The sequence below is a fragment of the Neovison vison genome, chromosome 5 (genome assembly GCF_020171115.1).
Source record: "Neovison vison isolate M4711 chromosome 5, ASM_NN_V1, whole genome shotgun sequence".
NCBI lineage: Eukaryota > Metazoa > Chordata > Mammalia > Carnivora > Mustelidae > Neogale > Neogale vison.
The window spans coordinates 127,030,944-128,184,376 of record NC_058095.1 but is presented as its reverse complement, the minus strand read 5'-3'; the positions used below and the strand labels follow the sequence as shown (position 1 = coordinate 128,184,376).

Here is a 1,153,433-nt window from a genome sequence, read left to right as displayed (position 1 = left end):
GATGTGGCATATATAAACAATGGAATGTAACTCTGCCATCAGAAAGGATGAATATTTAACCATCTACATTGACGTGGATTCAACTGGAGGGTATTGTGCTGAGCAAAATAGGTCAATCAGAAAAAGACAATTATTACATGGTTTCACTCATATGAGGAATATAAGAAACAGCACAGAGGATCATAGGGGAAGGGAGGGAAAACTGAAAGGGAAGTCATCAGAGAAGGAGAAAAACCATGAGAAATTCTTCACTATAGGAAACAAAATGAGGGTTCCCATAAGGGAAGTGGTTTGGGGGATCGGGTAATTGGGTGATGGGCATTAAGGAGCGAGTGATGTGATGAATACTGGGTTTTATTTGCAGTTAATGAATTATTGAACGCTACATCTGAAACTAATGATGTACTGTATGTAGGCTAATTAAATTTAAATAAAAGAAATCAAATAAAAAAATAAAATAAAAGGACTGAGTAATAGATCAGTAGAATTGGGAAGCTGAAGGCTTGATGATATTGGCAAGAATAATTTCACTGGATGGTAGAGAAGGAAGATTGAGTCAGTTTAACTTTTTATATAAGAATATAATATTTTAAATTACAATAACTTGATGGGACACCTGGACGGTTCAGTCAATTAAGCATCTGACTTGATTTTGGCTCAGACTATGATCTCAGGGTTGTGAGATGGAGCCCTACACTGGGCGTCATGCTCAGCGGGGAGTCAGCTTGAGATTTCTCTCCCTCTGCCCCAACCCCACTCACATGGTCTTTCTTTCCCTCTAAATAAATAAATTAAAATATTTAAAATAAATTACAATAATTTGAATAATATTATGTCATTTCACATACAGTGCATTTATTTTCATTTTTCTTAAACATTCTAAATTTTCATGCTTATTCATAAATTTCTTACTTTTACTGTTGGGCAGTCCTTTGAGATCCTGAGTCTATAACCTAAGACATTGACTTTGGAAAGCCTTATCTATGAAAAAACTTCTCATATATACTTTTTCATGTACCTTTAACATTTCAAATGCTCCACAAAAATAGGGAAAGTTTTTTTTTTTTTTTAATACAGCTTTCCTAAATTTGTTTGCAGTGTGTAAGAAAAACAATACTAAAAAGCAGTCAAAATTGAGACTTGATCACAAGAAAGCAGTGGTAAAACTTACCTTGATTCTCATATGTTGAAACTCAGCACCACAAATGGAAAATTAAAATCTTATCAACTATTTTTTTTAAATCATCTACATCATCACATTGAAACATTGATTCCTAGGAAGATATCTGAGGACTTCTAGTGCAAATGTAAGAGGTGAAAATTTCCTAAACAAATGTGTCTACTGAGAAACCTATATCAAGGTTCCTGGAAAATCTATTGGATAAAGCTTATCTCTGTAGTAAGTATGAGTCTCCATTGTAGAGTCATCAACCAGCATATTGAAATCACTTCTTCCATGCCAAGTAACAGTTTTTGCCAAGAAAGAAAACCCTGTGCAGTCATTGTTATCCCCCCTCAAGTCCTCACCTGGTGTGAGTATGGCTCAGAGCAGCTGCTTGTTCTTCCTGAACTCTGCATCTATCAAATCATTCCCGCTATCCATCTGCTCACCTGCTGTACTGATAGCAACAAAAGTTAGTGGATAATGTTGATTATCTGCCAAAAACAAGTAAAGACATAATTTTGCTCTAGGACAAAATGTAGTTGGGACACAAGTGATTTTTTTCTCTGGAAGGTCTCTACGTTTCCTCTTTCTTCAGTAATTCTTCCAGCCAGCCTTTTAATAAACCATCATTTTGTTATTGAGAGTGGAAGAAAGAACATAAAGTCCACTGATGAAGCACTTTTTTGATTTGCCACAGTCCTGATTAAAAAAAAAAAAAAACAAAAGGAAAGAAAGAAAGAAAGAGTATTTGGACAGTGTGTGACCAACCGACACAAGAGAGTTCAGTTTGATTAACTTGATGCCCACTTCCTGAAATTACCTGATAGACTGGAGTGATGTAGTAAAATGATATTTTATTTCTTTGTTCCTCTTTGGCAGTCTTTAAACAACATATTTAATTACATTTTACAGTTCTTCCTGGAAACATCTATTAACAATTTAAAATTAGACATTTGGGGAAGCAAAACAAGAATGGGTTCATACAAACAAAAGATATAATGCTGAAATTGGGAATTTGGTTGAAAAATGTCTCTATGTTCTCCTGTGTCGTTGTTGCTATCTGAAATATACTAAAGTCAAAAATCTGGGATATATGAACAAATACTCTGTAGTTTTAAATTACCAAAAAAAAAACCCTTCTTTTTTTTTTTTTTTTTTTTAGATTTTATTATTTGAGAAAGAGAGAGAATACAAGTGTGGGGGTGTGGCAGAGAGACAGAGAAGAGAGAAAAAGAGGGAGAAGCAGACTACTCACTGAGCAGGGAGCCCTATGTAGGGCTCTGTATCAGGGCCTGTAGATCACCACCTGAGCTGAAGTCAGACATTTAATCAACTGAGCCATCCAGGTGCCACTGCCTTCATAATTTTAATTAAAACTACCAAAATAATGAAAATCACTATGTAAACTTTACAGAGTACGTAAGTGTACAGAGTATCTCAGTGTACAGAATAACATTTGAAATCTTCCTTCAGCATATATATGTATGTATATACACAGACACACACAAATACATGGGTTTCAAGTGAAATTCTAATACACATATGTGGGTGTATATATAGGATTATGTATGTATATATATATATGTGTGTGTATTTAGTATATATATGTGTGTGTGTGTGTGTAGTATATACTCCTACATCAGAGGCAAAGGCAACTAGTATAGCTATGCATGTATCTTCTCATACTTCATATATGTGTCATTGAGAACCTACATATAAATAAGGAATCATACTACAAACTTGTTTTGTGACCTGTTTTGATATTTAATAAAATGTTATAGTGGTTTTCCAATTAAAAAAATGTACATATCTAATTCTTCATGTTAACATGTTTCATTATTTATTTCACTATTTCCATAGTGGTGAATATTTGGTTTCTTGCCAAATATTCAATAGTTTAAATAACATTTACAACTATGCATACAATTATATATGTGCATATACCTTTGATTATATGCTATTTTTATAATATAATATTAAAAATGGAAGTAGAAATAAAAAATGTCAATTTAAATATTAAGAAATATTTATAAATTACCCTTTGGAAATCTATAATAATTTATACATCTATGAGCACTCTTTGAGTATGTCCTTTGCCAAACATTTCCATATATAGTGAAATGTTTTAATATTTTGTTATGATTAATTTACCTTTTCATAGATAGTTTTAAAGTTAGATGTATTATTATAATTGTTTGGACTATTTTCATGCCTTCTGTGACTTGACTGCTCAGATCTTTTGTCCATGTCTATTGTAATTATTATTATTATATTAGTTTGTAGAAGTATTTTATGCATTCTACATATTCACTTTTCTATGCATGTTATAACTACTATATTTATTGTTAATCTTGTACCTATTATTTGTAACCTTGTTCATGTTAAAAATTTCAAATTATGGATATATAATATACAAAAAAAACAAATAATATTTATATATTTCTTTCTAGAACTAGTTTGGTAAAAAAATGTCTTCTCTGCCCCAATAGTGTATAAATATTTTATTTGGAATTTTTAGTTGTTTCACACTTAAAATTTAGGATTTTAAATTATCTGAAATTTGTGTATTCTTATAGTATGAGAAAGGTTGATATTTTTCAGTATGAAATTCTAATAGCTAGCTGATCATACCAGTATACTAGTAAAATGGTCAGTTCTTTCCCTCTGATTTGAAATGCCACAATTTGATATATAAAATTTTCTATTAATGCACACAAAAATATCTGGACTCTTTCTCTCCTCCAGTAATTAGTTTGCTACTTCGACTTCCCATACCATTGTTTCTGAATGTGTATACTGATAAATGGAAGCCAATTTCCCTCTCATTGTTCTTCTTATAGATTCTTATTATAATGAATAAGTTATTAGTTGTCTTATAATTTCAATTTTTTATTAGTTTATTGCAGAAATACAAGAAGCCAAATAGCATTTCAAATTCAACATTCAAATTATCTTGAAAACCTTTTTCACTCTCTTTAGAATTGAATTATAAACAACAAAGTGTTTAAATACAATAGTGTATTTTTGGTTTTATAAATGGAAATATTTTTGGTATTCACCATTTTCTGCCTTAGAGAAGGATTGTTTTTTTCCTCAACTGCAGTATTAGTAAAAGATTTGAATAATAATGTCTTTTTGACTGATATTCCTGTATACATTTAATATAGAGGTATTAAACAAAACTGTTTCATGGTAAATGGCAGTCTTTCCATTCAAACAAATAATTTCTAAATGAGTGTTTTCTACAGTGTAGGACACAGAACACTGGGTATGGAATGTTTTTATCAAAATGGAGTTCCAGCGTTCTGGAGGGTTGAGAAATTCCACAAATTATATTCCTTCTATATATGGTGACATAAATTAGAGTGCTAAAAATTTGGTAATTCTGGCAAGAAATGAATCACTTCCTCACTTATCAAACTTATGAAGCACTACTATTACTTCTTTTGTATTTTTTAATCCTTTCCTTCCTTTTTATCCCCCCTTTCTTTTTATGATACTTATTGGAATATTTTGAAAGAGAATTGTGCCAGATCTACTTCGAAAATGTTTTCCAAAGGTCAAGCAAAATTTAAAGTTCTATTAATCTCTGATTAGCTACCTGAAAAAAAATTTTTGATTAACATCTTTTTGAGAGTAGTTACATTGTCTTAATCACCATGGCATCTTAATTATTTGTAAACTCTCTGCACAAAAATTAAGCTCTTTGGGAATAGAGAACAATCCATTTTGCTCTTCATTATGCATTCCCACCATCTACTACAATGCCTACCATTTAAGAAACAGTAAAATATGGCAGATTGAATAAAATAATAAATTCCTAAATTACAGAATGAATGATTCTTCAAAATGATAAAATTATAATTTATGAAAGACTATATAAAAAATATTCTCAGCTGTATTTGATGAAAGAATTCAACCAAAATTTAAAAAGGATGTTTATCAGTAGTATCTCCTCATTTTAAATAGGGCATCACTTGGAGAATTCTGGTTATTTCTCAGAGGTAACAACTGCTAACATTTTAGGGTATCCTTTCTAGTCTTTTTTCTTAAAACTTTACATATGGGTATCATAATGGGCATTATAATTTGTAAACTATTTTTAGCTTAATGATGTTGCTATGTTGTTATATTTGTGTGTGCCCCAAATTCATGTGTTCAAATCTTAATGCACAATATGATGGGATTAGAGGTAGAGCCTTTGGGACGTGCCTATATAACAGAATTATTTTGAGTTTCCTTCTTTGTGAGCTACAGATAGAAACTACATCAGGTGAAGTTGGCACACAAAGGAAACTGCAGCAAAGAAGGAAATCACGGGGAATAATTTCCAAAGCTGTGACTCCTCAAGTGGGGATGAGGGAGTTTTTTTTCTTTTTTTTCTTTTTTCTCTTTTTTTTTATTCTGATAAAATATATAACATAAAATTTACCATTTTAACCATTTGTGTGTGTACAGTTCTATGACATTAAATGTATTTACATTGTTTTGCAACCATTACTACCATGTATCCACAGAACTTTTTTCATCTTGCAAAATGGAAACTCTAATTCCTCATTCCCTCTCCCCAAGTCTCTGGAAACCACTACTGTATTTTCTGTAGGAATTTGACTACTCTAGGCACTTCATATTAGTGGAGTTACACTTATATATAATAGTATTTGTTCTTTCATGACTGGCTTATTTCTTTCTTTTTTTTTTTTTTTTTTTTAATTTAGGGTTTGGATGAACATTCAGAATGGGGGAATTTTCTCATCCCAAGGTGGGGCAGATAAGGTTGCACAGGCAAATTTAGAAAAATGCCTCTACAGGCATCCTATGTAGGCATCCTATGCTATGTTAATGAAGTTTATGCTCCTTCTTGAGTGGAGACTTTTAACATTACAACAAAGCAGAGGTAACTGTGGGACAAGAAGTAGAGGCTGATAGCAGGCTCCTAATAATAGCTGGTATAAACTGGATGGGGTCTAGGTCTCTTTATCTCAGGTCAGGAATGCAGGGCCTTTCTAGCTTTTGAAACCACTGGGAGTTTTAACCCTGATTTATCATCTCTGATAGGATTAGGTTATTTACTGGCCTGGTGTTGACTGTTAGTTGATGCATTCCCTCTGTCCCTTAAAACTCTTCTGCATTTCTTTATTCTGGTACCTCCTAGGAAGTTCCACAGGAAGTGTGCTAGGGCAAGTAGAACTTGTGAGGCATAGGATTACAGAAAGTAGCTGGAGTTCTGAAATGACTTCTCTTTCTGTTTCTGGTTACCTCTAACTCTTTATTATGCTTGCTTGTATGTCTGAGAGTGGAACCCTCAGGAATGGGATTAGTGGGATGAAGTTTTAGAATATAGGTGAGGTTCAGTGGGGTGAGATCCAGAGCCTATGATCAAGAAAGAATTCTTGAGACATCTTTGGTGCAAAATGGCGGTTTATTAAAGCATAGGGACAGGACCCATGGGCAGAAAGATCTGCTGCCCGGGTTGGGAGGGGTGGCAGGTTATGTACCATGGGGATGGGGGAAGTAAGGAAAAGGGAGATTTCATTAGAACATTCATATGCTAAAGAGGCCTATAAGATATTGGATACCAGAGGCCTTGCCATTGCCAAGGTTGTTTTGCCCTTTTTAGCAAGCTATTAAGATAGTCGGGAGATTCCTAAAGAATGTCACATATGTCCCACCCAGGAGTGGGGATAAAGGGGAGTTTGCAAGGTGTCAGCCTTTTGCTTTGTCCTCAGCCAGACTTCTGTTCCCTCATCATTGTCCCTTGAACATTTCTGACCCTTAAATCTTTAAGGTTATTGAAAGTCGAAGGTCTCAGCTTCTGTAACATCTTCCTGGTGAACAGGGGCATAGAGTTGTCCCTACCTATTCAGGTCAACACTGGTCAGTTGGGAAATGTGTAGGGGAGTTATGAAAGACAGAGGCAGCTGAATCCAGGGGAGATTGCTCAGGTGATCTTCCCAAGTGGAAAGGAACATCTGTGGAAGTTATGGCAGTGAAGGAGTTGGTGCCAGGTGAGGAGACATGGGAGAAAACACCAAAACATGATTAGTGTAACAAAAAGAAAAGGAGGCTCAAATAAGTTTTTTGCTAGTTGACAAAAAACCCTCTTCCTGCCCAGGAGTTTGATCAGTTAAAGGAGAGAGGGACTGTTTAAAGTACCAACTTGAGTATGTCAGAACCTAGGAAATATTTTGTGATCATCTGGAACATAAACATAGTGTTTTGTTTTTATGATAGCAAAACTCCTACCTTGTGTAGCAGTTAAAACATCCAATGCCATTCTATTTTGTAAAGCTGCTTTACATATTTATATTACCATAGCTTTTTAATAGAGAAATGCTACTTTGAGGGTCCTTTAGGACTGACTGAGTTAGAGCATCCATGTGCCAAACATCCTTCACTTCCAAAGGGAGAACAAAAGTGAATGTTAGTTAGCCATACCAATGAGATAGAACGAGTTCTCCACTGTTTTAAGTTTTGGAAGGTTGGTAATGGTTTTAATAATGCATCCATGATTCCAGGCAAAACCTAGAGTACAGTGACCTATCCCACCTGGGGGAAGTATGAGCACAAGTTAGATCCATATAACCACTGGGTCCCCTTAGAAGACAAGTCCTCCAATTTTGGGTTTCTATAACTGCAGCCAAGATGTCAAGGGCTATTCAGTTTTGGAGGGCCATCTTTTTAATGTGTAGTAAAAGACAGTCCATTTTTACTTTGTAGGGACCAAGGGAGTCCAAACCTAGGGACAATTTTCTTTTTTTTTTTACAAAGTTTTTGTCACCTCCATGGCCTTTTTGTCCAAATCAGTGGCCTGGTATAAACCCTATATTACTTTCATTTGTTCCTAAGTTTCTATCCTTTGACTTCCTTTGAAGTGAATTACAGCTATCTCCTTAGGTAGGTGTACAGCCTTAAGAGTAATAATTTTAGGCCTGAATTTGATTTTGGAGATATGGCTTGATAATAAACCTCTTTTCTTCCAAATTGCTCCATGGACATGTACGACTAGGAAAGCATATTTGGAGTCAGTATTAATATTTATTTTTAAGGGTTTGGCAATTTCAAAGTGCTAATGAGCACTATGGGATACCCAGCTTTTCTTATTCTTTTTATGAAAACTCTGGTCATCAGTAGACCAACTGTCATTTGTTTTTTTAATAGGTGCATCTTAAATCTGGCCAACTAGAGAAGCAACCTCTGAACTGTTTATGCTCTATAAAGAAAGAAGTACAATGGTCAGGTTTGGGCATATGAGTAATTAGGTTTAAAGTTTGACAAGTTTTAAGTATTATTTCTGGCATATCTGTAATTGTAGCCCAGTATTTAGTAAGTCAGCCTCCATCATCAATTTGTGGCCTTTTGTTTCTAAGTTTTGTTTCTAAGACAAATCTGGATCTGATATGAAGTCATTATAGTCAGGGACTATCCCATAATGAACTTTGAGGCTCCTTTTACAAGGAGGGCTGTTCTATGTATAGCTAAAGCCTTTGTTTGCAATTGTACCTCAACAGAGGTGGCTTCTAAGAGAAATATGACTAAAGGATGAAACCATTAAGAAGCCCTTTTTGAGGGGCGCCTGGGTGGCTCAGCGGGTTAAGCCGCTGCCTTCAGCTCAGGTTGTGAACTCGGAGTCCTGGGATCGAGCCCCACATCAGGCTCTCTGCTCAGCAGGGAGCCTGCTTCCTCCTCTCTCTCTGCCTGCCTCTCTGCCTGCTTGTGATCTCTCTCAAATAAATAAATAAAATCTTTAAAAAAAAAAAAAGAAGCCCTTTTTGAGTGGTTCATCCTTAACAATATCCTAATTACAAAGGATCACTGGCAATTGGGAGAAAAGTTGTCAAGAGATAAGGGGAATCCCACATGCATTATCCAATCCAATCATAAAGAAAGTGGGGTCATCCATTATCTCCACAAGTTTGTAGTTATCCCTGTGGGGTGGGGTATACTCTGGCTTTTACAAACGAGGTCATTTGAACCACACAGAATTGGTCAAAATGATAAATAAGTTATACAATTGTTGGGGAATCAATCCCATTTTCCAGTTATTTAATCATGTGCTATGGGTCCTGTTGTTATCCTCACAGAATAAAAAGCAAGAGGATCATCTAAACGAGCTTTTGTGCAACTTCTCTGAAGTTTACTTCAAGTTGTCTAGCTTAGGTAAACAACAAACATTTAAAGAAAATCAAATCTAGAACTTTATCCACAAAGGTGTGTTATTGAAACATAATTTTTCTCTCTAAGATAACCCTCATTTCCAGAAATGGCCAAATTGGGACTAATTTATTTGAAAAACAAGACCAGTTTTAACAAACTTGGCCTAATTATTTACATAAGCTCAGCAAGAACAGTGAGTGATCATACAGATCTTTTATAATCTGCTTTTCTGGAGCTTCTTATAAGGGATCTCTTGGTTGAACTTTTAAGTAGCCTCTCCAGGCCAGAAGCCAAGCCAAGTACTTGCCATCAGACATGCCTGTATAATACCTGTAGATTTGGGCAGATTCCTCTTCATGAGGTCCCCAAAGTATCCTGAGGTTTCTGCACCTGCCAGGAAGTGACATTCTTTACTCACCTAGTGAGGCTTCTGGGAACTCTGTAAGCAAGGTATGAGGCCAACGGTTCCAAGGGGCTTAATGCCTCTAGGTTTCATAAAGTCAACCTTAGTTCCTTAAAGCTGTCTGGTCATATCAGAATCTATGCATATCTTTCTCAAATATGACATTCCAGTCAAAGCCTTGGTAAAATAATCAATGATTCCAATAGTGTCCTGTTACAAGGAGAAAAGATTCTTATTGAACTTACGCAAATGACTGATTTCCATGGAAGAAAGAATACTTACTGAGACCTTAGGAGCTTCAGAGGGTTCACATTGAAAAGTTGAATGCTTTGATTTGTTTATAAATGAATATTTTTACATTTCTGTACATCACAGATAAGTAAAATTTTTCTTAATCTGGAAGAGTAAATATTAGAAAAGGAGCAATGTATAAAATAAGAGACATAACACTATAATCTTTTAGTTCATTTAGTCCCATGTTACTAATTCTGGTTTAGTTTCAATGCAGCTTTAGTTAGTTCTGGAAATTCTTACCCATTTCAGTTTTAGGATTTTTAATATATTGAATACCTGTATTTGTCCTTTATATAAATCTCCTTTAAGGTGAAACTCATTTTACAAGAGAATAAAAAAAAAAAAAAAACCAAAAACTCAGAAATGGACATTGTTAATGATCTGATTCAAGAGTTCACTATGATACAATAGATGAGGAAACGCAGTAATTCTGTGACCCACTGACACATAACACTTCAATAATTACAATATCAAGTGATGATCTATCAAAACATTAAAACTTTAGAAAATGCATAGATCCTCTAGAATAGTTATAGCTTTTACCCAAATGTAACCCAAGGTTTATCATTTGTTTAGCAGTACTTTCTGAGTAATTTAGCATACCAAGGAAAAGCATAATGAGTTAAAGAGTTTTCATTTACAATTTAAATCGTGTTAACACTTGTTAAAATCTTATAAAGTTTTAAAGCACATGCCTAAATATAATTAGGGATGTTAAAGACCTAATATAGGCAAAATGTGTTTTTATCTGGACAGGCAAAGAGGAAACAACTGTTTGCATTTTCTTTCTAACAGCAGATTAATTTAAGTAAACTGTCTTTTTTTTTTTTTAAGATTTTATTTATCTATTTGACAGAGAGAGATCACAAGTAGACGGAGAGGCAGGCAGAGAGAGAGAGAGGGAAGCAGGCCCCCTGCTGAGCACAGAGCCCGATGTAGGACTCGATCCCAGGACCCTGAGATCATGACCTGAGCCGAAGGCAGCGGCTTAACCCACTGAGCCACCCAGGTGCCCCAGTAAACTGTCTTTTTAAACAGACAATTTCAATCTTATACCAGTGCACTTTAAAATCTGTTTGTTTTAATCTTATTCTGTCCTGACCATGCCTAAAATTCCTTTTCTGAAGATTTCCCTTCACAAACCTTCTACTAACTTTCTTTTACATTAGTTTTTGTCCCAAGCTGTTTCTTTCCAAACAACCATCTCATTTAGAACAAATTACCTTTTACCTTCAACAAAAAATGGATTTCCATTCCTTGTATCTTTCTTACATATCTTCTACTTTTCCATATACAGAATTGTTTCTCTTATTTCCATCAGTCTTAGTTACAGTTAGAATTTTGCACTCTTAGAAACACCGTAGTCTCTAGTCAGTTAAGTATTAACCAATTGTGAACTGTTACAGCAGAATTCTTTAGATCACAAATTTGTGAATCAGTTAAGAACACAATGTGTTTACTAGCATATTTAAATATTCTTAATTTCTTTACAGTAAATCAAAAGCACAAACCTATGTCCAGTAATTAATGACTTAGCATTTTGTCCTTTTTGAAAGACCTAGATATCCAACAAATTTAATTCCATTTATCAACCAAGCAAAACTTATGAACTTTCAGGTTACCCAAGAGTTTGAAAGCTATCTCAACAATTACCCATGAAAACTTTGAGATAATTGGCCATCAGTTTGGTTATCTTTTTGCTAAAAAATTGCAACAGAGGTAACACGAGGTTATTTGACCTTCAGTAAACCTTGATAGAATAAAAGTTTCACATTTACTGCTGTAACTTCAAAGACATATCTATCTTAATTAAAGCTACAAACTTATCTTAGTTTACATACTGATTTATATTCCACCTGGGCCTACCCCATTTTCAGTGTTTACCTGAGACACAGGTAGGGAAATCTGAAGTGGAGGGTGTTAGGTCCAGGGAGGGTGCTCTTCTTGCTCCTTGATAGTGAAGACAGAAGGAGCCTTGGTGCATGGTCTAGAGGCCAGTCATACAGGTCACACCCATATTGGTGCAGAAATAGGAGAAGGGGGAGACAGAAGAAACAAAGTGCTGCCAGAAGGCAGAGAAAGGATTCCCAGTTTTAGAGCTCATCAGCTCCAACAGACACCATGCTTTCCCACCAACAAGGGGAAAGGGGTCAGGCAGTCTACTTTGGGCCAGAGAAGACAGGGAATTTCCCTGAAACAAAAGGAGTTTTGGCAGCTGCTTGGGAATATTCCTTAAAGTCTCCATCTGAGTTAGACTAACCCTAGTTGGCTCCAGTTATAGCCAACTAGGCTATAATGAGTAAGGGAGAAGCTCCCACATCTATTAGGAGGAATAGAGAGAGAGAAAGTCAGAGTCCCCTTTGCTAGGGTTGGCCTGTGTATCCTCCAGTAACCTGGGTTTACTAGAAGGCTTATTTACATAATTATCATCCAATGTGTCAGGAGGGAGTTTACCACCTGACTCATTTGGGCAAACAAATTCTACAAAAGGCCTTTAGGTCAGGGTTCTGGTGTACAACAATGGAGGCTTAGGTATGAGCAATGAAGGTATCATAGGTCCATTTGCCCTATTTCCTGCTGAGGACATCTAACTGATAGATCCCACTGAGGCCATGCAGTGTTACAGGAGCTCAGTCTTTTCCTAAATTTTGCAATCCAAATTATTTCCAGTGGGTTAAAAGGCACCCAAAGGTAGAGTCCTTGGGAACTGAAGAAGCCTATTGAGGCCATGCTCCCAGAAAAGTAAAGAAGGTACATTATCAAATCCCCCCAACTCCTGGATGGCATCCCACACAGAATATGTCAGAGATTCCCATGTGTCAAAAGCGACCAGAGGCGTCCCTCCACAAGACATCACTATTGATCATGATCCTGCCTTTCCCGGAAAGGCAGTCCTGTCATTAAATGCCCTGGAGGGGTGCCAGCCCCCCTGCCCTTCCCCATTGCATCCTAGGCTGCCAATGGGTGAATGGACCAAAATACTGTGCCATGCCATGCCATCATCTGTCCTGAGATTGCATACTGTTTTGCCATTTTAATCCATGGAAATACTAGTAAAGTTTGGCAAGGGGAAATTATCCAGTTTTGTAGCTTAAGTAGTTTGTAGAAGACACTGACAAGAAACAGTAAAGACTGAAATCCATCATGGTCTAAACGACATTCCAACACATGTGGTCTTTACAGCCAACTTCCCTAGGAAATGGTCCCTGGTTGTATTTTAATTCAGTTGGGTACTGGTTTTGGCCAGCTCCCATTGGAGGTCCCTTAGCCAGAAGTGGCTAGACCAGGGATGTGGAGGGGGGTCACATTTGATCAATCAGAAGGAAACCTCACATGGGAGTCTTAAGATTGGCAGCCATCCTAAGGACTTAGGTGGCTGTCCTGTGCCCAAGAGAGACAACTTTATATAAGAACAGGAATTAAGAGAGGCCATCAAGTTTCTGGGTCTTATTACCATTCCGGCAGGGTACTGACTCCCAGCCAAAAGGCAGACATTCTCCTCCCCACAGAGTAGCCATGGGCTAGAGAATTGCAACCTGAGCAATCAGTATGAAAGTGTTCCAAAAAGACCATACTCCTTGAAAAGCCCCTGAAATGAGACTAAAGGAAAAGGAGAGAAAGTACTCACCAATTTTGCACCAAATCTCAGAGTCCAATTGTAAAGACTTGAGCTCCACGTTGGGCACCAAATGATGAAGTTTTAGAATATAGGGGAGGTTCAGTTGGTTGAGGTCCAGTTCCTATGAAAAAGAAAGAATTCTTGAGCCATCTTTGGTGCAAAATGGTGGTTTATTAAAGCACAGGGACAGGACCCATGGACAGGAAGAGCTGCTGCCTTGGGTTGTGAGGAGTGGCAGATTATGTACCATGGGGGTGGGGGAAATAAGGAAAAGGGAGATTTCATTAGAAATTTTATATGCTACCACTCTGGAAAACAGCATGGAGGTTCCTCAAAATGTTGAAAATAGAACTGCCCTATGACCCAGCAATTGCACTACTGGGAATTTACCCTAAAGATACAAACGTAGTGATCCAAAGGGGCACGTGCACCCGAATGTTTATAGCAGCAATGTCCACAATAGCCAAACTATGGAAAGAACCTAGATGTCCATCAACAGATGAATGGATCAAGAAGATGTGGTATATATACACAATGGAATACTATGCAGCCATCAAAAGAAACGAAATCTTGCCATTTGCGACAATATGGATGGAACTAGAGCATATCATGCTTAGCGAAATAAGTCAAGCGGAGAAAGACAAATATCATATGATCTCCCTGATATGAGGGAGTGGTGATGCAACATGGGGGCTTAAGTGGGTAGGAGAAGAATCCATGAAACAAGATGGGATAGGGAGGGAGACAAACCATAAGTGACTCTTAATCTCACGAAACAAACTGTGGGTTGCTGGGGGGGAGGGGGTTGGGAGAAGGGGGGTAGGGTTATGGACATTGGGGAGGGTATGTGCTTTTGGGTAAATTGGAAGGGGAGATGAACCATGAGAGACTATGGACTCTGAAAAACAATCTGAGGGGTTTGAAGTGGCGGGGGGGTGGGAGGTTGGGGTACCAGGTGGTGGGTATTATAGAGGGCACAGCTTGCATGGAGCACTGGGTGTGGTGAAAAAATAATGAATACGTTTTTCTGAAAATAAATAAATTGAAAAAAAAAAAAGAAATTTTATATGCTAAAGAGGACCTACAAGATACTGGATACCAGAGGCCTTGCTATTGCCAAGGTTGTTTTGCCCTTTTTAGCAAGCTCTTAAGATAGTTGGGAGATTCCTAAAGAATGTCACATATGTCCCACCCAGGAGTGGGGGTTGGGAGGAGTTTGCAAGGTGTCAGCCTTTTGCTTTGTCCTCAGCCATCCTTCTGTTCCCTCATCAAGAGCTCTAAAAGAAGACCTCAGAAAGCTTCCTTCTACCATGTTATGATACAAGCAGCCTGTGACTTGGAGGAGGATCCCCATCAGATGATGCTGGCACCCTGAACTCAGACTTTCAGCCTCCAGAACTGTGAAAAATATATTTCTACTATTGATCAACCACCCAATCTGTAGTATTTTATTATAAAACTCTGGATAGACCAAGACAAATGTCCTGTAAATATTTTCCAAGTATTTAAATAATTATCAACATCATTTTACATAGCTGAAGCATATTTGAAATCAACAGTTTGTAGTAGTTTAAGTAGTCTTCTATTATTGATCAGATTGCTTGTGTCCAATTTTTCCTCATAATAAATAATGCTGTAGTGAACATCCTGTTCAAAAGGAATATTTACAAGCCTATCATTAGTTCCTCAAAAATTATAAATGGAACTGCTACTCAAAGTGTAGAAGTATTTTAGAAGTTTTGTTACATGCTGTCAAATTCATTTCTAGAAGGATAACTTCATTATTTCCTTAGTTATTAAGTTAATATTTTAAAACTGTCTTGGAACATTATTTCAGAAGTGTGACTATTTCTCAGCAAATGATATTATATGACACAGAGTATAGGTAGGAAACAATTCCAAAGCAAAAATTCTAAAACAAGAAAACTTTTATTCTGGTTATTTTACTTTCCCTTAGGTCCCTATTGTGGCTGTTATAGTATTTAAGTGGATTTCAATGTTTAGTGATTATATGAGAGATAGTAACAAAAAGTCAGATTCTACATTGGCTAATGAGCAAGTTGTACTGTTTATCTTTCACATTAATGAGATTCCACCAACCTCCGAGTATTCTTTCAAACTCTCACTCAGGAGATACATTCTGCTCTAATCCAGTCAATCTTGTCAGTTTCCACCCACAAAAATATACACCTCAACTGCCATCAACAAAAAAAAAAATCTCTAAGCTTTTGCCTTTTTAGTCTTCTTATCCTGTTTTAAATTGTAACTTTCAAGTGAAGATTTATAGGCCCTAGACTGTGTTCGTAGTTTATGGTCTTTCAATCTAGGATTTATTCTTCCTGTTTAACTACTCCAACCTTTATTATGAGATTATATCTTGTTCTTGTGCACTAATTTTCTATAACAAATGACCCTGGAATTTGTTCTTAAATTCCCGAGATTTGTACTTTCCTTATATCCTCTAGAAATAAAAAAAGTAACATCTGTCATTAAATGAGGGCTTTGGTTAATAAATTTCTTAATTAAGAAAAGGCTACAATTCATTAATTTATCTAATCATAATGTCAGAAACAATAGAACATATCAAATGCTGTTAATTTTTGATACATTTTTTTTCCTTAAAAATAGTTATTTAAAGCACTTATTTATCAGTAGTTTCATTATTGGATTTAAAGAATAATGCAACTTCCAAAAATGTTAACACACTTCAAGGGTATAGCTTACACACTGGGAACATTCTTTTTCATTTCTCTGATGATTTTAGTAGATAATAAAGCGGAACAACTTCCATCAAAATATAACACTATGTCCTTGAATATAACAAAAACAACAACAATGAAAGAAAACTATCCCTTTCAAAATGGTAAATTGGCTTTTAAATATATTTTTAAAATTCACTGAAGTCTCTAAAGTAGACAGAAATAAGATAAACAATGACCTGTAGGGGGAAAATCAAAGACTGACAGACACCACTGCTCCTAATAGGTGCTGCTGCTGTTAACAAACCACCTATATCCATCAAAAGTTGATTCAAAAAGATTGAAGACGAGGTCTCAACCCTGATTGAAATGAAATGTCAGCAAGGATAAGAGAAGAAAGATGGAGATTGTATTAAAAAGAGAAACTATGTTCAGAAATAAGCTTTGGGACATACAAGAATCTAAAATGGCATCTATATCCAGCAGAGCAAATTCATGGGGTCTAGAAAACTAGGTTAGTTTGTCTTTTTGAAGCACTTGTTGAATTCAGAGTTGAATCTGAACATAAATGGATTTAAAAGAGAATCCTTTTTATTGATTTCCAAGGTAACATGACATATGAAGAAGAGAAGTAGAAAGGAATAAAAATTGCTAAGGCTGTAAAAGCTTGTTATTTTCTTTCTTTCTCAAAGTTTTCGGTATAAATATAAATTATATACATTAATCTACTTTAAGAAGTTGTTTGCAGTATGCCATCCTGGGAAAATTGGCCATTAATTTCCTTGATTTTCTTCATATCAGCCCCTGCCTTATTCCACACACCAGAGATTATAAAAGGACTAGGATCCGGACTACTACTGATACCCACGATTTAGACACAAGGACAAGAGATTGCATGTTTTAAGGAGGCAGTGGGGTATGCTGGAAAGAACACTGCATTAGTCCTGAAAATCTAGGTTTTCATTTCAGCTGTGACGATTCAAGCAGTGTGATCTTGAAAAAATCAAGCAGTGTGATCTTGAAAAATCACCCTCTATGAACCTCACTTTTCTAAGTTATAAAATGGGGAGAATAATTCCTAATGTTTCCCAAACTAACTCCAACTACTGGATACAATTTTTAAATTATGTGGGAATGTGAAACACTAAACACAGTTGGCCTTTTACTGTTTCTCCACATACAGTTTTAAAAATCTTTCATCTCACTTGAAAGTCCATCATCTCACTATCTCTCAGGTCATCAACCTTCCTTCCCTCTCTATGGAAAGGATTGTAAACCATCTCGATTGTAAACCATCCTTGATGTCACTTCCTGGTATGTAATCATACCAACCTTAGCCCTCAGCTCAACTCCAGCTGGCACTCATGATAATTCTCCATCCTCTATATCATTATCTTTGCAGTTATCTTACAATGATACATTTTCCCTTACATTTTCTTAGATGCCTATGTCCTTTTTTGAATTAATTTGGTACTGCTTTTTTAAATATCAAACCAAACTCCTCAAAGTATTGTTCAATTGAATTCATTCTCTCTTACACTCATTCATTCACAGCCCATATCCCCCATCCTAAAAATGATAGTCAAGATAATATGGTTAAAAATCAAATACTCTACTGTATGAACCAAAATATTATCTTTTCTTTCAGTTCTATGCCAAATGTACTGAAAGAAGTATCATAAATGATCATGGAATTTACTTATAAAAAGCCAAAACAAATTTGCACTAAAGTTACAAAGAAATGGTACAACTAACTCAAAGAATAATTTTAAAAATTAGCTGATTAGTAGTAGTTAGCACCCTTTCTTAAACCACAATTTATCATAAAATACATACTTCTAATGTTTAAATTTAGAAAGGAATTGCGTTTGCAAAAAAGCAAAATAAAAGAAACATAATTTCACTTTTTGAAATATTACTAGAAAATGAAAATATTCTCCAACACTCATATGCAAGATGTTTGGAACTACATTAGGAAATTTAGTGCATACAACTCAATTTTAGGGGTGCCTGGGTGGCTCAGTCAGTTAAGTGTCTGACTCTTGATTTCAACTCAGGTCACATTCTCAGGCTTGTGAGATGGATCCCTGCATTGGGCTCCATGCAGGGTGTGGAGCCTGCTTAAGATTCTCTTCCTCCCTTTCCCTCCCCACCCAAATAAATAAATAAATAAATAGAACTCAATTTTATAGGTTAAAAATGATGAAATTATCTTTCCAAAGTGCTGTATGTAATGCCATTGTTTAGATTTTAAAAAGATGTTAATATAAATAAGCCATTAAAATAATAATAACTAGGGGGTGCCTGGGTGGCTCAGTGGGTTAAGCCTCTTCCTTTGGCTCAGGTCATGATCTCAGGACCCTGGGATCGAGACCTGCATTGGGCTCTCTGCTCAGCAGGTGGCCTGCCTGCTGCTCTGCCTACTTGTGATTTTTCTCTCTGTGTCAAATAAGTAAATAAAATCTTTAAAAATAATAATAATAATAACTAAAAATTTTTATGTATTATCATGTCCCAGAAACTGTTCTACTTTCTTTTATGTATATTATCTTAAGTTTTATAAAGTTCCCTAAGCTTTATTATTGCCATTATTCTATGTATATATTCAAACTATGCAACAAATACATATGCATGTATATAAGCTGTATGAATAAACATATACCTTATATTAGATAAAAAATTGATGATAATCAAAACTTTGGCATTAAAATGTGATGCCAACCATGCTCTCACTGTCCAGAAATTTTTTCAAAATGCCTTTGTTTCTTTGTTGGCAATAACAGGATGATAGCTACTCAAAATTACTCTTATGGTTTAAGATGGCTTCATCAGTCGATAAAAATTATATCCAGACTCTGCAGGCAGCAACTATGTCTACAGAGATCAGGCATTTGCTATAGTTGTATGGAGACGAACAATAACTCCTAATGGGATTACACTATATACACAAAGGAAATAATGTATCAAAGCTAAGATAACAAGGGCACAATCAAATACACACTGAACATAATAAAATGTTAGCTTTCCTTATCAGTTCCGTACAAGGAGACCCAAACAAAAAGTAATAAAAGATAATAATGTCAAATTAAAACAGTGTGTGCTCATGGATGGTAACATAACTCTACCTTATTGTGTCCAGGTACCTATGGGGTGGACACTGCAGTGAGTTATGAAGAAATGATGAGATCAGTAAGCTACCATGACACTAAGAGCTGATGGTACTGGAGAAATATCACAATTTTTAAATGTAAACTTAAAACCCATGAACATGCAGTACCATTTATACTAGAGTGAAAAATTTGATTCCCTTTTCTCATAATACAAATCATTGGGTCTTCAAAGATTTCTAGAAGTGTATGCCCATTATAAAAGACAAATTTCAATTTTATTTTTTCCTCAATATTATTTTTTTAAAGATTTACTTATTTATTTTAGAGAGAGCACAAGCAGGAGAGGCAGAGGGAGAGAGAATTTCAAGCATACTCTCTATAAGTCGGGAGCCTGATGCAGGGTAGAATCTCATGACCCTGACATCAAGACCTAAGCTAAAACCAGGTCGGAGGCTTAACCAACTGTAACACCTGGGCATCCCTTTCCCCAACATCATTAAAATAATATTTCAACCATAATAAATACAGATCATCATCAAAAACTTTGAGCATCTCGTTGTCATTTCCCTTCCAGCTTAAATAAAAGAAAAATTTCTGCAGATTTTTTTTCCTCTCCCAAGAGATTGAAAACCGTATTTGAAAAGAAGGCTGGTTAAGATGGTATTATTTCAGGGAATGTATAATTAAATTAACAGTTATTGTGACCATCATCCAAGATTCATCAAGCACCCACATTATGCTGTGCGCTACATAAATACACACCTACTACCTCATGGGGCTTTTCTTTGTATTGACAATAAGTGCTCTCTGTGTGTATTTCCATAGGCAAGTAAAAAAACAATATTCAATCAATAATATTTTTTAAACTATTTTTTAAGCATTTCAGGGGTGCTTAGCAAAGGCTATTTTATTGTACTTTGAGAAAATAACCCTTAATCTCAAAATTCATCCAAATATTTCGTCTATCTTTGTGGCCTTCAAAGAGTGGTGAATGCATTAGAGAATAGTTGTATATGATCCACTGGGGAGCAGGAAAAACAGCTAGAACTGTTATTTGTAATCATTTTTACCAAAGGAGGAAATTAAGCTTTGCTAATATTCAAAATTTGGACCACAAATGTTGTCTTTTTTTATTCCACATATAAAGTGGCCACACATTATAAAATAGGTTATTTAAAATTTTTTAATTTAATTTAATTTTTTTTTAAAGATTTTACTTATTTGACAGAGAGAAATCACAAGTAGACAGAGAGGCAGGCAGAGAGAGAGAGGGAAGCAGGCTCCCCGCTGAGCAGACAGCCCGACGCGGGACTTGATCCCAGGACCCCGAGATCATGACCTGAGCCGAAGGCAGCAGCTTAACCCACTGAGCCACCCAGGAGCCCCTAAAATAGGTTATATATGCTGAAAAAAAGTTGAGTTTTACAGCAAACAACCACTTAAAACTTCACAACTCACTTTCACTGTATGGCAATTTGTTGCAGTTTATGTGTTCCCACTGGTGGAGTTTGCAAATTATTCTATTAAACCAAACTAATGGTTACAAAATTCATAAATATCTTAAAAGCATCCTATCCCTTCTAAAGTGCTGACTGAGATGCAAGCATCCGCTACCAAGAAAATGATATCATTGACAGTCATTTAAATGTTCAGGTGAAAATGATTACAACTTAATCACATATAAAATGAAGTTTTTCAAAAATTTCTGAAAACTATTATATAGAACACTATTTGAAATATGTATTTATGTTCACTGTATTTAATAAAGATATTATACTTGAAATTCATTTATTGCATTATTCATAGTTCATTTTCACAGAGAATTCACTGCAAAAATTGCAAAATGTCATTGATGTGCATAATTATATAGAGTCAACTACCTTTTAACTACCTTTAAAATATAGTTAAATCTTTACAGTAATTTGCTAAAAAAGATAAGGATTGACTAAGAAACTACTTTTTTTCCACACAGATATTTACAGTTATTTAAGGGGGGAGAGTAAATGGGTTATAGAATTTAAAGATAGATTACACATTTTTCCTTTATAAAAAGAGAAAAGACATTTAAATTTATTGGCTTATCATTGTTGTTCTGATAGACACTAATAAGGGAATGTATTTTCAACAGTATATACTGCCCATCAGTTCTTGAAAAAAGCACATTTAATCTGTATATTTAAGAAAAATGGAACGTTTTAATAAAAAGAAGGTAAGTGACCTTGGAAAGAAATTTGTGCCATGTGGTATATAAAAAAACAGGTATTTGGAAATGTTTACTTTGTTATACAGTTTGGTTGTTGGTAATGACATATGTGTACCACCCATGAAAAAAATCTTTACATATCTTATATATATATAATATATATATTTATAAATATATTTATTTATATATATATTTTATATATTTTTTTACATATCTTTTTTTTCTTTTATCATATCTATACACTTAAAAAACAGACAGGAGCTTTGAAATAGAAGTTCCTAACTTGTTAAAAATCTTCCAGAAACTATCAGTAGTTCACTAAAACCACTTGTAAAAAATATACAAATGCAAGATGTTGTGATTAGTTTGAAAGAACAACTGATTTGTAACAAGAAATACATAAAGTTTTCAATAAAACTAAAAGAAAAATTATTGTGAAATTTCAACTAAAATAAATCTTAGTGAATGCAATTTGAAAATGACTTAAAATATGAGCAACCACTGAAATGATTCTTACATTTAATGTTTCTATTTTGAGTTATTTTTTCAACATTGAGAAATATTCAAAAAAGAATTTTAAAAAACTGAAATTGTTTTTTTTTTTAAATAAACTGAAAAAAAAATTTTTTTTTTTTAAATAATGAAGATTAGGGGCAGCTGGATGACTTAGTCAGTTAAGCATCCCACTCGTGATTCCAGCTTAGGTAATGATCTTAGGATCATGGAATCAAACAGGGATATCTGGCTCGTAGCAGGGTGGGGAGTTGGCTTGAGCTTCTCTCTCCATCTCCCTCTGCCCTTCCCCCAACTTACACTCCCTCCTTCTCTTCCCAAAATAAATAAATAAATCTTTAAAATAAAATAAAATTGGGATGCCTGGGTGGGTCACTCAGTTAGGTGACTGTCTACTGCTTAGGTCATGATCCTGGCCAGGGTCCTGGGATGGAGTTCTGTCTCTGGCTCTTTGCTCAGCAGGGAGCCTGTTTCTCCCTCTGCCTGCTGCTCCCCTGCCTTCTCAGTCTCCCTCTCTCTGTCTCTCTCTCTGAGAAATAAATACATATGATCTTTAAAAAATAATAAAGTAATGAAACCATTATTTAGAGTGATTCACCCATTTATTTTATAAATAAATAAATAAATAAAGACACATATATTAAGGAGGCATGCTCTATTTTAAATGTTATCAATCATTGAAAGACAGACTAATCTTTATAATACAGAGATTATTAAACAGGATTTTTAAAAGAAAGGGCAAATAGGATGGGTAGGTTAAGAGAAAGTCCAATTTTAGCGGAGCAGAAACTAAAGCAGAGTCCAAAAGTTCAGTAATTTAAATGAAAATAAACAAATGGAATACAGGTTGAAATTAGAAACTGAATAGAAGAAAGGTTCACAAAAATAGGACATCAGCGTTAACTAAAGCCTTGTTTCATTTAATTCTAATGACTCAGTAGCTGTGTAGCCTAATAGCATTATCTCCATGTTAAATTTAAGGAAATAGAAGTGTCTAGAGAGCACAGGTAAATTATATAAAGCCACGAGAAAAAAAGCTTTTATTAGAAAATTGATGTCCTAGATATGGACATTTTCCCTCAGAAATATAGTCAATTAACTGCATAAAGTTTAAACTTCAATTTTACATAAATAGAACTATACAAATGTACCACCCAGTAAGAACTCAGTGTTAAATTAAGTGTTAAGATACAAAACTAAATATAATGCTCACTAAATGGGATTAAATATAAATAAATAAAATGAAAAGATAAATTATAAAAGTTAAATAATCTGTTGTGGCCTTTTCTGGTATACTGATAAGAATTTTTTGAAAGATTCTTCTGAAATGTCTGCTATAACTTCTGTATACATACCTTAGTGAGAATCACTTTGGAGTAAAAATGGCCTGCCCTCTTTTAGTGCCATATTTATTGTTTTTAATACAAATAAAAACAACATACAAAAAATCTCCGCCTTTAGAAATCCATAGTGATTACATTTTATTAATAATTGGTTTCCATATAAATACACCAAAGAAGTCTAAGATCATTTATTTATTTTTAATTAAAAAGCAAATTGGCAGAACATAATTGAACTTTGAATATACACTTAAATCTGATTTTGATTAGTGAAATCTTTCTCATCAATAATTTAACTACTAAATTGATAAATCCCAAAGCATTTCTTTAAAAATCTCATTAGCATGCCTACATCTTCTTTCCTCTGTAACTCCTGTTTAATTATAACTAAGTCTTTATGCAGATGCAACCCCAGAGAAAATTTTTTAAAAAGTAGTTTCCTAGCAGAGATGAGATCTAACTAAAGGTCACATGAAATTGTACAAGAAGCCTAGGGAATGTTAGTGGTGGCTTAACACAGAGTAGTTGTTGGGGAAGTGGTCCTTCTCAACTTTATGAGTGCACTGAATCCGTCATGCTAGTTCAACTTGCATATGCTTGCTTTAGGAAATAATTTGAAGATTAACTGCCAATCAACTAACGCCTTCTTTCTCTCATTTACTCTGTCAAATTGCAATTTTAATTGCTTTTTATAATTCATTATATAGAAAAATAATTTATCCTATTGTAGTCATATACACTTTTCCTAAGGATCATCATTTTTATTAAAACTTTGATACAGTTCCTGAAATCTAGCAAGGAAACATTTCAAAGAAAATAAAAGAAACTGTGAGATAAATGCTCCAGTACTTCTTGAGTTCCCACACAACTGTAAATATCAAATCTTTATCTGACACATCTTGGGTCTTCCTGCCAGTGACCTCTTGTCTTCAAACTTCAGCCTTCTTCTTTTCAGAGAAGTAATAGCCTGGTGTCTGATCAGTGAATGCAATAACCTTTTATTCTTGGATTTGTTCCTTGTTGAGCTGCTGAGTTGTATGTAATCAGCCCAACTTCCCTTATTTCAGTCTGACTGGCCCAGGAACTCTAACATAATTTGTGAGACCACTCCTAAATTCAGTCTCTGGGATACCACATCACACTGCAATCTAATCTTTGCTCATTTTTTTAAATAAAGTGATAGAATCCTGGCATTAACCCTGTATTTTCTTCATTTGTATATTAACTTTCTTCATGGCTCCTTGAAAAATAGTTATGTGTTTTTACATGTAACATTCTGAAAAGTATAATTTCTACATTTGTTCACTTTTATCGTATAACTTTACCTACTTATTCATGGTAAACAAGAAGTAAAAATTACCTTATGGAAACAGCATTGTTTACTTTTCTTATGGCATTTCTTTTTCCAGTGTGATAGCTATCATTTAATGGCTTCAATAGGTTTGCAAAAAAAGTTTGTATTCAAATTCACTGCTATATATTGAAACTGTTTCCAATATCTGTCCATTAAAATATTAAAATAAAATGAAATGAAATAAAACAATGACTAAAAGAGTGCTGATTACTTGCTTTACAGCTCGAATAACTATCAAAGAAAGGAGGTGAAACAATATTAATTAGTATAAACAACATAAAGATGCATACATTTCAAAATAAAATTCCCACATGTAATCACTTTTTTTTTCCAATTTATTTATTTTCAGAAAAACAGTATTCATTATTTTTTCACCACACCCAGTGCTCCATGCAAGCTGTGCCCTCTATAATACCCACCACCTGGTACCCCAACCTCCCACCCCCCCGCCACTTCAAACCCCTCAGATTGTTTTTCAGAGTCCATAGTCTCTCATGGTTCATCTCCCCTTCCAATTTACCCAAAAGCACATACCCTCCCCAATGTCCATAACCCTACCCCCCTTCTCCCAACCCCCCTCCCCCCAGCAACCCACAGTTTGTTTCGTGAGATTAAGAGTCACTTATGGCTTGTCTCCCTCCCTATCCCATCTTGTTTCATGTAATCACTTTTTATACAAAACTGTGTTTCTTTTATTAAAGCTAGTGAAATATCACAGGTACGGTCTCCCTTAAACAACTCTTAAATTTTCCCGTGTTGGCAATATTTGGAACAGATTATTTACCTATATTTCTTGAATTCATACCTTGATATCCTTTTGCTGAAGCAAAAATCCAAATTCATTCTTCTTTTCCTGTTGCTAGTGAAGTTGAAGAAACTTTATAAATTCCTTCCTACTGCCAAACCTGTAGATACTGCCCTGTTTTTACATTACATAAGCTAACACATTCACCATTACCTCTTTTTACAAAGACTGAACTAGTCTGAACTTTTTCTTTCTTTCACACACTAGGAATAGAATACTGAGTAAAAGTAAATATCAAATTGTTTCACACTTCAGGTCCTTATGTGATGTCTGAGGATGAATTTTCTTAAAAAAATACAGTCTCCTATAGAATACATACAAGACAGAATCCCATTATCATTCAGTAATACCTTGTACAGTAGTACCATGATATGTCAGAGTATGATCTGAATAAGGGTTTGATGTTTTGTTTAGTCTAGTAATTTTTCTAAAGACCATATTACATTAAAATGTTACATTTGATTCATTGCCTAGTCATAAATCTAAATAGAATAGCAGAACATTAGATGTGGGGAAGACCATGTGGATGATCTAGTACTATTTCCAATGCAAGTAAGATATTATAATGTTTAATGTGACATGATATGATATGATAGTATAATATTCCTTAAGAAGATCTACCCTCTCCTTAGGAAACCCAAGTCATTGGGTATAAACATTTCCAAGAGTAGGCAATGACTTTCTGAAAGTTAAAATTATTTGAGAGTAATCTACCTATTGAACAGATAACATTTCTTTAAAACATTCAAACTTTGGTTCTCTTGGGGGTATAGCTCAGTGGTAAAACATTTGACTGCAAACTTTGGTTCTCTAATCTCTCTGGAAGTGCTTTTTTTACCTGTTTCAATATATGGTTCACTCATATACCTTCACAATCTGTGCATTTTCTGGGATTCCCTTGAGCTCCTGCTTCACATGATAAAGTCTTTTAACTCATTCTTCAAATTCCAGTGGGTACGAATATGTAGTCTTCTGCCCAGGACTCCTTGTGTGGCCATTTTCTCCAAGGTTCCTAGAATTTCTGTGGCATCCATTATTCCTTCTTATTCAGAAATAACAATAAAACAAAAATTATAGTCTGTAACTACTGAAATGGATCACAACTTAAGCTAATATTTTGTGGGAACATTTATTTCCTGATTTATTAGGTTCTTTCAGGAAGTAGAAAGAAGAATTAGCAAATGGTCTTATACAGTTGGTGTTTATTGCAAGGTTAACCAAAAATTTTAGAATAGAAAATCATCTCTACACTTTCTCCATTAGTTACACTTCAAAGATATCAAGAGATATCTTTTTGGAAATTCAGCAATTTTAAGAACTTATGGCAGTTTATCATACCTTCAGAAGTAGGCATTCTTTGCTTCCTTCTCAAATTCCCCATACTGATGAATTTATTCATCTCTATTTTCTCCTTGCTTTCTATTCCTTCCCAACTCTCTGTGCTTGCTATAGTTTAAAAAAAAAAAAAAGAGGGGATATGATTGATTTAGTTAATCACTATTGATCTATTCAATATATAGTTCACTGGCAGGCAGAGTTCTCATACCAGGCTACCGAATAAATCACAGCTGTCAATTTCCAGGATGTATGTTGTGGCTTTTGGAAGGGTCTCAATTCCTGTTTGGGAAACTAGAAGTGAATCATGTGACACAAAGCGTGAAACTATATATGCAATAATTTTGGCTGCTTTCTTCTGGAGAGTGATGGATGTGTGTAGCACACCAAGTTTCATGCGCTAACAAAACATTTACAACTTTTCTGTTTTTCTTCTGTTATAGACAAAATTAAATAATTATTAACCAATTTAAATTTTTTCCAGCCACCACAGTGGTTCACCTTAATTAAACCTTTTAAGATTGGCCATAATTAGTGTAATGGAAGTTTAATATTTAACACAAGCAGAAATAGCCACAATTGCCCATTTCCCTGTTCTCCATCCTAAGATTCAGAATAAAATGCTATTCAGTCTTAGTATGCTTACTTTGGATGTATCTGACTAAGACATAATAGTAATGGTTCTTTTGCTATCTTGGCTCATTATAAGGATGTCCATTCTTCCCCATTGTTCCTAGGCTGGGGAGAAGAAGAATAGAGCTGCATCTCAAGACTTTGTTATAATGGTATGGATATCATGTTAACCACAGTAGTGCCAGTCTGTGTATAGGATTTAGACCATGTAAGTGCCTTCTCCATTTTTTTTTTCCCTGTAGGAACCTAGCAATATTAATACTCACTTCTTTTCCTCAAGGGCCAGAAATTGAGTTCTTATATAAATTGACGTTTTCCCCACTCATAGTACTAACAACAGAATGGGGTTAACTAGTCAGTCCAACTAATTTATCTTACTTGGGGAGACAATTTTTAAAAAGGTGAAAATTTTATTCCATCTAGGTTCTGCTGCTGAAGTAGTCTGATCTTTTGACGTATGATTGAGAGACCCAACTATGTAAGGGGAGAAAAACATTAATAGTGAAAACTTGGCTGCACTCCCTACACTTTTTTCATCTCAGGTGTCAAAATTATTAATCTCACGTGGAATTATAAGGGATATACACAATGCTCCATTACTTGATTATGTGCTTTCTCTTCTTAATATTGCCATGAGGAAGATAGGTTTTTATAGTAGATATTGATTTAGTCACAGGTAACCTCTTGATCATGACTGGCCTTTCCAGTTGGCCATGTCAATCCATAGTTAATCCCTTCTTTAAGTATTCTGCCATCTTTTTGTTGATTCTGGGTTTTGTTTATTTTTTTTAATGTTTAATTTATAAAGGGGTATAGAAAGCAAAAAGACAAAGTGATGGACATAAACACAGTGTATATAATGCAAGAAGGTGAACTTTCCTCTCTGCCCAAAACTTGTTTATACCTCATTATGTCCTCTATTACTGCTATTTGCTGGAAACATGTGGTCTTAAGTTTAGTCAGATGGGAAGGACAGACAACTCCAGTTCAAATTCCTCACTCAGTTAATGTGGGAGAATACAAATTACTACTACCAAACTATGTAATATATCAAAATGACCTATGCAGAATGTCCAGAACAATGCAGGTTATTTCTTGGTTGCCAGGGAAGTATTCCAAAATCAGGAGGAATAAAAATTGAATAAAAGGTATTACTCAACACCGTCATCTTCATTGTCATTATCATCATGCTAATAAGTTTCCTCCCTCTCACAGGCATAGTTTACACAGTAACAAATAATAGTTTGTCCAACTGACATTATGTAATAACATGGTTTTTAAATGGTAAAAGGTAAAAAAAAATCACACAAGATAATTGAACAATTAAAGAGAATTTAGAAAATTGTTGGGAGGGGGTATCAAGAAAAGATAGTTTTCTGATTATCTCTACCTACTACCTAGACTTTAGGCCAAACAATGCAGTTTGAAAATCATCAACAATTACTTTATATTTAAAGTGCCAAAATTTGTTTGATTGACTTTATTGGTTTGTTTGTTGTTTGTTTGACTTAACTGACAGATTGTGTCATATTTTTTTTTTCCTGTCAGTTTAATACACTTGTAAAGGGGCTCTAAATTGGAAAGTGCTTGCTTTGTTGAATTTTTCTCACTTCTACAAAATGACACAATAGTGACAGGCTGGCCATAAATATAGTGGTGAATAAATCTGTGTTCCATATGAACTCACCTTTAAAAAATAGATAGTGGGCACTTAAACTCCAACCAGTGCTCATATTAATATTCCTATCAGAGTCCTTTGACTAAATAAAATCTAAATCTACTTCCACACAATCCCTGAAAGTAAAGTTATTGATTGATTTGCCATAGTCTCTTTATAATAGGTCATGATCTGAATATGAAAATTATTTACTAAAATAAATGAAAATCTGAAAGTACTATAACTTATTGAATATTCCTCAAAGGTTACATTGTAATTAACTATCTAATAACCCTAAGTTTATGGCAGAAAATGTTTGAGAACCAGAAAATAGAATCATAAGTATGAGTTGGTACTGTAGTTAAATTTTTGTAAAGTATTTATTAAGCTAAAACTTGCTGTCATGGTACTTACTTCTGTAGTATGTAAAGACAAGTGATATATACCCATGCACATAAAATGAAAAAAAAAATCCTTCTGATTTAATAACTCATGAACTTTTCTCAGTCAGGTTTTAATTATATATATGATTTTATAAATTAAAGTGGTTACTTCAAAAAATGTTGGACTGAAGTTCCCTTGAGTTTGAAAATTTTTATCTTTAATAATACACATATCAATGTAATAGCTGTAGTTTTAAATACAGAGATCCTAAGTTGAAGGGTAAAATTAATTTAATTTGTTATGAAATAAAAATGTGAAATTCAATGAATTTCTCTGTTTAAAGCTGAGAATTGGTTTGTGTAGACATGTAAGTCATTAACTCCTTTGGCATTTTATTCAGGTTCTCTCAAACCACCCACTGACATTACATAGCTCTGTGCATACAAAATCATGTTAATATAACTTTTATTAAAAAGGTGAGATGCTTTTCTGGAATTATAATTTTTTTCTAAATAAATGGACAGTCATTCAAGGCTTGTGGTAATATGACCTCCTCAAGGGGAAAGAAATCCTCTCTGGACTCTCTGGCACCTAAGTTTGTGTCATACATTGCCCTGATGATCTCAAAAAAGAGTTGTGTTTCAGTTTAAAGATTCCTTGGGACTGTGAGTGGACAAATATCTGGAGTTCTGGTTGCATTGCCTTCACCAAAATGCTTGACTTTCTTTTTTTCAGTTGCTCGTTATGTGTCCTAAGTTTCCTCATCAGCTAATCTGTGTATATTTTGCATGTTTCTAGACTTTAAGAATGTTCTTTGTATGTATGTATTGTTAATTTTTTCTATTTTCTTCTTCAGAGAATATCTCTGAAGATATTCCATTGGAATATCTCCATTGGAGCAAGTGATAGTCTAGCTTTGTGTTTTGTTTGGGTACTGATATAGTAGCTACATGTTAGAGCATTTGAATTTGATAAAAAGCAAAGACACTTGGAATTTAACTGTTATATGCAGCTTTATCACAGGCACAGAAAACAATCCAATTGACACTTTATTTATTTATATGTATGTATTTATTTATTTGACAGAGAGAGAGAGAACACAAGTAGGCAGAGAGGCAGGCAGAGGGGGAAGGGGAAGCAAGCTCCCTGCTGAGCAGAGAGCCTGATGCGGGGCTCAATCCCAAGGACCCTGAGATCATGACTTGAGCTGAAGGCAGAGTCTTTAATCCACTGAGCCACCCAGGCACCCCTCCAATTGACCCTTTAATACTGAGTTTTAGGTGACAGTCTTCCATTTGCACTTTTCCAATCTGCATTGAGGATTGAGGCCAGAAATTAGGAATTTGGAAACCACCTTCACAGATGATTACCAGTATACACAGTGTATATTTTTAAGAAGTCATTTTTATTCCTTTCTTCACAACTAAATAATCAACTAGAAAAAGTTTTAATAATCAAAATGATTATATCATGATACACTAATATATTTTAATGGGGTGAGATAAGTTAACATATTTTTGACCTCATGTGTCAAATCTTTGGCCAAGGATAAACTATGTAATGAGCATATCTTTGGAGGTAATTTTAAAACCTAAAGAGAATATTAGTGCATCTTTATATGTTCCAAAAATAAAATTAATATGTAATGTAGTCCTATACTAAGTCAAGGTTTTTTTTTGCTCTACTGTAACATTTTAATTTTCTTATGCTGAATGTGTGAAAGAGGCTATACTTTAGAAATACAAAGTCTCTAAATCTGTCCTTAAATTCCAATTATAAAATATAGTGTGCACTTTTTCAACTTTAAATGCTCCTCTTGTTTTGTTCATTACAGAAACCTAAATTTCAGCTTATGTTACAGGAATTGCACGCATATCACTTCACAAGTGCTTATTGCTGGTCCTCTGAAACAAGTTGTAGGTATGATAGATAAGTTGTGGTAACCACTAGTTAATGCTTAATGGTACCCACACCATAAACCATTTGTATGTAATGATTTGTATCACTGAATCACTCCTAGCTTACCTAAAGTTAAAACATAACTAATTATATATTAGCATCATATTTTGAGCATCAGAACAAAACTACTATTATCATTTTACTAATTTGAAAACATTTATAAAGATACGAGATACTAGTATTTTTATTGTTTCATTAATTTGTGAAATGTTTACAAAAAATTAATTAAGCACTACTATATTACAATGAAGTTGCATGGACTTAAAGGTTGGTAATAATGGCGAGCAGATTGCAGTGCAAAAAATTCATGAATAAGCATACAGAAAGAGTGGACACTACTCATTTATGCCTCCCTTATTCCTGATGGAAGCCTGCCAAGACATCCTTCTTCAATAAATCTCATGAAGAGTGAGGTATCCACAGAACACAGTTACCAAGAACCTAAGGGTTTTCTTCCTTTTATACTAGATGCTGGTAAACTACAGTCCACAAGTGAAATCCAGCCTACAACCTGTTATTGTAAATAAAGTTTTATTGGAACACAGCCATGCCTGTTCATTTCCATATTGTCTATGCCTGCTTTCACTTTACAACAGCACAGCTTAGCAGTTGCAATAGAGGCCATATGGTACACAAAACCTAAAATATGTATTATTTAGCTCTTTAAATAAAAAGTTTGCTGACACGTATTTTATATCATTAGACTGAGGAAAGGAATATAATAATGCTTAATGGTCTACCTAATACCATCTAAGAGAAGCACTTACTATGTTACAGTTGCATTACTCTATTTCTATTTCATTCTCTGTCATCAGGCCAAGAGCATGCTGGGTGATGACCCCCCAAAATCCATTCCTGTGGTTGGATCATGGGTATCCATCCCTCATTCCTCAACAATTTCTGAGTCTCAATGATACATAGAAATGTCACCTTAACATAGCAACAGCACATCCCCCCCCCCCCCGCAAAGAAAACCCTACAAAATGAAAACAGGTGATATTATCATGGCAATCTTGTTTGGGAAAACCAACAAACTTGACTGAGTTTTGCAGCTCTGGAAGCAATTAAAGAGCTTAATTACTCACTACTTAATTTTGAGACTAGAACTACATGACCTGTGCCAGTCGGGCATTTCTCTCATTTTTAATTTAAAATTTCTTCTTTAAATGAAACTCAGCATCAAGGATGATCCATCTGGATATCTACCAAGTTGAAAAAGGTATAGTGAGTATCAAGACAATGATAGTCTTTTTTTTTTTTTTTAGATTTTATTTATTCATTTGACAGACAGAGATCACAAGTAGGCAGAGAGAGAGGAAGGCAGAGAGAGAGGAGGAAGCAGGCTCCCCGAGAAGTGGAGAGCTCCCCAAGACAATGATAGTCTTGTACGATCAAGAACATTGTCCTCAGGGGCGCCTGGGTGGCTCAGTGGGTTAAAGCCTCTGTCTTCGGCTCAGGTCATGATCCTGGGGTCCTGGGATCGAGCCTGGCTTTGGGCTCTCTGCTCAGCAGGGAGCCTGCTTCCCCTCCTCTCTCTGCCTGTCTTACTGCCTACTTGTGATCTGTCAAATAAATAAATAAAATCTTTAAAAAAAAAAAAAAAGAAGAAGAAGAACATTATCCTCAGGCAACAGTCTCAGTGCCAGATGGAGCTGAAGAGTATGTTTGTAACTTAGATTTCCACCTGGCTATCTGTTAGAGCCCCTGTGCCCAGATTCACTAGTAAACGGAAAAAAGTAGCAAGCAGAGCATGACAACAATACATGATAAACAGAGGCTCAGATACCTCAGTATTGAGCATCTGGGTTATACCAACAGACAAGTCATATGGACCAGCAAATGTTCTCATCACAAGTGAGAGGAATATAGAATGTTGATAGAGGAGAGGGTTGATGAGTATCACCTGTGTCCTTGAGATCAACTCCGTATCAGGGCTGTGGTCTTTCTAAACCTTTCCTTATAAGTTTCCCAAGGTACAAGACCAGTAAGATTCCTGGAGCATCTGTTTCTCAATGGGACAAATTTACATTAAGAAGTAGGTTGGTCTTAGCTACATTCACTGTAGCAGATAACATGGTGCTATCTCACATCCTCTGCAGAATGCATCTGTATTAGTGTGATAGAGACCAGAGCAGGAGCTGGGAAGCAAAGATGCTTTTATTATGATTAAGTAATTTAAAATACATCAAATGTTTAGAATAGCATCTAACAACTAAAGCCCTGCATACATGTAAGACTGTTATTGAATGGAGGATGGTATAAGCAAATTCATTAGCTTCATGGAAATGTTGATTTTTACAAAGAGGTTGGGGAAACGACAATCTTGAAGCAGCAAGGGTGAATGAGAATGCTAATCTATTTTCCCACAATGAGGTATATGATGTGTGAGGAAGTCAACGGTTCCCACTTTGAAGGACTGTAGGTGAGGAAATATGTTCTAGGAAGAGTCTCTGAGAAGGTGATATGACAATAGGGAAGAGAATGAAGAGGGCCTAGTAGAATGTTGGGGAAGGTAGAGAGTGGAGAATTGGGAAGAATAGACCATAATCAGGATGATGGTGTGGAAGTGAATTAGGAGCCTGAACACTTACACTTAGAAATGGATTGATCAATAAGAATAAAAATAGAAATGATGGGTTTAATCCAAATTGCTTCTTTGAGGAGGGAGGCCATGGGCCTCATGCAGTAGAGCATTTAGGCACACACATGGATCCATGGAATGGTAGCACCTCCCCCTTGGCTCATTAGGACTGGGATGAGGTGACATAGCAAGTGATTGCTGTGTCTGTATCCTGATGGCCTCTGGGACTATTGACTCCAGTGACTGCAAACTCTGCACTAAATGGGAAAATTTGTATTATAGTATTTAATGTATTCATTCCCAGTCATTCACACAGGGCAAAAGTTTAGGTTAAGGATAAGGAAAAGGCCTCTTAGAAAAATGAGAATCTGGATTTTATCTGCCTGTTTTATTTATCGTATTTACAGATCTCTTTTACTTCTTTTGTCTCCACAATCTTTATTTCCTAGAATTACATAATCTTTTCTCCCAATGTAAGAAGAGTAAGAAGGAAGATTTCCCTAATGACAAATGAGAAAGTAGATGCTTATCTTCTTTGAAATTTCTTAATTTATCAAATTCATAAAATAACAACACTTGGAAAACAATGTATCCAGTGGTTTTCAGAAATGATCCATTCACTTTAAAATTGTTACATCACCATGAATGACAGTGATTAGAACTTTTAAATTTTTTAACACACAAGAAAACTGAGACTAAAACACAGTGCAAAATGTCTAATATAACAATGGTTGTCCCCCTCCCCCCCGACTTGGCTTCCCCTCTAATAAATCCTATGTGACACATCAGTAATGTCCTCTGGAAAAGTTCCATCAATGTTATTTCTCAAATGGCTTTAACCATTGCTATATTATTAGCTAGCACTAGCATCTGTATTGCCTGCTAATGTATATCCCATTACACATTTTTATCCTTCAAAAATTCAAAACCCATTTGAATTCAAATTCAAAATTTAAAACCTCTAACAGTTACCTTATTCTCCCTGAGCTCTTTGTGAGGACAAATGTCAATTCTTTGGACATATTCATTGTCATGTTTCACTTCCAAAACTCTACATAAGTATAACTCCATTTAACTCTTAATAAACCACGTCTTCAAAATCTGATTTTATCTAATATTTAAATATGAGTGGGATGACAATTCCTACTTTCCCATTTCATTTCCAGTCCAGTAATAATTGGCTCCCTTACTAGCCCAAAGTCCATTGTCAACTAATTTATTCTTGGCCTTCTTTTCAAGGCAAGAAATCTAAAGCAAGGCAAATGTATCTTTTAATCCAAAAAATATCACACAGTATTTAAGAATGTAGTCAAATGATATATACTTGAATTTGAAATTATGTAGCCACTCTGTTTTTGAGTTCTCTTATCTATAAAGTGGAGAAAGCTACCGCATAAATTTGTGGTAAAGTGAATAATGAATGTCAAGCACCTTGGAGAACCCAGTACATATGAACCCCCTTTAAGACTCAAGGATTAAATAAGATAATCGTTATGAAGTATTTTCCTAGTGTTGCCACACAGCATTTAACAAATGCTATAATTAAAATAATAATAATAGTATAATAATAATAATGTCTTAAGGGCACAATAACATTTGTCTTACAAAGGGTTCTCAAGGTTGGTGATAAGTTCTCAGAAGCAGGCATCACAGTGCTTGGTTCCTAGTAGGTGCTCAATAATTAGCCACCATTACTAGCACCTTGGACTCTCCTGCCTCTAAGTATTTTGTTTACTGATCGATATAGTCCTCGCACACACACACACACACACACACCAAAAAAAACAAAAAAAACCTTCCTTCTTAAGTTTTATTTGGGAATTATAAAAGTGAAAAAAGATACAGATCCCATTCCAAAATAATGTTGCCATAACTTTAATAATTGTTTTATTTTTTATTTGTTTTTTTAAAAGATTTATTTATTATTATGATCTCAGGACCCTGGGATTGAGCCCTGCATCAGGGTCTCTGCTCAACAGGGAGCCTGCTTCCCCCTCTCTCTTTGCCTGTCTCTCTGCCTACTTGTGATATCTGTCAAATAAATAAGTAAATCTTTTTTTTTAAAGATTTTATTTATTTATTTGACAGACAGAGATCACAAGTAGGCAGAGAGGCAGGCAAAGGGTGGGCTCCCCACTGAGCAGACAGCCTGACACGGGACTCCATCCCAGGACACTAAGATCATGACCTGAGCCGAAAGCAGAGGTTTAACCCACTGAGTCACCCAGGCACCCCTATGGTCATAACTTTAATTGGGACTTTGTTTTAGAGTCCTTTTATAAGCCCTGAGACTGAGTCCTTATAATGTTAATGATGATAGCTCCTCAGAAGATTTGCTTTCTCCATGCTTTAATTCATGCCGTTAATTGTAAGGAGATGACATTTTTCTTTTAATAGACTATTTTTAGAGCAGTTTTAAGTTCACAGCAAAACTGAGAGGAAGGTACAAAGAGTCCTTATATATCCCTGCCTTATATACGCATAAAACATTTTTTTTAACATTGCTAAAAGATCACGTTTAACTGACATGACTTCTTCCATATACATCTGCATCATCCAAAAGACTTCAGTCTGTATAATATTTTTTTTTTCCTTCTTTATGTCCTTAGAGGCATTGAGGTACTGCTCTCTGTTAAGGTAAAGCCTCCTCAGTTCCATTTTCTCCTTCATCCTCTGGGGACCTGCTCCTTCAGTTATTCCTGAACACTATAAAATATTTTACCTATCCTTCTCAACTGGTCTCTAACATTTTACCCTCCAATGTCTAAAGGTTTGAAATATCTTTATAGGATACTTTGGTTTCTTTCTCCTTTTCTCTCATTTTCACTTCCAAATTTTTTCAACAAGTGCTATGTACTGACTGCCTTTATTTCATCACCAACTCTCAACTTCTTAAGAAACATTTAAAATGTTTTGGCTTCTAAGGAAGCTCTCCTTTTAAAAGCTACCCATGATCTTTTCATCCTCAAACTTAATGTTCTCTCAACCTTTCCTTTCCTCAAACCCTCACTACCATTAAGCCATGTCTTAAAACACTCAGAGAAATGGCATGAGAAAAGGCATAAAAACAGGGAAGCATCTATGTCTTCTGGCAACACATCCAAATTTAGTCCCTAAAGTTACAGAAACCAGAAAAAGGAGGAAAAGGGCATGTAGGGAAGAAGAACAAACACAAAATCAAAATCAGTTAGAGTTACAAAAAGGAGATTCTACCATGAGATGTCACTGTCTAAATACTTATTGTGTACAAAGCAAGGGATCAAGCTTCCATTTAACCTGGTTATGTGTGTATGTGTGAAATTGACATAATTAGCTCAAATCAACAAAGAGTCGACAGTCATTACTAGGCTGGCTGTTTTTCCTCTCTGTGACTTCAATATTATTGATTAAAATAACAAATTAAAATGAATGTGAAGAGGCGAGTGAAAGAGGCTCAGCACAGCTGGAAACATGACAGCAATGAGTCATTCGAAGAACAAAACTTTTAAATACTGTTCTTGGAAATATGACTGCATCGAATTATCCTTGGCAATAATTGGTTACTATCAATTGAGAATTGCTAATACCATATAAAATCATCCACCTTTAGTGCTTGATTTGGAAAGTTCTTGTCAGATTTATATAGAACTAGGAAAGTATGCATAAGGATGGATTTCAGTAAAATAAGTAGAGATTTCTGAGTTAGAAACAAAGAACTCGTTGCATCAAATATCAATCTTCACATGCTGAACGTAAATACGACCTTTCCTCAGACAGAACATGGAAGAAATGTACTCTAAATTCTTACAGAATTTAGTCATACAAAAGTCTTTTTTTAAACACGGGATTTTGAGACCTTTCTAGGCACTGTACAATGTAAGCTAAATAAAGATGTTCTTTACTGTTTGAGAGAGAAGAATTCAGGAAAATAAGCATTAGTTGTAGAACGGTTTACTTCCTTTACTTTCCCAAAAAGTTGGCTGGAAATTCATCCCAAGCAGAATTTAAAAAAACATAAAATAGGCAGTTTAATTTCAAAGAATATTAAACCATTAGTAAAGGATTCTGTGCACTTGCATCAGTGACTATAATTAATGATTATTTGTATTTTTTAAGTGGAATTTAAAATAAAAATAAAGAAAATAAAAGGGCAATTTGGAAATTGAATAATGAAATTGTTAATAATTGAGTTGTTATTTTTGCATCATTGTCATAATTTTTGTCTATTTTTTCTGATTAAAGTTTACTAATACTAATATTGCTTGATATTTGTAAAATAGGCCTTGAATGCATTCCCACTTATTTTAATATGAAGCCAAAATTCACACAAAGTTATGGTTTTGATGTACACCTATACTTTTCCTAATATATATTAAAGGAACATATGGCTATGAATTTTTAAAAGTACACAATACCTAAAAATGATCTTCTATAGCAACTAGTTGTGAGAGGAGAGGTAAACAATTCTTTAGAAACTGATCATCTTAGCTTGGGTTCCTAAAACAAAATACTATAGATTGGGTGCTATGAACAATAGACATTTGTCTATTGTCTATTTCTCATAGTTCTGGAGGCTGGAAAGTCCCAGATCAAGTTGTTGGCAGATTCCGTTTTTGGTAACAACCCCTCTACCTGGCTTGCAGATGGTTACCTGCTCACTGCGTCCTCACATGGTAGAAAGACCCAGGGCTGGTCTCCCTTCCTCTTCTTAGAAGAATGTTAATCCCAGCATGAGGGCTCACCCTCCGACCTCTTCTAAACCTAATCATCTTCCAAAGCCCCACCTAAAACCACTATCATATTGGAGGTTAGGGATTCAACAAATGAATTTTGTGGGGGACACACACACTGAGTCCATTAACTCTTTCTGTGTACTTGGAAGAAATGCTCAGTTAAGAGTTTAATTGCAATGAAAACTAGCATTTTCTCCTTATAGCATCAAAGATGATGTTACATTGTAATTTTAAAATTTATGCCCAATTCTACCTTATTATTTTTGTGCCGGGTGGGATTTGGTGTACTACCCAATTTTCCAATTATTTGTGCCTCACCTTTCATTTTAAACTGGGTTTAACATTCTAACCTCTGCCATCACTCAACAGCATAATACCATTGAACTTACAAATGAATCTTAACATCTAGTAAAAGAATAAAGTCCAAAGGTTCTCCCTGCTTTATGTGATTATCCCAGTAATATTATCAACTGAAAAGTTGTCCCTACATGGCTCAACTTGTTATTAATAAGTGGTGGTGGAGTGGTGTGCAATGAATCTGGAAAAGTGAGTAATATTAAGCTGCGGAAGTGACTGAGAACTAATGGTGATCATTAAACTCTTCATATACAACCAAAAGTATTTCATAAAACGAGATTTTATTTTCGAGTCATCTTATTTTGATATAATTTGCATATAATAAAATTGACCCATTGTAAGTGGAGGTTTTATAAGTTCAAACAGACGAATAAACACAGTAACTGCAACTCCAATCATGAAGTATAACATTTTACCAACCCGAAGTTGTTCCTTCATCCCTTCTTAGTAAACCTCTTACTCTTTACTCTAGATTCTAGATTTTTTTTCCTATCCGAGAAGTTCATATAAATGGAATTATATAATATGTACATTTTTATGTCTGCTTCTTATTTTCAGCACAATGTTTTTGGTATTCATCCACAGTGCTTTTATAACAGTTCTTTAAAAAAAAAAAAAAAAAAGATTTTATTTATTTGAGAGCAAGAGAGTGAGAGAAGAGACAGAAGGAGAGGGAGAAGCAGACTCCCTCTGAGAGGGAGGAAGGAACCCAGGACGGGTTCTATCCCAGGAGCCTGGGACTATGACCTGAGCCAAAAATAGACGTTTAACTGACTGAGTTACCCAATTCCATCAGTTGTTTTTTTGTTTTTGTTTTTAATTGATAATTAGTATTCCTTTTTTATAAGTAATAAAATTTGTTTAAGAATTCACTTTTGGGGTCACCTGGCTGGCTCAGTTGGTTAAGAATCTGTCTCTTGGGGGCGCCTGGGTGGCTCAGTGGGTTAAGCCGCTGCCTTCGGCTCAGGTCATGATCTCAGGGTCCTGGGATCGAGTCCCGCATCGGGCTCTCTGCTCAGCAGGGAGCCTGCTTCCTACTCTCTCTCTGCCTGCCTCTCTGCCTACTTGTGATCTCTGTCTGTCAAATAAACAAATAAAATCTTTAAAAAAAAAAAAAAAAAGAATCTGTCTCTTGATTTTGGCTCAGGTCATGATCTCAGGGTCATAGGATTGAGCTCCAAGTGGGGCTCCACACTCAATGGGGAGTCTGCTTGAGATGATTTCCCTCTTCTTCCGCCCCTCCCGCTGCTCATCTGCACACTGTCTCTCTCTCTCAAATAAATAAATAAAACTTTAAAAATAGAATTCTTTTTAAAAAGATTTTATTGATTTTTTAATTGATTGTGAGAAAGAGTGAGCAGGGGCAGGGGTGAGTTGAGGGCAGAAGGAGAGGGATAGAACAGACTCGAGGTGAGTGTGGAGTCCCGCATGTGGCTGATCTCATGACCCTGAGATCTAGACCTGAGTCAAAATCAAGAGTCCTACTCTTAACTAACGGAGCCACCCAGGTGCCCCACGAATTCACTTTTTGTTAGATAGTTTGGACTTTTCCAATTCTGAGCTGTGGTGAATAAATGAATTCTGAAGCATCATCCTCAAGTTTTTGTGAGAAGGTATGATTTACTTCGCTTGGAAGAATACCCAGAATGGGATTGGTGGGCCATATAATGGTTACACTAAATTTGTAAGAAACTGTCTAACCATTTTCCAAAGTGTTTGTGCCACATAATGCATCAGCAATGTATGAGACAAAGATCAATTTATATCCTAACCTCACTAATATTTGAAGTCTCTGTCATTTTACAATTTTAACTATTGCAGTAGTTGTGTAATAGTATCTTACTGTAGTATTAATTTACATTTCCTTGATGCCTAATAGTGTTGAACAGCTTTTGAGGAGTTTCCTTCATTTTGTCTCTTTAATGTCCTTTGCACACTTTTATTATCTTTTCATTGGTTCATAAGGGTTTTTATATATTCCAGATGTAGGTCTTTTCTCAGATACATGAACTGCAGATATTTTTGGCCAATCTTTGTTTCGTATTTTCATTTTGTTAATGAGATGGTGAATTTTGAAGAGCAAAGTATTTTTTAAATTTTTACAAAGTTTACTTGTAAGTTATTTCTTTCAAATTTTTTGCTTTTAGGTGTACTGTTTAAGCCATTTTTGCCTACCCAAACACTTTCTTGTATTTTCTTCTACAAGTTTTATCATTGTTGCTTTGAGTCATTTTGAGTTAATTTCTTTTTTGTATTGTGTGATGTAGGGACTGAGATAAATATATGTAGTACTAAAATCATATCACATTGATTCAAAATTATTTCTTGAAATGACTATTCTTCCCCTAGTTAATCATCTTGGCACCTTTTTGAAAATCAATGCATCATATAGGTGTGGCTATATTTCTCTAATCTATAGCTTTATGCCCATCCTATTGCCAACACCATAATTTCTTGTTTATTTTGATTTTATGGTAAATTTTAAAACTGAGATATATAAATTCTCCAATTCTGTCCTTTGCATTTAAAATTCTGTTTGCTGTACTATCACAATTTCAAATACTTACAGATTTTAGAAGAAGCTTATAAATTTCTACACAAAAATGAAAATAAAAAAGCCTGCAGGGATTTCTCTTAGGATTGTACTGAATCTTTAGATCAATTTCGGAGTAGTGATCATGTTTACAGTACTGAGTTTTCCAATTTATCAACATGGTTATATGTCTTACTGTGATGATTTTAATATACAAGAAATTAAAAATAGAGCTTCCCTATGACCCTGCAATTGCACTCCTGGGTATTTACCCCAAAGATACAGATGTCGTGAAAAGAAGGGCCATCTGTACCCCAATGTTTATAGCAGCAATGGCCACAGTCGCCAAACTATGGAAAGAACCAAGATGCCCTTCAACGGATGAATGGATAAGGAAGATGTGGTCCATATACACTATGGAGTATTATGCCTCCATCAGAAAGGATGAATACCCAACTTTTGTAGCAACATGGACAGGACTGGAAGAGATTATGCTGAGTGAAATAAGTCAAGCAGAGAGAGTCAATTATCATATGGTTTCACTTATTTGTGGAGCATAACAAATAGCATGGAGGACAAGGGGTGTTAGAGAGAAGTAGGGAATTTGGGTAAATTGGAAGGGGAGGTGAACCATGAGAGACTATGGACTCTGAAAAACAATCTGAGGGGTTTGAAGTGGCGGGGGGGTGGGAGGTTGGGGTACCAGGTGGTGGGTATTATAGGGGGCACGGCTTGCATGGAGCACTGGGTGTGGTGAAAAAATAATGAATAATGTTTTTCTGAAAATAAATAAATTGAAAAACAAAAAAATAAAAAAAATAAATATATATGTGAACTTGGCTAGGCTATAGTACCCAGTTGTTTAGTTAAACTTCAATTTGGATGTTACCATGAAGGTATTTTCAAAATGCTAGTAAAGCAAAATATTCTCTATAATGAGTGTAACTTACCTGATCAATTGAAAACCTTAAGAAAAAAAACCTGAGGTCCCCAAAAAGAAAGTATTCAAGAGTGCCATCAGACTCAATACTGCAACATTAACTCTTGCCAGAAGTTCTAGTATGCTAGCCTGTCCTGCAAATTTTGGATTTACCAGCCCCCACAAATGAGTGAGCTGGTTCCTTAAAGTAAATTTCTCTCTTTATTTATATGCATCCTATTGGTTCTGTGTTGCTGGAGGAACCTGCCTGATAAATTCTTTTTTCTTCCCTTTTTTTAGGATTTAATTTTTTTCAGAAATTGTTTAAAAATTTCACCATAAAAATACTGCACATAGGATATAAAATTTATTCCAAGGCCTCCAAAGCACTATATACTTTGATTCTACTGTATATCTGGATTCTTAATTTTGGTTGTTTCTTGCTAGTATAAAGAAATGCAACTAAATCGTGTTATTTTCAAATTGGATTATTCAACTTTTCTAAATTCACTTGTTTCTAGTGAATTCTAGAAAATTCTAGTCCATTTTAGTAGATGACTTAGGATTATCTCTATGTATGATTTTTTTTTCCTACAAAAGAGAACAAATTCCTTTTTTTTTTTAAAAGTCTTTAATTGCACCTTTATTTTTCTGCAAGGTATTTCTCCTTCTTACAATTTACCTTCAATAAGTTTGATTGGAATACAGCCACATCCTCTTCTTTATATGTTGTCTATGCCTGCTTTCACACCACCAGGATGGACCTAACTCCTTGGGACAGAAACTACGTGATTTATACTATTTGCTCATTGGTGCTTTACAAAAAAGTTTGTTACCCCTATTTTACAATGTCTAGGAGTTCTTTTACATGGGTTCCAATTCTCTATTTAAATTCTCCACCTCTTCATTTTGATCATGGACAAATTACTTCTTTATTCCCAAACTGTATACCCTTTATTGCTTTTACTTGTCTAATCTGCAAAGGAAAGCAAGCCTTAGAAAAAATTATCAGTTCCTTATTGTGCTATGAGAAATGACTCATAAGAATTAAAATAGTGTTGATACTGAGAAGAGAGAGAACTGTATTAAAGAAAAACTTATGGCCATATTTGATTCTACAAACAACTCAGACCTTTTCATGTATCTTTGCATACCTAAAATATAATAGATGAATTCAATAAAACATTTTTGCAATAATTTCAAACTACCTGATTATATTTTTACATATCTTGAAAGATGTATTTTTATCCATATTGGAAATAAAATTTTACCAAATATAGACAGGCATTCAAAAAGATTGTGTGTTCTTTTAAGTTCTTTTAAGTTCTTTTAAGAACTTATCCATTTATCCATATTGGAAATAAAATATTTACCAAATATAGACAGGCATTCAAAAAGATTGTGTGTTCTTTTAAGTTCTTTTAAGTTCTGAGAACTTTCTAAAAATAATGTATCAGTTCGATAAAAGGCATGAAGAAAGCAACATTTTTTCAGGTTTGATTTATTTTCAAAGTCAATCAGTAATCATCATCATGCAAAAAAAAAAAAAAAAGGCAGAATACAGTGACACAAATGGGCCAAGATAAAAAGAAAAGAAATAGTGACTTTTTGTACAGCATGATATATTTTGGTCCAGGTGCTGGGTGGTTTAGGTGTCTTGGCATTGACTACCTTGTCATCAGAGTCAGTATTATGAATCCAGGAGTCAAATCATTAGGTTCACACTCTTTGTTGACTCTGTGATTACTCTCAATTTTTGTATTTCAGGTTTCTTTTCACGTAAAATGAAGATAATTATTGTAGCAACCTAATAGAGTCATTATAAGGATTGAAGGACTCATTATTTGTAAATGATTTAGAAGAGTGCCAGAAACATACTGAAGTGTGTGTGTGTGTGTGTGTGTGTGTGTTAAATATGATTTTAAGAGCATTTTACCTTGGGAAGAAGACATATTATCCATATGCCTTAAGCCAAAAGTATAACAGTTGTCCCAAGAATTATTTCTATTATCTCAATAAGTTATATATTTAATTATAGAAAGATCACAAATTTTACTATACAGAAAAATTTCCGAGTCCATTTTACAGGGTATTAACACAAAGGAAAAAATGTTACTAATATTTTTCATGTATTACCAAAGAGCTAAGATTTTCCATCAGCACCCTGTGTCCCTTCTTCCCCTCACTATTCATTACCTCACAATTTCCTGGTCCTCAGATGGCAGCTTGAATGTGACTTCTCAGGGAAGTCTCTGACACATGTCTTGATGGACCCTACATTTTTGCCTTTATCATACTTATCACAACCGTAATTAAGTAATTGTTTTTGTAGTTAATCTTTTTATGTCTTTTTCACAACAGAATTATAAGATGCTCAAATATAGGAATCATTCTTTTTTTTTTTTAAGATTTTATTTATTTATTTGACAGACAGAGATCACAAGTAGACAGGGAAGCAGGCAGAGAGAGAGGAGGAAGCAGGCTCTCTGCTGAGCAGTGAGCGCAATGTGGGGCTCAATCGCAGGACTCTGAGATCATGACCTGAGTGGAAGGCAGAGGCTTTAACCCACTGAGCCACCCAGGCGCCCCCAGGAATCATTCTTGTTTGCAACTCCATCTCCTGTTTCTATCAGTGTCTGACACAAAGTATATACAAGTTCCCTGAGAGAACGGATCTAGCATGCTCTCTTTGTCTGTAGCTATTGTATGTATTAAGGGATGCAATAAATATCTGTTTCATGAATAAAGAACTTATCATAAAAATAAAAAATTATTGTTTTTGATAAATCAAAGATTTTCTGAGAAGTTACAATGTAAATTTTTGGTGCCACTCTTTGAAAACATTGCTTTATTTCACTGTCTAGTTATATAATTCCAGTCAAGTTCTCTGGCATTTACTTGATGTTTTGAGTATGTGTTTGTATTAAGGACTAGGGAGGGGCAGATATTTGTGATAGTTCCGAAGAGTTTGGCCTCTAGTGTACATATATGTTCTTCCAGTAAATCCAGTAAAACATTAATCTCAGTGCTGCTATACAGGTATTTTGCAGATGTAATTAAGATTCTAGATCGATTGACTTTACAATGGGAAAGCTTTCTACTGAAGGGCTTTGTGACCCTTCAAATCTAGGCCTAGAGGTTGGAGACTGGGGGTTGGGGTGAGGTGGTAGAGATATTTGAGTGTGAGAAGAATTCCATGCAGGAGAGCTTCTGCACTGCCGGCTTTGAAGAGGAAAAGAGACAAGTGGAAAGGAATACAAGAAGCCTCCAGGAGCTGAGAGTGACCCTCAGCCAACAGTCAGCTAAGAAATAGGAACCTCAGTCTTTCCGCTGCAAGGAATTGTATGTTGTGAACAACCTGAATGAGCTAGGCAACAAATTCTTTGCCAGATCCTCAAGAAACACAGGTCAGCCAACATCTTGAATTTTATCCACTGAGACCCTAAGAAGAAAACCAGCTACATTGTTCCCACACTGTTGACCCACAACTTCCAAGCTAAAAAACAGGTGGTCTCTTAAGCTACTGACTTATAGTACTTTATTGTGCAGCAATAGAAAAAGATTGCATCTATTTATAGAAACAAGTAGATTTGCTGCAAATGCAAAGAAAAGTTGCCCAGGGCTCCGATGAATTAAATCTGTCTGACTGTAACTGTCTCAGATTCAATTTGAACTGTTTAATAATAAAATTTTAAAATACTCGATTTTAACTGTGTAATAATATTTATTTTAATAAATGAATAAAATGAAACAGTTATGGTTGAGTCTTCAAACAGATGAAAGAAGCAGTTTATTAAATTACTTTGTTACAAACATCCTATAAATTAGCTCCAGTCAACATGACAATGTTAACAGAAATGAAGGTTTTTAAACAATATTTTAAAAACAAACATTGAGTATTTGTCAGGGATTTTGCTATTTACGCTCTGGTATAAAACACATGCTGACTTCTTTGTATATGCTAGAGAGATAATCCAGATTTACAGATCTCAAAAGTTTGTTTCCTTCAACACCCATTGGCTTTCGTCATTTCTGTTTTATGTATTTGTTTGAACCCTGACACTGCATGTGGAAATCACAAAGGACAGAGAACAACTACAACCCCCGTTGTGTTCGAAACCAGATCTGCACCATTTTTTCTGTGTCCTCCTATAGAAGAGGTGACTTTGCAACCTCTAGACCATGAGGACAATAATTCCTCTGTGTAAAAGAAACAATCCATATATTCTGAGTCAGGAAACTGCAGGCAGAAGAATCAAGCAGAAGGGCAAAGTGAAGAGGAACTTCTGATTTTCTTCAGCCTTGTGACAGCTGCTACACTAGATTAAGTACAATTCCCAGCCCTTCTTACTTGTTCTTCATCATGTTTTTGGAGCAATACTGAGCATCTCTTGTCTATTCGAGTCCCCAGCATTATTGTCTCATGTTGCTTTATTACCATAATAAGCTTCTGAATCATAGTAACTAACTCAGTAGGGCTCCTATGGTGATTTCATTTTCATAATCTCTTTTGTTGTCACAAATGTGAGCCAAAAGGATGCCAAGTCAGCAATTCCTCGCTGCTTATTAATATAGCACATTACAGAGATTCATTTAAAACTAAAACAGATATAATATAATGAAACACTCTACTTATAATTATGCTAACACTTAATAATAATTGGGCCTCTGTGCCTATATTTCATTTTGCTCCAAAGACAACTGGATCTTTTCAAAAGTAGCTAACCCCTCAGCAGGTGTTCTGCTTAAAAAGCCTGCGTAATTAAGTAAAGAAGGGAAAGTGGTTATGGCGTAAGCAACAAGTGTGCAACTGAAAGGTAGAAATTAGAGCGATTGGGGGATCTAAGTTATTCTTAAAGAGAAAACTAGGTTGCAAAATGAAAATCAGGAGGCTTAATGATACTATATAACACATGGAAGTTAAGAAGTAGTAAAAATGTGTCTCTTGATTAGCACAGCTTGTTGCCATTAAATTAATATGTAGAATTATATGTCAAGTGTAAACAAGCTCTTCATAAACAGCTCATCCCATCAAACTCTGTTATGAAGGCTCAATAATAGCAGAGACTGTAAGTAGCCATTCTAGCAATGAACATAATACCTATTTTTCAATCATACCCTATATGATTATAGGGTTATAACACCTGTTATAACACCTATCTCTGTTATAACACCTATCTCCTCTCACAAATAGAGTTGCAGTATAGATTAAAACACTAAATACCAAAGAACCACTGCATGCAAATTCTCAACAATCTTTTCCAAATGCAAAATATATATTTCGGATCTTTAATGACTCAACAATTCCATATAATGTGACCTCACTGTGGTATCTCAGTGAAACTTGCCGTTTTAAATGGAATTCACTAAATGATGCTGTCACTTCTACACGCTTAATTTTAAGTAAATAATTGAATAAATATCACTGAGTTTTAAATTGGTGGTGAAACACAGTGATAAATAATAAGAAGATATTTATAATCTATGTTTTAGGAAAATGTATTTGTAAGTACCCACAATTATGCTTTAATGACCCAAGCTAAGTGAATACTCTAATAGCTGCTGGATATCAGACATTCTTCCTTCCTCTGGGGAATTTATAGTCTAGAAAAGACATCCAGTAAACGTAATGATAAATTGTGACAACTGCTGTGATTACAATTAAAGTAGGATTTTTTAAGAGAATAGCCCTAGGGATCAGTTTAGAACAGATGATCTAGAAAGGGAGTTTTCACAAGGAGTCACTATAACTGAGACAAGGTTGTTCAGAGGATAGTTTGGGTTGAAGTGAAGGAGATGAAGTAGTTCTGGGCTGAGAATAGGCTCCTAAAGTACTGAGAAGCAGATCAAAGTAAATTGTCCCTGGTCTAGGATAGAGTTGGTGATACGGAGTAAGTTTAGTTGAACAAGAATATCTGAGAGCAGGTTGAAGAATTTGGGGCTTTATTTTAACTACATTGCAAGGTCATGAAAATATTTTATGCATATGGAAGATGGTGACAAATTAATGTTAATCATTTGAAATCTCACTTTGGATGCTCTGGGGAAAGGGTACTATGAGATCAATTCAAAAGCTACTGCAAATAATCTAGATGAGTAATGCTGGTTTAAATTAAGCATTAGACATTAGGTCTTTAGGAACTATAACTATGCATGAGTCTCTAACGTTTGGCAAGACACATGAAAAATTATCCTGTTAGTGATACAAGATTGTATTTATTTATGTACTTAGGAGTCTTTATTGCCTTGCCTTGTTCTATAAGGCTCTAATGTGTAGTTTTATTAAAGATACTGTTAATTGGGTCCCTGAGTGGATCAATGGGTAAAGCCTCTGCCTTCGGCTCACATCATGATCCCAGGGTCCTGGGATCGAGCCCCGCACTGGGAGCCCGAGCCCCGCACTGGGAGCCCGAGCCCCTCTCTGCTCAGCAGGGAGCATACTTCCTCCTCTCTCTCTGCCTGTCTCTCTGCCTACTTGTGATCTGTCTGTTAAATAAATAAAATCTTTAAAAAAATACTGTTAATTAAAAATAAATGTGTGGCAAATCATGGTGAAGTAAACACTGAGCAAAAAGTCAAAAGGTAAATACCAAAAATGAGGAAAATAGATAAAGTTGTAAGCTATACTATTTTGTATATTAGCTAGAATGAGAGCACAATTTGCTTACAAAATTTCTAGAAACTAATAAAAGTATGAAAACACATTTCTGTTTATGAACTATAAATATTTCGAAAAATCCTAAAAAAATTAAAACTGTTTCTCTGATACAGAATTTCTTTTTTAAAAAAAATTCTTTATTTCTTTTCAGCATAACAGTATTCATTGTTTTTGCATCACACCCAGTGCTCCATGCAATCTGTGCCCTCCCTAATACCCACCACCGGTTCCCCCAACCTCCCACCTCTCGCCCCTTCAAAACCCTCAGGTTGTTTTTCAGAGTCCATAGTCTCTCATGGTTCACCTCCCCTTCCAATTTCCCTCTACTCCCTTCTCCTCTCCATCTCCCTATGTCCTCCATGTTACTTGTTATGCTCCACAAATAAGTGAAACCATATGATAATTGACTCTCTCTGCTTGATTTATTTCACTCAGCATAATCTCTTCCAGTCCTGTCCATGTTGCTACAAAAGTTGGGTATTCATCCTTTCTGATGGAGGCATAATACTCCATAGTGTATATGGACCACATCTTCCTTATCCATTCGTCCATTGAAGGGCATCTTGGTTCTTTCCACAGTTTGGTGACTGTGGCCATTGCTGCTATAAACATTGGGGTACAGATGGCCCTTCTTTTCACGACATCTGTATCTTTGGGGTAAATACCCAGTAGTGCAATGGCAGAGTCATAGGGAAGCTCTATTTTTAATTCCTTGAGGAATCTCCACACTGTTCTCCAAAGTGGCTGCACCTACTTGCATTCCCACCAACAGTGTAAGAGGGTTCCCCTTTCTCCACATCCTCTCCAACACATGTTGGTTTCTGTCTTGCTAATTTTGGCCATTCTAACTGGTGTAAGGTGGTATCTTAATGTGGTTTTAATCTGAGTCTCCCTGATGGCTAGTGATGATGAACATTTTTTCATGTGTCTGATAGTCATTTGTATGTCTTCATTGGTGAAGTGTCTGTTCATAACTTCTGCCCATTTTTCGATATGATTATCTGTTTTGTGTGTGTTGAGTTTGAGGAGTTCTTTATAGATCCTGGATATCAACCTTTTGTCTGTACTGTCATTTGCAAATATCTTCTCCCATTCCATGGGTTGCCTCTTTGTTTTGTTGACTGTTTCCTTTGCTGTGCAGAAGCTTTTGATCTTGATGAAGTCCCAAAAGTTCATTTTTGCTTTTGTTTCCTTTGCCTTTGGAGACTTATCTTGAAAGAAGTTGCTGTGGCTGATATCAAAAAGGTTACTGCCTATGTTCTCCTCTATGATTCTGATGTATTCCTGTCTCACGTTGAGGTCTTTTATCCATTTCGAGTTTATCTTTGTGTACGGTGTAAGAGAATGGTCCAGTTTCATTCTTCTACATATAGCTGTCCAGTTTTCCCAGCACCATTTATTGAAGAGACTGTCTTTCTTCCACTGTATATTTTTTCCTGTTTTGTCGAAGATTATTTGACCATAGAGTTGAGGGTCCATATCTGGGCTCTCTACTCTCTTCCACTGGTCTATGTGTCTGTTTTTATGCCGGTACCATGCTGTCTTGGTGATCAAAGCTTTGTAGTAAAGCTTGAAATCAGGTGACGCGAGGCCGGCAGTTTTATTTTTGTTTTTCAACACTTCCTTAGCGATTCAGGGTCTCTTCTGGTTCCATACAAATTTTAGGATTATTTGGCTCCAGCTCTTTAAAAATACCGGTGGAATTTTTATTGGAATGGCATTAAAACTATAGATTGCTCTAGGCAGTATAGACATTTTAATAATGTTTATTCTTCAATCCAAGAGCATGGAATGGTCTTCCATCTTTTTGTGTCTTCTTCAATTTCTTTCATGAGTGTTCTGTAGTTCCTTGAGTACAGATCCTTTACCTCTTTGATTAGGTTTATTCCCAGGTATCTTATGGTTCTTGGTGCTATAGTAAATGAAACTGATTCTCTAATTTTTCTTTCTGTATTTTCATTGTTAGTGTATAAGAAAGCCACTTATTTCTGTACATTGATTTTGTATCCTGCCACATTACTGAATTGCTGTATGAGTTCTAGTAGTTTGGGGGTGGAGTCTTTTGGGTTTTCCATATAAAGAATCATGTCATCTGTGAAGAGAGAGAGTTTGACTTCTTCTTTGCCAATTTGGATACCTTTTATTTCTCTTTGTAGTCTGATTGCTGTTGCTAGGACTTCTAATACTATGTCGAACAAGAATGGTGAGAGTGGACATCCTTGTCGTGTTCCTGATCTCAACGGGAAGGCTGCAAGCTTTTTCCCATTGAGGATGATATTTGCTGTGGGTCTTTCATAGATAGATTTGCTGAAGTTCAGGAATGTTCCCTCTATCCCTATACTTTGAAGCGTTTTAATCAGGAATGGATGCTGGATTTTGTCAAATGCTTTTCCTGGTCAATTGAAAGGATTATGTGGCTCTTCTCTCTTCTCTTATTAATTTGTTCTATCACATTAATTGTTTTGCAAATGTCGAACCATCCTTGTAACCCAGGGATAAATTTCACCTGGTCATGTGTATAATCTTTTTAATGTACTGTTGGATCCTGTTTGCTAGGATCTTTTTGAGAATCTTAGCATCCATATTCATCAATGATATTGGTCTGAAATTCTCCTTTTGGTAGGGTCTTTGCCTGGTTTGGGGATCAGGGTAATGCTGGATTCATAAAAAGAGTCTGGAAGTTTTTCTTCTGCTTCAAATTTTTGAAACAACTTTAGGAGAATATGTGTTATTTCTTCTTTGAAAGTTTGGTAGAATTCCCCAGAGAATCCATCAGGTCCTGGGCTCTTGTTTTTTGGGAGGTTTTTGATCACTGCTTCAATCTCGTTACTAGATATCGGTCTATTCAGGTTGTCAATTTCTTCCTGGTTCAATTTTGGGAGTTTATAGTTTTCTAGGAATCCATCCATTTCATCTAGGTTGCTTAGCTTATTGACATATAACTGTTGATAATAACTTCTGATGATTGTTTCTACTTCCTTGGTGTTCATTGTGATTTCTCCCTTTTCATTCATAATTTTATTAATTTGGGCTTTCTCTCTTTTCTTTTGGATTAGTGTGGCCAATGGTTTATCGGTCTTTCAAAAAACCAGCTTCTAGTTTCATTGATACATTCTACTGTATCTCTGTTTTCTACCTCATTGATCTCTGCTCTAATCTTGATTATTTCCCTTCTTTTGTGTGGAGTTGGTTTGATTTGTTGTTGTTTCTCCAGTTCTTTAAGGTATAGAGACAGCTGGCGTATTCTGGATTTTTTTATTTTTCTGAGGGAGGCTTGGATGGCTATGTATTTCCCCCTTAGGACCACCTTTGCTGTATCCCATAGGTTTTGGACAGAAGTGTCTTCATTCTTATTCGTTTCCATGAACTGGTTAAGTTCTTCTTTGATCTCCTGGTTGATCCAAGCATTCTTAAGCAAGATGGTCTTTAGCTTCCGGGTGTTTGAGTTCCTTCCAAACTTTTCCTTGTGATTGAGCTCCAGTTTCAAAGCATTGTGATCTGAGAATATGCAGGGAATAATCTCAGTCTTCTAGTATCGGCTGAGTCCTGATTTGTGACCCAGTATGTGGTCTATTCTTGAGAAGGTTCCATGTGCACTTGAGAAAAATGAGTATTCTGTTGTTTTAGGGTGGAATGCTCTGTATGTAACTATGAGGTCCATTTGGTCCAATGTGTCATTCAATGCTCTTATTTCTTTATTGATTTTCTGCCTCAATGATCTGTCTATTTCTGAGAGAGTTGTGTTAAGATCTCCTACTATTAATGTATTCATATCAATATGACTCTTTATCTTGATTAATAGTTTTCTTATGTAATTGGTTGCTCCCATATTAGGGGCGTATATATTTACAATTGTTAGATCATCTTGATGGATAGTCCCTTTAAGAATTATGTAGTATCCTTCTGTATCTCTGACTACAGTCTTTAGTTTAAAATCTAATGTATCTGATATGAGAATCACTACCTCGGCCTTCTTTTAAGGCCCATTGGCAAGAAGATGCTTTTCCATCCCTTCACTTTTAGTCTGGGTATATCTTTAGGTTCAAAATGGGTCTCTTGTAGACAACATATGGATGGGTCCTGTCATTTTATCCAATCTGCAACCCTGTGTCATTTGATGGGCACATTTAGGCCATTCACATTGAGAGTGATTGTTGATAGATATGTTTTTATTGACATCGTGTTACCTTTGAAGTCTTTCTGTCGATTGTCTCTATATTTCTGTTCAATGCTATTCTTAGGATTTTTCCTCTTCTATAGAACCCCCCTTAATATTTCCTGCAGTGTCGGCTTGGTGGTTGCATAGTCTTTTAAGCCTTGCCGGTCTTGGAAACTCTTCATGTCTCCATCCATTTTGAATGTCAGTCTTGCTGGATAAAGTATTCTTGGCTGCATGTTCTTCTCATTTAGTTCCCTGAATATATCTTGCCAGCCCTTTATGCCTTGCCAGGTCTCTGTGGACAGATCTGACGTTATTCTGATGGGCTTTCCTCTGTATGTAAGGAGCTTCTTTGTCCTAGCTGCTTTCAAGAGGGTCTGCCTACAATTATAATTCTTTATTATTACTATTAGGTGTCTCGAGGACTTTAGAGAATCTATAATCTTGGGGGAAAACTGTTCTGCCTCTAATACATGAACGCTGGTTCCATTTGTGAGATTGGGAAAATTTTCATGGACAATTTGTTCTACTATATCTTCTAGTCTTCTTTCTTTCTCCTCCCCTTCAGGGATTCCAATAATTCTGATATTGGAACATTTCATGGCATCATTTATTTCCCTGATTCTGTTTTCGTGGCTTCTAAGCTGTTTGTTCCAGGCTTCTTCCTGATCCTTTCTTTCTATCTGTTTGTCATCCAGATCACTAGTTCTATCTTCTGTCTCAGTTACCCTAGCTTTTAGAGAATTTAGATTAGATTGGAACCCATTAAGAGCATTTTGAGCATCATCCTGGTGGATTTCAGTTCTGTCCTAATCAATTCCATTTGGTCATCCATGGCTTTCTCCAACCTACCTATTGCCTGGATAATTGTTAGCCTGAATTCCTTTTCCGATATATTGTCTATGTTGATAGCTATTAGCTCTGTTGCAGAAGGCCCATCCTCTGTACTTTTCTTCTGCTGGTCATTCCTCCTCCTTGTCATTTTGGTGAGAGGTGACTGAACGGATGTAGCTGGATGTACCGACTGTGGTGCAGTTTCTGAGCAATCAGGATTCCCCACCTGAATGAGAGGAAAAAAAGAAAAGAAAAAGAAAAGAAGAGAGAGAGAGAGGCAGGAAAGAAAGGGAAGATAAAAGAGAAGCCTCAGCCCAAATGGGCCCCAAGGTAAGATTTATGAAGTATACAAACAAAAACAAACAAACAGACTGATAAAAATATAAGACAAGAGAAAAAAATATATATCTATGCAAAAAAAGGAACAACCTAGTCAAAAAGAACCCTAAGTATAAGATTTGTATACTATCAGGACAAAGACAAATACACAGAAACACTGGCAGAAGAAAAAGATGGGAGAGTGGTTATAAATTCTCAGTGTGGGCGAGGAAGGTTATTTTGATTCTTCCTGAATGTATCTTGATATGTTTGTTAAAGGACTCAACTTTCCTAAGATAAAGGGGGATTAAAAATTGGTTTACCTATAGGGGCAGCATTGATTGGGGAAAGGGGGTTACCTTGAAGTTTAACTCTATATGAATATTAGAAAATAAAAATAAAAAAGGAATAAACTAGACTTAACTAAACTAAAATTTTTAAAAAATTAAAAAATAGAAAAGCAAAAGAAAAACACAGGTGTATGTATCAGAAAGTTCAGGTTATAAGGTTATTATGGAATTTGATGTACTGGACATCTCACTGTGATGGTCAATAGGTTAAAAAATTATCTATATAAAAAAAAAAAAAAGAGCCAGAATAGTGGGAACAAATTAAAAATAAAAGTTGTCCTATGAAGTAGTGGTGGTTGTTCTCTTGTCTTCTTCTTCTTTTTTTTTTTTTTCCCCTTTCCTGGCTGGTTTTCTGCGGGAGGGGCCTGCTACGTGGGTTTTCAATCAATGAGGTTTCCTGAGTTAAGTCCTCCTGCCCCCCTCAGGGAGGTGGGCTCTGAGGAAACCATATTTTCAGGCTTTTGTTTTCTGGAGGTGTTTATGTTTGTTCACTTCTTTTCTCTCGCCTTGACAGCTTTTGATGGTTTTTCGAGGTTTAGAGGAAAGCAAACTGCACCCCAACCTCCGTCTCAGAGAGAAGGCTCAGTCTGCTCCCCTGTGGGTGCTGCAGAGGCCATATAAATGCCCCCTTGGCCGCTGGTAGAGCAGGTTCCGAGTCGCAGTCCCTGGGGACACAGGATCTCCTGCTTGTACCCAAAACCAAGACAGTGGCAGCTGTCTGGGCACTCCAGACCACCAGAGAGGCTCCAAGCAGCGATTGCACACTGAGATTTTCCCACTGACCTGGGTTGGGAGTGTCTGGTCTTTCCGGGTCTAAGAGCGCCAGAATGGGCCTTTGCGCACCTCTCTCCAGGGAGAGTGTGGGGCACATGATACAGAATTTCTGATACTAATATTCAATGTGAAATGTTTCCATATGAAATTCTGAAATAAAAATCCTATGTCTAGAGAAAAATGACTGTCATAGTACTTATATGGATATACTCTGGCCAGTCTTATTATTTCTTCTCCAGAATTAATCTTGGGCTTGTCCTGGCTGCTGTTTCAAATAAACAGTCTCTAAATCTCAGCACAGACTTAAGTACAGGGTCTGCATAAACCATTACAAATTCCAAAGAATGGTCCAATACTGAGGAAAGGTCAGAATAAGTATGAACAGAATCCCTATATCTAACAGCAGTCTCCACGGGGTGCTGAAGAATGTAGGTACTAATCTGTAAGGGAAAAACTCAGTCTAAACCCAGACCTGAATGTCGGGAAGGAGGAACACAGTGGTGAATGGCAGCTGGACACATTAGAGACAGCGAGGACTGTGCTCTCAGAGGGCCTGGCTTTGCATACTGGCTTTACATTCAGCAATGTTTTAAGCTCTCTGAGCCTCACTTACCTGGTTGTAAAATGCTGATAAGACTGGCTGAACATCGCTGTCGTGAGGATTAGAGATGACGCATGTGCATGATCATTAGAGTGCCTGATGCATGATAAGCACTTAATGCATCATGACTATTTTTCTATACTTCTTTTAAACAGAAAATAAAGCTTATTTAATGTTGCCTCCAGAAACTTAATGCTTGTAAAAATAATGCCAATAAAATTGCTGATCTAATGAAATTGGCAAGTGGCAGAACATTTTGTTTTACTGTAAGACACCAGGAACTAGGGAGGTATTTTATGCGGTAAGTTACCATAGTATATAAATACACACTGATCATTCCACCAATTTCTGAGAAGTTGCTCTTGAGACGAGAATGATTATGTTTTAACCACTCAGGGGAAATTTGGCGGTTATCAGGGTTTTGGGGGGCAGTGTGGAAGACTAAAGCAGGGAAGTGGTAGGGAGGGAACCCACATATAAAATAAAATAGCAATACATTACCCACTGTACCATAAAGTACACCCTTAGTTTCATGTGCTGATCCTTAAGTTAAAAAACAAAGAGAATATTACAAATTCATCTTATGACTTCTTTTTCTTTCTCTGTGCTATTTTAATATTGGTTCATTAGTTTTAGAAATTTTGTGCACTTATAAAATCACATATTAATCACATGATTAAGCATTGTACAACAAAACAACCATGTTATCTCAAAAAATACCTTCTGTGCACATTCTCAGTGATCTTGGGTCACGTATGTTTAGTTCTGAAGGACTCAACTGCTTCTGTCCCAAGAGCTGAAGTTCAACTCTGTGTTTCTACTACCATCTTGAATACCTGACAGCAGATTTTACAAGTAGATTTCACCCTTCAGCTACTCTTCAGGATTTATTTACAAATATAAAGACATTAAGGATAATGCAGTATGGAATTCTTAAACTATCTTTCATCATGCTTTCCTGAAATGGCACAAATTTGGAAAATACATAAGGTAGTAGATATAAGTGCATTTGTGTGCAATGCTCTGCCACTTTTTATGATTCTCTTAGCTATTATGAACATTAAAATATATGTTGCACAATGTTCAGAGGTAAATGTATTCTCAGTTCTTTGGACTTATTTTTTTAGCCACAATAAGTCAGAGAGATATCAAAGGTAATAATAGAACTTAAAAAGTCTAAATTGCAATGTTTGTGTTTATAGTAATCTTGTAAGAGAAGACTGGGAGCAAGTGTTTCTAAGTAGACACTGTGATAATAGAGTCTGGCTAGCAATTATTGGTGCAATATTTTAAATTTTTAACGAAATACTGATGGAAAACCAAAAATAAGAGATAGTTTGAGTGCAGAACAGTAGAGCTGACAGTCAAATGGTTATGGTGATCTGGGATACATTTTCACAAAATATAAGGCCCGTAGGACTGGATTAAAGAATGTAACTTTGGTCAGAGGTTGTTTTGCCCCATCCCCCATCAGTCCTCTGGTTAGGAAGCACATATTAAAAAGTAACCAAGAAATTGGCATCTGTTCTTTGAGGCAACCGTGGTGCTTTCGTTTGCTCAAATCCCATTCCAAAATTGGCATTGTCATATACAATCTGCCAGGACACTCCAGTTGTTGGGAAATGATAGAGGTACATTGAATTTGAAAGTTTTCTTTTTCAAAAGTAATTTGTTGTTGGCAGTCAGAGTAAGAGCCTTGCTATATCTATACCAGGATCAAAGGGGCAAGAAAATGGACAGATGGAAGGAATCACAGTGTATCAGAGTATTATGCCTAAAGTTCTCATATAGAAATTAAGCCATATGCTGGGGCACATTGACCTACTGTCCAAGTCTGGTCCAGAGAAAAGGCTTCAAGAAGCTGAGATCTGAGCCCAGTGAACACCGAACATTCATTTGGTAAATAGTAGATTTTGACAGATGACTCTCCATTCAAGAATCAGTAAGTCAAGGATAATTTAGCATTGAAAAACGACTCCCCTTTTTCGCCTGCTACATTTCACAGTATCCTGCTGGAAGGAGTCAATATCTTTGCTGTATTGTCACATTCTCACAGTGCCCTCTACTGCCTTTCTGCCAGGCTTGGGGACAACAGGTTGGTTGACAGCCAAAGGATGAGCTTTCAGGTATGACAGACCAATAAGAAGAAGGAAAAATAATGAGTAGATATCCTTTTTACATGTTTTTGATTACTAGAACACATTTTAAACCCACCCTGGTGCTGATAAGCAGTATTTCTCCAGGGTGAAGCTCCTCGTGAATACCTCTCAGAATATTCTACACAAGTAAATTAAAAAATTATACTTTCATTGGATGATTATTAATTTATTAACTAAAAGTGCTTTTTAAGAAGTTAAAATGGCCTTTTAATTGATGATGAGTTAACAATTTGTTGCTTTAAACTTTCAGCTATGTAAAAATAAAATGTTTATACTGCAGATTATGAACCCAAAAAGGCAATATTCCCTTCCACTAATTGTTGGAACTATCATTTTGCAAAGCAATAAACAATGCTAGAATGCCTTTAATGAGAAATTCTGATTTGATGTAAGAGATTAAGAATTATCTTATTTAATCCAAATCTTTGGAAAGAGAATAAATTACACAAAAGAAAACTTCCAGAAAACTGCAAAGACAAACAGATGAGAAAGGATTTAGAACAAAACTCATAAGGTAGTAGCAGAACTTTCTTATTACTATATTTAACACCTTTAAAACTCAACTGGCAGGTCTTGGGGGAATCTATAACGACTTAGCAAAAACGGTTTAGTGCCCAAAATAAAAAAAGTTATTCTGCACAAATTAAAAGGGCATAATGTTTTTAAAGTTTATTTCTTTTAAAGAAATTCTGTAGTAAGTTAATATGGAGTTTAAAAGATATCAACATGTAAATAAAAAATTGCATCCACAATCACACTCAGTATCACAAGCCAGTTTCATAAAACACAAACACAGACACAGATAATTTGACTCTGAAGTTTGTTTCTTGTCAAATCACATCTTGGTATTTCTTTTTATAGTAAGTAAATGCAAAAACACATGTCAAAATGAAAAATAATGTATTTTATACCTGGTTTGGGTTAATAGTGCAAATTTATCAATGAATATTGAAACTAAAAGTAGGAATAAAACACTACAATTTGTTCTCTTTCCAAAACAGAAACAGTAAATCACACAAACACATAATTTGTTCTGTTATATATTATAAAGGTTATGTTTATACTACGAACTGTGAATGAGATTAATGAGTTTTCTCAGCACAGTAAACCTCCTCCACAGAAACAGAAGCTAAATTGCAATAAATCATGGGTTTATGTTCACGTATTTATGGGATGAGAAAGATTTAGAGTTCCTCTGTACAGAAAGCCATCCCAAAGTAAAAGAGAAAATTATGGCGTCCGTAACATAAAGGTAGACAAACCAGGGCAAGCTGAAAGTTGTGCATTCATACACTTTAAAAATGTCAGTAATTTATTAAAAGTAATTATCATGGCACAGTTTCATGGTTATACTTCACCAGAAGTGACAAAATGCTAGTTCAATATGTTAGTTACCTTCCCATGATTATGTATCAAGACAAATTAAATTAAAGCTATCATTTTTCTATATTTCCCTTAAAACTAAATTTTTTTTCCCCCAAAATGTGTCAGCAGTATTATAGGCGACATGGTGGGATTCATCCACTATACAACATCTCATATTATTCTTTATGCTGAAAACTCAGTCTCATATCACTTTCTAATGATAAGGCTTTGTTCTTTGTTTATAAACAAAGAAAAAAAACTGCTATTCATATTTGGTTATCTGGTAAGAGTGTACTCTATGAAATTTATTTACATAGAAGTTTGGGGAATGAATTTTGTGGACAAACATCTTAAAGGAAATCTAATAACATATTTAAGTGAATAATGTCTCTGTAATTTGTAATATAATCCTGGAAAAATTAACTGAAGCAGAGTGCTAAAATACAGTTATAGCAATCCTAACATGGATGCCAGGATCCTGGTGGGTTTCACTTTGCCCATATCTCTAAATGAAAGATTCATTATTGGAAACAGTAGAGTGACCTTTCTTCTCAATATCTTGAAAGAAAAAACAAAACAAAACACCAGTAGAATCTTATATATTCTGCTTCTGGGAATGTCATTCAATCTGGTTCAAATATGACACAATGCTAAGAAAAGAGGAAATCGTGTTTCAAAATATATCAGGATTATTTCAAGTGAAAGATTGATAAATAACAAAATTCTTAGGAGAGGATCAATAAAATAATTTCAATGCTTCCAGTTAATGATGCAGTAATCAATTTGAATAAAATATTGTAAGGCCTCGAATGTCATATTTTAGACATTTTAAATGAGCTGCTTTTGTCATCTGTCTTCAGAAAGATCAAAGCACAGAACTAAACTTAGAGTTTCTGTTCTCATAAGTGAGTAAAGAGTCTTTGTTAAAATGTATGCAGCCTTAATTTAATCATGGTGTAGGGACTTTCTAATGGAGGAACCAGAAGTTACTCAGATTTGGGGGCAATGTAACTTTTCTAACATAGATTATATTAGGTCTTTTGAGAAATTTGGGTCCGTTAATGCATGAACAGACACTCATATTACCAAAATATTTGAGACAATCAAGTTCAACTATTTCCAAATAACATATATAATGAACACAACTTCAGAGAGAGCCAAAGTACAAAAATTGATGGTGCACAGTACTATGTCTAAAGTGGTGAAAAATCCCAGAGTGAAGATAAAATTTATATAATATGAAAGACTTTGATATTTGCTGAAATGAAAACTTTTTTCTTTAAGCAACATGCAATCTCAAAAGAAAGCATACTCTATCGATTTCTAGGCAACAATAAATAGCAATTGATGAAAGGTGAACTCTTTCTGATTTGGCACCCTTCCTGACACCGTATTATTAGCCAACATCTCAGTCTATATTGTACACAAAGTGCTATATGTCACATTGTCACATACGATCTACTTTTACATATTTTTTTATTCTTCTAGTGCATGCTATTTCTTGACAATAATTGGGAAGTGAGATAAATGCATCATTTTTATTACAGAAACCTTCAAAAGGATCCACCTTATTTCCAGCAAAATTGTTCCCTTTCTATCTGAACACAGAAAGTGATAAAAAGTGTTAGTAGCATATTTTAGTAGTGTGTTTACACTTAGTCAGCATTTTTATATCGGCTTGGTAGGGACCATATTATTAACTAATTATAAAACATCAGACTTAAAAAATAAGCTGATCAGTACACTTATTCTTGTCTTAAAAGTCATATTGTAATAAGATAAGGTCAGAAGTAAGAGCATCTTGGCTTTAGCTTTTTCTTAAAACTTAACTCATTCACAGTCATTTTTATTGAGAAACATTCTACATCTTCTCATTTCTAAGAACACTATTATGTTAGATAAAAAACATACAAAATTTAGTTAATAAATTTAATGAATGAAATTTCATAAAAAAGAATAATGTTATGACTACAGGGAAAGAATATCAAATCTTTCCCCCATTTACACATGACATTGCTATGCTTTATTAGGAATTACTTCCAGAACACAAAAGCAAGGATTAATTAAAATGCTGTTAATGAAGATTTGGAGTCCAGTGAAGGAATGTTTCACAGATTCAAGGTGAGTTTGAGTCTGCACAACATTTAAAGTAAGTAGTTATAACAAGCTTTAAATAAACAAGCAGATAACCCAAGCTAAAGCAGATCTGATGGCAGAGGCATTTATTTTCATTCATTCATTCTCAATTGAATTCAAATCCTCATACAACAAAAATTTTAAGCACAGATAACTTTACTGATGAAATCTATCAAGAAGTAAAGAAGAAATAAAATCAAATTTACCCAAATCCTTTTAGGATACAGAGAAAGTGGGGATATGTCCTAGCTTATTTTCTGATATCTTAATACTTTAACACCGTAACCTTAATACCAGAACCTAATGAAGCGTTATCAAGAAAGTACAAATATCCATCATAAGTATAGATGAAAAAAATCTTTGAAAATAAAAGAAAACAAAATTCACCAATATATAATAAAATATAGTATAATATGTCCAAGTTATGTTTAACCCAAGAAGGCAGAAATGGTTAACTCATAAAAATTAATCAATCATTACATTAACAGAAAAAAACAAACACAATTATATAGTCATCTAAATAGATTTTAAAAATTGCATTACAAATTAAGCAGTTTTTTGTTTAAAAAAAAACTCAGCAAATTAGAAATGAATAAAAAAAAAACTTTAAAAAAATCTGTGTCTAACATAGTTAATCCTAAAGGATTTAGTGCCTTTCTCCCAAATATCATAAACAAGGCAAGGAAATATTTTCTCAACCCTTCTATTTAAGATTTTACAAGTGATCACAATAAAAGACGAGAAAAATAAATTTTAAAAAATAAAGAGAGTAGAGATTAAAGTAAAAGAAATATAACTGTCCCTATTCACAGGAAGGATAATTTATATCAAATCCAAATACATAAAACCCTAAGGGATCTACAAAACAACAACTAAACTAAAAGCAAATCCTGAAAGTTCATGGGATACAAAGACAATATATAAGAATCAATTTAATTTCTATAATTTAAAGCAAAATAGAAAAATATAGCTTAAAAATAATCTTAAAATAGTGTTAAAAGATAAATATATTAGAAAAGTTAGGCTGCAGGTGAACAAGTGTTATGTATTAAATTCTAGAAAATATTGTTAAGAGGAATTAAAGAGATCCAAAAAGATGAAGAGATATAACAAATTCAAGGACGAGAGAACTCAAAATGTTTAAAATGTCACTTTCACCAAATTGGTAAGTCTTAATACTAATATCAATGAGGTTTTTGTGTTAGTTTGATTTAATAGCAAATGACAAATAGATCCTAAAATTCATACAGAAATATTGAAGATCTAGAAGATAGAGATAAACCTTTAAGAATAAGTTTGGAGGGGGGCGCCTGGGTGGTTTAGAGGGTTAAGTCGCTGCCTTCAGCTCAGGTCATGATCTCAGGGTTCTGGGATCGAGTCCCACATCGGGCTCTCTGCTCAGCAGGGAGCCTGCTTCTCTCTCTCTCTTTCTCTCTGCCTGCCTCTCCATCTACTTGTGATTTCTCTCTGTCAAATAAGTAAATAAAATCTTAAAAAAAAAAAAAAAGAAGAAGTTTGGAGGACTTGAAATCAAGATACAATATAAAGCTAAAATAAAACAATAAGAAAATAAAACAATAAGAACAATGCAATACATAAATGAAACAGAATACAGAGCCCAGAAATAGACTCAATGTTGTTTTCTACAGTGGTACCAAAGCAGTTCAGTAAATAAAGGCAAATATTTTTTAACAAATGGTGGTAAAAAAAAACTAAGTGTACATATGGTGGAAAAATTCCGACTGCTATCTCATTCCACACACAAAATTATTTTAATAACATTGCCACCTTGGGTTAAGCAAAGTATTCTTAGATTAGACAAAGCAAAAATAAGAAAAGAAAAAAGAATTAATTAGACCTTACTTCTGTTTGCTAAAAAAAATACGTTTAAGAAAATAGGCAAACCATAGACTGAGAAAAATGGAAAAAATGGAAAGAGTCCCAGAGGTTTGTTAGAAAATTATGTACAAGATGTTCGAGAACAGGAAAAACAAATATATTGTAAGAAAAAAAAATAATGATTATTGTCTTTTGAGGGTGGATAGAAGTGGCTCACTGTGAAGAAGAATGAAAATATTTTAGAGTTAAGGACTTGTTCTTCATCTTGATCTGGACATAAAATACAACACTCTATGCATAGCCTGGGTCTAATCATCAGAAAATATCTTTACCTCAGCTGAGGCACACTCTACAAAATCACAGACCTCTAGCCTAAAAATGTGAGAATCAGTAAAGACAAAGACAACATATGCTCCAGATTTCAAGAGCCTAAAAAAACAAGGCAACTAAATACAATGAATGCAACATCTTGAATGGGTTTTTGGAACAGGGTAAATAGTTATAATACATTATTAGAGTGATTGAAAAAAATTGAGTATGGATTGGGATAATGTAATAATGACAACTCTCCAGATTTTTTTAATTTTTTTTTTTTAATTTATTTGACAGACAGAGATCACAAGTAGGCAGAGAGGCAGGCAGAGAGAGAGAGAGAGAGAGAGAGAGGAGGAAGCAGACTCTCCGCTGAGCAGAGAGCCCAAATCGGGGCACTATCCCAGGACCCTGGGATCATGACCCGAGCTGAAAGCAGAGACTTTAACCCACTGAGCCACCCAGGTGCCCCCAACTCTCCAGATTTTGATAATGTCCTGTGGTTATGTCAGGGAACTTCTGAGGAAATGTACATTGAAATATTAAAGAAAATATTAGAGAACTATCAGAGAAAAAAAGAAAATATTAGAGAAATATTAGAAAAGTTAGTAACATCTCCAGCTTATTTAAATGGTCAAGAAAAATGTGTGTGTATATAAGAGAGAATAATAAAGGCAGTGGATGATTTCTGAATTGCATAAAAGATAGACCATAATTCCTTGTACTACTTCTACAAACTTTCTCTAAATTTAATGCATCAAAATAAAAGGCACACACATACAAATCTAGGAGCAATATGAGAAAGATTAAAAAAGAGGGTGTTGGAGTGATAGAAGGCTGAGAGATAATACAGTAGAAATGTAGAATTCTCAGCTGTGAGAACACATGATTCCTTTTGTTTTAAAAGATGCAATTGTTATCCAGATGAAGGAGAGTTGAGGAAAGCCTTGGAGAATATAGTGAGGAAAAAATAACTCGCCATCTGGAGGATGACTGTACTTAGAAGAAGGTGCATTTGCTTATGAATGTTATTTAATAGAACCATGTCAACTACAAGGACAAAAACTAAGGGGAACCTCAAATTTTCGGCTTTGGAAGGATTTTCCTTAATGTTACATGACTTGCTCAATATACACTGACCGAGATAGGTCAGTATTAGTCCTCAATCTATTAATTAATAGTTGAATATATAATTTAAATTTTATGTACATGGATTTTCTTATTTGTAAGTAAAGCAACAAGGATATCTGATTCATGGAATTGTTATGAAAATGTAGTAATTCGTGTAAAAATGCTAAAACATTAAACACGTTAATCACTCAGTAACAATTAATTAACAATTAAATGCTATATGAGGTATCATCATGCATCTGTATAAATATAAAATTAGAGCATCTTCTGATATTAATAGATATAAATCGATAATAAATATCATTAGATTCCACATTATGTGCCATAAACACAAAAAGTAAATATTAATTTGCTAAAGCAAATTTTTATTTAGAGCTTTTGACATAGGGGTGTCTGGGGACTTAGTCAGTTAAGTGGCCAACACTCGATTTCAGCTCAGGTCATAATCTCACAGTCCTGAGATCCAACCCTGTGTCAGGCTCCATGCTCTGGCAGGGAATGTGCTTGAAGATTCTCTCTCCCTCTCCCTCTGTCCCTTCCCCTGCTGGCTCTCTCAACATCTCAAATAAGTAAGTAAGGAAGTAAGTAAATAAATAAATAAATCTTCAACACTTTTAACATAAAATATGACCTTTGACTATAACACACAATCATGAAGACATATTATCTTAATTTTCCTCCTGCCTTTTAGGGCTATGTTCTGTTTTGAATAATTTGATCTGTGTTCCACTGGCAAATAAAATTTTCAAGACACAAGCCCCTTTGCAGATGTTTCTCAGTTATAGAATATATTTGAACTGCTGTCTTGGGACCCAGGCCATGTTTATACAATGAGTTGCTGCATATACTTTAAATGTCAAGACATGCTCTCAAGACTATCTAGGCTTTTCATGAAGTCTAACTTAAAACCCTGTCACATTTTTAATTCTACATACTGATTTATGAACAACCACAGTAGATTTTCTTGACACTATTTTCTGACTTTTAAAGCTAGATCTAGGATTTCTAGTTAGGTACATTTTCTATTAACTTCCATGGGATGCTAACAGTTCTAAAACTTTAATAAAAAATCTCAGTCATTATATAGATATGCAAAAATCACTTTATGTAAAAATACTAAAATTCAATCATGACATTGAGTATGATAAGCACATCTTTGTATGTATAATCCTACATGCATATATAATGAAATCCACAAATATAAAATTTGAGTGGGTTAAGAAATTCACATTGAATGCTCCATAAATCAGTGATGACAATATATGTAGTTACAATATGGGAAGGATCTTTGAAATAAATCACATACAAATGTAAATTATGAAAATACTTATGAAAACAAATGTAATATCCTCTATAATTGTGATAAAAGTAGTGAGCTATAATTTCTGGTTTTAAGTAACTTTGTATAACTTAAGAATTTAGGATGTGACTCTATAACAGTCTTTTATATTGTATATTACCATCTCATGGTCTTCTCTTTAGAGCCACGGTGCTTATTGCTTTTGGTAGTGAATATGATGATACGACACAAAAATTTATTACAGTTTGTTGCAATTTAAATGGCACATGGGAAATACTTTAACATAGGCCTAGGAATTTGTACATCTATCTAATTTTAATGATTAATTAAGTTATTAATCATCCAACCATGACTTTCTCTACTTCCACTTATTCAAATTTTAAAAGCACAGTCAAACAAAGGATAAAAGGCTGTTTCCAAATCTATACACTCTGCATACTCTACAGCTATGCATTACACAGCGTAACATGTTCGAATATAAGAGAGAAAGGTAAGACAAGGAGAAAAGAAGGAACTGAAATTAAGAATCATCAGTGATATGGAGAGTGCACATAAGGGGCTGCGTAGGATTCCTTACATTTTCACTTGCAGTCCAGGAAGCGACACAGTTATCAGTAATGTGATCCATAATCATCCATCAAATAAATACAAACTATTTGCTTGGCAGACATTTGACTCTTAGTATTTAAACCAGATATCATCATTGTTTTCTGAAGACATTTTAAAAAGAACTTTGTTGTTCTCCAAAGAGGTCAAGCTGCTAATCTGTGAAGACATGTTAAAAAGAGTCTATTTGTTTGCTCTCTTGCTCCTGGACCATTCTCTCTTTTTGTGCCTGTCAGAAAGATCTTCCTAAGATATAAATCAAATCCTTTCTTCCCCAGATCCTCCAATGGTATTTTGCCGCATGTGGAATAAAGTCTGACTTCCTCACTAGGTTCTACAAGGGCCCATATGACCTGGTCCTTGCCTGAGTCTTACGTATCATCTTAGAGCTGGCATATCTGCTCTGTTCCTCTCACTCACCTTCTTAAATGCTGCCCTTCTTTCTGATTTTCAAATAAGCCCAACTCAGTATAGTGTTGCTGCACTTGCGTTCCCCTCTTCACAGAAGGCTTTCCCTCCAGATCTTCCGTTGCCCAACTAACTCGTTAATTTGGGGCCACTCTCCAAACATTACCTCCCCTGAGAGAACTTCCTCACTGACCCTGTCCAAAGTGATCCCCTCTGTAACACATACCCTCTATTGAAATACAGAATATACAGAAATTACAAATGTGATATGTGTATGTGATAATGATTAGTATACTTTTGTTTTTACTTATTTGTTATTTATCTCCTTTCCTCCCAAATATAATACAGCACAGCCCAAGAAGCGTTGTATTACTGCCATCCCCAGCACCAAGAACAATGTCTGGCTCAAAGGAGGCATTTAATAATGATTTTTGAGTGATTCAAAGAATAGGAAACTAATATAATATAAGCTGAGTACACAGTTCTCTGACTTCCTGGACAATACAAGAGCAGAAACAAACTATCTGAAGGAGTAGGTTTCGATCCTCAAAATCAGAGGATTCTGCAAAAGGGCCAAAAGGGTTGATGAATTACTCTGTGTATGTGGTGGTCCTCACATGCTTCAAACTGAGCAAATTCTTAAAAATCTGTTTCATCTTGAGTTCTGTGTAAGATCTCCTTGGAGAATAATAGTTTTTCCTGTTGAAATGACAACAACACAATAATGTTTAAGAACCAGTGATCTATGCTAAAGGGTGCAATGTTCATAACCTTATGGCAAGCCTCCATCATTTTTTTTTTTTTTTTTTTTTTACATTTCAACTAAAATTTAATGGCTATTGGGCAATATTGGGCTAAATATCCATGACAAATTCTCTCTTTTTTTTTTTTTTTGAAGATTTTACTTATTTATTGGAGAGAGAGCTCACACACACAAGGGGAGAGGCAGAGGGAGAGGGAGAAGCAGACTTCCCACTGAGCTGGGAATCTGACATGGGGCTTGATCCCAGGATCTGGAGATCATGACCTGAGCCAAAGGCAGATACTCAACCATCTGAGCCAGACAGGCACCCCCTGACAAATCTCTTAGGGAAACTAGTCTATGTAACTGCTCAAGTGTAAAACAGTGTGCTTTCAAAGTAAAACTGGTAACCTTTTTATAATAATTATAGATCCATATGAGAACTCTTGACTAAATATAAGGTCACCACATGTCTGTTGAAAAAGGAGCCAAAGAAGTACATGCTAGTAGAGTTAGTTTCTGCTTACATAGGTAAATCAAAATTTAAGGCCCAGATTTCTCCCCCACAAGATGATATTAGTTAATATTTTTGTTTTCAGACCCTCAGGCAATGGATAATCTTTGACAAGTGTCATTTCGTTTAGTCCTAACAACAGTTCTGTTGAGATACTATTATTTCCATTTTACAAATAATTCATGTAGTTTGAATCCAGAGACAACTCCTGATCATAGTGTTATGATTTAGTCTAAATTTCTTAAAAACAGTTTTAAACAAGTTAAATGAAGGAGGAAAATTTCTTAGTAATAACTATAATGCTATTAAAAGTTGGGACAGTAGTTTCTTCAAAACGCATCTTTAACTCTAATGTAGATAAATCACATCTTATATATGAAATTTATTGGTAGGAATATTCACTCAATCCAACTGCTATAATTAAGGGTGTCACAATATTGACATATGGACATGGACATGGACATACAATATTGTTTTTCAGGACAAACAACATAGACATGGTTCTCAGTGTGTTATTTCAAGTCACCAAGAAATACATTAAGAAGGTCTTCAGACTCATAAGTATTTATGAAAAAATTCATCAACAGAGAACTCTATAGAATATCCTTCTCATGGCAGCAAAGGAGGACATGATTCCAAAGAAAGTTAATAGCTGGAGACCTGTACTAGCCCAAAACAGGCTGGAAAGGGTCAGTCTAAAGTGTATTCATGGGGTACCTGGGTGACACAGTCAATTAAGTGTTTGCATTTGCCTCAGGTCATGATTCCAGGGTCCTGGAATCCAGCCCTACATCAAGCCCCTTATCCAGCTCCCTGCTTGGTGGGAAGCCTCCTTCCTTCTCTCCCTCTGCACCCCCCTCCCCGTTTGTGCTGCTTCCCTCTCTCTCTCAAGTAAGTGGATAAAATATTTAAAAAAGCAAAATAAAATAAAAATAAAATAAAGTGTGTTCATTACCAATCTCTCCTGTTAAATAGTAGTATAAGAGACTCAGGGTTTTCTTAAGACCCTAGACTACATTTGTAAAGACACAGTACCATGAAGAAAATGTGTATTTATAGAATACTCGATGATTCCAGTATAACCAATGCATAAGAAGCATGATAGTGAGTGACATGAGATACAATTGGAAAGGAATCTGGTTGTAAGACAGATCCAATCATCAATAACATCAGATCAGGAACTCCAGACTGTTTAAGACTAACCAAGCAAGTAGCATTCCCCTATTGATCAAGCTGCCTGTATTCTGATCTTTCTCCAAAGCACTTCTATTCTTTCACAAGTGTGAGCTTCCTAAAGTATAGACGTAATAATAATAGGCACATTGACTTTGTATTTTATTACTTTTGGTCATGAATCATTCTAAAAACTCCCTATCACCTAAGAGACTAGTCAAGCTCCCTTTGGATAGTCCTAAGACACTTCACAAACTGGCTAGGTCAATTTCTCCCACTATACCCCACTCTTCTTCACACTATACTCTACCCTGAGGGAACTTGGCTGTTCTTGTCCATGTTTCATCTCAGTCTAATTATCACTTCCTCTTTTCAACTCTTCCCTGTGCCTTTTGGTGGTCAGTCAACCTCTCTGTCTGCTCCCAGGAAAGAAGGTAATTGGCTGCCAGCCACAGAGCTTATGGAGTTTATTCCAGTACTGAGACAGATGCTCGATTAAATAACCACAAAGGTCATTTCCAACTTTTTATCACTTGTCTACAGGCTATTATGTTTGCATAAACATTAGCCACATCAATCAACAAGCCCAAACAACTGAAGGTTTTGCATTTACGTTACATGAATAAAATAAAACTATGTCTTACTTAATTGCATTTTTATTTTAGAATTTTTTGTATCTTTCAAAATGATGGTACTACATTTTGTATCAGATAAGTGATATGTATTACTGCAGATATGCTAGTATATTAGATAGATATGTTTTCCATATTATGTAGCATAGTATGTTAGCTTGCTAAGGCCCTTATAACAAAGTACCTCACACTGGGTGGCTTAAACAAGAGAAATATATTGTCTCACAGTTCTGGAGGCTAATTGTACAAGATCAAAGTGTCAACAGTGTTGGTTTCTCCCCAGGGCTGTGAAGGGAAATCTGTTCCATGCTACTTGTGGTTTATTGGAAATCTTTGGCATTACTTGGCTTGTAGAAACATCACTAATCTCTGTCTTCATCTACACATGGTATTTTTCTTGTGTGCATATTTGGGTGCAAAATCCCCCCCCCCTTTTTTTTTAAGATTTTAGTTATTTATTTGACAGAGAGAGAGGGATAATAAGTAGGCAGAGAGGCAGGCAGAGAGAGAGGAAGAAGCAGGCTCCCCGCCAAGCAGAGAGACCGATGTGAGGCTTGATTCCAGAACCCTGAGATCATGACCTGAGCCGAAGGCAGAGGCTTAACACTCTGAGCCACCCAGGTGCCCCTCCCCTTTTTATAAAGGCACCAGTCATAAGAGATTAGAGGCCCATCTTACTCCAACACACTTCATCTTAAATAATTACATCTGCAATGACCCTATTTCCATACAAGATCACATATAAGATTTAGAATTTCAACATATGAATTTTAAGGGCACACAATTCAACCCATAAACCATAATATAAATCTATTATTATTAATACAAGAGTATTTATACCATTAATATGTTACTATATTAGGTAATACCATCTACACAACTACAATAATGTATAGATATTGATATGACACATCATATGTGTCTATACTACTAACATATTATATTAGAAAATATATAGGTAAATTTTATAGTTTATAGGTAGATAACAGATGATCGATAGATGATCTATAAGAAACACATTTAATCGGCCTATCAGTCTATTCTAAACAAAATCTAATGCTGACTTATTTATGGAGGTACCCCCAAAAGATTATCCAAAACTATTTTTCCTGCAATTTTCTCTTAATATACTAATTCTTTACAGGAGAAAATGCAAAATATTATTAAGAATTGTAAAATATTAATAATGGAGGAAGGTGGAGGGATGGGGTAAGTGGGTGATGGACATTGGGGAGGGTATGTATTGTAATGAGCACAGGGTATTTTATAAGACTGATGAATCATAGATCTGTACCCCTGAGACAAATAATATATTATACGTGAATTAATTAAATTTAAATTGAAAAACAAAAATGAAAATTGGGGAAAAATAGTCTGTGTGAATAGCTATAAGAATATGTACAAATTGGAAATATTTGCTGATACATATTTAGATTGTGCTCTCTCCTTTTATACTGGTAAAGTGATTAAATTTTTTTAAACAATTTTTATTTATTTATGTATTTGACAGAGAGAGACAGCCAGAGAGGGAACACAAGCAGCAGGAGTGGTAGAGGGAAATGCAGTCTCCCGCAGAGCAGGGAGCCCAATGCAGGACTCCATCCTAGAACACCAGGATCATGACCTGAGCCAAAGGCAGAGGCTTAACAACTGAGCCACCCAGATGCCCTGATTAATGTTTTAATGGCAGTTTAAAATACAAGCAACATGAAGTATTTGGTCCTGTATATAAATGTGTGTGTGTGTGTATTTGCCTTTTGCAAATGCAAAACCTATTTTAGGTAGAAGTCGAAAATAACTAGTTACATGGTATTTAGTGAAGTACTTAGCACTATTTAAAACCAATCAAGTGTTACAAAGTGACCACTTTTTTTGTGAACAGTTCTTTTGTTTTCTCTTTTCATTCAGAGCCTGGCCCACTCCTCTACTAACATACCCAAATTGTCCCTGGGATCCCATTAAGAGTTTAGAGAAGTATCTTAGTGCAGAATCCATGTTGTTTTTAAAATTACTACTTTCATACAACAACAAAGCCTTAGGTTAGGGTGTTTCGTGGACATTTCAATGAGTAGGCATGTTTAATTCAGTGGCTACAGGGGACTAATTCAACCTCAAGGCCCCCCCCCCCCCCCCCGGGGGGGTGGGTATAGTGGGAATTACCCTTCCAAGACTTTAATCACATGATCAATTTCTCTGCTAATCAGCCCCTCCCATCCTTAGAGGCTTTCCAAAAGTCACTTCATTAACATAAATTCAGGTGTGGTTCAAAAGGCTTTTTATAAATGACAAAGGATCCATCCTTTTATCTTTATTGCTCCAGAGCTGTTTTTTGTTTTGTTTTGTTTTGTTTGTACTCCAGAGCTGTTTTGAGAACTAAGAACAAAACACAAATAAGCTCTAAGGAGCTCCTACTGCTCTTATTACTTAGGAAGCTATAAGATTTTTAGGGGGGTTGGCCAAGACCTGGAAAAAAGACTAAAATACATATTTATTATTATATCACAAAATCACACACAAGTGTTTGTGTGTGTGAATGTATATTGCATATTATGTTATTTAAGTATGTATGTATGCTCGTGATTGTATACTTCTGGTAAGGTGGTTCTAATTCAACAAACCTGTAGTTATTTCTATACTGCAGGGCAGGTTCTAAATGGGAGCCGTATTATATCTGATTGAATTGTTTCTATTCTTGGTTCTGCTTCTTATTAACGTCTCCATGCCTATATAATAGGGATAATAATATCATGTATATTAAAAAATAGAATAGGTATAAAGTAGTCAAATAATGTTTGACATAGTAAGAACTCGGTGAGCCAGTTAAAATCATCATCATCCTTTTTTGAAAGAATACAAACCAAAATATTCACCAGGTTTACCTTTCTATGTTTGAATTAAAACTTATTTTATGTATTTTTAAATATTATCTTTTCAGGTCTTTAGAAGGATTATGAATTACATTAGCAATACATAAAATAGTGTTTTAAAACAAAACGAAAAGAATATAATAGTATTAATCCAATGATATTAATAAACTAAAATATTTATTAAATAAAATAATGTAACATTAACTCTATCTCAAACCAAACTGCATAAAGGAATTATTGAATCCATTAAATATATTTATTGACAACCCTGAGAAACTGAAAGTGACACAAACATTACTTGCTCGTTTTTCTTCGATTTGTTGACAATGGTTTAATGGCCATATAATGGTTTTCAATTGGTATTTCTCTTTGGCTTTTATTTTTGAACAATTTACTCTTCTTGAGAAAATACTTGGAAAGGACTCCTTCCTCCCTTTTTAAACTATTTACCTTGCATTCTCATTTATCTGAGGTTAACTTAGCTGTACCAGGATTTATGTAATAGTACTTAACTTGTGTATATTTTTTTATCCCTTTATAGTCAACTTTTCTGTGTCCTCTGATTTAGGATTTCTCTAAAAGGAGAATATATCTGAATTTCAGCTTTTACCTGATGAGAGATTTCTTTTATCATATAATATGAATTAAGACTTTTTACATTTGTTTCAATTAACTAACAATTTGAACTATTTTGCTCCATTTTCTTTTGACATGATTTGCTATGCTTTTACTGTCTTCTGACTTTTGTTAGATTAGTTTTGTACTTCCCATACTTTTTATCTTCAGAGTAGCTTATTGTAGAATTCCTTCCTAGTTTTTCCTTTAGTTGCTAACATTTATTTTTAAATCTACATTTTTGCCTAATAAATGCTTACTATTAATCAATGCCTTGCTCTTTATCCAGAACAAGGCAGGTTGAATGGCACACTTTAGTTTCTTATGAACTTGTCCCTTCCAAATGCTCATGTCTCTTTTGCACACTTAGTTCAAATTTATTAACCATAAAATTCTATTAACCTTATCCTATTTTCTTCGTATTTTCTTTATTTTTTATTATTAGTACTTAGTAAGTATACTACTATGTTTTACCAATATGTGTTCTCTTTGATTTCTTGTCTTTTTTTTTTTTCCTTCAGCATTCACTTCTTTATTTCCCGAAATGCATCTTTCAGAGTTCTTTTATCAATAGTCTCTGGGAGTAACAGTTCTAAGTAATCATATAGTTTTCTTTTCTCAGCTATTATAGTTGAAGAACACTCTGCTGTCCTGATACCATTCTTCTGTAGATAATCAGAGTTTGTCCTTCCTGGTGGACTCCAGGATTTTCTCTCTATCCTGACACATCGATTTCATTACGATGTGTCTATTCCACACATAGGGGGCTTTTCCACCTAATGGTTCATACATTTGCTCATTCTGGAATAATCTCAAATTTTATTGTTTCAAATTTTTTCCTCTACCATTCACTTTATTTCCTGCTTAATCTTCTTTTAGAAGTATTCTTATTAACTTCTTACTTCTTATAACTTCATACTTCTTAGAAATATGTTATAGAATTACATGATAATCTCTTTTTCTCCTCATTCCTGTTTCCTATCCACCATCTTTTATCCCTCCATATTGGTTTTTGGGACATTCTCTTGCTCTGCCTTCAAATTCACTAAGTATCTCCACAAAGATTTTAATCTCAGTGTTTCCCAGCTTCCATCTCATCATGGAACGTATAGAAAATACTAATATTGTAAGGCACACTTGAGTAAAAGACAAGTCTGCACATTCTAGTAATTTGCTTTAAATATTTAATGTAACAATTGAGAGTCTTTCAGTCTCCAAGATTTATAACTGTTGTTATTCACCAAGCAGAATCACTAATATCTTAAGGTACTCAAATTGTAGTATAAGTATTTTTGACTTAATAATCAGGTTTTGTGGTTTATACCAATTGATAGATCATTATTATGAGTATTAATCATGTTCTTCAGAAACTAGACCTTTCTATTTTTCTGTTTTATTAAAATCAAATGTTGATAACTGTCATGCAAGTTAATTAAGAGAATTGTTCTGTAACACGTGTGCCATTTGGACTTCAGTTATTAACTGTAAGACATTACAACTAGTGCTGAAATGAATATTCTTGTGATGCCCTCATAAAAGAAGTTTAAAAAGTTCAAATCTCTTCCTGCCTATGATGGGTATTTTTGTAGTAATTTGCTAGCATAATTATATAAGGCTTGGCACTATTGCTGGTATAACTACACAATACATGGCATCATTGCTTCATTTGATCAACTTCCGATAAACCATTTAGCTTGAAAGTGAAAAGAATTAGAGTCACACTAAGATACATTTGTGTATTTTAATTTTTGTTACTTCTTATCTCCCTTTGCTTCCTTTCCTTCTTCTGTCTCTTTCTTCCTCCTCCCCAGCCCTCTCCTTTCTTCCCTTCCTCCCTCCTTCCCTCTCCTTCCCTGTCTCAATTTCTCCCTCTCTCTGTCACTCCGTTTTTCTTTTTCATTTCTTTGTGTCTTTTTCTTTGATTACTACATTTACTTGTGACTTTGATGATTGAAACTAAAATGCTCATTATGTTTGAAATATAAAGATATGTAAAAATTAAATTACTTAAATATAAAATACTTAAGTAGAAGAATTTTATCTTCAGAAATCAATTTTTAAAAGATAATGTTTTAAAAAATAATAAAGAATGTGTTGAAAAATCTAGCATAGTTAAAACAAATTTTAAAATATTGAGATAGTAGTTTTGTTTAATTCAGTAAATGTAATTTTATAAAATCACAAAAAAGTAATGGTGTGTTTGTATATGAGAAAGTACTTAGAAAAATCAATTTTAAGAAGATCATTTTATTTATCAACATAGCTAGCCTTAGAGATAAACATTCTTTTCATTCTAAAAAAAAACAGTTTTGAAATTCTACCAAATATCAAGCTTTGGCTAATTTGTGGCTTAGTTTTCGTTTCAAAAATTAAGAATGATAAAGAAGGAGCAAATAGAAAACCAGGAAATGAATGTAATTGAGCATGTTTTATTTTGGGATAATTAAGGTCAGATAATGAGAATAATAATTGTTAGAGCAATTCAATAAGAATTCTAGAATATGAAAAAAGTGCAGGATTGAAGAATATATGATTTAAAATACAATACAAAAGAAGAAATGCTAGTAATAAAAATTATAATAAGTAATTATCAAACTAAGTAATATCTGTAATGGGAAGGTAAAGAATGAAACCATGCAGTATGGCCAATACAGAACACTCTCAAGTGGCAGGGACTGGACACAGAGTCACATGGACAACAATATAAACTATGTATTCAAGAATTTTATAGAGGAAGTCACAAACATGTTCTAAAATAATTCAGTGGTTGTGAAAGTATTTTAAAATTAAAATTTATGATCATTTATATCTCATAGTAAACTATAATTTACTCAGAGAACTACACTGGTAGGAAACTCTGCGTTTGTTTATTCTTTAACTGTATGTTGATTTTGTTTTTTTAAACTAAAAAAACTCTATTTTTAAAAAAGAACTCTGTTTTTTATTTCCAGATTTTTACAATGTTTTATGCATGTTCATGGGAGATTTCTCATCCCAAAACTCTCTGAATATTACAAATCACTGACAGTGCCATCAACTTAAAATCTTAGATTCAACAAAAACCTCTGATCATGGGGCCTGGGTATCTCTTATTGTCAAACATTCTGAGAAAGATTAGGGTTGAAAACCACAATTCTTAATACAGGCTTTTCAGTCCTTTAATCCTGTTCTGCTTTCTTTAAACTCTGTTGTGAATCTTCCTGAGTCTGTGGACAACCTTTCATATAGTAATAGTCCCCATATATTCTATAGTTCTTGTTTGTGAGCTCATCTTCAGCAGTAATCTTTCACTGCGTCTTTGCAGGGTGCTGCTACTATTACATTTTCCCCAGTAAATACTATAACACTGCTTGCAATTGTTGATTTACTAACAGTTTAAATATCATTATCAGTTTAGTTGCTATCAACTTTAAATTTTATTTCCATTTTGTTCTTTCTAAAACTGACAGCAAATGAGGTTTATGTTTTTCCTCCTTTAGTAGTTGATTCCCCTGTATTTCAGCCTAGATGGAGAACTGTCTTCAGGTGAGATTCTAGGATAGCAGATAGATATGTTCCAATTCCTATTTATAGGCTGCATAGCACCATTCTGGCTTCTGGCTTTATTCAGACCAGTTCTAACCATGGGTCCCCTGTGGATTTTAAATCTTTTACCCATATCCATATTTACTCCTTGTCCTCTGTGGACCATGTGATTTTAACTCCCATTCACATTCTGGAAATCCATTTTCTTTCTGGTCACTTAGGGATTTTCTTTTCTTACTTTTGAACATGGTTATCTAGTAAAATTAAACAAATATTTGTTTGAAACAATATTCTGACATGTCATTAATCAGTTATCTTGACTGGAATTCTTGAATACTAATTCTTTAAATATAATGACACTTTGTGTTCTAAAACAATTTTGTTCAGATTAGAAAAATAACTTTGCTTGTTTTGTTCTTGAAAGCCATGGTTTCTCTGGACATATAAACTAAAACCCAATGTTATCCTAAAATTGACAAATGATAGTTTTAAAGAAGTTGGCAATAAATTCGTTTAACACATTAACCTATTCATTCACTTAAAAATATATGTTAACATATTGCTGGAAAATTTAGAACACTACAATATTTTCCTGATGTGATCTAACATTTATCTAAAATCCAAAATATAAAGTCACCATTCACATTTTAAATGCAACTTTTTAGTGGTTTAATAAAGCAATAAGGATTTACTAAGCTTTCAATACTCTTCTGCATTTAAATATTTAAGTTTATTTTTATAGTACAAATCAGATCCTCAGGTTGTTATAGTAATGTTAAACAACAACTACAGATAATGATATTTTTGAGGTAGGTTAACAAAAAAGACTTAGTTTGGTCACAATGATTATATTTCCCCCTTCGTGCTGGTTAGAAGTAAAATCCTATCTTATTCTCTTTCAGGAAATATTAGAATATATTTAATAATTCTAAATTACATATTCCCTAAAGATTATTAAAAAAAACCTTATCTGTTGGAAATTGTGTTATCAATCTTAAGTTTAATTCCCATTTTCTTATTGCTAAATAATTCTATGTGGTTTAGATACTTGAATTTATAAAAAATATAGAACAGTTTAGTCTGTTCTATGAATGCTTGTGTTTTATATACATTTCTTACAAGAGTTTTTTGATATTAGCTTTTCTCTCAAAAAGAACTATTGTTTGATAATATGATTGTCCTTAATTTACAAATCGGTTTTTTTCCATTGCTTAGCCTTGCTTCTTTACCTTCTATATATAAATTTCTTATGAAGTTATTATTTTTCTCTAACACTACACCTTACTTCTGCCTTCAGTACCTCGGATTCTCAGTAACAGAAAGCAGACTTTGTGGGCAACAAAGCACTAACAATTTTTAAAAGCAAGGGTAGTGGTTCAAAAGCCAACGCTTAACTTGAGGAGTTAAAATTTGGCAAGCATGCTTTGTAAGTTCTGATATTCTATCAAATTTTAATAGTTTTAATTGCCTAATTATCTGCTCCAGTGCGATAATAAAGGCTTTTAATATTTCATTTTCTAGTACAGGAAAAGGTATTCCAGTCTGTGCAAGAGAACCTACTAACCCTCTGTTGAATGTTAAGTTGAAATTCTTTCGTATAATCTTGCACTTTTGTAAGCCAGCTCCATCTGTCATCTTACTTTTGTCCCCTCCACCTCCCTCCTTACCCAAATGTTACTTGTTTATTCAAGGAACACCTCGTTTTCTTTCCTTTATCTTTGATCATTGGCAGCTCTGCTTTTTATATCCATTTTTATACTCTTCAATAAATTCCCCTCTGTGTGTGTGTGTGTGTGCGCGCATGTGTGTGTGTGTGTGTGTTCTTTAATGCCAGCAATAACTTCCTTTCTAAAAGGTCTATGCCTCCCCGTGCCTCTGAAAATTTTGTGCTCTACCCCTGATCTTGCCGTAACACCTCTCTTAATCTGCAGGACTGTGCCGTACTGAATAGTTAGGAGAGAATCAATGCTTTTCTTCAGGCACTGACAGGAAGAAGAAGTGCTTTGAGCACATTCAGCAGAACGAGGGACCATGAGGTCAACAACAATAAGAGGATTTAGAGGCAACTCCTAGGCACAGAATCTCTCCTCAGAAAATTCTGTAATCCATTTTGGGTCTCCTTAATTGAACTGCTCAATCTATGAGAAATACATAATAATTAAGAAAAAATATTTTATTTATTTACAATCTTGAAAATCTCTTCCTCATATCATAAGTGCACAAGAAATTCCAGAGAAATACTGTCAAGAATTCAAAATACTACTATTTTTGTACCCTAGATCAGTACTCTCATTTTCTATTTCCCACACTGGGATCAGCTGATCAAGTTATTCAGCCTCATTCTTTATTTAGGTTCTACCTGCTAACTCTAAAATTTTTGACACTTTAAAAATGAAAATTAAAATGTTTACTTTCAGTTTCATTATAAGATAGCAAAAGAACTAATCAACAGTAATTAGGGCTTTGAATATTCTTCAGTGATGATGTTCCCATTATAATCAGCTTGAGGAACTATATAAAAATCATTTTCTTTTCCTGAGAAAAAGGTAATGTTCAATTGAGAAAATTTGTAAGAAACCAAAGCAGTCACATTTTTTGAAAATCATTTATCTCTAACACTATTTTTTCTTTAGAAAAAAAACTAATGTGTTGCAATTCACAGGGAAATATTAAATCTAAGTGAGAGAGTCTTATGAGTAATACAACTACTCACAGCATAAAACATTTCCATAACACATCTCATTATTAGCTATATTACTATCTTGACTTAGTCAAAATTCTTTTTATGACTTAGGGCATAAAGTCATTTTATGACTTACTCTAGAGAGTAAGACCCACAACTTAAACCCATAACTTGTCTCAAAATTTCATTTGGTTTTACTTATACTAGGAATAAAAAATAGGGGTTATATGTCTCTTCATATAATACACTTCACAAATAAGCAACTAAAGAACCTTCACAAGAAAGTATATTTATATGCTAAAAATATGCTACACCAAGCTTAGCTGTTTTTACACCATACCTGAATCATTATGTTACACATATGTTGAAAACAACTAAGAATATGCTTCATTTGTTTTTGAAAAAGACTTTAATGATAATTTTTTGTGACAGGAATGTGAAAATTGCTAGCACAAATGCTCCAGAATGGAACACCAATCAAAGAGATTTGGTTAAAAATTAAAGTAGAGCATTTGACAAGAAATTATCACTATTATGGTTTTAGTGATCACAACACTTGTTAATCACATGGAACTCAAGATCTAACAAAATAAAGCATTCACACTACAAAAGAATATATATTTTAGATTACAGTTTATAAAGTGCTTTACATTTTCTTTGAAAATGTTTTGTTAAGTTGGTAATCTTAACACAAACGAAATGTACATCCTTTATTCATTTCCAAACCACCTCTCTTCAAAAAAAATCTAAATTAAAATATTTACTTATTTAGCTTGTTTACCAAAATTTTTAAAAGTCATTTTATATATATCATATTCCTTAAGCTAAACTTCTTTAAAACAGTGAAGAGAGTCTTTAAAAAAAAAAAAACAAAAACTGTTAAATAAACAAGTGATCCATTCTAGAATTATGCCTACTTAGCTACATTAGAAGTCAAATTTATAAGAAAGAAAATAGAGCTGATATCTTAAAGGAGTTTAACCTGACCAGAAAAGTACCGCATGATTTTTGCAGTTTTGTTGTTTTTTATTTGTATATTTGCTCGCATTCCTGTAAGTGTTGCAATAGTTAACTTTACACCTAACACAGTGTGAGCTGCAGGGTGGAGTGGTCGCTAAGCAACCTAACCAGAAGAACATTAAGTACCAGATTCTCCTCATTTAAATCTGTGTGAGAGCTAGAGAAGTGAGAGATTTTTATGGGCAGAACTTTTCAAGTTGATTTGGCTAAACTAAGCAGCCTGCAATTTGTATGCCTGAAATCTTGTCAGGTTGGCAAAGGCCAAAACAACAGAAATTGCTTTAGAATATACTATTATTACTGTGAGGAGACTTTTTCTTTAAAGGACAGACTAAGTTTTATTCAAGTTTTATTCTGAAGTATATATATATATATATATATATATATATTTTTTTTTTTTTTTTTTTCAAATACTGTAGACATTTCTTATTTGGTGTATTTTTACTCCTGTACCACTTGATATTCTGAAAATAATTCTTTTTTTTTTTTTTTTTTAAGATACTTGCTTTTCTTTTTTTTTTTTTTTTTAAAGATTTTATTTATTTATTTGACAGAGAGAGAGATCACAGTAGGCAGAGAGGCAGGCAGAGAGAGAGGAGGAAGCAGGCTCCCTGCTGAGCAGAGAGCCCAATGTGGGACTCGATCCCAGGACCCTGAGATCATGACCTGAGCCGAAGGCAGCGGCTTAACCCACTGAGCCACCTAGGCGCCCAAAATAATTCATTTTTTTAAAGATTTTTTTATTTTTATTTTTAAGTAATCTCTACACCCAACATAAGACTCGAACTCACAACCCTGAGATCAAGAGTTGCATGCTCTACTGACCAAGTCAGCCAGGTGTCCCTGAAAATAATTCTTTTGAAGGCAATTATTATGCCATTAAAATTAACCCAAACTGATCTTAGATGTAATTAAATGGAAAATCTTTACTCTTTTTTATAGATTTAAGCACAGAAAATATCTATTCTTATTAGTTTCCTCACATTAAAATTAAAAGATATGGCAAAACTCTTAAGCATGAATATCATCCCAAAGCTATGAAAATTTACCATCAAGAGACCCTCAATAAAGGAATTATTACGGTTTTAATTCAGGAGTTAGGAAAATAATCTGAGAAGTTAGATAGTAGGTACAACTGTCAGTTCTTTAATTCTTGGGGTATTTAGAGGTGGGTTTAATTTCTAGCATTCTTTTCTTTTCAGTATTATTTTCTAGCTTAACTACATTTGGTCACAAAATTTGAGGCATTTTGTGTGGACAAGTATATGATTAAATTTTATAAACATTCAAAGTGTGCCTAGGTAAAAATTTCACATTTCTGTGCATGGATAATACAGATGGAGAGGTAGATAGATTTTTGTTAGGTAAATTTTTGTGAGTTTTATTTTAGTTTTTTTTTTATTTTTAAAATTATTATTTATTTATGACAGAGAGAGAGAGCATGAATGGGGGGAGGAGCAGAAGGAGCAGGAAAAGAAGCTCCCCCCGAGCAGGGAGCCCAACATGCGGTTCCATCCCAGGACCCTTGGACTATGACCTGAGCTGAAGACAGACATTTAACTGACTGAACCATCCAGGGTCCCCAATGTTTTGACATATCTCTAACCTTTCTTTTTTTTTTGCTTGTTTTATCAATTTTGCTTTTTTTGCTTGTTTTATCAATTTATCAATTACTGATAGTGGTACCCATAGTGGTATAATAAATTTCTAACTATGAATTTCTATTTCTCCCTATATCTTTTCAATTTTCATTTCATTTATATCATTTTTTTAAAGATTTTATTTATATCAGAGAAAGAGAGAGAGAGTGAGCACAGCGGGAAGACCAGAGATTGAGAGCAGATTCCCTGATGAGCAGAGATTCCCAATGTGGCTCTAGATCCCAGGACCCTGAGATCATGACCAGAGCTGAAGGCAGATGCTTAACCATTTGAGCCACCCAGGTGCCCCTCATTTCATTTATTTCAAAGTTAAATTATTGGCTATGTGGAATTATAAAATATTTTATCTTACTGGTTAATTATGCTATCGTTCACTCAATGTTCTGCCTTAGAATATTAAGTTGTGTCAAATATCACGGTCCTAATAAGTTATAAAACAATGAAAATTAGTGTAGCAGCATACTTACCAACAGTAATGAAATAATATTTCCAAAGTACAAAAGGGTAAAATTATCAGCCTAAAATTAAAAGATATGGCAAAACTCTTAAGCATGAATATCATCCCAAAGCTATGAAAATTTACCATCAAGAGACCCTCAATAAAGGAATTATTACGGCTTTAATTCAGGAGTTAGGAAAATAATCTGAGAAGTTAGATAGTAGGTACAAAAATTGAATAGGTAATAATAAATAACAAGTGTGTAGACCAACTTTATAAATTAGCAATCTCTATCTAATTCATAAAGTTAAACCACAATACTTTTGTTTAAAGTCCAATTGTTATACATATCCCATGTATTTATTATCTCCTACCAACTCACACAGAGTAGGAGATCAAAGACTATTGCCTAAATCTATTCAGTAAGAAGGCAACAATATCTTTTTTTTCAGCACAAATTTGCTTGTAATATAATACTTGGTAAATCTTGTAAGCTCTTGAAAAAGCTATTTTTTATTTATTTTTTATAATTAGACTTTGCCTAACACATAATATTTTCAATGGCTGCTATTTGAATAAATGAGTGATTTAATAAATGAACTTTATAACCCAGTTGATCTTTCAACATCAGACTCCAAACTGTTAGATTCCCTTCTGTTTTCTAGTGATATTACTCATGAAGTGTGACTGTGTGCATTGTTGGCCCCAAACTTGCAGTATCTTCCCTTCAAAATGTCCTTGTTTTAATGTGTTTCCTATAACCACCTAGGCAGCATGAAACAAGGCTAGAATAGAGTAGCGAGGCTGGAAACCAGGGAATTCACATCATTCAAATAGATAGAAGCTGATGGCATAAGATCAGACAAATGGTAAGTGAGGTGATGTTTTATAATAACTAATGGAATCCTTTGGTGAATGACATAAAAGCCACTCAACAATTTTTTTTTATTTTTGATAAAAAATCCCATCGTTAAGGTGATCTTTGGTTAAGAACAGAAAAGGAGTCTGAAAATATTATCCCTGAACAAAAGGGCATAACCATTTCAATACAGGCTGACCTTGGCAAAATAACACAAAGATAAAAGAAAATCAATAGTATTTCGAAGACTCAGGAGGGAGAGAAGCCAAACCTAGCCAGACAAGAGAACATTCAGATATCCTAAAATTCGGATATAAAAATTCCCCGATTTCTAGTGAAATGGTATAAGAAACTCACCAGAAATCAGGAAAAGTTTAGAGATTGTTGCTTAAGTTAACTCAGGAGAAGTTTTCACTTACCCATTTATTTATTCATTATTAAAATTGTGTTTTCTGAGCACTTACTAGTGCCAGGCATTAAAAACATGGCAAGTTTCTTAATCTCTCATTGTGTCAGTTTTATCACTGGTTAAATAATGATAATATGCTTTACTCACTGAATTTCCTTAAAGATTAAATGAGCTGCTCCATCTCATTAGGATAGCTCCTTGTACATAGAAAGTGCTCAATAAATGACAGCCAACACTAATGACACATATCTGCCAAATTAGTGAAGTAATAAGGTAAGGAAGACTTAAGAAAAGCAATGGCTATGAACAATTTTCTGCATAAGTCTTCCTTGCCTTTCCAAGCCAAATGAAAGTTAATAAATGAAAAACAATGATAATTATAATAACTATGAACAAAAAAGCAAGGTAAAAAAAAGTATTTTAGAATGTTCTTCCATTCCATCTATTCAAGTGTTTTTCACTCTCCTTCCTTAGGACAGAGTTCCAGTGACTAAAGAGAATTTGTCGGTCTTCTGTGAAGATATCCACCAAGGACCTCTCTAACTGTACTCAAAATATTTTCTGGGGAAATTACAACCCAACTCTCCATGTTTAATTAGGTTCAGCTATGGAGAATAACAGAAGATGCTTGAAGAAGACTAGAAATAAGAATTCCAAGAGGACAAATAAATGCTCCACAACTGAGAGGCACTAAATATGGGATTCTGGTCAGCAGATATCACAAAAAACCCACACTATTGGCTTCAAAACAGAACAACAAAGGTCATGAACTTTTTGAGTGGTCATAAATTTGAACTCATGTCCTTCACAGTTTTAGCTGGTTTTTGTTTTGTTTGCTTTTTATAAAATATTAGGTGCCTGGGAAGAAAAAGGAAAGCTGAAATAGTATGGGTTTCCTAACCAAGTGTAAGTTCTTGATAATAAGAGCTTTAGAATCAAATGTCCCTACTCCCCGAAAAAAGATACAGAATTGGAAAATACTGAGAGAAATGGTAATAGCATTTATAAGTAATTTGTATAATTATTGTCAGGATTAATGATGAATTGAGGTGTAGTAATGGAATTTTCAACACTGAAGATTTCATCTTCATAAGAACCTATGTTAGATTATTGTTTAGAACATATTTTTCAAGAGAGAAGGTCATATTTATTCTCTTCATTTTGGTATGCATCAATCCACTTATCAGTAAAGGAATTTTATTACATAAGTGCAACAAGTGTTTGATACTGCCCCAGAGAAGATAAGCAACAGTTTTAGTGTTCTTGGCTGACAGTTGCTCTAACTGAGCTTTCAGATTCTAGCCTGGAATAAGGTCACATTTTTGCACTAAGTTCCAACATACATTTTTAAAAAGGTGATGAAAATCTGTAATGTTTCCTGAGTAAATATATCCATAGGCAGGAACTTCGCCAATGACATCCATTTTTACTGTGACTTAATTCTGTAATTCTTTAAAAGTCATTTAGTCATGCTGGCCAGGAAAAACTAGTTATCTATCAGGCTTAAAGTGACGTTTCCAAATGAAGAGTCAAGGCCAAACTTTAGATATGAGCTATGCTAGGTGCACAGTTTCCAGGCTTGAAGGTACAATGTGAAAGAACTAAGAACTGGACAGAGGCTGAGACTAGAGTTTGAAAGAAACTGGTTACAAAGCAAGAAGTAACAAAGTCTTGGCTGTAATTGGTGGTGTCTCCTGCCATGGAGAGAAGGAAAGGGGTTGGATACTGTAGAATGAATCTGATGATTTCAAAAATTGACCTAAGAAGAGTGGAGAGAAAAATGCAAAGATACTATCTGTAGTTCAAGTCTAAAGTTCTAAGAAGAAGGGAACTGGAGCATAAAGAAGAAGAACTAGCAGTAGGGAAAGATCACAAGCAGAAAGTAGACATGAACACTCTTCCTGTTGGCAAAACTCGAGCACATAGAGACTTAATACCTTATAAAGAACAGAATTTCTTCAGATTGAATGAGAATATGGGAAACAATGGAACTGGAATAAAAACCCCTTTTGGTTACAAAATAATGTGACGCTATCCAGTAATAAAAGTAGTCTTTTTTAAAAGTTTTTATTTTATTCTAGTGGGTTAACATATTGTTATATTAGTTTCAAATGTATAATATAACAATTACATTATACAGTGGGTTAACCTACTGTTATATTAGTTTCAAATGTATAATATGACAATAGTGACTTAACAATTCCGTTAACAATTCCAGTGCTCATCATAAGTGCCCTCCTTAATCTCCATCATCTATTTAACCCATCTCCCCACCACATTTCCCCCGGTAACCATCAGTTAGTTTCTCTATCATTAAGATTCTGTTTCTTGATTTGTCTTTCTTTTTCTCTTTTTTTTTCTGCTTTGTTTGTTTGTTTTGTTTTTTAAATTCCAAATATGAGTGAAATCATACAATATATGTCTCACTCTCACTGACTTACTTCCACTTAGAATTGCACCCTCTAACTCCATCTATGCCATTGCAAATGACAAGGTCTCCTTTTTTTTAATGGTTGAGTAATATGGAAACATACCACATCTTCTTTACCCATTCATCTATTGATGGACACGGGGTTCTTCCATAATTTGGTTATTGTAATAATTCTATAAATGAAAGGGCACATATATCCGTTTGAATTATATTCTTTGGGTAAATACCCATTAGTGCGATTGCTAGATCACAGGGTAGCTCTATTTTTAACTTTTTGTGGAACCTCCATACTGTTTTCCAGAGTGGCTGCACCAGTTTGTATTCCCACCAAGAGTGCACAAATTTTCCTTTTTCTCCACATCCTCACCAGCACCGGTTGTTTCTTGTGTTTTTAATTTTAGCCATTCTGACAGATATGAGATGATATCTCGTTATTGTTTTGATTTGTATTTCCCTGATGGTAAGTGATGATAAACATCTTTTCAAGTGTCTTTTGGTGAAAACAGTCATTTTGTAAAACATCTGCAATAGTTTAGAAGATTAATAAGAAATGTTCCACAGAAGTCTTAACCATTGATAGTGTTACTAAAGTAAGTGACAAGCTTCCAAAATTATTATTTTGAAGAATTATCATCCAGATGCAGCAGTGGCAGTGCATATATTAGAAAGGTAAACTGATTTTTTTTTGGCCAATCTTCATATATTATATATGTCTGTAAATCTTAAAAAATGGATATTTTTAGGGGCTCATGGGTGGCTCAGCTGAGAGATCAAGCCATGCACTGGGTTCTGCACTCAGTGTGGAGTCTTCTTCAGATCCTCTTCCTTTATTCCCCTTCATACACACACTTGTGCTTGTTCTTTCTCTCTCTCAAAAAAAAAAAAAAAAGAAAAAGAAAAAAAGGATATTTTTAAGAGCATTCTCAAACTTCAGTGTTTTTTTTTTTTTTTTTTTACGATAGTAGATATCACTAAATGTAAGGGCAGTATAATGATAGAAATAATTCATGAAGTGAAGAGCAAGTAATAGATAAAGAAATATATTTAATTAAATATATTCAATGCTCAAATTTCTCAGATGTTACTGCTTTACAAATCTCTAGTAAATCTGGGTGCAAAGAATTACATTTGGAAAAATAAATGAAGAGAGCAACAGTGTTTACATTTGGAGAGCAATGTAATCTAGAAGAAGAGAGAGCTATAAGAAAGGCATGCCCTATCAATGGGTTGTGAAAAGAGGGTTAACCAGACTAGATAAATAAATAGAAGTAACATCATCTTCAAATTCTCAAATAATATTCATCATGAGATAGAAACAGTACACAGCATGGAAAGAGACCTCCTAGGTTGACTGTTACAGTGAAAACATAAAAGTTTTTCAAAAGCAATTACAGTAATTTCATGCTCACAAAGTGGATCGGGGGAAAAAACAGAAATTCAACCTTCGCACGCCAGCTACACAGGGAAGAGCAAGTTACCCTGTCACCCATGATCGCAGGTTTTACTCTATTACTGCCTGATATATTCGAGCATACCAAATAGGTATAAAATGATGGTAGATGACCTCCTGTGGGATTCTGTGCACAGAAATTGGAGGATGAATCAGTCTGAATTGAATTGTGTTTCTCTCTCCCACAGATAAATATTGCATACTAAATCAGTTTCAGTGTACTCATGTTGCCTTCCATTTAGCTTAATATATGCAGTGTCAAGTTATTTCAAACTGAATACAGTTTGCCTCCATGTACATCGTTTGTCTAAGGTAAAATTTGAAACAGTTAAAACAAAGTATAATGACATTCTTTTCCCACTCCCATAATTTTTCAGGGAGTAGTGAGAAAAATCCTAGAACTGGAAGACCAACTTAACTGGTATTTCTAATACTACTTGAAGACATTTCCTTCAAATTCTAAGAGAACCCACTATATTATTTCATTCAGTGATTTCTGCAAACTAAGATGTTCTTTAGTGACTGTCTCAATTGGGATAAATCAAGTCTGGTCATATTTTCCAACAAGAAGTTTTCAATAGGCTACCATATTCCTGAAAATATTGCCATCTACACACCTTATATCAGAGACACACTTTTTGTGAAGAACTCTTTCCCTCTCTCCGAAGACTTATAGTAGTAAAAGTATGTATGTGCATGTGTGTGTATGTGTGTGCATGTAATAGGTATGCAGTGTAATTTATAAACAAGTAATAGGTACTAGATATAAAGTTCTCAAATAAACTCTTAGTGAACATATAATACCACCTGCTCTGCTTGTTTTTCTCCAGCAGGTATTTTGGCCAACGCCTAAAGAAAAGGAGAGGGACAAGCAGGAGGGAAGTTGGTGAAAACTAAGACAAAACTACACAGTCAATTCAACTCACTTGTATTGGTTAGAACATTGTACTGCTCTAACAGAGACATAGAATAATAATGGTTTAATACAAAACAAAACAATGGTTTCAGAAAATTGGAGTTTCTTTCTTTTTTTAATATAGATTAAGGTTGATATGGAGACTGTGACACATGAATTTATCTATGATTGAGGTGCTTTCTCTTTTTTTGTATCATCCCTCTCTGGGTGAGCTGACTTTATAGTTTAATAAGGCTCAACACATGTGTGCAAGCTACATATGGGGATAGGGAAAAGGTGAGAGGTCGTGTATGACACAGTCAAACTTTTTTTTAAGGGCAAAACCCTAAAGATTTAAAAAAAAAAGAATTACGTTTGCATCACTTTGGCCAGAAATTAATCACGGGGCATAGCAGAGTTCAAGAATTCTGGGAAATATAATCTTCATTCAGGGTAACCTTTGTGCCTGGCTAAAAACTGAGTGTTTTATGACTACAGATTAATTGACTACTAAGAGTCATAGTGATCAATGCTATTATTCTAATAAAAAGTTCTTATACCACAGTTTTCTATTGTCCTCATTCTACTAAGACTTATATATCTTATGAGAAGTAGTATGATACAACTTTTTCAAAAATCATCTCTGAAAACATATGCCTATAGATTGTATTCTGGTTCTGCTACTTTCTCGCTGAAAGATTTCTTTGTACCTTAGTTTCCTCATCTCTAAAAAATGGAAATATAGTTCATTAGGTTACTATGAGTATTAAATGTGTTTTTGGATGTTCATACTTAATTCTGGACCATAAGAACTCCATAAATTCAGCATGTAAATTTATGTATCTGTTTTTCTCTAGAATGTTTTTAGAAAAAAAAAAAGCTTATCAGTCTTTTATAATTTTTCACTTTTAATGCCTAATTATAGATTTCTATTTTATTTTCTTAAAAAGCATGTTGTTTAATAATGCCAACCATAAAGCAAATTGAGACCTTAGAATCATGGGTAGTCTTTTTTTTTTTTTTTTTTCCTTACGTTGGGGTTGGGGTTTTTATTAACAATTGCAAACAAAGACATTTTATTTTATTTCATTTTAAAGGTTTTATTTATTTGACAGAGAGAGAGAAATCACAAATAGGAAGAGAGGCAGGCAGAGAGAGGGGGGGAAGCAGGCTCCCTGCTGAGCAGCCTGATTCGGGGCTTGATCCCAGGACCCTGAGATCATGACCTGAGCCAAAGGTAGAGGCTTAACCCACTGAGCCACCCAAGCAACCCAACAAAGGCATTTAAAAAAAAAACCTTTTTTTTTTTACATCCAAATCTATAAATGCTATCTTTATTAATGGATGAAATAGGCTTACCAATTAGCTTATTCTTATTTTTAAATGCCTAAAAAATAATATTAACTTTACAAAACTCTGATTATGTTTTAAAAAACAAACAGACTCTTAGACAATGAGAAACTAATAACTCTTCAATCTTCCTTTCCAAACATACGGCAATAATAAAGATTTGTGAGTATTTACCAGAGCACAACACAGCTTGAGGAATACAGCTCAGAATGCTGAAGCCATCCTGCTGAAAGAGAGTCAGATAAAATTTAAGAAATTATGTGGAATATAAATTATAAGCAAGCATTAAACACAACAAACCCGTGGTAAGTAGCTGCTGTTCTGCATCAGTGCAGGGTTAGGCTGTGGAATAGAGTGCAGGGTTTGTGACTGGGCATGTTGGATATACTAATAGCAAAGGGAAAAAGCATTATTGCCCCATGATGAATCGACAGTGACTGAATTTCGTGTGGCAAGATGAAAGAATCAGAGAAAATATGTACATTGCAAGAGCAAAGAGAAGGAAAAGAAAGAGAAAGAGTAAAATGGTACAGGTGATGAATCACATTTGATATAAAAATTGTTGCTATGAAGAGGAAAACAGGATTAGAGACAGAAAATCAGAGAAAGGGTTTCCTGGGTGGCTCGGTCGGTTAAAGGTCTGCCCTTGTTCAGGTCATGATCCCAGGGTTCTGGAATCGAGTCCTACATCGTTCTCCCTGCTCAGCCAAAAGCCTGCCTCTCCCTCTCCCGTGCCCTTCCTCCTGTTTGTACTTTCCTGCTTTCTCTCAAATAAATAAATTAATTTAATTAAAAAAAAAAAAAGAAAAGAAAAGAAAACGGGAGAGAGAGAGAAATGGAAAAGAGGACAGACACACAGAGAGAAAGCCAGAGAGCCAGAGAAACAAGGTGATGATGTCAACAAGAAAAAGCAAAATAGGAGATCTCACTCTCAAAAATCAGGCCTGAAAACAGAAGCCAGAATGCAAGGCAGATCTCACACACAAACGACTTCCCCTCTGGCTCAGGCCTCGACGGCCATTCTAAGAGTAAATTGGTCTTTTCGACGTTCCTTCTCATCTGTCTCTCACATTATATGGATTACATATTGAAATAATGTAGTTTGTTAATATAGAGGTTAAAACATATTAAAATTCAATTCATTTGTTTCTTATTTTTTTTAAGTGTGGGTACTAGAAAATGTTGTTACATACGTAGCTAAAATTATATTTCTATTGGATCGCATTGACCTAGAACTGTACTGACCACAAGGCAAAATTATTTGCCTTTCTATAAACTAAAAAAAGGGGGGTGCAGGCTTTGTCCTAAGTAGCCTTAAAAACCTTGTAAGTGCACAGGCTAGCACAGGGTCCACAGTGCAATGACACATGGTGGCATTGGCTAAACAGATCACCTGTGCCTCGCCTTTGTCTAAGGACTTAGGGTACATGCAGCTCGATCTTGTAAAGCCAATTAAACCAATCAGTACTCCTCACACACTCCCAGTCACATTTTACAAATTCTTCCTTACCAGTAATAAACAACATAACGGGCAGAAGGGAAATTATAATTTATGCTATATATATGCTGAGAATCAGAGTAAAGAAATTTTTAAAATATTCATTGAAAAAGTTAAATGGTTGACATGTATTGAAATGAGGCATAGGAACTAATGCATCCTCGTCAACATTAAGTATCTGAGAAGCCAGGGCTTGATGGCCATGTCAGTCAGTGGCAGGGAAGGCCTACAGTAGATAAAGTATTACATTTCATCCATTTATAACTTACATTTTTTTCATATTTTAACATCTTTGAAATCAAGATGCATCCTCTGATTGATGGCATCCTATAATTTTTGTCAGGCAGACAGCGTTCACAACACACTCATCACTGATGGTGCATGGCGCGCATCATTGTTACTTGTGGCATGATAATACAACTCAAATGTCGACATTTTCATCTCCAACTATTTAAGAATCATCTGGGGAAGGAATACAAGTTCTGTTTATATTTTGAAAACCTTCCACAGACACATTCTAATAAGATAAATAAGTCAGCAACCACAAGTCTTGGTAATATTGGGATCCATAGCTTGTAGAAGAAAATTCCGGAGACCATGCAGAGCAGTCTGGAAAAGCTATCATCAACTATCTTGATGGTCCAGGGGACAAATATTTTTGGAGAAAAAAAAAAAAAGGGACATTAGTAAAGCTGAGATGAACAGTGATTCACACTCTTCATGGAAAGGAATTTGAAAATACTTTAACTAATTTATTTTACTTTTATTTCCCATTCATTTATTCAGCAAGGTGATAGGGGATAAAACTCTATATGTAAGTCTGGAAGATCTCTTTCAAAAAGCATAAAATTATAATTCTAAATTATACTTTAATTTATACCTCTTTTTCTTAAGGTTCTAAAAAATAATGATACTTTTGATTGGTATCACCATAACTTTAATGAAGTAGGGAAACTTAACTGTAAGATTGAAAGGAGGCCATTCTCAGTGATAAAATATCTAGACTCTTTCTGAGTCTACCAACTTTAACAACTTACATTTTTAGGTCATTTTGTGGTTCTCAAGAAAATACCAAAATACAATGCTTGTATTTTATCTTCTTATTTGATTGTCTTTAGACAGTATTTATCCATTCCCTAACACAAGGAAGGAAAATATTAAAGAATTTGTTTATCTTTTAAAGAATTTCTTTGCTATTAGTCTCCCAGCTTTTGTTAGTGCTCATTGGTTTTAGTCCTTTACCTGAGTATACATACATAAAACTAACTCTTGATCTATTAATTATAGGCAATTTTTATTGAAACACCATAACTTGCCTGTTTATTTAGACTCAATAAATAACTCATCTCTCCTCCTGTCTCCTCTTTTTTTTTTTTTTTCAATTTGAGAGAGAAAGTAGAGTGTACAGGAAAGTTGCAAAGCAGAAGGCGACGGAAGAGAACCTTAAGCAGACTGTGCTGACCATGCTGAGCCTGCGGGACAACTGACTGAGCTACTCAGGTGCCCCTTCCACTGTCTCCTCTTGATTTCTGTTCATTATGCATTTCTTTTACGTTATCCATGTTTACAGTATTTACATTCCTAAACTACAATTCAGTCTGCTGTCTTTTGTTGATTGAACAAACTAGAAAACAATATACAAAATTATAATATCATGTTTAAGTAGCTGCTTTCTTTTTCAGGATCAAATATGATGACTGAACCCATTTAAGAAAAAAAACATAAAAATGTGTCAGTAAAATGTCTGTTGATTGCTTAAAAATCATACTACATTTTTTTTCTGCAGGCATAGATAGAAAAGGCTTTTTTTTTTAAATAGTTTTTTTTCTTTTTGTTTGAATTATAGATTAATTTTTCATCCTGTTTAGAGGGGAAAAAATGTCCTCATAAAATTTTAACTTTCCTTGAATTGCAGTGCAACAACTTTGTGGAGATTTTTTTTATAGATTTCTCTTATTTCTTGCTACCTCTTTATTCAGCGCTTTAAAAAATATTTTACTCCTGGGTTTAGTGTACTGTTTCTTCAATTTCTTGGCTCCCTGCTTTGGATATACTTTGGATATACTTAAAAAAGTTTGAACATCTAGATAGATAGATAGATACAAATTTGTATACATTATAAATATATATATTCAAACTTTTTTAGTGTATATGCTTATCATTAAGTAATTTTTTTCTAGAAGAGTCTATGGAAATTTGATTTTATGAGTTTTTTGTGTGTCTAAACATTTTTAATAATTTTGTCCTTAAACTTAATTTGTTTGGTGTTCCAGAGAGTGTAATTGGCTTATTAACACCCCTTTTCAGTTCCAAGCTCCCTTCTTGTCTTCTATTATAAGGCTTAACAGAATGAAAATCAGTACTCAATTCTCAGCTTCCTGGCAGTGATGGATGGCCAAGAAACAGTTACATTTGGTGAACCTAAGTGAAATCTGGCCGGCAGAGGGACTTACCTAAAAAAACTGTTGTTTTCTGAAAACACGTAAAAATCCCACTGATGTGCGACTTCAGCCCTTTCCTCCTCATTTCCTTGCTTGCATATAGTTAGGAAGAATGGTCAAGAAGGATGACAATTATCTGACCAAATAGTCATCATTAATTTGCAATTGAAATTGAACTAGATGTTCTGTTTGTTGCTGTGTTTGCTAAATTCGACAACTCTAAGGCCACCCAAAGATTAAACACAAACACACACACCTTCACATCTGGAAGAGACATCTAGAGAGAAGAAGAGTATCATTGAGCTCCCAATGCTAATTGGCACTGACAGACAACGTTTCTAAGTCGTGTAAAATTAGAGGGGATGGACTAAGGAGCTCTGAATGTTCCCTTCCATGGTGGGTCAGTTCCAAGAAGCTCTTCAATGCTTGAACTTTAGGAGAAACTGAAGAAGGAGTGTGGATGAAGAGGAATGGAGAGAATCAAATGACCCACTGATATTCAGTCTTTTAGTTCAACAGTGTGTGGTTCAGAAAAGAAGTGAAATTTCTGCCCAGGAAAGTTTTCTGGATTAGAAATACATAATACATCCAAAAGGAAATAATCCCTGTGTCCTACACATTTTTTTTAGGTCCTCAATATAAAAGAGAAAGGTTGTTATATACTTGATAAAATAAGGAACATAGGGAATAGTAGGCATCAGTGATGCTGAACACAATGAGTAAGAAAACATTCATTTTCCAGAAAAGTAAAAACAAGAACGCTAACTCACATATTTCTTGGGCATAGAGAGAAGACACATCTAGTTCATTAGCCAATCCATTGTTACGGAGTTTGTGAGGTTTAGTCAGAGAAAATGGAACCATTAAACTAGTCTTTTCCTCCAGCCAGGTTTAAGATTTTGTGTATGTATGTATGAGGGTGTGTGTGGAGGGGGCACACATTGTACCCAAGCACATGCATGTTTCAGATGGGATAGATGTTTGTTCTATATGGGACAATAAACTATATCTGTATATATACACTGTATATTCCCAAACTGTAGATACCTTATGTTGGGGTTTTTAAAGAAAGAAAATTTCATTTAACAGTATGTTTATTACTTTAATCTTTGGAATCTTTTCCTCTTCTAAACAACATTTAAAAACCAGGATATATGAAACATCTTCAGAAGAATGACCCTTTGCTTTGCAGTGAAAGAAAATCTTCTGGGTTACCACCCTTGCTGCAAAATATCACAGAGTCTGTGAAATAAGAAAGTCAATATGTATTAGACAAAGAGGTGAAAAAAGTGTATAGAGAGTGAACAGGAAACCAGTGATGAGGAAAACAGCAGGGAGCAGCTTGTTGAGCCCAGTGACCTTTTTCTATTCTTAAATACACTGGAGATTGTGTAGATTGCACACACACACACACACACACACACACACGCACGCACAAAGATTTCTTTAATTTCTTTAGTTTTCAGTATGCAGATAAGGATTTTTCTCTTCTATTTTCCATTTAACTTTTCCCCATTGAGGTTATTATGCTTGTGAATTCAATTCAGTGTAAGCTAAATAGAAGAAAATAATAAGTATCTTGAAGTTTTCCCCACTACTATTTATAAAACTCTCCAAGAACTGAAAGTATTCTTCCCCTAACAAGTAATACTATATTCACCAAGGGAAATGAAACAAAGCTTAGAGTGAATCTTGCAGCCTATTAAACATTTAATAAGTAATAAGAACCCATCAAAGTATGGACTACTTTTTTACATTTTGACTGCAGACAATCACTTCCCAATTTGATCCATAGAAGCAAGGAGGAAAGCTATTGTGACGGAAGAATCAAATATAAAGTGACCACGAATAGCTGATTTATTGTATTTGACATTTGTTAATATGAACTTTCAAGGACTGGGTCATGAATGCAGACAGTTTTGTACCATTGTCTATGTATGTGTCTCTAGCTCAATATCTCAAAATATTGAGATCCTATTTCATTTCCAATGTCTTAATAACCACTTTAATACATTCATTAATCAGATCTCTGGATTGCAATTTGTCTTGTCTTGTGATATCAGAGACTAAGACCAATAGAGGAGACATTAAACATAATTTGATAATTCGGAATGCTTTTCATATTCTGCTTGTCAAGACTGACTAATTTCACTGAACCAAAGTAGAATATTTCAGTGATAGCAGGCTTAGAGTCCACTTTTACTGGAAATCTATCACTTACTTCTTCATTCCACATTCCAAGTCCAGACTACCTTTATGACCTTCTGAGAGTAAGGCATATTTGTCAACATTCTCTACTGTTCAGATCAAATTATCCTCACAAGTTGTGACAGGTAGGCAGGATTCTAAGATGGCCCCAAGATTCCTGCCCTCAGCTATCATGCCCTGTATAATTTCTTCTCTTTGAGTGTGGCTGGGACCTATGACTATGATGAACTATCACTGCCATAATTATGTAATATTTCATGACAGAGATAAAGGAACTTGGTCTAGGTAGGCCTGTCCTAATGAGAGAACTCTTTAAATATAGTCAAGATTTCTCCTGATCTCAAGGATTCTTTCCACGGCTTTGAAGTAAGTTGCCATGTTGTGAGTGGGCAACATGGTTAAGTATTGACGTGGCCTGTAGTGGCAGAGAGGAATCCTCAGTTGACAACCAGCAAGTAAACAGGGAACTCAGAAAGACAATCATAAAAAATCTAATTCTGCTAACAATCTGAATGAACTAGGAAATGGATTCTTCCCTAGTCAATCTTTCAGATGAGAACATAGCCTACTGACATCTTCATTTCTGCCTTGTTAGACTCTGAGCAGAGGACCCAGTGGAGCCATGCCCAGATTTCTGACCTACAAAAGCTATGAATTAATAAATAGGTGTTGTTTTTAACTGCTAAGTCTGCATTTTTGATACAGCAATAGCAAACTAATACACATGGCTTCTAGGCTAGGGGCATCATAATATAAACTGAGGTTGGCTGATACTGTTTTAAGGGTTCTGAAAGACTTTGAATGCATCATGGGGTTTATATAAGGTCCTAACCCAGTGCTGAATACATAATACATACTGAATAAAAGTTGTGTATGTTTACTAAACAAATGGTTGATTTATAATAAATGCTTTACACTGCAGATTAAAAAGCACTTTGAGATATATTGATTTTTCAATTGATGGGAATGTTAATATTAATACACATTTTAGACGTGTAGAAAAGTAGTTCACCAAAAGGTGAGGGACTTGACTGAAATCACAGCATTGGTAAGTGACAATATTTTCTACTATAATCTCTCTACCTCTATTGAACAGAAGTATTGAGAAAATAAGCAGATGGAAACACGTTTGAAAAATAAATAGAATTCTGATTAATTCATAAAATCAAGTAGAAATAGCATCAAGAAAATCATTATTAGGGCGTGTTAAGAACTAGCATCAAGAAAATCATTATTGGGGCATGTTATCTAAAATCTTTGAGTTTCAATTCCTTCATCTATAAAATGGAATTAAAATGGTACCAGATTCATAGAGGGTAGAGCATTCACATAAGCATGTCTCTTGTAGACTGATAAAAAGAAAATGAAAAATGTGGAGTTTTGACATATAACAGCTTTTATAACCTTGAAATATGTCATCTTTATAGATATCTTCATATATATAAATAATAAAGAAAATTAAGTCTCTTTTGAATGTAATTTTTGAAATAAATTTACACACTTAGAAGAAAACAGTTTTAGAGGTCGTGGGTTAGATGTTTTCTTTTGTTTTTAAATATTTTACTCAAATGTTTAGTAGGGGGTTATGTTACTTACAAAAGTGTTTATTAGCTCTAAATTTTTCTATCTACCCCCAAAAAGAACATTAAAAAGTGGGGTTCATTTAGAATAACAGTAAAAGCATAGCACAGTTCTAATGTAACTATCCTCTTTAGAATTTCAAAAGCAATCAGAATCACTCTAAAATATTAAAGAAAGGACTGGGTGATTTCTCAAAAGATCTTTAATTTTCTGAAAGGAGGTCGGATGTATCTTTTCATTAAATATTGGAAAGAAAGCCATTTAGCAAAGGGCTTCTTCAGACACTTTGATTGAAATAAGCTTTTCCTTAAGAATAAAAGAAAAAACATCATATTTGTACCTCTTCAAGAAAAATATTAAAATACCTTCACAGAGTTTTTCTACCTTTAAATAATTTAATAATTGACAATATAGTTTGAAAATTTACTTATGTTTTCCAAATCACACAAACATTTTTTTTAAAGATTTTATTTATTTATTTGACAGACAGAGATCACAAGTAGGCAGAGAGGCAGGCAGAGAGAGAGGAGGAAGCAGGCTCCCTGCTGAGCAGAAAGCTTGATGCAGGGCTCGATTCCAGGACCCTAGGATCATGACCTGAGCTGAAGGCAGAGGCTTAACCCACTGAGCTACCCAGGCGCCCCTACACGAACATTTTTAAAAGCTAGTAATTACCTTTGATCATTCCAAAAGAATTCATTTCAGTTGTTTGCCCCGAATAATTCCACTGGATCTTGAATAGAACTTCCTGACGGATATGCTTAGATATGAAACACCTTGTAACATGACTGACAGATTCTTATATATATACACTAGAGCTACAATTAGTAGATACCATTTTCTGAAGCTGCAAAAAATTGAGTTTAAAGTATCTATTATTAAATTTAACCACCTATTTTCTTTATAGTCCCATAAAACTAATAATCTGATATATTGATTCATAAATGACCACTAACATTGCATTCTATTTAGAGGAGAAAAATAAAGGTAAACTTTATTGATGTATGCTTATTTTTTTGTTCCATGAACTGGGAGTATTTGTGAAAATTTTTCACTTTTTAAAGCATTTGGGTGTGTCCCTTTTCAGTAAAAATGTTCAAAATATAAAATATTTGAAGAGAATTAAAAAATCAAATTCATGTTCTTCTACTATAGTTTTATGATTTATGCTATCTAAATTCTAGCAGTATTTATCTTATATATGAATGTAACAAAATGAGTTATCTACCATCACAGACATTAAATTCTCATGAGATGACTTGACATAAGTTTTCACACAAAGCCATAGTCATTATTCTTCCTATGATTATGGGATCTTCAAACATGAGAAAACTCCTAACTCTACCTGCCCTTACTAAATAACAAAGAATTATTATTATCGCCTATGTTTTTATATTTGGTAACACAAATATAAAATTAATTATATCAAAAATCAGAGGCAAGGAAATAAAGGCATATATGCAAAGTAGGAAAGCTTTAATTTTCAGAAAACATTTGGAAAGAGACTGGAAATGAAGAAGCATCTACATGCCTTTTGTGCCCCCACACAAAAAAATAGCTATGTGTACTCATGGTGGCTTGAAAATAGTAAGTGTTGACTATATATCTTGACAGACAGCATGAATTGTAACATTGTTATAAATTACATTAGCAAGTATAAGTGATCGATTGTGTTTACAGATACGTATATGTACATCAATAATTAAGCAGACAGCAATAACACAATACTTCAGTATTTCATTAGGTGGCTTTTTAAATGTTGCTGTAACTGCAACACACAGATGAAGATTTCCCATAAATAAAGTTCTAGAAACTAAAAAGAATGAGTTTTTATTCTAACACATATAAGCATATCATAAAAAAGCAATAGTAATAAATATTATTGAGAAGGTGAAACATCAGAAAAAAAAACAGAGCCTTCTATATAAAACTAAGATCTATTACTTAAAAGAAACAGCAATTTCCTACAATTAGCAGATCATTTTTACTGACAAACTGTGACTTTTTAAAAATCTTTTTATCTCTGGGAGAAATTCAATTAGGTGTTTGCAAGTCCCCATTGCCTGAAGAGCAGTTTCATACACCTTGTCCCTGTCATAGTGCTTGATATTATCTAGAGGTGAGTGACAGAAAAGTCCAGAACTAACAAAGGCTCACTCTGTTCCTGTCAGCAAGCTCTGGTACATCTTTCTTATTGGAAGTACCCAGGAGCTTTCTTTGCACAAGTAGAGTCCTCCAGTAGGTAATAGCTGTCTCTTGTTTTAACCATTAATATTCCTGGATAGAAGCACATTTCTGGCTTTATCATGGAAATGCCTGCCCCCTTTTGGCCAAAAATCAGCAATTTAATTTACACTGAGAAAACACAAACCAGAGCATCCTCTCTTCCCCCTATCTGCTTCTGTCTTGAATAAGAGTGAGCAGTTCTCAGATTAAAGAAGAAACTAATTATCATGATGCAGAATTTGAGTTTAGAGCAGACTCCTATCTTTTGTTGTTTTGCAGAAGTAGGAGTTTGGAAGGAGCACAAGATTTTAGTTTTAGTGTCTGGGTAAAAGAGGAGAAAAGCCTTGTGCATATAGAAGTTCAAGTTTAAATCTACATGTCTATAGGCATCATATATTTAATACTTTTCCTTGGATTCATATAATTATAATAATAATTAATAGCTGGAAACAGGTTTCATAAGTTGGCAAGTTGAATGTCAAACTTAAAATGTTTCTTTCATTTTAGAACTAATTTTATGTAAAGGCGTCACAAACTACAGCTGCCTAAAAGATAAAGAAAAATACTAAGTTTGTATCAGTTGTTAATTTATTGCTTGATTCTGAAACTGTGATTGGGGAATACTGCTTCATGAAAAATGTAGTATAGAATGTGAAGAGAAAGAAATACCCAAACACAAAAATAGCTGATTCAATCATGAATGGGAATAATCAAGGAAGTAAAAAGAGCTTAAGTTTTGGAAGAAAAAGAGAATGATTTAAAATGTCAGGTTGGTCAAAAGTTAACCTTTGATTCTGTGATTAAGAATGAGAACTAGGTTGTAGTTCCTGTTGTAGAAAGAAGAAAAAAACAACTATCACCTGGAAAGGTGATTAGTTGTGTTGTTGTTTTGTGTTTTTTTAAGATTTTATTTATTTTATTTGAGAGAGAGAGCAAGCATGGGGGCGGGGAGTGCAGAGGGAGAGGGAAAAACAGGCTTGCTGCTGAGCAGGGAGTAATGGACCCTGAGCTGAAGTTAGATGCTTAACCAACTAAACCACCCAGGTGCTCTGAAAGATGATTATTTAATCAAGAATGACGTTAGATTTACTTGCTTCTTTGTGGTATACTCAGTACCTACATTGAGATTGGATGGCATACCATTCCTTATGGAGACTGTAAGGGCCTATTCAGCCCAGAGCAGCCCCACCCCAGTTGAACTGCCATTTTGTTGTAAAACTTAAATTGACTCTGATCCCTCCCCCCAGGGGAACTTACTTAAAAACAAGTCCCAGAAACCAGTCCCAGGTAACAAAGCCCAAATACAAGTGTGGGTCAGGCCAGGTGGAGGTATTCAATTAATGGGGGCGCATACTGTCTCCTGGCTACCAAGGAGTATGGGCCCCGCCCTTTGGGCACCTTTTGGGCACCAATTCTGAACTAGGTGATAGGCTGGTTCAAATGTCTACTAGGGTAAAAAAAAAAAAATGTCTACTAGGGTAAATTGTAGTTCAGTTGGTCACCTAGCATGACTGTGCAACTTTCTCTGTGTGTTACAATTTCATTGGCCACCAGTGTTTGGCCAGGCCCAACAACATGGCCTTTGCTCTATAAAAGTTAGTCTGGAAAGCAGGGAGGGGTCATCCTCTCTGTAAGGGGCAGCCCCGACCTATCTGTTTGACAGTTGGTTTGATTCCCGATGCTTAGCGTGAAATAAAGCTTTGCTTGAATTTTGCTTTGTATCAGTCTCACTCCTTTAGTCACAGACCCATTATTGGGGTACCTATTTTTGGGGGGGGACCTAACAGAGACAAACTGAAAAAAGAAATGGTAGGTTTTTCCAAAAGATTGTTGGAAAAACCTATACCTACTGATAAAACCGTAATATTTTATTTTTTGTTTAATCAGATGTAGTAAATGTAAAGCAATACTTCTGGAATCTCTCAGCATCTGAAGAACTAACTCATCATTTCAATGGCTGTTGTTTTAATTTGCTGTTATTAACATTCTGATTTGTGTTTATTTGGAAGTAGTGTCCATTAGACCAAAATAACTCTCTCTCTCTCACTCTCTCCTCCACACATATATCCTTATACTCAGAAATAGTCTATTTTGTAGGAACATAAACTTGATTCTCTCTCCCTCATTCTACCTTGAAGGAGCGATACTGTTATGAGCTACTCAAGATGGAAAGGTGGCCTTCAGGTTTCTCTCAGCTTGACTAGTCTTTAGACTGGCTTATTCCTGACTCTAGGCTCTGAGCTCCCTTTTCTTAGAACATTTACATTAGAAAACTTGTAATTGTCAATTCTTTATCTTCTTCTTTGAGCTGTAAATCTTTTTTAAAGCCTCTTGCAAACTTTACCACCCAGGAATGTTTTTCTCCAGGACCTGGATCCATACCTTTGAAATATATTCATCAAAGAAGATGGCTCCCTTATCTCCCAGTTTCTGTAGCAAGGGAGGACCTAAGTTCAGTAGGCAGCCTTACTCCAGGTTGTAAAACTACCTCTTGTCAGGAAGGTAAGAGAAAGTTTGCTTTTCTCCTTTTGTTAAGGCCAATAAAAAAATAATACAGGTGGCCTAGGAGTCCCCATCAGCTCCTAAACACTTCCCCAGCCTTTGTTTCCATGGAGTTCTCTGTCTGCCCTGTTACAAGGGTCTGAATGATACTTGTTTAACTTTCAGGCAGTTCAATGTTTGCTTTGACAAAGCCAAATTCATGGTGTTAGGACACAATGTTTCTTTGTGTGATGTGGAATGATTCTGCAATCTTTTGTTCAAATTCTGTGTTGACAACCTCTTGCTGAAACCCTCTTTCAGATTGTATCTAAAGATTTTTCTTAATCCCCATTCCTTTTGGGATTTATTCTCTCACGTGGGTCGTGTTCCAACATACAGCTGATAGGTCTCTTATTTTGAAGGTGTGCAAATTTTCAGAGATTCTTAGGTAAAGGTTACAAAGACCTAAGAAGGAGCAATTAGATCTGTCTTCCTTTCACGTTAATCTTTTCTCAGATTGATCTTTCCTTGTCTTTGATCCTTGGCAGTAGCAAAGCTATGAGGACCAAAATTAGGATGTAGGCACAGGACAAGAGTATTGTAACTTCTTGAGGTCATGAACCTCTTTGACAGGCTGGTGAAACTTACGAACCTCAGAATATTCCATTTACATCCATAAAATAAAATACTTAGAATTAAAATTAAAGCCAATCAGTTTAAAATACAGTTATCAAGTATATATATAGTAATACATACAGTATATATAGTTATATAGTAATACATATGACTTTTCAATACATTAAATAGTAAAATATTTAGCTGGTCTATTATCAACCATAAACTTAAAGCGGTGACAAATGGTATTTCAAGATATCCACAACAACTAGGCAACAAGAAAAAAAGATTTAATTTCATTGGTAAAAATCAACAGATTAGCTGATTCTACTATGTATTTGAAGTCTTTTTCCATCTGTATATTCATAACTGTAGGACGTATTAAATTTCAGTTCATGGTTAGTAAAAAAAAATGTTGTTTTGTTTTTGTTTTTGTTTTGTTTTGTTTTTGTTTTTCCTATTCAACTATAAGGGCCATGTTTTGCCTCCAAATTAGGACTACAAATGAAAACTTATGGCCATACCAACTCTTTGTGGCTTTTTGCCATTAGTGACTATGTGTAGGAGATTGTGGCTGAGTCCCTATAGAACTAAACTATAAATCCCTTCCAAATATCTTCCTTATAAAACTGAAGCAGTGCTAGAATGAAAATTCAAAAGGTTGGAATTCCAACACAATTTCATCACATCTTATTTTTATTAACCTCTAACTGTGTGAGAGTAAAATGTACTCACTCATCTGACTATGCTAAGTTCCATGCCTTCGGGACAAGCTGTTCACTTTCAGTGGATATTTTTGTAGTGGGAGATAGGAAAGAGCCCTCTGAGAAAGATTTTTTGAGCAATGGCAGAGATAGAGATCATTCACTTAAAGTATTCTTTAACCTTTTAAACACATGGAGTTTTAGAAAAACTCCTCCCATAACAGCTGTATAAAACTGGGTTTGTTTATATATTAGAATGGCATGCATTTCTCTTAAATGCTGGTTTCCTTGCAACTCCCATGTGTGTAGATTTTTGCAATTATGATTTCGAATAGACTTCGAAAAAAATAAACAAATATAACTAATGACATTTGTAAGAAAGAAGTACTATATTTAATAACCACTGATGGCTGACTGGTAAATACCAATTTATGTTTCATTCTGATACCAAGAACTGTGAACCTTATTAAAAGCGAGAGGTCCAGGATTTTTTTTAAAGATTTATTTATTTATTTATTTTGGAGAGAGAGGATGCAAGGGTGGGTAGAGGGAGGGAGGAGCAGAAGGAGAGGCAGAGAGGGAATCTCAAGCCGATTTCCAGCCAAGTGTGGAGCCGGATGCGGGGCTCCATCTCACCACCCCGAGTTCATGACTTGAGCAGAAACCAAGAGTCAGATGCTTAAACAACTGAGCCCCGCAGGTGCCCCATAGGAATTTTTTTTAAAGGATTCTAGAATTCTCAAACAAGTTTAGGATAGAAATACTAATTATTTTTAAGATTTTATTTATTTATTTGACAGACAGAGATCACAAATAGGCAGAGAGGCAGACAGAGGAATAAGCAGGCCCCCCACTGAGCAGACAGCCAGACGCGGGGCTCAATCCCAGGACCCTGGGATCATGACCTGAGCCAAAGGTAGAGGCTCTAACCCGCTGAGCCACCCAGGTGCCCCAGAAATACTAATTCTTGAACAGAGGCTTAATCAATACGAAAGGTAATTAACTTTAAACCTAATACATTTAATCTAATGTGATATAAACTCTGCCAAAATTTACTATTGTGAGACTGAATTATTTTTTCTCTGCAGTATGTTTAGTGTCTCCCTGCTAATTCTTTTGTGTTTTATAAAGTTTTTAAAATATCCCTTTGAAATTTAATAAGGAGATGTATAGAAACAGAAATAATTCAATCTGCAATTGTGTTTATCAGAGAAATCACATAAGCCCACGCCATTCTTCCCCATCAGATAATACTTAGATTGTTTCCTGAAAATAGAGTCATTCGAAAAATGAAGACTGTCAAGTTCAGTCATTGATTATTTCCCTGCATCACACCAGTCAACAATAAAAGGGTTGGGCCAGCAGACTACTGGTTTGCCGTCGCTTGTTGATTTACATAAAGCACACCAGAGTTAGAAAGAAAGGAAAATTGAATGGCATTTTTGGTTCTGCAGCCAGCTCATTGACATAGAACACCTCAGTCCTTGATGTGGAGAGAGAAAGACCACTGGGTGCATTTTGATTTGATAGCCTCTCAGATGATCTCTTGACCTAACTCCACTCAATCAAATGCCAGGAAGCGAGGGAAAGGAAAGCTATTATAAAGAAAAAGGCAAATCAAAGCTACATCACTGTACTTTCTGTAGACAAGAGGTAGTTCCACCTTGTGACTTTAGTACAACAATAAGAGCTTAATAAAGGGGAAATATTTGAGAAGTGACAACAAGACAGATGCACTTTCAGTATTTTTTTGGTGGAAATCATTCACCTAGGTGCAGCACTGGTCAGGTGCTGTCAGCTTCTAAGACACCTGAAGACATCAATCAGAAGCAGATATATTGGCAATATGCAAGCCAGGAAGCCATGTAAAAATAGGAATAAAGACGGAGTTGTGAGACCTTCCAGGATTTATCAATTGAGCGAGTAAAAAACTGTGGGACCCCATGATAAGGCTTGAGACAAGAACAAAACCAGGCCCTGACTTGTGCCTCCTTTAAAGGCTGAATAACCGTACAAAAGGCTTAGGTCGATCAAGTTGAATAGCACTGAGAAAGGGTCTGTGCTCTGTGTTGGGTGCTCGTCCACGTGACTTCCCACACGTTTGCTAGTCAGATAGAGACGATCTGGCAGGGGTCAGAAATTCTTGGCTGGTCCTTGTTGTCCTTGCACGGGCTATAGACTACACCACTGTAAGACTGTGCTGTGTTTACACAAACTAGGTCTTGAGTGGCCTTGAAGTCAGTACCTCTGGCGCTAGAAGGTCTGCTATTGATGTTTAGGAAATAGATAATGGGAAAGCTTGAAGGATTTTCTGTGCTTGTTGCAAACTCTTTAGTAATCAGCTAAAATTAGATACTTTCTTATGATTGTTTCTGTTAGCTATATAATGCCTCACAGCCTTGAAGAGAATGGGCACTATTAGACATCCTCCGTGGTACGCCTCCTGTCCCCATCTCTTTGTCTCTTAATTTCTTTTCACTATCCTCTCACCCTCACGTTCCTGGTTGATTTGTCACACTGGCCATGACAAAAAACATGTAAATAGGTGCCAGTTCCAGCAATACAGCTCGTGAGCAGAAGAGCTGGTGATAGCTGACAGAGTCCTCTTTTATTTATGTTGTTTGTCCCTTGATCTGTTATCACCGCCAGGCCACTGGGTTAGGTGAGACCAAGTACAACTATGATTAACAGGTGTTTAAGTACTTCTAGTTAAGTGTTCAGACTCAACAATTTTGATAGACCTACATAATATATCTTCTGCATGTCGAATCATTTATTCAGAAACTAGCATTCATTTTTTGCTTAAGATATCAGTATGACTCACCAGCCCACAGATGGAGCAGTTTTTGAGTTAATGGTCTATGCAGTATCCACTAGTAGAACTAGAAATTTTTGAAATGTATTAAAACAGTATCTTCCTTCTGAGATATTTAACTTCTGGATATAATAATTGTAATTCCAATCACTCAGAGAGAAAATTAAAACAAAGTATCTATGTTCTTGATCTGAGAGATAAAATGTAGTAATTTATCATCAAGGGAAATAAATGAACTTACCATTCAAGGTTAGAAATCTCCTTATTCATGTTGCCCTATTTGCTCAATCAGGAGAAGATGCATGTTTTTTACCTATCAGCCTCTTGCACAGTGCCTGGAACACAATCTGTCATCGCTAATACAATAACAAAAGGGAAAGGTCATCTCTTAACAGATTTTCCTTAACAGCAATACAAGAAGAAAACTAAAATAAGCGTATTTGTGATACTCAAATATAAGCCAGATAATTAACATCACATCCCTACAATAGTCTCCTAAATTAAGTGTTTATAAATTAAAATGTATGCTAACAATTTCTTTTAAGATTTATTTATTTGTTTGAGATAGAGCCAAGAGGGAGGTAGGGAGACAGAGGAAGAAGGAAAGAGAATCCTCAAGCAGACTCCCCACTGAGTACAGAGCTGCACATGGAGCTCAACCCCAGAACTCTGACATCATGACCTGAGCTAAAATTAAGAGTCAGACGCTTAACCGACTATACGACCCAAGCATCCCATAAGCTAACAGTTTCTAAATGTATCTCTCAAAATTTTTCATCAGACAGTGTAGTACCATTTTTCACTCTGAGAAAGAGCTTACTTCTGGCCTTGGCCTGTTTTTGTGGTAATGACATTTGTTCATTTCACTGAAATCTTACTTTAGAAGTGTGCTCTAATGCAAAATAAGTAGACTTTTGCCTATTAAGAAACTCGGAAAATTCAATTGATATTATTCGCTGTGGAAAGACAGAAAAAAGAGAAAAAAAAAGAAAATAAAGAACTGAGAAAGGCTTTTCATCCAAGTCTATTTGTTTAGTTCAATGAGACTATTAAAACATTAAAATACTTTAGTGCCATTTTTCAGCTATTGTCTGTCATTCCTTTATACTCCTATACTAACATAGTGTTTTCATATTCTTGTACCTTTTTTCTAACTAAAGCATATATCATCCAAAGAGGAAAATATATCTCACATTTTATTTTAAATACTTACAGCATCTTTCTTACACATGGTATCTAGTTAATAATTATCAGCTTAAACATATGCCAAGTCTTTTATGCCATTGCCTGAAATATCTGTCTCCTCCAATCTCAATCCAACTGGACACCCCTCTGGATACATTTCTTTTATGTTTCAGTGTCACATTTGGATAAAAGTACTGTAAAGATACCTGTTTTCCCCCACCGTAATCCAAAGCCTCTTCTATTTCAATGTTTTTTGTTTTTGTTTTTGTTTTTGTTTTTTGTTTTTTTTTAGATCCAGGCCTATCTTTTTGCCCAGTGAAAGTTGAAAGTTTCTAGCGAGTCTGCAACTCCCCTATCACCTGGGGTAGGGCTGTTTCCAACAGATGTTGAGAGCCTTGGGAACTAACTAATCCTTTAGTTCCCTAGTCAAGTTTCGATTTCATCATCTACTGCTGCTTTTTCAAACATGACCAATCTTAAAAACATCCACAGACCTTCCATTTCATAGTCAAAACAAAGTGAAGATATCAAAGAGAACTCTCAGCAACTCTTAGCCTTTCTTTTTCAAAAAAGTCTTCCAGTGGATCTGCTAGGTCACATCTTTCGGAGACCTTTCTCAAGGTCTCTTCCATTTCTCTCCAAAACGCAGAACAAGTTGAAGGTCCTTTTATTTGTTACTAAGTCATGGACTATGGCTTAGTACCTACCTTCCTAGAATCTTTGACAGTGATTCTATATTTGATGCTCTCTTCCTTTTGCTCCTGTGACAGTCATCTCTTCTTCTTCCTATTCTTTTTTTTTTTTTTTTAGATATTTAATTTATTTATTTGACTGAGAGCGATCACAAGAAGGCAAAGAAGCAGCAGAGACGGGGGAAGCAGGCTCCCGATGAGCAGAGAACTTGATGCGGGGTTTGATCCCAGGACCCTGAGATCATGACCTGAGCTAAAGACAGAGGCTTAACCCACAGAGCTACCCAGGTGCCCCGACAATGATCTCTTCTGCTTCTTTTTTTTCTCCCATGTCTAGTGTTCCTTTTCAGTTTCTATCCATTTCTTTTATTTCATATACATTGGTTTTCCTCAATCAAAAGAAAAGTGATGAACTGCGAAAATATTCACCACATATTTTCCTTCTAATTAGTAGTCGTGCTTAGAACCAATGAGAAGCTCCCACAAATGGCAAATTCTGAAATTATATAATTTATTTTATATGTATTTTATATGTACTTCCAAAGTTCTTCATCACCATCATCATCAGAATAATTAACCCAAACTGTCTCCCATCTTACTTGGAATCTTAAGAACTTCCTTCCTATTTTCCATGGATCCTCTGTGGACACCTGTAATCTATTTCATACACAGAACCCAGAGTGATAGTGGCAAAATACAACCTACATATGCCTTACACATACATACACACAGAGACACACAACCAGCACTTCAAATTCTATTTTTCTGAAGATAAAGACCACCATTCTAAACCTGGCCAGCAAAGTGCTATATAGTTTTCTTTAATTTCTGCTACTGCCTCACTTCACACGAGTTCCCTGGCTGCTCTCTGGACTCTAGTTACTAGCCTGCATTCAGCTCCTTTAATAAGCCCAACTTTTCTCCAGTCACTGCAAGATTTGGCAATTACTGTTCTACTTCTAGCTATGTGTTCTCCTCCCCTTTGACCTACTTAATTCTTATTTTCCATTCAAATTTGGCTGACTCAACACTTCTTCAAGGCAGCTCTCCTACCCGGACTTCTGACCAACTTGGATTCCTTTACTTACATTGTTTTAGCAGCATCTACCTTTCCTTCTTTGCATAATTATAGTTTGTAACCATGATTTAGTTTTATGGCATCATTTACGTATTTGCTCATGCCAGAAACTGAATATCCAACAAGCTATTCCTGCTTCTTCTGCTCCCTTAATTTCCCTCAAATCTTGCCAATTCTTTCCATGAAGTTTTACCCAGAGTACCTCTACAAATTAGCAAATAGTTACCCTGTTTCCAGTCACAGATCACTTAATCTAATCTCTACTCCAAATAAAAAATAATCTTTCAAAAACATGATCTGATCTTGTTCCTCTCCTACTTAAATCATTTCAAAGAGCCCCATGTTCTTAGAAATGAAGTGCAAATTGTTTCATATGGTTTATAAATAAATTGTAGAAAGTCCTTTTAATTTGTTCCCCACCTATCGCTTGATATCAAATGTGTAAAGGGCTCCTCTGCTCCCCTGCCTCTGATTCCATTCATTCTGTTGCCTTATCTGCCTATCATTTAGACTGCTCCAAGGGGGTGTCCTCCATAAGTGCATAGGAGTAGTGTAGCCTTTCTTAGTCTGATTTCTCATAGAAGCTGAGCTTTGTTGCTTTTAGTCTAATTCCTTATAATTCTGGATCTTTTATAGCACATCTATCTTTCTATTTATCTTTGTACCTATGTATCTATCAATCATCTATTTAAACACATATAACTATGTACATGTATGTGTATGTATACATATGTATGTCTACTTTAAAAATTAATTTATATAGCTTTCCTACATCCTACAGAGCCATAAACTCTCAGAGGGCAGGGTATACTTTATTCACTTTTGTCTCCCCAGAGCATATATTACGGACTTCTTAGATATTTACTAATATCTAGGTTTTTAAGATGCTAAGATTCTTAAAAAATTAAGATTTTAAGATAATAAATCTAAGAGATCTGAACACCCAGTTCCACTGTTTGGTGGGCAGTTTCCCCAAACCACAAAGCAATTTTCAGATACCAGTTGGATGACCTATAGTTAACTCAGTTTCAACACTAAGATAGTGTTTGATTCCACAGGTTAAAGGCTCATTCCTATGGGACTGTCGGCCCCCTGCATCAGATGCCAATTGCAAGTTTAGGTTGTGCTTTTGAATGATTGGCTACAGATTGGAAGTTCCCTCAAACCCTTCCTTGGGCTCAATTAATTTGCTGGAATGGCTCCTAGAAATCAGCAAAACCTTACTGGATCACCAGTTTATTTTAAAAGGAACAGCCAGAGGGAAGTGATAGATAAAGAAAGGTACGGAGAAGGAGTTGGATTTCCCACACCCTCTCTGAGTGTGTCACTCTCCCATTCAGCAACCTGGAAGCTCTCCAAACCCCAAACTTGTGGGTTTTTATGGAGGCTTTATTATATAGGCATAATTGATGAGATCATTGGCCATTGGAGATTGATTCAACCTCCAGCCCTTCTCCCGTCTCTTGAGATCAGGAGTTTGGACTGAACAGTCCACCTGTATCATCACGTAAGTGGTTCTCCTGGTAACCTGCTACAATCTTAGGTTTGCACTAAAAGTCGGATGGATCATTAACATAAGGAAGAGACAGCTTTATCTCTCTCACGATTTAGGAAATTCCAAGGGTTTTAAATGCTTCCTGCTACAAATGGTGATGAAGGCCAACTACCTATTTCTTATTGTAAACACAATGTCCTAAAATTAATGCCTTTTATTGTGATAATATATATACTTGTCTAACCTTCCCTAATGCATTATGAACTTCTTGAGAAATATTGTAATATTAATATTTGTAAAACTTTATCAAATGCAAGAATAATTTCATTTGCAGTATCTCATTTGCTTATCAATATCGCTATCCCCATTTTTAGGAATGTATAATTGAGACTCAAAGTAGTAAAATAACTTTTTCAAGTCCATACTGTATTAAATTGAAAATCCCCGTGCAGTCAAAAATCTGTGGATCACTTTAGACTTCCAGAAAAATTAACTACTAATAGACTACTGATGATCAGAAGCCATACCCATAACATAACACAGTCGATAGCACATATTTTGTATGTTATATGTATTATATACTGTAAACTTAAAATAAGCTAGCAAAAGGAAAATACTGTTGAAAAATCATAAGGAAGAGAAAATACATTTATAGTACTGAACTCTATTTCTCAAAAAAAATCCCCATATAAGTGGACCCACACGGTTCAAACTCATGTTGTTGAAGGGTCAAATGTATAAGCGATTTACATTTGTTGTAACCTTGTTTTTTTTTTTTTAAAGATTTTATTTATTTATTTGACAGAGAGAGAGAGATCACAAGCAGGCAGAGAGTCAGGCAGAGAGAGAGAGAGAGAAGCAGGCTCCCGCCAAGCAAAGAGCCCGATGCGGGGCTCGATCCCAGGACACTGAGATCATGACCTGAGCCGAAGGCAGCGGCTTAATCCACTGAGCCACCCAGGCGCCCCAGTTGTAACCTTGTTTTTATAGCAGTGGGAGATGACCGTAACCTGTCACTCCTGGTGACCAGAAATGCACAGAGCATCATAAAGGGTTCCCCCGACAAAGAGCTTCTCTTCAAACTTAATGAGAGAATAAAAAGGACAATACAATCAACTTTAAACTGTCTCCAGCAACATGGCAAAAATTGCTCACTTTAAAGTGGAAACCACCATTATTAACACTTATCTGTCTGCACGGTGCTCACTACTATTGAAATAAAAAGGAGAAGGATCTGGTGGGGGGAGGGAAAAAAGGGGAAGGGGGAGGAAGAAAAGGAGAAGAAGGAAAACAAAAAAAATGGAAGTCTTTCTCATTCTTAAATTATCCCCTGAGACAGACTCAGTGTAGTCACATTTTTTAAAAAGTAAATGTTCTTGATTCAAATGAAAGTGAGGAAGAAAGAACAACAACAACAAACAAGCAAGAATTGCTGTGCGTCATTGGTTTACAAAGATGTCTTAGTCTTTTATTTTAAATTGATTTGATTTAACAGGGCAGGACACTTATTTTAAATGCTCTAACCTACAGATTACGTACTTGGAAAAGCAAAAACCTTCTGATTGTCAGGCCTAAGAGTTTTTATTTTGTGCTCTATTATACAAACGTCTTACAGGATTTGTAATAATTATTTAAAATTACATTATTTAATATAATTGAATCTACCTCTCAAGAAGTAAGTATCCATTTTATTAAGCTGTGTACAATGCTGTTCACACAATCAGTTTGAAGACAAGTATATAGGATAAAATGGTTATACATACATAAGCATTTCAAAAGATAGTAACTCTAAAATAAACAGTTAACAATAGCCCTTAAAATATACTCTGAAGACTTGCATCCCATTGCAAAAACTGTAAATGAAAAGCTTATCATTCTAAGGCTTAAAGTCCATATTGTGCAGAAAAGTTGCAAATTAGATACACAGTTATAATGTAGCCAAATATACAGTAAGTCAGTTTATGAACAGGGGACTCTGGAAACATGCATACACTGTGCTGTTAAATAGTATAATTTCTATTCCTTTGTTTAGTTCACCCAGGAGGTCACTGAACAGAATTTTTCTTTGTTGTCTATTTTCCGTGGTAAACAAGACCACACCGAGGAAGGATGTAAATATTCCCAAATGCTATCAGTTAATATGTTTGGCATATTATTCCATTATTTGATGTTAATAATGGGTAACTTCATACGGTATTCTAATTCATGCCTTGTCTGCGTTGGTTGTATAGTAGTGAGCATAGCTGCCTTCCATAATTCATGCCTTTAGGAAGTCTACTTCTGCGACAGACTGAACTCTGAGGAATCCACACATTCCTAGTGGGACGGCATCAATTTTATGCCAACTTAGCTTCTTTATACGGACACCTGTCCCATTGTATGTAATGCCTATGTACTGGTGACTCTTTTTTTTAACACCAAGCACAATTTAAAAAAAAAAAAAATCAGTGATTTGAAAGTTTGTTATCTATAGGTTCCAGTTCAAAAATCCATCCTGTAGAACTCAAGGCTTCTAGACATTCACCCATCAGCCTACATGACAGTCCTAACATGACTTTGAGTTTACTATTTCTACCTATATTTGCTCAAATCATACCTAAGAATCCAATTCATAATATTTACACATACAATATCTTTTTCTAGTCCTGCCAAGCCAAAATTGTTTGGGCAGGAATACAGTTAAGGATTAATAGGCACTGGGGGCACCTGCGTAGTGTCTCCCTTTGGCTCAGATCATGATCCTAAGGGAATGAAAAGCTTTTCTGGGATTGAGTTTCCTGTCAGGCTCCCTGCTCAGCGAGGAGTCTGCTTCTCCCTTGGCCTCGCCCCGACCTCACCCCGCTCATGCTCTCTCCCTCACTCCTTTCTTTCTCAAATAAATAAAATCTTTAAAAAAAATAGAATTACTAGGCATTAACTATAGTTGAATAGCTAAGAACCTAGGAAAAAATACATATTCTGGTTCGCACAGACTTTTGCTAAAGTAAATCCCAGTGGAACAATAAAAGCTACCAGTGACCCATTATTCCTCTTGACCTGTAGTAATTCATGAATACCACTCTGCATTTTACATATGTAGTTATTCCCAGGTTTACTCATTATTATCCAACTTACCCTGAACTGCCTTCTCTTGACTCTCTTCACTACTTGCCAAACTATTTGCAACTTTTGGTCAACTTTTTAATCTCATTCCCTCCAATTTGTTTCTGGGTAATTCCTGCTAGACAAAATCATAAGACTCTGATGAATGGGTCACCTATAATTTTTGCAATCAAACTGTAATTGATCCTTTATTTTTCCTCATTAATCATTTTCATTCTTTTTGGGCTCCTTAGAGGCTTATATATAGTAGCTCTTTTCATGTTTCCAGAATTCCTCCTGTTTTCAATTTTATCCCTGCTTGACTCACTCAGCAGATGATTTTATTATTCATTCTCTAGTAACACTAAAATCTTTGAACATAATTTTCACAACATCCTTTCTCTACACATTTCTACAACACCTATCAACATATACTTATTTGTACCTTAATATATTATTCTTCTTAGGCCAGAGGTAGTCCTTCACCCTAGACCTCTTCCTTTCTGTTCTAGGAAATATTCCCTCTCTATTTCTCTTCATTCAACAGTAAAAGTATTCTATGATCCCACATAGGAATTAAAATGCTATATCAAAGAGGGAGCTACAAAGAACTTACTAAGATCATGATTTCTGCTCTGGTAACATCTAGTCCAAGATTTTTTTCATCATTTAGAGGTCAACATGTACTACAGGAAATCCATTCTGGCATTTCCCAGGAGCTGCCAAACGAGAATATCTAGCTAGGAAAGTCTGTTACTGAGAATACATAAACAAACAAACAAAAAGCATCTTACAATTCAAATTTTGTTGCAAAGGCAAATGTTTGAAGTTCAATTTGCTATAAATGGCTAATTAAACTTAAAGCTAATAAATGGTTCTTAAGGAGCACTTATTATGCACTTTTAATTTTGGTAATGTTATTTTTCTTTTTTAAAAAAAAAAAAAACAGTTGCAAATACACTATTACCACTTGAAATTTCCAAGATCTCGCTTCTGATTGGATAAAAAATTCAGACTTTGCCCTCTCTTCATGTGAACTCTTTATGTTAACTAACTGTTACTGTCCTTTATTCTTTGTCCCTATTCTCATAGCAGTTCTTTCCCTCTCCCCAGCCATTATCACAAATTCCTAACATAAATCTAAAGTAATTTTTTATTTTTAACAGTCCCAATCCATAACATATTCAAACTAACAGATATGACCCTCTGAGCATCTTTTATGCACATTTACTAATGGCTAGACCTGAGTAAACCCATTATCTCCTTTATTTAATTCTAGCTTTGCTAGAGAAAGTATGGTAATTGCATTAATCGGTCTCTGTACATTTTCAATTTCATTTAGTTTAACAAATACTTATTCATTGCCTATATCGCTCAGTGCCTATCATATGGTTGAGCACTGGGAAATAAAGGCAAAATGAAATAATTCCTCTTTTTGAGAAACATTCCTTGTGCTAGATGTTAGAGCATGAGCTAAAGTAGATATCAATAACATTGGACAAATGCTAAGAAAGGAAGAAAAAAACCTGTGCCTGGTCTGATAGGAGCATAGATGAGGACCACTTGAGCCAGCTTGGAGGGGGCATGCAGAGTGCCAAGAGAATAAAAGGGTTCCAGGTAGAAAGACAACTGCAACCGGGGGAAATAACCTAGTGCATTTAAGGAATTATAAATACCTTCAACCTAGTATAAGGGTCCAGGCTGTGCAGGTAAGAAAAAGTTTGGTTATAGGATTTGTCTATATCAGTTTAAGGAAAGCAGTAAAGTGTCAACATTCTTGCTCAAGGAAAGGGGAGGGATTGGGAATTAGGCATGAGAGTTTGATTAGAAACTTCCAAAGTAGGTGCAGGGCCTGCAATAAAATATGCAGTTTTAAAACATAGGATAGATATTTAGGTAGAAAAAAACATATCTGAGAAAGCTTTTATGTAAGTAATAAATGCATGCACGGTTGTAAATGAGATCACTCGTCTGGCAGAGGTGAAATAAGGATAGTTCAAAGATAGAACCCAGAGGAATAGCAGCAGAACGTTTAGGAACAGAATGAGGAGGAGAAATCTTGAAGCATCTTAGCAAAGGGCTTGAGAATAAGAATAAAATCAAAAGCTGATTATGCCACAGAAGGCAAGAATGAGATTTCAAGAAGGCTGTGTAGATGACTTCATTAAAAAACAGAGAACAAATGACACTGAATATCCATATGATCTCTACTTGGAAAGATGTTTTCTAAACATAAAGAAAGTATGTATATTTCAAAGAAAGATACAAATGTAACTACAAAAAGTTAGAAGAAACATGTACCTCAAAAGAACAAATACATTAACAGTAATCATCAAATCAGGAAAAAAAACATTAGGAACCAATATAGTAGGTGAAAATTATTACTGTATTAGAACTCAATATAAATGAAGGGGGGGAATCATTCCAGTAGAAAAATGGGCAAAAAGCATGAAGAGAAATTTTATAGAAAATGAAGTACTAAAATGAAAAGTATACTAAAATGCTCTGAATTACCAATAACTAAATAAATTCAAATTGAACCAGGAATAAGGTAGCAGTTTTGCCTATAGAATTTATCAGACTACTTCGTTACTGGCTAATGTGTGGTAAGATAGGAAATCTCAAACATCGATAATGGAGAGCAAATTGATTCAAAAAACCTTTTAAAAAAGCCATCTGACAAAATCTGTCAAGAGCGTTAAAAATATCCATATCCTCTTACTTATATCAACTTGTAGGGTCACATAATTCCAAATGCTAATAAACAATTAGGAATAAATGCATCCGCTTCTGGTTTGATAACCAAAATAAAGATTATAAGTAATATGAAATATAAATTAAATGAACGAAATATAACTTCTCAGTCATAATCCCACTGGCAATCATAGAGAAATTTCTATATAACCTAGTCTATGTTCACTTATTCTGTCTGTGGTTTATCATATATTCACTAGTTCTCTAGGATTTTTGTTGTCTTCCAGAAATAACAGTTTAGAACCCTTCTAAAATGAGAAATACCAATGTTAGAATATTTCTCAGGGTATTGTTATTTGTAACTATCTATTCCTGATGAACTTGTACAAAAAGAGTTAAAATTTTGATCCTCAGTGTGCACGGTAGTAGTACTTACTAAATAAATACCAAAAGTTATTTACATCAGGATATACTACATATTCATTAAGTGTATCCTATGTCTTGGGCACCCTCTCAGAGATGTAGTGTTTCTAAAAATGCATAGCCATTAAAATGTTATTCGCAAACCACAATAATATGTTTTTATTTAAGCCAACAGATGATTAAAGTTAATTTAAAAAGTTAATAAAAATATAAATATTTCCCTAGATTAATAAAATGTCTCTCCTCCCCATATAGATCAAAACCAGATTATAAATTGCCTCTACATTATGACTACAAGCCTATCTATAATATGGATATGCAGTAGAATTAAGATTAGTCTTATTTTCAGTATTATAATAGGTAGGTGGAATAATATAATATATTCTAATATAATTTCATATTTGATTTATTTAATTACTTCAATTAAATAATGTTAATGGGTTGGTAGATCTTTAAAAAAATCCTAGCTATAGTCAGAAATATTTTTATCAAATACTAAAAATATAAACTGTAGAGCACAGGATGTAATTACTTAACAATATCGTCACATGCACCATTTGGATATGCCCTTATTCATTTTCTTCCAAAGAAGCTCAAGTGAGATTTTCATCTGTTTGCATCATGGATAAGAGATACTGCTTAAACAGGGAAAAATGCATAAACTGTTTGGAAAAGGAAGATGCTTATGGCAGAAAGGGTAGCATGCATGCTGGGCAGGTGAATAGGTTTGCATATTTAAATATTTATATCATTATTAAAGCCTCATAGAGGTATAAAAATAATTTCTCCTTAATTGGCTATGTATCTTAAAAGAAATACTCAAACATGTTATAATGCTTCTACCTTACATAAAAAGTTAATCAATATCTTTGTATAGAATTGGTTAAATTACTCCCCTGCCTGAAGACCTTTGTATTTTATCTAACATAGCACTTAAATAAACAATCGTAAAATCAACAGGAGAATGCACCAAGATTATTGCATTACACCTTTATGTGCTAGGGTACATTATGGGATATTTTACTGCAAAATCAGCAAATCAACTCAATGCTATTCAGTAAAAATGAATGAACAAGATCACGAAGATTTCTTCAATACCAATGTTCCGGAAATGCGTGGTTGCAATATACTGATAATAGTATAACTTAACTACTTAAAAGAAATGAAAGAACAAATAAAAGCATTGAATCATTTTAATTCTTACAGAATTCTCATCTGCAATTTCCAGGATGTCATTTATTTATTCATTTATATCCCTCAAATACTCAAATTAATACAAATCATTGCCAAAAGTAACTTAATTATTCATATCCCAATTTCTCTGATAGGAAAATATGTATTGCCATGATTCACATCCAGAAGTATAAGAGCTATGGAGCCATAATTATAAAAGCACAGTGTATATTACTGATGTCACTGACTTATCAGCTCACTACCCCTTTCCTCACATCTTCTGAACTGACTTTTGCATTTTAATAATTGATTTTAGAATAGCTAGCATTAAAAGGAATAAAGCTAGCTAAAAATCCAATGGCAGAAAATAGTTGAATAATGTGATTCTTGTGCTTTTTTAGCTTTCAGTGTGTCTGCATGATTCCCCCAACTCTGTGTATGAAACAAGGGTTTTCTGTGGTCCAAACTCTATATATCCTCCCCCATTAGACCCTGCGAAAAGGAGGTTCAGAGAAACATCGAACAGGGCCACAGTCAAAATGCAAGTGTCATACATTAATGCTGGTGTTATTTCATCCTAGTTGAATAATTATGCCAAAAGAAATTGCAACTGTTTTTCATTTGGCAATTACAGTTACCTAGGATTTTTTAGAACCAAGTGATGAAGAGAAAAGTAAGAATAAATCATTGCAAATCCAATCAGCACAGAAAAATTATAAATTAGAATTAAATTTTGACCACATGCCTGAAAAGATGGATTTCCACCTCATGCAAAAGTGCTCTTTGACTATCTATTTTCCATTGAAGTCTGCAGTAGCAGAATTGTTAAAGATTCACACAGTGGTCTACTATGTGGTGCTAGGCATGTACTCAATGGGTGTTCAATAAATACTAATTATTGCTGCTATTTCAGTACTCTAAGGCAGCCTCAGAACATTGTATAATCAATGGAAAAAGAGTACAAATTACATTAGTGGGTTTTAAAATTATTATCTGAGGGCAAAGATGGCAAGGAGTAAAAAGAGCAGATATCTACTGTCCCAGCATCGTTAAGGGGTACTTTCAGGACAGCACAGACAATAGGTCCACCATAGGCTCTAGATATTGCAATCCTTCCCTGCCCAGCTTTGTCAGAAATATTCTTGACCAATCTTCAGGGGGCCTAGGCAAATTGAAGTTTTTATTTTATTTTCTCTGATAATATACAAGGCAATTAAAAATTAAAATAACAATGAATGAACTATGGAATGTTAACTGAAGAGAAAGGAAAAGCTAGATGGTTGAAAGGAAGGATGGGAAGAAGGAAATGGAGAAGGAGAAAAAAGTGCTTGAAATATCCTTTGGAACCTCAGTGTCTTTAGGGAGAGGTCCTCGACTGGCTGTTGATGAAGGGCAATGACTTTCACCTGTGGAGAGATTGTTTATGTCCCTGGTTCCCTGTGTTGCTATGAAAAACAAAACTGTACTTAAACATTTCCTAATATACTTGAGTGGATGATACCTCCTGGCTTGGAAACCACTGCAGGACTTAATAACTTGTGTTTGTTTGTTTGTTTGTTTGTTTGTTTTAGAGAGAGAACACATGTGTGTACACGGGCGGGGGTGGGGAGCAGACAGAGAATTTCAAGCAGGTTCCATGCCCAGCATGCGGTCCCAAGCAGGACTCGATCTCATGCCCCTGAGATCATGACCTGATGCCCACCGCAAGAGTCGGATGCTCTACAAACTGAGCTGCCCAGGTGCCCCACCACTGCAAAACTTTGAAACTCATGAAGCTCCTATTAAGGTAAAAACATACCAGAGACACATGGCACACTACACCAGTGGTTCTCAACTTTGCATAGTAGAATCACATAGAAAGTTTTTTAAATTCCCAAAGCCAAGGTTCAATTATTTCAGAGTCTGTGGAGGAGGGACTGACACATCAAATAGTTTTTAAACTTCCCCTTCTTCAGGCTAGTGGTTTTAATGTTTTGAACCATTGCAGTGACCCACCCTTCTGCCTAAAACTTTAAAATTGATAAGTTGGCTTAATAACCAAGTCAACACTGTAGCACCCTTCCCACCTCTAAGTCTGGGACTAGGATGTTAATTAGTGACGCAAAAGGCATTAACCATTTACTGATAGCCTACTATGTATCAGAGTCCTGCCAACTTCTGTAAAATTTACATATATATATCTCAGTCCTCCAAACCAATCTGCAAAGCATAAGTTATGATTCTGTTTTTTTTTGTTTTTTTTTGTTTTTTTTTAATGAGGAAACAAGTTGTGATGATTGACTCCGGAACATCGTGTGAGTAAAAGATTCCAGTTACAAACCCAAGGCTATCTAACTCTTTCTCTTTCAGAACATAAAGTCATACTAGGGGAGAGCAATTCCACAGGATAGACCCCAGCTGGGGCCACAAACAGAACCTGGGGAGGCTGGACCCCTAAAGAGAGGGAGGAGGAAAGGAGGTGGCTGGCATAGCCAGCTTCTGTCTTTGGATCAACAAGTCCTATAATTAAACTTGGGTTTGCATAGCCAAATTTCAGCAGTCAAGGGCTAACAGCAGGTGAAACATAAAAATAATGGAACATGAACATGAGCTCTACAGAGTTCATGAAAGGCAAATGTTGGGAGTAGGTAGGGGTAGGGAGAAAGGCAGTATGATCAAAGTGTACAATTTTAATTTTTAGCACTTTTTGTTTAGATTCGGGGTGTAATATATAAAACACAATTCAAATCTTATCTCAAAGTGAGAGAGACACTTACAGGATGTAAATGTAATGGGTACAGTGGTCAAAAAGATGAGTTGTTAAGGGAATAGCATCACCACAGAAATAAAGTCTCTGGGAAGTGTATAGTTCTAAATACTATAAATATACTTTTCATCTTTTCTTTTCATCCATTTTATTAAAGCAAAAGAGGAAATGATGTACAGAGAGGAGAAATAAAGTCTTGTAACATTCACCTGCATAAAAGAAAGTAAAAATCTGCAGAAAACATTTCATTATAACACCTCACAAAAGGTAATGTGTTCTGCTTCTTTTAATTATAATAGAAAATTAATGCCATATTTTGTTTTTTAAATTATATGTGTTCTAGATTTAAAGGTTGTTTTATTTTTTCCAAACTATATATAATAATTATGGTATACCCCCACAAGTGCAGCATATTCATACCAATCTGTTTGGAATTCATGCATTTTAAGAAGAATGTGATTAAAAATTAAAGTTATTCATATTTTCTAAAGCATAAATCAGAAAAAAATTGTATTTCACTATTTAGCTCTTTTACTCCTTGTTTTGTTTCCTTTCCTAAAAATTATTTGGAGAGTATTATAAACAAAGTATAAAGAGGAATTATGAGTTTAAAGTTTATTTTTATAAATAACGTTTATTTAGTATTTTCTTTTTATCATATTATGTAAGAGTTGGAGTGATTAAGAGTTTAAAATTTCTAGTTACAAGGGTATTTTGCTTAAATTAAAATATTTTCAAATATTTTAAACAGTACATTCTAAATATCTACAGAAAGGGACTTGGGAAAATAAATGACCTACAAGAACCAGCTACAGGGTTGGTAATCAAATCTGTAATATCGTGCCTTGAAAAGGAATCATGGGGCTGCATACTAAACACCTGGCATGATTTTTCCTACTCCCAAAGAGAGTATGACTTTCCCCTGCAAAACATTCAAATTGTAGTTTGTATCCAATGCTCTCAGACTCTCAAATTGTTTAAGACTTTAAAATTTAATCAAGGGATTTCTTAATGGAAGCTAGGAAGAGCAACATCAGAAATACATTTGACAAAAGGGTAACAAATATCTACTTAATTATTTACAATGGCCATATATGGCTACAGAGAGACAGAAAAGTAGTCAGACTCTTGTGCATCAAACTCAGCTGTCTGAAAGAACAAGGGCATCAATTCGTCCTCACACCATGCAAACAGTTTTCAAGATTGCATCTTGTTGATCTTGATGAAATTACAGGACTAGGATCCGAAGCCTTGTGCTGGTAATTTATGGCTACAGGTCACTCGGAATTGAATGTTTTCAGGGTACAGGGAGCCTACTTGTCATTTGCATGCATTTCGTTTTGCCACCTAAAACATGTTTTTCATCATTGCTACAAGCCACTACTTTTTAAGTTTTTTTCTTTCTCTCTGTTTTTCTCTCCCTTTGTCTTTTTCTCTTTCTCTCTGCCTCTGTCTCTATCGTTAACTCTCTGTCTTTCTAGAATAAAATAGGTATGTTCTGCACTGAGTCCAACATTATAATAAACATCCACAAGAAATGATAGATTAAAGCAAGTTAATTTACTAAGTTTAAGTCAGAGATTTTCTTTTGATGTCACTGACTGAGCTATAATCATAATGTGAATCAAGTATTTCCGCTGTTTTATTGACAGGGAAACTCCGTGGCTTTCATACTTTGGATTATGCATTTATTAACATTCTCCCACAAATAGTTGCCTAAATTTTCTGTTACTAGGACACATAGATTAGACCAATATTTGTTGTCTTTGAAACTTTAGTATGTATTTGTTATCCTTGACATTTTTAAGTTTGAAGTTTGAAGTTATACATTAGATCTTTTTAAAACTTAACTTAAAAAAATGAAGAAGGGTGGTTGCCTGGGTTACACAATTGGTTAAACCTCTGACTCTTGGTTTTGGCTCAGGTCATGATCTCAGGGTCCTGATCTCAGGCTCATGAGATTGAGCCCTGCCAGGGGCTCAAGGCTCAGCAGGAAGTCTGCTTAAGACTCTCTATTTTCCTCTCCCTCTGCCCCTCCCCACCTCTCTCTCTGCTTCTTTCTAAAATAAATAAATAAATCTTTTAAAAAAATGAAGTTGGTTGTTTCTTCAAGAAATGTCATTATAAATAAATCCATAGCACTCTGAAAAACTCTATTTCTTGAAGAGGAGATATCAACTTAGTTTTTACAATTAAAAGACACAAAGATCAAGTAAAAGTATATACATTTCTGAGTTATGGGCTTTATTTGCATGCATTAAGTTTTCTGAATGCACAAGTTTTTAGGAATTTATATAAAACCAAATGTATATAATACATCAAACATCCCAGTATATGTTGGTGGGAATGCAAGTTGGTGCAGCCACTTTGGAGAACAGTGTGGAGATTCCTTAAGAAATTAAAAATAGAGCTTCCCTATGACCCTACAATTGCACTACTGGGTATTTACCCCAAAGATACAGATGTAGTGAGAAGAAGGGCCATCTGTACCCCAATGTTTATAGCAGCAATGGCCATGGTTGCCAAACTGTGGAAGGAAACAAGATGACCTTCAACGGACAAATGGTTAAGGAAGATGTGGTCCATATACACTATGGAGTATTATGCCTCCATCAGAAAGGATGAATACCCAACTTTTGTATCAACATGGACGGGACTGGAAGAGTGAAATAAGAGTGAAATGCTGAGTGAAATAAGTCAAACAGAGAGAGTCAATTATCGTATGGTTTCACTTATTTGTGGAGCATAACAAATACATGGAGGACATAGGGAGATGGAGAGGAGAAGGGAGTTGAGGAAATTGGAAGGGGAGGTGAACCGTGAGAGACTACGGACTCTGAAAAACAATCTGAGGGTTTTGAAGGGGCAAGGAGTGGGAGGTTGGGGGAGCCAGGTGGTGGGTATTAAGGAGGGCACATATTGCATGGAGCACTGGGTGTGGTGGAAAAACAATGAATTCTGTTGCACTGAGAAGAAATAAAAAAAAAAAGTCCCAGTATATCTTAAAATTTGCTTTATTTTTAACATATATGAGGGATAAAACTGGATAATCTTGCAGCACATTAAATACAAGATGATTCCACTAATAGAATTAATCTAGTCATGTGTAAAATGTAAACTTGCAATTAGATTGTTAGGAAAAAAACATATAATTAGAAATATTTCTGTGGATTTTTAAAAATTTCTTAAAGTTGTAAAATCATTGACTCTTAGAGTTTTAAGTAATCTTATGAACATAATAGGCCGTCTATAGGAAATCCATTTTACAACACCCTGCATAAACATCCAGTCATTTCACTGGATGAGAGACTAAATAGAAAATATAACTTGTATCCATAACTAAACCTCCTTTATTGAATATTATATAGCTTTTATTATTTATAATTTTTAAGAATTTTTATGTGTTTCTTATTAAAGCAAAAGTAAGAGATTTCCCTGGAATCTCTTTATTTCTTGGCTAGGGTATACATGTATATGAAGTAGAAATCTCACATTTCTCACAATTAATCTCAAATATTTCATTTTTTATCTTGGTCCATTATAAGTTTTTATACTAGATTCAACATCCTGTGTACAAAGAAGATGTAAATCATAACTTTATTGACAAGTTAGTTCTAATGGCCATGTTGCAATTCTCTTTATCATACCAGCCATCTCAGAAAATTCTACTTTTGGTTTGAAAGATTTACCACAATAACAAATTTGAAAGAAACTGGTATACAATAACTGGAAATGTTCACACTCAGGATAAATTTTTCTCTAGTTCACAAGAATCCCAAAGCTATTCTATTATTGGAGGACCAATCAAGAGATTCCATAAGAATGAATAGTAGTATAGACATAGCATTAACCAAGAAATGATGGTGAAAAAGCATCATTTTATACTCCAGGAACTGTGGCAGATCTAAAGTATTACCCTTTTTGCAAACTAACATATTATTAGCTTACTAATCTTTCATAGATGCTGACAGAAGACATGAGACTCCTGGGTCAGAGATAAAGGACATTATCACTTTATTACACACCGATAAGAGATAGTGTACAAGTTCCCCCTACCCCTGTCCCCAGGTTCCATAAAGTTGAAGCAGAGCTGGGCTCAGCTGGATGTTGTACACAGTGTGTTAGTGTCACAGTTAAAGAACCCTGAATTTAGGAAACCCCAGTCTCTTAAAAGGGGCCACTGGCAAACTTGTCCACACTTTTCTAGGAGGGAGACATCTTTTTTTAAACTGGTATTCAAACAAACCTGTCTACAACCATGAAGGGGTACACTATTTCTATCTTCCAAGGCTGTTTGCTGTAGGAACATCCCAAGTTTAGTTCAGGATAAAAGTTGATACATGTGCAGAAGTGTCATGGAGAATTTGTCTTCCAGTAATGATATGTGACCTCTTCTTAAACACACTATATACCACTTCATTTTGACTGTGGGATTTCAAAACTAATACAAGCAGCTAAAATTGACAAAATTGTTACCATAATCCTAAGAAACCTAAATATTTCAAAATGTATTTGTCACCAAGGGTTGTGAAAGCCTTTTCTTGAATTTATCTGAAATTTTATTATTATAATTTACAATTATTTTTCCTAGTTTAATACTCTTGGGACGATAACAGGATCAGCATAACTCTTAGGTAAATATGCTAATTGAAACATTCATCCATTTTACATGAAATTCAGCCTTGTTATAATTAAATTTGTTCTAACAGTTTTAGAAATTGGTCGACAGTTTAAGTCTTCAAATGCCCCTGTCTTTCTCTCTTTCTCATGCTCTTGACTGTAATAATTTGTACAATATTAATATAATATAAATAATTTGAATCCACCTAAAGGTTTTTCCCCTTCTGCTGAATCTCAGGAATAGTTGCTATAACCTGAAGTTTAGATCTTTGATCTTCCTGTCCTTCCCCATATCCTGTGGTGCTCAAGTGATCACCACAAAGTGAGGACAATGTCTTTCAAGTTCATGCAAGTTAAACTGCTCAGTAATCTACTGACTTGTGTTGCTTTGAACTGTCAAAGCCTTTCAGGAATTTAAAGGAAAAAACCTTTATTTACTTATTTGCAGTTCATGTGATCAAGACTTCTTATATATATTTTTTACATCTTTTCTTTTCTTTTCTCTTCTTTTCTTTTCTTCTTTTTATTTTTTTAAGTTAAGCTCTCTGTCCAATGTGGGGTTTGAAATCATGACCCAAGATCCAGAATTGCATGCTCTTACCAACTTAGCCAGCCAGGCAACCCCTTTCAGGACTTATTTTAAAAGTAAGTGTGGGCACTGTAAAGAAGGAAAATAATAATCCATGAGTTAGGAGAAAGTATTTCCTTCACATCTAATCAACAAAGGATGAGTTGACAGAAAAAAGATACAAAAAACTACTAAGAGAAATACAACCTAATAGACAAATGGGTAAGAGTTATAAATAAGTACATCATAATTCAAATGGTCAATAAATATGTGAAACTATGCTCAACCTTAAGTAACACAAAATTTATAATTCAAACTACAATGAAATAATATCCTGTACCATTAATTTGGCAAGAATTCAGATTTGTAAGAATATGAAATGCTGACATATTAGTGCTTAGAAACTCTCATATACTTACTGCCTGTGGGTCAAAACCATTATAATCACCCTAGAAGATAATTTAGTGACATCTTATAAACAAGTAAACCTTGTGTCTTTGTCCCAGAAGCATGAAAAATAACACCATAGAAGTGTTGTTTTTAATATACAACTGAAAACCTTGTATTATAACAATGGGCATCAAAATGTAAAAATAAAAATATATGTACATTATGAAAACATTTTATAAGACAAAGCCAAAATTGTAATTTTTTCAAATGTGATACATATATAAATAATAAATACATTACAAAAATAAAGGGCATGATAAAACGAACTAATCTGGGAATTGTGTGTTCTTTTTCTGAAATAAAAGCAAAAAGATAGACTGGTAAAAACCCATAAAAGAATTGGAAATGTTCCCTTTCTTTAAATTATTTCTTTAATGATTTACTATTATACTTCATAATTTACCCATGTATCTAACACTTTTCATCTACCAACTATTTCATAATAAAAAATGAGGTAAAAGTCAGCCTGACTATGCAAAGGTAGTAAAGGAAGGGAAGATGTCAAACCTCCACCCCCCAACACACATGCAAGAGAGAGAGCCAGTGAGAGATGGGGTAAAAAGAGACAGAGAGAGAGAGAGAAAGGGAGAGAGATTTTGGTTTACTTTGGTTTTTGTGATAAGGGTTGGTGCATTCCATCTGCTGATGTCATAAATGTTTAAGCAAATTTTCCATATTTAATCTTTAGTCCAAAAGCCTCTGGGGTTTTTAAGATTAATTTTCCTTGACTTTTGAGCCTTAATTCTCTCAAGACATATTCCTCCCCCATCCTTATGAAATTAAAACTTAATACTATGAATCCTCTTTAGTTTTGTCTTAATTCTAAGGAGAAAAAAATGCACAATTCAGGTTGGCTTGTGGATTTGAAGATAATTTTTTAGATATTGACTTTAGAGGCCATAGAACTACCTTTGAAGCAATTGGCTAGCCGGAAAGTTGGCTTTGATTCCCTCTCCTGTGTGTTTTACTTGCATTGTTGTATATTTACCAGTTAAAGATGAATTTTTGTTTTGGATTTATCACATCTTTATTTTTCTCTAAGATGTCTCTATGCTGCATTAGGTTTTAATAAAGAAATAGGAGAATGTGCAGAGAGAACTTAGGTTTCAGAATGCATGGGTAAAAGAAAAAGTACTTTACTTATTCTTCCCTTTCCTGTAAAAAAAAAAAAAATGTGAGAGGTTAGGTCAAAATTAACTTTTCAAGTAAATTTAATATAGTGTTGATGTTGTTGTGCAATACATCTGTTTTATAGACTAATCAATTATTGATCATTGAATTTTAAAATGACTTGCAAAACTACATTAATATTTCATAAAACTACTGAATTTTGTGGTATCTAAATACATGTGTTAGACATTCTGTGGGTTCCATTGATGACTGTTTAAAGAAAAACTCCATATGCTCTTGCTTGTATGTATGTAAGTATTGGATATTACTACATTAGATAATTTGGGGCTTATGTCTTCATGTTAGTGACAATTTTCTAAATTGTGGAATTCAATAAACCATTATTACAGACTTTCTTAAGAACTAGAGAATATGTAAATCTTAATATCTGCGAAAATGACATTCTCAACATCATCATAAATAATATAAAATACAGAGAATTTTCGTTCGGATTTACTCTTTTATCTCCAGATTTTAAAATAGTGAAAAACTAGATTGGTTTTAATGAGACTAGATTTTACATTAACACTATTTTATGCCAGTAATTTGTGACTATAGCCTAAATTTTAAGTCAAAATTATATATATATATGTATATGTATATATATATGTATATATATGTATATATATATATTAGGATTTTATTTATTTGACAGAGATTACAAGTAGGCAGAGAGGCAGGCAGAGAGAGAGGAAGGGAAGCAGGCTCCCCGCTGAGCAGAGAGCCTGATGCAGGGCTCAATCCCAGGACCCTGGGATCATGACCTGAGCTGAAGGCAGAGGCTTTAACTCACTGAGCCACCCAGGTGCCCCTCAAAATTATATTTTAAAAGCCTTTTATAGAGTAAATATGCATGTTTTTGCCAAAAGTATATTTAAAGAACCTCATAATGAAAATATAATTTTTCTGATAATAAAATGTGTAACATTTGTAGTTTCCAGGTAAAATACATGTGTGTATTTATTAAAGATTCATTAAGTAATAAAATTGTACTTATTCTCTTTTGCTTTTTTCCAGAATTAGAAAGACAACAGGAAGTAAATTTGAGTACAGAAAAAAATCACTGACATTTTTCTTTGTTTTTTATTGAAAGATACATATATATTTCACTGAATTTTATCATACATATGTAGTTGTGTTTTTTTTTAAGATTTTATTTACTTATTTGTCAGAGAGAGAGAACACAAGCAGGGGGAGCAGCAGCCAGAGCAGACAGAGGGAAAAGCAGGCTTCCCGCTGATCAAGGAGCCTGATGCCGCACTCCACCGAGGACCCTGGGATCATGACCTGAGCCAAAGGCAGCTGCTTAACTGACTAAGCCACCCAGGCGTCCATATAATATATATAGGGTTTATTTGTTTTCGTCCAGCACACTAGACAGTACTTATGGTGCAAAAGAAGTATGTGTGTAAATATCTGCATGTTTTATATGTATGGGCATACACAAATAGAAGTATAAACATGTATATATGTATGTCTATATGTTTATGTATGTGAATAGATAGTAACATATATGTCAAGGTTTGCATATGATTAAAATAATCTAAAGCAGAGATTCCTGAAATAAATTGTTGTTGCATAAAACATGAATATTCTTATAATTATTTAAACTCCCTTTTTTTAATCCCTGCAAGAATTCTGTAAAGACTACCATCAATATGAAAATAAACTGTCTTCCATAATCCCTTAAAGAGACAAATACAGAAAATAAAGTGTAAAAACGTTGACTTTTATTATGTTTCTTTGTAAGGCCAAACACTATTACCAACTCAAACTTTTCACTCTTTTTCAATTATAGCAAATCCTTTTTAAAGTATAGGAATGGCTTCTTATATCCCTACAACAGGAACAGAACCCCTCAGTATTAGGGTCCAGGTTTTTCAATGAACCCACTATGGTCCCTAGTTTTGCATCCTGTAGTCCACAAGTAGAACTCACTCTCTTTGATTTAAACAAGATGATCCCAAGGTTTTCTATAGCTTTAAATTTCTATGGGTCTCTGATATAGTCAATTTAATCATTGTGTTTTCTATCAAGCCCTTATATTACCTATATATTTTGTGCATGATCACTTATTTTCATTCTGAAGACCTATGTGTTTTTTCAAATTGAATTGGGGTTGTTTTTATATATCAGCTAAGTTCATTGTATTATAGAATTGTAAAAATCGTGAAAAGATTCCTCTCTTCACCCCCATGATTACTGCAATCCTTCAAGCCCCCGCTTTTTGTTTTCTGAAGTATTAAATGATCTCTGCCTCCAGTTTCATCATACTGTCACTTAATTGATTTTTTCCTAAAACACGGGTCTGATCATATTAGTCTTCTTAAAATCCTGCAATGGTTCCATTGCCTACAAGCTAATATCCACATATTTCAGCATGATTTAAAGGCACTTCATTGATCAGGTACAAACCTCCCTGCACCTTCCTTTCCAATTATTTCCCAATTACACTCTCTACCTCTGAAGTACATTACACCTCTCTACATTTGTTCATGCTGTTCCCTCCAAATAGAACACCTAACCCAATTTGTTCCTCTTATTTCTTCCAAGCTTTAGCTCAAGCATTACTTCTACAAAATAGCTCTCTGACCTACCTGAGAGGCAGAACAGACATCGCCCTTCTTGTTTTCTCTAAAACCTCAAATTTACAATATTCATTCAGTCACCACTATGCTATGTTTATTCATTTGTAAACTTCAATATGCACATTTGTTAAATTATGTGTCTTTATTATTAGATTCAAAATCCCTTTAGGGAAAGTTCTGCGTCTTACTATTATCAGACTTAGTACAGGGCTGAAACATGGTAGACTCTCAGTTGATATTTACTGAAAAACAAAATGAAGCATCTACACCAGAATAAAATGTTTGAATTATGCAAATGACTTTATACATTTATGTTAATTTACATATTATACATTTATATGAAAACCAGAGACAGTATAGTGAGCAACAGCAAAATTTTCTGAAGTGCTTATTAAGATATAGATTCCTGGGTCCTGAGAACTGGAAATTTTTATTTCTTAGTTCTTTGGGACCCAGAAATCTGTATTTTGGCTAACCCCCAAGTTGATTTTTTTGCATACTAAAGTATGAAAATAAATCCTTATGAAATAGTGCAAGAAAAAGTGGGGTAATTTTTAATAGACTTGTTGACATGAAGCAAAGTCTCATCTTTGTTTTGATAACGAGCAGAGTTGAATTGCGGAATTCTAAATCCCTGAGTATTGATCATGGACAAGTTTCTTCATAAGTCAATTTAACTGTCTCCAAATATCTCAAGATGACATATATAATATTTTTTCTTATAAAAACACAGTTGCGGGAGCCTGGGTGGCTCAGTGGGTTAAGCCGCTGCCTTCGGCTCAGGTCATGATCTCAGGGTCCTGGGATCGAGTCCCGCATCGGGCTCTCTGCTCAGCAGGGAGCCTGCTTCCTCCTATGTCTCTCTGCCTGCCTCTCTGCCTACTTGTGATCTCTCTCTGTCAAATAAATAAATAAAATCTTTAAAAAAAAAAACACAGTTGCTTAATACTTTTTGTAGTCATAGTTGCTTGATGATTTAAGCATTAAATATGCTCAAATGAAATGTCGCTTTAAATTAAATCTCTTTTAGCAGAATTTACTGAAGGACAATAAAAAGTTTACATAATATATGCATTTCTCAAATGTATGTTTACATAATTTGTTAATATGTTTCAGTAATCAGAAGGTAAGTGATGAAGTTAAAATCTCTCTTAAACTTAAAATATAGTATATGAAATATATAGTATACGTCTTCAGACATATTTACAAAAATATTTATATCTGATCCATGTTCTTAAATGAAATTATTATACAATTAATGGGAGTAGGGTAATATAAACCAGCATTACTTTTTTCTGAATATTTAGCCCTTTCTTCTAAGGGACATATATGACTTGCAAAGAAGTTTGTATTTCTGTATGGACATACACACACACACACACACACACACACACACACACACTAGATTGTCGCATACAATCTCTTGTCTTAAGTGCCATATGGTCTCTTTTTAAATCTTTTGTCTTCCAGATTGTATAGACTTTTACTATTGATTTGGCTTATCTAACTCATTTTCAGAAATGAAATGAGTTTTCTGATTAACTTGACTCATTCTTAAATGTATAGATTAAATGCCCCTTAATGTGTCTGCTCACATCTGGTATTCCAGATGTTTGCTATAATAATCATATAAAAATCGACACAGCATTTCCAGGGCCATGAAAAACACTGAAGAATGAATAAAGGCAGAATTGTATCTCTTCCTGTGTATGATTCCCTGGAAATTGGGTATTCTGTACTGCACGACCAAAATCAATTCAAAACCCCAAAACTGAAACAGTTTTAACCCAGACTTACACAAACTGGAGTCCTAAATAGCATGAAATAAATTTCCCATTCAAAGATTCTTCTGAGTGTGGAAATCTTACCATAATAATACCCTAAAAGGAAGCATCTTGAAATATTTTCTTTATTATGATGAATTTAAAAAAAAAAAAAAACAGAACTGGTGTTTGGTGGGGTATGGTGCCTTTTGGGCCAGATAGACATAACTAGGAGTTAGCCACACGGAAGTGAATTTTAAGGAAATGTTCAAGTTACAGATATTAGGAGAGAAGGTAGGGGCACATAGATATCACTTCAGTGGTGGTGCCATCAGACAATAGGTTGGGACACCGAGGGATTGGGCAACATGAATGTTTCTGGGTAAGAAGCAGTTAGATATTTCAGAATGGGAATGTAGTACAGGGATTCAGGGTGTATCCTGTACTTCAAAAAATGTAGCTTTCTTGAGGCACAGAAATTTATCTTCAACTTAACCCAAATTAATAAAGATTCCCAATATGAATGCTAGCAAGAATTTCTGAGTTCATGCCTCTACACTGGGAGATTTCAATGAATACTGCTAGACAATTTTAAATACTTATTCTTCATTCAATAATGGTCCTTTGCACAAAACCAGACTAAAGAGTACATAGGTAGGTTGAAATTTTTTAATTTAAGTACATTCTGACATACTGAAATGATAGGCATAAATAATCAAGATAAAACAAATAATGAATAATGCAGACTTCAGTGTAATTAAAACAGTTTCAGGTAGATAAGTATTCTCTGTCTATACCAACATAATATCATTTCATGTTTCAAATTCTAATGCAATAAATAATCAATTTAAAAAATTTATGGTTTCTGTGGGCACCTGGATGACTCAGTCAGTTAAGCATCTGCCTTCTGCTCAGGTCTTGATACCAGGGTCCTGAGATGGAGCCCCACGCGTTTGGGGCAGGAAGCCTCCTTCTCCCTTAGCCCCTCCCCCCACCCATGTGTGCGCACACACCGGTGCATGCACACACACTCTTTCTCTCTCTCTTTCTCAAGTAAATAATCTTTTAAAAAATAAAAGAATTACAGCTTCTAGATAAAGTAGAGCAATATTCTACAATGCTCCACATGCCTAGTATTCCATTCTAAACATTTTTGTTACAAAGAACATTGGCAGACGATTACATGTTGAAGAGAGCAGTAAGTTTAATTTCAGTTTATCATGTATCAGCATGCTGATAAATTGCCAAACACTTTGCTAGATATTATAGAGTGTCCAGAAAGCATTATAGGGAATATAACTTGTTAAAGTGAGACTATATGTACCTGGAAAAGCAAAGACTTTGTATGAAGCAGAGTGAGGTTAGAAGGAACACATTATATCTCTTTTGAATGTATAGAAGACCTAGTGCCCAGGAAAATGATACTCACTAAAAATCTTCCTAGAAAGGACACTGAATGGGTTGTAATTTCCCTATTGATCTCCATGTTCAAGCAGAAGACTCATGACAATGTTTAGGTTACGCTGAAATAAAGAAGGGGTTACTTATTATATTTAGTGGAAAACTGCTTGCAATTCAAAAAATTTTCCCCCCAGCTATTGTATGGCATGTGCAGAAACAGAACCTAGGGATACTGTCTTTTATTCTTTTCAATATACTTTGACTTATCTGGGTGATATTCACCAACCTGCCTCATTTCCTTCAGCAAGCAGGTAATTCATCATGGCCACTTCATATCAGAAAAAAAAAAAAAAAATCAGCTGTGAAATATTGCTCCAAGTATGTATACTATGTCCTGGAGAATAGCAATACAATAGTTTGCCTTTTCCAGAAGGATGGAAAATGATATATCTAATGTGTAAGAAGAGGAATTTGGAGAAGGAGATATTATTTGAAACTTAACTAAAATAGACATTATTTTATTTGTTATTTTTAAAAAATATTTATGGTTATTTTGTTTCTGATGTCTTTAGGTATCATAAATTAGTTTATACCTCTGTTTTCTTACTTATATTGTACTATAAGCATAAATTATTCTTTTATTCCTACTGTGATGGGAAGACAGTTTGGGATGAGAATTTAATAAAATGTGTATCCTATTTGCTTCTCAACTGGCTTGAGAACAATGCAGGGTATAAAAACATGAGCAACTCGTGATATACTTATTTCCTTTTGAATAAAATGGGGGCTTACTATGTGCCGGATATGATTCGTAATATATCATAGGTATTTTCTCATTTAAGCAAGTTTCAATGACATGATATGACAGTGCTTCCATTGATATTGAAGGAAAAGCTCATTTTCACCTAATGTACATACCATACCAAGCTAATTAGCCATGGTTTACAATCCTAGCAATTTGCAAGGTAATATAGTGTTTCAAAATAACAACTTTTCTTGACACAAGTAGTTTAATATTTTCCCAAGAGACAGATGTTATATCTACGAAGTCGTGTTAACCTTGAGGTATCCTTGAAAGTGACCGCGGTAAAGCAATCAATCCTTTCACTAATTTTCATATAATTACAGAAGACATGTTTGTTTGTTTGTTTGTTAACAAATATCTGGATAATAAAAACAATTTTGAATGTGAAATATTTCAACCATATTGAATGCTGCATTTTCCCTCTCTACCAGTTTTCTGTACTTCAGCAGATGTTTTTTATGACAGCTTAGCTAACCCGTAATGTCTTTGTGGAGGAAAGATGTCCTGGCTAGCATTGGTAACTATTTTGTCACAGTACCAAGATGTGAAAATAGCTGCAAAAGAATTCCAAGCAGTTCAAATCTAAGGATACTGGGAACAAAACAGTGAAAAGATGCTCATGTAGCAGAAGTAGATGGAAGGTTCTGTGCCTCTGCCCCCTATGAACCACTTAGGGCATAATCAGTTTTGTAAATGGAAATGGCATACCATACGTGGCAGACTGCTAATCTGGACAGTTTTCAAGCAGCTTTTCTTTACTTCTGAGCTAACTACACGTAAGTCATGGGCTTGGCTCACAGATTATAAAGTGGAAAACTATAGAAATCCAAGCTTAAAAAAGCCGAGACGATCAATGTACAATCAGTTCAAGTCTTGGTGTATGTCATATTTAAAATTAACTTCAAGAAATATTTTGAAAAAACAAAGGCCAAAATCGGCTAATTTATTTTGCTCCAGAATTCATTCTGAAATGGGTAGAAAAATATGAAAAGAAAAAACTGTTGGTAATAAGCTAAACTGAACTTCAAAGAGCACAGTTTTCATTAGCGATTTTGAATGCGGACCACAATAGGCATTTTAGGAAATAATTCACACTGACTAAACATATGTACCCAAGACACATTATGTATTTTTCATTCTTTCTATGAGTAGAGTTTGTTAACATATAACAAATTGAAATACACCAACTTTTTTAGTTAAGATAATTATAGCATCTTGTCCAACAAGATTACTTAAAAGTTAAGCAAGTCAGAAAGGAAAATATAGAAATACACCTATGACTTAAATGTAGTAGAAAGAACATTGAAACTTGATCAAAGACTGAGTTTTAACCACACAAGTAAATTAAACATTAGATATTATTACCTTTGTCTGTAATACAGAAAATCATACATACCTTACATAACACACAATGTTATTGCATGTTGAAAAGTGATTATAAAAATGAAGTTGTTAGAAACCATAGGAAAGCATGTAACTAAGTGATTAATAAATGAACAGAGAAAGGTTGATAAGGTTAGTTTGCTTGAGGTTTATATATTTGCAGTTATCTTAGTTCTGTTTGAAGTGGAGGTGCTTCTTAAGGGAGGCTGGTTCTCACAAACTGGTGTCCCCTGGCTTTGGCTCAATCTGATCAAGTTCTCCAACCTTCTGGTGGCTTCCAAGACTTACCATTCTTCCAAAATGTGTTATTTCCAGCATAGTAGAGTCAGAGTTGGTTTCTCCTGCTTGCAGTCAAAAACCTGATGGTCATGCAATGAATTCAAGTTTGTTCTGATCCATAGCATGACTAAGTAATATGATTGGTACTTTTTTAGAGATTTAAAATATGATTACTGATTTCATGGGTTACTCTTCATTCCTAGAAAATACACCTTTATCTCTCTCTTTTTTTTTTTGAAGTTTTTATTTAAATTCCAGTTAGTTAACATACACTGATATTCGTATCAGGTACAATGTAATGACCCCGCACTTCCGTACATCACTTGGTGTTCATCACAAGTGCACTGCCTAATTCCCATCACTCGTTTCACACATTCACTCCACCCATCTCCCCTCTGTAAACTATTAGTTTTGTTCTCTGTAGTTAAGAATCTGTTTCTTGGTTTGCCTCCCTCTTTCTCTTTTCTCCCCTTTCTTTGTTTTGTTTCTTAAATTCCATAGATGGCAAATATTCATTTTTTTCCTAGCTCTCTGATATTTTAGATATCTGAATATGATGATACTATACTTAATATGATAATATGATACTATACTTAATATGATAATACTATACTATACAGATATCTTATATGATAAGACCTCTTCTACGGTGTCTTATTACCTGAAAAGGATGAACATATGGAGACATTCCATATCCCTATCAGTGCTTAAATTATATTATGGTAATTACTATCCTGAAAAGACCCAGTTAGAAGTGGTATATACCAAAATGAGAGGATTGATATATTAGTAATGCATATTTTAGTGTCTATAGTTCTACTTTTCGCTGAAATACAGTGTTTCTACCTTTCACTTGTATAATGGAATTGATAGCATATTTCTGAGGACTGATTTATTTGGCCCAGTTTGTATGAATTGATTCATTTTGGAGCATTTGACAGAATAGTTGGTATCAAAATAATGCTGTATACAGAGCACATAAACACATTATTGAATGAAGAATGAACTGAAAGATCATAAGTTCTCAAATATGATGCTCACAGCAAGAGGATTAAATTGCATAAAAATCAAGTCACTACTCTGAAATACACAGTGTAATAAAAGCTTGAAAGAAAAATGTGAGATGAACTCAATTTCTCAGCCATTGCCACGAGTGTAGATGTGCTTCCTGCTGTTATGTGAACAATTACCATGCCTAGAGGGAACTGAATGAATGCTGGCACCTATTGGTAGACAGTATAAAAGCCCAAGCTTATTCTCCTATCATGAGGCTCACATGCCATATGCTACGAACTAATACATTAACTTGGCATAATGAGGAAGAGAACACATTTTACCATTGCTTGCTTACACTGCAAAATCTGGAACTCCATTGCATAAATTGCCTGTAAGTCACTGAATTTCTTTTTTCTTGTGATTCTTAGAAATTTAGAAGAATACAAGTCATGTAGAAAATATTCCAGTTGATGTTCTTGGTTAAGAGTATAAGGTACTTGAAACTTTGTCCCAAATAGTATTCTTTCCATTGACTCTGGGATCTTCCAAGCTATATATATTATATAGTTACCATTGATATATATTCCCTACATATCTTTTTTATAAAATACAAGAAGGCATAGAAAATATGCAGAAATGATACTGAGAATCTTATTTTCATTTGTGGATTATTCTTATAAATATAATTTAATTGTGTAATTTTAACATCAGTGTTAACTTAATGCCTATGTTTCCTCTATATTAGAGATGTAAAATATCTAGCATAGTTTAGGCTTTGAAGCAAGAGGTCAGTGAATGCTTGACTATTGACTGACAATTGATACATGGAATACTTGAAATTCTGAAGTTTGTATAACCAAATATTAATATTTCTGAGTATCAAAGTGAGGAGGATGTATTCTGGGAAAATGAGGAATTACCTCAAACAAAGGGGAAACAGGGGCTCTTGGGTGGCTCAGTCAGTTAAGCGGTTGGCTCTTGATTTTGGCTCAGGTCATGATCTCAGGGTCATGAGACTGAGCCCCGCACAGGGCTATATGCTCCACGCAGAGTCTGCAGATTCTCTCCCTCTCCATCTGCCTTTCCCCCACAACTTGCACTCCCACTTCCTCTCTAAAATAAATAAATACAGGTTTAAAAAAAATAAAGAGAAAACAAATTTAATCCTTCTTTCCAATTATTCCTGAAAGAAACCACATGAATTTCTTTGAACAAACCAACAAAAAAGGCAGCATAAATTGAAGCTACGAAGAGTGAAGAGGAATAACATACACATTATTATCATGTCCCTAGACCATTATCAAATCAGGCAGTCAACAATGTTTTTGCATTTGACCATGCCCTGTGGAATATTAAAGGAAGTTAGGACACATTTTTTCTTCTCAGGGATTTCAAATTTCAAATAGTGTACCAACACATACAGAGAACAATGGTTAACAATAAAAACTCAATAGAGAAAAATGATATATAAGATAAACGGAATAGACCAAACTACTGTAGGACTCCTGAGAAGTTAAAAGTTTAGTGCAGAAGATTGGAGTTGACTGGTTCATGAAGGATGTGAAGGGTATGGATAAGTAAGAAAAGGTGTTCGAGAATGTCATGGAAAGACAGGCTAGAATAAGCAAAGCCATTACAGTAGCAAGGAAGTAGCGTGTTTTGTCTTTAGGAAAAAGGAGTAGTACTGCTTGATGAAATGTCACAGAATAATTTGATATATGTTTGGTTAGGAAGGAGCAGATACCTCATGGAAAATATTGAAGAAGAGCAGATATTTAGCCCCGATCTGCTGGATAATAAGGAAATACTGAAGAAAACACAATTTCACTCAGAACTAATACATATTAATGTAATTCCCAGCTACTGCCTGGCCATTGTGTAGGATGTTATCTTACTAAAATAATTTCCCTTGCTTTATAGTTTCAAAGGAAGGGGAAGAGTCCAGGAGTTCTATCATCTAGGCTAGCCTAGCTATTATTAATGTCATTTATTGGTTAGGTATTCTAGGTGTATCAGCTAGTATCGGTGTGTGGTTTCTTCATCCTGAAAATGTTTTCTGCCTTACTTATAAGTTTATTTTTGACATCAAAAAGAAGAAAAATAAAATATGGAATTTCTGCTTAAGATGACTGTACATTGACACGTTTAAACATTGATTTCTCTGATACCCTACCTCCTACATCAAAATGTGTAGCAATGGTATATAAATACATGAAGAGAGATTTTAAAAGCCCAGCAAAATAAGCATTTCCAAGTATCAGATATAGAATGTAAATGTAAAGCCGTGAGAAAGGTTAAAGCCACGTGCTTCCTGGGTTTGGGGTATCAGTGTAAGCTGAAAAAACCTGAAGTTCAGTCTGTTGAAGTAATAAAAATGGAAACCATTTAACTGGGGAGGGAGGTGTCCACAGACAGGCTTGTCTCTTGAAATTAGAGCTGAAGAGGATTTCCACTGATAGTGAAAGGAGCTAAAATAAGTTAAGGCCAAATTGAGCCTAAAATTATGGTTTACTAGAAATGACGAATCTGGGAAGTAGAGGAACAAAAAGCCAACTAAAAAGGAGGAAAATAGTCTACCACTGCTGTGGTGTCTGAATTTACCATATCCCCGGTGTCATTCGAGGATACTCCAAAATGACAGTTTCAGAATGGACTCTGGATTATGGGCCTTGGGGGTTAATTGGAGACATTTAAATCCAGTCTACAGGATGGGTTATGAGGAAAAGGTAGAGAAAAATAGGGAAAGAATTACTGCTCTAATCACTGCCACATACCACACAAGATGAACCTGAACAACCAAAATTCTAACAAACGCAAAGAATGAAAAGCTAGCAAATTACTCTAAATGAATTTACACTAAATTAAATAAGAATAATGTAATAATATGTAAAAACTTTTACATACTTCAATTTAATATCATTAAAGAGATAAGTGAGGGATTAAGACTCAAAAATGTATTTCTGCAAAAACAGTGCAGAAATGAGACAATATGAGACAACTCTAAAAAAGTCCATTGGAAATATTTGAAAAAAATATGAATACTGAAAACAAAAACCCAGGATAAATTCCAGAATGTCAGAGTTGAGGTCCACCAAGCTAATTGGACCTTGTGGTAGACAAGTATTCTGGTTGCTTTGGAGATGAGAAATAAAACCTTCAAAAACTTGGAGGTTGCCATGTCAGTGAAGCATTTAGGGTTTCAGTAATCATTGGTCTGGCAGGATATCCTTGTAAGTCAGTGGTTCTTAAACTTCATTCTTCATTAATATCACCCTCAGAATGTCTGATTAGTAGGTATGGGTTGGAGTTTAAGAATCTATATATCTGGGACGCCTGGGTGGCTCAGTTGGTTAAGCAGCTGCCTTCGGCTCAGGTCATGATCCCAGCGTCCTGGGATGGAGTCCCACATCGGGCTCCTTGCTCCGCAGGGAGCCTGCTTCTCCCTCTGACTCTGCCTGCGACTCTGTCTGCCTGTGCTTGCTCTCTCTCCTTCTCTCTCCCTGACAAATAAATAAATAAAATCTTAAAAAAAAAAAAAAAAGAATCTATATATCTAACAAGTTCCCTAGCAATGCAAACTCATGTCATCTACAGCAGGATGCAAGATACTATTTAAGAAGCATTTCTTTGTAGTCTATTGGGTACCAGCTGAGGCTAGGTGCCTGACAATGTGACATGAATGAATAGGTATTATTATACTCAGAGACTCATAATGTTGAGTGCACCAGGAGGCAATTCATCATGCAGTAGAAATGGTATACTTAGGATGGAGGCCTTGAATTTCCAAAAAACTTAATTACAGAAACAGTCCAGACTCTCATGTAACCTACCTCTCCTTCAGCTTTACACCTATAGTCTCCTAAAGGGTTCCCTGAGGCTCACTGACAAAAGTAGATACTGATCCAGCTCTAATTTACTGGTGAATTGTTACTAGAGGAAAATGGACTCCTTCCAAACCACAAACCCTTTCCCTTTTCAGGGATGGCCCTGGTCGTAGGTGGGAATAAACATCCTTCCAATGGGAAGAATGGTATGCTGAGCACATTGGTCATTTTGGGGGAAAACGGCATTAAGTACCAATATACATTGACTCCTAGGCAAGCATGAGTGGCCTACCAGTTTGCTCCAGATATTTGAAAGACAAATTTGGAAAAATTAAAGTCAAAGAGAGTGATGAGGAGTTGGACAGGATATTTCTCATCTGTCTACTAGCCTCTCTCCTTATCATCTCTAACTCTTGCACAGTGGGTCCAAGAAGAGATTTTACATGGTAGCATGGCTGTAAACTATATATGGACTCAAGGATGTATGTTCACTATCGCCACCTATAAACCTGCCAGCAGAAGAAAACAACTCTGAGCCCTTTATCTTATCACCATTCCTCAAAGAGACCTCTGGTGCCAGGTTGAATATATTGGAACCCTTCCACCCTGGAACATGCAGCAATTCATTCTTACTGGTATTGACATCTAGCTCAGATGGAAGTTTGTCTTCCTTGCCTGCTGTAGGGCCTCTGAGAACATTATCATCTTAAGGCAAAGAGAAAACCTGACTTATTGGTGTGGGATCCTGTACCACATCGCCTCATACCAAAGGACCAATTTTATGGCAGAAGAGATTGAACAATGAACTCTTAATCATAGCACCCACTGCTTCTACAGCATATTACGTCATAGAGACATAACTTGACCAACAGAATAATGAAATGGTCAAAAAAGTCACCACTAAGAAACAGCTCAGATTAACCTACCTTATGAGTTTGAGTTATAATTTTCCAATTTGTTTTGAACTCCCAGGTTCCATAGTGATAGGTCCTCAGAAGCTGGAATGCTTGGGTCTAGGAAACATGGCTGGAAGTAGGATCAGCCCCTCACAACATTACTGCAGAACACCTACTTGGGAAACAAAAGGGCAAGAGGAGTGAAGTAGATTTTGAAGAACAAATTTGGGAAGACACACTCTACCACATATTAATGCAGTGTATCATTAGTATAGATTGACAAAATAGAATGACAATTTAGCAACATGTGAAATGACAGATTTGACTTTACAAAAGCAGTGAAGAATGAACTTTCTGTGTAGTGGACTTGGGTGATTGTTTACACAGAAAATATAAATCTGGACTCTTTCCTCCTATCCTGTGACAAAAATCCATCCCAGATAGATTATAATTTAAATGAGAAAAGCAAACTATTCACATTTTAAAAGAAAATGTAAGAAAACATGACCTTTTTTAGATTCCACATATATGTGATATCACACAATACTTGTCTTTCTCTGTCTGACTTATTTCACTTAGAAATTAATTTATTCATGCATAAGAAGAAGATGTGCCCTCACAATAGGGAAAGGTATCTTAAAGCAGAAATGAAGAGCACAAAATGTACGGGAAAATATTTATAAATTTGACCATAATTAATTTGCATTTTGTCAAATAGAGACACCAAAAACAAAGTGTAAAGAAAAACTACAATCTGAAATTAGATACTTAACAAGCATACATAAAAAAACAAAAGTTGAGGGGCACCTGGGTGGCTCAGTAGTTAAGCATCTCCCTTTCGCTCAGGTCGTGATCCCAGGGTCCTGTGATGGAGCCCTGCATCTGGCTTCCTGCTCAGTGGGAAGCCTGCTTCTCCCTCTCCTATTCCCCCTGCTTGTGATTTCCTCTCTCACTGTCTCTCTTTCTGTCAAATAAATAAAATCTTAAAAAAAAAGTTGACTTACTTATTGTTAGAAACTTCCCCAATAACAGTAAATCAGTAATAAGATGGCAAATAACCCAATAGGAAAATTGATGACAATAAAAATTCACACAGAAGGAAATCTGAAGGAGCAATGAACACAAAAAAATCCAATGCCACTAGAGTCCACAGAAATTAAAATTAACACAATTTGATGCCACTCTCATCATTATCATACAGGAAAGAAATTCTAAATACTTGATAATGCCAAGAACTATCAAAGATGTGGAAAAATAAAATTGGGAATTGTCTCATACTCCTGACTGAAGTGTCAAGTAACAGCAGCATTTTGAAAAGTAATTTGGCAATATCCAGAAAAGTTTAAGAGGCACTGTGTCATTTAGCGTGACGGTCACATAGAAGTGACCGTAAACCAGATCACAGTGGTTTAATCAAGGAAGAGGTTTGTCTCAAACATTAAAATAAAAATTATCTGGACAGGCATCCCTGGGCTGGGGCAATGGCTAACAATGCCCTGAAGGAACCAGACCCATTTTGTCACTCTGCTTTGCTTAATGTGTGGCTGCTGCACCTCTGGAGATACCACAGTCCCAGGCAAGGGACAGGTTAGAGATGACTGAGTGGCTACAGGCAACTTAGCCTTATGTTGCATTGGCTGGATCTAGCTGGAACATAGCCACACTCTAGCTGCAAAAGAGATGGGGATCCGGAATGGTTTGCTTTTTCAAACTCTAAAGTAAAGGTGAGGTAGACAAATGTAAAAGGGGTTTGAGTAATGTTGAATGAGCCAGCTTGCAATACCCAATTCATGAGTGCGCACACACACATGTATGCATATACAGGATATATATATATATGATATAGGAGATATGTATATAGAGAGAGGAGATACATGTATATAAATATATATCCTAGTGCCTTGCTACTCAATGTGCTCTGTTCTATTCTCCATGAACAAGCAGCAGAGGCATCGCTTTGGAATTCGTTAGAAATTTATAATCTCAGGCTCCATCCCAGATCTACTGAATCAGTATGTGCATTTTAACAGAAGTCCCAAGTGGATCCACATGCAAATCAACATTTGAGAAGGACCACTCTAGAGAAACCCCCTGCCCGTGTAACTGTACACATTGCATCTCACAGGGGGAAGATGGAAATAAACTAAATGCCTATCAATAACAGAATATTGAATATATCTAGAATACAGAATATCAAAGCAAATATTGAGCATAAATTTATTTTTCAATAGAATAATTTACAAGGCAGTTGAAATGAGTAACGAGATTAACTGGTATTAATCTGGACAAATACCAAAAGTGTAGTATCAATTTTAAAAGACAGGATGCAAAATTGAATCAATAGCGTGGTGTAATTTGTGTGTGTGTGTGTGTGTGTATGTATATATATACATATATATGTTATATATATATATTTTATTTAATATTTTATTTATTTATTTATCAGAGAGAGAGAGAGCAAGCACAATAGGGAAAGCAGCAGGCAGAGCAGACAGAGGGAGAAGCAAACTCCCCTCCCAACTAAGTAAGGAGCCCAATGTGGGACTCGATCCCGGGACCCTGGTATCATGACCTGAGCTGAAGGCAGTATCTTAACCAACTGAGCTACTCAGGCATCCTTGTGTATATAGTTTTTAAAAATTTATTCATTCACTTTAGAGAGAGAGAACAAGCATGAGGAGCAAAGAGAGTGGGAGAGAATTCCAAGCAAACCCCCTACCAGGAGCAGAGTCCTATGCGGGGTTCATTCTCGGGAGCCTGAGATCATGACCTGAGCCAAAATCAAGAGTCTGTTACTCACCAACCGAACTATCCAGGTACCCTATTTTTTAAAGTGTAAAACAATATTTTATATGGACACACATAATTATTTAAACTATTTTAAAATGTATGGATATAGTTTGTTTAGCAATTTCATGATCCTCATTAACTTGAGGTAAGGATGGAAGAAAATGTGATTGAAAAAGAGTACAAAGTGGTTTTGATTGAATCTGTTGTTCATTTCTTAAAAAAACTGAAGCAGTTGTTGCAAAATGTTAGAAAAGTATATGTATGCTTGCACTAGTGTCTGCAGAATTAGTCTCTAAACTTTTTTTTATATGTTGAAAATATTTCATAAAATATTTTTAAGGATAAAATGAATGTGGATAATTTTTTGAAAGGATAGTAATGGTGTAACTCTTTTCACACTGGCAATTTGTTCTTAAATGATTTAGCAATAGCTGGGTAAAATGAATACATTATTTATGAAGATTAAGTAAGTCAGCATTAGAGCAACATTTGTAACTGATTTTTATGATAGTGAGTCCAGAATATTTCAAGGAATTTGCAGCTCTCTCCTGGTAATAACACAGTTAGGGAACTCAAGACTGTATCTAAATACATGCACACATATTTATAACAAGCATGTTTCAAAACTGCTAAAGATGAATAGAAAAAAAATGTAGTGAAGTTGAACATTATGCCTGTTTTCGAAAAGAATCTGAATACTCTTGGAACCTATATGCCATTCTCCCAGCCTCTCATAGTTTACCTCTCTACCAAGTGCTTTGACTTTGACAGTGATGTTTATTATGTGCTTGCTCTTGTTGAAAGCAATATATCTGCTTGAAAAATGTGCATCCCAGTTCTTGTCATTATGTTTGCTTCATTTTTAGTACACAACTTTACCTGTATTTTTGGTCTTTAACATTAACTCTAGAAATAACATATTGTTTTACACTGTAGAAAACAATTGCTTAGCACATAATACTCCCGGGTAGAAATAAGCCTTATTAATAAAAGGATAGTTCACCTAGTTTCTGCCATGTATGCCACTTTCATGTTTATTAGCCATAAGTAAAATAAAAGAAGCAACACTTAAGTGACATGCCATCAGGGCACACAACAGAAAGTAGAACGGGCAGAATCTGAAACAATCCCATGCGATTTCCACTCTTTTCTTTTGGAGCCTTTCACTATCTTCACAATATCCTGAAATTAAAATGCAGAGACTTGTAGTCCTACTAAAATATAAGATTTTTAATTTATTCTGTTATTGGCCTCGAGGACTTACTATTCCCAGTCCACTCTCCATAGTAGAAGTCAAAATACCTGATTATTATAAGAAGCTGATCCATGGCTACTTGGCCATCTTTACCTGCAAACACAAGTGCTGGAAGCCAGAGCATCCAGAGGGTAATTAGAGAGAGAAAGCTGGCAAACTTTTAAATTGGTGAACCAAGGAGGAAAAAACTAAATTGTCATTAGTTGCACTTAATATATTTCTATTCCTGGTAAATGCAAAAGGACCACTTAAAAACCAATAAAACTAATGAGTATTCAGTGAAAATAGCCAGATACAAGGAAACATACCAAAATAATAGCTTTCTCAAATGCCAGCAATAATCAGTTAGGATGTCACGCACACACACACACTCACACACACACAATTTAAGAGAAGAAAAACGTCTATTACATTCTTAAGGAATCAACTTCAGAAATTAAAGAAAGATTTAAATAAACAGAATAAGAAGTCTTAATTTAAAAGGCCTAATAAAAGGTACTATTTTGCTGGTAAGGGAAAATAAATAATACAAAAATGTCAAGTATCCTAAAATAAACAAGTGATTTCAATGTAATCTCCTTCCAAAATATAAGAAGTAGATATAGGCACTGACATGGAAATACATTCCGTGTATATTATTAGTTGAGAAAAAGCAAGATGTAGATAATATCTGATCCTTTCTCAGTCATCTGAGGTTGTACATACATTGAATACATAGGATGTGCATGCATTTTTCTTCCTCTCTCTGTCAGCATTTACACAGGACTGGAATAAGCCACACCAAACTCTTGATATTGGTGATTGCTGAGAAATGGGAATCAGAAAACCTTGTGTATATTCTGTTCTTTTATGTTGCTTGAGATTTGTATGATGATGTATTAAAAAAAAATCAGCAAAGGAACCAAATGAAAATATGTCATATTAAGCGACATAAAGGAATCATTTTTGGACACCTCTGGTTGCTTGCAAATCTGTTTCAAGAAAGGCAATAAAGCATGCTTAAATGACTTCCCCAATGATGATGTCAACATTTGAATCCCCGGAACCTGCAATATATTTCCTCACAGAGTAAACGGGGCAGGAAAATTGATTCATTTTAGGATTTTGAGATGGCGGAGGGATTATTCTTGAGTATCCAGATGGACCCAGTGTAATCGCAATGGCCCACACAAGAAGGAGGCAGAGGAAGTTTTGACTACAGAGAGAAGGCAATGTGAAGACAGAAGCCATGAGCCAAAGGATGTCAGTAATCTCTAAAAGCTGCAAGAGCCAAAGACAAGTTCTCTCTTGGAGGCTCAGAAGGAATTAGCAAGGCCAATATGTTGATTCTAGCCCTGTAAGACTTATCTTGAATTTCTAGTCTTCAGAACTGATAGAGTATACAATATACAATTGATGAGATCGAGTAAATTTGGCAATGCAGAGCAAGAAGAAAAAAAATGAAAATGAGAATCACCATGGTAAAGGTAGAGCCAGCGTTTAAATCACAAGCAGAAAAGTTAAATGAAAATCTGGGAAAACACAGTCAAAGTGAAAGACCAAGATGGTTGTCAGGTCAATCAGTCAGTGGATTGACAAACAAATATTGAGTGTGTATTATGCACAAGACTTGGGATGGAAATGTGGTGAGAAATATACTGTGCCTTTACAGAGCTTGTGGTTAGGGAAAGACAAACCACTGAATGTTTTTAGACAGATGTGTGATATGATCACTCACTTTGTAGAATGATTACATTGGCACCATCAAGGGAGACTGGATTGGAAAAACAATATCAACCACAAGAAGAACAGAAGTCTATGCCCATATGGAAAAGCCTAGACCAGAATTGAAAACAAAATCAGGTCAGAGCATCCATAGCAGTTAAAGGTCAAGGAATGAACTGTGCCTATCATTTCTTATCTGGACCCCAGAGGTCTCTCAAGAGATTACCTGAAGCTTGCCCTGGGAAAGGAGATCTGGAGTTTCTGGTATACCCCCAAAGTACAACACTTGTATTTTTCTAAATAGAGCATTACACCAAATGAGAGAAAAAAAAAAACTCACAAAAATCATACTGAACACATCAAAGTCAGACTAGAATTCTCTGGCAAACGAATACCAGTTCACTTGTGATCATTCTTGTAACAGTGTCATTGATCTACTTCATAACAGAGAGATGAGTAAAATGCACACACACACACACACAGACACACACACACACACACGTGTACGCTAATATGCATGTTTGTCTTGTACAATACTAGGTATTCTAGGGTCGCCTGGGTGGCTCAATGGGTTAAGCCTCTGCCTTCAGCTCGGGTCATGATCTCAGGGTCCTGGGATCGAGCCCCACATCAGGCCCTCTGCTCAGCAGGAGAGCCTGCTTCCTCCTCTCTCTGCCTACTTAAGATCTCTGTCAAATAAATAAATAAAATCTTAAAAAAAATGCTAGGTATTCTATTAAGGTTTTAGAAAAAATATCTACTTGTTCAAGGTCTACATTTGTTTTCGTCCTGTAATACTGGTTTTAAAATACAAAGTTTTGTGATGAGGGTGGTACAGTCTTGTTAATCTTTTCCAAAGCCATTTCGGTGTCAGGCACACATTATACACTAATTGGATTCCTGATGCATCTTTAAAAACTAATTTCAAAACACTAAGTAATCAGAGGCTTTGTCTTCAATACAAGACGTTGCATCAGCAAAAAGTGTTTATTACTCAGCCACCTGTGTTCTGCACAAAGCAATTTAAGCAGACACAGTCCTTGCCCTGAGGAACTGTCTAAAGCCAGGGCCATTTTAACATTCAAAGGCATCAGACAACTACACTAATGACAAACACAAGCTACTAATGTTATTAAAATATAAAAGAACCCACTTCATAATGTTATTTGAATCAAAGAATGAACTAGTGTTTTATTTGGGGAAAGTGACATGGGAACTTACTAAATACTCAATAAATATTTGTTGATTAAATAGTGCATACAACAATCTTATTTAGATTCAAGAGACGGAAAAATTAAAATGTAAAATTGTTTCTTAATTAGACCATATTATAAATGAAACAGTCTATATGAAGTGATTTTTAGATAGTAAAAAAGTATTTATCTGAGAATGAGGTTCTTACATATCTTTTTGCAAATCTACTAGTTGAAGACAAGATCAAGAAATACTACAACTCATGTTTCAGTTTTCACCATAGTGTCTGGTATACAATGTAGACCTTACAGAAACGTTGAGAATGACTAACAATGAACAGCATACAATGATATTGGGATCAGTTTTCTATAAGCAGAGAAGTTTTTGTTTGATCCTTTCTACTAGGCCTGCTATTGATACTTGTGGATGATTAGTAATACCCTTCAATGGATAGAATTGTTAGATCACCCTGACTTTCTTTATAACTTTCCCATAATACAGATTACCCCTCTTTGCTTCATATGTGCCACTATCAGATGTTTCTTCAGTACCAAAAAGAGGGATTAAATGAATTTCCAGCTAAGTCCATTTTGTGAGCCCATCATATAAGGACAGACCATACAATTCTAGGGGAACACCATTTACATGGAAAAAGGAATATAATTGGAAATTCTATCCCTGAGTTTCACATCATGGTGGCCCCGAGTGAGGGAAGATGCATATATCACTTTCAGTGTACACAATGCCTTTTTTCACAAACTGATGTGTGTAGGCATCATACCCCATTAAAGCAATCTCCTCATTGGAACACTCAATCTCTCTTCCACTCTCCAAGTGTTCTTTCAAAATACAATCCTTTTCCAGTGGAGAAGAAGCAGATTAACAAATAAACAACAACAATACAATATTTATGTCATCCTCATACATCTATTCTAGGGAAAAGGAATTACTTCCATCAAGCCATGGAATAACTTTATTCTACAAAGTTCTGAGGCCAGAACTCATTGAATTAAATTCACTTGCTCTAATCAATTTTAAAATACTGATAATCTATAATCAGATTTGCTCTTTGATACAGACAAGGTTTAGAAAAATATCCTGAACATAGTTTCTGCCTTAAAAAGTTTTCTGGGAAAATAAGAATTACAAAGTACACAGAATGAATTTCATTGTTAGATCTTTCACTATCAAGAGACTTAGGGAAATTCTCACAGGACACGTAAAATAGAATTTTGCATAATCAAGTATATCATCTTACATTTATGTCATATATTTTTCAAGTATATTACAGATAAATGAAAGATAGTGATGGATGGATAGGTAGCTAGCTAGCTAGCTAGATAGGTAGAGAGATAGATAGATAGATTAGATAGACTGATCCATACACTTTGCAGAATCAATACAACTAACTACAAATAAATAAATCAGAATCAATAAAAGTTTCTCTTAACACCTCCTGTAGTATGCTGAATAATCGTTCCCAAAGCTATCAAGTCATAATCCTTAGAACCTGTAAATATTACCTTATTTGGAAAAAGTATCTTTGCAGATGCAATTGAAATAAGGATCTTGAAATGGGAGAGATTATCCTGGCTTATTAGAATGGGATCTAAGTGTAATCATATGCATCCTTATAAGAAGGAGACAGAAGGACAGAGGAATGAGAGGAAAATGGCATATGAAGGCAAAACAGACCCTGGAAGACGCTATGTTACTAAATTAAAAGATGGCAAAAGAGACATGAGTCAAAAGGTGCAGCCCTAGAAGCTGGAAAAGGCAAGGAAAGACATTCTCCCCTAAACTCTCTAGAGGGTGCATCACCCTGCTGACACCTAGGTTTTTACCCAGTGAAACAACTTTGGACTTCCAACCAAAAAGACAAGAGATAACAAGTGTCGGTGGGAGGTGGTGGAAAATAGGGAACCCTAGTGCACTTTTGGTGACAGTGAGCAGCCACTATGGAAAATAATGTGAAAATTCCTGAAAAAAGTAAAACTAGAACTACCATGTGATCCAGCAACCTCACTTCTAGGCATATAGCCAAAGGAAAGGATTTCCTTTGCAGCATTATTCACAGTGGCCAAGCTATGAAAACAATCCAAGTGCTTGTCAATGGATGAATGGATAAGAAGATGCAGAGGGTATATAACATGGAATATTGTTTAGCAATGGGAAAGAAGGAAATCCTGCCATTTGTGAAGACATGGATGGACTTTAAGGGCATTAGGTTAGGTGAAATAAGCCAGAAAAGGTCAGATACTGTATGATACTCACTTATATGTGGGATCTAAAAGAGCTGAACTCACAGAAACAGTACAGTGGTGGCTTTTAGGGGCTGGTCAGTGGGGAACTAGGAAGATGTGGGTCAAAGCATATAAACTTCTAGTTGAAAGATGAGTAAATTCTAGGGATCTAATGTGCAGCATGATGATTATAGTTAACAATAGTATATTGTATACTGAGTTGCTAAGAGAGTAGATCTTAAATGTATTCACCACAAAAAAGAAATATTAATTAAATGAGTGATGGAGATATTAACAACTCTACTATGATAATTATTTCACAATATATGACTGCATCAAATCATTACATTGTATACCTTAAACTCTCACAATATTATATGTAAATTATATCTCAATAAAGCTGGGGAAAAAATAGAGATTCTAAACAAGTTTGAGTATACTTTCATATGGGAAGATAAAGATGGTCCCAGTCTCATGAAGACAAAGCTGAAGGAATGAAGACAAGTAGTGGGTTTTAAGATAAAGATGAGTTAACTGAAAACTTGTGGGGTATTTATGGCAGTTTTAAGGGGTAGCCTGAACTTTTAAGGGTCTCTCTGCTACTCAAATTTAATCACCATAACACCCCTCAAAATCACCAGACACAAACAAATTTATTATCCTCGCCATGCAAATGTGTCTTCAAGACAGGTATTCACTCCAAAATGGATGGCCCTTTAAACAATTCCTACATTGGTTTTTCTTGAATTGTCAGTGAAGTTAAAATACCTAATAGAATAAGACTATCTGTGTCAATTTTCTCTCCTTACAACCAAGCATTACTTTTAAAGCCACTTTCCCCCCACATTCTAAACTATAATTTCTGGCATTTGTATGTGACTTATAATTGAGAAATATGTCAGATGACAGATTCAGAGATTGAGATTTACCAGCAGTTTAACTGTCTGCCCAGATGCAAACCTAGTAATAGATTTTATCTGTTCATTTTTGTTGTTGTTATTGTTGTTTTGTTCTGTTTTTGTCAACATGTTGTTTATTTGCCTGTAAAACACAGCAGAGGCTTGAGTTTTAACTTACATTCAGATCCCTAAAAATGTCTTTAAAATGATAGCACTAACAATCCAGCATTGGGGGGGAAAAATCATACGCAGAAAATTGCCTGTCACACACCAGGCAATGTAATCAAAGTTGGTAGAAATTGCCAAATTTCTCAGTATAGAATAAATCTTTTCAAAATCTGGACTTCACAGGGAATAGATTCATACATATGAAGAACTGTGACACAGATGCCAACAGCTATTAAAAAAAATGTATTTTGGCAGACTTAAGAAAAGGGCTATTTAATTTTCAACGATATATTGGGCACCTGGGTGGCTCAGGGGTTAAGCTTCTGCCTTCAGCTCAGGTCATGATCCTAGGGTCCTGGGATTGAGCCCCACATCGGGCTCTCTGCTCAGTGGGGAGCCTGCTTCTCCCCCATCTCTGCCTGCCTCTCTGCCTACTTGTGATCTCTTTCTGTCTAACAAATAAATAAATAAAAATCTTTAAAAATTTTTCAATGGTATTTAAATTATTTATAATTAAAAAACAAAACAAGAATTTAGTCAAATAGGAAATGCAGACAGACTCATGCTATTGTTTTATATTATTAGAAATCATGTATTAAATATTAAGGTTACTTATATAATGAGGCTTACACATTTTATTATTAGTAGAAATGTCACATTTCTTTTTTTTAAATGATTTTTTTAAGATTTTCTATTTATTTGACAGAGAGAGAGATCACAAGTAGGCAGAGAGGCAGGCAGAGAGAGAAGGGGGAAGCAGACTCCCCGCTGAGCAGAGAACCTGATGTGGGGCTCGATCCCAGGACCCTGGGATCATGACCTGAGCCGAAAGCAGAGGCTTTAACCCACTGAGCCACCCAGGTGCCCCAAAATGTCACATTTCTATAATGATTGTCAGTTGTCTGAGGTGATTCACAAAAAATCTTTGTACCCTGGAACTGACTTAGGTATAAGCACAAATTTTAATTGTGCCATTTAAGAGGGAAAATAGGAATCTGAAAGGATAGCATTACTTATTTTTGATTCATTAAAAGTTCTGTCTTTTTTCTTTTAAGATTTTATTTATTTATTTGAGAGAGAGAGAGAGAGACTGCGAGAGCAAGAACACAGCAGGGGGAATGGGGGAGAGAGAAGCAGGTTTCCCACTAATCAGGAAGCCCGATGTGGCTTGATCCCAGGATCCTGAGATCATGACCTGAGCTGAAGGCAGACACTTAATGACTGAGCAAACCAGGCACCCCCAAAGTTTTGTCTTTAACATAGTACATTATTCAAAAAAAGACTGTGTGTCTTATAACCTGATGATGTATTGGCTTCATGAAAATATGACAGTGAAATCCAGCTAGATCTCATCATTGCTTTGAGGATTTAGGACCCACAACTCACTGGGGTCATTCTAATGTTAGAAAAATTAGTGAAAGCTTGTCAGGAGAATAAAGGTGAAAGGAGTCAGGAGTATGACTTCAACTATTGCTCTTCATATTGGCAATCTTTAGACATTAACTTTTAATTTATTAAAGAATAATGAATTTCCACTAGAGTTATCAATTGATAGAGGTGGTCCTATGATTCTGAAGGCTACCCTCACACCCTGTAGAATATTGAATTTGAGAGTTCCTGGTTTAACTCTTTCAGTACCATACTTGAAGATAATTCTGTTGGAAAGTTGAGCATATCTGCTAAAATATGTACCTTTTCAGAAATATATGCACTAAGTTGGTTTTCCTACTCTAGGCATTGGATAATTAAACATCGTCCTTAGATTGTATCCATTTTATCTGGTTATTTATGTATCTGAAAAGGAACACTTTAAAACTTTTTATCTTATAAACACATAAAATATTTAGTTGTGAAAGAATCCACATTTTTGCAATGATAACTATTTGGGCCCATCCAAGACTATTTCAAATAATCTGCAATAGAGGTTTAATATTAGTAACCATTAACTCTTAAATAAAACATTATTGGAGCATCAAGGCAAGTGTGACTAAGAACAAACGATTCAGTTGGTTTTCCATCAGGAAAGAACAGAACATCACCCTTTGTCTACTTTATGTCTCATGCTGTTTTATCTTAGCAAGAATGTTTCTTTAAAGCTGAGTATTTAGTACTTGCTGTTGCCCAATTTCCCATTATCATTAAAAACAAGTACCCAGGCATGAGGCAACTGAGATAAGCATCAGCATTCACAATCTGTATTTCCAATCTGTAAAACCCAAAGTTCAACTGATGCAAAATATATGGGCAGCTATGCCAGCAGTTCTTTGTGAGGACACAAGAACACTGATCAAATGTCTAGTGTTATAGTCCAGGCTGGTATTTCTTGTCCATGAGAACCTTGTCATCTCTCCCAGCTCTCCCTCTCCATTCTCCCTATAATAATAACTTCCAAAATCTGTTTTTTCCTAAGTACCCTGAAAAATATCTATAATCTTCAGCAATCTTATAATCCTGTTTTTATACCCTGTGATGCTGTAGGAGCCTCTTGCTTTCCCTGGCATATGATTCTTCTACCAAAGACTACCCTGTACTACCCTGCACAGCCCTGGCCTTTTCTTTTTCTTTTTCCTATTTTTGTAAAAATGTTTTCTTTTTATCAAAGTAGTAAATATCCCTTAGGCTTAATAACAGAGATCTAGTAAACCTGTTATAAAAAAACCAATTTATAGTTCACATTCCTTATGTCATGCCTGTTCCCTGAGAGGTAGTAATTTCATATTTACTTTTTGTTTGCATTTCTTATTTTTTTTAGTCTTAGATACTATCTACCTAATACCTTAAGAATTTTTTTTAGATATTATTATCTATTAAATTCTATCTATAGGTGTTTGGTGTTTTATCTCTCTTAAATTCAAACCCCACAATAAAACCCATCCTTTCAATCTAAGTATAACAAAAATGTTGGTTATTCTGTTTTCTAGAATGGCCATTGGCATTATCCTTTAATTGTTGATTATTATTTATAGCTGAGCTATGTTACTTATTAGTATTATATTTTCTTTCTTATATAATTCCTTTTTCCTTCATAATTAATTGTATGGTTATTTTTCATCAGGGAGGATTTTTTATACTTTTCCTTGATTCATCCCCAAACTCTCCCAAAGCAATAAATATCTCCTTTAATACAATCAAACACATCAAAATTTCTGTTCCTTTCCTTTCCTTTTCTCTTCTTTTTTTCGTGGAGAAAGTTTCATTGAAATCCTCCTGTGAGTCATTTCCTTTATGCCCCTGCTACATGACTGCCATTTTGGGCATTTCATTTGTGCCTGTCTCCACTTCTCAAATTAACAGTTCTCCACAAATATTTCACATCCCTTGACTCTCAGTTCCTATTTAAGACTGGACCACAAATAATTTTATGCTTGGAGGTTCATTAACAGGTGATCATTACCCTCTAATGATCAGGCAAGCGTCCATCAGCCTAGTTGAGCACGTGCTGGTCTTTCCTCCCGAGTTTCTAGGTTTTCATTCCTCAAAGAGAAATTACCCACCAAAAAATAACTGTCTCCGGTATGGAAGCAAGGTCAAGGAAGAGGCTAGGGGGTCCCCTGTTCATATGTAGACTTCCACTTAGCCTTGTTTTTGCATCCAACATCTCCAGAGAGGGAATTTACAGAGTTCTCACAGATGTTTCCTGACTTTCAAACAATGGTCTGAATTTGAACCACACAGCAACCCTTTTTTATAACCCACTCCCATTCCTGAGCCTTTACCTGGCGAAAACCACATCTTGACTCTCCTCCTGAAAGCTCTGGTGTCCGTTTTCTCAGTCCTCCTGAGCTTTATCCACATTCCAGGTTCAAAACTTCAGTTGACATCTATTATCTTCTTAACTCTCTTTCTTGGTAGCTTATGTGTTTATGACTTTTAAAAATCTTTAGTTGTCATATTGCCAGAGTTTCCAGAGAACATGGAAATAAAAGCATGTGCTCAGCCCACCAGTTTAACGGGCTCTCTGCTGCTTTTTAAATCAATTTCTCATTAGTGAAAATTTCCCTTTAACTGTTGTCCTAGGTACATTGCAATGCTCTTCATTTCTTTCTTATTATAAAGCTGTGGAGGATCCATCTCCTAGGAGATGGGCAGCACCTCTGTGTAGTCTCACAACCTTCAGTACCAATCCCTTAGCTGACTATAGGTAATCAGAGATTAGCAGTGTTTCTTCCTCCAGCCATCAAAACAGAAACTTTAAGTAATGCAGAAATCATCCTTATATGTGCATCCCCTGAAAACAATTCTTCCTCTGAGTCTGCAATGACTTAAAGTTGAATCTTTAAATATATAGAATTCATAGACTGTTTTTTATGGAACTTCTGCTTGCCTAACCATGCTCTGTTGAGACTCGGTTGACATTTATGTTCTTTCAGTAGGCACAAATTTGCACCTCTCTTTTTCTCTCTGAGAATTCTAAGTGCTGATGCTTTTTAGGAATCAGAAGATATACATTGTCCTATAGTGAGCTGCTCAAATGTATTAATCAAAAACATGGCATCAGAGTCCCTCCTAGAAAAATAATGATCATTGCTGAGCAAATCACAGTCTTGAAACTACATGGGAAAAGTAGAAATTTCAAGCTCAGGTTGTGGAGAAGAGCAACAGTATAAACTAAAATGCTTGGTTTGAGCCAAAGAGAGGAATTTCTTGGGCACCTGACTAATGAAGGAATCAGAATTATAGAAGGTGGGAGGAGTTTGGGGAAGGAGTCAACAAGGTTTTGGTTCTTTTGTATTAACCTGAACATAAAGATCGTGAACTCTATCCCTTCATTCTTTCGGAAGAAAAGCAGAATAAGGAAAAATTACAAACAGGATTTAAATTCTATATTTAGTGTCCTATTTTTTTTTTTTAAGATTTTATTCGTTTACTTTGAGAGAGAGAGATCACAAGCAGAGGGAAGAGGAAGATGAGAAAGAAAAACAGTCTCCTTACTGAGCAAGGGGCCTGATGGGGGACTCAATCCCAGGATACTGGATCATGACCTGAGCCGAAAGGCAAAAACTTAACTGACTGAGCCACCCAGGTGCCCTAGTGTTCTATTTCTTAAAAAGAAATGTGAATTATATATGGCGAAAGGGTAGGGTATATTCAATTACATGGTAAGCATATAAGGATTCATTATGTGTTTTTTTGTGTCTTTCTGTATGCTTGAACTACCTCATAATTTAAGAAGAAGCAACAACAAAAGAATATGGCTAGTAACCCTGAATTGGTAAATCATACCCATTTTCAACTTAAGGAATCAGGCTTGTAGTTGAACGTTTATAAATATCAGCCTGATCCCTAATTTTCCCAGAACATGAGACCTGGGTCTAGGACTCATTCCAACATCTGTCCAAAATTGACCTTTTATCTGAGAGTCAAATTAAGGGGAAAAAGAAATTAGGAAAGTAGAAAAGAAGTAGCAATTATTTTCCTTTACAAAATAAAAAAAAAAGCAGAATTATCAAATGTGAAATAGATATTAAAAGACTAACAAAAAATTGTAATGTTCCTTCCTTTGTGCACTGTTACTGTATGCAGGCAGATTTCCAGACTCTGCTGCACTTACTCCAGCCCCTACTTGAGGGTCTACTTTTTTGCTGTTTTGTTTTCTATGTCATGCCTTATTTCCTCATCTATTTATTTGCATGTCTTATTTCCTCATTTAGACTATTAAGTTAAAACATTATCATTTATTATCAGCTCTGATGTGTCTTCCTTAACACAGAATTCTCTATACTTAATTGGGGTTCAAGGACTTTTTATTGTTTTTATTATTTTTTTAAACACGAGATCCTTCCCATCATCCCGCAGTTCTCATATCTCATGGAACACACCTTAAAAATGATGGATTAGATAATTCCCTAAGGCACATCCAAGGGCTAATATTAGATGATTCCATCATTTCCTTGAAATATTGCCCCTTCCTGTGCTGATGGTGGATGTTCTGCTGTAGCTTATTAAACAGCAGATGCTTAGGTATCCTGCTGTCATCCAGGGAGCAGGTTTATTTTGTAGCAAGTGACACTTCCAGATGGTGAACTGGATGCAATCTAGCAAGCTGTTGATGAAAAAGCTCAGGAAGTAGTGTAGGGTATTTGTGGGCAGTCCAAATTTCATTCAATATTAGATATGAACACCATGTTTTACACATTTAAATGGTTTGGAGCTTAATGTCAGGGTTCAGCTTTGTCCGTTAAGCTCATAGAGGTCATGCTTCATCATTAAACTCAATACATTTTCCTCCATTAGTGTGTTATCTTAGTAGCAGATTTTGTAAAGAGTTGTCATTTCTGTCTTTCAAATAAAAAGTTGCTGTATCTAGTATATTAATAGACATATGGCCTTCTCTTTTAGCTTATCCACATACAGCATTTTATCTACTCTGCCAAACAAGTTGGGTTTTTTGTTTTTTTTTTGCATTTCTTACCTTAATTTTTGTATATTTTCAAGTAAAATGAATTATTATTTATTAACTTTTTCTCAGCTGATTTTTCATTTTAAAACAATCATTTGAGGATGATCATAGGTCAAGGGCATATTAAATTATATAATTTAGGTATAAGTGTTAAGTTGTAGGCCTAGAACAATAGAGAACAGTAAAGCATAAAATCTCCTGGTTAAAGGAAACACTGAATAAGTGAGATCACTAATTTGTACATGAAAACACATAAGGGAAAATTTTAGAACTGATCTGAGTTATTCTGAAATAAATTATCTGGCATTAGCATAGTTGGTTTTTTTTTGAGTGTGTGTTTTGTTTTTGTTGTTGTTTTTTCTTACTTTTTCCCTTCTTGCTTCACAGAAAAAAGTATTATCTAGTTGTCTCATAGCAATAACTTTTCTAAATGATTTATATGGTTTATGCTCAATTATATTTTTCTAGCTTTCATAAATTCAACAAGGTGCAGATAAAAGAAAGTAGCTAATCTGATCTGAGAATTTGGCTTAAGAATTTACCTTTGTAATATCATTACCCAGGTATACAGTTAATCCACATGCAAAGTGGCTTAGTTCCAGATAAATAAGGCATGAAAAATGAGCTCTGAGTCTACACAGAAATAAGAGAAAAATGTACAAAATTTACTAGAACCTCTGTATTAGTTATATATCATCATATAACAATTTACTTCAAATATAGCTGCTAAGTAACCAACGTTTCATTATTTCACAGTTTTTGCTGGTCAGGATTCTGGCCATGGTCTAGTGTGATCTTCTAGCTTAGAGTCTTACTACGTTGAAGTATTACTAAGTTGAGTGGCTGCAGCCTCCTCTTAAGGTTCATGTGATTGCTGTCAGAACATGGTTTCTCTCTATTGAGTTGCCTCCAGACAAGGCAGCTGGCTTCTCCTAGGATTAGTGATCCAAGACAGAGCAAGAGACAGTACCAGAGAAAAACCAGAGGCTTTTTTATAACCTAATCTTAAAAGTGACATCCCATAACTTGAGCCATATTGTGCTCCTTAGAAGAGTCTTCAAATCCTGACGGCACTCAAGAAGAACGGATTACACCAGAGCATGAATACCAAAAAGTAATGGTTATTGAGGGCCACCGTACAGGGTGATTACCATAATACGTTTCATATCATAAATGACTGAAGGAAATACTATATTTGAGTGACTTTAAGAGTTTTTAATACATAAGGTAAGTAGGATGAAATTGAGGCATACGGGTCTTAAGAACAGGAGTTAATACCCAAGAAAGTCTAAAAAAACAAAAGTCTCAGGGTAATTTTTCATTCTTTGAGTAAACAAACCTAACTTTAATGCCAATAGAGAATTAGCTTCACATAATTCTACACTAGGAAGAGTAGATTGTTCCATCTGTGAAGAGATTTACCTGACTCCAAAGGGAAACATTTCTGTATGTAGACATTATATATGGACCTATAACTTTATGGTAAAATATAAAAATCCTATTTGATAAAGTGCCTTTGTAATTGTCCACTACTTTTAATGCACAGAAGCAAAATAAACAGTGTAAGAGGTTAAAGCCTTTTTGAACAGATGTTTTATATTTCATTGTACAGTGTATCATTCCTAACAATTTAAAGATTTATATCAGTATTATCTTATTATAATTAATAGTTTCATTTATGGTAGAAGAAAATATTTTTGTTCCTCTAAACAAGGAACATGATGAAATAGGGAATTTTAACCCACCTCTGAGACATAAAATATCAACAGTAAGCTGACAATCAGAATGATGCCTCTCTTTTTCTCCCTTCGATCATATTTTCTCTATTCATTTTAAAATTTCCACTGAAACCGTAATTTACATTTTATACTATTCAAAGGGATTAATGTAAAGCCATTCACATGCAAGAGAAACTTCAGGTCATTTATTAATTATTATACTTCAGTTAATAAAATCTATGCTATGAAAGAATTCAAAATACTAATTCATAAGAAATGCATAGAAAATATTTGTTGCTTTACAAAGTCATTTTCCAAAATCAATACAGCCTCCCATATTACACGAGCGACACTCATTCTTTTTCAAATAATCCTAATTACCATCGCATATCTAAACATTGAAAAAGTAACCTATTTCAGATCAATATTTCATGATAGATACTTTTAATGATAGCTATCCATATCGCACAGCTTTTGTTTGTTAAGCTGACACAGAAAATTAGCTCTGCTTTTTCTTGCTTATGATTTGCACTTGCACATGAACCAGATGGCAGTAAGAATCAGATAAAAGAATAATAAACTTAAGCTAGAGAAATTGAGATTGTTTGAAACAACATATCATTTCAAAGATATAAAAACCCCGATGGTTAAATCCTTTTCCTTTTGCTCCTTGCATGAGCTGTCTAATGCATTTATTTCCATCTACCTTTATTGGAGAATCTGTCCATTAAATTAAACCACGGAAATGCGGGGCAGATGAGTGTTCTTTCGGAGAACTAATAAGCCCACTAAGTCATGAACAGTACATCAGATGAGCTGTAGTTTTTCACCTTTCCTACACACCTGGGAGGCATTATACAATTTTTCCTCTGAAGGGGACTTTTTTCCTTGTCCAGAGGAAATACTTTTCTTACACAGGCTCTAAATAATGAGCCACTTTAAGATAACTCTGTGTGGAGAGACTTGCATAGCAGAAGTACATCACAAGATGTGTGCTGTATGAAACCCAAGCTTATTACTTTCGTGTACCAAATGATGCCACAACTCAAAAATTCCTAAAGCTCTATCTGTTTGGCATGCAATGAAGTAAGTGACAAATAAAGATGTTCTAATATAGCCTTGCTGTCTCCATGTCAAGGCCTGCCTGAAACAGAAACCTGCTTCTCATAAAATAATCTTGTGAGATACTTGCATGAATGTGGTTCCTAGTGAGATTATAAATATGTCTTTACTGCAGGAGAGGTTAGCTTTAATAGCACATTAAATATAGTTAATAAGAAAGCAATTTTGACAGTGGATAAAAAGAACATAAGAGGTTGAACTAGTGAAAAAAGAGGAGCAAGAGATAAAAATTTAAGAGAATACCAGTTATTTCAAGTAAAATAATAGTGAAACAAGTTGAGATTTCTTTTTCTTAAAGATTGGATTTTTAAGTAATCTCTATACCCAATTTGAGGATTGAACTCACAACCCCAAGATCAAGAGTCATGTGTTCTACTGACTGAGCCAGCCAGGTACCCCAATAAGCAGAGATATTTACATATGTATGATACAACCTATCTATCTGCATTAATCAGATACTCATACAAGAAAAATGGAAGAATTATGCAGAAATCTTTTATTGTTTTATTATTTTCAAATTGTTCAAATGTATGGTGTTTTTTTTTTTCAAAAGTATGTTTTGATAAATTACCTATCTACTTCAAATGAAAAAGTTGTCCCACAATTCTGGGAGTCTGAGGTAATGTGTATGTGTGTTAAAGAGATAAACATTTTCAGGAAAGAACTAAGAAATTAGAATTGCTAAAATGTCATTTTCTAACAAAATCTGATTTTTGTGATACTATTTGAATTGATGACATCACATAATTATATGTGAAACACTACTAATATTTTTCAGTAAATGAAATGAATAAATAAAGCAAGTTAAAATAGCTAAAGGGATAGGATAAGTTATGCATGAATATTTTATAAGCAATATATTGTTGATATTTTTTGTGTAAATTGTAGGTTAAATTCTGACAGGCTAGAGAAAGAAAGCCAATAGGAAATTGAACACATGCAAATTCAGTCTCTATATTTTCAACATCAGATAACATTTCTTATATAATTGACATCTACTTATACTTTTAATAATAATCATTTTATCCTATGAAAAGGTAATATTGATGATATCATCCTGAGCTGAGAGAAAAGGATTGAATTGAGTCAACATACACTTGACAGAATTAAAGATCTATATTTATCCAAAAGTAATTAGCTTAAAACCAACTTCCAAAATTCTGTTAATGAAAATAGATTAAAAATTGAAATTTGAGAGAGCCTGGGTGGCTCAGTTAGTTAAGAACCTGTCTTAGGCTCGGGTCATGATCTGATCGAGCACCACATTGGGCTCCTTACTCTGTAGGGAGTTTGCTTCTCCCTCTCCCTTTGTCCCTCCCCCTGCTCTTGGTCTCTCACTTGCTACCTCAAAAAAATAAATAAAATCTTTCTTAAAAAATTGAAATTGGTTCACCAGAAACAAATTGAATTCAATGATCCTTAGGATACTGAGTTTAGTGCAAAGAAGGTAAAAATAAAAACCTTTGTTATTCATTTTTTAGTGTTTCTGAAGGCACAGCTTTAATAATGAAAATTTTGGTAGTGTCATTTTACCTTCCAGTTTATAAGCCAAAATTGGACGGTGTTTGGATTGTATTAATAGCTGGCCCAGTCTGACTTAATAACCCATTCACCTCCTGCACTTTCTACATTTTGGTCAATATGATATACAGGTGTAATATCCGAGGGGGAAAAAAGCACCAAAATGGGGAAGAAGGAACCACATGAATAGTATTCCAAGTCTTTCAGTAAATTACCACATGCAGAGAAAGAGACTGGTATGGAAGTTTAATCACTGGCTGTTGAAGAGGGAGCGATATATGTACTTATTCACCAATTCTACTTGCAAAGAACATTTGGGATATGTTTGGGTACATGGATCACCTGTCAGTGTGTCTCAGACAATAGATGGGCTGGTAGGGAGTTATGAATTGAAAGCACAACAAAGATCAGATCTAACCAACTGCTTTCATGGAATTTAAATCTTCTATTTCAATGAAGAGATTTTGAACTTCTTAAAGCTCACAATGTCATTTAAGAGTTTTTGCTTTTCATTAAAAAAAAAAAAAGTGAAGTAGTCACGTGGCCATAGGTAGAGCCTCAATTTTTAAGGACTCAAGAGTGTATCCAATAAGTGAGATAGAGGATTTGATTGTTGATTGTATTTATCGATATTCCAAAATCACTTAGAACAGAGTTTAGCAGCTGCAGCAAAGTCATTCTGAAGTTCAAAACTTCTATACAAATGATTTCCTTTTTCTTCTGATAATGTTTGTATATGTCAACTATGTCTAACACATTTCATTGAAAACTACCATATTATTTGGAATTTTTTTGTCACATAGAAAACAAATCTCTGAACAAAGCTCTCCGTTGTTGTTTTGTTCTAATAAAAATCATGACAAAGGATGTCCGGTATAAAACCTCTTAGTATCTGAAAAAATAAAAGACAAATAATAACATTTGTACAAAAATTAAACTACTAATACCTTAATTGCAGTACAGGCTCAGCTAAAAAAAAAAATAAATGGCAAAATTCAAAATACAGTGATATAAATGAAGAGAGTATATATAGTTTCTCTCTCATCACAGTCTAGAGATCAGTGGCAGGTTCAGATGATTCTGCTCCAGGAAGCAAACAGGGTTCCAGTTTCATTTCACATTTTTGCTTTGCCATCGTCAATGTGTTATTCCTTTCTGCATTGTTGAATGTAAGTCAATGCTCTTCTACACTGTAGCCTCTGGAGAGAGAAAAGGCAATTCAAATAAATTTCATTTAACAAGTGAGTTGGATGTTCATTCATTCTCACATTCTACTGAAGGAAAAATGTCATAACTAACTGCAAGGGAGGTTGGAAAATGTCTCAACAGTCATGCGCTCAGCAAAAATCTACTGTAATGGAAGAATGGATTTGGAGCAGCAGTGAATAAATGGATCCAAAGGCATGGGTCCTTCTTTATTCCCATATGCAGTTCCTTCTACAATTTATTGCATCTGGCTCAGCTTAGGATGTCTTAGTGAATTCTAGTGGTCACCATTAAGCTTAAATATGACTCTTTTAACCTGATAATCTATAAATGAACAATTTATATGACTATCTATCACCCAAAATGTAAGTATGGTATATCAGCCCACCATATGCAAGTAACTGGCTTTGGTAATCCAGACATCTGGTTTGGTTTCATTAACAATAAAATTCTCTCAAAAAAACATGAGATTGTCATCTTATTTTATTCTAGTCAGTTGTCGTTGTTGTTGTTGTTAAGTAGTCATTCCCAACGATTTCTTCTAGACATAGTCCTCAAGTCTACCAATTCTTCTATTTACTGGTTCCAGGCTAGACTCCCACTCTCCAGTGATATGAAGGCATCTAAATGGAAGATATCTTAAAACAATGCAATTGGGTGATAAGGCAAAACCTTCTTCTGAGTTTTATCACAGACTGGCTCCCTATTCTGCCTAAAAAGTTTAATTTAGAGGCTGTGGAGATAGGTTGCAAGTGACAATCTCATCTTTTGCAATTTAGGATAAAAAAGCAGTTGGTATTTTAATATTTTTAGGGCCCAAAATAATGCCTGCTCAGTCAATATGATTGCTGATTGTAGGCAGAGATTGCCTCTCTTAGCAGTGCTATATTTTCTCCTATGTGGAATTGCAGAACTTATCATTTCTTGTCTGATCTCAGCTCTCTTTACCAGTAATTTTGCTAAAACAACAAAGAGCAGCCAAACAGATCAGTCATCTGAAATTTTTTAAACAAATTCCAGTAAAGCTACAGACTTGCAAACATGTGTTCTGCCATTGAAATTATCACAGGTGATAGCTTTACAAGTTTTTCTCTGTCCCAATATAAGTTGTTATCTTTCCAGTCAGAACATTCATGCCATTCCTTCTCACCTTCTTATAGCAATGCCTTGTCACATGATTTGGTTTTCGTTTAAGAGCTTCTCACTTCCAGATATCCTTATTGTACTTTGAAGGACAAAGTTGATTACAATAAACCACAGAATACATTAGTTTGAATAGGAGTTATTACTCTCACACGTGCAGTCTGGGAGTGGTTTGATCTGAAAATCATCATGCCTCTGCGAAGTCCTTTTTTTTTTTTTTAATTTATTTATTTATTTTCAGAAAAACAGTATTCATTATTTTTTCACCACACCCAGTGCTCCATGCAATCCGTGCCCTCCATAATACCCACCACCTGGTACCCCAACCTCCCACCCCCCTGCCACTTCAAACCCCTCGGATTGTTTTTCGGAGTCCATAGTCTTTCATGGTTCACCTCCCCTTCCAATTTCTCCCAACTCCATTCTCCTCTCTAACACCCTCTGTCCTCCATGCTATTTGTTATGCTCCACAAATTAGTGAGACCATATGATAATTGACTCTCTCTGCTTGACTTATTTCACTCAGCATAATCTCTTCCTGTCCCGTCCATGTTGCTACAAAAGTTGGGTATTCATCCTTTCTTTTTTTTTTTTTTAAGACTTTATTTATTTATTTGACAGAGAGAGATCACAAGTAGGCAGAGAGGCAGGCAGAGAGAGAGAGAGGAGGAAGCAGGCTCCCTGCTGAGCAGAGAGCCCGACATGGGACTCGATTCCAGGACCCTGAGATCATGACCTGAGCTGAAGGCAGTGGCTTAACCCACTGAGCCACCCAGGCGCCCAGGGTATTCGTCCTTTCTGATGGAGGCATAATACTCCATAGTGTAGCAAAGTCCTTTTTTAAGGAAATCTAAGTTCTTTCCATTTGTTGCCCTTTCTTCCCCTACAGAACGGATTTCAACTACGATGTCTGAAAGAAGTTCTTTTCAAGCTATGTTTCACCTCATGCAAATAGGAACAGCCCACTGGGGCAGGAGACTTCTTTTTGAGCAATACAATCAAATGTTACACAGATTACATCTACTATCCCTATTCCATTAGAAAGGGCTTGTTCTCTTAGCCACAGTTACCTGCAGAGAACCCTCCAGACAGATTACCTGCCAATGAGGGACTTGTAAAGATGACTTTTTAGAGTGTCTCAGCAGATGTATTTCAGCTATCTGGTTTTTCAAATACTGCCTCTTGCAACGAGTTATTTTATCTAAGGACAAGTCCCATCCAGGATAACTATACACAATGACTAGTCTATGTGGGGAGATAGAGTGTGGGTCCTTCACCAAAACTGAAGACAACATGGAAAGCTTATTCAATTTTTAAAGCCATTCATGAGCTCAGACAAAGCTGGGCTGAAGCATGGCTTCTCTCTCTGCCCACCGTTTTCCCTTCCCTGCCTCCACAGGTATTGATCCTGAGGACCCTCCTCAACAAACACTCTGAGCACTAAACTCCATCTCAGAGTCAGCTTCCTGAGAACCCAATCATCAGCAATGATAAGGTATTTCATTTAGTTAACGGCATATATAAATTTATATTTCTAGAATTTAGCTAGCCACACCAAGGCAAATATATTAGATGTCCCTATGCATGCCTTCCATCTGAGTCAAACTTTCCATCAATATGGAAGTTTTTCTCAAATAAGGAAGTTATCCTCTATCCTTGCCCCTGTGAATACAGTATCAAATGAATGAGGAGAATGAAGAAAACACATGACTTTTATTATTTTAGTGTACATTACCATGGCTCCTAATAAAGTATTTATTATATATGTGCTCAAAAGCTACTACCCAATAGGAATAACTAGACTGCCTCTCATCACTTCATTCCAAATTCAAGTCACTTTAGTAGGCAATGGTAATACTCTGACCCTTTCTGCTTTTATTTGTAAGTATTAGTTTTTGTTTAAATGGTTCATGCCAAAGCCAATATATCATATATCACTAGAGACTAAATAAGGAAGCTTTTTGTCAGCCTCATAAGCGATGCTTGTAAAAGAATAAAATGCATGCAGTGCAAAGACCATGAGGTCTATAAGGGTTCACAAGACAAGGAGGATTTAGCTTGCTCCCTCCCCTTCTTAAGGACAAATGAAGAGGAGAGAACTAGAGAGAGGTTGCCAGTGGGCACAGGAGTGACTCTCTCTGACCAGGCGAAGGATGTTCCCAGAGCAAGGGAACAAACAAAGGAGAGTAAATCCCTGTTAGTTGGGAGATAAGACTTCATTCTAAATAGCCTATGCCATATCTATCCTGCCATTACATTTTTTTTTGAGGCAAATGAAGGCCAAAATTTTAATACATTCTACATTACATAAATTACCATAGTGTGTTTTGCTGTTTTGACCTTTTCAGCATTCCTTCTATAATTTGATTGGGCAGCTATTATACTTGCTTTCTGTTTACAACATTTAACCTGAAAGGAAGAGAGACATTGAGCCAAACAAGGAAAATACTAAAATAACACAGAGACTTAATTAGAGGTATAATGTGCTACAAGTCAGGGGACCAAAATGCCAGCAAGTCTGGAACTGCCTTGTGAATTTCTTGATTGACAGAGGCACCGAGAGAAGTGAAAGTGATAAGAAAAGTGAGGACAACCAAAACCAATTATTGGTATTATTCAAAGGTCATTTACATTAAAATTTTCTCTAATATAGTAGATGGAAAAATAAAAATGTTTTAAAAATAAATTCACAATTGAGGAACATGGGAAGTGCTGAGTTTACAATACAATACCTTTGGATAAATAAGATTTGGCAGAACAAATCCAATCTGTCAGGTGGTATTTCTTAAGTGCCCAGAATGTATAATACATTGGGTAAGGAATTGAGCACAAATAAATATAATACATATTTCAAATAGCTTACAATCTCTGGCTGAAGTTGCAGACAATGGATGTGTACTGACACAAATCCATACATCTGAGTGATTTTCCCCAAGAGCATTCAGCAACCTGAATGTAGTAGTCAGGATGGACAGTTGGATTGATTGAGGGTTGAACTTTGCCAGTCGGTGTAACAGAAAGATTAAGGAACAAGGAAGTTGAAGTTGTTTGTAAGACGGTGGTTTTAGTGAGTTCTAGGAGTATGATGAATGGAATACAGTATGTGAAGTAGGGGAAAGGAGACAGTAAAGAGAAGATACAGTGTTATAAAAGAGGAGGCAGAGATGAGTTTGGAAATACGTGTAATAGAAATGCTGTGGAACTAGTACCTACATTTCTGATGCTGAAAAAGAAAGACAGGGATTTGAGGCATGGAAGCAATAGCTGATTTTTACTTTTGTAAGTATAACAGAGAAAGAATCATGAGAAAAGTAATTACATGAGAGTATGTGAATATTAATGTTTTGAAAGATAATTTAAATAAACCAATAAGAAAACTATCCTTAACCCAACCAAAGGCCCTTATTATATTCTATATTTTAATTGGTTAATTTATGTTTTTAATTTATTATAATCCACTAGATGTACAATGCCTTCCATTGTGAAATTACTCTAGAAATAGGAAAATGATCATAAAACTATTTCCCAAAAATATACCAATGCCCATGTATTCAAACTAGTACTACTTTTCAAAGTAGCCTGAATCTGTATCCAAAAAAATGGTACATGATTGAATGACTTTAGATTGTGTTGGTTGATGATCTTTCTAAATCATTGATTTACGATTCTCATATAAATCAATATAAACACTTTCTTTAAAAATAAGACATAAGCCTAAATAACTAATCTTGTCCAGATTTGCCTGCCAGAAATTTCAATTTTCTAAACTTCTGAAAATAATACAAAATATATTTTAGTATTTCATATCATTGCATGCTAATAGTGCAAATAACTCTGGAAAGACTTCTACAAAAACAAAAACACAAAACCCCAAATTTCCAGCTAAAACTTACAGTATCTTGAGCTAGCAAGCTTTCAAGAGGATAAAGGCAATCTCTACAAATCCTACTCCTAAAAGAGGGGACATGAGATTCTATTTCTGAGAAGATAGAATAGATATACTTTTCCCTATTCCCCTCTCTAATTATATCTAAATTCCTTGACATTGCATATGAAACAAACATAAGGATGAGTATCCTTGGTGGCTCAGTTGGTTAAGCATCTGACTCTTGATTTTGGCTTAGGTGGTGATCTTGGGGTCGTGAGATTGAGCCCCACATAACATAGGGCTCCGCACTTAGCATGGAGCTCGTTTGAGATTCTCTGTCTCTTCCTCTGCCCCTTCCCCTGCTCACATGCTCAGTCTCTCTCTCTCCCTCAAATAAATAAAAAGAATTCATACAGTAAAGCAAACATAAGGATAATCTGAAAATGTAGAGAGAAAAAGGCAAACTAGCTAGAGACCAGGGGACCCAAGGAACATCAAGACTGTAAAGTCCTAGGGTTCCTTTTTGCCTCATATACCCAGGATTTAGAAGTGAAAGAAACCACATCCCAAAATGCCAATAGGTACAGAGAGGGGGTAAAAAAAAAAAGTCTTATCTTTAGCCAAAAGAGTAGAGAAAAAAATGCAACATAACAAGATAATATTGTTAAATATTAACTGTTCTACATCAACTAATACCACAGGAAACACAGTAAAACTGTGTCCCATCCTTAAGAACAAAGACTTAGTCAGAAGTGTAGACTTTCACTTTTGCCAGGAACTAACAAGGCACTAACTCCTTGCCAGGGTGGTGTCAGATAAAGCTAAGTAGTAAACCAGAACTTAGTCCTTCTAGTTCTAATTCACCACCTGACCCCACTTCCACCTCTGCCTGGCAGTGTTAAAGTCTGACTCCTCTTCACTGCTAGGAAGAGTCAAATGGGAATTTTAGAGCTAACAAATACAACATGCAAGATAAAAAAACTCAATGCATGGACTTAACAGCAGAATGGAGATTATAGAGGAAAAATCAGTGAATTTGAAGATAGAAGAGTATAAATTATCCAATCTGAAAAACAGAGAGAAAATGAGAGGGAAAAAGGAAAGAGTATCAGTGACCTGGGTGACTATAACAAACCATTTAATATTTATGTCATCAGAATTCTAGAAGGCAAAAGAAGGAAGCTAAAAAGAAGCATTCAGGGCTAAAAAGAAACTTGAAGAAATAATGGCAGAAAAGTTCTCAAATTTGACAAAAGACTTAGACCTACAGATTTAAAAAACTGAGTGAAACACACACACACACACACACACACACACACACCAAGACATATGGCAAACCAACTTTGAAAATTAAGGATAAAGAAAAATCTTGAAAACAGTAAGAATGTAGTAACACCTTATGTATAGATGTAAAACAATTTGAATGATACCAGGCTTTTATCAGAAATCATGTAGGTCAGGAGGGGGTGGGACTCCATTTTTCAAGAGCTGATAAAAAAGAAAATGTCAACTCAAAATTCTACATCCAGAGAAAATCCTAGAGAATTTATCACCAGATTTACCCTAAAAAATTGGCTAAAAGAGATTCTCTTAATAGAAAAGAAATGAGGGCACCTGGGTGGCTCAGTGGGTTAAAGTCTCTGCCTCCAACTCAGGTCATGATCTCAAGGTCCTGAAATCAAGCCCTGCATCAGGCTCTCTGCTCAGCAGGGAGCCTGCATCTCTCTTTCTCTCTCTCTCTCTCTCTCTGCCTCTCTGCCTACTTGTGATCTCTTTCTATCAAATAAATAAATAAAATCTTTAAAAAAGAAAAGAAAAGATACAAGGACTCTTAGAACATTGAGAAGAAAGAAATAGCAGAAAGAACAAAATTGGTGCAGATGTAATACTTTTGCCTTCTTCTCCTGAGTGTTACAAATTTTGTTTGATGGGAAGGAAAATTTAACATTGTCTGTTTTGGTTTTAAATATACATAGGAAAGAAATTTACGACAATCATGTTTTTAACACGTGAAGCAAAAGAGCAAAATGATAGGTTTCTACATTTCATTATAGCTGGTAAAATGTCACCATGAATCTACTGTGATAGGCTCTTGTGGATATTATGGGATACTACTGAGATACACTCAGAGCAATCCCACCAACAATATGAGAGCTCTAGTTGTTTCACATTCTTTTTATCTACTAGTATATGTCAATCTCTTTAATTTTAGCCATTCTAGTAGGTGTGAAATTGTTCTCATAATTTTAATTTATATTTCTCTAGCAAGTTTATGTCTTCTTGCCTTTTTGTTTTCTATATTGTATGTCTCAATAAGTAGAGATATTTAATTCTGATGAAATTCAATTTATCATTTTACTACCATTTTTGGCTTTTGGTTCCTTGTAAGAATCATTCATTGCCCAATCCAAGATCACAAAGATATTCTCCTATATTTTCTTCTACCGGCTTTGTAGTTTCAGCTTTTAGATCTATGACTATAAACATATTTGAATTAGTTACATGTGGTGTGAAATAGAGATCAACATTCATTTTTAATAGATTTTTCAAATTCTTCAAGCAACATTTGTTTATCTATTTTCTCTCCTGTCACAATACTTTATGCTTTAAACACCTAATTTTTACAGTAAATTTGAAATAAGTTAGCATGAGTCTTTCAGCTTTTGTTAAAGTCATTATGGTTTACTTCTTTAAGATCTTTACACTTTCATAAATATCACTTTGCAATTTCTCCAAAGTCTTGTTGGGATCTGATTGAAAATGTGTTCATCTACAGAACACTACATCTGAAACTATTTCTGTACTATATGTTGGCTAATTGTTATTAAGTAAGAAAAAAGAAAATGTGTTCATTTAAAAGTCATTTTAGATTGAATTCTCCTCTTAACAATTCAGTGTCTTTCAATCCATGAATATTGTATATTGCTCCATTTACTTAGATATCCTTAATTTCTCAAATTTTTTTGTTTAGTTGATTTTACTTTTTAGCTTTCATTGAAATGGTCCTGCACATTTTTGATTAATTTTTCTCTAATATTTTAAGGCTTATGATGCTGTTGTGTCTTAGTCAATTATTAATATAACAACAACATCAACTCAAGAATAACAATAATAATAAAATACTAATAGGTAATTAGACATTCAGTTTAGGCATTTGCTATAGAAATATTTTTTTATAATGGATTATGTTATTTTTCCCCCTCCATGAGGATAGATTGTATGAGCAAATTGAGAATAAAGCATTTCATTTACAAATAATGCAATTGAATAAACCATGACAAATACTTCTTGGAGAATGTTGCTTTAGGAGAGCAAAAAATAATAAAATGTATAGCAACAGAAAAAAATTGTATTACGCAAAGGAACTGGTCTATTTAATGATCAAAAGGCTAGTGTTCTGGCCTATGATGTTCGACTAATTAGCTATATAACCTTGGGCAATTTATATAATCTCTCTTGTCTCTCTCTCTCTCCTTTTTCTTTCTTTTTTTTTTTTTTTAGGTTTTTTTTTTTTTTAAAGATTTTATTTATTTATTTGAGAGAGAGAGACAGTGAGAGAGAGCATGAGCGAGGAGAAGGTCAGAGAGCGAAGCAGACTCCCCATGGAGCTGGGAGCCCGATGCGGGACTCGATCCCGGGACTCCAGGATCACGCCCTGAGCCGAAGGCAGTCGTCCAACCAACTGAGCCACCCAGGCGTCCCGTTTTTAGGTTTTTATTTATTTATTTGACAGAGAGAGACACAGTGAGAGAGGGAGCACAGCACCAGGAGCAGGAGAGGGAGAAGCAGGATTTCTTCCAAGCAAGGAGCCTGATGTGGGGCTCAATCCCAGGACCCTGGGGTCATGACCTGAGCCGAAGGCAGACACTTAATGACTGAGCATCCCATACACCCCATCTCTTTTGTTTCTTGACTGCAGTTTTCCCCATCTGCAAAATAAAAACCTTAAGCTAAATGATCCATAAATTCTTATCAGCTTTAAAGACACTCTCTTTTCAAAGATCACTCAACCAAAAAGTAAATATTGCTATTTAGAAGTTCAGGAAAATTATTGTGTATGTTCCTTCTGTAGAGGTGGAGTGGCTTGGTGGAAATATTTATGCCTTGGAGACATAACTTATGGTTTGAATCGTGTTTCCCCATAAAAGATATATTGAAGTCCTAGCCCCCAGTACCTCAGAATATGACCTTATTTGGGATTAGTGCATTGCAGATGTAGTTAGCTTGGTTAAGATGAGATAATACTAGAGTAGGATGGACCCCTGACCCAATTAGCATCTTTTCCTTATAAGAAGATGGTCATGTACCCACAGGGAGAATGCCAAGTGATGACTGAAGCAGAGATTGGAATTATGTAGTTGCAAGCCAGGGAACATGAAGATCATCAGCAAACCAACAGCTAGGAAGAGGCAAGGAAGAATTCCACTACAGATTTCAGACAGAGCATGGCTCAACTGACACAATGATTTTGGACTTTTAGGCTCCCGAACTTCTAGTCTTCAGAACTCTGAGAAAATCAAGCCAACCAGTTTGTGTTAGTTATGGCAGCTCTAGAAAACTAATACAAATGGAATACAGATTTTTACACAAGCTTTTTCCAGTGTATATGACTGTGCTACTTAATCTGTATGATCTTAAGTCTCTTCTGGTGTAAATTATGGCTCATGAAATCTACCTCACAGTTTTGTCTTGTGAATGAAATCAGAGAACATGTAAAAGTGACTCAAATACTCTCTCACCATAGCAAATATTCAACAGTTTCATTCCTTATAATTTATGTCACTGGTAAACTTTTGGATAAGTTTTGTAAAATGTAATTTCTTCGCCCCACCCAATTTTGTGAGCTGAAATTTCTGGGAGTGTGTTTCATGACTGTATATTATTTTAACCTATTTCTAAGGTGACCATTAACTACTGTAGCCAGCCTACTTGTAGATCTCTTTTGGGGAGCCACTTATTTGAATAAAAATGGTTTCATTGCTGTAAGGGCCTGCCCCTCCCAGAGGAAATTGCTTGTGGACCCCAGATGTAGGGGCAGGGCAGGTCAGGTGGAGATGTCCAATCGGTGGGGCACGCGTATATCCACTAGGTGTGAATTGAGATCCGATTGGCCACCCATGTAGGGGCGGGGCTCAACCAACCGCAGAAAGGTTGCTGTGGGAGGCTAGCAGGAGAGCTGTGGCGGGAGTAGAAGGAAGAGTCCGTGGGAGCGAAAGATACGGCGGAGTGGAGGAGCTGTAACAGCTCTTGTAAGAGCTATAATTGCCGCCAGCGATCCATCAGGCCGGCAGTTTCCAGCCTCCCATGGCCCCAAGCCGCCTCCTGCAGCCTCCAGCCGCCTGTGGTCCCGCCTCTGGTGGCCCGGAGCCGCCTGCAGCCTTCAGCCGCCTGCAGTTTCTAGCTGCCTGCAGTCTCGCCTCCGGCGGCCCTGAGCCGCTGCCTGCAGCCACCAGCCGCCTGCGGTCCCACCTCTGGTGCCCCGAGCTGACGCCTGCAGCCTCCAGCCGCCTGTGGTACCGTCTCCGGCTGTCCAGCCTTTGGTGGCCCCAAGAGGCCCGCAGCCTCCAGCCACCTGCGGTACTGCCTCCGGAGGTCCCACCTCTGGCGGTCCGGAGACATCAGTGGTCCAGCTATCTGCACCTGCAGCCCCTAGACTCAGCGGTCCTAAGACACCAGTGGTCCAGCTGTCAGCAGTCCCGACGCCTGCAGTCCCGAGATGCCAGTGGTCCAAGAGGCCAGCAGCCCTGAGACACGAATGGCCCCTAGCCGCCAGCAGCCTCGCTGCAAAATGCCTCGCCACCGCGACCCAGGAGCGGCCTTGTCTGCAGCGGTGGCCTCCTCTGGGTGGCAGCCTTGTCAGAGTGGTGTCATGGGGAGCAGAGTCTGTGTCATCGGGATTATCCTCCTTGTCATCGTCGCAGTCATCATTGCCTCTTCGTCGTTGGGAGCGGCCTGGTCCAGAGTGGCCTCTTCTTGGGAGCGGCCCTGTCCGGGGAGGGACCTCATCAAGCAGCGGCCTCGTCCTGGGAGTGGCCTTGTCCGGAGTGGCCTCTTCTTGGGAGCGGCTCCGACGGGGAGCGGCCTCATCTGCGGAGCAGCCTTGTCTGGAGAGGCCTTCTTGGGAGTGGCCTTGTCGGGATCATTGTGGTCGCCTTTTCGTAAGAGATAGCCCTGACCCTGTCAGTTTGATTCTTGATGCTTGGCGTGAAATAAAGTTTTGCTTGACCTTTGCTTTGTATCAGTCTTGTTCCTTTGATCACAGACCCTAACAATTGCTGGTCTAAAAAATGTCTTACTTCTATAATATAGAGTTACTCCTTTCGAACTTAAAGCACTCTTCATAGCTAGAATTGGTCTCTGGAATTTATTATTTCTTTAAAAGAAAATCTGTCTTCCCATTTGGAAAGTAGTTTGTATACATATATTGTAAATTTCAAAATTTTGTAAATTTAGTTTTCAACCAAAATTCTAAAGTTTGCCTATCAAAGCATAACCTAAAAAAAGTGTTTCAAAGTCTCTAATGGTCTCTCAAGAGAACCACATAGTCTTATTCAAAGATTATGAAATAATGTTGGTTACATGCATTTCACAGATTTGAATGTGTAACTTCATTGATATTCTCTCAGAAATATTGTTGTTGTCATAATAATCTTTATATTTTTAAAGGTTTTTATTACACTCTAGATTTTTATGTGTGTGTCTTATTTAACTTTCAATATAAGATTAGTAACTAGTTCCATCTCAAGTGATGGTGGACAGGGTAAGTTCATCATGTCTGTTAAAAATTATACTTTTAGAATTTGTATTTTTATTGAATTATGGAAAATCATATAACAGCATGGACCCAAAAGCAATTTTTGAAAAGATAAAAGTTAGTGATAAAAACAGTCATATAAATATTACAGTCAAGACTTGTCATAAATAAGTAGTGAGAAGGATGCCAATACTGATGTAGATTATGAATCTGTGTGAGCTGGAGAAAATAAAACTGAGTATGATAATTTTATATGATTTGAAAGTCATAAGATTGGAAAATGGATTTTATTTTACTAAAAATTCATTAATCCAAGTATTCAGTATATCATAATTTATGAAAATTAAAATTTTCAAAGCAATTTTCATTTTGGTAGATTAATCACATTTTTTTCTAGAACAAATACTCAATATTCCACTGTATTTTGATAAATTTATCATGATTTAGATACCAAAATTATAGACATATTAAAGTGTTATTCCTATAGGAAACATAAATAATAATACTAGAACACATTATTAATATAATTAATTATTATATATTATATTATATTATTATATATTATATAATTGTATTATATAATGAATAATAAAAATTATCCTTGGATAAAGCACAGAATGGAGAATTAACAAATGTCCTTTATCAATGGAAATATAAATAGTAGCAGAAATAGCATTTCACATTTTAATAAGACCACTCGTGTAGGACATGAATCAGCTCTTGGCATATATGATTATTACGTAGAAGCGTTCAAAACTTTATGGTCAATTCTCATTATTCCCAGATCAGATTTTATATTTTTGAATTCATCTACTTCCTAAAATTTATTTGTAACTTCAAAATTAATACTTGTGGCACTTTCATGGTCATTTGAGAACATGCTGGAAGCAAAAAATTTGAGTCACCTGTCATCTACATTCCCAGCTGAGATAATATGAGTAGCAGCTTTACCTTCTTATTTCATCTGTCATGCAGAGATGACTGGGAAATGGAAACAGTAGCACGTAGAGAAGTCAAGCACAAGAAACTCCAGCTCTGGGAGGAGGACTGAATCCTAACTGGCAACTGTTATTGGGGACTCTTAGGCAAGTCACTTAACATTCCTGAACCTCATTTTCTCTTTTATACACACACAAAGAAAAATCAACCAGGAGAGTTGTTTTTAGGGTTTAAGATTATAATTTATATTAACTACGTGTATCTATATGTACATATTTCCCCTGGGGAATGGTTCAGTATTTATAAATTCAGCTTTTGGTAACTTTATAGAACAAAACTACTGTGCATGATAATAATTAACTGTACATTGTCTCTCACTGAAAGTTGTATGAAGGGAGAAAAATTTATATATACACAATTTTATGAACAATTATACAGATTGTAAAGGTGTGTTAGCTGGAGCAAGAATCTTCCTATTTAAGTGGAACGTTGAGCAGATGAGTTTTTACTAGTTCCCCAAACACACTAAAATAACAACTAAGAGATAAAATGTAGATACACAGAACAAAAAGGAGGGAGTAGACAAGTTACGTGAACAACTTTTGGGAGACTGAATGTGTATAATTCAAGATAATGGTTTATAGACTAGAAAGCTGAAAGTATCAGGAAAAGTAAAGGCAAATGGTCTTCTTCTTCCTTTCAGTAATAAGTCTTTTCTCTTCTGTCAACAAGATAGAAGGAAACTGAGTCCCTGGGCAGCCTCTAGGAGTAAAGTTACTATTCATTTTGGACAATCTTCCATAGCAGTTTCCTGGCTGCTATGAAGGACAGGGGAAGAGTTAGCTGAAACTGATAGTATCTCTAGGTCCCTTTCTCCATTCTAGCAGGACACAGGAAGTTGATTCTCTTGAGAGACTGGATCGGAATTACTCTGAATAGGAGGAAACAGGCTTTAGCTGAGGGCAGCAGTAAAACACCCCACCAAAATAGTAGATATTAACTAACTAAATGTTTTAAACTGAAAACTGTAAAATCGTAGTCTTTCTCTAGCTCTGCAGCAGGCTTCCCACCAAAAAAAATTAGAAGACTCCTCTCTGAGAAAATGATAAGCCAAAGAGTAATATAGACAAAGATTGATAGGTAGGTGTCCCTAAAAAAATGGTAAAGTCTACAATTTTTTTTTTTAAGATTTTATTTGCTTGACAGAGAGAGCAAGCACAAGCAGGGCAAGCAGCAGGCAGTGGGAGAGGGGGAAACAGGATTCCTGCTCAGCAAGAAGCCAGATGTGGGGTAGATTCCAGGACCCTGGGATCAAGACCTGAGCCGAAGACAGATGCCCAACTGACTGAGCCACCTTACAGTTTTATAAGAACCCTGAGAACACAAGCTTTTGGTTAACTTTTTAATATTTTACTCCTAAAAATAAACTGGCAGTCAAGTAGAAGCGTTCAAAACTTTATGGTCAATTCTCATTATTCCCAGATCAGATTTTATATTTTTGAATTCATCTACTTCTGTACAACATGTGCAGTCAAGGAAAAAAAAATGCCATAAACAGAGGATAACAAAGCAAACAAACAAAATAGGAAGAGGAACTCATAAAATAATAGAAAAATGCATAGAAAAGCAATTTCTTAATCTGAAATTAATAATATCCATATTAGTTATCTAGTGATGATTATCTTAAAAATTAGTGGTTTAAAACACAATAAATGAGTGAGAATATCAAGAGGTACAAACTTCCAGCTATAAGATAAATAAGTCATTGGGACATCATGGCAACTATAGTTAATAATACTATATTACATGTTTGAAAGTTGGTAGAGAGTAAATCTTTAAAGTTCTCATCACAAGAAAAAAAATTCTGTAATGAGGCATGAGACAATGTTAACTAAACTTATTGTGATGATCATTTCCCAATATATGTAAATATTAAATCATTATGTTGTATACCTGAAACTAATACAATGGTTTATGTCAATTATATCTCAATTATGAGATAAAGGTTCCAGATGATTTCTAGTTCAAAATGGTAGAGAGATCACACACCTGTCACTTTCTTTTCTCCCTAAATACTAATGAAGTAACACTCAAAAACTCAAAGGGTGTTGAGAACAGGAGGGAATTCTTCAATATAACAGAGAATCTGAAAAAAAAAATAAATAAGCATTGGTTATCTCCCACAGTTTTTTGGGGTTAGGAGTTTGGGAGAAATTTAGCAATGTGGTTCTGGCTTAGGATTTCTCATGGTGTAACAGTTAAGATGTCTGAAACTTTCGTCACCCAAAGGTTTGAATGAGGCTGGGGGACTCCTTCACAAGGTTAGTAGGTTGGTGTAAATTATTGACAAGAAGCCTCACTTTCTCCCCTGTAGGCTCTCTCCCAGAGCTACTCCAATGTCCTTATGTCTCTGGTGACTGATGTTGCAAATGGTCCAAGAGAAGTCAACACAGAAGCTACAATATATCTTATGGCATAATCTCAAAAGTCATAAAGTCACTTTCTCAGTATTCTATTGTCATACTGGCTGATCATTATTCATTGTGGGAGGGGTCTACACAAGGTGTGGATACCAGAAAACAAGGATCATCAGAGTTCATTCTGGAGAATGTTTATTGCATCATCTGTAAGGGAAAAAGTAAATATTAAGTTGGAGGGAAAAAAAGACAGATATTTCAAAAAGGAACTTTCTAAAAATAAAAATAAATCCTTGGAAACTTAAATTTTGATGTCAAATATTAAGGATCCAGTGGAAATTTTAAAATAAACTCCACCAAATTAAAATTTTTATAAAAATGTCTAGATGTTAGAGCTAAAAGACAAAGAATCAGAAAATTTGAAAGATATGAGTATTATGACAAATTGCCTAGAAAGCTGCTTACCAAGTATTCCTCCGATCACTGTATATTCATGAAATTCCTCCTGTCATATTTTCTACTCATTTGAATCAAGGCTGGCTCTGGGATTTTCTTTGACAAAAGAATTGGGAGCAGGAAGATTGAACATAGTAAGGAGGGGGTGGAGACCCATTTCCACGCTGGCCACTGATTTTCAATGAAAAACATTCAGTTGTTTGTTTACATGAGACAATCTGGAAGATGGTATGAAACTACCTACCATATAGGCATATGAAAACATCCCATGGTGTGCAATATTGGGAAAAGTAAGAGCAAATATTTATCTGCTAACTCCCCCTCATATCCTGTATTTCAGGGCCTGAAGTTCACCTTAAGAAGTATGAACTTTCCTACCATTCTAGGTTCTTATTGATATCAGTGGACGTTACTTACTGGGGAACAAATTACCCACCACCAGCACTGCCATTCATGAGAGAAGTTCTTTATTTGACTCCAGAAATAGTGAGCTGTGAGAATATCTAGGTGTTCCCTAAGACAAGAGTTGGCTGCTACAGATACTCTGCTGTTTCCACAGCAGGTGCAGTGGAGGTTAGGACATCATTTCAAGGATTCCCCCTCAAGACAGCTAGTTCTAGGAGATTAGGGGACAACAGTGGCAGCTAAGAACATCCATTGTGAAAGCATCTCAATTTGAGAGTCAAATGGGATTTAACAAATTTGTTTGGAGAGCAAATAAATTGGGTTCCATCCCTTGTACTACTCAGATTTGTTCACACTCTCTATTAACAGTATGAAAGTAAGATTGCCACACTACCAAGAATGGAGGTGCAAATACAATCATTCAGTAACTGGTTGCAGAACTCTAAAAAGTATCTCAGAGGCCATAGTCCTATTGCTACAGCTGCTCCCAAGATGTAGTTGACAGCTCTCTTCCAAATTCTAGATTCATCACCTCCTTCTGCCTTGACCAATATTTCACCTTGCCTAGTGAAGTAATGAAATGACTGAAATCTTCATGTCTGTGAGTTGTGAATGTAGCTTTCTCACTCACGTCTGGCTGAATTTGCTGCATATATGCGGCTAGCAATGTCATCTTGGAATTCATTTCTTCCATACATCTTCCTCTCTGCACATGTTGTACAGAAGTACTCCCAGCTTCTTTTGATATTCGGGGTTAACTATACTGGTCAATACAGTAATTCTTTCCTTGCCTGCTAATCCTAGAATAAGGAACCTAATATGGCCTAGTGTTACTTGAAACTTCCATTTCAGTGAAACTCTTATAGGTTCCTCTGGAGGAAATTACTCCCATAGTAAACAGAACCTCTATTTCAGCAGCTGTTACTCTATTTCAGGGAAAGGCTGTACAAATTCTACAAGTTGACCACTGGAAGCTATTATGAGGGAATCAATTCTATTTCCTCCTGTTGTTGCCTGAAACTGTTGGGAATACAGCTCCTATATCAGCCACTGGATCAGCTCATACGCCTTCTCCAAGAAGACAATGCATTCAAAGTCATAGTCTCCAAAACGGCCACAATACTGTCTTCTATTCCCTATGGTCTTCCACAATGTAACTTCACTAGGCCCACATCAGAGGTGGGAACCCAACTCCTTCAATTTTATGAAACTGAGCCAACCTTAGTGAGTGTCAATGGTGATATTATAGTTTGAATCATAAGAAGTTTTACAGTTCCCACGTGTCCCTTTTAGAACACCTGGTATGAGAATGCTCCCTTCCCAAACCTAGACATCAAGACCAAGCTACATGGCAAGGCCATGTCTAGATACTGAAGTTAACAGCCCCAGTGAGCTCCTGGCAGCAACTGCTAGTCATGTGAATGTGAATGAGCTAGTAGTCCCATCAAACTTTCTGCAGTCCCAACTACAGTTCAGCCCCAGTAACAGAGCTAAGTTTTCTGGAATCATCCAGTGAGCACCTTTCAGCTGATCCTAGTCAATAAATAGAAGACGGAGAGAGAATTTATTTAAGCCACTTATTTAAGGGTGACTAGTTGTACAGCAACAGATGACCACAATAGTGCCCCAAACACTTCAAGGTGATAACCCCAAGCTGATACCTTAACATACCTTAAAGACTTACCATAAGTCATTCCCTTTATATAGCCCTCTTAGTTAGAGGCTTGTGGGATATTATGTTATCGGATTAGGCATTCTAAAGGCCATGGTCATCAAATGGTGAAGTGGGCAGGAATAGGGAAGGCAAAACCATGTGCACAATATGTATCAATTTCAGTGAAAGGAATCTCCGTACCCTCCAAAGTAGAAGGTGCCTGTATAATCTGCCAAAACTAACTGGTTTCCCTGATAATAGTGTCATACTGAGGAGCCACATTGTTCTTTACTTCAGTGGTTGGATCTTCTGCTATAGATAATTCAGCCTTTGCAATAGGCAACCTACAATTTTTGACAAATGCATAGCTTACTGCCATGCCACCATAGCTATTCTGTTCATAGGGCCATTTTGCAGGTATCGGGATGACTGGGGAAAGAAACTTGCTAACGTTGATAGTATCAGTGATATGTTACCCAGTTTTTGAAAGCTTTCACTAGAAGCACACTGGTAGGTGTGAGTATGAGACAAAAAATTCTTACACTTTTTATAGTCTCTCACTGAGTCCATCCATATAATTCTCCAGACATCCTTACCCTCAGTCTTCCATCCTTATTTCTTTCCAGTCATTATCTACTAAACAGCATTATATGTATCTATATATTAGATGACATCTGCATACAAAATGGATGACTGAGTCTTTTGCTCACAGCTTTGTCTCCTGGCATAATTTAATTTTACCAGTTATCTTTAAGGGCCACCTGTAAATGGGGTTATAACATGGCAGCAGCTTTTTTTCCTGGTGGTTATGACATAGTGTGGTGGCTCTTCAGTGAGCCATGGCTAAATCTTTTCTTCCTTTGTCAATTGGTCAAAGTTATCCTCCATAAGAACATAGTTGTGAGTGGAAGGATAAACATCAGAAAAACAGAAGTAAGTGACAAGGGAGACTGGGCCATCTGTTCACTTAATTTACTTATGCTTTCTGAATCTGCTTCAGCCTACTCTTAAGTGTGTCACTTCTATTAAACATTTGATTGCTATAGCACCTGCCTAACCTAGGACTAACTAAATTCAAAACAAGTTGCTTCATCGTGGAAAGTTCTGGTTACATAATCTCTTGGTGTTCTTTGGTCATGTTCACAGACAACAGTTGCTTAGATGAAAGCAGTTTCCGGCATTTGCAGACAAACTGTGCTTTTCAAGCAGAGAGTAGTTCTCTGCCATGGTGTGTGTGGCTTTGTTCCAGGACCCTCTGTGATTATTCCATACCCAGAGACACAACACAACATCTATATCTATCATGATTCCTCTAGCATAAATTGGTCAGTGGATGACATGGCTACAACAACAGGACAGTCTGCACTGACGACTCGATCTTTCAACCTCATTCACTACTGACAGCATTCAGAATCTCCTGATCAATGGTTTGGAGCTATATTCTCGAATGCTGTGCCTGTTGCATCGATAATGTAAAGAGACATGTCAATTACAATGGCTCTTTCTTAATGTATGTAGTTCTGTGAGCAGCAGCAACTTGTCTTTAATTTAATGCAGGATATCCTGAATGTCCCAAATCTCTGAACCCCTAAACATTTCCCTAATCTAACATATCTCTGGTTTATATGGATTTATTATTACATCCTGGCATTTCGCTGCCATGACTCTCACTTGGATATAAGAAACCTGCTGAAGCTTTAAAAACAAAACCAAAAATTTTCATGCAGATCTGCCAATCCCATAATTAGATCTTTGGTCTGATTTTCAACAGAGTCTGTGTAAGGACTGCAGAAGATAAAGGTTTTTTTTTGTTTTGTTTTGTTTTTTTTTAAATCTACCATAGAAACTCTTTGGCTTTGACAGCCTACCTTAAGTTGGCTGTTTACTTTTTATAAAGTCTGCAAGCCATTAAAAAGGACACACCACATTATTTAATACTCATTACTGGCTGTGTACCAATCAACTGCTCCTGTCACTTATACCTTATGTGAAAACATGACTATGATATGATTGAGAGCAAAAGCTATCAATATCTCACTAATCACAGAAGCATGGTCTTATTTTATTCAAGTGCTGGGCCTATGCCTAAATTCCCCTCTTGCAGATTGACTTTTTAGGGCAAGTACCTGTCAACTATTTTAGCCCAAGTTTTTGAAACTGTGACTTTAACTAAGGCTTGTGTACTAATGCTTTGTTGGTGGATAAAACCCTAGATAACAAAAGGTAAGTAAAAATGAATACGGAGCAATAATGAGAGAAAGCAAATGCAAGATTTGTTACTAAGCTGGTCCAGTCTCAGAAATTATCCTATTCGGGTGAATCTGGACATCAGAGCTACTCCAACTCCCACTGCAGTGGAAATAATGGAGACTACCTAGTCCTAAACCCAGAAGAGAGATGGGACAGCCAGCAGCGGTTAGAGGTTTAGAGATGAGGCAATGGAGGCTGATACTCAATTGTTTAAACAACAGAGAAGGAAAGTAAGAATTAGTGAATATATGTAGGCATATGAATTGGTCCCAATAACATAAAGTCAAAACATAAATTCTGAACATTGCTCTTGGAATCACATTTTGTTTTTTAGATTATTCATGTGGATTAATGTTAGTAATTAGTATCATATTCTTCAGGTATTCTATTTACCAGACATTTGCAAACATTTTCTTTTAGTCTTTACTGTAAGTATCGTAGAAATCTCTAGTTTAGAGATGCCATAACTGAAATTAAGAGAGACGAAATAATATCCCATTATCAGATAATTAGTGTTTGTGATTCCAACCTAGTTCTGAGTCAAAATCCCACCTTTGTTTTTACTATACCTTGACAACTGTTCATCTGTTAATAGCAAAAAAAAAAAAAAAAAAAAGTCAGGAATATATATGTTGTTCCCTTTAAAACTTATAAAATAAGAATGGCATAAATTATTACTTTTATTTTACAATCAAGGAAACCAAAACTCAAAGAAGGTAGACATAGTACCTAAGTCCACATTCCTGGAGAGCGCAAACTTATGGAAATTCTTCTATCACCAATCTGAAAATTCAGTAAATCGCTACAAGGACTCCAGGAAACACAGAAACATTTTTAAAATTCAGCTCAACTTTACATTATGTGTCACATTTGTCAATGCCCATTCCATTCTGCTGCACGTCTGCCTGCTAATTTGGCTATTTTTTCCCTTTGAAAAAGGAAGACAAAATTATGAAGAACTGCCATAATAAGGCCTTCACTCAGAAAGCATTTCTACTAATGGAAAAACACAGAAAAAACAATAACTCATGTTTGACAAGGGAGAATTTCTGTACATTTTTTGCAATGATTAGTTTTCTTTTGCTGCATTAATGGAACATTCTAGAAGGGATAGGATGGTCTGCACCAATAATGTAGGTGCTTTTAAGGTTTGTGGTGAAGTTCTGAAGTATGAGTATCTTCTGCAAAAGCAGACGAAACTGGGATCTAAAACTTTGTACAGCCACATGATGACGAGGAGACTTCTGATATGCAAAATGGAGATTTCTAATTGGTGTGCAATTTCTAATTGAAATGAGCTTCATAGATGCCTCGTTCTGGATTCCTTAATATCTGTCAGTCCTGTGGTTTAACTTTACCACTTTAAATTCCTATTTTTTGTTTATATATTTCAGAAAAGGTAGGGTGTTTATTCATTTTACTATCACTCTTACTTGGTCCCACAAAGTTGGACACTAATGAAGTAAACTCTCAGTTGCTAACTAATTATTCTGAAAATGCTAAATACCCACATGAATTAAATCCTTGTTTTCATGAGTCACTCACTAAAAATGAAGAGCTATTTGGGGTTGTATAAAACACTGATTATCAAAAATAAGAGTTCAGGGATACTTAAATTCTTCGCATTTTAACAGCAGACAGTGTTTGACTTTTATCACTAAACTAAGTCATTTTGGGATTGAGGATGCAAAAAATGAGCTCTCAACTATGAGAAAGGGGTAACAGGACACCAGAGAATGACCCTATTCCCCATTTTTGTGACAGCATGCAAAGTGTGTTGCTGTGAAGTGAGCAAACAAAATCACATATGGGGAGAGGCAACAGCTGTCTCCATAAAGTCTTTGGCCTCCTGCTGCCCTCCATCCTAGAGGCAGACAAGGTAGTTGATGGCTGCCCACCATGCTATACTTTATTGCTTCATTGACTGTGTTGCAAATGCTGACAACAGTTTACCAGCCGCAAAGAAATTATTTGATTTACTCAAGTTCTTTTGCTACCATTCCAGAGTCTTGCATGTCCTCAGTTAAATGGTGCCCTTGTAAAATTGCAAGGCAAAAATAAACTGTTTCCCCTTAACCAAATAGATATAGTGCTGTGATGTGAAATTACTGAAAAAAAAATGTGATTTGGGGAAATTACAGTTCCTTGTTTAGTATGTATTTTGCATGCCCTACAGCCTTCCCTAACCAGTAGCTCCCAATTTCATTTAAATTGTAATGATTTCCTTTAAGGACAATTAAGTTGCCTAAGAGCATTGCATGCATACTAATGCGGCAGAGGAAAAGCTCAGTGTAGAAGAGAGTAATAACTGTTTATTAATATGATAATTAAGTGTTAATGCTTAGCAACCTAATGATATCTGTTAAATAACTTACATTTTGGAACCAAATCCTGGCAAATGGAATTCTATTAAAAATAACAAAATGCAGTGAATATAAAAATAAATGATGCTAATCTGCCATTAAATCACATATATTTTCTGATTTGCATCTCATATGAGAGAAGTTCCCTCTTCTCTCTTTTCTACCAAATATGTGAAACCAGTGTAATTATCCATGCCCATTTTAGAGTTTTTTGGCTTGTGGATGTTTATATATATTCAAAAGGAAGGAGAAATAATAAAAAGTAGGGATGAAGAGGAATACCATTTTAGAATATTCCAAACTATCCTCTTAAAATTATGCATTTAGATTTTTAAGAAATTCCCAAATAAGATAATGAAACGTCCAAAATGTGATATTCAAAATTTTAACACTTTCTATGGGTCTTATCTCCAGTCTCAAATTATCTTTCATTTTTTCATAGACTATTTCATAAATAATGAATATTTTCAATACCCCCAGTGCTATCTGAATTATTTTCTCTTTTTAAAACTCACTTTTAAATTTTAAAATGCCTATCTTTAATTCTTCATTATCATTACATTATACTTTTAGTGACATACACATTTGAGAGTGTAATTAGCTATCTATTTTTATATTAATAATTTTAATCAATGTGATATATTGGGAGAACAAGTAGAAATTGTCATTGTTCTTGCAAAATGGGTAACAGGAAAATTTGTTCTACAAGTGTCGATCACTCTTCTATATAAATGAAATGAACAAACCTCTTATAAGTTGCTTCCTTTTGGAGATGTCAAACTACTTCTTATGTAGAAATGAGACACAACAATATCTTATCCATTGAGTGATTTTTGGTCTTTGATCTTCAGTCTGAATCCAACAATCAAAGAAGGAAAATATCCCATCGAACAGCACAGATCTGAAATTCCATTTTTTCTTGTACCTGCCACCCACCCCTGTCCCAGGGTGTGCTCTCTTCTTTTTACCACTGTCCATGAGTTAAAGTATACACCAACTGATGTGTAAGGTCCTTTGAAAGAAGACAAAAAGCTTAGGGTGCTAGGTGGCTCAGTTGGTTAAGCATCTGCCTTTGGCTCAGGTCATCATCTCGGGGTCCTCGGATGGAGTTCCACATGGGGCTCCCTACTTGGCAGGAGTCTGCTGCTCCCTCTCCTCCCCACTTTTGCTCTCTCTCACTATCTCTATCTTTCTCTCTGCCTCTCAAATAAATAAATAAAATCTTTAAGAAGAAGAAAAAAAGAGAGAGAAAAGAAGAAAACAAAAATCCTGGTGAGTTTCTTTCCAAGGAGTGACATATATGAATGTTTATAGAAGTAAGAAGAAGTCAAATGCTCTAGTGGATCAAATAAAAATCAGAATTAGGACCACTCATCGGATTTAATCACAAGGAACTCCTTGATGGCCTTTAAAAGCATAGTAATCTCACAATATTAAGAGCTAGGTCAGACTGCAGTGATCTGAAGTGTGACTGGATTAAATTAAATTGCATAAAAATTAAGACAAAAAATAATTTTCAGGTGGTAGCTACACTTGAGAGTGTAGCATTAACGTATAGACTTGTCAAATCACTATGTTATACACCTGAAACTAATGTAACACTCTGGCAACTATAGTTCAATTAAAAAATATAGTTTTCACAAAGCTTGGCTATAAAGAGAGGAAAATAGAGGACATTAGCTAGAGAAAGAATATAAAATTGAGGACTATTTTTAAAGATAGAGTGTATTTTTAAAGATAGAGCAATGTGTTTAGATGGTATATATATATATATATATATATATATATATATATATATATATTCAGGAGAGATTGGTTGAAGATTAACAGGAAAGGAGTAAAAAATAATTTAACAAGTTCCCTGAAAAAATAGGAGGAGATGAGACTCAGGACACAAAGTTATTGGCTTTGAATCCTACCCAGGAGCACCTAGATCTCTCAAACTGCAAAAAAGGAGGATGAAATGATTGTATAAGTATTGTGAAAGCAAGACTCTCTTACCAAGTCACCTTGAAATTCTCAGTGAAATAAATTAAAATAAAAAGCACTGCTATCTAATCTTTTCTTTACTACAAGTAGTTTTATGTTTGAAGTATTTCTCTTCACAGTATTAAGCAGTGGCGTTTTCAAAATCCAGACTTTCAAGGCACATCTGTCATAATTTTCCTTTCATCTGTAAGACCTCTCAACCTCAGCGGTTGTGGTGGATCTAGTTAGTCTTACCTATTTCCAACTCCCAGCTCATGTTATTGTCTTATTTCTCTCTCTGGTAGGGTAGTGAGGAATTCTTTCCTATTTGGCCCCATGTTTGCCCCTTTGGCTTCTGGTCAAAGTTAGACAGGCATACTGTCTACCTCCCTGCAAACCTGGCTGATAACCACAATGCCAACAGGAGAGGGCCTCTGTCTCTTGGCTAACTCTTCTATTCAGTCCAGGACTTAAGTTCCACTCTCTCCATTAAGACATGCTAGATATCCTGTTTTTCTACTTTTAATGCCTGACTGTGACTATTTGTATCTTATCTTTTGTAAAGTATAAAAAAGGAAAAAATGCAAACTGAATAAGAATATTGTTTTTGTTGTGAGCACCACTTGGCTATTTTTGTTGAGAAGTTTGGACTTTCATTAATTTGCAAGAGCGTGGAGGTCTCTTGTCATGTCTCCTGAGCAACAAGTAAGAGAACAAGCTCTTCTCTAGAAGAAGAGAGTAATAGTTTGATTTATTTGGAGTTAAAATAACTTCTTATTTAATTTTATGGTTTAGTAGAGTAGAACTTACATATAAGGGCTAGCCATGTAAAAGGAGTGAAAATTAAACAACCCAATGAACATGTTTCCAAGGAAAGTTGTAGATAGGGGAGGATCGAACTCAGGTCAGGAAAAGCTAGAATATTTAGAGGTCTGAATGGAAATACAGCACATTTCTAAATTTTCTTTGTTAACCTAATGAACAAATACTTGTCAATGGTTTGGGGATAGGTAAATTGGTATCTAACAGTGAGTTTACTAAGACATTCTAAGTGTGCAAGAAATTTATCCCTTGATGCCAGATGTTTATATTTATTGTATTTTTGCTTGATCAGATTTGTTAGTGCAACTGTCAGAGCACTAATAAGAAATTACATGCACTGCCTAGTCCAATACATAGAGCTAAACTTGTAAAAGAGATCCTATGATTTATTTAGATAGACCTAAAATTATAAAGGAGATCATAAGATACAAAACCAAAAAGGTTCACACTAGTTGAGGCATTATGAATGCTTTATTTTTACGAGGAAAAAAAACAATAAACTTGATTTCAAGATGTCAAATTGTGCTCATGTATTTATATTTCTTCCCTTTAGGTATAATAGAAATTATCAAGTATACACAATAAATGTTAAAACGTGGCTAAGAAAAAAACAATGCTATCAATAGACCAAAACTTGGATTAATTTTATAATAGAGGAATCAAATGGAATTGGATTAAGAAAAAAGCCAATTAGTTTCAAAAGCCTTTGATTAAACATATCAGAAGAGAGACAAACACAAACCAGTGTACTAGTTTCCCCCTTCCAGAAAATTATAATTGAATTATAGAGTCAGTGTTAGATGTGAGCATACACTTTTCACCTATCTTCATGTGTGTGTGCAGTTGTGTGTGCTTCGTGGTTGGTGGGGAATGAAGGAGTATGGAAACTTTCTCATGACCAAAACTGATCCTGTCTTACAGTTGTAGGGGTCACTTGGTGGCAAGTCAAGTAGATAGTCCAAAATGGAGAATTAGCACAAAAAGTTAGGGTGCACTTCTCCAAGTGAGTGTTGGATTGAGGCTGCCCCCATAAAACCTTCAAACTTGAAGTAGTAAAATCTCCAAATGAGACAAGTTTCCTTATTACCTTCTTCCCTATGTCCTACTTAGATTGAAAGGCATTCTCAATGAAAGTCTAGCAGTTGAGTAGTAGAGAGAGATTTGCTCAAAGATGGAAGGAACCCCTTTATTCTCCTTCACTGAGAAGGGGCACAGACTGTATGCAGCTCCAGAGGAAGTGCAGAGTGAGTTTTGCCCACAGGCTTCCATCATCAGAGGTTTCTGCCCCGCCCTACAACCCATGTGGAGGGGAATTCTCCAAGTATAAGAAGACAATTGAAGTGATGACCAGCCAAAGAATTTACTATATTGCTCGTGTTCTTGATACCAAAACCAAACAAAAGAAGACTTAGTATAGTGCCACAATCCAAATTCATAAACGGCGCATTCTCTCAACATAATAAAACTAGAAATTAGCAACAAAAAGCAAACCAAACAAAACAGCTTCTGCTCAGAAATTTAACAAAACTTCTTAATAAATCTGGGATCAAAAGCTAATTCAAAATTATACTACAGAAGTACTCTACAAGAGGACTACAGCAGAAATGAGAGCTAATCCACCCTCCTAAATCCTGGAGGGGCACTGAGCTGAAGTCAGTGCCTACCACGAGGGCTGGAGTAAGAAGCAGTGCTGAAAATCAGAGGTCTAGTTGAAAGTCTATGAAAAGGAACAACTCTGCTCATTGTCTATCACCATCTCACCAATATACAGGCCTACATGCACACACACACACACACACACACACACACACAGCATAACTCCTGGCAAAAGGACAAGTGGTTCTTCTCTAAAGAAATTGAAATAATAATAAGGTGAGAAAGATGAAAGCAAAGGTTGTTTTGTTTGTTTGTTTTGTTTTGTTTTTAAAGATTTTATTTATTTATTTATTTGAGAGAGAGAGAGAGAATGGGAGAGAGGAGAGGAGCAGAGGGAGAGGGAAAAGCCAACTTCTTGCTGAGCACTGAGCCCAGTACAAGGTTTGATCTCATGACCCTGACACCATGACCTGAGCTGAAATCAAAAGCTGGAAACTGAACCAACTGAGCCACCCAGGCACCCTGAGAGCAGAGGTTTTTAATGGAGTGTTAAAGTCTCACTGTTCTGGGGATTTAGAGTCCCTGCCTGACAGCCAGCTACTTGTCTGCAACGTAGCACCTGGGAAGCAAAGACTGCCAGTCAACTTCAACATTTCCCCATACATCTGGGTTCCTGTTACTTGCTAGTCAGGGAAGGTGAGAAATCATTCTGTATATGCTATAGAAGAAGAAACCCATACCATTCTCCCAGGACTTAATTACTGAATAAAATGAACAATCAGAAATTACCAGATAGATATATAATGAACACTGGTAGCGTGAAAGACAAAAGTAGATTCTCAGAAAAATGTGTAATTCAAAAAAAGATATTTTATACTACTTAGTATATCCAGAGAGATTAGGGGCAAAAATTGACATGTTTAACACAAAAATAGAATGCCAAAAGAGAGAAAAAGGAAAGATCAGGGAACAAACAAAAGCCATTATGAGAATATGGATTTTGTGTGCAAAACACGAGATTTATTATTTCGTCCATTCGACAATTATTTATGGAATGTCTACCATGTATATATGTCGGGCACTTTATCCCCGTGCTCTCACATTTGGAAATTGTTTGGCAGGAGAATCTTGCCCAAAATTCAGGTTTAAAATGCCATTATCACTGAGAAATTAAAAAAAAAATTTTAATGCCCAGTAATACACAAATAATAAAAATAAAAATTTTAGAGTGAGAGAAGCTGGACACTAGAGGGAGTAGACTTGGCAAATCCTGAGACAAAATGACAGAAATTAAATTAAAAAAGATACTGGACGTTGAAGAAATTTGCCTACACCACACTGCTTGTGGCAAAGCTGTGAATGATTAGTTGTCTGGCAAGTGAGTAGGTGCTTCTGGTAAGTTTCCCCACATCTGGAGAGTGTTCCCTATGTACTGTCTTCAGGCCTCCAAGGAGGTTGTACTGAACCAGAATCTCCAGGGGCGGGGCACTGGTAACAATGAGCCTCCAATCAGGAACTGAGAAAAGGAAAGGAAGCGGAAGTGCATGGGCGGGTTTGCAGGTGCTAGAGACAGACATCTTGATTTTGAGAAGTGAATACTTTGTTCCTGGAATGCTTGAGTCCCTGGGATCTCCCGAAGCTTCAGGCATCAGTGCTTCCTCAGTGAGGTTAGTAACATCCTTTGATTCTGTCCTACTTCTTTTGCCTTGTTTTATAGTATTTCTCTAAAGTCAAATGCAAACTCTCTGAAAGGAAAGAAATGATTGGTGTGATAGCCACGTCCTTGGGCTTATGTTTCTAACCCTCCGTCTTACTGAAATGGAGACACCAACTCCTATTACACAGAGCTACCATTAATATTTACTAAAATGGTCATACAAAGAAGACCTGTCATAGTGCATCGTGCATACTGAGAACTCACGGAAAGAGAACTGTTAATGTTGGTGAATCTGTAGCTGCTAATGACAAATATTTTCATTGTTTTCATGCCTTTTCTGTACGAATATTAATCACTTAAGTATTTTTCCTGAAAGTATTTAAGAATGTGATTATCTGTATAACTGCAACAGCTAGTGTGTTTACTATTACTCTTAAAACTCTTCAGACAGTTGTCAATGTGGCTGGATTTTATAGGACGAAATGCTTAATTTATATTAATACATAAGTGTAATTGAGGAAATCTTTTTTTTTTTTTTTAATCCATAGGAGCAACTGTAAGGAAGGGTTGACAAAACCTAGAATGTACAAAAACCACCAGGAAAATTTGTTAAAGAACACAGGTCCCTCTCTCAAGAGTTTCTGATTTGGGCGTTGGAGTAATTCCTGCAGAACCTCCAGTTCCCCAATTCTGTACTTGGGGAATCAGTCCTTGCATATGAATTGTTGAGAAATTAAAATATCTTCCTCTGTCTGAGTCAGCTATTTCTGGTTGAGCCATTTATTACATCTTAAACTATTAATAGAGTTTAATATCCCCATCTTTACTCTTATTTTAATTCAAAAGGAAGAGAGTTCTGCTGTAGGGAAGTCAATTAAACTACTCATTACTATAAATATGATGAAGGTAGAAAAATTTTATATTACCATAATCCTGTAAGGTACTTGCAGGCAGATTTAAGAGAAAGCTTAGCAGAATATTTATGGTGTGTTCAACTTCACAGATGTAAACTGTGAGTAAATCTGTGGTTGGTGTATTTGATTAGTGCTCCTACTTTGGCTGTGATGGCTCAATACCCAAAAAATGGGCTAGAATAAATTGAGGTGAGAAAAGGTTTGAATGCAGTCAAATGGCCAGTTCAGGCCCTTGTTTGGGGCTCTCTAAAAGCAAAGTTATTTACTTTAACTTTCAGTCGGCTGTTTTTCTATCCAGAAACCATTAGTTCATTTGTTTATACAATAAATAACTAGTGTAAGTGCCTGCCATGTACCAATGAATATGTGAAATTAATTTATCTTATTCTTACACAAGGGCTTTTAGTGAAAAAATCCACAGAGTCCAATACTGTCCTGACCTAAAAGAATAACATTGCTATCAGAAGGCAAAACATTCAGGACGAACTACTTCCGTTTAAAACCCATTTGAAATTCCCTTTGCAAGACTGTCTACCAGGGGAAGGAAGTAAGTAGGACTGGTTCTAGAATTCTGCATTTAGGAACCTCATCATTTACATTTATATCACCATTCATCAGCACATAGAGCCGCACAGATGATTTCATTCTATAGTTTGATTTGCTTATCAAAGGATCCACCCCCATTTTATTTATTTATTTATTTATTTATTTTTTTAAAGATTTTATTTATTCATTTGACAGAGAGAGATCACAAGTAGGCAGAGAGGCAGGCAGAGAGAGAGGAGGAAGCAGGCTCCCCGCTGAGCAGAGAGCCCGATGTGGGACTCGATCCCAGGACCCTGAGATCATGACCTGAGCCGAAGGCAGCGGCTTAACCCACTGAGCCACCCAGGCGCCCGATCCACCTCCATTTTAAAGCCTAAGCATTCTTGTAGCTCTCCACAGGTCATTTTTTAGAGGGCTTCACAAAAACTAAATCTCCTCAAATATGTCCATTATTATTACTTACCAAAAGAAAAAAAACATTTCAGAACACTTTGACCTAGGAAATATTTATTTACTCTTTATTTTTCCAAACTATGTCTGGAATTACTAAGATAAGATTTAACTTTGGCAAAAATATGATAACTCAATATTAAGTAATACATTAAATAAAATTATATATGATTGGTAAGCTTATTCCACTAACACATTTGAAAAGATTTAGTATTCTGATCTTTAAAAATTATTCATACTGGATTAAGTATAAAATATATGGACATTTCTGTTAAAAAATTCAGTGGTATGCCTCTGTCAGAAATATTTTACTATTATTTCTGTAGGAAAATCAGGTTTGATTTATATCATTTTTACTTAAACTATCTTTTATGGGTCTGTAACACACCTTATGTGTCAAGAGTCTTCTTGCCTAGACCCCCACCCCCCTCCCCCGCCACATACACTTTTGGTAAATCAAAATCAGATTGACATTTCTTTTCCTAAGGATATCAACATCATAAGAACTACATCTGTGGAAAACAAAGGAAACTTGGAAATAACCTGAAAAGATTACAATAGCTGTCTGAATGCAGTGAGGTGCAAGTAATAAACCTGGTGGAAAGAAATAAAACTGATGGGATATATAGATAGTAATCTGTTAATGAAAAAATAAGCTCAAGGAAGATCTAGGAGAGATAATGGAAAATGGAGTGAATAAGTCTTTCTAGACAGAAAACCATTTTGATGACAAGTTGATTCTAGTAATTAGAAATTTTGGTACTGAAAAAAGCAATTAGATACAAACAAGGAAGTGATGGTGGCTTGAGGGTTAGGACTTGCTTGTGGAGCAAATGCTGTGGTCCCTAAAAGATCACCTTCTTGATTATAGAAGAGTTTAAATAACTACTCTATTTCAGTGAGTCTAGGATTAAAAATATGAAAACACTCATGGGAAGAATGGGAAGAATATATAAATTTTATAGTTAGCCAAATAGGTAAGAACCGTTCCAAGAAAACAAATTCTCCAAACCAAAAGAATAGATGATAAGAGGATGAAGGGCATAATAAAAATCCTGTCATATGCACAGCACCTTAGAAAGCTGTACATTATTCAGTCTTTCTTATTTGATCCCCATAGTCACCAAACAGGAGAGATGAAGATAATCTCAAGCAGATGAAAAGTTTCATACTCAGGCTAAATTTTCTAGATTACCTTTGTATTTTTCTCTGATAGTACCCATAACGTCCAGCATCTCTTGTTTCTTTCCTTTGATTTCTTCTCCTATGGCTTTTTTTTTTTTTTTAAGCTAGGAATTGTAACAATAAGTATTATGATCTTATTCTCTAGGATTCTGTTTGGTTTTGTTTTGTTTTGTTTGGGGAAGGGAAGGAGGGAGGAAAGGAGGATGAACAAGCAGGAGGAGGGTCAGAGAGAGAGAGAGAGGGGGAGAAGCAGACTCTGCTGAGCAGAGAGCCTGATGTAGGGCTCCATTCCAGGACCCTGAGATCACGACCTGAGCTGAAGGCAGACACTCAACCAACTGAGCCACCCAGGCCCTGCTTATTCTCTGGGATTCTCGTGCTTTTTCTCAGCAGAGGAAAATGGTATTAGCAGGTCTTATGTTTTCTACTGCTATATAGTGGTGCAGTGGGGCTACTGTACTGGTTATGTGCCATATCTTTGTCTGAGCTGCTTACTGTCTGTACTCCAAGACTCCCTGCTAGATTTCTTAAAAATTTTTATTTATTTTATTATTTTCTTTTTCTTACAAGTTTTTGTTTACATTCAAGTTAGTTAAGATATAGTATGTATTGGGTTCAGGAGTAGAATTTAGCATTGCTTCAGTTGTGTATAACACCCAGTGGGCATCCTAACACATGCATTCCTTAATGCTAATCACTCATTTGGTCCATTCCCCCATCCACCTCCCCTCTTAAGTAACTCTTAGTTTGTTCTCTAGAGTGAAGAATCTCTTATGGTTTGCCTCCCTCTCTGTTTTTATCTTTTTTTTTTTTAATTTTTCCTTCCCTTCCTCTGCATTTCTGTTTTGTTTCTTAAATTCCGTATATAAGTGAAATCCTGTGGCATTTGTCTTTCTCTGACTTATATCACTTAGCATGATACACTCTAGTTCCATCTACATTGTTGCAAATGGCAAGATTTCATTCTTTTTAATGGCTGAGTAATTCCCTTCTAGATTTTGAGGTGAAGGTGTTTTCACCATTTATATATCTATTGGCAGTTAAGACTGTTAATAATTACTGCCTCTCCTTCTGCTTCTGCACTAATGAAGAGACCCGAAAGTGTGGTATTCAAAGTGAACAAGCTGTCATGAATGGAAGTGCTGGAGAAAGCAATCAGGGTGAACCCAAGCCACCTGACCCACAGTCCTGGCACAGTCTTCTTGATACATGAGTTGGTAGAGTAGAAATGTTGGTACAATCCACTGTCTGTCTTGGACATGGAGAAGAGGGGAGGAAGGCAGAACTTTCCACTCTGAAACTTCTAGAAAGCTAAATTGATAGAAACAAACTAGAATGGTGGTTATTAGGGGTAGGGGAAAGGGGAAGATGCTGGGCAAAAAATATAAACTTCCAGTAGAACACAAGTTCTGGAAATCTAATATACAGCATGGTGATTATAGTTAATAGTATATATACTTAAAAGTTGCTAAAAGTAAAAAGTAGATTTTAAAGATTTTCACAAAAAAAGAAATGGTAGTGATGTGACTGGTTGTTAGCCAATGCCATGGTAGTGATCATTTTGCAATATATAAATCAAATCAGCTGTTGTATGCCTTAAACTTATACCATGTTACATGTTGATTACATCTTGATGAGGCTGGGGCAAAGCTTAGCAAACCTTTTTTTTTTTTTTTTTTTTTTTAAGATTTTATTTATTTAGAGAGAGAGCAAGTACATCATTTATGGGTGGGGGTGGGCAGAGAAAAGAAGAGAAGAGAGAGAACCTCAAGCATATTCAGCACTGAGCACAGAGACCAGCACAGGGTTTGATCTTACCACCCTGAGACCATGGCCTGCGACAAAAATCAAGAGTGAGGCATTTACCCAACTGAGTCATCCAGGCACCCCAAGAAACACTTTGCTTCTATAGCACATACTTGAAAAACTCTGGATTATTTTTTTGCTTCTTTATACAAGTATTTAACATGAACTTTTTCTCAGGAGGGTAAGTTCTCTTATTCCTGCCAGTAAAACAAAATATCACCATGTCCATCTCTAGATCTGCTACAAGCATAGCAATCTGCATGAGTTAGAGCAAGTAGATGCATAGAGGGGAGTAGATGGATGCAGTGGGCGAGAGTGACTTGCTTGCCTTTTAGCCAGTACATTTTACTGTGGTAACAGCACCTCAATTTCTCCTTCCCCTACTTTCCATTCATAGGATTTAGACTTCTGCTCCTGTCCCCTTCCCCCAGATTCCAGGAGTGGGAAGGTGACTGAGGACTGGACAGTTGGGAGGAGTTTCATTTCCCCTAGCTGTAGGGATGACCACGGAACACAAGACAGATCAATAGAGTCCATTCAGAACTATTTAGAAAGCAGTCACCTGTCGAGGGCACAACAGAATCCTGATGGACCTACAGTGAGGACAACCTTGAGGCTGAGACTTTTTGTTAAATAAATTACCTTTCTTTCTTTTTTGACAAAGGCAGTTTGGGTTGATTTTTTTATAATTTTTTCCTTCAAGTCTAGACAAGGTGCAGATCAGACTGTTGGAATCGTATTTCTTTTACTGTATCAAAAGCATTTGATACGGGTGTGGTACATAACCTGAGGATGGAGGTAATAATTCTGGTCTCTTAGTATTTGCAGTCTGGTATAATCCCTCCCTCTGAGTGTCGGCTGACCCAGTGACACTCCTGTAATGAAAAGAAGGCAAAAGTGATGGACTATCCCTCCCAGAATGAACTTATAAAGGTTTTTGTCCTGCATACCCTTCCATAATCTGTATCTTGGCTCCCTTTCTCTGAGACAGACTAGCTGCAGTGTTTGAGTTACTCAAGGGGGAGGTCCACATGGGGAAAAATGCCTCCCACCAATAGCCAGCAAGGACCTAAGAATCTAGTCACATAAGTGAGCTTGGAAGGGGCTCCTCCTGGAGTCCAGCCTTTAGAGGATTATAGTCCCAGCTTGTACCTTGATCTTGGACTTAAAAGATACAATGAGTCCAAGGAGCCAGCTAAACAGCACTGAGATTTCTGAACCTGGGGAACTGTCAAGGAACTCTAGTAGAACAGATTTTTTTAAAAGATTTTATTTATTTATTTGTCAGAGAGCACAGGCAGGGGAAGTGGCAGGCAGATGGAGAGGAAGAAGCAGACTCCCCACTGAACAAGGAGCCAGAAGTGGGGCTCGATTCCTGGGATCAGACCTGAGCTGAAGGCATATACTTAACCTACTGAGCCACCCAGAGGTCCCAACAAATGTCTTTTTTAAGCTGATAAATTTGGGAATTATTTGTCATGCAGCAGTAGGTAAGTAATAGAATGAAGTTAACCCCCAAATAGATTAATAAAATACCCTTTTGAAGAACTGTCAATTATAATTTATTAGAGGAACTTAAATTATTAAATTCATGTATCTTTCTGGTATAATATAAACACCTTGAACATATTTTTATTTTTAAAGAAAGGGAGACTAGATAGGAGAGATAGCCAACAATTTCTACCCCCCTTGCCTTCAACTTCTTGCACACCAACATGCTTCTACTGGTGGGTAGAGTAAATTCACGTATTCATAGCTTTTCCATCTCTGGCCAATAAGTTTCCAACTGTCTCATGAGTATTTACCCTTGGTTTGAATGCTGGTGTGTTTTGTTTTGTTTTGTTTTGTTTTGCTACTTTTACTTTTTGTCCCTTTGTTTATTCTCTTTATTAGGTGTGGAGAATGGAAATGTTATAATACAGTTTATGTTTTGTCATTTTTCTGTGTCAGCTTTATTTGATTTATGCTGTTGTACTCAGGATACTTTGTAGTCTTTGAGGCATGTGAAATCTTCTCTCACCCTATAATTTTAAGGAAATTTTAAGGAAAAGTACACATGTTTTATATATGTGTGTGTGTGTGTGTGTGTGTGTGTGTGTATAGCAGGACATCTGGGTGGCTCAGTCGGTTAAGCTTCTGCCTTCAGCTCAGGTCATGATCTCAGGGTCCTGGAATGGAGCCCCACATTGGGTTTTCTGCTCAGCAGGGAGCCTACCTTTCCCTATCCCACTCCCCTTGCTTGTATTCCTGTTCTCACTGTCTCTCTCTCTCTCTCTGCCAAATAAATAAATAAAATCTTTTTAAAAATATATTATCCTAGCTGTGGTGGAACTTATGAAAAGCACATATCTGGATTACTGTCAGTAGATTGTCAATTAACTTTTAAAATTCATATATCTTTTCTCTTACTGGATTAAAAGCTTCTTGTGGGCAGAGATCATGTGTTGTTTTTAAGTTCAGATGTACTTAGCTATATAAATATAAATAATCAAGAATTGAAGAAAAGAGAGATGGGAAAGTGGGTTCAGGTGAAGTGAACATGGGTGAATAATTTATTCTAAATTTTATGAAATAGAAATATTTGGTACATAAGAACAGGCTAGACTACCATGGGAATCAACTGAAGGGAAAAAAGGACACTCAATGTAAAGTATGTACCTTAACTACGTGTCAATTCAGTATTATTCAATATATAAATATGACTAAACATGGAAATTATAGTCAAGGTAGCTAAGAAAACAAATAGCACATTTTATTAACTTCCATCAGTGATGCATAAAAATAATTGAATAATTGCCCTTGTGGATGTTTTCTTTAAATAACTCAACTCTCATAGTTTCATGAAGAGAACAAACTATAAGCTAATTAAAATACTATACCTTAATACCAAAAGCTAAACCTCTAGCCAGGGTTACTATTTGATACACAGTATTTATGATGGGTATAGTTTAATTAACTCTGAGACGCAATGATCAACATTGAGTGGTCTGTTTTACCAAACCAAGCATACCCAAAATAACAAACATAGATTTATCTAAACAAATATTTTATTAATGTTGTCATGACTTCCTTGGGATTGCTTTTTCTCCATAAAACTAAAGATACTAGAAAATTAAAAAAAAAAAAAAAACAACCACGGTATATTCTTGTCCATCCATTAGTGGTGGATAAGCCAGGAAATGTCTCAGGAAGTTTAAAAACTTCTCCTTGCACCTAACTGAATCATTCAGTAGGGTTATAGTCAACTTTATGGAATAGGACAGAGAATGTTAAATAATTCCTGTAGAAAGTAGTAGCAGGTCAGTGAGTTTTACTGAAACTACTTTCTCCATCTTCTTATTCTAAACTAATGAATTTCTCTTTTTTCCTTACATGAATGTAATTCCCCATCATACGTGTTAGGTACTTATATTACTAGCATATTTAAGTACTACTTGAGAAAGGGTAACTGAGATACCATTCTTGGTCTCTAAGGTCTTTGCTACGAGGAAGGAGTAATCGTCTACAAAGGCATAGTAAACTTTTTGCTATTAAACCTTACAAAGTTAGTATGTGTGCAAGTGTGTATACGTACACAAATACCCTCTACACCAAAAAGCAGGGTAGATAGTGTTGCACTTTCACTCATTTTTGATACCCCTTACCATACCTACAGTGGGGTTTCCAGAATCCATGAGACAGGCTATAGTATCTGGGTACATTTTAAATTCGACTTAGTGAAAACTAGACCCCTTTGTTCTTGACATTAGGTGAGCTTTTTCAGAATTAGCGTGCTAGGAAAGAAGCAAGCAGTGTGATTGTCAGTCTAATAGAAGATGCATGTTATAGTCCTTGTTTCATGTTATAGTCCTTGGCATGTTATTAGAAATTCAAGCTTGTGGCTCAATTGTCTTAGTAATGTCAAAACTTTATATAAAATTTATATGGTCATAAAATACACTGAAAACTGGTATTTGTAAACACTAGTTCCAGATATATATCAAGGCAGACTAGAAACAGGCCATATGATTTTTCCAGATCCATCTGATTTCAGACAATGTTAAGTAATGTTTTCTATGACTGACAAGTTCAGTATCCCAAATTCAGATAGAACCCCAGTGCTATAGGATTAAGGGGTAAGAGAGAAGCTTCAACCAGGCAACACACTTTAGGACTGATTACATCTTGAAATGAAACTAGAATTCTAGGACAAAATCCAGATATGCTCATAAGCCACCACCACAAAGGAAGTAAAAAACTGACTCAGGAACAAATTGACTCCTACATGTTCGTTCCCGGGGTTCTAACTAGCTCTGTGGCGGGCCAGGAAGACTAAAAGATCCCTGAGGAATGCTGCAGTCAGATGGCAGAGGCAGAGCAGCACTAGTCCCAGATGAGGGAGTTTTAGGAAGGTATGACCGGAAGAAGTAAGGTTGAAAAGCTGAAAAGTGTGTGCATGTTGGGAATTGGGGGGGTGACTAATACTCATTATTTGCATTTGCATGGACGAAGGGCAGCCAACATAAAGAGCTAAAAACAAGAGAAATGGAAGTAGTGTACACATTTAGTAAAAATCTTAAAGGAAAATATGTAGAACAATTATTTTAAATGACTTTCAAATCAAGTATTTAAACCAAAAATACATTTACTTAAACCAAAATGTATTTTAAACCAAAATGTATTTAAACCAAAAATACATTTAAAATGGAAGAGCTAATGGGGCACCTGGGTGGCTCAGTCGTTAAGCATCTGCTTTCCACTCAGGTCATGATCCCAGGGCTCTAGGATCCAGTCCTGCATCGGGCTCTGCACTGCACAGGAAGCCTGCTTCTCCCTCTCTCATTCCCCCTGCTTGTGTTCCCTCTCTTGCTGTTTGTCTGTTTGTCAAAAAATAAACAAAATCTTAAAAAAAAAAATGGAAGAGCCAAAAATCATAATGTACTTTGTAGTTATTAGAGACTTGGAGAGAATATGCTAATTGTGACTTAAGGGCAGGAACTTGTGATGCACAAGAGGAGATCCTGTGACCTGGCAGTGTCAGTGGATTTAGGGCTGCCTCCAACATTTCAGTTGCAGTTAGAAGAAAGATTGATGGAGACTTAATATAGGGATGCAAGACTTGTTCATAAGCAGTAGCTGGCCTAGAACTGTTTAGCAACTATAGGTTTTATTCTAATTTTCATTACAAATTAGCCATCTAAATATCTTTTCTCTACCCCAGTAAGAAGGCTAATCTTCAGTATTTATCACTAATACCAGCCTTGCTCATCTTTAGCTATATTCACTTTCTTAAGGAAATCTCAGCTTTGGAGTCATTAGTGATCATTATCCTTAAATGAAAATGTACTGGAAATAACTTTTATATCATTCTTATTGGGTAATTTAAGGGAGAAAATGGGAATATTAATGTCGAAAATGTACAGTATAATAGCTAAAAAGCCTATTGAAGAGAATAACAAGGATTACCAGGAAAGAAGTATCCTTGTCTGGTGCTTCACATAAGGTCTCTATTATTTCATTCCATTACCAGAAAAAACGCCTTGCTTTCGGAAGCAAAGAGAAAGAATGCCAGCCAGTGCAACCTAACACCAAACTGGTGCTCTTAGCTCCCAATACTTGAAGTACCAGCTTTCTTTCATTGCCAGAATTATTCATGAAAACCCCAATTCATGCTTTAATACTCTATCTTAAAAGATCTGATAATATAACTTTTACTTAACTGTATACTGCCTCTACTTATCAGAGAAAACAAAGTACCCAAAGGTACTCTCCCTCTGTAGTAATTGGGAGACCTGCGCTTGACAGCAGATGGGACTCAGCAAGTCTAAGTTCAAACAGTAGCGGAAGAGCACTGACCAGCCCTGAAGATGGGAAGCAGGACAAGGCTCAGGGACAGTGCTCTTTTGCACTTAGACTGAGTTTATGCAGCACCTGTTGAGATTATTCCACATGCCAATGTGGGCTCCCCACATCAGTGACCGGTACCCCCTGATGTTCCACTGCATAGTCCCTATTCATGGTATATTCCATCCATACCTCTCATAGTTGCAATTCCTGAAGCTGTATTACCATTCCACTTACCCATGACTCTCGTTCTCTTACTCCTATTCAGCTTTCCACTCTTGCTGCAAAATCCAGTTTCATTGAACTTCAAAAGTTCTCTGTAATTACAGTCTCTTTATAAGAACCTTCCTTTAGGGCACCTGGGTGGCTCAGTGGGTTAAGCCTCTGCCTTCGGCTCAGGTCATGATCTCAGGGTCCTGGGATCGAGCCCCTGCATCGGGCTGCCTGCTGAGTGGGAAGCCTGCTTCCTCCTCTCTCTCTACCTGTCTTTCTGCCTACTTGTGATCTCTCTCTCTCTGTCAAATAAATAAATAAAATCTTAAACTGAAACCTAGATTTCCATTAGAAACTTCTGCTTCTTCTGCAGCCACCATGCATGAAAATCAGTTATTTTCCCTTATCTCATGTTAATTGACTATGAAGCCAGGAAGCAAAGTCCCCATTTTTCTAGACATGCTTTTCCAGGCTTAATTCTTACTCTTTTACCCTCTTAAAGAATCCCCACTTTCAAATTCCTACCCTCTTACCCTCCTTTTCATTAATCTGCTTTGAAGAGTCACTTATTCAGGAATTAAGCTGAACCGAAGGCTCTCTGGTCATTGCAACTCTTGCCCCAAGAGTGAGAAATACGCATATAACAATTTGGATATCCATTAAACAACCACGTTTCTTTCTTTTCTTCACTCAGTGACCTCTGTTGCCCCTCAATTTCTGTAGCTGACTCCCAAGAGCATACCTTAAATTTCTAAAAACTTAATTCTTATCCTAACCTTTCACTACAACTTTCTGTTCCTTTCGTAACTTCATTTCTTAAAAATAGAATAGGTGATATATAGATCACTTAAAATACTTGACTCTGCCGTGGAGGGAGAAGATGAGAAACCTCTTAAACTTTGAGGATGCTATAAAGGTCAGAGGGAATTTTTAAAGGTATAGAGAAGAAAAACAATTTAAATTTTAAAGATTCAACAGAGAAAAAAAGAAATGTCAAAAGTTATTTGTAAAGTTGAATAAAATAGGAACACTGAGTTTAAAGAAAAACACACAAGGCACAACTAAAAGGTAAAATTCCACATTAAATTTTTGTAAATAAAGGAGAATGTCCTAAATACCAGCAAATCAAAGTCTTAGATAAATGAGCAATTTCTTGAATAGTTTATAGAAATGGGCTCAAGAAGAAATAGAGAACTTGAAAAACTTATAATTATAGAAATTGAACTTATAGCTGGATTTATGTCCTGCACACAAATACATGAGGCCCAGATACTTACGTTCTTTATCCTCTTGCTGTTTTTCAAACTTTTAAGCAAGATTTTCTAAAATAAAATTTTAACGCTATGTATTTCCCCCTGAATACAGTGTTATTTTCAATGAAAAATGTTTCTGGAAAGGTAAAATCCCCATGTTTCACAAATGAAGAAACTGAAAGCTGGGAAGGTGAGCTTTACATGGTCAAGGGGATGTCATTGCCATTAGTGTTCCAGTTACTGTGACTGCGGGGAAAAAAAAAATGAAAACAAAAACAAAAACGAAAACAAAAAAAAAACCCAAAACTAGTCCACCATGCTTGTGTTCCCTCTCTCGCTGTCTCTTTCTTTGTCAAATAAACAAATAAAATCTTAAAAAAAAAAAAGAAAAGAAAAGAAAAAAAGTAAAAAACTTTAATTTGGCACATGATTCTACTATGTGGGGGAAATTCCAAAGAATTTGCAGATGTGTTTTAAAGACATCCCAGTAACTAAGAAGCAGAGTTTTTAAAAGATGAGAGTGGATAGAAGTAAAATGGACACCTAGAACCGATGATGTCTCAAAAGACAAGGATCCAAAGAGCTTCGGAACATAGGATTTTCACCCTCAGTGAAATGGTAGTAGGAAAGATTAACCCACTAGGCGAGAGAACAAAAAGATGTCTGTTTGCCAGGACTCTAGAGAGAGCAAGTCCTATTCTCCCCACTTCAAGATTTGAATTAGAGATCAGCCCTAACCTCAGTTTGGCTTTCGGTGAGCCGAAGATTATAGTGCAACATTGTCAACATATATTGAAAAATATCTGAAATATCTTGAAAGCAAGACTTGCCCCCAAATTTCCAAGAGAATAGTAGAAAAAAATACACCCACCTCATTCATGAGCTTAATATTGCAATAGTAAAGCAGCTTTCTCTTCCTCTTCCTATTATGGTTGAAAACCGACTTCTGTGCTTCAGAGCCAAAATATACAAAGCAGAATTTGGGATAAAGAGAAACAATAGCTTTATTGCTTTGCTGGACAGAGGAGGCTGCAGCAGGTTGTGGTCTTAAAACTATTGCATGCCTGACCTGAGAAAATGGGCTTGGGGGGTTTCATAGGGAAATGCAAGATCTGGTTTTGATGAGATCATGTCCTTGATGCCAGACTCCTTTGTCATGTGTTAGGGTGGTACTAGGTTCCAGAAACAAAAGGCTAAGAAGGAGGGAAGGGAAGTTTGCAGAAGACAGAAAAAGTTTACTTTAAAATCCCAGCTTCACCAAAGCATTAGGGTAGCCATTTTGATTTTTCTATTACCAGCCGAAAGCCTGAATTGCTGGAGTGGTGCCCTACCAAAGCAAAGCGATACCCTTCCCAGCTCCTTGTTAGAAGAGGGGTGGGCATGTGACTCTTTTGGTCCAGATACGGTTACTGAATCAGGAGTCTAAGACCTTTTAAAAGAGGCCCAACTCAACTTCATGTCCCCTTTTATTTTTTTCATCTCCTACCTGGACTGCATATGTCAGGGCTCTTGAAGTCATTTCTTAAGCATGAAGGTAAGGTTCACAATTACTGTCTGCATTAAAACTCTTTTGTGTCCTCTTTCTAAACAACATGAATTTATTGTCGCCCCCCACCCCTTTCTCCTTGTTCTTCTTTGTGTTTAAAAGTATATAAGAAACATTGCAAAAGTGATTGATGTTCCTCCTATAACAGGAACCCATAACTAGGGCAGCAGCCCTACGATGTCATCAATGCCTCAGGCACCATCTACCTATGGGGCCTGCAGGTTTTGAAAAGTGACTTTTATCCTCAATTGCAACAGGGCTCTGCACTCCCATGCATCACAAAGACATCCCAGAAGATAAAAGAGGAGGCGGAAACTAAAAGTAAAAGGGGGATGACAGCTAAATCTGTTTCATTTAATCCAAGAATAAAGCACTCTCCTTGGGGTTCTGCCCAGTATTATACCATTTACATTTTATTGGCCAGAAGCATATCCCTTAGACCACACCTAGGTGGGCAGCAGCCTGGAAAATCCTGCATTTAGCTGGAAATATTATTAAACCAAATAGAACTGGGTTTCCATTCCTCTAAAAAAAAACAAAACCAAAAAAAAAAAAAAAAAAAAAAAAAAGAGGAGGTGGGGGGGAGGAGGTGGGGGGGAGGAGTGGACAGCCAGTACTGTCTAGTTACATCCTCTTTCTCCTCAACATTCTGATCTTGTTTGATTATATGTAGCAAACCAAAGTCCTGAGGATATCTAATATCTAGCCCAAATTAGACAAATAAATATTTTTCAAGTTAGGGAAAAAGTCGTAGATTTTTAACTGTTTTAACTATTAATACATACAGACCGTTTGTCCAGTCTTTTCAAAGATTACATTAGTGTATGTGGTAGCATTCAGATTATTATATTTGATATTGGCAGTCAGCCCCAATGTATTAAAATTAAAAAAAAAAAAAAAACTAGGATAACTTTGTCTAACTTCCCAGTGAAAGCTTTTGGATATTATATTCTTAACCCAAATGTCCTTATTATATTTTCCTCAGGCGTTTAGCCATTTTGTTACAGCTTACAGCAGCCATAATTCTCTATTCCATAAAAAATGGAATTTTACAAGCAGGACAAACGGTTCCATAAATTAAGAGGAATACCTGCCTATGCTGGAACAACGCATTTCTTTCTTATTCACACTTTTGTGATGTATTTGTCTTGGAATCACACTCTCATTTTTCTTAAATTTACAACTTCTTTTTATGGATTGAAAATCCGGTGAAAAATTGGTTGACACCTAGAATATCAAGAAGCAAGGAATTTGTAAGCTAAATGCACATTTCAGATACGAATGTTTTCTCAAAACCTAGCTCTTCCTAGAGCATTCCTGAATGTATTTAGTAAGGCTTTTTTCCCAACCCACTTTCAGTAGGTGAGGTGTGTTTAAACGCATTTGTACACGTATGTAGTTAGCCATGTAGTTGAGAATTTTTTATTGCTTTTCTGAAGCACAGTCTCATTGGTGAATTTTTTTCCTTGAAAATGTATTATTAACCCATATATTAATCTATACATGACAACTGCTAAAGGAAACTAATCCTGTAGAAACAGTTGTACAGCAGCAATGATTTGCATCGTGCCTTTCAGTTCATACTGCTTCTGATCATTTTCTCACAGGTTACAAGTAAGGCAACTTGATCAGAATGGGCAAGCCTTTTCATATTTTCACATTTGAATTGTTGCAGTTTTAGATCAAGTTAGGAACATGGAACCCAAGTGCTTTGTGCCAGCCAGACACCTCAAGGCCATGCAAATACTGAAAAGAGCATTTATAGAAGTAGGACTTTTCAGCATTGTTACCAGCCCAGTATGTAAGTACCTACTAAATTCCAATAAAAAAGTATAAAATTTTAAAAATAATTAAACTTTTTCAAAATATATGTGGCTTAAGAATTTCAACTTAAGGGATGCCTGTCGGTTAAGCATCTGCCTTCAGTGCTGGTCATGATCCCAGAATCTAGGAACCAAATCTCACATTTTGCTCCTTGCTCAGATACCACACCTTGCTCAGCAAGCAGTCTGCTTCTCCCTCTGACTGCTCTGCCTGCTGCTCCCCTGCTTGTGCTCTCTTCCAACAAACAAATAAATAAAATCTTAAAAAAAAAAAAAAAAAAAAAGCGAGGGGGGGATTTCAACCCAGGCAGGGCTACCTGCCTGGCTCAGTCAGTAGAACATGTGACTCCACATCTCAAAGTTGTGAGTTCGAGCCTCACACTGAATATGGAAATTACTTAGTATCTTAAAGAATTTCATCTTAAAGTTTCTGAAATATTTTTCTTCTGATATTCTTAGAACAACTCTTCTTAAGAGTCAATACTAATTTATTTTTTATGGATATATAATATCTCCGAACTCTTACAGATTTTCTGCAGATGGATCAGACTTCATTCATAAATATGTATAAGCTATTACTGTATCCCACATCCCATGCTTTGGGGAAAAAAGTTTGTTGAGCCATAAACTTGAAAGAAAAAATCCAGGTTTGCCTGGGAGAAAAGTTAAAGCTAAACTTAGTTATGCATTTATACTTCATGTGACTTTTGAAAAATAAAATGTCTAATGCTTTATTTCTAAGTCAATTTCAGATTAAATAGATCTAGGATTACAAAGAACTCTTAGCAAGTCATTTCTGTATTGGAGAATCATGAGTCCCCTCCAAGTATTTAAAAATGTCCAGTGGAAACTATGCTAGGTGCTTAAAGCTAAGGCAGGACAAGAATGAACAAAGCACATGCTGTGACCCTGCAACACTTAAAATCTAGCAAGCAAAAAAATAGTACTAATACAAGACAAAATGAAAGGTGGAATGTTACAGGTGTTTAGGAGAGAATGGAAAGAAGGAGAAAGAGGGGATGAATGTTCTCTTTGGACTTCAGAAGTGCTTTATGTATTATCCTCAAAAGTAGATGTTCCCCCATTTTATTGATGAGAAAATGTAAAGACAATAACTTACAGGGTCTGCATCAATCTGTCTCTCTGAAAGACTTTGTAGAACAAATATGCTCCCTCTGCCTTCCTCCTCCATCCTGCCATGTATAGAAATACTTTCATAGTTAGCAAGAAATAAATTTCTATTGGGTTATATCACTTAGATTTGAAGCTGTTTGTTACTGCAATATCACCTATAATATACTCTAAATGAGAGACATTCTGGGTAGAGGAAACAGTAAATACAGATGTTTAAAAGAGTACATGAAGAGTGTAAAATGAAAAAAAAAAAGTTTAAAATGGTAACAAATTTAGTTTGGCTAGAGTGTGTCACCTGTGTAAGGTAATAATGTGGGAGGTAGTCGTGAGGGCCAGTTAGGCCTGTGGTTTGGAAGTCCTTTAATGCTGGAAGGACAGCAACTATCCTCAAGTCAGTAGGCGTGATTCAGTGCTTGGACAGAAGGCTTACTGCAGCCTATGAAGATTGCATCAACATGCAATGTGTAGAATAAAAGTGCTTTCTAAACTAATGAATCTATTATCCTAGATTTTGAATCTGTTCTCTATATTAAGTGGATATAAATAATCCTTCTCTAAAATGGTTTTTATAAAAGCTACAGAATAGGATAGGCTGAACATAGTCCCTTTTGGAAGAACATTATTGAAAATAAGCATGTTTGCTCTGTTAGACAATTAATGGTGATAATATGAGGAACATAAATATACTAAGACATAGCATCTATTCAACCAACAGATAACTTGAAGAAATACCAAGAGTTGTTTTGGTAAAGATATGGGTTATTACGGGTTATTCCCCATAGATCATTGCTAGGATTGTTAATATAGGGAAAAAAGGCTTTCCCATAACATGGATCCAATCAGCAGTGACTGGTTAGCATCTGTAGTGTAATAGATAACAAATACCTCTCTCAAGTTGGAGCAACACATGGTGTAAGTATTGGGCTAGGAGAAATTCATACTACTGCAAATAAAAACTGAAGATGGAAAGTCTGAAAGTGAAAACAAAGATGGTGCTCGGGGACTAGCAAATATCTGGGCTGATAAGGAAATGTTCAAACAAGGGGTAGCAAATAGCAATGAGGGCATTTTGAAACTCATGTAGGCCAATAGAGCTCAGCCAGGGAAAAAAAAAGGTAGCCAATCCCTGCCCCAGGTCTCCATATTCTGGGATAGTGGACAAAACTAATCAGTTACTAAAAAAGAGAAAATAAAGGTTTCTGGGAATGCTATGTAAGTGACCAGAAAAAGACCTCGTGGAAAGAAGACAATAGCAGAACTAGGAAAAGTAGAAGCCGATGCAATGTGTAACCTGTGTTTTCCTTAGCTCTAGTTCCTCCCCTTTGCAAATGAAATATACAATCTCCTTGCAGATTTGAAGTTCTAGATATGTTATAGATTATTCCAAGACCTCAATAATTAAGATCTTTATTGAAACAGTCTGAATTATAAAAGATGCATATTTTTAATACATACAATTGATTTTGTTAGAAATGAGGAAGATGAACTGGAAAGCTGATTTTTTAAAAGTGTACTTATCTGCACATTTTCCAAAACTCAATCTTAAGAAACCTTAGGCTCAGAAGATATTAATTTTGTAAGAACAGATCTTTGTTCACATGCTCTTTAGAATTACTAAAGCATTAAATTTTCTCTTGTAGCTTCGTAATTAAGATATCAAAGTTCCCAAGGTGTCCCATAGTAAAGAAACATCTTTTAACTTTGAGTTAAAATTACTTCCACAGGGGCGCCTGGGTGACTCAGTGGGTTAAAGCCTTCAGCTCAGGTCATGATCTCAGGGTCCTGGGATCGAGCCCCGCGTTGAGCTCTCTGCTTGGTGGGGAGGCTGCTTCCTCCTCTCTCTTTGCCTGCCTCTCTGCCTACCTGTGATCTCTGTCAAATAAATAAATAAAATATTTTTAAAAAATTACTTCCACAGTAATTTTTTTTTACTTATTTCTATGAAAACAAACCTAGCAATATCCTTTTAGTGCTAGACTAGAATGCGTAAACTATGATTTCTCAACCTTGGTGCTATTCAAACGTTGGGCCTGTATTTGTTTTGTTTTTTATTGTTACACAACAAACGACAAATTAGGCAACTTAAAAACACCCATTTATTAACCCGCAGTTCTGTAGGTCAAAAACCCAATACAGCACGGATGGGTTTTCTACTCGCTTGGGCAGAGTTCTTGTCTGGAGGCTCCACGTCCTTTTCCAAGCTCATTTCTGTTATGGGAAGAATGCAGTTTGCTGTGGTTTTAAGAATGAACACACTCTTGTCTTGCTGGATGTCAGCCAGGAACAGCTCTCAGCTCTGAGAAGCTGCTAGTAGATCCTTGCCCACAAGCCCCTGAATCTCGGCGAAACAAAGAACCTCCCCCGTGTCTGCTTTCCCCTTTCTGACCATCAGGAGAAAACGCTCTGCTTTTAAAGGGTTCATATGATTCCTGCACTTGATTTTCTCCCTATCTGAAAGTCAGCTGTGCTACATAACATCACAAGCTCGAAATCTCATTATATTCACAGTTCAGGGTAGATATACTTGGGTGGGGCAATAAATCTTAAGGGACATCTTAGGATCCTGCCCACCACAGGGTGGGATAACTTTTTGTTGTGGGTGCTCTTCTGTGCATTGTGGAATATTCACTAGATAAGTTACACCCTTTACCCCATTTGTCTCGATCAAAAATGCCTCCAGACCTGCCGAATGTACCCTAGGAGGCAAAATTGTCCCCGGTTACCAACCACTGGCAAAAACCCCATTATGGAATTCAGGGCAAAAAATATGCATAGTCCTATTTCCTTTAAATCCAGTGAAATACAGATTTTGTTAACACAATGTATTGGTGCTGATTTTTAAGTGCCTTTCTTAGCCAACATCTGTATAATAAGTATTTTCCTCATTGGGAACCACAGCATTTGTTTAGCTATCAGAACCACGACAAACCGGTTTTGAAAACAGGCAGAGAGAAGGCAGAGCAAAGGGAACTTCAAATATTGAGAGAACTCATTAATGAAAGTAATAGCTTAGAGAGTATTGGCTTTCAAGTGCTAGTTTCCCTTTAATCTGATATGAACTTGCCACCTTTGGAAATTTCTCTACCCTCTTCATATTTATTTATATCTTCAACATGGGGCATTTTCAGGGTTTTAAGTTTCACAGTTTTACAACTAACTCTGTAAAATGGAAGTTATCTTTTATTACTTCTAAAAAGTATCTTTTGTGAGTTTCTGGGGACAGCCTCTTCAAATGTTCTCAGATTGCTAAAAACTTTCATGTCCATTCTCTCATAATATTTTTGAATTTATGGATTTTGTAATATTCCTTCTTGACTTTTATTTCTCCAGGTTGAAGAATTCCAATTTTTCAAAATGTCTACTTACAGAGTACCATTTTTTGGTTCCATAATTCATGAGTCCTCAAGCTTTTGTGGAGAGAGGAGAAGAGAGAAGATAGGTTGCCCTTTTTTTTTTAGCATTGCTACTACCAGTAGTATGGAGAGCAGGGTTATGGACTAATACTGCCAAAGCAGATACTAACTCGTTGTGTGATTTTAGACTACTTAAATTTGATAAACCTTACTATCCTTCTACTAATCTTGGGAGTTATATTTCTCTAGGATTGTTTAAAAAAAAAAGTTGTAACTTATGCAAGTAACTTACTGTTACTTAGTACTTAGCTCATAGAAGTCCCTGATAAACATATTCATTCATTTAAGAAATAATGTGTTGGAAACTAGTTTGTCGTAATGCTGAGTAGGAGTTGAAAACACATAAACATATTCATTCATTTAAGAAATAATGTGTTGGAAACTAGTTTGTCGTAATGCTGAGTAGGAGTTGAAAACACACACACACACACACACACACACACTCACACACGTCTGGCCCTGATCCTCATTGGTCTAGTCAGTTTTATGCTCATATGAAGATGAGGGAAAGAAAGGCAAAGATGTTAATTGATGTTCTTGCCCTACTAGTAGGAAAACTGATATTTTAGAAGCCACCCCACAGGACTAGATACAATGATAATTTCCAATACTGTCTTTTCAAGCTTTAACAAGAACTAGTAAGCAATTGATGAGTAGTTTATACCCTATGATATGATCATCTTCTGGGTGTGACTTTACAAAATATAGACATCTAGACCATACCCCAAGATAATATGATTCATTAAGTTTCTAGTGTGGAATACCATCTGAATGTCCAGACAGGATCACAGGTAAGTCTGAAGCATAATTCAAGTCTGAAAGGTATGACTGTGTGGCCAATGAATTACGGCTGTGGATAGCATCATTCACTGCCCAGTTGTATATCACTGCCTTAATTTTATTACATTATATGGACTTTTCTCACTGTTCTAATTTCTTGCCTGAAGAGGTTTCCAGAAATGCAAATACTATTTCATGTCTGAATGTATCATTATTTTACAGAAGAGTACAATATTATTCTATTTTGTGTTCACCATTGCTCAAAGATTCTCACCTTCCAGCATGTTGTGCTATCTTCAAGGCAAAGCTCACAGTAATTAATCTGGGAATATGGCTGATTACTGGAGAATCAAATTAAAAATGAAGTAATTTTTTATACCTAATACTGGTACTATGTACTCTATACTGTGAAATTCATGTTTCTCCTCCCTCTAGTATATAACTTCTCCTGCTCATCGTTAGATTTTGTTACTCATGTGCCATTTCATTCTCCACAAACTTAGTGATATCTACAAATCTAGCAGATTTACTAATTACTTTAGAAATCCTATTAAATGGTTATGGCTGAGTAAGTTATTATGGCCTCAAGCAATTTTTAGAAACTCTTCCATTCACAGCTTTGCATCTATTTTTAATCTATGTTCATTACTTTATGGACAAATAGTTAAAAAAAATCTATTTCCTCCTTTCCCTAATCCTTTAATTTTCCAACATTGGATTTAACTTTTTCAAAAAAAAATTGCATGCTATTATTGGTCTCCTCTTTCAATTGTAAAAGTAATCCAAAATATTCCTCAATTAACCAAAACGATCTTCACTTACAGTTTTGTATCTCTTTCTTAATATATGCAATCCCAAAGATATCCCCTAATCTTACATTTTATTGTATACTAAGTATGAATAAGTACATAAATTAGACTAATTGGGCTATAATTCATAGTTACCCAGGAGCCCCTCTCAGGAATAAAGTCAACTGGTTTTCTTGAAGGAACTATTTAATTACATGGTACCATACTTTCATAATTTTACCTGACCTTTTTTTTCTCCAAATTCTTGGTATTTTCTTTTTTTTTTTTTTTTTTTTTTTGACACAGAGAGAAAGGTCACAAGTAGGCAGAGAGGCAGGCAGAGAGAGAGAGAAGGGGAAGCAGCCTCCCTGCCAAGCAGAGAGTCCGATGTGGGCTTCAATCCCAGGACTCTGAGATCATGACTTGAGTTGAAAACAGAGGCTTAACCCACTGAGCCACCCAGGCGCCCTCTTGGTAATTTCTTATCTAATAGTTTGTCTCTGTTTCCTTAAAATTCTGGCTTTGAAGTGTTTACCACAGCTGAGAGTAAGGTAATTATCTGTTAGATCTATTTCACATGGTGACTAAAGAATATCCAGCACAGCTGTTGATGACCAGAGGCATCTTCCCAGTTCAGCCTACATACTTCCTTCTAATTTTCTTGGACAGTAGTAGCTTGGACAGTAGATTGAGATTGCACCCGGTGTGTATAGTGTGTGTGTATGTCATTGAGATTTTTGCTGGCCTTTACAGTTGGACATCCAGAACTTGATGGGCATCTAGGATTTTATTTGCTTGGCAAAAAGTGAAGAAATGTCATAGTTTTTCCATTTCCAGTGTTCTGGAGCAGTTCATACCCATTGCAAATGTAATTCTTCCTGTTTCTTTGCTGCCTTCTAATATTGTTTCATACAAATTCTAAAATTCACCATGTTCTCTAGAGACTAGAGATCAGGCTCTATAATTGAATAGAAACTGGTTGTGATTTGAACTTTTGTAGTCTTCTAGAAGAGATGAATGTGATGCCTTCATTATAATGATGGACAGAGTCCTAGAAAGTTAAGAATCTCAGGTTGGTAAACTTTGCATTTTTTTAAGAAGAGAAGTAAGGCTGTTTGCCTGTGACTATTTGCCAAAGGCACTGAAAATCACTTGTTTTACAAAGGTTATTCAAGGCAAGAATAGTTTAGAATTTTCTCTTTTAAATATACAAAGTATTTGCTATATTTTCTAGGATGATGATGAATCATTTCCAAAAATATATACATTTGAACTGAAACGTATTCTACTTGAAAGAAGCCTAAAGGCAAGTAAAGTTTAGATATTGGAAATTACCAAGTTTCATATGGTAACATATCAAATGATATATATACATATATCTATATTTATATTCATATATATATATGAATGACAGCAAAGATTCTTACTTTTTTATACAGAGGTTCTCTCTCAGCTTCTAGGAATATTGTATTTACTTTGACAGTTAGAATCAGGACTCATAAAATTAAGTTTACTAGCACAGAAGATAAGACTGATAAAATTAATTTATAGGGATGAGAGTCACAGAAGGTGGAAATGTCACTGTCCAAATATTAAATATTTGAATTCTGTCATTAAGCCAAATATAGTAAAGACTTCAATGTCTTTTTAATTTACTTATGCTATTTCATCACAGGATACCATATTTGAATAGCAGATATAATGAAAACATATTGAGAAAGAACAAAAGGGTCATTAAAATACATGTAAAAATGGGAAGTAGGCTACAAAAATTTATTTAAATATTTGTATTCAGAACTGGGAACTTCTCTTTTATATAGTATCTTGGTCTACACAGCTATTTTTATTTGATCAACTTTTTAAATTTAGAAATGTATATATCATAAGTATGGTATAGGCAGGTTTTTTTTTTTTTAATGGGATAACTAGAAGTTAAAAATTTAGAGAGGAACTGACTTGCAAACTAAGAAATATAATATATTGAGTTGATTGTTATAGATTTGGAAGGAAGTCTGTCTTAAAAGAAATAGCCTGAGCTTTGCTGTGAGAACAAAACAATTTTGAATCCCTGCTCTGCCACCAACATGTGGTATGAACTTGTCATGGCACTTAAACAAGAGTGTTTCGAGAGGTTTATTTGCAACGTGAAGATGTAAGTTCCTAGAAGTGTGAAAAAACCTTACACAGGAGATGACATTTGTAAAGTATTTAGTGGAGGACCTGGCGCATAATAGCCATTCAATAAGTGGCGGCCGTTATGTTCAATAACAGATCATTTTTTCTCAAGGTGAAGGAGTGGAAAGAACTATTAAAAAGGCTGTGATCATCATTATGGTGATACCATTCTGATGATAATGTTATATAATGATAAAATACTATTGGAACTTAACCTCAGAGGATGGATTTTGTATGCCGTCTGCCATCAGTAACATTAATTTGCTCTAAAGTTGTATTTGTCCCTGGCCCTTAACTTTTATAAAAAGGAGTGCAGCATAAAGAAAACAAAAATGTGTCATTATGTTCATTTAAAAATTTTAGTTAAATGGGCGCCTGGGTGGCTCAGTGGTTGAGCCGCTGCCTTCGGCTCGCGTCATGATCTTAGGGTCCTGGGATCGAGGCCCGCATCGGGCTCTCTGCTCGGCGGGGAGCCTGCTTTCTCCTCTCTCTCTGCCTGCCTCTCTGCCTGCTTGTGATCTCTCTCTGTAAAATAAATAAATAAAATCTTTAAAAAAAATTTTTTTAGTTAAATAATGGACATCAAAATAGGGTAAACCAGAACAGCTTATTCAGAATACAAAGAGTGACACTGAATTAACTACTTTTAACATATCTAAGTCCTATCAACCTTAAACCTACCTCACAAGCTTTCAAATAAACCAATATTGACTTGGTAAATTTCTAGGGGTCAGAACAACTTCAACTAAGTTTAGCAAGTTTCCTGAAAGTATCCCTTGATATATCCAGTAAGTTGCCAGGAAGAGATCACAGAGGTTGAAGATAGGAAAATATAGTTAATTTCCAGGTTGAAAATAGGATAGTTGAATGACTTCAGACCTGCCACATTGAATACCTCCAGTCCTATCAACCCTCTTTCAGGCTAGGATCTTATTTTATCCTTTTCCATAATAGAAACATTTGGAATAAGGATTGTGGGGGTTATTGCTGTTTTTGAGGAGAGGTTGGAAATAGTGAAACTGCAAAGGGCTGAGTATCAAAAAAGCATGACTGGTCCCTGACCCTTAGTTTCATTTTGTAATATAAGTTTGCTGTGGGAGTACTTGGGTATGTTTACATTATTTACAAAGTCATTTGTCAAATACATAATAACTAAGTGTCTATTAGATACCCACGACTAAGACAGGAGATACAAAGCACCAGAAAAATATGGAATGTTTTCCTCACCTTTACTAAATTAATTTATTGGGTCTGAGGAAATGTGTATTATGTACTGATGAATAGGAATAGAGGGCATTCAGTGAAGTGGAAGACCTAAAATGAGAAGAGCACGTGACTAAAAACAGTGGTTCTACAAGGGGAAAAGGGATGTTACTCTGGGAAAGCTGAAGTCTTTCTGGAACAAGAGCTGCCTTCGTTGAGAGTTTTTGCCAGGGATGAGTTAAGGAAATGAAGGGAGAAAATGCAGCCTCAGGTGGAAGAGTGATAGCTCTGATAGAAAGTTGAACTTTGAACTAAGTAAATATTTAAAATGTACATTTGTAAATAAGGGAAGACAGGTGTTCAATTAGCAACTACCCATCACTATCCAGTATAGAACAGTGGGTGTTAGAAGATGGAGTTTGGATCGAACGTAATTTATTCGACTGAAAGTACTGAGTGAATTTGTGCCAGAGACACATCAAATGTAAATGTTGGGCTCCTGCACCTTTCACAACCTTTCTGTCGCTCTCGGTAGACAGAGTGGTTTCAAGTGTTCTGCATTGTTGGAAAGAGAAGATTGTCCCCCTGGCTTGTTCAGATGAGCTGAGCAAAGATTCAGACTCAAAAGGCATCAATTCCACTGAACTTGCAGAGGAATATGTGCTATTATGAAAGCCAAGACCTTGCAGGACAGAAGTGGGAAGTACAAGTAATCCTTGGCCATGTGGTTGTGGGTAGAATTCATTCACCTAGTGAAAGAGTGGTTATTTGTTGGGTTTCCATGCAACTGTCTGGCACTGATGAGAGGCGGTGCTTGATCTCCTGAAACTGGTGTAGACTTTTAAATGATTGCCCTGGAACTCTTCTCTCAGATGCCACAGACTTGAAGGACTTAGTTCTCAAATCCAAGCTTTGGGAAATCGGTTTTTGTTTCTCTCAAATTAATGCCTTTGAGATGAATATCAAGTGTGTTTTGAAATTCAGCAGATAGACATTGTCTTTCTAGTTATCTAAACTTTTCCTTTCCCAGAGGCTATGTGAAAAGCCAGAATTTCCCAGACTAGAAGATTATTCAAGTTAATGCTTATAAGTATATAAACAAACACTTTTTATTTACGTGTCTAGACACAAATACCAAATATATTTATTTTGTATATCATAAATACACTATATCTTCTGTTTTCTGAAACACCATTTCTTTTTGTTTAATTTTTTTTTTAAGATTTATTTATTTTAGAGAGCATGTGCCTGCTAGGTGAGAGAGGCAGGAGGAGAGAACCTTTAAGCAGACTCCACATGAAATGTGGAGCCCAATCCCACACCCCATGAGATCAGACCCAAGCCAAAACCATGAGTCTGACACTCAACAGACTGAGCCACTGAGGCACCTTCTGAAATACTATTTCTTATTGCTTCTTTATAAGTAAAAATGTTCAGTCACTTTAGAAATGCATTATTTCTTTTACTAAGTGATAGCATTTCATAGGATAATGTATTTTATGTGGAGCCCTAAAATATATTTAAGTAGGACATTCCAGACTTATTCTCTCATGGAATGCATTTTTCTCCATATCTGTTTTATTTTTTCACGAGGGCTGAAGAACACCTTGTAGGAAATGTTGCTGGATGGCGTAGAAATCAGATTTTTAAGGGAGCCTTTTCTTCTTTCTCCCACTTTCTTACTCTATCTAAGCTCTCGGGGGGCAGACACACTCTTATTCATCCTGTATTCTCAATATCTGACATATTATATAAGTTATAGTTGGGCTCAAACCTGATTTGTTCAAATTTTCTTCATTAATTGGGTCTTTTTCCTGGTAAATGCATTAACAGGCATTCCTTGCTAAGGTATTGTACCGTTTGAAATTTGGCTTTTCTTGTTATTGCCATGTTAGTATAGCTTTCAATAAAGATGAAGGATAATTAATAAAACATGTTTTTAAAGTCTGTAACTGCTTAATACTTTTTTATGATCTTGGGATGGGTAAGACACTTGTAGCTATGATATAAAACTCAGAAATGAAAAGGAACACAAGACTGATTTGATTACATTTAGACTTAAATTCTCTAATAAAAATATCATAAAGTTGAAAGGCAAATAGATAAAAATAATTTGAGCATCTTTTCAAAATGTATTGGCTTCTATATTTCCATAAGAAATATACAATTTGTTAGAAAACAATAGCAAGAACAGGGAACTGCTAAAAGAAATAAAAACATATCATGAAAAGTTAATTCATTTTTGCCTATGGGATTATGATCAATCTTGTTCATTTTTATCAATGTTAAAAAGGATTCAGTATATACTACTGGTACATCTTTAAGTTGATAGCTATCAGGAAGGCAATTTGGAAATATTTAACATTTGCATCTCCTCCGACCCAACATCCTTAGTTCTAGATATTTATAGAAGACAAAAGAAACAAGGATATACGTATTGTGATGACCAGTATGGCAACGAGTTTTAAAGAAAAAGAATATTGGAGTGGTTAAATTTCAAGAATCTTACCAATACTGATAAAAGTGATCTCTGTATTTCCACCCAAAAAAAGTAAATATTGAATTCCTACTTGTGCGCATGAGTATTGTGGGGGTGAGGGAAGATCCTGAGAGTCTAGAGTTGTGCAAGAATCTGTTGGTAGCTGAAGTGGAAGAGGAGACATTCACATTCTATATCACACTGTTCTTCAAAAATTTCTTTCTCCCTGAGGAGTTTATATAGCTTTGTAACTTAAGGAGCTATTTCAACTGAAACATTTTTATATGTGAATGCCACATTTTGGTGGGAGGAGAGTATTAAAAGTAAGATTAAGTTAAACATGGAATTTAATCACTAATGTGAATAGGTAACCATTCTTTTTGTATCATGCTAAATTAAGTAATCCTGTTACTAACGTGAACTTGTTAAAATGTTTACACTTGCTTGTTACATGGGGGAAACACTATTTCTCAGCCACTGAAAGCCTTGTAGGAGAGGTTTGAATTTAAATAGATTTATTGTATAAATTTAAGATACAGAGTGGTAAAGACAGTGCAGTTTACAGATTATCAGTGTTATAAACAGCAAGTATAATTCATACTGATATTTAAAATATAAAATATTGTTGAAACAAAAACAATAAAGAAGTTAAATTGGGAAACAGAAAAATCCACGTAATTACTCAGCATATGTGTCTTTTTTTTTAAAGAGTAAATGAGAGACTTGACAAAATGTCTATGAATCTCATAAAGTCTTAGTAATAAAGCATTTTTTAAAAATAAAATATTATGTATTTTGTCAGTTCTATGCAATTTTCTGGATTCTTTTTCAAGCCTTTAAAAAGCTATTCAGAGAAAAATAAACCATTTCCATGTTGCATGGTCCAGACCTCATAAAAAATTAACAGAATTCTGGAAACCTGATCAGTGCATGTATTTGTTTCACTGTTGGTAGCTGAGTTTTACTAAGTATGTGATTCTGTTGAAAGAGCGATGCGTGTGGCATGCAGCCCTGCTGGCTACTTTATGGCAATGTCACATATGTCTGGAGTTGGGGTTCAACCCCGAAGCCTCAGAAAAATAATCAACAGACATTACAGTAGGCGGATGCCAGTTCTTCATATTGTAAGTGTCCTAAAATGCACTGTGGTATTTTATATCCGTTTAAAGTACAGATGATTATCTTTTTTTTTTTTTTAATTTATGAAACTATGGAGGAGGGGGGGACCCTGACTTAAAGAGAAAACATTCTAAGAAGTATTTCTGCAATAAGTTTAGAAGCCAGATGGAAATGCCCTTAAATTGATTTGAAAACTACTTCAACCCCAATAGAAGATTTTTCAGTATGTGCGAGGGAGAGAAGAGGAACAGAAGAATACAGGGAGGGGCAGGGTGTTGAGGCAAGCATCTATAACAGCAGACAACGGGAAGAAGGTGATCCTGTTAGTTCTTAGGTTTAATTTAATTGTTGGAATGTTCCCCATGAAGTACAGAAGGGAGATGGGAATGAAAAAGGTAAGCATTACAAATGTTAATGTCCCAAGACAAATTGATGAATGAGTCCAAAGTGGGTCCACATTTGGTGACTGGAGTCCGTACCACAGTGAGGTTCAGAATCCTACCAGTGACAGTATTTGACTCCTCTGTTGCTCTATGAATTGAGATCTGTTCTGTACAAGGAGGTGTAGCAATAAGAAGAGACCCCAACACATTAAGAGGAGAGAGTTCAGGATGCCTGCAGGCCAGGACTCTGCACAGGCCTCAGACCTTGTGGGGAACGAAGGGGAGAACTAAGAACACGGCAGGCAGAGGTGGAACCTCAAGGGAGGCTGGGGCTCTAGGGAATTCATGCTCTGGCCCTACATTGTCCTTGAGGATTCCTGGTGAACTCTCCAGCTGGTGGGAGGCCCCACACATTGGTGGGGTGGTCTCACAGTCTACTCTGGGTAATGCTGTAAGAACATACATGTAGATTAATTGTAATACATATATGTGTGTGTGTGTGTATATATATATGTGTATATATATATATATATATGACCATACGAAAGCCCTAGAAACTAAAATGGCTGAACAGAGATTCTATCTTAAGGCTCTTCCTCAAATGGTTTTGCATATGTAGAAACCTACTTAGCTGTGAATTCATTTGTTCGGTTACCAGTGCTGTTCTTAATGTTTAATATCTGCTGAATGGTAGAGCAAGGAAAACCATCTTTCTACTCAGATACTGTGACTAAGGACTTGTTTTTCTCTACCAAGCAACAAGCTGGATATCCTTCATCCTGGAGAAGTGACATCCCTGACAGCTAGGAAGAGAGAGCAAGGAGCCATGACAAAGCCAGGAGTGTTTTTCTCAGGATTATACATTCTACATGCAAAATGGCAAAAATTAGACAGAATTTATCCTCTTAAAGCAGAAATAATCAGGTGACTGGAGGTACTCTAATTGCAACCAATATAGTTGATCCTGTATTCACATGAATGGGAATTAACTCATTTCTGGGATGGATTTCTGAATCTAATATATATTGTATATGTATTTACATCTGTAATAAGTATAGGTAAATGCATAATTAATATGTAAATATATGTAGGGTTTTTTTTTTTTCCTAGATATGAGAATGATTGCATGTTTAACTCCTTCAAATAACCCCTCACTGTGACAGTAAAGAAATAAGATGGGGCAGGGCGCCTGGGTGGCTCAGTGGGTTAAGCCGCTGCCTTCGGCTCAGGTCATGATCTCAGGGTCCTGGGATCTAGTCCCGCATCGGGCTCTCTGCTCAGCGGGGAGCCTGCTTCCTCCTCTCTCTCTCTCTGCCTGCCTCTCTGCCTGCTTGTGATCTCCCTCTGTCAAATAAATAAATAAAATCTTAAAAAAAAATAAGAAATAAGATGGGGCAAAAGCCACAAGGGTGAAGAGTACAGAAGGTTTTAAGCAGAAATGAAGTTTCAATAAATTTATGGAAGATCAAAAAAACAAAGGAAGCACATGTTCAAAGTGAAGAGACCTTTAGTTCAGGAAATAGGAACTTTAGATCTGAATCTAGAAAAATCTCAGCTCACAAGAAGTTTAGAAATAATACAGACTGCTCTGTGACTTTACTTTTTCCTAGGTGATCTGTGAGACAACCCTGGAATTTCAGTCTTAACCCATTTCTCATATTAACCTATTTCAGGTTCATTCTTTCATGGGTACTACTGGTCGGGGTTGGGTCTCCAAGGTCTGAGTCCTGGGTCTTTGCTACTTTTATCTTGGGGCTCGGTCATCTTCACAGTCAAACCCAGAACTCTCAACTACACAGAACAATTGGCAGAAATCCTGCATTCAGGAGACAAGAACAAGATACTATGAAAAAGGATCTCTCACAGAATGTGAAGCAACATTGGAGTTTGAAAATATGATTGGGAGTTTTTTTTAAATGGTAATAAAAGACAACAAGAAGGAAAGGTCTTTGCTGAAAAATGACATCTAATCAAAGAAGAAAGGATAATAGCATTAGAAAATCTGTTTTGTAACATGTCCTTACTGATTCAGGTAAAGATCATCAGCGCATGCCAGAATCATTTGGTGTCAGTTTGGCTGTCTTTGAATATTTTGTTACTTGACAGTGTATCATCCTACAGATCATTTATTGATTGAAAAGAGGGAAAAGTTCTCTGCAGTAGAGAGGATTACAGTTACTTCCTATAAAATGACCATATTTGACATTGTGAAAAGTGAAACAGTCTGAAATTGAGTCTCCTGGTGTAAGTGAATATGAAGAACACAGTCTCACCTGTGAAATATTGCTGCTCTGAATGCTTGGCTCTAAGACTCTGCTTCTAATCCTGTCATCTCCAGTATGGTAGCCACTAGACCTGTGTGGCTGTTAGAAACATGAATTGTGCTCTAAGTATACAGTGTACACTGGATTTCATAGATACAGTACTCTAATAGCTAATAAATTCTTTAAAAAAATTCTATATTGATTACATGGTGAAATGTGTTTTAGATATATTGGGTTGAACAAAATATCTTATTAAAATAATTTTACCTCACTTTTTCCTTAAGGGTGGCTACTAGAATAGTTAAAATTATATATATGGCCCAAATTGTATTTTTATTGGCCAGCACTGTTTTAGCTCTAACTCCCAGTTTACAAAAAATTCAGGTCACAGAGAATCAGGTTAATGACCCAAGAGGAAGCAATTAAGGAAATCCAGATTGTGGAATAGTCTATCCTACAACTATTCTAAATTGTCAAGGAAAAAAAAAAAATTGAGAATGCTTTAAGACTAAAGAGCTAGAACAAAGACATTGGTAAAAAGATTGGATTGGGTCCAGAAAGGAGGACATGTAAATGGCTATAAACTCTCTGAGAATGAGAAGAAAACTTTGAGTATCAAGGAGATAATAGATACTTTGTGATTGTTACGCCTACAGCATGGTATTGTGGTTTTGTTGGAGATTGTTTTGGTTGCATTCTGAATAATTTTGTGGTGACAGATCTGTATCTTTGGAATGACTGAGCAAATTATGTGAAGAAGAGAACTAAGACACTGGATACGGTATTTAAAATTGCCAAATCTAGATAAAGAATTGTATTTTTCTACATGTAATTTTTCTTATTAAAAGGCAAGGGTTAGGGTGCCTGGGTGACTCAGTCCTTGAGCGTCTGCCTTTGGCTCAGGTCATGATCCCGGGATCCTGGGATTGAGCCCCGCATCGGGCTCCCTGCTCAGCGGGAGGCCTGCTTCTCCCTCTCCCAGTCCACCTGCTTGTGTTCCCTGTCTCACTGTCTCTATCAGTGTCAAACAAATAAAATCTTAAAAAAAAAAAAAAAAAAAAGCCAGGGTCCACAGTTTTAATTGCAAAAGGATGGCCAAAATTTTACATTTTCTATTTCTCTGTCTTACACAGTTTTCTTCCATGTGTATTTCTTAGTGATTAAAAAAAAAAAAATTGCAGGGGTGCCTGGGTGGCACAAGCCAAGTGTCCAACTCTTGGTTTGGGCTCAGGTTGTGATCTCAGGGTTATGAGATCAAGTCCTGCATCCAGCTGGACTCCCCACTCTGCATGGAGTCTGCTTGAGAGTCTCTCTCCTGTCTCTCCCGCTGATGCTCTCTCTCTCCTCTCAAATAAATAAGTCTTAAAAAAAAATACAATACGTGATTGTATAATGTCAAATAATATGAAAATATTAGCAATTTCCACTGTAAAAGTAATCTTCTGTCCATTGATATGGATTCAGTTCCTTCCTTTCTCATCAGTGATCATTTACAATTGAAACACCAGATGTAAAATGGTGATGATTATACCAGTCAGCATTCCACCACTATCATTAACCCTGTAATTTTTACTCATGTAAATGTAAAATAATAGAATAAAATTGGACTCTACCATGGGTATTCACTGTAATTAAAACATCAAATTATGAAAAGAAAAATTACTTGTATAGTAACTTGTCATAGATTTCTCCTCCAACTAGGCATCTGAACAGGCTTATGGGGACTTTGCAGAACTGCATTTTAATGCTATATATCTGTCTTGTTTGACTTGATTTGAAATTTATACTCTCCTTTGTCTTCCTAGTAACAGAATAATCTCTAGCAGTTTACATCCAGATCTAACATGAAGATACTAAATATCAACCATCTAAAAAGTTGTAAATACACCTAACATTAGTTATAAGTGATACAAAGTAGACTGTTCACAAATCTCTTCAATAATCTGAAATTCAGGGGCACCTGGGTGGCTCAGCGGGTTAAAGCCTCTGCCTTCAGCTCAGGTCATGATTTCAGGGTCCTGGGATCGAGCCCCGCATCGGGCTCTCTGCTCAGTGGGGAGCCTGCTTCCTCCTCTCTCTCTGCCTGCCTCTCTGTCTACTTGTGATCTCTCTCTCTGTGTCAAATAAATAAATAAAATCTTTTTAAAAAAATAAATAACCTGAAATTCAAGAAGCATACAAAATGTTTCAGTAACTTTTGTATAACTTTTAATTAAATGCATTTATTTGATAGCCATTTAACTTTAAAATGGATGCTGTTGGTAATTTAGAAAACTTGTCATAAAAAATACATGTTTTTTGTTTTTTTGTTTTTACTCTTCACTGATTTTTGATGATGGAAACTTCCCAAGTGTTAAGGTGTTAGTATTTCTGTTTCAATAGGGAACACAGCAAGTTACCTCTCTCTACACCTTTTTAGGTCCTGAGTACCCTCCAGTCTCAGCCACCGTTGATTGATGAGTAAGTCCTCAAATAGCAGACTTAGAAATCAGCACATTGTAAATTAGTGAAACAGAAGTGAAAAATGTAAAGAGGAAAGAAAGAACTAACAAGACTAGCATAGACAATTTTATTTTTTCTGAAAGAAATTTTGCTTTTCCTGAAACATTTTTTAAAGTACATACATTCATAGTTGACATCATTGTATCGCTGGCTTTTCTAGCTCTTGATTCTAATGTATCTTTTATAAGAATCTGACTATAATTCTATTATATTTTATTAAATATCAGAATTAAATTACTATGTGACCAATGTGAATAAACAACTTAAAAACATAATTAATAAAAATTTCAAAAGAATTTCTTTGACAGTATTGATACTTGAAATGACAGAAAAAGTTATCTAGTGGTTTAATGTTGCTCTTAATTTCATAAGATAAGAATTTTGTTAGATTAATGAAATTTATAAAAATTATAGAATAAATACATGTTTAATACATTTGGGCATTTTAGTTTTGATATACATTACCAAAGAAGTCCTCTAGATGGCAGTGTTTACCACAGTTAGAAAATATTTTAGCACTAACTTTTAAAATTCTTCTCAAATGAGTCAAATTGTGCATAGTGAAAACTTCAGTCTGCTAGTACTTAGGATTTCTCCAGAATTTTTATTTTGCTCTGAGTGAATATTTAACCTAATTCAACAAGAGTTTGCTCATTTATTAAGTTATTATTGCAATTTAATTTGCAAATTTCCAGGAACTGTTAAATTGACTCAAAAACTTAAGAATAAACATATATGTGATCTGTATCCTTTAAAGGTATTAAAATGAGTTCTTGAGACTATGATAACCAGAATGAAAGAAATTTTAGCAACTAACTTTTTTTTTTTTCTCCAGGCTTGTATATATTCATAGATTTGAATAGAGTTATAGATGCTTTACTGGGAATTATAATCTTATACTTAAAGAAGGTTTTCATCTTCTATTTAAAATAATCATACTTTAATTTTTTGCCCTGATGAAAACCCAAATGAGTCAAATATATAACAAAATCTAGAGCAATAATGTTTCATCAGAGAACTTGTGGGTGGAAAGGTTTTTTAGAACTATGAAATAATAGAAACTATAATGGCATATAAAATTAACTTATACTAGATATATTATGCACTAGCATAAAGTTAGTAAAAATGCCTCACATATACATGAATCTTAAATTTTCTGAAAACAAAAATGGACAAGAAATGGCCAAGTTCAGGTCATTGGAGTTGGAAGAGATTTCTTCAGATTTCAACTAGTATTTCAGAGCTATAATTTGTAAGCTATTTTGTCCTGTTGGTTGTCAAATGAACCCCAGTGCTGTTTTAACTTTTTAATTTTAACTGTTTGAACTTTTGCTCTGGTGATTTAGAAAATTTAAATATAGATTAGATCACAACACATGAAAAATACAAATGCTCTTCACCTAGAAGCAGCCTTCCTCAACTTTGGCACCACTGCCAGATTGGGCCAGGTAATTTTTGGGGGGTGGTGTGGTGGGTGTGTGCGGGGGACAGTGGGTTAGGGAAGTTGGGGGGAAGCTGGTCTGTACACTAGAGAAGATTCAACATCACCCTGGCCTACTAGATAGCAGTACAAACAGAAACAATCCTTCCCACGAACTCTTTCTTCTCCCACAAACGCTTCTTCCCATGCTCCAGTTGTGATCATCTAAATGTCTCCAGACACAGTCTGAGTTGAAAACCATGGGTACAAAGGTTTGATTTTTCTTTTCTCTTCATGTATACTCTCTTACAATTACAAAATGCCAATCACGTTAGTACAGTTCATTAGTCCTTCAGTGGGCAAGTTAGGAATGGGGTGGAGGGACATTACCAAGTTGGTATGGTGAATTCTAACATTAAGACTCTTGTTTGCAAGTAATAGTTACCATAAAGGCTACTATACGGTGTCGCTCTTACACCGTGGAAGGGATATGACTGGAGACCAGCAATAAAGTGGAACCAGGTAATTCTCTACCATGGGGGATCCTCATCTCTTGATTCTTTCAGAGCACCGTCTCTTTTCTTCTCTCCCTCAAAACTTCCTTTGGTTTTCTGGCAATGTAATGAAAAACTGTTTCTAATTCCTCCTGAGTATATAGTTCAGAGTGATTACCTATCAGAATATCACTGTTATAGACTCACGTTCTTTAGTGAAAGGGATTGTGGGTCAGTCTTGAATTTAATATCTTCATAAATCAAGAGTTGGCAGATGGGTTGGATCCATATACTTCTGCCAGGGCGGGGGAAGTCCACACCATGTGAAGATGGCTATTTTACTGACCATATGGATGAACATGGGGAAAAACATTTCCAAAAAAGGAAGTCTGGTAAGCTTTGAAGATGACCCATAGGTGTGCACACGTGTATTTTATCACCTCCTTGCTGATAGCTTCTAGATGAGCGTCTTGGGGCCCTCATATTGCTCAGAAATTGTCTGAGCCTTCCCGTTCTGCCCTGAAAGAATGCCAGACTCTCCGAATTAGCCTCTTTCTCCTACCAGTCCAAAGTAAAACTAAAACTTAGCTCAAGATACCAAATCTCTGAGGGGGGAAAAAACTAAATATAATGTGTAAGTTCTTCAAGTCTCTGAGCATTATTTCCATTAAAAGAATGCTTGGTAATAGAAATAATCTCTGTGTGATAAAATGGTAGGTGTAATCTTTTCTCCAATGTTTTTGTCTCTCTTTTTTTTTTTCCTGTGGGTCATGACACTTCTTAAGATTCCTCTTAGGGCCTTGCTACTTAAGGTGTGGTCCACACACCAATATCAGGATCATTTGGAAATTTGGATCACCCCCAAACTAATGTATCAAAACCTGCATTTTAATTTAATAAGATACATGGGTAACTCATATCCATATTAAAGTTTGAGAAATACAAAGTTTGAACAGAAAACAGAACTTCATATCACTTGAAACATCATCCTAGTAACTCATTCTATAGTTAAGCCTAATATTTATGTTAGTTATAATTAAGCCTATTGTTAGGCTTAAAATAATAAACTCAGTAGGCCTTCTGGACTAATATGAAGGTCAAAAACAATTCAATTGCTGGCATATTTATTTATGAATATTACCAAGAACTTGCCGCCAAGTATTTGATCTGTTAAGATTAATATCACAAGCAAAATTTTTTAAAATCTAAAATATAAAGCAGAGATACTGTGAAGAGTTAGCAAAGTAGAAAAGACTCACAGGCCAGTATGCCTCAGCTGAATTACACTTGAGATAGACATTTGCATATTTCTGTGCTGAGCATATAGGAGGTTTTGAAAAGTAGAGTAGATATTCTTTTTATATAGTGTGGTTCTTAAATAGATTTTTGAGTGAGCTAGTAAAGATTAATGGTACTGAGTTTGTCCCATATGAGTTTAATAATTGCATGTGATTCTCATTTATATTTTCTTAATTGTGCTATTTACATGAAGTGTCATTTGGTCATTAGGATCTTCTCATCTGTTGTAATATACCAAAAAAATTCTGTCTAGTTCCATGGTGAGAAACAAACATTACTGAAAAATAGTCCCGTTACACCTCTTCACCATAGCCGTTAAAGACTCCTCTATTGGTATAGTTGCTGTTGCAAGAAATTAATAAATAAATTTGCAATTAGGTCAGAGATACACTAACGTTGCTCTCAAACATGGTGCTCTTTACTCTCCAAAGTCTCAATACATTGCTTGAATATTTTTGTGACTTATTAAATGTTTATGATCTTTTTGAAATTATTATAAGAGGGATTTATTGCTTTTTGTTAAATTTTACAAGTGATATTTTTCCAAAGAAAATTTTCCTAATTAGGCTTTCTTATAAATTCCACATAATGCACCTTGTAACATTTTATTTTTTAAAAAATAAATCACTTATGATGTGTCCTGGATTACTTTAAAGCAGATCAACTCCATTCTATACAGTCAAGAAGTTTCTTTGGTGAATTTTCAGCAAGGATTAAAAGAGCCTCAATCTTTTATGGCTGGAGCACAGTAAATTCATAGGCGTAAGATTGAAAAGATGATGCGCATTTTAGAAACTTTTAAAGGAGTGTATTAGTATACCCTACATAATCCATTTTCACTTAAGAAAAAAAATAAAGAATTATGTGTATACACACAATTTTTGTAAGCAGAATGGTATTGACTTAAGTCCCAGTCAAAGCATACCAGTATCTTTCAAGGGCTGAGCAATCCTTATATCCATTACTTGGGTCTTATCAGTGATACCGAGTTAAGCCAGGGCTGCCGGAGTCCATGGGATATGCAGAGTCTCCCTGACTCATCCTAATTCAATTAGAGGGAACTGTGGGTTGAATTCGGTTCCTGAGAGAAGATTATAAGAGAAAAATGAAGCTTATCCATCCTGCCCTATATTATGTCTATTTATGTGCACATTATGTAACAAATTGGGCTCTTAGAAGAATATCATATGAATTTGTCCTGAAAAAGACAGGAAAAAATTACAGACATGAATAAGTTTGGGGGAGGGTACAGAATGAGTTACTAGAATGATTTTTCAAGTAATACAAAGTTCTGTTTTCAACAACATACTCTTACTGAGGAAGTACTGAAAGAATAAAAAACTTGCACTATCTTTTAACTTGACAAAGTCCGAATATTTAAGAAAATCATTTCTGCATTTATGCTTGGGCAGATGCTATTGTGCTTGAAACATGTTTTTGTCTTGAACATTTTTCTATCTCTATTTTTAAGTGTAAATAGAGGTGCTTCCAAATGTGCATGTTATTTTTTCATCTTTGGACATTTATATAAATATGAATTGAATAGATCATACTTGATACTCTAACAGTTTTTACCCACAAAAATGTCATACACGGGAAAGAAGTTTCATATGTCTTATTTCACTTGGAATAACATGACTTTAAAGTGATCAAATTAGAGTTAAACATATATGTTCTCTTTACAGTCTTAAAACCCCTTTTTCATGTTTTCCTGAGTGATTACCTGTACACCATCGATGACAGCTTTGCTATGTCTGTATATTACCTTAGGTCTTACATAACCAATAACGAGTTTGAAAATTCAATATTTCCTTTATATAGTAATCATGATAAAATAGTTGCACTGGAAAATGTCAGTTAATATTGTAATAACGTTAGAGCTACAAACCTGACATCTGTAATCGTTGTCAGTCATAAAAATATAGCAAATTTGGATAAATTTAGTTCAGTCATTCAAACAGACTGAAGCTTCTTGTCACCTGCTTTCCTTTGTGATTTGATTACCTTGGACTAGGTTTTCCTTAAAGAAAAAAAGAAATGTATTCAAAGGAAAGAGCTAATAGTGAAGCAAAGGAATTATTCAAGAAACTTATCACCTTCCCAGTTTGCACAGCCTTAAAAGGTGTTAATTTTCTTTTTGTGGTGTTAAAATTCTGCATTGTCATTTTCTAAACAGTGATAATACAAATAACCTTTAGTATTCTTCACACAGTTTCCCCCCCTAGAAGTACGCTACAGTAGTGTAGCCTCTTTTGTGAAATGGGGACAATACTACCTCCTGGGACATTAGAGCCCCGGTGATTGATTAACGTCTGTTAGACACAATAAGCTATATGGGTTAAAGGAACTTCAGAAGTATAGGTTATGGGAAGCATATTTTTAATTTAATTTTCAACTTTGATTACAATATAGAACCAGTATATAAGAGATGAAAATTTTAGTCTTGAAATCCTTGAGGTCATTTGCTCATTCCAAATACCACAGTCCCTCTCTTATATACAATGTTTCTTAAAAAGCCTTTGCAACCCGTGTGAAAAGTAATTTTAAAATGTTGGACGATAACTAGAAAACTCAATCCAATTAAACAGGTCATAATTTAAGTTATTAAATGTTATTACATGGACACTATTGTTTAATACATATAAGCAGAGCAACATTAAATTTTTGAAATTTAAAAATTTTAACTTGACATCTGTTTCTATAGAAATCTCTAATAGCATTTTAGTTTTCAGTCAGCTGGCTGAAGGTGACTTAGCTTCACAAGTGTCCCATGACTTACATAACACACAGAAAACACCAAAGGCAGTTTGACTACAGCCCAGATGATGTAATTCCTAAAGTCCTAATCAGGTACAACATAGGTAAGAACACCTTAATTCCTGGCTATAGAACCCCATATGCATTGACAAAGATGAATAAGGGTTAAAGAGATCTAATTAGAAATCTAGAATACATATTGAAAGCTCTGAATTAGAAGTCGTAATTGGAAATCTAATACTTTTTTGAGTTCACTAAGGAAAAATGTCTACAATAAAGAAAAACAACATATTTCCCTAGAAAAACTAAAATTACTGTTTCCCAAATCATAAATCCACAGACCTAACTTTTGAAATAGAGGTGGATTGTGAGCAGCTCTCATTATGAACACGTTCTACATACTGTTTTGGGCAGAAACCCATACCACCCTGAACGCGCCCGATCTCGTCTGTTTTGGGCAGAAGCCTCAAGTTATTTTTTTCCTGGAATATTAATGAGATCTCTAACCGTAGTTCTCATTCTGTAATTTATAAGTTGGAATATAATGGGGCAAACAATGAGCTTTAGTCGTTCTGGCTTTAAGAGCTGGTACGGTTAAAGAAGCTCAATAATTTAGAAATGCTAAATAAACACAAAATAGGATGCACTGAAGTCAGCTCTATTTCTGTATTCAATTTCCTTCGCAGAGAATCTAGAGGTACTTACTTTTGGGGGCTTTGACCTGTAGGTTCCATTAATTGGAGTCTCATGGTCATAAATTTAATCATGAGATGATTTTTTCTCTTCCCTAACCTTCATCTGTGTTCTAAGATTTCATCTATGAGCATAGGATAATAATGGGTTCTGACTACAAGTCAAGCTATCCTTTAGCAAACAGAAACAATTACACTTGGTAATAAGGTTAAATAATTATTGCTAAGCTATGTGTTGCGATTACAACAGAACTTAGAAATGACTACAGTATGATTAGAATAGGAATGTGAGATAGCATGATACTTATGAATTGAACTGGAAAGTGGCTGTGCTGTTGTGTTTATTATAAATGTATCAGGATGATGGTTCATTTATTTTAAAACTAGTCCAAAGCATAAAATAGGTGACGGTTGGAACAACGTACTAGCTTTAACTTTAGATTTTGTGAATGGCAAAATCATCATCACCGGTAAGATAAAAGAATTCCTTTAATTCACATTGTATCAGATATTTTTATTTTTAGATACTTAAGCAGCCCTTTTTATTAAATTTATGTATTCTAATCCTATAAAATACTGTTATATAGGCTATTTAAAAACAATATCAACCTATTTGCAAGAAACCAGTTTTATATTTTACATGTAAGGGATCTGTATTTTACAGTGAGGTTTTAGGCACTGCACTTTTACTGTGAATATTCACTGGAGAAGTGTGAATAAAGAGAAGCTCACATTTTCATAGATGAGGGAAAATTGTAATGCCACACAAATTGGTGAAAAAAAAGGAATTATATACAATATCTAAGTTTTGTAGGCATAGTGACTGTTTTGTTTTTGTTTTCCTTTTAATATTAAAAAATAAGTTGTTCCTATTGAAAAATAAATTGCACTAAAAAACAAAAGATATCCCCTAAATTTGCCATCATAGTACCTAACTATGTGAAGAGCCTTTAGTGCATCTACAGCCCAGTACAGAATATGGAACACGCAGGTTTAAAATAAATGCTCTTTATCCTTGGTTAGAGGATAGAGTTAGAGTTAGAACAAGTTACTCCTTCATGCATTAAGACCTTCTCAGACAACCTTTATAGGTCATTCAAAAATACTTTTTGGTGTGTTCCAAGCGAACTGTTATTCATGCCTCAAACTTAGGTATGTGCCATTATGGGTGGATTTTTCGTGGTTTAGTAATTTTAAAATATCAATAAAAAACATTTACGGAACAAAGCTAATCCTTCCGGGAGTCATTCCATTTAGCTCTTGTATGAAAATGAGAAGCGTGTGAGGACATGCCACAGAGCAGGTCAGAAAGGCACAGGGAAAGGCAAGTATTCCAATTAAAGTTGGAATCAGAAGTGCAAAGGGAAAGGAAATGTTCTACAGTTGAGGGAGCAGCTGGACGAACTCCTTCCACCAGCCTTTCGCTGGCAAAGTTTGCAGTTGGATGAGCTGGAAGTGGGTTTCGCTGCCGCCGCCGCGCGACCGGGCGAGCTCGGGCTCCCAGGTTTCCGGCCACCGCGGGAGCCGCAGCGCAAGGACACCTAGGATCGGCCGCCGTGGCCCGTGCAGTGCGAGCCGCGACTTCACTCCGAACGCCAGACTGGCCTAGGGCTGATCAAAGGAGCTCCGAGACGCGGCCACTTTCTCTCCCGCCCCGCCCCCCACCCTCTCCCCCGGCAGCTTCCGTCACCCTGCTTCTAGGAAGTGCTCCAATTAATTTTCTTTCCGGTCTTGATTGAGATTCAAATATCCTGTCCCGACCTTTCGCTGTCTGCCCTCTCTGCCCTTCTCGCCAGTGTTCCTGCCAGCAAAAGCCTCTAGTTGCAGGACTGGGCATGTTGTCTGTTGCACGCTCTCCGGAGGGCTGCTGGCCGGTGCTCCCTCCCGAGGGGGTGACCGTGCGCATCGTGCCCCGGACCCCGGCTGGACTCTTTCCCTTCTTTGCCTTGTGGCCCCTCCATTTAGTAAAGACAAGTGCGAAATGTGCGCCCGGAGATGAGCCTTCTCGGCGTCCTCCGTCCGCCCGCCGCGGTGCGGGAGGCTCCCCGGATCCTTGCCTGCGCCCCCCACCGCACCCCCGCCACCCTCCCGCGCCGCCCCGGGCCGCCCCACCACCCGTGCTCCGCCGCTCCCCGCTCCGCGCGGCACAGAGCAAGCCCTCAGCCCGGTTCGCGCGCCGTGACAGCGGCAGCCGCGCGGGCCTGGGGAGCACCAGCGTTTCCCTCCCCGGCCGAACCCTGCTGGGCATGCTCAGTGCGCCTCCTGGAACCCGGATCTCCCGGGGCCGGGATCAGTTCTCCGGGTTTTCGCGGCTGCCGAGGGGGCGCTGGGGAGGGGAGGCTGGGAGACAGTCAGTGCCTTGTTCCTCGCCCCCTCCCTCGCGCCGGGCTGCGGCCGCCCGCACCGCAAGATGCGGGCCAATCAGGGGCGGGGGGCGGAGCTCGGCCCGTCACGCCCTCCCTCTGGGCTTATTGAGAGTTATATCAAGAAATTCAGTTCAGAGAGGAGAGAGGAGAGGGAGAAGGAGAGAGGGGCAGAGGAGAAGGGAGAGAGCGAGAGCATGCAAGACAGGAAGGAGCGCCTTAGAGTCTCCGAAGCACGAAAGAGATAACCGATTAGGAATTTTTCAGGCAACTGTCATCCCGGAGAGCAGCCGGAGACTAACCATCACCCCAACTCTGACGTTTCCTACAAGAAGTTAGAGACTTAAGCGGTATTGACATCGGAGAGAAATGGTATGCTTGATGCTGTGGAAAATACCCCAGAGCTGAAGAAGTGCAACGGGATGTTGTGTGTGTGTGAAATACCAGAAGAGCCCAGACCCCGTGGGTAATAGAGACGAAATGTGGAGAGAATGACTAACGACAAATCTGTGAATTTGTTCTCTGGAGTTGCTAATTTGCCAGCCCGAAGCAACACATTTTACAAGGAGGAAACGTTTTGCTGCTTCTGATTTTCTCCCCAAACTGGTGCTACCAGATGCATGGCTTTCTATGTGTTGGAACAAATCATTCCTAACTGCAGCATACCGGGAAAGGGGAAAGGTTGAGGCAACTAACGTAAGTGTAAAGTTTCGCATGCACAATTGTAAATTTTGTGTTTAGATATGTTCTCAGTGTGGACGAGGGATGTTTGTAATTGGGCAGACGGCTGGGGCAGAGCTCACCTACTAAGCTGTATCTGCATCCCTACCTGCATCACTCTGCTGGAACTAATCGCGGGCATCAGCTACCGTGCAGCCTAATGCAGATAAGATTAGAGCCTGGGAACTGACCAGTTCTACTCAAGTAGGTAGCTGCCTGGAGGCTTGCACCCATTTAAATTGCAGTTAGGGGAGCATCTAAGCAGAAGCCTTTTTACCTGCGTTATTGGGTTGCAGTATTTATGTGTGGCAGATGTTACTAATATTATAACCAGGGATCAGGGTTAAGAAACTGCATTTTTTTTCCCCTCTATGCTCAGTAGAAAATATTGTGCTGTTACATGGAAATGTTAGCTGCGTTTCACTTACATCTCAACACTCTCTTCCACATCTAGGATAAGGAATCCTGTTTTATACATTTTTAAAAGTTTTAGTGTGCTTCTTAATCCAAATGGGGAGAATTTGGCAATATGGAGAAATGAGAGCAAGGTCTGGGCTGGAAATTTGAAGTCTTGGTATTGTGCTTTTAGGCAATGAGGATATGTAGTGGCCGGTGACTATTGCTTCTGATGCTGCAGCAGCATGTCCGGATGCTTGTTTCCCAGTAAGACTGGATTAGAAGGCAGCTGAAGAACTGGGAGGAAAGAAAAAGATAGTCATTTTAGACGAAAGAGATGACTCAGTGTAGCAGAGAAGAAAACATCACATTCGACATGTGACAAAGCAATTAGCAAGAACCATAGCTAAATACTTAGTGTTTTTCACTTGCACCTAAAAAAACTAAGGGAGCTGGGTTAGAAGCCAGGAGGCGGGTAAGACAGGGGGAGGGGAAGAAGAGAACATAAGAATGCATGTTTTGAATTAAACAGTGTCCTGAAAAACAGTCTGGGTGAGTACAGGTAAAAATAGCAGCTGTCCTTAATTCAAAAGTAGATGAATTTCATTTTCTCTGGACAAACGCAACAAGCAGTGGCTATTTAGTGTTTTCATCCACAGAGTTAACTTGCAAACAGTGGCAGAGCAAACTGCCATGTTTACTAATATGCAGTGGAAAATGTGTTGTGATATTTCATGACTGTGTGTTTTTGTTTACTGAAGAATAATATTGTCTATACGATTGTGTTGACAGTGGCTGTCTCCAAATAAGCGATGAGATGTAATGCCTCCTCCAGTCCATGCACACTTCCTCTTGCAATTCGTGCATCATTCCTCAGTGGAAACCCTTAAACCCTAAAATCCGGGAAAAGAAAATAAATACATTATCATGGACCTGAGGGATTTTTACCTGTTGGCTGCTCTGATTGCCTGTTTAAGGCTGGATTCCGCAATAGCTCAAGAACTTATTTACACTATTAGAGAGGAATTGCCTGAAAATGTGCCCATAGGAAACATACCAAAGGATCTGAACATTTCTCACATCAATGCTGCCACAGGGACCAGTGCCAGCCTTGTCTACAGACTGGTTTCTAAAGCTGGGGATGCCCCTTTGGTGAAAGTATCCAGTAGCACTGGGGAGATTTTCACAACCTCCAATAGAATAGACAGAGAAAAACTCTGTGCTGGAGCCTCTTATGCTGAGGAGAATGAGTGTTTCTTTGAACTTGAGGTAGTGATCCTCCCCAATGATTTTTTCAGGCTGATCAAAATAAAAATAATTGTCAAGGATACCAATGATAATGCCCCCATGTTTCCATCTCCTGTCATCAATATTTCCATTCCAGAAAACACTTTGATCAACAGCCGCTTTCCAATTCCATCAGCCACAGATCCTGACACAGGCTTCAATGGTGTTCAGCATTATGAATTGTTAAATGGGCAGAGTGTTTTTGGACTGGATATCGTGGAAACTCCGGAGGGAGAGAAGTGGCCACAATTGATTGTTCAGCAAAACTTGGACAGAGAACAGAAAGATACCTATGTGATGAAAATCAAAGTAGAGGATGGAGGCACTCCACAGAAATCCAGCACAGCCATACTGCAGGTCACAGTAAGTGATGTAAATGACAACAGGCCAGTGTTTAAAGAGGGTCAGGTGGAGGTGCACATTCCAGAGAACGCTCCGGTAGGCACCTCTGTAATTCAGCTCCATGCCACTGATGCAGATATAGGCAGTAATGCTGAAATACGGTACATTTTTGGTGCCCAGGTCGCCCCTGCAACCAAAAGACTCTTTGCTTTAAATAATACTACTGGGCTGATAACAGTTCAGAGGTCCTTAGATCGAGAGGAGACGGCCATTCACAAAGTGACAGTGCTGGCTAGCGATGGCAGCTCCACACCGGCTCGAGCAACGGTTACCATCAATGTCACTGATGTAAATGATAACCCTCCTAACATAGACCTCAGGTACATTATAAGTCCCATCAATGGCACAGTGTATTTATCTGAGAAAGATCCTGTCAATACAAAGATTGCCCTAATTACAGTTTCAGATAAGGACACAGATGTGAATGGCAAAGTGATCTGTTTTATTGAGAGAGAGGTCCCATTTCATTTGAAGGCGGTGTACGACAACCAATATTTGTTAGAGACCTCCTCTTTGTTGGACTATGAGGGCACCAAAGAATTCAGCTTTAAAATTGTTGCCTCTGATTCCGGGAAGCCCAGTTTAAATCAGACTGCCCTGGTAAGGGTTAAGCTTGAGGACGAAAATGACAACCCACCAATTTTCAACCAGCCTGTAATTGAGCTGTCAGTTTCTGAAAACAACCGACGTGGGTTATACTTAACAACTATTAGTGCCACAGATGAAGACAGTGGGAAAAATGCGGACATTGTTTATCAGCTTGGGCCGAATGCCTCCTTCTTTGATCTGGACCGAAAGACAGGAGTTTTGACAGCCTCCAGAGTCTTTGACAGAGAAGAACAAGAACGTTTCATTTTTACAGTAACTGCCAGGGACAATGGGACCCCTCCCCTCCAAAGCCAAGCGGCTGTGATAGTTACTGTTCTGGACGAGAATGACAATAGCCCCAAGTTTACTCATAATCATTTTCAATTTTTTGTGTCTGAGAATCTGCCAAAGTATAGTACTGTGGGGGTAATCACAGTGACAGATGCAGATGCTGGGGAGAATAAAGCTGTGACTCTTTCCATTCTAAATGACAATGATAATTTTGTGTTGGATCCCTATTCTGGAGTCATAAAGTCAAATGTCTCCTTTGATAGAGAGCAGCAAAGTTCCTACACTTTCGATGTCAAAGCCACTGACGGAGGACAACCACCCCGCTCCTCTACTGCAAAAGTCACTATCAATGTCATGGATGTCAATGACAATAGCCCAGTTGTCATTTCTCCACCTTCCAACACTTCTTTTAAGTTGGTGCCCCTCTCGGCCATTCCTGGCTCTGTGGTAGCAGAAGTTTTCGCCGTGGATATTGACACGGGGATGAACGCCGAACTCAAGTATACAATTGTGAGTGGGAACAACAAAGGCTTGTTTCGGATTGATCCAGTAACAGGTAACATTACTCTGGAAGAGAAACCGGCGCCTACTGACGTGGGCTTGCACCGTTTGGTGGTCAACATAAGTGACCTGGGATACCCAAAGTCTTTGCACACACTCGTGCTTGTTTTTCTCTACGTTAACGACACTGCTGGGAATGCCTCCTATATCTATGACTTGATTCGCAGGACTATGGAGACCCCACTGGACAGGAACATAGGGGACAGTAGCCAGCCCTATCAAAACGAGGACTATCTCACCATCATGATCGCCATTGTTGCAGGTGCCATGGTGGTCATAGTCGTGATCTTTGTCACTGTCCTGGTGCGCTGTCGCCATGCATCCAGGTTTAAAGCAGCCCAGAGGAGCAAGCAGGGTGCTGAGTGGATGTCCCCGAACCAGGAGAACAAACAAAACAAGAAAAAGAAAAGGAAGAAAAGAAAGTCTCCCAAGAGCTCTCTTTTGAACTTTGTTACAATCGAAGAGTCCAAACCCGATGATGCAGTGCACGAACCTATCAACGGGACCATAAGTCTGCCAGCTGAGCTGGAGGAGCAAAGCATAGGAAGGTTTGACTGGGGCCCGGCCCCTCCCACCACCTTCAAGCCTAACAGCCCTGACCTGGCAAAGCACTACAAATCTGCTTCTCCACAGCCTGCTTTCCATCTTAAACCAGACACTCCAGTCTCCGTGAAAAAGCATCATGTGATTCAGGAACTCCCTTTGGACAACACCTTTGTCGGGGGTTGTGACACCCTTTCGAAACGCTCTTCCACTAGTTCAGATCACTTCAGTGCCTCAGAGTGCAGTTCCCAAGGAGGCTTCAAGACAAAGGGCCCCTTACACACCAGACAGGTAAACGAGCACTTTTACTGGTCTATAAGTACTGCATACAAGTGCCCAGTCAACCAGTATTAACGTGCCAGTGTGTCTATTGTTTTGGTCTAACTTTAGCTTAGTTTGAAAGAGGGAAAAAAAACTTGACCCCTTTTCTGTTCCTCTGGGGCTCAGTCAAGAATTTTTAGAACAGCTTTGAAATTTCTGAGTTCTGAGAATTATTTAACCTCCCAGTTGCCTTCAAATGGCAAAAGATGAAAAGAGGAAACGATTCCAAAAATGTCCCAAGATAATGTTTGCTGAAGAAGAAAACCTGTCCTGATATGCCAAATTCTGCTCCTGGGGTTTCCAAATTGACTGCTTCGAGATTTTTCATATTACCTTTTGATCTAAAAAGTCACCTTCAAATCCCAAGTTTTAAATGACGTTTGAAGGTCTGACCGTAATTGTTTTGGAGCTGTGGTTGCTAAAGGGGTTAATTTTTTTTTAGTCTCTAAACAAGATAGTAGATTATTAAACGTACATCAGCTGTGAAGCACATGATTGTCGATAGATTGCAACGAAGCCATATAGGAAGCCTTCTCTTTGATTTCAGATGATTTCATTGTAATATAGTAAATTGGGTATTGAATAGAAAGGTTGGCAAATTGTCCGTAATGGCCAAAGTACTCTTTCAAGGAAAAAAAAAAAAATAGAAGGAATGCTTTCTCCCTGATATAACCAATTTATACAGAAAAGAATGAATCCATTGTAAATAGTCTCCCATCTTAGTAATGCATAAGTGATCTGTCATAACTCATTTTAAACTGTGAAATATGCCATATGAAGAGGGATTAAGAGGCTGAGAAACTCATATTTCAACCAAATCCAGAATTAGTTTTTCTTAGGTCTAATAATTCCTTGTTAATAAAGATTTAAATGCAGCGCTGTCTAATTTATTTCACTGGTGCTTGTCTGTTGCCATGAAAGTTGAGTGTCAGTAATAGCCTGTAGATGGCACTAGGGTATCATGTCGCTTGTGCTGGCCAGGTGCCAATCCCGCAGTAGCAAGAACGGGGGGGAGGGAAGGATCAAGCTGGTGCTACAGCCAAAGATACCTTTTATTTAATGATAGTTGCTCTGGAGCAGCTAGCATTTAAATTCATTTGCTTGCTCTTTTGCGATCAGCTCTCACCACACCAACTTTCTAGGATTTCGTAATCCAAGTGCTATCCTTGTTGGTATGGAGTCCACCCATGGCGATGGCCCATCTGAGTTTGTTGAAAATAAGGGACATACAGATTTCAGAAAATTCAGGAAAACAAAATAAATTTGCAGGATAGTATTGACAGTTGTTGCCTAGTGCTTGAAACTCAAAGAGTTTTTCCTTTGTTATGTATGTGGGGCTGGGGTGAGATAGAATGTTTTAGTGAAGCTCTAGTTTCCTCTTACACTCTAGTGTTTATTGCTCTGGAATGACTTTAAGGTTTGGTAGTAGTAAGATACTTACGAAAACAATTTTGTCAATGAATCACATAGATATGTCCAGAACAGTAAGCATAATGCCTATGGATTATTCAACTCTAATCTCCACTTTTTAAAGTGGAAGATTAGATACCTAGAGCATTTTTAAAAGTCCACATACTTGGAGTTTACATGCACGGAAAGAAAGGAATTAAAATAAGTCCATATAGAAATTTTAGAGGAGAATATGAAGTTTTTCGATAGAAGTTCAAGTTGGAAGGACGTATTTTCATGTTAACTCCCTCAGCTTTTTAAGAGAGGTTGGTGTTGTAAAATTTAGAAAATTTCAGAGCTTAGTAAAGTAAACTTACAGAAGTTGGTAAATAGTTAATCATGTAATTTATGAAGCTAAATATGAAGTTTCTATTAAAAGAAAATGGCTTTTCTAAAATTTACTTTTTAATGTGAAGGTCACTCACAATATACTGAGATTTTATGATCTGCATAATATCTTGAAAAAAGCTAACATGATGGCAACTTCTCACATAAATTCTGAAATTTGTTTTCCAAAGGAAGAGACTGACATTCTTCCAACATCATCTTTCTTTTGATGCAAACGTGGTGTGTATTAGCATTGACGTACAGGCCCACTTTTTCTGACTTCTCTGCAAGAGTTGAAACTATATGTAGTACAGAGACATAAATGTTAAGTGCATTTCAGTGAATTATGGAAAAGATACTTTGTTGAGGCTTAGTCATAAGAATATTTGTATGACGTAATCTTTAAAATAGGATGCTGACTAATTCTCTAACTGGAACTAAAGTGCATTTTAGACATTCCTTGAGACCATGTGTCTCTGTAGGCATTTTGATGTTCAGACATAGCTATAATTCACGATTATGATAAAGAGCTATTGAAATGGCTTTGCTTTTTACCTTTTAGAAGTTTTCATGCTGAGAAAGAAAAATTGCAGTGTTGGACAAAAGGAATATTGGAAGGAGGGAGAAGTGATGGTGATAGCTCGATGAATAATTTTAGTATAAAAAAGGCATATTTTCTATGAATGAAGAACACAAATTATACACTATCCTTTAGTTTTCCTTTTTTAACTGAACCACATGAGTGTTATCTGAAGATGTTCTAGTTAAGCTAAAATAAAAATTCTTTTTTTAGCTCCTTCACTTCAACTGGTGGCTTTTATATAAAATGTGCTCCTGAAGCTACATGATTTTGAAAAAGTAGGGTTTATTACAACAAAAGCCTTCAAAGGAATTTATAAACATATAATCTGTGAAGATTTTTAGTCGAGTTGGCACAGATTGCTGTTAACAGGAATATCTTTTCACTTAATGGTGCTAGGTGATGTGTGAGTAAAATCCAAGACTCTTGAGTAAAGGGTTACTGAATTTAATATCATTAATTTGTATCCTCTATACAATGAAAACATAATGTCTGACTCTTGTACCTTGAGTTTGCTTAGAGTGCATTGGTTCGTACTTTGTCTCCTGTTCCCCTGCTGTTTTGCCTTGTGTGACCCTGCAGAGAACATTGGAAACCAGATTCCTCATCCCCTCTCTTTCACTGAGCTTTCATTTTCATCAAATATACCAAATCGGCCACTGGATTTTCCATGAAATAGTTCACATGAATCTTTGGAAGTATCCTTAGCACTCACAAATTGAGTGAAATGTCCCTTTAAAAAAAAAAAAAAAAAGCAAGGTCATGTCTTGATATTTATTCACAAAGAAGCAGAGTTCACTGATACAGGGTTAAGAGGATGACAACATAATCAATTCCAGTAGCACTTTCAGGGATAAAGCTCCTTGGTGTATTTTTTTTCTAAAAGGAAAATATATTCTTCGTGGGATTATTATTTTTATAATGTGTGATGTTAAGTTTTCAAATTTGAGGGTGTCTCAGAATCTCCTGGAGCGTTTCTTAAAACGTGGGTTATCGGAGCCCTCTCCCAGAGGTTCTTCTGTCAGTGCCATTGGGTTGGCCCCAGTGGCACTGAAAATCTACATTGCTGACTAGATACTCAGCCACGTTAGTGCTGCTAGTCCAGGGACCATACTTTGAGAACCACTGCCTCAGCATGTTGGAATCAGACACGTCAGCTCCTTTCCCTTTCAGATGATCATTTCCAGAGTACCTGCTTGTACACAGGCTCGCTCTCAGTCCGCTTATTGGCAGCCGGTTTATTGTAGCTGGAGGGGCTTTCCAGTAAGCTGTTTATTGCTCTTTCCCAACCCGGTTGACAGCATTCGGGGAATTAATTTTCTTGGCCCCAGTGTGCTTTTTGTGGGGGGCAATGAATGAAAATGTTTTTAGTATTTTTTTTTTTAAGTGACCTATTTACATTTGACAACTTCTTCCAGCAATAAAACAATCTGTGAGAGTTGCAGTAGAGTTTGGTTCTGGGTAAGCAGTCATGTTTAATTTTCTAAATGAAATGCTTATTTTAGAGTTTAAACATCCTGACTTTGTGCACAATTGAGAGTACTGGCTCGTATATACATCTGGGTATATATTGAAGAAGTTATACATTGGGAATGTGTATGCATGCTATACTCAAGTATATACATGTACTTGGACTGTGTAAAGGGAGTTGTTGTTCTTCCCAATCATTTAGAGATACTATACTACATTTAGGATTACTTTTCATTTTTGAGGAATCCCCCTGCAGCCACTAAAATGCTATGTCCTGTAAAATGCATGAGGCAGTCATAGAATTGCTCTTGAGGAGCAAGAAAAAAATGCAATTGAGAGTGAAGGGAGCAAATCTTAACTAATGTAAAGTTAGTAAAAAACTTCAAGATACTTTACTAAGTTTTGCAGAATATTGTTGTCCGTTGAACGCGAGAGGCACATGGAGAAAAATTGCTCTCCCAAATGCAAGGTTTTTTTTAAAGCGTTGTCAGTTGTGATTTTTATTTCTACTCCTTCCCTTTGGCTAAGTGCCCTATGACCATGAAATCAGTATGAGGCAAAGGACACCCAGAGCCCTTGGATTGACTTAGGAATTTGAAGTGAGGATGGGCCATCTATTCAAACTAGTTATCTTTCCTCTTGGCTTTGTGAGACAAATACTTGATTTTTTTTTTCAACTTGACACATAAGCTATGAAATTCAAGGTGCATTTTAGTATTCATTGCTAATAACCTTAAGGAGAATAAAAATAAAAGTTGCCACTATATTAAGCATAGGTGTGTCTTCTGATTACTGAATATGTATTAACACAGAGAATATAATTTCTGTAGTTAAAATACTATCTCCTAAATATTGCAATTATTTCTATATATAGAAACACTCTAAACTGATGTTCCCTTAGTTTCAGATGAGTCATTCTTATGGTGTCACGGAACATCATTAAAATTACCTTGCGAGTATTGTACTTGTGATAGTGTGTTATATTTTTATGATATATGTGTAGTCTTATTAAATATTTCAAGCTATAATGCATCTTCTAATAATAGCACAAATTAAAATATATGTGAAATAGTAAGAGAGAATTTAGATTTAACGAAAAACCTCAAACCTAAAATCACGTCTCCTCATAAATAATTGTGAATTAATTTGACTCTTGAACTTTCATTTTTCATGTTGACACACACGAGATGTGTGTAAACTGTGCCCCAAATATTAGAAATGGCCTCTTATTGAATTATGTTTCATATTACATTATCTTATCTGACAGTACTGAGGTATGAAAGTGAGACCTGTAAATTATTTTCTCAGAAGCTCTATTTTCCCAGTTTTACTTAGTTATTCAGATTTTTTTATTTCCAATTGTTTATTGCTTGGGTGGGAATGCAGAAGTCCCCCAGATGCTAAAAACTGCAGTGTTTGTGTTGGGCTAGCGGTCCCAGATTGAGCGTTTATAGGATCCAGGGCCATGTCAACTGTACTGCCCTTGTTTAGTACTTCCTCGGTTTGACTCTATCAGAGTTGAACTCTTAGCTTATGCATTGTTACAGACCAAAACAAAACTGAGTTTGGTGGATTATTTACCACTTTCATTCAAAAATCCTTGCAGTAAGTATTCTCTGAATTTAGGGTGGTTTTTCTTGATGAAGTTCCTTTATTCAAACTAGTCTCTCATTAATATTAACAAATCAGTTACTATCTTCCATCGTCAACATAACTGGGAACTAAGAATTATTTAACATAGATTTTTAAATTTTGGCTTTCTTGACGGTTGACTTTATGGTTAATATATTTTCCAGAATTTCACATACCAGGGCCCTAAATTTGCCATTTTTGTTTTGTTTTGTTTTGTTTTGTAGTCACAGGTCAGATGTTAGTGAGAATTTAGGACTGCAAGTCAATGAGATTACTCTGAAGTTTTCAGTATCTCAAGGCATAGGAGTTCAATAGCCAATGTTGCTAAGGTGATACATCTTTTGTAAAAGTTAGGAGCCCCCAAATCTGCATTGGATCAAAGAGGAAAATCCAAATCTAGAAAGAAGATCTCTCATGTAAAGACTCTGCTGTTTGAGATTTCATCGGTTATTTCAGATAGCTGTTCAATCTGTCAAACATTTCATTTGGAAAGGAACACATGCTTTTTACCTTTGTTTGATACAAACCTATTGGGCTGTCAGTCATCGGAAACATAGAACAAGAAAGACATATTACTATGATTGACATTTTGGTTTTGATTTATATTCTTTTTTCCCGAAGCCAAGATTGATTAAAATGGAAATTCCTAAGTAAAACAACTACCCTTTCTTAACGGTAAAGAGTGATGGCAGGAACAGGCTGGGAAAACAACCCATATTTAACCTCTCACTCACATGTTTGTCCTCTACATAGTTTGTATTCTATAGTCAAGAGCGGTAACAGAATCAGTAGAACGTTCCGAGCCATAATATGACTTTAAGGCGTTCAGAACTTGAAGTCGTTCATTAGGGATGCGTTTTTACATAGTTATCCATTATTTAAATGGCATGTGAAAATATTTCCCCTGATCTTTAACAGTCTGATTGATTATAGCGCCATCAGTCCTTATCACATTTAAAATGAGGGACTTGGGACCACCTGTACAGCTGTGGATAGTGGAGTTAAAAGCACCATCTTTGAGGCATACTTGATTAATTCTTCCTGGTCACTTCATCCTCATTATTCTGGAATTCCTTGAGAAAACAAGTGAAATTAACAACTTTTCTTAGAAGGAGCCCCCTACAGCCTCACCACTCGTTACTTTTATAGATTCTTAAACTGTATGCTCTGCAGGGAGATGGAAATTTGGTCAATTTTACCATGCTTGTACAATATCTTATATTTTAACATTCTTCCATTGCTTGTCTTTCTATCTGACCATCTCTGCCTCTTAGTATTACACTGCTTGCGAATATCCAGTCTCTGGCCTTTTTCAGTCTGTTAGCAGTTGATTAAGAAATACTCTAATCCCTTCCAGGATATTGAGAAACTAATGGATTGCAGAGTATTTGGATCTTTAAGCTTCAATTGTAAATGGTATGAAGAATTGTCATTGAGCTGATATTTGCATATATCTCTCCCAGTGCTAGTTACTTTGCCTCCTTTTTGTCCTCCTAATCTTCAGCTTTCATTCTAAGAATATTTATTTTGGTCGGAAATAAGCATGCCAGTGATAGAAATTTGGGATTCACCTCCAAATGAATGCCATCACAGACAGGGAAGTTCTGGCACATTTTGCATAGATCTGTATGAACACAGTGAACCCTTCATAAGCTCTTAGATTGCAGGAAATCAGTGCTGAAAATTAAGTGGGGTTTTAAAGATTTGCAGAGTAGAGAGCTTTGTATAATGCTGGTATTGCAGGTGCCTATTAAATATGAAGTAAAGGCTTTGTAATACAACTAGCTAACACATTTCCCTCCACATGAGAGTGATTTATTGCCCAGAGAATTAGTCTTGCCTATTTTTCTCCCCAAATGCAGAAACATTGGAAATGTCTAAAAGAATTAAAATCCCAAATGTATGCTTTAGAATAGACAGATTTGCTTTCTGATGAATCTAATGATTCCAAGTGGACAGTGCAGGCCTGCTCACGCTTACCTGTGGGACCTCCAGTGCCCGTGATCTGGCTTGCAACTCTGCCTGAGAAGAAACTCTCAATCCTGTGTGTAGATTCTCCTCTAAAGGCAAATCAGATTAAAACCCTAGGTATCTATGCAACTGTAGCATTACCATAATGAAGAGGGCTGGCTACTAAGTGAGTGCTTTGATCCTCATAGGAATTGATATTGAAACATTTCTCAAGCTGTATTTTTAGAATTCATCTTTGTTCCATTTGTAAATAGTGTGTATTTGTAGCACAGCCTCTCATTCCAGACATATGTGCATTTCAATGTCTTTACCTTCATGACAGTATTCAGTAAAATGCCTTGCAGTTCTTTAATACTTAATGTCTTTGGCCCTGTTAGATATAAATCAGTGGAAATAGCCATGCATATTTTTCAAAGACTTTACAAATCCTATATTTTTCCCTACTAGAAAGAGCACATAATCCATGCACAGTCCACTAGGTACAATGGATTGCTGAGAATCATCATAGATGATTGATTTTTAAAACAAAACAGTTTTGGTGCAAGACAATAGCAACCGCAATTCAGCAAATGAGGTTTTCTTTCCTCATTAAACAAACCTCAATATGGAGAAGAATGGAAACACAGAAGGATGTATAAAATGAAACCATATCTCTTATAGGAACAAAATGTCTTCTGCTGACAGTAGTTCCATAGTAGATCTTTTCTTTGGGGAAAAAAAAAATACTGGTGCTTTTTTGGATTCGTAAGATGCAACCAATCTGTGCCTCTGTGTGATAGCAGCTGCATGCTGAGGGCTTTCAAATACCCAGCTACATAGGATTCTGCAGGAAACTTTCTGTAGAAGGTGCAAGTGACAAACGGAGACAAAATGGAGTGAGTTCTGAGTTGTGAGTTGATGCCCTCCTGTGTCATATATTCATGTCATTGAACCAATTTTCACATTGAGAGCCTAGAATCACAATAGCCTTCCTTCTGTTTGTCAGCTGTGAACACACCTGCACTGGCGACTTTCCTTTGCTCCGTTTCTTGTCATTCACTAGGTGGATTATATTCACTTACGTTACTTGATATACATCTGTTTTCTTAAGTTTCTAGATAGATTTTAAAATGACGCAAAACTATTTCTGCCTGTCTATTCTGCATGTCTGTATATTTTGCGCAAGAACATCCATAAAGTATCAACACACCCACCATGTGTCCTTTCTTCCTAGAAATAGAAAATCTCTATAGTTTTCCTTTGCAATTTTCTAAATCGAGCTTTTCTTACTGATAACTGTTTTCAAGGTGAAGAAATGATGTTAAGTTTAACTGTATGGATTAATGTTTCCATGTATCCCCAATCTTCAAATTTCCAACACAAAAAAGATGTTAGAATTTTTATAAAAATAAATCCTCTTTTTGCTGCAGAATTGAAATGAGTATCAAAATTACATTAAGTTGTAGTAAAAACAGACACAGTCTTTAGGATATTTTAGTTTGACATGAGCTCATTCTTGGTCTTGACAGCAAAATCTTCTGCCAAGCACTGATGGCAAAATATGTTGAATTCATTGATTGATTTTTAAACATGGTAATAATTAAGCAAAATCATTTTGACACCTCAAGTCTCTGTTTTAGACAATTAAATTCTGCTTTCGCTAAGGTTATTGACTTCTGGATGATACTGGAAGCAACACTCCTTGGGGTTTAAACTATTCCTGTAGGACCATCTGTTATTGGCAAGGCTGTGCATCCTCTCCAGCCAATGCAGTATCAACCCCAGGCACAGATTCAGGATTGTTCAAAACACGGCCCTGGTTTTTCACAGTCCTTCAGTCCCAAGTGGTAACTCAGTTAAGTCAAATACTGGTATATTGTAATTTAAGGCTAAGAATTAAGGTGACTATAAGAAAGTTCCCTAAAGTAAGAGATTGTGTATTTCCAAGATCAAATCTACAAAAATTCCTAGGAATGAACTTAGTAGGCATTCAGTAAATGTTGACCGAACTGGAGAGATAAGTTGATATTGGAATCATACTTTATATATGTATAATAGTTCCATTGATTGAGTCCCCATAACCATATAAAGAAGATATTCCATTCTTAGTCAGCTAATGTAGAAACTGAGATTCAGAAAATATGTTTTGTTGTGTTTTTTTTCAAGTCACATGGCTAAAGCCAGTGGCTTTTATTTCCAGTCTAGAACCTACCTTTACACTGGTTTTTCTTCCTTATGTGTGGTCTACTTTTATTTGTAAAACCCTATTTTTAGGCTATATATAAGTTTGGAACATTTTCCTCATTAGGGACATATTTTTGTTGGAAAGGATTGCAACCTATTTATATATTAAAATATATATATATTACAAGGCAACTCAGTGCACCCAAAATTATTTTTCACAAGTTACCTCCCAGTAAGCTAACTTTAGATTGCATTAAAATGTGGTAAGCATATGACACACAAGAGTTCATCTGTACCCACTGTCGCTGTGACAGAGGCAAAAATGAATACAGTACCTATGAAGAGAGTGAATGTTTTGTTTCAGCTACCATCCATATTTTACTCTACAACATCTGTGGTCTGATGACAAAAGCTCTAATTAGTTTAAAGAATTGTTTGTGACTGAGGGGGTCACCATGCTCTCCAATTTAAGAAATTATGTTCTCTCTGGCGCCCCTCCTTTCACATTTCTGGAGGTCTAACCTCACCATCCTATAGATGAACTAGTATGGACTGTCTTAGACTCTGCATCTTACCATTTTGATTTTTTAACAGTGAAGTATAGTTAGCACCTTTGTATCATTTATCAGTGTCTTGACTCAGTGGTTCCTGCATGTAGATCAGAGAGAAGCAGAAAATTAGAAAACTGCCAAACTGCTGATTCTCATGGACATAAATACTCTCCTGTCATATAATCAGATATCTCTGCTTTTCCTCTCTCCCTAATTTCTTCCACACTGCTATGTCTGCCCATCAAAATACCTTTTTTTTTTTAATTGGGATATAATAGGAAACGAAAGGAGGAACTAAATAAACAGGATCAGATTTCTTTTCTTTTCTTTTCTTTTCTTTTTAAGATTTTGTTTGCGAGAGAGAGAGAGAAAACACTCGAGTGGGGGAGGGGCAGAGGGAGAAAGAGTCTGAGGCAGACCACACTGAGTGGGGAGCCCAACACGGGGCTAGATTCCACCACTGTGAGAACATGACTAGAGCCAAAACCAAGAGTCAGACACCTAATGACTGAGCCACCCAGGTGCCCCAGATTCCTTTTACTCTAAGCCTCTTCATCAAAAAATTTTACTTAAACCTTTAAATACTTGGATTATTGAGTGAGTAACTCTAAGCATAATGGTCAATAGATTTACTTGGTTACTTGCTTGATAAGCACAGGTGTTTTAGAGGTTAAAAAAAAAAGAAAGAAAAAAGAAAAAAAAAAAGTTGTTACATTAAAGTTCCCTTAATAGACTTTTGAGTCAAACCAGACATCACCCTAGAATCACATATGAATTCTATAAAAAGAAGGAAAATAATAATTGAGTAGTGACTAGAGCAGTGTCTAGCTACTATATTAATTTTAGAAAGATAAATTTGGTATCTTAAAAGAACTCACAGAATAGTTTCTCAAGACTCAAATGGGCCTTTGAGACTCTTTGGCCTATTTAATTCTTTTTCCAGGTGAAAAAAAAAAAGGAGACCCAAGAAATAATTTGATATTTGGGGTAGGAAAAATGATTCCATGAACTGCTACTAGAACTGTGACATTGGGCACGTCATTTAAAGGTACCTGTCCTAGCTTTCCTCGTCTGTAAAATGAATGTGATCATGCCCAGTCCATAATGTTATCATGAAATGGAGACATGGGCCTCTGTAAATGTCTGCCCCATGGTGGGCAGACACTCAAAAACAAAACAAAACAAAACACCCCCAAACAAAACCTACCTGCCCTTCTCTTTGTTCTGTCCAAGGACGCCAGCTTGCCTCTGACAGAGGTGCCGATGTCACTTAATGCATGTTCTCTGAGTTTTGCTCCTGGTGGTTTTTTGGAATCTGAGTTTTATATCTTTTCAATAAGAACTTATCTCTGTTAATCTGCTTTTCGTCTAAAACTTTTTTTTTTTTTGGTTGCTTAAGATTTCTGAAAAGTTGACCTTGAAACAGCATCAGAATAGTGCCGACAGGATCTTATGCTTTCTTTTGATGTTAGTCCCTATTGTTTCACATTTATATAATTGCTTCATCTCTCATTTTGAGTATTTCACCATTTTCTTTCGCATGTTGTATTTAAAATTATTCTGCTTTTAGCATTTGCTATTAATTTACTTCCCTGTTGATTACCCATAGGAAATCCACCCGTCTGGGGATTTTCACCTTATACATCACTCCTATTACAAAACAACATATAAGAGAGTGAATCTGTTTCACAGTCAGTACTTAACACAGCTGGAGCCATTTGAAACCTGCTGGTTTTTGCTTCCAATTATTCCATAGACTAGAAAGCATCTCTGTTGAAGTAATGACATCCATGGTGTAATCAAACTAGTTAAAATGCCTTGGAGTGTATGGATCATATTTCTGGGATTCATCCTATGTAAGTCAGAAGCATAATAACCAATAGGGGTTTTTTTTCCTATCTTTCTCATTTTAAAGTAATATACATTCACTTATTAGTACGTTTTTAATATATGAATATGCAAGTTTATAATATTCGACTATGTGGATGACATAAATCCCATCCATAAATGGGATCCAACAAATAAAAATATAACACAATATGATAGTATTTCTTAATATCCTTTTCTTAATATTCTGAGGTCAAAATCATTGCCTTATATTAGATTAGCTGAAGTCATCAAGATAAAGTTACTGATTTGGATTTGGAACAAAATGTAGTGGGGATTTGTTACTAATTCAATTAACTTTATCAAATAAGTAGATTTGGCCAATTTTTAGTTGGCTTCCTTGTGATTTGGATTGTAGAAATTAATTTTTTTTTTTTTTAATTTGAGAGAGAGAGAGAGAGCATGAGAAGAGGAAGGGTCAAGGGAGAAGCAGACTCCCCACTGAGCAGGGAGCCTGATGCAGGACTCCAGGACTCTTGGGACTCCAGGATCTTGACCCAAGCCAAAGGCAGTCGCCTAACCAACTGAGCCGGCCAGGAGCCCCAGAAATTAAAATTTTAACTTCTTATTCACCTTTCCTACCTTCTCAGTATGATAAAATTGTTTTTGTATTGGCATTTTGGTTTAGTTCTAATTTTATATATAGACAGTTGCTAAGTAAGAAAAAAGGATTTTAGAACAAAAACAATATGAAAACTTATTCCTTGTGCTCAGAAAATTTGAATCAAACAAATACAACATGGCACATTGGCATGATTTCCTTTTAGACTACTGCTTGTTTTGTGCTAAGATGCCCTATCTTACAGTAGTGGAAAGTGAGCAGAACACTGACAGACATAGATTACCTTGAGTTATCAGACTTCACAGAGTTGTAAGGATTATAGCATGACATTTAGTAGCTGTTCAATGAATTTTGCTTAACTCCCTCCCAAGGGCAAACATGGAGATAATCCGACAAAATGAAGATGTTAAATATAACATCTTAAATGCCAAGAATCAGGCTTTAAGTATTTAGCTGTGTTTTTTTTTAAGATTCATTGTTTTTATAAAAAAAAAATTTAGTCTTCTCATGGCATCAATCACAAGTAAATGTCCACTATATATTGCCAAATGTAAGTTAAGACGACCACCATTTTTTGTTGTCCATTTCAATGAAAACTTCTGTTAACTCTTAGAGAAGTGACTGTGCATCCCAGGAAGTATATGTAAATTCCAGTTCAGATAATGACCAAACACTTATTTTATGAAGATAATTATATTTCTTATACTGCAATTCTCATAACTCTCCTTCTATAAACAGGGTCCACTTGATTTTCTCCCCTAGAAATGTGAAGGACCTTTACTACTTGTTGAATTCTTATTTGGCTGTAAACCTGACAACTAGACAATATCCATCCTTATCACTAGACTGCTAAACCATGTTACATTTTCCTTAGTGGATACTAAAACTTATTTCAGCATTATATCCCATAGTTTTAAATGTTTATTCTTTTCTAATATTTTTTTATCTTTTAAAAAATACATAACTATGATTTTTTTCTGCCAAAGACCTGTAATATGATCTACTGATATATCATCTACCTATATATGTTATATAGATGTGTTAATCTTTATTTTTTATGAATTCGGTTATTTAGTAGACATCTATTGAGTAACTGCAGTGATCCAGAAACAGTGTTAGACTGTGGAATTTTTAAAAAAATAAGACACTTGTATTTGCTCTAAAAGACTCTACTGGGTTTTAAACACAATACTTTTTTTCTTGGAATTCCCTTACTTAGAATATGAGTTCTCTCTGTTTTAAATTGATGTCATAATTTCCCTGAAATATATTTTTGAAGCCTTTTTTTTTAACTAGAGCTGGAGACTTGATCTTTCAGTAGGGTAATAAAATTCTAAGATCTATTACTCTAATTATAAGAATGCCACACTTAAATTTATCCTTTGGTTAATTTAGAGGGAAATACACTTTTTCATCCTTAAAATCACACTTCTTCTACAGGCAAAGGTGTTAATAAAATATAGTTGCAAGAAAACTTCATTTTTGTAACTGTGAGATTAACATATTTGCTATATTAAAAATCATTTTAAAAACATGGCACACATTGATAATATTGAGTAATAACCTGAGTTGAAGAAGACAGTGTTCTCTACAAATGGAGTTTCACTTATGCATGAATCCCTTCTCAAAGGGACATTTTGAATCATGGTATTCTGCAAAACAGCCTTCACCCTTTGAAAAGACATAAGCTTAAATGGAACATAGATGTTAAAGTCTGGCTAGAATAAATGTTTGGCTTAATTGGCTTTTACCTCCAGATGGTTATGAGTTGGGCAAGTCCATTTTCTTATGAATATTTATCACAGTATTTCAAGGAATGGATGCAATGAAGTAATGTTGAAAAATAGAGACCTGTATTGTATATTTTTTTTTCTTAAATTGAGAAACATTCATATCCTGAAAATTTGGTTTCCTTTAATCACAGAAGAAAATGTCATAAGTGAGCTTTACATTTCAGGCAAGAGAGACTATGATTTTTTTTTTAACTTTAATCATTTCTAAAACACTAATTTACATATGGATGATGTTTATATGAGCAGGTCATTTCAAAATTTTAACACAGTATTCAAAGAGAATTTTTTAAAATAATGCATTTAATGCCTCACCTGTACTTTTCTTGTGCAGACATTTTTTAAGATAAATTTTTACTGCCAGAAAATGTACTATTTTAATTGCAGTTAGGCTTCAGTGATAACCATCAAGCTGGTGCCTAACTCCAAAAAGATCTTTCCAACTGTTCTGTGGATACTCAGGCAACTATCTCTCAGTAATTGCGCTAACGTAAATGAGTTACAAAATTGAAACCTTAGGAATATGTACACCTTAGGAATAAAATGTGTAGTGATATTTAAATACACTGTTTAAAATATAAACAATTTGGGAGGAAGTGATAAACTTATTGATATGACCAACCACTTAAATAACCTAATCCACTTATCAGTGTGAATATACGGACAGTTAGATAAGCTAATTTAGTACCAAGAAACAGAAGAGATTAAACTTAGTAAAATAGACACATTTAAATAAAGGTTGGATGTGGAAATCACATGAATGTTATTCTGTCTGCAGTAACCATTTCTACATACAATCAGAACTGTAATTGTTAACTTGGTGTTTTTGCATAGTTTTAATTCTTTGCTTAGTATAATTTCTGTAAGTGACTATGCATTGCTTTACCAAAGAAAATGAACCCATAGGGGTTAGTAAAATATATAGATTTTCCAGTTTTTAGAACTTTGGTACTTCTTGCTTTCTAATTTTTGGCAACAATCCTATCAAAAAATACTTACACTTCGCTAAAGTTTCACTTAGCATCTTGAGAATTAAATTTTCTCATCTTAAAATTAGATCATGGGACTCAGCCATTTTTTCATTTCTATTAAAAATTGAACTATGGCTGTAATTAATACTTAGGCATCCTCTTTGGTAGATATCCTCATACCACCCAACATCTGTCTGGCCTACTTCTTTCTATCATTTGATAAATGTTCAAACAGTGCAAATCAGTGTTGACATTGACTCATGAAAAACAATTATAAAATAAACACTATGGTTCAGTCTCTCCTGACAACGGACGATTTGCAGTATCCCCGTTGTTTGTATGATCTCTGTTTTCACTCTCTTGTCTTAGTGTTGATAACAGAGCATTGCCTTTATCTTCTTTGAGGTCTCTGTCTGATTAATTTTTTCCCTTCTGAACTAGAAAATTAACTTTTTCCCTTCTAAATCAGAAATCACAAAACAGAAGAACTCTAAAATCTCAAGCAGATTATTGGTGTTTATAGATTGATTAGAAAATTATCCACTTAAAACAGTATGTAGCTACCCTATTTTTATCAGTAATACTACTCTGAATTTTGTTTTCTGCAATAAAGCATGAAAATGAATTTTAGTATTTTAATTTTTGTGAATATAGAGACACCTAGTTTTGGGATAATGTGTGAATAGAATTTTTGAAAAGTCAAAGGGGTCATTTGGATTGATGGTGGTGTTTATGATCAGGATATGTCTTAGAAAATCTAATTAAACCTAGTGCTTGTTGATTTTATTGGCAGGCTGTTCATTCAAAGACAAAATTGGGTTAAATGAAAAATTAATGTAAATAATCAAAACTGTCAGTCTATTGCAGAAGGAAAATCAAGTTTGGGATTAAAGAGATTGAGCTGCAAATTAGCTGACATAGTCCCCAAATATGTCACCTGAGTGTCAGGCGACAAGTGCTGTTTGCTTACAGGACGATACTAGAACTGTATTTTGCCACAACAGAGCAGCCTACCATATTCTCTCCAGAACCGTGCAGAAGCAGGGCCTTTCAGGATGGTTCTGAAACCTGAAGGGTAGGTAGCCCAGGAATGCTTATGCTCATATCTAATCTCTCAATGATTTCTGACCCTCAAATATGCTTGCATGTATCCTAACTGCACTGTGTTCTGTCATCTTATGAAAACTTGAGGAAAGAGCAGCTATATCAGTGTTTTTGCTGGAGGTATTGCAAAAAGACTGTTTTACACTGTAGGTGGGTGTGTTTCTGAGTTGACAAAGATAGAGGAGGTGTAGTTCTAGAAATGCCACATGTTGGCCACAAGACACTTTTTTTTGTTTTGTTTTGTTTTATATTAAGCAACCTCATCTAATGCTCACATCTTGAATGTACAGCAGTAGAGATGCCTTTCTTAACCATATGGCTACATGGACCTGATATTTTATTTGTTTTTTTTAAAGATTTTATTTATTTATTTGACAGACAGAGATCACAAATAGGCAGAGAGGCAGATAGAGAGAGAGAAGAAAAAGAAGGCTCCCTGCTGAGCACAGAGCCCGATGTGGGGCTCGATCCCAGAACTCCAGGATCATGATCTGAGTCGAAGGCAGAGGCTTTAACCCACTGAGCCACCCTGGCACCCCCTTATATTTTAAAATTTTTCTTCCATGGATATAGGGTCATTTGAAGGTTATTCAAAATAAAATCCCCATACTGTTTAATGTTACTAGCCCTGGCAAGAACAAATCATAAATAATCTAAAAGAACCTAAAAGTAATATAAAACAAAACAATAAACACAAAGATTCGGTATCAAATGGATACACTCTGATTTTTGCCTAAGAGGCATCTTCGCATTTTGAGCAGGAATGGGTGGAACGAGACGTAAGCAGTTACTGGCAAGGTGAGCAGCTGGACAGGCCAAGTCTTAAAATCCTATGAGTTTATGGAGCATTGTCAGTGTGAGCCATTCTGGGGACAATACAGTGAATCCCAGCTATATGATTAATCAAATCAGTCCTCTATTGTAAAAGTACAAAGAGAATGTTGTCCATTGGCATCTGATTTGGAGTTGGATATTTGTATATTAATGAGTTTGTGTAGACTGTGCCTTCCAATGTTTTGCCTGGAAAAGAAATTCATTAGGAATTTGGACGAAAGCAACATTAGACAACCATAATAAGAGTTAGAGTAGCCTATACAGAGGAAAAGCTTAACATTAGGAAGAATAAACTCATTAATCTTAATAGTACGTTATAGAGTTGAAACTAATCATTGAGTACTTTAACATGATTCATCATTACTTTATTACTAAAAGATGTGAACATGCTTTACACGTATATAATAGTAACTGGCCAAAATAAACCACAGTAATTTCAGCTAACTAGAAAACAGTTTCACAGGAGGAATGAGGGATATTTGAGGCCCTGAAAGAGAAGATCACAATATTCACTTTGGCACCATTATCTCTTTATTTCTAAAACATGGTGAAACTAGATTTCCAACAGCAGATAAGGATGATAGCCAGCATTTACTTGAGTGTTCACTGTATGCCTGGCCTTCTCAACCATTTACACGTATTAACTCCTTAACTAGGAACCGTGACCTTGTGAGTCAGGAACTATTATTAATGTCCCTCTTTTATATCTGAGAACAAGTTAAATGATTTACTTAAGGTCACAGTTCTTGTAAGGGAAGAGTAGTTCAGGACTCGAACCCTCCCAGTGTTCCACCAGAGGCTTTGCTCATGGTTGCTAGGCAATACTGTCTCTTCATTGAACTTTAAGTTAAAAAAATAAAATAAAATTGTGGTGCATCACCAGGAATCAGTTGTGCCAAAAATAAATTCTTTGTGTGATGGTGTAAAGAAAAGGGGACAAAGTCTAATGTGTTTTGTTTGTGATTCCTTTTGTGCACACATTTTTTTGGTAAGCACTTGGCATGATGATGCTGCCGTCCCTGAGGCAACGTGTGGTTCTTTCCCGTTTGCAGAGAACCTTCTTCACAGACAGTATTCAGCAAGAGTAGGAATAGCATTTGTATCTTTTCAACAGTAGGATTCTGAATAGTTTTCACCAACAGTAGATCTTAGCAGTGAATTTAAAACATTCTGCTAATCTCAAAATAGAACAAGAGTTTTTTGATTATCCTTTTTTTAAACTACTCATATCCTATAAGAAGGGAAGTAGAAGAGGCAGGAGGTCAAACTAGAATGATAACAACAAGATCTCTCTTCTGCCCTAGACTAGAATGATGCTGTCTGACTTTATAGGCAAATTTTATTCCAATCCCTGTTTCTGAATGGGTCAGCAGTACCAAGCACCTCTGCATAAACTTGCCAGCTCAGATCAGCCTGTTTGTAGTGCACAGGGAGAACACATCTTCACGTCTATTAGAAACATGCATATAAGTATTGCTTATTAAATTTTAGCCCTTTTCTCAGGTTTTTCAGTTTTATCACCCACAACCACAAAAATTATCCATTGCTTTTACGCAGTTCTATAAATATATCATGGGTTATTACTGGCTTAATAATACCTCCTTGCTTAAAACTCTTCACAGTAGGTTGTAAACACTTGTCAACCACATGTTGGGCTTTCAATATCCCCCTCCAGTCTGAGAACTGGAGAGAATGATTTCAGCCCCATAGTCAAATAAAATTTCCTTATCATTGATTCTTATAATGGACGCATTATGGTAAAACTTCTAGGTGAGAAAGTTGCAGTTTTGATCTCAGGTACATTTGAACGTTAAAAAGAAATAGCTAGGAGTTATGCACACACAGCTTTCCTTCTCCCATTTGGCAAAGGAGAATGATTCTTGGAACAACATGCTAACCTGTCTGTCATTGAGTCTAGTGCATGTGGGTCATTGAATAACTTTCATGAATGCTATTCTTATTTAGATCATAAATTCTGTTGCATTCCTAAACAATAAAAAAAATTGGGCCCTTTGAAAAAGTTTTCTCTTATAAGACAAGCAGATTGACTTATACTTTTAAAAACCTGTAGTTTGGGAACTAACGTTACATTTTGATTGCGTGGACTCAGTAATTATTTGAAGCTTGGTTTGATTTGGGGGCAGCAGCTTTTTCTTGATGACCCTGACTAATAAGCTTTAATTGGCAGAAAAATTTCAATTATTCTAATTAAAGAGCAGAATTGAACATGCTGACCGAAATAGACTCCCTGTTTCCAATTAAACAACAAGAATTTGGTAAGGGCATACTTTTAGATCAACCATTGCTGTAAGAAACCAAAGTTTACCTGTTAATTTATCAGTGATCTAGAGTGGCAAGAGTTCTTTAGTTTAAATTATTAAGGTAAGACATTAGAAAAGCACAGTTCTCAGATATGAATTCAAAGATATACAGGCAAGTTTACTTTGAACTCAATAACATATGTAAGAATAAAAATCAATGTGTGGTAGGGATGTGAGGAATGATTTTGTATATTTGTTTAAAGAGTCATTTTTAGAGAAGTAATCTTTCTTTAAATTATACTTTTTAAAATGTAACTCGTGTTACCAAACATAAAAGCAAATGCTTTTAGTAATCTCTGTTTATCAGGTTCAGGTAAAAGACTGCCAAACTGTTTTGGTTTCACAATAAGTTATGGTCTTATGATGGAGTCCCCAGTTGGGGTTTGGAAACTAGAACCCTGGCATATATGTACATGGTAGTTTAACATGATGTGTTGCTTCAGCTTTCCAGATGACTTAAAATGTGGCTGGAGTTCTCCTTTATTTAGAAACCGAACAGATAAGGGATCGTGAGGAACTAAATTAATTTTGCATCGACATTCTGGGTGTTGGTGATAATTTGTAGTGACATTATGTCTATTGGTTATGATCGTGATAGGCAAATTCCATCCAAATGGAAATTACAAGAGCCAAATTTAATAGTCTTAGTATTGGAAATTCCTGCCTTGAGGAGAGCATAGGCTCTCCAGCATGTACTTTGCTTTTTACCTCCACAATTAGATTTTAATATACATCAATTCTTAGAAGTTGAGGAGGGATATGAGAGGATAAATGGAACGGGACATATTAAAGGAGAAGAGTGAAAGTTTTGTGGTGGTTTTTCTGTAGGGATGTGGTAGAGAAGGTACACAGACATCAATTCCTGGCCATTGAGCAATCAAGAAAATGAATTAACTTTCCAGAAAATGAATAAAAAGGGAAGTGGAAAACAGCTATGTAACTTAAGCTGGTATGTTTCTTCTCATCAAATAAATAATCTTTCACAAATATCAAGAATTGATTCAACAAAGAGGCCCAATATTGTATGGAGTGTATGATTTTGTCCATTTAACCACAGCCACTTTTAGCTCTTAAAAATATTCACAGGAAAGGTATGCTTTGCCTGACCACAATAAGGAAATTAGATACAATGAATATATACAACAAATCTATTCAACTGTATACGTATAGCTATATGAAATGTCTGAAATGAAAAGATTTTTCCACACCTTATCAAAAGGTTTAATAAAAATATTTTAATTACAACATAATGAAGCCTTCCTTAATTTCAGCTCATTTTCCTCCTAAAAAACTTACCTATGGCAGTAGAATTATGGCAATATACAGTTGACCCTTGAACAACCTGGGTTTGAACCGTGCAGATTCACTTACATGTGGGTTTTTGGTTTTTTTTTTTTTTTTGGTAAATACGGTACAGTACTGTCAACTTATTTTCTCTTACGATTTTCTTAACATTTTCTTTGCTTTGCTTTATTGTAAGAATACAGTGCATAATATATATAACATACAATGTATGTGTGAATCAACTGTTTATGTTATCAGTAAGGCTTCCAGTCAGCAGAAAGCTATCAAGTTTTGGGGGAGTCAAAATTATACACAGATTTTCAACTGTGCCCCTAACTCCCATGTTGTTCAAGCATTAACTCCCTATGCTGCCTAAGGCTGTGTATTTTTTCAAGTTTTCTGAGAACTTTTTAAGCATCTTTATTGAAAATTGATAAAATTATAGTTTTAAAATTACTCTATTAGTTTGGCAAGCTCCAGAACATGTTTTTACACAGATATCTGATGGGGGTGCTAATCTTTAGATTTTTGCCCATATGACTTTTTTGAAAGGATTAATGCAACTGCACAACATTACAGTAGTACGGTAAAAATTCTATAGTCATTTCTCTGCAGTGAGGTGATAGAAGAGGAAAATGGACACGCATTCCTAATTGGAAATATCTGCTCAGTAGATTATTTCTTTTCCTTAATTGCATGCATTTGTTTGTTTGTTTTTGTTTTTTTTTTTACCCATAAAATGTATTTGAATGCTGTGCACAGATTGGCAGAAGTGAACAGTAGCAACATGAAAATAACAACTTTGTATCACTTTTATAGATCAGGCAGTGGATTCTAGCAATTCATGGTATATTTTAAAGCTTTTAATAATTACCTCTTACAATTGTAATTATTAAAGCCGAAAGGGTCAGGAATATGCCAAATGTAAGATCATTTGTAAAAAGTAATTCACAGACTTGATAATCATATGACATTTGAGGTGATTGTAGGTGAGTTTTTGACATTCAGAGTGGCATTAAAATAGAAGTATAAAGTCAACCATAATGATGGGGTTTTAGACATAGACAAATAAGATGATTGTTTTAAATTTTCAGTAAATTTGTTACCTAATTTGTGGAAATTCATAGCTTGCAAACCCTTATTTATTCAACTTTAAAAATTAAGACTTAAATAAGATTTGAAGTTATTATTTAGTTTCTCGCCTTCTGAGAGAATGGTCAAGAGAGTGGAAATGTCCTCACTTAGTGTGAATGTAGTTAAACGAATCATTGCTATTCTACTCTCCAGGTCTTAAAGGGCAAAATGTTGAGAAGGCATAGCAATTTGCTTAATTAACCCCTGTTCATTTTACAGGGCAAAAAATAAGATCACTCTTTGGCAATCACATGTTACTTGAATTATATTTAATTTTTATTAACCTGAAAACATACCAGCACACTCACACACACAACCCCTAATGCAAATAGGACAGAAGGAATCCCCCTACTCATACATCAGTATCTTTCTTTCTTAACATACAACAAAAGTTAATAGCTCTGATGAAAAAAAAATATGGTGCCATAGTTAGTAAGGAAAAGCTCATGTTTTACAGTTTATGGCCTGATTAAAAGTAGATGAAGTCTGTATTTGTGTGTTTCCTCTACATTGCCTCCCAAATAATATCGACTGACTCCTTGGAGAAAATGTATACGCTTTCCATTCTGACCAATAAAAGGCAACTTGGTGAGTTATAGAGATTGACTGGGTGCTTGACATGTGGTGCTGTCCATTAAAACAGCGGGCAATTGGTACTGGGGAGGTTTAGCAGAATTTAACTTGCTTGCTTGTTCTTAGCTATGTTGATATCCTAATACTCTAAACATATAAAAGTGCAAGCTTAGTTCACATACGGTAGGTTTCCTTATATTGCTTTAGTAGTTCATATGTTAAAAAAAAAAAAAAAAGAAAGAAAAGAATGCGCTCCTCGTCATTCTATAATTGTGTTCTGATATTACCAAGCAGTTTTTGTAGACATAGTCAGATAAGCACATTGTTCATAATTTAAATGCAAAATGCATCTTTTTGATCATTATTGCCTAAATAATTTTTAGAGAATGATCATTGAGTGGTCCCTCCTTCCGCTCCACCACTTCAAGATAGGTGGATGTGTTTGATTCCTTTTCCATTCTTTTATTATTAAAAGAACCCTAGGGAAAATAAAACATTTGTTTTCAATTAAAACAACAACAAAAGCACCCTGGTAATTATATTGTTTTACTTCTGCAGGATAGCCACGTTTTTATATACTCCAAATAAATTGTCACATGTAACTATAGGCTGAAAACGATGAAATGTGGCTGAAAATAATTTCCCTTGTTGTACTACGATGTATGAATAATTATAGATGTAAACACTTAACGTCACATTTTCCTATAATACCATTATTCCATAGGTACCATTCACAATACAGCATATGCTAATGCTACTTTGTGAAATGAGTTCTTGAGAGTCACAGTAAGGCACTACACAAAGCATTATTATTAAAGAATTACAGGGAAATTTTTCCCAATTGAAAACTGATAACCAAAAGTATTATTTAAAATGAATAAACTGCAGAGTAGGTAAGTTCAATGGAGCAATATCTTTCTATTTTGGTTTCAGATTAAGTTTTTCTATACACACACAAAAAAATTGCCTCAAGAATTAGGTGATATATTTTAGAAGATTTAAAATAACCAAAATAATGTTACAGTGTGTTACATTAGGAATTTATCAATAAAAATTATTACTGTTAATTATTGGTAGAATTTTTTCCTCCCTGTGCTAGTGATTTAAATTGGTGGGGATTTAGTAACATGTATAGGGATGCATCTTAATATCTATATTTGCTGAACAGTGTTAAAAACACAAAACTGTCCTCATTAAAATGGACTTTTGTACACTATAATTTGAATTAAGTAATGAATATATAAAGTATTTAAAAAGTTGTATATCCAAATGTATAACATTCCATTTTTGGCTATATTTTGTAAAACATTTTTGGTGTAATCAGTATGACTCTCACATATGTCAAATCAAGTATTTTACTATTTATTTAAACAGATATATACCTAATGTATTTGGAAGCTTATTGCACTCATATAATTGTATATATTGTGGCTTCAAAAGTCTGTACTTATCCTTGCTTTTAAAAAGTAGTATGTGCATTTCTTTCCAATTTATTTTAATTAATTATATTAAGGAAAACATCCTTTTACTAAATGTATCTTAAAATTCACAATAAAGTTTCAGAAATTGTTTTGTACAATGTTGAGATTTTGTGTTGAATTTGTTTGTGAGCATTTTTCGACATTGGTCTCTGGTTTTCTAATAAGGGTTCCCTGAACTTAACCATGTTGATAAAATGATGAGTGGCAACACGTGGTGTGGTGGAGAGCTAGCCCCTGGTGAATCGGGAGGCTGTTCTCCAAGTGGTGAAGTGCTAACACCTGTGGAACCTTGGCTAAAAGACACCAAACGGGCTTCCCACTCCAGTTACTAGTAACTAAATATGTCCAGGGTTCTGCATTGGGATGTCAAGGAATCTGGGCTCTGAGTGCCCCAGAATGCAGAGAAGTAGTTACATGGAGGTAATGTGGAGAAAATACATGCAGGTCTATTTATCCAACTTGTTAATGCTCTATTTACAGAAGTTAAGTAGATACTTAGGAGTTCAAGTTTGGCGTGTTACCTTTGACATCCCATTAAAAAGATAAAGCTAGACCCCAGATACGGTAAATAGAAATAAGCATATTTGGTTCAGGTTAGTTGACCGAGGGACAGACTCACTTATTTTGCTAAGAAAACTCAGGTTTCTCAAGTCAGGAAGAGCTCTGCTCTGTTGTGAGTTCACCACGGTATTTTAGGTCACCCTTGACGCCTGTGGGACACAACCAATCAGCTATTTCCACATGAAACACATGTTCTTCTACCCTGCTGGATGGGGATAAATATCTGTTTCATGTTTAGATTTCCTAGGATCATAAGTGGGGGGTGGAGCTAAATTTTCTTAACCACCTTCCCAGTTGCACATTGATTATTTTACGCATACTTGTTAAAGACAAGCAAAAAATCATGGATGTCCTTAAAAGGTCCCAGCATTTTTCATGTGCAAGGATTCCATTTTGTAATGATACTCACTTGAAATAGCAGAGATGAAAACTTACTAATCATAAATACGGAATGTGTATTAGAAAATTGCTGTTGCTCTTAAATTTCTGGTTTAGCCCAGAGAGATTTAGCCCATCTGCCCTACTTGCCGGTTTTGTTTTTGCAGATGTTTTCCTCTTAAGAAGAGTAATTTGGTCAGGTCCATTCATCAAATGTAGTTGAATGAAAATATTTTTGCCTGCGCTGAAGTTCTGATGCTACCCCTAAGACAGAACACTTTTTTACTTTCCATTCATGTCATGAAAAATCTTTTGAATATTGAAGTAGTCCAGTGTGAGGACCAATAGGAACTGGGCAAGTGGCTTGTTGGCATCTTAAATATTAAGCAACCAGGGATAACAGGATGCTTTTTCCATACGAGAGGTGAATTGATTCCAAATAAGCATTTTCCCTTTCGGATAAGTTCTTTGTAATTATTTCCTGTTCTAATGCTATCTAGCAGTTATATCCATTTCTTTTTTTATATTTTTTCATGAGATAGAATTTCTTATAAAGATTTTACTTGCTTTTTAATTCATCAATAGTGCATGTTCTATTAGTATATTAAAACACATTAGTTCAGTACATTATCCCAAGCCATTTTCAACACTTAATTTCATGTCAAGCATGCATTCTGATATTAACTTGCAGGATTAATTAAGAATTATTGGTCATATTTTAGAAGATGCAAGTCATTTTTAACAAGAATCAGTGGGGAAAAAGGAACGAGTATTATTCCTGGCACCAAGACATTCTGATCAACAATACCAGCTAATGTAATCTATACATTTAAGTATTCGATGGCTAGAAATAAAGTGTTTAATTTTAGAGATGTATATGCATATGTGTCCATATGTTTTATATAAATAATTTATGCATATATGTGTGGAAGGAATATGTATCTTTTTATTTATTTTTTATTTTTTTTAATTTAGCTAGATTGAGAATGATTGGAACATTAATTCTTCTATACTATAAAAACTAATTTTTGTTATTTATTAAATGTTATCAGCTACTTATCTATTATACAATCATATTTTGATATTTAAACATATTTCATTTAATAAAGCACAACACCCACTTAGTTTTTGAAACTATACAAGTCATCATTTATTCATGAATACATAAATAAGTTTAGAATTCTCCAGTTAGTGTAAATGAATCCTTATTCTAACTTTTATTTATTTATTTTTTTGGTGACTTTAAAGTACTATGTCACCAAAGATGATTCCATACTTTACTTAATAAATATCTACTGATCACCTATATGATGGTGTATGTTTTTGCCAAGTGAGTCTTTACACAAAATTTGATGTGTCTCACATGCTGCACTTAACAGCCTTCATTTGTACGGTGACTAGCTTTTGGAGGGGGGTGGGGCAGGTGATGGGGATAAAACAGTTTTGTATAGCAAGTGGAATTGAATAATACGCTGCAAATTCAAAAGAAATTTGACAGAGTTCCTGATTTATAGTAGGAACTCAAATACTTTATGGATAGATGAATGACAGAAGACTCCTAAAGATGGAGTTATTGTTTTTATTAATGTATATTAGCAACTGTAATTTATACCTTTTTCAAATAAAATTTCAGTTAATCTTGTTAGATAGCAAGATGCATGCTAAGATTAATTTTACTTCATTTCTTTTTCTCCAATATACTTGGAAGATAGAAAAAATTTTGTTCCCTATACAGTGGGAAAAATAACTTTTTTGTTTTGTTATACACAGTGCACACTCAATATTTAAAACAAGTATGTCCTTATAGCCCAGAAAAGTTATCATCCAACTATTTTCCATGTTGAATATGTCTATATTTAATAAAATGGTACTCTATCTTTTTAAATATTGAAAATAAATACCGGTAAACTTTTGATAAGCACGTGTTATTTGCATTATTACTTCAGGTTTTATATAGAAGAGGATGGGTGTTCAAATTAATCTATTTATGAATCATAACTATTAAATGGTACAGTTAAGGGATTGTTCTTAAATATATGGATTAAATGCATACATGTGATATTGTGCCTTTTAGCAACTACTTTAGTCATTTCAGAAATATTCAGTAGCCTCAAGCATATAAATGGTTATTAATATAACAAATACATTTGTTACTATAAGTATTTCATTTTATAACCAGCAGCGCTTAAGCTTTCTGTGTTCTGACTCCATTGAGTATCATTTAAAAACTGTAGGCTCACTCTCCAGAAAAAGTCATATACTCGCAAATATATATATATATATTTTTTTTAAATTGCAAATTATTCAGAGTTTCCACAGACCCTGTGAAGCCTATCTATGGAATCTACCAGGGACCTAAGGCCCTGGGTAATAACCCAATACATGTAAATTATTGGGCTCTCTATGAAACTCCTGCTAAATATTCTTTGAAAATAGTTTGAAGTATTTCAAATAAAAGAAATTTAATATTCTTTTTCAGCACTATTTTTTAGAAAATGAGCTTTTTGGGGGAACAATTACTCCTATAATAATGGATAGAGCCTAGAAATAGTTTTCCTTCCTTGTACAAAAAAATAAGATTAAAACATTAAAAACATACATTTTGCCATAGGAATGAATACATAGATCATATTAATAAAATGCTCTTATTCGCATATATAATTGATGCTGTTAGCAGACATGCAAATAAGCAGTTCGACAGCCAGCAAAATGGAATAGGGCAGATTTAATTTCCCTATGATATATGCAGTCCTTGCTAGTTCTTAAATTTGATTTCTTTCTTATATTTTGTCCATTGTCCTTTTGCTGCTGTAAGGTGCACAGGAAATCCCTACAGAATGACATCACACAGGTGTAATTTTCTGTTCATCCTCACATTTCTAACATAGGGTTTGCCTGTCATTTTCTTTCTTCTTATAGAGAGAATAATAAAAACAATACTTTTCTTTGCCTATAGCCATATAAATTTATAATTTCACATAAAATAGTAAGTTCAAAACCCACAAAAAATGTGGGAATTTGATTTTTATCCCCATTTCTGAGAAAATTAAAGCTGAGTGTCTGAGTCTTTTTTCAAGGCCACACAACTCCTATGTGGCTCATGTTAATCTTTCAACACTCATGCCAAGAATCAGGATTGATTTGAAAAAGAGACAAAAGTATATTAATGACTGATATGAAACATTGCATAAATATACATCAAAATGTATTCACCCAGAATTTATCTTTGAAAATATGTTCAAAACTTTAAGGAATTTATTACAATATTTTAATAGTATTTGTCACACATGCAGAGAGACTTTTCACAGTACATTTTCACTATAGTTTTCTCTAACTCCTGCTCAGAGACATTTCAAACTTGAAGTTGTAAAGATTTCTGTCTTCCTGTCTGTGTGTCTTTCTCTGTTTCTCATGCTCCCTCTCTTCCTCCCTTTCTTCCTTCTTTTCTTCCTTGAAGTGTGTCTTCTGCTAGAATTAAGAGATAAATGTAGTTTCTCATCTCTCAAGGGTAAGAGGTTCTGAGTGAGAATTCTAACGAGTACAAACTTACTTTCATGTTCTGAGTATGATTCTTTACTAGTCTGTTTTTCAAGGATGGATTTCCTTCTTTATTCCTCTCCTGTTATGATTCCCTTATTTTCGGCCAATTGATATTAGTACCAGACCTGCTATATGTAATAATTATTATGCATTAAATACATTCCACACATTATTTTATTCAGGGATTTTTTTAAAATCCTCAAACAGCCCTATGAAATAAATATTGCTCATATCCTCATTCCATTGATGAGGAAACTTGAGTCTCATAGGCATTAAGTAATGTATCTAAAAAATTTGTTTCAACTTCATAACAAACTGTCACAAGATTAAATAGTAAATCACTTCAACTTTTCCTTTAAAAGTTAGTGATCCCTTTGTTTTTTTATTTATTGAGGCATATTATACATATTATTCACATTTATACTGTACAATTCCACAGTTTTTAGTAAATATAGCAACTTGTGCAACCATCACTATAAGCCAATTTTAGAACATTTTTATCAGTCCAGCGAAGTCTCTTGTGTCTAGTCACTGTTGGTTTCTTCTCCCCAACCCCCAAATCCTGGCCCCAAGTCACCATTAAGTCACTACCTGTCTTTATAGATTTGCCTTATAGATTTGACTCTTCCGGACATTTAGTATACATGAAATAATATCATATGTGTGATTTTTCTCTTACATTTTGCTTTTTAGTGATGATTTTTGACACTTTTAAAATAAATACATCTTTATTACAATTATTAATACTGTAAAAATATAATAACGTCTACCAATATTCCCGTGAATATGAATCCCTTCCCCCAACTGGCCTCAATCCTTATATTTTGCAGAAAGAACTGATAAAATCAAATAAACAAATTATCATTATTGCCCCCCAACTGTTATTTACATCCTTCATTACCTACTAAAAAAATAACACACTACCTACTAAAAGATTCATTAGAGGATCTCAAAATGTATGAAATTAACAATAGTCACGTGAGGCTTTTTTGGGCATTCTTAGAAGCATTTTTTGAGTAGTGCTTTAAATGTGGCTCTGCTGACCTCCTGTTCTGGAGATTCCTCAGTTGATAGAAAAGATCCACCTTCACTGAAACTGGCGATTCTTCCCTGACACCGATCACAGCATCGTAATTATAGCCGGCTCATGATAGACATTCCCTCCTTGATATTAAAGGTGTCTCTTCGTTATGTTTTCGAGACATGTTTGTTTTTACCACAATGCTTCAAGTATTCGAACTGCAGAGTCGTTCCAACGATGCCACTCTTTTCAAAAATTTATAGAACCATATAAACTATCAGTTCTCCCTCAGGAAGTTACATGAGTAGAAACAAACTACTTGCTATGTTTTTGCAATTATTTATAGAGATCATTAGAAGAAAAAAACTTCAAATTTAAAGGACACTAAATCTAACAAAATAATAAACAGGAATATTAATATATTTGAGAAGTAATTATAATATTACAAAACATCAAATAATCTAATTATATGTGCTTTTATCTGAAGATGGCATTCCTGGGTTTTTGGTAGCAAATTTAATTCCTCACTTGTAATTTTTGAGCAAATATTTCAGTGATTGTATTCTCAGCAAATATTAAACAGGTGGTAATATGAGGAGATGACCAGAGATAGTCACTAACAGATAAATAGCTCACTGAAGATTCATCATGCCTATGAAGAATGAAGTACATAAAAATAATGGAGAGGAAAGTGAAGTTACAAAGTTTATTTTTATCTTCCGTGCTCACTACTGAATTTTTGTCTCAGCCCCTTGTTTTAATTTGGAAACAGTGATTTTTGTGAGTGTCTCAAGATTTGTGAAACAGAGAAATATTAAATGTGTTAACATTTCTATAATGCTTATATGAGTGCAATAATCAATAAATTAATATTTGAAAGGCTTAGAAGAGTGCCTGGGACATGGTGAACATCATACAGCACTTAAATAATATTGTTAAGCGAAACAAAGCTCCTCTCTATTTAACTTTAACAACTATTTTTGTTTTAACAGTATTCTGTCCAATCAGTTTTTTTTAAAAAGATTCATCTTGAGTCTTGTGGGAGAAAGGAACAAATAATCTAAAGGTATAAATTTTGAAGGCTACATTGTTTCTCATTCCTGTGTGTGTATGTGTAACTTAGGCATCAATGACACTGGCATTAAATGCTAACACTGTCTATATAGTAAAATCTGAAACAGAAATATTTAAAACTAGCTTCACTTTCATATAAATGTGGACAGAATTAGTAGAAGGTTGTTGCTATGGGGATTATAGGAGACAATCAAATTGAAAAACTAAAAAGCCCCTTTTTGAAACTTCCATAAACTAAGGTATGGGCTTTTTCTTTCATCATTACCTGTAATTAATTTTTTTCTTTTCTCACTTATATGGAAGTGAACTGAGAATATATATCCAAGGTGATCTACAGCATTATAGGCTTTGCATGAGAGTTTACTTATCTTTATGATGGATTTCTTTTGGAAAAACTCCTGTTTTGGACTTTAACAGATAAGTAATAGAGTTGGCATTCAGGTTCACGTCCTAACTTCATTCAAGGTCAGATCGGATTTGAGATATTGTGCTTTTCTGCATTTACTTATATCAAATATAATGAAATGTTAATAGAGGAAAAATCGGTAAGTGACTATGCAAAAGGAGTTGTGTGAATGGAAGGAATGAAGTCATAAGGGAAGTATGACAGAGACTTTCTGTTTTCTTCTGGGTGTGCGTGTGTGTATGTGCGCATGTGCATGTATTTTCAATATCCTGCAGCACACAGCACTATACCTTATGTATAGTTGACCAAGAACTAAAGCTTCAAGGCAAGGGAAGTTCTTATGAAACTAACCACTCCGGTATGGGACTGGCTGGTCAGATCTCTCTATTCCACCCCACTGAAGAATTTATCCTAGATACAGTTTGAATCTGACGTGTCACTGGATATATGCTTGATTATAACCAAATGCGAATTTAATCAGGCATATACGAGTGCAGTAATAATGCCTCCTCTGTAATTGGGTTTCATGTGCATATTTTTAGTTTATCTCTAGTTTTTACAAAGTTAAACTGGGCACTAATGAATTAAGAAAGGAACAATAGGAGGAAGGAGCCCACAACAGAGCTGGGCAAAGATGATTCCTGCTAAAGAGTCTGCCCTTCTGGCTATTTGATGGAAGGTATTAGAGTTTTGCATAAACTTCCTTACAAACACATGGAAGTCATATATGCTTCCGGTAATAAATAAGTCAATGATCAAGGTATTTAAATTGAGTGGTTATAAAAGTCACATCTTAAAAAAAAATTTGCTGCTTTGCACACAAAAGTGGGGTAAGAACTATCCCTCTTATAGAATATATGTTTATGTGAGGTTATGTGTATTATATTATGTTATGTTATGTTATTTTTATTTTATTTTATTTATTTATTGGTGGTCAGCAAAGCAAAGTTTATTGAGTGATAGTTATTGGACAATAGTACAAAAGTCCCAAAGAGGGAGGGGACCCAATCAGTACTATTTCAAATGTCATCTCCTGGAGAATCTGCTTTCCTCATGATGATTTCTACTTTTCTGAGTTTAGCCATTAATGCTTAGTTGTTTAGCTTTCCATTTCATGAGAAATCCCAGGACTCTTCTGATACATTTCTAACTCTACCCCTCTAGTTTTTAGTTCATTTTCATTAAGTCATACTGGGTGTGTTGTTTTCATTTGGAGTCCAAGGATCCTAAAAATATTTTATAAAAGCCCTTATAAATTTATAGATTTTATATTATTAAGATTCAGCAATATAAATATGGACAAAAGGCTCTATGGCCAACAGGTTCTGAAGTCTCTCAGAAGAGACTGATACTTAAGAAGTTTCTCAAAGTTTAGGTGGGTAGTATTTGTTTGGTTTTTAGTTTTTTCATATCACTTCAATATTTATTCTCTTGGTTATACTTAATGCATGAGTTTTGGAATGTCAGGTATTTTTTTCCGCACATCTTATCATTGACAAAATTAGGGTCTCTTAACATGTACTAGGAGCTATGTTAATCTCTTTTAAGTTTTCCAGCAATCCTTTTGATCATGGTTTGATTTGACCCAATTTTTACTAACAAGAAATTAAGGAAGTGACTTGCCTAGGGTCTCGTGGAAAGTAGTTCAATTCCAGTAAGACCCCTTCTTTCTGATTTGATTCAGATTTTTTTTTCCTCTTCATACAGTTTTTAGAAGGAGAATTAGCAGAGAAAAAGAGAGAGAGGATACTCTTGGGAGATGCCTGAGGCAGGACCAGTAGAGGAGAGAGAGTACAGAAGTATATTAACAGTCTGGGTGAAGGTGCTGCTGGTTTGGTCAAGCAGAGATTTGTGCAGAAAGTGGTTAGAATTGGAAGGGGAGGTGAACCATGAGAGACTATGGACTCTGAAAAACAGTCTGGTGGGTTTGAAGTGGCGGGGGGGGTGGGAGGTTGGGGTACCAGGTGGTGGGTATTATAGAGGGCACAGCTTGCATGGAGCACTGGGTGTGGTGAAAAAATAATGAATACTGTTTTTCTAAAAATAAATAAATTGGGGGAAAAAAAAAAAAAGGAAAGTGGTTAGAGGTGCACCGGAAGTAGGAGGCTGGAGTCAAATTACAGTGAGCAGCAGGACCTCTACAGGTGTTTCCAGGGTTTTCAAACTGAAGTGTGGGGATATGTTCCTAACACATAAAATTAGATATTGTTTTCTTCAAAAACCTTCAAAATAGTTTTCGCCGGTAGAAAGCAATTCAGGATTGTGAGCAGAAGACATGGACAGAGGAGTAGACGGTGGAGATGAACTACTCTTCAAATTCATTCAAACACTTTTAGTATTTATTGAGAGCCTGTTATATGCTCAAATATGAGACAACAAAATGAGTAAGACATCCTCCCTGTGTTTAAGGAATTTCTGTTTCTCAGGAAACATACATTTTCCCAAGAATTTATATTCTAGACAGAGCAATATAGTGGTTATATAATGTACATATTAGGTATATATAGGTATATGTTTATTTTACTTATGGAATTATGACTTAGCTCATAACACAGATTAAAACCTCCAAGAGTGGATTATTTTCCCAAAAAGAAGTGTTTTCAGAACTTTCACCAAGTATTAGTGGTTACTAAAACATCAAAAACATATTCAGTTTTCAGAGATGATTCACGTATGACCGAATAGAGGCTAAGGTCTTGAGAAAGTCTTGTGCAGTCATTTTGCAATATTTTTCAGTAGGATAGAAAATAGAAATTACCAGAGTGTCATTTATACCCCCCCATTTCCTACTTATTTTTAAGAAGGCCAAATGAAAAATTAGCTTTCATTTGACATTTTTAAATATTACTGAGAAGAATCAAGAAGTTAAGGGATAGACATCAAATGCTAAATGTGTATTCTAACTGAAAGAGAAAAGTCAACTTTTCTGCTCTATTTCAAAATACATCATTTAAAATTACAGAAATGTTTGAATCATAAATAGTAAAACTAATCATATTTTAATTTTATTTATTTATTATTTATATTTTAATATACCTGTCAACAAAAGTTAATGAATTTCAGTGCTTCTCCTATCTATAATTACTAATTTTACATGAACAGCTTTTTACTTGATTCTGACCACCCGGTATGCGGGATTGAGCATTTTCAGAGTAGAAATCCAAAGTTCTCTCTGGAAACTACAGTATTCAACTTGCTAGCTCATCTTTCTCAAAAGGATACATTAATTACTCAATTTCCTCTAGATATTGAATTCATTACAGATACAACAAAATAAAACATTTCTTCCTGATTTAAGTTATTTAAGTCTTAATGAACTTACCATAAAGAAATCTAGTAGTTTCAAATTTGGGAAAAGTAAAAATTAGCCCTACTACCATTTATCCATTAGCTCATTAAACACTGGTATTTTGTTCACAACAGGTCTCTGTCCGCCTTATTTTTCCTTATCTAATGTCTGATGTATTAAAAATAACAGGCTTAGTGTCATCGTGTAATAAGCGGCAGGACCGGAGGTCAAAGGCCCTAGTAACAGAACAACGTACTATCTCTACTCCTCAGGGTCTTTATCTGTACAATCAGAAGATTCTTTGGTTATTAATATTCAACAAGGACCTCTCCAAAATAGTGTAAGCCTTTTGAATAGCGCAAGCCTTACAAAACAAGACTGACAAATAAGCTTTTTTAAAAAAATTTTTAAAAGATTTTATTTATTTATTTGACACAGAGAGAGAGAGAGAGAGAGAGAGATCACAAGCAGGTAGAGAGGCAGGCAGAGACAGAGGGGGAAGCAGGTTCCCCAAGGAGCAGAGAGCCTGATGCAGGGCTCAGTCCGAGGACCCCGAGACCATGACCTGAACCGAAGGCAGTGGCTCAACCCACTGAGCCACCCAGGTGCCCCTGGCAAATAAGCTTTTCGTTGATAAATATAAATCTCAAGAATGGCATAAATGATGTGCCTTTGTGGCAGTATCTAAAGTTGTATCATTTTTGATCATGTTATTTTAAGAATATTTGTTTCATTCTTATTTTAGGAATATTAATTTCAGTGGATTAGTTTACATCCACTAATTGCATTTATAGTGATAAATTAAAATCTCATGCCTTTCTTTTGAAGCTAAGTTACTTTTTCCTTGCACTATTAGTGTAATAACCTCTTTTTCTCTTCCTAAGCTCCTTATCTCTACCTGGAACTTTTTGTTTCCCCCTCACTCAGTTCACATCTCTGTTCAGGACACTCCCAATGTTGTCTGTCCTTTAAAATTATTATCTTTTATGACACTGTACATTTTCTTTAATGGTATGTATTTTTGTGACTAAGGAAAAATAAGCATTATAAGGCTGGTTTCTTCCTAATAGCAAAGTCATATTCCTATTTGCCTGGATTTGCTTTGCTGTCCAATAAAGTTAAATTTAGTTAAAAGTAAATAATATGAGAAAAATGTTTCCTCAGTCACTGTAGTCACATATCTGCTACTCACTGGTCAGATATGGCTCATGGCTACAACCTTGGAGAGTGTAGATTTAGAACATTTCCATCAGCCCAGGAATTGTTATGCTCTGCACCACAGTGATTGATATATAAAAGATGCATGATAAATGCGTGGTCAAAACGCAAATCTGAAATTTTAATGTTGAATTAAAACCTATCATGTTTTGCTGTCTCTAGATGGAATTAATGCTAGGCAGTGAAAGATACTATAAAAGTGAAAAGGTGAAACCTCAATATCCCAGACCCTTGTTTACCAGCAAAGTCACGATTTCCAGGCCACTTCACTAGCTTTTTCTTTTCTTTTTTTTTTTTCTTTTTTTATTTTTTATAAACATATATTTTTATCCCCAGGGGTACAGGTCTGTGAATCACCAGGTTTACACACTAGCTTTTTCTTCTCAAGGGTGGTTACAAGTAGTTCATTAAAAGAAAAAATATATATTTCTTTATAGATAAAGAACGTGCTAAAATTAGCAGAAAATTAATTTGTTAGAAGAATAGAATTAGTGTTAACAGACGTGATCACACGAGGAATCATACCTCCCTTGCCAATTAGAAAATACTTTAAATACAATTGTTTATTTTATAAAAACCAGCATTATCAAAATAAAAATCCCCAAACCCTTATCTTTAAAAAACTACACTTACTTGACATTAGTAGGTTTAATAAATATTTAGACAAAATTAAGATCGGGATGGGAGGGCTGAGTATTTATGACAGCAAATAGCCTCTTTTATAACAATACTAGTATAGTTTGGTGACATAATAAAGTAATAACTAAAGACAGTAAATTATTATCAACCAAAATTATTATCACAAAAGCCGTAATCTCACATGGATGCATGGAAATTGGTATGATAAATAATAATGCACAGTTTTTTTTTCCAATTCTGTTTAAAATTCAACTTCATTAGTAAATCATAAAAAATAACCTGGCTTGTTAGTTTTAATACCAAAAATTCCTTACAGCTTTTTACAATAAGATTTTACTCTTGAAATTGACTTTCTCATCTGAAGAACATGGGCTCTGAAATTACTGAATTGTAGATACAGCTGCATTTTCCCTTAGCTTATATCAATAAGATAAAATGGATGTGATTTCAAAATTTTACTATAATTTACAGACATACACATGTGATCACATGATGATGATATGTATTTATACATGAAGTATTATACAAACTATGATGCAGCTCAACAATGTTTTTGATCAGTTATTCATTAGAAAAACAATTTTATAGATATACTATTTAAAGATGTCAGAAGGTCTTCTGCTGGAAGCAGAAACTTTATCTAAGAAAACCCATTATCTAATCTTCACAGGTTATAGCCGACCATACTGTGTAAATCAAATCCATCCGTGGACACTTTGGTGTACATTTCTATACACTGCCTTTCCTCTATCCCCAGAGGTTCAACAAGATTCGGGGAGAGACAGTTATGATTGTTTTCAGTTACTGAAGGAAGCAGCTTTTATATTTACTGGGAGGATCAGAGAGGCATCGTGCAACCTGGAGAGCTCCCTTGGCTCCAAGTTTTAAGTTGCTGGGGTGTGTTTGTTCTTTTGTTTGTCTTTCAGGGCTGCATGGAACAGCATGACCATCATGTTCAGCTTTGATGCCTGTGGGAGGGATAGGTTAGATATAAAACACAGTACAGAGGAAGACAGATGCTTGCTGCATTTGTATTGAAAAGTTTAGAGGAAAAAATGTTAAAAGCATGTGGGTCCACTAAATTGAAACAAACAAATGAAAAAACAAAAGTACTTTTAAATTGCTAGTCAAACTACCAGTGGTTCCTCTTGTTTAATTAGAACATATGCTATAGAAAATGGCCTTAATATCTCAGATTTTGCTTTGCAATACCATTTTTTCATGTAGGCTTAAAATCGGCCTGAAAATTTACCATGTCTGAAGCTGAAAGCGTGTGTTGATTTGGGGGATTATACCAAACCCATATGGTAAGAAAGAAACAGTACTGTATCTAACGATTGTTACACATTAATTAACGTTATTACCCAGTTGATCTTTGACCAGATCTTTCACTTTCCCCTTCTTTTTTTCATCCTACTCTTTTCCCCTTAAGGCAGATCATTAAAACTTAACTAATTCCATTTAAAGTCTTGCTACTAAAAATGTAGTCCACCCATGGACCAGAAATATCTGCATTACCTCGGAGCTTGTATGAAATGCAGAATTCCCATTCCTACTGAACCAGAATCTGCATTTTAGCAGGATTTCCAGGTGATCTGAATGCATATTAAAGTTCAAGAAGCAATATTTAATGTGTACATTATGTTGCAATAGACATTTCCTAACCCCATATAAAGTTTGGATTCCTGAAATGAAGAAATTATGCTTTTCTATTATATAAAGTCATCAAGATACAAATTTTTAACTTTACTGTTATTCAATATACTCAAAGGTTAAGTCAACATAAATTATTTTAATATTATACTTATCTATCAGGATCCAGATTGTTAAGTATATGCTTTTAGGATTCAAGAGAGTGTGAAGTATAATTCATTCCAACAGCAGATTATTTCATATCTATTGGTAGCTTAATTATGTTTTTATACACTAGAACAAGTTTTAGCTTTTGAAATACTTATTAAAAATATTTCCAACTAGTTAAAGAATATCAATGGTAGAGTGTCCCCATGGTACTAAGAAGTTTTTTTTCCAGAAGATTTGAGATCTGTGGTCTCAGTGTCATGTCTTTGAAAAGGCTTAAATACAGTAGATTAAATATCCAAGCCAATTAAATATTTCAAATGATTGATTTTTGGATTATTAAGTGCAGCTTGTTAGCCTCGTGTATAAATATTTCTTGGCCTATTGATGAAGTACATTGTTTTAATGTATAGTTGTTTCATATATTGCGATCACTTATACCATGTGTTACATATTTATATATTAATATATTTTGCATGGATAGCTGTCATCCTCGTTCACGACATCATGACTGTCCTCGCACACCCAGGATATGAACTTCGGACCTATATACATCCTCTTCTCTTGGTTCTATTTTAGCCATCTTATCAAATTTAACTGAATAATACTTCCTCCTCTCATTTTTAGCTAATTATTTTTTAGTTTGAAGTCATTTACACATTCAACTATTTTTAATCTCTGAAAACCGTTTGGAAAGGAATACCATTTTAACTTGTTAATCAAAGACCTCATCATTATTTGTAAAGCATAATGCATTTAACAAACACTTGAGTTTAACAAATCATTTACTTCTTTCTATGCTATATGTCTTCAACTAGAAATCAGAGATATGTTGGATTCTCAGAATACAATATGAAATTGCATAGACATTTTCAGGATGTCATAAAGCTCTTTTTTTTTTTTTTTAAAAAATTTTGTTTATTTGACAGACAGAGATCACAAGTAGACAGAGAGGCAGGCAGAGAGAGAGAGAGGGAAGCAGGGCCCCCGCTGAGCAGAGAGCCCCATGTGGGACTTGATCCCAGGACCCTGGGATCATGACCTGAGCCGAAGACAGCGGCTTAACCCACTGAGCCACCCAGGCGCCCCCATAAAGCTCTTTTTAAAAACTATTCTGTGTCTTACATAGAGTAAAACATAGTTCTGTATTTTAAGAAACTTAATTATAAGTAGCTCCTAATTATAACACTAGCTCAACATTAATATAGTTTATTTAGTTATGTGCAAAGTAAAAAAACTAATTTTTAAGTTGTTATATTATATTTTTCATGTACAGCTGGTAATAGATTTTCACTATTTCCCACTAAACACACCAAATACACAGAATGAGGCAAGGAGGTGGGCATCTGGGTGGCTCAGTTGTTAAGCCTCTGCCTTCGGCTCGGGTCTCATTGTGCCCCTGCATCGGGCTCCTTGCTCAGCTGAGCCTGCTTCCCCCTCTCCTCTTCACTTCCCTGCTTGGGTTCTCTCTCAAGCTGTCTCTTTCTCTGTCAAATAAATAAATAAAATATTAAACAAAAATTAGGCAATGAGAGTAGAAATCTATATGGTAGAAATATCATTAAAGAAAATGTCACAAAATTGTCGGTGGTGGTGGTTGTGGTGTTTCCTTACTCTGTGTGTGTGTGTGTGTGTATGTGTGTGTGTGTGTGTGTGTAGTTATGCTAAGGACACTTAACATGAGATCTACTCTCTTATTGTGCATTTTTAAGTGCCAAGTACTTTGTGTTGTGTTCTTTTTAAAAAACGAATTACAAACAATACATTTATTTTAGTTGACATTCTTTCTAATAGATCAAGAAACTAGTATAACATTTATTCACTGCCCTCAAGGACATTGGCAGGTACAGGGGATAGAGAAAATGAATGGACAAGTAATTACCGTCAAAGGTAGTATATGAACCCCAGAAGGGAAGTCTTGATTATGTCATATGGACATTTTGTGGAAGGAGTTATTGCAGTCAGCTGAGAAGACCAAAAAGAAATGCATTAGGATAAGGTTTGAAAGATGAATCACCTTTTGACAGGTCAGAAAGGTCACCCTAAATGAATGGAAAATAGTGAAAAACTGTTCTATTTCTACAATTCATGGTTTTATTTACCAAGGTAATAAAATTACTTTCTCTGATAACACCAGGCATGAATTTTACAGGGTAGAGTTGTCATTTACAATTTACGAACACCCCTCACCCTGTCCATGCCTTAGTTTTAAAATCCTGTACCTTCACAAATTCAGAGGTCTAAATGGGGATCAAATTAGATTATCACATGAACAAAAGGCGTAATTTGTTTAGAATTAGCATAGAATCTATTGCATGAAAAGGACCTCAGCCTCCTCCTCCATTATAACCTCCATCTTCCTTTTTATTGCTGGTAAGGAAGCTATGTGATTTTTATTTCCAGTTTGTTCCCTATGTCGCGTAATAATATGTTCAGACACCAGACACCCGAAGGAAACTTTATCATGCATTTCCACTGATCAGGTGGTTGTGAAGTACCAGCTAAAGAAAGAGATACTGTTCTCTTTTTCACTTGAACATGAAACATAGATGATTTAGCTACACATGCAGATTACGTGTTTTTAAAAGAGGCAAATACAGCTCTGGGTCACAAGTTTTCTCACTAACACCAGGTATTTAAGTAAGAAAATTATCCATGCATCGTAGAATGATTGGCAAATATACATGAAAAGATAATGCAGATCTATATTTTCCATCTTAATTTTAATTACTTAAACAATGTTGTTATTTTGTGTGTTGCTCAAATTACTATTTTTTTTAAGACTTTATTTATTTATTTGTGAGAGAGAGAGTGCACAAGCAGGCAGAGTGGCAGGCAGAGGCAGAGAGAGAAGCAGGCTCCCCGCTGAGCAAGAAGCCTGATGTGGGACTCAATTCCAGGATCCAGGGATCATGACCTGAGCTGAAGGCAGCGACTTAACCGACTGAACCACCCAGGCATCCCTCAAATTATTATTTTAAAATGTAACAATAACCTTCATTATAATGTTAAAATTAGTCAAACTGCTTAGACTATCTTTTACCTCAAACTCAGTCATAACTTTTTTTTTTCTTTTTGGCTTTTGAAAAATAAAATACATAATGTATGGGAAATTTTGTAATTAAAATTGATTGCCTTTATCCGCTGAGGCACCCTGCTTTAACAATATCCCAAAGACTTAGGAGAAACATAATAAAAATAGCAACTAGATATTTGGAGTGATGTTTGAATTCTTAAATGTCTTGCATTTTCCGTCAGTTCCCTTTGATGACTTTAAAAGAAATAGCTCAGTTACAGTATCCCTCCATTTCTCCATGATTGACCCCCATTAGTCTGATTCCACACCCACTTAGAGAGTTGGCACACACTGTTAACTCTCACCTTTTTTAGGATATTCATGTAGAATGTTTATACTGCCTCTGTTACACTATTACCTATGAAGATTCAAACACCGTCCCATTTTAACGAGCTAAAAAAATTACCTTAACTGCCAAATGCTTTTCAGTTGTTTTCATATTCATTTTGCAAACATTTTCTGAAAATGCTCTGTATTCTTATTCTACTATTTCCTCTCTATTCTCTCTCTCTCAAACTTCTTGTGATATGAATTTCCTCTACAGCTCTCCTGAAATTGCTCTGCTTAATGACACCAATGATTTCTGAAACACTGAAACACTGAAACCAGTGGCTTTTTATGATTGTTCTCTCTATGTAGCTACTTTAAGTAGGAAATTGAAAAAAAAAATTATTTGTACTATTTGCAAGTTTGATTTACCATGACTTAAATTTCAATAATAAATCCCCAGGAACTCCGTTTTGACTTTAGCTTTTCATAGACCCTAGTTTGAAAGCCACTGATCTAGAAAACAAGCATTATGCTAATGTCTTTTACAGAGGACAACACCTAAGGTAAAGGCCAAGCTGATTGTCTCTGGGTTCCTACACATCTCCCACGGTTAAATTTCACATTAATTTGAAATTGATTTTTAGTAATTAAAATCACAGTTATATTAGCCTCTTGACACAAATTTAAAATGAAGAGCTTTAACTTTATAAACGATAATGCTTATTGCAGTTGATGGTACTAAAAGGTAACAATAGAACTCTGTAAACACATTTGGAGTTGCTATCCCTGAACATGAGCCAGCATCATAATCTGCTTATCAGTGAGAAATGTTCAGGGAGTGTGAAATTCAACAAGACAAGCCAAAGAAAATTAATTCAGACTTGCCTTAGAAATGCCAATTGACCTAATCTTCTCAATCTATTAATTCTGAAGGTAGAAGGAGCAATAGATGGAAAAGCCTAGGGGGTAATCATAATGACACGAGACCTAGGGGCAGCTCACAGAGTTAGCCCTGTTCCTGAAAACCAACCAGGGAATTTTGAATAGTTACTTTAAATGTGCATAGGCCATTCAGAGTCTTATAGGTCAAAAGCGAAATCCAAAAATCAATAACAAAAAGTGAATTAGGAAACTTGAAGACATAAATAATGTGCTGGGGTTGATTTGATACAAATGACTCTCAGAGTTGAAGGCATCCTGTACTAACAGCAGTGAGCCATGCAGAAACCCAACAGTGAGCTCCAAAGTGAGCTTCACTAGCAGATTCCTAGATAATAAAAATTTTGTATCATAATACTTACAAAATGGCATAAAAAAAAATCCTACGAAGTAGTGCCAGTTATGTAGCATGCACAGTGAACTTGTGAGTTAAAGTTAGTAGGTTTCACACTCCATAGCCTGTCCATTCTTTAATTTTCCATTACAAATAATAAAGCAGAAAGCATCTGTAATTAAGAGATGAAACTGATCTTCAAGGAAATATCATAGATTGTTGGCTTAACTGGGTAGGAGAAGAATAAATGAAACAAGATGGGACTGGGAGGGAGACAAATCATAAGTGACTCTTAATCTCACAAAACAAACTGAGGATTGCTGGGGGGAGGGGGGTTGGGAGAAGGGGGTGGGGTTATGGACATTGGGGAGGGTATGTGCTTTGGCGAGTGCTGTGAAGTGTGTAAACCTGGCGATTCACAGACCTGTACCCCTGGGGATAAAAATATATGTTTATAAAAAATAAAAAATTAAAAAAAAATTATAGATTGTTAAAAAAGCATCTCAATATATCATACTAAAATCAAATATTCATTACCTGTTTCATCTAAACTCCAAGGAATCAAGTTTTGTAGGAAGAATTTCAAAGAAATAATATCAATGGGTTGTTTGGAAATTTAGAAGCAATTCTATTCAAAGTGTCTAATAGACCATAACTACACACACTGACAGATATATTTTGGTTTGGAGTTTTCTTGAATGCCTGAAGTATAGGCCATGGATTTCTTAGCAAACCATAGTTTTAAGTCTGTATCGCAATCAATATTTGCTTTCCTGTTCTATTTCTCTTTTCCCTTCCCCTTAACCTTGACTTTGAAATAGATTTTAAAAAGATGATAGAAACAGATTCCCAAGAGAAGTAATGAGAGCACATCTAAGAAACGGGAAGAAATGTTGTAGCCTAGCTTAATTTTTTATCATTTTTCTCCAAAATAACAACTCATGGTTAAAGAAGATCTATGAAATATTTGCTTCATAAATGATGACCTCAAAATAAATTCTGGTGTTTTTAGCTTTAGTTCTAATAGAGTATGACAGGCATAAAAACTAGATTTAATACCAGTAATTATTATAATTATTATCAATTAAGTAAACAGCAGTTAACACTAGAAATCTGTTTTTGCTTAACTTGGTTTGTTGGGATGTAGTCCCTGTAGTTTTGATTTGACCTATAACCTAGTGACTTTAATGACCCACTTAATAGTCAGCAGCTGTGCACTGAACAGGCTTCGTTGCATGGCCTGTGGCTCGACTGCCATGGGTCTATCACAGCCACTGCCTTAAGCCTCAGCCATCCCCTTACAAGGACTACTCGCACAGATACTTTTTTTTTTTCTTTTTTCGTGCAGATATTTAAATAAAGAAATAAAATTTCTATATGAACTTTTGTGTCTGACAATTTTGAGCGAGTACTGGCTCTGACAATTACTATGGGCATTAGGCAATAATTGTTTGCCTCCGTTTTCTTTTCCATAGTAGAGGGATTTTATTACCTCACTCACAGTAATTAAAGAATGCAAACTCAGGGCAGGGCCTGGGATGTAGTAATACGTTCCCTTATGTCTTCACTACTCAACAGTGTTTTTTGTGCATTACTGTGTACCACAACTCTGTGTAATTGGGGATATGGGCGTAAGTGCATAAGCTGATATTTAAAGTGTCTGTCCTTGTGGACTTCAGAGTAGAACTGGGAAGATATATAAGTAATTTTGTAATAATTTTAATAATTTGCACTGTGCTCTCTGTGGTCAGTATAGAGTACCAGTGGGTTTTATAGCCAGGGGATATCTTCGTCACTCTATTGGAGCTCAGGAATGTCTTTGTCATGAAAAATTTAAAGATGAAATGGCTTGTATAAATCTTTATTCGATATCTAGCATAAAATAAGTATGCAGCCAATGTTACCTGCATTAACGTGTTTAAGATGGACCTAACTGGCAAAGACAAGAGGGGTGGATGATTCAGGAAGACGTAACAGCAGGTATGGAGACCTGGAGTGAGTGGGACTGGCGCTTAGAGGAGGGTGAGTGGGGAGGAAGGCTAATGGCGCACAACAACAAGGGATGGAGTATTCAAGGCTAGAGTCATGAAAAGGCCAATTAAACTAAGTTAAAAAGTGGATCAAGAAGATGTGGTATATATACACAATGGAATACTATGCAGCCATAAAAAGAAACGAAATCTTGCCATTTGCGACAACATGGATGGAACTAGAGCGTATCATGCTTAGCGAAATAAGTCAAGCGGAGAAAGACAACTATCATATGATCTCCCTGATATGAGGAAGTGGTGATGCAACATGGGGGCTTAAGTGGGTAGGAGAAGAATCCATGAAACAAGATCGGATAGGGAGGGAGACAAACCATAAGTGACTCTTAATCTCACGAAACAAACTGTGGGTTGCTGGGGGGAGGGGGGTTGGAAGAAGGCGGGTAGGGTTATGGACATTGGGGAGGGTATGTGCTTTTGGGTAAATTGGAAGGGGAGATGAACCATGAGAGACTATGGACTCTGAAAAACAATCTGAGGGGTTTGAAGTGGCGGGGGGGGGTGGGAGGTTGGGGGTACCAGGTGATGGGTATTATAGTGGGCACAGCTTGCATGGAGCACTGGGTGTGGTGAAAAAATAATGAATACTGTTTTTCTGAAAATAAATAAATTGGAAAAAAAAATTAAAAAAAAAAAAAAAGTGTAGATGTTAAAATGTAGTGGAGGGGCGCCTGGGTGGCTCCGTGGGTTAAAGCCTCCGCCTTCCGCTCAGGTCATGATTCCAGGGAGCCTGCTTCCTCCTCTCCCTCTGCCTACTTGTGATCTCTGTCTGTTAAATAAATAAATAAAATCTTCAAAAAAAAAAAAAAAAGTGTAGACTTTAAAGTGTAGTGGAAACTCGTCAAAAGTTTTTAATATGAAGAACTGACATAATCAAATATAGACAAAGCAATGATAAGGGATGGTTACTGCCTATTAGAATGAACAGTGATTGCATGCCAAATATATCACTTAATCCTATCCATATAAGATTCATTATCCTTATTTTACAACTGAAGAGGTCAAAACATAACGAAATAAGTTATTTGCTCAAGATCACATGACGACACTGGTGAACAGGGAATTCCAACCTATTTTAGTGTCACTTTTAACATCTATGATACATTTTTTCCCATCTTAATCTCTTTCCACGTACAGAGAGGTAAGAGAGGAGTTGGCAGTAGTAAGAATTGAGGAAATGTCATGTTGGACTAAGACAGTAGCAGCGAATAAAAAAGGAAAGGACAGGCTTGAGAGAGAAAGTCAACAGCATTTGACACCTGAGTGTTTCTATTGTGTTTGAATGAGAAAGAGGATTCAAAGATGAGCTGCAGGTCTGGTTTTGGCACTGAGTTGATATTGCTTCCATTGAGAGAACTAGAGAAAACATGAAGAGGACAGGTTTGAGGAGTGGAGGTTAAACATTGTGGGTTCACTTTTGGACATGCTGAGGTTGAGACACCTGGGACATATCCAAGTTGAGAGGTCCATTGGAGTAAAAGCATGTCTTCCTTTCTGAAGGCTGATCCTTGAGGACCATCACCAGTAAAAGGTAACAAACAGTAGCTGAAGTCTTGGTCTACAAGAGGCTGTAAGAGAGGAGAGGACAAAAGGAGGAAACATCAATGCAGGGACAAACACCAATACTTAAGGGTTATGCATAGAGATAAGATTGTGGACTTGTGTATTCAGACATAGATAGGGGTATGGAGTGGGAGGGGGGAAGGGCAAAGGTCAACAAAAGAAAGAGGGTCAAGGTGTCAAATGCTGCCAAGATACTAAATGAGGTAACGCCTGGGAAATCAACTGGGTTGGATGCAAGAACTCCTGTGGGAAATTTTGACATAGTGGTTAATTCCGGACGACAGTCAGGCAATTGAGCAGCAAGAGGTGGTGACAAAATGGAGAGTGAATGGAGATAGTTTTTTTGTTCAAGAAGTTTGATTCCCAAGAGTGGAGGAAATACAGGAGTTTGGGGCAGTGACAGGTGGCAGAAGATCTTATTTGAAGGCAGAAAGTGTTAATAATTTAATAACAATAAATTATTAATACTCTCAATTTTAATTTAAAAAAGCAAACCTAGATTTTGAAAGTAGTTTCAATATCTGAAACTTTTATGATTTATAAGTTATTTAATAAATATAAGTTTATTATTTATTATTTAATAAATATGTTTATTATTCAAATAATAAAGGCACTTAAACAAATGCTTAGTATGTACTAGACACAATATTCCATATTAACAATAGACTTTAATTCTTACACCGGACTATTAAGAATGTGTTATTCTTCTTCCCATTTTTAGAAATGGAAACACTATGGCTATGAGAAATTGTAGTTAGTAGTCCAAAAATTCCACTGTCTTTCCAATAACAAATTGGTGTGTCATATTTTTCTTTTTTTTTTTTTTTGTGATAGGATCATAGGAATAAGGTCTTATGAGGGTAAAAAAAGTATCTTCACATGCTCTCAAGAAAGGGAATGCCTATGTCACAGCAAAAAAAAAAAAATCCCACGAACAAACTAGGTGTGTAGTAGAAGAGACAAAGATAGATAAAGGATAAAAATAATCTATTCTTTCTTCATGTTGAATATATATATATATATATATATATATACACACACATTTTTGCTTAGTCTTAGTCACTTACAGGAATAAGTGAAAAGTAAAGCCGGGTAACACTGTCAGTTGAAGCCTCTCTGAATACGTTTTCAGTCCTCATAGACTTGTATTTTTGCTTTTTGTTTTTATTTCTGGAAACCATTCAGGAGACACTTTAACAATAGTGCTTTGATGGTAGAGTGATTTTAGTCAAAAACTTTAACATTGAATGGAAAGTGCCTTTTAGCTGAAGAGAAAATAAATGAAGAAAGTGGGGCAAGATTCGTGTGCAAGGATTTAGGCAGATCATCTGGTTAAGCATTGGGGACTGAACCTGAAAAGATTTATGGGACCCTGAGCAATTTGCTTCAGGCTGGTAATAATTGCGACGCTGCTTCCTCCCCACTTCCCTTATCCACTTTCTCTGCATCGCCGCTCTTTTTGAGTTCATCCATCTTAATGAAATATCCATCTTCCGTCTTTCTTTCCTGCTTTACATTTTAGACCTTATGGGGGATTGAAAGTCGTTTTCTCAGCTGGACTCTCGCTAGCCAGAGGCCAACTTTGCTTCCAAGTAAGACTCCATGCAATTTCCCCCATTAGGCATTTGTTTCATTGTCTACATGAGAGCAATAAAACTTATCAGCTAGCTCAATCAAACACATCAGCTGGAAATGTCTTCTCGCTGTGAATGAGCAGATCAGTTTAAAAAATTAAAAAAAAAGGTTTCCCTGAATTTTGTTGTTAGAACAGTATGGATGTTTTCTTTGAATATTAGTCATGGTTTCTATGTCTACATATTTGTGCATTTATAAATCTGGTGCAGGTATTTTAAAGTAAGTACTATCATGATTTGCTTTATAATTAGTTAAAATGTGGGACTGGAGGTGTAAATTTAGGGGAGTTTTGAAAGTTATAGAAATAGGTACTTTATTCTATCTGCAATGAATTTGAACAAATAACCCCTCTCCAGCAACAATTAAGTTTCCATTCTCGCATAAAATAAGGGAAAATATATCTATGAGACCTTTTTCACTTATCTGGGATGCTCCGTGAGCTTTGAATGAGCCGATCCTTGGTGCGGGTGGTAGCGAGTGAGGGCTTAAGGGAAATAGTTGTCGAAGCAGGAAGCCGGGTTTCACCAGAAACAACCGTGTGTGTGTGTGTGTGTGTGTGTGTGCGTGTGCGTGTGTGTATAGATTTTATTTTCTCACAATAAATATTCTTGTTATTTTAATGAGTGTTTTATCTTGCAGCTTCTATGGTCTATGGAATATTGAAATATTGAATATTTATTGTCTCCACCACCGCCACCCCCACCACTACCCCCACATTCTGTGACCTGTTTGGTCCAGGCCTTGCATATGGTGGTGTCACAGTACTTAGGGCAGTTTATATGTGAGCATTCACATCAGATAGCTGACATATCAAGATGGTTTATTTATAATGAATCTTGGGTTGTAGTAGATAGAAACCAACAAAGACCACTTTATTTCTGGGGTTGTGAAAATTACTTGCCTGTGATAGTAATAATTATTCTTCAACATTAAAAAGCTAGTTTCTCTGAAGAATATCATTAATGTCCCATGCATAAGCACCATACTGTCCAAGCTGAGAGGATCATTAAAGGCGTATTGAGTCAAGTAACAAAAGATGTTTGGTTCTGCTCATATGTGGATATAGCATGCAAAAATGTTCAAAAACAAACTTCCAGGGCACCTGGGTGTCTCAGTGGGTTAAGTGCCTGACTTCTGCTCGGGTCATGATTCCTGTGTCCTGGGATAGAGTCCTTCACTGGAGACGCCCTGCTTCTCTGTCTCCCTCTGCCTGCCACTCCCCCTGCTTGTGCTCCCTCTGTCAGAAAAATAAATAAAATCTTTAAAAAAATTTTTAAAAAAAAGCACACTTTCACTCATCCTTTCAATAAGTGGACATGTCTCTTTTTTTTTTTTAATATTTTATTTATTTATTTGACAGACAGAGATCACAAGTAGGCAGAGAGGCAGGCAGAGAGAGAGAGAGGGGAGGAAGCAGGCTCCCCACCAAGCAGAGAGCCCGATGTGGGGCTCGATCCCAGAACCCTGGGACCATAACCTGAGCCGAAGGCAGAGGCTTTAACCCACTGAGCCACCCAGGCGCTCCAACATGTCTCTTTATGAAAAAGAATATTTAACTTTATTTAAAAGTCAATGAATAAGTATTTTTCCGATATAAGATATGCTTAATTTGTTTTCAAATGTATATTAACTTATAACACATAAATTTGACAATGACACAAGATAAATAAATGAAAGACCAGTTTATGATGGAAATAAGAAATCTAGGATGGACACATCAGCTAATTCTGTGGGATTTTCCTCACCCAGACCCAGCCCATCTTACCTTCTGCTTACCTGAAGGAATGTAGCTTTAGCTATTAATTCAAAAAACAGATAAATTTAGCATTAACAATTTTATAATCCATAATAAAAGGGACATTCATAGCTGGGCTTTCTGCAGGTAGTACCACCATAATAAATAATAAATTTCTTTCCTCCTTCCATACAGTTCATGTATGCATGTATGTACATATGTATGTATGTAATATCTACTATCTGCAATCAGTGGTATATTTCAAAATGAATATTTTATGTACAAGTACACAAGACCTTATACAAGTTATACAACTTATATAACTTACGCAACTTATACAAGAACATATAGAAATACAATGTATATTTGAAGTGTGTGCAAGGGTGTGTGTGAAAAAGATATTTAATTTTCCTACAAATAAATATTCTTGTTAATCAATGTTTTGTCATGTAGACCATATGGTCTATGAGATATTAAAGATCCTTTTTTTCCCTCCACTTTAAAATAGAAAATAATATAAATAAGTTAATTATAAACTTAAATGTCTATAAATTATACGGATTACTGACCATTTGTCCTCTTTAATGGATAGTTTCATTTGACAAGGAAAACCTGCCATCTAAGTTGAAGGGATAAAGTTAGCTTTTGTTTCTGTACAAGGTGATTTTTTTAAAAAAGCACAAATAATTCATGCATACAACTCTACAGATCAAGCCTCTTTGGAGGAAGTTTATGGTTTGATAAGAGGGTGGGGGGGTTCTGTTTTATTTTTGTCTTATAGCTGGAGGCATAAAACAGCATTTTCTGGCTGTAAAGAGTATTTAGAATTCGAAATTCAAAACATATCGAGGCGCACACACTGCCTGCTGCCTTGCTAACTTATTTTCCAGGGTCATTTTCTTTCAAGTGCAGTTAAATTTTTTCTCTGTCGAACTGAAGTATGTACCAGAGGCTCTTGGGATTTGAGTTCACCATTCCAGACTTTTATCTAGAGCAGGTAGCCTAAGTGAATTTTCCATCTTGCGAAACTCCTGCAGCGAGGCCGCAGAGGGGAAAATGGAGCTAAGTACTGACAGATGTGCCACGAGGCCCCAGATTGTGAATCAGGGCTGCAGTTGGAAAAAATACATATAATTTGCTGATCTTACAGGATATATCTTTCAAAGGGCTAAGCTCTTCACCCTTACATTTTCCGCTGTAATATCTTTCACCGGAAGGTTGATTTAGTGCCTACGTTTCTCAGCTGACATAGTTCTCCACCCTCCACTCCTTCCTCTCCTTGTTTTCATAAGCAAATTGTAAATTATCTCTCTCTCTTTTTTTTTTAAGATTTTATTTATTTATTTGACAGACAGAGATCACAAATCAGCAGAGAGGCAGGCAGAGAGAGAGAGAAGGAAGCAGGCTCCCCGCTGAATAGAGAGCCCGATGCAGGGCTCGATCCCAGGACCCTGAGATCATGACCTGAGCTGAAGGCAGAGGCTTTAACCCACTGAGCCACCCAGGGGCCCTGTAAAATTCTCTTTATTCAAGAAGAATGCTATGGGGGAATGGGGACTGAAAAAAACCCCTCATGTGGATAACTTTTAGTGCTCCCAAACCCTGTTCCAAATTTTTGGTCTTTCTGTATAAGGTAACCACAGTGATCTAAACTTTCCTCTCTCTGATTCTTCCTTAAAGATGTTATTATTATTCTTATTTTGAGTGTTTCAAACTGTAAGAAACAGAGTTTCAGAGAGTTGAGTGACTCTTTGCTATTTAGATTTTAGCTGCTGTTCCTGAAAATTTATGAGTTTCTACTTGAGGTCTAAATACAGTCCCCCATAGATTTATTTTACTTGGTCTTGCAAATGTTCTACATTTGAATTAGCTGCCAATATTTAAGAATGAAGAAACACTAGCTTTCCTTGAACGCTTCCATGAACCAGCAACACCACACTACTCTTGAATGGCCACAAAACCCTTTAAGAATTGATCCCCAGCTACCACTTTAGAAAGCACAGCCTGCCTCAGATTTGTGGGTCCTATACTGCCCATTATTCCCTCCACTTGAGGCCACATCCCTGTCGCCATTTTTCTCTTTCTTTCCATTTTAGCTTCACCTATTTACTTTAACTGCCTGTTCATTGAAGTCATTTGAGTTTTCTGCTCATTCTACGGGGAAGGCAATGATGTTACAAATTTTCTACCAACTCTTATGAATTAGTATGTGCTGGGAGAGATGTATTAAGAATAATTCTGGGGCTCTGGCCTAGCAACAAAGTATGCCTCCCAGAATTACACTATCTGTCAAGGAAAGCCAGGAGAGCAATTACGCCAGACAAAGCTGACACACACTTGAGATGAAGGACAGCAGGCTTGCCTGAAATTGTGCCATTACAGCAACTGGAAGAGAGACTGGTGCTTACTGAACATTTTACATTTAGACAGACGAACACACAGTCACAGATCTTGGCTGCATAATAATCTTGCTAAGCCCGGTTTACAGATGAGAAGCTAAAGTCTAAGGTCTCATCTGATGTGATAAAACCAGTAAATGGCAGTCTTAAGGTTTTTTTTTTATGATAATTTTTTAAAATATTTTATTTATTTATTTGAAAGACAGAGATCAGGCAGGGGTGGGGGAAGCAGGCTCCCCGCTGAGCAGGAAGCCTAATGCGGGGCTCGATCTCAGGACTCCGAGATCATGACCTGAGCTGAAGGCAGAGGCTTAACCTACTGAGCCACCCAGGTGCCCCTTAAGTTTTGAATATACATCTCTGTTTATTACATTGTACTCCTTTAGTGTTTGAGAAGTTTACCTTTTTTTTTTTTTTTTTAATTTTTTACAGCAGCCAATGAATCCCACATACCTGTAAGCAAAGAATTAGATGCTAAGAGTAAGGCTTTTTAGAGAAATCAATTGCACTGCTCTCATTTATTGAGGGCTTATGACACGTCCATCATGCTGCTCAGTACTTTATAAAGGTTATCTCATTTACCTCTACTATTTCTCAGTTTGTAGGAAAGTATAATCATTACTTTATAGAAGAGGAAACATAGGTTCAGTGGCCTCAGGCAATATATCTAAGATCACAAAACTAGTAAGTCACTGAGGCAGGATTTATATCCCGAGGGATAATTTCTTCAATGCCTAGTTTCTATGCACTATACCATTAAAGGTCTTTGTTGAAATGTATAATAAAATGAGGATATAACTACATGACCAAAGATAAATCACTGCCATCGCAGTTTTGCCCATGTTTAGTTCTTGAGATTTGGGATGAGATCTCAGCAACTCAGCAACCAACCAGTATCTTGGTTCAAGGCTTTCAGTTTCACTTCTGATAAATAGGGAAGACGTATGTCAACTTGATACAGGATTGAATGAATAAAGTTAAGTTTTAAATGACTGATGACGATCTAGTACCCACAAAGTCTTCTGTTACGAATGGGAATAGAACCTCAAGACATACCTTGAGCGAAAAAGTCAACTGCTACCCTCATTTTAAAGTCTTACCCCAATTTGTAAGTATTTATGCTGGCCTTTACTTAATGTAGATGCCCTATCTTCATTTTTGTCTTTTAAATATTATTTGGGCTAGAGTGCATACAGATAATTTAAAAAATCATTTCCTGTAGAAAAATTTACTTGGTGAAATTAAAAATGACAAAAATCACTCATTAAGAATATGGAACCAGTTCATGGTAAATGGATTTGGGTATGCTATATTTAATGTAGGAGAGATAAGTTGCTTGGGCCAGGAGTTGTGAAACTTTATGACATCACTCCTTGATAGCTCCAGGGATATGGTGGCCATATTTCTCCCTCACTCATGATTACATCTGACTTTTAAATTACCTCCCTGGTTCTCATTTCTTACTTCTGGTAAGTATATTCCAATATGCAGCTCCATTGTTATTATAACGTTCTAATGTTCTAATGTTAGACTGCAAAAGTTTGATTCTTAAGGGAGGACCTCTTATAGAGTTTTCTTTATTATCTCAAGTCAAATGGTATTACTCACTTTAGACTTCTTGTTTTCCTTTCTGGACAGCCACTCTCAATATCTGATATAGAAATAATCCTTTCACCACAAATTTTACTCATTTTAAAGTAACTTGTAGCAAATGTTTTTTGAAAACACTTATGTGAAATGTAGTATTCTGTGTTGGGAATTATGTTCTCCCTTTATAAGCAAATAGTTATTATCTAGAGCAGTGTTATATGTGTTGCCATTTCTTTCCAGTGGATACTGGGACACATGATCATGTAAGTTTTAAACTTTCTTAATGAAGCATTAAATTCAAATATGAATACCAGAAGACTTTGCAAAGAGATGTAAATAAAAGTAACCTGATACTTTTATAATACCATAGCACAGATAACTCTGAATAACAGGAAACGATTCTCATCCTTAAAGAATGTAGCATCTAGAAGGAGAGACCAGCCTGTAGATAGGCTGATACCGATTACCTAATAAATGATACAAAAGAGAAACGAGATGATAACAGGATGCCCTACAAGTATACAGTGGTGCACCTAATCTAGTTCCTGAGATCTGGGGAGCCGGGTGTGTTGCTAGCATTATAATTCAACATAATGAGACAGCAGAAAAAGAAGCAGAGACACACGTGAGATGCTCAGCAATGAACTAACTGGACAAAAATACGTAGAGAGGAAAATAAGTGCTAAAAAGATTAATTTGCTTGTTCAAGAGCACTTACATGGTTAATAGAAGTTTTTGTTAATCATAAAAATTGCCATTTTACATATCTTGTTAGGAAAATACATGGATACTTTGTTTTTGTTTTTCAGTAGCATCCGGTTGCTAAGATTCTGAGTTGACATTGACATGACAGTTTCGACAGCTACAGGATAAGTCTAAAGTATCATTTAACTTACAAAATAATCTTAGTCCATTTAGAGCTTTTTTAGTGACAATAATTAAAAAACGAACACTTCACAATCTGCTATAAGATTCTATTTTAAAGAAGCCAAAAGAAATGTAAACAGCAATAATGTTATGAGTAAAATCTGTCAGAACTTTCCTTAACAACAAAAACAACAAAAATGGAAGGACTTTTCTATAGTAGAGTATTGGAACACATCAGTGTGTAAGTTTTTAATTTTTTTAATGAAGCAAAGATTTAAATACAAATACCACAAATACCACAATGAGCATTGCAAAAAAATATATAAATAACCTGAATTATTTTAGAATGTTATAGCTTTGATTTCCTTAAAGTGTGAATTTTCAATAGTTGCATAGTTTTTGCCTCATATTTACATTCTTGGTTTTTATGTCAAATGCAATAATCTGTGGAAAAAAGGTAGGGGCACATGGGTGGCTCAGTGGGTTGAGCCTCTGCCTTCGGCTCAGGTCATGATCCTGGGGTCCTGGGATGGAGCCCTGCATCCGGCTCTCTGCTCAGCAGGGAGCCTGCTTCCCCTCTCTCTCTGCCTGCCTCTCGGTCTACTTGTGATCTCTATCTGTCAAATAAATAAATAAAGTCTTAAAAAAAAAAAGAAGGAAAATGTAACTGTGGTTTTCATTTATAAACAAGCATTGATTTTCTACAATAATTCTGATGACAGCCAATGTCAACAATATGAATAGAATAATATCTGTATGATCGAGTTTGCAGTATCTTGTGAATGTGTGTGAGAAGTAGGGAAGAATAGATAATATATATACTTATAAGAACCTGCTCAACGAACATTTATTTATTAATTAATTTATTTATTTAAAAGATTTATTTATTTGAGAGAGAGAGAGAAAGGGAGCACAAGTAGGAGGGGTAGAGGGAGAGAAGACTCTATACTGAGCACAGAGCCCAATGTGGGGCTCAATCTCATGACCCCGAGATCATAACCTGCGCCAAAACCAAGAGTCAGATGCTCAACTGTGCTCCTCCATGAACATTTATCAAACATCTACTGGAACTAGTGCTCATCTCCAGAAATACTAATATGGTCCAGACTTGCTGATGAAAGATGCTCTAAAAGTCATTTTCAAAAGTGTTGTATAGATTCAGGGTAAGTTGAGCTCATTCAAGTTAGAGATAACAGAAGTTTAAGAATGGAGATAGCATTTTGGGCGCCTGGGTGACTCAGTGGGTTAAGCTGCTGCCTTCGGCTCAGGTCATGATCTCAGGGTCCTGGGATCGAGTCCCGCATCGGGCTCTCTGCTCAGCAGGGAGCCTGCTTCCTCCTCTCTCTCTCTGCCTGCCTCTCTGCCTACTTGTAATCTCTCTCTGTCAAATAAATAAATAAAATCTTTAAAAAAAAAAGAATTGAGATAGCATTTTATATGAATCTTGAACAATGGTTGACAACTGGTAGTCTTTTTTTTTAAATTTTCTTCTGTAGTATTAATATTCATTTTTTTAGTCACTGAAGAACTCTTTAGTATTCTTGGTATAGATCTGTTTCTCTCCTCATATTTCCTCCTCTTCCCTGTTTATTTCCCCATGGTTATGAACATTCTGTATCAGCCTTTAGAATCAATGTTCTTAAACTATAGCAATATAAGATAGTGATATGATGGCAAGGCTTAGCTGAGAGATTATATATTGAAATCATTTTCAAATCAGATATTTTACATTCGAAGAAGGCTGCAAGAATAAAGGTTTTGTCACAACTTGTCAGAAATGTGAATACAGATTGCCACCTGCTTTGGATAACAAGTGATTTTCTAGAGGAGTTGTCTACAACATGGCTGCCTTTATCAGTGTGTTTTCTTCTCTCCCAGCATTGTATTTGTCATTTTTAATATGGGTTTTTGTTATCTATTGCTGTAAAGCAAACAATTTGTTTCTGCATGAAATAGTAAGGATGTGACCTCAAGTTCCTGAAGACAGCTCTGCCTTTTATTTTTCCTTGGGTGTATTAGAAGAAGCTTCATTTCTGACTATTTCATGTAAATCTAAATCCTTCTATACACTAATTTTAATACATTTGCTAACAAATTGGATTATGAATATAATTCCAGAAGCTATCTGTTCTAACTTTGGTCATAGCAAAATAACTATTATTATGGCATAGTCATAAAAGGAAAAAAAGAAATGTTCCACCATTTATTTATTTTTTTCTCTTATTTTTTTTAAAGTTTTTTGGTTTTGTTTTGTTTTGTTTTTTAAGTGATCTCTGCATACAATGTGGGGCTTAAACTCATGATCCCAAGATCAAGGGTCATACACTCTTCTGACTGAGCCAGCCAGGTGTCCCCAAATGGTCTAATATTTACATGGAATAGAGCTTAAAAATATTTAAAAGGCTTTTGAAAATGAATAGGAAATGGATAGATGCCAAAGCTGGGTTTGAGTCCGTTATTTACAGCAAGTGACTCAAAATGTTGATTTCCTGCCACAGGGGAACATCAACGCTTGTAAAGAAAAAGATATTGACTTAAAGCAAATGAGTTAGAAGGGTACACCAAAAACTTTTCCATTGTTAACTTAAAGTTTGATGAAGAGTCACTCTTCTCCTTATGAAACAGTAAATTTGATTTTATGTACTCTAGAGTTATATGATACAGTCCTTAGCAAACTCTAGTACTGTCCTTATTGTTTTTATATTAACATCTTAAATCCTCACAATCACACTATGAAGTAAATATAGTTATTATCCTTATCATTTTATAAAAGAGGAAATAGACCCCCAAAGGGCTTAAGTAATTTGCTGAAAGCTATGCGGTTATTAAGTACTAGAAGTAGATTAAAACTTATATAGTCTGGCCACAGATTCTCTCTGCTCTTAGCCATTTCATTATTCTCTCTAATGACACACATGGTCCTTTTTAAAGTTAAATAACATAACCTAAATGTTTTATACTTTGGTAGGACAAAGCCTTAAAAAACCATAATGAATTCTTACGGATTTATTATTAGAATAAGGAATGGTATTGTTCTAAGGCAAGAAACCTGTATTAATCAATAATGATACAGTGTTAAGAACCCTTGTTTTTCAGTGACCATTTTATAAAATATGTGATTATTAATATTATAAGCAAAGATCTTTTCTAGTTAACCAAAGAAAAGATATTTCCCCAAAAACAGAAATAAGGGTAAAGTTGTGGTCTCTTGGACAGAAAAGCAGTCAGAAATAAACATGGACTTGGAGAATTCATTGCCGCATTATGTATTTTTTTTTCCTGAGAGAGAAAAGGAATTTTATTTCTCCTATTAGCATTATAATAAGATAGCACAGAATTAAAAGCACAACAAAACAATCAAAACAGAACAAACAAAATCCTTAAAAGTTCTTATTGGGCACACTTCCTGTATAAGTCTAACAAAATAAGTAGACATTTGCCAAAAAATATCAACTATGTTGTGTTACAAAACTTTAGTTTGCTTAAACAGTGTACTAACCAAATAATTTATGTAAACTCATTACACTCATAGTTTAGGTACATACCTGAGTAGCTACATTTTTTATAATAAGTAATTAAATTTTCGAAGAGGTTAAGTGACTTAAGATTATGTAATATAGAGAAAGTGGGCTTTCAATTCAAAGGCATGCCATGAATCGTGTGAGTCACTCTTAGCTTCCTGTTCTAGGCAGTCATCTTTCAGATGCCTAATCCATGTGTATCACAGGTTGGGAGGTACACAGCTAACAAACTAAGACTCTGTACTCACGGCACTTACCTACATCTGATAAAGGAGAAAAACAATTTATTGTAGGTCCTGTGCTCATAAAGATCAAAGGTGAATTAATGAAGTACAAAGGGCCGGGGAGTTACGGCGAATGTGAAAATTATTATATAGAGAGTGTTCAGCAGAGGCTGTGCTGGTAAGAAAATCCAGGGGAAGCCATTTCAAAGCCCTCAATCTTAATCATTCAGACAAACTGACCCCAACCTACAGCATTTTCCACTCAAGAAGAAACAGATTAGAGAGTCTAATTAATCATATTGTCTTATGTGTGGTTAAGCCATTACTTGCAATATATATAATATCTATTTATATGTATTATACATAATATATATTAAGTCTGCAAAATGGGTAGAATTATGGCATTTCTAATGAACAGAATGCAATAAGCTGTTAAGAAGTAATCACAAATCAATAAATCAGGCCTTCAAATAAGATTTATTACGTGATGAAAAAATGCAAATGCCAAACACCTTGGAGAATTACTCAAATGTACTAAGAAATAAAATTATATTAAAAAGCTAATACTTAATGCCTATCCACTTGCCAAAAATACAAAATGAAGTATCCAAAATTGACTTAGATTCCAAAAAACAGACATTCTCTAAAAGAGGTGATGGCAATGTACATTAGAAAAACTTGCTTTTTTTCCTGGAAGGAATGGCTAGATGGATGGATGGCTAGATAGATAGATAGATGGATGGTACATAGACTGGTAGGTGGAAAGACAGAATAAAACGTTGTCTTTGAACAGGGCTCAATTTCAATTCTACCATTTAATTTTAAGGTAGTCTTGACAATTCATAAAACAGAATAATATCGGACTTACTAAGAACATAGACGAAGTAATTAATGTAAGGTTTCTAACCTAGAACATAGTATAATAAGCACCCATGAAATATTAACTATTACTATTATAAAATACTTAATGGTATATTCTGTAGCCATAAAATCAGCTATGAATTTTTGGCATGCTAAAATATTTATTACTGTATTATGGATAAATAAAAATTGTAGGTCATAAAACAATATTTATGATATGATTTTACTTTGTAAAAATAATTATATTTATTTTCTCACATATGGCATTTATGTTTCACTATTTAACTAGATTAAACTGTTTTATTTATTATCATAGCTCCTAATGAAACAAATAGAATGAGAGAAATAAATAATACCAAAAGAATTAACAGAGTTTATGTCTGAGTGATAGGATTACATGTGATTTTTAATTTTTTTTCATTTATTCCCTCACATACTGCTTTTCAACTCACATTATCAAGCACACTTTGCGAAGGCTCTGTTTCAGATGCTGTATATCTGTGGTCTGAGGGTCAAGGTCTCTGCCCGATGGGGCTTTCACTGAGGGGGATAGCTGACAGGTAAATAAATTCATTTGTAAGATAATTTTCACAGGGTTAGTGTCGCAGGACCATGAAACAGAGTACGGAGGTAGAAAGTGACTGGGTGGCGTGAGGCAGACAGAAGTTCCTATGCATAAAGCACGGTAAGAGATCTGAGGAGTTAAATAAACTGAGACCAGGTTGAGGAGACAAAGACAAAGGTCAAAGTCCTGAAGGGGAACAACAAGGGCCTTGGCCCATGTGACAATGGGAGAAAAGGGCCTCCAGAGCAGAGGGCCCATCTTGGAGGGGAGTGGAAATTAGACAGCTGGAGTCAAATGCTAGTTCTTCTTAATACTCCTGTTGATTTTAGTATTTTTTTATAGAGACATCTTACATATTTCCAGGTATTTTAACTCATAGTATGTAGAGATCTGTGCTGTTGTAAGGGACAGACATAACAAGTATAAAAGTGTTTATCGACACAATGAGAATAGCAGAAAATTAACTGGGAGATGTATTATAATTGTATGATGTGCAAATGCACACGCATTTGGGCAATGACTAGAAGATATCAAAGCACATAATTATGTTTGAGTGGATTAATAACTTTTAAAAACTAAATCCTTTAAGCTTTCAGCTAATTAATTTTTTACAGTAAGGTAAGGGAAAAATCACGTTATTTATTCCCTTCACAAACTTCAGAAACCCCTTTTATCTTTTACTTCAAAATTCCTGTAGGCTATCATACTTCTCTTTATTATAATGGCCTGGTTTCAGATTACTAATAAATAAATCTGGACTTATTTATTGATACTTCTCCTGACTATGTATAAAAAAAGAAGTGACAATGTAAGGCCCGGTTATTCCTTAAAGAATTGTATGGTTTGGCTACCTCAGTATAAGTGATGATAGGGCGCCTGGGTGGCTCAGTTGGTTAAGCGTCTGCCTTTAGCTCTGGTCATGATCCTGGAGTCCCAGGACGGAGTCTTACATCGGGCTCCCTGCTCAGTGGGGAGCCTGCTTCTCCTCTGCTCTTCACCCCACTCTCCTGTGCTTGTGCTCTCTCTCTCTATCTCAAATAAATAAATAAAATCTAAAAAAAAAAAAAATCTTCTGTGATGATACATCTTTCCAAAATATTATGCAAGGTTTAAATTCAGTTAACTTGACACAGCAAGTTTGGGGATAAAAATAAACTTTTTGGGATCCTCTTTGACATATTAATAACTAAAACCAGAAATTATAATCACTGCCTGAATATCTTCCTACAAGATAAAATGAAATGTTACATGATTTGAAGTTAGGGAGTTTAATGTTTTCGATGTGACCTTGTTTCAGAAAACCTGCACTGAAATTTTAAATGGCTGGAATATAAAGACAGAAGCAAATTTAACATAGAAAAGTTAGAGCACACATAGAGGATAATTTTAATAATTGTCTTTGACAAATGAGACTAAAGTACCTGATTTATCTTCTGAAAGCACTAGTCAAGATCCTATATATTACATATTTTTTAAATATGCGCTTTAGATAGTTTTAATACACATTATACTTGAGAGTAGCTTGATTCCTATCTCCTGAGGACTGATACATTTATGAACAACTGTCGTATAGACATTTCTATAACTTTGTGCCTACGGGTAACAGTACTATACTGTACCCTTAAAAATCTGTCAAGAGAGTAGATATAAGTGTTCCTACCACAATACCATTTTTAAAAAGAATATAGATGGATTTTTATACTACCATGATACTGAAATAAGAAAAGAGATTGATTCAAAAAAGAAATTATGAGCAATTAGTGCAATTTTCATGGAGAGTTGTGGTTGTCCCCATTTTTATTTATCAGGGCTCAGATCTATGTGTGTTTCTTTATATTTGATTCCTTTTGATTCTCATTCATGCACATGGAGTTGCTACAGTAACGAAACATTTGAAAGCTCAGAGTTGGTTACTTCTCTGATTTCATATGCAGGAACTTAAAAGTGTTACTATTATATATGGTAACTAATTAATTGTCCTGGCTACTGTGCATCATGATCCGAATGTGGAAGAAATGGATAGCAGTAAAGGACTGCAAAAATACACATACAGGATCTTGCCTGTATTTCCTCGTTAATTTCTACATTTCCCTACTAAATTTAATGACATACTTACGAAATATTTTCTCTTTTAGTGGCCTCAAACCAGAGTGCCGTCTCCTTGGTTTAGAATAGCGCAGGTAGTTGTATATTGGACAGTTAGCTTTTTTCCCTGAACACATTAGGACCGAATACAGTCATGTGTGGGGGATGCTTGATCAGTTTTCCTTTCTCTCTGACATGAAAAAAGATGTGAAGGACTGAAGCACCTTATCTTCTCCCCTCACTTGGGAGTTTTAGAAGAGGGCATTGAAGTCCGGCCGATTTTATTTTCTGTTGCAGAGTCCTGCAGGCCAGGAACTAGGTCAAAAACTGCTGCCCTTCTGTGAACAATTTCTTCTGGTGATCAGATAGGAAAGGCTTTTGATGCTTGTTCTGTGAGTTAGGAGTCCAGCAAGTGGAAGCCAACGCTGCTTGTGGTCTTTGGCATGTGAACTTGAATAAAAATATTTCACAGAGAAATTCCCGAGAGAATCTATCTAGTCCACTTTAATCAGCCGAAATTTTGAGACTAAAGTTCTGGAGAGAAGCTTTCAGACAGTCAGATGCTTTCAAAGTTAACATGTATTTTGAAATTGTTGTATTTTAGGAGAACTCCAAGCTATAATTCAATATGAGAAAGTGACTGGCGCATCTTTCTATTTTATCAAAAGTCAAAATTTACAAATGTTTGTTTTGTGCAAATGCACATGATTGAGGGTAGCCAGTAAGTATTAACAAATGGAAGGAATAGAGCCAAGGAAAACTTAGCCTGAATATGAAAAATTAATAACCCTAAAAATTATTGGCTATATAATTGCTTCCCAGAAGATGTGGCAAAATCTCTACTCCTAGGTCATTTAAGAAGGCTGACTTGAACAAAATGCTTACACTGTGGGCTAGGCCAGCTAATAGGTTTTGGCTCTTTCCAATTCCCAAACACTGTTGACTGTACATAGAATATCACAGTTATCGCTTTAGGAAGTCCTGAGAAGGGCAAAACTCTCTGTAATCCTTGGAGGAATTGTGGTGTTGCTATTATTACGACGTCTTCTCTAGTTGTGAAACTAATGGAAGAGGCACAAATTATAGACATTTGGCAAGGGGAATAGTTTCATTTTCTATTATTCTTCCCTATTAGCTACCAATTCCCGTTCCCTACTCACATTAACCCTGCCTGACAGTCCCTAGAAATTTAAGTGTTTATTAGGTCCCAGGCTTCTATACACTGTCAGGGGTACTTTCTCCAGTCACCAGTTCCCCACCACAAATAAGAGCTCTGCATGTGGGGCTGTGACCTGTGGAACGTGACTTACTCCTCTTGGAGTTCAGTGGCTGTCTTTGGAGCTTACCCTCAGATAAGCTGCAAAAGCCTTGGGCTCTGTGGGTAAACTACACTGAGAACAAGAAGGAAGAAAGAGATGTAGCTATTCAGAGGCTGGAGTTAGCCAGTCCTTAGCCAGGTGTTTCTGTCGTTGAGGAGCTGTGAGCATGGTACTAGCAGCATGGCAGCAAAGCAAGACCTCCTGAATAATTCATCACTGCCCTACACTCTTTCGAGGCTGTATTCTTATTTATGAACATGGATGATACTGTTATTGATTGCAATCCTCACCGAGGCATTTCATTAACTAGGAGATCTGTCTGTTTGCATATGCTTTGTTTCCACGAGAGCGTCCTTGTATTCAAACTGAATTTATAGCTGAAGTAAAATTAAACAGAATTGTCTAACAATTCTGGCTCATTCTACAATCAGGAAGGGGATTGGAAATGGTTCCCTCTTGATACCCAGAGTGTTAAATCATTTTATTCCATTAACTGTACTGTGATCTGAAAGTGTGATGAAAAAGACCCCAAAAATGTACTCTCTCCAACGATCTCTTTACCTACATCATTTACCACCGTTGTTCCAGATAGATTACCTGAAATTTCAAATAAATTTTCCCAGGGTATTTGGATTTCAAAGATGCTTAAGAAGGCGCCTGGGTGGCTCAGTGGTTAAGCCGCTGCCTTCGGCTCAGGTCATGATCTCAGGGTCCTGGGATCGAGTCCCGCATCGGGCTCTCTGCTCAGCAGGGAGCCTGCTTCCCTCTCTCTCTCTCTGCCTGCCTCTCCATCTACTTGTGATTTCTCTCTGTCAAATAAATAAATAAAATCTTTAAAAAAAAAAAAAAGATGCTTAAGATATCTAAGTGACTAGACAAATTGCTTGAATGCGCCACAAACTAGCTCCTAACCACATTAATTCAAAGGGTGTGAGAATTCAATTGTGCTCAGCACGGCATGAATGTTCGGAGGGAATCCAGAGTCTGCCTCAGTAGGACAAATTGTTCTCTTAGGTGCCTATGAGCAGAAGCAACCTTTCTTAAGAGGAATTACGAATGACATTTGTGGCACATGATATTATAGTAGCTGATTCAAGTGAAATGCTCATTTATATCCCATAAAAGTGTGGTAGTGTGAAGGGTGCTATAGCCTGAATTTTGTCTTGAGTCAAGATATTCAAAACATTAGACTAAGACGCTCTAAGAATAACATTAGACTACGTGCGACTGAAATCAAAACAGAAATATGAAGACAATTTTTATTGCAGGAGAGGAAACTCGGGAAACTTTTGGAGTATTCCAAACATCTCTGTTGCATTTTGTTGCTGTTGTGGATGATGATTTGTTTGTTTGAAACCTGTAAGTCTGAAAGGAAATGAACCACAAGAAACTAAGAGGGGTCAGATTTCTCAGGTAACAGTAATGTTCATCCGAAGAAGCCCTTCCGACTGCCTTTGAGCTGCAGTGCTTTGACAATAGAAGAAATAAGAAAGAAGTTCACATCAGGATTTGATTCACTTGCACAGTTACAAAGAAACTCAAAATTCTAGCAACTATGCTAAAAATAGGGGAAAAGTAAACAGGCAAAGACTTCTTTCTTACAAAAGAAAATATTTTGGTTTCATACTTTACTTATGTCTTAAACAATATTATTGGTTTTATTTGCACTAAGTGATACTTTTTTTTTTTTTTTTCCAATGAGGTTTATTTTTTTCTGGAATGAACTTGTTTTTCAAGAGTTCCATTACAGAATGAATGAATTCTCTAAGAAGACATGTTGCCAAGTGTTAGGCCAAAAGTTATTCAACACTTGTCCCGTTAGTCATTTCTCTAGTTACCTTAAAGGTTTAAAATGGGAATGTTCAAATAAATTGAAAATCTAAAAGAATATTTTATCTTCCAAAAAAAATTTTTACTTTCACCTTCTGGGGTGCAGTCTGAGCTCCATTCATGAGGTTCAAGAACTCATCCTATCGATTTTTTTTTTTTCGTAAATTCTGTTTGATTTCCGCAAGTGCTAAGAAGGGCCGGTGTGCCCAATAGTGTGCCAGATGTGATGGACCACACTGTCTCAAGTCGTGTTATTCCTGTGTTAAAACACTTCAGTGGCAAATCTTTTCTTTTGAAACACATTCTAAACTCCTAGGCATGGTTTTTATGCCCTTATGTAGGTTGTTCTGCTCTCATCCTTTGTCAGTGATAGTGTCTGGTTAACTCAAAGTCACACGTCTACAGGAGTCAGGACAGATGATCACTCTACATGGTGACCTGCTTCTCTAACATCCTCCCATTCAAATCCCTTCCTTCCTTCCTTTCAACAATATCCAGTTGTATGATCTTGGAGAAATCATTTTATTTTGCTGATGGTTAATCTCTTCATTCACAAGAGAGGAGTAATAATATATTTCTTTTTTTTTCTTTTCTTTTTTTCTTTTTTTTTCTTTTTTCTTTTGAAAGGTAAAGATAGTGTCCCTGGGCTGGTGTCTATCTTATTGTTCATGAATAGAGTGATACTTTTTCCTTTTTTCTCTTTCTGAGTGTGACATAATTTTGGACTACAGGCAGACAGTTATTTCCTCTTGCTGATAGGAACTAAACTAGTATAATTTCAACATGGCAGTCTGTGTATCTTTTGTCTACAGCATTCATTCAGTGCTCCTAAGGTTGGATAGCTACAATAAAAACACCAGAGAAGGGAAGTCCCACTTATCATGTCTCATAAATGGTAAAAGCTGTAACAAAAACATTTTTTTTTTTTATCCATGCTTCAGGGCTTTCATCCTTTGAGATTAAAAAAAAAAAAAAAACACTAAAAAAGAAATTCAGTGTTTCTCATTCCTGCTATTTGCTACATAAACATTTGAGCCCGGGTTATGGAATTTAATTGACATTTTATTCTATTAGCTTGTATGGTAATCTCCTCTTATCCATGGTGGATATGTTCCAAGATCCCTGGTGGATGCCTGAAACCACAGATAGTACCCAACTCTCTCTCTATACTATGTTTTCTGTACACATACCTACCTATGAAAAGGTTTAATTTATTAAAATAAGCACAGTAAGAGATTAAAACAATCATAGTAAAATGGAACAATTTTAACAATCTGCTGTAATAAAAGCTGTGTGAATGTGGTCTCTTTGTCTTTCAAAATATCGTATTGTACTGGACTCACAGTCTTGTACATGTGAGATGATAAGATGAAGCGAGGTGAACACAGACACTGTGATGTAGCGGTAGGTTGCCATGGGCCTTCTGTGGATATGTCAGAAAGAGGATCATCTGCTCCTGGACTGTGGTTGACTGTCAGTAACTGAGGCTTCACAAAGTAAAACTGAAGATAAGGGGGCACTGCTCAACTGTGTGAAACAAAATGAAGAAGCAGATGCATTTACTTTCTTTGGGCCTAAAATAAGCGCTGATACCCTTATCCTTGTAACTTGTCTCTTAGGAACATTAAAAGGTCTAGTGATACCAATTATGCCAATTATAAGAATGTGTATATGATGTACTACAGAAAGACATGGTAATTATCGTTATTTTAGAGGAATGCTTAAGATTCTGACATTCAGTTACCTTTGTAAGAAGTTTACTTTTAAAATCACTTCATCTCATTTGGCATCTAAACCCATCACAGATGCTTTATGATTTTATGTTTTTAATTAATGTCAACCCCCAGGTTGCAATGAGAGTTGTCTGATTTCCCTGCCAGAGCCCAGACTGAGAGAATTATGCTGGCAATGAAGAAATGATGATGCCCATTAAGGTTTCAAACTCAAGTCTGAAATTTCAACAAAAATCTGCGCCTGCTTATGTGCTACTCTTATGGTTGTCTTCTGCTAAGGGCCCTTCTCTGGTCACTAGAAAACATCTTGAATAAATATTTTCACTGAAAAACAGATTACCTTCATAATTATATCACTACTTCATTATCTTATGTGGCATGTCTTATCCAATTCTTACTCAATAAAAGAAATTATTTGGAATTATAAGCACTTTCGTATGATTTTACATGGGTTTGAGAGTCAGTAGAGTTTCCTCACAGGGTAGGCAGTGGTATCACCATACAGGTGTCATCCCAGAGACTTTCAAAAAACTGAACATTCTTTAAGCAGCTGGGAGAAGTAGAAATAATTATTCTTAGATTTGCTGCTAATGTCATTTACATTCATTCATTTAAATAATATTATCTGAGCACTTACTGGATCTATGTCTTTGAAACATGAATATCTCAACAACAAATAAAAGCCAGCTGTCAAGAAATTTATAGTTTAATAGAGGAGATTTTTAAATTACATAAATCCAGAGAGTGATAAGTGGCCCGGGTGATTATATCTATCTATCTATCTACCTATTTATCTCTCTCTATATATATAGATATAGATATAGGTATAGTGTCAAGTACAGATAAATATAAAGAGGTATGATGCAGTTAAGATCTATTAATGCCCATAAAGGAGTGTGTTTCTTCAATCAGTTAATATTCCATATATGTCAGACACTGATGTAGGCACCAAGGATACAGGGGATAACATAAAGGTAAGCAACTTATCTTATAAAGCAAAGAAGGAAATAAATAATAATAAAAAAATAATATCAGATAACATTAAATATTCCAAAGAAATGTGTTAGAGATTGAGAAGAAGGACATATGATACAGGCTGGCCTCCTTAATGATGTGGTCTTGGAGCTGAGCCTTGAAGGACAAAATTGGCCAGCCGCATGAAAATCAGGGAAGTGGATGTTCCAGGCAGTAAGAACGAGTTCAGAAGCTCTGAAACTGTCACATGTTTGCCTGTTGTATTAGTATTTGAGTTGGATTCTTAGTTATTGATAGAATTCAGATACCTAAAGGCAGATGAGTTTGGTATTGCTCTTTCTTTTTTTAATTTCCATAAAACAGCTTCCTTTTGTTGGTTATTTCAGAGTCCAATGTTTTACTCTTCTTTGTACAGTTCTTAGTATTCTGGATATTTCCTTTAGGGTATCTAACTTCTGTCAACAGTGAGTAATTCCTCAGCAAATACAGAAGGAAAAAAGGGGACTGCCCCTGGGAGGTAAATAGAAGATGGCTTAAAAATGAAATTGCCCAATGGAACACATCATGCGTCTAGCACACGCTCCATTGTTATAAAAAAATACAAGAATGTTTTCTTTCCATACATTTGGTGATGACGATGAAGATTATAATCCAATCATAACATAAAGAAATTGTGGTTTTTTTACACCTCTGTCTTTCCTATGTGGAAATCTTCCCAGGCTTCTGTCATGCTGCGGCCTCTGATACAATAATATCAAGTAATCACTTAGCCAAAGTCTTATAACAGATTTTAAAATATTAGAAAAGCCTGAAGCATTGAACTGTCTCTGAAAAACTTTTGAAAGATTTTAAAAGTGATGCTGGAATTACTTGGGCCTGCTGGCCTATTGCTTTCAGGTCCAGATAGTTTTAGTTTGCTCCTGAAAAATAACAGAGATGAGTTTTAAAAGGCAGATTAGAGAGAAACCGTGAAATACCCGATAAGCTGGGAATGGATGCCAAAACACAAAATTGAAAATCACACGTGTAAGCAGCAAAACCTCTTTGACAAAAGACACATTAAGAGAACACAATGGAAATTAGGTAAAAAGAAATCATTATAGAATAACATTTCTTAATATAGCAGAAGTTACCAAAGCAAGATAATTGTCTCTGGTATATTCTAAACTGGCAGTGGATTTTTTTTTTTTTAAAGATTTTATTTATTTATTTGACAGAGAGAGATTACAAGTGGGCAGAGAGGCAGGCAGAGAGAGAGAGGAGGAAGCAGGCTCCCTGCGGAGCAGAGAGCCCGATGCGGGACTCGATCCCAGGACCCTGAGATCATGACCTGAGCCGAAGGCAGCGGCTTAACCCACTGAGCCACCCAGGCGCCCGGCAGTGGATTATTTTATACATTTACTTTTTACATCCTCTATGAGAACTTTTTGTCATTTCAAGTTTCTGTTTATTTTTATTCTCTTCCTCCCCACATTTGTTTCAATTCAATGCACCAATTCCTTTTAAATTAGTTGCATAAAACAATATATGCCTTGAGCAAGATGCCAAAGTATATGTGTGTGTTCATTGTGTGTCTTTAATTTTAAGGTCACAACAAGGCCAAATGAGACTGCTATTGCTTTTGTCATTCATACAAAATTATTTCCTTTGGCGATTTAGTTATTTCAGGGTGAACTAAATTTTTCATCAGTGCCTATTATACTGTAAATGTATTTTTTTCAACAAATGGTAAATCTCCAGTAACTGTAGATAAAAATGTCATAGAAAGAAAAAAAACCCTGGGTAAGCAAAAGGATAGATATTAAAGATTTTTTTTTAATTGTATGAACTTCATCAGCATCTGTGGAATCCCTTAAATGTGTAAGGTATTTCAAAGTATACAAGGATGAAAATGATACAGCTTTCATAGGTGAGAAGCTCATATAGCTCACTATTTTGCAATAAACATATTGCAATTTGCAATATGTTTAAACAAGTAAATGTGTTGTGAGAAGTGGTGTTTAATATTGTGGAAGGGACAACTAGCAATATTAGAGAAGAAGGTTTAGAAAGAAGAGCTTGGCCTGGGTCATAGGGCCGTGAATGTACCCTTGGGCACAAAGGATAAGGGGAGAGGACAGCATGGCCACACAGTCCCAAGGTGAGAAAGAGGCACAGGGCAGGTCCAGGGGGCATTGACTGGGGTTAGTTGCAGAGGCATGTGGAATGCCACACCAAGGTTTGGGGGCCAAGGAGGTAGCTAACCAGTTCTCATCCACAGGAAGAGACGGAATCATATATGCATTTTGATAGAACACACTGCTACATCGAGATCTAAGCCTCAGTCCTTTAATTAATATCCTAGATTTACTCTTCCTGGGTATTTACAATGTAAAACTCTCTCATTTTCCTCATGCTTATTTCTTGAGTACAGTTTTGAAAAAGGTTCCCCCCAGTAAAGTGAGTTTTGCATTAATGATGGCTCCTTTTTCATATTGATTGACAGAAGGCTTTATTTTTTTCATCTTGTTGGGAAAAAAAAAAAAAGTGCTGTTTTTGTTTTAAGAGTACAAAGACAAGACAACATGCCTTTGAACAAAGCTGATATTCCCTTCTTTCCAAAAGAGCATCAATCATTTTGAGGCAGCAGGTATTTTCTTGAGATGCTTAAGCATGTCATGTATAAGGGGATTTAATCAGAGATTTCGAAGTATTCTGTTATTTACCCAGAGATGCTGATTTCAACTGATTTACTGTTGTTGCAAAATTGAAGAAATGCTAAGAGATTTAGGTTAGAAAACATATGTTGTTCATAATTCTTTCTTCATCAATGAGGTAAAATCAGAAGTCTAGCAATGTCATGCTTTTTACTCTGAAAGGTACAGAGAGGCCTTAGGCACAAGTGGATTTCTGGAAGCAGCAGATTTCATAAATTTGAACTAAATTGTATCAGGCATGGAATGCTGCCAAGTTCTAATTCATTAGTTCACTGTTTGGCAGAGTTCCGCTTCCTATCGACAGTGAAGCATACAGGTTTCTTGTGGGGGTATGCAATGTTCTCACTTCCAAAAGGCGGCTTGTGCTTTTGTTTAATGTAAAATGTGATTCTTAAAACAAGTGTAACACAAAAAGGACTTGTAAGTTCTCTACATACGAGAAGATGAAAGTTTGGGGCATTTGTGAAATACTACAATTTCTCTCATGTAATTTGGGATAAGTGTTTTAAGAAGCAAAAACATATTCTTAAGAAGTTTTTACTTCACGTGCATCATCCTGCAACACATTGTGCTCTTTGGCCCAGTGACGAAACGGGAAGCCTGAGTGCACCCGAGCCACGGTGACTTAAAAATGGGTGTGATCCCAAATTGAGTGGAGATGTTCCCTTTAGCTCTATTCTGGTCACTACTTTCTGAGGTCTTTACAAGGCCTTAAAAGCCTTAAGTCCCTGAGCTTAGTGACATTTTTCTCCTGATTATTATTTGCCTCAGTTTTGATCGACTGAAAAGATATTTTTTTTTCTTCCTCAAAGTATTGAGCAAAAAGCTTTCCCAGCTTCAAAAAGGGCAATATTCCCCATTGTTAGTTGCTGTGGGAAATGAGGCCCTTGGATCAGATGAGGTCCTCCAGTTCCAACGTTATAGGATTTTGGAATGCAGTGCTTCCTCTTAGATTTCCTACCCAACTCGAAATCATGCCCATTTCTTTCAAACCAATCATGAAAGAAGTTATAGCTATTGATTTGCCAGAAGAAACTAACTCTATCCCCCTTGCACTGCTCAGACACAATACACACACATCCAGCAACCCATAAGGAGAAATGGCAAGGGAGTTAGGAAATAGTCATGTTCCTTCACTACATTAAATATTAATAGCCATAAAGAGGAAGGAAGAAATGTTATTTTTTTCTTCAAGTATTTTTTTTTTTTTTGGTCACCTGCTATATGCAAACTGTTGTATTAAGCTGCAATGGGAGAGTATAAAAATGAGAAAGGATTCTGTCTTTCTCGTCAGAAGTTTGTCTCTAGTAGTAGCAGAAGACACAATAAGTGGTCCTAATTCAAGACAGTACAGAGATAAACCCACAATTGTGATTAAAAAAAAAAAAAAGGAATCCTAGATATTCATAGAATGAATAATTTTGAATAGAAAGGCCAAAGAGACCATTTAAGAAAAGGATGAACCTTTCACTATACTTCGAAAAAGTGGAGGACTTTTCTGGGTTAAAATAGGAAAAGGCAGAGGACAAGACCATGTACAGCGGAAGTCATATGTGGTGAATGTTGAAACCAGTTTTTCCATAGATTAAGTTTTGTTTATAGAGTGTACAATGGAGAGTAATTGGAAGGTTTGGGGAAGGTGAGAGTCACAATTAAAATTGGTAAGACATGGTTAATCTAGTGTAAGCAGGTGGGTTGGATTACAAAGGATTAGTTACTAACTCTGCTTGGGTATAATTGTGCAGTGAAAAGATATGGTCTTCCTGGAGTTCTCGTCAGATGAAAGAAGAGCACTGAATGCCTATGCTTACAAAGAAAAAGTTCTAGTTGCTCTGTTTTCCAGTGTTTGTTTGTTTGGTAAGTTAAAAACAAATACGCATTCACTGTAAATGGCTTACTACTTATTAACAAATCATTATTCTCACTCCTTGATATAATTACAGGCACTTATTTTGGTGTATTGTGGTTAAGAATCACACGACTTAAATAAATCATACTTAATTGATTTAGCAAAACTAAGGTTGGGGAAGCAACATGGGGCCATGGAAATGAATAAGAAACCAATGATTATATTTTATTGACAGTCATTCAAGATATTTTGATTATGCATTTGTTTTACTTGCCAAAGCAGTCAAAATATGCCCTTAATAAATTTAACGGTCTCTATTAGTTATGATTTTTTTGGACTTGTTATAGAAAACAATACCTCAGACTTTTTGTTTTGATTAAAACTAGAATTTTGTTTTACCAATAAAATATGGACTGAAAATATTCCTGCCTACGTATAACCCTTATAAGCATTTATTTTCAGAATTTGGGCATTAAAGGTGAATATTAGATATTCCTGCCACTAAGAAGTTCTGTAGCTTTGAGTCTTAGTTTCTTCTTTTGTTAAAACAGAGATAAACGTACAATCCAGGGTGTTTGTAAGGATTAAATACATTAATTTGTGTGAAAATGTCTAGGTAAATGCAGAATTTTTAAAACTATACCAATGCAATTTTGTTACTATTGCCATTGCCTTGTTTTAAAGTTAATAATCTTAGGTTTTAATAGGAAATAAAAGCTTTTAGGTTTTCTTTATGGGAGTAGAAATTGTAATTTCTTGGTAATTTTAGGGTAATAAGAAATCATAAAGATATCAAATAAAAACTCATGGCTATTAATATTTATAGTTTGATTTTCCCTTTAGTGCTACTTTGTTTTTCATGAAAGTGGTGGTTTGTTTCTTTCTTTTCTTGTGAAAATAAGGATGATGACCATAGTAACACAGGTGCTGTGCTTGAACTAAGATATCTCATTGAATTAATTACCATCACACCTGTAAAGTAGGTACTTTTGTATACCTTTCATAAATAAAATGAGACTTAGATATATTAAAAATGACATATTTGATATGACAGAACTGGGGGTTGAAGGAGAGAATTCAGGTGAGGCCATCAGCAGCAGGAGCCCTTATCCTTGCTATATTATGTTTGCTGAATCCATACTGATGGTTTGAAGGATCACAAATTCTAGAAGGACAGATCTGTCTTGGGACTTTTCCCACATAATCCTTCATAATATTCCCTCAAAAGAACTAGCAACATTGATGGCATATAGTTGCTCCATAAATACGGTTGCGGGCTTACTGGTATCATACAGTAGATAAGGGCAGAGCAGTGGGTGCTGAGGTTGGAGTACCAGCTTGAGGAGGAAAACTATAGATAGCTGTGCTTGCGGCATCCTATTTGCAGCCCTATGATAGATGCTCAAAAAAAGTTTATTTCTTTGGATGATTCCATTCTTAAATAGGACTGATAAGATCATGGGATAGCTTTTTATTCTAGGGATCAAAAACTTAATGTAATATACTTTTGATGATCAAAGGAACTTGTCTATTTATTACATTCATCGCTGGATAGTTTTCTGTGGCTGTATTTTTGCAATTTAACATGTAAACTCAAAACTTGAGGAACATGAAACCTCCAGGCCTTGATCAATTTTTTTTAAGAATTTAATGGTAAATAAAAATGTCTTTATGACAAGTGTAAAGAATGTAGAGAAGGACTTCAAAGGACCTGGAAGAAAAATATGACTGAAGCAAGAAATGCCAAGTTTTAAATGCAAATGAATATGTTGATTGATTCAGAAAAGTGGTAATTTTAAAGAGAATGTTGGTTTCCTTTGCCTTAATCTTCTCATTTAAAATTAAAACTTGTACAAGCATTCTAAGCAAATGCTGGTTATTGCATATAACAAGGAACAACATAATTACTTTTAACTTTTTTCTTTTTTTCCTTTTCTGTGTCTCATTGCACATGTGCACGCTGCTGTTACCTAGGAGAGGAAGCAGTGTACATCAGCTGTAAAAATCCAAAGAATAGAGGAAATTCCTATAATTGGTCCCTAACTGTCTGGGGAGGCTGCTTCACACACAGAAATGGTCTTGAACAAATCTTATTCTGTAGTATGTTTCCTTCAAATCACAAAGGGGAAGAAAAAATACAAATTCCAATTAATGTAATTTTGCAGGAAAAAAAAAAGATATGGAAGGTATTCTTAACATCCTAGATATGCTTATAAATTCTCAAAGCCACTGAGACTTAGTGACTTCTGAGGACTTAAAGTATGTTAAAAAGATAGACCCGCATTTAAATGCTGATCTCAACTTTTCACTGGGGACCACTAAAAAGCCTTTCAGAAGAAAAGGACAGGATCAGCAAAACATGAAATCATTATAGCAGCAGACTCTCTAGGTCTGTTTTATATTATACTTTTTGAAAAGGACATTTGTTTAAGGATATGATAGTTTTATCCTGCATGTAATGCATGCTCATTTACCAGAGGGGATGGAGCGAATTGGAGGAGTAGGATGGAATACTAGGACTGTGAGTTTACAGACCAAAAAAGCAAGAGAACTGGGCCCAGACCCCAGTTATTTCTTAGCAGTTCATCTGTGAAGGTATTTTTCTAATACCTAATGAGGGCAAAAAAAAAAAAAGGAACAGTAGTCTCTGCTTGTAAATGTGTCCCTGAAATATAAAGAAATTATTTTGGCTGTTGAAAAGTTGGCTGTCATGGAAGAGTCCCCAGATGTCTTTGCCTTCTTTCAAAATCACTCCTTCTTAGTTGTTATTCCTTTTTGGTTAACAACAACAACAACAACAACAACAACACTGAATGCGGTACCCTCTTCAATCTCATTAACACAGCTGTGAACATTAGCCCAAGAGATCAGTTTAAGTGAGAGGAGCGTGTTCTCCCTCCCGCAACAGCACAGGGTGTGTGGTTAGATGCGACCCAACAGCCTGTTATTGCTATCCTAATAAATATATGTGATGGGCTGGTATGTATGATGCAGACATCCCACTCTCTCCTCTTACTCCATCCCCACCTGTGCTGTTGAAAGAAAAAAAAAAAATACTGTAAGTTAGATTTAAGTAACTGCCAAGATAAACCCATTTTATCTTTCTAAAAATTATCATTTCTCATTCAGAAAATGAAGGACTGACAGAAAGTTTAAGCATACAATTTTCATCTGTTGAAAACAAGAAATTGAATAAAAAAGAACGCTAAGTCTACAAACGATGGTCTAAGAAGTCTTTTCAGATCAACTGTAATACTTGCAGAACAGATAAAATGCTGTAGCCTAGGGGAGGGGAGCAGAGAAACGGTCCATTAGAGCATCTTTCCTCCATTGTTTATCTACTTTGTATGTATAAAAAATGCTTCTCTTTGCCTCTGGGCACCTATATAACAAAATTCAGAACCTTGAAAGAATAACTAAATTTAAAAAGAAAGCCAAAATCACAGTTGTTCCTTGCCAAACTAGACTCTCACTTCCTATCAGAAAAAGAGACGGGGCGGGGGTGGGGGGGGATAAAAAGCTGCTTCACTATTTACTTTATGAAAATGTTTAGGAAAAAACTGCTCTTAAGTAGAAGTTTGTTTTGACTGAAGAAGGCTTTTCTGGCAGAGTACGTTTAATAAAAGAGAAAGAAGTTGCCAGTTATCCACAAGCATTGAAAGCATTTCAAAATTGGACCCCTTTCATAAGTCCTTAATGTAACCACTGCCGTTTCTAAATGTGAGCAGTCTCAAAGATTCCTGGAAGGATCTATTTTGGAAAGGGTCATTTGCTGGCTTCCGATGTTCCATGCATATTTTTTGTGCACTTTACAAAATTTACTGAGCAGATGATTTTTCAAGATTTCCATTGACATAAATAGTGGCAGAAAGCCTGAATCAAGATGTCCATCAGAGCAAACCAAGGACAATATTCCGGATTGTTTGTTTTGTTGTGGTTTGTTTTTTAGGAATTTGGCTTCAAAATTACACTAGAAATTTCATTTGGAGGAAAGAACATATGGCGTGTGTGATCCCCTCCATTGTACAAATCATCATAAATCCACATGTCAATTTATATGCATTTTATATATGCTTAGTTTTTTGACATCTTAATGAGTCAAGCAAGTTAACATGAGCAGTAGCTTCATTACATAAAATCTTAGGAAAGCCTTTATTAGAGACACGGATTTCTGCTGTTATTCAATATCAAATATAACAGAGACTGTTTAGCATGAGTTTCCTGGAAACATTTGAAGACATTTCAATGTCATTTTATGTTGACTGAAATGGAACGTGGACTATTTCCTCAATTACCTGCCTAAAACATTCAGCAAAAAGAGACCTATTAAATCTGAAGATTAAAGGCAAGCCAGCTTTATAGCAGACAAAATTAATTCTTAAACTTATTGCTTTGCAAGTTAAGAGCAAAAGACTTTCTGATTATAGATATTAAGATCCTATAATGTCATCCTTCAAAAGCACGTGTTAATCTAAAATTCTTATAAAATATGATTTTGGTGTCATTTTATTGACAGATATATCATCTCTTCTGAAGTCTGAGAAATGTCATTGAAATGACTTTCTAAACACTTTAGGGAGACTTTTCATTCATTATACTAGTATATTTTATATGCTATAAAGAATAGTACAATAACCATCATGTAGTAATTTGACTTTGAACTGGACTATTTTGCATTAATGCTTCTCTTAGTCTTTATCCATAAAAGATTCCCGTTACTTATTTCTAGATTTGAGAAGTTACAACATGCAAATCTGAATATATGACTGAGACTTCAAAAAGTTTTCTTTGTGTAGTCTACTATTTTATACCATAAAGCCTATAGTATAAATGGTAGTGTGGATGATAATCTAATAGGGTATGATACCCTTTCCTATTAGGCATGAAGAATCCCTACTTGTTATTGAGGAATCATATTTTCTCTTAATTAAGACTGTTGAGCTTCTCTGGTAATAAATGAGGTGCCTAAAATCCCTCAACATTCCTATCATGTATGAAAAACGAAGAACAGAAAAAAATTGAAAAGGTAAAAATAATTAATTCAGAACACTTGAAAGAAACCTAAGAATCATAATAGAGAGATACTTCATTTATAAGTACCTTGTTCAGACCAAACCATGAGTTCTTGAAGAATTCTAGTTCTTTGGTGTTTGCTACTAATATTTAGATAGTCTTCCAAAGAATGCTTTGGAAAGTCATTGACACATGTTGGACTGAACTTTTTTTTTTTTACTATCATCATTACATTGTACTATGGTGTGTGATAGATTTTTCCTTTAAAGTCATTTAGGGAGACTAATGAATGTCTGATTTATCAGAATTTTCATTTTCTGGTTGTTTTTATGTCAAACACAGAAGAGGAGGAATCTGAAAATCTGTGAACACCCCCCCCATTAAGTCTATGGATAAACCTTTAAAGTAGTGATTAAGTGTCCAGAAGAACTAATTTTTTAAAAGTAATGGGGTCAAAGTGATAGGTGGGCTTTAAATAACTGAAAAACATGAGAGATTTTTAGTTTGAAAGAATGTGGTCACTGAGATAGTGTTTCCTACTTTGTCTCATTTTTGTGTAAGGAAAGTACGTCGTGAATTGCAGAACATTTGCATGTCTTCTTTGCATGTTTTTCTCCCTGAAGCATACCATACTCACCTTCTCTCAACAGCTTTAAAATGTAAGTGGAATGAATCACAAGAAACATTGGATCTATATACAAAGGTATTCTCTGGACACTCTATTAGCATTGTTTTACAGTGAATGATAAAAGTCGTTCACAGTGGGATTTAGAATGGTTGACATTTTTACTCCTTCAATGTCTGTTTGGTGTATAGCAAGTGCCTAATGTTTTACGCTTTTAATATGTGTGCTGGTTCCCAGAACTATAGATATTTCCTAGTATGAATATTTTATAAATTGTATGAATATTTCACTAATTAACTGAGGTGGCTCAAGATTAATAGACACTGGTTCTTTATCTGGACTGTATTTTCTTTAGTAATGATAACACCAATAGTAAGATATATATGGCAAGGCCCTTCTCCCCTGAACAGTTCATGACAACAAAAACAAGGATTATTGTTCCTAAGAAACTATTAAAATTTTTGTAGCACTCTTTGTGCTTCATTTTAAAACATTTTCTTCTTGTTTCCTGAAAAAATAAGTCCACTATTTTTTAAAATTATTTTTATTAACATATAATGTATTATTTGTCCCAGGGGTACAGGTCTATGAATCATCAGGCTTACACATTTCACAGCACTCAGCATAGCACATACCCTCCCCCGATGTCCATAACCCAGTCACCCTACCCTTACCCTCCCACCTCCCAGCAACTCCATTTTGTGAGATTAAGAGTCTCTTATGGTTTGTTTCCGTCCGGATCCCATCTTGTTTGGCCCACTATTTTTAAAGCAAATTAAACATCTCTTTTGGAAATTGTGTGGCAAAACAGAGGTTGAGAATTATCACTCTAAAGAGTTCTATTTGCATTTCCTCTTTACACATTTTTCTGAAAGTTCCTAAAAGACAACCTTTTTGTCTCTCTTAGGCTAAGGGAAGTTCCACTGTGACAGTTACTACTGCCCTACAGGGGAATACAGAAGCCGTTTCCTCATGAGTAGAAATGGGAAGTGTGTTCTCTGGCAGGGTTCAGTCTCCCACAATACACAGGTGCTTAATGCTTAGGACACACCTAAGTATAAGGATGCATTTCTTCTTCAGTTTCCCTTTTCTAGTCTGCCTGAGCGTGTAACAGCCCTATCTTTAAATGAGTTTGAACTGTATAGGACTTCGGTTGGAAGCCTCCATCACAGGGGAGGCTACATGTATATGATGATATATCTCTCACTTTGTATCAGTCCCCCAGAGTTCACCCTGCTATTCTTTCTGGCCAGCAGAATGTCCCCTTCTTTCCTTCTCTCCTAGATCTTTTGTGACTTTTCAAAATCTATAAGCCCAAGACGGAAGGAACACCTTCTTGGAGAGCTCTCCTACTTTTTCCAGTTCGGATACTACAGATGTCTTTTATTTTATGCTAGAACATTTATGTTAGATATATTTAGATTTTATGCTATAAATAGATTTCTATTTTATAATTTATTTTATTTATATTTTATATATATTTATATTTTATTCTATATTAGACATATTTATATTTTATATTTGATCAATGAAGTCAGTGTGATGAGAATCATTTTTCCAATAGCTAGCAGAAAGACGCACTACAGAAAACCCCAGTCCTGGAGCAGATCAAACTTTAGCCACAAGGCCTCCTAATTCTAAACCTTAAATTCCTTAATGTTAAATTCTATGTCTATCTCATAGAATTGTTGGGAAGTTCAATGGAGAATAAAGAGTAAAACTGAGCGAAAATTAGTTCTTAAAGTCTAGTCCTGTTGCTGTCCAAGATACTAATAATGTATTTGATGAAATTATTTGTTTTGATGTATTTAACATATATTTAAGGAAAATAAGTCTAATTTTTCAATGCTTGTTTTCTCATTTTATTTACTCTCAAAATCTATCAGTTATTTCTAAATTTTGCCAGGATTTTAATTTCAGAAACCAAATTCAAATATGCTAGTATCCATTTGTACTTATTTATTCTCTTAATATTTTAATTTTACTTTTCCTTAGTATCAACCTACACTCTGAAAGCTTATCTTTGTTAATTCTGTAACATTTTCTTGAGCATGTGTTACATGATATAAACTCTTAATTGCTAGCTAGAAAGTAGTGAACTAGGCTGCCATCTTTGTTTCATTTAAAATTCAAACACCAGACATGAATGGGGCCACTAAAACTGTTGCTGATTTAAAAGTCACAAAATCACAATGGATTATAACCCATAAGTGTTAAAATACCAGCTTTTTATTAGAATCAGTTTGAAGCCATTTTTCTGGTCTTTGAGGCAGAGCAATTTTATTTCCATATTGAATCAATGTAAGATCTTAGCAGAGGAAATTAATGTTGATAAATGGAACTACATAAAAGTTTATTAAAACTTATACCATCATACCTCGGAGGTATAGCAGGTTTGGTTCTAGATCATTACAATAAAGCAAATATTGAACAAAGCGAGTGAAAAAAGCTTTTGGTTTCCCATTGCATATAAAAGTTATGCTTACATTATACTGTAGTCTATTAAATCTAGCATTATATCTGAAAGATTGTATATTCCTTAATTAAAAATGCATTATCAATAAAAATGCTTAACATCATCTTACAATCTTACCTCTGTGCTGATGGGTTTTAACTGATCAGAGTAGTGGTTGTTGAATATTGGGGTGGCTGTGGTGATTTCTGAAAAGTAAGACAACAATGAAGTTTGCCGCATCAATTACCTCTCTCTTTCATGAAGCATGCAATACTGTTGGACAGTGTTTTACCTAAAGTCGAACTTCTTACAAGATTGGAGTCAGTCCTCTCAAATGCTGCCAATGATTTATCAATTAAGTTTTTGTAATATTCTAAATCCTTTCTTGTCACTTCAACAATCTTCACAGCCTCTTCACCAGAAGTAGATTCTGTCTTGAGAAGCCACTTTCTTTGCTCATCCATAAAAAGCACTTGCTCCTCTATTACAATTTTATCATGAGATTGCAGCAATTCAGTCACATCTCCAGGCTCCACTTCTAGTTCTCTTGCTATTTCTACCACATGGGCAGTTACTTCTCTGCTGAAGTCATCCATGAGGGGTGGAATCAACTTCTTCCAAACTCCCGTTCATGTTGTTATGTTGATCTCTTCCCATGAATCACAGAAGTTCCTAATGGCATCTAGAGTGGTGAATCCTGTCCAAGAAGTTTTCAACTTACTTTGCTGAGATTCATCAAAGGAATCACTCTCTATGGCAGCAATAGCCTTATATGATGTATTTCTTAAATAATAAGATTGGAAAGTTGAAATTATTACTTGATCCATGCGCTGCAGAATGCATCACTGGCTGTGTTAGCAGACATGAAAATATTAATCTCATTGTATGTCTCTATCAGAGCTCTTAAGTGAGTGACCAGGTCTACATTGTCAATGAGCAGTAATATTTTGAAGAAATATGTGTTTCTGGAGAGTAGATTTCAACAGTGGGCTTAAAATATTTAGTAAGCCATGCTGTAAACAGATTGGTTGTCATCTAGGCTTTGTTGGTCTATTTATAGAGCACAAGCAGAGCACATTTAGCATAATTTTTAAGGGCCCTAAGATTTTTGAAATGGCCAATGAACACTGGCTTCAACATCAAGTCACCACCTGCATAAGCCCCTAACAAGACAGTCCGCCTGTCCTTTGCACCTTTGAAGCTAGGCATGGACTTCTCTTTTCTAGCTATGAAAGTACTAGATGGCATCTTTTTCCAAAAGAAGTCTGTTTCATCCATCTGAAAAACTGTTCTTTAGTGTAGCTCTTTCTTCATGAATTATCACAGTCAGATCTTCTGGAGAACTTGCTGCATCTTCTCCATCGGCACTTGTAGCTTCACCTTGTACTTCTACGTTATGGAGACGGCTTCTTTCCTTACACCTCATGAACCAAACTCTGCTACCTTCAAGCTTTCATCTGCAACCTCCTCACCTCTCTCAGCCTTCACAGAATTGAAGAAAGTTAGGGTCTTGCTCTGGATCAGGCTTTGGCTTAAAGGAATGTTGTGACTGGTTTGATCTGCCTAGACCACTGAAACTTTCTCCACATCAGCAATAAGGCGGTTTTGCTTTCTTATCATTCATGTGTTCACTGGAGCAGTACTTTTACATTTCCTTGAAGAATTTTTTTTCTTGTGCATTCACAGCTTGGCTAACTGGTGCAAGAGGCAAAGCTTTCAACCTAGCTCAGCTTTCAACATACCTTCCTCACTAAGCTTCATAATTTTAGCTTTTGCTTTAAGGTGGAGACATGCGACTCTCACTTCCTCTTGAACACATGGAGGCCAATGTAGGGTTATTAAATGGCTAAATTTCAGTATTGTGTCTCAGGGAATAGGGGAGAAGAGGGAGAGACAAAGGAGTATAGCTGGTTGGTGGAGTATTCAGAATACACAATATTTCTGATTAATTTTTTTGTCTTATATGGGAACATTTAATATTAAATGCCCTAAAGAAATTATAATATTAACATCAAAGATCACTGATCACAGAAAATGAATATGTAATGATAATTAAAAAGTTGGAAATATTGCTAGAATTGCCAAGATGTGACAGAGACACAAAGTGAGAAAGTGCTGTGGAAGAAGTGATGCCAACAGATTTGCTCCACGCAGAGTTGCCACAAATCTTCAATTTGTAAAAAAAGGAAAAAGAAACAATTTCTGCAAAACACAATGAACAAGGTATGCTTATAAATTTACTAAACCATATGAAAGTTTAATTCTGCTTTATTTTCTTAAAACCTATAGTATCAGAACAATGGGGATGAAATGGAATTAATTGTCTACATTCTGGATTCAAATGAACATGTTCTGACATTTACATGTATCTTCCCGGACTTGCATATGTGTAAAAATTATTGATATTTCATATAAATAAAACTGTTTGTTTTATTGATGGTAACACAAAATAACAGTAACCAATACCACCATAATACTTTCTTACCCAAAGTGCATTTAGGTAGTCATCTAAAATTGTTTCATATAAAAATGTAAACCCCATCTTTATAAGTGGTAAGAGGCAAGTCTTAGAACCACTGAAAATAAAGAATTATTAATGCAGAATGGACTCCAGGTGAGGATGTTGCCAGGAACCAAGGAATTCTAGAGTTGGTGCAATCATTTTCTTGAGACTCAGGATCATGGTTATTCCATGTAATCCAAAACAAACACACCATTTTGTTTCCCTTCCTCTCTTCTTCCCAATATTCAACTTCCATGCTTTCTACTTTCCAATTCTTGTTTCTCCTTTTCCCACTCACTCATAACACTTAGCTCACTGTTCCTATTATATATGTGCCCTTGTCTCTCATTTTTTGTCCACACTAAAGGACTTTCAGAATATTATAAACAACAGAGATAGAGCCATTCAAATTTTCTTTAGGACTCCCAGGGCTCTTAACCATATATTTGTCTTATATTTTCCTCCATTGTTAGGAATCTAGTTCCTTACCTTTTGTGATGTGCCAAGCTCTTCTCCAAAGTTAGCTTCCAATAAAACACAAAACAGCAATCAACAAATATTACAAGTAAATGCAGGGCAAATGCAAAAGAAAGAAAATGTAGCACCCTGAAACTAAACCAGAAAATAATGCATGCCCTGGAAAAGCATGCTTTCATGGATTGTTCACTGCTGACTTCACTTTAAGCATTCCAATAGCCAAGACAACAAGAGAATGTATTACATATGATCCTCAGTGTCCAGAGCATGCATTTCTCAAAATAAGAATGAACTCTTTCTGATCCTAAGAAAAGAGAAACATTTATCCTGTTTGTACAAACAGAGATCATTGGAGAAGGCATATTGGAATTCACCAGTGCTTTTAAGAAACACATGATAGGCCCCACTGTAGATCAGTTAAATCAGAATCTTTATGGGGCGCCTGGGTGGCTCAGTGGGTTAAGCCGCTCCCTTAGGCTCAGGTCATGATCTCAGGGTCCTGGGACCGAGTCCCACATCGGGCTCTCTGCTCAGCGGGGAGCCTGCTTCCCTCTCTCTCTCTCTGCCTGCCTCTCTGCCTACTTGTGATTTCTCTCTGTCAAATAAATAAATAAAAAAAATCAGAATCTTTATGAAAAGGGGGACCAATAATACTTATTTTTAAAAAGCACTGAAGGTAATTATAATGTGCCCTCAGGTTTGAGAACACCTAACACAGAGTAGAGAGGACAGGTTCCTCGACTTGAAGCAGCTAAATACCAGATGTGTGTGCTTGCTGGTATTATTCTGATTTCTAAATCAAAGAATTTGAATTAGATACTTTAAAGGGTCTTTCAAGTTTGCAGTATTTTTCTCCTTATTCTTCCACCGGTGGACTTTTACCTCTAATAGTTCTCATGTTGCACATTTTCCAGAAAAAGCTAAGATATACATGGATGGCCACCTGCGGTCATCATAATTAATGGTCAATTCTGGCAACGTGAGCCAGACACTTTGTATGACTAAGTTCTGGACCCAGGAGGTACATTTAGTCTTCCAGACAATAATTGACTAAAAGTGCTTGTCATAAATCAGTGGCCATTGACTCTAGCGAGCATGTTCTTTTATGATTTAACCCTTTCTTAAACCCCAAGAATATTGTTGTTTTGAAAAATAAGGCAATGAGGAGGGAGTACAAAATGGCATTTTTCAGTTGCAAAAGAGAAGTCAACTAATGGAATGATATTATGAAGAACATACTTCAGATAAAGAAAAATACCCAGTCCTGTCATAAAACTAACCCCCCAAACATCAGGAAAGACCACTTGAAAATAATCCAGATGACTTAATTAATTTGTTATTTGTGACCAAATATCAGCTGATGGAAATTTTTTTGAGGTTAATGAAAGCATAACTGCTTTATTTCAAGAATTCATATCCAGAATCAGATTGCATACTGTAGAACAGATGTCACACTATGGTGCAACCTGAGCCTATTACAACAATTTCCTCTCAACTGGATTGGGTAACCAGATGTACAAGTCATATACTTTGAAAAGCAAAACTTCTGATTGTTGGGATGCTTTTAATTTTAAAGTAATAGTAAGCTCTTTGGGGTATGTTCAAATCCTTAGTGATACTGGATATTAATACCCACTGCAAATTCAAGAAATAGCAGCTTACAAATAGGTCCATATGATGGTTTCATTTTTATTCACAGAGAAGTGGAAGAAAAGGAGATGAAGTTAGAGAATTTTGTATTACCACTCTGTTAGTTTCATTGGTAACTTCTGTGCTGGAATCAAATGGGAAATTTGCTCTGATTGCAATACCCTACTGTGCTGAATCTCGGAGCGATTAAGACTTGTTAATAGCAGTGAAGAGTCAATAAGACTGCTCATGGGTTCAAATGGCAAAGTGGAATAGTCAGAATAAAAACTAAGTTATTTTAATAAGCAAATTTGACTAGCACGTAGTGTGACTGCTGATGCCAGAAGAAAGTCTTCTGTTAATGTTTCAGATAGTTATGTTATCACTGTGGTGATCTGACAAGAATCTACCATGGCTTATGCAAAATAGGACATGGCAGATGTCAGGACAGCAGAAGATACACATGTGAAAGTCCCAACTAGAGTTTTGCCCTTGAGAATTGGAGGGGAGTGTCATTTCCTTCCCAATATAGACATCACCTTAATGCTTTGGGTTCTCAAATAGGAGATCCTGAATCACACAGAGGCACACACTGTCCATACTGTTTCATATTATTTTACTTTAAACCATAACTGTTTTATTTTGTTTCCAAGGAGAATTTTGTGTGATTTGATCAAAGTATTTAGTTACTCTGATCTGTACAGGCTATTTTCAATGATACCTTAACAGATTACCATGAATCTAGTAGTTTGGATCAACCAAAGACACAGACTGTATGTAACACACAAAACACAAAACACTGTAACACTGTGTAACAAAACACATGATACATGTGTTACAAAACACATGTAACACCAAACACACAAAAACCATTATAACCATCTCTTAAACATATCATGTAATTTACATAATTTGCATAAATCATGGACACACCATGTTTTGAGTACCAATGATGTGCCAGACAATGCACTAAATGGTCTAAATAGCCCAGATCATTTGGTCCTTACAACAACCCAGAATATGGCATCTGTTATTTTATAACTTTTTATACAGGAGGATACTAGGCTCAATAAAACAAAAAATTTGCTCACAGTCTCTCAAATAAATAGTAAAGATGGAGATTTAAAGCCACTTCAAATGATAAATTCATGCATTGTCCATTGAGCTAAAGTGTAAATAATGCTATAATGAACACAGTGTGTGTATATCCTTTTGAACTAGTGTTTTTATTTTCTTTGTATAAATACCTAAAAGTGAAGTTGCTGGATTGTATGGTATTTCAAGTTTCAATTTTTTGATGGAACTTCCACATTGTTTTCCATAGTGACTGCACCAATTTACATTCCCAATAACAGTCCATTGCTAAATGGCTAAAATGGACATCTCAGCCTTTCTCTGTCTCTCTTGCACAGAAAATTTCCTTATTCTTTATTATATTATTTATGCATGGCTTTTGTTTTTCTTAAAGATTTTTGATTTTTTATTTGACAGAGAGAGATCACAAGTAGGCAGAAGAGGCAGGCAGAGAGAGAGAGAGAGAGAGAGGAAGGGAAACAGGCTCCCCGCTGAGCAGAGAGCCCGATGCGGGACTCGATCCCAGGACCCTGAGATCATGACCTGAGCCAAAGGCAGAGGCTTTAACCCACTGAGCCATGACTTCTAAAAATAAGAATGGAATCAGATTATTTGTGGGCATTCCTTTCAGCTTCAAAATTTTTTTTAGAAATTTTTGATGTGGAACGGAATCTCTCCTTTTTGGACATCTTCAAAGTTGTGCTTTTTAGTAAAAGCCACGTATTGATCATGAACAAAGAAAAACAAATAATCCTTGTGGTTGATGACATTTTTAGACTGAGCAGATTTTTTTGAATAGCTGGAAGAGACCCCCAGTGAAGAAAGAAGTCCTTTTTGCTTCTGTATATTAATAGCACATAAGTAGCTTTCTCAGAATCTGTAACAACAGCACTACCTCTCACTATTGCAGACATAGCTGAATAAATGCAGATAGGTTAAATGTTCTAAAATGTATTATAAAATTACATGTCACAGCAGCTGAAAGCCAATTTCCATTACAACATAGCTTCACTGTGCAGAAGTTGAGTCATCTCTATTTTGGTAACTGTTCTTTATCACTAAAGATAATTCATGTTATATTTTCATTCTCATGATGGAGGCAAGAGGATCACCCCAAAGTTGTGACCTACAAAATTGCACTTGATAAAGCAAACTAAAGAAATAGCGATAGAGACTCTCATGCTTTCATTGAGCTTATGGTTGTAGATTTTAATAAGCAAGATTTGATTTAAGTAGATTATCAGCTAGTCTTCATCCTTACATTATTACCTCAATCTGACTTGGCTTCCGTGTTATCAGTTTCTAGCTTGTCATAGGCACAGTCAGAATATTTACTGAGTAAAATGAATGAATGAGAAGTTCTTGCTTCTCACATTGCTCCTCATGTTGCCACACAATAACATTCCAGGGCACATAAATATAAATAATTTCCATAAATCATTTTATGGAGCCTTCTGTTAATAAACACATTGTGTAAAATTTGTGGAAAGAGAAAATGGAGCCACAGATGTTTTACTGTTCTTTCCTGTTATTATTACCCACTTTGTAAAATGTCAAATTAAAGTCCAAGTGATCGAATCAGATTGCAACTTTAGTCTTCATTTCAAGAGATTAGACAGTGCTATTCATCTGAAACTACAGCATTACATAGACAGTTTAGTTATCTTTCATTTCTAGTGGGTGCAATTAAATACAGCATATCAAATTCTCCAGGTATATCCTAATCTGCTTGACTTTGGCAAACTCAGAGAACGAGTGACAAGTCTGGGTTATGATGCCATCTAGAATACAGGTACTCTTCAAGAGGACCAGGTGGCCGCCGTGAAGGAGTGATTCATTCTGTACCTCACTGTTTGTGAGGTACAGCAGAGTTTTTAGAGTTTAAGAATATTCAGTATGGGTGGAGAGGAAATGATGGCAATTGAGGAGGTGCCACAGCAGACACATCAGAGAAGCCCTTTCTTCCTTTTTAGAGACAAGAAATGTTATTGTAAATAAGGATGGCATAGCTTCACTATATCAACACTACCAGATCTCCTACCCTCCCACTGTCCAAGAAGAGAGAAAAAAAAAATATGGCGGGAAAACAGTCTCTTCACTTTGCAAGTGGACTACAATTGGGAGTGCTCCCACTTGTATTTTTCTGCAAGTTTCTTTTTTTTTTTTTTCCTTTTCATTGACCCCTGAAAAGTCAATTTACTGCATGTGTTTTTAAATTCCTCTTGACTATTGTTATTGTACATCCTCCCCTCAGAGCACTGCTCTTTAGAAACCACTAATTATTCATATCTCCTAAACACTGCCCACCAGTGTTCTTAATGTGAAATCGCCTTGGCTAGTGAAGTACTGGTATTTGGTGAGATGTTCTACCTCATAATTTTAGAAAATCTTAAGCTTTATGTGAATGAAAGTGAGACTGATTTAAAAAAAAGGGGGGAGACACAGGAAATGTTATTTATAAAATGACATCTGTGGGAAGAAAATGGAGGGAGATGTAGAAAATACAAATTGGATACATGCAGCTAGAGATTAGATTATTTTTTCCCAAACTGGGCTCTGAGGCCAAATATCCAGTTTGAGCTGCCTATGATACCCCCGTGTGTCTCTGCCCTAACTCATGACATAATAAAACACCAAACACAGTAAAAACTAGAAAATATTAATATATTTTAACAATTCACAACAAATGTCTTTATCTGAAATTGTGCTGCATCTTGAATCATGGTATCTTAAAACTAGTTGATAACATTTTTGGCACATGGAATTGTTGTACACTGTGAAACTGATGGCATCTTAGTCAATGAAATGCATCATTATTAGCAATAATAGTTAAGAGTAATCTTTCCTACCTAGGAGTGATTTTTATAAATCTATGCATATTACACAATGTCCTGGAAATTTATCCCTCATGTCATTTCTACCTTATAACTATGTCCTCTTTCCAGTTTCTATGGGTTAATAATCAACCGGTGCAGCATATTTTTTTTTCCTCTTTAAATAATCAGTTGTTTAACAGAGTTTTAAACATAAATTTGGGAGAAGACTTGAAAAGTTTAAGTTGCTATCTCACCATGCCAGATGCCACTTTCACATTGGTTTAGAAGCTCCTGGAGTGTCTTTATAGATGACTTGTCTATTCTCATGCATGTTGCTAAGTTTATATATGCTGTTGTCTGGAAGTATCTTCAGATGAACTGTGGTAGCAAACCCTGCAATTCAGTATTGATTCCTGAATAATGTGCTTTACAATAAAAAAAAAAAAAAAAAGGAGGAGGGGAACCCAAGCTTTAAATAAGGAAGAATACATATGTTAGAGGAAAATGCAGCAAGAGAGGATTGGCTATGGGACCAAGATTTCGGTGACTCTGACTCTCCAGGGTCATCTTATTGCTGTATGAGCTGCAGGGCTAGTGATTCCAGGTTCCCTCAGGGTGGCCACATATATGAACCATGGTGAATTACAGTGCTGAAAAGAATGGCCCATTCTGGATTATTAAAACAGCTAATTCTGTGATAAAGGGTGATTTATATCACTTATTACAAGTTTGTGTTTTTATCTAAATGAAATGACCTATATCTAAGAACCTCAGGGAGCGTTTTGAATGTTAAATTCTCCTGAATCCTGATCTTTGCTGTTTGAAAATGGGAAAAGAAGAAGATACAACTATTGGGCTTTTTTTTCTTAAATTGTGTATTTTGGTCAATATTGGGTTTCATAGTTACTCTGAAAATGCTTAGAAGCTGTCCTAGAAGGTTTTATGAGGAAAAACCACTCTTATTGAAGTTAAATTGCTCATCATGAAAATATAATTATTGGACATTAATATTTTAAAATCATTAAAATGTTATTGATGCAAATTTTCAAGTGGGGGGGTCTCCCTGACCTGCTTTAATAAATGTTCACTGCTATATCTTAAAAAGACATCTCTGACTGTGAACACTCACTGGTATCTTTAGGTAGAAGTCTTTCTCATACTACCCTCACCATAGTATGTGTTCTTTTTAAAAGAGCACATGAGACCTCCATGTATTCCTAAATTTAATTAGTCCACGAAACAGACACTGTTTCTAGCATCGCTTTTGATTAATTTATTGCATGAAGAGTCTAACCTTGACTATTATGATATTTTCTTAGTGATGTCTTTTTATAACCTTTCATTTGTGGATGAGCAACACAAGAAGAGGTAATGCACTCATTTAGATAAAACACAAAATGCCTGCCAGGGAACCTGGGTTTGTTCCAATTCTCCTCTTAGACAAGTCTTTTATCTCCCTTTGATATAGACCAGGGTTCTATAGAGCACTAAACTAATGAAAAGGGGTTGTCTTTTTCTCTAATGTTATGACACAGAATTTTGACTTGATATTATAGAACTTCAGAATTAAAGACCTTTTCGTCATGTAATCTAGCTTTTCAAGCACTGTAAGAATTCCGATTCAGAATTCCTTACATGCAATTCTTCCTGGCAAGTAGATCCAGATATATAAAACTCATCATCTTTACAGTAGCCTATTTTTTTTAATTAACTTATAATGTATTATTTGTTTCAGGGGTATAGGCATGTGAATCATCAGTCTTATACAATTCACAGCACTCACCATAGCACATACCCTCCCCAATGTCTATAACCCAGCCACCCTATTCCTCCCCATACCCCAGCAACCCTCAGTTTGTTTCCTGAGATTAAGAGTCTCTTATTTTTATGGTTTGTTCCCCTCCCCAATCCCATCCTGTTTCATTTTTCCCTCCCTTCTCCCCACGACCCCCCCCCGCCTCTCAAATTCCTCATATTAGAGAAATCATAAGATAACTGTCTTTCTCTGATTGCCTTATTTTGCTTATCATAATATACTGGTAGTCTATTTCACTGTGGGGCTTCAGTTACAAGTCAAGTTAAAATCCACTTTTCTCTTACCTTTATCTGTTGGTCCTCTACCTACCCTCTGGGGGAAAAAAAATGGATAGATCAACTTTTCTCCAACTTAAGACCCATCAAAATTTTGGAGTAGCTTATTATGGCCCTCTTCAACTGCAGATAGATCAAGATGTCACATTCCAAATTTAGTTTATTTTTTATTTTTTAAGATCTTACATTTCTTGTTTGAAAATTTGATATGCAGATTTTATATGGGCACAAGATTACCCACATATGGTCTGACTGTGGCAGAGTACTTTTGAAGTGTTGTTTCTCATGCTAAGAGTACCCAATCTATGAACGTATCTTTTGAGAAGCATTACTGAAATATCTTACAAGACTATGTCATCTTAAGTTCTGGTACACAAAATGATTATTATAGAAATTCAGAAAACACATAAAGTACTCAGGATAGATTTCCTAGGTACAATTGCAGCTGAGTATGGCCTTAAGGAATGCATAGAGTTTTAACTAGAAAAAAGGATCAGGAGTATTTTCCTTCTATCTGAAAACACTTCGTATTGAATTCCTGAATTTTATTGACCTGTCTGATACATTAAGGACCTCAATCTTTTCGACGTACGCTTTGTCAACCATATTTGTAGTTATATATTTGCAGTCACTTATTTTTTTTAATGCTACATTCTGCACATGGCATGAATTACTACTAACTTCTCTGTTGTTGATTTTGATCCACTATTACAGCCTGTTAAAATTACTTTGCATTTTTGCCATTATCTGCTGCTGTTGCTATGATCTATGGGATACTTTCTATTTGACACACATGGCTTCTGTACTTTAATTGAAGTTACTGATTAAACATGGTGAAAATGGAAGGTCTTTGCTGCGGTTTCAGTTTACACAGGTACCAGAAAGTAAACTCGATTGTGAATCCCTAAGATATTTCTAGCTGGAGAAATCAGGAACAATTTCTGGAAAGGCATAATCTTTTAACTGTGGATTGGAAGATGAGAGGAAAGGAGAATGAGGAGTATATTTTAAGTAATTCAAATATATTCCTGGAGGTAAGAAGGTAGGGTAAGATGGTGAAATGAAAGCACTGGTTGCTGATATGAATGAAATGAAAATTGAGGCTGCAGTAATATCCATTCTTTCCTCATTTCCCCCGATCAGGAAATCAACTTTAATTTTCTAACTCTCTGATCCCTTATACTTTCATATAACTTACCAGTTGAAATTTAAGTCATATCTATAGGTACAGAAAGCAATTGGGTAGATAATTAAACTGCAGCAGACATTTGCATTTGTAATCCCTGTGAGAAGAGAACACCTCTTCCCTGATAACAGCAGCAAAAATTTCAGGTAGGTTTTGACTGATGTGGTATGAGATCACAGAATCAAATATGTAGATAGGGGAGTGGGCAGCAGCTGAGCTCTCACTGAAAGGTGGTCTTGTGTCATCAGAACAAGAGTGGGGTTCCACAGTCCATCACAGGGTCTATTCTAAGTGTGATCCTATTTCTCATACCTATGCTTCTTGTCTCAAAGGCACTTGGTCTATGCAGTACTGTACTGTGTAGCTGACCCCCAAGGCAGGAGCCAAAAGTTGTGTAAAAGTAAGACAAAGTAGTTTGCGCTGAGTTTCTTTGGATTTTATTTATCTTCTAAACATTTTTTGAACTTCCCCCAATTTTTCTGCAACATTGCCCCATAATTGTTATTAATGCTTTATTATAAGAAATACTGAAAAAAAAAAAACGTGCCACTGAGATTTTGTGAATGTAATATTTTCTATCCTGGCTTAACCTCAGAAGCAATAAATTGTAGGGACAGCAACCAAGATGTCAACAAGTTTAGTAACGCACACAAAAAACCTGGAAGAGTTTGCCATGTTAAATCACACATATTAACCCTTTAAGTTTAGGAACAGTGACTATAAAGTGTGTCTTCTTCTCCTTTCAGATTCATTCCATTCCTACCACAGAGAGGCAAAGACTCTCTGATGATCAGTGGAGATGTATTTATTTAATATCCATCTCCAAAGAGGTAGGACTCCTGTGATATGGACACTTCCTGGACCCTTTCTACAATCCCTGTTTTGGGATAAATAATACATTGGAGACCACAGGTCCAAATGATAGTTTAAAATATAAGTTGAAATTTCATATTTAATTATAAAATATTTCATCAAGCCCAAACTGTAAGTAATGTAAGTAAGCACCAATTTGAATTAAACATCTAAACATCTGATCTTTCTTTTGGTTGTTCACAATTGTTAGTCTACATTGTAACCTGGTAACATATTTATTTATTTATTTTTATTATATTTATTTAGTAAATATCTTATTTAAGTTTTCTCACTGCAAAAAAATCATAGAATAGGAAAACCAATGTAATATCCTGTAAGCAACATAACCATTTTAGAGTATTAGATCTATAAATTTTAGATATTTCATACATTTAAATAAAAGCTGATGAATTACTTCACTACCTAGAATTAAGACCTTATATATAATGGTCATCTTATAGTTTTGCTTTTTGTTTTTGTTGTTCGGGTTTTAAACGTTTATTCATTTTTGACGTGCTTTGTTTCTAATAGCAAGATGGTATCAGAGATACACTGAAATAATCCTTTCCTGCAGAGCTAAGGGACTACATCTGTCTCCTGTTTCTTTCTTTGTGTGTGCAGAAAGTGAAAATGCCCATTCATAATAAGAAAATGTAAGTCTGGTAGGCACCAAGGTTTTAATATTTAATTTTCCACATTATAAAGCAGACTCTTCTCTGCCTTCCCATAAATGCAGAAATGGATAAGATTAATTAAACATTAAACCATTATTCTTCATAAAAGAAAAGTCCATTGCCAGTCATGTTTGATATACTTTCTTTCCAAGGTGATCTTTCCCCAGTCTTAACTCTCATCTCTTCTTAAAATTTTTAAAATAATAACAAGGAATGTAGTCATTTTACTGTCATTTTTCTCTTTTATTTTTTTCTTATATTATTGTGACAGACTTTCATATGAATTGTGGATTGATTCCAGAATAGAGAATTTATTTGATATTATCCAACACAGTACTTATCTTGTAGTAGAACTGTCTGGCAAGACAGAAAAACAAATTTCTTTTCTAGATCTTTTAGCTATAGAGAATAAATATGTTATATATTTACATAGTCTATATTCATTACATATTACATATACATGTAAATATATAATGTATATTGATTCTTTGTTATAAACATAAATATATATACATATATATGTATTTTATTTGAGGGAAGAGCAGATATGTGAATCCTTAGCAGCCAATCACATTGACATTTGTGATTATAGTCTTTTAACAAGTGACTTATTCCTAATAGATACATAAGATTAAAAAAAAGCCAAGAAATATTAGACCCAAATATACAATTGAAATAAGACCAGAATATTGGATCATGCATTATTACCTCCTACATCTATAAACATAACTCATAATTGCTTGCACTTTTTAAACCATGGGCATAATTACCATGAACATAATTATAGCATTTGCCAGATTCTGTATATTATAGAGAAGTTTACTTTTGTTTTCTTCCCTTCTTTTGTTAGGCAAGATTATTAGTTATTTTCACTGTCAGATAATGATATACTTTCTGTATTTTACAATGATACTGAAGAGAATCCACAGAAACATTCCACATAAAATATACATATAATGGAACTGCTAACTATTTTTCACGATATATTACAATTGTTCTCAGAGGATTGTTTTCTGTCCTGAGGTGGCTCGAGTTAAAGGAAAAAATAAGTTGCCAGTAGTCAAATGGTTACACTAGGCAGGAGAATGTCTGCCATTGGAAAGAGACAAAATGGATAGACAGACCAAGACCTACCCTATCTTGGCCGTCCCCTTTTTGACTCTTAGAGTAGGTAGGGTTTCAGTAAATCTTCAGACTCATGTACTGGTGAGAATTTTTTGAACAGGATTGTATACTGGCTGTTCCATCCTCATTCCTAGGTAGCACCTCCGATTGGAACTTATGGAGGCTCAGCATCTCCTAGGGTAATTCAAGGAATGGAAAGGGTGTTTATCCATAGAAACCTCACTAGTGATGACACTCTACATCTTTTTTTCTAAACAGCAACTGAAGCAAAAGTTTACAACCAATAATCCAAACTGGGGGTTAAGCTAGAGGGAGAGCAGAGGGTAATAATAAACCCACTGAGTGTATGAATTAAATTAAATAAATAAACAAACTTAGGGAAGACCTCTGTGGTACCCAACTGCCATAAGTTTGATTAACCTCACTGTGTTTCAGCACTGGGTCATGCAAGCCTTTGACACAGTTTCTTTGAGATGTCAGTCACATTTCAATAATTTTTCAGCATGGACTTGTAAGTCCTGTCTCTTCGTTGACTTTGAATGAGGCAGGTTGCTTATGAATGCAGCTTGATGTGTCACTCAGAGATACTTGCATTGTGTTATCTTTGATTGGCATGTCTGGGAGTTGTGGGAAAAATTCCAGCATATCCAAATGTGCTTCTCTAAACACTGAATATCTTTACATAAGTGTTTTCTCCAAGGAGAATCCGCTCATACCCTTATGATGATCATCTGTCACTGAAGTGTTCCCCCTTACGATAGAGGAGGTATATCCTAAAGGGGTAAGTTTATAGGACTTGGGAACTCAGACTTGTGTTTGCAATTCTGATCCTACAAGCCTTTGGGCCTACAATTTAACTAATGTAGCACATTAACTGCCACATGTAGAGCCTATCTAACAACCTAATTACTTTGATGAGAATACCTGTGTAATATCCTTCTACTTGGCAAAAACAAGTGGAGCTAAAAAGATCCCAAAGCATCTACTTCATCTAGAAAAAAAATAATAAAATCATTCCCATCATTAACAAAATGCCAGACATATAAACAACTGATTGGCAAATGATCCTTACGGACAAAGAAGTGCTCTTGTCCCCAGTACGGACTCCCTTGCAACAGATGACACGAACTGTTGGCATCCGCACCAGGGCAGTTAGAGAAACTATGGCTAGACACGTTGTATATACATACACATGACAAAAGCAAAAAACCTTGAAATGCATAGGGGAATTGACCTCTAGATGGCTGAAGCAAGGATATGCTCAAAATGCCCTTCCCCACTGCATAAGCCTTTGTTCTGTTGTGGTGCAAAGAGGGTACACACACACACACACACACACACACACACTAGCACCCAGCAATTTACTGGATTATCAAGGAAACAGTCACAGCCAGTGTCTCCCCAAACTCTTATTATCCCACAGAGAAGAGTGCTTAGGCTGGACATAGCTAGACCAAGCACACCAGGGAAAATGCTCTAGGAGGGGTTCTCCATCCCAATAGTGCTTTACATATTAGAAATGAAGGGACAGAAACATCTGGACAAGAAACATTATGTACAGGTAAAATTCTAGACTTTCTGGTCAAAAAGTGGTCTTGGAAGGGCCACTCTCTCTTTTAGAGAATACCACAACTGTCTGTTCTTCCAATTGAGCTCATTGGATCTGTTGAGCAAGCTTTTTATAAAACTATAATAAGCAGGGGAAAAATCTGCCTCTAGGACCATCTGGGTTGTCTTTCCTCATTTAGAGACCAAATTCAATTAATTTACTATTAATGTTGGTAAGGAGTATCTTTTTATAATATAAATATACCTGGGTCCATTATGGGACAGTTGTCATTTATATATTGTTATTCATTTTAAGTCTGAACTCCCACCTAACACATAGCAAAGTTCAATTGGTTTAATGAAATAAAAATCTTGATTGCCATGGAAATGAAATGCGACGGATTGAAATAGCTTGAGGACACTAGGGATATTTGGGAAGTACCAAAGCCAGATTTCAACTGTTTTAAATTTTTGCCTGCAGTCAGCCCTACTCCTTTTCAGGAAAGAGAAGAAACTTCTTCATACTCTTCTTTGTCATACCTTTCTCCTTGCTGCCAGGAAACTGGAACATTAATGCCCTAATTAATGATTAATTAATAATGGATTAAACAGACCTTTATAACTATCCTTGACATCTAACCACTATTTATAATATTGTTTCCATAACTCTAATCCTACTAGTGATCTAATCCTACTAACTGATCTACAAATTTAATCTTCTTATGAAAATCTACTATGAACTAATATCATAGCTACATTAATCTAATGAGCACTTATTTAACAGAGGCAAAATTTCACTCTATGAGACTTTACTACAGAACAATGTTATTGGTTGATTAAGATGGATAAATGAAAAGTGAAATAGCTTCGGTATGTTAATTAACTTACTGCAGTGTCTCAGCAGAAAGCCCATGCTCAGGAACCACATAGTCTAAATTTGAACCCTGATCACTACTAACCACCATGTCTATAACTTTGTAAACCTTTTTGTACTTAAGTTTTCTGATCTGGAATATAAGGATATTAATAGACCACTAGGAATATTACATCAGTACAAGTAACACACTGAAAACAGTAACTGGCACATGAGAAGTTCTCAATAAATGTTAGCTATATTGAATATTAGTGGAGAATTTAGATTATTTTGAAGAATTTCAATCAAAAAGTAAATAGCATATACTAACATGTTAATAATACTAAGTAAGTAATTAATAGAAACTAGATATATTTCAATTTAAAAATTAGGCTGTTCACTTTAAACACAATATGTATTTTGTAAATCTCTTATCCTATTTCTCAAAACTCTCAACTCTTTGTATGTTAATACATGAAGGAAAATGTAAAAAGAGATGCTTTGAAGTTCTTAAAATACAAAGAATGTTGAGGGATAGATTAAGTACTCAACATGTTCAATCATGTTTCCATTGTTCTCAACTGAGCATTATATAAAATTATACATACAGACATATAAACTTTAAGAAGAAACTTTCTTTTTTTTAAATTTTAAGATTCTACTTATTTTTTTGACAGACAGAGATCACTAGTAGGCAGAGAGGCAGGCAGAGAAAGAGAGGGGGAAGCAGGCTCCCCACTGAGCAGAGAGCCAGATGGTGGTGGGGGGATCCCAGGACCCTGGGATCATGACCTGAACTGAAGGCAGAGGCTTTAACCCACTGAGCCACCCAGGTGTCCCAAGAAGAAACTTTCTTTACTTGAAATATATTTGACATATAACATTGTGTAAGTTTAAGGTATACAACATGTTGATTTGATACATATATTTATCGTAATGATTGTCATTATAGCATTTAAAAGAATCTTTTTAAAAGGACACTATGCAGAGCAATTTCTTCTAAAATGATTTTTTAAAATTTAAATTCAATTAGTTAACATACAGTGTATTATTATTGATGTCATATCCATTTGTATATAATAAGGACAATTAAAATATTTTTCTAATAAATGTCAAAGAATGAAAAAAAGGGACACTATTCATGGCCAAACTGAAAGGTAGACAATATGAATATGTCTGGTCAATCTGAGGCAAATTATGCAAAAATAATTGAGACTGTAAGAGACAAGCCCACTGGAATATATGAGACGTGATTATAGATCACTTATTCTGCATTTTATTGAGTTTAGAACTAAGAATAAATAAACTTCAAATGCATCATAGACTAGATGATGGCAATATTGATAATGAAAGAGATAAGTAGAGACATAGGTTCAAAAATTTCTAGAACTTAAAAAAAATTTCTAGAACTTCTTCTTCATGTATAACAATGTCCACAATTATGTTGTAATTTTTCTGTAACTTAATATTTCTGTAACACAGGGGAGAGGAGAGATTCTTCCTTTCCTCTCATGTTTTTGTTCTCTCCCTCTTCTGTCCAGGTAAAGCCAAAGAGCTTTTATTTTAAGCCATGCCCTCTACACCACACCAACACAAGGTGTGGGTAAGGGGGAATAAGGATTAAGAATAAAGGGTAAGAATTAATTGTTCCCTAGCAAGGTTGTTTTATTCTTACATCAGCAATACTAATATGCATGTACTATGTTCCAGCTGCAGAGTCACTGAGGTGCTATAAAATATGACACCATAGGTCCAAATCCTTGACTACATAAGGCCCAGTGGCATACACAGAGAGTAGTGAGCTAGGAAGGAAAAGAGGTGAACATCTTATTAGTACCTGCTCTGCGTCAGACACAGACACTTTCTTTCCATTATTCCACTAAATATTCACACATTTCTATACGTTTCTAAATTTGCAGACAAGAAAACTAAGGCTCAAAAACTTGCTCAAAGTCAGAAGTTTCATGAGATACGGAACGAGGATTTGCACTCTGCACTGATTCCAAGCCCAGGATCCTTCTCTTTCCACACAACTGATTTCTAGTTCCAAGCTTGCCACTGGCTATGTTGACATAAACACATCACTTTCCTAATGTGTTAATTTAGGTACTTGTACTAGGATCAATCTGGATCTCGGGAATATCTAAATTAGTAAAATCCAATGGGGTGAAACTAAATACATTCATGCCATTGACAGGAATGCATCACACAGAAGGTACACAACAATCTCTCAACAGCAGTGAAAGGTTTTAGCCTCACAGGGATAAAGGTTCCTGAAAATGTATTAGTCTCCCAGGTCAGATGAAACCTAATGTAGACAGCAATGACTATGGGCAGGGCAGGGAGCAGGGGTGCCTGGAAGATGAAAAAATCAAAGAGAAACCAAAATCTGTCTTCTATTCCCATTTCTTCTAATTCACTGTGTATTTCAAAAGAAGAATCCTTTTGTTTCCTCCTCCTCCACTTTCTCCTCCAAAATTTAATCAAAACAAGAGAGAATTATTACAGGTGAGGTCAATGATCTACATCAACAAATAATACCACAAGAAAGGTAGGGGTGATACTCTAGTAGATGTTAGGTTATTAAATTTAATAAAGAATAATGTAGTTTGAAAAGTGCTTTGGGTTTGTCATAAATTAATACTGGGCAGCCAACAATATGTTTATTGTTTTACAGCTAAGAACTGATTAAGAAGTCTCATAGGACCTCTACCTTGTTACAGAATTAATTTTTAACATCCTTTTCTACTTCACAAGATTGAAAAATGCTTGAGGAAAGAGAACAGGTTATTTATATACCCTTATTTTTCATTATGCCTATAATATTCCCATACACATGTTGGATATTTAGTAAGTGTATATTAAAGTCTTCAAATGAATATATATGCCTACTACATCTGAGACCCTCACTAGTCATTTATCTAGTTGCATTTGCTGTATTTATTTGTCATGAATAACAAAGACCTGAGCATATTTAAAACTCAGTTTGATCTCTGTCTCCAGTGGATAGCAGTATGGCATACTACAAATGCCATTGCTCTGACAATATTTAGTAGTTATGGAATGCATGCATTTTACTCTTTTGAGACTGTGGATTCATTATTATTTAGTATTTGAAAAAAATAAAGTTATGATTCAGAATAATTGTATAAATTACATTAAAAGTAAAAAGACTTATATGCAGTCATGGCTAGGCATGAATGCCAGCTAATTTTTTTTAACTCTTTAGAGGAAGCATTTTTTGAGAATTAAAATAGTGTTTGGGGTAATTCTTTAGGACTGATTGTTTAATCTGAACTAATTTTGAACAATAGTATATAACATACATATAAATAATGGATGTTTTATAATCTACTGTAACTAGATGTTTTATGAAGGAGAAGTACAGAAACTTAGGTATTTTTTAATAACTTCTTAGAGGGATGCCTGCGTGGCTCAGTTGGTTAAGCAGCTGCCTTCGGCTCAGGTCATGATCCCAGCATCCTGGGATCGAGTCCCACATATCGGGCTCCTTGCTCGGCAGGGAGCCTGCTTCTCCCTCTGCCTCTGCCTGGATTCTGTCTGCCTGTGCTCGCTCTCTCCCCCCCCCTCTCTGATAAATAAATAAAATCTTAAAAAAAAATAACTTCTTAGAAACTTTTAATTTCTTCTTAATATTCAGAGTAAGTTGGTTCTCTAATACCTTATATTTTTCTTTAGATTAAACAAGAATGAGATGACAGATATTAAGTTTAATTGAAGGTACAAACTCTTAACCATGCTTTCATAATTTAATAATCATACTAACTGAGGATGGGTGTCATAAATCCGCTTTAGAAAGAGACTATCTGAATAAAGGAAAATCAAAGTAGGGCTTGAGCTAGTGCTAAAAACAAGAAAGATAGAAACATAGGGAATGAAAGTTTTTCTCTTCAACCAAGTGTACGTTTATAAGAGATGGAGAGCACTATTCTTTGTCTTAAACACGTGAATAGAGGTGCTATGATGGAGCACAGCCATGTGCTGATTTGTTCTAACTGGGGACAGGCTAGGAGAGGAAAGGAGGGAGTTCTGGGTGGTTACATCTCTCAGCATATCTTGCAGGAAATATGCTGCCATATGTCCATTTAAAAGTAGGAAACCATGGCAGTCTTGATTTATTTGCTTTCTACTTCTGGGAACTTTCTTCTGTGAGTCAGGTCAGAATATAAAGATGGGTAGAAAGAGGTCCTTTACTGCCAGATGTCCATAAATGTGAATAGACTTTGTCTTTTCAAGTTTAAAGGGCAGAATCAAGCTAATTTAAGAACAGTTAAATTGATACCTGAATGAACAAATAAATGAGAAGGCCTATAACAAAACTGGGAGAATTTGCATACTAACTTTGATGAGCTCACTTGCATAATTGTTTTTTCAATGTTTGTACCACTAACAAAATAGCAACAGAATTGTTTCTCAGAAAGAATGAAATTAATTTCATGGGTGAACTAATCTATATATTAAAAGCGATATTATTTGCCTCATCTCCTTGGAAGATTTCTGGAATGGGAAAGTTACATTCAGCTGAGTAAGATCCTTTCTTCCTAACTGTTAATTTCACACTGAGCCTCAACTTTCTCATCTGTAAAATGGTGCTAACATATTCTTCATGAGATTATTTTTAATGATAACCTAGAAAGTATATATAATGTGCCAAAGTGGTAAGACATTTCAGATATTGATGCCTTTCAGCAGGCATCTCTACCATGTTAAAAAAAAATAATGCTTGATGGTTACAGTTAAATGCCATATTTTATTTATATAGACATTAGTTTCCTTTATTACAGTTGGAATTATTGTATCTGTAATTCAGTTATTCATAAATAAGAAAATAAACACAGCATAAAAACCCAGTTAGGAATCTAGACCAATTAATGTATGTTGGGAAAGGACGTCTCATAAATTCAACTTGGTCATCTTAAGACAGATTCAAGTTCTTAAATGTGTTTAGAGTATGTTTATCATGACCAATTAGACCATTAAATAAAAGAACAAATAATCTAGAGCTAGGTGAAAAAACTGAATCCCAGGGCAACTACAACAGTTCTGTAAGATCACATACACTGATTTAATGGCAGATCCCAAGATGTGCCAAGTCTCTTGCACTCTCAAATCCAGACAACTTGCCACTATGTAACAAAAGATTTTTTCTTACAGGAGCAATAGTCATATGATCTTGTATCAAGAGGATTCTCTTGTTATCATACTAGGACTTCTTCTAACTAAAAATTCTGAAAGGCGTATACATTTAAGTAGCATTTTCTTGAGATTGCTGATAGTATATAAAAAAGCTTAGAGAGTAAAATACAAAGTAATATGGAAAAGGGCAGAGAAAAATAATTATTCTGTATGATGGAAAAAAAATTTAAGATATCACAACAAAGACATTAAAAGTTAACATTGCTCTAGGCAGCAATATGTTGTAGTTCTCTGGCAGAACACAGAGCAGATTTCCCCAGTCCCAATACAGTAGCTCATGGGGCCTGCATGTTCAACACATTTTAAAATAATAACTCATGTGCATTGTTTGCTTGTGGGACAAATAGTTGTGGGACAAACAGAAGCAAGAATAGGAATCTGTACATCTCTGACTACACAGAAGGCCCAAATAAATTACGTTTGCAAATCTTATGATGTCCATTGATTCTGATATTTTATAACAATTCTCACATTTAAAAAAAATAAATATTTATATAGGAATACCTGAAAGAGATGGAGACTATTTTATGATAGATTTCTATATTTGTCTCACCGCTCAGTTCTGAGTTGTTTTGAGGGACCAATATTGTCATTAATTGGTGTCTTCAGAATCTTGCAGAGTATATGGTAAGAAGTCGGTAGTTGTTAAATAGATTAATAAGTAGATAGATTCTGCTAACAATGGGATGTTCCTTCTCAATGCAAAGTGCATCTAAGCCAATTTCCTCTGCAGTGGTCCAAGTAATTTCCTCAAAACAAGATGTTCTTAAACTACTCAAACATATGCTAACTCCTTATTACCAAATCTATATTTTTCTGTGTCTTAATACATTAGAAATTAACTTGAAAACTCTCATATGTTACATAAATAGGAAAAATATAAATTTATTTTAGCAAGGTTTTACAGAGGGCTTATTGCGTGACACTGAGGATTCAAATGTTAATGAGACCTAGTATTTGTCATATTGGACCAAGTATTCCTGTGACTAAACACTGATATGATGTAAAGAACTTTGTGTAAAGTACTATGTAAGCAATAATGAGAAAGCAATTTGGTTTCTTGGTCAGGGAAGAGTTAAATTAGAGATACTTTAAACTGGATCTCTAAAACTGAATGGTACAAAGACTAAAGGAGAAAAAGGGAGAAGCAAACGGAGGGTTTTGGGTAGGGAAAGCCAAGTTGTTGAGTGGCAGAGAGAGGAATTCAATACTCATTTCTAAGCCCTCATTCTAGATGAGGGTCTTGAGTGAGGACAAGTGAAAATTCACATTCGTAGTGAATATCATCAGTGTCTACAGGGGTGGCCTTTTTTTGTGTACACAAAAAAATCTATATTGCACATTCCATCATGTAATTGCATAGAAACCCAGTGTAAGAACAATGACATAAGTATTAATGCCTTTTCTGCTATCAGCCTTCTTTGGGGCCTTTATATAAAGATACTTCTCTTTTAATGCATAGGCATGATGTGTCATAGAATTTAGAAGACTTGCTTTTAATTCACATACTACATACAAATATGGGCTTGGGAAAAAAATAGAAAGTCTTCTTAAATTCTTCATGTATTTAAATACATTGTTCTTAGAGACAGCGTGAGATTATTAAAGAAGTGGCATATGAAGTTACAAAGTTAGGGTAAGATGAGTACATAATCATTGTTTTCTGTATGTAGTTATGTATTTTCTTAAAGAAAAAACACAGACAATGAAAGATCTGGCGCTATAAAACAAAGGTCATTTAAGTGTTTAAAACACAGTGTTCTAAACCGAACACCAGATACCTAGTTCAGTATCTTCCTAAATACTTGCATCACTCTTTGGGGGTCCTTAGGTTATTTATTTGGCTCACTGCTACATACCCTATCTTAGCCATTATAAATTATTGCTTAAATATTTCTAAAACATGTAGGTTTCCATATCTCAGGGTAGATTACATCATTTAGTCAGTCAGTGCCCGAGATTAAGTTCTACTCCTGCATCTTGAGGAAACAAATGAACTTCTGTCATTTTCCTATGTAAATCGCTGCAGTTCCGGACTACGCAATTTTTTTTTTCTACTTGACTAAATTTTTTTCCATGACTCTTCTCTGCTAGTTTATTGATGAGTCGTGCATTCTGCATTTACCTATCTTACATTAGAAGTATAAACGAAGAATCTGTTTCAAAGACACTTTAATAGTCCCTTTTAATTTTTAAAAAGAAGAAAGATTTATATGGAAATGAACTGTCTTTCCTTATTTACTGATGCAATGGTAGTGTTCAGAAGGAAGTCGAAGGTGTTGCGTTGATCCTAACAATTGTTAAGCTCTCATAGGATTGCTTATAGACAGTGTAAGGATACATTATGTATTTTATTCCAGGTTAATCTCCAAAAGATACAAACCCAGTTAATTAAATGATAAGGATCATAACAACAACAAAATGAACAACCAAACTCAATGGAAAACAAACAAACTTGTAAACCTCTTAAGGCTTTTAGGTCCAAAATGGATTTTAATTTAAGTTGTAGCCTTTTATTTTTCCATTCAGCACAACCTTGCTGAAAAGACATTCTGTTTCCTATTTGATATATTCTAAACATGATCTTAACCATTTGTACTTTAATTCACTGTTATAAACCACCTGCTACTGCAAAGAAGATGTTTTAAATCCCAAGCACAACCAGATTAATAATCATATGATGCATGCCAGGTCATCTAGCTTTTTTCCGAGCAAATAAACTAATTTAAATAAGTTACTTGTTCTACATTTAGATGCTGACCCTGGTAAATTGTGATGACATCCAGAAAATTACTTGTTAGGAAAAGGTATTTAGGATAAATAGGTTGCAGTGTGAAGGTGCTGCAATGCCACAGATTTAAATATTTAGGAGCTTGATTAAATTTTGATCTTTAGTTCAGGCCAATCTTCGGTTGAACACTATCATGTTCTATGGCTTCATACCCAGAAAGCTATGACCACTTGGAAAGTTAATTTAAGGTGTATGTCTACATTTCACCTTGCCGGGCTTGCAGGGAGTCCCGTTTATAATAGATCTTTCACAAACAAAGAAGAAATGCTGGGAGTTCACTTTAATGAAACACAGATAAACAAAATCCATTGTGGCATATGGCAATTATGCCATATGATTGAATTTATCACCAAATAAAACTATTGGCTTATCCATTTCACAGTTTTTATTCTACATATCCAGGGTTGTTTTTTTTTTTTTGTTTTTGTTTTTGTTTTTGTTTTAAGAGGTTTTCCATAGGGTTATTTGCCCAGAACTCAAGAACAACAACAAAAAAAAAATGTGTCTTTGTTGCAGGAAGTGTAAGAAAATGAAATCCAACTAGAACAGTGAATAAAATTACAGACTAGTTCCTGCCCAGCCTTATTACAAGTGACAAGAGCTATGAAGACATTTAACCTAATGAATATAACAATTTTGTTTGGTTATGGAGAGGTGTATCCTTGTATCCAGTATCCAGAGCAAAAGTTTCTATAGCATGTAATCTTTTGCTTCTAAAGAGAAAGTAGATACTTTCTGACCTTAAAATTATTTAACATTGCCCATATGAAGTCTTAACTGCCAATTATCGGGCTGCTAAATTGTATTAAGTTCAGACAAACTCGGTGTTGGAAATTTAATGTCATTTTTCATTGATGTAGTGATGTTACATTTTTCTTAATATATCATATATTTTAGTCCTAATCATCCAGTCAACTTAACGTGAATCCCATAAGGAATTCTAGCATGTCCTTTGCTTGGGCAGTAACTGAACAGTTCTTGCGTTTTATGTGAGTTAGCTTCAAATCCTCAAATAAGTTATATTTGAGATATGACATTTTTATGGCTCAAAATCTTTTTTAATTTACACCCTTAATTAGGTCACATTAAGAAAAGTGCTTTTTTTTTTTTTAAATCCAATGTACCCATTCATCTGTGAAAGTGGACATTTATATTATTACTTCAGATAAGATTGCTCTCTGTGGTTCAGAGGCTCTGATGCATTTAACAAGTGTAATTTCATAGCATGCGTACATAGACAATATTATAAATAGCATTCAGTGTAACTTTTATTCAGACTATAAATTTATACTTTACTCTGTTTTCTTTTTCATTCCTCTGTGTTTCTCATTTTTCATTAGGCCACTTTTTTTTTTTTAATAAAGTTAAAGTGTAATGCTTATGTTTAGAACCCATCACACCCCCTCTCCCAAGAACAAAGCTGGATGAGAACTCTCCTTACTTCCACTTGGATATGCAGTTTGACTTTCTCAATGAAGTTGGCAGTGATCCTTAAGGCTGAAAGGGAATCCTTCAAGGAGGATAATAGTGCTTTTCTTTGGCAGTAGGAAAAGAAGCAAGAGAACACAATTAATTCCCTACTCCTGCCTTCAATGGTTCAATTCAGCTGGGCCCGTTCACCGGCATTTTCAGTGATTGGCGTGGAAAGGAATACAGAAAAGTGGATCTACAGAAATGCTCCTTAACTAAGACAACTCACTTATCTTTAACCTGTCAAAGTTGCCACCAATTAGTGTCAGTATCATAAATTCTTTACAAATTTGTTCAAGATACATTTTTTTCTTTAAAGATTGGTTCCATTATCAGAGGATATCCTCAAAGTTCATCCTTCTCCATTATATAAATTTCTTCCCTTTTTAAATGGATAATGTGAAATATGATAAAGTTGTGAATAATATTTGGCCCCATTCATAGAAATTTCCTGAGAGGAAACTTTAATGATGGGTTGGCACAATAAGTTTTTTAGAATGAGTTTGACACTTGATTGCATTTCTGAGGTGTATTTGTTGTTGCTTTGGGGGAAATATGTATATTGGGTTCAACAGAGCATAGAATTTTAAGTTAACCTCTTATTTTCCTCCTCTTGAACATACTGATTTTAATTGTATCTTCTTGCCTTTTTAAGGTGGGTGGAATGAAGAGAAATGTGTGTGCTTTTATCAATTATCTCTAGCCTTATTTTGGCAGTTCAGCTTAGAGTGAGAAAGTATCAGTAACTGTTCATCCATCTGTTTTGTAGGTCACTTGCCTAAGCCTCATTCCCAAGAGGATTTTTTTTTTTTTATCAAGTTGAATTCAACAGTAATTTACTCTAATCAAATCCTAAGGGAGGGAATTATTAGTACTTCATTTTCCAACTGGCTTACCTCATCTTTTCTCCCTCTCTCATTCCTTGGATAAGAATCTGAGGAAATCACTAGTTGATGTTTGAAACTTATCAAACCTTGTCCAGATCTGCTTTTGAGGTAAACAATAATTTTTTTTAATGGAGAGATGTAATTAAAAGTAATTTATAAGGATGAAGATAATATAATACTTTCATCTAATTTCCTCTGATTCTATGTGGCTATGTCTCTAGCATTATCTGGTTGATACTGTGATCTGTATCACAATATCTAGATTTGGGTAGTTTTCACATACCAAAAGAAATAAGACAATTTCTGGATAAATCTAAGAGAAAGGGGTTGAACAAAAGAATGTTTGTGTTTAACGGATTGTACTGAGGCCGGAGAGCTAGGTTCTTGACTTATGGAGTCAAAGAATGACTCTCTCAGACAAAGGAAAGTGAGCAAAGCAACAGAAGTTTATAATCAAGGATACAGAAAAAAAGCTCTCAGGAGTGAAAGGGTTCTGGACATGGTTGTCACTGAGGGTTTCATGGATAGTCTATTTTATAGATAGCTAAGCAAGAAACTTAAATACTTTTAACATGTCTATTGCTATCACCATAGATAAGGACCAGTGATAACATCTTCAATGGCTTTTTTTCCTTTTAGGGTCAGGTAAATTTCTTGGTTACAAGGAGCTGTTATAACAAGACCCCACCTCTGACACCTAGGACAGGATGGTCTGGCTTGTTCCCTTATCTCTGGTTTCCTTTCATCTCATGCATTTTTGAGTTTTGTGAGCCTGATCCCATGGCCCCCTACCTGTCTCTCCCTTACCTAGCCCCACCTGTCCCTTACTGTCATGCGTTCCCTGAGGTCATCAAATTAAAACATGTTGGAATAAGTCAGGAAAGAAAAATACAATATTGTGTTAGTTACAAATAAAGAAAGAAGAAATGATAGCAACTCAAATATTGCTACTGCTCCCATTGTTACTCTGAGTTGTCCCTAATATTTAGCTCTAGCCATTTAGCTCCAGCCATTTAGCAGTCTGAACTCATTGTACTTATATTCTCATTTACTCATCCCCAAATCTCACCAGATAGGAGCTAGTAGTGTTCCCATTTCACTGGTAGGAAACAAAGGCATACTATTATATGAAAGTTATATTATGCAGACCCTTTTCTATTGCCGAAATGGACACTTGGAGCACTTAAGTACTTTTTCCAAAATCACAAAGCTGGCGACGTCTGGATTCTAACCCAGATGGTAGTGTGACTAGTGTCTTTGGTCCTAAAAACTATGCTGTGCTGCCACTCCTTATTGAGTTAATAAAGGATTAAAATGTAAAACAGGATACAATTATTACTGTCATTCAGATATAAAATTAAAGCATGCCAAAGATTTTTTTAAATTCATTAATTGAGGAAGCCAATAAGTTATTACCTGTGGTTCAAAGGGGAACCCCAAATTCCACATATTAAAGTTAAATAAAGAATGGTAGAATAAGTGTACAAATGGTTACAAACTGGCCAAACAGGCCAGTTACCAGAGGGGCTTAAGAAATTACATTCCACTGGACACAATTTATATTTTTATGGATGAGAATAATTTGTATTACTATCTCTATTAATTGCACATTCATCCCCTTAATTTTCCCACTGCTGAAAGGATCCACAAGGGTCACTTTATTCTTAAGGGATACCTTTATTACAGTTAGAAGACATAAAACAGCAGCAGCAGCAGATGCATTGTGCATTAAATAGGGTCCAGAGATATTAGGTAGAGGGTCTTTTGTCCTCCCGCTCCTGGGTGGGTTGCACAGGTCTGAAACCACCACCATAGTATGTGCAAAGCACCTCTCTGCCAGGTATCCCAAAGCCTCCTCATGGTGGGAAGCATGTTGTTCACATAGGCACATCCTAGCTATACAACAGCATTCACCTTTAAATCCCCACCCACCAAAACTAGATGCAAATCATAAATCTAACAACTATTTAACAATGCTAACAGCTTGATACATCCTACTCCAAAGCAACAAGTAGACTCATGGTTACAAAATAGCATTTATAGTTAAGAGATTCTGTAACATTGGGTCAGTAGCCCTGGGAATTAGTATGTGATCCATACAAAACAGCTGAAATGAACTCGTGCATTTTCCCACAATTTAAATTCTATCTGTACAGAGCCATGAAAGTTCCCCAAACCCTAAACAAAAAGAATTAGATAACAATGAAGTAGAGATATAACACGGACAGGTGGCAGGCCAAATTTCAGTCTTTCATGACTTCTTCACAGAAAGCATACTAAAAAATAAGACAATTACTATAAAATACCAGTCTAACCAGACCAAAAAAAAAAAAAAAAAAAAATCCAGGCACTCTTCCACTTGAGTTTCTATTTAGAACGGAAGTTTCTGATACATGGATATACTTACTGTTGATTTTCTCTTTTGTTCCTGTTTCTCTGCACATCCTCACCATCCCCATAGAGACTGTAATTTACAAAATTAGAATTCACAGAAAGGGGCTATGCATAGTTCTGGAGTTAACTTAAAACTTTATCTGTAAATATATAGTTGAAATTTTACATTCAGCAATATCTCATCTCAAGAAGTAACTGCTATAATAGTGATTTAAAGATGGTTAAAAAGTAGTTTCTTTGCTTATTTCTTTCATTTAAAATTCTTTTTACAAAAAGAAACAGAGCAGGTTAAACTATATGAACTGACAAATAAATGCCTCATTGAAATAAAATAAAAATATTATTTTTTATAATTTGAAACTTTGAGCTTTGCATACTTATACATTCTCGATGGGAGATAGAGCTCTCAGGGGTACTAAAATCAGTTCCTTGAAGAGGATGGTGAAAAAAAAAGCCTTACTCTTTGTGTGTAAAAAACAGAGATATACATACATTACAGAGACACTATACCCTTTATCTGTGACATTAAAATTTCATGGGGTTAACAATTAAGAAAAAAAGCTATAAAAGGCTACATAGGGGAGAAATGGAAAAAAAAAAAGGTTGACAAACACAACCTCTGTTTAGTTGATGGAACATGAATTATAATACAGTTCATAGATGATCTTTGTCTATCTTTTTATTTTTTTAACATTGAACTGATCAGTTGTTTTGACTTTAAGCAGATTGAACTCAGACTTTGCTGGTAAATTATAATTATGCTACATTATGTTCTTTAATTTGATTCAAAAAAAGTAAATAAATGAAACTTGGGTTATACTGTATAAAGCATTACTCTCTGAGATGTACCAAATTAAACACCTTGACTTTTAATTAGCTCTATCCAGCAAAACAGGAACATTTTATTGCCTACCTCAGTGATTGCATTTCTCAGTGTGATCCAGGTGTTTGATGGGCAAAGTTTTGGCAGTTACTGTATCCGAAGGAAACGTGACTTGGCAATGCACAGACTAACGCAAAGTGTTCTTTCTGTTACCGTATGGAACAAAAGCAATTATTAATGATGGAGGGTAGAGCAATTTTATCACTTGCAGTTTGTTCAGAAATAGTCTTCATAGATGACTGTGTTGATGCTGAAGTTATAAGACATGGAACATTGGAAGTCACTTGTGTTAGGAATGTAAACAATATTTCCTTTGCCTTTTTCTAGAGACAAAGGCAGAAGAAATATAGTGACAAATATTTTGTGTGGTTCTTGTTTGGATAAAGTTATATTTACCTAATTAAGATTACAAGCTGATTTAATCTATTTCACTACATCCTAGTGCTATACTTTTACTCAATATTACACTGTGGATTCAAAATTAATTCTAATGAAGTATCATCTTGAGGGCAAAATATTAATAAGGAACTAAGGTCTAAGTGTAGGAAATAAGATCACACTGAGGTCAGTGATATGATTCTAACTGGAAAATTAAGTAATTCTAGTGAAACTGGGCCAACATCACAAGGCAATGGATGCCCAGATATACAATATCTTGCAGAGGCCTTACACATTTTTGCATTTTAGTTAAATGACAAGAAAATGTCACTCTGTTTTTATAAAAAAAATGGAAAATTTAGCTTCACTTATTCTTCTAATTCTTTGATAGATACTTAGTGTAGGTATTCTATTAGGAACAGCAGATCAGGGCAAATGAGAATTCCCACCCTGGAGGAGTTGTGTTGCAGAGGGCAAAAAAACAGTGTACATGGAGAGTTACAACAGAATGTGTCTGCTGTGGATATGTTCTGTCTCAGAATGCAGCAACATGTGGGTCTAAATGTGGATCCTTCACACGTTGCCTGTGTGTCCCTTGGAGAGGTGTGTTACCTCACCTATTGAATGACAATCATGATGACTATCATAAAGCTACTTTTATATGTGGTTTTTTTTTTTTTTTACTTTTATATGTGTTAAAGCAAATACTTACCATGTGACAAACACCCTGCCTAGCATAGAGTAAGTGTTCAAAGAAACTAATATTAGGGATAAAGAAAATGATGATGGGAATGATACTAGTAATAATTATATACACAGCCCTGAAAGTTGCACTAAGAAGGGGCATGCTTGGAAGTTGGGGTCAGATGCTACTCTAAGTTGGTTATGTCCTAAATGAAGAAAATGACTCAGAAATAATCTAACTGGCATTATCCTGATGTCAAGCTGCAATACTAAAAATGTATCTAAAACTAATGTGCTTGCTCATATGATAAGAGGAATAGAGGCATGACGTAGCTGATGACTGCATAGACTAGATGCATCTAAAATTATCTGTGAATTTCCTGAAATATATTTGCAGGCTAAGACAGGAGTGCCATTAGTTACATAAAATTAATAACTTTGTAATAAATGAATGACAACAGCAGCATGGGAGGCTTAATTAGCATAAAGAGGTGAAAGTTACATATAAGCCACATTTTTGTAGCTACTATATATCTATAACTATATTTATATATTTACATATTTACAAATTCAATATATATTTACATATAGTTATACATATATATGATTTATGTTATATATTTATTATCTATATGTTACATGTTATGTACTTATATATAATATGTAAATACATTAAAATATTATATATTAATAGCTATTTTATAGTGCATAATTAAAGATCAGTAATATGACAGTGAATTTTAAATTTCTCCCATATTCCCTAAGGAAAAAAAAAAAACCTGTTTCAAAGTATTGACAGGAATTGGCAATTTTCATGATGTTGTACTCTTTGGCTGGTATATATTATTTATTCTTTGCAGCAGGCCATACATACATAGTACAATCTAAGAGTTGCTCTTTTGGCCTACTGCTCACCTCTCCCGAAATGAAAATGTTTATTTTATGTAAAGCTCTAGTTCCTGGGATCTTTTATCTAAAATAATAATATGTAAATATCATATATTAATATCTCAGATGATAATAACTGTATCTAAATTCCACATGTTACTAGACTTATTACTTCTCTTACTCGCTACACTGGGTTTATGCATTTACCTATTAGGCTTGCTTTATCATAAAGGACTGGAAAATATGATAGAGACAAAATTAGAATTTTAACTCCCTTTGTTAAAGAAATAAAGAAATGTTGTTCCAGGAACCCATCTGAAAGAATGGCAAGCTAGATAATGAAAGGGGGATGAGATTCAGTTAGTTCAAATTGTTTATTTATTTAGACAGTCAGCCAGTCAGTATACATGCATTCAGGAGACAACTGTGTTCTAAATGCTAGGAATACATTAAGTATTAACTTCATGGAAGAAAGAAATGAAGCAGGGTAGTAGACAAAAATGGATTAGGTGGCAGTACTTTATTGGGGAGTAATATAAAAACAACCACAGGCCTAGAGTCAGAGAGGTTAAACAGATACATATATCAATCAAAGCTCAGCCATTTCCTGAATATCTATGTTACTCAGGCTCAGTGAACTTCTCTTTTCTTATTAATATAAGAAGGATCACACCAACCCTGCAAAATTGTCATGAGATTACAAATATTATGTGTATAATGCCTGGTGCATTGAAGGTCTTCATAACTGTAATCATTAAAAACCATATAATGAAAGCCACAAAGATCTCTCATGTGGTTGTGTCTCATCTATAATGTCCCTTCGAATGGCTTTTTTCAAAGGCCTCATAAACTAAATAGTTAGGTATTAATATTGAACTTTTAATTCTCATAGTAAACACAGCATAATTATTCCTTGGTCAAGAGTTTTTACTCCCCTAAAAGGATGAAGAGGTGATGGTGACATGCTCATCAGGTATTTTGGGAAATTATTGATCTCAGTGAACCTGGTTCAAATGCATCACTACCAGCTTGCATTTCAGGCGCCACCTGGCTTATCATCTGCACGACAGGCACTATGACATTAAAAGAATCATTTCCATACTTTAATTTTCTGTAAATTAACATTTTTGCAGAGTAGTTTTCCATATGAGGAGCTTAAACCTAGATTGAAAGGACTCAAAATGTGTGCTTGCTTAGATGTTGCTTTGTCTATTTACTATTAAATTCTGTTGTGTGTATGTAAAGCCTCTTCTGCTAAATTGTCAAGCCTTTGAGATCAAGGACTCATCTATGTCTTTAAAATAGTATGGAAATGTAGTACACAAAGTAAGGGTTGTGTACATAGTAAGGGTCACTTGTTCTGGTTAAATGTAATTATGTTATATGATGCACTTCAAGAGGCATGTTGTTATTTCACTAGGGATTCATCACAAGCTTTGATTTTTCATTTTATAAATAAGAAATCAAAGCTTCAACATGCAAAATAGCCTGTCCTGAAACCAAACAGTGGAGTCTGAAACAGTTTTTTCTCATTATCCCAAAGAACTATTTTGATCTAAAATAAAATATTTCACTATTTCTAGAAGAACCTGAAAATCAGTTTAGCCTTATGGGAGGATGAGTTTTGAAACAATACTTATGTTATTATGATACTAAATATCAGGATTTTCTAGAGACTTTTATTCAAATGGGTAGTACAAATATTGATTGTGGGTTAGAAAGTATTAGGCACAAATTTTAGAGACCCTTTTAAAGAATCAGTAATGAAGGTTTATGTATACTTATGAATAGGGAAGATGTCCAGACTATAAGCATACCAATTAAAGAGAGATGCATTTGAAAAATGAAATACGCCAAACTACATGATTAGGCTACATTATTGGCTTACTTAGAAAAATGAATTTGATCATTTTCATAACACACAACTACCTAAATCCCATTGGCAAAATAGAACTTCAAAATAAATCAAGATTATAGCTGGTAAAATGTTAGGCATGGATTTAAAGTAGGAAGAGGGTGAGGAAATGAGGAGGAAAGAGAAAAAGTGACAAAATCAGAGAACCTTCTTTCAGTAAGTCAGAGATCACCTGTATTTTTTCTTCTGAGACATGATTAATCTCCAATACCTCTTTAAAATTTCAGATGTGTGAGACTGCAGTCGCTTAGGTATTATTATAAGAAAATTTTAAAAAATGTACATATTTTTCAATTTGCATAGATGTTTTCTTGACACAGGACTGGGACCACTTATCTCATTTCAAATAGGTCACATGACTTCGACTAACATTAACTGACTATGACATGGCAATGGTATTGAACCAAACTGCTAAAATTGTGCAAAAAATTTTGGTGACCTGATTAAAAGTTTTGTGTGTCCATATTGCAGTGTTATTCTTTATGAATTATTAAAATGAGAAACGGTACATATTTCCTCAAATACACATTCACTACTATAAAATTGATATGCTTATTCAAATTTATTAAAATGTTCACCTAGTCTCTACCCAGTTATTTAATATAATGCCCAGTTTAATTAAAATTGTGTATTTGATAAAGAAATGGTGATTTTCATGTTTGTGTATACAAATATAATCAGGCCCTGCTGTATCCTTGTATATTCTCTATTCCTGCAATAAATGTTATATTAGGCTACATGCTGCATGGTAGAAATGGTACAAATGGAGATGTGTTCTTCCTCTAAACTAGGAATTTTTTATCGTCCTGAAGTGGGATTTTTCTACCCTGAAATTGACAAAATAAGTTGTTTATCACTTTGGCATGATTGTCTTTTTTGGCACATCTGCCTCATTCCCACCGTCACAATTTAAAACATGATCCATTGTTTACTATGAATAATCTTTGGTTTCACATAATTATGCTATCAGCTTACTAGTAAGTAATTTGTATATATCATTTAACTATTTTGAAAGAAAATATGCTGAATCTGAACTGCATTACCCTTCATTTACCATATTAAAATTAGAACTATAATATGGCCAAATTAACTTTCATCGTAAAATATGAAATAATCACAACCGATGATTAACCTGCTACTTTTCACTTAAAGATGATATAAACCTTTGTTACGTTAAGTACAAAGCAAGTCCAGAAATATAGTTAATGTTTTAGTATATGTGCTGCCGAAGCGAGCACTATAGTTAATGTTTTAAGATAACTTTGATGATCTTACATTTATCTTGTATTTTATATAAAATACTCTTTTAAAATAAAGCACTTAAAATATCTAACACCCAGTAAGTACTTAACATATATATGTTGGATGAGTGAAAAAATGGATAAAAAGCAATTGCATGTAAAGGGCCCCCAAGTTCTCATAAATTATCCAATTTAATCCTCATAGTGACTCTGACATAAGAAAGGGTACTTTTATTGACTGCCTTCCGCATGTGAGGCACTTTATATACTTAATCTTCCTTAATTTTAACAGCATTATCTTCAATTTACTCATAAAGAAACAGATTTGAAAAACTGAGTGATTTGGTCAATGACATCATTATCTTAGTGGTCAAGTGAATATCAATGCAAGTTCTAGCTGACTCAGAATCCATCAAAATTTCTTTCCTTATACCACAAACCACTATGTATACTAAACATATATTTTGAGATTGTCAAATTTAGTAATGGATAGAATTACATGTTATGTATCTGATACACTAAATATATTTATCTTGGGGCTATTAGTATATTTTATATTTAAGCAGTTATGAAAATACAAGCTTTAGAACTTAATAAATATTCAATCATGTATAAATTTAATGACAGAAAAGAAAATGAAAAGAGCTCATTTTGAAAAAAGAGAAGATGGGGCACCTAGGTGGCCCTGTGGTTAAGTGTCTGCCTTCGGCTCAGGTCATGATACCAGGGTAATGGGATAGAGCCCCACTTCCAGCTCCTGGCTCAGCAAGAAGCCTGCTTCTCCCTCTCCCTCTGCCTGTGCTCCCCATCTCTCTGTCAAATAAATAAATACAATCTTTAAAAAAAAATAAAAAGAAGAAACAAAAATCAAAAAGTGGATTTTCTCTCTTAGTATTCGATGACACCGTATCATCCCTCTTGTCACTCATTTTATTTTTATTATTTATTTATTTATTTTTGAGAGAGCAAGAGCGAGAGCATATGAGCTGGGTGGGGGGTTGGGGGATATGGGCAGAGGAAGAGAAAGAGAATCTCAAGCAGGCACCTCACTCAGCCCAGAGCCCAACCCAGGGCTCTTTCTCATGACCCTGAGATCATGAGCTTAACTGAAATCAAGAGTTGGACACTTAACCAATTGAGCCACCTAGGTGCTCTGTCACTCATTTTCTGAGGAGGCTGCTTTTATTCTATAAAATTAGATAATTTCTGAATGTACATCAAAAAATCATAATGTCTTTCCAATTTTTATTAAAAAATACACATTTTTTTCACAGATAGGCAAGTTTCATAATAGTTAATTCATGTGCTCACTTCATCTCTGGGTACACAGAAAATTCACAGCTAGAATTATTTACTTCAGCACTTTCCTGTCAATGACCCATTCTTTTCCAGTAATCTAGCATGCAGTTCTCAAGGCCTGTAGCCAAAGAATAGGGTGTTTTATGGTCTCAAAGAAAGTGTTCTGTTTCTTCTGTTGTATTTCCAAAATTTAGAGTTCCTTTGCCCAATAGTATTATTGTAATATACTAAGTTACTGAGAGGTGAAGGAAGGTTTTTCCTTTTACCTGATTTTTCTCTTAGAACAAAAGATAATACAATCCTCCATATTTTTCATTTTTTGCCAAAAAGTGTAGGCAATTACACATGATCTTCTTTCCCAATCAGGTGGTGACCCAACTAGATAGAGAAAAGAAATATAAAACACTGAATGAATGGAACAGCAACTCAAAGGCCAGGAGGTTCCAATTTTAGAAGAGTGTTAGTGGAAAGATACAGGACTGCAGATGTAGCAGTGTGCGATGAGAGGAGATCTGAGTTCTGAGTCTTGTGAAGGAAAGGTTTCAAAAGAACATTCTAGGGAAGAGGCAATGGTTCTAATTTCAGTGAAGTTGAACTAATTTAAAGAGTGAGATTAAAAATTCTTTTATAGAAGGTAACCCATGGAATGGGAGAAGATATTTGCAATTGACACTACAGAGAAAGGACTGATATCTAAGATCTATAAAGAACTTCTCAAACTCAACACCCATAAAACAAATAATCAAGTCAAAAAATGAGCAGAAGACATGAACAGACACTTCTCCAAAGAAGACATACAAATGACTAACAGACACATGAAAAAATGTTCATCATCACTAGCCATCAGGGAAATTCAAATCAAAACCACACTAAAGTACCACCTTATTCCAGTTAGAATGGCAAAAACCGACAAGGCAAGAAACAACAAATGTTGGAGAGGATGTGGAGAAAGGGGAACCCTCTTACACTATTGGTGGAAATGCAAGTTGGTGCAGCCACTTTGGAAAACAATGTGGTAATTCCTCAAAAAGTTAAAAATAGAGCTACCCTATATAGTGCAATTACACTACTGGGTATTTACTCCAAAGTACAGATATAGTGAAAAGAAGGGCCACATGCACTCCAATGTTCAGAGCAGCAATGTCCACAATAGCCAAACTGTGGAAAGAGCTAAGATGCTCTTCAACAAATGAATGGATAAAAAATATGTGGTCCATATATTACTCAGCCATCAGAAAGGATGTATTCCCAACTTCTGCATCATTGTGGACAGAACTGGAGGAGATTATGCTAAGTGAAATAAGTTAAGCAGAGAAAGTTAATTTTCATATGGTTTCACTTATTTGTGGAATAAGGAATAGCATGGAGGACATTAGAAGAAGGAAAGGGAAAAGGAAGGGGAGGAAATTAGAGGGGGAGATGAACCATGAGAGACTATCGACTCCAGAAACCAAACTGAGGATTTTAGAGGGGAGGAGGTGGGGGGACAGGTTATCCCAATGATGGGTGTTAAGGAGAGCACATATTGCATGGAGAACTGAGTATTATACACAAATAATGAATTATGGAGCACTGCATCAAGAACTACTGATGTACTGTACGGTGACTAACATAACATAATTTAAAAAATTATGTCATATCATTGAAAAAAATTCTCTTATGGAAAGAGGGATATTCTAAAGGTGAAAACCATTTCATTGCATAAGCAGATATGATTTCTGTGTTTAGTAATCCAAAGGGATCATTTGTAAAGTGTCATGCTAAGCACATTTGCAACCAGTTTAAATTCTATATTTTAATTGGGAAGGAGGATGGCCCCAAAGGGATGTGGAGGAAATGTGAAAACAGCCCCAATTATTGATATAACTAGTCTGACACTGCTCTCAATGTCTAACAGCCCTTTAAAAATTCTATGTGAGTTTATTATTTTTGCCATACAATTCTGAAACATCTGAGTTTCCAGCAGTGCAATGCATAAACAGGCTAGTTTGAAGTAATAAAAATATACATTTCTGTAATCCTCACAGTAAAACCTAGCCTAAATTCAACATGATAGTTTTAAACTTCAGGACTCAGATTTTAGATGAAGTACTATCCATTGCTTCTTCACATGAACTTCATGCCATGCTTTTCAACAGATAATCTAGAGGGAAACACACAGCTTTTCAAGAGATAATATAGAGGGGAACACAAAGCTTAAAATGTTTCTGCATTTCATAACATTTGATAGCAAGGTCTAAATTGAATATCTCATATACAAACTATGTATTATTCAAGTGTATTTGATTATCTTGAAATGTCTCATGCAACAGTCTTAAGATCACTAAATTCTAACCACACCATCACTACTGTAATTTGATGTCAGTTGGTCTCTTTGCAACTAGAGTCGAAGTATTTCATTTAGCCCTGCACATAGCCATCAAATTGACTGTGTGAATTCCCTGCTTAAAGAACTTCAAGGGCTCCCCACTGCCTATTCAATGACAGAAATTCCTTAGTCAGGCATTCAAGTCCCTGTGCAATCCACCAGTCTCCTGTGTTTTCTGAGTGCAAGCTAAATTATCTTCTATGAGTACAAACTAAATTATCCTGTTTCTTGTCCATCATGAATCATTTCTGCTTCAACATAATTTAAAATATTTCCTCTGGCTGTCTAAGTAATACACATTTATTGTAGATTAGAAAAAATAGAGAAAAGGAAGAAAAAAAGAAAACCACTTGTCCTGCTGCTTGAAGAAAATCAATATTAATTGCTAATATTGTTAGCAAGTTTGAAATTATATTGAATTTAGAGGTTTGCAATACTTCTATTAAGTAGTTTTCCTTTTTCTAAAATTTTATAATATATATATTTTTAAAGCATCTTTAATATACTTGTAAATAAATTCTTGAAAGTGGGATTACTGAATTATAAGGTAAAAAGATTTGAAAGTTTTTATCAGCACCTCTGCCTGCAAAGCAATCACAGTGATTAGCCTCCCAGAAGGCAAGGGTCTGGAGTTCATTTTTCCCCCCACATATGTGTATTTAAGGGTTTAAACTTTTGAGTATTTTTTCATGGATGTCATCATTTTCCCAGTACTATTATTGTATTTTTATTGATTTTAAAGATCTAAATATGTGTGTAACATTTTGTCATATATTGTGACATTTTCCCCAGTTTTTAACTTAAATTCTACTACATTTTATAAGCATTTAAAACTATTTGCATAGTGGAGTTTTTTTCTTTTATGGTTGTTTCCTTTGCCATAATGGTTAGAGAATATTTTAGGAAAATCCTTACCTATATTTTTACATATATATATTTTAGTAAGTATCAAAGTGTTATTGCCCTGCTCTATAGGGGCTATATTTTGGGATGTGATGAGAGGCAGAAATATAACATTGTCTTTCAAACAAATTTATCAATTGCCCAGTCACTATGTATTTAATAAACTAATAGTTTTCATTGTCAATTAATTATGAACTAAATTCATGCATATACTAGTCCGTTTCTCATATTTTTATTTCTTACTTTCATCTGGCAAGTATTCTTTCAGGAGTACAGTTGATTGATCATACATTTTATGTCCATTAGTTCAAGTCTAATCATTATTTCTTTGCATCTCTCTCCTATGGAAAGTAAAGCCTGAATGTGTTTTTTGTTAACTTTGAGAGGGATGAAGGATAAATAAAGATGGTAAGTAGTTTTAGGCTTTTTTTTTTTTTTAACAGTATTTCATTTCTTTAGACCTTTGACTTTGTTGTCTTATATGTCAAAACACAGATGTTAGCGCACACTGCTGGATAATAGTATTTTTTAATGCCAGTGTTTTACACTTGTGTATCATTCCATGTTCAGAATCTTTCACTTGTAGGTGTAGTTTGACTACTTTACAGATGACATCATTGATGGTCAGAAGGATCTCAAGATTGCAAAATCCAAAGAAACTCATGAAGGAGCCCTTGTTTTGCCTGGGTACCAAGTCTTCACTACTCTGGGTCACAAACAGCTAAGGTCATGCACCTGAAGTCCAATTCTAACAGTTTCACTATGGCACAGTGCAGTCCCTTATGTCTTTCACATCTGGTACATTTTAACTTAAGCTCTGGAAGACTTAAATTGTTTGATCTTTTAATGTAGGAGGATGACTTTTGAAAAAAGGACCTCTCTGCCCTTTTAAGATAGAGAAGTCTTATTAAAAGGGACATAAATATCATGGCTACTATGGAAAGAAACATTCTCACATAGACTCAGTATTGGGACTGAGATACAATGGAAATATGGAAATGTGTGATTATTTAACAGCATTGGTATTCCATGGTATTCCATTGAGGCATTCCAATCCATTCCATTTCTTCTTTTTAACAGTCTTGGTTATCCATTGTTTGCTTTTTTTCTTTTTATTACCTTTTTTTCCCTTCACTGCCACTCACTGATGTTTACCTTAAAGACTTTTTTTAATTGTGTTATGTTAGTCACCATACAGTACATCATTAATTTTGATGTAGTGCTTCATGATTCACTTTGTGTAACACCCAGTGCTCCTTGCAATCTGTGCCCTCCTTAATACCCATCACCAGGCTCACCCATCCCCCCCAACCCCCTCCCTTCTAAATCCTTCAGTTTGTTTCCCAGAGTCCAAAGTCTCTCATGGTTCATCTTCCACTCCAATTCCCCCTTCATTTTTCCCTTTTCCTAATGTCCTCCATGCTATTCCTTATGTTCTATAAGGAACTCTATTTGACTTATTTCACTCAGCATAATCTCCTCCATTCCCATCCTTGTTGATGCAAAAGTTGGGTATTCATCCTTCAAAAGAAGACTTGTGTCATACCTGAAAGTGGTGTAACATAAACCTAGACTTAAAAACTAATAGATTATTCTCTCTGGGGTTAAAATGCTTATTGAGTGATATACACAAAAATGTTATTTGGGATGTGTGCATCAATATAAAAAACAAAGAAAAATTCCTTAGTGTATTTTGGAGTTACATTATTATACATGGCTGATATTTTCAATTTTGTGGATACACTTACAGGTACATATGTATTTCAATCTTTATAAAAATAATATATGCTATACATATATACATGAGTGTATATACATGTATGCACATGTATATAAACACATGTATTTAGAGGATACTAAATGGGTGGCACCAATTTATACCCTACTTCATTGGCAACCTACTTTTTCTTTCTTTTTCTAAGATTTTATTTATTTATTTGAGAGAAAGAGACAGAGACAGCACAAGGAGAGGGAGGTGGAGGGGGAGAGAGAAGCAGACTCCCCCCAAGCACGGAGCCCAACTCAGGGCTCTATCCTAGGACCCTGAGATCATGACTCGAGTGGAAGTCAGATGCTTAACCGACCGAGTCACCCAGGCACCCTGCTTTTTTTTAAATTTCTTAAAGAAACTCTATTTTTTTTTAAGAAATTGTTTTTACATTGGATTTTGGAAGAAAAGCTGAAATACAAAATCCCAGAGTGTTTTCTATTCACACATATAATATACTCCCTTTACTTCTTTTTTCCCACCTGTACAGAAGCTGATTCAATGAGTGACGATTAAGTGGCAGTATACATCACAATTACAGTTTTTGTTCTTGCTTCTAACCAGATTGCATTTAAAGCATTTTCTTTCTGAAAGCTTGAGTGAAAAGGTAGGAGTTAGTGTTGGATATTGTGTTTTACATGAAAAATTTCCATTGGTGGGTAGCAGTGGGATGGGTTAAGAGTAAGGAATAGCATGGCTCTGGGGAACTGACAAGACACTTGATAGTAATGGTTCTGCTTTCTACAGATAGACAGTGCTTTTCCAGTCTGATGGGCTTAGTTAAGCACCTGCTGACATCCTTCAGGTGTAAATCAGAGATTCTCTGCGCGAGGTACTTGGCACTCCAAAGAAATGTACCCATTCTGTGAGTGATTACATTACTTTCTCAGAATTTTCCCTCTTAGCTCTCTTTCTGTACTTTTTAATGTGCTAACTTCTTTAGAGGACTTTTTCCTACAGATATCCCATAATCAGCCTAAAGTATAGATATTCAAGCTCAGCTAAATAGGTTAAGAAGGAGTAAATTGTTTAGAGGAATTTGTAAGCAACCAGGCAAAGAAGGTAGTTCTTAAAGTATCTGCTGATATTAGAAGACAATAAGGAAATGAGTGAGAAAAGACCATGACAGGTATCTCTGATGTAGAAAAAGCAACTTTCTGAAACAATTTTTGGTAAAACTGAGCTAAGATAGAAACTGCAATGATTACTTTTTTGGTACTTATTTCTGTAGTTTCTTGGTATTAATTCTTACTTTAAATTAATACCATTCCTTAAATGCATACATAAGATTCAAGATACAAATATATCCTGTGTTTCAGCAGGCAAGATAGTATGAATCAAGACAGAAATATCTCTATGGGTTGTGCTTGACCTACACATTTAAGGGTAAGTTATTTTGTGCTCTCCAAGTATTTTTGCATTTCAATTAAACAAAATAATACATATAAAGAAGTCCCTGGCACATACTGAGTACTCAGTAAATTAGCTCATTATTATTTTTATTTTTATTAAGGGTCTATTATTTCTTGATAATATAACAAGGATTAAAAGAAGCCAATAAAGTTATAATTTAATTAATAAATATGTTACAGATTAGCTGACCTAAAATGCACTAGTGACTTAAGCAATGTCAGGTTCTTTAGAGACTGTGAAGAGGGAGCATTAATGAAGATGTCAACCACTTCAGAGGCAAGGGCAAAAAGCCACAGACTTAGTGACATATCTACTCTAATGTTTTCTTTTATTTTCTTTTAAATGTAGTTCAATGATTTAAAATCACTAGGAAGAGTGTGTTTGAACTTCTAGAGATGTGTAATAGATGTTATACAGTGCCATGGAGCACAGGGACCCATTATTATATTTCATTGTCTCTTTTATTACCTGAGGGTAAGTGCAGGCAATAGAACAAGGTGTCAAACTTACTTTTAACCTTTGCTAGAGGAAGAAGTTAGATGAAGGGTTGAAAGGTATTTCTAAGTTATTATCCTTAGAGACACCTCACTTGCTGTCCCTTTGCAGCTACTGAGCATGAATGTTCTCCAGTCTGTATGTCAGCCCCTCATATCAAGTTCTACTTAGTCCTGTTGTGTTCTCCACGGGGCCATTCACCCGAGCGCCTCTGCTTCATCTAATGCATTGTAGATGAGTTAGCTTTTCCCACTGTGCAGTCTAGTTGAATGAATTGTACTGAACAACACAATAAACTCCCTTTCTGAATATGTAGAAAAAGTTACATTTTTATATCATTTCATTTAGGACATTCTGGATAAAATGTTAAATTGACTGTAGTACATTCCCTTAAGTTATATGGTGAGATAATACAAAGTTAATATTGGAAGTCCTTGATATTTACCTCATTTATTTTAACTTTTACAAATTTAACAAAGATTCTTAAAAGCCCGTTGACTTGTGACTTAAGTGGATGGTTTCACATGGGCCACATTAGTAATCAGATTCGCAAGATATATAAAAGGATGTAGAGAATATGACCATTTAGATATGCCAAGTCAGACCTATTCAGCAAGTTCTCAGATCATCTTTCCTGTGACCAAAAAAAAACAGGAAAACTAAAGCATCAAGCTATATCTGACAGATGGCAGCTACCATATTCACAGCACTTCTAGGTTTTTGTAAGTTAATCTTAACCTTTGACAACTTTGTTGTTGTTTAGTTGACTTTCAGGATTAGAGTGAGAGAATAATGACGTTATGAATCCACAGATTTTCATGTAAAACTCTAGATTCAGAGGACCCAACTTCGGAACATCATTTACAAAGGATTAACTGGCATGACACAATTAGGGTAAATGCTTTGTGATTTATCCAATATCTGCCTAACTTCTAGAAAAAACTGGAAAAACTAGTTTACTCACCATCACTCACTTTCTAAATTAGGAATCAGCTTTCCTTTTGTGTTTCATTGCTGTTTTATTTTTGGCATTTTAGCTTTATTATTTATTTGGGTTTACGGATATTTTAACCAACCTTTCCTATCACCACCAATAATAAATCTACTTCATCAAGTAAGAGCAGATTGTGGGAATACAAATTTTCTCTATCTTATTGCCACTCTTGTTTGTATTACTCTTTTTAAATTCATTTTTTTCTAGTACTTTTGGCATAAGGTAGCTATGCAAACCATAAAGCTTAAAGAAAATTTAAAGAAATTTAATTAGAAACAGGATTTAGACAAAGAATTTAAAAATAATTGTGCACAATAAAATGCATTGTTTATAATAAGAAGATATAAGGAAAAAGGCACTACATTTAGGAGACTTTGAAAAAGCCCATCTTTAATAAAATGATATTAGATTTTTTTTTATTTCACTTAATTTTAATAGGCATTTCCCCTAAGCATCTAAACTTTCTTTAAAATTATATTATGCCTAGATGTATAGAATTACAGGGCTGGGCAATGCTTCAGAGATCACTTAGTCCTATTACTTAACAGATACAAATGCTTACAGAATGTCATGATTTAGAGATGATATAAGTATTCTGACATTCTGCAAAGTTAATATTTATGTATTGCATACTACCCTATAGCTCTATTTGTTTGTTTTTTTTCCAGTCATTTTTTCCTCCTGTGTCTTTTGTTGTTCTTGTTGCTGCTGCTATCCATATTGTTTTTAGTCTTGCCAATAATACTGTTTTTAGTTTCCCAGTGACATTCTTCATGATCAGAAATTAACTGTTGTGTGAGTGCAATGTGTCTATGTGATTGTGAGTGTGTGTGTGTGTGTGTGTGTGTTTAATCTGCAAGAGTGGTTTTTGAACTGCTTAACCTTCTGCAATGTTTTTTAAAAATATTTTTTATTCATAAATGTGGATAACACTTAATTTCACAAGGATGTTGTCTGGAGCAGCTAATTAAAAACTACTTAGCACATTTATAATAAGTAATCTGAAGTTCTTATCTGATCATGTTTCCCCACAACAGTGAACTATTTAGCTCTCAGTTGGTTGTGTTCCTTATTTTTTTATCACTTCTGGGTGTGTAGTTCTTCTTTATATCAAGAATGTATAAATGCTTTTTACCCCATAAATTCGCTTTAAGGAGGGTCCCAGGATGCTAAAATTAAAAAAAAAAAAAATTCCTTTACTGGACAGAGTAACCATAGATCAAATGATCATGAGAGCAGAAAATTCACTTAAATGGTATATTTTAACAACTTTTTACAAAACTCCTGTCCTAAAAGGCCCAGTTACTATTTTAGTATAATGAATCCCCTTTTTTTCCCTAGTAATAAACAGCTTAGCAACTTTTTTATCCAAAAATCCTATTGCCTTACTGTGTATTATATTTGATAGATTTATTTTCAAATTGGTCCTAAGAATAGAGATCATTTATTTTGTAATGCAGGTAAAATGCTTAAATTTAAAAAAAAAAAAAAAGAAATTAACCGGATAACTTGTAGTTAAATCTGCACTTATATTTTGAAAATATTTTAAACTTCTTAAAATGTTTTTTTAAACTCCGCCAGTCACACATTTGATAATGAAAGCAAGGTATAGGAAAATTATCATTTTAATTTTACATGGTTTTTAAAAATAGACTTTATTTTTCAGAGAGTTGTTTTAGGTTTACAGCAAAATCCAGCAGCAAGTACAGAGTTCCCATAGAACCCCCATTTCCACACACGCAGTCTCCCTAGTCTACCCTGAACCAGTTTTACATACTTTCTACATTGACTTTGAAAAGAGAAAGAAAACAGAGATGGATAAATAATGCATCAACACAAAATCCATGGCACTACTGTCAAATGTGGGTCCTATCATCATATACTGTGGTTATCTTGAGCCAGTTGTGCGAAAGAGAACCTCTGATAAGAGCAGTTAAAGAGGTGTGAAAAGCATCTAAAAATGGTCTTTTAGCCAACCTCATGTAATTGGAATTCTGTTACTTGAGTTGCTGAGGATTCTTGTGCTATTGCTGAGAACTATATCTATCCAGGGGAAAACTACAGAAAGATAAATTTAGTTTGTCTATCTCTTAGTTGGTACAATGAAAATATATTCTAGAGAGACAAGATTTAAATAAAACGAATATTTTTTTAAACAAACTCTTCTGAATCTAGGAAATAGAATATTTTTGAAATGAATCGGTTCAATTTTATGGGTTATGACTTTGTCATGGTACTGTATGATAATTTAAGTTAAAACAGTAACAGCAATTCTGTCAACTGTTAAAGAAAATAGAATCTAGGAAACATTCCCTCAAACACACATACACACATATACCATTTATCGTGTATTGCCTCTTTATTAATGGCTCCCCAATGTAGGTATTAAGTAAATGTGTTTTTTTTCCCCAAAATAGGTTAAAACCTGTTTCATTTCTTATGAAAAAGTTATTCTTTGTCAAACATTAACTATGTTTCTGCAAAAAGAAACATTAACTATTAGGTGCTAGCTTATTTTTACCAAGATAATGTGCATAATTTTAAAAGTTAGCGTTCTTTTCCTTACTGGCCTGAGTACAGCTTCAGCTTTAGCTTAAGAGAATCAGATTTGCCTTTCACTGGAAGGTATTTAGTTTCTATTTAATTGTGGCTTTTTTGTGAGGATAATGATTCTAACCGCAATTATTTGGACCAGGTGTTGTTATATAACAAACCCAACAGTTCATGATAAATAGGGTATTGTCTGAGACCTTGTTTTAGATTCATTTAGCCAGGGAAAGGAACTAATCATTTCTTTGGTAAGAAAAACTCATTAGGTGACAAGTACTATGATAGGTACTTTATATACATTATCTGATTTAATCTTCACAACAAGGAGTCCATTAAAGTGAAGGAGAGAGCAGAAAGCTAACAATGCTTCTAAAGTCACATAGCTATGAATGACAAAGGTAGAATTTAGTAAAATGTATTTGTCCTGATGACTAATATGATAATGTTCCATTCTAGTTAAATATGTAGCCTCTCTTCTCTATTAACAGAGGCTGCCATCCTGAGCTGCACTTTCTCACATTGTTTTTCTTTAATCTGATTTGCCCCACATGTTCATAAGGACTGACCTTGAGGATCTTAAATGCATTACCTTTTTAAAAATAGAACATTTAAAACCTTTTCTGAATTTTTTAATAATTTTAAGTAATCTATGACTTTGAAGTAATAACCAAGAAGTACCTTGCATCCAAGTCGAAACTGCAATAATTCACATGCAATCCAAGTGAATTCTATACCACAGTACACAGTTTTTAAAGAAAGTCTGAAATACTTCTTGGACACAGCTATATTCCATGCTGTCTGAGTAATTGGAATGCAAGTAACACCCAATTGAATCACACAGTAGCCAAAGACTAATGCCTACTTCTGTGCTATTCATGCTTCAGTGAAGGTGGTAAAAATGAACAAAACAATTTGAAAGAATATTTGTCTTTTGGAAAAAAAAAACACTCTCAAGATTTTAGATCAAAATATATGTCATGGGGGTGGGGGCAAATGTTTCATAGTTTTCCCATCAGCTGAGGGAGACAACTTGATTTTCAACTAAGGGTTGCATTTTGGTTCTTAAAATATTCTTCACTGATTTTAGTCTGAGATTTTGGCCAAATTCTGGGCTGAGAAGACAAACTGGTTAGACATCTGAAGGGAGGGGTGCCTGGATGGCTCAGTCAGTTAAATGTCTTCAACACAAGTCATGATTGCGGGCTCCTGGCTCAGCAGAAGTCTCCTTCTACCTCTGCACCTTCCCCCCAACCCCCACTCATACTCTCTCTCTCTCTCTCAAAAAGAAAAAGAAAAAAAAAACAAAAACAAAAACAAAAAACTTAAAAAACAAAACAAAAACACCTGAAGAGAATGGATCACTTTTAGTTGGAAGGCAGTAATGGTAAATGGTTGGATTTCCCCAAGAATGACATTCAGAAAATTCATAGGATTTGGAAATTGTATAGAAGAGATTCATGAAACAAAGTACTAGTTTGGCATTATTTTAAAGAGAGAGAGAGAGAGAGAAAGAGAGAAAACTTATGCCTGTTTTATTAAGTGTGTTTATGCAGGGAAAAAAAAAACAAAACAGGAATGTCTGAGGTCTTTTTTGTAGGCAACACAGCAATGCCAGATAGGTTGTATCTTGGTATTCTTATGTCACCTTATCACTTTGGGCAATTTTACTTAATCTTATTTCCATCATCTATAAAGTAAAGAAACACAGAAGAGGAATCAGGGTTAAATACTACAAAATATCTAGAGCATAAAAGACAGTGAATGCCTTAAAAAAAAAAAAAGACATTGAATGCCTGCCACAAATGTCAGTTTCATTCTTCCCTCCCCATTTTAACCTTGACCATTAGCCTAGGAGTGGAAATGATGACACCAACAAGAAGGGTTTTGTAAAGTTTGCTAAGTTACAGGAATGGGAAATAAAAAAAAAAATGAGAACTAGATAGTAGAATGATTGAAATACTTTTTCACTAAGAGTTCTCACTAGTCCATGATTTAAATTCATCCCCATCACTACTATAGATATTCCTTAGGAATGTCCTGTTCTGTTCCTGAATATCCAGAAGTTCTAACACTTGTCTGGGAGTGTATTTCCTATGACTTAACATCACAGCCAAAAATTAAAGGAGTATAAGGAGTTTCAATTATATAAATAAATGCATTGCTGTAGTCAACAGGAGTCCTTGGAGTAGAAGAGGAACAAGAAAATGGAACAAGAAAATTCTTTTTTTTTTTTTTTTAAAGATTTTATTTATTTATTTGACAGAGAGAAATCACAAGTAGATGGAGAGGCAGGCAGAGAGAGAGAGGGAAGCAGGCTCCCTGCTGAGCAGAGAGCCCGATGCGGGACTCGATCCCAGGACCCTAAGATCATGACCTGAGCCGAAGGCAGCGGCTTAACCACTGAGCCACCCAGGCGCCCGGAACAAGAAAATTCTTGTCAAATCTACCAAATCTACCCATTGCATATCTGGTACCTTTTCTACCACCTCATCTTCTAGATTCCCTAAAACTAGAAAGTGAATTTACTAAGATAAATTACATTAATAATATTGGAACTATATTGTAATGTCATTTAATGGCAATGACATCTAAAGCCCCATTCATAATTCCCTTATCTGTAACTGTATCCACCTTACAGGACAGTATTGACTACAGGGGCTGAAATCCCTGAAAATCTGCTGTATTGAAATAGGTATATTAGTCTCCTCATGAGAAAAAATAAGCAAGAGGTGACTTTCAGAGAAATGATTACCATACTTGTACCTGAAGTGTTATTCTGAGGTATTTTGGTTTTGGTTCAGAGCCCTGAAAGTATAGTTGATACTTTTGCTCTTTTATTTATTTTTTTAAAGTATTTTGTTTATTTATTTTTGTCAGAGAGAGAGAGAGAGAGAGTGTGTGAGCAGGGGGAGCAGGAGACAGAAGGGAAAGCAGGCTCCCTGCTGAACAAGGAGCCCGATGTGGGACTTGATCCCAGCATCCTGAGATCATGACCTGAGACAAAGGCAGATGCTTAACCAAATGAGCCACCAAGGCACCCCTACTTTTGCTCTCTTAAAGACAAATTAGTCAAATCTTATTTTTCACTAATAAACTAAATTTCCCAAATAGCTACTTCTTTGGGTTTCAAATGGTAACAAGTTCTCTTTCAGGGGTCAAAACATGCCTAGCTCAGATTTTCATTGGTGTGTTACCATATTGTGTAATTACTTAATTTTGAAGTTACTATAGATGTTATCTCCCTTTACCTAGTGGTCTAGTAATCTACCATCACTAAATAACTGAAATTCTAGTCAGTAAGTGAATCTAATAGCTGGTTGGGCCTCAGAAATGCTGAAGGCAACATAAGAAACTCATTCACATTGCCCACATTATTATTTTTCTGTAAGAAACTTAATGATGTTATAAAACTGAACATTACAGTTGGGGAGTAAAATCTCAGGCTTCTAGGATATTTCTCATTGTGCTTTTTATGGGAAATAAAATGAAGTAACATAGGGGAGAAATCATGTGGTTTAGTGCTCTTGAGATGACAACTTTAGCAAACAAGGTATGCTACCATCAAGGAAGGCTAGAAAGGCATTAGGCATTATAACTGTCTCTTTAGTTGGGGGCATAAACTATGTGGAAGGAGTTACGGCAATGGCAGTAGTTCAAATCTCTGTGGGCCCTTAAATATGAGATTTTTTGCTTTTTTCCCTTGGGTTTTTATTTGGATTCTAACAGCTAAACATGCATCCAGGTACATTGTTATTGAGTCACTTTCTTTACAACTCGGTACAGGTTTAATGAAGAAATTAATAATAAGCCATATTATTGAGGTTTTGACTTTGCTACAGATTGAGTACTATTAATCCATAGAGTAAAAAGCAAAATACGTAAAATAAAAATATGCCACTAAAAGCTGGGATCACTTTCCATATATGTTTCATAAGTTAGATATAGAATAGATCTTTGATGTGAATATTAAGAAATAAAAAATAAAATAAGAACCACCCAGGCAAGTGGATAAAGGGCTTTTTATTACCTTGAAAATAAGATCAGAATGAAAATAAGTTTACTTGAAACTGATAATTTCAGCATAGATCTCTGAAACCGTTTTTGACATACACTCAAAATCCTAAATCTTGTTTCTGTGTTTTAGATTTAAGTAAAACATATTCCCTTTAAAAGATTACATTATATCTCAGAAAATAATAATAAAACAATTTGAAAAAGCATGAAACTCAATAAAAATAAATAATACATAATGCCATTTTACTGGAAATGAAAGCACATGATTATTTGTATTTATCATGAGTCACTAGTTAACTGATTTTCTAAGTGATATCAGGGAAAAAAAATGAAATGGTGTCTCTGACATACCAGAGGCAACATTAACAGCAAATGTCCCCCACAGTTTGAACTAAGCCAGAGAGATAGACTACTGATTTTTACGTGTTTTGTAAGTTTAATGTTTATATGTGTATTAGTATCTTCATTATGCAAATGAGGCAATAAAGGGTAGAGCAGGATTGGCTGTGAGTGACATCAAAGGCAATGATCTCACAGCAACACTACTGTGTGTCCTTGTAAGAGATTCTGAAAGCACAATTGTATTGGTTATAAAAGTAAAGAAAGGATGTTTGCATGCCCTTCTATATGTGATATAAAAGTAAGATTTCTAACACGCAGAAAAGATAATCATGGTGTAATGAACAGCAGTGGGATTTTGATTCATAACCCCTGTATTCAGAATACTTCCCTCCAGGCTGTGAGCCTCAGTTTTCTCATCTGTAAAGAGAAGTGTTCATATCACCTTCTGGTTGATCCATGATAGTCATATAAGATGCTGTACATGTTTTGTCAATTAAAGAGCACATGCAGATGCTGATTTCTTATTATCACAACTATTAATTACCCTAGCAAAGTGGAAATCAGGAAGCAATTTTTTTAAAAAAGTGCTCCAACCCTGCTGTCTAAATTCCAGTCTATAGTCATTCTATTTATGAAATTGTTTCTTTGGATGATTGAAATGTAGAACATTCGTCTCTAATATCTGAAGAACGTTGGAAGATTAAACATATGACAAACTAAAGTGAATATGAAGAAATTCAAAAGTTGTGGCTGCCATCACAGATTCTTGGGCATGTAAGCGAAAATCCTTATGTACCAGTAAGAGAAAGACACTGACAGCAAGTCCTACAAATCATGGCAATCCTCATATTCAATGAAACATGATCATGCTTGTAGTTGGAGTTTTATAAACTTTGGCTTTTGTGACTTCGAACAGTGTAGATTTAAATTGGCAAAATCTACACCATATTAGCTTCATCTCTTACATTTTTCATGAAGGTTTTTGTGTAGATAAAACATAGATTTTGTTTTGAATTTCAGTTTTCTGTACTTTTATAATATTTAAGTCATTTAAATAAAGAACATATGTGATTTTAAATTTCACTGCACTGAAGGGATGCAGAATTTATTTAAATTAATACTTGAGTTCAAACATGTTATGAATTTACAAATTCACTGGAGGAGGAACAAAGTGAAACACTGTAGAAAGCATTCAAAGGAGAAAGAAGTTGAAATTTAGTCATTTTATATCCACTGCCACATATAACATCAAGGACTGAGGAAAAGCACAATGAAGTTCTAAAAGTGATAACATACTTTTAGATCTACAGTCTCTCTAATGTTCAGGAAAAATAATTTCAGAGAAGATTATAGAATTACTTTATGTGAACACTGGTTCTACCAGTTCCTAGCTGTGAGACCTAGACCAAGTGATTTAACCTACCTATCTTTCCATTTTTTTCATCTATAAAATAGTACTTGTCTCAGGTTATTCATAAGAGTTAACAAATGTGAGCATCTAACATGTGATTCACCCAAGCCTTTTGTGATTGGAATGTACCCTCGATGTAATAGCATATGTTCTTTTTCTCATATTTCTATCAAGCTTAGCAATTTTCCTTCATTTTTCTTCTTCAGCATTTCAGAACTTCACTGTAAAATTACAGAACCTTTGCTTTTATAGCTGGTAACGGTTAGTATAGTTAATATTACTGTTTTCTCTTAAAGCTGCACAACATTTTTTATTCACCCTCCAGTGAATCTATAAATTCCTAACCTTTAAATATCTGCCATGTGGTAAACATATGGTAAGTACTAAATAAGAAAAAAATAGCATCATTATTTTTTAAATCCAGTGATAGATTATGCCTTCTAATGGACGTTTAATCCAAGTGCTTACAGCCAAGAAACATGTATTCAATAATGAAATTTTTCAGTAGTGCCCCAAATTCCTGCTATTTAAAATGTTGATGAGGACCAGCAACATAAACATTACTTGAAAGCATGTTAGAAATACAGACTATCAGGTCCCACCTCAGAAGTAATGAATCAGATGTATTTTCACAAGTTCCTCGATAATTCACATAAATATTAAAATTTGAGAAAGACTGCCTTAAAACATTCTCGTTCGACATTAGTCATTATTTAATCCACCCCTTCAACATATACTTAGCAAGTGACTATTTTGGTTTCTTGAAATTTTTCTATTCTAATCATTTGAGGTGATGGTGGACGCAAAGGGGCCAAAGTTGATTTGGAATGACCATGCTAAGACCTCCTCACACTAATCAGCATCTTAGCTTGAGCTAAGGGAGAGGTCACAGAAGCAATTAACAAAAATAAGGACAATCCTGTGAATTTGGGATACTAGTAAATCGATCCACGACAGGTGTGACTGATTGTACTTACAGGTATACTAAAAGCTTCAGGAACAAACTGGGTAAAGAAGTGACACCAAATATGGACTTGGTACTTTTTGCCCAGAGACCTCCAGGACAACTTGAAAAGGGACCAAAAAATAATGTTAAAATGTAGGGGGAGAATATTTATGTTCTAGAGGGCTCCTTATTTGACCAAAGATGTTCTTTATAAAACTAGCCTAGTATATTTAGAATACTTTTATTTACAACAGGTGACTAAATAGTTCTATTTCAGGAGTTAATTATTTGTCACAGCATAACTTCTTATAAAAGGAAATTATAAAATTTTCACAAAACTCTATATTGACTGAAGGCAGAATGCAAATTTGCTTATCCTTCATATATTCATGGCCTAGTACATTACATGGATATGGTGTATGTTCAGAAAAAAATTGTTCAATAAAAATTTATTGAATGGAATTTGATGGAAGCCTTTGGGTTCATTCTTAAGAGACATAGTTCTTCAGATAAATTACTGCTATCTCATCATACATGACCATTGAGGTCTTGGGCTCTGTAAATAAATAGCAAACTTAGGAAAAAACAAAATATAATTTATATAAACAAGCAATTATATTTCTGTACTTGTATATAATTAAAGTGAAAAAGAAGACAAGTGATATTTGTATCTTTAATTATACATCCTTTACAACAATGTTCCTTCTTGTTATAATATTCTGCCTCTGAGTGTGGATATGGGCATTAGGAAACAATGCACACAGTGTTAATGATTTTTACTCTTCCTTCTTTTGGCATATATAACCTAAAACAACCTTAAAACTTTCCTGGGTGAAAAATAATTTGAATGAAGGCAGTAAATGCACAAAAGAAGATAGAGTATGTCTATTTTATATGGAGTAAATTCTGTCATCTCTCTAGTTATATTGTCTAATTTTATAGCTACTGTTCTTCTTCCATGCCACAAATTCAATATGATTCTGGGGCGTCTGGATGGCTCAGTCAGTATAGAGCATGTGACTCTTGGTCTTGGGGTTATATGTTCAAGCCCCATGTTAGGTATAAAATTGCTTAAACAAGAAATCTTTTAAAAATTAAATATGATTCTATTATTAATATTAGAAATAATTGAAATATTAATTCAAATGCCAGAGACTTCCATGACAACCACTGACTTGCTTATAGTGTTCTTTTCATTGGAATACAGCTAAAATTGTGTTTCTAAGCTGCTCAGTAATATTTTTTAAAAATATGTTTGATAATGCAACTAGTCTCACAGATTTTGGAATGCCCGTTCTCAGCTCAAGCACTCTGAACTCCAATATTGTGTTATATTTCAAATTATTAAACACTTTGTTTTTTGCTGGATGAAGTGACAATTATACTCTCTGCCAAGACTTCTTAAGACCTCCTACGACAGAGTAATAACTCTCCCTTTTCAGGAGAGAACAAGTGGCCAGTCTGTCAAAAATTTAAACATTATTAGTTGAAAGCATAAATAAGTGAATAAATAGATTTTATTAGCTGAGAAACTTAGCTCATCATTAGGGTTTTCTTATGACTTATGCCAAAACTCTAAGTTCTTTTATATCAGCCTTATAAGAAAAAAATCAGGAAGAAGATGTAAAAGAAAAAACAAAAACAAAAACAAAAACGTTTTGTCACTCTTGAATTGTCCATGCAACTTGAGTCACTGGTACATAGTTAATAGATGCTTGATAAAATTTGGTGAATGAATGGATGGCCTGCATACTAATCTTGATGTAGGATATCATCTGAGTTTGTTTGCATACCCATTTCTAGAAGCTGGGTAAAACTGAACTGTGGTCTAAGATGATTTGAGATCCAAGAAACATGGGTTAATATAGTACATTAAATAACACTATGACCTCATCCACAGAACTAGAGATAAATGTCACATCAAGCCATTCAAGCAGAAATTCTTGTTCTCTAGGCAGTAACTCTAGGAGGAAAAAAAAAAAAAAAAAACCAAAATGATGAAATAGACCAAATCCCCTTTCACATTGCAGAGTAGCTGCAATTCCTAATAGTGAGTCTCAGCAGCTTTTGGGCTGATCAGGCTATTTTGGTGCTATATCAAGAGAAAATTTTGACAGTCTTGGCTCGCAATTTAACCTCATTCAGAACTGTTACAATCTGGTGGGGGAATATCCACGGAATACTAACCATCTATCTTGTTTTAAAACCAGCCATTCTCTCATAAATAATAGCTGTATTTCATGCATGATCTTCCTTTTGTTCTGCTGCTGCAGAGGCAGCCAACTAAGCAACAGAGGAAGCAAAAGTAAACTAACATATTCCCAGTCCTCTTGGCATCACTGATGAAAATGTCTATGATGCTTATGATGATCCAAAAGACATCAGAAGAAAAATCGTGTTGGCTTGTGTTGTGTAAGTAAAGTGTGAGTAACAGGAAGACGGAGCATGGACAGCCAGTGTTTGCCAGTTGAGAACAAAGCTTGGAGAGAGAATGTGTTACGGCGCCACGATGTGCCGCAGTTCATGCAGAATAAGAGATGAACACTGAAAATATTTTTAACACTCAGAACTTGCATTTGCCATTTATATTCTAGTAATGGTTGAATTACTTACTATATTAAAATTTATTTCTTAAGGAAGATTAGAAAGTATAAACCTTTCTCTCTGTAGATTAGAATAAAATGGGGTTTTCAACATATTTGTAAAATTGGTACTAAGAGGATTTATTCCTATATCCTTTAATCTTTGCTCTCACGGAGCATATCAGCTACTTTTTTAAGGCCTACAACTAAGAATCCTGGTGGAGGGTTTTAGCACAGTAAAGCCCCTTCTTTGAAATACAGGCAGTCCTGGTGTTACACACTGGGGAAGAGCCTTAAAAATGACGATCAGCTGAGGTTCTGCACACAGGTCTGAATAACTGAGGGGAAAAATACAATTGTCCTGGTCACTTTTTTCCCCCAAACATTGAAAACTCTCTCCTCGATGGCTCTACAAGTATAGGAAAATGAACAAATGGTAAAACTACTACTTATTTAGTGCACTATAATTTAAAACCTCAGAAACATTGAGGATTAAGGTATTTCATTTCTTTGCAAAAAGAGCAAAACAAAACCAAAAACTTACCAAGAGTAATTTAAATAGTGCTTGCCTTTTTCATCTCATCATAGAACTTGGAGTGCAGAAGCAGCATCTTTTCTATGTCTTAGTGAATTGTCACACTCCTTTCCAAGTCTGGATCAGCTAGCAACATTTTATCCACTGCAGTTTCGATGGTTTAGAGTCTCTGAGAATTCCATTATTGTGATCTTTTTGCCAGAGTCACTTCTGGGGCATCATCATCCTTTCTGTCACAGCTACTTCCCTCAGTTATGTTAAAATTTTTGCCTTCCCTAAGTTCCTTTAGCTGTAGATCTAAAATCCCTTGAACAGTAACAGGATCAACACTCCCACACTCAAGTTATTTCGTCTATAACTCATTTATGTTCTATCCAAATTCTACATGTAATGCTATCACTTTTTTGTTTCTTTGCTGCACTTTCATCTTTGTTGGTCAGTTGCCTCTTTCAGTTACCCATTTCCGTAAAATGTCACATGGGTTTATCACGAGGAGACAGAAGGCAACAGAATTCTATGCTTTGCTGTCTGTGGATTTTGAAAGAAGTACCAAGATTGGTTACTTATAAATACATAGTGATTTGTGGACTGAATAGCTAGCAGCAAAGTTTGTACTGTGTAACTTTATAAACTGTGTCAGCTACTGTGGCATCTGAAGTTTGAGCCATGCTCTTGGGACACTGGTGTTATTAAATCGTGGTAACTATAATTCATACATATAATGTACAAATGACCCTGCCTGTACAAATGATTTGTTAATTAAGTTATATGATTTTAGATGCTTTATACCTATAGAATAAATTCTTTTAGGTTTTTCATCAAAAATAAAAACATTGAACAGTCTATAGGGGATATTGATTTGCTCTCAGCCATAGGTGTGCCTGAACAGAATTTGCCTGAGTAGAGTGTTAACATTTCCCATAGTTATAAAGACGATTAGAAAGAAAACTATAGGATTATATCCAGCTTGGTCTCACAGGATTGGCTACTAGGCTACTTTGGGTCAAGGAGCATTTTGTTTTGTTTTGTCTTGTTTTCACCTTACAGACAGTAAAACTTCACTTTAACAAATGACCTGTATAAATGATGAGGCTCTGGAGCATTCATTCTTGTTAACTAGGCTAATAAGAAAACACTAATTTACATTGGGAGATCTGTCAACCCCAACTGGTTGTTTGCATTTGGCAATTCCTTTAGACAGACTCATTCAATTAAAAGGTGAATTCTTTTATTGGAATATTGTCTATTAGTTACAGAAGTAGAATATATTAAGAGGCATATCTCAAAGTATTTTCTTCAATCATATAAGCATATTCAATAATTTGTCTCTCCATATTTGAGAAATATTTCTCTTTAGATCATGGGTACCACTTAATAGAATAAGTACATTCTAACCTTGGTGTGAAATGAGTACTGACAAACTTGAAGTTTCCAATGCTTATTTGTCAACAATGCTTATGAGTGACCAAAATTAATTCATTTTTAACTCTTCCCCTGTAAATACTTGACCTTTACAGTTCATATGGCAATATTCTACATATATTTGAAAACTGCCTGCATACTGCATGTGTATATTGTTTCTTTATCTTTTCTTTTGCTTCCTTTAGTTATTTTTGTGGTTGCTGTTGATAATCTTTCTTTAAGGACCTACAGTATTGCTCCTTGTAGAGAAGAGAAAGCTCCTTAGGATTCTCAAGGGCAATATTTACAGAACACTACCTTGATTATTTTTGTACTGGGAATATTTCCATCAGGAAGCCATTTTAAACTGTCTTCATTCATAGAATGACTTTTTCCTCTGAGAGGAAAACACAGAAGGTAAAATTTTATAACTCTGACCACCCCTCCTCCATGAGGGTATGTGTTAATATAACATACAACTTCTTATCTGTATATATACTCCCAATTATAAGACTAAATGACAACAATATACCAGGAACTAGTGAGGCATAAAATTTAAATACAGGCCCTACATTTATTTACTTATTTTTTTTTATTTTAATTTTTGTTAAATTTTTTTTTTATAAACATATAATGTATTTTTAGCCCCAGGGATACAGGTCTGTGAATCATCAGCAGGCCCTACATTTAGATGGGATTTGTATGGGCCAGAAAATTAAAACATACTAAAATTCTCTTTTAGACTAAATTGTCAACCTGTTTCAAAATGAGTGTCCCCAAGACATGGTAATAAATTGATTTGTGTCATGTTTATATTTGGACTCTTAAAAGGCAGGTTTCAAAATAGGCTTCTCTGGTGTCACATGGATGTAGCTCTCAGAGTGTCTTGTACTAACATGATATATACTCTGACATGTTCCATTTAAGGAGTCCTTTTTGCTCATTTTTCTGCTGCCCACTTCCTTGTCAACTTTTTTGCTTATTACTAGATGAATAACACTCTTGATTTAAAAAAAACAAAACAAAACAAAAACATATTGGGCTCATGATGTCTCATAAGGATACTTAGTAATGAAAAGTCACAGAACTGATTATTTTCATGTAATTCTCTGCATATACTTTAAACAGTCAGTCATAATTTCCTTTTTCCAGTTGTAGGCGTATATTTTAAATTAATATATAGACCCTCTTTTCTTAATAATGCCAGTGAAACATTTTTTGTTGCTCTCTCTAATTAGTTATTTAAGGCTGATATAGGAATGCTTCCCACTAGACATCACTAAATGTACCTAACCCAGTTATGTTTCTAGACTGACTTTTGTTATTGTAACATGATTAAAATACCAGATTAATTATGCAGAACTTTATAAAATGGAATTCAACAGAGGTAATAAATGCATATTAATAAAACATAAACTATTAATCTGTATAGTCTGCTGAATGAGATGCAGAATATATATATATATATTTTTTTAAAGATACTATGTTTTATTTGCGAGAGAGAGAGAGACAGAGAGCACAAGCAGAAGAAGCAAGAGACAGAGGGAGAAGCAAATTCATGCCTCCCCGACAAGCAAAGAGCCTGATGTGGGACTCAATCCCAGGACCCTGGGGTCACGACCTGAGCTGAAAACAGACGCTTCACCTACTGAGCCATCCAGGCATCCCTATATTTTCAATTCATAGAGATTAACTGTACTTTTTATACACTTATTATCTTTAAGCTTATCCAGCTAAAAAAAGAAAACCTTTTTCCTGGTTAACCAGGATTCAAGATCATTGTCATTAATTTTATTTTAGCTTTATAATCTAATTTGAGTAATTACTTGGTACATTGAGAGCTCCAGAGACATTCTTGTATTTTTTTAGACTAGAGTTTTCATTTCACAAAAGAACAAGTAGATATCGATGTCTGAAAAGATAGAGTTTTGTAAGTTTGCTGGTAATTTTTACCTAAACACAGCACTGTAGAATTATTTGGCCTGTATATTTAGGGATTTGTAAATGGGTATAGCTCTGAGAACATATATTTGTGATATATATATATATATATGATATATATATATATATATATATATTTTTTTTTTTTTTTTTTTTTAAGAAGCAACACAGACCTGGGGATGATAGAAAGTACCATTTGTAAATTTGGCTTTTCACCTAGGTAATTTTTCTCCAAAATCTGAGAAAAACTTTGCAATCTAGAATAAGGGATAGTAGAAGATAAAAAAGATGAAATAATTGGTGAAGTTTTGATTTAAAAATTAAACCACAACTCAGAGAAATATTAAGCAAAATCAAGCAAAATTTGTGAGTGTACAAGACCTAAATAATACTTTGTCAGATGCCAAACAGGAACACTGATTAAAAGAAAGTTAAGAAAAATCTGATAAACTAAAATAGTTGAACTCCTAGTCCCCATCAGTCTCCAGGAAACTATTCAGTAGAGTAGAAATGTTACATTTCAGATATTAATAATAAATTTAATGCTAAAGTTAGGACAGGATTTTAAGAACAGAAGATTTGCAGTACAGGGAAGTGGATACAGATTACATTTGTTGGGTTTCAACACACCCCAGAAGTAATCATATAAAACAACATCCTGTTCTATGAGACTGTCATTAACCACAGATGGTACTTGTTTAAATGCATGAAAGAAGAACACAAACAAAAGTGATTACATTGCTTAAAGTATTATCGCCACAAATAACTGTTTATTACACATAATTCATTCTTGAATTGCCAATGTTCTCTATATCCTTGTCTTTCATTTATTTGAGTCAGTCTTGCTATTTCCAACATAATAAATTGAACAGTGTTTAAATTCTAGGACAATTAGGTATGGGTATTCCTTTTTTTCAAAATTAAATCAGAGATTTCTTTTATCATCAATACTACCTTATTTTAAGTACACCTCATATTAGGTTAGATTGATTGACAATGCTTTAATGGTTTGCTAATCAAACAGTTACTGTATTTTTTGAAAAATAATGAAATTTATTCCATTAGATGTTATAATTTGAGGTGTTTATTTTGCACACCTAATAGAAATAAATATTCTTCACAGATGCGTTAATTCATGGGTTGTGCTTTTGTTGACACTTCTATTATCCACTCAGCACTGACTGTATTAGTTGACTACCCCCCTAATAGGCTGTTAACATGGGGCAGTTGATTTTAAGGCAGTTCGCCTAAATATTAAAAATTTGTTTTTATTGGGCGCCTGGGTGGCTCAGCTGGTGGATCCTGGGATCAAGTCGCACATCAGGCTCCCTGCTTAGTGGGAAGTCTGCCTCTCCTGCACCCTCTCCCCTTCCCCCCTGCTCATGCTGTCTCTGTCTCTCAAATAAATAAAATATTTTAAAGAAATTTCCTTTTATTTTCTAAAAAAAATTAGGTTTTATTCCTCCTGAAATCCCAAATGGTTTTACTAATTTTGATTTGCTAATTTCCCTTAATGCAGAAAGTGGTCACAGTTACATGACAACAGCATTAGACTGAAAATTAATACTTCATAGAAATATAGTGTAATAAAATGGCCAGAGTGGTACATAAAGAGGGACCTTTGAACATTGACTATGAGGCAAAAAATGTTGCTAATGTAGCCATGTGACCATTAGAATTGGGATTTTGAAAGTTTTAATTCAAATAGCCTTTTCACACATTTTCCACTAAAATCCCAAAGTTGTGTTCTAAAGCCTGTGTGAAATATATGAATAAGAATAAAATATTTATTACAGTTTGTTGGGTACTTGGTTAAAATTGTGAGGGCTTTGACAATGATTTAGGAACGATAAAATCATGTTTTAAATTAGTGTAAATTTTATTAATTTACCAAGTATAAATTAATAAAAGGCAGTGTTTCTTTTCCCACTGAAAATAACACATTAAGAAACCATTTTATGTGTCACATATTTAATCACATTTCTTAAATGGTCTTTTTAAAATTTTATTTTTAAGTAATCCCCATACACAACATGGGGCTCAAACTCACAGCCCTGAGATCAAGAGTCATATTCTCCACTGACTGGGTCAGTCAGGTGCCCTTCACTTACAGTAACAGATTTTTGAATATTGTAACTTTTCTTTCCTACATGATCAATGCATCCTGCCTTGCCTTTTGCACTCTTCAAAAATCTTTGACTCTAGTCCTCTCACCTGATCTTTAGTGTTTATGTAATATATTTTAGGGGGATGGTAATTATTCTGCTCACATGCAGACTCTGTTAACCACCCATGAGCCTTCGACTTTGTCCACTACAGTAAAGTGATAGTTTCTTATCTGTGGACCAGATCCAGACAGGCCACTACATAAATGTAGTAGAGAATTACTTTCTGATTTATTGGAATGTTATGAAAGATTTAGATATAAATGTGAAGAGGGCCTCTAGATCATAAATAGTACTTTATTTTGATACGCTAGTCTCACTCTCTCTTAATAAAGAAACTTCAGCAATCTAATTCATCAAATACCTATTGAATTTCTACAATTTCCAAGGTTCCGTGTTTACACTTTATGAAGATAAATAAGACATGGTTCCTGCCATCAAGAGGCTTGAAGTCCAAAAGGAGGATGACATATTATATAGGAAGAGCTAAAATAAAAGATTTTTTATAAAAATTCACAAGTTGCACAGAGTAGGGAAGGGATATATAGGCACAGTTGAATCTCTGAGTTTACCACCTCATGGCCAAGTAAGATTTAGGTCTTTCTGTAGAAGGAAAAGGAAGGCATTGTAGAAAGAGCAAAGAGTGGCTGAAATACATTAACACTTTTGATGATGAATGAACAAATATCTAATTTTGCCAGAGAAGCAGGCAGCAGGATCAGAAGAGATCTATAAGCAATTTATTGAAGGATAAAGAGGAAAGAGCTTAGGGAAGACAGAGAACCTAGAGGTCTCAAATTCAGATCTCAAATCTGAGGTAGGTAAGGGAGAACTGGATAGGAGACTCAGGACTTAGAGCAGGGAAAAACTTATCCAGGCTGATGGCACAGCTGGGAGCCAAGGCACTGGCAGTAGTCCTCCTGCCACTGCCAGCCTTTGGTAGGAAGCAGCCCAAGGAACCTTGGCTTCAGAATCAAAGGGCAGCTGCTAAAGATTATGCCTAACTGTGGCTCCTATAAAGTCTGAAGGAGATCTGAGTGGCTGATGTCCACTGACATCACAGCAATCTGGAAGAAAGCCATTTGTTAATGGGAACATACAGAATATAACACAGGTAAGGAGTTAATTCATGAGGGACCTGAAATGTCTTGCTTTGCAATGTGTACTTTATCTAATGGAAAGACATTGAGATGTTTTAGACATTGCTATAGAACAATCATTTAGAAAGAATTAGCATTTGGAACTATATCTAAATTCATATACATATAATGAATATTCATAAGGGGACAGCTTGGCTGCACAAACAGACTCAGTATCTGTTGCACTAGCTGAAAAAATGATGTTCTAAATATTAATATTAAAAGTTAATAGTTGTGAGTGAAATGCAATGTTGACAAAAGAGTCAAAGACTCAGGGAGAGATAACAAGTAAGATTAAAGAATGGGAGGGAACAGAAGTGTTTCTGAATTTAAGTCTAAATTTCTGAAAGAATGTTAATGTCATCCATTTACTCTTTCAAACATATTTACTGAGCATCTACTATGTGCTGAATACTATTTTAGCACCAAAAATATGGTAGAGAACAAAAGGGGCAAACATTCCTTTTTAAATGGAGTTTACATTTGAGAGGGATGAGATTGAAAATAAAGGTAAGATTTTTATCAAGTGGTGATAAATGTTGGGAGAAAAATCAAGCAGAGAGTGTAGAAGTATACCAGGGAGGTGAGGAGATCAGTTGCTCTTTAAAAAATAGTCATCAGGGACACCTCATCAAAATGACATTTGAGAAACAAACAGAGAAATAGCGGAAGCAGGCAAATAGCTATCCAAGGAAGAGTAAGGGATTGAAGAAAAGGAGCTAGGGGAAAGGCCCTGAGGTAAGAGCATTTCTGTCACACTCAGTAAAGGGCAAGGGAGCCAGGGAGATTGGAGAAAAGAGAGTACAGAAAGTAGTAGGAGACAATGCCAGAGAGCGGTGAGTGATGATGATTATGGGATGGGGGCAGGTATCTTTTATGACATGACATCAAATTAAAGGTTGTTATTTTTGAACAGAGCAGTGACATGATCTCACTCTGGTCTTCATTCTGCTTATTCTTTTAAGAAGAGAACACAGGAGAGCAATTTCGGAAACAGGACAACCTCATCTGAGGCTCTTCCACTACTAGGCAGGAGATGTCTAGTGATGAATGTGGTGGGAAGAATTCAGATTTTGGATAAATTAATCAGACATGATCAGACCTTAAACACTGCTACCCTGTCATTTTTTACACATTCACTTCTCAGAGGTTGAAGCAATGGCAATAAACATGTCTTAAGTTACTTTGAATAGGACAATAAAACTCTATATTGTGCATACATTGAGTGTAGCTGGTGTCAGCTTTGAATAGATGTACTTTTATTTCTCTTCCTTTAGCTTTGGAAAAGTAGCTTTGTTTCATGAAGTTTTATGATCATTTCTTTTAATAGTTTTCATAGAAACTAAAGAAGACTTTGAAGATGCAGATTCATTTGTCACAAACACTATTTCCTTTCCTCATAGTTTTGCTCTTGGTTTAAAAAGAACACTTCAGCTGAGAAGTCTTTACTGACCAAAAGCCCACACTATACCTGTGTTACCACTCTGTATGCCCACAGTCTCTCCATTCTGCCTGCTTTGGCACCTATGCTTTGTAGTGCTTGCTGATTTAAACTTGTCTTCCTCTGAGCTGACTAGCCTTTTCCATTGAATGAAATTCTTTCTTCTGCTTCATTACTCAGGTATTTGATTTACCAAAGTATGTTTCTAGTTCTTCACATACGAAAAGGCATAGCTTCTCACAAATGTACTGAATGTTATCTATTTCCACAAATCAAATGCTCCACTACACTAAATCTCTATGTATGGACTCTCTCCAAATAAGAGACTTGCTTTTATTCTTGTCTATAAAAGATCTGTAACTAAGATAATACAGGTAAAGTACTTAGAGCAGTATTTGGTACATGGAATGTGCTCAACATGTTTTTCTCCCTTTACTATAGTAACTATAATCATTCTCTTTTTCGAAATGGTTGGAAGACTAGAAGTTATAAGTGGAGTGCTTTGGGCAATCCACATATTTGCTTATGTTAATTATTCTTTTTTTCATCAAACTTTTAATTTAGGTTAAGGCTTTTTGTATATGAAAATTGTATTAATAATATATTCCTATCACTGTCTTGTCAGTATTTTTTGTCAATTATTTCCAAAGCTTTCCAATTTCTCAATTTATAGAATTATATAATGGGGCAAGGTAGTTCTCCACAAAGTAGAGTAGGAGTTTCTTACAGTTTTGACATATCATGCTGCATTGGCATTTTTATTTGTTATTAGCAATGGTCACAGTATCATCATTCACTTAATCATTATTTTCTTGAATAAAAAGAACACACTTGAAAAAGTCTAACTGAAATATTCGGATGGAGTGTTTTAATTTCTTGTAAGGAAACAATGGATATTGTTAAAAAGATTTTAAAATCTGAATCAGAGAGTGTTATCAGGCTGTGTGTGAAAAAATTAGAAAGGTGCAGAAATAAATATATACATATGAGGAGTTATAGTGCAGAAAGGTGGGATGGAATTTCAACTAGATGGGAAAATAGATGGTGAGATTTTAAGAAACATTCTGAAATGTGCCTATTGAAACTATTAGAGAAAACATTAGTGATTGCTCAGGCCCTCCAGTAAGCAGGAACTTTTATAGAGAAGCGAGAGCTGGGATCCCAAAGCAAGTTTGAAAAAGATTCCAAGGATCTCTATTCCTTTCCCTTATGAGAACCAGATTTTAAACATCACATTTTTTCCTTTAAACAATTAATTGAATTAAATCAGCTCTTATATTACATAAGAAAGTAGGGATTTAAAAGGAAAGGTTTATAGAAGGGAATGTCCTAGAATCCTCTTGTAATTTACCCAGTGAGCATTAATAAAAGCTACATCTATCAGATTGGTTTTTGTAGTTGTTGTCATTTTAACTTTATATTTCCCAGAAAAATCAAAACATTCCCAATTCCTTTCCTCTTCTTTCCCTCTTTCATAACTGACTTCAATAACCTTCCTTTTTGTGCACTCACAAGAAGAACAATAATCTTGTTCCCCAAAGAAAAACAAATGTACTGAATTGACTGAGAAATTTTGAGGAAAAAAAAAAAAACTACTTCAAAAGAGAGAACTAAATGTTGAAAATGATTCATGGGACGCCTGGGTGGCGCAGTTGGTTGGACGACTGCCTTCGGCTCAGGGCGTGATCCTGGAATCCCGGATCGAGTCCCACATCAGGCTCCCAGCTCCATGGGGAGTCTGCTTCTCCCTCTGACCTTCTCCTCGCTCATGCTCTCTCTCACTGTCTCTCTCTCTCAAATAAATAAAATAAAATCTTAAAAAAAAAAAAAATGATTCATGTAGGAGAATTATACTGTTTGGTGTCCTGAAATACTTTCATCATTTGGCTATCTGCTTTTAAGCACTTGATTTTTTTTTTTTTCCTAAGCATTTCATTTTAAACAAAAAGTTGTACTGTTGTTTTTTTGTTTTTGTTTTTGTTTTGTCTATCACACTAATACACTAAGGAATTGCAAAGAAGATCCATTTCCCATTGAAACAACATAAGGCACCTAAAAAATGTCTATACTTAGGACAAACAAATTCTGGCTCAAGCTCAGGTTTATAGTGTCTGATCGGGTTCCAGGGGATTCTCTTAGTCTCAAGTGTTAGAATAAACCAATATATACTGAGAACCATAGTTTCTATAAAAGCTTTTTTTTGTTGTTCCAATCTTTTACATATTAATACTAAAATTCTATACCCATAATTCCTTTTTACTCAAAGATTATAAATCATATATTAAAGACACATCAGGCTGCAATATACCCTTCAAGTTTTTCTCAGTTTCGCTTGACTTTTATATTTTTATAGTTGAGAAGAACCATTCCCTAGCACTTGTCTTGAGTTTTCTTCCCCTGGATAACCTTATAAATGGGATTACCTGTAGGTGTTTCAGGATATAAATATCCTGTTAGATGATTCTCAAGATCTAACACTTTTATATTGAATTTTACTCCATAATATTCACTATTATAGGGAGATAGCTAGCTAGCTAATAGATTTTTCTATTATTTACTATTGCAAAGCCAAACACATGCTTCTTTGTAGAAATTATGGAATATTTACCTAACATTGCCACCAAATCTTGGAAGTATATTATGTGAGAAATTCCCTTCCTCCCCCTTGGGTTTCAGTATGCAGAACCCCACCCTCCACTGTCAATAATTTGGGATTAATATCTTCATAAGGTCAGCAATTACTCCTAGTGTGCTCAAAGGTACATCTCTAAATTGTCTGAAATAAGCCTTATGTAAAACTCTTTAGTTTCTACTAGGAACTCAATTACATTAACCATATTGTCACTTTGGGACCTTTACTAAGATCTTTGGGGTAATGGGTCATTGAACCATATGTTTCTTAAGTATTCTCTTACTATTCAACAGTTTAATTTTTTCTTGATACACTTTAAGTAAATGTGTTTTATTTTTCTAGAAAAATTACTGGATAAAAGATTATGATGATTTTAGCTTTGATAGATGCTATCATATTACTCTTGCCATTGATTTTGCCAATATAAGAAATAAGTTTTGAATATTTACAATTTTGCCAATTTAGGTGCCAAAGATTATATTACATGTAATATCCATTGACTTTTTATAGTATTTGGTGAGTTTTGCTTTTTATATTTTGTCTTTTGTGATTTGGAGGGTGGTCGTTGTTCATTTTGTTTAAGAAAAATCACTGAGGTAGTTAGGCACGAAACAGGGAAATGGGATTAACAGTCTGTTACAACTGATCATTATACTGTTGTTTCATAATGTGGTTCTTCCTGTTTTCTGTATTATGCCCAGGTACAGAGGGTTAGGCAGAGAAAGCTGATTTTCCTTAAAGAGAAAAATCCCTGAAGAGAAAGTGCCTTTTGCTTGGGAAATTAGAAGGAATGAATATGTAAATCTGAATGTTCAGATTATTGCTTCAATTTGCTTGGATGACATTTTGTCAAATATATGGCAGACTACCCACAGTTTAGGAGCTTGAGGAAAATGCAGATTACTGCTCCAGACCTTTGAATTAGAATCTCTGGAAAGTGTGGGTAAGGAATCCACATTTTAGCATTGTTCAGATGCAAATTATAATTTGAGTGCCAATGCTGGGGTGTGGGGGTGAACCAATTTATATGTAATTATTAGATTTTGCATTCAAGAGCTGAACTGAACAAATATTTAGAAATACCTACTAAAGACCACAATGTGTTTTTTTTTTCTAAAAAAGATAGCAATAAAGTTGCATAATTTAAGGAGGAAAATATATGTTAAGACTCCATATGATTTTCCATGGCCTCTGCATAATTTAATCAGTGGCAATCGCAGTGCTTAGGTGAAGTGTGATAGGCTCAACATAAAACAGTTGTTTTGCTTGTACTATGTAATCACTAAAAACAAGCACAGCAGGTAGATTCCTGAAACAGTTGTGAGCCTGAAGAGGAAAGGTTTAAAAATAGGAAAGGCAACTTTCATGCAAACTGTAAAGTGTTAATACTTCTCATACTTAACAGTGAAAGGCTGTCCAATTCCCCTTACATTCAATGTTAGTGATTTCACAAACCTCCATAATATCTGTTGGCAGATTTAAATGAACTTTTTTGGAAACTGTGAAGGTAAAATGAGCCTCCCTTTTCTTCACAGTAGTTATGCTTAGCAGTACTTAACATCAGGTGGAAATCTTGTGACTGGTGTCTTTATTTTATTTTAAAGATTTTATTTATTCATTCGAGAGAGAAAGTAGGGAGAGGGACAGAGTATCTCAAGCAGACTCTGTGCTGACTGTGGAGTTCAACATGGGGCTCAATCTCAGGATCCTGAGATCATGACCTGAGCTGAAATCAAGAGTCAGACGCTCAACCAACTGGGCCACTCAGTTGCCCCTTGTGATTGGTGCCTTTAAACATTTCTTTTCAGAGGACAGAATCAGGGGTAAATACTTTTTAATTTATCCCATAATAAAACAAAGTACTAATATGGTAACTATTAAAACCTCTACATGGAAAACAATCATATTTTATTTAAAACATATATTTTTGTACTTATAATGTATTCTATCTTGTTTAATTTTCATATGGTGGCAGGGTGGATAAAAGTCAAGAACCTACCAATTATTCAGAATGCTCTTGAAGCATTCTGGGTCACAGAATGTCAAGAGACAGAGGAAAGCTTAATGGTCTCTGTCAAAAGAGGTTCTTAGTCTTCTACTTGAAGATGTAATGTGAACAATGGATGATACTCACATGCCTAACATTCCTATGAATATACCCTGCTTTCGACAATCCCAGGATTTTTTCAGAGAAGCACAGCAATTAACACCACAGATTTTTTTAAATCAATTAATCTGCCTAAATCTGTTCCCATTAGTACTGTTTATTCTTAGCCTCCATAAGGGTAAAAAAAAAAAAAAAAAAAAACAAAAAAAACAAGAGTTTAATTAGAGGAAATTTCATCACAGTAAATACATGTAATGTAAAGAAGTTTTGTGGCCTGCAAAAAGCAAATTCGGAAAGAAAGGACCTGATCTATTATAGGGTGTGAAAAGCAGTAGCGAGAGATCAAGCTGCTCATTCTCAGTGTGGACTGGGAAGTAAGGGAAAATCAAGCAGGTTGAAACCAGCCTGATCCTTCTCAGGCAGATTGTAATCCTATGAATCTGATTTTGGTTGATTTTTTTGTAATTCGGAGATTGCTAATCACAAAATATTTGAACTTTATTTTATTTCATTTTTTAAAGATTTATTTTAGAGTGAGAGGGAGAGAGCATGTGCACGCATGAGTGAGGGGGAAGGGCAGAGATAGAGGAAGATAAGCAGGTTCTGTGCTAAGCATGAAGCCCAGTGGGGCTCGATCTCACCACCCTGAGATCATGACCTGAGCTGAAATCAAGAGTCAGACGCTCAACCAACTGGGCCACTCAGTTGCCCCTTGTGATTGGTGCCTTTAAACATTTCTTTTCAGAGGACAGAATCAGGGGTAAATACTTTTTAATTTATCCCATAATAAAACAAAGTACTAATATGGTAGCTATTAAAAACCTCTACATGGAAAACAATCACATTTTATTTAAAACATATATTTTTGTACTTATAACGTATTCTATCTTGTTTAATTTTCATATGGTGGCAGGGTGGATAAAAGTCAAGAATCTACCAATTATTCAGAATGCTCTTGAAGCATTCTGGGTCACAGAATGTCAAGAGACAGAGGAAAGCTTAATGGTCTCTGTCAAAAGAGGTTCTTAGTCTTCTACTTGAAGATGTAACGTGAACAATGGATGATACTCACATGCCTAACATTCCTATGAATATACCCTGCTTTCGACAATCCCAGAATTTTTTCAGAGAAACACAGCAATTAACACCACAGATTTTTTTTTAATCAATTAATCTGCCTAAATCTGTTCCCATTAGTACTGTTTATTCTTAGCCTCCATAAGGGTAAAAAAAAAAAAAAATTTAATTGGAGGAAATTTCATCACAGTAAATACATGTAATGTAAAGAAGTTTTGTGGCCTGCAAAAAGCAAATTCGGAAAGAAAGGACCTGATCTATTATAGGGTGTGAAAAGCAGTAGCGAGAGATCAAGCTGCTCATTCTCAGTGTGGACTGGGAAGTAAGGGAAAATCAAGCAGGTTGAAACCAGCCTGATCTTTCTCAGGCAGATTGTACAATCTGTAGATTGCGAATCACAAAATATTTGAACTTTATTTTATTTCATTTTTTTTTAAAGATTTTATTTATTTATTTGACAGAGAGAAATCACAAGTAGGCAGAGAGGCAGGCAGAGAGAGAGAGAGGGAAGCAGGCTCCCTGCTGAGCAGAGAGCCCGATGCGGGACTCGATCCCAGGACTCTGAGATCATGACCTGAGCCGAAGGCAGCGGCTTAACCCACTGAGCCACCCAGGCGCCCCTATTTCATTTTTTAAAGAAGATTTATTTTAGAGTGAGAGGGAGAGAGCATGTGCACACATGAGTGAGGGGGAGGGGCAGAGATAGAGGAAGATAAGCAGGCTCTGTGCTAAGCATGAAGCCCAATGGGGCTCGATCTCACCACCCTGAGATCATGACCTGAGCTGAAATCAAGAGTTTGATGCTTAACCCACTGAGCCAGTTAGGCGACCCTGGATACAATTTTAAAAACAAGTGCAAACTGAATAGTACTTCAATTTTTTTTTCAGTTAGGTTGCTATTTTCTCCACCACAGAACACCAACACAGAAAATAAGGGTTGCCTTTACTTCAGTTCATTTCTGTTTATTTGGAGTTTTAGAGGAATTGGGGGGGGATGGAGAAAGATACTACTATCACATATAATGTTCTCTACATTAACTAATACCTTTTTTGAAAGAAAGGATATTTGCAGTTATTTAAAAAATTTATTAGAATATAATTACTGATATAACTGACATAGTAATTATAATGAGTAATAGTAGTTTTATGAAATTGTAAACTAAATGTACTTTATTATATGCCTTAAAAAGTGAGCATTAAATGTGAATCAAGTGGTTTTATTTAGCTTTCATTTTTACAAAAACATTACTGTAGCAACATCCTCAACTTCAAAATGTTAAGGAAGTTTAGAGATGTAAGAAAGGAAATTTTATATTGTTAAAAGATAAACTGGGTATGTAGTTCCATTTGAGTTTAGTTCGACAGTCTGTAAGTCCTATTAGACTCTATCAGGTGCCAAGCTGCCCAACTTCTGGCTACTGAAAAAGAAAAAAAAAATCCCTTCAAATTATCTTGTTAGGTTTCAGCTGGGACAAACAGTAAATAGTCCTGGCAGTATTTAACAACCCCTTGGAAGCAAGAGGCTTCTCCAAAAAGGGCGCAAAGGACATTCCTCTTTCAAGATACACAGCCACTCTCAAAGATAACCAAAAGAAAAAATGCCTTAGATAATTCCCAAGAATTGGCCATAGTCCTTAGGACCCTAGCCACACATGGGTGCAGCCCACATTTCTGTTCGGTCACGTTTTGGGGTTCCCCAACCTGAGAGTTGCCAAGTCAAGTTCTCAGGATACAAAAAGGAGACAAACAAGAAGGCAATAGCTGCTTCTGGGAAAGAAAAGATGGACAACCCATGGATACCTGACAGGAAAATTCACGAGCCACAATTGCAAATCTAAGTTGTAAACGTTTTTTTGTCTGCCAATCCTAGTTTGGAAAGGAACGAAACCATGACATTTTACCTTCCTCTGTTGATCAGCACACTACAGTAGAGATCGAGGAGAGCTGACTGTGGTTAAGAATTCTCACCCTTGGGGCGCCTGGGTGGCTCCGTGGGTTAAGCCTCTGCCTTCAGCTCAGGTCATGATCCTAGGACCGTGGAATTGAGCCCCACATCAGGCTCTCTGCTCAGCAGGGAGCTTGCTTCCCTTCCTCCTCTCTCTCTGCCTCTCTGTCTGCTTGTGATCTCTGTCTGTCAAATAAATAAAAAAAAAAAAAAAAAAATTCTCACCCTTTGCTCCTTTCTGCCAGTTTCCCCAGGATACTGTCTGTAGGCTCCAAAGTGAGTGGGCTGTCCCAGGTGCTTCATCCTCGTCACTAGAAACTATAAAAAAAGAAAAAAGTTTTTCTTTTATCTTTAATGAGTGTTTTCTTTTACCCTCAATGAGTGAGTGTTTTGCTGTGACCCCTTTATCTCTAGAGCACCTGTAAAGGTTTATCTAAAATGGTTAAAAGTTTTCTCCTGTGGCTACTGTAATTCAGGATTATGTTTGGTAGGATTAACCTGATTGTTCAGCCTTAATTTTTTTTTTTTTTAACTCACCTAAGGCCTCATACGGACCTGGCTCAGTTTCAGTCAGAACCAGTCCATCCGTGGACCTCGCCTGGTTTCCAAGTCAGACTCAGTCCAGCCAAGCCGGTTTTCTGGATCAGAACTAGTCTGATCCCGGAACAGTCTGACCCCGCCTGGTTTCTGAGACGGACCCAGTCCCACCCCGGACCCAGTCCAGTTCCCAAGTCAGAACCAGAATGATTCCGGAATCATTCTGACCCTGGGTCCAGTCCGGTTTCTGAGTCGGACCCAGTCCCACGCCGGACCCAGTCCGGTTTCTGAGACAGAACCCATCTGACCCCAGAACCATTCTGACCCGGGACCCAGCCCGATATTTTAGTCGGACCCAATCCGATCCCGGACCACGCCCGGTTTCTAAGTCAGAGCGAGGGTGACCCTGGAGCAGTCCTGTTTCGTTTTGTTTGTTTTTAAGATTTAATTTATTTATTTGACAGACAGAGATCACAAGTAGGCAGAGAGAGGGCGAAGCAGGCTCCCTGCTGAGGAGAGCCCAATGTGGGGCTCGATCCTAGATCCCTGGGATCATGACCTGAGCTGAAGGCAGAGGCTTAACCCACCGAGCCACCCAGGCGCCCCAGCAGTCTTGTTTTCAAGCCAGACCAAGCGAGAAAAAGAAATGCTCAAATGAAGCTTGGAAGCTGATCATGGAGCCGCTGCTGAGCCAGGATCCTGGAGGGACTCCCACTGCGTCCGGAGGCAGCCCAAGGCCGTCCGCTCGGGGGCTCCACAGGTACAGCTCGAGGCAGTCGGTATTCGTCTGCTCGCCGTGTCTGGGTTATCGGAGTCTCCTTCGGCTCGCTCCTCTGACATCAAAACTGTTAAATGACACACTGAGGCCTATTCAAAACTTTGAGACTTGATCTGGGCAAGAATTGATTCCAGGCAGCATCCGATCCAGCAGACAGGGAGGAGCTGGGGGAGGTGCAGGAAATAAGACCTAGGCAGACGGGAGCAGAAGCGAGAGTTCACACCCACTCAGAGAGCGGGTTGGTGGTTGGAAGGTCTCTTTCCTTGAGGGCACGTTAGGGGTCTGTCAGGCGGATTGCCTCGCCAGGGTTGGTCGGGGGATTCCTGATTGACGGGTTTAAGATTCCTTTTCCGGGGGAGCTAAACTGGAGTTAAGTCTTGGCTTGGGGATGGGGGACTTAGAGTAAGCAGTCCATTTTGGGCCTCTTGCCTTGCTCTTAATATTGTGCGACTAAATAGAGTTTAGAGACCATTCTAAACAGAATGCAAGTTTTGAGATGACAAGAAAGTAAGATAAACATTCTGATAGGATTAGCTCTTCGTATTTTCACAGGTAGAGATGATTTAAAATTATATTTAGTGTTCTCACATGTATAGTTGATGAATTAAGTGTACCACTTTGGCAAGTATTTGAAAGGAGATCATTTTTCCTTTTTTTTTTTTTTTTCCTGCTTTCAATCTTTTGCTAGATGACTCTAAACTGGAAGTAATATGCTTTTCAGAAGTGAGTTTGAGGTTTGGGTTCAAATGCACCTGTTTCTAATGCAGACTTTGCCATTTACTTGTAGAAACAAGAATGGACTATTTAGTATTTCTGCTTTAATATTTCTTTAAAAAAAAAAAAAAGATTTATTTATTTATTTGAGAGAGAGAGAGTCTTGAGCAGACTCTGCACTAAGTGCAGAGCCCTAAGCGGGCTTAATGTCAGGATCCTGAAAATACCTAAGCCAGAAACCAAGATCTGATGCTGGGCCTGCTGGGCCAACTGCGCCACCCAGGCGCCCCAGCTATTTAATATTTCTGAATTTCAATTTCCTCATGTGTCAGATGTCAACGATAATATCCAAGCTTTAAAGGCATTGTGCTAAATGTAGTAAATATGAAGCTCCTAATTTTCTAAGCACAATAAATCGTCTCTTTACTATAGCTCGATAGAGATCACGTATCAGGCATCTTTGTATATCCAGCTTTTAGTATAATGCATACACCATGTGCATGCAAAGCTAATTTTTGTTGATAACTGCTTCTTGAAAAATAAACTTTTAATGAATATGCTTTACATAAAAAATCTTCTTGAATATCCTCTTTTTTAATAGTTGCAGTAAGTTTTTAAAGAAAGTTTAAATGAGGTAATGTTTACTAAATATATATTGATTTTTATCAGTACTGTCGTTTGTGCTGGTACTGTGTAAAATTGGAAAATAGTTGGTATTGTTTTGTACTTTGTATGCTTGTTTTACATTGCTTTCTTGGGTTATTCTGTTGTAAATTAAGTATGTGCAGAAATTGAGAAATTTGCCCAGGAGTTAAGAGCCATCAAAATTGAATGTTGTGCCACCACAAGTGGGTCTACTAAAAAAAGAGTAGTAAGGAACTGTGAACTTCCAGTGACCTAGGGATGACAAACCTTTATTGGAAGTAACTGAAACTTTTCTCACTGAGGATTATTGCCATTAAATCCTGACAAGATTTACCTAACACACAAAGAGGTAGCTTTTCATCTTTAGCTACCATTAGTGTATGTTGTATGAAATCTCCCCCTCCTCTTTCATAGGGGCCCAGCACTCAAACCATGGACTTCTGTCCCTAAATCAGTTATCTGTACCGCGTACTTCACTGCCAGACTCCTGCCAGACTTCCTTGCCTGGGAAGTTAATATACTCAGATTTTTGTTTTGGTTGTTTTGTTTTTTAACTCAGGCGACTTTGTTTTAGTCTTTAAAAGTCCTCTCCCTCTTGGGGCACCTGAGTGACTGAGTCATTAAGCATCTGCCTTCAGCTCAGGTCAGGATCCCAGGGTCATGGGATTGAGCCCCTGTTCAGCTCTCTGCTCAGTGGCAGGGGGAACCTGCTTTTCCTTTTCCCTCTGCCTGCCTCTCCACCTGCTTGTGTACTCACTCTCTCTCACTCTCTCTCTCTCTATCAAATAAATAAATAAAATCCTAAAAAAGATTTAAAAAATTTCTCTTCCCCTTCATTCCCTTACCCCCCCTCAAGTTTAACAGAAATAAAATCACATGGCTACAAAGTGACTGCTATGGGAAGAGAAATGACCTTTTATATTAGTAAAGACTATGCTGTCTAATAGGGTTCTCATGAGCCACAGGTAGCAACTGAGCCCTTGAATGTGACTAGTTTAAGTTGAAATATGCTCTAAGGGTAAAAATACACAGTAATTCCAAAGACAGTGCACATACCCATGTAAATTATGAAGATCTCATTAATATTTTAAATTGATTTCCTGTTGAAGAGATGGTATTTTGGATATACTGGGTAAAATAAGGAGCATTATTAAAATTAGTTCCTCCTATTTCCTTTTGCTTTTAAGATATGACTGAGATACTTAAAATTGCATATATGGCTTATGTCTTCTATAGGACAGTCCTGGTTTAGAACTTAACTTGCCAATTCTCTGCTCATTAACAGAAATCTTCTTCCACAATTAAATTGAGGGACGATATAAAGAAGAATGTTTAGAAATACGAATGAAAAGATTTTGTTTGGAATTCTTGGCTAAAAAAAAGAAAAGGAAAGAGAGAAGCATCGAATAACCCTGGCAGGCATGACAGCCCTAAGTGGTTTCCAAGTCTTAGCCATTTATCACTCTGGGAAGTAGAGTTCAACACCACTAATAGGCAACAATGCCGCTGAGGATATAGACTCATTTACTTAATATGGATATGCTGTGTCTACTCTTAAGTATACTTAACAGTGATAGGTGTAGGAGAAGAAAAAGTTTTCCTCCACCTACCCTCTTAGGATCCCTTGAGGATCTGAAAATTAAACTGGCAAAGACATATTAACAGGATGAAAGCACATGTATTTGTTTAGTGTATGTTTCGTGTGACATGGGAGCCTTCATAAGAAAATGAAGACCCAAAGAAACAGACCTGAGTATTTTTATGTTAGGTTTCATGAAGAGTAGGCAGTCATGGAGAGATATGATAGGTCAAAGAGTATGAGGTAAATATTAGTAAACCGGGAAAACTTAGCGAGGCCTATTTGTTCTCATTGTTTGCAACATTCCTTTGCTCTGAGATAAGGATGTTCTGTTCTTCCACATATGAAGGGAATCTTCTCACATTAGAATTTTATGACCTATTTCAGAGGAGAAGGGTGGGGTAAGGTCAGATTGAACTTCCTGCTTCTGTTGTTTTCTCAAGCCTCTTCAACTTAAAATATTTATAATGCCAAGGAGTCCTATTTTGGAGGTAGCATGTCCTGGACCCCCATCAAGGGACATTATAAGTGCATAGTTTTACTATCTGATTAGGGAAATGTTGTATGACTTCAAACAAATTGCAACAAAATAGGGCATATTGAAATTGGTCACATAGGTAAAAAATTACTAGGTGTATATTAATGTGGAAGATTAAGAAATCGCTTCTTTTATTTCATGATAACCATATCCATTATCCCTTTAGCAAGAAAAACACTGACAAAATCCCTAGAATTACAAAATATAACAAATATAAAAAACATTTTTTGTATGAAAAATCAATTTAAAAAATAAGGAAAAGAAGTCTCCTGCATATGTGGTTTAAGTTAAAGCATACTTTTTCTTTGGGTTTTCAAACTAACTGAAATTTATGATTGCTTTTTAACGACTTCCAGATATTCCACTGAATCGATAGGCTTAAAATGCACAAATATATAACTTCTATTTAAAAAAATGTTGTGAGGAACAACCCTTAACCCTCATATAATAGAAAACACATCTTTTTTTTTTTTTTTCACCTTTTTTAAGGGAGGGGTGCCTTGTGAAAGGAAACATATTGTAACATGATTGTTAGAGCCATAGTTTGTGTCACTGTGTACTTTTACAGGCAACATAGGAGACTGACTCTTTTTTTTTTTTTTAAGATTTTTATTCATTTATTTGACAGAGAGAGATCACAAGTAGGCAGAGAGGCAGGCAGAGAGAGAGAGGAGGAAGCAGGCTCCCCGCTGAGCAGAGAGCCCGATGCGGGACTCGATCCCAAGACCCTGAGATCATGACCTGAGCCGAAGGCAGCGGCTTAACCCACTGAGCCACCCAGGCGCCCCGAGACTGACTCTTTTTTAACTATGGCTTCTCTAAATTTTAATCTTTCAAAACATACACTGATTTTTATTTCCCACCTTGATGCCTAAGTATTCAAATTAATATATGCTTTATTTCATAGTCTTAATTTTTTTTTAAATTAAGGGGCTTAATTTTTTAAATTTTTTAAATTTAAATTTAAATTTTAAATTTTTAAATTTAAATTTAAATTTTTTAAAATTATGGGGCTTGCATTCACATTCCCAGGATCAAGAACCATGTGCTCTTTTGACTGAGCCAAGCAGGTACACCTTAATTTCTTTTACTTGTAAAATTAAAGTACCACAAAAGGAGTAACAAGAGCAAAATTTTTTTCATATCAAGTGAAAGAATATTGGAATTGTGTGATGAAACCTGTTCTGCCCCCAACCATATGGCTTTATGATTTTCATATCATCTGAGTCACAGTTTCCTCATTTCCAAAGCAGCAGTGGTGATAGGTAGTATTTGCCATGGGAATTTTCGAAGTTCAAAACTGAAATTTTGTTTTAAAGTTATATCATGTAAACCACACCATTACAGAGTATTTGATGGAATTTTTAACCCTCACAGTTTCCTGGTATTTATATAACATGGTTAAGAAGTTTCCAAACTCGGGGTGCCTGGGCAGCTCAGTTGTCAAGCATCTGCCTTAGGCTCAGGTCATGATCCCAGGACCCCGCATCGGGCTCTCTTCTCAGTGGAAGCCTGCTTCTCCTTTCCCATTCCCCCTGCTTGTGTTCTCTCTCTTGCTGTCTCTCGTGTCAAATAAATAAAATCTTTGGAGGGGCGGAAACCTTCCAAACTTAATTCTATCTCACTGTTAGGTTGGACTTGAACTTCAGTTAATATCTAAAACAAGAATATAATTTTAAACAACTGAGTAAAATCTGTGAAGGCAGAATTATATATTTAAATGGAAGTTTACTTGTTCTCAGGTATTATTTTAAAATTAGGTGAATAAAAAACTTTTTTGTGGGCCACCTGTGTAGCTCAGTAGGTTAAACATCTGCCTTGATCCTGGGATCGAGCCCCACGTCAGGCTCTCTGCTCAGTGGGGAGCCTGTTTCTCCTTTCCCTCTGCCTTCGCTCCCCCTGCTTGTGATCTCTCTCTGTGTCAAATAAACAAAATCTTAAAAAAAAAAAAAAAAAAAAAACCCACTTCCCCCCAAAAAACAAACGGAACCAAAACAACAACAATAACAACAACAAACCTTTTTTTTCCTTAAATGAACACATCCAAACTCCTGTTCTCCTTTTAAAAAGCTCAAATGTGGCGAGTGGGGACTTGCATGTTTTTCTTTTCATTTTATCTATCACCATTCAGTGGACTTGCAACAAAAGAATGATTAAATACATGATTAACATCATGTAAGCATGCTTCATTCCAGTTTCCTGACAAGATACTAAATCCTCTGAGTTTTATGTGAGAAGTAATCCCAAGATCCAGTGTCAGCGTAATTCCTCCAAGACAGCTTAAATATTTATCATTCTTTCTTAAATCAGGTAATCCCTTATGTCTGTTTGGATTCCATTTCTGCAGATATACATATCAATATCCATCTGTCTATCAAACATATATCTCTTTACACAGGCATATACACACATATACAGAAACACATACATATATTTTTTCCCTTGGAATACCCTAAAGGATTGTTGAAATGCTTGCCATTTGTTTCTCCTCATAGTACTCTAATGAAATACGTTTTAAAAAATGTGCATGGTTGACAAATTATATCTTTTGGGGAAAGTCTAAACCTGGAAAAAAACATGAGGGGGAGAGACATTTATTATGATTACTAGACTGGAATCTCAGTAGGCTAGGATTATTGTAAGTAAAATTGATTGTGTCCATGATTTGATTTTAATCTAGTTTTGCAGAATCATTTCTACAAGGAACAGATATTTAATTTAGTACATTATGATGAAAAGACTTCAGTTCAAAGAAGTTCAATGCATTTGATGTGATAAAAACACTAACTGATTATTAGGTTTTTAAAAATAGTTGTTTCTTATTATTTTATTACCATTCAGATAATTTCTTCTGCTCATAATATTTATATTAAATGTGGAAAATATTTTAGGCTCTTATATTGGCACTCAGGCTGATTGTCTCTGTAAAATGCAGAACTTCCTTGGGAAAGAATAAATAGGATTTAAAATTTGCAACACAGTTGTTTCGTTTTGTTTGATCTGGAGATTTTCAGAGAAACCACTTGCCATAGAATGAGTTGGAGCTGTCTCCTTACCAGCTACAGTTGTAAACAAGAGTCTATGGAAACCAATCTCCTGTAATTTTCCAGTCTACTGTTTTCCATTATCAAGGAGTTAGAACACTTGGCAATTTTGAAGATGCTGCTCAACAGAGGTCTCTAGCACTTTAACAGTTGGGACCAGATGGGGCTATTTTCTGAGGTTAAAACCAAGGCCAAGAGATCTACCCACGTAAAGGAAAAGAGACAAAAGGGGAAATTCAGAGGGTGGCATATCATATTTCTTTTTTATTGAATAATTTATGCCCAAACGTTCTTGCTCTCTCTTCATTTCTCCTATAGGCTCTTGATGCTATATAAATACCGTGTCAATTCACCACATTCCCTGAAGCTCCCCAACTTATTTGTTGTACAGTGGTCCCCCCTTTATCCGTGGTTTCACCTTCTGTGGTCAAATGAGGGTAGCCTGGAAGTAGAGAGTCTTCCTTCTGACTTACTGTCAGAAGGTCAGTAGTATCTAACGCTACCTCACAATGCCTCCATCATTACCTCACTTCATCTCATCAGGTGGGCATTTTATCATCCCATGTCATCACAAGCACACTCATTGTACTTTTATTAGTTTATTGGTATAATTGTTCTGTTGTACTATTAGTTTTTGTCATTCATATCTTACTGTGCATTATTTATAAATTAAACTTTTTAGAGGTCAGTATGTGTTGGAAAAAAAATATAGCATATGTAGAGTTCAGTACCACCCACAGATTTGCGGCATCCACTGAGGGCCTTGGAACATACCCACTAAAGACAGAGGAAGACGGTGATATATTTTTGAGTTGTAGTGAATATGAAGAGTATCCCCATTTTTCTTTTTAAAGATTATTTATTTATTTGAGAGAGAGAGAGAGCATGGGAGGGGAGAAGGTCAGAGGGAGAAGCAGACTCCCCATGGAGCTGGGAGGCTGATGCAGGACTTGATCCTGGGAATCTGGGATCATGACCTGAGCCGAAGTCGGTCGCTTAACCAACTGAGCCACCCAGGCACCCTCCACATTTTTTTTAAAGCTAAGGTTGTGCTTTCCTTTTCTGTAAATAATTAAAACCATCTTTTAGTTCTATATCATTAATTCCATTACATTTTGTTATATTAAATTTCAAAGTCACATCAGAATGGCTCCATGCATGCAGCATACACTTTGTTGTTGCTTTAAGGTGAAGAATTAAATAGTACCTGAAAAAAAAAATAAATAAAAATTTAAAAATAAATAAATAAATAAGTAGTACCTGAGACCTAATGGGGGAATCTGCAGTGTAGTATAGAGAAAGGAGGGTGACCATTGTCAGGTAGCAGTAGCTCTTTTGCTTTGGGAAGCTTCTTAAATTCTATGATCCGCAGGTTCATTTAGTAAGCTAAATAGAACCTTAGTAATATCTACCTGCAAGAGTTACTGTATGTATTAAAATTATGTTAATTAAAGCTCCTCCCCAAACTGAGCACTTAGTTGGTCCTTCATAAATGGTGGATGCTTCTTCTGGTATTTATACTTCCTGACTCCCTTGTGGTTAGACAGTCTCTTGTGAATAGTACACAATGAATTGTGGGCAGGAGTGAGGTTTATTCCTGCTGGGCGGGAGCATGTAATTGCTTGTGTAAGATTGTCCAGAACTCTTTATTTCTCTCTACCATGGCAACCAGCAGTGTTACAGGTAGTAGTTGCTCCATCAACTTAGATCCCAAAATGAGTAGGACACAGAGCAGGGCCTCTAGCTGATCTGTGGTAGACGTGTAATATGTGTGAAGAATAAATCCTTTTTATTTGTTTTAAACTACTATGTTTTGGGGGCTATGTACTGAGGCATAACTACCCTATCCTGATTTACATAATCTTTACATAGGTATAGAGTATAATACCAACATCATACTGGTTTCTTTGAAACTACTTACTGTCCGGCAAATTCTGACAAAGATTAGGAAACTTTCATGCTTGCATTTTAGATTGCTTCTCTTTCAAGAGAAAAGTGATGAATATATCCTTTTGTTCTCAAACACATTAGAAAAGACCAAATCTACATCAATCTAATTAAGCTGAAGCGTGTTTTGCTGGTTTCTTTAAAATTGTTGTAGAACACAAATTCACTCCCAGTACTTCTGATTTCAGAATAATGTTGCAGTTCACTACATTGCTGAATGAAATCTATCTGTATACAATTTTGAAAGTTTTAAAAAAATGTAGCAGTTTAAGACCAGCCCTCCAGATGTAAGAGCACACAGTTGTTCATAGTTCCTGATGATTATCTTTTTCTTCCTTTTCAACATATATCTGCCTCTGCAAATGTGAGTTAACAGGATACAATGTGCAATATGCAGTCGCACAGTGAAATGGCAGGAGATGTGCTTGCCTTTTATATTATCTAAGATGGTTAACGCTGTGAAAGAAGTCTTGCGTCCTCTGCAGATTTCTCTCTTACCACTCTTGGTAACTGCAAAGAAGGCTTTTCTTTTGTCAGATGGCTGTAGCATGCTAGCACCCATTCTGATTAACATTGGGAGTTTTTCCTGTAATATATTGAAGAATTTGAGGTGCAGGTCACATGTTTAAATGTGTTGTGTTTTCTTGTGTCCCCCCCCCCTTTTTTTTTTTTAAATCTATCTGCCTGATCTCTCCAATTTCTTGTCTGTGTTTCACTATCTGTTTGGGCCAAGTAAGATTGATAGTGCTACCTTGGATTCCTGTCACTTGGTGCCTGGTGAAATGGTGTAAGACACATCACCCACGCTGAAGCAAGGGAGCACTCCTTTGGACTGTCTTATCAGTAATCTTTGACTTCTACCAGCTGCAACTGCTAGAGTGCTTCACTCAGCCTCCTTTTCCCTCCTCTAGATTCAGAAGTAATGAGAATTCCCCGAGTTCCTGCCTCCAAGTCCCGCACTGAGATTACATCAGTTCATTTAGCTGGAGCTTTTCAGGCACTGGTTGGCAGGAATTGATTTCCTTATTTTGGTCTCTTTGCTTTTGGATTCTGCCCAAAAGACAGATTCAAGGAAGTGAATTCTCTCTTCAGAAGGTCTGTTTCAGATAATTACCTGAAAATGTTAGAAAATGTAAGCCAGTAGGGAGGTTGTTTTTCTTTATCTGTAAACCCACTAAGAACGTGTCTATAATGCACTTTTCTTCTTGGGAATTTGTAGAGAGGCAAGAGGCAAGAAGGGAAATAAGAAAGTTAATTGATTTGCCTTTCAAATTGTTTCATTAGAAAGTTTCTAAAAGATTCTGAAATAACAATAAAAAAGTAAATTAAAAAAATATAGCATGTATTTTTAAACCAATCTTTTCTTCATCAGTCATCATGTCATTTCAAATATATTTCCTGCCAGTTTTCAAACCACATCCTTTTTCCATTCAAATACAGCAATTATTGTATGCCTATGCTAGGTATATATACAAAAATATGATTAATGCATTGTTCCTGCTCTCAAGGACCTTGCAGTTCAACGAATATTGGGTTTTCTGCTCATTTGACTGTCTCCATAACTGACCTGCAAGGCCTCTGGGGAAGGCAGTCAAATGAACAGAAAAACTGGTGTATCTGTTGTTAACTGCTGTGATTGGAAGGAAGCTCCTCCAGACTGCTTAACCTAGGACAATGGAAACAGGAGAGAAATGAGCAGGGTGCGGTGGGGGGGGGAGTCCCTGTTTGAAGGGGAGGGAACTGAGGGTTGCTGGAGGGAAGGCAGGTGGAGGGGTAGGGTAACTGGGTGGTGGACGTTAAGGAGGGCATGTGATGTAATGAGCACTGGATGTTATATAAGACTGATGAATCACTGAACTGTACTTCTGAAACTAATCATACATTATATGTTAAATAATTGAATTTAAATAAAAAATTAAAGGGGAAGGTTTTACCTTTTGTTTCTGTTTTTACTGCTACTAGACGATACTAGAAAATATTTTTTCATAGTATGTATGACATAATCTAACTTCATGAGTACAAAAACAGTAATTAAATTAAAAAATCATTTGACTTGTCAGCTATGTGAGGTGTAGCTTTATTTGGTTCTATAATGGTGATAATGATGAGAGTGATAATAATAGTAAAATAGTACAAACCAGATTTTATTTGCCAAACAGGTTGCTCTTCTCCAAAGATTTATGCAGGAGCATTCTAGTGTAAATGATCTTAAAGGAAGTCTTTATAGAAAAGACACCAGAGAAGGGAATTGTGGAGGAAAAATCCAGTGCACATCATCTGGGAAATGATTCTAGGATGGATGGAATTGGCCTATATTATTTTTGATGTTTGTTGGATTTGAGTCCACGAGTGTTGCTCTCAGTAATTTAGAGAAGGTAATTTGGGGATAGAGGAGGAAACGGAAACAAAAAGGCTGATTTGAATGTCATATTTCCATTATATGGGGATAATTGTTAGAATTGTGGTACTGGTAGTGAGAATGGAAATGAAGGGATTTATAGAAGAGCTGTTTAGAAAAAAAAAACATAAATAATATCCAGGTCTTACAGAGTGATTAGACATGACAGGTGAGAAAAAAGAATGTAAAGGATTTATTATTTGTGAAGTGACATAGCAAACAAATGAAAAATAAAAAACAAACAAACAAATGAATCCTAAAAAACAAAACAAGTATTTGTGGTAGTAAAGGTCCTAGATTTGAAATTTAGCTCTTTACTTCTACTGTGAGAGGTTGGAGAAATTCCCTAACTTTTCAGGCATTTCATTTCCTCTTGGGTAAACTGGGCTGTTGTAAAAATTACATGGAACAAAGCTTGTGAAATACCCACCACCTGTAGTCTCTGTTGCTCCTCTAGAAAACCAAGCAGTGCGCCCGTGTTTTGTGCACCTGACCTCTTGAAATCCTTCCAAAGCAAAAATGCAGAGCACGTTTTCTTCTCATTATGATTTGGAAGAGGGAGGATTTTGCGATGTCATCAACCTGCTCTGTCTTCCTTCCTTCAGGCTGCCAGGACAGACCACTGCACACGGGGTGGTTTACAACAGAAGAAATTTACTGTTCCCAGTTCTGGAGGCTGGAAGTCTAAAACCAGGGTGCCAGCATAGTCTGGTGATGCCCTCTTCCAAACATAGTTCTTGTATCCTCACATGGGGGGAAGGCAGACTAGGGGCCTCTGTGGGGTGTCTTCTATCAGAGCAAGAATCCCTTTCAGGAGGATTCTACCCTCTCCTAATCACCTCCCAATAACCCTACCTCTTAATCCCATTGTTTTTAGGGATTAGGATTTCAACATATGAATTTGGGGAGGGATACAGACATTCTGGCTATGTGCTGCCTTGGAGTCACAGATAACGAGTAGCACAATTAGAATTTTTATCTAGGTCTCTCTGAATTTAGAGTCACCCTCCCTGCTACACAGCAGGCATTCAATAATGGCATTTCTCCTCTTTGCAAAGTTTTTGTTATACTTTTTGAACATACAGTAAAAGTGGTGGGCCTTCACCCCAGAGGAAAAAAAAGAGAACATACATAAACACAATATGTTGATATTATGGATGCTCTTAAGCAGTAAAAATCTCTGAGAAGCTGGTAGTTTCAAAGTTATTATTATTATTTTTTAATTTATTCGACAGAGATCACAAGCAGGCAGAGACGCAGGCAGAGAGGAGGAAGCAGGCTCCCTGCTGAGCAGAGAGCTGATGGAGGCTTGATCCCAGGATGCTGGGATCAGGACCTGAGCTGAAGGCAGAGGCTTTAACCCACTGAGCCACCGAGGCACCCCTCAAAGTTAATTTTTATAAACTTGAAAATATGTTAATTAGAAAATAAATACAATACTAGAAATATATTTCTTCCTTCAAAATGGTTTCTTCTGTTAAGCTTCCTGTGTTACTCTAATTAGGCAAATGTTGAGTAGCTTGAGTGTTGTCTTGAAAGGGCATTTAGACCCACAGATGCCTGAATTCTGTTCCCAAGACTTCCCACGACTACACTCATTCCTCTCATTCAGGTCTCTGCTCAAATGTTAGAGGCTCTCTTTGACCAACTGCGTTATCGGCAGTCACCCCACAACATGCTGCATTCCATATCCAGCTGTATTTTTCTTTTTTTAGAGATTTTATTTATTTACTTATTTGAGAGAGAGAGAGGAGCAGAGGAAAAGGAACAAGCAGACTCCAGACTGAGGGCAGAGCCCAATGCGGGACTCGATCTCACAACACTGAGATCACAATCTGAGCCAAAGTCAAGAGTCAGTTGCTTAACCAACTGAACCACCCAGGCACCCTTGTATTTTTCTTTATAACATTTTATAATTACTTGACAATGTATTATAGTTTTATTAAAAACATTTTTTTCCCCTGTTTCCCACTGGAATGTAAGATTCATGAGGTCTTGGATTTTGTTTTGCTTGCTTTTTGTACTCAGCACCTGGAACAACTGTGTCAAACGGTAGGCAGTACATATGTACTGTGCACATAAATGGAAGAGTTTCTAGGTAGCAGCCAGGTGGACAACATCTGTATTGTGCTTGTTGTTTTCAAATAACAGGACAGAGCAGGAAGGAAAGAACAGAGCAGTTCTGGAACGTTGGGTTTAGAGTCCCCAAGACTCTCTTGGGGAGTGGCTGTGTAAGAAGAAAACAGCATGCAGTTGGATGTATTTGGAATATCCTGACTAATGTGCTTATTTACTAAAATTTCCTTTAGACAGACACTTTTTGCTTAATATATGTTGAAAGACCCCTATTTAAAAATATTCCATCTGGGTGGCTCAGTCGGTTAAGTATCTGCCTTTGGCTTCAAGTCATGATCCCAGGGTCCTTGATCCCAGGAATCAAGCCTTGTGGGTAGGGTTCCTTGCTCAGTGGGAAGTCTGCTGCTTCCTCTTTCTCTCCCTCTACCTCTTTCTGCCCCCCCCACCCCGCTTCATACACTCCAGCTCTCTCTCAAATAAATAAATAAAAGTCTTTTAAAAAAATTATACCTGAAAAGTAGTGTACATGTGTTTACAGTAATTAGAAAAAGCCCTATACTTGCAGGTTAGCTCTATCCAGTTAGTTTCAGGATGTGGGTTTCCCTGAGCCAGATAATGCCTTCAAGTCTGGCTAAAAGCCCTTTCCAAAGGTGTGCTAATGTATAGAAAACTATTACAATTATTTGTTACTCTTTCAGGGTCAGAGGTGAGCCACTTACAGTGTTGCCGTTTAACATTGATCATAGTCATGCTGTTACTGCTATTTAAGATTCCCCGCACACTTCAATGCATAACAGTCTGTTTGCTCTCATTTATAGTAATACTTCTGTAATAGGAGCAAAAGTATGTATAGTTTTAAGTTCAATTACAGCTCCTGGTTTATCACTAGCAGTGTTCTAGACTAGACTGTGGCCCTGACGAGGGCAATGCAGTGAAAAATGAGGATCATGCAGAGTACAATGGAAACTTAAAATGAGATTGGGTTTAAATTCACTGCTGGGACTTGCACACTTGGCACAGAAGAACGTGGGGTCACTATAGTAAGATAAGGAGTATTCAATCATAGCCTTCAGGGAAGCTAAGATACTGGTTTTATGGCTGTTGTTTAAATGCCTAAACTTTCTCTTGGATGATGTATATGTTTATATGTGAATGTGCGTGTATACAAGCTCAGACACAAACACATAGATATGTATATTTTGAACAAATAAGATTTATTTGCATATTGAGAGATTAAAATTGTAAAGTCATAAGAAATGCCTTTTCCAATTTTATTTTTTACAATGCTTAATAACATAAGAAGTTATCAGATAATGTAAATGTAAGATTTTAGAAATCATGTTTCTTTATGTTTTTAAAAGCTATTTTAAAGGAGTGTTATTATTTAAATATGATATAAATTCAGTTTTTAAATTTTTATTTATGCATTTATAATTTCAGAGTTTCAGAGAATAAGACTGTGTTGAAAGAAAAACTGCAAAAATTATAAGCAAGAAAGAGAAAAAAGAGCACTGCATTTTATTTGTGGGTTTATTATGAGCCAGGTATATTGATTGGCCATTTCTTTTTGGGGGGGTGGCAATACTAGTTATGCTCAGAGAAAATATGGAAGCTGAGTGTCATCTCTAATTTTAGGGGAAAGGATACAAAATTAAGACATTCTCTGATTTGACCATTTTTAAATTGGCTGTCATTGATAGAGCCATAATTTATATTTAGATCTTTCTGAATTCAAAGTGTATATTATTTCTGGGTTTACCTAATTTTTCTCTCTCTTTCCACAAAAATAATGTTAACTTGATCTTTGTTTACTGTCTGTTTTTCTTAACATGTAATTTAGGGAAGGGCATCACAGAGTAAGCATATTTCAGTGCTGGGATTCCAGTGCATGCAAGTCTCTCAAACACAGCAAATACATGGTTAAGTACATCTCTGCTTTTGATGGCCAACTTTTGTGCTGATGATCTATTACCTTGTTGTAAGATGCACACTTTGATTATTTCCAAGTGTTGTCATGCTGAGAATTTCATATCCTCTCAGTTATTTCCCTAGATCAGTTGTCAATGGATAAAAAATTGGTTTGAATCTGAGAAGGAGTGGTTAATTAAAGAACTACTGTGCTTCCCTTTGGCTTTCTGTCATTTATTTATCCATTCAGCAGATACGTGATGAATACTTACTTGTGTAGATACTGTGCCAGACCTTGGCCTGATCTTTATGGAGCCCAAGGGCCTCTACAAGGGTTGAGAACACAAATTTTCAGACAGGTAATACAAAGAAGACAAGTAGTATATAGGGTCCAGCTGTAATAACCCAAAAGATACCTGCCTCATGTTAAAGAGTATCATTGTTACTCAACACTTGCTAGTCATTGCCATATAATGATATAGCTCAACATTGCCTATAATGTAATTGTGTATTTGTAGAGAGTATGTTTAAAATGTTCTTTACCAGTAGATAGTGAGTTTTTAGAAGACTGGGGTTATCTTTGCATTTGTAGAGTTTAGGAGGCAGTATAGGTTAATAATTGCTCAATAAGGTAGAAATACTAATTTAGGAAGCTGTTGGTGATATCCAGTAAGTGGGAAATAAGCCTCTCATCAGGATGGGAAGAATATACTTATAAGCACCTAATATCATAGGTATATTGAATTGGTAATACCATTTAGTGATCTAAATCAATGTTGTTATTAGAATTATCTGTTTTATAAATGAAGATGATAACATAATTAAATAAGGTAAATGGGGTTTCATACTGCAATAAATGCATGTTTAAAATAACTAGAATCTTGAGTCAAATATACCTGACTTCAATTCTGGTAATTTCAAATTATATTCTTATAAAGCATTGTGTAAGATATTTAAACTCACTTGTCATCAATATTCTGACATATACAAGGGAACATAATAAAAGCCTTATAAAACTTCTGTGATATTTATTTGAGATAATATATATGATATTCTTTGAAGAGTGTGTGATGTCTAGTTGGTTTTTAATGACTGGTAGATAACATTGTAGCAGTTGCTTTATGCTTAAAACCTGTGTTCTGTCTGCTATACCTCCAAGGACAAAGGTTTCCAAACAGTGTATCAGTGGTATTGAATTTTAGGAAAACAGAGATAGTGGCTTGTTATCTTTCCACATATTTGGTTATTTTTAAGTTGTTATCCTAGTGGGCCCAAAGGCCACCCAGACTATACCCATGCTTCTCTGTAGGTATGGAGTCAACTTTAGCATCTCTCTCCCAAGCTCCAGTCAATCAGATTCATGCTATCAAGTTAATTTCTCTCAGCAACTAATTAGCCACTCTTCTATGGAAAATATACATTGAATCATGGATTCAACCTGGAAAACACATTCAGAATTCCTGAGGTAGCTTTGTCTAGTTATTGGTATTCCTAACCCAAAGAGGCATATCCAGTAGCTATACCCTGAGTTGAGAACAATTGGTTTTCAAAAAACCTATATTCAACCAAAAATGTTAAAAAGATAAGAATACCCATTTCATGGTGATGATTTATATCTTTTTAATTAAATATCTGTATTGTCATGAATCTGAGAATATATGATGAACAGTGTAGTAATATATTTACAGAATAAAGAGTCGTTCATCTTTGTATCCCAGATTCCTTGCATGGTATATATAAAATAGGGCCTATATTATCGGTGCTTGCTTAAAAGCTTCAGTTGAATCTGCTCTTTCTGCTTTTGTGATAGTGTGGATGATGATGATGATGATGGTGGTGATGATGGTGATGATAAAAATAAATCATGCGCTCACACTCATGGAGTGCCAGGCCCCATATTAAGTGCTTTATTTGTAATATCTCTTAAAATCTTCACAATATCCTAATTACTAAGGTGCCATTTTGATCTGCATTTAACAGAGGATGAAATGAATGGATGGGGAGGTTAATTAGTTAAGGTTTACACACTATTATAGAGCTATCATGTGAACCCAGGCACTGGCTCCAGAACATGAGCTCCTAGTTTTATATTTTATATTTTATATTTTATTTATATTTCTTGTACCAAGAAAGCTTCTTTATCATCTGTAATATTGGATCTCCATCCCTTCCTTTAGTGAATATAATTAATAATTGACTATGCATCTTATTGGAAGCAGGAAATGAAACACAGAGATACAAAAATAGACATAGAGATACATAGATAGATAGTATCTGGTCACCTAGCTAACTATAATAGATGTAGCAATCAGATCCAGAAATAATCACATTTTTGTTGATTAGGCTCTCAGGTTTTTGTTTGTGTTTGTTTGTTTGTTTTTTTAAGTGCCATTCTCCTAACAAATAAGTACTTATCTCTTAAATAGGTAAATGGCAGCCCTAGGCTCATTTAGTACATTAATTGCCTTATGAGAATTGATAAGACCTCTTTAAATATCCTAATATCCTGTGGTTCTCCTTTTAAAATAACGGTACTTAGTTTTGTAGATTCCACTTGAGTAAATCCTTGAATTTTGCTTTGTAAAATATGCTATTAACTTGTTCTATAACTACTTGCACCGTTTCTGTATAGACCGTTTTTCTTAGAATATGACCCCCACCCACCAGCCACCCCCATGTCTAGAATACATAATCCCATTCGAATCTGACTTAGAATCCTAGAGGTAGTGCTGAACATTTAAAGACAATGAATATGGATCGGATGACAGCTGATTCTATCCACACAACCTGTTGAGATACACACATTTATCTTAAAATCTCAACAAATACTGAGAATTTTCAGAAAAATTATTTGATATTTGTAAACCATTTGGAACTTCTCAGAGTTCATTTTGACGAATGCTTTAGCAACTATTAATCATTTATTTAGTGTTTCAACAAACATATAGTAATAATATCAAAAATGCCAAAGCACATAATAATTTTTAGTAAGTGCAATATTTTCTTCAAAGGACAAAAAAAAAAAAAAGATAAGATCAAAATAGTTCAGTGACTTTTAAGCAGAGATAAAGTATTCCACTAAAGGGAAATTGAGTTTCTTAATAGAATCAACACAATGGTGAGAATTTTAAGCAAGAATTTATCACCTCAAGATACTTTTAGCATCATATAGTTTTTTATGGTCTCAACGAATGGAATATGCTTATCCTTTTGTTTCCTAAGCAAACATATTCACTTCTTTATCCATGCAAAAAATACATATTTTTTGAGTATCTACTGGCTACACGTCCCAGTGCCAGATAATATGACAGATGCTATGTAGTAAATGTTCCTGACATTAAGGATTGTGATTTTTCTCAGGGTGAATTTAGTCCTGTTATTTCTACTTTTAACCCTTCAAGCTGTTTTGATTATAACAAGTTTCTTAACATTAAAGCATTGCAAAGTTTTATTTTTTTAATTTTGAAGTGTTGAATGTTAACATAATAACTCTATCAAAAATTTGCATATACCCATAATGCATTTTCTAATATATATTAGCAAAATATAGCTAGAAAAATTCTGAAATTTTACTAATACTGATTTATTTAACCTCCAGAGCTGCCACATAGGTATTTTAGGGCTCTTAGATGAATTTTTTTTCAGACAAAATTGGAACATACAACAGAATCCAGTAATCAATCCAACATCTTTTGAACCACTATGTGCAAAAGCTCACATATTCCCAGACAAAAATAAATAAAGGTCTTTGCATAAAGACCTTTGTGTGTGGGTGTGTATGTATATATGGCAGACTATACTTATGCTTTCATTTATGGATTAAAATACATGAAAATAGAAATGTTGCAGACTTAAAAGAGCAGAATTTTATTTCCCAATGTATTTCTCTGTTAACTAAGTTATGTGCCTTCAATTAAAATGAACGATTATTGATATTTTAAAGAGATTTTAGAAGTGATTCTAAATATATGGTCAGAAAGAATAAAAAGAAAACATTAATGTTTTACCCCTCCCCTTCCTTTTATTTTCCTAGTCTATCTGTTACAACTAGGTTTGCTATTTTTAACCCTGAAGTGGGTAGGTGGGTGAGTAGGGGGAATCAACAGTTTCTATCTTCCGCTGATGATGATTCAGAGATTCTGTAATTTTAGAGCATCTTAGAATAGAGTGTTTTCCTTCACTGAAAGGAGTGTGATGATCTCTAGCTCACTGGGTTTTTATGAGGATTCAATGAATTAGTAGCTATAAATTGTTTAGAACAATACCTGGCATGTAGTAAGTGCCCATTAAAAGTTGTCGTATCTCAAGTAATCACAGAACTTGTTTCAAACATGAGCCTTGATAAATACTATAATTAAAAACTTCAGTGTATCATCTATATTGTGAACATATTTAATTTAAATGACAACTTTGCCTGAAAAGCAAATCATGTATGCATGTAAGTATGTATGTATGCATATTTACATTTTTTAACCAACAGATTACAAAAGTGTTCTGCATTATTTGGTTAGTTTTGGTGCATAAATCACTGTTTTGAGATAGCTTATGGACTGGAGACCATATCTGAAAAGAGAGAGTGAGAGCAAGAGAGACCAAGACCTAATGGCTTTTATGTGTATTTTAGTCTCTGCCTCCCTTTCAGTATTTTTTATACTGTTTTATGCTGTTAACTGAAATTTCCCACCTCCAGAGTACCACACTTTATTTCTTCATTCTGTAGCACTTTGCTGTTTCTTGTCCTGTGTGGTGTTTCTTCTGTACTATTTGTGGCTTCCATACCCCTCTGGTCCTCCTTTCTAATTGTGGACAAAGTTCTGGCATAAATTCTGCCCCCCCCAACCCCATTTTTAATAATATGGGTCAGTGGGTCAGACAGTCAAGATGAAATTTGAATTCCCAGTTTATTTCATTTGTAAATTGTGCCCAAATGTAAGTTTTACTCCGATGATCTTTCTTTCTCCTACCTTGGGATCTCTCCTGTTCCCTTTGGCTTCACTGAAAAAAGATTCTGTATTGCACTTGATCTCTCCACCCTTTCTCAGACTATGAGCTGCTCTCTAGATGCCTGTTCCCTTTCAAACTGATAGGTTTGCTTATTTGTTTTATTTTATCTTGTCCATATGGGCACCACCATATGGATATCTGCAGTGCATCAAACCCATCGTTGTCTAAAATGGCACTATCTATGCTCTGCCTTTGTAGCTTATTTTAGTAAATAGCATACCATGTCCTCAGACCAGAAACCCTGAATACCCCTTCATTCCCTGCCCTAGCTCTCCACAAATAAGTCACAAACCTTATTCTTTCTTCCTAATACACATCTCATGAATTTATAAACTTATATGTGTTTATATATAATTTATATAAACAGCTCATTTCCTCCTGTCCAGGTTCACCGACCACTTCTCCAAGCCTTTCATCTGAGTGCCTGCACCTCCCTCCTACCTGGTCTTCTTGCATCCACTCTTAAGCCACCTCTACTTGTGCTTTTTTTTTTTTTTTTTTTTTTTTTTAAAGGTGCTGTTGGCGAGATTACAAATATGATTCTGCAAGTAGAACTTCCCATGGATTTTTAGCTATCCTTCAGATAGCCTCCCAACTCTTTAACAGGGCTTACAAGGTGATGTGACTACTGACTCTTCAGCCTCATTTATTTTAGCTTCTAGAGCCCTTCAGCCTCCTTTCTCTCTTAGCCTGAGGGTGTGCTTCCCCCGCCTACCCAAAGCATCTTCCCTTTCCCCCTCCCCCACTCCTTAAAGGGATAACTTTTGCTGTCACTTCCATGATATTTCTTAGTGTATCCCCTTGGACCTTTCCTACTTGCCTTACTGCTGTGTATGCTGTGCACCTTGTTTGTTTACACTTATCCTACTGTTGCTCATTGATATCTCCCAGCACACAAGAACACCTAGTAATTATTTGGGAAACTGAATTTGGATTCAGAAACGTGAGGACCTAATCCCAATCATATCACTTGTAGCTGAGTAACTTTGTGTATGCCATTTTAATTTCTCTGGGTTTTATTTCTCCCTTTTATAAAATATGGAGTATAATTTCAGTCTTGCATGGTTGCGTTAAGTTTTAGTAATATCATCTAGTAGCTAACAGGGTACCTGGAACACTTAAAACACAGCATGCATGGCAGCTATTATCTGGATATTACCCAATGTAAGTTCTTAAGCCTTCCAGTGACTTTAGTTGTATAATCTATTCATCCTGCCTACCAAGACCTAACAAATACTAAGATAGCTTAACATATATTAGGAGAAAGAGAGAAAAGTTGAGAGGCAGATGGTTTTTGCCTGCCAAAGTTGTAAAAAATGACCAGTTTCCCTTAGGTCTTTTCTTACTGGCCCTTCACTACTTGATAATGGATTTTTGTGGTGTTTTACCTTTTTATTGTGCTTCTGGCTTTTTAGCCTTAATTAAGAACCACTAATCCTTACTCCAGATCATGCAACCCATCTCCCAGAAAGATGGAGACAGGAGGAGGATGGTTAGCAAGTCAATGCCAATTTTAAACCAGCTAATGTTTTCTTTCCCTTTATAAATGTGTTTGCATTTTATAAGCACTTTCAGAGATAAAATGGTTTAACCTAAAGGCTGTAAGAGTAGGTATTTTCATTGCCAAGGTCAGTCTGGTAGGTAATTATTTTGGAGCAGGTTCTATTTAAGGAATCTTAAAACATTCTCTACTTTATCTGTGCTCTGAGTAGAGCCTGATTCCTAAGATGCTCTTGCATCTTCATTTGCAGCCATTAATACAATTCAAAAACCAAGTGAAGGAATAAGATTTCTAATCCCCCAAAGATCTATATATATTGCTTGTTGAGCTTTTAGTTGTATTTTTATTACTAACTCTTGACATGTTTGTGTATGCTGAAGATTTCAATTAAAACAGACAGCAGGGTGATACTGAATCAATACTTGTTGTTTTGTATCTAGGGAAAAAGAAGCAATATGAAATATGGAAATCTGAAAGAATATAACTGTTCTAGGATCTGCTATGAGATATACCCTCTTGCTTGTCAGATAGACATGATTTTTAGAGCAGAGAATTTGTTGGCTTAACGACGACAACTTGCCGGTTTCATTAGTTCCATATCTTACTCTAGACAGAGTCACTGTTCCAGTCATTAAAGTACCAGTCCTAAGCTTCCATTAAGTTTGAGCCAAATGATAGCATCTTTTGGAAGTGCTTTGTACAACAACACTGTGCAGCCAAATACTGCTTATAGATGAGTAAGCTTGTGATAACTTCACTATGAACTGGGTTCTGCTCTCTTTCATTCCTGATTCGGTCTAATTTTCACGAGCTTGCCAAGAACCTCAGTATTAGTGCTTCTTATAAATGCCCTGTGAAGATCACATAGAAAGAGAGTCATTCTTAGAAGAGTGGAAAATTTACAAATATAAATTATCAATATGGTAGGAACTGAGTGGGTGGAATCACTGATTGATTTTTATTATGGTAAATTTGTGGCTTTTTTACCCTTACCTGCTCAGGGGTGTGTGGAGAGGTTGAACAGATTAGATCCAAAGAACAGTGAATTGACTAAACATATTTAAGGAGCTCTTCAGAATAAATGCTATCAGATCATGGGTTATCTCTTGCGACCAATATTTGGATGGGAATTCCTAAGAGTGAATCTCTAGTGAAGAAAATAATATATTTTCATTTTTAAAACCAAAGTATTTCATTATTGTGTGCCATACTGTGCACCCCACATAGCATCAGCCAGCCTGGGATTCAGAGAACCTGCGGGAAATCTTGTGACAAACATTTAAGGTCAACTAGATAACATTTTCATTCTTTGTGATTCCCTCTGAATTTGCTATTGTTCAATCTGAATTCATTGTTCTCCGAAGGCAAGAAGCAGAACAAACACTAACTGTTGGATATCTTGTCTTGCTGTCTATCTACAGAATTTTTTTGCTACATGCAGTTTTTTAGAATATGATAGAAAATAGTATTTATGTTTATACATTTTGTGTTTTTCTTGAACATATCATTTTCTCACAGATGCATTAAACTTCTTAAAGTGTAATGTACAAGTTTCCCAAATTGGCAGTTATTTCATAGACAGGCAAGGTAAATATTTCCTTTGTTTGAAAAGTTAACCCTGGAGTAAAGATGAGGATACAGAGTCAGGTGCCATTAAGTGCTTTGTGCCTTATTTAAAAGTACATGACTTCTTTATAGTCATCCACAGGCAAAGATGCCTATAAAAGGTGTTAATAAGTTCTTAATATATATGTATATATGCCTCTTGGGCTTCCTCACCAACACTGAAGTGAGAACTCTAACAATCAGCCCCTTGAGAAAACTCTTTTCACTGCAGGGAAGAAGAACCTGGTTGCTTTTTTTCATAATGCTTGGATCATGTTTCATCCCTATTGTTACAGATGCCCAAGTATAAAACAATCTGGTAAATGATTTTCTACAATTTATAGATTTCTCCTGTGAGCAACATTATCCCTTAATGTGTGCCTGTAAAACAGTTCATCAGGACTGTATGCATCATATGCTCAAGTTTCTTTTTAAAGCAATATGCTAGGCCCATGAAGTAATAGTTTTATATCATTCAAATATTATCATTTTTACATTTATTCACATGTTTTATTTATTTTTAAGATTTTATTTATTTATTTTTTAGAGAGAGAGAGCATGAGCAGGGGAGAGGCAAGCAGGGGGAGAAGCAGGCTCCCTTCTGAGGAAAGAGCCCAATGCAGGATTGGATCCCAGGACCCTGGGATCATGACCTGAGCCAAAGGCAGATGCTTAACCAGGCACCCCTATTCACATTTTAATAAACATAGCTTAGTATTCAAGAAAGCTATTTTCCACTAAAATAGTAATAAAAAATACCAATTAAGGAAAACTAAAAGTTAAAGGGTGTAGATACTTTTGAGTTTTAGACTATTAGGAATATCTGATTACAAGCCCTGACATCTAAAAAGTAATTTACCTTTCAAGGGTGACTAGAATTTTTGGTTTCCTAAGGCTTTAAGCACATGTCTCCACTGCAAACCCTGCAGGTATGTCAGTATTATAATGTCTTCCACTGGTTTTGCTTTTAATTCAAACTATAACAGGCCCCCATGTTTACCTGTCAGTATAACAGAACTAACCCAGCAGCAGCTTCAATTCTACAGGCATGATATGAATGTCTAGTGTGTACAAAAACTGTGCGAACCACTGAGCAGGACATACCTGTGAATAAGGCGGAGGCTCTGCCTATAAACTGCCCACTATCTAGCGGGAGAGGCATAAGCTTTATTGAGCTATTAATTAAAGCCAAATAGCTGCGGAGTTAGCAGGCCCAGGGAAACTCCATTCAGCATACATTTGTTCTATCTCCCTCCCACCCATTCAACCGTTATCTTTGTTTTTCCATGCAGTCTGATTTCTTTCTTTTGGCGTCCTTCCTTTGAGGCTGAGAATATACATCTGTGTGGGAGTAAATGCCCCCAGTCACTGCACAAGCACATGAAAACAAACAGAAGGGATAGGCAGCATGTTATGCTTTTAGAAGCATGGCCTTATTCCCCTTCACTCCCGACAGTGTCACTTCAGGCCCTGAGCATATGGGCAAGGGCTTGTCTTCAGAGCCACTCATGGCACATAAATAAAATTTACTTTACCTTCCTGGAAAAATGCAGTGTTTGTGAACCACTTGGGAGAGGGATGGATTTATGCAAGGGAAAAAATACACCCAGTCAAGCTATTAAACACTTGTTTCCATTGCCATTTTCAGTCACTAGGCTATGAAAGAGGAGCTCTCATGTTAGCTATAAGGTGAACAAGTGTTTAGATCCTTTTTGAAGTAAATTGCTTGTCAAGATTTCTTTTAGGGATCAATTTCACTATATCTTTGGAAGCCTAGGTTTTTGAGGTCATTTATCAAGGATTAGGGATGAGCAACATATTTAATGAGAGAAGTAGCATAAAAGTTATTTTTTCTATTACTGAAAAGAAGTGCAATGTCAGAAACAGACATTTCTCAAGTAATTCTTCTGAATTGATTTTTTCAGAGAAATCTGGTGTAGAGTGTACCATGCTTTCATTGATTAAGAAAGTGATACTATGTTCTATAGTGCTTTGGGGTAAATCTTAAAGTTTAATTAATAATCTTAAAATTAATTAATTAATTATCTTAAAGTTAATCCATGAGTGTCCTTAAATCAACTTTCCAATCTGACACTCATATATCCATTTCACTATGCATAATTTTAACATTAGGAGAGTTGACTTTTAGTCTAGGTCTGGATTAGAACACAAGATCTTGGTGGCATGTGATTAAGATCCTGTTTTACTTGGAATGGCGTTACACGTTTTCATTAATATGTTTTATTTTGCTTAAAGGTATTACACTTATTTCTTCCTGTATCTATTTGTGAAGTTGTATCAAGAACTTCTCATGATGAAATGTGATCCCAAATTGATAGACAGCAAGGCTGGGAAAGAAATAGAGCATTCATAGAGAGGACCTTCTGGATGTCAATTTCCAATGAACATAAGGAGGGAGGGTCCTTATATGCAACTGTATATTTTGCATAACTTAACCTTTGAAATACTGAGATTTATTTATATATATGAAATCAAAAGAAAATGCCATTCTTTTCTATTGCAGATGTCCTTTTGGTTAGAGCTATAATTAGAAAAACATAACTTGAATATTTAGAAGGTGTTTTGTTTTTACTTGGGTGGGGCTTGAGGAGGAAAGAGAATGGCAAGTGTACTTCTGCAGGTGCTGCTTACTATTCAACTGAAGATTTCATCCCGGTGGAGACAGTGAGCACCATGGCCTTTTGGAGAAGGCATTAGAGTGGGGTTTTAAGAAACCTGGATTCTAGCTCCCTCCACTAGTTAATGTTAACCACTAGTTAATGTAACCAAAAAAACCTCACTAATCTTGTCTCATTGCCTCTCCTGCATTCTCCATTAGCATTTTATGTTATATGCATTTTATCTGAATATGTATATATTATATCATGTATCCTGTGCTTATTATGCAGGTATGGTGATAAGTCCTTAACATGCATTGCTTTATTTGAAATGTCTTCTCAGAATATTTACTAGATTATATTGAAATTATCTTTGTGTAAGTCTAACTTTCCTGTGTGACAGAAACTATAATTTATTGACATACTGGGTGCTTATTAAGGTTTATTAAGAGGAACTGATCTTTTATGTCCCTCATTTCTCAATTGTTTGGGTTTTTATTTTGTCAAATAAAAATATGATTATATTTTCTTCTCATCAGGGTGAGGAGGGTTTTCTTAGTGTTTTCCATATTGTTGTTATGTTATAGTTTAGACATTTTGGGGTATACATTTCCTGTGTTATCATAGATCATTGCTATTTTAATTTTATGTTTATAGCTCAGATGACTCACTCAGACACAGTGAAACATTCTCTCAATAGATTGTTCTGAGTGATAAAATAAGCAAAAACATCATAGATTCTCAGTTCCGTGAGACAGTAAAAATCTGTAGCAAAGCCATGGGGGTTGCCAAAATCTTTGATCTTTACTTTTGATCTTTACATTGATCATTGCAAACTTGACCTTAGGTCTTTTAAAAAAGCTCTGCCTCTTTATATTTTTGTATTTTTGTGATGCAAATATTAATGTAATTACTAAGCTTTATCAGTTTTATCAAACAGAAAAAAAGTTTGTTTGATTCACCAAGATTGTTATTCTGTCCCTGTTAATCTAAAAACATCTTTCAAGAGTTATTTTCTAAAATAGCGTTAGGATCTATATCTTAAAAGCTGAGTGTAAAATCCATTAGCAGCCCACACCGAGGGCTAATTGCTGGAGGTAATCTTGGCAACATTTTTATAACTGCTAGTGAAGCCCACATAGCTAAGAGGGTACATTATCTTATAATAATTATATTCTTGGGGGACTTTGTTCTTAACATATTAAATAGTGTGAATAATAGCATGGGCCTTTGGCCGAGGATGGAATTCTGATCTGTTGGGATGAAGATCTCCTGCTTATATAAACTATGTTTCAGGTGTTTCAAGTTTATATTTGGGGTGAATGAGTTACATTTAGTTAAATACTCTTCCTTTTTCCCTTTCTTTTTGTCCACAAAAACACCCCAGTACCATTCAGAAGGAGAGGAGAGAATAATGAAAAATAAGGATAAAAAAACAAGGAGAAAATGAAAACAAAAACAAAACAGTCCAGAAGTAATCAGGGGACAGTAGTCATCAGAGTTTGATGGGCAGTTTCTTTCTACACTGTTCTGGACAACCAAAGTAAGGCCAAGTGTTTATCCTTTTGGAAAGGAATATTGAAGTTTCTCATCATATTTAGTTAAGTTTCAGTAGGCATGATAGGGACATTAAAAACATTTATAGGATTTATGTAAGGAAGGGGTGGTAAAGAATAAAATAGAAAGGGAAATTTGAGTCATTATTATAGAATAACTCAGACTCAACTGAGAACATTTACCACATCAGGCACTAAAGTTGTATATTAGGCACTAAAATGGTAAGGATGCTAGCTAGATAGAGGACTCTGTTTTTAAATGTTATTTCACCCAGATCTTTGCTGTGGCTCCCCCTATCTCTTGGAGATCTGAGTAACCTTTTCTGTCTCCCTAATTCCTTAGATCCTGTGAATTTCTCAGTCTCCCCTCCCCACCCCCATTTGTAAATTCCCGAGGGCTGGCATTTCCATTGTTCGTTACATTTGTGCCTGTTGTCTATGCATAGACAATCTCACTTCACCTGATATGTCCAGATATCTGATAGGATATCAGACCCAACATCCTCATTTTTTCCCATTAAAAAAATCCATTTACAACAAACATTTTACATTTTAAGTAATTTTGCTGAAGATTTCAGAGGCCATCCCCTGAAGCTGCTTTCTCTTTACCCTCTCTCTCCCATTTCACTGGGAATAATTTCTCACCCTTCTCTGGAACCCTGATACGAACTGACATCCATGCCCTTAAGGGGCTTCCCCACCACCTCCATGAATTTGCTCATTTTCTTGAATTATTAATGTTCAGTAAGATTTAGCCACAGCTTTTCCTATCTCTGAAACTATAGTGTAAAGTCAGCAGCCTTTGGAAGATCCCAGGATATACTTTAACATCTGCCATTCCACTTATGATACTCCATTGAAAGCATTAGATTTGTTTTTAAAGGGATGGCCTGGAGCAAGCTTAGGGCATAATTCTCTTGGGGCTAAAGAAATGAGTGAGTTATTGCACTTTTATGTGCATGTGCATATATTGTGCACAAATACACACTTCCATACATGAAGATAACACAGTGAATACTTTTGAAAAGCACTAAGAATTCCACATGGAATTGGCATTTTGGGTATCATTTTGATAGCCATACAAAATGTTATATGAATTTTAATTTCTTCTTTCTATCCACTCTAGTAATGGTATTTTGTTTTAAGATTATATTTCTTACTATTTTCTGATGCAATGGGTATTCAAGCTTCTCTTTTAAAAATGATACTGCTTTCTTCCATTTTTCCCCCTTTGAATGTAGCTTCAGGAAAAAGGAGTTTCAGAAATTGGCCCAGTTTCTTCTTGACCTTTGTGGGCACTTTTGGTTTTCTGCTCAGTATTTGTGACTCCACTTCTCATTCCCAGTAGAACCCTGATTGTGATTGGGTTTCTTCCTTGATTCCAGCCCTCTTTCCAGGGCTGGAACTTTGTTCAATTGAGCTAATTCTATTAATATCTTTCTTCTTCCCTAGGTTAGGGATGGATTAGTCTACACCAGTTTAAACTAATTTGAAAAGAGATTTGCAGTGGTCTGCTTAAAGTTTCTATGCATTTATGGGGCACCTGGGTGTCTCAGTGGGTTAAGCCTCTGTCTTTTGCTTGGGTCATGATCTCAGGGTCTTGGGATCAAGCTCAGGGTCTTGGGCTCTCTGCTCAGTGGGGAGCCTGCTCCTCCCCTCCCCACCAACTGCCGCCTGCCTCTCTGCCTACTTGTGATCTCTCTCTCTTTGTCAAATACATAAATGAATAAAATCTTTTAAAAAAAAGTTTCTATGCACTTAAAATAGACAATAGGAAGCTCACACAACTTTCCTACAGGACCTCAACAAAGTCACACATGCATAATCATGATTGTTACACTGGGGGGGCTGTCCCATGATCATTGGAGATAGCACACTAATGATGAAACAACTGCAGACCACAGACATATAAAGGAGCTGGAAATTGATGGTGGTATTAAACCTCCAGATCAACGAATGCTGACACATGTTCTAACTTTGGATTCTTGTTAGAGGAGCCACTACTTTTCCATGTACTCTAAGCCATCTCTTCCTTCTTATTAAACCACTGTAGGCATCTTCCTGTTACTTGAGTCTATGTTTTCAGTGATTGCATATTTCTGTCTCAGTGTCCCATAGGCCCTGCAGTTACGTCGCATTATTTTCATTGTACTATTTCCTGTATGCTTTATCCCTGTATTTGGTACTGCCATTCAGTTTGTCACAGAAAAGAAATCTTAGATTTTTCCCTTCCTCTTCTTCCTCACTTTTCACATCCAACTGATCACTAAGTCTTATTGATTCAAACTTCTGGATAGCTCTTAAATTCATACAGTCTTCTTATGCCTACTTCAACTGGCTTACTTCAGTCCTTAATCATTCTTTATGTGGATTGCTGCAATAGATGCCAATCACTTTCTTGGCCTTAACATCTCTTCTCCCAGCAATCCAGTCTCCAAAATTACTTCTAGGAAGAGCTTTCTGAAATACAAATTTGGCATGTCATTTTCTTGCATAAATTTGTAAGCAATTTCCTATCCCTTGAGGATAAAGTCCCAAGTCTTTTTCATGATATTTAAGACATGCTATTTTCTCTTTTCATTTTAGTACCTTTCCTAGCTTATTACTGTATAAACTCCTTCTTCCAAGTAAACCGAATTTTCCCAAATTCCCCAGATTTGACTTTTTTTCTCACAAGTTGATGGTTTTTCAAATTCACCTCCTTCCATGGACTCCCTCTAGTTTATAGTATTTGTGTATGGCAAACTCTTTTATCCTCACAGATTGTCAGGGATTAACTTTTATGTAATTGCTACCCTAACACTCCTTAGGAAGCACTGGGTCTTTCTCTACAGGGCTCCTGCCATGTCATCGCATACCTCTATTAGAGCACAACAAAGCAAATTCTAATTGTTTCTTTTCTTTTCTATTTCTCTATTAAACCCTGAACTCTTGGAGCTAGGCACCATTTGTCATTGTATTTCTGATATTCTCATTGTGCCGGGCACATAGCAGACAAGCAATGTTTGTTTTCTAATGACTAGAAAGAGAGTTGCTAATGCAAAGACTAAAGGCTATCTATATATGATGTCAGCCCAGTTTGTTAAAAAGGAAAATTTCAGAAAGTTAATTGTTCTTTTTCAGCTATCCTTGTAATAACATGTAACCAGTTTTATATTTGTTTTGGTCATTTCATTTTGTTTTTCACTTAGATACTTGAAGTTACTTTATAGTTTTGTATTGATTTTTTGCTCTGGAAAGTATTCAGTAACAGGAGATAGGATGGATTTGTTTGACATGAGAATTTAAGCCACTAATCAGAAAAACAATGGAAATCACATTTTTAACCACAATTATTAATTACATGTTATTAATTGAATGTATATTCTGTCCAGTTTAGGGGTAGACTATAGAACTTAGAGTACACTCAGAAGATGTCTTCTATAGCTTATTGTGGGTGAAGATGTTGTAGTTACCAGGATAGCTAAGTCATGCTGTAGTAAAACTAAACAAAGCATCCTCACACCCCTCCCTAAACCCCAAGAGGCTTAATGCCATAAAACCTCATTTTTCACTTATGCCACAAGCTCCATGCATGGCAGAAAACCTCCATTCCATGCACTCGCTCAGGGACCCAGACTGACAGAATGTGCCCATCCTGTAGATACACCCTTAGGAATATTGTTACTCCCTGACGAGGTCGTCCAGGAGCAACTGGGACACCAAGCTTCATTTTGGGAACAGACAAGAATTGTGCAAGGATTTTTTTTCCCCCATCAAAACTTGCAGGTGACACAATTCATTTGAATCACAATTCTGTGGCAAGAACTAAGGTATATGGCCTTGTCTAATGCCAAGGGGCTGAAAACCTAAGGGAGCAAATAGCAACTGTGACTGTTAGTGAGTAATTTATTCTACCACAATCTTACGATACCCCTTTCATAGATGGGGCTATGGTAATACAGTTTTGGACAAGTTAGTGAAATTTGTGAGGAGGCAGGGAGAGAAAGGAAAGAACTTTTCTTTCTTTCCAGGAAACAATACTGCTTTTCATTTGAGACTCAAGTTCTCTCTCTCTTTCCCCTCACCCTCTTTATTTATCTGTTTATTTGGATTTGCACTGAATTGCATATAGAGCATTAAATGAAATATAAGTAACATATTAAAAGTAATTCATCACCCTACTGTTTTTATCAGCATTTCTCATTCTAACGTGCACTTCCCAACTGTGTTTTCATTTTATTTTATTTTTTTAAAATATTTATTTATTTGAGAGAGAAAGAGAGAGAGTGCCTCACATAAGCTGGGGAAGGAACAGAGTGGGTGGTGCAGAGGGGGAGGGAGAGAGACAACTTGACTGGGTGCTGAGCATAAGCGCCAAGCGAAGCCTGAATCTGAAGGTTGTGACCTGAGCTGAAACCAAAATTCAGGTGCTTGATCTGAGCTGGAACCAGGAGTTAGATGCTTAACCAACTTAGCCACTGAGGTGCCCCTAAACTGTATTTTTAAACATGAAGGGGAGCATGTTGGCCGATAGCCCTCAGAAGTTTAAGCATAGCCTGCCTACATTTCCTTCAGGTTCAGCTGTGCCCTGTTGCTCTAATGAAGTGAGGACCTCTAATGAACCCTCCTCCATTTGGGTTTTATTTCTAGGTAGGCTCTCATCACTTAGTGTTCCCTGGACATCTCCACACCCTACTTGCTCAGTCAACATGGGATTAACATTAGGAGCACAACATTTGTTACTACAGGTAGTGTCTTAAAGAGGGCCTGGTACTTGGTAGACTTTTATGTGTATTAGTTATTTTATCTTTGCCCACTGTTCCAGGAGAAGTCTTAAAGAGGATTTTATTACCTTCGCTTATATGAAATGCTCAAGTCTTAACTAATTAATGTGATTAGTAGATCAAATATATGAATGGCTAGGATATCATTTGCCCAACCTTGGAGCATGGAGGGATGTGTTGGTCAGCTGCATCTGACAATTTTGAACTGATTGTTGGGGAGGGGGATTCCTTGGAAAAGAAGAGGATCCTTGGAAACAAAAGAAACAGACAAAATGCCTACTCTGCTTATTACCCAAATAAACATTAGTGTATTCATTTGGAATTGTCATATGCATATATGAGGAGTACTGATGAAGTCTCATTTTCTCTGAAAATACAGTATCTATCAATGTTTTTATACATTATTCCAATTATCAGTTATAATGTAGGGAAATATTTCAGAACAAATCGAGGATACATAAATTTTTAAGTCCTGAAGAAGTAGAAATTCCCCTTCTGAAATAAGAATAAGTATTTTATGACTTTAGGAGTTAATTATTTAATGAAACTGTAGTTTGTTTTATTTGTATAGATGAATTTTTATTGGTTCTTCAAAATACTAAGCTTTTACCAGGAAAATTTGTTGTATATTTCTTACCTGCAGCACTCCTCTGTGCCCCTATTGTGTACTGCAGTTTTTAACCTGAGTTAAAAATTTGATAAGCAATTGGTTATTGAAAAGCATATTTCTAAGTTTTTAATGGAATCTTATTGTTTATTTTTATAAATAAGTCATATTAATGTGATTATTACTTAAGTGCTTTCTTTTCATGAAGAAGAATAGATTGAGTGCTTTTAGTATTAGATTTATAATATCATCAGGAAATTGGAAAGTTTGATTCACGTCCAATACATTTAGATTTGGGTATGTGTATGTTTGTTAAGGCAAATAGCTATGTTATTTCTTTTTTAGTAGTTACATTAAAAAAATAATACTTTAAATATACCAAATTACATTTTCCTAAAATTCTAAACCTATGTCTGCACATTTAAATTATTGTATTTATCAGTAGTGAGTAGGTATTATATAAACACAATATATATTGTAAATGTATTTATAATGATCATAAACATAATCTCTGTATTCTTATTCTCTCATGTCTATGGTGATTTTAAAGTATCCCTGAAAAGTGTTTGAAATATGTGACTTCATGATATAATCAGTATTTAGTATTTTTATTCTAAAAACAGTTCTTTTAAATTAAAATTTAATTTGTTTTATAATATAAACCCCCAAATAATTTCTTAATACTGGTAAGCAATATCAGAGCCTATTTCCTTGGATTCTAGGTGAGTTCTTGACTTCAAGTGGAATTTCATGCAACTTACTTTAAAGTGTTTGTGATTTCCATTTCTGGTGTAAAACAGCTGTTTTCATCATTCCCATATGAGCTGTTATTTATATCTTCATGGTAAGTTTCTAGGAATTTCTTTTCACTGGACTGTCTCATGACATATTCTGAAATTTGCTGTCTTCCTCCCAGCTCTCTCATTACTAACTCTTTCCATTTCTATTGCAGTGATCTTTTCACTATTTTTATTACCAAAAAATTGTTCTCTATGCCAATATTCCAGTATTCTTATTGCTCGGAAAGACATTTCTCCATTGGCCAAGAATTAAGACTTATGGGAGTAAATGGACTACTCCATATTCTCATGTTGGTCTTCTTTATCAGTTCCTATTACTTTCATCTTGCTGAGATACTGAAATATATAGCAGTAATATGCTTTCATTTATGAAGTGGAATATTCCTGAACCATGACCCATATGAGATTTTCCATCTCTTATTCCTGTGATCTGTGACAGTAAGCTTGGTACCAGAGTGGAACTTTCAGAGTAATTCTGTCATCTGAAAGCTATAATACGGTTCTCACAGGAAGAGCTCTCCTAGTATCAGTCAGATTTATACAGCATAACAAGAATAGCATTGTGTACTCAACACAAACCTCAAAATTTCTTTAAGATGATCCATATAAATCCAGAATCAAGACCTCATAATTGTGTGTTAATACTTTGCATCATAAGAGGTCACAAAGGTGGCTATAGTCATAGATAGCAGCAACAAGAAAATAACCCTTAAAAATAACATTTTTAGAATTGAAAATTTATAGTGGAATATTATATCTGTTCTGAGAATACCTACAGTAAAATTGCAGAAAGTTTAAGTATCCCGAGACTCAGGGCTAGGAGTCCTATGAGAAAGAAGCTAAGTCCAAAAACTGCTTCTGTGCAAGCCAAACAAGCAACGTAATGTCATGATTTCATCTTGACAAAGTGAGCATTTTTCTCCCAGTTCCAACACTGCTTAATCTGGATTTTGAAAGAAGTTGAACAAAAATCCACAACTTCTCTTGAACTGACTTAGACTTTTCCTCCCTATGAAACAGCAATCAGAAAAAAGTGTAGGATTTTGTGGAAAGTTGAAAGGGATGTAATCAGGGATTGAGGGGTACTCTAAAGCTGCTTTTAACTAAGTCTGTGGGGTAATCTGAAAACTAGATCCTCCAGTGTCGGTATATGCTAAACCCTAGTTCTAATTTACAGCCCATAACATAGTGTCCTCGGCAGTGATTCATAAATCCCCATTTCAGCAGACCACTGCTGCATGATAATGGTGCTTTCTCTGGAGCAGCTTCTATCTCTGCTAAGCCTGTGTCTCAGGCCATGAAGGTTTCTGCTTGGAGAATACTACCCAATGCCAGTCTTAACAAATGCATAGCCTTACTGAAAATGTGCTGGTGCCTCATATTGTTATGCCGGTTCATGGTCATTAAAATTTTATCATATAAACCCTGCTGTCTGCACAGAAGAGGAATTGAAAATGTTGGCAAGAGATGGCCACATATTTTATCAGAATCTCCTAAAAGGGAAAACCAACATGTTTAGAGCAGGAAGGAACCAAAATAACATCGCCTTTAATTTAAATATAACAAAATGTCAAAACCCCTGAAACTGACATTTATCTACTACAGTTCATTTTCACATTTTCCTTGAATGTTTCAGTCTCCCAAAGTTGCCTGACAGTTTGATCCAGTTGCACATGATATGATTTTCATATGTTTCTCTTAGAAAGCTGATATTAATCAAAGGATGCCACTGAGACCCAAAGGCAGCACGCTATTGATTGCAGTGTTGACTTATCAAAGGGCTGAGAGATTAGTGGGCTTAGCGCTTTATGTAGGAAGAGAGATTTCAGTGGCTGGAAACCTGATTTAGGGAATGTACTTTAGCTTGTGAACACAGATAAAATATGGAACAGTGGGGACAAAACCCAATCTCACAGGATCCACAACATTTTCGTTAAATGCCCATGCATTCTGCTCTCCCATCCACCCATATCCCTCCATACAGTTGTGTCTGAATACATTTTGTTTATTGTGAGATGTGGCATTTCATGTTACTCATTTTTAGATTTAGAACAGACTGTAACTCTACTAAAATGCTCATGTGCTGTTCCAATTTTCATCAATGGTATGAGTAATCATTTTAAAAAGAGAAAATCTATCAGAGCTTTGAAAATATATGGGAGTTGTTCTTTCTTGTCTGATTTTAACATTTTATTGTTTGTAATAGTTGTAATTATTACTGTCTAAGTTTTCAAGGTTATAATCAGAGTGTATTCAGTTAACTTTTTAGCAGATGAGAAAATCAACCAAGGACAAATGTTGGATTATGTGCTACACTGGTAAACACTTGTATTATTTTGTGTATAGATAATACAAGAGTTCCCATCATTGGTAAGCAGTGTCTGGATAGTAGTATTCTAGAAATAATAATAGATTCACTCTCATTTATCATTTTCTCTTTAGCCTTTTGAGATTATTGTAGAGTTAGATGGGGAGATATCTTGATCCCAAGCAAAGTTAATTAATTTGTGTTGACATTTACCTTAGGTGCCTATCATATTCATTTTTTCTCTAACAAGTCAAAATTTAATGTATAATTTAATTTAAAAAATTTTTTTAAATTTGACAGAGAGATCAGAAGTAGGCAGAGAGGCAGGCAGAGAGAGAGGAAAGGAAGCAGGCTTCCCTCTGAGCAGAGTGCCTGATGTGGGGCTCGATCCCAGGACCCTGGGATCATGACCTGAGCCGAAGGCAGGCTTAACCCACTGAGTCATCCAGGCGCCCTTATAATTTAATTTTAATATGTAGTTTGAATTAATATATAGTTGTATATTTATTTGAGGCAGTCTTTGTTTTTACTGAAGCCCAGTTTCTGAGTTTAGTTTTAAAAGGTTCAGAAGATAATAGAAGATAAGGTTGTGATGAATAATTGCAAGTATTTGCTTAAGAAATTGAAAACTATGTACAATTCTGTGAACATGATTCTGTCATCCTGGAAATTCTGAGTAAATACAGTGAAGAAATTTAAGTGGGGATTATATCTACTGTATGTAATATATATGCATATAAATGTATATTTAACACATTCATTTAAGAATAAAGCTGGTCAGGATATTTTGATAAGGGACGTGTGCCTTCTACATGACTTGCATAGGTTGGAGAGTTTATGCCTGCTAACCACTGTACCCTGTAGCCTACTCTTGGTCTGAAATCTATTGAGGCACCAACAGAGCAAGTTTTTCAGCTCAGATTTCATAATGTCATAAAGAAATTAATAATTTCTTGATAATAATTGAGTCTTCCTTCTTTTTTCTTTAAGCATTCTATGACATAGCTATACATATATTCATATATGAATATACACATATATGCATGTGTACATGTAGGTACATATACCAACAGACCACAATATTTCAGGACCACTGAATTCATGATGTAACCATACAGTTCTTTTCAGTGGGAATGTAATATTATTCTAGGACTGACTAGCATATTTAAACAAATCAACTAAACTTATAGCAATGAGGTATTCCTGAACTTATGTTTATTAAATCATACTAAAGATAGTTTAAATAGTTCAGATGCTTCAGATAGTTTTAAAATTTTAACAGAATAAATTTTTAGAAGTGGAAGAACATTCTAGCATAAAAATATAGACCTAAACAATGCTATGGTGTATTTTGCAAAAAAACACCCATATTTGTTCCTTCTGAGTTGGTCTGTCATATAGTTCCTTGTGCCCTGGGTGGCATGGGTGGAACATAGTCTGTATTTTACAGCATAGTTTATGTTTTCTTTTTCTTTAACTAAACGTGCTAAAAGATCATCAGTAAAATCCCACTTTACTCATCATGAAGGCTTTGGTATGAATATCACAGGCAGGATCAGTATATTGAAAATGTAAAGAATTGGTCTTAGATTATTACATTCATGTTCTGTTGTTTATACTTCAAATAGTATATTAACATGTTTAAGATTATGTCCCTGTCCATTTTATTTACACAAATTCAAATAAGGGGCACCTCGGTGGCTCAGTTGGCTAAGCCTCTGACTCTTGGTTTAGGCTCAGTTTATGATCTCAGGGTTGTAAAATTAAGCTCCCTGTCAGGCTCCACACCTGGGGCATGGAGCTTGCTTAACATGTTCCCTCCTCCCAAAATTTTTAAGTAAAACACCATCCTTTTGAAACTTATAAGTTTATTTCCTATAAAATAATTTCGTAGTCTGAATTTCTTCCTAATCCTTACTGTCCTCAGTGGCTAGATGTTTTGTTTATCATTACTGAAATAAAAAGGACATTAAGTGTTCAAAGGATAGTGACTGTCTTGCTTCATGGGATTATCTCAGAATAATTTCCAGGATAAGAATATGCAGCCAATTATTCCTTCACCAACAAAGACATTTAATAATTTAATAATCTTACATTACAGAAAGTGGAGAGATAAGCAGTTCTGGGGTCCAGTGGCTCAGTGACATAAGGGTAGCTTTCATGAAGAGTGAAATTTTGAAAATTCTCTTGGCTTTCCCACAGGGACATAAGAAGCCTGTCACAGCACTGATTATGAGACCCTCATGCCATTGTTTCAGGCAGGAAGACACCTTAAAACAACATATCCTCATTAGCAAAACCTTTATGTACAATTCCAGCATCTATAGTCTCACAGATTGACTAACACAGTTTTCTTCTTTCAATGTCCTGTTTTTCCCCCTGCAGTCTTTCAGTATCACATCTATGACACAGAAACTCAGCCACTCTCTGCACAATTACCTTTTCCTTGTTTTTTGGGTGCTATCATTTATATGAATACTGACTTTTCTCTGCAGTCACCATAGCTCTAACTGTGGAAAATATTTCATTGTCCTGCCTCAACACTTAGGAAAAATTAGATACACTATTTGATAACATAGGACCACAGCAAAGAAAGAGAATTTCTAATTTTCTTTTTTTTTTTTTAAGATTTTATTTATTTATTTGACAGAGAGAGATCACAAGTAGGCAGAGAGGCAGGCAGAGAGAGAGAGGAGGAAGCAGGCTCCCTGCCGAGCAGAGAGCCCGATGCGGGACTCGATCCCAGGACCCTGAGATCATGACCTGAGCCGAAGGCAGCGGCTTAACCCACTGAGCCACCCAGGCGCCCCGAGAATTTCTAATTTTCTTTGGCACAAGAATAACTATTATAGCCCCTTGTCGTTGTAGTTGCTGTTTTAATTTTGTTTATTTATATGGCAGAGAGAGCACAAGCAGGGGGAGCAGCAGGCAGAGGGAGAGGGAGCAGACTCCCCGCAGAGCAGAGAGTCTGATGCTGAGCTCAATGGGGAGCTCAAGGTGGATCCATCCCTGGACCCTGGGGTCATGACCTGAGTTGAAGGCAGATGCTTAACTGACTGAGTCACCCATATGCCCCCGTAGCTCCCTTGCTTGTAAATCAGTGTAAGAGGAATGGCAGAAGAAGTGGACAGAAAATCAGAGAAGTGAATACAGCTTGTAGTCTGAGGAAATTCAGACCTTATAATTTGTTTATTTTTCACCACCTATCATAGCAGTTAAGAGCCAGCATTTAGAAGAAAACTTAACAAGCAGACTAAAAACATGCTTCTCTGCTTACTTGTGATCTCTGTCAAATAAATAAATAAAATCTTTAAAAAAACAAACAACAAAAAAAAACTTTAAAAAAAATAATGGAAAAACTTATCAAAATATCCAAACAATGAAAAATTCAGTGTTTTATAGAATTGTATCTTAAAATAGGTTAATGGATATTTTGGAGAGATGCACGTGTTACTTGGATTGGATTTTACAGGTGGGAAAAAAGGGTTAAGAATTCTGGTTGAAATTATTACAATGGATTGTAGAAAATTCAGTTTATCCTTAACTTCACTCTGTGTGTGTGTGTGTGTGTGTGTGTGTGTGTGTGTGTATACTGAATAATTTTCTGAAATAACTTTTTTTTTTTAATCTGCTTGCTCATTACAAAAATTATGGAAGCTTTCAACTTTAGATTACTCTGGTTTTGTTATTGGTTCTTTTCTTAACATATGCTTTCAAAGTAGTTTATGGCTGGGGAAAAAAGAGACATTATAGCTCACTCAGAGCTTTCCATAAATGGTTTAAATTTTTTTACTCATTTATGCTTTGAATACAAAGTTGGTTTGAATCAGTAATTTTTTTTTCATTATTTTATTCTCAAAAGGTCACTTGTGATACCACAGCATATAGTTGTAGGGTCAGGTATTCTAAATTTTCTCTATCAGTGTTACTAAGACTTCAAATGGGTTACTGTGAATGATTGGTTTAAAATACTAATAAATAAACTTACTTTAGGAGTTGAGGATTCTTTAGGTCTTCTTATACCTGCTACATTTTATTATATTGTCCAAAATTTTAAATTTTGCCTTCTAAGTCATAAGGTAACACCTTACATCAATAATGAGGGAAGAGTGAAGGTAAACTCTAATATATGGAGTGAGAGACACTCGGGCTTCCAACTAAAGACTCTAAGGTTGGTATGGAGAGCATACTGTTCTTTTCAGGAAGAATAAGTTTACCAGAAAGCACCTGAATTTCGGTAGGAGTATCCTGAATCTCAGTTGAAGGAAAGAGTACTGGCTCTAGAGACTCTTGTGAGCTTTCTGAATAATACAACAATTACCGTCTTTCGCTTTGCCTGTTGCACCCATGGAGAGTGTTTTCTTACCGGTTTAAAGCTATAGTTGCAGAGCAGGATATGCCTGGGACATCCCTTTTTTACTAATGCACAATAAAATGTGTCTCTTTCTGATAATGGGATCACCAAGCCAGTAAGAAGAGTGACTGGTTTAGAAATTGTGAAGTTGTGGGTGCCCCAAGACCTTCACTTATTTTTATAGTTGTTTTGACAGGAGGATAAAAAGCTCTGCCTTTTTTCCAAGTATTATTTATTAAATTGAGAGACTTAACCTGGAAAGAATGAAAAAATACTAAAAAACCTTAAACTTCAAGTTTGGGAGTTGAAAACTGGAGAGTAATGAGAGGTTGCGCGAGGTTAGTATTATTATTTATGTTTAAAGGTTCTTGGCAAAATTTTGATGTGTTTTCCTGGTTGGAAAAAATGATGAATAAGCATAGTTCCATAATGCATATTGATCATTCAAAAGCACATTGCAAACTAAAAGGCAAACAGCTCAGTCAAGGCTCTTAAAACATACAGGGAATTATGCCAGTGAAGGAAGCTGCTTTCTAGGGAAGATAGGGATGTATTAGCTTTCAAATGAAGAGGTTAACCACTAAAGAGGTATTTTAGAAGTGGTGGAAAAACAGAGAATATTGAAAAAAAGATAGATAATTCTCCGTGATTGGGGAAAGGCCTCCATGTAAGTCTATGCAGGATGTTTTCAAGAACTAGATAATTACAGTGAAAACTGTCCAAAGACTACATTAACATTCTTTTAAAGAAACAGTTATATTTTTCTCATGCTTCCCTGTACAACTTTTCACATACAAATCCTATCGAAGGACAAATTTGAGGAAAACATCATCCTCCTTTCTTTCTCCTCTTCCTTTTTGATAAAAAATGATTCCAACAGCTTTTTAAATATTTTATCAAAATTATTATTCCATCTGTCTTGCCTTGATTTTATTATGAGTTCAATGACAGCAGATCATTTTTTTTCTGATTCATTTTTTGCATAATCAGTGTTTAAGTCAAAATATTTATTGAATAAATTAAGAAATTGATAAGAATATATTAAGATTTATTTAAAATTATAGAGTTCGTATAGGCTATTTTTAGAAGCTAATTTGATTTTAGGCCAACATGATTTTGCCAGAACTATCTTTCTGATATAATTCAACTCAAGCAGTCTACCTGAAGTTAAGAAAGAATAAAGGTCTTTGAAGATGCTAAGATATCTCTAACTTCATTTGTAACTAGCCCATTAAAGTTAATTTAAGGAGTCATTGTGTGTGCAGTGAAGCAGATTATTTATTTATTTATTTTATTTGACATTTTATTTATTTATTTTACTTTAAAATTTTTTTTACAACTTTTTAAATTAACATAAAATGTATTATTGGTTTCATAGGTAGAGGTCTGTGATTCATCCTTCTTTACATGGTTATTCCATCACACGCCCTTCTTAATGTCCATCACCCAGTTACCCCAGCTCCACCTCCTTCCCCTCCGGTAACCCTCAGTTTGTTTCCCATGATTAAGAGTCTCTTACAGTTTGTCTCTCTCTCTGGTTTTGTCTTATTTTTTCCTCTCTTCCCCTATGACCCTCTGTTTTGTTTCTTAAATTCTATGTATCCGTGAGATTGTGTGATAATTGTCTTTCTCTGACTGACTTATTTTGCTTAGTATAATACCCTCTAGTTCCATCCATATTGTTGCAAATGGCAAGATTTCATTTCTTTGATGGCTGAGTACTCTTCCATTTTATTAATACAGACACACACGCACACACACACACACACACACATCAAAGCAGATATTTAAATAGCATGTTTTCAATGTAGAGAAGTAACACATGTTAGTAAAATACTTAGAAGAAAAACAAACTTGGAATGCAAGTACAGGAGAGGAAGTTTTAAAGTTTTCAGTCTTATAAGCCTTGGGTTAACTTTTAATAGTTCAACATCTTTATCTTTTTCTTTACATTGCACACTTCAAAAATGAATTTATTCCCTGTATATAGTGTTGTACTTGCTTAAAAATATGGAACAATTTACATGTTTTATACTTTTAAGAACATAATGAAAGAGAAAAAGGCACAAGATCCCTATACATCTAGCATATAGCATAATACTAGGTTTTATATAGTGCTATATAGTATTATATGGTATTATATGATATAGGTTATATGGTATTAGATATACTATATATAGTTAAAGCATTCTTTCTTCATTCTACAAACTTTTGAATGGGTTTATTGAGGTATATTCACAGGGAATAACATGCATATTTTAAAAATAGCAATTTTGTAGGTTTTGACATATGGCTATACCTGAGAAATAATCAGGTTAACCAAAATAGCAGACATCTTCAATACCCACAAAAGATCCTTCAAGCCTTTGTAACTACTCCCTCCTACTCTACCTTAGTAACTTTTAATCTATTGTTTCATGAATGGAATTGCTTTAACGTATAGTGCATGTTCAACAAATGGAAATTAAGTAAATCAATATTAAGTTCATGCTCCAAAGCAATTCTTTTCAGAGAGAATAATTAAGTTAATTCTTGATGCCACTGGCAAAATTGTCATTATATACTTCTGAATTATGTGCCCCTGTAGTCTGGAAAGAAAAAGATAAGATGAAGGGGCTTTCCTCAATAGCAATCAAGATTTTTGAATATTTAACAGTAAGAAAGCATTCATATTAGTTTTTTGGACACCCCATGAATTATATTTGAAATGACTTGGTTTTGTTGTTTTATTACATTTGTCTAGTATCAGATAAGAACCTATAACAGAGGCCTGGGTTTTCCTAGGAGAATAAAAATAAAATATTCTAGACCATTTTCTTCTATCCATTTAGAAGAAAAAAAATAGAGTACAGTACCACAAGTAAGCAATAGGTTCTTCTTCCCTAGCACATGAACACATATGTATGTTCACACTGACCCACACACATTTATTGTACATTTTACCAATATTAAGAATGGGTAGCTCGCAATTTATAAATAATGACATATACTCATGATAAATTCCATATAACCAACTGATTCTTACAGAATATTTTTACTAATTGGTGGTAAAGGACAAGTGAGTATAATTTTAACATGCATGTTGGTTGATATTTTCATTTATGTTAACAAATAAAGCAGAAGTAAAACTAACGGAAGTAAGGCATATTTCAGAACTTCATTCATCAAAAATGTAAGCACTTATTTCATCAGATAATAGTTTTCAAATACGGGAAGAATTATTTCATCACGTTTTTTTCTCCTGCATGTAATGTAACAGCTACAGTTTATTCTATATTGTTAATATTTTTCCATCATTTTCTTAAATCTAGATAATTAACAAAGCAATAAATCAAGCCCTGATATGTAATGTTTGCCAATTTCTATGGTGTAAGTCTTTCCACCACAGCCAATCTCAAGGTACCAACATCTTTCAGAACATAGAGTTGAGAAGGATTATGTTTTTATCAAAAGTTACAATAGGTGGAAAAATCTTGAGAGGATACACAATAGTGAAAGTAAAGCAATGATTTTAATATCATTTATTAAATTATAAATTCATATGCATTAATTTTTAATAATGATTGTTTAATAACTAGCTCAAAAATTCCTGAAAAATATAACAGATTTTAACAGCACCAGTACACCATTGCCCATAGAGCACTGTACCACTAAAAACAGAAACTATGACCAATGGCCATTGAGTGTTATGATAGTTTATTCTGATATAGATGTTTGCTCTTTAGTAATTAATCACTCTTCAGTCACATGGGAATCTTCACTAAAGTCAACTTAAGTTTGTATCAGATGGTAAAGTTCTGTAACTCTTAATTTAATTAACTCAATGGTTTCCCATCATTCCTTTGCATTAAAATACACCAATTTAGGGCGCCTGGGTGGCTCAGTCCTTAAGGGTCTGCCTTTGGCTCAGGCTTCGGTCATGATTCCAGGGTCCTGGGATCCAGTCACACATCAGGCTCCCCACTCTGTAAAAAGCCCACTTCTCCCTCTCCCACTCCCCCTGCTTGTGTTCCCGCTCTAGCTGTGTCTCCCTCTGTCAATAAATAAATAAAATCTTTTTTAAAAATTAAAAAAAAAATACACCGATTTAAAGGTAAAATAGAAAAATCGGTTTGTTGGCCATCTGATAAAATAATTTAGAGTAATACATGACTAATAGTTGCATGCAGGTGTCACTTTTCTGAGGTTCTTGGGCATAGAAAACAAATGGCAACCAGAGCTGGTAATAGTTTCACCTCCAGATACAATGTCTTAAAACATGGGACATCCTTAAAATACAGTCTGATTTCTTATTGATATAATTTAATATATTTTATTCATTCATATTATTTCTGATAGACTGTCTTTGCCTAAAAATTGCGTTTAAATATGCATTCTTTCCAGTCCAACTTGTTTTTCTTGTAAGTGTTTCCCAACTGCCTCTTTCTTAAGTTAGTTTTCTTTTTTTTTTCTTTTTTTCTTTCCTGTTGGCTGCTTGTAGCCATGGCAACAACCTGGGGTAAGCCATTGTGAGCCTCTCCATCCAGGAGCTTTGCAAAGGCTGGCCAAATGCCAGGGATATGTGTTGATTCACAACTTTGAAAGGGTCCATTTAGTTGTCCAGTCTTTGATCCAAATTGAGAGTTCTTTGCTCTGTTTGCTTCCCCTTAGGCAAACTATCTTTCACTTACTTGTTTCAGATTCTTGACTTAGCTATAGGTGTCACTTCAAGTAACTGTTAAAACAAAAAGATTCACTTCAAATATGTCTTATTTGCTTTTCTATTTCCTGGAAGTTGATTATGTTGGCATATAGAAGATGCAGTTTTACTATAGAATTTCTGATATGTCTTTGAAGTTTTGAAATTGTGTTACAAAGGATGCTAATGTGATTGCTTTTTTATGAGTGAAGGAAAGGAAATGACAGTTGGTGGAGAAGAGAAAAAGAAGTGTAGGACTGGAGTACTAATTTGAAACAGGTGTTGATCATTTTTGCCTAGATTAAATAGAGTAACTATAAGCAAATTTTTTTCTGAAATAAAGTCTCAAAGTTAAAAAGCCTGAAAGAAAGGTTTTCCATGAAAGCTTCCCTAAGCCTCTTCCTGAAACAGAAACGTTACTGTAAAACAGAAGTTTCAAAGTGGTTAAGAGTGGTTGGTTGGGAATACAAGCTGAAAGGAAAAACGGCATTGCCGTGATTGGTTTGATTTGGTGAATAAATTGCTATTTTCAGATTCAATTTGTATCAATAGGTAAAGCTCTGTACACCTGCAGACCCTGTCACAGTCAGTATCAGGGCACTGAAGCAGCTGATCTTAAACAATCCTTTTCCCTTTTCACAATAATTGCACGCCCATTCTTGAATCTTCAGCCTAGGAGAGGAACCTTTGATGTCTGATTGGCAAGCCAGTACTCTTTTCTATTTCGAATTGAAAGAACACCACGATTTAAAATTAAGAGAATATCTAAGAAAATTCTGCCTCCTTGTTGTTTAAAGAGCTGAGGGTGTTGAATTGCTAGAAAGATTCATCTTTATTAAATGTGAACACTGGAAGTGTAAGATACTGTTTCCCGAAAGAAATCACAGTTTGGTTATTTACAGTACTTAGTATAGAAGGTTTAGTTAAACAGGTATTCATGAAAGTTGTGCATAGTTCCTGGCTAAGAAGAAAAGCAGTGAAGTAATTTCACAGACTTTTCACCATTAAGGGGTAGGGATTAAGGTGAAATACCTCAGTCTTCCTAGGCTCTGATGCAGGTCCATAGTTAAAGACCATTTCCTTGTCATTTTAGCTCTCGGAAGCTGGAGCATTTTTATTAAATGAAGAAATCTTCCATTTTGAGGTCCTAATGGATACAAAATAACTCACAAATATATTTTTAATTACAAAAATTAAATATTTTATTTCTTTTGAGAGGGAGGGAGAGAGAGAGAGAGAGAGAGAGAGCATGAGTTGGGGGAGGGGCAGAAGGAGAGAGAAGCAGACTTCCTGCTGAACAAGGGAGCCCAATGGGGTTTGATCCAAGGACCCTGGGATTACAACCTGAGGTGAAGGCAGACGCTTAACTGACTAGGTGCCCCTATTCATAACTATATTTTATAACTTTCCATTTGGTGAATATTAACAAAAATGCAGCATTTATGTATGTAGAAAGAAAGAACCAGAAAAGCTTACATTTGAAAATGACATCATAATCAGTATAAAAATGCCACTCCACATCCCTTGGTATATTCATAGTAACATACAAACTTTTAAACCCAGAGGTATAGGAGGAAAAAATACATAATTTATTTCTATGATACTTTTCTAGTATCAAAAACTTTTATGGCTGCTTGAGTAAAATAAAGCTGAACTACTTGTCATGTATAAGTATGCATTGGGGTATTTAATGATCCTGTTTTTCCTGTTACATTCATTTATTAAATATTTATAGAGTGTCTGGTACTCAGGCACTATACTAGGTGAGAGATATACAACTGTGAATGAATGGTTCTTGCAGGATTCCACTTAATCTTCTGAAGAGAGCCTATAGGTATAGCAGAATATTCTTCCCTGTCTGCTAGTAGTAGTATAGTATAACAATATAACATAAGCAGGTGTCAGTTTATTTCTTGAGTTTGAAGCTTGAGTAGGTCTGATTGGGTAACATAAGAATGAGTTGTATACTGAATGACAAGAAATGTAAAGAGAAACTGGAATTTTGAAAATGGAATATATTTCTTTTATTTCACATAGACAAGGAAAGAAAATGAGGATATAAATGCCAAGTTATATGTAGATATCTATATAATGAAAACATTCACATTTAATTGTATACTTTGTTTCAACAAAGTTTTCTCATACTTATTTTCACCAGCGTTTTAACTACTCATAGAAATTTCATATTTCAGATTTTGTGAGCTTAAAACATTTCATATACCAAATAAAGATTTTCCATAGTTTCACATGATTTAGGTTAACAGATGACAGATACATAATCCAGTCAAAACCAAACACATTGTTAGTGGTATTATTATGATGATTCTATTCCCATAATTCTGCATATGGTATATTGTAACAGGCTGGATTGATTTATTTGACCTCTCCTCAGATATTTGTTTATTGACTAAAATCTACATGGCATTTTTCCCTGTGGGGATTTGGCTAGTATGTAAGAACAACATGTTTTGATTTTTCCAGCTGCTTTCTTGATGGACAGTCTGTTCCTGATTTTTCTTTTTGCTTTGCAAACAGTTTGTGAAGAAAGGAATGCCTGCATTTCATATCCTGATGTGGGGATACTTTTTCAGGGGTTCAATCCTCCTGACCCATACTTCGCCTTCTTAGTAATTCAGACAGATATGGATATTGCTTGGGTTGCATTCAACAACCCAGTCTTTGTTGGATTCAACAAAGCTTTACTTGAGCAGTGAATCCAGAAATAATTTTTTTTTTTTTTTTGTCAGTGTACTTCAGCTTCTATTTAACTGCAGCTTGTCAATGGCTGGTGGGGAGAAGGCAGGTGGTTGGACGCATTGGCATTAGTCACACATGATATAGCATTGTCAAACTGGGATAAGTGAGTATCACACAACCAAATAAAAGCTTTTTTTGTTGTTGTTTTTCTGTATTTTTTTTCACAGATGGATGCTGCCTGTAAGCAGTACTTGACTTTTAGAAAAAAAGAATCATATACTACCCACACAGACTAAAAAGTAAAATATAACTTGATACATGTGCATTTTGAAATATAAAATACAATATAAAATTAAAGGTTTGCTTGCAGAAAATTTATAAAAAAAAATTACCTTTCTTAACCATAGAAGATTTGTTTATAACTGAAAAATTCTTAGTTTGTAAATGATTGAGAGTATGTCCACTAAAGCAAATTATCGGTTAAAAGCCACCTTATCCACTTACCTACCATCTGTATCCAGGCATCTTTCTCTCCCAATTAATGTCATATGGGCAAAACTGTTTGCTCATGGTCCCTGGAATGTGCCAGGAATTCCCCTCTCCTGCCCCTAAAGTTTTGCTCTGTCCCCAACAGAAGTCTCTTGCAGCTTTCTCTCTGCCTTCAGATAATCCCTTTATAATCTTTTTTTCTCATATTTCCCCATTTTCTCCATCTACCCTAGCTTGAGGTTATCTTTCTCCTCCCTAAGCATTTTCTGAAGACTTAGTATAGTCAAGGTAATGTTCAGGTCTTAGGAACGTGTCCTCCCTCAAGAGCTTATAGTCTTGTAGGAGTTCTGTACAAAGCAGACATCACAATGGAAATACATAGATAGTAAAATTAAAGGAGCTACTGCCTGAAGATATTGGGATAGCCTCCCAGGCAACTAATTGAACTGACATTTTCAAAAGGAGGAGAAAATTCTTATGTGAACTTTGTGAGGGAAGGCATTTCAAGAAGAGGGAAAAGAAAGTATGAAAAAACAATGATGTGAATAATGGGGCTGTTCAAGGAGCTGTGATTAGCATTACTTAGGGGAAAGTGAGAAACAGGCAGGGCAGGTGATAATGGTTGTTAGGAGACTAGGTATTTATGAAGTTATGAGATCACAAATGTTCTTATTTGGCCAAATTAAGTTCGAACTTTATAATGGTTTTGAGTTGGGGGAGCGGGTGACATAATCATATTTAAATGTCAGAAAGAGAATTTAATTATCAGGATTCATTATTGAGTTTAGAGGCAGAGAGACTAGAACGTGAGCACTGCAGTACCTAAGTGATGGCTGTGAGAGGCCTGAAGTGTGAAGGAAAGACTAGTGCATGGAACGGAGAATGAGACAAAAAACGGTCTGGGAGAAGGATGGCAAATACAGCTGTGAGTGCCGTCGCTCCCACTCTTGTACCCACAGACACAGTACTAACCAATTGGGGTACTCACTGTAGCTAAACCAGAGTATGGCTCAAACTTCTGAAACCCACACTTAGTCAATCCAAGGGGCCAAGTGAGGGACACATTTTGTCATTACTCAGATCAGATGACTCTGAGTTTATTGTTTCTTTTTGGGAATCTCATGGAAAAATATGTTCTATTTAGTAACTCACTATTTGGCTGCCCCATTTGTTATGATATATGTATTTTATATATTTGTTTTTCTTATGAAATGCAAAGTGAATCACACATTTTTAAATATTTTACCCATTTATGACTCTTCTTCTAACTAAATTGCAAGTTCATTTAGAATCCCAATGATGTTATTTACCTAACGTATTTTTTTCTTATTCTGAACATGATTTGCACATTATTAGGAATTAGTCCATATTTGCTAAGTGAGCTTGTGAGCCATATAGGCTATCAAAAGGCAATGTATAAAAAATAGTAACAGACAAGAACACATGGCATGTTAGTGATACGTGAATTTGAAATAAATAAGTAAGTAGTAACGACAAAGAGTTGGATTACTACTAAAGAAAGAAATGTATATAAATGTATTATCTCCAAATACCTGTACTTGAGTCCTCCTGAGTTGTAGAGCTATGGTGTATATCAAAATAGTTATTTTCCCTCACCTACACCATTACTTCTAAATTGATATGTACGTTCTGGAGTATCAGTCTGAGATTATTGGATATGTAATTTTATTCTGGGGACAGCAAAAACTTTGAACATTTTTTTTCTCTACTTACCACACTGATAAATTCATGTGTACTATAGTTTAAATTACTCATAGACTGTTCACAGCAGTAATTTTGTCAAATTCCTGAAGATTTTGTAATTCTTGTTTTGTCATTCTTATTAAAAACAGTCATTATTCATTATTCAAAAAATAAAAACAGTCATTATTTTACATTTGTGATATATTTCAGTTCTAAAAACATAAAAATAATTAAAATATTTTAACTATGGTTTAGCCTATTTTTCCTTCATAACTGAAACAAAAATGTAAAAATAGAATTATTTCTTCAGTAAACCTGGGATCATGGGCACACACACAGTAACAGGTGGGCACCTCTCTTTTTCCCCTCATGGTGCCCATCTGCTGGTACCCATCTGCCTTATCTTTGTAAACAGGGATATTTTAAACTGTAAGGAAATATCAATGTCTGTAAATTGCTTAGAGAGCAAGATTTATTTAGATTCCCAAAAGTGACAGTATAATTCACTTACAGTGAAACTTCATTTATAGTAAAACCAAATGAATGTTCAGATATCTAAATGTATTGTGTTGTTTAAATTGCATTTTTGGTTTATATAGAGCCACTTTTCTTGGAGCAGGGTTTACTTATAAAATCAAATTGAATTCTACTCTATTTCTGTTCAACAGATCACGATTCTGCCATAAATGAAATCATTCTGTTTTCTAAACGGTGGAAAACAGGACATGGCTAGCTTTGTCTGGCTGGCATATGATTCGTATTTCCCATGTATCAGAGCTGCTTCTTCATCCTCTATGGCTATTTCAATGGCATTCACATTGTTAAATTCAGAACCATTGGAGGTTGCATTGATTGTATTTCCCTTCTGAGAGTGCTAGAAATCCTCTCAGAGGACAAAGAAGTGTCTTGTAGAAAATATCATTGAGCACTTAACGGGTGCCCTTGGGTCCTATGTAGTAGGTGCTATTATTGAAAAAGACTGCAGTGTAAGAAGTACACTTTTGAAGGCTTATGTGAATTCTTACATAGAACCTACCCATAAATGTAATAATATGAAAGATAAAATGCTTTTATATAAAATCAATATTTTTATTTGAGACTATTGCTAAAATATTAGCCATGAAACAAGTCAAATATGCTTGTATTCTGATTTTGATGAGCAGTAGCTTTGGTGATGTAATAGGTCAGTGAACTATTTGAAAGAATATGGGAAAAGTACAAATAAAATTTACTGAATTGAGACCAAAACTCATTTTCAAGAAGTTCATTTACTGAGCTTTATAGAAGACTTGCATGATTGTAAAGCTTGAGGTAAATTGGCAAGATGATTGGAAAAATGACACAGTAACTTCCTCTCTGTAGAGGCTTTGAGCCAATCCACTTATTTGTGAATCCAATTTATCAAATCCATCTCTTAAATCATATAGCTTGCTTTTCCTAAGTAGCTCAAATTGTCTTACAGACATTATCTCATTTGTCCTCATAAAGAGATGGGAAGTTACTATTGAATGAATCCTTCATGGAGTGAATATGTTAATGAATGGAAATTCAAAGTAAGTGTTTTTAATCCTTACTGTATCACCCACTGGCTTTATGACAATGATAAATAACTTAACCTCTATTAGTCTTATTTTCTTTATCTATACCATGGAGAAATATTTGTACTTTTCACTTAATATCATGGGAAGTATTGTAGGAAGTCATGCCTATGCTCAAGAAAATTCTTGCACTTTATCTGAAGATAAGGCGTGCACTAAATTTTAATAAACTTTAAGCTATGCTAAATAAAGTGTGTTTTGCTATTGAATTAACCTCATCTAAAGGCAGTTCATTCTAATAGTTATTAGGCTGATTTTAATTCATGAAAGTAATGTTATTTATTTATTTTAGAGAAAGAGAGCATGGGCGGAGATAGGGACAGAGGGAGAGAGGGAGAGAAATCCTCATGAAGACACTCTCCTGTGTGTGGGGCCTCATGCAGGGCTCCATCCCAGGGCCATGAGATCCTGACCTGAGTCAAAATCAAGAGTCCACTGTTCAATCAACTGAGCCACCCAGGCGCCCCTGCTGAAATTAATTCTTTTAAAGCATTTCCTGAGCCCCAAATTATTTATCAGGTATTGCGCTTGTATAGGTTATAGAGATGAATAATGTGGTTGCTACCTTTCAGGAACTTCTAATCTAACTGGAAGGACAAACATGCTAAGAATTTAATAAAACAGGAGGAATCAAGAGCTTTAACTGTCCCATGAACACTGAGCCATGGGAGCATAAATGAAATAGAGATTCATTCTGCCTGGGTGAAATAAAGAGAACAATTATGTAGGAACAGAGATTAGAAAAGGAGATTAGGACCGAATGTAAAGGAGTTGAATTGTAGATGTAGATTGAATCCTGTTAACAGAAACATCAAAGTTTTTAAGCCTCTTGAATCTGATCAGTATATTTAATCTGGTCTATGTGTTTGAATGGTAATTGTCATGATAGTGAGAAAAGCAGATTAAAAATGGTTGTGGAGAGGAACAACAACAGAGAAGGATAAAGCAAACAGGATTTGATGACTTCTAAATTGAATTAACTGGGTATGTAGTGATACCATTAACCAAATATCAGAAGTAAGGAAGTAAAGCAAAGCTAAATGGACAGAAGGGATAACAAAGTATGATCTTTATTTAAGCTGCTGCCTTTGGCTCAGGTCATGATCCCAGGGTCCTGGGATCGAGTCCCACATTGGGCTCTCTGCTCAGCGGGGAGCCTGCTTCCCTCGCTCTCTCTGCCTGCCTCTCTTTCTACTTGTGATCTCTCTCTGTAAAATAAATAAATAAAATCTTAAAAAAAAAATTAAGTTTGATTGTCCTCTGTATCCTACATTCTGATCTTGACTTAAAATCCACCCAAATATCCACCCAAATATATGCAGTTTTGATACTTACCCTTGTTTACGTAACAGTAGAGCCATGGAGGCCACTGTGCCTGTCCAAAGAGAATAAAGGGAGAAAGAATACAATAGTGAGGACCATACCTAATAACATTTAAAAGGTTGTTCCCAAGCAAGGTGCCCATGCAGGTAGCAGGAAAAAAAAAAAAAAAAAGTTGTTTAAGTGAAGAGACAAGAAGTGAATAATGCAATGAAAAGCTGTAGAAGAAAATCTCAGTGAGTATCTTATTTTTAAATGCTCTAGTGATGTCAAATAAACTTCATTGAGCCCAAAACTCATTTTCTAAGACCTAGAATTGCACTTTGGAGTGAACAATTACAAATCCACTGTGGGGTGGAATGTGATGGTTATATTATAACCATCTAAAAGGTGATAAGGTATCTAAAAGAAGATAAGACTAGGTAATTCAAAAAGTTTGGTAACTAAGGAAAGGAAAAAATAGGACATCCTCCTGAAGAGGAACTAGGCTCAAAAGAGATCTTTGTGGAGGATATTTTAACACATCTACAAGCAGAAAAAAAAAAAAAAAAAAGGTAGATGGAGGCAGTAGAAATTCAGGAGGGAGAATACAGCATTCTTAGAGTACAGCTGTAAGAAGTAGAAGAAGAAGAAGATCAAAAACAGTTTAGAATTAATTGAACCACTTATTCCCAAGGACTGTAAGGAAGTCCGCTAGTGGTGGTGTCGAAATAGGTCACTCGCTGAAGGGTTACTTACGTCTGTTTGGTGGGGGAAAGATAGGTATTTTGAGTAGGGTAGTTATAACTCAGAGCTTTGTTAAAGGAAGTGGAAAAGGAAGCCAAGTAGATGTGAGTAAGTGTGCCTGGTGGCCCCGAGATGAAAGTAGTGATACTAACAAAGGAAATCCAGACTTCGGGTAAGTGGAGGGATACAATGTTGCGGGGGAAAGACGGGGGATGTGGATTTTCTCTCAGCAAGTGAATAAAAGTTCTAGAGGTCACAGTCAACCTAGAAAGGACTTTTTTCAAGGCAAGGGATATGAAAGGGTCCAGCACGGGCCTATGCCTATGGCAGCCCTGCTTCTGCAAACAGCCGAATCTCTGTTTACACAAAGGACATCTAGAGAAGATAAAATAGCTGTCTGTGGATAATATTCCAGCAAGACGTATATGTTAGAAATTATAGAAAGTGATCCTTCTTATAGTGGGGATGACCCCATTGCCTAGATTTAAGGAAGGGAAAAGAGGTTGTGTGGTTTTGAATGGCTTCAAGTTGGAACAGGAAAACATATTTTGATCTGGATTTTAAGTCCTTAAGTATAAAGGATATCAAAATGGTTCCAAAGAGCATGTAAACAGAGTTCAAAATGGGTTGATGGCCAGAGCACTGGGTTACACTTTGAGAGCGGGAACAAGGATGTGAGACCCAGAGAATGCTTGCCTCACTATGTAACACTTTTCCTCATAGTGTCTGTCTTCCTCCCTCAGGGCTTTTCCTCTCTTGGGTGCCTTAGCTTTTTTCATAGTTAAGGTCAGTGGTCTTATGCTAAACGTGGTTCTTCAATCCAAAATTGCTTTTATGCTGAACATTTTATTTCTCCTATTTAACCTCATCTTTTTTTTTTTTTTTTTTTAAACTCATCCACTGTGGGTAGAACTCATTTGAGGACAACCCATCAGGAATGAGTGAGTTTATCATCTGAAGGATGCCAAGTGAATGGGCCCAGTCTATGCACAAATCATAGGTTATGTGGTCAGCCCGTGGATTTGAATGTTATATTTTTAAAAAACATTTTGTCATAATCACAACATATAAAAATCAAAACCTTGATCTACTTCCTGAATTTTTATATCAATGAAAAAAAATCAGACATATGGAGAAAGAATTATGTGTAGAGTTTATCAGAGACAGATATATGGTTAAATGTATATGGTATATCCATTGAATGCAATTACAGTTTTTTACTTAACATTTAATGATACTGGAAAAAATGCTTGTAATGAAGTTAACTAAAAAAATAGAATAGAAAAGAATGATCCATATTTTAGAAGGGAGAAATGTTTATGTGTATGTTCATACATGCATGTGTGTGTGTGTGTGTGTGTGTGTGTTTCACAAGCATGTATTTAGAACAAAATCCTGGAAAAAATACAGTATGATTCTTGCCCTCGTTATTCCTGAGTAGTAGTTTCATAGATGACTTATGCTTTTCCAATACACTCACCTAGATGGGCTAAATTTTTCGTAGTGGCCATGTATCATTTTTCTAATCATAGAAATGTTACTAATAAAAAAGAATACTTACGTGATCACAATTGTAATTTTGTTATGTCACAGTTTTTATGGATATCCAGAAGTGTGCATGAACACACACACACACACACACACACACACTTTAACACATTGTCTGGATCTTAAATGAGTACAGTGGCTTCACTTAGTAATTGGGCCTAATTATCTCCTGCAGGTCTGGGAAGTGTGTTCTTTTTGCCACAATGTCTAATGCCAGCCAATTTACACTTAGGTCCTCTACAATTGATCTTCTGGGCTTTTCATGATACAATAACACTTTAGAATTTTCTCAACAGCATGACTGGTTAATCTTTTTACATAAAAAATGAAATTATTTGTCTATTATTGAGTGTTTCAGCGTTAACCATTTGATTTAGTTGGAGGCGAGGGGTGTAGAAATCATCCCAATTATGGGGGTAGAAGCTGAATGAATCAGAGGTTGTCTCTGCTGTTCATGAGGTAGAAAACAATGTGATTCACTAACCATTAAATTTATTTGTACTCTTCCTGTTCATTAGTCCATGAATAGCATAAACTGGGTGAAACAATGATTCAGAAATTTCTTATCAGTGTTCATTCAGCAGGAGAAATGTTGAGGTCCCACAGTTTGTTTTACTTTTTTTCTTTCCTTCTTGCATCAGTGATAAATTAGAAAAAAGTAATTAAATACTGTTGGTAATAATTTGCTTGTTGTACCTTGAAAGAGAATATGACTCATTACAGAAGACCTGCTGGCCGGGTTTATTCTGATTCTTTCTGTCTTTCTCTCCTGCATACACATGCACACAAACATGTTATCAGATATTTAAACATTGTTTTGCTGATGTGACTACAGCCTAAATCCTACTAAATCTCAGAGTTATCAATAATGTAACCATTATTAAAAATACTATTAGAGAAGAGTTGTTGAGCTCTGAATTTGGGCCAGGTGCTGTACAACATGCTACACATGGCTCATTCCTTGTTGAGGGCTTTCATATTCATTTGCTAGTGTTTAAATTAAATATTAATTTACTTATAACTTTATTAAGAGGTCAAATTTATTTAATTTCTTGTAACTTAACAATTAACAATAGAATCACTATTCAAAATTTTGTTAAATCAATTGTTTCAAGATCCAGTGCTTTTTAAAAAAAAAATTAATCTTTTTAGGGGCACCTGGGTGGTTCAGTCTGGTAAGCATCTGCCTTCAGCTCAGGTCATGATCCCAGGGTCTTGAGATCCAGCCCCACATCAGGCTCCCTGCTAGAGGGCAGTCTGCTTCTCCCTCTTCCTCTGACCCACTCCCCCACCCCTGGCTCATGCTCTCTCTTGCCTTCCCTCTCTCTCACTCTCAAATAAATAAATAAAATCTTAAAATAATTAAGCTTTTAATTTTAATTCTTGTGTAGTTAATATTCAGTGTTATGTTAGTTTCAGGTGTACAGTATTATAATTCAACTCTTACATACAAGACCCAGTGTTTATCACAAGTACACTCGTTAATCCCCATCACCTATTTCCTCCATATCCCTACCCAACTCCCCTCTGGTAAACATCAGTTGGTTTGCTCTCTATGGTTAAGAGTTTATTTTTTGGTTTGTCTCTCTCTCTCTCTCTTTTTTTTTTTTTTTTTCTTTGCTTGAAGCTCAATCCCAGGACTCTGGCATCATGACCTGAGTTGAAGGTAGATACTTAACTGACTGAGCCACCCAGGCACCCTGGAATATATCTTTTAATAATATTCTGGTTTATTGGACTTCAGACTATAAATGGAGGATATGAATACAAACTTCTCTTTCCTCATGGTTATATTGTTCATAACATATGCCTAATAAATTGTGAATGACAATTCTGTAAGTACACATTTGATAACATTTTATTGTAGAGTTGGTGCTAATAGCATTACAATTAAAGGAATGATTAAAAATAGTATATGAAGAAGAAATGTGTAATATATTGAGTCAGAAGTTGTTTTTGCTCAGATGTTTTATATATGTCTTAACTTCCTTTATCTTTAGCTTTATTTTGATATACAGAATTGTATTGGTCACCTTTTTTATTTTATTTATTTTTATTTTATTAACATATATTATTTACTTTAGGGGTACAGGTCTGTGAATCATCAGTCTCACACAGTTCACAGCACTCACAATAGCACATACCCTCCCCAATGTCCATAACCCAGCCACCCTATGCCTCCTGCTTCTATCCCCCAGCAGTCCTCAGTTTGTTTCCTGAGATTAAGAGTCTCTTATGGTTTGTCTCCCTCCCCAGTCCCATCTTGTTTCATTTTTTCCCTCCCTTCCCCACATGACCCCTGTCCTGCCTCTTAAATTCCTCATAAACAGAGCAATCATATGATAATTGTCTTTTTCTGATTGACTTATTTCACTCAGTGTAATACCCTCTAATTCCATTCATGTCACTGCAAAAGGCAAGATTTAGGGTCTTTTTGATGGCTGCATAATATTCCATTGTGTATATATACCACTTCTTCTTTATCCATTCATCTGGTGATGGTTCTTTCCATAGTTTGGCTATTGTGGACATTGCTGCTGTAAACATTCAGGTGCACGTGCCCCTTCAGATCACTACATTTGTATCTTTAGGATAAATACCCAGTAGTGCAATTGCTGGGTCATAGGGTAGCTCTATTTTCAACTTTTTGAGGAACCTCTGTGCTGCTTTTCAGAGTGACAGCACCAGCTTGCATTCCCACTAACAGTGTAGGAGGGTTCCCCTTTCTCTGCATCCTCTCCAACATCTTCCGTTTCCTGACTTGTTAATTTTAGCCATTCTGACTGGTGGGAGGTGGTATCTCACTGTGGTTTTGATTTGTATTTCCCTGATGTATTGGTCACCTTCTTTCTAGGTCACATGAATATTATGATTAATACCACAATGTTTGTGAAAATTTTTTTAATCCGTAGAAGGGTAACTGACAGGGAGTAAGAACTAAGTATTTAATGGAAAAATAGAAGTCAAATACTTCCATATTTGATTTTACCTATTTACCTATTTACCTACCTATTTACCTATATAGGAGGCTATTTTCTGCCTCCTGCCAAAGGTGACTGATCTGAATTTGAATTATTTTCCTTTACTTCGGTAAAGTCAGTGGAAATGTTAATATGCCCTGAGGTGTAGTATCTTTATCACTGGGACAAGGCATCTCTGCATGAGTTAAGAGTTGACAGATTGAGCAATATATATACAAGTAAGGAAAAGAATATTGCAAAGAGACCAGGATAGTCTATTAATATGGAATTCTGAGTCTAATAGAACATTCATCAAAATAATAGCAACTATCACAATCTGTTAACTAGTATTTTATCAGTCTGGAAGCTGTATCATTTCTGATACTCTTCAGTGTTATTCTTCTGGCTTCCAAATACATTTGTTCTGTTTGGAGTTGGTGGAGTGCTATTATCCGTGGTGCTGTTGTGCTTTAACTAAAGTTACAATCTTGTCTGGCAGGTTTTTGTAGATTATAGAAAGAAGAAAAGATGATTGAGAGAACCTCCCCACATCTACTGCATCTAAACATAATGGATTACAGTTTCTAGTTTAGCTGATTAAAAGTTAATGTTTTGAAGTTCTATAATTTGGAGTTTGAATCCATACTCTATGTTAGCTGAGGGACTTTGAGGAAGTTATTTAACCTTCCTATGCCTCAGTTTTATCTTGCAGCAACAGCAATCATTGCAATAATAATAATGGTAGCTTACTTTAGGGAAAATGTGAGGTTAGAATGAGATTATATGTGGAAAGCTCTAGCTGGTGCCTGCTGGTTGGTAATTTTTCAATAAATACTAGCTGCTATTGTTATCATTATTTTAATCAACATGATTAACTTATTCTTCACATTTCTCTAACATTAATTTGTTAACTGAAGATACGTACCTTGGTAAGTAACATCCAAAAGGGTTTTTACATGTATTCTTTTCAGAGAAAAACACATAAAGAGCTAGTAGCAACACAAAGCAGTTGACAGTTGATTAAAAAAAGTGTGCTTTCAGGGTGCCTGGGTGGCTCAGTGGGTTAAGCCTCTGCCCTCGGCTCAGGTCATGATCTCAGGGTCCTAGGATCAAGCCCCGCATCGGGCTCTCTGCTGGACAGGGAGCCTGCTTCCGCCTCTGTCTCTGCCTGTCTCTCTGCCTACTTGTGATCTCTCTCTCTGGGTCAAATAAATAAAATCTAAAAAAAGAAAGTGTGCTCGATTGGTCTAGTAAAGAAAGCATTGGTTTTGGTAGTAAACAATGGGTGGAATTTGCTGTGAAAGAAAAGCAAGCGCAGAGTGAGGGCTGAAGGACTTATTAAGCGAAGGGAACAGATCAGATGGGGTCCATAAATGGAAAGAAGTTTAACATGCTCATAAATCAGTGAAAGACTCTAGATCCCTAGCAGCAGAGGAGGAACCAGCCTTGGTGTGACTAAAAGCATATGCTTTTCAGAACTCTGTATAAGGAAAAAGAATACGCCTTAACCATAAGGCCTTTGAAGAGGCCTGTGCAAGTGAAGGGACTGATGTGTTAACTTTCCTATAAATCCACATCTAAGAGAAGTATTTACATGAAATGAAATGAGTAGGGTGGTCTCCAATTATGGACAGCCCTGAAATCCCAAAAGAGGACTTGAGAACTGAGTTAGAGCAGTGATTCCCAAAGTGTAGTTCTAGTACCAGCAGCATCTGCTTCACATGGGAGCTTGTTAGAAAGACATGTTCTAGGGCCTAATCCCAAACCTGATCCAGAAATTTTGAGGCCAACAGACTATGTTTTAACAAAACCTCCTGGTGATTATGATGCACATTCAAGTTTGAGAATCACTGTATTGGATGATGGGCTTTGGGCTCCCTATAATGAAGATGGGTTAGGGAATAGCCTGCTCTCAGTGAGAGGGGTTTAGGCATGCTCCTTGCTCAGCATTGGCTAGATTGGAGGCAGATTGACCAAGTGTTAGTGCTGTTGGGTCGGTAGGTATACAATGCATATAAGAAGGTATTTAAGAAGCGGGGAATTAACTAGATTTGCAACCTGTCAAGTATGAAGGAGGTTTAATTCAGGTTGAGTCTGGGTATCCAGGTTGCTTTGAACACCAGCAGTGAAAGTAAGAACTTAGAGAGAGATGATGGGATTGATGGATGATGAGAAGGATAGAAAATTCTGTTTTAAATGTAGTTAGAGACCCAGACTAAGCCGAGTTCAGTGCACATTGTGAATTCTTTTCATTTCTGTCCCGGAGGTGTCCCTTGAGGTCTCAAATTGACAACAGCATTCATTCAGGACTGACATCCTCCCAAATCGGTGTCCCATAGGGGACTTTAAGGCTTTAAGGCTTCAGCAGGTGATGTGGGAGATGTAAGACTTTAGGGAGGCATGGGCTTAGTCTCTTCAGATTCCTAGCATCTTCTCCCCCTCAAATGGGAGATGAGTTTATACCAGACTTGGCTATCTGAATAAACTGGGAAGAGGGAAACGAATCTAAACGTGAGCAAAACATAGAACCACTTGGAGACACCAGAAAATGAAGTTTGAAATTCTACAACAGCAACAGCACAGATTAATTTTTTCTTATTCTCTTTCAACATTTATAAGTAACACATACAATAAAACAAGAGGAATAACAGCAACATTACCAAGAGTTGTTTAGCATCTTCTATTTCCCCCTAACTTTTATTTTATTTAATAAAAATATATTTTTTATTCTATCACACCTATGATATAAATAGGGCCAGAACTATTATTCTTATTTTGAAATGAGTGTGGGGAGGCCCAGAAAGAGGAATTATCCTCTATTAGGTTTAAAAAAAAAAAAAAAAAAAAGTAAAGTCTGTTTTGAACATGGTGACCCTGGAATATCAGTGACATATCGAACTTAAAAGTAACTAGTACACAATGGGGTGAAAGGAACTGAAGTTAGTTGCAAGGACTGAAAGTATAGAGTTAACATATTTCCTGGATAGCAACATAATGCAAAACAATATATAATAACGTATGGCCCTCACCTACCAAAAAATAAACTAACAATTTTATAGATTGTGCACTAGATGATTTCTCCTTGCTTGTATTGTTTACATAGGAAAGAAATGTGATACAGTGTTTTTCCCAGTAGGTAGCTGTACCTAAAAAAATTCCTCTATTGGTTTTAGTGCTTTTTACTTTTCAGTAACTTTGAATAGGCTTTAGTGATTTTAACTGCTAGGAAGTGTATAAACAGAAACAACGGATTTGTTGAGAGCTTTTCATTATTTTGTCCCGTATTATTATGGTTTTGTTTCATTCTTTTATTCCAAAATGTACATAATATATCCAGCGCTGATTGGGAATTATTCTAACTTTAATAAAATCTGCCCGTTTTATGTGTACTTTTGCTCTGGGTACATATTAAATGTATTTGCATTTCATCATGTATGCTAATATGAATGATGAAGTAAGCTCTGATTAGAAGCCTTCTTTTTGTGTACGATCATACAAGACCAGGGGCATTTCCACATACCAGTTATTTCCAAAAGCAGTGGTGTAACTGCATTCTATGTCTTTAATTGTGTAAAATTGTTATGCTTGTGACTCTCTCCACCACTCTCAAATTGGCTGTTGTACATGTTATGAAAGACACCTGAATAAAAATATTAGTGACAGTCACCAGGACTCAAAGGTTTATAGGTCCTGAGGTTTGATCACACAAATTGCTGACCAGCACTAGCCAAGATGAGGAATATGGAAACAAAAGTGGACATCGCCTGCATACACACATGAGGATTCTTATTTAAATTCCACTGCATGATCTGAACATACTATAGGGTTAGTAACTTATTGCTGAATGAGTGAATGGAAGTTATGTACCACCCCCTTCTGTTTATCCCATGCTCTAACAGCCCACAAAAGGAGGGACTAGTGCTTTCAACTATGCCACAAATGATGACATACTGAAATGATTTCTTTTTTTTTTTTTAAAGATTTTATTTATTTGACAGAGAGATCACAAGTGAGCAGAGAGTCAGGCAGAGAGAGAGAGAGAAGGAAACAGGCACCCTGTGGAGCAGAGAGCCCGATGTGGGACTCAATCCCAGGACCCTGAGATCATGACCTGAGCTGAAGGCAGAGGCTTAACCCACTGAGCCACCCAAGGGCCCCCATACTGAAAAGATTTCTAAGCCAAATTAATATAGTGTTTCTCTCTATACAGAAAATTTTAACTTAAAAAATTTTATTAGCACCCTTTCTAAGTTGATAAATACAAGTAATATTTTAAAATTTAAATATTCTGAATCCCTCATAATTCTACTATTTTATCATGATTAATGTTTTAGCTCTTTCCTTTTGTTCTTCATGTTCTGATACAAATATATCTACAGATTTATTATCTTAATGTGTATAAACTGTCATTTTTTTACTCAAAATTATATTTTAGATTTTTTTTAAAGATTTTATTTATTTATTTGACAGAGAGAGATTACAAGTAGGCAGAGAGGCAGGTAGAGAGAGAAGGAGGAGGAAGCAGGCTCCCTGCTGAGCAGAGAGCCCGATGCGGGACTCGATCCCAGGACCCCGAGATCATGACCTGAGCCGAAGGCAGCGGCTTAACCCACTGAGCCACCCAGGAGCCCCTATTTTAGATATTTTTAAAATTTTTCACATTTTTACTGTTATTGTTCTGATGACAGCACAATGGTCAATGTAATAATATTGGATTGATAATCTAAAATATATTTAGTCATTTCAACTCTTGTTGTAGATATTGCTGCTATAAAATGTTTTTGGAGAATTGTTCTTTCTACTTTTATAAACATAGGAAGATTTTCCAGGGGAAAAAATATTCAGAATACATTTTCATACTCTTTGGGATATTTCATTGTAATGTATTCATACATTGGTAGTATTGTTGAAGCTTGAATATGTATTATAATAATAAATAATATGTATTTTAATTATAAATAATATATTCAAGCTTCAATACTACATATATATACATATATATAACTTTAGTCTTGACATTGGAGGCCAAATTAAGCTTAGGTGAGTTACTTACTTTAAAAAGTATTTCTCCCTAGGAAATGTTATCATTTCCATTTGAAATTGAATTATATTTAAAAATTTGAAAAATATATAAAATTATTTCCCTTTAAAGTTATAAATATAATTATACCTTATTAAAATATATAATGCCTAGCTATTATATTTTAAAATAAAATATAATATTATATATAGTAATATATACCACAAAATATCATATATAGTAATATATACCACAAAATAGGAGCTAAATAAATGAAAATTATGTTCAAATTAATGGTCCCAAAGAGATGCTTTTTATAGTAAATGACCTTAATTAAACTTATAAAGCTAAAAGAAATCTGTTTTTAAATCTTTCCTTTCACTGATCTTCCCTCTTCTAGGTTATTGAGTTCTAAATGGTCCAAGGACCAGTGTGAAAGGGACTATATAAAATCACCAGGGATGTGGCTAAAAATACTTATTTCCAGATCTCATCAACCAAATCTTTAGGGGTTGAGACTTGGGAATCAGTATTTTTAATAAGTTCCCCAGGTAGTTCTGATAATTTCAGACAGGATTCAGAACCAATGACCTAGATTACCAGAGATGCCACTCTATTTCTATTCCTGTTTTATATTTCTTCCAGTCCATTCTTCATGTTTTAAATAGACCCCATCTTCTAAGGGCTTGGGCTTAGGTATGATATTTTCCCTGTAATTTTAATCCCATTTTAATTTTAGTCCCATTATTTTAATACTTTAATTTTAATTTTAATCCCATTATTTAATGATGCCTCCTACTTCTATTTTAGATTTATCATCTAATCCTTATCTAAAGCCATTCTGGATATAGGGCAGGACAAAATACCTGTGAAATAATTAGAAATGTATTATTTAAAGAACATTGAAATACCTTATTCATTCTTCACTCTAATTGACAAGGTACAATTATCACTTACTACCTAGCTAAATTCATTTCTAGTGTTTGAAAATTAGAATGTGTATATTATCTCTGGAAGACATTTCTGAGTGTACATATTGACATTATCATCAACTAAATTAACATGATTGCCAGTACAGGAAGCACAGAGGCCTGAAGAGGTATTTGGTGGCAAGGAAACCGAATGACCCACTGGATATAGGGTGCCACCCACAGGGAGCACACATGGGATGTTTGAGGAAAATGGAAGGCACAGTTAAAGTTTTAAAGTGGGAGTTCGGAGAAAGGTGCGGAGAAGAAGTTCTGAAGACAAAGTGATTAATAGTGCAGACATATGGGCTGCACAGAAAAAGCCCATCTAGCTCTGTTTTTGCCTAGGTTTACCGCTAGTCAAGCACATTTACCCAAACCCTGAACAAAACAAAACAAAACAAAATCCCACAATGATTTAAAGTGAACTCAATGAAAGTCCTCTTACTTCACCAAACCAAATCCCCCCCCAACCCCGACCCCAACTCCTCTTGCTACCGTGTTTTTCATAAAAATCTAGCTGAGAGGCTTGTGATTCCACTTGCCTTAGTTTTTCAAATTCCCTCTATCTCCTGTGTGCCATTTTTAAACAGGAAACACTTGCTGCACCATCTCTCCCTCCTGTATCCTCCTCTTTCCAAAGGGGACCTTGTTTAATGTCTGCTAAAGTGCAGAGAGGAGAAAAACAATGCCACAAATAGTTTGGGAAAAGATATTTGTCATGTGGACCACTTCAAGGTACACCTTTTATTTTTCTCTGGATGTTGACCTTCCCAAAGAAAAGTCCCTTGAAGATCGGTTGGATGACTCTGTTGCTAATCATCCCTGTCATCATCATCATCATCAACGAACAACAGCAGCAATAACAACAGCTGAAGCATTTAATTACCTGCTATTATTTGTCAGAAATAACAAGAGCCTTAAATAAAATAGCTCATTTACTCATTCCCCAAATCCCATGAATCTACTATTTCCCTTCCCACTTTAAAGAAAATTAAAGCACGAATAATTCAAGGAAACATCTCCAAAATCACATGTTTACCAAATGAGAGGAACTGGATTCCAAGCTGGACTCCATAGAAGCCTACAGTCTACTGCTTACTGCCAAAAATTTTGAAAACGTATTTGTTTTAAAATATGCTCTATGTGATGAAATGCTTAAAAAAACAAGGGATACATTCCTTCTTTAAGAAACTAGTATTTTCTGTGAATATATTAAAGGAATCTGATTAGTGTATAGCATTGTGAGAAGTTTCTAAATCTATAGTTTCTAAATCTATACTTAAATCTATTTTTAAGTCTATGTTTGCACTAAGCAAATAAATATATCAAAGGAAAACAAAAGTTAATTTTTTTCCTCTGTGACCTAATCCTTTTTATGCAATAAATCAGGACCTTGGTAACACCACACTGCAGAATAGGAGCATTTTTCAAAGGCATTTTTTCTCTTCTCAGTTTTTCAAAGAACTTCATCAAAACTAATGGGACTGTAGAGAAGATTTATCAGAAATTCAGTCAGGTCTGTTAGATCTCCCCTGCATGTGGGAATGGGCACATCCATCTGCCTTCTCTAGAGACTAGTAGGATAGAGAACTCATGACAGATATTATGCCTTTTTAAAGAGACTATTTTTTTAAATAAAGGCTCTTTCTTCCTATGCTATTCTCTAATAATGAGTAGCAATCATTAAAATAGTTCTATAAAATGTTATTTAATTTTGTAGTTGTAATGGATAGACTAGAGAGTGAAATATCTTAAGAATATATCATGACTGATTTTACAATGGGGACAGACTCTTTGGGAGTATATGAAGTAATGAGAATTCCTACTTCATATGATATTGGTTTCCTTTTAATCTTCATTTAAATAATTAGATGTGATGTTTATAAATATATTCCAAGTCCAGTAATATTAGATCTAACTAATGATAAGTGTATCTCTCAGGGGATACTTCTGCTGAAGAAAAACATCTTGTATAGATACCCTCAGAAAGAATAAAAGATTAAAATGTGAAAGTGAACTTCTGTCATTATAGTTTCTTAAAATAATATAGTGGTAATATATGTGAATAATAAACATACTATAGAATGAAGAGATAAAGTTATTGAAACTATCCCCCCCCCCATTTTTGAAATTTAAACTGTTGTTCAAAGCCCTGTGTAAGGGGCAGAATGTGAAAGTTTTTGGAATAAGCAACTTTTTAGAAGTCATTATTACATACCTATATAATATCTTTGTTTCAAGAAAGTTATTTATAAAGCTGCTTTTATTTCTTTTTAAAAGATTTTGTTTATTTGAGAGAGTGTGAGAGAGTTAGTAGGGAGACAGTGGGAGTAGGGGTTGGGGAAGGGGCAGAGGCAGAGGACAAGAGAAGATCTCAAGCAGACTGCACGCTGAGCATGAAGTCTGATTCAGGCGCTCAGTCCAGTGACCCTGAGATCATGACCTGAGCTGAAATCAAGAGTCGATACTTAAATGACAGAGCCATGCAGGTACCCGTGTAAAGCTGCTTTTAAAAATGTAACAGTACTTCCAGAAGTATATTTGCTCTATAGAATGGATTTCTCAATCATGTGCACTTACCTTATATGTGAATGTGTGTATACTTACAATTGGGAGAAAGCTCCATAAATGAACCAGGTCAATCAGTTTGATAGAGAGATTGTGGAAAACAGATCTGGTAAAGACCAATATAATGCAGCAGGAGGTTTTATAAACTGATGTGTGACTCTTTTAAAAACATCTCTGTCTCAATACAGTTGTTATATTTAAAGTTAAAACAACAACCAGAAAAGAAAAGAAAACAACCCCCAAACAAGCTTCATGTCCACACAGAAACTACAGAAAAACCCAGAGGTAGATGTCTGAAAATGAAAACATTAGATAGATACACTGATATTTAACGGACTAGTCAATATGTGCCTTTCTAACGCCATTCATAATATTTTCCGTTAGAGACAAAAAACAGCCTAATAACCTGACAATAAAAGTGTGGTCAGATGGCAAATGAGTAGAAAGAAGGAAATTCATAGAACGTTAAACTCTCTCTTAGGAAAGCTAACTTTGTTTCAGTGAAAGTTAAGTTATGACTAATTAGATTTAGCACCTCATTAGTTCTATTTGGAAACCAAATAAGGATAATCACTGACCTCTAAAACTTAGTAGTTTTTTTTTTTTTTTTTAAGTGGGGAAAAAAATAAGAAATGCAAAAATTGGATATCTTAGAGTCCTGGTTAAGTGTTAAGTTCATTTCAAACACAGAGTAGTGACCTTTGGGGTTAGCTCCACAAATTAAAAAATTCAGTCTTGAACATATTTTATTACCATTCTAATCAGTATAAAGTATTGTTTCAAGTACACACCTAGATGGTATCCACTTTGATATAAATTTTGAGAAATGTATTTGTCTTTGTTTATTTGCATTAAGTTAGGATTTTGAAGAGCTTATGAATTCTTCTAGGCAATGTTAAAATCCTTAATAAAACCTTTTACTGTGAGTTTATTGATGGAGTAAGTTAGATTTTTAATAATAAATATTTCTCTTAATGATTGCTATGTTGTCCCTATTTCAGTATTGATAGATTGATGGTTTTACATAAAACCAAATGTTTTGAAGCCTTTACAAATATTTACCCCAAGCAATTCTGAAGATAAAGACATGCTATGAGAAAATTTAACTTGCTTACTTTTTTTTTATTTAGGTAGTTTGTAACTGTTTCTGGAGACAATGGAAACAACTTCTTAGCATTATGCCAAATAATAAATATTTATTTTGCAAATGATATAAATCAGGAGAAACCTAGTTTGTATGGAAACTTGGAGGTGTAATAATTAAGTTGAAAAGTTTTCCTGATAACACCTGATTTCTTTTAAGCTTCCTGCAGAGTACTCACCTTTACTGAGAGAAATTAAAACTAGAAGAATAAGAAATAAAAGCTAAAAATGCTTAATATAGCAAATGCATCCATGTTTTTGGTGTGGCTATTAGTTGTCTCTGGAAGATTCTCTTGAGCAGGGTTTCTGGGATTCACTATTATCATGGGGGACTCTCCTGTCCCCTCTGTCCCACTAGGAGAACACGACTCCGTCTGTTCCTCCTAACTTCTTAGATCCCATGTTGCTCTCTCTCTGTCTTTCAGTCACAGCCAAACAACTCCAGTTTTAATTAAACCAAGGGGATTGACATTCTCTCCTAGGTACTTAGAATGCTGTACCAAGAGCATTCTCAGACCATGCCAGGCAGGGAACAGCCGCGGCTTTTCCCATTTTGGGATTTCTCTAACCTTGTTTTGTTAGTTGTAAGAAACAAACTAAAACTTGGATTCCCGGCAGCACAGCATAACTCCTGCTCTTGTTCCTTTGTGTCTGGTGAAATGATTTTCAGGGACATAATTCGTAAAATTTTATGGCACCATTTTTCAGTGTTTTACATAGTTTTGAAATGTGGTTAATAGAAACATGATAACTGTGTATTTGAATCTTAGTTCAAACATCAAAACTCCCACTTTTATTTGAGGATGGTGATTTAAAAGAACTAGCTTAGCTCTATAGTTGGAAAATAATCTTTTGATTAAGACAAACTTCGTCGTGTGTTGAATTTATTAGCTATGTGACTTCAGGAAGATATTTTGCCTTTCTAAGTCTTAGTTAATCTTTGTAAAATGTGGGTAATTATAATATAAGCTAGTTTTCATCTGTCATTTTGTACGTGCGTAAAGGATGTTAAGTACTTAGAAAACTGACAGGCTTATATCAGTAATCAATAAATGCATATCAGTATTAGCAATAAAAATATTATTTTATATAAATATTTTTACCATTTAAAAATTATCAGCATAAATTAATATTCTCAGTGTTAGGAGAATTTTGATATTTGTTTCCCAGCTTAAGATTATTTAAAAATACTGTGAATAAAATGAAGTGGTCATGAATTAAGTCTAACACCCACTTGTCAGCATGGATAAAAATTAAGAATGTTATTATTTTCTTCTGTACAAAGAGAACTTGATCCTTTTCCTTGCTAAATTATACTTTCTCAGAAATATGATTGAAGAATGGGAATGAAGCTAAGTTACATTGTCCTTTAACAGTAACTTTATTTAGTTTAACAGTCGAAGAGTGCCAAAGAAATATACAAAGGTAGCATATACTTGAGCAATATAAATGTGTTTGCTCATCTCCCTTCACATCTTTTTTTTTTTTTAATGTTTTTCCTTTGCTACTTCCATTTGTTATTGGCATTTCTACTACTTGCTGCTGACTCTCACACCTGCTTGACATTTCAAGCCGAATTAGTTGATTTTGTGATCAAATGACATATGAACTGGGCCTTGAAGGTTAAGCAGGAGTTTGTCAGACTGAGTACAAAAGGATAAACACTATATAGCCTGAGCACAGGCCAAGAGGTGGGGGAGAACCTGGTTGGTTTGGAGAGCACAGCATTCTAAGGGGTGGTTGGTCAGGCACGTGGTTATGAAGGATGAAAAGGAGGCTGGTATAGTTGGCAAAGGATTCCGACTCTTTCTGAGGTATTGATGATTCATCTTGGTTTGTGTTGTAGTCAATAATGATTGATTGAAGTCTTCACTTTTTATTTTTGAATTTTAATAATAGGACGTTTTTTCAGCTCTCACTGAATGAGTGGGTAGTTTCTTTTGGGTATGGCCCAGTGTTCAAGTTCCAATGTCATAATCTGAGATGAAGTCTGTGTTATCTCTTTTAAAGAATATTTAAAAACCTATTAATCACCTCTCCTGTCTCCAGTCTAATCCAATGCAGACACCCTTTACAACACAATTCTTTTCTTCTTTTTTCCATGACACCTTGACTCTAGTTAAAAACCAGTAGTTTTCAGTGCCATACTGAATTTCCTATAAAATCCTTTATCTTTGAACTTGAAATAAGACTTTGACCTAACTTTTTAGCTTTTGCTACAGTGATCCTGCTACAAAGACACCCTTCCTAACTAAATGGGACTGTTCGCATTTGGGCAAGTGGACTAGGTAATACTCTAAATTTGCTCATGCCTTTATTCAGTATACTTTTCTGTGCCTGTTCTGTGTCAGCCTGTTTAGTACTAGGCTCCTAGGATAAACATAAAAATGAGCTATAATTTTGATGCTATATCCTTCCTTAAAACAGTCTTTCCCACAAGCAAATGCTTATTAAAATTCTTCAAGTTCTTGTTCAAATGTCACTTTCTCAATGAAGCCTATCTCATTCACCCTATTTAAAATTGTAATCACTTATTCCCAGCATGGGCACTCTGCATCCCCAACTAACCTCTGCTTTTCTTTTTTTCTTAGCATTAATGTTCTAACATGCCATATAACTTACTTTTATTATAACTATTGCAAATAATTTGCCTCCACTCACTGGAATGTTAGCTTTGCAAGGGCAGGAATCTGTGACCGGTCACCAGTATATCCTAACTGCCTGGAACATAGTAATGGTCAATAAACTGTCTAGCTCAAAAGACAGTCTCTTAATGAAATTTCCTCTGAGGACCCAAGCTACAGTTTATTTAGTACTTTTCTTGTGCCTCTCAGATAAGACTTAATGTTCTCCCTTGCCGTATCTTCTTATTGAAAAGCTCTGTGAGGCTAGACAGGGCTGTTTACATATTTTTATCTTCCTTACCATGTAGCCCCTTTGCCCAGTGAGTGGCAAACTAACTGTTTAATGGAAAAAAGATGAATGAGGATTATAAACTGTGAAGAAATATACTGTGAAGATCTGCCTTATCTTTTTTTCAAATATAGTGGCCCAATAATAGTCATTGAAGAGGTCTCAGTAATCATCAGTTTGTTCATTCAGGCTCTTTTTATTTGAGTTTAGTATTTCAGAGCATTTTAGATAGCAGTAATACGGATGATCTCTTCTCTCTGACCTGGTTGAGTATGTTTGATATAAACTATATTCTAATCATTTTACAGAATGAGATTGAGCTCTGCCTGGAAGGAAGAGAGTTCAAGATGCTGCAGTATTTGCTGCAGGAACACACAATACAACAGATGTTCTGTTCTTCTTTATAGTCATAGAAAACCGTCTTCACTTTGCAAAATTAAAGGGTAGAACTGACACAAATATTGACAATTCTCCTGACTTCTTAACCCAACCCTAAAACTTAGAGTTTGAAAATTGGTTACAGCTGTTCCTTTCTGTTTCTTAGGGTTTCTTTTTCCTTTCTTTCTTACTTTTTTTTTTTTTCAACCTTAGTGGTGGACACATTTATGCACCAGCACTAAAACAGCCTCTGACTCCAGGTGCATTTACCATTTGGGGAGTGTGCCGCCCTTGTTTTGTTAGCCTCAGCATTTTCAAAAACCTCACTTCGCCTGTGGTGCTGGTGAATATATCACTGTCCACCTCTTTTGCCTTTTGTATTTACTGTTGTCTTATGCTTCAGCGTTTCTGATGCCCTTGAGAAGCTGTAACCATACTTTAAATTTGAAAGAGTGCCAGCTCATTTAATCAGGAGGAGTTTGAGAGGCATGGATGAATTTATTCTATCTAACATTTAATAAAAAATAAATTAAAAATGTGACTTACGCCATGACATGCTTAGCATTACCTTTCTAGGTTTAAATTTGAGAGTTGTCAGCACCCTTCCCGGTCTGGAAACTGACATGTTATCAATCTGGTGCGTGGGTGACAAGGCCGCTGATGTCTTCCCAAGGTTCTTGTTTAATAATTAATTTTTCATTGCGGGCATGTTCAATAAATGGATTACAAAACTTAAGCCCATTTAAAAGGTTTTAGAAATTCATTATTAGTTTTAAAAGATGAATGCACAAATTAACTGTCCCATGATAGATGGGGCATACCAAATATAGCCAGATCCTCTTGTGGTTTTAGCCTATATTTATAGACAGTATAGAATAAGATACGAAGTCAGTACAGTTTTGTAGACAATGCCACTGAATCACTGAGGGAATGATTCTTTTCACAGGAGACTCAAAAAGGGAGATCTGATGACAAAATCATACTTTAAAGGTTTTCATCTTTTCGCTTGCTCTCAGAAGTCCTGGACCACCTAGCCTGTGGACATGCTTCGTGCTATGTCTGGAGTCAGTACCTTACCTCGAGTTCTTCCACTGAATGATATCATGATTTAAAAAAATGAAAGGAATCTTACCAGTTATCACATCCTAATTTCCTTGATTAAATTTCATTGCCAGTTATTAAGCTATTATCTTCCAGCTCCAGACCTACCAGCTCTGTGATTTCAGGGAACGGGATCTTGGAACTACGTTTCCCCTTGGCCCTCTGGCTTTCCCTTAGGATCTACAAACAGGGAACTCCTGAGGAAGGCTCACTGTCCTGAGAGAGGGGAACATGGCTTCCTTCTTTGCTAGTCATGTCTTTCATTGTCCCTTGGCCACAGTCCCTCATCAGGCAGCAGTCCTTTCCTTTTTCCATTGCTTTTCTTCTTTTTCTTCATTCCTAGACTCTGTCCCATTGTACCGCCTTGGAGTCACCAGGCAGAGCCGAGCAGTGCTCCTCTTCCGAAGTCCAAGTTCCAATTCTGTGGGGTCCTCTGGCAGGCATCCATGTCTAATAACCCCGAGCTCTTCCCTTTGTGTCCTAAGCTATATAAGTGTTTGATCCTTTCCTCAGGTATTCATAACTATGTTATCTCAGTGTCTTTTTTTCATTCCTTTTCTTCCTTCCCTCCTTCCTTCTTCCCTCTCCTTCCTTCTTTTTCTCACTTTTTTATTTGCATCTTTAACTGTCCAACATCTGATTAATAATTCTCTATGTTAAATTTTCTCTGTTAAAACAACTAGTATGCTTTGTGTTTTCTCAAGCTGGTACTTATGCTGCAGAACATAAAAAAAAAAAAAAAAAAAGAACCTATTTATCTCTAGCCTTCTAAGGGGTTTCATGAAATTGAATGATTAGAGAATCCTGATCTTTTTCATTCTTAGATCATGAAAATGGTTTATGTATAGATAATTTTTTAAAAAAATTTTATAAAATCAGAGTTCTTAACAGGTTACCTCACAAATTATTTACCCATTGATTTTTTTCCCTCCCACTCCTCCCAGCGTTTTGGTATGTCTTTTGTATTATGAGCCAAGGTGTAAAGAAGAAGGAGAGTAGTATGACATGGCTGCAACTGAAATTCTTCCGTATTTACTGTTGTACTAGTGAGGAAGTCTGCTAGTCAGTCTCTCTGCTCCCTCCCCCTTTAGAGTAAATGAGAAGCTTCAATAGAAAAACAGAGAAGTCATCTTCCTTTCCTTAAGGTCTTTCATTGACAGTATACTAACAGTTTTGCTTTCTGAAATGGCTGGTCTTGCTTCATAGCCATGCCTCAGATTATACTGAACAAAGGTTATGTCAGGACTTGATCTAACTTAAATCTTTCCCCAAATAAAATAATTAAACTAAAGTGTTTTTTTATAGAAAGTTAGAATTATTGATGTCTTATTTTTCCATATTTAGTATGTAAGTAAATATCAGGTAAATCAGGAAAACAAAAAAGAACTTTCCTTGTTTAATCATTTTTCCATTTATTATATATTAATTAATTCATTTTTTTCCAATGGATATTTCACAAATGGTTACTACCTATTAATACAACATACTAAACACTGATCATTGTTAGGGGCAAATTCTTTGTGGAGTCACTCCTTACAAAATAATAAATAGCGTGAGCAATTCAGAGAAAATTGTTTCACAAAGACTGAAGATTATTTCTTGTCTTTAGTAGAGTTCATTTTATAGTAAATCTAAATTTTAGTGTCTAAACTTTGATGTAGAACATTTTCTTCATATGACAATGGCAGATATGTTTTCTCCTTTGTTGCTATTTTACTTTTTAGCTGTAGTCCTTTCTGGATTTTTTTTTTTTTTGGATCAAAACTCTAAGTGATCCGAGATTTTTACTCTGTAGTTCTGATTTACATTTTCATAAAGACGATTAACAGGCAAAAATAATGACATTCTTTAGCCCTAGGAGATCCTTGATGATGAAATTCATTGGCCTGTTTCTTTGCTGTTCTGTCCTTTGTCTTTTGGAACACACATTTTTATCAGATAGTTTGTTGTTCTGACTAGTCAGAAGTTGTCCAGGGTTTTATGTCTGGATTAAGTCATTAATTAGTCAATGTTTTTGTACCACCCACTCTATTGAACTAAGAATGTCAAGCGGCTGTGAAGGGAAGACAGATACTGGCTCTAAAATTAAAAGAGCTCATCTTCTAACAATTGTAATGATGTATTAAAGAATACATGAATTGATATCACAGAAGAGGTATAATAGTTAAAAGAACATTGCTTAGATGTAGTTAATCTGGTGCACTGGCAAGGAGAACAAGCAACACTTCTGATAGCTTGATGTCATTTCAGGGTGCCTCACCCCACTGGAGAAAAGAGTTTCCTCAATGTCAAGTAAGATCCCTTCCCTTCCAGTGTCTTTCCTCAGTGTACCCCATCTACTGGCACAAAATTTGTAGAATGCGGTAGGGCCTCAGAAGGAATTTAATGAGTGAATGTATCAGTAGATGACTAAAGCATTTGTTTTCCTGTGAGGATATTAGTTTCCTTACTTCTCCTGAATCTCAGGTTATAATCTGTTCATTGATAGATCAAAAGACATAAAAGATTTGTTAGAAGTCAGTGGTCACTATCTTAATATAGATCTCTAAAAATCTAGAGTTTGTGGCACTGCTTTTCACTGTAACTTTAGGCAAAAAGAAATTTTACTCTATCAGTGGAGACTTAAAACTTCCATCAAATGGGAAGGAAGTAATATTAAATAAAAAATATATACTCTAACATGATCATCTATCATTTCCCACATTCTGAAATATTAAAGTATGAGACTTTTCCTAATAATCAAGAAGTATGCCCCAATGATTTTTTACATTGCCTCCTTCTCTCATTTCCATTTATATGTTTGCTAGTGAAACTTATTGCTATCCTTCATGAAAACACTATTATTTTTCCCCTAAGGAAAATATTTTATTTCTTTTATGAAACTATGCTTTACTTTTACTTGAGCTTAGGTAAAAATGTTAATGGAATTGAAAAGCAGTTAGTTAAGTGAAATTACAATGAATTAATTAAATTTGAGATAAACTGAAATAATGGCATATGCTAAGTTTGTTACAGAAGAGTAAATCAAAATTATACTTTAAAAAAAGTGTGTAGCTGGAGAAAGTAATTTTATTGTGACGTCTCCCATGATTCTTAGAAATAATTTTTTTTTCCTTCCTGGAAAGTACTCTTTGGGTAACATGTACAGGAGACAGTTAATTTTGGTAAAACAGCATGAATCATCCTGGTCCATTGCAGTGGGGGAAAATGTGCTTCATCTGTTCTTCTTTATTAATAGTTTTTGGATATGAATGAATTGGTTTTACAAAATTAAGTTTATACTTGCTGCCTTGGAGCTCCCTGTTGATTCTGTTATATATACAGATAAGTTATGGAGTGTAGACAGGTTAAAAGCACTGACTCACAGAAAAAAGATTAAAATATTTTATGAACTCTGGTGTTGGCAAACTAGAATCAAGGACATACTAAAAAAAAAAAAAGAATACTAATATTGAAATCCTTCAGACTGGTCTTCTGGAAAGAAAAATTATCATTAAACAATAACAAGAAAACCAAATTTATGAAGAGAGAAATGCCAGAGCCCATTTTTTTTCTATTTTCTATAGTGAACTTTTTCCTTTTTTTCCCCATTTTATGATTGTAGCTTTTTTATACAGTAAAATAGTCATAACAAGAGATTTCCCTTTTTAACAATTTTAAGTGTACAGTTCAGTGGTATTTAGTACATTTTATGGTGCTGTGCAGCCATCACCAAAATGTAGTTCCAGATTCTCATCACCCCAAAAGGAAACTCCTTGTGCATTAAGTAGTCACTTCCACTCTCTCTTCCTAGCCCCTGGCAACCTCTAACCTGTTTACTGTCTTTATGAATTTGTTTGATTTAGATATGTCATATAAATGGAATCATACAACATATGGCCTTTTGGTGACTTTTGTGGCTTCTTTCACTCAGCATAATGTTTTCAGGTTTTATGCACATGTAACAACTATGGCCATACATCATTCCTTTTTATGCTTGAGTAATGTTCCATTGTGTAATACCACATAAATGTGTAATACCACATTTTGTTTATTCATCAGTTGATAGACATTTGGGTGGTGTTCACATTCTGACCATTTGAGTAGTGCTGCCAAAAATTAGTTTGAACACCCATATTCAGTTCTCTTGAGTATATACATAGGAGTGGAATTTCTAGGTCACATGGTAATACTGTGTTGGCAGAACTACCAACCCGTTTATCACAGTCACTGATTTTATACTCCCATCAGCACTTTCCCAGTTTCTTTACATCTTCACCAACACTTCTTTTTCATTTTGTGTTGGTCAATTTTAGTGTGTCTGAAGTGGTATCTGTTGTGGTTTTGATTTGCATTTCTGTTGTGACTAATGATGTTGAGCATCTTTTCATGTACCTGTTGGTCATTTTTATATCTTTTTACGATTTGTGTATTGTAACTTATTTAATAATCTCCCTAACTTTGACTTTGGTTCTTTTCTGTTTTTTTGTTTTTTTTTTTTTTGTTGTTGTCGTCATAAGTATCATTGCTATGAACATCTTTCTATAAAAATTATGTGCGTATCTAGTCATTTCTATAGGATAGCTTCTTTAAGGTGGGATTATGGGGTCAAAGCAGATGTTTCTAGGGTGTTGATATGAGTGAACTTATTCTTTAGAAATAAATACTTCTCTGTTAAGAAAAAAATATGGAAAACTTTAATCAAAATTAGTATGAGTAGGAATTAGAAGATAGAAATTATGTAAGTTATCCAATGGATAATGAAAACATCAAATATAAGCATAAACCTTAGTATTTTATTAGAAATCAAATGTGGAGCTATCTATGCTCTTCAGAAACATGAATTTCTTTTGAACATAAACGAGAAGTAGCTATCAATTTTGTTTGCTATTGAATTTATTTATTTTTTAATATTTTATTTATTTATTTGAGAGAGAGTGAGAGAGAGTATGAGTGAGGAGATGGTGAGAGGGAAAGGAAGAGTCCCTGTAGAGCTGGGAGCCCGATGCAGGACTCAATCCCAGGATTCCAGGGTTATGACCTGAGCTGAAGGCAGTCACTTAACCAACTGAGCCACCCAGGTGCCGAAAGATTTTATTTATTTAGTTGACACAGAGAGACATGGTGAGAGAGGGAACACAAGCAAGGAGTGTGAGAGGGAGAAGCAGGCTTCCCGCTGAGCAGAGAGCCTGATGGGGGTCTCGATCCCAGGACCTTAGGATCATGCCCTGAGCTGAAGGCAGACACTTAATGGCTGAGCCACCCAGGCACCCCTTTGAATTTATCTTTGATATTGATTTGGTTCTGACATTTACTTAACTTTCACAAATGCTGTATTCTTCTAAGGAAAAGGAAGAGGATAGAGAGATAATGGACTGTCCCTTGAGTTTTCACCAGCCCAGGCATAGCTAGTGTTTGGAGTTTACTGCTTATAACTGTTTTTGATAATCTAAGTTTTAAAACTATCCTATTTCACTCCTCAAGATTTAAGGCTATACTTGATTATTTTAAATTTCATCCAGTTTAGCCTTTAAATTAATAGCCCCATTCACCGGACTATTACCAAATTTGTAAAGGAGTTAGAAAACTGTAAACAATTACAGAAAAATAAAAGAACACAAACAAAAAACCACAAACTTTCTTCCATTGAAAAGAATTACTATCTTTTTTTAGATAAAAAAAAGTTGCTGATACATTTATTATACTGCTATGGCTTGAAAACTTATTATTTTTCATCAGTCTCTGAAATGTGCTATTATAGAGTGCCTTGTTTCTTCTAAGGAAATGGCCGAGGCATCTAGTAAGATGGTAATTTTGAGTTGTTCTACAATGCAGGTGGAAATGCTGCTGGTCTGAAAAAGTATTATTCCTTGTTCAATTTTTTATTTCCCCATTGTGCTAATGGCTCACCCTGTTCTTTAATATTCTGTGAGAGTCTTAGGAAGTGGCTGCTTTATCAAGTGCATAGTCAATTAGACACTCTGTCACATGAAGTGAGGATGTAAATTTTAACAATAATTTAGATATCTAAAATAATTCACAAGTACACAGGATTGTTAGTTCATTATTCATGAATAAAGTGATTTAGAGCTGAAGCTGAGATGAAAGTCTTTCTGGTAGAGAGGTTGAGTAAAAAAAAGACTTAGGAGCAAAGAGTAATTTCATAAAGTGCTATTTCTACAATCACCAAGTGGCATTTATTACTTGATAAAATTAGTGGAGGAATAAATTTTTGTCTGTTTCTCAAATTATTTTATTTGTAAGATCATAGGAAGCAAACCATTGGAAAGATGAAATTAAATTGTAGACTATTTAATGGCTACAGTCTCTATATTAAGGAACTTGCCTGTTCCTGATAGCATTGTGACTGTCTTATTTCATAAGGTCATTTGGGGTATTGGTGGGTCAGATAAGGAGAATATTTCTAGCTAATTTAACATTTCTTGTTAGTTCGTAAATTAAATAGATTATTCAAAAACTAATTAGGATGTAATTTTTTTCAATGATACACATTCTGGTTGCTCCATATTATTTCAGTTGGAGTCACAATCAGTTCATGTTGTAACATACAGTATATTTATACCAGTACTTATTCACTGTGTTTGAGAATTAAACATAGGTCTTTAATTTCACCCCTCAAAAATCTTTCTCCAAAACTCACCTACCTTCCGAGAGTAGTTCTGTTGCTAGTGAATATGTTGTGCGCCAACAAAGTTTGCTGCATGTGAGAATTTCTTTAACATGTCAGCAAATTTGAACATCGCTTTTTTTTTTTTTTTTTGCCCTGAATGGCTCCCCGTAATCTTCTCTGCAACCGCCATCAGCAACAAAGCTCTGGATAAATAGTTACAAGATCTTTTTGGTGTAGATCACCATTGCACCCCTACTAATACTGAATGAAGCTGTGAAAAAATCATCTAATGATCATGGGTATTCATTTCCTCATCTGTAAAAAGAAATAGGAATAGGTAATTGCACCTAGTTCCAATATTCTAATGCCTACTAGTTCTTTCCCCTTTTTTCATTTGCATTCTTGCCTAGTTCCTTCATTTACATTTCATATGGGAAATATTGTGTGTGCTCTACTTTCTAAACCATTTTCTAAGCACTCAGAGCACTGTATAGAACAATAATCTCCAATAATGAAAATTCAACAAATATCCCAAACGTCTATGTCATTCTTTCTGTCATGAAATGTACTACCTTGTCTTGTGCTTTTTTTTTTTTTTTTTTTTTTTTTTTTAAACACAAAGCTCACAAACTTGCCTTTAGGTGTCTAGTGAGGGAGAAATTGTGTGAGGACTCTTAAAAAACCTTTTCTTGGCATTTTGAGGGTGGACTGGAAATGGAGAAACTGGCAGAAGTGCTTTGTGTGAGATTTTATTGTATAAACATCAGACCACATGTTAAAAAGTTGCCTTCGAGATAGAGCATTTTATTTTCATCTTGCATCATAACCAAATTTCTATGGCCTCGATTAACTTGTGTGCATTGTCCAATAAACTTTCATTTCTTGGGGAGCAAAGGATTTTATTCAAGTTTTACAAACAATTATTCCATTAAAAATACTTTTGAATAGATATTTATGGTGTCATAAAGCACATTCTTAATTTACTTGACGTTCTTAATAAGAATCTCTATTTAAAGTTTACATTTTAGAGCTACTTCCCTTGCTTCAGACCATGAATATATTGCCTGGCCAACTCATTAGGTAATTATTATTTAAAAGAAAATTACATTTTAAAAAATGTGGAGCATCTTTTCTAATCATGAGGCTGTAGCATCACGGTTTTGCGATTATGCAGTTCTTTGCAATATAAATTCTGCCTACCGATGATTTAGTTGATTAAAAAAATAATGAGGTGCATATCATATGACTCTTTTTTCATTTTGTAAATTTATTGGTATAATACACATTATGTAGGTTGTTGAATGTGGCGATTCACTAGAAAAGTGCAAAACAAGGTCAAATTGGAATGCAGATGAGGTCATAAACTTTTAAAATAGTCAATAAAGCAATTAATGTATCAACAGCATGTGCTATTAAGCAGCAATGTAATGATGCCAGTGATCACACCAGGGTCCTCTGAGTGTTTATAAACAGGCAAGGAAGCTGGGCTCTATAGATATTTCACATGCATGAAAAATACCAACTTGTAGCCTTGGAATCATTAAATGGGCTTGATTTCAAATGTTCTCAAAAGCTCAGAAATACACTTATTACAGAGCATACTTTGAAGTAATAAAATAGAAGCATACAAAATACAAATTACAGCTCCCTTTTTATTGTAACTTTCTTTTAATTGCAAAGCAATATGCATTCACTGTAATAAATTTGAGTAAAACTAAAGTGTAGAAACTAAAAAAATCAAAATCCCTGCCCTTTTTAATACCATTTGTGGAGGTAGGCTTTGTTCATATTTAGTTTGAAGTATTCCTTTAATTTTCTGCTTGTGATACATATCTATATGTTGATGTAAATACAGATACAGGTATAAATACAGATATTACCATATGTATATGCCAATCTGTCTACTATATTTGCATTGATTATAAAATAATGGAATCATGTTTTATTGTTTTGCATAGTTACTTTTTCTCTATTCTACTCATTAAGTGATTGTTTTATGTTTAGTTTGAACACTTGAAATATTATTGAGAATGAAACAGATCTTCTCATGGAACACTGTATAGCTCAATATTCTGTGCAATTGATAATACTTTGCTGTATATTTTTAGGCATCTCAAACCATCATGGCTTTAGTACCCCTAAAAGTGTATTGGAAATCACTATGAAAATTCACTATAGAAATTGTAATAAAGGGCACCTGGGTGGTTCAGTGGGTTAAGCCTCTACCTTCAGCTCAGGTCATGATCTCAGGGTCCTGGAACTGAGCCCTGCATTCGGGTCTTTACTCAGTGGGAAGCCTGCTTCCCCCTCGTTCTCTGCCTGCTGCTCTGCCTACTTGGGGTCTCTCTCTCTGTCAAATAAATAAATGAAATCTTAAAGAAAAAAAAAAGAAATTCTAATAAGATGTCAATTAACTTAAATATCAAGGATAAAACAAGCAACTGAAGGTCATTCTTCCCTCTTCAGTTGTATAGATGGATTGTCTAGTTTTTGGGCTTTATTTCCAATCTACATCTAAAAGGTAGTATCAGGTTAATCTGAATTTTTTGCCCTGTTGCATTTGTTTTGTTAAGATTTTTTATTCATAAGGTGTCAAAGGAAATGCAGGAAATATTTATGTTCCTGTTTTGGCAGATGTGGTGAAGAGACCTTACTAATGAAAAATAGTCTGGGAGTGACTGGGTGGCTCAGTTGGTTAAGCAGCTGCCTTGGGCTTAGGTTATGATCCCAGAGTCTTGGGATGAGCAGATGAGATCTGCTCAGTGGGGAGCCTGCTTCTCCCTCTCCCTCTGCTTGCTGCTCCCCCTGCTTGTGCTTTTTCTCAGCAAAGTAAGCAAAATCTTTAAAAAGAAAAAGAAAAATAGTCTGTGAATTTCTTTTAGGTCATGTTTATGGCTTGGGAATGGATATAGTGCCTATTGACGATCTGGGTGTTTAAGGTAGGATTGACTATTACTTTTCTGTACATTTTTTCCCTCCCAGATTGTATAAAGAGTGTGCACCACTGTATTGAAATGCAAGGACACAATATACTCAACTCCAACACACACACACACACACACACACACAACTAAACATCTATTTTACTAATTTACATGCTTTTGTAGTAGAAAGATGATAAGCCATTATCAGTTAGTTGTCCTGTAGTTATTATTACAGAACTTGAACAATACAGCAGCTGAACATCATTCAGTGAATAACTCAATTTTATAATCAGTCATGCAAATAAGCTATGTTGATGCCTGGTTGAAATCAAAAGAGAAGTATAGCCTGTGAACTTTGATATAGTTCATGGCTGGTCTTGTTAACACCTGAAATTTAAAATAAGTTTTAGGAGAAAAAACATATTATCAGACTTTACCGTATATACAATGTATTTTATTAGGCATAGCTCCTTGTTCATAGGCCTAGTTATGAAAACAGCTTAAATATGAAACATAATCATAATTTATTAACTGTGAATGAATTAACTTTATATTATTTTAATAATCATTTAGCATTTTAATATATTATAAATGTTCAAATGCACTTTTATATACCTTCAACAATGGTAGTTTTTATTGCCAGGGACTGATCTTGGCACGGTGGTAGAGAAGACAGAAAGAATGCGTATTCTTGTCAAGGCAAGGAAAAAAAAACAAGCCAATACACAAGCGAGATTGTAATAAGCACCCTGAAAAAGATAAACCTGAGAAGTAACAGTAGAGACTAAGGTGTTAATAGGCAGTAATAGCTAGACAAATCTGGGACTCTCTTCTAAGAATATAAGAGTTGAGCTGAGATCTGAATGGTCTAGGTAAGCAAAGATTTGGAGAAGTGCTTCAGGCAGAAATAAGAAGTGCAAATAACCTGAGGCTGACTTTCTTGGCCAGTTCAAAGAATGGAGAGATAGCCAACAGAGCTGGAACAGGAAGAGTGAGCTGTAGGGTCTTTTGTATGAGAGACCTTTTCAAATCAACCTTTGACAACAATGCAGGAAATTATTAAAAACCTGCTTATCATTAAAAATAGTGAAGAAATATACAAGTGATATTCTATAAAATAACATGTCAGTTGTTTTGTTAAGGAGAAAAAGATAGGGGCGGCTGGGCGGCTCAGTGGGTTAAAGCCTCTGCCTTTCGGCTCAGGTCATGATCTCAGGGTCCTAGGATCAAGCCCCGCATCGGGCTCTCTGCTCAGCAGGGAGTCTGCTTCCCCCCTCTCTCTCTGCCTGCCTCTCTGCCTACTTGTGATTTCTGTCTGTTAAATTAAAATAAAATCTTAAAAAAAAAAAAGGAGAAAAAGATAATAAAACTTTTGATAGAAATTATTTTGGTAATAAATTTCAATTATTGTTAAAGTAGTCCCTTCATAATTTGTTGTTATATAGATGGATTTTATTTCTGTTGTTTGCTTTCTTGAGTGTAACCAGTATGTGGTTCCATTTTAGAATTAGAGTGTTGAAAAATATTTTATCAGATCCAAATATATCCTTGCTTCCGTTCTTTACAAATGAGGAAACCCAAGGCTGAATGGTTTCAAGGATTTTTGCTATGTCAGTCAAACAGTGGAAGGAAGCATCTAGAAGTCATATGCTGAGCACTCAGAGCAGTGTGTTTTTTCCTGCCGCACCACATGTGAATCTTTCTTATGGAAATGCTGAAGAGGTGGGAAAAATGTTATGGTTTGAAAATGCAGATTATAGATGCCTTAAAAGGATCTGACAATTAACATGAGCACTTAAATATCTTATTTAAATAATTCTTAAAGCAATCTTAGATGATGGCAAATATTAAAAAAAAAAAATTCCAGCCATTAAAAAAAATAGTGAATGATTTCCTTGTTCTCTGTTTTATAATAAATGGAATCTGGAGCTAGTAAAGATGTTTTTTCAATCCTAATCTAACATTTGATAAAGTTACCATTTTTTTACAACTGTCTTCATGAAATTTTGAATTTTATAAAACTTAGTATGAGTATTTGTACAGTAGTAATGTATAAAAAGAGTATATAGATAGTAGTAAGTTACCTACAGTTATGAGCATTTGTATCACTTATTTAGTTGGTATTAGAATATGATGTTCAGGATGAGAATTTTGCAAAAAATAGCTTTTCACTAGAATGCAATTCTTATTTACATTAGATTACATCAGTGAAAATAAGAGTGGATGTATAAAGTAAAAGTTTATGATTTCTGTTGCCAGATCACACATTAAACTCATGTTTTAATTTGAGAATATTTTTAAAGCCATCTGCTGCATCTCTAGTAATTCCAAGAATGCAATCGGTTCCCAATTACCTTCTCAAAAGAAGGGTAAAGTAAAGCAGTGAATAATCCAAAACTATTTATATTTGACTAATTACCTTTCTATCTTTCTTTTTTTCTCTCCCAAATTATCTCACACATATGCCTGACCTCTCTCACACACTCCCATTTTCACAAATTGGAAGTGAACATTTTATTTATTCATTCATTTAGTCATTTATTTTACTTTTTTTTTAAAGTGACTTCTGGATAGTGAAGAGTATTCCATCATAATGCATCATCTGTAAATTTTATTCTTCAAAGTGACATTTTAAAATGTCATAGCTTTTTTCCCCCCTTTTTAAAGGTAGTGAGAACTCAGAAGAATCTTTAGCACCTAAGAATAATTCATAGAAATCAGAAAACAGTCAGTTAAACAATGGGGTATCGTTTACTTAACACGTGATTTGTGTTTATAAGTATGTATGTGTAAAGAAATACAAATGTACAACTTCAGATATATCTCTGTTAACAGGATAGCACTACTAACTGCTGCAGGGATCCCGTTCACGTTAGCCTGTAGTTCTGCAGCTACTTCTTAATTTTGAAAACACTCAGGAGGTCATAGTAATATTGTATATATTATGGTAGATCTTGGCTGCCAGCAGCAAAACAAAGCAAAGCAAAACAAAACAAAACTCAAACTGTCTTAAACAAACAAAAAATACGTTGGTTCTCCTATCTGAAAGGCCAGGATGTACAGGCATCAACCATGGTTTGATCAGGAATTTTGCTCTATAATGCTGCCATTTTCTGAGTTTGTCTTTGCTTTGTCATAAGATGTATAGTCTTACTGGTTTCTCTCATGGTAGCAAAAATGCTTTAAAAGTTCTTGACCTCACGTAGCACATTCTACCTGGAAAATCAAACCCAAGTTTTAGGCTTCCATCTGGTTAAAGCAGTTTAATTCATTGGGTCACCTTGAAATAGTCATTGATGTCTGTGGATGTCATAGTGCATTGGCTTCCTTGGGTTGTGTACCTGTTCTTAAACCAACTACCATGTAAGGAATTTGATCCTTTGGATTGGCAAAGCAGTCAGAGGCCATCCTTAAGGCCAGGGGTGGAGTCGTCCTTCCTTAACTCTGATAATGCGTAATGTAAAAAAAATACCAAATGCTGTAATTTATGTCATGGAAAGGATGAGAAACAAATAGAAGTACTTTTATAATGAGAATGAATGTAGGGAATTATCTTTGGTTGTTTTGATTAAAATACATAATTTGCTTCACACACATACATACATTACATTTTTAAAAGTGCTTCAGTTACTATTAATGCTATGTTACAATTTTATAATGAGATAGTGACAGTTATATTGAATTGTCTTCTTCCTCAACAGTAAACATATATTTTTTTGGAAAAAGCAACTTTTAAAAATTTTCCTTTATTTATTTTAAAAATTTTATTTATTTGTCAGAGAGAGCAAGAGAGAGCACAAGCAGGCAGAGTGGCAAGCAGAGAGCTACAGCAAGAAACAGGCTCCCCGCTGAGCAAGGAGCTGATGTGGGACTCAAACCCAGGACTCTGGGATCATGACCTGAGGGGAAGGCAGTGGCTTAACCGACTGAGCCACCTGGGCATACCTATTTTTTTTTTTTTTAATATGACAGATCAGAGGGCTTTATTATGCAAAGCAAGCTTCTTATCAATTCTGATTGCTCTTATTACCTTATAATTGTTATCTTTCCTACAACATAGTAAAAGTTGGGGAAATTGTTAACTTCCTAATTACAAAAACAAAGTATGTTTAGTTGTAGTTAAATACCTTAAAGTTGAACATAAATATAATAACTGTGTAATTATAACCAACATAAAATAATATATGACATATGGTACCGATCTCAATCTTAAAACTAGAAAATAAAGAGGTGCCTGGGTGTCTCACTAGATTGAGCATCTGACCTTGGCTCGGCTCCTGATCTTGGAGTCCTGGGATCGACCACTCATTGGGCTCCTTGCTCAGCAGGGAGTCTGCTTGTCTCTCTGCCTCTGCTTATCCCTCTGCCTCCCACCCCCTCTCTCTCAAACAAATAAATAAAATCTTAAAAAAATAAAACTAGAAAATAAGATATAATTATTCAGAGAAAGGTAATAAAATATTATCCATCTGTAGTGTCCTAAAAATATACTGAAATAAAGTTATTGGACTGTTATTTAAAGCAACTGTTACAGTCTATGATCTGATTCATCTCAGAAAATATAATCTTTGCAGCAGAAGCAACAGGAGAATACCACGATGTTCATGCCTGCCCAGACCCAGCTTTAATCAATATAACACAAGTACTTTTTGTCTTACTTCAGAGTTGTTATTACAAACATGCAATTAATGGTTGGAGGGTTGGGAGATAGATACTCTCTCCCTTCATTTTGTAAATATACACACACTTATTTTTGTGTGAATTATTTTATATATATGTATATATGTATATATAATGTGTGTATAGTGTAATAATAGGTTACATGATGGTTCCTCCCTCTCCGAAGTCTTACTGAATATAGAAGTATTTTTCAAATAAGGGAAATTTTTTTAAAAAGATTTTTATTTATTTATTTGACAGACAGAGATCACAAATAGGCAGAGAGGCAGGCAGAGAGGGAGGAGGAAGCAGGCTCCCTGCTGAGCAGAGAGCCCGATGCGGGGCTCCATCCCAGGACTCTGGGATCATGACCTGAGCCGAAGGCAGCAGCTTAACCCACTGAGCCACCCAGGCACCCAAATAAGGAAAATTTTTGACATGAATTTTTTTAACTGAAGTTGAAAGAGATATGTTCTTACTTTGAACAACTCTAATTAAGGTCTTCGATACTGCATATATGTGCCCAGATAACCTATTAGGTAATTGAAATGCTATTGATGACTAAAGCATTAAGTCATTCTGAGTGAATTTGTTGGGTCATCATTTTCTTTACTTCTGTTGACTGTCACTAACAGAGGTTGGGATTGTTTTTTATTTTTTGTGGGGTTTTTTGTTTGTTTGTTTTTTCCTAGAGAAATTTTAAATGTTGAGAATAAAACTAACATTTAATTTATATATTATATATCTTTTATTCATTACACACACACTCAGCCACAGTAGTCAGTGAGTGTCTATATAGTGTAATTGGTCACATAGTACAAAGTTGCGAGTATGTACTGTATAAAAATATGTCTGAAAACACCTTTCCTGGGAATCATTCATCTTTTTTTTTTTTATTTTTTTGAAGATTTTATTTATTTATTTGACAGAGAGAGATGCAGTGAGAGAGGGAACACAAGTAAGGACAGAAGGAGAGGGAGAAGTAGGCTCCCCACTGAGAAGGGAGCCCAAAGCGGGACTCATCTGGGGACCCTGGGATCATGACCTGAGCGGAAGGCGCATGCTTAAAGACTGAGCCACCCAGGAATCCCAGAAATCCCCCTTTAATACTGATAAATAAACTGAAATGTACTAGATATTGTGAACAGGTATAAATTCTTCTACTTAAGCATTCAGGCAACTTATCCATGTAAAAAGCTGAAATTAAGAGAGAGAAATGGCATAATGACTACTAGATAATAAATACCAAAAAATGAGCTCATAATTTTTTAGTGCTTCTAAGATCCCACGCAAACTTTTCAATAACCTGTGAGATAGGTAGTATTGCCATTTTAAAAATGAGGAAACTAGTTGACTTAACCGAAGGATTTTAAACCCAAACCTATTTGACCACAAACTTACCATCTTATACCACCTAATTTGAAAGCAGTATGTGACAAAGGGAAGTACATCTTTTAGGAAAACTAAAGATGGATATAGAATTCCTGTCTGATTTGTTAAGTACAAGAAAGAAAGAGGATTGTATTTGCCCTATTTCATTTGTCATATGCAAAGAAAACAGTAACAGATCTAGAGATACTGAGAAAGAATGAGAGAAAAGAATAAAAATAAAATTATTTATTTCCCAGCTTCTACTTCGAGCAAGACTCCTGTATCAGTGGACTGCTCCTTTCTTAGAACTTTTATAGAAATCTTAATTGATAAATATAAATTTTTCTCTTTTTCCATTAAGCTACCTTTTGTTAACTGATAGCTTTTTCAACTTTAGAGTTTTGATGAAAATTTCACTCTTGAAAAAATGGAACATGCAGTAAATTTAAATGTACATCAGAACCAGGAGTACACATTGTTAATTAAAACAAAAAGAAATGTTGCTTCAGAGATTGAAGAATCCTGGTGTTTTATCTTTTCCCAGATTTCTGCTTAAAGTACACATTCTCACCATTTCTTTTTAAGGCAGCATCTGGAAGATGTTAGACCAGGCCAGTATTGATACAGGTGGTAGAAATGATCTAAGACATTTCTGAAGAGGAGATAGGTGGGGTGAGCAGGTGATAGTGTTGTCCTTTCAGGAAAACCCAGTACACACTGCAAGACAGTGTTCGTGTGTTTAACAAATTCAGCGAAAGCAGAAAAAGGCTAGTTCCAATCCTTGCCTTTGTAACTATTGAATTATACTGTAGTACTTACTCATCATGTCTACTTTTATGTACATCATGTAATTTTGGCTTTTTGGTATATTTTGGAAGCACATTCTATAGGAAAATGTGTATATTATAGGAATTGACTTAAGGGATTTGTTACTTTATGGTTACTGGCAAATAAGTTACTGTTAGAGTTATTTTCCATTATAAATCTTACCTGTGTCATACATTTTAGGCCAATTTTCCATGTTAATTTTTAACTTTTACCATTTCAGTTTATTTTTAAATATTTAATAATGTTTACAGTTAGCATTATGACAAATCAAGAAAATGGATGTACATGTATTGTATTCAGTAAGAACAGGGCTTTAATTTCTAGGATAGGAAGAATTTCATTAATAAGTTAATCAACCAGGGAAGGTTTTTTTTTTTAGTAGAAGTTGTATAATTAATAATATCTTTAATAAAATGTAAGAATTAAGTACATTTAAATTAAGTCAAGTTTTAGATAACTAATTATATTAGTAATAAAGAAAAACTAAATCTTTTTTAAGTATAATTTACTGCTTTTTATTTTTTATGTCTTAGCCTTATTTTACCCTATTCTGGGAATTTCTTTAAGATCAGTACTTTATATATTCTGTTAGTAGATATAACACCTAGCATATAGCATGTGTTTAAAATAGACTGCTAATAGCAAAACACATGGAGCTTACTTTAATAAGCATTGTACAAAGGCTGACTATGATGGAACAAATATAGCTTATAAAACAGCTTGGAACCAGCATGTGTGTTTTTTAATGCATTTTTTGTTTATTTTGTTTTAGATTTATACTGAGTTTCACCCTAATGCTCTTTACTACTTGAAAGGGTTTTGCTAAAATATTTGTTTATTTGGCAAATATTTATTAAGTACCTACTGAGTGCCAAGTATAAAGCAAGGGGTTGGATATAAAGTCGTAAAGAAAGCATACATAAACACAATTTTTATGATTCTTTAAAATTAGTGATTAGTTTTAAATAAGTAAGCATGCAAAGGAATATATGATTACAAATTGTGATAAGGCCTGTAATGAAAAAAGTAGAGGGTATGAGAAAGGAAAAAGGGGCTTTCTTTAGATCAATTAAGGAAAATTGTCTTGTAGACAGTAATTAAATTGAGATCTGAAGGATGAATAGAAGATTCTAGAGCATTGGGGAGTGGTTGAAGTGGTGAGAAACCATAAGGAAATGTTGGCCAACATAATAATTCTTTATTTTACTCTAAATTAACAATCATTTTAGGTAGAAAAATACATGATCCCATTCTATTTTTATAAGATTATCTTGCCATCCTGTATGATGTGGGCTTACACTTGGTTTGAACTTGTTCTGTGGAGATGGAGAGGGTGTGTGTGTGTGTGTGTGTGTGTGTGAGAGAGAGAGAGAGAGAGAGAAAGAGAGAGAGAATATGTGGTGTGATCAGGATCATCTCTTGAAGGTCTTTTAAGAACTTTGAATATGATTGAGAGAAGAGAAAATGGATGATATTTTAAGGAAAATGTGGAACAAAATATAATTGGTTACGTTTGTTTTAAAATGAGAGTCACGGGGTATTTGTATCTTGTTGGAATGATCCATTAGAAAGGAATACTAAAGATTCATGGGAAGGACGTCTGAGAAAGCGGGGTGTGCGGGGGTTCACTCCAGGATAGATGATGGTTGTATTAGCTTTTAATAGAAAAAGGATATTTCCACCATTATTAAAGAGGAAGATAATAGGAAAAGATAGATTTAGATTCAGGACCATGTGGATTTTGTAGACTTTTTGGATAAAATATGAAGTTTCTGCTGAATGACTTTTAGTTTTTCAATGAAATGTGGCACTGGGTCTTGATTTTTCATTGGAATCCATATTAGGGCATTCCGTTCAAAAGTAAAGAAAGGACATAATTATAAGAAAGTTTGCCTAGGACGCCTGGGTGGCTCAGTGTGTTAAGCCTTAAGCCTCTGCCTTCGGCTCAGGTCATGATCTCAGGGTCCTGGGATTGAGCCCCACATCGGGCTCTCTGCTCAGCAGGGAGCCTGCTTCCTCCTCTCTCTCTCTGCCTGCCTCTCTGCCTACTTGTGTTCTCGCTCTGTCAAATACATAAATAAATAAATAAAAAGAAAGTTTGCCTAGGATCCAATTTTGCATTTTTGCAACCATTCAGAGCTAATGAGAATTCTAAGTGTATAGTTTTATATTTTGTGTGGCCTTTAACCTCTTTGCTCTGATAAGGATGCTAGTATCAACTTAACACAAACAACATGTAGTTGAGAAAAATTAGTTCATTCTTTGCTAACCAAATATGGATATTGACCATAAGATTTAAAGATAATTTTATGTAGTTCTTCGTAAATACAAATATGTTTATTCTTTATAAATACAAACAGGTATAGTATTTTGGCTTTGATAATTTAAATAGCTATATATATATATGTATACATATATACATATATTACACACACATACACACATATCCTTGTAGAAGTTAATAGCCTAAAATAAGAAAGTAGTATATGTGTAGGTCTCTAAACTATGATTCTCTTCTATATAGGAAGACTGGATAAATATAAAATAAAAATGCAAAAATACAAAGTGTTTGTAAAAGTAAAGTAAAAAATACAAGGTATTTTTTGAAAAAAATACAAAGTGTTTTTTGTAAAAAAATTACAAAATATTTTGCAAAAAATACAAAGTAGATATGGAAAGATTAAAATAGGAAACATGTTAATGTCTGTAATAAATTTCACTTTATGAGCAAATACATACATATAATAGGTACCTTTCAGAAATTTGTAATAAAGCATGCTAGGTAATACTATCCTTTTCTCTTGTCATCATGAAGAAATTATAGTAGCTTTAATTTTGCAGATAGATAATCCTGAGTAAGAAGAAAATTTGTGTTGTTGTTTTCTTGCCCTATATTTGGTTTGCGGAGTAACTTTACCCTAAATATCTTATAAGTTCTAGCTGAAAAGCAGCATTAATTTTTTTAAGATTTTATTTATTTATTTATTTATTTGACAGAAAGAGAGAGAGAGAGAGAGGAAGAAGGAGAGAGAGGGAGAGAGGGAGCATAAGCAGGGGGAGCAGCAGGCAAAGGGAGAGGGAGAAAAAGGCTTCCACCTGAGTGGGGAGCCCAAAGTGGGGCTGGATCCCAGGGCTCTGAGATCATGACTTGAGCCAAAGGCAGATGAGTAACTGACTGAGCCACCCAGGTGCCCCTGAAAATGATCACTTAAATGTGTTCTTAAATTTCTCTTACAGTTAATAGCAACAATAACACTAATAAACATAATTTAAAAACTAGTAAAGATAATAATACTAGATAAAACATAAATATCAAATAGCTGATGGCATATATCTAAATCCTTTCTATCTTTGGTAAATTAATATGTTGTGAGAAAGTTGGATAGCTTAGGGTTTGTTTCCATTTATGTTATGAAAAGGTTTAGAGTATAGTGAGTGGTCAACAGATGTGAATAAAGATTAGCTTAGCATATTTTCACTTAACCTTGTTATGCTATGTGGGTTGTGTGCTTCATTCAAATATTACAGTTCCGCTCTTAAAACCAGGGGTTTTTTCCTTGCACCTTAGCTGTTTTCTTTAGGAAATCTGGGGCCTGGGCCATTTCCACTGAGGAGATCAGATTTCACCAGAAGCACTATTTCCCAGCACTCCTTTCTGGTAGAAGCTGGGTTCCTAGTGGAAATGATGCTGCTATTAGGATGATCTGAAGTACGCTGGAGAGAGACCTTCTGCTCAGTTACTGTTCAAGCTGGAGCCTGCTATGACAGTTGTCAACAGTGCCCTTTCTGATGTCTCCCAGTTGTGTTCCATTTAGAATAAGTACTTAAAGAGACACCTGCTAGGAAAGCCAGAATAGAGAAGCTGCATGATTCTGGCAAACATATGTAGACAATAATATCCCTTCCCTACCTTGGGCAATAACTTAATAAAGCCTTTAAGACAACAGAATCTTAAGTAGTCATCCTTTTTGTTGTTGATGAGAAGGAGGAATATGGATGAGAGCATCAAAACTTCCTTTGTGTGCCTACAGCTGTGATCTGGGCACTGCCACCCTTTCCTGCTGCTATGACTCTCTAGCCATATGCTGCCGCTTAGAGCACAGGCTAGGATTCAGGCTATAGTGCTTGTGAAGTTGGCATATAGGCTGTCATCATTGTACTCTAAACACCCTGCAAGCAAGATTTGTCTTCTTCCTAAGAAAATCAGACAAGATCCCCCGAGTGTCAAACATATAGGTGTATATATTCTAAAGATAGAAAGAGAGGTATGCTATTCAAGAAGAGTGAAATATTATTTATTAATTATTACCTAGGGGGAAGTATAAAGAGCTCAGCAGTTTATTAATAGAATGAGAACAGAATGATATACCCCAAGCCTGTTATAGGTTTCCAGTGAATAAAGGAACAAGATACTGCCAACAAGTCATTAAACACAACAGATTAAGTGTTTGGATCCCTGGGGTTGGGGACCATGGTCTACTCTTGAGAATTTGGAAAGGGTTTAAATGGAAAAAAGAAATGAAAAATTAGGTTCGAATTTGTGATAAGATACCTCTTATTTTGTTTTTTTGTTTATTCTCAAAAACTATAAAATTTTAAAAAATGATAGTGCTGATGCAGCTAATTGATAGAAACAAAGGTCATGTAAACTCTCTTCACTCTCCCAGACGTGCTGTTCATCCTTTTACTGTTATTTGATTACAGATAAAATGTAATATCCTGGAGTGGATTTAGGTCATATAAATGACAAATGACAGTTTGTGTTTGGTTTTCCCACTTTCTCTGACTTCAGCTTAAAGGACATGCCCCAACCTTAGCCCTGCCTGTGTTGCCTAAATATTGACTCCTGCTGTCCATACTGGTTCTCAGCTTTGTTAGGTTTTACTTAATTGCTAATCCCAGTAAAACAGAGTATGCATGGGAATCATGTGTATTTCTTGCCTAGGGGGATCTACAGTTTATTCATGAAGCCAAAAATCATTTGAAACTCAAGGAATTATTTTACTGGTAAAATTTCAGGTGCTGAGAGATGCCATAGAGGAAATGAGTTTTAGCCAAAGGGCCTGTAGAGTCCTCTTCAAATTATGCCCCAAAAAAGAGCTACCTAGTGGAACTTTAAATATATTTCTAGTTTCTGTATCTCTTAGATTGACTGCTTTATAAATAACTACCATATCTTTTATACATTTTTTCTGTTAAATTTTTAAGATGATTAATCTTTTCTTCCTCCAATACTTAAAACTGAAAAAAAAGTGGAAAAAATTATTGCTTGTAACTGAAATGCAATTTGCTAGTTAGGGGATTTTAGGATTGAAGGATATTCATTAGATTGATTGAAGTAGACAGTAGACAATAGTTACTTTGCATATTTTTCCTCAGAGGACAAAGGGAATATCTCTTGTCTCACTTTGTATATGTCCAGTCTTTGAAAAGAAATATTTTTTCAATGCCTCCTTTTTCTTTCCCAATCTCAGTTCCTCATTCTTTTAAAAAAAAATGTAGCAAAAACTCACCTCTTATGGACTGTTCCATGTGATTAACTAAATCGCACTGATTATTGAATTGCTCTTCCACACAGTTTTACTTAGAAATATATTACTTTTCACTCATTGTAAAGTTGATTTTGGAGGGGGATGATGTCATAGCCCTTGGTATATAAATATATTGCTTCTTACTATATCTTACTGCAGTTATTTCTGTTTCCTTTACTATACTGAGATCTCCCCAAGGTCAAGTACATTATTTTTATATTCCTGGCACCTAGTTATCTAGTTCCTGGCACATAGGATACACTTGATAAAGGTTTGCTGAATGAGAACATTAATGAATATAGAAATGCCTATTGAATGATTCTTCAGTCTCTTTGTCCCCACTTCCACCTACCTTTCTGTACCACAGCTCTAAGTAAAATGTTCAGCATTGACTGGAGCTTTTTGAACGTTGCTGAAACAGCCTTCAACTTGCTAAACAGTAGTTATTTTGTATCAGCAAAGTGGTTTGAAGCTGGAGGCCTTTGGGCAAGATACTCATCACACCTTTGCTTTTGTTTCCCTGCCTATTAAATGGAAGTAATAATACCTATCTACCTTGTGAGATGGTTTTTGGGTTAAGTAACTCCATAAATGAAAAACATGTAGGAGATTGTCTAACACACATTGGTCAATATAGTAATTATTACTAATTCTTACCCTAATAAAAATTCTTACCCTAATAAAAACATTCATTGAGATAATTTAACATTAGAACTGATTGTTCCTCCCCCAAATAATTTGAATTTTATTTACATCTCTTCAACTGAGAAAACTTTGTGGTATCAGAACTAATTCTGATTATTATAACTCAATAATTTGAGGTAATTTATATGTTTACATTCTGTAGCATGGCCAATCTGTGTCTCTTCTGTTCATTATAAAGTCTAGTTAGATAGAGATACCTTGCAGGCATTTATCATGCTAGTTCATGGCAAAGATATGGACTTTTTAATGAAAATTTTAAACCCACAATTTTCTTTTATTAGTTTAGTACAATGATTAATATTCTCAAAATAAACAAAGGAGTAAAAGCCTAAGCATCTCTAACATCAGACAGGCTTTTATTAGTGTCATATCAAAAGTCATTTAACTACTATGTGGTTAAAATTGTCTTATTTAAACCAGGTTATGTCATAACACTGTTGCAGATAAGATGAATAGTTCATATTGTACTACGTGTTCAGTCGCTCGTAATTAAATTTCACAATCTTAAATTTCACTTCAGAGCTGCTTTAGACTTTCAGTTGGTATAAGACCTGGAAATCTCTACATGTGCGGTTTGTCATTTATGAATGGGATTTGTTTCCAAAATATATGGTTAAGGTCAATTGTTTGAAATTAGGAAGATGTTCTGTTACAGAAACAGTAGGTTAAGAAGAGGTTAGATAAACATGCTAGCTCACAAATAATTTGCCCATAAATTACCTCAAAAAATTCTATAGAATGTTTTACTAATACATGACTGTTATGTGGAAAAATGCTTTCAGAAGTTCAAAATAGGATGTCAAGATTGTCTCTCCCTCAATTCTGGACTTCTAATTTCCCTGATTCTTATCTAAGACAGTTTCTACACAGATGGAGTCAAGTATGTTTCATCTGAAGCCTGTAACTTACAGTAGGAAGTTGAACAAGGTAGGCATCAAAAGGCTCTGAATAAAGGATTATAACTGGAGAGGGAGGAAGGGAATGGGGTTGACTTAGGGAAAAAAGAAATGAGATTTTCTTTTCTATAGTCATTTATAGCTACTCCTTTATATCAATAGGCTCTAACATGGGAAACACATTTCTCAGAAGGTAATTGATATGATAAATTGTAGTGTAGGCGAAAATATTAGAAATCCAACGTATTTTTTTCCTAAAGAAAATAACATTTAACCTTCTAATATTTAATATATAAATTGAGACTTAACTCTATCCCCAAGGTCATTGTGGTCATAAACACCTTTGCTAGATGTTCTGAGGAAAGAGTAGGAGAACCATAATGTGGAAAGATGAAGAATGGCATCCTTTGTCACACGTTTGCTTTCACTATAATGTATAATGTTTTATGTTTACTCCTGTTATGTGAAATAACAATTATATTATTCCATCATGCCTAATCCTCAGCAAGTGGGCATGTGTCTGTATTCAAATGGCCAAAGCACATAACTGATAATTGAACATAATGTAAGTGAGTGTAAATAAACATTAAGAAAAATCACTTGTCTAGTCCTAGCATAAGCTTTACATCAGATATGCTGTATTTTTAAAACAGATGATTTATCTGATCTAAGAAGTCATAAAAATGGAAACTGTAAAAGGTATTTGAAATTAGGTGTTACATCATCTATGTTATTAATGAATTTTACCCTAGGTTTTTATTGTGCCTTAGTAAATTAGTGATGTAAATACATGGCTATAGTTGAAATTGGATAGTTACACAAAGTAGGTCCATGTTTCTATCTTATTTTCAAAAGTGATTGAAGTTTATGATCAGAATAGATTGAAACCACTGGTCTAGAACAGTATCCTGTTACTTTTTTATTTTTGTTTGAGGGCTTCCAGTGTTAGTCTCTCCTTTTCCTCTTTCACACCTACACCTTACGGCTCATGAATAGTTTCTCTCCTTTTGTACCTTTCTGTACAGTACAACCCAATCTCATGTGCATTTCTTTTAACAAAATAACCATGGTGTGGTGTCTCATTATTTGGGAGTTTGCTTTTGTTATTGCTTGTAACAACTTACATCTTGAGAAGGGGTAAAAAAAAATAAAGGTGAAACTTTAGATTTCTAAGAGGACTAAAGCAATATTTCAAAAGATCCCATAGCATTTAGTACATGAGTGATGGATTAGGAAAAAGAGGGGAGTATTGAGGAGTTGGATGCCAGGTCTATGCCCTGGGAAGCCACAATGAAGATCAAAACACAGAGCTACTCAGAGGGCTAATTCCCCCAATGATACTACAGTTCATTGAATACAAAAGAAGTAAAGTAGCATTTTTAGGGTACAGTTGCAGCCAGTAATATTAGCTAGAGTATTGATTAGAAAGGTGATGGACATACTACATAAAAAAATTGGTCAAGAAAGAAATTTCCTGAAGCTTATCTATTTACTAATACCAGATGAATTTTTTTTTTAAATATTTTATTCATTTATTAGAGAGAGAAAGAGAGCAAGTGAGAGAGCGGGCACAAGCAGGGAAGAGGGACAGAGGGAGAGGGGGGAGTAGAATTCCCACTGAGCAGGAGCTCAAAGAGTGGGGTTCAGTCCCAGGGCGCTGGGAGCATGACCTGAGCCCAAAGGCAGATGCTCAACCAGCTGAGCCACCTACGTGCCCCCAGATGAATTGTTATATATAAAGCATAAACAAAGAAAAGGCAGTGACCAGTTTTCTAACTTAGCTTTATTTCCTTGTTTTATTTTACGGTTAGGAAAGGATGGTAGAACAAGTGTAAGTCGTAAAGCTTAAGTTTCTATTAGAACTGCCAGTGACTCAAGTTGATCTTGAAACTTTTTGTTTGCCAAAACCAGGTTTGGAATTTCTGTATAAGAGTAATGGAGATTAGAACTGTGTCAAGTCATTCTTGTGTCAAGTAAAGGAGACAGTGAGCCAGGCTTTCAGATGAACATTTTTGGAACATTGATCTCAAGAAGGCCACAAATTAGTGATTTCAGGACTTACTGTAGAATATGCTCTAGTATTTTGAGAAAAACTATGTATTGCACATATTCTTTTTTTTTTTTAAAGATTTTATTTTATTTGTTTATTTGACAGACAGAGATTACAAGTAGACTGAGAGGCAGGCAGAGAGAGAGAGGGAAACAGGCTCCCTGCTGAGCAGAGAGCCCGATGCGGGACTCAATTCCAGGACCCTGGGATCATGACCCGAGCCGAAGGCAGCGGCTTAACCCACTGAGCCACCCAGGCGCCCTGTATTGCACATATTCTTGATGGAGAGAATAGCAGAAGCCATTTCTTAAAGAGAGCTAACTACAGACATACAGTTTGTCTACAGTTGGGAGTCATATATCCCTTTCACGACTCAACACAAGGTGATATTTTGAGGTTAGGAAAGGCCCACAAAAGGAAAAAGCATGGCATGTGGAAAATATTCTTTTGAAAACAAATTATGTTTTCCTGGGTTTAATAGCAGTTATCTCTCATTCTCCATTATTTGTGTCTGTATTTGGTAGGAAGACATGATCAGTCTGTTTAAAATGGAAGAGAATCTAGGTTTGGCTATCTTTCAACAATTCTATTTCTAAGAACTAGAACAACTACCTTCTATAAGTAATTTGATTTCTTGCATCGTGCTGTGTTTCTGTGTGTTAGCAATACATTCAGGTGGAGTTCCTCATAATTAGTGTGGATTAACATAGGATTAGGAGATAGTCATAATAACCTTAGTTTTCTTCTTTGGTTATTAAGAACATTTGCCCTCAATGGAGGTTATATACCAAAATTTATATCACATCAGTTGTATTAAGATCATATTAATAACCTAATGTTATCTTTTAGTATATAGTACACTATTGTTTAAGGTTAGCCAGAAGTCTTAACTGTAATGCAATTACATTCCTTATAAAATGTAAAAGCTATAGGAGCTATTTAGTTTTATTCCTTTCAACTTAAATATCTTTGGGCTTCTAAGATCTCTTGGATATATTGTTTGAAAGGGCTTTCTCCCATTTTATTATTCTTGTTTTGTTTCTGCTCTTCATCAGGACAAACACATGTTCAAGGACACATCTGAAGGATGGAATTTATGGGCTGCCTGTTCCAGTGTGCATTAGATTTGCAGTCATTGAATAGATTAGTTTAAGCAATTAAAAGAGACACCATATAAACCTTACACAAGCATATAATGATGCCAGGAGGCAGTAATGGCCTTGGGAGAATATAAATCAAATAATCAGAATAAGATTATATTATGGTTCCTTTTCAAAAATGCAAGAGAGGAAGCATAAACTTTTCCAAGCATTCATCCTTGATCTTATTTAATGTTTTTGAAAGGATAGGAAGAATGTGGTTCTAAGAAAGGGATTTTTTAAGGACACATCAGTAAACATTATTCTGGAGGTTTGTGTTTGGTTTTGTTTATGTTCATTTGCATATTATGGACTGCTGTTTGCATAATAAGACTACTGTTATTTCTAGTCAGTCCATGGATGATTACACATATGAATAACACAATCGTGTATCCTTTGTGATATACATTATTGTAATCTATGAAAGTATCCTGACAATTCTCTGCACTGGAGGCCTGTGAATCATGCTACACTGTTAGATGACAATTCCCCAGTATTGTACTGACATTTAAAAGGAGGAAGATTCTAAAAACACATAGAATTCATCCAGATGCACTTCAGATCTGCAGTGCTGTGATTAGGAAGCTGATCTCATTCATGGCCAAAGATCTGGATGACTTGGCCCTCCTTTGATCAATATCTATGACTGACACGATTGCACAGTGATCTGCATAGATAAGACAGCCAAACAATTAGACTGAGTAGCCAGCAATTCTGACACTGATCATTATAGGCTAGACAGAAAAATTCAATATAGGCCAACTTCTTTTTTTTTTTTTTTTTTTAAAGATGCCCTCAGAGATTTGTAACCATAATGGAGGAGGGGATGGTGTGGGGAATAATGTAAATTTCACTGCCTGGAACACTCCTGCAACTCTCTGGAAACATTAGGACCAGTGTCATTAGCCAGAAGGGACTCAGAGTAAGAACTCAAGAGTAGTAAGCTGGCCAAGTGTGAGAAACGGGAATTTTAAGCCTTTTTTTTTTTTTAACTCCTTAAGTTTTTCATAAGGGCTGCCAAAGAAATGCCCCATTGCTTGTTATTCTCAGTATGCATGTAACTTCACGTAATACTACACATTTCAACAAATTGTTTTTTACGTTCTTCTGCAGTGAAAATTATGTGAGAGTAATAATCATCACACTATCTCTATTTGTTATGCATCTAGATTTTCTGAAATTTTAATCAGTTTCAAGAAGCATCGACCTGGAACAACTTTCATAGGTGTGAGATTATCTCGTTTTCCTTTCCAAGACTATCTAAGGGAGATTCACTTTTCTGTTTTCTTTCAAAGAGTATGTATTTATAATGATAGAAAAGAGTAAAAAGGAGAATTGGATTTAGAATGTTATCGTAATAGCACACCTATTGCTAATAATAGCACACATATATGCAAATACTTTGGACTTTAGAATGTTATTGTAATAGCACACATATTGCAAATAATAGCACATATATGTGCAAATAATTTGGACACATAACCAGGAGCTAAAATATTGTTGTTATCAATATTATTATTTTAAGATTGGTGATTTTATTCCAGGAAACACTTTGCAATTAACTTTTACTCTCAAAAAAGAAAAGGAGAGATGATTATGCCTCAAGAGTATGTATATGCTCCATTATATAAGAAGAAAGACCTAATAGCTGATACTCAGAAGAATAGATTTAACTTCTTAGTTGATTCGGTGTATGTCTGTGAAAATAGAATATGAAAATACCATGTTGATGCTTTAGGTGAACGCACAAATATTTCTGAGATTTGGGGTAATAATTGTGAGAAAATGCATCAATCAATGCTTGTTATTGAAAAAAAATGGTTTGAATCAGGGTATTTAATTGATGTGAGTGATCCTATTTCCCTGAGAAAGTGTTGCGCAAAAGAGTCAAATTTTTATTTTGATTTCTCAATCGTACTATTGAAGTCAAAGAGTACAGTATTCTTTGACCTGACAGGATTATGCTGTGAACATAATTGTAAGCACTAGACTGTAGTGATTTCAATTTTTAGTACTTTATATGCTTCTGGACATAACAATGAGCAATAATATGTTGAAGTAGAAAGTGTCTACGTATAAAATTTGCTTTTGGGGGACTGAATTCAAAAAAGTGTTTAATGATATATTTTAAAAAGTAAAGATTAATGGATTTAACTCCTTTATGGCAAAGTATTGGACAGAAAATTAGGTATGTTGCAAACATTTAGGAAAAGAAATAGAATCACTAAGAAGTATTTACAGTAGCAAGAATGGCAAACAAAGTTCATTTTTATTTTTGAAGAGGTAGATTGGCAGCTTATTGGAATGCTAAAGAAATAAATTATCAATGTCAGCATGGCTTTGACAGCTTTTGTTATATTTCAGGGAACAGAATAGATAAATAGGTTCTAGGTATTAGGTCTGAGAGGATCCAGCTATACTTAAGGGGGGTCATTGTGTTACATGGTAACGGGCAGGTTTTGGAGTGAGAAGATTTCAGTTGGAATTCCAGTTCTGATAGCATCTAAGAATCTTGATGAAATCATTCACACTTTCCATTTATGTCTCTATGTTAAAGAGTTGTTATAAGAGTTAAAGATCGAATACGTGTGGTTCCTAAAATATTGTTAAGTGATAAAATATGGTAGTGTGTGAATATTGTCTTAGAAAGAGTTTTCGGTATTGTGGTGTGGGTATTTATTTGCCCTTGGTCTATTTTTATCATTGACTCTGATGTAAACATATAGGTTATGCTTATCAAATTTGTACTCAACTCAAGGCTGAATTGAAAGCTCATGTATTGACTGACATAATCAAAGTTTAGAAATCTTGACTGATGGAAACAACATTGCCCAAGCCATCAGCATGAGATAAAGCCCTCCCCTCAATAAAAGAAACCAACTAAAAGAACCAAGGACGAAGGAGTCATGATTTGACAACATCTCATCTTAAAGAATTAAGAACTCAGTTGATTGTAAGTGGACTATGAGTCATCCTGTGATGAGAATGCCAAGAAAAGCTAATGGAATCTTGGGCATCGTTAATAGAAGTATACTGTACAGAGCCATGGAGTTAATTCCCACAGTTCTCTGCACTGATCAGAGCAACTGGTAGATATTGCAATGTTCTGGACATTGTACTTCAAGAGATGTAAAATTAGAAGAGAAAAAAGAAGTATCTGGAAATGTTGGTAAAGTTAAGTGTTATAGTCACCTGCAAGTGTTTCAAAAGCTTTTACATGGAAAAAGAAATAAACTTCTTTTAAACTTTATCTGCTAAAATGTAGGATTAATGGAAGTTATATAAGCAGGTAAATTTGGATTTTCTGTAATTAAGAAACTTCTTTCTAACTGAACTGTTAAAAATGGAATGCTTTTCCTTATGAGGTGGTAAATCCCTTGCCAATGTAAGTGTTGAAGCAGATGCTGAATGATTTCCTGTTAGAACTGGATGAGAGTCTCCCTCGTTCCACAAACAAGTACTGAGTGCATGCTAGGTACTAGGGTTACAAAGATGATAAAGAGAGACTAGTGAATGGTACAGATTTGAATGGTACAGATTTTAAAATGGCAGTATGTGCCAGGAGGCATTGAAGGAGAACCTAACCCCACCTCCTGTGAAGACTTCTAATTATCCTGTAAATGTGAAATCTCATAATAAAGTTTAACAGATAAAAATAAAATGAAGTGGGATGCCTGGGTGGCTCAGTCGGTTATGCATCTGCCTTTGGCTCCGGTCACAATCCCAGGATCCCGGGATTGAGTTCTGCATCAGGCTCCTTGCTCAGCCGAGAGCCTGCTTCTCCCTCTGCCTGCTCTGCCTGCTGCTCCCCCTGCTTGTGTTCTCTCTCTGGCAAATAATTAAATAAAATCTTTAAAATAAAATGAAGAAATTAAACCTTGATATCAAAATATTTAGTTTAACTTTCGACTTTAGATAGCATTTATTCTGAGAAGAATGGTGCATTTTCTTTGTATTTGTATTCTTTGCTTTTCTTGTTGCAATTACTAGTATTAGAGTTACATGTTGGGCTTTTCTATGATTTTAGACAGTCCCGTTGCTTATGAAATATTCGTCTGAATATTTGAGAAAACTGTATTATATTAAAACAGTACTGTTCAAAGAACTTTCTGCAGTGGTAGAAGTGTTCTGTATCTGTGCTAACCCATACAGTAGACACATGGTTCTTGAGCAGTTTAAATGTGGGTAGTGTGATTAAGGACACTAGTGTGATTAATTTTTCAATTTTATTTAATTTTTATTAGCTTAAATTTAAATAGCCACATGTTACTAGTAGCAACTATATTGGACCATGCTGCTTTAAATAACTGGATTAATTTGATATCAGTAAAAAAAAATAGCACCTATCAATAAGTATACATATATAGAACTAGAGGAGTTATTTTTTTTTTAACATTATGAAGATTTAAATCCACGTTTCTATTTGAAGTGATGATTTTCCTCTAACATAACTTGGAATCTGTCTTATGTTTGACAAAATTTTGTATACTTGAATCCTTAAACCTTACTTTTCTAAAGTCACATCAGAAGCTATCTTGGGATAGTCCTCCAGCCTTGTTCCTTTCCTTTCACATTGTTCTGTCAGTTAAGCTTGCATTTGGCATGTTTATTTATTCATATATTGGGGGATCAGGCTATAGGCCACTTTCAGTTTATCCCTTCAGCTTCATGCCATTGCATTTCATTTGCTGATGTTTCCTGATTCCGAGTTACTAACAACTCTAGACAGAATATGTTTCTGGTTTTCTTCTCTTTTCCACATTCTGGTTTTCATTTTCTTACCTCCTCACCATAGAGTTCATTTCTGAACATTCATTCTATTGAAGGCACCACTGCCTCTGTGAATGCTGGCATGTCCTCATGACACTGTAGCAAAAGGTTTAGGGCACTGAAATTACTGTGAATAGTTTTTACCTCACTATGAAGTCAGCTTAAAAAAACTGTCATTTAAAAATCATAGAGTCGGGATACGGGGGTGGCTCAGTTGGTTAAGCAGCTGCCTTCGGCTCAGGTCATGATCCCAGCATCCTGGGATCAAGTCCCACATCGGGCTCCTTGCTCGGCAGGAAGCCTGCTTCTCCCTCTGTCTCTGCCTGCCTCTCTGTCTGCCTGTGCTTGCTCTCTCTCTCTCTCTCTCTGACAAATAAATAAAATCTTAAAAAAAAATCATAGAGTCATAGAAATTTAGAGCAAACCTGAATTTAAGAAATATTTGAATCTATCTGGAGTTTTTTAAAATTTTTTATTTACATATAGTGTATTATTAGCCCCAGGGGTACAGGTCTGTGAATCGCCAGGTTTATACACTTCACAGCACTCACCATAGCACATTCCCTCCCCAATGTCCATAACTCCACCACCCACTCCTTACCCACCTCCCCCTGGCAACCCTCAGTTTGTTTTGTGAGATTAAGAGTCTCTTATGGTTTGTCTCCCTCCCCAATCTCATCTTGTCTCATTTATTCTTTTCCTACCCCCAAAAAAGTTGCATCTCTACTTCCTCATATCAGGGAGATCATATGATAGTTGTTTTCCTCCAACTGACTTATTTCGCTAAGCTTAATACCCTCTAGTTCCATCCATGTTGTCACAAATGGCAAGATTTCATTTCTTTAGATGGCTGCATAGTATTCCATTGTATATATATACCACCTCTTCTTTATCCATTCATCTATTGATGGACATCTAGGTTCTTTCCATAATTTGACTATTGTGGACATTGCTGCTATAAACATTCAGGTGCACGTGCCCCTTTGGATCACTACATTTGTATCTTTAGGGTAAATACCCAGTAGTGCAACTGCTGGGTCGTAGGGTAGCTCTATTTTCAACTTTTTGAGGAACCTCCATGCTGTTTTCCAGAGTGGTTGTACCAACTTGCATTCCCACCAACAGTGTAGGAGGGTTCCTCTTTCTCCGAATCTTCACCAGCATCTGTCATTTCCTGACTTGTTAATTTTAGCCCTTCTGACTGATGTGAGGTGGTATCTCATCATGGTTTTGATTTGTATTTCCCTGATGCCGAGTGATGTGGAGCACTTTTTCATGTGTCTGTTGGCCATCTGGATGTCTTCTTTGCAGAAATGTGTGTTCATGTCCTCTGCCCATTTCTCAATTGGATTATTTGTTCTTTGGGTGTTGAGTTTGATAAGTTCTTTATAGATTTTGGATACTAGCCCTTTATATGATATGTTGTTTTAAGACTAAATTGCTTTTATTCTCACTTTATCCTAAGAAAGATATCTTAGTATTTCCTAACAAATGATTCTATTTTCCTAAGAAAACCATCATTATTAACAGTTCTCATGAGTATATATAATTATAACCACCATAGAGATTAACATGCTGAACTATATATACCTATAAGTATAGTTATTTAGTTATAAAGTTATATATATATATATGTATATATACACACACACACACACGTGTGTGTGTGTGTGTGTGTGTGTATTATCAGGACATGATCTGTATGAATATAACAAAGTATAGCAGTTCTAGGTTCACATTGAGGGGAAGATAAAGAAATTTCCTATATACCCTCTGGCCCCATACATGCCTCCCCTGTTATCAACATTCCTCACCAGAGTGGTACATTTGTTACAGTTGGTGGATACATTGACACATCATGATCACCCAAAGTCCATCTTCTGCATTAGGGTTCACTCTTGGTGTATATTCTATGAGTTTGGACAAATACATAATGACATGTATGCACTATTATAGTATTATGCAGAGTATTTTCATTGCCCTAAAAATTCTCTGTGGCTTGCCTTTTCATCTCTCCCAACCCCCAGGCCCTGGCAACTACTGCTCTTGATACTGTGTCCCATAGTTTTGCCTTTTACAGAAAATCCTGTAGTTGGAACCTTTCAGTATGTATCCTTTTCAGATGGGTTTCTTTACTCAGTAATATGCATTTAAGTTTCCTTAATGTCTTTTAATGGCTTAATAGGTCATTTATTTTTAGTACTGAATAATATTTTGGGTTCTGGAAGTACCACAGTTTATTTATCAATTCCCCTAGTGAAGGATATCTTGGTCGCTTCCAAGTTTTGGCTATTTAAAGTAAAGCTGCCATAAACATGTATGTGGAGGTTTTGTATGTACCTAAGTCTTCAACTCCCTTGGGCAAATACAAAAGAGCACAATTGCTAGATTGCATTAATGTGTTTGGCTTTGTAAGAAACTACCAAACTGCATTCCAGAACGGCTGTACCATATCTCATTCCCACCAACAGTGACTGAGGGTTCCTCTTGCTCCAACTCCTCACCAGCATTTGGTGTTGTCAGTGTCCCAACTTTTGGTCATTCAATTAGATGTGCTATAATATTTTGTTTTAATTCTATTTTATTTTTATAAAAATGTTTTTATGTTATCTCATTTGATACTTGAAACAAGTTAAACAGTGAGTGAGGTAGGTGAAACAATCATTGCTAGCCTTATTTGCTAAATGAGAGAACCAAAACTCAGACATAAGGGACTTGCCCAAGAGTTTTTGTGTGAGTTACAGAGATGGGAAAAGAATCAGACCTTTTCTTGCTTAATGCCCCTAATCCTTATGGCAAGAAATAAGAAATATCGTGTGCATATATAGTAAATATTTTTAAAATATGGCATATAGTTTAGCTATTTTCTTGTCATGGCATAAATTAGTCATGAGAACATTTTAAAAAGGATTTAGGTGACCTAAATTTAATTCTTAAAAGTCTAAATAGTATTTGACCTCAAGATTTTAGATTCCCCTCCTTAATTTATAATTTGAAATTGACTTGTATATTTTGAAGAAATTTTTCTTAATTTTTCATGTAAGAATGTATATATTTATTTTTACATATGTTATCTTCTCTTTACTAGAGCAACTACAGCTGACATTAAAAATAATCAGAGATTATTCTATTAATATGGTAATAGTGTTATCACCATCTCCATGTTATTAGGGCATAATGAGTTGCTGTGATTAAAAATAATCATTCATTCATAAGCATTGCAATAAATAAATTATGAAACCTACTGCAATTGATTAATGATAAATTTCTGATCTAAGGTGTGATGGCCCTGAGTGGAAAAAAAAAGTAGAACAATTTAATATAAATAGGAAAAATCAAGATTTGTAAAAGGTCACGATTGGAATGTTTGAGCAGGTTGCTTTTTGGAGATACATGGAGGAGGCTGCAGTAGCTTAATGCGTGTAATCTGGAAGGCTTCCTAAGCATATGGAGTGGTGAGAAAAAGTGGCACAGAAATGCTAGTGACGAAAGATGAAAATTGGATAAATCAAGGGAAAAGGCTGGGGGAAGGGAAATGTCTGAGGGAAGATGAGAGCAGATGCAGAGATGGTCAGTTTATTTTTTGACATCATAAGTTTATTTTGAGTGTGCTCTTTAAAAGAATAAACTACTAGAATAATTCAGTGATAGGCTACACTGGTTGGAATGATTACAGGAGGTTATACATGATAGCAGTTTCTAGTGGCAGCATATTGATTAAAAGAGAATTTAAAATTAAGAATATCCAGTAATGGGTGAACTACAGTTTTTAAGTTTATGCTTTGCATAACATCAAACTGACTTGACTTTATGGTGTGTGTTATTTCCCTTTGGAATATAAGGGCATTAACAAGGTATGAAGATTTTAAATGGTTTATTTTTCCTTTAATTCTAAAAAGAAATTAACATTTTTTGGTCTAAAATGTGCAGAATTTTATTGGCATGTTCTCATTATTGAATATGTTATCACTAATAGGTGAAAAATACATATTTAATAGTTTTAGATTTTTATTTGATGATATTTAGGCAGAAGCAAGGTGTTTAGTTCTATAATGCCCTTGATTTTACATGTGTCCCAGATCTCTCACTCAAAAAAAATGATGATGTTAATTAGCTTTGAACATACACTTTTACTTCAAAAGGATATTTACATGTAGATGATTTTTCCAGATAATTGAAGGGATATTTTTAGAATATACATTTTGTCTGTCATTCTGAAACCGGAAAGAAATTTTGCCAAGAAAGGACTTGAGATTAAAAGGAAAAATTTCTTAATTGAAGGTCTGTTAGAATCCTGAACAATTTTTGTTTTTTGTATTTTTCCCAAGAAGTCATCCCATTCCAGTAGAGTGAGCCATAGAAAACACACAGTAGGTCCATGTTGCCTTAAAGCAATCATTTTGAGTCAAAAGAGTTGACATACAGAATTTATTTGACAGTGGCCTCCTACGCCAAAGCTAAGGACTGCACTTGCTCCACCTCAGAAGGATACAATTTATTTGCTGTTCACTGCTAAAGTATGCAATCACCACAGTCCCTTTCCTTTATAGTTTTGGTGTTTACTAATGTCATTAGATTCTTTTTTCTGTCTTTGTCTGGTATGCCTAACCTTGTCTCAGAAGTCAAATATATAACCATAATGAGAAGTAGTCCATTTAGGCCTAACCCTTAAATACAACTGATAGTATTGAGTTCTCCAGAAAGTTATACAAAACTAGATTTCACTGCATGTCTGTTTAGAACTTCCCCTACTGCCAATAGAGATATCCATATTACCATTGGTTTTGTGAATATAAGCAGCAACTGAGTTTTGGCTATTTATTCATTTCACACCATTATAAAACTCACAAATTATCAACCTAAGAGATAATGTATTATTGTTTTCATTATTAAATCTATAAACTATTCTTTTTTTTTTTTAAGATTATTTATTTATTTGACAGACAGAGATCCCAAGTAGGCAGAGAGGCAGGAAGAGAGAGAGGAAGGGAAGCAGGCTCCCCACTGAGCAGAGAGCCCGATGCGGGGCTTGATCCCAGGACCCTGGGATCATGACCTGAGCCGAAGGCAGAGGCTTAACCCACTGAGCCACCCAGGCGCCCCAAACTATTCATAGTATTACTAGTAGTTTCAAAATTTATATCACTACAATTTTAACGTGTTACTTAATAGTATGACATGAATTTTCTCTAATGTCTAACATGTTATACTTGTTACCAAAAAAAAAAAAATGTTGCCTTATTAGAAATTATTACCATGTACAAGATTAGAAACATACAGGATCCTTTTGCTTTTAGATTGGTAAAATTAATCCATTAGTCCATTGCATATTGGCTCCTTACATTGTGTTTTGTATTGATTCCTCAAAAAAAGAATAATAAACATTTGGAGTTTTCACATGGAGATGCTGCCCTCATCTGCGTCACCTTTAACCAACAAATATGTTTGTAAGATTTTATTTAAATATTTTTATCCCATCATCTCCACACTATTAAAGGAAGGGGGAATAAAAAAAGTGAAGATACCAGTCATAAAAACAAAAGCTTTTTCAATTTAATTCACTTAGCATGGGGATCAGTAAGAGTCAGTACTGAATTTTTAAACCTTACTTGGATTCGTCCTGGGTTTAAAGTGATCTATAAAATATTCAATTATGAAAACACTAAACCAAATAGAAAATAAAAATTGCTGGAGATAAAAGATTGTATTTAAAAACCAAACTGAAAACCCACAACTGTATGGTCAGTCTTCAACAAAGCAGGACAAAGAATGGGAATAGGACAAAGAATGACTCTTCAACAAATGGTGTTGGGAAAACTGGATAGCAACATGCAAAATGATGAAACTGGATCACTTTCTTACATCACACATTAAAAAAATTAAAATTAGATTAAAGAGCTAAATATGAGACCTGAAACCATAAAAATTCTAGAAGAGAACACAGACAGTAACCTCTTTGACATTGGCCATGCAACTTCTCTCTAGAAATGTCTCCTGAGGCAAGGGAAACAAAAGCAAAAGCAAACTCTTGGGACTTCATCAAAATAAACAGCTTCTGCACAGTAAAGGAAACAGTCAATAAAACTAAATGGCAACCTATGGAACTGGAGAAGATATTTGCAAGTAACCTATTTGATAAAGGGTTAGTATCCAAATATATAAAAAACTTATAAAACCCTAAAGTCAAATAAACCAATTAAAAAACAGGCAGAAGACACGAATAGACATTTTTTTCTGAAGAAGACATCAGGTGGCCAACAGACACATGAAAAGATGCTCAATATCACTGATCATCAAGGTAATGCAAATCAAAACTATAATGTGATACCACCTCACACCTGTCAGAATGGCACAAGAAACAACAGGGGTTGGCAAGGATGGGGAGAAAAGGAAACCCTCTTGCCCTGTTCATGGGAATACAGACAGGTGCAGCCACTCTGGAATGGAAAACAATATGGAGATTCCTCAAAAATTAAAAATAAAAATATGCTATGATTGCAATTGCATTACTGGTATTTATCCAAAGAATACAAAAATATTAATTTGAAGGGATACATGCATACTGATGTTTATAGCAGCATTATCTACAATAGCCAAATTATGGAAACAGCCTAAGTGTCCATTGACTGATAAATGGATAGAAGGTAGGTGTGTGTGTGTGTGTGTGTGTGTGTGTGTGAGTTTGTGTGTGTGTAATAGGTATTCAGCCATAAAAAAGAATAAAAGAATGAAATGTTGCCATTTGCAGTGACATGGATGGAGCTTGAGAATATTATGCTAAGCAAAATATGTCAGTTAGATAAAGGCAAATGCCATATGATTTCACTCATATGTGGAAATTAAGAAATGAAACAAAGGAGCAAAGGGAAATAAAAAGAGGGAGGCAAACCAGGAAACGGACTCTTAACTATAGGGAACAAACTGATGGTTACCAGAAGGAAGGTGAGTGGAGGGATGGGTTAAATAAGTGATGGGGATTAAGGAGTACATTTGTTGGGATGGGCACCAGGAATTGTATGGAAGTGTTGAGTCTCTGTATTGTATACCTGAAACTAATAGTACATTGTGTGTTTACTAACTGAAATTTAAACAAAAACATTAAAAAAAAAAAAAAAACCACAACCCCACAAGGTATAAGGTGGGAATTCATATGGCATTTTACTCTTCTGAAATTGAATCTCTTCCTAGCATAGTAATCCAAGGTTTGATTTTTGCTGTAAGTTTTCATTGATACGTATAAAAGAAAAACATCTGCTTATAATCAATGAAATTTTCTTGGTAGTATCTGTGGCATTTTAGAAACTGTTCTGACTCATATCTAGTTTTGCAGATTTCCTTGAATATTTAAAGACAACTACTTATGAACCCTCTCTACTTTTTTTTCTTTAAAGATTTTATTTATTTTAGAGAGACATAGCAAGCATGGGGAGCAGCAGTGGGAGGGAGAGAAGCAGGCTCCTGGCCTAGCAGAGAACCTGATGTGGGGCTTCATCTCAGGACTCTGGGATCATGACCTGAGCCAAAGGTAGATACTTAACTGAATGAGCCACCCAGGGACCCCAATCCTTGTCTAATGTGAATCTAGGAGAGTGATCATGTCTTCAAAACATTGAAACTCGAGGTAAGTCTATCACCAAACTATATTCATGAAAGATCTTTCTTATTATCCCTTTCTCCAATGAATCACTTTTATGTAATGCATTATTAAGTAATTAATTGCCTTACAATTTTTATTAATGAAAGACATCTATAATTTATAATTAAAGCTTTTGGTCAACATAAGCAATCTAATGCTAATTTTCTCACTTGATTCAATTGATTCCTTTCTATCCAAATAAAAATACTTGATGTTTTAGGCCATGCAGACTTATACTGGATGAACATTTAAATTATATGAATTTGGGGTGCCTAGGTGGCTCAGTTGGTTAAGTGTCCCAGGGTCCTGGGATCAAGTCCTTCACTGGGTGCTCTGCTTGGCAGGGAATCTGCTTCTTCCTCTTTCTCTGCCACTCCCCCTCCACTTGTGCTCTGTTTCTTACGTTCTTCTCTCAAATAAATAAATCTTCTAAAATTAATAAATTGTATTAACTTAATTTAAATGTTTCTTAAATTTATGAAATATAAGAAACAGTGCAGAGGATCATAGGGGAAGGAAGGGATAACTGAATGGGAAGTCATCAGAGAGGGAGAAAAACCATGAGAGACTCTTAAGTATTGGAAACAAACTGAGGGTTGCTGGAGGGGAGGTGGGTGCGGGAATGGGGTAATTGGGTGGTGGGCATTAAGGAGGGCACGTGATGTGATGAGCACTGGATGTTATATGCAACTGATGACATTGAACAACACCGCTGAAACTAGTGATGTACTATGTGTTGGCTAATTTAAATTTTAAAAAATGAAAAAAAAATTCTTAAATCTAAAAAGAACATAGACATCTATTACTCCTTTTGAGAACTTCTTAACAATTCCATTTATTTTGTCAGTTTACTTAATCTGTTTAACATCGGGCAATGTGTCCATTGGGAACTATGTTGAAACTAAAGTAATGTTTCTTGATCATTGTGCTCAAAGTCTGGTGGACCTTATTTCAGGGATATAAACCCCATGTTACATAAATAAACAATGAACTCTGCTTGTTTTACAACATCCTTTATAATATGCCAATGGAGTATATGTTTTGTTCTGTTTTGGTTTGGCTTGGTTTCAGGAGTAGAATTTAGTGATTTCATCACTTATATATAATATCCAGTGCTCATCACAAGTGCTGTCCTTAATCCCGATCACCCATTTAGCTCTTCTGCCACCCACCTCCATGCCAGCAACTCTCAGTTTGTTCTCTGTAGTTAAGAGTCTCTTCTGTGGTTTGCCTCCTTCCTTTTTTTTTTTTTTTTTCCTTTCCCCTATGCTCATCTGTTTTGTTTCCTAAATGCCATATCTTAGTGAAATCATCTGGTATTTATCTTTCTCTGATCGACTTATTTCTCTTAGCATAATACACTAACTGCATCCCTGTTGACCAAGGGAGTGTTTGAACCCATGCTTTAAAATATATCACAGTGTTTCTTTTGCAGTTCTATTTTAAGTTTGTTTAAAGAAAAATAGAAATGGTAGAGCTTTTTTTACTACAGTCATGTTAAAGTTGGTGTAAATCAGTTGAAGAAATAATAACTAGAAGATATAGAGTTGTTTTAAATACATATATGTGTATCTGATATATGTGTGTATGTGTTTATATCAATTAATTTTCCACAGCTGCAATCTTTTAGACCTGACTAATAAATAAATTGCATTATGTTCTGCTTATCTTACCAACTGATAGTCAATATAATTTAACCTTCCATAAAAACCAAGCCAGCCATGGATAAACATGTATGGTTTTTGAATAATTTGAAAAAATAACCAGCATTACTTTTAGAATTTTACAAGTTAATTGAACATTGTTATTAAGAGTTACATTAGTGATCCTATTTTCTTTGGAAAATATTTTTTTCATTCTCTGTGGTGCATTAAAATTGTAATGAATGCTATTTTCTGTTTTCTTAACTGCCCAATTATAAGTTCTGTTAAAGTAATAATTGTAACATCCATAGCTAGAATATTAGAGCGTCTAATCTAATCATGTAAAATTCATGTAAAACCCAAGGAAATAAATAATAATGTGAGAGTGACCTTCATTATTTCTTGGGCAAAATTTAATTAACAAGAGATTGTCTCCTTCCATGAACCTACTGTGGCCCTTTGAAATTTTTTGGAGTGATTGAATTCCTATCATAAATTCTTTACAGGACTTTCAAAATTACTGGAGGAAAGTAAATAGATAAAATAAATCTAGATTTTAACTTTGATGATAGTCAAGAAAGCACTCTGATTCACATGGGGTCTGATGATGTGGCATTGGTTGGAGATATTTAGTTATATGTCACTTTTAAAAATTAAAACAGTTCTTTTGTTGTTATTTTCTTTTAAATTGCCTCTGTAAGATGTTTATAGAACACTGACACCTAATTTTGGCTGATGATCAAAAACTCTGTTTGCAATTAAATATATTTTTAAGTGAACACTAGGTCATCAGAGGTGTTTTGATTTCAGTTCGGTTACAAAAGTATGAGGACTGGTCTTTATTGGCTGTAAGTCAATTCACAAACAAAAGTTTCAGGTAATTTTCTGGGACTTTTGCTTTAGGTTTTTTTAGTGTCAAAATCGTTCCCTAGTAGGTACTTTCCTATGTTAGATGCTGCTTCAGAATACTGAGTCACTTGGGGAATGAAATAAAGGTCCTCAGTAAGTTAAATGGGTTCAGAATCTATGGAAAACTTTTGACATAAAGTCTCAAGCACTTCAGAAAGTCTGTTGATTTCTGTTTCATTGATTGATATACGAAGCTCTTAGGCCAAAAAAATATCTTATTTAATTTAATTTCTTTTTTCTTTTTAAGATTTAGTTATTTACTTGTCAGAGAGAGAGAGAGAGCGAGCACAAGCAGGGGGAATGCCAGGCAGAGGGAGAGAGTGAAGCAGGCTCCCCGCTGAGCAGGGAGCCTGACCCAGTACGTGAACAGGGACTGGGATTGTGACCTGAGCCCAAGGCAGATGTTTAACTGACTGAGCACCCAGGCATCCCTTATTTAAGTACTTTCTTTACTTTTCTTTCTTTCTTTTTTTTTAAGATTTTATTTATTTGTCAGAGAGAGAGAGATCGAGCACAGGCAGACAGAGTGGCAGGCAGAGGCAGAGGGAGAAGCAGGCTCCCCGCCGAGCAAGGAGCCCGATGTGGGACTTGATCCCAGGACACTGGGATCATGGCCTGAGCTGAAGGCAGCTGCTTAACCAACTGAGCTTACTTTTTTAATTGATATTTTTGTATGGATGGCTTACAGTTGCCCAAATGCATAATAATGTCTTTCTTATTAAGAGAATGCTTTTGTTATAGCTTATGATTGATAAATACCTTATAGAAATGAGTGATACAGGATGTTAGTTTTTATTTATTTTTTAATTTAAAATCAGGGCGCCTGGTTGGCTCAGTCAGTTAAATGGCTGCCTTCAGCTCAAGTCATGTTCTCAGGGTCCTGGAATGGAGCCCCGCATCCAGCTTCCTGCTTAACTGGGAGTCTGTTTCTCCCTCTGCCCCTCCCTCTGCTTGTGTTGTCTCTGTTTCTCTCTCTAAAATAAATAAATAAAATATTTCAAATAAAATTTAAAAATCAGATGTATTTCAAGGCACCTGCTCTAGTCTTAAGATTTTCAGAAGCTCTACGTGCCAGCTCTTTTGTGTGCTCCATGTTACATGAAGAGTACTATATTCAAACAGATGTGTTTTTTTATCATGTCCTTTAAAAAATATCATTTAAGTATTTCCTGAATTTTTTTATTTAAGGATGTGAATCTGTTATTTAAAACTATGTTAACCCACATACACTCCCACTTTAAAGTAGGTAGTAACTTGCCACAAATTGGAATATTTGTCATTGATCATTTAATGCAGGTCCTAAAAGTGAAGGAAAAGACCAAGGTTGAGTTTAGGATAGAAAGAACAGCAAGTTTTCAAAGAAAAACTCGTCAGAAAATAGGATGGGAAATTTGAATGTTTTCATTCCTGAGAAAAATGTCTAAGTATAAAACACAGCATGATGAATCTCTGTAGAGAGAACCACCTACTCGCTTTCGTGAGTACTCCTCTAAGTGACACTTCAATGGAGATGGGGAGATCGCCTATTTATGTTTAACTTAGCTTAAAAACAGCAGTAAAGCTGTGTGCCCAATATAGAAATGCTCTCAAGATCTAGTTCATTTCATGAAAAAATAAAAGAACAAATCTTAAAAAAAAAATACATCAATGAATAGAATGTCCTAGTTGCACGTGTAAGGGGAAAGATGGAGAGGTGGTTTTGTTTGTTTGTTTTGGGAATGTGATATATGAGAAAACAAATATGGGTCCTTAAATATTAACTGCTACATAGTGCACATTTATAAAATTGAAGTCATTTAAGTCCATGTTACTGACTCATCATCTTTCTCTGTCTACAATCTTATACAGTTGAAGGCATGCCATGAAGAAGATGGAAAATTAACCCTCCTGCTGTATCAGTGCTGTTCCCTGATGGCACTTCTTTCTTCCGTTGATCTTATTTTCAAGCAGTGAAATTAGTCAGGAATTTCTTGTCTTTATCCAAACTACTTCATAAATCCATCATTCTAAATACTCCAGTTTTAATTAATATTCCACCTCCAGGATTTTCTTTGCATCATTAGCTTCATTTCAGTCAGTTGCTTTTACAACTATACCATCCCTCCTCATCATCTTCAGTTGTAGTGTTTTCAAGGATTTCATTTCTTTTGTCTTAATACTGGGGGAGGTCTCTTAAACATGAATACATCTTCATGTATGATTCTTCCTCTTCTAATCATCAATCATATTTCTGCTTGTTTTTGGGAAATGAAATTCTCTTTGGGTGATATGTAACGTACTTCCCTATCTTATTCTTACAAATCTTATAATATTCCATCATCAAATATGTAATAATTCCTTTCAATATTATAAGTAACTCTCTTTCATTTTACTTTGTCATTTTCATTTACTTTTTTTTTAAATCTGCTCCCCCTGCCATAAGTAATACCATAGACGGTGTTCTCCAAACAGATATTAATTTTCTCACATTTCCAAAGGATGAAAGTCTAAGATCAGGGCACCAGTATAGTGCAGTTCTGGTAGGAGCTCTCCTCCTGTCTTGCAGATTGCTTCCTTGTTGCTAAGTCCTCACAGGGCAGGAAGAAAAGACACCAAGCTCTTTGGTGTCTCTTTCTTTATAGAAGACACTCATCCTATCATGAGGGCCTCACCTTCCTAACTTCATTTATTTATTTATTTTTCCTAAGATTTTATTTATTTATTTGACAGAGAGAGATCACAAGTAGGCAGAGAGGCAGGCAGAGAGAGAGGAGGAAGCAGGCTCCCTGCTGAGCAGAGAGCCCTATGCGGGACTCGATCCCAGGACCCTGAGATCATGACCTGAGCCGAAGGCAGCGGCTTAACCCACTGAGCCACCCAGGCGCCCCCCCTAACTTCATTTAAACCTAAGCATCTTCCAGAGGCCCCATCTCCAAATACCATCGCACTGGGGGGTTAGGGCTTCAACATACAAATTTTGGGGAGACACAGTTCACTTCATAGACATTTTTCTAAAGTATTTAACATCTCTGACTGATCTTTCTTTAGGAGAGGATCGGTTTGTACTTCATGACATCCCACTGATGCATCTTAATTTGCCTTTCTCTATAAAAAACTTCAGTTAGGTCATAGATAGCTAATAGGCATCCCATTTGCAGATTATGTGAAACTTGGAGGTGTATACTTGGTTACAAGGCTATCTTGTTAAGATGGACAAAAGTAAGGGTGAAAATAGAGTTCAGTGTAGCTGTGGTACGGGTATGGTTGGAGGATTATGAGGCTTATCAGCACATGTCAGAAAGATGTTGGGATTTTAGTTGCTGGAAGTCTGAATATTAGTCAATAGTGTGATGTGACTGCCAAAGTGCAAATGCAATTTTAAGCTACTTTAGTCAGCATACAGCTTCCAAAATAAGGGAGATAAAAAACCTCACTCTGTGCTCTATCTAACTACAAAGAACTGTTACATTAAATTCTGGGTGCGACATACTCAGTGATTTATTAGGGTGAGTCAAAATCATGAGTTATGAGTATCCCCCTATGGAAATAGAAGATTCAGTCTAAAAAGACAGCAACTTGGAAGGCAAGGTTTCAAATTCCTCATAAACTGGAACATTTATAATGCTACCCAAATAAAAATAATCCTTGTTTTTCCGGAAAACAAACAATGACCAATTTGAATGTATAAACATGTAGGGATATAAGAAATAGATCTCTACTATAACATTTAAATTACAGCTGTTATAACACATCATCTGCTTTCAAGTTACTAGAGAGATGGTACTTTCTAAGGGTGATGTTCTCACAAGAAATTTCTTATTTCAAATGGTAATCAACCACAGATCCCTTTGTTCCTTTAGTCAGCAAATGCATTTTGAGCACATCCTTGCCTTCAGTCACTGTTGTAGGTAATGGGGATGACTCAGTGAGCAAGAGTAACAAAGCCTAGCCCTTGTATTCTTAGATTTGCATAACAAGAAAATCAGTTTTCATTCATCACTTTGGTTTCTTTACCTCATTGCCACACCTGCTATATTTTGTCCCTTGAATTTTTTTTTTTAGTTTCAGAGGTAGGATTTAGTAATTCATTGGTTGCACCCAATGCTCATTAGATCATGTGCCCTCCTTAATGCCCATCACCCAGTTATCCCTTCCTCCCACGCACCTCTCCTCCAGCAACCCTCAGTTTGTTTCCTAGACCTCTGTAAGCATCCAAAATAGAGACTGATTCATATTATCTGAGCTGATGTGCCTTCCTCAAACAGGGCTCATAACATGAAAGAATCCTAAAAATGTTCAGCATAGTGCAGCATCTTTTGTTTTGAGGGATAGTTTTTGGGAAAAGATCACCTTACATTCAAGCATGTATGGTATTTGATGAACCTTAAAAAAGAGATACTGCAATCTTTCTGGCTCCAAAAGGACCAATGTTTGGGGGCAAATTTCAGCTAATTTTATTTATTTGAATAATATTCCAATAACTACTCTTGAATCTTCCAAAAATGGAAATAACTCATTAGGAGAGCAAGTTTACTATCACTGGAAATCCTAATGTAGAGCTGGGTGACCAGTTTCCTTATTACCTCCCTCCCTCTTTCTCCAAGTTCTACTAGTGAATCTTTCATTCCTTCTGAATTCTGATTTGTTGTATAATTTAATCAGATCTTGTTAGTTGATGACATGCTCTTGAGTATAGGTAGCATTCTGAGTTGCGATGTCAGATATTTGATTGGAGGGAGAGAAAGTTTGGGGGAGGGTGCCTGGTATAATTGTCCTTGGTCTGTGAGACAGAGAAAGGATGCTGTTGGGATGTTACACTTCGTTCTAGAGCACAGGCTGGATCCACGAGCTGTCCCTGCAGTGATGTACAGCAGAGGTTTCCACAAGGAGGCAGTGGGGAAGGGCCCAAGTTCCCTTTGTGGAAACACTCTAGCACCCTTGAAGCATTGTAGTGACATGCAAGTTAATGTTGCTCCTGCAACAACCCAGAAACTGCTCTTTCCATCAGCTTCAGCCCATTCAGTATTTAGGTTAAAACTTAGTATGAGTCAATGCAGTGAGTGCAAAGTAGTGGGTACAAAGTCATGGGCCTAAGTTTGAAGGTAATGCAGAGTGGCTTTGTACAAAGACTTAATCTTTCCAAATACCAGTTTTATGAATAAAATGGAGAAAATAGTTTCTGTCTTGCAAGGTCATTTTAAGATTATATATTCACATACATAATGATGTACACAAATGATTATAGCATGTATCCTACAGACGGAGACTCACAAGTGTCATAAGGCTAGCAGCAGTTGGGGACATTTTTAAAAAGTGGATAATTGTGTTTTTCAAGGTTGCAGTAGCTCCTGATACTTGGCAGATGCCACTGCCTGACCCCACTCCTCTCAACTGTTGGCCCAGAGGTTTCTTCACTTGCTATTGTGCCTTGACCAATTATGATAGAGTGTGAGGCATCCTGATCGCCATGTGTCCCTGAACTTCCAGTTGGTTTGCTGAACTGCAGACCTACTGTATTCCAGTTGGAAGCCAAAGGGAAACGGAAACTGAAGATCACTGTTATGCATTCCAGCATCTCTTCAGGAAAGCAAGTATGTTTTCCTTGATTTTCTATGATTTGATTCCCTTATCCTTCATTTAGTATAGTGCCCCCAATAGAATTCTGAACCTAAGGAAAAAATCCATATACTAGCTATAGTAGGTAGAATTACTCTGAAGAAAGCTATTTCAAACATACACTGCACAATAGGTTTGTTGGCAAGAGGAGTGGAAATGAGGAGTCATGTAACACTAGTGCCCCTCCCGTTATTATTGGGTCAGGGTGGAGGATTGCCATGCGACAAGAAAAGAACAGACAAAAAGGAAGGACAGAGGGGGCACTTGTGCAGTTAGAAATATTTTGTGTAATATTTTTGTAACAATACGTCTGTATTCTAGATTATTTGCCAAGAAATTTTAGGAATTAGTATATAAGTGTATGTATACAACATATATATTAAATTTGGCGGTGAGTAACCTTGTGGTTAAGAGATGTAACGGAAGGGGTACCTGGGTTCCTCAGTTGGTTAAGCTCTGACTCTTGGTTTTGGGAGGTCAAGCCCCAGGGCAGGCTCTGTGCTCAGTGTGGAGTCTGCTTCAGATTCTCTTTCCCTCTGCTTCTTCCTCTAGCCCCACTCACACACTCTCTCTCTCAAATAAATAATAAAATCTTTAAAGAAAAAAAGAGAGAGATAGTAGAATGTTCAGTCACTGATTCAGCAATTATTTTTCAGCATGTACTATATTCCAGGCAAACATTGGGGGTGCAAGGATGAGCAAATCCTATTAGGTCCATAACATGAAAGACATGAAAGGGTAAATAATTACAACTATGGCATGTGGCTTCAATATTAGCATTTTTTTAAAAATATTTTATGTATTTATTTGACAGAGAGAAATCACAAGTAGATGGAGAGGCAGGCAGAGAGAGAGAGGGAAGCAGGCTTCCTGCTGAGCAGAGAGCCCGATGCGGGACTCGATCCCAGGACCCTGAGATCATGACCTGAGCCGAAGGCAGCGGCTTAACCCACTGAGCCACCCAGGCGCCCCAATATTAGCATTTTTGAGTAACATTTTTAAAAAATCATATTATCACCTATTGGTAATTATTCCTTACTAGCAGAACTTTGTAAGCTCTAATGCCTATTGAACATGTTTGTATATATATGTTCATGCATACCCATTTTGGTTTTAGCTTTTCTTTTCTCAAAAATCAGAAATCTGATTATCTGTTTTGGTGCTTCCTGCTTTCACACTGGGGAATGCCATGAGTAGTCAAGATAGAGGACAGGTTATAGCATATAATTAGTATCCCTTAAATCTGTGACTTTACTTTTAATACTTTACATTTCTTTGGCTTCACATTACTGTTTACCCCCTAGGGCAACGATTTCACTCTGTTATGAAAAGAATTTTATTTTGGATGAAATGAATGAGAAAAGGATAGGATATAAGAGTAAGAAACACATTTCTAGAGCACCTTTGATATGCTAGGTACTTTCATGTACTTGGAACAAACTATTAACTTACAGTACTTTTTAAAACATATCTTTGGGGATGTAAAATAACACGGTAGTGGGAAATGTTAGCTCGAATAATTAGGACGATGTTGTAGATGCGGGAGGTTGAACATCACTCGGTAAATACGGGGAAGCAGGATTTGTATCAATTACTGCCCAAGGTGCCTTCCACAATCCACTGTGCTTTTGCTGGAGAAGCATTTGTACCCAAGCGTGTGCCATCAGCACCCTGCTATTTCATGAAGGAGAAACTAGACTGTGCATAACCATGTGAGCTGTTCATCCATGGGAGTGTAAGTTTAGAAGATACAGTGAAATTGAGAGAAATGACTCGGACTGTTACCAGACCAGTGAAACCGGTTTGCTTACCTGAGTACCGATGCTTCCCCCTACTTGAGTTAAAATCATCTCTAGTAACTGATGAAAGAACTAATTACAACCCACCCCATGTTTATTTTATAAGGAGAGGATTAACATACAAATTCACCTTCTCCTTTGAAATTTTCTTTTAAACAGATAGATCCCTGCAGGCACTTAGAAGATGGAAACTGTATCTCCATTTAAAAGGGGAATGAGGAAATTAAGGTTGTTATCAGGGAAGTGGAACCCCCAAACTCCCCTCTTTCTAACCAAATGCTATAGGAAGTTCTGTGAGGAAAAGCTAGATAGCACCATCAATTCTGTCTGTTTTTTGTTGGGAGACCTAGTTTGGTATTTTGACATCTGTGTCCTTATGGATACTGACTCTGTTAGGAAGTGGAGGCACTGGGAGGCCATTTTGCTCAGGCACACTCATCTTTACTTTCTTCCTTCTAGTTCACTCCCCCAGCATTTAGAATGACCACCCAGGTTGCTTATGTGAAAACAGGATCTTTGATTACAATTTCATTTGTGACTGCTGCTTATTTCTCATCTGAAGTTATGAGTCCAATTATGTCAGCATTCACTCTTTCTGATGTGAAAGAAAACTCCCTGTGGCTGAGCGAAATATATTCCATTTTCCTTATCCCCTGAGACACCTTTCAGTCCAGGCTGCTTTGGGAGGCTTTCACTTGGATGTGTCCCTATATAGCCTCGTTTCACTTGTAATACCATTTGCTATCACCATAAGTAAATGGTATGTATTTCTGCTGCTGTGAAAAATCAAAAAGGGGGGGGATAAATTGATACTTAAAGCCAAATCCTTCATCATGATGAAGTATATATTAATAATCTATTTGTATGTGATTCTGGACTAGAGGCTTTGCAGAATAAGTTAAGAGCTCATTGCACTATGCTTTAAGGCTTTACCAGTAACCAGCAAACAGGTCAGAATGAAAGGCATTTTACCCAGTAAAACAGTGTGAAAAATAAATTAATGATAAAATTCAATATTTTTCTTGTTTACAAGCCAAGGGTTAAGTATATCTTATAGAAAATTCACATTCAACCAGCTGTCCTTAGTAATGAGAAAAAAAAAATACACAATGGGAAACCCTCTCCCATGCCATATGACAGATGGATAGATAGATAGCTTGTGGAAGAAGAGCTGTTTGTGGTTAAGTAGACAGTTTTAAGCTCTTCACATGGTTTTAATCATTTAAAAAAGTCCACATGATCACCTGTCTTGAATGTTTATTTTCCTTGTCAAGGTCCTGGCAGTGTGTGTGTAGATACTTACTAGTGAAGTTCTTCTGTGTATACATGTCTGTGGTCATCTGTTTTACATTTTTAAATTCTACCATTTAGTGTTATAAAACTTTAAGATAATAACACTGTTTAACCAAATGTATACAATGACCTAATATACAAAGAGAAAGCAATAATTTTCCCAGAACAGAATCTGAGATTTTCATTTAAGTAATAACCCTAAGAGTAAAAAATATTGCAAATATCCTTTTTGTGAAAGTACTATGTTCCCCCACTGTAGATACTGTACATCAGGTATCTCAAATTTATTTTTAAAAATCCTGCATGACATAGCATAATGATAATAATTATATAGATGAGGAAATTAACATTTGTAAAGGTTGAACAAAGTGCTAAAAATCTCATAGCCATTAAGTGACAAAATCTGGATTCAAACCTTCTTTCTGATTATACAACACTGCTCTAGGATGTCACAGAGATGCAGGAGAAAAAATGGCAAATTCTGAGGGAATTCTGTGTATTAAATTGGAACATACACAACTATCTGAGTTATAGACAAATCTGATTTTCTTTAAATATAGTTATTTTTGTCACTATATACATCATCTAATTTAAAATTTGTAGAAATCCCATGCTGGGTATTCTTATTTTGCTTTTCTTTTTTTTTTTTTTTCTTTAAGATTTTATTTATTTTGACAGAGAGAGAGATCACAAGTAGGAAGAGAGGCAGGCAGAGAGCAGGCTCCCCGTTGAGCAGAGAGCCCGATGTGGGGTTCGGTCCCAGGACCCTGAGATCATGACCTGAGCCAAAGGCAGAGGCTTAACCCACTGAGCCTTATTTTGGTTTTCATATCATAATCTTGTTTACCAAGATTAACTAAGTTTCCATAGTCATTTGAAAGTAGATAGAACCTAGGTCTAGATAGCAAGGTCCAAAGACATTTCTTCTAACCATGAGATTCTTTTGTTAAATATAAATTGTTCAGGGGTGCCTGGGTGGCCAAGTGGGTTAAGCCTCTGATTCTTGATTTCAGCTCAAGTCATGATCTCAGGGTTGTGAGACTGAGCTCCAGCTCAGGCTCTGTGATAGGCATGGAGCCTGCTTAAGATTCTCTCTCTCCATCTCCCTTTGCCCCTTCCCCCTAAACAATATTTTATATATATTCTAAAAATATATATTTAGTATGTTTATGTATATATATACACACATATATATAAATTGTTCAGTTTTTTTTTAAGATTACTTGTTTATAAGAGAGAGAGAATGAGAAAAAGAGCATGAGAAGGGGAAGGGTCAGAGGGAGAAACAGACTCCCCACTGAGCAGGGAGCCCATCATGGGGCTTGATCCGGGTACTCCAGGATCATGACCTGAGCCGAAGGCAGTTGCTTAACCAACTGAGCCACCCAGGTGTCTTTTTTTTTTTTTTTTAATAGCATTCAAATCTGAGTTTAAAAGCTTTCTCTCTTTTTTCTTTCATATACAGGTACCCAGTTTACCCAGAACTGGTGCCAAGCAAAATTGTGAAGTACAGAAGTTTCTATTTCAGGGTCTTCTCACTCCTGTCCATATCCCTGTTTCCTTTATCTTGTTTCTGTATTCATTTTTCCAAAGCTCTATTTTATTTCTTGTTTCATTCCAACTAGTCCACTAAGATAATAGTTGATAAAAAGATTAAGGCTCTGCATCTCCCAGGAGTATTTACATTTTAATGGGGGTCTCTTGCTGATCAAAATGCCTCCTCGATGCAGAGGAATAAATTCTAAAGGTAACAGGCGGGAGAGATATTTTTAGATAGGAGCATCTGGCTTGCCCCTCTAATCACATCCCATAAGCTGCCTACTCCATTTATTTGTAAGACCTTGGCTTTGCTGTTTACGGTGAGAAGGTTCTCTGTAATTGCACATGCTTTTTCAAAGGTTTGAATCCTGTCTCAGAGATGGTGTGATACTGGTACCTCAGTGTTTATTCTCTCTCCTAGTTCCGCATTTTTGATGACTGGAACAAATTCTAAAAGGCTTTTTAACGATGATGTAAGGCCTTGAACAAAATGAGAATCTGTTGTTTTAGCATATTTGGAAGAGAATAATTCAGCTGTCACGGGATGAAAGACTTGTCTGGAAATGCCATCTTTCCTCCGATGTGTTATGATGCACAACTAAAAGGGAAATACCGTTTTGTATAAACGATAGAGTCCTCTTAGATATAAAGAAAAGAATGCATAATAAAGCACCCAGCAAGCTTTTGTCACTTCACCTGCAGAAATCTCTCTTTAAAGCATATTTAGCCAAACTAGTACGCCTACTTGTTTTATTAACTGAAAGAACAGAAAAGATTAAGAGAAAGTTTTTTCTTCTTTTAAGCATTGATTTAGCATATATGGTAGATTAAATTGGGTGCTCTCACATAGTAATTTTCTATGCAAAAATAGATACCCTACTGGGTAGTTTCAAATCTAAAATGCTGAATAATTTTCAAAAAGGATTAGTAATTAAGTGTGATGATAATGCATTAAAAATGGAAAACAATTAAGGGAGGCTTTCAAACACATTCTTGAAGTGAACAAAGTTGGGGAAACATCCTGAAAAACTTGGCTTTCATTTGGTCAATTAATTAATATCCTAGTTTTTAACTGCTGAGGACAGCAGTTTTGTTTGACAAAATGTTAACATTTGCCACTCATTTTAAATTTTGAATAAAAATCTCTGGGCATTTACCTATTTTTTGCTTTATGTTATTCATTTTTCCAAATATTCTGAGGATGCTTTTGTATTCTAGAGCTTACAGTTAAAGCTGTTTAGTGCCATACCTTTTTTTTTTTTTTTCTGTATCACTGTAAATGCTCAAGAAGGAAGCAAGAAGAAAAAGGCATATACATCTGAACCGCACATACAAATCCAGCATTCCAACTTCCTTCCCAAGAGCAAGGTGAATAAATTTGAGACATAAAAGGGCAAGACATCGGGCGCCTGGCTGGCTCAGTGGATTAAGCCGCTGCCTTCGGCTCAGGTCATGATCTCAGGGTCCTGGGATCGAGTCCCGCATAGGGCTCTCTGCTCAGCAGGGAGCCTGCTTCCTCCTCTCTCTCTCTCTCTCTCTGCCTGCCTCTCTGCCTACTTGTGATCTCTCTCTGTCAAATAAATAAATAAAATCTTAAAAAAAAAAAAAAGGGCAAGACATCACTATAATATCTCATGTAGCAACTGATTTTTTTTTTTTTTTCAGAAGTCCCTAATTGTTATTTTGGTTTACCCTAAGTCATTTAATTACCTGCAATTCCTTAAATGTCTATGGTATGCTAGGACCTGTACTAGTATTAATGGCATCTACTTCTCTCCAAATAAATCTTAACATTTATGCAGTTTGAAGTCTCCAGATAACTTGTTAGGATGTCGTGCAAATTTTGTGGTAAACCAACTATTTCTGTAGAATTCCCAATTTTTGTCAATGGCACCATTGTTTTCTGAATCATACAACTTCAGTTTGTGAAAGTATCTTTAAAAGTCCATTAGTCTCCATAGTACCACATTTGTTAATAAGTCTTACCACTTCTACATCTGTACTATCTCTCTCAGCAATTTTCCCCATTAACAACAACAACAAAAAATCCCTACTATATTTTATTTCCCTGTAGTTTTAGGTAGTTGTAGTAACTACTTGATTTTCTTCTTCTTCTTCTTCTTGTTTTTTAAGATTTTATTTATTTATTTTGAGAGAGAGAGAGAGGGAGTGTGAATGGGGGTGGGGGCAGACAGAGAGGGAGAAGCAGACTTCCTCCAAGCAGCGAAGCTCAGTCCCTGAGATCTTGACCTGAGCTGAAGGCAGACACTTAATTAACTGAGCCACCCAGGTGTCCCTTGATTTTCCTTTTAATCCAGTGCTTTCTGTTCAATCCAGACAACTCCCTGAAGACAGATATACCTTGTCAAAGAATACCTTTAATATGTCAGCCCTCTAACCCTGCTGTTTCCCCCGCAAAAGTATGAACATATTTGCCTGTCTGTGCATGGTCCTTTACAATTTCACCCCAATCTATCTTTTTAAATTTGTCTCACATGTTTTCTCTAAACATAAGCTAATTTCAAGCTAAAATGAATTATGTATTCTTCTCTAAAAAAGATCCCATACATTTCCACCTCTAGATGTATACTCCTGCTGATACTATCCTTCTGTTCCAATTCTTTAATTTTCATTTAAATCTGTCTCCATGAAGTCTTTTCTCACCAACACCCCTATCTACCATTAAAAGGAAAAAATAAAATGTATCAATATGTTATTTTAAAACTTTTTTAGTTCTTTATCTTCATTTTTCCTGTGGCAATTATATTCTGCTTTGTACTGCAGTAATCTGTGTACTTGTCCTATTCTCATACTGGGGAGTATTTTTTGGAGGGAGAACATATTTTACCAGTAATTTTGACAATAAAGTTCATTTTTTATACTAAATTTATGCTAACAGCTACTGTCTCTGACTCCTGGTTTTCTCATCTGTAAAATGGAGATGATCATTTGTTTTTGACAGGGATATTTTGGCAGATGAATAAGGTAACACTATGTAAAAATCCTTTTGCATCATTGTGTTTGTTTTAGCTCTCATTCCAGGGTTTTCAGAGATTGATACGTAAAGTATGAAAATTTCAGACGAGTTGTCTGACCTTGAGTATTCTGGCTATTTTACACTTCCCTGCTGTCATGCCAACCAGCTCCTCACAAAAGAGATGCTTCAGGTGAGGACAGCCTCTCAGTTGAGCACAGTTGAATTATATGCCATAAAATCAACCTAGTCAATATTACTTGATTAACATTTTATATCCTTATACTAAAATGTGATTTTGAAGTTATTTCTCTTTCTATTAAAGTTGAGGAGACTGTTTGCATGAAGGATGAACAATTCATGGCAGAAGCAGAGCACATTTATTGAACATATATGTTGTACAAGGCATATGGTAGTTTCATTTTATAGAAAAGTGTCATGATTTTGGAGCTATTTTTGAAAGATTCATATTTACTAGATACTCTCCCCCTTCAGACTACTAAAATTCCATGAGGAATTATTTCTAAAATATACAGTATTTTTGGTAGGTCAGACAGAAATAAAAAAGAGAGATTTTTGCTGTAAAATCTATAAACACTTTGTAGTTTTGAGAAGACCAGTGGCTCCTGGATTCTCCAGTTTTCACAAGATGTTATAATTTAGGATTACATATTTATGGCATTTGTTATGATTTATTTATTCATTTATTTGTTTATTTTTTACTGTTGTTGCTGTTAAATACTCAGTACCACAGTTGTGTATTCTTTTCACTGGTATTATATATGTCCTTTTACAAAATATTTTTAAGGCAGCAAATGAAATATAACATGTGTCCATAAATGTCATAGTATAATATTCTTTGTATTTTCATATGCCTTCAATGTGATTTAATTGTACCAGTGTTTAATTAGTATCTGTTTTGTACTCAGCATTTCTTCACTCTAATCAAGATTCCTTTGCTTAGCATTTATGCTATAATGTGATCTCTAAATTTTTCATGTTTTACAATTAAAGAGGTAGTTCTATTACTGGGAGAAAGATTTATGAGAATACAGAACATTAATTGATAGAGATTTTGTGTAATAAATATTAGTGGCTTGGTTGTTGAAAAGTATTATGGTTTTGAGCAGTTCTTGAATTAATTATAATAACTGCTATTTGAATATTTCTTAATAATTTTCAAAGTTATTTAATAGTCATTGTTTCACTAGATTCCTCACAGAAGCCCTAAGATACAGACATAGAATCATATAGTTTTTGAAATCTGCCATTGGGTAGAAGGAATTTCTGAGTTTTCAGGGGACAGACCCAGGGTCCTGCAGTTTGTATTTAGGAAGGCAAAGATTCAAAGCCTAAACAGATTTTCTGGCCCAACCTTGGTGCCAAAGCAAATTCTTTGCAATCTCCTTTCCCACTCCTCATCCTTGCAAATGGCAATTGCTTGAAGTCTTCTCATATTCTTTATTGATAGAAAAATTGCACCAAGAGTCACTCTTTTTTAAATACAAAGTGTAATGATAGATATAGAGAAGTAGAAGGTCCTTTGAGTGTAGACATCTATATTAATCTCTAGGAGTCTCCAGAGAAAGCTATTATGTGACAAGTCTATAGTTAATTCCAAAGAAAGTTTTCAAAATCTTAGGATAATTGTGTTTGAATCTAATGGAGATAATTTTCATGTAATTTTGAAATTTCTGAGTGAAGTAAACTGAACATTGCAAGGAACAAGAATTGTCACTAGGAAAATTATTGGCAGTAGTGGAGTGGAGAAATGACATCATTGATTATCTATCTAGACAATTTAAGGTGGAACATTAAAATAATCTTTGTTATTCATCTTCTGTTGTCTTATTTCAAGTAGATAACTGTGCCTATGACAAAAATAGTCTCTGCAGTTTATCCCATAAGGGCACAATGATGAATGGGGATCAGGTGAAGGATGGAGTTCATGACTAGAAAAGGAGAAGAAACATACTATTGTGAAATTATACACAAGTTGTAATGTAAAGATAACAACTTACCGTGATGTGTTTGCTTTGCAAGTGCAATAAAAAGCTATGTTATGATAACTACCTTTAATATGAATCAGTAACAGAAAATGATGTTTAAGTCATGCTTAATTTAAGAAAGTCATGATAATGCTTCTCAAACTATCAAGTAGGGTTAATTGTAATCTCTTATGGTTTGTTTTTCTACTTGTAAATTTGATATAATAATGGGAGGGATATATCAGATGCTGTTCAGAGAAGGCTGTGTGAGGTTATAGGTACTTCTGTTCTTCAACACTTGCTCTCCAGCCATTGTTAATCCATTACCTCACTGGTTAGTTTCTCTAGAGATATTTGGGTCCTTGACCCACACCACTTGAGAATTAAACCAGAAAAATCAGTTCCATCATTTAAATTAAGGAATTCAGATTTGATATTAGGTCTTCACTAGCTTTCTTTCAGGTCAGAAATTGTGCAATTCTGAATGATTAAACATTCCTATTGAAATAATAAGAATGATTTTTAAAGAAGCTTGAACAGGGTATGTATCATTTGCTAAGGAGGAAAAGGAAGCTAAGGCTCTAGAACATGTTCTGGATCTGAGGGACTTGGTGGACGCACAGTCCTTATTCCATTTCTTCACCCTCCTCACATAGCCTTGAAATGTGCACTTGATTGCATAAACCATATAGGGAGAACATATAGTTTGTATTTAAAATATGGCTTAGTCAGTGAGGTCACTCAGAGTGGCTTTAAAAAGAGTGGTGCAATCCCTCATTATTCCAGAATGATGAAGGAATGGTCAAATGAAAATTTCCAAAACTGAATTAGATAATATTGCTATATGCAGTGAATTGCAAACTCACCCAATCTCAAAACTTTTGTTATTTTTTGGTAGAGGAGATCAAAATATGTAGGTTTATTGAATAAAAATCAGAGACAGAGGAGCAACTGACTCTCAGTTTCAGTCCAGGTTATGATCTCATGGGTTGTGGGATGGAGCCCTGCATCAGGCTCTGCACTCAGTGGGGAGTCTGCTTGAAGATTCTGCTCCCCCCCACTCATGCTCATACTTTCTCTCTCTCTCAAATAAATAAATTATGATGTAATGCCATTGAATATATCATGTGTTGTAATATAATATTAATAATCCATGTATTGTACATATTCACCCATATTTCCAATAGCTTTTGTATATTGAAATGCCAAAATTTCTTTACAAGATCTCTCCATTAATACAGAAAATCCCTTTTATCAGAACATATCTTGAAAACCACTCTTTATTAAGATTTATTTATATATTTGAGAGAGAGAGAGAGAGTACATGCACTTGCTAGTTGGGGGAAGGACGCAGAGACAATCCTCAAGAAGACTCTCAGCTGAGTGCAGAGTCTGATGTGGGACTTGATCCCACAATCCATGAGATCATGACCCGAGCCGAAACCTAGGAATCAGTGGCTTAACTGACTGAACTACCCATGTGCCACAAAAACCTATTATGAAGGAAAGCTCTTATAAAGATATATTTTCCTAAAAGAGAAGTGTCATAAAGATTGTGTTCTTGACCAAAAAGTCAGAGTAAAATATATCAGATAATGACAAACAGTGTATCATAAGGGATAGATACAATATTTATAAACTTTATTATAATTTAGAGTTGAAAAACTATGTTCAAGGCATCAGCATGGTTTTAAGGATGCCTAAATATTTCTCCCCCTTCCCACAAATCCATATTATTATGCAAATGGATTCAAGACTAATGAGATATGAGATTGAGAATTTCTCATGTTTGTAATCTAAATATTTCAGCACAATAGTATAGTTGTAATTTTTATAATATGGTTTTGCTTTGCAGGTGATACCATTTATACTGACTTTTTTTTTTTTTAACTTTTAGATCCAATCTCTGCCAATCTCAATTTTCCTATTAGTTGAAATGCAGATTAAATTTTCATTAATGAAATGTATCTGGGTTTTATGCAATGATCTCTCCTTCCTTCCAATCCTCATTCTTTATTGATAAATCTTTTATTATTTTCTGGTTTATATTTGAGTTATCTATGTATTTATCTTATCTTTTTTTTTTTTTTAAGATTTTATTTATTTATTTGACAGACAGAGATCACAAGTAGGCAGAGAGGCAGGCAGAGAGAGAGAGAGGAGGAAGTAGGCTCCCTGCAGAGCAGAGAGCCCGATGTAGGGCTCGATCCCAGGACCCTGGGATCATGACCTTAGCCGAAGGCAGAGGCTTTAATCCACTGAGCCACCCAGGTGCCCCTATCTTATCTTTTTTTAAGATTATTACTTTATTTTGTACACAAATCCATATAAAAAATAAGAGACCTGGGTTGTATTTTCAAGCATAGCTTCATTAGTTAGTAACTTATGGAGCCTTTGATTTGTTTTATTATAATATAGCATGATTTTATTAAGATTCTAATAACCAGAATTCCTTAATCTACACAATTACTTTAATTAAATTAAATTTTAATTAAATTAGAATTCTTGGTATCCTAATTGATTTATTGATAGCTAAAGTTCTTCTTTAATGGTTCAGTTATTTTATTTTATTTTTTTTAAAGATTTTATTTATTTATTTGAGAGAGAGATAGTGAAGAGAACATGAGCGAGGAGAAGGTCAGAGGGAGAAGCAGACTTCCCATGGAGCTGGGAGCCTGATGTGGGACTCGATCCTGGGACTCCAGGATTATGACCTGAGCCAACGGCAGTCGTCCAACCAACTGAGCCACCCAGGCGCCCTGATTCAGTTATTTTAAATGCATTTGTTTTGCATAATGAAAAGTAGCCAAACATTTACTTTTTTTTTGTTTTCTCCAAAGGAATCTCTTGAGATCTCTATTGCAAAATCAGTCTATTAGTTTAATAAATTTTCTTTGAAAAGGTGGGTCTCCTTTTAAATATCTGAATGTTTTCTACTCTTTTGCTCCTAAATGAAACACCAGTGAGTTGTTAACTGGATGAAATGTAGTCATGATGGTAACTGCCTCTCTAATCTATTGATTTAAAAAAAATTTTTTTTGAGCATGATATTACCTTAAGCAATTCCAGATTTGATTCAGGGACATATGTTACTAACAAGGAGGAAAAAAAAAATGTGTTAAAATCCTTCTGAATGATTCCATGGATGGGGTACCATATATCATATACAAATGAAAACATTTGTCTCTATTTTAATCTAAAAAAGAAAAAATTAACTGAAATAGTATTGGTAGAGTAGCATTTATTGAATGCCCAATGTCAGTCAATGTTTGAAGTACTTTGAACATGTTTACATATTAAATATGACTTTATATGATGTAAGTATATCATGAGCCGTCAGTTAAATACAGAACAGCTTGAATAAAACCATGGTGCCCAAATGCAAGCAAAATCCATTATCTCACAGTAACTAACTTATTCCATCCCATTCCATTTATGTTGAATACACAAATCTGCCCCTTTTATATGTTTTCTGATATTAGATGTCAATATGAGGAAATAACTGATAGTTCCTTAATTAAATGGAATAACATATAAATAAATGTATTTTAAAATCTTAGAATTTTGCTTGTCATATATTTGCATATACGTGCAAATTAAACTGATTGGACATGTGAAATTTGCAAAGGTAGATACATAAATAGACTTATAATACATTTTACTCTAAAGTATAAGTGATTATATTAATCCAACAAAAATAATTTTATGGATTTTCCCACTCTTCCAGTGTTGTTATGGTGATGAGTTTAAAGTGAAAGATATAAAAGAACAAAAAGGAAGTAGTTTCTTATTCTTTTATTTCAAAGGATGACATCAATGACAGTAGTTTCTGCATGAAGTTAGGCATTGTTGAAGAGAATACTGGAACAAAAAACAACCATCACATGTAAAGATTGCATTTTAATTTGTGACTGCTGCAGTTTTTACAGGGTTTTCTAGAGTTTATTTCGTGTTCCCAAATTCAGTCAAGATTCTCCATTTAAAAAGAGCCATGACTCCAAGTTTCATAGATGTCCACATCCAAATTACTACAACTAAATTAATTCATTATTATACCTTGCAAGCTTCCCTATATTCTAATTCCGTGGCATCAATTTTTAATCACTATTTAAACATCAGTGCTTTACTTATTCTTGTCTGTCATGTAAAGATTATTTCATTTAAATCTCAACTTTGTAGTCATGATCATCTTAAATAAGCACTACTGATATTTTCCTCTTTTATTTTTCCTAATGGTAACTAATTATACCCCTGGTACTTGAGGGCTTCTTGTCAAACCACTAATTACCTCTCAGAAGGTTTGGACTACTCTAGTTTGGAAGACTGAAATGTCTGCTACTGATAGAGAGGTTGAAAAAATTTATTTTGAATCATAGGAATGAGGTGTACTTTTAGAGTATTGAGGTATGAATCACACACAGTTTTACTCCATCTGAAAGATTATTTTTATATTTGTTCAATAGAGTTCCTGCAAAAATGAAGTTTATACCAAATGTGAGATAAAAAGTAATGAACAAGCAATATATTTCCTGACCTCATCTAGCTTAAGAACAAGCTGGGGAGACAGGCAGTAACAATAAAGAAGTTAGTATTTAACTTCATATAGTTTTACAGTTGCCCCTTGAACATTAAGGGTTTGAACTACCTGGTCCACTTGTATGTGGTTTTTGTTTTTTGTAAGCATAGTACTATAAATGTATTTTCTCAACGTTTTATTTTCTCTAGCTTACCTTATTATAAGTATACGATATGTATTACTTTAGCATAGTATATTACTTTATTGTAAGCATACATTATATAATATATAATATGTAATATATAATATTCAATATATATGGGTTAATATAATATAATATAATATAATATAACCCATAATATATGGGTTAATCAACCGTTTATGTTACTGGCAAGCCTTGAGGTCAACAGTAGGCTGGCTATTAGTAACTGAGATTTACAGGAATCAAAAGTTATATGTGGATTTTTGACTGTGTAGAAGGTTGGTGCCCCTAATCCTAAGGTTATTCAAGGATCATCTGTACACTGTGCAAAAAGAGGAAATTGATACCAATTTTCTATTCTGTATGTAACAATTTCAGAAAAGAGTTAAGAGCATACTGTTTAGGGTCAGGCATTCCTGAATGTGAAACCTGATGGCACTGCTCTGCAGATATCTGCAAGTTAAGTAACTTTATTAAAGTTGGGATTCCTTATTTGTACACAGAATAATAAAATGAACCTAATAGAGTACCTATAATTACCAAATAAGATAATTTATATAAAATGCATAGGCAAATATCTAGCACATTATGCCCATTCTAAAATGATTATAGCAGTACTAATTGTTTTTACATGTTTCTGACAAATAAAAGCAGATGGTAAAACCAGAAAAATTATATTGAGAACCATAATGATTGCCACAAATATTTGTATTTTATATCTCATTGCTTAATAAAAAAACTGCATGATCTGAACAGAATTGTTGAGTCTTTCCAGATTGTGTACCACACAGTTGTGTAAAATGGCTTATACAATCTGATTTATAGGATATTAAGTCTTTGATACAACATATAATAATGAGATAAAAATATGTCAAAGAATTATTTTAAAATGCCTTTGCTGATACCATTCTGGTTTAGGAAAATTAAAGAACTTGGCTGAGAGTTCACTGTTATTAATTGGTAAAACATTGCTATTCAAACTCACATGCCTTTGAATCCGAAGACATTGTGGCTTTTATTGTTATATTATTGATATGTCTTTCTCATTTATTTATTTAGTGCACAGATAATGAAAGAGCCAGGTATAAGTCAGGGTTTTCGTTACCATCTATGTGCAGAGACTTCTTCAAGCACTGTTTTACTTTACATTAGTTTCAACCTGTGATTACTATTTGTCTAGATTTTTTCAGAATTTTAATTATGTCACTCAACATAATGGCATAACTGTCCTTAATTTCCTTTTCCAGAAATCTGGTTAAATATGCCATTTAAAATATGAAAAACCCTTAAAAATAGTCCTTAATTATTCCCTACATACACCTAGTTTTTGAACCCACATTATTAATTGGAAAACAAAATGGCACAAAACAAAAACTGAAGCTCAGGAAAGTACTGTAAGTTATGTTGTCAAATTGTAAAATTATTAAGAATAGAGTGTATAGATCCCTGATGCAAAACTGTGACATTCATGCCTTCTCAACAAAAAATATTCCAAGTGACACTGAGCCTGTTAATATCTCAAAAAATAACCTGTATAATATACTTAGGAAAGACCAGATATCATTTTTAACCCAAATACCCATCTTTTATTACTTTTACAAAGTAGGTTTTGTGATTTCTTCAAAGGATGTTCCATTACTAACATTGAAAACATTGGGATTTTTAAAAACATAACTTAAACTTTTATTTATTTCTAGTTAAATACTCTTATTTTTATGCTGTTTCTATTAAGGTCTACTTTGTAATCAAAACAATGCACCTCCAGGTGAACAACTGTTACCCAGTAATTATCCACAATAAAGATTTTACTTCTCATTATTTTATTGGAGTTAATTGTAACTAGTCACCTTGACAGAGCTTATTTCTTCATTTTATTTGTACCATCTGTCACTATATTTCTATTTGTACAGTAGATACCTAGTTTATTGTACTGTACCAAGTGAAGCAGACACCACTGAGTACAACTCAGTATCAGCTTAACTTGATAAACTTTAAGTACTCAATTAGAAAAAAAAATAACTGGGGATGCCTGGGTGGCGCAGTTGGTTGGACGACTGCCTTCGGCTCAGGGCGTGATCCTGGGGTCCCGGGATCGAGTCCCACATCGGGCTCCCAGCTCCATGGGGAGTCTGCTTTGCTCTCTGACCTTCTCCTCGCTCATGCTCTCTCTCACTGTCTCTCTCTCTCAAATAAATAAATAAAATCTTTAAAAAAAAAAAAAAAAAAGAAAAAAAAAAAGAAAAAAAAATAACTGAATGAATTAGTAAAATGTAAAAATGCAAATATACTGAAATTGAGTACAAATATCAGAAGGAAATGTTATCCTCATAAAATATTCACTACAAACTCAACACATAACTGTTCTGCTTTTTGTTGTATCTGCTTTTTTTCTCTTATGCCTCACTACGCTTTTACATTTTTCCCAGGTAGTATATGATAGGGAAGAAAATAGTGTACAAGTCAACTTAGTAAAGTTGCTACAAAGCTATACTATCAAGTCATTCTGGTGAGTCAATGTCGAGGTGAATTCTGGGTTAACAGTGACAGGGGCAGTGCTGGCTGGCTTTAGGTACTTTGGGTTTATTTGTCAACCATGATTTGTATTTATATAATTTTTGACATTTTAAGATTGATTATTTGGGGTTGGGATCACTACATTGTAAGTGATCTTCTTCTTTTCTTAGTTCAGTTGAAACCCAGTTCTGTTCTGCCCCAATATTTTCTGCCAAGTTTATATTTTTTATAGAATTACTGGATTCTAAATGTTTCATATAAAAACAAATGCCATGTTTTGAGATGTTTAATTAGAGCTGAGGCAAATTAATACAGATTTTCTAATTAATATTTACAGATTCCAAAACACTTTACAAGATTCTAAGATCTGATTGATGACACTTCTTTTTTTTTTTTTTTTGCCTTGTTTGCCTGACATTCAAATTGCTGAAATCTAAATGAGAACTAAACGTTTTTGTCTTGACAGTAAAACAACAACTAAACATTTTTGTCTTGACAGTAAAACAACAACTGCAAATATATCCTACCTTGGGTTGAGGGAAAGTACTTTTATAAATCTAATCTATGAACCACCAAGGGCGTTCTTATTCCCAATTTAGATACTGGGGTCTAATAAATCTACTCTACTATTATAGCAGTACCAAATCTTGAAAGTGTTTTTCTCAGTGGGTGCCAAATTTGGCTGTGTTATTTGGATTATGAAAGAACATCAACTACAACCACGATAATATATACTGTTGACAAGTCATCTTAATCTTTCCTGTTGAGTTTTACAAGATAGATACTTAGCTTATTCAGCTAAGAAACTGAGAAAGTTGTTTTCTCTAAACCCATTTTTTAATATTATCTTTATTAACAATTTGAAAATAAATTGATATCATAGATAAAAGGCCATTTAGATCAAAGATTATTGAGAAAAAAAGCCCTTTATAGAAAGAAGGCATTTGCTTTTGGACAAAGACTTCCATACAGTAAGAAATCACACATATCTTAGGACATACGGAGCAGAACCTAGAAAGGCAAAAATATACTGTGAAAAACAAATAGTATTGGTTCCCTGGGTGATAGAATATAAAGAATATGCAATATTTCTAAAATTTCTGTTATATTACTCTTACATGACTTAAAGAATAATGTTCTCAGTAACTCAATAAATGTCATTATTTTAATTCTTTCTGTATCAATGCATTATATAATTTATAATACATTTTTATAGCAATGCAAAAACTATAATATTTGTATACAACTGTCAATTTTCCAAATGTTTCACATTAGATATTCTAGAAATGGTTTTATGGACGTATTTTTCCCCTTAGTTACACTACTATAAATATACTACATTCTGAATTTGTAATATATAATTAAAAAGCATCATAAATCTATTCTAAAAAAATTAGGGTACTTACGCATTTGAGCTTGGTCAAAAAAATTTTTTTTTCTTTATCTTTCCAAAGTGAATGAAGTAGCTTTTCTTCTTATGAAGGAAGCAAATAGAGTACTTAGTTAGAATATACCACTCTATGTAGAAAAGTGAATTTTTTTCCTTTCTTTTTTTGTTTTGTTTTGTTTTGTTTTGTCAGTGTGTCTTTTGAATATTCATCTGAGTTTACAGGTATAGCAGAAATATTTTAGACATCATTTTGGGATCAAATAAAAATAAAGGGTTTCAAAAGTTAATTTCTTTACAATGATTTAGTATGGAAAGACAGTTGAAGGGATGTTCTTAGGTAACTTTGATATTATATGGAGGAAGAAACTGAGACGCTGGAAAGCTAAGTGAATTTACTTTAATATTAAACATCTCACAAGTGGCAGAGCCAAGATTTTTACTCAAGGCTTCTACATCCTGCGAATCAAAAGTGCTCTGAAACTCTTTCAGGAAAGAGAGAGATCATGAATTATTCTTTGAGGTCTCCCAAAAGAGAGACTCTACAATTTCCTTCCTGTTATGATAGCAGATTCTAATATTTGTGTCCAGTTGACTACTGACTTCCCCTTCACAAATCTTCCATATAATTCATTTCTAGTAATGTTAACAGTTTCACTCAAACAAAAGGAAGCAGACTTGTACACCCACCCACCCCCCACACAAACACACACATGCATATATATGTGTTTGCCTGTACTGTCACTCATCCACATCCATCATTGCAAATATAAATTCTCTCAGGTAAGTCCATAGTACTTTGCTATGTAGTCAAACATTTGTGAGGAGGGCAACGTTAATAAACAAATTCTGTCACTTCTGGAAAATCTTCGTAAGAATTGAAATTATTAATAGCATTAAATCAGGTATAATTACTTGGGTGGAATCAATGGCTGATGATATCAGGTGTTGAGGACTTGGCAAAGGAAACTTCTCTCTTCTAGGAATATACGTATGAAGTAGAAAATTCATGCCAGCTGTTTGATGCTTCCTACTTTTGAAAGCATTAGGAATACAGTGCATTAGAAATCCAACGAGTAATAGTATTTTTCTCTTTGATTTATGGGTGTGTGTTTGTGTGTGTGTGTGTGTGTGTGTGTGTGTATGTAGGTGTGCTTGTCATTCTTCTGAAACATCATTAGTTTCAAACTAAAATTAAATATATTGCATTTTTTTTCTCTATCAAACATCCATTTATACTTTCCTGAGGATACAGCAGAATCCCTCTGATTGACCATGGAATTTTTTTCCTCAAGATTCCTCAGCAATATATTTATAAACCACTGAGTGGGTTAGATACTTGGAGGTTGGATGCTCATTATTTCTGGTTCTTAATATTTTGTTTGTTATGTAGACCCCATATATTTTGAAACTATTTTTACATCTCTTATTTTTTTGCTCAACGTGGTTAGCTCATCTTTGAATATTAAATGAACAAAGAACAAAATCAGAGTAACGTTTATGATTGGAATTTAACTTACAAAGAACATTTAAATACATAACATTCTATTAATGACTAATACCGTTTTTTTGCAAAGCTTTAAGCTGATCCCTTTTTTGGAATAAGTAAGATGGGGTGGGAGTTTGGTGAGCTGCAGTCAACAAAACAGAGCTGGAAAACATGCGTTGATGTGGGCAGAAAAGATAGGTTTCCCTTTTGAAAATTTAAAAACCCTGAGCACATTCAGTTGTGTGCTGCCACTTAATGCATCGTCCAAGTATTTCCTGCACATCCAATTTTTATGAGAACCTTAAAAGGTTTCTAGTAGACAGTTTAATCACATTTCCTCTCGCCACTTGTATGTGTGCTTCTTATATGGAGGTTATTGTCATAAAAAACAAAGTTGTTCGGTTTCTCAGTATGCCTTTTCATTTTCATCTGTTTTTGGTGGGGAGGGGGTCAGAGAGGGATGTGGAGGCTGGATAAATACACCAAAGCAGATAACATTTACAAATGCACGCCAGTGCTTGATTTGTCAAATGAGCTATCATTATCATGTGTAAAACACATATTTGTATGTCTCTAGACTTGGCTCTGCCTCCTCCCCTGCCTTTCCAAAGGAATTAATGACCAGGAACATTAGTAGATGAATGACAGCAGGACAGTTGCTCATAATCCCTATGATATATGTGTAGTCAGATGAAGTAATCTTCTTAAAAATGGCTTCGTAAGATTTTCATGCTCATACTTCTTCAATGGCTTTTACAATAGATATCCTAAATTTACAGATCAAAGGTTATAAGGAATGAAAACAGAGCCCTGAAATGGAAAACCAAGCATTGTCCTCCCCAGGTCTCATTTACCACCTGTAAATTTTCTTTAGTTGAAGTTTTCGCTGCTGCTATCACTGACAGGAGATAAGAAAGTACTAAATCAAAATTACTCTTCTTGAGAGAGATTTTATAACAGGAACAATGGAAGAAATAAATTTTGGTCATTTTGGGAAAACTACTCAGAGTGATTTTTAAGGTCACAAAATGGTGTTACAGATTTGAATGACTGTATCCTTGGAATGAGAGCAGAATGATAAATAGCAAAACTTTTAGGTAAAATAAAAGTGCATATTCTTTTGGTTTGATGTGGTGCTTTCAAAGTATGTACAGGCCAGAGCATACCATAGGAAAACAATTTAGATTAAAAGACCATGTCTACATTTCATCAGAAACCAGGTGAATACTGGTTTCTTATTAACATAGGTCATCAGAAAGCAGCAAGTAATTTCTCAGTTTAACCAGATAACTGCCAATTAATAGTGTGAGAATACAAACTATACTCTGTCACAGGACTAGATCATGTATCACCTAGGAGCATGGTAGAACACAATACCTCTCTCAAGTTTCTATTCATTTCATTATCAGGAATTACAAAGATTTTTCCATGATATACTTAATGTGAAAATCTCCTGCTTCATTTTATTCCTTAGTATATCTAAATATTTTTCTTACTTTGAAGACTAAATAATATGGAAAGTATACAGTGTACTAACTAGCGTATTCCAAAATGTTCACCACTATATTTTATTATATGGGGGTGTCCACACCATTATGGTATAGAACAAACTTCAAATTATCAAAAATATTCAGTTTCTAAAGTTTTAAATTTTCACATAAAAAGTAAAAATAAAAGATCAAATTAATATGAATTATTCAATTTAATAGTAAAGATATGATTTAATCAGATTATAAGGCTATTAGACATGAAAAATGTCAATATAACATTAGGTATTGAGTAAGCATAGCTTTAGAACTTTGAGTTTTGACCAAAATATTTTGATAGCATGAGTTTTTAAACTTTTTATGTATGGTATTTAAGATGAAAATGATAAACAGCATAATCAGCTAATTGTTCTTTGGTTAAAAAAATTATTGTTCTGTTGGTTTTGCTTAAAGGTAAATATATTTAAAATATCAGAATCATGTCCTATTACTTGTATTCAATATAGAAGTTATCCTTAGTCCAAAAAAATATTTTTAAGCATAGAAGATGGAGTCAAGAGTTTTTTTTTTTAAACCTGTACATGACTGTGAAACTGTAGACATACTTACTTCAGTCTGATATGGAAAGGTGATGAGCTGTGGAACACAAAATCAATTTCTTTCCTGGTTATGTGACTTTAGAAGACTTCTTTAATATTCTGAGTTTCCATTTCCATATCAGAAGAGTAGAAAAATAATGCTTACAGTGTGTATTGTGAGAGCATTGAATTTTGTACAGAAATGGCCAGAGTAGAACCTTGTACTATGTACCTGGGACCAGATATTATCATCTTCATCATCATGATCCCACCACCTTGTTGAAATAGATGTCATTAAAATCTCCTTTATCTTTGTAAAAGTTCAAAGTACTTCTCCAGGTTTTATACTTAAAAAATGAGATAATTGAGGCCCTAATAGATGACCCACCAAGGCTACACAGCAAATATATAGCAAACTGAGAAGAAACCCATGGTTCATGACATGCAGTCTAGTGTTCTCTCCACATGATTTTAAGAGGATAAATATAATATGCTTTGCTTTTCTCACATTTTTCCTATTTCTGTGTGGCATGTATACAAGTTAGGGTGATCTGAATTCAAATAGGACTTCAAAATAAAGAATTTGATTGATGGGGATTACTTGGCTATTTATGTCATTTTGTATCCTATAAATGTATATTTACTAGAGTTATATGCTGAATCCCCACCCCGCAAATTTTTTGTTGAAGTCCTGACCCTTAGTACCTTAGAATACGACTGTATTACTTGGAAATAAAGTTTTTCAAGGGGTAATTAAGTTAAAAGGAGGTCATGAGGGTGTGTTTTAATCTAATACTGATGGTGTCCTTATAAGAAGAGGCAATTAAAACATCAGTATACACGGAGGGAAGACAATGTGAAGATAGGAATATGATGACTATCTATAAGGCACGGAGAGAGGCTTCAAGAAAAACCAACGCTTTCGATTGGTTAAGTACCCTTTTGGTACTTTAATTTTGAACTTCTAGCCTCCAGAACTGTTAGAAAACAAATTTCTGTTGTTTAAGCCAACCAGTTTGTGATACTTTGTTAAATCAGGGTTACCAAACTAATACAGTAAGCACTAGACACTCTTCTGAAAACTTGATCTACATTGTCATTCAGAGCTAATTTCAAGACTAGTTGTTTTCAAGTCTCATGAAAATGTTAAGACCATTCACCCAAATGAGACTTTATTCTTTTCCTTGAAAAAAAGAATGACCACCTGAGAGTCAGAGAAGAGCAGTTCCCAGGAATCTCATTGGAAAGTCATCCTCATGTTACTGAACACTTTCCTAGTCCAGTCCTATGAATCTACTTGAGTAGTAGACTGTGTGAACTACTCCTAAGAAGAAGCTCTTTATATCATGTTTTACTGCTTCGTTGTATATCTTTCTCTCCTAAAAGAATGTTTGTTAGTTCACGTAATACAGACTCTATCCCCAAGCACTTAGCACAGAAAATTGTAGTGTGTGGCATATGTAGGTTCTTGATAAACACTCATGGGATTATACTGAAACCTCTTCATAATGCTGATCTTAGTACCTATGCTATGTAACTGTTTGCTGTTGTGGTGAATCAGTCTTATAACATGATCTTTTGAACGCCTCAGTAATTAAATTTGCTTGGATGGTCTCCAGGAAAGACTAACTCATGCCAACGTTGTTATAGCGAAATTCCAGAATGGTAATTCTGGTTCTTGGTTGTAGAGATGATCCCTGGTACCTAAAGCTAATTAACATAACAATACAAATCTTAATCCATGCAGCTTACAAGTGAAAACCTAATTAGAGTGATGTGATATTAATTAGAAGAAAATAGGAGTTTGGATTGAAAGCATGGTGACACAGTATGATTTACCAACAGGTTCATGTGCGGAGGGAGGGACTAAGGGGTTCTATCAATACAGGGCATGACAGCTTCAATTAATTGAGATATTGTGAGTGTTATTTTGAGAGTACTTCAGATGTCTTTTAACTCATCTAAAAAAAAAAAAAGATTTAACCTACAAAAGTGGTGATTTGGGGTTATTTCACAGATACTGTACAGTAGGCAAGAAAGGGAATAGGAAAATTGTATTCAGGGAAAATCAGTAAAGGAGCACCTACTTCCTCACTGCTCAGATAGGATGGGATCCACATGTGATGATAGGGCCATATATGGGTACTGTTTTTTTAGGGGAAATTGAGTATGTTGGTTTATAGTGCTTTTCTAGGAAAATAAGGTTTGGAAAGAAAATTAATATTTGGAAATATAATAATGTAACTCAGGTATTGCTATTGCCATGAAAGTTTTATTCAGATGATTGTATATGTAGATAATAAATAAATGAAGCCCTGCAAAGAATTAATTATAGTTAAATTACCATATCCAGAGGCAAAGATTTATTTTAAGAATTATCACAGAAAATTGTTAGGAAAAATATTTTTATGCTATTATCTATTTATTTTATTTCATATTATTATATTATAATACATTACTATGCTATAAAGTATTTGATAAAAGGAATATAATTTTAAATGTGTCCAAATATGCCATTAATGAAAGAGGCATTGAAGATGTAGTAAGAACAACAAGAGAATGTACAAATTGACTTAAATTGTTTGAGTGGATCAACATACAGCAACTGATGACTAAATAATGATGTCAAACTCAAACTCAGAAATGAACAGGGAGTTCAAGTTAAAGACTATTGTTCAGGGAAAAACAAATTTTACAATCAGTGAGACTTAGTTAAATCAAATCTGTGTCTTGTGATTCCTCCACATAAGACTCCAAAAGGAACATATACAGAGTTCTCAAAATATTAAACGATGATATATTTGGGAAAACATTTTTGAGGTGTGTTTTAAAGATTTGGTACAGAGACACACAGGTAAATTGAAGGCTTTTATGACTCTGAACATGGAAAGTGAGTTATTTTCACCATTGGAAGAAATTTTTTATTTTTAAAATAAAATGGCTTATACAGAGGCACCTGGGTGGCTCAGTCAGTTAAGTGCCAGCCTCTTGATCTCAGCTCAGGTCTTGATCTCAGGGTCATGAATTCAAGCCCTGAATAGGGCTACATGCTGGGTGTGGAGCCTACTTTTTAAAAAAAATGGCTTGTAAAAGATATTCAGAAATCATATTTTAAAATTTCTGAATGAACAGTCATATATCATAACCTATCTCTCAGTCCTCTTATTAGTTGAGAATACAATTTGAGAGTTGAATCAAATTGACAAAGAATAGATTTAAAGTTTATTTGTAGGCCATTTATTCATTTTAGTTTTATGATTTATATACTTCCTATTTCCTCTTTACTTCCTATTTCAGATTATTTGCTGAGATCTTTAATGTCTCCTACAAAAGCTTTTGTTTATATTTGTCCCATTCATTTATATATTCATCCTACTTTGTGAGTTTTAAAAAGCATCTAGGGTTTATCTGCTGTATCACAGCAGCTCAATTTGCCCTGTGGGATGTGCATTCTACTAATCCCAGTCCCTACAGATTTTAATAATAATGTAAGTACACCAGCAAACTTGAAATTCTAAACACTCTAACTCTGAGCAGTGAAATTCTCTAATATTTATCAAATCTGTAGATATTTAAATTTTTTATATGTGCATACTTTGTGTATGCTCATGTATGTACACTTTGCTATTCATATATGTATTAATAACATTATTTTCAAATACTTATTAGATTGACTAAACACATTTCCAAGTGACATTTTTATTTGTTTTAATTAGTACATGATGAAATTACTTTTTTTTTTTAATGAAGAGCTTTCCTAGTACATTTGAATACTGGTAGAATCTCATTTTCATTCGCATTACTAAGATCACCAAAACTCTTACCTTTTGTTTAGAACTGATTATAAACAGTAGTTGATTGAAAACATATACAAAGTACAGATGCTGAATTTTTACATTTTTCTTTTCGCACAAAGCCTGTGCTTACCTGTGTAACATATTTAAAAATAATAACATGGTTGGGGAGAATGCACTGCGATGGAAATCTTACTATATTCAAAGTGGTACTATCTGAAAGGGTAAATTTTTTTTTAATCCACCCTGCACTCTCTTTGAGGACTGCCTGAAATAAGATATAGATACGTTTTAAATGTAACACTAATAGTTTGATTTGATGAGAGCTAAAAAAAGTAGTTTTATAAGCCACACGAGTTTTTAAATGATACATTTTCTTGAGCAGTGGGTGGCTACTTTTTCATGGATTGAATTGAATTCTTACAATTCAATTCAAACATTTGAATTCTTACCCAAGGGAATTTTCCGAAGGATTTTAAGGAATACAAGTTGAAAAACAGTATTGAATAAAAGAGAAAGTGGTTGAATATGTTAAGGATAAAATAAAATTTAAGAATGGCTGTCTTTTAGGTTGCAGGATTTGAGAGTAGTTGGTGGTCTCTTTATTTCTCTTAAAGTCACTTTTCTTTTCTTGGCCCTCCTATTTTCTGCTTTAATTCTGTGCCAGAATGACTGCATGCTTTCACACCTGACCCCGGTTGAAAGCTCATTGCAGGGACTAGATGAAGCAGGAAGATCCTGTATCTTTAAACCGATTTTAAACATAAAATTATTAAATTGCATTGATATGTTAAATACTGTATTTAAATACCAAACAGACAACAGTTTCATGAAATAGGTAGCTAGTAAAATGGAAAGAATTGTGGAGGTGCATTGAAAACATTTTGTTGCTTCTTAGAATCTACTTCACCCTCATTAATAAGCTATAATAAGAGGGTGCAGTTGCCAACATTAGGGCCTCTTTCCATGGCAGAGAACTCAGAAGTGGGCTTATTTAACCATTTAGCTTTGTGACATTGAGCAAATTATTTACTCTATGCGTACGTTTCCTTATCTAATAAAAAGAGGATGTAGATCGCATACATTCTATTTGGTGATTATGAAGATTTACGAAAAGATAATACATTTGAATTACTTGGAACCATATCTAGCGCATAGTAATGTTGCCTATAATTATAAGCTTTTGATTTTTTATAAGGTTTTGATTTTAACTTGGATATTAAAATAACCCCAATCATATAGAACTAGATATGTTGATTATCTTGATTAAAATGGAATCTTTATTCAATTTATAAAGTTAAAATATTTGAATACAAAATTTTCAGAAATAACTCTTATGAAACAGAGTTTACATATAATTATGTACACAGCTAAAAGGTGTTCTGTGCTTTTCTCATTTCACTTATTCTTCATAGTCAAGATTTGGTGCATATAATTAACGATCAAATGTGCCAATTATACAAATGCTTATGCATATTAGCCAGGTGTATCATAACTTAAATATTAATTCCTTGAATCTAGAGAAATTATATGAATGATGCTATCTTCTGCTCTTCAGATAATGGGCATACAATAATACATCTATTCACCAGTGATTTAATTTTTCAGGTGTGTGTGTTTTAGTTATCTGAATCATGATATATTAATATGTTATATTCTGTTTCTGAATCGAGCATAAATATTCTCTTTCATACTCCAGTGGTACCTGGAGAATATTAGATAAGATATAACTAAAAACTAATAAACATACACACTAAACATTAATAAACATACACTAGTTCTGTTTATTTCTAAACATTTAGTAAAATGATAAGTTTTTTTTTTTTTTAAGGATTTTATTTATTTATTTGACAGACAGAGATCACAAGTAGGCAGAGAGGCAGGCAGACAGGCAGGCAGAAGGGAGGATGGGGGAAGCAGGTTCCCCACTGAGCAGAGAACCTGATGTGGGGCTTGATCCCAGGACCCTTGGATCATGACCTGAGCTGAAGGCAGAGGCTTTAACCCACTGAGCCACCCAGGTGCCCAATAATAAGGTTTTTTAATATGATGAAAAAATAAATGAGTTATAAAAATATGACCATTGCAATAATAGGTAGTCTTGGGAGGAATTATCCTTTCCTCAAGGAGATTGGAAGGGAGATGTATTTTGATTGGCTGTATCACCTAAAGAAAGACTAAACTGTGAAACTGAGCAGGACTGTCAAGTTCCTCGTACCTAATACAAGAGTAGCAAATTAGAGTTATCTGCAGCACTAGCAATAGGAATAGATTGCATTATAAATCATCATATCATTGACAGACAATTACATTCAGAACTTCCCAAGCATGAGATGGTGGCAATATTTGTCCACCAACAAAGTTATTCAAGCCAACAGCTCAGTGAGGATGTGAACATAAGGAAGTTACTTCTGGGTGAGTTGCTGGATTTAATTTCTCCTATTACCTTCCCCATACACATCTCTAATAGAATCATGAAAATTAAAGATAGAAAATGCCTATTAGTGCTCATTGAGTCTGCTCTCCTGGCCATTCAGAAGCAATTTGAATGCAGTGTCTTTCTTTCTTTCTTAGGTCAGGGGAAAGAAACGTCTTTGTGAAAAGAAGGCAGAGAGGTAGCTCTTCTGGAATTGAAGAAGAGAGAGCTGATTTTTTTTTTTTTTTAAGATTTTCTTTTTTCATGGAAGAGAGAGATGGGCAGAGGGAGAAGCAGGTTCCCTGATGTGGGACTCTGTCCCAGGACCTTGGGATCATGACCTGAGCTGAAGGCAGATGCTTAACCGACTGAGCCACCTAGATGCTCTGATCATTTTTTTTTTAAATTATAAATGTGACGCTTGATATTTGCAATTAGATACACTTATATATTTAAAACATTTGTGTAATATTAAATCAATAAGTTTTGATAAGTTGTTACATCACATTTAATTTCTACACAATCATTTTATCAGAGCATAGTCAACCATGTGAGTGAGTGTAGTGAACTGAAGAGATGGCATGGCTTCTCTATATGAAAGGCAATCAAATATTGGTATCACTTAGGCATGAGACAAGTTAACCCAATTAAGCAAGTTACTTCATGACATAGTTGACAAAGTTGACCTAAACTTTGTTATTTTCTCAACAATTATGTTCCTCTGACAACATTTTAAATTAAGGATCTTAACTGATCTACAAATGGATTAATTTATTAAAACTGGTACCAATAATATGAATAAATTTTAGAAGAGTTTAAATAACTGTTAGAACTATTACTATTAGGATAGTTTTGAATATTTCCCCAGGAGTTTTGCTAATCACCCAACTCAACTCCACTGTACTTATTAGGAAGCATTCAAATAACAATCCACCTCATTTTAAGTCACTTTTTGTACATGTGGTCTTCCCTTGAGGTCTAAGATTCTGAAAGGGTGATGCTATGTTTTAGTTTTAATTCTTCTAGTAGGTTTGAATGTATGCTTTTCTCCTGCTTTAGGTGAAACTCTGCCAGGTCTTCCACTAAAATTGGCTTTGTCTGTATATAACTTCAGTAAAATAAAGAGTACCTACCTACTCCTATGAGAGGACCAGATGCAATAAATAGAACCCTTCACCTTAGTTTTATCAACTGGATTAGCCAATAGAACATATTCAAGGTGATTTAGTCGTCTGCCTTATAAAGGGAACTAGTCTGAATCTAATTCTGGTTTTTAGTCTTTTAAAAAAATCCTATTTCTTACATAAATACAATTTCTGCTTCTATAATTACAATAACGAAATGTAGTTAAAAATATTGAGTTTTAAAATGCTTATCCAATATTCCTAATTTATTCGCTTTGGAAATATACCAATCACCTGAAGTCTTTTAACAATGTTTCCTGGTTTACCAGAGAATTCTCAGACATAACTCTACCATCTGCTCTAGATTATGCTTTTCAGGTAGAGATCTTTGCAAGCTGAGGTAAGAATTTATGTTAGTTTGTTGAGTGTATACTTTATGGTCTTTATGCATAATGAAATTCAGTATAAACATTCATCAGTCTTACTCAAAGAGGAAGCCTCCATCACTGAACTCTGAGATTCACTCTTAGATAGTTTTATGTAAATGGGAGTGTTGCAGATTCCAAGAATAACCCTATAATCTGGCTTCGCCATAATTGTTGAAGCATTCATAAGAAGAGGCATTTTTAAAAATACTGATTGAAAATATGCAAACATTTGGGAGGTTATTGTTTTAGGATGCCTTTGATTTTGGAAAGGGGTTATTTTTTGCTCTGAAAATTATGGCTCACTAGAAACAAGAATTCATTCAATAGAATTGATTTGGAACACAAAATGCTACATAATTTTCAATATATCCATGTTACGTAAGTGCAGAAGGCTGCATAATTTTACATTACATGGATTGAGGATTGGGATATGTGTTTTGTTTCTGCTCCAACAGTTGCCTGTAAAAAAGATGATGAATTGCCAAGGTGGTTACAGGCTTTAATTTTTTGATTGAATGAAGGGATTGTGTTTATAGAAGGTCATTCAGCTCCTGAGGGGAAGGTTATTAATATAAGAAATTATGTGCTGAGGTAAACCACCTCAGTCAGACAGTGAAATTCATCATTCACGACTTGTTTAGGGACATGCAAAATACACTGTAAATTGAGTGTCTCTCTTCCAAGGAGATTAATGCTGCAGCTCAGGAATTTTCAGGAAGTTGTGATGAGAGTCCTGAGGTTTAGTGACAACCAGCATACAGTCAATGTTTCCTTACTTTATCTGGAAACCAAATCCATTTTAGGATAATTCCTTAAATTCTTGTTTTGCTTATTTTGCTTGAAAATAGAAAGGGAAAACTGTTTATTCCTGTCATTCTTGAGTAAAAGTTAAAAACACACATCTTAAGATATGTGGGTTCATTAAGTCTCTTCCAAGGCAGAGTGTATAAGTAAATGCAAACAGTGTTTGGATATCAAGCTTAAGTCCTTCTGAACAATGGCATGCAGTGTTTATTCTTGGAACAATATTGTGAGGGCCACAAACAGCATATTATTTAGATTTTTCTAGGATGTGGACATAGTATCAGTTATATGAATATATTTAAGAAGGGAAAGAATGTTAAAAACATTGCCCTAATCTGTCATTTTGAGAAATGAACATCACGCTAGCTTTAAAACTTAATACGGAATAGTAAGAACATGTTTTATATAATTTAAAGTGTTAATGTTAATTAACAGAACCTGATTTGTATAGCCCCTCACACTTGTCAAATTCTTTCACGTCTAATTATCTCATTTAAGCCTTTTAGCCACCTTCCTTGAAAGGCAGGAAAGGGGTCATTATCCGCTAGTGACATAACCATTTGCTCATGGTGTTAAAGCTTTTCCACTAGAACACTCTGAAGACTTTGCCTGCATACAACCAACCTGTTTGAACGAGACAATCCCAAATACTCAGTACTTCCAATTAGCTGCAGAAACTATGGGGTCCTATGAATGCCAATGTATTTTGTGTTTCCAAAGTAGAATTTGAAATTGAAAATACTGAATATTTGAACTCAAAAACAGTTTTAAGAATATACTACCTGCTAGGCACTGTGAACAGCACTGGAACATCACGGGGAAAACAAGCACGAAACCACATGATTATTTTACAGAGAAATGGATGTTCAGGAGGTTATATTTGGTATGGATGCATAAGGAAAGGAGTAAGGAGAGTGTAAGCCGTAACTTGGACTTTGAGGGAGTTGGTTTTAAGATGAATGAAGGAATCTTAGATGGAGTACTTAGCAGACATTTGAAAATGCACAATGAAGCCTAGGGAAATAGTTGGTTCTGAAGCAGTGAATTTGGGTGTCACTTAAAGGCATATAGGAGATAATTAAGGTGTGGAATTACATGAAGTTTCCCAGAGAAATAAGAACATGAGAAGATAAGCTAACCAAGAAAGTAGATTTGTACACCACCAATGTAGAAGGTGCTTCTGGTGAGAACGGGACAGTCAAAGATAGTGAAATGAAGAAAATTATTGAGGAACAGAGAAATTAGCATTAGGGAAGGAAAGGGAAAGAAAGAAGAGTGGTAGCTTTCTAAGAGTAACTTGTCAAATGTTAAGGAAGCTGAGGTATAATTGAGGAATAAGGAAGTTGAAAATAGAAGGTGCAGAATACTCTTTCCAAAGCACACAACAAGTGAAATATGTGGAAAACAGAGGGTTGAAAATACCAGTGAGAGTTAGATTAGTTACGAGTAAATTCTGTGACAAAGTTGTATCATTATTTAGACTTAAATCCATTTGGCACGTCAGAAGTACTCAGTGATCTTGTCGTGATAATATAGGAATAGTAGGACACCCATCTTGATACTTGGGCACGTATCTTACTTCTCTGATTATTTTTTTTTCAAGAAGAGAAAATTAGTGAAAATTATTACTGTATAGATTATAAAAAACTGTTGAAATTGTAAATTAAGACATTCTTTTTTTCTCTTTGCCTTAGTAAAACTGAGTTTAAAAATCTGTTTCCCTTTACTTGTCGTACACTTTCCTGCAAAAGGAGAGTAACAGAGTGATATAAAGCGCAGTTAAAAAAGTTTATAGAGGTGCTTGGGTGGCTTAGTCAGTTAAGCATCTGCCTTTGGCTAGGGTCAAGATCTTGGAGACCCAGGATGGAGCCCTGCATCGGAGGAGGCCTGATGCTCCCTCTGCCCTTCCCCCTGCTCCTTCTCTATCTGTCTCTCTCTCACTCTCTCAAATAAATAAATAAAAATTTTAAAAATAAAAAGGTATAATATATACAATTATAGAAGTTGATGATGAAGACCCTTATGGTTATAAAAAAGAGAAATTCATTTATACCAGCTAGATTAAAATATAGATCTGGAATCCAGAGAGAGAAAATGAAGAACACTTGGGTTCTTACCTAAAGTCGAAAAGAGTGATAAATGAAGGACTTTCTCTGTGTTATCTCTATGTCTCTCACTATCTGTGTTGCTGTCTCTTCTTTTACACTTGGTGCTTTTTTGTTTCTAGAAACATCTATTTACTTTTTCTGTACCGTTTTGTCACTCTTACACATGGCTGCTTCTGGGACCTTGTATACTCCAACCCTTGAATTTCAACTTCAGTCACCGACTGAGACTTTCTTTTCTCCATCTTGATATCCATTTCCACTAAAGCATTGGAAAAGAACTCATCATTTTTTGAACATAGCATATGCAGCAGTTTTGGCATAAGACATGGTCATCTTAGATTTTGCCTCTCTGGGTGTCAAGGCACACCACTTTGCTGCTAATATGCCAGGTTGTAGGGGAGAAGAGATAGGACAGAAGTGATTGTGTTCTGTATGTTGGGGTGTCTCTTCAGGGGATTTGGGTATAGCCCAAGAAGATGTCTTAAGTAGTTTGTAATGTACATAATTTAAAGTGAAAACATAGCACTTTATATTTACAGAATGGTTCATATAAATAAAGAGAATTATGACCCCGGGAATATTTTAGTAAGAGGATATTTATGTATTTTTTTAACCTTGTAATGAAATTAAAAGAGATCTTCTGGTAGATTCTCCCTTATGAACTTCCTGCTTGTATTGGGTTTTTACACCAAGTATTTGTCACTTTTCTGTAAACTTATTTTACACTGCATCACAATGAATGAGTATCACAAAAACAAATAGCATGTCAACACATTTATTGGACCAGAGCCCTCTTGAGATAATGTCTGAATTTTCATCAAGACTATAGTGATTAATGTTTCTGATTATGATAATCAAATAACTCATTAGTGGCTGTTTCAAAGAGGACTTGAAATATAAAATGTGTCTAGAATATGGTGAGTCGTTTGACTCAGACTATTGGAAGATCGGAAAACCTGAAAAACATTTTTGGCCCTTAATATTATGCACTTAATATGTGGGGACCCCACTTTTATATGTAACACCTTCCCAAAGGCCTGGGCAGTTCATCGTAAAGTGTACTATTATTTGTGAAAGTGTACTCTTTGTTTATGAGGAATGAATTGAGCAAGAGTTGTTGTCTTATCCAACTTAACATTAACATAAAGCATCCAAAGATGGGATAAAGTTTTCAACAAGTGAAGTTTATGTTTTATTACTTGCTGCTCAATATATGCACTAGGCAATTGAAGTATGGGAAAGAAGGTTATTACTTTATTTTTCAAAGAAAACTTCGTTTGTACTTAGTTTCAGTTTAATGAGCAGCAAAAAGTAAGGTTTTGTTTTCTTTCATGTGTACTTTCTATAGCTTATTTAAAAGTTTGTAAATATTTGCTGAATGTGTCCTTTATTGAGTGGGTTTGTGTGTGAATGAGTTTTCCGTTCTTAGGAAAACTTGCCTTGTGTTGAGCTATTTATTTTAATAAGCCTGTGGACAAATTTTTATACTTCTCTGTGCTTTAGAAAGCTCACTAGGGAATAAGATTACAAAGAATATTCTGTATTTGGAGAAGAGACGTATAATGTCAATTAGCTTAAAAGCACAAAATACAAGTTGGTAAGGTTCGGTCAAGCCTTGCTCAAAATCAGCCATTAACACAAAAGGGTCCAAGCTACATGGATAAATTACATATACAGTTACAATACTTAGACCTACAGTTCTGGCCATATTCAAACATGTATTTTTCATAGTATTTGATTTTAAACTCATGAGACTCTCCTTTTTAGCTGATGTTTCACAATACCTGATTGGCCCTTTTAACTCCCCCAAATCTGAGCATGGGGTATTTCAAGTTGAACTGAGAAAGATGTGTTTTATGAATGTATTTGAATATTGAGTTAAGCAGATGGTTTCTTGAGATTTGGTTATAAGTCCCTTCCAGGGAGAATTTGTTTTTTTTCCTATTAAATTGAATGGCCATCTGGATTGAATGAACTAGAGACTCTAAATTCAGTCTATTGATGGGTCTTTGTTATTAGTCTTTTTCATGAGAGTGATCTGGGCAATTTGTGAGAATATTAATGAGCTGGGTTCAGAGGTCCCTTTTAACTCTGTGAGCCTATAATTTAAAATATGGGATTGAGCATATGACTGAATTTCTTTTTGCTTCAATTATATTAAAAGGAATTAAGATAGTTTCTACTCTATGTCATACGTCATCCAGAACAAAATATGTCACCCATTGGCCTCTGAATATTTGACCTTGGGTCAGTCAGTCTCTATGCCTTAATTTCCTCATTGATGATAGAGTTTAAGAAGCTTTAACATCCCTTTCAGCTCTAAGATTCATTGAGCCTAACAGATATTGAAGTCACCCAAAGGAAGGGAATTGCTACAAATCCTTACTTGCAAGCACAATTTTCAAGCCCAGATTCCAACTCTTAAAAGAGTTTCAGTGCCACTGAGGGGAATAAAAAGAGACCTAATAGAACTTCAAAGGAGCAAAGGCTAAAAGAAAGGCAAACAGGGATTCAGAACTACTGAGCTCAATGTCAGGAGTATGAATCATATTTACTCTGATTTCCTGTTTCTTTTCATGTTGAGTCTCAAAAGAAACCAGCTACCTTATCTGGTTGCTTCCTTCTGCTTCTCTGTAGACACACAAATATGCAGATTCACACACACACAGGCATACACACATACTGCAAGCCCCTACCTCTTAGAAGCTGGATAAAAGTTGTATTTTGTTTTTTAAAGTGTCCCATAGCTGTTTGGATTATTGCACGATATTATGGATTGCAAGATTAATTTAAACAATTCCTTGCCTCAGTGAGGTAAGAAAATCAACACAAATTAGTGTTGGTGGTCTCATTCTCTTGGTAATCAAAACAGTAGGAAAAAGATATTGCGTAGTCTAGCAGAATCTTCTCTGTTATTTCACTGAAGGAAGGTGAAAAAGTCTACTCATTCTTGTCTAATTCTTATCATCTAACATTGAATAACAAAAATCCTTGTAAAAGAGCTTGAATTTGTAGTAGAGTGCTAATTCAAGATAACAAAGCATCAGTGGTATTGAATTTAAGAGGCAATAATTATATATATATATTCTTTTTTCCTAAAAATACTTTTTTATTCATGCATTTTCTTAGTTTGGAAGTGTATTTCTGTTATCAGTATTATTTTTTAAATATTTTATTTATTTGAGAGAGAGAGAGAAAAAGAAAGAAAGCATGAGAAGGGAGAGGGCAGAGGGACAAGTACACTCCATACTAAGCATGGAGCCTGCCTTGGGGCTCCATGCCAGGACCCTGAGATCATGACCTGGGCTGAAACCAGGAATCAGACACTTAACCAAGTGAGCCACTCAGGGGCCCCTCTGTTATCAGTAATATTAATATGAAGAGAAATGTTTTATAAAATGTCCTTTATTTATTATTTAATCACTCTTAAATATTGCCCCTCCTCCAACTCTTATAAAATTATTATGAACCAAAACATTAATTTAGTTGGAGTATATTTATTGTAATATCATTGTAGGACAAAAGTATGTTATTGTTGGTATATTTCTAAAAAAAAAATAAGGAAAAAAAAACCCTGTAAAAATACTACCATCTATTCCTAATCTCTTCAGTTTTACTCTCTTTTCCCTTCTATTCTGAGACGTATGTATATATGTTGCTGAGCGCATTTGTGAATATAGAGTTCATATAAATGACCACATTGAAAATACTGTCAACTCTTTGAGGACAGGGATTATTTCTTAATTGTATTCTTTTAACCAAATCATTAAAAACTATTTGGCACATAGAGGTTATTAAGAAATACTTGTTGAATCCGGCGCCTGGGTGGCTCAGTGGGTTAAGCCGCTGCCTTCGGCTCAGGTCATGATCTCAGGGTCCTGGGATCGAGTCCCACATCGGGCTCTCTGCTCGGCAGGGAGCCTGCTTCCCTCTCTCTCTCTGCCTGCCTCTCTGTCTACTTGTGATCTTTGTCTGTCAAATAAATAACTAAAATCTATAAAAAAAAAATAAAAATAAAAATAAACTTAAAAAAAAGAAATACTTGTTGAATGAATGGATGTGTTCATTTGGAAGAATTTACGAAGTCGTAAAATTTGTAACATTTAACATGCTTCTTGAAGAGAATATTGAGTCGTGTTTTATCAACATTTCTTGCTCAGAAAACAAATGTTTCCCAGTTATACTTGATATTTATTACTATAAATTTTCAGAATAAATTTTTATGTTGCTGTAATCTATTTCTGTTCATTTTCATACCTCCCTTTGCCAAGGGAACAACTTCATAAGGAGAAATCAAAGAAGTGGTAGTGTTTTAGAGACTTATCTAAGTGTTAACAGTTCTATGACCTGCAAATTAAAGATAAACAGTTAAGTGGTTTTGCTGAAGTTATATTAGTTTGGAGCTTGGAGATAAAGTAATTTAAAGATGGACTCTTAGCAGTGACTACGTCTACAGATATTTCCTTATTTGTTAAAATATATTCCTTCGGGGATTCTCAGCACAAACCTGTAAAATGAACCGTTTTTAAGACCTTGAAAGTGAGCATGTTTCTCAAGTGACTTGGTTTTGTTCCTTCAAATACATAGAACTTCAATTTTAAAAATAGATTTTAAAAATGCTCTAGCCTTTTAAACATTCACAGCTTGATAGATTCCAGATTTGCTAAAGAGTTTCCATCCAACAGCACTGTGATTAGTTTCTTTAATTTGGTCCTAAGTACTCTAAACTATTTCAAAAGTTACCCAATGTACCAATTTTTATCTAGAAAGAAGGTAGAAGTTGTAGTCAATAGACTTCAGCCCTTTGACAGTGTTTTGTTTTTGTTTTTGTTTTCTCTCTTCATCAATAAAAAGATGTCTGTGGAGCCTGAGAATTCAAGTTTTACTTTGGTTTTAATACAGCCACACACATTTTCAAAGCTATCAGCAAGATGAAAGCAAATGCTTATAACAGAATGAGTGGTTAAGTTTCCACTTTCCTGAAGTTTCCTCTATCAATGAAATTATTTACACCATTTTATGAAGAACTAAATTTAGAGATTTATATTTACCACATTTTTTACTTCAAGAGGTAGAGGATATCTAAACTCTAAACTTTCCATTTTATAGACAAAAACAATGAAGCAAAAACACATGGTTAGATAGTGGTGGGGTTGGGTCAAATCCAAGACCCCAAGAGCCAGTTGGAACTTTCCATTGTATTCTGGAACATCCTTTTTACTCTAAATCATGAAAGAGTTACGAATTTTCACTCAACTTTAGATACTGTACAATTTGCATAAGTGAATTAAAATTAAAATATGAAACACTCAACTTAAAATTGTAAAATTATGTATTCAAGGGATAGTGTCTGTTATTAGTATACTACAAAAAATCAAACTGTGTTTGCTCTCTTTTTCTCTTTGTATAGGCTATTAATACTATCAGTTCCAGCTTCAAGGTATGTTTTAGAAAAATTTCCAGGAAGAGAATTATAATAAACCACTGAACTTATTCAAGAATTTGCCTAGAAAAGATAATGTTCAAATAACTGGCACAGCCTTGAATTTTGAATTCATTTTTAAGCACTCTGTGTGTGAATCTCTAAATTTATTATCCGATTTATTTGACTCAAGGTTAACTTGAAGACTGTTGTTAGACTAGCATGCAGATAGTGAAGGCTAATATTATGTTAAATTTTTATTTTTGGAAGACGTTTTTCATGATATAAGGACATAGTCTTACTAATGGAAATTGTATTCAGTCCAGATTTTTAAAACTTTCTCTCTGTATCACAGAAATTTTAAAATATAATTCTTGATAGAATTATTTTTCAGACATATTTCACCCTAACCTCCAGATGCATTTGTGTTAGACATTATATACGTTAACTTAGTATAATATAATATGTGATTTATTTATAGCACATTTAAAATTTTATTAACAGAGGCACCTGGGTGGCTCAGTGGCTAAGTCAGTTATGTGTCCACCTTTGGGTCAGTTTATGACACCAGGGTCCCAGGATTGAGTCCCATGGCAGGCTCCCTGTTCAGTAGAGAGTCTGCTTCTCCCTCTCCCTTTGCCTGCTGCTCCCCCTGCTTGTGCTCTCTTTCTCTCTCTTTGTCAAATAAATAAATAAAATCTTTAACAAATGTATGAGTATATATATATATACACATACACAAACACATACATACATACACACATACACACACACATACATACTTTATATAGTTAAGGGTGAAATCTTTTAGAAAAATGTAGTACTTGTACTATTAATTAAAGTAATCCTATGAAATAAGCACTCCTTTATATACAAATATATGCAATCATCTCTATGAAAAAATATATGAATCACCCACACAAAATATGTATTTACAACCATGGTGTGTGTATCACACATGTAAATGCAGTTCACAGATGGCCACCTCTGTAGGGATGGAAAGCCCATCACTGTGTCCCTGGACTCTGCCACTCTGCACAGGCTCATATAACTTTTCTGTGCATTTTGATAACTAATACTGTTGTTTTCTAATAAGTTGTTTTTAGCATATGTATTTGGTATTCTTTCAGAACTGCTGTCTCAGGGATTTTCGTACAAAAAATAATGGAATAAACTTAAATGAACTACAAAAAAACCCCAAAACAATTGCCTTGAATAAAAATAGAACATGAATAATCCTGATCAACCCCAGTGCCAAAAACTTCTGTTATTGTATTACTTGAAATATGTTTGGACAGAAGTTAACTTCTCTCTTAAGTGTATGTGGAGTGGCAGAGGCTTACATTGTCTGCATCATTTATTTAAATGCATAATTAAGTTACAATGTGCAGTGTCGACTGCATTAATAGGTCTTTGCTCAAGCAATATAACATGTAATCGTTTTGTAATTTGAAACCTTTCAATGTAGTATTGCTCTTGTGAAATGGCTTTACAGTAAGATAATAATACAAGGAGGGGACCAATGGAGAAATTTTAAAGTACAGAACATTAGTGTTTGAAATATACTTCCTGAGGAATTTTATTTCCATACATACCCATAGCAACTGGCTAAAAGAGGTACATAAAACACTAATATAACATCCAGGAAGCATTTAAAGAAAAATGTCGCACTGTACACAGAGCAGCCACACTTTGTGGTCCTCATAAATGTGGCTTTGCGTTGCTCCTCCTTCATGTGTAATGATTTGAAACTGTGTTTAGTTTATCTGTATGAAGTTGGAGAACTTGGTAATAATTGCTCATGAAAGAATTTTTAGCCAGATGTGGGAAAATGTATGGGTTTATTTGTGTATTTATTTGTTTAGCAAAATTTTGTTCATTCCATGTACCCAGCACCCTAGTACCTTGTTCATTCCATGTACCCAGCACCCTAGTACCTTGTTCAGTTCAAGGAGCTCTGCTCGGCTGTTGCATATTTAGAGGGAACCTGCTAAGGAACTATGACATAGGGAGATGTTGTTTAACTCTTCATTGGATTATCAAAAATTCTACAGTACTTCAAAGTTATTTTTCCCTCTCTTCCCACTTTCATTATATATTTTGTTGAGAAAAGGGGATAAAATTCAGCCGAATGCAGCCTTTTTGAAAACCAAATGATTATTTTTGGAATCTCTCTCTCTCTCTCTCTCTGTGTCTTACCTCTATTTCTGCATTTGTGAATAGTCCCTTAGGAAAAACCTTGCAAGGCTTTGCAAAAAAGGAAAATCAACTGAAAAAGCATTCTCAGGAAAGGACAATATACAGAATTGCTGAAACTTTATAGTAACCAAAGTTATTTATGGCAATAGGTTGTTCTCAAGTATCACTTAAGCAATAATACATTGAAAGAAAGCTATTTCTTGGTACGTTACTTGGCACCTATACATTTTATTAAATTGTTAGAATTATTTGAAGAATGTCAGCCAGCCAGTGATAGAGGCCATTAAATTTTGGAATAAGGTATGAGACAGAAATTCCTAAGCAAAGAAAAAATGTCTCATCCGGTGCTTGGGCTAGTACCTCTTACTGAATTTCCTCAGACTTTAATTTCACATTCTTAAGATTTTTTTTTCCAATTTTTTTTTATACTTAGTTAAGATTTTTTTCTGCTTACAAGGTATCCCTTGTATCTTCACTGTTTTGGAAAAAAGTGGGTTTCATTTAGTGTATCATAAAATTGTAAATTGAGGTAAGTTTCTACTAATGCTTTAAACATGATCTACTTGCAATAATAAAATGCACATTAAGAAATACTTTTTTTTTTTTTTTTTAAGATTTTATCTATTTGTCAGAGAGAGAGAGAATACACAAGCAGACAGAGTTGTAGGCAAGGGAAAAGCAGACTTCCTGCTGAGCAAGGAGCCCAGTATAGGACTTGGATCCCAGAACCCTGGGATCATGACCTGTGCCGAAGGCAGACACTCAACTGACTTAACCACTCAGGTGCCCCAAGAAATACTTTTTTTTAAATTTTAATTTCACTTGATCACAAGGAGCTACAATTGAAGAAACCCAACTGGTCTACTTAATGGGCCTGTGCCAAAAGTCTTATACAAAGTAGTAAGCGTTATTGGTCATTTCAGAGAGTCTGAGGCAGATCCTAGTCAACTTGCTTACCAGGTGGTTTGCTGCCCTAGAAAAACCAAAGGTGAACTTGGCAAAGTCTCCTGGGTAGGACCTGGGCATTGAACAGGAGCCATTTGTTCATGTATATTGTAGGTAACTTCAAATTTGTGCACTTAGGTAATATATTACTGTGAGAAACTTCCTGTCATGAATTGCTAAGGATTCAGTTGGAGAAACAAAGCATGAAGCCTAAAACCACTGCTCTGTTTAATGTTTTAACGACAGGTGCTCTCAGTCTATGCTATTAGTGCACCTTATTTTAGTGATAGCATCTATGAGACAAAATGCTAATTTGGGGATACGAATTTCCAATGAATTTGTCTGCTGTGAAACAAAAGAAAAACAAACAAAAACAAACAAAAGAAAACAGCTACAAAGAAATTATCACCCAGAGAGGTAGAAGCCAAAACAATCTAGGTGACTGCAAATCATTGTAAAGTCTTGCATTTATTCATTTATCCCACTTAAAATTTTCACTTAAAATACTATAAAATACCGAGTAATGCTGAAGGCATTGTATTATATGCCTCTAATAAATTGTCAATAAGAGGGTCATGTTCTTTGTGGAGTGAAAAAAAGCAAAACTATGTTTAAACGAAGTAGAGAAAGACCTTTATGCTATAGCACCAAAGAAGGAAGAATTAGCATGTTTCTCACCTGACTTTAGAGAAACATTTCCTTTTCCTTTTTTTTTTTTTTTTTAAGATTTTATTTACTTGAGAGAAAAAGAGAGGGTGCAGGATCAGGAGTGCGGGTGGGGTGGTTTCAGAGGGAGAGGGATAAGCTGACTCCTAGCTGGGCAGGGAGCCCAGAAATCTCCACCTGAGCCCAAGTCAGATTGCTCAACCGACTGAACCACCCACCAGCCTAGAGAAACATTTTCTACTGATAAGGGGAGAATCAAAAGGTAATAACATCAACATGGTATCTTTACTTCTGAATGTGCACACTTACAAGATTTTATGGCTTATAAAACTGTTTTATCACCATTATCAAAAGTCTTGTTGAGGTTTTTAACAAAGCCACGCTAATCCTTTTTCCTGTGTGCTTATTCATATTTAGGTATTTGAAAAATTTAGAAAAAGTTAAAAAAATATATAAGGAAAATACCTATGCCCTTCTACCCAGAATTAACATATGCTAATATTTTGTGATATTTCTGTCTCTAATTTTTAAAGAAAAAATACAATTTTTTTAGAGAAAGAAGCAAAACAAACAATTTAAAAAAATAAATGATTCCTATTTACTAAAGGTATAGTTGACATTCCTTTTGAATCCTTTGATGGTCCACCTTTGTTTTTCATTTTACTTAAGGAATCTCCTCCTTGAAATTGTTACAGATTCTGGCCATGTGTATTTCTATGATTTGAATAGGTATTTATCTGGTGTTTGGTTTTAAAATTTATTATAATGCATTTTTATTTTAAATCAAAGTATCTGTTCCCCAAGCTGATTAACTTTGTGTTCACCACAGTTTGGTGAACATTTTAGCTTTGTTTTCAAATTATATTTAACGATGATAAGGAAATTAAGCCAATTGAGAAGATACAGAGAAGATATTAGAAGGCCGTTGACGCAGGCTCCAGGCTTTCCAATTTGAAACAAAGTAGGTTCCAGGACAGTAAGTGATTGGGATACATTTTCAGAAATGGTAAGAATCCACACTATATATCTCTTAAACTATACATTTTCATCATTTTCTAGAAGTACTCTTAAAATATCTTCTTTAAAGTAAGCATGTTTAGGAACATTTTAAGAATTCTTCCCTTGTCTTCTTATAAACAAGAAATTCTTAGGCTCCTTGGTGGCTCACTGGTTAAGTGTCTGCTTTCAGCTCAGATCATGATCCTGGAGTCCTGGGGTCCCTATATTGGGCTCCCTGCTTAGCAGGGAGGCTGTTTCTCCCTCTCCCTCTACTCCTCCCCCTGCTCATGCTCTCTCTCTCTCTCTCTAGATAAATAAATAAAATCTTAAAAAGATAAATAAATAAGAAATTGTTCATTTGTCTAACTGAAGAAGTATTTTAGAGTCAGGAACTAATGGAGGACATTGTCAGACAACATCGTTTCTGAGAAAGTACTTAGATTTCATTTTCTCTATGCTTTGCAGTTTTTTTTTTTAATAACAATAAAAACATGAACAGTTAAATGGTTCCAGAAAGAGAGCACAGCGGTAAAAAGAAAACGATGAGTGTATGGTGTCCTAGAAGGCTAGTGATGTAAATATGTCCAAAAGGAAAGGGGTTATCAGTTGTGTCAAGTGAGATGAGAATGGAGAATTTCTCTTTGAGTTACTAATGTAGAAATCATTGGTGGATATGACAGAGCAATTTCAGTGGAATGCTGGTGGTGAAAACCTGACACACGTGGGTCCTCCAAAAGAATGAATGGAGAATAGGTCAAGACATCAAGTATACACAGTTCTTTAAATCCTTTTCTGTAAATGGGAATTTCTTATTAACCTTAGAGCTCTTTTTAATCAAAAGTTTGAAGTGGCGGGGGGGTGGGAGGTTGGGGTACCAGGTGGTGGGTATTATAGAGGGCACAGCTTGCATGGAGCACTGGGTGTGGTGAAAAAATAAAGAATACTGTTTTTCTGAAAATAAATAAATTGGGAAAAAAAAAAAAAGAGTTTGTGTCTATGATGACCAACAAATGGAGGGTGGCATCAAGAACCATGAGAGACTGTGGACTCTAAAAACAATCTGAGGGGTTTGAAGTGGCGGGGGGGTGGGAGGTTGGGGTACTAGGTGGTGGGTATTATAGAGGGCACAGCTTGCATTGAGCACTGGGTGTGGTGAAAAAAAATGAATAATGTTTTTCTGAAAATAAATAAATTAAAAACAAACAAACAAACAAAAAAAAGTTTTAAGAATATTTTATAGTTCTTCACAAAAAGAATTTCTTAAAATGGGTAGGAATAACATTTTCAGTGGGAGTTTTTAACAAATGGAATTATTTAATGAAACCTATAGCACAAAAATACAAGGCTACTGCCTCTATAATGATTGCACAAAATTTTTAACAGTGCCATTGATTTTTAGCAAACAATCATGATTTTATAAGAAGGTGGGAGGAGTAGTAGAATAAAAGAACATGTTGTTGCTGCTAGAGAGTTTGACAGAAAATGTAAAGAACCCCCTTTTTAGCAAGAAAACACCTCTGTCTTAGTGATAGTTCTGTGATTTTTCATAAAACTCTTGTTGCTTTTGCCACTGTTGATAGCTTTTCTCTTGATATCATGGCTATGAACTCCCTTCTTAGAAATTTGTTAAAAATGAAAAGGCTAATATTGCTGACCAAGAGGCAAGTTTGAGTAGGTATTTCTTTTCCTTCCTTTCTTTGTAGGTATTTCTGTAAGTAGTGAATGACAATTTCCCAAGAACTACTGTGGGTGTTTTGGGGAAGCAAGATTTATCCACATATTAAAATGGAGACTATTAATCATAGGTTATGAAAAACATCAAATGGATTTTAAAGTATAAAACAAATGTATTTACAGTGATTTCCATTTAATACGATTGTTGTTATTGAGCTCTGGACCTCTCAAGTGATTTGTCTGCAATACGAAATCTGATTTAACAGATTCGTCTTAACCATATTCATTATATAGTTATTCATATCAAATTTGGCAAACAGAAAAAAAAATTAGTGGGTGAAATCCTGAGACATTTATAATAAATCTTTCCATTTCAGGCTACGGCTCTCCCTGAAATAGAAACTTGTTAGAAAGAATTCATAGTGATTAAATTGTTCTTCACTTAAGAACTTGTTTCCTTAAAGTTTTGGCTATTGATAGTATTTGATCTCAAAATATTGTTTATAAAGTTACTTTAATTTTTTTTCCTCCAGCTTATAGATTTACAATCCCCAGAAGCTATTTACATCACAATACTAAAAAAATTTAGAAAGTGAGGAAGGCAAAGTGGGTTAAACTATTCCTCGGGTGCCATTCACTGCTTTACAGAGGCTGCCCTGAATTAGGCACAGGAGAGGCTTAGAGTTGAGATCTTGTTGGGATGCGAGGACTTACTCAGGTGTTACAGTCATATTGCAAACAAACCCAGTCTGCTTATATTTCTTTATTGAATTTGGGAGGGAGAGAAGGTGATGCAGGCTCACCCTTGGTACCACCACTGTGAAGCACTTACCCCATTATTTGCTAGTCCTCCCTTATGTTAAGCCCGATTCTGTAACTTCTCATCTTGGATCCACTGTTAAATTTAATGCTGTAATAACTTGTCTCTATCCTCAAAGCAGTCCTCGAGGCTTCATGGTTAAAGCACTGTCAAAATCCTTGCAGCTCACAGACCAAGTCACAAGAATTCATGTCTTCTAGCCTTTGCATATGCGGTTTGTTTTGTTGTGAATGTGTGCCAACCATGATTCGCTCATTGGCCCATCTTTCCAGATTCTTCCCACATATCAAAAGCAGGAGTCTAGTCATTCTCTCTTCTTTGTCCCTAAGCAACCTATGCATACATTTTCATGTGGTATTTTCACATATCATGGTGGTTATTTATTTCTATGTGTGGTTTCATTGCTGGAGTGAATATTATAGATATTAAATCCCATACCTGATGGAACCAATCAAATCCTGACCCATAGCATGCACTCAGTAAATATCTTATGATCAAACAAATGAATAAACAAGCAGAATAGAATATGTGGATGAATGAGCAAATGAACGAACGAACGCCTTAAGGGAGATATGGCAGAGGAGAAATAGCCTGAGTTCTGTCACTTAGAAATGCATTTACTTGGCAAATTGTTGCATGAAGGCACTGAATTTATCTGAACCTGTTAAAGAAGGTTTGTTTCTATGTCTCTGCAGAGGTTTCTGGTAGATAATACATAAAGTTTTGTATGTAAAGGTATAAAGCATTATACAGTATAGGTTTTTTTTTTCACATTCAAAGGCATTATGATATATTCCATGAAAAAGAAACAGCTCCCAACATATGACATTAAATAAGGAAAAGGAAGAACAAATGCCCGAGAGCAAGAGATCAGATCAAAAGAGGAGTGAGGCCAAAATTTGCTATATTGTCCTGAGCACCAGACAAAGAAATGTTAACCCAGGGATTCTAAACTCAGGCTGTATATTAGAATTACCTGGGTATTTAACCCACTGAGCCACCCAGGTGCCCCTAATTACCTGGGTATTTAAACCATGTTTTGGCCTGAGTTCTAATTCATTTGGTGTGAGGTAGGGCTCAGTTATTGGTATTTTTTAAAGCTCTCCAGGTGATTCTAATAGGGTGAGAGCCACTGTCAGGCCAAAGGTATTGAAATGTTTCTAGGGAGAAACACTGCATAAGACATGAGATGTTTTAAAAAGATTCATCAGCATGAATAGATAAGAGGAGAGGCTAGGAATGAGCATTGGATGATTAAAATGTCTAAGAAACATCACAGATGACAATAACTGTTTTAAGGTCGAAGCTGTTTTCCTTAGAAATCAAAGGAAGCCACTGTGGAGAAATATGAAAGATAGTCCTTCATAATTAAGTGACTTTGTTCAGACGAACCTAGGCACATCCCAGGAATTAAACTGGTACAACTGCATTTTAGAAACTTCACCTGGAAGTTACTTAGATTACAAGCAGAGGATAAAATGGTTATTGCTAATTGCTTATTTACCCATGAAAATTCCTAGAGGAGGTAAATTTTGAACATGGTTGAAATGATACTATTTGTACAGAAGACAGAAACAATGTATCTTTTTTCCATGCAGAAAGGTTTCTAATAGGGTTTTGAGAGTCATGTTTTCCTAGTCTGTCCTATTGCTTTTTTCCTTTAACAATGAGATAATCGACTGATATTTTGAAGTATTAATTCTTTTTTGGTGTTTTGGCCCCTTTTCTGTGTTTAAAAGTATTTCAAAACAAGTCTAAAAGAATGTAATGTGTTTAAAAACATAGTTAAATATATAAAATAGTGGTCTTGAGGTGAAAATACACTGAACTTAACACTAGCCTCAAAAATTAATTCACTTTTTAAAATGTCCTTGATAGTCATTTTCTATCAGATTATTTTTTGGCATGGGAAAAGTAAAATTTCATTGCTTAATTGAAAATGTGCCATACTAGTTTGAAAAAACATTATCTTCCCTACTTATGTCATACAAATCTGTTCATATGAAAGAGTGAAGGTTATATTCCAATGGTGAACCTTTTTCGGAAGCACTACAATATCTTTCATTAATGTAGAAGACTTAGACATTCCAACGTTACGTGTAATAAAAAACTGCAAATACTTATAAATATTTCTTGCCCTGAATCTAATTAAGAGATTTAGGAAAGAAGGAAGAAAGGATAACAGGAAGCAAATACTATCTTATTTTTGCATAAAAAAATCTTGGGAGGAATATGGAAAAACAACCACTTTAGTATTTTCATGGAGAAAGGTCAAGCCATAATTTAATGTCTTACCTTGTATAATTCACATCCTTTTCCAAGTGAATTGTTTTAGTTAACCTGTTTCAAAAAATACTTAGTATTAGTACAGAAGAAAAGTGAATACTTTAAAACCTTAAACTTTAAGTTTTTGACTTTTGTTTGCTTCAGATGTATCATTTATAAAGTCTGTGCATGTAGTAGATAAGGCATAAGGTGTGCTCCCGGAAATTTGGGTAGGCAGCGCAACCTTAGGAAGAATAGTTTGTATGCCTAGTTTTCCTTACCTGTAAGTGGGGATAATAATAATATTTATGTCAGGTTGTGTATGATATATATCAAACACTTAGATAATACCTCACACAAATAGTAGCATCATGTACGATTTAGCTACTAAAATCATAAGCATAATGATATGGCTTTAAAAAAGACAGAGTAAAAATAAAATAATTACACTTAAGATTTTTTTTCATTTCACTTAAGACATTCTGACAATTTGTTTATCCTGGGGATATTTTTAATCTTTTTTTTTTTTTTTTGGAAAAGTCTCCATATTAATGCATGTTACTATGAGTCGAGACCCTTGCTAGTTCAAATGGTACTCCTTTAATTAGACTCTTAGCAAACAACCATGTCTCTCAGTAGACACTCTAAATGTGGAGTAGTTTGTCACAATTATTTGGTAATCTCTTTCAGTGTAACTCACACAGCAAAAGTGACAATATTCCTGTCACTCCTCAGAAATGTCCCAGCTCTGCGGGTTTCCACATTCAGGAGAATGAAGAAAGCCATTACGAGGTATGCTGTATCTCTATAGAGACCTCATGTTAGTAACTGAGTAATTTGCATTTTCCTAGTGAATTATATAGTCTGAGTTAACTATAATAAATATTTTCTTTGCCATCCTCTTTTATGTTCATATTTCAATACTAGTACTTTTTTAAACAACATACAGTTTTAGAACAAAAGATAAATAATATTTTTCCTCTTTGATAATAGTCTAGCTATTAAATATGCTGTTCTTGTCATTGAATGCAAAGAGTTGATTATTACCTAGTTTGGGAGAAAGTAATGAGCAACTTTCTTTTGGAGTTAAAGATTCCTAATTGGTTAATTTTTATTAGTTGAGCTCAAAGATACGAACATCTGTTGGTTCAAAGACTGATTTGCTTCATCCCCTATACTTAAGGAAGGTAAAGAAGACAGTGTTGCTCAATATGAGCAGGTTAGCTGGAATTTCCATTAATCTTTTCCCTTTTTTCCTGCCCTTTCTCAGCTTGATCTTTTATTTCCTTGTATATTTGGATTTAAAATAAAAATTACTTTTCTTTTTCCTTAATGAGTCCATCCATTGTAAAATCTAAAAGATGCATATTTTATTCTTTATTCTTTTTTTTTTTTTTTTCTAAATTGGGAGAGGTATTCCAGTACCAATTATTCTAACATGGCTGAATGCAAAAATCTGTTACCTTTCTTTTTTAAAATTTTTTTTTAAATTTTTAAATTTCTTTTCGGTGTACCAGAATTCATCGTTTATGCACCACACCCAGTGCTCCATGCAATATATGCCCTCCATATTATCCACCACCAGGCTCACCCAACCTCCCACCCACCGCCCCTTCAAAACCCTCAGTTTTTTTCTCAGAGTCCACAGTCTCTCATGGTTCATCTCAGCCTCCGATTTCCCTCAACTCCCTTCTCCTCTCCATCTCCCCATGTCCTCCATGTTCTTGCTTATGCTCCACAAATAAGTGAAACCATATGATAATTGACTCTCTCTGCTTGACTTATTTCATGCAGCATAATCTCTTCCAGTCCTGTCCATGTTGATATAAAAGTTGGGTATTCATCCTTTCTGATGGAGGCATAATACTCCATAGTGTTACCTTTCTTTTAATTTATTAAAACTGTGGTTTGCAACATAACATACAATTTACCATTTCATTCATTTTAAAGTTACCGTTCAGTAGTGTTAAGTATGTTCACACTGTACAATAGAATATCAATTTTTAAGGAATTGTGTTTCAATAGTTAACTCTAATATTAATACTTACAAATTTGTTTCATGTATTTCTATAGTCTTAACATATAGATTGTAGATAAATGATGGAGAGATAGATAATATGAATATGTATATATGTATGTGTGAGTGTTAGTGTGTCCTATGTATTCTATTTTCTCATTGAAGCTAGGTTTTTCCCCCATTTCCTTAAAGGTATTGAAAATATTTTGATTATTATTAGCAGTACAGGATTTTTGCACTTGTTTTTGCCAAGTAAAGGGATCTATCATTCTCAAACCTCCCAGCAGTAATGTAGGTCAGAGAAACTACTTTGATTAATAGAAATTTGATGGAATAAGTACCTTCTTTTCTAACTATTAAATGAGGTGGAAAAAAGATAAAGTGGTGTTTTGGCCAGTTTCATCCCTTAATACTTCCTTTACATTTTTTTCTTTTTCTTTGTGTGGATCTAACTCATCAGAAACATTCTTCTAGCCTATATCATATATTCTTCTTCTTATTTTGCTTTTATTTGCTTTCTCCAAAATCTCAATCACTTGACAGTTGAGAGAAGAACTATAATTTAACCCTTTTGTTTTTCATCATTACTATGTATATTTCAGGTGTGTAGAACATGGAAATTTCTCCCATGAGTCACCTTTATTTCATCCAATAATAACACAATAACACTTACTCTATGGCAGAAATAAGTAAGTTTTATTCATATATAAAAAGCTATGTAAATATTTTCAAAGCCCACACAGAATGTTCTGAAAGCCATTGAAATCCTGAGTATTTCCCAATTTTTTGTAGAGAATTTAAATGAGCTATAATTAAAGTAAGTTTCCATGAACAATATTTTTTATTGAACACAGTTTGTACAGGGTTTATTTGTCTAGAGAATGTGGAGAAGAAAAAAAAATACTCAGAGTTATCATGTTGACTTACAAGTCTAGTTATCAAAGAATAGTGAAAGAAATCTACTGTTATATTGATAAACAAAGGAAAATAAATTATTTTAGAAAATTTTTATTCCACAAATTCTCACTTGACCATCCTATTCCAGGTCCACTACAGTCTCAGCGGTTCCCAGTTAGGTCATCTCTAAGGTCCTGGTTCTCTCTAGTGCTCTGTGATACTAAAAAAAGATGATGATATTGAAAGATGACACTTTTGTGGCACCTACTCTATGCTAGGGTCTGTGTCAAGTTTTCTATGTATATATGTGGCCATCATTTACATTTTGCCCTTGATGAGTTTAGATTGCTTTTCATCATGATATACCTAATTTAGTAAGTATATGCTTTTATTTTTTAATGCAGAGTGAAAATCTCTGATGTTTCTAAGAAAATAAAACTTGGAAACAGAAGTCCTACCAGCTTTGGAGTGCTATAAAGCATTCTGCGAGACAGGGTTTCTATATAAATGCTTAATATCTGTAGACCAATAACAAAGGGGGTAGTTGCAGTAACCTGTTCCTTAAAAGTTATTAATATGGTATTAACCATTCTTGAGAATTTATGAGGTGATTATAACCTAAAAAGTTGGTTCCTGTGCTATGCTGTTATATTTTTTCCCTTTATATTGAATAATGTGGTAAGCCTCATAAATATATTAATTTTTTTTATTTTCTCATCATTTATATGTTCCCTCTTTAATCATCTTAGTAAAGTAAAAATAAGAACATGTTAAGCTTTTAATCATAAAAATATTTAATTAAATAAAACTATACTGTTCAAGTAGAAAGTCATATTTTTTGTTGACTGATATTGATTAATCTGAATGTAGCTATTAATAAGTTTGTATTATGAATTTAGATATAAAATGGAACAAAATCTGTATGACTAGCAAGTTTTTAATCATTCTTAAATTATCAGACTTTACCCATCACACTTAACTTAGATATAACAATTATTGCTTACTTATAGAAAAATGATAGTATCAGCTATTGGGTAATTTTTGTACCAAACATTACCCCAAGCAGTTCATATGTATTACCAAATTTTGTCTAATCTAAGATGTTCAGATGTTACTGTTTGACTTCTTAGTGTAATGCATGCTACAGTTTCATTTACCATTGGGGAAAAAAATGCTGTTGATTAAACTCTGGTAAGTGCTCATTTATGGTTTCTTTAATACGTTTCCTGCTTCAAGATATGTTAAAATGTAAGAAAGCTTGCATATTGAATCATTGAAATATAGCTCATTCAATTCTAACAACAACCCCATTATTATTATTCCCATTTTACAAATAGGGAAACTGAGGCATACAGTGGTTACATAATTTGCTTGAATTCACCCAGGTAGTAATTAATAAAGTTGGAATATAACCAACACAACACAGTTTCAGAAACTACAAGGTTAACTACTCTAAGATAGTATTTAAGTCAAAAAGAATTCACAGGCTAGTTGGCTGTCAGGGACCATAGAGATTATATATTCATACTACTGAAGCATAACTTGATGACAAGAAAGATGGAGTAGCTTGCTGTAGGTCACAGAGCTAGCTGGTGATAGCACTGGAATGAGATCCAGGTTTTCTGGATCCTGGAGTGATCTAATGACTACCTCTAAGCTGCATAAAAAATGTCCAAGCAAATGTTAGAGAAAATAGTTCATATTTGAAAATTTTCTTAAATTAGATTTTAAATAAGGTGTGGAATTTAAATGAACTATCATATTTAAGTATTCTGTTCCTGGCAGGCCTTCTGTCATTGGATACACAAAGTACCTTGATGATTAAAATAGAAGCATAGAAATGAATAAGTGCACATTGTTTTCATGCCATAAATGCATATTACCTTTACTAAGCATCTTTGATCTATAAATTTTATTGTCATTTCCCTTCTATTATGTTCAGTTCCCTTTATCCATGAAATAGCATAGAATGCAAGCAGTTAGAGCTTTGAGTGTCTTATATTCTGCAATCTGTAGGAAAATGTCTCATAGTTATTGGAATTCACACAAGACTGCACCTCAGTATGAGTAGCTGTTCCCTGTCACTGTTTTTGATGCTTGAGCTGAAGTATTTTTACAAAATGCTATAGTGTTCAGTGTATGAATTCTTGAGATAAGACTTTTCCCTTGTAGCAATGAAATCCGAAAATCAATGTCAGATGGAAATCTTAACTCTAGGAGTTAGGGAGATTGGTGGAAGAGTTTTAAAATAAGTATGAATTTTAGCCGCCAGACTTTGGAAATGTGGCAGTTATCGCAAGTGTGAAATTCATGGGTGCAGATGGTTGATCAAGATATCCAAGGATGGACTACTACTATAAATCTCCCGACCAAAACTGGGAAAACAATTTTGATAAGGGAAATATATCTGACCTTTTACATAAATTTGTAACACAGGTTTTTGCTGGATTCAGAGATACACAGAAGTTAAATTATCATTGGAATTTCATGAACATTCCAATTGTGTCATTTGATGGAAATATTTAATAGAATAAAAATGTGTCAAATGGAGAGTGAAAGGAGCATGTGGGAAGAGAATAGAACTAAATGTATTAGAGTGTTACTATTTTTGCGTGTCTTCTATTTCATACTCATAACCTCATTTAGGACAGTAGTCTTCTGGGTAAGCACAATTTTCTCACATTAAAGATGAAGTTACAGTACACCTTGAGTTTGAATTCACTGAACCAGGGGTACCCTGAGGGCAAGGAGAACAAGGATTCTCCATGTTTGTAACTACAGTTTAGAACCCTCCTGTTTACATTAATAATACCAAATGGAGTAACAGCAAAATAGTAACATTATCTGTTACTTTCTATGAAAGATATGTAAAGACAAAGGCCTTTTGCTTTTGTTTTACTTGATCTTGGTCTTTTCTTTCCTTTTCTTTTCTCTTTTCTTTTCTATACCTATCACAGATTAACTTTAACTAACAGTTTGGATCTAAACAAATAGAATTTAACATGTATATTACACTACATATTTACATTTTCCTGTTTTTGGTGTTTTATACAGTTGTGTGAACCAAACACATATAACTTCCAATGAAATAAACATGTTCAGGCCTTAGAATAGGTATTACAGTTGATATCAGCTTTTAAGTTAAAATAATAGGCAAATCATTTAACAATAAGTCTTTATGTGTTACAATATCTGAGAGTAATATAGGTAATTTAAATTAATAGATTTTCACTAATAATAATAAATTAATTCACAAGCCAGTTTATTTTCATTTCCTTTCCTCATAAGAACAACCTTTTCTAAAACTCCAAAGGTAAAAATACTCAAAATACACACACAGGCACAAACACATACTATATATATATATATCCATACATATATATTTGGGGACTAATTCCTAATATGTCAAAATATTTAAATTCTCAGTACCAGATAGGATTACCCTCCAAAATTAAATGTTAACAGACATGATAAAAGCTTTGTTACACCTCAGTCACTTACTGTGAAACTTTGCATGTATTATAATCAATAGAGACAGTATTCTAGATGACAGACTGGCTTACTCACTAAATAAGGCTTTATTCCTCTTTCATCTTTTATCATAAAGGAGCCAAATCTGCGCTTTGGCAAAATAACAACAACAACAAATACGTATCATTTACAGATCTATTAGAGTTAAGTTCTCACATGTTCACCTGGGAGAAGTCAAAGATCTTACAGGCCATTTTATGTAAGATTGGCCTTGCAAAAAGTTTCTAACAAATACCGGGACAATTGCTGACTACCATTGAAAGTAGTTGAAAACTTTCCTTGATATGTATTTGTTATATGTAACTTATATATGGATGAATTTTCCCTAAAGCTCTAAATTTTTTAACCACTTATTAGCTACCAAATAAGTATATATAAATTTGAAATTGAATTACTAAAAACTCATTTACAGTACAGTAGTACATAGACACTACATACATTCATGTCTAATGCCTATGTATAATATTTTCTAGAAACATGAATATTTTATTTCATACCATTGAACTTATGTTAGAAAATTGTAGGAGGTATTAGTAATATAGGAAAATATAAAAAAAATTCGCTTTTGACCAACTCTATACTACAATCTCTGCCTTCTGATGTGGTTTGATTTAATTTTTAAAATGGAACCATTCCCTAAACCAGATGAACAGGGATTGGGTGCTAGACATTCCTTCCTTTGTTTCTTTCTCATAAATATGATGTTGAGACTGTTCTTTGGAGGGGAAACAAATTATCTGTCTTCCCTTTGTTGACCTTTTGCATAATTATGCTGAAGCCAATCTATAAGTCTCACATTAACAATCCCTGTCTGCCTTCCTGCCTTCCACAAATATTCATCCAGCAAATATATCAGAGATGCTGTTATGTGATATGCTAAGTTCATTAGGCTGAGCAGGCACACATGCTTCTTTGTGTCTCGGATATTATAGGGGATACACTCTTAATAGTAAGTTACCATAAAGTGCAAAAGTGCTACAATGTGTTCAAGATTCAAGAGCACATAGCAGGAGCCAGTTTAACCTGTTCGAGGAAAAACACAATAATGTTAATGTAAGTCTGGAAGAAGTCTACCAGGTGAATGATCAGGAGTGATGTAATCACTGTGATCATGGACAGATGAGAATGTTTCTCCAGAAGACTGCATGGGTGAAGGCTGTGTGTTGGGAGAGGTTATCACAGGTTTAAGAAAAATTCCACTGGTTATTTCTCTTCCCAATTCAGAGCTCTTTCCTGGCTCTATTTTCAAGACCTCATGCTGTTTCAAAATACAGAATGACAATACCTATCAAACTTGACATTCTTAGTTAATGTGGTATCTACCTACACTTTTAATTATTAGGAACAATGACTATGTAATGTTTCTCAGTTCGTGTTCAGTATTGTCGGTTTAAAAACTTCCAGGCACTTGGGGCGCCTGGGTGGCTCAGTGGGTTAAAGCCTCTGCCTTCAGCTTGGGTCATGATCCCAGGGTCCTGAATCAGGCTCTCTGCTTAGCAGGGAGCCTGCTTCCTCCTCTCTCTCTCTGCCTACTTGTGATCTCTGTCTGTCAAATAAATAAACAAAATCTTAAAAAAACAAACAAAACAAAAAACTTTCAAACACTTAATTGTGAACTCAGATATGTGTACTTATAGATGCACTCTTACAGATTTTGATTTTAAATGAATCTTATATATTATATATATTGTATGAATATATGTAATAGATGGGGTTTTAAGGTTGCATCCTCATGTAAATGTGCAAATCTGATTTTATTTATAATAGTTGATAGCCCCCTATTATTAAAGAAAGTGCATGTTAGTGTTTTTCAGAGGCTAAATAAATATAATTGATCATTTGGGAATTGCTCCATTGGAGATTCATGGAGACGTTTTCAGTTTGATTCCCTGTAATCCAGCAACAGCTATAAATCAGGTATTCGATTTTCCACTAGTTTAAGATTTGTTTTCAATTACTTAACTCTGTATAAAGGATGGCCATCACCCTTTTTTACTTTTTATTACACATGTTCTGCCGATTTCTTCTTTACCATAGAACAAGTGGCCTTGGGTTTATTCATAGGAAGAACCACATTTGACAGATTTTCTGACGGCGTCCGTGCTGGCTGCATGCTTGATGGACAGCACCAAACCTTGCTGTGGCCCAGCTCCTTCTAATTAGTTGTTTGACGCCACTCTGTGTGCCACAGGCATAGGCTTATCAGTCAAAGACAACTTTGCCATTCCAAATGACAGGTGTGATGCAGCTGTTTGTGGAATGAAGTATACAAAGACAGAGGAGAAGGGCCTTTCAAACAAGTGACAACCATAGCACTGTTCACTGAAAGATCCTGAAAATATAACAAAACAACTAAAAGGTAGAATATGAAAAGGTACAAATCAATATTTGTCACATCAGCATGGAAAACCTACATGAAATGACAATAACTAGTATCAAACTGTGAGAATGAGAGAAAAATATACCTGCCTCACAGTACTTTTTAAATTAACTGAAATTGTATGTTGTGATCAATACAGATCAGCCATTTGCTAATGGAATTAACATAGATGTGTAGAGTTTTCAGAAGGTTCTGCATATATCCATGGATGCTAATAAGGAAGCCTGCTGGAAAGTCTTGTATTTGAAGTCCCTACAGAATACATGGTCATAAATAATTTATTGAGACACTAACTATCTCAGGATATTGAAGAGGAGTAAAAGTAATACAAATACATGTGAGAAGAGTATAGAAATGGAAAATACAGAAAAAATGGAAAATGTTAACATTTTTTCAGAAAATTGAAATATTGAGGGGCACCTGGGTGGCTCAGTAGTTTAAGCCTCTGCCTTCTGCTTGGGTGATGATCTCCGGGTCTTGATAGCGAGCTTCCCCTCGGGCTCTCTGCTCAGCCGGGAACCTGCTTCCTTCTCTCTCTGCCTGCCTCTCTGCCTACTTGTGATCGATCGATCTCTCTCTCTCTCTCTCTCTGTCAAATAAATAAATAAATCTTAAAAACTTATCTAACATTCTTAAAAAAAAGAAAATTGAAATATTGAAATAATAATAAAATTTTCTTCTACTCTGTGATAATTGTGAACTATGAGATTTCTTTCTAACTACCATTGAAAGGATTTGGAAATTGAATAGAAAGCCAAAAGATTCATTGTTAGAAGTGCACATTGACAAATGAAATATTTTTCACAAAAGGATTTCATGTATAAAATCCTCATTCTGATTTCCAAATATCCACCAAGAATCAATATTTTTATTGATATTTAATATTTTATAAAACAATTTTAATTATATATATACATTATAGGACTTATAAATATGTGTTAAATTATTATGTAAGCTACAGAAATTCTGATAATAAGGTACTTCAAACTTGAAATGGGTTTTTGGATGTTTGCACTGGTTTTATGTATTTATGTAATACAAATATTATTATACTCTATAGACATATATAATAATTACTCCAGGGGGCACATGAGATGTCATTGGTTGTATCGCCAAATTCTGGGAAGAATGGAGATAGAATTACAGCTAGTCTTCTTACCTGTTCTGTAGTACATAAAATTGTAGGTATAGATGTAGGAATGTTTTACCTATTTAAAAGTCTTGATGCACACTTGTCTATGCCGGTTAAGAATACAAAAATGTTAGAGATAATATAAAGTACATAATCCCAACTTTGACTTGATTTTAGCTTTTATTTTAATTATATAATTCTGGGTTTAAAAATGCTAAAATTTCTAAAGTGGCATAGAATCACTCTCATTGTTGAAGAATGGTTATCTAGATTTTTTTTTTTCCCTTTAACTCCTTTGGAACTGAAACAAACAGTAGTGTGTATTAGACTTTATGTGTATGTGTTGCATATATTAAATACAGATGAAATCTTTAAAAAGAATAGATTAAGTAGATACCTTCTCTTTAAATCCTATTTATTTCTTCAGGTTTGGACTTTTTAGAAACCTAGATGGTTTGATATCTACAGCTTGTTATGTGTGAGAGAGATTCTGGAGCCAAGACCACAAGGAGATCCATATTCAGCAAGTCAGGAATGGAGTCTGAATATGGATTTTTGAAAATTTTCAAATTTTATGAAGTATCTAATAACTTTGATATGGCAGGTGGACTGAGGCAGAGCTTTTTTAATGACCAGTAGATAGGTCATAGAGATAAACGAGTAAGTCTGGCAATCTGAGGATTAGCACTAGCTTTTTCTTAATGGAATGGAAAAGAATAGAGTAGAATAAATTGTATAGAATTTAATAAATGGAACAGAATAGAATGAAGAAAAAAGAGGTTAAGAGAAGTAAATAGAAGAGAATAAATAATATTAAAGTGCATGGTGTATGCAGTTGTTAAGAATTATTTTATCTTATTTCCCATGTGTATTTTTGTATTTATTTGAGTGTTTATACTGTATTTCTATGTAAAATGAATTACTTATTATGGGTCAAGATCGAAATTTTGAAAACCATTGATTAAAAAATAGCTCACACTTATGTACTGCTTACCATTTATCAGTAACTCATCAAAAACACTCTGATTGTATTAACAGAATTAACTTCTCAGTTATCTTCTATGACTCTGGCTCTAGTTGAATAAAGGACGATATAGGAGACAAGTGCCTTGTACGGTCACGTAGCAGACAAGGGGCTGTGACAGAATTCAAATCTAGAAAGTCTAGATCTGTGGGTTGTGCTCTTGGCGGCTACTTTAATGCTCTGACAAAGCTGGTGGTAGATCTAGGGCTTGAGATCAGCCTCCTGACTCACAGTGTTAATAGAAGCTCTTTCAGTTCACAGTGACCTCTCTTGTTAGCCAAAGTCCAATCTTAGGGTAGAATTTACAGATGTATCTCTCATGGATGATTAGGCCTTGTAAAGAGGGTGTCTAAACTGAAAGGGTTTAAGACATTCTCCCCCCAGTAATTTCTCTTGGTGATTTACAATAGGTTTAAACTTAACATTGACTTAACATTAACTTAACATTAACTTAAAGTTAACATTAACATTAACTTAACGTTAACGTTAACTTTAACTTTACTAAACTTTCAGTTAAGTTAAACTCTAACTTGACTAACTTGCATAGTCAAGTTAAAAATAAATGAATCTATTTTCAGTTGTTCAATCTAGTCCTTGGTAAACTAACTTGACTATAAAATCATATTGAAAAAACACCTATTCATACTATTTTTCATATAACTCATTTTGATAAATAATAGCCGAGACCATGAATGATATTATATGCTAAAACTGACTTAATGAGGTTAAAGTCAAGATTCTTAAAGTTTAAGTAAAACCTCTGTTTATAAACAATATGCACATCAGAATTTTTTTTTGCAATTTATTTATTTTCAGAAAAACAGTATTCATTATTTTTTCACCACACCCAGTGCTCCACGCAAGCTGTGCCCTCTATAATACCCACCACCTGGTACCCCAACCTCCCACCCCCCCACCACTTCAAACCCCTCAGATTGTTTTTCAGAGTCCATAGTCTCTCATGGTTCAACTCCCCTTCCAATTTACCCAAAAGCACATACCCTCCCCAATGTCCATAACCCTACAAAAGGGGCAAATAAGCATTCATTCAAAAAGAAACCCAAATTTTCACTGTTTTTGACATTGTTACCCATTCAAATGTGCTGTTTTTGTGGTTTTTGTGTGTTGTTTTTTTTGTTGTTGTTGTTTTGTTTTTAAGGAGATGTACATGTCTTATCACAAATATGCCTTCCTTTTTTCTGGTTTTGCTAAGAATTTTTTTAAAAATAAGATCAAAATTAAATTAATTTTCTAGTTTTTATCTGCTTTACAAAATAATAAGTCCCAAACACAGTGATATGTTTTAATTATTCCACAAACACTGTTCTACAGTGAAAAATGACAGAAATAGAGCTACATTTTGGGTGGCAGCCAACTCTAGCTTCTTTGTTGGGTAATTTATAGAAGTTTGCATTTTGCATACAATGGACATTTCCTGAATCTGGACACATAACAAATAGCTAAAAATTTTATATTGGTCAAGTACTGCTCATATCTGTGAAACATAAGTTGTTTCAAATTGATCATGAACATTAAAGAATTAGCCAATTAAATCTATAGAGTAATATGAGAATAGGGGGAAAGTCATTAATTACTTAACAACTTTCTTACATATTTTAATTTTTGAGTATGTCACTCACATGTTTGCATCTTAAAATTGAAATCAAAGTGAGGAGACTGCCACTACATTCAAACATCTTTTTAGGAATCTGTTCTCTAGTTACAGAAGATGGAAGTTGCTTGATGCCCAGGAGTCAGAATCTCCAAATAATTCCACTCACTGTCAGTTAAAGATGAAAAAGACAGCCAAAACTAACTAACTAACTAACTAACTAACCAACAAAATCCCATAACATATGTAGGTTTGATAATGAATTTAGGATAATGAAGTTCATATATTTAAAATACATAAATATGTGAGTTTAGCCCACATCTAACAGTAGGAATTTTCTTTAAAAATATACTTTTAGAGAAGAGGTTTATACTCTTTTCAAATTAGATCTTCTAAATAACATTCCTATTCTTTTGGTGTGTTGTTATTCCCAGGTTTTTGGCCAGGAGGCCAAGCAGCTTTAAAATGTACTTTCTGGCTGAATTATCTCAATTTTGACTTGAATGGATAATTAGGACATGATATCTGTTTAGAACAAATGAACAGTATAAAATGTCAACAAATTTCATATTGATATTTAATTTTAAGCAATTCGTAGATATTCATTTTACCAAAATTTTATAGAAGATTTGGTATTGTTTTTAGGGAGGTGGCTGGATATTTTATTCACATATTGGCCTAGTTATTATATGAGAAGTTTTCCAGTGGAAACCATGGGAAACCTCAACCCAGCCTGGAAAGGAAAAGCAAGGACCTTTTGGGTGAATCCAATCTTGATTCAAAATGTATCTAGAAAACACAGTACTTACTATATTAAGACAAATATTGATACAATAAGGAGAGTCTAATTTAAATTAAAAATATGAATTGAGAACAGATCAGTTGTGGTAGTATACAGTGTAAGAGTATGCAGCAGTGAAAAGAGGAGGTCATGGATACCGCAATAACATGGATGAATATCATGCTAAGTGAAAGGAAAAACAGATATAAAAAAGTTACATATTATATGATTTAGCTTCTGTGACACTTTGGAAAAGGTAAAGCTTTAGAGACAGAACTTAGATCAGTAGTTACCAGGAGTTGGCACTTGAGGGACTCAGAGGAAGTGCTTAGAGTGATGAAGATATTCTGTAATTTGACTGTAGTTGTATGTCAAAGAAAAATTGCATGGATGGAGTTAAATAGGCAAAGGAGTTTATTCAGGACTAGGGTAAGGAGAGAAATGAACTCAATTCCTTTGAAATCAATGCAGGAGAGTTTTTAAGCACTGGGTTGAGCTAGTGGGGAAAGATTGGAGGATGTTAAGAAGGAGAGTGGTTTAGAAGAAGAAGAAGAAGAAGAAGGAGAAGGAGAAGAAGAAGAAAAAAAAAAAAGAGGGAGATTGGTCAGTGTGGATAGGCTGGCTGTGCTTCCTGATTGGCAATTAGCTAAGTTAGGCTCCTCCCCTCCCACGAAGACGAGGAGATGCAGAGACTATTTTTCTTGATGTGTGTATTTTGAAGGGATAACTACTAGGAGAAAGACATTCCTAAGGTGTGAAACTGGCAAGAGCTGGAAAGAGTTACATCTCAAAAGGGCAGAGACAATTTACAATTGCATGTTTTGTTTTTGCTTTTAAGTCAGTGCTCTAGAAAAAGGGAGGCCAGTGACCTAGAGTCAGGAAGAAGCCTGCCTCAGATTGGTCATGCTGAGGGGAGCATTACAGGCATCTTAGGTTCCCAGATTGTGTGTTTCAGAACTCATAGAACTTTACTTCTAAGTGGGTGGCTTTCACTGTGTGCAAATTATTCCACAGTACTCTAAAAAATCCTGATTAAAAACAAATGCAGCTAGGAAAAATATCCTCATTGGTATAGACGGAGAACAGTAGAATCATGATGCCATAGAGAAAGGGAGAAAAAGTGAGATTATAACCCCACAGGGAATAAGTATATGGAACATCTAACATCTTTTGTTAGTGATATGATAATTCATAAAACCTAATATATACACCAGACAGCAGGTCTCTGATGAGAAATACAAAATAGAGACACTAGCTGCTATAGATAAATTATGTTTGCATATCTTTCTGTTTACTGGATTGTTAAGAAAAGTAAGAAGCCCTTACCCAGAGGAGCATGTTTGATTAAAATCAATACACTTATATATCCACATGCTATGCCACACTCACTATTCCAACTTCAAAGAACTGAAGCAATTGTACTATTCTTTCCACAACAACTGCTGTACATAGTGATGGTGAAAAGCATCTCAGCAGGAGTGAACTTTGCTTTTTGGCATGTGCCTCTTTCTCAGAATGCAATAGTCTAGTGGCAGAAAAAGAAAAGAGAGTTTCTATATGTTGACTCCTATACTGCTGAATGCTTTATTTTATTTCCAAATCAGAGTGTCTGCTCTCCCTAAGGTGGCAATTGGAGGGTAAAGTTCTTGTTTTCACGTAGGTGACAAAGGGCTGGGGGCACACGGGGCCAGGATCTCCAGAGGACAGCTTGTTAACAGGATTCACAGGCCTCTCTCCCTTCACCCTTTAGTCACTTCACTAAAAATACAAAAGGCTCATTTAGCAGCACCCTTAGGCATATGCTTCACAGACCAATCAACACAAATAGTTCCTTCCTGAGGCTCCCTTGTGACCTTGAGAAGTGTAACAGAGGACTTAGAGGATGGACTGACAGAAGTTTCGTGATAAAACAAAAAATTGTTCTGCTGCATGATGAAGAGAAATAAAAGGGAGTGAACTAGATATATGTTTAGTTTAAATAAGTCTCGATAAATTCTGTAACACTTTTGTGCAGTGTTGGCCCTAGATCAGAGGTACTCAGCCTGCACAGTAATCAGGACTTTCTCAGTAAACCTCAGCCTGTTACGGTTCTTACCACATTTACTTTCTCAATATGATAGTACTTTACAGCTATCTACTCGATTATGGCCAGAGTTCCTAGCAGTTATTGGTAACCATACCATAAACTTTATATCTCAACCAGCACAGGCAGGAGGAAGGCAATCAGCACAGTGAATTTCCTAACCTGGATCTATCTTTCTGAAACGTGAAGATGATGACTCAGTTCTACAATTGAGCTTGTGATTCTCACTGTGGTGAAACTTCTTATGTCATTTTTATTTTTAGCTCTTTGGCACAATTATAGAAAATTATTGTAGGAAAATCACAGCTTCCATAAGGAGGAACCCTGACTGCTTTTAAGGGGTTCTAAATGTTGGGAAAACTCATAAACCCTGTGCAATGAATTTCTTGGTGGGGAAATGCAGATAGAAATGTGTTTACTAAAAGAATGAGCAAGATTGCAAGACAGTTTCAGTTTATCTTTTCCATTCTCTACCCTCTCTTTTTCAACCCTGCTTTGTATTTCCTTTGCCAAGGCTGCTATCAAAACTCCACAGTCTTCTAAGGCTTAACTTTCTTCAAAAATCACCTCTCTAAGATTCAAGGGTTCATTCCCTGCGTGTGCAGCATAACTAAGTTGTGTGACCATGTCGTTGATGAGAATGACAATTTTGAGTAACTGCTCTCCCACTTCCCTCTCACTGAGATGCAAGTGAGTAAAATGAATTAGTTTAATATAAAGCCAGAGGTGTTTGCAAAAACTAAATTCAGTAAGACCATGTCATAGTGATTTGATACGTCAGAGTGACTTCAGTACCACAAAATACGGGGCCAAATTTTTGGATTGCCGCCTATTCAGCTTAATGTTTGGTTATTATCCATGTTATGTCTGACTCACTCCTTTACTAAAAGCAGTATTTTAGGTCTGGAACAATATAATTTTTGATATTCTTATTATGTAAAACAATGGCAGATTTTACAATTTGGGTTTTTAGTAGATTTTAGATATACGGGTATGCTTTTACTTCTAAGCCAGTGTCTAGTACACTTCAAATACCAGAGGTGATGTAATGATACGAATGGAAGATCTAGGTAATATTTTATAATACAGTTGTTACTTAATGGTCACTTCTTATAGTTTGGTCGTAATTAGTATGTTAGTATTACTGTAACTAGTACTAAAGTAAAGAGGCAGCTAGTAGTAAGAGTACTCTTAATGATTTTCTATTATGAATGCATGCGATTTATGAGGGCACTCTATAGTTACAAATTAGCGCATTCCTTATTTGAAAGTTTCAAATGCTTTTATTAACATCTCCCTTTTATACAAACATTTTCATGCTTCCTTTTCTACTTTATGTTTGCTAAAAAGCGTCTGCTCTAGAAAATAGGACGTAGCATTTTTTTTTTCCCATGGCAGAATGCATATCTCCGTTTTTAATGCATGAGCAGGCGGTTTGGTTCATTAAGCTCAGTGGCACCGACAGTAAACTAAAGAGGAATGAAAGGAAAAGGAACTGAAATACCGTCGTCCCGCTAATGATACTGAAACTACTCAGCTTTATTGGGAGACTGCCCAGACATCCACTAATAGAAGGCATGGGCCAGGATGTGAACTTGGTGCTGGAGTGCCAAAACCACAAATCTAGAGGAAAAGAAAAAAAAAAAAAAAAGTATTGCCTAGAAGAATGTCTGGAATAATTTAAGGAATTATCCAAAATTATAGTGTGTGTATGTTACTATATTTGTTCGTGGGTGGGTTAGCATGAGAGAGAGGGTGGGCACACAATAGGATAGAAGAAAAAAATGGAAGTGGGGGAATATCCAATTATCTCAAGACTATATTGAATGAGAATAGCAGTTGTATCACAGGGATATATGTATCTCAGGGTGTGTGAATTGGAGAATATCCAGATAGCTTGGCGTCACTTTTCGACTTAAAGAATGTAGCTTCAGAATGTTAAATAATTTCTAGATAAATGCATTTTCTTAAGAAGGAACTAGAATGCATGGCTCTTCACACATCCATACACTTCCATATCTCAGTATTTACTAACATGGTTATAATAATTAACTATGATTTCTTTTATAAATGAATATTATTGTTCTCAATTCACCCCTACGCATGAGGAAGTATTCAGAAATGTGCCCTTTGAAATAAGGAAAGAAAACAGATTCTCTGTTCAAATTGGGCTTATGCCCAGTGTGAACAGAGAATCACTCAGCTGGGGACGGCAGCTTTCGTGGCCTCTGGCTAACACTAACCCCTCAGTGGCTTTTCACAGCCACTTAGAATCAAGTCCCGGGAGGCTCCAAGTGGAAGCTGCAGCTGTGGACACTGGGGAGTCACCTTTGTGGCCCTCAACACATGCTCACAGGTCCCTTTCTGATTTCAGTCCTGCGTAGGTTTTGTGCAGAAGGTTGGAGGGCAGGTAGAGAAGGGACATTCCTCTCACCCAGTTTTCCCCTCCTCTTTGATAAGCCCTCAGAGAGAGAGAAACCTTTTGGACATTGGTCAGGTATGCTCTGAAAAACACAGATCAGAGATTGGGCTCAATGACATCTTTGCCCCTCAAAAAGCACAGAACTAAACACAGGAAGTCCCTTCTTTAATGTTCCACCAAAGGCAAATGAGTCAACAGAACAGAGACAGTAAGAAGGCCAGGGCTGATCATTGTAACTGAGTTCATGCTGAACATTTGAAGGTGGTAGGGGAATCAATCCATAGTTAAAGCTTTTCCTGCTGGAGGACTTCACTGAGAAGCAAATGGTATGTTTTACAATACCAAGAGGATCCCTCCTATAGGGGAAGGACATGGAACATATGGAAGAAATGGAAAAAGTCCAGCAAGATGTCCTTAAATAGAAATGAGTTTCTAGATAAAAGACTTTCATGAAAAAGAAATACCAGCTCTTTCTGGGTCTCAGGTATTCATAACCCAGCAGAAATCTCCGTTTACTATCACTGACTCTAACAAGTTAAGTTATTACAATTCCTCCCATTTGCTTCCATTTTTATTCCTATACTCTTGGAAGTAACAAAAGATAAATTAAGTGTTCTAACCTACCAGGGGACTAAAAGGCCTTGATAAAACTAAAAACGTCGTAGAGTTCAGTAACATCAACGGGCGAACTGGAATATTGGCTGGTTTGACAGTATAAGAAGACAATCCTGATTTTCACTCGAGCCGTCCCTCCCTCACCAGTTTATCTCCATTAAATGTTGAGCCCAGGAACTTCACATTTTAAAAAGCTATCCAATAAAAGAAACATCTTGAACCTTAGTGAAAGCAAATTCTTTAAGGCATCATAAGTTTTTGTTCTATAAGATCATGGCTCAAAAGTGAGTAAATGAATTTAACTCAGAATAGCCTGGCTAATTAAGTATGTTCTTTTAATATTCAGTTTAATATACATATGTTAGTATATTGCTTATGTTCAGTACTTCGCTGTTTTCCTAGTCACTTCAGGGATAAACACTTTAGCGAGTTCTTAAGTTCTACATCCAAATTTTCTAGAGGTGGGGACAGATCCCACACACACATTAATAGTGCAGCCTTTGTAACTGTATGCTGTGATGGGGCCCATCAGCTGAAAGAGGGCTGGATGGTGGGAAAAGTTCAGGCTGACATATCAAGGAATGTTTCAGGGAAGAAGTAGGGCTTAGGAGAGCATCAGAGAACAATAGCATAGCTATCAGGAGATTAGAGTGCTAATCGGGAAAGAAAACTGTGAGTGTTGTGTAGTTTAGACAAAGGAGGCAGCAAAGTAGGGGGCACAGGATGGGAAATTTTAAGCTTCATCATGGTATATATATATATATATACATATACATATACATATATATATATATATATATATATATATATATGAGGGGTACATTTTTACCTTTGATCCCAGCTGAGAGGCCAAAAATTGGTAGAAGAGATACAGTTTAATCAAATTTATTGCTGATACAAATTTGTAAACCAGAACTAATATTATGGCACTCAAGATTTAGTGAAACAGGCAACAATAGAGTTTAAGATTATTAATGTTTTTAAAATGTTTTTGAAGGGAACAGCACATAACCTTTTTTTTTAAATTCATAAAGCTTCTAGTAAAGGAATTTTTTCCTTTTTTTTTTAAGATACTTTTTTTTTTTTAAGGATTTTAGTTTTTTTATTTGACAGAGAGAGAGAGATCACTAGTAGGCAGAGAGGCAGGCAGAGAGTGGGGAGGGAGGAAGCTGGCTCCCTGCTGAGCAGAGAGACCCATGTGGGACTCTATCCAAGGACCCTAAAATCATGACCTGAGCTGAAGGCAGAGGCTTAACCCACTGAGCCATCCAGGTGCCCCAGGAATTTTTTCCTTTTAGGCAGTGATGTTTTGGGAGGGAGGAAAGAAGGGGAAACAGAGAAGAAAAAAAATTATTAATAATATTGATGTGGCATAAACCCTTTATTTTCATCTCTTCTTCAAAGGCATCCCTTCTGTTTGATGACCTAAAAGCATTGTAAACTTGATTAGTCTATGAAAGTATTTATTTTTTAGATGGTTTGGTCAACTATCAACATTATGTTACCTAATAAAATATTATAATGAGGCAAAAGCCAGTTTAGCTTTGGGGTTCTTTTCTTATGCTGTTTCTCCTTTTACCTTCTTCCCCCAAATGAGCATAACCCACCCACCCACTTCCCAACACACATCCATAGAAAATCGGCCTCATTCCTGAGATCCTTTCCGTATTACATGCATTTTCGTTTGCCTGGTGAGTTCAGGGCATTACCCCCACATAAATTATGAATGAGGACAAGCATGAAATAACTAACAATAATGTGATATCTACTCGATTGTAGGTGCTATGAGAACACAAAAAAAGGAGCAATTAGATTCTGAAAGAAGCCAAGTGAAAGAACAGTAGAGTGTGATATTTAATATCTAATATCTACCTTTTGGGCTGAAGTCTTTGTTGGTATAAGAATGCTTTTTCCTGCTGTAGTCCTGGAAGCCCATACAGAAGAAGGGACCAGAAAGTCATAGTAGTTTGGAATGCTGAGCCCCCTACGTGGAGAGCCATGGCTCTGGAGAGTCCCACAGCCCTGTGATGGACTTTATGGGAATAAAAAATAAACTTGTTAAACTACTGGAAACAAACAAACAAACAAACAAACATAAAGGTCTACTTTGAGTGCTGGTTAGGAGTTCAGTAGGTGAAAGGTTAGGAGCAAAAGCCCACCAGGTGGAGGGGACAGCAGACAGGAAAGGCGAGGGGATTAAGGTGTATGCATGTAGTTCTGTTACTGGAGAAGCTGGTCACATCTGCAGAGACTGGACCAGTACTTCCCATTCTATGTCCCAGGAGATGGGGAAAAGCAAACAAACCAAAAAACATGGTATGAAAAGAGCAAATATTTAAACCTCCATATTTCTTTCCTAGAGGACTTCTTTATCTCTTTAATAAGCTAATATGTTTCGGGACGCCTGGGTGGCTCAGTTGGTTAAGCAGCTGCCTTCGGCTCAGGTCATGATCCCAGCATCCTGGGATCGAGTCCCATGTCGGGCTCCTTGCTCGGCGGGGAGCCTGCTTCTTCCTCTGCCTCTGCCTGCCATTCTGTCTGCCTGTGCTTGCTCTCCCCCTCTCTCTCTGATAAATAAATAAAATCTTAAAAAAAAAAAATAAGCTAATATGTTTCATTACTCTTCCATAAGACATGTCTATTATTTCAGGAGGTATCTAATGTGACTAGTGTTTTATGGTCTATAACCTGGGAAAGGCTGACTCAGTCAAATGTGCTTATTTTATTAGAAGAAGGCAAATGAAAGTATTTAAGATTCACTGGATGCTTGAAACTGGGACAAATTCTTTCAAACAAATACCCTCCCTGCCCTCCCCCCACACCAGTACCGATTGTACATCTGGCAGTATGTCTGTGGCTTCATAAGCATGAGAAAAAATGAGCTAAATAGGGTGTATGCCTCTAAGTAGCTGACGTGTGTTCAAGTTGTACAAAGGAGTGAAGATCATTTCCAACTGTTGGAACAGGTGAGTACTCTTGAAGCAGGTGACACTTCAGCAGTGCCTTACAGCAGATACAGATACACATGAAGGGCGTTCCAGGTGGAGGCAATAGCAGGAACCAACATTCTGTCTTGAGCTCCAGAAGAGTGAGGTACCCTGGCTCAACTAAATGTGCACAGCTTGTCTCGGGGAAAAAAAAAAAAAAAAGAAGAAGATGAGAAAAATGAGAAAGAGAGTTTAATCTTATCTAGATACTAAAGGACACTGAATGTCATGATAAGGAGTTTGAAAGTCAATCTCTACATAGTGTGAAGTTGTAAATTTGTGAACTCTGACATCATCATAAGAAAGAAACTGAGAACTTCATGGGGTCAGCATTATTTATCTTTAATTAAGATAGTGTGGGCAGATAGAATTTATGCACTGACATCTTTTTGAAGACAGTTTTGTTTCATGGGATTTATTTATTTTTAAATTATATCCTTTAACTGGACAGCTTTCCCATTAATTAGTGTCATAGTAAAAGAGTAGTTGCCGTTGCCTTGTATTTAAAACAGTGAACAAATTACCATTGAGTAACTGCTTTCTGGATATGTTTTGAGGGCATACAAAATTGGACAAATATTTATCAAGTGCTTTTCTGATTGAGGGAAGCCATATCTGCATATGTGACATTTTCTGAGGGCAATTATATTCTAGGTAATATGGAATTGAAATGTAAATGCCTGGCGGAGAACACAGAAAGAGGAATGCAGGTTTCTCTTTAGTAAAAGAAATGAAAATGGGGTGCAGCCTTGATAAATGAGGAAAACTTGGAGAGGTAGAGAGGAAGCATGAGGTTAATGTGGGAAGAAAAGCATGAGCAAGGCTGCACCATCAAGTCTTGTTGCTGCATGTGCCTGGCATTGAAGAGGAACAGGCAGCATTCTGAGATGGCAAATAAATATTGTTTGTGGAGTGGAAGTACACTAAGGATATATATGGCAAATTATGACAACCAAGAGTTTACTTTTAGATTTCTAAAAATGTTAACCAGAGTTTCTCTGTGGCACATGAGATAAATGTTAGTTTCAGAAATAATTATACTGCCACCAAGATGATTTCTTAGAAACCAATGCTCCATGGAGACAGAAAACTACTTGTTTTTGAATTGGTGACTTGGCTTTCTAGATCAAATAGGCAATATAGCAGGAAGAGTGTAAATTTGCTTTTAAAAGTGGATTGTACTAAAAAAAAAGGGGGGGATTATATGGCATGCAGATTTAATAGGTTACACATAAAAGCTACAACAAGTAAATTATTTTTAAAGGATTGTTAAGTTTACCTTAGATAAACCTATAGAGCTAGCCTGCTTTACCCAATCCTAACAATGGCGAACTTGCCATATTTCACATATGTGATGATTTCTCTTCCTTTTGCATGATTTCTGTGGTTGTGGGTTCAAGAATATTTACAACCTGAGTATTTATAGAAGGCATTGGAAGTAATCTTAGAGTTTTAGGACTAGAGTGCTTAAAAACATATATTTTTTTATACCTGTTACAGAATCCATTTTTAGATGTCTGTCATTACTTTCTTTTGTAAAATATTTTCAAACAATGTGTTTTGGAACTATATATTGTTATCCCTTACTAATATAAACTGCTTTCCTAATCACAAATCAAAATTGCAAATTATAATAATCTAATTCTTCAGTTAGTTGCAAATAGATATGTGTAGATGACCCAACTACTACCAGTTTACAAGTATTTTTATCTAACATGTCTAAAGTACTTTACATGAATTATTTTATTTAAAACTCAATTACTATCTCCCTTTTTTAGAGGAGACTACGGAGGTGTAAAAAGGTTTAACAATTTGTCCAAGATCACACATTCATGGTTAGTGTTGGAATTTGAATTGTGGCTCCAGAATCTACTATTTTTGGCACAGTATGAAGCTCAATGTCATCAGGAATATATAAGCAATAAGCAATTCATTGAGTTAATATATTTAATTTTTACCATTTATGAAGGGAAATAACCAAATATATGATATGAACCCACTGCCTATTACCTGCTTTATATATATATTATGTCAAATAAATACCCTGTTAGTTAATTCTTCTTATATTCTTTACAGGAATCTTTTTCTTATATAGAAAAGGGAGACCTTGAGATAGTTTTCAGACAATTAAGATTATTCATATGAGGACTATGAAATATTAAATGCAGTAGAATTACAAAAAGATACCTGAATAAACTTAAATATTTTTTGCTTTAATTTTTTTTATTGTTTTCTTACCCAGTAATATAATTATTTGCTTTCTTACTATTTTTTTTTTTTTTTGTAGTTTCAAAATCTTTCTGTTCATGATTGTCAGCTTTCATTACTTAGAGCGGACCAACCCATTTGAGAGGCACATGTCTCATCCCTTATCAATTTTCCTTTATTTTGGAGTTGTTGCTGTCACAAGTGATGATGTCTGATGTTTGAACTTCATAGGATGATTGTACCCAGAGGCTTTTTAGGCAGCTGTGTTTGGTGTCTCATGGACATTAAAAGGAATGCCCTCACAATAGCTTCCTAACGAAGTACTACTCATATAGTAAGTACGATGGATCCAACCAGTGTTTTATCATTATTCTACTTACTTTGATTTATTCTTTAGTACTTCAGTAGCACAATATAACCAATCTCTTGTTTGTTCTAATCACTGCCACTATGCACTGAGCTCAGTGCTTTGTAGCTATTTTTCCTTAAATAATAACATCTCCTTTTTCATTCTGTATCCTGAAGCATTTTTTGGATTTGTCCTTTGGCTCCAGGATTTGTTTGCATTCATTTGTACTAAACTACATTAAAAAAAAAAAAAATTGTCTTCAAGCCAAGCCATTTAAATTATCTAAATATGTCAGTAAGTTCTAAAGGATGTCTTATTTCATTTCCTATTCTGCTTTTTAATTTAACAGTATTAGTAATTGTGCAACCTATTGTAAATCTAATTTGAATAATTTTTTGTTCAACTAGATGCTTGATGTGTTATCACACAAATGCATTTTTGAGATTTCCTTTCATGTTCCTTTCTTATCTCTAGGTCTGGGCAAAATGAGTAGAGCTGCCTTTGTCAAAGATACCTTTTCAGCTGAGGTTATTTTTAAAATGAGCAAGGTGGGAAAATGGACTTCTTACATATTCATGTTATTTACACATAATTAATCTTAAATTGTCATTTGATACTGGCAAGTGCATTAGCTTATTTTACAAAGCTATCATGCCATCTGTAGGGTTATGTGTATGTGTGTATCTCTCAAAGGAAAAAAAAAAAAAAAGAGAGCGAGAGAATGGTAGCCAACCACTGGGACCAACCATGTTCATTCTGTTTTGCTCCCTCAGTTTTAGCCATCTTGATATTTAGCCATCTCTTTTTAATATAAGAATACAATTTAGAATAAAGGCTGGCCTATGATTGTTGGCAAGGCATTTATGTAGCCAGCTGTAAAATTTGCTTAAGATTTGTACTTGTTTGTTTTTCCACCTAGAGAATGCCTAGAGAATGCCTCCACTAGTGGTTTTGATAGTGGAAATTCCCACTATTAACAGGATAAAATTCGAAGTAGGAGAAATGTAATTATTAATCGTGCATTAGTATTTTTTTTCTTTTGACTTGAGAAGAATCACTGTTCTCTACTCTTTTAAAATTAGCTCACAGCAAATCTGCTAAGTGTCTGTTTTCCAAAGTGACTATCTTCTCCACGGGAGAGGCATAGCTTTTCACAAACAACAGCTTTACTGTTTCTATAGTGATGCCTCCTCCTCGCTGCTGTGAATGACAGTGTGCCATCGTCTTAGGTTAGGTTCTTCACACTCACTCATGGATTCCTTGGTTTAATCGTCTTCTAGGCACATGATGCCCTATCCAGTTTGGAAGCAGAGAGAAAAAGGAAAAACATTGAACATTCTAGTGTTCTTGCTTGTCATCTTACTCTGTTCTTCACCTTTTGTTCTCTAGTGTATTACACCTTAAAACCACCAAAACTGCTCCTTAATCTCAAATACCCAATGATTCTCCTTTCTTGTAAATATCTTATTTACAAAGAGATTTTCCTTTTTATACCTCGTTTATTTGGTTTTCGGTTGCAAAATGTATAACTTGCCAACTATTCCTCATTTCACTTTCAGGATCACAGAGGATAAAACTTAGTTGTTTGTTTTGCCTCTCCACCATGATAAGCAGTGTCACACTCCATAGAGATGAAGATAGGCTTTCAAGGTCCATAGATGAAAAAGGTTTTCTTTTCATTTCTGTTTAAATCAGTAGCCCTGCTCTTTCTTGCCTTTAGCCTCTGCGAGTTTGATTGCCCTAACTCATCTCCCCTTTTTCACCCTCTGAATCTCCTACTTTCTCCTTTATGATCCAGTCCTTATTTTGGTATCTGTCATTATGAGGGAAGCTATTTTTTTTTTTTAAGATTTTATTTATTTGCAAGCGAGTCATGCACCCTGCATGACTCAGTCGGTCTGCTTGTGCTCTTTCTATCTCTCAAATAAGTAAAACCTTTTAAAAAATACGTATCTGAGAGAGAATGAGAGCGAGCATGAGCAGAGGGAGGGGCGGAGAGAGAGAGAGAAAGGGAGAAGCAGGCTCTCCACTGAGCAGGGAACCTGATGCATGACCTGAGCTGAAGGCGGATATGTGAAGCTATTTCTGACGGTATTTAAACATCTCTTGGGTTGAAGACTGGTATCAAATGCTAATGAAGGAAAAAGGAGTATTGGATGAGAAGTTTGCCTCTGATCGGCAGGCCAAATGATAAGTGCCCATTTAGGTGAAAGGACTTGTGGGAGTCAATGAAACATGTTAGTGTCCCCTATTCCTACTGAGTTTAGAGACCTACAGTTCCAGATAATATATATTTGAATTCACAGGAGCTACCCGCCAGAAGAAAAGAAAAATGTAGGTTCTAAGGAGTTGAAGAATAATCTTTTTTTTCTCTATGAACATCAAACATTGTGTACTTGAAAGGTGCCCTCCAATGAAGATGTTGTTTCGTGACTAAGGTGTTGGTTTAAACATAAAACTAACCATATGATGCCTAGAGGGGGAAACTGGAGCGAAAATGATCTGAGTGTTTTCACAAGTATCTGAAGCCTGGAAGGGGCAGAATGCAGATACATTTTCCCAGGGGAAACACCTGAAAATCTGTTAACTGAAACTGATGGCTTATAAATTCATATGCTCTAGTTCATTGATCACTTCTGATTTGGGATTCTCCTTGAATTTGAAACCACTTTGGGAAGATTGCAGAGGTTTAGGTGCAAAGCAAAAATTGCCAGGAGAGAAACTAATCCAGTGGTGCTCAAATTTACTTATATTTGACTCTTGCTTCCTATTAATTCTAATACTATTATTTATTTCTAGATTTAGGAGACATTCCATATTTTCCCCTTAGGTAAACTGTGGACGTTTGGGTAATCATTATAGAATACAGTGTTGTTTTGAACAGAAATCTATTTTTTATGGTCAAAAGGACCTATCTGATTTTATTGCCTTTCAACTAGTGCGTTTCTTTCCTTTTTTCTTTTTTTTGTTTCAACTTTCTATTTAAATTCTAGTTAGTTAAAAAATAGTTTAATATATAATTATATGTATTTATATATAGTACACAAATATATATAGTTCTAGTTAAAATATAGTAGAATATTGGTAAAATTGGTAGTGGAATTGAGTGGTTCATCACTTACCTATAACACCCTGTGCTCATCACAAGTACTATTCTTAATACCCATCACCCATTTAGTCCACTCGTGTTCAGTTTTCAGTTTGGCTAAGATTAATTAAATACCAAGCATTACTGGGAGCCTTCACATACATTGTCTTGCTTAATCTTCTCAATTAAATCTGTGACGTAGATATTATTATTTTAATATTTAGATTATAAAACTATTTCATTAGCAAAAAAGAACCTAATACCAGATGATAAAAGCAGTCTAAATGGCAGGGCAGTGTTCCAAAGATACATAACTTTGAGAAATCAGAAAATATCATCATATAAAATAAAAATAGAATATGTGAAACCATCAGATTTTTCTTTTTCTTTCAAGTCATGCTTTGCCTGTGACATTTAAAACATTTTGATCTTTAGAAGTCTCTTTTCTCTACTTACTTCAAAAATAATTTCTCTTAGATTGTAATAATGTCTTTTTATTATTCATTTTTGTTTCACTGCTAATTAGGCTACACACACCATGACTTGAGTTCATCATCATTTAATGCCCATGTCTATAAACAAAAACAAAAATCAAGTAGTATCAAACACTAGAGAAGCTGAATTTCTCCTAATTCATTCCTTTAAAATTTAATTTCATTAGTTTCTTTGTTGACATGCTGAAGAGCAGAGAAATGCATCTGAATTTGAATTAACAGTAAGAAACTTGATGTTTTGTAATTTTCTTTCATTTTTTTTCTACTTCAGTCCTTCTAAGGCGAGTTGTTACGCTGAGCTTTCTTTCTTAATCAGCAGCAACTGAATATCTGATGTGTTGTCATGCTCTCATTTTTTACTAAGAAAGATAGATGTGCAATAATTGAGTAATCGATTTTTTTAATTTCCTTAATCTCTGATTTTTTTTTAAGATTTTATTTATTTAACAGATAGAGATCACAAGTAGGCAGAGAGAGAGGAGGAAGCAGGCTCCCTGCTGAGCAGAGGGCCTGATGCGGGGGCTCGATCCCAGGACCCTGGTTTCATGACCTGAGCCAAAGGCAGAGGCTTTAACCTACTGAGCCACCCAGGCGCCCCACTCTCTGATTCTTGATGTACAGTATTCACTTTAATTCATAGTACAAAGTCTAATCAGTTCTTGCCATGGTTTAAGTAAGTTCCAGCAATATTTTACTGAATAATTCTATCAACTACTAAACAATGAGAATTCATACTCTTGCTATGAATTTATAGCTGTGTTTACAAATTCTGAGGGGACAGTAAGCCCTTTCATATTTATTTACACTTAAACTTATAAATTGTTAGAGTTAGTGATATAATGCGAGAAGGCTTGGAATATATATTTTCATTCTCCCTGTGTGCTATAAACGCATGTGTTGGGCAGCATACCAGGTCCTAAAGTCATACCTTTCTCTTGAAAGACAACCAGTTCTATCTAATATAAGTCTGTTTGTTATAGAGGCTGACTGGATTTTACATATAGATACTGCTGACCACCAAGACAATTCATCAAGGCATTAAATACTGTCATTGTAAATTCTACTTTCCTGTCTTCTCACCCTATGAATCATAATGAATTGATTAATGTCTAGTAAACTTCAGCAGTGAACTATAAATAAATTAGGGACAGATTACTTTTTGGAATGTAGATAACAAACATACAGGATTATATAGAAAAGACAGGGTAAGATGTGATTTTTATGATAAGTGAAAACTTTTCCCTGCTTGACATTTAAAAATACATAGTGCAGTTCTTTTCACCAAAATAGATGCTGGAATGGAAACTGCCCACACTCTCTCCCGTAGAAAAGTAGGAAAATGTTTCCAGCAGTCACTCACCCCTTGCTTTGTATGCTCTGTGTATCTGGCATCATGTGCACTCAGTAAGAATCCAAATGTGTTGATGTTTACTAAACAGCATGGTGCACAATTTCTTACCACAGTGCATAGGGAAAAAAGCAGAACATATGCTTGAATATTCCAAATAACTTGTTAGAAGATGCATGTGGATCTATATCTAATATGAAATTAATTTTTCACACACACATGGAGCTTTGTAACCAGATTTCTACACAGTGGGTTGTGATACTGTAATCCCTCATTCATGAGCTATGTGTTTGAATTACACTACTTGAATTATCAAAGTCATCTTGCTGTTTGAATGCTGCTGGCATCAAATTTGAAAAAATTTTATAATCAAGTCTAGCTCCTTTAGGGGAGATGTTGATACTGCCCCTGTAGGTGGTACAATAGATGTTAGTTAGTGGCTTGAAGCTAATTTTTCTATTTCATATATTTATGAAACATTGTTTTTCCAAAAGACACCAGAGCTCTGATAGGTCCTTCATTTTCCTCTCTCTCTCACACACACAAACACATGTGCACACTTTTGCATACAGAATCTGTTACCTTCCTCATCTATAAAATAAAACTCCAGTAAAAAGATAATTCAATGGACTTTTAAATGTTTGAAAAATTTCAACAGTTTCACAGAGGATTGGATACTTACAGAAGTCTCCAAACCTCCAGATACCCAGTTAAATGGTCTTAAGCAGTGAAATGAATCTTATTTAGTGTTTTGGCCTCAGAAGGATCATACCAAGTATATTTTCCTGAACACCTATTCTAAGTCAAATATTTCCCTAGGCATTCTCATTTATCTCTCTTCCTTGTGACAGCTTCATAATGTTATAATTATTTCCATGTAAGAGCTATGTAAAGCTGTAGGAGTTCCATATATTGTTATGCAACACTGTGCTGCTTCTGATCCTATTTTAGTCTGGCCTTACTTTATTACTGACTTTGATAAAGATCCAGAAAATATGTTCATCATATCTAGATGTTGTATGAAGTAAAATCTACAAGGTAGGTGACAGAATCAAAATGAAGAAAATTTCTAAGCGATTGGAATAACAAAGACAAAAATGTTTTAACTGTTTCATGTGTGATATTCCATATACATTAGAGCTGAGGAGGACTATAATTAGAAAATGCACTTGACCTAGCTTTGCAATGAATCAAGTGATGAGATTTGGATTCTTAAATTCATTATAACTCATTGTAATTTAGCAGGTTTACATTGTTTCTGAAAAATGATACTATTTTCTTGGACCAGATTAAGAAATATTCTGGGTCTATGTAATGAGTGTAATGGTCTGAATTTATATTGGGATAGTTGAATCCTATCTAGAGTTTTACATTCAACTCTGGGTACCAAATTTTCAAAGGTACATTTCTATATTGGAAAGTATACAAATGAGGTCAACTTGGATAGTTGTGTCTGGACTCCATTTCCTGTTTCAACCAAGGCTGATACATCTGGAAAACGAGAAACTTGAGGAGCTGAGACAGAGGGTGGGAGGGGGAACTGTGTATGTTCTATGTATCTTCATTTTTAAAAAAAGATTGCATATATTTATTTATTTGAGAAAGAGAGAGAGAGAGAGAGAGAGAGAGTGTGTGTGTGTGTGTGTGTGCATGCACACACATGAGCAAGGGGACAGGCGAAGGTGGAGGGCATGGGGGAGAGAGAGGCCTTGGGGGAGGGAGAGGCATAGGGGGAGGGAAAAGGACAAGCCCACTCCAGCTCTGCACTGAGCAGAGCCCATAGTGGGGTTTTATCTCATTACCCTGAAATCATGACCTGAGCAAAAACCAAGAGTCAGGTGCTTAATCAACTGAACCATTCAGGCACCCCGTGTATCTTCAAATATTAAAAAAATTATCTTGGTAAGTGGAATGAACTGAATCTAAGGCATTCAGTGGATCAGTGTATGGAGATGAGGAGAAAAGCCTGCCACATTAAAAGGAAAATTATAGCAAGGAAAAATGTCCCACAATAGGACAGTTTATAATGAGCTTCTTTTCTTTGGAAATGCATTTCTCATATTAAAAGGTAAATTGGACTGTTTGGCAATCACTGTTCCTTCCATTTTAAATGCTTAAGACTTTATACTTAAAATGTAGAATGAAGTAATGAGAGAAAATAGCTTATGCATATTTTCAATATGTAAAAATGGCATTTCTCTTACTTTTTAAAATGTTTTTATAGATATTATGGGGACATTTCTTAGCAGGCCATAATAACACAAAATGGCATAAGTAGACTGACTCATGAAAGTTGTTTACAAAAAAATCCTATTCAGACACAGGTTAAGTAGACTTGATTTTTTTTTTCCCCTAACCAAGAAAATAGAAATAATAATAAAATAAATAGAAAAAATAAATAAGTAGAAAAAAAGAAGTGCTTTGTACTATCTATATTTAATGGTAACTTTAAAAATCTGTTTACATGCATATAAATAATTAGATGTTCATATTCAAGATTTAGACTTATAATTTCAAAATGATAAACTACTCCTTCCTACAATCATCCATAGAAAATGACATGATATATGTCTATATTTATTAAGTCTCTGTCATCTTCCTTTCAACTACTTTATACCGGTTTGCAGATATTATTGCAAAAAATTTTTTTACTTCATAAGAGCATATTCTTAAAGTAGATTGTAACTCAAGAAAGGGGTAGAAGAAATACCATTGACTAATATATTTGAGTGTATCTATTTAACTTTAAGGACTTGCAAGTTGAATCCCTTAGAATTTGATCCATAATCATGTTTACATAACGTTTGGCTTTCATTCATGCTTTTCATTTGGCCTCACTGAAGAATGTGATATAAAGAACGTAAGAAGTAGTACTTTTTAAAGTATTAATATAGGTACAAGGTTTGGTTTAAAAACTTATTTTATTAAACTCCTCTTCCTACTATTTGTGGACTTTTTAATTTGCCACCCTTATCTTTATTCTAAGACTATATGATTTTAAGAAGAATTACTAGATAATTAAAGCTCTTCCAAACAGTATAGCCATGCTAGGTGTATACTGGGGACATAGGTATAGCCAGATATGGTAAAACTATTTCAGCTCTATTTATCATCGCTAAGAGCAGGTCAACCTTCTAGAGAAAAAAGGAAACAGAATCTTACATTTCTGTATGAACTGTTTCTGTATGAACATCACTGAAGAGATGAGTATAATTAATTGTATTTTATTTGTCCAGATCAGATAATAAAATAGTTGTGGCACAGAGTGAAAAGTGTATTTCATTCTCTTGAAATCAAAGATTTATAATAGATCAGCAATATCATTAATTTTGATAATTTCCTCAGATTTGATTCATTCTTTCATCATATGTCCTTTATTGAGAATCCTTAGTATCTCGCACTTTTAAGATAATTTGATAAGAATTTGAAGTGTGGTAGTAGATAGACATGTTAAAATAATCAAAACACTGTTTTACAAATATGCTAGGCATATGTGTAGAAAGAATTGTCACTCATTCTGATTAGGAGGTTTGAAGAAGTCATTTCAAGGAGATAACGTTGACTTGTGTCTGGAAGGATGAGACGTTTGCCATGTAGGAAAGGTAGGGCAGACTATTTCAGACAGAGAGAGTAAGAAATGTAGGAAGAAAAAAGAGAGAGAGAAAATAGCATCGACGTTAAAAGCTTTGGTTTTGTATGAGTGCCAGGAATTAGGTCTTGAAATTTGTACTAGGGCAGATCAAGATATGACCAATATTGATAATCCATATAGATAGCATGATAAATGTAAATAATAAGAAATTTAAGCTGGTAGTGACAAGTGTCCAGGTGTGACAGATGACACTCTGGACACAGTATGGGCAGAGGAATTAGAGTATGTCTCGTTGTGATTCAGAAAGATGAATTAGAAGACTATCACAAAGGGTGCCTGGGTGCCTCAATTGGTGAAGTGGCTGCTTTGGGCTCAGGTCATGATCCCAGGGTCCTGGGATTAAACCTAAATCCTGTGTCAGGCTCCCTGCTCAGTGGGGAGTCTGCTTCTCCTTCTTCCTCTGCCCTACTCCAGCCCCTCCCCCTGCTGCCTGCTTATGCTCTCTCTCAAATCTTTTCTTTTCTTTTTTTTTTTTTTAAGAAGACTATCACTAAAATCCAATTCTGAAGCAAAGAGAAACAGTGACAATCAGCAGTAGACCAGGATGATAAGTTTATCTTATTATACTCTGTGCTCACAGAAGAATTAAAGAGAATTGTTTAACTAGAGTTCATTCTCCTCTATAGACCTAACACTCCCTTCTTTCCATCCAAAAGTATTTTTGAGTCCATAGTCTATCTTCAGTCTTCTAGTTACTAGAGAAATAGTAGTGAACAAAGTAAGAAAGGAGTGAGAAGAATGTGTTTAAGTTTGTGTGTGTGTGTGTGTGTGTGTGTGTGTGTGTGTGTGTGTGTGTGGCGGTGGCTAAATTTTGGAAGTTCAAAAGAAATGAACAAATACTTGACCAACAACAAAACGTCTGTCAAGTATATAACATGTCTTCTATAAAAATGAAACATGGAGGTATGCAGAGTAAATCCTCAGTTCCCTGCAACAGTATTATTATTGTTCAAAATACTTGTATTAGAGCATGGCATCTGAGCATGATGGATGGGAAAGTAGACAGGATGGAAATGGAAAATTTCACCCGTTATAGTCCCAAGAAATCTGTGTTCAAATCCCATCTCTATTGCTTTCTAGCAGTAAAACTTTAAGCAGTTTATTTCCCCTCTCCAAGCTTCAGGATTTTTTCCTCACAAAAGGTGGCAGAACAAAACAAATAATGTATTCAGTATCTGGCTCATTGAAAGCCTTCAATAAATGTTAGTTTACTGAAAGTGATAATGATTAAGACTCTTTTAGGATGAGGATATTATTAAGACTTCTCTTTATTGTTACTGCTCTAATTGTTAAACTCAGTATTAATTTTGTCATCTTCAGATCACTTCTTAAATGCTCCATCTCTTAAATGCTTAAGAGAGCATAAATTCTGATGAAGGACATCTTATGGTGGGCAGCTTTGCTAAATGAAATTCTCATGTGGCTTGACTGAATCTAAAATTTAGTTGAATGAGACCTATTTAATTAGACCTATTTAATCATAAAGTTTATAAATTCTTTGAGAAAATCCGTTTTTTTCTGATGTTTTTGAACTCAGCACTTCTTCGCACAGTGCCTGGCACAAAGTAGGTATGTAATAAATATTTGTTCGCTAAATCAGGGGGAACTTAATTTTGTTCCTGACTTCTCCTTGAAGTGAACAGAAGTTATCACCTGCAGTCAGTCAACTTCTGCCATACTCTTATATCACATGACTTCTAATCATGGTATGTAACAGCAGGTTTATTTCATAAGCAGACCTCAAATGTCCAGTATACATCTTTGACCCTCATTCACTCTGGATTCATGTCTGTGATATTTCTTCCTCATACCATGACAGAGAGATAGTGCAAACACTATCTATAGAACACTCAGCACATTTTTGTTCCTACAGTTCTTAATTTTTTTTTCTTGCTCATGTTTGATATTCCTCAAATATTTGTTAAAAAGATGTAAAAGGAAGGTACATTCATGTATTTGAATATATTTTTCTATAAGAGAATATGCAAACCTCAACCAATAATTTTAAATGATTGTAGTATTTCGTATAATTGTATATTATCTTCTATAAAAATTTTGACGATGAATTGAAAACGAGTTAGTATTATTGAAATTTCCCATGTAAATAAATGTAATTATAAAACTAATTACAGTATTTTGTCATGGTAGAATTACCTAATTTACCCAGTTGTACTGTTATCTTCATAGACTAATATTGAATTTAGCCATGCTAAATTTGTACTGCGTATTACATTCTAGCAGCAGTTTCAGGAACCCATTATTAACTGTCAGATGTCATATTATATCAGTGAAATTTGAATCACTCATTACATTTTGGCATTTATATTATGACAGTAATTCAGTCTAGGAAACCTATTTAGAGAGTGATTTTAACTTCAGCTAATTTATTATTTAAATAATACACATTTTAACTATCTATCAATTATGCTTATTTGGCTACATACTATAAAGCAAACTTTCAATTGATCAGAATCAAATTAATTGAACTCCACATTTACTTATTAAGTAATTCACAAAAGTAACTGCAAACTTTTAATATTTGATTTTAAAAGGAAAAATGAAAGAATAAAATCTAGTATTTGGATTTTTTCATAAGGTTGCTTATACCTGGTAGGGTCAGAAAATATTCATTTCAATGATCTTTACTTGACCCCTACAGGTTTACATTATCAATGGTTTTGAAAGGCCTACTTTTTGACGATAGCAAGATCCAATTCATCCAAGAAAGATGATAGCTTGATATACATCTACGATAATACATTATGGGTGGTTTTTGCATAGCATGGGTTAACAAATTATTTTTCCTACAACTTTCAATTATTCAGCAACTTTCAATTATTCACACATTTCATGTTTCTAAGCTTTTTTAAAAAATTATAGCTCTTCTCATCATATATCCATGCCTCTGTTTTGTCTTTTGCACTTTAGGATTCACATAAAAATATTGAATCATATACTATTCAGTAACTCAGCATTGTAATCCACAGGTTCTCTAAAGAGAGAAAATATTACTTAAAGATAGCGATTAGGTATTTTAAATATTTAGATACCTAAGTATCATTCTACAGTCTTAGTCTCTCTTATTGAGACAAATTATTCCCCGGTTCTGCATTCATAAACATCACCAGAAAGAACATTAATAATCATTAGGTATATGCCTCAATAGAAATTGGGAAAGAGTTTAATGGGATTTTAACTTAAATCAAGACCAACCGTGAGTAACACTTACTTTATGATGGATCCTCAGGGTCTGAAAGATTACCACTAACAAGAAAATGATCAGTTATCTTTCAGTTTGCTCTTTCTTCCTGCCTCAGTTCCAGAATAAAAGGCTTAAAAAGTAAAACCAGGATAACAATTCAGTCCTAGTTAATGTTGAATATAAAAATGCAACATAAGAAACTGATATGATCATTACCATAAACAGTTTGAGAACCATACAGATCTAGTTTTTGAATTTCTAATATTAATATCCATTGTCTTAGAATAACTGTGTTTTGTTTCAGGCTTGCTGGATTTATTTCAAAAATGTCAGAAATTTAGTTTATCTCCCTACTGTGAAGTGATGGTGTTCATATACATGTGGGCAAGTTTTTTCTCCAAGATTACTATGTCCCCCACATAGTGATACCTATAGAAATGATAAGATAGAAACAGATTCTCACAAAACAAAAATTCCAGATATATCTCATGTAACACTTACACTTTTCTTCTTTCAGTGTTCCTTGTTCTCTTTCCTCCATCATAACAAAGCAATCTGCTCCACACTGTCTATCCTTAATATTTTTTTACTTAGTAATGGAAACAAACAAAAGCCCACTTTTAAGTAAAAATCTGTAGTAAATGAATGAATTTGGAACAATACAATTTAGGGATAGTTTTTAATTTTTTTTTTTTTTGGAAAGATTTTATTTATTTATTTATTTACTTGACACAGAGAGAGAGCTCACAAGCAGGCAGAGTGGCAGGCAGAGACGGAGAGAGAAGCAGGCTCCCTGCTGAGCAAGGAGCCCAATGCAGCACTTGATCCCAGGACCCTGGGATCATGACCTGAACCAAAGGCAGATGCTTAAGTGACTGAACCACCCAGGCATCCCTAGTTTTTAATTCTTAATTAGACTATATAAATTTCTGACTCAAACGATTTTCTGAAAACAGATAGGAGTACACATTTAAAAGGATATATTTTTAAAAACTCAGCTAGTTAATATTGCTATGTATCACTCCTGGATATAACCATCTTCATTCAAGAGTTTACTTTAGAAGTAACTTGAAAGAGCATAAGAGAAACATGATCTCTGCCACACTGCAAAGCATGTATAATAATAGCATTTTGAGGAAAAAATGGACACTCCCCCATTCTATATTCTTCTCTGCAGTGTCATCAGGCATCCCTAAGTGATCAGGAAGATACACTGTGGTGTGTCTTAGCAGAGACCCACCAAAAATGGTCTAATCTGTGTTGATTGATGCTTCTAACCTATGAAAAAGCCAAAGAATTAAAACTGTCCCTAAAAATTAAAAGCTAGTGTGGATCAAAAGACATCATTTTTTCAGTAAGTTCTAATCACTCAAAACCATTGAGCTGTTTTGATAATAGAAATTATAGCAATTTGTAATAGTACATAAAGAAATGTTTAAAAGTACAAAGGAAAAAATTTGACTACATACAAAAATAGTTAGAGAATACATCATTCTGGGATTGAAAGCTCTATTAATATATTATTTGTATGCTTTTGTGAGGTAAATGCACCCATATGCTTGAAGTGATCGTTAATGAACCTAATAAGCACAGAAGATTATAATGTGTCTATAACATGCTTAAGGGTAAATTATTATTTTAATTATATTTAAAAATTAACCTTAAAGTCCTTTACCATGTTTTGAAACTATTTAGACAATATTTTTTTAGGAAAAGAGTAAAGGTAGAAAAATAAAAAAAAATGCATGGAAATTCTGTTTCAGTGATATATACTTATCAATTTTTAACATATTTGTAAAACTCAATTGGAAGCAAAGATTTGCTTTTAAGATCTTGGCTCATTCCTTTCCCTTGTATTTGTTCTTGTTCTTGTCCTTTCTCCAACCTTCTACCATGACAAAGTGATTGAGAGTATGTGCTAGGTTTTCTTCCTTAGTACTTTGTTCAGCAAGTGTTCTTTTTTCATACTTTCCACGCAATTGGTCCGCTTTCAAGTTTATTTGCATTTTTAAGACAACACGCGAAATAAAACACTCTCGGATCTGATTAATGCTCACAGTTTAACTTCTGAAACACAAACAAACAAGCAGTGCAGGCCAGCCACCTGCAAAATACTAATGGGGCTTCATGATTATTGGGAGAAAGAGCATTGCATGAGAAATTTTGCAGACAGGAAGAAGTATGCAGGGTTGATTCTAGGAAAAAGGAGTTTGCTCACCAATTTTGGATAGAGTTAAATATAAATAAAGGAAATATGTTAAATATGCTTTTGTAGTAATATGACGGGATACTGAGAGTAAATCATCTGTAATCACTTTTTTTTTATTAAGTGACTTCAACTATGACAACAACAACAACAAAAGAAAGCCACATAGAATTTAGAATAAAGCTGATCTTCTTTCAAAGCAACTAATACTTGCTTTTCTTCCTCCCAATCCCACTTTTTGAGGGAGGGAGGTGCACCAAGAGAGCCTCAGAAATTGATCACTCAGTGACCAAAGAACATTAGAAATGTTCCTGTTGTTACCATGAAAATGAAGGATAAAAATACAGAATGTCTGCACTATAATTTCCCATAATAGTATAAAGCATTTTATAAATTATAATTTCCCATAATGCCCTATACTGATAAGGTTCCCAGGAAATGTTATATGTCACATAGTTCATACAGTGGCTTTTTTGTTATTATTATTATAACTACTAGGTATTATTCCAATAAGTCAGTTTTAGAATGTTTTCAATCATATGTTTTGTTTTGGAAAAGCAAAACTATGTAAATTGATTTCTGAGAATTTGTCTCAGTGATCATTTGTTATTTGCTAGTCAGTATGCTAGATGGTTATCCCCCTCATTATCTCGGTTAATCCTCAAAACCAAATTCTGAGGTGTTCATTATTTTATCACTATTTTACAGTTGAGCAAACTGAAGCCTAGACAGGTTACGTAACTTTTCTAAGGGTGACATGATCAGAGAGGACAGAGACAGAATTGGAATTTAAGCAGTCTATTTTCAGACCTTGTTTTTTTAAAATATACTCCAGCCCTATGAGACAACTAAATTAACCTCTGAGTAGGTATATTTACATATTTTAATGATATTAACTACTTTTAAGAAAATAGGATATTGAAACTTCGAAAATGTGACTTTAAACATTCCACTGTTGAGACACATAAACAATTGTAGGGGTAAGATTTATTTATTTATTTATTTTTTAAATTTGTGGTGAGCTGCTAAAAACAGTTTTGGGGAAGTTACATCTTCCCAAGTGTATAAAAATATGCAATTAAGTTTCTCAATGTTTAGCTTTTATTTCATAATTATTTCTCAAAATGTTCTTGCTTGCTACCCTTTTTCTACTGGGGTGTGCTGGAGGATGACAAAATAGTGAGTAGCAAATACATATTAACTGAGAGCCTTGGACACAGCAATGATACGAGTCTTAGGGGATTCTTTCTTGAGGGAAGTGTGTTCATTTCATCAATCTAGATAGCTCATGTCATATGATACAGTAATAATTTTTGTTGGCAAATTATTCCATCTTTTATATTAAAAATTACTGGCTTTAAGGGATTTACAGAGTAGTTAGGAAGAGAGTATGGGTAGATCATTATAACGCAAAGAGACAGATGCAGTGAAAGCTACAGGCAGGGAGGCTGTCCTGCACACAATTGACTCAACCCAGTCTGGAGGATTATCTGAAGAGGTGTTTTGAGAAGGAAAACCCTAAACTGAAACTTCACGGACCAGGGAAACAAAAGTTGACTTCATTTTCTTAGCAATTTACATTTCAGATAGTTTAAAACAGATAATGAAAAGAATAAACAGCTAATGCTCTTCAGTGTACTATAATAAACACTAGCAAAAGCTAAAGACACCTCTCAATATTAACTCCCAGTAAAAGATCTATATTTAGCAGCCGTTTGGGTACAGGCTCTCCGTACAGCAGAGGAATATGGGAGTTGCAAAGCAGGCAGTAATATAGAGAATTTAAGTCCTTTGTTTCTCTTTAACAGGAAAAGTTAACAGCAGAAGTTTTTCTTCTCAAAATCACTAGACTTAGTATGCTTTACAACCCTACACCTACTCGCCAGAAACACACATCACTGAATAGACTTTTTCCTGGCTTAAAATCAAAGTTTTTTCCCCAAGTGCTTCTTTTTGCATGCTCTCTCTTTTCAGTTAATAGAACACCTGCAAGATATGACCAAAAAAAAAAAAAAAAAAAAAGATGCTTAGACACGCAGTATCCCTTTCTCTAAAGATTGTTAGGTATTAGTTAATTTAGTTAATTGAGGTTTGAGAACATAGTATTTAAGTGGCTACAAAGCTAATGTAAAGACAATAGAGCAATACTGTTAATATTTAGAGAGTATTTAATATTCAATATTTAGAGAAATATTGGTATGACTAATAATGGTGCATTGCTGTAAAGTTGAATGCAAAACAAATAATAGGTGAAAATGATAGAGTCTATGATTGGTTGTGGTATTCATTTGTTTCACTTTTACAATCCTTCTTTTATAAAATGAGAAGTTGCAGTTTTTAAAAATCAATGACACTTGTTAATGATGCTAAGGCAGACTTTATTCAGGACCATGGCAGTAGGCATAGGGACCACTGCAATGGCATTTTATAGTGGGAGAGAGAGATTGGACTCAACTGAATACAGCATGAGCAAGTGGGAATTTATAGCCAAGGAGTAGAGTGGGGGTCGGTGGATGGAATCCAGAGAAAACATGGGCGGTTAAGTGAGGTTCTGGCTAAAGCAGCCTAATAGGATTATTGCTGAAGACAGTCCCAGGTGATCAGTTATCACCTAGGGGTGGAGGAGGATGAGGAAACTGATCAGATATTCAGGATGATCAGATAACTTGGAATTTGCAAGAAAGTGCACAGATGAGCCTAGAAGAAGGTTCAGTGGCCTGAATGAAGTTTGGTCAAGCAAAGAATCTTTGTCTGAAGAGAGAAAGGAGAAGATATAATAGTTTACAAGGATTATTTCTCACAAGTGCTTTAAATCCCATATAGATATCAGTTTCTTCCTTGTTCTGTGATTTCGTTAATGTTAGTGTATAAAGTATATTGTCAGCACTATTTCATTTATATAAAAGCAAGGCATTTTATTTATTTATAGATAAGTAAAGCTCTGGAAATATTAAAATTTTTTTCTAAGAGCTGAAAATAATGGGCGAATTGTATGTAATGGAAACAACATGGCTCAATGGAGGCATTTAGTGTCCAGAATGGAATAGCCTTTGACTGATTAAGTGGGCAGACTTTATTGACTACATTATTAAATATGAAATCTATTAAACTTAAGTACAACCTTTCCCCCCTTCAAATGTTAACATCAGTGCCACTGGGAGAGTAAAACTCGTGACATTTAGAAAGGAGAGAGAATCAGATGAGATTTACCAGAAAGAGGATGTATAAATAATTGAATAGGCATGTCTGTAACAATGCAGCTCTTTTAGATAATGTGTGACAAAATATTTCTCTATTTTCTAATAAGGAAAAGTTTCTAATAGAGGACTCAATCAGTTGTTCCTAAGGCGCTGCAATCAGGGTAATTTTGGAGGCTTCCTTCCAAGTTCTGATTTATCACCCCAGTATCCCAAGGGCCCTCCATGTGATTGCCTTGGCACTGATATTTATGCTGGATGAACTCAAAGTGCCGCACTTAACTCGATATTATCCTTCTTTAGGTCACGAGAGTGCTATCTTTCAAGTACATTTGGGTGATTTTCACACCACCCCATATCTCACCAACACTAGAGGTATCTCTTCTTTGAAACTTAGAAGGCGTCTGCTAGTCCCGTAAATAAAATTCAGCAAGTCTCAGTAAATATTTCTTTTCCCAGCTGGGATGCCAGTTCACAGAAGAGGAAAGTCGATGCACTGAAGTGGGATAAATTAGTGCATTGGCTCCCAGTACCAGCTTCGCAGCTGTGTCATGATTTCCTTTAGGGGTCTAGGAAAATGTAGCTTTTCGTGACTGATATTCTTTCTATTATTGTTATCTGTATCCTCTTTAGAGGTGTAAAGAAATGACCTTTCCCCTGGAAATGCCAAACTGATTCTTTCGGAGAGACTGCTGTTGCTTCTAAAGCGACAGCCCTCTGTTTTGCTCTTTTGAAGAATCTGCCATTGCAATCACAGGTAAAGTACTTAGTAGGAAGAAGACAGTGCCAGGAGTCTCCAAGGTAGGCTTGCTCTCACCACGGGGCACGGGGTTGGCCACTGCCTCGCTGCATTCAAGCTGCCAGAGTGCTTCTTGCATGCTGATAGCTTTAGATGGGAAGACCTTCACTGTCCTTGTTTACATTCTTAAAGTGAGGCTTTCTTTCTGCTCCAAGTTTGCAAGCTGACAGCTTTGGAATGTGAATTTTTCTGTGTCTTTTCAGATCAAGTAGCACTGACAGGATCTTCCCACACTGCCTCAGGTTGGTTTTCTACAAAACTTGTGTGGAGACTGGTGTCATCTCTGCTGTCCAGCTAGCTGGAAGTCGGGCCAAAGGCAGAGAGAGCCTTCCCTGGCCCAACAAGGCGCTCAAGTGGCATTGTACCACAGTCCGCTCCTAATGCCCATACAATTTTTTGTATGGTGAGGTCTTACAAAGAGTGGGTTCACTGGTCTAAGACAGGGGTGAAAATGTTCTCCTTTTGATTCTTTGCTAAAAATAGATGCCACATAGGATATATATTGTTAGAATGGTTTAGACATTGACATTGTTAGGAAATGGAAATTCTTTACTCTGGGAACCTTGACATGATCACTGTCTTATCATTTGCATAATGTTAACTAATTGGCCAACTCTTGATTTCCATATATACCTCTCTGTAATCCAACCTATCTTTTACTGAAATAAACTGAGGACCTAAAACATATCAGGCCATAATAAAAACTACACTGTAGATGTTCGTAAATTTTTAAAATTTGAAGATTCATTAAATTCAAGCAACCTTGTGCCTCTTTAAGTTATAAGAAAAGCAAATGGTGTATTAGTAGAATTGCATTTCCATAAAGCCAAAGGGTTACAAAGCAATCAGCAATTATCTGGCAATAACACCAGAATGTATCTCTCTATGTACTTTCTTCTTGGATTATATAGTTATTCTTATATTGTCTTAAAATAATTTTGAAATTTCTGTTTTAGAGATGCCTTCATTATCAGGCTGGTAATTAACACAAGATGAAATTACTTTGTTTGATTGCTTTATATTATTTCACCAGAAACAATATTGCATACCAGTTTCATCACCAATTTTTTTCTCTGTACTTGCACTCAGATGATTTTTGTGCCTGAAAACGTGCAGCTTTCTATTCCTGAGAGCATTTAAAGACTGACTATAAAACCTCAGGATAGTTTTTATGATATATTGCATAAAACTAATCTACTTCATCTAAACTTTATCCTTTTGCTGGATTTTTAAAAAAATTTTTTTTTTAAATTTATTTGACAGACAGCGATCACAAGTAGGCAGAGAAGCAGGCAGAGAGAGAGGAAGGGAAGCTGGCTCCCTGCTGAGCAGAGAGCCCCATGCGGGGCTCGATCTGATCCTAGGACCCTGAGATCATGACCTGAGCAGAAAGCAGAGGCTTTAACCCACTGAGCCACCCAGGTGCCCCCCTTTAGCTGCATTTTAAGCTGCCATGTTGGTTAAATGTTGGGCTTAGAAAAGCCCTTTTCATTCAAATGCAGATACGCAGATATTAACAGAAATTAATATGAAGAAATGCCAACCAAAGAAACAGTGAATGAGAGTCCTTTTTTTACACCAAAAAGGAAAGGTTAACAATGGTGGAATAGAGCTCTGAGTGCCCTACAAACAGAAAGTTTTCTGAAAAATGAAATGTAATTCAAATATAGATATCTATTTAGTAATTTGGGTAAAGAAAAGTTTTATGTGTAATTTCTACTTTTAAGTGCATAAACTAGCCAAACAACCCTTCATTGTTCTTTCTAAAAATTGTGATTTATTAAGGTCACATATTCAGGAAGGTGACATTGAAAGCATACACAAATGCTTTTGTTTTGAAAGATATTTCCAAATATCTGATTTTCAGAGCACTGAATAGTAAACTCCCCAAAGTTCATTTTCACCAGTAATTGCTATAAAATATTAAATAATGCTGTGCAGTGATTATGTAGACATAATAAAATAGATGTTAGAGGAACTAGGAGAGAGAATGAGAAGGGCCTTATGAAGCATTAAGTGTCTACTCTAAGTCAGCCAGGCTCCTAAATGCTGTGAAGCAAGAGTCAGTGGAGGTCTGAGGAGTTGTTACCTAATCAAGGAGGCAGACACATAAACAAATGATTACCGCATATGAGAATTATTAAAATACAAGACCACAGCTCTGAGAACATCCAGAAAAACATGGGAAACACTATCCTCAGGAGTTTGGTAATCTGAAGGTGGCAGGGTAGGGATAACTTCAAAAGTATATTGAAATTTGAGCTGGTTCTTAAAATGTAGGAGCCAGGCAAAGAAAAGTAAAAGAATTCCAGACAAAGGGGAAAGTAGGGAGCTGTGGGCTTAATATAAATATAAGTTAATTAATGTGGCAGGACCCAGTGGTATTGTGTGTGGATATAGCAAAATATGGATTTGGAAAGACAAGAATACAAGGCACGTGCAACTTTCCTGTCTTATTCAAACAGGGGCACCCTTTACCTGTAACAAAGGAATACAGTGACGTAGCTTAAGCACATTTTATTAGGATCAAATTTGATTTCTAGAAAAAAAAATCACTCTAGGAAGTGTTTGAAAGTTAATAATTATATCATTTGTTCAGGTTAATGGAGTTGATTAATTAACAACATACCCTCCCAAATAGAATCTCTTTTAAGAACCAAAAGAGAAAACAAATCAAGTGAAAAATGAATAAATTTACCATGTTTAAACTTTACAGTGAGTCTGAGGTGATCTTAATAATTTAATTATGTGGGGCTCAGTAGGTTAAGTGTCTGCCTTTGGCTCAGGTCATGGTTTCCAGTCCTGGGATTGGACCTCATACACAGCCGGGCATTATCAGTCTTCCTGCTCCTCAGGGAGCCTGCTCTTCCACCCCACCCCCACCCCCGCTTGTGCTTGCTGTCTCTCTCTCAGATGAATAAATAAAATCTTTAAAAAAATAATTTGATTCTGCTATTCATCTTAGTAAGAATATTATTTTAAAGAATCAATTAATTGAGTTGAAAGAAAGATTCCATACATTTTTGTCAACCCAGGACTTGGATAGCATTACACTTCTTGGGTTATTAGGTCCAAGAATAAAGATAAGCACCTTTTTTGCTGTTTTTTGCTGTTATTTCCTTTGACACGCAGCTCAAGATTCTAGGACTGTTGTGGTCAAGGCAGATATTGCCAGTCTGTCTAGGAGTTTGGAGGAGTTATTGTACCTTCCGTGTGGATCATATTTCCAAAGATATAACCACAGTAGAAAATGATCTGTTAAGCTTTAATATTTGCCACATTTATTTTCCCTATCAAATAATAATATGTAACCTGAAATCTCTCATCTAGTTGGAATTGGATGAGTGTATGTAAATGGAGGAGGAGGAGAAAGAAAAGGAGAAATGAGCATACAGACCAAAGTGAAGAAGGAATGTGTTTAAATTCTTGATGCCTAATCTGTGTTTTGTATTAGGGTATAAACAAAGCAATATGAATAAAGATCTGCATTTCTTCCCTAGTTACCTCCAGAGTTGCTGCTTTTAACAGTGCGGTTTTCTGCAGCGTTCAACTAAAGCAGCAGCTCTTCAACAGACATCTTTCTAGTTACTTAACATCCTTCTCCCTCATCTCTTCTACCCCCACCTCCATACATAATCTTCTGCTAATCAGTAAAATAAACAAACAAACAAAATCTTGACTACTCATTTATTTTTCTAAAGGATTTCAGTAAACCAAATGTACCAATGAAATAAGGTTCATTTGCCCCAAAGCAAAAAAGTCATTTGAACTTCAAAAGTCAAACATAGATTGAATTTATGGTAAAGCACAAGACTCTTAATACCCTCTGACCTCTTCAAAGACTTTGCTGTAAAATATTTTCAACACTCTGAGATGTCAGACTTTAAGACAGATGTGGAGAATTTAGCATGTAAGATAGATGAACTTAATTGGTATGATTAAATTCTTGAATAACAGTAGCTTAAAGTTAGAAAAATTTAAGACTAAATACTATGGAATTATGTTAAAGGGAAAAGATTGAAAGTTTAAGAGATTTAATATTATGTAGGGACTGATAAATTCTTTATAATCAAATATGTGAAGTTTTGTGGTTTTTTTGTTTGTTTTGTTTTGTTTTAGTTATGTGAAGTTTTTAAAAGGAAACACCTTATTAGGGTTTTTATTAAAAGAAAGAAAGAAAGAAAGAAAGAAAAAAAGAAAGAAAGAAAGAAAGAAAGGAATCTACACCAAGGTAAATTCTTTCCATACAAAGGTAAGAGTTCATGCGCCTGGGTTTTAGGGAAAATTGTGATTTTAGAAATACCTTTTTGGTGGGTACATAAAGGTTTAGAGCAGAGCAGGTAATGAGTATCTTACTTCTGGAATAAACATTGCCAATGTATATGTTAAGATATTTACCAAATATCCATATTTACAGTGGACATTCTTTTCCCATAATCTCATCTCCAGTTTACATCACTTACTAATTTGGGTGCCTGTTGCAGCAGTCCTGAATCAAAAGGACAGGATTGATAGACCTGTAATGAAAATTTTAAGGGAGATTCATAATGTTCCGGAGGAAGTGCTGTGGAGTTGTGTACATATTATGATCTCTCGAGAAACGATAAAACAAAAACAAGACAAAACAAAACAACAGCAACAACAACAAAAACCCACAGGGGAAAAATTATATTTCTATTGTTGTTGCTTCAGGTTTCAGAAAATACTTCCCAGGCATAGAACTATTATTTTCAAAAGAAGCTATTTATTGTGGTTGATAACCCATTTTCAGGTGATCAGAGAAACTAATTACTACTCTGTTTCATATTTATGCTCTAACACTAGATGTCTTAAATGCATTTGAGCCCTCATAAGTTAAAAAGATAATACTTCCAACTTCTTCCATTTCCCTTGATGTACAGTATATTTTGCTATTCTTTTACAATCTCTAAAATGGTGATAAACATTTAAACTAATCTATCATCTGTCAGACCTGCTACAGTGTACTAGAAAGTAGCAACATAGTATCACATTTTATGTTTCCATATATACATGTTACTGAAGTTAGTAAATTATTTCTTTATTATTGTGGAAAGGACTAAAAATAAGAAAATCCTTTATTTTTGTCTTTGAAAGTAAAACTACATTTATGAAGCCAAAAGATCCATATCTATCATGTATTCAAATAAGCCACCTTTTTCCATTTATTTCTTTATAAAAAAGAAACTGTGAACCATAATCATCACTGTTTTGGGGGATTTATGATTTCATCTCTTTATTTTATTTTTAGAGTAATTTACAGACTTCCTAACACTTCACCATTTCAATAGATCTTATCCATGATATATCTCACTTTTTCTCAAGTAGATAAGTTAATATGTGTTTATGATTATGTGTATATAAGTACACATAAAATTATATTCCCTGTGAAGAAAACAGAAGAGACAGTATACAAGTACATTAACTAAGGGTTTGAATTCCCAGCTCAATCACTAACTCAGTTACTTTGCACACATTACTTAACTTTTTTCCATGCTTTGTTTTTTCTTTTGGTTTCGTTTTATTTTTGTCAGTAAACTGGCACAATAACAGTAATAATAACCCCTAATTCATAGAGTTGCTGTGAATATATATTCATATGTATCCTGTTTAGCATAGTTTCTGGTAGAATAGCTCAGTTAATATTAGCTATTTGTTTAGTCCTGTGTCAGTTGAAAAGTTATTTACATTTTTTGAGGAAAAGTCTAACAAAATCAGGAAATATATGTTACAAAAGCATAATTGTATTCTAATAACAATGGTCCCATCCCAGTAGATTGGGAGATTTGTACCCTGGAAGCACTTAGCACATATTAAGGAAACAGTCAATCAAGGTATTGTTACAATAGGACAATCCTGTCCATTATTCATTTCTGAAGAACGAGTCTGAAGGCAAAGGTCTGTCTGTTAGAGCTGATTTACTACCTTATCACATGTGTTCATTTTTTTGGTGAATGAGAGAAGTGGCTTTCCTCCATGGACCAAATCCACACTATTGCTGAATAAAATAGAATGAGAAGAACATGATCCAAGGGCACGAACTAGTCATCTTTTCGTGAGCATTAGTTGCATGACACCAAATCCACTCATTTCTTTTATAATTACCTCATATTTGTCACCTGTGAAGTAGAAGAAAGAAGAGTTTAGTGTTTCCTGAATTTCCAAACTCCATGTTTGTATTTCCATTTAGAAGGAAATGTATTCAGGCTCTCATTATCCACAGTACTTATATTTGATAAAGTTCCCTCAAACACTGAATTTGTGAATATTGAACCATTGCTCCTGGGGCAACTAACAGGGTTAGCCTTTGTGAGTCTCTGATCCTCATATTTTAATATATTATCAGTACATAACTTTGTCTTACATGTGTTCCTATTTAAAGACATCTTTTTTAATACATATTTGTGATTCATTAATGTTGAAATTGTGGCCAAGAATACTGTAACTCATGCTTGAACAAAGCTTATCTAACACACATATTTTCTCTGTAAGACACATCACAGTCTTTTTGTGCTTAGGAACACTAGAGAGCACTTTATCACTGTACTTGGAGTCCTTTTTTTTTTTTTTATATTTTATTTATTTATTTGAGAGACAGAGATCACAGGTAAGCAGAGAGGCAGACTGAAAGAGAGAGGGGGAAGCAGGCTCCCCGCTGAGCAGAGAGCTCGATTCGGGGCTTGATCTCAGGACCCTGAGATCATGACCTGAGCTGAAGGCCAGGCCAAGGCGCCCCCTTGGAGTCCTTTTTATTTTTATTTTTTATTTATTTTTTCAATTTATTTATTTTCAGAAAAACATTATTCATTATTTTTTCACCACACCCAGTGCTCCATGCAAGCCATGCCCTCTATAATACCCACCACCTGGTACCCCAACCTCCCACCCCCCCCCGCCACTTCAAACCCCTCAGATTGTTTTTCAGAGCCCATAGTCTCTCATGGTTCACCTCCCCTTCCAATTTTTTTTTTTTAAAGATTTATTTATTTATTTGACAGACAGAGATCACAAGGAGGCAGAGAGGCAGGCAGAGAGAGAGGAGGAAGCAGGCTCCCCGCTGAGCAGAGAGCTCGATGTGGGGCTCGATCCCAGGTCCCTGGGATCATGACCTGAGCCGAAAGCAGAGGCTTTAACCCACTGAGCCACCCAGGAGCCCCTACCCTTCCAATTTACCCAAATTCCCTGCTCCTCTCTAACGCCCCTTTTCCTCCATGCTATTTGTTATGCTCCACAAATAAGTGAAACCATATGATAATTGACTCTCTCTGCTTGACTTATTTCACTCAGCATAATCTCTTCCAGTCCCGTCCATGTTGCTACAAAAGTTGGGTATTCATCCTTTCTGATGGAGGCATAATACTCCATAGTGTATATGGACCACATCTTCCTTATCCATTCGTCCGTTGAAGGGCATCTTGGTTCTTTCCATAGTTTGGCGATCGTGGCCACTGCTGCTATAAACATTGGGGTACAGATGGCCCTTCTTTTCACGACATCTGTATCTTTGGGGTAAATACCCAGGAGTGCAATTGCAGGGTCATAGGGAAGCTCTATTTTTAATTTCCTTTTTTTTTTTTTTTAAAGATTTTATTTATTTATTTGACAGCGAGAGATCACAAGTAGGCAGAGAGGCAGGCAGAGAGAGAGGAAGGGAAGCAGGCTCCCTGCTGAGCAGAGAGCCTGATGCGGGACTCGATCCCAGGACCCTGAGATCATGACCTGAGCCGAAGGCAGCAGCTTAACCCACTGAGCCACCCAGGCGCCCCTCTATTTTTAATTTCTTGAGGAATCTCCACACTGTTCTCCAATTTTAGTATATGTGCTGCCGAAGCGAGCACACCACACTGTTCTCCAAAGAGGCTGCTCCAACTTGCATTCCCACCAACAGTGTAAGAGGGTTCCCCTTTCTCCACATCCTCTCCAACACATGTTGTTTCCTGTTTTGTTAATTTTGGCCATTCTAACTGGTGTAAGGTGATATCTCAATGTGGTTTTAATTTGAATCTCCCTGAGGGCTAATGATGATGAACATTTTTTCATGTGTCTGATAGCCATTTGTATGTCTTGATTGGAGAAGTGTCTGTTCATATCTTCTGCCCATTTTTTGATGTGTTTGCCTGTTTCCTGTGTGTGGAGTTTGAGGAGTTCATTATAGATCCTGGATATCAACCTTTTGTCTGTACTGTCATTTGCAAATATCTTCTCCCATTCTGTGGGTTGCCGCTTTGTTTTTTTGACTGTTTCCTTTGCTGTGCAGAAGCTTTTGATTTTGATGAAGTCCCAGAAGTTTATTTTTGCTTTTGTTTCCTTCTCCTTTCAGCAAAGTCAACAACAAAAAGCACAGAAATGCAAAGAACATGGCTCTAAATAGATTGCCAAAATCATGCTCATTTACAAAACAAGAGCTGAAAGAGGAAGACAGGATGTCATGCTATTTAGCTTTAGCTAGAAATATGTGTGTTGGGCAACTCAAATTTTTTGGACTTCTGGGCATGTCCAGAGTGACCACAAAAGTACTCTGATTCCTCGCTTTAGGATAGCAAACAAGATTCAGCAAGTAGGCAAATTCACAAATGTGAAAGTATGAATAATGAAGACTGACTCTACCTACATAATCTATATGTGAAAAGATTTTTTTCATTACACTGGGTAAGAATTTATAATAATAATAAATGTTTATTGAGTAATTAATGAGTAAATTTCAGGTCAGGCTCTGAATTCATTTAACCACCTTGATTATACTACTCTTTGTTACAGACAGGAAAATAAAGGCTTAAAGAAATAATGCCACATTCTCCCTGCTAGAACTGAACTAGCCGGGATTTGAACCAGTCTGCTTGAATCTAGAGACTACAAGATCTTCACCACTCTGTTATACTTCTCATTTTAAGGAATACAATTTTCAGTTGTTCATAATAGAACAAGATTAATGAGTAAAAGAACAGTGCATTCTATTTTAGTGCTACTTTGATCTTTGAATCACATGTTCAAGGCTTTACTTCTCACCTTTGAACATTCTATTCAGATATAAAATATTTCCCTCTTTGTGTATATTGTGAAACCGTATTATTTACATTTTTAAGTAAATAATTTCATGTTTTTCTCTATTTGTATTTCCATTAAAATTGGTTCATGTGTGAGTCATGTTACTGAAATTCATGAGTCATTCAGAGGCTTCATTATTTAAACCTAGTAGGTGATACCCTGGATACCTTATCAGCCTATGTAAGCCCACTTATCTCAGTGAATCTTGACAAGCAAAAAAATACCAATAGTACATTTGGAATCACCTTTTATAACAATATTTCTTTGGGACAGCAGAGTTTCTTGGTAAAAGGACAAAAAATATATCCCCAGTACAGTAGGTTAGGCACTTACAGTCGCCTGATGTATGGGGGGTATGGAGACCCTCCCATCTCAACGGCATTGCTGGCCGCCTAAGAAAGGAACTGGGAGAAACTTTAGAAAATTTGAATCTGGAGAGAGTGAGGGAAAGAAAACAGATGGAGTCAGAAATCTGGGAAAAGAGAAATAGTTGAGAATAATGAATGAGGAGACCAGAGGGACTCCTAGTCTTTCCAACACTCTTTCTACCAGGGAACTCTCTTAGGGCCAGGATATCTTCCTATCTAAATAGTGTATCTTTTTCCTGCTACACCCTCAGATTTTGATTGGTAAGCTGACATTTTCACATTCATATTTATTGCTTTTGATAAGTTTTCTCATCTTCCTGCTACCCTGCAGAAGATAATTCTATAGATTTTCAACTATACTTTTGTCCCTAAAGTTCAAAATTCACAAATAACTGAAGCATTCTTAGAATATATAATGTTAGTGAAAAAAAAATTAACTTACTAAAAAATTCTCTATTTTTCCTCTCCCTTTCTCTCTCCCTCCCTCTGTAATTATTTTGTCTTTCAAATTTTAGTATAAATACATATTATCTAAGGAGTGTGTATTTTAAAAATGTAAAGATCCATGGATTTCACCTCCAGATAGTCTGGTCAAATAGGTCTGCAATGGAGTTCAGGAATCTCCATGTCTAAAATGTGTCCCAGGTGATTCTGATAGAGGTGTTATAGGACCATCTTGAGTCCTATGACTTAGTGCTTAATAAGAAATGAAGTTCATAGAGAAGGTTACCAAAGGATCTTTACATACGTATATGGAAAAGTAAACGGAATCAGCATTTAGAGAGCCCAGAAGAAAAAACTCTACACAACATTTGAGTACACAATTAAGAGCAAGAAATTGGTAACAATGGTGCCATCTTTTGGAAAGAAGTGTTAAGAATTTGGCCTGGGAGAACTTACCCTTCTCAGACACAATGATCAAGAGAAGAAAATGAAAGATAATCTATAGAAATCTTTCCTGTTCATATCCTTTCCTTGTACCAATTTCCCACTGGTAATTTAGCCATCAAATGCATTGACTTGATTGGATTTAAGCAGAAAATGAAGACAGAAATTAAGTTTGGAGGACGGTAATTGGCAGTGCTTATGTCAAGAGATTGAGAAGGAAAGGAAGATTAATTTACTTTTTGACTACCAAGTCATATTGTTGGGTGGCACATTCTGGAAAGATGTCCCTCTGTTACTGGATGAGCAACATTATCATCATCGCTATCATATAATAGCCATCACATTGCATTGTTACCATTTATTTGTAACTGAGGACTGAATGCTATAGACTGAATTTTGTTCCCCCAAATTTATATGTTTACCCTAAGCATCCAATGTGATTGTATTTGGAAATGGGGCCTATATAGAAGTAATTAAGGTTAAGTCAGGTTATAAGCGTAGAGCCCCGATACGATAGGATTAGTCTTTATAAGAAGAGGAGGAGATACCAGAGCGATCTCTCTCCCTTCCCCCCCGCAACCCGGAAGGACCTTGGAAAGGTCATTTTAGAGACAGAAATAGTTGGCCATCTGCAAGCCAGGAGGAGTGCTCTCACCATAAACTGCCCCAGCCAGCACCTTGGTCTTGGACTCCCCAGCCTGCAGAACTATGAGAAATAAATTTCTGTTGTTAAGCTGTTCAGTCCATGGTACTTTTTTATGACAGCCCAAACAAATGTGTTTGTTCTTCTTAAAGCCAAGAACCTTAATACATTCTCATTTAGTTGTTCTAGGAATTTGAAAATAACTAGTATGATCCATTTTAGTCAAAGAGCCCAAGTCTAGAGAGGTACTTGTTAAAGGGTAAAAATTGTGTGTTTGGAGGTGTTAGGTATAACCCAATCTAACACCAGAACTTAAAATCCTAATGATAGATAAAGCCATGCATATTTTTCATAGATGCATACAATTTGACTTTTGTTTTTTTTATTATGGGTTTATAATGTGAATATTATATTTTTCTGTTAAAATCACTTTTCATCTTAAGTTATTTATTTGATGAGAGAAAGCAATTAATCATTGTATAAATTTACTGGTGTATGTTGAATAGATTCTTTGTCAATGAATTTGTTATTATTTCTGTTTTAAAGGATTTCAGATTCTGTATGATACAGTCAGAAATTTTGCAGTCTCTTCAGAGGAGGGTACCCCCCCCAATAGGTGGAATATTTCTAGACACTAAAGCTTTGTGGCAGACTTCAAAGGAAAGTTGTCTAAGGGCAGCATGTATTTTAGAAGAGTTTCTCAAATGCTTTCTTGTTCTTTGTTACACTTTGTATTTTTAAATTCTTTGAAAGTAGGTATAGTGCCTCAAATTCAAAAGATGTTAGAAGAACCTAAACTAGATTTCTATTGGTTTAATTCAACATTTCTTTGAAAACATGCAAGTTGGCAGAGATAGAAGTTCCTCAAGGAGGTCCAGAATTTCAGTTCAGAAAGACTGGTTGTCCGTAGACACACTGTTTCAAAGCATTTAACACTGTGATGTAACTTGAGAAGAACACAGGGCCCCACATAGGATATCTGAAAGATCAGCTGGGCGTATTTTGAAACAGAAGAATTTCCTATTAAGGTTAACTCCCTTGCTTGAATTAAAAGTTTCTAATGTTTCAACTCGAGGTACAATGATAAAAGAATTTGCAATCATTGTAAATGAAAAAACCAACAAATATGTTGGCTAACCATTGGGATATAATTTCACTAAAGGAGAAGGAATCAGAGGTGTTATCTTTAAATTAAGCTTAAATAGATTTTGAAGTAATTCATTTTATTATTTTAAATAACTTCCTTAACAAAGGAAATAGGCATACCTGGGTGGCTCAGTCGGTCAAATGTCCGACACTTGATTTCAGCTCAGGGTGTGATCTCCAGGTTGTGGCATTCTGCTCCATGTCAGTCTCCAAATTTAGCGTGGAGTCTGCTTGAGATTTTCTCTATCTTCCTCTCTCCCTGCCCCTGCCCCCACTCAGGGTGTGTGCTCTCTCAATTTCTCTGTAAATTTTTTTTAAAGGACATAACTCTTGCTGTTTGTCTTTTTCCTTTACTTTGCTGTTTTAACTTACATTCTGATAGTACCAAAGAATAGAAACAACAACAACAACAAATCTAAGCTTTTGCAGTAGTGTCACTCTAACATTCTGAGCAATCAGTCATAATTTCTGCACTTCCAGTTCTGTTACCATGTATAGTGGCACTAAATTATTGTTTTTCCTTGATTGGTGGTAAAATGGAAAGAATAGCAATTTTTAGGAGGGAGGAACCCTGAGATATTAAGTGACCTTCTTTTTCCTGAAGAGTGACTGAATGCTGAAGGAGAGCAGGTGCTCCCAGGCATCACACAGCCTGGTCTGACATTCCCTTTATGCTAATGTGGCAGCACCATGGTCAGCGGCAGTTCTCAACAGTTTCCGTTTCCCTTGTCTCTGGTAGCTCTTCCCGAAGACTTGCAGATGCTAAAAGCAGCATCACCTGGTGGCTCCTTATGTTACCAGATTTCTTCCTATCTCATTTCTTGTTGGCAATAAGTCCTAGTCATAATTACATAGCTCTTTGCCTCCTCCAACGGATTCAATCACATGCTTTTCCCTAAGGCTAGATACAGATTCAGTGACTCTCAGAATCCATTACCTTAAAGTAGCACAGCTCCCCTATTCTGCTCATGCCTGAAGGGCATTGTTGCCAGAGAAGACTTGCAATCTCTATCTGTCATCTCTCTCTATCATCATCTATCTGTCTAGATATGATATAATCCCTAAATATCACATAGGTCCCCTTGAAAAGTTATATATATACTAAACAAGTGCAAAACCATTTATCAAATACAGTGTACCCAAAAGAAGGCTGTCTTGCAAGCGATATTTTAACAGAACCACTATCACTGGCACACACTGCCAATATGAAGTATACCGTCACATTGACTTGAACAAATAAGCATCACTATATTGCTGTATCTTATTTAGTGGCAGTGGTGTTAGTGATATTGGTCAACTCATAATATATTAACAAAATATTACCATGGGAGAAAGAAATGAGTAATACTAAATCCTTATATAGCCAATTATCATTACCTGAATAGTTTGTGAAAGTGGTTACAAATGTATAATATATCAAAAATGCCAATGTGTTAGAATTTCCAACTTAAAGGGGTCACAAGTAGAAGAATAATTGGTAATGAAATTACTGGGAGGTCTTTATAACAAATGAAAGAAAGTTAATTTTCTCTCCCCTTACACATTCTAGAAATTATGTCCCCAAAGTATGTAAAATTACCTAAACTGCATACATAGGAAAAGATTTAGCTATAGAGCAGTGTTTATATTTAGCAGTTAGTGACAGAGCATGAACATTTATTAATACTCCCACATTAAGCTAATTTAAATTATACATCCTGAGACCTGCTATTATTGCTTTTTAAGGGTAAATGTTTGACCAATGATGTCCTAGCCAGTAAATTAAAATGACAGTATTTTGTCTTTTGGTGATGTAGGACAGCAATAAAATGTGATTGGCCACTTGAAGATCTCTTGCCAGCTTTCAGCATAGGCAAAGCTGAAAAATTAAATTATGGAATTTAAAAAGTATATTGGCTATTTTAAAATTTTAAGTGTTCCATTATTCTAAGTATAGTTTATTTTTAGTAAGCTTAATAATTTTAATATCAATTTAAAATATAGCCAAAAAAGGGGAAACAGATTTTTTTAAAAAACAGATTCTTTATAGTAATACATCTTTTTATTCAAATATGACTTGCTCTTTAGGCCCTAAATTTTGTTGATATGCCAAAATACTGACAGGAGATTTGAGTACCTGGAAAACCATGGATGATAAGATATCAGAGATTCTTGACAATCAGATGAAAACACAAGCATGGCCACAAACACATAAACATACAGAATGATCAAGTTAAATACATACAAGTAGAAATACACTTTATACAAATATGTAGACATGAAATAGTAAATTACTTTAAAAAGTCCTATAATAATAGTTGAAAGAGAAAATGATATATTATGAAATCAGTTCTGTTATAGAAAAAGTACTTGAATGCTTTAAAGGAATATTTGAGTGTATGAAAATAATTTTACATAAACCTTGTTTTGGACACAACACCAATGTACAATTTTTTCTAAAGGCAAGAGCCACTTAATAGCTTTAATGGATCAAATTTAGAAAATGTATCATTTAGGCTTACTTTTATTTTTGTATGTGTAGTTCCTACTATTTACTTCTTTATCAGTTCAAAAAAATGGGAGAAAAGATTCACTAGAATTTTGAGATCTGCTCTTTAAAAAATTGTCTTGTTTGGGCTCAGGGATCCTCCCCCGGCCCTGAAGGGGCGGGAGGGGCGGGTGGGCGAGCGCGTCCTGCTCCCGGACCACCTGCTAGAAGGGACTTTCCGGGCAGCATAAAAGTAGGTTTGCTCTTTAAAAAAATAATAATAAAAAAATTTTTAAAAAATTGTCTTTTTTATCAGGTAACAACAGCTGCGTGCGTGTGTGTGTGTCTCTGTGTCTGTGTGTGTATGTTTGTGTATGTATATAAGGGATAGAGATAGAGATGGCTGGTATGCCTAAAAAAAGATCTTGTTCTTTCTCACATCTCTTACTAGTAGAGTATTTACACAGAAAGTCAAGGAGAAGGAAAATATACTTTAAACATTTTTTGGTTATTTTATTCCTCACTGCTTAAAAATTCTGCTCTATTGTTAGTAATATCCATATATTTTTCACAGGTGGAAATTAATTTGATGTAAAGGGACTGTAGCTGAGTATATTGCCCAATAATTTGATCTGTGAAAAGAAAGAGGGAAAAAAAGCAAAGATCAATAAAATAGGAAAGGAGACAAAAAGAAGGAAAAGGAATGTAACAGCTCTCAAGGTCTATCAATATGAATCATGTTTCTAAAAAATATAGTTAAGAAAATATCCACTTAATTTAGGTGATAGAATTATCTTCTGTTTCTAGTATTTTTTAAACTTTTTTTTAAAAGATTTTATTTATTTATTTGACAGAGAGAGATCACAAGTAGGCAGAGAGGCAGGCAGAGAGAGAGGAAGGGAAGCAGGCTCCCCGCTGAGCAGAGAGCCTGATGCGGGACTTGGGATTCGATCCCAGGATCCAGGTAATAAAAAGGAGATTTAATACATTAGTGAAAAAAACGCATGCATATATTCTCTCATTCAGCAAGATTGGAATCTGCTTAATTAACAACAATAACCCACATTTGAGAGTTCCTTTTATATTTAGAGGACACAAGATTAAATTTTTCTATTGAAAATGTATTTATAGGGCGCCTAGGTGGCTCAGTGGGTTAAGCCGCTGCCTTCGGCTCAGGTTATGATCTCAGGGTCCTGGGATCGAGTCCCCCGTCGGGCTCTCTGCTCAGCGGGGAGCCTGCTTCCCTCTCTCTCTCTCTCTCTGCCTGCCTCTCCATCTACTTGTGATTTCTCTCTGTCAAATAAATAAATAAAATCTTTAAAAAAAAAAAAAGAAAAGAAAATGTATTTATATATTTAGTGATACATTTCCAAAGTTCTTCGTAAATCATTTTCTATATTTATACACAGTGTCCTGTATTTTGTTCCCAGGAAGCTTTTATACAGTGCTTTTATACAAGCTGATTTTTGCTTCCCCTCCCTAGGCCCCCACATTATCTATATGTGTTTACACATTTCATTATAATGGCCCCAGAGGAAGTATTATGGTCCATCTCGTTGATAATCCATGTTTTAAATTCTCTAAATACATGGATGGCATTATCAGCTATCACTGTACTGCTCTCCATTTTAAGAAGTACCTAAATACATATTTACCAGCTTAATCTGTATCTTGAAAGGTCCCTAAGTGTGTATTTATATGATAAAGTGTACTGACACAACGCACTGACCTTTTTGCACTGTTTTTTAATTATTAAAATAAAACACAAAGCTGTAGGGTACATTTAAAGCACATGTTTAGTTGCACAACTTTTTTCTTTTGGAAAAATGGCAGAAGTATGTAAATGGCTTTCGGCCGCTAACTTTTATAAGTGTCCTAGAATCAAAAATTTTGAACAAATTACCTGAGAGTCAATGCAATATAAGAAATGCTTAGGGTATTTTCTTTTTCTTCCCCCCACCTCTTTTTTTCCCACATTAGCAAGGATATATGTGGCAGGATAAAGTATCTGTTTCCAAAAATAGAAACCTTCATTGATTATAAGATATGATATTTATTTATTTATTTATTTGACAGAGAGACAGATAGCACAAGTAGGCAGAGAGGCAGGCAGATGGGAAAGAGAAATGGACTCCCCATTAAGCAGAGACCTTATGTGGGGCTCAATCCCAGGACCATGGGATTATGATCTGTGCCGAAGGCAGATGCTTAGCTGACTGAGCCATTCAGGTGCCCCGAAAATGTGATTTTTAGATATGCCCCATTACCCAAAGAATTCCTACAGAATGGATCCTCTTAATTTGCATGTTACTTAGGTTGTGTGATTTTTAGGGACTTTTATTTGGTTTAGAGTGCAATACTTTCTTTAGTTTTATATGTTTAAAATGTTTAAACTAGATTCAAGCTAGAAAGCAGACTTGTGCATAATGTGGAATATGAGGTATTAAGAAAACACACATAATACGGAATTAAATAGTAATACGTATATTTATGTGTTTTTCCCCCTAAATTAACTAGACTGAAATCTCTCATAAGGCAGTCACAGATCTTCACTCACCCCAAGACTCTCCTTGTCAGCTGTATCTCAGAAATGTGTTCTTGAAAACATGAATTGGAAAGTCTACTACTGCTGTATATTTGAGTCGGGTTTGTTAGTCACACAATGCATTGGACACAACTGAAGTAAATTTGGAGATTTAAGCCACAAATGCTCATATACACGACACCTTCACAGAAGAGCATTTCTAAGGGCATTTACTGACTTGTACCTGGGTTGTACCTTCATTTAAAATCCAAGCGATGGTATGAGCTTCCATCTCACAATCCCATTCCTCTGGGCTGTTCCACTGGCAGATCCTCTTTGTGACCCCAGCAGCAGGCCCAGCTCATGTGTTTCAGGCTCGTCCAGGTGTTCCTACAGTAGATTTACTATTCTCCGTATCTCACCAAGGATTCTGGACCATGCTCCTGTCCCTGAACAAGCGTCTGTGTCTGGGAAACAGAGGTGCTGTTTAGAATAGTCCTTGCCTCTGCCCTCAGTCTCAGGGATTGAAAGTGAAGAAAAAGTCTGTGTTGAACAAAGTTTGGGCTGTGATTACCAAAAGAAAAGGAGGTAGATTCTTGTCTGAAAATAAGGACAAATATCCAATACATGGGACTCTAAAATTTTAATAGGTCTAGACACTAGTGTGTTCACCAGAGAATATTGCGGTGGGGTGTGTCTGTGTGTGTATGTGCACGGAAGCACGTATTTGTGCCTGTGTCTCTAATAGACCTGATCTTCTAGAAGTTCAGCTCCATCAGCAGATAATTTTGTTGGTGCGGTTAGGTGGTTTATAATATTTGGGTTTTTCCATCTGTCTCTTTCTACATTTTAAATACAACCATTTACCATCTCAAAACAGTGAATGCAGTAGCACTTCTACTTAATGAAGGCTTAGTCAGAATTATCTTTGCTCAGGGCACACACCTGCGTGTAGCTGGCATCTCAAACCTGGGTCTACCTGACGTTCACTGCCGATTAATAATTGATTTCCTTCCTTCAGTCAACTTAACATAGATCAAGAGTGAAGTGGTACTTGGCTACATACACAATCTCAGCAGCTGCAATTTTGCTGTTGCCTGTGAGTCCGTCTTTTATGGTTTCCATAGAGGCTGGGCACGTTACTGAATTTAATTTTGAAGCACTGACTGATTCCTCCCTATGCATCTGAGTTAGAGAGACATCCCACACTCCTAGATCTGAAAAGAACATCATTTCCTTTACCATCATTAAATTTGTACCTTTCCCTCTTTATTAAGTGCTTACAATAATTTTATAGTATTTTATCCTCATTACCCAAACATTGACAGATGACATTTTATTCTCATGCCCCAAACATCAAGATTAATAAATGGATAATACCAAACAAGGTATATACAAGATCCGTCCTAAGTTGTTGTTTTATGCTCAAATTGGAATTAGTTTTATGCCATCCTCAGTTTAGAAAAGAGATGATATTTCCTTATTTCTATAATTTGAGGAAAATAATGTATAGTCTTGGGGGCTACAGTAGGTCAAATGTTTAGTGGGACACTTACTGTTCCTTTCGAAGGCATCATTCAAAGCCTGAAAAAAAATGATGGAGAAAAGAGTAGGGACCAGAGGAAGGGACATGAATTGCTCTTTCCTCTTCAATGCGTGTAGCTTTATAGAACTGGGATTTGAATCACATTAGAATTAATTTGCTATGCGTGCATTGGGAAAAGGAGTGAGGAAAATAAATTTCCTTTTTCCAAGATAATGCTTAAAATAAGACCAGGTCATTGGTAAGTTATTTTACATCTGATACTGCTCTCATACATGATGGTAGCTACGTGAGGATTTATTGGTTTTCAAAAAACCTTATCTATAATTTCATATAGAAAAAAAGATAAAAGATAATTGTAAACTATGAACTTAAATGAAGCTACATCTGATGTTAGTGCAGTATGGCATTGTATGCCTAGAGGAATCCATGGCAATATTCCCATCTGGTTTTCCTCCAGTGTTTTCCACTCCTAGTTTCCTATACTGGGAATCAGAGTTACCCTACTCTGTCCTTTCCCTCATCTCACCTTTGATTGTTCTCTGATATCTAATTCCTACCTTTAGAACGTCATATTTTCCCCACACTGTCCTAATTGAGCCCTAATTGTCTTTTATCTGAATTAATATGATGATTTTATACCTTCCCATGTAAATTTCTAGTGAGAAAAATAAAGCAATAAAGAGATTTACCTTGGTGGGACTCCAAACAAAACTTCAGATCCATGTTCAATTCTCCAACTTGGACGGCAGGGTTGTGTGAGCTACAGGGTAAACCTTAGAGTGTCTCCATTAATATTTACAAAAAAAAAAAAAAAAAGAAAGAAAGAAAAAATGGATAATAATTGTTGTTCTTATTTTCCTAAACCCAGATATGTGAATTTCCAAATTGTTATAGATGGGGCAGTTCAAATATGGCATGATTCTAAAGTCATTTTTATTGTGGTTTTTTTCATTATTATTATGAAATATGTTGATGATGAAAACTAGAGAAAATGTGCTGTACTATAGAGCTCTAACATTTTATAACCTGTGGCTAATTCTTAACTGTATTGCTAGATTCTAACTATGTTAAAAAATACTTAATCTATTTTCAATAGCATATTATGCTGTTTTAATTTGCACTGCTTATAGCCCATTTAATTAAACATAAGAAAAACAGGCATACAGGGGGAAAATCACATAATTGTCATGCAGTGTACATAGTAGAAGGATTCCTGATTTTTTCCTAAGACTAAGATGTTTGTCAAGAAGACTTTTATATATGCCTGTATTTATGCATTCCCGATTTAGGGAGCTGCAGGCTATTGTAAAACTCATTATCATAATTTTCATTTTTTTTCACTTTGCTACCTCTTAAAGATAGATACCCTGTCTTTTAAACATATTTGGGTCTAATCTAAATGCCCAGATTTAATCACATTGAATTTTTAAAAATAAGTTATCTTTGAAAAAACTAAGATATTTTTATGCTGGAGTTTTCTTTTAAGCTGCTCATGAGGCAACAATTACATGAGAATTCAGACTGAGACAAGCCACTGAGGTGCTGTTTTCAGTACCCAAATGGTCTCCACAAAACAGAGCATCGAGGGGTATATTTTTTTCTTTTAACTTGACTTCATTTCTCTCTAATTAGTAGTGTGCAATGTACCATTGTGATGCCTGCTTCACCCTCTTGGTTCTTGCACCTCCCCTTGGGGATTTCCCAGCTGTTTTGCTCTCCTGTTGTAATTGAAATCTTACTTGTTCCAGCCTGTAACTGATAGTGAACCCAACCATTTTATGTTTGTCATGCAACAGATGTACAACAGAAACTCTCAAAGTGGCATATGGAAAAACTGCCCTACTAGAGTGAAGTCAGATCCACTTCTATGTCACAATTCCATTCTCTCAACACTTCGTGATTTTTCTCTTCCTTGAAAGTGCTTTGTTGCTGCAAAGTCAATGTAAAATCATAATACTCATTGGCTATATGATGAGTCTTCTTTAGCCTTGTTACATGATTCTATATCTATAATAAGGGCCTCATAGAATAATGTAGATGATTTAATATAATAGGGCTCTCTATACACTTCTGTCAAGTCTGGTCACCTCTGTTAAGGTAAAATAATTAAGCTTCCATTAACTTGTCTTGCTCACAAATAAATTGAGTGATGTTTGAATTAGTTAACTATATTTCTTAAATTAAAAAAAAAGAACTTGCAAAATGAACCTCCAAATCAATTAATTCCAATTATAAATACACCTGTAATTCAAGAGTAATTCAAGAACCATTTGCTTAAAAAGAAATACTATCTTTCTGGGCTCCTGGGTGGCTCAGTCAGTTAAGTGTCTGTCTTCATCTCAGATCATGATCCCAGGGTCCTAAAGATTGAGCCCTGGTGTCAGGCTTCCAGTTTAGTTCATCCTCTCCCTCTGTCACTCCCTCCACTTAATGCTCTCTTGTGCTCTGTCAAATAAATAAGTAATTTTAAAAAATCTTTCCATATAACATGAAGGATCTTTGTAATTGATTCCCGATTATGGGATATATTATATTTTCAATAAGTAGTGTTGGATGCTTTGTAGATTGTTTGGTAGGCTTTTTTTAGGATATGACAGGCCTGAGTAGCTTAACTAGTGTGGAAAGAGGGTGGGCACCTGGATGACTCAGTGGATTAAGCGTCTGCCTTCAGCTCAGGTCAGTATCCCAGGGTCCTGGGATAGAGTCCAGTATCAGGCTCCCACTCACTGGGGTGTCTGTTTCTCCCTCTGCCCTGCCCCCTGCCATGTTCTTGGGCATGCTGTCTCTCTCCCTCTCTCTCAAAAATAAATTTTAAAAAAAGAAGAAGAAGAAATAGACAGGGCCTGGCTGAGCAGGACTATCTAGGGTGATGGAAAACCCTTTGCAAATGAAATGGGATATCCAACATCCATTGCCCTAGGACTTTTAAAGTAAGTTATCTAACAAAATTAAATCCAGAAGGAAAAATCTGGAAGTAAAATATTTGGGTAGTGGGGAATCAGGAAATAAAATGAACAGCAACTTCATTCTGCAAGTATTCTTTTTTATTTTTAGCAGAACCTCAGTCAGTCTCTGAGAATGTGAGGACCAAGGTAGGAGGAAAAAATAATTGACAAGTGTATAGGGTAGTACTAGGGTACCAATCAATGGTCATATAATCCAAGTCAAAGTTCTGAGCCCCAGTGGAGACCACAAGGGCTCATTCGCTAAGTGAGGCAGAAGCCTGAATGACTGATGGTATCAGAGATGTATTTTGAAAAAAATGATCGGTGATATTGTAGCCATCGGGTTTAAGAATAGATAAGTGGAGGATGGAGATGAGTTAAAGGGCTACTAAAGTATCCAGGTGAGATCCCAGAATTGAGCAGAGGACCTGGGGAGTGCCCATGGCATAAGATATTTCAGACGTCAAAGTGGCATGACACTCCAGGAAAATGTGGCAAGTGGCCCAGATATCTGTAGGCTGACTGACTGGAAAATGTTGTAATATTGACAGAAGGTGGGAGTAGGGAAATACTGAAGGCAAAACGGATCTGGGAGATAAAGTAAATAAATAAGGCACCTAATACCTTGGAAATTCTTTTGAGATATCTAGACACAGTATAAAGTAATTATTTAGAAGCAGGAATTGGGAGGGATATCAGATTAGATAAACATTAAAAGGTAATAGTTGCATATTAACCAGTTATATAATATTTAAATATATTTCAGAACCTTCTGTAAGAGGTCATTTTTGAATATAAATATATTGAAAAGTTAATATAATATTAAAAACTTTAAATAATTTTAATACCATTCTTTCTTTGAAATAACTTATGTTTATACAAAATATATTAGCTAGGAAAATGGTTAAAATCTCGTTATTATATTTTGCTGTTTATGAAAGCAGATTGGATTATCATTAGAGAAGTTAATTTTCTTACACCAGTTCAAAATTTACTTGCAGTGCCTTTTTTTTGTTCTGAATTATTCAAATAGTTGACGTTATTTTTAAAGTGATCACTTCTCCCTTTTGAATAAAAGTCTGTTACTAGAGATTAGTGCCTCATACATTATAAACAGAGCAGAGAAATGAGCTGCACTAAATAATTCTAGTATATCATGTTCGCCTTTTAAATGAAAAAAGAATAGAAACATGGCACTTATATTTAGCTATGTTTGTAATAAGATGTGGCTATAAACTCATACATTTTATTTCAATTGTAATATTAAAACGCAAACATTCACATGGGTTTTTATGTACTATAGTTTTTCATGCTAGCAAGAAAGATTGTGTTAATATTAGTTCAATTTTAATGAAGTAGAACAAAAGGTTGTAAAATATATCAAATACATTTTAGCTATTAATATCAGAACAAGTTTTCTCCATTGAAAGCCTGGCTGAATTTTACATGATTCTTAAAGTATATATGAATATGTAAAATTTTACTTTATTTATGATAAATTCATAGTTTACATTTTTCAAATGATTAACACACCAACAGTTTGCTTTTTTTTTTTTTTTTAAGTGAATACTTTTGAAGGTTAAATTAAATAAAATACTTTTGTGGACATACAATTTAAAGTCCGTGGTACTGCTGAGTTGATTTTACTAATCTCCGTATCTCAGATGGCTGAAGTACTCCTAGAGAAGGTCTTTAAAGGAGAAAAAGTAAATGGCTCTCTGGTTAGACTCTGGTGAGTTGTCAAGACTCACAGAAGACTGAAAGATGAGAAAAGATAATGTGGAATGAAATATATGTTCTGTAACATGAATATATATTTAGAAACCTGGAAGTAATGGTGATGAGTACAAAACTGGAAAATTTGGCATAGTGGATTAATCTCATTTTTAATTTTTTATGCCTTAATTTTAATTTTTGATATTTCATTTTTTTTATATTTCCGTAAAAATCCAGATTCCAGTTTCATTCACACCATCTTCCTATTGTTTTTGCACTTTCTGGCACTGATTAAAATGGGAGAGGAAGAAGCTCTTGGTGTGAATTCCCATGGGTGTGTGTTTGGCAGTCTTGTAGTGTAACTCTATCTATTCGCTGGGGATTGCCTTTATCTTCCTTGAAGCTTATTTGATGAAAATATTACCAAACTACATAGCTACACAAAGATGGCTTGGAAGATTGCTATTTATAGACCAAGTCATTTCAGCATAAAAATTTGAGACGCACAATACTTTGGACACATTTTTCATAGGCTTTGAGCAGGGCAGAATTTGAAACAAGGGACAGAAAAAAGAAAGATTTCTGTTCACTATGTAGTTTGTTTCCCTCCTTCTCTTCCCCACTACTTGATTCAGAAAAAGGATGTGAACAGGAATCAGGACAAGAAACGAAGGAGGCAGAAACAGGCTTAAAAATGGCAGGTGTTCCAAAGGGAGTCCAGCTTGCTGAGGACAGAAGGATGCAGTGGTTCTTCTGAGCATGATCTTTGGAGCCATTTATTTTTGCCTCATTTTGTTCAGATCTGTTAAGTTCCCTACCTCTCACTTTCTGTCTCCATAAAATGAAGCCCCTAACGGTATGTTAGTTAGTTCATGAGAACTGGGTGAGTTAATATACACAAGGTGTTTGAAATGGACCTGGTGTATTGAAAGTGCTGGGTGAGCATTTGTTGAATACAAAATAAAAGGACACTCAAAAGAGTACTCCCTTTTGAGAGATTTTGGAATTAAGGCAGACAAAAAATGAAAACATGTCACTTAACAGTACCTCAGAAGTCGACCTTCATAATTTTGGTGTATTTTGTGACATAGCAATTACATCCATGGGTATATATGCCCAGGAAACCTTCACAGTTTCCATACAGGTGCCTCCATGCCGTCAGTGAGGACGCTGATTGTTAGCCTCTACATGGGGACTTAGTATGTGCGGAGCTCATCGGTAAGCAGTTTTTGAACATTAACACATTTACCCCTCGGGCTAACTACATGAGTAGACTATTTTATAGGTGAAGTATTGAGGCCCAAATGAATGACGTGCCAAAGGTTACAAACCTAGTCCATCAGGGACCCGAAATTCAAGCCCAAACCATCTGACATGGAATCTTGCTTTTACCGATCAGTCATACCAAATGAAAAGTCAGGCACAGGGAAGGCTGCTGATAGATTGATTCAGAAGCCCTTTCTAGACATCCACAGAGGGCCAGAAATGGTTTTAGATATGCCAATGAAGCGAAAGTGGTGGGTTGGGAAGAATGGTGTTCCCAGTCTCAAACAGTTTGGCTTTTCTTGGTTAAGACAGATATATCAGTAAAAATTACCATGTACTGAAATGGGTTGTAAAAGTGCATGCAAAATAGAGTTAATTTCTGTGTCTCTGTGTGTGGGATTCAGGTGAAGACATAGTAGAGAATGGAAACTATGAATGAAATCACTAAGAAGGTCAAGAAGAGGTTTGATAGGTACCAAGATGCCTTTCCAAACAATAGGACATCTTTAAAAAATCATGTGGCAATGATATTTAAATGTGAAAGGAATGTGATAAAAGAAAGAAGGACAATTTGTAAAATTTGCATATCATAAAAATTACTGATACTCCAGTCATCAAATTGAAATAAGCAGTTGGGAAAAAGATTTTGCATCAGATTTTCATTATTTTTTATTTTTAAGAAATGTAGAGCCAACAAATTAGGGGCCAAAGGTATAAGAGAAATGGCTTTTATTTTAAACTTCAGGGTTCACTAGTGTGGACAATATCAAATTCAGACAAATATCATTTCTTTCATCTGTTTCCCCATGTGACTAAGTGTACTATCACTTTTATTTCTCTCTATTCTGTACACAGATGCTGTTTTCTTTGGTTCTGATGTTTCAACTCATTCAACATTACTTTCATGCTCAAATCTCAGTATTTCTTATACTGGAAAAAGAAATGCTGGTTCTTTTATATTTTAAATTCTTAGCACTTTTGATTAGCAACTTTTATCTCCAATTAGATATTTAGGGTCATATTTAAGCTTTTTTTCCTCCTTTTTATAATTTGAGTGAATATCTTTTTTTTCCTCCTTAAAAAATCTGTTAAGTATATATTAAATGAGTTGGGAGGGCAGCCTGGGTGGCTTAGTGGTTAAGCCTCTGCTTTTGTCTCAGGTCATAATCTCAGGGTCCTGGATCGAGCCCCATGTCTGGCTCTCTGCTCAGCAGAAAGCCTACTTCCCATTTTCCCCCTGCCTGTCTCTCTGCCTACTTGTGCTTTCTCTGTCAAAAAAAAAAAAAAAAAAATCTTTTAAAACGATTTAAAAATGAGCTGGGGGAGGATGACCCCTTTCAAAAATAAAATACATGATTTTCTTTTAATATTTTCTGTTCAAAAGTGCACTGATTTTAAATTCATTATTTAAACGTACATAGGCTAAAATTCTAGCGCAAAAAATACTTGTCATGATGGCCGGGTGGTTAGGAGGAAAACAAGTTTTGTAGCGTCATAACAAACCCTCAAAGAAAAGTGAGCCCAGCGTCTCCCCCAGATTGGTGGGAAGAAAAGAACTGCAGATCATTTGTCACTTTTGTATCATGACCTCCGCTGAATCCACTAGCAAAGTCTGTGTTACTGAATCACAATGACAGAGCCAAATACAAATGTCACGACTTCGCTGTGTTCCCTGGGTCTTGCCACATCACCATCACCATTTTCTATTCCCTTCCTGGGGACACTTTGAAAGATTTAAAGGCTTTCAGCCTAATCTGACTGGCTCCACACAAACACCTGGAGCTTTGCCAAGGAGCCGAGCCCGATTATGTCAACAAGATGGCTTCGTCCACAGGGGAGCTCCAGACGGGTATGCAGGAGCTCTGGGAACTGCCATGAATTAGCTTTATATGCTCCGAGAGGCAATTTCCTATAAAAACAAACTTCAGAAGCTGCCAGAGGAAATTGTTTCCCATTGGAACCGGGCCTAGCTAGCGATTGTCTTTAACAACTGTGTCACTTTGGTAGCCCGTCCTCAGGACATACCATGTCCTGCACTTGGACTTCAGTTTCAAGACAGAAAACCAAAGCCCAGTTAACACTGCCCATGTGAAAACACTTCTGTAAGAATCCTGGAGCTGCTGTTCAGCACCCCATTATTTAAGTTATTGTTTTTAAGTTTCAAAGTTAGCTAGCTAGATAGAGATTTTCTGATCTCAACTTAAAGAGGGTAGGTCCTATGACTTGAAGGAGGTCATTCTGTGAAATTTAGAATCCAGATTATGCGAAGCACAAAGCACTCCTCAGTTCATTAGCCTTTTGCTAAAGTGTTAAATGGAACAGTAGGAAGCTTCACTTAAAGGTATATTTAAATATTAGTGGCATTTAAATAAGCCTTATGCATTTTGACTAACTCTGTTCTGTTCTTTCCAAAGTGTGTTCCAGCTGAAAGACCACAGGGAAGGTTAACTCTTAGCTTCCCCGGTATACTCTGAAATTGGTATACTAAACAGCAATCAGTTGGGGTACAATAGCTACATATACGAGCAGTGCAATGTAATGACTTTCTTTTTACGACCTATAAAGGAAATACCTAGAGTTTGTGATGATTCTAGTGTTCTTCTGGGCTTTTACAAAATTTAAAAATATCTGTAAATTGCAATTTGGGGTATGGTTTTATATATACATTCAAAAGTGCACAAACATTTAGATCATTAGGCATATAGAAATTATATTCGGGCTTGTAAACTGGTAAATGTATATTGAGGGGATGTCAGAATATAAAGACTACATGGATATAAAGAATGTCATTTTAATGGAAAGGAATGAATTTGTAAGAGCTGAGGTTTTTTTCATTCTACTGGAAGGTAGAATAGGTGTTCTTTTCTTCCACAGAAACAGACATTTTGGTGATGCTTTCACGGAACTTAAGTATTTGTCAGTTAATTGTCAGCTATGTAAACTGTACCAAGTAAAACTAGTCATGGTCAGGGCATCTCTGTTACTAATCACCTGCTATCCATATTTTCCTACACAACCAAGAAAGAATTCATTCAAATCTCAAGTTCATGAAAAACAGTTTTCATTATAAATGCCTAATCTGCAAACATTATATGATGTCAATTCCCTTATGCAACTGTAACTTCTTTTCTATGTGAAATTGCACACTTAAACTAAAAGCTATATGTAGAAATGGGTAGAAATGTCATAATCATTTATTCATTTACCTGCTAAAAATCATTAATCACATACCCTCATTAAAATAATCTTCCTGGCAGGGTGCCTAGGTGGCTTAGTCCATTAAGCATAGGACTTTTTTTTTTTTTTTTAAAGATTTTATTTATTTATTTGACAGAGAGAGATCACAAGTAGGCAGAGAGGCAGGCAGAGAGAGAGAGGAGGAAGCAGGCTCCCTGCTGAGCAGAGAGCCCGATGCGGGACTCGATCCCAGGACCCTGAGATCATGACCTGAGCCGAAGGCAGCGGCTTAACCCACTGAGCCACCCAGGCGCCCAAGCATAGGACTTTTGATTTCAGCTCTGTCTCTCCCTCTGCCCCTCCAACCCCCTCCCCCCCCAAAAAAAAGTAATTAAAAAATAGTCTTCCTGGCTTTTTGAAGAATACAAAGATAAGGAATAGTGCCTACCCTCAATGTGGTTGTACTCCCTAAATAGGAAGGGCAGTTATACAGTTGGTTAAAAAAAAAAAAAAAAAAGACAATAAAAAACAGATTTTGATGCTGGCCACAGAGGGTATAAGGAAGATGAGATTTTAATTCCCATGGCCTTGGGTTGGAGAGAGGATCAGCTAGGATGTTATGGAGGAGTTGACATTTCCCAACAGTGAATTTAAACCTGTAGAAATAGGAGTAAAGGAAGGAAAAAAGACAACAGGACTAGTATGACCAAGGCAGACCTGGGCTTCAGGAAGGAGTTTCAGTTTAGTTTGGTTAGAATGAAGAAAGAAGGAGATAAGATGGGGCACATCCCCTGAACGTTACTTCGAGGAGTCAGTGAAGATGGTGGAGCAGGGAGGTGAGAGCATCACAGCTGTCTTTGGGGTACGTTGACCAGGTGTTAATGTGCGGGACTGTGGGGAAGGGAGAGATTTATTGGCTGGGAGATTACATGTTCAAGTGTTTGATTTAAGATAGAGGCAATGAGAATGAAAAGAAAGGGACACTATGAGATGCCGAAAGACTTGATAACTGATTCTTTTGTGGTGTGATGAGACAGGGTTTAAGATCTTGAGCCAGAGTGACTCTGAGCCTGTCACTTCTATCAACAAGCACAGGGAGCAGAAGGATACCGATGGCCTTAGCTCTAAACTCTGCTGTGTATGGTTAGTGTAGCACTGATGTTATCATCCAGGGGCTTAAAGACCTTAGGAAAGGCTCCAAGACCAGGGCAATGGTGGGTGATCATCTGACTTGAGCTAATGTCTCTGAATTGATATTAAAAGCAGTTTTTAAGACAAAATCATGGGAAAATACATTTTTAATTTTATTTGACTAAATATTTGGGAAAGGCATTATAACCTAAATAGGTTATAACCTAAATAGGATCACCCTCTATATAGAAAAATAGAGATTGAGAAATGGATAAACATTAGTGATATCTATATCTATCTATCTATATACTTATTCATATACGATACATTCTCAATATATGTAAAATATTTCTATATATTTGATTTTGCATAAATGTCTATGAAACATATTAATAATTATAACTTATCATTAGAGGTAAAACTTGGGGAAAAATATATTACAGTGAGGTACAGTGCTTAAATTTCTGCAAGGTGTTTTAAATACTTTATTGAATCCAAAAATATTCTAATTCTGCTTTAATTATTAGTCACTTTTTTTTTTTTTAAGATTTTTATTTATTTATTTGACAGAGAGAGAGAGACAGTGAGAGGGAACACAAGCAAAGGGAGCGGGAGAGGGAGAAGCAGGCTCCCCACCAAGCAGGGAGCCCAATGTGGGGCTTGATCCCAGAACCCTGGGATCATGACCTGAGCCAAGGGTAGACACCCAACAGACTGAGCCACCCAGGCGGCCCAGTTATTAATCACCTTTAAGTATGGTAAATTCTATATAAATTTTATATGCTCTAAGTTTGTTTTCTTGAGTATGATCAGACAGTACAAATTTTATTTATAATCTTTAAAAAATGATTTGTATCTTGGGTTACATTGTGTTCTTTTCAGCTAGCTGTGCTCCCGTACCCTTTGTGTACTGTTATTATATCAAAAATAATTTTTTTTGAAGTTGTTGACTAGTTACTATTGTCCTTTAGCTCTGTGAAAGTTGAGGGGCCTCCTCTGGTTTGGTGTGAGTCTGATAGCATATTTTAGCCACTGTGTGAAGAGAAAACAAATGTGTTTGAAATATTTTCCCATAATTTTATGTCCTATGAAAAGGTAACATACAAGGAATTATACGGCCTTTTTTGAGCTTTTGTTTTTCCACTGAGGTTTTCATTATATTACTCAATTGATAGGCATCTAACTCTATTAACAGTGTTATCCCAGAAGCTGAGAGGCATGTGCATGCCCAGGTAAAATCCATTCTTCAATTTCCCCCACAGATTGTAACCCCAGTATACCAACAGTGATCTACAAACCTGAAGCTGAAAGCTAGACACTCATCATGACAACAATTACTTTGGACACATCTTAATATACAGCCCCATTTCTCAGTCTCAGATTTAATTTGGTGCTTCAGATGAAATCCTATTTGTGAAAATCAAATAGAGGTTAACTGAAGATTAGGCTTTTCTGCTGTTTAAATGTCCTCAGCTTTGATGTGACACCAGTGTGACATCTAGGTTTTATTTCCGTATCCCTCTCGGTTCTACCTCTGTGTCTCAGAGATCATTTCCTCCTGCCAGTTAACAAACACAAGTGGCGCACAAGAATCAGTATGCTCGTCACGGCTCCTATCATTTTGGAATTCCCTTGTAACAACTCAGAATATAAAAGGCAAGAAAAACATTGCCTGCTTCGTGCAGCTTAATTTCTAGGAAGACTGGTGTTGGGAAGCCACACCTCATACTTTATACTGTCAATTTTAAAAAAGACTTTTAGGCTTGAAACAAAAAGAGGTCGAAAGGTTTTTTGTTGTTGTTGTTGTTCTTAAAATTTTATTTATTTATTTGACAGAGAGAGAGATCACATGTAGACAGAGAGACAGAGACAGAGAGAGAGGAGGAAGCGGGCTCCCCGCTGAGCAGAGAGCCTGATGTGGGGTTCCATCCCAAGACCCTGAGATCCTGGTCTCAGGATCCCTGAGATCCCTGAGCCACCCAGGCACCCCATGAAAGTGTTTTTAAAAAATGTAAAATGCGGGCGCCTGGGTGGCTCAGTGGGTTAAGCCGCTGCCTTCGGCTCAGGTCATGATCTCAGGGTCCTGGGATCGAGTCCCACATCGGGCTCTCTGCTCAGCAGGGAGCCTGCTTCCTCCTCTCTCTCTGCCTGCCTCTCTGCCTACTTGTGATCTCTCTCTGTCAAATAAATAAATAAAATCTTTAAAAAAAAAAATGTAAAATGCTGCACAGCAGTCAATACAAATAATACTACACATTTTGGGTCAGCAACCTTGTATGCACCAAAGATCTATATGACAGACAAGAGATCCCACTGCTGAGAGAGAACGCCCTTCTCTGTAGTGTGCATCCACCCAGAGAGCCTGACTCCTCTTCAGGCTCAGAGTCCGTTGGTAACAAATCATAGTATAAACTCCTATCCGTGTACTGACCCACCTGAGAGGCCTTGTTTTTGTAATAGCTGCAGCTGTCCCATCTAATGTGTTTCCTTTTTTTTTTTTTTTAAGTTTTTATTTATTTATTGGACAGAGAGAGAGATCACAAGTGGGCAGAGAGGCAGGCAGAGAGAGAGAGAGGAGGAAGCAGGCTCTCCGCTGAGCAGAGAGCCTGATGTGGGGCTCGATCCCAGCACCCTGGGATCATGACCCGAAGGCAGAGGCTTAACCCATTGAGCCACCCAGGTGCCCCTAATGTGTTTTCTATTAGCATTTTTTGCTTGAGTATTTGTGTCCCGGGCACAAAGTTTGTGAAAGGTACAATTTGCAAAGCTGAAATTTAATAAAAAATATTATCTAGCTCTAATGTATGTATGTACTAATCATCTTGAATTCATTCTCTTCTTCCTAGAAAAAAAGTATTTAAAAGCTGTTTATGCAGTTGTGAAAACTAATCAACTCTGTATTTAAGATACTTTGGGTTGGTTTACACATTTATTGGCCAGGGATAAATTTAAGTATTGAAAATGTATACATTTTGAATTTCATAGAAGTGATCTAATAATTTTACTGTAGGTATTGACACCTACAACTAGGGTATAGGACCTTAATTAAATACCAATGTCTCATAACTCAGTACTTAATCTCTTGGGCTTTTTTCATAATATAATTGTAAATAATACCTTTGATTATATATTATATGTATTTATGGATGTACATATATTAATATTTTGTCTTTGGTTCATATTATTTTTAATTAGAATGTATTTATGATTTAACTTTAAGAACCTGGAGTTGTTCATTTGTGGATATATATTTAATATAACCTGCTCTTTTTTAGAGAAGTTGATAATAAGGGGGGGGTTAATGACTGCTGGCAAACCAACCAAATTGTCTCAGATAAGGTAGCCGTTAGCCTTTTAAAGAATAAGTTGAAATTTGAGCAGTCATAAAATCACTTGTTGAACCCGAAGTCTTTAGTTCCCTTCCTATCTGTAGTCCTATCTCTATTTAAAAAATCATATCCTAGTGTACACTGCTAGTCATTGAGAAGCAAAGTATGTGTTATGTATTTTGTCTGTAGTTCCAAGGACTTGCCCTGGCTTTATTCTCCTTAAGGTTTCAAAGATGTTTTTGTAATATTTATAACTCAGCTTGGCCAATTTCTTGCTGTTTTGTTTTTCTCTCAACAAACTCAAAACCAAACTAATAAAAAGTTGAAACAGTTTCTCTTTCTTTTATATAATTTTTATATGTTTTAGCCTTAGGGTCATATGTAGATGAGTTATGTTTTTAATATAAACTTCAGATTTTTTAATAAAGATGTGATAAGTTAAAAATGTGGAGTGTGGGGCTAGTGTGGAGCTTGATCTCAGGATCCTGAGATCATGACCTGAACCCAAATCAAGAGTCAGATGTTCAACTGGCTGAGCCATCTAGGTACCCCCCAAATCTGTAGTTTTTTAAACAATTTCAAAGGGATATCTTTCTATTTCACTTTTTAAAGTAAGGTTAACTGAGGAATAGTTTCACACAGTAAAACTTCTTTCAATATACAGTTGTTCCGTGTTTGACAAATGGACACAGTTCTATAACTACCAACACAGTCAAGATACGGAACATTCTGTCATCCCCAGTATCCCCCTTGCCCCTTATGATAGACCCCTCCCCCAAACCCAGCTTTTGATAACCTCTCCTCTGTTTTCTGTTCCCAGATTTTTGCCTTTTCCAGAGTGTCACATAAATAGAATCTTCCATTGTGTAACCTTTGAGTTTGTTTTTTTACTTGTCTTTCATTTTAAATATGCCATTATTAATTCCCTTTTATGCCTGTTTATAACATTTAATAGAGACAAACATCCTTATCAAATGGGGGTATGGTAGGAGGTATAATTTTTAACTTAACCTATGTAAGTGATAAACATGTTTATTCTCCTCAAATTATTATCATAATTTTGACAAATGGCTTACCATAAAATTTAAAGAGCAATTACTGTGGATCTCCAGGAGACATTTATGTTACTCAAATTTCTTTAAAAAATTCTTTCTTTATTCTATACCTTCTCCCTAGTCCCCTGCTCATTGTCACTTTTTCTTTTCTTTTTTTCAGATTGTATTTCTTTATTTGGAGAGAGGGAGAGAGAGAGCTCACACATGTGTGAGAGAGAGCAGTTAGCAGGAGTATGGGGTAGAGAGAGAGGGAGAAGCAGACTCTCCAGTGAGCAGGGAGACAGATGCAGGGCTCAATCTCAGAACCCATGACCTGAGCCAAAGGCAGACACTTAAGTAACAGAGTTACTCAAGTGCCTGTCACATTTTATTAATATACTGTATTAGTATTTACTAAAGCAAGTGAGTGATTAAAGGACATTTAAATTATTTTAGTTTTTTCCTACTACTCTAAAATATTGTATACTATCTGATAGACTTTTTAAAAATAATGATTTTCTTAGATAATTATTGATATGTAGCACTATTTATAGGTGTCCCTGGTTTTACCTCAAACAAGCCAATTAAATAACATAATTAAAAGAGATATACATGTTGGAGGAAAAGTATGCCCTATTAACAATGGGGACAAGCTTAGTATTTTGTTCTGTTTTCAGTATTGTTGTCATTAATATTTTTAAAAATTTAATTTTGGTGTTCTGTATTTATATTTCTTTTCCAAAATGGTTATGTTAGAGGAATTTAGGAATTATTTTGTATTTAGGATAAAACTGACTATCACATAAGGCTTTGAAGTCCCAAACTGTGCCTTGATTTACCTCTAGATACTATAAGGTTACTGATTTTCATTTATGTTTTCATTTATCTTTCCATCAGTCCTATACATAAGTTATTAGTACTTTCATGTTTTAAACTTAGTATTCTATGTTTTTTCTTTTATTGTGTCTGCCAGTATTTTCCTCAGACATTGTTCCACACTGGCTTGAATTTAATTAGTAAGTGGGTATGTTTGCAATTTTACCTGTAAGAAAGTGGATAGAGAGAGGAGATGAGATCTATATTTACTCTCAGTAATACAATTTTTAAAATGGTTGGTTTTATTGTTTAATTACTAGTTATTGATGACATATGTGATCCCTGGGGAAGTCGTGTGTGTGTGTGTGTGTGTGTGTGTGTGTGTGTGGTTGGAGATGAGAGCCTAGGGGCAACTATCATCCTCATTGTCCCTGGTCACTCTTTAGCTGAATCTCTTTGTTACCCATTAGTTAAAATTTAAAACAACTCCACTGCTTCAACTAGAATGTGAATAACATATGAACTCTCATTTCCTTTTCTGCCATTTCCTAGCATCGATGTGCAGGCTTAACAGTCTCTTATAAATGGTGTGACAATCAGCCAGTTGTTCCAGGGTTTTGGATGACCTCAGTCCACTTACTCTAACCATTGGCAAGTACCGTCAATACCACCTTCAAAATACAGCCCATACTTGAGCCTTTTCTCTGTCTCAAGCACCACCACGACCCAGGTCCAATTTACCATCATCTGATGCTCAACATATCCTTTTCTATTACTGTTGTACAAATGACCACAAGCTTAGTAGCTTAACGCAACACAAATCTGCCTACAGAAATTCTGCATCAGTTTCACTGGCCTACAACCAAAATGTCAGCGGGCTTGTTCCTTTATACTCTATAGAGAAGAATCTGTTTGCTTGGCTTTTCTTGCTTCCTGCTTCCTGGCCTGTTCTTTCCCTCACTCCAGCCTCTTGGGTCATGTCTCCTACCACTCCTCTGTAGTCCGTCCTCCTTTTGCCTCCATTTTATAAAAACACATGTGATTAGTGGGAATCTAGGATAATCGCCCCATCTCAGGTATCTTCATCACATCTTCAAAGTCCCATTCGTCATATAAGGCAGCATTTACAGTTTGCAGGGATGAGGATTTGCATATCTTTGGGAATCATTACTCAATTTACCACCCTTAAATTGCTTTGCTGAAAACAAAGCTGCTTTCTTAAGTCAACTTTTTATAGCTGAGCTTTTTTGCTTCCTGTTCTTTCTGTTGAGAATATGGCCTCTTTTGATTATTTAGGTCCCTGCTCAAAAGTCGTTTCTTCAAAGAGATCTTCCCATTCACTCTTTGGTTCTGCATTATTCTCTTCACAGCCCTTATAAACCTGCTATCATTTTATTTGTTTACTATCTAATTGACTCCATCACCATAGGTCAGGGTTTTTGTCTTGTTCACTGATGCATTCCCTGGATTAACCATATTGGCAAGACCATAGTAATCTCTTAAATACATATTGAGTAAACATTGTATAACCTATAATTCCAGTTATAAACAGGAGCAAAAGCTGAGACTCACAGGTGTTAATTGTTTAAGATCACAGATCTAGTAGTAGCAGAACTGAAATTTCATCTCAGATTTGTCTTTCAAAATCCACATTCTTTATATTACCTCTTTCTCTTTAATGGAATTTAATAATGATGACCTTTATTAATATGCATCTACATTAGCCACAACAAGAAGAACCAAACCCAGAACAGACATCATTTGCATTTTTTCAGGGAATCCTGGAGAGTAATATGCTAATAAGTGCTATTGTCAGTGCTTTCCTGACATTTTGCCATTTTGGAATCCATTCCATGACCATGTGGTGAATTCAAGCTCAGGGAATGATTTATGTAAGTCCTGGAATATGTTATACAATATGGTCTTTAACATGCAAGCTATCTTTCTATCATCTAAAAATGGTTCTAGAATGTTAAAAGCACTTACTCTTTGGGTAGTTTTACTGAAATCCTTAAGGAGTCTCTAGGTTTTAATTCAATATTAGAAATGCAGTTTTATATATGTAATGCTTGTTTTTGTTTACTATGTCTTTAAAGATAAATATTAATGCCTTACCAAATCAATGATTGTACTCAATATGCAAAAACTTACTATATTATTTTTTAAAAAATGAGAATAGTTTCCTTCTACAGTGCCACGGAGTTTTGTGATTTCTTTTGGCACCATTTATTTTATCAGGCTGGTTGTCTATCAGCCAGATTCAAGAATCATGGCATTCATGTGGAGTAGTGGCTTGGGTGTGTGAGAAAACAGGAATTTCATTCTGTTGATTTTGTTTTGAAACCCATCAATTTTGATCACTACTTTGGCAATTTTGATTTAGCTAAACAGATAACCTAACAAACCTGCATTAAGCTTTTTTAAAGCTTTGAAGCACTCTGCTTAATGTTACTTAGAGATAATACAATAAAGTTTCGTACCATTCCTAAATGCTTCTCAAATATGGTATAAAAAAAAATATAATGTGCCCAAAAGAAGGAAGTACATTTACACTCATTCCTGTGTCATTTTGTGACAGGTCAAATGAAACGAAAACATTCTAGAACCACCTTTCTCTTTCAGGTGATTAGAAAATGCTAGTAAATAAAAATTAAAGAATGCCATGTTGTTGATTTAAACAGCATAAACATGAATATCTTAAATGTATGGAACTGTTTTATTCCTGAGAAGTTTAGCTTCTCCTCTTAATTCATTGATTATGCTGATAATAGAAGCATCCTAATAGCTTGAGATATTAAGCAATGGGACATAAAGACATCTACAAAAACCCATCCTTTTAGGTGGGTGTAATCTTTTGAGCAGATTTTAAACTTTCACTTAATCATTTTTTAATTGGAAAATCAAATATAATAATCCTATATCCAATTGGACTTAACATTTTTTGAACATACTATTTCAAGCAAAGGAAGGTAGAATTAAAAATTTAGCCCAAACTACCTTTGGCAAGTCAAAGAATAAATTTTGTTGACAATATCTTAAATTTTAAGACAATTTTTTGTTTGTTTGTTTGTTTTAAAGATTTTAAAGATTTTATTTATTTATTTGACAGACAGAGATCACAAGTAGGCAGAGGCAGGCAGAGAGAGAGGGAGAGGAGGAAGCAGGCTCCCCAGTTAGCAGAGAGCCCGATGCGAGGCTTGATCCCAAGACCCTGAGATCATGACCTGAGCCAAAGGCAGAGGCTTTAACCCACTGAGCCACCCAGGTGCCCCAAGACAAGCTTTTAAAAAATACATTTAAAATAGTTAAATAGGTTTAATGGATTCCACTTTTGTATTAATAAGTAAAACATCTCTGGGGTGCCTGGGTGGCTCAGTCAGTTAAGCATCTGGCTTATGCCATGATCCCAGGGTCCTGGAATGGAACTGTGTCTTGCTCCCTGCTCTATGGGGATTTGTTTCTCCCTCTTCCTCTGCTGCCCACCCCCCAGCTTGTGCTCTCTCTGACAAATAAATAAATGAAATCTTAAAAAAAAATAAGTAAAACATTTAAAAAAAATTTTTTTTAAGATTTTATTTATTTATTTGCCAGAGAGAGAGGGAGGAAGAGAGAACGAGTGAACACAGGCAGACAAAGAGGCAGGCAGAGGGAGAAGCAGGCTCCCTGCCGAGCAAGGAGCCCGATGTGGGACTCGATCTCAGGACTCTGGGATCATGACCTGAGCAGAAGGCAGCTGCTTAGCCAACTGAGCCACCCAGGCGTCCCAGTAAAACATTTTTAATGACCTAAATTGAACAAATTAATTTTGACTACTTTATAAATAATGAAAGAAATTGTTGGATACAAAAACAACTAGCATTCTGTAGAAAAAAAAGTTGCTCCGGTATCCTGTGTCTTTGGAGTCCACAGAGAGCCCTCTTAGGAAGATGCCTTATAAATATTACATGTTTTGTAAGTTTAGGTTTACTGGGTGAACACATTAGATGAGATACTACATAGAAAAAGGAATCAGAAAACTTGACTTTTTTTTTTTTAAAGATTTATTTTTTTATTTGACAGAGAGATCACAAGTAGGCAGAACAGCAGGCAGAGAGGGGAGGAAGTAGGCTTCCCACTGAGCAGAGAGCCTGATGTGGGGCTCGATCCCAGGACCCCAAGATCATGACCTGAGCCAAAGGCAGAACCTTAACCCACTGAGCCACCCAGGTGGCCCAAACCTGACACTTTTGGTAACTGATATAATATAGTGTCAGAGAATCAGTTTTGTTCACTAAAACAACTTTTTTGTGGTCTGAGTCTAAAAATACCACAAATATCTTGGACCATCTTATGAGTTTTTTCTAAAATTACTTAATATTAATATTTAATATTAGGGCACAGTTGCTGAGAAGAACCAAAATGTTCTTTTAGAATAGGGTGAGATTTTAAACATACCTCAATAACTAGTCTGAGTTCCTGAAAGATCAGTACTTTATCATTTGCAATTAAAATTATATTAAGATGTCTTATGAAAATTCATTATTAAAGGAAATCTTTGACTAACTCATTGATATAAAGAAGCAACTTGCAAAATTATACTTTCATTCTATACTATAAAATCTCTACTTTTAATTATTTAACCTAGGTCTTTTTGCTATAGATTTATGGCTTATTTATTAAAGTCTGACTCTACATGATGAAATTTTTTTAAAGACATTTATTTATTTGAGAGAGAAAGAGAGCATTGGGAAGAGGGGCAGAGGGGGAGAGAAACTCAAGCAGACACCATGCTGAGCACAGAGCCCTAAACAGGGCTCTATCTCACAACCCTGAGATCATGACCTATACTGAAACTAGGAGTCGGAAGCTTAACTGACTGGGCCACCCAGGCGCACCGCTCCCCCCATAAAATATTTTGAAGTGATTATCTTTATAAATTATTTTTTATATTTTTTGCATAAAGTTGGGCATTGTGTATTTAATGTTCCTTTTTTAAATGGAACGTGACTCAATGTGCTGCCTTTATTAGATACATTGTGTGAAAATACTGTGAAATAAAAATGACTTAGTTCTTATATTTTAATATTTATAGAAAACTAAAAACCTATCGCCATGTATTGAAAGTAGAGCCACTTTTTCTGTTTAGCATGTAAAAATAATTAAAATTCTTTGATATACATAATTTTTAATATTGTTAAATTTATAATCTAATGGAGAATATGAGATAGAATGGATTTCTATTTCTCAATAATTTTACATTTTTTAATGTTTTATAATGCCTTGTGAAACATATAGGTAATTATGTATTACAGTCTCTAAAAACTTATTAACTGTTTAACATACATGTTAAAATTTCACAGTACAGCTCTTTATATAAATATATTAATAATACCTATATGGTGCTTATATACTAGCTTATATCCATCCAGAATTTAGGGAAATAATTTATTTAATACATAACTTTTAAAAGTAATAGTGAAAACTAATAATAGGTTTAAAAAATCTAAAGTATCACAAACTCAGACTAATATAGCTATTGTATAATATAGCTATTGTATAATATAGCTGTATAATATAGCTATAGCACTAATAAAAACTTCTACTCATAATTATGTTTCATAAAAAAATATCAAGAATTGAAAGTAAGATATTCTTGATATGATGCAGGTTCTAAATCATTGAATACTGGTCATCCATTAACCATATACATTTTAACTTTCAACTGACTTAATCAGAGATGTCCATTCCTTAGCAGTTATGGATAAATTTGAATTTACTGAGCACACTAAAGCTCAAGATCTGCATGCCAAGACAGTACACGAAGTAAGTACGTGAAGTAAATAAGCCATACATATGTTTGTGGGTGTAAATTAAAAAATTACAATACTTATGTATATAGTATATATGTATATTTATGTGTTGAATGAAACTCATTACACTTGACTTGAACAACATGGGTTTGAACTGAGTGGGTCCACTTTCACATGGATTTTTTTTTATACAGTACAATGCTGTATAGTATATATAGCTGTAGAAATACAGTACAATACTGTGAATGTATTTTCTCTCCCTCATAATTTTCTTATTAAAATTTTCTCTAGTTTACATTTTTATAAGAATACAGTATATAATACATAAAACATACAAAATACATGTTAAATTAGCTGTTTATGTCATCAGTAAGGATTTCAGTCGATAATAGATTATTAGTAGTTAAGTTTTTGGAGAGTCAAAAGTTATACACAGATTTTCCACTGCATGGAAGGTGGTTAGTGTCCCTCCCCCTCACCCATGTTGTTAAGGGTCAACTGTATGTAGTTAGTGTCTGGAGGGCATTATGCCACGTGAAATAAAAATGAAAGAAAGATAAATACTGTATGGTATCACTTAGATGTGCAATAATAATATTTAAAAAGGCCAATTTCACATAAACAGAGAACAGAATGGTGGTTGGACTGAGAAGGGAAACAGTTATGTAGATCAAAGGGTACACACTTTAAGTTATAAGAAGTGTCAAGTTCCAAGGAGTTAATGAAAAGCATGGACTATAGTTAGTAATATGGTATTGAATATTGAATAGTTAGTAATATGGTACTTGAAAGTTGCTGAGACTGGATCTTAAGCATTCTCACCAGAAACGCACACAAAATTTACTTATGCTAACTATGGGAAGTGATGAACGTATTCATTATCTTGATCTTGGTAATCATTCAACTATATATATATATATATATCAAATTATCACATTGTACACTTTAAATATACACAATTATATTTGTCAATTATTCCTCAACAAAGTTAGGGGAAATAAAGATTGAAAAGCCAAGGGAGTAATGATCTGATTCATGCTGCTTTGTACTGACATATTCAAAATATAGATATAGGTTGAGGCATAAAATTCAATAAAAAAGAAAAACTCTCGACATTTTCTGAAAGCCGTGTTCATATAGTCTGTGATTTTACGAGTAGTCAGTTGACATAAAATAATATAGACAAACTCAGTAAGAAATCTGTGAAAATAAATGTGCAGGATAAAAGAACTATCTCCAGGCCAAATTAACATGTTTCTTAGCTAAATCTTCTAGACATGTTGCTAATTATTTCCAGTTATGATATTAAGGCACATTGGGAATTGAATGCACCACAAAAATCCTCACATAAGGATAACAATTTCATACAGGAACAATTAACAGATGTTTTTATTTTTAAGTTGGGGATTCTGGTCACAGAGTTTGTAGAACTGCTATGAAATTAGGATGACTTAATAAAAAAAGTTCCTGCATCATTTACCACTCCAAATTTATTTCCTCCGGAAAATAAATGGTCGGGCTTACTCTCTTAAGGATGCCATTTAAAATACTGCCTTTTTCTATGAAAACTGACTAAGTACTTGGTAGAAGATATGTTGTGCCATTGCTAGTGAAGTATGACTCTTATGAGTTTGGCTTCCAGAAAGTCTCAGAGGGATATAAAATGGTCCGTTTAGCTTATGTTTATATAAACCCTATTACTCTGTAAGGTTCAAAAAGGAATAGCTACTATATTTCTGTGATTCAATTTTCCTCTTGTTGCCTATTTCTTTTTGATCCTCTGAAGTATCTTCATTTTTTCCTAATCCAGGGGTCTAAGAGAGATCTGAGTAGGAAAACATGATTGTACTTATTTATCTAGTGTAAAATACTGCTTTCAGCTGAACATAAAAATGGAGACAAACATTTCCCCCTTTAACTTACAATTGTACAACAAAGAATTCAAGGTCACTAGGGATATAAAAGGTTTAGAAATATAAATAACTAAAGACATAGAGTTCAATTTGAATTTATATTATGATCAGAACCAGGTAACCATAGTTTATGATAGAGTACTTTTATTAGAGAAGGAATCCTTTTAATACTTAATGAGTTGAACAGAGTCTAGGAAGTTAGAAATATTGACAGAAGAAAACAAACCTACCAGAAATAGAACAGGTAAGAAATTAAATATGTTAAAAATGGTTAAAACAAATTAGGTGATATAAAATGAACTTAATTTAACATCTAATGGAATGAACAGTCTTATTTTGGAGAATTGCAAAATGGTCCAGAAGGCAGAAAGCTTTAATAGGATAGAGAATAAAGAACAACAAAGAGGAAAATAGAAAAATCTCATTGCTGGGGCCACATAGTCCACTTTGTTTGGGGTGAGAAGGAATAAGAAAATGAGTAGAAAGCCCGTTTGCTTAGTATTTGGAGATTGGCTGCCTGGATGTATTCTGTTCTGGCCAAGCAGGGCATTTATGGGAGCTTATCTAAGTTATAGTTTTTTGACATGTTACCCCTGGCAGAAGTGGCTTCATCGTGGGTCTAGAAACTTATTTCAGCAGTTCCCCCTTTTGGTTATCCTCTTGATCATTTAGGAGGTTTGATTGAAAGTATCAGTCTTGGGGAGCCTGGGTGGCTCAGTTGATTAAGTGTCTGCCTTTGTCTCAGGTCATGATCTCGGGGTCCCACATTGGGCTCCCTGCTCAGTAGGGAGTCAGCTTCTCCCTTTCCTTCTGCTCCTCCTCCACCCCACAATGTATGCTCTCTCTCTCTCTTCTCTCAAATAAATAAATAAAATCTTTAAAAAAATGTATCCATCACAGTGTGATTCTTAGTTACCACTGCCTCTTCAAGTGTCAGTGTAGCATATACAAGAGACCATGTCAAGAGTGTATTCTTACCCATGGTTACATTCTTTTGTTCTTCTGACATGGCCTTTTAGAGAGACAATAATAATTATTAGCAACAAAACAATGTCTGTGGTTTGGAGAATGCTCCTGAGCCAGGGTCCCCATGACCCAAACCAACTAGAATCAAGTAAGTCAAGAAATGGTCCCAAAGAGGGGATACTTCTATAAGCTGGTTGGTCTCCTTATGCATTTCTTATAGCTGTGTCTCTTACTTCCCCAGAAGTGTCTACTCAGGAAGGCTCTCTGAGAGAAACTGAGACGTTGGAAAACAGAGTCCATGTTTTGGTTATGGGCCCCTGGAAAGGGTGCATGGGGGAGGCCCAGGTGTTTTAGGTCTCTGGTCTTGGAGCTATTGTAATTGTAAACACACTAACTTGGTGGCCTTTGTTTGTAGACTTGTGGTCACTTCAGAGTAGAAAAGTAATTTGGATAGAGGATAAGTAGACCGTGAGTACTCAGATAAAGGAGATTAGAGGAGAGTAGTAGAAATCATGTCAGTCTTACAGCTTTTTTGTTTAAAGTATGTCTTTAATTTTTCACTAGCCTTTGCAATGAATAATCCAGTGAAGCTACTTTGGAATTTTGAACCCTTTTGAAGGTCTCTGCATGTCAGTTGAAATAGGTATTTCATTCTGTTTGATTTGGGGACTCTTTCTTTCAAGCACTCCTGTGGATGTAAATGATCTTATATAATTGGAACATTCCTCATAATGGTCATTGTAATTCTAGGCTGTCCTAGTAGATTTTGCCATTTTTGTTGGTATCTACAGTTTCCAAGACCATAGATCCTAGATGGAAAATAAGCAGGCATGTGGAAAGGTGGCATGCTCAATTCTTTGAAACGTGAGGATCCCCTTTCTTTAGCTAAGCTCTGGGTATCTCAGAACCACTTTAATATCTAAGAGGGGTGTGCTTCTGGGTTGGGGATTTTGTAGTCTTTTACACTGTACCTCCCTGCACAGAAATTTTCTTGAGGTTGGCGGGATGATTTAGTGTCAATCTAACCCATTCCATGATAAGACTCTAAGGAGTCTTAGAGTCGGATGGTGAGCTCTCTAACAGCTTTAGAACACTCTACCCCATGTCCACCAATTTTGCAGCTTTGGCTTCTGAGATTGCCATTAGGAACTCATCTATTTACTCCTTTCAAGGGAAGATTTCTTTACAGTGCTGGACACCCTAATGTCTTTCAATAGTGGCATTTGTGCCTCCTTAGATTTTGATTTTGATTAATTTCTTGTCTTCATTTATATTCCCGTGGTAAATCCCATGGATTTACCTTGAGGCTTTGTGAATCCCTAAGAGCTATCACCCATTGTGGACCTGCAGGTAGCTCTCCTGGAACCTTTTCAGAGACCCAGAACCTCTCTGGAAGTTTTAATAAATCCAAGAATCTTTTCAGGAGCTCAGAACCTTTCTGAGATCAATTGCTTGGTAGATTGACCGACCTATCTATCCATCTGTTTACCTACCTACCTACCTATCTATGAAGGCTGCACCCACAGGAGCACAGTTCAGTTTCAAGAGTGACATACTCAAGCCCTCGTTCACTATGACAGAAACCTTGAACTCAACGCGTTCAGGGGACATGTGAATCTCATCCTCCCACAGGTTTTTAGTAGTAAGCTTCTGATCTCATTCCTCATCACCAAAAAAACTTTAAAAATCATATGAAAGAGAAACAATTTAGGTGGTGCAAACATGTATTTAACACCATATGAAGTGGACAGCCTCCTTTTAGAGAACTGCAAAATGGGTCGGAAGACGGAAAACCTTTAAAGGATAAAGAATAGAGAACAAGGAAGAGAAAAACAGAAAAACATCTGATTGACTGGGGCCACATAGTCCTTCTTGTTTGGGGTGAGAAGGCTGAGAGTTGGATTGACATTTGGGGATCAGCTGCCTGGAAATACTGCTGTTTCTGTTCAAGTGGAGAATTTACAGGGACACAAATGCTGTTCAAGTGTTGGTTCGCTGATGTGGTACTTGGATAGGAATGACTCCATTTTGAGCCTAGAAATTTATTTCACCAAACATAAATCATCTTTTTATCTTACAGTAGTATCTATTACTGTGAATAGTGCATAAGGTAGATAATGTTTTCAGTTTGTATTTGAAAGACTAAATTTATTGTCACTGAAAAACAGATAAGCATTTTAATCTAAATGTTTACAAAATACCTTATTGGCACTAGATAAATAATAAAATTTGCTCATTATAGGGGCACCTGGGTGGCTCAGTGGGTTAAGCCTCTGCCTTCAGCTCAGGTCATGATGTCAGGGTCCTGGAATTGAGCCCCACATTGGCTCTCTGCTCAGCAGGGAGCCTGCTTCCCCCTCTCTTCCTGCCTCTCTGCCTACTTGTGATCTCTGTCAAATAAATAAATAAAATCTCTTAAAAAAATTGCTCTTTGTAATATCCTACCTCCTCTAAAAATTACTTACTTGGAATTACTGTAAATAAAGAGTAACAGGTAAGTTTATTTTTATTTTAAAATACCCATAATTCTCTTTTCTGTTGAAACTTATATTTGTCCTTTAGAATTAATAAGAATGAAGAGACTATTTTAAAAAATACAACAATTATTCTCTAAAACATACTCATATTTTATGGATTCTATGAAAGCCTAACCAAAGGTATTGACTTTCAATCAAGTAGGTTCCAATAAAAAGGAGTCTACATATTTCTTGTCATAATAAATAATATCTTGAATCAGTGTGGACTACACAATGGGTAAATAACAGAATGTAGGTCTTTCTCTACTTTCCTTTCAGAATTTACAGAATTCTGTAGAATTTACAGAATTTACAGAATCTCAGAATTACAGAATTTCAGAATCTATAATCCTTTCAGAATTGTTCATTTTATTTTATTTTATTAAAGATTTTATTTATTTATTTGATAGAGAGAGAGAGATCACAAGTAGACAGGTGGGGGGAGCAGGCTCCCTGCTGAGCAGAGAGCCCAATTTGGGGCTCTATCTCAGGACCCTGAGATCATGACCTGAGCCAAAGGCAGAGGCTTAACCCACTGAGCTGCCCAAGTGCCCCCAAAATTGTTAGTTTAATTTTTTTTAATATTTTATTTATTTATTTGCCAGAGAGAGAGAGATCACAAGTAGACAGAGAGGCAGACAGAGTGAGGGGAAGGGGGAAAGCAGAGCACTGAGCAGAGAGCCCACTGCAGGCCTTGATCCCAGGACCCTGAGATCATGACCTGAGCGGAAGGCAGTGGCTTAACCCACTGAACCACCCACTGAGCCACCAGCGTCTTCCAAATTGTTCATTTTACTTTTTTTAAAGGTTTTATTTATTTGTTAGAGAGAGAGAGATACAGAGCGCAAGCACAGGCAGACAGAGAGGCAGGCAGAGGCAGAGGAAGAAGCAGACTCCCTGCTGAGCAAGGAGCCCGATGTGGGACTCGATCCCAGGACGCTGGGATCATGACCTGAGCCGAAGGCAGCCGCTTAACCAACTGAGCCACCCAGGCATCCCCCAAATTGTTCATTTTAATAAAGAATGAAGCAAAACTACTTTTTCAAAGTTTTTTTTTTTTTCCTTATCAACTACTTTGGGAGAAAGCAAATGTAAAGTTTAATGATGGAAAAAAATAAATATATAAATCAATGCTTGAGTAAGCAGCTCTGTTAAGATTTGAAAATCCAAATTTGGCAAACTAGTGGTTCAGGTAGCTTTCTCTTTTATTTGTTTAAAATATGGACTGCACAGCCAAGCACTTTATCTTTCTTATGCTCAATTGAAGGGAGTGATGAGCTGGAACGCATCTGTTGGTTTTGGCTGCCCTGACAAACCCCTTCTTTGTAGATTTCTTTGCTGTAGTCATGCATATTGACACCCATTTTAAGCATTACTTGAAACCCTGTGGCTTTTCATTTGAAATAAATTATCACACCTTTTCGACAGAGAACATGGATTCTTTTCCCCACAGCTTGTTTCTGGCATTGTCAGCATTTGTAACATGGAAGGGGAGAGTACTATGAGTTATTAATTAGTCTATTGATTTGATATAGTCTCAGCGTAGGTTTTTTTTTTTTTTTCCATTTTTGTTTCTGCTGCTACTGTGCTACAGCATAAGAATTTAGACATAGGCATTTTCTGTGCTTTTCAGGAGAGATGAATTTATTTAAAAAGTTAGATACTGATTGAAATTCAAGTTGAGGTACATCCTCCTCTCCTGAGAAGCTATCAAATATTTTTTTTAAAAATTTTAACAGTAGGGACGCCTGGGTGGCTCAGTTGGTTAAGCAGCTGCCTTCAGCTCAGGCCATGATCCCAGCGCCCTGGGATCGAGTCCCACATCGGGCTCCTTGCTCGGCAGGGAGCCTGCTTCTCCCTCTGCCTCTACCTGCCACTCTGTCTGCCTGTGCTCACTCTCGCTTCTCTCTCTCTGACAAATAAATAAATAAAATATTTTTTAAAAAATTATAGCAGTAAACAACATCAGAACTTAAACACCAATTAAGGGTAGCAATAGAACTATAAAAGATAATTTAAGACTTGCTTTTTTGGTACACATTTTAATTAAAATGTATGTTTTGTCATTTGCTCAACAAGTGAATCTGCTCATGGCTAGGAGGAAAGGGCAACATCATATACCTGAATTTATGAAGACTGATCCTTACCACAGCAATATTCTGAAACCAGTCAAGATTTCAAATCTTGATAATAGATATATATTCTCAAAATGCTATCAAAGAAAAAAAGCTAGATGAGACTCTGTTCTTTAATCAGGACAGCACTGTATATTTTATATTCAGTAGCAGTGATTTATTTGGATATATTTATTTTGGTTCCTAGTAAAATAGTTCCCTGGAGTGTTAAAAAAAAATTCTTGGGATCAATTATTTATCTCTGTAAAATGGCAAATCTAAATGCATAATTTCATTGGCATGAAATTTCTTAAGTGATTTTACTCAAACGTATCAATAGTAATATAATATTATAATGACATTCTGCTAAAATGAGAACTAAACTAAAAATGCTAGGATGTTTAATGTACTTATTTAGCTTCTATCCATTAGGTAGTTTTTAAAAACACAATGTGGATTTTTGCAAATGGTTCAGTAATTGTTTCAGTGTAGTTAACAATAGGTACCGATCACATAGATGTGAAAGAGATAGATAGGTATGTGTGTGAGAGAGAAACACATTTTATAAAAATTAAAATTCCTAAACAGAATGGTATCCTGTATGGTATTAGTCTTCTGCAGACTCCCTTTCCCAGCCCAAATTTAGGAAGAGGGAGCAGGTATATACAACATTCATCATTAAAAGAATCAATAAGCCTGTACAACTTTGTGATCCCAAAATGTTAGTAATGCAAATAGTTATTAATATCCAGTCAGTTGAGTTCATATTCTAACCATATGATATCACCAGCACACCAAGATTCACAAAAATATGGTTTGTTTCACAAAAAAAGTTATGTTTCTCTAATAACCCACTGAGATTGAAAATACTTATAAAAGTACACCTAACATTTTGGAATTCCTACAGAGAAGTTTCTCCTCCTATTCTGTCTAGGCTGTCCACAAACCTGAAAAGGAACATTAATGCTACGTTAGGTAAGGTCAAAGAAATTCAATTTAAAGGTATTGTGATTTTGAGTGTGTGTGTGTGTGTGTGTGTGTGTGTGTGTGCTGGGGAGATTCATAGTGCACCAGCACCCTACACTTGGGTTTTAACTCTGGCTGTATTGGCTCTTGATCACAATCCTACTGATCTAGAACTGGTTTAGTTTTAGTTTGTTGGTTTCTTAGACACCTTTACCGTCTTATCTAGGTCCAGACCAAGGTGTTCTAGAAAGAGTGTGCAGTTGGTGCTCCAGTGTACATGCTGCATTCTGGTCACCTAAACATTATGGAGAATTTGAAGTAGTTTTTGAGAATTTGAGGTAATTTCTTCACATCTTAGTTTTCCAATTTGTGAGAAGGAATTATAATCTCCAACTTTTATTTATTTATTTATTTATTTGACAGACAGAGATCACAAGCAGGCAGAGAGGCAGGCAGAGAGAGAGGAGGAAGCAAGCTCCCCGCTGGGCAGAGAGCCTGATGTGGGGCTCAATCCCAGGACTCTGAGACCATGACCTGAGCTGAAGGGAGAGGCTTAACCCACTGAGCCACCCGGGCGCCCCTAATCTCCAACTTTTAAATTTGTTCCAGGAAGCATATAAGATACTTGTAAAGCACCTGCCATAATAAATATCAGTACTAAATAAACTTTTCCCTAAACTTGGAAATATCATGGAAAATAATTGCATTTCTATTAGAATCATGTTATGTAATGGTGAAGACCAGTCCAGTATAATATTTGCTTTTAATTTAAAAATTCAGTTAATAGAACTTGTGCATTTGAAGCTGATTATTTCTTTGGGAGCCCAATAATGGATGTTTGGATATTTGTACCCATTTAAATGTATTTTTTTTTTTTTTCTGTGCATCAAACCAGTCTTGCTCCAGGCATTGGTTACTAACAGACTTGCATTATTACCTAATCTGATAAGTATTTATTTCTATGTAAATGTAACACTTTAATAACGTAAACATTCAATAAGTTGCATTTATATGAATAAGCAGACTTTGAATTAGTTAGAAATTGTACATGTTGTCTTATAACGATCATTGATTAATAACAGTTTACTAAATTTGTTCTAGGGAAAATTGTAAGTAAAAAAGAAGAAATGGTTAAGCTACAAAGATGTTAGACTAGTTAAGTCTTAAATTTCCATGATGATTATTTACAATTAGTCTGTGACATTATTGAATACATTTTGAACAAGCCTATTTAGTTGGAGGACACTTTCTTAATTTTTTTTTGAAGATTTATTTATTTATTTGAGGGGACAGGTGGGAAGGGACAGAGAGGGAGGGAGAGAGAGTAAAGCCAGGCTCCAACTCACAACCCTGACACCTGAGGCAAAACCAAGAGTCTGTTGCTCAAAGGACTCCGCCACCCAGGCGTCCCTACTTTCTTAAACTTACATCTTTTATCTTGTAACTAAAAGAAATCTTAAATTCTTCCATTAAATGCTAATTTTTTTAAAGATTCTATGTATTTATTTGACAGAGAGAGCATAAGCAGAGGGAGCAACAGACAGAGAGAGAAGGAGAAGCAGGCTCTAGGTTGATTTTTTTAAAAAGGTGTTAGACCTGTTGTCCATTTTTCCCTGTCACCACTGGGTAAAGTAAGCATTTGTGGCATTTGCCTGTTTTATTTCAGTAGTAAATTTACACATTAATGCGATTCTGTTTTACTAATTAGTCCTAAACTGCTGGTAACTTGTTTGTAAATGGCTCCAGTCCTTCCTGCTAGTATTTAAAAAAGCCTGGGTTTTGGTAGTAACATTCACTGTTTTTCAGCTTTGACTTTTTTTTTTTTTTTAAAAGAACATTTCTTTAAAGAGGCTAGATTATTTTTGAACCTGAATTCACTATATGGTATATAATAAAGCACTTGTCCTTGTTCTCTTTTTAAAGAACAATTGAAGGTTAACTTGTCAGGTGGGCTAGCAGGGTCAACAAAAAAAAAAAATCTGCTATACTTAATAAAGAACAGAATAATGGGCAAATCATTCTCAGTACTATCTGAAAAACCACTATGAAATCAATACAATTTCCAAAGATATTTTTGCTTTTGTCTTTAAGGTTTTTATTTATAAATGTTAGGTAAATAATGCTCACCTTTATTTTGATATGTTTCTTCCTTTCTTTCCATATTTCCTTCCATCCTTCCTCCCTTCTTTCCTTCCTTTTTCATTCATTTATACATTTCAGTGAATATTTATTGAGTATCAACTATGTACCAGGAGTTATTTGGCAATAATCTTTGTAATTTTTTAATGTATTCTGCTTAAAGAATAGAATGAGTCTACTTTAGTGCATGCCTTCTTTGCTAATGATCCAATTAGATACTGTTTTTATTGCTTTAGGAATTGCTTTAGGAATTCTGAGAGTCAGAATGCCTCGAGGCGGTCATCTCTATTCTATTAATTCCACATGCATCAGCCCATGGTAGTGATCTTCTCATTTTTTGACAAGTGAAAAGAGTTGGTGCTTATGAAAAATCAATTTCCACAACCAGCACTGACTCCATTCATCATTCTCCTGCCAGAAAAGGGGAAAGTGAACAGTTCCATGTGAACAATTTGCATTTACTCGTGTGAGGAATTACACTGATTGTCTATTGATTGCTTATCCTCATTTAGGCTGCTCCAGGATGACTAGCAAACATGAGCACATATAACCACAGGACTGGGATAATATTAGGACAAACTGGGGCCTATAATGGTTGCCATTGGATCTATAAAGGGTAGTGAGTTGTGTTACCACTTGACCTTTATAGAAAACAATGTTTAAACCAAAGAAAAATAACAGAGCTGATACATCTGTTCTTAATAATTTCCTCAAATATTATTTTTAATCCTGTAACAACTAAACTGTGGTCACCTAGTCATAAGATTAATGCTTTTTTTTTATGTGTTACTGCTTATGGAAATAACATTCCACAGTTAGATGTCATGCTCTGCACTATTCTATTTTATGGCACTTAGATGCTCTTTTTCTTCCACATACTACTTTAAATCCCCCCAGGCTCCATCAGTGCCTTAGGCTGTGAAATCGGAATAGAAAATGAGTTGCTCCTAGACAAATCAGTTACATTTTATATGCAAATAATTTCCTCCTCAGTATCATCAGAGTACAATAATTTGGTGTTAGACATAGTGATTTTTCAGTGTCTATCTAATATGTCTTTTAAATATTAGAGTTCTCCTGACCCAACAGAATTTGATAGGAATGATAACTAAACTTTCTAAGTTTTCCTTTTCCTCTGTTCCACTTTTCCTTAGATATCTAGTTCAGAATTACCTGATTCTTAAAAGATTTCTTATATAATGATATGAGGATTTTATATTTCATCAGCTTATATATTTTACACTTCCATCTTCCAAACTTTTTTTTTTCAATCCTTATAGGTATAATTGAATATCATGGAACTCTACCCATAAGACAATATCGAAAGATGAGGCTCAATCCATAAGCTATTTTATGAAAACTTTATTTTTCATGATTCTCTACATACAACCTTGTGAGGTTATTTTGGGCTGCAAACTTTATAACCAAGTAAAAGAAAGAATGAGAGAGAAAAAAAGAGAGAAGGGAGGGAGGGATGAGTCTAAAGAATATTGGAATTGACTGCCAGGGAGAAAAAGTATTTCAAATATGAGCTATTAATTTGATGAATTATTTTAAGCATAGGAAAAATAGCATTAATATGGAAGCTGAGTGAGAGCATTCCTTAAAATATCTTTATTAGTTATTCCCCTCATGATTACAAAATCTTTGACAATCACGCACCTGGTATAGTGCAAGATGCTTAATACAGGACCATAGGGGCCTCATTAGCAGATTCTTTAATTCAACTGTTTTGCCCCCTTTGTCAATTAAAATTTCTTTGTAAAATAGCAAGAATATCTCTCTCCCCTTGTTTTCCCCTGGTGGACAAAAGACCCATGAGGCTATAAACTAATAATTGAAATTACCATTTATAGTATCTAGATAGTCACTGTTTTAATAAGTTTTTTTTTTTTTCTGAACTAAAATGCAATTTTATTTGTAAACAAATTTGGGGCAAAATTTGTAGTAGCATACTTCTTTTTGACACAAAAATGCCTGTGCTAAAATAACATTACAATTAAGTCTCAAAAAGTGCAATGGGAAGTTCTATTTCGTTATCCGCATTTGTTAAGATGATCACCAGTGATAAGTATGACAAAAAGTGTATTTATATTAGCTAACATGGAATTGTATATACGTTGTTCACTCATCTATAAAAAAGATAGCAGTGCATATCTTGCAGTGTTTTGGGCAATACCATAGAAAAACTCCCAATCAGCTTCCATAATGATGTTTATTATTCCTAAGCTGGAAATATTTTCACCAAAATAATATTTGCTACGTTAAAATGTTATGCTCTCTGGCATATTCAAATATCTTTTGGTGTCTTTTAGATACAGATTTAGAGCTTAATACAGCTCTCTTAATAGAAACAAAGTGTATTAGTGTTAGAAACTTAAGTTAAGCTTGTGTCATCGTGTATCTAAGTGCTCACTCTGCTTTATATGAAGTGGCAAAATTAACCACAGCTGGGGCGCCTGGGTGGCTCAGTTGGTTGGACAACTGCTTTCAGCTCAGGTCATGATCCTGGAGTCCTGGGACTGAGTTCCGAAAGTTTGTCCTCTGATCTGGTCTTTTATAGCTCCCAGCTCCACGGGGAGTCTGCTTCTCCCTCTGACCTTCTCCTTGCTCATGCTCTCTCTCACTGTCTCTCTCTCAAATAAATAAATAAAATCTTTAAAAAAAAAAAAATAACTACAGCTATTGCTTATTGAGCAACTACCTGCCCCAGTACTTTACATTCATTATATTCCTAGTAATATTGAAAACTGTTTATTTTGCCTAGTTTTTAACAGATGAGGAATTTGGGACTCTGAGAAGTTAAATAACTTATCCATTGTCATATAACTAATAAATGACAAGTCTAAACTTAAATTTGAGTGGCTTTGTTGGGCTATAAAGTTCCTAAATTTTCCATACTGATTAGTTTTGAGTTATTAATTACTAAAAGTACAATGTAGGCAGAAGGTCACTTAAAGGAAAGAAATCTATACTAATCCTTTGCTTCCAAAAGAGAATTTTAAGTCCATTTGTTATTTGGACTTATATTCCAAACCCACGCTAAAAACCCTTTTGTAAAGGTAACAGAATGCTCAATGATTTGTGTCTACATGGTTTTGTGATAGCAAATAATAGTAGAAAAACACAATTGTGTATCATATTGTCCTTTTTGGCTAGCATTTTTCACACATATTCTTCTTTTTTTTTTCCCCCACAGATATTCTTCTTGCCTAATTGTCTTTCCCTTGGTATTTCATGTCTCTTTCTTACTATTATATCTTGTGTATTTTTCAATAATAGATTTATTTTTATTTATGATAATTATTATTTTAATAACATTGCTTTCTCTAGTCATAACAGTCAAGGCCAAAATATGAAATATTCTTATAAAATTTATGAAAGCTCTGATCATATTGACTTTGTTAAATATATTTTCAGTGGTATTTTCAGTGGTATTCTCAAATAGTCATTGTGTCTTTTTTTTTTGTTAAGGACTAAAATAGATAATTAGAGTTATAAAAGCTAATCAAACATGATCTCTACTTTCATGAATCCATAAATACTGCAAGATATAAGTATAAACAAAGAAATACATTGAAATTAGAAGGCAGTGAGTTGGAAGTATATACAGATTGGTGCTAAATTGTTGTAATCATGAGCATTTGCAGGAAACATACAAAAAAGTGTCATTTCAGTAACGATACTGACCCTTAGGGACAGAGAGACTTGCTACCATATTTAGTGCTTTTGTAGAATTTACTGATTTTTTTTTTCTACTTTGGCTGCACAATTGGTAATAATTTAAACATTCCTGTTTATTGCAGAACAATTACCGGAAAAACTAGGTTCCAGAAAGATCTTGTCACTTTTATCATCTTGCCTGTTTTCTGTTACAGTGAAGCTAGACAAAATGTTCTGTAAATCTTAAGTTGTATTCAGTATATTATCTACTTAGTACCGAGATTCTAGGTGCTCTCCTTTTTTGTTGTTGTTGTTAAATGATTGTTTTAGTTTTTAAATCATAGGGATAACTTTAGTGCAGTTTCTCAAAATGTAATATGCATACAGTTCCCTTGGAGATCTTGTTAAAATGCAGGTATGCATTCAATAATCCTGGGGTGAGGCCTGAGATTCTGTATTTCTAATAAGCTTTTCAGTTTTGTTGATGCAGCTAGTTTAGGGTCTGTAGTTGAAGAGGAGCCAGAGTAGTCATGACTAATCTGCATTCTGTAAGTCTGATAGCATATTTCACCTCTGTGGTCAATTAGCCTAGTAGTGCTTTAAGGGGAAGCAGGAATAGAAATACTCTCAATGAACTTGAATTTAATCAGATTGGATTTGAAAGACCTATGAGGCAAGTATCAGGAATTGGGTCACATTACCTGCTCGTAAGTCTAGGAACACTTAGTTAAATCTTTTTTTTACTTTAGCAGTAAAATAATCTGAGGTTAAATTATTCTATTACTGTATAATTGTTTAAAAGATGCTTTTATAAATATAAAAACCATAGATCACATATTTGCTAAAAGGAGAAAGCACATATTATCTATATTGACTTATATCTGGTCCATGTTGTTCATGGCATATTGATGATAGATCATAGGATGATGGAAACTTGATTAAAATCAAATTTAATCTACCGTGTTTTACTTCAGTATCAGAGAGAAAGAAATTCACATTTCCAAATATAATCTGAGTCCTTACATTTATCAAGATTTGCTTTCTTCATTAGGATGGACTTGGGGGTTCTGCGTGTTCTACGTATTTTTATTTGATACTGCTGTCTAGCTTTTTCCTGCAGTTCTGGCCATTTGCATAACTCCGGCTGCAAATTTGAGAGGAAACTACTCACAATACTCTTTTTTTTTTTTTTTTTAAGATTTTATTTATTTATTTGACAGACAGGGATCACAAGTAGGCAGAGACACAGGCAGAGAGGAGGAAGCAGGCCCCTGCTGAGCAGAGAGCCCGATGTGGGGCTCGATCCCCAGGACCCTGAGATCATGATCTGAGCTGAAGGCAGAGGATTAACCCACTGAGCCACCCAGGTGCCCCCACAATACTCTTAAATAAAGAAAGTTTGTCCTCTGATCTGGTCTTTTATAGCAATGGTTCTGAAATGTTCTTCTGTTCACCCCTACCTACCACACATGCCACTATTCCTCCATATCCAGCCCTCCCAGGATATATCTGGAGAATGGAAACCAACTGGAAGGCTATCCTTCTTCCTCCCTTTATCTTTTTCTTTTTAATATTATTTTATTTTATTTCTTTTCAGTGTTCCAGAATTCTTTATTTATGTACCACACCCAGTGCTCCATGCAATATGTGCCCTCCATAATACCCACCACCAGGCTCACCCAACCTTCCATTCCCCTCCCCTCCAAAACCCTCAGTTTGTTTCTCAGAGTCCACAGTCTCTCATGGTTTGTCTCCCCCTCCAATTTCCTTCAACTCACTTCTCCTTTCCATCTCCCCATGTCCTCTGTGTTATTCCTTGTGTTCCACAAGTAAGTGAAAGCATATGATAATTGACTCTCTCTGCTTGACTTATTGCACTTAGCATAATCTCTTCCAGTCCCATCCATGTTGATAAAAAAGTTGGGTATTCATCCTTTCTGATGGAGGCATAATACTCCATTGTATATATGGACCATATCTTCTTTATCCATTTATTTGTTGAAGGGCATCTTGGTTTTTTCCACAGTTTGGCGACTGTAGCCATTGCGGCTATGAACATTGGGGTACAGATGGCCCTTCTTTTCACCACATCGGTATCTTTGGGGTAAATACCCAGTAATGCAATTGCAGGGTTATAGGGAAGCTCTGTTTTTAATTTCATAAAGAATCTCCACACCGTTAACCAAAGTAGCTGCACCAACTTGCATTCAAATTGGCAATGAAGAAGTTAAACTCTCTTCACAGAAGACATGATACTTTATATGGAAAACCCAAAAGACTCCACCCCCAAGCTACTAGAACTCATACAGCAATTTAGTAATGTGGCAGGATACAAAATCAATGTACAGAAATCAGTTACTTTCTTATACACTAACAATGAAAATACAGAAAGGGAAATTAGAAAATTTATTCCATTTACCATAGCACCAAGAGCCATAAGATATCTGGGAATAAACCTAACCAAAGAAGTAAAGCATCTGTACTCGAGGAACTATAGAACACTTACGAGAGAAACTGGAGAAGACACAAAACGATGGAAGACCATTCTATGCTCATAGATCAGAAGAATAAATATTGTTAAAATGTCTGTACTGCCTAGAGCCATGCATACTTTCAATGCTATCCTGACTAATTTTCCACTGGCATTTTTCTTTTTTTTTTAATTTTTAATTTTTATTTTTTTATTTATTTGACAGACAGAGAGATCACAAGTAGACAGAGAGGCAGGCAGAGGGAGAGAAGAAAGCAGGCTCCCTGAGCAGAGAGCCTGATGTGGGACTCGATACCAGGACTCTGAGACCATGACCTGAGCTGAGGGCAGAGGCTTAACCCACTGAGCCACCCAGGTGCCCCCACACTGGCATTTTTCAAAGAACTGGAACAAACAATCCTAAAATTTGTGTGGAACCAAAAGAGACCCTGAGTTGCTAAGGAAATGTTGAAAAAGAAAAACAAAACTGGGGGCATTGTGTTGCCTGATTTCAAGCTTTACTACAAAGCTGTGATCACCAAGACAGCATGGTACTGGCACAAAAACAGACACATAGACCAGTGGAAAAGAGTAGAGAGCCCAGATATGGATGCTTAACTCTATGATCAAATAATCTTTGACAAAGCAGGAAAAAATATACAGCAGAAAAAAGATAGTCTCTTCAATAAATGGTTCTGGGAAAATTGGACAGCTATGTGTAGAAGAATGAAACTCAACCTCTCTCTTACACCAGACACAAAGATAAACTTGAAATGGATAAAAGGCCTCAACGTGAGGCAGTAATCTATATAATCATAGAGAACAGAGACAGTAACCTCTTCGACATTGGCCACAGCAACTTCTTTCAAGATATGTCTCCAAAGGCAAAGGAAACAAAAGCGAAAATGAACTTTTGGGACTTCATCAAGATCAAAAATTTCTACACAGCAAAGGAAACAGTCAACAAAACAAAGAGACAATCCACAGAATGGGAAAAGATATTCGCAAATGACAGTACAAAAGGCTGATATCCAAGATCTATAAAGAACTCCTCAAATTCAACACACACAAAACAGATAATCACATCAAAAAATGGGCAGGAGACATGAACAGACACTTCTCCAAAGAAGATATACAAATGGCTAACAGACACATGAGAAATGTTGATTGTCATTAGCCATCAGGGAAATTTAAATCAAAAACCACATTGAAATACCACCTTACACCTTTTAGAATGGCCAAAATCAACAATGGCCAAACATCATGTGTTGGGGAGGATGTGGAGAAAGGGGAACCCTCTTACACTCCCTTTATCTTTTACCATTAAAGAGTTGAGAAAAGTTGATAGGCTTTTTACAATTATGAACACCTCTGAAGAGTAGAGAACAATTAAGATGTTTAATTAATATTTATTAAGACTTAAGTATTGCTTTGAATGTTACAAAAGATTCAAAATTCCGGGACCTGAAAATATCACATTATTGATTAAAAATAATACATTTCTTTGCCTAATAATTTATACCTTTGAAATCATTTAAAATTATGTTAGTAATAATCATAAATATTTATTTCATGTTTTTTGCTATGCACTGTGTGAAGTTCTTCACATACATGATCTCATTATAACTCATTAAAACACTAGTTATCATTCCCGTTTCAGAGAAGGGAATTGATGCCCAGAAAGAAGTTAATTGACTCATGCATCTGTTGAAGGACAGAAATGCTTAGAAAGTTTTCACATCCCAGCCCCAGGTTCTTTTTATACTACCCCACAGTAATTGTTTATATTTAAACAATAAGGTAGACCAGAGTTTAATGGTTTTCTAATTTTTCAGTTTGAAGCATTTGAAAAATAGTGTGTTTAAGAGTGTTACCCAAATCCATATATAGCTATTTAGCTGTCATTTAAAGTTTTAAGGAATGCAATAATTTTTTTATTAGATTTTGAAATCTGTAAGCTAGAACAAAGCATGTTTTTGATGAAAAAAGGGAATGATAAGGAATGGTAAAACTGTAACTTTTAAACTATAATATAAAATAATCCTGGAAGTTAGTATATATTTGCATTTGTCTTTCTCATTAGGTGAAAAAAATGGTTGTGGATGGTCTGATTTCATACTGGTTAAAAATATGCCATAAATATGAGATTTAATTATGGACCAAACTTGAGGTTTGAGTAGGTTAGTGGAGTTTATATTTATATTGTTAAGGGAAAAATAAAAGTAAAGTGCCAGCTATGATAATTTTCTAACTTAATTTGTAGGTACCTTGGATGGAAAGGGAGGTGTGACAAAAGATAGAATTAGATTGTTTTATTACAAATGGGTACAAATGGCCCTGTTTTCCCTTTGCAAAATGTGCAGTAATTGCTCCTATTATGCACATACTAGTTGCCAGTGTGTGAAAATTAAATGGATTGATGGATGAAAGCTTACATGTAGACATAATGTGAAGCACTGTACTAATTTATCTCACCAAATACAGCACAATATTATCCGAAGTTTATCCCAAGTTTATATTATTATTATCCCAACTTTCTATACAGAATTTAGATGGAGTCCTATACTTTAGAGTGCATTGCAAGAAATTATAAACAGCAAAGTCAGACTACAAATCCAGAAACAGCCCTAGTCTTTATAGTAGTTATTTAATTATGCTAATGAGTATATGTGGGTTGTGAAACTGTTTGTAGAATAGATGATTAGCTGTTTGCTTCCATAACAACAATGACAAAGGTAATCATACATAGCCAAGATTACCCTGGGCAAAAGTGTTCAGCAGATGTGCCTGTTCTAATATAGTAACTAATAGTCTGATTCATGTTGGATATTGGCTTGGAAACAAGTTTCTAGCAAGAGGTGGTTGTATATTCTTCCAACATCTTCTAAACTATGAGTTAGTCAACATTAGATCATACCACCTGGGGCTACTCTGAATTACCAGAGCTCCAAACAGCTGCTAGTCTGGTAACACTGAACTACCCATGGTACCAAGCCTCAAAAAGGAAAAATTACATTGAATTGTATTTGGGACTTAAAATAAAATTTAACATAAATATCTTTAGCAGGAATGTTTATATACAGATGAATATGCATCTCTCTGTGTGTGTATAGATAGATAGATATACATCTATTTGCACCTGCATACGCAAGTGTCTGAAATTTGACATTTTCCCCCTGGATTTAAACTATTAAAAATATATTTTGCATTCATAAAAGACATGCTGTCAGCAGCTAGAGCTTCGTTGGCAACCCATAGAAGAAGTCATTTTTTTTTTTTTTTCCCTAGAATTGATTGATGGTTTACTGAGGAAAAGAACATTGGGCTTTGGGAAAAAAAATGTCATAAAACACAGAAAATAAATATGAACTACTGTGGTATTTGGCAACCTTTTATCAACTCTGCTAAGTCAAAAGGGCAGTCTGCCAAATATTGTATCCAGAATGGATAAAAATACTGTAGCAAAATAAATAAGGAAAAAGCCATGGTATCATCTTAATCTGAAGAAAATATAAGGGAATTGGAATATTGACTACTTTTTATACTAACAAACCTATCAATTTTTTTCTTTCATAAAATGTATAGTGGAGGGAACGATAGCTTACAGCCCTAGCAGGCAAGTGCTTGGGTTGGTTGGGTGAGTTTGTGCTTGTAATTTAACTTCAGTGATCTTAATGTCTGCCTGTGTACCATAAGGGGATTAAAATAGATCACCGCTCATCTTCTTCCAGCAATAAAAATCCATGTTTCTAATTTTATAGATTAGCATAAAAGTTTATTTTTATTTATTTTAGTTAAAAGATTGCATCTTTTTTGAACTTCTCTGTGGATACAAACTTGTCGCCCTTAGATTCTCTTAAAATGTCCTCAAGCCTTAAATTATTATCTTTGGACCAGTGCTATTCAGTATACTGAATAAGTTTGACTGTAGAATTAATTCCCTTGTTTGGCAATTAAAACATAAAAATATTTTTTAGAGATATGCTATATATCCTGTAGGATTTCTGTAGTATGTATACTTTAGGAAACATTGCAAAATTGAATTTTTAAAACTTAACAACTATTTACTTACTGTAAACTGAACAAAAATCATGTATGATACCATCAAATCAAGTGTTTAAGCACCTATAGGAAAGTAAGTATGGTTGTCTTCATGCAATTATTAACAGCAGTCTCCTTTACTCTCAAAAGTGTTTGAAATTGGATAATTAAATAGTTTATCATTCTACGTAGGAAGTATAAGAAGTCTCTAGCAACTTTCTAGAGTTGACCTTTGGGTCTTCATAACTCTTCCTCCCATACTCCTGGAGAAACTCAGGGTATATCAAGTATATTTCCAACTTTCCTGAAAAAGAAATAATTTTCATTTAGGAAAATTATGTGAGCTATGGCTAAGAACTAACTTGACTCTTAAAAGAATAATTCCAGTTAGTTAACAGATCTTTTGAGCAGGAGGACGAAGAGGACATCCTTAAGAGGACGAAGGAGGCACTGTGTATGTTCAGTTCTATGTATTAATTTGTTTGTTAATATTGCTTTTTTTGCAACTCTAATGGAGAGAGCTAAAAGACAGCTGGCCATTGTCCTGCAGTGCTTGTGAAGCCATGTACCCTTTACGGTCTTTATCTTTAACCCACCCAAGAGACTTTGCTGAAATAATTTAAATTTTACCAAAAGTTAAGCAATTTAGGATTCATGCAAAATGTCGTAAAATATATCTATGCATTTTGGTTATACCAAGTACCAGCCTTTTCCATTCTTTAAAGGTGTGGTATTCATTCTTAGGATCTAAATATTTACTAATCTTTAGGAAAATGAAGTACTGACAAGACTCTCAACCCAGAGATCAGTTTTACAGCTGACTTACTTGAATGGTTTGTCCAAAACGAAATGTAGAAAAGTGTGACATGCTGCGGGAGTTGGGGGGGAGGGTAGGGCAGAGAATTAGATACAAATAGTAAATTAGATAGGAAGGCTTCTGATTGATAACAGTGGAGTCACATGCCCAAATGCTGCTATTACAGCAGGATTTCATTGATATCAACCAGGATAATGGCTGCCTGTATCAAATCACATTGTGGTCACTCAGCAGTCTCTGTTGGGCTCAAGGCTGAGCTGTTCAAGTCACCCCTGGCACCCAGTGAGCCAGAGACAACTGGTTATTACACTAGGCTAATCACACAGATCACTTAACAGCATGTCTGTCTCAGTCTGTTGGAAAGCACCTTCCTATTTTGTGGACTATTCTGCAAGCCAATACAGTTATGCCACACATATTTCCAGATACTGTTTAAAATACTTTACTAAGCAAAAGAATATAGCTGACAGTTCCTTCTCATGGGTCAAGTTAACTGTAACATTATCCAAACATTTTTACAAAGAGCAGGCTCTAAACCTGTTTGCCATATGCATATGAAATGAATCATTATTGTAATGAAATTCCAAACACCCTGGAGTACTGGAGAGGAAAGGGAAAATAAAATAAAAACCTGCTGCCCTGGTATTGAAGACTGCCAAAGAAAGGGAATTGCTTCAGTGAGCATGTGGTTTGTGATTTCAGAGAGTCGCTGCAGGCTGGTGCAGCCGGTAGTAGGGGGAAGGTGGTCCCTCCAGGATACTCCATAGTAAACCTTAAATGCATAGCGAGGGTCACTTAGGCTTTGCTGTCTAGAATACTATGAAATGGTAGTGTTTGAAATTAGAAGTGGTTGAAAGTGGGCACTTGTTTCATTCAGCTCTTAAGTGTTACCTTTTGATCTAGTTACTGCCATATGGATTTCCTCAATAGCAATGCTTTCTTCATCCTTGCATTGGATAGCTTTTTATTCCAGTCATTTATTGCATCGGGAATTGCACGTTTATAGAAAGCAAGAAGAGAAAAAGGCATAGGGCTGAGAACAACTCAGATTCCTGAGTACCTCAAGGGACAGGATACCCCCTCTGGAGAGGCTGACATCATAATTAATTACACACATTTGTTTCGTAGGAATTCAGTCTTGACTCCAATGTGTACAGAGAGTTGATCCCATTTGTAAGACTGTATACCACACTTTAATAACTTGAACTCTAGAAATATATCATTAAATTAGTAACATCTTCCATACTTCATGACTTGACTGCTAAGTTACAGACTACTCAACACCTGGTTGAATCTGGAAGAAAAAAGGTCCCTTATAATATTCTGTTAGTGCTAATGACTCCTCTGTCTCTCTGTTTAATTAACAAATCACTTTTGACTTTGAAAAAATTGAAAAATAATGAAATGAAAGGAAATAGTAAGAAATTGATGTATTTTAAGGGCTTTTTGTTGGTCCCAGTTGTTTTATACTACTACAAAAACAAATTACTTTGTAAATCATATATTGATATCTTTTATTATTTGAGTGAATTTTCAAAAGTTTAATGACTCTTGTGAGAGAAAACTTAAGTACTTTTAACTTTACAATGACCCATGATAGTGAACATTCTTTATAACAGATTAAATAACAATGAAATGGATAATACCTGCCATATTTTTCAGTTGATTGAAATTCTCCATGGTCTTTAAGAAGTAGGCCATAGAAAATATGTTTTTGTAATGATAGTTATTACATCTCTGATTTCAAAATATTCCTAAAGTGAAATATGTGAATAATCTCAATTTTTACTTATTGAGAAAAGTTATGTCTAGTATCTATTAATCAACATTTTCAATGTTTTAAATATCCTATAAGAATAAATTGCCTAGTGTGTGCTAGACTCAGAGGTTCACAGTATTTTATATTGCAGAGATAGTATGTTAAAAAGGAACTCACCTTTCTGAGAAGTTTTGTCTTGAAAAAGATTCTTTACCTGACCAAACTTGAGTCAGGCTCCTGAACTTTCTCCAAGGGTCATCTGTGCACTTCCTTAAAAAATTCAATTTTAGCAAGAATTGTGCTAAGTCAGCTTAACCAGAACCCCCACCCTTGGTATTTGATCACCCTCCATATCTGTCCAGATTCCTGGTCCTCCACTATTTCCCAGGTGATGTCTCATTACCTGGGCCTGTCCTGTTAGATTGGTTTAGCCAGAATCCCCATTACTCCTGATGTTTCCTCTTAGTAATTTCCCATGCACTGACCCCCATCCTTCTCCTTGGCTAAAAATTACCACTTGCACAAGCTGTATTTGGAATTGAGTCCAATATCTCTCCCACACTGTAAAATCCCATAGCAGTGGGACCTGTGCCTTTTGCAATGGTCCTGAATAAAGTCTGCCTTTGCATCCTTAACAAGTGTACTGAGTAATTTTCTCTTTGATAGTATCTGTGATCACTTAAGACTAAGTTGGTTATTAGAACTATATTTTGGAAGCTTTGATAAATACTGATTGGAATTAAATTTTTAAGAGCAGACTAAAGCAAATAATAAATAGTTCTGAAGGAAAAAGAGAACTGATCCGTGGATTCTGTGCAACTGGTTTAGAAGTGTTATCATCATTTTGTTATATTTCCTTCCAGAAACTTATATTAAAGAAATCCCATAGCCCACACATTATAGAAATTAAGAATTCAATGTGTGTGTGTGTGTGTGTGTGTGTGTATATATATATATTTTTTTTTTTTTTAAATCCTGATTTGAGGTCTGATGAATTCTTTGGAAATAAGCTGTTTAAATTATTTTCTGAAGTTAATATAGTCAGTTTAAATAATTTGTAGAGAAATAGGATGTGTGGATTTTTGCTTAAAAACTGTTCAATAGAATTTTAAAACCCACAGGACTACACTCTATTTGCTTAATAATATATCTTAACTTTTCTGCAATTTGAACTACATATGCATTGAATTAATGTGTTTTTAAAAATAATCAAATAAATAAATAAATAAATAGAAAAAATAGTAAAAAAAAGCCCCCAAAACTGGCATGACAGTTTTGAACATTCAGGAATTATATAATATTTCCTTGCTTGAATTCATATGGTAGTTTGTAGAGATAGCTGCTTGATGTTTAAAAGCATTTTCTCCCTTAATCCTCAACCAAATAAAATGATAAATTCTGACACTCTGGTAATTTGCATAACAATTGGCCACAAAGAGTAATTCATTAATATTCAATGAAGTTCTAATTTGCACAATGCCTGCAGCAATATGTAAACTTCATTTTGCTTTAAGATGGAAATTTGTTATAGTGCAAATATTGTAAGTATAATTTTATTAATCAGTCCCAATGAGCATTTGATTCTGTGACCTTGACAATGTCTATACTTTTTTCCTAGAACACACAGACAAATGGAAATTGAGGTCACTGCATTTTCTTCTGGTTGCTACTTAGTTACACATAGTTCTAGATAACACACTACAGTGCAAGAAACCCTCATTATTCAAAAGAAAACTAATGTCATTGGTTAACCTTCTCCCCCACCCTAAAAATCAGGGTTATTTTCAGTCACTTCATTAATTTAATCAAGTAGTATTTGTTGATTCTCTGTTATTTTCCAGGCAACTTATGAGATGCTGGAGATACAAATTTGCTTTGGTCTTCTAGAGTTTTCAGACTACACATTTTGAATCAAGAAGGATGCTTTTGCTGTGAAATAGGAATGGAGATGATGTAAATGCATTTTGAACTAAATAATAATAATAATAAGTCAATATTTATTGAGTGCTTATAAAGTACCAACCACTATTCTAAGTGCTTGACATGTGTTATAAATAACACTATTCTAAGTGCTTGACATATATTACAAATAAATAGTTTGTATGTATTATAAATAAATAGTTTATTTATAAATAGTTTGTTTAATTTTCACAACCACTTAAGGAAGTGCATATCACTATTATCCCATTTTAAGTAAGAAAAATAGGGAATAGTAAGGTTGTTAAATATGTTTATACAAAGAGCAGTTTGACCTACATTGTGATTTAAAGTTGAAGTTTAATTTCTACCAAGATTGTCTGGTTAGATTTAAACGTACCAAGAAATTTAATCAAAATTAATATGCAGGTAATGCATCTTACTGACTGAAACCTTACTGTCAAAATCTTTAGATCAGAAAAGTACTTTTCTTTTATTCATTTGAAATGCATCTTTACCCTGTCCTGTCTAGGCACTGAAGATTTATTGGTCAGTAAAACAAATAAACCTTGCACCTAAGGTGCTTATATGAGGGTGTTGGAGACAAATGATAAACAAGTAAATATATGCATAATATACACTCAGGAAGTGGTAAGAAGAACAAAGCAGAGGCCCCTTAGTGGCTCAGTCAGTTAAACACGTGGACTCTTGGTTTCAGCTCAGGTCATGATCTGTGGTCTTGAAATGGAGTGGCCTGGTTGGGCTCCAAGCTCAGTGGAGAGTCTGCTGAAGTTTTTCTCTCTCTCTCTCTCTCTCTCTCCCTCTGCCTGTCCCCGCATGTGCGCACTCTCTCTCTCTCTCAAATAAATGAATCTTAAAAACAAAACAAAACAAAAAACACAAAGCAGTATAGGTGATTGACAGTGTGGGTTGGATAAGGTTAAGTTGTAGTTTGAGTAGTTAGAAATTGCTTAGTTGAACAATGACTTGAATGACAGATAAATGAGGATAAATTCAACAATGTGGAGGAAAGTACTTCAGGAAGAAGGAATAGACCCTAGGGAAAACAAAGGAGATTGGTTTTATGGAGGAAAAGATCAAAGGGTTGAACTGAGTGTATTATAGTGTCAGAGATTGCAACTGGTGAACAACATTGTAACTCAGTGACCATGGAAAATAGTTTGGATTTTATTCTAAATATAATAAGAAATGAATGGAGATTTTGAGGAAGGAAATCAAGTACTATGGATTATGATTTTAAAAGATGCCTCTGACTCCTGTATAGAAAACAGGCTCTAAGGCACTGGAAGGGAAGCAGCTAAGTTAGATAAGTTAGAAATTCCTGTTCCAATCCAGGTGACTGGGGCCAGGGTGGTATAGAAGCTGTGGGATATGGTCAGATTCAGGGAAGATTTAAATGACTGAGCCAACAAAACTTTATTTTGGGCAGGAGTTTTAAAGCTGTCACTGAGATTGATAAACATCCAAATTTCAGGCAGACTCATACGTGTTCCATTTTTTTAGCTGGTTTCTTTTTTGTTGTTTTTTAAGATTTTATTTATCTATTTGACAGAGAGAGAGAGAGTGAGAGGGAAACAAGCAGGGGGAGTGGAAGAGGCAGAACCAGGTTTCCCACTGAGCAGGGAGCCTGATGCAGGGCTAGATCTCAGGACCCCAAGATTATGATCTGAGCCAAAGGCAGCCGCTTAACGTCTGAGCCACCCAGACTCCCCTGGTTTCTGGTATAGTGGGTTGACATTTAAAAGAAGATAGAGTTTTGGGGTACTTGTGTGGTGCAGTTGATTAAGCAGCTAACTCTTGGTTTCAGCCAAGATCTCACGACTCTGAGATCATGCCCCATGTGAGGCTCTGCACTGAGTGAGGAGTCTGCTTGAGATTCTCTCTGCCTCTTCCTCTGCCCCTCCTGCTAGTGCTCTCTTGCTCAAAAATAAAATAAATACATCTTTAAAAAAATGAAAGAAGGTAGTTTTTATTTTAATTATTATGTTCAGTTAGCCAACATGAGTACATCATTAGTTTTTGACATAGTGTTTAATAATTCATGAGTTGCATATAACACCCAGTGGTCATTACAATATGTGTCTTCCTTAATATCCTCACCCCCCACATGCCCCTTCTGTAACCTTCAGTCTGTTTCTGAGTCCAGAGTCTCTCCTGGTTTGTCTTCTCTGATTTCTTTCTATTCAGTTTTCCCTCCTGTCCCCTGTGGTCCTCTGCACTATTCCTCATGTTCCACATAGGAGTGAAGCCATATGATAATTGTCTTTCTCTGCTTGACTTATTTCACTTAGCATGATCCCCTCCAGTCCCATCCATGTCAATGCAAATGATGGGTATTCATCCTTTCTGATGGCTAAGTTATATTCAATTGCATATATGTACCACATCTTCTTTATCCATTCATCTGTTGAAGGACACCTTGGCTCCTTCCACAGTTTGGCTATTGTGGACATTACTGCTATGAACGTTGGGGTACATGTGCCCCTTCTTTTTACTACATCTGTTTCTTTGGGATAAATACCTAGTAGTGAAGTTGCTGGGTTGTAGGGTAGCTCTATTTTTAATGTTTTGAGGAACCTCCATAGTGTTTCCAGAGTCGCTGCATCAGCTTGTATTCCCACCAACAGTGTAAGAGAGTTCCCCCTTCTCCACTTCCTCTCCAACATTAGTCATTTCCTGTCTTGGTAATTTTTGCCATTCTAACTGGTAGGGTTAATGAAAGTTATGATGAAAGATAATTTAAAATCATTGATTGTTCCTCATCATAAGTCAGTGGTTGTATTAAAGGAAAATTAGGAGCAGACAAAATATAGTCATTCCTTATTACCTGAGAATAAATTATAAGTGACATAAATACTGGTCTTTATATTTCTTAACTGATAATTACTGAATATTGCTATATATTAAGGGAAAATAATTTTATTACATATTGAACACCTTCCTAGTAAAGTCAATCATATGTTCATAGGTGACTCCTCAGGGTTATAAGTTCTTGGTGATAATATATACTCCAATGCAGCAAGATTCCACCCCCAGCTTTATTGAGGTGTAATAGACAAATAAAATTGTAATATATTTAAAATGTATAAGGTAATGAGTTATATACATATACATTGTGAAAGGTTTCCCACAATCATGTTAACATATCCATCACCTCAAATATTATATCTTTTTTATTTTTAGTGAGAACTCTTAAGATCCATTCTCTTAGCAAATTTCAATTATATAATACAGTACTATCAATTATAGTCACCAGGTGCACTCTACATTAGACACTTAGAATCTATTCATCTTAAAATTGAAAATTTTTACCCTTTAGTCAGCCTCTCCTCATTTTCTCCACCTCCTAGCCCCTTGCAACCACCAACCTACTCTGTTTTATGATTTGGACTGTTTTAGATTCCACATATAAGTAGGGTTGCATATACAGTATTTGGCTGTCAGACTTAACTTCATTTAACATCATATCCTCATCTTGTTGCAAATGGCCAAGATTTTCTTCATTTTAAGGCTGAACTACACACACACACACACACACACACACACACACCCCTCTCTTTCTATATAAAAATAATCATATTTTCTTTATTCACTCCTTTATTCACAGATACCTAAGTTGTTTCCATGTGTTGGCTATTATAAATAATGTTGCAATGAACATAGTGGTGAAAGTCTCTCTTCAAAATCAGGATTTCAATTTCTTTGGGCATATCTTGGGGGGATTACTAAATAATATAGTAGCTCTGTTTTTAAATTTTTTTTATTTTAAATTTTGAGTGCATAGTGACTGCACCAATATACATTCCCACCAACAGTGTACAAGGGTTCCCTTTCCTTCACATCCTCATCATTTGTTATCACTTATCTTTTTGTGAATAGCTATTCTAACAGATATGAGATGATATCTCATTGTAGTTTTGATCTGAAATGCAGTAAGATTTCTTAAGTAATTTTAATAGTGCCCAGTCTCTACTTTGCAAACCATATGCCCTTGGCATGATGTGTGTAATGACGGGCTCTTCATAGTAGGATAACTGCTGGTCTTTATTCAGTCAGTGTGCTTACCTTTTTGACCATTTGATTGTGTAGATGATCTCTTGTGCTTTGTACCTTGGAAAAGAGCAATATGTGGATGTAGATCCAGGGATTCGAGATAAGAAAGGAGTTTAAACCATGTAGTAAAATGTGGTTATGATTGTATGAGAGAAAGCATGGTAAAATATTCTCTTTAAAAATAAGAAGGGGACACCTGGGTGGCTCAGTCAGTTAAGGATCTGCCATTGATTTCAGATCATGATCTTGGGGTCTTGGGATATAGCCCCGCTCCCTGCTCAGCGGAGGTGGGGTTTACTTCTCTTCTCGTGCCCTTTCCTCCTCTCATGCTCACGTTCCCTCAAATAAATAAAATCCAAACAAAACAAATAAATAAATAAAGAGGAACAGGAATTCAAATAATTTGGAACCTTTTTTTTTTTTTTTTTTGCATCTTTATACTGCACCCTAAATCAGTCATTTCTGGTTGAAAGCACCTTCTTTGGAAAGAAAATACTGTGGGTCAAAGATTGTGTTTGATCTTAGGAAGTTGACTGAATGAAGACTATACTTTCAGGGATCATTTCTATAGTTTGTTACTATAGGAAGTTGACTGAATGAATGAATGAAGCAGCCCTGAGGTCTGAGGTTCCTTTTCAGCCGTCAACCAAGTTCTATTAGGTAAAACTCTCCTTCAGAATAACTGCCTCTACTGGCAAGAGATCATTTCACCTACGTCCGCCTTTATACAAATCCAGAGGAAATCAAACTTTCTCTTTCTAATTTTGATGGGCAAACTATTGTCCTGAGAACACTTGTGCCTGCTATTAGAAATGCTTACCACTCCAGAGAAGAAAGGAAGACGAAAGGATGAGAAAATGGGTAGAGACTCTCCTAAAGGAGCATTTGGCTCTAGAGATTTACTGACCAGGAAAAAGTAATCATTTTAATTATTAAATCAAAAAGTAATAGAATATTAGAATAGAAATTGTGGTTATGTCATATTTAGAACATACTTCGAAGAGAGGGTCATACATTTCATAGAACTGCATTTGTGTTAGTAAAGAATTTAGTGAATATTTAATTTAACACTAGCAAATGGAAAAATAAGAAAAAAAGACTTATTTCCAAGAATTACTTCCTTCTTCCTCTTGCTGTTCATTCTCCTCCTCCTCCTCGTTTTTTTCTCTCCTCCCTTCTTTTCTCCTCCTTCCTTTCATCCCATAAACAAAACAAAACATTGAATGATCTCTGTGTGTATGGGCTGAGAACACCACATTGTAACCAGCTATGATTGGTAGATGAGGCTAAAGAGAAAGATGCCAGCTAAACTGGGAAAAGACATTAATAACCCAGCTGAGAGTTACAATCTCCTGTTCCTGTCTATACACAATGATGCTCCTTATTTAAAAAAAAAATACCATTTGTGTTTATTTTAGCATGTGTATTCTTTAAATACAATCACATGGGGGAATTTCATATAAAAGGAAGAAAGTCGTGTCATATGGAGAGGGTTCAATGTTATGTTATTTTGTCAGAAATAATCGTATATGTTTTATTCACATTGACATATGTACCCACTTAGTGATGCCTTCATTTACCATGTGTGCAAAATTGTTTTTGAAAATTATGATTGACATCGTTTACTTAGAGTTTTCATTAGTAGAGGACTAATATTTTACATTCTGCCATTACTTTATTCTTTAATAAATTTGAAGTAGCCAAAGATTAACTTTTATGATTCAGAAAGCCATGTCACTATGGCCAAGGGCTAAATTCTAATTCGAAACCTATGCACATTTGGATTATGGGTTAAAAATTCATTTTAAATAAATATGTATCATTATCATCTTGCATTTTTAATGACTTCTTATACCACTTTCCCCAAGAAATCCAAATATGGGTATGTTGAATGTCTTTAAACCAATACAATGGGCACCTGCGTGGCTCAGTGGGTTAGGAGTCTGCCTTCCCCTTGGGTCATGATCTCAGGGTCCTGGGATCGAGCCCCGTATCAGGCTCTCTGCTCAGCAGGGAGCCTGCTTCCCCCCACTCTCTGCCTGCTTCTCTGCCTACTTGTGCTCTCTCTCTCTGTCAAATAAATAAATAAAATCTTTTAAAAAATAAATAAATAAACCAATACAACACAATAGCCGGGGGCACTAGAAAAATTGAAGCAGTGCTTATTTTGAGAGTAAAATCCCAATCAACAGATCCCTTAACCTATGCAATAGAGTCTTAATTACTTTATGTAGCATAGAATTATACCCTCAATTGTTCTTTGTTTTCATCCTTGGCTATTTCTGTCTCAACATATGAATTAGCTATACAGAATTTCTTGAAATTCCTTTATGAAACCTTATTATTTCATCACTTTAAGTCTCTGCACTTTTTATGTTTTTTGCACAGAGTTTTCTTCTCCACTACCTGCCTTTTAAAGTCTTGCTCTAGCACAAAAATGAAAATTTTCCTTCTCTTTATAGCTTTGCCTAACATTCTCCTACTTATCCTACTGGGCCAATTATTATCTCTCTCTCCCTCTCTCTCTTTTTTTAAGATTCATTTACTTACTTTGGGGGGGGAGTAGAGGGAGAGAATTTTCAAGCAGGCTTCCTCCTGAGCATGGAGCTTGATAGGCGACTCGATCCTGGGACCCAAGAGATCAAGACCTGACCTGAAACCAAGATTTGGATGCCCATCTGACCAAGCCACCCAGGCGCCTCTATTCTCTTCTTGAATCTTAATGTACTTTGATTGGCTTTTATGATAATATTTTATTATCAATAATACAAATGTAGTATGATTATATATCCATATGTCTGTCTCCCTAGACTTTGTGCTTCTTGAAGGCAAGAACTATTTTATTCATCATATTTATAAAGTGTGTAGTAGAAGCTCAGTAAATATTTGTTGAATGAATTAATTCCCTTGAACAAAATTATATTCTCAGTAATACTATTCATTTGCTCAGTTTATTATTTATGTCTACTTTCTATAAGGATCACCGAGTTATATTTGCCTTATATTATTGTCACCCAGAACTAAAAAATAGTTTTACCTTCTTTTTCAAACTAGAGAAGGAGAGTTGTTTGAGAAAGCTGCTGTTGTCTGCAGTAGACTGGGCTACTGCTTAAGTGATTGTCACTAATTGAAGAAAGGAGACTAATGGTTACAAGCAATACCACTGCAATAATGAGAACATTACATTGACATTATCATGTCGTGCCTTGGTAGGCTCACATGTTTTGCATACAAGGGGCTGCAACATTACTCTTCTCCAGCTTCTTTGCACATTAAAAAATGCCACAATGCTATAGTAAATGCGGAGCTGGCTAAGAAATAATCTTCCTTCACGCATATTCAAATGGATCAGAGTAGTCACGATATATAAGTGCTTGCCAACTTCAGATGAAAGCCTGAAGTTCCCCATAAGCCAACGGCTAGAAATAAGTGGTAGAAGAATGCCCCCAAAGAATCGCCCTAATTGTCATAGAAATATCATATTGCAGTGAAAGCCTAAACTATTTCTTTTGTTGAATAAATCACTGATTAACCTAATACTGCCTGTTAAAAGGGAGAGGGGGAAGAGTTTGCAGACAGCAATTCTAGACATTCCTGGGCAACAGTTACTGCTTCCCAGAGGAGAGAAGAGCCGAATCATTCCAAAAACAATGAGCAAGCACACAAACAAATCAGTGGGGAAAGCAAGAGGATACAGCAGAATTCACTGTTTGTAGTAACAAAGGGATGCTGTTTTATAGCCACAGTAAAAGTTCAGTTGTAGAACAAAATGAGCACAAACATTCTTCCTTGTAATGAACTGCTTTAAATTGACAGCATTATCATGTTTTGCCATCTTTGCAAAAACATTTTTATTAGCTTGATTGGTAATGAGTAAACAGATCCCACTTCCTTTTCCCTATCATTTGAATATGAAGAATGCCTTATCTAGAAATAATGACAGGCGTGAAATTACAGGGGGCATAAAAACACCGCCTCTAAGGTGGAAACACTTCATACTACCAGTAAGGAAAGAGAGTAAATGAAGAAAGAATGAGAAAATATCACATTGCAATATTTTCCTCTAGTCAATATTGAGTAGAATTGTTTAACTGAAGGTATTTATAAATTATTTGTAGGGCACTTCTCCTGAAAGTGTAGGCAATAAATATTTGTTAATCATGTTATATACGTATACACAGTGTTATTTATTTTAGACTACAAAGAGAGAAATGATTGATACCATATTAAATAAGCCATTCAGAAACTTGATTATCATGTGCTGGTTAACTTTTAACACAATACTATCCTTTTTTCTTATTTCAGTCTATGCGTGTATGTGTGTGTGTGTTTGAGGTAATTCCATTTGTGAAACTACCTGATTAGTCTCCCTAGAACTGAAATCCAATTAGGATTCATTTACTTTAAATGTATTTATTAAAATATTTAGCTGTACCCTTTGAGTGTTTTAGGAAAGTGGAAGCAGAAAAAGGACCAAAAACGCTAATAATAGTGCCAAGACTTTTATACAGTTTCATTGCTTAATCAAGAACTTTACATTGCAGTATACACACAGGATGAAAAAGCAAGTTAACAGGTTGCAATACAGTATTGACAGCAGGAGAGTTAAGGTCAAGCAAAGTTGAATGGCAACATTACTGCTAGCCATTCTTCCTTGTAGATCTGAACTTAATCCACAGAGATTGTTAAAGCCTCAGGTGGAGGCTGGGTGATAATGGTGGCTGTTATCCTAAGGAACAGATGGTAGAGTGAGTGACACCTATAAATGTGCAGGCTGTGTTGCTTCAGTGACAAGATGCTAAACCCTTCTGGCACTGAAGTAAAAAGACAGGTGTCTTGACACAAAAAGAGGTATTGAAACTATGCCTCTAGCCATGTATAACAGTGAAGCCAATTCTTCAAGCCTAAGTAACTGAAAATCTAAATTGGGGTGTATTAGTATGGGTAGATTGCTCGTGGATCTTCCCCATTAATGTTTCTTCCTTTCTTCTTTCCTTCTTCCTTCCCTCCCTCATTCCCTTGCCTGCCCCTTCCTCCTTTCCTTCCTTCCTTGGAGACTCATTACCTTTCATCCAATAGTAAGTTAGGGAGTTGGAATTAGGAAGTTAGGAATTGCACTCTGAATTTCTGATTTTAATGGGTTCATGCGTTTATGTGAATAGCCTTTATTTCTTATTTACAAGACAAATAAAATAGCAAACACAGTTTTTCTTTCTTAGGATTATACATGACAGTGGAATTCTTCAGTTACCTCTGTGTTTCCTTTAAGTGTAGTATGAAGTTAATCACGTATACATATACTGTTTATTATAATTGTAATTAGCAATGCCAAGTTTAGAGATTCATGTGGCCAACAGGGAAACCACAATAGTGTAAAAACCAATTTAATGAATGTACTTACTTTAAATTCCATTATCACTTCAACAGATTACTTGTTTTAAAAGGTATTAAAGCTAATAACATTTAATCTACTTGCTTGAATGTAGCAGCATTTTTTGGGGGAAGCCAATGAAAATAAAGCTTCAATAATCAAGTACAACAGATGTTAAAGTTTTCAACACAATTCTTTCTTAAAGAAATTAGGTTCTAATAGCCAACTTGTTATACTCTCTTTTTCTTCCCTTGGATTTTAAATGATATAGTCATATATTTTTCTACAAAGAGAGATAAATCTGATGGGACAGTAAACCATTTCATAATGCTCCAATTAAGTGTTTGGGCACTAGTAATAAATAAATAAAGACATTACAAATGTTGAAAGACAACATGAGGATTGTTTAGATATATTTCAGTGAGGTGTTAATATGAGTGAATGGTATCACTAGATTCAATGTAGTAGTGGTATTTAAAATTAATTATATCTTGGGCCCTACTTTTTCCAACCTGCAAAATCAATGACTTATCTAGAGTAGCATTAAAATTCTTTTCTAGCTCTATTATTCTAAACTGTATCTTCTTAAAAGAAATTTTCTTTTCATCTATCCACAGCAAAATTAATTCACTACACTCACTTTTGCAGTGAATATAATATTTGATGAAAGATTATAGGTAAATGTATATCACTCTAGGCTTGAGGCATGCATACAGTCATGGTTAATTAACAGTAAATCAGTAGAGTCCAAGTTCTCTGAAGGTGATTATCTGGTACATGATAGAGATTCACAGACTATATGTAGGGCCAGGTTCCAGGTCTTCTGACTGTCATATGACAATGTATTTTAAAATACCATGTTGCTTATTTATTTTGCATAATACATGTTCAATATTGTAAAATTGTTAAATAGGTATCAAAAGCCAATTTTAACTTTTTTGTTTATTTTTTGTTTCACAAATATGGTAATGAAATCCACCATGATGATGAAATCCAACCAAGAGGAAATACTATTTTTTGATCACTGTTGAAATTATTTTTACACTATTTTAGTGATTCTCTTTTTAACATTTTAGATACCAATATACTCTATGTAACTATCTTAAGTATTCTAATTTAGTGTTTGATTTGCTTTGTCATTCTACTTTTTTTTTCCCAATTTATTTATTTTCAGAAAAACAGTATTCATTATTTTTTCACCACACCCAGTGCTCCATGCAAGCTGTGCCCTCTATAATACCCACCACCTGGTACCCCAACCTCCCACCCCCCCCGCCACTTCAAACCCCTCAGACTGTTTTTCAGAGTCCATAGTCTCTCATGGTTCACCTCCCCTTCCAATTTACTCATTCTACTCTTAAGTGCAAAATCCACGAACATATTATTGAAAAAAATTTCGATCACAAAACTAAGTTTATACATGTTTATAAATATTACATGTAGGAAATATGTGTATATAAATATATGTAACACATATACAACACAGATATGTGACCTATATATGCATATACACATATACATGTATATGCATGACGTGTGTGTTTTGTTGGTGTGTATATATATATGCGTGTGCATCCAGTCAATTTAATGGTTGGAAACTTTCAAAGGTAACCTATTATAATGCAATAAATTATCATGGGCTTTGGTTTTATAATGAGCCACATGTACATGGCCTGTTTCCTCTTAACTGCATAGAACTAATTTGTATACATGTGTTATATATTTAATAAAAGCTTAGGTTCACATAATTTGAGCTAGTATGTCTTTGTAATAATATATCCCCAGCTATTTACATTAATACAGTCAGTTTCCTACTATTGAGAAATTCTTCATGACCCTGGAATAAATCCTGAAGGTGATAGACTGACAAATAAGAAAAAAATATTTTCAATGACTGCATTATATAAAACCACACAAATATGCCTTTTATAGACCCTTGGAGTTTTGTGAAGTGAAATTTGCAAAGTGCTCTGGTGTAGCAAAGTAAGCATTCTAAATAAGAAATTATTGATTTCCACTGTAAAATTCATAACCTGGGTCTTTAAGAGTCTTAGAATAAGTATCTATTGACTTTGGGTCAACAAATTTTGGGGGACATAACTCATTATATTTGGGTGGTAATTGATACCCTATAATATTTATATTGTAGGAAAGTCCACATGTTAGGGGAAGAGTAAAGATAGTGTGGTTTATATATGTTTAGAAAGCTATTACAGCAAAATATTATTGTATGGAGTGCATGTTAATCTCAAAATCTTTACAGTCCTGCAGAGTTAGTCATTTTAACATTGCCAACAGCCTAAATTTATTTCACTGAAGGGTTTACCAGCATAGCATTGTAATGAGCTCTCTTTTAAACATATACTTAATTATTTTTATAGAACAGTGCCCAAATTGTAATATATTGACTACTGCTTCACAAATTCAAAACATGTAATAATTGTCAAACATTAAATTCTCTGTGTGTTATGACTCACCAACCTTGATTTTGCTGTACTTATTTAAAATGTATTAATTTCCCAATGTGTTTATGTGCAAAGCCTTGCTCTCGCATTATTGCAGATTAACAGAGCTACAATAGAAAGTGAAGTCATTCCACCTACTCTGGCAATAAATCCGCTGCGTGGTGAAAGATGATAGCTAACCTTACACAATAGGGTCTATCTTGCTACAGGCTCAGAGCTAAGAATTTGCATAGTGATAGTAAATTGCCTGTTTAGAAATTGTCTCACATTTGAGCATTAACTTTCCTGCATTATGTTTGATTGATTATTTATTGAAATGTAACTCCCACAGAGAACTTACATTGACTGGCTAAGATAAAATACAATTTTAAAAACAGCTTAGGTGATTAGATTCCTGAATGACATGAGATTTCTTCTTTAATCCTGTATAAAGTTTCAGAGATTAAAAATATGGCTGAAGGTTTCTGGCTGTGTGGAAGAATACTGTTTGAAGCTGTATATGAGATTGGGCCTCAAATAGGAAATAGTGATATCTGATACACGGGACAGGTGGCATTACATACCATTTGGTTAAGAATAGAATTTTCAATAGATACTGATAGGAGAGTTGGTTATTCATTTGAATAAAAACATTAAATAGGTCCCTGGCTCACACTATACACAAAGATCAATCCCAGATGCATTAACCAAATATGTAAGGAAAAATAAGTAAATTTTAAAAGTCAATATAGAAATATATCTCTGCATGCGGAAATATCTTTTAAAACAGACAAAAGATTATATACCATGCAGAAAAAGGCTAATCAACTCAAGTACAATTAATAAGAAACTCTTTGTGAAGTTACCAAAAAAAAATGAATGAAATCAAACCATTAACTGGGACATATTTTCCACTTATTTAATCTATGAAACCTATGAGTGATTACTATGCATGGTATATAATGAACTCTCATGAATCAATAAGGAAAAAAAGCCAGTAATCCATGGAGAAACAATTGGCAAAATAATTTTGTGGAAGAGAAAGAATTGAAACGATATATGTATGAGATGATATCTCACCTTGTTAACTACGAGGGAAATGCTAATAAACCTATAGTGAAATATCACTTCACACCTCTCAGATTGAAAAAAAAAAAATTAAAAGTCTCAGAATACCAAATTGTCTGTATGTGACTTCAGTGGAATTCCTATTCATTGTGGAAACAAAAATTGGAAGAGCCACTTTAATGACAGATTAACATGACCTAGTAAATATCCTGCAATCCAGCTATTTTGCTACAAAATAGTCTCCCTGAAAATAATCTTGGATGCTAAAGTATTCTAGACTTCACTATTACTCAAAATTAACAGGCTTCTTTACTAAAGAATAGACACATCTGCCTGTTGTTCACTTTTTTACTTATTAATTAACAAATATTTATTAAACACATATGCTAGATGTTGTTCTAGATGTGGAGGATATAGCAGCAAACAACACCGACAAAAATTCTGTCCTCATGGAGGTTATGTTTTATGAGGAAGAGCCAGATAATAAACAAAAGAAGCAAATAAATTATATTTATATGGAATACTAGAAGATGGTAACTGTTAGCAAGACTAATAAAACCGAAAAGAGGGATAGAGTGCTGGCATTAAGTTGCAATCGTTTTGTTGTTGTTGTTGTTGTTTGTTTGTTTGTTTGTTTTAATTTACTTGAGAGAGACAGAGCAGGAGTCAGAGAGAGAACTCATGGGTTCATGGGGGCGGGGCGGGGGTGTGGAACAGACTCCCCTCTGAGGAGGGAGCCAGACGCAGGACTTGATCCTAGGATCTCAGGTTCATGACCTGAAGCAAAGGCAGTTGCTTAACCGACTGAGCCACCCAGGTGCCCCAGGAAGTTGCAGTCTTCTATTTTGCTTTACTAATAGAGAATATAGAGCTAGGGAAACATGTATTCCATTTTGGATTCTGGAAGTGCTTCAGTTGGTCTGGAAGTAGATGCTAGGTTGGGAGCAAAAAACTTCCTAACTGAAAAAGAATCACTGTGGGTAAATTAATGCCTTACTATGTGGAGACTGTTTTGATAAGCTGGAGGTAAAAATTTAAGTTTGTCCAATTGCCAAGGAAGAATCATTTCAGTATGCCTCGACCAGCAGGCACTGGTCGAAATAGAAATTCTTGTAATGTTAATGGCCTGGCTAATAGGAACCATAAGCCACCTAAGAGATTGCCTTGAGTTGGAAGACTGCTAGTTAAGGGTCTGGACTACTGAATCAGATAAACATTTATACATATCTCAGCTTTGCCAGATGCTATCCACCTGAAAATAAGCAAGTTCTTCAGGGTTGGAATTACCCATGATCCATAGGGACTTTATAAGGATTAAATTGGACAACATCGATCAATGTCTCCCTTCAGACCCCTGACACATGGAAAGCACTCCTAAATGGGAGGTGTTGGTTGTTGTAATTGTTGCTTGGGTGTTTAGGATTGCTTAGTCTTCCTGGTGAAGGCCAGGAAACAAAGAAGAACAGCAATTTTTAAAGCCCAATGGATTTGTAAAGAACCAAGGGAATTCTGGATGCGTTCCTCAGAGTGGAATTCTTATCTCTAGAAAACTCTGCCATATTCTATGATGGCAGGAAACAGAGTAGACCAAACAGGGAGGACAGAAGTACAATAAATATAGTTTGCTGGGGGTTTTTTTGCTTTACTTGTTTTGATTTTTCCTTAGAGCCTTTAAGATATTGACTTGAAGCCTAGGGAGAAACAAACTCTGTTTCTTTTTGTACCCTGGGAGATAATAGACTGAAATTTCAGCCTGAAATTCAGAGTGGGAAGTCTGTGAGCCAACAAGCAATTCCAAAACTTAATATTAGAACAACAGGGAGATGCTTAATGTGCCAGGCATTATTAAATGACTTTACAAATGCTATTCAATTTAATAGTCATATTCTATGACATATATATTATTACTATTATTACAGATGAGGAAGGCAACAGTCAAATAAATCATGTAATTTACCCAAGGTTGCCAAACAGTAACTTTTTTTTTTTTTTTTAAGAGAGAGATCACAAGTAGGCAGAGAGGCAGGCAGAGAGAGAAGGGGAAGCAAGCTCCCCACCAAGCAGAGAGCCTGATGCAGGGCTCGATCCCAGGACCCTGGGATCATGACCTGAACCGAAGGCAGAGGCTTTAACCCACTGAGCCACCCAGGCACCCCCAAACAGTAACATTTTAAAAGGATTTAAACCAAGTGTATGTGTCTCTTGCCCATGCCATCTCCCTGACTGCTTCAGCCAGGAATTGAAATGAAAAACGAACAAACAAAAAACAAAACCAAAAAAAGACACAAGAAACCAAGGTTGGGTATTTCCAAGGTCTGTATCTTTAAATTTTGAAAGAATCTCTCTTTTTAAAAAGTGGTTAATTTCCCTAACATGTTTTCTTATCAAAGACTTTAATATGGTGCATTGGTAATATAGAATGTGTGTGTTGTCCTTTGTCAGTAAGGTTTTACAGCACTGGGTCCCTAAAAGACTGGGGAAAATGTTCTCACCAGGTGTGAGAAACACTGGGTTACAGTTCAAAAGCATTATTTAAAATAAATAAGGAAGTAATTACAAATTTAGCTTTTTCTCAACATTTACCTTTTAACAGACTTGACTTTGGAAAAATTTATTAATACAAGTACGACATATAAACTATTCTGTGTTCTTTACTGAGTGTCTGCTGCTCCAACCTTGTATGTCAAAGATACTAGTTTAAGAGACAAGAATTACACCAAACAACACTGAATGTAGTTGAGTCGTGCAACTGACTACACACACACACACACACACACACACACACACACACTCACATACACAAAAGGGACAGACCTTATCACTTTGATGGCACAATATTGTAGACTAGAAACCTATAATTTATTTTACTTCCCACCTAAATTTAGTTTAAACATGGCTTAGGAAGTCAGATAAATATTATCTTGATTTGCTTTTTTATTTTGTTTTGTTTGGTTTTTGTTTTGTTTGGTTTGGTTTTATTTGCTTTTGAGAATCTGTTGCCATCATCTGTGTTGTCTTCTTTATCCTTCTTAATGTATTGCTTAGACATCTCATGTAACAGACCATTGGTTGTGTTTTTTTTTTTCTCTCTCCTTAATATACATGTCAAAGTCTTTCCCTTATGTTTCATTTTTGAAAAAATTAATCAAGTTTAAATTTTCTCCACATGAAGAACTTTATTGTTTGTTTACTGTCTTAATTGTCAGTCAGGGTTTCCAATTTGAATCATTCAGCTATTTGCTACCTTTAAATCATGTTTACCCAAATGGGATTTTCCCTAATTAACGCTAGCCCTACTTTCTGGAAGGATAGGACAGTTGAAGGAGGTTGGTTGTTGTCTCTGGTAGTCCATAGGAATAAACTGGATGATTTAGGCTGCACGTAATCGAACCCCCTGGTCCAAACAGAACTTTTTTTAAAAAATAAGAGAATGTGTACTTCTCTTAAGTATCTGGATGCAGTCAGATTAATGACTTAATCATGTCAGGGAGAAATCCAGAACTTCTGCATTCTGCTGTCTAGCCTCGGGGTCATTCTAGTTCTCATGTTTGCGAGATGATGCAAGTGGCAGTTTGAACAGTCTGCAGGAGTCCGTAAAGCCTCTGCCCCAAATGTGGAACCTTCTCCTTTGATCCTGTTGACCAGTTTATAAAATGGTTCTAATCCTTGGTCAGGAGCGGTCACCAGGACAGTACCACATGGCTGGTTCTCATGATTATATACTTTCTGGAGCTTGGCATGTGCCCAGCTGTTCTTGATGCATGTGGCTGTATGTAGCAGAGGTAGACACCTCAAAAGATACCAATGTTCTATAATTAGTGGAGAGGAAGAAATGGATATTAACCATTCAGTCAACTGACCCACTGGGGCTAATTAGCTGTGTGACCAGGAAAACATTGATTAAGCTCTCAGAGCAATATGAATATAGAGATTAAAACTATTTCATAAGGAACTAAGAAATCAAATAAGATAAAATGGCATGAAGTGATAATATAATTTGTGGGCAATTCTCTGTTGTCAAAACTGTTACATAGTTGTATTAGAACAGTCTTATGTTCATATGACTGTTGTAAAATGTGAAAATTGATCATTGCTGTCTCCCCCTAATTTCTATGAACTAGATAAATAACATTCTCAAGTAGTTAATTTTTTTTTTTTTTCTTTGTAAGGAACTGTGGAACCTCCACAATAATCAGCGAGCTAGAGTCATGACACAGGATGACTCACACAGGTGCTGTTCAGTGATGTCCCTCAACTGAGGAAAATGGTGAAATAGTGAATTAATAGTCCATTTTACCAGAAACCTTCTATTGGGTGACAGAATAAGAGGATGTAGATCAGAATGATAGACGCGCAGATATGTCACCTTGATATTACTGATATCCTGTCAATTATCAATAGAAAGTAATTTTCTGAAGCAGAAGAAAACTAATGACACCATTCCTGCCTTGACAGATATGTTTCCTGAGGTAAATGGTTCTAGAAAAACCCTACCTTTCCCATATTAAAAACCAAAAGAAATCTATTAATCAAATAAATGCAAATTAAATCAAAAGTATTATCAGTCAAATGAAAAAATAACTTATCTATTTGGGCAAAGTCTCAGTGAAAGAGACTAAAATGATGTAGCCTTCAAAGAGATCAGTTTGAAGATATTCATCACAATAATATTAAAAACACTCATGCTTTTGGATTCAAAGTTATACTCACCAGTCTTCCAAAGGCACAGTTGATGCAGATGGACTTATTAACTTGTTATCATGCTGTATTTTGGTAAAGTATTAAGCAGACCTAACAATATCTAATGATAGATATTTAATGTCATGGCTAATAAAGCCATTCATAAAATAAAATAACAATATCCAATGAAGATATTTAATGTCATGGCTAATAAAGTTAAGTGAACAAAACAAATATAAAAAAAATGCTGTTAGTGCCATCCCATGTGTCATCTCTTAAGGAAAAAAATACAATAATAATTAGTATTTCTAATGCATTTTAGAAGTTTAAGTTTCAATAATAGTGGAATTACTAAACCAGAGTTTCAGCATTGAGAGTACAGGAAAAGATAGTTTTCAGAAGATCCCTTCTAAGGTTTAGAAAAACTATTAAGGTAGATGCTCATTACTTAGAGATTACATATAGTTTATGGAAGTATAGACATCATAATTATGATTTTCCTTTTGGAAATAGTATTAGGATGTATTGACATCAGAAATATGTTTCAACTGTCCTTTGTATATAAAGATGCTATTGGTAATCTAAATGTTTTACATTACAAAGTATATGTTAGACTTTTATTTTTTAATACAACATTTGTAGAGATACTGATAGAAGAGTTTTAAACTTACAAGTTTTGGGAAAAATTCCCAGGTGAGTTAAAATAAGAACATGACTTTTACATTAGTAAAGCTCTATCAATAAGGCTTAGTTTCAGTTGCTTGTCATAGAAAAACACAGAATGTATTAAGGTTTATTTATCTGCGTATAAATTAGGTCTGGAGATGGTTGGTCCTAGGTTTCTGCATTGCTTGCTGGTGTGCTCAGAGACCTGCCACAACATCCTGGCATCTGGCTTCCATTCTCAAGTTCATCACAGATCCTAGAAGGTTAGGGCTGCATTCCTTCATTCCAGGTAACTGGAAGGACAAAGGGAAGAAAATGGGTGAAGCTAATCTCTTTTACAGAAGATTTCCCACATGTCTCACGCATTTCTGCTGATATCCCATTGGCTCAAATTTACGTGCTGGGTGGTATATGGATGCAAGGGGCATTGGCAGATTTTTTTTTTTAATGTGTGGTGGCACTGTGCTTGCTAAACATTACAATACTACCACTAAGGTGGAAGACAAGAATAACTCTTGGAGTAGGCATTCAGCAGCTATTTCTACATAATTAAGTTTCTACTATCAATGTTTGCGATACCACTGTCCTTTCCTTAATGAAATTTCTATTTAATCTAAACTGTTTATGAAATTCTTCTCAATTATATAATCCCATTTTACCATCTTGAAATCAGAGATTTATCCTGTTATGTTTCAGCCCTTAGATGAAATTAAATCATATTCATCGATACAGCAATCATTAAAAATGAATTTAAAAAGAATATCTATGCAATCTTGCATGCAGTTTGATAATACTCAAGATATTTCAATTCTGCTGTGTTGTACCTAAAGTAAGTCAGAAAATATATAGGAATAAAAGGACTGATAACTTTTAGAGGAAAGAATGTAGTATGTCTAATGAAAACATTACACATTACTAAGAAATATAGCACTATGATTATCTCCTTCATTTTGTTTCTTCATTCAGTACTGTGCTTTTGGGGGGGCATTATGTTTTCTATTTCTTTTTAAAATATATTAGAATGAATTAAAATAGTAACTGTTAAAAACTATGCATGTTTTTGGTAAACATACAGTTTCTATTTTGGTACTAGGCAATGTTTATTAGTTTCACTTAGATTTATTCCATTTCTTTCACTGTGTTTGACATTGTTCATGATATATCTGTTAGTATGGCACTTTTGAAAGAAACTGCTGTGCTCATGTTCTGGACAAAAGTAGAATCTGTGTGTTGTGTTTGTTTTTGTTTTGTTTTGTTTTGTTTTTTTGCCAAGTGACCTTGTCCCTGATAGTTGCAGCATTTAGAGTTTAGCCAGTAAGCTTTGAGCCATGGCAGAGAATGACAAGATGAGCAAGGACAACCAGATTCCCTCTCGAAGAAATGTGTGTTATAAAATAAAGAGAGAATTGACTGAGACCCCTGGGAACACACACACACACACACACACACACAAAAATCACAATCGGAGAGAGGCTGGAGGACAGCCCTCTGGAATCAGGTAATGGCCAAAGCTGAGGGAAACAAGGAATAAAGCGGGGCAGGAGTGGAGAAAACATGGGCTAGAGAGAAAAGCCAGAGTTAGCATGCAGAGAAAAATAGAAACCCATGGAGTGATTAAGACCATGTATGTGTCTCTTCAGAGAGTTAAATGGCCTTTGGAGCTGCTTTGATTCTAGTACAGACCAGCCCTGCTGCTTTAGAAAAAGTTTCTTTTCTTGCAATGGGAAGAACAAAGCTAAAACACATAAATGTGAAATTGTTTAGATTAATTTACGTTAAATGAGCTATAGCTGTATAGTGGGTCATTAATTTAAATATATTAATAATATCCATTATGATTTGACAGAGAAGAAAGCTTATTTATCTGACTGAAGTTATGTGTAATTACCTCTTGCAGGACACACTCCCCTATTTAAGATATTGTCTCTGAGTAGATTCTGGAATACTGCTGTCTAATAGAAATATAATGTGAGCCACAAATACAAGCCACACATGCAACTTAAAATTTTCTAGTAGCTGTATTAGCAAACATAAAAAGAAATGGGGGAAATGAACTTTAATCATTAACTGAATAATTAATATTAATGATATGTTTCCTTTAATCCCATATATCTAAAACATTCTCACTTCAACATGAAATCACTGTGAAAAAAATCAATCCAATATATTATATTTCTATTTAAATATAATGTGTATTTTACATTTCAAGCAGATCTCTGTTTGAACTAATCACATTTCTCACATTTCAGCTACTCAATAGCCACATGGGGTGACTGGCTACTGTATTGGGCAGCCAGATTCTAGAGATTACCATGACTGATTTCACTGGCCTCTAGTCCCCTTCAAAATAAATGAATCAGCTGGCTGACAGCCATCTCTCATAAACTCTTCTTGTTTTTTCTAGTTCTTTTATTAACTAGGAAATAATTTGTAATCTGTGCTTATGCCGATATAATTATTTCTAGTTCCTAATTCATAGGAGATAGGAATTTTCCATTTCATAAATAGAGAGAATATATCGCCTTAAGAACAATTGCAGTAGATAGTGGTGGCGGGGGGGCGAGGAGGGCTTGGAGAATAGGAATAGGAGGGAGGAGGAACACCCAAAGCAAGATGTTGTAAGGTTAAGAATGTGAGATGTAATGATGGGACCGTGAGATACGATGTAGTGCAAGATGTTAATTCTTAGAAAATGGCAAAAGATTAAAATACCAAGTTCTGAATACAGAAAGTTTAATATATTGAGATTTACTTGAACGGAAGAAAGAAAATACCATATCTCTTTACTGATTCTTTTCCATGAAGGGAAGAAGCTCATCATAAAGAAGTACAGGTGTTTGTGGCAAATTATCAGATTGTGTGCAGATGCTGTTGGTTGTTTGAGACCTAGATGCAGCCATTTCATCTGAAACTCATTATTGTGTAACTTATTTTATCGAAATAGCTTAAGAGATCACTAAAATAAGTTCATAACTTATATACTAGTTTCATGATTAAAATATTGCTTTTATAATTATATTTCAGATCAGGCAGAATTTTAAAAATCCAAACCCCTGAAACACTCTTTAAAATACACGAATTCATATGTTTTGCCATTTTGGCATGTGACTGAAACGACTTAGTCCTTCCTGGGCCAAAAAATATCTCATATGAAACCTGAGAATATGTTAACCTAGTGTGTACTTTTATATTTTTCTTCCCAAATATGTTTCTTTTCCTGCCAAGGACAAAATATAAGTGCTGAGCTAATCCAATCTTGAGAGATCAAGCCCCTACTAATTATAATTTCCTATGCTGATTTTTAATTCCTTTGTAATATCAGTAACAGTTTTAACACCTTGTCAGGCATTCAGGAACTTCCATCTGTGCTGTATAGTGTATTCATGAAATAAACCCATCTGTACAGCTGATTAAAAGTTGGATTAAATCCATGTTTTGACTTTGCCCTGGAAGAGGTGAATCCTAGTGCAGTTGTTGCTGTTAAGGGCAGAATGTGGAATGACTGAATGTATAGAGGTAACAGAACCGAAAGTCATTTTCTGTTTGTTTGTTAGTTAATTTTAATATTATCTAAATTTAAATAAAATCAAATAATACTTCAAGTAAGTGTGATAATTCGACTGAATAGCATTATTTCTTGTCATGATTCCTTTGTAGTCAAAAACATATCTATAACAAGACCTACCCAATTTTATGCTACTTAATACAGGCTACATCATATGAGCTATTTTGGGGAAATTACACTTACAAATTATATTATTATTATGAATATTATGTTGTTATTATTATACGATATTTCAATAATAAATTCTCTTGAAATGCCTCGCTTTCTGTCATTCTTTAGCATGGGCTGAAATTCCAACATTATGGCTTCATGCCATTGCCTCAGTTAATGTTTTATTGTCCTTTTAAACTGCATGTGTTATGGTAAAAAGAAAAAGAAATTTTTAATTTATTCAGTCAGTCGAAAAATATTTTGAGTACTTAGTATATGGTAGGTATTGTTTTATGCACTGAAAATAAAGCACTGAGCTGAACAAAAATCATTTGTTTTCCTAAGACTTATATTCTATTGTGAGGAGAACTAAGAAATAAATAAGTTTTATATAGATTATCTATAAAAAAATATATATATAATGTTAAATGTATTGACTAGTATATAGAGGGTGTGGGGAATCAGTTTTAAATAGAATGGTTTTAAGTATCATTGAAAAAAGATCTGTTCAGTGAGGATCCTGAGAAAGAGAGCAAGCTGGCCATGTGGGGATCTAGTCAGAGGAAATATCCCAGTTCCTAAGTCAGGAGAGTACCTGGTGTGCTTGAGGAACAGCAGAAGGCATGCAGTCAGGATTTGAGCCTGGGGGTTGGCAACCAGAGTGTACTCTCTTCCATACTCTGCATGGCCTCACATGGTCGTGTTTAAAGTAGAAAGACACAGATGCTGTTCCTACTGAAATATAAAATTGTATCTTTAGGAAATACAATTTTAAAAATAAAATGTAAAACAAAGGAGAGGTTTGCTTTTATGCACAAGCTTTCTAAATTGAAATATTGCTCAAGGTGAAGGGAAATGTAAAAATAGAATTACACTGTACAATTATGAATAAACCCAGGGAGTGATCAGCAGAAAAGTGAGTGCATCATAGGGAGCTCTCTAACAAACTACTACTCTGATACTATGAAATATTGATAGAATAAAATGGAAGTGAACCAAAGATAAATAAAAAAGAATAACATAATTTGTAAAAATGATGTTCTTACACTCAATATGTGGAAATGTCAAGGAATTTAGAAGTGATTTAACCTATGTTGTAAATAAGATAAACAAGGTGAGGTTTACCACCTAAGGTTAATGTTAACAGAAGAGAGCACACAAGGAATAATAGAGTATTGCTGGCTATATTACTGCATTAAACACACACACACACATACACACACACAAAACACTGACAGGACTGAGTTTGAATCCCAGCTTGGTCAATTAGTAGTTCTTAGACTCAAGACATAATATTTAAGTTTTTGAATTCAGCTTCCTAATTGGCTTGTTAAATATGTGTGGTTTAGAGACGCCTGGGTGGCTCAGTTGGTTGGGCAGCTGCCTTCGGCTCAGGTCATGATCCTGGCGTCCTGGGATCGAGTCCCACATCGGGCTCCTTGCTCGGCAGGGAGCCTGCTTCTCCCTCTGCCTCTGCCTGCCTCTCTGTCTGCCTGTGCTCGCTCGCTCTCCCTCTCTCTCTGACAAGTAAATAAATAAAATCTTTTAAAAAAATGTGTGGTTTAGAATTATGTGAAATAATATTTCAGAGCACTTATCACAGTTCTGGGCACATAGACAATAACTGTGGGGCAATTCCTGTGTAATTACCTCTTCAGTAATCTGTTTAATCAACTCAGTAATAAACATTACGTAGAAGTCCACCGTGACAGGCGTCATGGCAGGTCAAACATAGAAGACGCACTATTCCTGCCATCTGGGAAGAATGGCGTATAACTAATTATCTGCAATATGAAGGAACATATTTTAAAATTGAGGTAAAATATACAGTCTAAACCTGGAAGCCAGAGTAAATACTTCCACAGCTGTTACTGGAGATGATATTGAAGAGAAAAAAAAAAAAAAAAAAGCCTTGGTCTGGGCTGCTATACCCAAACTATTGTAGACTGGGGAGCTTATACCTAACAGCCTTTTGTTTCTCAAAGTTCCAGAATCTGGGAAGTCCAAGAACAAGGTGCCAGCCAATTCAGTGTCTGGTGAGAGCCCATCTCCTGGTTCATAGACAGCATTTTTTTCACCATGTCTTCACATAGTGGAAGGGACAAGGGAGCTCTCTGGTTCTCTTTTATAAGGGCACTAATACCATTCATGAGAGCTCCACTTCCAAATACCATCATGTTGAGGCTTAGGTTTCAACACATGAATTCTGGGGGGACAGAAACATTCAGCCTATAACCAAAGACTCATAGGAAGAATTTTGAAATGGAATTTGGTCATGAAATTTCAGAGAATAAGAACAGCAAAATCTTAAACAATGTAGAGTGTGCAGCAAGACTTGAGATAAAAACAGAACCATTAACAGGGGCCTTTGATTGGGTAGATTAATGAACCACCTTGTAACACAGGGGAACTCAGGCCTGACTTTAGGGAAGCCTTGGTTTACTGTCTTACCAAGGATTCGTTTCCACTGAAGTAGAATTCCTGTGAAATAGCCAAGCATCCTTAAATCCAGGTTACTATGTCCTGGTTTAGCCCATATACAGCCACTTGCTTAATTATTTACATAGCCTGATTTCATTCTCAGAAATGTCCAATTCTGGGATGATAAATTATATGGACTACTCTACCCAAGTCTGAGAGCTAACATTAGGCATTTTGCAAAGGTGAAGTGATTTAATTTTACCACATACATACCGTTTCCTGAGACACTGATAAATCTCTTTATTCCACTTCTTAGTCTTTAAAAGTGATCCTTTTTGAAAAGCAAACAAATGTTAGGTCATTTTTGAAAGAAACGCTGCATTAGTTCATAATCCATAAATCAAAGCTGCTCACGTAAAAGGATCTTCCTTTTATAAAGCATCAGCAGTAATCAGCATAAAAAATGGTAACTTAATCATATATACAGAATTCGATCATTATAAAGGATTTCAATGTCATGTACTTAGAAAATGATACCAAAATTAAATCAGGTGAAGAAAGGTAATAAGCTAGTTGATGGTAAAAAGGAAAATTTTCCAAGCTAGCCAAGTACCCATACTTGAGCAGATAAAACAAAGCTGTCTGTTTGAAGATGAGTGGATATGAACATTGGCTAAAAGTTAGGAGGACATGGATAATTGTAATTATACACAATAGAATTATTACCCACTGAGTACTGATTTTGCTTGAATGTAGGCCACTTCAATGCTTAGGTGATAATAACAATACGTCATTTAGAGTATTGTAAATCACCTCAAGGGATCAGTATGAAAACTCTAGGGTGAACAATGCCCAAGTGTTGGTACCTTGATGAAGCACAATAAATACATCAGCTTCTTTTATAGAATGAGTAGGACTAAAATATAAGCAGAGTGCGTTATGTTTGGCATGACATCCTCAATCTGTCCATTTTATATGCCTTGGAAATATGTTAAATATCTTCTTTAAAATTTGCTGATGCGTTCTCCCCAGAGTGAAAAGCTAGTGGATGAGCAGGGGGGAAAAAAAAAGAGAGACTCCATCACTTCAACCATCTTTCTGCATGGGGAAAACCATCTGTTTGGGAGCTGCCTTCTTCCTCTCATCACAGAAGCAGACGGTGATTCACGCAGGGACAGTGCAAGCATGTTAGGTTTGCAAGGTGGCTTTTTATTCCCCTAGGTAAAGATGGGGTGAGTCAGACGTTGACTCTCATAATAGCAGGTCTGTCTCTTGTGATCTTCAGTCCCTTACGAATATAACAAAAGAGACTCAGGAAGATTCATATTCTTCAACTTGAAGCAGATTATTATTATGTTTGGACACATTTCTCTTGTTCCTAGATGCTGATGTTTAAAAAAAATGCAGAAATAGATGCAGGATGCAGGGACACTAATTCAGACCATCCTTTGCTATCCAATATGGTAGCCACTAACTACATGTGGCTGTTGAGATTCAAATTAATTAAAATTCAATAAAATACAAAATTCAGGCCTTTAGTCACAGTAGACATATTTCAAGGGATCAATAGCCACACGTGGCTTGAGGCTACCATATTGGACAGCTCAGATATAGAACATTTCTGTCATTGAAGAAAGTTTGGTTGGAAAGCACTGACTAAGCATGTAAGTTCCTCTTCCTTTTGTACTTGATGTCATGGGAATAGTCGTAAATGCGTGACACACCAGCTGGCTCACTTAGAATCAGTCATGTGGTTGAATGGATACTTCATATTACCATAAGAAGTGAAATTCCACAACTTATACATTTAGTTTAATTTATGCAGTTCATGTCTAATCAACTAAACTTAAGAGGGTTGCTGGCATCCTTTGTAATCAACTAAATTTAAATGACTAAAACTATTTTTGTGAGAGCTTTTTTTCCTGGCTTACTTTCCACCAAATGTGAATCTATGCACAGAGAGTAGAGAAATAATAATGACTAATATGCTAGGCATACGCATTGATAGTCCTGTGACATTGGTATAGCTTTGTAATGCTATGCTAAATCATTATACAATTTGATATTTGACAGTGAACAATAAAAAAATAGTATTTTTTAACTTATAGGGCAGACATCAAGTTTTTATGGTATTATTTTTTTATTATTCTCATTTTATTAATATCTTTTATACCATGCTGACCCCCACTTTGTGAAATTTGGAGATATTATGTAAACCAAGAAGAACAGCATAGATGGAGTTATTTATATGTAAGTTTACATGGTATGAAATAAAATTAAAAGACAACTGTGTTTCTGATTGGTGTAATTTTCTCGGAGACAATTCAAACAATTCAACAACAGAGTCTATAATGAAATACAAGGCTTTTATTTGCTTATAATTTCCCACATATATATATTATATATATATAATATATATATAGAACCTTCCAAAAGTAAGTTTATAAAAGGGGCAAAAATAAGCTAGAAATTGAACACTTGCATGTTAGCAATGCCTGCCACTGATGAAGAGGTATGACTTTCAACTTTGGATTGCAAGTGAATACTCAGCAGAGGCCACCAAGGATGAGAGTTTTTGTTTTTCATTTAATTTATTTATTTGACACAGAGAGAGAGAGATCACAAGTAGGCAGGGAGGCAGGCAGAGAGAGAGGGGGAAGGAGGCTCCCCGCCTAGCAGAGAGCCCGATGCGGGGCTCAATCCCAGGACCCTGAGATCATGACCTAAGCTGAAGGCAGAGGCTTAACCACTGAGCCACCCAGGCACCCAAGGATGGGAATTTTAAGAATGTATAGAAACATGATTTTTTTCTCCTACTGCAGGTATCTTGAGGCATACAGGATGATTGCTAGAGCAAATCTGATCAGATTTATGCATGAAACATACTGTATTAATAAAGCTGTTTTATTGCATTTGCCAGGTGGCTTCTTGTACATAAAGCTATATTTCTGAAGCTCATATAATGTGTGTGGGTTTTTTTTTTTTTTCAAATTCCTTATGCCACAATGTTGGCAACCTTATGCCTTATGATTAAAATTCAATTGTTCCATGTTTTTGTGAAATTTTAATTATGGCTAATTTAAATTGTGATAGCCTTCTAAAAATAGAAAGGATATGGACTACTTTTAATTATGTTTTCCTTTTCTTACAAATTACATACATAGACCAAGATATCTTTGTTTCTCTAGAAATACTACCTTAATGCTACCTCTATACATCTATCACATTTTCTTCTCAGGGATTTATATAACTTTTTCTTATTTGGTGTTTACACTTATTTCCATAGGGATGATTTCTAAGTCCTATTTATAATTAAGAAACAGAGAATTAGAGAGGTTGGTCAATTTGCCTACTGCCATAGGTAAGAAAAGGTAGAGTCCAAAATTTGAATCCACTTAGAACTGAAAACACCACAATGTTCTTTATCAAAACTCTACACTGCATCCTTGCCTTATGGCGGGTCTATTATCTGCCAGTTTCTGTTGGTTCTGATGTTAATGTAGTAAAGATGGTATATGACCTTGAATATTGTCCTCCTAACACTTACCATGATTATAATTAAATGATTAGTATTTCCGTTTAATGGTTTAATATCTGCCTTCCCTGTCAAAATGTAACATCCAGGCGGGTGAATCAGGCGAAGATGAGGTCTTACTAAATATTTATGAAAAGAGCAAACTGAAAGATCAAGACTGAATGATAAAGACTAAAGATGTGAATAAAGGAAAGAAGGGAGAGAGGTGGGAGGAGGAAAGAAGAAAAACAGTCCATATTCTCCTGTAAGCCAAAAGCTAATTAAACAAATCATTCATATTCATATGGCTACTAAGAGGAAGTGCAGGAACACGTAGGGATGGGAGCCTGGTTAGCATGGGACATTTAGGTTGAGTCCTGAAGGATAAATAGGAGGTGATTCAGGTGAAACTGAGCTGTTAGGGAGTAGCCAGGACCTACTGTGTTTTCTAACTCAGATTAATAATTTAAGATTTATCAATGACATATTTATATTTTTGAAATATAAATATAATGTAAATATATAACTATAATATAAAAATATTTTTCTTTGCCTTCAGTGTTAAAACAGACTTAAGGGAGCTAAAAGTGGATTTTTTTTTTTTTTCCTTTGGTCTGAAGGGCCCCAAAAGGGCCCCAAAGGGAAGAATTTGCCAGGATGAGAGAACTGTTGTTTTCTAATAGGAGAAGCTCTTTGGCAAAGCTGTGACTTCTCTTGGAGGGACACAAGAACAGACTTTTCATAAGGGATCCCTGGGAATAATCACCCAGGCTTGTATCTCTGCCCACCATCCAATCCCCTACTGATGTCATCTTGCCTGAACCCAACAAGAAGACAAAGGGCACGAGGATCCTGTTATTGAGTGTCTATAGGGGTCAGCCTTCTGGGCCCAGAGCAGGTAGAAAAGGCAAAATATCCAGCACAGTTAGAAATTAGTCATCTTGAAAGAGATTAGTCCTCTTGAATGAATTGATCTAAGACTTTTGGGCATACTATAACTGAGCCAATGGGAGTTCACTCCTTGGTGAGTCACAGATCAAATCTATACCAATTGAAGTTGTTGCACAAAGTAAACTTTATTTGCAGCAAATAAAGAGATCACAGAAATAACTTCCAAAGCCATGACTCCCAGAGCAGGAGTGAATGGTGTTTGCATTTGTTTTGTTGTGTTTGTTTTCGGTTTAGGATGAATATTTGGATAGGGAAGCATTGTTGTCCTCTGTAGATGCAGGCATAAGGACACATGTGCATTTGAAGAAAACATGCCTACACATACATCGCCTGTTATGTAAATGATGCTTGTGCTCCTCCTTGGGCAGATATTTTAGTATTATAATGAGGTAAAGATAACTGGTTGGTTTTCTGGTCACTGCATGGTCCATCTGTGCCAGTGTGTGTTTAGAGTTAAGCCCAAACTGGTCCGGTGGTGGTCTGGGCTAGCTGCAACTCTTTGAGAACTCTTTGCCATTATTGCTTGAGGGCTAGTTTGGTTTCCATCATGGGATACTTTGTCCCTCCAGTCTTTTATTGTAGTTGAGAGACAAGCTGGAAGGAAGAGCTTAAGGAAAAGTATGGGACAAAGGTCAGTAAGTACAAACAGTCAGTACAAACAGGTGAGCAGGAAAGGTTAGGTCTTGGGGTCTAGCTGGTGACAGCACTACTGTAAAACCTACAGAGGCTAGATCCTACTAAAACTTTTTTTTTTTTTTTTAACTGACCTATTTGCTTATGTAGGTATTCTACTCTTTCTGTTGATAGTAAGAATTGAATATTGTTTCTTCCTTTTTACCTAACAAAATTGAATAACTTTTCATTATTAAAGGGTACATGTAACTCCATTTCCCCGTGCTAATAGAGTGATTCTCTCTTTGCTACCTCTAATAGTTTGCCACCCTTAATAGTAGCTTTTAAAACGTTATAGAATCACACACTATTGAGGTCTATGCAAATGACTACTTTTTCTCAGAGATTTATTTTTCTAAATGAAACACCCTTCCCTGACCAAATGAACCCCCACACAGCCTGGTCCCCAACAGAGGCCTGGAATTTTTCTAGAACTTTCAATCATTTGTTTTCATGCACTCCCTTCAACTGTAAAAACAGGGTCTTTGATCAGATAAATGATCAATGAGGTTCCCTGAGACTCTACAGTTTTGTGGTTCTGTTTCCTGGAAGATCATCTAATTGAAAGTCAGTGTTTGTTGCAGTGAACATTTAAGGACATCATCTTCAGAAAAGCAGCCCATTTTAACTTCAATCACAGAGCGATGCGATCTTGTTGAATTTCTAATTGCAAAGCAACTACATGTGGTCTGTAGGTCAACTTTTAATAGCACAAGTATATTTTGGTTGATAGAATTGTAACCACACTATTATCAACGTGGCTCCAAGAAACCTAGAGAATTGCATCTTTGAAAAAAAAAAAAAGCTATTAATGATGCTAGAGAATTTTAGGAGATTGCCTTCCCAAATATTAATTTTTCTATATTATTCCTACTTTTATTATAGTGTTATACCCAATTAAAGCATCAAGCACTTAACCTATACTTGTGAAAAAAGCAGTTTATGATGGGTGTAATCATATTCCCATAGGTCCAATTATCTCAGTTGGCTCCCAATTAATCCATGGAGTTGTTAGGAACTCCTTTTAATTAGATCTCTTCCTTTTAAAGAACAGTCTTTTTTTTTTTTTTTTTATATTTCACTTTATTATTTCCTTTACTGGAACCCTGCAGGGTGGAGATATACTTTGAAATGTAGTTGTTTGTTTGATAACTATTTGAGATTTAATAAAGATGATATTTTTAACCAGAGTCTTTCTGAGTAGAGATATAAATGCAAGTCCTTCTCTATGAAAATTAAATGCAAATATGTACAAAGTGAGATGAGGCTTTTCTTGTATATTTTAAGTTTAACATTTTTCTTATTAAATCCCATTGATCTTTTGCATTATCTTCTTGAATGTGAAAATTGGCATAGAATTAACTGCTTTTTTTTTTATATATATACTATCTGATCTACCTGTTAACTTTATTACCTTTAAGGACATTAATTTATGTTTTAAATTAAGATATAATAAAGTGAGCTCTAGAAGGAAGACATTTGATCCACACTGACATTTTGCCTGTTAAATCTCCTCTAGGCCATAGATAAAATACGAAGGATAAAAGGTTGCTTTGTCAGCAAGGGGTTTCTTTTATATTTGCTTTCTGGTAGCTGGTATACGCTTGCTTTCTTTTTAGAGTTCATCAAGAAAACTCTTTGAAATTGTAGATTAAAATCTAAAATTGGGGACACCTGGGTGGCTCAGTTGGTTAAGCAGCTGCCTTCGGCTCAGGTCATGATCCCAGCATCCTGGGATCGAGTCCCACATCGGGCTCCTTGCTCTGCAGGGAGCCTGCTTCTCCCTCTGCCTCTGCCTGCCACTCTGTCTGCCTGTGCTTGCTCTCCCTCTCTCTCTCTCTCTCTCTCTCTCTGACAAATAAATAAAATCTTTAAAAAAAAAAAATCTAAAATTGTATCATTCTTGTCCAACTTTCTAAGCTGTTAAAAATATTGTTTTATATATGAGTAAAACCTTCTCATTAAATCCAGAATTGATACAACTTTATAGGAGTGTGATTCCCTTTGTCCTATCCCGCATACCCTATTCACTGGCATAGACTGCATTTCCCTGGTGGGAAGGAAAGTAAACCATTTCATCTTTAAATTTATTGACATTACAGGAATTTAGGAAGTTAGTCTTCATGAGGACTGAATTACCTCAGAAACTTTGTTATATATACTCAACCTAATATAAATAAGTATAAATTAAACTTTTATTTAGAAGATCTGGCTAACCACATGAGATATAAATTTAGCCCAGTTTCCTTTGTTATTTATGCCTTAGATTGTGTCTACTATGGCCATCGGGGAAAAATTGAAACATTTAATTGGGAGCCCATATTTATCTGGGATGTCAATGAACAATGAAAGTCACAAATAAACAAAATACACTCAACGATATACTATTTGTAGTAAAATAAATCTTTATCGACTGGGAACTTTTAGAATGATAAACTAAGACCTTGACTCCAGAATTTTCTCAATTCTAGTCTTTTCCACTGATGAGTTGGATTTTTCAAACCATATATTTCTTCCTCGTAGCAACTATCAGACTTTGTTGCTATTATTACTTTTCAAGTCTTTCCACTCTGATAGATTAAGTAAATGTAGGACCGAGCCTTAGGAATCTCTGCAATGGCAGAGATTTTTGTATTGTCTGGAGTATTCACACAGCTTTCAATAAATGTTTATGGAAGGAAGGGAGAAGAGGAAGTAGGATCGCTTTTACTATCCATGCCGTGGGCCTGTTCTATAGACAAGATCGACGACTACACACATTCATTTAGTACTTAAGGAATAGACATCTATACCCAACACAGTTCAATAGAACTGTCCTCACCTTGCATCCCACCTTTGGCTGTCAGGCTGGTCAACATCATTAACTCTTTCTCTGAAAGGGACGTGCTGTGTACTGTTAATAGAAGTTCTAAAGGATCAGTGAATATATTGCTATTGGGGTGGGCGTCAATTTTAGTCTCCATTTGGCATGAACTAACAAAAATGTATATAAACCAGAGTCTCCAGGTTGTAAATGAAAATGAAGAATAATTGAACAAACATTAAATCGGGAACAATTCAGATTATCTTGACTCACAGTTTTTCCTCAGGTGGGAAATGGAAAGGGAAGTAAATTGCCAGACTGTCATTTAGTGGTGTAAGAATTCCAATGGGGGGATCTTTAAAGGAATTAGGCTGAGATTGCCTTAAAGTTAATGCATCTACACTTTGCAGATAAAACCTCCCCTTTGGTCTTATGGAAGATTTTTTTTTCCCCAGCACAGTGCCTGGAAGTTACTGCTAATGTGTGTTTCAGTGACTCCTTTTCGTTGCCTGCTTTCAGCCGTACCCCCTTCAGATGGGCACAATTTTTCTTTACATATGTTTTTTTTTTTTCCAATTTATTTATTTTCAGAAAAACAGTATTCATTATTTTTTCACCACACCCAGTGCTCCATGCAAGCCGTGCCCTCTATAATACCCACCACCTGGTACCCCAACCTCCCACCCCCCCGCCACTTCACACCCCTCAGACTGTTTTTCAGAGTCCATAGTCTCTCATGGTTCACCTCCCCTTCCAATTTACCCAAATTCCCTACTCCTCTCTAATGCCCCTTGTCCTCCATGCTATTTGTTATGCTCCACAAATAAGTGAAACCATATGATAATTGACTCTCTCTGCTTGACTTATTTCACTCAGCATAATCTCTTCCAGTCCCGTCCATGTTGCTACAAAAGTTGGGTATTCATCCTTTCTGATGGAGGCATCATACTCCATAGTGTATATGGACCATTATCCATTCATCCGTTGAAGGGCATCTTGGTTCTTTCCATAGTTTGGCGACTGTGGCCATTGCTGCTATAAACACTGGGGTACAGATGGCCCTTCTTTTCACGACATCTGTATCTTTGATATCCAGGATCTATAATGAACTCCTCAAACTCAACCCACACGAAACAGACAAACACATCAAAAAATGGGCAGAAGATATGAACAGACACTTCTCCAATCAAGACATACAAATGGCTATCAGACACATGAAAAAATGCTCATCATCATTAGCCCTCAGGGAGATTCAAATTAAAACCACATTGAGATATCACCTTACACCAGTTAGAATGGCCAAAATTAACAAAACAGGAAACAACATGTGTTGGAGAGGATGTGGAGAAAGGGGAACCCTCTTATACTGTTGGTGGGAATGCAAGTTGGTGCAGCCTCTTTGGAGAACAGTATGGAGATTCCTCAAGAAATTAAAAATAGAGCTTCCCTACGACCCTGCAATTGCACTCCTGGGTATTTACTCCAAAGGCAAAGGAAACAAAAGCAAAAATAAACTTCTGGGACTTCATCAAAATCAAAAGCTTCTGCCCAGCAAAGGAAACAGTCAAAAAAACAAAGAGGCAACCCACGGAAAGGGAGAAGATATTTGCAAATGACAGTACAGACAAAAGGTTGATATGTTTTTACTTCAGTTGTGATTTTAGACTCTAGATCAAACCTGGGATTCAGTTTATATAAAGAGATTTTATTTATTTATTTATTTATTTATTTATTTATTTATTATATAAAGAGATTTTAAACATCTCCATTCAGACCATTAGGTGTTGATTACATGGTTTAACTTGTTTGAAATCAGTGTTACTTCACTTTTTGTGTGTATAGAACCCTACTGTAGCTTCAAGTGACAAGTACATTATATGTTCAAAAAGCTTATTGAAAGAAACCACTATGTGGTACTCTAATACTATGTTCCAATAGCTGGTAGCAGTGGTGAGACATATTTATTGAGGAAGCTAAAATCTCAATTTGCATTTGGGCTTGCTGTTTTGCATAGTTCTCTCCAGTCATCTAGCACCATTGATCACTAACTTATCCCAATAATTAGCTTTCCCAAATACATGGGATTTAGAATGTTAGAATATTTAATGCTGTCAAGACCAACCAGAATTATTTTTAGTATTCTCCCTCTCCTCTTCCCCCTTCTCCTTTCCCTCCCCAACCCTTTTTCTCCTCCTCTCCTCTTTTGTCCCTCCTCCTCTAATTCCTTCTCTTTCTTATTCTCATTCTTTGTTTTCTTCTTATTCTTTTCCTCTCTGAAATACAAAGTACTTTTCTAGCTCAGATATGCAGATTCCTGCTGTGCTATTCCTCATTAGAATCATCTGCACAAAAATGTCTATAAGGGATTGTGTTTTGATATATCTTGGATTGCGTTATGTTTCTTTTTAATGTCCAGTTACGTTTGGAAATGATTATGTCCTGTATCTGTGCATCAAGTCTTCCAGAGAGCTCCTTGGCACCTCCCTTTCCTAAGCAATAGCCTCTTCTATGGGCCATGGGCTGGCAGATCTCTCTTGCTTACTGAGTCTCAACAGTTGCCAATACTGATTGCTGCCATCTGGCCCCGTCTCAATCTCCAAAGTCCCTTCAGAGCGGCTGCCACTTGTACGTCCCCGTACTTTTCTTAACTCCGCTTTTCCTCTCTTTTCTCCCCTCTCTCTGTGGTGGTGAGTTACGTCTCTTGTGCCATCACAACCTGAAAAGTAGTCCCAGTTTATGACAAGCAAATAAAATTACTGTTATTTTATACTATGCATGAATTAGGCCATTACAGTACATGCAGTGTGATCATTGGGGTCTTAATTCATTGTTGCTGCTCATGGGCTGGGCTTTTTCTGGATTTAACACCAAAGGATCCTGGCAGACTCTTCTCAAAGTAATGGAAATTAAATTGTAATTGCTATTAGACAAGTTACATGACCATCATTACCTAATATTTGTGGATGGAATACTCTGTACCAAGCCCTGTTCTACGTAATTCACAGCCATGATTTGTTAGGAGATTTCTTGTCACTTTCTTCGAACTATTTAACCTTTAGTTTAATAGATGTGTAACTTAATGATCTATGGTTATTTCAAGGTCTGGAATTGGAACATCTCATATAATCTGTAGAGGAAGTTTTACATGCAAATGCTAAGGGCTGTAACCCAAAGGAATTTAAATAAGTTAAGTCCTCTCTGAGTTATAGGCTTCTTGTTGCCTGGGTCATATATTTTAATTGACCTTGACTTTGTTTAATTTAAGTAAAATCTTCTCTAAAATAAAGTCAGAATGAGATTCAAGGCTTTTTGTTTTTTTTGGTGCACCCATGCATGTTTGTATGTGTGTGCGATTGAATATTGTGTTATTATTTTTACTATATTGTTTTACTATATTGTTATTATATTTACTATATTGACCTTCTCCATATTCCGTCTCTTAAAATATATAATATAAAAGGCCCTACCTATAATTGCCTAGTTTTAACTATCAAAGAGAATACCTTCTTCCTACCTACCATAGAATAAATGAGTTCTAGGTTGGACAAACTTAACATGGGACTCCATGGAAACGTGGACTGAGTCACCTGGTTGTCTTGCTCATGGCTTCCCTGTAGGCAGCTATCTCACCTCTCCTACTAAATGCTACACTTGTAATAGGGTTGACTTTCCACCCCTCTTTACTTTGTGTGACAAAATAATTTCTTCCTCTCTTCTAGAAGTCTCTTTGGGCATCTCTAGGAAAATGGAGTGGGAAAGCGTTGCGGGTATGAAGTATTTGGCTCTAGCTATATTTTAAATATGGAATTAAAGTACTGTTAGCTTTAGTGGAATCATCTTTATCTTAATCCAGCTTCATTGTCCTTTCTCTTGTGCTTACATACTTCAAACACTTGCTGCTAAGTATTGCCTCTTATTTGGTTCTGGTTTTATCTTTCAATACAACTGCTACTTAGTTAATTATAGCTTGTTTTTGTTTGCCTATTGGCCTCTCTGAATTGTTTACTTTCTATTTTTATATGTATTTATTGTTTTCCTTTACTCATGTATGTAGTTTATAGAGAAAATATATGTGCTACTTTTTAAAATTTATATACACACACATAAAATATATACACAAAAAACTAAGTACTCTTGTAATTCTAGAAAATGACTTACTATACTTTTGTTTTAAATGCTGAACTCTGAACTTAAATGTGACTGGTTCATAGTGTTTTCTATTAAATTTCTTTTTTAGTTCTCAAGAGTTCTATGCTAACAAATGTGTATATTCATATGGTATGGACTGATCCAGTGACTTACCGTAATTAATCTTTCATAACATCAAATATATAAATTTTAAGATATGCACCTTAGAAACAATCTGTTTACTTTGCATAGTACTTGTCTTTAGTATCATGCCAATAACATGTAATAATGTTGGATGTACTTAAGAGATAATTATTGGCATTTTAAATTTCAAATCCTTTTAAGAATACATTAAAGAGGGGCAACTGGGTGGCTCAGTCGGTTAAGCCTCTGCCTTCAGCTCAGGTCATGATCTCAAAGTCCTGGGATCGAGCCCCACATCCGGCTCTCTGCCCAGCAGGGAGCCTGCTTCCCCCTCTCTCTCTGCCTGCCTCTCTGCCTACTTGTGATCTCTCTCTTTCTCTGTCAAATAAATAAATAAAATCTTAAAAAAAAAAAAAAAGAATACATTAAGGAATTTTGACTAAGGAACTTTGAGCTATTTCACTTCCTTAATAATAGAAAATTGGAAGATCTTTATAATCCATGTGATTAGAGTTTGGTAATATCTTATTTTCTGTACTTCTTTACTCTTTCATCTACACAAAAGCATTTTAGTTTAATTGGTACTGAGATACTTGACACTAGCTGGTGCATATGAGGATGTTGAATAATTACTATTGGATATTTTCTTTCCAGAGTAGTTAGATATTTTCCCTTTTTTGGGTAGGATGAGGTAATACCTTCCTTCATATATGATATGTAAGTTAGACTCTGTAATTTACATGTTATCTTTGAGTTCTACTCTTGTATCCTGAAAGATAAACTCTAGTTTATTTTCCATCATATCTAGGGATTTTTCATTCTAGGAATTTTTCATTTTTTTTTTTAATGAGGACACATAGAAATTAATTGAGTGAATAAATGAATAAAACAATCAAATAATGATAATTTAAGTAAACCTGCATTTTAACTTTCAGAACTATATTGTAGTAGTTAATTTGACTAAGGCTTTAGGAAGGGCCTCCAAATAATTCAGTGATGTAATGACTACAAAAAATAAGAATAAAGTAAAACAAAAAAAATTATTTTAATGGTTTAAGTTAGCTATTCCAGTCAATGAATGGTTGTATCCCATGAAGTCATTGAGAGACCCAAGCTAAGGGCAGCTGTGTCATCTTTAACTAGTGCTCTCCAAAGTCATTCTGGAAAAGAGGGAGGAAGAAAAGCACTGAGGATCTAACATGCAGGTTCGTCCAGAAATCAACCATATGACTCTACCTAGCTGTGGGGATTGCTGGAAAATACCGTCCCTCGATGGTCAATAACTCCCATCTACAACTCTATTATTATAAAATAAATAAAGAACAAAATCTGGTGTGTATTTACCAATATCCACCATAATCCCCTTGACACACAAAAATATTTTTTTAAAAGACTATAAATTTCAGGCAGAAATCTCAGAAACTTGGGAATTAGAATTGCCATTCCTATGATATGCAGCCTTAGATTCATACTGGTATTGCATCAAAGATTATTCTATGAAAGATGTTGTTGGCCTCACTGATATGAACATCAGAGATGATTGATCTTCTTGCCAGTGTCTCCTTGTTATCTTTAATAATATACAGTGGTGCATCCTCTAATACAATTCCTAAAACTATTTACATATTCACACTTTATAGTCTAATATGATAATCAGTTTAATGAGTTAACTTGTGGTTTACAAAACATCCATTTATCTTAATCTTACCTTATTCAAGATTCTTTGATTTTTCATTGTTCTGATACGCTGGAATTTATGGTAAATATATTCATATTCATCTTATATACCTCATAATTTTTAAAATGTGTTTATTTGGGATGTACAACTGGTTTTTTTTTCCCTTAAACACCAAAATACACTGTTTTATCCAAAATAACCATTTAATTATGAGTTTGTAGATCTAAATCTCATTTTAGACTTTTAAAGAGCAGCCATGTCTTCCCTCCCGTAAGTAATGTATGTTGACTCTGGACCTTCTGGAGGTCCATGGTACCAAGATATGACCATACTTACCAGGTGCTTGTTATTAATAAGGCACCTTATTGAGAGCCCTAAGGGATGCAAAAGTTTTTGACATGCACATGGAGCCACTTAAGGACAGAAGCCTCATGGTCCTTAGCCATCAGGACACATGATCTAGGATTCAAAGCACACTCTGGAGAAATTCTCTGTAGTTGTCTATTTCTTATTCATTGGAATTTTCTTCTTGTAATCTTCTGCTGTTTTGATCATCCTTGTTTTCCTGGACAATATTTCAAAATCCAGGACATGTATTTCTTATTTCCTTAATTTTATGGGATTCCTCTGTCTCCATCCGCTAACACCTTAGGCTCCCAATTTCAGTTACTTTTATGTTTTGGGGGTTTTTTGGAGGGGGATATAGTTACTATGTATTTTAGAAAACCAAAATTGCTTTTTTTCACATTAAAGAAAGTTAGGCAAGAGGGATTTGCAATGTCTTATGCAATATTTTGTGAAAAAAAGTTATTTATTGTACAAGTTTTATATAACACAGTTAAAAGATGATGAGTTTTAATGCTAAAAATATACTCAATTTTAATTTCTAGTTCCAATACTTTATTTCAACTGCATTGAATGCATTCCTAGGATATGTCAGTCACTCTCCTAACTATACACTGTAGGTTCAGAAAAGAATGACAGTTATGACCCTCAAAAGTATTTATAGTCTGCTAACTGTGTGATATAAACAATTTAGTTCATATTTGTAGGTACTAGTTTCCTTCTCTGTGGATAGGGAATAAGATCTGCCTCATAAGAATATTATGAGAAATTAAATGATTTTCTTTAATTCCTGTTACTATAATGAATATGAACTTTCATGTTTCTACTCTGGGATCAGCAACTTTTTCCTTCTATGGATTAAAGTAATTTTAAAATTTTAACATTACAGTTTTAGAAATTGTTTGAATATTGACTTCATATAGAAGAAGCAAAAAGTAAATATCCCTAAAGTATATTACAAGCTGGTGATAAACAATTTATTACAAATTGTTTCCATATTTTTATAATTCATATAATTCATTTTTCATCGGTGGTTTCTTCACATAAAAATAAATCCTAGTGGTGTCTGGCTGGCTCAGTCAGTTGAGCAACTGCTTTCGGCTCAGGTCATGATCCAAGGGTCCTGGGATCAAGTCCGAGGAGCCTGCCTCTCCCTCTGCCTGCCACTGCCCCTTCTTGTGCTCTGTCTCTGTCAAATAGATAAATAAAATCTTAAAAAAATAAATCTCAGGGATATATTCATTTCATATGAACTTCAACCTGCTTTAGAATATTAATACATTAGAATATTAATACATTTGAGTTACATATATATACATATACATGTATTTATAAATATGTATATGTAATTTCTTTCTTGGTTAATACTTTTTACAAATAAGAGGAGTCAATCAATTAGCAATATTATTTATAATCTTGATATAGGAAGAGCCAGACTTTCCATTTTAGTTTCTAATATAAATGCTTGATGTATTTCTACTTATAGCAGTTTCATCTGGTTAACATATTTATTACATAATTATGAAAATAGGCAGTCAGCAATTATGCTTCTTTATGGAATTCTCAAGGAATCAGAATTCCTAAACCCTGTGTAGATTAAGTATGTTATAATATATTTTTAAAAATCTTTTGTGCAATGTTTCTTCACAACTCTGGACTACAAGATTTGCTTCAGAAGGTCAGTTTATCCTTTATCCCTTCCCTACCCCAGAATCAAACACACACAAAGCTCTTCTAACAAAGAGAATGAAGAAAAAGTTAAGAAGCCATTTAGTTAAGAAAGATAGGTTCAGGAAGAAATGGATGACAACACTACCAGAAATTATAAGAAAAATGTAATGATTAAGTTTACTTATTGATAATGAATGAATTTCTTATACTAATAAAAATACAAAGATTCAATATTAACATTACTATAAGAAAGTTTATGTTCACAGTGTTTATTTGTACCCATGCATCTTTTGACAGTTTTGGTTGTCTGGATGCCATGTTTAAGAAAACTGTGGCATATTTTGTGACTTTTTTGCCATTCTGCTAAGAGAGAGACTATGGTATCATTTATCTAGAGTGATTAAGCAATGATGAGGCTTGGGACAATGCACTGACTTTTTATAGGTAGAGCCAATATGAGAGTGGGAGTGTAGGCACAACCAGGGAAATAGAGATAGTAAAATAGACGGCCTACTCTGTTTACCTTATCCCCCCTTCAGAAACCACTAAGCCAGTTTTCTTGACTGGATGATATTTCCCCATTCATTTTTTATTTGAAATGGAAAATTCTTAGGACGCTTGGGTGACTCAGGGGGTTAAGCCTCTCAGCCTTCAGCTCAGGTCATGATCTCCATTCCTGGGATCCAGCCCCACATTGGGCTCTCTGCTCAGCAGGGAACCTGCTTCCCCATCTCTCTCTGCCTGCCTCTCTGCCTACTTGTGATCTGTGTCTGTCAAATAAATAAAATCTTAAAAAAAACAAAAAAGGAGATTTGCTTAAAAAATATATTAACCTACTAAAATTTTTTTAGAAATACAAATATGAATGTGTGTCATACTTTTCTTCATATCAGCTCCCATTTGAATCTCTTCATTTAGTCCTTTCTTTCTTTGTTGTTGCCAGCACTAACTCATAAATTCTAGGGCTGGTTTCACTTTTCACTGCACACCTGCCTACTGGATCCCCAACTGTGAGGACGATGGAACTGTAGTGTCCAATATAGTAGCCAATAGACACATGTGGCCTTTACATTTTAATGAATTAAAAATTAAATAAAATTAAGTTTAGTCCCTCAGTGATACCTGCCACATTTTAATTGTGAAATAAGCACATGAGGCTAGTGGCTACCCTATTAGACAGGGTGGGGAATATGTCCATGACTTCACTGAAAAAAGAATAGTGCTGCTTTAGAATGAGTAACAGTTTAGTGGCTTGCTTTTTTTTTTTTTTTTTAAGATTTTATTTATTTATTTGACAGAGAGAAATCACAAGTAGACGGAGAGGCAGGCAGAGAGAGAGAGAGGGAAGCAGGCTCCCTGCTGAGCAGAGAGCCCGATGCGGGACTGGATCCCAGGACCCCGAGATCATGACCTGAGCCGAAGGCAGCGGCTTAACCCACTGAGCCACCCAGGCGCCCTAGTGGCTTGCTTTTGAGAGATTTCTACATCGTTCTTCTGAGACAATTGTTAACATAACACAGATATGTAAAAATCATACATTATTGGTACATGGACTTAGTGAAATTTTATATTCTGTAATAAGTCAAGGAGATTTTAACAGTGGGTGGTTTTTAAATTTGTTTACTTGTTTTGTTTTTGTTGCCTTATTTTTTTTTGTTGCCTTATTTTTAAATTAGTTTTTAACTAAAGTAAATTATTGTTATTTAGTGTCTTGACATGAAAAAAAAAAACTTCAGTTTATATATTACAAACCTTGCTCACTTCCTTCACAGACCGCTTTTCTTTGAAGTCATTGGGAGATCCAACCAGGAACAGGAGATAGAAGAATTGTGCCAGGGGCCAAATTGCTGTTTCTTTTCATGTATCTATAAAATGAAATAAAATATGTTTGATGAATTGCCAGTCTATTTGCTCTGCTTCAAAACTTGCAAGGTACCTATGTTATTATGAAATATAGATGGTAAGGAAAACTGATGTGACTGAAGAGGGAGTAAAAATGTTAGAAGTTGTGGTGAGGAACTTTGTAAAAGATACAAAGTAGTAGAATTAGAATGCCTGGGCCTGTTGTTAGCTGTTTGTTGTGTGCTAGTGTTTCACATAGCCTGAAAATGCCCTCTGTGTGTCTGATATTTCATGACTTCAGAATCCATTCTCATGAATGTATTTCACTAAGTCTTAAGCAAATACTATGCATAATGTTTATAAATATAAGTAAAACACATCATCTGGCCTCAAAAAGTTTTAAATATTAGTTTGATATGAATATAGCTATACCTGCCTCCCCTTTCTAATGTTGAATGAGTGTAGCTATGCTTATTTCTTTTTATATTTGTTTGGAAATTTTCTTTTTAAGCCTCCTCATGTCTATTTTAGGAAAAATCTATTTAGGTTAAAAATTCAACCCAAGATACATGTTTTATTTTAATGGATTAATTTAGTTGATTATATTCGTCATATTTTGTTAGAGTAGTTAAGTTTTCATTCAGCATTCTAATTTATGCTCTTATGATTTATCTTTTTTTTTTGTTTGTTTGTTTGTTTGTTTTGTTTTTTGGTACAAAAGTGGGTGGAGGCACGGTTTTGTTTTGTCACAAAAGCCAAGGCAGCGTCTGTGACATGAAGGCAGAGAAGAGAAACAAGAGTTGCACTTCAGAGTTTCCGCCTCTTTCAAACTAGGAGACTCCTTCTCTCCCCTGCCACACCTTGAATTGGCAGTAACAGGGCAGTAGCCCTCCTCTGTTCCCCTAGTTCCGGCTTGGGAATTGTATCCCATGTGAGGAAGTTCTCACTGTAACCGCAGGAACACAGGTCCAGCGTTCCTATCTCTCCCCACCCCACCATATATGCACACCCACATCAGTAAGAAAGTGTGCCCTGCATTTAAAAAGCTCTCTCTCTCTTACTCTTCTCTCTCTCTCTGTCTAAGAGAACAGGGTGGGGAGGGTCGGTGGGGAGGGGGGCTCACTTGATTGCAAAGGGAATGTGCTTTAGGACTGGGAAGAAGAAATACACAGTGTTGTCTCAGTGCCTTGCTGGTAAATGACCTAACTGCAAGGTGAGCAAGCCTCCCCACTTCTCTCTTAAACCTTTGTTAGGCAGATTTCAACCCCACTGACAGGACACAGAAGAGGTCACAGTGAGGATGACTGTCCCTGGAGAGAAGGGGTCCAAGAGCACCTCATTCCCAAGTCCCAAACAGACCATGCTCAGCCTCTCGCTGCCGACAAAATCCGAAGGCAGAGAGAGTAGTGGTCGTGAAACAAGAAAGGAATTTATTTCAAGGAGGCCCATACTGGGAAAACAGGGGACTAGTGTTCTAAAAGCTGTCTCCAAAGTGCTGAAAATACTTCCTGGTTTATATTAGGAAAATGTGGGGCAAAGTTCGGCAGGTGCATGCAGATGGGCAGTAAAGGTCAGGTTGATCACTGTCTTGGGGTCCATCATGCGAGGTCTTTATTGCTCGAGGTGGTAGTTTCAGTTCCCATCACAGAATATTTTGCCTTCTGGGTCTTTTTTCCGAGTTAAAAGATAAACTGGAAAGGAGACCTTATCAGTTAGAAAGCACAGACTGAGGTCAAAATGGCGGGAGTTGAAGTCCTCTTCCATGATTGCTTTCACCCTGGCTCCAAGAGGCTTGGAGTTGGGGTCCACCCACAGGCAGTGCCCTGCTTTTGGAGGTTGTGAGGAATAATACCTCAGCTCTACCAGAACCCAGAAGTTGTTGGGGAATGCAGGGCTGAAGAATAAGGGGGGACAGGATATTGACATCTTTTCACCTTCCTAAACTACACGGGCATGTGCGCGCATGCACACACACACACTCACACACACACACAGGTGTTCTGTTGTTAAGGCACTAAGGGATCTCAGTGATGTGGTGGAACCATGCTGCTGTCCCAGAGTACCAAGACCTGAGTGGGTGTGTCTATCCCCACCCTGGGGTAAGAGGCAAAGTTTGCTTGGAGAGGCAGAATAGCCACAGATAAAAGAATCCCAAATGAGGACAGAAGAGGAGCCCCATGTGAGAGATTCACTCTTGTTCATCATATTTTTCCAATACGGCATCTATTTAAGGTGTTGGTTGAGTAATATTTCTGACTTATTTTCTTTTGCTTCCCTGATCGATGTTTTAGGAAATTGATGAATTAGTTTCAGGACTGGCTCCATGCCTTTGGCCCGCAGAAAGGTCCTGCCCTTGTTTTAATGTTCTACTGTTGCCATCTTGGAATTCTTAAGTTTTGAACAAAAGGCCTCACATTTTGTACTGGGCTCTGCAAATGTTGCAGCCAATCCTGATTTATTTTACAACAATATTAACTAGATTAGTTTTAGAGGTATCTCTTATTTCTCTATCTACTTTCACACTTCATCATCAGGCGTTATCTATTACATCTTTTCTTTACCCTGTAAATCTACTTTCCTTCATTCCTGTTGCCACTTCCTTATTTCAGGGTAAGATAGTTTCTCACCTGGACCATTGCAGTAATGGCAGGATCTTTCTTTTTGTCTTTATAATTCAGCCTTCACACGTCTTCAAGAGCTATCATAAGGCTAAGATATCACCCAGATTGCCACTTACTTAGGAGTTTGTTACTACCCATGACAAACTGCTTTTTGTAAAATTATTTTTCTACTCTACATATGTTTCTAGAGTGTTTTGTATTTAGTGGTAATTTACTGATTTGCTAATTTGACAGTTTCTTCTATTAATGAATTTTCATCTTTCTCTTCTTGTTTAACAGTAATGGTGTTTTCCCTCTGTATCTAAGATTAGATGATACCGTTTTTTTAAAAAAGATTTATTTACTTATTTTAGAAAGAGAGAGAGCACGAGCAGGGGGAGGGGTGGAGGGACAGGGAGAGAGAGAATCTTCAAGCAGACTCCCCACTGAGCATGTAGCCTGACCCAGGGCTCAATCCCTGGACCCTGAGACCATGACCTGAGCCCAAATCTAGAGTCAGCCACTTAACCAGCTGAGCCACCCAGGCCCCCCATGATACCTGCTTATTAAGAGTCTTTCAGTACCTTACCTCTGATGGTGTGTGTGTGTATTTGTGTGACAGAGAGAGAGAGAGAGAAGGAGGGAGGGAGGGATTGACCAAAACTTTCTCTTTGTACCTACACTGTTTTTGTGCTTATTCTTACAGAGGTTTTCTGTTACAGAATTTAGAGCTAGTATAAAAGAGATGGTCAATGTCAGGTCTCTGATTATAAAGTAGATGTTGTCTTCTGGTTCACTCTACTCCTGAAGCAAAGCTTAAGCCAGAGGGTTAAACCAGAGGGGGAGGTGTTCAACTTCTAGTACAGATATTTACCCTGATTTTAGGAACCGTGCATTTTCATTTTGAAATATTCTGGACTCCTTCTAAAATCTGGTTTGAGCTAGTGGTAGGAATGGTTCTTGTGGTTAAGATAATGGATTTTGGAATTAAATTGAATTCCAATTATACCAACCTTTCTTAATATGATTAATCTTCAGTTTCTAAACTATGGTTTTCTCATGTGAAAAATCAAATTGTAATGTTTATGTCATAGCATTGTTCTGAGGATAAAAAGAGGTAATTTCCTGTCAGCAATCACAAATGATTATTGTTTGTCATGTAATATTTGTTGTTATTGCTCCTGGGGTGAGTGCAAGAAGGTGCAGATAAGTCGTGATGATCCTGTCCTTTTAGCTCTTGATACTGGCAGAGTTTAAAATGGGTTCAGCCACTGTTACCTATTACAGATATTGGTGGAATTCTCCACCTACACACATCATATTATTGGTGGAAATGGCATTTAAAAAGATAAAAAATTTAAAAAGATAAAATTCTTGTGGCTCAGTAGGTTAAAGCCTCTGCCTTCACCTCAGGTCATGATCCCAGCGTCCTGGGATCGAGCCCCACATCGGGCTCTCTGCTCAGTGGGGAGCCTGCTTCCCTTCTTTCTCTCTACTTGCCTCTGCCTACTTGTGATCTCTGTCAGATAAATAAATAAAATCTTTAAAAAAAAAAGATAAAATTCTTTGTGCGAGTAAAGAGTCAATAATCTAGATGAGTGATTCATATATCTGTATATGCATGTGTATCCTTCACAAATATTATATTTTGATAATGGTGGCTATAAATGGGAGAATCTCAAAAATAACTGTACAATCACTACTGTGGTTTCTGCCTGAGTCACCATGAGCAACTTTCAAAGGAGTGTGGCATAGGGAGGGTGCTCTGCTGACACACAGTATATGTGAGATCAAGAAGAGACATGTGGCCAAAATTTAAAGCACAGCTATGGAGAATGATCAGGATCAAAGCAAATCACATCAGCTTTCGAAAATAATAGCCACTTCTAGAGAATTATCTTAGTGATACTTGAATGGCCTAGAGCATTGCAGAATGGGAAAGAGTCTTGAAATGCCTTTTGTGATTTATTATCATTTAACTATTGTGGACTCATCCACTTTAGGAATGAATCTGACTTTTTGACAACTATATAAACCAGGCAAGGTATATGTAAAATAAAATTTATCTCACTAAAGTTGTCTAAACAATATATAACATAATTCTAAAAGAATCTATATTTACCCATTACCATTGGTTTATTTCTCTATAGTACTAACGGGTATTTAAATCATTACCATAGCCTTGTCAATGTATAATCAGTACTCTAAGGCTAACCCACCTTTCAAATGTACAATATGCTTTGGGATGTATCAGCAGTTCCAGTTTTTCTGCTTGAATGTGCATGTTCAGTAGCACTGAACCCAAAATATGAAGGTCTAATGAATTGGCTTTAATGGTTTCCTTGCCTCCTTAAATGTTTTTGTTTTAATTGGTTATACCACACTATATCCTGAACTACACTGAAAAGTTCACAGCATTGATGCTAATGGTCTCTTTTTAATTACTGCATAATGAACAAGGTCTGACAGTGCAGTTTTAGAGGTTAGACACCACACTTAGTGATTATCTTCATATTTTTAGGAAGTAGAAATCTAAGCCTTCCATCATACTGTGGAAATTATATATGTTCACATGTGCTTCAGTGTATATACAATTGTGTATGTGTGTGTCTGCTTTAGGTAAATGTCTGGCAAAATGGACATTTAGGATATTTTATTTTTAGCTTATCTGCATGAGTGTAGTATGCATATGTATGCATATGTAAACATACATGCATACACTGGAGAAAAAATACTATATGATAATCAAATTCTTGATTTATTTACCAAAAGCTTTATTTCCAGTTTGACATATTCTTTCATAAATGTGTCTAGTACTTACGGAACATCTCTCTCTCTCTCTCTTGCTCTCTTGCTCTCTCCCTCTTTCTCTGGTCTGGAATTTGAACAAAATATTCATATTGGTCGCAATTAAAATGCTCTGATGAAAAGCATTAAGATCATGCCATGTATGTAACAGATTTAAGCATCTTGTTTTCATTATAAATATATGCCCCTGCATAAAATCTTTATAAATTGTTGTTACACTTTGATATTTAGGGGACAATAAGAGAAAGAAATCAAACAAATTGTGAAAGTTGGGGAGGAACAGCCACATTAGGAATCCAAGATCCTTGGTACACAAAAAGTGCCAAACATTATTAGACTTGCCACTTCTAGCATTGGTTTTCCAAGACACTGTATTTTTTTTTTTCAAAGGTGGTAAGAAAATTTTAACCTCGTTTTGGCTATGCACAGTTTAATTTGATTTGCCTTTCCAGAGTGAAAATATTACTACTTAATTTGAACGAAGTTTGATGCCACCTTACCTATCAAAAGAGCAATAGATGCTGTTTTAACTTCTTAGAAAAAAGACCTCTAAATATCTTTTATGCCAATTAAATTGTACATACTTTTATTGATTTTTATGAAAAAGAATTTCAATTGAATTTTTGTGCATATTTGTTTTAGAGATTTTTATGGGTAATGACTTTCAATCTTCTTTTGATTCCTACACCATTATTCTTTTCTTCGTTCTATTTAATATTCTGTATTCTATTTATCATTATTCCTTAAATTAAGCTTAGGTAAAGCATGCTTTCATATCTGAAAATTCTATTTATTCCCTTTGTTAGAATTGCAACACTTTTAGTTCTTGTAAGCAAAGTACACTGCAGGGAAACATTACTATTATATTGTTTAAAATAATACACAAATTAAATGTATGTGACAACATACAGATAAGGCCAAATGAGTGGAAAGAGAATGATAGAAGAAAAATGATTTAAATGAATATATCAATGTGTTGAGTAAAATGAGCAGAAATGAGTCAGCTAGCAGCATTTCTGAGAGGAGAAATCTCAATACAGAAGTAGAGGAAATATTTAAATTTTAAACAGGAGGCGATTGGGAGCCAGTGCAAGGATCTAAGGGGGTAATAATGTGTTTGAGCAAAGTAAAAATGTTCTCCATGTTGGCAAATCTTAATCATTTCTTGCTGTGATAATTAATCAGACAGCCAAGCACTAGCCACTCACCTGCTTCAAAACATAAATTTTACTTTATGTACACAACAAATTACCCTTTCATGCACACATAAAAAATATATACATTCTCTATGGGATGGAGGAGATGTTCGATATCTGCCTTTGGTGGAAATAATTATTATTAATTTAAGATTAGCATACTCTAGACAGACTGTTAGCATTCTTGTTTTATCTAAACACAGCCATGTGAGGGGCTCAGGGCTGTCGGTGTATTGGTGGAAGCTCTCCCACTGTTCCCAACAGCTGCTGAAGTCACAAACATTTCAATCCTATTAATTCAACATGAAAAAATCATTAGCATTGTACTGAGGTGTTGGAACCGGCTCATTCCTGCTTGGTTGATCTCTCAAGTCAAATTAGGAAACCTCCTGCTCAGGGGCAATTTACTTTTTATTGAATAAAGCCTATTATTCTGGTCACATTTTAAGATGGTGCTCCTTTTGCTTGTCTTATAAGCAATGATGAATTTAACTCAAGAAGGAAATTGAGTATTAGGATTTTGAGGGGAAGGACTTTTCTGTCTCTTATGAGTCTCTTCCAGTATAATACTTAGAAAAAAAATCCATAAAATATTTAAATGAATAAGACATCATCATCATCATTGTCCTCATCACTGTCATCAGCAACAATAACAGTTAACATTTATTTAATCGTCATTAAATGTGGGACATTATTCTAATTGCTGGGCGTGTGTTAACCCTTTTGATCCTCGAAACATCTTTATGAGTCAGGTTCTGTTATTCTCATTCTTCAGATGAGGAAATTGAGATGCAGAGAGAAAAAGTAAATCATTCACAATTCTAAAGCTAGTAAGTCATGGAGCCTGAATTTGAGTCCAGACAGTCTGATCCTGGACTATAGACTCATTGTATACAGTTGAATGTAGAAATAAAATAAAACAGAGAAAGTGAAAGGAAACAGGAAACTTTTCTAAGGTATTTAGAGGCAGTCTTTTTATTTCTATATGTGAGGGAGTAGCTAGAACTAATACATTCCAGAACTAATATAATAAATGCCAGAACTAATATAAATGTGAAATATAAGGTTTATGAAAATCAGTATGTCAGTTGTCCAACTGAGACTAGCAGCCATATTTCCTTCCATCTAAAACTCTGTCTAGGGGGCATGTAGGTGGCTCAGTCATTAAGCGTCTGTTCGGCTCAGGTCATGATCCCGGGGTCCTGGGATCGAGCCCTTCATCGGGCTCCCTGTTCAGTGGGGAGGGGTGCAGAGGTGTGGTGGGTGTGGTGGGAGCCTGCTTCTCCCTCTCCTACCACCCGTGCTTGTGTCCCTCTCTCACTGTGTCTCTCTCTGGCAAATAAATAAATAAAATCGTTTAAAAATAAATAATTAAATAAATAAACTCTGTCTATATCTTGCTTGGAAGAATAACACTGAACACAGCATTATTCTTTATGTCTGGATTTCTTTCTTGTGTTTGTGTTGGTATATTATGGGGTCTGGAGGGGACAATCTAGTAAGGATTTGTTTCATTACATAATGTTTGTTTACTATACAAAGTAAAATAATGGCACACTCGACTTTATGTGTAATTAACCAGGTTTGGGAAGTGTATTTTCTTTTTTAAGATTTTACTTATTTTTGAGAGAGAGAGCATGTGTACCAGCACATGAGTAGAGGGGGAGGGGCAGAGGGAGAAGCAGACTCCATATTGAGCAGGAGGTCCCATACGGGACTCAGTCCCAGAACCCCAGGATCATGACCCGAGCCAAAGACAGATGCTTAACTGACTGAGCCACCCAGGCACCCAGGAAGTGTAATTTCTTGTATGAACATGTATTGGATGTGATGGATATTGAAAGACTAACACAATTACCATGCTTACTTAGGACAGTGGTTTTATGCCTTTCATTTAGTTTTGGGCTTCTCTAAAAACAGCAATTCCCTGATATTCCTGATTAACCTTTACTTCAAAGTCATGTTTTAAATTCCATCTTCATAGCTTTGGGCATTTGATCCAAGTAAGTAAGTTGCTTAGCTTTATTCATAAAGAGAATAAGAATTTTTGCCCTGTCATACCCATTTTTTTCTTCAGAGAGTCATAAAGTATCTCTCTTTTAGGAAATATAAGTCGATAAGTGTTAAAATGATGATAATATGTCCTAAGAATTGATAACTATTTAAAAAATAGTTTACAGTTTAGGAATTTCAAGCGCAAGCACCAGAATTCCATTATCCAGAGTTCTTGGGCTCTCTGCTTCTGGTCAAAGTACTGAGAGAGGATTACAAAGGAACAGGGGTAAAGCGCTCATCTTGTTCCACACCTCTGGGCTGGCTCTTTGTGAACTTAGTACCTTATATTTCCTTCCTCTTTTGCATCTTTGTGGTGTTTGTTGTTGTTGTTGTTTTTTGTGGCTGTGTCTGTTTTGCCAGGTGGACTTGAAGCTACTTTAAAAGCAGGCACTACATCTTACACGAGTTTAAGATGTATCTTATGATTTCACTTGGTTTTTGTTTGTTGCCTTACAGAAGATTTAAAAAAAAAATTCAATAAAAGTAAAATAAAATAACCTGTTTGGTTAACGCAATGAAATGATATTTATTAGATTAGTTAATAGCAAGAGATGTCTTGTTGTGACTTTTGCACATTTCTGGGTGCTCTTTCAAGTTATTTCTGCATCCCTGTGAAGGCTTCATATGCCCAGTGCAAGTCTCAAGCAGTTAGTATACTTGCATTAAATGGAACCTCTAGGGTTCTCACATATCTCAATCCTACACGAAACTAGTGAACTCCATGGCAATAGCCTACTAATCGCTATAAAATAAGTGTGTTTAAGGTGGTGTTCATACATAGACATGAATTTTGGGCCATCTGTGAAATTCTGGCACTATTGCGAAAGTGTCTGTATGTGTGGGCACCTGCGTCTCAGTTTGGGGTGAGAAGTCCTATAGCTCTTGATCAGATTCTGAAAGAGATATCTGACAAATAAAGCTTCAAGAACCACTGATTTAAGGGTAAGGACTAGACAACTAGGTGCAGGCTCAATTTATGCACCTTGAATCACTATGCTAATAACATAGCAGGAAACTAGACCAAACCAAAATGTGAGCAGTTGTGTGTTTTTATATGGCAAAATGAAACAAGGAGAAATTGAGCAAGAATATTTTTTAAATTTGTTAGTGCAACCTGTATAAAATGCTATTGTCTGATAAATAAGAATTTTATTAAAATTATCCATTAATTTAGCATCTTTTTCATGCTTATTAGTTTATGCAATGCACTATCCTGGGTCTTGTGTAAAATACCAAAAATATATGCTCCTGTGCCTTTTTCCTCTCAGGAAATTACATTTTATATTGCTTTATAAGTAAAGCAAATGATCCTGAAAGGTTCCAGATAAAAAAGATACTAGTTAAGGGTGAATTCAGGGGAAAGATCTCTGGGGGACTGAATCATTAGTTACGTCTTTAGGGAGAGAGCTAGTTTCTGCATGACAGATTAGATTCAGAGAGATGTAAAGGACGTGTACGTTTCAGAAATGGGAACTCCATCGTGAGTACACATAAAAGCGCGACTCTCGTAAGTACCTTCAAGGTAAAAAGAGTAGAGCCAACTACGTGTATTATGTGATTCGTGCTTGGGAGCATTCAAAACTATTGTAGTAGTGACCAGTTTTCGATATCAGAATGAGCATTTGTACTTCCAATTAAATGTTACCCTGAAAACTGTTTTATATTAGAAGGGTGTATTATTTTACTAGGGCTGCCATAACAAAATCCCACCATAACAAGATACTAAACAAGATTAGATGGCTTAAATAAAATAAACTTATTTTCTCACTGTTCTGGAGGTTCGGAGTGCAAGATCAAGGTGCCCCTGTTTTCTGAAGCTTCTCTCCTTGGTTTGCAGATCATTGCCTACTTATGGTGTCTTTAAATGGTCTCTTCTTTGTGGGTGCACATCCCTCTCTCTCTTTCTGTGTCCAAATTTCCTTTTCTTATAAGGACCTCAGTTAAACTGGGTTAGAGCCTACCCTGTCAGCATCATTTTAACATAATTATCTCTTAAAGACCCTGCTTTCAAATACAGTGACATTCTGATGTACTGTGTATTAGGGCCCCAATGTATGATTTGGGGGAGAATACAATTCATTCCATGACAAATCCCAAAGTTCTGGCTGTAAAAAATAAATATTATAAATATATTACACTACAATAGTTTAATAATATAAGAGTGAATCAAAATTTTAATATCCTCTACTAAATCTTATTGAATAACTATAATGTTTCAACATATATAAGGAATATTTTCGAATATGTTATGTTTCATTAAATTCTTATAATTACTGCATGAGAAGATAGGTAAAATCATACAGTGACAAACCTCAGATTAAAATTCATGAAATTCTGACTCCAAATTTATTGCTTTTTCTATGAGTTTCTGTCATGTCTATATAGTTATAGTTCCTATATGTGCCTGGACTAGAAGATTTGTGATTCTCTTTGATTTAGTTTGCATAAGTTCTAGAAGTTTCTATGCATATACAGTTCCATACATATCTAGATGTTTATAAATATATGTGGTACCAGATAGCCTTGTGTTTGTGCACAAAGTATACCCAATCTTTAGTTTATGAGCCATTTTCTGATATCTCCTAGATCTCTACCTATTTTAATAGTCGGAAGCTTCTCTAGCTTTCATAGAATGAGCTTTAGTTACATAAGATTTTGCAAGTGTTTGATAGTTAAGCTTTACATTATATTTGGGAGCATCTTGGCAGCATGTTGTGTCAAATGAAAGTAGTAAAATCAGTCTGAGATTTCACAGCTGCCCTAATTAGCTGATAACTCTTGAAACTTTGAGAAGTCAGTAGCACAATCTGTTGTAGATATAATTTTGCAATGAACAACTATATATTTTGGGTTCACCAAAAGTGTCCAGCACTATATTTATGTGTCTAAACTAGCTATTCCTTGTATATTTGCTAATCATGTTAATCAAAATTGCATATGCTTTTAGCCTTAAGATATTTCAGACTTAATCAACTCAGCCTTAAAATAGGTTTGGGAGCTGTGTTAACAAGGAGAAGCTGCATTTGATAGTCATTCTGAGTGTGGGATTTGAAATGGAGCTGGTTTTGAATTCTGACTTTGCCACACATTAGGTGTTGAATCTCAGACAAGTTATTTATTTCTCTTCCTCTCTGGAAAACAGATGTAACAATATCTATTTCACAGACTGATAAGATAAAGCAAGCATTTAAGACATGTATAGAACCTACCATATAGTTAGTACTCAATGCATAAAGCTGCTATTTATTTTACCAGATATGTATTTTAATTATTTTTCAAAATGATCGCAACTAAGCAGAGGTAGAATTTAATTAATATTGTTGTCTAGTATAGACTAGTAGTATGCTAGAAGGTTGAAAAAGTAGACTTCAGAGGCTGAAGGCACAGTCCCCAAGACCACCTTCACTTCTGACAGCACTTGCAAATTTGGGGGTTCATAAAACCACTCTCAGATATAATAATTTATTGGAGAACTTACAGAATTCAATGAAAGCTATTATACTCATGGTTACAGTTTATTATAAGAAAAGAATGAATATTAAATCAGAGAAAGAAAGAGACTCATAGGGTCAAGTCTGGGAAGGTTCCAAATGCAAAGTTTCCAGTGTTCTCAGAATGTGTTATCTTCTTGTCATTAATGTATGACCGTATTCAGGGAGTACTGCCGACCTGGGAAACTCACCTGAAAGCTCTGATGTCGAGTTTTTATTGAGGGATCATAACATAGGCCTGGCCTGATTGACTGATTGACTGATTGGCCACATGGTTGAACTCAGTCACCACGTTAACTGATACAATGCGGCATCCTAAATCACATGGTTGGTCTGTTGGTCTTTTCTAGCATGGTCAACCCACTCTGTGAGATAGTTGGGGTGTGGCTAGCATCACTATAATATTTGATGTGGCCAGTCTCTTCCCTGAATAAAGTCACTCTTGTCAAGTGTGACATGGATTACCTTCCAGAAGCTCAGAGAAAAGCCCAGGCCTCTCATTGAGCAAGGCTAAATTGCGGACTACACAGTTACATTGCCCGAATTATACAGGTAAGTTGATTTGTTATATGTTTGTTGAATTGTTATTTTATAAGAACCCAGTAAGGTGATTAGTGAAATAATATAGAATATGAACATAAATACACAATGTTGCAATTGTTATGAACATTTTCAAAAGATAATCTCCAACAGTCAATATTATAATGATATTTTTAATGTTATAACATACCTACAAGATGGACTGACAGCTCTATGGCCTACAGAGTGTTAATGCTATAATAAAAAGTCCACTTTGATACCTTTTTCTGCATGTAAAAATGTCATTAATCTTAATATGTATCTAAAATTTTAGAACACTATATACCTATAAATATTTTCCACAGAAATTTTTTGAGATCTGAATAGAGAATTGAACTATCTGCCTTGATTGTTAATTTGTAGTATATGAGCACATATTCAATAACTTATACCTACTATTTGGGGAATGAATTCTTGGCACCAGTTTTGTAGTTTGTATGTTTTCAGTTACAAGATTAATAAATATATCCATCAAAATTGATTAGTGTGGAGGATGGTGATCTAAACAAATAAAGGTGATTGAGTAGCACTTTCTAAATTTAAAAATGTGAAAGGAATAATTTGTGGTACACCCGATAGAACTGTAAGGAGGAGTTCTAAGTTTCTATCCTGTTGATGTCATAGTTAAAGGGACCTTGTGAGAGATGTAAATATCCTCAATAGGATAATTATGTAAATGAAAACACTCCCTGATGACTAAGTTTATAAAATTATATGCAGAGGATTTTCAAGGTTAGATTCAAAGCCATAGAGCCAGGTCTCAAATCTCTCTAGAGATCATGGTCTCCATCATGACCTATAAGGCTTTATTTGTGTTATTGATGATGTAACCAACTCCTGTTTCTATTAGAATATTTAATTTAGTAAAGTAAATGAATATATGCTTCCATTTTAGTATCAGAGATAGTAAATATTACACGTCTGTGTTGATGTGAAGTGAAGTGAGCTTCAGTGAGGTGATATGAGCTACAAGAACTAAGTAGGTAAAATATCAACAATTAATACTTATCACAGAGTTTCTCCCATAAATTACATTTCTTGGAAGATCTTGAAATTGTGGGTTAATCTTAATTAAAATTAATTAAGATTAATCTTAATCTTAGGCTAATTTTCATATATTTATCCTTATACAAATAAAAATGCCAGTTTTCAAGTGAACCTGTCTAAATTCAAGAACTCAGTTAGTCTTATGTCAACACAATTTGGAAATATAAGCAATTTAGCAGAAATAAAATATCATTCCTACTTAGGTCTAAACTGAAACAAAATAATGAAGGTATTTGGCAGGTATTTTGGATTTAGAAATTTGGCTGTAATGACTTTGGAAAATAATTTTTTTAAAGTTTTTATTTGTTTAACTAATCTCTGCACCAACATGGGGCTTGAAGTCATGATCCCAAGATCAAGAGTCACATGCTCCTCTGACTGAGCCAGACAAGTGCCCTGAATAGTTTTTTAAAGGTTAAATTAGTTTTACCTTTGGGGTGGTAAAATTTTGTCTCTTACCTCTAATAGAAGCTAATCATTGAATAATTTTAAATTATTTTCCAAAGTTGGCCTAGATGAAACATCCAGATATTATTTAAGCCAAATCAAGGTAAATAGTAAATTTTATATTACATCACAAATGATAGTAGCAGATTGACTTCTTAAAATATTATTGCCTAAAGAAGTTGAAGATTGCATTTTGTTTTCAAATCAAAAGAATATCTTAAATGTAAGAAATAAAATGAAAAAAAATTATTTTTTCCAAATATTTTTTGACTTTTCAAGGGAAATGTACTAGTGCTTATAGCCTTCCATATATGGTGACATTCTTATTGTTCACAAAAGATAATAAAGCAACATCAAATGTTTTAAGAAATATGCAGTCTATTTTTAATGATGTAAAATATATACTTTTCTTAAATATTGATATAAAGCATTTTAAGTTGTGTTTTCAAAAAAGGTGTGGAAGAGAAATCTATTGATAAGTAGGGCATATAATTTAATATCATGATCATACTAGTTTGGATTTGGGCTATGGCATTTATAATATATCTCCTTTGACTTACTTTGGGTTTTACTGCTTGTGAATTATTGAAACTTGATTCACTTATGAGATATGTTTGTCTCAATTCAGTTCAAAGTGAATTTCCTTTTCCTTTCCATGCAAGAACTCATATTGAATGTTCAGTGGGACTATAATCCATCATGTTGTGTCTTGGAAAACACATTTATAAACTTAATATTGTACAGATAATTTACATTTCTATTGCATAAGAAACACAAAGTTTTATTTTATTAGGCTAATGAAATAATACAGAGTATTATCTGAGCATACAATTCAGGAATTTCATAATCATAAGTAAAATAAAGTGGATTCAAAATCTAAAGGCTAAAAATAACCATGAAAAGCTATCTTCTCTGTTTTTACTAGAACCATATTCAGACACAAATTGGATACAAACTGTCTGACTTCAACAGCAATCCTATAAATAACTATGATGCTTGTACAGAAGAAATTCCATAAACTTCCCTAGCAGGTTATTTCAGTATCTAATAGCTTTTCTTTGGAAATAAATTAAAACCTCTAATGAAGGTTTATTCCTTTGATTACTACCATTTCCTTCTGCTTAGATTTGAGAAATAACTGGCTATTTTCTCTCTCTCTTTTTAAAAGATTTTATTTATTTATTTTTAAGAGAGAGAGAGAGCATGAGCTGGGTAGAGAGAGGCAGAGGGAAAAGTAGACTCCCTGCTAAGTAGGGAGCCCAATGCTGGACTCCATCTGGGATCATGACCTGAGCCCAAGGACGATGCTTAAACAACTGAGCCACCCAGGCACTGCTGGCTGTTCTCTTGGAAACCTCCTTTTCTAAGCCTAAGGCTTTTATTGAATCACATTTGACTATCCTCTTTGGAGTTATATTTATTCATTCTGTGTGTGTGTGTGTGTGTGTGTATGAATATATAAAATATTGTCAGTAGAATTAAATGTTAAATGTTTGAATTTATAGAATATACTGAATTTGTAGAATATACTATAGAGAATGCACAATGGAGCAACAGGTTCACTGTAATTGGTGAAATGTGTTTAAAAATGGAAGAAACACAAAGCAATGGCTTGACCACCATTTAGAAAACTTTCCCCTAAACATGTGTATTCTATAGTCTTTGAGGTTATAGGGACTAAAATGAATAAGATGCTGTGTTTTGAGTTCTTAAATAATCCATAGTCTACTTGGTAAATTAGACAAGCGGAAACTCTGGCTTACTTTTTAGCACATTGTGGTCATTTCTAAAATCTTAGCACAAAGGACAATCAGTGCATAAAAAGTCAGGAACTCTCAAGGAGGTCTTCATGGTGGAGTTCAACATTGAAGAAAGAATAGGAGGTAGGCAGGCAAAATTGGCCTAGTAGATGGTTGAAAGCAGTTTTCTCAAGCAGAAAAAGTAACAATAGCAATGTAAGTTGGTAACTAGAATAAATAGCAATTTGTTCAGTGGCAGGAAGAAAAATGTTCAGACTTTAGAAGTAACGGCGGCCAAAAATAAAGACTGAAACTATCATCAGAAGCATGGCATAATATTCTAAAAACTTTGGACTTTCTAATGAAGCTAAGGGGAAGGTTTGAAGATTGTTAAACAGGGGAGTACCACAAAGTGATTTGCATTTTATGGAAATGTTTCTGGAAGCAGAAGAATAGTGAATTTTTTAAAATGCATGCTCGATAGCATACACAAACAGATGAATAAAAGCAAGGAGTGCACTTGATTGTCTATTGTAGTAACACTAGAGTGAAATGATAAGTGCCTGATCCAAAGGGAATTTGTGATGAATTTTGAGGCATAGAGAAATGGAGGACTAAAGATATCCAGCAGGGATCCCATTTGGGAATCGCATTACTGGGAAGGATGTGATACTATCTTATTTCACTCATCAAAGGAACACAAGAACAATTTTGGGAATAAAATGCTGAGTCTACTTTTAGATATGTTGGTTATTAGAGATTTCTAGGATGTTCAAGTAAATATTACATAGACATTTAATGCTATGAAAAGTCAAGTTTATAGGTTGAAAGCTCAGAAAAAATATCTAGACTGATGATACAACACAAATCATCAACAAATAAGTGGTAATTGATGATGGTGTCATCTGTAAACAAAGATAGTTTTATTTGTTCCTTTCTAATGTGTATACTTTTATTATCTCATCTTGTCTTGTTGGATTAGCAAGGCCTTCCAGTATGACATTGCAACAGAGTGGTGAGAGGGCACATTCTTATCTTGTACCTGATCATAGTGAGAATGGTTTTGAGTTTCTTACCATTAAGTATGATGTTAGCTGTAGGTGTTTTGTAGATAGTCTTTGCCAAGTGGAAGCAGGTCCTCTCAAATGATACTTAGTCCAAAGATCGATGACTTATATATTTAAAGAATCAAACTTAAATCTTAGTAAGATAAATGTAAAAGTACCAAATTTAAATCAAAGAATCAATTGCACAAATTAAGAGTTGGCAAGATCTAGTTTGAAGAATATTACGCCTGAAGAATTAAATGAACTATTATCTCCTAAGGGATAGCAATATAGTATGATGATGAGACAGACAGAAACAGAAGGAGAAAATACCGAAATTAAAAACAAACAAAAATTCTCTAATGAAGCTTCTAGGTTTTATTGGCATATCTTCAAATTTTACAGGCCCCACAGAGATGAGAATATGGTTTAAGAACAGTCATTTGTAAACTCTAGTGTACAAAAGAATTGAGCAGAATAGTATTGTTGCCTTAAGTTAAAAGTAATGCTGAAAAAAGTAGGGTTATCGAACAGTACAATTAAAATAGGGAATTATATGTACATCATACAGTCTGAAGGATAGTTAACTGAACTGAGATGCTTTAGGAAGGGTATAACAATTCTTCTAAATTTAAAGATTTATCATGTGAAAGAAAATTGCTTATATTTTATTATTATTAATGACCAAGTAGGAATTATAGGACACTATATTTTGAATTAGTGTGCAAAAATAAATTTACTCATAGTTGTTAGTACATGAAATGTCTGCCTATCAAAATAATGAGTTCTTTGGCTTTTGACACTTTGACAATTCCAGAAGTGTTTTTAAAAAACAACCACTAGTGGTTTTATAGTCTTTTGGATTACATAGGCCTTAAAATTCTTTAAACTTAATTACAAAGTGATGTTCCTGGTATTGATACCCCATTGGAGAAATGAACTGTAGGAATGTTTTTTCTTTTGTACCCAGTTTACATTAATTTCCTACATCAATCACATTTTTGGAAGAAGAAGGGAAAAAAAATGAAGGAAAGGAGAAAGAGGAAGGGAATAATTTGGCTCTATCTATCATGATTTTACCTATTCATTTCTATATCTATGTCCTTAACATGCACACAAAATGGAATATTGCCTGCAAAAGTATAATTTAATTTTATTTGACTTTCCTTTACTCTTGGTTAAAACTCAAAGTTTTGTAATACATTCTACTGGAAATCTTTTCCTCTGTAAGTGTAACAATTTCAACACATCTCTTCACAGTTTTATTTTTTGGGAAATAGAGCATAGAGGAAAGATAGATAATGAACAACAATGGCTTAAATTTCATTATTAGGCAGGTGACTAAAGAAAAACACTGAACCATCTCTATTTGAAAGAGATTGTAAATTTAATGTGTCAATAACCAAGTTATTGAACATTTTGGATTAAAATAGTCAATATATGTAAAGATAGGTAGGGAATGAGGTGAGCAAGGGGCTAAGATGTGCATAGCTACTTTTTGCTCTTAATGAATGCACGTGAGCTTCACAGTCTCTAAAAACCAGCTTGGCTAACTTAGAGAAATCTGGTTACATTTGTTTAAGTCTCTTTACTTCTCTAAGTATTTATATAACACATACTACACCCCAAGAAGTGTGGTAGAAATCAAATACCAACTTGAATAGTGCTATATTTGGGGTCTTTGGTATGTGGGAGGGGGAAAAAGGCTAATTCAAGCTACCTCAAGTGTTGCAGGATTATTTTGAGGTAATTTTGGGAGTAAGTAGAGCAGGAATCCCACCAAAGCCTTGGAACAGCTGGACTCACAAGCAGGAGAGACACAGTACTCCAGTGGACTTGTGGGAACTAGAGTGGCAAGCATTCTTGCTTCTTCATCCCAAAGTGCTTTAAAGAGATTCATTTCCTTCTTCATTTTTCTTACTCTCTATGTATGTATGCTTCTTTTATCATCGAATTGCTTTCTCTTTTACTTTCCATCATGCAAATTTTCACTACCTGAAAATTTTTATGAAGCCTCCTTTGGTCCACCTCTACTTCTTCCCTGTTTTATCTCAGATTCTATTTCCTGAGTTCTCACAGTACATCTTACCATCTTCAGTCTGCTTTCCACATTGTGTTTTTCAAGTGTTAAAGAAAAAACTTCAATCACCCTCCCCTGATGCACATTCTTTCTCCTAGATCCTCCTCCCCTCCCCTTCCCTCTCCCTGTCTCCCTTCCCCTCTACACCCCCTTCTTCCCTTCCCCCTCCTTCTCAATTTCTTTCTTTTGCCAAGAAATGTTTTAAAACGTTTTTAAATTTAAAAACAGAAAGAAAAAAGAAGAGACTAAGAGACTAAAAGACTAAGTTCTGTCTAGCTCACTCATGCGAATTTCTTGTTGGACTATTTTAAAACTCTAGAAGTTATAGAAAAGTGATGATAATGGAAGTGATCCTTATACATAGAAAACTGATTGTTCTTTGGATAATTCTGGTCTCTTTCTATTTGTAAATTCATTTCAGAATTGCTGTTCTCTGTACGTATCTCTGCTTTTTTGATTCTCCTTTAAACAAGTTGCAACATCTTACTGGTTCCCTCATTAATTAAGAAGGTAAATAAATTATTTGGCAGATGTTCATGTTATATTTGTGTGAGATTTATGATTACATTCTCTTTTTCATTATTTTTAAAGATTTTATTTATTTATTTGACACAGAGAGAGTGAGAACACAAGCAGGGGGAGGAGGAGAGGGAGAAACAGGTTCCCCACTGAGTGGGGAGCCCAGTGAGGGTTTCTATCCCAGGACCCCAAGATCATGACCTGAGCTGAAGGCAAACACTTAAACCACTGAGCCACCTAGGCACCCCCTCTTTTTATTTTTATTTTTTTTAAGTCTTATTTATTTGAGAGAGAGAATGCAAGAGCAGGTGAGCAGGGTTGGGGGAGGGTTGCGGGTGGTAGAGGGAAAGGGAGAGAGAATCTCCAGCAGACTCCCCACTCAGCATTGAGCCTGAAGCAGGGCACCGTCTCACAACTCTGAGGTCATGACCTGACTGAGCCACTCAGGAGCCCCTGCATTCTGACTTTAAAATGTATCCTTTAACACTGTTTGATTGTTTGTTTGTTTATAGCAGACTCTATCAAAGGTCATTGCACAGCTTTTGAAGAGGTAACTCTCACAGTCCAAACAGCTGTACCTGAGAGGGAACTGGGGGAAAAAAAAAAGATGTTGGTAAGGAGATTATGTAAGACCTTGTAGAAAATTTTACAACTTTGACAATTATTCTGAGTGAGAAAGGGAGCAGAGAAGTGCCAAATTGATTGACACTTTAAAAGGACTACTGTGGATGTGGTTTTGACAGGAAACAGGAGGTCAAGGGTATAAGCAAGGAAATCAATTAAAAGGTTGTTACAGTTATCTGGATGAAGGGTGATGATAGCTTGGACAAACAACTAAGTAGGCCATGGCAAAATGTTACAATTTAATCATATTATGAATATCTTTTGAGTGAACAGAATTTGTTATTGAATTAGGTACAAGGCAAATGAGAATGAGAGAAATCATGAGCTATGGTCAAGACATTAGACTTCGGAAATTGGAATGGTGGAGTGTTTAGGGAATGTGCACCGTGTGGGTATTTTTGGGCATGTTAAGTTCTGTTAAACTTTTGCTAAACTAATGAGTTTGTTAAACTCATTAAATTTCCATGTATAGATGTTGTGGAGGGAGCCAGACATTCAGTAGAAGTCTGGGATGGAAATATAATATTAGGAATTATTAGCATCCATATGCTACTTTAATCGCAAGCATTTGTGGAAATATACAAAGACCACCTAAACGAGAGTAGAGAAAGGCTATTAACTAAGGGCTTATTATGTCAAGGGAGTGAGCCATCACTTGTGTTTGGCATCTTTCATGGTGGGCGGGAGAGTAGGAAATCTTTACAGTAGGGGAAAAAGAAAGGAAGATTTCAGAAATGCTCTGATTGGAGGTTATTGGCACGGGGAAGCTGGAGGTAGGGTAATGAAAAGTGGGGCTTTTGACTGAGTGGTTCAAGAAGGTGATTTGGCTTTCTTTTCAGTCTCAGTTGAGTTGTAAAGGGAAAGGGCGGTAGCAAAATAGCATTTGATGACAGAGTACTAACTGTCCTGGAATAGTGGCTGCAGAGATTGTGGTTTGGCTTCCCTTACATAGGTCAGAGTGCTGTGGTCATAGTTGTCTGGTCATTGTCTACAGAGTCAGTCTCTCACACTAGAAGTAAATTAGGAGAAAAGAGTGGAAAGAGGAAGATTTACATCCATACCAATGTGTCTAGAATTTCGTTGCTACATTGGATGAGGCATGACTCCTAGTGGCAATTTTAAGCCCTCTACTTTTGTGTATTTCCAAAAGTGCTTCTGATCCAAGTTCAGCTTATCTCTGCAAGGACACAGGAACTGAAATATTGTTGTTGCCTTGTTTAAATTACACCTGTAGTAAAAAATAATCAAATGAATTGTGTGGAAATTCTAAGTATTAAATTGATATGTGGAGATACCTTCGCTATGAGTCAAGGTCATTTGGAAAGAACCAGGAGGTTTTCTAAAGGGAGAAAAAAATTCTGGGCACTGGCAACATCATAATTGATTAGCACTGCTGTTATTGTAATTTTGCCCACTTTTGTCTTTCACCTCTTTTCTTCTTTCATTGCATTCTGATGTCAAGTTTTTCTTCCCTAAACCTGTGGCCTTCGTTCAAAGAATGACTTCCAATTAAGGAAAGCCATGTACTTTAAATTTTAAAGGACTCTCTGTGGGGCGAGATCCACTACAAGCCCTCTGGCACAATGCTACATTTAAAAACTGTCCAACTGTTGTGTGGCCTTTCACTGTTGCTCCTTAGCTCTATGCTCTCCGGTCCTGCAGCTTTTCATTAGAATTCTGGGCATGTTACATCATGTTGGCATCCCCATCCTTCCCTTTATTACTATGCCCTTCCTTTTACCCCCTTCTCTTTTGCTTCTGCCTGGATCTTTTGTTATTCAGCTTCTTTTACCCTCCTTGCCTTGCTTCCTTGTCCTTTGTCTTCTTCTGTTATGATTTATGATCATGCCCTGCTCCTTCCTTCTTCAGGCCATCTGCTTCCAAGCAAACTCCCTACCTTAAACCACAATCAGTACTTTGTGTATCTACTTGACTATTTGCAACTAATTTTTTAAATAGAGCACTGAGATAACTTTCATTTTTAGTTATGTTAAAAACACACAAATCCTTTAGTTTAATTTTCTTAGACCATTTCCCTGAATTTGTCAAATCTAATGCTACTCCCATTTTCAACGCTTTATTCCAGAAATTTCAATTATAAGTGATTGTGATTTTATCAGGGATGGTTCCTTTTCTGCAAGGTACTATATGTAGATCCTTCTCTGTTATGTAGGTCCAGAAAGGAGGGGCCTACATAAATAACTTTCTTTCTCTTTCTTTCCTATATTTCTTTCTCTTTCTTTCTTTCTTTCTTTCTATCTCTCCCTTTCTCTTTCTTTCTCTCCCTCCCTCTCCTTTCTTTCTTTCTTTCTTTCTTTCTTTCTTTCTTTCTTTCTTTCTTCTGTCCTTCCTTCCTTCCTTCCTTTCTCTCTCTCTCTCTCTTTCTCTCTCTCTCTCTCTCCCTCTCTCTCTCTCTCTCTCTCTCTCTCTGTCTCCCTCCCTCCCTCCTTTCTTCTCTCGCCCATAAGGAGAAGGAGACCTAAAGGAAAGGCAGCATAATAGGGCAAAGAATCAGGCAGACACAGAATATTAGAAATAGAACTATTTGGTTGCATATAATAGAAAGCAGTGCCAAATTGTGTAAGTCAGAAATGGAATTGTGTGGCAATTTATTATACCTAGGACTCTTTCATTGTTTCTCATCACATTCGATTTGTTCTCCCTTTCACTTGTCTTTCTCCATGAGGAAGAAAATGGCTGCCCCACAAATTATACATTTAAAAAAATAGCTGACCGTGAGACAGGAATATCTCCCACAGGAGAATTTGAGAGGGAAGGCACTCTGCTTGGCCTGTCTACAGCAGCTTAGTCCAATTAATAATTGTTGGAGTAGAAGAAGGGTGACACGTGCAATTAATCATGGCTTCCAGGGAAGTCTGTCTTCCACACTTCCTAATTGTTTAACTTAGAAAAATGTGCTCAGTCTCTTAGAGATTTAGTGTACTCATTTGTGAAATGGGGATAATAGTACCTACCGCATTAAGAACAACAATACTTGCTAGCTGTTGTTATTGCCAAAAACAGAACATTAAGGGTATCATATTCTAACTATATAATTATTGTGGAGCACATTCTAATTTGGTATATTCATGCACCTGATATATAGCCTTAGTTTTAAGAAAATGCAAGCAGCACTTACCTCTTAATATTATGAGGCCATTTGCACATGGATGGCAGTTCTGGCAAATGTCCATTATATCTAGGTCACCCTAAGTATTGCAGAAAGTAACGAGAGTATTTAGTCTTCCTTTGAGCAAGTATATTTAGACAATGGCTGAAGATAAATGACACCCAATAGAAGGAAACAGAGTAGGAAATCTCTTGCAGGTCTGTGTTCATAAATTTATCCTCTCAGGAAATGATTAGAAACCATAGTAAGGTTATAAGCTGGAGTTTCATATTGATGGAAGTTTGGGGAGATAAGAGGAATTTCTAGTACTTGAGGTAGAAGGAGAGCAGCAGTATAGAAGACTGTGGCAGGACAAAAGGAAAGATATGGGCTTCAATGTTTTTTAAAAAAATATTGGTGGATTTACAGACTGACTAGGCGTGAGTGATACTGGCTGTCAGAGATCTAGCTGTGGTGTGAGGGTTCCTGATTTCACATCTCGGATAGCTGCGCATGCTATCCCAGATGTGAATTATATTATAGAGAGTATTATAAAAATATAAATCCCCTCTGTAAATTCCAGGTGTTTTGTTTATCTGAATCAGCATATGGCTATAGGGGAATATGAGTTCTGTCCAGTTCTGTCTCTGTCTTTATAAGAAAGAGCACCAAAATATCCAAGACCTAATATATTGAGAGAACTTTTATCATTTAGATCAGCACTTCCTAAAGCATATGGTACATGCCTTAAATGTTAATAGATGATAACAAAACACGCTATATTAAACAAAGATAAATAGTTATCTTTACCGCAAGACTTCACAAATACATCAAACATGCATTTTAGTCCAAGAAAGGACATGTAATATGCCAAATTTCCAAGATAATATTTGATCTCAGTGCATTTTTGGTATTCTGAGGACCTGGCTTGAGGAAACATAACTTTGTTACATTGTCTCTCCATATTGCATTGTATTATTCCCAAATTAGTAAAATATAATGAGCACAGCCTATATAATAGCAGGACAGTTCTATACATACTGCATTAAAGGCACTTGCATTTCCAATGAATAAATACATTGTTTTAAATTAATAATAGTGGTTATGATCCCATAACACTTAGAAACGATTGCATAAATAGAAATTTTTATGTGTATGACAGTGACTCTTACACTGTGACATAGTTGTATTCAGTAAATGCACAGATATTATGGACTCAGTTAATGCTATTTATCTTCATTTGACCATCCAAAATTTTTTTACTATGTACACCGACTATTCCGTCTGGATTTGGGGGCCTAGAATGTACAGCCATCAAGTTACTATTATAGTCTCTGATTATTCTCATTATCATAACTTTCTCTTTTGTACTTTGTTATGTATCGGGAGTGCTATCCTAATTTTGTTTAATGTGTTGAGGGTTTTCTTGTTGCTGTTGTCTTGTGTGACTGGCATCTAAATATTAAAAATTATTCCATAGGTTGTATTTAATATTTTGGTTTCCTGCCAGATATGGCTCCTAAACGTTCTTAATTTTGTATTTTGTAGCAGAATTGTGTGTGGTATGTATGGCACTTGGTTAGAATTAGAGTGGTTCCGGGGGAAAAAAATTGTTTGGTTATTCTCAGTTTTTTAAAACTACTGGTGCTGTATCGCCATATAAATTTTTTCCTTATGTTTTTATCATCTAATGTAAATACCTTTTTTTAAAAGATTTGATTTATTTATTTAAGAGACCAAGACAGAGTGAGAGAGAACACAAAGGGTGGGGAGGGAGAGAGAGAGAGATAGAGAGAAGCAGGCTCCCTGCTAAGCAGAAAGCCCTAGGCAGGGCTTCGTCCCAGGACCCCGAGATCATGTCCTGAGTTGAAGGCAGATGCTTAGCTGCTTAACTACTGAGCCACCCGGATGCACCCAATGTAAATACTTTTTCGTGCAATATGGGAATTGATAACATTTAACACTGATTCCGCGCATTCCTGTCTTTGGCTACGTAAGAGCTCAGACAGGTGGCTGGGCGATCAAGAATTAACTTGATACTTGGGTCCAACCAAGGAGGGGGAGGATTCAGTTATAATTTTAGGTCCACAGATGCTTCCTTCTTGTTTTGAACTGCCATCTTATTTTTACTTAAGCCATTGGTGCTTTCATCAGTCTGTCCCCTTATTTGTTATTAATTATGTCCTGGCTGAATAGCTTCATCATAGTTGCTTAGTAAAAGATGTGAAATCATTTTCAAGTTATTATGTTGTTTGTGCTCTGATGCCAGAGGACTTCACTATGGTTGTTTAGTAAAAGGTCTAGAATCTTCATCACATTATTCATTTAAACAAATGTAATATGGAGTTTAGCTACCTTCATCATTACTATCATCAGTTTATACTGAGTATTAATCATGTTTCATGTTCATACTTAATCTATAATGTTAGCACATTCATGGAAATGAGAGGGATTACTTTTAAGGAAATGAGATATTAAAGACTTCTCTAAGACCACTTAGCTACAGAGTACCAGAGCTGGGATTGAAGCCCAAGTATAGCTACCTCCAAGACCAAATTCAGTCCATTAAATCACCCTTACACATCTATAACATCTGAAAAATGCATTCTTGAGATTTTTCTTAGATAAAAATGGGTTCCCGTTTAAGACAAGAAATAAAAAGTTAAGCCATATTGGAGGACCAGTGTGGCTCAGTCTGTTAAGTGTCTGACTTTAGCTCAGGTCATGATCCCAGGCTCCTGGGATGGAGTCCCATAGCTGGCTCCCTTCTCAGCAGGGAATCTGCTTCCCCCTCACCCTCTGCCCCTCCCCTTGGCTTACATGCTCTCTCATTATTTCTCTCCCAAATAAATACATAAAATCTTTTTAAAAAGTTAAGCCATGTTAACTAAGTTTTGTAAATTTAGATTAAAAACTAGATGTGTAGGCAAGAAATACTTCAACAAGCATCTTTTTCACCAACTTACAGGCTTCAAGTTTGTCTTAGCTCATATCTAGGCTGACCCCGGGAATGGTCCTGCATCATTCTAAGGCAGCTAGCTGCCCCAGGCTTCCAGCCAGGTACGACCAAGCCTTTGGGGAAATGATAATAAATCTGTTCAAGGAAATCTTAGAATTCTTCTCTTACAGGCCATGCTTAAACTCAGAACTACCATGTGACATACTTGAATCTGGTGTTTATTTGGGGAGCCAACACTTTTTTTTTTTTTTTTTAGGTGCTTTTGTCTCATTGTAAAGTTTGAATCATCAAAACCATTTGTTGTTGTTCCCTCCCCAATTGATTATAATTCTCATGACAACTTAATTATAAGCTTTCTAGAAATTACTATCTGATGATAACTTTTATGCCTTTTTTGCCTCTTAGTACTTACCAATTTTAAGATGAATGACAGTAGAATATTTTATAACTTTTTAATTCTATTATTCATAGTTTGAAGGTATACACATAAACAGGAGTCATTTTTCTAGCAGCATAGTACAGTGGATTCTTGAATCAGATTCAAATACACCTGGAGTCCTCAGTTGGAGCCCCTGCTGAATAAGCTATAGTAGGAGTATTTTTAAATGCATTTAACCCCTCTGAACCTCAGTGTGTACATGTAAAAAAATGTGACACAACAGAATTGTTGTGAAGGATAAATAACACAACATAAATGAAAATACTTCACAAAGTGTTAACACTTATAATACCTTCCCTCTTAGTTTGAATGGATCTTAAGGTGAGTAAGCTAAATATGAATTCTAGTCCTCATACTTACCTTTTAAGTTAGCTAAGAATATGAGCCCCAATTTGCTCATCTACAAAATTTAATTAAAAATAATTGTTTCTAGGGTATTTTGGCCACGAACATATTTTAAATAGGCACAATGGTTAAAAGACAATTACTTTTCTCTCATCCCATCACCGTACCATCATCCAAATCTACTTGATGTGCCCTTCTTCGGTTGGTGGTTTTCTTTTTCAGTGCGAAAGAAAACAGTTCCTGAAATTTTTAAAGTACAAAAAGACAGTGGTTTGTGTTATAATGATCTTGATTATTTTGACCATTATCGAGAATATCAAAATGATCTCTATCTTGGTCTATTTGGGAAACATGGGACTATATAAATAAATAGATTATCGACTTATTAATTCCATAGGACATCTCAATAAGGAACAGATGAGACATTTAGGAAGTTTTGTGCCAAAATAGACATTAACATTAGTACCTGCTTAGAAAATATCACACTGAAGAATATTTAAGAGGTTGGAAGTAAAAGAATGACACAAAGACCCAGTGCAACTTTGCGGGACATGTTTAAAATGGCCTGCAAATATTAGAGCTATTAAAGCAGCAGACAGTAAATAAATTGAGACTGATAAAGCTCTTAAGCTAAGTTGCACTCATCTGTCAGACATATCCTTTACTGCTTAAATTTTGGCTTCATTTTATTTTAAAGTTGCCATGTGGTGTGAGTAGGTGGAAAACACCTTGAAGATTCCCTAAGATATTAAAAAGAAAGATAAGATAATTTTATGAAACTTACACTTTAAGATCAGAATATGCACATGAAGAATCATGATGATATGACACAGTGGCTCCCAGACTAGGATTGTAGTGTTTAACCATAACGAGGAATGAATTCAGGTTTTGTGGGGACCGAAGTTTGTCTTGGAAGAAATTTCAGACACAGATGCCTTCCTCGTGCAGACATTATAAAAATATATTACCATGTGAAGTTTGCTCTGGCTTTGGAAGAGACTTGTTCAACCGAAGAGCTTAAGCTTCTTTAGCTTCGGGGTTAGTCTACCAGTGAGTAAAGCTATTTAATGGGTGAGTATATGTGAAGGAAGAATATGTCAATAAGAAAGAAGTATGTCAGCCAGGAAATGGTACAACCAGGAGAATCCCTGAGAAAACTACTGACATTGTCCATCCAAGCAATGCCAAGGAGAAGAACCAAAGATTTGAGAATTTGAGTTTTGTCAGCAAAATTGCTTGTATTATGAGGTGGGTCTGTCTGGCCCTTTTAGAGTCCTACCAGCATCTGATTCCTTATTTTTAAAGCCAGGGTTGGGTCAGTCCCGACCTAAAACTTACCAATGCTCTTCTCCTTCCCCTCCACTATCCCTCCATGCTAATATCCCTATAAAGGAAGAGAATGAAAAGGCAAGATGATTCCACCTCTCTGGTCTTTTCCACACTTCTTCTTATGAATTGATACTGATGATACATATAAATTTATCCAAGCCTAAACATTACTTAATTATCTCTCTAAAGGTAGTTGGTAGAGAGCCCACATGTTGACTCAGTAACTCAGATTCTGCTTTTATGAGGCAAACAGAACTATTTTTCTGTAGCACTCTTTATATTAGTGGAGATTTTACTAATCTAGAAAAAACAAATTCTCAAGTAAATTAAGAGCTTATCATTTGGAATTTGAAAAATAGCAATTAGAAATCAGAGCTATAAACCTATTCTCAATGCTTTGCAGCCACACTCTTAGTTCTCTCTGATAAGATCAACCATGAAATGCATTAGTTCTATTTTATACAAAAACAGTGGCTCTATTCTTAGAGCTGTTTCTGTAACTATTGCAGATAGGAATAATCTGTTTTTCTTTATGAAATGTTTTGAAGGTTCCAAGTGCTCCTTTATACTAGTATATCTAGGAAAGCAGATGCTGAAAGAAGGAAGAAGGCAAGGCATGAATGTGAAATGGAGCTTCTTTAAGTTAAACCACCTTCGAAATGCAGACACTAATGCACATTCATATTGATCTATTGGCTCATAGTATCTGTTTATTGTTGCATTTATTTGTCTCTGCATTACTTATTGACAACCTTATACTCAGAGGAATTAGATAAAGACTAGACTTTTTATTATGGGGAAGTAGAATGTTGTAGAAACATAGCACATTATGCACAAGGACATGCACAATGATGAATTAGATATGTATATCATCTGTACTCTAACATCTTTCAGTGCCATGTAAATAATTGAGTTAATTTATTGAGTTGAAACCCAATTATAAGTTATATATGGCTCAAGCACACTATAAATACAACATGTCGACTGCTGTATTATGAATCCTCTTATTTTCAGGTAAACAAATGTCTCATTATTACATGATTTTTTTATTAATCACCTCATTTTTAAGTCAAATCTCTGGAAGCCTGGTAAACCCATGATTAGCATTAGTGAAACACCAACAAAGCCTGTGACTTTGAGAAGGGAGCTATTGATCACTTTGGTGAGGTAGTTGAACAACTCAGATCTGAAAGAAAAATAGGTTCAAGATAGCAGAAAATGTAAATAGCAGATGCAATTTGATAGGAAGTAATTTGGAACTTTGACCATATACATACTATAAAAGTTGGAGCAGTAGGGATCTCTATAGGCTTAGAGCAACAAAAACATGCCAAAGGACTGATGATTTAGGGCTGAAATTCGAAGTGGCTTGCTGTGATAGCTGTGTAATTGTCATTTTCTTCTCCAAAGATACTAAGTTTTTTGTTCTTCTATCTAGGTAATTCTGTAAGACCACAAATATCTTATTATTCTTGCTTTCTCCAGTAGGGGCAATATGACCACTGCTTTTAGACAAATTCACAATCAGTTGCTGATACCTGACTAAGTCATGCTAGGCCATAAATTATTGTGCTGAGGTTGGGAAGAGGGAGAAACAATGAGTTAATGGAATTTAAATAATTTAAAATATTTGATTTTCTGATGATCATTGGTCCTCAAGAAAAGGTAATACTATTTTAAGTTTCAAGGAAAACTTACAAGGAAAATGGGAGGCTTTTAACTAAAAGCTTGAATTAACTAATTCAAGGCACAAAAAATGGCAAAATCATACTTCTATTATAGCATTCAGTATATAGTCATTAATATTACCTCAATTGAGGTGGTGGTGTGATAGAAAAGGAAACAATTTGCATGAACACCTAAGTAAACCAGATTAGACAGATAGAAATGTAGTCGTATGCCATTTATTTACTGATCTTATTAGTATTTTCATTTCCATTACTTATTGCATTGTTGGACTCTGAAATTGCTCTCCACACTTATAAAATAACATGTAATGTTTTCTTTAAAACACCATTGATAAGCAATACTCTATATATACCCTATGCTCTAATATAAAGTTATATATTTATTTATATTATATAGCATTAACATATGCATAGTTATCCACTTGCCTAGAAATCTGAAGTAACCTTAAAAAACATGTGAATTTTATCACTCTTAGAATAAATTATACAATGAGGAAACAGTAATCAAACTAAAGGATCAATCATTCCAAATAATAAGTAGAGATCAAATGATTAGGAGCGAAAATAACGCTTAGCAGGCTTCATTCTCTATGACCTTGCATTACAGGAGATGTCGAGGGCTATAAGGGCTTCAACAAGTTCCATGAACCTCTTGCTTCTCAGAGATTTAATTTATTCCACTGCAGCTTGATTGACGTTAGTAATTGGTTATGGGTATCAAAACACAACTGTGCACATAAATGAAAGGAAAAGAGTTAAAGATTAAAAAAAAAAAGTAAAATTCAGTTTTTTTTTTTAATTCACACAGGATCATTTAGGTAACTTTAAATCCACCCATTCTTAAAAACTCACAATGGTACCATCCATTCGTTCACCAGATCTCAAAAATGTATCAGGTAGTAGAGATACCAAGAGAGCATGCACGGTTTCCTTTCTTCTTCCCATTTATAAGAATTTACATGTGCATACCTATTTGACAACATTTTTAATTTTGGGTTTTTTTCCTAGGCAATAACTCAGAGTAGGATAAAATAATTTTTGAGAATAAGGTAATATAGGAACCAGAACAAAACATCAGGAGAGGGAGAGAATTCCTGTTAGAAAAGGACAACTGAATAGTTGTAAACTGGGAAAGAGAGAGAGGTATATATTCTTCTCCATGTGTTCCTTATTATTGAAGAGGAGCAGGCCCATAGTCTAAAAAATGGGGATAGATGGATCTACTCACTTAATAGGTATGATTTAACTATACTATGATAGATATAGGTCAGATATATGAAACATATATATACATTGTATGTCAGAAATATTTAAAAGAAGTGAACCATTGCAAAGATAATCTGAAAGAAGAATAATTAATCCAGATATTCAAATATCGGAATTTACAAGTGACTTATAGTGGTGGACTCAACATTACTTTTTTAAACTAACTTGGACAATGATTTTTAATTTCTTTCAAAGGTATTAAACCGTGGTGACATCAGAAGGGAGTTTTATAAAAAAAAACACTGATGAAAAGGAGATACATTCAAGATTAGTAAACATAACAAAAAACTAAATTCAATATGAACCTTTTCCTGGTAGTAACAGAAAAATAATATTATCTATTCTCAAGTTATTGAGCATCAATTCTATAAATTTGAATATTATCCTAGTATCTTTGGTTGCATAACCAATAAGGAGGTAAAAGGCAACAGATCGTTGCCAACCCTTATTTTTACAGAAAACATCAGTTCCATTTCTTTTGGAATATTTTATTTTTGGTCTCCGTATATTTCCTTAGATTTGCAGTAGTTATAAAAGATAAACAAAATAATTAATAGAAAATGCATGGCTTATCTAAACATCAAAAATTTTAAACATTTTCAGGTATCATTCATTATACTCTTGTTATGGCTTCCATAGGGTGATACCTTGAATGGTATTTAGCACTTATTTGATCTTATTTGGCTATGATTTTTGACTATATTAAGGTCAACTGGGACTTGGAACAGCCAGCAAATGATGTTGGTGAAACTTACAATTTAATTAGAATGCACAATTTGACTCTTGTATATTTCAGTTTGTGCTCCTTTGTAAGTCAGTTATTTAGAACCCCCCAAAAATGTTCTTGTAGAGTAGATGTAATGAATGGTCGATAGTATCCCGGGCTGGATTGTGAAACTCATTTACTCATTTACTCTTTTATTTATTGAGTTTTTATTACATGTTACCTTAGTAAGACCTTCCCTTGGCACCCAATTTAAAATGTCAAACTCTGCACCAAATATTTCATATTTCTTTTTTTTTTCTTTGCCTTATTTTCCCTTCTGCTTATCACTATATAGTGGCTACCTATTTTTACATATTTATTGAATCTGTTGTCTCTCTTCCCCAATAAAAAATAAGATTCACTTTTGCTAGCTTTTATTTTTTTTTTTAATTACTCCTTTTCTAGGACTAGGAAAAGGCACAAAGTTGATGCTCAAAAAATAAATGATAGTGGTGATTCTTTGTGTTCTTAAAGAAATGAAATGAAGTACAGCTATACAGTAGAATCGCCAGACTTAATCACAGTTCTGAGCATTTTATCTTTTATACTTTATCTTTTATAACCATTGGTTAGAGCATCATTTAACTGCCATCATTAAAATGGGCATGTTGAGATAACTAATACGTACTCTCTCTCACCCTCCATAATAGCTCTGCCTAATGAGAAGGAAACTGACGCTCAGACATTTTTATTTTATTTCATTTTATTTTTTAAGATTTTATTTATTCATTTGAGACAGAGAGACACAGCAGAGAGCATGAGCAGGGGGAAGGGCAGAGGGAGAGGGAGAAGTCAACTCGCTGCAGAGCCTGGATCCTCAATGACATTGGGCTCAGTCCCAGGACTTGGATATCATGACCTGAGCCAAAGGCAAACGCTTAACCATCTGAGCCACCCAGACACTCTAGACTCAGAGATTTTAGGTAAAGAACTTGTATTCACACAGCTACAGAAAGAGGGACTATTACCTTTCTTTTGTTCCCCTCCAGATTTCACATTCTTACTCACCAACTAAAACAAATAAAACAGAAACCCTTCTTTTAATTCTTTATTCCTGCTGTTACTCTTCTCTGGGAGTGCTAATGCTTTAGTATGGCAAAGTAATCTAGATTATTGGGAGAGAGGGAAGCTTTAAGGGAGCAGGGAATGGAAAGGACAAAGAGAACAAAATCCCAAGAGGGATAGCTGGAGAGTTCTATCTTTGTCGCTATCTCTGTTTTTCTCTCTCTCTCTCTCTGTCTGTCTCTGTGTCTCTGTATCTATATATAATGAGTATATATCTTACATATATATATATATGTATATATATATATTTTTTTGAAATAAGCAGAGTAGAGCAATCAAGCTTATTTGAAACCAGTTTATGACTGGCAGTTAAAGTTTGTGATCTTCTTGATCTGTCAGTCATTCCTTTTTGTAGCTTTATTACAGTAAAGTCTGATTCCATTGATTTAATGTTTCTTTTTTATGAAATGCAGCATTCAGATTTTTTTTTTAAATCTCACCAATACAACCGCGCATCAAGAAGCAATAGAATCTCCTTTACCTGACCTCCAATTGGAATATAAGAAATACTATGATTGGTCCTGTTACTAACATATATTTCTATTTTGGATATTGAAGACTTTTATTATATGAAAATCCATGACTTATTGCAGTGTTAGTATCATATGATGAAAAAACATGACCATACAGTGCGAATAGTATCCTGGTGGAAGCACAAATGCCACTCATTCATTTATTCTTGACCTTTACCATGTCCCTTTGAAGTTTGAATGACCCAGGTTTGTTTAGATTATTCATGCTAAAGAAACATATGATGTTTAAGGCCGCATAAAAATAAATTATCTGAGCATTTTTCTTCTAGTATTAACCCGCTGAAATTAAATCCAGTTTTTTAAAAGTTAATTTTTACTGTCCCTGAATATAAAACATTTCTCATAACACAAAATGGTAGTCTTAAGTTGTAATTTACCTAACCATGCATAAGTAGGGATTTATATTTGAAGCTCTTCATGGTAATAATTTTATTAACTACCATCTTGCCTTGCTTTTTTCTCACCCACTAGAAACACTATTCCAAAAAGAGGCTAAGATATGTTATTTTAATATATTATTTAATTTATGCCTATTTAATTAAATTTTCATGCAACACATAGTTTTTGTTCTATCTGATTAGACAGAGGAGATTGTGATGCCACCTTCAAAAACCCAGACGGGAACTCATACTTTTCCTTAATATTTAATATGATTTAATTGTTTGCTGAATGAGGTATCTTCTACTTTACATGGGTTAGCAAAACACCTTAGTATTTGCATTGGGAGTAATTTATCAAGGGAAATACCTTCAGAAAACATATTTTGGATGAATGTTATTGTCAAAATAACTTATTGGAGAAGTGGCATGTGAGTTGTCCTTCTCATTCAAGAATGTCACCTGCCTTCCTATATTAGAGAAGAGGTAAAAGAATCAAATGGAAATTTCAATTCCCAAGAACTCCCTGCTCATTTGAAAAAAAAAAATGTATTTAGATATCCCTCCTGAGATTATGTAAAATACTTTGCTAAACAGCTGGATTGATACCCAGTATTTGTGAATATTTATATGTTTCCTTTTAAAAGCTGGACTGGGAGCACCTGGGTGGTTCAGTCGGTTAAAACGTATGACTTTGGCTCATGTCATGATCTTGGGGTCCTGGAACGGAGCCCCACGTTGGGCTCTGAGCTCAGTGGGGAGTCTGCTTCTCCCTAGGGCCCTCCCTCTTCCCATGCCCCTGCTCATGTTCTCTCTCTCTTTTTCTCTCAAATAAATAAATAAAATCCTTAAAAAAATAAATAAAAGCTGGATCCTATTATTATGTACATGATTACGAGTGAGCGCAAAACAATATAAACCAAGAAGCAGTATCTGGTTTTTGTTGATACACAAACATGCATATACACACACATAGAGACATGTACCTTGATACACTTCATGTTTTAGATCTTTCAGTTAGTTTTGACTTGAATAACTTTCTCAGAAGAATTTTTCTACATCAAAAGTAAATATGACTCAAGTTTTTGGTGTGTATCACTTTCTGTGTTTTTGAGTTATTTAAGTCCAGTTCCTTTATTTTAAAGAATGACTTTACTGAAAACCAAATCTAGGGGAAAATGATAATCAGATTTAGTAAATACCATCAGGAATAAATTAAAAAAAAAACAGAAAGAAAGAGCAGAGACATTTATAGTTTATTATTATTAAAATATTAGCTTATAATAAATATTGTTTATTATTATTAAAATAACCAGAAAATTTCCAAAGATATTCGGACAAAGTATAATGACTTACAGTTTAGCTCTTATTTCTTTTTTTCCCTAAGAGAGCCACTAATTTTAATCAAAACAGTATGACATTGACATGAGGCACACAACACAAGCTTTATTATAGGACATGTAATTGAAAAATAAGCAGCATATGTTTGTGGGGTTTTTTTTTGTTTTTTTTTTAAAGATTTTATTTATTTATTTGAGAGAGAGAGACAGTGAGAGAGAGCATGAGTGAGGAGAAGGTCAGAGGGAGAAGCAGACTCCCAATGGAGCTGGGAGCCCGATGTGGGACTCGATCCCGGGACTCCAGGATCATGACCTGAGCCGAAGGCAGTTGTCCAACCAACTGAGCCACCCAGGTGCCCCTTATATGTTTGTTTTTATTGTTGTTTTCTTATTTCTATTTTTTTCAAGAACATTTGTAAGGTTATGATATTTTAAGACTATTCTATAACTTCCTTTCTGAACCACAAAAAGCTCTATAGACAGGTTTTGAAGAATGACCAGTTCAGCCCCACCCAACTCAAAATAAACAAAATAAATAAATGAATAAACAAAAACAAAAACACCAAGAACAACAACAACAACAAAACTGGTTCATACTATCTAAAAAATTGCTGTGCCATTTGGAAACATACAGATGTTGAATTGCTAACACAGTCACTGAAATAAAATAAATGTTAGAAGATTTATTGGCAAATAAAATCAGAACTCAAGGCTAATATCATCTAAGATGATATTTTAATTGTCCTCTTACTTTTGCAAGTACATTTGCCATTGAGGGCTGAATTTGACCATTTGTTCTATGTATATATTTAATATATGCTTTCTAGCTTATGTAGGAAAAGCCAATCCAAAGGCTTCAATTTTGTTACAATGTACTAGAAAATATGTGACATCTCTGCAACATCAATAGCTCCACAATTCTACCTTCAAAATTAATAACAATAGAAAAATAATTAAATAGTCATTTGAAGGTAAGACTGCTAATATGGAACAACAGACAATGTTATCCAAATGACTTCTGCCTTCAAAGCTTGGCAGTGTCCATTTCCCTCTTAAAAGGAAATCTTATTTTAAAATTTTAATAGGAAATTCTTCTACATTCAAATGAATTAGCTTTTCACTTTCTTGTGCCCATTACAGTATTTATTCTCATATTTAAATGAATGAAAATCATCATATTCGTGTGAAGGCTATCTTGTGGAAAATCAGAATTCTAAATTCAGACTTCAGTTTTAACAAGCATTATTAACATGACCCTATCATATTGAAGCTGAGTAGCAAATACATAAGTGCTTTTGTTGTTGTTGATTTGTTACATTTTGATTCATTCTCCTTCTTTTGACTATCAATTTGGTGGAATAATAACTCTTTTTGTTCACTGTAATCTAACAAATATGCCATATCATATAATTTTAACTACATGCACAATGTCTCTGATAAAGTCAAAAGAAAAATGTTCCTAGAAATACTAAAATATGAAAAAGAATACCTGGATTTATTTCAAAATTAGTTCTGAATCTCAACAAATGTCAATGAAATATTCCCTCTTTTAGTTTTCCAAATACCTATCTATGTAATTTTTTAAAAATTCAGATTCACAAGTACGTATACTCTTGCTCTATAACCCATGAAGGAGGAACATAATGAAGGAGAGAGGGGGGAAATAAAAACAAACTTCATGAGCTGGAAAGGGATCATGCAATGTCGTAAACCTGGGATTTGGGAAACAGAGACATAAAATAAAAGTGAAGTTGCTGTTTTGCGAGTTTGAATAAAATCTCAGCAGTATGTTGCTGTCCAGAGCAGAAGCCAACAAGGGCTAAAAAATCAACGGAAACTATTGCAGCAGATGTTCCTTGAAACACTGAGCATACAGCAGGCTCCAAAAAGCTCAAGGCTAAGAGTATAAATGATTCAGATAATGTGACCATGGATGATAAGAGGGATGAGTAATCTATGGTAAAGAATAAACATATTTCAAATGTAATTTTAACTCCAATTTTCATTATTTCCAAAATTGCTGACATATCACAGTGTCTACCAGTCTTGGATTTTATAATCTCATGTGTAAAACATGAAAATTAAATAGTACTTCTTTTTAAGTAAAATACTGCTGTATTTCTTCTTTATTTTTGGCACTGATAATGCTCAAGAATAAGGCTAAAAATATATATATATACTCTGAACATCACAGTTTCTATGTGACCTTTAATAAAACCACCTATAATACACATGTTGCTCTAACTCAGGTTAACTTGCTTTACAATTTTCTTCTTCTTCAATACATAAAGATTCCTTCCTATAAAAAGTCAATATATAGATTTGGATCTGAACATGGTTGGTCTGAATCCGTGGATCCAACTGTCTCAACAAACATACTTGAGACCACCTTGCTTTTTGTATTTAATATATATTGTTATCATATTTCTGTGCCACTATATATGTGGCTGCCATGTTCTTTGTAATAGGTATATAATGTTGCATTGCATATATGTCTCAAAATTTTCTTAGTCAATTCTCTGTTAATGAGTAGTTTCCAATTTAATATGAATTTAGAAAAATATTTAGAAAATGAGTAGTTTCCAATTTAATGTGAATTTTAGAAAATAGATACAATACCCCCTTTTCCCAAATGCCATATCCTCATCCCCAGAATCTATGTCATCTTGCATGGCAAAGTGAACTTCAACGTGTAAATAAACTAAGGAATTTGAGACAGGGAAATTTTGTTTGTTTTTTAAAATATTTATTTATTAGTCAGGAGGAGAGAGAGAAAGAGCACACAAGCAGGGGGAGCAGCAGGCTCCCTGAGCCCAATGTGGGACTCATCCCAGGACCCTGGGATCATGACCTGGGCTGAAGGCAGGCATGTCCTACTGAGACACCCAGACATCCCTGAGACAGGGAGATTATTATAGATAGACAGGGAGATGATTGTAGCTTAACAGGGCCATCCCAATGTAATCACAATGTCTTTAAAAGTAGAAGAGAGAAGGGGAATAAGAGAGTTAGAGGGAGATGTGACCATGGAATACTGATCAGAGAGATACAACATTGCTGGCTTTGAAGATGGAGAAAGAGTTGTGAGCCCAGAAATGCAAGTGGACTTTGGAAAACAGAAAAGGCAAGGAAATGTAGCCCGAAGAGGAATATAGCCGCATCATAGCCTTGATAATAGCCTCATGAGAACCGAATCAGACTTTCGACCTACAGAAAAGAAAGATAAACCTGGATTGTTTAAGCTACTATATTTGTAGTAATTCGTTACAGCAGCAAGAGAAAACGAATACATTATGCTTGTATTAACATTTCTGTAAATAGCCATTTCTTGAGACAGAGTTACTATAATACAGAAAACCACACGCTTTAAGTGTTTCAAGAGAGGTATAAAGGCTGCCAAGTCAAAAAACATATATATTTTACAGTAAAAGCAAATTTTATACCTGACAAAGGGCATCACTCTCTTGTCATCATATATGCTTTTTCTCTTTTAAGAGGTGAATGGTTAGGTATTACTGTTTATGGTACCAGAATAATGCAATACATTTTGTGTTCTGGAGCTCAAGGTGAAATCAAATTAAGGCATACTTTAATTTGCATTAATATTGCTACACCATAGCAATAAATAATAGAAGACCTAAAACATTCTAGTAAAATGTTCAAAGAAAGTTACATATTAATTTTCAGTAAGAAAATAAGTATTCTAGTTACTGCTATGTGTTGAACAGGACAGATTTCATTCCACAGGTGCCATCCTGGACTATGTGTAGTAATGTATATAATGCCAAATCAGTTGGTGGTTGCATTTGTTAAACATGCCTTAATGGTTTACCATTGAGTAATTTTTAACCCACATATTTTAAAGATTTTATTTATTTACTTTAGGGAGAGATAGAGAGAAAACAGAAGTAGGAGGACAGGCAGAGGGAGAGGGAAAGAATCTTAAGCAGCGGGGCTCGATCTCACCACCCTGAGATCATGACCTGAGCTGAAATCAAGAGTTGGACTCTTAACCAACTGAGCCACCCACTGCCCCAAACCCGCAGATTTTAAAAACATAGAGAAATTCATTAATATTTTAAAATCATTGTGATAAACTTGATTTTAAGTGAGATTTTTTTTCTGATGGCATTTAAATTATTTGATATTTCATTTTCTGACAGTATTTAAATATTTTACTTATTTCTATATTCAGTTATGAACACATGTATTGAGTGATTGATTGTCTCAACCCAAATCTTTGGTCAGGATTGGCCTTAGAAAATATAACAAAGACGCTAATATTTTTCTTTGACGTCCTGTTAACTTGTCTGCTACAGCGTTCTTCTAAAATGCATTTGTCTCATTAGATGAAGGGTCATCTCAAATTTGCATTTGCCCTGACTCTGTCAATAATATACTTCCTCTTCCACAACTTCTATCATCCCATCAAAACATGCATGTTCTGTATCACAGCGCTGGGGCTCTTTGCTAGAATACAAATTGAATTAGCCATTGGCAGTTATTTTTAACATATTATTCATGTGTTGCAAACATACTCATTTTAACATCAATATTCAAAGGCCAGTGTCTTGACTTGAAACAATGTATTTGACAGTGAAATATTCAGGCACCTGAGAGGAAACTGATGTTTGTTTGCTTCTTTATTTTGTTTTGTTAGTAAAGCAACCTGTTGGTAGCTCACTAATCAAGCTTCTCTTCTCTGATATGTATTAACTCACATGCTTACTTAGAGAAGGGGACTTGAAATTTGGCTTTAGAAAAAAAAATTGCAGGATGATTACATAGAGTCATGGAGTGTACCATGTAACATGCTCTGGGTAAAATGAAACTGGAAACAAAAGTAAATAAGTGTATCTTCTTTGGTACAGTTGTATTTAGTTATTGTTGGGACTAGGAAACATTTTAAAAGAGTGTAAATCATATTCATGAATATAGTTTATTTTTGGAGTAAAATAATCAGTTTCAATATGTAGTCTCTTGCTGTCCTTCACAGTGCCATGATTCCCTAAGTCTGTAAATGTTAATAACAGCAGTATAGAAAATATTATGTTATTTTCCAGTGGATTGGAAAAACCTCCTTCCAGGAAGTTGTGCAGTAAATCAATTGTCAAGTCGTGTTTTCTACCAGCACATCTTGCTATATCCTACAAATGAAAAAGCCTGAAGACTATCTTATGGCTAAAGCTTTCAATCTCAATTCTGATCTTGTCCCTGAACCAAGGGCTTACTTAGAAATGGTATGTTTCCCAAAGATATATCAGAGCACACCATAACCACTGTGACACTTTTGGGTGGTATAATCATCTCCCTAAAACCAAACCTCTGAAAATTTGGTTGGGGGCAGAATGAGAGATCTCTATCAGAATGGCAGCTGAATGTCATGGATTTTGCTCTTGGGTGTTATTTTTGAAGCCGGGAATTGTTTTAGCAACATTCTTCTTTTGAGCTACAGGGTCTTGGGTTTAATTGCAAATTTGATTCTCCTCTCACTGAACACAGTGACTGTTATTTGGGTCACACACTTAGACTGAGGAAGACATGTATTTTCAATATATCTCTATGTTTTTGATGTGGAAAATGATTCTGTGATAGGGTACATTCGCAGTCCTTTCTTACACTGCACACTGAAATATGGATTCCACTTATTGTCACTAAGAGGCATTTATGTAGCAGGCTGTAGTTTTCCACAGCTATTAATTTTTCTAAAAATGATATTATGCCTGAGGAAATAGTGTTTTATGGAGTACCTCCCGGAACGGCAGTTGTTGCCCAGCTATTTCAAACTAGACCCGACACAAAGAAAAAGATCTTGAACTAAATCACCACGTACACTTCTAAGTTTAAAAGAAGAATGGGGGCACCTGGGTGGCTCAGTTTGTTAAGCGTCTGACTCTTGATCTCAGTTCAGGTCTTGATCTCAGGGTTATGAGTTCATGCCCCACGTTGGGCTCCATGCTGGTTGTGGAACCGACTTAAAAAAAAAAAGGAATAAGAATTAAAAATAAAGGGGTTTCCCTGTGTTTAATTTGAATATTTCCTTGAAAATAAAGAAACACAGATGGAAAAAGAAAATTCTGCTGTGAATTGGTGTGAAGATTGGTGTCAGGAAATTGGTGTAAACACAAGAAATTAGTAAATAGGTAGAATAATCTTCCAGGAAGAACAACAGGTGCTTATCATGGCATATCTAGGAAAGCATATTAAATCTTACAAATATTTTAACTAGTAAATTATTACATTGCTTGACAATTCAATACAGAGTGAGATATTCATGAAGTATTCAATAAATGTTAATTGATGGTGATTAGATAAAATCCTGCCAAACAATCCCTTGCATACAATCAAATGAGTGACCTGAGCAAAGAGAGGAGCATGTTGCTTTTCCATTACTACTAATTTGTCATCCTTGAAATCTTGATAATCTTTATGGGTTATTTTCATTGATGAGCTAATTAATTAATGTTTATTATCTGAGTTTAGTAAGAGAGCCTCTGTAATCTCATTTATCTTTATGCTGATCGGTACTAACAAATAAATGTGATGAGCATTTCCCTCCAAGTGTAGAGTGAATTAAGTGCTGCCTAAGCTAAGGTAAGTTCATTTTAAATTGCCAGTACGTGAGGGTTACTGTAGTTTACTAAATGAGCTTACAAGCTGCTTTTGGAATCTATCACTTATCTTTTCTAAATACCTTTTCATCGTTGTATCTCCTTATTCGGGGCTGTGAAATAAGTCAACAGCACAAATATTTAGAGTAAGAGACCCAGTCAAAGATACTCTGCAGTGCTTGAAATGGCAAAAAGAAGTTGAAATTATCAACCTGATTTTGTCTAAATGGCAACTGCTTAGCTTCTGGGACCACGTTCCAGCTATGTGTTTTGGTTGAGGACCAAATATTATAAGGCTAAGTTTAGGTCTTTCGCATCAGTGCTATTATATTCCATATCTTGGGTAGTGAGGAGAGTGGCAAAAATTAAAATACTTGTTGGGAGGAAAACTTGACTGGAACCTCAGCACATACTAGTTTGAAAGATTACTTATTCAGATTTGTGCTTACCTTTGGCTCAAAACTTTGACCATAGCTCTGTGATCTCCAACTGTCTTTTTACAGTCTTAGAATGCTGAGCCCAACATGGGACTAATGCCTTCCTAATGCCAACATAAAGGATGCTCTATGACTGAGCTAGATCTCCCTTGAAAACCCCTTGTCTTGACTTGATGAGCAGTACCTATGAGCCACTGGATAAGTGAATATTTTTAGTCCTGGCCATGACAGCTAAGTTCCTTGCTTCTTAAGTCTTTCTGTCTCAGTTTTGGTTTCCATAGTTTGCATATGGTAAAGAATAAAATTAATGACTAGCGTCTTACCTTTCATAGTCTTCCAGCCTTAACTTGTCAGTCACAATTTCTCATATTTTTACTGTCTAAAACGTAGTTTGGCACTTGGCATTGGCATTTGCTTTATGTTTGGGGTATATAGATTTTTTTGGTTAATAACTAGTAAATATTACTGAAATTACCACTATGGCAGTTATTAGTGTTTTAAAGTTGGTTGAGTATATTATAATTACCACATATTTCACTAATCACTTTATGTATCTCAGTTGATTCAATCCTAACCAAAAAAAAAAAAAAAAATCCAAAAAACTGGGATCTAAGTGTTTCTTTACTCTGTATTATTAAAGAAATAGTTTCAAAGGGGTTAAGGAACTTGTCCAAATTTGTGCATCTGGTAAGTGATAGAGTATGAATTTGAACCAATGTTAGGCTGCTGAAAGAACTTTGAAGAAAGGTTTTCTGAATCTAACCCAGTCTCTGTATCTCTGTCACCCGGCACAGCCCATTATGCCTGGGGGTGCTCTTAAAGTTGATGATGATGGTGCCAAAGATTCATGATCTTGATTTCACTCCCAGGTTTCTAAGCATTTCCAAGTTAAATTATTTCTTCTAATGAGTATTTCTCCTGTTCAAATACATACTCTAGTCCTCACATTTTGGCCCAGCTATAATTAATAACTCTTCATTTACATAATGTTAGCTGTCTTTTGGCGCCAAGTGTGCTTTTTATTCTTCCCTAACCAAAGTATTTCATTACAGACACTTGGGTTGTGATCAATAGCTGATGAATAACTTCAAAGGAAATTGTCTAAAATCAGATGCCTACGGGGCCAAGGGAAAGTAGCCATGAGGTGAAGGACTTTTAAATAATGAACAATGGAATACATTTATTACTTGTAGAATCGAGTTTTTTAATAGTCCTCTTATGTTTATGATTATTTATGTGCTTTCTTGAATTAAATCCTCAGTTAAGTTTTAACTAACCATACTGTCTTATGATGTATTATTTTCTGTCATTAGCATATGTACATCTCATGTGATTCTATATTTCTACATGTGTGTAGAAAAGAGTGAAAACTGCATATTAGTTTTTATTCCTTTGTATAACATATTTTCACACACAAAAGGGTTTGTTTGCAAAGTTTTAATATATATGGGATATGAATTTATTGATGAAAAATGCTATACATTACACCAGTTCACAGGCACTTTGAGGCTTCTCCTTCTAAGATAGATGAGGTGAACTTTATTTAGGTGTGATGGGGGATTGGGTGATCTGTTGTTTTCCTCTAGCTAACTGTATAATTTAAAAGGAAGTCAACATAAGCAAGAAACATGTTGAATCAAAATACAGTTAAGCTTGGAGAAATGTACTAGCATCCAAATTTGATTAATGCCAGAATGGAGAATAATCTTTCCCTTGTCTCCTATAAACATTATTACAATAGCAGCAGTTTATATGCTACATATTTGCCTTTGTTCTTCACTTCAGAAAATGATGTCCTGGTATGTACATGTGTTATGTGTAATATTCCTATAATGTAAAATTATCCCAAGAAACCTTATATATTTTCATGAACAGAAGGAACTGAGTTACCTATTGCATAAAATCTTTATTGTATATACCATCACTATAAATTTAACCCTTTGTAAGCATTTCTAGGAAAGCTGACTTTTGATTAGAGAAAAGGTATATATTTTACAGTTTCAGGTTTAATGGTCTATTAAAAGTTATAAAATGAAATTTGCAAATTTACCTAAATTTTTGTATTTTAGCATTCAAGAACACAAATTGCTATAAACTATAAAATAATAGTTAAATGTTTAGCATTGGCAATAGGTTTCAGTGAATTAATATTTCAATACCAACATATTATTTGCCCAAATGAAGAAAAGTACATTTTAGGAAACTTAGACTAGAACACAAATGAACAGATTAAGTGCTTTATCTTTTTTTTTTTTTTTAATACTTCTTTGTTGGGGTACCTCGATGGCTCAGTTGATTAAGCATTTGACTCTTGATTTCCACTCAGGTCAGGATTTCAGGGTTGTGGGATTCAGCCCTTCATGGGGCTCTGTGCTCAGTGTGGAGTCAGCTTGTCCCTCTCCCTCCGCTGCTCCCCCACCCCTGAAATAAATAATTAATTAAATAAAATCTTTTTACCATTTATTTATTTATTTATTTGAGAAAGAGAGAAAAAGACAGCACAGGTGGAGGGAAGGGCAGGGGGAGAAGGAGAGAGAGACTCTCAAGCAGATTCCCCACTGAGCACAGAACCTGACCTGGGTCTAGATCTCAGGGTTGTAAGATCATGACCTGAGCCAAAACCAAGAGTCAGATGCCCAACCAATTGAGCCAGCCAAGCACCCCAGATTAGGTGCTTTATATCACTTGCATTTATTTTCTTTCTTTCTTTCTTTCTTTCTTAATCACACCATTGAGGCATGATTGACATGCAAAAAGCTGCACATACTTTATGTACAAAACTTGATGAACTTTAGGATCAAGTATGGGCCCGTGAAACCATCACCATAATCTATACCATAAACCTATCTGTCACCAACCAATGCAGCATGATACCACTTATAGGAGGAACCTAAAATAGTCAAACTTCTAGAAGCAGAGAGTAAAATGGTGGTTTCCAGGGGCTGGGAAAAAGGAGGAATGGAGAGATACTAGTCACGGTGTATAAAGTTTCAATCATAAAATATGAAGAGGTCCTAGAAATCTACTGTACAACATGGAGTCACTTGCATTTTCTAAATTAGCATGTAGAGAATTGTTTCTCTATAATATGTTTTCATACAGAATCTATTATAATGGAAATGTGATTTTATTGTCCTTTGCTGAAAGTTATACTTAGTCTCTGGCTTTCATAACATCATTCCCATTGTCATCATTCTCTCTTGGTTTATAATAATAATTTATTATAATTTAAAAATGAATTGGAAATCTTCTTCCCCCATCCCAGCTACCTTTTTCATTTTCTTTAGGTTTTTCAAATTCCAGAAGCCTGCTTTATTGTAATTTTTACATTTTGCATTTAGGAAAGGGTAAATAAAACTAAACTTGCTTTTATTTAGACTCTTAATAAAACATGAATTATCTGTGTAAGGCAGAAATGCTACAGAAAGAAAACAGCCCTAAGAAATGTCTAGTCTTGTGGCTTATATCAGCTTAGCCTCAGGCAACTAAACTGCCTGTCACATATAAGACATCGGTTTATGCTTTAACTATAGTGAAGGCATGTTACAAAATTGAAGCTATCATTTTTTCCTAAATGTATAGTAGTTTTATTTTATTCATAAATGAATATATCAAATTTCATTTCATGAACAAGCATGGTGTTTTAATCAGAACTAAGCATCTACTCAAAGTTGTGTTTTTGGATGTCTTACTTACCTGAGTATACAAAAATATTCTGAAGAAATGATTTTTAAACTGTGCACCATGAGTGTAATGAACTGTAATGAAGCATTTTTAGTGTTGTTAAAAGAAAAAATAATTAGGGCAGATATATTTCATCAGTTTCTATTCTTTGTGGACTGAATCAACATCAATGAATAAGAATTTATGGCTATAAATATTTTACTAAATGGAAAAATCTTTAATTTTAATTAGTGGATTTGTCTATCACATGCATATAGAGTATCTTGAAAAAGCAAATGATTCTTAATTTTACCTCTGGATCCAAAGGTGAGCAACACTAAAAAAGTTGAATATGATTGTTTGAGATCCTTAACACAAAGCTTGATCTATCTTGGCATATAACTGTTGTTCATTAGGCCAATTATTCAAATCCTAGCACTCTGCTCAATTAATTATATAAACAAAGCAATATAATCCATTATATTAATGCAGAGTCAAAGCCAGAGAGTTATTTGTGGTATTGCTTGTATGAGCAAGAGAGGGAAGGGCAATTCCTAGAAGGAAGTAATTGGGTCAAGTGTAAGCGTTGAATAGAATTATATACACTTAACAAAAATATAATAATAATATAATGTATTGCATGATAGCAGTAAACTGAAATATTAAAATTCTGGGCAATGTCTACTGGTATTTATTTTAGGACATTTTTCTAGCAATAATAACTTAATTGTGTTAATATTTATTCAATGTATAATTTCATTGTTTATTCCAAATTTATCATGAAAAAACCACACTCACATATGACCATATATTTATACATGCATGCATATATGTATACATACATATATACCTACACATATATGTTATAGTTTGGCATTTTTTTTTCAAAATTGATTCATTTTTCTATCACTGGGAGTCTCATTCAATTATGATAGTGCTGATACTGGAGGTTGAAATATTCTAATAAAACTCACATGACATATATTTCAAATTTATGTTATTCTTTGGAACACTCCAAGCCTTAGCATTATCAGTTTGAATGTTCTGATTCATATGTACTTTATTAACAATACATTAGTATACCTGTTTTCTAAAACTTAAAATCTATGCTCTGAAAGGATTATTTTTTAGTTTCCTTTTAAATACCTTTGGATATGTTAGTGCTAAAATATAATTTAAGTATCTTCAGTGCATCATAATTTTCAAATGTTCTCTCTTGCAAAGTTTTTTTTTTAAATATGAGTTCATTTCTTGAAGTACATATTCAAGCAAATCAGGAAAATTAAACTTCATATCATCACACTCTGCATGAGTCAGTGTCCCTTATGTTGCTATTTGAAATGAAACATAATATAAGTGAAAAAAGAGTAGAAATGAGTAGTTCTCTGGACAGCAAGTGTTTCTAGTTAAGGCTGTGTGCTTCAGAATTAGATCTCCGTATGTATGCTTTTCCTAGACTCCTGACTTTGGGAAAGTTACTCATTTTGTTAGACTTCAATTTCCTCACTCGAAAAAAAGAAAATAACAATGTCTGTATCACAGGAATGGACATTATCAGGATTAAATTAGAAAACCTGCATAGGATTTGAATAATTGGCCTAATGAAAATAGTTTAATGCCAAGGTAGATCAAGCTTTCTGTTAAAGACCTCAAATAACCATATCGTTACATATGGTTAACATATAGTTAACCAGTGCTAAATGAAAACTTTGCTATTTTCTTTACTATACTTTTAATTCTTATTATGCCTCAATGTAGAATATCAGATGAATGAAATTCAGCCTACAAAAGTCTAAAATATTATCTTGTTAGTGGTAAAGTAAACAAACGAAACCAACAAGAAGAATAAACTCAGTTATTGAACCTGAACCTGCCCTTTAAAAAAATGTGGTTTTATTCCACACATAAATAAATATCAGGTCAAGCAAAAAGATAATCATGATAATTAGGAATTTTATGGTTTCTTAACTTTCTGTTGAATTAATCTCAGGCTTTGGGTAGTCTGAGCCTCAAAAAAATGTAAAAATACACACACACACACACACACACAAACATATGTATGTATATATGTATATGTATGTGTGCATACACAGAAATATTGGCATATATATAGAAAGAGAGAGAAAGAGAGATGGACATACAGTACTTTTATTCACAGCAGCCATGTCACAGAAGTATGATCAGAGAGAAGGCACAAGGCACAATTCTATCTGAAAAAATCTCACTGCCTGAGTCTGATGTTGTTCCTCATTTCAAGATATCTGAAGCCTTCACATAAACATATCAGTTTGATGCAAGTTAGGGAATGAACGTATCTCTACATTTTACTTTTCATTAGGGTGTATGTTTGTTTATTCCAGACCAAAACTAACAACAATTAGAACTCTATGAAAAGTTTAAGATATATGGGTAGAGGAAACGGGGAGTCTAATTTCATTCCTTATGCCTAAGAAAAGGAAAAGAAATATGTACGTAGTGGAATTTATAGAAAGAAGATTTCAAAACATGGAGAGGATAAAAAATAATTTGTCAGAGTGTGAGAATTATTTCCATTGACACGTATTTTTAAATGATTACATGTGAATCTTCCTGTATGTAAGAAAACAACTTATTGTTGGAGTAGGTCAGCACATTTTGCCCATTCAGCACATGTTTGACAGAAGAAATAACTTTGCTTTTGAAAGTCTCATCCTCATTTATAAAGAGCACTTAATTTGTTTCCTTTTGCTGAACTTGAGATTAATCCACCCACTATTTTCCACCTGGCCTTTGGGTGTTCTTCCCTGTTTTCCCCTCCACTGTAATGACTTACTGGGAATTCTTGTGTTCTTTTAGAGCCAGCAGTGAGACAACTCAAGTTGTGAATAATGGGTTCAGACTGCTATTGCATTCCAGCTCATCCTTTGATAACCTTTTGGAAAGCTTAGAATCCCTTGTTTTATCAGCAGCTTATATTAGTTTTAATCTCAGCTATGTCCTGAGAAACCTTTGTAAAATTAAAGGAAGACGGGAAAGGAATGACACCGGGTTTGTGGTTGTTTTTTTTTTTTTTTTCCTGCAGGACCTCTTGTAGGCTTCTGTCTCATTATGTTAACAATCTGCCAAGAGAATGGAGTCAGATCTCAAGAGCAGACTAGATTGATTTACTTTACAGGCCTTTCCACCCAGCCTAATTATTGCATTACAAATAGCGATTCTTTCACCCCATGAAGGAGCACTTTGATTACTGCTTGCGATACAGGTGCTGGGGTCTGCCGCGGTACGTGCATGTTAACTAGTTTCCTGTATCACAGTCAAATGGCCCTAACAGCCCAGAACGGGGGCAAGCACCTTCTCTCACATTTTTCTGACATCTCTAGATGAACGTGTTTAGGACCGTCGTAGACAATGCACTATGATGCTTTTATTGTTGGGTCAAAATAGACACACGATATAGCAGCATCCCTTAAAAGAATAGCCTAGCAGTTTCTCCTATCAACATTAGGCTTAAGATGTGGTTACATATTTGAAATCTTTTTTTTTTTTTTTTAATTCTTTATTTATTTTTCTCACCATAGCACCTGCCCTCCCCAATGTCCATCACCCAACCACTCTATTTCTTGCTTTAGAAAAGAGTGACAATAGTGTTTCTAATTGCAAATTGTAACTGCCTTTTGTATTAGCTTTCTGTGACTGCTCTCACAAACTGCCAAAAGTTGGGTGGCTTCAATAACAGAAATTTGTTCTCTCACAATTCTGAGGTCAGAAGTCTAAATTCAAGGTGTTGGCAAGACCGCATGCTCTCCGGAGGCTCTAGGCAGTCATCCCTTCCATGCCTTTCTCCTGGTTTCTGGTGGCTGCAGCCACACTTGGCATCCTTTGGATTGTGGTGGCATCCATTCCAATCTCAGCCTCGGTCATCACATTGACCTCCTCCCTCTGTGTGTCTCCTCTAAGGACACTTGTCACTGCATTTAGGCCCCCCCTGGATATTACAAGACAATCTTATCTAAAGATCTTTACCTTAGTTTTATGTACCCTTTTTTTTCTAAATTCACATTCACTGGTTCCAGAGATTAGGACATTGACACAGAGTTTTGGGGACCACCATTCAACCCACTACATATCAGACATGCCATTTGGCCAGGGTGTTCAGTGATAAGTCATATATTTGCTAGAATTTAGACAATTATTTTCTGTTTAAATGAAAGACTCATTTAAAAATAGAGACTGTTTCTAATTAAAAAAATGGGCTTGTACAAAAAGTAATATTAATCAGTTAAAATAGGAGAAAATGTTTTCCTTTTAAGACAGGAATTTGAAATGTGAAAGAACACTAGCATTAAGTGAAATAAAATGATTGCTTAAAGATTAAAGGAATGTAAATACAAATTATGTTTTTTAACAAGGTGGTACCCAAACATTGGTGATTTTGGCCCTGCCACCCATCCCCTAAGGAATGTTTGACGATGTTTCAATACATTTCTTTTCAGTGTGGCAAAACATACATAACATCAAGTTGACCATTGTAAGCATACAGTCCAGTGACACCAAGTATCTGCGATTCACAGCCATCACCACCATTTATCCCCAGCGTTTTTTCATCTTCCTGAATGGAAACTGTGTACCCATTTAACAATAACGTTCCATTCCTCCCTCCCACAGACCCTGGCAACCACCATTCTATCTTCTGTTTCTACGAATTTGGCTACTCTAGGTACTTCATATCAGTGAAATCACAAAATTCGTCCTTCAACGTCTATCCTCTTTCACTTCGCATAATGTTTCCAGTGCTCATCCATGCTGTAGTATCCGTGCTCATCCATGCTGTAGTATGCATTAGAATTTCTTTCCTTTTTGAGACTGAATGATACTCTGTTGCAGGTTTATACCACATCTGGACATTTTTATTGCTTCCACCTTTTGGCTGTTGTGAATAATGTTGCTATGTACATTGGTATATAAAATTCTACTTGAGTCTCTGCTTTCAGTTACTTGGGGTACATACCCAGAAATGGAATTGTTGGATCATATGATAATCCTGTGTTCAGTTTTTGTTGAGAAGCCATGATACTACAGAAATGTTTCCTATTGTCTAGACCAGAGGTGACAGTGCTACTGGCATCTAGTGGATAGAAGCCAGCGATACTGATAAACAGCCCACCATATACAGCACCCTTCCCCATCAGCAAAGCATGAACTCGTCCAGAATGTCAATAATGCCCCTGTTGAGAAAGCTTGTTTAAAAAAAAAAAAAAATCTTAAATTAAGAATGATCCTCATTCTCCTACCTTAATTCTTCCACATTCATCAGAGAGATATGAAATATTGTGGTATATAGTTCTATAAATAATGCTCCAACCTTGAAACTTTGTATAGTACAATTTCTCTTTACCTATGTGAGAGCTCATCCCCTCTCTGTTCTGCTGCGGCTCTGCTTTCTAATATTGGTTTCCATGGTGGGCAGTGAAGAGGATTACTGTTTAACTGTATTCTTTCCCTCAGTTTGGGGGTCTTTGGGGGGGTAACTTTTAGAAAATAATTTATGAAATCATACATGAGGACTACTAATATTAGTGTCTTCAAATTTTATTACATAATCTGTGATTTCCAAGAAAATAGCTTAAAAGCTTATAATTTCCCCTTGTTTAATGAACATATTTTTAAAAGAAAAATACACTAGAGCCCTTTAAAACCTTGCATGACAAATTTAACAACCAATGATTAGAAGAGAAGCTATAGAAAAGAAATAATTTAACACCTCTAGTGGTTATAGATTTAGAGCTAGAAGAAATTTCAGGTTTTAAGGGCCTATATGTAAAGGGAACTGTATAACTATTACTACATTGAATCCACAATACCTATTTCATTGGTAAAGAAAATGACACTCAAGGAGGTTAAATAAGTTCTTCAAAACTACCCAGCTAATGAATAGTAGATCCAAGAGTCAATATCTTCTCTGTCGGCTCTAATGATGCCACTCTCGATCTCTTGAGTCAATCTTTCTTTCACAAATGAAAAGCCTGATACAGGAAGAGCTTTGACTTGGCCAGAGTCACCAAACAAACAAAAACCAAACCTAGCTTTCAGACTTGTGCATTGTCTTATTATAGCTGTTTTTCAGTCCATGAATCTTCAGCCTCTTCCACCCATGGCTAGATCCTAGCTAAATAGCAGCTCTTAGCCCAACAGGTCCTACCTGCATGGACAACAAGCAAAGTGTCTCCTTCAAAGTCAGAAATGGAGGAATCCAGTAGATCATTGGTCCACATATTAGAAGTAAAAATAATAAATATATATATACGTGTGTGTGTGTGTATATATATATATATATATATATATATATAATACAACTACAAACATTTGACTCCACAAAAGTGAAGTTACATAGCATACCATTAATCGAAACTTCTTCCCAAATGGTCCAGTTGTGCTGTTCCTAAGTCAATTACATCACTCAATAAGAGTCATGGTTTGTGTAGACATAAACTAAGATATATATTGTAGGACAACCAGTGAATAGCATGAAGAATACTTCTTTACAGAAAAGTAAGAGAATAGTTATTTTGCCTGCCATGGCTATGAATATGGAAATTATTGTAAGATCTCTTTTCTAAAATAGGTGATGGCACAAAGCAAAAGACAGATTAATATTTCAGTTATCTTTTCTATAAAAAGATAAAAAATTATCAGAAAAGTACATAATGTTTGCTGAAATATTGTATTGTAACATAAGCAAATTTTCAGCAACCATTAATTTAGTACAAGTGAAAATTATTTCTCCTTTTTTTAGTGTGATATTGTCACCAAAAATGATTTTTAAAAGCCACCAGATTCACATGTCACCTGTAGCATAATTCTAATTACCAATGAGTTTTAATCCATGCCTAATTTTCTGCTTTTTAATCACCATACAAAAATAATTCATGAGTTTGTATAATTTTCAATATAATAAATATTTGTTATATTTTCAATGTGAAAAATATATCCATGAAGATGGATAACTAGTTAAATTTATTGTTTACTCATTATGTCCATATTTTCTGAGTCATGATAAATGCAAAGATAATGCATGATAATGCAAAGAAAATTATGTTCTAATTGCTTTTTAATATATATTCACAAATGTAAATTTAAAAATTATTTAATCACTTACTGAAAATTTCGAGATGGCTGTACAATATAATAACAAATATAATCTCCTCATAATTAAACTAATATGTAAACTGCATTTAATTTCACATTGAAGCTCAGAGACATTAAAACTGACACACATAGTTTTGTGTTTACAGTGCAATCAGTTCATTAATAAAAGATTTTTATGGGACCAAGACTTAAAAAAAAAAATGCACTTGTGTGGCACATGGGTGGCTGAGTCAGTTAAGTGTCTGACTCTTGGTCTCTGCTCAGGTCATGACCTCACGGGTCGTAGGATGGAGCCCCACATCCATCAGCTTCATGCTGAGAGAGTCTGCTTGGGATTCTCTTGCCCTCTCCTTTTGCCCCAACCCCTGCTCTCTCTCTTTCTCTCAAATAAATAAATTATATATATAATTTATTTATGTAATTATAAATATTATAATATATAATTTATATATATATATATATTTTTTAAAATTTTATTTTTTTTCTTGTTTTGGGCCCCAACTGAGTGGTTCAGTTGGTTAAGCCGCCTTCAGCTCAGGTCAGGAACTCAGGGTCCTGGGATCAGTTGCTCCCTGCTTAGTGGGTAGCCTGGTTCTGTCCCTCTCCCTCTGCTTCCCACCCTCCCCTACCCCACCCCGCTGTGCTCTCTCACTTGCACTCTCTCTCAAATAAACAAATAAATAAAATCTTGGAAAAAAAAAAGAAAATTTATTTTAAATAAATAAATAAAGTGCTTGTGTCGGCAGGATAAAGTTAGGAAAACAGAAATTCTGTTGTTTATTTCAATAGTTTTTAATTTAGGCAACAGGTTAAAGAGATATTGGAAGACTAAAATGACAAAGTGGGCACACTGAAGGAAAATTGAAATAGTAACTGTTGGAAATAGTTAACATCCTTAGGGCAGAGGAGCAAAGGGAAGGGAGTGTGGAAACTAGGAACTTGGAGCAGGTACTCTATCTTACTGGGACCAGATCTTTGAGCAGAGGGACCGATCTGGCTTGTGCTAATTTCTCAAGAGCTTACGATCAAGATCAAGTTCCATAGAGATAGAATCCAGACCCCAGTAACTCAACTGATGCACCTATGGAATTTGGATTTTAAAAAGGTGGCACTAGTGGTGTATCTTCTATGTCATGACAGGCCTGGCAATGTGGAAAGGAGCTAGAATCTGAAATGAATTGCAATTTGGAGCTAGTGCCACAACCTGGATAATGTACCATTGGTTTGGTTGTGCTATCAGGAACTGACAGGAACTGTCTCTTCTAAAATGTATGGGTTGTATATTCGGTGGGGGCCCTCCAGCATACACCAGCCTGGCCCGGTTCCTCCTTCCACTCAGCTAGTGCCCCATCCTGGCAGAACCTACCGGGGAGCCAGGTGGCAGAAAAGTAATGCAGTTTGCAGAGTTCAGCTTCTGTCTCATAGAGACTAGAGGAGTAGATTTGGTTGGAAAGACAATTGCATAATAACCAGCACAGTGCCCAAAAGCTGGTTTCAAAACCTGTCGTATAGGGGCGCCTCGGTGGCTCAGTCCATTGAATGTCTGCCTTTGCCTCATGATGTGATCCAAGGGTCCTGAGGTCCCTGCTCAGCGGGGAGTCTGCTTGTCCCTCTCCCTCTCCTATTGCTCCTCTTGCTTGTGCTCTCTCTCTGTTAGATAAATAAATCAAATCTTTTAAAAAATCTGTCTTATATATATGTGACATTTATTTCTAGCATTGCAGATTACCATCAACCTACTAGTACTTACTGGTGTACCTAAAATAATTACTGAAGGAGAAAGCATGATTTTGTGGTATATGTGTTCAATCACATCATGTGAATCATGGTTATTGAGATTTATTTTTAAATATCCTCCTGATTTGGGGACATTAGACTCAGATTTCATTGAGTCAGTTGCTAGAAGAATCTAGATTAAAAATAGGTTATATTATAGGACTTAAGTCTCAGATTTAGTAACAGAAATCAGAACCCACATATTTTGTTTCTCGGTTCTGAATTGGTGTTAATATAACACAATTAGTGGTTAAAATATTTTCCTAAATGATGAATGTGTATTTTTAAGAAATGTTCATATATTTAATTCAGCAAATATTTATTGACCACCTGCAGTGTGCCTGATATTTGCTAGATAAATTGCTAGATATGCAAAGATGAATGAAAAAAAAACCTTTAAAATAGAGAAGTTTCTAAAATCTATGATATAATATATATTACATTTGGCTATTTCAGTCTGATATTGTCTATAAAATGTATTTAAAATAACCAGTTAACATACAACAACCACAGATTTTTACAATGATGTTTTTCCCTCTATGGGCCGTATTTTTTAACCTCCTGGTGCATTTGTGTGAGAATAACCACAAATTAATGCCTGATATCACCTTAGGGGGTCCCTGATGCAATCAATATAAACCAAAATACTCTCCTGAGAAGTAAATGCAACTTTAGTTGTGTGATAATGTCTTTCCCTTAACTGACCTTATAAATTAACTTGCCTGAAACCCACACAGTTGTTTTCTGATATTTTGGTTTATGTTGATCATCTGACAGCCCCTTAGGCCAATGCTGTACACAGCCACTATTAGCAAGGTGTTTATGCTTTGGTAATGTGTTTCTTGAAATCACATTATATACAAGTTTTTATTATAGACATCCGTTATAGGAATTCAGATAAGATCCTTCCAGCTTTGGCTTCCAATGTCACCCAAATTGGTGGCTTAAAAACATTTTTAAAACAACCGGACATTAACTGGATTTCTCAGCTGGGATGTCCCTATGGCAGTGTCCTATACTCTAAACCAGCAAGGCTGCCAAAAGCCACCTGCAAATTTCACCTTCATTTCCTTTTTATTTCTTGTGTATTTCACAATAATTGTGAGGTAATGTGTGGCTGGGGACATGTCATTGTATTTCACTCTCTCTAACAAAACTGTTAACTGGAATACTGCCGTTTGCCATGGACAAACATCTCACAGATGAAAGCTGAATATCTTACCTACCACTCTGCTTCATGCTACTGATATTCAGACTAATTAACTAGATCCACCGAATGACATATTTGTCATTTTTCATGTGGCTCTATAACAGATTTCTGTTTAAGAGAACACAGTTTGACCAATCTATATACAATTTGGAAAAATATAAAGCCTGCCAAAACAAATTTGTTACTGGGAAAACAGCTGACAAATTCTAGAGCATTTGGATATGGAAACAATTGGCAAATTGTCCATAAAAAAGTAATCTCGGGAAACGTACTGATGTTTCTAGCTTAAAAAAATATAGATTTAATAAAATCATGAGTTATAAATAAATAATAGATAATTTTGTCACCAGGTATTTATTGGTGGTTACTATGCTCGACACCCGATGATATATGGCTCCTTATAAATCCATTGTACTTTCTGTTCTTGTCTGGGGGTTCTGTAAGAATCTTAGACCAAACTCTTTTTTCTTAGTATAATAATTTTTTTTTTAAAGATTTTTATTTATTTATTTGACAGAGAGAGATCACAAGTAGGCAGAGAGGCAGGCAGAGAGAGAGGAAGGGAAGCAGGCTCCCTGCTGAGCAGAGAGCCTGATGTGGGACTTGATCCCAGGACCCCGAGATCATGACCTGAGCCAAAGGCAGCAGCTTAACCCACTGAGCCACCCAGGCGCCCGTATAATAATTTTAAAGCTTACTGAAAAAAATAGCAGAATCTAAGAAATGATTTATAATCAATTTGTATTTGAGGTTTGACAATTTCAAACTATTCAAAGTTTATGAAAGTAAGTATAATGCCACAACTCTGTGGTACAAGCAAAATATGTTATTCCAATTACATATGAGGAAATTAATGTTTACAAAGAGTAAAACATTTTGACAAGATGGCATAGTTAATGGTAGAGCCTGAATTAGAATTTAGGTTTCCTGCTATCTAGATGAATGTACAGGATAACACACTATTCTAAATATTCTCTAAACCTTAAGTAATTCCACGACAGAAAGCTTGTTTTTTTGAAGTCTCATGATATGTATTGTTAGTGTACACTCATACTAAGCTCAGTGTTTTATAGTTAGTTCCTCGTACTATAGGCATATTTTATGGTTCTCATCAAAGTATAAATGATTACTTATTCATATCACCTACTTTGCAGAGCATAGTACCAAATTGATGACTCTCTAGTGATAGATTATTATACAAAATGTTATTCCTTTTGATTAGAAATTATGTATAATTATTTCACCAATGTATCTCTACACAATGGAATGTTTGGATAATCCACAGCAAAAATTAAAGATAATTCTAAATGTAATTGAAATGACTAATACCTAAATTATATTGTTGTGCCATAACCAAGAGTACTTGTGTAAAATACTGTATGATATCTTACACTGAATCAAAACATAATGTATAAATAGATGATTATGGATTAGTATGGGTTTCTGTGGATGCTCTCAAATACCCTGGCTACCTTGGGATTAGAACTAAATATCTTAGAAAACAGAAATAAGGAATGCCTGGGTAGCACAGTTGGTTAGGCATCTGTCTTCGGCTCAGGTCATGATCCCGTGGTCCTGGGATAGAGCCTCACTATCAGGCGCCCTGCTCAGTAGGAAGCCTGCTTCTCCCCTTGCCTGTGTGCTCACTGTTTCTCTCTCTCTCTTTCTCTCTCTCTCTAACAAATAAGTAGATAAAATCTTAAAAATAGAAATAAGATCTAAGAATATTATTTTTCTTAATGCCTAACATATGGACTTTAATCAATACTTGTGGAGTGAACGTAATTATATTATTCTATCTCAATACTTCTTTTTGAATATCTTACTGGAGGTGAAGGACACTGAATTATGTAAAGGTCTTCAAAGCTGAATGTGATTCTTTAAGTCAATTTTTTAATTTCAATTTTTTAATTTCAGTCAAAATTATGAAGTTTTCCTTTACTTTTAACAAGTTATATATTATGATCAAGGAAATGTTTTCTCTCTGAGATTCTAACAGGTTAAACATTGATGAGAAAGCCATAGTTTTAAGCTTCTGTCAAACTGATTTTTTATTCAGAATTATAATTTAGGAGGTGAATTGAAGATTGATAAAATTACTCTATGCCATAAGGAGGCATCTATCAAAGAAACTTTGCTTTGCTTTGTCATTGGTTTATGCATTGAGGGTGAAGTTCTATTTTATTTTATTTTTTTCAAAACGGTATTCTATTTTTAAATTATTATTATAATTATTATGTTCAGTTAGTAAATAGAAACTGTTAGTAAATAGAAATTTAAATAGTTAGTAATTTAATTTAAATAAATTTAAATAGTTGGAAATTTAAACAGTTAGTAAATAGAAATTTAAATAGAAATTCAAAAGTCCAATGGTAGAAGACTCAAGATGGCCTAGCTAGAGCTTTGGATGAATGATATAATCTAGATTTTTAAAAATTAATTTTCTATGTGTATCAAACTTTGCCCGGTTTTAAGCAGGTGGCACACCATCCTTCCTTCCCTGACTTCACAGGTGAAAATGCTTACTCTTATTCTAAAATATGCCAATGAAACTAAAGATAACAAACATTTAAAGATAAGAAATAAAGATACTGGCCATTATTTCAAACATTATGACTTTAATAAGAAATTTGAAAATATATCATCATATTTTTAGCATTCTATGGCACAGAACACATTTTTACTAATATAATATGTGTTATCTTTTTCGTATTCTTATTCTTTTCTATAGAACTCTAGTTTCAATGAGTATAGGATATGTGGGTTTATTTTCCCACTGGTGATTATAGTGATTAAGTGTATTTTTCCTCTGAGATATCAAGACAGATATTATAGTAATTTTCAGATGCAAAAGCATCTCTGTTTAAGTAAATTTATATTGCTTATCACATAAAAAGTTAAAATAATCAGGAAACATCACATATAGTTTTGTTTTGTTTTTTAATCCTACAGCAACAAAACACAAGAGGACAGGTGTTTTGACAATACACTGGACCAGGTGTTAATTCTTAGCATGCTTTAAGCATCCCATAATGACAGGAATTCAGTGTTCAGTTATTCTGGTTAAATCAGTAATTACACAGCAGTTGAAAAGTATTAAAATTTGCGTAAAATCAGTTGTTTAAAACTTTAGAAGAGTATTAATAATTTTAAAAAACCTTGGTACAATGTGTCTCAGGACTAAATCCCTGAGATTCCCGATACAGTTCATGAGGTTCATGGTTGAGAGCAGATGCTTTGCTTGTGTGCCGGCATCTGTTATTAGACTGTTATTCACTAGGACTCTGTAATTCATTCTGAGAGATTCTAATATATACTTCACCTAGAAAACGTGTTTTGTTGTTGAAAGAATTCAGGAAAGAAAACAGGGAAAGCTCGTTTCTGACCCTGATTTTGACACCTATCAGCCGTGATGTTTTGCCAAGTCAGTTTCCACTTCTGGAAAATAATGAAATTTTCCTAGGTGACCTTAAAACTTCAGCTTAACTGACTTTTTAAATTGCCTTTCTGATATACCACAGTACTTATGGTTAGAGTTTTCCTCTGCATTTCCACAGCCCTCTACAATGTCCTAAAGCTTTTGATGTGTCAGTTATATACTGTAACTGTAAATTTCTTGAAAGCAGATGGTTTAGGTGATTCTTTAATCCTTAACACCAGCCAAATGTAACCATTCACATGAGTTACATTTGTGTTTGTTGAAAGAATAAATGAATGATTCCTAATTTCTCTTTTAACTCTAAAAATCTATCAGGGGTGCCTGGGTGGCTCAGTTGGTTGAGCAACTGCCTTCAGCTCAGGTCATGATCGTGGAGTCCTGGGATCGAGTCCCACATCGGGCTCTCTGCTCGGCAGGGAGTCTGCTTCTCTGCTGACCTCTCTACTCTCATGCTTTCTCTATCTCAAATAAATAAATAATATCTTTTAAAAAAATAAAAATCTATCAGATTTTGTCTGGCTTATCACCAAAGTTCTTTCCAACTTTAAAATTAGATAGTTCTATATTCATCTATTCCATACTTAGATTTTCTTAAGAAACTATGTCATCTACTTTCAATAATGTGATGTTGGAACATTTGACTAAAAAAAAAAAAAAATGTGTTTCCTCACAGAAAGTATAGTTTAAATACTAAATGTTAAATAACTTAGTGTGTTATTCTCTTAATTCCCGTTAAGAAGGGAATGATACACAGAGCCCATTTCTACACTATCGTTTCTTCTATTACATTGTCTCTCCATGTACTTGAATTGCTTTTCACTGGCATGCATCTCTATTTTTATTTATGGAGGTTTTATGTGTTCTAACTCTGTAACTAAGATAATGCTCATCAAATTTTGAAGCTGTTTTTAATTTTCAAAGGATAGGTTTATTTTAATTGAAAATATAATACTAAGGATATGTCTTGAGACATAATCCTTAAAACAAAATTTAAAAAAAAAAAAAAAAAGGAAAGAAACATTCAATAAAACTTGCCTGCACCCTGCTTTTTCTCAAGTGGATAGTATGTTTTGTCAATAGCTCCATCTGCAGACCAGGGACAGCTTGTGAATCTTGCTTAGTGATCAGTTTATAAAGAATGAGCTCTCAGCTCACAGTTGTCTATTAAAATTTGATTTGAAAGACAACACCCGAAGACACCTTTTTGAGGTTAATTTTTTAGCAGTGTCAGGTTTTATATGATTTCTGAGAGGATAGCTGTAGGCTCTGTCGATGGCAATTCACTGGGAGAGGGGGAGAGAAGGAAAAGGAAGCAATGCCCATTGCTGAAGGCCTGCAATCAAGCATAATAAACTCTTCAGTCAGCTGTTTAAATAAGTACACAGCAAATTAATTTTTTCCTTTTTTTTTCCTGCAGAAAATTGATTTATCTGAACATTTTCCCCCATGAAGGCAGTTTCTTAGCTGTCATGTACTCAGCGCTCTGCCTAGCGATGTGAGAATAGTTCAGTTCCTACTGCCAACGCTGTAATTTCAGTAGTTTAAATAATATGTGCTCCTAGCAGTGGTATTGTCAGCAGTGATCCTGCATTAAAGGAGGTGGGTGAGGGGATGAGTTTTGCCATGTTTGAATGTATTTTCTGCTGGGGGTCTCTAGCTTTGGAACACTAGAGGGCTGTATAAGTCTTTTCTTTAGTAACCTGTAATGGTCTTGGAATCCCTGAGAAGATGGGGTTCACATTATGTGTTAAAATCAAATCTCGGTCTTTGAAAATGCAAAAAAAAAATATCAGCAGAATTCAAAAGGACAGTGTATATTCATGGTTAGATACATACATGGCACCTCCCTTTATATAGTGTCTTTTGAAGCATTAATTACTAGAATTGAGAACACCTGCTTATTGAATGTATGGGTCTTCAACGCAACCGTACCTTAATTTTTAAATGGCCATAGATTTTTTTTTCCCATAGAGGCATCAGAGGCGATATGTTTTCTTACATAATTAATATGTTTATAATGGAGCACATTAATGTAGGATGCGAAACGCACATAGTTACAATGAATTTGTTACTCTGTGTGTCATATTCATAATAGCAGGGTCGTTCTGAGGCTGAGATGAGGCAATGGCTGAGGAAATGCTTTGAAGCTAGGCAAGTGCTGTCTAAGTATAAGGTGCCTATACTTATTGTTGTTAATCAGTAAGTTTCCATGGTGTAATGGTTTTCAGACAGTGGTTTCGGAACATAACAGACTGACTTAGATTAGGGAAAATTGCATTCTTGGTGAAGCAATTTATTCAAAACCACATCACAAAGAAAGATAATTCTCTCATACTTTTTGTTGTTGTTGTTGTTGTTGGCTTAAATGCTTATATAGATCAACTTTTAGTTTCAAGCTAATTTGATCCTTCTGCTTCTACTTTCATGCTGAATAAATACCAACACTTCGTGCACGTGGGTTCTTAAATACTCTTTTTGAAGAGTAGAAAGCACCTTTACACAAGACGCCTACACACATGGTCTCTATTCATCAGTTAAAAACTGAGGAAGAGTGGGAGACAGATCAATCTATGTAAACAAATAGAGGGAGCATGTGGTCTAAATACTCTGTTTATTACAAAGTTGAGATAACAACAGATGTATGAAGTGTAATAAACGTAAGAGGGATAAACACAGTGCACTTTAGGCATTTGTGACAGAAAAATATTAGGCAAACGTATTGAGTCAGGTGTATAAAGTAGGTACACAGATAGTCATGGAAAAAAGGCAGACTATGATAAAGGTCTCAGAAGAAGAAGACATTAAGAGAAGAGAATAGTATATATAGATGTAAGTGTAGAAAACCCTTCATAAACAAGGCAACCTTTGAAAGAGAGGCTTGGGATTTGGTAATACACTGAGAAGTACAAATGAAGAAAATATTTTTAAGGAGAAAGAAAAGCATGGACAGAGTTTCTCAGGCAGAAAAGAGGAAGACTTAATTCCACAACATAAACTGTAATTCAAACTATAGAATTTTCAACTTTATCCTCTATGACCTATGGTGTAGGCAGTGAGAATGGGAAAATGCCACGATCTCTTGAAGAAAGTCATCTTATTGCACAAAGTGAAAGCTATGAAAAGGGAATACTTGAGGGCACTTTGCAACCTTATTTCACATTTAGGTTTGAAATAGATGAGGTCAGTACATATGGGTGGAAATGAAGTCGGGAAAATTAAGGAATAGAGGCAAAAATGTGCATGACTTTGTGTATCTATTAATTCATCCAAAATCAGAGCCAGATACTCGAGTTCTAAAAACCAATAGAATATATAGTTGTAGTATCCAGTAAGTAACAAATTCAAGTACAGAACATGGAAAAAGAAGTCTGAGTGTGTGGAATTGGGAGAAATCTACATGGAGTAATGATCAAACTAGAGTAGATGTGAAGCCCAAGAGCAGTAAAGACAAAATGATGGAAGAAAGCCCCAGAAAATGCATTGTTGAGGATCTGGAAGGAAATCAGTACGACATCAAGTAAAGGAATAAGTGAAACAATGCAGAAAAAAGCACGAAGAAATAGATATCAGTAATGCAGAATTTTAAAGAATGGCTACTTAACAGCTTGAAGTTCTGGAGAATGGAAATCCTTATCTTAAAAAAAAAAAGAGTAACTCGGGCATCTCAGTGGCTCAGTCAGTTAAGCAGCTGACTCTTGGTTTCAGAACAGGTAGTTCATTCTCCCTGATCATGAGATTGAGTCTCACACTGGGCTGTGCGCTCAACGTGGAGTCTGCTTCAGATTCTCTCTCCCTCTCCCTTTTCTTCCAACTCACTCTCTTTCTGTCTCAAATAAATAAATAAAATACTTTAAGAAGAGAGAGAGAGAGCAACTCGTGGATTTACTATCTGTTCATTTCCTAGAATTTCTATGTTTGAATAAAGCAAATTGGTCCTGGAATCGGTTTGGTCCTAGAAAAACTTCTCAGCTTATCGGATTTGTGATCAACTCAGAAGAATAACTTCTATGTCTCCCATAATCACCTTTGTCTCATGGGTCACCTGCAGTTTACTTTGCAGCTACCCCAACTGTATCTGGTTCTACTTTATGTCTTTGGGCATAATTAGGACCCAGAGCTTTTGTTCTGAATAGTCTTTTCTAAAAGTTTCACTTGTCTATATTCAACCTCCTCAGATTTCAGTTTAGGACTTATAATTAAAATTTGGGCAATCTGTACTTCTATTTTCTGAACCGAGTAATGCTCGTTTTGCTAGTCCTATATTCTGCCTGGGAATGCCACCTTTGAAGGAAAGGGTGAGGCTGTTATTCAAAATCTTACTAGTGAATTACTCACTTCTTAGCAAATGTTATAAAATGGTAACAAATAAGAAATGGTTACACTACCACCTGCAACTGTAGTCACAGACATATTAGATAAGATCAATGTGTATTTTCCAGAGAATAACTAATTTTTACTTTCTTCTGTGGGTTTTTTTTTTTTTTTTGGTGCCATATGGAAAAATTGGGATTAATGTGTTCTTTTATTTTTTAAAAGATTTATTTATTTATTTAGATTGGGGAGGAGCAGAGGAAGAGGAGAAAATATCAAGCAGACTCCCCACTGAGTGCAGAGCCCGATGTGGGGCTAACTCACACAACCCATGAGATCACAACCTGAGTGAAACCAGGAGTTGGAGGCTTAACTGACTGAGTCACCCAGGTGCCCCTAATTTGTTCTTTTAATTGCAAAGATTTAATTGAGACTATGGGCTGACTATGTAGGTTGACCTCTCCAAGAGAGGTGTGCCCTTAAAGGATTGAATAATTTTGGCTATTGATTTAGAAGATTCTAATAAATTTCCCAGAAGTAAATTGAAAGAAATTAAATAAACTTCTACTAATAAATAAGGTGTACTTCAAGCTCTAAGAATGAGTGCCATCACAACTAATACTTTATTTCTTAGACATGAAATGAAAAACAATTACTTTCTTCATATATGCATGATCAATGATATGATTTTAAAGGGAGAATACTCATGTAGAGTATAAACTATATGCAACAGAGCATGAGAAAAATGCTTTTCTCTCCCTTTTATATTGCTTTTTAGTAAGGATCATGCTTACTCAAGCCAAGATTTTATACTCAATCACAAAATATAATACCCATTTCATAAACAAAGTAGGAATTCATAGACAAGGCTTATAAATCAACTCCTTTTAAATTTGTACGCAGGGACACCTGGGTGGTTCAGTCAGCTAGACTTGTGACTCTTGATTTCATCTCAGGTCATGATCTCAGGGTCCTGAGATCAAGCCCCTCACAGAGCTCTGTGCTGAGTGTGGAACCTGCTAGAGATGCTCTCTCTCCTTCCCCCTTCTATGCTCCCCCCCCACCCAGCTTGTGCAGTTGCACATTTAATGCATGTGCGCTCTCTCCAGAAATAAAAAAACAAATTTGTATAGAGATGTTGTAAACTTCCAAATTCAAGAATTTCCATTTGTAATAATTTAATTATAATTGTTTCCTCAAAATACCAATCATTGACAAGAATAGATAATGAAAAAATGTATATTGTCAGGCTATCCTTATTAATGACTGACTGTGAACATTTTAAGTGAATACTTCGTAGTGTTACATTTTATTTTCTTGCCATAATTTATCAAAACTACCTTGAAAAAAGTGGTGAAGTGTAGTGATGATGATGATAATTAATGGTAGTATTTCCTGTAACAATGATTAGGATTAGGATAGAGTGTTCCCGTAAACAGTTAAGTGCTGTATATGTAGGATATATTTTAGCTGATTTACAAATGAGAAATTAAGAGTTGGGAAAACTAGATTATTTGTCAAGGGATACAACCACTTAATATAACTGTATCTTCCAGCTTCAAGTTCTGTTGTTTCCTATTTTGGATCCTAGGTTGCTATAAAAGCTTTTATTATTTTTTTATTTTTAAAAATAATTCATTTCCTTATTTGAGAGAGAGAGGGAGAGAGAGTTGGGGGAGGGCAGAGGGAGAGTGAGAGAGGGGCAAAGGGAGAGAGAGAGAGAGAATCTCAAGCTGACTCCATGCTGAGCCCCAAGCAGATCCCAGGACCCTGAGACCATGACCTGAGCTGAAATCAGGACCCAGACCTTGAGACCAGGACCCCAAGCTTAACTGAGCCACATAGGTGCCTCAACCATAAAAGTTTTTGAAGTATGGTTTCCTATCATTACTATTAGATAACCATTATTATTATTTTCTAAGGAGTCATCATTTTCATGCCACTGCTTTTGATCAATGTCACTGGCAGCATGATCTGATCTCTGTGTCTTTCTCTGTCTCTCTCTCTATATAATATACACATAATTATGTATGTACATATATATTACATATATAATCATTATGTATGTGGGGACATATATCTTTTTTTTTTCCCATTTGGAAAATAAGAAAGAAACCAATAAGCAAACTTCTGAGGGACAAATGCAGTAATAATTTTGTGTGCCCAGGAGCTAAAGACCACTTAATTTACTAGGTCAATAGCTAATTGGTTGCTGCTGGAGACTCTTCTGCTGCTTTTCATTCTCATATGTCTGCCCTTCAGATTTGACTTACAATAATTAGGAGCTTTCCAAGAGATTCTATAATTTGTGCAAAGAATTTCAAGTATTTATTTATGTATTGGTACGTTAGAGTATAGCAATAGGTAGACTAAATCAGAGAAATGACCAATTATACAGAATAACCAAGGGGCACAATTGTAATTAAAATGCACGACTCTTTAATTGACTATTCTGTAGGAGTCAAGTAAAAGACTGGAGAAGCTGCCATTTGTTTTCTTGGACTATATGGTAACTCCAGACATTTCCCAGCTATTGCTAAATAAAAGGATTTTTTTTTTCTGCAACTTCATACTATGTACAAGGCATTGTGCTACTCATTATAAAAAATATACTGAAAGTATCAGAAATAGTTCCTTCCCCTTAAACCTTCTGACTTATTCAGAAGGCTCTATTTAAGGCATAATCTTGAAAAGTTAAATAGTAATACATAAAATGATATTCATAAGGAATTATTTTATAAATGGATTATATGAGTTCCTACACTTAAAATCTCACTATGAACTCCATTCCTTTCGAGAGATATAGAGTAGGAAAAGGGCTTGGATTTGGATTCGAAAGATGGCAAAAACTGGGGTGCTTGTGATGAGGAGGATATACAATGGGCTTTGTTCCATGAGACTGAACGAGGAGATGCAGTCAGCATAGAGAGGAAGGCTGTGGGTTCTGTGTGCACACCCTCAGATTTTTAAATCTATGACCTATGTTTTCCTGGCTGTTTCCTCATCTGTAAAAGCAGAATGATAATAACAGCTCTCTCCTGTGGCTGGCGTGAGGATAATTGAAGCGGAACACTTAAATGCACTGCCTGCTGACAGAGCGAGAGCCAGCTGGTGTTATCAAGGTAGGGACTCGGAACGCATCCACGGGACCGCAGTAGAAGGTTCGAGACAGAAGCAAAATGAGATATTACAATGCCCGTGGTTAGTGTAGGGAAGGGGGATTGCGAACATTTGGAGACTCCTCTAAATTTTGCTGTAACTAATGCCTGCTTGTTTTTGAAGTCAGTGTGGTATTGGATGACTCCATTGAGGGCAGCAACTAATGACTTGTGACAAGCATGACTTGTCAGTTAAACCATGTAAATTGACAGTGTGTCTGGACTAACCTGGTGTTAGGCAGATAGTTTGTGAGTGCCTGCTGGGCAAAAGGGGCGTGGGGGGGTGAACGGGAAGCGACAAATAGAAAGCGTCTTTTAGATTTGGCATCATCACTGAAGCTTCCTTGATTGTGGGCTTTACCTGCCACCCACCTTCTGTGTCATAACAAGTTGTAACATTGTATTTAAATGACAACCACCACTGTAAGTAGATTTAACAAGGTGGTGGTCCCTAGAGGCATCGTAAAATGTTCCCAGCAAGCCCCTGCCATTTGTTTCTAACCATTTCGTGGACTAATAAAAGCCAGAAAAAGCAAGAAATAGGGCTGCAATCCCATTCTCTCTGCAGCTGCTCATGTAAGACCACGGTTTTCCCCGCACCTGAGATGTTTGCCTGTAGAGAGTTATTTTTCAAGCTGCCTGTGGAAACTGAGCAGATCCTAATGCCACTAGTAGCTTTTAAAGCTTCAACTCTAATACAGCTTTGAAAGTAATTAGATAAAGAAAATTAATTCCAGTTGGGAACACATAAAACATTTCATTTGGAAACTGACATGAATAAAATTATAACTATGGTAAATATAAAATATGAAAATCTAAAATTACAATACGTTCTGACTTTAATATTTCCATACAAATTACTGTTTTGTTAACACTCAATAAAGTACATAGTAGCCAGGAGACCAACACAACAATCAGAGAGGATGCTCTTTTTGTGCAGAGCCTCTGGGCAGACCCAAACTCTGAGACTGAGCTGGAAGCAGGAAAAGATTCTGCAAAGCGCAGCTGAAGCAATACATCAAAGAGTGCTCAATTGGACATTTTCTCTCCTCTCTCTCCTTCTCTTTCTCCCTCCCTCTCTCTCCCTCCTTTTCTTTTCTAGCTAAAAGAAAAGCAAAACAAAACAGAACAGAACAAAAACATGGTAAATATAAACAGAGACAGACAGACAGAAAGACATAAAAATAGACAATACATTTTCAACAGGGGCAATATTGCCCTAGGGGGTGAAAATTCATTTCGGGGAGCAAAAAAGATCTTAGATGTTGTAATGATTATAGACCCTCCAGAGAGGGCCATAGTACCTAAAGAGGTATAGTGTGTGTGTGTGTGCGTGCATGCATGCATGTGTGTGATATTGAAGCTTCACAGGGCATGGGTGATTAAGGACAAAAGTGTCCAGTAATAGCAGTGAGATAATGTAAAAATACTGGGAAACACTGCTGTAGTTATATGGACTTCGGGTGGTGGATACCTTCCATCAGGCCCTCTGATTATATGGAGAAGGCTCACAGGACAGCAGCATCATGGAAACTAAAACCAAACAAGTAAAACAAAACCCTTCAACTCTTACGTGCAAATATTTATGCGGATAGGTACAATATCAGATAAACATATACTTCACTTCTGCTGAGCTTTGTGGATATTTATGAACGCCTACTGTATGCTATGCATTGTACTTCTGGTGGAATAGAGCAGTGACTGTGCTCGTATGGCGCGTAGGAGCTGGATGAAAGCAGACATCGAACCATCATTAGCTGAGAGGATGTTGGGAGGAAGAAGGAAGTTCCTCCTTAAAGCTCTCCACTTTGAGAGCACATCCAGAGGAACTCTTGGAAGGGGATTTTTAATGAGACTTGGGTGACGAATAGAAGGCAGCCGGACGAAGTTCACAGAAGAAAGATGTTCCAAGCAAAGCTACCAGCATGATCAAAGGTCAGAGGTCAGAGGCAGTGTGACGTATTCAGGTAAATAAGTGGGATCCAGAAAGCTGAGATTTGCAGGCAAGGAAGAGGCCAGTGGAAGACAATGAGGCTGAAGATGGAGCTCAGAGGTGAATGGGGGTCCCATAGGTGATGTTAAGCATTTTGGAATATATCCCAAAAGGAAAGGGACATTGTTGTATAATTTTAAGAAGGAGAGTGATTCATCAAAATTGTGTGACTAAAATACTGAATTAGGTCAAGTTAGATTTCCAATGTATATGAATATTTAACAACAGATTTCCTTCCAAGTACTAGTAAATACTCTTATAAGCACATCAGGCTTTTGAGTACCATAAAAACTTTGAATGTTAGAAATCTTGCTTGACAGTATACTGTCTGGAAATTGGAGAAAAGAATGCAGGGCCTTGTTTAGCTAAACACAGTATGCACAGTTTCGCTTTGTCTAGTTTCAATTCCCTGTGGTCTACCCTGGTCTGGAAAAAGATGATCTTTCTGACCCATGTCAGAAGGTAAATAGCCAAATGCTAGTACACAATGCCTACATCATTCCCTTCACTCATCTTCTCATGTGGGACTTTTATTATCTCACACCAACACAATAAGAAGGGTGAGTGCAGCACAATAAGATAGTTTGAGAGAGAGGGAGCACATTCACATTGCTTATTTCTGTGTATTGTTTTTAATTGTTCTATTTTATTATTAGGTACCATTCTCTTTTAGTGTGTCTGATGTATAAATTAACTTTTATCATAAGTATGTATTTATAGGACAAAACATAGCATATGTACAGTTTGGTATTATCTGCGTTTCATACTGGGGTCTTGGAATGTGTCCCCTGTGGATAAGGGGACTGTATATAGAGTGCTCTTGTAGGGGTAAAGCTATTGGGACAAATTTTTACAGGGCTTGTGGGACACTTTGAAATAAGAGGCCTGTGACATTTGTCATGCATTTGTGCAGTTAATGGGGCAGTCCGTGTTGATGAAATGACTCAAGATGGAATTTGAATAAAGTTAGGGGTGTAATTGAGCTGGTTTTCCTGACTTGCAACATACGAATCATGTATGATGTGTACGGATTGGCTGGGGCCAGTCTAACCCTGGTAATGGGAAGCCAAAGACTAAGAAGTCTTTTGGAACAATGATTATTTTGTCCTAGAGTTTAAAAGGAGTAGAAGATTTTAAGCCATTTTTTAAATAAGGATACACTGTCGGGCTGCGTGGGTGGCTCAGTGGATTAAGCGGCTGCCCTCGCTCAGGTCAGGATCCCGAGGTCTTGGGATTGAGTCCTACATCAGGCTCCTTGTTCAGGGGGGAGATAGCTTGTCCCTCTGCCTGCTGCTCCTGTTGCTTATGCCCGCTCTCTCTCTCTGACAAATAAAGAAATATTTTTTAAAAAATAAAGCTACACAATCCATTAAATTATTCCACCAACCTGTCATTGCTTTTCATTTGTTCACAATATAAATTGTGAATATAAAACAAAAGTTTACCTCAAAATATTTTCTATAAATACAGGTGACAAACTGTAAGAATTTAATAATCAAAGCTTTTGTAGGATGTAAATAGTTTACATATGAACATAAAAATACACTGCAGCAAAAGCATAAAAATAAAAAAAAACCTCTTGTCTATTTTGCTTTGTATCAGTACATAGTTATTATGAATATACATATAATATTTATTTTTGGTAAGTTCTTTTTTGTTGTTTTGTTGTTGTTTTGTTGTTTTCTCCTTTTTTGAATTATATTTGGCTGCAAGAGTATAAGACATTACATTTAAATTCATATTTCCTTGAAGTGGATTGCTTTTGTAGTTCTGTTTTGAATTTCAGTTTAGAGGAGTTTATTTTGGTACTGTGTATTGTGTCCAAGTTCTCATTGGTAGTAGCTCCTGAGTTCATTTAGAAAGCTACAGGGCTTTTGGGGCGCCTGGGTGGCTCAGTGGGTTAAGCCGCTGCCTTCAGTTCAGGTCATGATCCCAGGGTCCTGGGATCAAGCCCCACATCGGGCTGTCTGCTCTTCAGGGAGCCTGCTTCCTCCTCTCTCTCTCTCTGCCTACTTGTGATCTCTGTCAAATAAATAAATAAAATCTTTAAAAAAAAAAAAAAGAAAGCTACAGGGCTTTTGAAATGCCATTAATCAAAATGGGAAATTATAAATGACAATGCAATTTTATTTTATGGCAATAACCTGTGGATGAAAGTAAGATCTGAAAAAGACCATAAGCTTGTCTAAAAACACTTTGTGAAATAATGACTCCTAGAAAGCAGAGTATTATAGATTAAATGATGTGACTATTGCCTTTAAATTCAAAATACTAAAAAAAAAAAAGAAAGAAAGAAATAGTTAAAAAAAAAAAGGAAAGAAAAGACTAATCCAACTAAAACTACCCAGGTTATCTGGAGACTAAACTGTGTATTAAGCATAATGGACTGCAAGGTTGACTGATGGGCTGCATTCTAAACTGGCAAGATCCCACTACTCTGTACTCTTATCAATGAAAAGAAACTTTGTAACTAAGATGGTCATTGTTAGAAGGTGAGGAAGCATCGAATCAATGTCTATATTTTTGTGCATTATTTCTGTTGCCATTTGATGCAGATCAGTTTTACAAACGTCCAAGATGATGCAGTATAAAACTGAAATGCTATTTGGTAACAGCACGCATACATCATCCATGCTGTTGTCAGTTTCTAAAGTGCCTCAGACACAGTTGATCTTCCATATGTATTTGCCAAAGAAATTGGGGAGCTGAAATTGTGACTCTAAACTCTTAAACACGTTCTGACTCTCAGTAGAAGTAACAAGAACGAAGAAGATGTGAAAACCCTAGCTAGGTTATCAGAATTCTTTAGTCACGTTAAAGAATTTTAAAAAAGCAATTTAATTGTATGGTTTATCCCATGAATCATCTGCTCTTTTTAAATAGAATTTACAAAAGATCATCTAATTAAAGATGCATTCAGGACCTTGCCATGTATCAGGTGAGCTAATTTTCAAAAGCATTTGCATATAAAAATTATATAAATTGTTCTTTTCAGCATTGGAAATCTATGCATATTATATCATGGAAAGCAATTATGTCTCTATATTCTTAGATAACATATTTAAATAATCTATTGGGGATTTGCTTTTCAAATTAAATTACTGTAACATTAACACTGCTATATTCTTACAAAAATGAAGGTTTCAGATACATTAATTCCAATTTAAACCTTTTCTTCTTTTCATCTTTCAGAGCATTGCAATAATAATTTGGAACAAAAAAAAAAATTAAACGCACATGAGAAGGTTATGTTGAGTTGGGATCTTTAGTCTAAAAGCTTCAAAAGGCCCATTATTGGGTCTAGTGCTTTTGCCTGTATGGTTACGCGCTGGTGAATGCATGTGTTATTACAATGTGTAAAATACAATTGAGTTCAATCTTGTCAAGGTTTCAATTCCATCAAGCTGTCATTATAATTATGTTGATATTTGTATTACGGCACAATGAGAATTATTTGTTGAAGTTTTACAATTAATAAGAAATTATTAAGGAACTATACCTCAAAATTTTTAAAGATGCAATTGCTTTTTCAGAATACTAGTTGTGTGTACAAAATGTTCAAGAACTTGACAGTCACTGCAATTAAATGATTTGAGGGGAAAAATGCTGGAAAAGGACAATTGGCTTAATTAAAGTTTCATTTGAATGCATATTTTGTATTTATACAATGTATTCGTGCATCCAAAGTGATCATGGTGAATAGATTAAATATAATAAATTTGTACCTAGAAAGATGTATTTTGCCTCAGAACATGTAGAGGCCAAGGCCCTTCTTTGAATGTTGACTGGGACTCTACCCCTTCTTTCTTGGAAAAGCAAACCAAAAAAAAAATGTGCATTAACCATGAATCCTAGGTTTATTTTCAAGAGCCAGTGTGAGCCCTTAGAGATTTTTTGACTCTCTACTTTTTCTGAAATTGCTCTCACCCATCTAAATGGAACTTTTTTTTTTTTTTAAGATTTTATTTATTCATTTGACAGACAGAGATCACAAGTAGGCAGAGAGGCAGGCAGAGAGAGAGGAGGAAGCAGGCTTCCCGTTGAGCAGAGATCCTGACGCGGGGTTCGACCCCATGACTGTGGGCTCATGACCGGAGCTGAAGGCAGAGGCTTTAACCCACTGAGCCACCAAGGTGCCCCTAAACAGAACTTTTTAACAACTTCATCAAAGTTTACCTAAATATTCAACTCCATTTCCATAGAAACAATATTTCTTTTCTGCAAGTTCATATTATTTCATTACGTAATTAGTTTATATAGTACCCATAAAATTATTAGTGAAGTCAACAGATTGGGAGCAAAAACAACTTGATGTAGTCAGTGCCTCATCCCACCAGTGGGCATTGACCTGCACACACCAAGCCAGCTGCAGAGTGTCCTGTGAGCTCTGAGTCTCCACACTGGACATCTGTCAGTGTGGTTATCAGGTACAATGCAGTATGGCTTATCAGCTATTCAAGGAACAGTAAACAGTAATCCATTAACTGCAAGGCACTTTGGAGAGATTATTTTACTATACTCAAATTGCGACCTGGAAATTTTTTGATTAATAATCTGACCTCTTTGCTAAACCCACAAAGATTCACGTAATATGCAGCTCCTGGAGAAATTTCTCTCTCCCTCTTCCTCTTTCTCTCTCCCTTTTTCTCTCTCTTCTCCCCCTCTTCCTGCCATATAGGTATATATTTATATTTATGATTATGTTTATTATTTTTTTAAGGTTTTACTTATTTATCTGTCAGAGACAGAGAGAGAGAGAGCACAAACAGGGGGAGTGGCAGACAATGGGAGAAGCAGGCTCCCCGCTGAACAAGGAGCCTGATGAGGAAGGGCTCCAGTCCAGGATCCTGGCATCAGGAGCTGAGCCGAGGCAGACACTTAACCACCCTGGCGTTCCATGTATATTATTTATATGTTGAAATATCATATTTGTGACCAGCCCAAATATCTCTGCACTGGAGTGCAAATATAGTTAAAGAGCCCACATTTTCCATTTCTTGATCCAATTATTTTTCCTACTTTTTTCTAAGAAAATTCTCTTTCTCTGGTTAAATGTTCCTTCCAGTATAAAGGAAAAATCACTACGGTTGATCATATGCAGAACATATGCTTTGTATTGACAAACCCCGTTTCCAATCTTGGCTTTGTAATAACTATTTGGCTTTGTACATGAATAAATTATTAGGTATATGTGATAAGCTTAGAATAGTGCCTGGCCCAAAGTAAGTGTTATGTATATTAACTATTACTAAGTTACTCAATCACTCAGAGACTTAGTTTCTAAGCCATTTAAATGGGTATTTCATAAAATAATGTATATTAAGAACCTAAGTGACTCCTTTCTGTACTACATAACATACAAGGGTTTGTGTTCAGCTGTGGTTCATTCATTTTAAATTAGCTACAAAATTTTGAGGAGTTTTCCAGACTTAGATGTAAGATCTTAATGCTATATGCCTATGTATTCATTACCTTATTTATGCTAATTTATATATACATTCAAAAGCACATGACTTACCATGACAACAATTGACTGTAATATTTGTTACAGTTATTAATGAACTTCAGAAATAAATCTCTAGTGAAAAATAAAAGTAAGGATAAAGGGAACCAAAACAACAAGCTAAAGTGAACAGGAGTTGGTCGGAGGAGCATTAGGAGTAGGTGGGAGGGAAAATGGGAACCACAAGTGTATGTACTTTATAAAATAATCATAAATTTTCATAATTTATAGAATAACTTACGATAATACGATAAATGTATTTATGAACAGAATATTCTGTTCATGATTTTTAAATTATAGTTAAAAAAGAAATTATTGTTTCTAATTTTTAAGTAAAAGTGAAATTCTTTTTTAAATAAATATTCAAATACAAAGCAAGTATTTTAAAAGGAAACCAAACGGTCACTGAAGCAGGATATTGACTAATAAATATTTTTAAGAAATTTCTTCAATTCCACATGTGCTATATACTTTAAAACACTTTAAAAATGTTCCTATGTATCTCAAACCAGCTTATTTACTATTGTAGAGCTAAAATGAATGAAATTCATATTTATACAACTTCAAGAAGTAATAAAAACATTGTTGACAAGTGGCTTTTTATAAGTTCAAAGCACTTAAAATGAAATTTCACATTGATTAGATAGCATTTTTAAAAAAAATTCTATTATCTTAAAACTGCTGTTTGGGCATTGTGTTTATGGTTTTTTAAATTGCTTTATAAAGAAGTTAAGAGGACAGGTACCATGATGGCTGTACATCCTTTAATGATTTTCTAACTGTGGTCAATCCATTAACCTTTAAGACATTCATGTATCACTATCTTTATCTTCTTGAGTTTGAGGCTGAAAGAAGTTTAAATCCACATACCTACTTCGAGTAGTTGGAAATGAATCAATATTGACATGTAAATAGATCTCCTTGTTTTAATAGTATAAGGGAAAACAAATATTACAAATTAGGATTGCTAAGTGCAATGAACATTTTACAGAAAAAGATGTCTCTGTACACCCAAGGGTCTACAGTTTCATGAATTTAACAGTGAGGATTTGCAGATCTGGTCTCCAAAACATAAATGTCGGTCAGTTATAGAATGAGACCACCTGTGCACATTTAAATTCAGAATTGCTTTTTTTGTTGTTGTTAGATTTTGGATTCACCAAGAGACAGATGATAGTTATGCATCATGAATCCTCAATTTCAATAGAAATATGTTAGTTTTTAAGAGAATGACCTAATAAATTAAAACAGCCTTGGTGTCTGGAGTAACAGACCTAGATAAAGATCTTAGCTTCACCAATAACTTGTCATGAGAACTTTAGGAAGTTTATAACCTATCCACAACTTTACAAGTTTTAAGCATATATGTTAAGTCACCCGAGGATATGGGCAGGTGTATTTAATTTTTCCCTTTATACCCTTGCAGTGTTTCAGCCAATTTTTTGTACCAATTAAGAATAATTGTTTAAGCTTGGTCTGAGAGGAATAGGACTTGATTACTGATACTATGTGATATGTCTCCATTGGACTGCGAGGATTCTAATGATCTCTTTTGTAGAGGATGAGTAATTCAGTGCATGATATTAAAATACGAAGCAAATACTTTCTTGCTGTTTTTTAAAAGTAACAGTGCTGAGGTAAGAGTTTACTTGGGATGCCAAAGCTAACTGGCATGAAATAAAGTTCCTGAAATTGTGGTTCTTCATGCTGTGAGGATTGAGATAGAATACATGAAAAAAAAAAAAAAAAAAGGCACAGAAACTGACAAGTGATGGATGCCCTTAACAAACTCTGGACCTAAAAAAAAATTTTTTTTAAAGCACCTATTTGTGAATGTTAAAATTGTCTAGATATAATATTAAGTTGTTATACAAGGTTGGGGGAAGAGGGGAAGAAAATTGAGCAATCTGCTTGTTTCATATTCATGTAATGCTTGAATATAGAGCAGAACAATAAAAGTAGGGATGAAGGGGCACCTGGGTGGCTCAGTGGATTAAAGCCTTTGCCTTCGGCTCAGGTCATGATCTTAGTTAGGGTCCTGGGATCGAGCCCCACGTCGGGCTCTCCGCTCAGCGAGGAGCCTGCTTCCCTTCCTCTCTCTCTCTCTACCTGCCTCTCTGCCTACTTGTGATCTCTGTCAAATAAATAAAATCTTTAAAAAAAAAAAAAAAAAGTAGGGTGACTGGGTGGCTCAGTGGGTTAAGCCACTGCCTTCAGCTTGGGTCATGATCTCAGGGTCCTGGGATCGAGTCCCGCATCGGGCTCTCTGCTAGCAGGGAGCCTGCTTCCCTCTCTCTCTCTGCCTGCCTCTCACTCTGTGATCTCTCTCTGTAAAATAAATAAATAAAATCTTAAAAAAAAAAAGTTAGGGATGAAAAGATCTAAAAAGGAAAGGGAAAAGATTTCAGATGTTAGACCCCTCTTTCTGCAAACAAGAAAACTGGCACAGTGTGCTTAACTGCCTACATGTGAACAGACCTTCTTGGTGAGAGGGCTATGAAAGACAGCGATGCTGGTACCTGCTCTTAGCATTCTGTGGAAAGATGAAGGAAGGGTCCGGCAAGGAGGTAGTATCTGCTAGGTGCCAGTTAGAGATTCTGTACTATGCACTTTAACACTATGTACTTAGTCATCCCAAATGTAGACATCATTTTGATCACTTTAGGGAGGACACCTGAAACTCAATTTCGTTAAGTTACTTGTTCCTTTCACAAGCGAGTAACTCCAAATAATGGTTGAAAGGTTTAATCCTCTGTCAGCTTGGGTACTGACTGTAGACCCTGTTCGAACGTGAACATTTTTTACTACTTTGTAGGAGATAGCAGCATTTATAACCAGAAACATTCACAGAACAATTACCAGCACCATTCTCTGCAAAATCTATCAAGACTTTTTGTAACTTTGAAAACCAGATATATTTATATTTCTTTTGGCCATTTAAAATATTATTCAAAATTGCAAGAAAGCGATATTTATGATTTCAAAAAAGAGCACTTGGAGACAAATCAAATCGTAGATAAAGGCACAGGCAACAAGCTTCTGAAAAGAACACACCGGTGTTTATAATTTTGTTTATTGAATTTTATTCTTTAGCTTCAAAACTGAAACTCTACAAAAAAATCTACGAATGCAAACATAGGATTTATCTGAAAATCTTCAGTCTATTTTTATACATAAGGAATATAAGGCATCAGGGATTTAAATTTCTTGTTTCCACAAAACTCCTGTTTAGTTTTCTAGTGACATTAAACAAACCTCACAAAAATTTAAGATTGGAGTAGTAAGTGAAAATATAAATCATGACAAGAGTTAAATGCAAAGATTATCAGGACAGATTTAGAATTAAATACACTATGGAATGCCTGGGTGGCTCAGTCAATTAACCGACCGACTTTGGTTCAGGTCATGATCCTGGGGTCCTGGGATTGAGCCCTACATGTAGCTCCACACACAAGGAGGGAGTCTGCTTCAGGATTTTCTCTCTCTCTGACCCTCCCCCCTATTCACTCTTTCTTTCTCTCTCAAATAAATAAATAAGTCTTTAAAAAAAAAGAATTCAATACACTGTGAGATGTTTTTAGAATCATAATCTAATGGTAGTTCCCCTTACTCCATTGGAACATCAGTTAACAACACTCTTACACCTGAACACTCAATGTAGATTTTCATGTCTGTAGGAAAATTTTTGTTGAGTTTTTTTTTTTCCCTGTAAGGTTTAGAGCATTTTAGAGAATTGAAATAAATATTAATTAAATTAAAGTAAATTCCATTAAAGGCAAACATTCATTTTACAGATAATTGATTCAAACTCACATACCCACAGTTGTGGTGCAGTTTTTTTAATAAGCACAAAAGAAATATAGTTATTTCTTTTTCCAACCCTTACTGTTACTTATATTCCTTTGAGATAACCCTAATATTTAATGAAAAACTTCTATATTCAATTTTGCAGTATGTAGAAAGAAAGCTAAAAATGGCTGTTTCTTTGTAGGTTATACAATTCCAAAGTATAACACAAGTTAACATAATGGTTTGCCCACAGAGCCCGTTTATATTAATATTAAACTATATTACTGGTTATTCATCTGTATTCAATTGTTTTTTAATCAATAAGATATAAAATGGAAATCCTTTCTAAATATGTAAGGGTTGTCAATACATTACTGATAGTTTTTTGGGGGTTATGCTAGAGTCAAGCAAATGTGACTTTTCAGGGTTAAAACAAAATGTGATCATTCCTTTGGCAATTTTATCAGACAAGGTTTACTTTAGAATATTCATTTACTGTGGATATAAATAAAGATTTGTAAATCACGCTCATAAAATTAACACCACAGATTTTTAAATTGTTATATTAATTATATTCTTATTATTAAACATTTTGTTTGATGGTGGGAAAAATCTCTTGTCTGATATTTGAAGAAGATACAAAAATTATAAATTAACTCCCCATATGTTTATGTGAAAATTGTTCTAATATTTAATTTTATATACTCTATAAATAAAATTCAAAATAATATCTCCTAATTTTAGACCTTATGATAATTCCCTAAATGTGTTGATGGCAACAGAATGATACCATAATCTAATTTCAGAGCCAAAGAATAACACAAAGAAGACAAATTAATTGAGACAATGTAATTATTTAAATAAATTATTAAATTAAATGTTATTAAATAATGTAAATTATTTAAATGAATGCTATGGAAAATAATATGTTAATCGAGTCTGTATCTAGATATCTAGATATTGGGCTTATGTAGTGACATCACCACTGAAACTGAGAGTGGATCGTGTGTTAGTTTACTAGGGCTGCTTTAACAAAGTACCCAAGCTGGGTGTCTTGAACAAAAGAAATTTGTTTTCTTAGAGCCCTGAAAGGTAAAAGTCTGAAATCAAAATGGTTGCAGGTTTGGTTTCTTCCTGGGGCTTGGAGTGAGGATCTGTCCCAGGCTCCTCTCCTAGGTTCTGGTAACCTCAGGATTTCCTTGGCTTGATGATGGTGTCCCTGTGTCTTCATCATCCTCCCTCTGTGTGCGTCTCTCTGTGTCTGTCACTGTTCAGATTCCTCCTTTTGATCAGGACACAGTCCTATTCCATGAGGGCCCACCCTAATGACCTTATTTTAATTTGATCATCTGCAGGGACTCTATTTCCAAATAAGGTCACAATCGTAGTTATTACAGATTAGGATTTCAACTTTTGGGGGATGTAACACAATTCAGAACATATGAACCTTGTATAAATCCACTATATGACCAAGGTTTTCCAGAAATAGTGATTGTTGCATATGAATGTGAGGAAATATATTTGTTTCATTTAGTATCACACAGTTTATCTCTGTCCTTGAATATTGCTCACTTTTCTCACTTAACTGAGCGCCTACTGTCTTTTGGGAGATATGTCAAAATATATTCATGCCATCAGGTTGGTTAAGGTTCCGTTTTTTAAAATATGCTTCCCTAAATGTTTGGATCCTGAGCTAGAACTAAGACAATATTGTTTTTGTAGCCTTTATCTCAAATCTCCATTCTTTTCTTCGTTCCACATATATTTATTGAATACCTACTATGTGCCATACTTTTTATTAGGGATATCTCATTATGAATTATATCAATCAAATGAACAGATTACTTAAATTGCTCTTTTTAATTTCACACTTCTATTCTTTTATCTTTTAACAAATATTTATTAATACCTACCATATCCTACTATTCTGTTAGGTGCTGGTGAAATAAGACAAATAAAGGCACTCCCTTTATGGAACTTAAAGTCTCATAATGGAACTTAAATTCTTTTTTCTTTTTTTTGGAAGGGGTTAAGATTTTATTGGGGCACCTGGGTGGCTTAGTGGGTTAAAGCCTCTGCCTTCAGCTCAGGTCATGGTCCCAGGGTCCTGGGATCGAGCCCGGCATTGGGCTCTCTGCTCAGTGGGGAGCCTGCTTCCCCCCCTCGCTCTCTGCCTTCCTCTCTGTCTACTTGTGATCTCCCTCTCTCTCTGTCAAATAAATAAATAAAATCTTTAAAAAAAAAAAAAGCTATACCAAAAAAAAGAAAACTTCTCTGTAAGATTTTATTAATTTATTCAACAGAGAGAGAGACTAAGAAAGAGGAAACACAAGCAGGGGGAATGGGAGAGGGAGAAGCAGCCTTCCCACCAAGCAGAGAGCCCGATGTGGGGCTCAATCCCAGGACCCTGGGATCATGACTTAAGCTGAAGGCAGACACTTAACTAACTGAGCCACCCAGGTGCCCTGGAACTTAAATTCAAATAATATAGCAGATAATTTAAAAAACCCAAATGAAAAATTTCAAATAGGAGTGTTAATAGAAGGAAAATAATAGGACAGTGGGAGAGTCCCGTTAGGGAGACATTCATGCATGGGGCTACTTTACATACAATCAAAGAAGTCTTCTTGGATGAGGTGCACTTTGGTTGTTTATAAGAGAAACCAAGTAAAAACTTTTGAACAGATATGATTACTTATGTTTAGTGTCTCATTTACACATTACATGTATAAAGTAAAAGTTTTGTGAGAGGTTTTTTGGCTTTTTTTTCCCAGTGTGTAGTTAAGAAGAGTGAATCTTGTAACACATTCCTTATGGTTCAAAGGCCCTTCACTATCTTTGTTCTTTTCATGTAAGTGTGTCATCTCAGATAGCTACTAGTTAACTCCAGATGTGTGTCTTCTTATACTTTTGTAGTCTTCTTACTTTTCTCCTAACTTCCACTTTCTTATCCTCCATTTCTTTTTTGTTTCCTGAGGTGTTAGAGGGAGGCTCTGGCTGGTTGTTAGGAAATACGGCTGCAACAACTCTGAGAACATTGGCTCCGTTGGCTCCATTTCTGTCAACCTGGCACAATTCACACATCTTCAATTCGCTTCATTATTTATTGTTTTTTAGAACAGTGACAGGATACTTGGCTGGGGAAAAAAAAAAAAAAAAGACAGAAGGCCGCTTTCTGCCCCAAGGACATGCAATTTAAGTTAGACAATTCAGACATAAAACACAATGGCTGAGAAACTGTTTTGTTTTCAGAGTGAAAACAACCCGAGTTTCCATTCTTGTTTGCAGAGGTAGCAAATTTACCATAGGACATATTTTCTTAAAGAATAAATAGATGTGGAGAGATAGACAATGCTGTCTTTACATTTTATTCTTTATGTTTCAGACTAACTACTAGCCAGATTTTCATCCCTCTAGTGAACTACTAGAAACCATTCCATGATGTAGGCTCGGATCCGTACGCACACATGTAGATATTTCATTACCTTATAGGATGAAAAACAAATGCAGTAGATTCAATTAGGTGAAATCAAATTCAAAATCAGATGCAAAATGAGATTACCTTAATCAATTATTACCAAAAAATGTAGGTGAAATATTTCCCTAAAGAGTCTGAAAATGTTCTGTCTAGCAAATCAGTGATCTGAAAGTAGGGGGACAGAAGTTATTGAAAATGAGTATGAAATAATAATGCTACAATGAAACAGTAAAATCTGTTAAATACACTAGATTAAAAAATCTGAGAAAATATTACTATTGTCTCTTCGTTAACAGTGAACTAACTTAGATGTAGTGGGTACTCAACAATGTTTGGGAAGGAAGGGAACAAGAAGGTCTTCAGAAAATGATTGATTTACAATAGTAAGTTGCTTTCAAAATTCTGGTCTGTGAAAGCCGGTTGTTCTGGAAATGCTTAGAGGGTTCCATATTACATATACATTTCCCCAAGAAATCTGTATCTTACTATGAATTGCTTAAGAAGAACAAGTGGGCCACTTAGATTGTATATTTCTAAGAGAATGAATAAAGCTTGAATGACAGTAATCAAAGAAATACTAGTATTTCTGAGTTCGGGTCCCTTTAGTACGGAGTAGTCATGGCGTAGGATGCCACCGCATATGTGAGATTGATCTGCAAAAAGTAAACATTTAGGATTTCAGATCCTGGAGGAAAAGAGAGATGAGCAGAAAGGGAGGTTAGACAAACTCTTAGAAAAACAAATCACTATGTACCAGTTGTTTTGAAGGCCAACTATAGCCATGTATGCCACCAAAAAAATGTTGTATCTTTAGTTATAAAATATGGTTGCCAGTGTTTTATTTATATATTTTCTTAAATATTTTATTTATTTATTTGTCAGAGAGAGAGAGAGAGAGCACACAAGTAGGGGGAGTAACAGGCAGAGGGATAGGCAGGCTCCCCAGTGAGCAAGGAGCCCGATGTGGAGCTCAATCCCAGGATCCCGGGATCACGACCTGAGCCTAAGGCAGATGCTTAACCGACTGAGCCATCCAGGTGTCCCTTGTTTATATTTTTATCACTCACCTTTTCAAACTGTTCTAAAAGAAGAGGCAGAGAAAAATAATCACCATAATCTGCTTTACTGAATATAGGCTGCTAGGAATTATAACTATAGAATCTACAGACACAGGGAAACAAGTAAGTAAGTTAATTCCCAACCTCATGAATCTCATATCTGTTCAAATTATTCAGTGGATTTTATTCATTGTGCTTATTCCACTGTAAAATTAGATGTACAAAGAAATACATAATTCTTCTATTTGCTATTGGTTATAAATCTTTAGAACAAGCTTAGGCTACAGTTATTTAAAACTATGTATCATGACCACATTTGCAGGTTTTTTCCAATATTTAGTTAATACTACATAGACAGATACTTATTAAGATTCATTTAGTTGTGAAGCTAAATATAGCTTGCTTTCAAATTATATTGGTGAGATATAATGATATATAATACAACACTGTGCATAGTACTAGGTAGGTACACTATTTTCAGGAATACATTATGTAGTTAGGGAAATATGATGGCGACTGTATAGCAACAAGAATGTATTCATACATGCCCATTTGTAGGTATAAACAGACCCCAGATTTTAGTAATTCAAGAGGATTTATTAAAGCCATTAAGCAATAAAATGTTGTAAATTTGGAGTTCTGAACCTGTGATTCATGAACTCTGCTAGCTCCATGGACATGGGTTCAATAGTTCAGGGTTCCTGCAAACCCCAATATGTATGGTACTTGCATTTGGCTGGAGAGATTTCATTCGATTTTCAAAAGGCACTGAAAAAAACCAAAGAAACAAACAAAATTTAAAATCAGTGTAAACCATCATTTTGTAAAATTCTATTCCAGTATATTTATGTTTCCATTGCTGTAGGTGTTTTATAAGACATTCATATGTTTGGGAATAACAAGGCTTATAAATAATAAACCATGACATTTGTGAGGGCTTTAGAGTTTGCAAAGACCTTTCAGTTGGGTGACATGCTCCCAAGTCCCTCCATCTCTCCCTGTCCCTCCTTCTTTCTTACATAGTCTTCAAGCCAGGCACTGTGTTAGGCATGGGCACCTTGATCCCATGTTAGATCCATTCTGACAGGTTTTTTCTCTCCCTTTCTTTTCTCAGCTTAGTATGCTCACTTCTTTAGATAAAATGTGCTGACAGCTACCCTACTAGTTCTAAAGCTTGGTGTCTTAAATAGATGATTTATATTTCGAACCTAAGGCTGGTATTATAGCTTCCTTCTATATATCATAGTTGCTCTCTTTTTTGGCTCACAAGTATATTGAAGTTTCACTTTCCTTAACTATTAAAGAGGAACTATAAAAGAGGAAGAGAGTAATAATAGGTTTACCATCTCATAGGTTTGTATGAAAAATAAAATTGAGTATAAATTTCATATGTTCAAATATTTTTGCTAATAGCTGGACTATAACAAGTCAAAACAAATATCAATAATTGCCATCCATTACTAGGAAGTAACTATTGCATTGTGAAAACCTCTTGATTCTCACAGTCTGTTTTAAATAGGAAACTCTAATCATGATTATTAATAACAATAAAAATAGGTGGTTTTCCTGTGGAGAATCTGGCACATTATAGAGCAATTCTTCTGGAAGCTCATTCTGGAGTCTGCCTGGCTAGCATGGTGAAAATTCCTGAACTCTTATATTAGAGTACAGAAAGGTACACTGTATCTATCTTTCTAGGTAGTTAAAAAGGAAAAGCTATCCTTTAATTTACTTCTGGCATTTTCTACAAATGGGGTCACCTTATGGAGCTTCTGGCAAAATAGCTTTAGGAGGTTTCTTCGAGAGCAACCAAAAGATAGAAAACCATAGAATGTCAGAAGCCAGTTGGAAGAATCTGTGCCTGAGGAGCAAATGGGACCCGGAGCCAGCTGGAGCCGAGAGCAGACATCCAGCAGAATTCCATCTGGACCCACACAGAAACTACCCTTGGAGCCTGAGCGGCGTGGAACATTGCCTGGCTTTGACCTCGTCTGGTTCTCCGGCCGTCACCTCTCTGCTCTGACCAGCAGCCTGTTCCACATTTGACCTGCTCTGTTTTTCAGCACGGACTTCTGGATGTGCCCCTGTTGCCATGACAACCAGTCTTGGTTTTGACTCAGCCTGGCTTCTGGTCACAGCTTCTACACTCATGCACAACTGGCCGCTCAGTTCCTAGCTTTGGTTTAATTTGCAACCTTATTTGTACACTTGCTTCGGGCCTCTAATTCAACAGTAACCTCTTTGGTTTCACTCACTGAATTGAGGTCCAGACCCAAGGTCCCAAAAATGGGCCTGAAGGAGAAAACTTCAGTTTGATTATTTGATGTTATTTGGGTGCTGGCCATGTCACTCTTTAGTGGATGGCTTTGAAACAGCACTTCATTACTCACTCCTAGTGGGGAATGCTTCCCTACCCTAATCTAATCTCTCTTGAAGCCATAAGTAAATCAATCCTGCCAGCATGCATTTACTCTTCGATGAATGGTGCAAGTGTTAACTTGCATGAATTTATATCAATAATTCAATTTAAAATTATAGTGAGCACAGACAAGGGGAAAGCATGTGTAGAGGACAATACTGGGCAGGGAATCGCCATATAAATAATAATCAGGCTATGCCAAGTACCTCACAGGTGCATTAAAAAATAATAACAACGACGAGAAAAACAGAGCAAAGGGAGTGCATTCATTGGAGGCAGAAATGATGTATAATGGAGACACCATGGAAGTCTTCGTCGTGGAGGTAAAATTCGATACGGATCTTAACGAATGAGCAGGATTTGGGCAGAAGTTGCACAATATATGCAGACCTAGCAGGTTGAGTAAACAGTGAGGGAGAAAATATGGAATTGGTAAAATATGGAACATCATCAGAAAAGTAGTTACCTGTCTGTTTTGGTAAGAGGATAATGTTGGTACAAGAAAATAATCCAAGAGCAAAGTTGACCGGTTGGCTAGAATTTTCCATAGAGAGTTTCAAAGCTTGTGTGAGGAGCATACATTTTCTTATATAGGTACTGGTAAGACATCATATATCTTACTTATATGTTAGTAAGATTATTTTTTAAGTTGTATGGGAGAAAGACTGGGGGTGAAGTTGCAGGGATTGGGAGAAGCCTCAGAAATATTCCAGGCAAAATTGTAGAAGTGCTGAAACAAAGACAGTAAAAGAGAATATAGAAGTCACAATGGATAGGAGATACATGGCATAGAGTAGACATGAGAAGGCTACACTGTTTATCACCATATCTGCACTTCTAAGCAAATTATTTTCCATGGGGATTATAGATCATAGTTTAAACAAGAAATGAGTCACATTTCTTTTTTTAGAAAGAAAATTTTGAAAATGAATTATTTCTTAACTTCATAGAAGGTTTCAGAAACCACAATAGCATCTAGGACAGTGGTCCCTAAACTTGGCAGTGTATCAGAATCACTTGAATAACTTGTTAACTTCTTAAAATTTAGTAGGTATTAGGTAAGGTGTTTGAACCTTTATTTGAAAAAAGGAGGTAGCTGTTTGGGAAGGGATCTGAAAATTGCTGATGGCAAGACACGAGTATCTATGTTCAACCTCCAGCTTTCCCCAAAGTCATTACAAACTACCACTAATGCTCTCTTGACCTGATGGCATCGTTACAAGTTATTTTAATGGCAACTCAATAAAATGAATTTCTTATGTGTCCTTGTCCCAAATAGATAAAAGTATATAGACTGTAAATGGCATAATTATGTATTCATGCAGAGAAATTATTCAGAAAATTTCAATAAAATAAATCTTGAAACTGTTTAGAAACACTTTTCTCATTTTTTAATGGGAATGACTATTGGCCAATTAGACAAGATTGTATTTTTTTTGTAGCTAAGGGGCTAGTGAACTTCTCCCTCACTGGTCTGGTTGGATGGATTCAGTGTGCCCTGCTAGCAGAATTACAGTTGAAAGTCTGTAGTTGTTTTTTTTTTTTTTTTTTTTTTTTAATCTTGCTCCAAGCTCCATGGTGCTCAGCCAAGCAAGGAGCTCCTATTGCCTTCAAAGATGGTTCTTCACTTGAATGAGCACTGTGGGGTGCAGAGCAAGAGGAGAGTCTGGCCTTCTGTAAGAAGCTTTAACATATGCCTCGTTTTAGATCAGACTGTACCTAACGAGGACTTTATGGAAACCACAAGGCATGTACGCATCTGCATTTCACAACAGGAAATTATGAATTGCAGAATAAACCAGATTAACCTGTATATTTGAGAGAGATTTAGAACGTTAGGATAAAAAATGTACGAATTAGTGAATTTTCATGTCTGGATTCTTTTCATGCATCTAGTTCATGCATCAGGAGAGATAGTAATAATTTATAGGTCAGTGGTACCGATAAGGTTTATGTAGGTAGGTGTATGTGCATGTCTTTTACTTCTGTGAAAAAATTTTATATTTTGGAATATAGGCTACTTTTCTATGTTCGTGAAGATACTTACATAGTTAAGAAAACTTTCACTTTTATTTCTCAAATCTCTTTTCATCACTAACTACCAAAGATGATAATATATGCTCTGTTCCCCCAGGTCTTCTCAGAACAGTGCTAATTCAGTAGCATTTTTCTCTCAGGTTCTGCTGCCAGGTTCTGCCCAGATTTTTTTTTTTTTACCTGACATTTGGAAGGATCCTGCTGCCCTCAGTGCTGTGAAGTAATAGTAATGGTTACAGAGTATTCCAGTTCTGTTTTCTTTGGATGAATATACACCTTAAATATCCCAGGAAAATAATCTCCTAGGTAATATAAATAAGAAATCTGCCAAAATATTTATGAAATATCCTAAGCCAAAAAGATCAATAGGTGCTACAACCTAGCTAAGAATAGGACAAATTTATCGTGTCTGTTTATAGGTCTGTTTACCTCCCTTCACATTGTTTCAGCTGTGGTTGTTAAGATTCTCCCACTGAGACCAGTGTGTCAAAAAGATGCAGAAAAAAGAAGATACTGAATGGTGTCACTTGACATTAAATATATAACATTGCTACTTATTTTGAAAAACACAAGAGATGTTTTTCATCATAAGACCATGATGTCTCATGGTCTTAGAAGATAATGACCTCTGAAATCTAAGCTAGAAGGGTTTCAATTCAAAATTAGTCACAAGTCTTAGCCACTAATTCTGTCTCTCATAGTTTGCCTTACCAATTTTAACACACTACCTCATGTTGTGAAACAGAATTATTTAGGTCTTACTTTCTCTGTCTTCTCCTATTTGCATTTGACTGGTATTGAGCTGGAAAAGAACAGGCCAGCGCCCTCTCCTACCTCCTTCCTTTATCCATTGATCCTTCATCTCCCATTCATCTTTTCCCACTTACCTCTCTGCACATACCTGAGGATTTGCTGCACGCCGGTCCCTTGCTGGGTACTGAATATACAAGATTCAGTATAATAAGTTACACAATCCATCTAACTTGGAAGAATTGTGTGGTTTTTTGACATTTAAGTTCGTTTTCCACATCGCCTTGTTCTTTTTTTAAAGATTCTATTTGAGAGAGAGAAATCAAGAGAGAGAACATGAGCAGGGAGAAGGGAAGAGAGACAAGCAGATTCCCCATTGAGCTTGAAGCCTGATGAGGGCTCCATCCCAGGACCCTGAGATTGACCTGACCTGGAGTCAGACACTTAACTGACTGAGCCACCCAGGCACTCCCACATTGTCTTTGAATCATTTATTTTACTAGTTCTTTTGGGTCTCATCTTTAACGTACTTGAGAATTTTTTTCTCCAAGTTGTTAGCTGCACTGAAGGGATTAAAATATTTGGAAGCCTTCCTGTCCCTACTCCCAGGACACACACACACACACACACACACACACGTGCACTTGCACGTGCACTTCAAATGTACACACACGCTCATCATAATTTTCCAGTATGTCATAGCATTAACCTGCTGGGGAAAGTAAGCCTGAGCTATTTTATTGGTTGGCTTTGATTATTATATCCTAAAGGGTATATGTATTAATTAAGGTGAGAGGACTGTGCTGTTAGAACTCCAGAACTATATGGTTAGAAGTATAAAAAAAACATGGACGGGACTGGAAGAGATTATGCTGAGTGAAATAAGTCAAGCAGAGAGAGTCAATTATCATATGGTTTCACTTATTTGTGGAGCATAACAAATAGCATGGAGGACAAGGGGCATTAGAGAGGAGTAGGGAATTTGGGTAAATTGGAAGGGGAGGTGAACCATGAGAGACTATGGACTCTGAAAAACAGTCTGAGCGGTTTGAAGTGGCGGGGGGGTGGGAGGTTGGGGTACCAGGTGGTGGCTATTATAGAGGGCACAGCTTGCATGGAGCACTGGGTGTGGTGAAAAAATAATGAATACTGTTTTTCTGAAAATAAATAAATTGGAAAAAAAAAAAAAAAAAAAGAAGAAGTATAAATCAGGGATGCCTGAACGTCTCAGTTCACTAAGTGGCTGCCTTCAGCTCAGGTCATGATCCCAGGGTTCTGGGATCACCCACATACGGCTCCTTGCTCAGCAGGGAGCCTGCTTCTTCCTCTGTGTCTGCCTGCCACTCCCCTGCTGAACTCTCTCTCTCTCTCTGACAAATAAATTAAGCCTTAGGAAAAAAAAAAAAAGAAGAAGAAGTATAAATCAACCAGAAAATGTAGTTTGTTCAAAGTCCAGGCTTCCCCCTTGCATGTTTGGAAGTTAGTCAAATAGCGCCGCTGGTCCACAGATAGGGTTTGGCTTCTGGCATTGGTTTGTATACCAGTAGATACATTTATTTGGTTTATGATGAGCCTAGTTGTATTTGTATATGGATAAAATTGTAAACCAATTTACCAATTTATTTTCAACTTTTTCATTTGAATTATGCCACAAATTATGCTCCCAGGGTTGATTCAACTATGATTTCATGGTCTAACCCAGATAAATAAGGGTAAACCTCAGGGGACCTCTCAGTGGTAAAGTGATTTTAATTAGTAGAAGATCCTGAAACTGCACATTCAAACAGCCAGTCTTGTTCAGTAGACAATCTTGGTGCCATCAGTCAGAGTTCTCATTCACCACTTGTAAAAGGCAGGGAGCTTTGGGGAAGAGCTGGTGAGGGGTAATGAGAAGTGTCATTTAAAGTTACTTCCTGGAAGTAAAGATCAAAGTGAAGGACACTCATCCTCCTGGCACTAGAATTCATATCAAAGTGTCAGGCTTCAGAGTTATCTCAATTCTGCAGTTACAGCCAAGAAAGGGAAATGCTCAGTTAACTTTCTATAAGAAATAAGGTTCTTCATCTTGAAATTCTAAGTTCTTAATTTTTATTCCCTTATTAAAGGAAATAAGAAATGGTGACATAATTATGGCTATAGCTAAACCAACATGTCACCAAATCAAAATCCTTATCTCAAAAAGGGGGGGGTGGTTAAAGATTCATACGTGGGCTTGGTTTTTCACTATTTTGTTTATAAATGCCAAATTGTTTAATTTTGCTTTTTTTTTTAAACTAATATCCTCACTTGTATTTTCAAGAATTATTTTCTTTTGATATTCCATATCAAGTGTTTTAGATTTCAGTTATTTGTACTAAAAGGCTAATAATATATTGTGATTAATAAATTGCTAGATGTATTTCTAGAAGGCATCACTAAAATATTTGCACTGTGTAACCTTAGAACTATCGCTACAGTTTAAATTGAGTATTACAGAGAAAATTTAAAAAAAAAACAAGTTTGATTTTACTCTAAAAAGCTTTTACATGTAAATTTACTAGGCATTTGGAGTCAGATATATGAGTACATAGGTCATTATTTTAAGTTGGAAAAGTCAAAAGTCAATATTGGAACACACCTTTCATAATCTCAGGCCACCTTGTCTAAACACAACCTATTGCTCAGACAATTGAATGACTAATTAATAAGACCGATGAAAACAAAAAAGGAAACTCAATGTAGAAAAGGGTGAAGACATGAAGACCTCAAGTCTGTAGTGCAGGTAGCCAGGATAGCTCTTGCTTCTCCAGGTGTCTGAAGTGGTGCTAATGGGCTAATCCAACTTTCCCAAGGAGTGCTTACCAGCCTGGAAAGTTTCTCTTCCAGTATTCTTCCATGTCCCACGCCCCAATAAGGATTTGATTAGCTGGGTGGTGTTAAGTTAACATTTTCAACTCACAAGAAAGAAAATGGAGCAAGAGAGCAAGAGAGAGGGAAAGAATGAGATTTTAGGCATTTGTATGGCTCTGAATGTTGGAAAGATTTAAATACTTAATCCCTTCTTAGGTAGTGAGATCACATTTTTCATAGTTCCATGGGTGGAGTTAAGATGAGAACAAGGGAAGAAATAGAGAAAGAAGGGACCAAGACAGGGAAGGGGGGGAGTGGACAGAGGAGGGGGAAAGAAGCAACAATGGGAAAGAAATGTTTAAAAGTCTCTCAGGAAAAATGCAGCAGGATGCATGTACTTTAACATTGGAGAAGAAAATTAAAACCTGCTGATGAAAAAGCAAGCACTCTTTATTCTGTTTCTTCTGTCAAACCCACAAAACATATATCCTAAGTGGAGGGATAAACCACATTAAACTGCATCTGGTTTCAGATGTTCCAAGGTCTGATCTAGCATAGTTATTTTTCCATAAGTCATTTTGGAATTACTTGCCACATTGGGTTCCCCCAAGGATGTAAAACTTAGAAACACTTATAATTAAGTCTATGATTCTGATGGTGTTAGACCTCTTTTTGGATAAATAGGGAATGCATGAAATCAGCCTTCATTCATGACTGAAATTCTATGACTCTTGTCAATACTTACAGAACACTGCTGTAAGGCTAGGGATATATTTGACAGTAAAACAAACATGACCCTCTCTTCATGGCCCTTATACACTAGTGGAAAAGTAAGCTAGTTTATCATTGCACTGGTTATTTTCTCTATATATACTTTTTAAAGCGTTTATTCATTTATTTGACAGAGAGAGAGAGTGCAAGCGAGCATAAGGAGGGGGAACTGCAGGCAGAGGGAGAGGGAGAAGCAGGCTCCTCCCTGAGCAGGGAGTCCAACACAGGGCTCAATCCCAGTTCCCCAGTACCATGACCTGAGCTGAAGGCAGACAATTAACTGACTGAGCCACCCTGGCACCCCTGTTATTTTCTATATTATTATCATTTTAAATATTGTAGTTACTTTTCCCATCATAGGATATAAGTTAGATTTTCCTTTGCTTTTCTTGTGTTTATTTTGTTTGTACAAATGGGGAGAGTTCATGCAAATAACATGCAAGGGACTTGACCCTGAAAATTGCACTTAAAAATATGACCTGGAGCAAGTTAGTTACTGAATCTCTATAAGTCTATTTCCTCCTTTGCAAAAAGAGGATACTAGTTCATAAGTCAGAGTTTGTTGAATATTATCATTAGTCTAAAGCACCTAGTTTAATGACCAGAAAATAATACATGCTAAAAAAAAATGTTAGTTCCACTTTTTTTCCTTCTTCTAGCTATTAACATAGTATTTCATCAGTTCTGAGAAGCCAGAGATTACAAAGTACAGAGTATCATTATTTTATGTACCGTTAAGAAGATAATGCTGACAAATTACAATATGATTCCTCCTTAGCACATTGAGTATATGACACATCCTGAGTCTAGAATGCATGTATGCATTGTAAGAAATGGGTGTTTAAATTGTCCTCCCAAAACATAATGGTGGTGGAGTTTTAAGTTTTAAGATAACTCATGTTAATGGGTATAGAGAAAAGATAAAATTGATAACTCTATGTATATACATTCACATGTGAATTGAGGAAGGACATGGAAATAAAAAGTACATTAATCAGTAAAGGATCATGGGTAAACATTACCCTTAAGAATTGTTTATTCTGTAGTTCAAGCAATGGACTGGAACAAATGAATAAATAATCTTTAAAAACGAGAGGTACCTCTTAAGCTAAAATAGCTTTGTTTTATTTCTTCTTGGGAAATTAGAATAGATGCAAGAACACTCAAAAACCAAATACAATTTACAGTGATAGTATTTCTTACTATATTCATTATTTTTTTAAGATTTTATTTATTTATTAGAGAAAAAGAGAGAGAGAAAGAGTAAGTGAGAGAAAGCATGAGAGGCGAGAAGGTCAGAGGGAGAAACAGATTCCCTGCTGAGCAGGGACCCCAGTGTGGGGACTCTATACCAGGACTCTGGGATCATGGCCTGAGTGGAAGGCAGTTGCTTAACCAGCTGAGCCACCCAGGCACTCTGTATTCATTATTTTTTAAGTGGAAAAAGTTTTATTTCTGAGTATAATGAATGACACTGGCATTATTCAACCAACTTACCCAATGATGTTTTTACCCCAAACAAATATGGTTGTTATAAATAACTTGAGAAAACTCAAACCACTCGATGGAAAATATCAAAGTCTAACAAAGACAAGGTTTTCCTGATAGATTTCTTTGGCGTGAATACACTGGAAAACTAACATTAGGCTTATAATAGACATCAAGACAGACAGCTAATCCATGTAAGTGATGGCACTTTGCACTCACAAATGAGCCCGAGGTTTTGGGATGCTTTGCCATGCTCCACTGGCAGGAGGAGATATTATGGAATGTCCTTCTTTAAATTCTTGTAATGAAATACGTAGACACACATACACATACAACCACACACACACACACAAACACACACACACCATTCAGATCTACTGGATTTCAAAGGATCACTTCAATACTGGATATCAGATTGTTATGAAATGCTGCATAGAGAATGAAAATTTTGTTTAAAGTCATATTTGGAGTTAGAAAGTGCATAGTTGTTAATCTGGCAAAAGCCATTTTTGTGAGGTAACCTGAACCTTGAAGGGGCTCCTTGCCTGCTAGTCTCTTTGTTCTCCTCCCACTTCCTGAACTGCTCAGATTCATACCCATGTGGAAGTCCATACGGTTAAGGAACTTTATGGGCAGGTGGACTGATGGCAGGTGCCTTTCTTTCATTTGTATTAGCTGCTCACCTAGAAACAGCAGATGCTATCATGACTCAGTGAGAGCTGTTTACAGAAGAGGATAAGGAAGTGCTTGCTCATGGGAAGTTAAGTGATCCACACAAATGAGCTGAGACTTCCATAACTTGTATGAAGCTGGTGTGGAAACTCATGTAAATGCCTGTCGGTTTTTAGATCCACTGATCTCTACATGCTGAGACATCCTAACAGATTTCTAATGTAGCCAGGCACACACATGTAATTAAAATGCACAGAGAACTTTGTTTTAAGAAGCTCCTTTCTGCTGTTTTCTTTTTCCTATCCTCCACCTACCCCCCCCCCCAAAACAAAACAAAACAAAACAAACTCTGACTTGCTCTTCTGGGGCAAGAGGTAGTTCTGCTTTATACTCTTCTTTAAATGTTCTTTTGGGGATACAAGAAAGCAATAGCAAATGTCTGGGAACTCACCAAGTAAATGGCCAAGTCTGCCATTTGTTTTCCTCTCTCTGTGTAAAGGGAGATCTGCAGTGTACCTAACCATTATAAGAGATTTCAGACTTCGAATTTTATAAATATTTGTCTGCTTCTTGTCAGATTATTCTATGAGTGGAAAGGACAGAAGCATTAGCTCTTAGAGGCTCCCCTTTCAAGGGATTATGGAGGAGGGGATTTTTTTTTTAAACGTCCCCACCCTGCAGTATTCTCAGGCAAGGCATGCACCTTTAAATGTGTGTGACATGCCTAAAAGGAGTCACTTTCACAGTAGGAGAATGACACTTATTAAAGAAAGAAAAAGAAAAATGTCATTAGCTTTGGAGGAAAACTGTAGATTTTTTTTTTTTTTTTTTTGTCTTTTAAGAGAGAACAAAGTACTTAACCAAATTTGTTTTTCAAAGAGTAGCCTGGATGCAAAGAAGAGGGAACTTTTCTAATTAGAATGTAATTCCAGAAACCTCTGATGGTGTCTTAACTCTACTGAATATGGAAATTTCAAGCCTTCTCTGTTAATTAACTCAATTCACTAATATTGAGATGGACAGGGCTCCTGGCTGCTAAGCTTTAGTATTACCCTCTGAAAGCAGTAGGTCAGTGGGGCTTCTACCACCATGCTTGCGTGCACAACTGGCTTTGTTCGGTAACAGTTTGAGCCAAGTAAATGGCCTGCTGACAAGCATTTTGCTTTGGTTTTGCTTTTTTTTTTTTTTTTTTCCTTTCTTTTTTCCTTTTCCTTTTAAAATCTTTCATTTGTTTTGCCAACATGCTTGCTTTTCTGGCACACCTGCTTTCCTCCTTAGATAGTGTTAGTTCTCTCCGAATCAATTGCGAGCAGCTTGCAACCAAATGCCTGATTAAAAAGTTAGCAGACCTTGAGTGCAATTACTTCAGCTCTATAGCACTCAGGCATTAAACCCGGTGTTAATTGTTTCCCATTTTTGTAACGATCCTTATAATAGGATAAAAACAGAAGAGATCATTTCTTGTAGTTAAAACAGCAGAAAATAAAGTCATTCACTCTGATTAATCATCACAATATAAAATTAAACTCTATTGGGAGTAAATACATTCTAAGATATTTTTTGACTCTGGCAAAGGTCGTTATTCTTTCTGTATCAAAACACATCTGCCAATTGCCACTGAAACAAATTATTCACCTAAGTAAAATATCTATATAATAAATACATTTTAATGGAATTGACGATTTTATATTGTATCTGAGCATTATTTGCTTTAAGTATGTTTATCATAAATACATATTTTCTTGATAAATCATTTTATGGACATTGTGGCTAATTATATTTTCTTGCACTGTAATTTTTAAAACATTGAAACTAAATATTTTTAAAGGATGGACTTTCCATAAAGAGAAGACGCAGTAAGAAGGTTGCTTGAAAAAAATTATAGCCAACATTTTCTATTTCATCATTTCATAGCATTGAAAATACTCTTTAAAATTTAGAATTTTATTGTTGCACACACCTAACATTTTAAATGTCTTCTGCATGTGAGAATAAGGAAACACTTGACGGCCTCTTTTCTATTTCTTACTCTATGTAGCTCTTCAAATTTTTTTTTTTTTTAACCTCGTATCAAGAAACTGGACATCATTTGTCAAGGGGGTATTTAATGTTTTGTTGTTGTTGTTGTTGTTTTAAGATTTTATTTATTTATTTGACAGAGAGATCACAAGCAGGCAGAGAGGCAGGCAGCGAGAGAGGGGGCAAGCAGGCTCTCTACTGAGCAGAGAGCCCGATGCAGGACTCAATCCCAGGACCCTCAGATAATGACCAGAGCCAAAGGCAGAGCCTTAACCCACTGAGCCACCCAGGTGCCCCTACTTAATGGGTTTAAGTGATGGTTTTGATTGTTGAGATCCAGATTATGATTCCATTTTCTTTTATGATCCAAGGGGCATCCATGGTAGAATCCCTTAGTTCCAAGAGAAGAAGACACTGTAGGCAGGGATACAACTTGTTGAATGGCTTTCAGAATTAAAATGGTGGAAAAATCTATTGAGACATTCGGCACTCCTATAGAGTCTATTCACTTGCATTTGTATTTACTTTTTTAATTATTAAAAGAAATGCAGAGCTTATCTCCTCTTTTCTCCATCTGTCAAATCAGGTAATTTTTTAGTATTATTTTTTGAACAGATAATTACTTTCTTTTTGTGTTTAGAGGAAAAAGTCAAGCTAGTTCTTTTATTTTGACACTCTTATGGAAAATAAATCTTTGTGGTTATTTAGATTTTCATATATTTTCATTCAGTACATATTTAGAGTGCCTAACAAACATTAAGGGCTATATATACTAGGTGCTAGGTATTTCAAGTCAAAGGATATATGGTTCCTCCCTTTCAGGAATTCCTTCTTCTGGTTCTGATTGGTCATAATTTCTTCATGTATGATTTTGATCATAATTTCCAATAATAGGCTGATAATTTATTTCAGTTGTCTAAAGAAATCCTGAAAGAAACAATGGAGGCTGTTTCAGAACACCATTATTAAGTATGCAGCATTATTGGGACCTAATAATTTAAACTCAAAAAGATAAATGCCTGGGTGGCTCAGTGGGTTAAGCCGCTGCCTTCGGCTCAGGTCATGATCTCAGGGTCCTGGGATTGAGTCCCACATCGGGCTCTCTGCTCAGCAGGGAGCCTGCTTCCTCCTCTCTCTCTCTGCCTGCCTCTCTGCCTACTTGTGATCTCTGTCAAATAAATAAATAAAATCTTTAAAAAAAAAAAGATAAATGTTACTACATTCTGTATTTATTAAGGCATTTAGGTGGAATCAGTAAAAAAAGAGATCCTCATACACATTGGGTAATGTGCTTCAGTAGCAACTAGAATTTGTAATGTTCTTTTTATTTAGGAGTTAGAGTGTGTATTCTACCAAGAAAAGCAAAACAAAAAAACAAAAAAAACAAGGAATGGTTAATCCTGGAAAGTTTTTGTATGAATTGTAGCCTCCCAGTGTCTGACAAACGGTCATGCATACTCTGGAATACCCTATATTGGAAGACTTCCCTGCATGCTTGGACCTTTCTCTTACCTTCATCTCTTGGACCCCAAATTTCTCCTTTATAATATCTAACACATTTTTAGTTACTTATTCCAGTCTATTTTACTTACTAGACTGCAAGTAAGACTTGGGAATGAAAAGACTATGCCATTCTTGATTACCAAGTTCTCCTCAGTATCTAAGAAAACTTGATACAAAGTAGGTGATTCACAGTGTTTTTTGAATAGCTAAGCACAACTCTCTTGGGAATTTCTTAAATCCTAAACCATTCTGTCTTAGCATGTATTCTCCAGGTTTCTGAATTCTTCAAATGGTATAGTTTCAGAGGTGTCCAGTTTATGAGGACCCACAATTTGGATAGTTTTCCTTTTACTCTGTTTTTCTAATATGCATATCTCCTGCATGAAGTTTGAAGCATAGTAACGAAATTAGTGAATAGGTTGAGTTGGAAAATTTTTAACATATATTTATATATAAATATATTTACTTCTTATAGATATATTTAGCATCTATTTAACATATACTGCTAAAATAAATTTAAATCTCAAATTGTTTTTTAATTCCCTCTTTTACCAGAAACATGATGATTGCACTTTTTAGTCTAATGATATTACCCTACAGACCTTAGGAGAGATTACACATATATGGGAGTCAATGATCATGCTCTTGCAGTGAAAGAACTTTTTTCCAACAGAGTTTTCTGGAAACTGAAATTGGCTAGCTGCCATGTTTGATCAGTTATCACCCAAACTCTATGTCTGATGAAAATCTGCTAGATTTTCATATCTAGGAAAAGTTAGAGATCAAAAAAGATATCTGGGCTGCATTCTGTATGTAGTTTGTCAGTCTGTGAAATCTAAGATAAAATTCCTTCTATGGACACTAAACTCTATGATCTGTTCCAGGATAGGTAATTCCTTAATTCCCCAAATACCATCACCTATCTTCTTTCATCTGTCAGGCTAGGACATGGACTAGATCAGAATTATTTTCTGATATGAGGAACATTTCATTTCATCCTCATGAAGTTAACACTGAAATATGTTCCTAGAGGTGTCAAGATTGGTTTATATCATTATAAAATATGAATTAAAATGTCTATTTAATGGAATACCTTTAAAAGTATATAGTATTTCAAATATTTTTAAGGGAAGAAAGTACAGTTTTAGACAATAAAAATTGTGTGCATACAGAAATATTCTTCTTTAAATGTAGGTAATTATAAACTTGAATCTTTACTTATGACTTAAAATTTGTATTATAATACAAATACTTGAGTATTTGTATCTCCAACACACACTCAATAGAATTTAAATTCAACATAATATAGAATAGTGATATCATTTAAATTCCTTGAAGTTGGCCTGATGCCCCTTTACCATCACTACAGAAATCCTTGCTTATATCCTCTCCCTAATTTTTGTTGTTGTTGTTGTTTTTTTTTAAATAGAGCATCTTTAGAGGGGATTTGGGTCTTTCAAAATACTGTGCACAAAGAACACAGACTTTCCATATATCATCAATTCCTGAACAGTTTCTCCTATTAATGTCCTGCATTAGTCTTCTACACCTGTTATAATGGATGAACAATATTAATAAGTTATTAACTAAAGTCCATAGTTTATGTGTTAGCTCTTTGTGTTCAAATCTTTTTAAATATAGCCAAAATGAAGTTTTCTTTCAAGTATTTAATTGTCCTTTTCCCCCAATTTAACTTACATATAAATAATTGTTGACCACAGTAGTTCTTTGTAAAAAATGTATTCTAGGGGCACCTGGGTGGCTCAGTCATTAAGCATCTGCCTTTGACTCAGGTCATGATCGCAGGGTCCTGGGATGGAGCCCCGCATCGGGCTCCCTGCTCAGCAGGAAACCTCCTTCTCTCTCTCCCACTCTCCCTGCTTGTGTTCCCTCTCGCTGTCTTTCTCTGTCAAATAAATAAATAAAATATTTTAAAAAAAATTGTGTTCTAGACTAGCAATCTGTTCATCATTTTTAACATTTTGTAACCAGGATAATATATTTCTGAATTTCAAGGTCCTAAATATAAACTTCAGGAGATATAATACATTTTTTTCAAATTTCAAGCTGTCTTACTGTTCTCGAATTTTTAGTGCACAGGCTAAATTGTACTATATAGCAAGTTACTCCTGGTGCAGAAATCCTGTAAAGTTTCATTCTGAGACTGTCTTTCCCTCTCTGCCACAGATAAAAGTTAGAAGGCATTTCTTTGCACCTGTGAGTCAAGTGGACTTAAAATGTTTACTTTCTTCTCTTCAAAAAATATTGCTCAGATTTTCAGATCTTTACCTTCTGGATTGCTGCATTCACATTTGGAACATATTTGAGAGTTTTGTCTCTTCAAAAGTAGCCATCCTTTTCTGAGTACACAATACTTTATAGATGCTACCTAAAACTACAGAAGCTTTTGACATACAGAAGTTCCTGACATGTGTTTGAATTATATATTTGTATTCAGGGAAAACAAATGATCCCAATACACACATAACTGAGATTGATGACTCAGTAATGTTTCAAAAGAAAGACTAAGAGCCACAGGGCAAGTGCGATTATCAATGAGATATGGGAGTGATTTTTGTTTCAAATATCAGGCTCAAAGTCACAGTGACTGTCAGCAATAATAGGTGGATATATTTTTAAAATACAGTCCAGCCAATTTGACTTCAGAACAAAGGCTTCTTCTACCCAGGAGAAAAGTGATACAAAATCTTGCTCATGTTTATTCCTACTGGGTTAGTTTCTCTGTTTTCTTAAGATCATTGTAAGGCTCTGATTCTTGCAGAGTAGAGGAGGTAGTTACGTATTACATTTTTCAAAGCAATAGAGGCTTAAAACATTTTCCTCCAGCTTATCAGGACATCAGTGCTTTTCCCTCTACAGAATAAGGATTATTTATTCTTTTAAAAATATTTTGGTATGATTTCCATATCCAAATGGGACTGCTTTGTACCTATGCAGCAAAATTGTTTTGAAAACATATTCTCAGATTCCTGTAATTCAAAGCCCCTATGAAGTCCATCACATTCATCTCATTCTCTCATACTATGCCACCTTCACTATACTTTCTAAATTTATGATCCAAAAAGAACATTCCTCTACATTAAGCTGAGAATAAAGTCAAGACTGATCTTTATCCCAAGGAACAGAAATTATGCATTTAGATGAGTGTTGTCCTTCAAACTTGCCTACTTTTTTACCTACTGCACTTAATATTACCATTTCTCAAAATATTTTGGAATTCCTCTTTCCTAACAGTCCTCAAAGAGTTTTGAAGCCATTGAAGAAAATGTGCCTATCATTTTAGTCTCTCCTTCTTGAAATGCTCTTGTTCACCATAACAGATGGCTTTTAGTTGTTTCAAAAAGTAAAATCAGATCATAAAAAGCAGAGCTGACACCTTGAGACTGTACAATGTAATGTTGTACTCTCATAACAGTTCAAAACTGTGCACTGCAAAATATGTAAAAATATTTTCCTATCACTTCAGTAATTAGATTAAGTAGCTCCTCTCTGAAAGATTAAAAAAGTTGTTTTATACAATTTTTATTTATTTAATAAATGTTTTTCCTCATCTTATAATCATAATCTTATATGATGAATTCTATCCTAAATGAAATATGCTTGCTGAAAAAGTAAGTTTTTGTCACCAAACAAGGCCATGTATTATATGGCACTAAATATAACCACAGAGACTGTTTCTAGTATGTGCTTTATGGTATCAGAAAATATCTAGGTTAATTCAGGTTTTCTTAGATTCAATTAATAAAGTTTGAATTTCATTTTCAAAATTAACAAATAAAGTAAAGATCCCATGTATAATTGACAATTTCCTTGTCTAAGAATAGGGAAATTTCATGATCTAAGACATCAGTCTGCAGTGGAGTTTGTGCATAAATTTTGTGTCACATGCATATGTAAATACACAGACACAAATTTATATCTATATTGTATTATGTTCTTAAACATTACCCTTATTTTCTTTGTAACTTACTCTGAAAAACATTGGATATCACACATTCATAATAAAAATTTTTCTTTCAATGCAAACAGTATTTTCATTGAACCCTTTGAGACAACCAAAAGAAGGCAAAGTTAGAAAATGCTTGTCTTTCACAAAGCAAGTGTTTTTCATATTACAATTACAAAGGATATAGGAAGTTAACAATTTTTTTAAAAATTTGATAGTCAATACACACAGTGTTTAAAAGATAGTCATCCTAGATCAATACATCTACCAATGTATCACCTGTTGGATGATTTGCTAATGAGTCCAGGATTTCAGTTGAAATTCCAGGGATGCTTGTTTATTTTTTGTGCGTTCTATATGGCCAAAGACAGCTCTTTCCTTATTTGTACTTTTTTTTTTTTTTTAAGATTTTATTTATTTATTTGACAGAGAGAGAGAGTGATTACAAGTAGGCAGAGAGGCAGGCAGAGAGAGAGGAGGAAGCAGGCTCCCTGCTGAGCAGAGAGCCCAATGTGGGACTCGATCCCAGGACCCTGAGATCATGACCTGAGTCAAAGGCAGTGGCTTAACCCACTGAGCCACCCAGGTGCCCTATTTGTACTGTTTTTGCCTTCACCAGTTTGGGAAAATGCTTCTCAAATATGTGTCATGTTTATGGAAAAGCCTAAGAGAGACTTCAATAGTTGGTCTGTAGCACCATCATCGTGTTCTATGCCTGTACCCACAATTTCATGTCTTTTTGAAGTGTCACATGGATATTTACGTAAGTTTTGTGAACTGCGTTCCACTATCCACTTTCTCCATACAGCTCAGCCCTCCTCCATTAACTTGTCTATGGGGATCATGTTCTTTGTCATGACTGACTGTTTTGGTGGCTCCTGTGCTGATTAATAATTATATGACCATCTCCATTTTTGAATCATATAATCATAGACTAGAAAGAGGCTCCTCTTCCTGGGGTATCATTCCCATTGCCATTTTCCTTTTTTTTTTTTTTGGTGAAGAAGATATGATTGATGGCTCAAAATTATAATCCAGGATATATTGCTGCCAGTGATAGATATCTGTGACATGTGTTAGGACTACTTCAAAGAACCTTTTTTTTTTTTTTTCTTTTGAGAAAGAGAGAGAGAGCGAGCATGTGTGAGAGGAAGGGGGCAGAGTGAGAGCGAGAGAGAGCAAGAGAGAGAGAGAAGACTCTAAGGCAGGCTCCATGCTCAGCTAGGAGTCAGAGGGGGCCTTAATCTCGCAACCTGAGACCATTACCTAAGCTGAAATCAAGATTTGGCTGCTTAACTGAATGAGCCCACCCAGGTAACCCCCTCAAAGAAACTTTTACTTCTTCACCCCTTCTAAAGAGATTTAACATTCTTCCTTATTATACTACAAAAATAAGACCAGAAAATTGAATAAATAAAATCATGTGCCATGTGCAACACAGGATCCACTGAAACAAGTTAGACCACATTTTAGGCATACATTAACAATCCTTCATGAGGACTTTTGAAACGACCTTATTGTATCATGATAGTATTTCTTGAGGATTTATACAGATGGCTTCCTCGGCCCCTCTATTTTGTCTAACATAGAATAACACGAACTGTCCTCTAAAGCCTTGAATTACTAGTTTTTATTCTTTTTTTTTTTTAATTTTATTTATTTGTTTGACAGACAGATTACAAGCAGGCACAGAGGTAGGCAGAGAGAGAGAGAGAGGACGAAGCAGGCTCCCTGCTGAGCAGGGAGCCCGATGTGGGGCTCGATCCCAGGACCCTGGGACCATGACCTGAGCTGAAGGCAGAGGCTTTAACCCACCGAGCCCCCCAGGTGCCCCACTAGTTTTTATTCTTACTAGGTAATTATGATCTTGTGCCTGTTCAGCAGTATGCAAGAGGAAGTTTGAAGCATACGTGTCTGTGTTTACGTGTCTGGGGGGCATGGGTATGGGTATGGTAGCATGCTTAAACTCTTCTGAGTCAAATGCCTGTGCTCTGAGGTTAATTATAAAATTAGGACTACCTCCTAAAAAGATATTACTTACTTAAGGTAAATATAGCCTACTTTGGTTTTCCAAGTCTTATTTTGCATTGAGAATTATTAACAGAAATGCTAGGCAGATGCCCATTATCACTCTGCTCGTTCTGCTAAAATTTCCGGAGATAAATTCTTGAATTCTAGACACGAAATCAGACTCTATTTCTATTATCAATACATACAGATTTGACATATTACTTTTCAGTGATTTTTTTTTATTATTCCCAGAGAGACTCACTTTTTGTAAAAGACCAATGCTGCGTCAGTGGGTTCTATATTTTTACTTAATAACAGCAATAGCTTCGTGTAATTTCTAATTAAAATGCTGTAACGATTATGTATGCTGATTTTGTAAATATGATAAGGGTAACTTACTTTGTCACATAGGTTTGTTTATACTAGAAAACTAAATTGGAAAGGACTCTTGCTGAGTCGTTTCTTCCCTATTTCTGTACATATAATTTATAGATGCAAAAATTCTGCTTGCAGATTCAGGAGCAGCTGCTCCTGTTTAATATAGTCATTTTATATTTTGTATGCTCAGATAAAGTGCTGCCTTCCTACTGGGCAACATTTAACTGTGAGAAATAGGTTGAGGTTGTTTCTGATAGCAGGAACTAAATAAGAATATAAGAAGCAAAATAGCCAACAATGCTGACAATTCTTAATCCTCTCTACTTTCCGGGGACCCCAGAAGAAATTTAAGGGTGGGGTCACATCACCAAAACAAAGAAGAAAGTTGATTCAAATCCTTTTGATGTAGGGAGGAGATTCCTGTTTTATGGTTTTTCCCAGTATTAAAGTTCAAACACCAAGTTTACACCCAAAAAAAGTACAAAGAATTTACTTTTATTCTTGAAGCTACCAATTATTTTTGTGCAGGAAGAGAAATGTGACCTACCTTTCTCACAAATCATACTGAGATAAAAAGGAAATGAAAATAAGACCATATTAAAAATTTCACCATATGTTATATTAATATGAGTCTTCTAGCCCGTAGGCACTTCTAAGAGGTATTCAATCCACTTTATTTATAAAGCACAAAAGGTCATTACTTTGAGGGTCATTTCATAATAAGATTACAAACTAGATGGGCTAAGATTAAGTTAATATGGGTTTCCCACGCAAGCTGAAACAAGTTTCCTCCTTTAAATTTCCAGTTGAGTAGTGAAGGTTAAACAGAAGTTGACAGATCTGCCATGAAATGAAACAGTGGCTTGGCTGCCAGTAGCCAACTAGTTAATGAGCAGTAGGTAGAGTATAGATGACCACTCACCATTTCCCCTGAAAATGTTACTCAAGTTTATATGGTCAGTAATCATCCACACCCTGGTCCTATCTATAGATAACATAGATATCACTTAGAATATAAAATCATTTTAAAGTTGTTGACACCTTTACATTCATCACATATGGTCAGGGAAGTTGTTATACATCTTTCTCAAACATGAGTGGAACCTTCCCATTTGTCTCCAACTACTCTAAGATGTAAACACTGAAAGTAGAAAGAAGGAAAAGACTGCCCGTTAATAGATTGTTATAATGTTTCATTTTGCTACTTTTAAAATAAGACAGTAAACTTCTTGCTGGGGAGACAGAGAACTTTTCCCATGGGAAATCACCTTTGGAGGATGAACCATGATATTTCATTTCTATTCCATCCTCTTTAGATTTCCTCGTTCAATTCTGGGTAAATCATCTTCATCCAGTAAATATTCATTATAAGCTCATGAAATGTCAAGTGTGTATGTTCCTCAGAAAAACTCGATGGGTTTGATTTCATCAATTCTTATTTGAGATTGTTAACATTTCTTTATCTACTTGGAGATGAAAAGGAATTGTTCAAGGATATGCAAAGTTAACAATGATTCTGTATTTGAGTCAGGAATAGCCTTTTCTAACAATCTCAATTACTCTTTTAGTCTTTTTATTTTTTATTTTCACAAACTGGCAATAAATTTCAGTCCAAGGATGGCAACAGATCTAGGGATTGTTGTGGCAAAAACTCAGAAAGCACTCCCCTTCCTTCTTTTCTTTCTCCCTTGGCTATTTTTAATGAATGAAGGTCTCCGACTCATGCACTGACCTTGCCTAAGTCTGCAAAGTTTGCAAGAATTAGGAGATCACATTTTAAAAGCTTCTGGCCAAAAATATCAGAAACTAGCTTAATAAAATTTGACTTTTTAGGAATTTGTGGACTATAGTTTTTGTCTTGTTCACCATTTTATTCTCAGCAGCTAGAGTGGTGTCTAGCATAGAGTAGGTGCTCAACAATTATTAAATAGAAGAATGAAGGAAAGAGCAGTGCTTCCTGTTGAAAATCAGAAAATAGAGTTCTAGTTTCCGCTGCAACCTACATAGACAAGTCACTTTACCTTATTTCCTCATCTGAAAAAAAAAAAAAAGTAACATTAGAATAGATGGAAAATCTCTAAGTAATTTGCAGCTAAGATAAATAAAGTCTACATTAGTAGAACTGTTTTATCATATGTACTTCTAATAAACAGGAGAGAGAGTGACTCAATTTGTCAGGTACAAATCATAAAATGACTCATTATAAAATAATTCTGTACTCAAAACATTTCATGTATCACCCATCAAAAAAGTTCCTTATGGGGCGCCTGGGTGGCTCAGTGGGTTAAAGCCTTTGCCTTCGGCTCAGGCCATGATCCCAGGGTCCTGGGATCAAGCCCCTCATCAGGCTCTCTGCTCAGCAGGGAGCCTGCTTCCTCCTCTCTCTCTGTGCCTGCCTCTCTGCCTACTTGTGATCTCTGTCTGTCAAATAAATAAAATCTTAAAAAACAAAAAGTTTCTTATGGTTTTGTCCTTCAAAACTGTTCTTTGTTTTTGATAATGGGCTCATTTTACTCATAATTGCTAGTAATTTTCCTAAGTTGTAAATCCAGAAATCTTTTATTGATTTACCACTTTGGATCCCATCTCTCAAATATGAATGAAAAAGAACATGTGTGTGTTAATGTTAGTGTCCCTTAGTTGAGCCTACAAGTATTGAGCTATAGCAAATTAAACTTACAATGACAGATTGCTTTGGGGGCCCTTTTTACCTTATTTTCTAATTTACCAGGACTCTCACTCATTTCTGGATTTTATTGAAGATAAAGGTGCATTGATTTTAGATGGCAAGAAGCTGTTGAGGAACTTCCTATTGAATTAAATTAGTAGTTTTAGTTGAAAATGTGTTCTTTTGTCATTGTGTAGTCGCATCCCAGGGGACTCAAAGTGAAGGGTGGTTGATGGCCTGGCAAGGCTGAAGAAAAAGACCCAGAGGTAGCAATTAAGACATAGTTATTGGGGGAACTTACAGGCAGGGAGTCCAGGAGCAGCAGACAGGACAAAGCATACCCTATTAAAATCTATATGCAACAATCTTTTATAATGTAGCAACTAGCCTAGCAGGCATCTGTAGCCACTCCTTCCTTGCATGGCCAGAACATTCCAAGGATATTGAGGCCTACCATCCAGACATTCTTTGTTACAAAGGAGAAGCTCTAGGTTGGTGACCCTTGCCCCACCGACCTCATTCTCAGAGTTTGCAACCTAAGACTATCCCCTTAACTGTTATTTCTTAAATCTCAGTTAAAATATATCTCTTAAAAATAAGAAAGGTCCAAATGTTTCCAATTAATATTATTAGAAATGTTTGTATTAAACTTCAGTTTCCAGTCTCCAGTTTTCTTTTTAACTCTCTTTGGGGTAGATTCCTTTGCTACTTTGAGAAGAGGTATGTAAGAAAATATTATTTCATGTAAATAAATAGCATATATTCATTGGATTTAATGCTGGATTTAATGCTGGGGTAAGGGAAAAACAAGTTCACATGTGGAACTTTAGGATCATTTTTGTTTTTTACTTCATCATAAATGATTTCTGGCAGTTTGTGTTTGTGTGTGTATGTATACTATTTAGGGATTAAATAGATGAATGATGCATCAATATTTCTTAAATGGGGTTAAAAGAACTAAATCAGAGTTAGGAATATTTCCTTGAAAAGATATTTAAGGAATTCTGCACAAATGAAACCATATTTAAACAATTCTAAAGTACTTTTTTTTCTTACTTCCACAATATCGATGTATTAATTTTAGAGAGAATAATTATTTTAAGTATCAGTTATTAACTAGTGAACTTGTTTATTTGTCTTGTAATAATTGGCTTAGTGTGCCAAATTTGTGTGTTATTTTGTGATTTGAAGGGAAGATAAGAATTTTTTTAAAAGATTTTATTTATTTGACAGAGATCACAAGTAGGCAGAGAGGCAGGCAGAGAGAGGGGAAGCAGGCTCCCCGCTGAGCAGAGAGCCTGATGCAGGGCTGGACTCCAGGACCCTGAGATCATGACCTCAGCTGAAGGCAGAGATTTAACCCACTGAGCCACCCAGTTGCCCCAGAAGATAAGAATTTTTAACTGCAATCATTAAAAATCTTAGGTAGAGAAAGTAAAGAATAGAAGTTAGAATAGCAAAGCAGGGATAGTAAGCTTCTTTGGCATTCCTTAGCTCAAAGAAAGCCTGCCTCCTATCTGCTAGACTTTTTCTGTTCTTTTTTTCACTATAAGCGATGAAGGGGAATACATAAATATTAGAATGTGTTTTACGATTGCCAAGATAATCCTTACAAATTTTAGTGTGGTCAAAATAATGAAATTTTAAAATGCCATATTCTGTGACCAGACAATAGTACTTTAAACAGTGTGCCCATAGCCAGATCTTAGCTTATGCACATTCATATCCAAAAACACCTTAATGAAATGTAATTCAACTAAGCAAAATCCTTACTAACCTGATTTTTACACTTAAGAATAGATTATATTTTCTACATCAATAAACATTAATAAAATATTAAGTATTGTGATTTGTTCAATTGTATGATATATAATTTATTTATTAAATATCTATTTGTATTAGGCATGTCGCTCATTTCTGTGTGTTTGCTATTTTATGCAAAGACACAATGAACTTGACCATCAAATCTTTGCACGTAGAAATCCCAGGAGGTTAGTGGGACTGGGATTATAGACTTGAATGTGAGTCATTCATTGGTGAATAATATTCTGTACCAGTAAGAAACACACAAAGGAAGCATTCAGGCAATGATTGAGATTTCCTAGGTGACTCAGAGTTCTTTTAGTGACTCTTGAAGAACAGAGCCCAATACAGGAACATGTGTACCTTCCCTGAGCTTCTTGAATTTCCCCTCTCTTTCCTTTCTACTAACGTGCAAGAAATAATATTGTAAAAGTGTTTGGTGATATTTCTTAAATTAAACCAGTGTGGCATCTCCCGACTTGCAGCATCCTGAACCTATATTTGTATGCATGGCCTTTTATGCTTGTGTAGAGTACAGAATTTCTGATGAAAGTTTTGCATGGTTAGAATTCATATCAGCAGCCCTGAGATAAAATAACATGAAGCAGCCTTAGTAGTTACTGGTTCCCATCTTATACCTTCTCAGGGCGGCCAGGGACCTAGAGCTAACTTGTTCGTGATAAATCAGATAAATAAATGTGACATTCAAACCGTTAACAAGACATAGCCGATAATAATAATAATGTTTACCATGGGAGAAAATGGAATGGGTAAGAGAGAGGTTTTTGGAAAACAAAAGTGCAAAGGCTTTGGAAAGTCTAAAGTAGTCTCATGATAACATATGTTGTCCCAGTTCAGTCAGGCAGGGCTTGACTGTATTTATAACACAAATTGGGTATATTTCCTTGGGGATAACCCAGGAGCAACATTCCCAGAGGCAGTAAGAAAGCTTACCCCTCTTTCTCTCTTCAGATATGCAAACAATTATAGGTTTCTTGAAAGGATAATGGGAAAACATTCACTTTCTCAGAGGAGAAATCATGTATTCTAAACTGTCCATCTTCATCTGCTGCTCTCACCAAAAACAGCTTCCACTCACAAAGACTCTGAGCTGACAGGATCTGCATCCACTTTGGGAGACATGCCAAGATTATGGGGTCTAGGCAGTTCCTTACAAAATAACAATATATATTTTTTTTTCTGTTGTGAAGGAATCACATCTTTTTTTTTTTTTTTTTTTTTTTTTTGAGAGAGTGTGAGAGCAAGAGAGATCACAGAGGGAGAAGGAAAAGCAGGCTCCCTGCTGAGCAGGACCCTGAGATCATGACCTGAGCTGAAGGCAGATGCTTAAAGCACTGAGCCACCCAGGCACCCCAGGAATCACAACCTTAAAACTAGCTAAACATTGATAACTCTGCAGGTTAAAAGAATATGCAGCAGTAAATTTGAAGATTGATACGTACTTTTACTGAGTATCTACTATGTGTCATATATTATGCACCAACGATGCTTCTTATTTTATCTGCTGGGGCCTCACAACACTTCTCCAGTGAAGGCACTATCTTCTCCATTTTACAAAGCCAGGAACTCATTCAAAGAGATACTCACTTGCCCTGGGCCAGTCTCTGCAGAGCAAGGGCTCCCAGCCAAGAGGTCTGGTTCTGGCTTTCTCGGCTGGTGTTCTTCAGCAACATCTCAGCAAGTCTGTCGAGTCCTTGCTGTCACCTGCATCTCTTATTTCGTAGCACTTCATGGATCCTTGTTTTCCTGCATTTCAATTTCTTCAGATTCTTTCCTTACATCTACCTTTATATTTCAGACATTGTTGTACTTGCATCAGTCATTACGATGATGAACTGTAGTTTGATTGGCTTGATCAGTTTGCTTCATACCATACTATCCATGTTCCAATTCTTAGTCCATATGCCACCTCCCACCCCAAACTCCCATGAGACTGATAAACTGCACAGGTTTGCCACTTAAAACTTAACATCTTTGAGTCAAATTAATTAGGAAATAGTTCCATAAGCCACCATGGTTTAAGCATTGTACCACTCTGGTTTACACTGTCCTATTGCAAATAAATTACTATCTACTATACCACTGCAAATATATTTCTATCTTTGCTTGTTCTCACAAAGTGGCAAAGGAAGATCTTAGTATAATATATGTGGGATGGAATTTAGTTGGTTGTATTTGAAACAGTTTTGAAAAGAATATTTTTCTTCTCAGTGAAATCATAGTGCCAGACTGTGTACCAGTGGGTGCTTAATAAATGCTCGTTCTAATGGCTGTTGTGTGAGAACTGCTGTGTTCAAATGTTACTGGGGCTGCAGATTCACATTTCTCAGGGGGAAAAATATAAAGTAATTAAAACAATATTAATTATACTTAGAAGAATATCATACATGGAGATTTTCCTTTTTTCTTCTGTCTGTGGAACATATACTTTATAATGGCTTATGGACCTCTTGAGATGCTTTAGAAAGACTGAAGAATAATCTGTCCCATTGTCTTTCACTTATATTTGACTACTTTTTTACTCACCTGAGGTAATTCTCCAGAGGTAATACCAAAGATGCTATAATCGCTGAAACTACAGGCTTTTTAATACGCTACTCACTTTAAAATCTATGTTTGATTGTCCTTTATAATGGGCAGACTGGTCATCGACCTTAATGCTGTGTTTATCACCAAAGGATACTGATGAAACAAGGGCATATTGAAACATAAACAAAAAAATACTTACATTACTGGTTTTCTCTAAAGGGTTAAATTCACACAAGAGAGGAAACACTATAGTATATGGTAGTATTTTCCTTCCGATCCAAGATATTAATATTCAAGTTTGGCTTGCATATTGTGGAGCACTCACCTAGGCACGTTTTAAAATACATTGAGGGGTGAATGAGATAGTTGTGCATGAAGGTGAAATGTGCTACAATAGACTCAATTAGCACCGTTTATGATTATAGTTTATGTGATGTTGGCATCAGTTCATTAAAAATGTACTGAACTATCAAATCATTTCATACAGGTCATTGAACAGCAGCAATAAAGTGGTATCAGCTCTTCTCCATTATGACTCTGAGCTGGATTTGAACCAGTGACTCATAGGAAATAGGCTGTGTCCTATTGTTGTCTATAAAAATGCATTTATAGAGTGGCAGTATATCTATCTATAGCATTTTGTGTCTAATTGCATTCTATTTTCTTTGGAATGGATACAGTCTATAAATTGCCTCTCTGCAAAACACACAAATTTTAGATACTATGAAGTGATTATACATTACGCTTTTGTATTTTATACACTTTATTATTTATGCATTCATAATTTTGTTAAACATGAGTAAAAGTGGTCACATGTGACATGATATTGAAAGGTCTTCTGACTGTTAAAGCAGAATGAAGATTAGGTGCAGCCAGACATACAGTGCAAATTTACTACTCTCCTATAATTCCATAAGTCATAAATCTCCACCCCACACAGCTGTAAATATTCTCCTATCTCATGGATTACATCAGCTAAAAGAACATTTACCAAGAGTACTAAGCAGCAATCTGTGCTGAAATGCACACTTTTATTTTATTAAAACACTAAAATTTATTGAAGTACCCATGCACATATTTTAGGTCACTTCCGATAGTGACATTGTAGAAATAGATGTCAAAATAATACTCAAAGCATCTTTCTACTGGGATGCTCTATAACCAGTGAGTGGTAGTAATATCTGAGCCAATGGGCAATAATGACTTCTTTGCAAAAACTACCTTAAAATCATTAAATAAAGAAAATGCTTGTTTCATTCAAAAGAAACTGAATGTCACATTGTCTATGTATTTATTCAGATCTTTGTAACAAATATTTGCATATTTCTGCTTATTTCAAGTTTATTTTTTTGTTTTTGTTTTTGTTTTGTTTTGTTTTTAATGTTGACAACTGGTATATTCCTTTTTTGCTTTTCTTGCTGTAATTTTCAGCGGTTTACTATTAGTGCTTTTTTTGTCCTTCAATTAAACAAGACCGTAATTCCTTCTCGTATTTTGCAAGTTAGACATGATACAGTAAATAGCAAGTGCTAAATTTCGTTCCAAGTTTTATCTGTTTTGCTTTTACATTGTATCATGTGTTGAAAGTTGTTTTGATTTTGTGTTCCGCCGCGCCCCTTTTCTCCGGGAGGAGTGTTAATCCGCGTGTCCTGTGGTCTTCTTTGTAGTCGCAGCGCCGGGTTACGTTTCACCTCCCCGATGGCTCCCAGGAAAGCTGCAGTGACAGTGGTCTAGGAGACCACGAGCCGGTGGGTAGTGGCACCCTGATCTCACACCCTCTTCCTCTGGTTCAGCCACAGGACGAATTCTACGACCAGGCCTCTCCGGACAAGAGGACCGAAGCAGATGGCAACTCTGACCCCAACTCTGGTGAGTCCCCTTAAAAACTGTGATCGCTTGGACTTCTGGCTTTTTGTTGTGTGCGCTTGAGTTCTAACAGTGATTTGGGGAAGCAAATAGATGGACATTCGGTTGGTTTTGCTGGCTTTCTTGTTGCCGTATTCAAAATATATCAAGTCTACTGTGTTTGTTGTTCGGTGGAATGATATTTTCCAGTGAAGACTTAAAAAAAAAAAAAAAAGATAAAATAGTTGATTAAAACAAGTGCGAAGAGGGATGATAGTGATTTGGGGGTTTTACTTTTTTTTCTTTTTAAATTTTGTCTGTTTAAATTTTGGATATGTTTTAACCAATGCATTGAATGAATGGAATGAATGAGATGGAATTAGCCAAGATCTTAATTCTGCACACCTTAGAAATCACTGCCCATTCAGAGTAAGCCCTGTGAGGGTGCTTTTTTCTTTGCCTTTGGAGGAAATTTTGGGCAAGGACTCTACCTTTTCTGGTGATTCTGTTATATATATATATATATATATATATATATATATATATATATGCTGACTAGTTCACTTTTATTAAAATGTTCAAAGTCTAATTCGATAATAATGTCCAGTCCACAGTAATGATCATGATTTCTACTTGACTTGAATTAAAACTGGTTTCTAACTCATTTTGAACCTGCATCACCGGTCACCTACAGGGAGAAATGTGGACAGGATAAGTTTTCCCCAATTTTCTAAACTATTTCTCTTCTACTGCTGTAGACATACCTGTGTTTCTGGCAATTTTGTGGTTGAAGTAGAATTCCAAGAGGAGGTAAAACCTTGTCCTGTTGTGAGAATTCAGAATTGGTGTTCTCTGATTTCTAGGATTTTAGAATTTGAATTTTAGAATTTGCCTCTCTTTGTATCTAGGTCTGTGGTCTGGGATATTACATATTACATATTACCACTTCCTCTCCCTGAAGCTGGCATCCATTTCTGCCTGTTTCTCTGATAAATGTCTTTCTTCTCATTGGCATGTATAGTTACATCGGCATCTTCTTTCTGCTGAGGTTTCTCCAGCCTGTCTTTTAGGAAGAGCTAAGTAAATTGCACACCAGCTCCGATTCTTGATCTTTCTGTCATGTTCTGTATCTTCGGGTCATAAGAGAAATATAAGTGCATCTTTTTACTTCACATATCCAGAAGGGCAGGCCATATGCAAAGAGGGGCATTCTCATTAGACAACATTTGGGAGAGCTGGCCAACTGTCCTCCTTAGATTTCTTGGTGTTGATTAAACATCATTGAATCTAAGTGGTTCTACTGAAACATCCTTTCCTGGACTTGTGTGAAGAGGTCAGATACGTAAGATAGCTTTTTCTAAACTGATTTCCTGGTTTTCAGCTTCCCTCTCTCCAATTTTAAAATATCTCTTTCGTCATTAAGCTGAGGGTACCAAACTGGTTCTTGGCTTCCTCTTCTGCATATGGGTATTGTTGGTTTTTCTTGTCTTTGGGCTTCTGCTAAAACCAAGACAGAAAGACTCCCATTTTAAGAAAAGAGTTTTAGGTCGTGTCTATACAGTTCTCCAAAGGTGTTGTTTGTTTGTTTGTTTGTTTTTTACAGAAGTAAAAGGAAAGAAGGGGGAAAAAGTATACATAAGTATGGTTAGCGTAAGTTACCTTAAGCCAGAACTTCACCCAAAATATATAGCTATTCCCCCGATGCTTTCTTAGACCAGGGAAGTAGCTGAGTGAGATGCCTAATGGGAGAAGTTAGAAGAGATTCTAAAACAAACAAACAAACAAACAAAGGACCTTTTCAGAATAGCTTCGAGAGGTCCCTGGGGATGTTACCAATCTAGTCACAAGGAAAAAGAGACCCAAAGGATGATACACCCTTGCACACTCCAACATTCAACCCAACACAGTGACTTCACCCAGGAGAATCATGGTCAATAAAATGTGTTAAACTGCTCCTTGGTGGAGACAACATCCTTATTCATCATTAAGAAAGAAGGAAAATCGGGAGATAAGGAAAAGAGGCACTGTGAGGGACCCTGGAGGCCAACTATACTTTCCACATTTAATGGGACTTAAAATTTTAACCTCCTCTGTAAATGTCTAGAACAGAATTAATTAGAATAGCCTAGAAATATTAAGAGATTCATAACCAAATGGTAATTCATATTAGGATAGTATTATGATATATTATCTTAAAATTCCACAGTCGCATTTTTGTAATTAACTTTGAGGAATTTGTGAAGTGAGATATAGCATAATTGAAGCAGTAATCTTCAATAGTAATAATCTTGCTATTCAGATTTAGATTGTATCCTTTGTCTTCATTGGGGTTTTCTGTCTGTGGTGTGGTAATTCTTGAGAAGCCAAGATTTTAAAGTAACCATGCTATCTCCATAGAAATCATGAATGTCAGTATTATCTGTATAGTTATTAAGTATTCAATTTGTATGGGTTCCTATTTGTATAGGAATATTTTAAAAATATTATGCTTCTCAATTAAAAAAAAAACCTTTGAAGATTAGTAGTAATTCCATAACAATTCTTTCCATTATACTTTTTAAAAAAAGATTATTTATTTATTTGACAGACAGAGATCACAAGTAGGCAGAGAGGCAGGCAGAGAGAGAGGAGGAAGCAGGCTTCCCGCTGAGCAGAGAGCCCGATGTGGGGCTCGATCCCAGGACCATGGGATAATGACCTGAGCCAAAAGCAGAGGCTTTAACCCACTGAACCACCCAGACGCCCCTTTTCATTATACTTTTAAAAGAAAAACCAATAAAAGAAGTATCTTCTGGAGGAGTTTTTGGAGATATTAGGCTTTATATAGGGTCTTGCTTCTGTACACACACACACACACACACACACATATACACACACACAGTGGCATTTAGCTACAATATTCTTTATTTCTAAGTTTATACTTCTAGGTTGTTGACATCATAAGTTTTATATTATATCAAACACATGAATTTTGGAAAAAAAAATGAGGAAAGTATGAAGGTTTTTACATGCAATCCCAAAAATAAAGTTTGGAAGTTGTGTTAGAATTGATGGTTTTTGTAAATAATTCCATGTAAAATCTACAGTAGTCTTTATTGTGTCAGATGTGACTCATGCCAATAATTTAGATGCACTAGACATACAACGTTCTTTTTTTCTTACATTTAGAAAAAGACTTGTATCCCCATTTTACTAGTGTGATGGAAACTTCACTCCCCGCCCCCCTCAATTTCACACGGTCTATGTCATGCCGAAAAGAATTGAAACATTCTGGTCCCTTGGTCATCTGCACACTTAAATGTCCACGGAGATACCCCTTGTTTCATTGGGTCCTCATGCGTTCTCAGATGATATTGCCTTCATCCCAGCCCTCCTGGCCCCTTCATAACTACTCCTAATGCCTTCAGACCACTGGTGGGCAAAGGAGTTTGTGCATGGCTATGGTGCCAAGATGCTTGGTGAGTTTATCACCAAGGACCTTCCTGCTTCCCTGGACTCCACCGTGGAATCTAGCCTCAGGATTCTGTAATTCCAAGCCGCTGGGTTTCTCTGAGTTCTGCCCAACGAGAACAATGTAGTCTCTACCTCTATTTCTTTCTTTCATCCCTTTCCTTTCCAGCAGGGCTGCGTAAATGCTTTTAATATCTGGAGTTGGAGTTCCCCACTGCATCTCTTGATAGTTTTCCACAAAGACATAATCCCTCAATTTTTTTTTCTCTAGTAGCAATTGAAAAAAATAATCTGTGTAGTAGGTTCAGAACTCTGAAAAATGACAGAATGCCTTTTAACCATTCTCTATCCTGTCTCATCCTCATATATGCAATGATTATAAAGCCAATATCTGTTTGAAAATGCTGGGGTAGGTAAAGGGATATATACAAGTAGAAATATATATATATATATATTTCAAAATTATTTTCATAAATAATTATATAAAATTATATTTGTGTTTATTGCTAAAATAATTACAGAGCATGTTATTAAATTATACAGTGAGTGGATATAAAAGTGATAAACAAAAGAAATTATTCCTTTTTAATGAAGTAGTTTTAAAAATCTTATGATGAAGAACTTCAACCCATTAGTCATTGATTACTACATGAAATCGAGTTCACACAGGAAATCCAAGACACACACTTGCTTGGTATATTAATTTATAAAATGAACTGGTGCCCTAGAAACTTCCTGTGGTGACCAGTGAGTTTGTTTATTTTTTCACTATCATAAAAAATTTTTAAGAAAATTGTGGATATATGATATGTGTTGCATTTTAAATGATATTAATAATTACTTATTTTGTTAGATGTGATAATGGTATTATAGCTTTATTAAGAGAAAATCCTTTATTGATAGTGATGGATTGTGAAGAATTTGTACAAGAAACAAAATAATGTCTGGAATTTGTTTTAATGATACCCGAACAAAATACTACTAATGATGATGATAGTGATAGTAATGATGGGAATAAATTAAACAGTGAAATGTTAGTGGTTGTTGAGGTTGGATAATGGATGTATAGAGTCTTATTATACTGTTGTTTCCTAATTTTATACTGTTTTAAAATTCTCAAAATGCAAAGTTTATTTTTAAGTATATGGTGGGAGACTGATACAAAACTCAGAATCAATATATGAAATATCCAGGTTCTTCCTTTTTCTATTAATTATTTTGAACCAAAGATACAGTTTATTGTATGAAAGTACAGCCAGATGGTTGTGTATACATTGAAGTGTATTTCAAATGGTGAAATTGCAATTAAACAGAGATTTTTCAGTAATTACATTTGTATTTGGAAGACTAGAATGTAAATTGGTATTTTCCTCCATTAAAGATATTTCAAGTAAAATAGAGTCTTTGCAAAGTCCTTTTTGGAATTTAGCAATAAAATCATTAAGCAGAAACTTCAGCCCTTCTCTGTATGACACCAGGGGGAATTTAAGGACAGGGTATCAGGAGTATCCTTCGGCAACCAATAGATAGTGTCTCTGTGTTCTAGGCACATCTGAGTCTTAGAGCATCCTTAATCAGCTACACCACAAATAACACACTTACGTGCAGAATGTCTTGCACCAAGTTTTGTCACCTTTTCTGCATATAGAGACTTAGACTATTCTTGAATAGCAGATAAAGCATATTTCTTTAAGAAGTTAGCTTGTTAATGTGCTCATACACTCCACATATAATTCAATAAAATCATTGCATCTAAGAACATACTAAAGGGATTTTCAGTAGGAGTTTTCTATTTTTAATAACTGTAACTAAACTGATGAAAGAATTTCCCTAACTTAAAAGCAAACAAAAACAATTATGTGATCAGATCAGGAACAGCTTATTACCACTAATTCAGAATTAAGGCTTAATCTTGTCCCATTGAGAATCATGAATAGAGTTATTTTTATATCTGGCATTTCTTTTAAATGTCATTATAAAGGATTTTCTGCTGTTTAATCATGTGCAAAATTGCAGATTGTATTTACTTTATTAAAGCCCTATCTGTTCCTATGCTTTTGTCTCTACCTGGACTGTATGTGAATCAGTTGGTGAACTTCTCGCTAAGGATAATTTTGATACCTGAGGATATGAATGGGTAGTATTTATTCAGGTGTACAGATGAGTCAGGAATGCTAGTAAATGTTGTAATATATTGTTTATGATTCCACACAATAATACAAGTTAGACAGTATTCTAAGTCAGCTGAATTTCAGAAAATGACAGTCATCTGTCTGAAACTACTTAACAGATGGCTGAAGTAGAATAGGAACTTAAGAGTACCTGACTCCACAGCAACGCTCTTACTATTTAGAGAAGCACCTTCACTGTCCATATGTTTTATGGCAGTGTCATCAATGGCACTGAGGTGTGAATTCCAAGACACTAACATTAGTTAGTGTGTATGTGTGTATGTGTGTGTGTGTGTACATATGTATGTGTATACAGATAGATATTATTTCCAGCTACCCCAGCAGCTTCTTCTGGTGTGCCTGGGTGGCTCAGTAGGTTAAGTGTCTGACTCGATTTCCTCTCAGGTCTTGATCTCATGCGTTGTGAAATCGAGCCCCACATCAGGCTCTGCCCTGGGTGTGGATGCTGCTTAAGATTCTCCCTCTCCCTCTGCCCCTCCCTTTCCCCCCCTCCACATACAAATTGCTCCTTCTCAGGCTGTTGGAGAAAACTCTGTATGCTTCTGGGTGGACTTTAGGATCTGGTTCACGTGGAAGTGGGTTCACCTTTCAGCTCTCATAGTGGAGTTCTTGTCAACACTAATATTATTTTTTTTTTTAAAGAAAATTTGAGAAATTGAATTTTAAGAAGATGAGTTGGTTGCACGGTCTGCTAGTAAGGTGAACAATTTGGGAAAGATCTGCTCCTGAAGTTTTTGTTTGTTTGTTTGTTTTGGTTTGGTTTTTGGCCTTAGGTTACTAACAGTTGCGTCCTTAGTAGAACCCTGCAGACCATACAGTATAAAGTATTTTTATACAGAGGCATTAAAAGGGAAGGCTTTGCCTATAGTTACATAGTTTGTGAGTCAAGAATAAAACTCATATACACCACCTCTTGCTTAGTGCTCTTTTCAGTGGAATAAATTTTCCTTTTTATTACCATTGTACCTTTTCTTATTTTTTTTTTACATTTTTTTCTCAAAGAAAACCTGTATGATATTTTTGATTAACAATTGTCTCTCCCATTATCAGTAAGAACTGTTTGCTCACCTTTCTATTCTCTGTGCATGACAGCACCTGACATAGAGTAGGCCAGCAACATGTATTTATGACTGAATGAATAAATGAATATTTCAAAAACTCATGAAACACAATTAGACAAATTAAAAGTGTTCTATCGAGATAGCAATGGACGAACAAACAAACAAAAGCTACTGAGAAGTACACCACGTTAACTATAGCTATCTTCAATTTGAAACATTGATTTCACCTTTTTAATTGTCTATATTTCCCACAATTTTAATAACAGATTCAAAATTATATTTTCATTTGGTGATGAAGTGATACAAATGGAAAGTACCTGATACAGAGCTGGGGAAAAAATTCATTCTTAATATTACAAAATTTGCATTAAAAATATTCTTTCTGTCAGTTGTGCATGCTAAGAAATACTGAGAATTTAAAATATTTGGGCATGAGAGACTGTCATTTTGGGAAGAAAAAAAACAACTTAATTAAATAAAAAGGACTTCAAAAAATTCAGAAAAAATATGTAAATCCAAATTTCAATCCTAAGAATTTGTGCTAATACTAACCTGCAGCCAAAAAACAATCATTAACCATAGTATGCTTTGAAAATTAAACATGACTTTGATTTTTTGGCACAGTATAGTATTAAATAATACAGACTCAAAGAAAATTGTTCAGAAGTTTTATATTGTCACCTGCTGTGTTCATTTCCCCATGGGATTTTCATAATCAGTTCATGGTGATCCTACAGTAGTGGATCATGAGTTGATGAATGCAGAGTTCTTTAAAGAATAGTATAGAGAAAGAGAAATCAATCCTACTGTGATTTCAGTTTAAATGGGGAAGAAGGTGCCAAAAACCCAGCAACTAAAAAAAAATTAATAATAATTTGATTACCCTTTTTATCCTAGGAGACTTTAATTTTCTTCTTTATTAAACATTTTTCTAAATCTAACTTCAAAACTTATCTATTATTATCTATTTTCACCTCAAAATCAGAGAAGGCAGAAAGTTTTCTGGAACAGAATCATCTAGATTATAAAGAAAATATGTATCTCCCCATATCCCCTCTACCTACCTGCTATCTATGTTCTGTTGCTAATTATAACACTTCATGCCTTTTAAGAGCACACATTCATAATCTCACACTACCTTTAAGTCAGGAGTCTGAGCATGGTTTGTCTGAGGTCTCTGTGCAGGTTCTCAAAGCTGGCAATCAAGGTGTCAGCCAGGTTGCACTCTCATCTGCAGGCAAACTGTGGAAGAATTTATGAAGATTTTTCATACTATTAACAGAATTTTTTTTATTTTCAAATTTATTATTTATTTGAGAGAGAAAGAGAGAGTGAATGAGAGAGAGAGCATGAGAAGGTGGGTAGGGACAGAAGGAGAAGCAGACTCCCCACAGAGCAGGGAGCCTGATTTGGGGCTTGATCCAGGAACCCTGCAATCATGAGCTGAGCCAAAGGCAGCTGCTCAACAGACTGAGCCCCCCCAGACATCCCCCGTTAGCAGAATTTATTTTCTTGCATTGGTAGGATTGAGCACTGCAGCACCTTTCCGGTCATCAGCTGGAGACTGCTCACAGCATCTAGAGGCCACACTCAGCTTTTAGCTACACATGCCTCCCAACATATCCACTTCTTTAAAGCCATTTAGAGAGACAGAGTCTCTCTAAACTCTAGTGAGTTTATAACAGCATAACGTTTTATAGAACCTTATCACGAAAATGACATCGCTTACCATTGCCATATTCTGTTGGTTAGAAGCAAGCCTCAGGTCCTGTCCACACTCAAGGGAAGGGGATACACATAGTTGTGAATACCAGGAGGTGGGAACCATGAGGGGTCACCCTAAAGTATCTCTGCCACAATCTGTATAAGTCTTAGCCATCTTGATATAACTTCATATTCAAAAGTTTTTGCTTAAGACTCTTTATTCACTTGACTTTTCCATGATTTACTTGTTTATTCATTTATCTATTCATTCTGTAAGTACTCACATAGAGGCTACTGTGATGCCAAGTACTATCCTAGGTTGTAGGAATAGACATTAAAACCAAGACTTGCTAAACTTTTAAAAACTCTGTTACCAAACCGGGAAAGCAAGGGTTCTTAATCTAGAGTTCCTCAGTCAGAGAAGGAGAAGAAGTTGATGAATAGATTTTGGGCAATCTATGAAGTTCCAGAAATTGTTTTGAAATTTTCTTTTCTATGAGGGGTGTGCTCTGAGCATTTTATAGACTGTAAGACGAAGATTAAAGAAGAAGAAAAAAAAGAAGAAAAGGAAAGGAAACACTGATTTATTAGAAGATACTGGATACCCAGTAACATTAGTGAACTATAATAAATGCTAATGTTAAGTGTATAAAAAAGTGGGTTTTAGGATTGAATAAGTCTTAAATAAGCAATAAAGATTCTTTTGGTAAAAATGATACTTTATTATTTTTTAAAATTTCATTTTAGGTGCTGTGTACCTTTTTTTTTTTTTTTAATCTTAGAGAGAGGGAGAGAGCAAGAGAGAAAGTATGCACATGTACAGAACAGGGAGGAGGAGCAGAAGGAGAGGGAGAGAGAATTTTAAGCAGACTCCATGCTGAGCGTGAAGCCCCATGAGGGGCTCAATCACAGGACCCTGAGATCAGGAGCTGAGCCAAAACCAGGAGTTGGACACTCAACCAGCTCCACTACCCTGGAGCCCAGACGAAGTGATACTTTCAAGAAGTGACATTGGATGAAAAGAAATTGTCTAAGTAAATAAAATGTTTGTGCATGCGTGTGTGTGCGTGTGTGCTAACAGTCGCACGAGTGGGGGTTTCTTGGTGCTATGAAAGGTTCATGCTTGGGCAAGCAGTGACCACTTCATTATCTTTGGAGCACATGCAAATATGATTAGCTCTACTACTTGGGCTTAGATTCCTAATCTAAAAAATGGGACTATTAATAATATTTAAAAATATGGTCATAAAAATTAAAGTTATTTGATAAAGCTATTCACCCTAGCACAGAACCTGAAACATAGTAGATACTCAATAAATCGTTGATATTAAATTATTCAAGTATGTGACAATAAATGAAACTGGATTGAGAAATAAATTGGGACCAGATTTTGAAGGATAGGATAGAGCAGATAAAGAAAAAGATAGACTTTTGAGGGTCTTTTCAAGATTTTGGTTTGTGAGACATTGGAGAATTATGTAATTAAATAAATTAGGAAACATAAGAGAAACTTAGATTAGGAATTAATAATTTTTTCTTTAATTTTAAACTTTGAGGTGCTGGACAAGATAATCTAGGAGGTAGGAATACAATTCTGCACTGGAAATTATAAACTAATAAAATAGAAGGTGAATGAAATTCTTTGAGCAAATGCAATAATTATGAGGAAAGAGAAGAAACCCAAAAAGAAATCATGACAAACCTTAACATTCAAGGCAGGCAAAAGTGAAGATGGAGTGGAGTAAAGATATTTTAAAGCCTGGGGAGATTTGAGTCCATACATAGTTAATGACTTTTGGGGGGAAGTAATGCAGAATTATTATTAAGAACAAAGACTGTAGGGGCTTCTGGGTGGCTCAGCGGGTTAAGCCGCTGCCTTCAGCTCAGGTCATGATCCCAGGGTCCTGGGATCGAGCCCCACATCAGGCTCACTGCTCAATGGGGAGCCTGCTTCCTCCTCTCTCTCTCTCTGCCTGCCTCTCTGCCCACTTATAATCTCTATCTGTCAAATAAGTAAATAAAATCTTAAAAAAAAAAAAAAAAAGAACAAAGACTGTGGAATCAAAATAATCTATGACCTAACTCACTGACTTTGCAGCCACAGGGCTATGGCACTTAACACAGGCTCAGTTTATAGGTATCATTATATTTTTTTGGCTGTTGTTATTATCAGGAGGTAGTGGGAAAAAAAGTGTAGAATGAATGAAACATGTTATCAGATTATTTAGCAAAGTTTTCTGTCAAGTTTTTAAAATTACTATAGTGAATTTGGAAATGTAAAATTATTACACATTTGAAGACAGAAATAAAATTCTAAAAAAAACCACATTAGTTTCAAATTGTAAAATTTTATACTTTAAATTCTTGTCATTTGACTTTTTCATTTGCTAATATCTGATGAGTGATCTCAAAACATCGCTATTTGCTAAAGACTGATAAAAATTATAAAGTTAACCAATAGCATGGAGGACAAGGGGCGTTAGAGAGTAGTAGGGAATTTGGGTAAATTGGAAGGGGAGGTGAACCATGAGAGACTATGGACTCTGAAAAACAGTCTGAGGGGTTTGAAGTGGCGGGGGGGTGGGAGGTTGGGGTACCAGGTGGTGGGTATTATAGAGGGCACAGCTTGCATGGAGCACTGGGTGTGGTGAAAAAATAATGAATACTGTTTTTCTGAAAATAAATAAATTGGGAAAAAAAAAATTATAAAGTAAAGCATATTTATGTTCTGATATCTGCATTGTTTTACTTTAAACTACTTAAGTTCAGTTAATTATTTTAAAATATTTACTGTTAATTACAACATATTTTCTGTTTTATTACCTTTTTTTTAATAGAAAGGTACAATGAAATGACTTTTTAAAATATTATCTAACATGTAGTTAAAAGATGGCTATAAAATAGGCAGGGGCACAAGCTTTCTCTGCTGGAAAGTTTTAGATCTCATCAATTTAAAGTATGACTTTAAATCCCCAAAATAATTAGCTTTGAGGACTCATTTATTATAAATACTTAAAAGGTTTTAGTAATACTCTCTTGCATTTGAGCTCATTAAACCAGGTCACAAAGTGTTTAGTATGATAATAGAAAAAAATCTGTAGTAACAATATGCCTCCTAGTGTAAAGTAAGGGTAATGTCAACTTTCATTGGTGTGGGGATGGAATCCATTTGCATAGCTCTATGCGGTCATGTGCTTCATTCTTTAAGGGTCCATAAGAAAAAATAGTGTACTTAATACTGGACATGTGGTATGCCTTATAGGTGAAATGACTATTAATTGTATGTCCGTGTTTATAATAATTTGAGAGTGGTAGAAGTGATAGATAAATAGATAAGCAAATCAATAGTTATATCTAAAAATAAGAAGCTTACTGATTTCATGAACTCTTAGAAGCATAAAATTAAGTTTTTTTAAAGCCCAAAATAAAACTATTTCACAGGAAAACATGGAAATAATTACAAACTATAAAGGACATATACTCATAAAATCAGACTAATACCTAATTTTATCTTAATGTATAAAAATAAATAAAATAAATTGTTCGTGAAGTTTTAAAGCAATTTGAAATTTTTGACGAGCTTATGTTTGTCTGAAATGTCCCCAATTTACCTTAATTCTATCTTGACACACATTTTTGCCAATGGACTTATTCTGATTAGTGTGACTAACAAATACATAAATGCCCGAATTTTAATAACCCTAACCCTAAAGTAAGTTTGCCAAATAAAATATAGGGTGACCAGTTAAATTTGAATTTCATATAAACAATGATATTGGGGGGGTCTATGTATGTCTAAAAATATAGCAATATTGTAATGTGCCTTGTAATATTGAGGACTTACATAGACTAAAAGAATATTTAATTTATCTATATTCAAATTTATTTTTTAAATTTTTTTCTCAATCTGGTGACTTTACCCTAATGATACAGTGTTTTAATAAAATGGCATTGAATGAATTAAATCATACAATTCAAATATTATGAGGAAATCTATCCCTGCTATATATTTAATTGTAAGTAAAATTTAGTGTAGTGATGAGTTGACTTCACATTAGAATTAGACATGTAACACTGCCCCATGCAAAAACATTTCTTTTTTTTTTTTTTTTAACTAAGATTTTATTTATTTATTTGACAGAGATCACAAGTAGGCAGAGAGGCAGGCAAAGAGAGGAAGGGAAGCAGGATCCCTGCTGAGCAGAGAGTCTGAGGCGGGGCTCTGAGATCATGACCTAAATCGAAGGCAGAGGCTTAACTCACTGAGCCACCCAGGCGCCCAAAACGTTTCTTTACTTAAAAAAAAAAAAAAGACACATCAGTTTCTGGTATAATTATTTTTTGTCCAGAAAATCATATCTCAACATTAGAAGTTCAGCTTGTACTTATATTCAGTACTATAAATGTATTGTTCAATCATTGAATGATGATTTCTCTATTATTGTTTTACTGTTGCTGCAAACAGAAATTCTGGATAAACTTTTTAATTCCTTTTTTGTTGTTGTTTGATTTTATTTTTGATACATCAGATTTTAGGATTCTTTATGTTTTCATTGACTTTCACATGCCTTTTTTTTTTTTTTTTTTGCTGTCAGTTTCTGATCTATAGATTCTAGGATCTCACCACTTCCAAGAGAGAACCTTTGTCAACATAGGAGGAGGAGGTAGAAAGAGAGGGAGAAGGAGAGGGACAGTGTTTAAATTTGTTTCTGGAATTTTAAGGCTTTGTTTATATATCCTAGAAAATATATCCATCTAGAAAACACAGAATACTTCCTAAAGACCTCTAAAGAAAGAAACTGAGAGAAAATTGGGTACTGGTTAATTGCTGTGGAGCTAGACAGACTGAGCACAAGTAGGCCTCTTCCATTTGCCAGCCAGAAGACCTTGGCACGTTACTCTGCCCCCATGACATCTGTCACCTGGGAGGAGCGCCAGACTATTTCCCGATAGACTTACTGTAAAGATTGCAAAGGGTTAACACATATAACTCACTTAAAAAATAGCTTCATGGTAAGTTTTCAATTATGTTAGCTGTCAGTGTAAGAATTAGAGTCAAACTTAAACATTTATGTAAGCAAACTCTTTGGCTTCAACTTTGTCCTCACAACTAATACTCAAGGAAAGAAACATGAGACCCATCTTTCCTAAATTCCAAATTCATGCTGACCAGTTGAGGAAAGATAGGTATTGGTTCTTTAGTGTATCTCGAATTATCCATATAATGTCTTAGCTCTGCATTTTCACATATATAGAAAATTTTGCATTTAAAAATTGTGATTTAACATCAGTTTGAAATGATAAATAGATTTAATAAAAAAGAGAGAGAGAGAGTGAGAGAGAGAGCTTTGAATAATAATGTGGAGGGAATTTGGTATTTCTGAACATCAACCCAAGCATCTACAAATAGATTTAACTGGTAAACACTTAGTTATATATGAGGAATATTAATGAAAATCTTATGATATTCCAGAATCCTTATCTTTACTTAAATTTTGGACCTTTAAAGATTTATTCTTAATTGGCCAGAAAACTCTTTATTTCTTTGCAATTAGTAATAACCTAACTCATAGTCAGATATGCAGACAGGCAGTATACTGTACTTTGGACAAGTTTGCCATTTAATCTCTGCAAATCAACAGTGCAGTTAAAAATAACACAATAACAATTTCAGTTTAAATGCTCATTGGAAGGAAGGAATTAAACCATAAACTTCCTAAAGTGCAGGCACTGGTTTCACTGATATTTTTTTCCCATGTTTTTGTGTTTTGATATGAACAGCTATTTTATCATTTCTCAGTATTCAGATGAAAAACCCTTCACACTGGTATAAAATAAGAAAACTTGAACTGGTTTTTAAAATATTCCATGAAAGAAAAAAGAAATTCCTTTAGTTAAAGAAGAGTGTACATTATATTGTATTTTTTTTAAATGGTAAGCACTCTATGAGAATTGTGAATCTGTATCTCGGGGCCAAGAGTAGAAGGAGGGGCCCCACAAAACAACACGTTGAGTCTTAGGGAAGGTCCCATCCTATCAAAGGAAGAGTGGTGCTTCATTGGAATATTTTCTCAAGGCCTCTGTTTATTTGGGAAATGTATTTTTTAAAAGATGAAAAAGAGGTTCTTCATTCAGAAGAGGATGTTGAGTTCTGATTTAAGCTCCTTGAGAAATAGCTATAGAATATCTAACAGTAACTCCTTAGTAATCTCTCCTAAGTCAGAACTATTGTGCGGTAGATTATGTTTTAAAATAAAAAGTGCAGGTATTTTGAGCCAAAAATACCAATACTCCACATGCACTAAAGTCTTGACATAAGCGACAAGCAGCACAAGAGAGAAGAGAAATTGGTCTATAGTCTATCAATTTTACATGATGCTAGCACAGTTGGAAGGCTTTTTAGTGCTTTAGTTTGTTTGTTGTTCAAAAAAGGTATCAAGTGGAAAGGTATTTTATGATCTTCAGGGCTCTAGGAACATGTGCTTTGGAATAAGGAAAATTGAGGTTGACACTCACCCTTTCTTTCTAGTGATGCTTTGAAGTCTCAGTGTCTCTCTCTGTCCCTCTCTGTCCCCCTTTCTCTTTTTCTGTCTCATTCTCTCACCTTTTACCTTCTCTTGTTCTTTCAGTCTTGCTCTCTTGCTCTCTGTCTCTTAAGATACCAATATAACTATTAAAGTATTAGAAATAATTTAAGCAAAGTGTCCTGAATAAGGTCTGGCATATATAATAAGAGCTCAGAAATGTCAGTAATATTGTTAATAAGTGAAAAATGCTCTCTGTCTTCACACCTAGTCCTAACAATATGATGTTTCTAATCATATTTGAATTAATAAACTGAAGAGATAATTTGAGTGAATAAATGAGGAAAAACCTGTGGGATATTTCCATGAATCATGTGTTGTGTGCCAGCATTTTTATGAACACAGGGAACTGTATTTTGACTGTTCAGACAACATTTTTATCTACTTCATAGTTTTCAAGAATTTTTTATTTTTTCAAATATAAAATCAGAGGAAAGGAAATATGCAAAATTTTGATAGCTTAGGTGGTTACTGCATAGTTTTAAAATTCTCAAACAGTCAACTATTCAAAAATAGTCTTCCAAATGTATATGGAAAGTATAAATTTTCATGAAGAGTTTTTAAAACTGAAAACCCACTCTGTCTTCTTTCATTTTTATCTTCACACAATAAAAACACACAAGTTACTGATTTAAGTCTCACTAGTAGATATTTGAGTAAGTAATAGTAACTGATAGTGAAATAAAATTGCTGTGGAAGAGATAAGGACAAAATAAAACGTGCTTTTATGATATATATTTTTATGTTAACGAAAATGATATATTGGTAATCATTTATGTATTATACTAAAATGCTATAGATACAGAAATCAAATTTTCTATTTCATTTGGAGTGTGTTTCTAGTTTCCTTCTATCTTCGAATTGCTTATTTATCTGGACCCCTAATGAATTGGAGGCAGACATTCTGATTCATTGTTAGAAAGCCCAATACATGGCGTGGATTTTCTTATTTCCCTGAATTGTATGAACACCTGGAATAGTGTTTCCTTTCTCCAGAGCGAAGTATTCCCTTCCTCTTTGATATTAGCTACAATGTGATCACACACTTGCAACATTTCTGACACACACCCAGATATCCCACTTAGTACACACAACACCAAGTTGGAGGTCTCCATGGAGGGAAGAGTAAAGCGAGACCTTGAGAGGGCTATTAGTAAATTCCTTTGCTACTATTCAAGGATATAGTCTATAGAGATGATCTTCTCTCTGTTTTCCTTACTGGCAGTTACATTTTTCCTCCTCTCGCAATTCAAGATGCTAATTTTGCCCTACAGCATTTTAACCTATTTCCCACTATTTTAGGAACTATTACTTCCTTTCTTGTCCTACGGTGACGTGAAGGTCAAACGGAGCAGCATGCCTAAAGAGTCCCTCGGTTTGATTCTGGGCCTGAGTGTAGCTTAGGGTATCTCCTGCATGGAGGAGTTTGACAGAACTTTCCTCTATTAGCCTTTAGGGTGAGGTTCAAACTCTGTCTATTCCCTTCGCCTCTTTCCTAGCACTATTAGTTTGGGGAATTTGAGGTTTGAGTGAACAACGTGACTTGTCCTCTTATTGCAAGCAGCTGGAACAAAACGTTAACTATAATGCTGCCTCTTTGTGCTAGTAAAGCAAAATGAAGGGCCTTTTTAAATATTAAAATTGTTAAAATTGTTTCCCCCCCTCCAGTGTTTATTCAGAAGAAATGTGTAAGATCGTAAATATGTGAGACTTTGTAATTATTAAAAAGTCAGTATGGTGTCCTTGAAGTTTTAGACTTTAGCTTTGTTTCCCCAGGCAATAAGAGCAGCTTATAGAAATTACACAATAAATTAAAAGTTTAATCTTAAACTTAATGATACTTTGTAAACTCTATAATCAATTATCATGGACATCTAACTTGTAGTTTTGCTGACATTTTTTATTAGCTCTTATCTATCTGTTTATGTTTTGAAGGTCACATATACCACAAAGTACCACAAAACATGCAATACCCTCTAATCCAGATTGTTCCCAAAGAAGCAAATTTCTTCCCTATCCACCTTATTCATTGGTTCATTCTTTTATTCAAACATTTTTCATTTATTTCAAAAATTATTTATTATAAAAATTTCATTTTTTATTTATTCACACGCTTGGTAGATTTTTACTCAATACCTATGCTTGTTGCAGGATGTTTGAAGAAGCACATTTTAAAAATGTGCTATAGTTTATTTGCTTTTGTTGGCTTGAGTGATGCTCATTTTATTCACACTTTCTATGAAAAAAATTATGTATAAAATATGTAGTCACATAATAATTAAATAAATTATGAACACTCTTAAACTGGAAGATTTCCCCAGTCATTTTAATTATGATGTAGGTGAATATCAAGAAATTTTACTATCCAATATCTGGGTCACCATTACAATGAAAGCAGAAGGAAGACCTATTGTTACTGCCTCTTTCCTATAGGGGCAAGCAGATTTTACTCCAGAATTCCAGTGTTCTTCCCCTCAGCATATTTTGCTGAGCACTTGTTGCCATCTAACTTATTTATCAGCTTGTATTAGAATGGAAGTTCCATGAGAAGTTTTGTTTAGTGATGTACCCCCGGAGCCTAGAAAGATGCCTACCATACAGGGGGTACTTAATCTGTTAAAAATGCAATCAGTGAATACAAAAAGCGCTCACCGTAGTTGTATTGGGTATTCAACATATAGTGACGAGGGAAATGTGTACGTTTTTCTTACCATTGATAGACACACAAAAAAATGTTGCAGTGACCCTCTGTGCCAGAGGCAGTGAACCAGCCATTTGTTCTCACTGCCTGTCCTCCTAATTCTGATTATGTGTGGGAAAAATAAGTGAGTGGGTGAGCCTTGTTCCTCTGTAAACTCTAATCCCAAGAACCATTGATAGATGAAAGGGCTGCCTGCAGCTTAAAGAGCTGCATGAATGCTGAAGGCAGCCTTTTGATTTCCATTTCACTCCACCAAACTGCATTTTAGATCCTGCAAATCTTGGCAGACCCTCAAGGAGGTGGATGCCCCTGTTATCCAGAATAATAAATTGTACTTGAAAAAGTGAACTCAGCCAATGTTGCTATTGGAAAAAGAAAATGGCTCTAGCACATTATAAATGAACATTTCTACCCCACACTGAGAATTCTAGAAGAAAAAATGCATTCATTTGAGACACACATGTCATTGTGTAATATTGTTTTTGCATCAAGTCTATTAAGATAATGTATGGAAAACATGTTTATTCATCTGAACTGATAAATAAATAAGAACTGTTAAATAAGTAATCAGAGTGCCAGTTCTGCTGAATAGTCTGTCATGTGGACACTTCATTTACTGTTTAGCTGAAGGCTGAACAGGACAGACCAGGAGCCAAGTAGACAATAACTTTTAAATATAGATGAGGCTTTATTATTAAGCCTACAGTTCAATATTTGTAAGAGCTGCTTGTAAGAGTCACGTATTGTCCTCTGGTATTTTCTCCTTTGTTCTTTTGTGTCTTTTCTTTCATAACTTAAATTTTTAACGTTTGGATTCAACAGTGAAAATATAGGAAGTACGTACAAGGAGTTCCAGATACCACAAAGTTTCACATGTGTTCCTTGCTGCTTTTTGCTTCTACTAAATGGCAGTTTCTGCATAAATCCAGTGATTCTTTCCCTCAGATAGCATAATTTGGGTCAGCTCTAATACAAATATTATTTTGCTCAAGTATTTGGTTTAATATGTAGAAAATATAGATGAATCTACAACTCCAGCTTATAGATATGTGTGTATGCCAGTTGTGGTAAATTTGGATAGAAGATATATTTGATATGCCATAAATATTCTAGAAATTAATACCGCACTCATATAGGAAATTTCAGATGTAATAGTATGCTAAAATGTAACTCTCAAGGATTCTTATGCCTCCCTTATCATCCAATACCAGATATCTAGTAAATATTATAGTTTGATCAGTATGTGATTACCTCATCTAGTTGGAACTTTTTAGCCTTACTTAAAGCGAGAAGGAGATACTATAGAAAGTGATGCAGTTGTTGTTCTCCTAGCAGAGATACCTTTGGGGAAAACTGCATAGAAAATACTTGATTGTGTCCATTGAATGAGGAGATTGAGAAGTAATTTTTCATTTGTTCTATTTTTCTGAGTATATTAATTTTGTATTTCAAGCCTATGTTCATTTCTCATCAAGGAAAATATCTCTTGTTAATAATTTTTTTAAATTAGTTTTGGTAACCATGTTAGGATAAATCAATTACATATCTGGTCATTAACATTTGTTAGGTTCATATTAATTAAGAGAGATATGCTTATTTTGGATAGAATTAATGTATATTAGTAATACATAATAATTTACCTGAAATAATAGAGGTTCATTTTTTACATTTAGTTCAGCAGAAAAAAATATTTAGGTTGAATAAATACTATTACTTGTCCCATTATTACAATGAATTGATGAAAATAAATGTGTGCATACATAGCTTTTATCTGTCTATATACACATTTAAATTCTTTTTACAATATTCTATTCTGCAAAGAAAGATTACAGTATGAAAAATCATCTGTTGAGTCAGGTGCATTGGAGAAACATTGATTTCAACCTGAAAAAGAATCTCTTTGAAGCAAGCAGAAGAACTGAGAGCAGCTGAGAGAGTTGCTGACACAGTCAAAGAAAGCATAAAATAACAAAGTACCAGAAACGGGGAAGTCAGAGAGGGAAAACTGGGGCCACCGTTGAGGGCTCACTTTGAGGAACTATATTTTGAAATATAAATCTCGTAACCTAAAATATAAATTTAAAAAATAGTGTATGTATTTACAAAAAGGAGTCAAAATATCTATCATAAATGAAAAGGAAATGCATTATTATAGCCATGTTTAAAGAGAGTTTTACTAGAGAAAATCAGTAAATGAAAAACTACACCAAAGTTCAATTGAACAGGTGTATACTATAATTTTATGTTCTTGTACTTGTGATTTGTTTGGTAATATCAATATCATATTTTCATTGATTTTTTTAAAAAGATTTATTTATTTATTTTTTTGAGAGGGAGAGAGAGAGAGAGCACAAGCCCTGGGGGCGGGGGGAAGGGGCAGAGGGAGAGGGAGAAGAAGACTCCCCCTGCTAAGCAGGGAGGCTGACGTGGAGCTCCATCCCAGGATTCTGGGTTCATGACCTGAGCCTAAAGCAGATGCTTAACCAGCCAAGCTACCCAAGTACCCCTCATTGATTTTTAACTACTTAAATTAGATAACAAAGTTTTAAATATTGGAAGGAATTCTGCAACTAAAATGTAAAATTTTTCAGAAGATAGTTGGGACACCAGAAATATGTCATACTTTTTTTTAAACCTTACACTTACATGAGTGGGTGTCACACCTAAACATAGAATATGAAAGTGATAAAAAAGAGCCATTTATAATAAAGAAAACACTTTGATTATAGCTCAACTATTTCTAATGCTCTATGTTTGAATTTCAGTGTATAACTTACAAATGCACATTCAGTCACATATTTCTATGAAACTTCTGGGATGTAAATTAAATACATTGAACAATTTCTCAATGACTAATGTATCACTACTTTGTACATGGAGGACATCTCTTTGATAGTATATGCAAGAATATTTAGAATTTTGGAAAAATTATGCTGAATACTTGCAAGAAATTATACTTTCTCAAATTCAATTTAATTTTCAGTAGAAAAACCCATTGTATTTATCACAGCTACATTTTCCAGGTTGAAAGGCAATTAATCTCTCTCTAAATGATCTATGCTGTATTGGATTTCTACATATTTAATAGTTAATCTCTGCATGGTCATTGATAGCATGTAAGTATTGATCTTAAGAAAACTTTTTAACTCTACTTACCTTTCTGAACTCATATAATTCATTTTCTGAATATGCTCTTAGAATATTTCTGTAAATACAGCCTTTTGATAAAATGTCAATACAAATAACATGTTTTATATATTGAGCTATTTGACTTGATTTACTTGTGGTACTGATGATGACAATTATGAGAGAGGATGTAGTATCACAATTAAGTCAATTACAGTTTTAATAAGTTGGTGACCTGATTATTTAACTCTATCTTCACTCTCACCAAATAAAATAAAGCCAATTTCACAGTTACCTAGTGAAACTAATATCTGTTTTTAATATGCACCTTAATCAAAATAACTAAAAAATTAATTGTTCCTGTACTATATGTAAGTGATCAGTATCATTCTCTAGCAAAAATTGTCCCTAGTAGTGTGTGTGTGTTTATGTGCATGTGTGTGGGGGTATCCATGTTTTAAATAATAGACCAAAATACACTTTAAGACATATGACATTGAGAAAAATTAACTATTTTTTAAAGACAGACAGAAGACACCCATACCTTTTGCAAGGAATACCTCTCAAAACTCTTATCAGTTGTAAATAAAATCCAGAATTTGTAAGACCCAGCCCAGAGTTACCAACTAAAGAGTATGATTCTCTATGTGACATACATGTTTTATGAACAAAATTAGTGTAACCTGAGTTAAAAAGACACTTCAAATATAAAGTAGTATTTTCTTACAATGTAAGTACATAGAAGTGTACAACTGAATCCCGGGTATGTCCCTGGGAAGGATGTGTTTAATTTATTTATGAAAACCACTGGAAATGGAATTACATGCATTCTCTCTCTTTCTCTCTCCTTGGAATTTTATAGTAATTAAAAAAAGAAATATGAAAAAAAAATCTTAAGGCTGTTTTCAAGTAAATTACAGTGCTCCCTGTGACTTGTGTATAATTTCAGTCTTATTGCATAAATCTAGAGAGAGAAAAAAATTATAACACACACACACACTTTTACTTTGTCTAAAATATTATATTTGCATCTTCTTGAAAAGATAAGGAGTTCAGACATAAAATCCAGTGTTAATGTCTATACCAATATCCATAATTAGTATTCATAAAATGCAAAGCACAAAACACATATGACAATATAATATTCTACTTCAGAATATGTAACAGGACCAACTGCTAATTGCTAGTATAGGCCAATTAAGTATTTTATCATGCACTTACACAAAATGTTAGAAGAAAAATATGTAATTACAGAATTTCTTGAAGTGCTTTTAGTTTGTATTTATCTATTGTCAGAAACATAAGGAAACCAGTCACAAGAAATAATATCAGCAGAACAAAATATAATTTTTTGTTTTTCACAAAAAGCATAATTGACAATCAATAATATCAGCTGCTAGACAATTCCTTACTAAACTCTGTGGTGCTAAAATATTTCATCTTTGAATTGACCCAAATGAATTCTAAAGCATTGGTTGGTTCTAATCATGAATTTTTACAGTTGATATGTGCATTCTGGAATTCAAATCACTTTGGAAACATGAACAGTATATTTAATAGTTCTTTCTTGGACTATTGGTCTAATATACTCATTGAAAGTACTTAGATGGAGGGCATCTAGTTTCATTCCATTTCTGGAATGCATATTCCAGTCATTTATTAGTGCTTTCATTAATTTAAAATTTACTGGGGGTTTATATGTAACTGGCAAAGGAAGTATAAATGAGATATGGTCTCAGTTTGAAAGCTGCTATAATTGAGGTAATGGGGCATTTGTAAGTATCATATCAGTCAGAAAGCTTATCATTGTTAAATATTAAATTGAAACCCAAATCTGAAATCTGTCTTTAATAAAATTTTGAGAAAATTATATTAGGAACAAAATTGATCACAGAAAAAATTGAAGTACTGAAGTTTAATTTTGGTATTGTTTTTCTTTTATATATGCAGAATATCTTCATAATCAAATTGGTATCATTAAAATAATTAAAATGATTGTGCATGTGATGGAAATTGTTAATAATATGTAGTACAATTGTTTTTCAAGAAGTAAAAGCAGTTGCATAAATAAACAAAATTTTAACATTTAATTTAATAACTTATTTGGAAAACACTAGAAAAGTAACCCACTGAGTAATATATTAAGACCTTAGGTGTTTTAAATATTTCTAAATAGGGATTTTAAATATTTATGGTTTTTTAAAATTTAAAAAACCCTCAATCAAAACAAGTACATATTGAATTCCCAGAAGAAAAAGAAAAGTTTTTTTTTTTTTTTAAGGATTTCATGAATCTATCAAGTAGTAAAATATAGAGCCCAATTTATATTATGGACAGTTAATGGAAATATTGCTAAATGAAAAAGTTAAAAAAAGAACTACCCTCTGATCCAGCAATTGCACTAGTAGGTATTTAGCCAAAGAATACAAAAATACTAATTCAAGGGGATATATGCACCCTGATGTTCATAGCATCATTATCTGCAATAGCGAAATTATAGAAACAGCCTAAGTGTCCATCGACTAATGAATTACATAGATACAAATATTACTTAGCCATAAAAATGAGTAAGATTTTGCCATTTGCAATGACATGGATAGAATAGAGAATATTATGCTAGGTGAAGTCAGTCAGTCAGTCAGTCAGAGAAAGACAAATATCATATGATTTCACTCTTGTGAAATCATGTGGAACTTAAGAAACAAAACAAACAGGCAAGGGGTAAAAAAGAGAGAGAGAAGCAAACCAAGAAGCAAATTCTTTCTTTCTTTCATTTTATATTAGTATTATTTTTTATTAACCTATAATGTATTTTTTGTTTCAGGAGTACAGGTCTGTGATTCATCAGTCTTACACAATTCACAGTGCTCACCGTAGCACAAGAAAACAGATTCTTAACTATAGGGGAAAACTGATGGTTACCAGAGGGGAGGTGGGTTGGAGAATGGGTGAAATAAGGGATGAAGATTAAGGGGTGTACTTGTGCTGAGCATAGGGTATTGTATGTAAGTGCTGAATCACTCTATTGTACACCTGAAATTAATATTACACTGTGCGTTAATGAACTGGAATTTAAATAAGAAGTTAAAAAACATGAAAAAAAACCCAAATGAACAAGGAAAAAAGATATTTTGACTATCCTAATTATCATTTCATTTTCTCTTTTATACTTATCATTACATCTGAGAAAATTTTTCTACCACTTACAGCAAAACAACAACAACAACAATATATATCACTACATGTCAAAACAGCTTGAAATTAAAATGTTTTCAAATGATCAAAAAGATGGTTTAGGCAAAAGAAACCATTTTAAGGTTCCAGATGTAACAAGAAAAATAAATTACATGATTTTAAATTGTTCACTTGAAATAATTGTTACAACAGAGAAGCTCTAAAGAAAGCTAGTATTCTAATTATATTCTACTTTGATTATCACTGTCTTTCCTTTAGAGCAGTTTTATAGATACACTGTACTAATCAAAGCTGTTTCAGTTTAGCAATATAAGGTAAATAATTACAAGGCCAAATATATGAACTCATTCCCTCAAGTTCCTGATATAGTTCTTATGAGGCGTTTATGTAAGATCTGGTAATTGTCCCTTTTCCCCTAAACACTTTTAAAATTTATGAATACACCCTTAGTTTTTAATCTCCATTAATGTGTCATGTGCTAAACAAATTTAAGCAAGCACAAAATTTTGCATGTTTAGATTAATTAAATCATTAAGCCAGTAGTTGCTATGCTGCAAATATCCATTTGGCCCTGTTGAATTTATTATCTAATATCTGTGGGCACTGATTAGCAGTTTTGCTCATTATTAAACTGAACTTGTTGCATAAATCAAGGCCCTAAAACATTTACTTAGCATGGCTGTTCCCTGAGCCATTTTTAACCTTTCTGGCTCAAATACTTCATTAGTTTAAAAAAGACAAATATGTATTAATTTCTTGAGCATAATTTTGAATACAAATCATTAGAGTATTTGAAAATTTTTCTCTCAACTTGTATATTGTTTCTATATATCCTCTATATTTAATTTTTAATTTAATGTAAATATAACTAAAGGAATAAAAAACAACAAAAAATTAGTTTATTTTGGATATTGATGTTTTGCTCCAGAACAATCTCCAGCCTTATATTTTGAATTGTTCCCACCTTCCCTTTTTTTTGAGTTTTATAGAAGTGGTTACTTGGCAACAAAAAATGAATCATAGCAAAATATATTTTTCTCATAGAGTAATGAACCATATATTAGAGTTCCGTCAAACAGATTCCAAGTATTTCTGTTGAGTTTTTAATCATTTGATAGACTATAGTAAAGGCAACCCAATGAACCAGTGAGAGAGAATATTACTTCCACGTTCTAATGAAGTCTTTGACTCATCTGCTTATTTAACATGTCATGTGTCAAATTCCTAAAAGGAAGATTGCAAATAGCAAATATCTACAGGTATTACATATAGAAGAAATGAAAATACAATGTATCTGTCTCGCATTTACATATATGTGGATGTATACAACTGTACTTCTCTATAAACCTATACATATGTGTGAACGGGCATTTATAAATCTAGGTATTTACATAGGTAATATGCCTAAAACCATCTTAATCTTTGTATTTTATTTTTCAATTACAGAGTTTTTCTAGAAAAAAAATGGACAGTGTTCATTTGTTAATGTTATGCATTAAAAAATCATTTGCTGGGAAAGGGGACAGAGAGTTGGTAAGTTTAATGAAGGCTTGGTATAACAGTTTTTCTCCAGCCTGGAGAGGGGCTATGTAGTACTAGTCATTTTTTTTTTTTTTTCTTGTGTGTGAAATAAAAGGAATCTGCACCATGTGGAGTTAAAATTTATATTTCCCAGATACCTTCAATATTGAGTCAAAACAATATGACCTTCATTTGAATCATGGGAATACAATATATTTGTTTTGTTTGTAATAAATTATTGCATATCGTTGTTACATGATCTTATTGATTAAAAATAATTATTTTTTAATGTTTGTCAGCACAGCCTATGACCTTGTGCATTTAATATGCTATCCAAGCCAATGCATTTTTCAAAACCTATTCTGCTAGAGGATTATGCCAGATTTTACTTTTACCTTGTAAGGTCAGTTTTTCTTGTTCGCTTAATTAACAGTGGTGTTCATGTGCTAAGAGAAGAGTCTCACACTCTTTAAAGAGTTTCTTCATCGTTACTGAAAAAGGAAATAATTCCTAGATGCTAGTACATTATATTTAGAAAATATGCTTATCAATAGCTGTGCATAAACTTGTTCTAATTTATGTCCCTAATACTAAAACATTGACATATTTTCTCTGTGGTGCATATAGCCTGGATTCTTCGTTTCTGACTAATTTTTGCCATCGTTGGGCAATTGTAATTAAAAACAAAAATTTCTATAGACCCAGAAATCCTTTCTACAAATGTAGGTGAGTGGGAAATCAGTTTCATTATTGAATAAGTGATGAACCAGAAAGTGCTGAGTGTCACAGGCCGCTCTGAGAAAGACAGCTGAGTGTCTTTCTGCAAAGACAGCAAGGAATCTCACCTCCTTGTATGGAGAAGCGGATACAATCCATTACAGACATACATTCAAGATAAACAATAATCAGTCCTCAAGTAACAGGACTTCATAGCACTAATTGTCACATACAGTGCAATCAGCTTTACCTGGTTATAGGGGTGACCATCTGTATTTGTTCATCGGTGTCTCAAATCTTTATGACTACAGGTAATTTTGCATCCTGTAGCAAAAGGCTCCTATACTTCCACAGAAGTGGGGAGATAGAGGTGCTGTCTACCTTGACATGTAAGATTCTGAGAGATGGCTCCCAGGTTCTTGAGAAATATTCCTGGATTCTACAATGACAAAAGGCCTCTCTGGTTTTCAGAAAGATTTATATGTATTTCAGACAGATGAGAACAATTTTTAAGTTTTACAAAGTAAATGCTTTAAGAAAAAAAGAAGGGGTGGTAATCCCTTCCTTTATTATCAACCAAGAGTATAAAACCTTTTATTTTTATCTTTCCTTTGTGCTTATACCATTAAAACTGTAATTGTTTAAACTAATCTGATGTTACCTTAATCTTGGCTATCTTGACTAGTTATGTGGTCTATGTTCAACAATATTGTTTCTTTCAAGAATTTTATTTGTTTTCCTTAAAATAAGAAATTGATATGGTAGCTGCACATTGCTTTCACATAAATTATCATGTGGATGTTTTTCTCAGAGAACCAGGGTTGGAGGTTTTTTGTTCCTAGTCTTTGATTCAGAAGATTATACTCAGATGTTGTGACATGCTAAGTAGAATACTGTTCATGAAAATGTAATGGGCATATTGTTTCTCTCTTCCCTCATATCACACATCTCTTAGTCATATTATTCTGACTTCAGAAAATATTTTGCCGTGATTCATTACTTCTAAATTAACTTAAATTTAGCAAAGCCCTGTTTCCAAGTGGATGTTTTGTGTAGTTCCACAGTATGTTACATTAATAAAACATAATTGCTTCAGTTATGTCATACCATCTGTTGCCCCAAACACTGATATCCTTGAAAAAAATTCATGCTTAAAAACTCTATAAAAATATTTTATATATAATAATATTAATTCCACCATGTTCCAAACCCTGATGAACAGTATACTGATGTATAGAAGAATTTGATGTCATTTAAAATAAAATGAATTTTAAAGAGTGTAGGGGAAGAAAAATAATTTTCTCCCTACCCTTCTGAATTTTTGGCTGAGACTTGTTAATAAAAGACAGATTATTATGAGAGAGAGAAAAAAAAAAAAAAAAAGAACCCAACAGAGGTTTATTACCATTTTGTATCTCATGTGCCCATGTGAGATACCCAGGGAGATATGACTGGCTTCCCAAGGTGCTATCCTTGAGAGTAGAACAAATTACAATCTATTTCATTCTTGGAAAGAGTATTCTTTTTGCTTTGTTTTCAAATCAAAACTTGGAGTTAAAAAAAGAGAATTCCAGCCATGGTTATTTATAATTAGACTATTGACTAATGCTTTTAGGGTATTAGAAAAATCATTTTTCTGGCTCTATAACCATTGTCAAGTAAGAAAACCACAATGTATTTTTAATGTTTTCTGTGTTATAAATGATTTTTTGTATGCACAGAATAAAACAAATTTGGTCATAAAGCAATATCCCTTACAGATATCATACCATCCTTGTTCATTGTTGTAGAACCACTTTCTAGGGGAGGAATGCATTTCTTAAGAACACTATATCATATCCTCTTTTCCTGAATTTGTTTTTTACAGCTTTATAAATTAATTTACTGCATTCCATATCTTCCCGGGGTATCATTAGAATCTCTTTCTGCTATATCACATGAAAATCTAGTTCTAGTTAATACAATATCCTTAAAATTATCTTTTACAATGACAAGAAGAAATGCCCTAAGACAATGGTCTTTAATGTCAACTCTACATGTACACATTGAGTGAATGTAAGCACTCAATCTAATAAGACACCAAAAATGACCCATATAATTTTAATAGTTCTTGATAAATACTTCCAAATATAGAAAAGATTCAGAATGAGTTTTAAAGATTCACAATTTGTTGTAATCTTGAAATAATATCTTTCCTTGGGCCTTGTTAATGTTGCCATAGCCTTTAACCTTAAGGTACAGTGGGAAATACATGTCCAAGTAATGTTTGTTTAAGTAAAATAATAGGAAGCTGACTACATGGAAATATTGTTTTTTTTCTATCCTTATTTTTATTTTTCCTCTCTCTTATATTATTATAACTATCCATGTGTTTGTATAAAGTAGACTTAACCCTTTAATAATCAACTATTATTGTAACATTTTATTCTGGTCATTATCTCCTCGTTTTCTTAGTCGTTTTCCTAAAACAACATTATAGAAAGTTAAGCTATTCTTGTCTCACAACAGACAAAACAAAAATGAGAAAAAATGTAAACAAACCAGTTACAGTAAAAATTTATATAACTGGAATAAAGCAATATACAATCTTCAATTCACTGAAACATTTTTTTCTACATTTGACTTTAGGAGGGAGAGGAAGATCACAGAAAACAAAGGGAAATTGCAGTGTTTTTGAAAAGCACCATATGTTCCTGGTATCAGTGCAGATTTAGTTAGTTACTTTTACTTTTAATATCTTGAGCCACTGGTACATCATATTTCAATAGCATTGCATTCTGAAAAGGTCTGAACTATCAATTAACTATTAAATATTGAGGCAGGAAAGCATTACATAGACTATTTTAAATTCTTCCTTCCCTCTTTCCCCCTCTTCTTTCTTATTAAAAGCTAATACTGATCTCTGAATTAACAAGTACATTAGATGCATCATGATTCACACCCATTGTTCTAGTTAACTGGGGCCATGTTCTACTTTTCTGTGTTGTGGAACATACAGCACTGTTTGGTTGATTAACTGTTGGCTTTTTAAGAGGTGAGTTTGGTCCAGTCACACTCAGGATATAAATAAAGCCTCTCCCTTATTGTGCTTATTTGTACCACATGTATTGAGAGTCACTGATACAAAGAGGCTCACACCAAATTGATACTCTCTGAAAGTCTCTCTGGATAATGTACAATTCACTAAATAGTTGACCTTTTCACAGGCATCAGTCGTTTTCAGTGTTCTCTTTTTATTGTAGTATTTTCAGTGGGCACTTTTTTTTTTTAAAGATTTTATTGATCTATTCATCTGATAGACAGAGATCACAAGTAGGCAGAGAGGCAGGCAGAGAGAGAGGAGGAAGCAGGGGCTCTGCTGAGCAGAGAGCCCAATGCGGGGCTCGATCCCAGGATCCTGAGATCATGACCTGAGCCGAAGGCAGAGGCTGAACCCACTGAGCCACCCAGGCGCCCCAGGCACTTTTTAATCAAGATTGTCATGAAAACACATTTTGTTTATTTGTAATGTTAATTGTAATGTTTAAAATAGTACTGATATTTTCTTCAGTATTTAAAATTATTTTATCATTTTATTTTCCTTCCAGTGTGTCTTTCCCCCATTACTTTTCATTAAGAAAATCAAATCATCAAAATTTTATTCTATTTCAATATTATCAAGGCTATAACCATTGCAGATCTTTTTTTCTGGCTTACTCAGAATTCATTGTTGTTAGATAATTACAAATTAAAATATGTTCTAAGCCTCTTGTAATTCTGTCTGAGTCAACTCTTCTTCCCTTGAAGCTTAAATCATAGCTGATCATTACTTGTTACATGCTAATTGATTTCTGTTTAATTTGGCTTCTTTCTTTATTGCAGTAGATCAAACTACTTGACAAGATTCCAAAAGTAGGATTTTGCTTTTAGTTTTTCTTTTAAGATAGTTACCATCTGTGGGTAAAAGTTTGGCTCATATTGGCTTAGTTTTCATACTACCATTTTTGTTAATGTGATTCATCTTAAGGTAAATGCAATATTAGCAAAATCTAGATTTAAATGAGAAATACGTTTTAGGCCAAATATATTATTTACAAAATATTTACATAAAAGAGCTGCATAAAGCATATGATATGTTGGAAAAACCAACATATCACATTTGCTTAATTTTAGATGCAAAACAACAAACTAAATCTAATATCAAAATAAATAGGAAACAGAAAAATGAATGATGAATTGATGTCAATGCCTTCTGTGGGACATGAACATAGAATTCCTATAGAAATTTTTTTATATAAAATAAATACAGAAAATGAATTTTTGTTTATCATGGATTAATATTAACCTGTAATATTAAATAATAAAGAGCAACTGAGGTACTTACTACTTTTTAACATCAAATAAAGATTACCTGTAGTAATTAATGTAATTTTGTATTTTAAAAAATCATGGTTTGACAGAGCCTCATACAGATTTGATGGTTAACTTAGATACCTACATTTAAAAAAAAAGTCCTTATGTTAAATTGTATATGTTACTATATTTAGGTTGTATATTAAGTGAAAAGAGATGATACAGCAATATAAGGAAAGAACTAAAAATATAAGAATAAAGGTACATCTGGGTGGCCTAGTTGGTTAAGTGGCTGCCTTCAGCTCAGGTCATGATGTCAGTATTCTAGAATGGAGAGCCCCATATCTGGCTCTCTGCTCAATGGGGAGTCTGCTTTTCCCTCTTCCTCTCACCCCTGCTTTTGTTTGTGCTCTCACTCTCTCTCTCTCTCAAATAAATACATACAATCTTTAAAAAAGATATAGAAAGAACTATATGTAAAGGAAATATTTTAATGTAGAGAGTTAAAGTATACATCAACTTTTAGATTTAGTTCTGGGATTTTTTTTTTTTTTTTTTTAAAGTAGGCTCTATCCCCAGTGTGGAACCCATTGAGGAGCTTGAACTCACAACTCTGAGATCAGGATTTGAGCTGAAATCAAGAATTGGATGCTTAACCATCCAAGCTACCCAGGAACCCCAGGCTTTGGGATTTCTAAGTATGAGTGGGAATAGTAAATTTTAAGAAAGAGTGTTTTCAACCTAAACTGCAGCTTTGCAACAAAAAAACAAAAGCAAACACTGAGAACAGCTTTCACTGAATACCTGTATGTTTCAAATGACAACTTCTAGTCATTTTCTGATGGTAGATGGAGATCAGATGTTCCTTAAGAGATTCTTATTCCTTGCTAAATAGTGTGTTCATTTCCTGTCTCCAGAGCTTTATTATCTCACACTCTAAAGCTATGTCTCACTTAGTCAAATAGTCAACCAATTCATAATTTAACACACATGTAGATAATTTTGAAAGACTTTGTCTCATATTTATTATATTAACTTTTGAAAAAGTAAGTTGAAGGAAATTTTTTATTTGTTTTCTCTTGCCCTGCTACATAGATTTTTCAACTATTTGGAGGACTGGATTACTAGTGTTTATGGACTCTCTGATGGTCAGAACAAGGATAAAAGACTTAAAATATCTGTGGAACTATTGTTAATTTTTGTATATTTAGAAGTTTTAGGGTTTAAGCAATGAGATACCACCTTACACCTGTCAGAATGGCTAACAGCACAGGAAACAACAGATGTTGGTGAGGATGCAGAGAAAGGGGAACCCTCTTGCACTGTTGGTGGGGATGCAGACTGGTGCAGCCACTCTGGAAAACAGTATGGAGGTTCTTCAGAAAGTTAAAAATAGAGCTACCTTACCATCAGAAATTTCACTACAAGGTATTTATCCAAATGATACAAAGATGCTGACTCAAAGGCATTCACATGCACCCTGATGTTTAAGCAGCATTATCAACAATAGCCAAATTATGGAAAGAGCCCAAATGTCCATTAACTGGTGAATGGATAAAGAAGTTGTGGTGTATACATACAAATATGTGTGTGTGTGTGTGTGTGTGTGTGTGTGTGTATACACAATGGAATATTACTCAGTGATCAAAAAGACTGAAATCTTGGCATTTGCAACAGCCTGGCTAGAACTAGATTGTTTTTTGCTAACAAAATAAGGTGAACATATCATCTGATTTCAGTCATATGTGGAATTTAAGAAACAAAACAGATGAATATAAGAAAAATAAAATAAGATAAAAACAAAGAGGGGACCAAACCATAAGAGTCTCCAAAATCTAGAGAACCAGCTGAGGGCTGATGAAGGGGAGGTGAATGGGGGGATAGGCTAAATAAGTGACGGGTTTTCAGGAGGGCACTTGTGATGAGCACTGGATATTATATGTAAGTGATGAATCACTGAATTCTAACCTGAATTTAAATTAAATAAATACATTTGAAAATTTTGGAAACAAAAGGAAGTTTTAGGTTTTTAAAAAAATTTGTTCTTAGGCATTTTGGGGTCAGGAGGTCTTTTGGAGTTCCAAATACCTTTTCATTAATGTTTTCTTAACTACATCTTTAGAACATTAGTCAGAGATAATAATCATATTAATAACTTTTTTAAAATGCAAGAATTATCAAGCCTCAGATTTGAAAATTACCACATTCGTTAAATAATTACTGTGAAATACAAATGTAGTCAATTTTGTTGGTTGTCTTGAGACTATAAGCTTGTATAAATGTGTAAAAAATAGGAACCCTTAAGCAACACTAAACAAACCTATAAGACATCTATCAAAAAATGATCATTTATTTTTCTTGTAAAGTTCTTTCTATTTTCCATTTGATTTTTTTCCCATTTGAATTATTTCCCATTTGATTAGACATATCTGTATGTAAAAAAAAATCAATGGAACTCTGCTTTTAACTGACCCAGAGAGTGTGCCAATCATTTCTTGACATGACATAATATATCTACTTCTTATTTCTTAAATAGCTCTGTGAAATTACTGCAGTCACATAATCTCTCCAGATGTAAGATTATTAAATTGAACTCTAATAGGTATTCCCAAACTGTTTTTCATTCAATTATAAAACTTTTCAATCACATGCAGTATTATTTATAATATCAAATGGCTGCTATAGCTGAAAATAAACAGCATAGAGCACAGCCTGTTGCCTTCCCAGGAACCACCCCAGCTTCCACAATGATGACCACCTCCCCAACGGACCCTTGGGTGCCTTTGAGCTTATAGGGATCTACTGACCACCACTCTCAAATCAGGCCATCCTATGTGACTATCCCATACAGTTACTTTAAAATTAACCTTCAGTATGTTCATGATTCCACTCTACAGTTTTGTTATAACTGACAGAATTTATCAGAGTTTATTTCAAGGACACTGGCCCCAAATAATCTGTACACATCGATCAGATTAAAGACAGTGAGGCACAGACTAACTTTATTTACAAAATCATGCAGTCTTCAATTAGATTTAAAGAATAAAACATACTTAAACCTTTTTTGGGACTAGGTAAGCAATAGCTAACCACTAACACAATTGTTTTTTTGTTTGTTTATTTGTTTGTTTGTTTGGTTTAGGCAAAAGCAAACATTTAATGTAACATCCATATTAAAGGAGAACAAAAGCAAAAAAAGAAGTATGGGAGACCTTTCAGAAGTATTGATTATTAAGTAATTTAAAAATCAAACTTTGTTTCTGTTCTTTATTTGTGAAACAGTGGAAAGTTTTAAAAAATGTTTTTATAATAAAAGATTTATAAGTTCCCTGGAAAAATAGTGGGGTTTTTTGTTATTCCTCCATTTCAGGGTACTGTCTTCATGAAAACCCCAAACCATGTAATTAAATAAAATGTATTCTTCTGTCAGCTTACTGAGTTTCCATGAATTATATTCAAGAAAATAACTAGTTTCATCAGGTTTATGTATAATCCTCAGGAATTTTATCCTGTATTTCTCTCTCCTGTGGACATGGAAATGAAGGACAAAGTATGACAGATTTTAGGTCAAGAAATTTATTTAGAAATTTTCATGTGCAGAGTTTTAATTTTCTTTAAAATTTCAACAGTTTAATAAACATGAAACACATGAATATATGTGTGTGTGCATGTATACATGCACACACGCAGACACACACATAAACACACACACATGTAATAAAGGTTCTCCCCTTTGAGTGAAAAATAAAATAAAAAGTAATAACAGTAAAAAGCCGATGGGCAAAAATTGATTCATAAATGAGATGGTGGCATTCATCTCAACGCTCTTATTGGAAACCTAAATCTCAGTAAATTTGTAGCCTAAGGATACAATGGGCTTAAAGGATTTCTGTCTCTGAAGAAAAATTAGAAGGCCTTTGAGGTAAGGTAAATGGAAAAGGTTGTTTGGGCAAATGTGGAGCTCTAGCACTATTAAATGTTAAGCACCATCAGGGGGTATCTCAGTCATTAACAAGAGTGGCATGTGGGAAATTGTTTCAAGCAGGAGAAAAATTATAGATGGCTATGTGAAGGTGGCCCAATGCCATAGGGAAATTCCGTCAAGCAAGAAATGATTTTTTTTACAAAGTTATTGTAGAGAAAAAGTGAAGAGGTTGTGACCATTTCTTCTCATTTTCTGCCCATTCTCCCAGAGTATGGGAGAACAAGATAGTTGTAAGAGAGAGGGGAGAGAAAGAAAGATTTTGGAGGTGAGTGGATCACTCAGTGGCATTCGACTAAAAACACGAGGGCAAGTAAAGGTGTAAAATTGAGGAATTATTATACTCTTGCTGTTTAGCATCCTTGATTGTTTGGGCAGTGTTTTATTTGGTTTGAAAGTTAGTTTTTTGGATGGTTAAAAAAAGAAAGAAGACTGTTTCTTTCCTCTGCTGTATCGCTTTCACTTGAGAAAGCATTAAGAACTAATTCAGAAATTCTATCTCTAAACCTATTAGAAACCTAAGCACGATATACACACACAGAGGACTGGATTTTGACACAGCTGTTTTCACACAGCACCAGGCTGTCCACTTGCCAACTCTGAGAAATATCCTCAGATTCAGAGCTCTAGGAGAAGACTTGGTATGCTCCCAGCTGGAAGTGTGTAGTGATGACAGCGGTTCCATAAATTTCACCGGTACTGGGGTGGTGGGTTTACTTTTAGAGTGCTAACTCAACATGACACTTAGATTTTCCTTAAATAGCCCCAAAATTGAGAGCCAGTAGACATGGTATCTGTAATTATTTTTTAGATCTAATACGGTGGTCATTTTGTCTGCATGTTTGTATTTTTTTGTTCGTATGTTTGTAACTCATCTTGATTCATACTGTATTCTAAGCACTAGTATTTTAATTCTATTTTCAATTTTTCTTTAAATAAGTTATGTTGATGCCATCAGAGAATTAATAATAATATACCTCAATCGATATGATCAGTTTATTTTAAAAATGGGAAAAAAATGTTAATGCCGTGAGATGAGGTTTTTTTTTTTTTTAATACTTTTTGTAGATAACAAATTATGCTAGCCCAAAACTTTGAATTTATTTTGAGATTTGGCACTTAAAAGTTCTAGCCCTGAGCATATTGTGTATTAATTTTATGGTAGATTTTCTTTAAAACGCCTTGTTATTTTGCAACTCTTCCCATAAAGAGGTGGGAAAGTGTAGGCTTGGAGTTTGCTGTGTTTTGCCGCTAGGAACCCTAAGACTTGCAGACAGACATGCTTGGGCCAGGCTCCCAGCTGAGCCCTGACCCCAGTCAGTCTGCTGGAGGACTTGCTGCAAAGGCTAACAGCTACACATTTAGGTCTGCTTTCCTCAGAAATGTTTACGGTATCATGGTGATTGCTTTCTTTTATTTTTTAAATAAAATCTTAAGAAAGAGAGAGAGCACAAGCAGGGGGAGCAGCAGCAGGAGAGGGAGAGGGCCTCCTGGGTGGCTCAGTTGGTTAAGGGTCTGCCTTAGACTTTCGGTCATGATCCCAGGCTACTGGGATCATGCCCCAAAATCGAGCTCCTTGCTCAGCAGGGAGCCTGCTTCTCCTTCTCCCACTTTCCCTGCTTGTGTTCCCTCCCTTGCTGTGTATCTCTCTGTCAAATAAATAACTAAAATCTTTGGGGTGGGGAAGGGGGAGAAGAAGGCTCTCTGAAGAGCAGGGGGCCCAATGCGGGACTTGATCCCAGGACTCGGGAATCATAACCTGAGCTGAAGGCAGACACCCAAGCGACTGAGCCACCCAAGCACCTCATGATTATTTTCTTTAAAAAGACATTGCTTGGGGCGCCTGGGTGGCTCAGTGGGTTAGGCCGCTGCCTTCGGCTCAGGTCATGATCTCAGGGTCCTGGGATCGAGGCCCACATCGGGCTCTCTGCTCAGCGGGGAGCCTGCTTCCTCCTCTCTCTCTCTGCCTGCCTCTCTGCCTGCTTGTGATCTCTCTCTGTCAAATAAATAAATAAAATCTTTAAAAAAAAAAAATAAAAAAAAAAAAGACATTGCTTGAATTGAAAATTAGATTCAGTTAAAAAAAAATCTGAAATTTAATCTCTGAATTTTACCTAATGTGTTTATTTTTTGTGTCTGTGACATAGTATTATTTTGGCCCTCTGATGGTTTTCATTTTTTTTTAAATGTACTGGCATGGATCTGCCTAAAGTCTAAGCTGTCGTTCTGCTACTGCTTTAACTACTTCTAGTTCACTTAGTTTCTCTCTCCTGGAATCTACTAGAGAATCTAAATAATCATTGCATGATTTCCAGTACATTTAACGAGTGTATGAGCCAAAGCTCAAAGGCAGATGCTCTCTCTGGATCCTTCCTGTCCCATAGACGGACTTTGATAATGAGAGGTCTATGTTTGATGTGGTTTGAAACAGAGCAAGCTGGTATCACACAGGTAGAGTGTGCTGACCCAGCAGAGCTGACCCGGTACACATCACTCATTTCACAGTCTCCGCTTGAAACACTAGAGTGTTGCCCAGAAAGAAACAGAACATCTCTTTTAGTTTCTTTGTCTTAGGTCAAAATTGAAACTGAATTTGTTGGTCATATATTCATGTTATAGAATCATTGGTTCACCTCTACACACTGCAATACAGTTCAAAGTAATTGCCAGTCCCTCGAAAGTAAAAAAGAAAAAAAGGGGGGTGCTGGTGGCACGACAGGCCACTTTGGAGGTCCTCTGACAGAGTGTGTGAGGTCTTCAAGTCTGCTGCCTAGTGCCAATCAGTAGTGCTTTGTTTTCATGACACATGCAATTAATTTTTAAGAGAAAATAATGAATAACAGGGAGTATTTTAAAGGATTGGATTTCTGAAATTATCTTTTAAGTTCTTAAAAAACGGATAAAATACTCTAGATGACTTATTTTTAAAAATTAAGGGGCACCTGGGTGGCTCAGTGGGTTAAAGCCTCTGCCTTCGGCTCAGGTCATGATCTCAGGGTCCTGGGATCGAGCCCTGTATCGGACTCTCTGCTCAGCAGAGCCCCTGCTTCCTCCTCTCTCTCTGCCTGCCTCTCTGCCTACTTGTGATCTCTGTCTGTCAAATAAATAAATAAAATTAAAAAACAATAAATAAAACTACTTTAAAAAATTAATAAGAGAAAAAGCAGCCATATACAATCTCAGTTAGGAAGGTCTGTCAGAAATGCAGAGATAAGAATCTGTTAAATATATAGAAAGGAGATACACATTTAAATTAATCTTAATTGGTTGCACTTGATATTTATGAAATGGTTAGTAAAAGTACTGGTTATACTAGAAAACTACCTAACTGGTTCAACCTCACACTGAAAATCACAATTTACACAGTACAAAGGCAATTTATTTGTGTGTATTTATACATTCTCACAACATGCACCCCCATATTCCAGTCTCCCCAAGTTACTAATTCATGTGCTTTCCTAATTATATGCCTTCAGGTAATATAATACCTGACCATACTTCCCCTAACTGAAATGACCTTACTACTTTTCATTCCATAACAGAGTTTTCCTTATCTTTAGTTTAAATACTCTGGACACCTGGGTGGCTCAGTCTGTTAAGTGTCTGCCTTCGGCTCTGGTCATGGTCTCAGGGTCCTGGGATTGAGTTCCACATCAGGCTCCCTGCTGAGCAGGGAGCCTGCTTCTCCCTCTCCTGCTGCTGCTCCGCCTGCTTGTGCGCTCACTCTCTGTCTCTGACAAATAAATAAATACATACATAGATACATAGCTAGATAGATACATACATACATACATACATGCATACTACCTTCTCCGGGCAGCTGGGTGGCTCAGTCATTAAGTGTCTGCCTTTAGCTGAGGTCATGATCCCAGGGTCTTGGGATCCTGCCCTGCATTGGGCACTCTGCTCAGCAGGAAGCCTGCTTCTCCCTCTCCCACTCCCCCTACTTGTGTTCCCTCTCTCACTCTCTGTCAAATAAATAAATAAAATATTTTTAAAAAATGATTTAAATACTACCTTCACTTTGAAATGCTTTTAGCTTATTTCTAGTTGGAATTAAACAGTTTCCACATTTTCTTAAGTGTTTTAGCATTTATAAAACTGTCTAATACTTCAGTTATGAGCCTCTAGAAGTCAAGGACAATTATTTCATTCCTCCCTTTATCAACTGTCATGTGTTGTACATATTTGGAGTTAAGTGAATGCTGTTTGAGATGAATTTAATGATACTTTCTTGGCAGCACTTGAAATAATGAATATAATTAGGAAAAATAATTCAGGATTGTTTTTGTGGAGTTAGAGATGGTATGGAGTTAAAGAAAGTATAGGGGTTAAAATGAATATTATATTTGCATCATTTGAATCATGTGAGTCCAAAGTAAATGAAACTTTTATCACTCGTTTAAGAATTGCATGATCATAGTTGCCAATGGTTCTCCACTTTGGTCAATGATTGGTAACTTGAATCTTGCAGTGACCAAATGGAAATGCACGTTGTTTGGAGCAATAATATTTGGTTGCAATCTAGTATTTCACTTGAATGTAGAAATCATCATTAATTTTCTACTTTCTACTCAAAATAATCTTGTTGATTCTAAAGTTGACCCTTGAACAATGTGGAGGTTAGGAGCACCAATTCCCACACAACAAAAATGTGTGTGTTAATCTTTGACTCCTCAAAAGTGTAACTGCTAACAGCCTACTGTTGACCTGAAGCCTTACAATAACATAAACAATTGATGGACACATATTTTATGTGCTATTTGTATTATATACTGTATTCTTACTGTAAAGTTAGTTAGAAAAAAGATGTTATTAAGAAAATCATAAGGGTGGCTCAGTGGGTTAAAGCCTCTGCCTTCGGCTCAGGTCGTGGTCCTAGGGTCCTGGGATTGAGCCCCACATCAGGCTCTCTGCCCAGCAGGGAGCCTGCTTCTTCCCCCCCCCCCCACCTGCCTCTCCACCTACTTGTCATCTCTGCCTGTTAAATAAATAAATAAATAAAATATTAAAAAAAAAAAAAAAAAAGAAAATCATAAGGAAGAAAAAAAATTATAGTACTATAGTATAAAAAAGTCTACCTATAAGTAAACCCACACAATTAAAACTGGTATTCAAGGATCAAGCGCATATTTTACTGAGATTTCTTTGAGAAGCAGCTTTCTTAGGGTTTCCCATGAAATAACATAGTTTCTTTCTTGACATATAAAGTGATTAAATAGAGCACAGGATGATAAACTCGTTTGAAAAATTTTAACTCTAACTATTGAGTAGGTAATCATGTGGTAAGAAAATACTCTCAAGTAAATAAAAATAATCCAGATATCATAGGCTTTTACATATATGCATTTGTTTTTCCTGGAGAGGATATCCATTTCTTTAATCAGACTATTAAAGTGATTCATGACACCAAATTGAACCACTAACAGAAAACTACATATGCACATATACTTAATTTTGCATATAATTTCAAGCATAGTCTTAAACTCATGTGTGGATCTTGTTTAGCAGAGTATAAAAATGAGACTGAAGGAGGGAAAGACAAATTTAAAAAAGGAGTCTAATATAATGAAAATAAGGGCTTATAAAACACTAAACTTGGTGCCCAGAGGGATGAAAACTAGATGAGGTGTTTTGGTAGAAAGTATATGGAGAATTTGTGTTTGGAGCACAAAGAGAGCTTGAGAGATCTAAAGAAATATTAAGAAGAATTGATGGTAGAAACAAGATGGGATAGGGGAGACAAACCATAAGTGACTCTTAATCTCACGAAACAAACTGTGGGTTGCTGTGGGGAGGGGGGTTGGAGAAGAGAGGTAGGGTTATGGACATTGGGGAGGGTATGTGCTTTTGGGTAAATTGCAAGTGGAGGTGAACCATGAGAGACTATGGACTCTGAAAAACAATCTGAGGGGTTTGAAGTGGCGGGGGGGTGGGAGGTTGGGGTACCAGGTGGTGGGTATTATAGAGGGCACGGCTTTCATGGAGCACTGGGTGTGGTGAAAAAATAATGAATACTGTTTTTCTGAAAATAAAGAAATTGGAAAAAAAAAAAAAAGAAGAATTGATGGTAGATCCCTGTCCTCAGAAGAGTATTAAGATGGAACCAAACTTTTGCTTCAGCCTTTGTATATTTCTTGTGCTTACTGAGAAATAGATTTTATAATAGTTCCCACTAGTGGTAAACAAGGGCTTAGAGAGGACAAAATTATGATTCCAAATCCAGTTGTCTATTTATGCCTCTGTACTAGTTAGGTAGTTTTGATCACGAAGTAGTAGTTTTGCAGTTTATTGGACTTAATAGTATTATCAGCATTAGAAATTTTTATGAAGTACACTTTTAGGTGATTATACTGAATGTGAAAAATTATACAAGTCACGTGTCTTAGTGCATTAAGAAATGTTAAAAGAACAAGCCTCTCTAGAAGTAACAATTATCAATCAATTTAATATTGTATCCTTAATATGAGATAAATAGTTTTCCTATGATGAGTGAACTCTCAGGATGATTACTGAAATGGCTTAACAGCATTTTAATTTATACAGATTGTTTTTAGAACAATCTAAATTCTCCATCTAGATGAAGAAATCTGTAACTGTGAAATTGCAAAGGTAAGCCAATTTTTTCAAAGAGAACAGAACCCAATGCTCTGTACTTCTATTAAAAAAGAAGAGTAGTTTCTATCTCTCAATAGATTAGGTATGTAGTGATATATTCTTTGGTCTCAACACGTTACCCAGAATGATTCGGTGAGCATAAGATTCTCACTGGCTTTCAAGAGGAAGATTTAAGTCTGAGACTGTCTGATAAAGGGCGTGAAGAGAAATGGATTAGTCGATAATGTGTTGCATATCCATATGAACAGTTATTATGCTGACTAGATGAGGTACATTTTTTCAAGATCCAAACAGGATGAGTGGTGGATGGTGTCAATTTTGTATTATTATGTAGATCTCGAAGGCAGAGCTTCAGGCAGTAGGCCTTTGAAATGAGAAAGAGACTGAAGCAGAAATGTGGGAAGGCCATCGAGTGGCTGGTTTTCAGAGCAGCAAGTGGCACTCTTCACTTTTTTGGGTGTACATGGGCTATAATTGAATTTCTGTGGATGAAATCTAAATCTTTTGAGGAAATGTTAGAGTAATTAAATGATTCTGCTTCACGAAGGGAACATTTTGTTTTCAAGTTCGTAGTAGTGTACTTCCTTTTAGTGGTCTTATTTGCATGTTTCCTTCCGATGTAAGTTTGTTGTCATGAGGAGTAGGAATAAATGCTACAATTAAAAGCATCTCTGATAACATTGTACTTCAGGGAATTCACTTTTGCTCTGCATCTTCTTTGAGACAGAAAACCCACAACAGATGGTGTATTTAATGTTAATCTCCTTATTATTCACCACCCAGTATTGCAGGAAACCTTCACATAGCAAAATATAGCCTGGCTTAATAATCATGCCATCTCGATGCTTATTTTATCCCATCCACCGAATGATACTGACTTGCCAGTGGCAATAAAGTCTTAAGACTTTGATTTGCGTTTTGAAATTTGTTCTAGAAAGCAAAACCATTTTCCAGACATAATCTATTTACAAATTTTCTCTGTCTGGAATTAAAAAATTATGACTTCATGGTTTCTTTTCGCAGCAAATATGAGGCATTACATATTTTATGGTAAAGTTTAGTAGCTCTCATAGCATTTTCAAAAATGGCAATAAAGGGATTTAATCTAAGAATTAGGGCTTCATAAATGTAGGAATATCTGTGGAACTGAAAAATGGCAAGGTTGCAGCCAAGAGATCACCCTCACTGACCACCCCTGCGTGGTCAGAGCTCTGTCCATGGTCAGTACTAATGGAGCAAACTCCCACTTCCTGTAATCCTCTCTCATTTCCACTTATGTCCTTCCATCCTGTTCTGATTCCTCTCAATTATTTTCAGCATCAGCTTGAGGATATGGAAGAAAAATTGTCAAAATTGACATGACAATTATTGAGCTCATTGTATTTTAACAGCTATATTGAGCTATTATTTGCATACTACAAAATGCACTCATGTAAAATGTACATTTCTGTGGTTTTTAGTATAGTCACAGAGTCGTATTTATCATCACCACTCTCACTTATAGGATATTTTCATCACCCCAAAAAGAAACCGGCATCCATTAGCAGTTGCTTCTTACCACCACCACCCTGCATGCCTTACTAGTATTTGACAATATTTAGCACCTCATGAGAGGCTTAATGACCTCTTCCCCACGTGCATTATGGTGAAATCAGAGATATACTTTTTTTTTTTTTAAAAGATTTTATTTATTTATTTGACAGACAGAGATCACAAGTAGGCAGAGAGGCAGGCAGAGAGAGAGAGAGGAGGAAGCAGGCTCCCTGCTGAGCAGAGAGCCCGATGTGGGGCCCGATCCCAGGACCCTGAGATCATGACCTGAGCTGAAGGCAGCGGCTTAACCCACTGAGCCACCCAGGCGCCCCAGAGATATACTTGTTTAACAAGAATTTTATTGAGTATCTCCCAGGTGTCAGACAGCACGGTAAGTAGGATGGAAGGATGACTGTAACACCAGATCCGGGCCTCAAGCAGCCTGGTAAGCAAGTAATCTAGTAAGAAATAAAATCATGTATGCCCCTATTCCTAGAAAAATAAGAGAAATATTTCAACAAAGATGTTTTAAGTTGATATGTAATCTCAGAGGAATATTTGGTTATAGTTTATTGGAGATGGAGAAAATACAAAGTTTATACGCACATACAAGAGGAAATTATCGCTTTTTAATTAAAACATTCATTTCATATGATACTGACTGACATCCTTTATGACAAGACTGAATCCATTATCTTTTGAGATATGTAGGTTCTGTTAATACTGGAAAATTGGAAGTTCAAAGAAAGGTACTTGAAAATTCCTTTTTTTTCCCTTCTTTTTCTTTCTTTCTTTTTTTTTTTTATAAAATGGTTTAGATCTAATTTTGACTCTGGAGATAGTACCTGGGTGTTTAATTATGTCCACCATCAACTCACTTAATGTGCTCCGATGCGGGCTCTTTGAAGATTTTTTTTTTTTTCTAAGTTTATAGTTGAGAACACCAGTGTTGTCAGATCTAAAATAAATTCTACCTTTAGCACTGTTTATTTTTCTTCTTTCTACCTTCTTTTTCACTTCATATATTTTATATGTTTCAGTATTTATGTGCCAGGTACTATTTTGCTTTAGTGTTTGGCAGTCAGCTACTTCAAACCGTTTTTTAAATCAAGTGGGTAAAAACAAATCCGATCTAACTGATTGCAAGGCTCAATCCCAGGACCAGGAGATTATGACCTGAGCTAGAAACAAGAGTCAGCTGCTTCACTGACTGAGCCACCCAAATACCCTCATCATACTGTTACTGTAAAAACATTGTTGCCTGATAACTTTCTCTTACCTCCTATCTCCCCATCACATTAAGACATCAGATGTCCAGGTTCATGGCAAAATTTTCTGAAAAAGAGAATCTGTTTTTCCATCCGTGGTCTACATAGCATATAACAGCCATTTTCTCATTCATGTTTTTGACCTTCAGTAAATGAATGTGGCAATATTTTGTTTGGTGGTGATTTAACACTGCTTGTCCGTGTTGCAATATTTTTCCCATTCGAAGTTTAGCATTTTGGCTGCTGATATACTTCAGTATATTTATATGAAGCCATTTTATGTAGTAGATTTTATGATCTCCATTATGGAACACTTATTATGATTTATATATTTATATTTTAGTTGTGGTTAATGGCTACTGCAGAATGAAACTAATAGGAGCATCAATTTCAGAAGAAAGAGTTCCCTATTTATTATGCATGCCAAAACTACAGACAAAGCAATTAAGAGACCATGTACCTGTAGAATGGAGGGGCTTCTATTAAATATGCAGTTTCTGTGGTTATAAAAAATGGGAGGAAGTTTATTCTAGGAGCCCCAGCCCCTGCTGGTTGATCACTGAGTCTCAATCTACACAGGCCGGAAGACAAAGTCCCATATTGAGTGTCACCAGTGGGGATCAATGATAGAAACAAGTGGTCTCGCGTTGCAGAGATAGTGAAGCAGTACTCAGGTCTGCAAAGATGGGAGGAGCTTAAAGACTGACTGGAAATTTAAGGGGGGGTTCTGTGGCTAGTTGGCAGAGAACCGTATGAACTACACTGATATTCTCGATGTTTACTGAATTTATTGTATTGCCTCATATTATGTGTCATTATGATATTATCATTGCCGTGGTTTTAGTATTATTTTTAGAGATTAAATGCAGGAAATGGGTTTTCAATGGATCATTCAAACACTTCCCTTTCTTCTACTTAATTGATGGACTCTTGGAAATTCAAATGTGGTTTCTAGTTCTGGTCGTTTGTTTCTTTCTTGCGAAATGTCTTCGTCTAAGACTGAAACATTTGAGATCAGTTTTTAGAAATTGGATAGTGTGGGGTACCTGGGTGGCTCCATCAGTTGAGTGTCTGCCTTCAGCTCAGGTCATGATCCAGGGGTCCTGGGATCCAGCACCACATCGGGCTCCCTGCTCAGCAGGGGAGACTGCTTCTCCCTCTCCCCTGCCCCTCCCCAACTCCCATGCTCTCTTACTTCCTCTCACTTTATCTCAAATAAATAAGTAAAATCTTAAAAAAAAAAAGTTGGATATTGTGAGCAAGCTTTCTTAGTTGTTCTGTCCCCATGAGGCAAACCTGTAACCACTCAGTAGACAGACTGAGCACTTATCCAGGCCCTATAGCAGACTAACGACAGGCTTTTTTTCCCTCATCACCCTGCAGAGTGAGTAGTTCTTATCCTCACTTTAAAGATAAAGAATCTGTAGCTCATAAAACTTATGTTTATGTAATTTGTTCAAAGTCAGACAACTAAAACCATTCAATTCAAAGTCAGGTTGAGGAGCCTCACTACAGATACTCCTCTCTGAGTAGAGAAACCCCACATTCAGACAAAATATGACTATGGGTAGTATGATGTTTTCTTTGAAGGTAAAAAATATTTTAACAAATTATCTCGATGAATACATGTTTATGTGGATTTTAATAATTGTTTCTGAACTTGCTTCCAGTGTCTTCATGGGGCATATTAATACATTAGAGAAAATTTAAAATATCAAACTTTTAATTTATATAGTCTTGTAGATAGATATACAGTATACCTTTTACACAGAGACAAATATTAACTTTGATCTTAACCTCATTGCTGGTTGTGGTAAGGGAAAAGTGCCAGAAATGAGTTTGTGATCATAGCTTTCCCACCTTTACCTTGGTATCAGCACTTTAAGAAAAAATAAGTCAGTGGCAGAAGTTTATCAGCTGAGCTTACAGTTGTGTGTCCTATTTTTCAACTTTTCATGCATCTGTCATATTCTAGGTTTTAGCCAGGTTTGCTGAGCATCAGAATCCTCAGTCAACAAAGTGCTAAAATCCATAGCTCTGAAAACCCTCTTTAACCAATAAGGAATACTCTTCAACTCAAGTGGAACTGAAAAACTTAAGAAAATCTGAAAGCAATCCCCTATCAGTGAACCAGGCTGCTTCTATTTCAATTTCTTTGAGGATACAAAAGTAGTAAAAATATAGATAGGAATGATACATCCCTTGCAGTCTATTTCAGGGCTGCCAACCAGGGAAAAGGACTAAATTCTGACATAGGTGTCTGAGCATACAAAGTTTTCTGGCAGTATAAATATTTTGCACTCCAAATGTAGAATTTGTATAATATTGATAATATACATATTATTTCAAAATGTCATTAGTGAAACAGATTTAAATTTAAAAAATGCTTCCATTATCCATTTTTGGTTCTATTATTTACCTGATAATTCCTATTCCTAAAATCCAGGATAGTTTGGTTACTGCAAATAATAATTCTACCCTTAGGATGAATCAATTCTGAAAAGAATTTTTTTAATGTAAAGATCCATCTTAATTTGTATACTATTGGCAAAGACTATACATGATATTTCTAACTTTAATTGACTATATATATATATGTATGTATATATATATTTATTTATTTGTTAGTAGACTGGTTCATAGAAGAAATCAATACCAATAATTCTGATCTTCTATAACAGTTGCAAGGACTTTTGAAATTAATTTAAATTATATAAGGTTGCTTCTCAGTGAAATAGCTTGTCAGTTACTTGTTCCATGAAATTATGTGCTGCTTTTTTTTATTATTATTATTCAGGCAGCTCTAAAGTCATACATGTAATATTATATATAATATAATTATATTATACATATTATTTTCTTTAATGTCAGCTAACATGGAAAAAATATACCATGCTGATAGAAATGCATGCCCCTGAATAAATTCACTGATGAGTTATATACCTATTCTTATTTTAATTACCCGCAGAAGCTATTTCTCAATCCCATGGCATAGTACTACATCCAGTTTTTCTATAGCTTCTTTTCTCATAGGATTTCATTCCATGCAAGAATGGAAAATTGAAAAGGAGTGAGATTGTGGCAAAATAATTGATGTCCCTTTAGGTTTTCCCCATGAGACTGCTCCCATAATAGCTTAAATTCCCCTGATTTAGGTCTCACAGTTTAACTTGTCAATATGTAATTATGATTCCAAACCAAAACAGATTACTTTGCAGTTATGGTGTGGATGCTGTCATGCTGAATAAAAAAGAAGCATTGGCTAGAAGAAGGGAATGTCTCATTAGTAGTTTCTTATTTAATGATCTACCAAGGTTAGGACTCTAACTGTGAATGCTATCTTTAACAATCTTAAGCAGGATTCCTCCAGAGGCTCTGTAATAGCTGTAAAGGTTTGAGTTTACAACTTTAAATTTGACTGCTACGATTATGGCCATTATAAAAAGAAATATATGTACACGTAGCAATGTGCATGTATCTGTGTGTGTAAAGAAACTTACATATTAACATAAAACACCTAATCATATAGAATTACACACTTTATTTACAATGGACATTTTTGGATTACGTATTAACTTGGAAGCTCTAAAGGAATGAAACTATCAAAGCAATAAAATATTTATATTTAAATAGTTGATTAGTTCTAACCTCTTGTTGATTATAAAAGCAAAGCTTACTTGCTTAGGACTGTTAAAGAGTTTTCTTTGTTTTTTGTTTTTTTTTTTTTTTTCCCCCTCTGTTGTGATGTTTTATGCTAATTGCTATTTTTATTTAGGTTAAAAATAATCCAAGGTGTTTAGCTTACATATTCCAATCTGATTATATTTTGTGCTATACCTGTGTGTTAATTTTAAGTACAAAAAAAGTGTAATTAATGTATTTACTCAGCAGCCCCATTTACAAGACCATGCTAAGTATTGGGTATAATATATATATTTATTTATATTTATATATGTATATATAAATATATATATTATTATATATAGTACCTATGTTATAATGTTATATCATATATTAATATATTATACCTATATTATACTACTATATATTGTATATATCTAGGTATATTATCAGCTATGAACTATATCCATATCTATGTATATGATTTCTTCTCTCATTAAACTTATCTAGTGAGGAAACAACAAATAATTAATTGGGGCACCTGAGTGACTCAGTCTAAGTTGCTGACTCTTCATTTTGGCTCAGGTCATGATCTCAGGGTTCTGGGATCTAGCCCTGTGTCAGGCTTCACCCTCAGTGGGGAGTCAGCTTGAGGATTCTCTCTGTCCCTATCCCTCTGCCCCCCATTAAATAAATAAATAAATAGATAGATAAACAAATGAATACATCTTTTAAAAACTCCCAAAAGAAGAAACAAACAAAAAATAATTTGTAGAAACTACAATAAATTCAGGACAATTGCAGAATGTTTTGCCAGTTAATTAAAGAGAAGCGGTATAAATGTGTGGAAATGGTCAAGGAATGGCTCTGAAGAAATGACATCTCAGCTAAGACCTACAGAATGGAAAGGTGTGGTTGGATGAGGGGGATAACCATGTAGTGAGAATAAGGAATGCTTAAGACCTGGAGGGAATTAAGAACAAGTCATATACCTTTAAGGAATGGAATAATTATATAATACACATTATTTCTCTTTAATGTAAATTTACATGGAAGAAATACATTGTACTGATAGAAATGTATGCCTCTGAATAAATTCACTGATAAGTTATATCCTTTTTTGTATTTTAATTGCCCATAGAAGCTATATCTATGGTTTTGGAGCATACCCATCATTGAAAAAGAGAGTGGTAGACAAAGGGAGATCATACAATGGCTTGTGAACCATGTAAAGCTTTTCAACATTATCCCTAAAGCAATGGAGAGCCAATGCCAGATTCTAAATAAATTATGCTGGGACTGGGTGTGAAGAGGAGTCAAAGGAGGTATCAGTAAAGACACTCAAATTTCTGGCTCCAGCAACCAGCTGGAATATAGTGCTATGTCCTGAAGTATGAACCAACCACGGGAGAAATGATAAGTGCTTGTGAGAAACAAAACTGGATATTTTTGTGAGGAACCAGGAAAGAGCTAAGGCTGACTATGTAAACCTAGGTGTTTTCACACATAAATATCTGCCTTTTTGCTACACCACTCCTTATTTCTCCTCCTAAGGCATTTAGTCATACTGGAATCATCAGTAGATTGGAGCCAGGCCAGCCTTTATGAAACAGTCATGGGCAGAAGCTGTCACTGAAGTTTTTTGAAGAGTGAAGACTCATAGCTTGGAAATGGTTAAGGATGTGATTTTTTCAGGAATCTTTGGTGGGAAGGAAGAAATCTAAAGTGGTAGCTATACACCCTGGCTTGAGGAAATTATTTCTGAAGATAAATATGATTTAATCTATTTGAAAGACCCATAAAATAGTAGGACCTTGAAGGTACAAAAGAAATGGATTTAACAGCAGTAAAGTATGGAGAAGATAGAGAGATTGGGATATAGAACCCAGAAGTAAAAATTAATTAACAGACACTGCATTTTAAAAGAAGCATGTGAAAAGAGGATCTGTTGGTAGCTTGTGCATCACCTATTTATTCTCATATGAAGACTTCTATTTTCTCTCTTTATCAGTAAGTAGATCATTTGTTTGGGAGTTAAGGCTGGTTCAGGAAAGAAAAGGAGAGAGAGAGAGGAGACTGTGGTAAGAGCAAGGCAGAACATATGTTTGAGGAGATCAAAACTCACTGGAAAACTGATCATGGAGAGTACTACGGATTGCCCAGAGAACCGACCCTATTGTTGCTACGCAAGGTTCAGCTTTCCCCAAAGGCTGGTGATCACAAATACGTTGCTGAATCATCCTGGTTTTTCTCCTGCAGTGGTTAACAACTTGGGTATAGAGGTGGACAAAACCTGCTGGGAATGGCCAGCAATCCCTGTATCAATTGATGGAAAATGACTCCAAACTTTGCTGCGTAAGAGAGGAGAAAGCAAGGGGGTCAATGCTCAAAGACAAAGACCCTTTGCTCTTCTCTGATCCCATTTTTCCTTTTCTTTTTTTTTTTTTTTAAAGATTTTATTTATTTATTTGATAGATCACAAGTAGGCAGAGAGGCAGGCAGAGAGAGAAGGGGGGGAAGCAGGCTCCCTGCTGAGCAAAGACGGGGCTCGATCCCAGGACCCTGAGATCATGACCCGAGCTGAAGACAGAGGCCTAACTCGCTGAGCCACCCAGGTGCCCCGATCCCACTTTTGTTGATCCTTCAGGATAATCACAAATCTTTATCACTATTTCTCAAACATTGATGTATGACAAGGAGTCTTTACTGGAACTAGGAGGATCTGTTTGCAGGAAAGAAAGGATATGCCAATCTGTGTGTTCCATGAGTTCTGCTAAACAAATGCATACATCTCTTAGATCACAGGGTGACTGTTTGGGCTAAGAAAGCTTTGGGAAGGCAACTCCTCAGGACATTCCTACGGCAGAAGGGTCGCACAGGCCTATGCCCTTCTCCAAAACCTTCTTTTGCCCCGAGCAGCCTCTGTGTTACATTTTAGCAAGCCAGGTATTATGGCTGATTTTACACTCTACATTAACCCCAACAGAAAGCAGAAATGAATTTACAGAGAAGCAGTGTTTTCCTCAGTGGTTTTGCCTGGAGCCACAGGGCAGGTAGGATAGTGAGTAGAGGGATTTCATGAACAGACTATAGAATTTTAAAATGAAAAGCAGGGGAGAAAATTAAATCTGGAATAAACCAATTGAGAGAAGGAAAGCAAAGGAGATTAACCGGACAGTAACTATAAGGAAAAAGGAACTGTAGTGGAATTGTCCAGGATGTCTGTCCTTACACAAGTCATGTTGAATGATTAGTTGCATTGTATTTCATTGGTTTTGTACCACCCCACAAAAAAACCACTGCTCAACTAAATACCCTGAATTGTGTGACTACCATTTGATAGCACTAATTATCAAGATGCAAGTCCATAAATCACTTTTCAGTTCATAAAGCATTGAACACATATTATCTCAACCTGCTACCTCAAGGTAATATCTGCTTAGCCACTGTGCTAGAATCCAGTGATACAAGGTGAATAAGATATGATCCTTGCCTTCAAGAAACTCATATAAGGCAGTGGGGAATTCTATTTAGGAGAGTCATACAAAATTACAGAAAGACAATGATAGTTGAATTGGATCCTAATTGAGAATAGGCAGATTCAGAGGGTTTAAGAGATTTACCCAAATTTATATGATCAAAAAGTCAGAAGTTGAAGTAGAATCCAACCGTTCTGAATCTAAATCCTATTACTTTGTTTACTGCATTTGGACACACTGTCTGCAAAATCACATGTATTTAAAACTTGATGTCACCACCAATTTGCTTCAAGAGCAACTAGAGCGAATTGTAGATTTTTAAGATGTGATCAGACATTATTATTAAGTCAGGCATATACAATGACATACTTGTTTCCAAGACCCAGCCAAGATAGCCAGGAACAAAGTGTCAGATTAAGAGACTAGAAAAAGGGGGAAAGTTATTTTTATATTCAAATATTTGGCCATTCTATAACTCAGCAGAATTATTTGCCCATTCACTTCACTTTCTCATTTGTAACTGCATATGCAATAGACTTATCCGTCTATTTCGTGAGCTTTTTATGAAAAATGGCTAATAAGAATAATTATATAAAAACAGCAATCTTTTAGCAGTTGAACTGTCAAATGATAATGAGGATGTTAACTGGGAGTACGACTGGTATGTAGGGCAGAAGAGGACAATTATTTCTCATGGCAACAAGGTAAAAAAGAACATCAGTGCCATTTAATTGCTATTTTTAGCCTAAATAGAGTCCGCTAAGACTTTGATAATGCCCTTCTATTTATCCATAACACTCCATCTCTGGCTATTATAATTTTTCGTATACAGTTAGGTGAGCAAATCATTCTGATAGATCTACAAATAACAAGGCAAGGGTCAATGTTTTTAAATTACATGTATTTATTGCTCATGAAGAGGCTCCCAAATGTATTGAACTATCATTTCAATTAAGCCATCGCAATTCACAGGAAATGCCTGGGAAGACCAGAAAGAGAACAGAGTATAAGGTATATATGTGAGTATCTTATTTAGGTAGGATAACTTACCATAACACACTGAACATATTCTTACAGGCATATTCTTTGATAATGCAAAAGCTCTGGAAAAGTTACATCAAACCTGTGGTAAAATTTGATTCTTTTGTGCCTGATAATGTTAAAAATTTTGTTTATAATATAAAACATGATATGTTTCCATCATTGAAGAGTTTATTAATATAGTTGTTAGTACATATTGGTCAATTTCACCTTTTTTTGATACACAATGTTCAGTTATATAAGTACTGAAATTGTTATAAAATGTGTATTTTAGACTTACTAGTTTTCCTCCATTTTTGATAGCCATGTATTTAAATGTATCTTTAATTCACAAATGAAATAAATATCTTATTTTGTGTCTTATAACTGTCATATTTGAATTCTGTAGCCTTCAACCTTTACAATTCTTTATTTAAAATACATTGCCTAAATCTAACCATGTTGTGAAACTAACCATTTCCATTTCTAAAATCTCATTTGTTCTTACTCTTTTCCACTATGAATCTTCTTCTCCAATTAATTTTTTTAATGAAAATGTTGATTGAGATAATTGATTCACTTGCTGCTTTAAGAAATAATACAGAGAGATCTGGAGCCTGCTTTGCCCAGTTTATCAAATGGTAACACTTTGCAAAACTGTAGTACCACAATCAGGGCATTGGCATTTGTATAGTCTACCCATCTTACCCAAATTTCACCAGTTTTACTGATACTCATTTGTGTGTGTGTGTGTGTGTGTGTGTGTGTTGTAATTACTTATACACAATTTTAACTCTGAGGTAGGTTCATATATCCATAACAGTCAAGATACTGAATAGTTCCCACACTACAAATATCTCTCCTATTGCTCTTTCATAACCATACATAACTCCTTCCCACCATTCTATCCTCCTCTAACTCATTCCTAACCACTGGTAACCACTAATCTGTTCTCCCTCCCTCCTTCTTTCCCTATTTCTTTCTCCCTCCCTTCCCTTGCCCTTCCCTCCCCCCCTTCCTTCCTTCCTTCCTTCCTAAGATTTCATTTATTTATTTGAGAAGGAGAAAGAGGAAAAGCCATGGGTGGGAGAAGGAGAGGGAGAGGGAGAAACAGACTTCCTCTAAGCAGGGAACTGGACTTGGGGCTCCATTCCAGAATGCAGAGACCATGACCAGAACAGAAGACAAACCTTAACCAACTAAGCCACCTGTCCTCCATTTCTTAAGTTTTGCCAATTCACAAATGTTATATCAATGAGATCATACAGTATGCCACCTTTTGGAATCTGCAGGTTTTTTTCAACATAATTTCCTGGAGATTTGTCCAAGTAGTTGCATGTATCATTACTTAGATCCTCTTTTTTTTTTTTTTTCCCCTGAGTACTACTACTAAAATCAGTGTGGTGAATCATTCATTAATTCAAGGATATCTGGGATATAGCTGCAACTGAAGGTATGTTGTACAGGTTTTTGTGTAAACATAAATTTCTATTTCTATGTGATAAGTGATCAAAAAGTCTGTAGTATAGTAATTGCAGATTTGATTCCTAAGGCTTTCTAAGTCTTAGTTTCCAGAAAGCCCATACCATCTTACATTCTTACAAAAATGCATCTGGTTGTGAATCCAGTGTGATCCACTGTCTCCACACCCTCACTGACATTCGGTGCTGTCTTCAATTAAGTTTTGATCATTATATCTTTTGCCAAATAACCTTTAAAATCCTCTGGATGTTCTTCATAAATACAAGCATCCCCCAACCAGTAAACAAACAAAAAGCCTATAGATGGTGATTTGACTGCACAAAATTTTTAGTATGGAGTGGACTTTGTGGTAACCTTAAAAATAATGTATGGATAGGGGCTTCTGGATGGCTCAGTCAGTGGAGTGTGCAACTCTTGATCTGTAACTTGTGAGTTCCAGCCCCATGTTGAGTGTAGAGATTACTTAAAAATAAAGCCTTTTAAAAAGATAATATATCTAGGGGTACCTGGTTGGCTTAGTGGGTTAAGCCTCTGCCTTCGGCTCAGGTCATGATCCCAGGGTCCTGGGATTGAGCCCCGCATCGGGCTCTGTGCTCGGCAGGGAGCCTGCTTCCCCATCTCTCTCTGCCTGCCTTTCTGCCTACTTGTGATCTCTCTGTCAAATAAATAAATAAAATATTTTTTAAAAAAGATAATATATCCATAGAGTGACAATGGTATATAATGCCATTGAAAAGCAACCATAATATTAAACAGAAAAAACTTAACATTATTATATGTATTGTACATTATATATGGAGAATATCAAAATGTTTTATTATGTTTAACTTTGAGTAGTAGCATTATAGGTGGCACTATAATTTATTTTAATTTATCTGCAGCTTCTATTTTTTAATTATAATTTATAGAGAAAAGAAATAGTTAATAAAAACTCCAAACATATCAACACTTCATGATACATATTACTTAGTATTTGCACATTAAGACCCATCTCTCATATCCAAGTGCTGTAAAGAAACCCTCTCCTTTTCAGAACTTCCATTAATTTTCACCTTCCATTTGCAAACTTATTTCCCTCTTTACCTTTGGAATGTTGCTATGGATATCCCTGGGTGTTTTCATGAATATATTTTGCAGTTGTCCTCTGACTGCCATTAAATGGTAAAGGGACATTTGGATTTTTCTTGTCACTTCTCCCTAATATACTTTACGTGTTCCTTATAAACCTTATAAATTATGTGTGTGTATGTGTGTGTGTGTGTGTGCATGCACGTGCATGTGTATAAATATCCCAAGCCTTAATCAGGCAGTGTCTTAGTCTGTTTGGGCTGCCATCACAAATTAACACAGACTGGGTAGCTTAAGCAAAAGGAATTCACTTTCTGCTGACTGAGAAATCCAAGATCAGGCTGCCACCCAATTCAGTTCCTGGTGAGAAGTCTCTTCCTGTCTTGTGGATGGCCAGTTTCTCAATGTGTTCCCCCATGGTGGAAAAGACACAAAGCTCCTGTGTCTTTGCTTCTTCTTATGAGGGCACCAGCCCTTTCTCTTTAGAGCCCTGCCCTTATGAGCACGTCTAAACTTTATCACTTCCTCCTAGGCCCTATCTCTAAATACAGTCACATTGGGGGTTAGAGATTTCTTATATGAATTTTTGGGGAGGAAGGAAACACATTCAATCCATAGCACACAGAATAACACACAGTAGGTTTGCTTATTAAGCGATGCCTTAGGCTTTGGCTATAAACCAACAGAAAAACATATTTTTTAACTAAAATGTAGTTCTAAATTAGGTTAGCATGGATGTAATCATGTGTGCTTAATATAATAAGAATTAAAATTTCACATCAGAAATTCTAAAAACAATACAATTTTTCTGAGTTTATAAGGATAATTTCATACTGCTAAAATAATTTGATAGTGAAGTCACTGACTGTAATGTCAGTTATATTTGCTTTTGTATTTTAAAATGGTACTTCTGACAGTTTTAAAGAAAACTTTCTGTTGAGTTGTTGATATTGGTGGTAAGCTGTGTTTCACTGAATATTGCTCCAAACATGTCCTCTTGACCTATTCTGCAAAAGAAAGAAGCATAAGGGCTTAAGAGGTTTACGCATTTATTTTGTTGGGATCATGTATTTGCATTGCAATATCATTTGTTGAGGTCAAGACTATGGATTTATTAGCCGGAGGATGGATTTATTCAGTGTTGTAAAAATGAAAGAAATCAAAATAGTAATTGAAGGTCAGTCAATGATTGACATTTTGGTGTAACGGGTGAGAAAGGGAGAAAGAAGACATCTGTCAGAGGAAAGGGGAGCAGATTAAAAAACCAACGTAATAACCCTTAAAACTACATAACCCATGATATGAATTTTTATTCAGCTCTAGTCTGGTAGTGTCGTCTATGTAAATGTTTCCTCCTTAACTAGGAAGGGAACTCCTTGAGAAAGAAGCAGAGCTGTAGATTCCACCATATCCTGGGTATCACCAGCACAGTGCTCTTCCCAGAGAAACACTTAATGCACTTTCTGAATGGAATTGAGTTAAACTGAACAACACTGAATTGAACAGACTTTTCCCTTAGGACTGGCTGAAGGTCCAGGAAGCAATCGAATCCTAAAGGTTTTTTGTTTGTTTGTTTGCTTGTTTGCTTGTTTGTTTATTTTAAACATAAGGATGGGGATTTTCGCTTCCTTATTTTTTTCCACTTACATACCGTTTTTATTTTACATACATTTCTGACATAATCCCAGTGGATTTTCTGTGATCCCATTGTCCCCTTCCACAGTTTACTAATTGCAGTTTGTGTAACGCTGAGATGTCAAAATAGACTCCATTAGCATTTAAGACACTATGTTTTACTCTTGGTATATAATTAAATGAATGCATCAAAAATTTGAGCATGATTTTTATAAGATGCTGTCTAACAAAATTATAACTACATGTTAAAATTATGACCTGACTGTTGAGGCTAGCCATTAATTTGGTTTCTAAGGCATGAAAGACAACTCTACTTCGAAACAACTAATAACAGACCAAATCACTTTGATCTATCAAGTATTATAACCCTGACAAGCAATCATACTGTTAATAAAATAAATGCATGTAATATAAAGTACTTTTGGTAGAGTCATTGTACTTTTTTTGAGTTTTACATCATATACTCTCTTACCTTTTTACTGACTAGTTGTTTGGTGTGAAGAAAGGAATAGACAATCTATTCAGACCTTGTTGCTACTTCTTTATAAAATAAGGCACATACATATAGAAAAGAGAAATCATCTAAAGACACCCTGCTTCTTGATATGGAGGTAAAAATGGATCATTGTTAACCCGGTTACCTTGTGGAAATCCAAATCTCTCTTTATATTTTATGGATATCTACACTGGGCTTACTTTCCTATGGCTGGTTTACCTCCAGAAGTTTTCTTCTTTATCTGCATTCTGCCACCCCAAATATGAAGTTAGTGGACCTTTTCTTCTTAATATTCTAAAATTCGGGGACATCTGATGAGTTACATCAAAGATCAAATAACTTCAAATTTAAGATTAAGCTTTCATGTTTTTAAAAATCCTTTGAGGGACTCTGCCACCTTGAATGTCTCCAAAGCTCCACTCTGAAGCCAGATTCCGATACTCTTTCCTTGTCCCTTGTCCAAATCCCCTCCTTCTCTTCTGTTCTCACTCCCTCCTCCCTCCTGGAACAACAAAACAACTAACATAAAAACCAAGAATTTCTTTTTCCAAGCAGGCAGAAGAGGGATTCTCCATGTTTGATTAGGCCCTTGCTACCATATTTTGAAGTCTTAGAGTTTCTCCCAAGCAGAGGAAATATGAGCGCCAGATGTTAAAACAATGAACAGATTACCACTTCATATGTATTTTCTGATAGACCAGGGTTCTAGAAGGAATGCATTTAAATATACAGACTGTATGTGAATGCCTCTATATTTTCTTGCTTTCATAAAATAACATTTTTAGCACAAAAAGAAATCTTATAATTGAGTATGAAAATGTTCAATGATAAAAAAGCCTAAAGATGATATCACTAACCACATGAGAGGTATAAAGCAGAACATGAAATCTAAGATAGAGATAAATTTGAAGCTTTCTCTGGACTAGCATTAGGAGCTGTTCATTCAAAACCTGCCACTCTCCCCAGTTGCTGTGAACCCAGGACTGAGAAAGTTCATTTCAGGAATTTGTTTCACTACACTTTCTAGGCTTCCCATGTAGCTTTTCTTCATTATATCCTGTGAATCTTGAGGGCATATCCATTCATGAAAACAAAAAAACAATCTTTATCACAAAACTAGATAATTATTCTTTTGCACTTAAGTTGTTATCACTGTTTATTTATTTGCATGCTGTTATGTTCTCGATGCAAGAGTGAAAACTTTGTATATCAGCATTAGGATCAATTTGAGGTTACAATTTCAAGACAAAGCAATTTACCAACAAAAGTGATTTATATAGCATTTAGCACCGATCAAACATGAGTGAGTATATGGTATTCAAAATGTACATTTATTGATCTGAAATAGTTATAAGAATACGTACACATTTTATGATATTGTATTATACTTGTATAGCTTCCTAAGGGAAAAATATTCTCCACATGATGTCTATCAGAGAGAAAAGAGGTTACATCTGTGTGGATGCGTATAACCTTTCCATTGATTTATGAACAACAAGAAAAAATCCTCAGGGTATCAAAATTAAAAAAAAAAAACCTACATTATGTGCATGATGTATCTGAGTGAGTTTCATTTTTATTTGCATTTCTGAGATGGGTGAAGATGTAGAAAAAATTCTGAGAGAAAACTCCCTATTAACTGTGCATCAGGAAAAAAGTAAAATGTGTTGGTATTTCAGCAACTAAATGGAATATTTTTATGACTAATATACTACTTTCTGAGGGGAGAATTCAAAGAAGAAGAAAAAGAAGGAGGAGGAGAGAGGGGGGAGGCAAAAACACATCGTCCTCCCTGTTTTAAAATGGTCTTGCATTTTCAGATGTTGTCATTTTAGTGACATCACATGTAGTGATCCACTTCTTTCTCCATCAATCTTTTTTGCCATATTTAAAAATCATTTTTAAAATCTTTGCAAAGCCATTGATAGAAGATTATCAAAATTTCTCATAGAAAAAACAGGATGTCAATGTCAGTGTTCCTTTGGGGTTTGCCAGCTTTTAAGATTGCATCCTTCTGGTCTATTGTCAGCAGCAAAGCCCTTTCATTCCTATCTAACACTTGTTTTCTTAAGCATGGACTGCATGGCAGATACATGTTAGCCCCTGGGAATATAATGGGCAGTGACAGTCAATGGCTTTTATAAAGGGCTGGGGTGAGGGAGGGTAGAACTAATAAATTAAAAAAAAAGAAGGTATAATATTTAGGTTGCAAAAAGTGCTTTGATGAAAATATAAGTGGATAATGTGTTTCAAAAAGGTGGGTGGGTGGGCAGTTAGGCTGCTAATCTGGCAGGGCTAGATAAGGGCTCACCATCTAAGTGGTAACATTTAAAGCCAAACTTGAAAACAGAAAGATGTCAAGGATGGAACAATGGTTTTGGCAAAGAGGGCCATGTAAAGGTCTTGAGGATCGAATGGGCTTTTCTCTTAAAAAACAGAAGAAAGACCAGTGAAGGTAGAGCCTCGTAAGTAAGGTTGAGTGTGGTGGGTGATGACGGCAGCAGGCAATAGTCAGATCACACAACACCTAATTCTGAAAATGAGTTCAGGTTTTATTTTAAGCCCAAGGAGAAGACAATGTGATGTTTAAAGCAGGGGAATAAGGAGCTCTCGTTTATAGTTTTGCTGAATTGCTCTGGCTTGAGTGTCCATGGGGATTTTCAGGAGCTCCCTAGACAGACACGGAGAACATCTGGAGTGCGCAGCAGATGCCCAGGAAAGAGGTGGTTGTTTTGGCTAAAGCAGTAGGGGGTCAAGAGATATACTGCAAGCGTGTGCATAGCATCTATTCCGAAAGCACAACCCATAGGACTTGCTAATAGATTGGATTTATCTGTGGAAGGGAGAAGGAAGGATGGCTCCTGGGTTTTCCACATCATGGCTGGGTGGACAGTGATGCTGTTATGAGAATTGGCATGTGGGAATGGGGCAGGAGCAGGTTTATACAGTGGAGGGAAAGGAAAGGGAAGAATCGCCAGGATTCTACTTAGATTCGTAAAGATAGGGGAACGTAGAAGACAGTGAAGTGAGCACATCCGTCTCTGATATCTAATTCCCCAAGCCTGAGTGATGTCCAGCCAAATCCATGAATATTAAATAAGCTCCACACAATTCAGTGAATTCAGCCAGGGAAGAATGATGTTAGAGGACACGTTAAGCTGAATGCCCTTTAGAGTATTACTATACACAGTGTATACACAAGCACACATGGAGGCAGTGTGTGTATACTTCAGATACACAGATCCACAGACCCATAAACCCGTAGTTTTAATATGAACGAAGAGCGTGACTGTGATCTGCTACTGGTGTTTTATTCCGCCCCGTCTGGGTGACTCTGGGCGTTCTTGTGACTGGGTTTCACAGCTCTCCATGGCCTTACTCAGGGTAGAAGGCTTGCTCTGATCACTCATGCACTTAGTATATCTACTTTACTGAAATCTATTTGTGTCCCAAACTAGGAGCTTTTTAAAGGTTTCATGATGTGTAAAGCACAGTAGCCACATGCTGGGCACAGAACAAAATATATCAGGGTGATGATGTCATCGGCGATAATAGATTTACACTTCGCTGTGCTTGAATATTTCCATTTTTTCCCCCTTTTAAATACATTTTTATGTGGAAGTTGTGCTCCATATAGTTCAAGAAATTCTACATCTGCACCATCCCTGGCTTCCATCTCTTACTGGATCACATTTCCGTAGGTAAATGTAGAGGAGACGGGGCAGTGGCAGGTGTGGCAGCGGGCACGGGAAGATGCAGACCGAGTCCAAGTTAGCTAAGGTAGCTTTAAACCAAAAAGATATTTTAAGTTATGGCCCAGAGACAAAGATGTCTCGAGTTAAATCTTCCCTTTCAACTCTGCAATTCAAGAGTAGCTTGCAGCCAATTTTGTTAATTGACCATTTATTTGAATTCTCATAATTACCTACTATGACTTCCAGAGCTGAGTGTTTTCACCATTCACTGGGAGGCCAGGCTGTGCCGTCAAGATGAAAAGGCAGATAAGTGCCACTCAGGGAAGAGGGCAGATTATGAGTCACTGTTGCTAAGAACGGAAAACATACCCACCAGGCTCAAGCGGTGAGACCTTTACTTAGAACGAGAAAGGAGATAATGCACAAGACCCAGGCCCTCGCGAAGCCATGCCCTGCTGGCCAGCAGCTCCTCCCTGCAGCCTGGGCCCGCAATGGAGCTGCGGTGGAGGGACCCCACCCCCTCTACCGTGGGGTCCGAATACAAAAGGTGGGCCTGAGGACCATGGACTCATGGGGTTAAACAGAATAAAGCCTACATCAGAGAAGACTATTCCCAAGTGAGGCCAGCACAGACGGAGGGCTCTTTAGACTCCAGGCTTGTTCTTGTGTGGTCCAGTAAGAGTTGAAAGACTATGCACGAGGCTTCCTTTCCCGGCACCGAGAAACAGTTATTTTGAGACTCAATAAATTCCATGTTTCTATTTTTGAATTTCTGTTGCTCTCCTATATGTAAAAATATGATGCTCCTTGCCCTGAAAATTAAAGCACCTGAAGATGCATCTTGGTGATGTAAGAAAGAGTGGGCTTGGCCTCAGGTTGACCTCCATTTGAATCCCTAGCCACCCTTTCAGTTAGTTACTTAACTTCTAGGAAGTCCACTTTCATAATATTAAAGTAGAGATACTGTCTGCCTCGAGAGATTTGTCAGGTTAAATGAAACAACATATAATAAAATAGTGCTCAGATAGCAAGCACACAGTGTCTTCTTAAAAAAAAAAGTCAGAAGACAAACTTTCCTGTTTGTGGGAATAGAAAAGAAGGGGTTTAAGAAATATGTGTTCTTTTTTTTTTTTTTCCTTAAGATTTTATTTATTTATTTGACAGAGAGAAATCACAAGTAGATGGAGAGGCAGGCAGAGAGAGAGAGAGGGAAGCAGGCTCCCTGCTGAGCAGAGAGCCCGATGCGGGACTCGATCCCAGGACCCTGAGATCATGACCTGAGCCAAAGGCAGCGGCTTAACCCACTGAGCCACCCAGACGCCCTGAAATATGTGTTCTTAGTAGCTGATGTGTTTACACAAATCTCTTCAAGATCACCAAGATTACTGGGTACTAGGAAAGGAACAATCAATAGTTTGAGCAGGATGTAAAGTAGTCAGACGGTTAGATGTGTTTTCCTTTACTCTCCTGACAATTCTCGTCCGGTTGTGATCAGAGGTAAACCTGACAGAAGCAACAGGTTTCAGATTCACTGCACAGAAGAAACTAAGTGCAAAGTTTCCACTCCTGGCCTTTTAATGATTCCTTCTGACCCCACTTCTCAAGTCTTCAAATCTCTGTGCTTGTCAGCTTTGTCATTAAAGCACAAATTAAGAACTTTCCATAGCACCAGGTAATCATGTCTCACTTCATTGACACGGTCTTCCATTTGGCTTACCGAATTTCAGTTCCCTTAATTACAACCAAAAACAATCCTAGGAACAACTTATAGAATAAGCCATTTGAACCTTTGCCCTAAGGAGTCTTGAGAACCGAATTTCAGCTTCTGGCTGAGTGCGTCCAGAGTGGTCTGAAGGGAATCCAGCATTTTCCAGAGTAAGCCCATACTTTGCATCACTGACTTCTTTTACTGTTAGTGCCTGCCCTCTCTGCTTGAGGTGCTGACTCCGGCAATTGCTCCAGAGGAACTCACAGTGTACTAGGGCACTTTCTTAAAGTTTCAGGGAGGGAAGAAAGGCTTTTTTTTTTTTTTTTTTTTTCCTGTCAGTGCCAAAGAGGGCTTTGGGGTATTTTCTTCCTCAGCAACTCTTTAACTCTCCCCTTGTGAAACATCTTTCTGTGTACTTTGCAGAGAATGGAATCTCACCAGAGGCCCTCGGAAATGACTGCAGCAAAGCATAGACAGGAGTCTAGGGCAGTCATAGACTCCTGTTGTCTCCCCCAGACCGCCTCACAGGGCAGCTGCAGGACAGGACTTTCCACCTGTCTTCTGACTATGCTAAAATCGTCATGGCATAAGAGGCTTTTTTTCAAGTCCGAATTTGTGTGCTATGTAAAACGATTTCCAAAAGCAGAGTCTTTTTACTTAAAACAGACTTGCATGTGTTAACGGCGCTATTTAGTAATAAAAGAAAGAGTGGTATGGCCGGCTTATTATCATTCGCTTCTGTTCTTTGTCAATAATTCGGTCATACTTCTGATACTGACCTTGGTATAAAATTCTATATATTTTAGTCCAGATGTGTACTCGTCACCTTGTCATATAGCTACACACACACACACACAATGCTTTTCTTTGAATATCTTCTCTATCACACACTGATAATACTCTTCGCTTAGAATATAGTACAACTTTATAAACTTCTGAACATTTATCATATTATAACAGACTAGAATTTTTTGCTTTAACTTTTCCCTCTGTTTTTAAAAATGCTTATCAAATTTATCAGGGAATTCTATTATAATTAGTGCAGAGTGAAATCATGGTTCCTATACAGTACAGGGAAAGCAATATGAATCATTATATAATCGTGTACATGGTGATATCTGTATTTATTAGCAGGTGAGAAGCATAATGTTTCTCTGAAGTTGTCTAATTTTCTGTGAAAGGAAATCTCCTTAATAATAAAATAGTTCTAAAATGTACGTTTGTAAAATAGACTGTACTCAGTATTACATATTCAAAGTCTCAATGAATATATTGTTTTTCACTGATAATTTTGTATATTTAAAGAATTTGCAGTCACATTTTTGGATTAACCAAGGGGATTCTTCTAAGTTTCTAACCAAGTCTTTTTGATAAATAATTATCAGCTTCTTTTACAATGTAATTATGTCCATAAGATTTTTGCATGGTTTACGCACAAACAAAAAATACATTCTTTTTCCATTACTGCTGGCAATTTTTTCCCTTTATGTTTTTCTCTAATCCATTTGAACTTGAAAGGATGGACTACTTCCTCAGCAGTATTTGGGTGTCTCTCGTCCATAATCTTATTGATGGGCTCCTTTGTAATTTGTAAAGCAAAATTAAAATCGACCTGTAATCTGTTAAAACAGTGCTAAGCATTCACATCAACCATTAGCTCTGATAACTCCTTTATCTTTGTGAAGAAGGAAAGGCTCTTAAGTATTGATTTTAAATAACAAAACATAGCTGCTGATCTAGTTTTCCCTGTCACACATGCAGGTTCATGGGTTTTCTTCTTTCTTACTTAATGGTTGCTCTTTTTGATATAAAATAATATCCTCTTCTATTTCGAAGGAGTATTGTAGACTTGTTTCTTTCCTGACAGACAACTGTAGTTTGAGTTTTTGCCACAATAGTGACCTAAGTAAAGTGATGTAAAATTGTAATTGAGGATGTTTTCCTACAAAATGTTCAAGATTAAATTATGTGCTTCAGACAAACATTATAAAAATAATTTATTAGCACAGTTTGATCAGCATATGACAGTACCATTCACAACATATAGACTATTGATTTTTTGTAGTGGAAAGAGTCACCCTCTCCAAAAATATTCTATCTGCTTCCCTGTACTTCCCAACTCCTTTGCAGCTAAGTAGATTCATCTCCCGTGTGTCTGCCGATGGGATGAAATATATTATTTCCCGGCTAATGAAGAGCCCAGCTCTTGAGTCCCTTTTTTTCAGCTGAGTTGACCTAGAAGGCTGCATGTTCCTGATGAGAATGGAGTGTCAGTTAGTCTGTTCTTTGAGTGGCTCTGTAAAGAGACTCCAGCAAAGATGATGTAACATAACAAGAAATAAACTTTTGTTTTACGATAGCAGATATTTATAGTTCCTTTGTTATTACATCATAATGTAACCTATCCTGGATAACAGAATTATCATGAGCAGAAATTATCATGTCATCACCTACCAGCATATGTCCCATGAAAATCCACTGCAAAACTTTCAGAAAAATCTTATTATAATAATATTCTCTATGTTAAATTGAGGAGTTTCTTATTATTCCATTCAGCCTCTTACATATCAAGGATACAAGTGAGTGAAAAACCAGAAAAGAGTGAAATTGTTCTTTAACAGAAAGAATTGTGCTTGCTATAATTCATCTTACCAGAGAAGATTCAAGGGCAGAATATCTCTAGAGTTTTTGGAGACATTATAGGCCAGTTCCTCGAAGAAGACAGTTTTTAATTTACTTAAAAGTCCTACTAGATTATTTTTATGTTACTTTCTCAGGTTCAGTTGTCAGATACCAAAATGTGATTTGTTTCCAGTGAACTATATGTAATTTGCATCTAAATTTCTCAAGCTCAAATTTTACATTAAAAAGCACATTGGAATCTACTAACTGTTGATGTTTTATTTTCATAGAAATTCATATACAATGTGATAAAGCTTTTGATCTTATCACATTGATTTATCTAAGAATCTAATTCTGCTTTTAAAGTTCTGAAATGTTTAACTACCAGTGAAGAAAAAGATTGAGTTTCTTCTGTTTTTTGAATGCTATGGCATAGCCCATGTATGGAAACAGAAATTACCTGTTTGTTTCTTTGAAGAAAATCCACTCAAAAGTAAATCACCTTTCTACATACAGGGAAATAGAGTTTACACCTTAATGCTTGAGTGGCAAACTATTTATAGTATAGTAGCCAGTTTTCCCAGTACCCACATCTTGTATTCAGTCTCTAGCAGAAACACAACTATACACACACACACACACACACACACACACACAGGTGTATATAATATATAATATAAATTATATACATAATATACATAAGATTATATTATATACATATACAAAGTTCAAGTCTCCATTACCTACAAAACTTTTAAAAATTTAACAATGTATTTTAAGACTATATCTCTTGTTAATTAAATTGCTACTATGGGACTCTGTACAATTTAGAATCGGTTTCAAACTGCATTTAGAGCTTACCATTGGTAGTCTATGCTCAGAATAAGAGTCTGAAACTAATTTTATTCCACTTGTATACTGTTTTAGATGTTAGAGGCTAAAGAAATGAGTATGTCAGAGACCTTTACCCTCTAGATTTACCAGTGTAATGGAAAACATCAGTGTGTAAATGGAAAACTTCAAATACAAGTTGATTATTATAACTGTTACAATAGTATGACTAATTGAGTACTTTAATATGCAAAAAGAGCCTCAGATAGTTTCAGGAGAGAAGATTAAAAGAAATAATGCAAATGTGAAATGGGCAGTAACAACGGTAAAAAATAAATGAAAAGTATGTTTTGCAGATAATTTTTTTTTCCTGAATTTGGCCATCATTTGGATGATAAAAGGAACAAAGAGGTTTAAAATTGCTACCAAGGTTTCTAGTATAAATAACCCAATAATTCCATTGATTATATTAGAGAATCGACTATCATTAACTTTAACCATTAATTTGCTAGTGTGTTGTTTGTTTTTCCTCCAGATTTCTTATTAATCTTTACTAGCTGCTCTAGGTTTTCCTAGTTTTATATTAACCTTGCTAATGATATGTCCTGTGCCTATTCAATAAAATCTGACACCTAAGCAGTTTTTCTGCATACCAACAACAACAAAAAAATGTCAACCTGCATATTTATTTGTCACTCTTCACCTTTTGGATATAAACTACATGGATTTTAGCTATTTATCTGAGTTCAGAAGAAATACTTCAGAGTATGTTTATATATCTAGCTATCCATTTAATATCTGTATGCCCTTATTCAGTAAAATTTTGAGGTTGAGTTACTGCCTTACTGTTTCAAAAAGTTACAACTTTGACAACTACCTTCTTGGAAAAGATGTTATTTCTGAAAATGGACCTACTATAAAGTTGCAACAGAAAACATTATAAATATCAAAACTCAAGTTATAGCTACATATTTAATGTCAAGAAAATAAATGTGTGGCATTCTAAAAACTCACTTCTAGGGGTTAAAGAGTACTTTTTAGGTGGTTAGAAAAAAAGTAATTACTATTGATTAACAATTGGCTCAGATTCTGTAGAAGGGTTATTAAGGTCTTAAAATACAGAACAGAGTGTTATAAACAATATTGTGATCTCCCCAGTCTGTCTTGGACTAACCATTTCTTTGTCTGAAATGTCCTTTTGACATAGCTTATGCATCTCAGGAGCTTTGATATAAGGAGCACTTAGAACTAAATACTATTTCAGCACTTAAAAGGGAGATTGCTCGGAAACCCCCATAGAAGCAGTATAAACTCTGAGTGAATGGAATGGAGTAATTCTAGCACCTATCTATAATCACTCACTGTATATGAAATTGTTATATGAAACTAATTCCTCTGTATTTATAGGATTATAATGAAAATAGAAATGACTCCAAAATGTGTAAAAATGGGGATATTATCAAATGACAGAGGAAATAAAACATCTCTGTTATGTATGTATTTTTTATACACAGGAGAAACTTTATATTATTAAGAGATACCTCTTGAAATCTAAGTTAATTTTCAAATGGTTGAACACAGAGTTGTTTTTGTACGTGCCTGGCATTTGCCCAAATGACATTTCTGTTGTGAGTCGGGTCTTTTTCTCCCCTTGCATACCTCCTCAACACAAGTAACCAACTTAGCTCCTCAATCTTCCACAGAAGTCTTCTCTCTCTTTTTGGGCAGTTTTTGTCCTGACTGAAGTAATGTATAAAGCCACACTACAGATCAGCTTTACGTGTTACAGTATAGTACAAATGGCATGTATATTTGAGTTACAGCTGACATCAGTGAGAATTTCACATTAATCTATTTAACTTATACAAGTTTAATTTGCAGTAAGAATAATCATTTATTCATCCCATCAGTAATCCACTCAACAACTGTTTAGTGCGTTTTTACAAAATACTAGCCTATATGTTAGGCATTGGGAATAGAATGATACACAAGGAACATTCTGCTATTATGTTAGTCCTTTCTTCAGTCTTCTTCCAAATTAGTGGGATGATTTTGTTTTATTTTTTTTTAAAAGATTTTATTTATTTATTTGAAAGGCAGAGATCACAAGTAGGCAGAGAGGCAGGCAGAGAGAGGAGGAAGCAGGCTCCCCGCTGAGCAGAGAGCCCAATGTGGGGCTAGATCCCAGGACCCTGGAACCATGACCTGAGCCGAAGGCAGAGGCTTTAACCCACTGAGCCACACAGGTGCCCCGGGATGATTTTGTTTTAGAACTAGATGTCCTTTTGACCAGTACAGATGCCCATTTTTCTTTTTTTAGCTACTTCATATTGTTAAATCTCTGGGCCAGTCATCAACATAGTGAACACATTACGTTGATTTTTATATGTATGATTTTCCCGAAGATACAATCAATATCTTATTAATTTTAATCCAGTGCCTGGAACTCTGCAAGTTCTGAACATTGTTTGTAGAACTGAATTAACCATAAGACTGACTACCTCAGTAACACAAAGGGAGTTGGGATATGCCTCAAGCTCTGGCACTAGGCTCAGTAAATATGTCAGAAGTTATTGGGATTAGGCCCAGCTGATAGCTGAGAGGTAATGACACCGTCCACATTTTGGTCTTATACACATCTGTACTGAAAGTCCAAGGTGGAATTTAATGATGCCCAAAGAAACATACCCTAGCATTAAGGAAGTGAAGAAGGAAGTAAACATTCAGACAGGCAAATATTGAGCCTAGGGGACATAGGAAAATAGCTCAAAGAATCTCTGGCCATGAAACTCTTGGCTGTAGTAGTATAGGCTGTGATGGGGAAAATAATCTAGAATCTAGAAATCAGCATCAGGAAATTTCAGTGAAGATCAGATGTTTAGGAATGTATGGATAATAATCTGCCTTGAACCAGATTAGGGTGAAGAGTGGACAGCGATAACTTGCATAGTAAACAGAGGCACCTGTGGTCTCATCTTTGGTGGACTGGAGAAAAAACTTTATCAGGGACTGACCATTATAAGACAGTTTGCCTTAGTATTCTTTGTGTTTGGCTTGTTTATAAATGGGTTCATTTTACATTTAAAATTTGGCAATAGGTAATAAGAAAATCAGATACTTCCCTCATTAGGATAAAATCCCCACACAAAATGTATTTTTCCATAAAAACTGAATAAAGCAAGAGTAGGCTATTTGACTGAAATTTCATCCTATATTGTATGATACATGTTTCTGCTCTACTTTTTGAAGTAGAGAATGGTTTCACACTAATTTCAGTGCAAAAAGTGAAAAATGTGCATCAATAGTTAATCATAGCCTTAGGGTTTATATTAACCAAACTTTGTTTTTGCTCAACACCAAGATTTACTAGAACGTCATTCTTCTGTATCATTAGGGCATCATTGTTTATGTTATACTCTCAGGTAGGTATCAGAGTGCATGGTGAATTTTTAAAAATTAAGTTAGCTGTCGTGGTGAGTTTGCCTTAAATTCGACATGACTTCTAGACCTCTTTCCTTTCCTGTTACCTCCTCCCTCCCAGTTTTCTCACATGTTGCTACCTTCTTTGTAATTCTTTCCAATTTAATTCTTTCCAATAGAGAAAAAGCCAAGGAACAGCAGAAGGGCGTGTGATTCCAGGTGCTTTTCCCAAAGTTGGTGAGCTGTCAATGCTATGAATCCTATGGCCGCTGTGATGCTATGAATCATATTCTCTATCTTTTCTGCAGTGAGATACATTGTGCTTCAGGACTGTCTGTCGCTGTAAAAAAATAACCAGTCAGTCTCCTTTTGGCCGAGAGGGCTTAAATTGAATATTTTAAGGTCCTTCGGGATCAGAGTTCCAAGGTCATTTTAGGGAGGTTTCACATCAAATCAAGGAAAAGACACTGTTGCAACCTACAGGGAAGGATTTGTTGCTAGAAAAGCTCCACTTCTCTTAGAAAATGAAAAATTTAAAAAAAAAAAATTAATTGCCGAGTCACCCTGAGCTTGAAATCCCAGCTGACAAGCTTGTGAAAGTAGATTAGCCAAATTTCTAAAAATGTCATGAATTACTTTTGCTTTCCCTCAATTGAGAAGAGTGTCAAGGGGCTAATCAAACAACTTGTAGTAGAGAAATCAGGGATATTAGTCTAGAGTATCATTTGTAATGTCGTAAACATGCAGTATGTAACGTCTCTCTTGTGTGTTTGTGAATCACTTAAAAGCTACAGTATGACTGTTTTTTGATAAAAAATGCCAAGCTGTTTAGTCGGCATCATCTCTCTTCCTTCCAACAATTCTGTGTTAGTTAAGATGAAGTTTAGCTGCAAGTGACACAAAACCCAAACTAGCATGTGACATTAACAAAATAGTAATCTACTTTTTGCTTATATACAAGTTTAAGGCTGGGGTGGGACTTTGAGCTCTCAGGGATGCAGCTTCTTTATACTGTTTGGTTTGCCATGTATTGCCTCTAACTGAAGACAGCAGCTCTAAAACCTAGGCATGGGGATGGAAATGGTGGAGGTGATGAAGAAGAGGCTTAGAAAATATCCTCTAGATACCTGTTTATAATCATTGCCCAGTACTTAGCATCAAGGCAGGCTGGAAAATATATTGTGGTGGCCGCGTGTCCATCCAAAATGTACATTTCTGTGGAACAAGGGAGGAATAGACTTTGAAGGAAAGCCAGACATCTCCGCACCTCATTTGTTTCAGAGAAGTCTTATAAAATATTAATATTCTTGTACTATAATTTTTTTGAAGAAACACCAATTGGATTTTAGATCCTCTGACGTACAAAGAATTTTGTAAACCTTGCATGAAATTATCTTACTTGAAGGTATCCATTAAACTTCATTCAACAGTTATAAAATAATGAATGCAAAACAGCAGCACCAGATGAGAATACGGGATTGTATGTATCAATAACTCAAAATTATCTCTTTGCATCATACTTAAAAATGTTTTAAAAATATAGATTTTCTTTATTTTTTTCAGTTATGGCTACTTTTTGCTAAATATAGAAGGCAAATTTTTAAATGACAATTTGTTTTTTTCTTTCAATTAATGTTATTATAATTTGTTTTCTACTCTAGAATTTCAAGAAAAAAAAATAGTGTTATTATATCCATGCCTCTGAATTGGCATTTCTCATAGACTCCTCTATTATTTCATTTAATTAGCACCATATAACCAAGAAAAATAGCTTTACAGTTACCCCAAGATTTTAGAACATATCTTTGATTGTCAGACCTCTACAAAATTCATTTGACTTGTCAACCATCTTTGAAAGCTTTCATGATAAAGTAGCTTTTGGACCAATATTTTCGAGGTATTAGGTTCCCTATAAAACTAGTTTAGTATATGCATTTGTACACTCAGCCAGACAGAGCTGTCTTTATGTATGTGTTGATCGATTTCACTGGTTTATAACAGTGCATTTAATTCCATAATCATATATTTGAGCAAGTTGGGAGATACTAGGTTTAACAAAATTCAGCAAAATTCTATAATGGAACATTTTGAAGATCTTCTAATATGTTATTCTTCACTGAACCTCTTCTAGAGAGGTATGTGATATGTAAACATATTTCACCACATATCCTCTATTCTAAAATCAATCAATTATCCTCAGAGAACTAGTCTTCTCTGGGAAACATTTTAAGAAATGATGAAAATCAGGCGCCTGGGTGGCTCAGTTGGTTAAGTGACTGCCTGCAGCTCAGGTCATGATCCTGGGGTCCCGGGATTGAGTACCACATCAGGCTCCCTGCTCAGCAGGGAGTCTGCTTCTCCCTCTGACCCTCTCCCCTCTCATGCTCTCTCTCTCTCAAGTAAATAAATAAAATGTTAAAAAAAAAAGAAAGAATAAAAATCATTGACTGATGTACAAACGATTAGTTTGTATATTTATTAAAATCTAGTTATAAATTCAGCATACAACCTGCATTACCATAACCCTGGAGAAAGAGTCTTCATAGAAAGAGGGTAGGTACCCATGGTGGTCATCTCAGGAGCATTGGGCATATCTTAACTAGAAAATTCAATTTTATAAAAAGTCTCTAATTTTGCTGAATTAGTATTTTTTTTAAATCCAATTGTATTTTGAATACTAATCCTGTAGCATATAATAATGTATTCATTGTTTTGTTTCATTTATCTAGGCTGTATCTGATAAGATAGATAAATGTATATAAGAGCTGGAAAGTTTAATTAGTAAGAAAGGGAAAAATCATAAAGGAGTGGGAATGGAGGATAAAGTCTTCCAGTTTTGGAATGAATAAGTCATGGGAATAAAGGACACAGCATAGGGAATAGTTAATGATATTGTAATAGGGATGTTACGGTGATAGACACAGTTGTGGTGAGTGTAGCATAATGTATAGAGTAATTGAATCACCGTGTTTTACACCTGAAGCTAACGTAATATTGTGGCAACTACACTCAAATAAAAAAAATTATAAAAAATAAATTGGATATCATTATAGTTATTGCAATCACAACAAAATAAATCCAAGGCAGGAGTTTCATAAATTATAGAAAATTACTAAAATAAAATTTAAAAAAGTATAAAACTAGCATTTATAACTTCCATATGAATAGATCTTTTAAACATTGAGTAATGTTTTGAATTATAAAGCTCTAATATTGCCAAGCTAAAAATGTGTATTTAAAAGGCATTACTGTTATGTTTTAGTATACCTCATCTCATTACACAATAAAGAAGGTATAATTGGGGACGCCTGGGTGGCTCAGTTGGTTAAGCAGCTGCCTTCGGCTCAGGTCATGATCCCAGCGTCCTGGGATCGAGTCCCATATCGGGCTCCTTGCTCGGCAGGGAGCCTGCTTCTCTCTCTGCCTGCCTCTCTGCCTGCCTGTGCTCACTCTCTCTCCCTCTCTCTCTGACAAATAAATAAATAAAATATTTAAAAAAAAAAAAAAAAAGAAGGTATAATTGTTCTTCTCAACATGAAGACAGTGAAAAAACAGGCACTAAAACACACACACACACACACACACGCCATAAAGCTTCCTATAAGTTATAGTGTCTTTAAGGTCATTATTTTATAATGAAATATTATTTAAATTTAAGTAGTTACACAAGTCATTTATATATTGGCATATCTCTGACTCTAGATTATTTAAAACTGTGCATTCTATATTGAGTTAAGAGTTTTGCTTTATTTGGAGGGGAAAATAGGAATACCACTTTTTTAAATGATACCTCTAAGAAAATTTCCTTCCACAGTTTACTAAAGATAAGCAGCAGGATGGCAGTAGTTCTTTGTTATCCTTTTGTAAAATTAGGGGAGAGATGTGTAAGGACACTTTATGTTTATCAAGATTAAGGAAAAAGATGACAACCTAAGCAAATATCGGAGGGATGTGCGAAGGTTTTTGCCAATACTGGAAGTAATGCAGAATGCAGTCAGTCACCTTTATGCCCATAAGAAAATGTACTGTATGGTTCAGTGGATGAGAATGGCAATGGTTAGTAGAAAGTCAATTTAATTAACCTACTCTCCCAACAACAGCCTTGTATACTCTGTTTATTTGAATATTCGGTTATCAAATGGAGAATGTAAAAACATTGGTTTTGCTTTTTTTTTTTTTCTTTTTTGACTATGGCATATAATGCCCCCAAATTAAGAATAAATGCCCCTAAGGCACCCCTGACTCTGCAAAGTCCCACAAAGAGTATACAAATCATAGCTTGATTTAAATAGTGGTTAAAATAAAATGCTTTTAGCAATTGCTGCTTACATGGAAAATAATAACTGATTAATTTAAATATTATCAATGGAATTTCATTTCTATAAAGTTGATGCTATGAGTAACTGGGATGGAGGCTGAAGTAATTATACGGTAAAGAACCTATATAATTTGTCAAGTTATTAAAACCTAATTTTATCAAATACAGAAGTATACCATCATCAAATTAAAACAAGTTTGATTTTTTATTACATTTCTTGAAATCTTTTATTTACTAATTTGATATGTTTTTATCTTACATCTTTTTAACCTAGAGAATGAAAACCTAGGGATGGGTAAATCAATATCAGAATGTTCTGTTCTGACTCACCAAGGGAAAAACAAATTTGAAGATTTCTCAGTGAAAATGACTACTGTTCTCTTTGTCATAATTCTAAGTGACAATAAAACAAACATAATTAGACTGAGCATACAAATCAAGGAAAGGAAATTAAATGTACTTTATGTTTTTCTTATTCAGTGTATTCATATAATCTTAGGATAACAAATGATATATCCCAATTCTGTCTCACTCCCTGTGTAGGACATAGAAGGTAGTTTGGGTCTAGATGATTTTCGTTTAGAGACAAAATTCTTATAGAGGGACACCACTATATTTCATTTCTATATGTTATTTGGATTATTTGTTTATAATACATGTTGTTTGAAAGAAAAAGAAACTAGAAATGTGTTTTTGAAAATATTTAATTCAACTGACTTTTTTCTCTTTTTCCTCTTTAACCACTTTACAGTGCACTTAATGAGTTTATGGGACAAATGTTCATTTCTCAGATTGAGAAGAATTATACCACCTGGTCAGATTACATATTCATGTTTGAGCTACAAATTACATATGCTGCTTATTATTTTATTCTATTTTCTAGTGATAGGAAAGAATAATGTGCCTGTGATATTCAGTCTAATGAGCAGTTGACTTAAAATTATTTTATTCTCTTCCTCAAGAACACCATTATGTTAATGAGTATGTAGAAAGAATAAAAAAGGAAAAAAAAATAAAATTATTGTAAAGAAAAGATATTCCAGAGATGCCTGGGTGGCTCAGTTGGTTAGGCGTCTACCTTTGGCTCAGGTCCAGATCCCAGGGTCCTGGGATCAAGCCCTGCATTTGGCTCCTTGTTCAGTGGGGAACCTGCTTCCTCTTTTCTCTCCTGCTCATGCTCTTATCTCTCATGATCTCTCTCTTGCTCAAATTAATAAAATCTTTTAAAAAAAAGAAAGTAAAGATATTTGGATCAATGCTCAATTGTAATAATCTTTATATATGTTTGTCCTAAGAGGTATATTTTATGACTATATAACTTTCAATACATATATATTAATTAGAAAATTATAAATATTGTAAATTTCTCTATCCAGAGGACTGTGTAACTCACGCTTTTTATTTGTATGAGTTCTCCTGAGAAACAGAACCAGTAAGATGAATACATAAAATTTTAAATGTAAATGTAAAATGCATGCAAACATAAAGGGATTTATTTTTAAGAAATTGGCTCCCATGTTTGTGCAGGCAAGTCCAAACTTTATAGGGTGGGATGACAGACTGGAATCAGGCAGGGGTCAGTGTTGCTGTCTTGAAACAGAATTTCTCCTTGCCCAGGAAACCTCAATTTTTTTCTCTTAAGTCCCTCAACTAGTTGAATGAAGCTCATTCATATCATGTAGGGTAATGTTCTTATATTCAAATGATTATAGATGTTAACCACAATATAAAGTACTTTCACAACCACACCAGGATTAAAATTTGATTGCATAACAGACTAAGCTATAGCTTAGTATAGCTGATATATAGAACTAACCTTCCACTCATTATTTGTAAAATCTGCTGGTCAAATTTAATTTAGTTTTATAGCCTTGTGTCATTAGTGGAAATAGTTTGTTTGATACTTTACACAGACCTTAATAAAGCAAGTATAAATGAAATAATGTATGGTGAAGATGATTACGAGTCTAAGACCACCAAAAACTTTCATATCACTTCATTCAGTGGCTTCTCATCTACTGCTTCCTACAGGAGCTTTCTCAGTAAGTCTCCTTAACTCACTTTACCTATATGTTCAAGTCTTTAAAATGCAAAAAAACATTGCAGGAAGTAAAAAACTAGAAAAGCATATGTGATTCAAGTCCGTTATTTTACAGATACATAAAACTTCAGTGACCATCTTTGATTCTCTAGGTCACGGAGATATATGAACATATTTTTCTAGTTCTTTCTGTGTTTTGTCTATGATCGAGTATATAATGTGACTTTTTTGGGAAATAGTTTCTTTGCTGATATAATTGGTTAAGAAGTCATACTGGATTAAGGTCCTAAATCCAATGATTGACGTATTTATGAAAAGAAAGAAAGAAAGGAAGGAAAGAAAGAAAGAAGGAAGGAAGGAAGAAAGGAAGGAAGGAAGAAAGAAGGAAAGAAAGAGGAAAATCATGCAAAGATACAGAAATAATAAGAGAAGATGGCCCTATAAAGACGGAGGCAGATTGGAGTTAGATTGCCAGAAGCCAGGGGACACCAGAAACCACCAGAAATTGGAAAGGGCAAGAAAAAGTTTCCCCAGTGCCTTAAGAGGGAGCATAGCCCTACTGATACCTTGATTCTGGACTCCAGCTTCAACTCTAAGAGAAAAAAATTCTGTTGTTAGAAGCCACCCAATTTGTGGTAATTTAGTATGACAGCCCTAAGATACGAATACACTCTCATTGCAATTAACCCTTGGATCTTTTCTGCTTTCCTTACATTGCTTTTGAAAGGAATAAAGAGTCTTAACTCTTACATGACTTGTATTAAATCTAAGAGATTCTTGGGACTTTGTATATGGAGGGAATGCCCCATTTTGGCACTACTCCTTAGAGTCTTTCATGGTAGAAAAAGTAGTGGAATGAATTAGGCTGCCATTTACACTGACAAGGAAGAAGGGTTTCTTCTTCAGTGAATATGTTTAAAATGCCACATTAGTTGAATTGAGTTGAATTGTCAAAATTATTTTCCTCATCCAATTTATTCTTACCCAGAGATTTACCTGACTGAATCTGTGGTGTGTAGAGTACAGTAAGTTACTTCTGTGATCTTAAGAAGGAGCAGCCAAGGCTATCAAAGACATAATCTTTTGAGGTGTGTTGCTCAGTTTAGAGCCATGCTGCAACCAAAGACTCATTAAGCTCATCTAATTAAATAAAAACAATAACCCAAATAATTAAAGACAAAGTCATGACCTTTAATGATCCCTTAGCTTATCACTGTTACAAAATGAATTTTAATTACCATTAATGGTCTGTGTATATGTAAGGTATGACACAGCAGTTATAATCTACCCAAAGGGAGTCCTCCATTCCTTTTGCACAAGAGGTACCCATTTGGGAATGGTTATTAATTACTCATTCAAAGAAATAAATGTGCATTACATTCTCAAGACATTTTCTGACAACTGTCATAACATTTTAATTGTATCCTGGGTGGCTTCTAATATAAAATTATCCTTGAGAGCTTTTAGGAAAACTTTAAACTTTAGTTGCCATGTAAAGAAAGCTTAATATCTAATTTTCTGTTTATGTTCAGGCAACATAAGTTATATTTAGTTTACATGAATAGAACTGACAGTTTGATATGTGGTTCAGATCAAATTTAATTTCCTACTAAAATTACTAAATTTGCAAAACCAGCCTACAATGTACTGTGTTTATATGAACCTACAATTTGTTTTTCAGTAGTTTCTTTTTAAATATGTGTGTATAAATAGCTTCCTCCCCCAAATTCAATGTATTATTGCTTACTTTTATTTAGAAGGCTATTCAGCAGTCAGTTGTTCATATTCTAAATTACGAGTCACAACCTAGGAAATTTTGGGAATCTCTTAGAAGTGAATTTTGGAGAGATAGTAAGGTAAAAAAAAAAAAAAAAAGTAGTAAGTGTTAAACTTTTAGTGATTATAAGAAATAACCTATGGGTGTATATTAATTATCTATTACTATTATTATTATTATTATTACTATATTACTATCTATTAATTATCTATTACTGTGTAAAACCAAACTAAAGCAAACAAACAAACAAAAACCCCTACAATTGCATGATTGAATGTAGTGGCCGTTTCTTTAGCTTAAATTCTGTGGGTCTGCAACTGGGGCTGAGCTCAGCTGGGTGTTTTCTCTAATTGTTGGCTGGGTCCTTTGACCGTATTCAGTTGCTGGTCATATGGTGGATTGGGTAGGGGATGCGTGGTCTAAGATGGTCTCACTCATATCTCTGGTCATTAATACCCTGTTGGCCTAGGTGAAGGGCAATTAGGCCACATGTTTCCGTCATCCTGCAGGCTAGTATAAGCTTGTTCTCAAGGACATTTTACAGTGTCTTAGTGATGGAAGTGGCACTGGGAAAGATCTCCTGCGTCCTAAGCTTAGAACTGGCACAGTTCCATTGATTCCAGCCCATCAAGATACAAGGCATACATAAATAGACTTGACATAATCAATGAGAGAAGCTGCCAAGTCATAGTGCAAAAATAATGTGATTGTAGGGTAGAATGGGAATTTGTGATTCCTTTTGCAGCCTATCACAAGATGCTTGTCAAACATGAATGGTTCCATACAAAGATTCTAATTTAGTTGGTCTAGAAACTACTTCAATAGCATTTAGAGTGGAAATAGCCCCTAGTGACACTCAAAGTACCTACGGTTCTCATAAAGTTGGGGTCGGTCATAATTTTGTTAAGTGTTAAGTTCTCCACCAATGAAATAACAAGTTAGAGTTGATAATTCTACGTGCCCACTCAAGTCTACAAGTCTTGCTATCTAACTTCAGTTATCTAGGAAAGCATTTCACATTCAGTATAACATTATTAAATATTATATTACCCACAGATGTTTAAAACAATATTCCTATTTATGTAATTTATACTAATTATTTTTAAATATCTTATTCCATCCAGTCCACTATTTTACATTTATAAATTAATGGATCAATTAAATAAACTGATATTCTTATCTATCAAGTTTCAAAACAACAGTTCTTTTTACTATAGGGCTCTTAGATTGTCTGGATTATAAACTTTTTAAATTCAGGGAACATCTTTCTTTATGCTTCTGTGTTTTGAAATAGTGCTTATTTCAGTGTCTATATGCTTTATATGGAGTGTCATACAATACAAAAAAAGAGTATAAGTTCATGGTTGAGATATGTCAGAATTTGTATTTCTTTATTTCATTCAACAAGAGGAAGAAACATAAAATACCTGAGTGTGTGGCTCTTAGGAAGAATTTCCAGGGAAGTCCTATTTGAACTAAATCTTACTGATGAGGATGAGATGTCAGTCAGATTTATGGTTAGGGAGGGTGAAGGAAGTAGTAAGGCAGAAAAGAAGGAAATGTCCCAGTTTGCACAAAGATGTCATGTGGTATTCATTGTGTAGTGCAAAAGTAGAAGAGAGGAAGGCTGACTCTGGTCCACAGGGCCTGGGACATCATATAAAGAACTTGAATATAACCCAAAAGTTATCTGAGAGTTTCAGGAGATAAAAAGTAAATTTCCCCAAATTACAGACATTTCAGATCAGTCTAAGTGAATGATACTGACTCTGGAATTTGTGTAGAGGGAGAAGAGACTCTACAAAATCTTGGGATGATTAGAAAATAGCCCATAAAGGAAACAAAGAAGATCATGGACTTTCAGAAGGTAATGTTGAGTATGAAGAACAAAAAAGCTCTACAATTAATAAGACTGGAAAATGCCCATTAGCCATGAAGAGGTCAATGGTGGCGGCTTCAGTGAAAGTGGCTTCAGTAGACTGTAGGAAGGTCTTGAGTGATGTTAAAGACAGGAAGGTGGTGGATGTAGACCATCCTTCTGAACTATTTGGAAGTAAAGAAAGAAAGACTAAAAAATCTTCCTATGAGCAGACACAAAATATTTAAATGTCTTTATAGATAAAAAACAATACATATATAGCTTAAAGTTTTACTTCCATTTTACTTAATGGCTTAGATTCATGAGATACTATATTGATAATTACACTTCTCACTGGAGAATAAGATTTTGCCAAAGGTTCTATTGAGACAAACCTTTCACATTCCCCAGAGAGAATCTTTTCACTCCAGACCTGTAGTGTACTTCATCCCATGCATGATGGTTAATTTTATGTGTCAAGTTATTTACGTCACAATACTCAGATACTTGATCAAGAGATGATCAAACATTGTTCTGTATGTCATTGTGAAGTTATTTTTACATGAAATTAACATTTACAAAGCAGACTGAGTAAAGCAGATTATCCTCTGTAATTGTGGTGGGACTTGTTCAATCATTTGAAGACCTTAATAGAAAAAAACATAAATAAATAAGTCGCTTTCCCAGAGAAGAGGGTATTTGCCAGCAGACATCCTTTGGACTCAAACTGCAACTCTTCTCTGGTTCTCCAGCCCACCAACAGCATACTCTGTAGGTTTTATACTTGAGAGATTCCACAGTTGTGTAAGACAGTTCCTTAAACTAAATCTCAATCTCTCTCTCTCTCTCTCTTTCTACACACACACACACACACACACACACACACACACACTTTGCCATTCTGGCAAAAATAATTTCTCTGAACTTTTAAATTGTGGATGGTGTTTGCTGAACATTTGTATATATGAAAGTATTAAATCATTACCTTCTAGTGATATATGCTCTTTGGAGATGTTTCCCCCACTCCTAATTGCTTTCCATATTCATATTTTAATTGTTATCCCATTACCTTTCATTCTGTCTTTGTGAATAATATGCAGAAACGAAGAGCACAAAGCACTAATTAATGAAAATATAAGTGAAACATTTATATTGTCTGAACACCATTAGCATGAAGGACTTTCTAAGAGTATTCTTGTCACTGAATTAGACAACCAAGGTAACTCTAATGAGAAGTACAGAAAAAAATATCTTACCTTCTTGTATTCCTATATTGCATTTTTGGTTTTCTAGTGGCCTTGTCAAAGAGAAAAGCACATTCGTTTTTGCACAGGAAGAATTCACAATGATTAACTTGGAGGGTCCTTTCAGTGTTTAATGAAAATTTTACCCGGTAGCTTTTAACAGGAACTTGTGAAAAAAATGTTTACCTCACTTCGGTCACTGAATACCCAAAGCCTAGAGGACTTCCTGTTCAGTGACTAAGTTATTCAGTGACCAAATGTGCCCTGGATAAAAGATTTATTTTAATTAGAATAACTGTTTGAATGACTTCTGTGTTAATCTTTACAGAGTAAACACTAAAGACTTTTCAATAGTCTGCAAGGCTCTACAGAATCTGGCTGCTGGCTGTCTCCTTGACCTCATCTCTCCACACATCTCCCTTATTTCTCCCAGTGTCAGCACTACAGGCCTGCGTTTATTCTGCAGACATGCAAAGCTAATTCTTCCTGGAATGCTCTCCACCCAGGTATCTTCCAACTCCTTCACTTCTTTGAAATTTTCTGTTTAAATGTCCCATTCTCAGTAGGTCTTCTATGCTCTGTAAAAATGTCAGCCGATCCTGTCTTTTTACCTGTTTGTTACGTGGATCAAAACACTGTCTGTTAATTATAGAATTAGTTAATTAAATAGTTAATTCGACGCATGGGTAGGTTTCGGGTTCACTCCAATCCAGACTCTGTCTCGACCAAGAGTCACGCCAGTGCTCAGCACTCGCTGAACGTAATGCATCATTAGCTGACTAATGAGCCATGAAAACTCAAGGGTACTCATAACCAGGGTGCTTGTGATCGCTGTGTGCAATGCAACTAGTGGTTCTCATCTGGGCGGATAATTAGAAATACCTGAGCACACTCCCAGCACTCCCACGAAACACAGGCCAGCTAGACATTATCTCCATCCTTCCCCCCAACCTCTCAGGTTGAGGTGTATTCTTCAGAACAGTAGTGTTGAGAGCCAAAGAAGTCGATTCATTTAGAGCTGCGAGGTAAAACAACTGTATGTTGCAACCCCAAAATCCTTCCAAGAGATGTGGGAGAGTTTTTAGCTACTAAAATTCAGCGGCAGAAACCACATTAATTATAGGAAGACGAGGCTTCCTTCTGAGTCTTGCTTTCCTATCACAGACAGGTGAGAATGAAGTGTGACAATATATGGGAAGAATTTAGAAGACCATAAAAGGAGAACACAACAAAATTTTTGTAAAAACCAAAGAAATAAGTTTATTCTTATAGTGGACGAAATTGTGCTAAGTGATTAAACTTATTCCTGTTATTAATTAATATTTTGGTTCAGTTGCATCTTTCCTTGTACAAAAGGAAGGGAGGCACTGGGGAGGGGAAGGTAAGGCCCAGAGGAGGGGACGCTAGGTGAGGACTCAGAAGACCCGTGCTGGGGCTCCAGCTACCTTAGTCCCTAAGGTGTATGACATTGAATAAGTCATGTAATAAAATCAAATTGCTTATTATCTATAAAATGCCAGTAACGCTTTTCCTAAAACTATATGGACAGTGAGGATAATCGAGTTAAATAATACTTGAAAAATTGCTTTCTAAACTTAATGGGTCAAAAAGATATGTACACATATTCCCATGTGCATATATACAAGTGTGGTTTTTAAGATACCGTTGGAGGGGCGCCTGGGTGGCTCAGTCAGTTAAGTGTCTGTCTTCAGCGCAGGTCATGATCTCAGAGTCCTGGGATAGAGCCCCACATCGGCTCCCTGCTTAGTAGGGAGCCTGCTTCCCCCTCTGCCCCTCCCTCCACTCATGCACATTCTCTCTCTCTCTCTCTCAAATAAATAAAATAGAAAAAAATTACATTTGATAACTGATTACTTCATCTCATTGATATTATTATAAAAAGGCTAGGATTCTCTACAAGAACACTTCAGGGTGGACGTTTCGGAGTAACTTTCTTCTGGTAACTAACATAATCCGAGAGGGACTGTTTGCTCATGCTACTGTTCCAGCAGTGTGAATTATGGTGGGGCTGCCAGTGATGGTGTCATTGGCTCTTAGAAAACTGGAGAGAAGGTACCCAAGTAGTCTCCATCAGAGCCCTTCCTGAGCATGATTTTAATTAGAAAACATAGAATTTTCCAGAATCCACTGGCAATTATAGTATCTGTTTTCTAGATAGCCAGGGATAGCTTTTCACCACTTACATTTCTGAATTAATCAAGTTTGGTATGAAATTCTGGTGCATCATAACTTAAGTTAAAATGAAACTTTATAAACAAAGTGGCATAAATTTTTGTATTTGAGATTATTCCAGCTATTGTTCTCACATCTAGGTTATTTAGTCTAGAGCTGGGGAGAAAAAAATGCTAGTATGTACAGCAAACCTAAATCTTGTTGTTCTAAAAGAATATGTGTGATAATAGTATAGTGTTTTGGACTTAAAGGAGTCGCAAAAATGATCTGTGTGTGTGTGTGTGTGTGTGTGTGTGTTTAAAGGGAGCATCTTACTCTGTAACTCAGGGCCTCGTGGTAAATTGCTGCAGAAGAAAACAGGCACATCAAGAAAATGTTTTCCATTTTGCTAACAATTTTTAATGTGCCCTCCACATAGTTTATCATTTCTACTGTTACTAAATATTGAAGTGGCTCTATTCTGATTTTCCAGTGTTGCATGTTCCAAAAAATATCATTTAAATATTATTCTGTTATCATCTTTCAGTAATCAGAATGCCAGAAAAATTTAGTGGGTCACTGGTTCGGGGTCCATTTATGCCATGTAAACATAAAGAAAGAGCTTTGGATCACAGGACTCAGTAACACTCCTCTATTACAGAGTCATCATACACTTTGGGCCAAGTGTATTTTTATATAGTAAATTGAGGGAAATCAAAAGGTGAGCCACTGTTTTATAATAAAATATGCCTGCCAGGTATTAATGACTGTAGCTTTTGTCACACTTGACAAGAGCTATTTTTGAATTTGTTAGGAATTTCAGAATCTCTAACAACAGATTATGCTGCCAGTATTCATAAGGGTACTAAAAAGACTGTCAGCCTTGATGTATGCTGTATTCACTAGACAGTTACCCTGAGTGAAGAGTCATGATTTAGTATAACTCTTGTAGGAATGCCTGCAACTAAGGCCAATGTAAAGAGAAAGTGTATATGAGAAAGAATGGGAAGCAAACATGCAATAACATTTTAATTAAGGCATCCTTTAAAAATATCTGTTCATCTTTATAAAACTAGAGTTTTCAGATTCTCCTGACTTTGCTCAAAAAATTGCCCATGGAGCACCTGGGTGTCTCAGTGGGTTAAGCCTCTGCCTGCTTGTGATCCTGTCTGTCAAATAAATAAATAAAATCTTAAAAAAAAAATTGCCCTGACTCTTCTGAATTATATAGCTTTGTCAAAATGACATCGTAGAGTTGGGGCCATTGAATTTTAAATCTTGAATTCATCTGGTTCATTCTTTGAGTTGAAATATCAACATTAATCAGCATTAATGAAAATAGCATTCCTAAAAGCAAGAGTAAGGGAGACAATTGAGTCAAAACAACGTGTCTGTGCTGCCATGATAACCATTTCATAATGTTCTTTTCAGTCATACTTTCAAATTGTCTTATTGGATGGATTTTCATCCTTAATAATGTGTGGCTCCTACAGAGCTCCAGAAGTCAGCCAGTGATCCCGAATTAGATCTAATTAAATAAAATTTGTTCCGGTGGAGTTTTTTTTTGTTCATTTTGTTTCTGTTTTTGTGATTCTGGTTTTTCTTTCTGCACCCTCATATTTAGTTGCATTTCAATCAAAACATGTTCTTAGATTGTATAGTCAATTAATAAATAGTTGGATAGCTATGGAAAATACTTGTTGACCTCTCTCTAAGTTTATGTCTCTTAAAACTAACAGCATAAACAAATTAAGATAATATTGTGGTTAAATAAGGGTTTTTTGCAATGAATAAGTAATGATATTTTGTCTATTTAAATTCAGTGACATGAGGAAAAATGCCTAAAAGCAGATGTTTTCATCAGTGAGTGTGTAAAATTGGGATATGATACTTTTAAAGTGAAGTAGATTTTAGAAGTATTTTGATTGTTAAATTGCTGAAGACTGAAATATGGATGCTTAAACTTTGAATAATTCACTGCTCTTTGCTTAATTATCATACATTGATACTTGCTATACATGGGAAACTACATGAATAAGGTTTAGAGGAATTTTCAGGAAAAATCTTCTCTTTTGGTGTATTTTAACTTCAATGTGGTAATATTTTACTTCAGTTTATGATGATGATTTTTGTTTTCTTAAAATTTCATGTTTTTAAAATAAGACTTTCTTGCTTTAGTTTTCCTTCTAATGGAAGCATATGGGACCAGTGTCTTCAAAGTTAAATACTGCAAAACAAACTGTTAGGATCAATAGGGACATTAAAACTAATTTTTTAAAAGCACATGGATCCTTTCAGTAGAATGTGTTCATGTCATTTCTTTTTTTTTTTTTTTAAGATTTTATTTATTTATTTGACAGAGATCACACAAGTAGGCAGAGAGGCAGGCAGAGAAAGAAGAAGGGAAGCAGGCTTCTTGCTGAGCAGAGAGCCCAATGTGGGGCTCCATCCCAGGACCCCGATATCATGACCTGAGCCAAAGACAGAGGCTTAACCCCCTGAGCCACTCAGCAGCCCCTCATGTCAATTTCTTAACCATCGTACAGGATATTGATAAAAGAAAAATAGTGTTTACTCATCAAAAATGAGAGACGCATACCTAGACCCTCTTCATGTATTTTGTAAACTTAATCTATATACTCAGTACTTTCCCTGTTATTGTACTATTTCTCCCAGTATGTAAAAGCACATACTTTTACTACTTTCTTTTTTATATCTGTGCTTTTCATTTCTTTTTTAGTTATTTAACTACTAGAACCTTTATGTAAAACTTAAAACTTAGAGGTCTATATGGAATGTATAGACGTCTCTATAGAACAATTTTAGAAGCATAATATACTTTATCATGGCTTAGAAAATAGTTTATAACTTAATTCAACTCAATGATTATCTTATATTTCGTGTTCAACTAAATAAAACCACTGCAGATATTTCTTTTATTCTCATTGTCTTCCTACATTCTTTAAAAGTAGTTTTACTGTAGGAGTGCCTGGGTGGCTCAGTTGGTTAAGCTCTGCCTTTGGTTCAAGTCATGATCTCAGGGTCTTGGGATCAAGCCCCACATCAGGGTCTCTGCTCATCAGGGAGCCTGCTTCCCCTTCTCTCTCTGCCTGCCTCTCTGCCTACTTGTGATCTCTCTGTCAAATAAATAAATAAAGTCATTTTTTTAAAAAAGCAGTTTTACTATAAAAATTATTTTTATAAAAATCTTTTTGAAAAAAGAAAAAAGTTAAATACTATAGGTATGTAAAAATATAGATAGTAAAAATTTCCATAAGCTCCTGTCTCCCACTTTAGTCTTGTGTATGTTTTCAAGATCTATAAATAGATGTAGGTATAAATATAAAAGGAATAAAACTCATCATGTTGTTGGTAAGTCTTTTTTTCTTTCTTTTTTTGAACAATATATTTCAGAAAAGTTTTACATCCTGTCTATTCTGCTGACTTCTACCACTAAGTTGATTATCTACACTTAAATTAACTGACTAACATTTCAGGATCTAGCTAAAAAAGGATCTTAGGATCCAGAGAACAATGATTTATTAAAAAATAAAACAAAATGAATCTTTTCTCAAAATAATTATTATACTCAAAGGCAAAGGGAAGATGATGATTAATTTATGAAGAGCTAAATAGTTTTGTACTTTCTGTTTATTTTTACATATTCTCAATATTTGACCTTAAGAAAAGTATCAGCCATGAGATGTAGAAAGGGGTTCAGTGGTCATTATGAGAAAATAGAAAGTGAGTTAAAATTTTAAAAAGGAATAAATTAATAGTCTGGAACATATCCACAATTATCTGGAAACAGCTGGTGCCCTTTCACCATTGCTTCAAGTAGAGGCTCTGGTTTTATGCCTCTCTGCCAGAAATAACATCAGTCCAGAAGCCTTGAATCCCAGCAGCAGGGAACTGCCAGAACTGGAGTCTATGAATGCACAAGTGACTTCCTCAGCATGCATGAAGCTGGGTTGCTAAGACCATGGGATAACCTTTAACCTTTTAACTTTTTCATAGAAGCTTTGAGTTATGCATATCTTTAAGCTGCTACATCTTATCTGTAGTTAAACCATTTTCTAAAAACTATCGTTGGTTCTCGTATTGTCACTTAGTTTGAAATAGTGTATTGCACTCTGCAAAATTATTATAATAGCCAAATGCTAGTAACAGGTAGAAAGAAAAGTGAAAGCCAAGGAGAATGGCTATTATGATATGGGAGTGAGCAATAAAAGATAAAATTAATCAAATATTTATATATTTGGAACAGAAAATAACACTACAATTAATTGCTAAGAATGTAAAAACAAAACATTTAAGTCTGTTTCTCCATTTAGAACTCATTTTCAGTGTCGTAAATATTAAAACTCACCAGTCTAATCGTAAAATTGGGACACCTGGTATGCTGAGTTATAGGACATGTTTAAGCATAGAGATCTCTACTTATTAAGTAGACACAAATAAAATATCTGGGGATAGAAGAAATAGAGCAATTAGAGATGTGTAGACATTTTCCTCATCTTACAGAGAAGGAAATTTTATAACTCAGAGAATTTAAGTTATAGCGAGTCTATACCCTAAGTCTCTAAATTCCATTTTGTTATTGATTAATAATCGCATGATGGGAGTCTAACTTAAAATTCCATAAACATCTTTGTTTTAATGTTGCATTAATTAGAATGCATAAACAGTATTTTTAAATGAATACTCAAATATTGAAATGAATATTGAATACTCATATTGAAATACTGAAATATTGAAATATTGAAATACTCAGATGAATAAAAATCTGTTCTCCTTGTTTGTCCAGGAGGCGTCTTATATTTTACAGGTGTAGGGAGTAGACCACCACCCCAAATCAATCTGAAAACATGATTGATATTTCTTAGAAGAGCTGCTAAAATTTGGAGGAGACTTCTTTCTTTAGTACAGATTCTTGATTGTAAAGAATCTCAAGTGAATGATAAAAGATTCATACCATAACAAGAAGATTGCTTCTTGAGATGTTCATGACATACTATCCTTTTATTTTAACTTTATGTCTTGTTGGTCACGGTGCTTTCCACTGCCAAGTTGAAAACAATGATTTTTAATCAGCTCTCCATATATAACTTTTAATGAGTACATCACAGCAATCCATTGAGATTAAATGGAGATAAAGACTGCTGTTTTCCTGAACTTGATAGGTATAAAGTGTAGCATCCTCCCAGTCTGAAAATAAATGCAAAAGTGGAGCTATCTATTATCAGCAAGTTCTCATTTGTCTTTTGTTCCTTAGACCAGAGTTCTTATCACCATCAGAGTCTGATAGAACTAATATTACCAAGAAAGCAGGGGACAAAAGGGATCAAAGACAAGGGACAAAAGAAACAAAAACACACAAACACAAAAGGTTCAAAAACAAAGCAGGAATTTTTTTATTTTACCTCTAACACTTTTTAGTCATTTAAAGTTATTATCTTTTTTTTAAAGATTTTTATTTATTTATTTTGAGAGAGAGACAGACAAAGTGAGAGAGAGCATGAGAAGGGAGGTTAGAGAGTGAAGCAGACTCCCCATGGAGCTGGGAGCCCAATGTGGGACTTGATCCCAGGACTCCGGGACCATGACCTGAGCCTAAGGCAGTTGCTTAACCAACTGAGCCACCCAGGTGCCTATTTCTTCAGGCACTCCAGTACTTCATGATAATAAGCATGGGGAAAACAATGGAAGATTAAAACAAACAAACAAACAAAAAAAACACCCACAGACTTTTTAACATCAAGCACCAAGCATCATGACCTGGCCTGAGAAAACAGTGGGAGAAGTTAGGGAGTTGCAGGTAAAGGGAGATAAACACTTCGATTAGTAAAGTGTTTCAGAAGTCAGTGTTCTCCGCAGAGTAAGTTCTCAGAATGATAATGCAACAAATACCAGCAAAGGATTTACTTGTTCTCTAATTGGCTACAATCTCTTACTCCCTCACCTTTAACTTATTTGCTGGTAAAAAGAGGGGGAAGGGAAGACTGTGTGGGTGATCTTAACCATATTTTTATGTTTTCATTGGATCAGAAGGCACATGGACATAGGCATTACTAATTGTATATGGAGGATTCTGCTGATTTCTAAATAACATTTCTTTTAGCATAAATGTAATACTAGATTATTAAACAATGGAGACTTTTTTCCCTTTTTCTTATTAACGTCATAGGTTACTTAAAAAAAAAAAAAATCACAAAGACACTTAACAAAGGGATAAGAATCCCCCGAATAGAAATATGACTATGGAAACAACCTGCCTCAATTAATAGATACCTAATACTCAAAGCCCTGCAGTAAGAGAGAAGTAAAATGTTACTAAGTCAGCGTTAAGTTTTCATCTCATTTGAGATGGTTTCAGGAGATAAGCCACATGCTGTCTAAAAATAATGAAGGCTGAAAGGTTGGCCACTGGGAATCCTTGTCACAAACACATATCTTCCCATGCTCTGACAGTATTAATAATTTCTTTTCATAGACAAAAAACCTTCAAAACCAGAGGCCATATCAGAAGGAAGTAGGAGAAGCTTAAAAAGGAGTTAAAATTAAAACCTGTGCTTAAATTTGATATTGTAAGCAGGGAAGTTATTGCTTATTCTACCAGTAATGATTAACAATAAAAATATCAGCATAACTTAATTACATTGCAAGGAGATATAGGTGTATGTCTGTGTGTGTGTGTGTGTGTGTGTGCGCACACATGCTCATGGTATATTGTGTGAATGCACTCTGTGTGTATTTATGACTCTTATAAAAGTTGTGGATCATTAAATTCCTGCAAAAGGAGATTTTTTTTTTTTTCTGAAACAAGTAAAGTCCTTTTCCTTTTTTTCACCCCCACAGTATGGTAATATAATTTCTTTGTAGTATGCAGTACTATCTTGTGTTTATATGGTATTGATCTGTATGAGGAGGCTTTTGCTTCATATCTTTGTTCTGTAACAGTGGTGTATATCATGTTTTTATGTCACAGATATATACTGCCTACCATGTAAGACAGACACAAGAAGAAAAAAACAAAACAAATCAGTTTGATCTATCAGATATTTTTGCAAAGAGGAAAAAAAAAAAAACAACAACTTTAAAATAGACTTCTTCTAATAAAAAGAGATTGCATAATATTCAGTTCCCGTGCAGTTTTATTGAGTATTTGAGAGACAATCAGATTTCATTACATCTCAACAAACAGTGTAGTTATTAGTTTTTGGAGCAAATTTGACTCTACTGATGTGCAAACAAAAAGAAAAAGACACAGACCTTTTTGTTGCTCAGAAAACTTCATACAAATGATAATAAAAGGTAGTTACTTTTTCTCTGAAATAGTTCACTTTAGTGCAATAGGTTCTATTTTCTCAGCTGTCAGTACTATTATTGGCGTAAAGACTGGGTGTATAGCTAGAATTTTCCAATTCCCTTAAGTGGGGATTCTGTGTCTGAAGAAATGGTGCATTTCAAGTCCTTTTCAACCTGTCAGTATTTGAGAGTTATTAACTTCAACTTCCTTTCTGCCTTTTGAAATCTGACACTGATTTGTCCCATATTTCCCGGAGGCCTCTGTGTGCAATTAGCCATTGGATTCACTGAGTAATTACTTCATTTTTCATGTAAAATGCTCTTGATTTATTATATACTTGGGAAGCAATGGCAGAGATAGGTCAACAGCAGTTAGAGGAGATTAAAGTAGATATTCTGTTTAACTGTGGAAGCAATCAATCCCCATAAGTCTGTGAGCGAGGAGTTAAGAAGGGTGCCACTCAAAGTTTAACAGTAGTTTTCTAGATGAATTTGCCACTGCTTTGAAATTTCACTGAGTAATGGGAAGACATTCTGAAAAATCCTACCTCAAGAACTTATCTAAGTGAGTAGTGGAATGACCTATCACTTACGACAAATTCAAGAAAAAATGTTTTTAATTCTCAGCAAGAGTTTTACAGGTCTTATAAACTGCGTAAATCAGTGCAGTTGTGCTGTTTAAAAGAAAAAAAAAAAAAGGAGGCCATTGCTAGCCTCTTCCTGCCATCCTTTGAGGAGAATTTTGCTAGCACTTGCTGTGCTAATGTAATACTTTTCTAAATGGATTTCCCCTGTCTATGGATAGGTTACTCGGACTTAAATAAATGATACTTTGCAGGGTAATACAAAAGGTACGACTGGCTTAGAATGAAGAACGATTGTTTCCTTTTGACTAGGTACTCACATTTTATGTGCAGTTTTGTAGTTGATACTGTAAAGCTGAAAATTACACTTCACTTGCTTGGGAAAACACATTTTAGCAAGATGCCAGTACTTTGTTTCTGTTTGTACAATTGCACCATCACTAGGAGCTTCCTCAGTAGAGTAGTTTGCTTCGGTGGGACTGGCATCTGAAGAGAGGATAATTGAGTGACCTTGTATCACGGAGGAGGAATGCCAAGTCGGAAATGGAAGACTCCCCTGTGAAGGGAACTGCTGAGAGTTTTCATTGCACAAAATAACAAAGCAGGGGTGGATCTTTTAAAAATTATAAAGCTAGCTCCAAAGGCACTAGACTGTCTCTTCCTCTGCCATTTCTGTGTTTATATTTCTAATTCTAGTCTTTGAGAGACGGTGAAATTGTAGGAAGGGAAAAAAGGGAAAAAGCTATTCCTTCAGGGTTATCACCATTTACTTCAACAATATATTAGTTATTGTTAGTGTCCTTTACCCCTCTTACTTTGGAGACTGCGGCATAATAACTCACCAAAGGAGCTACTGTGATTTGATTCTTTTTAGGGACCAAGATGGGTGTCTTTGGACATTTGACCAGTGTATGCGTAATGAGTGTGTTCGATAATTTATCTCTAATAAGTGATCCATTCTTTTCTATTTTCTTTTATCTTCAACTTTCTTACTCATTTTGGGCAATTACATCGAGACGTGTAAAAACATCAATGGGAAGCAGGTTTACTTATGCAGGTTTAATCTTATGGAACCTCATCAGCATTAACAGTCCTGAGTCTGTGAAATAAGAAGTCCAGAACACTAAACTTTCTTCTGTGACGTATCAGCACCGTGTCCGTGTAAGCTCCTTAATACTGTTACCTATGTTACAGAAATTAAAAGACAAGGGCAGAGATAAATGCAGAAAAAAGAGAAACCAATCATCTGTAGGTCAAAGCAGTAGGGAAGATTTAATCTAACACACTAAGTGATGAATTCAGAGAGAGAATTCTATCTTTTAATTAAAAGAAATGACATGACAATATTTGCTGGTTTGGAATTCTTTTTTAGCAGCTTGAATAAAACAGGGTTGCCAGCTATATTTCACCCTGACACTTACAGTAATTTGGGAATGATCACAACATGGAAAAATGGACAAAACTAACGATGTAAGTTTTACATAGTCGGATATTTTCTGCAAGGAGCGTCCTGCAAGAGTGATGATGTTTTCTGAAAAGCTTGTGTAGAGGATTAGTGCTACTTCATTTTTAGTGTCCCCAAACAAAGCTGGCTAAAGAATGAGGAAATCCCAGAAATATTCATATTCAAATCCCACAGCCACTGCACACTCAAATGTATCTCAAGCAAGCACAAATGGCTTTTTCCTGCCACTTTGGCAGCTGAGGGCATTTGGGGCTAGGCTAATAGTACTTTGGAGTACTTTTGCCTGCACAAAAAGTAATCATGTAAATGATAACATTTATAAGTAATCCAAAAGACAGACAGATTCTCTTATTCACAGAGATTTTGTTAAAAACAAGAGTAATCCTAACATTTCAAAAATGTATGACTTTGAGGTACTTTTGCTGGGGATGTGTTAAGTCTGTTTCAAACTTCCATTCACGTGAAATTTGATGCTATTATGTTTCAGATATTCATTTCAGATATTTGTTCCAGATATTAGGTTTCAGATATTCAGAGAAAAACTGTATCAAAAACATCTTGGATATTAACTAACTCCCAATGCAATGAGAATTGATCTCTCTCTAAGTAGTCAAAATAAAAGGACAAATTATGCCAAATTAACAAATACTAGTGGCTTTGAGGCAGTGGGGAGAGATTTCAAAGCATTGCATAAGCTAAAAAATACACAGAATTTAAGACTATCATGATTGTTAGGCATTTTAGCTTGGCAGAATTTCTGAGCTTTGAGCCATACAGACTTTCCTCTTCTGGGGGATCTTCATTCTGACAAAATTATTAATCAAAATATTTGTACAAGACACAGTACTTTTATTTTTATCTTTTATTAGCACCACAGGATCACAGTCACTTTATATAACATTTTAACTCAAACCTCAGGTGTTCCCTCCTTATGCTTGTTCAGTTCATAATTAAAATAAATAGCCTTATTCCTTCTCTAAAGCGCTTACAATAGAGAAACTACAGTTAGTGGAAGCTTTCTGCCCTTCTTGATAGTGGCTTTACACTTATAGCTATTACTTATTTTTATTGAGCACCAATTATGTCCCAGCCTGGTGCTCAGTCCTAGGAATGTATAAGGAATAACACTGTTATATCCCCTTCTACTGGGGGAATCAGACCAACATCCAATTAAGTAGCGCACCTAAGTGCTTTGAAAGGGAAGAGCTGTGCAATGGAGATGTAAATAAATGGAAGGATTTAAATGCTTTGTGGGAGCTAACATCGAAGGGTTAAGTTGGGTTGATTCAGGACAGGGCTAAGTCCAGAAAGAACCGTTCATAGCCTTTGCCTTGGCAATAAAGTGAAAGCTGCAGAGTTTGAAAGGGAGGATTTGAAAAGATGAGAGGCCTCGTATTGGACATGCTGATTTTGAAGTACCTTTGGAGAAGATGAAGAGAAATGTCCGAGATGCGATTGAGTGTATGTTGTGGGCAGAGGCCAAATGGGAGAACCCTGAAGCACAAATGGGTAGTAAAGAGTCAGAGACATTCAATGTAGAGAAATGTGTTTAAAGAGATTTGGCTTAACGCAGCAAGAATGAGTCAATGGATTAAAGAGAATTTTTTTTTTTTTTTTTTTTTGCTTTGTTTTAAGAAGGAAAAGATTTGGACGTATGTAAATGCTGAGGTGCTGAGGGCCAGAAAAGAAGGAAACATTGAAGGCTAGCTAGAAGAGTCAAAATTGATAACATTTAGTTCCACGGACAGGGAGGAAATTGGATGCAGAGTGCACATAGAGGGGCTGGGATGTGAGAGCATACGGGCCAGTGTTAATTTTAAACACAGGAAAGCAGAAAAGAGAAGTGAGAAATAATGAAGGATTGTAAAGAGGTAGCAGACTGGGGGATTTTCCTGCTGATGACGTCCGTGTCCAAGAATTGATCTGGCCTTCTTTGAGGCGAAGGGAAATTGGTGGAGACGAGGTTGTTACAGAGAGCGAGGGAGATGGAAGATGCTGTTGCAAAGGAGGAAATGAAAGGGAAAGAGAGAACTAGAAGAAGTGCCTGGCAATATTAAGGAATACATGGCTGAAGTTAGACCCGCAAATGCATAGTGACAGGCTCCTGTGAAAGTCTGAGATTTTCCTCCTGAGACATACCCGTGTGTGTGTGTGCACAAAACACACACACGCACATCAGATTTTTAATAGCAACTTTCCCCAGACAGTTGCCAGCTATGTTAAAACAAGAGCAAAAGTTGGCAATTTTTTCAAGATACCTAGGTTATCTACATATTTTGGTTTAACAATAATATTCTCTATTTTAAGAATGAATATTCTCTACATTTTTATTTCCCAATTTATGTCATTGTAAACTGCCTCACATTGGCTTCTGTTGGCCTTACTAGGAAGCTCATATACCCACTTTAGCCCTTTTGCATTTCTCAGCAGAGGCTGAGTTAACATTTGGAGGGATGAGGTGGGATAACTAAACATTCGCACTTCCGTCCCTCTCCCTTTGGGTTGCCCTTTTGATAGCTCTGAATTTCTAGATTTCTCCATGTCATTTTGCAAATCCAAATTATGTTACCATCGACAGTTCCCTTTTGTTGAACAGAAGAGAGTACTTAACAGGTCTTAAATTTGCCTGTACCCTCTTTAGAAATTCTTTTTTTTTTTTTTTTAAGATTTTATTTATTTATCTGACGGACAGAGATCACAAGTTGGTAGAGAGGCAGGCAGAGAGAGAGGAGGAAGCAGTGGAGAGCAGAAAGACGGATGTGGGGCTCGATCCCAGGACCCTGGGACCATGACCTGAGCCGAAGGCAGAGGCTTTAACCCACTGAGCCACCCAGGCGCCCCCCTCTTTAGAAATTCTTGAACAGAAAAGGATGCTGATTATTTGTTCTGGAATTATATATAAAAGTTCAAGACATACAAGATTGACAAAACTAAAATGTCAGTCTTCTGTGACGGAATAGACACAATTAAAGAAAAAAAAACTGATACTTCTGATATAAATGGAATTCATACTCCAAAGGAAATTGATAGCCATTTATATGATTATAAAGCAATGAAGATTTATCAGACATAAGATACTTTCAAAATATTTTTATTACTTTCAATTTGTTTGATTTCAACAGAAGTATTCTTATAATTAAGTTGTGATAAAGATTTTGATAGCTTATCTTGGCAAAACCAGGAACTCATTAAAGTGCCTTCCCACTTCATTTTTTTCCCTCTCATATCTCCACCTGAATTCCAGGTGATTAAGCACATTAATCATTATTTAACATCACTTCATAATGGGCTACACTGACCTTTCTGTGTATCAATGGAGGTTTCATTGGTGTACACTAAATCTACAGTATATAACCCAATTCAAAACTTTCTGATTGTGTTTTTAGGTAACTCATTTTCTATTTAAATGTTTTTCAAAGTTGAAATTTCTAAAAACCATAGGAAGTCGAAGTCCCCCCACCCCACCTCGGATGCCGATTTTTTTCTTCTGTGCCCGCAGAGAAATTCAGGTTATGAGAGTGAGTCTATGGATGCTGTCACCTGATCCAGTATTTTCTTAGTGATGATGATGATGATGATGATTATGATGATAAAAAGCATCTTTCACTTAAACTCTTCTCGCCGCTCGCTCGCTTTACCCCTTTCCTGACTCTAACTCCCCCACACTCCTGTGGAGCACCCTGTATGCATATCCTTCTCTTGAGTCCTGGTGCATCTCCTCTTATCCTTACATATAAGTTTAGTTCATCTGAATGGTAGTTTGGGGAATGATCCCCGTGCTTAGAAGACACACATCATCTGTTACTTGAACAAGTGCATTCTTGTCATTACCTATAAGAGTGTTACCACGTGGCAGTGGCTTTTCCTCATGTCAGCTCTTTTTCTTTACTTCACTTTTGGGCAATGACTCAAGCTCTGTTTTTCAGTTCCTCATCTGTAAATCCTGCATAAAGCAAGTGCTACGTAATTGTGCGTGATGACCATGATGGCAATGGGGAGGAGGATGATGGGAGCATTTCACAGAAAGGCAATGGTGCAGGAAAGGCAAATGAGAGAGTGAGTTCACTTTCAAGAATGCTGATGATTCTTCCCTGAACGCATTGCTATGATTTCACCTCCTATCATCCTTGCTTTGAGGTCATTTTGTGGAAACATCCTGCAAGTAAGAGGAACAAGCAGTGTATTCTTTTCTGAGCTTATAATTTCAATCCAGTAAAGGAAATTAAGGTTATTCTTCTATCTACAATTATGCTATCTATTGAGAGTTCAAATAGGAATAAGAGGTTTTAATCGTTTCTTGTAGCTGCTATAACAAATTACCATAGACTTGGTTACGTAAAAACCAGAAATTTCTTCGCTCCTATTTCTGGAGGCCAGAGGTCAGAAATCAAGGTGCCAGCAAGACTGCACTCCCTCTGCAAGTTTTGGAGGCACTCTTACTCCTTAAAGCTTCAGTTACTACTAGAAGTCACATATTCCATGTCTTGTGACTGCATTATGTTAGTCTCTACCTCCATGGTCACGTTGCTTCCTCCTCTTATTTCTATGTTTCTTTTGTCTGTGTGTCCATTCTAAGGACACTTATCATTGGTTGTTGGTTCCATCAGAAAAATCTGGGATGATCTCGTGTCTAGATCCTTAATTCCGTTTACAGAGACCGGTTTTCCAAATGAGATCGCGTTCACGATTCCAGAGATTTGGATATGAACTTACCTTTTTAAAGCCACAATTCAACCTCCTACAGATATACTTAAGTTATATGAAGCTAAGTTTCTAAATAACTGTGAAATTATCCTTCTTAATCAAAATTAAAGTTAGTTAATCTTTTTCCTTAGTTCTAAAAAACTACCCCCATCCTTTGATGTCCTAGACAAACCTTTTCCACAAGATCTTCTCTGGCCACTCACATTCATATCAGACTCCCATTTTCCGTATGTCAATAGCACATATTGTCTGTGTTGTTTGTTTTAGTTCCTGCTTATGTATTATTGTAAGATTTGAGGCATTTAGAAAAAATTCCATGCCTTGATCCTGTCCCTTGATATTTTGATTCATAAAAATCCCTAAATAATGGGTGAAGTTTGTGAATTGTTTCCTCTATCAGATTTTGCTAAAGCAGGTCCCACCAATCAAGTTAATTCATTTTGGACCACTTTTGAATCTTGAGGATTCAGTCAGATTATGGCTTAAACCGAGCCTCTCTGTTTATAAAAGTGTCTCATAATAGCATCCCATGAGCGTCCGGAGGCCTGAGCGATATAGTGGGCTCTTCCCTATTTTTACTCATGATAACAATATCAGTGCTCCTGCGGAAAAGGTAGTTTCTTTTGACAGTTTTTATATAATTGAAATTCTATGTTAGCCACCTATGATAGGATCTGTGATGTTCATAAAAGCAGTTTTCTTATTCTATCTTCAAAGAGGTGACTGTGTTTTGAGTGACTGACAGAGAGCAAGATTCTACATCATGTGGCAGAAACTACTGACCTCATCATGGCCCATTTCCTTTCAAATTGTGCAGGAAAATAAATGATGAAAAAATGTGAAGGAAATGTTTCAGAAACAATCTTTCATGTTTCTAACCACATTACACAACACATGGAAAGGCTAATACTGTATTTTATCTCAGTTAGTGTAACTCATAGTCGTGCTTTCAACAGAGGAAAAAAAAAGATTTAAATGCAGGTCTTGGTTTAATTTAGAACTGATTGCTCATTAATCTTTGGAATAGGTATGCAAGCTGTCTTCCAAATGAAGGGGAGGCTGTTGGCTGAGTACCCTAAACCCTACTGTGCTGTTTTCAATTTGTTTTTCCATATGATATTTAGTCTTTCATTCAGTGTTTAATACTAAACATTAATGGGGAAAATATTGCTTAATGAGCTGTTGTGTTGGGCAGAATGCAGTGAAACACGCCTCCTTTGCAAGAGCTCGCCAGCTTGTGCCAGTATTTAGATAGTGTCATTAATCATGAAGCGTTTCATTCTCCTCTATCCTGAAAGACAAGGGTTTCCTGATGTCATGGAAACAAGCCCTTTTAAAACTGGTTTTGAATTAAGATATAGGCTACCTAATATAAGACATCACATGGTTCAATTACTGTGAGGCAAATACCCCATGTAGGGTTCATAGGTGCTTCTGTTGTGGATTTTATTAGCTCTAAAGAGTAAAAAGTCCATAGTTAAGCATCCATCCTGCCAATGCACAGAACTTGAAGATTATGCCATCAGAAAAGATCGCCTAAATAATCAGATACCTGATGGATCAACTCTTAAGGCAATGAGCGTTGAAATAAACTTGTCTGGTCCCAGGGAGACTGCTTTGCCTCATAGGTTTTGTGTGGCTTCAGACCTGCAAGGTGACCTGCGGGACAACTGCAGAAACAGTGCAGTGGTCCGTGATACCCAGCCTTTTCTGACCTGATATTATCTCCCACACAGAGTAATGACCAAAAAATAAAATACAGATATATTTCTTTCAGGTTCAGATTACTGATTGTTTTTATTCGCAGAAGAGAAGGCCTCAGGAGTTTCAGGACAATTATAAATTCCAAATTAAATGGGAGAGAGAGAGAGAGAGAGACAAGGTCATTATATACACGTTTAATACAAATTCAGGGAAGTCCACTGTCACTGACATTTTGTTACATAGTATTTATCAGTTTAAGACGTTAAAGGGACAAGTTGCCAACATAAATAATAGTCCTCAGGGCAAGGAAAGGACATAAAGAGGACTGAAGCCACAAATACCCCATAGCCCCACCTGCTGGGAGGCACCCTGCTCCCTCTCATCACTGATGATAGGAGAGGACAAGGCCTCCTCACTTTTGTGGTCGTGAACCTGTTTGTGTTGCTGCTTTGGCAGCAGAGGACCAGCTGAGTAATAGGAACTATGTGTCAGTCAAAAAAGTTTTATTGAGTGTAATCCCTTGTCAGTAAAATGTGGAAGTGTAGACTCTGCCTTAAGAGGAGTGCCTCCGTTCTCTCCCAAGCAGGAGCTTGAAAGCTGGGAATGTTGGTCATCTTGGCTCTGCAGAAACTTTGCCAGTGGCCTCTAGCTGCTTTGGTCTGCTGAATCTGAGGAATACTTAACAAAGTTTATATAACTGAGAACGTTATTGTGTTGTGCAAGTGTGGATTAAAAAGCTCTTTAGTCATAGCAGCGTCAGAACCTCTGGTAGGGAAGGGAACTGGCTGGTGTTTTTGTCTGTTTCTTTCATAATGTGTAGCAAAGGTCTGAAAATGTGATACTCATTAAGAGGATTCATAGACTAATAAAGTCTTTGGGCCAAAAGGACCTTAGGGATGCTCTAGACTAACTCATTTTTTATCTTTCAGCTATGGAAATTGAGACTCAGAGCTGTAAGTGGTTTACTCAAGGACATACTGCTAATTAGAAACAAGCCTGAGATTATAAAAAAGTATCCCTGACTCCTCCCTTGATGGTCGGTTTGATCATCACAAAGCTTTTGCCCATTTTTCTGTCACCAGTTACATATATAACCCAATTAATGGTGAACCCACCTTGACATATATGGCCAATTGGACTGATTGGCTATAATAATAAGCAATCTCTCATGTAGGACTTATTAGGTACCTGAATTTTTAGACATTTTACATATATGAACTTATTTAATCTTTACAGAACCCTGAGAGGAAGACACTGTTACCGCCATCTTCTTTAGGAATAGGATATGAAATTGCCGACAGCAGAAATAACCCATCCAAGGTCATAGAGCTCAGGTGCTCACTCTGCTTTCCCAAGACTCAATGTTAGTGGCAAGTGGCTCACTCCACAGAGGTTTTACCAGCCTCAAACACAGACATTTCTCCACAAACTCTGAGAAAGGTCTTTATCATTATGTCTGGGTCACCAAACAAAATTTCTTAAATTTAAAGCAGTTTTACTTCAGAGATTTTGTTGCCCTGTTTGCCTTTAGGAATCTGTTGGACCACTGGGTTCTAATTAAAAACAAAAAAACAAAAACAAACAAACAAAACTGACTCTGATTTTAAACAATGGGTTAGGGTTCTGGTTCTTCCCACTCTAAAAGTTTTACAATCCATTGTAAAAACATATTGACCTTCTTTTGAATCCTCTTTCCCCCATTCTACCAACCAAACAACATTATAGAGCAAGGGTTTTGGAATATGGCAAGTCAAAAGTTTTGTCCCCCAGCCAACCCACACACTTTAAAATAAGTGCATATCCCTCCTACATTTATAGCCTTTAGGTATTTCTTCATAAAGCAAATGTCTGCTTTGACATGACTAATTTGTCACCCCTGATGTAAATAGACTAACATAAGTTTTAAATCCCCCAACCTGTACCCCTTTAATCCCTGCTTAACGGTCCCAATGTTGCACAGAGGTCCCTTTCCATAATATTTAATTACTATTTAATATTAGATTAGGTAACATTTTAAATAGATTAGGTAATATTAGATTAGATTAATATTTAAATCTAGTTTTCATTTGGGAGCGGCATTTTCCTAACTTTGGGTCAGGAATCAGCTATTATTTCTGAATTTCACTAGTCAAAACTTTTCCGGTATTGTTCTATTGTGACCTTTTTTTTTTTTTTTTTAAAGATTTTATTTATTTATTTGACAGAGAGAAATCACAAGTAGATGGAGAGGCAGACAGAGAGAGAGAGAGGGAAGCAGGCTCCCTGCTGAGCAGAGAGCCCGATGCGGGACTGGATCCCAGGACTCCGAGATCATGACCTGAGCCGAAGGCAGCGGCCCAACCCACTGAGCCACCCAGGCGCCCCCTATTGTGACCTTTTTGATGAAATAGGAAAATAGGATTGGATAGAACATGCCAGGTTTTTTTGTTGGGAATAATGAATGCCATACTCTGCAATGTATTTATTATATATTAGTTCCTTCCTTCATTTATTTATGCATGCATTCATTCATCATTTTTTTGTTATGCATATTTCCAGAATGATTATATTGTATGTATTTTTTTTAAATATAAAATCATTAAAAAGAAGAAAAACAAAAATTATGTATTAAATGAGTGGAGTGCAGAAGCGTGGAGAGCATGATAGGAAGGGAGATGTAAGATTAGTTACTAAAAATGAGCTTTAATATTAGCTCTGGGTTTCCAGAAGGCCAATTTTAAAAGGAAGGACAGTGGATTGGGTAGCTGTCTCTGAATAATAAAGGGAGACACACACTTTTCTTTAATGTTGAATGCTGGGAAGATTTTCAACATGAGCTTTTAAGAGAAACTTTGAAGAACACAATGGATATTGTCCTTGATGGCAATTTATTATTATTATTATTATTATTACTATTATTTTAAATTACAGAGAATTCTAAGAATGCCTGTTTCATTGGAAAAGCTAAAAGCACAATTATTGTCAAAGGTCTCAAAGCTATCTTTAATCCTACAGTTATGCAGTCCAGTTATGTAGTAGTCTGGTGATCTCACTAGATAAAGGGATCAAGTTTAGAGGAAATGTGGTTTATACCGTAATTGGATTTCTTGCTCCACAATGATTTAATAAATCAATTAGGTATCAAGTGTTCAATATGTCCTTTGAACTGCATGAGGCACTTTGAGGTCATACTCAAAATATAAGCTTTAAAAAATGATTCTTAATCTCAAGTATATTATATTTTACTTAGAAAAATAAACTTACTCAAAGGATATTGGAAATATGCAGTTAAATCATATTTTTTAATGTTCTATTCAGTATCAAACCATCCACCAGGGGTTAGCTAACTTTCTGTTAAGGTCTAGACGGGAAATGTTCCTGGTCATAAAAGGCTTCATTGGCAGCTACTCAGTCCTGCCACTGTAGTGGGAAAGCCGCCGTAGACTCTACCAACCAAATGGCAGGGCTGGATCTGGTCTGTTGGCAGTGGTTTGCAAACCCCTATTAGAGAAAATAGCATTTAACTTAGTTCTAAACCATGGGACACTGACTACAGATGCATTATGAATTTAAGGGAAAAGAGACCTTAAGTAAGGAGACAGTTGCTACTGATGACGATGAATTAGAATATGTCCTGATAAAATGACCAGTAGGTGCACAGAGTATATATATATGTGTGTGTGTGTGTGTGTGTGTGTGTTTGTTGATAATGGGTAGTTTTAGGAGGGTGGCAACTTGTCACCTTTAGGTACATAGCCAAATGGCTAAAGACAAGGAATGAGGTAGTCTCTAACAATAACTAAATCCATTAATCAAAATATTGAATCACTCAGGGGTCCTGAGTGGCTCATTCGGTTGAGCAACTACTTTTGGTTTCAACTCAAGTCATGATCTCAAAGTCCCGTGATCGAGTCCCAGATCAGGCTCCCCACTCAGCATGGAGTCTACTTGTCCCTGTCCCTCTATTCCTCCCCCAACTCATGCTCTATCTCTGAAACGAGTAAATAAAATCTTTAAGAAATACTGAATTGCTCACAAAATATATATGGAAAAATGACAAGCCATCTTTTAACATCTTTCTACTCAAGCTTTATAAATATTTTCTTCCCAGAACCTTTCTAATTTGGAATTATATTTAAAGTATAAACTTTAATTAATAAATAATAGGAAATATCAAAGGCTTAAAATATCATGTTAGCTTTTTTGCCTTTACAGAGCATCATAGAACAACAGAGGAGAAGCATACCTTCTAGGATCGTGATTAATAGTATTGGAGGTATTCATTTGGTAGTTCTCTTGCCTTTACTTGAAGGACTTAAAGGACTTGAAACTCTGAAACCATCTTGAACTACTGTATACATGTATCTTTGTCTGAATATTTTTGCAAATTGTGTTTATTGAATACTGTATGTATTTTGTAGACTTTTGCTTTATAAAGTTAATGCATGTTTCATCTACTGAATTGTACTTAGGAAAATTAAATTATATTGGGCTATTATACTATTTTCATGTTGATTAGAGTTAAAAAAGAGAGTAATGTTATACGGACCAATATTTTTTTCTGAAACGGACGTTATTTCAAATGATATTCAGATTTACTCCTTTTGTTTTCAAAAGGAGTAAAACCAAAAACTAGTGTTTATGGGAGGAAAATATTACATTGTAAACTTGGAAATGTAATAGTCATCCTCCTTTGTAGGAAAACACAAAAACAAATTTTTTTTTAAAAAACTGATTTTTAAGGCTAAATCCATAGTAGTGAGACACACTCTGTATGTTTAATTTATATGAATTCATTCCTGTACACACAGAAAAGGAACCTCTTTTTGTATTCTAATTTTATATTCTCAAAGAAACTTTTATTGTTTATAAATCTGAAATTCATTATAGGGGGATTCTAAATTTGTTTTATGAAGAACTAGAGAAAATAACAAGCAACAAATTTGCTTTTGTGCAAAACTTATGTAGAACGCCTCTACATGATCCATAATCTTCTACCAATTTTACTACTCATTCGTTTTTGCTAAATAATATTTTTAATTCTTCCTTTTTTGATTATGAAAGATTTCCAATGTAAAGAAAAAATGAAATGCTTATGTACTTTCTTTGCTTCTGCTTGCTTAATTTTTTATGAAAGACATAAAACATACAGAAACAACATTCTTTCTCTTTCCACTCCGGCATGTCTTTCCCTGTATGTATGGTTTTTCTAAATAGGTGTGTATTCCCCAAGTCATATATGATAATTATTTTCTTATTTTAAATTTTACCTAGATGATATCATGTATTTATCCCTTCACAGCTTTTATTTTAAAAAATCAGATTATCTTAACATTTTAATGACAAGAAATTTGATTAGCTGAAGTTTATAAAATATAGTTACTAAACATTTTAGTAACTCTTTCTAATTGGTTGAGAATAATAAAGTTGAATTTGTTCAACCATCAGTCATATTTTGATTTTTTATTCAAATATATTGTGTTCCTGTGAACAAAGCAAGGTTAATATGAGTACCCTGGTAATACAAATAAATATATTTATTTATATAAAACTGGACATCATGCATTATCCAGAGGGAAACTCTCCATAAAGTCTTTCTGATTCTTCTGCCCTTTTTTCAGTGACTGTGTTATTCATTGTAGAGCAGGGATGCTAAAGAACCAGGAATGAGATTGGTAGCTCTCTCCTAGAACTTGCAGAATTCCAGGTATAATCAGGAAGCTAATATAGTTTTATGATGATGAAAACACTGTACTTATAAAATAGAATGGAAATAAGTAGATATTTGGGCCCTGAATTTAAACTGAGACAAATGTCTCTGTATAAAATGGACTATTACAGGTTTATCTTCAATTCATTTCAGAAATACACTACAGTAGACCAGTGGACCAGATAATCACATATAGTTGAAAGTGTGAACAATGCAGTGTAGCCATTCATTGCTTTTACATTATGTAGCTGGCAGAAAATTGGTAAGAATTCAAAATGCCTGTAAATAGCAACCTCTTCTGAATAGAGATTTTCAGAGTGCTTACTAAATAAGACAATGGAAGCTTGCTAAATCAACTGGTTTTCTTATGTCAGCTGCAAAAGCGCACCTGAAGAATAAATTTTCTACATTGGGTTTCTGAATTCTATATAATATACTTAGAAAACCTTAATGTAAACTGTTGCCTAAGGCATCTCCTTCCTACATTCAGCAACCCATTTTGCATGTGTCTCTTTGTGTTTCTACTTCATTTTCCCATTCATTAATTTTTACACTCAAACAATTATTTTTTCAGCACACTGTCATTCTCTGTCTACGTATAAAAAAATGCCCCCCACACCACGTCTCTGTCCCACTACTGAATGAATTTTATACTATATAAGCTGGGTCTAGACCTTTGAACAAGGTGAATGTCCCAATAAGGGTGACTAATTCAAGTCCAAAAAATAGATTTTATTGAATCACATTTAAGGACTTGGGGTATGCCAGGCAGCAATGTCCTAGCAAAATCAATTTGAGAACTTTGATTAAGTATACAGTACTGTGTATGCCTAATCAAACTTTATTTTACTCAGACCTATTTAACCAGGTTTGCAAATATAGAGTCCATATTTTTAAAGAGATAAATCTCCACTCAGTCTGAATCTATCTAGTGATTACGAGCTGCTTATTTTACTTCCTAATATGTGGATGTGGGCTTGGGGTCACAGAACGGAATTTACCCAAGAGGTGTTGATTCAGCTAAAACAAAAATGCCATGTCAAACCTCCCTCTGCAGTTAGTGCTAGTTACTGCCATGAAATAGCTTTCTGAAAAGGAGTTCTTAAATTTAGTCTCCACTTGATTGAATTAAACACACATATCTGAAAAGAGAGTAAGAGAAGGAAAAAAAAAAAAAAAAAGAAAGAAAGAAAAAGAAAAAGTTATCTCATTGCCAAACTGTTAAAGAAAAGAATGGCTAGACCTTTTGAGAGAAAGATATCTTGACTTCAAGTTATTTCAAGGGCATAGTCAGGGTGGGTTTTTTCTTTTCTTTTTTTTTTTTTCTTTTTTTTTAAGTTAAGAAAGGTGACACATTTGTATTCTGTCAGCCATTCTATTGTTTTCATTAAAGACTGAAGAATGAAAGACCATGAGAATATTCAGCTGTACCTGATAAGATTTTTTTTTCTTTAAAGATGACCCCAACCTGTGGAAGATGATTTATGAAATCATGGTTTTCATTATTGGACTTGGTGCTGACTGTGTTGTTTTTGATTGATGGGCTTGGAGTTTTCTTCTTCTTTTGTCTTCAGTAGAGAACAAGGACATAAGAACATTGCTGGCGAATGGATGAAATTATGGAAGAGGTAGCACTATTTAGGGATGGGTCGTTTTAAGAAAATGTAGAGGAAAGCATTTTAATACTTCAGGCACATAATGAAACATGAGACTGTATTTTAATTTTAAAACAGATTATTGTTTTTTAAAGAATATACACAAGCCATGGCAGACAATTTGTAAAAGTCTTCATTTGCTGTTGATGAAAATAATACTAAAATGCAAGAAAAGGGACATTTCATTCACCCTGGCATATAAAATGTTCTGACAGAGAGGAACAGCTGCTGTTTTATAGACAAACAAAATAGATGTGTCTGTGTTTATAGTATATATAGGAAAGTGTGGGGATTTTTGTTTTTGTTTTTGTTTTGCTGGAGTTAATATTCCTAAGCTTAAATTTCAGGGGACTTCTCACCACATAAACAATATCCAATACGAAATAATATTTTTCTTATTTTTTTTGTAATTGTAAAGAATGTATGTGTGTGTGTATGTGCATCTATGTGTATGTGTTCTTTAAAATTTCTCAAAATAAAACAGGCAAGCCTGTAAATTAATGAGGACAGACTTTCATAGCAAAGCGTTGGCACACAGCATCTGTGGGTATTGTGGAGGGAGGGCCGGCTAGGACCACAGACTGTTGAGAAACGTCTTCATTACCCTCCATTGAAATACTGCCTAGTTATTCTCAGAGCCTCTTCTCCCTTAATATTTTGTGCATTTTGATTTCTCAAAGGAACTTTAAGAGATGTTACTTAAATGCCACATATATGTTATCAAAGGCAAGTCTTTATAGATGATTGATGTAATCCATTTATTAATGAATACGGCCTCTTTTCTATTAAGCATTCTCATTATATGCATCGAATTCTTAATGTATCCATATATACATTTTTTGCTGGATAAGTGAACTTGTTTTCTGTGTTTCCCTAAAAGTTCAGTAAAAAAAGTAGGCAGGCATGGATCCAGGCCCAAATATTATAAAAGTTCTGGGACCCTCTTTAAGGAAAGAATATAAAATTATAAATGTGGACCTTGCATAAGGAAGTAAATATATGAATAGGAAGAGATCTGTACAAATGAGAATGCCAAACTTCATGATAAACTTGTCTCTGCATCTCTTTTCAAAATGGATTGGATTTAAAGAGTCATCCAACATAGGTAAAACCCACCAGTTATGATGACTTGCCCACTCTATACCCACTATGGTCACCACCACTGTCACTGGTAATTGAGTGGTTAACAACATGGCAGGCACTATGCAAGGACTCTGCATTAAATATCTCATTTAAGTCCCATAAGAAGACTATGAGGCATATGTGATCTTCTCTGCATTTTAGAGATGAGATGGTTAATCCTTGAGGAGGTCAAATAATATTCCCTAGGGCATGCAGCTAGTCCGTGGAGGAATAAAAATTCCAATTCAACTTCATAGGGATGAAATTAAATAGGATGCTGAATTGTATAGATACAATGAAAACAATTGTAATGCAAAACTGATGTGGACATTTTTGTCTGAACAGGACTCAAATTGACAATGATTGTATGTTTAATAAATACTTCAGGAATTTTTTAATGCAGAAACTTTTTAATATCAGAAACTTTAATATCAGAAACTTTCTGGACATTAATCTTGGGAGGAAAACTGGAACGTTCAAAGCTCATCACAATTTCAGGCCTCATTGACACCATTTATCCTGCATGTTTATTGGAAAGAGTGGTTTTCTTTAGTAAGCAAAGGAAGCATCACCCCAACAAATCCTTGGTTTCCGAATTTCACCTAGTTGTTTATAGCTAACAAAAATTTAACAGCACTTTGATGAGAAATTTCAGGGGTCATCTGAAAGGTCTATTTTTGCGTACATTTTATCCTTGTAAAAATTCAAACACAGGTACTCTGTAAGTAGAGAATTCATGTAAAGATGTTAAAAATATGTTTTTCAAATCAAAATACAAGATTCAAGACTTAGACTGCTTTAAAAGTGGAAAACCAAAACAAGAATTATTAAATCCCTGAACAGCAAGGCAATGCATATATTTTTAAAATGAGGTATTAAAATGCAAGACACTCAATCATTTGATTAAGCAAAAGTGCTTTTATATAAGATGCAGAAATAATGACAGATTAATAACTCATAGTTCAGTGTAGCTGTTGGGTCCTGGCTCTACCAGTTAAAACCTGAGAGATATTTTGAGACAGAGCTTTTCACAATTTTCTGCTGTAATTTTCTCAGGGGAAGGGTGAACATCAGTAAACAAGGGGTACCTGTAAGTTCAGACCAAATTTATCCATCTTTATTTGGAAATACACCTCATGAGTACATACAAACAGTGAATTCTCCATAACACACACACATTGGTTTTCATAGAAAAATGTTTTAAGTGTCCAGGTAAGTTACATTTTTCTTTCAAATCTTCATGTAAAATGTGAGTGCCAGGTAGAGATCAGTGGACTCTGTGTGAACTGTCAATGCAAATATTGCACTAGCTAAAATTAAACAGGCAAGGAAGACTTTATTCAACACTATTGCAACAGAAGGGAGAGATTGGAGCTCCAAAATGAAAGGTGAGAAGATTTTTAAGCACTGAGGTGAGCCCCGGAAAATTTCTGGAGGACATTATAGGCAGAGGTTGATTGGTGGGCCGTGTCAAGCTAATTTAGTTACTCATGAGCATGTAGATGTTTTTTTCTTTGACTAAGCCATTTTTGTTTGCTAATTGCCACCCATCTAAGAAGTTAGGGGTTCCGGTCCAAAGCTCCCACAGAGACTGCAGAGACTGGGAGATAGGGGTGCTGGCTCCTTTTTCAAAGTTACATTTTAAAGAGATGTTTTCTAGGCCTTTGAGAAAGACATTTCCTGGCTTGTAAAACTGACAAGAGCCTGGAAGAAGATTTGTAAACATGTTACAGAGGCAGAAAAAGAATTCACAATTTCCAGTTTTCAAAAAGCAAGTGCTCTACGAATGGGGAGTTCATGGGCCTAGCTTCAGGAAGAAACATGTCTAAAGTTTAATCAAGTGCAGGGGGAGTCAGGTCAGAGCTTAGTCTCAGTGTCTATACATAATCTGACTTGAGAGTCTATTGGTTTCTTTTTCTCTACCACAACATGCCTCCACCTCCTTTACAGCTAAAATTATATAATAACCTTTTACAACAGGCACATTTAGAAATGTTTATTATATGCCATGCAGAACTCAACAACATTATGTTCATGATCTCCTTCAGTCTTCACAACATCCTAAGAAGTTGTTTTTTGTTTGTTTGTTTGTTTCACTGTCAAAATTTACCTAGGAGGGAAGAGATGCTTTAGAAGACCAATAAATGAAGAGGTTGGGGGAGTTTGAATCAAGGTCTGTCTGACTCCCAGTAGTAGTTATAGGGTATACCTCCCCAGGAGTTTTTCAAAAGAAAGTAGCTCCCATTTCCTCATTACAAACATAAACATGCTTTCATAAAATAGATTGGACGTCACAATGTCTGTTACTCACTCTTGCCATATTGATGAAGTTCTAGAACCTAGGTGAGGTTTGGTGGGCTGAGGTCCGGAGCCCATGACCAAGAAAGAATTCTTGAGACACCTTTGGTGCAAAATGGTGGTTTATTAAAGCACGGGGACAGGACTCATAGGCAGGGAAGAGCTGCTGCCCTGTTATCCTGAGGAGTGGCTGAGGAGGAGTTGGGTAGGTGAGAACAAAAGGGGTGATGTTAGTCTCTAAGGAATTTTGGAAGCAAGGTCTCTAGGACCTTGAGGGGCTAGCTATTGTTGGGAGAAAGGTTATTCATTACTAGTAGTAAAAATCTTCTTATGAGACCCTTTAGATGTGTATCAGTGGGCCATATGCTTGGGAATGATTATCAACACTATCTTGGAGATCTAGAGATAAAGTTTCACATTTCTCCTATCAAGTGTCAGTTGTTAGTGAGATTTGGGTTTAGAAGAAGTTTACCTTTATTTAGGGCTTGAGGAACTGAGTTATTTGCCTCTGGAAATTGTGCTATTGTTAGATAGCTTCTTTGTTGTAAATCTCTAGGACATTGGTAAACCAAGGGAGACTCCGGTCTTGCAGGACTGTGATCTCTGCAGGTAACTATTTGTTTTTCTTTTAAGGCAGCAGAGGTGCCTGAGGAATGTCACACATATTACTGAGGGGAGTGTGGAGAGGGGGTGCAAGGTGCCAGCTTTTGCTTTGTCCTCAACCAGCCTCCTGCTCCCTCATCAATATGGGGCACAATAGTGGGAATGAAGAGGTTGATTGGCTAACAGGATAGATGGTACCGAGTAATGATATTTGGTGTGGGCTCTTCATGAATAGCTCTGGGATGCCGAGATTCCCTGTCTCTTGAAGGGCATGCTTGTTAAAAATGGATTAATTGAGTATAAGTTCTTGCTGTTATTTGTACTTGCTTGATATCTGTATTTCAAAGTATGCATTCATTCTTTCATATTATGATTATTAGTGAGCAACACAAAAGTGAAGAATTCAATGTTACCTGATGAGCACACTTTTCAATGAACTGTTGTGTAGAGAAAAAGCACATGGAAAAGAGAAAACAGGAATATGCTCTTGAGAGACATGCAGATCAATACTTTGGAAATGTGGCCTCCAGGCCCACAGCCTGCAGGTGGTATACAGATCAATATATTTCTCCTCTCAGCATGTGGCTGAGACCAGGATGGTGTGGGGTAACTCATTTGGTTCCTGAGAGTCAGAGGTAAAATCTGGTCCTCTAAAAAGGTCTTTACTGCTTTATGATTTAAAACCTTTCTTTTTGGGGCGCCTGGGTGGCTCAGTGGGTTAAGCCGCTGCCTTCGGCTCAGGTCAGGATCTCAGAGTCCTGGGATCGAGTCCCGCGTCGGGCTCTCTCTGCTCAGTGGGGAGCCTGCTTCCTCCTCTCTCTCTCTGCCTGCCTCTCTGCCTACTTGTGATCTCTCTCTGTCAAATAAATAAAATCTTTAAAAAATAAAAAAATAAAAAAATAAAATAAAAAATAAAATCTTTCTTTTTGAGGATAATAGCATCTGTTTTCAGAAAAAAAGGGTAAAGAAGGTACTTCCATATATCCGTAACTCAGATTACGATAGATTCTCACTCTGTACCAAAGAGTCGTAACTCTGTTCTAAATTATCCGAGGACCTTTTAAAGATACAGCTATGTAGGTGCCTCTCTAGAAATTCTTATTCATTTGGGCTGGGTGGTGTTTGGGCTTCAGAAATCCTGGAATTCCTCCCAGGTGACTCTAATATTAGCCAGAATTGAGATCCTTTGCTCTGTATCCCCATAGTTCATGATAAAATGAACAAACACACCCACACACATTCACACATCTATCTCAGGTCAGGGATGTAAAGATGTAGCTGACAAATTGTCATTTCTGTGTGAAACTCACAGGCTTACAGACAGTCCAGTTTTTGTCAAAAGCAAGCCATCTCTTTGATGAAGTTCTAGAACCTAGGTGAGATCCGGAGCCGGTGACCAAGAAAGAATTCTTGAGACGTCTTTGGTGCAAAATGGTGGTTTATTAAAGCACAGGGACAGGACCCGTGGGCAGGAAGAGCTGCTGCCCCGGGTTGTGAGGGATGGCAGGATATGTTCCCTGTGGTTGGGGAAGTGAGGGAAAGGAAGGTTTCAACGGAGCTTCCATATGCTAAAGAGGCCCTACAAGATGCCAGGATACCAGAGGCCTTGTGGCTTGATCAATGTTGCCTTTTGGCAAGCCATTAACATCAAGATAGTTGGGAGATTCCTGTCTTGTAGGATTGTGATCTCTACACGTTAACTGTTTCTCCTTTATGGTGGTTAGGGGTGCCTGAGGAATGTTACACATATTACCAAGGGGAGCGGGTGGAGAGGGGGTGCAAGGTGCCAGTTTTTGCTTGGTCCTCAGTCAGCCTCCTGCTCCCTCATCATCTTCCGTCTTAGAAACAGAGAATAATTGGGGCAATATTTACTCCTTCTGGAAAGCTGTGTGGTATAAGGGAAAGAGCATTTGAATAGGTGTTTAAGGAGGAGTGTTCTTATTCCAAATCTACCACAAAATGTCCTTGAGAACTTGTATCAGCCATTTAACACACTAAGCCTCAGTTTTCCCCCTAAATATGATCTTCCCTTTTAGCTCTTTTATTAATGTTTTATACATCTAATCTCTATCTTACAACACTTCAAATTAAGTATTGTTAACCACATTTTGTAAATGACTAAATTATAATAAAAAATCATCTTGACAATGTACCCAGGTTCCTGTCTTTAAGAATCAGAGATAAGAATTCCATCCATGTCCCTTTGGCTTTAATGTTGAATAGGTTAAGGTTCATTTGCAAACAAAACTCCTTTAACTTACCTAAACAGAAAGGCAGCTTACAAATTCAGTGAATGAACTGGAGGGGCAGGCTCTAGGCTCAGCTTCTAATAGTGATTACCAGCGCCCCCCGCCCCCACCTGGTCCTGGATTGGGAAAACTCTTGATGACTTTGTAAGGAGCCATTGAATTATGAAGCTGTTAAGAAAGAAAGACGCTGTTGGAATCCACACCAGCAAAATTGATTCATGGCACTTTGCCTGTCCTTCACTTAACTCAGTTCTGAATATAAACGTAATGTAAGTTCATCTGATTGGCGAAAATCTAAATTTAATCAAGCCCAGGTTGCAAAGCCATTTGGGAAATGCCGTTTTACCCTTTGACCTTCTGTTGTGCAGGGAGGTACAGAAGGAGGAGGTAGAATGATCTTGAACAGCCAACGTGCAATATTTTTGCCCCAAATTTATATGCAAGTTTTACTGTTTCTGACTATTACTTTGTGTTTGTTCTGATCCTGAAATGCGATAATGTGTGAGAAGTCTCTAAAATGTCAGGTCTTTTTCAAATGCAAATTGTGTCTTCATGAAGGGTCCACATAATAGGTAACACTCCGTTAGAGCAACATTTACTTTGAAGGTACCATGTCCCAGGCACTATTTTAAATGCTTTATGTCAAGTAATTCATTTGATCTGTCGGCAACCTTGTAGACGAATCAAGGTGAAGTGGTTAAACAGCAATCCCGGGTACCATGAAATAGAGCCAGGCTTGTATGCATTTAGTCTGTACACCTAAGACTGGGTAATCCTATGTTTCTGTGGCAGATGTAGACATAACTATGCTTTCATTGAATCCATGGATGCTTTAACTTGATTAATGCAAGAACATGCAAATACCAAAAAAAAAAAAAAAAAGCAGACAATAAACAACACCCACAAATACATACATGCTGTTTTTCTGACAAAGGAGATAAATGGATTAGGCCAGAAACAGTAAAGAGGTTGCATAAGGAAGAAGAAAAGCCCAACCCTCTTGCCACATAAAGTTCAATATAAATTATTATTTTGCAATTTGTCCACCCATGATACCCATTCTGAATTTTTCCTGCATAAAAGTGAAGAAAAAATGTGTTTCAACTTAAATACATTTTGCCTTAAGGAGCTTCAGACAGTTTGAACTTGAAATGCAGCCTGTGAATGAATATTTAATTTCACTTTCCTTATAAGTGAAGTTGAATCACTTTTGCAAGTCTGAGGGTGACAGTTTCAAATTTCAGCTCAGGCAGGCAATCAACAGAGAATAATATTACAGCAGGGTAAAAAGTTGGTGATTCAGTAATGACATTTTAATGTTACAGAACAGAGTATTGGTATAGAAATTTGCAATCCCTTGTGATAGCTTTCTGTTGACTTAACAATCAATACCATCATAACAATAAAAATATGCAAGTCTCTAGCTATGGGCAATGCCTGAGAATGAGAACTTGTCCATCATTTGTTCCAGCCTTCCAGCTTTTCCTACACAACAAAGAATTTTCCTTGTATTTAATCTGGTGTTATAAAGCAAGGCATAGACATTTAAAGATATTGAAAAAGTATTTCTTCCTTTTGGCTATTATTTACTAAAGCATAGGTAGTTTCACAGAACACTTTTTTTAAAGTTAGCTTCTAAAGCTCATTTGCATTTTTATTTTAAATTCAAATGGCTTTGGATGCAATAGATAGTATCTTATCCTCATTAAGCATTTATTAAGCTTCCTTGTTGTGTGGCGCCATAATCAGGATTTAAAACAGACACGGTCTCTGTCCATTAGAACAGAGCAGCCTATAACCTACTATAACCACAGAATGGACTTCAGTCCACTCACTATCTTTACTTACTGAGTTAAAGAATGATGAGTGCAACAGCTTGGTCTTCTCTAGTAATGATGCTTATAAATTGATCTTCTTTCTTATTATGATCCACAAGCATTTTCTCATTTTTAACATGTTTTTCTGTTTCCAGGGAACCTTGAAATAGACTGTTATTGTGTCCATCTTCCAGGGTGGGAGCAAAGAATGAAGCATACCAAGAGTTTATAGCTTTTTAAGTTTTGAGTTAGGGAAACATGATCATAGAAATTTCCCAGCCTTGTTTTGTGGGGTTATTTAACTCTATCCATAAATAAACTATGTGTAAGCTTGTAGACCCGCAGAAGATAGGGTGGTATAGGATCACTCTCCCCTACCAAATACTTCTAGGCCTTATTTGTTCACTTCACAACTGTTTATGGTGAATATTTATCTGCCAAAGATAAGGAAGACAGTGAGGTATGAGGTCTACCCTCAAGGAACATGTAATTTTGAAAGAGACAAAAGTCAGTAGGCTTTAAAATTTACTGAAGGAAATGTACTCTATGTATGTGCAAGAAGTTTTCAAGGGGTACAGATTACTCTCCTGCCTTAGTGCATCTCATGAGACATGAAACTAGAAATAGGCTTGAATGATGAGTAGAGGCAGCCCACGCTCAGAGAGGTAGAGAGGGCACTCTCGAGAGATGAAAAAGCATTAAGAGGGGTTCATCAACCTCAAAACTCAAAGTATGTCTGGAAGTGGTACATAATCTGATATGGAGAGAGTGTAGGATGTGTAAGGATGGAATATCTGAAGGTAAGTGTGGAAGAGAATACAAGTGCCAGCTTTTGAAGGATCATGTTTGCTCTGCTATGGAGTTTGCATTTATCCTGATAAAATTAACAGCCATTGAAGGGGAGTGATTTGTTAAGACCATTTAAGGAAAGATAACCAAGGGAATAAATGTTTACTTGGAGAGTGTTTTACCTCGTAAGCATTACTTATCCTGTCTCAGATCCTGTGTGGAGTGTCCCTGATACTTTTCCTAGCAGGCAAAAATTTATCAGTCCACTCTTCTATCCAGCCACCTCTTTCCACAGGCATTTTCTAAACACCCATTATTCCAGCCATAGTTCTTGGCTCTGTGGACACAGGGATAACCAATGCTGACATTCTCCATGCTCAAAGAAATTCCATTTCTTGAGGGTGTATGAATTCATTATCTATAAACAAACCACCCAAACCATGACCGTTTTCTTTCTCAAAATTCTGTGGGTTAACCTGGCAATATTCTCTTCGTCTAATCCAGGCTTACTCCCGGGGCTGCATGCAGCAGAAGTTAGCTGGACGGGACGTAGTGGTCCATAATCGTCTTACTCACGTGACCAGTCCAGATCAAAGGGTAAATAAATAGACTCCATCCTTTGAAGGGAGAAGCTGAAGAGAAGTTTGGGCTTCTGTGAGCAAACTTTATGTGACTATAGCAGGAGTTACAATTAAATACATAAATAAGAAAATGACAAATATGAAGACATGCTTTGGAGGAAATAGACCTAGTCATGAGATAGGCATGAATCCAGCAGATCATTTTAGAAGAAAGGATCAGCCAAGGCCATTCTAAGAAGGTTGTATTAATCTGCAACCTGAAAAACAAAATGAGTCAATAAGTACAATGTCTTATCTTGCAGAGGCAGGAAGTGGTATTTGAGGAGCAGAGAAGAGATCAGTGTGTCTGAGGAATAGTGAACTCTAAGGGCCAAGTGGCTTGAAATGAAGTTGGTTTTGTAGTTAAGATCATTCTGCTTAGTGAATTTTGTGGACAATGGTAAGAATTTTTAAACTTGTGTTTTGGGGGGCACCTGGGTGGTTCAGTGGGTTAAAGCCTCCGCCTTCAGCTCAGGTCATGCTCCCAGGGTCCTGGAATGGAGCCCCGCTTCAGGCTCTCTGCATAGCAGGAAGCCTGCTTCCCCCTCTCTCTCTGCCTGCCTCTCTGCCTATTTGTGATCTCTGTCTGTCAATAAATAAATAAAATCTTGAAAAAAAAAAAACAAAACAAAAAATAACCCCTCTGTTTTGGCACACCTCACACATTATCTGTCTCTTTTGTTGACTTAACAGATTTATAGGGATGTGATGATATCTTATATATCCCTTCATTTAACAAGGTTCTACCTAATTTTTGCATATAAAGGGTGGTCAGTAAATGCGATCTGAGTGAAAGAGGTAGGAGATTAGATAACAAATATAATTTGGAAATGTTAAGATTTAAATCTGTCGTTGAAAGATATACATACTTTAAAGTGGGACATTGTTTTATGATCTTTTGGATCTTAAGGTGGGATCGATATGATTATTATCCCTCTTATAAAGATAAGAAAAATGAAGCTTGAATAAATCAGATTGCTTGCTCATATTCCCTCAGAAATTATCAGTGGATCTAATTACCCTTAACCAGTACACTATATCTCCTTTCATGCTTTAGCTTTCACAAAAGAATAAAAAAAGGATATATCAGTAAAGGAAAAAAATTACACACTAGCATTTTCTTACAATAATTCTGAAGTATCATTTAGGTTTACCATGGAAGAGAATCATCCTTTGTGTTTGGTTAAATGTAGATTCTAACTAAATCAAACAGTCCCCATGTAGACTCTGGAAATACATATCTTTTATCTCTTCCTTGAGACACTGATACATCTACACTGTATTTTGGAAAACAGGGCCTTCATGTTTCTTCACAGGTTGAAGACATTTGTTCTGAAAACTTTTGACAAATGAGTTATTCTGTTGCTTAAGAATTATGTGATAAAGGGGTGCCTAGGTGGCTCAGTTGGTTAAGAGTTTGCCTTCAGCTCAGGTCATAATCCCAGGGTCCTGGGATCAAGCCCCACATTGAGGCCTACATTGAGCCTCACATTGGGCTCCCTGTTCAGGGGGAATCTGCTTTTCCCTATCATCTGCCCCTCCCCTTGCTTGTGTTCTCCTGCTCTCTCAAGTAAGTGAAATCTTAAAAAAAAAAAAAAAAAAAAAAAAAAAAAGATGTGATTTAAAAAAAAAAATTATGTGATGTTGGAGATTAAGCATACATTTATGTAGATAAATTAATAGTAAGATATAGTGCAATTCCAAATTGCAGATAATGAACATTTTTGTTGAAGGAATTGACTGGCTCTTAAGGGAACATTTTATAGTGGGATTTTTACTTTACAAATATTTCAACAAACTGCCTTGAGTGTTTACTTCTATTTTATTAAAAGTTTTATTCTTCATTAAGTTAACTTCTGTTTAGATATCTAGACATGCCTCATATGCATGTACTTTTGTATTCTTTTCATCCTTTTGCAATATAAGGGGAAAATTGCTTAAAAGTTTTGGTGGATAAAATTGCTAACCTCGGGAGAGCATTATTTTTCTTAATGTGTTTTTATATAATTTTAATTTTTATAAAAGAATAAATCACTTGTGTATTTAAAAACCTAATAAACTTTAAGAAAAATATTTTCAGCATATAAAAGATCATATTTTTTCATAGAGCAGCCCTGTAGAATAGAAGTATGTGAGCCAAATAGGAAATTCTAAACTTTCTAGTAGCTGTGTTAAAAATAAAGGTAAAAAGCATATGTGTACTACAGTAATACCTTATATGATGTGACAGCTAACGTGAAATGAAGTTTTACTAGAACAGTAGTCTGTTTAACAGAAAAATATTTTACTTCAGTTTGTAGAGTTAAAATATAATTAATTAAATTTAGCCCCTAGGCGTATTTCCTGTGCTCAGTAGCTGCATGCGAATAGTAGCTATCTTATTGGATGGTGCACAGAAAGATTATCAAAGCTAGCCATCAGCAGAATTGTAAAAAAAAACTGCTGTTCTCACCTATATATTAATTAAGTTTTTATATCACTTTCTGGACGCCTAACGCACAACCTCAGACCAGAAAGCACTGAAAGGTTCTCAGACTTTATGGATTGTTTTAGAACTTTACCTTCCGTTAGGTGACATTGCTCTGTCAGAAGTTACTTTGACTCTACTTTCTTTGTGCTTGCTGGAGAGCTTAATGCCTTTAAGTAAAATGCACTACCTTATTTAAAGGTCCTTGAAGGTGAGTGTGACTGATGGAGGGGAGATTTTGGGGGTCAGTTTGATTTTTCAGTTCTTCAGGATGCTATTTACTACAATAATGAATGCTTCTTGGGATTCTCATTAATTTATCATAATTGTTTAATATGCCTGCATATTTGAACCTGTTAGAGTTTACTAGTATGGTTATTTTGTTGACTATTGAAAAAGAGACTTTTTAATTCTAGGTATATCTTTCTTAAATATATAAGTGGACTATTGGGGTAGAAGCATTTGGCTGAGGAAGACACGATTTTTAGTTGGTGGGAGAAAACAGGATGGAGGAGAAACGATAACCCTCATAATGAATGCAGGGGAGGACAATTTCTTAAAATCACTCCCTTCATTTTTTTCTGTGTTGTTTAATGAAATTCTTTATGACATAGGAAAATATATTTGCCATTTGACTGTCAGCCAATGTTTAATAATGATATACCATATATCAAAATACCTCGGGGTCTAAGGCTGCTTTATCCCTGATGGAGAAATGGTATGTAAAACACTCAAGTTCTTGGGGTGCCAGGGTGGTACGGTCAGTTAAGTGTCTGACTCTTGGTTTCAGCTCAAGTCATGATCTCCCTGTGGTGGGATCAAGTCCATGTTGGGGTCCACGCTCAGTACAGTCTGCTTCAGATTCTTTCTCCCTCCTTCTCTGCCCCTCCCTTCAATCTCTCTCTCTGTCTCAAATAAATAACTAAAATCCTAAAACAAACAAACAAACAAACAAAAACACCAAAAAACTCTCAAGTTCTTGAGTCTCCCCATCAAGAAGGAGATCGCTCTCTCATAGGGAAGCTGGGTACAAACCTTACAAGTAACACGTGTATTAATTTCAGACTTCTTAGTTTGGAATACTGTTTACAATGTGCATTTTACGTTTTAAATCAAAAGGGATTTTATTTTCACAGTTCTTTGAATTTGGTCCTGTTTACCAAGAAGCCGAATATCTCCAGAACTTATAGCCTTGATTGGAAAGACTGGGGTGATGTGGAGTGGGAGATACCCAAGAGTCTGGGGACCCATCAACGGCAGGACTAAATGGAGAATGATTATGGCCACCTCTGCAACCCTAGTTTCAAATTGTATTTTGGGGAGTACCCCTTTACCCAGGACAGTGTCTTGGGTGTTTATTTTTATTTTATTTTTTTTTAAGATTTTATTTATTTATTTGACACAAATATCACAAGTAGGCAGAGAGGCAGGCAGAGAGAGAAGGGGAAGCAGGCTCTCTGTTGATCAGAAAGCCCAATGCGGGGCTCGATCCCAGGACTCTGAGATCATGACCTGAGCTGAAGGCAGAGGCTTAACACACTGAGCCACCCAGGCACCCCATCCTGGGTGTTTAGATGAGCATATTCCCACAGGCTGGAGAGCCCTGGGATCCCACTAACAGTTGTACTACATTCCTGATTCAGAATGTCAGGGTCCAGTCCCCTTCTGGCCATGTGCTGAGAAGTAACGCAGGGCCTCTGTGTGAGTCAGGTTCCTAGGTGTCTCTCATCATTAGATTCCCTGGTGACCTAGGGGTGGATAGGTAAGAGTTCCTGTGAGATCCGAGGTGTGCTGTGTATGTGTATAAAATACTCTTCAGATATATACCCAGTACTAGGATTGCTGGATCATATGGTAATTCTGTTTATCCTTTTTTAAGGGAATCTTCATACTGTTTTCCATAGTAGCTATACCAATTTAAATTCTTACCAGCTATATATAAGATATTTCTTATGTTTTGCATTAAATTTGCAAGTTTCTGATGATTCCTTTCCCATAGAAATACTTCCTGTGGAAATAACAACTAATAGGTTAACTCAGCTATTAGAAATATAATTAACCCTAACAATGTTATGGAAATGTGAATTATTGTATTTTAGGTATTAGCTTTTTCAAGTGATTTTGTTATTGTTAATCTCAACCAAATGGAAAGTGCTATGTAGAAAGAAGAAAAAAAGAGCAAGTAATTTTCATGTCATATAAGAAATATATCTCATTAAAATGAAAATGGTGATATTAGAACGTTAGTTTAGGAATTATTGAAATGCATTCTACAGAGAAAAAGTAGAAAATAAGAGTAGGAAACATATAGGAAAACCCAGACACCAAGAGTGTAATGTAGTCTTTCAAATGGCTTAACTTTTTTTTTGGAAACGTCCTAGTTTTATCAACACTAAAATATGCTCAAGTTGTAATTTTTGTGATGTAAAAATCTTGATATTTCAGACTTTGTATGGTATTAATAAAAATAATAATCACCAGCTCTTCCTAAGAGCCAGTTACCCTGATAAATGTTTTATATGTACTCTCTTATTATAAATTTACCCTGGTTGGAAATTTTATTCTTCCTATCTTAAATGAAAAAAAAAGGAAACAAGAAGAAACCCTGAGACATAACCTGGACTTACAAACTGATTACAATTACTGTAACAATGAAGTTACTCTCTTTTATGTCATGTACTTAATAATTTATTAATTCTACACAACAGAATCAGGAGAGATTGTTAGTAGGTTGCCTATTGTTTATGTGTCAGGATGGTATTCACATAGTTAGCATATTTCTCCCAGTGCTATTGCACTCAATGACTTTCAGAGGAAATGATTAATAACTGTTCTGATTCACCACCCATGGGCTATGTGGTTTGAACTGGTATATACTAACAATACTGCCTCCATCAGTACCAACTCGAGAATTATGACTTCTAGCTGAGTCACAGAGATGTTCAGATCATATAGCTAGTTAACTGGAACTACAGCGTTCCTTACACCCTGCCTTACTGTTTTGGACACATTATTTTTTTTAAACGAATTACTGTGTATTATAATATTCTTTCATCATTATTCAAATATATATATCACAGAAATTGATTTTTTCATATATGAGCATTTTTGAAATTAAAAAAATATATCTGTTTCAAAGATTTAGTGTGAAGGAAAGAGTAAATAAGATAAATCACTTACACATTACTCTTTCCCTTTTTCACTCACATATTACCTTTCTGTTCATTTCAAGTTGTAGAATTTTTATGTTTTAACATAATACTAGGATAATATATATATGGTATAAATATTCTTCTAGCTTATCTCAGTAAACTTTTATTTTGTCTCTCTCTTCCACATTTGCCTTTGGGTGTTTAGGTCTAACATATCCATCGGAATATAAGTAAACAAGAATGCAAACTAAAATATTTCTTTAATGCTTCATTCTGTTTGCTGTTCTTTAAGTGAACTATGACCATGTGATATTTAAGAAGGACATTGTTTATTTTTAGATCTAAAAATTCCTCTGGTCCTGTATTTTGATTCTGTTGATGGAAATCAACTTTTGGTATAGCTGCTGATGGATCTAAGAGCCAAACTCAAGGCTCAACTGTAAGAATGAATTTATCCGAAGGCAGGATAAAAACTACTTCTCTGTTCTTTTTGCTCTTCTCTTTCCCACATCATGTGGATACAATATCTGCATTTTGCTTTTTTTTCTTTTTTTTTAGTGTTTTCAAGATTCAGGATCTTAGTTTTAGAATATACATTTAATATTGCAGTGCTATTTCTTTGATTTAACCCATAGCATGTTCTATGTGAAAATAAGAAAATTTGTGGATGTTGGGAATGAGATATGACAATATATAATTATATATAGGTAACAAGTTCCAACAAAAGTTGTGTTTCTTTTCAGACCATAAGAAGTGTGTAGGTTTGTATTTAATGCAAAGACTGTTGCCCAAGGACCCTGTGTTCTTGCCTGTGTTCTTCCAGCTTGAGAGAGGGGACATTAGACTAGGAATGCTAGGTTGCATTTTGGGGGAGAGGAGAGTGTCAAAAACAGAGAGAGTGCAGAGGTTCCTGGTTGGCTCAGTCAGCTGAGCATCTGACTCTTGGTTTCAACTCAGGTCGTGATCTCAGGGCCCTGGGATCAAGTCCCCTGTCAGCTCCATGCTCAGCAGAGAGTCTGCCTGAGGATTCTCTCTCTCTCTCTATGCCCTTCCCCCTTGCCCACACAGGACCTCTCTCGGTAATAAATAAATCTTAAAAAGCAAAACAAAACACAACAAAAACAAAGAGAGTGTCTGTAGCAGTTTTTCTTAGTCACTTTCTTAGCTTTTGGTCCCTCATGGGGAGGGAATTGGTGCTGTGTAAGGAAAACCCGCTTATAAGTCAGAGAACCTGGAGGATCAGCTGCTCTTACTACCAGCTAGTGATGCTAAAAATGTCTCCTAACTTCTTTTGGTCTCAAATTCCTGTTAATGTGTGGCATTTGAAATGTGCTCTCTAACAGCCCTCTCAGTTACAAACATGACAGCTTGAGAAAGAGAGGAAGGGAGATGGCTGGCTTTTGAGGATAAACTCGGATTTATACTGACTATTGGACTTTTAGACAAGTGAGGAATTCATTTAAAGTTAAAACAAACTGGGCATGGTAAGTAAGTAAAACAAAGCCTAGCTTGTTAAATATAGATGGTTTATGAGTAACACTCTTCTTTTTTATTGTATTGTATTTTATATATTTTAGAGAGAGAACGTGCACATGCAAGTGGTGGGGAGAGGGGCAGAGGGGGAGAGAGAGAGAGAATCTCAAGCATGCTCGACACCCAACATGCAGCCTGATGTGGGGCTTCACCTCAGGACCCCGAGATCGTGACCTGAGCCAAAACCAACAGTCTGACACTTAACCAACTGAGCCACCCAGGTGACCCAGGAGAGATGCCAGGAATCAAACCTGGGGCCTCATCCATGCAAAGCACATGCTCCACCACTAAGCTACATTTCTGAGTACTATTCTTGATATGCTTCTAATATTATTGAAAATAAGTAGGAACTTCAAAACATTCTTTGCAAATGTCACAGTGTTGAGGGAAAAAAAAAAAAAAAGGCCTGTGGTTGCAAGGTGTCAAGAGAAGGAAAATCAAAGATTGTACATGAATTATGTGTCCTTATGAAAGTGATAACTAATCACAGCCAGCAATGGATATAAGAGCCTTAACAGAATATAGGTAAATAATCCCACACTGCCTTGGGATTTTAATAAGAACAAAAAGAAAACTTTTTTTTTTTTGCTTACATTTGGTCTTGCCACTAATTGCACTATTAAAAACTTAATTGCTTGTGATATGAGGCCATGTTCACTATTAAATAAGGGACAAGTAGTTAATTGTTGATATAAGTATGTGATTTTATCTCACTGAGGAATTATTGATATTATGTTCTATGTTCCAAATTGCCAACTTGTGTAAACCTGTATAGGCCATCTTAAGACAGATATGCAAAGCATGTAATTGGCATAGATAACATTTATTCAGTGTGTGTGTGTGTGTGTGTGTGTAAAACTGGGGGCTCAGTGTTAGCAATGAGGGGAGGAAATGAATGTAGCAGTGCAAGAAATCCTTAAAGAATGGAAGAGTGGAAGAATGGAATAGTAGGATAACTGTTATCTAGAAGAGAGTGAACTTTGGGATTCGGGGAACAGAAAATGAAAAAAAGAACCGGGGATACATAATATAGAAGACATGAAGCTAGTTTGGCCATAGTGGACAAGGATTAAAATTGGTTAGAGTTAATGGATTCACTTAGTTTACTGGAGAAATACTGAGTTTTCAAAAATGTGATCTAGTTTGAGTAGCAGAGAAAAAGTACTGTTTTGAATATGGGCCAGCTCACAGGGACCAACCAAGTTAACAGTTTTCCTAGTCAGGGAAGAATGAATGAAGACAGTACTGAAGATGGATATTTGAGTGTTTATACCATGAAGAATAATATCAATAGTAAATATCAAACTTCTCTTATTGTGGGTCAGAGGCAATCTTAAGCACTTTAAACATATATGCCATATAATTCCCTTAGCAAAGCCATGTGTGTGGGTATCACTAGTACATCTATTTTACAGAGAGGAAACGGAGTCCCAGGAAAGAGAAGTCAAGCAATCTGTTCAAGGACACTAAGTAAGTGTAGTCAGGATTTGAACCCAGGCAGTCTGATTGCAGAGTGTATGCTTTTAGTTATTAGCAATGAGTAGTTCCTAAGGAATCCTGCAGAGATCAAGGACTGAACCTCGAGTGGCATACCTATTCTGGGTTTAGGAGGTAGAAATGCAGCCAATAGAGGAGGAAAAAGAGTCATCATTATGATCGCTAGCTAGTGCTAAATTCAACAACTCTGTCATTTTATGATGTTCCATTTCAAGAAGGAAGGTTTTAGGATGATCACCTATGGACCCGGAGTTTTTCTCAGCAGGGAATCATTAATTGAATGCCAGCTGTTTCCAAAGTACGATGTTAAATCAGAAACATCACCTTAGTGCTTAACAGGGAAGAACTGGGTCCTGACTGACCAGGGATAACTCCCGCCAGTCCCCACCTGGCCATGAAGGGGGTGCCTTTAAAAAAGTAACAGATGAAAGTGCTTAGCAGTTCTTTATGTTTTATTTCAAAGGATTTATTCCAGAGAGAGCCAATCTGATTTTCTTTAGTGTTTCGCCAAGTGTCATCTGCCGAGCACCTGTATTAGAAGTACCTGGTATGTCTTTAAAATACAGGTTTCTGGGCCCAAACACACATTAGAAATCAGATCCTGACAGGGAATACATAAGAATCTCCAGTTGTTTGCCAGAAACTTTTTCTTTGCTTCTTTTGATTTTGAAAAAATTTAGCCATAGGTTTAAAGAACCTCTGTCTACCCATCTACTAAGCTCAACAATTATAAAAATTGAAATTTCGCCATACTTTTGCACTCCTCTCTTCCTCCTTTTTTTTCCTTCTTTGTTGTCTTTCACTGAAGTACTTTAAAGCAAATCCTTGACATCATGTCATTCGTCTTACATAGTCTGATGTGCATAGTGAAAAATGTAGATGTTTTCTTTTTTTTTAAAGATTTTATTTATTATTTGACAGAGAGATAGCACAAGTAGGCAGAGAGGCAGGCAGAGGGAGAGGGAGAAGCAGACTCCCCACTGAGCGGGGAGCCCAATGCGGGGCTGGATCCCAGGACCCTGGGATCATGACCAAAGCTGAAGGCAGCCACTTAACTGACTGAGCCACCCAGGTGCCCCTAGATGTTTTCGTATATAACCAGTGACATCATCATACCAATTGAAATGTGCAATACCTCTTTACTTTCATTCATATTGAAATGTTCACAACTGTCTGAAGAGGAGTATTTGTGCGCTTGTTTTTTCTAACCAAGGACCAAACCAAATTCAGACATTGCCTTTGGTTGTTATGCCTAGTAAGTATAACATATAATAAATCTCTTCAAATTTAAAGGCATCCCCCTACCCATTTTACATCATTTTTTCATGTAATGAATATGTTGAAGAAACCAAGTCAACTCTCCTTTGAAATCTCCCACAATCTGGATATGGTTCCATGCCCTTAATTCTGAAAACTTACTCAAGTATTTTGAATATATATATATATATATATATATATATGAATGTATATTTTGAATGTATATATCCCTTAAAACCTGCCAACCCCAGGTTTTCTGGTTTAATTGTTGGCAGAAGTAGAGAATGATGGAGAAGAATGGTCTATAGATAGAAGATAAGTGGGTAGATGGATAGACAGGCAGATACCCATACACATAATAAATACACATATTTAATATACTTAGGTAATTCTTAGGTATAGTCAGGATATATATATATATATATATATATATATATATATATCCTCAAACCCATGGCAAATTTGAGACAGCTGTTTCAATCATCTAATGGTTTATTTACAAAATCAAAAACCACCTCCTCTAGATCTGCATTTCATTGTTTGTCAGGCTTGGTGGGTTGTTGTCCATGTCTATGTCAGCATCATCTAGTCCTAATATTTCATGCTATGATGCAATATCTCAGCATCTTGACTATTATCAGTTAGTACAATTTCATGCCTTGAAAGCTGAGAGCTTGGTGTTTACTGAATGTCTGCCCTCCTAAAAGCATGTAAGTCTCTGAATAGAAAATTCACTGGATAAGTAGCTCTGTTGACCTTGTTCTTTAGCCACCCAGATTCATTTTCTAGCAATGTTTCACATCTCTGGATTTTCATCAACAGAAAGTTTACATTCCATTCCCTTTCACTTGTTACAATTTCTTTCCTTATCTATAAATTAACAAAATTCTTTTTACATTACATTTTACAAAATTCTTTTAATTCAGGTCTTACAAATGAGATTCAACCAATTACTCAGTGATCATGGCTCTCATTCGCATTGTTATTTATTAGTTGACACATTATATCATCATAAGTATTTCCTGTTATATTGAAAAATGTTATTAAGCCTTTTTAATCATTGCAATTATCATTAATAATTATAAACTTCATCATGTGGTATACCATAATGTGAATTTTTATGAAGGCAAGTGTATTGACAAAATGAGCTGTTTTTATAAATCAGCCAATCTGTCAAATTCCTTCATCAGTGGCAGGTAGAGAGTAGGAAATTAATAAATATTTGCTGAAGGAGTGAGTGCATTGTTTCGATAATGCAAAGTTGTTTTAAATATAAATTATGGCATTGTCTTTGGTATGGCAATTCCTTGGTGACTGTGGATACTTAGGCGTTAGAAGTTATTTGCATTTGAGAAATCTGGAATTAAGTTGCTTTTTTTGACCACTCATACCTAAGGGTTTAAAATACTTTTTATGATAATCAATCAAATTACCAGGATTGTATGAAACATGAGCAGACAATGTTGCTTATTTAAAAATGAAACTGTTTGGATTATTGTTATTTGATTAAGTTTGCTGTATATATATATATATATATATGTGGCTAAATTTACTAATAAAACCTTGTAACAGAAGACTTAATTGTTAGAAGAGGGACGAAGAGAACAATCTGCAGTAGCTTTAGAAGTTGAAGTTAGGGATGTAATTTGTTGCTTTGTCTTGCAAAGGAAGACTTGCTAGCTACTGTTCAAATTTCACAGGAATATATTTGTCAAACTGATAGAAAGTACAATTGAACTTTTCCTCTAAATACCAAATATGAGATTTACTTAAAATCTGCAAAAAGATATAAATGTAAGAATTTCTATACGTGATTTTCCTCTGAATATTTTGCTTGCATGTGGAATATGCTCTAAGAAGTTTACACTTTGGAAGCCTGTTATTTAATTTATTTATTGTATAGTATGCTAGTCCAGATTGGAGTTTAGGGGTATTCCATGGGTGGTGAGAAATCACTCTTAGGATATTTTTAATGAGGCAGGATTTTCACTTCATTAATAAAACATCCAGTAGGACTAAGTTCCAGGATCACACTTAGCTCTAGCCTGTTCACCTTTTCTTTGCAATAATGTCTCTAATTTGTTGTATTAATTTGTATATATTTCATGTATTCACCAGAGAAATTCATTTAATTTGATCATGACCTTATTATTCAAAGCTTAAATGTGAAGCATAACCTTTTCTCCTCAAGTGGTGTCACAAAAGGTTGCATCTTAGTCGTGCAGCCGATCAATGACTGTCATGCAGAATGAGGCTTCCGTCAGCTCCGAGTGGCACCTGGTGGTTATTTATAACATGACCAGCAAAGCCATCTATCTTTTCTGACAGCTTGTAGTGTTACTCACCCAGCATCAAGTTTTCCTCTAGTGCTACTTGCAAAACAGCCACCCATCTCTTCATCATTCAATTGCTCAACCTGGTTTTAAACAAATGCATATTGAAGATTTAATGCCAAGGATAGAATGGTCAACAAGATACCTCCCTACCTTCAGGAAGCTTTAATTTTCTCTTTACTGATTAGTGAAAATTGGGTGTTATACAGATATATGCATATTCAAGACCAGGCTCCTAGACTCAAGGACCCTACTGTCTTATAAGGAAGTGTAACCATGAGAGCAAATAACTACAAATTAGGGAAGCTAAGAATAAATACCACCAGAAAGTGATAATACAATAGAAACATGGAAAGTGTCCTTTCTATGTATCCCTCCAGGATATTTCTTTTAAGGGAGCTTCTTCCTTTTTTTTTTTTTTTTATTCCCAAAGATTTTATTTATTTGTTTGACAGAGAAAGAGAGAGAACAAGATAGTAGAGCTGCAGGCAAAGGGAGGGGGAGAAGTAGGCTCCCCACTGAGCAGAGAGCCTGACTCATGGGTAATAAAACGTGTCTTCAAAAAGGGGGAGAGGGAATCTAATCAACAACTGTCAAATAATTGCTGTAATAAAAATTTACCTTGCCTTATGAGGAAAAAATATCATTATAAAAAAACAGATACATCATGTTACAATTATCTGAGCAGATGATATTTTGACAAAAGTAATTATATGATATATGAGTTAAGTCCTCAAATATCTACACGGTAGATGGGATGATTTAAAAACAATGCCAGTTCCTCAAGAGGAACCAGATTCTTTTTGGTATCTTACTTTATTGAAAGGGTAGCAATGAAAGAAACAAACTTTCCAAGAATTGAACGTGGAAACCAACATGTTATTTCACTCACTAATGTCGTGGGTTTGGGAGCCCTTAGTCGTTTTTAGATCAAAAAATGTTTGTATTCTCTATTGGATCATAGTAGGTCCTCACTAAATGTTTTCTGACTGAATACACACACACACACACACACACACACACACACACACACATTTGTCCAAAGTCTGTTTAGTTCTAGGCAGCAAAATTTACCTGAAAATTTCAATGAAAGCTAGCTTCTCATAAAATTTCTCTATTTGTGTTTTAAGGCAAATGATCCTTAACCATTGTCTAAAAAGAAGAACTATGGACTCATTAAATGCAATCCAGATAGCTGAGTCCTATCCAAATGTGTTTTTATTAAACAAAGAAACAAAAGGGCAAAGGAAGCATCCGTTTTGTTAGGAGGAGCGGAAGTGTTTAGTGAGGTTTAGTTTCAGTTTAAAATCGATGTTGAGGAGAAGCTGAGAAGAAGGCTGTAAAACTAATACCCCAAAGTGAGAGGATATCTTATTTCTGTAAACTGAAGTCTTAATTAGCTGAAAGAAAAGGTAGTTCACTTCCAGACCAGCTGTGATTCTCTATAGGGTAGCCTGAAGCAGGGACAGACATGCTGGGCAGAGAAAAGCCACAGAAAGTTCTGACCAAAGAAATACATTTTATACATATTTAACTTTTATCTAGAAGAGAAAAGCTTATTTGGATCAGGTGCCAGGAAGATAATTGCCCTAGCTTTGCTCAGAGTTCTTTGTCAGGAAACCGTTTTGTGTTTTATATGCTCTCATTTGTCTATTACAAAATAGTTAAGCAAGTTATAGATTTATACAGTTGACAATTTCATTGCGTGAAACACTCTTTTAGGTCAGCAGCCCATCCATTAAAATACTTTAACATCATAAGCTGACCAAAATAATACCCCCCCAAAAAAAACCAAAAACATAAACCACAAAAATAGATGTAATAGCTGTAAAACAAATACACACACCTAAAACCTGTGCTACAGCTCAGGAATGACACCCACAGAAGTTCTGTCCTTATGCTTACCAGCTCCATTACCTGCTTTTGAAGTGCACAGTGAATGCAGGAGCAGAGAGACCCAGAGCAGCACCAGGAAATCCCCCACCCCCCCCCCCGCCATCCCCCACCTCCACCCCCATGACAGTGTTGCAGGACCCAGCTCCTCTCCAGAGAAAACACTCACACAAGCTTAAAAAATACCATTTAGGACTTTGGCAAAAAGGCAAAAACCGTGCAAAACTCATGAGGCCTCCATGGCCTTGGTGTCCTTCAACGGAAGACAGGCGTTTCTATTGCTAATGGTAACACTGGGGTAAGCATTATTTTCAACACAGTCTCCTTAAGAAGTCAGGATGCAAGCTTTAAGAACTGTTTCAGCCAGGTGCTTGAGTTTTTGTGTTTAGATGGGGATCAGGAAATCACTAGCTCACTCTGTTGCTAGAGTTCATAATTAAAATGCTTTCCTGTTTGAGGACAGTAAAAACTGAAATTTTTTTGACTGTACCTCTCTCTGAGTTCTGATCATAACAAAAACTGGTTTTACTTGAAGCTAGTAATAATGTGTGTAATTGATGAGTATCCTTCACTGGTTTTCTCTGTATGTATGTGTTCAGTGGGATCAACAAAATTACACAAAGCAGTGGGCATACAAAGATGGAATTTTCCTGAAGGGATTTTCAGTGGACTAAATGGATATATACACAGTGTATATATAATTGTGTACTAATAAAAAATAAGAAATAAGAATAAGAATTTTCTTGGAATAAGAAAAAGGAGCAGAACTCTCAGTGTGGGATGGGCTCCTTTGGAAGTAGACATTAAACTGTTTTTTTCAATGCAATCACAGAGTAATATGTAATATACAGCATCAGCTGTCAATCATGCCATACTTAGGAAGAAGAATCATGACTGATTCAAAAGAAGAAAATATAAAATCAAAACCATTTATATTTAGTCTAAAAGTAATCTACCTATAGGATGACTCTGTAGATTAAAAACTTTACAAATTGTAAGATTATAAAATCTCTAACAAATACAAAGAATTTACAATGCAACAAAAATGCAACTGTGTCTATTATATAAACACATACACACACTTTTTATTTATTTATTTTACATTTTGTATATTCTGGTACACTCACCTGTGGAAACTAATTACTAAGCCAATTAATAAACTGTTTTTATTGTTTAGTTTTATTTAAGTGACTAATTCATCTGAAATACATTTTTATGTAATGCCATATAGAGATTCAATTTTATTTTGCTCAAGATAGATTAGCAGCACTTTTTATTTCAGCAACTTTTATTAAATAATTGACCCCACTCACACAGAACTAAATTATCACCGGTATCATACACTAAACTCTCACAAATGTATAAATTCTCATATGAATGTATGTATATGTATATGTTCTGTTTTATTGCTATAAATTATTCATCGACCAATACAACATTAATTTTATTACAGTGAGTCTATAGAATTTTATGGTATCTGTTAAAGCAACTCCATTCATTTCTCTTCCTACTCTTGACTATTTTGGATGTTTAGTTTTCTATATAAACGGCTGAGTTTTGCTACAAAATTACTCCTAAAAGTCTCTTATCCTTTCACCATCATTAATCACGATTTCACCGTGATTATTTATTTTTAGAAGTAATTTTTAATCTCTGCTTTATGATATCTCTTGCATTTGTTCTCTAAGGCCCTCATTTGGTCCTCGCCAGTGACCGTCCCTTTATCAGTTCACACACTCTGTTGTTACATGGGAAATTAGGTTAGTGAGTGCCAGAATTCGCTCCAGAAATTGGTGTTGTATTTGAATCTCTAGAGGTTCCCTCCTCACTCTGTGTATTTCTTTTCCACTGTGCCTGCTGGTGTTTCTCTAGGCTGATCTCCCTCCTGATAATTACAACATAAGCCTGATTTTGACTGCGCAGTGTTGGCTTCTTGTAGTTCAGAAGTGGTGGCTGGAGTTCCCTAGTGTCAGTCAGTTGCTGTAGAGAGCATCTTCAGTGGTTTTAAAACAAACATCAGCTCTCAGTCGTGAATCCTGTTGGAGCCTGTGGTTGTGCTTCCGGGCAGGGCAGCTGAGGCTCTCTCCTTCACATGCCTCCTCCACTTGAGCACACAGCTGACACTGAACTTCCCGCCATGTAGGTTTCTGCCCGCCATGATCTTCTCAGGCAGTGACACTGTTGGGTAATCACGAGTGGTTCTCCTGATCCTGGCCAAGCAGCTTGTCTAGTCAACTTCCCTCCATAGAACCTTAGTCCTCATTGCATCTGGCCAGCCTGTCTATCAGTTTGACTCAGGAGAGGCAAAATTGGAGTTGGTAGTAGAGGGGAAATGAGACTTTTATAGGTATGTTCTTAGAATTCACCCAGTAACTGTCCTTAATATATATTTGAAATAGCTCATTTCTCATAGAGAGAGAATATTTTTGATTATTCATACAACAACAACCCTTTTCCCTCTTTATATACATTCCTTTTTTTTTTTTTTTAAGATTTTATTTATTTAACAGAGAGAGGTCACAAGTGGGCAGAGAGGCAGGCAGAGAGAGTGGGGTAGCAGGTTCCCAGCTGAGCAGAGAGCCCAATGTGGGGCTCGGTCCCAGGACCCTGAGATCATGAAGCAGAAGGCAGAGGCTTAACCCATTGAGCCACCCAGGCACCCTTTATATACGTTCCTAAACAGTTTAAGTCATGAGTACTGACCAAGTAAGTTTGGCAAAGGATGGAAAAACATGTTACCTTATCGATACTATAAATATGCAGGCTGTATTACCTTTACAGGTACAGTTTCTTTAAAAATGAAAAATCCATAAGAAGGAAATTTAGAGAGAGACGCATATGTATTTTTAGTAACTCAAAAACTATAAACTGTACCTTTCTACATAAATGGAAATTATTCCTTTTTTTCCTGGATAATATAAAACCAAATGTGTGCATAATTAGACAATGCTTTCAGCAATTATTGCGTGTCACAAGTATACCTTGGTAAACTGTAGTTTATAAAGTTATGTTGATCATATACTTAGCTCATATATTGAAAGCCTAAAATTATTTTCTGAACATCGACAGTCCAGTTTGATTTACAAAGGAAATCTCTGGCACTGCATCTTGGCAAGACAAAGGAAAAACTGTGAAAAGCCTTGCAAATGTGAATATTTAGTGTTAACAGGATATAGTACAATTAAAAATATGATAATATGTTCAGTGTTCCTTTTAAAAATATATATATCACAGGCACCTGGCTGGCTAAGTCAGTAGAGCATGAGACCTTTGATCTTAGCATTGTAAGTTTGAGCCCCATTCTGAGTATAGAGATTACTTAAAAAAATAAAATCTTTTAAAAAATACATATATCAGGAAAATTAAGTTTAATCAATTTTTAAACTCATAACTTATGAAAAAATTTTTATGTATATGTATACCATTAATGCTTCCACAGAATTTTTTTTAAAGATTTTATTTATTTATTTGACAGACAGAGATCTCAAGTAGGCAGAGAGGCAGGCAGAGAGAGAGAGGAAGGGAAGCAGGCTCCCCGCTGAGCAGAGAGCCTGACACAGCGCTTGATCCCAGGTTCCTGGGATCATGACCTGAGCCGAAGGCAGAGGCACCAACCCACTGAGCCACACAGGTGCCCCCAGAATTTTTTTTAATAATGTGCAGTTAGTGGCATGTATGCACTTTTTAGACCACTTCTGAAATTCCACTACTAGCTAATAATAATAATAATAATAATAATAATAAACCAGTGGTTTATTAGGAGCCACACACACATGATGCCAGTGCCAGCCTTATTTGATTGACATAAACTTCTAGCCAGCAAGGTTGTGAGGTTGATATCTATTTATGTGCACACACATATAACAAATACATACTTATATTCATATGCATATACATGTAATATATACACACATATTCATTCACACACTGTTCCTTTCCCCATTTGTCCCTTGAATATAGGAACTCCTGAGTGCAAAGACCATGTCTTACTATTGTTAAATATGAATTCAGAACTCATTGGCTAATATATGTACATAGTATATACACAGGAAATGTTTCCCAAATGAAGAAATTTAGTTTAAATCATCTAGCATATTATTTTGTAAATCTAATAGTTCATATTCTCAAAATACATCATTATTGCATAAGAATAATTATAAACATCAAGAATAAGCCTTTAAAAGTGAATTTTAGAGTGACTCGTACATAAAGCAATTATGTGGAGAATTAGCCTTGACAAGGTTATTCCATAAATGTTAGACTTGTTTCCATGGTACAATATTTTATTTTTTTTAAAGAAACAGAAAACAAAAGTAGTTTTGAATTTTCCCCAAGCTATACTTCAAATTTCCAAGAATACTATTTAACTGTCAGAGCTGAACATCTTAGAATTTATCATCCACCTTTCTACTTCACTTTCTTGCAGAATGGGATAAAAAAGTGACAGATATCAGTGTTTTAAAATTGATTTTGTGAACACATAAATAATCCAAATTGCAGGTACATTTTACTTTTTAATGCCAGAACAGAACTTTAAAGGGTACATGTGTATGTCTGTACCTCCTTTATTCAATGCGTAACAAACATAGTTAGCGTTCCTCTCATCTTACAAAGCACTAGGACATGTTTTATTCTACTTGATTTTTACAAGTGAATGAAGTATTCACATAATTATTGTTGTTTTACGGTTAAGGGAAAAAAGTCTCAGAGGAGTTACGTGACATTCCCATGGGTAGAATTTGAATCCAAATCCATGTCTGAATTCAGATCACACTTTTCCTACAATGCGGTGCTAGTGCTCTCTCACCGTACATGCATATTAGTGTCCTATAAAGTTTCCTGGCAATGAGTAACTATGCTATAGAGGTGTCTACATGAGAGTTTCTCAGTATCATTCGCAAGAAAACTGGGGAATAATTGTATTTTAATCATAAACCTATTTAAATTGTATGTCACCAAATACTGGCCAGAGATAGACTCTTCTAGAATTTTCTGTTTCGTTGTAATTTAGGGTACTTTATAAGGAGAATACCGTAAGAATAACTTACTGTAATGCCCTTTCCTGTTAGAAATGTAGATACCAAAGTACTTTTAGAAAAGTAATTTTCCATCTTTATTGAGATATAATTGACAGATGGCCTTGTGTAAGTTTAAGGTGTATAATCCAGTGATTTTATATATAAATATAAATTTAAATATAATGATTACCCCAAAAAGGTTTCCATTGTGTGTGTGTGTGTGTGAGAACATTTAAGATCTACCCTCTTAGTTACATTCAAGTTTACCATATAGTGTTGTTCATTATAATTACAATACTATACATCCGATCCTCAGAACTTACTCATCTTACAACTGGAAGTTTGTACACTTCGATCAACATCTGCTCATTTCCCCCACTCCCTAGCCCCCGACAACCTCTAATCTACATTCTGTTTTTTGAGTTTGACTTTTTTAGATTCCACATATGAGTGAGACCATGGATTAGTTGTCTTTTTCTGACAGTTTTTACTTAGCATACAATGCCCTCAACATCCATATATTTTGTCACAAATAGCAGGATTTTCTTACTTTATAGTAGCTGAATAATAGTCCATTGTATATATATTTATTTTTAAGGCATGGAAACAAACTATCTATTCACAGGTGAATATTTATCACATTTTCCTTATCCATTCATCAGTCAGTAGACACTTAGGCTCCACGTCTTGGCTATTGTGAATAATGCTGGAATGAACCTGAGAGGGCAGATCTCTCTCCCAGAGAGTCATTTCCTTCAGGTATATACCCAGAAGTGGAATTGCTGGACCATATGTTTGTTCAATTTTTGAATGAATTTTTTTAATAAAATGAGTTTTTCCTTCCTTTGGTATATATGCATGAACATTACGTAAGTGCCGGTGATGATAGTTTTCTTATGTTGGAGGTGGCGTAACAGGCTCTTTTCACTTTCTTCACTTTTCACGAGATTGTTATAGTGACAAAGTTATGGTAATGATAAATTGGACTTTTGGTCTGCCTACCTTAGTTGTCCTTTTTTTTTTTTTTTTTTTTAAGATTTTATTTATTTGACAGACAGAGATCACAAGTAGCCAGAGAGGCAGACAGAGAGAGAGAGAGAGAGGAGGAAGCAGGCTCCCTGCAGAGCAGACAGCCCGATGTGGGGCTCGATCCCAGGACCCCTGAGATCATGACCTGAGCCGAAGGCAGGGGCCTTAACCCATCGTGCCACCCAGGCGCCCCCCTTAGTTGTCCTTTTAAATAAAGATACTGGCACAGCTGTCTCCTTTTCCGGCCATAATATGTTGAGTCTATAATTCCTATGGGGTATATACTTGTTTTCTGAAAGACATAAATAAGTCAGAAAGTGACAGTATAGCATAGTTTTGAGTGTGTTCTTTAATCAGAGGCTCATAATTACTTTCAAGCAAACATTAAAAATGTTTGAGGGCAAGCATTCAGATGTAACTACACATCTCTCTTTGGAACATTTCAGATGGATTACCATTTTCCAAATAGACTCTTTAGAACACGAGTCATAAAGAACAGTTTTTCTATCTTCAGTCATCTGGTTGACATTCTTCTTTATAGCAGAAACTCTCTGCTGTGTCCATGTGTTTTAGAGTGAAACACAATGGAGCTTAGTAGGTGTGGAAAGGTACCAATAGCTAGGGGAAGTGAGGGAGCCAGAAGATAAATAAATAACAGAACCATTTATTCTGTTAACATCATAAAATTATACTTCAAGATTATTTCATATTGTTCACCTCTGCAGTGCAGGTTGGATATTGAGGTTGACTTTGTCATAAGATTAATTTTTTGCCTAAGAGTGTTGGAAAATTCTCAGAATTAACCGAGTATTTGAAGAGATCAAAGTGGAAGAAAAACAAGAGGGAAATAAATCATGTGACAGTAATGCAAATGCTACTACTGCTATTGTTGAAATAGCTGCTTATTGTACATGCTTGGAGTTGCCAACCAATATCCATCTCACTGGTAACTTTCTTCCTTGCTTTCAGAGCATGACTCTGTTTGGGGTAGCAACATACCAAGAATTATGTCCTAAATCATGATTTGTATAAGCCTATCATGAAAATTTGATTTCATTTTGTCAGACACGTAACTTCTTAGTCTTGCTGTACTTAGGCAATGTAAGGTGACCCACTTCTGATCAGTAAGGAAAGAGGAGAAGGCTAGTAGGAATGGGCAGCAGTGGCTGGGGCCGCTTTCAGATGTTATTCGTGGAGCTGCAGTAGCTATATTGGGAGACTGAAATGACAAACATTGGGTCAAAAGACCAACTGCCGAAAATGGCAGAGAGAAAAGTAGAAAGGGATTGGCCCTTGCAGACATTGTTGAGCTGCTGCTCTGTCATTCGTCTTCTTACCACCAGCCATCCTGTTCTGTGAGATACTGATGCGTTTTTTTTGCTGAGGCCACAGTTCGAGGCTTTGTTACCGTTGCTTGAAGCTGAGAGCATCCCAGTCTAATAATCTCCCCCTACTATCTGCAAGTGGATGAAAAGTTTACATCAATAGAGTTTATAGATCTTGGTTTATACAGGGAGTTGATTCATTTATGAACTTTTTATTTGTGTTTCATTTTGCGTGCGTGCTTGCGTGTGTGTGTGTGCGTGTGTGTGTGTTTCTCTGAATTTTTCAGTATTTCCTGAAGTGTCCTTGTCAATGACTTTCGCTCTGGATAGCTTTCGGCTCTTGAAAGGAGTAGAGATTTTGGATTTTGCTTAATTTAAGGCAGAGAGTAGGAGGAGATAGATTATAGTTGTTGACTACATTTTCAAAGACAGACATTTGTAATTGGATCCACATTTAACTTTGAATAATTCAATGTTGTGTTATGCTCTTTAAATTGTTTTCACAAACCAGATGTTTTAACTGACAATAAATAGTTTCTCATAATAACCCCTTTATAGTTTCATAGTCATGATAGGCCATGCTAAAAAGAATTATGAGTTTATGTAAAATAAGTCATATTTTTATAATGTAAGATGATGGATAGAGTATGATATTTTTGGTCATTTTATCTTTTTATGCTAATTATATAAATATGTATGTATAAATATATATGTATGTATACATACACACATACACATATATACATATATTTGTCTGGAGGAAAGTGATTCTTGTATAGTTTGCATTAGATTTGTATTAATAATCAACTTTTATAAAAAACTTATATGCCAGGTGCTGTAATAAATGTTTTACATGGTAATTCTTTTAGTCTTCACAAATAGCCTCAGATGCATATTGGTATTATCCCTGCTTTTCAAATGAGGGAACCAAGGCACAGAGAGATAAAGCAGTTTTCTAAACGCCTTATAGCCAGTACCAGTAGAGATAATCCAAACTCAGGATGTCTGCTAGATAGCTCTTTTTTGATGTCTGCAACTTGCCCACAATCCATCTCAAGTTTCAGATAATTTAGGTAAGCATCAAACCACATGCATAAATTCCCATAAATCAGATCATAATCCTAACTAGTCACATCATTGACAATTATGAAATACATACTGTGAAGTGCTTGAGTGTTATGATCTCATTTACTTCTCACACTAATCCTCTTAATTAGGTATTGTTATCATTTAGTTTTATAGTTGAGAAAACAGGTTCAGAGAGTAAGTTGTCCAAGCCAAATAGCTTATAAGTAGGTGACATATTGAATGCCACCCAGCCTATTTGCTGGGCTTCAAAGGCATTGACGTATCAGAAATACTATACATTGAATCCATATCCATTGGATTGGATTGACTCTAATCTAATCTAATATGTTGAATGCAACAGAGATGTTGTTATTGCAGTCTTTTAAAAATATTAGAAATGTAACCTATCTCCTCTATTAAAAAGGTATACTTATTTCATTTAAAAAATATTTATGATAATGTTTTTACTTGATCTGGTAATAGTTTAATATAGTTATAACTAATTAGGATTGCAGATCATCAAATAGAACAACAAGGTTGGAGCATCTCACTGAATGCATGTAACAGTAATTCTATTGACAATTCTTTTTATAATAAAGTAGTGTTTTATCTATCTATAACAAAGCCTAAAAATTTGTGTCATATTAATGCCATGGTGTTTTACTGATTTAAAAAAAAAAAATGCAACTCTCCTGTTGAGGAAGGAGATTTCAGGTCATATAGTGATATTATTTTGTATGTATACCTGGCAGTGGACGGACACAAACAAATTCCCTGGGGCATCAAGAATACTTGAGCAAAGACCAGTTTAATGGCTTCATGATGGTATGTGAGTGTTGAAAGTGAGGCCACAGTAACATGCTAGGGCATTTGTCTTAAACATTTTTTTGAGAATATTTCTAAAGAAAGACAACCCAGTTCTCAGCAAATGAGGGACACAGTGAAGGCTGTAGAGCTGAGATGGAAAAACAAAAGCAAAACAATAAAACAAACAAACAAAAACAACATTAAACCTACAAGGGCAGACTACTTGAAGAGTTAACTCAAAGAGAGTAAAAGATAAAGGACAAGGGAGGAGTCAGGAGACCAGGCTCAGTCAGACGGGGAAGAGAACTGGAGAGGAACTGAGGCACTTGCATTGAGAGAGACAGAGAAAAGAATGGAAGACCATCTGGTGCTAATGCTTTCTCGTAATATTCACGTTGAACAAATGTTTACAGTTCATTGTGACTAACTGAGCCTTAAAGCTCCCTCTCTGGGCATGCGGCTGTTAGGACTTCAGTGGTGACCTGAGAATTTTTCTCTTCCTGACAGAAGACCGGTTCGAGGGCACATTACTAAGCAGAGCTCATATCAAATATGCGCTTCTTGTGTTCTCTTTCATCTACCTTGTGTGGATATAGGAAGACACAGGTAAGAATATACAAGTGAAAGGGAGGAGGGGAGAAGGCAAGGGGAGAAAAGGAATATAATCATGCAGGAAAAATTGGAAACCTGCAAAAAATAGTCTGCTGGCTCCAAATGGTTCATCTCAGGATGGATGAATTTAGGCATCTATGAGAATATAGAAGTTTTAAAACTTATTGTTTAGGAATTGAATAGAATGTAGCAAAATATCATGATAAAAAGCCCTTATAAGGAAACATATTTTCTGCAAACCTATTTTCAAGTCACAGTGACAGCAGGGGTGTAAGAAGGTGATTAACATATTCTGCGCATCTACTATGTGCCAACAAGTGTGCTTTATACATATGGTCTCTTTTAGCAAAACTGGCAGATATTTGCTAATCTTGTATCTAGATAGTCTCCACAACCAACAACAAATGCGTTTTTTTTTACGCTATAAGCATATAACACTTGTATAATGAAAAAGCATCTTGTTATACGCAGCAGTCTCTTTTCCTTAGAAATTTTATGGAATTCATCTTTTCTACCAGTCTCGGAGTCTTCACACATCACCTAACTTGATAGGCTATATTTTCCACCTATCTGTTGTGACATAGTGTTGTTTCAGGATGATATTTATCCAGAGGAAAAAATTGTAGATGTAGACACAGTTTCAATTATTCTCTGGGATGGCAGTGAAATTCATTCCAGGAGACTCTAGGTAGACTTCCTCTGCTCTGCCTCAGAATTCATTAGTACTGAGAATAGGAACTATAGGGACAAACTATTAAGAACTCTAGAATTTCACCTCTGGATAAAAAAGATAGAGGATTCGTTCACTCTGGTAACTACCCGTCTAAGAATCACATGTTGATTCAGAGATGCACAGTAATGAGTCAAGAAATTTCCATCCCATTTCCATTTCAACTCCAGTCATCTAAATAATTTTATTAAAGTAAATTTTCTGTATACTAAGCCTAAGTTTAGGATACATTTTAATCCTACTCAGAAACCATTATTCATATGTGCATGTTTTGGTATATTTTATACTATAATTTTTATGATTTTTACTTAATATTTTCTTCTATGACTAGTAAAGGCCCTTATAACCAAATATTGACTATATATACATTTCAAAATTTCAATTCAGCAAATATTTATTGGATGCTTAATATAAATGATACTCTTAGCTACGGTTCAGCCTATTGTATATAGTTTCGTAAATAGTACATCCGTTGGTAGAAGTGACTCTCTCAGTTTTTCTGTGGTTTTCTCATTTTATCTGTTGAAATCGTGTCTTCAAAACAGCTGACATCTGTATGAACTCAGAGAAATAAGAGCCATCTTTTTCACTGGTGACTATTTTATGTTCTGTGTGCCCTGGAGCTGTGTTCCCCGAGTCATACTATGGTTTGCCCATGCAGGTGGATAAGCCAAAATGAGAGATGGATGCAAACTTGAGGTTTTACTGAATTTGGTCATGATCATAAAAATATCCATAGGTTACCTGAGCCTTGGTTTATATTAATATATTGAATAGATTGTCATAGTCAATTTTCTTAAAGGGTGATGTTAAGTAAAGCTAAATACATGGTAATTTAATTTTGCTTTTTTGAGATTTGATGGACGTTAAAAGTTGTGATTGGTATATGCTCGTCGAGATTAAAGAGTTAAGGATTTTTATAACTTTTATTAAGACAACTGTATATGAAAATGCTTGTTAATGGAAAACTTAGGAAATGTAGAGAGTCTATGTATCCATAGGAGATAAAGAGCCAGATCTGTTTCTTTTATGGATACTATATGAATGAAAATTCGCCTTTCTCTTTGCAGCATTATAGAAGAAGCTTTACTAGTCCCCAGGGAAAAGTCAAAATCTGCATTTAAATAAAGATATTAATAACTTGAACTGGGTTCTCTTTAGAAAGCTAAGTGGTTTGAGATATTTTGTATAGGTAAGAATGTGACGTGAATTGCTAATGACATATACAGAATGATTTCGAAGGGCTCGTCTTTTGTCATTTATGACATTGTATGCAGTAAATTACTAGTTACATTATAACATGAATTCTAATAAATGTATTATTCAAGACTTATTGATAGAATTTTAATAGAGATACACAAGTTTAGTTTCAGTCTGCATTTATTAGTTGTACGCATTATAATAATTTTTAACAGGTTTCAAAGTGGCTTCTGTCTATATATGCCAGAAATTTTAAAAGAACATGTAATACCTTCATTATTATTAATTTATCATTCATATTTATATTAGGTTATTAAAAGTAAGACTGGCAAATATTAATACTGTAGTTCTTTTTGCCTGCTAATTTTTTTTAATTTATGCTATGCTTCTCCTTTATTACCTTTTTGTTAAAATCTCTACCAACATAGCCTTCCAAAATTGTCATATAGATAATAACCATAAAATATATAATTTCTTCTGTAAGAATCAGCATCTCTGTAAAATCCAGAGGAAACTTAAGTAAGAAGCTATGGTTTAAGATCTTATACTAGATATAAAACTACAATTGTCTGTTCGAAGTTCCTCAACTGTATAAAATACACTAAGAAAATTTTGTAAATTCATGATCATATATTAGTATTTACATGGAATAAATACAACTAGAAATCATAAAGTTTCAAATATCATAATTAACAATAACGTGCTAATGCTGTGAGAATGAGTAGTTACACTTACACAGTGTTTTAAAATCAATGAGAAAGTGCAACCAGAACTTCTTCACGGGCTCAGAATGGCTCAGCCTCATAGAGGCATGAGACAAAGTTATGAGGGAAATGGTTAACACCACCATGGAAAGGAAGGTTCCCTGGCCTCATTCTCTTGTCCTTTCAGAAACTATTCAGTGTTACCAACCGTCACGATATATATTTTTAAAATGTAGAGTGCATTGAATACTTGGCTCTCAAATTCTTTCCTCCCATCTAGTGCTTTCTGAGTTTGAGATGATTCTAATAATAAGATAGGCTTGGATGCTTAAACTCAAACGCTCAGAAGGTTCTTAAATAGAAAAAAAGATTTTTAAAGATGAGGGTTCTGGAATCATTTTCAATATTGAGACATGGCCACAGATGTCCAAGTAGGAAAATCAACGAAGCCAAATTGTAGTACAGATTCATTTTTCTTTCTGACAAAGAACTGTATTGCTGTATTTATATTTTAAATCAGTAAAAATGTTATATTAAGAAATACAGTCTTGAAAAAAAAAAAGAAATACAGTCTTGGGGAACAACAAAATAACCCAGATCTTGCCCCAACACACATTATTTTTTATTGTTTTGCATAGTCTCCTGATAATAGCAGCAAGGTGCTAGATACCAGGTGGAGCTAGATACCAGGGTTCAAATTCCAACTCTCCTTTAGTTGCTATGTAAATTTGGGTAAACTACTTAAACTCTGTTGCCCCAGTTTTCTCGCTCGTGAAAGGGGCCAATAATAGGATTTCCTTCATAGGGCTTTTACAAAGATTAAATGTGTTCATCATAAGAAAATTGTTTTACATTGTGTCTGAGAATATGGCATATGTGTTAGCTGCTACAATGTTCAACTAAAACTGTGTATGTGTTTCAGTCACATCAAACAATTACACATCCACAAGGGGATCGAGTTGAGATGCATTTTGATGGAATTAAAATTATTGCCAGCTTTGATTTCTGCAGATACCTTCAGTGAATTTACAACAGTTATCTTTTTTACCAGTACCTCCATGAGATCAATTACATAGAATTGACTGTTTTTAGCTAAACTAGTACGAGCTGAGTAACTGCTAAGAATGTCATTTTGCTTATTTCACAATTGCCTCTTTTTATTAAAGTAACAAGTTAAAAATCACCTTTTCTCACTGCCTCTTTCCTGAAAAAAAAAAAAAAAAAGCATGTACTAACTGATCAGTACTTTTGAAACTGTAGCTAAAATATGAAGTAGAAAACACATAGATTTTATGAGCAAGTAACAGTTTCTTTTAAGTGCTAGGCAAGAGTTCTATGGTGGTCTGGTTGACTGGATAAGGAATCATTTCCCCTAGGTTCTTTATATTTTTAGTACGAAGTCGTTTCTTCATACCAGATATTAATAGTTGAACAGCATTAATAAAGGCTGCCTTTTATCAAATACTTAATATTTTCCATACAGTGTGTTTGTGCACTTCATCTGTATTCATTTTAAAAATTAATCTTTCTAAATCACCTAAGGGTCAAATATTATGTCTCATGTTATAGCCATGAAAGTTTAGATTTGGAGAGACAAAACCCCGTCCAAGTTTGTACAGAGAGAAGTAGAACTGGTGGAACTTGAACCCAGTCATGTTTCTACGTAGTCTTTAATGTTAATTTCTCCACGAGCTTCCAAAAGTATTTTTGGATTTCAAGGCTCGTGTCTGTACAAAACCACATGATCCACCTCCCCCCTTGGCTTTTTCCTCTAGATATTTATAAGATTTCACATTTTTAGTATTTTGTACCTCACAATAGAAGCTAGGGATGTGTTTGTATATGTTATTGAATGTGGCCCTGCTGAGGTGAGCTTTTCTTCACATTTAAACTGACCCAGATTCCAGTAAGTCACCAAATACTCTTCAGGAATATTGCACTTTTCAAAGATGCATTAACACTTTCAGATTTGCAGATATTTTAGTGACTAGCGGTAATGTACTTAGGGAATTGAGTTAATGCATCTTATATAAATGCCTGAATTTTAGGGAGTAGGCACTGGATAAATATGGCAAACCATGTGTTGGGCGTGCACATGTACTAAAATTCAACAGAAGGATATATATATAATTTCTAAGTATAAAAGTGCCTTAAGTCACACTGTTTCTTTTTGGATTTTATTTTTTTGTTATCCCCTCAATTCTCATCTATAAGTATATATACATACCTACAGATGTCACAACAAACTAGCAAGGAAGGGCCTGTCATATTCTTTTAATTGTGGAAGCAATTATACTAATATAGAAGTGGCATTAATCAGGACTTGCCTGATCACTTAGAGAGAATAGAAACATTTCCTATGAAACACAAAAATGGAGAGAAGAGGGAAGAGAAGGTCGAACTTGTGTATCCCAGGGTTTCACCAGAGATTGCTGCAGAAAGTAGACAACTTCCAGAAAGACAGGCATACAATAGAATTCACAGGATCACCCCTTTGCCATTCGCTTTGAAGGACGACTATAGTGCCCCTGTCAATAACATCCTCTGACTTTATCCATTACAGACATGACAGATAAAATGTCCATGCTAGGGGCGCCTGGGTGGCTCAGTCGGTTAAGTGTCTGCCTTCGGCTCAGGTCATGATCCCAGGGTCCTGGGATGGAGCCCCGCATCGGGCTCTCTGCTCAGCAGGAAGCCTGCTTCCTCCTCTCTGCCTGCCTCTCTGCTACTTGTGCTCTTTCTGTCAAATAAATAAATAAAATCTTAAAAAAAATGTCCTTGCTAGAAGGAGAAAAGAAAGAAGGGGTACAGATAAAGGGGGGGGGAGAGAGAGAGCGAGCCAGCAGGGAATGAGAAGCCTGCAGAATGCTGTGATGAGAAAAGTAGCTCTGTGTACAAACAGGAAGCCCTCTGAGGGAAGACATTTTTCATATTTCCGGTGTAGTATCACCACACCTCAAAGGGGTATTTAATCATATTAAATGTAAAGTGTAATAAAGATGTCCAGTGGCACAGAAGGAATTGTATCAATATCTGCTTAGTTATAAAGAGCTTGTTAAAAAAAGAGAGAAAATGGATCCTGTTTGAAGTGTTTGGTTATAAGTTGAGCAGTTCTGTTGTTCTTTCTTTCCTTCCTTCCTTTCTTCCATTCCTCCCTCCTGCTTCACTCTTCCCTTCCCTCTCTTCCTTCCTTCTTCTCTCCTTCCTTCTGCTCTTCCTAGCTTTCTATCAGTGATTTTTTTTGTAAATCAATATTAAATATTAAATATACCATTTATACTAAATATACTACATATATTTAAGTAGGTATCTGAGAAGACAGCATAATGTGGTTTTGTCACAGCAAAGTGTTTCTTTTTGTGTAAACAGGAATGTTACTGTCCTCATTAAAACAAATTAAACTGTCAACTGTAACTTCCTATCTAATTATTAAATTTTATAAGCAGCTTTGGAACAATATGAAAAGAAATAATAGCTAGAAATTAAAAAAAAAACGGTTCAGTCTCAAATTGATAAGGGGCATAAGGAAGACATTGACTGGTCATTAATTAGGCAATAGGGATATTTTTGACCCTTCTTTTTAGGTCCTATCAACATACACAAACACATATACTGCACAGCACAGACACCACACATACATGCACAGCACACTCACAAACATGCATAAATGAGTTCTTTATAAAGCATCCTTACTGGGGTGCCTGGATGGCTCAGTCCATTAAGTGTCTTCCTTCAGCTCAGGTCATAATCCAAGAGTCCTGGGATTAAGCCCTACATCATGCTCCACGGGGAGTCTGGTTCTCCCTCTCACTCTTCTCTCTCTCAAATAAATAAATAAAATCTTAAAAAAAAATAGAAAGGATCCTTACTTACATTATGTTTTTGGAATAATGCTTATGCATATATTTTTCCCAATTTTATTCCTTAGCCCTGTCTCCTTGGATGCAGAATCACCATATTGGGGTGGGCATGCTTGTAACTTTAGGTATTTAAACCTTTTTGGGAAACACACAGAAGAAGGCTCAGAAACTTTTTCTCTGGAAGGGGTATACTTACAGCTTTATTCAACTCATTACCAATGTAAGGTACTTGTAGATATGGAAAGAAGGTAAGTAACCTAATTGTTAATATGAAACAAATTTGGGTGCACAAAACATTGAGCAAAGGATCATTTTATCATCCAGACTTTATCCATGAATAAACTGGGACACTAGTCAAAAATATATATAACTGGTAATATGCTTTATATTTGAGAGATGTTTAATAGAGAGTATTACCATTATCACTGTATTGCAAGCAGAGTGTGTGTATTGTCATGAAGTGTAAGGGACGATGAATCTTCTTTTCAAGAAATTAGGGTGTGAAAGTGGTTAATTAAAAGTGTACGGCACTAAGAAATTCAATATGAGATAATTAAGAGAAATGACAGTTACCTACCTTACATTTTTAAAAGGCTCATTCTGGATTCTATATTAATAATATAACATTAGAGAAGTGTATGTGATGATGGTAGTTTGGATCAGCATGGTGGCAATGCTGGTACAAAGAAATAACTGATTCTCAAATTATTTTTGAAGTATCGCATTTGCTGAGAGAGGTAATGTGTGAGAAGAGCTAAAGGGTAATCTAAAGGTTTCTGGAATTTGTACCTGGAAAAAACATGGTGATACCATTTCCTAGGATGAAAAAGAGTGCAGCATAGACAAGTTGATGCTTGTGGAAGGAGATAATAGACTGGTTTTGGATATGGCAAATTAACAACTATAACAACAAGCATTCACTTGCAGGTATGGTAGAAACAGTTGGACATACAAACAAACCAAGGGAGGACAGAGAGCAGTACAGATATGCATTTCAGATAGGAGGGGCAGAGGAGAAAGTGTGATAAGGACTTGAAATTTCTATGGGGTTTAGTAACAGAAAGATCACTGTTGACATACATAAGAGAAGTTTCAGTGACGAGAAATGAGCATGAGACTTCTTGGAAGAGGTTCATGAGATAAAGTTAAACCGGAGAAAAAAGTGTAATCAGCTTGGGAATTTTGCGATAAATAAGAAAAGAAAAATGGAATGGAATGGGATGAGGGATCAGATAGATTTTTGGTTTGTTTTAGTTTTGGTTTGTTTTTCTTTTTCTAATTGATATGATCCATTCATACGAAAACATCAATAACGCTAGAGAGAGAACTGTTGGAATAATATCCTTGAATCAGCAACAAGGGATAGTTATCTAGAACACAGATGATGGTATCCCGAGCACGGGGATGCCAGGGCAATGGGCAAGTCAATCAGAATCATGAAGAAAAACTGAGGATATGGACTCAGATGTAAGTTGACTGGTAGATATGGGGTGCTTCTGCTTTTTCGGTGAAATAGATAGCAAAGTCATCATCTAAGAATGAGGTTGAGGAAAAAGGCATTGGAAGTTTAAGAAGAAAGAGGATAAGCAACTCCTAGTGAGTAGGCTTGGGTAGTCCATGGAGGAACTCTACAAAAATCCATAAGAACAGAAACAGTGGTTTTCTTTGTGGTAGAGGTCTGATGAAACTGAAGGTTGGGGTTGAGGGGAAACAGGGTTAGTAACACATAATGATGGAGTGAGTGAGGGGGAACATTTGTGGAACTAGGTATGTCTTCAGGTCATCTCAAGTACGTCAAGTTAAATAAAATTGTGAATAATTTCAAGTGCTCTTATTCACATGCTGTACCTTTCCATCTGAAGCAGACTGTGTTTCCCAAACACCTATATTAGAATCCTCTGAGATACATGTTAAAACACAGTTTGCTGTCACTCCAAGTGTGCTAACTCATCATCTTCTTCAACATAAAAGTTTGAAAATCACATTTCTACTTCCTAGGAAGTCATTAAAGGAAAAGTAATGGTGACCAAATATCATTTTAGTAAGATTTCCCTTGAAGTAACATGGAGAATAAACTCACTCCATGACAGCGGGTCTTCAGAAGCTGCACTGCCCATTTTAGTGTGGGGTCTTGTACCAAGGCAGTGGGAATAGAAATCACAAATAAGATCTGAAATATACTTAAGAGGTCTTAGACTCTGTAGAACATGAGGATCAGTGGAAGTTTGGTGGGTGATGGGCTGGAAGGCTTAGAAGAATCTCAGTTATTGCGTTTGAAGGAACGCTGATCGCATAAATGAAGATCAGTGTTCATGATAAAAAGCAGATTTTTGGTGAGATGGTGGAAGTGAGAGGTGTAGAGGACATTAAAACTCAGGAATGGATTTGTTACACTAGAAATAGTGTATCAGTGGCTAGAACAAGATAAATATTTCTAATGTGAAGATTTCTTCTTCCTCTCCTGTCCATGGTTGGGGAGGTGGTAGAAAGGAGGAAGAAGAGTGGAGAAAAGTGAATCATATAAGTTTGTACTGAATAAAGATTCTGTGAAGAGATTTAGTTTCCTTTCTTTGTGTAAAATAATTTACCAATATTCGAAAAAAAGTAATTTCAGAATCCAGGTTATGTATCTTTGATGGTGAGAGTTCTTTATTTCTCTTGGTGTACTTGGCACTTTCTAGAGAATATATTTAGTGCATTAACATTATATTAAGGTGGCCTTTCTTTACTTACCAAATTATAAGGATTTTGCATAAGAGGCTAGCACTATTTCTTTTCTTCTTTAGCTTAGGTTGAATTTATCATATTAATACATTTTAATAAAATATTGTATTGGCTAACACGGAGGAGCTTACCCTTAAAAACATATACGTTTAATTTATTAAAATAACTGTCAACATGTAATTTCTGTGGGATTATTTAGAAATAAAAGCAAATGCTATCCTTATAACAATTTAACAAATGAGCCAGCTGAGGCACAATGATACAAAACGGCATTTCAAAGATTAGCGTGGGTTGGAAGATCCCCTTCATTGCTCATTCTTCTATAATGCTTTGGTTGGTTTAAGCTCACCAAAGCATGAGAAAGATTTTTGATGTGAACAAAACTAGACGGTGTACTGCCTACCTTAATAGTATAATTATTTTGAAGTATATAAATCATACTAATTGAGCTGTCACATATACTTACATTTTACTAAAATTAATTTTATATGTGTTTAACTGGCAATTTAGTTATAATCCAAAGCTAAACTACTCAGTCTGAGTCATTATAAATATCGTTACATCCAGGTTCTGACAAGATTTAAATGATTTTGAATGCATTTGGGGGATCATCAGAATTTCTGTATTTATATTTCAGGATTTCTTCAACATATTTTGGTCCCCTATAAAATGTTTTTTATCACACTTGAATCCTGGCAACATCAATATTATGTTAAAATCATGCAAGGTTTTAAACGAAAAAGAAAAGAAAAGATCGTGCAAGGTTACGATCTTGATACTGTCGATTTCCACAAGCTGTTGTTGTGTTGGTGCTGTGGTGTAAATCAGGGCTCCTTCTTGCTATTAAATCACTCAAGTCACATTTCCCCCAAGATGGTACAGATGTATAAATTGCTACTGCTGAAACTTCACTTTCCACCAGATGTTCAAGAAAGGCTAAAATGCTTTCACCCTAAATACGGCTCAGTTGTTTCCTTTCTCTAGAAAAGTATGTGTTAGAAAGAGTAAGATGGGATCCTTAATGAAGGTGAAATTTGGTGTGGCCAAGTAGAGAGGATGGGAAAGTAGTGGCGGTAAATTAAATGGAGCCTTTGTAGCTGTTTTGTATGAAATAGAAATTGGAACCTTTGAACATGAGAATCAGATTTCCAGGAGACACACCAAGGTGAAGATACTTACACTTGTCCCTTTCCAGATCCTCTTTTTCCTAAGAGTGCCACCCCCGTCTAGGAAGCTGTGCCTTAGCACTTTCCTACCAATCAACCACTATCGGTCCCCTGTCTGGACTAAATGGAAGAGTAACAGATTTATTCCGTTAAGCATGCCCAACCTTTGATTACTTCTACTACTGCACAGTCCCTGTATCTGGCTATTAAATGGTGCAATTTTCCATCATCATAGACTCGGGCCGCTTCAGTTTGAGCATACTGTACTCTGTCTTCTAATTCCAGTAAAGTCAATTATATAAAATCTTTTGCTTTTACAAAATGCTCTTCAGCACACAGGCTAACTCATAGCAGGCAGAGCCAAGCAAAAGAGAATTGTGAAACCTTTTCAGGTGTAACTGTGTTCTGCTCAGCGGGTACATTTATTACTAATGGGTAAAATAGTCTCCCTTTTTAGCTACATAATGCTTCTGAAGCCTTCCGTTTTCTGGTTTTGATAGACATTCCGGTTACACTGAGAGAGGAAGGTGAATGCCATTGATCACACTATGAAGCTGCCACAGGAGCACCTTTTTTTTTTTTTTTTTTTTTTTAATCATTTGCTTTGCTTCATAAGCCAGTGACTGCACTTGTCTTAATGGGCTGATTTTCATTGTATACTGGGGTCCTCCCTGGCTTAAATGCTTGAATCTGCTTGCTGGTCTGTGCAAATACTTATAAGGTGAGGAGACCTCAAATATTTGGTTTCCTATTTGCAAAATAAATGATTGAACAGAAAGGATGCCATATATCATGTTGGTGCATGTAGTATAAAACAGACATGCTCTGTAATTCTGGCATGCATTAAATTTACATTCTTAACACTGATAGATTGTTTTGCCTCCCCCCCCACACCAGACATCTACTTATATATGAATAAATAATACAGAATCATATGTAGATTCATGGCTAGCTGCCAGTTTAAGCCAATACTGGATAAAACATTCTTTGCTAATAATGACTAATTGTATCTTTGAGGAATGCATGGTGATTTGGGCAGGGGGCTGGAGGAAGATAGTCTGTCCTCCTGTGTTTTATGATATTCTGCATCTGAGTGCAGTATTTCCATGAACCCTTTATTGGATCTAATGGATCCAATAAACTTTTCATTCTGGTCATCTACCATCTTGCTATTCCAAGTGAGGGGCACGTACCAGTAGACTTGAACAACATCAGTTTTCCCTGGGAACTTGGTGACAGTAGAGACTCTTGGGTCTAAAACCTGGATTCTGAGTTGGAGTCTGTGTATCATGCACACTGAGTTCCAGAAATCCTTGCTTTGCAGACCTGTCTCTGCCCTCTCCCTGGCTTGTTTGTTGCACTTCTTGAATTCAACCAGTAGAATCAAGCTGATTGTTTGTGATATTAACAAAGTCTCTATTATAATATTAACATTATGATATTAATGAAGGAGAACATATGCCTATGGAGGCAGTTCTCTGCCTTACAAAATATCCTTTAGGAAGTGGCTGAGCTACTTCTTCCACCACAATTACAAAAAATATTTAAGGTATTATACTTGGTGGGTTAGACACGTGTTATGCAAGGTAGAAGACATTTTATTTTGGATAGCTTGTGCAACTGGTGACATCACATTTCAGTTTATACCAAGAACAACTAACTTTTTTCTCACGATTCCCTGACTACCAACTGTTAAAGTGTGGGGGTAGTGAAAAGCCACTGAATTAATTTAACTGAACTCCTCTTATGTGGTTGAAAATAGGAGTGCTTTTACCTTAGCTCTGAGTAATGGCAGTAACTAGCATGCTTTGAGGGATGGACCTGAAAGGCCCTAAAGCTTGTGATGTCTCCATTTCTCTCTGTGTTTCAGGAACTGAAGGCATCAAAAGACTTTTACGTGTTGGAATCATAGATGAGTGTTTCCCAAACATGTCTGCCCATTAGAATCACTTGGCATCTTTAAAGCTTTCCAAAACTCAGACCATATTCCAGGCCAATTAAGCCATAGTCCCTGGGAGTCATATATACAGACATCAGTATTTTTGAGATTCTCAGCTGATTTTAATGTTCAGACAATTTTGGGAACTGGTGGCATACCCAAAAATGGGATCATGGATGATTTGAACTCTCATATTTAGCTCCCCTCATGTTTCCGCTGAATTTCCTCTTAGGCAGACAACTCAAGTCCCAAGCAAACTTCCCAAATGAATGTCCTTCCTGAATTCTGTATTTCTGATAATGGCACTCTCATTCTCCAAAACCATAAAGGTGTAAGCTGTTATAATTAGCTTTTTTCTCTTTCCAGTTTTAAGCTTCATCTCTCCAAGTTGATCTCTTCAAATAAGTATGTTAAGAACTGGAGCTGGGGTTTAGGGATTATTTTTTGCCCCTGTAGTACTCTCGCACAGATTTTTTGTCCCCCTAAATAGTCAGTGGTGTAATAGTAAAGAGGCTAGTGAGAGGCATAATTTGTACTATTTGCCACTTCCTGTAGTGCAAATTCTCACATCCTGGCAGTGATGGCTTGCAAGAGTCCTAATATTTAACAATCAGCTCTTGCAAGCAGGCATGAACTGACTCCCGAATACCACTGCATCAGATACTTTAAAAAATATAGGTGTTGAGCAGGATCACTGAGTAAGGAATAGGAATACTAGGGCAAGGGCTCTGATCACATATGAGTTTTGACATTAACATCTGTTCACTTGTGTGCTAAATTGTTTGACTTTATGTTCTCATATACTCATGTATTTAATAATTAAAGAAAAATTAGCATTTGGTACTCTCATATTTTTCTTCAGAACTTACCTCAAAATTGCACATTGTTTAATGCATTTGGTATATCTAAAGTAAGTATTTATTAATTCTTAAGGCACTGTATGGTATTTCTTTGAAACAAAAAGAACCATACATGCCCATAAAACAATAAACTAAAATTGTAGGCCTCACATTTTGTGCATATTGCTTTAATGTCATGATGTCTTTTGCAACGAAGACTAAAATCAGAATCCATGTTAAGCATAATATTATATTTTTTTGCATAGCTGATTTTATGGACACTCAGTTTTTTTTTTAATGGATTAGAAGGTGTATGCATTTAAAATTTAAGTCATTTAAACTAAAACCTTTGTTTTGCTGATCCATTTTTTTTCAAAATCAATATTACTTCTGAACATTTTCTTTTCCATTCAACACAAAACACTAATTTTAATTCAGTGAAGTCTGAGAATAGAAATGTATAGTATCCCAGAGGAACTTGAAGATTAAAAGGTATTTCTGGCTAAAGATGATTTATTTAGTTTTGATATAACTGAAACGACGCAAGAGGAATTTTCTAAAATGTAACGAATGTGATTTGTAGTCTTAAATTCCACATGAGTGAATAATCAAAGGAGGTTGTGAGTCAGGCATAATCTTTTAAGAAGGCTTAATATGGTAGTGATATCTTAGGAACTGACTCCCAATTAATATATTTTAGCATTTTGAAGACAGTCTCTTGAGGCATTCCTCAGTGGTAGACAGGCAGAGATACGCAGTCTTAATTGTTGACCAGCATTAGCTTTCCTTGTTTTAGCATCTAGTAATTTGAGCAGATAGGAAGAAACTTTGGGCAATTTCTCTTGTGGTATTTGCCCCATGAGCGTTAGTCATCTAAACAGTATTATTTTTAAAAATGAAGAAACGACCTGAGTGTAGGTAGAAGCTTCCAGTATTGTCATATCTGCTGAGATTCTGTAATGATTAGGATGGTGTCACCAGTTAAAGGCTTGCGTGCTGGAGTCGTTGAGACAATTTTGCAGGTGTTGAATGAGAGAAGCGTCTACAGTGCCTGCTGTCTCTGTCACTCAGCAGCTCTACCTGTCTCTCCCACTGACTCATCTGTGTGACCTTGGAAAGAGTCACTTAAAACCCCGGGTTATCTTTCTTCCGATATCCTTAAAATAGGAAGTTGGTTTAAATTTAACTATCTCATGGTAGCATTGGTGCAACACCCATTCAGTGCTTTGCAGTCCCCGTGAGATAAGGCCAAGGCTTTTTATACATTTTTTGTTATTTGTTATTTACGTCCTTACTTTTAAAATTTGTATTTCCCCTCGCCTGGCAGAGTTCCTGAATATCCGCCATTTCTCTCCACAATTATTGACATCCTACTGTCACCTTAGATACAGAACATTGCTGTTAAGTAAGCCCTATTGGGCTGGCACAGAGTTCATTCCCCCACGGTTTCCCATTTCTTGTTAAAGTAGCTTCAGGCTGATAAAGCTCTTCAGATTAGGAGAGGCGGCAGTCCTACATACAGCTATTTACATTACATTTCTAAATTATAAACTGCTTTCCTGTTTCTCTTATCTCTCCTATTATCTGAGTCTATAATTCAGTATATTTTACTTGATAGTGTCATTGATTTTCTGTCATGCTCATTTGAATTGTATATTTTAAACCATATACACAATATTTATATTTGATAACTCTTTATAACAAAATATGAAAAATATATATATACAATAAAAGTACTAAAATAGCGCTATTGATTTGACAAATGAACCAGTATGAATGTTATGTGAGTCCTCTTGTTGGGGTTGTTCCTCATTTCTTTTATCTAATATGGATGCTCTTTAACTAAAGAAACTGTGGCTACAAACGGGAGGTGGGCTTTCGATGATGTTCTTCTGCATGAGCAAAACAGTTGCACACCTCCTCACCATATTTTCCAGGGCTGTGTATGATTTACATAATTTGTATAAATGTTAAAGTATTCAAAAGCAAGCCCAGAGCTAACTCTGAATCTGGAATCCAATTTGATATGCAGATATTTATTAGATGCTGTAACATTAAACATTAACGCATAGCTTTAAGCACAATGATATATTTTGTCTTTAAGTTCATTAGGAATATGGGGTAAACTGCCCAAACTGCCAGAGCAGTTGGGTATTGAAGTGGCAGTCTTCTAACCATTTTTCTCCTACTCCTGTAAGAATAGGCTATCTTTCTCTATTACTGTTTTTTGGTCGTTGTCATCTACGGTTTTATATTTTTAAGCCCTCCAGAAATTTACATCAATGAATACACCTTCAACATAGTAACTCAGACTGGAAAGCTATAAAAGTCCAAATGAGTAGTTGTTGCTGTTGTTTTTGTTGTTGTTGTTTTGTTTTTTGTTTTTTAGTTCAGAAGTAAAACCTCATGTCATTTCAATCAATAGCAACCGCATGAAAGGCAGAAATAAACATCTTCCTGATTTTCCTTACGACATGATACCAGTGTCCTAAATGCTATCAATTCTCTGTTCCTCTGCACTGTTGTACTGGGTGACAGTTGAGGTTAGGAACTGGACCTCTTAATGCTGCAAACAAGCCTGAAGCAGAGCCCCATAAAGACACATGCTTCTGTGACCCAGCTGCTTGGATTCTTGTCCTGTGGGTCCGCCTCCCCGCAGGCCACGACTTAGCGCAGGCTTAGTATCTTCACCGGGAACATCACGTCCTGAAAGTAGTATTCCCTTCAGTTTCAAGTGAAAACAGACACGATTGAATCACAGGTTATTATTTTCAAGAGCCAGAAGCAGCATACTTGGGTCCTTTTGGAGTCCAAGTCCCCCTATCCCTACCCTCCAAAAACCACGTCGCTTTGATTTCGGTTAGTGGCCATAGTATATTTGTCACTAGCTTTGGATTTTCCTACCACATAAACATTACTGCCTCCTGCAAAATGTCATCTTAGTGGAGAGCAACATGCAACTGACACAGTTTAGTTACTATTTAAACTAAATGTCTAGACCTGATGTATTATAATAATCTTTTCTCATGGGAAGATTTGGGTATGTTGCAACTGTAATGCGCACAGTAAGTTTGTAGTGTTTGAATGTGACCATGTGTCCTCTCAGTGGATAATCCAAACTGTTTTAAGATTTTGTATACAATTGGGTGCCTGGGTGGCTCAGTGGGTTAAGCTGCTGCCTTTGGCTGGGGTCATGATCTCAGGGTCCTGGGATCGAGTCCCCCATCGGGCTCTCTGCTCAGCAGGGAGCCTGCTTCCCTCTCTCTCTCTCTGCCTGCCTCTCAGTGTACTTGTGATTTCTCTCTGTCAAATAAATAAATAAAATCTTAAAAAAAAAAAAAAAGATTTTGTATATGATCAAGGCACTTTTCCGACTTTATTGGTGATGCACAGGACCAGATTACATTCCACCACACTTCAATTATGTTGAGTGTAGGTAAGTTAACAAGTTTATATTACCTTTGGAAGTGATGGAGAAAACCAGAGAGAAATTGAGAAAGTGAGCAGAGCAAGATAAATCAGCAAACTGTAGGACAACAGAAAAAGTTGTTTTCCCTTTGTCCCTTAGCTTCAGCAGAGGTGTGTGGCTTCCTACATTTAGGTTGAATTCAATACATTAATTTCTTTGTACTGAAAATAATTCTCTGTTAAAATAATAAAATATTTTTGGAGCATACATTGTTGGTTCTAACTGCAAATACTGTATAGTTTTTGTTTAATTCAGATGTGATTATATTTAAATAAGTATGAATACAATTATGATCTGAAAGAAGCTAAGTAAAAAACTATTGAAATGATTTAAACTATTTATGACTGCATTAAATGGGTAAAGCTAAAAAAAAAGTCTACAATAAAAAGAGCCGATGTAATGTATGACTTAAGATACTCTGTACAAGATTTCAGAGTTATAATTTTTATTCTGTGCAAGGTAATCATTATCAGAAAAAACACCATTTGTTTTTCTGCATGCACCAGTTTATTATGTACTGTATCGAGCTAATTCACTAACTTATTTCCAAATCTTTAGGACCTTAAAATGTACAATTGATAACAATATAAATATATATAAAGGACTTAAAAACAACAGAGAGCAAAAGTGAAAGCAGGATGAACTAAGCCAATTTAAGGTATTTCATTCAGAGACTACAGGTGGTTTTAGGGGTAACGTGTAAAGAAATTGAGCCAAAAAACAAAAACAAAAACAAAAAACAAACAGAACAAAACAAAAATGACACTTTCTCAGAGAAAACTTCCTAGGGTAGAGGAAGGTGATAGAAGTTAGTCAGTGTGCTTGGAGCTATAAGGGAAGTACTGAAATTTCAATACTTTAAATAAAAAATGGCTCAGCATAACTCACTGGTTCCCAAATTTGCCATATTTTGCAATTACCTGGGGATCTTTTAAAAACACTAATGCTTGGCTTTCACTTCCAGAGATTCCGATTTGATTACTATGGGGTGTGAGCTAGGCATTGGGATTTTCAAAAGCTCCCTAGCTTATTTTAATGTATAGCAAAGTTTGGAGATCACTGGCATGAATGTGATACCCTTTAAAAAATAAAATATAACAGGAAAATATTTCTTCTTTCTCTAATGAGCAATAACTTTCTGTATTTATAGCTTTTCTTAATTGTATTTAAATGTAAATATAACTTTTATTTTAAAATTAGACAGGTTCTCTAAAAACTTGGTTTCAAAAAGCAATGCTGGATTTTTGGGTTGTCAACAGAAGGCAGACACATATAACGAAATACCATATAATGCTAAAAATGGACATATTGATGCCTTACATATTAATGAGGTTAAATATCAAATTAACAAACTTTTTTGGAGAGGGGAAACTCAAGAAGCATTCACACAGTATGATAACAGTCATATAAAGTATAAAAAGATGTAAAATAATTGCTTTTGTTTATGAGTATGTAATAAACATAAAACATAAAACACATAAACATAAAACACATAAAAAATAAACATAAGCTAACAATCACTAAATTTAGGATAGTGATTACTTCCAGGAAAAGTGGGAAGAATTAGAATGACGAAGGGGTAAATGGTTATTATCTTTAATTTCTTTAAGTAATATCCCAATCAAATACAGCAAAATGATAAGATTTGTCGAAGTTGATGGTAATACACAAGTGTCTGTTAAATTTTTTTTTTTTTTCAGTTTTCTCTGTACTTAACATATTCCAGAAGTTTAACAAATGATGTCGGGAAACTGGCCAGACACATCCAAAAGAATGAAATTGAATCTTACCTTGCACTGTATACAAAAATAAACTCATAAAAGATTAAAGAAGGCACCAGGGTGGCCCCAGTCAGGTTCCCCCAATCAGGTTCCCTGCTCAGTGGGGAGCCTGCTTCTCTCTCTCCCTCTGCCTGCTGCTCCCCTTACTTCAGCTCTCCCTCTCTAATAAAGAAATAAACTCTCGGGACGCCTGGGTGGCTCAGTTGGTTAAGCAGCTGCCTTCGGCTCAGGTCATGATCCCAGCCTCCTGGGATCGAGTCCCACATCGGGCTCCTTGCTCAGCAGGGAGCCTGCTTCTCCCTCTGCCTCTGCCTGTCACTCTATCTGCCTGTGCTCACTCTCTCTGTCAAATAAATAAATAAAATCCTTTAAAAAAAAAAAAAGAAAAAAAAAAAAAAGAAATAAACTCTCTCTCTCTCTTTTTTTTTTTTTTTAAGGATTAAAGACTTAACTATTAGACCTGAACCCAATGAAACTCGTAGAAAAAACATAGGGGAAAAGTTGCCTTGACATTGGCTTTGGCAAGGAATTTTCGGAATGACATTGAAAGTATAGGCTACAAAAGCAGAGGTAAATAAGCAGGGTTACATTAATCTAAAAAGCTTCTGCACAGCAATAGAAACAATTGACAAAAGGAAGAGGCAATCCACGGAATGTTAAATAATACTTACAAACCATCTATCTGATAAAGGGTTCATATCTAAAATGTATAAGGAACTCCTAAACCTCAACAGCAAAACCCCCCAAATAATTCATTTAAAAAATGGGTAAAGGGCCTAAACAGACATTTTTCCAAAGAAGATATACAAATGGCCAGTAGGATATGAAAATGTACTCAACATTGCTCATCATCAAGGAAATGCAACTCAAAACCACAGTGATATATCACCTCGCACCTGTAGGGATGGGTATTATAAAAAAAAAATCAAAAGACAGAAGTTTTTGATATGAATTATAAAGGAAAAGGAACACTTGTGCACTGCTGGCGAGAATGTAAATTAGTACAGCTACTATGTAAAACAGAATGGAGATTCCTCAAGAAATTAAAAATAGAACTACCATACCATCCAGTAATCCCATTTCTGGGTAGATACGCACTACCTCAAAGAGATGTCTGTACCCCCTAGTTCATTTGCAACATGTTTCACAATGATCAAGAAGTGGAAATTGCCCAGGTATCTAACTACAGATGAATGATATAGGTCATATTTTCTTTATCCATTTAGACACACATAATAGAATATTGCTGAGCCTTCAAAAAAAGGGAAATACTGCCATTAATGACAACATGGATGAACTTGGAGTACAGTATGCTAAGTGAAACAAGTTAGTTACACAAAGACAAATAACCCATGGTTTTACTTACGTGTGTAATTAAACAGAAATAGTTCAAATTCCTAGTAACAGAGAGTAGAATGATGGTTACCAGAGTTTGGGGTTGGAGGAAAGGGGGAGATATGATTAAAGGTTACAGACCTTCAGTTTTAAAACAAGCTATAGACATCAAATGTAAACCATGGAGACTATAATTAATAAAATATATTGTATAGTTGAAATTTGGTAAGATCTGAACTGTTCTCACCACACACGCACAAAGGATCACTATGGGAAGTGACAGATATGTTAATTAATTAGTTTGTGTGATTATTTCACAATGTATACATAAATCAAAATATCAAAGTGTATAACTTAAATATATGTACTTTTTTTTTGGTCAAACATAAGCAAATTTAAAAGAACATATTCCATTGGAGCTAAAGTGAAGGATTTCTTCCAATTTTTTTTATTATTCAAACTATACAAGATGGAATTAGGTTGTGATAGTTGGAAGAAAAAAAGGAAAAAAAAATTCCAAACTGAATAGGTTATAACGTATTTTTAACAGTTTAGCAAGCTGAGAAAATACAAGAATTGGGATGCTGCCATCTTATTATAGAGGATCTGAGACTCAGAGTTGGGTTTTAGTAACATAAAACTAAACCAAGAGGAAATTGAATAGAGGTCATTGAGCTCTAGATTTATCTAGTTCTTTATTACCAAAATGTGGGTTTTTAAATTTTTGGTTTGATTTTTCTGGATAATTTTATTAAATTTTTCTTTTTAAAAATATTTAACTGTCAGAAAGAAAGCATTTTATTTTTGTTTTCAGATTATTCAAATATATTAGAATGTGTTCTTTATAAACTTTCAATCATATTTTCTAAAAGAGTTCTAAACTCTTTGTTATGAGATTTCTATGAGATATTTGAAGATCAGTGAACCCTCAATACAGAAAAATGGATATAGATATATAGTATCAACGTCCTTCATACAATTTTATAGCCTCTGTAGACCTCTATGATGTTTCTACATGGACTCCGAGCTGAGTGTCTTATCTTTCGACTAAAATAACAGTGAAAGTAGTCTTTGTTTTCTTTCCTTTTTTTTTTTTTTAAGCATATGAAAATTTAACATAGGGCATTATACTGACTGGAATTTTCACTTAAGATGAATAATAAGTAAAAAGGTAAAATATTACTTTCCTAGTTTGGGATATTCTATTTTTATAGTGAAACAATATTAGAAATTAAATATTGTAAGTGAAGAGAAACTATCCTTTAGCATCCGTGCTTTCTTTTTTGCTCTAAAAATGCAAATGTGGAGGGGACCTGAGTGGCTCAGATGGTTAAGCCTCTGCCTGCAGCTCAGGTCATGATTTCCAGGTCCTGGGATTGCTAAGCAGAGAGCCTGCCCCCCTCCCCTTCAGCCTCTCCCAGGACTTGTGCTCTTTCTGTCTCTTTCTCTCTCAAATGAATAAATAAAATCTTAAAAAATATTTAAATGTAAATATGAATGGTCACAGTGAACAACTTAAAATAGAAGTCCAAATGGGAAGAATTGTCCAATTAAAATTAACCAGAATTCATTCGTTTATTTTTTAGTACTCTCATTCTTAAAACATTCACTGGGTATCTAATAAGTGCCTCATCTTGGGCCAAAAAAGCACAATAGTATGCCCTTGGGTTCTGGCATACTATGGGAACAGCAAAGAATATTTATAATATAATTTTATATTTTTATTCCAAAAATATTAAAAACTATTGTGAAAATGTTATGAGTGGGAAAAAATGACCACTTCTATGTGCAGGGAGAAGAATTTGTGCAAAAACCAATTCTATGTTGTGTAACATTTTAGTTTATAAAGTATGGAATATATGAATGAGAAGGCAAGGGATATATGGTCAGTGTTGATCAGTTTCAACACAAGACTAATACCTTAGGCTGGGGTTCTTAACAGAATTGAAATGAATAAATATAAACAGAAAAAAATTACAATTTTTTACAATTAACTCATTAAACCCAAAATTGAATTAGGTAGGTGATGACCTTACCTTGATCTTTTTGTATAACTACAGAAATATGTGAAAAGAAAATTGGCAAACATTTCTAAAAGACATAAACATAGAAGAGAATATTAACACAAAAATTGCTATACTAAAATACTTATCTAATTCGGAAAAAAAAATTCTCATGTTCCTTAAATGAATTTCCTCATATTAAGGTACAAACTTGGTGATTTTTCCAATCGTACATTCAAGAGGATCAACTAATAAGTTTTTAGGACAAATTCATGTCTCAGAACTCACTTTCCCTATGTTTGCCAAAAAATGATATGCAAAGATCATGTTTTCCTGGAAGAAAGAAAACGTTACCAGTAATCCTCTGACATTTTTTTTTCGCTACTTCTATAAGAGAAGACATAGTCTGGGTCTCTTTTCTTCAAGTCCTCTGTGACTTTAGGTAATGCATCATTAAGGAATAAAGCCCAGCCTCCCATATAATGGAAATAATGGGAATAGTGGGAATAATACACATTCCCATTGAGCTAAAGAGAGCGAATGGTTCCTACCTCAACACTGCTTCCTTTTGCCCATCATACATCATTGGGGAGGTCAAATTTTATTTATGCTTAGGATAGACAAAGATGAAAGAGATCCCCATGACTTTTTCATTACTGTTCTATGATTCATATATTTAGTACATCTATGAATGCTCTTAAATATTTTAGGTGCTAATTAAAAATGTGATAGTGAGGAAATTCAAGTTTGCTATTTTTTCCTCCTATATTGTAGCTCATTATATTTTATTTGCTCAGATATAAACTTTTATGTGGCTGTAAGAATGTTTTTTTTTTTTTAAACTACCTCATAAACTACATATTATTTTTAGAAAGAAAATGCATTCCTTTAAAGAAACAAGTCTTTGGAGACTTTTTCCCCAGACTTGTGGATATATTTTAGTTTGGACTGAAATTATGATATATGCTCATTAGAAAAGATGGACAAAAAAGAGGGTCTTGTAAAGTTTTTAGTTTCAGGACTATACATTTATCTATAAAAAAGTGATTGTGCTATAAAAAAATCATAGTTATTATTCAAAGACAAATACCATATTTTCCTCTAATTAAAAAATGTTATGAATACTTTTTGGATTGATTATTGACATTAACGTGAATGGGATGGAAATATTGATTTTGTTTATTTTTATTCCTGAATTATTACTAATGTAGTATGGGAATAAATTAGTAATAATTCAAAAATTAATAATTCAGGATATTTTTAATAATTCAGGAATTAAAAAACAAAACATCTTTGACCAATGTAGAATCCATTGATGTCCTAATTTCAGATTCTCAAAAAAAATCTGATTTAACCCAGCTTGGGCCCTGTACCACAGTGAAAACATGGCTGCTGGTTGCCTCCAAAATGACATTTCCACAGATGTCCCCACGGGTGTCCACAGTGGCTGGAGGGTTACTGGGAAGAAGAACTGATTTAATTAACTTCAAGAGTGTTTGTGTTTGCACAGTTAAAAGTAATTCATCATTATAATAGGCACTGGGGCAACAAAGAAAGGGAGCCAGTCTGCCTTTGAGGAAGCTAGTGATTTTCTGGGGATAGATTATAGTTCTGGGACTTGCAAAAAGGAAATATTAGGGAACAATATGACAGAATCTTACTATATTGAGTCTGTTTGACAGCTAGTGGAGTAGCTTTCTAGGTCAGCTCACATTTTTGAGGATAGCTTTATGTACAAAGTTAGACTTGAGATTTTCTCTTTCTTTTTTATTTTTTTTAAAGATTTTATTTATTTATTTGACAAAGATAACAAGTAGGCAGAGAAACAGGCAGAGAGAGAGGAGGAGCAGGCTTCCCATTGAGCAGAGAGCCCGATGAAGGGCTCCATCCCAGGACCCAGGGATCATGACCTGAGCTGAAGACAGAGGCTTTAACCCACTGAACCACCCAGGTGTCCAGACTTGAGATTTTCATTGAAAGAAATGGAGTCCATTGTTTTTTTGTTTGTTTGGTTGGTTTTTTAGGCAGGGACTTTATGCGGATAGAGGTAAGAAAGAAAATTCTAAGATTTCGTTTAGGTTTCACTTTCTTTTCCTGATTCTTGAAAGCTGAGTTAAAAGCTCTTTCAAATTCTCTCGTAATACATGTCTTATTTGTAGTATGCCCTGCCATGTAATTAGAGAATTTTGATCTCCCAACTTGACTGGGAACATCCTGGGAACAGACCAATGTTTTAGTCTGTATTTCTAAGACCTAGCACAGTGTGGGCACCTTAGTATGCTTTTTGACTGCCTGGCTGGCTAGATGGGCAGACTGACAGGTGGGGTGGGATGGGTGGATACATTTTAACTGAAAAGACTGGCTTGGTCAAAGTCATGTAAGAAGGGACCCCTAGGGAGTGATGAGAATAGTGAAGGAAATATCCTGTCTGAAACAGTGTATGTTTAGGTAAAGTAATATATTTGTTTGTATAGACAAGGTAAAATCTATGTATGGTGCTTCTCAGAGGCCATCAAGGTAAGTCTGCACCTGATCACACTTTGAGAAGTTTGCTGAGAATTCTTGCAAGAGTAGCATCATGAAAGTAGCAATTTGAGGAGACTGGAAGACTAGACACCAGGAGCCTATTGCAGTAATCTTGGCCTAGAGAAATGGGGTCTTGGACTAGAAGAGTAGCCCTGAGAATGTAGCAGTTCAGACAAATCCTAGAGCACTCCAAAGATTGCATTTCCAAGAAATGTACATATATTACAAGTGACGATGATGAAGAGGGAACAGTAAGAAATCCATCCAAAATTTTGAATTTGGCTATTGGGAAAATGGTAAAACATGGACAAAACTGATAACTTGGCAAAGGATACTTTGTTTGAGGTAGGTGGCTAATATGCTATGCTTTGGACCTATCAAACATAATATACGATTCATTTTAAATAATATAATTTAATAACAGTTACAAAAACAGATTATAGCCACACTAGTAGAATAATTAAGATGCCATTTTTCCCTCCCTCGAAAGCATCATTTTCTCCCAGTGCAACCTATATGTAGCAATTTTGCACTCTTCCTGTCAGCTACAATATCAAAATATTTTTCTCTTGGATATTAGCTGATAGAGTTGTCATCCATTATAGTGATATGTTCATATCCTTCAGAGGATTATTGAAGACCTAAGAATCATCAAGCTTCAAAAGACTGTTTGAAAATTTAGGGGGCCCATGGCAGGCAAGATCTTTGCTCAAGCTTAAAAACAAACAACCAAACAGAAATACCGAAGAAAATCTTGTCAGCATTATCAAAATTACTGTAAAAGATAGTAATTGTCATTATTATCTTTGAACTCTAATAGTATGTAAATTTATTCTAAGTTCCAAAATAGTCTAATGAAAAGAGAATATCACAGGATCTCCAATTTATAGCTCTAGATGAGCTTTTCCACATATTAATAATATACTTTGGAATTTTATGTATTCATTTTTATTTATTTATTTTTATTTATTTACTTTTAAAGATTTTATTTACTTGAGAAAGAGAAAGAGAGAGTGCCTGGGAGGGGAGAAAGTCAGAGGAGAGAAGCAGACTCCCTGAGGAGATGGGAGCCCCGTGCGGTACTCAGTCCTGGCTCTCTGGGATCAAGACCTGAGCCAAAGGCAATTGTATTCATTTTTAATCGAGCATTTACTAGACAGCTAAATTACCAAGACACTTGGTTTTTAGTCACTCGTGTCTCACTTGCTAGCTTTGTGACCTTGATGCAGTCTTTCTAAATCTTAGATTCTTCATTTGAAAACAGTTTTGTGAATGTGCGGAAATACTGAATGTAAAATGCACAGAGTATGAACAATTGCAATCATTATTTTCTATAAATATTATTTAAAAGTTTATTTTGTTAAACTAATTAAAATAGCTTTTCAAATATTTACAAAATAATAGTTTAGTAGATAAAGGTTATTGAAATTCATCTAAATTGTTCTAATGCTCAGATTTATATAAAAATGTCACCATCGCACATGCTTGGGATATTATAATTTGAAAGAATGGAGCCTACTTAAACTATTTTGCAAAGCCAGGTTAGGTAAATTACATCAAAGCACATTCTGCAAAATAGAGGGAACTCTGTGAAATATAAAGAATAGACAGTAGTAATGAATTAGATTTATACATTTTCCAAATTTTATTCTAGAAAAGTATTTTCCTTCATTCATTTTGTGCAGAATAGGTATGGCTTTAGAAATGTAGGTTTTTGAGTGAATTTTAATGCCCATTACTTTGCTAAGCTATCAACAATTTTGGCATAAAAATTACATAAAATATAGATTACAATTTGATAACATTAGCAATGTCACAATTCTGCTTGAAAATGCTATTCGGTCACCAATATTATTCAAACATGCTCTTGTATGTCCAAAAGCTTGCTTATTCTTCCTCTCTGCTACTTTCCAATATCTTCCAGTTGAAATATGACAGATCTTTCTACATCCTTCTAAATGCTTAGTTTTCTTTAAAAGTCTCTGCAGTCTTCCAGCCAACAGGAAAGTGTTTTCTCTTCTTTGACTCATCCTTGCACTTTAGTCAGAATTCTCTGAAAAATCTCCTATCCTATTATTCATTATCATTATTTAATCTCTTGTTTTCCCATATTTGTAGGAATGAAAGCTTCTTGGAGGCAGGGACTCTTTGTTACTCATCTCTGAATCTTATTACATATTGTATAATAACATATACATAATAGGGGTTCATTGACTGTTTTGCTAAATTGTACCAAAATGACAATTTGTTTAGGGTGCTATCAGTTTCACAAAATCTAGATTTTGCATAATTTTGAAATAGTATGAATAGAATCAACTGCTGGCAACTGAAATTTTCTTGGATCAAATTTGGTTGTCTATATTTTTCATTCTCTGAAAAAACAATATCCTTCAAAATGAATGTTTGGAGGAAGTATTGAAGTCTAACCTTCTACTGCCTTTATATTTTATGTGGCAGTTTTCAAACCAATATTCCTACCTATTGTGTAGAGAAGGTAAGTCTCGAAAAGGTGGAAGAATATTCAACTGTTTTATGTTTTAGAAGTTGCAAATATTGCTCAGGTACAACTAATATAATTAGTATATGTAGGAAAACTTTTTCTAACCCCTAGAAAGACTCATGTATGGTTGCCTGGTAATTGTTTTGTTAAAGCAATGTTGTAAGTAATATGCCTACACGAAAGTAAAATTGGAGTATAGAAGTTTGATAAAATTCTAGGAAGACATTATGCATAAGTTTAAGTATATGTTTTGATATTTCATTTCAAAAACCCTGCCCAAGAGGTCTTGGTATTTATTTATTAATAAAAGTTCTATTTAACTTTACACTTTAATTGTAAGATACGATTTTCTTCACAATCATGTGAGGTGTTCGTGACGTTATTCATGTCTCCATTATAGTGGAAGATGGTACAGATCAGGTGACAAGACTGTAGTCCCAAAGCTAAGAGTGGCAGAACAAAGTATCAAGTCCAGATCACTGCCTTCTCTCAAAACAAAACAAAATGAAACAAAACAAAACAAAAAGCAACAGCAACAAAAAACCTGTATTCTAAACCAAATACAGAAGAAACAGGAGGGAAGAAGGCAGATAGGAAGGCATAATAATAATGAGAAATAAAAAGATGGAATAATCACTTTGAAGTTATATCTTGTCATTGCATGACATACTGAAGCATGGAATGATGTTAAATTTTACTCTTATTAATTTTCCTGGTTGTCTGAAACATTCTGAAGGCCCTTTTTTCCTGGTTATATGTTTAAATACAAGTGGCTAATTGGGTATTTAATATTGAAGTACCTTAAGATAACAGAGTTTTTTTTTTTCCTTTTTTTCACTCCACTCAGTGTTTCATAAAAGGTTGTATAAGCTCAGTAAGAGGAGCAGATGATTTTATCCCTTTGTCTCTTGCTGAGCCGCATTAAGAGGACTGTCTGTACTATTAAATTTCTTTATATCAAAGGCTTCTCACCTCTGCTGGGGACTGAAAGGTTGATTGAAACTAAGAAAGAATTGGACAGCTAAAAGGGCCAAAAGCACCAAAATGTGGCTGATAAGTTTCCATGACAGATATATTCTCAGCTAGAATTTCATGTATCAAAGAAGATCTTGCAGCATAACTTAATTTCCTTGAAACAAATCTATTCACTTGTTTATATGGCTGAAAAAATTATTTAAAAGTCAACAGTAGTGGGGGAGCAAATGTCTTCTTTCTTTCCATTATAAACCAATAGATGGTCCTCTCAGCTGTATTTCCGAGTATTTTCCTTCCAATAATATCTGATACTTTTAACATATGGCCTAATTTACCTTTGCTAGCCCACAATTAAATCTCTGTCCCAGTTTCTTTGATGTGGTATTATCAAAACTGCATGTACTCTTATGCACACCACCACCACCGAGGTAGGTCAGTACATGGAATTTCAAAGATTCTCTTTTCACACTAAGATTTTTAACCTGTCCTCATAACTCAGTCTCTTTAATCCTAGGATTAACCTAGCTACAATTCTAGGAATCTTTTCTTTAAAGTGTTACAGTGTCTCTTTGCTATATAGTGAAAAGAACTAACGCAGGACTCCAATTAGGGCCTGACCCTTACTTACAATGTGAAATGCAGCTTTCGCTCAGTGTATCTCACACTTACACGTGGACTGTGCATACACATTCATTGCTCACAATGTACGCCTGTGTCTCTGGGGATGTAATTGGAGTTCTGTGGGTCTGAGCCATCAAAAATATACTTCTAGAGCTGCTTCTCACAGAACTATGTGAATTTCTGACTTTAGGTCATCCATAAATACTACATGACATAGATTTTCCCATCTGAAACCCACCATTTTCTTGGACTTGAATTTGTGTCTATTTTGGTCTGAGAAATTCCTTTCTAAAGAGCCAATAACTAAATTTCCCACTAGCTTTTGATCTTTTTTACTGGCTAACAAGAGAAAATAAAGTAGCCAATTCAGCCAAATAGAACCTAATTACAGTATGATAACAAAATGATTAAGGCATTAATGACTATGGTGAAGTTCAAATAATGAGGAAAAGGTAGAATTTTTGTAGTTCTCTAACCTGATGGAAAATAGATACAATGTCACTACATGGTATTTTTTCCAAACTTGAATGTTGAACTAAATTAGCGATTTGGTAAAGATGCAAGATCAGGATCTAATCATGTTTTATGTTGTCCTTGAACATCAAACAGAATTTGTTAAATACTCAGCCTTTAAAAATTATAAGACAACCTTTACTTACTTTATTTCAATTATTATTATTTCAAGTAATTCTAATAACAGATTAGCTTTATTCCAGGTAACCATACTTTTTATTTTTATTTTATTGTTTTGTGACCTTTATGTAGCTGGCATTTTTTAAGAACAATAAGTACCAAACTGATAAAAAGGAACCGAGTTCTGATTACCTCATAGAGATTTAATTGGGGACAGAATATCAAAACATTAAGTAGAAAGGAATGTGAAATGATTTTTTTTTTTTGCAGGAAGAAAAAAGTCACAAGTAAATTTCCTGGGAAAAGTTGCATTAGTATGGGCAGATTCCTCTGACATAGACTCATAATATGTGGTAATTATTCCCAGTTATATTTCTTAAGCATTAGCAGTTTATTATGAACACAGTGAAATTTATAAGCCTAATATTAGACTCAAGTATCCCAGGCTGTTACTTATGTTAACTCTGAATACACATGTTCAAACAGAAATGTGTTGCAAATATCACAAAATGAGGGCTTAATTGATAAAAGAAATCTGTTTGCAGCCTAAAAACTGTATTTTAGACTTTTCAACTATTTTTATAGAGCCCAGGGAAGTAACACCTCATAGATCTCATTAAATATGTATGATTGTAAATAGATGATGAATATAAAGTTTGTATTCCTTTATTTGTAGAAAAATTTTGCTATTGAAGTGAAGAAAAAAATGCTTTAAAAATTGCACGATCATTTCTATGTCTGTAAATTTATAAACAAACAAAATATTTAAAAGGAAAATGTTAACTTTCTAATTTTACAGCCCAAATTTTAGGGAATCTTTTGTTTTGTTTATCCCTACCGATTTATGTATAGAATATGCTGTTTATAAATGCATTTTTGTGTTGATTTATTTAAAAAATGATTATATGTCAGAAAGACATAGGAAAAATGAAGGGTTTCCATTTTTCACAGTCCACAATTTTACTTTTCACTAGATAAATGGGTCCTACATTTAACAGAACCTACAATTTTAAGATATCTGAATATGACAGGCAACATAAACATCCATCCATTTAATATGAACATATTATTTCTGGATCTTGATTTTTTCCCCAAGGGAATCAAAATGAAATTTCATTCACCTGCCTCATCTTAAATATAAAATGTGCTTTATCCTACAGAACAGAAAACTAGCAACATTGTTTTCATATGTAGCATGGATATTTTGATATTTTGTATGTCTTTATAAGGACTTTTGACAATTCTTGTTTTTTCCAGGTAAACCTCACTTTGGGTTTTTTTTTTTTCCTACCCACCCTTCAGAAATTCCAATAACGCTATTTTAACTGAGTCTGTATACATTGGAATAAAGTTACAAATCTATAGTGTGTTTCTTTAATGTTGCAATCTCCAGTTGTCTTTTACTTTTCTTTTTTTTACTTCCAAGTGTTGATTTTGACTTTTCTTAGCATTATTATAATGTCTGTTATCTAAAAGTCTGTGTTTATAAGATTAACTCTTAGCAACAATATGGGTTAACAATATGAGAAGTTTGAAACGTTCCCTGTAACAGTATAACTAGTCATTGGTATATCTTTAGCATTTTTAATTGAAATATAACTGCTATATAACATGTAAGTTTCAGGTATGCATCATATTGATTTGTTATTTGTATACACTATGACAATCATTACAAGAAGTCTAGTTTCTGTCATCACCATATGAAATTATATAATATGTAATATAATATTATTGACTAGAGTCACCAAGATGTACATTAAATCCCATTTACTTCTTTATTTTATGACTAGAAGTTTGTGCCTCTCAACACCGTTCTCACATTATCCCCAATCCCCTACCTCTTCTGACAACCACCAATTTGTTCTCTCCATCTATGAATTTTATTTTGTTTGTTTTGTATTTTAGATTGCGGATATAAGTGAAATCATGTGGTTCTTTCTTTGTCTGAATTATCTCACCTAGCACAATATTCTCTATGCCCAGCAAATCACATATTCAACAAGAGATTAATACACAGAATACATAAAGAACCCTTCCAACTCAATACAACAAAAATCCAATTTAAAATGAGCAGAGGACTTGAATAGACATTTTTCCAAAGACATACAGATGGTCAATAAGTGCATGAAAAGATGCTCATCACTAATCATGAAGGAAATGCAAATCAAAACCACAATGAGATATCATCTCACACTTATCAGAATGGTTATTATAGAGAAAAATAAGAAATAAGTTTCGGCAATGATGTGGAGGAAAGGGAACCCTCCTGCACTGTTGGTAGGAATGTAAATGGGTGCAGCCATTATGGAAAACAGTGTGGATATTCTTCAAAAATCTAAAAATAAGCATACTATGTGATCCAGCAATTCCACTTTTAAGTAGTATATAAAGAAAATAACAGCAAGAATTTAAAAAGTTATATACACCTCTATATTCACTGCAGCATTATTCTCTTAGCCAAGGTATGGAAACAACCAAAGTGCCTATGAAAGAATGAATAGATAAAGAAGATGTGGGATATATATGTGGGATACACACATACACACACACACACACATACATACACATATATATGTATGTGTGTGTGTGTGTGTATGAATACTATCCTATGTCATATGGGTTAAAGACGAATATATTTCTTTGTCTTACCTAGTTGTTTTGGCTAGGATTTCCAATACTATATTGAATAAAAGTGGTAACAGTGGGCACCCTTTCCTTATACTTGATCTTAGAGGAAAAACTTTCAGCTTTTCACTATTCAGTATGATATTATCTATAGGCTTATCATATATGTCTTTTATTGTGTTGAGGAATATAAAAAAGAAGTCCCTTTAGCATTTTCTATAAGGCCAGTTTAATAGTGACCTTAAAATAGTGAAATGTAAAAGACAGTAGAGTGCTAATATACACTTCAGGCAAATTAATCTTTCATCCACAGTTGCCTTATCAGCAAAGCAGAGAAAATCTTATCTATTATTATAGAGTTATTATAAAGGTTGAGTTTTATATTTACATATCTCAACTGGGTAGATCCTGAGTGATTGAATTACTGAGATATCTAGGGTTAATGGCTTGTATCTTTTTTTTTTTTTTAAAGATTTTATTTATTTATTTGACAGAGAGAAATCACAAGCAGATGGAGAGGCAGGCAGAGAGAGATAGAGAGAGAGAGAGGGAAGCAGGCTCCCTGCTGAGCAGAGAGCCCGATACGGGACTCGATCTCAGGACCCTGAGATCATGACCTGAGCTGAAGGCAGCGGCTTAACCCACTGAGCCACCCAGGCGCCCCGGCTTGTATCTTTCCCAGATATTCTTCCTTCCTTTTCAAAAATTGTTTTGTTAAACTCAGCTCTTACAGAACTTGAAGAAGTCCCTTTAGCATTTTCTATAAGGCCAACTTAATAATGGTGAACTTTTTTAGTCTTTGTTTGTTTGGAAAATTCTATCTGTCCTTCAATTCTGAATGATGACCTTGGTAGATAGAGCATTTTTAGTTGGAAGTTTTTGCTGTCAGGACTTTGAGTATGTCATGCCACTTTTTTCTGGCCTCCAAAGTTTCTGATGAAAAATCTGCTCATAGTCTTATGGGAGTTCCCTTGTATGTAACAACTTGTTTTTCTCTTACTGCTTTTAAGAATCTGTCTTTAACTTTTGACATTTAATTATAATGTGTCTTGGTGTGGATTTCCTTGGGTTTATCGTTTTTGGAAATTTTTCGGCCTCCTGGATCTGGATGTCTCTTTCCTTTTCTAGGTTAGGGACATTTTCAGCCATTACTTCTTCAAATAAGCTTTCTTTTCCTTTTTCTCTCTCTCATCTCCTTCTGGGACTCCTATTATATGAACGTTGTTATGCCTGATGCTTTTCTCATAAGTCCCTTAAGCTGTCTTCATTTTTAAAAAAAATATTATTATTATATATTTTTTTTCTTTTTGCTGCTCTGTTTGGATGAGTTCCATTGCCCTGTCTTCCAGATCATTGACCCTTTCTTCTACTTCCTCTTATTTACCACTGAATACCTCTAGTGTATTTTTCAGTTCAGTTATTGTATTCTTCAGCTCTGTGACTTCTGTTTGGTACTTGTTTATATTTTCTGTCTCTCTGTTGAAGTTCTTTCTATATTTATCCATTCTTCCCCTGAAGTTGGTGAATATCTTTATGACCATTACTTTGAACTCTTACTCACTTAAATCATTTATCTCTGTTTCATTACCACTTTTTTTTTCTGGTGCTTAATGTTATTACTTCATTTGATGCATATTCCTCTGTTTCCTCATTTTGCTTGACTCTCTGTTTGTTTCTCTGAATTAGGTGACTGTAGCTATCTCTCAATCTTCACAGGAAGACTGTGGGATGTGTTTTAGTCTACTGTCTGTGAAGTGCCCTGGAGGTGGTAGCCTGCCAAGAATTGTCTCTTCAATTGTTTCAATTCTTTAGGACCCAGAAACACAAGGCCCCATGCCCACTAGAGCCAGGCATTCAAGGAGTGTCTCCTGTGAGGAGTGTGTGCACTCACTTTCTTTGGTGGGACAGTGTGGGAGGAACAGGCTGGGATAATTCCACCTGCTAGGTTTAGTGGGGCAGGGGCACAGGGGAATGCTGATTTAGCATAGTGAGGCCGGGAGGGAGTGCCAGTCCAGGCAAGTCCACCTGCTAGGATTAGTGAAGCAAGGTTGCAGGAGAATATAGAGGCAGGGCAAGCAGTACTCTCAAGGCATAAAGGGAATGCAAAAATGGTGTCTACCAGCACCTCTGTCCCCAGAGAGAATTTCAACAGACACTTGCCCTTCAAGCAGAGGCTCTAAAGTTAACCAGTCAATCTCCTTCACATATGACATAGGCACTCTTCAACCCGCTTCTTTTGTGCTACATCCCTAAGAGAGTGAGTATGTGTGTGAGCTTTTTAAGAACAGAGTCTCAGTTTCCTACTGCCCTATTGTTCTCCTGGACACAAGCCCCTTTGATTTTCAAAACCAGATGGCTTGGGTGCTAATCTCTCCAGTGCAGATCCCAAGAGCTCAGGTGCCTTATATGGGTTCATACCCCTTCCTCCACAGGTTGTGAGATCCTTCCTGGAGGAAGAGATCCTCCCTAGTTGTGAGATCCTTCCTGGAGGATGGTCACTGCATGGTGGGGGAAGTGGGTTTTGACTAGACTCCATCTTTGCCTCTTCTGCACGTCTTGATGTGTCTTTTTTATCCTTTGTGGTGGAGGAGCTGTCCTGCTACTTTTCAGGTCTTTTTTCAGAAAGAATTGTTTTATATGTAGTTTTAGATTTGGTGTACCTATAGAAGAGGTGAGTTTAGGGTCTTCCTATATTGCCCTTTTAAACTGTCCTCTTGATTTTGCCTTAGATATAAGAATTAAGTGTTGAGCTAGCTTATCAAATGTTTGCTACTCTTTTCCTAGGGTTACCAGCTGGACACTGGAATAAAATCCTAGTAGACTTCTTGTTTCAAACTTTTAACGTGCAACAAACACAGAGAAACATACTTACATAATGCACACACACACATACACACACACACACACACATACACACACACTCTGAGCTTTTAAAATATCTGTTAGTTTGGGATATCACAATTATTTCTAATGTGCTAACATTTTCCAAAATATAAGCTCTCTAGGATTATACATTATTTTTCTACTAGCACAACAAACTTTCAGTGAAATTCTCATTATAGGTATTCCACTCTTGGCTCCATTTCTTATAAAAATTCTTTTCAAAATATCATCTTTCTAATGCATAATATTCCTGGCTGGAGAAAAAAAAAGTCTTATTAGGAAGAAGCAAAATAATATCTTCCTTGTGGAAGCTTTCTAACAGTTAAAACTCATAACTTAATTTCCTCTGCCTCTAAGCTACACTATGTAGAAGTCACTCCTGGTAAGTTATAATTAGACATGTAGGATAATTCTAATGATGTCTTACAACTGATGAAATCAGTTTCAGCGCTGTCTACTACCTGATTACCATGGAAACCATTGCTGGCCAACCAAGTAATTCTGATCAAAAGGAATTATTATTAATCCTCCTAGTATATGTTGGATAGGGATTTGCACAGCTTTTGTTAAAGTTTCTTGTGGAGGCTGAAAGGTCCAGTAAGGGTAAATATTAATTCTTAATGTGCTGGAGAGCAAGAATGGCTTAGTCTCTATGGGGCACAACTGGCTCTTGGTAAATCAGATATTAACAGATTATGGGATCAGCCTTGTGCTATCCAGGGATTAGAGATAAACAGGTGAATTTGTAGAGGAGGAAAATAATTTCCAAAGCTGACTTAACCAAGTCATTGCCTTGTCAAGTTGGAATTTAAACAAGAAAAACGGAATGAGCAAGAAATTAGAAATTTGTTAAATCATATTTTGGGTAATTCCCAAGAAATTGGATGATAACACTGAACAATTATTCTCCTTCTTTGCATAAGTATAGGTATGAGATGATGAGGAGGATGATTACTAAATGTCTGTGATGAGAAGCACAGTGTTGCTTAGGGACTGTCTTTACATATCTTTATCTAGATATTTACCATACTATATTGTGCACATAAAAAAATGAATAAAAGAGTAGATCTCATGTTAAGGAAGTACTCTTAACTCATTAAAAATGCAAACCCAAAGTGAAATAAAATTTGAAAATTATGAAATCAAACTTGACATAACAAATACTGCCAAGAACTGAAAATAAGTTCTTAATTAACAGAATCATTGTGCAAACTCATGTCATGTAAAGTTGTGAAAAAATGATAAGTGTTTCCCAAACTTTCAGTTTATATTCCAAGACTAACAAAAAGAAAAAAACATGAAAATCAGGACTATTAGTTATATTAGTATTTTGTCACTGTTAATCATAAACATTTAAGAACTCTTTTGTCTTGGTAGTTTGTTGGTATTTTAATGAGTGTATAGAAGCTCAAGATTGATAGCAACATGGAAACTAATTCATTCAGGCCAATGGAAACTTATAGCCTTGAAAAAATCTCGCAGTTTTCAAGATAATGTCAGAATTAGAAAGCTATACATTCTTCAACCAATTAAAGTCCATTATCAATGCCAACTAAAGAAGTGTTTCAGCCTGTTGGCCAAGGGATGAATGAGTTTGTTTTGAAGTGCTCATTAAGTATGTGGCTTTGTCTTAAATTCGTTTGTTTTGTGTAAGGAAAGATAAAAGCAAGCCAGTGTTTTCTGAATTATTTCTTGGCTACTCTGACCTTGCATGCTACTTAATATATTTCACATCTGATTTAGTTTTCTGGTGTTGTAGTTAGGGCCCTGCTTTACCCTTGTTTTGGCATTCAGAAGGAGGTTGAATTGGCATTTGTGTCATGTATTTTTGGCGTGCCCTGATGAAATGTGTTAATTTCTGCAGCTGTGTAAGCTGAAAAAGAAAATACCATGTAGATATGCCTGGAATGAGGAGCTACCATTTACACATTTTGCTGACTTAATAAAGTTAATCATGACAGTAAATTGTGTATATTTAATATGGTTTTTTTTTTTTTTTTTTTAGGGTTAGTGGCTAAATCTTGAAAACCTGAAAAGAAATGATACTATGGTAGAGCAAAGATGCCATTGTATGATATGGGAATCCAAACAATTTCAAAACTGAGTTACTCATTTATTACTAAACTAGTATTTTACACTAATAATACTTCTAATGTTCATGAAAAAATGATTTAGGTTAGATAAGATTAATAAACAATAAACTAAAGGTGAATTTATTCTTTTAGGCAATTAGTCTGAAATCTAGCATTTACTTATTTGAATAATTTAAATATTTTATATATTCAGTAATTTATCCATCCTTCAGAGGAGATCATCCCTTTGTCACCATAGATTTACTTCCTTATATGCTTTTTCAATGAAGAGAATGCTGGTCCATAACCTAATGGAAGTCTTTTCAGACTTCTCTCCAACTAATTAATTAAAGACCTAACTTAACAGTAATCTTTGTCTCAAAACCTCTGTGGTTTTATGTGAGGAAGAATTTGTGTCTTCTCTTTGAAAGACTAGAGTATGCTCTTTTATCCCTACTTTTCTCTCATTTTCTTAAGAGTGCATTTGAATACTCTGGATGTTCCCCAGGGACCTTTGTGGTGATCTCTCACCTTTTGTGTACATACTTTTTCAGGCAGCCATTGCAAAGTACTCACACGTCAGTTGCTGTATGTAATAGTCAGTGCTGACAGAGGCATGCTTTGTCAATAGATAAGAAAGCTTGTAGAAGTAGAAAGTAGAATCCTTCCCCATAACTTTGTGTTGTTGGAAAACATAACAGTAAATTTATGCTGTAGGCACAATCAGATGCGTTTGTCTAACTTTCAATTTGGATTAAGAACGGAACTAGATTATACTTCTGAAATAACATTTTCAAATTTGGTATTTGCATATATAACATAGCAGCTATGTGTAATCTGAGGGTATATAAAGAAATGATTTTAAGATTTATAATGTAACAACCTAGAAACTCTACAGTATAAAAGAAATGTAGTACTGAGAAGTCATAAAACATACACTGTTTCTATCCTGTTTTTTAGATAGTTTTAGTGTTTTTCATTATTCACCAATGAATACTCTTTTAACTCATTAAAATAAAAGCCCTAATGAATTTAATAAAAATATAAAGTAATAAAATAGAAAAGGGCTAGCCTAATGATGGTTTTTGTTCTGAAATCATTATTGTAAAGATAGTTTATTAGCTTTGGAAACTGTCCTTGCATTTAGTTATTTCAAAACAAGCCCCTGAGGTTAAAACACACACACACACACACACACACACACACACACACACACATAAATATTTTGGAATATCATTTAACAATTATTTAAGAGAAACCAGTTCTGTTAGAGTGGAAAATTTACTTAATACTTATCTTGGTTTGCAAAATACATCCTAAAATTAGAAAGCAACTTTTGCTTCAGTGTATTTTTAGGTGGTTGTCCTAATAATTAACCTCCCTTCATTAGGACACAAAAAAATTAAAAACAAAATACCTGCCCCAGTCTCTTACATTTTCATTGCTTTCAGAATGCAAAATTTGTCTCTAGCTTTGGTAGATACTTGTGAAAACACTGGTGATATTCAGACTTGTTAATGTAGCTTGTCTGCCCACACCCTTACAGGAAGCGCTCCCCATCCGTCAGAGCTCTTACAAATAACACACTTCGCTTGCTGGTGAAGTCACATCCAAAGAGTGGTTTTAATGTTCTAGAGATGTAAATGGAGTGTATGGTAGAATGGCAATAAAAAAGCAATTTCATTTAGGAAAACTCATTTCTTAGTGTATATCCTGTGAAGGGATATTGTTTGATTAAAATAAAAGACATTAAAATTCAATAAAGACAGAAAGATCATGGCTGAAGAAAGTTGAGTCATTTTAAAGTTAATTATGCTTGCAGTTGATCTTGTGGCTGATATATGTGATGTAAAATCTGTATGTTTCTATGAAATCATATTGTATCTCCATGTTGGATGCATGGAGGAACATGCTGGCAAGGAGGAAAATAAAAAGAGGCACAGGAAAGAAGAAGAAGAATATGAAAGTTTCTTTACAAAAAACAAGGTTTGAGAATAAGTTGTGTGAGGTATATTTGTCACATGTTTGCGGTAGTGAAAGAAGTTCAACAGAGCTGGGGTGCCTGGGTGGCTCAGTGGGTTAAAGCCTCTGCCTTCTGTTTCGGTCATGATCCCAGGGTGCTGGGATCGAGTTCTGAGTTGGGCTCTCTGCTCAGCAAGGAGCCTGCTTCCTCCTCTCTCTCTGCCTGCTTCTCTGCCTACTTGTGATCTCTGTTTGTCAAATAAATAAATAAATCTTAAAAAAAAAAAAAAAAAAAAGTTCAACAGAGCATATTACCCAGGATGTAGAAGACCTTTTCTTGGGTCCCTCCCTACTCCTTCCATTTGTTACCTATGTGACTTTAGACTTGACTTCAACCTTTCTAAATCTACTTTTCATCAACAAATTGGAAATAATGCTATCAGTTCTATATTTCATATTGCTAAGAATACAAAATACATTGCAAAATTAACATATCTTAAAATGTCCTTATTACTGTAGCATTTACAAATGTAATATTCATTACAGAAACTGATTTAACTCTTGAATCTCCACCAAAATCTAACAGCTGTTTCTATTATCAAGTTGATAATAAATTAAGCAATGGCCTAATTTCTTTCAGCAATGGTTTAGGTGGTTTCTCCTATAAATCAATGTGGCAAGTGACATCAACATTGGCATACATGCCTCCTGGATCAAAAAACAAATAAACACATGGGGACATGGGGGAAATTCTGAGACTTTTTTTTTTTAAATGGTCAAACTAAAAATTTTACCAGTACAGTTCATCAGTACAATTCATCACTGCATTGGCTTAAGTTGGCCTGCTTACAGCTCATGAAAGCATACATATATACCAACTGTTTGATGGAATAGTTCACATTATGTGGAGAGATATATGTTCAATATAAAGAACTACTCATCACTTGTGCCATGTGTTTAAGAATCTTACTGATGTGTTGTTGTTGTTGTTGTTGTTTTTCCCCTCAATATGATGAGGTGTATTACCTTGTGTGATGCTTGTTTAGCTCGAGGTAAACTTTCATTTACTCAACAAATGTATACTTGAGAAATTAAGGAGAAAGTACAAACTTACTTACAAACTAAAATGGGTTGTGGAGTTGAATTCAAAAATAAATTCTTCTAACCCTTTATTAGTTAGCTGTAGTATTTATTTTGGGGCACAGAACCCACTTAAACCTCCTGAAAACCATGAACAGCTTCAGAGAAGGTAGTGAGAAACTAAAAAGGGATGTATATACAAAATTTTGTATGACTTATAAAATGCCCTGAAACTTATCTCTATGAATAAATTGTGTGAATCAAAAGCATGAACAACAAACTCTATTTTTTTTTTTTTAATTTGTATGTTTTAGAGAAAGAGAAAGAGAGCATGTGAATAGGGGGACGGGCAGAGGAAGAGAATCTTCAAGTCGACTCTCCCTGAGCACATAGCCAGCTGCAGGGCTCAGTGGCAGACCTGATCTCACAAGTCATGAGATCATGACCTGTGCCAAAACAAAGAGTTGGACGCTTAACCAACTGATCCACTCAGGTACTCTAGCAAGCTCTATTTTGAAGGATAAACCCTAACTAGGATTTCTCAGTTAAAAACAAACAAGGAACAGTAGTGGCTTGGCAGCCACCATTTATTGACTGTCCCCTGCATGAGAAGTGGCATATATTTCATATATTTATTATCTAATGAACTAAACAAAGACTATCATCTTATTAATCACATTTCAAGACGAGATAAGTTATATCTGTATTAGTCAATTCAGTTTCAATTTCAATTCATATTCAGTTCAATTTCATCCTAGTCTGTGCAGGTAAGAAGTGATTATTTTATATAAAACTCAGGTGAACTTTGGGAAATGATTTAAAACAAGTCCTGTTTTGAAGATACAAGGTTGCACCTGAAGTGAATAGTGATGTTCCTAAGGAAAATGGCAACTACATACTCAAAATCTAAGAAGGAATGGGTGTTTCAGCCTAGGCTGAGTCACAATGTTTGTTCAGAATTTTCTGTATAAGTGGTTCTCCTTGGGCTTCATCCAGAGCCACTTGCTTTTGTTTAGGATCAGACTGTCCAGATTATAAGCATGATGGGGTATATTGGACCACATGTTTCAGTACTGAGGAGAACTATCCTTTCTCAGCCTCCTTGACTATTTCTAGCTACCTTTGCTTACTGAGGTGCTCTCAGGGCTAGTAATAGGATATGCTTGCTGTCTTAATAACCTCAAATCTTAATGACTAAACACAATGCCATTTGTTTATTCTTTTTTAATTTTTTTTTCATTTTATTTCTTTTCAGTGTTCCAGGATTCATTGTTTATGCACACACCCAGTGCTCCATGCAATATGTGCCCTCCATAATACCCACCATTAGGCTCACCCAACCCTCCACCTTCTCCCCCTCCAAAACCCTCAGTTTGTTTCTCAGAGTCCACAGTATCTCATGGTTTGTCTCCCCTCCGATTTCCCCCAACTCACTTCTCCTCTCCATCTTCCAGTGTCCTCTGTGTTATTCCTAATGCTCCACAAGTAAGTGAAACCATATGATAATTGATTCTCTCTGCTTGACTTATTTTACTCAGCATAATCTCTTCCATTTGTTTATTCTTTATATCACTATCTGAACGAGGTCTGAGATGAGATTTTTGTTATATGATTGGGTAGGTCTTAGACTCCTCTATCAATTCTTTGACTCTTTTAGACAAGTAGAGAGATATGGAGGGGAATTGTGTGACGTTTTATGGGATGGGCCTGCAGGTGATAAATAACACTCATGCACACATTGTGTTGGTCCTATCAGTCACATACCTGCTATCCATCAACAGAAAAGAATAGAAAATATTTCCTTGATGAGTGCCCAGGAGAAAAAGATGAATAGTTTTGTAAATAACTAACCAGCCTGCCACTCTGCCCTAGAGCTGTTTACTGATTGAAATAAGCTATCAACAATTTTTTAACATGCCTTCCATTAGTAGTACCTAAATGTATAGGATGCATGGTGGGAATGCTCTGTTTGTTCAAATAAAAAAATTAGCTCCTGATGTCAAAGAGTGGCCAAGATGCTTTTTTTTTAAATAAGCTTTTTTGTTAAAGTATAATATAGTTAAATTTAATATATATATATATATATATATATATATAATAAGTGTATTTGCACAAACTAAAAACAACCATATAAGTAGTGCCCCAATCAAGAAACAGAACATAACCTAAATCCAGAATTCCTTTTAGGGGTCCCTTCCAATTCCTTTTAGTACATGTCTTGTGGCAAACATATGTGTGGAATTATTTTAGGTATAGACATAGGAATGGAATTATGGGGCATAAGACATGTATTTTTTTCAGCGTTAGCACATACTGCCAAGCCAAGCAGTATTCCAAAGTTGTCATGCCGATTTACATTCCCACCCACAGTGCATGAGACTTCTGGGTGTACTGCATTCTCTCCTAGTTGGTATTTTATGTCTCTTTCATTTTATCCATTCTGTTGGCATACAGACTATTTTATTGCCATTTTATTCTTATGTCCTCGATTGCTAATGTTATTAAGCCTCTTTTCATTCTCTGATTTTCTGATTTATGTGATGAGAATCCCACTATTTGTTATTTTTTTTTCTGTTTCATTTCAAATTATGACTTGAAAATTTAGAATTTTTTTTGTTTGTATTTCCCTTTGTTTTCAACAAGATAAGCATGCAGGAGTTATCTGTAGGGTGAGATCTGCACCTTAGATTGTAGTTTTCTTATCACAGAGTAAACTGAGAACAGGGACGGAGTACATTTGAGCATAATTCCTTTACTGTACACCAAAGAGAGTCACCTATTGTCTATTCTCACCTGAACTTGGCAGGAAAATGCTTTGTTATGACTATTTTGCCATTCATAAAATTTTTAGTTTCTGAAAACAAAGTTCATTTTGAAGGAATCAGTTAAGAAAAATCTAGCACACTCTTGAATGGAAATTGCTTATAAGCTTTCTCTCTTATAATTTTTCTTGGACTACAAATAATATTACAATCATATGTTATATATGAATTTAAGCAATTTAAAGGTATGGAACTTAGGCCTGTATTATCTTTATGTCAAGAATTTTAGCAATTTAGGGGTTCTGGGTGGCTCACTTCATTAAGCGCCAGACTCTTGGTTTCAGCTCAGGTCATGATGTCAGAGTCCTGAGACAGAGCCCTGCACTGGGCTCTGTGCTCAGCGGAGTCTACTTCCCCTCTTTCTCTCTCTCTGCCCTCCCACCCCAACCTGCTCATGCACTCTCATAAATAAATAAATAAATATTAAAAAAAAAAGAATTATGACAATTTAATTGAAATTAAAGCACAGTTTAGGTTTCCATATTCAATTGACTATGAAGGAGTGACCTCAGAGGTAAAGTTAGTTTACCATGGTGTGTTTAAAAAGACAGTTCAGGATGTAGAAGTAGAATTGAAGAATACAGAAACTATTCTGGGAGGTCTGAAATTATTTTTGGAACCAAAGATGGATGCAGTTTCCAACAATACAGAGATTGTGGTGACTCTCCCCATGTTTAATTTTAATTAAAATAACACTAAGCCATAAAACAAATATAAGAAAATTTAGCATAATGAGGCTTATTATTGTGGTAACTAGGTAGTGATTTTTTGGTGTACCAAATGATTTTGAAAAATAATGCCCTTGGTTTTCTGACAATCCTAATATTGCCATGTATGTGAACCATTAAAATGAGGAGTGACTGACTGGTACTTAGTGTCCTACAATAATTCTAAAAAGTTAGAGCACTAGAGAAAGTCATTTCTTCTCCTGGAGCTGAGTTCCATTAGAACCTTCCAGCCAGCCTGTGCCTTCAACCATAGACTTGTAATACAGGATTTCTTTTCTTAGCCCTCCAGCTTTTTGTGAGTTTCTGTGGCTGATTAAAACAGAAACATCTTGTAGTTCATCCATTATTCTCAGGCAATATATAACATCTCTAGTCTCTGTTTTGTCTTAATGAATTCCATTTTAATGAATATTATGTGAAAGTACTTTGCTATATATAATATTAAAGCTTTAACGTGTGAATGAACATGAAATGGGTTAGTCTTAGTAAAGTTGTTAATACATCTTAAAGTATTATCACTGCTTTAACATATTAGTGACTTCCATACCTCAAATTGGCTCATGTGATAAGAAAGCAATTAGCATACTACCAAAACAAATATTATGATAAGAGTTTTCTATTGAATTACCAGCTTTGATAAAACTCTGGTAGTTCCATTTAATAATTGATTTATATGTTCAGATAATGTACTAATACCCACTACAGACATGAAATTTAGGGAATCATATAGCCTGTTTTTCTTTTTTCCAAATGTATTTCCACTTAAAAGGAGCTGGATATAGAATGAGTTACTTATTAAAGGCACAATGATTTACTGTTTTACTTAATTCTTCAATCACAAATAATGATTAAGTTTACCAGCTATATTTCCAGACTTATTTGCTGTCATTCCTCTCCCAACATATCCTGCAATACAACTTACTGGAAAAAAAAAAAATGAGTAGTTTTACCATCCCATATAATGAATTCCTTTACACCTTTGTCAGAATCCCAGAGTGATCTTTTTTTTTTTTTAATTTTGATCTTACTTGTTTATTTGACACAGAGAGAGAGATCACAAGTAGGTAGAGAGGTAGGCAGAGAAAGAGAGGGAAGCAGGCTCCCTGCTGAGTAGAGACCCTGATGTCGGACTTGATCCCAGAACCCTGAGATCATGACCTGAGCCCAAGGCAGAGGCTTAATGCATTGAGCCACCCAGGTGCCCCTCGAGTGACCTTGACTTGTGATGTCCACACTCCGATTTCCCCTTTCAGTCTTAAGTCAAACCTCACTTTCAATGCAGCCTATACTGATTTCTAGACAGTCAGACATTTCCTTTTTTGGACTCTCCTAACAGTTTTTTTTAATATTCTGTTATAGCCTGTTTTACATTGATATTGAATTATTTTTATCCATCATTCTCCTTTTAATAGATCCAGAATATGATTCATAGACTCCTAGTATTATGGCTAGCATATCATAGAAGCATTCACAAATGATTTTGTGAATGGATAGACGAATGAATGAGTGAATGAATTATAGGTTAGCTTTAGAAGATAACTTACATATAAAGTTAAAATTTTGAATATTATTTTCAGTTTATATCCATGCTGTTTTAAAACCTACATATATTCTAAATTTATGGGACTTTTTAAGAAAAGTGATGACACTTTTTTTTTTTTTTTTTTACTACTGTATTTCAGTTTTCTTGGCCTTATTCATCCTTTTATCTTGTTGACAAGCACTGATCACCCATTATGTGCTCCACACTGAATTCTACTAATGATGCAGCAGTGAACAAAACAAAGAAATTTTCCACTTTAATGTACCTTACTTTAGAGTCAGGGAAAGCAGAACACAAACAAATGAATATGTGACATATAATACCAACCCAAGAAATGCACAGCTCCTTTGGTTAACTTTAAAAGACAATTCATTTGAACTTACCTTCTAAATACTGAAATTCAACTGAGAATAAGAACAAGAATGATCTGATATGTTGTGTTTTCTATGTAAAATCAGGAATGCTTATAGATGTTAAAATGCCTCAGGTATTTGTCAGTTTAAAGAGAATTGGAGGGATCCGTGTGAAGACCATGTCATAAAAATGAATTGGTATCATGTAGGATCAAAATGGCTTCATTGCAGATTTTGATAGAATTCTTGAAATCTCCAGCCATTTTCACAGACTATCTTGATAATTTTGTATTTTATATATTTTTATTTCTCATATATACTGAAAGTGAAACTAGATTCAACTCTATAAAAAACAATACTATGTTTAACACTTAGGTCTAAAAAATTAATTACTGCCTCTTGACCATTGATAATATCTATCTGATCATGATGTTGGTTTAAACCAAGATTATCCAAACAAAAAGTCAGTTAACATCATTGAAAAAAATATCCAATCATGCAAGTCTAAATAACCCTCTTTCTTCAATTTTTACCTGGGGAAAAAATCCTTATTTGATTAGCTCTGTAGTTTAATATTACATTTACAAAAAAAAAAAAAAAACACATAGCTCTAATTTCAGAGTATGTGGAAACAACAAAATAACATTTTACCTAGCTTAAACATGCACAAACTTGAGTGGAAACAGTGTTTAAATGGCATTTTAACACCTGGCCTATTAATATATTAAGTATGATACTTTGTAGAGGTAATAAGTATTATGATAAAACATTAGAATCTGTTGTAGCTCAGGTTCTCAACTCTTATAAGCCAATTAAGAGATATACTTTAACATGAATGCATACATGCGTTTAAATGAACGTCAAAAAAAAAAAGAAATCATTTATGTAGCATATGAATTGTTCATATGAACATGCATGCATCATTCTCTGATATCTAGATTTGTTTATGAAATAGATAAATAGCTTGAAAAATAAGGTTTTCATTATTTTTCAATTACATGTTAATTAAGATAATTTTTATGAGAGCATTTTTGTATGTTTAAGTTAGGTTTAAAAAACTGACAAAAGTGAGGGAAGATTAATTGCGTAGTAAATTGTAAATATAAAAATGTGAAAACTCCAAAGGCACTAAAATTAAACTAATAGTTAACGTTTATTCTTTTAATTAACATTTGGCAAACTTGCTATTGCAAGTTAGTGTGATATAATTTAGTTGATGAAAATTATAATTGACATTTAATAAGTGTGTTGATTAAAATATATGTTGTTTTGTCTTCCATTCCAAATGACAATTACCTGCTTAAGCATCCCTTTCATTTCACAGATTAATAAGAACAATAGAATTTTAATATTCCTCTGGCCCCCAGACTGTTATTTATAAGATTTATACTACATAGGATTTTCCCAGGACAGAATTTACTACCTTGTAGTAAATTAGGCATCTTCCTAAGGGCATTGAGCCATATTTTCCTGATGTGCACAATCTATGCCCTGGGAGTAATTGAAGAGCACTGGGAGCTGTGTGAGCTCGTGCAGGCCAGTGGGGTGCTATTTAGTAAATAACTGCTTAGACTAGATGGTATTCACCATTTCTTCCTCATTCTAAACCCATCATTTTATTTTCTAGTTGCTGTCTACAATTTTGCCTCCTTGCTTCCTCTCAGGTCTTCAGTCTCATGGTCACCTGTGGTAGGAACACGCAGTGCTCCAGAACGTGCTAGTCCAACTGGCTGAGAAGGGCAGGATCCAGTCTAGAAATTTCTACTCTATCTTTTCATCTCCTTCAGATTGACTTTTCTCTGTACAGGATCTTTCCCTCTTCTCTGGTTTTCTATGAAGGATGATAAAAAATTAGTTTTCCTACCAATTCATTAGTGGTTTTTTTTGTTGTTGTGTTTGTTTTCCTCTCTGTGGTCTGTATTTTTCTTCCTGCTGCACCTGGGTCCTTAAAGAGGTCTCTGTCCAACTTACTTTTCATGACAAGATATTAAGTCCTCTAATTTCACTAAATATTACATATTTTAAAATTCTAAACAATAGGGACACTTGGGTGGTTCAGTCAGTTAAGCGTCTGCCTTTGGCTTATGTCATGATCCCAGGATCCTGGGACCGAACCCCACATCAGGCTCCCTGCTCAGCGAAAGCCTGTTTCTCCCTCTCTCTTTACCATCCTCTCCTCCTGCTCATGTTCTCTCTCTCTCTCTGACCCCCCCCAAAAAAAAACTTAAAAAAATTTCTAAATAATAGCTTTCATGAAAAGGAAATGTCATTTAAAGGTATCAAGACAGTTATTATACTTATAGTAAAAAAATTGTGGAGAATTGACGACTATTGCTTTGAAAGTTCCTGTGCTCTACCTGCCGCATGTCAGTTATCTCCAGCCTTAGGTATGATGTTGTCATAAATTCCCAGAGGCAGCCTGAAGCAGCCTTCTCGTCCCATATTCTATTGGGCCTGTTAGCTTGTTATACACATCGGGCATTTTTAGACCTGGCAAAGCCATAATATTCCATTTAATTGGAGACCTCTCTATAGCTAGGGCTTACCTAAGTATAAACATTTAGATAATAAATATCATCTACTTTATTTCCTAATGTTTTCTTACACTATAACAAGGAAGTAAAAAGAACTCACTTAAATAAATCATTTTTACTTACATATAAGAGAAATTTTACACAGAAGAAAAATTTATACCATCAATATCATTAAAAACAACCAATAGAAAAAAAAATCTTGCCATTTAAAGCATATTCCCAGAAACTATTTGGAAATACCTATGGAATAAAACAAGTAGTATTATTAATAATCAAAACTGACAATGTTAGAAATCTGCCCATTGACTGAATTGGCTTATTATTCACTTGTCTTGCTTCCATAGTCTATGAAACCATACCAGAGAGAATGATGAGACCCAAACCCTAATAGATCTCAGATGTCATTAACATGCAATCACCCATGTTTTTGCAAGGCTTTTCTTTTTAATACCTCTTTCCATATCACCAATGCTTTTTAAATAATCAGTGTGCTTGTGGGTATCTTGGTTTCAAAATATAAGACATTGAAATGAAATACTTTTATTTCTACTTTGATTTTGATAAAGACTGAGCCGGCATGGATGATTAAACTGTCGTGTGTCCACGTTATACAGGAGAAAACTACTCTGTGACTAGCAACATAATTAGATTCTTAAGAAGATCTGTTAATATTCAATAGGATGCACATCCTTTATGGACTTAACAGTTCTAACAAACTATATTGTTGGCAAAGCAGCGTAAACTCTGGACAGTCTGAATAGGACCATGCCGCATAGTGGAGTAAACACAGATGCTTTGGGTTTGGGTCTCACCTCTACCATTTGCCAGCTTTGTGGCTTGATCAATCTGCCTGTTTGTGTATTAGTTTCCTATTTTATAAAATTTAGATGTTAATACTTACCTCATAGTACTCATGTACAAATTAATATGGAGAGAGTGTTTTATATAGTTCCTTACATGTAGAAGGTACTAAATACATTTCAACTCTTCTTGTTAATTTGAGTCAAAAATAATCTCAAATTTTGCTCCTTTGAAGAAGAATGGGTAACGGTAGGACTTGAACTATTGTAGACACAGATTTGACTAAATGGAAAATTATTCTTCCCTTTTCCTCAGACCTACACACACACACACACACACACACACACACACACAATCACCAAATATGCCTATCCCCCCCACCCCCAGAACTTCTGTGCCTATGTTGTACTTTGGGTTGGCCCCCATTGCAGTACTTACCACCCCACAATTTAAATGACTGTTCACAGGGCTCCCATGTGGCTTAATTGATTGGGCATCCACCTGTGGCTCAGGTCATGGTTGTGGGATCCTGGGATTGAGTCCCGCTCTCTGCTCTCTGCTCAGTGGGGAGTCTGCTTTTCCCTCCCACTCTCCCTCTGGGTTCTGTCTCTCTCTCAAAAAAAAAAAAAAAAAAATCAATAAAATCTTAAAAATAAATAAATAAATGACAATTTACATGTACAGCTCCCTTCCGTTCATTTAGCAACATTCCAAGACTCTGCTATCTGTTAATGATAACATGAATCCAAGATGTTTGCTGCTCTCCCAGAGGCAACAGCAGGGGGAGGAATCAGGAAGCAACCCTTGATGGCACCATGTTGGTGTTTCCTAGCTACTAACAGATGGCCAGTTTCTGGTTGCTACTCAGTGCATGTTTGCTGAGTGAATAAATGAATGTACTATGTTATTCCCTCACTGGAAGGATTCAGCCACATCTTTAAAAAAATGCATCCTGGGGCGCCTGGGTGGCTCAGTGGGTTAAGCCGCTGCCTTCGGCTCAGGTCATGATCTCAGGGTCCTGGGATCGAGTCCCACATCGGGCTCTCTGCTCAGCGGGGAGCCTGCTTCCTCCTCTCTCTCTGCCTGCCTCTCTGCCCACTTGTGGTCTCTCTCTATCAAATAAATAAATAAAAATCTAAAAAACAAAAATGCATCCTCCACTCTCCCTTGAAGAGAAGACTGTGTGGAGCCAAGATTTGCAGCTGTGAGGAAAACAGAGGACTAGATTCTCTCATTTTTCTCTACTTTCAGCTTAGCCTCTTCTTATTCTGATCCACATTTGTCTTATTTATTGATGTAGAAATATGCCCTTGATATATTAAGCAAAAGAATTAGGTTAAATGAGATGTGTAGCGTGATCCCATTTTTAAAAAACCTTATGAGTTTGTCTCTCATTAGTATAAGTGAATATTTATAGTGGCTGTCATTGTGTGGTTGAATTAAGAGTAATCTTTAGTTCTCTAAATGTTTGTAAATAAGCATGTATACTCTATAAATAGGAAAAAATAAGCTATTTTAAAAACAAATAACTTGGATTAGAAACAGAATGTATAATGGTCAAAGGGTCTGGATTTGTGCTCATCTACATACAAGAGGGCCCTTTGGCTACTTCAAGTATGGTTTCTAGGAACTTGATTTACCCCCTTAGACATTTACCTCAGGGAGAAGGGAATGAGTTTGTGAAGGTATATTAACTTTGTCTCTCTAGCATTTGCATTCCCTTTAATAAGCCCTGGAATGCTAAGGATGATACGGATTCTAACATGCTAACTTCACCAAGGGTGCTGATACCTTTGACAAAACACCCTTGACTATCAACAGCGGTCATTGCTGTGCGCTTGTCTGCTAGTGATTCAAAACAGTTGACCTAAGTCTTAAGAACTTTTAAAATAACCAGCAATTTTTTTTTTCCCTTCTCTTTCGCTATAGGCCATTGTTCTGTGTCCTTCTATCTTTTGACATATGAATGATGTCTTTCCCTTAGTCACACGGTTGCCTTGAAGATATTTATAGACCAAGTTCAGCTCCCTCTGAGGGAGCTCTTCAGTTCGCACTCTTAGCCTCAGTGTTTTGTATCCTCCAAACCTCCTTTGTAACATGTGTATTCTGGCACAAATGTTCCGTATTAGGAAACTTTTCTTTGGTATATTTTTCTTACCCACTGTGGGTATAAAACAAAAAAACAAAAAATGTAAAAAAGAAATGAAGAAAGAAAAAAAATCAAGTCACACCAGATTTGTGTGGTTCATATAGTCCTCAATGCATATTACATAATTTCTCCCATCCCCCTCCTTTTTGTATTGCTTCTTCTTCAGGAAATGGCATTGGCTTGTTCCTTCTATGCACCAGATTCTTCTCTCTACATTCTTATTAATGCCTTTTGCTTTCTCAGATATGTCATCCTTTAAATGCTTTATTTATCTATAGTCTGAGAGTAATCTTATATTTTGCTCAATTGCAGTCATATCAGAGTAAATTTTACTGTATAAACATTTTGCCACAAAGCAAATAGGACACAGTGTGCATTTTTTCTTATTTCAGGTCACTATTGTAAAGCTGCTTGTGGTAGCACTAGTTTAATCATATGCATGCTACAATAAAAGTTCTTTACCCTCTCTTCAACTCTTTATTTTAGACTAAGATCCTATTGTACACCCTGAAAATATGACTGTTAATCCACCAAATGTTTAGTTATTTGATTATATATAGATTTATATTATTTTTAGCAAATTTATCTTTTTTAAAGGTTGAGGCATATCTTAAAAAGATTGGTATGCTAATTACTGCAAGATCTGAACCAATACTCCATTTTTATTGATTGAAATGATTGGCAAACCAGGAACTGAGTTTAATAATCCAGTGTTTGAAAAGGAAAGAAGAATATCTGGGAAAGATACAAGTCCATTAACCCTAGATATCTCATACATTCATTTAGTCACTCAACATCTACCCAGTTGAGATATATAAATATAAAACTGAACCTTTACAATAACTCTATAATAATAGATATGTTTTTCTCTGCTTTTCTGGTAAGTCAGCTCTGGATGAAAAGATTAAATTACCTGAAGTGTGTATTAGCACTCTACTGTCTTTTACATTTCACTATTTGCAGATTTATATTTGTCAATAAAAAGATGACACAGTTGCAAAGACTGTCCTGAGAGAGTTCAGAGTACTACAGTCTTACATGAATTCTGTACTATCCCTTGCCAGAACCTTAATCTAGTTTCATGGGGCTATAAGTCAAACTTACAGTAAAAAGTTCAGCATCCTTTGCATAAAGGTTGTGCAAGAACACATATTGTTTCTTTAGACCTTTGTTAATATAGCCAATATAAACTTTATTAATCAAAAGTAAATTTTTCTGACATTTACAGATTCATTGATCATGATTTCCCCCTATCCTTTATGCATTGGGTTATATAGAAGGAAATCAGATATTTAAAAAAGATTGTAGAGAAATTTCAAATTATCAGCAAAAACAGGATAGGCAAAATGCTAATACTTAACAGCCAAATTTTTTTAATTAATTTTTTTATAATAAAGAAGAGAGGGGCGCCTGGGTGGCTCAGTGGGTTAAGCTGCTGCCTTCAGCTCAGGTCATGATCCCAGGGTCCTGGGATCGAGTCCCACATCGGGCTCTCTGCTCAGCAGGGAGCCTGCTTCCCTTCCTCTCTCTCTGCCTGCCTCTCTGCCTGCTTGTGATCTCTGTCTGTCAAATAAATAAATAAAATCTTTAAAAAAAAAATAAAGAAGAGAGAAAAATATCAAAGCTTTAGCTTTCAGGCTTACTTAATAATATTTAATTACCTCAAAATATATAGTGTTAGTTCTCCAGTTGTATTTTTTATATCTATTGGCATTTTTATTGAGCTTGGTTAATTTTCTTTCATCAGTATCAACATGAAATATTTACTGAAAGTGATCACCTTTGGTAGTGACTGAGCTTACTATGATAAACATATGTGAGGTTGAATACTTGATGCTAAAGACTCCCAAACTTGGTTGATGGGCTTCTTCATAAGTGGCTAGAAAAGTTATATTCTATGTCCTGAAAATTTTTAGTAGGTAAGGGAAGCCATTCTGTGAGGTTGCAATTCCAGTGGAAATGGGGCAGTTGCCCAGATTTTATTCCTGGGCTCCTGCCTGCCAATTTACAACTATGACAAAAGCAAACTTTCATATCTGGAATTAATGCAATGTATGAATCTAAGTAAACCAGTGAGCTGCTTATTTCCCACACGTGAGATTACATGGATTTGAAAAGACATTCATTCATAGAAGAATAAGTGCAAACAATGGAAAAAAATGGAGAGATAGCATATCAAATAAGTCAAGTAACCAAACAGGTTTCATATTGCCAATGAATGTGCAGACAAGTTGTACTATAGCTCATATAATTAGGACTTAACTGTTATGGTAGTAATATAGTTTTGTAATCAGAAGTATTTACCATATATATTAAACAATTGTTTTTCACAGGTTCATGACATACATTAGTAATTTAGAAAATTGGTACCGCTAAAGATTTTGAGTTTTATTTTATTCACATAAAAGCATTTCATTAATGTTTTCAAAGGAGCAGTGTTAAATTTCCTGGTGGCACTGTCACTAAAACCTATTTCCTTTTTCGTTTTTCCCTATGTTTGTATGCCATGAAAATGACAGCACATAGCTCACTGATTTAAAATTCAATATATAAAATCACAATTTATAAAACAGATAAATTAGACAGTAATTATTCTCTGTAAGATTCTATGACAAAGTGCTCTAATTGTAAGTCATGTTCAAGAATTGTTTTTAATGTGAAATTCCACTAGCAAGTTTATTATGCAAAAGAAGGATATCCATTCTAGTAATTTTAAAGGGGTGATTGATAGTAAAATATATATGGTTTCTTTAAATGTGGTAAGTTTTTTTAAAAAATATTTTATTTATTTATTATAAGCAGGGGGGAGAAGCAAGGGGAGAGGGAGAAGTAGACTCCCTGCTGAGCAAGGAGCCTGATGATATAGAACTCAGTCCCAGGATGTAGGATTATGACCTGAACTGAAGGCAGATGCTTAACTGACTGAGCCACGCAGGCACCCTAAATGTGCTAAACTTTTGTTAAGATGATAGTTTAAAAAAAAAAAAAAAAGGTAGAAAGTTACTCAGTACAATGTTGGCCTTTAATAATAACTACCAGATGATTTCAGTTCAACAAATTAAAGGTTTTTTTTTTCAGTCTGTGTCATGAATTTCCAGGCAACTAGAGACTCAGTTATGTTTAGTTTCCACATATTTATTCATCATCATCATCATCACAATAATAATAAATAGTGATTTCTGTGAATGAGTTTTTAACATCACATGGTATACTTCTCCCCATGTTTACAAGTAGTATCAGAGGAAACCTAAATGTGTACTGTTCGAAGATCAGGGAGTAGTCTGGAAAATATAATATAGTAAAATAGATGCTCCAGTAGACTGAAGGACTATTTAAAATACTAACCAATTCAATGGAGGTTTTCTCTCTAGATGTGCTTTAAATTCAGAGAATATACTAATGGTTCATATATTCTTCTGAATACTCTATGGTTGAGGAAAGATAAATAGAACTATGGTGTCTACTGTTCTCATTAGACTTCATTAACATGCAGAATCCCAATTTCTGGTTCTGGCAGGGCATTATTTTTCCGTTTTCATTAATAAGATGAGTTGAGTAGAAAGAATCATTGTCCTGCTACTTACCAGATAGACTAAAGTGTCCATGTGGCTAGTTTTATCACTTTCTTCTATAATCAGTATTTAGTACAAACCAGAAAACTGTTTTATTCCTACCTCTCTATTTCCTGTCATGGCCATCAGTCCCGATCAGCTTCTGTCATTACAACATTACATTATGATGGACATGTTTATAATTAATTAGGCTATAACTTAGCTTTAGTTAATTACATTTTGGATGGATGTCTTCATTTCTTGCTGCTGATGAGATTTAATGGGGATTAGAATTCTTAATGAACTTCAGAAGTCACCCTTGTCTGTTCAACCAAAAGCATGTTTACCAAACTTTTATTAGGATACCTTTTTTCCTTTGATATACCATGCATGGATGCCCAAATTCATCTAATTTATGATAAACACTAGTTATTCTAACCAGAAGGATTTTGTGTAAAACTGTTCTCCCACAAGTTTGGCCTGTACACACAAGAGAAATGCTATGCTAGATAATCCTGGTGACCTGAATATGCATATCCAGTTCCCTCCTCCATTCCTAAGACATAGTTTATGCCTTTGGGGAATTTTTTAAGAGCACTCTTGTGTAAACAAAGGCACATTCACAGACAAATCTTTTTTTTTTTTTTTTTCCTTCTTCTTCTTCTTTTTTCCTGCTTTTTGAAAACAAGATGAACTCTGTAGCCATAGGGATGGATTGTCTTCCCAAACAAATGGACACAAAGGTCTTTAATGAGACAGGAAAATTAAAAAGTCAACCTGTAATTTATTAGCTGTGTTTTCCTTGGATTCTTGCTTTTATTATTGATAAACCATGGGAAACTGACTTATACACTTAGTGTGATAGGAAGTCACTGAGATTGTCTAAATTGCATGTCTATGACACCATTAAATTTTATAACTTTAGAATGCACTGGAAATAAAAAGTTCACTGTGACCAAAATTGTCAAACTTCAGTGGTCTTTATTTATAATGTCTTTCCCAAAGCTCTTTAGGCAGAAAGAGAGATAAAGTATTATTGGTTTGATGGTGGAATATATTCAAACAAGATACATAGTGCAATAGTCATGATTCTTTTGTGTCTAACAGCAAATACCATAAAATAATGACTGTAACAGAACTTCAGATTTTGGATTTTTAATTCAAATTATGCAAAAACAGTTGTTGTACACTAAAATATTAGCATTCCATTTGTTAGAGTTTGAGCATCCTGGTTTGAAAACATTATTTCTTTAGCAAATGGACTGTGATTGTGTTCAGTCCATTCAGGTATAATTGCAGGTATCATTGGTGAAGTTTCCAGGTAGCTATTTCTTTACTTTTCAATATAGTAATTAAAGAGTAATAGTATAATTCCAGGTATTGCTAAAATCTTGGGGAAGATTACACATGGATTTAGCCCAGTGCCTCTTAACCTGCAAACTCCAAACAATTTTACTCAAAGAAAAATTAAATAAATTGATGAATCTAATAATCTGATGACCTTTTTCTTTCTCTTTTTTTTTTCCTTCTTACTTTTAAAAATATAGATATGTATTTGTTTTGCTAGTATAAACTAGGGGTAGTGTACAGGGTATGTGTAATAGGACTCCTTCAGAATGATAGTGAACACTTGCACGCAAATTGGTGAATAACCAGCATTGCCGTCCAGTGGTGCTTAATTCATGTTAGGTTTACGTTTTCTAGTCTCTGGGCTTTGTAAATGACAGTCTCAGGATTGGAAGAAACCATCTGTACAGGTCGCCTGAAACTTAGATTCTTTCTGTACTACTTCCAAGTGGTCTTCCACACAATGTTTATCTGTCTCCAGGGAAAGGAACTCATCCTTCCTCTGAAGAAATTCAATTTTCTTAGCCTTGCTTAGATTAAAAGTTTTGTATTTTTCAAGAATGGGACAAAAATTCATCTTATCATCACATACTTATCCTACTCATGATCATACAGAAAGAAGCTAATATTTTATTCACATTATAATACTTGAAATATTTGATGACATTTCCTTTCTTATGATGCCCATCTTTGATGTTGGTTTAAGTTCCTACACCATTCAAATTATTTTCCCAGAATTATATTTATATGTAAGATGTGTATATATTATATATAATTTATATAATTCCCAAAATTGTATCTCCTGACACCTAAGTTGACATCTAAGTTCCTACATCATTCAAATTTCTTTCCCAGAATTATATTTATATATAACATATATATATATTATATAATTTATTTAATTCCCAAAATTTTATCTTCCGACACCTCTGTTTTTCCCTTCTCATTCAGAGCAGAACACAATAATCCTAGTGTCCCTGGCCAACACAGAGGAGAAGCCACACTATCAACTTCATTGTGTAGATAAAATTCTAAGGGTGAAGCCTTACAGCTTTGTTAACGCATGTTATGTCTGCCATCCAGGCCACATTCCCTTTGGCCTTTCTGTGTGCCTGAACTATAACTAAGTCTACACTCATGATAACTCCCTGCTGCAAAGTTCAGCTTGCCAAATTTGGTAAACTAATACACATTTAGAGCAATGGGCATTGCAACTGCAACTTCTGAAAATAGCATCCCATCTTAGGGCTTTGGTTACTCTAATTTTAGGAAAATATTAAATTAGATATTTGGAAGAAAGTAGGGATAAAATCACAGCGTGGGAATCGATTGCCCAACTGGTAGACGGTTGGAGTCTTTGATATGATCTGAAAGAGAGTTTTTAGAAATTCTTGTGATTTTTTTCACAATTCACAATCTCATAATTCTTGGGGTATCCCCACCCCTTTTTAAAATCTTTTTGGGCTGGTAATAGGCACTGTGGGCCAAGAGCACATAAATGCCAACAGTACCAAGATGTTATCTCCTTTCAGCTTTGACTCACACCGTTGAAAAAGAAGATGATTTCAGAATTCTCAGGTCCTTTTGCTATCAGAGTGCCCAGAAAAACAGATAAACAAAAATATATGAAAGGTTGTATTCCATATGCCATTGTCATTCATTAAAAAAAAGTTCCTTCCCTCCACCCCAACAAAATAGCAATATCTATTAAAACAGCTTGGAATTCACTGAAGCAACAACACTTAGAATTTAGTAATGAGGCATTCCTCTGGCTTCACATCTGTTAAAATTTTTGCTGTAGACTAAATTTTGAAGGGAAGGAAACAAATAAAAATTCCTGACAGTGATCAGGGAATATTCTGAAACAATTACACATTAGAAGTCCATTCTCCTGACATTCATTTTTTTTAACTATCCGATCTCCTATGAATTAACTTATAGCCTCCTTGTATATTCAGACAACAATCGTATTTATACTACATTTACATTATTTGTTTTTTGAAATCAAAAGGTAAGGTATAAGACTGATGCTTTTGTCACTTCCCTTAGTTTTTCCCATTATCTTGTATCTCTTTGCTTTTTCAAGTGTCTATTTTTTTTTTTCTTAGCATTCTTATCTATCTGTTTTTGAGATGATAATGTCTCTCATTCTTTGACATTGAATGAGGGTAGAAGGGAACTGGGAAGTGGCTTCTGGAGACAGAGCAGGATAAGGGAATGCAAGATAGCAGCATTCAGCAACTGGTAGAGCATTCTGTAGCAAAACAATCTGACAGTTTTTACACATTGGCCACTTCCTAGCCAGTTATAGTAGAACTTATTTGTGGGTGGCGGAAAATTATGTGCAGTGGATTCTACCCCGGAAGAGATGACATTTATCATAATGTGGACAGAATTAGAAGTGTGGCAATGTGGAGTAGGTGGTCAAGGACTCTGAACTGTTTCCTGTAACAGATGGATTTGGGGGAGACATTGAGGCAGATACTGTTTCCATTATAAACGCTCTCCTGAACTTTTACTTCATAGCACAGCTTTTTTCATTTAAATAAGAAAGGCATAATAATGGGATAAGAGGTGAGAGGTGGAAGGTAAAAATAATGTTGGAGGCAGAGTTAAGTTTTGGTTGATATTAAGGATGTCTTTAATCACATTCTTTTTAAAAAAAAGTTCTTTATCCAAATGTTCTTTATCCAGGAAGGAAACAGTTGTGGAGAACTACTCTCCTTACTATCCAGAAAGGGCTTTATTAATGTAAGGAACCTGAGGCCAGCTTCAGAGTTTCATTAAGGTTTGTATAACCACGGCCCTCCTTTATTTTGTAAGAACCATGCAATGTAACATATGCCAAAGTAACTTATAGAATTTATTCAGCCTATTTATTTTAGAAACTTAATCCCAGATACTACATTTGGTACTATCCGATCTCATCGATTTCTCTCATTCACATTTTTAGCATCAAAATTTTCATCTATTAATACCATAGGGATGGCTGAGAAGTTCTGAGCATCTTCCTCTGAGCGAGGCTAGTTCTTTTAGCAGTGTAGTATTTTTATGCCTTCAGAAGTCATATTTGGCCCATTTTCACAAATCTATCCTTTCACAAAAAAAAAAAAAACCGGATATGATATGCATTTGCTTTTGTTTGTGCATCCGTAACATTTTTACCATTTTGAAATTTAAATACATTTATTCTCCGGGGGTCAAACTAAAGAAGCATGTTATAATGGTTTTCATGTTGAAATAGTACACTTCCAAAGCTGACAACAAATTATAGTGAGAAGGATTGTACTAGTAATTTGATCACATGGACAAGTCTGAACTCTCAGAAATAACGTATGTTCCACATTTTCAGCAATTTTTAGTGGCATCCTGCAAAAACTCCAAGCCTCAAAACTTCTTTAACTTCTGGCCTTTATTAACACCTATCATGGACCATTCAGAGGTCAAGTACATCAAACAAATGTATTTATGCTTCAGAGTTTCATGTAAGGTTTGTATAACCACGGCCCTCCTTTATTTTGTAAGAGCCATGCAATGTAACATATGCCAAAGTCGTAACTGTTGTCGCTAAGTCAGCATCTCCCCAAGTTTGTAGAAAACCAAGCCCATTTGTTTATTTTCATTGCAGTTGAAAAACACTGACACATGAAAGCAGTTGATCAAATCTGTTCCAAATTGCCGAGTAAAATTTAAAGTGTTAGGAAAGAGATGAAAATAAATGAACTGCATAAAATACATGTTTAGTCTTTGATTTTTTTAAATGTAATCTTTTTAATCTTTTAAGATAAAAAATGTAATTTTTTTCTTTCAGTTTTTAAGTGCTTGAATAAAGGACCCTTCTCTGTTAATCTAAATGAGAATTTTATATGCAAAAGAAACACACAAAAAACACGTTAGATACCTATGGGGCAAGTTCAAAACCTGAACTTCAGAATATGAAACTGCATTAGGAGATACGTTGGTGATGTTTTGAGGGACATTTGCCTTTTGCTAGTTTGCCCAATATCCTGTCAGTAAACAGTTTGTACATACAAATTACAGGGCTCTTTCCTCCTCAACTTTTTATAGCTCAATTTGAACAAAGATTCTTTTAAATAAAAAAGTAGTCAAAAGTCCAAGAATTCTTGGAAAAGACAATTTCAAAGGAATGTCTGTATCCTTTCAGTTTCTTCTATATTAAATTTGTGACATATAGGTACGAGGGTGTTCCTAGAATATATCGCTAAGTGATTATGAGCCTATTGAAGTTGCAATGATTTCAGAGGGTTAAGTACAATTTAAATATTTAAAAGTCAAGAGCTATATCCTTGAGCCCATAAGCAAATGGGCATACAGAAAGATGGTAAGATATGAAGAGATGGGGAATGAATTATAAGCACTTGCATTTTTTCCCTTGTAAGATTTCTTGTCTTATGACAGTTCTACTCAAACATGTAGGTGTCAGCTTGCAGAACCATGTACTTGGAATTAGGCACATGATGCTTGTTAACAGTAACAAGGCTTGTTAATCTAAATCTCTGCAGACTCCACTGAAAATATCCTTTCGTGCATAGGTGTAGCAAATAATGAACATATTCCCTGTGTGTTTAGCTCAACTAGTGCCTTCAGCTTTCCCTATAAAACACTTCAGACATCTAGGGCACTTTACCACATCCGGCCTCCAGTTCGCTCAGCAACTTGCTGGATTATTTTTACTCCGTTAACAGAAGGACAAAAATGGGGCAGGGGCCAAAGGGAAGCAACTGAAATACAAAAACCAAGTACAAATTTGGACACCAGGACTGTTATGGAAAGTTTTTTAGCCTAACCGGGAAAAAAGGTAACTGAATAGCATCGTTCCGTTATCTGACTGTATCATATGTTGAGGATACCAAATTATCTATCTCTACTGAAGGGGAAAAAAAATAATGCTTAAAATTGCAGAAGATTTAATTTATACATAAATAAAAAATAGCTATACTAGTTATATAATGAATGTGGTAACAAAATAAATTCTTTCCAAAGAATGGTGCATTATAGAAAAATCCGTCTGCTTTGCCTGACCTACATTGATGCTAATAAGCAAATTAGCTTTCTTTAGCTTTTTTTCTTTCCAAAGAATGGTGCATTATAGAAAAATCCGTCTGCTCTGCCTGGCCTACATTGATGCTAATAAGCAAATGGCCTGTTAGTGATATCCCTCTGATTAGACTGTAACTCTGAGTTTTGGATGTGACTTGAACAGGGTCCCAACCATTGATACCTGCTACCAAACTGGTCTTAAGGGTTCTCAAGTATTGTAAGTTCCCCCAGGAAAAGTTCAACAGCAGAGAATTATTTGATATACATTATTGTGGTCCCTAGGTAAATTATGGGATTTATTATTTTTAAATGAGGAGTACTATTTGAAAAATCTGCAGGGTGATACTTCTGTTCCTCTGGGAGCAGCCCTCCATTCTGATGCATGATATTGGATTTTGGTGTCCATTGCCACATCCTAAGTATCTGTCTAGATCGATAGCGAAATAAAACAATTTGGAAAAGGTTGACCTTACATGAGTAAAAACTGTACACATTTCAGAAGAGAATCCATTTCTCGTATGTGCACAATGTAAATTTCTCTTCCTCCCTGCCTTCAGGGTATTTAGTTTAGGATATCTCTCTACCTGTGTATCAGCCTTTCCATCGTCTATGTACCTACCTGTCTACCTATCTGTCTTTCTTCACTGATCAGAGCCAAGCATGTAGCTAGCCAGATTTTCAAAACTGTAGTAGCATTTCAGGAATTTTTCTGTAACATTTTAGGCAAAGATAAGTGATATTTCTTTAAATCACTGCACCAAGAAGTGATTATTCAGTTCTTCCAGTTTATGGAAAGATTAGATGTCATCCTCTGTGTAGAAGAACTTTCTTGTCATTAAGAAAGTCGAAGTATTTCTTCCCAGTGACATGACTAAAGAATACCAATCACATAATAATACAAGTTTGGGACATTTAAAAAGCAAAATCAAAAATAAACTACTTATGAATATTATTTCTTTTAAGTTTTACTTAAAGGACTAACAGAGCTAGTATTAAATTTGCTTGGAGAACTCTGTCACAAGTTCGGTATTTCATTGTTTTGGGGGAAAACTTGTGGGTTTTAGAGCATCTGAGTACTCATATAGCCCATCGCTTGGTCAACAGTTTTTACAGACGTTTAGCAATAGAAGCAGGAAAAAAAAATTAAATTACTAAAATATTTTATCATGTTTAGGAAAAAATAATTAGCATTTTGTCTTCCATTAAGGCCATCGATACTGAGCCTATGGGCCATAAAGAATTGTACGTCATAATCTATTCAGAAGGCACCATGCAAGGAGTGATACTCAGCTTCTCCCCTCCCTGCTTACCTCCCCATGCTCAGCAACATTTCTGTCCTAAGGAACTACACTTCTTACCAAGAGGTGTAGGTATGACTGCAGTGGCTGGCAAGTTTCCAAATTTCTGGTTTATCCACATTTCTGGAACGCCAGAAGTCATTCGTTGTGAACAGTAACATCTGGCCTTGAAAGTGGCCATAATAACTAAGGAGAATAATCAAGAAAGTGACATTAACACAAGTTATAGTTTCCAGTGACTACTAAGGAATATTCAGCATTACTTATGGGATTATATTTAATTTCCTATTCTACACTGTTCCCAAAGGTATGAATACCCTATGGTTTGAACATTGTAAAACTACCTTAAACCTCCTGTGAAGAACACATTTCTACATTGTAGCCTTCCTAAAAATGTCAGTCTTTTAATGCCATTGAGCTTTTTCCTTTTTTTTAAAGAATGAAATGATTTCAGAAATATGATTTTATTTTTTGTATTTCCATTATTATCATTACAGATAAAAGTAAATGCGGAAGCTACTTTTCTCATATTTGGCAGTTGTAGTTTATTACTTGATATCCAAGTTAAAAAATCTAAAATTGATTTCCCATGTGAAGCGCGTTTTAGCCAACCATCTGCTTAGGAGAGGGGAAAGGCAAACAAAGCTCATTCTTTCCTGCTGCTGCTTCTCACTGCTGTTAGATGACTACTGGGAACCCTAAAATAGGACTGCCAGGTTTAACTTTTCAGAGTATGGAGTAGGCATATGTGACTACCAGGGATTTGGGGCAGGGTAGGTTGTACTTAGACCAATGGGACTAACTCACTTACTAGATACTGATGTTGCTGAATGCCATGCATAGATGGGAGCACAGATGGCCCAACCATGTCCTGCTTCCCATCTCACATTCATGATTCAGCAGTAAAAATGGGATGATCTTGAATATATGGATCACTTGGGAACCTCGGTCTAGACTTCAGCGTTGTTGCAATACCTGGATTGCTTAATCTAGTGGATGGCAATTTTCAAGATGCATATATCAAAGAAAACCAACTTTGGGGCTGGCTACAAATTAAAAGGAACATCTATGAAGAAACAGAAATTCTGGAGCCAAAGAATTTGTCATGATATTCAAATGTAGAACATGCTGGAAACTTTATTGTTCAGGGTACGCCCAACTGTGGAATAGAATTCCTGGAATTACAGTGTTTGCCATTGCAGAATATGCCTTGATAGAAAAAAAAAGGGGGGGGGTGAAAATAATTAAAGCAATGTACCTAAGTAAGTACTTAAATCTGACATATGAAGCTAGATTTTTATTTAAAGATTTTATTTATTTATTTGACAGAGAGAGATCACAAGTAGGCAGAGAGGCAGGCAGAGAGAGAGAGAGGAGGAAGTAGGTTCCCTGCTGAGCAGAGAGCCCGATGCAGGACTCGATCCCGGGACCCTGAGACCATGACCTGAGCCGAAGGCAGCGGCTTAACCCACTGAGCCACCCAGGTGCTCCATGAATCTAGATTTTGAAATGCAGCAAATACAGAATCATATTTTTAAAGACCATGGAATTCATAGAAAGGCAACATAATGTTAAAGATGTTTTCTGTTGAAATATATAAAAACTTATTATAAACCCTGTATTTATGTTCTCGTATTTATAGTCTTTTCTTGGCTTCCTGGCTTCTTTTCTTCATTTATCAAAGTCTATGTGGTATTCAAGCATGAAATATCTCTGGTCCTACATGTGCTCATCCTCATTTTCATCTCTTCCCCTCTCTCCCTCACCTCCAATCCTATTCCTGCCTGTCTTTCTTCCATTATATTACCTAATCCTTACATATAAAGAATTTCTATACTGTCTGCTTTACTTCACAGAATCTCTTAAATATGTTTCTATAAATTTCAAAGTAGGAAGATTTTCTTCCTTACGTGTCAGTACATATATTTTTTCCCCGCAGAAAACCTCAAAGGCTAAAATTTATCAACTGAAACAGAAATAGTCATGTTGAAGCAGGAAAAAGTTTGCTGCTTAATGCCATTTAACCTGAACCTGTATGATGATTTAGTATGAATGACCTCCATAATTGCTATTTGAAAAACAGAGAAAAGGAAGAAGAAAAGAAAGAGGAAAAAATAATGAAGTTGGGAGGGAGGAGGGAAAGAAGAAGAAAAATGTATGCATTTGTATGTGGCTATTCAAGACTCAGAGCAAGTAGACATTCACAAGGACATATCCATATGTTGCAAGTAGGTTCTACTGTGGCTATTCAAGACTCAGAGCAAGTAGACATTCACAAGGACATATCCAGATGTTGCAAGTAGGTTCTACTATTTAGTTAAAGTACAATAATTAAAACCAAGAGTCACAATTATGCTTTTTCCTTTCCAGAGTTTTAAAGAACATAAGTCAAAACTGTATCCATGTGTTTTCCTGTTATTTTCTTATTTCTCCCATGTTTGCTAATGTATATCCAGAAAAAAATAATTGTTTTTCTTCTATATGCCAAGATTTTAAATTCTGTAGTCTCTGTCAAGAAAATAGCAAATGCAGACAATTCATAATTATTCATATCCTGGTTCTTGCTGATTCTTTGACCTTCAAAAGTGACTCTTGCCAATAAAGGATCCATTTTAGTTCTGGATATTTTCACTCGAACTTTGTTTAAAGTCTGAATTATCTTTCTCAGTTATATAATCCACTGTGGTATAGTGAACTTAACCTTATTTTATTTAACAATATTTAAAATACTGAAATAGGATAGACGACTGAGATAAAATTTCACTAAGTAGGTATATCGAATTTAAGAACATTTAAGGGGCCATCTAAAGGACTTTTGTTTCAGTGGCTATAAATGGATGGTGTTTTATTTTAAACTGTCAAGAATCTCCAGAATACCAAAACTGACGGATTGCAGCTTTTCATGTTAAATGCTTACGGCATAGTAAGCTTTCATGTTAAAAATTGGTGTTGGCCACAGGTTGTATTTCTAATCCTTTGGAGTGAGATCAAATGAAAACCATTTTCCCATGAATGTTGTAGGTGCTACAATGAAATATTTAAGATATGATTTGTTGGAATGTTCTAAATTATGTTTTACTGCACAGAAAGCCCACTTAAAGCAGCAGCATTTAAAAAAAAAGAAAAAAAAAATCCCTCCATGGTTCCAAGTTAGATAAATGCTGCCCAAGGGCAGGCCACATGATCAAGCTCCCCACTCTGTACAGTGTCCTAGAATAAATATGTTTGGGGTAATAAAGCAGATCTCTCTATTAGTGAATCCAAACCCGCGTCCTATATTGGACACAGTGTTCAGCATGCGAGAGAGAACATAGATTAGAAGGAAGAGATTCTGTCGGGCAGAATTCCTAAGCTGCTTCTTGCGTTGTTTTTCTCTCTCAGATATATTTACACTCAAGCATATTTATGGCTGCTTTTCCCCCTTTCTTTGTTAGTATTACTAGCACTTTAAACTTTGAGAAGGTCCCCATCTCTGAGGAGAAATGATGGCAGTCGTTTAATGGGAGGACAGTGCTCCAGTGGAAAAGTTTACCCTCTACTGCTTTTTAAGTGGGTCTTTTGGGCTCTAAGTGAGATCTGTGCCTTGTTTTTGAGAGGAGCATATAAACTCTGCTTTGGTAAGGCATGGCTTTTTCTTTAGTTGTCTCTTGGGTGCTTCTTTCTAAACCACTGTACATGGTTTTGCTGAATCATGGAAAATAGACATACCTCTGTAGCTAAACATCTTCTATATATTTTAAACTGAAAATTGGTAATATTAGATGAAAAATGTAAGAATCTACAACTCTGTGGCATTTGTAGGTATTATATCCATGTATTTGACTGTCGTTAGTGCTGATGTGGTTGGTTTTTATTTGTTGGTTCTGTTTTGCTTTGGTTTTTGCACTGTGCCAGACACCGATGCTACACAGTGGTGAATAAAACCATAGAGTCCTCCTGAAAGGATGTAAATTCTAAGTAATTCAAAGATTAAGGATATATCTTTGAATTTTAAGAGACTTATACTGTGATCTTAACTTTGCCAATTATTAGTCTTGTGAAGATGGAAATGTGTTGAAAATTCTCTGAGTCTCGATGTGCTCCTGGGTAAATAATAATTACTTTTTTGGTGTTTATGTAACATAATAAAAGCGAAGAGCCTAAGACACGCCTTAACTTTCAGGAAGTGTAAAATAAATATTAGTTACCAGTAGTGTTTGATGTGTGCTAATATTCTTTTTTTTTTTTAAAGATTTTATTTATTTATTTGGCAGAGATCACAAGTAGATGGAGAGGCAGGCAGAGAGAGGGGGAAGCAGGCTCCCTCCTGAGCAGAGAGCCTGATCTGGGGCTCGATCTCAGGACCCTGGGATCGTGACCTGAGCTGAAGGCAGAGGCTTTAACCCACTGAGCCACCCAGGTGCCCTGTGTGCTAAGATTCTAATAATAATAGCAGTTTGTACACTGACTGTGTCGGTCACAAATATTGTCGGCAAACTTTGCAGCCAACCCGCAAAGGGTATATAGTTATTCTGTTTTATAGCTGAAGAACTTGGGGCTTAAGGCAAGAGTCTGAGAGAAAATCGCCCAAGCCTCATAGCTACCGCTTTGAACAAAAACTTGAACCACGTTCATGGGATGCCAAAACCCATGTGTTTTCTACTGCATTCATCCAGTCCTTAATCTGAGGTTTGCACTGGTTGGAACAGCCATCCTTCCCTTTTTTCCTATTTGGAAGAGAAATGAATCAGACCTTTGCCTATCTCCAAGCTGTATTCTGAAAGCAGCAAAGCAGTCAGCAAACCTCCTCATAAAAACAGCACTCTGGGGGTGCCTGGGTGGCTCAGTGGGTTAAAGCCTCTGCCTTCAGCTCAGGTCATGATCTCAGGGTCCTGGGATCGAGCCCCACATCGGGCTCTCTGCTCAGCAGGGAGCCTGCTTCCTCCTCTCTCTCTGCCTGCCTCTCTGCCTACTTGTGATCTCCGTCTGTCAAATAAATAAATAAAACCTTAAAAAAAAAAAAAAAAAACAGCACTCTGGCTGTAGAATCGTGGAGCAGATTTTGGCCACCTACCCTTAAAATAATCTCTTTCTAGAATCACCTCTTTTCTAATTTATTCCATTCCAGATCTGTGCCCTAATACACGAGGCCTCCGCATAGTTTATCTCCCCAAATGGGACATTTTGGAGACTTTGCAGGCACACGAGTGGTAATTACTCTGGGCTAACAGTTATACACCAGCCCCATCCTGGAGATGCTAAGATGTATGGCCATTCTATTTACAAGAGTCCAAGGTTCAGATTTTCTGTTAGATTAGGAAAATGCTGAGCATAAAAGGCAGAAATATTCTTTGCCCCGATAAGCAGACACATAAGCATTTCCCCTGCAAGGCCAGAGTAACGTCCCGCCTCGATCACTACAGCTCAGCTGGTACTCAGCTCCCTGCTATGCTGTGTGATAGCGATTTCCACCTTTCTTGCTCTTTCAGACCAGAGGGAGAGGAGTAACTGGCACCTTCTTATAACATTTAAATTATCTATTTTCTGTTCAGGGGACCTTTGGATAAAAACATTTTTTTTTTTTTCCCTCCCGCAAGTCTTTGGTCAGTGCCCAAATATGCACCCGATGAATTTGGGAGGAAATGTGCCGTGTAAATGGTTTGTTGAATCATATAGCTAAGTATCCCTGCTAAGGAAGAGGTATTTGTAAACTGTAATGCAAATTTTGCTATCACAGCAACCACCAGTTATTTGAAGCAGTTTCTTACTGCAACTGACATCTTAGAAATTGACTGCTAGGTTAAATCTTTTATAGAGGAATAATGAAGAGAAGTACAGAGATAAACGGAGTGTTCAGTAGGTGACTGAACCCAGGGGTGGGGGAGAAAGAAAGAAAATAGAGCAAGTAGAAAGGTAACATGGTATGGTTATTACGATTTCCCTCAGATTTTACTGAGTTTAGGGTCAGTTTAGAATCAGAGAATTTGCTGAAATTGGTTGTCCATCTTTACCAGGTATTGCTGATACCGGTGATAGGTGATGTCTTTTAAAATAATGTTTTTGTTACAGATACAGCGTTGAAATAACAAGCAAGCTATAAATAAAGGGAAAGAGAGTGGACTATAAATCTGGTTTTGTAGTATTGTAGTTACAAGCAAGAATGTTTAAATTATATGCCTTAAAATTCACATAAAAGTCATAATTGATAGAAAATATGTCTTCATCTGATAGCAACTTAAGTCAAAGTAGAAAGGCAGGAAAAGGTTATTTACATGCAAGTAGGAATATCTAAAAATTCTCTAATCCCCTCCCCCCAAAAAATCCTTATTAAAACAGCATAGGCCAATTATAAAGCTTACAATTACATAGTGAATTTCAAAGATGCATTTAAGTTGAATGAGTCTTGCCCTCACCCATAACTCCATTTACTCTCTTTTCCTTCCCTCTACTCCCTTTTTTTTTTTTGCTTGCTTCATTCATTATTTCATTTTATTTATTCACAGTTCTGAGATAACCAATTGATTTCTGAACCTGATTTCCTTAGAAGACTCTTACTCCCACTTCTTCTTTATTAGCTTTCTATATTGTTACACAACTACATTTCCATTTTTAGGCTCCCCCCTCACTTCTTATTAGTTCTACTTTTCAGAAGTTCTGGCAATAAAATCCTAAGCGTCTTTTCATAGAAGTATAGGACTCTGCTCATCTAAAATTCCTGCCTGACTACAGCTCCTTTTCTTTATTATTTAAAATATGAGCAGTTCATGTCTTCTGAGGATTCCTATCACTTACACATAAACAAGCACCAGTTTTTCCTTATTTATCCGAATTAAGCCAGGAGGAAGCGGTGCCTCTATTTATTTCTACTTTCTGTGAGATAAAATTGACTTCAAGGCAAGTCTTAAATTTTATCAGATATTCTACTTTTAGATAGTGGAGCCGTCTAGCAGTTTTCATGATAGTTAATGTACCCATAAACACTGCCAGCTACACACTGAATTAGAAAAAGCATTTTCCGTGTTGCAGGCTTTTCCGTAAACTATCTGCATTTATTTTTCTTCCTTCAATCAATTGTTCTTTTCAAATCCTTGCCTGAAGAACAGAGTTGTACCTCCCAGCAGCTTTGGTCTATTCATTCTGCTCCAACTTTTCCTCCCGTTACCACAGGCCAGTGGTTATCAGAGTTATCCCCTGGGACTCCCAGGTTTCTGAAAGATCAGGACTGTTTTGTCAGTAATACTAAGACAGTCTGCGTTTTCCACCATCATTCTCTCACATGGTGAGGAGGTTGCCAAAGATTTTATTTCATGTGTGATGGCTTTATTGCTCTGATCACTAATGGAGTACGTGCTTGGTATTCCTATGTTTTGAATGTTTCTAATTTCTAATATGGTAAATATTGATAATTATACCTCACAGCAACAGAAGCTCATTAGGGTCCTCAGTGCCATTTAAGAGCGTACGGGTCTCCTGAGACCGAATGATTTGAGAAGGAACCAATCAGTCTAATCAGGGGTAGTGATTTACCCAGTCACAATGATAACTGTAAAGATACAAATAATTTGTGTAATGCTGGGAGTATGTTTTGCTTACTTCTCCTACTTGGTGAAATTGTGATTGTATACCTTAAGGTGAAGTGGTTTTACCAGCCTTTTCTGTGATAGTTTCTGTTAAGAGTTACCAGTTTTTCTCCAGCATTTTTCTGTTGTTTTGTTTTCTAATATACTTGCTATATCTCTGAAAGTCTTTTAGCCCGAGGACAGTGTGCTTTATTTGTTAAACGATATTTAGAGAAAGAGACATTCATATTTATTTCATGAAGTGGTATTAGTAGTAAGTAGTATGATTTCAGTCAGCTGCCATCACCTTTTGATAAGAATAAATAACTGGCATTTGGAAAGATGATTTAAGACACATAAGGGCATAATGTAGGTTAACTTTTCCTTATTATCTCTGACCTTATCGTACCCATGTGACAAATAACTTTTATTTTTCATTGTTTACCATTATGCTGAATACATTTTGCATGACTAAGTTAAGGGTCGGTATTATTTCAGTTTAAAATACTGAGAAACAGAGGTTTTCAGCAGAGGTAAATTTAACGTATTACACATTTAAGTGGCATGTCAGCATTAATAAGAATCTGAATTTATAGCAAAATTAATAGTGACATCTCTGCTGCATCCATTAAGATGATTTAATAAATCAAAGATCCAGGTCAATCAACAATCAGATTGTGATCATTATGGCTTCAAAGTCTTAAGTAGGAAGATGGATGTAAATCTTTAATCTAAACTATATTGGCATTTACTTTATGTAAACAGTAATAATATAATGGTAATAACATAGATATTGGGTATGTTAATGAACTAGTTTTTATATAAGTTTTTAAATAAAGTATTTCTCTTGGTCAAGAAATATATGCAAATAAAATAAATCAGATTTTTCTGAACCATAAAGATGTTTCTTGTTTACTTAATAAGACTTCAGTTATACTCAGTTTCTAAGTTGGCTTAATGACAGTTTAATGATGTCACCAAAGCCTGAATGTTTTCTATTCCTCTACTATGTCACCTTTTTGTTTTCCTTTCATGGATTTCAGTATGGTTATACTAGATTCAAATTTCACATATTAACTCTGTCTTCTAAGGCAGAAAGCAGTCTGTGCCAAAGATTTGACTTATTTATTAATTAATTTTTAAAACAAAAAGGATAGATTTTCTCAGAAACCCTCCAGGAGACTTTTCTTAATGTGTTCCTGCCCAGGACAGTGTCATATGGCCATCCCCTAGGGAAAGCAAAGGTTGGAAAGTGAGTATCAGGTGGAAACTAACATTTGAATAATTGGTTTCTGTCTCTCAGTCACTTTCTAGGCTGGGTGTATTGACATTCTGAGAAATATACTAGTTCTCTTAGGAATGGAGGGGGTTATTCCCTTTGAATAGGAAACTAACAGCTTTTGCCACAACTGATAGGTGATAAAAAAACCAGGATTTGCACAGGATGCTCAGAAACCCAGAGGGTCAGGAAGCCCTGTGTTGGTAACTGGGGGAGGCACACTGGGAGTGTGGATTAAGTGATCCAAATCTAGAAGGCACAGTAAGAGTTGGCCAGATAAAGTCATGTGGAAATGCAAATGGAATGATATTATCCAAGGCTTTAAGTGTTATGAAAAATATGAAGTGATCTCGATAAGGAAGAGGAGTTTTTCATCCTACAAATTATATTTGTTAGAAGGCATTGCTGTCCATGTCTCCTCACCCTTTCATGGGTATGTTTCAAGACACAAGCAGTGCTAGAGTTAAACCAGTAGGATGCATGTCCACATAGTCATAGCAATGCACTAGATCAGTGAGGTACTTTCAACACCCATGATTTCCCTACATATTTAAAGGTGTGTGAGGAAGCCAGGTCTTTTTTTTTTTTTTTTCTGTTAGTCCTTCAAAGAATTCCCTGTTGCATTCAGTCCTCCACTGGAATTCCTTATTACAGTCTGTGAGATTACATTAACAGTCCCTTGTGAAGTCTTCTTAACTGCTAAAGCACAAAAGAATTGAAATCACTGAGCAAAGAGGCCTGGGACCCATTGGCTTGGCTTTTTTTGTTTTTCCTCTAATACTAGACTCTCAAGCTGAGCAGCTGAAATCAGACACCTACTTTTCATGGTATTTGCTTTATAATGATTGTTAAGACTGTGCTTTTTCCACACAAATTTACTTGAGATTCAGTCAATTACCTGCCAAGTCCTTCAGCACTCTTATAGTCCCATTTGATTACGGGTTTACCTGGAGAATAGATATTCCATGAATTTGCTTCCAGGGCAGGTGGAAGCCCAATAATTGTGACTGGGTTGTTTCTGTCACCCTTGCTAGTCATTATGGCACATACAAATTTATAACTTGTCTGGATATAGAATGACTCTTTTCAATAAGGACAGCATAACTAGAGAACAACTACTATGAACAAGTAATTGATGGTCATACGTTTTTGCCTTTAGGAATTTATTGTATAGAAGTGACCTGTTATTTACACATTACCTTGGATTAAGATTTACTTGTAAAGATTTTTTTTTTAAAGATTTTATTTATGGGGGCACCTGAGTGGCTCAGTGGGTTAACGCCTCTGCCTTCGGCTCAGGTCATGATCCCGGGGTCCTGGGATCGAGCCCCACATCAGGCTCTCTGCTCAGCCGGAAGCCTGCTTCTCTCTCTCTCTCTCTCTGCCTGCCTCTCTGTCTGCTTGTGATCTCCGTCTGTCAAATAAAAAAATAATAATAATTTTTAAAAAAAGATTTTATTTATTTATTTGTCAGAAAGAAAGAGAGAGCACAAGCAGAGAGAGTGGCAGGAAGAGGGAGAAGCAGGCTCCCCACTGAGCAAGGGTTCGATGTGGAACTCGATTCCAGGACCCTGGGAACATGACTTGAGCCAAAGGCAGAGGCTTAACCAACTGAGTCACCCAGACATCCCAATTTACTTGTAAAGATGTAAAAAGTATCTTTTTTTTTTTTACTGCTTGACTAATAAATAGTGCCTCCTTGCGTAGGACTGATGCTCATCGTATATATCAGGAGGTTCCATCCTGGCATTGGTAAGCAAAGCTATACCATGAGAGACATATATTTTTAGCTGATTATTAGAAATAAAGTGGATAGACTTCATGCCAAAACATGAAGATAGGTAATACTTTCTAAATCCAGTTTTTGTTTAGATGACCTATGACAGTGGGTACTGAAAGGGTCTGTAGACAAAAGGACGAGACTGATACAAAGCAAAGGTCAAGCAAAGCTTTATTTCGTGCCAAGGATCGAGAATCAAACTGACTGGCCCAGGGTCTCTTGCAAAGAGGCGACCCCTCCCAGTCTCACAGACTAACTTTTATAGAGTAAAGGCCATGTGGTTGAGCCTGGCCACACACAGGTGGCCAATTGAATTACAATTCACCCTATGATAGTCATTTAATTCTGCCTATGACCTTGGCTGGAATCTGTGCCTTCGTCTAGCGCCTGATAGGCGGGGCTCACACTCCTTGGCGGGTAATACCTGTGCTTTCCCTTGATTGGACGTTTCCACCTGGCCTGGCTCATCCTTGGTGGGTAGGGTGGTAATACGTTCACTTTTACTGATTGGACGTTTCCACCTGGCCGGACATGTCTTTGTATGTGGGCTCCGTTATCAGGGGCTGGTTAGTCATATTTTACCAGTTCTGTTTCTAAGCGCTTTTCTCTTGGGGAAAGGGGCAGGTTCAATCTAAGTTTACAGCATAAACAACAAAATGGCTCGCTCTGGCTAAGTAGGCCCTTACAGGTACTTCCTCCAGTGATAGGATAGGAACAGGCTGCATTGACCTGAAATGATTTCAGCGTGTGAGTGAGTACAGAAGCCCTTGAGCTCTTAGAGGATTAGCCATGATGTTGGACTGCCCTAGGGATACCTTTGCTGAATGAACCCCAACTTTTTTCTCTAACATTGAACTGGGAAGTCAGAAAACTTAAAAAAAAAAAGACAAATTATAACCAAGGGCCGAATGTTCACTTTTTTCATTTAAAACAAATTAATTTGTGCATATGATAATCAAATGTATTTTCCTATTTACTTATACTGACCCTCCCATCCCGATTCCAAAGAAATATCAGTAATATCACCAAATCTCGTTTCCCAGCTTTCACTTTTAAGCATTACCAAAAGAAAAGGAGAGAAATCTTTACTCTTGTCTAAACCACTTGAACATCAAAAATAAGCTTCTGACCAGAGAGAGAAAGATGCAGGCCTATCCCGGTAATACATACCTTTCAGAAGTTTGTTTCTAGCACAGAAAATGGCATAGTCTCTCCTTGAGTGAGCTTCTGGTTATGCCCAGCTCAGATCAGTGGAAGACCATAGGTAGAAACCTAGGCTGATTATTCAGGAGAGAAATAATTGAACATGCATGGTGTCAGGCTGTATTCTCGGAGCCTTCAAGTGCATGTTCATTTATACTTCACTGTAGCTCTATAGGACAGGGATTATAACTCTCACTATTCATAAATGAAAACAACAACAACAACAACAACAACAGGGAAGCTCTGAATAGAGTAATAACTTGTCCAGGGTCCCTTATTTGCATGTGGTTGTACTAGGATTCAATTACAGGTGTGCCTAATTCCATGTTTTTCCCACCGCATAGCTCAGTAAAAAGCTACTGTCTTAATGAGTGCTGAGATGAGTACTGCCTTATCCCTTGGCAGCATAATCAATAAATCTCACAGCATGCAATTAAAAATTATTTTGTCCAGGTGGATGGTGTCTGCAAACTACATGTCATTTTCATTATTTGTTTTGCTTTTTTTTTTAAGTTTTTTTGTGTTTAGTGGATGGAAATCACATTCTCGTTTGCTATAAAAATTATTCTCAAAGATTTCAATAACTATTAGCTATGGTTTGGTGATTAACATATGCTTTGGTCTTAGTTTTAAAACTTTCTTAGTAGGTACTAAAATGTTATTTTCTTATATATCTAACATTTTATGTAACCAGAATTCAATTTAAAATTCACTTAAATGTGATCCATAAACTTTCCTATGTTCTTCTTTCACATTCAATGAGGATACCTCAGTTTTACATATTTGTGAAAATCAACAAAAGAGAAAGGAAAATCTAATGCAGATTTAGATGTTTTTAAATAGAAAGACCAAGTCCTAAGTAAATCAAAAATACCTTTGAGTGTACAAGTTCTTTTGTGCTCTTCACTTGTATAAACCTAAGCCCAAGGATCTTTTACTTATAAAATGAAGTCATAATCATTCCAGCAGTAGAATTTGCAAGTGCATTTATTGAGTGCACTTAAAATAATTTAAGAAATATCGACCAAAACCATTCTGTACTTTCTACTGAGAATTTATCCTTAATTTATATATTTCATCTAATCTTACAGAGTTACTTTCTTACTGCTTATACACCTCACTCTAGATTTTTATTTAAAGCATGGGATATGGCGTGTGGTGGTCTCATTTCTTCCAATCCTAATTCTGCCTATTTTGTATTTTATAACGTTGGGAAAATCGTAACTTTTTGGACTCTCAGTGTTCTATTTTATAAAATAAAGCTCAGAGTATTTTTCAGTTTTGAATAACTAGGATTGTATGATATTAAATATACATTACTATTATTAATTCTATGCCTAGATTTTATCTCATTTTTCTTTTCTAAAAAATTGATTATTTCACAAATTTATTATTTAACTATACAAAGCTTGCTATAAGCTGTATCAGTTATTTTACACCAGTAAATTTTGTTATGAGGCATTCATATTGAGAAGCTTGGTGTCAGTATCTTCCTCTTACATAGAGAATAAAAGAAGATGCTCACAAATATGTAAAAAATCTTTAAGAAGATGCTTAGAAAAGGAAAATTAGTTCAATAATTAGTACAGAACTGTTCAGCCAGTCAGGGATAACAAGGAAGCATATAGAGCAGAGCTTCACAAAGATATTTTTTAAAAATTAGTAACAATCTATTAATGATTTGCTATTACTGTGTTTAGAAACAGGACTGGATACTCCTTTAATTTACTTCAGTCAGTGATTACATGGTATCAACCCCTGTTACCTTCTTGGAGTTGAGACATTTTCTAAATTGAAAGTGTGTTTATGATTCAAGAGGCGTGAGCATACATTTTGCTCATATGCTTAAATCATTGATCCACCAAATGATTTTGGTTTTCTTATCAGGCAAACAGAAGATCCTGCTGTACAGTGTTCCCTGCTATCAGTAACATTTACCTTTTTAAACAGAAACGGTAATGCTTATTCTAGAATTTTACTAAAATGCATTCTTCATGACCTACCCATCTCTTCTTTTTCCCATCCCAGTGTATTAATATTTCTTCCTCATTTATTTTTCTCAGACTTGGGCCTATATAACTTATGTTCCTTTGTTGACTTCCGAATTCAGAGTCTACAGTCATCTACTCAACTGAAAGCTATTATGTGCCAAGCCCCATGGTGCCCATGATGAACATTTTCTTCCTTCCTTCCTTCCTTCCTTCTTTCCTTCCTTCCTTTCTACCTAATTTTAAGATTTTATTTATTTATTAGAGAGAGAGAGAGAGCACAAGTGGAGGAGGAGGGATGGGCAGAGGGAGAGGGAGAAGCAGCCCCTCCACCAAGTAGGAAGTCCAGTGCAGGCTCATTCCCAGGATCTGGAGATCATAACCTGAGCTGAAGGCAGATGCTTAACTGAGCCACCCAGGTGCCCCCATAATGGACATTTTCATACACATGATTTTATTTATGACTTATAACAGTTATTATGAATAAAAATGTCCCTATCCATGTCTATGGATTTAGTATGTGGCAAGGCAAGAAGTTAAACTGAGATTCTTCCAGTTCCAATCTAGTGTCCTTCCATGATAGCAGAGCTGCCTCCAGACCCACAGATATTTATTTGTTTGTTTCTTTGTTCATTTATCCATTCATTTAGGATCATGGATAGGAAGCAGACATTACAGATTGTAATGACTGGTGCTGATAAGTATTTATGACATTTGGGATCATTGTTAGGGTCACAGTGAATGGTAGTTAAATTTTGTGTAAAGTAAGCCTTAACTCACATCTACAGCACGGGTTCATCACATGTTCTGTCAAGCCAGTTCATCACATGTCCCAAAGAAGTATTAGGCTCTTGGGAATAAATATGTGAATAAGACAAAATTCTTGTCTTTGAAGAACTTACTTTTTAGTAAAATGATTACTTGTGAAGGGGGAGTTCTCCCTGGATGGCCCCTCTAATATTGTGATATTCCATGAGAGACAGGAAGTGCTTGGCATGTGACTTTGCTCAAGTTCTCAGGGTGATTCTGATACTTAACATTTTTTTCCGTAACCGCTCCTCTCCCTTGTACTAGTTTTATACCCTTAAACATGTTAGGTGCATACTATACACAAACTTAACCCCTACCCATTCTTTCTTTAAATATTTCTGTTTATATATGGCTTCCTTAATAGATTTAAATCTTCTTTGAGAAAAGAAATTATATTTATTTTTGTCCTCATTTCACAATGTGTACTTGAGTCAGACTGTACTAGAAGAATGTTTTTCACTTGGTAGAAAATTTTTAAAATATTTGGCAGATAAAAAGCTCATAGTGTAATGAGATTCTAGAGTTAACATAAATACATCATGGAAAATACAAAAGTATTTCTTTTAGTGTATAAATTTTTACCTCCTATTTTCTTCCATAATGATCAAGTGCCTAATGACTTTTTGGTTTAAGGAGGAGAATTATTTTGCTAATATAGAATAGTTTTCTCATTATGTGAGTATCTTCTCTGGGTACTATATAAGTTCAGTCCTATTTATTTCAAACTTTCTATAGATTTACTTTTTAATAGAGTCACTCTATAGGGGAATATCAGATTCTTGAAAACACCCACCAACAACCCATAAGAATATCCATCAAGGTGTACTGAATGGAAAGACTAATAAAATATCCTTAACCTTTCCCCATCCATTAAGCCCTAACACTGAGATTTAGAGTTTTATTCATTCAATGTTTCATTTGATTTGAAGTTTTTCTCATATATGAGCATTAATATCATGTTTAGATTTTTTAAGATGTAAAACTGTACAAATAAGCAAATGCACAGAAAGGACATTGTGTATGACCAACATTGTTTTGAAAGAATATTCCCCTGGACGCTGCCACTTTTGGAATTCCCCTCTTATTAAGAGACCAGCAGAGTTACTTAAATATATATGCCCATGCTTTGATCGTTGACATACAATAATTCAACTTTATTCCGTATATTTTATTCAGTATAGAATAGTCTCCTTTTATCTTCTTGCTGTCAGACAGCTACATTTATTTAAAAGTAACTGTTCTGTGTCCTCTGCTATATGTAATTGTCCTTTTTATTCATTTAAAAAGTAGTATGTATTCATTAAGGAAACATCATCATCTGTTCCACTCCTTTTTCTGCTCCATTTCTCAAACTTGTATATTAATTAGAACATTTTGTATTTAAATCAAACATCAAGTTAGAAAAAGGGCAGTTGACATTGTAAAGATGATGGCCCCTTAATGTATTTTAAATGAGATAGAGGTTTAAAAAATTCCCAGTCTTTTTCCATAGTCTGCAAAGAAGATGTGAATGCAAATATGCCCAAGCCACCAATAAATAAGCATACTTAATTTTGCTATGGGCAAATGGTTATGTTGTTGTAGTTTTTTATGTAATTGATTATGGTAGACCATTAAGGAAAAGACCACAAAACATGGAAATATTTATTATTCCCAATCTTTAAGTGAGGCTTTCTTCTCCTCCCCATTCCAAGCAAATAGGTAGACCTATAAGTAAGCACCATATAAATAAACACTAACTGCTTTCTGGAAGCAATAGGAGTTGTAAATTCTAATGGAAGGAAATCTGGGTGCTGATGGTTCTTAAAGTAAAGTAACTTCCTATATACATCACCAAAAAGGATTTGTTTCACTGCAGTGCTATAGAAGGTAGACTTCCCAGTTTATCATTTAGGACAATGACTCGTGAAATCGTAGGAGAGTTTGCTGCCGCTGTCAGGTATCAGATCTTCATCCTCCTGTCTGGATTATCACAAGAGTTTCCTTACTAGACTCTCCCCCACTAGTCCCAGCCCACGGAGTCACCTTCCACCTTTCTACCAGAAGAAAAGTGAAAGTGTTTTATTTTTCAGCTTCATATCCTTGTAGTTCTCCTATCACCCTCAGGATAATATCAAATGTCTTAGCATTGTACTCGTTATCCCCTAACAAACTCTAGATTTGTCTCTTGCCTCACCTGCTCCCTTTTCTCTTATTCAGCTAATATTTCCTAACTACTCCATAGACCCAGGGATAAATGGTCCCCAGGCCTGCCTTCAATAACTTACAGTGTACTCATCATTTAAAAGTTACCTCAAGAGTCACCTCTGGAAACACATCTTACCTTCTTCAGTTAACCTGGATTCTTCTCCGCAATACCTACCCACAGTTTTGTAGTTCTAGAATAATTTATGCCTACTTGTTTTGCATATTTATTCATGTGATTTATGCATGATATACCTTTAAAGCTATTCACTCATTTAATAAATATCTATTCAGCATAAATTATGTATAAATGACTGGTCATTGCCAAAAGCCACTTTGGATTCCTGCCGTCCTTCTCGAGTGGCATGAATCTCTCATGCTTGTCAATGTGCCCATACTTTACACTATTTTCAATGTTGCTGGGTTTCTGTTCCCCAGCAGACATTAGCTCCATCTTCCTCTTTGACAGCTCCTCTCCCTGCAGAGTTTCAAAGACACTGTGCCAACTCGGCTTTTTGCATAAAAGGAGTTCGTGATGGTGCTGTGTCCATGGTTGTATTAACAAGTCGTCTTTTTCTCCCATTCTTACAACATAAATCATTACTTGGCTGAGTGGACTTGCAAACATGAAGTGCCATCTACATTTTACATTTTCTATTGTTGGTGTGCAGATACTTTTTTAGAAGAAGAAAATTTTAGATTTAGTATTTTAAACACCAACAAATGAGAATTTCATCATTTTAATACTGGAAGGAAATTTGCACTTGGAACAATCAAGCCCAAACTGTCCAAGAGCTCAGCTCAAGGTCCTGCAACAAGTCAAATGAGGCATACAGAAAACAATAAAAGGGAAAGTATAAAGCAATGTTTCAGTTTGCATCGAAAGAACATCCAAGATTTAAATAAGTTATCAGTATTATAAATGTTGCTTACATAAGAAATGAATCAATTACTCCTCATCCTGTGAATTTTTGAAGTCTGGCTTTAGGAAAGAAGTAATGCTCATATATTTCCCCTACTCTGCTCCTTTGAAAAGAAGAATAGTATGTTGCCTGTGGAGATAGGAAGGCTTCTCCTAGCTCCCTCGTTGGAGGGGCAATTCAGACACAGAGATGCGACCTTCAGAGCATTTTTTATGCAACTTAACCTGAAGTAAGTGTGGGCTAATTTTATCACCATAATATATGAAAGTATGCAGTTCAAACCCAGAAGTGTAGACTGTCAAGGACAATATGTTTAATTCACTGACCCATCTCTGCTTCACTTTGTGCTATGCAGACTTTAAAGTTTTCATTCCCAAAGGCAAACAACTCTGTTTTAAATGCAAAGAATAACAGAAAATTGCACTGCAAACAGACTGAGAGTAACAGCTTAAGGAATAAAGAATTTGTTGTGAGAGAAAACAATACATGATATTATTACTACTTTTAATTTAGTGAGTGCTAAAATGCTTTTGGAATTTATTGTAAAATATCCGGCCTGAATTATATATCCAACCAACCATATAAAAATTTCTAAAATTAATTTAGTAAATATTTTTAAAATGATGAGATACCTGAGTAATTTCTGAAAATACCATGAATTATAATCCTGTTGTGTTGTAACATTTTCATCCATCACCAAAATATACATATTTAATACTCTTATCTTAGGTATATGTCTTAATTGACTTAATAAATTATTTCCTCAAATTATTAGCTGAAATAATTGTGCTAACCTTGGAAAAATATATTTTCTCCAGTGACTTCCAAATCTTAATATTTACAATTAAGTTTCATTTGACAAATTTATTTATTTTCATTTCCATGTGGCAGATTTATTTATTTATTTTTTCATTTGATGAATTTATATTTGATACCTACAGTATGTCATGTAATACTGAAGTTATGCAAACCAGCAAGGCAAAATTCCCTGTTCTCAATGATTCAAAATTTGTCTCTAATTCCTAGTTTTATAGAGTAGTAGGTTTTGAAAAGGTCCCAAGTGTGTCACTTGATATATAGTTTCCCCCTTACAGAAATTACCATGTAAACTAAAAAGGAAAAGAAAAACAAACAAACAAAAACCTTACATATATGTATATATGTGTGACTGTATGTGTGTGTATGTAAGTATATATAAAGAGCTTGAAGTATATTTTTACTATAAATTGTACATCAGATTTATTTTGAGCAACTTGATTACATCTAGGATAGATTGGACATAGATCGTTTTCATAGCTGCCATAAACTGAACCCTCTAAACTGAATACATGATAAATTCCTTCTCTAAGACTCCTACAATATGAGCTACCTTTGAGTTGTTCATTCATTTATGAAAGTTTAGGTTTGGTTCTCTGAATTGGGGGAAAAATTGCAATTCATGATACCAAGAAATGAGCATAGACTTCTTGCCATGCAACATTGAATTTGTGAATCTAACCTGAATATATAATGTGAGTTTCCTAAATTCGTTGGCAAGTTCCTCTTTTATGAAATCACTGAAGCTCAAGGCTCTATTAGATATACTTGTTGACACTTCGGTGCCTTAAAAATGTACCTGTTCACTGAAGAAAATGATAAAACAGACAGAGCATTTGTAGAGTTTAACAGTGTTTGGAGCCTCCTAGTTACATTGTACAACTTTCATTAGGAACTTTCAAGACATTGACATGAAGAATATCTTTATAATTGCATAGCTTGTCAACAGACAGTACATATGCAGGACCTAAAATCTTAAATAGATTCTGATCACTGACTGTAGAGCAACTCTCACTCGTAAAATTGTTGATTGTTTTGGATTTTTTTTTTGAAATTTTACTGATGACAGTTTATTTTGTATTACAACATTCTACTGATATAATATAAAAAGTAATGAATGATTTATGGATCAGTGTTAAAATAAGGGATGATACTGGTAATTTTACATATTATACACTGCTTTCCAGTGACTGTGTTAGTAAAACACAAAGATGTCATTTGAGTTATTTTCTCAAAGAGCTGTAAATTAAAAACTGTGGTTCCTCATAATAGCATGCTGGATTGAGATAGAGGGCAGAGATAGGAGAAACACCCTGGTGTTCTTTACTCTCCACTTAATTGAGATGAACACTAGTTTAAGTTTAAGCAACAGTATGAGAAGCTTTGAAATGAAATCCGAAGAAAAGAGCTCTAGGTATAAGGTAAATGGAAGTGTGAAAGGTTGATGACTTTGGAAGCTAGTCCCACTTCTCCATAGTAGTAGTTTCTGTGCTCATCATATAGAGCCATCCATTTCCTAGCATGTGACAGTGGAATGCTAGAAAATAAAAACCATAGAAAAGAAAGCAATGTTGTGCATGGGATGGTCTTGCCCAGATTTTTAGAAAACAAACAGATCTCCCATTTTGTTTCTGGTTGTTGTCTCCCTAGTAATTATTATTCACTCAGGAGATCTGCTAGAGGAAGCAATCTAATCATAAGGTCACAGGGTGACTTCTATTTTTGGGTCACAATGAAAAAAAAAGATACAGGGTCAAAGATAAATCAATGGTCCCAATTGATTTCTCATATCAGAGATAACACAGATGTAGTCTATCATGTTTGCATTTGTCCACAGTTTAAGAACAGAGGGGATTAACTCCTATCATTTGGGTAAATATATTCTCCTTTGAATCAGCATTTCAAAACATAGGTAAGTGCATTTTAGAGATTATAAACCAGGTTTTCTTTCCAATGGAAAATTATGTAAATATTGTTATTTAGATGTGGTTCAGAGCCCAGATGTTATATCTTTATCTGTTTGTCCCTGTTTATGTCACTCTGTCTCTCTCTCTTTGATTATGAAAAATATATGACTATGAAAAGAAAAAGGTGTGTGTGTGGCAGCATGTGTGTGTGTTTGGTGGAGGGGAGGAGCACTTAATTCCAGCAAAGACAACAAGGTGATAGCATTTTCATTAAAATAGACATGTATACTGTATAAAATGCTATGCAATCATTATGAAAAAAACTTATTTTAGTTAAGGAAAGATCAGTATCTGGAAAGAACTTTCATGACTAAAGTCATTGACTACATTTTTGAGTCTGCATGAATCTGGAAGATTAACTTCTAACAGGCAAAAAAAAAAAAAATCAATATGGCTCTGCTTATCTGATATTACATTTAATCCCCTCTAACTAGTCAAGGGAATTGAAGTCTCTTTACCAGCTAACTTTGAGCCACCTGAGAGTCCATACAGACATCAAGCTTTTAAGCCTCTTTGGCACCTGTTTTCATTGACAGAGGGAGAAGCTGTTGAAATGAATTTATATACCATTAGAATTTATGTTTAAATCTCACAGGCATTTGGTACAAATTCTGTCTTTGGAGGCCCTAGAAAATTAAACAACCTTTTGAGAACTGTTATAATTTCAAATGGTCATCCTTAATCTTTAACTCAGAACTTGATTTATGTGTAATGGCAGAACATATTGGCTTATGTGTTTTTAGAAATCACTTGTCATGAACCAATTCCTGTGTGCATCCCACAGAGAGAAAAGGTCACATTTCTTTAATGATCTTTCACATTGGATTCAACCATTTTTGAAACAGAGTTTGAGAAATGGGAAGAAGGCGAATGTTGAAAGATAGAAGATGATAAATGGGCCCTGGGATGGTACTTTAAAATACATTCCATAGTTAAGTATTAGGTGCTGAAATTTGAAGTGACTAACTTCTTAATCCTGTGATTTTATTGATAAAATAAGGAGAGTTTCCTTCTTGCATGATTTTCTCTTACTACAGTGATTTTACAAATGCATATTGTAAGAGTGTGAAGAAACGGGATGAGAACATAGGAAAGACAAAATGAGATTGCACATGCAATGTAAAGGAAAATGGAGCATTGTCATCTATTGTAGAAAAATATAAAACACGTCTAATTCAGAATAATTACATTAGTTGTTACTAATTTCATTTCTTAGAAATGTGATCCACATGTACATGTAGCCTTTACTCTCTGAGAAGCTACATCATTACATATTTATGAAGATTGGCGTTTTTTCCAAAATACTTACTTGTTTGTGAAAACATATCTTGGTTAGCAGGATTTTGAAACAAGTGTTCGTGATATTCACCAGTATAAATAGCAGTATCATATAAAATAGAATTCTCTGCTCACAGTTTACAATGAACATTTAAAACTATTTTAAATTTATTTTTGTAAATATTCAATCACAAGTCTTGGATAAAAGGCATGAACATTATTCTTTTAATTCTTAAAAAAAAATTGCCAGCAGTAAGTGATGGGAACTTCTCACAGTCAAAAATAAAAACCTTCAAATCTTCCAAAGCACCACATATAACCAATTAAACATTACTGAAAAATCCTATAAAGTGGTCATTGTGGGGAGTAGAAGGAAAAAAAAACTTGATAAAATCATAAATACTACATTGACTGTCTGAACCTTGGTAACAGTCACTGTGAAATCTATTTTAATCCATTAATGAGAAAGCTAAAATTGGTTCACTGAAGGTGAAATCATTATCCAATATAGACTAATTCCATTTCCAGTGAGTAGGGAGTATAAATCTTATGAGTGTAAATATAGTCATATCATCTCATAGTTTCATAAATATAAATGATATATCTACCATTCCTTTTAGTCTAGAAGAGTTCATTCTGTTGGCAAGCACAATTATTTAAAGGAAATAAATATTTACTTTGAGTGGTCATGGATAAAAATTGAGACAACTATAAATTAATGATATTCTCTGATAGAAGGCTCTTTGAAAATATGTTTACAATCACCACCCTGTTCTTAGACATGTATTCCAGGGAATTTGACTGGTATCCAGATAATAGCAGACCAATTTATAAAAACTGCCCAATATCCGCCTGAGGGAAAGAGCCCTATTTAGATCTATTTAATTCATTCAATTATTTTTTTATTTGTGAAATAATTGTTACAGCCATGCACCGTGCGCGTAGTAGGATCTGGAGTCAGACATAAATGAAGCAGAAGGCTACCTTTGAGAAACTTCCAGTGAAAATTACAGAGTAATAATTGCAGAAAAGAAGGTTTTGTCAGCAAACCTACCCAGAGAGCTCAGGGGAGGAGACAGCAAGCTCTTTGTAATGTTATAGGAAATTTCACACTAGAAATAACTTTTGAGATACATTTGAAGGATGAGTAGAAATCAATCGAAAGGTGGGGACTTTCATTGCTTAATTGGTTGGCTGGAGAAGAGAGTCTTGTAATTGGTAATAGTGTATAGCCAGGAGGGAAAAAAAAAAGGTGAAATAATGCTTTGTATCTGAAGGGTTTTTGCTTGTTTATTTGTGTGTGTGTGTGTGTGTGTGTGTGTGTGTGTGTTTAAGAATATGTTCCTGAGGACCATTTCTCCAAGATAGTATGTTATCTTCAAAGTGCAGAATGATAAATGGTAATTTCAATACTGAGTATTAATTACAGAGTTGATTTTTGTTTCTCAGGGGACTATTAAATTGACAAGTTATGATTTTCTTGGAGAATGTAAAGCATTCAAGAATTATTAAAACTGTAAATATAACTATTCTGCTATTACTGTGTGAATTAAAGAACAGAGAAACTATGACATCATGTAACAAAGCTGATGTTCAGTGATAGAGCTTAATGACTTGGCCTACTTGACATATCTCTGTCTGGTGTTTTGTTCCCAATAAATTAATGTTAATATGAATAGATAACGTTGCCATGTAAGATGTGCCTGCTAGTGTTGGAGACTACTCAATTTTGTCATTAATTCAGAATTAAGTGGCTCTCCACTTCTGCCAGTCACCACTAACATATTTCTATGACACCATAATTTCTGGAACTCATTTGCATAGTAGAGGCTGTAGTCTAATTCACAGACTAATCTGACTGATAAATAGTCACAAATAATTTTACTACCATTAATAGAGCTTGCTGAGTGAGTACAATGAAATAAATCACTATGTTTTTAAGTTGTATTTGGTAAGCCCTTCCTTTATTCTTTGATGGTATAAAACATTTATCCAACTAAAAATACATCACTTCACCCCAAAACACTAAGGCATATTCATTATATGTTCTTTGGGGACTTCATGGGGTGGAGTGGAGTGGGAATATGAAGAAGTTAAAGATACAATATTTGACTTCCAAAAAATAAGACAAAAAACAAAAACAAAAACAAAAACCAACCTTTCATAATGGAGAGGGGGATACATTTCACTAGATTTTCTGTTGATAAGGAAGATTTAATGTCAGTTTCATAAAATTGTAGTAAGTTATAATGTTAAGAGAAAAATGTATAATGGCATAGTATTATTCCTTTAACAGTGCAGACACAGTGCTGTTTTGGAGTAATGGATAATGTGCAACATTGTTGCAATATATATATATATATATATAAAATTTGTGTATGTATTAGAGAAGAATCTTATGCGCCATTAAACTGATTTATTACCAACATTTTTGACTCTAGTTCAAGATACCTTTTCTTCTCTTTCTTTGTCAGACATGTTTCTTAAAACAAAACAGAAAATACAGTTCTAACAGTCTTTCATTTGCTAAATTAAACACATTTAAATGCCTGTCCACCATAGACTCATATTTTGTGCTTTCTCTCAAGATTGACATATTATTCCCCAATGTTCTTAACTGGATTTTTTTCAGGTAGTATCTGAAACCATTTTTCGAATTAAAATGTAACTGAACCCACTTAACTCTTATTACAATGATATCTGACTGCCCTCTTATAATCTTACTGTTAGAATCCTCCAAAAATTCATAACAATTTTACTATAAGCTTTACATTTAAATTATAAGTAAAGATAATGAAGAAGACAGAAGCTTGAAAAGCTGTTGATCATATCGTGTTAAGTCTAGTTAATCACTTCCATGACTTCATCAACACCTTATTTAGAAAATTGAGACCCTTCTGGATACTTTGTGGGACTGGAATGGGAAAAAAGGAGCATTCCTATGCCAAGTCAATAGTTGGATTAGTGGTTTTGAAGCACTGTTATGGAGGGGGCATGGAGGGAGGTGAGGGGTCAAGGTGGAGATAGGCATGAGAAAAATTACACACTGGATTCCATTTATATTTTATTTCCTTTAAAAAATATCTTATTTATGTGAGAGAGATAGAGAGAGGGGGAGAGAGAGAGAAGGAGCAGAGGGAGGGGCAGAGAGAGGGGCAGAGGGAGAAGCAGACTCCCTGCTAAGCAGGGAGCCAGATGTGGGGCTCCATTCCTGGACTCTGGGATCATGACCTGAGCCGAAGGCAGATGCTTAAGCAACTGAGCCACCCAGGTGCCCCTATTTTATTTACTTTTTACCTTTCCTGAAAATTAATGTAAATATCCTTCAAGTTTTCTTACCTAAAAATGACTCAACTCTCTTTCTTTGCACTATCAATAGACATACACAGATAACATTAGATCTTACAAACTTTAAGACAGGATGCTTAACTAGTAATCAAAATAAGGATATAAATATGTTAAAACCAAGGTTGTCTATTGATAAAACCTCTAGCTGGAGTGCCCACATAGAAAAGTGTTCATTTATATGTTAATTGTTCCTATAAGTTTCATGTTGTCAAAATGACAAATTTCATGTTGTCAAAATGTATACTTTGATCAAGGTTTTTTTTTCCTGGAAAATAATGATTTAGTTTATTTATTTATTTATTAAAGATTTTATTTATTTATTTTCCAGAGAGAGAGAGCACACAGGCAGGCAGAGTGGCAGCAGAGGCAGAGGGAGAAGCAGGCTCCCCACTGAGCAAGGAGCCCGATGTGGGACTTGATCCCAGGACACTGGGATCATGACCTGAGCAGAAGGCAGCCACTTAACAAACTGAGCCAACCAGGCATCCCAATGATTTAGTTTAAATTCCCTGTTTGAATGCTAAGTCCTGAAAAACATAAGGATAGTTAAAGGAAAAAAAAAAAAAGGCAGGTATATTTAAGAATGGTTACTAATCTCCTGTAAATAATTAATATAAATAAACAGCATATTTCAATAAATATTATGTCTGTGAACTGTTAATTGCTCCTTTGTTAGAAGATCGTCTTCCTAAGGAAATTTTGTTTCAATTATTTTTAGTTAGAAACCTTTTAGAGCATTTGTATTGAATTTCATATAGTGTTGCATATGGGGAAAATGAGAATTTGGAAAATCAGAGTGGTTGTTGAAAATTCCCAGAAAGTAAAAAAGACTGATATTAGGTCATAAATGGAACATTGGCACAAGCAAGACTTATGTATTAGTCTCTTTATATAAAAAATCATGAAAACACTGTATTTTTGCGGAAATCTGGATATGAAATGATCAGTCTCCCTTCCCTTGGAATTGCTGATGGACTAACTAGGTAGCATTCATAGTTCTTGAAGAACAACTAAAACCAATTAGCAAATTGACTTTGACATGTACCATCCTTGAAAATGGCATCGCATTTCCCCTGAGGAGATACAGTATTTCTGAGCATTGCAGATGAAACATGAACACCAAGAACTCACATTTCTTTAGAAGAAAGGCAGTGGGATACAGTGGTTTTAAACCAACCTTATGAGTGTAGGAAATGCAATGAACTAAGAGTCAAAAGATCCTTCTCTTATTGTGATGAAGTACTGATACAGAAGCAGGCTCCTTTTTTGTGTTCTTTATGTCTGGTTTGCCTCATCAGATAAAGGCTCATATTGTAATCTTCTTTCTTTGTGACAGCCTCATCGATCAGCAGAAATTAATGCCTAATAATATTTAATGTGAACTCTATTATGCTTTGTAAAGATAAGGTTCATCTTCCCTCATATAGGAAATAATTAAAGATATTTTATTATCCTTATATTGTAATTGAAGACTGTCTCTTAGTGATAGAAAAATCACAAATCCCATCCCCTGGACAGCAGTTTCTCATGAGGGTTCAGTTCTTCTCCTGACAGTTTTGTTCCTAAAACAAACAAACAAAAAGCAGTTGATTAAATGACCAAGTGAGTAAATTCACAAGAAATTATTATAACACTTTTATAATTGAAACAACAGAAATGTCATATGTATTTGCTTGTATTTTAAATGTTTTAGGAGCTAGGGAAGAGAGCTGTCTCAAAGTGTACAGTTTTCTGGTTTGGGGTTTTTTTTGTTTGTTTATTTTGCTTTTTTCACTCAACTAAGCAGCTGTATTGCTTCGGTATCTGCCAGTTCTGCCAGTCTTGACATTAATATCAACCTCTTTTCTGGGTCTTATCAGATAGCTTTCCTTGGCCATGGGCTAGGTGGCCTATTCTTGCTAATTAGATTCATTTCAAAGAATTTGACCTATCCGTATCCTTTGCATTTGAAATGGGGTCATTTTCAAGAAGTACATTTGTTTTCACAGTGTATTTATAAGATGAAAAGTTTAACAATTAATTGATTTCCTGGGTGAAAGTTCACTTTTAAGCATAGCTTTAAAGGAAAGGTTGCGATATTTTCCTCTATTCACCTACCCTTTCTGATCCTCATATAATAACTTCTTTTTAGAAGAAATTATTGGAGCGCCTAACCTGCACTCTTTACACAGGCATCGATGCCAAGTCACAGGTTTTCTTTCTTTTTTTCCGTTTTTCCTTTTAATAATTCAACTCTTATGCACCCCTTATCACATTGAATTTGCCCTTGGTATGGATGGCAAAGCTCTAAGTGAGGGTTTAATTATAGCCATTTAGAGACAACTTAAAATCTCCTCCTGTCTAATTTACTGCAGTTCTAAAGTAGACTCTGGATAAGGGTATGAAAGTTTTAAAACTACTAGTAGATAACATGCTTATGGGGTGGTTTGTACAGTTTAAAATTTTTTCAAGGAGAAATGAAAGAATCAAGAGACTTTTTCACAATAAAGTCACATGACCAGATCTAGCTTAAAATTTTAACTCCTTTACTTGTGCCTTAGAATGTAATGGCTTCAATGACTAGCTTTGTGTTATATTGCCTAAGATGACCTTCTAAGAACCTTTTGCTGTACTTCTGATTTTAGGACATCTTTGATGTGTTTTGTTTTTTTCCAAGAAAACTTTAAATCATAAAAACTTGATTTTGTTTAGTTTGGTGCTAAGACTCACAAGGTCTAACAAGAGGACAATCACCCTGGGTTATTTTTAACTCACATAGAAGTTATTTCAGATATATGTGATAATTTTATGTGAACAAGTTTTCTCTTATTATTTCTCTTATCATACTTGAATCAAATATTTTATGTCACTGTAAAACAAAGAAATACATGCTCCAAATACTTATCCTGTATGTTTTCTTTACTGTCGAATGCTAAAGCTCTTCCCATAATGAATTTCCCAAATGAATTCTAATCCTTTATAAAGTCCCATAATGAATTTTAATCCTTTATAAATTATGAGATGTAGGTTTGTCTCCTAAAGAATAGAAAGTGAAAGGAGTTAAGGAATGAAAACACTATCCTTAAGAGAGAGGCTATTGCCAAGGCAATGGTCTTCAGAAGGAGAAATATTTTAACTGCTATTTTAAAAGTATAGTTTCAAATTCCATTCTTCAAAGAAATAAGATTTTTTTACATGTATACAGTGTTGCAAGTACTGTGTTACACTGATAGAAACAGTGTGTTGTCAACTCATGGTTGACACGACCGTTTTTTTTCCTCTACTTGAATGAAAGTTACACTTCTGGGTCCCAAAAAAAGGAAAACAGATAGTATCATATTTTATAGACCATGGAAGAAAATGGGATTTTCTCCCTTAAAACAACCACGATCCCTTCACCATCTTTTCTGCCAGTTCCTTATGGAGGTTTGTATTGCTTGTGTCTTATCACTTCCCAAGCTCCTCCACTTGCTTACAGTTGTTTCAGTATATGGTTTAATGAAATCCCTGAAATAGGAAAGTAATATGAAATACCTTCAGAGGATATTGGAATGGGTAAGAGTTTTGAAGATTTTGTCTTGAACTTCTAAAGATAGAATTATTGTTTTATCTAGTGTGACTCTTATTATCTCAATATTAGAAAGCTACTTCATATAGGTCCATTAATTCATGAAACCCGATATATTCCTCAGGATTAAACTCTTTATGGCTTAGTCTAAACTGTTTATGACTAAAGAGCCAATTTAGAAAGAAGTTAGAGCTTTTTTTTCTCTACGCTACGTATAAATAAATCCCTGATCTCAACTGTGTATTTGGATGACTTTGAACTTCACTAGATCCATATATATTCTAGGTGTAATCCTTCTTGACAGATCCTTTTTTCTCTACCTGGTAAACAATAACTTAATCTTTGTGTTTTGTTCATTGTTTGTCCAGTTATTCTGAACCTCTATCAAACAGGCAAGAGTAGTTTTTCCTTTTTTGTTTCTTAAGATTTTATTTATTTATTTGAGAGAGAGAAAGAGAGAGGAAACACATGAGCAGGGGGAAACAGCAGGCAGAGTGAGAAGCAAGCTCCCACTGAGCAAAGAGCCAGATGCAGGCTCAATCCCAGGACCCCAGGATCACGACCTGAGACGACTAAATTACCGTCATCCCAGTTTTTCCTTTTTAAGAAATAACTCCGGAAAGTTAATTGCCTTCATCAGCTTTATGTGTACATGCACAAATATAATGCACAGAGATTTTAAACTTTGTGTGCTCCATTTCTCCAAGTAGTTTTCCTGTCTTCCTTTTCCTTTTCTCCCCCCCCCTTTTTTTTTTTTCTGTGTCTCCTTTTCCCCTCCCCATCTCCCTCCTCCTCTTCCTCCTCTTCTTCCAAGAGGTTACCTACAGCAAGGTCAGGTTGTGCGCTGCACTTACATAGCCCCTTCATCCCCAGGCATGAATCTCTGTTGCACCAAGACCTATGTCAGCACACCGTAGTCACACCTGTCACCCTAAGCTTGCCTCTGCATGCCACTTCCTGCACGCCAGTGAAATGATTCTGTCCTTGTAATCATTCAACAAAGATTGATTCATCCAGTTCACTGTGCCAGGAGCAGAATTGCTCTTATCCTACATTTAGGTTTTGAAAGTAATGATTAGTTAATGTAACACCTGAGCTCTGTTAAAATATTACACCCCTCAGTGGCTTAGTCAGTTAAACATCTGCCTTTGGCTCAGGCCATGATCTTGGGGTCCTGGGATAGAGCCCCACACCAGGCTCTCTACTCAGTGGGGAGTCTGCCTTTCCCTCTTCCCTCTCTCTCTGCTCTCCTTCCTTCTCTTGCTGTCTCTCAAATAAATAAATAAAATCTTTAAAAAAATATTGCACTGAGTTGTGACCTGCTGTCAGCACTAATATCAGGGTGATCCAATTGTATAGCTACCATGCTTCTTTGGCTCGGGACTTCGTCAGCATGGACTTGATCCGTGATAGCCTGGAGCAGCCCCTCTCAACCTGTGTTTCTTCCGTGTGGGTATCAGACACGAGAAAGTACCACGTACAATTCCTGCATAGCAGCCCTAGCCATGTGTCTTTCCCTGCTGCTCAAGAATGAACATTAGAATGCAGCAAAGGAGAGGAAAGGATACTGTGACACTCATTTATTTAAAAAAAATATATATATAATAGTTAAAGCCTTGGGTCCTTGAAGTAACGTTAGCAGCGCATCCCTTGCCATGTTACTAAAAACTCTTATGTGCCAGTGTCCCCCTGCTATTGGAAGCCATCATTAGTCGTTCTGGAAAAGTCCTCTGTAAGCTGTGCTCAGCTGTCCACTCTCCCCACATCCTCTTGTGATGTGGAGCCCACACGGTGGGACAGATGGCCGGAGAGAGGGGTGTATCTGTGCTCCTGCAGCAGTTTCTCTGCGCATCTTCACCATTAGCATCTGATTATTCTGCCCTTGTTTTCTTCATATGATAGTGTTAAGTGAGGTAGTCACATCTGCTGTACAGATTGTTGGGGTCCTTGCTGTGAAACGATTAGGTAGGGATTGCCTATACAGTGGAAAATTCTAAGTGTCTATTTTCTGCCTGGTTTCCCTTGAGAGGCAAGGGCCATCTATGGGCAGCTTGAAGGTGACTTGCCTGGTGAACTTTTGTCATCTTCCTAATTCAGCAGCAAACTGCACGTTCACACAACAGGATGGCCTCAAAATCTTTTCTTTACCTTAGGATCTCTAAAATGCCTAACCATACGTATTAGTCTCAACTATAAATGAGAGTGTAAGACTTAAGACTAGTCCTCTTACATAGAAACATTTGACTGATTAATGAACAGAAAGTTGTAGCAAGTTCTAAAAGCCACCAAAATAGTAGTCCTCTTACATTTTTCCACTTTAAGAGTTAATAAATACATTGTTTGGAACAATGAATAAAAAAAGGATATTAAACACATCTCTTAACCTCAGAAGGTCTCAAGTCCAGTTGAAGACATGAAAACTCATAGTTTCTTTGAAGTACCTACTGTGCTTGAGGGGGAGGGATGGGTGGGCGTGGCTATGTTTTGACTTATCTGTAACTTATCTTTGACTTATCTGTGATAGACAAAACTGTTATATTACACTTGTAAGATATGGTGCTTGAGGGTAATTCTGTGCATTTTGATATTTTTGTATTTCGGATAATATGACATTCAAAGTGAATTAGGTTTTAATGTCATACTGTAGTTGCATTCAGTGGTCGCATTAGAAATACATGGCATTTACACAATAGTCTATTGCAAATCAGTTTTAATTTGTACTATTTTTTATTTAATAAATGTAATATCAAAATTTAGTTTTTTTACTGTGTCTGTTTAGAAGCCTATAGCTTTGCTCATTCTCATTTACTTTCTGTATATGGATAGAAGTAATGTTCACATGGCCACTTCGTTCTTGGAGCATATAAAAGCAGTTCTGTATAAAAAGGGCACATCCCTTATTATAGGGGAAGATAGTTACATTCTAGCTCTTTAGTGCAGCCCCTAAAAACAGAGCTTCATATTATTTTCAGGTTTCTCCTTTAGCTTCGAAAAACTATGCACCCCAATCTCATGAATTAATGACACTTTCTGATGGAGTCAGTGTGAAAATGGATAGTTTTAAACCCACTCCCCCCGCCCCACACACAGACACACACAATGGTTAACTTATTGTCCCACTCTCAAAGTGCTATTTTACAGAGAGCATAACTTCAAATACAAAGCAAGCACTTACCCATCCACAGTTTAAGAGCTAACAACTGTAAAATGAACGCGGGATGGATTACTTCTCACAAAAACCTGGGCTCAGGCAAGGTGGTGTAAAAAAATTATTACATCTTCGAAACGTTGAACGAAAATAATTCCAGCACAGTCCATGTGATTAAATCTGTTTTCATTTAACCACACAATTTGCACTTCTCTTCCTCCTCAGGGCTTTTTAGCAAAATTATTTGTATAATCAATCCTTTAAAGAGGAAAAGAAAATGTAACCTTGAGTATCTCTTTGAGGATTTTCCTTTCTCTCTGCAATTTGAATTTCTTCGATAAACTTTTTCCAAATAGATTCTAATCTATTATACTGATGACCAGAATTGTATCTTTAGGATCAGCTTGTGACACAGTCAGAGCTATTGCTGAGATATTGACTTTAAAAACCTCATTTGTGATAGTGACTACACCTAAGTGCACACCTAGTAATAAAGAAACATTAGGAAGAGAAACAAGAATATCGGGCAGAAAAGGTAAGATGAAGGAAAGATAGGCATAGATATGAGAAGAGTGATAATAAGCATCTTCTCAGTTCTCTCAAATTGCATAGTCAAATTTTTAAAAAGGGGTGTATGATTCTATCAGCTATTTCTTAGCACATGCTAAGGCACATATGTTTGTTCGTACAAGTATGCAATTACCCTTTCTTAGGAAAGAGATTTTTCTGGCTAATTCCCTCAAAATCCTTTATGTAATGAGCTCTGGACAACTCTGGGATGCATCAGTGGACAGCCAATTGGTTAACATATATTAAACTGTGTATATGCCTTGCCTTTTGCATGTCTTCTTAGCTGATGTCCGTTTTTTTAGATTGTGAAATTTTCTCTTTTTTTAAGTTTCTAATTCCAGTTAATTAACAGTATTACATAGGTTTTTAGGTGTACAGTACATCACCCTGTTCTCATCAGGACAAGTGCTACAACATTTTCTAGGATAAAAGTATTTTTGTTGTTGTTGTTGTTTTTTAACATCCTGAAAGAGTTCCTAAAATGTGGTCTCTGGGCCAATGGGAGCAGTATCACTTGGGAACTCACTTGAAATGTAATCCTGGATCCCCATCCCAGGCTCTTAAATCAGAATCTCAAGGGGTGGAGCTCAGCAGTCTGTTGGGGGGGGGGTAGGAGTAGCGGGAGGTGGGGGGCAGGGAGGTTGGACAAGGCCTCGAGGTGATTTTAGTTTTTCTAATTTGAGAACCAGTGCCCTAAAGCATGTGTCACCCAGCGAGCTGAACACCAAGTGTCCACTAAAAATAACATGACTGTTGGTCCCACTTTAGTCCATGTGAACAGAAGCTTAACAATTCAGGCTATTATATTTTGTTCATAGGCAGGCATGGTTGCTTACAGATGACAGAATAACCACAGCAAAACACAACATCCTTTAAGCCTATTACATTCTGGGAAGTAACCTTGATTAAACTGGTTGCTAGTGTTTTCAGTACAACTATTTTTTTAAATTTTTTTCTACTATTAATAATTACATGTATGTATGCTACTGATGCTATTGGCCTAGGTAGATTATTGATTATTTAAATGTTTTGAGGAAAGTAGGAATACCAAAAACATTTTAATTTAAAACCTGTAAATGTGTAACCATTTGCTAATTATTTTTATGTAATGCCAGGGCTATTTTTTGGTTAGTCTCCTTAAGGAACTTGTAATTTTCCTTTGATTAGCCCATACCACAATTCATCCATTTTTGTGATATTTAAGTACAAAATTGTCTAGAATTTAAAATACAAGTAAAGAGGGGCACCTGGGTGGCTCAGTCAGTTAAGTGACTAACTTCTGGGCTCAGCTCAGGTCATGATCTCAGAGTCCTGAGATTGAGCCTCAAGTTGGGATCAGCACTTGGCATGGAGTCTCTCCCTTACCCATTACTCTTCCTTTCCCCCCACTTGCACATGCTTTCTCTCCTGAAATAAATAAATCCATCTTAAAAAAAAATACAAGAAGGATTTTTTTTTAAAGTTTTTATTTATTTATTTGATAGACAGAGATGACAAGTAGGCAGAGAGGCAGGCAGAGAGACACGAGGAAGCAGGCTCTCCACGGAGCGGAGAGCCTGATTGTGGGGCTCGATCCCAGGACCCTGGGATCATGACCTGAGCGGAAGGCAGAGGCTTAACCCACTAGGCCGCCCAGGCGCCCCCAAGAAGGGTTTTTGATACAGAGCTTTTCCGGATTTTTATGACATTTCCCTCCCAACTTTCATACATTTTATCCACATGTAATTCAGAACTTTTTGTTTTAATTTTTTTTCTTTTTCTTTCTCTCTTTTTCTTTCTTTCTTTTTTTTTTTTTTTGATAACTCTTTCATTTTATCTTTCAAGAGAGATCACGGTAGATTTCATGACAAAAAATACAATTTGACACTTAAATTATGATACATAAAATATTTAATTAAGCTATATATTCATAAGAACAAGTGCAATAAAAAGATCATGTTAATTAAATTTTATTATTAAAAAAATCAATGAAAATATTAAGAGCAAGTTTGAGAATGATCCACAGTGATTTTTGGAAAGCAGGCAGCGCAGTAGGTAAAAGGTGAAATATAGGAGCCAGCGAACCAGAGCAGCCAGCTCTGTATTCATTGCATTAGGGAGCTCCCATCTTTAGGTTTCGGACAACAGAGGTCCTTTTAACAACTGAGTCGGCTAAAGGCCTGATGTTAAGTGATCCTCTCCTGTATTAGAATAAGGGCTACTGTGCTAGGTTCTCTTGACTCAACCTTGTTTTTTCTGTTTTAGGTATGGGTAAATTTATGGGCATTGACCTTTTTTTTTTTTTCCCTTCTTTTGTGCATGTGTGTTCTAATCTTTAAGGAAATTTTGAGTGGTCTGACTCCAGGGGAAGTCAGTTTTGAGGATGTTCTGACTTTGGTTTTTGATAGTGTGTAAATTGAACATCTGTTTCTCCTCAGATGCACAGCAGTCACAAAGGAGAACTGAAGCATGACTTTTTATATTTTTGTTTTATTTTGTTTTGTTTAAGTATCTCATGCAGGACTTTGACCCTAAAGGAGGCTCAGTTTATTCTGTGGGCTCTACAAGTAGTGGTTAGTTGTAGTGGCGGTGGGGTCCATTCCTGGGTCTGGAAAAAATGATTTAAAAGCCAATGTACTACATTTACATTTATTCAATCATATTTCATCTTAAGTAATAGCTCCACTATTATTAACTATTATTCTTAATTTTTGTTACCTGCATTTTCTAAATATTACATTGTAGCTTAATGAATGTTTTCTAGCATGGCTATATTCACTTAGAAGTCTATAAGAAATAAAGCAAGATGAACTTTAAAGTCCTATAAGTCACACTAAGTATTGAGGAAGCATAGTTCTCTTACTTGTCCTGATGTTTCTTATTAAAATCATATTAAAGTATACAGGTTATTACCTATGATGAAAAAGAATGAAAGGGCAAACATACTTCCTCTTTTTTTTTTTTTTCCCCCTGCCCTGTAGATCAAAACAAAGCCACAGCCTAGTATTAGGGACTAAGAAAAAGAGGATGAAATTAATAGGGAGCAATGGTAACAGGAAAACACCTGTTTCACCAAGAGTGGAACTGCTGATTTTTGCTGATTTTTTTACTGATTACAGGTAATAGTATGGAGTTAATTCCAAGAATTTTGGTAATCGAGTTAAGAAAGAATATCACTTACTAGTAGGCACCCGAGTCATAATATGCAATTATAAAAAAAGTAGCCTAACTCCATCTGGCAAATACTGCCAACTTTTGATAAAGTAACTTTGCTATTGGCAATGAAATTTCTGTTATCTTTTAGTAACAAGTTCAGTGTTTTTAATGGAGTTAATCACATATCAGACAGTACTCTATTAATCCCTGAATGGCTTTAGAATATTGATAAGTAATACTTAGCAACTTAAATCTGTGCCTGAAACTGGCTGTGTCTTGTGAAACAGCAGCATAATATACGGGAAGAGTATCATCAGCTGGTCAAGTGCCTTTGAACAAGTTCTTTTCTTTCTCTGGGTCTAATTGTCCTCGATGAGAACATTAGCTGTGGTGATCTCGGAGCATTCTTTCAGCTCTAAACTACGCTGACCTGTCTGTTCTCACGGAAGAAATACATTTTGTTATTCACCAAAGGAATATCCTCTGTTTTATAGACATATGCCCTCCAGTTAGAGACGGTTCAGATTGAGAAGATGAAATGCCACGGAGGCTGTGATCTTTCCGGCAAACCACCCGAGTGCATTTTGAGAAGTGGAAGTTTGGTCAAATGGTAGTGTAGAAATGCCTGTGCACGTGCTAGAGAGAACTGGCTAGAAAGTCACCCACCATTTACTACTGGTGTGCTTTGGGGCAAAGTACTTACAGTGCCCCCATCTGAAAAACGAGGATCAAAGTCTATCTGGTAGAATTTTTGTGAAAATTGAATATAATAAAATGCATAAAGTACTGAGCTCCGTGGTGGAAACTGCTGTTCCCTCTCTCCCCAGCTTCCTGTCTTTTGCCATCAAAATGAATGAGAATTCCCTAATCAAATTTCTAAAAGTAGTATTATCCTATCACTTTTAGTTCCTCCTTGATGCTCATTTTTCCTCTTGCCTTTTCATATACTGTCAAATTCACAGAGGCTGCCTGTTCCCTTCCGATCCCTCCCTCTATTACTGCAAAGTATTTACCTGAAAGATCTACAATTATTAACAAAATATAGCAATTAACAAACTATAGCAAGGAGGAAAGGAGTGCTGGGTGCTAAAGTAAATTACACGAATGCAAATATAAAGACCTGGTAAATGAGTCCCAACTTTTGAGTCTAAATGATCTAGTTTGTTCTCAGCGCTGACCTCAATGCCCTGTGTGATGTTCATAGCTAATAATGGTCTCGGCCCGCCCTTGACAGTCTGGCAATACTCTCTGCAGCAATTAACCTAGAAATTGCTATCATTGTTTATACAAAACCCATCAAGGAGGTCAGCAGATAATAATAACATTTGCCTTTCTTGTATACTGAGCACTAATAAGTGCATTATTTGAATCTCATAATAATCCCATGAGAGAAGCAGGTATTATTGTTTATGAATTGTTTGTTTTAATTGAGTCATTAAGTAACTTTTCCAAGGTCTTATAAATAGACAGTGTCAGAAGCCAGGACTGGAATTTAGGCCTCTTGTTATATCATCCTCATACTTTTACAGTGGGGACTCTTTAAAAACCTTTCTTTGACAGGTTTCAATAATTAATTTAATCCACCTGTTACAATAGAACCACCTACCCTTACATAAACCAAGTATATCTGCCTTGTTCACGTTGCTCTTAAATAGATAACTGGTAAATTTTAAAGGCCGTCTCTGTTTGGTCCTTTTCCTTCTTTTTTTTTCCCTTTTTTTCTTCTTTTTTTATTTCTCTAGCAAAATTTAAAAAAACATAATTTTGCTTAAGACAAAATGCATGTGACACACAATTTACCATCATGAGAAAGATTTTTACTTGTATAGTTCTGCAGTGTTAACTATAATCATACTGTTGTACAGCCTATATTCGAGAAATTTCTCATCTTGCAAAAACTCTAGCCATTAATAACAACTCCACATCTCTCTTACCCCCAAGCATGTGGCAACTACCATTCAACTTTCAAAATTATCAGGTCTGACCACTCTCAATACCTCATATAAATGAAATGAAATGGTATGTGTCTTTTTGGAACTAGCCTATTTCTCTTAGCATAGCAGCCTTAAGGTTTATCCACATTCTCTCATATGTCATAATTTCCTTCTTTTTTTTTTTTAAATGGATAATTGTCTTTTGTACATATATGCCACATTTTGTTTCCATTCACCCATCAATGGTCATTTTCAGTTCTTGGCTATTGAACTAATAATATTGCTGTGACTGTGAGTGTACAACTATCTGTGAGACCATTCTTTTACTTCTTTGTATGCAATATTGCTAGATATAGCAATATTAATATTGTAATATTGCTACATTTGGATGTAATATTGCTAGATTATATGAAAATTCTAATTTTTAATTTTTGAAGAGCCACCATACTATTTTCCATAGCAGTTGTGCCGGACATCAATAGTAAAAGACCTCCTAGGAATCAGGCTAAGTTAGAATTATCCGGGACTTTCTATCTGCTCTCTGCCTTTTCTTCACATCCAATCACTGGTCATGTTTTACAGATTCTACTTCTTCAACGTATCCTGATGCTTCCATGTTTATAGACCAAATTACCTCATACCCAGATAATTATAATTATGTCCTTAGGGACTCGCCTTGCCATGGTCATTTTCTCCCTCCAATATGTTTTTAAACTCCTGCCAAATACAATTTTTTAAAAGATTTTAAAAAATTAATTTATTTGACAGAGAGAGAGAGAGAGACTATGTGCAGGTAGGCAGAGTATCACACAGAGCGGGAAGGAGAATGTCTCCTCTGAGCAGGGAGCCTGATGAGGGGCTCGAGCCCAGGACCCTGGGATCATGACCTGAGCAGAAGCAGACTCTTAACCGACTGAGCCACCAGGTGCCCTGCTAAATACGTTTTTCATATTAGAGCTCTGATACTGTCCTTCCTTTGTTTGATACTTAAATGCCTCCCCGTTTATTGGCTACTATATCAAATCAAAACTGCTTAGTTTTGTGATCATGATTTGCTATAGTTTCATCTTTTCCAATCTAGCTTCCACTGTTTCCCTTTCCCAAGCCTGGGTTCTAGCCAGGTTGAATTATGTACAGACATGTTTTCTATACTTGTTATTTTTTGATCTTGCCTGTTTATATGTTGTTCACCATCTGGAATGTTTTAAACATATTCTGCTTCTAATCCAAATCCTTCATGTCCTTTAAAACCAGCTAAAATTCTGAAACCGTCCCAGATTTCACAGTTTTATATAACCTCTCCAAACCCAGGCCCTGATAACACTTTATTGATTGTTATTCTGTGGCATTTATCACTTTCTTTCTTGTACAGTAGTTATTTATGTACCTTAAATTTCATACAAGATTTAGCTTCCAAACTGCATCTTGAGGACAGATGTGTGTGTGTGTGTGTGTGTGTGTTTCCACATAATTAACAATCAGTATGTATGTTTTGAGGGAAGGAATCAACACATAAATTAAGTATTGTGAAATGGGACAGATACAACTTATTTAGATTCTTGAAGTTGGAGAAAATTTTATATTTGCTGAGATGAAGTAAGAGAACTGTATTGAAATAGGACTAGCATGTGAACCCACAACCACAGATCTTTTAAAGAAAACTACTTACAACTTTTCTGGAGCATTGAGGAGGTGTTAACAGAGCCTGGACTAGATCCTAGCCAAAATACCAAGTGGCGCTTGGAGACCTTGGAGGAGCTTGCGGTTTACTTAATGCCAGCAAGTTCAGAGGAGAGTAATCTCCCAAGGTCTGAGCCCTGAGCACAAAGGGGGTAGTTTATACATTTTTACTTTGGTATCTGTGCCACTCTTGCTCCTGGGGTGGGCTGGCATGGGGGAGGAGGGAGGAGAAACCCGGACTGGCCCGGGGGCTGGGACTGGGATTTCCCTGCTGGTTTGGTCGGCCACCTTAGAACATAGGTTCTCCTTATCAGAGGTATTTGAGGAAACAAACCAAAATATTTGGCTTCTAAAATATGTGTTTGAGGAAAAATTGTAAGTAGTGTCAGTAGGATTTTCCTAGTCAATGAGAAGGAGTATTTTATTTGGTAGTTAACATCCTGTTTTTTTAAAAAATATTTTGTTATTTTTCCATGTTCTAGCCTGAATGCTAAGAACTAGCTCGATTTAAAATTAATTTAAGAGTCACTTTGATGTGTTAGGTACTTCAAGTTCTACCTCCATTTTATTTCAAGTGTATTAAAATGTTGAAGAAAAAAATATTTTAAGGAGTTTTATTGTAGCTAAATAGGTACAAAAGGATACATCATTTTGAACACACTTAAATTTTGTCTTAGAACATTACAAAATACATCTTAGTACCCATCGCTTCTATAAAGGGCAACACTTTAATTAAGAAACAAAAAATATTTCTTTTGAAATATAAACAAAATTTTTCCACATGGGCAGAATATATAGAAAGCCAAGTACTATTTTGGTAGATTGTATGGATGTTTGAGTAATAAGAATGGGTGATCCCAAGTATCCAATAACATCTCATATCATGTTATTATGACAAGTTATCAGAAAAGTTAGTGAACTAATTTCCTCATGTTCCTCCTGTTGATTGACTTCATTTGTGGGAAAGCTTCTTTATAATTAATAATTCAGAAAAAAATTAGAAAAATATGATTCACGGAAGACATTACCAAATATAGAGAACAATTGTATCACCCTTGTAACATTTTTGAATTCATAGTATTACTTTAAAATTTATCTTATATCATCAAGAATGATGGTCTTATAATTAAAAGAGAACATTTATAATTTTCTCCAAACATCATTAAGCTAAATCAACTAAGTCTGTGTCATTATCACTTCTATATATTTCTTATAAATTCAGCAAAATATAATTTTATGAATTTACCAATGCCTAGAAGTTTCAAAGATATAACTGGCTAATATGGTTCTAATTCACAATACAAAGAAATAGTGACAGTGGTCAAAGAAAAATTGTACCAGATACTTGTTAAAAATAGCAAGGGAGATTTTATTCAAGACTATTGCAATGGGAGAAAAAATTGAACTCACAAACTAAAACAAAAGAGAGGTAAGCTATTGGTAAAGTACTTTAAGGAAGAGATTGGTCTAAATGATTAAGTTAATTGTGTTTCTTAATTGTCCCCTTATCCAGGTTCATCTCCTACCCTCCCACAGGGACTGAGAAGTAGGGGTCTGATTTTTTTCTTCATGATTACATTTCAAAGGGATGGCTTCCAGGTATTGGAGAAAGAAATTCCTAGATGATAGAAGATTTCTATCTCAAAGGGGTAAAGAAAATTTATCATCACAAGTTTTCTAGAATAGATGCTTTAAGAAAAAGAAGTCAGGGAACTGGAATCAGGAAGAAACATTTCTAAAGCTGAGTCAAACTAAGGAAATGTTCTGGCCTTCTTGGTCACAGCAGGTATTTGCTTTATAGGAGTGTTAGGTACTTAGCAAAATTTTTGAATTTGTTCTTTGTTATACTTCTCACTGGAGCTCTTCTGACGCAGTACATGACAGGAATTCTTCCCAAAGGAAGTTCTTCACTGCTCTCTGGGGGAGTTAATTTTCAATATTTTTGACAAATAAAATGTCATACCCAGAGGAGTAGAAATAGACAATTTTTAGGCTTTTCTGTCAATAATATCCAAATACCAGTCTTTCTATCAAAAGTATTTCCTTCTGGATCATCCTCAGTCCAGCCCCGCCATATGCCTTGCTTCCTTACTTGCTAATTCAGGACGAACTGACAACTTCTGTTATTTCTAAGTGCCTAAGTTCATATTCTGTGACTAAAGAATTTTCCTATATACTTTCATCCATGTGAGAATTATATATATAATTTTAAAAAGTGAAATTAAGTAACTTTCTTTTTCAAAAACAAGGGACATTGTACTTTCCTTCATAGCATGTTATTTTCAAGCCAAAGTGATTATCAAAGAGTGGAAGAAAAAAGGGAACTCTGTTCTATACCTCAAGAAACTACTACTTTACTAAAGAAAAGGGAAGTGGAAGCGATCTTAAGTTTTCCTCTCATCAACTCAGAATCCCAATTAAAAAAAATTATTTGATTCTAATTTTACCTTCTATACTAATTATAGAAAACAGAAAAGTGTTCAGTATAAAGTGGTATGTCAAAGTTGTACACATAAACCTTTAAATATTCCTGATTTATACTAAATAAAGTGAATTAGCAAGTAAGTACAGTGTACAAATTTAACCACATATTCTTCTCAGATAACCATCAAAGTATCTACATAGTTGCAGAAAAGGGCACAGATGTTCACCCTAAAAAAACCTGTAATTAAGACACATTTATGCTCTGCAGATGCAGCCATTTCTAAAGACTACCAAGCACTCTTGTAAACACACCCAAACCAAAGAAAAATCTTTTTGAACTTTCTTAGTTTTATTTTAACAAGAAAATCAAAACAAGAATCCTATTCATACAAATGTGGCAGCTTAATTAATGTAACATTTGCTCTCTAGCCATATATATTTTACAGGATGTGTTGAACTTAAATTAATAATATTTAATGTTTTTATCCCAGACACTGTTTCCAAAACTTACCAGGAAGATTTATGTCATATGTCATGGGTAATATAAAATTAGAGGTATCACAATTTTGGTAAACCCAATATAAACCCAACACTATAAGGAACTAACAAATGCCTATTGAAGAAAATAGATTATCTTAAAATTTTGTTTTCATAATATATTCAATATTTTGGGCACATTTTATTTAATCTTGAAACTACTAGAAAGTAATACTGGATACATTCATCCTTCAGTGAATGGAGAACAAACTTACATCCTTTCAAATTCATTTTTGCAGTAACATTTTAACGCTTCTAGTAGTATTAACAAAGCATCAAAGAGGAGTTCACTGTCCGTTCTGGTAATGTCAAATTTAATTGTTCTCCTTACAATGGAGTCCATTTTTTTTTTCCTTTTTTAAAACTAAATTTTGTATACTTAATCCATTTTTACTTCAAATATTTGTCACTTAAATTTCTTAATTTAAATATTCTGTGTTTCAAAAACATATTTACATCTTGACATCTTGATTATACTTTAAGAGATGTAGAGATTTAATATAACCTGTAAGGTCTGCATTGAAGTTGTACAAAAATAGATTTTGTTTCTTGGGTTATATCCTGGAGACATTTTTCCCATCTTTTCTAGACATTATAGTGTTCCTGGTGTTACCTTTCTAAAACAAATTTTATTACACGTCGTCAAAAATATTTTAATGGTTTCTCCTCAGCATCATAAAAAAGTTCAAACTCCTGAGCAAGGTATAAAACCCCTTCATGGGTAGCCCTTTATTTCACTTCCTCAGTTCTCTACATCCTCTCTGCTACCCTTCAGCTTTGGGGACTCTGCTGTGCAGTACCCCAGACTCATCATTTTCTTTCTAGAGGGGTACATGAAGCTTCTTCCATTCACTCGTCAACTTTGAACCCCTCATTTTCTAATTTTGATATTAAATTGCAATTAACCTGTTAAGAATACTTTGTAAAAGGGCTTCCTTGAGGGGCACCTGAGTGGCTTCACTGGTTAAGCTGCCAACTTCTGATTTCTGTTCAGATCATGATCCTGGAGTCCTGGGATCAAGCCCTGTGTGGAGCCATTTTGGGCCCCCTAGTCAGCAGAGAGTCTGCTCCAGGATTCTTTCTCTCCCTCCACCCTTCCCCCCGACTCTCTTTCTGTCTCTCTCAAATAAATAAATAAATAAATCTTAAAAATAAATAAATAGATAGATAGATAAATAAATGGCACTCTCTTTCTGTCTCTCTCAAATAAATAAATAAATAAGTCTTAAAAATAAATAAATAGATAGATAGATAAATAAATGGCTTCCTTGGAAAGTGACATTTGAGTTTTAAGAACTACCCAAATCACTATTTTTGTTATCACAAAATGGACCTTTACAGATTGAGAAAGTTTATTTCCTGATTATAATCATTTTTTGGTTCTATTTATGTATCACCTAATGCCAACAGAGTATATCCATGAAATCAGCATGTTATCTAAAATTATTGACTAAAATAATCTTTTTTCAGGAGAGAAAATATCAATGGTTGTTGAGAAAAGATTAGTTTAGGAGAAATACATTTTTAACATGAACTTGTGGATTTTGAAAGGACCTTGTAAATCACCCATGTTGAATCTAGAATCCAAGGAGGAAATGATAGGTTCTCTTTTCTTTTCTTTTACCTCTTCATTTTGATATGGTGAATCCTAATATGAATATACCTTGATAGAATATTTTACTAAATGTACTCGTTGAGTTATTTTGAAAGTATTGTAATAAATTTGTGATAAATAAATTTTGTAATAAAGTTTTATAATAAATTAAAATATTTTTAAAGATAAATTTAAAAAGTGATACTTTTTAAAATTTGCAAAAATAGCTTTATACTAACATCTGATTACACCTATAGGAATTCTATGTATGAATTATATAATTTATATATCATTACTCAATAAACATTTATTGGACCCTTGTAATATATTAAGAGTTGTACTAGGCGATGGCTACTCAAAGATCAACAAAATTTGTTACTGTGAAGAGATAAATCACAGGCCACTTGAGATGGAATCTGAGTGATTTGTACATGTCATTCATATACCAAACAACAACCGAAAAGGACTACTTTATTATTTTTCTCTATCTTGTAATTTAATAAGGCCCATTTTCTCCTTCATCTCTGCCAGGGTGCAAGAAAGACAAAGAAAATAAAAGCATAAACCTAACCGATTATCAGTTAACACAATAGTCATACCTTCAAAGGAATAAAAATAATGCCTCTTCTAAAGAGGTCTGTTTCTGTTTCTAGCACTATAATTCTTCCTTGAGTTGGAAGTCACAGTTTCCACAGCTACTCAGATTTTTCCTGATTTCATGTATCTGGTGACAATGTTCCAGTTAAAACATCATCTGCACATGTTGACAAGTGTCTAAGGAAGAGAATCAAGTGTTTGAAATACACCAAGATGACTCAGAAATAACTGTCAGACAGCTGTGTTCTCCAGAGGTGGCACATCACTTGGACTACAAGAGCCATTAGATGACATTTCTCCAAGAGAGAACCTTGTCGTTCTGCTCCCTGCCTGCTGTTGGGGCTTCGCTCTTGCAATGTGATGTGCCAGAAAATTGAGTAAAGGAATGTCCGGGGCAGCTGTGGGAGGGAGGTGTACTTTCGCTTCAATTCTGTGTACTAAGGCAAGTTCATCTGTGTTACTCCCTTTTAAGACAAGCGAAGGACCAGTCCTTCAAAAAGGGCAGTCATGATAAAAACAAACAAACAAACAAAACAAAACCAAACAAAACATGTCTGGAGATGCATCCTTCCTTTCTGAAATGCAGAGCTAGGGAGTTAAAGGGTTGGAAGAGTTTGTGAGAAATACCTCCTGAGCCTTTCCCAGTTTTGAATTTGTTAGCATCAGAGCCTCTATTCAACTTGAGTCCTCAATTCACATTGGCAGTTGTACAATTATGTTCTCTCCTGTTTTCGGCATAATCTTTGCATCTACTTTGCAGAATGCGAGAAAATCACTCTCTGACTCACATAGTTGAGGGATGTAGCAGGATCTAGCTATTTCTTCTCTCCAAGGTTTTCTTTCTCATATAGAAATCATTTTTCCCTTTCCTTAATCTGCATGGGGTTTCACTCTCTATTTCATTCCATTTTCTGTATACTCCGGTAATGTATTTCTAGCTGTCAGAAAATTAGGCAATTTAATGCAGTGGGTAGAAAGAAGATATTCCTAATCATTTCCCCATATATCCTAAGTATATTAGTTCTGCAAAGAAGACTTTAAGAAAAAATAAACTTACTGCTGGGTAAGATCATGCTTCAGACAGCTGTTGGAATGAAATCATCATCTTTTCAGTATAAACATCTTAAATGTTTACCAATTAAAATAAGTATTACACTCCCAGTGATAAAGGACCTGCTGAAGATTTAGACTGATCAAATCATCACCCATGATGGAAGATTTAGGACCTCTTGCTCCATGGCTAAAGGAATCTGTGTATTTGTAGACAGTCAAGTCAAGAAGAATTTACCAAACCTGCTCCAGTGGATGAATATGTGTTTAAATAAAATAAAGTAAAAATGAAATCAAAAAATAAACTTTGTTTCTTTAGAAACTGCAAAAGTAGTAGGCCCAACATCATTATTCCAAGCCTCAATGTGTGTTCATGGAAATATGTACACACTGACATGCGGAAAAGAATGCATAATGCATGAAGAAAATATGCTCACATGTACCAATATAGTTGCTCATATTTAAGTACATTTTCTCATGAAAGTCAATAAAAATTGAACTCTGCCATCTGGCTTTTACATATTTTGGTTATAGAATTTACTATGGAGTCTGTCTTGAATCTATAAATTAAGCAAGGAGGACCTGGAATGATCTTCATAATTTTCTCTCACATTTTGAGGGATATCTTTCGGAGTGAACTCCCAAAGGTAGTATTTCAATACCAGACTTCTATTTTATGATTTTCTTTATTCTAATTTCATGATTTATCTTTTTATTTCCATCAAACCTGATATGTATACTTCTCAACTGATTTCTGGCTAATGCTTCAGCTGGATATTCCAGTAGACAACCTTAATCTTGACCATTTTTTAAATAAAAATATACTGTATTTTTAATTTTACCAATGCAGAAAAATCAAAAGATCTGATAAGATGGTGATAAGTGAAATAAATCTAAAGGACATTTGGATTGTTTAGTCATACTAAGAATCGCAAAAAAATAAGGATCTTTACATAATCATCTTTTTTTATAGGTGAAGGGAGAAAGAAGCTAGATAAAACATATAAGTTGTTTAAGATATTGCTCATAGTTAGCAGTTAGAACTATACTGAGCACAAGAGCTACAGTTAGAATGTGATATGGTTGTCCTTTTCTTACACTTTGTGCCTCATTTGGTCCGTCTTGTTATATTACAAGATTATATATGTGTGCCCACACACATATACACATCCCTCAGCCACATTCATGGCCAAATCGATACAAATAGAGATAGAGAAAGAGGGACAGAGAGACAGAGAAGAGAGAGAGGCAGAGAAACATGCATACATATATTGGTCATCTCTAGGAACTTGTAGGATTGTAATCATTTTATTTCAGACAAAGAAAATGTAGGAAGGATATATGTTCATGGATAGAGTCTTCTCACAACGGATAGAGGGTTTCACCCTCAGAATCTTAGTTGGATCCATACAATGTTGGGATCATCCTGTGATAATGACTTTGAAAATAGCTCCCTGAAGGAAGGGACCAAACTTTCGCTAATGCCTAAATTCAATATTCCTGAAATGTAGCTCTCATGCAGTAGTACTGTATGAAACAGCAATTTTGACTAAAAGATAGATATCCATTACATTTACATATCATCAGGAAATTACTTCCTTTAAGTTGATAGACAGAGTTTTAACTTCTCATGAAATATTTTAAATGACTGTTTAAACAAGTTGGTACTCTATCCATTTTAAAATGTTATTGATGGATTTTATTGAAAAATAACAGAGGGAATGCAGATCACATTTAAAGTGCATTCTAACGACAGTACTCCATAACAAGTCTAATGGAGATTTGTTCAAATTTCCAAAATGATGTCAGACAAAGAAGGTAGTTCCAGTATCTTGACCAGTGACTTAAAATAGAACTCTGCCTAATTTAATCAAAATATTTTCAATTTAAAAATCTGACATTACAAAATTAAGAGGTTTTTTTTCTTATAAATTTAAAAGCGTTAACTTTAACATAAGCCAATAAGTGGTATCACATTACACAGCTAAAGAAAGGATCTTGAATAGCTGCTCAAACACTAATGGAGCCAGTGGTTAACACTGCACATAAGCTTACACATTTCTTAATGAGCTTGTCCTATGGCTTATGCCTTTGAAAAAAAAAAAAAAAAAAAAAGAATCCGGTACTTGGGGGGGCCTGAGTGGCTCAGTCATTTAAGCTTCTGACATTGTTTCAGGTCATCATCTTGGGGTCCTGGGATAAAGCCCCACATCATCAAGCAGGGAGACTGCTTATCCCTCTCCTTCTGCCCATTCCCCGCCCCCACTCTCTGCTAGTGCTCTGTCTCTCAAATTAAAAAAAAAAAAAAAAAAAAAAAGAATCCAGTACTTTGAGTCATTTTAAGATCAAACTTTATTTTACCTTAAAATGTATATTCTGGGCATCAGTAGGTAAAACAAATCGAATTTATGTGGTATGTATGTGTTGTTTACTCCTTTTTTTGTGCACAGAAAACATCTTTATAGATATGCTTTAAACACATGCCTTAAACTATTCACTGAATTCAATTTTGAAATCTCATTTTAACTATGATTTTTGCTGACACTGGAGATACCAAATAAATGAATCTTAAAAAGGAAAATGCTATTTCGACAAGAAAAACTAATGACATGAAAGTCTAATGTATTTATTGCTTTCTAAATAAATTATATTTTCATCTATTTTTCACTCCATATAAACACTACTGTGTATTATTTATATATATTTGCATTAAAATTTATCAATTTGAATTAGTAATTATTTACACACGTTTAGTCCACAGAGCATACACACAAATAATTAGAGCTATACATTTTAACTCAATTTAACTTAACTAGAATTATACTTGGAATGATACTTACTTTACTGCCAACAGACAAAACGTGAACTGAGTGGAGGAGTAAAGAGGTGTAATTATGAGCTTAGCACACAGTTCTTCCTGTCAAATGAGTAAAGATATTGTGGATCTATAGATCCAGCCCACTTCATAGTGGCACTTTGGTATATATTCAATGCTTCATTGGCTTAATGGAAACACACTAGGGCCATGTTATTATGCAGATTGCCTCATCAGCCATCCAACCCAGGGCTATGTAAGAGCTCTTGAGGACACACAGTGGCAGCCCCACTTCATTTGCTGTGAGTGACCTATTGTTCTCAATGGTGTTCCATCAAAAATTAGCTCAGCTGACAAAAGGATAGGTTTAGGAGATTATTAGGTACTCATACAAATACCGTATCTAGTGCTAGGTAATTGCTCCAGATTTGGTTACTGTTAGTAACCTCAAACTCAGAAATCTCAATGTATTAGAAGGGTATTGATGAGGTTAAAAAGAACCTTCATTTAACATTCATTTCAGTTCACCTTGAATTCACTACTGCTTTAATGTAATCAATCATCAAGACTCTGGAACATGAATTATGGCAATTTTCAGTGATTTTTCAAAGAACCTAATATTACTTTCAATTTTTAATGTACAATTGACTCAAGCCACATTCATTACTTACAGGTAGAAAATTTGAATAACAGCATAAAAGGTAAGCAACTTTCAAATATTGTCAAATAAAGACTTTAAATAGTTGCTCAAACTAGCCAATGTCTCTTTTAATTAACATTCATAAACACATAAGAAAGTAAACCTCTGAGTTTTTAAATTTAAATTAAAAGTCAAGCTGTTTTAAGGGAGGGTAGGCATATTGCACACCAAAACATCCTTTGAGAATTACAGTTAAGGTTTAATAAACACTCTCCCCATTTCTGCTGTGTGGTGTGAGTTTCATTTTGCATATGCTGACCTTGGCTCAGGATATGGGAAGTTTGTTATTAAACTTACAACCTGCCATCAACGTGGGCATCAGCTTTTGCAAAACAAACCCTATCCATATATTTCCCTTTTTAACAACATGTCTTTTCAGCTACCGCAGGAATATCCAGGGCATCAAACAAGGACATATGCAAAACAAGATTCTTGGTTTCCCTGCAGATGAGTCTCTATGTGGTGGGTTTGCTCTGCAGAGCTCTGTGGGATCCTCCCCAACATTCCCTACCAGATGCCAACATCTCCCACATAGCCTAAATGTCCTCTTACCCTAGACAAAAGCACCTTTTTTTAGAGCTAGCCAAATAAACCTCAGACTTGTTTTCTCATCACACCTAAAGATAGTTGAAAGAGATATAAATAACTATCATCCCCTCAACTCATATTCAGCTCTTATATTTTAAAAGTACATGTGCTTATGCCACTTAACACATGTAATTATACCCTGGTGTTCATGAGCTCAGAGCTAACACGGAGGTTCTGAAAACCGAATCGCCCAAATAATGGCCAGATGAACGAATTGAATGGTTAAAGAGATAATTTCTAGGGATGGTCCTGTGTCACCATTTAATTCATACCGCCTTGTTCCAACAACCTTCAGCTTAAGACACAGAAGAAGTAGTTTGTGCTTTGTCCTCACTATAGATTTGCCACTATGTTACCAGACAGTCTCAATGTTTCTCCTAGAATGTAATTCATCTTCATTGTTTCTGTGCCGACAGGATGGAACCTGCTTACAAATTTTACAGCTAGCAATACTTTTTATTGTTGTTCTGAAAGGACTCCTGAGGGCTTTCTATTTTATTTTTAGGAACATTCCGAATTTTTTTTCCCCCTTTATGCTATACTTTTCACTATTATGAGTGATGACCCTGGTATACTAGGGAGGAAAAAACAACCAACACCCACCAAACTCTGTAACTGTCATAAGTTTTAATGCAATCTTCCAATACTTTGATTTATTGCAGGTGCTAGATTTTAACTATGTTATAGCTAATGAAGAATATCAACAGCCTTGGTGGAATGCTGACATTCCTTCGAACTAAAAAACCTTCAGGATGGCTCAAATGACTTTCAGACGAAAAATGATACAGTAAGGGGTGTGATGCTTTTCTTGTGCTTTTAGGTACTGAATTAGAACTATAGGCATCTGAAATGTAGTCAATTTTATGATGAAACTGTGAAATGATATCATTCAATGTCAACTGTGTTACCTTAAATGTTATACTTTATTTCTGTGATATCCATCAGGTTTGATTATACTTGAGAGTAGCCAAAAAGAGGCCCAAGAAGCAAGTGTAGTATGAAATCACCATTAGCAGTTGTCTTTTGCCTGAAATTAGAACAAATTTACATGACTTCAGAGAAAAAATTATTTACCAAACAGCAGTGGGGAGAGAAGCTTTGTGAAAACAAAAACAAAAACAAAGTTCGTAACAATTTAAAATGAAACTGAAAATAAATGTGACATTTTGCACGGTAACTTTTGCCCACCTCTATTTATAAATGACTTTGCAAGAGGTTAGTTATCCCCATGAAAAACAACACAGGCAAACAAAGAAACATGCTGAAACTAAAAAGATATAGTCTATAATGTACCATATAGTTATTTTGTTATAGAAGAGAAAGATTTGTTCTCTTATGCTTCATACTAATGGTGAAATCCCATTGCCAACTAACTATTTTGTAATTGTTTATAAAACAAAGTAAATCCAATCCAAGTCAACATTCAAAATAAAAAAATCAATGGGCGTCCTTAAAAAGAAAAAAAAAAGTTGTCCATATGTATTGGTTACTTTATTAAAATGGGAGTTTATAGTTGTTCTATCTAGAAAGGTGAATTTAGCTACTTTGAAAGTCATCTTTGAATTTATGAAGGAGCTTTTATAAACAATATATATTAATGCAATAAGAATTTTGTCTTATTTTTATGTAACAATAGCTGTATGAAATCTGGTAAATTCATTCTAACATTTTAAATACTTTATTTCTAGACAAAGACTAATAAAAATGCTGAAAATAATTAAACTCCTGCCAACGGTGTCCTATGGATAACAGAAATGACCATTTCATTAACATTTGATAAAATTAGTATTTTCCTTTAATTAATAGTTTTGCTTAAGATGAAATGATTAATAATTTTCTGTGTGTTGTATTAGGGAGATTGTAAAATTCTGTCAAGGTATTATCATTACATAATCATCAACTTAAACTTAATTTTTATAAGCAACTTAATTATACTGCTTATATTGTATCAAATTTAATTTTAGTTGGAATGACAAGTCATATTGCATTGCTCAGAGTGTATCACTGGTGAGTATTTCTATATTTCTATGCTAGTTATAGAAGCAATACATTAATCCAGTTACTATGACAATAAAAAATCTTGTGAGCTTTCTGCATTGATAAAATTACTGAATAATATCGGAAATAATCTTAAAGTGTATGATTTAGATTATATTTGAGGGGCATTTGTGTTAATAGACGAAGGTGTGTGTCAAATGCAGATACAGTTTATAGTTAACTAAGTTTCGTTTTCTCATTTGTATGGAAATTGTTGTGAGAACACACAAATGAGTTTTAATCAAAGTATACCTCAGTGACCTAGTAAACATTGATCATGAGGTAATTCTTATCCTGTGAGGTCTTACAATGTAAGGAATGGACATCTGAGAAGAAGTAATCATGTGAAGTTGAATCTTTGCATGCAGTTTAGCAACTGGGAGTTTAAACACCTGTTGTTAAATGTACACCTATGTTGATGATCTGTCCTATTCCCTGAAGAGTCTAAAGTTGGCTATAAAGGATTTGAGAAACTGCTGGTTTAAATTACCTAAAGGATTAATTGATAAATGGTTTCATTCATTTTGGCATCTGTAGCTAATCTTTGTTAGAGTAAACAATATACCCCCTACCTTCACCTGGAAAATATCCAGTTTTCCTAATAACTTGCCCTTCAAGGTTTATCTCCCTAACATTGCCCTGAAGAAATCCTCTGATTCAGAAAAACTGATTTCACCAATGTCCTCATTCAAACCTTGTACTTCTCCATTTGTATATTGCAATTCTGGCCACTTCTCTTGATAGAAATACTTTATTGTCCACATTTCTCTTTACCCATGCAAATCTTGCCTACTTACCAAAGCTCATCTTGATGCAACCTTGTTTATGACAGTTTGGGTGGGTTCTCTGAATTTATTTGTCTGGCTTAATTCATCTCAAATCTTGATCATCTTTTGACTTGTGACACTCTGTACTCCTTTTCTCCTGTGAGAGAAGCTGCAAATTCCATAGTGAAGGGATATAACTCTCTTAACTTTATTTTTCTTCTTTTTTTCCTTCCTTCCTTCCTTTCTTTCTTTCCTTCCTTCCTTCTTTTCCTTCCTTCCTTCCTTCCTTCCTTCCTTCCTTCCTTTCTTTCTTTCTTTTCCTGCTCATGACAGCAAAATGGAAAGGTGGGACCTTGGAGCTCATTGTCAGACTTGCTTTCTACTTCTGCTGTGTACTAATCCTGACCTTGAACAAATTACCTAAGCATTATGTATCATCTCATATGACAGACCTATCAACAAAGAAGTGTTGTAAGAATTAAATAAGTTATTTAATTTAGGCATGAATCTTCATCTCACTTAGTAGGTGCTGAACATATATTTGTTCAGTGGTTAATTGATTTGGCTTTCATAATAGGATTTTCTTTTGCTCTTAATAGTCCTTAGTTTACTCTATCTAGACTGAATACAGTCACTGTAACAGTTCTGATGCATCATCTTCGTTTTTGTACTTTGTTTCAATTGCCTTTTGTAAAGAAGTTACATTACTGTCTTTCATACAGTGATGAATTTTAAACTTTTTTTTTTCTTAAGCAAAATGGACCGACCAAAAGAGAAACTATTGGTGAGAAAGATAAATACAGAGTATTATATTTGAAGAACAAGAGCTATGAAACTGTTAAGGGGTTTGCAGTGGAGATTTGAAGAAAACAGATTTCGGTTTATCACAGACAGGAATTGAAAGAGGAAGTATATTGTAAAACTAGATGACCTTGTCAAATGCCTAAACCGGAAGATTCTTTCAAAAGAGTGGTTTTGGGCTAACCTTTAAAATGCAAAGCTTCTGTAAAGCTTCAGCGATTCTGTAAAAGCTTAATCTTTCAGTTAATAAACTATTTTTTTACTGCTTAGTTTAGAAATGTCTGGCTTGAGAGTCAGAGTGGACACCCAAAAAGGAATATTATAGTCAAAAGGGACATCAATTTGGAGTCTTTGTTCCTATTGAAGTTTTCTTCTGAGATTAGTACAGAAGGCATAGTCAATTCTTGTTATTTGCAGCAGTTTTGTTCGATAAAGTCACCATGAACACTAAATTAACCAACACCGAATCATTGCTCTTTGAGGAAGTACAGGGTTAGGTTCCTATGAGCATCTGATCACAATATTTTCATCAAACAATCAATATATAAACTTGTTTTATGCTTGTTGCTATTTAAAGACACTTTACTTAATATATATCATTGCTTCATTAACATTGAACTCATGGCCAACAGCACCATAACTCATGCCTGAACAAAGCTTATCTAACATAGGCATTTTTTCTGAAAGGTACATTGCAGCTTTTTTGAGCTTAAGAACTCTAGGCAGCACTTCTTGCCTTATGCTTGGGGTCATTTTAGACAGTGAAATCACCAAAAAAAAAAAAAAAAACCACAAACAAACCAAAAAAAAAAAAAAACCCACAAAAATGCAACAAAATGTGGCAGTAAATAGACCTCAAAAAGGACATTTGATTACAATGTAAGAATTGAACCAAGAAGGCAGAAAGTCACTTTGCTGAACTTCAGCAGTGAACGGGGACATCAGACAACTCACATTTTCCACAGTTCTGTTCATGTGCATTACTGACGGCAAAATCATGATTATTGATTTCTGTGATTACAGATACGTTTTGACAAGTAGGCAAATTTGTAAATATAGAATGTGTAAATAAGGGATATTGACTGTTCTTGTTTCTTGATCAAGCTGGAGGGAAAAAATAAAAAATCTTCACTCAGTTTAAGTTGTTGGGAAGGTAAGAAACTATGCACAATCAAGCAATGGGTCCTCTGTAGATGTGCCATTAGATGGTGTTGGGAAACTCACCTTCAGCTTGTACTTTGGTCACGTTACTCCAGTGTGGCCATGACCCTGCAGCAGAGGCATCACCTGAGAACTTGTTGAAATGCAGACTTTCAGGCCCCACCTCAGACTTTCTGAATAAGAACATGTATCAGTAGCAATTTTTATGCATATTAACGTTGGATGAGTCATGGGACATGCTATAGAAATTAGAAGTGGGAGCAGGGGCCTTAATGGTGGTAGAAAGAGGGAGGGGCTTTTTTTTTTTTTTTTTTTAACATAGCTAAACTACCTTGGTCAAAATGAAAGCGTTTCCACATTTGATCTTGTTTTAGAAGTATGATGTTCTTAAACTCCGTTTTTTTTTTTTTTTAAGCAGGTACGGCTCTTTCCATTTTCTTCTTACTTTTATTTCTGTTCTAAAGTGTTTGTCACTTTCTACTCTTACTTTAATTGCATTTCAAAAAAAAAAAGAAGTGTTAGTTTTTTCTAAGTAGAGGCTTTGCAACAGGCAGGAAATTAGACTTTTAAAATGCCATTCTCGAGATTTTTGCCCATATAATTTTTCTCATTAAAAACAAATGAAAACAAACAAAAACAACTCACATCTTAAAAGCAAGAGGTAGGCATGTGAGAGTTTAATGAGTTGCTGTACTGTTAAGTACTGTCGTATTTTATTTCTGCTTCTTTGAGTTAATGATTAAGAAAATATCTTTCTTTTAAAAATAACATGTCAAAGAGATTTCCAACTACAGAATAAATCTGGAAAATGAGAGGGAACCTGATATTTAATCTTCTATCTTTCAGCTTCTCTTTGGGTAATGTTAAAAAAAAAGAAAAAAGAAAGAAAGAAAGAAAAGAAAACCCACTCAAACCAAGTTCAAAATTCATGTGGTTGCAAAGATAGCAAAAGAGAGGAGTAAACATGAAAAAGAGTGTTGCTTCCATTAAAACATTATCAGAGCTCCTTAGCGCAAATTTTTGTTTCTAACACATGGAACACTGTGCACTGCTGTCTTCTAACAAGGGGATTTTCCTTCTTGCCAGTTGTTTCCGTTCACAATATTTAGCCATCTAGTGACTGATTTGTGCCAGGTGGAATTTTTCCAAGCATGCAATATTTACAATTCTCTGTTTACTAGTTCTGGAGACAGTTAGATAAAAATACAGCAGCAAATAGTTCTATCTCCAGATAGAGGAATATACGTATATTAAGTATCTGAGACTCAAATGCAGACAGAGCTCTGAAATGCATTTGCTCCACTTACAGAACACCATTTTATTACATTTTTATGAAGATGAAAACATCATTATATTAAGTAAGCACAGAAGACATGAATGTAGATTATAACATCCAAAAAGGTTATTAGCAGTGTGAAGAGGTGTCAGTAAAAACCAAAAGTGGTTTTTACTTTATTCTGGTTTTACTTTATTCTAGTTTTACTCTATTTACTTTGTTCTGTAATAAATAGTAAATTACAGAATAAATAGTAATAAAAAATAAAATAAAGAGTAAAAATGTATACCAAGGAAAAAGTAAATATGTATACGGAATTTGCTGTGTAAGTACCAAGAGCAGCTTCAAGAAATGATCTGACATTGTGCCAAAAATCAGAGTTGAATGAAGAGTGATACTTAAACACATTATTAATAGTATCCTTATGTTGTTTTATTTTCAATACTCACTGATACACCCAATGGAGTTCTTCCCTTAAATTGATTTATGAACTACCTACCTCCCGCTAGCAATGGGCATCTCTTAAATTCCACTTCTTAAGTATGCTCTTGAAGTTTAGGCATTAATATTTTTATTTTTCAACCTTTTCATGCCTTCAAGGTTTTATAACACTATTGATTTAGATGCCAGGGAATCATTATGTTTTTTGAGGACCACTCACTTTCTACCAGTATGGAAGTGTAGCTGTTATAAAAATGTATTTTAAAGAAACCATACTTAGATCACAAGAAAAATCAAAAGAGGGGAAGGTAAAGGAAGGGATTTCGTTGAAGCTTGAATCAATAGTATTTGACCTTATCCAGTGTTGAATTGATTGGCTCTTCAAATCTGTAAAATGGAGGATTACCCTCCCTGGTTAGAGAGGCTGTTTTACAGCCACGGTGTATATATGTATTGATCATGCCTGTGCGTTAGGTCATGGTTATCATTTAATGGATAGATCAGAATGGGAGAATCCATTTAAGTGCTCCACAGCATTCCAATCCATCTGCAAATGGCCTGATGTTTGTGACACTTGGTGTCAACGAGCAGGTTTATTTTGGTATCGTGACCTTCTGGAAGCACTTTCAGCTCTTGCTTATAAAACACGTGTACAGGATCAGCGACAAGATGGATTGTTGTTATACACTGAATATTTGTTTGTCGCCAAAATTCATATGCGAAGCCCTGACCCCTGTGTAGCTGTATTTGGAAATGGGGTTTCTAAAAAAGTAATTCAAGTTAACCGAGGATATAAGCATGCAGCACTAATTGATAGGTTTGGTGTCCTTAGAAGATGAGATACCAGCGAGCTCATACTTTTGCTCTCTTTCCATGAGAGCACAGAGAAGAGATATTCTGAGTGCACAGAGAGATGGTTGGCACCCATCTGCCATGAGAGGAATCCTCAGAATGAAACCTACCTTATTGGTGCCTTGACTTTGGACTTTCCCCTCTTCAAAACTGAGAAATAAATTTCTGTTGTTTCAGCACCCCAGCCTGTGGTATTTTGTTATAGCAGCCCAAGCAGACTAATGCTGTTACATAGGGCATAGAAAAGAATAGGAACATGTATGAGCATGGATGATTTCCAAGAAACCCCTGAATTAGAGGACTTACAAATAGAGGCACAGAGTAAGTTATCTTTTATTGCTATCTATTTATTTGTGATTAAAGTTAAGAAGGTCTTTTGAGAACATTTCCATGTATAACATCAACTATAACATTGAGGGGAAAGATTGCACCATAAGCATGGAATATATACGGTGAAGCCAGTTTGTTTTTTTATTTCATTTCAGTGAGGAATTAAACGGGCCAAAATCAAGAAGATAGAGGTTGGAATATATTGTTCAGTCAACCTTGTGCTTTATGGTCCTGAGCATGTCAGCTAATCTCTTTCAGATGCAGTTTCTTCATGTGTAAAATCTAGATAATGCCCTGTGTGGTTAATGTGAAGATTAAATGAGGTAATATGAAATAACTTAGCTCACTATGTGATACCTAATAGCACTCAAATATATTTGAGGATTTGGAATGCTGAATTCCCGTTTTCCATTATTTCATTAACATTGACCTTGATTAAAGAAAATACAGTTAAACCTTGAACTACATGGGTTTGAACTACATGGGCAGTTATACTTACACATGGATTTTTTTTTTTTTCCAGTGGATACAGTACAGGACTATAAATGTATTTTGTCTTTCTTATGATTTTCTTAACAATTTCTTTTCTCTAGCTTATTTTATTATAAGAATACAGTTTATCTAATACATAAAACATACAGAATATGTGTTAATCAACTGTTTGTGTTATCAATAAGGCTTCCTGGTCAACAGTAGGCTCTTAGCAGTTAAGTTTTAAGGAAGCAGAAATAATACACAGCTTTTCAACTGCACGGGAGTCAGTTTGCCACCCCCTGCATTGCTCAGGGGTCAATTGCGATTGTGTTTTTCCTTTAAGATAACTATACATCAAATATTCATCTTTTTTCTTTTACCACTTCCCTACTTTTTCTTTTTTTCAATATTTATTTGTTTATTTTAGAGAAAGAGAGAGAAAGGGAGTGAATGGGGGAGGGACAGAGGAAGAGAAAGAATCTTGAAGCAGATTACCTGCTGAGTGTGGAGTTCAATGCAGGGCTTGATCACAGGACCCTGTGATTATGACTTGAGCCAAAATCAAGAGTCGACTGCTCAATTGACTGAGCCAACCAGGTGCCCCACCACCTCCCTACTTTAAATATACAATATACAATCAGTTTCTTAGGAAGAACAGAAGTAGCATCCTTACTGGTAGCTTTTGGTATTGTTAGCAGTAGGAGACTCCTTTCATGAAGACATAATGTGGTTCAAATTACTCTTTCATTATTAGTCACTGGCATAATCCCATTATCTTGTAGTACTCTTTAAATGAACTTGCCCAAGATTTGGCTGGCCAGACTGAGCTCATCTGTCAATACTTGGCTACTCTGCCAAAGAAGGATAATTTTAATAACGAAGTTATAGAATCGTAGAGGGGATTAAATGAGAGAATACATGTGAAGTGTTTAGTATTGTGTCTGGCCTGGAGTAAGTTCTTCATAAATGATTATTGCTGATATAATTCCTTTTTTATAAGATGTATTCATTTATTTTAGAGGAAGAGAGAGAGCACATGTGCAGATGCACACCCAAGTCGGGGAGGGGCAGAGGGAGAGAGAGAGAGAGAGAGAGAATCTTCAAAAAGAATCCCCACTAAGTGGGGAGCTCAATGCAGTGTTCAGTCCAGGACTATGAGATCATGACCTGAGCCAAAATAAAGAATCAGAGGCTTAACTTACTGAGCCATTCAGGCACCCCAATTCTTTTTAAATTTTTATGATTATTAATATTACAGTGTTTTCCTATGAGTCATACAGGCCATCTTCTTGGTTATGTATAGTTGGTCATGTATTCCTTGGAACAATGTAAATGAGAAAAGTTTAGCCAAGTTTGGTGAGAAGGAAAGTAGCATTTTGGTCTACAGTATTATTTCAGAGGTTATTAAGTAACAAACACATTGGCCAATGATCCAGTGATTAAAGTGAGGTGGAAGCTACAGGAGACTCGTGAAGAGAAAAATGCCACACTCTGACACCAATGTCAAGAGATTTGTGCTAATTGGTTAGAAAAATAGATGTAGAAATAAGAAATAGGAAGACTAGTTAGGAAGTTACTATAATACTGAGACAGAAAATGGTGGCGATTTAGACAAAGGTGGTAGGCATGGCCAGAAGCGACAGATTCTGGATTACTTATGAAGATCCACAGAACATGACTGCATTGAACACGGGGCGAAGTAGAAGATAGTTATAGGGAATAAGTTTAAGATTTTCATCTTGAGACACCAGGAGAATTGAGTTTTCATCGTCTGAGAGATGACAAGAGAAAATAGACTATATGAGATTCCATCCGCCATGAATGATGGTAGGGAAGTGAAGAAGTCTGAGGACTAAGACTACACTCTGTACAACACTGCAGCATTTAGGAGTCCTCACACAGCACTGGAGAAGGAGTGGGCAGTGACGTCAGGGAAAAACTCCCAAGAGAGTGTTTGCTGGAAGACAGATGAAGCAAGGACAATATTTCGAGAAAGAGGAGGTGATTAACTGTGTGCAGTGCCATCGTAAAGAGGGGTGGAATTGCTTGAAGATTTTACGCCTCTCTCATTGGGAATATTATGTTGCTTTTAATTATGCCTTCGGGGGTTAGAAAGAAGAAACTTGGGGCAAAAAGCAATGAATTTACTTTAGAATGAGTTGATTCATAGTATGGGTGAGAAATCCAGTCAGATATATTTGACTAAAATATGAATCTGGAAGTCGGGTCAGAGCTGGGTCAGATCTGGAATTTACACGTCGAGTATCATATGAGTAGAGATTATGTGGAAGCTGTGGGATTCGATACCAGTGAGTGTATAGAGTGTGAAGTGACCAAAGGAAGTATCTTGGGAATGCCTAACGTTGAAGGGTCTGATTTAAGATTTAAAAAAAAAAAAAAAAAAAAAAAGATTTAGAAGAGGAGAGGGTCAGTGAGAGCAAAATGTATAGGACTCTGTGTAATATTTTTAAAGTCAAGGATTTCTTTTGACTGCACACATCTATAGCTAAAAATATAATTGAGTTGGGAGTAAGAACCAGTGCTTCGTTAGCATTAATCCTTCCAACCTTATAAGACACTCAGTTTCCACAGGATCCATTCCCTCAGCTTGGAACTGGTGTCCAGCATTTTTCTTCTTCAGCCCTCTTCTGTTTATCCAGTTGGCAGAGCTTCCAGCCCCCAGCAGGTCAGGTAAAGGTAGCACCACCGCTGGTGGGCTGACTACTGTTCATGCTATCTCCTATTGCTGCAAAGTCCCTGATACCCTCATCAGCTGCTGCTGAAGATGTTGGCACTTGGTGCCCCTGGCACGTCGGATGCTAGGAGACCTGCCAGGGCTGCGGGCACTGCCGCTGTGCGAAGAGTCCTGGATGTGCCAAAGCGACGGCACATTTTCTGTCTCCTCCAAACCACAGTGCCACGCTCTGATGCAAAGAAGGAGGAAATCCTTTCTCATGTTCTCTGTGTTGATCACAATAATTTCTTCTTTGGGTCCTAAGTATCAAATAGCAATAACTTGTCACCCATGAGACAATGGGAACTAAGTAGAAAAGAAAAAGAGTGAAAGCAGAGGATTGTGCTTCAAATCATCACTTCTCTGTCACAGCCAAGACAGTCATTCAGGAATTTATTTCTTCAGAAAACCTTTCCTGAGAGCCCAGTATGCACCGGCATCCAGCAAACACCATTCCAGCAAACACCACATGCTGGTTATCGTATGAGGAGGTGTTTTTCTCATCCCGGGAGCCCTCTGGATCCATGTTGACAAACTCTCATCACAGTCGCACCACTATAGTTTCTGATTCATGAGGTGTGGTGTGAGTCCGGGGATCCGTTTTCCACCTTGGTCTGAAGCATAGTGTGTCTGGCCATCCTTGTTTCGGCATCCCATTTATATCTGAATCATACATGTGCACAAGCCTTAAATCCTAGGCTGACGTTCCTAATGCACAAGGAAGGAGGAGGTTTAAAGGTGGGACGAGCTGTGTGGGTGCTGAGGCAGGGAAAAGTACGCGGCTGTTGGGAAATGAAATGTAATTGGCTGACATGGAAGTCAAATGTGACCTTGAAAAAATAATTTTAGTCAGGGGGAGGGTGCTGTTTTCAAGGACTTGAAAGGTGATGTGGAAGTGGAATCTATTAGGCCTTAGGCTATTAATCATTAGAGAAACTTAGTAGCAAAGAAGAAAAAAGTGAATTACAACCCTGAAAGCACCTGAGATAGAGGAGCAAGGTTAAGGGAAAGCGATTTTTGTTGTCGAATTTTGTTGCTTGTTGTTTGGCAGTGGGGCAGACGGGGCAGTTATTTCTACGATGGAAGGAGTCTGCAGATGGGGGAAACAGAATACAACTGCATCTTGTGTGGTCGGGACGGGGATGAACATTTACAGATCAAGACCCAGTGGTGTGCTGGTCAACCAGCTAGCACCCTGGAATGTGACAGTGAAAGAGATCAAAGAAAAGAGGTGAAAGATCAGGGTGAAGCAGGAGAGAGCTTCTTTCTCTGAGAGACTCATGAAGGAAAGGAATGAGTGTAAAGGCAGAGAGTTAAAGAAAATTAGGGCTTCAGTAGTCTAGTTAGATGACAGATGGGGTCATTTGCCAAGAATGAAGTGTTTAGGCCTGAACTGAGGCCTGAGGAAAAGCTACCATGTTGAATTCTCCCTCAAGTCAATAAGCGATCATTACAGGAACTGCTGAGCACCAGGGAGGGTCGAGTTGAGGTTGAACAGCACAGATTTGTAGAAGAGCCTGTCAACACCGGTTTTGGAGTGGCTCCAGAAATAGCTGGCAGCTCAGGAGAGAAGCAAAGAAAGCAGAGAAATGAGGCTCTGGCAGGGTGAAGAATTAGCAAGGAGGGCAGAACCACAGGTCAGAAGAGCAAGGCTTTCTAAAGCCCCTGTGGGAGCATCTAAAATGGCTGCCCTTGGCGGGGAAAGGCTGGGCAGAGGGCAGGTGAGGCCAGGAAGGAGTTAATAAATGTGGTAGCAGAAAGTGCACAGAGTACCCTAGGTCTCAGTTAGGAAGAAGAATGCATTCAGTAGGCACAAGAAAGAAGATGAGATGGACTTTGTGTGCAGATTATTTCAGAAGTCATGTTTTTTGGGAATGAGCTACACTACTGAATGGGACCATCATTTTTGCCTCTTTTGACATTTGTTTTGGTTTCTAATTTGCCATCTCAACCATAGCCTAAGGCCTGACACACTTATACATTTTAAGTACACTGGATGATAAGGGGATTGTCACTGTTAAAGATCTTTTTTTTTTTTTTTCCATCTAAACAGAGCGACTCACTGAAACTATTAAAATTCAAGATGTAAATGCAAAATACTATTGCATTCTATTTGTGTATTACATATGTTCAGAAACATGAATACATTAAAATACACTTGGTATGCAGTTGAACAGGAGCTTTAATATATTTTTCTTTAGAGACAGTCTTAAATTTCCTGTGCCAGGTACATTTTATATCAGTGTATAAAATTTATATAGCTAGCTGTAACTTATAATTATAATACATAGTGCATTTTTAGTTGTAAAATTGTGTTGTTTTGATACAAACCCCCTCAAGGCCTGAAAGAGTTAATGTGCCCCCATAATCCTAAATTTAATATAATGAAATGACTCAGTTTGGGGGAAATCAGCATTTTTCTTTTGCCTATTATTGCTTGCTTTTATTATGAGCTTTCCTGACTTCTATACATTCATTTCGAATGAATAAAAACACTTCTTTGGGTGTTTGTAATTCAGAGATTCCTAGAGCTGGGAGATGCCCTGTGCATTTGTCTGTTCCTCATTTTAAGGATGTGTTAAGCCATCCCAATGCAGACTACTGGGTTAAGTGACATGACCTATATAGCCCGGTGAGGAAAGAGCTGGGACTAGGAGCGAGGGTACCTGGTCGGTATTTTCTGAACTCTACAGATCATGCATTCTCTGTCATTGAGGAACAGAGTTTAGAAGTAAAACTCTCATTCCTGCATTTCCCTAAGTACCCGGACTGCCCCCAGCGACAGCACGGACCACGTTGCGAGGTATTGCTGCAATGACTGCCTCGTGATGGATGGGTTTATATACCAGTGTCAACCCCCGGTATTGATTCAGAAGGTTTCACCTCTCACAAAATAAACTTCTTCACCTTGCCTTCAGAACTAGGGAAATGGCAAAATTTTATTGCAAAAGGATATTTCAAGAACCACATAGTCTAAGCTCTTGGAGCTCCCACATTCAGTGTATATAGTAGACGTGTGTCTCTATGTACAAAAATCCCTGGTCCAGAATCAGTCTTCCAGTGGTGCTGTGCTCATCCTGGAAGATAACCTAAGAACCAGAGGCTACTAATTCTTTCTGTTTGGGTTGGGGGTGTTTGAGAGCAATCAAGAACGGCTCACTGCTTCATTCCTACTTCAAGAACAGGAAAATACTCCATATTAATTGAATGCAATTGGCTCAGTAGTGTAAGTGTGACAAATAGAGATGTGCCAAACTGCCTGAAAATAATTTGGGTCATCTGCAAATCGCTGTGCCTGCCAGTCTGCAGACAATTCCTAGTCCTTGTGGTCTGTCACATTCCTTTTCCATTAGCTATTTACCATCTGATGAGTGAAAGAGTACACTAATTTATTTCTTGAAAAAGAGATACCCTGTTTTATTGATTGATTTTTAAATTTATTTATTTATTTATTTATTTGGCCCCTACAAGCTTATTGTGTGGTATAAACTCTAGTACTTTTGCAAGTGCTCACTGGGATCTCTCCCCAACAAGGGGGGGGATGTTAAAGTTTAAAAAATATATATATATATAAAATTCAGTCTGCCTGCTGTGCTTGATCATCTGAACTGACAGTTATTTTTAGATTGGCTCATACTTGGGATATGCTTTAAGACCTTAAGGAGTATTTATGACGGCAGACATAGCACATCTCTGTGGATTGGACAGCAGGCACCGTTCTTGCTCTGCGACTGAGGTCCAAATCAGCCTTATGTTTCTGAGTTTACAGGAAATTCGGGGTAAACCTTTTATTTACAAACAGGGAATCCTTGCCAAGATGGAATAAAAAAGCCACTGATTAATCAGCATGCAGCCTTCATCTTGAAGGGCCTCACTGCCAGGCCCTTTTCAACATTCAGGAGATTGGCCCTGTGTGAGAGGGATGTAGTGTGGAAATGCCTTTGATAGCTCAGTGATTGAGTCCATCATGCTTTGGAAAGGGACAGGACTAGGTTTAAACAACCCTGCCTGATAGAACACAGAGTGTGCATGGCTGGAAAAAAAATTACCTCATTATAGCTCAGTGCTGTTGCCCTTTGGAGTAAAATGAGAGAAAAGCTTGCTCTGGTACTTCTGCTGATAAAATTCACTTTCTGGAACACAACCAAATCCCAGCATATATCATCGGAGAGAAATAAAGCAGTCAAAAAATTGTATTCCTAAATAGGCCCAGAACATCTTGGCAACTGCTAAAGCAACACAAATAAGGAACAGTGCCCTACTAGCTCGACCCTTAAATTATGCAGCTGTTCATTACCCGAATTATACATCTCAGGCTGCCCTTTGGAAAAAAGGCATGGAGCACGGAGCTGGAACAATCCCTGAATTATAGTACAATAAGAAAGACCTCCTAAAGTGTCACATGCATGTAGCGGAAGATAAGAAAGGCCAGCTTAAGTTCTTGGCATTTTAAAGAAGGCAATCAAGAAAGCCTTTGAATTCCTTAGTTTTCTTTCTCAGCAATTCATTTGCATTTTTGTGTTGGTTAGACAAAGCATCCCATTCATGTGTCAGCAGTCCTGTGTCAGTCTTCTGCAGCGGAGACGTGCATGTGTGTTTTGGTTCAGGCTGCACGCTATTTACAGATGGGACCGTTAGAAACATGAATAACCACAGCAGCAAGCCTGCCGTATTTGGAAAATTAGGAATGACGGTATTTAGTATCTCAGAGAATAAAGACATCATAGAAATAAAGCTATCATATAGGGCTTAAGGGCAGGACTCTAAAATTCATTTTGCCCCCTGTAATGGATTTTATATTTGTGCGGATGTGAAACTTAGCACACTAGTTAGCTTGAGACTTTTGAAAAGCACTCATGTCTTATTTTGATGTAAGAAGATTCATATTTCTTCACCAGAGTTTGCTAGTAATATTTATATTTGCATCCACTTTGGTTGTGTTAATATGTAGATATACTCTTGAACTGCCATGAGGTTAAAACTTTAAAGATTTTACTTTCTCATTTAGTTTATAATTTTTTAGACAAAAGTGGATGAGGAGACTGATGCTTCGTAGCTTTTTTTTTTAATTTAAATTACATGGGCAAATTAAGTTTGTACAATTCCCTCTTCGATGAATATTTGGTATGAAGACATTGTCTTGCATAAAGCAAATAATGAAAGATCATGCGTGAGAAGTGGGCATTATATTAGACAAAAGTAGGCGGTTGCAAAGTTTATTTTTAGTCCCCCAGTTAGGCTCTCTGGGCTCCCTTACCATCCTTCACTTCTTCCAGATCCACTGTCATAGGCAGAATGTCTCCTCCCCCCAAATGTCCCTGCCCTAACCCCTGGGACCTGTGAATATGGCACTTCATATGGCGAAAGGGATTTTGTGCTTTGTAACTTCAACTATGGACCTTAATATATGGAGATTTTCCTTGGTTATCTAGGTGGACCCAATCTAATCACATAAAGCCTTAAAAGCATGCAACTTTCTCTGGCCAGAGCCCAAAGGCATAAGGTCAAAGGAGAACACGGAGGGATTTAAAGTCAAAGAAGGTCTCAAAGGCTGTTGCTGCCTTAAAGATGGGAGGGGGCAATGGAGTAAGGGATGCAGGAGACCTTAAGATGGCTCCCAGCTGACGGCTATCAAGGTGACGTGTCCTCCACCCAACAGCCACAGGAAACAAGCTGGCCAGCAACCCTGAGGGAGCTGGGAAGCAGATAATTCATCCCCAGAACCTCCAGAGGGGACAGCGGTGCTACCCGTACCTCTGTGTTGTAGAGGGCCTAGTTCCATCATCTGTACCCAGACTTCTGACCTGTAGAACTGCAGGATTATAAATGGATTTTGTTAAGCCGTTAATTCGGGGTATTTGTTATATGAGCAATATAAAATTAGTACACCTGTCCTCTGGTGTTCTTTTCTTAAAGATTAGTTATTTATTTGAGAGGGGGGAGCGCGAGATGGGGAGGAGGGACAGAGGGAGAGGGAGAAGGAGGCCCCCTGTTGAGCAGGGAGCCTCATGTGGGGTTCAGCCCTAGAACACTGAGATCATGACTAGAGTTGAAAGCAGGTGCTTAAAGGGTGCATCCACCCAGGTGGGTGGCTGGTATTCTTTCAGAAGTTTACTCTTCCCAGGAAAATATTCAGTTTAATGATTATTTTTCCTTGTGGACCTTAGTACTAGTTACCAGCTATACCAATGACAGATGCTAGAGACATTGTCATGAGTGGTTTATTGCTTGCTTTCTTGCTTCTCTGGGGAGAATGAGAGTGCCTTCTGATCACCAAAACCATAACAAGCCAGAAGGTAGGAGAGAGTAATATTTGGTTCCACGGACTCTGGAGGTAGGCTCAAAGGGTTTGAATCCTGACTCAATCACTTGCTGTCTTTGTGACCTCAAGGAAGTTACTCAGCCTCTCTCAGGTGTTTTTGTTTGTTTGTTTGCTTTTGGCTTTGTTTTTTTATCTATAGAAGAGAATAATAATAATACCAATCCTGTTATGCAGAGATGATTTGATGATTATTACAATTGTCCATCCATCTTTATAGTTGTAAAAAGTGCATTTAGCTATTTCAGTAGGAACTCTTTATTTAAAATAGGAATCATGTTTTATTAATTTTCTAGTACGTTTCAAATATAGTAGTAGCAGTCCTTGAGCGTAATGTTTTGAAATAGAATTGATATTTTTTTTGACATTGAAACGTGTTCTTCAATGGTATTGAGTCAACCTTGATGCGAGACTTACTCCATAAAATGGGTATTTAAAAATATGTATGTTCAAAGTCATATTAATCCCAGTGAGTTATGGGTTAACAGTTTTAATAAGAATTCTTTCCTTGGCAGAAGTAATGATGTCAAATGTCTTCCTTTGAAGTTATGAAGACATTAGGAAGGGGCCCGCTGTCCCTACCCAGCCTAGTCCAGAAGGAGCAAGAGTCCTCTTTTTTATTTTCTCAGTTTTCCTGAGACCCAGATCTCCCCGAGGTGGGCGCTTGCAGCCCACGCAGCTGCTAGCAAAACGTATGTAAACACACACTTCCAGTGTGCAGATTTATGTCTCCCATGAGTGCGGTGGGGCCACAAGCTCTCTTCCATTCTGCCTCTGTTCTGCCCTGACCGTGCCCTCATTCTGGAGATTTACGAGCATCACTACACAAAAGTCCTGGGCCTGTTAGTGCAGGACTCATTCTAGCAAACCAGCTCAGTGCAAGCGTCCACCTTGTACCCTGGGACGCGCGCAGATAGAAGATGTTTGTTTTCTCTTTGGGTCACTTGTACAACCCAAAATCAACAGAGTCATTAATTAGATCAGCGTGTCTCAAGCTCCAGAGTGCCCCGGAATCACTGGTGGGTTTGTTGGAAAGCAGATGCAGATTCAGATGATCTGAGATGGGGCTGAGTCAACCTTCCTTACAGCCTCCAGGGGATGCCCTGCTCCCGGTGGCTCCCTTCACAGAGCAAGAAATCCGAACACCTTGTAAACTTCATAATTATGTTCTTTTGAAACAGATCATTGTCACCTTCTGAGTAAGTGCCAATATCTTTGAATAGGTGCTCTAATTCTTAATCATTGCAGGTATTCCATTTTGCTATGAGGATATGGATTTGGTATTGGCTCTTACGTAAGGACTGCTGTAATCACGAGAAAGGCCTCTGTGTTAAACTTAAATAATTTCCCTTGAATCGAAAGTATAAACCCCGCCGATTTTATATTTGGACTTCAGCACTAATACATGCAGAAAACCAAGCATAAACAATCTTTAGTAATTCACATTTTGGAAAAGAATAAATGTTGGCTTACCTAGGAGCTGCTTACAGCAAGTGGTCTTGAGCAGGTCAGCCAACCTCTTTGTGTAATGGGGGGATATAGTTGGCCCTGTGGCTAGAGTTTTTAGGCAAGAATAAAATGAACTAACTATGTCAATAACTTGGGAAAAATGCCCAAATTGAAGGAATAACCCTCTCCAAGATATTCAGCAGGTATGAAAAGGTGCATATATGCAGATCCTTACTGAGAAACTTTTATCCTTTAAGAGAAAGTTTAGCTCTCGCTGTGGAATTACCACTCTATGGGCATCGCTAAAATGTGCAAGAACTGTTTGATGGGTCATTAAAACTTTAGCTCTAGCCTTGCCAGTGTTCTGTATCATTTACATTTATTCTAAGCTAATTGGCTTGAGGCAAAAACAAAAACAAAAACAAAAACAAAAACAAGCCACAGAGTAGAAAAGTATCACCATAAAACCATTCCCTCAAGAAAAAAATACAGAATCTTTCACATCTCCTAATTCTGAATTTCTCTTAGCTGAGCAAATGTGCTAGGATCAAACTAGTTGGGGGCAAAATGAAAAGTTCCCCAGGACTTTGAAACCATTAGGTGATACTTACCAAAGGAATTTTTGTTTCATGTATAAGGAGTTTAATTTGAAATACTTGGAAATAATATGACTTTATCATATTATTCATTATCATATTATTCATTGACTTGGTGACTGGATGTTTATATTACTCTGGAGTTTCTAATTGAGGAAATCATGTCTAGTAAGCTTTGGTCTAAGTAAGTTTCTCTCTCTTCATCTTTTCCCTCAAGGAGAGTTTCACAGGGACTGTGAAGGAGGAAGCTTATGTCAAAGGTTACTTAGCCTAAGGAACAATAGATTTTTAAGAGGTAGTGAGAGAGTCTGCTTCAAAGAGAATGAAAATTATGTGCCAGGAGAAACAAAAAATTGAATAAAGAGCATTTTTGATATGATGGAAGGGCTGAGAAAAAGCAGACAAGTGAACCAGAAGAAACTACAGGTTGCTATAAGAGGCCCCTTTTTAAAAAATACCTCCAAAGTGTGGCTAGAGCTCTCTTTCCTCACTCTGCTATTTAAGTCAGTCACAACTGCACGTTCAAAAAATTAAAAATAGAGGAAAATTAATGCATGTGTTTTGTTTACTCCCTAATTTTTGAAAATAAAGCAATGCATACACTTAACGGCAAAAAAAATGCAATTGTGATACAGTGCCTTTACTTAACATCCTTATTCTGAATGTCTCCTTGTACCTTAGGTATATTATCTCAATAATTTTTAATAAAATATCTGTGATGTAAGAGGCAAGTAAAAATATCTCTTCAGAAAAATCTAATCCTTAATGCAGTCGGAAAGCTAGAGACTGAGGTCATCTCAGAGACTTAGACTAAGCAAAGAAATGTGGTGAGAGTTCTTTTAGAATCATCCTTGTGCTTTTTCTTGCTGTTCTCATTACTGTGTGGTATAGAAAATTGAAATCAGCACCTTCCTGGGTCTGCTTTAGCTGTGGTCATAAAGGCTAGAACTGCAGCCGTGCTGAGTTGAAGTTGTGTTTTCTCTTTTCTGGTCTAATTCACTTTTAGACTCTTGCTTATGTGAAAAGCTCAAGTCCCCTGAAACTAAGAGATGTGCATGTTTGTGGTGAAAGTTTTCATTAATAATTTCAAATCATACACTGCCAGGGATCTGCCACTGTTTCAAGTTATGGCTATTTGGAGTTCTCGTGTTTTTCTGCCAATGTGAAAATTGGTTTTGCGGGATTGTTTATTGCTGCTTCTTTACTGCTTTTTTTTTTTTTTTTTCTCCTTCCACCAAGAGAATACTTGTGTTCTGCAGAAACAATGGAAGCCTAAAAAGACAGAATGTTTTCACGTCAGAAAAATTAAAGTCATAAAGGAGATAGATTTCCAGAATTAAATTAGAATTGAACAAGTCAGTTATGTGTACATCCATCAGCCCAGTGGTCAGGATCTCATTTCCACTGAAGCAAACTTAGCTAGAGGGCAGATAGAATTTCTACACAGAGAAACCACCCCCCCCACATCTTTCACAGCGAATTATGCTGAGAAGAGAATGCACTCACCTACCAGTGAGTATAGTGTATTAAAAAAGGCATTTTCCTATTTCAGAACAACTGTGAATTAAGTTTACAAAATATTCTAAATAAGTATAGGATGAAACCAAATATTAGAAAGAAATGCCAGATAGATTTACCGTCATACACAGAATACAACATTGATATGCTCACATGTCCATTTCTTATCATGTTCAAGTTAGTAAAACCCTTTATTCTGAATATTAGTCTTCTAAAATTATCAAATTAACATTCACTAGTGATACTAGGTAATATTTACACTACATAGCATTTTTAATATGTCAGGTGTATATTTTATGATTCAGGAAGGACCATTACAATTTTGTCCCTCAACTGAGTAACACAAAAAGATAAATGTCACGGAGGCAGAAAAGGAGAAAGAGTAGATGCATATTAATTGACTACCTACTATGTCCTGTGTATTATACCACTTGATTTTATTTATGTCTTTTAACAAACTTCACGATGATTTTCAGAGGTAGTCATTATCATCCTAGACTTCACAAAGTTGAAAACTAAAGTTCTGGCTGCCTAATTAGTTTACCCAAAGTCACAATATTCACACTGGATATGTAGATTGTCTGAAGACAGGTCTGAATCCAATGCAGAGAAGAAAAATTGTTCACCATTTATGGGCATTCCCTCTAGCCACCTTCATCGTGTGATTTATACACACACACACACAATTATATTTATACATATAAAAATTATACATACACATTATATGTGTATGTGCATATATGTGTATACATACATATATATGCGTGTATATATATTTTTATATTTATATTTTATATATATTTTTATATAAAATGAGAAATATATAGATATTTCTCATTTTATATACATGCATATATATATATATATATATATATATAAAACTCTTTTCTTCGAGAGAGAAGGAGAACACATGCTTGTGAGCTGGGGTGGGGGAGGGGGAGTCTCCAGGCCCAGCCCCAGCCCAGACCCCTGAGGAAGGACTCAGTCTCACAACTCTGAGATCATGACCTGAGCTGAAATCAAGAGTCAGACCAGACGCTTAACTAACTGAGCCACCCAGGCACCAGTACATGCTAATTCTTATGCTATATTTGTAATGGCATGTTCACTTTCTAACATCAGGAGCACAGATTACCCCCCCAAGGTTATTCTGTAGATTTATGTTATTAAATTACTTTTCATTTTAAATAAATGTTCCTCAAATAGAGATCCAGTACCCTTTTATTTACTTTGGACGATTGTATGTAAATGAAATGCCTGCTATTCTATGTTATGTTACGTTAAATGGTTTTAACATGTTGGTTTATATTTAAGGTTTTTTTTTTTTTTTAACCTTATGGAAGGTTAAGAAAGATTTTGAGTTTGGTGACCTCAAAATTTAAAATGTCCTGAAGGGACTTGAACAGTCCTTGGCTTAGATTCAGAAATTCAAGGCATTAACAGGCATTATAGTACCACTAGACTAGTGGTATATTTTTGTTTTCGTTTTTTCACAAGTACCCCCCAGATGAGTTTACATCCAATGGGGACAGTTGGAAATACTGAACCGCAATCTTAGTCTTAAAATACACCAGATTTTAAGAGGGGTGCAACCATTCCAAAGCCAGATATGCAGCCTCATAAGTCAGTCACCAAGGGCCTTTTGGGATGGAAAATTCCTAACTTAAGACAAGTGAGTACTGGTCCCTTTAATGAAATCCCCTTGTTTTTCCAGGATTAGGTAATCTTTTTTGTATTGCATTTCTCTCCAGAGACCAAATCAAATTTCAGAAGATAAATTTTCAGAACAATCTGAAGTTTCAAAATCTATGAAAATTGAAAGAAAAGTGTAATTCTTGAGCCTAATTTTTTTTTTTAAAGATTTTATTTATTTATTTGACAGAGACAGATCACAAGTAGGCAGAGAGGCAGGCAGAGAGAGAGAGGAGGAAGCAGGCTCCCCGCCGAGCAGAGAGCCCGATGCAGGACTCGATCCCAGGACCCCGAGATCATGACCCGAGCTGAAGGCAGCGGCCTAACCCACTGAGCCACCCAGGCACCCTTGAACCTAATTTTTACTTCGTATTTTCAGCATTTTTTAAAAAGTGCTTTTTACATTGGATATTGAAAGACACCAAATGTTACTTTATTGTTATTACATTCTATGATTTTGTGTATGTAGTCATTAAACCCCCTGTTTAATATTTGGTGTTGATTTATATTCAAATGATCTTCAAGTTTAAATTTTTTTCTTATTGCCTAAGAAATAAACCTAATAAGAAGAAAATTTTTGAGTTATTGCACAGTATGTTCTATAGTTGCAAAGGAAAATTTTATTACATATAATTTCTCTTAATTTAATTATTTGATCTTTATTTTTAGATAGTTTGCATATAGTATAATTTAATTAATCAAAACTGCCTATAATTTAGTTGTCAAGAGACTTGGAGCATTTGGTATTAGGAAGAAACTGATTCCTATGAGACACAAGCAACATTAACCTGGGCAGAGGTTGACAAAATGATTTTTAAAAGTAGAATTTTTTCTTACTCTATTTAAAAAAAAAAAAAGAATGATGTTCAAGAACCATAAATCACCAGGATGCATTTTATCATTTGCAACTTAGGAAATATATGCATTTCAAAATTTAACTTCACCCAACTTGTGTGCAAATAACAAAGCTCATTTATTTTCCTTTTGTAAAAAACTACAAGTACATTAAACTGTTTTTCTCCATTCGGTTCCCATCAAAGGTTATTCAGCATTTTTAAAAGCATCTACGGGCTATTTTATGTTAGCATATTTCTCATTTTATTAATTTATATTAAACCATTTTTTTTCAGTGATGTCTATTATTAAAATAATCAAGATAGCTTTGCATTTCCCAGAGTATTACATCATCCCTCTAACTTACTTGACCTGGTCTGAAGTGAGTAACATAGGCCATATCAGGGCTAGACTGTGATTTTGCACTTGCACACCAAATCTTACCCCACTGCTGACAGTCCAAACATGTGTTCCCAGTTGGTAAGTACTGTGAACTTTGTAATCAAACACTCTGCAACTTGAAGCCTTTGGGTAAGTTACTAGAATATAGGATCGTTACTTGATACCTGTATATATATATTTAATTGACACTTTATTTTTTTTTAATTTTTAAAGATTTTATTTATTTATTTGAGAGAGAGAAAGAGAGAGGACAAGCAAAGGGAGAGGGAGAAACAGACTCTTCACTGAGCAGGGAACCTGATGCAGGGCTTGATCCCAGCACCCTGAGATCGTGACCTGAGCCAAAGGCAGATGCTTAGCCGACTGAGCCACCCAGGCGCCCCTAAATGACACTTTAATTTGAAAACGTTAATAGGATCTCAAGTAGTGTTCTTCTCCTCTGAGTAGGGAGTGGATTCCTATAGGAATCCTTTCTCTAGGGCCTTTCATTTCTGTTTGTGTTTGGGAGAATTCTCTTTCTCTCATGTGCCTGTAGAAGTAGACAACTTTTCCCTTCTTCCCTTCTCAGTTCTTTGACTAGTCTAATTGTTAAATTGGCATATGACAGATTCACAGGAGAAGAACACATATTATGTGTACAGAGCTTCATAAAAATAGGAGACTCCCTGGGTGTCAGGTGATTGAAGCTTATGTACTGTCTTGCGCTAAGGGGAAGGGGTGTGGGGCGGCGAAGGGGAAGAAGACAATTCACAGGAAGATGAGAACAAATGTTAGTAGACAAATGTTTGTCATAACATGCAGATAAGTCTTTCTGATTAAAAAAAAAAGTTGTTTCTGTGCTATTTCTTATGCTCTCAAGTAACACGGAGGACATTGGGAGATGATGAGGAGAAGTGAGTTGGGGGAAATCGGAGGGTGGACTCTGAGAAACAAACTGAGGGTTTTGGAGGGGAGGTGGGTGGGGGTTTGGGTGAGCTGGTGGTGGGTATTATGGAGGGCACGTATTGCATGGAGCACTGGGTGTGGTGCATAAACAGTGAATGCTGGAATACTGAAAAGAAATAAAATAAAATAAAATGAAAAAAATAGAGAAAAAAAAAGTTGTTTCGGGGAATAGCTTTCTTTCTGGTACAGGCCCCTGTCTAAATTCTTTTAGGCAGTTCAGGGGGAGGTAAGAAGTTTTTCCTAAGTCTGCAGGTCCCTGAATATCTTAATCCATAGGCCAAAGAGGCACATTCTGTGGTAGTGTATTCTGTTATGCCCATGCCCATTACCATACGTGATTGCTTATCTTTAGAAGGGGCTGCAGGGCAGAGAACACTGGGGGATATAGTCAGACAATTATTCTCCTAGGGTTTTCCAGTGTGTGCCCTGCCAAAGGCCGGTCATTGCTGCGTGGCTCTCATGCAGCAAACCTTGCCTAAAAGTGGCAAAATAGGCATCAAGAAGCTGTGTTTTCAATTTCAGTAGAAGCCCCTTATACTTCTTACTAATGTTTTACTGGGTTACAAAAAGAGGAGTCGTTTTTTCTTGTTTCTTGTTAAAAATCATTAAAAACTGTCAAGAAGAGAGGTTGCAGGGTTAAACCACATTTCGCAATAAGGGAATATTTCATCCTATTTACCACTGGGGCCAAAAGTATGTTTTGTAGTGAGACAGCCCTTGGTTTAAATCCTGATTTGGCCACTTTTGAGCTCAGCTATTTTGTGCAAGTTAAGGTCTCTGACTTTGTGTTTCTTCTATGGCAACATGAAAAGAAAAAGACCCACTTCACAAGGTTATTAAGAATTTTATGAAATAATGCATATCAGATACTTGGCCTGGTGCCTGGTACATAAGTATGCAAAATGTTAACTTTTTCTTCTTTATTTAATTTGGCTAATGTTGGTGTTGGTTATTATTGTTGTTAATGTTATTATCTAACAAGCTAACAGGCTAGGAAATACATAAATATTAATTGTATCAAGCACATACATAACAGTCAGCGCGGACTCTGTGTTAAAAGAGTTAAGTAAGAGATGCAAAAATTCTCATATATCAAATGAGGAGGAAGCAATCGAGATCAAGAAACTTAATGCTTTGAAGTAAGGGGAAGTGAGGTGTCCATCTCACGCTTTCTTCTACATGTTCCTACTGGACTAACATATAAAAGCAGCGTGAAGCAGATGGTTAGGATCACCCTAGTGTCTGTTTTTGACTTGGCCAATGGTGATGTGATGAAAAACAAAAGCTTTCCTTTGACAGTCCTAACTCTGTCGCACATTATTTTAGTCTTGAGATGAGTTGAGGACACCTCGATATGCTCCCTGGGTATGACTCTTGCCTCTGATTTTTGGGTCTGACCCAGGACTTGTACTCAGAAAATCTACTCCCCCCCGCCCCGTTTTCTTAGTTCATTGGTGAAGGTTTGGACAAGACTCATCCTCATTTATCATTTATTGGATAAATGTAAAAATACCTACATCTTAGAGTGTGTGTGTGAGAGAGAGAGAGAGGGAGGGAGATAAACTCAATATTATGAAATCAATGAATATAAGTGTGCTACAAAAATTAAACAGTATATTTGGGGGAGTTGCTAGGATTCCAGGCACATTCTTAGAGTGTATATTTACATATTCAAGTATGAAGGGCCATACCATTATGTTTACAAAGTATGAATCAACAGAGACGTTTTTTGTTGTAAGGAGTTTGTGCCTCTATCGCCATCATTCCATTAAGTGAACACTGAAAGCAAATCATAAAGAAAAATGAGATGTATAATTAGGCAAGGAAAAATTTTTTGTTAATAGAGAAGAATTACTTGCCATGAGGGTTTGTATTTGTCAGAGTTCTCCAGAGAAATAGAATAATAGCGTGCGGGGTGTGTGTGTGTGTGTGTGTGTTAGCGAGAGAGAGAGAGAGAGAGAGAGAGAGAGACTGACAGGGAGAAAGAGAGAGAGAAAGAGACAGAGAGGCTATTTCAAGGCATTGGCTCACATGATTGTGGAGGCTCATAAGTCTGACATTCTCAGGGTAGGATGACAAACTAGAGACCCAGATGTTTCAATCTGGAAGCAGAATCCCTTCTTCTTGGGGGAAGTCTGTCTTTTTTCTCTTAACACAGCTGATTGGATGAGGCCCACCCACCCACATTATAGAGATAATTTGCTTTATTCTATGTCGGCTGATTTAAGTGTTAATGTCATCTTAAAAATATCTTCACAGTGACATCCAGACTGACTGGTGTTTGTACAAATATGTGGGTATTGTAACCCAACTAAGTTGACACATAAAATTAACTATCTCAGGGTTGTATCACTTTTTTTCAGAATTGAATTTTTTAAAGATTTTTAAAATTTATTTATTAGTACAGGCAAGGGTGGGGCAGAGGGAGAGAGAGAAGCAGACTCCTTGTGGAGCAGGAAGCCCAAAATGATGCTCGATCCCAGGACCCTGAGATCATGACCTGAGCCCAAGGCAGAGACTTAACCAATTGAATCACCCAGGCTCCCCTCAGAATTAAATTTAAATTGTTTTGTTATTGACTGATTTTATGTTACTAATAAGTACTCCAAGCACCAGGAGCAGTCATCATACAACAAAATAATCCTTCAAAATCTATTTCTGAATGAAATATTTTTTATTTAGCTAACTTCTTCTGATTTTAAAATCTGCAATTTGTATAACAACAACAACAGAAAATAAAAAAATAAAGATCTTTGTTCTTAGGTCATTCCATTTTAAAATTTCCACCCAGAGTAATTTTTCTCCTTCAGAGGAGTAGCTGGTCCTCAGGGACCCCACTGTTTACTTCAAGCCAGAGGAGAAAGAGCATTGCAAGGGGACAAGTTGCTCATGGCTGTGTTATGAAGAACACAGCTCCCCTGCTGGTCATGCCTTCATGGGGGGTGCCGAGCCCATCATTTTTACCTCAGTGCTCTATTTGTGTACAAAGAGCATTGCAGGTTTCTGATGGCTCCTGCAGTTAACGTCTGGGACCAGGTTAAAAATAAAATCTCCATCTTATCCTTTGACAAACATTCTGAGACCATTACACTATTCTGTTTCCCAAAAATCTATACACGCTGTATACTTATTCCTCTTACCTCAGAAAATAGTTCCCGATTCTTTTCTTTTTCAGTTTACCTTGCAGTGGGTGTTTTAAATGGAAATGTGTGCTGGTAAGAAAGTCTTCCCTGTAATGGGAGTCCTGTATGTTTTCAATTCTATCATAATTAAGAGTCTTTGCAGTCATAAATGCCACCTTTAGGTTAAATATAAACCCAGCATCTGTCAGCATCAATGTAAGAAAGCAAATAATGCCATAAATGCGAGGAGAGTAAAACTCTAACTGCATTGAAATGAACTTGTCATCCATCTCAATGAGCGGTGACAAACAAATCCCTGTTTTTAGTTCAGTAAAAGAGCGGAATTAATAAGTACATATATTTTCACAGATAGTGACATATATGATATAAACCTTTCCTTAGAGTTGTGTCAAAAAGCATATGTGGTTTTTCTGGGTCATGCCGCCCTGTCTCCTTCTAATCTGGCTCCCCTTCCCCAAAATGCCTTTTCCATGGAACTGGTTGCAGGAACCAGCTCTTCCTGGAGGCTTTCCCTGACCTCCCCTCCCCCGAGAGGCCAGACCTCAGTGCTCTGAAGCACACATTTGTTGTTGTATTTGCCACCTTCCCTGTTGACTTGTGTGTTTTACCCATGAGATTGTGTGTTCCTTGAACTTCTTTGTCTCCCTAGCACCCAGGGCGGGGGACTACACAATGACGATTTGTCGGGTGAATGAATTAACATAAAGTAATACATCGGTACACAACTGGTGTGTTATTGATTCAGGAATTATGATAGAGGTCTGAAGATTGTGTTATGAAAGGGCTTGGCAACATTTTTTTTTTTTTTTCCGACAAAACAGAGATAATCATGGACAAGCCATGGCGTTTCAAGAGTTGATTAAAGGGCCTCTTTCTAACCTGATGTACTTGCCTCTCACACAACTTTGTTCTCTTTGCTTCACATCCCCTCCATCTCCCCTGAATGGGCACAGCAGTATCACTTCATAATGGAGAGTTACTTAGCATTGCTGAATGCCTCAGCAATTTGCAAGGCACTCCTCTCCTAGGTGAGCCCAGGAGGCATGGAGAGTTCTTTGAATCCTCTTCCTAGTGGGACCACAGAGAGCAGTCTTCTCTTTGCTTTTCAGAAAATACCTGCTGGCAACTTTGATTCTCTGTTATTCTCTCTCACTGCCCACCCTTCCTTTGCTTTACAGCATTTATCACCACCTGTAATTATTTTTAAGTGTTTGGTTATTGCACTGCAGGGCCAAAAAAGCAATATGGAATCCACCTTCTGCATCTCCTCTCCATTTTCACGTCCCCATACTAAAGCTTCCCCTGCTCCAAGTAAAACATAGAAATTAAATAAATATCTTGTTTCTCAGATGAGAAGTACCTTGCTTGCTTGCCAAGGATCTTTCCTGCTGCTGAGTTCTCATTTAGACAAAGTCTGGCTTGTTTACTGGTTTAGTGCAACTGAAGTGCTGCCCTAATGGGGAGAAGCCTTGTTCTAGTCGGATGTGGCCCCTGTTCCTAGCAGTGTCGGAAACAACGAGGGGAGGACTGAAGTCTTGCTGAGTAGCAATCCTTCTGCCACCTCGTTGGGTTTGATCACCAGTTTAAATAAGTTGGTCACACCTTATTTTATACCATTTTATGCTACTTTTAAACTTCATCAAAATCTCAGGGAATTGTGGATCACTTACATGATTGTCTCTTAATTCACATAGAGATACCTAACGATAAATTGCACCAAACACTAAACCAAATAAAGAGATTTATCATAACCATCACTTTTCCTCTGGCTCTCATGGAATTTAGGGTCAGAGTGCTTCCATAATAGTATTTTAATATGTGTTGCTCAAACTTCATCTGTTTCATGAATGGATTTGCCAAGATTCAACTCTTCCCAGTGACAATCAGATATGATTCTACTTTAATTCAGAAGCTCTCCCGAGTTGTCTGGAAATCATGAGGACTTGTTTACCCTAGATTTAGCATTTAGTATAAATGCTCCCCCCAACCTAGATTTATTTATTTGAAAGAGAGGAAGAGTGAGAGAGAGAGAGCACAGGCAGGGAGTGGCAGGCAGGGAGAAGCAGACTCCTCATTGAGCAAGGAGCCCGATGCAGGACTCGATCTCAGGACCCTGGGATCATGACCTGAGCTGAAGGCAGATGCTTAACCTGCTGAGCCAGCCAGGCAGCCCTATAAATGCTTATTGTAAGCATTTATACTTAGTATGTTCCAAGAAATACATATATCCATGCAGGCGTGCACAAACACAGAAACTCACTCTTCTGAACGGGGTGTAAAGTCTGTGTCCATAATTTTCTGGGACTGACTCAACCAATTTCTAATCAGGATCCTTCTAATTATACATTTTTTTAAATGTAGATGTACTTTTGGGAGACATTATCTCAGACATAAATAAGATAGCCCACAACACATTTACTCCCGAAGAACTACCGAGCGTATTTTTATCTAAGCAGTATCCTCTTTGCTTAAAATGTAGGAGTCAGTTCAGGAACTATCTTAATGCTAAGACTGGATGTGATGAACGTTGGCCATTTGAACTTGAAACAAAAGCATTTGTTTCATACAGAATTGTATGCTTCTGTGCAGGGGTTTCCCACCCACCCTCTCCCCTACCCGCACTGCCAGATGAAAAATAAGGCTTAAAGCCTTTGAGATCTATACCTATAGTCTACCAGAAGAATCCTAAAGAATTTTTTTTTTTTTCTGGAAGTTATTTTGTCCCCAATCTCTTCTTTTAAGTAATAGTTTTGTTTATCACATTTCCCTCTTTTTGCCTTGCAAGGGAATAGGGTGGAAAACAGAGCGAGCACTGGCAACAGATCTGTCCAGTGGATTACAGTTGAGCACAGTAGGTGTTGGCAGAAAGGAAGAGAGTCTGAAACATGGTAAATATGCAGCCTGGGCAAGTGCTTCTGGTGCTGAATTTTGCCGCAGGACATGCTGAGGCAGACACTTGTATAGACAACTGCTTCTAAATATGCCACTCTATCAGCAGGAAACAGAAGATCTCCCCACTTCTATTTTTCAATTCTGAAAATGGGTCCCTCTGAGTAATTACGTGGTGAATTAGCAAGCATCCTGAATAAGCAACCGGTGCCAAAGCGTCGGACAAGAGGATTTTAAAGAGCAAAGAAAAACAGGAAGAAACCATCAAAATAAGCATTGAGCCGACTTCCATATGATTCATACCATGTGCAAGTGGCGTGTAAGGGAAGAAGTGAGGGAGTGTCAGGTTTCTCAGGCAGTCCTGCTATCAAGCACTTACAAAGTGTTTTTAATCCTCTAATTGGGTTAACTTCATTTAATTAGCACTGAAAAGATGCAGTTTAAGTGTTTAATAAAACGTTTTACATTCAGAACAGCTACCAGATGTTTTTCATTGTAGATGTGAAGTTATGCACGCTTTTCTTTTAGAAATCCAGCACTTTCATAAAATGACAAATATCTGTTTTGCTTCCATAGATGGTGGCCGAGAAAAGAAAGTTCACGTTCATGGTGTTGCCTTTGTCATTTCAGAAAGATCTTTATTTTTATACTCTCCATTCGGTCTACGAGTATACACTTCTGTTCACACACATTCTGCGCGATGTGCACATGTGCCTGCACCAGTCTGTCAGGAGCTGAGCAAGGGCAGGGCTTCCTTTGGTTGACAAGGGTTAAAAAGGAATCCCTGGACATTTTATTAAAAACCCATACCATGTATTAGCCCCAGGGAGAGACGTTAGAGAACATGATGAATCACGGCGTCCTTCATCAGCTGGAGACATTCTCCTCAGAGTGTGACTCCCTCTCAAGCAAAAAGTTGCTGGGAAAACACTGAACATAGATTCCTTTGGGCAACAGTGCTGGGAGGTGGGGGGCGGTGAGGGGAAGTGAAATAATAAGTTGAAATTATATACTAGAATTGAATCTTCACATTCAGTGACTGAGCAACTCCCAGAATCCGTAGATGCAATTTTTTTTTCCTCTGTTTAATACAGCTTTTCTACACTGTAGTACAAATCAGAATAATTGTGATGCATTCAGAATCTACCAGTCACCCAGTCACACAGGCAACTATGCCTGAGGACTTTGACTCCAAGTTACAGGTACAAAAGTACTGAAATTACAGAGATTTAGTTTCTAGAAAACCTATCTTGATTAAATGATACATGCTTTCCGACTTGACTTAGTATTCTCTATCTTCTTCTGCTAACATTTTATAGATTTCTTAAACCCCTAGAGTTAACATAAAGAAAAAGTGCAGAATTCTCTCCAAAGGGGAGTTCTTGGTAAGCTTACTTTCTCAAAAATGAAAAAAAGAAAAGAGTAAAAGGAAGCGTGGCTAGCAAATGTCATCTTCGAATGATTAACTGAAAGCTCACATATTGAAATAGTAACTAATCTTTTAAAGCGAGGTTTAAGAACTCCTTAAGTTATGTTCCGGTTTCAAAAAGAACATTCGACTTTTAGGGCCAGTCTCCAAGAAAATGTGCTTTGCTATTTCTTTGAAGTTCAATTCCATATCTTTGTCTAAGGGTGAAAAAAAAAAAAAAATCCCATCTTGACTGTAGAAATCATATTGAAACACTGAAGTGCTTACTGGTGCTGCCTCTGTCAGTCATCCTCGTCACACTCGGTGACTGTCCTCAACCCAGGCAGAAAACCCATTCTCAGTTAACATGGATCAATTGGAAAGAATATAAACCACTCCACTGCCCCTTAAGACATATAGACGTCAACTCTCACACAGGTTATTTGAGGCTCAGCAGGAATGGCGAGCAGCCTAGGAGGGTTCCTGATACGTAGAGAGGTTTGACTGTAATACCACGTTGTCAGTTTGCCATATGGTGTAGGAAAAATGAATAGGTACTTGAAAAATCACATATTAATGGTCTACCTTATCTATTGCCTCATTACTGTAAATGACAACAGCCTACTTCTGAGGTACTTCTTACTTTCATTGTGTTTTTCTTCGGATGCTGCCAGAGTGACCTGGGCCAGTATTATTTATGTATGAAAAATATCCTTAGTTTAGTTTCTGTAATTATAAAACCAGAGGATAAAAGTAATAAATGATAGTAATTTGGTAAAGCATTTTGTTCGATGCCTCAAAACTATTTGGGGGGAGAAAATATTTCTCACCTTGATAAAAGTAAACCTGAGGAGATTAAAAACCGGCTGATGAATTTAGTGTAACAAGTAATTGCCAAGTATCCTACGTTCATTTTTGATTCCTAATGGGATCTTTGAAGGGTCAGTGATATTTTATTTATGTTTTCAACATTGATCTTTAATGAGTAACTGAAGGCTTATTAATTAGATGCTACAGGATGCCAAATCAGCTCCAAGGATTCTGGAAAAAAAAAAAACAAACTGTTTCACAGAGATTAAAGACACCTGAAGGAATAAACAAAATTAAGTTAATTCTAGGTTTAATAGCTGAAGAATGTAGAGTACAAGATTTTAGATTCATTGCCTGCATGTCTTTCATTTTACTTTTGTTTTGATTGTGTCCCACTGTCACCTGATATATTTTTCCAGTTGATTTTGATGCTCACAATAACCTCCTAATGGATCAGGTATTGTAGGCTATAATTTTAGAGAAGAATTTAAGGTATAGAGACGTTAGATAAGGCCCCAACTACCTATGATGACACAGGTATTTGAACCTTGGTGTCTGAAAGGGAGCCCAGAGCTCTTTTGCCTATACTGTGCTCTCTCTCATGAGACTATGTTTTACATATTTACATGGGGTTTTTTTGTTTTGCTTTGTTTTGTTTTTTGGTTACTCCTAGGTTAATATTTTTAAAGTAAATAACATAGTACCTTTAGGAAGAAGGGAAGACTTGTGAAGAATATATTTCAGGGCAAATAATTTCTTTTAATTCTCAAAGCTCTGTACCAAGTGGTCTCACCTTCTCCTAGAGGTGAGCTCCCCCAAACCAAAGTAAAGAAAAGCAAACTTAAAGGGGCTGGTTGTCTGTTACTCTCCCTTCCACCAAATATAAAATAACACACTATCGCTTTATGGTCACCTGGGGCCATAAAAGGTGAGGGATTTCGGTTTTCCAAAACTTCTGACATCATAAGTTTAAGGCATATTGGTCTGTTGGGCAGGTTTTTAAGCAAATTATTTTTAATTTTTAAAAATATTTTAAAGCAAAATATTTCAGAATTTGGTTAAGCAATTCTTAAGGCTATTCTCAAGATTTTGTATACAAGAGTGTCTGAATCACTTGTAAGATAAATACATTAAGAATGATGATTGCAACTTCCTTGAATAAAAAAAAAAAATCTAAAAGAAGGAAAGTATCTTTATGGCAATAGGGGGTCCAGACTAAGGTACTGCATTTGTCCAAGTGAGAAATGGCAATTTTTAACCCAAGACAGTGTGCTTATGTTGGATGGGGAAGAGGAGGCATTGGTTTTGTAATTTTAGTAGTTTATTTTTACTTAAATTCAATTTATATTTTTAAGATTTTATTCATTTATTCGAGAGACAGAGAGCACACGCATGTGCAGGGTGGGGGGAGGGGCAGAGAGAGAGAGGGACAAGCAGATTCCCTGCTGAGCAGGGAACCAGACTCAGTGCTGGACTCTGGGACCAGAGGCTTAACCCACTGAGCCCCCCACAAACCCCCCAATACATGGGTTTTTATCTCTAAAGTTTAAAATGGGATAAAATTTCATGATGTCATTGTCATTAAGTTCACCCACAGGAATACAGTTATGAGTTAAAGTGCATTATGTAGCTATGGCATTGCTCTGGTATCTATGGGTGTTTGTAAAATAATGTTTGTAAAATAATGGTCAGCTTAAAGGACTTAGAATTGGGAAATGGGAAAGACGGGGACTGCCTAGCCAAGAGTGTGACATACATGTAAGTAGCAAAGGGTCAGTAATTATGTGTTTCAATTCCTAATCCATCTATGCCCTGATTAAAATGATACAAAGATGTAATCAAGGTCACACAAGAGGAATATCATTTTGTTGTCCTGGTATTTCGAGCAGACTTGCCAACAATGCGAGAAGCAGGAGACCAGAGCAAACGAGGCTATTAGGGTATTAAGAATGTGAGACAAGCAGCCACTGGACAGAGGTTTGATGGAGTAATGAGAGGAGTAATGCAGCTGAGACGTATTACAAGGGAAATGCAAGCCACAGTTCCTGTCAGATTTCTGAATAAGAGGTGGGACTGATCTGCCAATTTTGCTTCATGATGTTAGTAATGAACTTCTGCTTCAAAGCTGTTTCATTCTAATTCAGTCCAACTCCATGGACACAAGATCACATTCTTAATCTAATTCCGTGACTTCTTCCCTCAGTATCTTCCCCCAGTACACGTATTCATTAGCAGCAACCAGAAGCATTAGCTTTAACGATTGTGAATCAAACGAGGGTGACTTCCCCCAGATGTATGCTTGGATAAAATACGTGTAACAAGAACAGTGCCGCTACAGAAAATGCATACAGTATGTAAATGCAGGTGCATGATGATGATTCTTAAGTACCACTTTTCTAAGTAAATTCTGGTATAAGAAAAAGAGAGTCATTCTTGTATTTCTCTGAATGCTGGCCTATTCAGTAAAAGAAAATCAGAAATTTAAACTTGTCAGCTCTGATTGTACAATAAGCTGACATAGTTTAACTTGACCCAAATGTTATCTCTGTCCTTAACATTTTTCTGGCCTTCTGGAAACTTCTTTTGTTCAATTTCCTTGGTAAAAACAACTCATCACAAGCCCCAGAGACATCGTAAGTGCATTTAAAGCTTAACCCTTGAAAAGAGGGAAGCACTCCGTCACAAACCTGAAGATCAGGGCTCACCCTTCTAGTCTTCATAGATTAGCTTTCTGAGTAATGATTCTCTCTTAGCAAAGGCCACAAAATCCAACTCCAGAATGGAATGGCAAATGTTTCTTATACAGACCTAAAAGTAGCTAGGGGACGTATTATGAAAATGTCTGCGAAGTTTGCACTACAGATGTCCTATCTGTTTTCTCTCCAGAATTTCAGTAATGTGGATTTCTAGTGAAAGGTATTGTTTCTAAGGTGTCATTGAATTTTTTTTTAAACTTTTTTTTTTAAAGATTTTATTTATTTATTTGACAGAGAGAAATCACAAGTAGATGGAGAGGCAGGCAGAGAGAGAGAGAGGGAAGCAGTCTCCCTGCTGAGCAGAGAGCCCGATGCGGGACCAGATCCCAGGACCCTGAGATCACGACCCGAGCCGAAGGCAGCGGCTTAACCCACTGAGTCACCCAGGCGCCCGAATTTTTTTTTTTTTTTTTAGAAGTCACAATGCTTGTGACTTATTAGTGCAAGTAGAGGAATTGACGTCTAGTTTCCTGAAATGGGAGTGCAAGATAGTCGATGCTCTCAGTTTGTGTATGTGTTCAGATTTGCTTATTTGCCACACAAGGAGATTTTCCAGGTTCTGAAACCAGAAACACTGGTGACAGGTAGCAAGGCTGTCACTTCTCGTTGTTTGGTGAATTATATTAATCTGAGTGTTCTGAATAATTCCAGTTTACAGGCTGCATATTTCTATGCTTCTGAAGTTACCTTGTTCTGTTTGCTTAGGAAACGTGACTCTTAGAAGACTTTGCCTTGGAATCAATTTTTCGGTGCCATCTTGCACAGGCTATTATTGTCCTTGCTGAAGTGTTTTCATCCCATAGAAGGGCCTTATGGTTGCATCTGCACTTTAGACCATTTTAATTGACATATACAGTTTTATTTTATTTTGTTATGTTCATTCTAAATACCATTATTAGTCTAAAGTTGATGTCCTCTGCCAACAACAGAGAAGCAGCGGCATGAAGTACTGTCTTTTGGAATTAGAAGCTCTAAATGACGGCCTCATTCTAAAGAACTGTGTGACTTTTGGGAAGTCACTTTACCTCTCAGAACCCATCTTACCTAATGAAAATGACGGGGCTGAGGGAAATGCTCTCTACTGTCTCTGCCCAACATTTCCAAAACATCTAGTCTTACCTACAGTATTCACCAATGTATCTGCCTTTTTCCATCTTGTGAAGGGAAGAACATGGCAGGATAGCGGAGCGAGGTGGTGCACGTCATTGCCGCTGAGACCCAAAAAGGAACACCTAGCCTCACTGCTTCCTATGGTCCTTCACTCTTCTTCTGGAGAGCACTCTGCTCGAGTCTCTCTTTTTTGCTCCTTTACAGTCCTTCTGTGGGAAAAACAAAAAGAAAGGAGGGAGGAGCTAGGAAAGAATTGCAGTCCAAGTCAGCACTATTTTAGAGAGCGAAGTCCCGTCCTCTGTGTTCATGTGCATTTCAGCGCTACAACTTCACCTGTACTTGTTGGACCAAGATCGAGAAACAGCAATGAGAGAGACATAGTTAAAATAGCTCAGGTATTTCTGCTAGTTCTTCCCCTCAGGACTGCTGTGGGTGATATGAATGTTCATTCGAATCTTTGGGCCCCTCATGTTCCTTTTAATTTTTTTTTTTTTAAGATTTTATTTATTTATTTGTCAGAGAGAGGGGGAGAGAGCGCGAGTACAGGCAGATAGACAGGCAGGCAGAGGCAGAGGGAGAAGCAGGCTCCCTGCCGAGCAAGGAGCCCGATGTGGGACTCGATCCCAGGACGCTGGGATCATGACCTGAGCCGAAGGCAGCTGCTTAACCAACTGAGCCACCCAGGCGTCCCCTCATGTTCCTTTTAATTCAAGCAACTTGACCTGCTGAGTGGGCTTCAAGGGTCCTTCTGCCTACCCCTGAATTTGCCTTAAGCACTCACTTTAAAACCTGCTGATGATGTAATGCCACCCTAGGTTCCATATATGTAAGACCCAAAGCAAAACAAAGTCAATAAAAAGATTTAAAATACAGACCAGCTTATCACAAAAGAATCTCCACATGGCCCATAAAATCTGTTGTTTAGAAGTGATGATTCAAATTGCAAAACCAAAGAAACAAACTCTTGACCTCTTTAAAATGAAACCAAGCATGTCTTTTGTTTCTTCAGTGACACAGTGATTTCTTTTTATTTTATTATACTTATCGTTATTATTATATTTTTAGTATTTGGGATATCTCATCGCATGCACACACTCATGTACACAGGTGCACAAACACAGACACTTAACAGCTATTGCCTTTGAACTGCTTACTGCACTGGAATTGTTTCTGGATGATTCAGTCCACCAAGTGGAAGGGTAGGCAGCTGGGTGAGGTGCAACTGTGCACTGTCTCAAAGAAAATTTTATAATCATTCCAGTTTTTGAGGTTAAGCCAAGTGTTCTGGAAAGGTATTTGAGGGAGATGAAAGTCTCAGGTAATAATGATCGTCAGGAGTCCACTTCCTTATTTCCCTACATAAGCCAGTCATCAAACCCAACAGAGGACCGGAGGGCACAAAGACCAAGGATTTGAGGTGTCTCGATGCGTCATTCCTGTGTAGCATAATCAACGTCCGCCCTGCTATTCCTGTCAAGAAAGGGAAACACTGAATACGTTAATATTGGGGAATGCGGCAAGTCTTTTACTCCTCATCTCACATAATTGTTCTCTTAAAACTATATTTTGCTGTTAAAAGGTGGAAACACATAAAATACCATAATTCACAGTGGAGGAATTTTCCTGTTAAGTATGATTGGATGATTTCAAAAAAAGGAGAAAGAAAAATAGCCAAAGAACTTTACTAGCCCATCATTTTTGTAATCCATTTGCACACGAAATGTTTAAGGATTTCTTTTTTTTTTTAGATTTTTTTTTTCAATTTATTTATTTTTAGAAAAACAGTATTCATTATTTTTTCACCACACCCAGTGCTCCATGCAATCCGTGCCCTCTATAATACCCACCACCTGGTACCCCAACCTCCCACCCCCCCACCATGAGCTTTTTTTTTTTTTTTTTCCCAATTTATTTATTTTCAGAAAAACAGTATTCATTATTTTTTCACCACACCCAGTGCTCCATGCAAGCTGTGCCCTCTATAATACCCACCACCTGGTACCCCAACCTCCCACCCCCCCGCCACTTCAAACCCCTCAGACTGTTTTTTCAGGATTTCTCATACATCGAGTTTTGTTAGCCAAGCGTAAGGATGAACATATGTGCATATGCAAATGAAGCTAAAATGTACACTAAATACTAATTATGAAATCATTGGCTCTACTTCAGAAGATTTGATCTTATAGGTTCCTAGAGTATGAGTATATAATTTCCAACACCCATATAGCACTCTCCCCTATCTGAAAATTCAAGTTCTTGAATTAATGAGGATGGTATGCATGCAGTCACTAACAAGTATGCTGTTAAATAAACAGGAAATGTGGCCTATGCCTTGTTCTCTGATGATATGAAGGCAGCAGATGGTTCAAAAAAAGATGTGTCAGTAAATGGTGGTAAATCATAAACAGGGATAGATTGCCAGCTCACCTCAAATCTAGCCTTTTTTCCCAGTCCCTACAGCTCACTAAGTGCTGCCACGCAAGTAAACTTAACTGTGTCAGATTTTTGATTCGTGCCTTTAAACACTTAAGCAGTATCTAATGTCACAAACTGAGTTGTGGCCATTTTCACAATCGATTCTGATTGTCTCAGCCAAAATGATCATAGGTTAATATACATCTGTCACTGAGATAACTAGAGAGAATGGAATGGCTTGGCTTCTCTCTATTCATTTGGTACATTTTGTTAGGTACTCAAATACTGTGATCCAGGATTGTATTCTTACAGAAAGAAAGAAAGAAAGAAACAAACAACAACAACAACAACAACAACAAATCAGCATATCCTTCAAAAAAAAAAAACAGCAAAAATAATGTGACACCAATTTAGCAGCAATTCCAAATAACAATAACAGTCACACAATTGGCCTGTTAATATAATTTGGGCATTTTGTCAGTCTCACTAGTAATTTAGACTTAATAATAGTTGGTATAACGTCACTGGCCTGGATAGCTCTAGTCCACTGGCACTGTAGCTAGGTACTAAAGACACAGGTGTTGAGACAGTGAAAAAAACAAAGAATCACAGGAAAGCATAAAGGTGGACTACAGTGAGATACAGTGAAGAGTAGCTCAGAAGGAGAAAACAACAAATAGTAATTTCAAGTCTTATAGGAATTCAGAAAAAAACTCATAGAGATTGCTTATCTTGTCATGTAGTAATTAGAAAGAGTAAGTTTTTTTTAAAGCTGTATAGGTTTACAAACACAATCTGTTCACTTATAATGATCATTTTAATTAAACAAATGAAAACAGCTTTGAATTTCATGTATTGACCTGACCATCTTAGGGATCCAAAGAGCTTTGGGGTAGGCAGACAACCAAGTAACACACTTTCAAACAGCATTAGCTCCTAAAATAATAGTGATGGTCATTAACCAAAAAATGATTAATATAAATACAAATTAAGTCTTCAGTGTCACCTTGACCTTCATCCCTACTCATTCACCTGGATACCAACTTTCGGGGTGAATTTTTATGTAAGGAAAATATGGTTTATAGTTGTCATTTCTAGTTCTCTTTGTAGAATTAATTAGTATCAACTCCTCATCCCCTGCAAACAAGCCTATTTTTAAAAAGCCTTTGAATCTTTATTTTATTGCACGGAAAAAAAAATTCTCATGACAAATTAACATCCCGCATTTGAGGAAGATGTTTGGTATGTATCCTGGTTCATGACTTTGGCTTTCTCCAACTTTATGTCAAAGAATTTGAAGGACAGATTGTAACCATTAGTATATATTCATAGTTTGTTTCTGGAGCCCAATTAGGCATTTAGAAACATAAAGGATACTTCTTTAGCTCTGCATAAGGTTTTTGTAGCATATTCCCTGAGAGGAAATACATTTTGGTGGCTGTAAGAGTAATTACCAAGAAGCAATGCTTTGGGGTCAGTGAGAAACACTCTGAAAGAGAAAAAAATTTGTGCCAGTTGTGTTGCTTAAAGGGAGGAAGCTGAAGCAATATGTAATCTTCAATAGTCTATTTAATCCAGTAACACCATTTTATCTTCTCTCATCTGTGTCATCCCTTAGCAAAATGAAGCTTGGCGAATATAATTAAGACCTACGTAGTCTAGTTATATTAGCGAAATTAATGCTACTGTCAATTTGGTAACTTGAAGATCTCAACCTGATGGATGAATAGATGGATAGATATATTCCCCGAGTAGCATCTCCAAGCAATTTATTAGTTTTAGCATGGTAGCAAAATATGCTTTCATTGTTCTATTTACATTCCATGCTGACAGAGAGAACATTTTGGGGGATTTCAGCCAGACCCAGAATACTCATAGTGATTGATTTTGAACCAAAGCCATACCAATTGTTCTAGATGACAACTTAACTTTATAAATCTTGCCAAAGGTTCACAGATCTCAGGACCTTTGACTGTCATCTAGATTAAAAAGTAAAGGTTCACTGTGCAGGTCACTTCTATTAGAGAGAAACTAACTGACATCTTAAGCAGTATTGATAATGTTTGGCAAGGGCCAGCTGTCTCGTGATTTTATTGATGTGGTAGACTGAGGCACAGAGGCCAACTCAAGAACTCGAAACAAGAATCAAATGCTTTAACTTTATTTTCCTGCATATAGTCAGAAAGGCACAGAAATTATGACTTATGAATTTACAATAATTTTTATTCTCAATGACTGTATACTAGGTTAGTTATTTTTGTATCTACATATACAAAGAGTTGAATTTTGATGAGTATATGAAATGCAACATTTCAAGAGTTTTTACTAAAATATTAAGAAGAAATGGTGTATTTTGTTCATCCTTACTGGCTCTCTTTTTAATAATTCACATTATGTGAATTATTTCTAGACTCTAAATTTTTTTTAATATTTATTCTGAGTTGTTATCCTTGTAATTGGCTTATATAACATGTATAGTTAATAGGAAGCATTGTTGTAAACTGGTCACTCTTGGATTTGTGGTAGATGACCATAAAGGATTTTGAAACTGGCTTTAGACCAGTCAGGCCTTTGTGACTGGATATTTATTGGCTTTGTGTCTAGTGATTTACAAAAGCAAAAACAAACAAACAAACGAACGAACAACAACAACAACAAAAAAAAAAAAACAGAAACAAAGACATTCCCACACTTGCTCTTATCTTTTATATCATAATTTGTCTTGTCTGTTCACTCTTTGGTTCACTCTTTGGAAGAATACACTCTTCCAAATCTTCTGTAGTTCTTTCTAGATTTCAAGCCTGTCCCACCCTCCCTGTTCCTTTCCCCTTTAGGTATGGGAGTGGTAATAATTTTATACTTTTCGGGGCACCTGTGTGGCCTCATGGGTTAAAGGTTCTGCCTTTGGCTTGGTTCATGGTCTCAGGGTCATGGGATTGAGCCCCACATCGCACTCTCTGTTCAGCGGGGAGCCTGCTTCCTCCTCTCTCTCTCTCTGCCTGCCTCTCTGCCTACTTGTGATCTCTCTCTGTCAAATAAATAAATAAAATCTTTAAAAAAAAATTCATACTTTTCCAGGTCCTTGCCTCCCTCCCTCATTTTTATTAGTGCACTTTCTCCAGCCCACACTCCACGAAGAGTTCCTTCATTAAACTCCTCATTAATCCTTTTGAGTGCCCTCTCTTCCATGCCAGGACATTGAAAGATATGCTAGCTACACGAGCTTGTGGAGAGGCATATTTTCACCTTGAGATTTGATGGATGCCTCAAAGCCTTCTCTATCTCGAAATCCCAATTCATCTGCCACCATGCCTCAAGCCTTCACGTGTATGAATTAAAATGGCTTTCAATGGATCTTACTGAGGTGTAGATATTCTTCCAAAGGATAACACTTAGCATTTTAGTAAATAACATTATCAGACTAATGAGTTGGTCAGAGTAACCAACCACCAATTATGCCAAGAGATGGGTCATTTTGGAGAGACATATGGAAGATAATAAAACATTTCATTGCATAATTTCATTGCAGAGGGACAGAAGACCTAGATAGGAAACAGATGTGATTAGCCATAACACCTCCAAAGAAATTATTGAAATAACCCAGAGGAAGAAAAAAGAAGACCCCTCAGAATAGAAGGTCAAATTTTGCTTACCAAGATTTTTTTCTCCTGGATACAGAATTAATGGCAGCCCTATCCCCTCTTTTGTTTCCCTATTTCACTCTGAAATTCTATCCTGAGAATAATGGTAGTTTGCCTAAAATTTTGCATGTAAATATAAGCTTAATCTTGAGAAATTTGTAAATATTTTTGTTTAGATGGTTAAGTACATTGATGTTGCAATGAAGTTTATTTCTTTATCAGAAAAAGGGTGATGATTTACATCTCATAAAATCATAATGAGAAAAAGTTTTTGGTGGTAAGTATGGCCACATTGTGTCTGTCGCATAGTTGGGAGTTAGGGTCAACTACCAATAACATCGAATTATTAAAGATGTTTTCTAGTATCAGAAAACTATGGTCTCCAATTGGCAATAGGCAGAGCAGAAAATAATGCAGGAAATCTCAGCTGAATTTGTATAGATGTTATAAAATTCCCATGTAACACTTATTATTTTAAGAGAGAAATTTATCTTTCAAAGACCGATATTAATGAAGTAATTTCTCTGGATTTGCAAGGTGCATTCAGAGATAAACATACATTTTAGATTGGAATGGGTAATTCTGTGCATCACCCTGAGAGGGCAAGATTTCTCTCCACAATAGTCTATTATACAGGCCATTTTCAATAATGAAGTAATGCCATTTTCAACAGTTCCCTTAGGAGATTCTTTCAAAATATAACGTTAAACTTCTCATTTTTTAGAGTAGTTTTCTTTATGTTCAGCTGAATTTAAGCAGTGAAGTTTACCATGATATTCTATGTGTACTCTAATGTGACATATTAGCTTCTTTTAAAATCACCTTTTCCCCTAAAATTCATGAAAAATAATTTCATCCCTTAGAGTTTTAAGCCAGTGTATTTATAGAGTCTAAACTACATTTAAGTTTTCAATACATTCCCTAATCAACTTCATTTTTTAAAATGTCTTCCCACTTACCTGAACATTCCTGTACTGAAGAGCTAAATCTTATACAATTATCTGCATCTCATTAGGTTCTGCTTTACAATAATGGCTAACAATTACTTTGGTGTCTTCAGGCTTTAAAGAATTATTTTGTCACGGATCCTGTGAATCTGGACTTTGGAGGACATCTAAAGATCTCTGATGGTTAAAGGAGTTATAAACTTTCTGGCATGATCAAGTAGTTTGATAAGACATAGGAAGCGACCTAATTATGTTTCATTTTGGGACATTCCACTTGCTTCATCTCCAAAGTAGGGTAGTGTGTAAGTGCTTTTAAATGCAGCTGTTTTGCATTAATTAATTCCATCTAGATATTCCAAGTATTATCCTAGTGAAGTTTTATGCTGGGGACTCTTAGCAAAGTTTCTTATGTACAGGTAAAAACTATTTGATTACAATTTTCTCAATGTAAATTACTTGTGACATAATCTTTTGTGTACAGTTTTTATGTTAGCTCACTGATCTGGTGGCTCAGAACAAACTTCATTTATTCATCTGTTTTGAAACATCTCCAATAATTATCTACAATGCCCCAGTCCCTGGTAACACATGCAGTTATCAAAAAACAAACTACCTAGCTTTGTGGTGCTTACATTCTACTGTGAGAGCTAGATCATTAACAGATAAATATATTGTGGCAGGTAACAATGAGAGCCATCAAGAAAAAATCAGCTGGGTAAGGAAATAGAGTGACTGGGTAGCAGATATTTTGTTTTTATAAAGTGCTCAGTAAATGCCTCTATGATTGAATTTGAGGAAACCTCTAAATGCAGTGAGTGAGTTTCTTTAAGGCCAAAGAAAAGACAGCCCAGACAGAAATAATAGCAAATCTGAGGACCTCATTAATCTTGGTGTATTTGAGGCACAGCAAGAAAGTCAGTGGAGCAGAGTAAGGTGGGGTTGTGGAGAGCAGGTGGGAGATATGAGTTCAGAGAGTTAGACAGAAGCCAGATCATGTGAAACTTTTTTGGACCATAGAAAGGCGCATGTCTATTACTCTGATGTGATGGGAGGCAAAGGAGTGATGCATTCTGCCCTAAATATTATGTTAGACCGAGTAGCCCCCAAATAGATTCACATCCTAGTCCCTAGACCATGTGACAATGTTATCTTCCATGGCAAAAGGGACTTTGCAGTTGTGATTAAATTTCAGATTTTGAGATGAGAAGATTATCCTGGATTAGCCACCTAGGCATTATGTAATCATAATGGTCTTTATAAGAAGGATTCGGAAGTTTGAGGAAGGCTATGATAAAAGCAGGGGAGATAGATGTGCTTTGTAAATGGAGGAAGTACTTGGAAGTCAAGGAATGTTGATGGCCACCAAAAGCTAAAAGAAGGAAAGGGAATGGAATCTCCCCCCACAGTTTCCAGAAGGAAGCAGTACCGTTGACATGCTGACTTTAGTTTCATGAAATTGATTTCAGACTTTTGACTCCCAGAACTGTAAGAGAATAAATTTATGTTGTTTTAAGCCACTGAGTTTGTGATAATTTGTTACAGCAGTAATAGGAAACAAATATAAGTGCATTAGTTACATACTTGTAACACCAGTTGAGTCTTGAACAACATGGGTTTGAACTGCATGGGCCCCTTAGACATGAATTTTATTTTATTTTTTTATGAATACAGTACAGTACTACAAATGTATCTTCTTTATGCTTTTCTTAATATTTTCTTTTCTCTAGCTTACTTTATTATAAGAACATAATATGTAATACCTACAACATACAAAATGTGTGTTCATCGACTGTTTATGTTATTAGTAAGACTTATGGTCGACAGTAGGCTATTAGTAGTTAAATTTGCGGGGAATCAAAAGTGTGCAGATTTTCAACAGCATGGGGGGTCAGTGCTCTGAACCTCCTCGTTGTCCAAGGGTCATCTATATCCTTATTTATCAATTGATTGAAAAGGAGCACTGGGCAGTCCAACCGTTAGAAGTCTGGAAAAGGAAACAGAAACAGTGAGGCTAGTGATGGACTGGAGAAATCAGGAAAAGAGTGACAGCACCAAGGAACTTGTTAAATTTGAAAATTTGGGGGTTTCACCTCAAGCCTACAGAATCAACATTCCTGGTTGGGGTCAAGCATATATATGCACTAAAAAGCCCTCCAGCTAACTCTGATACATGTGAAAGTTTGAGAGCTTTAGTTGTTTGGACCACAGGGACAGCACAGAACGGAAGAGGGTAAGTCCTCAATGTCCGCGAATCTCAAAGTCAAGTCCTTGAACGTGAGCAGCAGCGGGGTTTGTGAGATTGTTAGCAGTGAGGGAACTGAGGACCCAGAATGCTTAAAATAAATTGGGACAAGTCTCTATGCTTTCTGAAGACTGTGAGAAGAATCTGTAGCTCAGACTAGGGAGGAACAAGGCTGCAGTTACAAGCGTCCCAGGTGAAGATCATCAGAGTCCACTGTGCAAATGAAAGTTAAGCTCACCAGTTTATGTTTCCTATCCCCATTCTGCAATATGGGAACCAGTGGAGATTGTGTAAAGGCAGATTACTTCACAATATTGTGTACTACTGACCTAGTTTTAGATAAGCAACTGAGAATTTTTTTTTAAGGGGGCAGAAGATTACATAGCTTGTTTCTTTTTTTTTTTAATTTGGAGCTCAGCCTAAAATTAATCTGTAAAAACTTACTTTATTTCTTAACACCTTAGATTGGCTCCTTAAAATGTGTTGCCCATCAAATAAGATTTACTACATTTTTTTTTGAGAAACAATGCAATTTGCAAGTAATGGAGATTAATTCAGCTAAATATCAATATGTGAATGAGACTTGAAATGAAAGTTATTAAATATAATCAAAAGAAATGATAAACTATAAAAGAAAGTAAATGTGATCTGCAATGATGTAAATAAGGTGTTTCACATCATACAATTTGGTCAAAATTTGGTCATTAATTTAAAGACTCTATAACCATAGACCTTTCCCGTTCAACTGATTGCAACATCAAAGACTGATAATGGCTAAGAAAAAATTATCAAAGATAATTTTCTTTGCAACAGTTAGCTTTTGCAGGTGAGAAAAAGGCAGCGGATATTTATGCCATGCAGAAGAAAGCTAAAGATTTTTAAGGAAGTGCTCTCCATTCTTTGTGAGCTATAACGTTTGTCCAAATAGCAATATCCTCTCCCGCAGAGAATCTGCTGCTTGGGCTGGCCATGTGTTATTGTATTTGGACTGTCTCCATCTGCAAATGTTGACTTTTCATCTGTGACCAAGGAAAAAAATCTGTATGAGGAATGTGTAAAACATTTAATCCTTGTTTACTTGTTAACCAAAGGTTTTGTCAAATCCTGCTGGTGTGGGTTTTTGCATTTGCTTCTCAAGGTGACTTGTAGGGGCAGTCACAATGTAGGTTTAAATCTGATCTATAAGCTAAAAACTCTGCCAAAATCATTAGGTTTTTACTTAGATTTAGAAATCTAAATACTTGTTCTAAATATAGTTTTACATTCAAAGACCTAAATGTGACCTAAATAATACAGTAGTCGATAGGAAAAATTGATTTATAATTCCTTTGTTCTGTCTGGGGCTTCTCATTACTAAAACGAATATAACACTGAAAAGTTTGATTATCTATGGCAAACCACAATGGAATTTGATAAGGGAATAAGAAAACGGTAGAGGTCATTCATCAAAATCTAGTCTCTTACTCTCAATTTATAGATGAGAAACTGGGAGCTGAAATCTCTTAGGAATCTAAAATTACTTTCACAAAGTCCATATTAATTCATTGTTTTATTGTGTTTCAAATATGTTTCTGTTTGCCCTGGCTATCGATGATGACCATGTGATCTGAGATTTCTAGACTGGTTCTGATTTTTGTTGTTCTATGCAGCAATCTCTTGAAACTAAAACAGGTTTTTTGTTTTGTTTTGTTTGAGATCAAACAAAACCTGTTGAGTAAATGAACGAAAAATATTTTTCCCATAAGTATACTCAAATATGCCAGATCTATTTTTGGATTTAGACCGTCAACATAACTGTGCCGTATTACATCATATACCAATCTCAGTTCATGGCCATAGAATTTATTATAGCTTTTGATTATTTTTCTATGCAAGAGCAGAGTAATAGCTGATATTTATTCCCATGTGACATTGATTTAAAAGTTTTGACTTGGCATCGTGTAACAGGATCTGAAGTAGAATGATGTATCAAAAGGGAATGTGGGCAATGCTCAACAACTTCCTCTGTTTTTCATGCCAGCTTCTCATATTTGAAATTAATTTTTCCCATATTTAGATTGGAAGGAAATTAACTGATTTGATTTTTAAGAGCAACTGTTCAATAAAGACAGTGATGATGGAATGGTAATTAGGAGGGGTACCTAGCAAATGACTTTATCGGACTTTTTTTTCAGGGCCCTCTGTATTGACATAAGCTTTTAGCTTTGGCTTTCCATTTGAGGTGATCCACAACAATGATAGGAAATTGTTCCACTGTTACAGCTTGCCTCAAAAAAAAAAGGGAAAATCAAAAAAGAAAAAAGAAAGAAAGATAAGGGGAAAAAGGAAAAAAAAAAGTTAAAGAAAACACAGAAATAAGCTAAAAATGATGGTGAAAATGAGCTACTAAAAATACTAATATTTTTGGATTGGTTTCTTAGAGATGCTAAAATTAACTTCAAATGTAGTGAGTGAAAATATTTGTTTCCCTGAAATTTTATTATAGGAAAATTGATTTAGGCAAGAAATAAGTATGAAAAGTAAGGTTTTTCTCAGTATATTAATAAACGCAAGTGTGAAGTAACATTATAGGATAAAAGCCTACATGGAAATTTCTTTAGAACAAGTAAAGAAGTTTCATCGTTGTACCTAGAGATCTGGGAAACTGCTTCAGCAAATCCAAATCTGTGGCTTTATCCTTCACTCCAAGGTGTTTAGGGATGCATGACTCTGCATATTCCATTCCTGCTACTATAAAACTTGGGAAATCAGCAAAATTAGAACTTAAGAACAAATGTTTTGCATAAAAATGGTGATATGTTCTTATCACAAAAATGCCATTATAACATGAGAATCAGGTGCGTTCTGCAAGGAAGAGGTATTTTCCTATAATAAAAATTGAGCAAAATGAAAAATTGAGTGAGAAGGGATGAGTTTGATCCCAAATGATATAAAAATGACTTATCTCTTTTGCAATTCAACTCTGGCAGTCTGTTTAATCTTATTTTACCTAACAGTAAAAATTCTAAACAAAATTCATTCACATAAAAGGCCAAATCTTCATATATTATGAAACCTAACCGGAAATAGGAAAGATCTCATGATTTTTTTTTTTTTTTTTAATATTCGTTTCAAGCTTTGAAATTAAAAGGTTTTAAAGTCACCAGGTGGAAAATTATGTGGAGGACAGGCCATAAGGTACTTGTTAATTATAGCAGTGAGTTAATCAATGAAGAAACAGTTCTGCTTCTGGGTATAACAAAACGAGATCAAAACCCATTCAACTATCCGACCATTCAGGGATTGCTGGAGATCCATTAATTTGGATAGTTTCACATTGTAAATTCACATCTTTAAAAGTCAGCAATTCAAGCAGCTCTCTGACAGCTGTTGATGCCTAACCACAGAAAAAGTGTTTTGTTGGGTTTTGAGTGAGAAGGTGAGCTGTACAAATGTGGAGAGGGAAATACACTGACACCTGATATAAATATTAACTGAGACAACTTTCAAGCTTTCAGTTATGTGCTTTTGTATTTGCTTTCAACATTTAAATGCAGAGACAGATGGCTTGTATAGTTTTACCAACCCTTGTGTCTTTATACATTCAGAAACCTGGAATGATAACCAAGCTCATAGATTGCAGATTTTGAAAGGGAACAAATAATTTAGGCTTTTAAGAAAAATCAATAAAAGCTTCAGTGTTAGAAAAATCATGATGGTGGATTTTAATTATTTTTGAAGAGAAGGGAAACCAATTGCATAATGCTGAAATTGTTAAAAGTATTGGTAAGAAGTTTGGATTCCTGACCTGGGTTCTAAGTGGATACTGTGTGATGTTGCACAAGCAGGACAAGAAAGTAAATAAATAATTGGAGAAACAGGGAAAATGCGTGTGGATTTTTACACATGTAAAAATCTTCAGACATTTATTAAGAATCCAGCACAGTATCTGATATATGTGGCACATGACAGATATTCAGTAAACATTTTCTGGGGGAGCTTATGAATGGAAAATAACTATAATTAATTATCAATTAAAATAATTACTTATAGTGATAGCATTAAAAATAATCATGGCCAAAGATAAGGAGCAATATTTTAATGTGTATACTTTCTGCAATATTATCAAAACTTTCCTGATATTTCAAGTGCCCTGTATTTGATGGAGAATGAATGGTTATTTTTTTTTTTTTAAGATTTTAATTATTTATTTGACAGACAGAGATCTCAAGTAGGCAGAGAGGCAGGCTGAGAAAGGAGGAAGCAGGCTCCCTGCAGAGCAGAGAGCCCGATGCAGGGCTTGATCCCAGGACCCTGAGATCATGACCTGAGCCGAAGGCAGAGGCTTTAACCTACTGAGCCACGCAGGCGCCCCATGAATGGTTATTTTTAATTATATTTTAGAAAGTGACAGTTTTCCATATCAGTGCTTTAGAAAGAATGTTTTTCTCCTTTCAAAAAGTATAAAACAACTCAGTCACTGTTTCTAAAAATAAAAGAAATGAATTGGAAACTCTTCCATGTTCAGCATGCTTCCGATTATAAACTTCTAAAGAGCAGGGACTGTCAGGACTTTTTAATTTAAAAAGTGGGTTTTTTTGTTTTGTTTTGTTTTTTGTTGCTTTTTTTTTTCCTTTTTACCCATTCATGACAACTTGGAAGCATTGTTACTTCCCAAAATAAAACCCATGGGTTTTTTTTTGTTGTTGGGTTTTTTTGGTTGGTTGGTTTGTTTGTTTTAATATCAGGGCAACTGCCGGTGATTATATAAAGGCCCAAATAAAAAAAAAAAAAGAAAACATTTCCCTCTTTAATGTCATATCCCAAAATAAAAACTTAGCAAAGCATAAAGCAAAGTATATTTTCCCATAGTGCAGCTCAAGCATATAAGGACACTGGTATAATATACTTTAATATAGGTTTTTAATATAGGGTTTTTTTTTTTTTCTTTAATGCAGTCTTGATTCAGTTCTGAGGCCCTGGCTAGAATTCCCCTTCTTGAATAAACCCAGACCACACACTACTCGCCTTCTAGAGCTCTTAGGGTCCTAGATCATTATGCAATCTCCCTAAGTGCCACAGCTCTTAGGTACCAAATAACTGGGGACAGCCCCTACGCCCTAGATTTTCAGGAATTATTCAACTATTAGTCAATCCAAGGAGAGCCCAGGAAACATCCCACCCTATTTGCCGTGCATAAACTGCCCCCTGAAATCGCAGTTTCTTTTTAACCTATTCTTCGTTGCAGTTCTCTGTGTGGTCCCTGCCGAGAGGCATTTTCTCCTTCAGAGCTGTAAAAAAACTTTGGACTTTCATCCCACTGTTGTGTTGTCTACCACATTGTGGTGGATCTTTAAATCTTATACAGCCGTTGAGTACCTGAAAGACTTACCTAAAAACATACAAAATGTCTGTAAATTACTTATATATTTTATCAAAGGCTTTCAAATCTATTCATAAATATAAATCATTAAGTACAATTCTCAGAGAGTGATTAATATTGTTTAATGGAAAGAAACTAATTTTATTTCAAGTCAAAGATTTTTGTATAGTACACATAAATTTTGACTGTGATGCCTTCAATTGTCAATTATCTGTAAGAGGAACTTTCAGAAAAAGATAGAAATGACATAACAGAGAACAAAGTCCATCTTTCACCTTGTAAAGAGACAAACCTTCTTAAATCAGCTAACTGGTAATGACACCTTTCATTCCTAAGGACACCTTTTGCTCTCTTCTTTGTTCACTGCTTTTAAAATAATTGTTTCCCAAGATAACCTGAAAACTCTATGAGGACAGGGTTGACATTGATTTTGTTCACTGATGTATTCTTGGTGCCTGTCACAGTGTCAGCATATAGTACATGCTCAGTAAATATTTATGGAATAAATAAATGTTACATGTTCTGAAAAAAGATGCTCTTTGTTAAAATGTGTCCCTCACTGCTGAGGACTAAGGATTCACATATACTCACACACATACACACTTTCTCAATCTCTGGATAATATTCTTAGTTTAATGAGACGGTAATGAATGTTGGATAAAGCTATTTTAAAAATAATCTTGCATATTCTCCCTTTTTTATGTACTCAATAAAATATTGTTATTTCTGAGGTAGCCGATTATTTGTTTTCCTTTGGAGGTATTAACAACAAGAAAAACTTAATGGTTCTAGAAAAGTAAAAATGAAAGGCTGGTATCTTGTCCTCAAGCTAGATTATACATCAAACTGGTGATTACTTTACCTCCATTGATGTCTTGAAAGTAGTGAATATATTTAACAGAAAAGTTAAATAATTCATTTATTAGCTGTCACAAAGTATTGCTAGGCAAAGAGATGTGTTGTTGAGGAAGCTTTGGTGTGATGTTTGTTAAATCAGCATCTTCTATTATAATTACTTAAGGTCTGCCTTAAGCAGACGATATTTTTAATTATTTCTCAGATATATTATTTCTCAGATATATTTAATTATTTCTCAGAACATTTTCAACCCCATAAAATTTTAATTAACAATTAACATTGTTCATAGATCATCACTATTGCTTAGCACTATGAGAAATCAGAAGACTTGAGAAGTAATTTTTTCCCCCATTAATGGATTTTAAATCTAGTTTGGTATAAAAAAAAATAAAGTGATCCTCATGAATGTACAGAACCTCCCCCAAAAGATGAAAGTATCATTAAGGCAAAAATTGAGGGAGCTCAGTTAGGACATTTGTCATTCATCAGAGGACTGTGAAAATCTTCAAGGTGCATATGAGGTATGAATTGTTGTAGTTATGGAAGTTAGCAGTGGTACTTGGGAAGCAAGCTGACCTTGAAAGAATATGTAATTAAATAATTAAATAAAGAAAATGGAAGAGGCAAAAAGCATCTTCTAAATTTGTGGTCTCAATATATGGAACATGGTTTGGTTTAAGCAAAATGTGTTAGCTTTGTGGATGTAGAGTCCTTGAGCACACCTCTGTGAACCTAAAAGGAAGAAATTAGTTTGAACTTTTGAAGCATGGGCAGAATTCAGAGGGCAAAGAAAGGCCCATAGAGAAGTTTAAGTTAAATATACTAGGAAGTAGTAGTCATTGGAGATTGGTGAGAAATAGTTTTGAGTAACAAACATGTGTTTAAACAAAATAAAACTTTTCTCTTTTGAGGGGATGAGAATACAGGTCAAATGAGAAGGAATTTTAAAGTTATTCTAAAGAGAAGATTTTAGATTTTAAAAATGACTAAAATTTGAACTTGTAGGAAATGGTAAATTTCAGCCATGTTGTTTTCACATCTGGTGTCTGTTGTGATGTTGCTCATGTTTTGGGGTCTCCAGTATTGGCCATCAATTTTTACCTATTTTGGAAGGTATTTTTCCATATGCAAGGAATAACTGGAGTATTAGTAAGCCAAACAGATGTTAATATTTAAAAACAACAACAATAACAACACAATTATTGGGCACTTAAATGCCAGTAGTGCTAATTTGGGTTTTAGCAAAGACACACATTCTAGCTGTTAAGTGTTTTAATCATTGTTGAGGCAATCATGCAGATGTTTTCATCACTTTCTCCTATGTTTTTACTCTGATAACTCTCTAGTCTTGCCTATCCAGGTAACTTCATTCGTAAAATCAATTCCTAATTTCCAGCCTATCACTTATCACTTGACTATTTAATCAAGGGGAAAAGAATAAAGCAAAACAAATTTTCCTAAATCATTTTGGCTGTTGTTTTTCAGTAAAAGGTTAATTTCCTTTTTATAGAATCAGAAAAGAGTTTACTTTTGAAATCTGGTTAAAATGTATGTTCTAGACTGCCTGCTAGTAAAAGCAAACAAAAAACCCCACAAACTAATAGATAAATATCTATGATGATTTTTTCCCCTGAATATTGGACTTCATGTGATCCAGTTTGCAACTTAGCTAAACTTTCCTTCTAGTGAAATCCAGTTTATTTAATACACTTAGAAATAAAGAAAATAGTTTAAGCTTGGAAGAAAACAAATGCTGTCTTCAGATGAAAATGACTTTTTATTTACTTGGATTTCAGAATGTTTGCAGAAGACTAGGTGTTCTTTTAATTACATACACATTAATTAAAATATTCTTTTAATTATTTTTGATTTTTTAAAATGTGCAGTTATTTTCACGTGATTTCATGTAAATTAACAGGTGTTTATATGGAAAAAATGGTATTTTATGTAAATTTAGAGTATTTAATTTTATTTTTATATTTATTTATTTTTAAAAATATTTTATTTGTTTATTTATTTATTTGACGGAGAGAGAGCGAGAGATCACAAGTAGGCAGAGATGCAGGCGTGGGGGGTCGGGGAGCAGGCTCCATGCTGAGCAGAGAGCCAGGTAAAGGCCTTGATCCCAGGACCCTGGGATCATGACCTGAGTTGAAGGCAGAGTCTTAACCCACTGAGCCACCCAGGTGCCCTATAGTTCTTACTTTTAATATAATATTTCAAGCAGTACTTTTGCTTTTTATTTTTATGGAGTTGTACATTCACACATTTTTCAACATCACATGTAAAATTTTTCTATTTTTCATGATTTCTCATAAATAAGAGCTTTTTTTAGTTGAGGATTAGAAGATAAATCAGTAATAATACATATGCCATGGAAAGGGTTGATCTGAAATGATGTATCTGTTTACTCTTTTCTGTTTCTAGCTGTAAGTGAAGGCCTAAGGAAAGAGATGATTCTTATTTTCACAGCAAGGAATTTTATTCCTTCTTGAAAGCATTTGAATTCTTTGAATTGTTTAAGTTACGCTTTTCATGAGAAAATGAGATCACTGATGCACTTTTTGTCTAAGGAGACAATTTTACATTAAAATTCTAACCACTTTCTTTTCTTATTCTCTCTGTCTCTTGCCCTCTGTAGATGGGCCTTTGGGTCCCCGAGGATTAGCTGAAGCTACAGAGATGTGCACTCAAGAGTGCTTGGTTTTGGGTCACTCTGATAATTGCTGGATGCCTCCTGGCTTGGGTCCATATCAACACCCTAAATCTCCTCTCTCAACCTTTGCACCCCAGAAAGAATGGGTCAAGAAGGACAAGCTTGTGAATGGGCACACCCTTACCAGATCCTGGAAAGAAGATAGCAACAGGAACCAGTTCAATGACCGTAAGCAGTATGGCTCCAATGAAGGCCATTTCAACAATGGCAGCCACATGACAGACATTCCTCTGGCAAATCTGAAGTCTTATAAGCAAGCGGGAGGTACTATTGAGAGTCCGAAGGAGCACCAACTCTAAAAAAAAAAAAAAAAAAAAGCTATATGGGACCTAATAACTTTAATCTAAATAGACATGCTAATACCCTGTGTGTCAGAGCTTTATGTATTCAATAGATCTCTATAACTATGCCCCTTTATAGCAGGGATATCCATAACTTTGTGTTAGCACCATGGAGGATACAAAATTTTACAGCATAAAAGAGAAGATAGTTCTACTAGCCATGTGATCTTGTTTACTAGAATTGATTAAACTCTCCAGAGATCACTCCATTGTGCAAATATCCATTTTTTTGTTTTTGTTTTGTTTTTTGTTTTGTTGTTGTTGTTGTTGTTGTTTTTTAATTGAATTTTACTTTTGACCCTGGACTGCTGCTATGAACAATAGAATATGCATTTGGAGAGTAAGAAAGTTCCGTGGATTAGAGTGACTGACAAACATATCCAGTTAGAAACTTGTGCTCTTTTTGTCATTGATTTGTGCTGGGACTGCTCTACTTGACATTATACTTCAAGCGAAATTTAAAAGATAAGCATTAAACCTATCGTGCTGTTAACAACGTTAGTGGATACTTGTAAGTCAATCAGTGTTAAAGTATTTGTAAATAGAAGCAAGTTATTATTAACAACTTTTGTGTACTTACGATGTTCACCTAAAAACTGTTGTAGCATAACTCTGTGTTTTATGGTTGCTTCTTCCTTCTTCTTAATTTGCCTCTTTGTCGTTATTTTTGTTGTTTCTTTTAGTGAGGTGTTTCTGCGTTAGTAGTCTGTCTTGACACACATTGTTCAAAGGATCTCAAATACTTGTGTTTAAAAAAAGGTTCTGGAATCTTGCTTCTTCTGTGACCGCTTATGATGCTAGGATTCTGTAAAAAATAAAGAGAAGACGAAAAGTTTATATAAAAACAGGACTTCTGCAAAAGCTTGGAAATTCAGAACCTATTTTCTTGACATCCTTGTTTTCAAAGTAGGCGAAGCAAAATCACTTAATTAGTAGCATTAAGTGAGAGAGTAATGGGAAAGTGTTAGCCTTCAGAAAGTAATATAATATCCTGTACTTGTCACTCATACAAAACTAATGTATCAAAATTAGCATATATCAAAGAAAAATTACTATTCAAAAATAGTTTCAACTGGGCAAATGTGTGTCTACAACCTTGTTGAAATGGCAGAGTTTGTGTTGATCCTCATATACGATAATGTTGTTGTAACACAAGTGTTAGACCATAGCCACAAAATATTTAATGTGTTGTGCCTTCATGATGTAACAGAACATTCTCCAGGTAGGCTAGTTGGGGGAAATAAAGGGATAAATCTCTAATTATTGCTGTTTAACTGTTTGTTATCATAGTCGGTCAATGCCTGGCGGGTACCAGCATCTTGTCACTTAGGTCAAACCAGCAGAGTGACAACTAATGTTAATAAGATCTCAGTTGCACGTGCAAACAAATCCAAATTCGAACATTCTTAGGAGGTTTTTGTTAAGGCATGACAGATGATTTAAACAAATAAATAGCATGCAACAAAATGTCTTTATTGAAAGAAGTGAAAGTTATCTTAATGCCACGGTTCAACATCAGTTTAAAAGTAAAAAAAATAAATAAATAAAAAATAAAAAAAAAAAAAGGTTTGCTAATCTGATAGTTAATTTGTTCTTACCAAAAATAAAATTACTTTGTAAATAGCAATTCACGTTTTTCCACAGTATAATGGAAAATAATGGGTAGGGGTGCATTGCTTATTGCAGTACATTTTTGTCGGTTTGTGAGGGGTGTTTGATGACTTTGACAGAATAAATATCTAAACAATTATCCTTGTTACTGCTTTGCCAGTTCTACGTTATTTACAACTATTCAGCTCTTGCAATAAATGTTCTGAATTCCTGATCGTAGTGTGTTAATTCTTGGTCAACATCCAAAGCGATGATTTCTACTCTAATTGTCGTATAAATATATGTTGATAAAACAGCTCTTAATTAGAAATCAAGGCAGACTCATTAGGGGCTTACTACCTGTGTTCTGAAAATAGGTATCAAGTTTTCGTTACACTCCCTTAATGGTCTATGCAATCGTTTTCTAGGGAAATTCGTGGAGAAAGTTGGTGCGCTTTCTAGTCACGATGCATGCAAGTTTTGTCCAAGTGGAACCCCGTGTCGGGAAGCTGGCAGGGGGCACGAGTTAGCGCAGTTACCTTCTTGACTCTCAATCTCTTCAGCAAGATTGCATGAAACAAAATCTCATATATTTTATTGTTGGCTAAGCAGAAGAAGATTATTCTAGGACTAAGGCCTTGAAACAAGGGCGAAAACTTCATCTGTATTTATTTCAGGTTAGGAAAATAGGTAGAGAAAGCTGTTGAGGATCATAAGACATGCTCACATATATGCCAGGTGCTTCTATTCTCCAGAGGGCAGCTGGGTCCCTTTTCACTCATGGTGGGATTTGAGGGTAGGTAATCTGGTCTGACTCTTCCTCTAGAGCTTTCTGAAGCCCTAAGAAGTAGGACTCAGGAGTTAGAGACATGGAGATAAAGATACTAGCTTGCTCCGTGACTGGGTTTGAAATCATATCCTATCACCTCTGAGTAAGCCTGACTTACCAGTTACTCGGGACCTAGGGGGGCACAACCTGCCCCAGGGCACAGAGAGTGAAGGAATCCTGAAGACAGGCTACTATGGAAAAGGTAAAAGAAAATAAAATTCATGCCTGCACAGTCTTCCTTTAGGTTTTACCAATCAGATAAGTCATTCCCCTCTGCCTTTTAGAGTGAAGGGTGAGAGAAAGTAAAACAATTTCTCTTATATTTTTCTTTCCTCTAAAGAGTGGAAATATACTTAAATTAAAAAAATAAATAATTAAAGGGGCGGCTGGGTGGCTCAGTGCGTTAAGCTTCTGCCTTCGGCTCAGGTCATGATCCCAGGGTCCTGGGATCAAGCCCCGCATGGGGCTCTCTGCTTGGCGGGGAGCCTGCTTCCCTTCATTTCTCTCTACTGCCTCTCCGCCTGCTTGCGATCTCTCTCTCTCTGTCAAATATATAAATGAAATCTTAAAAAAAAGAATAAATAAATAAATAAATAAATAAAAACAGGGGGAAAAAAGAGAGAAAACAAACCACAAGTTTGGGAAAGAAGCTCCCCATCCCTACCATACCATATTTCTCTGAATAAATACAATATAACAATATCTACTCATTTGTTTTACAATGTCTATGCTTTTCAAGGCATTCAGTTATATGCTCTGAAATTTTAATTATTTATTTATTTTTTGCCCCATGAAATTTTATCATTGATAATATCACAAACCAAGATGAAGAACGTATTAAGTAAATAAACTAGTATATTCATAATGACTCTTCCTTCAGTATTATACACATTGTTTGATTATGTAGACATTGAATATCATGAATCATTATTTACCTGGAAACTAAAGCCATTTACATTTCTTTTTTTTTTAAAGATTTTATTTATTTATTTATTTGAGAGACAGATCACAAGTAGGCAGAGAGGCAGGCAGAGAGAGAGGAGGAAGCAGGCTCCCTGCTGAGCAGAGAGCCCGATGCGGGGCTCGATCTCAGGACCCTGAGATCATGACCTGAGCCGAAGGCAGAGGCTTTAACCCGCTGAGCCACCCAGGCGCCCCAAGCCATTTACATTTCCTAGAAAAGCACACCTATATGAAAGGTACAAAGATAATAACTTTAAGAGTAACTAGCAGACGTTATGATGCTACATATTAATGTTTTTAAGGCAGGTATAGAAATAAACTTTATAAAGCTGAATATGACCTATTTGAATGATTATTTATACACATACTATAACATAAAATATATTTTTAAAAAATGGTCATTCATTACTAGGTCATTCGTGAGTAGTCCTTTTGCTGCACTATTTAGCAGATCTCCTTTGGCATAAACTCATGCTCCCTGCCCCCATCATTCCTTAACTAATGCTAGAAATACAGCTGAGGCCCCAAAGCCCTTCTAGTATTTATTAAACTCTCTTGACTAGAAGCCAGGAATGGCTAATTATTATTAGTGAGGAGTTTTGGCAGCCAGGGATGAAAGGGATGCCTTGTCGGTTTCAATTCTAATGTGGATGCCAGGGTGTTGCTTTGTAAGAGAGCAAACCAAACTATGAGAAGGATAAACTGCTGTTTTAAACTGCTGTTGCCAGTTTAAAAATGCTTCATTGTTCTGCTTTGTTTTAAACAGAGCTGATCTTCTCTCCCTCAAGGAAGCTCCTTCATTGGTTCTTTTGGGAGAGATTGCTTTTAGATTCTCCCAGAGTTCTTAAAGGCACAGAGATCACATAATGAGTACTTTATATACTGTTCCTTCCTGTTCACAACTACTGATCTGAATTTTAGGGGATATTGACCAAGTTTTTCACCGTTGAGAAAATGCAAAATTGTCCTCTTAGGATTGGAATATCTTTGTAAGATAAATACCATTAAAACATGACCATCATAATAATTTTGCATTCACATTTAGTTCACTCAAAGTATAAAGTAATGGGTATCCTCAAAATATCAATTTTCTGTTATCTTGATGATACCATCAACAGTTTTAAAACATTAAATAAGGACTTTATTTTCCACTTCTATAAATGCATCTTATCCTCTTATGTCTTAAAATTCTTAGTGTCCTGCACATGGAAATGAGTTCTGTGCCTTTTTATTTTACTAACGTATTACATTTTTCTTGAAGCTTTATAGTAAAAACCTCTTTTGAAATAGTCTTTCATTTTTTATCCTCATATTTTCTCTTCAAAGTCCTATCGTTGGGGCACCTGGGTGGTTTAGTCGTTTGCCTTCGGCTCTGGTCATGATCCCATTCATAGTCCTGGGATAAGCCCTGCATTGGGCTCCCTGTTCAGCGGGGAGCCTGCTTCTCCCTTTCCCACTCCCCCTGCTTGTGCTACTGTTTCCTCTCTTGCTGTATCTCTCTGTCAATTAAATAAATAAAATCTTTTAAAAAAATAAAAAATAAAGTCCTATTGTTGTAGTCTTATTAGCATATATATGACACAATTATTATTGGACTTATTCAATACCAGCTAATCTAGAATTCATATATTTGCAAATATGTTCAACTGCAGTGATTTTTCAAAGAATATCACAGTTCCACTGTGTCTTTTCTAAATTTTTGTTGTTCTTTTAAACATTTTTTTATTGAGCTATAACTGACATATAATATTACATTAGTTTCAGGTATACAACATGATTTGCTGTTTGTATATATTGCAAAATGATCACCATAACACATCTGGTTAACATTCATCACCGTCCATTATTATAATTTTTTTTTCTTGTGACAAGAACTTTTAAGATTTTCTCTCTTAGCAATTTTCAATTATACAGTACATTGTTATTAACTATAGTCACCCTGCTGAACATTATCTTTGTGGTTCTTCTAACAGGAGTTTATTATTTCACTTCCAAATTCGTCATTAGTTATGACATCATCCTGAATAATGATTCTCAATTATAATAAGAAAAATCTTCACCTTGGAACTCTAACACAATTAAGATGTATTGTGATACAGTATTAGGTGATTCTACATGAAATTACACTGTTTTTATATTTCATGACATCACATCTATTTTCTTGTAACAAACTGTTCACATAAGCAGTTGTGGTCCATATTATTTTGTAGATAAAGTGTTTTCACTTTGTCGAAGACAAAAATCATGAAAAGATTTAAGGTAACATATATGCATTCACCATTAAATCCATACATCGTAAACGTACTTCGATGTCAATATAACAACTTGGCCTCAGTGGCAGGTCCTCAAAACTCTTACTGATAGACACATGAGACACTCCTCCTCCATGAGACATTTCCTTGTCCTGGTTTCTTGGATACTACAACCTCTCACTTCCTCTTACATCACAGCCCTGTCTTCTCAGATCTCTCTCTCTCTCTCTCTTTTTTTTTCCCAACATATTTGTTTACATCTGTAAGTTTCCCACTGCCTTCTCTTCACCCCATCAGTTTGGTATGTTGTATTTTAATTTTTTTTTAATATTTCATTTATTAGAGAGAGAGAGAGAGAGAGAGAGAGAGAGCGAGCACAAGTAGGGGGAGCAGCAGGCAGAGGAAGAAGCAGGCTCCCAGCTGAGCAAGGAGCATGATGCAGAGTCAATCCCAGGACCCTGAGATCATGACATTAAGCTGAAGGCAGCCCACTTAACCAAAGGTTCCCCTGTATTTTCATTTTTATTCAACCATTAAGTATTTTCTAGTTTTCCTGGTGATTTCTCCTTTGACATATTGGTTGTTTAAGAGTGTATTGTTTGATGTCCATATATTCGTGAGTTTCCCAGTTGTCCTTCTATTATTGATTTCCAGCTTCATCCTAAAATGTTTCATCATTTTATAATTTCAAACTTCTAAAATTTATTGAGACTCGTTTTGTGGATTAACATATCTGCCGATCCCCTTTTAAAATTGAAATGCCTCCCTGGGCATTCACAATCCTATTTTCAACCTGCGCTACCTCCCCACACCCATGGCACTGAGCCCTTTCTAACTATAAGCTATAATTTACTTCTTTCCAGAGCTTATTGATCATTGTCTGTCTCCCCTCACTAGAAGATAAATTCCACAAATATTTTGGGCAAATATTTCGAATTCTTGTTCACTGATGTATCCATTACTCTTGGAGCGGTGCCAGGGACGAAGTAGATGCTCAGCATATATTTGATGAGTGAATGAGTGAATGAACTATCTATCACCCATCTCTCCGCCTTTACATTTCTGTAGGTTTTATACATGCGAGAGGGAGAAATTGATCTTACTTGATCAACATCTCAGTTTTCACGTGGATAACAAAGTCCTTAAATTTAAATTTTAACTAGGAGCCTTTGGGGTTATGTAATTAGGAAATTACAACAAAGTGCATTGTTTACAAAAGACGGGAGCACTCCGTTTTCCACACTTTTCCTCTTCTATTCCTTTCAGTCTACTCATTGAATTTGTCTATTTTTCCTTAAGGAAATGCTAGGCTTTGTTTCAGTAAGTTTCAAGTAAAAAATTTTATTTCTAAGAATTTGCTGGTTTGAAAGAAACTACGTGTAAAGCAAATAATTTCAATTCTACCCAGCAATTTTTCTTCATGGAATCTATTTTCCCTTCTACACTTCTTGAAGTCTGCACACTCCAATGCCTGGTGAATGTGATCACTATTTTTATAGGTTTTTGTTTCTTCCCTGATGCTTCATGACTCAAGGTTCTAATATAAGCCTCCCTCACTCTCTGGGGCATTCACTGTACATACTCCCCCAGTGCTTTCCTCCCCCACCAAGGAGATGCTATCTGTGGCCATCAGCCTTATGGAAAAGGCTAAGATGGTAGCAGTTCTCATTTTTAAACCGTATCTTATTTCTACCAGAAACAAGTTTTGGATTGCTTTTCTCCCCCAAAAACCCATACATCAGAGGAAAATAAAAATAACAAAAGAATTACCAAAACAAAAAACAAAACAAAAGAAACAAATAAAAAAAAAAACAAAAACAAAAAAAATTGAGTCGAAGAGAATGTGTGTCTGTCTATGTGTGTGTGTATATATATTCATAATTTTATGTCACCAATTCTGTATATGTTCTAGAACTGGGCCATATATTTGTCTCTGATGTTATTGGGAGCCAAGGCAAAACAAATGAACAGAAGCACACCACTTATCAGTAAAATAGGTTTTTAAATTTCAGAGGATCATATTCTATCTTTGCAGTCTTCTTCACAGTCTGAAAACAAATGGGCCATTAGCAACAATATTTTTACATAGACACCTATTTTCAAAGTTGAGCATATCTTATATTAATAGTTTGTGTAAACTATGAACATTGCTATCTAAACTATACAAAATTTTATTTAAATATATATTTTACTTCACTTGTAATAATATTTTTAAATGTTCAGTTGCACATCACCTAAGTAATCTTGCTTGTGGTTCCGCCCTTTGGAAGACATCATAATAATGGCAACTCTGCTGGTCCCAGACCACTCATTTCCTGTCACTATCTAATTCTCTTCCTTGCATTATGGGAAGGATTGCTTCCCTCAAGAAAGCCTAAAGTTTCAAAAGGAGGAAATAGTTTCCTTTCCAGCCATAGCCAGGAGGACCTTGATCCTTGTTAAAAAAAAAAAAAAAAAAAAAAAAAAAATATATATATATATATATATATATATATATATATATATATATATTTGACTTCAGTAACATGTTCTCATTCCCTGGCCTTTGGTTAAAACATCCCTAATAACATTGTGTCCAGGATCTAACTGAAGGACCACCATCCTTGAATATGGCAGAGGTTACAAGTGACTTAAAAATCCTTACTGCCCAGTGCTGATGGGTTAGAAGGCCTTTAGTTGTTTCATAATATGACAACTGATGTAGAGTCTTTTTATAAATCAGGATTTTATTTATTTCTGGTTGGAATTGTCCCAAAGAGCAGTGAGGGCTTTTAATCAGGGCTCAGAGATCTTCAGAGTAACTGACAAGAGAGGCCTGACACACATCACGAGACAGAGTATAATTTCCTGGGAAATCTATCTGCACAATTGTTGGACTAAAACTCAAATACGTGGGAAACTTATTTGCTGTCCTTTGTTTTTCTGAAGCATGTAAACATCCTTCCATGAGGTTTTGTCTTATTTATCCATCAGTGATTACAAAGGTGTTTATACAGCCTTACTCCGTGCTCAGCACAGTTCTAAGGATTTACATGTGTTAACATTTCATTTTCTCATGTACTTTTTTTTTTTTTTTTTTTTTTTTGAAAGATGTTGTGCTGTTTGTCTCACAGTCTATAGACAAGGCAACTCAGATACAGGGAGTTTAAATGAATCGCCTGCAGATCCTTGACCAAGCAAGCAAGCAAGCAAGGGTGTCAGACTGCGGGTCTGACCGCAGAGTCCTGGCGCTTGACCCCTGTAAAATGCTCCCTCCTTATGAAAGATTCAAGCATTCTTTGATTCTGAGACTGAGTGATAAATAACCTTTTCCTTTAAGATTTTACTTATTTGAGAAAGAGACACAGAAATAGCGACAGAGAGCACAAGTGAGGAGGGGAGGGAGAAGGAGGCTCCCTGCTGAGCAGAGAGCCCAATGCGGGGCTTGATTCCAGGACCTTAGGATCATGACCTGAGCCACCTAGGCGCCCCTACCTTTTCTTTTCTTTCTTTCTTTTTTTTAAAATAACAGCAATAAAATGATATATTAATTTGTTCTAAAATAAATATCCCCCTTCAACTTAGAGGTGGGCTTACCCCATGAATAGCATAGTCATATGTTGGCTTAAATATCTCATTTATTAAATGTGTAACAATTGTGCTATTTAGCCTTGGGACAAAATCAGAGTCTAAAATGGCACACAGCTTAAAGTGAATGCAGCCTAAACTGTTCTTGGGAAATCTAGCTAAAGTCCCTGCTCCTGCATAAAAATGCCCAGTTCCCTTCACATGCCCAATGTATACCTGTTCACTATACCTTTTTAAACGTAGCACTTGCCTTCTGTTCCTTGCAAAATCAGGTGAGGAACAAAGTGAGTCACATACCAGGCTCTGATTGCCAATAAGCAGGGCATTAAAATGAGACCCAAATCAGTCTGATAATTAACTTCAGCAAGCCCATTTTCTTCTCGTCATGGAAGTGCAGCTCCCACAGTCATCAAGGGGAGCTACATGCTTACATGGAGGAGAGAATGGACTCCCCGAGCATCATTGAGAAAGCTATACATACGTTAAGCTTCAAAACATAAATGTCCTCTTTTACTGCATCACCAACTTGAATCAACTGTTCTTACCTCAACAGTTATTTTCCAAATGGAGATGCACCTCTTAATTTGACAAACAAGAATCTCAGATTACAGATATAAAATAAATAAATTACAATGCCAAGGTCATACCATCTAGCAATACTTTGCCAGTCTTTTCTTTCTTTTAAAGACTTCCTTATTTGAGAGAGAGCATGAGCAGGAGGGACAGAGGGAGAAGGAGAGAGGATCTCAAGCAGAATCCACACCGAGAGCAGAGACCAACACAGAGTTCAATTCCACGACCCCAAAGTCATGACTGAGCCAAAACTAAGAGTTGGAAACTCAACAGACTGCAGCACCCAGGCTCCCCTAGATTTTAAATGTAAGTTCCCTGTAGTTCCCAATTTTACAGGGCACTCCTTTGTAACAGTATATGATGACAAACAAAGTATTAAATAATATTAAATATAAATATTCAATTAATAGGAGTTTAATAATATCACAACATCACTCCATCAACCATTAGTCCATTAAGCCATTTATATAGGATAACTTCTTTCCTCCTTTCTACTTTGATCTTTAATTATTGCTGGGACATACTTGCTGATGTAAATAATTGAACATCATAAGAAATATCTGTCTCTTTATGCACACACAGTAATCAGTATGAGAAAACCAATAATCTGAAACTTCTTGAGAAAGAAAACATATGAGTATTTCTTTTAAAAATGTTTTCCTGGGATTTTTTGCATATTTTATCATTTACAGATAGAGGTATAAAATACATAGTTATATAGATATGTAGACTATTGTATGCTATTTTTAGCATTTATTACTAATGACTTATATGGTTATATTTTTGTGTTAATTTGGTGATGCTTATAGAATTCCAGAATTCTAGGCAAAGAAGTTCATATAGTAAAAATACCAGTTTCCCAGTGGGCTGGCATTTAAACTACTTAGTGCAGATGAAAAATCATAGAGAAGAGCTTGCTTCGGTTATGCATTCTAGGGGGCTCATGAATTAATTTAAACTTACATGGTACAAAATGAAATACTTAACTATTTAGTTCATGGTTGATGCCTTTAGCAATATTTAGTGGTAGTGATTTCTTTATAATATTTCAATATTTATTAAAATTAATAATGGAGTGAGGATAAAGAGATTTAGCTTATAAATCCTACTTAGGTAGAAAAATTTAAAGGAGATAATGATCCTGAATCTCATCAACTTGAGAAATTTCCATTTTGCAGTATAAAATCTGGCATTTTATATAATTGACACAATTATTTTTTAATGAAGGAAAATTGGGAGAGTAATACTCACTTCATAGGCTTATTGTGAGGATTGAGTGGGTTGATTCATCTATAGAGCTTAGAATGGTGCCCAGAATATCATAAGTGCTTCATGAATGTATCTGTATTTAATTATTTTTGTTAATAATGGCAATAGTTTGTTCAAAACCTTTTCTAATCACAAGACATTTAAAATTTATTAATTCTTCAGAATATAACAAACACTTTACCTTTAGTGCTGCTCCTACATATGAAGAGTTAAACCAAGATTCTCACTAATGAAGTTCCCTCTATTATCAGAGAAGAGTTTTGCTTGCCACTCACTCTAGAGAGCTGAGAGGCTGTTAGTCAAGAATCCTCCCCACTTTCTACCAAAATAGGTAGAAACCTAGCTCTGTCTCCTTTCTTTTTTTCTCTCCTCACTTTTGTTAAAATTCTTCAATTTTCCTGAATCCGCATCTTTTGGCTCTTTCAGGCTTATTCTATAATTATCCTATTGTTATTCGGTAGGTCAGTCTTCACATAATCAAACATTTCCAGAGGCCTTTGAGAATGATAGTGGACTCTGTTTGGCCACCACAGCCACTTGCATACAGAATAGTGGGCCTACTTGCCAAATCTTCCAAACTTTCAAGGGAAACTTAAATCCATAATGTCATGGGAAATGTCTCCCTAGAATACATTATAGGCTTAAAACAAACAAACAAATCTTGCCCAGGTTGGAAGTCCTCTCTTCCATTTTCTGTAAATTCAACCATTTTTATTTTACTTATTCATAAGCTTATGCCTTTTCATAAGCATTTTCAAATGCTCAAGTCTTCCTAATTTAAAACAAACAAGGAATAACAAAGAAGTAAATAGAAAGCCTTCCTTCACTCACTTTATTTATTGTCAGACCCGTTTTTACCCATCTCATGATCTTCTTGAAAAAAGGTCTATCAAAACACCACCATCTTGGGACGCCTGGGTGGCTCAGTTGGTTAGGCGGCTGCCTTCAGCTCAGGTCATGATCCCAGCATCTTGGGATGGAGTCCCACATTGGGCTCCTTGCTCGGCAGAGAGCCTGCTTCTCCCTCTGCCTCTGCCTGCCTCTCTGTCTGCCTGTGCTCGCTTGCTCTCTCTCCCTCTGTCCCTGACAAATAAATAAAATCTTTAAAAAAACAAAAACAAAAACAAAACAAAACACCACCATCTTTTTCTACCTCTAACTACTCCCAACAAGATGACCCTTGCTAAATTCTCCAAATTATCTTGCCCAAATTTATTCCTAACTCAAAAGCCACTTCTCAGGCTTTATTTCATTCAATCTTTTAGCAGCATCTCACATCTTCTTAGGACATTTTACTCCTTTAAGTTTTGAAACAAGGGATTCTGGTGGATTTCTTTCTATATTGTCAGAGCATGTCTTGTTAATACCCTATGCAAAACTCCTTTTTTTTCCAAGTTTTGACTGTTAGTTTTCCCCAAGGTTCTGCCTCGCCCCCACTAAATAGAGCATCTCACTCATGCCAATGGTTCAATTACAAGTGCCCTAAATGTACATGTATGTAGTCCAACTTTTTCTCCTTCACACCAGATTCATGAAAACTGGCCAATAAAATATTCCAGAAATGCCTCCAACTCAGTTCCACCCAGTGTCTCCATGTAGCTTCTAGAGAAGTCAGATCTCAAATGTGTCCAGATTATATCTGAATGTAGAAGTAAAGAAAGAACCAGAGCTGTGTGTCTGGGCACGAGAGCTGCTGTGAGCCCTCCTACAGCTGGGAGGGAGGATGGTGGTGTGTAGAACAGCCCTCTCAGGGGAAGGCCAAGATCACAAATGACATTAAGATGGGAGGGGTAGTGTGATAGCCCTCTTCATTAAATCACTGAAAGCCATTAAGCCCCTAAGCTCCTAAAGCCACCAAGGGTCTCAGAGTTAATTGGTACTGAGCAAGTTGGGGGCATTGTTTAAATTGGATCTGATTACAGGCACTGTGGTGGGGGTAGTATGCTCTAACATAAACTTATCTGCTTCTGCTTCTTGACTTGAAGTCCTGAAAATCTATTCTCCACAAGTAGTCAGTGTATTTTGTCTAAGATGAAATCTGATCATATCACCCTGGGTTAAATCTGTTTGGTGTTTCTCTATTACTCTGGATCCAAAAGTCTGCATGTCTTAAAATAGCCTCTACAGACTCCAGCATGCTCTGCCCTCTGATGACTTGACCAGCCTCTTTACAGTCTGCCCGAAAACAGGGATCACTCAGTGAACCAGCTTAAACTGAACTCTTTTAAGTCCCTTGAAAACACCATGCTCCTTTTTTTTTTTTTTTCCTTCTGGGCCTTTGTGAGTGTTCTTCACTCTGCTGGTTCATTCTTTCCTTTTGTTCTCTTCCCTGGAGTAGCTAACTCCTTCTTACACTTTAGGTCAGAGCTTAAAAGAGGACTTCCTTTAGAAAGGCTGATAAGCCTGCCCCCAAGTAACCAGGTGCTATTTAGTGCTCACTCACAGCATTGCCCTGTATTTTAATCATTCATTTACTCACCAGTATCCTTCATTTGGCTCCGCACTCCTTGAGAACAAATTCTTTGTGTTATTCACCATCGTGTTCACTGAGTCTTTGACACAGGTGGTGTTCAATAAGTGTTTGTGGAGCCAATAAATGTTTATGGAATCAATTCATGACTGTAATATAATTGGAGGGTTCTACCCATGGTAAAATGTTTTGAATTCTTGCACGTGTGCATTGGTTCTTCTCAGAGAACTTGGAAGAGGCTCTGAGGGATTGTGATAGAGGTATGACAGGTATTATAAAGGTAGTAAGGGTATTACTAGACCAACTTAGGACTGTTCTTCTGTGGAGGCCGAGAAAATTAAGGCCATCCCAGCTCGAGTTTAGCGTTAGCACAAATGCAGCCATCTTAGCTTCGGCAGCCATCTCAGGACCCTGTGACCAGGGGCTGAACTTAACCCTACTTTAGCTACAGGAAAAACTGCTATACCCTACCCTGCTTTAGTTCCAGGAAAAACCGCTAAGCTTTAGTAACAGGAAAAACCGCTATACCCAACCCTGCAACACCCCGGCAACAGCTAATCAGCTTACTGCAGGAAAGTCTGAAATTTCCCCTCTTCCCCCAACCCAAACCTCTTGTAATGACACATAAATACCCCTGCCTTAACTAGACTTGGGATCCAAGTCCCCATTCCGCTGTATCAGGTATACTTGGGCCCAAGCTTAAGCTTGCCGAATAAACCTTTGTGTGATTGCATCGGTGTTGGCTCCTTGGTGGTCTCTCGGACACGAAAACTTGGGCATTACACTGCTTTCTTCTCCTCTGATATACTATGTGTTTTAGGTTTTTCCATTTACATCCTTTTCTGCTTTTTTTCTGTGTGAGGAAAAAGTAGACCAACTTTTTTCATAGGTGCTAAGACTTCACCCCCTTCGCCAGAGTGTAGGTGACAGGAAAGTGCCAAAGTGGTGGTGATTACCTCTTTAGTAGACAAGGGCTATAGAGAAACAGATGGGTTTTCCTCTTGCCCAGGTGCCCTTCCTGAGCACTTTTTTAGTGTCTTACTTATCATTAAGTTGTAATTGTCAGTTTATTTGTTGCTTGTTCCTCCTAGCTGGGAACAGTTCGAAGACTGACCGGTTATTCTTATGAAATAAATGTCTCATCCAGGATTTATAATACAGTAGGCATTTAATGAATGCATAGTATGAAATATGTAATAAAACTCTTGTGCCTCTAGAAGTAGCAAACTAAACTTGCTATAAATTTGACAACAATTTGTCAGAAATTCTTAAAAGATAGACCTCCGACGTGGGTTTGATTAAATGGCTTTTCAGTATCATTTCTTCCAACTTAAGGTTCTATAACACTTTGTCACATGATAAGTAGGGTATATGTCTGGAGAGGTATTAGGATAAGATAAAGGTGGGAAATAAAGATCTATAAACCAAAGCAGAAAATGGAGACCCAAAGTTAAGTCTGTTTCTTATAAGTGTAATTATTTCACTGGAATTTTTTTTAACATGAGAATCAAGTAGACAATAGACGGGTTCTGAAGTTAAAGTACCTTCTGCTCAAAGTTCCTTTTTGATTCCTCATTCTTCAACTTTGTATTATAGTATAAATAATTCAAAAACATTTCAAATTTTCAAATTCAAATATGAACTACTCAAGAATTATGCTGCAATTGTTAAATGGCACTATAAAATAAAATGGTTGGGCTGTGGATATGGAAAAAGCTGCACTCAAATACAGTTGTTCAAAGTTTTAGGCATTAAATACTGAATTACGAGTTATCAGTCATTCTTAAAAGGTGCATTTTATTTGAAATACTAGACGATATCCCATAAGAGACAGTAATTTGCACTTACTCAATGCTCCAGTATATAGAAACGGTAACACTTATGCAGTGGAGATAAACTGCTGATTTAAATTTACCAAGAGTTCCTTCTATTGCTCCAAGTGGAATCTGGATTTTTAAATTATTGAAGCTGACAAAATGGCAAATACGGTATTTATAAGTAGATTCTGAATTTTAGATTGGGCATTGGAATTGTACTTGGGAAATACTCTCCCTGTATTCTGGTCAGGTCAGCTTGAGCGCAACAGTGACTCATGGAGATGTGAGCTGCAATCTCATTAACAGTGATGAAATCCAAATGAACACAATCAGACGGGGTTGTCGTGACGTCATTAAGGACTCACTTAGAGCTGAAGGAGATGAATGCTTATTCATCTTCTCCCTGTCCACGCCCCCAGCACATACACCTGAAAAAGAGAGGTGGTGGGAATTTGACTTCAAGCTTGCGGATTAAAGCTGACCTTCAGCAAAATGATTCAGCTGAACCGAAGATCCTCGACATGAAAAGACTGCTCGATGCTAAGACTACCTTATCTGATAACCATTGTTGAGCTGCCCCTTCCTGCATCATAGTTCTTATTGTTATAATCAAACTTAAGCAAAGTTGTATTGCATCCTAGAAACTGGTGTGAACTGCGTTGTGCGGGAATGGTGTAGAACCACTCCCTCGTCTTAGCGTGGCAGCATTTGGAGAAGCAATTGGAAGACTAGAAGGAACAGAATGAATCCTGGAAGGATACTGCATGAAGATGTGGCAAGAGAAAACTAGTATCAGTTTGTGGTACTAGAAAAGCATTTCTTGGAATTCCTTGGAAATAATAAGGATGGTAAAGCTATGAAAGACACATATTTTCTGTAATCAAATAGGAGTGGGGGCCTGAGGGTTTTTTATTTGGTATTACAGGAAGAAAATCTGCTTAATTCATTGAAACTGCTTAAATTAATAATTCATATAAATAGGCATTCTGGTACTCCTAAATAGGTTATACTCTACAAGTTTGCTTGGCTATTATTGAATATTAGAAATCTGCATCATTTTTCTCAAGGAGGGAGTGATACGTGTATAGGACAGCTAGATGCCTCGATAAAGTAAAGAGACTTTACACATTATTATATTTTCTAGAGACATAGTCTTCTGCTTCCACACAAAGCCTATTGACCCAATGTGGATCTAAACACAGTCTTAATTATAAACCAACTGCTCTTTTGATTTAAACAATGCTATTGACAGAATAAGAAGCTCTTTCTTTTTAATCACTTCCGTCATGACATAGGTCTTCCCTCTCCCCTCTTTTTTTTTTTATTATTTTTTTTTAAACCTCATGGTTGTAGAAAAATATAAAAATTACAGTGAGTTGCCACTGGTGGAACTTTATATACTGAGAGCAGAATCTGCAGCTGACCCCAATTTTCTTGACAATCCAAAAGACCAGGGAATTAGGGATGTCAGGCTGGGGCTGATCAGTTAAACCAAAAGCCCTAATGAGGCCAGGCAGTAAAGCAAATCTTGGGACTTGTCCTGGGTCACAGTGAAAGGTAGAGTTGGGGTCCACAGAGAGGCAATGTTAGGCGGTGGCCATTGGAAGGGAATGAATGGAAAAGCACTAAAGAAAACATTAGCTCAGATGCCAGAAAATTCTAAGAAACTATTCTTGGGAGCATGACTTGATATAGTTCCCACTTACACAACAGACTTAGCTTTTCAATTTCAGTACGAAATATTTATCAGAACACTGTTCTTAATGCTTGCTTTACACTTGCTGAGGTGAAAAATCTTTTCCCAACAATTTTAATTGATTAATCACACTTTTCTTTAACTGTAATTTCCACTTTTTTATTAGAAAACTTATTTTGCTTTTGGTACACCAACCAAATATACAGTCATTGACTTTGGCTTGTGCAATTTATTTTCTTGAGAAAATTAATACTGTATCTTATCTCAGTGATATTGATTATTTTAAAGTTCATTGACATTAATGTTTCTAGAAACCTATGCCACACCTATTCCTTTTAAATTTAACCTTATCTTTTATGTGCAACCGTGTATGAAATATTGGAAAGATCGTCTATCATTACTGACCACCTTGTGAATTCAAATATCCGAAATATAAAAGAATAGGAGGCAGTGAGGTTATTTTATTTAAACAAAATGTTCAGTAATACAAAGAGTACAGTTGCTTACTTAGTCATATTAACTATATAAGCATCTGAGTATAATTCTGCATTATAGCACTTCTCTCAGATTTCACCTTATATTCACTTGAATTAAATTTAAGAAAGTTATCGTACATGAATAAAATGTGCTTTAACTTATTGCTTTTAAATATTGACAATTTTTTAATATCTCTTTAAAAAAAGAAACCAACAAAATCAGACAAAAAATTTTCAGTCCATTTTTCTTTTTTGTTCTAAATTATTGTGCTATTTCTATCCAGAAGATTTTGCTAAACATGCCGGTAATTATGAATTTTCAAAATATGCCAACCCTGCCTTTATTTTTTTCTGTACATTATATGCTTATATATAATTTTCTAAAGGTTGACTTTTTAACCTCTCTCCAAACTTAAGTCTTACTGTTCTAGGTTCAAAATATCCTCTTGACAATTCTGAGTGTAAAAACTTGTCTTTTGTTGGAGAAATATGTTCTCATAATATTTGTGTTAAATTGACTGCATAGATTTTTTTTTATTACTGAGGCTGAGCAAGGTTAATAAATTTTGAATTTTTTGCTGCACAATGGGATCAAGACATAATTCTACAATGTATTAATTAAATTAAATTGGAGTACACATAAAATATGGTTCAATAAGAAAGCTTTCTTTGGATGTAGGATATGTATCTAATTGTGTTATTTGCAATAGCCTTACATATTCAAATTTTGTAATTTTTGGCCCTGGACCAAATACAATCATACTGAATTTATGTTTTCTTCTTCTGTTTTTAAATTGATATAAGAACTGATTAGATTTGATTAATCACTGTGCTTTTAATTAATTTTTTTCTCAAATGCTTTAGGATTTTTATACAAATTTATTTATACAAAGTTATTTCCTAACTTCTCTATTGCTATAAACTTGATTTTGTTTAGCAATAGAAAATATATATTTTTTAAATCTCATGGAGGTCAAGATTCGTCTCTGATATAGGAATAAATATATAACAAATTTCTAGCCAATGATACAGAAAAGAAAGTCTCCTAGGAAACCCCTGAGACAGTTTTGTTTTTTTTTTTTTTAATTAAAAACATGTCTTGATTGAATGAAGCTGTCTTGTTCTGATAAGGAGAAAGCCAGGAGTGAGCATGTACTAACCCAGCAATCCCCAACATTGAGACTTCCTAATAAGTGAACAATCAACACCCTATGGTTTAAGTCACTGTCACATAAGCCTGTGATTAATTACAAAAAGCAACTAAGTCTCTGGACACCTGGGTGGCTCAGTTGGTTATGCAGCTAACACTTGATTTTGGCTCAGGTTATGATCTCAGGGTCCTGGGATCAAGCCCCACCTCAGGCTCTGTGTTCAGCGAGATCCTGTTTGGGATTCTCCCTCCCTAATCCCTCTGTTCCCCGACGCCCAGCTTGTTTCTAGGCATGCATGTTCTCTCTTTCTCAAATAAATAAATCCTTTGAAAAAAGCAGCTCAGGTAGATATAGCTTGATCTCATCTACAAACGGTTGTAGCTTCAACTCTGACAGTCCGTACAATTTGAAAAGAAGTAAACAAAACCAATGGGAGAGAGTAAAATAGGGATCCAACCAAAGAGGGAGCTCTGTGGAAAATGAATATGCCATAAGGGTATAGTGGAAGGTAGGTGCCTTTTATCATTATATCTGATTTTCATACTGGGATAATCCTAGCCTAGGACAGCTTCATTGGCTGTGCAGTGAGCATTCGGGAAGACAGTATGATTTGGTTGAAAGAAGACAGAATGAAAGTTAAGACACCAGAAATATGGTACTTGTTCAAATCTGATTTTTTAAGAGTAGCTAATGGCCTTTAAGCAGCTTTACAAATAGAAGACAGTTAATCTCTATTAGCAAACACACAAGACGTACACTGAAAGTACATTAAAATAAACTTTATATTCGGGTACCAGGGTGGCTCAAGTTGGTGAAGTGTCCCACGCCTGATTTCAGCTCAGGTCTTCATCTCAGGGCTTGATTTCAGAGTTCAAACCCTACATTGGACTCCACACTGCCTGTGGAAACTACTTTGAATAAACAAACATACAAACAAATAAATATTATATTCAAATTAGCAATTCTTTTTTCGGATGAATTTTAGCTATGAAATCTACATATAGTCAGGATCGATTGTGAAAGCCATTCTTTGCTTTTCAGTTGGGGCCTAATTAAATTTTAGGTCATTGGAGTATGGCAGAGCTGAAGCCCATATATAAAGAGTAAAAGCTGAGCAGAAAACCCATATACAAATAGTAAAATCATAGTTAACTTTATTAAGCCAGAATCTTTGTAAAAATAACAACAAGTAAGCCATGTTTCAGGATGTCTTTTACCCTCCTTGTTGAGATTCATCAGCCATAACCCTATGACCAAGTGGGTGATACTAGACCTTGAAGAAGTTGTGTCTGTTTCTTTTTACTTGTAATACTCACAAACTTTTTTTCTTTTTATCTCTCTAATCTTTTTAAAGCAATATTTTCTCTATCCACCATGCCACATGTAGTACTTGACTTTTGGATGCTAAAGAAATTTTCCCTGATACACTAACAAATCCCCAACCTCATTAGAAATAAAAATACAAATAAAAACGAGATGTAATTCTTTAATCTATCAAATCAGCATTTTTTTTAAAGGATACTGCTCAGTATTGGAGAGATATAATGAAATTGGCCATTATTATCCATTGTTGGAAAGGGAATAAACTGTCACAAGCATATACTGGATATATAATATAAGGAAATGAATACTTAATTTACAGATGGGGATTAAATGAAATAATAAAAAGAAGCATCCAGTAACAATTGCTGGTATATAGTGACACTGGTAGCTTACCAAAAAAAAAAAAAAAAAAATTACAAAGAAACAATAATTGAACACCTATTTATATTTCTTATAAATTTTGTGTTGCCTCCTTGAGCATAAATTCTGAAAGGTTGGATACCATATACATTATATTTACTTTTGTACCCTGACACATTATGAAGTTCCTGCCATATTATTATCCCTTGGTTAATATTTATTCAGTGCATAAAGTTTACTTAGTTCTCCTAATTACTTAAGAAAGATTTCATATTCAAAAGTGTACTGGCTATCAGTGGAGAAATAGAATTCATTTTACATTCAATGAATGCTCATATATACGAAGTAGTATAATACAGGAGGAAAGCACAGGCTCTGATTTTGGGAGAAATGCAACCAAGCTCCAATTTGCTCTCCCCCATTCACAAGGTACTCAGCCATGCTGAGACTCCATCTGTATTTATTAGCCTCTACAGTGAAGAAGGTCCATCTTACGGGGTTGCCATTGTATTAAATGGGAACTTTGGCATTTAAAGGTAATGCACACTTTATACACCTGGATAAAAATTTCAGATTTGGAGGAAATTCTTTAAATCTTCCAGACAAGGTCCTTATCCAGGCTCAGCACTCGTAAGATGGTAAGATGCCTGTCATCTACACGATGCTCTTTTCACTCCACCACACTCTTCCTGGGGTTCTTTTCCCTGATTCCAGTGTCTGAACATTCCCTGTTGCCTGTTTGCCACAGGAGCCCTACAGATTAAGCCGGCCTGTGAGTGGGAAGGACAGAGTAAGACGCGGCTGACAAAAGAGACACGTGTCTGGTTCAGGGTTTGGTTGGCATGGAGAGAGTTGGAGAGCTCCCTCTTCTCAAGATAGCAAGCAGTCAGTTATCGTGTGTTACACGTGTGTCCAGTGTGTCAGAGAAACAAGGGTTTGTTCTAAGGAAAGCCTTCATGCCATTGTGTTTCTGGTTTTTAAAGTAAAATTCAAAATAGAAAGCAGTAAGGAGGAAACTGTTTTGGGGTTTAGGAGTATGAGTTATTTCATGCTATTAAATGTTACTTATTATGATTATGATTATTAAATGTTATTGTCATTAATATTATTCTATAGTCTGTCTATAAGAGTGTTTATGGGTGTAGCAAAATGTGATCCATGTTCCCACAGCGTTTACATAACACATTTTACCTAATGTTCAAATGCGTTACCTCCTTAATCCTCACTATTTCACTGGGGAGTCAGGATGTGAAGATGGAAAACTTAAGCAAATAATAATAATATCAAATCCTTACTGAGCATTTCCTGTGTGTCAGACACTATATTATATGGTTTATTTACTAATTTATTGAATAGTTTATTTACTAATTTATTGAATTGTCATAGCAACCTTGTGAAGCAGAACTATCATCCCACTTTATAGATAAGAAAACAGAAGCTGGGAGAATTTAAGTTGTTTACCCAATGGCACACAACCATCAGGTTGTGAATTCAACAGCCTAGTTCAGGAAAATAAAAATATTTACTAAATGAAAGTCAACGATAATATTTAATCTAGAAATAAGTATATTAGTTTTTACTCAGTAGGTCTCTTTATACAGATTGCAAGTCGACATGAAGTAAATTTTCAAAGTTACTTTTTCTGAGAAGGAAACCAAGATCCAAAATGAGTACCATAAGTGCAATGATTCCTTTATTCCATGGAAAAGAGAACAGAAGCCAGAATTGTCAATCTCTCTTGCATTATTCCAACAGCTTTTGTAGTTTGGTGTGGCAGTTCTATGGGCTACATTTTTGAATCTGAGTTGACTCTGATTTTCTGTCTCTTTGGAGTTTTTAATATTTCTTATTTTCTGACAATTTTTTTTCTAAATAGGGTAATTTGAATTCAGTATTGTGGTGATTGTTTATAGAATTTAGTTTAGCTGTAGATAATGGAAATGTCCTTCATAAAAAGTATCATTTTATTAAGCTGAAGGTGGGCTTTGTTCCCTTGATAACTTTTTGACATTGAGACTGCCAAAGGAAGATGGATTTGTATTTTAAATGCTTTGAAGTTGGGACAGTTTAAATGAGGGAAATTTCAAATGTCGCATTGAGACACAGCAAATTCTTTCATTGCCTGAAGCAGATAAAGAAAAAAAAGAAGTCTGACTCATTTGCTTTCTTCTTTTAAAGCTGTTTTAAAATTATAATGATGAGGTGTTTGTATGTGTCGGGAGTTTTAAGACTTAGCGGCATGATTAACTGGAAACACCAAACACATTAATGCTGGTTAGTAATATCAACATTTTCATCAGGTTTTAACTTCTGGAATACACAAAAAGTTGGAATTTTAGAAGGTGTCCTTGGAAGGATATTTTATTTGGCAGAATCATCCCTAGGGAGGTGCACATATTAAAAAAAAAAAAAATCTTGTTTCTTATATTTCTCTCCCAACATTTTATGCAGGTGAAATCAGATAAAAAGCAACATTCATAAAACACTTGAATAAAAGAAAAATATCATAAGATATAGCCTGAAGGAGAATATAAAGAAAAGGATAGGGACGTTTCTTCCCTACTTTCCCTAGACCAGGTAATAGTGAACTTATTTTTTGACTCCAACCCACAATAAGAAATACAGAGTACATTGTGATTTGGCACACATTTCCAAACGCACAACTGAAATAAGTTTCATGATGTCCGACATATGGTGTACTCTACGTGCTTTTTTTTTCCCCATTATATTCTACCACATTTCATTTTTTTTAAATTTTTTATTTTTTATAAACATATATTTTTATCCCCAGGGGTACAGGTCTGTGAATCACCACACATTTCATTTTATTGAAAACAAAATATCGGCCATTACCATTCAGTGAACTTTGTGATCCAGTACTGAAATTTTTGAATTTTTTTTTCAATTTATTTATTTTCAGAAAAAACATTATTCATTATTTTTTCACCACACCCAGTGCTCCATGCAAGCCATGCCCTCTATAATACCCACCACCTGGTACCCCAACCTCCCACCCCCCGCCACTTCAAACCCCTCAGAATGTTTTTCAGAGTCCATAGTCTCTCATGGTTCACCTCCCCTTCCAATTTACCCAAATTCCCTACTCCTCTCTAACGCCCCTTGTCCTCCATGCTATTTGTTAT

At 35.5% G+C, this 1,153,433-nt stretch overlaps 1 protein-coding gene, 1 long non-coding RNA gene and 1 pseudogene across 8 annotated transcripts; 2 read left to right on the top strand and 1 right to left on the bottom strand.

Moving 5' to 3' along the window:
* The first annotated feature begins 236,321 nt into the window (after positions 1 to 236,321).
* Positions 236,322 to 1,131,779, top strand: PCDH9 (protocadherin 9). Of its 7 annotated transcripts, none has more exons than XM_044249851.1 (5): positions 236,322 to 236,858; positions 238,071 to 241,241; positions 563,061 to 563,117; positions 824,195 to 824,396; positions 1,129,539 to 1,131,779. In XM_044249851.1, exons 2-5 carry the CDS (start codon positions 238,206 to 238,208, stop codon positions 1,129,910 to 1,129,912), a joined length of 3,669 nt encoding a protein of 1,222 aa, XP_044105786.1. In that variant the 5' UTR covers positions 236,322 to 236,858; positions 238,071 to 238,205; the 3' UTR covers positions 1,129,913 to 1,131,779. The 7 variants fall into 7 exon arrangements, with proteins under 7 accessions (XP_044105786.1, XP_044105788.1, XP_044105785.1 ...); XM_044249853.1 differs by having other exon boundaries at positions 563,016 to 563,117; positions 824,321 to 824,396; XM_044249850.1 differs by having other exon boundaries at positions 563,016 to 563,117.
* LOC122907955 lies at positions 674,093 to 674,181 on the top strand (annotated as a pseudogene).
* Positions 824,425 to 904,826, bottom strand: LOC122907139. Its single transcript, XR_006384688.1, has 3 exons — positions 904,684 to 904,826; positions 832,214 to 832,317; positions 824,425 to 824,588 (listed from the first exon to the last, which is right to left on the bottom strand). It is a non-coding gene; the product is annotated as an uncharacterized LOC122907139 (long non-coding RNA).
* Positions 1,131,780 to 1,153,433: the final 21,654 nt, after the last annotated feature.

Bases quoted from the DNA above. Each gene is read 5' to 3' on its own strand.
- PCDH9 (XM_044249850.1), top strand. From the start codon at position 238,206: ATGGACCTGAGGGATTTTTACCTGTTGGCTGCTCTGATTGCCTGTTTA. The intron at 241,242-563,015 runs GTAAACGAGCAC...AATCTCTTTCAG, and splicing joins GCCCCTTACACACCAGACAG to TGTAACTCACACAGCAAAAG. The intron at 563,118-824,194 runs GTATGCTGTATC...TCTTCTTTGTAG, and splicing joins ATGAAGAAAGCCATTACGAG to TCGCAGCGCCGGGTTACGTT.